We start from the raw sequence: 1,149,060 nt of genomic DNA, 5'->3' as shown, positions 1-1,149,060 counted from the left end.
ATTTGGGTTGAAACTCAAAAAATAAATTTTTCTCAGGACTTTTTGTGGTCTTCCCTACTACAGGACACCATAAGAAACAAAAAACGTTGATATTGTGTTGGGCTATTCCCAACAGGGCAAGAGTTATGGGCTACTCTTCAAAAAAATTCACACTGGCATCTCCACCCATCTCCACCCATGTCCACCCATCCTTATTTGGGTTGAAACTCAAAAAATAAATTTTTCTCAGGACTTTTTGTGGTCTTCCCTACTACAGGACACCATAAGGAACAAAAAACGTTAATATTGTGTTGGGCTATTCCCAACAGGGCAAGAGTTATGGGCTACTCTTCAAAAAAATTCACACTGGCATCTCCACCCATCTCCACCCATGTCCACCCATCCTTATTTGGGTTGAAACTCAAAAAATAAATTTTTCTCAGGACTTTTTGTGGTCTTCCCTACTACAGGACACCATAAGGAACAAAAAACGTTACTATTGTGTTGGGCTATTCCCAACAGGGCAAGAGTTATGGGCTACTCTTCAAAAGAATTTATACTGGCATCTCCACCCATCTCCACCCATGTCCACCCATCCTTATATGAGTCTAAACTCAAAAAATAAATTTCTCTCAGGACTTTTTGTGGTCTTCCCTACTACAGGACACCATAAGGAACAAAAAACGTTAATATTGTGTTGGGCTATTCTCAACAGGGCAAGAGTTATGGGCTACTCTTCAAAAAAATTCACACCGGCATCTCCACCCATCTCCACCCATGTCCACCCATCCTTATTTGAGTTGAAACTCAAAAAATAAATTTTTCTCAGGACTTTTTGTGGTCTTCCCTACTACAGGACACCATAAGGAACAAAAAACGTTGATATTGTGTTGGGCTATTCCCAACCGGGCAAGAGTTATGGGCTACTCTTCGAAAAAATTCACACTGGCATCTCCACCCATCTCCACCCATGTCCACCCATCCTTATTTGGGTTGAAACTCAAAAAATAAATTTTTCTCAGGACTTTTTGTGGTCTTTCCTACTACAGGACACCATAAGAAACAAGAAACGTTAATATTGTGTTGGGCTATTCCCAACAGGGCAAGAGTTATGGGCTACTCTCCAAAAAAATTCACACCGGCATCTCCACCCATCTCCACCCATGTCCACCCATCCTTATTTGGGTTTAAATTCAAAAAATAAATTTTTCTCAGGACTTTTTGTGGTCTTTCCTACTACAGGACACCATAAGAAACAAAAAACGTTAATATTGTGTTGGGCTATTCCCAACAGGGCAAGAGTTATGGGCTACTCTTCAAAAAAATTTACACTGGCATCTCCACCCATCTCCACCCATGTCCACCCATCCTTATTTGGGTTGAAACTCAAAAAATAAATTTTTCTTAGGACTTTTTGTGGTCTTCCCTACTACAGGACACCATAAGGAACAAAAAACGTTAATATTGTGTTGGGCTATTCCCAACAGGGCAAGAGTTATGGGCTACTCTTCAAAAAAATTCACACTGGCATCTCCACCCATCTCCACCCATGTCCACCCATCCTTATTTGGGTTGAAACTCAAAAAATAAATTTTTCTCAGGACTTTTTGTGGTCTTCCCTACTACAGGACACCATAAGGAACAAAAAACGTTAATATTGTGTTGGGCTATTCCCAACAGGGCAAGAGTTATGGGCTACTCTTCAAAAAAATTTACACTGGCATCTCCACCCATCTCCACCCATCCTTATTTGGGTTGAAACTCAAAAAATAAATTTTTCTCAGGACTTTTTGTGGTCTTTCCTACTACAGGACACCATAAGGAACAAAAAACGTTAATATTGTGTTGGGCTATTCCCAACAGGGCAAGAGTTATGGGCTACTCTTCAAAAGAATTTATACTGGCATCTCCACCCATCTCCACCCATGTCCACCCATCCTTATATGAGTCTGAACTCAAAAAATAAATTTTTCTCAGGACTTTTTGTGGTCTTCCCTACTACAGGACACCATAAGGAACAAAAAACGTTAATATTGTGTTGGGCTATTCCCAACAGGGCAAGAGTTATGGGCTACTCTTCAAAAAAATTCACACTGGCATCTCCACCCATCTCCACCCATCCTTATTTGGGTTGAAACTCAAAAAATAAATTTTTCTCAGGACTTTTTGTGGTCTTTCCTACTACAGGACACCATAAGGAACAAAAAACGTTAATATTGTGTTGGGCTATTCCCAACAGGGCAAGAGTTATGGGCTACTCTTCGAAAAAATTCACACTGGCATCTCCACCCATCTCCACCCATGTCCACCCATCCTTATTTGGGTTGAAACTCAAAAAATAAATTTTTCTCAGGACTTTTTGTGGTCTTTCCTACTACAGGACACCATAAGGAACAAAAAACGTTGATATTGTGTTGGGCTATTCCCAACAGGGCAAGAGTTATGGGCTACTCTTCAAAAGAATTTATACTGGCATCTCCACCCATCTCCACCCATGTTCACCCATCCTTATTTGGGTTGAAACTCAAAAAATAAATTTTTCTCAGGACTTTTTGTGGTCTTTCCTACTACAGGACACCATAAGGAACAAAAAACGTTACTATTGTGTTGGGCTATTCTCAACAGGGCAAGAGTTATGGGCTACTCTTCAAAAAAATTCACACTGGCATCTCCACCCATCTCCACCCATGTCCACCCATCCTTATTTGGGTTGAAACTCAAAAAATAAATTTTTCTCAGGACTTTTTGTGGTCTTTTCTACTACAGGACACCATAAAGAACAAAAAACGTTAATATTGTGTTGGGCTATTCCCAACAGGGCAAGAGTTATGGGCTACTCTTCAAAAAAATTCACACTGGCATCTCCACCCATCTCCACCCATGTCCACCCATCCTCATTTGGGTTGAAACTCAAAAAATAAATTTTTCTCAGGACTTTTTGTGGTCTTCCCTACTACAGGACACCATAAGGAACAAAAAACGTTACTATTGTGTTGGGCTATTCCCAACAGGGCAAGAGTTATGGGCTACTCTTCAAAAGAATTTATACTGGCATCTCCACCCATCTCCACCCATGTCCACCCATCCTTATATGAGTCTAAACTCAAAAAATAAATTTTTCTCAGGACTTTTTGTGTTCTTCCCTACTACAGGACACCATAAGGAACAAAAAACGTTAATATTGTGTTGGGCTATTCTCAACAGGGCAAGAGTTATGGGCTACTCTTCAAAAAAATTCACACTGGCATCTCCACCCATCTCCACCCATGTCCACCTATCCTTATTTGGGTTGAAACTCAAAAAATAAATTTTTCTCAGGACTTTTTGTGGTCTTCCCTACTACAGGACACCATAAGGAACAAAAAACGTTAATATTGTGTTGGGCTATTCTCAACAGGGCAAGAGTTATGGGCTACTCTTCAAAAAAATTCACACTGGCATCTCCACCCATCTTTACCCATGTCCACCCATCCTTATTTGGGTTGAAACTCAAAAAATAAATTTTTCTCAGGACTTTTTGTGGTCTTTCCCACTACAGGACACCATAAGGAACAAAAAACGTTAATATTGTGTTGGGCTATTCCCAACAGGGCAAGAGTTATGGGCTACTCTTCAAAAAAATTCACACTGGCATCTCCACCCATCTTCACCCATGTCCACCCATCCTTATTTGGGTTGAAACTCAAAAAATAAATTTTTCTCAGGACTTTTTGTGGTCTTCCCTACTACAGGACACCATAAGAAACAAAAAACGTTAATATTGTGTTGGGCTATTCCCAACAGGGCAAGAGTTATGGGCTACTCTTAAAAAAAATTCACACTGGCATCTCCACCCATCTCCACCCATGTCCACCCATCCTTATTTGGGTTGAAACTCAAAAAATAAATTTTTCTCAGGACTTTTTGTGGTCTTCCCTACTACAGGACACCATAAGAAACAAAAAACGTTGATATTGTGTTGGGCTATTCCCAACAGGGCAAGAGTTATGGGCTACTCTTCAAAAAAATTCACACTGGCATCTCCACCCATCTCCACCCATGTCCACCCATCCTTATTTGGGTTGAAACTCAAAAAATAAATTTTTCTCAGGACTTTTTGTGGTCTTCCCTACTACAGGACACCATAAGGAACAAAAAACGTTAATATTGTGTTGGGCTATTCCCAACAGGGCAAGAGTTATGGGCTACTCTTCAAAAAAATTCACACTGGCATCTCCACCCATCTCCACCCATGTCCACCCATCCTTATTTGGGTTGAAACTCAAAAAATAAATTTTTCTCAGGACTTTTTGTGGTCTTCCCTACTACAGGACACCATAAGGAACAAAAAACGTTACTATTGTGTTGGGCTATTCCCAACAGGGCAAGAGTTATGGGCTACTCTTCAAAAGAATTTATACTGGCATCTCCACCCATCTCCACCCATGTCCACCCATCCTTATATGAGTCTAAACTCAAAAAATAAATTTCTCTCAGGACTTTTTGTGGTCTTCCCTACTACAGGACACCATAAGGAACAAAAAACGTTAATATTGTGTTGGGCTATTCTCAACAGGGCAAGAGTTATGGGCTACTCTTCAAAAAAATTCACACCGGCATCTCCACCCATCTCCACCCATGTCCACCCATCCTTATTTGAGTTGAAACTCAAAAAATAAATTTTTCTCAGGACTTTTTGTAGTCTTCCCTACTACAGGACACCATAAGGAACAAAAAACGTTGATATTGTGTTGGGCTATTCCCAACCGGGCAAGAGTTATGGGCTACTCTTCGAAAAAATTCACACTGGCATCTCCACCCATCTCCACCCATGTCCACCCATCCTTATTTGGGTTGAAACTCAAAAAATAAATTTTTCTCAGGACTTTTTGTGGTCTTTCCCACTACAGGACACCATAAGGAACAAAAAACGTTAATATTGTGTTGGGCTATTCCCAACAGGGCAAGAGTTATGGGCTACTCTTCAAAAAAATTCACACTGGCATCTCCACCCATCTTCACCCATGTCCACCCATCCTTATTTGGGTTGAAACTCAAAAAATAAATTTTTCTCAGGACTTTTTGTGGTCTTCCCTACTACAGGACACCATAAGAAACAAAAAACGTTAATATTGTGTTGGGCTATTCCCAACAGGGCAAGAGTTATGGGCTACTCTTAAAAAAAATTCACACTGGCATCTCCACCCATCTCCACCCATGTCCACCCATCCTTATTTGGGTTGAAACTCAAAAAATAAATTTTTCTCAGGACTTTTTGTGGTCTTCCCTACTACAGGACACCATAAGAAACAAAAAACGTTGATATTGTGTTGGGCTATTCCCAACAGGGCAAGAGTTATGGGCTACTCTTCAAAAGAATTTATACTGGCATCTCCACCCATCTCCACCCATGTTCACCCATCCTTATTTGGGTTGAAACTCAAAAAATAAATTTTTCTCAGGACTTTTTGTGGTCTTTCCTACTACAGGACACCATAAGGAACAAAAAACGTTACTATTGTGTTGGGCTATTCTCAACAGGGCAAGAGTTATGGGCTACTCTTCAAAAAAATTCACACTGGCATCTCCACCCATCTCCACCCATGTCCACCCATCCTTATTTGGGTTGAAACTCAAAAAATAAATTTTTCTCAGGACTTTTTGTGGTCTTTTCTACTACAGGACACCATAAAGAACAAAAAACGTCAATATTGTGTTGGGCTATTCCCAACAGGGCAAGAGTTATGGGCTACTCTTCAAAAAAATTCACACTGGCATCTCCACCCATCTCCACCCATGTCCACCCATCCTCATTTGGGTTGAAACTCAAAAAATAAATTTTTCTCAGGACTTTTTGTGGTCTTCCCTACTACAGGACACCATAAGGAACAAAAAACGTTACTATTGTGTTGGGCTATTCCCAACAGGGCAAGAGTTATGGGCTACTCTTCAAAAGAATTTATACTGGCATCTCCACCCATCTCCACCCATGTCCACCCATCCTTATATGAGTCTAAACTCAAAAAATAAATTTTTCTCAGGACTTTTTGTGGTCTTCCCTACTACAGGACACCATAAGGAACAAAAAACGTTAATATTGTGTTGGGCTATTCTCAACAGGGCAAGAGTTATGGGCTACTCTTCAAAAAAATTCACACTGGCATCTCCACCCATCTCCACCCATGTCCACCTATCCTTATTTGGGTTGAAACTCAAAAAATAAATTTTTCTCAGGACTTTTTGTGGTCTTCCCTACTACAGGACACCATAAGGAACAAAAAACGTTAATATTGTGTTGGGCTATTCTCAACAGGGCAAGAGTTATGGGCTACTCTTCAAAAAAATTCACACTGGCATCTCCACCCATCTTTACCCATGTCCACCCATCCTTATTTGGGTTGAAACTCAAAAAATAAATTTTTCTCAGGACTTTTTGTGGTCTTTCCCACTACAGGACACCATAAGGAACAAAAAACGTTAATATTGTGTTGGGCTATTCCCAACAGGGCAAGAGTTATGGGCTACTCTTCAAAAAAATTCACACTGGCATCTCCACCCATCTCCACCCATGTCCACCCATCCTTATTTGGGTTGAAACTCAAAAAATAAATTTTTCTCAGGACTTTTTGTGGTCTTCCCTACTACAGGACACCATAAGAAACAAAAAACGTTAATATTGTGTTGGGCTATTCCCAACAGGGCAAGAGTTATGGGCTACTCTTAAAAAAAATTCACACTGGCATCTCCACCCATCTCCACCCATGTCCACCCATCCTTATTTGGGTTGAAACTCAAAAAATAAATTTTTCTCAGGACTTTTTGTGGTCTTCCCTACTACAGGACACCATAAGAAACAAAAAACGTTAATATTGTGTTGGGCTATTCTCAACAGGGCAAGAGTTATGGGCTACTCTTCAAAAAAATTCACACCGGCATCTCCACCCATCTCCACCCGTGTCCACCCATCCTTATTTGGGTTGAAACTCAAAAAATAAATTTTTCTCAGGACTTTTTGTGGTCTTCCCTACTACAGGACACCATAAGGAACAAAAAACGTTAATATTGTGTTGGGCTATTCCCAACAGGGCAAGAGTTATGGGCTACTCTTCAAAAAAATTTACACTGGCATCTCCACCCATCTCCACCCATCCTTATTTGGGTTGAAACTCAAAAAATAAATTTTTCTCAGGACTTTTTGTGGTCTTTCCTACTACAGGACACCATAAGGAACAAAAAACGTTAATATTGTGTTGGGCTATTCCCAACAGGGCAAGAGTTATGGGCTACTCTTCAAAAAAATTCACACTGGCATCTCCACCCATCTCCACCCATGTCCACCCATCCTTATTTGGGTTGAAACTCAAAAAATAAATTTTTCTCAGGACTTTTTGTGGTCTTCCCTACTACAGGACACCATAAGGAACAAAAAACGTTAATATTGTGTTGGGCTATTCCCAACAGGGCAAGAGTTATGGGCTACTCTTCAAAAAAATTCACACTGGCATCTCCACCCATCTCCACCCATCCTTATTTGGGTTGAAACTCAAAAAATAAATTTTTCTCAGGACTTTTTGTGGTCTTTCCTACTACAGGACACCATAAGGAACAAAAAACGTTAATATTGTGTTGGGCTATTCCCAACAGGGCAAGAGTTATGGGCTACTCTTCGAAAAAATTCACACTGGCATCTCCACCCATCTCCACCCATGTCCACCCATCCTTATTTGGGTTGAAACTCAAAAAATAAATTTTTCTCAGGACTTTTTGTGGTCTTTCCTACTACAGGACACCATAAGGAACAAAAAACGTTGATATTGTGTTGGGCTATTCCCAACAGGGCAAGAGTTATGGGCTACTCTTCAAAAGAATTTATACTGGCATCTCCACCCATCTCCACCCATGTTCACCCATCCTTATTTGGGTTGAAACTCAAAAAATAAATTTTTCTCAGGACTTTTTGTGGTCTTTCCTACTACAGGACACCATAAGGAACAAAAAACGTTACTATTGTGTTGGGCTATTCTCAACAGGGCAAGAGTTATGGGCTACTCTTCAAAAAAATTCACACTGGCATCTCCACCCATCTCCACCCATGTCCACCCATCCTTATTTGGGTTGAAACTCAAAAAATAAATTTTTCTCAGGACTTTTTGTGGTCTTTTCTACTACAGGACACCATAAAGAACAAAAAACGTCAATATTGTGTTGGGCTATTCCCAACAGGGCAAGAGTTATGGGCTACTCTTCAAAAAAATTCACACTGGCATCTCCACCCATCTCCACCCATGTCCACCCATCCTTATTTGGGTTGAAACTCAAAAAATAAATTTTTCTCAGGACTTTTTGTGGTCTTCCCTACTACAGGACACCATAAGAAACAAAAAACGTTAATATTGTGTTGGGCTATTCCCAACAGGGCAAGAGTTATGGGCTACTCTCAAAAAAAATTCACACTGGCATCTCCACCCATCTCCACCCATGTCCACCCATCCTTATTTGGGTTGAAACTCAAAAAATAAATTTTTCTCAGGACTTTTTGTGGTCTTCCCTACTACAGGACACCATAAGAAACAAAAAACGTTAATATTGTGTTGGGCTATTCCCAACAGGGCAAGAGTTACGGGCTTCTCTTCATAAAAATACATACTGGCATCTCCACCCATCTCTACCCATGTCCACCCATCCTTATTTGGGTTGAAACTCAAAAAATAAATTTTTCTCAGGACTTTTTGTGGTCTTTCCTACTACAGGACACCATAAGAAACAAAAAACGTTGATATTGTGTTGGGCTATTCCCAACAGGGCAAGAGTTATGGGCTACTCTTCAAAAAAATTCACACTGGCATCTCCACCCATCTCCACCCATGTCCACCCATCCTTATTTGGGTTGAAACTCAAAAAATAAATTTTTCTCAGGACTTTTTGTGGTCTTCCCTACTACAGGACACCATAAGGAACAAAAAACGTTAATATTGTGTTGGGCTATTCCCAACAGGGCAAGAGTTATGGGCTACTCTTCAAAAAAATTCACACTGGCATCTCCACCCATCTCCACCCATGTCCACCCATCCTTATTTGGGTTGAAACTCAAAAAATAAATTTTTCTCAGGACTTTTTGTGGTCTTCCCTACTACAGGACACCATAAGGAACAAAAAACGTTAATATTGTGTTGGGCTATTCTCAACAGGGCAAGAGTTATGGGCTACTCTTCAAAAAAATTCACACCGGCATCTCCACCCATCTCCACCCGTGTCCACCCATCCTTATTTGAGTTGAAACTCAAAAAATAAATTTTTCTCAGGACTTTTTGTGGTCTTCCCTACTACAGGACACCATAAGGAACAAAAAACGTTAATATTGTGTTGGGCTATTCTCAACAGGGCAAGAGTTATGGGCTACTCTTCAAAAAAATTCACACTGGCATCTCCACCCATCTTTACCCATGTCCACCCATCCTTATTTGGGTTGAAACTCAAAAAATAAATTTTTCTCAGGACTTTTTGTGGTCTTTCCCACTACAGGACACCATAAGGAACAAAAAACGTGAATATTGTGTTGGGCTATTCCCAACAGGGCAAGAGTTATGGGCTACTCTTCAAAAAAATTTACACTGGCATCTCCACCCATCTCCACCCATCCTTATTTGGGTTGAAACTCAAAAAATAAATTTTTCTCAGGACTTTTTGTGGTCTTTCCTACTACAGGACACCATAAGGAACAAAAAACGTTAATATTGTGTTGGGCTATTCCCAACAGGGCAAGAGTTATGGGCTACTCTTCAAAAGAATTTATACTGGCATCTCCACCCATCTCCACCCATGTCCACCCATCCTTATATGAGTCTGAACTCAAAAAATAAATTTTTCTCAGGACTTTTTGTGGTCTTCCCTACTACAGGACACCATAAGGAACAAAAAACGTTGATATTGTGTTGGGCTATTCCCAACAGGGCAAGAGTTATGGGCTACTCTTCAAAAGAATTTATACTGGCATCTCCACCCATCTCCACCCATGTTCACCCATCCTTATTTGGGTTGAAACTCAAAAAATAAATTTTTCTCAGGACTTTTTGTGGTCTTTCCTACTACAGGACACCATAAGGAACAAAAAACGTTACTATTGTGTTGGGCTATTCTCAACAGGGCAAGAGTTATGGGCTACTCTTCAAAAAAATTCACACTGGCATCTCCACCCATCTCCACCCATGTCCACCCATCCTTATTTGGGTTGAAACTCAAAAAATAAATTTTTCTCAGGACTTTTTGTGGTCTTTTCTACTACAGGACACCATAAAGAACAAAAAACGTCAATATTGTGTTGGGCTATTCCCAACAGGGCAAGAGTTATGGGCTACTCTTCAAAAAAATTCACACTGGCATCTCCACCCATCTCCACCCATGTCCACCCATCCTCATTTGGGTTGAAACTCAAAAAATAAATTTTTCTCAGGACTTTTTGTGGTCTTCCCTACTACAGGACACCATAAGGAACAAAAAACGTTACTATTGTGTTGGGCTATTCCCAACAGGGCAAGAGTTATGGGCTACTCTTCAAAAGAATTTATACTGGCATCTCCACCCATCTCCACCCATGTCCACCCATCCTTATATGAGTCTAAACTCAAAAAATAAATTTTTCTCAGGACTTTTTGTGGTCTTCCCTACTACAGGACACCATAAGGAACAAAAAACGTTAATATTGTGTTGGGCTATTCTCAACAGGGCAAGAGTTATGGGCTACTCTTCAAAAAAATTCACACTGGCATCTCCACCCATCTCCACCCATCCTTATTTGGGTTGAAACTCAAAAAATAAATTTTTCTCAGGACTTTTTGTGGTCTTCCCTACTACCGGACACCATAAGGAACAAAAAACGTTAATATTGTGTTTGGCTATTCCCAACAGGGCAAGAGTTATGGGCTACTCTTCAAAAGAATTTATACTGGCATCTCCACCCATCTCCACCCATGTCCACCCATCCTTATATGAGTGTAAACTCAAAAAATAAATTTTTCTCAGGACTTTTTGTGGTCTTCCCTACTACAGGACACCATAAGGAACAAAAAACGTTAATATTGTGTTTGGCTATTCCCAACAGGGCAAGACTTATGGGCTACTCTTCAAAAGAATTTATACTGGCATCTCCACCCATCTCCACCCATGTCCACCCATCCTTACATGAGTCTAAACTCAAAAAATAAATTTTTCTCAGGACTTTTTGTGGTCTTCCCTACTACAGGACACCATAAGGAACAAAAAACGTTAATATTGTGTTTGGCTATTCCCAACAGGGCAAGAGTTATGGGCTACTCTTCAAAAGAATTTATACTGGCATCTCCACCCATCTCCACCCATCTCCACCCATGTCCACCCATCCTTATATGAGTCTAAACTCAAAAAATAAATTTTTCTCAGGACTTTTTGTGGTCTTCCCTACTACAGGACACCATAAGGAACAAAAAACGTTAATATTGTGTTTGGCTATTCCCAACAGGGCAAGAGTTATGGGCTACTCTTCAAAAAAATTGACACTGGCATCTCCACCCATCTCCACCCATGTCCACCCATCCTTATTTGGGTTGAAACTCAAAAAATAAATTTTTCTCAGGACTTTTTGTGGTCTTTCCTACTACAGGACACCATAAGGAACAAAAAACGTTAATATTGTGTTGGGCTATTCCCAACAGGGCAAGAGTTATGGGCTACTCTTCAAAAAAATTCACACTGGCATCTCCACCCATCTCCACCCATGTCCACCCATCCTTATTGGGGTTGAAACTCAAAAAATAAATTTTTCTCAGGACTTTTTGTGGTCTTCCCTACTACAGGACACCATAAGAAACAAAAAACGTTAATATTGTGTTGGGCTATTCCCAACAGGGCAAGAGTTATGGGCTACTCTTCAAAAAAATTCACACTGGCATCTCCACCCATCTCCACCCATGTCCACCCATCCTTATTTGGGTTGAAACTCAAAAAATAAATTTTTCTCAGGACTTTTTGTGGTCTTTCCTACTACAGGACACCATAAGGAACAAAAAACGTTAATATTGTGTTGGGCTATTCCCAACAGGGCAAGAGTTATGGGCTACTCTTCAAAAAAATTCACACTGGCATCTCCACCCATCTCCACCCATGTCCACCCATCCTTATTTGGGTTGAAACTCAAAAAATAAATTTTTCTCAGGACTTTTTGTGGTCTTCCCTACTACAGGACACCATAAGAAACAAAAAACGTTAATATTGTGTTGGGCTATTCCCAACAGGGCAAGAGTTATGGGCTACTCTTCAAAAAAATTCACACTGGCATCTCCACCCATCTCCACCCATGTCCACCCATCCTTATTTGGGTTGAAACTCAAAAAATAAATTTTTCTCAGGACTTTTTGTGGTCTTCCCTACTACAGGACACCATAAGGAACAAAAAACGTTAATATTGTGTTGGGCTATTCCCAACAGGGCAAGAGTTATGGGCTACTCTTCAAAAAAATTCACACTGGCATCTCCACCCATCTCCACCCATCCTTATTTGGGTTGAAACTCAAAAAATAAATTTTTCTCAGGACTTTTCGTGGTCTTTCCTACTACAGGACACCATAAGGAACAAAAAACGTTACTATTGTGTTGGGCTATTCCCAACAGGGCAAGAGTTATGGGCTACTCTTCAAAAGAATTTATACTGGCATCTCCACCCATCTCCACCCATGTCCACCCATCCTTATTTGGGTTGAAACTCAAAAAATAAATTTTTCTCAGGACTTTTTGTGGTCTTTCTTACTACAGGACACCATAAGGAACAAAAAACGTCAATATTGTGTTGGGCTATTCCCAACAGGGCAAGAGTTATGGGCTACTCTTCAAAAAAATTCACACTGGCATCTCCACCCATCTCCACCCATGTCCACCCATCCTTATTTGGGTTGAAACTCAAAAAATAAATTTTTCTCAGGATTTTTTGTGGTCTTCCCTACTACAGGACACCATAAGAAACAAAAAACGTTAATATTGTGTTGGGCTATTCCCAACAGGGCAAGAGTTATGGGCTACTCTTCAAAAAAATTCACACTGGCATCTCCACCCATCTCCACCCATCCTTATTTGGGTTGAAACTCAAAAAATAAATTTTTCTCAGGACTTTTTGTGGTCTTCCCTACTACAGGACACCATAAGAAACAAAAAACGTTAATATTGTGTTGGGCTATTCCCAACAGGGCAAGAGTTATGGGCTACTCTTCAAAAAAATTCACACTGGCATCTCCACCCATCTCCACCCATCCTTATTTGGGTTGAAACTCAAAAAATAAATTTTTCTCAGGACTTTTTGTGGTCTTCCCTACTACAGGACACCATAAGGAACAAAAAACGTTAATATTGTGTTTGGCTATTCCCAACAGGGCAAGAGTTATGGGCTACTCTTCAAAAGAATTTATACTGGCATCTCCACCCATCTCCACCCATGTCCACCCATCCTTATATGAGTCTAAACTCAAAGAATAAATTTTTCTCAGGACGTTTTGTGGTTTTTTCTACTACAGGACACCATAAGGAACAAAAAACGTTGATATTGTGTTGGGATATTCCCAACCGGGCAAGAATTATGGGCTACTCTTCAAAAAAATTCACACTGGCATCTCCACCCATCTCCACCCATGTCCACCCATCCTTATTTGGGTTGAAACTCAAAAAATAAATTTTTCTCAGGACTTTTTGTGGTCTTTCCTACTACAGGACACCATAAGGAACAAAAAACGTTAATATTGTGTTGGGCTATTCCCAACAGGGCAAGAGTTATGGGCTACTCTTCAAAAGAATTTATACTGGCATCTCCACCCATCTCCACTCATGTCCACCCATCCTTATATGAGTCTAAACTCAAAAAATAAATTTTTCTCAGGACTTTTTGTGGTCTTCCCTACTACAGGACACCATAAGGAACAAAAAACGTTAATATTGTGTTTGGCTATTCCCAACAGGGCAAGAGTAATGGGCTACTCTTCAAAAGAATTTATACTGGCATCTCCACCCATCTCCACTCATGTCCACCCATCCTTATATGAGTCTAAACTCAAAAAATAAATTTTTCTCAGGACTTTTTGTGGTCTTCCCTACTACAGGACACGATAAGGAACAAAAAACGTTAATATTGTGTTTGGCTATTCCCAACAGGGCAAGAGTTATGGGCTACTCTTCAAAAGAATTTATACTGGCATCTCCACCCATCTCCACCCATCCTTATTTGGGTTGAAACTCAAAAAATAAATTTTTCTCAGGACTTTTTGTGGTCTTCCCTACTACAGGACACGATAAGGAACAAAAAACGTTATTATTGTGTTTGGCTATTCCCAACAGGGCAAGAGTTATGGGCTACTCTTCAAAAAAATTCACACTGGCATCTCCACCCATCTCCACCCATCCTTATTTGGGTTGAAACTCAAAAAATAAATTTTTCTCAGGACTTTTTGTGGTCTTTCCTACTACAGGACACCATAAGAAACAAAAAAAGTTAATATTGTGTTGGGCTATTCCCAACAGGGCAAGAGTTATGGGCTACTCTTCAAAAAAATTCACACTGGCATCTCCACCCATCTCCACTCATGTCCACCCATCCTTATTTGGGTTGAAACTCAAAAAATAAATTTTTCTCAGGACTTTTTGTGGTCTTCCCTACTACAGGACACCATAAGAAACAAAAAACGTTAATATTGTGTTGGGCTATTCCCAACAGGGCAAGAGTTATGGGCTACTCTTCAAAAAAATTCACACTGGCATCTCCACCCATGTCCACCCATCCTTATTTGGGTTAAAACTCAAAAAATAAATTTTTCTCAGGACTTTTTGTGGTCTTCCCTACTACAGGACACCATAAGGAACAAAAAACGTTAGTATAATGTTGGGCTATTCCCAACAGGGCAAGAGTTATGGGCTACTCTTCAAAAAAATTCACACCGGCATCTCCACCCATCTCCACCCATGTCCACCCATCCTTATTTGGGTTGAAACTCAAAAAATAAATTTTTCTCAGGACTTTTTGTGGTCTTCCCTACTACAGGACACCATAAGGAACAAAAAACGTTGATATTGTGTTGGGCTATTCCCAACCGGGCAAGAGTTATAGGCTACTCTTCGAAAAAATTCACACTGGCATCTCCACCCATCTCCACCCATGTCCACCCATCCTTATTTGGGTTTAAACTCAAAAAATAAATTTTTCTCAGGACTTTTTGTGGTCTTTCCTACTACAGGACACCATAAGAAACAAGAAACGTTAATATTGTGTTGGGCTATTCCCAACAGGGCAAGAGTTATGGGCTACTCTTCAAAAAAATTCACACCGGCATCTCCACCCATCTCCACCCATGTCCACCCATCCTTATTTGGGTTTAAACTCAAAAAATAAATTTTTCTCAGGACTTTTTGTGGTCTTTCCTACTACAGGACACCATAAGAAACAAAAAACGTTAATATTGTGTTGGGCTATTCCCAACAGGGCAAGAGTTATGGGCTACTCTTCAAAAAAATTCACACTGGCATCTCCACCCATCTCCACCCATGTCCACCCATCCTTATTTGGGTTGAAACTCAAAAAATAAATTTTTCTCAGGACTTTTTGTGGTCTTCCCTACTACAGGACACCATAAGGAACAAAAAACGTTAATATTGTGTTGGGCTATTCCCAACAGGGCAAGAGTTATGGGCTACTCTTCATAAAAATTCACACTGGCATCTCCACCCATCTCCACCCATCCTTATTTGGGTTGAAACTCAAAAAATAAATTTTTCTCAGGACTTTTTGTGGTCTTCCCTACTACAGGACACCATAAGGAACAAAAAACGTTAATATTGTGTTTGGCTATTCCCAACAGGGCAAGAGTTATGGGCTACTCTTCAAAAGAATTTATACTGGCATCTCCACCCATCTCCACCCATGTCCACCCATCCTTATATGAGTCTAAGCTCAAAAAATAAATTTTTCTCAGGACTTTTTGTGGTCTTCCCTACTACAGGACACCATAAGGAACAGAAAACGTTAATATTGTGTTTGGCTATTCCCAACAGGGCAAGAGTTATGGGCTACTCTTCAAAAGAATTTATACTGGCATCTCCACCCATCTCCACCCATGTCCACCCATCCTTATATGAGTCTAAACTCAAAAAATAAATTTTTCTCAGGACTTTTTGTGGTCTTCCCTACTACAGGACACCATAAGGAACAAAAAACGTTAATATTGTGTTTGGCTATTCCCAACAGGGCAAGAGTTATGGGCTACTCTTCAAAAGAATTTATACTGGCATCTCCACCCATCTCCACCCATGTCCACCCATCCTTATATGAGTCTAAACTCAAAAAATAAATTTTTCTCAGGACTTTTTGTGGTCTTCCCTACTACAGGACACCATAAGGAACAAAAAACGTTAATATTGTGTTTGGCTATTCCCAACAGGGCAAGAGTTATGGGCTACTCTTCAAAAAAATTCACACTGGCATCTCCACCCATCTCCACCCATCCTTATTTGGGTTGAAACTCAAAAAATAAATTTTTCTCAGGACTTTTTGTGGTCTTCCCTACTACAGGACACCATAAGGAACAAAAAACGTTAATATTGTGTTTGGCTATTCCCAACAGGGCAAGAGTTATGGGCTACTCTTCAAAAGAATTTATACTGGCATCTCCACCCATCTCCACCCATGTCCACCCATCCTTATATGAGTCTAAACTCAAAAAATAAATTTTTCTCAGGACTTTTTGTGGTTTTTTCTACTACAGGACACCATAAGGAACAAAAAACGTTGATATTGTGTTGGGCTATTCCCAACCGGGCAAAAGTTATGGGCTACTCTTCAAAAAAATTCACACTGGCATCTCCACCCATCTCCACCCATGTCCACCCATCCTTATTTGGGTTGAAACTCAAAAAATAAATTTTTCTCAGGACTTTTTTTGGTCTTCCCTACTACAGGACACCATAAGGAACAAAAAACGTTACTATTGTGTTGGGCTATTCCCAACAGGGCAAGAGTTATGGGCTACTCTTCAAAAAAATTCACACTGGCATCTCCACCCATCTCCACCCATCCTTATTTGGGTTGAAACTCAAAAAATAAATTTTTCTCAGGACTTTTTGTGGTCTTTCCTACTACAGGACACCATAAGGAACAAAAAACGTTACTATTGTGTTGGGCTATTCCCAACAGGGCAAGAGTTATGGGCTACTCTTCAAAAAAATTCACACTGGCATCTCCACCCATCTCCACCCATGTCCACCCATCCTTATTTGGGTTGAAACTCAAAAAATAAATTTTTCTCAGGACTTTTTGTGGTCTTTCCTACTACAGGACACCATAAGGAACAAAAAACGTTAATATTGTGTTGGGCTATTCCCAACAGGGCAAGAGTTATGGGCTACTCTTCAAAAAAATTCACACTGGCATTTCCACCCATCTTCACCCATGTCCACCCATCCTTATTTGGGTTGAAACTCAAAAAATAAATTTTTCTCAGGACTTTTTGTGGTCTTCCCTACTACAGGACACCATAAAAAAAAAAAACGTTAATATTGTGTTGGGCTATTCCCAACAGGGCAAGAGTTATGGGCTACTCTTCAAAAAAATTCACACTGGCATCTCCACCCATCTCCACCCATGTCCACCCATCCTTATTTGGGTTGAAACTCAAAAAATAAATTTTTCTCAGGACTTTTTGTGGTCTTCCCTACTACAGGACACCATAAGAAACAAAAAACGTTAATATTGTGTTGGGCTATTCCCAACAGGGCAAGAGTTATTGGCTACTCTTCAAAAAAATTCACACTGGCATCTCCACTCATCTCCACCCATCCTTATTTGGGTTGAAACTCAAAAAATAAATTTTTCTCAGGACTTTTTGTGGTCTTTCCTACTACAGGACACCATAAGGAACAAAAAACGTTAATATTGTGTTGGGCTATTCCCAACAGGGCAAGAGTTATGGGCTACTCTTCAAAAAAATTCACACTGGCATCTCCACCCATCTCCACCCATCCTTATTTGGGTTGAAACTCAAAAAATAAATTTTTCTCAGGACTTTTTGTGGTCTTTCCTACTACAGGACACCATAAGGAACAAAAAACGTTACTATTGTGTTGGGCTATTCCCAACAGGGCAAGAGTTATGGGCTACTCTTCAAAAAAATTCACACTGGCATCTCCACCCATCTCCACCCATCCTTATTTGGGTTGAAACTCAAAAAATAAATTTTTCTCAGGACTTTTTGTGGTCTTTCCTACTACAGGACACCATAAGGAACAAAAAACGTGAATATTGTGTTGGGCTATTCCCAACAGGGCAAGAGTTATGGGCTACTCTTCAAAAAAATTCACACTGGCATCTCCACCCATCTCCACCCATGTCCACCCATCCTTATTTGGGTTGAAACTCAAAAAATAAATTTTTCTCAGGACTTTTTGTGGTCTTCCCTACTACAGGACACCATAAGGAACAAAAAACGTTAATATTGTGTTTGGCTATTCCCAACAGGGCAAGAGTTATGGGCTACTTTTCAAAAGAATTTATACTGGCATCTCCACCCATCTCCACCCATGTCCACCCATCCTTATATGAGTCTAAGCTCAAAAAATAAATTTTTCTCAGGACTTTTTGTGGTCTTCCCTACTACAGGACACCATAAGGAACAGAAAACGTTAATATTGTGTTTGGCTATTCCCAACAGGGCAAGAGTTATGGGCTACTCTTCAAAAGAATTTATACTGGCATCTCCACCCATCTATACCCATGTCCACCCATCCTTATATGAGTCTAAACTCAAAAAATAAATTTTTCTCAGGACTTTTTGTGGTCTTCCCTACTACAGGACACCATAAGGAACAAAAAACGTTAATATTGTGTTTGGCTATTCCCAACAGGGCAAGAGTTATGGGCTACTCTTCAAAAGAATTTATACTGGCATCTCCACCCATCTCCACCCATGTCCACCCATCCTTATATGAGTCTAAACTCAAAAAATAAATTTTTCTCAGGACTTTTTGTGGTCTTCCCTACTACAGGACACCATAAGGAACAAAAAACGTTAATATTGTGTTTGGCTATTCCCAACAGGGCAAGAGTTATGGGCTACTCTTCAAAAAAATTCACACTGGCATCTCCACCCATCTCCACCCATCCTTATTTGGGTTGAAACTCAAAAAATAAATTTTTCTCAGGACTTTTTGTGGTCTTCCCTACTACAGGACACCATAAGGAACAAAAAACGTTAATATTGTGTTTGGCTATTCCCAACAGGGCAAGAGTTATGGGCTACTCTTCAAAAGAATTTATACTGGCATCTCCACCCATCTCCACCCATGTCCACCCATCCTTATATGAGTCTAAACTCAAAAAATAAATTTTTCTCAGGACTTTTTGTGGTTTTTTCTACTACAGGACACCATAAGGAACAAAAAACGTTGATATTGTGTTGGGCTATTCCCAACCGGGCAAAAGTTATGGGCTACTCTTAAAAAAAATTCACACTGGCATCTCCACCCATCTCCACCCATGTCCACCCATCCTTATTTGGGTTGAAACTCAAAAAATAAATTTTTCTCAGGACTTTTTTTGGTCTTCCCTACTACAGGACACCATAAGGAACAAAAAACGTTACTATTGTGTTGGGCTATTCCCAACAGGGCAAGAGTTATGGGCTACTCTTCAAAAAAATTCACACTGGCATCTCCACCCATCTCCACCCATCCTTATTTGGGTTGAAACTCGAAAAATAAATTTTTCTCAGGACTTTTTGTGGTCTTTCCTACTACAGGACACCATAAGGAACAAAAAACGTTACTATTGTGTTGGGCTATTCCCAACAGGGCAAGAGTTATGGGCTACTCTTCAAAAAAATTCACACTGGCATCTCCACCCATCTCCACCCATGTCCACCCATCCTTATTTGGGTTGAAACTCAAAAAATAAATTTTTCTCAGGACTTTTTGTGGTCTTTCCTACTACAGGACACCATAAGGAACAAAAAACGTTAATATTGTGTTGGGCTATTCCCAACAGGGCAAGAGTTATGGGCTACTCTTCAAAAAAATTCACACTGGCATTTCCACCCATCTTCACCCATGTCCACCCATCCTTATTTGGGTTGAAACTCAAAAAATAAATTTTTCTCAGGACTTTTTGTGGTCTTCCCTACTACAGGACACCATAAGAAACAAAAAACGTTAATATTGTGTTGGGCTATTCCCAACAGGGCAAAAGTTATGGGCTACTCTTCAAAAAAATTCACACTGGCATCTCCACCCATCTCCACCCATGTCCACCCATCCTTATTTGGGTTGAAACTCAAAGAATAAATTTTTCTCAGGACTTTTTGTGGTCTTCCCTACTACAGGACACCATAAGAAACAAAAAACGTTAATATTGTGTTGGGCTATTCCCAACAGGGCAAGAGTTATTGGCTACTCTTCAAAAAAATTCACACTGGCATCTCCACTCATCTCCACCCATCCTTATTTGGGTTGAAACTCAAAAAATAAATTTTTCTCAGGACTTTTTGTGGTCTTTCCTACTACAGGACACCATAAGGAACAAAAAACGTTAATATTGTGTTGGGCTATTCCCAACAGGGCAAGAGTTATGGGCTACTCTTCAAAAAAATTCACACTGGCATCTCCACCCATCTCCACCCATCCTTATTTGGGTTGAAACTCAAAAAATAAATTTTTCTCAGGACTTTTTGTGGTCTTTCCTACTACAGGACACCATAAGGAACAAAAAACGTTACTATTGTGTTGGGCTATTCCCAACAGGGCAAGAGTTATGGGCTACTCTTCAAAAAAATTCACACTGGCATCTCCACCCATCTCCACCCATCCTTATTTGGGTTGAAACTCAAAAAATAAATTTTTCTCAGGACTTTTTGTGGTCTTTCCTACTACAGGACACCATAAGGAACAAAAAACGTTAATATTGTGTTGGGCTATTCCCAACAGGGCAAGAGTTATGGGCTACTCTTCAAAAAAATTCACACCGGCATCTCCACCCATCTCCACCCATGTCCACCCATCCTTATTTGGGTTGAAACTCAAAAAATAAATTTTTCTCAGGACTTTTTGTGGTCTTCCCTACTACAGGACACCATAAGAAACAAAAAACGTTAATATTGTGTTGGGCTATTCCCAACAGGGCAAGAGTTATGGGCTACTCTTCAAAAAAATTCACACTGGCATCTCCACCCATCTCCACCCATCCTTATTTGGGTTGAAACTCAAAAAATAAATTTTTCTCAGGACTTTTTGTGGTCTTTCCTACTACAGGACACCATAAGGAACAAAAAACGTTAATATTGTGTTGGGCTATTCCCAACAGGGCAAGAGTTATGGGCTACTCTTCAAAAAAATTCACACTGGCATCTCCACCCATCTCCACCCATCCTTATTTGGGTTGAAACTCAAAAAATAAATTTTTCTCAGGACTTTTTGTGGTCTTTCCTACTACAGGACACCATAAGGAACAAAAAACGTTACTATTGTGTTGGGCTATTCCCAACAGGGCAAGAGTTATGGGCTACTCTTCAAAAAAATTCACACTGGCATCTCCACCCATCTCCACCCATCCTTATTTGGGTTGAAACTCAAAAAATAAATTTTTCTCAGGACTTTTTGTGGTCTTCCCTACTACAGGACACCATAAGGAACAAAAAACGTTAATATTGTGTTGGGCTATTCCCAACAGGGCAAGAGTTATGGGCTACTCTTCAAAAAAATTCACACTGGCATCTCCACCCATCTCCACCCATGTCCACCCATCCTCATTTGGGTTGAAACTCAAAAAATAAATTTTTCTCAGGACTTTTTGTGGTCTTCCCTACTACAGGACACCATAAGGAACAAAAAACGTTAATATTGTGTTTGGCTATTCCCAACAGGGCAAGAGTAATGGGCTACTCTTCAAAAGAATTTATACTGGCATCTCCACCCATCTCCACTCATGTCCACCCATCCTTATATGAGTCTAAACTCAAAAAATAAATTTTTCTCAGGACTTTTTGTGGTCTTCCCTACTACAGGACACGATAAGGAACAAAAAACGTTAATATTGTGTTTGGCTATTCCCAACAGGGCAAGAGTTATGGGCTACTCTTCAAAAGAATTTATACTGGCATCTCCACCCATCTCCACCCATCCTTATTTGGGTTGAAACTCAAAAAATAAATTTTTCTCAGGACTTTTTGTGGTCTTCCCTACTACAGGACACGATAAGGAACAAAAAACGTTATTATTGTGTTTGGCTATTCCCAACAGGGCAAGAGTTATGGGCTACTCTTCAAAAAAATTCACACTGGCATCTCCACCCATCTCCACCCATCCTTATTTGGGTTGAAACTCAAAAAATAAATTTTTCTCAGGACTTTTTGTGGTCTTCCCTACTACAGGACACCATAAGGAACAAAAAACGTTAATATTGTGTTTGGCTATTCCCAACAGGGCAAGAGTTATGGGCTACTCTTCAAAAGAATTTCTACTGGCATCTCCACCCATCTCCACCCATGTCCACCCATCCTTATATGAGTCTAAACTCAAAAAATAAATTTTTCTCAGGACTTTTTGTGGTCTTCCCTACTACAGGACACCATAAGGAACAAAAAACGTTAATATTGTGTTTGGCTATTCCCAACAGGGCAAGAGTTATGGGCTACTCTTCAAAAGAATTTATACTGGCATCTCCACCCATCTCCACCCATGTCCACCTATCCTTATATGAGTCTAAACTCAAAGAATAAATTTTCCTCAGGACGTTTTGTGGTTTTTTCTACTACAGGACACCATAAGGAACAAAAAACGTTGATATTGTGTTGGGCTATTCCCAACCGGGCAAGAGTTATGGGCTACTCTTCAAAAAAATTCACACTGGCATCTCCACCCATCTCCACCCATGTCCACCCATCCTTATTTGGGTTGAAACTCAAAAAATAAATTTTTCTCAGGACTTTTTGTGGTCTTTCCTACTACAGGACACCATAAGAAACAAAAAAAGTTAATATTGTGTTGGGCTATTCCCAACAGGGCAAGAGTTATGGGCTACTCTTCAAAAAAATTCACACTGGCATCTCCACCCATCTCCACTCATGTCCACCCATCCTTATTTGGGTTGAAACTCAAAAAATAAATTTTTCTCAGGACTTTTTGTGGTCTTCCCTACTACAGGACACCATAAGAAACAAAAAACGTTAATATTGTGTTGGGCTATTCCCAACAGGGCAAGAGTTATGGGCTACTCTTCAAAAAAATTCACACTGGCATCTCCACCCATGTCCACCCATCCTTATTTGGGTTAAAACTCAAAAAATAAATTTTTCTCAGGACTTTTTGTGGTCTTCCCTACTACAGGACACCATAAGGAACAAAAAACGTTAGTATAATGTTGGGCTATTCCCAACAGGGCAAGAGTTATGGGCTACTCTTCAAAAAAATTCACACCGGCATCTCCACCCATCTCCACCCATGTCCACCCATCCTTATTTGGGTTGAAACTCAAAAAATAAATTTTTCTCAGGACTTTTTGTGGTCTTCCCTACTACAGGACACCATAAGGAACAAAAAACGTTGATATTGTGTTGGGCTATTCCCAACCGGGCAAGAGTTATAGGCTACTCTTCGAAAAAATTCACACTGGCATCTCCACCCATCTCCACCCATGTCCACCCATCCTTATTTGGGTTTAAACTCAAAAAATAAATTTTTCTCAGGACTTTTTGTGGTCTTTCCTACTACAGGACACCATAAGAAACAAGAAACGTTAATATTGTGTTGGGCTATTCCCAACAGGGCAAGAGTTATGGGCTACTCTTCAAAAAAATTCACACCGGCATCTCCACCCATCTCCACCCATGTCCACCCATCCTTATTTGGGTTTAAACTCAAAAAATAAATTTTTCTCAGGACTTTTTGTGGTCTTTCCTACTACAGGACACCATAAGAAACAAAAAACGTTAATATTGTGTTGGGCTATTCCCAACAGGGCAAGAGTTATGGGCTACTCTTCAAAAAAATTCACACTGGCATCTCCACCCATCTCCACCCATGTCCACCCATCCTTATTTGGGTTGAAACTCAAAAAATAAATTTTTCTCAGGACTTTTTGTGGTCTTCCCTACTACAGGACACCATAAGGAACAAAAAACGTTAATATTGTGTTGGGCTATTCCCAACAGGGCAAGAGTTATGGGCTACTCTTCATAAAAATTCACACTGGCATCTCCACCCATCTCCACCCATCCTTATTTGGGTTGAAACTCAAAAAATAAATTTTTCTCAGGACTTTTTGTGGTCTTCCCTACTACAGGACACCATAAGGAACAAAAAACGTTAATATTGTGTTTGGCTATTCCCAACAGGGCAAGAGTTATGGGCTACTCTTCAAAAGAATTTATACTGGCATCTCCACCCATCTCCACCCATGTCCACCCATCCTTATATGAGTCTAAGCTCAAAAAATAAATTTTTCTCAGGACTTTTTGTGGTCTTCCCTACTACAGGACACCATAAGGAACAGAAAACGTTAATATTGTGTTTGGCTATTCCCAACAGGGCAAGAGTTATGGGCTACTCTTCAAAAGAATTTATACTGGCATCTCCACCCATCTCCACCCATGTCCACCCATCCTTATATGAGTCTAAACTCAAAAAATAAATTTTTCTCAGGACTTTTTGTGGTCTTCCCTACTACAGGACACCATAAGGAACAAAAAACGTTAATATTGTGTTTGGCTATTCCCAACAGGGCAAGAGTTATGGGCTACTCTTCAAAAGAATTTATACTGGCATCTCCACCCATCTCCACCCATGTCCACCCATCCTTATATGAGTCTAAACTCAAAAAATAAATTTTTCTCAGGACTTTTTGTGGTCTTCCCTACTACAGGACACCATAAGGAACAAAAAACGTTAATATTGTGTTTGGCTATTCCCAACAGGGCAAGAGTTATGGGCTACTCTTCAAAAAAATTCACACTGGCATCTCCACCCATCTCCACCCATCCTTATTTGGGTTGAAACTCAAAAAATAAATTTTTCTCAGGACTTTTTGTGGTCTTCCCTACTACAGGACACCATAAGGAACAAAAAACGTTAATATTGTGTTTGGCTATTCCCAACAGGGCAAGAGTTATGGGCTACTCTTCAAAAGAATTTATACTGGCATCTCCACCCATCTCCACCCATGTCCACCCATCCTTATATGAGTCTAAACTCAAAAAATAAATTTTTCTCAGGACTTTTTGTGGTTTTTTCTACTACAGGACACCATAAGGAACAAAAAACGTTGATATTGTGTTGGGCTATTCCCAACCGGGCAAAAGTTATGGGCTACTCTTCAAAAAAATTCACACTGGCATCTCCACCCATCTCCACCCATGTCCACCCATCCTTATTTGGGTTGAAACTCAAAAAATAAATTTTTCTCAGGACTTTTTTTGGTCTTCCCTACTACAGGACACCATAAGGAACAAAAAACGTTACTATTGTGTTGGGCTATTCCCAACAGGGCAAGAGTTATGGGCTACTCTTCAAAAAAATTCACACTGGCATCTCCACCCATCTCCACCCATCCTTATTTGGGTTGAAACTCAAAAAATAAATTTTTCTCAGGACTTTTTGTGGTCTTTCCTACTACAGGACACCATAAGGAACAAAAAACGTTACTATTGTGTTGGGCTATTCCCAACAGGGCAAGAGTTATGGGCTACTCTTCAAAAAAATTCACACTGGCATCTCCACCCATCTCCACCCATGTCCACCCATCCTTATTTGGGTTGAAACTCAAAAAATAAATTTTTCTCAGGACTTTTTGTGGTCTTTCCTACTACAGGACACCATAAGGAACAAAAAACGTTAATATTGTGTTGGGCTATTCCCAACAGGGCAAGAGTTATGGGCTACTCTTCAAAAAAATTCACACTGGCATTTCCACCCATCTTCACCCATGTCCACCCATCCTTATTTGGGTTGAAACTCAAAAAATAAATTTTTCTCAGGACTTTTTGTGGTCTTCCCTACTACAGGACACCATAAAAAAAAAAAACGTTAATATTGTGTTGGGCTATTCCCAACAGGGCAAAAGTTATGGGCTACTCTTCAAAAAAATTCACACTGGCATCTCCACCCATCTCCACCCATGTCCACCCATCCTTATTTGGGTTGAAACTCAAAAAATAAATTTTTCTCAGGACTTTTTGTGGTCTTCCCTACTACAGGACACCATAAGAAACAAAAAACGTTAATATTGTGTTGGGCTATTCCCAACAGGGCAAGAGTTATTGGCTACTCTTCAAAAAAATTCACACTGGCATCTCCACTCATCTCCACCCATCCTTATTTGGGTTGAAACTCAAAAAATAAATTTTTCTCAGGACTTTTTGTGGTCTTTCCTACTACAGGACACCATAAGGAACAAAAAACGTTAATATTGTGTTGGGCTATTCCCAACAGGGCAAGAGTTATGGGCTACTCTTCAAAAAAATTCACACTGGCATCTCCACCCATCTCCACCCATCCTTATTTGGGTTGAAACTCAAAAAATAAATTTTTCTCAGGACTTTTTGTGGTCTTTCCTACTACAGGACACCATAAGGAACAAAAAACGTTACTATTGTGTTGGGCTATTCCCAACAGGGCAAGAGTTATGGGCTACTCTTCAAAAAAATTCACACTGGCATCTCCACCCATCTCCACCCATCCTTATTTGGGTTGAAACTCAAAAAATAAATTTTTCTCAGGACTTTTTGTGGTCTGTCCTACTACAGGACACCATAAGGAACAAAAAACGTTAATATTGTGTTGGGCTATTCCCAACAGGGCAAGAGTTATGGGCTACTCTTCAAAAAAATTCACACTGGCATCTCCACCCATCTCCACCCATGTCCACCCATCCTTATTTGGGTTGAAACTCAAAAAATAAATTTTTCTCAGGACTTTTTGTGGTCTTCCCTACTACAGGACACCATAAGGAACAGAAAACGTTAATATTGTGTTTGGCTATTCCCAACAGGGCAAGAGTTATGGGCTACTCTTCAAAAGAATTTATACTGGCATCTCCACCCATCTCCACCCATGTCCACCCATCCTTATATGAGTCTAAACTCAAAAAATAAATTTTTCTCAGGACTTTTTGTGGTCTTCCCTACTACAGGACACCATAAGGAACAAAAAACGTTAATATTGTGTTTGGCTATTCCCAACAGGGCAAGAGTTATGGGCTACTCTTCAAAAGAATTTATACTGGCATCTCCACCCATCTCCACCCATGTCCACCCATCCTTATATGAGTCTAAGCTCAAAAAATAAATTTTTCTCAGGACTTTTTGTGGTCTTCCCTACTACAGGACACCATAAGGAACAGAAAACGTTAATATTGTGTTTGGCTATTCCCAACAGGGCAAGAGTTATGGGCTACTCTTCAAAAGAATTTATACTGGCATCTCCACCCATCTCCACCCATGTCCACCCATCCTTATATGAGTCTAAACTCAAAAAATAAATTTTTCTCAGGACTTTTTGTGGTCTTCCCTACTACAGGACACCATAAGGAACAAAAAACGTTAATATTGTGTTTGGCTATTCCCAACAGGGCAAGAGTTATGGGCTACTCTTCAAAAGAATTTATACTGGCATCTCCACCCATCTCCACCCATGTCCACCCATCCTTATATGAGTCTAAACTCAAAAAATAAATTTTTCTCAGGACTTTTTGTGGTCTTCCCTACTACAGGACACCATAAGGAACAAAAAACGTTAATATTGTGTTTGGCTATTCCCAACAGGGCAAGAGTTATGGGCTACTCTTCAAAAAAATTCACACTGGCATCTCCACCCATCTCCACCCATCCTTATTTGGGTTGAAACTCAAAAAATAAATTTTTCTCAGGACTTTTTGTGGTCTTCCCTACTACAGGACACCATAAGGAACAAAAAACGTTAATATTGTGTTTGGCTATTCCCAACAGGGCAAGAGTTATGGGCTACTCTTCAAAAGAATTCATACTGGCATCTCCACCCATCTCCACCCATGTCCACCCATCCTTATATGAGTCTAAACTCAAAAAATAAATTTTTCTCAGGACTTTTTGTGGTTTTTTCTACTACAGGACACCATAAGGAACAAAAAACGTTGATATTGTGTTGGGCTATTCCCAACCGGGCAAAAGTTATGGGCTACTCTTAAAAAAAATTCACACTGGCATCTCCACCCATCTCCACCCATGTCCACCCATCCTTATTTGGGTTGAAACTCAAAAAATAAATTTTTCTCAGGACTTTTTTTGGTCTTCCCTACTACAGGACACCATAAGGAACAAAAAACGTTACTATTGTGTTGGGCTATTCCCAACAGGGCAAGAGTTATGGGCTACTCTTCAAAAAAATTCACACTGGCATCTCCACCCATCTCCACCCATCCTTATTTGGGTTGAAACTCGAAAAATAAATTTTTCTCAGGACTTTTTGTGGTCTTTCCTACTACAGGACACCATAAGGAACAAAAAACGTTACTATTGTGTTGGGCTATTCCCAACAGGGCAAGAGTTATGGGCTACTCTTCAAAAAAATTCACACTGGCATCTCCACCCATCTCCACCCATGTCCACCCATCCTTATTTGGGTTGAAACTCAAAAAATAAATTTTTCTCAGGACTTTTTGTGGTCTTTCCTACTACAGGACACCATAAGGAACAAAAAACGTTAATATTGTGTTGGGCTATTCCCAACAGGGCAAGAGTTATGGGCTACTCTTCAAAAAAATTCACACTGGCATTTCCACCCATCTTCACCCATGTCCACCCATCCTTATTTGGGTTGAAACTCAAAAAATAAATTTTTCTCAGGACTTTTTGTGGTCTTCCCTACTACAGGACACCATAAGAAACAAAAAACGTTAATATTGTGTTGGGCTATTCCCAACAGGGCAAAAGTTATGGGCTACTCTTCAAAAAAATTCACACTGGCATCTCCACCCATCTCCACCCATGTCCACCCATCCTTATTTGGGTTGAAACTCAAAGAATAAATTTTTCTCAGGACTTTTTGTGGTCTTCCCTACTACAGGACACCATAAGAAACAAAAAACGTTAATATTGTGTTGGGCTATTCCCAACAGGGCAAGAGTTATTGGCTACTCTTCAAAAAAATTCACACTGGCATCTCCACTCATCTCCACCCATCCTTATTTGGGTTGAAACTCAAAAAATAAATTTTTCTCAGGACTTTTTGTGGTCTTTCCTACTACAGGACACCATAAGGAACAAAAAACGTTAATATTGTGTTGGGCTATTCCCAACAGGGCAAGAGTTATGGGCTACTCTTCAAAAAAATTCACACTGGCATCTCCACCCATCTCCACCCATCCTTATTTGGGTTGAAACTCAAAAAATAAATTTTTCTCAGGACTTTTTGTGGTCTTTCCTACTACAGGACACCATAAGGAACAAAAAACGTTACTATTGTGTTGGGCTATTCCCAACAGGGCAAGAGTTATGGGCTACTCTTCAAAAAAATTCACACTGGCATCTCCACCCATCTCCACCCATCCTTATTTGGGTTGAAACTCAAAAAATAAATTTTTCTCAGGACTTTTTGTGGTCTTTCCTACTACAGGACACCATAAGGAACAAAAAACGTTAATATTGTGTTGGGCTATTCCCAACAGGGCAAGAGTTATGGGCTACTCTTCAAAAAAATTCACACCGGCATCTCCACCCATCTCCACCCATGTCCACCCATCCTTATTTGGGTTGAAACTCAAAAAATAAATTTTTCTCAGGACTTTTTGTGGTCTTCCCTACTACAGGACACCATAAGAAACAAAAAACGTTAATATTGTGTTGGGCTATTCCCAACAGGGCAAGAGTTATGGGCTACTCTTCAAAAAAATTCACACTGGCATCTCCACCCATCTCCACCCATCCTTATTTGGGTTGAAACTCAAAAAATAAATTTTTCTCAGGACTTTTTGTGGTCTTTCCTACTACAGGACACCATAAGGAACAAAAAACGTTAATATTGTGTTGGGCTATTCCCAACAGGGCAAGAGTTATGGGCTACTCTTCAAAAAAATTCACACTGGCATCTCCACCCATCTCCACCCATCCTTATTTGGGTTGAAACTCAAAAAATAAATTTTTCTCAGGACTTTTTGTGGTCTTTCCTACTACAGGACACCATAAGGAACAAAAAACGTTACTATTGTGTTGGGCTATTCCCAACAGGGCAAGAGTTATGGGCTACTCTTCAAAAAAATTCACACTGGCATCTCCACCCATCTCCACCCATCCTTATTTGGGTTGAAACTCAAAAAATAAATTTTTCTCAGGACTTTTTGTGGTCTTCCCTACTACAGGACACCATAAGGAACAAAAAACGTTAATATTGTGTTGGGCTATTCCCAACAGGGCAAGAGTTATGGGCTACTCTTCAAAAAAATTCACACTGGCATCTCCACCCATCTCCACCCATGTCCACCCATCCTCATTTGGGTTGAAACTCAAAAAATAAATTTTTCTCAGGACTTTTTGTGGTCTTCCCTACTACAGGACACCATAAGGAACAAAAAACGTTAATATTGTGTTGGGCTATTCTCAACAGGGCAAGAGTTATGGGCTACTCTTCAAAAAAATTCACACTGGCATCTCCACCCATCTCCACCCATGTCCACCTATCCTTATTTGGGTTGAAACTCAAAAAATAAATTTTTCTCAGGACTTTTTGTGGTCTTCCCTACTACAGGACACCATAAGGAACAAAAAACGTTAATATTGTGTTGGGCTATTCTCAACAGGGCAAGAGTTATGGGCTACTCTTCAAAAAAATTCACACTGGCATCTCCACCCATCTTTACCCATGTCCACCCATCCTTATTTGGGTTGAAACTCAAAAAATAAATTTTTCTCAGGACTTTTTGTGGTCTTTCCCACTACAGGACACCATAAGGAACAAAAAACGTTAATATTGTGTTGGGCTATTCCCAACAGGGCAAGAGTTATGGGCTACTCTTCAAAAAAATTCACACTGGCATCTCCACCCATCTCCACCCATGTCCACCCATCCTTATTTGGGTTGAAACTCAAAAAATAAATTTTTCTCAGGACTTTTTGTGGTCTTCCCTACTACAGGACACCATAAGAAACAAAAAACGTTAATATTGTGTTGGGCTATTCCCAACAGGGCAAGAGTTATGGGCTACTCTTAAAAAAAATTCACACTGGCATCTCCACCCATGTCCACCCATCCTTATTTGGGTTGAAACTCAAAAAATAAATTTTTCTCAGGACTTTTTGTGGTCTTCCCTACTACAGGACACCATAAGAAACAAAAAACGTTAATATTGTGTTGGGCTATTCCCAACAGGGCAAGAGTTACGGGCTTCTCTTCATAAAAATACATACTGGCATCTCCACCCATCTCTACCCATGTCCACCCATCCTTATTTGGGTTGAAACTCAAAAAATAAATTTTTCTCAGGACTTTTTGTGGTCTTTCCTACTACAGGACACCATAAGGAACAAAAAACGTCAATATTGTGTTGGGCTATTCCCAACAGGGCAAGAGTTACGGGCTTCTCTTCATAAAAATACATACTGGCATCTCCACCCATCCCCACCCATGTCCACCCATCCTTATTTGGGTTGAAACTCAAAAAATAAATTTTTCTCAGGACTTTTTGTGGTCTTTCCTACTACAGGACACCATAAGGAACAAAAAACGTCAATATTGTGTTGGGCTATTCCCAACAGGGCAAGAGTTATGGGCTACTCTTCAAAAAAATTCACACTGGCATCTCCACCCATCTCCACCCATGTCCACCCATCCTTATTTGGGTTGAAACTCAAAAAATAAATTTTTCTCAGGACTTTTTGTGGTCTTCCCTACTACAGGACACCATAAGAAACAAAAAACGTTAATATTGTGTTGGGTTATTCCCAACAGGGCAAGAGTTATGGGCTACTCTTCAAAAAAATTCACACTGGCATCTCCACCCATCTCCACCCATGTCCACCCATCCTTATTTGGGTTGAAACTCAAAAAATAAATTTTTCTCAGGACTTTTTGTGGTCTTTCCTACTACAGGACACCATAAGGAACAAAAAACGTTAATATTGTGTTGGGCTATTCCCAACAGGGCAAGAGTTATGGGCTACTCTTCAAAAAAATTCACACTGGCATCTCCACCCATCTCCACCCATGTCCACCCATCCTTATTTGGGTTGAAACTCAAAAAATAAATTTTTCTCAGGACTTTTTGTGGTCTTCCCTACTACAGGACACCGTAAGAAACAAAAAACGTTAATATTGTGTTGGGTTATTCCCAACAGGGCAAGAGTTATGGGCTACTCTTCAAAAAAATTCACGCTGGCATCTCCACCCATCTCCACCCATGTCCACCCATCCTTATTTGGGTTGAAACTCAAAAAATAAATTTTTCTCAGGACTTTTTGTGGTCTTCCCTACTACAGGACACCATAAGAAACAAAAAACGTTAATATTGTGTTGGGTTATTCCCAACAGGGCAAGAGTTATGGGCTACTCTTCAAAAAAATTCACACTGGCATCTCCACCCATCTCCACCCATGTCCACCCATCCTTATTTGGGTTGAAACTCAAAAAATAAATTTTTCTCAGGACTTTTTGTGGTCTTCCCTACTACAGGACACCATAAGAAACAAAAAACGTTAATATTGTGTTGGGTTATTCCTAACAGGGCAAGAGTTATGGGCTACTCTTCAAAAAAATTCACACTGGCATCTCCACCCATCTCCACCCATGTCCACCCATCCTTATTTGGGTTGAAACTCAAAAAATAAATTTTTCTCAGGACTTTTTGTGGTCTTTCCTACTACAGGACACCATAAGGAACAAAAAACGTTAATATTGTGTTGGGCTATTCCCAACAGGGCAAGAGTTATGGGCTACTCTTCAAAAAAATTCACACTGGCATCTCCACCCATCTCCACCCATGTCCACCCATCCTTATTTGGGTTGAAACTCAAAAAATAAATTTTTCTCAGGACTTTTTGTGGTCTTTCCTACTACAGGACACCATAAGGAACAAAAAACGTTAATATTGTGTTGGGCTATTCCCAACAGGGCAAGAGTTATGGGCTACTCTTCAAAAAAATTCACACTGGCATCTCCACCCATCTCCACCCATGTCCACCCATCCTTATTTGGGTTGAAACTCAAAAAATAAATTTTTCTCAGGACTTTTTGTGGTCTTCCCTACTACAGGACACCATAAGAAACAAAAAACGTTAATATTGTGTTGGGTTATTCCCAACAGGGCAAGAGTTATGGGCTACTCTTCAAAAAAATTCACACTGGCATCTCCACCCATCTCCACCCATGTCCACCCATCCTTATTTGGGTTGAAACTCAAAAAATAAATTTTTCTCAGGACTTTTTGTGGTCTTTCCTACTACAGGACACCATAAGGAACAAAAAACGTTAATATTGTGTTGGGCTATTCCCAACAGGGCAAGAGTTATGGGCTACTCTTCAAAAAAATTCACACTGGCATCTCCACCCATCTCCACCCATGTCCACCCATCCTTATTTGGGTTGAAACTCAAAAAATAAATTTTTCTCAGGACTTTTTGTGGTCTTCCCTACTACAGGACACCATAAGAAACAAAAAACGTTAATATTGTGTTGGGTTATTCCCAACAGGGCAAGAGTTATGGGCTACTCTTCAAAAAAATTCACACTGGCATCTCCACCCATCTCCACCCATGTCCACCCATCCTTATTTGGGTTGAAACTCAAAAAATAAATTTTTCTCAGGACTTTTTGTGGTCTTCCCTACTACAGGACACCATAAGAAACAAAAAACGTTAATATTGTGTTGGGTTATTCCCAACAGGGCAAGAGTTATGGGCTACTCTTCAAAAAAATTCACACTGGCATCTCCACCCATCTCCACCCATGTCCACCCATCCTTATTTGGGTTGAAACTCAAAAAATAAATTTTTCTCAGGACTTTTTGTGGTCTTCCCTACTACAGGACACCATAAGAAACAAAAAACGTTAATATTGTGTTGGGTTATTCCCAACAGGGCAAGAGTTATGGGCTACTCTTCAAAAAAATTCACACTGGCATCTCCACCCATCTCCACCCATGTCCACCCATCCTTATTTGGGTTGAAACTCAAAAAATAAATTTTTCTCAGGACTTTTTGTGGTCTTTCCTACTACAGGACACCATAAGGAACAAAAAACGTTAATATTGTGTTGGGCTATTCCCAACAGGGCAAGAGTTATGGGCTACTCTTCAAAAAAATTCACACTGGCATCTCCACCCATCTCCACCCATGTCCACCCATCCTTATTTGGGTTGAAACTCAAAAAATAAATTTTTCTCAGGACTTTTTGTGGTCTTTCCTACTACAGGACACCATAAGGAACAAAAAACGTTAATATTGTGTTGGGCTATTCCCAACAGGGCAAGAGTTATGGGCTACTCTTCAAAAAAATTCACACTGGCATCTCCACCCATCTCCACCCATGTCCACCCATCCTTATTTGGGTTGAAACTCAAAAAATAAATTTTTCTCAGGACTTTTTGTGGTCTTCCCTACTACAGGACACCATAAGAAACAAAAAACGTTAATATTGTGTTGGGTTATTCCCAACAGGGCAAGAGTTATGGGCTACTCTTCAAAAAAATTCACACTGGCATCTCCACCCATCTCCACCCATGTCCACCCATCCTTATTTGGGTTGAAACTCAAAAAATAAATTTTTCTCAGGACTTTTTGTGGTCTTTCCTACTATAGGACACCATAAGGAACAAAAAACGTTCATATTGTGTTGGGCTATTCCCAACAGGGCAAGAGTTATGGGCTACTCTTCAAAAAAATTCACACTGGCATCTCCACCCATCTCCACCCATGTCCACCCATCCTTATTTGGGTTGAAACTCAAAAAATAAATTTTTCTCAGGACTTTTTGTGGTCTTCCCTACTACAGGACACCATAAGAAACAAAAAACGTTAATATTGTGTTGGGTTATTCCCAACAGGGCAAGAGTTATGGGCTACTCTTCAAAAAAATTCACACTGGCATCTCCACCCATCTCCACCCATGTCCACCCATCCTTATTTGGGTTGAAACTCAAAAAATAAATTTTTCTCAGGACTTTTTGTGGTCTTCCCTACTACAGGACACCATAAGAAACAAAAAACGTTAATATTGTGTTGGGTTATTCCCAACAGGGCAAGAGTTATGGGCTACTCTTCAAAAAAATTCACACTGGCATCTCCACCCATCTCCACCCATGTCCACCCATCCTTATTTGGGTTGAAACTCAAAAAATAAATTTTTCTCAGGACTTTTTGTGGTCTTCCCTACTACAGGACACCATAAGAAACAAAAAACGTTAATATTGTGTTGGGTTATTCCCAACAGGGCAAGAGTTATGGGCTACTCTTCAAAAAAATTCACACTGGCATCTCCACCCATCTCCACCCATGTCCACCCATCCTTATTTGGGTTGAAACTCAAAAAATAAATTTTTCTCAGGACTTTTTGTGGTCTTTCCTACTACAGGACACCATAAGGAACAAAAAACGTTAATATTGTGTTGGGCTATTCCCAACAGGGCAAGAGTTATGGGCTACTCTTCAAAAAAATTCACACTGGCATCTCCACCCATCTCCACCCATGTCCACCCATCCTTATTTGGGTTGAAACTCAAAAAATAAATTTTTCTCAGGACTTTTTGTGGTCTTTCCTACTACAGGACACCATAAGGAACAAAAAACGTTAATATTGTGTTGGGCTATTCCCAACAGGGCAAGAGTTATGGGCTACTCTTCAAAAAAATTCACACTGGCATCTCCACCCATCTCCACCCATGTCCACCCATCCTTATTTGGGTTGAAACTCAAAAAATAAATTTTTCTCAGGACTTTTTGTGGTCTTCCCTACTACAGGACACCATAAGAAACAAAAAACGTTAATATTGTGTTGGGTTATTCCCAACAGGGCAAGAGTTATGGGCTACTCTTCAAAAAAATTCACACTGGCATCTCCACCCATCTCCACCCATGTCCACCCATCCTTATTTGGGTTGAAACTCAAAAAATAAATTTTTCTCAGGACTTTTTGTGGTCTTTCCTACTACAGGACACCATAAGGAACAAAAAACGTTAATATTGTGTTGGGCTATTCCCAACAGGGCAAGAGTTATGGGCTACTCTTCAAAAAAATTCACACTGGCATCTCCACCCATCTCCACCCATGTCCACCCATCCTTATTTGGGTTGAAACTCAAAAAATAAATTTTTCTCAGGACTTTTTGTGGTCTTCCCTACTACAGGACACCATAAGAAACAAAAAACGTTAATATTGTGTTGGGTTATTCCCAACAGGGCAAGAGTTATGGGCTACTCTTCAAAAAAATTCACACTGGCATCTCCACCCATCTCCACCCATGTCCACCCATCCTTATTTGGGTTGAAACTCAAAAAATAAATTTTTCTCAGGACTTTTTGTGGTCTTTCCTACTACAGGACACCATAAGGAACAAAAAACGTTAATATTGTGTTGGGCTATTCCCAACAGGGCAAGAGTTATGGGCTACTCTTCAAAAAAATTCACACTGGCATCTCCACCCATCTCCACCCATGTCCACCCATCCTTATTTGGGTTGAAACTCAAAAAATAAATTTTTCTCAGGACTTTTTGTGGTCTTCCCTACTACAGGACACCATAAGAAACAAAAAACGTTAATATTGTGTTGGGTTATTCCCAACAGGGCAAGAGTTATGGGCTACTCTTCAAAAAAATTCACACTGGCATCTCCACCCATCTCCACCCATGTCCACCCATCCTTATTTGGGTTGAAACTCAAAAAATAAATTTTTCTCAGGACTTTTTGTGGTCTTTCCTACTACAGGACACCATAAGGAACAAAAAACGTTAATATTGTGTTGGGCTATTCCCAACAGGGCAAGAGTTATGGGCTACTCTTCAAAAAAATTCACACTGGCATCTCCACCCATCTCCACCCATGTCCACCCATCCTTATTTGGGTTGAAACTCAAAAAATAAATTTTTCTCAGGACTTTTTGTGGTCTTTCCTACTACAGGACACCATAAGGAACAAAAAACGTTAATATTGTGTTGGGCTATTCCCAACAGGGCAAGAGTTATGGGCTACTCTTCAAAAAAATTCACACTGGCATCTCCACCCATCTCCACCCATGTCCACCCATCCTTATTTGGGTTGAAACTCAAAAAATAAATTTTTCTCAGGACTTTTTGTGGTCTTCCCTACTACAGGACACCATAAGAAACAAAAAACGTTAATATTGTGTTGGGTTATTCCCAACAGGGCAAGAGTTATGGGCTACTCTTCAAAAAAATTCACACTGGCATCTCCACCCATCTCCACCCATGTCCACCCATCCTTATTTGGGTTGAAACTCAAAAAATAAATTTTTCTCAGGACTTTTTGTGGTCTTTCCTACTACAGGACACCATAAGAAACAAAAAACGTTAATATTGTGTTGGGCTATTCCCAACAGGGCAAGAGTTATGGGCTACTCTTCAAAAAATTCACACTGGCATCTCCACCCATCTCCACCCATGTCCACCCATCCTTATTTGGGTTGAAACTCAAAAAATAAATTTTTCTCAGGACTTTTTGTGGTCTTTCCTACTACAGGACACCATAAGGAACAAAAAACGTTAATATTGTGTTGGGCTATTCCCAACAGGGCAAGAGTTATGGGCTACTCTTCAAAAAAATTCACACTGGCATCTCCACCCATCTCCACCCATGTCCACCCATCCTTATTTGGGTTGAAACTCAAAAAATAAATTTTTCTCAGGACTTTTTGTGGTCTTCCCTACTACAGGACACCATAAGAAACAAAAAACGTTAATATTGTGTTGGGTTATTCCCAACAGGGCAAGAGTTATGGGCTACTCTTCAAAAAAATTCACACTGGCATCTCCACCCATCTCCACCCATGTCCACCCATCCTTATTTGGGTTGAAACTCAAAAAATAAATTTTTCTCAGGACTTTTTGTGGTCTTCCCTACTACAGGACACCATAAGAAACAAAAAACGTTAATATTGTGTTGGGTTATTCCCAACAGGGCAAGAGTTATGGGCTACTCTTCAAAAAAATTCACACTGGCATCTCCACCCATCTCCACCCATGTCCACCCATCCTTATTTGGGTTGAAACTCAAAAAATAAATTTTTCTCAGGACTTTTTGTGGTCTTTCCTACTACACGACACCATAAGGAACAAAAAACGTTGATATTGTGTTGGGCTATTCCCAACCGGGCAAGAGTTATGGGCTACTCTTCGAAAAAATTCACACTGGCATCTCCACCCATCTCCACCCATGTCCACTCATCCTTATTTGGGTTGAAACTCAAAAAATAAATTTTTCTCAGGACTTTTTGTGGTCTTTCCTACTACACGACACCATAAGGAACAAAAAACGTTGATATTGTGTTGGGCTATTCCCAACCGGGCAAGAGTTATGGGCTACTCTTCAAAAAAATTCACACTGGCATCTCCACCCATCTCCACCCATCCTTATTTGGGTTGAAACTCAAAAAATAAATTTTTCTCAGGACTTTTTGTGGTCTTTCCTACTACAGGACACCATAAGAAACAAAAAACGTTAATATTGTGTTGGGCTATTCCCAACAGGGCAAGAGTTATGGGCTACTCTTCAAAAAAATTCACACTGGCATCTCCACCCATCTCCACCCATCCTTATTTGGGTTGAAACTCAAAAAATAAATTTTTCTCAGGACTTTTTGTGGTCTTTCCTACTACAGGACACCATAAGGAACAAAAAACGTTACTATTGTGTTGGGCTATTCCCAACAGGGCAAGAGTTATGGGCGACTCTTCAAAAGAATTTATACTGGCATCTCCACCCATCTCCACCCATGTCCACCCATCCTTATTTGGGTTGAAACTCAAAAAATAAATTTTACTCAGGACTTTTTGTGGTCTTTCCTACTACAGGACACCATAAGGAACAAAAAACGTTAATATTGTGTTGGGCTATTCCCAACAGGGCAAGAGTTATGGGCTACTCTTCAAAAAAATTCACACTGGCATCTCCACCCATCTCCACCCATGTCCACCCATCCTTATTTGGGTTGAAACTCAAAAAATAAATTTTTCTCAGGACTTTTTGTGGTCTTCCCTACTACAGGACACCATAAGAAACAAAAAACGTTAATATTGTGTTGGGCTATTCCCAACAGGGCAAGAGTTATGGGCTACTCTTCAAAAAAATTCACACTGGCATCTCCACCCATCTCCACCCATGTCCACCCATCCTTATTTGGGTTGAAACTCAAAAAATAAATTTTTCTCAGGACTTTTTGTAGTCTTCCCTACTACAGGACACCATAAGAAACAAAAAACGTTAATATTGTGTTGGGCTATTCCCAACAGGGCAAGAGTTATGGGCTACTCTTCAAAAAAATTCACACTGGCATCTCCACCCATCTCCACCCATGTCCACCCATCCTTATTTGGGTTGAAACTCAAAAAATAAATTTTTCTCAGGACTTTTTGTGGTCTTTCCTACTACAGGACACCATAAGGAACAAAAAACGTTACTATTGTGTTGGGCTATTCCCAACAGGGCAAGAGTTATGGGCTACTCTTCAAAAGAATTTATACTGGAATCTCCACCCATCTCCACCCATGTCCACCCATCCTTATATGAGTCTAAACTCAAAAAATAAATTTTCCTCAGGACTTTTTGTGGTCTTCCCTACTACAGGACACCATAAGGAACAAAAAACGTTAATATTGTGTTGGGCTATTCTCAACAGGGCAAGAGTTATGGGCTACTCTTCAAAAAAATTCACACTGGCATCTCCACCCATCTCCACCCATGTCCACCCATCCTTATTTGGGTTGAAACTCAAAAAATAAATTTTTCTCAGGACTTTTTGTGGTCTTTCCTACTACAGGACACCATAAGGAACAAAAAACGTTAATATTGTGTTGGGCTATTCCCAACAGGGCAAGAGTTATGGGCTACTCTTCAAAAAAATTCACACTGGCATCTCCACCCATCCCCACCCATGTCCACCCATCCTTATTTGGGTTGAAACTCAAAAAATAAATTTTTCTCAGGACTTTTTGTGGTCTTTCCTACTACAGGACACCATAAGGAACAAAAAACGTCAATATTGTGTTGGGCTATTCCCAACAGGGCAAGAGTTATGGGCTACTCTTCAAAAAAATTCACACTGGCATCTCCACCCATCTCCACCCATGTCCACCCATCCTTATTTGGGTTGAAACTCAAAAAATAAATTTTTCTCAGGACTTTTTGTGGTCTTCCCTACTACAGGACACCATAAGAAACAAAAAACGTTAATATTGTGTTGGGTTATTCCCAACAGGGCAAGAGTTATGGGCTACTCTTCAAAAAAATTCACACTGGCATCTCCACCCATCTCCACCCATGTCCACCCATCCTTATTTGGGTTGAAACTCAAAAAATAAATTTTTCTCAGGACTTTTTGTGGTCTTTCCTACTACAGGACACCATAAGGAACAAAAAACGTTAATATTGTGTTGGGCTATTCCCAACAGGGCAAGAGTTATGGGCTACTCTTCAAAAAAATTCACACTGGCATCTCCACCCATCTCCACCCATGTCCACCCATCCTTATTTGGGTTGAAACTCAAAAAATAAATTTTTCTCAGGACTTTTTGTGGTCTTCCCTACTACAGGACACCATAAGAAACAAAAAACGTTAATATTGTGTTGGGTTATTCCCAACAGGGCAAGAGTTATGGGCTACTCTTCAAAAAAATTCACACTGGCATCTCCACCCATCTCCACCCATGTCCACCCATCCTTATTTGGGTTGAAACTCAAAAAATAAATTTTTCTCAGGACTTTTTGTGGTCTTCCCTACTACAGGACACCATAAGAAACAAAAAACGTTAATATTGTGTTGGGTTATTCCCAACAGGGCAAGAGTTATGGGCTACTCTTCAAAAAAATTCACACTGGCATCTCCACCCATCTCCACCCATGTCCACCCATCCTTATTTGGGTTGAAACTCAAAAAATAAATTTTTCTCAGGACTTTTTGTGGTCTTCCCTACTACAGGACACCATAAGAAACAAAAAACGTTAATATTGTGTTGGGTTATTCCTAACAGGGCAAGAGTTATGGGCTACTCTTCAAAAAAATTCACACTGGCATCTCCACCCATCTCCACCCATGTCCACCCATCCTTATTTGGGTTGAAACTCAAAAAATAAATTTTTCTCAGGACTTTTTGTGGTCTTTCCTACTACAGGACACCATAAGGAACAAAAAACGTTAATATTGTGTTGGGCTATTCCCAACAGGGCAAGAGTTATGGGCTACTCTTCAAAAAAATTCACACTGGCATCTCCACCCATCTCCACCCATGTCCACCCATCCTTATTTGGGTTGAAACTCAAAAAATAAATTTTTCTCAGGACTTTTTGTGGTCTTCCCTACTACAGGACACCATAAGAAACAAAAAACGTTAATATTGTGTTGGGTTATTCCCAACAGGGCAAGAGTTATGGGCTACTCTTCAAAAAAATTCACACTGGCATCTCCACCCATCTCCACCCATGTCCACCCATCCTTATTTGGGTTGAAACTCAAAAAATAAATTTTTCTCAGGACTTTTTGTGGTCTTTCCTACTACAGGACACCATAAGGAACAAAAAACGTTAATATTGTGTTGGGCTATTCCCAACAGGGCAAGAGTTATGGGCTACTCTTCAAAAAAATTCACACTGGCATCTCCACCCATCTCCACCCATGTCCACCCATCCTTATTTGGGTTGAAACTCAAAAAATAAATTTTTCTCAGGACTTTTTGTGGTCTTCCCTACTACAGGACACCATAAGAAACAAAAAACGTTAATATTGTGTTGGGTTATTCCCAACAGGGCAAGAGTTATGGGCTACTCTTCAAAAAAATTCACACTGGCATCTCCACCCATCTCCACCCATGTCCACCCATCCTTATTTGGGTTGAAACTCAAAAAATAAATTTTTCTCAGGACTTTTTGTGGTCTTCCCTACTACAGGACACCATAAGAAACAAAAAACGTTAATATTGTGTTGGGTTATTCCCAACAGGGCAAGAGTTATGGGCTACTCTTCAAAAAAATTCACACTGGCATCTCCACCCATCTCCACCCATGTCCACCCATCCTTATTTGGGTTGAAACTCAAAAAATAAATTTTTCTCAGGACTTTTTGTGGTCTTTCCTACTACAGGACACCATAAGGAACAAAAAACGTTAATATTGTGTTGGGCTATTCCCAACAGGGCAAGAGTTATGGGCTACTCTTCAAAAAAATTCACACTGGCATCTCCACCCATCTCCACCCATGTCCACCCATCCTTATTTGGGTTGAAACTCAAAAAATAAATTTTTCTCAGGACTTTTTGTGGTCTTCCCTACTACAGGACACCATAAGAAACAAAAAACGTTAATATTGTGTTGGGTTATTCCCAACAGGGCAAGAGTTATGGGCTACTCTTCAAAAAAATTCACACTGGCATCTCCACCCATCTCCACCCATGTCCACCCATCCTTATTTGGGTTGAAACTCAAAAAATAAATTTTTCTCAGGACTTTTTGTGGTCTTTCCTACTACAGGACACCATAAGGAACAAAAAACGTTCATATTGTGTTGGGCTATTCCCAACAGGGCAAGAGTTATGGGCTACTCTTCAAAAAAATTCACACTGGCATCTCCACCCATCTCCACCCATGTCCACCCATCCTTATTTGGGTTGAAACTCAAAAAATAAATTTTTCTCAGGACTTTTTGTGGTCTTCCCTACTACAGGACACCATAAGAAACAAAAAACGTTAATATTGTGTTGGGTTATTCCCAACAGGGCAAGAGTTATGGGCTACTCTTCAAAAAAATTCACACTGGCATCTCCACCCATCTCCACCCATGTCCACCCATCCTTATTTGGGTTGAAACTCAAAAAATAAATTTTTCTCAGGACTTTTTGTGGTCTTCCCTACTACAGGACACCATAAGAAACAAAAAACGTTAATATTGTGTTGGGTTATTCCCAACAGGGCAAGAGTTATGGGCTACTCTTCAAAAAAATTCACACTGGCATCTCCACCCATCTCCACCCATGTCCACCCATCCTTATTTGGGTTGAAACTCAAAAAATAAATTTTTCTCAGGACTTTTTGTGGTCTTCCCTACTACAGGACACCATAAGAAACAAAAAACGTTAATATTGTGTTGGGTTATTCCCAACAGGGCAAGAGTTATGGGCTACTCTTCAAAAAAATTCACACTGGCATCTCCACCCATCTCCACCCATGTCCACCCATCCTTATTTGGGTTGAAACTCAAAAAATAAATTTTTCTCAGGACTTTTTGTGGTCTTTCCTACTACAGGACACCATAAGGAACAAAAAACGTTAATATTGTGTTGGGCTATTCCCAACAGGGCAAGAGTTATGGGCTACTCTTCAAAAAAATTCACACTGGCATCTCCACCCATCTCCACCCATGTCCACCCATCCTTATTTGGGTTGAAACTCAAAAAATAAATTTTTCTCAGGACTTTTTGTGGTCTTTCCTACTACAGGACACCATAAGGAACAAAAAACGTTAATATTGTGTTGGGCTATTCCCAACAGGGCAAGAGTTATGGGCTACTCTTCAAAAAAATTCACACTGGCATCTCCACCCATCTCCACCCATGTCCACCCATCCTTATTTGGGTTGAAACTCAAAAAATAAATTTTTCTCAGGACTTTTTGTGGTCTTCCCTACTACAGGACACCATAAGAAACAAAAAACGTTAATATTGTGTTGGGTTATTCCCAACAGGGCAAGAGTTATGGGCTACTCTTCAAAAAAATTCACACTGGCATCTCCACCCATCTCCACCCATGTCCACCCATCCTTATTTGGGTTGAAACTCAAAAAATAAATTTTTCTCAGGACTTTTTGTGGTCTTTCCTACTACAGGACACCATAAGGAACAAAAAACGTTAATATTGTGTTGGGCTATTCCCAACAGGGCAAGAGTTATGGGCTACTCTTCAAAAAAATTCACACTGGCATCTCCACCCATCTCCACCCATGTCCACCCATCCTTATTTGGGTTGAAACTCAAAAAATAAATTTTTCTCAGGACTTTTTGTGGTCTTCCCTACTACAGGACACCATAAGAAACAAAAAACGTTAATATTGTGTTGGGTTATTCCCAACAGGGCAAGAGTTATGGGCTACTCTTCAAAAAAATTCACACTGGCATCTCCACCCATCTCCACCCATGTCCACCCATCCTTATTTGGGTTGAAACTCAAAAAATAAATTTTTCTCAGGACTTTTTGTGGTCTTTCCTACTACAGGACACCATAAGGAACAAAAAACGTTAATATTGTGTTGGGCTATTCCCAACAGGGCAAGAGTTATGGGCTACTCTTCAAAAAAATTCACACTGGCATCTCCACCCATCTCCACCCATGTCCACCCATCCTTATTTGGGTTGAAACTCAAAAAATAAATTTTTCTCAGGACTTTTTGTGGTCTTCCCTACTACAGGACACCATAAGAAACAAAAAACGTTAATATTGTGTTGGGTTATTCCCAACAGGGCAAGAGTTATGGGCTACTCTTCAAAAAAATTCACACTGGCATCTCCACCCATCTCCACCCATGTCCACCCATCCTTATTTGGGTTGAAACTCAAAAAATAAATTTTTCTCAGGACTTTTTGTGGTCTTTCCTACTACAGGACACCATAAGGAACAAAAAACGTTAATATTGTGTTGGGCTATTCCCAACAGGGCAAGAGTTATGGGCTACTCTTCAAAAAAATTCACACTGGCATCTCCACCCATCTCCACCCATGTCCACCCATCCTTATTTGGGTTGAAACTCAAAAAATAAATTTTTCTCAGGACTTTTTGTGGTCTTCCCTACTACAGGACACCATAAGAAACAAAAAACGTTAATATTGTGTTGGGTTATTCCCAACAGGGCAAGAGTTATGGGCTACTCTTCAAAAAAATTCACACTGGCATCTCCACCCATCTCCACCCATGTCCACCCATCCTTATTTGGGTTGAAACTCAAAAAATAAATTTTTCTCAGGACTTTTTGTGGTCTTTCCTACTACAGGACACCATAAGAAACAAAAAACGTTAATATTGTGTTGGGCTATTCCCAACAGGGCAAGAGTTATGGGCTACTCTTCAAAAAAATTCACACTGGCATCTCCACCCATCTCCACCCATGTCCACCCATCCTTATTTGGGTTGAAACTCAAAAAATAAATTTTTCTCAGGACTTTTTGTGGTCTTTCCTACTACAGGACACCATAAGGAACAAAAAACGTTAATATTGTGTTGGGCTATTCCCAACAGGGCAAGAGTTATGGGCTACTCTTCAAAAAAATTCACACTGGCATCTCCACCCATCTCCACCCATGTCCACCCATCCTTATTTGGGTTGAAACTCAAAAAATAAATTTTTCTCAGGACTTTTTGTGGTCTTCCCTACTACAGGACACCATAAGAAACAAAAAACGTTAATATTGTGTTGGGTTATTCCCAACAGGGCAAGAGTTATGGGCTACTCTTCAAAAAAATTCACACTGGCATCTCCACCCATCTCCACCCATGTCCACCCATCCTTATTTGGGTTGAAACTCAAAAAATAAATTTTTCTCAGGACTTTTTGTGGTCTTTCCTACTACAGGACACCATAAGAAACAAAAAACGTTAATATTGTGTTGGGCTATTCCCAACAGGGCAAGAGTTATGGGCTACTCTTCAAAAAAATTCACACTGGCATCTCCACCCATCTCCACCCATGTCCACCCATCCTTATTTGGGTTGAAACTCAAAAAATAAATTTTTCTCAGGACTTTTTGTGGTCTTTCCTACTACAGGACACCATAAGGAACAAAAAACGTTAATATTGTGTTGGGCTATTCCCAACAGGGCAAGAGTTATGGGCTACTCTTCAAAAAAATTCACACTGGCATCTCCACCCATCTCCACCCATGTCCACCCATCCTTATTTGGGTTGAAACTCAAAAAATAAATTTTTCTCAGGACTTTTTGTGGTCTTCCCTACTACAGGACACCATAAGAAACAAAAAACGTTAATATTGTGTTGGGTTATTCCCAACAGGGCAAGAGTTATGGGCTACTCTTCAAAAAAATTCACACTGGCATCTCCACCCATCTCCACCCATGTCCACCCATCCTTATTTGGGTTGAAACTCAAAAAATAAATTTTTCTCAGGACTTTTTGTGGTCTTCCCTACTACAGGACACCATAAGAAACAAAAAACGTTAATATTGTGTTGGGTTATTCCCAACAGGGCAAGAGTTATGGGCTACTCTTCAAAAAAATTCACACTGGCATCTCCACCCATCTCCACCCATGTCCACCCATCCTTATTTGGGTTGAAACTCAAAAAATAAATTTTTCTCAGGACTTTTTGTGGTCTTTCCTACTACACGACACCATAAGGAACAAAAAACGTTGATATTGTGTTGGGCTATTCCCAACCGGGCAAGAGTTATGGGCTACTCTTCGAAAAAATTCACACTGGCATCTCCACCCATCTCCACCCATGTCCACTCATCCTTATTTGGGTTGAAACTCAAAAAATAAATTTTTCTCAGGACTTTTTGTGGTCTTTCCTACTACACGACACCATAAGGAACAAAAAACGTTGATATTGTGTTGGGCTATTCCCAACCGGGCAAGAGTTATGGGCTACTCTTCAAAAAAATTCACACTGGCATCTCCACCCATCTCCACCCATCCTTATTTGGGTTGAAACTCAAAAAATAAATTTTTCTCAGGACTTTTTGTGGTCTTTCCTACTACAGGACACCATAAGAAACAAAAAACGTTAATATTGTGTTGGGCTATTCCCAACAGGGCAAGAGTTATGGGCTACTCTTCAAAAAAATTCACACTGGCATCTCCACCCATCTCCACCCATCCTTATTTGGGTTGAAACTCAAAAAATAAATTTTTCTCAGGACTTTTTGTGGTCTTTCCTACTACAGGACACCATAAGGAACAAAAAACGTTACTATTGTGTTGGGCTATTCCCAACAGGGCAAGAGTTATGGGCGACTCTTCAAAAGAATTTATACTGGCATCTCCACCCATCTCCACCCATGTCCACCCATCCTTATTTGGGTTGAAACTCAAAAAATAAATTTTACTCAGGACTTTTTGTGGTCTTTCCTACTACAGGACACCATAAGGAACAAAAAACGTTAATATTGTGTTGGGCTATTCCCAACAGGGCAAGAGTTATGGGCTACTCTTCAAAAAAATTCACACTGGCATCTCCACCCATCTCCACCCATGTCCACCCATCCTTATTTGGGTTGAAACTCAAAAAATAAATTTTTCTCAGGACTTTTTGTGGTCTTCCCTACTACAGGACACCATAAGAAACAAAAAACGTTAATATTGTGTTGGGCTATTCCCAACAGGGCAAGAGTTATGGGCTACTCTTCAAAAAAATTCACACTGGCATCTCCACCCATCTCCACCCATGTCCACCCATCCTTATTTGGGTTGAAACTCAAAAAATAAATTTTTCTCAGGACTTTTTGTAGTCTTCCCTACTACAGGACACCATAAGAAACAAAAAACGTTAATATTGTGTTGGGCTATTCCCAACAGGGCAAGAGTTATGGGCTACTCTTCAAAAAAATTCACACTGGCATCTCCACCCATCTCCACCCATGTCCACCCATCCTTATTTGGGTTGAAACTCAAAAAATAAATTTTTCTCAGGACTTTTTGTGGTCTTTCCTACTACAGGACACCATAAGGAACAAAAAACGTTACTATTGTGTTGGGCTATTCCCAACAGGGCAAGAGTTATGGGCTACTCTTCAAAAGAATTTATACTGGAATCTCCACCCATCTCCACCCATGTCCACCCATCCTTATATGAGTCTAAACTCAAAAAATAAATTTTCCTCAGGACTTTTTGTGGTCTTCCCTACTACAGGACACCATAAGGAACAAAAAACGTTAATATTGTGTTGGGCTATTCTCAACAGGGCAAGAGTTATGGGCTACTCTTCAAAAAAATTCACACTGGCATCTCCACCCATCTCCACCCATGTCCACCCATCCTTATTTGGGTTGAAACTCAAAAAATAAATTTTTCTCAGGACTTTTTGTGGTCTTTCCTACTACAGGACACCATAAGGAACAAAAAACGTTAATATTGTGTTGGGCTATTCCCAACAGGGCAAGAGTTATGGGCTACTCTTCAAAAAAATTCACACTGGCATCTCCACCCATCCCCACCCATGTCCACCCATCCTTATTTGGGTTGAAACTCAAAAAATAAATTTTTCTCAGGACTTTTTGTGGTCTTTCCTACTACAGGACACCATAAGGAACAAAAAACGTCAATATTGTGTTGGGCTATTCCCAACAGGGCAAGAGTTATGGGCTACTCTTCAAAAAAATTCACACTGGCATCTCCACCCATCTCCACCCATGTCCACCCATCCTTATTTGGGTTGAAACTCAAAAAATAAATTTTTCTCAGGACTTTTTGTGGTCTTCCCTACTACAGGACACCATAAGAAACAAAAAACGTTAATATTGTGTTGGGTTATTCCCAACAGGGCAAGAGTTATGGGCTACTCTTCAAAAAAATTCACACTGGCATCTCCACCCATCTCCACCCATGTCCACCCATCCTTATTTGGGTTGAAACTCAAAAAATAAATTTTTCTCAGGACTTTTTGTGGTCTTTCCTACTACAGGACACCATAAGGAACAAAAAACGTTAATATTGTGTTGGGCTATTCCCAACAGGGCAAGAGTTATGGGCTACTCTTCAAAAAAATTCACACTGGCATCTCCACCCATCTCCACCCATGTCCACCCATCCTTATTTGGGTTGAAACTCAAAAAATAAATTTTTCTCAGGACTTTTTGTGGTCTTCCCTACTACAGGACACCATAAGAAACAAAAAACGTTAATATTGTGTTGGGTTATTCCCAACAGGGCAAGAGTTATGGGCTACTCTTCAAAAAAATTCACACTGGCATCTCCACCCATCTCCACCCATGTCCACCCATCCTTATTTGGGTTGAAACTCAAAAAATAAATTTTTCTCAGGACTTTTTGTGGTCTTCCCTACTACAGGACACCATAAGAAACAAAAAACGTTAATATTGTGTTGGGTTATTCCCAACAGGGCAAGAGTTATGGGCTACTCTTCAAAAAAATTCACACTGGCATCTCCACCCATCTCCACCCATGTCCACCCATCCTTATTTGGGTTGAAACTCAAAAAATAAATTTTTCTCAGGACTTTTTGTGGTCTTCCCTACTACAGGACACCATAAGAAACAAAAAACGTTAATATTGTGTTGGGTTATTCCTAACAGGGCAAGAGTTATGGGCTACTCTTCAAAAAAATTCACACTGGCATCTCCACCCATCTCCACCCATGTCCACCCATCCTTATTTGGGTTGAAACTCAAAAAATAAATTTTTCTCAGGACTTTTTGTGGTCTTTCCTACTACAGGACACCATAAGGAACAAAAAACGTTAATATTGTGTTGGGCTATTCCCAACAGGGCAAGAGTTATGGGCTACTCTTCAAAAAAATTCACACTGGCATCTCCACCCATCTCCACCCATGTCCACCCATCCTTATTTGGGTTGAAACTCAAAAAATAAATTTTTCTCAGGACTTTTTGTGGTCTTTCCTACTACAGGACACCATAAGGAACAAAAAACGTTAATATTGTGTTGGGCTATTCCCAACAGGGCAAGAGTTATGGGCTACTCTTCAAAAAAATTCACACTGGCATCTCCACCCATCTCCACCCATGTCCACCCATCCTTATTTGGGTTGAAACTCAAAAAATAAATTTTTCTCAGGACTTTTTGTGGTCTTCCCTACTACAGGACACCATAAGAAACAAAAAACGTTAATATTGTGTTGGGTTATTCCCAACAGGGCAAGAGTTATGGGCTACTCTTCAAAAAAATTCACACTGGCATCTCCACCCATCTCCACCCATGTCCACCCATCCTTATTTGGGTTGAAACTCAAAAAATAAATTTTTCTCAGGACTTTTTGTGGTCTTTCCTACTACAGGACACCATAAGGAACAAAAAACGTTAATATTGTGTTGGGCTATTCCCAACAGGGCAAGAGTTATGGGCTACTCTTCAAAAAAATTCACACTGGCATCTCCACCCATCTCCACCCATGTCCACCCATCCTTATTTGGGTTGAAACTCAAAAAATAAATTTTTCTCAGGACTTTTTGTGGTCTTCCCTACTACAGGACACCATAAGAAACAAAAAACGTTAATATTGTGTTGGGTTATTCCCAACAGGGCAAGAGTTATGGGCTACTCTTCAAAAAAATTCACACTGGCATCTCCACCCATCTCCACCCATGTCCACCCATCCTTATTTGGGTTGAAACTCAAAAAATAAATTTTTCTCAGGACTTTTTGTGGTCTTCCCTACTACAGGACACCATAAGAAACAAAAAACGTTAATATTGTGTTGGGTTATTCCCAACAGGGCAAGAGTTATGGGCTACTCTTCAAAAAAATTCACACTGGCATCTCCACCCATCTCCACCCATGTCCACCCATCCTTATTTGGGTTGAAACTCAAAAAATAAATTTTTCTCAGGACTTTTTGTGGTCTTTCCTACTACAGGACACCATAAGGAACAAAAAACGTTAATATTGTGTTGGGCTATTCCCAACAGGGCAAGAGTTATGGGCTACTCTTCAAAAAAATTCACACTGGCATCTCCACCCATCTCCACCCATGTCCACCCATCCTTATTTGGGTTGAAACTCAAAAAATAAATTTTTCTCAGGACTTTTTGTGGTCTTCCCTACTACAGGACACCATAAGAAACAAAAAACGTTAATATTGTGTTGGGTTATTCCCAACAGGGCAAGAGTTATGGGCTACTCTTCAAAAAAATTCACACTGGCATCTCCACCCATCTCCACCCATGTCCACCCATCCTTATTTGGGTTGAAACTCAAAAAATAAATTTTTCTCAGGACTTTTTGTGGTCTTTCCTACTACAGGACACCATAAGGAACAAAAAACGTTCATATTGTGTTGGGCTATTCCCAACAGGGCAAGAGTTATGGGCTACTCTTCAAAAAAATTCACACTGGCATCTCCACCCATCTCCACCCATGTCCACCCATCCTTATTTGGGTTGAAACTCAAAAAATAAATTTTTCTCAGGACTTTTTGTGGTCTTCCCTACTACAGGACACCATAAGAAACAAAAAACGTTAATATTGTGTTGGGTTATTCCCAACAGGGCAAGAGTTATGGGCTACTCTTCAAAAAAATTCACACTGGCATCTCCACCCATCTCCACCCATGTCCACCCATCCTTATTTGGGTTGAAACTCAAAAAATAAATTTTTCTCAGGACTTTTTGTGGTCTTCCCTACTACAGGACACCATAAGAAACAAAAAACGTTAATATTGTGTTGGGTTATTCCCAACAGGGCAAGAGTTATGGGCTACTCTTCAAAAAAATTCACACTGGCATCTCCACCCATCTCCACCCATGTCCACCCATCCTTATTTGGGTTGAAACTCAAAAAATAAATTTTTCTCAGGACTTTTTGTGGTCTTCCCTACTACAGGACACCATAAGAAACAAAAAACGTTAATATTGTGTTGGGTTATTCCCAACAGGGCAAGAGTTATGGGCTACTCTTCAAAAAAATTCACACTGGCATCTCCACCCATCTCCACCCATGTCCACCCATCCTTATTTGGGTTGAAACTCAAAAAATAAATTTTTCTCAGGACTTTTTGTGGTCTTTCCTACTACAGGACACCATAAGGAACAAAAAACGTTAATATTGTGTTGGGCTATTCCCAACAGGGCAAGAGTTATGGGCTACTCTTCAAAAAAATTCACACTGGCATCTCCACCCATCTCCACCCATGTCCACCCATCCTTATTTGGGTTGAAACTCAAAAAATAAATTTTTCTCAGGACTTTTTGTGGTCTTTCCTACTACAGGACACCATAAGGAACAAAAAACGTTAATATTGTGTTGGGCTATTCCCAACAGGGCAAGAGTTATGGGCTACTCTTCAAAAAAATTCACACTGGCATCTCCACCCATCTCCACCCATGTCCACCCATCCTTATTTGGGTTGAAACTCAAAAAATAAATTTTTCTCAGGACTTTTTGTGGTCTTCCCTACTACAGGACACCATAAGAAACAAAAAACGTTAATATTGTGTTGGGTTATTCCCAACAGGGCAAGAGTTATGGGCTACTCTTCAAAAAAATTCACACTGGCATCTCCACCCATCTCCACCCATGTCCACCCATCCTTATTTGGGTTGAAACTCAAAAAATAAATTTTTCTCAGGACTTTTTGTGGTCTTTCCTACTACAGGACACCATAAGGAACAAAAAACGTTAATATTGTGTTGGGCTATTCCCAACAGGGCAAGAGTTATGGGCTACTCTTCAAAAAAATTCACACTGGCATCTCCACCCATCTCCACCCATGTCCACCCATCCTTATTTGGGTTGAAACTCAAAAAATAAATTTTTCTCAGGACTTTTTGTGGTCTTCCCTACTACAGGACACCATAAGAAACAAAAAACGTTAATATTGTGTTGGGTTATTCCCAACAGGGCAAGAGTTATGGGCTACTCTTCAAAAAAATTCACACTGGCATCTCCACCCATCTCCACCCATGTCCACCCATCCTTATTTGGGTTGAAACTCAAAAAATAAATTTTTCTCAGGACTTTTTGTGGTCTTTCCTACTACAGGACACCATAAGGAACAAAAAACGTTAATATTGTGTTGGGCTATTCCCAACAGGGCAAGAGTTATGGGCTACTCTTCAAAAAAATTCACACTGGCATCTCCACCCATCTCCACCCATGTCCACCCATCCTTATTTGGGTTGAAACTCAAAAAATAAATTTTTCTCAGGACTTTTTGTGGTCTTCCCTACTACAGGACACCATAAGAAACAAAAAACGTTAATATTGTGTTGGGTTATTCCCAACAGGGCAAGAGTTATGGGCTACTCTTCAAAAAAATTCACACTGGCATCTCCACCCATCTCCACCCATGTCCACCCATCCTTATTTGGGTTGAAACTCAAAAAATAAATTTTTCTCAGGACTTTTTGTGGTCTTTCCTACTACAGGACACCATAAGGAACAAAAAACGTTAATATTGTGTTGGGCTATTCCCAACAGGGCAAGAGTTATGGGCTACTCTTCAAAAAAATTCACACTGGCATCTCCACCCATCTCCACCCATGTCCACCCATCCTTATTTGGGTTGAAACTCAAAAAATAAATTTTTCTCAGGACTTTTTGTGGTCTTCCCTACTACAGGACACCATAAGAAACAAAAAACGTTAATATTGTGTTGGGTTATTCCCAACAGGGCAAGAGTTATGGGCTACTCTTCAAAAAAATTCACACTGGCATCTCCACCCATCTCCACCCATGTCCACCCATCCTTATTTGGGTTGAAACTCAAAAAATAAATTTTTCTCAGGACTTTTTGTGGTCTTTCCTACTACAGGACACCATAAGAAACAAAAAACGTTAATATTGTGTTGGGCTATTCCCAACAGGGCAAGAGTTATGGGCTACTCTTCAAAAAAATTCACACTGGCATCTCCACCCATCTCCACCCATGTCCACCCATCCTTATTTGGGTTGAAACTCAAAAAATAAATTTTTCTCAGGACTTTTTGTGGTCTTTCCTACTACAGGACACCATAAGAAACAAAAAACGTTAATATTGTGTTGGGTTATTCCCAACAGGGCAAGAGTTATGGGCTACTCTTCAAAAAAATTCACACTGGCATCTCCACCCATCTCCACCCATGTCCACCCATCCTTATTTGGGTTGAAACTCAAAAAATAAATTTTTCTCAGGACTTTTTGTGGTCTTTCCTACTACAGGACACCATAAGAAACAAAAAACGTTAATATTGTGTTGGGCTATTCCCAACAGGGCAAGAGTTATGGGCTACTCTTCAAAAAAATTCACACTGGCATCTCCACCCATCTCCACCCATGTCCACCCATCCTTATTTGGGTTGAAACTCAAAAAATAAATTTTTCTCAGGACTTTTTGTGGTCTTCCCTACTACAGGACACCATAAGAAACAAAAAACGTTAATATTGTGTTGGGTTATTCCCAACAGGGCAAGAGTTATGGGCTACTCTTCAAAAAAATTCACACTGGCATCTCCACCCATCTCCACCCATGTCCACCCATCCTTATTTGGGTTGAAACTCAAAAAATAAATTTTTCTCAGGACTTTTTGTGGTCTTCCCTACTACAGGACACCATAAGAAACAAAAAACGTTAATATTGTGTTGGGTTATTCCCAACAGGGCAAGAGTTATGGGCTACTCTTCAAAAAAATTCACACTGGCATCTCCACCCATCTCCACCCATGTCCACCCATCCTTATTTGGGTTGAAACTCAAAAAATAAATTTTTCTCAGGACTTTTTGTGGTCTTTCCTACTACACGACACCATAAGGAACAAAAAACGTTGATATTGTGTTGGGCTATTCCCAACCGGGCAAGAGTTATGGGCTACTCTTCGAAAAAATTCACACTGGCATCTCCACCCATCTCCACCCATGTCCACTCATCCTTATTTGGGTTGAAACTCAAAAAATAAATTTTTCTCAGGACTTTTTGTGGTCTTTCCTACTACACGACACCATAAGGAACAAAAAACGTTGATATTGTGTTGGGCTATTCCCAACCGGGCAAGAGTTATGGGCTACTCTTCGAAAAAATTCACACTGGCATCTCCACCCATCCCCACCCATGTCCACCCATCCTTATTTGGGTTGAAACTCAAAAAATAAATTTTTCTCAGGACTTTTTGTGGTCTTTCCTACTACAGGACACCATAAGGAACAAAAAACGTTAATATTGTGTTGGGCTATTCCCAACAGGGCAAGAGTTATGGGCTACTCTTCAAAAAAATTCACACTGGCATCTCCACCCATCTCCACCCATGTCCACCCATCCTTATTTGGGTTGAAACTCAAAAAATAAATTTTTCTCAGGACTTTTTGTGGTCTTCCCTACTACAGGACACCATAAGAAACAAAAAACGTTAATATTGTGTTGGGTTATTCCCAACAGGGCAAGAGTTATGGGCTACTCTTCAAAAAAATTCACACTGGCATCTCCACCCATCTCCACCCATGTCCACCCATCCTTATTTGGGTTGAAACTCAAAAAATAAATTTTTCTCAGGACTTTTTGTGGTCTTCCCTACTACAGGACACCATAAGAAACAAAAAACGTTAATATTGTGTTGGGTTATTCCCAACAGGGCAAGAGTTATGGGCTACTCTTCAAAAAAATTCACACTGGCATCTCCACCCATCTCCACCCATGTCCACCCATCCTTATTTGGGTTGAAACTCAAAAAATAAATTTTTCTCAGGACTTTTTGTGGTCTTTCCTACTACAGGACACCATAAGGAACAAAAAACGTTAATATTGTGTTGGGCTATTCCCAACAGGGCAAGAGTTATGGGCTACTCTTCAAAAAAATTCACACTGGCATCTCCACCCATCTCCACCCATGTCCACCCATCCTTATTTGGGTTGAAACTCAAAAAATAAATTTTTCTCAGGACTTTTTGTGGTCTTCCCTACTACAGGACACCATAAGAAACAAAAAACGTTAATATTGTGTTGGGTTATTCCCAACAGGGCAAGAGTTATGGGCTACTCTTCAAAAAAATTCACACTGGCATCTCCACCCATCTCCACCCATGTCCACCCATCCTTATTTGGGTTGAAACTCAAAAAATAAATTTTTCTCAGGACTTTTTGTGGTCTTCCCTACTACAGGACACCATAAGAAACAAAAAACGTTAATATTGTGTTGGGTTATTCCCAACAGGGCAAGAGTTATGGGCTACTCTTCAAAAAAATTCACACTGGCATCTCCACCCATCTCCACCCATGTCCACCCATCCTTATTTGGGTTGAAACTCAAAAAATAAATTTTTCTCAGGACTTTTTGTGGTCTTTCCTACTACACGACACCATAAGGAACAAAAAACGTTGATATTGTGTTGGGCTATTCCCAACCGGGCAAGAGTTATGGGCTACTCTTCGAAAAAATTCACACTGGCATCTCCACCCATCTCCACCCATGTCCACTCATCCTTATTTGGGTTGAAACTCAAAAAATAAATTTTTCTCAGGACTTTTTGTGGTCTTTCCTACTACACGACACCATAAGGAACAAAAAACGTTGATATTGTGTTGGGCTATTCCCAACCGGGCAAGAGTTATGGGCTACTCTTCGAAAAAATTCACACTGGCATCTCCACCCATCCCCACCCATGTCCACCCATCCTTATTTGGGTTGAAACTCAAAAAATAAATTTTTCTCAGGACTTTTTGTGGTCTTTCCTACTACAGGACACCATAAGGAACAAAAAACGTTAATATTGTGTTGGGCTATTCCCAACAGGGCAAGAGTTATGGGCTACTCTTCAAAAAAATTCACACTGGCATCTCCACCCATCTCCACCCATGTCCACCCATCCTTATTTGGGTTGAAACTCAAAAAATAAATTTTTCTCAGGACTTTTTGTGGTCTTCCCTACTACAGGACACCATAAGAAACAAAAAACGTTAATATTGTGTTGGGTTATTCCCAACAGGGCAAGAGTTATGGGCTACTCTTCAAAAAAATTCACACTGGCATCTCCACCCATCTCCACCCATGTCCACCCATCCTTATTTGGGTTGAAACTCAAAAAATAAATTTTTCTCAGGACTTTTTGTGGTCTTCCCTACTACAGGACACCATAAGAAACAAAAAACGTTAATATTGTGTTGGGTTATTCCCAACAGGGCAAGAGTTATGGGCTACTCTTCATAAAAATTCACACTGGCATCTCCACCCATCTCCACCCATGTCCACCCATCCTTATTTGGGTTGAAACTCAAAAAATAAATTTTTCTCAGGACTTTTTGTGGTCTTTCCTACTACAGGACACCATAAGGAACAAAAAACGTTAATATTGTGTTGGGCTATTCCCAACAGGGCAAGAGTTATGGGCTACTCTTCAAAAAAATTCACACTGGCATCTCCACCCATCTCCACCCATGTCCACCCATCCTTATTTGGGTTGAAACTCAAAAAATAAATTTTTCTCAGGACTTTTTGTGGTCTTCCCTACTACAGGACACCATAAGAAACAAAAAACGTTAATATTGTGTTGGGTTATTCCCAACAGGGCAAGAGTTATGGGCTACTCTTCAAAAAAATTCACACTGGCATCTCCACCCATCTCCACCCATGTCCACCCATCCTTATTTGGGTTGAAACTCAAAAAATAAATTTTTCTCAGGACTTTTTGTGGTCTTCCCTACTACAGGACACCATAAGAAACAAAAAACGTTAATATTGTGTTGGGTTATTCCCAACAGGGCAAGAGTTATGGGCTACTCTTCAAAAAAATTCACACTGGCATCTCCACCCATCTCCACCCATGTCCACCCATCCTTATTTGGGTTGAAACTCAAAAAATAAATTTTTCTCAGGACTTTTTGTGGTCTTTCCTACTACACGACACCATAAGGAACAAAAAACGTTGATATTGTGTTGGGCTATTCCCAACCGGGCAAGAGTTATGGGCTACTCTTCGAAAAAATTCACACTGGCATCTCCACCCATCTCCACCCATGTCCACTCATCCTTATTTGGGTTGAAACTCAAAAAATAAATTTTTCTCAGGACTTTTTGTGGTCTTTCCTACTACACGACACCATAAGGAACAAAAAACGTTGATATTGTGTTGGGCTATTCCCAACCGGGCAAGAGTTATGGGCTACTCTTCGAAAAAATTCACACTGGCATCTCCACCCATCCCCACCCATGTCCACCCATCCTTATTTGGGTTGAAACTCAAAAAATAAATTTTTCTCAGGACTTTTTGTGGTCTTTCCTACTACAGGACACCATAAGGAACAAAAAACGTTAATATTGTGTTGGGCTATTCCCAACAGGGCAAGAGTTATGGGCTACTCTTCAAAAAAATTCACACTGGCATCTCCACCCATCTCCACCCATGTCCACCCATCCTTATTTGGGTTGAAACTCAAAAAATAAATTTTTCTCAGGACTTTTTGTGGTCTTCCCTACTACAGGACACCATAAGAAACAAAAAACGTTAATATTGTGTTGGGTTATTCCCAACAGGGCAAGAGTTATGGGCTACTCTTCAAAAAAATTCACACTGGCATCTCCACCCATCTCCACCCATGTCCACCCATCCTTATTTGGGTTGAAACTCAAAAAATAAATTTTTCTCAGGACTTTTTGTGGTCTTCCCTACTACAGGACACCATAAGAAACAAAAAACGTTAATATTGTGTTGGGTTATTCCCAACAGGGCAAGAGTTATGGGCTACTCTTCAAAAAAATTCACACTGGCATCTCCACCCATCTCCACCCATGTCCACCCATCCTTATTTGGGTTGAAACTCAAAAAATAAATTTTTCTCAGGACTTTTTGTGGTCTTTCCTACTACAGGACACCATAAGGAACAAAAAACGTTAATATTGTGTTGGGCTATTCCCAACAGGGCAAGAGTTATGGGCTACTCTTCAAAAAAATTCACACTGGCATCTCCACCCATCTCCACCCATGTCCACCCATCCTTATTTGGGTTGAAACTCAAAAAATAAATTTTTCTCAGGACTTTTTGTGGTCTTTCCTACTACAGGACACCATAAGGAACAAAAAACGTTAATATTGTGTTGGGCTATTCCCAACAGGGCAAGAGTTATGGGCTACTCTTCAAAAAAATTCACACTGGCATCTCCACCCATCTCCACCCATGTCCACCCATCCTTATTTGGGTTGAAACTCAAAAAATAAATTTTTCTCAGGACTTTTTGTGGTCTTTCCTACTACACGACACCATAAGGAACAAAAAACGTTGATATTGTGTTGGGCTATTCCCAACCGGGCAAGAGTTATGGGCTACTCTTCGAAAAAATTCACACTGGCATCTCCACCCATCTCCACCCATGTCCACTCATCCTTATTTGGGTTGAAACTCAAAAAATAAATTTTTCTCAGGACTTTTTGTGGTCTTTCCTACTACACGACACCATAAGGAACAAAAAACGTTGATATTGTGTTGGGCTATTCCCAACCGGGCAAGAGTTATGGGCTACTCTTCGAAAAAATTCACACTGGCATCTCCACCCATCCCCACCCATGTCCACCCATCCTTATTTGGGTTGAAACTCAAAAAATAAATTTTTCTCAGGACTTTTTGTGGTCTTTCCTACTACAGGACACCATAAGGAACAAAAAACGTTAATATTGTGTTGGGCTATTCCCAACAGGGCAAGAGTTATGGGCTACTCTTCAAAAAAATTCACACTGGCATCTCCACCCATCTCCACCCATGTCCACCCATCCTTATTTGGGTTGAAACTCAAAAAATAAATTTTTCTCAGGACTTTTTGTGGTCTTCCCTACTACAGGACACCATAAGAAACAAAAAACGTTAATATTGTGTTGGGTTATTCCCAACAGGGCAAGAGTTATGGGCTACTCTTCAAAAAAATTCACACTGGCATCTCCACCCATCTCCACCCATGTCCACCCATCCTTATTTGGGTTGAAACTCAAAAAATAAATTTTTCTCAGGACTTTTTGTGGTCTTCCCTACTACAGGACACCATAAGAAACAAAAAACGTTAATATTGTGTTGGGTTATTCCCAACAGGGCAAGAGTTATGGGCTACTCTTCAAAAAAATTCACACTGGCATCTCCACCCATCTCCACCCATGTCCACCCATCCTTATTTGGGTTGAAACTCAAAAAATAAATTTTTCTCAGGACTTTTTGTGGTCTTTCCTACTACAGGACACCATAAGGAACAAAAAACGTTAATATTGTGTTGGGCTATTCCCAACAGGGCAAGAGTTATGGGCTACTCTTCAAAAAAATTCACACTGGCATCTCCACCCATCTCCACCCATGTCCACCCATCCTTATTTGGGTTGAAACTCAAAAAATAAATTTTTCTCAGGACTTTTTGTGGTCTTTCCTACTACACTTGCTACACTTGGAAAATTCTTGCTAATAACTTACAAACATTCCGAGAAAGTGAGATCCTTGGAGTTGTAGGGTAGGGTGAAGAACACGAAAAGTGTCGTTTATGGAAATTGACAAAATACGAAAATTGGTCTTTTTTGTAATTCTCTATGAAGAATGGCCCCTAACTTTGCTCCTCTTGGTAATATCCAAAAGCAATAAAAGCATTTTATCTACATTATCCTGTCCTCTAGTTGAAGAAACCATAGCAAGTCCTAAAAAATTTAGTTAAAATCCATATGAGGAAATATTAGGAAAAATCAGGATTCCTCCGCGTCGTCTTCCTGAAGCCTTGATCGCGATTTCAAGGCGATTGTTTCTAAGGAAGAGTAGCCCATAAAATTTTTAATGCCGGGAATAACTCATCACAATATTTATTAACAATTGTTGTTTGTTATTTATGACACATTCTCACGAAAGAAATTCAAAAATGTAGAAAAACCTTAATTTTTTCAAGTCTGTATCTCAAAAATATGGAACGTTTCGTAACACAGACAACGTGTGTTACCATTCTCATCGAAGATAACCCATGAGTATGTTATCATTATTACAATAATCAACTAATCATTATAATAATAAATTTAAGTGATCAAAGTCAAAAGCTATAAGCGTCAGACATAGAAAAAAAAGTCGGTTAGTAATAAACTTTCAAATAAATACTACTAAAAAGTAATGCGGCGTGCCATAGAAATGTGAATTGTCAGAATTCGCCACGCAGTTTTTCAACTGTCTGTAAAATCTTAAGTGTGACAAAATTCATTTGTTGTTAACGTGATATTTTAAATTCGAGAAGAACAAAACTGTTTTAACTCTATACTACTTTTAAGATATATTACACAATCTAATATATAAATACTGATATTCAGAAAAACAATAATTGCTGACAGTTAACAGTGGAAAATTATAAATGTATATTCAGTAAAAAATTTATAAATTCAATAAAGACACAATTTTTTCTTTTTTTTTAAGTTTATTATTATTCCCAATAGCTGGAACCAGAAGTATAATTTCATTTTCACAATCTAATAATTTATTATAATTCATAATAATTAATATCTACTAATAATAATTGAATTATTGTAATACAATACAATTATAATCATAATAATAATAATAATAATAATAATATTAATATCAAGTTTAACATTGATTTCAGACAAAGTCGAAAACACAAAATTGATATGCATATGACATTACTGTTGTTTATTTATTTTAATTTCTATTTTATTAGTATTACCTTCATTTAATTACTCAAATTATTTGACTTACATGGGCATATAAATAGAATCTTATTGCTTACTATTTCTTTATCATTGTTTTTTTCAAGTTTAATTAAATAATTACATAATATGATATGTTTTTGTAGTCCCAATGATTAATATGCACAATTTTTGTGCAATTTGCGTTTAGTCGTAAATTACGACCAAACACAGTTATGGACGGATTTAAACTAGATGTAATTTTGGCATTACGATAATTGAATTGAAATTATTTTTAAATTCAAATTTTATCATCTATTCAACTTTTATATAAGTAATAATTAATTACTTAAACCAATTTTTTTTTTTTTAATTAAATAATAAACTTGATTGTCGATGTAACTCACATATTGTAAACATTAATATAAAATTTTAAACAATTTATTAGCAATTCAAATAATTTTTTAAAAATATCTATATTTATCAATTTCAATTCTCGAAATACCAAACACATCAGATAGTATTTGACGAGGCTTTAGATTGTCATTTTACCTCATAAATAATATAAATTATTTATTTATTTTTTTTTTTTGTTATTATTTTGATATTTTAATTAACTACAAAGATGTCAATTTTTGTAAAAGGTAAATAATCACTTTAGCCTCGTCATTACTGACTTTTTTTTTATCAACATCTAAATTTACACTTTTTTTTTACACCCACTAAAAATGGGCTATGATTTTTTTTTTTTTTTTTTTTTTTTTTTTTTTTTTACTTTTTTTTATTTATTATTATAATTATCTTTTTTATTTTCATTCACTAATTATCGATAGAAATTTATATTCGATAACTTTTACATTTTTTTTATTCAATTATTCAGTAAATATCACAACAACCTCACACTGAAAGCTTCATTAATTTTTTGTAATTTAAGTATTATTTATTATTATTAATTTATTATAGTTCGAGCCTTAACTAGTTGTTACATTGAAAAAAAAATTTTTACAACGTGTTGAAATAAATAAATAATGATAAATTAATATAAATTATAAATATAAATACTTATACTTTTTTTCGTCCCCTTTTCACATGATTACACTATAATTATTTATAAATATTTTAATTCTTTATAATAAATACAAAACTTAGATGTTAATATTTATATTAGACGAAAGTTTTTTAGCGAAAAAATTTATGTTTATAACAATTCGATGTTCTTTACGTAAATTTACGCATATTATTATGGTGGAATGTGTACCAAAATTAAAATAAAATAAATTAATAAACATATAAAAATCACCCCGCTAACTTATTTTTTTCTCTGCTCATAAATGTGAGAAATATTTTATTTTTTCTACCTGCTTTTAATACAACAAAAATCGATTATAAATGAGAACACGCGTTCGCGTGACACAAACTCATCGTCAGCAATTTTTTTTTCCTCTTGCTACAAATTGCCTTTCGAGGAGAGACCAATCTTGATACTCATATTTTTTCTCTCTTTCTTTCTATCACTTATACAATACATACTATGGTATCACGATAGCATGCTTATGATCATTATAATTATTAACTATTAAATTCACTCATAACGCGTACGACACACATTTTTACTTCAACATCTTTTCCACATTCTAACAATAATATCTAATAATTCTCTATATTATTTTATTTTATTTATTATAACTCAATTTAAATAAATAAATTTAAATAAATATTACTTAATTTTGAATTTAATTAAAAATCATTTTTCAACAATTGCATTGATTAAACTTAAATCCCTCACAATTTATTTATAATTAAAATTTTTTTAATAAAAGGGACATTTTTACTCGTTGTCAATCATTGTTAGTACCCGTCAAAAATGCCCTTTTCTTATTTCGTCGTCATCATCGTTATTTATTTTTTTTTTCTTCAAGTTATTTTTTACACCTTGCATACTTATCACAAATATTATTTTTATAATACCAGTGGTGAATTTGGATATACAATTATTATAAAATGTACAATTAAAATATTTTTTTTTTTCCATGCTTTATCAATCGGTATTATATACTTTCAACCAGTTCGTTAAATGCTCATTGTTTTTTTTTTTTTTATGAATATTTTCAATCAATACTTGACCATTATGACTTTATAATGATAATAATAGTAATATAAGTAATAATAATAATAATAATAATAACAATAATTATAAAATTTATTATTGACAATGTTTATGGTATACTTTTAAAAACAAAAATCTACTTATTAAGACATATTCTTTCGATAGCAATTAAAATACTGATCTAAATTTGAAAAAAATAATTGTGAGGTGATTTTCATTTTACTTTTTTAATTAATCTTTGGATAAAGTTTTATAAATATCATGAAATAATCTTTGGTGCAAAAATAAATAAATATAATAATAATAAATTTTTAACGATTGATTGTATTTTGAAATAAATTTTCTTTCACAAAAAAATAAATTCCGACTTGATAACTGATTTAATGATAATTTCATTTTTGGTAAACTAAATTTATTTATTTATTATCAAATATTATTGTTATTTATTTACAATGCTTGTTTCAAGTATGGTTATTATCATTTTTAATTATATTTTTTTGACAAAATATTGGCATGACACGCAACGTTTAACGCTGTAAACTGTTTCTTCTGTTTTTAAAGATCATTGTTTCATATTATATATACATGGTAAAAACGTAAGACAATAAATTTTTATTTTTATATTTATTCATTGACATATCAATATTCGCTCATTTACTTTTTTAAATAGTGTTATGCTAACAATGTGTTACGTTAACAAAATATAAAAAAATAATAATAAACGTCAATAAAGTAAGTAGTTATTAATAATTTAACTCGTCTAAATTTTATATTTCAAAGCTAACTTTTTCATGTATCTATATATATGAATGAAAATTTTCAAAAATATTATTATAGTTGCATAAAAACGTCGCGAGTTATACTTTTGCCAAACAATCGTATCATTAAGTTGAAATGATTTTCCAAGTCGACAAATAAGATTAATAATCGTAACAAAAGTAAACATCTGCAACTTAGGTTTATTCTATTATAACATAAATTTAATTATAAATTAATACATATTATTAATCTCTCTCTTCTCACTGATGTTTTTTATTTTTTATATTTTATATATCGCCATATTTTTTATACATTACGTCTATTGTTTTGTACGCATTATGACGGTTTTACGATAGATTTTCTTTTATTTCTATAATATGGGAAATTATTATATTATATGTTAATTCTATTGATCACCATTTTATTTGTTTACATATTTAATATTATTATTATTATTAATTGTTTTTTTTTCAATGAATTTTATAAATACACCTAAATTTCATTGATAATTAATTTATTTAGTTGAGTAAATTAATAATATAAGTATGTAAATAGCAATTACTATCTAATGATATGAGTTAGTTCCACGTGTAAAGCACTTTCAAGTCCATCCTATATTTATTCAAATTTAATTTAATTTTTTATTTTTCTTTTAAACTCTGTATTTTTTATTAAAATTTATTGTTTGTTAAATACAAAGTTGGTTTTTTTTTTTTTTTTCTTACTTTTGAACGTCTTTATTTACTTAATCGATTTTATTTTCTTCAAAGTCAACAATGAAATTGTAATATTTCGTTTTTTCTTACATATATACAGACATATATTTATCTAAATTATTTTTTACAATCACAAACAAATTTCAAGTATATTTAAACTAATTTAAAAATTAAAAAAATTATGACATTATGAAATTTTTATTAAATATATTTTAGCAAAGGAATCAAGTTAATAAAAATAAGAGAAAGAAAAGTTGGAAATCAGAGCATAGCAATGAGATGACCACCACAGCATGAAATTACAAGTAAGCACGAGTTATTGTTGTAGCAACTCTAAAAATTTCTGATTGTAATTTAATAGATGCTGTGAAATGTGACGTTCTCTCAAGCATAACTTCTAACTGTCATATCGGGTATTTTCAATTAGTTTTTTAATTTCATAACATTCGAATTTCTCTATAAAATTTTGTTTTAATAATAATACCTCATTCAATTTCGCCAGTTTAATTAATAATATTTAAGGCCTCAAATTTTTCATACTTTCAATATTTAAAAATCCGTAATATTATAGAAATTAATATACAATCTTTCACAGTATATATTAATGCAGTCTTTAACTAAATTGGTAATTTATGAAATTCTTTAAAGAACAAAGAAAAAGTTTTGTTATTACTATTATTATTATTATTATTATTATTATTATTATTATCATTATTATTTTTGTTACTTAATTTAATCAAAATCGATTATCCCTTTTGTTGTCATTAATATTCAACCATTCGTTTTTCTTCTCTTCTGTTATTATTATTTTATTTAAGTTCAAATTAAAAAATTCCAAACTTTTTCGAAACTAGAAAATTATTGGAATATCGAATGTTATTGTTTTTTTTTATTTATTACCTTAATATTATATAATTATTACATGCTGCGAGATATATGCGATAACTTATACAACGTATAAATAGCGTTTTAAGTTTCCTTATAAATTTATTTCGACAGTATTTTTATATATTATTCATTGATATGTCGTTAGGTTATTTATTTATTTATTTTTTTTTTTCGTAATACTTTTTGATAAATATTACTAATTTTTTTTCTCTTGGTTTTGGTAAATAATGGTTATACTTTGTAATTAACTTGCTGATATGTATTTGTTATCATTATCACGAAATCGAATATATAGTATTGTATCCTATTTATGTATATCTGTAGATGTATCATCTATGTAACTAAATATTATTTTTACCTAAATTATTTAGTTAAAATAAAAAAACCCTTCCGATTGGGTATTACTTTCTATCAATATTAAATTATTGATCACATAAGTCAATTGATGTTTTATACTGTTGAAGAAAAATCATAATAATAATAATATCAATAATAATAATAATAATAATAATAAAATGCCTACATTATGCGTAAGAGGACGGTAGCATTTAAATTTTCAAGCAAAAATATTAATGATTGACATGATGGTTAATTGAGAAGTAGAAAAATAATAAGTCTTAGTTATTTATGATTTTCTCCATAGTTTTTCGCCAAGATCTATTATTATTATCATTATTATTATTATTATTATTATTATTATATATTCTTTACTTTTTATCATTGTCTGACTTTATTCTGCCTGATATTATTATTAATATTACCTAAAACGTCATATATATATAACCACGAATGTCGATGAATCACGATGTATTGAACATTATGTGATATTTAATCCTATTACTTACTAGTCAATATTATTTTTTTTTACTCAATTAATAATTTTTACTATGATTTCTATATATTGTTTTCAGTGTATAGAATTCACTTTTATTCTACTCTGACTTTTTACTCCCGTTCATTTTCATTATTTTTCTGATATGTGACTACTACACTAATGTATATATATATATATATATGTATATATATACATATATAAATGCCCAGTTATATTGAAAAGAAAAAAAAAAATTAATCATTTAAAAGAATTGTATATTTTTAGATTTAATAAAAGTATATTAATTATCAAGCTATAAAGTTTTTTGAAATATTTAATAAGATAAAGCTTTGTTTTTAAATTTCAGAAGAAAGAGTATTATGAAAGAAAAATAAGAAAATAAAAAAATTGAGGTCGGAATAATTCGGTTCGAGCGACGGCGTTTGACGATTACACGGGACGTGACTTACAGTACAGTTAGCATGACTCGACCAACGGGAAGGCACTTGGGCAAATTACGTGCCGAGTTGGCCGTTCTAGCACACGGGGCACACCTTCGCTACTTTATTACAAATACACAGACGTTTTAAGTTTTATACTTTTTTTTATCCATAAAATACGATTGTATTTTTTTTTTTTTTTAATTTCGGGTTTCTGTGTTTATCATCAGCTTTTTTATTTTATTTTTAACTATAATATTTACCTTGTATCATTGATAAATATATTTTCTTAATTTCTATTGATATGTTTGCATTCATAAAATTAACGAATCAATACTTTCATCATTATTATCATCTTAATTTATACGAGAATTTATAATTTATACACTTTATATCAGTGTAGATATTGTTTTTTTTTCTCGATTTTAAACTTTTATCATATTCACACTTACTTACGCATATACTGTCAAATTCAATTGTATGATAATCAACTATCCTAAAGTCAAATACGCTATTTGCTGATGAAAACATAATTACTTATTTTCCTTAGGGCACCTTTGGTATTAAGCATGATGTTCGTGTAAGGATTTTTACTTATAATTATTTGTTCTCAACCATTTATATGGTTTTGTTTCCGAAATATATCTTTTTCCTGACTGTATATTTCATTCATGTCCAATTATAATCGCAACACTACATATACTTTCAACTACCATTTAATTATTATTATTATTATTATTATTATTATTATTATCATTCCGATTCTCTAAACTATTGTCGTAATGATTTTTTTTTTCTAATTTTTGTATAAGATATATACAAGTGATTGTTTCAAGTAAATTAAGCATATTTAATTTCACTATTTTTAAGACCATTTTTTTTTCATAATCTAAATATATATTTATAATAGTCGTGGATGCTATAAATTATATAACATTAATAATTATAATAATAATAATAATAATAATAATAATAATAATAATATTAATATTAATAATAATAATAATTTCCTAAAATTTTATGCAAACAATTGTTCCTAAAAAATTTAATTAATTAAATTTCCATAGTGTGATAGAAAAAAAGTATATAAATTATTCAATAACAAATACTTTTTTTTCTTCTTCGGAAATAGTCTCTCGGTAAAATGTGCTAAAAGTTAGTAATCTGATTGATTTATCTTGCTAAGCAGTATGTGAATATAATATATAAAAAAAAATAATAACTAAATTATTGCCCCGACTTACACATATAACACACACCTTGTGATAAGAGTTTCAGTATTATTATAAGTTTTCTTTTTCTTTTTTCTACAAGCGCTGTAGTTAGGAGAACCAAGAGTAGCTTCGACTTATAAGATAAAAAATTTCTTGCTTTCAAATTTATTTGAACTTGCTGGTTTATTCTAAGATTCTATCATAAATGCAAGGAATATTTTTGCATAGGCCTAATTTGCTGGCCACTACTTGAAAGAATCTCTTTTATAGATATATAAGTCATCTTTATATTCCATTTATGTCAATTTTAAGGTTGTCCATTTTTTTCTCCCTTAGATCCCTGAAAATCATAATTATTCATAAATAATTTTCATTTTTTACAAGAAAAATTGTTATTATTACTATTCTTTATAGGCTTTAGAATTAAAGTGATAGACAAAATCGAAAATGAGAACACGAATAAATGATAAAATCGCGGTATGTACATAACTAAGTATCGATCCGAGTTACAATATAATTTATTAATGTAGTTAATACTGATTAGTTAAAAATTAAATATTAAATTTAAAAAAAATACAAAATTAGAGTTTAAAATCAAAATTCTTTTTAAACATTTATGAATTTGATTGTTTAAATATTATTAATAATATGGAACTGTAATGACATAACTTATTATTAATGTGGATAATGAACATGATTATATAAAAACGAAACAAAAATATAAAAATATATGTATCTATACTTCCAAGAATCCACGAATGTATGTAATATTTAAAAGCGTGAGTGTAATATTTTAATAAAAAAAAATTAAATGAAATTTCAAAATAAAATTATACTATTAAATTATTATGAATAGCTAATGATAGAGACAGTCATTATCATTGTAAATATTTTTTAAATGTAACAGACTAAAAATCATTCATCATTTTTTGTTTTGTTATGTAAAATTAATGTAATTTTTATAATAAATATAATAATGCAATCATTAAATTATATTTTTAAATCATTTAATCTTTTTAATTAAATTAAATTAATAAATAAGCTATTTGTCAAGATGCAACACGCGAATTACATACAAGAAAGAAACCTACTTCAATCCAGAGGTTTGTAAACCCCACCTCGGCCATTTTTGACTTTGCATATTCAATTCGTATCGGTCCCCGATCAGAGGAGAGGAGTAAGGATCCTTGGAGAGCAGCCATCGCTTGGGCTGCATAGCGAACGTCTTGAAATTCAACAAAGGCCACAGGTGAGCCGCCCTTTGTGTGCATACGAAGCCGACAGAAACCAGAAAAACTGTGCACAAATAAGAAAAGCAATACAGATACGTGTGCTGCTATCAATTAAGTTTATTTCATTATTTTCTTTCGATGAAATATATATATATATATATTTCATTCAACTCTATTGATAAGCATACACAACTGTACCAAATAACTATACTACTTTTAAAAAATTAATTTTAAAAAAACATAAATGAAAGTTTTTAATTGCCAAAATACAATCATTAAATGAAAAAATAATAAATGTGGATGATAAAAATAAAAAACAGTGATTGTTTTGTCCGACGTCGGTTTCGATACTTAGTATTTTTTTTTCTTTTTTTTTCTTTTTTTTTTTTTTTTTTTTTTTTTTTTTTTTTTTTTTTTTTTTTTTTTTTTTCAAGAGAATTATTCTTCTAATGATACTTAATATTATAAAAATTTTCATCTATTAACAATTTTTCTTTTCTGGCATCATTTTTAATTTTATTGTTAAAGACTTCATTTTAGTGAAGACCAAATAAAAAAGGTTTAAATCAACTATTTGTGTTATAATGCACTTACAGGAATAATAAAAGAAAACATCAAGCTTACTATGTATAAGATAAATTTTAAACAATTGCATGTACAACATTTATAATAAGTTTATGCATTTAGCTTCTTTCTTATTATATAATTATATTATTACATTCCATAAAGCACACGTGCGCTTTCGCGCTTGAGGTGTGCTATATATTATTTATTGTCAAACACAATAGTTTTAGGTTTTATTGTCTAAATATAGTTGTAAAATTTCATTTCTATCAAAATTTTGATAAATAAATAAATCTTAATAAATGCATTAAGTTTATAATTTATGTACTTAGCTATTCAATTGAATGATATTCTAATTTTTCATATATTATTCATGCAATTATTCTTATTTTCTGTCCAAGTTTATAATTAACAGCAATAAAAATTTATTAATTATAATTTCATTAATAATCGTGAGAAAGAAATAAAAATAATACCATGTGAAGATATATATATATGTCTAATGTACATACATCATTATTATGATCATTGATATAATTTACGGAATAAACAAAAAAACAACTTGGAATGATGTCGAAAGTTGGCAACAGTGTTTACTATATAATAGTCGATTTCCATGCTCGTGATTGAACGAAGACATGAATATTAATTTACCAATGCCTTTTTTTAAATGCAATCAATAAGAACAGTTTACCCAAATGTTGAAATGATCCAGTTCCGCGAATAATTTTAAGTCTCTATTTATTATTTTATTTACTATTTTCACGTAAAATAATTTTCAATTTATGCTCAAATTATAAAAAAATAATAGTATAATCGATATATATTTTAAATTGTTAATTCATACATGTACTAACCTATTAAAGATCTCAGTTAATTCATGCTCGGAAACAAATTGACCAAGATTTGCGACAAAGAGAGTTGAGCATGGAGCATTACTAACAGCTAAACTTGGTTGAGATGATGATGAGCCAACTGGAGAAGCTAATGCTGGTGATGGTAAAAAATGTGGTAAAGATGCATGTATTGACGTCAATGTCGTTGGGTGTGGTAGAGACATTGGTGCCTAAAAAAAAAAAAAAATAATATAGATGCATATTTTTTTCTTTATTACAATTATTAATTAAATATTCATACATTTTACTATTTTATTTTTAAATATCTCATTATTCTAATCGTTGATATAATTTTAACATGGTTTGTAAATATATTAATATACGGTAATAATTATGGTATGATAAAAATAATAACCATGACAGAATAGTCATTAATAATTTGAATATTTATAGGTGATAAATGAAACGTTTTTTCTACATAAAAAAGAAAAAAGTCGTAGAAAAGTAGTACTAACGTGCATAGGGGCGCTCGTCGGCGGCTCCAGAGCTTTATCTGCAGATAGTCAAAGATAGGAACGTACGGGAACCTGAGGATGTAATGCTGGATGAACAAGTGTTGCATGTTGAAGTGTTCCTTGTAGTTCACCAGCTGCTGAGTATGCTAATGGATGATGCCATAATTCTGGTGCACTTGGAAAAAATGGATTTCCTATGTCTGAAAACAATACAGTTTGATATTTTTTTTAGTATTTAATTACTTGTCGTCAAATAATGTAGTATATACTGAATTGTGTGTCCATTAAAGGTTAAATTATTTTTTGTTAATTCTATCGAGCTAAATTTTTTTGTCGTCACGTATTATCGTTTGAGATATTGTTATTTTTTTCTCATAATATTTATTTAATTTCATAGAAATAATATTCATCAACATCACCAGCTAATTTAAACAACTGATTAACTTTAAATATTGTTGATCAATAAAAAAAAATGTTTAATTTACTCTTCAAGTTAATACTGACATTTTATTCAATATTATCGAGGTAGCACAAATGTAAACGAAAACACCATACCAATCGAAATAAAACTGTGTCAGAGTTATTACTGTGAGCATTTCAGGGTGACGTAACTATATACCGACTATTGTTCTACATAGATATACATATATTAAACTTTGCCACGTTATATGCACTTTGATGTTTAAATTATTGATCTCTACATGGTGAGGAAGGTCAAAAATAAATTGTGAATTTTATAATAAATTTATAGTCGTAGTTTTTTTTTTCATATTTTATGATTGATACTATTAATTATGTACATAAGAATATAAAAAAAAATAACATTCTAAATTCATATAATATATATATATATATATATATATATATATATATATATATATATATATATTCAAAATTTTATTCAAGTCTTTATTCTTTGTATAGCCATAGGTATGACTATAGTTATTTTGGAAATATGAAAATATATACTTTTTATGTAAGTATAACTAAAATAGATCTCATTTCTGTTACTTATTAATTTCACGACTATCTAAGTATTTATAGAATGTAAATTTATCATAAGTATCAGGAAAGAGCTGAAATTATATCGCAAATTAATAGAATAAAATTGTATTTAAATTAATAAAAAAATATCCTAATATATATATATATAAAAAGAGAAGAGCCAGAGAAATAAATAAATTAATGAGGTTAACAAAAAGGAATAATTTAGCAAGTGTAGAGAGTGGCGGTGCATACTTACGTCCGGTTAGAGGGTGCATCAGAGCGGGGTGCGAGGTGGCTGCTGCAGCGGCTGGTTGCTTGGGTTTGCTAACCTTTGTGTTACTTTTTGCAAATTCCAAACGTATGGTTTGTGGCATATCAGGATCAAATTTAACCCCCTGCTGGAAATAGATCCCTAAATTAGTAAATTTGGGAGAAGGGGCAGGGGTGGGGCGAGGAGGTGCTATACGAAACTAAAAGGATGATAGAAGAAAACTTTTCCTTTCAATTTAATTTATGGACATGTATTAAATTGATAACATTTTATTTTTTATATTAAATTTAAAATTGATTTTGATTAATAAACAATAAAAAATTATAAAAACAAAGAATATTCCCATACTTTATGATTAAGTTATTACTATTAAAAAGTTAAGTTAATCAATAAATAAGAATGTTTAAATTTTTTATTATCTTAAAAGTAATCAATCGAATTAATAATTTTAGTTTGCATATAGATAGAATAAATTAAGCTTTAGATTTCATTGTATTGTGTAGGGTTCTCAAAGGTTTTGTGAATTATAAAAAATATTTATTTCTGTATTAAGATATATTAAGTACAGGCTTTACATGGCAATTTTAGATGCGTGAAGTCATAGTTGCGTGTTGGTGGTTTATAATAACAGAGAAATAGAGAATAATAATGAAAGTTGTGGGCGTAAACATTCGATTAATAAAGATTTCTAAATAATTCAAGTGTAATAATAACAAAAAAACCATTCAGTTTATTTTATTAACGATGAGGCATTTTTTTTAAGTCTGATAAAGTTTCTATTATATACCTTGTGCATGAAAAAAGAAAAAAAAAATTATCAATATATATATTGCAAAACATTTACATAAAGAAGTAACTTTAAATTATAATATTACTCTCTGAGATTATTGTATTAAATTAGTATATATATATATATATATATATATATATACGTCAATACTTTAAAAATACCTAACATTTATTAGAGACGAAAACTAAGCGAATCATTACCTGCAAATCTTGTTTTGCTGCTTCAGCGCCTGCCCTAGTATGAAAGGTTACAAAGCCCACCGGCTGAAAATCAAAATGTAACGGGTTGTTTAAACAAATATATATATATATATATATATATTATTGATTCGTATCTGATTGTGCCAAGTTCTTTTGATATTATTTTCTATATATTACAGTTAGGTTTATGTACACTTGTATACTTATTTGAACAAAAATATTATCATAATATATATATGAATATAAGCCACTTTAAACAAATTTTTTCTATTAAATAAAATTTAATAACTTTTGTTATTATTGAAAAAAGAAACTAAACAGATGTAAAATTAAATTAAGAACAATATTATAAGAGTACTTTTATCTTGGGTAAAAACTTACCGAAGCCGTTTTTCCATTTTTACTCGTAACTTTAAGCAAAGAGTTTTCATACCCCTGAAATTTATATAATATAAATATAATAATAAATTATTTATACAGCTAGTTTGTAGTTAAATAAACCTGTATTATATTATAGGATAAGTATTATCAAAGTAAAATGTTTTATTTTCTCTGACGTATAATAAAATAATCGCGTTCATTATTATTTGTGTCATATACCGACGGTTGTATGATATATAATATGTCAATACTACACACCATTTTCTTTTTGTTAAATTATAGATTTCCATTATTCGAAAAACATGTAATTAATTAAAAATTTTATTATATATTATTGTAAGGAGTCAAATTAAAATTAATCATACATTATTATCGAGATTATACTATTTTTTGCTAATTAAGATATTTACTCAGCAAATAATTTTATTAAGAAAAAAAAAAACATAATAATACATTTATTATATTATCCCATGATCAAAAATATAAAACGAATGGCTTTTATTTGATCAGGTGATTAAACATTAATTTCAGATATCATACAGGTTTATCAATACATATAATATAAAACATTAAGAATAAATAAATTTTAATAAAATTAGTCATGCATTTTTGTAGATGTATGTTGTATAACATTTTTTTTTCATCATAAGCATCAATATCGCTTACTTGATATTGAGAAAAAAATATAATTTAAAAAAAAAAAATATGCTATATGATAACTAATATAATTAGTCATGTGACACATAATCATTAAAAACTTAAGAAAGATAAAAGAAAAAAGAGCTTTAATTAAATCACCTCATATGCTCTGAATAGAAGATAAAGTTCTCTTGGTTTAGCGTCCATTGGCAAACCGCTGACGAACAAGGTGCGGACCTGAAATAAAATATAAAAATATAATTGAGATAGACTGTTATTTTAAACTAATCAAGATCTTTGAAACGAATGGTAAGGTTAAAGACCCAGTACCCGATCAAGGAACTAATACCCGATTGCTCATGCATTTGTATACATATATATTAAGTGATCGAGTATACTAGTTCCCTGATCGGGTACTAGATCTTTTACCTTAATATTTATTTAATGAGTATAGTATATTAAATAAATAGAATCGGAAAAAATTTTCAAATCTTAAACATAATTATTTATATATATATATATATATGAAAAGTGGAGTTTAAAGTTCCTTGTTCACCCAGCCCCAACTCCTGCTATTTACATTATATGTATTCTCATACATGGGTTAACCGGAATTATGCTTCTTGGATTTTTAGTTGCAATACCTTCTCTACTTATTTACTCACACATATTATGGAAGTTTTTTAATATTTTTTAGGTATAGTTTACTCTAACTTTATATATATTAATATAAATTTTATTATTTAACGCTAATATCGAATTTAAGATTTCAAATTATTTATTAAATTATTATCATTACAACGATTTTTTTAGCTTCCGACAAAAAGTAGATGACGAACTTCCTCAGAAGATTTTTATCATTCGACTCCCATAAATATTCAAAACGTAATTATAAATCTTAAATTTGAGATTTCATTAGGTACGGCCCAACATTAACCATAACATGGAATAATTAATTCAAGATATCAAGCATGTTACGTAAATATGATTATTATTTATATACTATTTTTTTATCTTTACACAATAATGTACAACTATGCTCCCGTTATTGAAGGCGACACCGAGTCTGGAAAGACTAAAGTTTGCTGCTGACGTTTAGTTGGTCTACCTATATACCAGTAAGTAGTATAATATAATATGCATGTTCTTGCTTATGTAGGTATAGTAGTAGATGTGAGGCAATACAGAGTCGACTACCAATGACACTGTATAACGAGATACATATAAGCATAATAGTAATAATAATAATAACGATCAACTATAGGATGTCTATAGCATAGCGTAGTGTATAAATCATCGCTTATTCATGCAGAAAGAAATGATTTCGTGCGCGGTTCACAACCACCTTCTATTCGTCATGTATACAACATACTTTTTTCCAATATTGGCCAAATGCGCGTATCTACGTATATTAACTAAAGACTAAAGTTAATAAATAATTGATATTAATTAGTAATTAAATATTAAGCTAAATGTTTTACATGTAAAAAATGAATAAAATTAAAAAACATTAAAGCTAAATTTCATTCATTACATCAATACTATGTGTATAGTACAAGGTAAAATGTAAGCGGAATTCGATTTCAGTAGAGGGGGGTTCCTAAATGTTTTTATTAAGCGTTGGGATTAAGTTTTCTGTATACCTTGGAAAAAAAAAAAAAATAAATAATAATAATAATATAAATTGATCTGCACACATACGGGTTTGCATAAATATATTTTGTTAAACTGCGTTTGAGTGCAAATATACATAGGTAATACGGCGTTACTATAACATGACAAAATTTTTAATAAGAATAATTTTTTCGTACAGAAAATAATAAATAAAATAGTATTAGATAATGATGCTGCTATAAATTATAAATGTAGTAGAAAAGCTAAAGATTGACAGATAAAAGAATGACAATGAGATGAGAACAAGTATAAAGCAGCATGGAGGGAATTAAATGTGATGGTAATGGTTAAAGTCGCAACAGAACAGCGAACTTGTTCAACAGCATCAAATATAGTATACCATATACCATACCATACCATACGGTAGGTCAGGAACAGTGTGGTACGGAGTAACTAATGGAATTCATTCATACAATTATTTAAAGCCCAATAGTCTCTTTTATTAAGTAAAAAAAAACAAAAAAACATGTCAGCATATTAAAATAAAAATATATATCGACAAATTTAAATAAAACACAGTTTTCATCAATATTATTTGACATTGAATATTCAAGGACACGTATAAGTTTATGACAATTTAGCGTTTTGTCTGATGAAAATAAAAAAAAATAAATAAATAAATAAAATAAACAAAAAAAAAAGGAATTATGGCCTGTTGCACACCAGAGTATATATATATATATATTCCCGAGGCTGTGAACATCGTTCCTCTTGGTTGACTAACCGTTATACAACATCCGTTCTAACCATATAATGCCGCGGCGATGGTAGTACGGGTGCAGCACGATGAAGCTGACTCCACCTCGACTTTTTTTTATTCCATTGTCCACAAACATGAGTTATATAACGAAAACGCTTGGTGTAGTACATTTAGCTGTTAAATATCAAGGATTTGTTTATACATATGTACATCTTAATGATAATAATTTTATAACTGATTAATTTTTATACTAATTGATATTTGTATAAAAATTAATAATGAGATGTAAAAATTAAATACCTCAGATTTATTTTCTCACAAAATAAAAATTTTCTGTTTTATCTCTATTTTTAAAAATATGTAGTTTAAAATTTTCTTTTTATTTATCCATGTTGTACTTTTATATTATATATCCACTGCACGACAACACGAGGGAAAATATATATATATATAGATATATATTATACACACATTCAAAAGGTAGTATCGATCCGAGAGATTCGTACCGTCGGTGTAGCTGACCGACAAGAACGCGAGTATATAATGTATATAAAAGAGACTAACAGAAAGAGAGAGAGAGAGAGAGAGAGAAACTGTAGTAAAGGTTAATATTCCGTGACTCGTCGTCGTCGCCGTCGACGACGGCGTCACCGCGAAAAAAGGGACGAATAGAAAAAGTATTACTAGTGAAAGAGGAAATAAAAAATATGAATTAAAAGGAGTTACAAAATAAAATGACAACTTAAAAATTTAGAGAAATAAGAAGCAGTGTATTGTGATATACATATAACTAAATGAAATTTTAAATTATGAATAAAACATGTCAATTAATTTAAATCATAATTGTTTATAATCGTTTACTCAAATTTAATATAATAACTTGTAAGAATTATCAATAAAAACAGAAAAAACAATTAAACTTAAATACACCATAGAGCTCCATATCCGAAAAGGATATATATATATATATTTCTCGAAGATATAAATAACTGAATTTTATTATTCAAGTTATAAAAAAAAAGATAATAAAAATCGATTCAATTTCAATAGTTATTTTTTTTTTCTATTTTAGCTTGTTTTTAACATCATATAGTAACGTAGTATGGTAGAAAAATCGATAACAAGTATGGTGGTAATAGCGTCTGTAAGCATATCAGATATACAAAAAAAGCTCAAGTACATGTCATATTACAAAGCACACAACTAATTTAATTATATATAAATAAATTTATTATAATTATTAAAATATACGTTATTTGCCAAATAACTTTGTATATAAATATAATCAATTTTTAAGTTCAAAAATGTTTAAAAATTTTAATGCGCACGTTTATAAAAAATAATATCAAGTTTTTATATTCCAGTGAGTTATTTTCGCGTGCTCAATTAACTTAATCTATTCACTATACAATGTATATACACATTTTCAATTTGATCCTGTCCATAGATAGCAAAATGTAAGGTACACGAGTAATAATAATAATAATGATGCAAAAAAAAAAAAAAAAAAAAAAAAACGGTGACAATTATAAGGAAGAAGCGTAGCAATAATATAAATAAAAAATGCGCAAGCGTGTACATATAACGATGTACAAAACATTTATGATGCGTTGCGACGCATCGCCGTGGTGGCGCAGTGACAATGATGGAAGCCAACAGGATAGAAGATAGAAAGTGGTAAAAAGCACGACTGACTGGCGCCACATGAGGGGTGAAAATTATCAGAGGTATAAGGTATAAATATTTATCATTATTTGATGATTGTAAGTAATAGCAACAATAATTTATATTTATTCAATATATTAAATAAACTGAAAAAACAATAATAATGTAGCATAACACATAAATATTCAAATGAATATTAAATATAGAAAAAAAAAAAAATGATAACAGGCAATTGAACTCACCTCATCCTCGCCATTAGAGCATGCTACAGTGTTGACTGAGTCCATGCTCTGTGATAGTGGTGCGTCCATGATGCAGGATAAGTCGTTTGATGATCCAGCAGGAGGATTACCACCGCCGGTTGAAGCAGTAGTTGCGACGGTGATACGAGGAGCGGGTGGCGGGGATGAGTCCACCGTTTCCCGTCGCGGGCGTTTTAGGGCGGGCGGCGTTATGGTTGTACCGGCAACGAAGACGACAGGCGCCTCCAGAACTGTATTCGCACCAATAATCTCCCCACCCAAAAAAAAAAAAATAATAATAAACTAAAAACGCGCACGCGATATCTTTTATCGCACTCCTCCTCGTCGTCGTCGTCGTCGTCGTCGTCGTCAAATTAGTCAACTTTAAAATAATTTTTTTAAATTTATATTTATTATATACTGCACTATGTAAATAATAATGAGATTTTGTCTAATTTCTTAAATTTTATTCGATAAAAAATTATCATATAATCATAAAAATAATCCTTATTCACTCTTTACTCACTATAAAATTAATTATTGTTGATTTATGAAATGAAACATTTATTTAATTATATATATTTTTTTTTGTTTTATATCTTTGTGCTCGTTGTTAAATATTTTTATTATTTATAAAAATATGTTATGTTTTATATGCACACACATCAGCACTGGGTGTTTTTTATTAATACATATTCAAACTGTCTGTAATGATGGTGATAGTGATGGTGGTGGTGGTGGTGGTGGTAGCAGCAGCAGCAGCAGGGTAATACACCTGTCGTTATATAGTAGCTTGGCCAACGGTGTGTGAGCCACGAGCAGGTGTTTCGCACGCGTCTATTTCTAAAGCAATCGATATAACGACCGCGCGACGACCGAGCATACGAGTATACGAGTATAGCTGGTAAAATATTGCTGAGCTTCACCGTGGCAGCGACAGCGGGACGGACTTGTCAAGGATATTTCAATTAAAAATTCAAATATTTTTATTATTAACGTGATAATTGTTTATATGCAACTTATTATTATTATTAATATTATTTTTACCATTATTCGTTTATGTTGTTGTTTTCTTCGTCTTTGTCGTAAAAATACTTTTAAAATTTTAATATATTATTTATTATTATTACAATGATAATATAAAAATTAAATAAGACAAAAACGACTCATAAATAATGACAGTAACGACGAGGAGGAGTTAAATAATATTATTTGTTTCTATAAAAATGACTTTCAAGTATCGCGCACAATCACTGTGAATAAATTATTTAAAAAATAATATATAATCTATATTATCATCATCATAATAAGTTCACTTTTAACACTTAAAATAAAATGATTTATATTTAATTTATTAATTAATAATAATAGTAATGATATTTGACTCAACATAATAAGTCAATAATATACATAACAATCGGATTAAAAGCACACACCATTAATTTTAATATTTTTTATTTTATTTAGCAAGTTTTTAAAATTGATTGTTAATTGCAGTGCACGAGCATTAAAATATATTTAATAAAATTTATATATGTAACTAAAAAATTAAAAAAAACTAAAGATAAAAATCAACACTGACAATTAATAATAAATTTTTACACAATGACTGCGACACAACAGGTACGCAGGTTGCCGATAGACTGACTGACTAACTTGTACATTAATAGTCAGGACAATAAAGTGAGAGCATTTGCGGTGGTAGGTGGTGGGTGGCAGTGGCAGTGGCAGTAGGTGGTAGATGCTAGGTGGTAGGGGGTACAGTGGCTGAAGCGCAAAAACACCAGTTTTTTTATGCGCATACTCTACTCTATATTATATCATTATTATATGTAGTTTATATTATTATACATGTGTAGTAGAAAATGAAAAATAAAATAATGGAATGAAATTATGCAAGATGCACTATACGGCAAGTTAAGATATCTAGAGATATCTCGTGTTTATACCAAAGAAAAGGACTACTGCCTATATCTTGTATGGAGTATGTAGATTATTTTATACAGTTGGTATTACATACTCGCGGTAATCATAAAATTTAAACAATATTAATAATATAACAGTTAATTGCAACATAGATAAATAATAATAAATCAATAACACAGTAAATTTATTTATTTAATTATTACTTATATATGAAAATAAATAAATAAATCTTCATCTGCAATAGAGACTCTGCTTTGTCCTAATCTTGTAATCTTGTATAATCTTAATACATTTTACGCAACTAATGTAAAATGTCTGTTGAGGATGTAATGGGGATGCATCTGTTGACAGATGCGAGTACCTGCTGCCACTATATAATAATAATAATTTACTATTTCTTTTTGTATATCCTTTTTGGTTACTATTTTTTATACTTCATCATCATCTGTCGCTTCATAAGAAAATAAAATAATTTATTATTAAATTTTAAATATTATATATTACTGAGACCAATTAAAAAATTTATCTAAATAACTGTAAACAATCTTTCTTGACAATTTTCTATGATTATCAATCTAATCTAATATTCATCAGGTCTTTTTTTTTTCTTTTATTTTACAATTAACACATATACCCAAATATCAAATTTTATGTTTATAATTTTGAGTGCGCCATTATTATTAATTAGTGTTACTAGTATATAACCCTGATGGTAAATATTACTTATTATTAATAATGATATTGCCGACTACTGTTATGAGAGGGGGTGATGCACGATACAACCTATAAATGTTTGTATAATATATATATGTGTGTATGTGTCAATATTTCTCAGTAATTAAAGGCAACCATACTCACTTTTTGTGAGTAATATAATAATTCAACAAAGTTGTGTACTGTATGTTATTATAAATTTAAAAAAACCAGACTACATTACATATAATATACATATATGTATATAAATAAAAAAAAAAATAATAATAATAATAATAACATCAAGTGTCAAAATCAAACGCCATTAGTTTCTCCATTTTTTTTATTATAATTTATTTTTAAAAATATTTTCTACTATGAATACTTAGTAAGTATGATTAAAAATAAAACTATTTTATTAATAATAGTTATTATTATTATTATTGTTATTATTTTAGTGACAATAGAGGTGGAGGCAGAGAAGGTGCAGGTGTTTCTGGCAATGCCTTTGATCGTTGGGTTCAACGATCATCATCAGATATAACAGATGATTCAGCAATAACTAAAATGCAACATCAATATTGGGTTACTAAACAAACATTGTCAAGAAAGCTTGGTAAAAAAGAAGATGAATGTATTGTTGCATCAGATGCTGAACTTGATGCTAAATTACAACTTTTTAAAAGTATACAGGAATCATGTTCACATTTATTACGTGTTATTGACAAATATCAAGAAAGATTGTGTATATTAGCACAGGAGGAAAATACTATGGGACGTTTTTTAAAAGATGCTGGAAAACAAGATAAAACTAGAGCTGGTAAAATGATGTCAGCAGTTGGTAAATCATTGTCTTATTCAGGTCAACAGCGTTTAACTTTACGTGGACCTTTAATACGTTTATATCAAGAAGTTGAAACTTTTCGAAATCGAGCTGTTGAAGATACTTATGAAACGGTACAATCAATGGAAAAAGCACGTACTGAATATCGAGCTGCATTATCTTGGATGAAAAATATATCACAAGAATTGGATCCTGATACTTCAAAACAACTTGAACGATTTAGAAAAGTTCAAACACGTGTAAGACGTGGTAAAACATTATTTGATAATCAAGCGCTTGATTGTTTACAAAAAGTTGATCTTCTTGCAGCAGCAAGATGTAATATGTTTAGTCATGCTCTTGTTTTATATCAAACAACACTATTTAATTTTACTCAAAAATCCGCCCAAGCTTATTCAACAATAGCCAATAGTTTTAAAGGATATCAACATTATGATTTTATGGTAGTTAAAGAACTTGCTGAAACATCATCTAAATTAGCTAGAGAAACTGCTGCCACTGCTACTAATGATGTTGATGATCCTGATACTGCTGTTGATGCTGCTGCTGCCGAAGCAAATGATTACAACAATAAAAATAATTATGATAACGATAAATTATTATTTTTCGATACAGATGATGTTTCTGTTGAAAAAGCTCAACAAGCTATACAAGTTGACGATACTACTGATGAAAAAAATAATAAATATATTGCCACAACAACAGCATATAATAATCAATTAGATGATATATTATTGGATATTGGTGAAAATAATGAAAAAGTTTCTGATATTAGTACAATTGCTACTCCTAATGATAATGTTGATAATGTTGATAATGATAAAGAACTTGAAGAATTTTTCGGTATTATACCGAGTTTTAGAATTAAACATCATAATGCACAACATGTCAATGAATTAGAAAAAAGTCTTGCTGAATTAGATTTAAAAATGGATTCATTTACGGGAGAAAATGTTAGTTTTGATTTTGATTTTGACAATGCAACATCTTTTACACCATCATCTTCAACAGCAACAACAATATCTAAAGATCAAGCACAACAACACTCGTTACAATCTCTTACTTCTGAAAATATTGCATTGCTAGATGAAATTCTTGACAGTGGATCAAAAGTCAATTCTGAATGGGATACACTTATTAATGATACATTTTTACCACCAGGAATTTTAAAACAAAGTCTCGGAGATGCTGTTATGGGAAAAAATTTATTTAAATCAACTAGTGATGAAAATAAGGTTTGTATATTTATTTATTATTATTTTTTTTTCTCAAATTTAATTTAATTAAAAATAAAAAAAAATAAAAAAATTTTTTTTTTATAGAAGAAAAAAGGAAAACAAAAAGGCAATTCATGGTTAGATTTATTTGCTGAATTAGATCCATTGGCAAATAATTCTATCGAAAGTTTACCACGATCTATAGACAAAAATGCTCCGCCAGTATAAATTGCATCATCTAGAAATTGCGAAAAATTGATTGTATGACTAGTCTTTTAAACATTCCAGTAGTATAGCGATGATGTTTGCTGAATGTTTTATACCAAAGAAATACAAATAATAATAATAATAATAATAATAACAACAATCATGAAGAAAATTATATATATATATATAACATTAATAAACTGCATGGTCTGAATTTACTGTTAGATGCGTTCTTCTTTTTATTATTATTATTATTATTATCATTATTATTAAAATATAATAATATGTTATTAAAAATTAAAGGTTTCTTTTTTTTAAATATATAAATGAGTCTATATGATACTTAAGTAATATTTAAGCATTTCAAATTTATTTATTTTTTTCATGTCAAATTGCCATATTTCAATAATAAAAATTTACTATACAATATTACAATAAAAATATACCAAATGGCGGTGTAATGTTTCTAATTGCAACACATATAATTACACAATTTGTTCTTATGCAATTTTAACACTTTTTTTTAAATTTAATTCAGCTACTTATAGACAATAAATTAAGAGACTAGGATTATCTAAATTCTTATTATTTTATTAATGGATAATTTTATAATTAATTGCTTTTTTTTTTCTAATTCATAATCATTACTTGACGGGGGGAGAAAAATTCTAGTCTTTAGTTTGTAAAACAACGCATTGGCGGGATCACAGAATTATTAAAGATAAAATCAAAATGTATACCGATTCCTGTAAATAATAATAATTTATTATTATAATTATTATTGTTATTATTATTATTATTATAGGCAAGGATTTCTAAGCAAAGTTTTAATAGCTCAGGGATCAAAAAATTGGGCCATTGCCGTTTTTACTCTGTAAAAAAAATTTTTTTCATTATACATGTGATTTTTTGTTTAATAATTATATAACTTATTACATACTTTTCAAATAATTGCGAATCTTTGGTGCAACGCAATTGCTGTAAAATCTGATAAAGTCCCAATTCACGTAAACGTGCCTGACGTTGAGCAGCACCAGGTTCTTCTCTCCAAACTAAATTACATACGCAAAATATAGCTGCAACTTTAAGTTTTACATTGCTATGCATCTAAAAAAAATAATAAAAATAATAATAATAATAATAATAATAATAATAATAATAGTAATAACTATTATTATATCGAGTATATAAAATATACAAGTTAATAAAAAAATAAAAAAAATTTTCTACTATATATATTTACCATATAATCCATAAGTTTTTTTAAAACATCTTCATTAGCCATAATGTGTTCTCTAGCACGATCACCATCAGCAACATTTGCAAGAATACATAGTGCCTGTTCTTTAACATCAACTGAATGATCGGGATCTTCAAGAACAAGAATAACTGCTTGCATTACATGAGCAGCATGTTCATCCATTATGCGATCAATATGTGCCTTAGTAGAGAGTAAATTTCTTAATAAACCAAGTGTTTTCATTAAAACAGCAGGTTCAGGATCAGCAAGCAGTCGAAATATTTGATCAGTACCAAGGCACGATAATATTTGTGATTTAACACGTTGTTCTGCTTGAAAGGCAACATTCATAAGCGCCCATATTCCATTAAGTCTAAGTGCCGGATCAGGTCTTTTTGTTAATGAACATAATAATTCAACACCACCAGATTCAAGTATTGGTTCTTTACTAGGACTAAATTCTAATAATAAATTGCACAATGTACTTGAAGCAACAGTCAATAAATCATCTTCACCACCACTATTATTATTACTACTACTATTACCACTATTGCCACCATTACTACCATCTCTTCCTCCTAATCCAGTTCCAGTTCCAGTAACGGTTCCTATAATTAAAGATCCACCAACAACTCCACGATTATCAAATCCTTTATCAGCACCATGAAGTAGTTGCATAAGGGGTCGCCAAACAGCATGATCTTGAAATGTTGTTCTAAGCTGTTGAACACTTCTTGATAATGAATGAAGACATCTAACAGCAGCAAGACGAACTCTAGGACCACCAGGATCTTGTAGTCCAGAGACTATAAATTCCATAAGATTTTCCGTTTCAATAATTCTTTTACGTATATCTTCATCATTAGCACCTAATGATGCAAATGCGCGAAAAGCAGCTTGACGCATATCTTGACATAATCCTGCATCTTGTACTTGAGGATGTGGTCTTAATAATTCAGCAAGAGTTGGTATAAGATGATTACTAATAGATGCTAAACGTTGTAATTCAGTATCAACTTCTGTTAAATATGCAAGAGTTTCAGCAGCAGCAACACGTTCACGTGGTGGTCTATCTCGATGACAAAGCCTTACTAAACAAGGTAATGCACGATAAACAACACGTGGATCTGTTGCTGATAATGCTCCAGCACGATGCATATATGCAACACATCTAGCAGCTTCAAGTTGTACTAATGAACTTTTTTCACGTCCAATCAATTGACCAAGAAGTACTGGTAACAGTTTACTTTGATGTCCATCACATTGATCTCCTCCTCCTTTTCCTCCTCTTCCTCCACCTTTACTACCTGTTGATGTACTAGCAACAACCGTAGAAACTAAATTATTTTGATAACACATATTGGCTAAACAAGCCAAAGCCGGAAGTTGTACATCTGCCAATGGTGAATCTAATTGAGCTGCTAATGTTTCAACAGCACCACCTTTCATCAGAGCATTTTGTTCATCAGCTGTTTTACATGCTGTTGTTAATATTGTTGCAACACATACTTGACAAGTTACTGATCTAGATGCTAAAGACAACAAGCGTGTTACTAATGCTGAATCTTGATATAACAATTGTACTGGTGCATTTGAATGTTGGAAGACAGTTCTCAAACATCTAAGACACGCCTCTATAAGTAAATCTGTCAATTTAACTTTTATATCTTGTGAATAATTATTATTGTTATTAATATTATTATTATTATTATTATTATTATTATTTATTGAACAAGAATCAGTAACAACAACAACAACACCACCACCTTCCCCAACTGGAGTTGACAGTAGTAATTGAAGAATTAAAGGGACTACTCCAAGATCTATTAGTGCCAACACATGTTGATCTGTACCTTTTGCTAATGATCCAAGTGTTACAACAGCCTCTAAACGAATTCTTTCTTCTGCGGTTGTTGTTGTTGTTGTTGTTGTTGTCGTTGTTGTTGTTGTTGATTGATTATTATAATCACTTAAAAGTTGTAAAAGACGGGGTACCACACCTTGAGCTATTACTGAGCCTTTTTGGCGGTTACTACCAATCACAGAATTCTTAAGACAACTGTAAATAATAAATCAAGATACAATAATTGTTTAAATTATTTGAATAAATAATTTTAGTCTGATCAACTTACATTAATGCATCTAGACACTTTTGGGGATCTGGCGAATACAACTCGTCGATATAACTTCGAGAGCTTTCAATATCCTGTCAACAAAATATCATTTTTATTAACTTTATAAGTTAAAATTTAAAAATAGCAACACTGTATTATTGTTATTTTTATTATTATTATTATTATATTAATAATAAAAATAAAAACAAAACTATTATTTTAATAATAATATAACAAGTATTATATTTATATCACATTTACTTACCATAAACGGCTGCATCACCGAGACCATAACTAATACTTTGCTTTATTTTTCATATATAACCACTTAATATTACTGTAAATAATAATTTTATAAAGGTATTTAAAATTTGATAAACTTGCCACGAGGAGTCCGTCAAAACGTTTTTGTTGGTTATTACGTGAGAGAAGAAAACGTTTGCTCTAAAGACCATTTACTACACATTTGTGTTATGCTGTATAGTGTTATGTAGTGATATGTAAGTGTATATAAATACACAAATATATCATATAGAATATCCTAATCATATATATGTACACAATTCAACCATGTAAGTCAGATATATAAAATAACATCAAGTGTGTGCTGCGCATCGCACTTTTTTTTTTAACTCACACTATATAATATATATCTTTTTTTTTTCTCTACGTATATAAAGTAAATATAAAGTAAAGGTGTGTACTTGTCATCATTGTGTTTATACTTATCTACAATTGGTAAAAGATATACTCATCTTTATTTATGAATCAAAGTCTAATAAAGTAGCTAGTAGCGATAGTAACCATGGCTTAAGTAGAAATTTACCCAATACATTTATTATTTTTTGTTATTATTTTGTTCTCCCTTGCAATTTCAACAGTTACAAGACTGCTAACCTTAATTGTTTTATTAACTGTTTAAATAAATAAAAAAATATGGCATTTATTGAAATATTTAAGATGAATAAATTTATTAAACTACGTTCTTCTATCGGTAATTTTATTATATTAGATTATTATTATCCTATAAATATGTATTAATTTTTAATTTATATTTTTTTAGATATTATCATAAATAATGTTTCTAGTAATAAATTTCATGTATCTTCAGTGCAACAATTAGATCAGAAATGGCGTAAAAAGTGAGTAAAAATTAATTACTATACATAATTTAACATTAATATTATTTGAAAATAATAAATTATTATTATAATATTTTATAGAAATAGATTAACAATGAACCCGAATGCTTTTGGACCTCTAACAAATTATCCAGATTATTCATATGCAGATGGAAGACCATCTCCTTTTGGAGTAAGACAATTGGGACGAATTAATAAGCAAAGAAATATTTTTGTATGATACTAATTATTATTTAATGTCTATTATTACTATTAAAATTATTATTATTATATATAAAAATTTTTTTTTAGGCAAAAATCGAAAAGTTATCTGGTGAAATTGATTATGCTGTTGAAAGATATAATCGAATACAGAATGATATTGCAGAAAAAAGAAAAAATATAATTGATAATAAATTAAAGCCAAAAGGAAATGAATCTTTACTAGATAAAATGTAACAATATACAAATGTTTAATAATTTTTTTGTTGGTTCATTTATTTTATTAATGTTTTAATTACTCAAAATAAAAAATAAAAAATAGTTACAAGTACATGAAAATAATAATAATTTATTTTTATTGTCGAGTTATAAAAGTTAGTTTATAATTTTTTGGAACAAGAGTTATTCCACAATCGCCATTTAAATCGATGGGTTCATTGTCATTGGGAATAGATATTTTAAATTCTTTAATAATTGTGGATATAAAAATAATCATAATCATTTTAGCTAATTCATCTCCAACACACATTCGTTTACCAGTTTGGAAAGGAATAAAAGCAGACGGCTTAATTAAAAATCCATCTGGTGAAATAAATCTTTCAGGAATAAATTCATTTGGATTTTCCCAATAATTTGGATTCATATGTATTGCCCATTGTAATGGAATAATCATTGCACCTTTAGGTATATCATAATCACCTATTTTATCATCTGCAATAGCACCATGTGGTATACCTACAGGAACAACTGTTTTTAGTCTTTGAATTTCACAAATACCAGCCTGTAGTAATATTAAAGAACAACTATCTTCCAGAGTTATTTCTTCTTTATTTCCTACAATTGTTTTTATTTCTTGATAAATTTTTTCCTAAAATTAAAATTTTATAAAATTAACAAATTAATTTTAAATTATAAATATTTTTAAAAATTTTAATTACCTGTTGATCCGGTAAAATAGCCATATAAAGTAAAAACCATCGTATTGTTGTTAAAGTTGTATCTGTACCAGCACCAAAAATATCAGCTAATAAATGATAATACTGTTGTTCAGTAAATGAACCAACATTATTATCACTATTATTTTTTTGTCTTTTTGTCATTTCATTGTAAAATGCCGCAAGAAAATTATCATCATTATCATTATCATTATTTAAATTATTTTTACATTTGTATTCATCAATTAATTTACGATAATACTTGTGAGTTTTTAATTTTCCGTCAACAAGTGATTTCATTAAATTTTTATAATAAGGTATGTACTTTAAAAAGGGTAAAAAATTTAAAGCACCTGCGACTCCAATATGTTTAACTCCTTCTTCTTGTAATTCACGTAGCCATTTCCAAATTTCATCGTTTTCATTATAAACTTTTCCAAATACTAAATTATTCATAATGTTACCAATACAATTATGTAAAATTTCTATTGGATCAATTCCATTTTTAACGTTAACTATTGATTTATCTTTTAATTTCTAAAAATGAAAATTTATTTATATATAACTACAGTAGGACCTCGTTATAAGACTACACGTTATAAGACACTTCCCCTCAATTTGTTAAATAAAACTCGCTCGGAACGCTTTCCCCACCAACAACTTAATCAAAGTTTTGCGCCGAAATCTCGCTATAAGATTAACGACCAGTACGACTAATATCGAGATAAAATTTTCATTATATTTCGTTATTTTCCTAAAGAATATTTAAAATTTCGTGGTATGACATAATTAATTAACAGAAAAGAGCCACAAAATTCTGTTTATTTATGATTATATATAAAATAGATTCACTGTATAATAGAGTAAAGTTGAACCGAATACATAAATAAAACGCAAAACAACGATAGTCTTATAGCGAGGTTTGGACGCAAACGCTGTTAAGCACAATAGTAGGAGTACCTCAATTCAAAAAATTTTTTCCTCTACAGCTCCGAGCTAGTCTTATAACGAGGTCCTACTGTATATAAAAATAACTATGTTTTTATATTTATATTTATATTAATATTTACTTGTATAGCTTCATTTGTCGATTCTCTTATTTTTATTTCCATTATATCTTTTTTTGTTCCGTATTTAATCATTCCCAAGTTTTTTAAAGTTATTGATACAAATTTTCGTTGTTCTTTCCACATTTCACCTTCAGCACAAATTATTCCTGTTTAATCATATATAAATATCAAAATAAAAATTTTATATATATATACAAATATTGTATTAAAATTTGACTTACCGTAACCATTCATTATACCGTGAGTTAAATAAAGAGGTGCTCTACCTGAAAATACATCTTTTGCTAGTGCTTGACGTACCAATTTTGGATCCGATAAAACAACCGTGTACACTGAACCCATTTTCAAACTATAAATTGCCCCATATTTTTCTGATAATTTTGTTAAACTTATGTGAGGCTCTTTTGAATTAATGCTTAATAATGATCCAATTACTGGAAATCCTCTTGGTCCCGGTGGATAATTTTTTTTTTTATTATTTTTTACCATTACAAGTATGGAAAATAATAATAAAATAATTGTTATTAAACATAAAAATAACATTATTGATTCTTTAAATTAATTAAATTTAATGTTTCAAGACTATTATGAAGAAATATAAAATAATTTAATTTTTTAAACAGTTAATAATAGCTCTTGAATTTAATTTAAAGAGAAAAAAAAAAAAAAAAAAAAAAAAAAGCAACTAAAATACCAAATAGAACTGATATGGATCACTGACGTTTTAAAAGTTAAATCCTTGATCGAATGATACAGAATAGTGGTCATAGTTGTCGTTAGTCCGGGTTTATATACATATTCTACCTACCACCAAGTAAATAATAATAATAGTAGTTATTTTTTAAAAAAATGTATACACAACACTGACCTCTTGTGGCTTTTTTTAAGGAGCTTGTACGTTGACCACGTTGACTAAGGATTACATTTTTTTTGTTTTAAAAAACAAAATTTTTATCTTACTTTTATTTTTTTATAAATTATATGAAAATATGTTTCATTATAAAAATACGTAATTTTTATTTATTTATTGTCAATATCATATACAATTATTAGAAAAAAAAATTATAATTTTATAATTATTATCATATTAATTATGTGATACCACGAAATTATAAGTATTCTTTATGAAAATAAATTATTTAATCTAAAATCTTTATGTTTGTACATTTTATCTAAATTTTAGTCGTAATTGTCGTTAGTCTTATAAGGAGGTTTCGGCGCAAAACTTTTATTGAGTTGTTGGTGGGGGAAGCGTTCCGAGCGAGTTTTATTTAACAAATTGAGGGGAAGAGAATTATAACGCGTAATCTTATAACGAGGTCCGACTGTATATAATATTTATTAGGCCAATTGTTATAAAAACAAAAAACTTATTAGATAAAAATAATATAGTAATTATCGTAATTAATTTTAATTTTTAAAAAATTCCATTCGGCAGTCAGAATGGAAGTAATAACTTGAAACTATAATAAAATTAACAAAAATAAAACCAATAAAAAAAAAACGATTAATTTTTCATAAAATATCACTTTAATTCGGTTTTAAAAATAAATTTATATTGCAATAGGTATTTCACCTACACCACCTGCAAATTGATAAACAGCTAAAGATACTTGAGCAGCTAATTTTTCTACATCCATTGGATCCTGACACTCTGCATACACTCTTACAATGTCTTCTGTTCCTGAAGCTCTGGATAAATAATTTATATGTAATTATTATTTAGAATAATAATAATAATAAAACAACATACCTAACAAAAGAACGGCCTTTTGGATAGTGAGATACTATTTCATCAATTTTTTCTTGCAATCCTATTGGTGAAATACATTTTCTTTCTGCATCAGTAGTTTTAATGATATTTCTATCTTTAACTTTAACTTTTAATTGTCTATTTGGGAAATCTAAATAACACTCCTTCCACATAACAATATCCCAATCTCTTGCATATAAAATTGTTTCAACTAACAACATGTCACTTAAAGCATCTCCAACTGTTTGGTTTATTATGTCAATCAAGTTTGATAATTTAAGTACAGATTCACGTTGTTGATTTGAAATTCTGCGATGATAATAATAATAATAATTAATATTATTAATTAATTTACTTAATGTATCATTAATATTTAATAAATAAATCTTACTCTTTATTTAAAGTAGAATTTCTAATCATTTTAATAATTTCATCTCTGAATATTACAGTACCGTGTCCATTAGCTTCAAAATATACTCCTATATCAAATTGTTGAGCTCGATGATGAAGATGTTTCACTCCAGTTTCCGTAAAAGCAACTGGTACATTCTTTTGAAAAATAAAAAATTTATAATATTAATTTAATTATTAAAAAAAATAAATGAAAAAAAAAAAAAAAAAAAAAACATTTAATTATTATATAGTACCAAAATTTCAGTAACATAATTAGTAGATGCACCATTGGCATAAGCAGTTTGAACTAGACCCAAATTAATTGATAATCCACTTGCTTCAATAAGTTCTTTTAAATAACTAACTATCAAAATAGCTATTTTATCTCCATCAAGTAAATTAAATTTATTGTTTTCATCAACATAATAATAAACAAGTCTGTCTGCATCTCCATCAATACTTGCACATTTTATATTTAATTTAGAAGGATTATTAAGTGGTGGAGCTTGATGAATTTTAACATAATCTGCTCCACACTGTTATTGATTATAGAAAATAAATAAAATCCGTTGAATCGATAAATTTCAAGAAAAAAAAAAAAAAGTAAAGAAAAGAAAAAAAAAATTATATATAATAATAATACTTTGTAGTTGAGTTTTCCGGCTCCGTCATTAAAAATATTAATTGTAATAATATTATTTAGTTGTTTTTTAAATTCTTTAGCTGCAAAAGCGCCTACACCATTGGCTGCATCAACATATAGTTGATTAGTGTATGAATATTTTTTATTATTAATTTTATTCTCAATTGTTTGACTTTTAATAAATGCATTAGACAATTTATCAAAATATCCGTCTATTGTTGGTACACCATATACTCCATTACTATTTATACAAACAACTAAATAATGTAATTGAGGTGTTGTTATTATTCCAAAATCTTTAACTGTTGCTTTTAAAATTTCAATTGGTTTAATAGCTGCTTTTGATAATGCTAAACTACTTTCTCTAGAATCTCTACCAATTATTACTGATGCAGATGAATTTTCATCAATATTTTTATCTTTTATTATACTTTTTATTGTCTCAATCAATTCCGTATCTTGTACTTTAACCAACATTGTTGCAATCTCCTCCCAATCAGATTCTAACATTTCTCCAGCCGGATCAACTATTTTAATTCCATTGTCAGGTTCTTCATTGTGGCTAGCTGTAATCATTAATCCAATTCCAGCACCATTCAAAAATTTTGACCGTAAAACTGACAAAATACCCATTCTATAAACCACATGATTTAATAATTCGGCTCTAAAATAGTAATAACAATAATAATAATAACAACAACGATAATAAATATTATAATAATTATTAAATTTTACCTCATTCGAAATCCTGCTGTACCATATTGGATATTCTTTAAATTGTTGTTTGGAAAACAAGTTCGTGAAATATGGTCAATCTCAGAGTAATCCATTATTATTTATTAAAAAATCATCAACTACAAATAATTTGTTTAATTTTACAAATATTTAAAGCAACAATAAAAAATAATTTAAACTTTAATAAAAGATAATAGTTGCGAAGGTACAAAGAAGGAAGCTAAAAATATTAAAAATAAAAGAGAAAGGTGTCTTGTCTTGTTCAGCTGGTTCAGCTCAATTCAGCTTCTCCAGTCTTGACATTTATCTTTATCATTATACAGTTTACACAAATAAATGTATATTTATTTATTTATTTATTTTTTTTTTTTTCAATAAGAGTGGAGCTAATAGCCACTTTTGCGGATTCCCGCCTGGTGGCAGCATTGTCTGATTGTCATCATGGAGATAAATGCTATACATATACTATGTAAACTATTATGGATGTCTCAATAACAAAACAAAATTATTGACTGATGTAAATATCACAGTGAAATTCTACAGTACCAAAACTAGATAATACATGGCAAGACAATTATTACCCAAAATAAGAGAGAGATAGAGAATAATATTACATATACATCCATAAACCATAATAGCTTACAGCTGCATTAAAATAAAAAAAAATGGTTGAAGACGGTGATGTGTAAATGATGTAGATGCTGCAAAAATTGTTTACTTGTTTTATTTATATACATATTTTATTGTAAACTATCACATACTTAAAGTATGTACATGATTAATATATTTAAATAAAATATATATAGTTCTGTGGATATGAGTATTAATGAAATGTTTTAGTAAAAATAATAATTTAGAAAGTGTAAAACGTAGAGCATAAATATACAGCAAAAAAAAAAGAACGTATGTATGAAAAAGAAAAAATATTTAATTGTGATTAATATAAATAAATAATAAAAGAAATATAGTGCAAATGTTAAAATGACATCAGTAGATTCAGGTGTTGAGACTGGAAATGATTCCAATGATAGTGCACAAACCGAAAATAATCAATCGAATAATCAGACCTTTAATGACGTTGATAAAATAATGTCTAGTACAGTAGATTTAGACAAACAGTTTATTTTAACATCAAATCATAAACAACAATTAGAGTCAACAGCGGTACAAATAGACTTTGAATCTTCACCATCAGCGACGACAACTATTGTTCGTCGTTCTGATAATTCACATTCATTATTATCACGAAATTCATCAGGAGTTGTTGCTTCATCGGAGCCCTTAGTGGACCCAATATCAAATGATTCACCATCATCTGAAGTAAATAATATTATTTTTATTATTATTGCTATGTTTATTTATATCTACTGAATAATAATACACTTTTTATTTGTAGAAATTGCAATTTAGAATGCCGCCAAATTTTAAGATCACACAAAAATCGTTACGAAAAGGTAAAAATAAAATTAATCTCTGTTATTATTAAATAATTAAATTATTTATTATTTATCAGATGAATTAAACTTGAATGATAATTTCGTTCCATATGAAGATATTAACCGTAAATATAAAAAAAAAATAGGTTTATCATGGTCTCCAATAAAAAAACCAAGACGACTAAAAAATAGTATCTATGGTTCATCATGGGAACGACAAATGCGATTAGCAGCTGCAACTAATAATATTGAATTACTTAATAGATTACTTGAAAAAGGTGTATCACCAAATAATCATGATGATTCAGGACGTTCTCCACTTCATTTAGCATCTTGCAGGTATATTTTATATAATAATAATTTTAATTTAAACAGTAGCAAACATATATTATTGTTATTATTAATTTTTTTCAATTGTTTTTTTATTAGAGGTTATACGGAAATAGTTAAACTTTTGCTTGATTACGGAGCTAATCCTAATCAAACTGATTGCATAGGCAATACACCATTGCACTTGGCTGCAGTTACAAGTAAAATATCTGTGGTAACATTATTATTAAAAGCTGGAACAGATGTTTTATCATCAGATCGTCATGGGTATAATCCTTTACAATTAGCTCAAACAAAACTTCGAATGTTGCAAAATTGCCATGGTTCAGATATGAATAAAATAAAAGATGAAGTTCATAAAATTGTGGGTATGCTTTTGGCTTATTTACAAAAACAAAAAGATGTCCGTCAACAAATTGAAACACTTAGTTCTTTTTGCTCAAGAATTACACTGTCTAATACGACTGATCAAGTTCAAGATGATTTAAAAGATTTACTTGCTAGCATCGATTCATTGAGCTTAACTAATTAAAAATAAAATATATACACAAATATTTTTTTGTTTTTTCTTCTAAAATAATTGTACAGTAGGACCTTGTTATAGGACTATTAGTTTCTCTCTCAAACTATTGCGATACCTAGCTTATAAAAAAAAGACAGCAAATAGTCTTATAACGAGGTCTGACTTATAGTTGATTTTCATGAACCATACATATATTATATATATATATATACATACGCAATAATATGTATGATACATATTTTTATTTTCTAAATTTTATTTATCTTTAATAAATAAATTATCATAATTTATAGAGATTAATTAAAAGCGATAAAATTTTAAAAGGTCATATTCAATATCATATTTAAAACAAAAGTACGAATTTTTTTTCAGATATTTATTTAAAGTCATCAAATTAACAGTGAATTATTATTATTATTATTACTATCACAATACTTAATTTTGTATTTAAAATAATAATGATAATAATATTAGCATTGTTTAAGTAGATATATTATTACGACTAGTTACTCTAATGTTTTTGTTTTGTTTAAAAAAAATTTTTTTTTTTTTAAATAAGCATAAAATATTATATAATTTTGTGGTTATTTTACAATAACAAAAAAAAATGTAAATATGTAATATGTAATTATTTTACATTGTCCGTTAACATAAAGATAATTAAAAAATCAACATAATACATCACATAGAGATATTGTAATAGAAAAATAAATAAATAATCGCAATTGATAAATTTGATTTATTTATACATAATAATATTGTTTTACATTAATTAGGACGGCTGAAGCGTAACAATACTAATGTTTCAAAATAAAATTTATAAAATTTCAATAATTAATTATAGTATATTATTATATTTAGATTATTTAAATTGACATTTAATTTTATTAAATTATAGATTTATTTAATAAATCCGTCAGTAACAAAACTTGATTTTTAAGCTAACTCAAAATTAATAATAAATTCATTATGTTAATTGAGTGCCCAATTTAGTACATGTATATATATATATTTAAATCTATTATTTTATCTACAAAATTAATAATATAAATCATAAATGATTATCAGCTCGATGATTAAAGTACAATATTCACAAATATAAATTTTTTGATAAATATATTGGCTTATTTAAATTAAAATTGATACCATATTAGTTATCAATATGATATGGGAATATGTATTTTGTTTATGTCATAATTATTATCGATAATAATAATAATAATAAATTGATTTTCGAATTTAACAATTGTAAAAATAAAATGTAAATATTTATTACAATATTTTTTACGAAATGCCATAAATATTAATACGTGTGAGCTTAGAGAAACTAAAATTCTACTCAAGGTTATAGTCAAGGACTCATGACTGTCGCTAAAGATGGAAAGACTTCGGCTTGTAGCGGACCATAATCAACTTTTTCTCCATCAACAGTCATATTACCAGTCACACTTGTTTCTGGTTCAATACGAAATGCTTTTACAGGAATCATATCTACTCCATTGCTAGCCAAATGAGTACCAGTATTTAAACCAAGAAGAAACTGTAATAATAATACATATATATATATAGAATTGATTAAAATTATAATCTGCATATATACCTGGAGAAGATTAGTTCGTGTAATACCAGCTTTAATAATTAAAAGCCATATTAAACCATCAGCAAGTTTAGCTCTAGGAGCAATAAATCCATCTTCACCAATATGCGATTGATAACTTGCATGAACTGCTACGAATTCACCTTGATAAAAATAATTTATTATTTAAAGTTGTAATAAAAATATATTCATTTATTATAGATATAATACCTTTTATTTGTATCCAATCATTTGGAAGTTGTGCGGTCAAAGCCGGAAGACTCGAGGATGGTCCATACATAATTCTATTATATACAGTATCAGGATCTTCACCATCTTAAAAATATCTTACATTAAAGTTAACTATTATAATTATATAAATATATATATCTATATATAAGATTAACCTGGTGTTAAACTACCACTATCTTCCATACTATGATAACTAGAAGCAGAGCCAGTACTGTAATATGTTGATTTTCTTGAAGTTGCTGAATAAAAACTATCTAATCGTGTACGGCTTTGAATTTCTGTTTCAAGTGATAAATTTTCACCCACTACATCATTATTATCATCGAGATAGATATCACCAATATCACTTGTTACTGAGTCAAGAACATTATGGTAACTTTTTGATTCTTTAACGCCGTCACAATAACTAATAATTTAAATAATTATTTATTAATAAATAATAACAATAACAATAATAATAATAATAAACTATCAATTAATATAATAATACTCAACCGATCAAGATTATCCCCATAACTTTTTGAGTGTGTTATTATGTCATTATTATTTTTTACAGTAGCAATATTAATATCAATATCATCATTATCATTGTGATTTTTAGTGTCATATAAAAATCCACCATTTGTTTTATTATTTTCATTTATTACAGTTTGTGTTGATACCTTATTATTATTATCACAAGGTAAATATGAAACAGTCCCTTTATAAATACGAAGACCTATAAGTCTGGCTATACTCCAAATAGTAAAACGTTGCCCACCAATGGCTCTGAGTCTTTCACTCTCGATGTCAATGTCCGCAATTAAACCCCAGCCTACTGATAGAAATGAATAAAGAATCTGACCTGTTGTTTCAATTCGTACTAAATCAATTGGTGTATATTTATTTTTAACAACTGATAATGCACTAATAAGCATTGGATTTGAATCATAAGGTTCTCTGCAATAAGAAAATAAAAGATTATTAATTTACATAAAATATTTAATAATAATATAAATAAAACTTACTGTTTTTCATATGCTATTGATTTAGCTAAACCATTGCCAGATCCACACGGAATTATGCCAAGAGGAAGCTCCTCTAATGCACGTTTCCAATCTGGTCTTCCTAAAAGACCATTTATAACTTCAAAAAGAATTCCATCGCCTCCAACACATAATATCCCGCTCCATTGATAAATATTTCTTATTCTTACAAATTCTCTCGCATAATTTGGATATTTTGTAATGTAAACCTCATAAAGTTTTTCTGCTTCAGATAATATAGGATGAATTCTTCTTTGAAATGTTTCCCGACTTCTTCCTGGTCCAGACTTTGGATTTAAAAAGACTAAAAGTTTTTTTTCTTCACTTGAACAAGCTATAACAAAAATGTTGTAATATATCGATATACTATACAATTTTACACAATATTTCAATAAATGATAAAAACAATTAATATTATCGTTATTAAATATCATTTAAATAATATCAGAATATATTTTTACTTATTATAATATTAGCAATTATTATCTTTAATGAATTTAGATTGGACGTTTATTAGGCATGTAATATTATGTAAATTGTATAGATATATATATATATATTATTAATGGCTGGTACAGTATATTATTGATATCTTCAAAACAGATTCTTTTTCATTTTGAATATACATAAAAACGACAACAATTTGAAAAACTTTGTTTTTAAAGAGTAATTAACGATTGATATTTAATGCAATATACCAATAAAAAATTACGTCTACTATTTATTTAAATGATAAATTAACCAAAAATATAATTAAATTAGCATCACAGAGGTCACATCCCAAGAAAGTACAAAATAATATCTGTATAATAGACTCTACATATATGAAGATACGCTCTCGTAATATAATATATTTTTCGTGAATGAATCTCATAGACAACCTTGATGATGTAATATAAATATATATATTATTACTAAAATAAACTTTGACCTTTCAAACTTTACGTCATCATAAATATTTACCACCGTACGTAAATAAAATACATATATTTATGTTCAGTTATCATCATAAGAAATTATTGAATGATTAGATTAATATATATTATGTAATAATCGTTTTTAAAGGTATCTTAATTTTTTTGATAGATAATAATTAACTATTTTTTATTCAGTACTTGTACACATTTAAAAAAAAAAATTAAAAAGATGATATAAACATAATATATAATTGAATATAAAAATTAAAAATTGAATAGTAGTATAAATAATAAATTATGCGCATAATTATAAATTTATATACATGAATAATCCCTTTTTTCCTCTTAAAATATAAGATATGTTTTTTGATTTTTCCTCTTAAACGTATATGCTTATTATTTAACATGGAATTTAATACATTATATATTATACGTATACTCTTACGTCATAATAAAACAATACCAAGAGCGTATTTTTCCTGGCTAGCTTTTAGTTTTGCAAAGTTTTGGTAAATCATCAACCATCATATTATCATATGGGATATAATAATCAATAGAAGAAAAATAGATGCAGACAGTATTATGCTGTACAATAATAGTAGTTTTAAGAGGGGATCTTAATTTTTTATCTTTTTTGTTTTTCTCCCTCTATTATTCTCAAATGAACCAATAGTACTATCATTACTTTTAATCGTTGTTGTACTGCTTACACAGTGAATAAAAACTTTGTTTCCTGGATTATGTACTAGATATTATAGAGTATATTGTATCAAACTTGCTTCTTTATTTTCCGTTTAGAGTTTTTATTATTTTAACGAAAAACCTTTTTTATTTGTATATTAATTTAAAAAAAAATTTGTCTCGAAATAAAAAAGTTAATTAATTAATTAAAGTATATGATTTTTTTAAAATTTAATTTTTTTACTAATAAAAATAATGTTAATAGAAAAATAAAAGAATGTAATTTAACAGAAGGCTAATACTTAAACTACTATTATTTAATTTCATTTAATTTATTACAAATCAAACAAATAATATTAATTTTCTTTTCTCGATTTATAATTAATAAGCTATCAGTAACTGCCAATTATATATACATATATTGTATTGTACATGTGGGAATGTATTTGTACAAGTTATATAATGTACATACTAATCATCGTCATGTCGCGCTAATCGCACACACGTGTTTGTATATGTATCTGTTGTTAACATTAAATGTTTAGTTTTGCAATAGTTTAACAAATTAAATTTATCAATTTTTATACATATTAAATAATTTATCACTTTTTTTTTTTTTTTTCATTATAAAAGAGCCATAAAATCATTAGAACCAATACTGTAATGTCGTAGTATATATTTATGAATCTGACTATGTAGTGTTTTTTATCTGTTTTGGCTCATACGACAAGAGATAAAAGTCCAACTTGATTAAAATTCATCATTAATTCTTTGTATTTTGATTTTTTTATTACATCTAATAATGGCATCCAATTAGCTACGTCATATATATATCCAGGTGGTAATGTAAAAGGTAAAAACAAAAACAAAAACAAAAAAAAAATGTAATATATAAAGCTTTTTTTTCGTCCACCTGATTGGCTAAAGACAGCATAAAATTATCCATATAATTATAATAGACTAAAATGAATTTATGAAAAGTGACAGGTGAAGTGATGAAAGAGGAATTATAGTTATATATATATATGTACCTTTTAATAAAGAATCTAAATTTCCATGAGTTGGGCTCATTAAATTTTTTGGTATTGGAATTTTTTTAATGAGACATTTAATAGCAAGTCTCCATCTACTGGCTTCCCTAAGATTATCTTGATATTTATCAAAACTACGAAATCTTAGTGTAATTGTTGTGCGTTCACGTCTTGGAGCTCCTTTAACACGTGGTTTTTTAAGCGTATAAGCATAAATATATAAATATGCAGAAGTATCAAGTTCGTCCCAAACATTGTATGTTTCATTAACTTGAACATCTCTCATTTGAGGCTTTGAAATAGTTGGACGGCAAGCACAACTTGCACCATTTCGACGTTTAGATCGCATGCATTTACATCCAATAATATCACTAAGAGAAATAGTCTCTATTTTAGTTGCACCATTACTTTCTTTTTCAAGACTTAAACCTTTTTCTGTCAATTTTACTCTATAATATGTATTTTTTTTTGATGTTATATAAAATGTTTCCTCAAGTAAAGCACTCGATCGTAATTGTGATGACTCTTGATCCATTATATTTATATTAATCACCAATTATTTATTAATTTAAGTTTATTTGAGCGGGAAATGCCAATATGTTGGAATTTAAAATAAAAATAATAAATACTATAAACGCATTGCAGTAATAATAATTTATATAAATTATAAAAAAAATTTTTCATCACTTGACCAGTTCATATACACTACATTTTCAAAAATTTATTTTCTGATAAGCTAACACGTTATATTATTCACAAAAATAATATATATATTTAAAAAAATAAAATAAAGTGTTTTTTTTTTATCTTTCAATGAAAAGTTAACTTTTATCGTACACTGTAATAAATATAATTATTTGTGATATACTACTTGAACTTAATCTCGAGGGGGTGTAAGGCACTTTTTAACTATTCTTGTCTTTATATATTTTTTTTATTATCATTAGATATCTACTTTCTATAATATTAAACTACATTTAGAGTTGTTATTAATATAATATATAAAACCAACTTTAAATTTTAGTAAATATATATAATATCATCTCATGAGATATTAGATATAGTTGTATGATGTCACACAATTTGTTATCAACTTTCAAATCAATATACAAATTAAATATTTAGTCAATTAGAATGTTTTTTTTTTTTACATAAAACAAAATCTAATGTGATCCTTTCTCATGGGCTTCTCTTGTGCTACTACAAACTGACTCCAAACCAAACTGCAAACAACAACAGCAGTAGCAGTTATAGCAGCAGCAGCAGCAGCAGCAGCAGCAAGTACAAAAAAAAAACACAATTTTCACTGGAGAAAAAAAATCAACACACCACAGACTGCTACAGACACTACAGATCACACATTATTTCTTATTTACACTTATTGTTTAGCTGTATGTATAGGATCAGCCATCTCTGCTTATTTAACTTATTTTGTCATTTTACATGTTTTAATAAATATGTATCTCTCTTTAACCGGTTTTATAGAGATGTTAATATTAATGATAACTTACATATAATGTAAAGGTGTCGTAATCTAGTGAATATAAACAAAAACTTAATTTTACATATGTATTTTATAAATATCTAATTTATAATATTTTTATTTTTTCATTCTTACCACTGGCAATGTCGCCGACAGTTTATCTTCGGTAAATAACAACTTTTAAATTGCGGGAAATTTTAAACTAAAACTATTAATTTTTCACACATATAAAATTTATTATATACACAAAAGTTAAAAATTTATTAAACTGTCTATTTATTTATTTTTTTTAATGAAAAAAACAATAAAGTTTTAGTTTGGTGAGTTTTGATACGGTTATTATTAATTAAAATAACAAATTGATTTGTTAATAATTCAAGCAGCGCTGTCTGTATTGTCCAGTGCCCATAAAATTTTATTAAATATTTAAAATTTGGCTACAGTGCAAGTAAACCAAGTGGTGAGTGGTACGCGTGGTACGCCGGTTCCTGCCTTTTGCCCAATTTTGCCCCTTTTGCTTCGTCGCGCCACATTGTCAAAATGGTATATATTTTACTCCTAAATAATTTACATTAATATCCTTAAACATCGTGATAGCATCTAATTATTTATTTAATTATGTACAAAAATTGTGTAAAAAATAAATTTTTTTAATAATGTAATTAATTATTTTTGTTTGTAGGGTATTGACATCAATCATAAACATGACCGAAAGGTTCGCCGTACTGAGCCTGCATCGCAAGATATATATTTACGTCTTCTTGTAAAGGTATTTTAATTGTTTATTCTTAATTAATTAATTAATTAAATATATATAATAATAACAATAAAATTTAACATTTTTAAGTATTTCCTGTAACTCGAAAATTGTTACTATTTAAATAACAATTTGTAGGTTAGGATTACGTATAATGTTAGCTCTTGTTTTTTTTGTTATTTTTTTGCGAACCGCACTCTGTGTCAGTTTCTTATAACAGACTGGTTCAATTTGAATGTTCGCTAGAATAAATTCAGCTTTCCTATTCTGGTCTTATTATTTGATTACAAGATCATTTATACTAGCTGATACATAATCAAGTCGATATAAAAAATATTTTTAAGTAATTAAATATAATTTGAATTTTAGTTATACCGTTTCTTAGCACGACGTACTGGCTCAAAATTCAACAAGATTATTCTTAAACGTTTGTTTATGAGTAGAATAAACAAACCACCAATTTCATTGGCCCGTGTTGTGAGATTTATGAAGAAACCTCATCGTGAAAATTGTATTGCCGTAATCGTTGGTACCGTTACCGATGATGCTAGAATTTTCGAGTGTCCAAAATTGACAGTAAGTTTATTTATTTATTTTTATTTTATTTTATTTTATTATTTAACAAATTATAAATTTTGTCAAATTTTTTTATTCCCAATTTAGGTATGTGCATTGAGAGTTACTGACAAAGCACGTGGACGGATTCTTAAAGCCGGAGGTGAAGTAATAACTTTCGATGAATTGGCATTGAGATCACCTACTGGAAGTAAGACTGTTCTTATGCAAGGACGTCGTAATGCAAGAGAAGCCGTCAAACACTTTGGACCAGCTCCAGGTGTTCCACATTCACATACCAAACCATTGGTACGTTCAAAGGGTAGGAAATTTGAAAGGGCTCGTGGACGTAGACGCAGTTGTGGATACAAGAAGTAAACATTCACTACATTTATCTACCAGTGTTATTTTATATACATCGGTAAAATAATTAATTGCTGGTAAATAAATAATGTTGCTAAAATTTTCTTTTTATTATTATTAGTTGATTATGTTTTACTTTTCTACATTATAATTAAAAAACAAGGAAAAAAATTATTAATAAGTAATTGTAATTGTAATTATTAGCATAATATTAAATTACATTAGGATAGTTGTTGATCAGCAATTTCGTTAAATTGTTCTCCACCACGTCCATCTGAATCTTCTGGTTTTTCTTCATCATCAGATTGATCATCAGCAAGTATAACATCTGGGAAATATAATTTAGATTCCTCAATTGCTATATCGGGGTTTTCACTAACATGATAAGGACCAATTCCAGCAAATGTTAAAAAAGCTTCTGATCCTATTTTTTTGACCACGCAAACAAATGCTTCGTATCTGAATCAATATACATACATATATATATATTTATTTACTTTATCGATTAATAATCATAAAAATCATCATCGCGATATACCCTGTTTTTTCAACAACTTTTTCTTCATATTCGTCAATGTTCGTTGCTATAAGTTTAGCTTCAGGTGGTTTATCTCTTTCGAAAATACCAAAATGGATAACTTCAGATTCTTGCATTTCTAAAACAACTTTCAATTCATTTTTTCTCGTACTATCAAATTTAAAAACAATTATTGGCGTCACATCTGTTTTATCTTGATACTAGAATAAATAAATAATTATACAATAATAACAATATTAATTTATAATAACTTACAGGAAATGTAGTATCTATATATTTTTTAAATATTGTTTTGAATATCATGATTTTATTGATAGAATTTGGTGAAGCCCAAACAACAGGAAATATTAAATTATCTTTACCGATTGGTATAAATGCCGGTTTATTGTGACGTTCTGCAAAACTAATAAATAATAATATAATTATTTATAACGGTAATTAAATCTATTAATTAAAATATGCACCATCCTTCCTGAAGTTGATCTAATAATTTTGGTAAAGTTGGCTCACCAAAAAGTAAATTTAATAAATATTTTTCTACACTTGAATCAATATTATTTCTAATCATTTTAACCCGCATAAACATACATTTTCCATCCATTAAAAGTTGTTGAATATCAGACGTTATTTCCCAATTAGACTGTAAGATGAAAAAAATTTAATCAGTCCTATCATTGAGAGGTTTTTTTTTTCTCTCTTTGTACCGTACCTCTATAAAAATTTTCGATACAAGATCTTGATTCAAATGTTTTCGTAGTTCTTGTTCAACAGTATAATGTTCTGGAAGAATATTTTCAATTAAATCTACATAAGGTAAACTTGATTTTTTATCACGTTTGTGACCTTCTTCATCTTTAAAAACCCATGGATAGAGTATTAAACATGTTTGATTATTTAAGCAAGTCATAAAATGATGCAATTCAGCTTCATATCGGGCTTTTATTTGGGCTTCTTTTTTTTCTTTTTTTGCTATTTCTTTAGCTAAACGTTCCTTTTCAAGTACTTTTAATCGATTTTCTTCTTCTGGGCTTGTTTCATTAACTCCAATACAAAATCTGATTTAAATTGAATAATTATTTATATTAATATTAATTTAATCAAAAAGTATATATAAATATAACGTTTAAATTTACTCATGCGGCTCATTATTTTTAACTTTTTGAATTTCATCAGTTAACATTTTTTGCAATTCTGGACAGTATGCACCAAACATCAAATTAACCATCTTGCCATTCTACATGTAAATAAATAATTGACATTTATTTAAAAAAACATATATATAGATAGATAGATAGATAAATAAATAAATACATGAATAAACATCCAGGTTGGTTCACTTTTTCCTCGAAATCGTTCAAGATCAGTAATATTATCACACTTTGCCTGTAATAAATATTGAATATTAACTATTATTGTTATTTAATTTAAAATATAAAAATATATAGATAAATGAAAGATTAATACCGTTGCATAGCTCAACAAATCACCACCAATTTCCATTTTAATTTTTTTTAAAATGCTCACCATTCCAGTACAGGGCCCACTCCAATCTGAATAAACATCTACAACTATCAATTATTATCAAAATTATTAATAGTCGAATTAAAAAAAAAAAAAAAAACGTATTATGATACTATTATATACCTATAAGGCCCTTTCGTTCCATGATCTTTGACCATTCTTCATCGGTCGAAACTTCAGTCTGTAAAGCTGCTGGTGCGTTTTTTTTAGCCATTCTTCGTGTTTTATTAAGACCACCCTTAATTTAAAAAATAAAAAAATAATTATTATTTTAAATATATAAAAATACACTTTGAGTATTACTCGTTTTTTGGCCAACATGATGATAATAATAATAATAACAGAATTAATTAAAATATGAATTAACAATATAATGTAGTCTTTGCTATAAGAAAGATGATAGTAAACTGTTATGCGGAATTGACGCTTGTCTTATTGCGGTTGTGCTTGAGCTTTTAACTTTTAGCTTGTAGATTTAAGTATTTAGTTTTTAGCGTGTCCTCAGGAATAGTGAAAGAGGAAGAGGACGAAAAAGAGAAAGAGGAATACAAGTGAACGTGGGCTGTGAGTTGAGTTGTGGGGACTTGGAGCATGGCACGCGACGTTACTTTGATAAATATTAGTCTTTATACTATTTTTTTCTTTCACTTGGTTTATCTTACTATTTTTTACATTCTTTAACAATAATAATACTAAAAAATCAAACAACACGCCAGGATAATTACAGTCGACTTTTAAATAAAAAATACAAATAAGACTAAAACTAGCTTATGATATGCCGATCATTCTATTATTATCCTAAATCATAATCGAATATTTATAAATAATCATCATAATATTATTCTTTATTTTTATTATATTATATATCCATTTATTATACAATATACCAACAAGCTTTACTATAATCTTGATATTATATTTCTTTTAATGTTTTAATTTGTCTTTAAATATCAGTATAACTTTTCAAACTCTTTGTTAATTTATATCAGTTTCTCCCGAACATTTTACAAAAAAAAATTTTTTTTTATTCATTATTATTAATAGTATAACAAAAACTCATCAATATATATACATATATATTTATATAATTTATTTGAACTGCATGCTACATTGATATTCGTGACACTGTTTAATATATATATATAATATAATTTGCTACTGTTAGTAGTCGACTACTAATAATAATGACATGCTATAAATTATTAAAATAACTCAATAAATTATCATGCTAGAATCAGAAAGTTATATATACATACTTACTCTAAAAAATAATTATGTATGTAATTATCGTTGTTTATTATACTTATATATATATATATATACGGAGTTATAAAAATAAAATACCTTATAACATTATTATAAAAATAAGTTAATTAAATATAAATAAATAAATATATATTATTCAAATAATTAAAATATTTCGATTTATCGAATTAGATGTACATATATTTTTTGTATTAAATCGATGGCTTATATTTTGTTAAATCATAAAATGAACACATATGAAAAAATACATATTTATGCGTTGCCTGGGATTCAAACATGTAAATAAATTTCAGTAAAATCTTTAAGTTAATATTGTAATTCAAAATTGAGCATATATTTTTGAAAAATAGGTAGCACTGTCTGAGAATGCCAAAGACTACAATGCCATCTATCAGACATTTATCAAACGTACACTTAAATATCATCTTATAGTATATTGTGTGTGTGATATCTATTTATTATTTATTTATTTTTTTATATTTTATTATTATTAAAATATCTATATCAATATTTCATATTTAAGCGTAATAAAAACAAATAAAATAAAGCAATTTTTTTTTTTTTTTTAATTTTTTTTAATTTTTTTTTTTAATTTAGCGATTATACAAAACTGTATACCGATATATACATTATAGTAATAATAACAACAATTACTGTTATTATCATTTGACAATGTGTGTATGTAAGTAAAAAAAAAAAGTAGTAACAATTTTTGAAATTATATACAATAAATTGTAGTGTAATACGGAGAATATAATATGACAGGTAGATAAAAAATTAATATAAAATAATAAATAAAAATGGCTGAAAATGGATTTGAATCTGAGATTGGATCTCAAGAGAATCTCGCTGCTGAAGCAATTAATCTTGACATTGATGAGGTATTATTTAATTAAGTCTATATATTCTTTAACTATTATTAATTATTATTATTATTATTATAGTTGGATGATACCGAGTATGCAATACCAGCAGTGGACAAACTACCCTCCTTAGAAAGTATTTTAACAGAACCAGATTGTGATTCTCTTTCTGGTACAGAATTAGAAATTAATACAGCAGTGGTAGGAGCAGCAACAACAGCAGCAGCAGCAGCATCATCATCAACATCAACATCATTTATTGGAGAAATAATTGATGAAAGTGAAACAACAAGTGTTGGTAGTTTATTGTCTTTAAATTCATTAACTAAACCAATTACACGTAATCCTGAATTTCCTCTATCAGGTGTTATATTAAAGCATGCAATAATGAGAGGTATAACATCACAAATAAAATCAGCAAGTGATAAAGTAAATGGTGGTTTAGCAAGTGCTGTTGCTGCTGGTGGAGATATGGTTGTTATAGGTACTAGCCATGGATTAATTTTAGCATTTGATTCAAAACAAACATTAAGATGGTGTAATCAAGAAGCAAGACATCAAGGTTCTGTTTCATCATTAGGATTTAATAATGATGGTACAAGATTATTAGCTGGTTTTGCAAGAGGTCATATTCTTATGATTGATAATAATATTGGAAAAGTATTGAGAGTATTAACGGATGTTCATTCACCTGGTACTGCTGTATTAAATGTTAAATTTACAGATTTACCAACATTAGCATTATGTAGTGATAGCGGTGGTTCTGTATTTGAATTAACTTTTAAACGAATAATGGGTGTTAGAGGATGTGATAGTAAATGTTTATTTAGTGGTTCACGTGGTGAAGTATGTACATTAGAACCACTTTTAATAAATAATATATCTCGACATCCATTAAAAAATTATATTATTGTAGCATTAGCAACATTATCGAAAATAATTGTTGTATGTATAAGACCTAGAATAAGAGTTTTATTAACTCATCCACTTGTAGGACCACCAACAGCACCACCACAAATATCTTGGCAATTAGTTGTTATACAATCATCTGATTCATCACGTGTGATTGATCCAGTATTGGCATTAGCACGTGAAACAACAATTCATTTTTATCAAGTATCTTCAGAAGCTGGTTCACGTATAAGATTATCACCATTACGAAGAATAACATTATCTTATATTATTTGTAATTTAAAATGGTTAAATACAAGATCATTGGCAATATTAGATACACAAGAACGTCTTCATTTACTTGATGTAAGAACACAACAAGATTTAGAAACTATTGATATGAGTACTGTTGGTATATCATATGCATCAAGTCATTTTAAGGGTCTTTCAACTGGTGGTAATGTATCTAAAGCAATGGCATTAGCTGGTGAACGTGCATCTTATAATACTGTTATAACATATGGAAATCAATTATTATTATTAGGTACTAAACGTCTTCATATTGTATTTATAAGAACATGGTCTGAAAGATTACGTTATTTAACTTTACAAAAACGTTATCCTGAAGCACTTTCACTTGGTTTATCATTTTATCAAGATAAAGGTAAAGCTGTTGTAGGTTTAAGTGGTTTAAAAAAAGTTCGTAAACGTATGACATTTATTAAAACAAGTCAAATTCTTATTCAGTATATGCAAGAATTAATTAAATTACCAGAACCAACAATTCCAACAACAACTAATGATTCCAATAATGATAATTTATTTAATAATAATAATGAAAATGATATTATTACAACTTGTGTTGATTATGCTGTACAATTAGAAAATATTCATTTATTATTTGGACCACTTTGGGATTTAGTTTGTGAAAGTACAATATTAAAAGGTTATTATTTACGTGCTTTAGAAGGTCCTTTACTTGATGGTAGTCTTCCACCACGATTACCTCCATTAATTGCTCAACAATTAGTTTCATTATATGATAAAGAAAAAAAATATAAATCATTGCAAACAATAATCGTATTATTGGAGATTGATTGTTTGGATATTCATCAAGTAACAACTTTATGCCGCGAACGTTGTCTTTGGGAGGGACTTATTCATCTTCAAACAGTAGCATTGGGTGATTATACAGCCCCTATTCATCAATTAATTCCTGTATTACAAAATTATTTAATAAATAGTAATAAATCATTGTCATCGTCATTATCATCTGACTGTATTAAACTTGGTAATGCTTTACTTGTTTATGCGAGTTGTTGTTTAGCTGGTAGAGGATTTCCACGTGGTGATTTACCAGAGGGACAATCTCAACGTGCTAAAGCTCAAGTACTTGGTGCTTTATTATCACAACATTCAAGTCTTGCAGAAGATAATGAAAGACAATATCCGTATTTACGTACTTTATTACGTTTTGATCCACGTGGATTTTTAGACGTTATTGCTATGGCATTTCAAGAACCAGAATTTAAAACTGAAATGGGTTATCGTCAACGTCAACGACTTATTGATATATTACTAAGTATTGTTATTCCATCAACACCACTTACTCCTGATAATCCAGATTATTTAGATGATAATAAAAAAGCTTTAGTATTGGTATTTATTGCCAATCAAATAGCTTCTACAACAGTAACACTTGAATCAAATGTTTTAAATCAACTTGTTGAATTATTATGCACTGAAAATATAAATAAAACAATAAAAATAACTCGAGATGAAAAATTAGAACGTGAAAATGCTGTATTACAATTAATTTATAATAATAAATTAAATGGAATAACAGACAATACATTATTAAATCTTGCACAGAGAGTTAATTATTATAGAATTTCTCAAGTTATTTATACTGCTCGAGATGATTGGATATCTGTTTGTAAATGTTTTATATCTGATTGTTATCGGCAGCATCAAGTTTGGCCTTGGCTCGAAAAACTTTCAACAAGTGAATTAACTAAAGTTATACTTGTTAATATTACAGCTTTAGTAACTATTGATGTTGATAGAATATCAAATTTAATAGCTAAACGTATACCAACTAAAATAAATAATATTATTGAAAAATTGAATAATGAAAACAATGAAAATAATTCAAGACTTGAATATTCACTTTTATTGTCATTTTATCAATTAAATCAATATAAAGAAGATGAACAAGATTATATTAAACTTGAATTATCAACACAGCATTTAGAAAGACTATTAATTCTTATGTGTGAATATGAACCCACTAGAGTTGTTAATCATATGAATGGACCTCATGGATGTCGTTTGGATCAAGCTTTAATAATTGTTCAAAATGCTAATCATCAAGAAGCTATAGCTTTAATGTTTGAAAAAATGGGAAATTATCAGGACGCTTTTGAATTATTATTAAATAAATTACAACAACAATTATCAATATACTACAATAATAATAATAATAGTAACAACAGCAACATTCCAAATAATGATGAAATTATAATAACTGCAACAATAAATATATCTGGATTATGTAGAAGATCTGCGGGTAATTTAGATTGGATGCCACTTGTTGAAACTGTTCTTCAGCCATATAATAGTAATAATAATAATAATAATAATAATAGAGTTGAAATATTACGTGGTAAATTGTTAAAAGTTGTTCTTGAAGCACTTAGCGGTACTAATGCTTTGTCAATTGTATTGGAACGAATTTTAAAGCATCCATTGGCAACTTCTGGTACAGTAGGTGATATACGTCAATTACTTACTGGAGTATTGACTCATTCGCGATATGAACAAGTTCTTGTTGAAAAAACAGCGAAATTAGTTAGTCTGGAATTACATGAATCACTAAAAAAAACTCTTAGGTATGTATGTATAATTTATACACATATACACATACATATAATATATAAATAATAATTATTTTTAGAGATGCAGGAAGAGCATGTGCTAGTACTTGCACTGTTTGTCCAGTTTGTCGAAAAATTTTTAGTCAATCAACAGATTATACAGTTTTTTTTTGTTGTGGTCATGGATTTCATTTGCAATGTCTAGGTGATAAAAAATTATGCTACAAATGTCTTAATGACAAAGGTTGGGCACCTGTTGCAACAAATTGTAGACCTGAATCCAGACCACTTCCTGAAAGGCCACAAATTATCCCACCGATATTTATGCGCGGTCGTGATTTTACACTTAAACTTGCTGCACCAACTGTTTTACCAAATCTTGAAGGTATTTTTTAAAACAATTTAATCTAGTCTTTTTAACTGTTAAAACAATCTCATTATTATTAGTATCATTTATTTTATACTTGTAAATAAATGATGATAATAATAATAATAATAATAGAGTTATTTCTGTTATATTATTGATAATTGTAAAAGTTTTGTTTTAATAAATAATAATCATATTAATAAAATAAATATACATCTTTTGTTGTTTTTTATTTAATGAAACAATGGCAAATGTTGTAAACTTTTTAACTGCGTACGGCGATTATTATTTTTTGTTATAAAAACAGGTTTTTTAGGAATATTTTCTTTTAATATTACGTCAGGATTTACTGGCTCCCATCCAAAAATTTCACCAGTAAGAAGTTTAAATAGAAAATCATTAAATACTTTACTGTCCTCGTTATAATTATTTTTAGTTAATAAATTATAAGATATTGAAAAATGATCAATTATTGAATTTAGTTTTTGTATATTACTAATAGACTTTGAAATCATTAAATATTGTTGAACTTTTTCATCACATCCCTCCAGTAGAGTTAATAATTTAGTCAATTCACAACAATACATGTGTCCTTTAATAATATATTCTTTGTCATAAATTGATTCTCCAAGTTTAAGAGAAATTTTAATAGCTCCAACTTGTTTTTTTATCTGATGTAAAAGTGATGTTAATGCAACTCCATAAACAGTACGACTGGCAACAAAAAATTTTGCATATTCTTCACTTATCTATTATAATTTAACAACAACAGATATTAATACCAGTTTAATAATAATTATCGTTATTATAACACTTACTTGTTTATTAATAAATTCCCAAGATTGATAAACATGTTCAACAAATTCGCTTATTTTATTTTTCATTTCGCTATTTATTTGTTGCTCAGAAATACAACTTAGAGATTGTAATTTAATAATTAAATTATTGTTACTCTCTTTAAAAAGTTCAAGATTTGTTTCAAATTCGGAATCAATAAGATTGCAATGACGAATTTCCGATCGTAAAATTCCTAACTGTTTTAATAATACTATTAATATATAAATAAATAAATAATCGAAAAGTTTCTTACATTTTTAATTAATGTTTCAATTAAACTTTTTTGATCTGAAATTATAATAACATCTTCTGGAGTATATTCTAGCTCTTCTTTACTTTCTTCCATCATGTTGCTTATTAAAATAACAAAATTTAAGAGATGAAAAAAACAAATGACGTATTATTTTGAAAGAGGGGGATGGGAGAAATAAATAAAAAAAAAATTTAATTTATTTTGTTTTTATAATTTTTTGCAATTTTTAAAATTAAAATCACAAATCTTGACAATTTTTACAATCAATTAATAAAACACATATTATTATTTAAATTTTAAGCATTCAAAATAATAAATGAAGCCTAATGATTTAATAAATTGTTTATACTAATAACATTTTTGGCTAGTTATCATATTTCAATAATATTTAAATGAGGAGATTTGTTTGCATCGATATACAATTATATATACTTGTATTAATATAATTTAATATATATTTGAAAAGTCGAAAAATTTTTACAAATAGTTAAAAAATAAAAAATAATAATAATCAACTACAATAAATTTCATTAAACTCGAGAGTTCTTATTTGAGTTCTTATTATGTTTCATTTAATTCGTCATTTGATTAGTTATTTATTATTTTTCACTCATACAATAAATTATAATTTATGCACAATAATCATACATATATTTCAATGTGCACGTAATATTCGATAGAAAAAAAAAAAGAAAAATTGGAATTTTAAAACTAAAAATTAATCTTAATATCGATTTAACGTACATTACGATTACTTTTTTTTTTTTTTTTTTTTTTTTTTTCTTAACTATTATAATAGATTTACAGATATTTATGATAATTATTTTTATTTAACAAAATTGCATTATTTATCAACTTTTTATTTATTTATACTATTTATATATTACGCCCATAATTCAGTTCTTGTAAGGAGTTAGTATAATAATAAACGGGAAATGAGTTACCATATTTTTTATATTAAATATTTATCTTATAAAGGATTAAAGGAATTATCAATATAATAAAAGGACGGATTGACATAAACTAAATTCTTGCAAAAAGAAAGAAAAAAAAAAAACTTTGGTTTTAAATTTTATTCAATTATAGTAACTCTTACATGTAAACTGAGCGTATTTAATAAATCAGTATTATTTTTTTAGAGAATAATAATAATTGTATGTTATGGAACTCGTTTCCCTCAATTTAAATTATTTAAATTACCACAATCTCCTTAAATTAAAATTATATATTCTATTTTCATAACTACTAAAAATATGCCTAATGCTTGTAAAATGCAACGCATGTCCTTTTGTTATAAATATTCAGCAATACTATTGCTTGCGCCTCAAAGGCTATTCAATAACATTAAATTAATTAAATTTTAGTATAATTAATCGTTAATATAATGCATTCTACCTACGATGATAGTGATCACGATGATTATTATGGTATCTATGATGTCTATAATTTCCATGACTCTGTCGACTATGACTGGAAGTATCATAGTATCTTCGATAATTTCCACCACCGTTTGATCGATTCCAAGATTTTCCATTCTGATATTCTTGAAAAGGATTGTATCCTGGATTTGAACGACTTTCATACTCTCGGTGACTTTTAAGTTTTTTCGTTCTTCCTCGATCCATTTCTTCATCATCAGGATTAAAATGACGTTTACGTTCTTCGCGTCGTTCATTATCTACTTCACGATCCATATGTGCTCTGCTGCCATTCCAACTTGTAACTAATACATAAGTAATAATACATAAATATATTATCTAAAGTAATGATAGTTTGTTTATTATGTATATAAATATTTACCTGAATTAGATCCATAACCACGATGTGACATTTTATACAAATGTGATACTGTATCAGAACGATTTGTTCCATTGAAATTACGTGGCGCTGCTGCGCTTGGTGTCGAGCTTATAGTTGTTGTATGATTAGACTTTTTATTTTCTTCTCTGTAAATTATTTTAATTATAATTTAATTATGATTGATTATTTTTAAAATATTAAACATTAAAAACAAAAAACTTACTTGTTGTTATCGGTGACAGACCAACCATTCGGTGTAGCTGCTGAAGTTGGAGAAGGAGCATCTTTTGAAACTTCCCAACCACTTATACTACTTGCAGCTTTTGTTTGAATTTTATCATCTAAACTGCTATTTGTTTTTATTCGAATAGGTTGATGCCATTTATCTTTGCCATTTGTTTCAGATAATTTGTTGTTATTATTATTATTATTATTATTACTATTGTTATTATTTTCAAATTTACCATTTTGTTGTTTCTGGCCAGCAGAATTATTATTATTATTATTATTATTATTATTATTATTATTATTATTGCTTGATGATCCATTTGATGTAGAAATAGGTGTTGGTATAGATTTTTGTGTAGTCGTACTGATAGATTTAATAGTTTTCAATTCTGTTTTCGTAGCTATTGTTGGTGATTTATTATTTATATCTATTGTTAAATCTTTATTATGAGATTTGGATACACCATTAGAAATACTCGTTGAAGATTTAATAGTGGAAGAATTATTATTATTATTATTTTTGGAGGAGTTTAATGTTATATTTTCTTCTTCGTCACTTGAGCCATCGTACGGTACCAAACTATTGTTGTTGTTATTGTTATTATTTCCATTAAATACTTTTCCATTTTTAATATGCATAACAAGTCTGGGTTGGGTCTTGTCTGATGAAAATTTTTGTGGCAATAGTGGTCCAATAAAATTATTATTTTTATGTTGTTGAGCAGTTTGAGAATTATTATTTTGTTGTTCAAATGTAAATTTAGATGAGGGCAGTTGAGGTCCAATGATTGAAGGTGAAGGTGATGATGAAGATGAAGAAGACGAAGAAGGAGAATCAGAATTACGAATTTTGTTACAAGAACCATTAGATTTGACAAATCCATTAGTAGTAGTAGCAACTAGTCCCGAAGTTGAAGGTTTAGGACTTGATGATTTAAATGAACAACCATTTGAAATTGTTTTAATATTTGATAAACCATTATGTTTTATAGATTGTGGCAGTTGATTATTAGTAGATGGAGATTCCATTTCAAAAATCATAATGTAAGCATTTGTATTTAATACATTTGAAATATTTATCGAACGTACACAGGAATCATCAAATGAATAATATTGGCCAGAGGATACTTGTGCAACAGCTGTATAATGTCCACATCCAACAGATGGTCCCACATGAGTTATAATTGACATTAATTTATAGTTAAGCTTTCTTGGAGGTTCACCAGGTTCTCGCCACAAATACGGTCCCATATTTATATTTTGTTTAAATCCTATGTGACGTGATATTTTATTACCAAGTACACTAAAACGTTTTAATTGAACGCAAAGTACTTTTGGTGGTTGTTCCAAGCTAAATTGTTTTGTTGCTGGAACACGTTTTTTACATGCTTCACATTTGTAATCATTATTATCCAATTCTTCACGGCTAAAATAACTTGTTAATGCTTCATCTAGTGAATTTGCTTTACGAATATCTACCAATAAATCTTGAAAATGTTGAAAAGTTGTTGAAACATGTTGGCATTTAAGACACTTAACTTCAGTACGAATATAACCACCAAATATTTGATTTATAGGGGTTGTTTCTTTTGAATAATTATCTAATTTAGTTGCTTTACAACGATGGAGATAAGCACGTTCCATTCCTTCAAGTAAATAACGTAAAAATTCATGGGCATCTTCTTGTTGTCCTGGTACCATTGTCCGGCAAATTACTGTTGAAATTATATTAATTAATAAAATAATAATAATTATTATAATTATAAAAATAATAGTAAAATTATTACACTTTAATTTATTATATATATAAAATGGTTTAATAGCATTGCCAGATTTTTCATGGCTAAATTGAAGTGTTTTTGCCATTGCACAGGTAAGACATTCTCCACCGCCTTCTAAGAAAAAAAAAATTATATTATTTTATATTTTAAATAATAATAATAATAATAATAATATAAATATATTTATTATTACCATTTTGTTCACATTTTGAATTATGATGAATGTCTGAGAGTAACCAATTAACAAGAGCCGGTACGTGAAATAATGCTTGTAAAGTACTGTTTAAATAACATGTATTTCCAACATTTATTAATCCAGCACCTACTGGGAATGATCCACTCCAACCCAAGTTGACATTTTGTGGTTTATATAGTGTTGTTTTTGGTTCTGGTAATGAAGGCCTTATCATTTTATTTTGTTCGTTTTTTTTACGACAAATAATTCCTGTATTATTGTTGTTATCCGATAGATTATAATTTGTATTATTTGGAAGATTTAATACAATATATTTGGATTTAAGTTTATCCAAAACTGTTGATTGATAATCATCCGTTTCTTCATATTTTAGTTCAGTCTGTAAAATTCTTGATGCTCCGGTAGTTAGTGAAATAGTTATATCCTCTGTCGAGGACTTTGATTGACCAGCCTCCAATGAATGTCGGAGTGCTGCCGCTACCGGATCACATACGCTCACAGCAGGCATACCTTATTTTATCTACCTTACTTAATCTATTTATATTTTAAATATATTCAATATCTCAATCTGGAAATTTATAATTATAATTATTAATATTATTATTATTATTATTATTAATAAAATATTTAATTTATTTACCTTAAATTGAATAGCTGCAATTATTAAATTACCCATAATTTTTTAATTGAGAGTTTATTTAATCATTTGATTATTATAGTACTATCAACTTTATCATCAATAATTATAAGTATAAAATATAAAATTATGTTATAAATTTATAAAAAAAATAATAAAAATAAAAACCGGATAAATAGAATATATAATATAAAAAAATTGGGCGCGTGTCGTTTAGTGTCGGTCTTGGCGGCCTTACCACACGGAATAGACCATCATCATATCATATAATATTGCAATGCAATAAAATAAAATCATGTAGCAGCGTGACTTGGAGCGGGAATTTATGCCGTCAGTCGGCAACTTACACCTTTTACGACTGTTATTAACACAATAATATTATTTAACAATAATCCACTTTATCTAATATTTTTATATGCTACAACAACACTTTTTTTACGTTTTTTTATGTATATGTATATTATTAAAACGAAAAATGTATTTATGAAAAAAAAATGAGGCTCTAAGCACTATAGAATGATGGCGACCTGGCGAGTGGCGACTGATCACGACTGATAGCTGATGGCGGCCATCTTCCTTATCCGGCTTTGTGTGATATATCGTGTGCTGTCCTGGTGCGTGTGTTTGTGCTGCCACTCTGCTGATTTTTTTCGTAGCTACATAAGCTACCGGACGACACATAATGACATCTTACGTCACAATCTCATTACAAATCCCAGCCGTCAGATAATGATAATTAATAGATGGCACACTAGTTACAATTCTATACAAAAAGAATAAAAACAATAGCAATTATTTACTTACTTTTACATTGCTTGATTGCTTTTGGCTTCTGTGCTTCATGTTCTCCCACTCAACCCATTTGTTTTTCAATAATAACACAACAATTTAATTCTGTTGTTATTACAAAACCAAGGTAAAATCAATTAAATTTATTGTCTATATTTATTTTCTAATAATATCAAGCTTGGATAATTAAACAGGTAACATCTTCATCAAATAGATAGAAATAATCAGTAGTTGTTGACAAATAAAATTATTATTTTTTTTTTCTTCTGTCTATTTTAAGATAGATGAAAATTATTGCTAAGTATTTAAAGATTAATGGACAATTCTTTCGTTTGACCATGTTTAAAACACTTAAAATAATAATAAAAAAAAAAAAAAAAGAATATACAAGCAAGGTCCCACCGAGATTTGAACTCGGATCGCTGGATTCAAAGTCCAGAGTGCTAACCATTACACCATGGGACCAGTTGGTGTGAGTTCGTCATTTTTGGTGTGATTTAAAATTGTGTATAATTTTAAAATAAATTATTTAAATTATGTTATATATTTGATAACTCTATCTATCAAGTACAGAATTTAAAAATAATAAAACAAACATTTTTTCCATGAATTTATTTTGTTTAATTATCAAAATTGAATTGATATGGTAAATATTAAGTAAATAATATTTATTTAACTATTTAATAAATTGAAATAAAATCAATAGTTACAAGCTGGTGGGCATACTGGAATAATTGATTCTGAAAAAAAAAATAAAAAAATATAAATAATAGCACATTAGATATATGATAATAAAAATAATAAATAATTTTACCAGATAACTCAATTGTCGTATTAGAGGTCCCATATTTATTATAAGCTTTGCAAATAAATTTTCCAAATTGTCTTTTTTCAATCGTTATAACACGAAGAGTTGTGTCAGTTATTTCATCAGCAGTTGCAAAATGTGATATACGATAATGTTGATTATTACTAAGTTCCTCATCATCTTTAAGCCATGTTATTGCAGGTGGAGGATAAGCTTCTACATGGCACTCTAAATCCATATCGTACAACAAAGCTTGACTTAAACGAGGACGTTTAGCTGTAACTACTGGCGCAAATTCAACTTCAACATTTATAATACGTCGGTGTCCGCGGCCAACTCCATTTGTAGCAATACAATAGTATATTCCACGATCTTCTTTTTTAATTGATGTAATTGTCAATACATTTCCTCTATTAAATAATTATTATTTAATAAATAACAATTATATATTATAGTAACAATAATTAAAAATTTATACTTATAAATTAATCCTCCAGTAGAAAAAGGCATTGATTGTCTGCGCCATGTGATAGTTGGTTTTGGAAAACCATTAGCATAACACTCAAGTTGTACAGTTTTTCCTTCAGTAGTTACAAAATTCGAAGTTGAATTATCACTTATTGATGGCTCACGTCGTATTTGCAATTCAACTTGTGCATCAATACGATTATTCAAAGCAATTTGTACTCTACATTGATAAAAACCAGCATCTGTTTCTTGAATATTATTTATCTTAAAAAAAAAATTTTTTTTATATATATTTTTAAATTAAAATTCATTTTAATAATAATTATAATAAATCGTGTTTTTATTACTTGAAGAGTGTAAGTTGAATTTTCACTATTGTACGTAACTGAAAATCTATTATCTCCAACAATTAGAGAAGTTTGAGAAGATATTGGCATTTGTTCTCTTCCTCCATTATTTAATTTAATCCATAAAACAGGATACTCATCACCGTATTCTACTGAACACTTTAATTCAACAGATTTTCCAATATCTGTAATTTGTTCCTGAGATATATAAGATATTGTTGGAGTTCTCTGAGCATCAGTAACTAAAATTAAAAAAAAAAAATATAAATTATCTCTGTCTTACCTATTAAAATCTACTTAGTTTATATTTTATAATAAAACTTACTTATTTTAGACGATGCTACAATAATAGTAATAACAAAAAATACTTTAAAAATAAATTTATTCATTGTAATAATTTAATAAATCAGCCAAATTAATTATTTTTTATGAAAAATTACAAACTTGTTGTCTAGTTGAGATTTACAAACGAAATGACTAACGGACTACGGACAACAAAATTATTATTATTATTATTTTGAGGTATAGGGTGAGTAATGGTAAGTAGAATGCTGTTGTTGTTTGTACATATAATAATATATAATAGAATGATGAGTAAAGGAGAGATGATAAAAAAAAGAAAAAGAAAAAAAAATCCGGTTCTTGGTTCTTGATTTAGTAAATTTCAAGGTAAACTCAATGTCAACGGGGTGTGTAAAGCGTAATATTCAATCGCATCGTATTTCGTCCTCTTTAATCGTATTATTACATATACTAACAACCACGGATTTCAAAATAAATCCTATTTATTTATAACTTAGTAAGATTTACAAACTTAAAATATTGATGAAATAATAATTTAAAAGTTATAACGTCTCACTTTTTGTTTTTGTAAATTATCATTGTTAATGTTAACGATAGTTAGTACAGTAGCTATTTAACAACAACTATCGGTATATACCAATCAACAGCAGATTCTTTCATTTTTTTTTTTTTTGCAGGCAGTGAGCACTGTTTTATTTTTATAATCATAACCTGTCAAATATTAATACTGATATATATTTATCAAATAAATATATTGTCTAGAAAAAAATTTGATATTACTTAAAAAATAAAAAATAACCTTTAAATTAATTTAAAACAATAATGAGTACTGAAGATAATAGTAATAATAATGATAATTTATTATCATCATCAGTAATAGTGGTTAAAGCTAAACCAGTAAGGAAAGTTTTTAAAGCCGGAGCTGTTCGTGTAAATAAAATACCTCAAGAATTATTAAATGATCAAATATTGAATGCTGCTATTGCAGCTTTACCTGAAAATTATAATTTTGAAATTCACAAAACAATATGGAGAATACGAGAATTAAAAGCCAAAAGAGTTGCACTTCAAATGCCTGAAGGTCTTTTAATTTATGCAACAACAATAGCTGATATAATTCAAGATTTTACCGAGGCTGAAACTGTTATTATGGGTGACGTTACTTATGGTACATATAAATTTTATTTCTATTGTTTTTCTATCATTATTATAAATATTAAAAAATAAATTTGTAATTAATCATGAATAAATTTTATAGGAGCATGCTGTGTAGATGATTTTACTGCTCGTGCTTTAAATATTCATCTTTTAATTCATTATGGGCATTCATGCTTAATACCGATTGATCAAACTCAAGGTATTAAAGTTTTATACATATTTGTGGACATAAAAATCGATACAGCACATTGTATAGATTGTTTAAAAGCAACATTACCCGTAATAACTAAAATAGCTCTCGTTAGTACAATTCAATTTGCTGGAACTTTACAAGTTATTGCTAAAGAAATGAGAAATGGAGGATATGAAACGACTGTTCCTCAAAGTAAACCTTTGAGCCCTGGAGAAGTAATTATATTTTTTATCAATATTATTATTATTATTATTTTTATTGAGTATTTATTTTATTTAAAAAATAGATATTAGGATGTACTGCACCACAAATACGATGTGCAGATGCTTTAATTTATATTGGCGATGGACGTTTTCATTTAGAAGCAGCTATGATTGCAAATCCAAAGCTTTGTGCTTATAGATATGATCCTTATGAAAAAAAACTTAGTCAAGAATTTTACGATCACGATACAATGCGAGTTGTTAGACAAAATGCTATTGAAAATGCAAAAAATGGAAATACAATCGGCCTTATTCTTGGAACCCTTGGACGCCAAGGTAATCCAATTGTATTAAAGTCTCTTGAGAAAAGAATTGAATATTTAGGAAAGAAAAATGTTATTATATTGATGTCTGAAATTTTTCCCGATAAAATATCAATGTTTTATGATATCGATGCCTTTATACAAATAGCATGTCCACGATTGAGCATTGATTGGGGAACAGCATTTAACAAACCATTTTTAACTCCTTATGAAGGAGCTGTTGCATTAAATCTTTCAAAATATGATTTAGACAAACCATATCCAATGGATTTTTATGCATCATCAAGCTTAGGGCCATGGACACCTAATTATAAGCCAGAAACAGAGCTTGAGAAACAGAGTGATACTTGTTGTGGAAAATGTAAATAATAATAATAATAATAAAATTTACATTATTTCAATACTATTATATTTTTATAATTCAATTTCTCTATAATAAAATATAGTAGTGTTTCAAATATAAAAGCTCCAGCTTGAATACTATCATTATTATTATTATGATAGTCTATCAGAGAAAAAAAAACGAAATTATAAAAAAAAATTGACCAATCATGAGTCGTTTGGACGACACCTTCATCTGTGTAAAACTAAGCAAACAGATACATACTCAACTGTTACGGTTGGTGGTCGTATGATCGAATGCTCGGGTGGTGAGTTGCGATAATGAAGGGCCCGCGTGGGCGAATTACGTCATACGCCCACCTGTAGCCAGCCCCAGCGCAAATATATACACCACACATTGAACTCTGTGACTATATTTAATATCTAACGGGTGTTTTTTCCTTTTTTTCAAAGATCACTTAAATTATGATACTCGCTATAATCACCATGATCACCATGACAATATTAATTATAATAGCACCATCATTCTCTCATAAAAATTTCTTTGACTTTTGTCATTTTTTTTATTATACAATAAAAAATGAAAGATTTTAAATTAAATGCTGATACGTCTTTACTAAATCCAAGTCATAGCTTTTGTTCTATACATATATAATCTAATAGATTTATGTTGTATAATAAAATATAAACAAGATAAATAAGGGATATTATGAATATTAAATATATGTATATAAATATAAAAGGGACAATAAATTAAATACGGAAAAGAGAATAAAAATGTGGATTGGTTTTCCAAACATGACACAGGGTGTATGATAGAAATTTGTTGGGAGGGTGAAAAGCGGCGCCGACCGCACCCCGGCGTCGCGACGTCAGTCGCCGTCCAAACGTGGCTCAACAAGTATCTCTTCCTTTAACTTTCTTATTATTCGGTGTGTATAAGTTTTAAATATTATATTATATTTTTAATATAATTTTGTTGTTTATATTTATTTATTTATTTAATAACTATTATTGTTGATTATTTTTAAATCTATTGAATTAAAGTTAATATTTATTAATAATAATAACGACCATCTGACTAAAACCAATTATTCTGTCGCGGCAATTAACCGGTAAGTGATTATTAATTATCAATAATCCGATTTTTTAAAAAAATTTTTAAATATATGTAATAGATAGATATAATTAAAGGATTATAATAGACAAGTTTATTGAATATGCGATCAGAAATGACAAATGAAGACAGTTTTAATGAAAATTGGATATTAGAAAATAAAGGACATTCTAGTAATAAAAATGTATCGGCACTACGTAAGACATCGAGAAGGATTGAAAGACTAAATAATAATAATAATAATAATAATAATAATAATAATAATAATAATAATTTAACAAGTACCAAGTCATCATCTCGTGGGTGTACACCTAGGGAGAGAACTCTCAGGAGATTGGAAAGCAATGAGAGAGAACGAATGAGGATGCACAGTCTTAACAACGCGTTTCAGGTTTTAAATTTATTATTACACTACTATTGGGAATTTTATCAATTTATGTATGTAATATAACTTTTTTTTCTTTTTTCTTTTCTTTTTTTCTATAAATTATAGAGTTTGAGAGAGGTGATACCTCATGTCAGTAAAGAACGTCGTTTATCTAAAATAGAAACATTGACACTTGCTAAAAATTATATTGTTGCACTCACAGACGTTATTTGTGCAATGAGAAATGATGAACAATCAACAAATATTCAGACCACTCCAATAATCGATGGAGAAACATCAGATCATATTAATGATTGTCTTAATATGAATACTCCTATATCATCAAGATCTTCTAGTCCAGAAATGCAAACATTTTCCAACCCTTCTCAAATTAATTCACTGTGGAAAGATAATTAAAATTTATTGATTAATTACATATATATATATATATAATTATTTCAATTTAAATATTCATTAAAAAGGATCAAAGAAAGTAAAAAAAAAAAAAATAGGAATATTTTATGATAAAATTTACATTAATTAATTTATAATATTTATTTTTTTAAACTCAGGAAAAGTTTATCAACGAAAATTATAAATCTTTTAAGGGTACAAAAAAAAACATTTTTTGTAAACTTTTAACAGAGATTAATCTCCTGACCATTAATTTTAATCGATAAATTAGTCATGTTTTCTCTTGAAGAACTTATGACTAGTCTTTTATTAGATATAGAAAAATATCTTTTATCAATTTGTGCCAGATTGCCAGTATTATCAAATAAAAATAAAAAAAAAAAGTATAAATAAACCACCAAATATTAATTATAAGGAAATAAAAAAAAAAAATATTTTTAAATAATTATGTGTACCGTACTAAAATGTAATAGTGTGCATTTAACAGTGATAGTAAATCAGCTTATGTAATAAACTAATATTGATTGTTGATTGAGACAACATTGTGGAAAGTATTTTATGAAATAAATAATTATATGTATAATTAAAAAGAAAAAATATCTTTATAGATGTAACATCGAAACAAAATATATTATATTTATTATTAATATTTAAAAAATAAATAAATCTATGTTACAATAAAAATATATTTACATAATTTAATAATAATATTGCAATGCTAAATATATATATCTATGTCTGTATATATTTTAAAATGATATTGTCCAAGTATCCAAGGACAATAAATTAACGACAACAGCAGTATATGTATTTGAAAATTTAGGGATACATATCAACCTGACCATTTGTCCTTGTTCACCAATTACACACTTTGTTGCATACTCGTTAGTATTACCAACAAAATAAATATCCGGGCATTCTTCCATAATAAATGGATCCGTTTCAAAGTATGGATAAGCGGCAAGTGTATCAGGAGCTGTTGGTGCAAAATGCCTCCAATTTAATGTTTTTTCTAGCCAATCTAATGGCGTATAATCATCCATCAAATTCGTTACTTTAATAATATCATCAATTGGTTGTCCACTAGAACCAGCTACTATTCTATTACCTATTTTTCCAATCCAAGGATTTGTAGCTCCATAAAGACTTTTATATCTTAAATATTTTAATATAAGATGATATACTTTTTTTTACATAAAATAATATTGTCGTTAATGTAATATTATTGATATATACCTATAAGATTGTGGTAAAATGCAAGAATGTAAAGGCTGCTGCGGTATAGAATGATTTGATGGATCGAATTGTCCAGGCATGAGAATAACATTTGATGTCGCTATGATTTCTTTCAATAAATTATCAAAACGATGTGATGCCAGTACTGTTTCCATTGTGACAGCGGTGAATTTATTCTTCATTTTAATGTATCCTTTATGATTATACATTTCAACAGATCCTTTTATACTATTTCCTATTAAAAAACAAATCATTATTTTATTATTTAGTGAAATTTAAAAAAATCAAAAATCACTTATATAAATATTTATTTACCAGCAATTATTATTTGAGAAATAGAAGCTGAATTTTGTTGGACTTTATCATTTCCGGCCATTCCATTTATCCACTCGATTAAAAGTTGATAATGTAATGAATTTGGGTTATTTAATAAATCCAAGCCAGACAATAATAATATATAATTGTCCGTCTTATTATCTGTTGAAAAAAGTAAAGGAGAAGATAAGGGATTTTGTGGGCAGCATATTCCTGGCATACAGTAACTTTTGACCTAACCGAAAAAAAAAAAAAAAAATTAAATTTTCATTACCAAAAAATTATGATAACGTTAGCAAAAAAAAAAGTCTTACATAAAATACTCCACCACTACATTGATAACCTAGCACACTACAAATCAATCCTGTTACCATTTCTTTTGAGTTAATATTCGAACCGATTAATTTAATCCTAAGCATTTCATCTTCAAGAAATAATTCATCTTTTTCAGATGAATAATTAGATCTTGATGGTTGAGGTATTAATTCAAGTTCATCACTAAGCTCTTTCAATATAGATGGTTTTAATTCTTGATGCTTATAAATAATACCTATGAGTATGACTAGTTTATCCGTTTCTTCTTCTTCATTAAAATTTGTATCGTCAGAAAGTTGAGAAATCTTTAATATTTCATATTCGCCTGAAGAAATATAAATATTAATTTATTTATTTAAATACAAATACAAAAAACAAAAAATGATAATAATAATTTACCCCATTTTTCTATCGATTTTTTTTCTAAAACATTTTTCAAAGCTTTTAATCGAGCAATATAAATATTTGAGTATTGTTTGTTGAATACTCTTTGTCCAATATTAAATTTTTTAAAATCTTTAAATTCAATTGATTTCCTTTCAATTTTAATTCCAACATTTTCCATAACATTAAATTTACTTTATTTGCTGTTTAAATCTAGCTGTCAAAATAAATAACACACAGATACCGACACGCTGACAGCACTGACAGCACTGACAAATTGGCAATACAGCTGATGGGGAATATGGGGATATAATGATAGAAATGAAAATAATTCCCACCATTTACCAGAAAACTCTGAAAAAAACTGTTAGAAGCATTTAGCATCAATATCATCATCATTATCTCGCCCCATAATAAATAACAATGCCGCCACACCGTTAACTTCTAGATGTCAGCTGAGTGTCAAATTTTTAACAAATAATCAAGTACTGACATCTAACAGTGACAATTGTATACTAATAATACCCAGTGTCTACAATCTACATACCAAAAAACACACCACCAAAAGTTAGTTCAGCTGATTCTGCAGATCCACATATAAAAATTACAAAAACCCACACTGCATTTGTTTATAACCATATTTTTTTCTTTTTTTTTTTTTAAATAAAATACTTACATTAATATGTATAAGTATATATAAATATATTTACATCTGAATCTTTAATTAGGTTTTAAGACATAAAACTAAGTAATATAGTTAAATTTATTATTGATTATAATAATAATTGTATATAAAATATAAAACAATAATGAACGAGGAGGAGCATCAGAAATCATTTATAAAACATTTAACGTAAGTTAATATATTTAAAGATAAAATATATGTTTACCGGTATTTAAATAATACTTAAATAATTATAGAGCAAAGGAACTATTGGAATCAAATAGTTTGAGAGCACGAGTTTCAAATGAATTCGAACAAGTATCGAAGGTATTACCTAAAACTGGAGTTAAATTATTTCAACCAAATGGGTCATGGCTTCAAAATCGACAAATAAATGCATGTTTGGAAGCACAAAGAGATTTAATAAAAGTTGAACGAGTTAAAAAATTGTCTAAATTAGCGGTCGGAGAATGGTTGCCCCAAGAAAAACGTGTTAAAGTAATTAAAAGATCTGGTATTGATTGGAATAATTATGGATGTGATCTTCGTGGTACTTTATATTTAAATCCTGAAGAAGCTTTGTTACAATTAGAATTGGTAATGTATAACTACTATTTTATTTTATTTAAATATAATGATAAATAATAATAAATAATATATTAATTTAAATAGAATTGTTTGGATTTAATTTACAATCATGTCTCACTATCAATACAACAAGCTTATGAATTACTTATCAATTCACCAAATTCAGACTGTACATTGGAGGAATATAGAGTATATAGTCAATTAGCGAAATTGGGATATCGTTTGAAAAGATTTTATTATCAAAATTCGATAAATGAAAAATTAGATGAGTGTACAAGTGTACCAAAAAAAAAAGTCATAATTGATCCTGAAAGTTGTCAATGGATGACCGGTGTTTCATTAAATGATAAAACAAATAAAAATCTAAATAAAGATGCTAAATTTGTTATAAATAGTATTATTGAAAAAATTGAAATTCAAGAACAGAAATTAAAAGTTGAATGTGATGAAAATGTTGTAAATAAAATTGATAATGATGTCAAAGATAAAGGTAAACGTCGATTAAATATTGTTTCGGTTGAAACAATGGTAGATCCAGTTAAATTAGTTGCAACTACAGTTAAAAATACAAATAAAGAATCTGGTTCATCTATTGGTATTCGTATACAACGTAATGTTAAACTTTTACCAAAACGAACAGATAAAGTAATTATTTCTTCTTCTTCTTCATTGCCATTAACATCGTCGTCGTCGTCGTCGTTATCGTCTTTTTCTAATTCAAATACTGATTTATCGGCTCAGATTAAAACATCTGATAAGGAGTTGAATAGTAATAATGATAAAAATAATCAACTAGTTTCAGCTGATAAAAGAAAAATGAATAATATTGATTTATTAGTACCATCATTACCAACGACATCTTGTACGTTTCAATCACCACTACCAGAAGCATCGGTTGTACCAGTTAAAAAATTTAAGAAAAAAAAGATTGAATCGTCAGATGATGAGATTGAAGAAATACCAAGAACTCTGACTAGAATGGAAATGTTAAATAGCTTTCCTAATTTAGCGTCTAAAGATTCGATTGTAGTTATAACTGATCGTAAATACATTCCTCATAATATAAAACCAGTAAAAGCTGTACATACTTATGATAAATTCAATTCAAAAGATAATAATAATAAAAATAAATCATGTAATTCAATTATTCCAATTGATAGTTATAACAAATCAAAACCTCCAAACACTTTATTAGAATCAAATCGTTGCTCGAGAAATAATAATAATCGACATTTACATAATCAAAGTGGAGCTAATAATAATACGAATACTTATAGTAATAAAACGTTAAATAATTTCACTCATCATGGAGTTGCTACAGATTATTCAATAAATTCAAATCAACAACAAAACATAATGTCATCAAATCGATGGTCATCATTGCATGTTAATTTTTTTAAGAATATTGCTATGGCAACATACGCATTACGTGCATCAATAACACAAAATATAACAAATATTTATCAGCAATCAACAATTTACAACATGGAACAATTTTTTGGTCAACACAATTCACGTTTTTTTAATCCTTCAAGAGCTTTTAATTATCATCAAAAATCTAATATGCCTATTTATTATAATAGTAATAAAGTAAAAATAAAAAATACTGATGATAATAATCCTAACAATAATAATAATGATAATGATAATGACGATTATTTTGAATTTAAATCATCGTTTGATAAAATTCCGGCTAATTCATGGTCAGAGTTAAAGAAAAAATGGAAAGAAGCAAAAACAATAACTATTGAAGATGATAATGATGAAATAGACTGCTGTCAAGTTGAAGTTGTTAATAAAACTATACAACCACTTGTTGGTGCTAAATATTCATCAAATTTAAAACAAATTTATGATAGATTAAAAATAATAAAACCAGCTCAAGAAAAAATAGTAAGAAAGAAAAGAGGCTATCATAAAATTTCATACAAAGTTTACTCAAATACTCAACTTTATAGAAAAGCAAGTCCTGGTCCTGCAATGTTTCATTTAGTAATAACTAGGTATGTTATTATTTTTTATTTTAATATTTATTTAGCCACTATTGTGTCTAATAATTTAAATTAATTTATTTTATTTGCAGCCAAGAAAATAATAATTTTATACAACCAATTGAACTTAATAGACTTTATCAGGATGGAGATGGAATAGCTATTGTTTTTGCTTACGTTGCCGGTGCATCAATATCTTTTATGCAAGCTGGTATTGTTTCATTACCTAATTTTAATGATTAATTACTTAAATTATTTAAATAATAATTATACTGTGAAAATAATAAAATGTTAAAATATCTATTTATTTGATATATATATATATATATATTATTAACATCAAGTATTTGTATTGGTGTGAGTGGATGATTTAATAAATATTTAATATAAAAATATTAATAAATTGTAGTTTAAATTTTATTCTAAAAACATATTCATCTTCATTAGTCATTATCATTATAAATAAGGGGTCAGGGAAAATAAAATAAATAAAATAAAATTAAAAATGAATAAATAAATAGCAAAAATAGAGGACCACAGTTTAACCGACTCAGTTTTTGTTGTGAACCAATCGGCAGAGTAAACACTTATGTTAGATAGTTGAGACGCCTGATCTCAACACCTACTTTCCCTTCCTAAAGGACATGTAAACACATCCTTCACCACAGTGGTCCTGCTTGCCAATCGACATTCTGCTTGTTTTATATATTCAAAACGTCTACCTAACGAGTACATGCGAGAAAAAACGACGACCCTGCCATCTTTTAATTTTTATTATTATCATTTTTAAAACCGTGAAAAATTTATGAGTGTGAATGTAGCAGACATCAGACAAATTTAAAAATAAAAATAAATGGTGTAAATAATTTAAAAAAATAATATTTGTAAAAAATGCACTTACTAATTTTTAAATTTTTTAAATGCGCATTTTTAAAAAATTTTATTTTATTAATTATTTACTCTATTTATTTGAAATTTAAAATTTGTCTGATGTCTGCTACATTCACACTCATAAAAATTTTAATAATTAAATGTTTTTATTTTATTTATTTTTTTATGAGATTACAGCTAAAAATTTTCATAGTAATTTAGGCAAAAAAAAAGACTTGAAATTTTAACCAAATATTTTCTTGACATTAGTAAACTTATCTTTCTTTTTTTTATTATTATTTAAAGGCTGGATAAATAAATTTTTGAGTAGCAGCACAGCCGCTACAATTTTTTCTTATAATAGACATAACATTGGTAACATTGGCTGGTTAGTTGTCATAATATTTTTTTTTTGTACCTTGCTGTCATATGTATGATATGTGATGTACTGTGTAGCTAAATATTTAAATTATAAATTATGGTGTGCGGCATGTGAGATCGTTTTGTAATATTTAGATACTTGATAGAATTTAAAAAATAGTTACTGTAGGTGTAGGTGGCAGTGGGTGATTGGTTGGGTTGGTTGGTCTAAATCGTCTAAACCAAGTAGGCAAGTAATACAGCTGTTTATATAAACTGATCTACATTTACACGATAAATTAACAATTAACCTTATATGAGGTATACCATCATCACCATATTTGTTATAATATATATAAATGATGATGACAACTAATGTCTATAACATTACAGCAACATTCTTTTTTTATTACTTTTTATAAAATAATAACAATAATAATAATGATTATGTGATTGAATACTGGTGAAAGGTGTAAAAAAAATAAATGATAAATCATGTTCTTCCCAATTGGTTGGCCAAGGGTTTTAAATCCATCAGAGCCTGATGAAATAAATGCAATTGTATGTAACAGAGATAAAATATTATTTGCTATTTTAACAAGGGATACATTGTCAATTTGGTATTGTAAAGTAAGTACTTAAATTTTTAATATATATAAATATAGATTTGTTTATATTTGAATAATGAGTATTTTTTATTTAAATTTATTTAGCCTTGCGTTCCAATTGTTTTTAATAGACGTACCAAAGATTCTATTGAAAAATATGGTGAAAATTTATTGGTACAGTGGAAACCTGATTCCAGTATGTTAACAATTGCGGTAAGTTAAGTAATAATAATAATAATAATAATAATAATAGTAACAGTTTGATTATATTATTTGTATTTAATTACAGACTTGTGATAGTTATTTACTGTTTTATCGATTATCTGACAGTGGAGGTGATAATCATGGTCTTTATGAACAAAAAGATTCACCAGTATCAAGTTTACGTCGTGATAGTGCTGAACTTTTTATAAAAGAAGTTATTCCATCTCTTGTATTGACATTTGTTATACCAGTATGGATTGATGGTGGAATAAGTTCATTAGTATGTATAAGAGATGAACTTATGGTTGCAACTAAAACAAGTATTATTATAAGACAACGATGGGAAGGTTCTACTAATCGTGATTACTCATTAGATCTTAAAAGAATTCCATTTAGTGTTGATCAACAAATATCAACAGTTGCTGTGCCAATAACTGATAATAATATTTATGTAACAGATATTGAATATTCTCCATTAGTTGGAGGTTTTGCAATTGTTCTTAGTAATGGTAAAGCGGCATTTTTAACTGCTCAATCATTAAAATTTGATCCAAATCAAGTACAAGGTATATGGGCTAAAGATTTAGATGATGCAACGTGTGCTGCCGTTAATCATAAATATAGATTGATTGCATTTGGATGTAAAAATTCACATGGAGTTGTCTATTATGTTGATGAAACAACTGGTAGTCTTGAAGTATCTCATACACTTTGTTTATCCTCAAAAGACTATCCAGGTAAACCTGGTAGTGTAACATGTCTCAGATGGACACCTGATAGCTGCGCTATTGCTTTAGCTTGGGATACTGGAGGTTTAGCTATTTGGAGTACATTTGGAGCACTTTTACTCTGTACATTAAAATGGGATTATGGTTTACATGTTGATCTTACTCGTGATAATCCTCTCTGTGTTCATACAATGGTATTCTTTTTATTATTATTATTATTGTTTTTATATTTAATATTAACATTTTTAAATAATTATATAGGAATGGTCAGCTGAAGGTTATCAATTATGGATGCTCAGAGAATCCCCAAATTGTTTGTCAATAAAACAAGAAAATAATGTAAATCAACTCTCGGATAATCAAAAATGTTCATTAGTTCAATTAGATTTTGTAAAAAGTCCCCTGACAGTAAATCCATGCATGGTAAGATTATTATTAATTATTATTACTATTATTATTATTATAATAAAAAATTATTTAATTAATTAAGGGACATCATGGGCATTTATATCTCCAAGGTGAAGATCGTTTATATCTTAATTTAGGTGGTGTAGCAACAGATACACCAAGTTTTCATTTAGGAAATGATATTTCAAATGATACAACTTGTCAAACATTAGCCGGATCGAAACAGTGGTTAGTAGTTCCAATACCAAGTGTATATAGTGGTTCAAATTGGCCAATTCGAGTAAGTTTTTTTTTTTCTACTTCAATAATTTTATTTAATAATAGATAAATTAAAAAAAAAAAAAAAAAAATTACAGTATACAGCAATAGACAATGAAGGACAAAATATTGCTGTTGCTGGACGAACAGGATTAGCACATTATTCTTTATCATCACGTAAATGGAAACTTTTTGGTAATGAAAGTCAAGAAAAAGATTTTATAGTTACTGGTGGTATTTTATGGCATCGAGGATTCATGATTGCCAGTAGTTATTCTATTATTGAAGATAAAGATGAAATAAGAATTTATCCACGAGACACAAGATTGGATAATAATTATGTTAAAAGTATCAGAATGCCGTCACAAGTATTACTTGTTAATACAATGAAAGATAAACTTGTTACATTTTGTGCAAATGCTCAAGTCAGTATATTTGATATGACACTTGAAGGTATTGAAGGTGTAGGAACTATTGAATTAACAAGAACCCAAATTGTTGATATTGGTGGACTATGTGTACATCCAGCTTGTGTTGTTAGTGCAACATTAACTACAATACGAGCTGAAACAGCTGGTAGTCATCCACATCCTGAAAGTTTAATTTTAAATGTGTCTGGAAAACTTTTAATGGTACAACGTGAATATTGTACCGATGATAATACTCAAGTTGTAAGAATTTTATTTATTATTTTAATATTTCATTATTTATATATTTATATATTTATTATTATTAATAAAATTATAGTTATTTACATGTGGATCTCCAAATGTTTTGGCTTCTTGTGTTGAAAATTTTTGGGTACCTTGGCAATCAATAAGAGATAAACCACATCTTACAGAAGCATTGTGGTTATTTTGTGGTGCTCACGGAATGAGAGTTTGGTTACCATTATTTCCTCGTAATCATCAGGACAATGCTCATACATTTATGAGTAAAAGAATAATGTTGCCATTTGATTTAAAAATTTATCCACTGGCAATACTTTTTGAAGATGCTATTATTCTTGGTGCTGAAAATGATACTGTTTTATATACATCAGACAGTAATTCACCATTTTCATTACCCTTTAGTTTACTTGAATTGACAAGTCAAGTTTATCTTCATAAAATACTTGGGCAACTTATTCATCGTAATCTTGGTTATCATGCATGGGAAATAGCAAGATCATGTGTATCATTACCATATTTTTCACATTCATTGGAATTATTACTTCACGAGGTACTTGAAGAAGAAGCAACAAGTAAAGAACCATTACCAGATGCTCAATTACCAAGTGTTGTTGAATTTATACGTGAATTTCCTGGTGTATGGGCAAGAGCAGTTGTACAATGTGCACGTAAAACAGAAATAGCACTGTGGCCTTATTTGTTTTCAGTTGCTGGTTCACCTAAACAATTATTACAAGATTGTTTACAGCGACAACAATTAGATACTGCTGCTAGTTATTTAATTATTCTTCAAAATTTAGAACCATCATCAGTAAGTAGACAACATGCAACATTATTACTTGATGCGGCATTAGAACAAGGAAGATGGGAATTATCGCGTGACTTGGTACGTTTTCTTCGTGCAATTGATCCAAATGATGTTGAATCACCTCGAACTTCATGGGGCGGTACTGCCAGTAGTAAATTATCATCAGGTCCACCTCCGACCCCATCAGTATCACCACATGAAGAAGATCTTTCATTAGTTCTTGGAACAATGCAAGTATCTCGTAGTCGTAGTTATAGTACAACAGTAAATCCTAAATTGCAATATAATAACGATATAATAAATAAAGATCATCCACCACCACCTTCATCAATGTTGGAAAAAACACGTAATGCAGTATTACGACGTAAAAAATCTGTACCAAATATTAAAACTGAAAAAAATATTAATAATATTAATAATAATAATAAAGAATCATCTGCTGAAGAATTTTTTATTGATGTTATATTACAGAGACACGCAAGACGTTTACTTTCAGCACGTAGACTTGCTGATTTAGGACATTTTGCTGCACGTTTAGATTTTCATTTAGTTACTTGGTTAGCCAGAGAACGTGAAAGAGCTGCTAAAATTGATGATTTTGTTGTTGCTCTTAAAGCTGTTCATGAAGATTTTTCATTTCCTTATCCTACTTTATCATTATCAAATATTGAAAAATTACGAAGACCTAGTCAAACTATGTCTACTAGATCACGATCCATTGAATATACTGAAAATGATACACAAACAACTACAACATTTACAAATAATATAAATATCAATAATAATAATATATCAGCATTAACAACAACAACAACAGATTTACCAGCAGATAGTGGTTATACTAGTTTACCAAGTGTTAGGCCACTTTATGGAGGTTTAATGTCATCAGTATCAGCAACAATCCTTGAAACACAGTTTCCTATTGTTGAAACAAAATTAACGCCTAGAGTACATCATGATACTACAAGTGTACTAAGTGATACCAGTACTATATGGCGTGATGATGTTGATTCAATTGTTGGAACTTGTTGGGTTTCCAATGATACAATCGAACCAACAGAAATAATTAATTCAACGTCACTATGTGGTCCTACAAGTCGAGCTCAAATTCAAGTTAGATATCTTCTTCAATTATTTTTGGAAGCCGGTTGTGTTGGATGGGCAGCTGTATTAACAACTATGCTAAAAGATGCTTCAGCAATGGCAAGAACTATACGAGCAGCTCATGCTCCTATGCAAACATTAGATTCAATAATAAATCTTCGCGATGGAATTCTTACTCTAACGAAATGGTCACAATCTGAATGGTAACTTTTTTTTTTATTTTTAATTTAATAACTATATTATTATTATTATTATTATTATTTTTTTTTTTTTTTTTCAAGTCTTGGATACAGAGCATTTGTGTCTGGAATTCAAAGCCAAACCTCATTGCTCAATCGTTTAATTGTTGTAAAACAACAACAGCAGCAACAACAACAACAACAACAACAACAACAACTGCAACAACAACAACAATTAATTCAACAGCAAGAACAACATGTACGGCATCAGACAGAACAAGATATTGTTGATAGTCGATCATCGAGTCCCACCCCTTCATTTGGAAGCAATCAACGTGCAAATATTTCACGTTCAAGACATTCATCAGTAAGTCATGCTTCTACAGCTGCTGTTGCTTCTACTATTGATGCAACGACAACAACAACATCACCAACAATAACAGTGCCAGAAGACAAAAAATTTTTGGATAATAAAGTGTTTTCGTCTACAAGCAAAGAGACAAATCGTGTTGGTAGTAACTATGAAAATATTGATAATGATCCTCAGCAACAGTCAACTTGTGTAATCTCTTAAAATAATTATTATTATTAAACAGGGTTTTATTTTATTTTTTATTTTACCACAATCATCAGTACCTTAGCATTGCTCAATTAATAAATTAAACAATATTACTGGAAATTCATAAATTTAAAAGCGATTTGCCTGAATATGTCGATAGACAATCAAATAACAACTGTTATTTTTATTATTATTATTATTATGATATTATGTACCAATGCCCCTGACTTTGTATTATAGCAATAACGCAAGATGGATGATTGTAATATATGTCAATGTGCTTGCGATTCAAAAGATGATCTTTAGTCTTAATATTTCCGTGTTTGTCAGAGACATAATTATTTTTTCCTAACTATTATTTATAATTTTTATCATTGAATTTTTGAAAGATATAACAGGGTCTTGTAAAATTATTAGAATTTTATCTAAGTGTAAATATCCAAACAATATTATTAATTATAAATTGGCGGAGCAAAATTATATCGCAATCGGTTGTCAATATTTTAAATTGCTCACTAACTAGATTTACCAAATGATAAAATAATATTAATTAACGAATAGAAATTATTTATATCTTATATTTATAATAAACAAACTAATTCTAAGAAGAATAGAAAAACAGACAAAGAGAGAACGAAAACATATATTGAAATAAAAATTAAAAATATATTTAATGATATTTTCACACATTTTGATCTAAAAAAATTATTTTCCATTCGATTCATCCCATCATAATATTAATTCAATTGTTTAATGATATATTACAGAGAGTTATTTTTAGAAAAATATAATTATTGTAATCTCATATATAACACAGATAATTTTAAAAATTGAGCATTATTATAAATATTATTTATCGCTTGAATGGCAAAAAAAGACGAAGAAAAAAATACATTCATAATAAAGAGAAATATATTTTTTTATAATAGTTATCTGTCGATCAACGGCAGTAAAAAAGCAAATGAAAACTAACAATATAAAAGAGTTTCAACACGAAACAAGAACTTAATTAATATTTATCACACTGAGGAAGATAGTTTAGTTTAGTATATTTGATATTTATATGTAAAAAATAAATTTTTAGATTTTATAATTCGTTGAAAAAAAAAGAAGCTGGAGCATTATAATTAATTATACTAGCAACAGCAGTAATAGTAGTAGTATATTGTTCTCAGCTTCCTGTTATATCATCAATCATTGTACACTTATATTCTGCTGTTAAATGACCACCAGAATAAAAATTATCCATCACATGATAGGGCAACGATTCAGAGTGATTAACTATTACTGATGTTGATAGTTTGGGTTATATGGCGCTTGCTTGGCGTACGGCTCGGCAGTATAAGGTGGTGGTTGTCCTTGATATGCCGATGCTGATACTATATTTTTATTTTTAACACATGAAAAAATTAATTAATATATATTATTATTTTTATTATTATTATATATTTACTTAAAAAAATTACCTTGAGGATTTGAAGCGGGATATGGAGGATAAATAGTATGAATGGTTTGGTTTGGCATTGGATTACTCCCCGGATGGACTACTACTACACCTGGTTGAACTCCTGGAACAGAAATAGGGATTTTTCTTTTTTATCCTCAAATAATAAATATTTTCTTTATTTTTTTCACAGTAAATAATATTTATTTTTATAAAAAATGTCATACAAATTTCAAGTTGAAAATGGAACATATTTACTATATGTATAAAAGTATAATATTAATTATTATTATTATCGTTATTATTGTCAATTTTATATATATATAAAGAAATGGAATGTATGTTGTATTAACTTATAAATTAAATTTTGTTCTTTTTAATAAGCACGTAACCAGTACATACTTAATACACTAATACAAAAAATACTGATAATATAAGAAGCGATTATAAATTCGATAGCAAAATAGCTAAGAAAAGCATTTATATATAAGTAATCAAACCATTAGTGAACATTACAAACTAATGGTTGTTATAAAAGTTTTGTCTTAATAATGTACGTTTTTATATGTAGTACGCAATTATTTGAATATAATATGAATATTTTGGAATGAATAAAGTATCGAACATGATCCTTTGAGTGATACTCGTTGGGTAACGTGATGCAGTTAAGCATAACCGGATCCTGAAAAAAAATGACTCATCAGTCTTTTAATATATCTACTATTTTATTTTCAACCCATTCAATTTTATCGCGTATTGTTGACATTTTTTTTTTTTTTTTTTTTTTTTTTTTTTAATAATAATCATAATAAAACTACAATGACAATAGTTTTAGTAATAAAGTAGCTAGTGAAGACGTAATAATGATGATAATAATAATAATTTATGATAAATAAAATAAAAACTTACTTCCATAGACGGTTCCACGGTGGCGTCTTTTGTACCATGGACAACAACTGCAGCACAAACATGAAATACACAAGACAAAGAACGTCACCACAACAATTACAGCGATTATAGCAGGAATAATTATTCCTAGTCTGAAAATAAATGAAAAAAAAAAAAATATATATTATATATATTTTGATACAGATAACTATTAAAATAAATAATAATGGATGTTCTTACCCTGTTCTAAGTGCAAATTCTTGTGCGTCACAGCAATAAAATTCGGCATTTGTATTCAAGCAACAGTATTCCTTGGATTGGTCTCCTATTATTGGAGGGCAACTATTGACAAATTTGTCAAAAGCATTATTGCTTGTACCGAATGAACAATCCATTCTTCCTGTAATAAATACGCATTTTCTATTGTTAATATTAAATTATAATAAAATTCTAGATAAAAATGATAAGAATAAGAGATATCTGATAAATAATGTATATCAAGTTTAACGATTATTCATCGTGTCATTGGGTATTGTAATACAGGGACTAAATTATTATTACAATTACTAATATCATCTTATTATCTTATTATTTATAGTTATAATAAATAAAATAATAATTTACCATAAACAACGGATGTACTAAAACCAACGAGAAGAATAAATGTTACAAACGACGTCATCGTGTATGATTTAATCACAAGTTGTTAGGAAACAATGAATAATGGGTAGTATATATAAGTATATACGCTGTATAATAATATGACACGATACGTTAAAAAAAACCACCTTCAACTGACCACAACTGCTCTCACTCTCGTTTACTCGGTTTACTCGGCTTACTCGGTTCACTCCCTAACTCCCTGCCCTGATGCTCTCTGCTTTGCTCTGCTTGGCGAGAACACTCAACAAACGACTATAGAAATAAAAAAAAAATCCGATCAAAGGAGGGGATCAGATACACAGTCACACAGCATCACACATACGCAAAAAATCATGATAATTGTAATAATAATAATAATAAGTTTTAACTTTTAGTATATATATGAATTTTTTGCTAAAATTTGTTCATTTTTTCCAAAAAATGATATTTTTTGATCATAAATGTTTAAAATTTTAAATTGGTGACATGATATAAATTTGTAATTTTAAATATTTACGCGGCAATGGAGTTGTTGCCAGCCAGCCAATGACAATCGAATACCAGCAGTGCCATCTTTAGATTCTAGTTGCTCGTGTTTCCGCGACACCATCACCAAACAGCAAACATCACGCAAGTTCTTTCTTTTACTGGATAAATCGCTGGACTACAATCATGGGTCGTATGCACGCACCAGGGTAATGAAATATATTAATTAATTAATATAAAATTAACTATTTATTAGACTAAATTGTTTATTTTGTCTTAACCTCATAATTTATTATAAAAATAATATATTTATCTAGTGTATTTGAGCAGAGGCTAAACAATTTGTATAATTAACCTCAAATACCATGTGCTTGTGACGTCACTTGAGCATCTATTAATTTTTCAAAGTATAAAAATAAAATAAATAATAATAATTAAATAATTGATTACAGAAAGGGTATCTCCCAGTCAGCTCTACCCTATAGACGAAGTGTACCAACATGGCTGAAGCTTACTCCTGAAGATTGCAAAGATTTAATTTTCAAACTTGCCAAGAAGGGTCACACTCCTTCACAAATTGGTATGTAATAAACAACATAAATTTAATATTTATTTAATCAATTAATATTATAAATATTATAAATTTTTTTGATATTTATAGGTGTCATTCTTCGTGATTCTCATGGAGTTGGTCAAGTTCGTTTCCGTACTGGAAATAAAGTTTTACGAATTGTTAAAAGTATGGGACTTGCTCCAGATCTACCAGAGGATCTTTACTATTTGATTAAAAAAGCTGTTGCCATTCGTAAACATTTGGAGCGTAATCGCAAGGACAAAGACAGCAAATTCCGTTTAATTCTTGTTGAATCACGTATCCACAGACTGGCTCGTTATTACAAATCAAAGGGATCACTTCCACCAACATGGAAATATGAAAGTTCAACAGCTAGTGCTCTTGTAGCTTAAAAATCAACTTATAAAAAATAATAAATATTTCATTTAAATAAAAATATATGATTTTCATTTATATCCTTCTTAAATATTTATTATTATTATTGTTATTTTCCAAGTGTCAGAGTAAGTGGTGAGAAATTTAAAAATTTTAAATAATATGTCGGTATGTTACTGTCACTGTAGGTATTAATATTTACTATATTTTTTCCTCACCAGAGGGTAGACTTTGTATATATTATATTAATAAAACTATAGACATATAAAAATAATAATTGTCAACATCAATAATGCCCAAGCCTAAGTCACATTGTAGTTTATATTTTGGCTTATTCTTTATCTGCTCCAGTAAATTCATGTTATTTATTTGTTAAATATTTATTAATACAATGGAAGTAACACGTACAAGTAAGTTTTGATTAATTAAATAAACATAATCTTAAATTGATTATAATTATTGTTTCTTTTTTTTAAATTAAAATATAGATTTTCAACAAGTTTTAAGTGAGCTTGATCTAGTACTGAAAGATGCAACATTTTTAGCAATTGATGGAGAATTTACAGGATTAAATTCAGGACCTGACGCAAAACCATTTGATACTCCATCACAATATTATAAAAAATTGAAATCCGGTTCAATGGATTTTTTGCTTGTACAATTTGGTCTTTCAGTTTTTACATTTGATGCACAGACAAATCAGTAAATATACATTATAATTTTAAAATAAATTTATTTATTAGTTAAATATAAAATGATTACAGGTATAGTCAAAGGTCTTATAACTTTTATGTATTTCCAAGACCATTAAATAGACTGGCACCAGATTCTCGATTTATGTGTCAAGCATCATCAATTATATTTTTAGCATCTCAGGGATTTGATTTTAATAAATTATTTAGAGAGGGTATACCTTATTTGACAACAAGTGATGAAGATAAATTGAAAAATAAATTGAGTGAGAGACAGAAAGCCAGAGAAGATGGTTTAGAATTGATACCTATTTCAGATGATGACAAACCTCAAATCGAGGAGATTTGGTAAGTTTTTTTTTTCTTTCTCATTATTATCATTATTAATAAACTTAATTTATTTTTAAATTTTAAATGTCAATAGTACAAAAATACAAGACTTTGTAAATTCTTGTGAGGAAGAAATAACGCTAAATAGATGTAATGCTTATATTAGAAGAATTATACATCAAGAAGTACGACTTCGATGGCCTAATAAGATCAGAGTTGAGGGTAAAGTTGATGGTACAACACAGAGTTTGATTGTATATAAAATGGGTAGTAAAGAAGAAGAGAAAAAAAAAGAGAATGAGAGACGTGAAAAAGAAAAAGATGAATTACAAGAAGCAGTTGGACTAAGTCTGCTTTTGAGGAAAATTGCTGATTCGGTATATTATTATTATTTTTTTTATTTGGTTTAATTATAAAACTAAAAATAATTTTAATATTTTCAGAATAAATTGATAGTTGGACATAATATGCTTTTAGATCTTTGTCATATAGTCCATCAATTTTTCGGTCCACTACCTGATTCTTACAAAGAATTTAAATTATTAATTCACAATTTATTTCCCAATCTAATGGATACTAAGGTACTCTCACAGGCACCTCATTTTAAAGATCATATTCCCTCAACTGTATTGAATTATATGCTAGAGAGTATAAGTAAACCACCATTTTCGTTACCTCAAATAATTCCTGTGGAAAATACAAGTTATAGTACCACTAGTGAAACATATCATGAAGCTGGTTTTGATGCATATATTACTGGACTTTGTTTTATTGCAATGGCCAATTATCTTGGTAAAAAATTTATCTCATCGCTAAATATAATTAAATAACTTTAAATCTAATTATCTACTTTATTTTCTCTTATTTTTAGGATCATTAGAACCAACGCCAGTTTCAACGGTGCTTCCTGGTTCAGATTTATTGTTACCTTTTATCAACAAGTGATGATTATCATTTATATATTTTTAATTATATTTATTGATAGGTCAATTCTTTAATTTATTTTTTTTTCTTTTTCTTTTCTTTTCTTTTTTTTTTTTTTTTTTTTCGTGTAGATTGACCATGCTCAGATTAAAAGATTTTTCTTACATAAATCTTGTTGGAAATGACCGTAAGTATATATACAAATAATTTATTTATAACAATACTTAATTGTTATTGTCAATTATTAATATAAAATTAATTTTATTTACAGCTCAACCAACTAGGAACCATGTCTTTCATGTGATATTTCCAAAAGAGTGGAAAACAAGTAATTTACAACAACTTTTTGCTCCATTCGGTAAATTTATTATTAATTCAAGTAATAATAATAATAATAATAATAATAATAATAATAATAACAATGATTATTTTAGGAGGTGCTTATATATCATGGTTAACAGATACAACGGCCTATGCAGGATTAAATTGTCGTGAAAAAGTCCCGATGTTACTTAAAAAATTAAAGAAAAAAAAAAATCGTTTGGGAGGTGCTCAGATCAGCACTTATGCACATCATCAAGAGCTACTTGATTTGCCATTGTCACCAAAGAATGTAGAAGAAGAAAAAGGAGAAAAAGGAGATCGTAAACGAAAGCAACCACCGACTGAGTAAGTTAATGATAATAAAAATAATTAACTAATAATTTTATATTAATAACAATAATAATAACAATAATAATAATAATGATAATGATAATCATCAGATGATACGTTATTTAAATCATTTGTTAAACTAATGTAAATTTAGTGGATGAGAGAGTATGTTGTTATCATCAGGCGTACTTGGAGAACGTGATAATGATAATATTAATTTAATGCTCTCTTTTCTTATTCACATTCTCTCATTCTTAGTATATAATTTTTAACATTTTCTTGTGAGTTTCCTGTACAAGTAACTATTTGCATAGTGCTGTTGACTCCAAGTCGGAATTAATGGCCATTGCGTGGCTTGTTACACGTGTTTTTAATGCGATGTACATCTTTGCATCAGAGCAGTTTTAATTTCTTTTTCAAATATTTTTTATTGATATTATTATTATTATTATTATTATTATTATTATTATTATTATTATTATTATTATTATTGTTATGTTTCTTTCAAGTTGAAAAGTTTCTATTTCTGATTCTTAAAATGTACATAACAGCATTGCTGGTCAAATACGTGTGAGTTTGTCACTGGGACTGTTTATTTATTTGTTTGAAAGTTGAGTTTGATTTTATTATGAAACAAAATGTTGCATTGAAATCTAGATCATTATATTTTATACAAATTGAATGATTTATGCATACACATATACACCGAGCATCATCTACATATGCGATAAAACAAACACACTTTATTTGTTACATCTTTTCTCTTTTCTTCAGATATAAATTTTTTTTAATTTACTCACCTTTTCAACCCCATAAATGTATATATATATTTTCCTTTTTTTTAATTATTAATTATTTATTATTTTAATCGTAACATCTTGGTTATTATAATTAGTATTAGATTGGAGTTGGTCTTGAGATTAATCTTATAAATAAAATAAACAACAAGACGAAGGGAAAATGAATGAGAAGGAGAGGTACAACTTTTATAGAACAAGTCGAGACGTAATAAAAGTACGCCTAATTATCGCGCTCATTACGGTACAAACGAGCCGCATTGCCCACGTGCGAATAAAACCAACATCAACACTGTGCGCCAAGTATTAGAGTTTGATTAGAATAATGCAACATGCAACTCGGATAACGTAGCGTGGCGAGAGCTTTGCTGCACTCTGGAATGTAAATGCAGACGAGTCTTGCATGTACACTTTTCCTTTGCTATATATATATATATATATATGAATCACACACGATTAGACACACGCCCCCCGTATAAACCACTACGGCTAAGAAATAATGTTTTGATTTTAAAACCTGAGCATTCACATTTTGCTCTTACTCTATTATTCATACACTTAAGCTAATACTACAAGAGTACTCTAATTAGCTTTTACAATAATAATAATAGTCGTAACAACAATTATTTTTATTATGTTTATTTATATTTATTTTTACCAGTATTGAATTAAAGAATAAAATGTGGAAAAAAAAGTAACAGAAAATAAGAAATGAACATGATCCGATGGAATCTTGTTGAACCTCGAGTGGAGTTGATCGTTTTCCTCGTTGGGACAACAAGAGAAAAGTATTAGAGACTCGGTTTGTGAGCGCATATATCACTTGCTCAAGTTGGTACCGATGCATCACACATACGATACGAGGGTAATTTATTTTATTTTATTTTTGACTCGAATCGTCAGATTTAAATTGTTGTTTTAAGATATTTTCGATTGGAATTGGATGAAAGACAAAAGGAGAAGGATTTTGATTTTTTTTATGAGAGAATTAGGCGGCTAAGGTTAAGCTGAGACAGTAAATTTATTTATTTAAATTTATTTCAATACTTGATTATGTTAAAAAGTCTTAAACTCGATATTGTACTATCGAACTCGTTAACACCGCGTAGTACTGGTAGTCTCAGTTTTATTGCGTGTGCTAACCCGTACTCGGACTCGTTATCCAAACGTTATCTTACGCGTGAGACGCTCTTACATTTATGTATGCATGTTATATATACAAGCACTAATACTATCGCAAGCAACAACAACATCAACAACATTAACAACATCAACAGAGAACCTTTAAGCTAATTCGTATACGATTTCATGTTGTTATCATGCTAAATTTTTATTATTACTTATTATAGTATAAAACAGTCTCTAATGATAAACTGTTTAATGTACCTTCCGAATGCAAGTGTTGTATTAATAATTTACCTTTATTAATTACTATAATAACAATAATTACTATTTTTGTTTTATATATATATTTAATATTTTTTATTTTACAGCTAATAATGATTGTAGGGTTATTAAGGATGGCAATAAAAAGAGACATATGCTAAAGGTGTGGTGTGGTGTAGTGTGGTATGGTGTAGTGGCTAAGACTTTCATGCATAATATCGGGATAGTAAAGAGCCAACTTGGATATAAAGAAAGAGAGAACGAGAGAAAAAGAGAAAACGAGATAAAGAGAAAGAGAGAAAAAAGCGGTGATGCTGATGCTGATTCTGATGCTTCTGCTGTAACCCGCATCTCGGCTACGCCCTCGGGATCGCGCGTAATGAGTTCTACACGCTTTTAATATTTTTCCCTTTCTCTTTCTCGATTTAATATTTTATAATTTTTAATTTTTAATTTTTTACCGTTGTTTGCCTGTTTATAATCTGATACAGGTAGACACTTACCGACTATGGCGCCCTACCGTAATCAACGCTGAGTTTTAAAACTTACTTAATTGTTAAAACTCTCAATCAAACGATATTAATAATACAAACAAAGATAGAGAATACTCAAAAAAAGAGAGATAAAATGTTATTGTAGTATTATATATTTTTTATAAATTTATAAAAATTCACCAATCATCAATTGAAACTAACACACTTTTATATTTTATTATGTTCATTCAATTAATGATATTATTGTAATTATTATTATTATTATTAAGATAAAATATTTATTATTATACAAAGGCAAGGATAAACATTCAACACTTGAAAATTACAATGGATTATCACTATATATAGCTGTATAGTTGTAGTATAAAAAAGAAATTTATATTTGTATATAATTACAAGATACAAGACACCACGTAGGCGCCTCATTAACTCTTAATTCTCAATACTTTGTTTTTATTTTATCAGGGTGAGTGCATGATCCTTTATCTAATGGTAAGCAACACACAAACCACCACGTACTTGTCACGTACTTGCTCGTTAACGAAAAGTAACGCCTAGACACTCCAGACACTTGAGACACTCTGGTAGACAACTATTACAAAGACAATAACATTAATTGCATTTCCATCAGTGAAACTTTAATAAGAACTACTCGTTAAAAACAACTACACGAATTAATTTCAAGTGGATATATACTTTTATTTATTTTTAAAAAATATAAAATTTCCGAAATACTCATTACAGTATAAGTATAAGAAATTATAGGAGAGGAATATAAAAGGAATATGAGAGGAGTGACTGGTACAGAGGCAATGGCTTCTGGCTACCCGCTGCTTATTTTCTCTTTACCTCTCGTCGTTTCCACCTACTCCATTCGCTTCGCGTCCTGCTCAAAGATGTTAAAAAAATTTTTGCTAATTTACCGTTCACCTTCGCACTCGTGTACATGCTCCATGCAAACATGAAAACCTCCTGTAAATAACTCGAGAGGAAACAACAGAAATTAACTAGATTTTTTTTTATTTTATATTTTGTTGTTGTTGACATTAGGAAGGAATAAAATTAATGATTATTCAGGATTTATTTATTGACTAGTCTTGTTTGTTATACAGTCTTACTATGTAAGATATTTTAGATGTTGTATTTTAAAAGGTCTTGAGTTTGGAATTTGAGGAAAAGAGATTTAATTAATCTTGTAACGACTGTAAGCTCATGAAGATTGAATCGAGTTGTTGTAGCGAGATATATATATATATTTATATGGTGCGTAGTGCATGCGTGCGAATCCCGGGCAGTGAGTTTTGAATATTCATAAAGATTGGTGTGCATTAAGATTGGCGCTGGTACTGGTACTTGTACTGGTACTGGTACTGTTGCAGTTGATGTTGTAGCAACATTTCCGTATATAAAACATACGTACGTCAAGGGCCCTGGTGCCCTGAATAAATCTCGCATTGGCTATGAAACTTTCAACTTTAATACTGGTGTGGATGTAACTGCGGCTGTAGCTGCAACGGCTGCTAGGACTAAGACTGTTGGTATTCAAGTACGACGGAGCAGCACGCTATCATTTTTATGTGTTATTTTAAATGGATAACATGGTCCACAGTTGTTGGGCCAACTTGTTAAGTTACTGACCCGTAAACACCTCATGTCAGTTTTATGATTTACTATTTTATATTTTATTACCAGTAAATTATTACTATTATTGTTATTATTATTATTATTATTATTATTATCATTATATAAATATATATTTTTTTTGTATATTGTGTTTTACAGAAGCTCCAAGTATTGGTCGTTGAGTAATAATCAGTGGGATGATAATCAGCCAGCAGTTAAGAATAATGATGGCAATGACGGTTGGGAGTTTGTATCAGGTAATAATTTCATTGAAATATTCAAAACAATTTTTAATATATTTAAGAATATTGATATTAAACAAAAATTTTTTGTAATTATGTTTATAATTATTGCTGCTATTTTTATTTATTTTTTTCCATTAAATTAAACTGCTGTGTAAAATAATTTTACCAGAAAATTAAATCTTATTTTATGGCCATTATTTTTATTTTTATCATTATTATTATTTAGTTATTTTTCTTACGGGCCACGTGCTTGCTATGATTTTTTCCTACTGATAATAGAATACTATTTCTGATGGTATATGTGTGAGTGCTGAGTGTGTGGACACCTCATTGACTGTTAAGTAGAAAAAATGATTAGCTTTAAGAGGATAATTAAGTGCGAACAAGAGTAAAGTTAATTAAGAAAACGTCGGCTATGGTATCATGTATATATATATATATACCTGTGTCTACTTCTTAGAGATTGTAGTATTCTTGTCGTAAACTTTTGCGAGGCGGCGATTAATTGCAGTGATTAGAAGTCATGATAGACAGAGATCCTCAGACGACAACAACAACAACAACAACAACAACAGCAACAGCTTTGTATGATAGTATACAGAACGGCTTTTCCAACTTAACCATGTTATTTATTGCTACTACAGTATTTAAGTGGGCATTTGTATTAGTATGTTTGTCTTGTTTTCTATTTGTATAATATTTTTTTTCTACTTGTACCTAATGGCGACAATAATTATATGTAACGATTAGAGAACTATTTTTCTAACAAGTTATAACTTAATTATTATTTAAGTAAAGATGATAATTCAGTACGATCATGTGGGTTATTTATAGCTCATTATTTTTTTTGTGCAGGTAAACGAAAACGAAGAAATAATGAATTTGCCAATGATAAAAACGAAGAAAAACAAGAGAATGACAGTGGACCAAAATAATTATTTTACATACTTAATTATGTATTTTCAGATAAATTATCAAAGAGAACAACTCATTTCAAATTATTTTATTTGAATAGACAATAAACAAACAAGAAAATTTTAAGAATTAATGAAGATAATTTAAATCCCTTAATCCCTTAAAATTAAATAAAATTTAATTGTTATGTTTGAAATGAAAAATTTTCAGTTTTAATTTAATCGTTGACCAGTAAACGTCGTTAAAATTTTAATGCCTGAAAATAAAAATTTATAATTATTTAATTAAAACTAGTGAATTTTTATAAATTAATACCTTAATAATTACATAAATTTATTTAAATAATGTTGAGAAGTGATTTAGGAGAAATACCAAGTGCTCTTCCTCAATTTCGTGGGAACATCTCTACAGGATTACATCAAACATGTTTGTTAGGAAAAAATTTAACAATGGTAAGTAGCATAATTTAAAAATTTATTTTATTAAGTGGTGATTATCGTTGGACACTTTTGGGATTTCTAAGGGCATTGCATTAATTACAAACAAGGCACATGCCGCATAGAAACCCCACCTCTGCCTCAACAAATTATTCAATTTTTATCTTTAAATAATCCCTAGATAATTATTTATTCATAGTTATTTATAAAACTCGGTATGTTAAAAACATAACGAGGTATTTTAAGATTTTTTAGTATGAAACTTGTGGTTGCATGTATAAAATTCTTTGCATCGATAGTCGGCTGATTAATAGTCGTTATTATTTGATATCTTATAGAACGGCATAGCGCAGCAATATAAAATCGTGTAATAAGCTCTTTTAGCAACATATTTATTATAATTTAAGCTGTTGTTGTTGTTGTTGTTGATGTTGTTGTTAATGTGTATAAGATTTCTATAAGATTTCATAATTGGGTTCGGTCAGTTGAACCGATTAATATACCGATGAATTACTGTTCAGCTTGATAGTAGCTGTGTCGGTATTACGGTTCATGTGTTATTGCATTTAATCGATGCATCACAGATAAGATAAAAGCCTTAGCTTTAAGGTGAAAGGAGTGGTTCAAAACTTGGTGCTGAGAAAAAAAAAAAAAATAATAAAAAATGAAAGAGAGAGAGAGGAAGAACTCAATTAAATCGAATAGCATTGCCGATGACTCGCAAATTTCATGGAGGATTATTCCATCTCCGTGAGTTTATCTTATTCCCTGGTATATATAAATATATACCTTTTATTCTTCTATATATATATTATTATGTTTTTTATCCACGTCTATACATATGCAGTTATCGATATATTTATGATTATTTTTTAGATAATTATGATAAAACCTGTAATCGGAAATAGAAAAAGAAAATGTTGTAAATTCAGCAATATACTATCTCATGATCGTATTCTTAATTGCTAATTATTTATCCAAAGTGCCGAGGCAGTTTAATGATAAAAGATTAAAAGAAGAAATAAGTAAATAAAATTAAACAACGTTATCCTCTTTCACGCTTATCGTCTCAGTTACTTTTTCCTGTTCGTTAACGACGCCTAGCTCGCATATAATTGTGTCGCTCTCTGAAAATAACTCAGATTTAGAATATCCTTATGGACTTTTAATTCATACCGATTATTTTAACTTTTTATTTATTTCCAAAATAAATATAAACTTAAATTAGTTTAAATGTTAATAGTTCCAACCCTTTTATTCCATCTTTCGAGTTATTTCTCAGCTTGTGGGTACTTTCGTACTTTGAGAAATAATATCAGATAGCAGATTCGCGCGGGACCTTTTGCTTCAATTGTCAAGCGGTTTCTCTATATAATTTATTTTAAGTCGGTCCATGTTCTCTGAAACATAATGTTTATTTTTTTTTTTTTATAAATAATATAAATTTATAAAATAAAAATGAGCTGACGAGTAGAGTGTACCAGAGGTAACTTGGGACTTAGCAGGCCAGTAGAATTTAATAGCAGTCACCACGGGACCACTAAGGCCCAAATCAACCCTAGTTACCATTATATATTATTTAAAATTTAAACATAAATACATTTTAATAAATTTAAGCATAAGTGTATTTGAGGTCAAGTGAGTTGTTATTTATCTAGAATAATCCCTGGAAAGAATCAGATGGCAAGATAAGTCGAGTAAAGTATTGTATAGTATATGTAAATGTAACCGTGGACTTTGGATTTGTTGATATAGCCAGAAGTGGTCGATTCTTTGGTTCAAGGCACGATACCTACGATACCCACGATACCGAAGCATATCGCTGACGATTATCGGAATTCAGAATTCCAGCGGCTATACTATTTATTGCGCGTGACACGACGCACTTATGGACAAGAAAGTTTACCATTGGTAGAAGGAAGGGATTATTTACTATCCTTTACAATAAATAAACTTCAAGGGCCTACTATATACATATGCATAAATATACCTTGCTTTTTTCCCTTTCCCTTCTCAGATTTTATTATTTTACAAGATAACTAGAGATTATAAATTTATTGTAAAACAACAGACAAGGGCTCAACACTGTCAACTATATATATATATATATAGAAAAAACTGATAACAAGTTTAATTTATATTTGCTAATGAATAATAATTTGAAAGTATATCTATTGGTGATGATTGCAAACCGGTAGCTTTTATAATATATCAAGATAAAAATTATAAAATAAAATAATAATAAAAAGAAGGAATAAGACGAACAAGTATATACGGAATATGTCTGGGCATTAATATATGTGGTACGTAGCTACTGGAGTAATGGAGTAAATGTTTGTGCAGCAGATTATTATTCGATTGCACGCGCACTATCTAATACCGGCAACTATCGACTTACTTACGATTATGCTCCTCAACTAAATGCGCCCAGTGGATATAAAATAAAATATATATCAAAGTAAATGGTAGAAAAGGAGAAAATGCTTATTTTTTATTTTATTTTACTTATTCTTTAATAAATTTTAATGATGCCGTAATAATAATTATAAAAGTTTAATAATTATAATTGCCCATTGAGATAAGTATAGATTTCAAGCGATAATTTTCCTGATGCATATATAATGCATAAGTATCTTCGAGATAATTATAGACACTTTAATTTATTTTATAGTTATTAAATAGATATATATATATATATATATAGTTTTTTAATGGCTACAACATTTGATACTCACACGCAAGCGCATTTACAAGTCGAATCGCGCACGAAAAAGCGTCTGTCGTTTATGTATAATATACATATATATATATATATATTTATATATCTACATATAGATGTATCTATATCTATATCTACATATATAAATATATATCACTCGCACCATTTTTCAGAATTTTCTCATCTTGATCACTCACTGATGTTTTGTTACTTGATATGACGTTTTAAATCTCTCGCACACACAATTCTTATGTATATTATTGTAACAATAGTATAATTTTATTAAGCTAGCTGAACTATTTGAATATATTGATCACAGAATTGTAAAATTAACGATAAATATGACGTTTAGTTGGAACTGCATCATATCCGCAGCATCGTTTTTTAACGCACGTTCACGATAAAATGAGACATGGGATGGTGTTAGGTAAAAGTGTGTGTGCGAGTAGAATGTGTGTAGACTATGGGTAAATGGAGTGATGGCCAGGGTATAGAGGGACTCAGTAACAAGGGGGAAATGAGAGCACAAAAAAATAAAAGAGAGAGAGAGAGAAAAATCGATGGAGCTCAGGCTGCTCTCGGCAACCCTTTTCATATTTTTATTTTTTTTTCCCTCTGGATAAAAATGAACGATTAGCATATATATATATATGTTGTTTTTTGTTGGCCACACCCTTCGAGCATCCCTATCGGCGGCGACCTATGGGCTCCGTAGATTGCTGTTGAGAAGTTGCTATGGCGGGATTTACTTAAACTTTAGGTTGTTACATTGAGACTGGGAGTAGAGAGGCTGGGAACGAAAGGCGGAGAGAAACTCCAAGGGGTGGAAACCCTTAGGGGTGTGAGTTTATTCTTAGAATAGAAAAAATAGAAGACGTGATGGCTGACTCATAACATCTCTTACTACTGCCCATACAAAAATTTAAATTCAATCACCACATTGGATATGAATTGATTGGCTATTAGAATTAACTTTTATTTTTTTCTTAAATAAAAATAAATATTTCTTGACATTTTTATAGTGGCATCAGCAAATAAATAAATAACATTATAAATATACCTCTTGCTCTTTAGTATAATATATGGGATGTGAGAGAAGACAATTAGCTCTCATGAGCTGCCGCTGCTACTACTACTACTACTACTACTACTACTCCAGTACTGCTGCTGCAATCTGTGTAGTTAAGCATATACTTTTTATACACCGAGTCTCAAATAAACTCGTCAAGTCAGTTGCAATCTTTTTTTCTTTCCTCTAGGTCGGCCGCTGTAAAATAAAAATAATAAATATAAATATATGTATATGTATAGAAAATTTCAAATAAAACATTAAACCCGACGATAAAGCAATTATAGACTTACATATCACATATACATATATAGTCATACAGATTACTTTTATTTGTTTATAGTACTTAGTTATTTAAGTACATATATCATACATGTAATAAATTATTTTTATAAGCATGAAAAGTTACATATAGTCATGAATTTCTTGCTATCCTTTTTTTTTTATTTATTTTTTGTTTATCTATTCAATCCATAAAAAACTAGCAATACAATTATGTATATACATATAAATCCTGCACAAAAGTATATATATATATGTATAAGAATATTGATTATGAATTGCATGTATTGACGTCAAATCAAAGTGACAATCCTGAGCTTGAGTAAAGTGTACTGAGGAGCACAGCAGATTATGCTTCTTGGTATAGCTACGGATTTGCAATTACTGTATGCGCCGGGGTAAATAATATAATATATATATATATATATATATATAGGGATACAGCGCACTGCTGGTGCAATATAATAAGAGTGTGTGCTGCTGCTGGCTACATAGATATTACATATATATATATATAAAGACAGGGCAAGATGGTTGATCCGTAAATGGCGAGAGGAAGAAAAGTGGGCAGAGGAGACGTCGTCCCCGAGTGATTTAGCGATCGGAGGCTCACGGGTGGCGCGCCTTGCGATTTCTTGATCTTATATGTATATATATATATAAAGAGAAGAAATAGCTGTAGAAGAGCCGCGATCCGATTTATTTAACTGCATCATCGTATTTCATTTATTTTTATCTCTCTTTAAATGTATACAAGGTATATACTACTGTCTTGTTTCCTCGGTTCATTTTAAAGTGACGCGAGTAACGAACCAAGTTAAAACAAAGTCTTGAGGAAAATTGATACGGTGCATAGTAACGAGTAGAGTAACCCCGGCCACACCAGGCCAGAACAGCCCAGAATATAATATCTGTGCAAGTTGCTGGCTGCTGACTACTGATGGTGTCAGATCAGTATTACTTTGCCTTCAAGAGTAACACTACCAGCCATCAAAATAAATATCTTTATATATAAATATGTATATATACATTCCATTCAACAGTCCAATCATCAAAACTATATATATACAATTATATACATGTCATTTATGCTGTTGTACCTATTTATTTTTAAATTTAACGATAAATATTTCTTTTTTTTTGTTTTTTATTGAACCAATTGCAATAGTGGATTTATTGTGTGACAAGCAAATCATTAACCGTTATAATTTATAATAATATGCATACTATTGTCTGATGAATTTACTAATTAATAAGAACGATATATTGACTGTTATTTTGATAAATCTCTCTCATTATTATTTTCTTGATTTTTATGTGGGTTACATATTATACTTTAGATATATGTATGTATATATAATATAAAAAATATATTATATACTATCTACTGAGAAAGCTTTTTAAGATACACTACGAGATCTACATAAGAGGACAAAGTCGTGATGATGATACCCATCTAATGTGCCCCCGAATTAATAGATAATAATAATAATAATGCATTAATATTATTTATCGTGGTAGGCATAAGGTCATAAGTCGAATCAAGAACTCGAATACCTGTAGCACCAGTAGCTTATCATTATTATTATTATCCTTATCATTATTGCATTTAGCAGTAGACCATATAATTGTAAGACATTGCTCTTAGTTTATTATAATCAGTCTTCATTCATTTTATTTGTCATTGTTATATAAATAAATATATATTTATCGCTTTGGCTCTGGTAAAAATATATATATATATATATATATATATATATATGAGGATTGGGGTTGTCAAGCTAGCGTCCGGTTTTTCATCCGCTGTTGCACTGCAGGTTATTGATGCTGGTTACCGGTTGTTAGACGTAGTTTAGCCGCCGTTGCTTATTTCTATAATACTGCTTCAGGCCCAACTTAATGCTTTCAACGGTTATTAATTATTAAGTGGACAAAAAATAATAAATATTTTTAATTTACTACTACTGACATAAACATTGGTTCTAATATTAGCTGAGGAACGTTTTTCCATCAGTAGTCGCTGTCACTAATCACTAATATAGTTCTGTGTATGTACACTACGCATAGGTCCGGATTTTATTAATTGATTGACTCTGAGACATCAATAAAAAGAATATTATGTGTTTATAAACACGAATGGCGCGACTCTCTGGGGATTATTGTCTTTCAGTTATATTTATTATTGTTATTATTATTAACTCTGGATCATTTGTGAATTTATTTAATGTAAGATTTTATCTTGAATGAAATAAATTTTATAATAATTAATCTTTTTTATTATATTAGTTTAAAATTAACGTTAGATCATCATCAGTTAAAATGCTATGAATTTCCTGGTTATCCAACGGCGGGTGTCCAATTATCGTTTCTTCGTGTCGTATGTCGTCGTTAATTCTTGTCTATAGAATATATATATACACGAATAAATTCTCTTGCGCGTAGTCTAGCTCTTTTATTTTAGATTGATTTTGTTCAACATGCCACAATAAGACAGCCATTATTCTTTATTCATTCAGCTTGCACACACACACACACACGCACACTATTTCTTATAGTGTCTATAAGATCTAGATGATGTATACAGTCTACATGGTGTCAGTAATTTACAATTATAGCTCACATACATAAATAATAATAATAATAATAATAATATTATTTAACCTTTCACCTGATATAAATACATAATACTGGTATAAGTTGTTTTTCCCTTTTTTTTTTAAATATTTACTAACTGGTTCGCGAATGAATTTTAGTGTTATCATCTTAAAGTTGACGCTGATAAGAGACTCTCAATAAATACTTGGTTAATGGATCTAGAAGCCAACAATGCAACATATGCGGAAGTTCGGACAAGAAAATAATGTAAAAAAAAAAAATTAAAGAGCTGGAGCAGACGAAGCATGAGAAGCTATCGCATTCATTACACGTTATCTCTTGACTCCTTACTGGCTACCGCGGCATTTTCTTCTCCTTCTTCTTCTTCTTCTTCGTCGTCTTCTTTTTCGTCTCATTCTTAGTCTTATTCTTGTTGCTATTATTTTTTACTTGGCTGTATCCTACATTTCATTTTGATCCTTTTAATCAGTACACATAAAGTAGAACCAAGTCAACTAAACATACTTCTGCTTTAGTTTATATCATCTATTACCTGTTCTATCAGTTTTATCTCGTAACTTATAATACTTTTTTGTACCAAGAAAGTTAATTTTTAGTAGCTTTGTTCTCAGTATAGAAAAAAAAAATCCAAGTAAGGTAACAAAACACAGAAGAGCTCTTGAAAGGGCATCAGAAAATAAAATGAGATAAGTGGTTGATTATATATAATCCTCAAGGTACAAGTGAATCTACGGTGATATGATTACAGCACACACATACAATTGAAAGCTTGACTTTACGATCTCGTATATACTGTTTGTGTGCTATAATAAAGCCAGAAAGTATACACCAGGAAGCCCGATTACAGGTCTTGACAACTTCCATTAACCTTGAATTTAATCGGATTTTTAGAATTCATTCAACCGTGCTCGTTTACATATGTGATAAGAGAGTTTTAATATATGTATATATATATTTATCTGAACACTCTAACCATTTTCAATAATTCATTCTTTATATACTATTTATTTTTACATAGAAATAACAGTTTCAACGAAACAGTACATTCAGTTGTAGCTGCTACTGTTAATAGTCAAGATAAGTAAAAAAAAAAAAAAAACCAATAGTGCACCTGCGTGTAAATAATCCAACAATATTAACCACCTTTGTGGTTTCGTTATATTTTTTTTTATTATTAATATCAACAAGTAAACTTATTGTATATGATGATATTTTATTACAGATAGCTAGTCAGAAGCTACTTGACCACTTTGTTAAAAACCACAGCATCACAAGTGTTACCACCAAATAACTATATATTTGTCAATATATTTTTATTTATTATAATTTTAAGATTATTAAGATTAGTTGTTGAACTACAATTAAAAAAGTATCAAGTCAGGATGAGTTTTGATGATTAAAAAACAAAAACTGGATTGCCAACGATCTTTTGACGTCTTGACGCGGTTTATTGAAATATTATTCCATTTGAAATATTTGAAATAAGTATATTGTATTTATTATAAACGTGGGAAAGAGACAATAGTTTCTATTCACATGCATATATATATATGTAAACAATATAAAAGCTATGCTTTATTCAGTGTCTTTGTTTTTTGTTTTATTAAATTTATTTTATTGATGATATAAATTTAATAGCCACATCTATTGGCTGTCCCACATCTTGAGAGTTAACACCACATCCACCGGGTCTTTTCTCTACTCTTTTCTCTACTCTTTTCTCTACTCTCTTCAATAAGAGTACACTATAGAGTGTCGTCGCGACAAGCGTGCAGTAAGATATCGCGTCGAAGAAATAAGGCGACGCGACTCGTGTAAATTTAATACTCGTAATCTTACTTTCTCTGTTGCTCTTATCCCTCTTGAAGCCTCGTAAGATTTCGTAAGATTTTTTCTTTGTTATTTTAACCAAAGGAATCGAGGAAAACGAGAACGAAAGTATATGTGCATAATGTTTAGGCGACCACCACGACTATCAACCAAACAGTTGTAGTCTCGTTTTATTATTATTATTATTATTATTATCATTATTATACAAACAACATTTAACAATGTATGTACATTTATAGTGTGTTAAGGGACACCCACGTTACAGCCCTTTGACCTGACACTTCCTCTTCTATTCACCCACGCAATTTAAAACATTCTGATATACCTCGTACTGGTATACATATAAATAAGATATACAAATTTTTTATTTTTTAAAAATGATATTTAACTGTCGATTATGATAATTGCCATAAAATAAATGTCAAAGTTATACATATAAAAAAATAAAATTTATTAAATCAACGGCTATGGCAATAATATAATTAATTCTTACGTGAGTTTATGTCGGGATGGTGATAATAATAATAGTAATAATATATAGAGAATAAGAGGACTACTTGTTTCTGTATATATCGTAAACTTGCAATCGATGTCCGACTAATCTCAGGCTGTTTTCCTATGTCTGGCTATAGTCTGTCATGATGCTTGTGACTCATGAATATAGCGTGAGAAATTTACTTTTTGTATATATATAAATAAAGACAAGTATAATAGTTTAAATAATAAGACTACTCGAGATGATGATGATGATGATGATGATGATCGGAATTGTTAAATGCAATTAGATCGTTGTCATATGTATTATATGTTTATTTTTGAGAATAACGATTTTGTAATTTATTTTTTATTGAAATTATAAATATTAATAATATAATTCCGCGGAACCGTATCTTGTGAGAATACGTAATCTATATAAGAATGGTAAAAAATAATTTATTTCTTCAGTGTTTTCAAGCAACGCTATACATAACACCATTATCGAGCGACTCCATATATCTATATAATGAATATATTATATAGATGCATGCATAATTTTGATCGTGAGAGAACATCATCAGAGAATCAATTAAACATAATATTTATATTGTTAATTTGTCCTAGTAAATATTTTTATTTTAATAATCGAAGGATCAATGAAATAGTTTAAAAAAAAAAAAAAATTAAAATTACCAGGAATAAATATAAAATTGTTTAATTGGACGATTATCGTTAAAAAAAAAGTAATCAACTCATTACGAAAACTTAATATGTATATAAATATATGTACATATAGTTTATAGACTCGATATCCGATACGGGATATAATCTTGTTAAATAGCAGGTGATTATAATTTTTAAGTATGTATTTTGACGTGAGACATACAGTGGGTAGTGGTCGAATAATTTTATGCACTTTTTAATCTAAATTTGTAACTAAGTTGCAGTAATGTAATATTTTGTATTCGATCACTCATTCAAATTTAAATGATAACAAGTGTCAAATGATAAATATATGTATAGTAAAAAAAAAAAATAATCTTAAAGCAATACGGAAATAACTTTCTGACCATGTGGGATTAAATATTATTTTATTTTCAGTCTTTAACATATAAGTTTGGATTAATATATATAGACATATACACATTCCGTAGGGGTCTTGATCGAGATAAGATTCTTCCTGTACTGCAGTATATATAATCGTATTCTGCATGATAGTAACGCGAGTAGTGTTTAAAAAAATAATAAATATATAACGAATAATAATATCTTTAATTATAATGAATTTAAAACAATCTCTTGTTACCTTTCTCTGGTAGATTGCTATCAGTTTAAAAATCAGCATCAGAATCATCATCAGGCAATTACTCAGGAACTCATTTCTTACGTTCTAATATCACCGAGTACCAGTAAGCCAGTTTTTATAGCTGCACTTAATATATATATATAGCACCGAGAAGAGTATATAGTCCTGTTTCTCTTTATCCCGGTCTTTTCGCGTACCCACTATCTCTAGCATCAAGCGATGATCGATTACTAAGATGCCATATCGATGACGTGGAATAATCATATAGTCAGTTAAAACATTAAGAAAGTAAAAAAAAAAAATTAACAAGATTAAACGACACTATAGACTACTCCTAGTATGTATATATATATATAAAGTAGTTGGAATTCTGTTGAAGAAAAAATATGGTCATCGTAAACCGGAGTCCGGACGCATAATATTTCATAAACCTCGACTATTAGTTGCAAAGTTCATGATGATAAATTAATGCCTGCGTAAACGCGGGAAAATAAAAAAATGATAAAATTGTAAGTTAATTGTAGCTGAGCTATAGCAGATAGTAGATCGTTACTAGATGGATGGATTAATGTCCATAGTAGTTGATCAATATAAATATATAGAATGATCTGCTGGGACAGGATCAGTGGGAGGCCTGACTAACGATACGCAATTAACCCCCTGTTTTTCTTATACGTATATATATTATATATATACTATATCTACTATATACATACCTGACAATCATTTATAATTCAGTAAATTATTTAATCAAGAGGAATTACACTTGTCCGATTATATTAGTATTTCAATATACTTATAATATTATTATTGATTGAATCATTATTATAAATCATCATTAATATTAATATAATCATAATTTATTTGTTTTTAAATGAAATGCGAGAGAGCGTCATCAATAAATTTGGTAATCTGATTAATTCAGCAATACCTTTAAAGTAAATATATATATAAATATATGTGTATATACTGTACCATGGTAGTGAATAGTTGGTAATTCTAGAGACTTGTTTAACAATGCCTTGCATTCCTCAAAGCGAGTTATTCACGCCCGTGTTTTCTCTTATGTCAGTTTAATGAACACGCTGCTGGCCCACCCGATAACAAGAATCTTGCACACACATTAACTTTATAGTTACTTCCTTGTCAGTAGTAGCAGTAAGAAAATAATGTATATAAACTACTCCCTATTGTCTACTTGCCTATGGTTTACTACCTAGTTATAGATTATTTTATTTTTTTTTTTTTTTCGTTTTTTTTTTCAATCTGTTTGCAATTCATCCAAAATCTATAAAGTAAATTAATCAAGTAATTGAAAATAAATCATGTTACAGCGTGTTCTTATATATGAGATATAATAGTGTAAGATAATAGGGAGTTTTATGGTAATCAGTAAATTTGTAATTGTCAATTGGAAGCAATTAGTCAACACGACAATTTAAGTTGTTAATGGCCACACCCATTTTCTTGTTGGACTCCATTCAAGCGAAATTTATGTCAACACAAACATATATAGACGTATGTTAACTTTTTTACTGAAACCTATAAGATTGCATTTATTATTAATTTTAATTTTTTTTTTTTTTCGAGGGTTAAAGTATCGTTGTTCGTTTTAAATTCACCGTGAATAAGGCTGGCGCAATATAAGATACCAGTGGTGTGGTTGTGGCCAATAATTATGACAAACTCCGTCGCGGCTGTCGAGAGGAAATTTTAACATTTATAAGAGGATTACCATGAAACATGATTGGGCTCTCTCTGTTACATATATTCCGCTGTATATATTACACACCATTTCAGATCACCAGAGTATATATATAGGTGTATAAAAAAGATGAATAGAATAATTTTCACCTTGTAGCCATCGTATATATAATATATACATATATTTCTATAAGTAAAGAATTTTACATGAACAAGTTTTATTTTTAAAAAATCAGTGAGGACATTAGAGAGATGAAAATTGCTGTTTAAATTGGTATGCAAAGCCGAAAGATATAAAGCTTTATATATTATAAATCTACGGGGCATCTTAACTATAAGTAGTGGGAGGTTATAAAGGTGGAGACCCAGAATTTATCGTCGTTGTAAAACGGACCATGCCATGATATATTTTACTCATAGCGTCTCTTCTCGAGTGAAATACGCAAACGGTATTTCACTTCAAGTGCATGCAACCCATCCAACCAACTAGCTAGATATATATATACTTGTTATAATATATTTATATAAAGAGCTATAGGCATCTGATAAATAAAATCATATTATGATAAAAGTTAATCCAATATATGGTCTCTGTTCAGACGTTTAGACCTCAGACAGATGAACCTCACTCACGCCTTGATCGCCAACTGAAAACTAACGGCGATTATAAAACCAATCCACTTCCGCCGGAGATTAAATTTTAAATATTTATAATTTTTATCGTTCACTGTATTTATTGTAATAAATATATAACTCATATACTTTTACAGCTCAACAAATATTATTTAAAATAAATAATTGGATGGATATTGGTAATAGCACATAGTGCAGATTAAAATTCTAACTGTCAATGTAATCGGAAATAAATAGATATATAAAATGTAGAGGATAAAAAAAGGATAAAGGGAGTAATAGGTGATATGGGCTTGCTTTAATGATATAGCTACCTTAATAAGGTGGAGTAGCCTTATTATAAGTGTATACCCACTTTCATCATCATCATCATCATAATCATCATCATCCTTTTCCTTATTTTATTTTTATCCACCTTAGATATATATCATTATCTTTTTTCCGCGTTGCTTGACCTTTTCTTTTTTTCATTATATATATAGGATTACTATTCTGATATTTTATTTATTTTTTCCACTTATAGCTTCCTCTCGTTCAACAGCTTTTCAAAAATTATTATAAAATACTGTCTCTTTATTGCAATTTTAATATTCTACCAATGCGAAATTTACTTGATTCTACTTAATACATTTTATTTTTTTCCCATAAATAGTTTAAATCAATTTATCTCTACGACAGTTAATTAAAACATAAAAAGACTTTTTAATATATGTTATTTTAAAATATGTTTATTGGCAACAATTAAAATGATGATAATAATAATAATAAGCTGCGAGAATCAGATGTCGATGGTTATCAGTTATTTATATATTATAATTAAATAAACGATTGCTAATTAGCTGATTATAAATATGTTCTCTTATCTGCTATAACTTTTTTAAAATAATTAAATTTGAATTTTAAGTATATTATCATGATGAAAACTATCATTAATATAAAATTATAGTCAGTAAAGTGACAGAAACAAATTAGGAAAGGATTAAATGTTGTATAAGTATTATATAGGTAGTATATAGGTATATAGTCGTTGTCCATAAGAATGTATTGATACAAGTGCAAGTTCCAAGTCGTACTGCTACTACTTACACTTAACTCTTAGGCATCGTTCGTCTTTTCAACTCGTACATTTTCTACTACACTGGACATCTAGGATATGTAGGATATGTAGAATATGTATGTATTATATATACATTTTAAGTTATATATATGGCTTTAACTTTACTAGTTGGTATATATATATAGTCTACATAAGTCTACTATTGCTCTTAAGCGAGGTACAACAAGTAGCGAATCAGGAGTGCCAGAGACCAAGTCAGCTGGATTTTATCGGCCCGTGGCGATCATTCTTATCTCAAAAAGGAGCTCGAGGGTGAACATTTAAATAGTATTACCAAGAGTCGGGAGGTCGAGATGAGATACCCCACGTGTGCAATCGGTACACACGATTACTGATCCACCCGACATTATTTTCTAGTACTCTCTAGTACTTTTTTTTTATGGTTTTTTTTTTCTTTTTCAACAGAATTAATGAGAATATAGCTTTAGGTATATATCCTAGTTTATTTTTTTTATGGCATTAAAATACTCTGCTACTGGTAGTTTTTAGTGAAACATCGCGAATCTTGTATTTATTATTTCACAATACTACTGATAATTATCTATATGTATATGGATATTATATTTAAATAATAAAACGATAAAATCTATTTGTAGAGTATCAGTAGTAAATAAAAAGTATATGAAAATAAAAGACAAGTAGCCATCAGCATCAGCAAGAGCGTAAAAGAATCAAACGGGGAGCCACGCTGGTTTAATTTGTCAAGGAACGCATGTACACATAGACATATATACACATAACCCGTAAAAGTATAAATATAAAGTTGGTGGTGGTAGCGTCAGTTCAACTCTCGCGCCAGGTAACGCCGTTTTTGCCACTTTTCTATACATGTATATGCACATACACACACTGCACAAGCAAAAGCTCATGCGCTACTCAAGATCCTACTTGACGATAAAGATGTTTCAAGTGCTTAGCTGTTTGTTCTGGCTTCCTTCTCAGTCTCCTCCTCTTAATCATCTCCATTAGCTTATTCTATATTCTTTTTTACTATTAAGTAGTTATATACATATATGTATAGATTATTATCATTAAGTTTAAATTATTCATATAATCTTATTTTATTTTATTTTTTAAAGTTATAAGAGGTCTTTAAACTTAAAGGAGCCTTATTCTGTTTTATAGTTAGAATTACTCATGATGTATATAAATTAATAGACGTGAGTTTTAAGCTAAAAATATACCATCAACTTTGTAGTAAACTGGCAATAAGTTAAAAGTTAAGAAAATAATTATAACCATGAGTTAATTAAACAGAATAGCCTTTATTGCCATCAACTATATGCTCAGTTAACAAACCGGTCCATATTTACGAATGGCGCTAATCACCCAGTAACAACTTTTTCTCTCTTTATCTTAAAATTCAAGAAGAACTCGTGCATTGATGATGCTTATATACACTTTAATACTCTCACATCCACAATACCGACTTGACAAAAAACTTTGGTGAATCAATAAAAGTATTAACTCAATATATATATATCGATAAAGAGACTTTACTTGGCGGAAATTCAAACTCGTTTTTATGCCGTCTGCTTCACTCCTTGTTAACGAGGATATCCACGCCAATTCATCAATTTACTTTTTACATTTATACAGCCACATATACAATAATACAATTTATCAGCACTCTATATGCTTATGTTATCTCAAATAATTACCGAAATCTTTGATAAAATTTTTTTGTTTTCGATGATCATTATTTTTTCTCTTTTAATTATTATTATTATTTTTTTTTTTACTCCCTTTACATGACAAATATGTATTCAAATAGAGGGTTGGACAGTTTACTTTTTTTTCTTAGGGGGTAGGGCTAGTAGGGTAAAGACGACAATTGGACGAGGGGTGGAAAATAAAAACGAATAAGGGTGTAGGCAATTCGTTGAGCCTTTGGGGTCTGGTTATGACTAGAGTCATATATATAGAATATATAAAATAAAAGAGAAGGGATGAAGGGTGAGGTGGAGCAATAGAGTGGGGTCGGTCAAGAGAAAGAGGAGGTCTCCACGTCTTATGGTCTTACATGTATGGACGACGGGCCACCCAGCTGGTGCAGGGGACTTGTCCTACAATATCTTCCGTCACGGCGGTCTCCTTTATGAAATCACCTCCGATCAGAACGAACGCCACCATCACGCGGTTGCTCTCTGTTTCTTTCTTTTCCCTTTCTTATTATTGCATATATAATATACACACACACACACAACTCGATACGATTTATTTTATAATACACGATACTGTCTGTATTTTTCTTCTCATGGTAATATATGTGTGTATTATTGGAAATAAATCAATATATTAGACTTCTTACAGTTATTTGCTCCCTTATATAATATATATCTATATTTATATAAACTGTTTATTAATACCATAGAATTAACTTTTATTTGAGATATATCGGTTTATTATAAATGTAAAACCAGTCATTATTTGTACACATTAAATGATGAATTACAAACAAATTTTATTTATTTTAGTTGATATACTATCAACAAATCAACATGATGGCCGTCAGGGAGAATTAAAATTGCCAATGAGTGTTGTTACTTTCTTCTACGTTTCCTTACGTTGATGTTCACTGTATAAACTCATATGGAATTGTTGTTTTTTTTTCTCTCTCTTACAAATACATATCTCGATGACAAGTACATAACTCATCGGAATATATCGCTGTAATTGCTGTATGTTACTTTAAAAAAGTTATTGCAATGTTAAACACAGATTCTCTTCGGAGTTCGGAGGGATCGATTAAAAAATTGGTTACTCAAAAAGAAAAAAAAAATTTTTTTTTTAATAACTTAAATAATAACAGCAATAGTAATATAGTGAATAAATTATTAATTCTTTAGAGCTCGTAAATTAATTGTAACGAAAGCGTAAAAATGGATTGTAATTGATGATGGATATATATTCAACATAACAATAAGTATATAATATGTGTGCGAAACGATTTGTCATAAATATTGTATATTACTTTTCAAAGTCGAATTTTATAAAAAAAACAACAACAATATTTGTTATAATAAAATTAAAGGTTATTTTGATTTATTATACAAAGATTGTTGCATACGATTAATATTTATACCTGTTATAATAGTTTTATGACTTAAAAATAATTATTGAATGTATGAAGAAAATGAGTAATTGTTTGGTGTAAAATCAATGATCTGTTAGCGACATTTATTATTATTTTCAACACTATAAACTGCTACAAACATATATATCTATATGTACGGAATTAAAGCTCGCCGATCTCTGATGTGAGAAAAGACAAGTAAAGTCGTCTGGTTGTATCCTTGATAGATGAAAAGTGTATTTTGCCGAGTTAAAAATAAAAATGAGAGGAGGAGACAAGCGCCTTCTTATCGACTCGTAAGTTTGTAATAAGTAATAAGTAATAAGGCATAAAAAGTAAACAGTTGAGACATTAACGATTGGTCGTTTGTTTAAGAGGCGAATTATCGAGTGCCTTTAATTGCTTGTTTCACTGCTCTCTATCCTTATCCTTCATCTTCTTCAGCTTCGTATGATATACATGTACTCGATTTATATATTTATATCAGACTGATTTTTTTTCATTTTTTTTTTTTTTTTTTTTTTTTTCGTTATAAATTTAACTGCGTAACAAACTGGATTAAAAGTAAACGATTATTTTATTTTATTTCCGTTTCATACATTATAAAATATTATTATACATATGTATGAATTTCCTTAAGATGTTAAAATGAATTTACTGCTCAATAAAAAATATTGGTGTATGTTGAATAAAATTTGACGATGAAAGAAAAAATAATAAAGATAATATGTATATGTATATCTGTAAGATGAAAAAGAATGAGAAGAAGACGAAGAAGAAGAAAAATATACCGTTAAAAAAAAGGCACGAGCCACCTGCTCGTGACCGTACAAGGACGTTGATCTGGATCTTGGAATCTCCTCCTGCTTTCATGTCTCCCATGTTGACTCGACCTTAACCGGAGCGTCGTCCGGATCAAAATTCTCAAAACCAGTCTCCTTAAAAATCATCGTCTCGTGGTTTTCGTCAGTATCGTCATCGCCATCATCATCATCGTTGTCGTCATCGTCATCATGCCTTGACTCTTTATTTTTATTTTTATAGTGTATATACATATATACTTAATATAAATTTAAATGAGGACTAAATAAATGTGTGGAAATAAATATATGTACAATCTCGAGACGTTATTTCAAGATCCTACTCAAGATCTAACGAGTTGGCGGCGCGGCAAAGCAAACACGATCTCATCTGGAATCTTGAATCTCTCGATCTACTCGAGTGCGAATAGTCGAGCCTCTTGACGAGAAGAGACGGTCAAGACATTCGAGGATAAATGGTTAAGAGTAAAATCAACTTACACAGAGAGAGACAGATAATATGTACTTTCTCAGACACTAATTTTGTTTATTGTTAATCTTTCTGATGATATTGTTTGTTCCCGATATCCCGATATTATATATAATACAAATATACATAGTAGGTAAAGTGGAAATTGCAAAAAGACAATAAGACCGTATTATACTTTTTAATTGGAGTCAAGAAAGATATTTTAAGTAGCCGTTATTGTCAGTCTATTTTCCTCTAATATTTTATTTTTTTTTATTGCCGTGTGTGCGAGAACGTCGCGTTGTTTGTGATGGATATAAAGAAATAATCAGAGTGTGGTTAGTTGTGTATATATAGATAAAAGAAAATGGGAATTCCCTTGTTGGTCACACGTTGTGTGTATTGTTGTTTTTGCCAAGTTACACAAGAGACGACACGTTTATCATGATTTTTTTTATTTTTTTGTCGTCAGATAGTTGTGTGACCTTGGATGGATTGATTCGCTTGTTTGTATATATATTTTTTTTTCCAGCCGTAACTCTGATGGGTTTTTTTTTATGTGCGTTCTATGGTATTTCTGGCGTCTTTATCTGCTCTGTCAGTTTATATTACAGAGCACACACTACAATATGCCCGATGGGAAATAAGACGTCGTATTGAATTCGATTTGGTTCGAGCAGTAGTTGTATAGTGGATCTAGTGATGGTATACTACTTTACTACTGTAAGAATAAGCTTCCAGAGCTGCTACAAGTAAAGATGTTGCTTTTGTATGCGTGAGATCGATTTTTCGCATTTCCGCGTAAGGAAGAGAAAAGAGAATCCGCCGTGTAGATCGATATTTATATCTTAAAAAGTGTGTAATGTGTGTGTGTGTGTGTGTGCTTTCAGTACAGATAAACCCGCCTTTGGCACTTAAACTTCTCTAAGAGATAGTGTACTGCTCTACTGTGAAAATAATACGTTTCAATTTAGGGATTGAATAAACATTCACTGTAATAACTTCGTAAATCGATAAATCCCATTCCACCATCGCTATTATTATTATTACTATATTTTCTGTTTATAACCTTTATTTAATTTCATATTTTTCTAAATATAAAGCAATTAGGTAGAAAATAATATATTTGTTTTTAATCAAAAAACTATTATCTTCATGTAGATGCCTCTATTGTAAAATTAAAACGGATTTTTATCGTTCATATGTATGCATATATTACATATATCTTAAAGAGTCGCGTGAGAACCCGATCTTTGCAAGTTGTATTCTCTTTAACTTGAAGTGAATTAACAGCATCAGTTTTTTCTTTATTTTATTTTATTTTTTATTTTAAAGACGGCATAAAACACAGGATTACCAAATGATAATAGTAATGCAGAAGCAGGTCTCTGTATAATAAGTATAAAGAGTAGCAATAGCAGTGTATATATATATATATATATATTATATATATATACTGAATGTGGGCGCGCATTGATGAGAGCCGAGCTTTCTATATGCATTTCTTTTCATTTTTCAGTTTTATATTAACTATATACGTATAAAATGTATGTACATACGTAATCATGCCACTCACACCGTAAATTTAAAAACATACAATGTGATTGTATGCACCTGAGCTCGATAAATTTAAGACGTCGTGTGTCTCTTGGTTTATAATAATTGTCGCCTGGTAATGTTTACTCTCAAGCTTTCCGCATATAAAATAACTCGAATATATATATAAATTTGTATAATGTTTACGATCTAAATAATTATCAAGTAGATCCTGAATCTCAAAAATGTAATTTCCATGTTTAATGTGTCTTGTTGAATAAAACGGGAGATATGAATTCAATCAGCCATGCACCCAAGCCGTAAAGAAGAAGATGGATATTAGAAGGATACTGAGCAAAGAGCTAAACTTGGGTTTAAACACCAAGGCGATTATCAATGGAATTTTGGTCCTCGGAGCTCACAACATTTTCTCTCCTTGTCTCTTTTTCTCGATAGACAAAGTCAACAGCAACAACAACAATAATAACAACAACGTATACAAGAATAGAGAAAGAAAAGGAAAGATTGTGATTAACTACAATACGAAGTGAGGAAGTAGCAAGAGAATGATGATCAGCAGTCTGTTTTGTAACGGGCACGTAGCACCTTAATGAACGACGTCCAACCGTTTCGACACGTTCGATTGCTTGCCTGTTCGGTTTATAAACGGAGCAGACAATTGTATACAATCTATAGATTATTCTACTGATCCTAATACACTCTCTTCATTTTCTTACAGTCACGCTTTGTATCATTCTCCGATAATAAAAAACAATCTCGATTATTTATTTTTTATTAAATTTTAGTCTTACAAATGCGTGATGATTATAGAAAAAATAAATAAAACGTAACCATAAAGAAGAAGTAAAAGATGAAGAAAATGTGTAGGTGTTGCCAGTTGGCCGGTCGGTCGGTCGGTCGTTCATCGATCGATCGGTGGTACAACACAAGAGAGCGACAGGTCTGATGTGGGACGAGTTGTCTCGAGTCTAAAAGTTTCCCGCGTGCGTAGGTGTTTTAGTCATTCCATACGAGCCATCCTCACTACTTATTTTTTTTTTTTCTTTATAACATTTTTTTCGTGTATATAAATAATATAAAACTTTTAAAATTTGGATAAAATTCGCGTGCTCAATCTAATGATCGATTTGGTTTATATGATGATGAGGTGGTAGTGGCGGTAACAGAAGTAGTGCTGCTGGATGAAAAGTACAAGGAATAAATAAGAGGCAAGGTAAGCTGGATAAAAAGAAGAGAATAATGTTATGGAGGTGCAACGGCAGCTGCTAGTTATCACGCGAAACGTCGTTCGGTCGGTGATGGAAAAATTTAATCCTCATGGTCATAGACGTTTTATATTTTATACACCAGAGCCAATAAATAATGTATAAGAAATAAACTGAGTATATAAAAGATAGTAGAGCTGGTTTAAAGTTATTGCGCGGTGAAGTGGATAACCTACGATCTAAATTGCTAACCTGCCCGAGCTGTTTAGCCAGTGCGGTCGTTCTTTCAATGGACCCGCGAGCTCTACCCCAGAGACCCGAGAGCAACAGCAACTGTAACTAATGTTACTCAGTCTACAAAGAACAAGAAATATCAATAGCATCTGCTGACCAGCCTACACTATAACCATCATCATCATCATCACAGAAAAAGAGATCAGAGAACAACCGATGGTGATGATGATGCTCTTAAAAAATAATTGTTATTAGAAAGAGAGAGAGAGAGAGAGATTCTTCGAATAATATAACTATCCTGCAAGTGTCATAACAATATAACATTTTTTGTTTTTTTCACTTGAGCTCATCAAACGAACGGTGGAATTTTTTTAGTATTTTACTGTGAACCTCTATAAATAATGACCGAGAATACTAAAACCGTTTGAAAAATTGTTAAATATAAGTATATTTAACACTTGTGACATAATTTTTTTTAAGAACAACAATAATATTCAAATTCAAAAAAAAATTAATTTTTTTTATTATTTTGTAACATTATACATAATAACAATAATGATAATTTAAAACTTACGTTTACTAGCGTATATTTAAATAATTATCTCCAAGTCCATACAATTTGTTGATTGCATTTAAAATATTGTTCACTGTAAAAAATTAATAAATCACAATATTGCAATTGTTTGTAAAATAAAACAAATTATTATAATTGTCTTGGTGAGAATGGTAAAATTATAAGTGATATATATTTAGGTAAATTCCCGCGTGAGTTGTTTCATGTTGCGCGCGCCGCATTATTTATATTTCCCGCCATCACATTAAATCAGTCAGTCAGATGTGAAAACATAATTAATAATTACTTTTGCACAAAGTTTTTATATAATTAAACATTCACTGATTTTCCATTTAAAAAATTTAATTATTTTAAAAAATAATCACTTTGTGCGAATAACAACGACACAACACACATTAACACGAATGGAGTTAAATTATTTATGGATATTAAAATAATTAAAAAATACTCATTATTTTTAGTTTATTAAATCGAAAAATAAATCTGTAGGTGTTTTTTTGTTATCATATTGTTTACATAAATATATATAGAGGTAAACGATGTTAGTAATAATAATAATAAAACAGGTAATGGAAGTATACAGAATGGTGTATAAAGATCGAGACCTCCAGCCCGCAGGAAGAACGGCCAACGACTGAAAGCCCAAGTCCGAGATCCGAGAGATCCGCAAGCGATGCTGTATGGCCAAGGAAAAAGGTTGGGCTCGACGGGCTCGACGCTCGACGAACTACTTCTCTCTCCTACTTCTTTTGATCAGTGTGCGATGGACCGTTTGGAGCGTTCCAACCACTTCCAACCACTTCCAACCACTTCTAACCACTTACAAGCACTTACAACCACCAACTTTACCGTATACCAACACTCTGCTCAAGACGCTACTAACTTTTTATCATTTTTTATATAATAATATATGTACTTAAATATTCACATATACGAGGTGACTATTAGGATCATTATCAAATATATGAGTAATAATGAAAATCATCACTAATTATAACTGCTACTATAAAATATTAATTTATGAATAAAGTTGATATAAGTTATGGATAAGTCGCGTGGTAAATTGCTCCTACTTGTCGATATTACAACACCAGTTTATATATATGTATATGTATATGTACAAGTACAACTTGATGAACGTGTTCCGAATATTATTTTCGTCCTTGGTCAGCATAACATAAACGTGTTTGCCGTAGGGTTTGGTGATTTTATTGCTTCTTATTAAAATACTGAATATAATGTAAATTAATAAAAAATAACATGGGCATAATATGCACAGCAATATTGGAACTGCTTAAAAATTAATTTAACTTATTAAATTCATTTGTCTATTATTTTTAAATATGTGAGGTGATGGAGGCGTTAATTTATGTGTATATATATGTAATACATAACTAAGAGCTGATGTTGGCAGTCCCCCGCGAAATGGATGGGGCATCAGGCCAACCTCCTCGCACATTCGTTCAACCAATCACTGTGCTTCTAACATACAATCTAATACCCCACATACTGTTTGTCAGAGTATATATTATTATATAGATTTTAGGGACGTTCAAACGTTCTCTGCAGATGTTTCAAAGCAATTTTTAAATTTTTTAAATATATCAATGAATGAAATTTTATCGTGAGATAATTTACAATATAAATGATATTTAATAAATTTTTTGTAAATAGGAGCAAGTTGATGGGGATATTGATATAGAAAATGGAAATGCCAGAGATGGCCCGGAGACTTTAACGCTTGAGATGGAGAGCAAGCGCTCAACTAGTGGTATTATCTATATATATATTATTATACATATATAGTTGCCAGGCGTTATCATGAGTTGCTGTATGATATTATATTGAGATTAGTACAACCCGTTCTCACCTTAATATGTATCTATATTCAGCACCAATTCATTAGTCGACAGCAAGCTCTTTCGCAACTCATCTATAGCCAAGCTTAACGTTATTATATATTTACCTTATCACACCTTTTTCTCTCGATCAAAACTCATTATCTCTATTTCGTTTTTTTTTTATTTATGACTCATTATTATCATCATTAGTATATTTACTCTGTGTACTAATTGAATATTAATCTGCACAAACCTTTTAAATAATATATTTGTAATTTAAATAATAAATTACTAAAAATAATTTCATTAACAGACTAATGAAATATAACCGGATGATTACATTTATTATTATAAATATATTTAGCAAACAGTTTTGTTAAAACTAAATGTATACTGATCTATCAAATTGAACTTGTTTGTTTTTTCTTTTTCTGACTCAACTGTATAATATCATTTATACTTTCTCAGTTTCTCTTATTGCGTTGAAAGTATAAAACAACACTATCATTATTATCATCATCATCATCAGCAGTAGCAGCAGCAGTAGCAAAAGCTGAGACAACGACTATGTGTCTGGTGGAATGTTGGGAAAAAAGATGTCTCGCTGTCGGAGGGCCGCGCGCGCGCCATTGATGCTACAATATCATCAATAAGAAAAATATATATATATATGTGACAGAGAGGGATAGAGTTTGAAAAAGTCGTGCCGACAGTTTTTTAAATGTTGAAAAATTTTTATTTAAAATTAATTTATTGTTACTTGAAGAATGAGCTAGAAATATATAATATTTCGACGTATATATAAAAATAAGATAAATAATATTATTAATAATGAATAAATGTATGAGATGGTATGGGTATATAGTCGCCGTATAACCTTTCGTGAACTTGTTTGCACAGCAAATCCGGACTCATCTTTCGCCTTGAATTACCTTTCGACCTCAGAGGTGGAAGGCTTCCGGCCCTGTATTGTATATATATATATAATATATATCTCGAGTCTCAGCATTGGCATCAGCATTGCTCAGAGCCTGAATTATTATTATTATTATTATATATCTATATATGTGTATATCTTAAACAACTGAAACCTGACCCAGTGAGACCTTGCGTGGTTATTGCCGCAGGTGATGATATGTATTAGAGAGCGTGCGTCTCACACGAGTACTAAGTGTGTGCGATTGTCATCTGCTGCTGCTGCTACTACTACTACTATTTCTAGCTATACTTATACTTTTCTTTCTGACCGGTCCTGATGCCGTCATGCACACGATATCAAAGTATATATATATATATATTTTTTATATCAGTGTTGCTCTTCAGAGTCCGCGTCTATATATCCTGTTAATGTCGGCTTATATATGCTCTGTACCGTGGGAAGACATCGCGACACCATCATATCATCTAGATTAAACAACGTCAATTATGTATTTTTTATTTCTGTATTTGTTCATACTTTCATCAACATCAAGTTGCAGGAAATAATTTAAAAAAAAAAAAAAAAAATTCCAAGTATTCAACATTTAATTTAATTAATTTCAATGGTTCAAGTTAGTGGTTAAATAATGTATTTTATTTATAATTTTAAAATATATATATACGTATTTACAATTGTTTTGGCACCTTACGAATTCCAAGGAGAGACGAATAATCAGGTTGGTTGAATGTTGAATGTATAAAAAAAACCTGTCCTCTTTGCTGGGGGTCTACTCGTATCTACTTAGTTACTACAAGCAGTAAGTTGTTCTATTGCCCATGGGAAAACCGAGTGATGTCTATGGGATTTTTAAAAGTTTATGTATAAGTGAGACGGTGTATTCTGCACCTGGTCAAATGGATTTAAAAGTCTTGAGCTTCATGCAAATGAGCTTCACTTTTATTCATCCATCCATATATCTATCTATCTTTTGCAGCAACTCGAGATGTCGAGATTTATTATTATTCTTCATATACATATATTTCATCTTTTTGTCTATATACATATTTACATCAACGGTTATTATGGGGAATATATATTTAGCAAGTAAAAATTTAAATATACATTAAGTATATCAATAAAGTCCGTTAAATATGTATCAATTAAATTAAATAAAAAGCATGTTGAGAAAATAATAATCCATACATAAATATAAAATGTTAAAAATAAGAAACATGTATCTACATTATATACTCACAGGTGTCAGAAAAGCTTTCTGAGTAGTGACAGAGTAAATTAGCGGTCTCGTTTAGATGTCAGTACAATTATATATATTATAAATCAGTATAAAATAGATGATGGATATTATATTATTATCATTATTATTATTATTATTATTATTATTATAAGATGATGAGATTAAAATAAAATAATTCGACTTTCGAATATTTATCAAATTTTCTTATTATTTTATTTATTTAATTTATTATCTGGCGATTCCATCACTCGAAAAGATTTATTTAAGATAATTCATGTGTCGGATGGAAAAGTTTTATGAAAGAGAAAATATTGTGTTTTATTTATTTTTTTTTCTTTCGAGATAAAAAGTCTTGATAGTTTTATTCTTGTCTCATTCATCATCAGTAGAGAGCATCAGTAGCATTCGTAGCATTAGTAGCATTCGTAGCATCAATAGCATCAGTAGATCGATGAGACCCTGAGAAAAAGACAGATGTTCGTTGGGGGTCGGAGAGGGTGAATGGACTTGTAAATATTACGTGTACCCTTTGATCGTACTCTGCATAATGCTCTTCTCACTCAACCCTCTTTTCACTTGGTCAAATCTATTTGCAACCTTATTTTTTAATATATATACATATATGTGTGCTGTTAAATTATTATTTATATATTTTTTTTTTCAGGAACAAATTCCGATTTATATGTCACGACCAACACCAGCGTATCACAATAGAACAATACCAGCCATAAATTCATTCCATAAATCAGTATCTGTTTGCAATTCAAATAATTACACTGATCGACTGATTCCTCCACGTCGTCAACAAAATTTTGATGCATCTAGATTTAAACTTATGAATCAATCACTGCCAATGAACAATGAAATTAAACCATATCTCGATGTCATTGAACAGGTAATATATGTATTTATGGATATGTCATGTGTTATTATCTCGTATTTTTTTTTTATTTTCCATTTTAACGCAGTGTGTGTATATCGAGCTTGTATTCTTGTTTTATTTTTCATAATCGACGGCTTTATGAAAGCAACGCATTGATGTGAAGAGTAAGGGGATGTCGTCGTGATCGCGATTTACGAGCGTAATCGCGTAACACGTTGACCATGGTCGTGGCTTGATCGTTCAAGAGCACACACACACACGATACTTAATTATTTTTTTTATTATTATTTTTCTTGTTATTCTTATTGTAGATTCTCTGGTTGGCAAAAGCCGCGCACTCACGGCGTTCTCCAACGAACGATCGTTAAGCTCTTCGGATACGCAATTTACTCGCTCAGTCTCTTCAATCCTACCCACGCATTTTTCCTTCTTCTTCTGCTTCTTCTTCTTCTTCTTCTTTATCATTATTTTTATATCTTTCTCACTCTCCTTCTACCGTTGATATTTATATGTATGTATATACTTTTTATTCAATAACGTTGAGCTCTCTTCTGATTATCATTTACAATTGTTTTATCTTTAAATAAAATAAAACGTTGCCTGTCGTTGGTATGGATCTCTTTTATTCAGAAATATTTTTACAGATAAAAACATTGGATACTGGTTGGAAGAAGCGACTGATGACCCAGAACTTGAATCAGCTTGAACTATTTAAAAGGATGAATAGTCAGAGAATTTTGAATTTTAATACCAAACCACCAGTATTTTCAACTGACTGTTACAAATCGTGTGTCAATGTTAATAAAAAAAAAAGTGTCATTCAAAATTCGTCGTTTGATGGGGTTTGGAAAGCTAAATCTCGTAACAAACCTCTGCTAAAATATTGGGAGACTGCTGTCGAATTATCTGGATACAATCATTTTCCAAGTAACTTAATATTGTTATTTTTAATTAATAACAATAACAATAATAATAATAAATTAATTTTAGGTCGTGGAGTGGTTGATTGGAGTGAAAAAAATATTATTATGGTTGCAGTTGAGCAAGAAATACTTCTTTTTAAAGATACATGTGTTACCAAGAGCCCGTCAGCGATAGTAAACATTGAGCCTACAAATATTGGCACAGCAAAAATTCGCTGTGTCAAATGGAATTATTTTGGCGATTGTTTTTTAATGTATTCAGAGTCGTTGAAATTGTGCTGCTATGATGTCTCATCATCAAAAGTTATTTGGAAGCACAATTGTGTGTGTTCACGTTGTGTAATTCGTTGTATCGCTTGGACTCATTCGGATCGTCAAGTAGTCATGTAAACTCTATTAATATTTTTTTTTCCTTTAAGTTAAATACTTTTTAACTGATAATAATAAATATTATTATTCAGAGGATGTAACGATGGAAGAGTGTGTATCTTTAATATTTCTGGATCAAATGCTGAGCTAATCGATTATGCTTCAGTACACCAAGGGATAATTTTGGATTTGGTAATATCACCAAATGATGACTTTTTAGCCACTACGGGAACAGATAAAAATATACGTATTTATTTGCTCAAACAAATGATTCCATATCTTGAAATTGGATACTACGATTCATCAGAGGTATGTTATATTAATATATATATATTATAAAATAATATATATTTAAGAAAAAGTAATGAAATAAATAGGCATTGGCTTGGCATCCATGGGAAAAAGGAATTCTCTGTATAGGCGGAGGGATTGGTGATGGATCTTTATCCCTCTGGGACGTCCCAAAGCAGAAGTCTCTCGATTATAGACGAGTTAACTTCTTAAGTCGCGTGAAACATTTGGCCTGGAACAACCTAAGCGGAGAACTGGTTGTTGTGTGGTACTACTGGGAGGGTAGTGACACTCGTTTAACGACTATTCCTGTTTTAGCCAGTTGGAACCAAATCGTCGATGCGATATCTATTCAAAAAAGTACACCTTCATTAATATTCAAGAATCGTATTGCCAACGTTATGTGGAACCCTCATCACACTAAAATCGGTAATTTAATTATTCATTTTATATATTTATTAATAATTATTTATATTTATTTTTTCATCAACAGGCTTACAGACAGCCGATCGTATGTATTTATATGATTTTTTTGGTGATAACGCAACTGATTGGAAAGAAGATCATAAAAAAAGTAAAATACGTCCTGCTGGTCAGAAAAGTATTTTTGATCTTAATTGTATACGATAATCCCATGTAGATATAATTTATTTAAAGATATATTAATATTTTATTTACTATTACTATTAAAAAAGTTTTTAATTTAGGTTTTTATATTAATAAAAGTCGATTTTATTAATTAAATAATGTGATATGGTGATATGCCAAAAATGAAAATAATTTTTAAGTACTTTGCTACCTTGTCTATGTAATTATTTAAATATCCTTTAGGCTAAAAAGATTTAAGAATTTGCCAGAGTGTGCTGGTCTACGTAGTATCTCGTCATGCTGACAACCTTCAAACGAGTCTATTAATTCAACTCTGCATATATGTCTGTCTATACGTCAATCTCTTTTTTCAAGCTCATCTAAATCTTTTTTTTTCTATTGGATTTAGCTCCTTGTAAAACTTAAATATTGAGCTATTGATTGTACAAAACCTGTCGCAGTAAACAATATATTTACTTTTTATCATTACACTCACGTAGTTTATAGAAATTTTATGTGTTGATGATCTTAATAATTTATATTTTTAAACTTTTCTTATTGATCGTACTAAAGTAATAAAAAAGAAAAAAAGACAACAATTACACACACAAAAGTGCATTCTTTGAAAGTAAAGAGACAGAAATAAGATGCCTACTCTACTATTCTTTGGTTTTGTTGGTAAATATATAATATATATAGAGTCTCTCATTATCTAAGAGCATTTATCATGGAGACAGTCAGCACACCAGCACACTTTACCATTTATCACTGAACGCAAACGTCTTTTTCTCAATTTATTTTTATATATTATTATTAAATATATAATAAAGTAATCTCTACTTCAGTAGCTCACATGCACCTTGATTAATATGTAAACAGATAAATTTTCTGAGATAGGTATTTCTCTAATGTAAACCTGCCTCGAGTAATTCGTTGTTTGGTTATATATATATGTATGATAATTTAAAAAATATTTAGTAAAAAAGTGGTTGAAAAAAATCTCAATATGTATTAATATATCTGTATTCATTATTTTTTACTACAGTAGATTAAACTAAAAAGAAAAAAAACTGTATTTCAAATTGATTTCAATTTCCTCCTGTGTTATTCTATTTTTTGTTGTTATTGTTGAAATCATTTTTCTCAAGATTGCATCACATCAAAGATTTTATTCGTTGATTGTTGCACTCTCAACTTAACCGCAAGTCAATTTTCTTATACTTATATATATGTATATTTTGTTAGATATTTCATATCCTTTGGGAGAGATATATTTATTTTAAGCAATAATCATTACTGAATATTGATACTTGTACATTATTCCTGATGATTACATAAACCTGATATATATCTACATATATATAGTATGAATTTAGGTCGTTAATCATATAATACTTAAAAATAATGTTTAGCTAAAAAATTTCCATAAATATATAAATAAATAGAGGGCTTTAACAATATGAATGTACAAAAGGTTTTCCTACGGATATTATAATAATATATTACAGAGTAGTAAATATGTGTTAGCCGTTGTGCATCACCAGAGTTTTGTGCTACTCTGTTATATACTCTGTGATGTATAAAATAAAAAGCTATGTTCTGTTTTGTTCTATTCTGCTGTTCGGCGTGAAATACAAGCCGCGACATTGCCGGCTAACACACGGCGGCATGTTTACGAGTAGAATTCAACAGAGAAGTATATAGTATATAGTATGTAGGTTCATCCTTCAGGCCTTTACTTACCTTGGGATTATTTATTTTTTATTCCTTGTTACTTTCTTACTTGCTTACTTGGTTACTTTCTTCTTTGCTCTTATAAGAGTGGGCTGTAAGTCCGGGTGTAGCATATCGCCAACATCGTGATCAGTAATTTTATAATCGTTAAAGAGATTAAACTTTATGACCAAATGGATGCTGAGTGTGGATATACAATATCGGTCATTAATTCTTGCGCGGTAGCATAGCATCGGGAAAAAAAAAACATCTCAAAGAGAAAACATGTATCACATTTTTATACAAATAAAAACTATAAAAAAAAAAAATTGTAAAAAATAAATACAATATTTAAAAATATATCTATATTAATTAAATGCAAAATTATAAATATGTATTGTAAAATAAGTGAATAAAAAAAAGTCCCTATAAAAAAAATCTCTAGATTTAAAAATCACTAAAAAAAAATTACAATAAAAAAAAAAATTCCTACAAAGAAACATTTGCATATCTAAACATCTACTTCAAAAAAATATGTAAAAATGAAAATCTCTACAAATAAAATATCTATAAAAAATCGGCTGTTTTGGAAAATCTCTATAAATCATCACATGTACAAATAAATATCTGAACCAAGTATAACCTCGAAAACTGGAAGCATTGCCACCACGTGCTCATAATCATGAATAAGTTCGTGTTGTAATATATAAGTATAAATAATAATAATAATAAAAATTATGGTTATTATTATGTTATAAAGAAAAATATAATAAATAATTTTAAACTTATAATAAGTGACTTCGAAAAACGTGAAAGATTCAAATTTGATAACTCCAAAGCACTGAGCCTGTAATAATTCATATAATTTTAATTTTTTTTATTTTTATTAGTTAAACTTTATTTAAGAATATCATAAAATTATTATTATTTATTTTATAATTTTTAATTTTGTTTGACTATCAAGCCGTATGCCAGGATTCGATGAACGTCCAAAAATCACTTTTCTTTTTTAACTTCCCGCTAAGAGAATCGACGATTTTCGAAAAATTGGGAAGTTATTGTTTTCACCCCGATTTTCGAAAGTCAAGTTTTCATCAGATGTCGACGTTTTGAGGCCCTAGGAAGCTATTCTAACTATTTTCAGAATGATGTCCGAGTGTATGTGTATATATATGTATATATATATATATATATATGGGGCATTCCATGCCAAATCACCGAGGTTTCGGCCCGACCCCCTTCGATTTCGCTGAAAATTTTTTACCATTTTCTACCCTACCAAAGACATTTTCCTGAATTTTTTCAGATTTTTTTACCCAACCCAAAAAAAGTTACGAATTTTTGAAAAAAAACGCTCTTTTTTTTCCAAATTGCTGTAACTTTGACACAAATTGACATTTTGGCACTTTTTTTTTTTTGAAAAATTTTGTTTTTAATTGTAGTTTTCAGAAAAAAATACAAAAAATTTTTCGGAAGTCACGATATATAAAATATTTCAGTTTTTTCAATAAAACCGTAATTTTTTCGAAGTCGGAAACCTTCGATTCTCAATTTTTTTGTCTCAAAAAAAACTTCAACCATAAATTGTCTTAGTGAGAAGGTTAATTGTAGGTTTAGGTTTCACTGTATTTCAAAATTGGGAATTTTCTTCCGAAAAAATCAATTCTTGCCCCTAATACACTTTACGGTTGTTATTGTCCAATTTTATTCAACTTCTGAGCTTTTAAAAACAATCCAAAGAAACTTCAGCGCAAAGTCATAAAAAATAAGCCAAATTTAGAAATTTTTTTAATTTCAATCGAAAAAAAAAAATGTAAAGGAAAGTCGGCACAAAATGGGAATGGCGGGGTCCAATACTGTCTTGGTTGAAGTTTTTTTTGAGACAAAAAATTGAGAATCGAAGGTTTCCGACTTCGAAAAAATTACGGTTTTATTGAAAAAACTGAAATATTTTATATATCGTGACTTCCGAAAAATTTTTTGTATTTTTTTCTGAAAACTACAATTAAAAACAAAATTTTTCAAAAAAAAAAAAGTGCCAAAATGTCAATTTGTGTCAAAGTTACAGCAATTTGAAAAAAAAAGAGCGTTTTTTTTCAAAAATTCGTAACTTTTTTTGGGTTGGGTAAAAAAATCTGAAAAAATTCAGGAAAATGTCTTTGGTAGGGTAGAAAATGGTAAAAAATTTTCAGCGAAATCGAAGGGGGTCGGGCCGAAACCTCGGTGATTTGGCATGGAATGCCCCATATATATATATACTAATGCAAAAAATTAAAGGAGCAGAAAAATTTAATAAATTTTTTAGTGATTTTTGGAAGGCTGTAACTTGGTGAAAAAAAATCGTATCGAAAATTTAAAAAAAGCATTTTATAGCTTGAAATCTCTAGTTTAGGTGTATTTTTTCAAAATTTTTTAAAAGCTCCGATTATTGCGCAAACATGACTGTAACTCAGCAAATGCAAGGAAATGACAAAAAAAATGAAAAATTTCCAAAAAATGTCAAAAAAAAAATTTAGAACACAAAAAACAAGTTTCAATTTATTTTTTTTCTTCGATTTTTTTTTGACATTTTTTGGAAAATGTTTTTATTTTTTTTGTCATTTCCTTGCATTTGCTGAGTTACCAACGCAAAAATTTGAGAAAAGTCGAGAAAAAAAAAATTTTTTCATTTTGATTATGATTACACATTTAAAGGAACAAAACTTGCTCCTTTAATTGTTTAGCTAAACTTTGATCGATGATTCCCAAAAAACGGTACGATACATCAATTTTAAAATTTACAGGGGTCGTGGGGGTACATTAAGCTAAAAAAGTCCCTGGCAACATTATTTTTTTTAATGATATATGCAGAGTAGCGGTTGATTTACTAAAAAACCAAAAAAAGTCATTTTTTTGTACTTTCTTCTAATGGATGTTAAAAATAAAAAAAAATTTTTTTTTCAAAAAATGATGACAGGGTCTTGTGGGGAATTTATTCAAGTTTTTAACGCCGCCCTTCAACTTGCTGTGCGATCATTGGTACCTGAAATATCGAAGATCAAAGCCAAAAGGATCACTTTCTATTTGAAGGCTGATATCTCTGCGACAAATCGTCCTACGAGGTTAAAAAAAAAACCAAATTGAAGCTGAATAAATTTGCTAAACGATGTATGCATTCGTTTAGTTGAAAGAATTTTTCCGCGGTCCGTGGGCTCTTTGGAAAAAAAAAAAAAATTTAGAAATTTTTTGGCTCGCGGTATTTCTCATGTTTGCGCAATAATCGGAGCTTTTAAGAAATTTTGAAAAAATACACCTAAACTAGAGATTTCAAGCTATAAAATGCTTTTTTTAAATTTTCGATACGATTTTTTTTCACCAAGTTACAGCCTTCCAAAAATCACTAAAAAATTTATTAAATTTTTCTGCTCCTTTAATTTTTTGCATTAGTATATATATATATATATACATATATATATACATACACTCGGACATCATTCTGAAAATAGTTAGAATAGCTTCCTAGGGCCTCAAAACGTCGACATCTGATGAAAACTCGACTTTCGAAAATCGGGGTGAAAACAATAACTTCCCAATTTTTCGAAGATCGTCGATTCTCTTAGCGGGAAGTTAAAAAAGAAAAATGATTTTTGGACGTTCATCGAATCCTGGCATACGGCTTGATAGTCAAACAAAATTAAAAATTATAAAATAAATAATAATAATTTTATGATATTCTCAAATAAAGTTTAACTAATAAAAATAAAAAAAATTAAAATTATATGAATTATTACAGGCTCAGTGCTTTGGAGTTATCAAATTTGAATCTTTCACGTTTTTCGAAGTCACTTATTATAAGTTTAAAATTATTTATTATATTTTTCTTTATAACATAATAATAACCATAATTTTTATTATTATTATTATTTATACTTATATATTACAACACGAACTTATTCATGATTATGAGCACGTGGTGGCAATGCTTCCAGTTTTCGAGGTTATACTTGGTTCAGATATTTATTTGTACATGTGATGATTTATAGAGATTTTCCAAAACAGCCGATTTTTTATAGATATTTTATTTGTAGAGATTTTCATTTTTACATATTTTTTTGAAGTAGATGTTTAGATATGCAAATGTTTCTTTGTAGGAATTTTTTTTTTATTGTAATTTTTTTTTAGTGATTTTTAAATCTAGAGATTTTTTTTATAGGGACTTTTTTTTATTCACTAATTTTACAATACATATTTATAATTTTACATTTAATTAATATAGATATATTTTTAAATATTGTATTTTTTTTTTACAATTTTTTTTTTTTATAGTTTTTATTTGTATAAAAAAGTGATACATGTTTTCTTTTTGAGATGTTTTTTTTCTCCCGATGCTATGCTACCGCGCAAGAATTAATGACCGATATTGTACATCCTACCGCTATTATATATTTTAATTGTTGTTGCTTATACTGGTTATATAACTTTACTTACTTAAAGTTCCAAGTTATAGAGTTCCAGAGTTTGAGCTTCCAGGTTTTAGCTTCGCTAAAGGACTAATAAGTAACAAGGGACCACCTGGCTAAAGACAATAATTATCCCGGCCATTAACAGCGTGCCAAGGAGTAGTAACCCGTCGGCGCCTTCTCTCTTATCCCTATTCTTCTATTCTCTTATTCTTTTTGTACCAACCCTTTTACTTTTTATTTTATTATTTTTCAGACCTCGTTATATATTAATAATAAAAACAGGGCTTATAATTTTAATGTTAATTTTTTTATTTCTGCTAAATTTAAATAGATTTAGTAAGACAGAAGCATATCAGTTCTTGTTTACACACTTTTATGGCTTACTAATCGTTGGTTCGTTGGCAAATTACTTAACGACAGGGGCTGTAACATGAATCGAAAGTTACGAGAGAAGTCTATACATACACACACTAAAATAAATGAGCTTGAATTGGATAAATTCTCGAAACTGCAGTAAAAAAAACAAAAAAAAAAAAAAAATAAAGAATAGAAGGAAGAAGAGAAGAAGAACAAGTTCTACATGCAGTTATTAAGACGTTAAAGCTGAGATATGGCGTCTAATGGAAATAATTGGTGCTGCAGTAAAGATCAAGTTGTAATTTACGACTTGGTCATCTCTTAAATTACAAAACATCACACTACTCTACTAACTCTACTCTCTAGTATATCCAGGATAAGTATTTTTTTCTAAAAAATTTGAATGCTCTAGGTTTTAACTGAAATTTATGAAATATTGTGCGAAGAAATGTTGTGTTTGGGCGCATATTCGTACTGGTTTTTATTTTAATTTAATTACTCGTATATACAGAAGATACATACACATACTAATAATCATAATGATAATAATAATAGCAACAGTGGTAGTAGTAAAGAACGTCCCTTGTCCGGACGAAATAATTCTATACGATTATTCAATCAATGTCGAAGGTAATTAACAGAGAGACCAACGCGGTAGACTGTATGTACTTTCGCTTGTTACAACTTCCAAGACAGGTTTTAAAAAAAAACTTTTTTTATTTATATCTTTTCTCTTACTACCTATCCTTCCAACTCTGCTTCCACACCAGACTTTACTACTTATTACTGAGCTACACGTTAAATTATCATCCATATAACAGCCACAAAGATTATTTTTAATTATGCTGTGAGTCACACTTTTGTATTAAGTCCTATCTGATTTTAAGTGTAATGTAACAATTATCCAGTTTAAATGGTTACTCTATACCTATGTGATGATAATAATAATAATAATAATAGGCTTTGGTTATTATTTTTTCTCTTTATTATTACGGATCACTAAATACTGACCAGAGATTGAAAATAATAAGAATCTCCATTTACATCTCATTTACTCGACTCGACAAGAGAACTTTATACTGATTATTTACTTCGAATGAGCTTATCGTATACTGCACGTACAGTATATACGCCTACATCTCGCGCTTGTTCACCCAACCATTATTTTTATTATTCACTCACTTTGTACAATCGGTTTATACTTAAATTCAATACCTTCTACTAAAGTTTATATCTTTATATATAAATATAAATATTGGTTATGTTATAAATAAATAAGTAAAATAACGAGTTGATTAACGCGACAACTGGAAATTCTTTTTAAATTCTTGGATGAATACTTAACGCACGGAATCCTCTGGTTAACGTCTCATTGGATTGTCGTTACCCAGTAGCTATACCCAGTAGTCAATTATTTCTTATTCCTTATTAAGTTCTCCAGTAGAACGACGAATACGACGAATACTACGACTGTGAGGATGAGGATAAAAACGATTTCTGGATGAAAGATGAATAAATGTACGAAGATTCACCAGTGGGGGTAAGTGATAAATGTTTCTTCCTTCTTCCTCAGTAACTCTGATCCCATTATCCTATAAACGGTCATTACGTCAGAATAAATTGCACGTGCACACGTCTGCTCCCACGCGACCTTTCAAACGTCAACCATCATGCTCTAGTGATATATATATATATATATACGATCCATACTTATTCTTATAGATATACAATATATAATAAATAAAAAAAAAAAATCGCGTCAGCTAGGATGGGAAAATTTACTATATAAATCTAAATTCATCACGTGGACGTATATCAGAGGAGTTTATATACTTGTTTTTATTATTGTTATTATTACTAAGTACTCGGCAAAGAAGTGATCGAGTTAAAAGCAGGAAGCAGTAAGAATATTCATAATCAGAGTGAGGAAGAGGAGGTGGAGAATGAGATTTTCACAGGTGGTCTTCTCTCGACGTCTAACTTATATTTCTACACCAAAGCTGAAACTTTAACCGTAGCTGTAACTCAAGTCTGGACCACAAAACGCACACACATAATACAACATCCACTTATTTACTTATTTACTTACTTACTTACTAGCTGTACTGCATTACAGTATATGTTAGTATGTTTGTGTGTATGTGTGAGTATATATATAAAACTTTTTTTTTAAATTTTTTAATATTTTTGTTGCTTAGTCTCACAGAGAGTACAAAGCTATCTTCTCATGATCTCCGTTCCGCATCCTGCCGGCAAACGCGAATAGAAGAGGAAGATCGTACGTGCGCTGTTAAATCTCTGGATTATTTTTTTCTTCATCTCTCCTTATATCTACTTATTTATTTTATTCTTATATATATATATATATATAAGAGTTTGTTTGTTGCTGGTTTAGTTTCCCATCACATTGTCTTTGAGTGTCCAGGCGAAACGTTAAATTGTTTATTTTTATTATTTTATTTTAGTCTGTGTCCCTTGTAGCCGAGGAAAATGGTTTGAAAACCAAGCGAAAGGAGGACACTTTCAGTGCAGTGTGCTGTGCAAAGAGTAGTCCTTTGTACTGGCAGAGTACCGCCACACCTGTGACTCTTTTGCAGTAGATGCTTGTCGTGAGTCCACCGATGGAAACCAACAACAACAAATACAACAGCAATACAAACAACAACAACAACAACAATAACAATAACAACAGGGACATTAGGGCCATAAACGGAGGAATGCGACCAGGAAGTCAGAATGAGACAACTGCCGCTCTCTGCGTGCCCACAATCTGTGTATGTGTATATGTGTCATTGCAACAACAAATCTCCATCTTTAAAAATTTTTATTTTTACCTCTTATATTATAACATGATTATACCTGATTTAAACACTTGTATTGTATTAACAGCAAAATTTAAAAAAATTTTATTGTTTACTCATGCGTATGTGTGTTTTAGGCTACTAGTTAAATCAGAGCAACTTTCTAACAGATATCTCGTCGACACTAAGGACAAGTTATATTCACAGGTACTTACTACAGATAATTTTCTGAGCTTTTTTATCACACGCGTAGGCGTTATATAGAAGGAGCTATATGTGCACTACAAACATATAGATATTAATGCTATTTATACACATAGAGACATGCGAGTGTTGTTTGTATTAAATGTATCCTCTTTCCGTTTGATACATGTACAAATAAATAACTAAATAAACTCGACAATGTGTAGAGAAAAAGTAAAGAAGTAGAAGCAGCAGCAGCATCAGCAGCCGCAAAAGCAGAAACAAGAGAAGCGGGAGAAGTGGAAGATGTAGAATAAAAAAAAAAAAAAATAATAAAAAAAAAGTGCTTGCAGCGATTGGTAGAGTGTATGGGACGATCCGTTACCCAAGGCGTCTCAATTGCACCTTTCGATCGCATCCAGCAGTACACTATCCAGAGAACCAGAGAAGAAAAGTACTACTATACTATATATTCTTCTTCGTCTTTGCCAGGAGATGCTCTCCTTGAAAATTTACTTGACACCTTTTGTTAAATCTCGTTCCCACCGCTAACCTGTTTAAAAAAAATAAACACTGATAAGCACTAAGCTCAATTTAAATAAACAATAAAAAATTATTAAAATAAAAAATAAAGAAATGAATAAATTATTTTTAAGTTATGGCGGGAAAAAGAAATAGGCATATAAATATATATATATAGATAGATAGAAAATAGAAGAAATAGGTGTATTGAGAATGGTGGATTGGAGGGTGTGCGTGCAGTCGGGCAATTAGATGTTTATCTTAGCTTACATTCAGTCCTCGTTACTACAAGTCGCATTGAGCTCTGGTCAGCTAACTTGCATAAGGCTTTTTCTGGAGTTCCTGCTGCTGCTGTTGCTGCCCGGGCGGGTCTTGGGCGGCGGGCGCGCGAGAAGAGAGCGCCTGGGGAAACGTGTTTCCGCATTTAAATAATTATGCACATTACACCCGGGGATCGCTTTCCGTAACGACCGCCGAGAGCGTGATTAGATTTTTTTTATTCATTTATATATACATCCTTTTCTCTTTTATATTCCATCTGCACCAAATACTCATACACTCGCAGCCTCGCAGCCTCGCAGCCTCGCAGCCTCGCAGCCTCGCAGCCTCGCTGATGCATCAGCATATGCACCAACCAGTATATAGTGCTGCTCGTACAAATAAATGGTGTACATTTGTCCTTTTCATTACTCTGAGAAAATTCACTTGTACATACAGAAAGATAAAAACAACAACCACCAGTCGTATTATTATAAAATATTACATACAATTGATTATTTCTATAATAAAATTATAAACGATAAAAATAATAATAATAATAATAATAATAATAGTTATTACAGTTTATTCAATCGAGTTCATTTTTTAACGTCAACCAGATAACTGATGCAATAAAAGTGAGATATAGATGTATAACGCCTATCTTTATGATTATGATATTATAATATTTATAAATATATATGTATATGTACACGAAAAGAAATTTTTTTTTGCCAGAAGATAAGAGAATTTACGGTTACGAACTTCTGCCTTAACATACGGATAACGAACAATTCGTTATGATGACGAAGCTTTTGTAACTCTAGCGAATTGTTTGTTTTTTTCCATGTATATATCTTGTAGATATAGAGTATTGGAATATGAGTGTTTGCAATGGTAATTTTGGCGGGTGTGGTAATCATTCATGTGTGGTAAAAAGAAAATGACATGCATATATATGTATATAGATATTTATAGGATACACTTATAAAATAAAACGAGTATCAGCATCAGAAGAGGATTAATTCCGGAAGAGAAGACGCTCGAGTGAAGCATAAGTAAAGGAGGAATATACGCATCTAAGGGTGCCCTCGAGCGGGTAATCTTTATAATTTGCCTATCCTTCGATGACTCGCGTAATGTATGGCTGTCGCAACCACCGAGAGTACCCTCAGGGGCTACTTGACCGCGATCTTCTCCAGTCAATCTCAAAAATGAGGTTATTCTACCTCTACCTCTACAGAAACACAACTACAACAACAATAAAATAGAAAAACAAGAAAACTTATCATTATTATTATTTTCTGATTTAAATGCGTGTATTAAAAATTCAATCGAGCCAATTTAACTCATCAATATTGACTTTATTAATTAGAAAGAAAAGAAAATAAGATGACAGACTTTTATAAAATTCTTCGGATACATTATATTTTTATATGTATTTAATGTATATGTATACAAACACATTTTTGTAAGCTTGATAGACAGTAGCTGATATCAAGTGATAAGGTAATTGCAGTCATCAATATAAGCAGTGGATATAGAAATAGAAAAAGGACCATTGAAAAAGACAAAAAAGGATAACTCTCTTTATTTATTATTATTATATTTTTGTTTTTTGTTTTTATTAATATTCTTTGAGTTTCCTTATTTAGAGGGCGTCGCTGTCCAGCGAGTTGAGACCTCTTTTACACCGGGAATGACCTGTAAATAGCGGGAATTACCGTAATTACCGGATAGGAGATAAAGCAATCGATGTTAACGTCCGCACGATCGTCGATCAGATCGATGCGCGAGCTGGGTTCTGTACATCTTTGCAGGAGAGAGTTAACATACATATATATATATAAAAGCAAGGTGGTAGTTTTATTATAAGAAATAAAAGAGGATATCATATTATATGATTGGCGTACAAGTGAATGTCAATGATGTTGATCGTACCTATTAAATAGTCATTATCATTTTCTTTATTATTAAATAATATATAAAAATTCCCGACATCCTGTCCTCATAGCTCGGTCGTCCGGTTCAGTTTTTAAATAACCAACATTTAATTTTTTATATATTATTATTAAAAACATATTTCATTACATAAAATACCTTGGCGATTAAACAGACAATTTTATAAATTTATCTTCAGAAATAAACAAATTAAATATATAAATATATAGATGAACATACGGAATAATCCGATGAAAAATTCTCATGCAGAAACGAGAATTCGAGGTCTAAAACAAAAATAAAGAAAGAAACAAAACGAATGATGGATATAATAAGTAATTGTTGGAATGTAACTCTTAGAGTGAGCATTAGAAGTGAAAGAAAAATTTCGATGCAATAACATTAATACATTGAAGAAATAAAAAATAAAAAATAACAAATAGAGAATTGATTAAAGTATGCACGAAAGCATTTGCCATTGCTGGTGTTGTCTGGCGCTACTGCTGCCTGTACTGTGAATTCAAGGGATTCTCAAGTGATTGCAATTAATGCGCTATACCGAGGTTCTCTCATTAATTGCGATAATCTGGTGTATAGAGGTTGCGTGCACAGAGCCTCTACGGCGAGACATATCTAACCCTCCGCCAATTTGTCAGATTTTGAAGAAAATCTGCCAAACATGGCAGCGCAGGTCAAAAAGCCAGTAGCTTCTCCTGCAGGTGATAAAAGAGCGGCGTACTCAACCATAAAGTTGAGGTCTTCGCTTACCAATTACTGCCTATGTGTCGAGGTCGCTCATCAGGACCATTGGAATCCAATTTTTTCATAACTAACAAACCACTGTGTATATTTTGACAAATTATATGGTGACTTCTTTCAACGTTAGTTACGTTTAGATGACGAAAAATATAAAATAATAAAATGGAAAATATTTGTGAAAAAGAAAAAAATTTATTTTGTAATGATAGTATAGCCGCGAAGTGTGCATGCAACACCAAATTATAAAGTAGGTGAGTAAGTGAAACAGTAGACTTATGTTAAGACGTAGGGGAGGGTGGGGCAGAGCGGCCCCCATGGGGCAGAGCGGCCCCCCTGAAATTTTGACCAAAAAAAAAATTTTCTTTTTTTCGACTAATTACTACAAATCCGATATATTTGCGCATTTTTACCCCTACGCATGACATTTGGGGCAAAATGGACAAGCCCAAAATTTTGAAAAAGTGATTTTTTCATATTTTTATCGTCAAATTAAAAAAAAATTGATATAATTCCATATTTCTAGCCCTACGCATAACACCTGGGGCAAAATGGACCAGCCGAAACTTCCGAAAAAATTATTTTTTCATATTTTTCGGCCGTTTCTCTATGTAAGAGGCAAATTTGGTCACTCAAAATTTATAAAAATTAAATTTTTTTTTTTAGTTGATAAATTTTTGAAATAAAGTAAAATTATAGAATTGATGTTTTTTTTTATTAAATAACAATTAGTAATTAAGGTAATCGAGAATGAACGATTTTTTACGCTTTAAAAAATTTTTTTCGAGTAATATAAAACCAAAAATAGTTGTCAAGAGAAAGAAATACATTCTTAATGATGAAAACAATTTAAAAAAAAAAAAAAACGAAAAAAAAAATTTTTTTATCACTTTTTGAAGGGGGGCCGCTCTGCCCCACAAAAAAAAAAAAAGTTTTTTCATAATTTTGGCAAAATGTCCATAAATTTGTTCGAAATAGGACAAAAGTAAAGTGATCTTATGGTTGAAAGCCACAAAAAATAGTTATTGGCTTAGGGGGGCCGCTCTGCCCCACCCTCCCCTATAAAAAAATCTGTCTATCGATTGACCCTGCGGGCCAGCCCTAAAACTTCCCGCTGTTTTTGAGCTTTGTGAGCTTTTACATCTACCGAAGGAGATTAATTAGTTAAACATGAGATTCCGGACTAGTAGTGGTGACTTACTACAAAAGATACGTTCAATAATTATATATATCCTCCGAAGTTGAGTTTTTGCCGATTATAACACTGATAACGATACTAATGATTTTAAACTCAATACCGTCTATTACTTTTGTCAATTTCGCAAGTCTTCAGCGAAAAAGGCTTATGAGACCATGGACCCCCACTTTAACCTAAAATAATTAGCTAATGATTTATTCTGCGTTATATATTCCTCCGTATTTCACTCTCCTTTTGTGACGTTACCGCAGTCTTTAATTTACCTTTGCATTGAACAACTTAAAAATTCAAAATCACTCGACAGTATAGCGCAAACATACCATATACTTAACATTTTTTTAATTTTTTCTCCTCTCTCGGTCGTATAAATAAAACTCTTGAGAGAAAATAACTTGACTATTGGATAAATTGTTATAATAATCATTATAATAATAATAATAATAATAAATGTGAATGACTAAGTCCATTCTGATATCATTGATGATGGTGCAGCTGTAGTTGCAGTCAAGTGGTTGCTACTTTCAGCTGATGGTTCCGAAAGTAGTTCTGAAATTATACATCGACTGATAAATTATAAATAATTATTAGGTTGTTTAAACGCTACTTTATATGCCACTATTTTCGTCAGTACATAAAATGATACTATATGTATGTGAAAAACATTTTCAACTACCCAATGATTTATTATTTCTTGAAAGGTAACTCTTTGCTAAAAAAAAATCCATTTATACGACGTTGTTAATTTTTTTTTTTTTTTTAGTTATATATACATCAGCTTTACGAAAATAAGTATCAGGAGGTTCTCTAGCATGCACAGAGGAGAATTTATAACTGGAAAAGAGTTAGGCTTTACAGGCAATCGTCTCTGGTTTATTATAGTGTATTTAGTACACCGACTATGGCAGTTTCATAGAGCCGTACGTTGTTACAGTTGCCTCACCAGATAACAAGAGAAAAAAATAAATAAACAAAAAATAAGACCGCGAGTAGAACGAGATCTGGATATATATATAAATACATATAGAAACTTTGGAAACTGGCGACGGATAGAGAAGATGATGATACTTAACTCCAGTAGGTAGCTATAAATATATATATATATATTTTTTTTTCAGCGCATTTCTTTTAATACATTGTCGGCCGTGCGGCTGGTAATTGTGTCGATATATACTATATCGTCTTAGTGCATCATCAGCAGTAGGATGAGTTGTCTTTGAGTGGTCAAGTTAGTGCCGCGGCATACTGTTATTTTATACTTTATATTATTTTCTTCACTTAACTGGTATATATCGACTTTTTTCTATTCCCTGCAGACGTCTGTTTCTTCATCAGTGATATTTTTTATTATTATAGATACAGCAGTAACAGTGTGTATCATATCCTGTATATATATCTATAGAAGCTATACTCTGCTCTCATTATATTTATGTAGTTGATCATAATGGATAAATAATTTAATAAACAAAATAAATGATTTACGAATTTAAATTAGATTAGGCAATAACTAAAATAACTTATTTGTGGTTGTATTTACGCGAATTCCCGTAGAGTCGATCGTTATTACAATGCGCTGAATATTTATTCTATGGCGATGAGTCTAATAGACTTTATGCTCTTATCACAATTATTCTTTCATTAACGCGTGTAAAGAGGCTTTCCTTCTTCTTTATCCTTATATTTACGGTTAACACATAATGGGACCGTAGTTTCAGGGTTTTGCAAATAGTCCGGTAAATTAGTTCCAATATATGCATGATTTTGCCATATACACGAAACGACAAGAGACAAAAGTTACGAGCATCTAACACGCCAACTTTCGATCCGTACTTTTTTTTTTATCATCATGTATTTCTTTTTCTCTGTATGTATATATGTATATACATAAATATTATTTATTTTTCGTTATCATTGGTTATTCTTTGAATTATAAAGTTTTATTATAGACACACGCAAACGTGCGCACCGATTTACTTTACAACTACTACTTTTTTATGATTATTATTATTATTTATTTTCTTGTTGGTGAGTTTGTTGTGTGTATTGGTTTACAACAAGTTGTTCTCTTACCCTCTCTTTTCACGCTTGATCGTTAATTATCGTGCGCGAGTAGCAAACCGGGTGATTTAATCTGCCGACGCGGCATTGAGCGGCTGATGGCTACTGCAGAGAACGAGAGGTGCAAATGAGCCAGTTCATTTATAAGACCAGAATAATGTTTTTTTTTTATTTTTTTTTCATTAAGTTTTATGTATTGTCGACTCTGAAAATTTTGTGTAAACATAAAAAAATAAATAATTTTAGATTTATTTGAATTAACAAAATAATATTAATCATACATATATGGGTACGAATATACATTAAATGTGTGAAAGTAATAAAAATAATTGAAAGTATCGTGGCGCGAGGTGGTGTCGCTCAAGGATTAACTTGACAGTCAATTAATTCCAGAATTAATTAAACGAATGAGCATGTAAGCGTAGGAAATTAATAATTATAATACGACCGGTAATAACCCTCTCGGGTTACTCTATCTCTGTTATTTATTCTTAACCACGTTATACATTATAGTATATATATATATATATATATATATATATATATATATATGTGTAGCACACAATCATGTCATAGAAGCACCGAGATAGGGAATATCCTTAAGTACACTCGTAACTCGCGAGGTTAATCCGATGTAAATGTACATAAGTGATCTTTCGATCTCTCTCTTTTATTATTATACTTTTTATTTTTCTTCTTCTTTTACCTTGTCTACTTCTACTTCTGTTCCTGCTCCTTTCATTCTATATATCCTATTATCTCAGTTATATATATATGTAATGAAAATAGTCTTCGCAGGTATATGTAAATATCACTTATAAAACAGGCGAGAGATTGCGTCCCAGAATTATTGTAATTTTAAATAAATGTTAAGTAAAATTAAAATAAAAAAAAAACCATGGTAATAGTCCAAGTTGATCGCATGTACGGCTGCTGCATATTATAGTCACCATTATTAAAAATGTTATTTTTTTTTTTGTTATCTTTGTCTCGGTCGATTTTCCTTAAACTCTTCAGTCACGAGAGTGGCCGTAGGGAAAAAATAAATAAAGAATCTTGATGGTTATGTCGAATATTTCTTACATCTGCTAGTCGCAACACTGAATAGTCGGATAGCTATTGTGGGCTTTTGGCATCAGGAATATCATGTCATAGTATATAATAATAGTTGCCGGTTATTCTCGGCTTCTTATAATATATTACATTATTTTTAGTTTTACTCCTAAAACTATACTCGACTACTCTTCGACCCTTCTATACCTGTCTGTAGTAGTACTTCTGTTGGATTCTTCTCCGCGTGATCACATTGTTTAATCTATAGCCACAAGCCCTATTGTTATGGACAAAACAACTACCGTCCTGATGGTAATTCAATAAAATATATAGATTTCTCGTCGTCTTTCAACTTTATTTTTATTATTTTTTTTCATAACTTTTTTATTCTCATATTATTGAGGTAACCATTAATCTTTATGTCGAATGGTCCTACTCCCTCGTCATACAAGTCATACAATCTATAAACAATGTTTCTTAACCTTAACGACCGTGCAGCCAGTAGTTTTACTTGGACAGCAGCGCCAAACGGCTTGTAAAACTATGCTTGCTTACTCAATACCATTGTGATGATGATGATGATGATGATTATGATGATGCTGTTGCACTGCTGATACAATAATCACGACCCAAGATATTACCATATTTATTATAATATGAAACGTATTTATAGAATAGAGGAGCTTTTTGACAATTAAACTTATTTTTCTACTGATTTCTTATTATTGTCTATTAAGATTTTTGAGTAAACATTTTAATAAAGTTTTATTATTTTTCATTAAATGTTTATGAATAAAATTTAAAAAATTATTTACTACCTATAGAATTTTATATTATTAATTGTCTACAATAAATAACATATAATTTTACGATTAACGACTTTATGTACTCACCATGTAATTTGTGAATATATTCCGTAATCAAACTACTAAGATAGAGATCATCGGCGTCTCCTGGATGGAATTACTGACCGCATAGTTATTACACATAATCGGCAACTATATACATGTTATCTTTATAATAAGATAATAAAATTTAAACAAAAATTAACAAATAACGATTGATTTATATAAACAGAGTGAATAGAAATAAAATAAAATAGATGAAAGTGTAGAGTAAAAAGATTAAAATAAGAAATATGAAGAATAAGCATAAGAAGAATGGTTAATATATTCGTCCTTACATATACTAAAGTTTAAAACTCTCTATTTCTCGGTGCTGGACGATGCGTTGATTTATAGAATAGCCCCGGGGGCTATTTCTCGATAGTCGCATCACCGGACTATGCCTTGTTATCGGGGTCTTGTTCTTCTTCGCAACTTTATTAACCGGGCTTGCAAGTTACCTTGCCCATCTATGAATCCTTATTGATGGGGAGCACTTCCTACACACAACACACACCATATTACCAACATATATACATATATATACATCAGAGCATCCCAGAAAGGCGCGAAAATGCGTCATGGCGTCTGCCAACAACTTTATGTATAATGGAGGGGATACTTAATATATATTATACATACATATATACATGAAGCGAGAAGTCAACAAGTGGCATTAGCGTGCTAAGCAGCTGAATCCATTTGCAGATGAAACAAATGGATTTGGTTGGTGACCGCCGTAAATTCACCGTATCGTTGACACAATCTGAGCGCCCTCGCACGAACCCACCACGACCTTCTGTGCCACGTAGGCCAAATCTTCACGTTCAATCGTCTTGTTTTTTTTCTTGTTCTTGTTCTTCTTCTACTTGTACTTGTGCTTTTTATTTTTTTATCTTTATTCTGAAACAGTCGCTGTCATGTGTACGTTAAATATCATCAATTTCTCGAGTCTATAATTCTGAATAAACAAAGTGCTTTAGTGTCATGTATATCCCATAAAAATGATTCTTACCTCACTATAATTAATAGCTAAATTCTATATAAAATACCATGTACGTATATAACAGTATAATATTTATGCAGATAGAGGACATAATAATTGAAATGCTTTAGATTTTGCCGACACGCTATATCCTTAATACAGTACAGTAGTAGAAGCATATATATATATATATATACACTGAACACCACCTACTGGGCTTGAGCAAAAGAGGATGCTGCACCTTGTACATGCTTTAAATAACTTTAATTTTTGTAGCCGTAATTATAAACCAAGTACACACACGAAGAACGAAGAACGAAAAAAGAAGAAAAAAGGACGTAGGACGGAGGAGTTTACTTAACAAATTCGCCATTCGTTCATTAAACTCTCTTACATACTCACTATACGTTTTATTATATTGTATTCTTACTAGACTAGTTGATACATTTAAGTACTTTGAGAGCTACAGCAGAAGGATAAGAGAAAAAACATATGAAGCATGTCCACCAGAAACCGCGCCCTTTTTCTTATATATCCGACAAACTCTAGTCTGGTCTATACGTGTTAGCAATTAATAGTAAGTAACTAAGTAATGCTCCTTTGGCATGCAAACGAATATATATAACTATGTAATGTACCTTTATTTTACCTACACCAGACTAAGTCGGATCTCTATCAAGATTATAATTTATAAAATTCAAAAAATCCTCATCTCAAACATTTTTGTTATAAAATTAATAAGCAATTATTATTTATTAAAATCACACATCTTTCAGGCGTCTGAAAAATAATTATTTTTATAATTTTTCAATTGAAATATTTTTTTGATCGCTGTGCAGGCGTCGTACTCGAGTCTTGCTACGGAGTATAATTATATTGATTCTGCAACTTGGAAGCTTTATTTAAAAATTATTTTTGTATTTAAATAAAATTTAGTTTTCTTAAAATATCATAATAATAATAATAATAATAATACTAATAAGAATAAAAAGGGGGAGATAAAGGTTTACTGAGCTCGCGCAGGTGGCCAACGTCATGGCTGGTTCATTGTGACATAAATCTCTCACACGTTAATCCACATGGGGTCCAAATGTGTACATGTATTTTTTATATACATATATTTAGTGTGTGTGTATAAGTATCTGGTTGTCTTATCTCTTTAGCTCGGTGATGGTTATTGTATTTGTATCTACCACCGTGGGCATCATCACTGTCAGAGTTTTAGTGTGGGTTTGTCGGATCGCACTACCGCGTAATACCAGCTCTCTTACTCTCTTTCTCTCTGAATCAGCAACACTTATAACGGTCTTATTATTTTATTTATTTATTTATTATTGGAATAATAGTTTATTTGTGGTGTAACTTGTGTGTTACAAGGTATTATGATAAAATGAAAATTTATTTTGTTCAATGTAATACTGACAGATTGTTGTATAGTGTAATAACCCGTCGTTGAATTGATTTTACTGTAGTCTACGGGAACTACAGAGTTTGCAGGAGAATTGTTTAATATATACCGTAGAAGATCAGCGAGAGAGTGAGTTGAGAGACTGACGGTATAATTTGCATACTATATACCTTCTGGTTTGAATGCGACATCGTTCAATCGATGTCGAATTATCACCTTGCTCTTGTTACTTTTCTTCAGCCTGTACGGCAGTCCCTCGAGGAATTACTTTACTTAAATAATTTATCATCAGATTTTTTAACTTTTTTAGTTCTATGTGTAAAATGTATGCAAGTGTATATTTCGAAATTCTCCTTTTCTCGGTTCTGGTTTTCTTGGTTATTTTATTTAAGTTGTTAATCTATCACTGTATATGTAGTAGAGTGAGGCTGATGCAGTTTCTCGGTTGGTTACCAGTAAAAAAGTACTACTCGGAAGAGATCACTATCAAAACTCGCGTGCGTATAGCTCTCTCACCGTCTCACCAGTCATTGGGTTCTCTCTTCTCTCAAAGACTCTTTAAAGATTCCAAAGAGCAGTTGAGTGTCCCTAACGACAACCTGAGTGGTACAGGCGAGAAATAACCAACCAACCAACCAACCAACCACTATTTTATTCTCCAATGTGCTGGTTGCTGTATATATCTGCTCCTGTCTTGTTACAATTTTATTATTATTATTATTATCTGCGCCGCAGTGTCAGAAATCAGAACGACAGTGAAATGCGGTATCAGTGATGTATACATATATTGAATATGTGTACCTCCAAAGTAGCTTAATATAAGATTAAAAAGGTTGAGAAACATGAGTGACGTGTACAGGAGTCCAGGAGGGTAGAGGAACTCTATTAATTTATCGGTGTCGATCGTCAGAGTGAACGGAGGTAGAGAATCTCGGAGAGACACCAATCACAGAGCTGTCGTATTTTTTGTCATATTCACTATACTATCTGTACTGATGGGAATGTCTGATCGTTATTTTATCGTTAGATAAATGCGTAGGAGGTATGCAACAAATCAATCGTTAAGATATGTTCCGATAAAATCTATCTCATCTGCCTATCACTTTTTTTTTATTTATTGTAAAATAATATACATCTAGTTCACGAAGGCGGGGACACGGAGCCCCCCCCCCCCCCCCCAGACCCGTATAAGTTGCTTTTTTTTTTTTAATTTTGTGCCTACGGTACCAATTTTGATTGATAAATGTGTTTTATTACTTAAACGTGTATCATCATCATTATAATCATTATTATCATCATCAGGAAGTGAGTATATTATAACACGGAGAAGCTTAAATTTAAAATCTCAATAAGTCTCAATTGCACATCATCACGAACTTAAACCAAGAAGAAAACTTGATATCGAGTTGACGAGATTGTTGTTTTTTATCCCTGGCAACGATCTTCTCGACTTCCAGTTGAGCATCCGACGCCTTCTAGAATTTCATGCTGCTGTCTGCCGTTAAACTTACGGCCAAAACTCTTTCGTGTATTAAGCCGAGAGAGATAGTTTTTAAATTCGCATCAACTTGGGATTATTGCTCTCTTGACCTCTCTGATCCTCTATAATAATAATACTAGTTTAGTCTAGTAGTAGTTGCACAGATGAAAGAGTCAACCTGCAACAAATGTTATTAATATATATGTATATAATATTTTTAAAAAGCTTGTATATGAGAGTAAGACTCGCGTTTGGAGTCTGGCTGAACTCAAGCAATAATCCAGGTGTAACCGCCAGTAAAATGTAACATAGAATTAATTAAACGGCAGGTTTATAACCAGCTCGGCACGGCTATGGTGTGCAACAGGAATTGGAATAGCCGGTACGCCGACCAGGGCTCTCGACGCGCCCGCCCACGTATAAATATATATATATATATATATATAGAGCTGTGAGAAAAAGAGTTAAAACATGATGAGAGGGAGAGAGAATCGAGAGTAGTATATAACTACGCCTATATTTCTTTCGTCATGTGAAAATAGATTACGTCTTTTTTATTATTATATTATTATATTGTAGACTAAGTTGCTGGTATATAGGAGAGTATATACTGTTATTTTTCAATCGATTGCAGCAGTTGATATGTCGATAGGCAAGATGATGATCGTGAAAGAGTGATGCTGAGGAGTAGGTTATAGTAATCATTAAGTTAAGTGATGAGGCACATTCCAAACTCTCTTTCTCTCCCTCTTTTTATCGGAATTTTTTTTATTATTCTAAAGAGCTAACTTAATAGATCAAGGAAAAAAACACAGACCAGCTCAGATTAAGAGTGTGACAAGTGACGATATAAAAAAATAACTAAGACATATATACATATACACGAGTCATTCAATGTGTCGGATATTTTATATCGTTAATTAATTTAAAATAAAAAAATGAAGGAATGTTATACTTATCAATGGGTTGATATGTTTGATCACCTACAGTTTTAAACCTGAAAGTGGAAGAGAGAGTGATCGAGTTAATGAGTGACGGGTGATTTAAAGAAAAAAATTATTTTTATATTTAATGATTTATTTTTATCAATGAAAAGTTAAAAGATAAAAAAGATTTTAGACAAAAATACATATTATAGATAAAGCTAGCCATTTGCCGGTCGGCTTACACTCTTAGCTTTCTGCATAGTATATATATATATATATATGTATGCAGACCTAACAGCAGGCTAACTGATACGAGATCTCCGCTCTGGTGGAATGTTCCGTTTGCCATCGAGCATCGCATCTCCCATTAGCATTCGAGTTTGCCAGAGAGTCGAGCGAGAAATAAGAGGGATATGACTCTTCTGAGGCAGAGTACCAACGCCACCATCTGCAGAAACTCTTATACTTAACCAGAGAGTCCAGAGCATCCAGAATATTTTCTCTTCTCTCATCTCCCGCCTAGCTTTTAATGCTACCATCGCTACCATCGCTACGACATACACACACACTTTAAATAGAATAATAAATCTGGACTGTATGTAACTACTCAGGACGAGAACTCTTGAGGATTGTAATTTTTCGTACACTGTCTCTAAATTACTTTAAATAGATAGATATTGCTTATATATGATGTTAACTGCAGATGATTCTTGTCAGAGTACATATGGACAATTGATCAAAAGTATACCGGAGGACATTAAGTTTACTATGAGAAACACAGGTTGCTGCTGGCATGTATATATATTTAAAAGAGCTAGAGAAAGAGAAAAGAAGGCGTGGCAGATGCATTGGATACTCGAGTACGTATTTACTGAGGTTACAGCAGTGAATAAACGGGCGCAGGAAACCCCGCCATAGTAACATATTATATTTTACGCTTCTTTTTTTCTCTCTCTCTCTCTCACTCTATTTATATATTTATATATATACTACTGAAATAGCAAATAATATAAAAGTAAGATTTTTAAATGTTTCTAAATTGATCAATTTGATGATGATATGCCAAGTCAGTGTATAAAGTAGAATGTATATAAAGAAAGATAAAGGTTTTACAAGGATCAGTATATGAGAGTTGTTGGTATTGATGGGGTTCTATCTTATTCTATCCTTGTCTTGTGTTGTTTTGTTGAGATTCCTGGGCCAGCCCACCCTCTGTTGTAACTCCGTTAGCTGGATGCTGCTGCTTCCATCTTACGTATACTTATACACTCTTACAAAGCATTTTTTTTCTACTCATCAGATTCCTCCTCTTGTTTTATTGAGGTTGTCCTTCCTCGGTTAGCTTCCAATGTGCCGTATCGAAGAGCAAGTCGATGGGTCTTCCGGCCAAGCGTGACGATACCAAGCCGCGAGACATACGTATATACTTGCGATGAGTGAGTCCACCGCACGGGTTTAGTCAAAACTACACGAGAGCAAGAGAGACACAAAGAGGGAAGCGAATCGATCGATCACCCGGATTAGCCTCGAGCTGCTGCTGCTTCTGCTGCTGCTGCTGTTGCTGTTGCTGTTGCTGCTGGCTTGCATCGTCACTGCTATTTCTTTTTATTTTATTTTTTACCTATCAACTGTATACCAGGTTAGGTATAAGCAAGCGAGTATCTCGATGTTAAATTTATTGGATTCTCGAAGGATTGAGGATTGAGGATGACGATGAGGAGGAGCTGTTGGATACCAGGTAAATTCTCACGTTAATAAATTATTATCTTATACCAGCAGGCTACTATGGAACCAACAAATAGTAGAATAAGAGATTGATATTTATACAAGCTCGGGTTGACATAACTATTTGTAGTATTAAGCTTCTGAATTTGTATATACATACATATAAACTATTTCTTTAAATTTATCGACAATAATAATAAAGATTTTCATTTATTTAGATTTTTTAATTTTTTCTCCAGGTGGTTTAGATTTGTCTCTAACTTTTATGACTTCGTATTTTTCAGCCATTGATTGTAACCAAACAGAAGAATATAATAAAGAATTTATTTGTTCCAAAGCTTCTTTGGTACTGTCTTCAAACTCAATCTGAATATCACCATCGGGACTTAATTCAGTGCGAATGCCATTGAGTGCTCTCACCATAACGCTTGCTGTTGAATTGTCCTTTAAAATGATAGTGCCAAAGTTGGATAAAATCACTTCCATTATTCCAAGATCTAAGTTTATCTTAAATAAATAGAAAAAAAAATAATTAATAATAATAATTTAAAAATAAAATTTAAAAAATACATTTACTTTTTTACTGATGCTGTCATTAAAATTATTTAGCCTCTTGTGGATTTTTAAAGTGACAAGAAGTTTTGAGTAAGCTTGAACTCTGCCAAAGTCACCATAAATAGTGACAAAATAATTGTCATAATCAAAGTCTGCAGTAATTTGATTGTTTGTTAATTCAAAACGAAACCAATTTTGTGGCTCGCGCTTTCTCCTTCGATCAAGATCACTACGAATTACTCTTAATCCAGGGAACATGCCAGGTGTATTGTAGATCATCAGTCTTATGACATTTTTAAACCGTTTGTGAATGGAACCGACTTTGCTGTCGACTTGAAATGGATTGAACCCAGACTGGCACATTTTTTGTCTAACACTGCGTACCTGATAAATTTAAATGTAATGATCTACTAATTGTAAATAAGATAAGCCGAGAGGCTTTAAATCATTAAAGATTTAAATTATAATATACTTGATAGTGAAGTTTCTTGGGCTGCAGAGATTGGATTCCATTGTTATCCATAGTCTCTATGGTTTTTTGATCGAGATTAGTTTCATTTTTGACTAAATTACGTGCCGCACAGTGATACGTTTTTTTTGTTGTATCTTGAACTTCCGTTATTTCAAATAAATCATAATCTTCCGGGGAGTCGGTTTGTATACTGGCGGATGTCTTAGACGAGTCATTGTAATCTTCAGCTTCGTTTTCCGTGCTAAATCCTAAAGTAATTTACATTCAAATCAATATAAATATATCTATATATTATTATTATTATTATGTTGGTGTATAGTGATTTTTGTTGAGGTCTTTCGAGTCATGATTGCCATTGGACAAACACAAACACGACTACCATTGTCTTGTCGCTCGCAAGTGTACAGTCAATTGAAAGCTACGCAAGAATACGATAACAACAACTATTACAATGACGAAGAATAAGAATAGAAAAAAATGAGAATCCAATGTCTGTAACAAAGACAACGGCAATGAGGAATAGAAAGAGGATCAAGTCCAACTGTTGGGCTGGAGATGATGCAGAAACGCAAATTGTTAGGTCTTTAACAAGCAGCAGCGCGTAGAAAAGTAGCTATTAAACCCCTCGTAAAGTCTTGGGATCCTTGCCGCAAATGTCTCTCGGGATCGGGATAACGTTGATTTGGCTGGATAATAAGACAGTTTTATCAATGCCAATGTACATTAATGCTGGATCGCTGCATGCCAGAGCTACTCGAAGGCTCAATTCAGAATAAACAATCACTATTTAAATTATTTAACTTGCTGTTGCTGGTCATAAAATATTTGTTCTTCATATGTCATCCATTTAAGATAAATCTCCAATAAATATATATCATTATACCTACATAGTTACAACTACTGAATATAATAAATATTATTAATAAGTATAGCTATCTGTATATATTTAAACTTGTACGATAAATCTTATGTATAATATTAATTAAAATTATTTTTATTTTTCATAATAAATTCCTTATTTCAGCTTAAACAACTACTTTGAATAAATATATATATATAAAGAGAGAGAGAGCGAGGAATAAAAGAAAAAAAATGTGACAAGAACGCGTAGTTCGTGCCGGAATGTAACTCTGCATGGAGATACATCCGTCAGGGAAGAAACACGAGGCGCGTGTATGCTGGAGCATTTTGCATTGGGATCGAGAATACGATCGGATAACTCGAACATTGCACTCGAGTACAAGTACTCTCCTCCCTGCTAGTGATGGCTGCTGCCACGCGAGACTTTATATATATATAATAATATATACCTATTCGTGCATCACCACCGGATGAACTTCCTATTCTCATCTTCCTGGTAATAGTAGGGTTAAAAAACTAAATAAATATTAACCAACAATATAAATTTAGTTGTTTTATTGAATGTTTTTTCTTTTAATAACAGTATGTATGCAAGAGATAATAATAGTAATATCATTAAATACTAGCAAAGGGATCCCATAATCCTCGAGCTTTTACTGCTTCTAGATCATCATTGTCTTTATTATCCTCGTCATTTATCAATAACTCAATATCAGTTGTATTTTTAAAATCATCGGGACCATCAAATTGATCCTCAGCCAAAGAATCCAATAATTTACCATCAACTTGAACTTCTGGATCCAATGCAATACGATATTGAGAAATAATTCTACCTCGTCCGCGTTCTTTTTTCTTTAGCGATTGATCAATTGAATAAATCAAGTTCATCTTGAAGGGATCACCCAAATAAAGATACTCCAAACTTATTCCATCTTTGTTTAATTTATTTTCTACTATGGCGTTTTGCTGAATGTAATTAGACCAACAGTTATTTTTTCTCATACCAGGTATTTTTTTACACGAAGTACTTGATGACATACTATAACTGGATGAACGAACGGCATTTTCCAATTTAGCATATTTATTTGGTATCGTTGATTTTTGATAATTATTTATAACATTATTTGCCCATGGGTAACGTGATATATCATTTGAAATACCTTGTTCGACAATATTGTCAATTGTCGGTTGAAGTGGTTTCAGTCTTCTGTACGAAAGCATCACTGATTTTATTAATTTTTTTTCAGCATGAGTTACATCTTCTTGTTTGTCAGCATGAATTGTTTTCATTATTATTTTTTTAGCAGACTCTCCAGCAGACTCTGTTTTATTTACAAAACTATCAAGACATTGTTGTAAATGTTTTTCATGCAACAATTTTGATATTTTTCCGGTTTTTTCTTTGTCATATTTTTCACGCAACTCATCCATACACTTAACATTTACAGCTTTTATTTCCTGAAGTTTTACGGCAGCTTCGTAAGGTGATTTTTTTTTAAATTTAGACGACAAAAATCTACGCGATGGAACTTGCTGACGTCCGAGTACACTTTTAGTGATGTGTAACAAATGAATGAGTAATAATTCATCATTGTCCATAAATTCTGTTTCCAAAGTTACTCCTTGTTGTTGTAAAAATTGTTCAAAAATCAAAATATTTCCCATTATTTGCCGTAAGCAATTGTTGGCTTTAAAATCTGTTGGTCGATCTAACCATTCTTTAGTAAGTGTACATATTTGTATAAGACTTGGAGGATCTTTAAGTATTTTATGCAATCTCTCATTTTTATCTTTTATCTCCGAAGAATTCCAAGCAGTTATTTTCATTTTAGCATACGAAAATAGTTTGAATTTTTTCCATCGTTTTAAAATTCCTTGCTCTAAATATTTTTCAATAATTTCGCGAGCTGGATTGAATTTTTTGTAGCCAATAATAATTTGCTCAATATATTTAATTACCAAATTAAATTTTTTAAGCCAAAATAGTTTTAAATTATTATTAGGAAATATTGCCAAATTTTTAAGACATTCTGGAGGACTTTCAATGCCAGCCAAATCGTAAGCATCAAAAACCCATTTGAAACATGACATAAATTCAGGTTTCATTATTTCCAAACAATTATCGAAAATTTCCGATGAATTTTCATCATTTTCATCATCAGAATTTGATAAACTGACAGTTTTAATAATTCGATCTCTTGTTTGTGGATCAAAATGCTTGCAAAGTAAATAAAATGTATCACCAATGAGTATTTCGATTTGAGTTTTTGGTGGCCTTGAACATCCTTGCGTACTTTCTGCAAAACCAAATATTCGTTCACCTAGTTCTGTACCAAATTCCTCTGTTTTTTCTACCGAATCGTCATTAAATTCGGCTGACGTTGAGTAAACTAACAAATAAATTCATTTATATATATAGTCTTATAAATTAAAAAATAAAACTAAAATAAAAACTTACCAGTGATGAATAGAAAAAGTAAACGCATCTCAACACAATCGCTGACACATTTGAATTACAAGTTTAGTATCAAGTTGATAAAATCACCTGTAGTTATCTTTATAACTCTCGATTCGATGTGCAATTAAATAAATATTAATCATTGTGGATTAAGAACCGTTACATTTAAATAACACTGAGTAGACGATTGGATTTATTACAAATTACAACTAACGTAAAATTTATAAATAAAAAATGAATTAATCTTACCAGTGGTGATAAGCCCCAATCCACAAAACAACAAGGCCAACTTCATAGTTCTGAAACAAGTTGTATAAATTATTACTTCAAATACAATATATATAAATACATATAAAAGGTCGAGCCTCGGAAATTAGTTGGACCTCGCGGCCGCTATACCAAGAATCAAAATTCACGGGTAGTAACATCGTAAAGGAGGTCTTTTATATTTAATTCAAATAAATCTGTTTTATCGTACGAGTTAATCCATAAGAAGAAATTGTATCTATATATTAAACGGGTGCGCGTGTTTCTCAAGATCAAAAGTTGTGGCGGTAGTTGTCGGGTCGGTCTAGTAACTCATTTTATCGGCCTCAGTTGATATTCAATTTTATAACATTTTGAATTTTAATTTTGTGTATTAAAAATAAATTTGAAAATTTGAAAAATTAAAAAACATCGTTAAAATTTTTCTAACAAGTAAGTCTGATTGGCTGCAAATAAAATAGTTTGTTTTCTTTTTTTGTAAAAATCTCCATAAAATATCTTGTAATTTTTTAAGTTAATATTTTTTGTAAAATGATTATTACAAGTATCAGTTATAGATCGTTACGTGTCTTCGGCGGCAACTTCCATTAACGGATTCCAAACGAATCAGTACAAGTCCCCCGAGACTCGAGCTCCACGGAAACGATATAATTAGTCGCCAATCAACCGTTTCTATACGTTTCAGATAAATATATATATATAAATAATAATAATAATAGTAATAGATGGTTATTTTTTATTTTATATTAATTTACTGCGATGAAAATGGTGATAAAACTCTTGTGACTTGTCATTTTCCCACAGTCGTAACACAAACTATTTTCCTAAAAGGTTATTATTACAACTAATAATCCAGTTTACTATTATCAATTATAATTAATATATTTATCGAAAATTTATTTCATAATTATTTAGATAAAGCAGAATTTCTAAATAAAAGTGATAAAATATTTATTTAATTGAATTACAAATGAAGAAAGAAAAGATGGATTGTTAACGAGAGCATGAGAGGCAATAAGAGCAACTGCAGTTATAATACTACTACTATCAATAATAATAATAAAAGTTCTCTCAACTGATGTTGGTTATTATTCTTTTGAGATATTCTTGACTGTCTGGTTTCGACAGACAAGCCCGAGACACTTGGCTCGCTTCTCAGATTACTCAACCGCAACAGCGCTGAGGGATTATATCCTGACGCAAGCCCACCTAACAATCTTTTCTGCTTATATTCTCTCGCCTCTTCTGTACACTCTGTACCATATATATATATATATATACATTTACATATTTATCAGAATTCCATGGAGTGTGCATTTAAAATAAGGATCCCTGGATAAGTATACAGTAGAAAAGACTCATTTTATAATATTTGCATAGAGCTATTACAATGCAGCATCAGCAGCATCACCAGCAGTATATAGCAAACTAAATTATTGCTCAGAAACATACTAAAATATTTTTTATTATAAATAAAATATATGTATAATGCAATGGAAGTTGAGGAGCCTGTGCTACAAATGGTGAACCACAGTTAACTTTTCTGCGGTGAAATAGATCGGAGAAAGTTTCTCTTTTCGATTGCGGGTGTACGATTACACGCATCATGACTTTTATAAAGGTTATTATAATAATAAATCCTGACAAAATACCTTTATTATTAACTACTGTTATTATTTTTTATTTTATATTAATTATTGACGGTTGTTAAAAAATATATAACAAGTGAAAAAAGTTTTAATGAAATTCTCATAAATGTACGAGGTTGCGATGATGATGTGGATGACGATGATGATGTATAAAAGAGCTCCTGGGAAGTAGGAGAAAAAAGAGTTCACGCGTGATAGATATCGAATAAGAGAGCACGCGGAATGTATAATATAGCATGTAGTTGCTGCAGCAAACGCTATCTACGCTACCTACGCTACTCTTTGTTCTCCAATGATGACTGAAAAACACCAAGGTGATTTCTCAATTGTTAAATATACAATATACAATATAATAATAGTAATGGGATCGATATCGCTGAGATTATTTTCCTTGCAAATAACAAATGTTTATTTTTATTTTTTCATTCGATTAAATGTACAAGATAAAATATATGATATACGACACACAACACGTTCCTAGCAAATTTAATTATTTTATTTATTTATTCGAAACAGATGGAACAAAAAAATGATTGTTTATGAATATTCAGAATGAAAAAAAATAATAAGAAGAAAGAGGAGTAACAGAAGCGCATGGTTGATTGCAACCATGGTCGTGCTTTAAAACCGCGTGTTTGGCATACCAATCACAGTAATACCGTTATTTCTTGGTGACTTTGGAAATATCAGGGCGGCGTTAAAGAATAATAAATATGAAAATCCACCTTCTGCTGCCAACTTTATATATAATCAATAATCACCAAAGTAAATCACAATCTGACCCTCGATAAAAAAAACTCTTTAAAGAAAGTCCTTTACGCTTCGCAATACTTTTAAATTTTAATATCTTATCGAGTTATCACCGTTCCGACATTCTCTTGTTAAGTGTTGCATTTATTATAAACACATAATAATAATAGTTTAGTTAATATATACTTTAAACAGCATTTATATATGCATATAAAAATTATCAGCAAAATGAATGAGACGTAGAGAGCAGGTGAAAGATCTGAGATGGTGAAAGAGGGTCGAGGCATTTTTTTAACGCGGTCTTTTACTATGAGACATTATAACCGATTAAAAAAGTTATAGGCGGTAGATATAACGGTCTACTCGAAAGTCCTTATAGATAACTATAGATCAGGAGAATATAACACGTATTCTAAAAATATCTTGTCGACCAACTTGACTTTTCATTACCGGCGATCCTCGACTATGATGATAATGATGATGATGACGATAGCACTGGTGTCTATTTGATTATGCAAATTATAAATCCTCAACAATCTCTACAATTTTTAACACTCCTATAAAGGCGAGTAAAGTTGTTATTCGAAAGCTTTAATCACAATGTATATATTTTCCAATAGGGTATAAAAAGGCGGGCTGGATGAACTTTTCGCCGACATAATTATCTATCCTTTTGTGATGAGAAGCTTATAAAAACATCATTAAAGTTAAAACGTAACAAAATAATATGTGCTATACCTTCAACTATCGACATTAATCAAAATTTATATTTTCTTTATGTTAATTCACAGAATACTAACTTTAATACCAGTTTTATTAAAAATGAATATAATTTTTAAAATGATTAGATAAAGTTTATCCGCTGTTTACTTTTAAAATCCATCTATTTTCCTGTAATGAGATTATTTATCCTTCCGAGTATATAAATATATATGTTAACTCGACATTTTTCGATTATAATATAAAATCAGCAATAAAATAAATATTTAAAACTGAATAATTTTGCTAGCGCTATTGTGTATGAAATATATTTGAATAAATAATTATTATATAATTCGTTATTATAAAGATAATTAAATATCGAACTGGCAAATGCTAAGAAAAACATCATCAGTCTTATCATCAAACAAAATGTCATCGTTCATCATTTATAAATTACATTGTTTATTAGACGAGTTCATCATCAATCATTATTCATTATATAAAAGCTGATAATGATAACGCACCATTATAATTGTAAAACGGAGATATTATTCGCATTTGAATAATAAATTGTATACACCTTTATTAACCAATAGCATAATAAAATAATAAACATGATCATTATTAATAATTTTTATTATTTTAATAGTCTTATCGATGGATTGACAACAAATATATTTATATATATTTAGCATATGACGTAAACGGTAAATTAATAGACAATTAGTCCTCAGATTAGATAAAAATTTTGACGTCAAAAGATATTTTAAATTAAAATTTTTTTTTTTCACATTTTTGTACGTCAGCGGCTATCAAAATATTAGTCTTAAAAAAAAAAAAAAAATAAACAATAACAATAACAATAATAGTAAATATGTGATAAAATCGGGGATTTCCTCGTTTCTATAAAAGAATAACACGGCATAGTAAAATTTAATGATCCAATATATGATTGCATAATAAAAAATAACAAAAATGAGCTCTAATTTATCGCTGGACAAGTATTTGTATGTATATTAATATAAATATCTTTTCTGTTGATAATTATTTATTAACTTTAATCATTTTTCCTTGATATCGTTATTTTGTTTATTATAAACAGATATGTACGATATATTAAATATTATTTTATGAATTTATATATGAATAAAAGCAAGCACGACCGTGTCGTGGGAGTTATGCAATCTTTTTCTCGACGATATATAAACGACAAATACAAATACAATACATAGACCGAACCAGCAGAGAGACCAAGACGTCCAGAAAATATATATATTTAATATATAATACAACTGGTTTAATAATCGTTTGGTTTAACTCGACTCGGGTATTCAAGAGAACATTATTTCACGCTTTACGAGTTTACCAATAATTTAAAACGTATATCTGTTATGTTTTGTCATATACTTTTCTATTGTTATTATATATATACAATATTCACTATTTTATATTACAATAAATTAAATTTTTTATTCATTTTTATGTCATGTGATGACATTTGTCTTTACTCTATAATTTATATATGTTAAACTTTAATGAATTAATGAATGAGTAAATAAAATATACACAACATTTGTAAATGTGTATTTAATCTAAAACGTAAATAATAGAGGATCGTCAATAGTGTAATATGAGTACAATGGGTTTAAAAATAGAGCTCAAGTGTATAAACGATGATAAATGTTGTATATAAGAAATATATTAAAAATATAAATAAAATAAACAAGAGCGTGTTTTCGCACTTAAACCAAGTGCTAGCCCCCATCTGAGTGAGATAGAATAATAGCTTCCGACCATTCTCCGCTTTCACATTTTATCCAGGCCATCGAGAAATAAATATATATATATTGATAGACGATCTAACGAGGCATTTCCCTTTAGGAAATGCCGCCACAAGCACTATACATACTACTGCTTCTGCTTTTGCTCTCCAAGGGAGAAATTAATGACATAATATCATATATATAGATATACTCAACTAGACAAAAGATAAACTTTTACTCGTTTTATTTTTATTTATTTCCTGTAAAAGCTTATATTATAATATTATATATACCTTGAGTATGTTATCTCCCATGTCCTAGAATAAAAGACAGTGACAAGATGACAGCATTGAGAGATGTAAATCGTGTGAGTTGATTTCACGCAGTGGCATTTAGGAAATGCAAATTCACTGTACTGTGTGACATTTAGAAAATGTTATAGAAAAAAAACACCAACTCATCAACGGCATCATCTTGTGATCAGTGCAATATAATATAATCTGAAAGAACAATCAGCTGTCATCTGTCAGTTAACTTTTTTTTTATTTTTTTATTACCCTTTAAACTCGATAACCATTTGCCGAGATAAAAACTAAGAATATCAATAATCCAGTAACTAAACGAATTAAATAACGTGATAAATCTTGGATAACTGGTTGGGTGCATAACTCTTATGTGGATTTTTATTTATTGACGAAAAAATTTAACATTAAGTGGGCAACACTTGATTATTTACTGCTACTGAATTTTTTTTTTCTTCATTCCGTTTCTGTAATTTAATCGCAATCCGTTCATTTCATGTTTAAAGTTATAAATTTTTTTTTTTTTACTTATTTACGTGACAATATTAAGGCGTGGTGACAAATAACTGTTGTACGGTCACGTTATCACGTAGTTTATGATATGTTATCATAGGTAGACATAAAAATATAAAAACGCTTAAAATAAATTGTAATATATGCCCACAAGACATTAATTAATTTGGTTCAATGTAGAAAAATTATAAAAAAAAATAATCTTATAAATTAATGGAGGATATGAAATTTTACTCCAAAGTATACGTTTAATGTACAGTAAATTAATTACGTATTGTATAGAAAGTATAATAATTTCCATGAATAATAAAATACATGTAATGAATTTGAACATTAATGAAGACACTATTGAATAATAGGAATATCGATTATGCATTTAAATTAATTGAACATTCGTTTCGCGACCTTCGTAAGAATCTAGGTATGTAGGCGATAGAAATTTCATTTTATTCTCATGAATTCGATGACTCACTGACGCACAACTAATAAATACCATTTCTTAATAGAGATTACAATTAACAAGTATTTAAAATAAGAGTTATTGTGTTAAACCAATAGAAAATAGTTAATAATGAGAGTGAAAAAATATATAAGAAAATCATCATCAGACACTATTCACATATATTCAAATTTTACTTTTACCATTCACTTTCTCTCTGAAAAATATAACTTGACTTTTATTGTATAAACTCTCGTGTACTTCTCTATTGTACCGAGTCATCATGACAACGAAATACAATTGATAAGCTATAATAATTGCTTTGTTTTTTTTTTTTTTTTTTTTTTTTTTTTTTTTTTTCATTCTTCTATTAAACTCGTATATATACAAAAGATAATTGTCGTGCAGTGAATAGTATCATACGGAAAATCTCGAGTAACAAAACATTAAATTATTAAACTTGTGTATGTTAATATTTTTATTATTATGTAAACTTCATTTTAGTGGTTGTTTAACCGATAATTAATCCATTTCAAAGTCAAGGGGCCATCATATTACTTGGAGTTCTTGTCGTAGATACGATAAAACTAAAAAGAAAAAAAAATAAATACACATAATTACATATAATTGTCAAGCAATTTTGTTTCGCGAAAAATTACTTTTAATGTTTTTTTTTTTATTATTATTTTAACGAGTTTATTATGTACTGAAAAAGTAAGTTTTTTTTTTATTTAAACTCATGTACGGGGAGGTAACAATTTTTTAGTCTTTAACAAATTTACAAATCATGACAGTTTTATTGAACTAAGTCGGCAATAATATCGCTCGCGAATACGATAAACTATATCGGGTAAACTTATACATACCATATATATATATATGTATATATACAAGGCAAAACATGGTGGATACATATTTTAGCTGATAGTAAATAATTTAAGTTTTAAATATTTGGTTATAAACGAGTATAAATTCAACAAGAACTGATCGATCGAGATTTAGATCTGGTTAATCGGCTGTATAATTGAGATAAGATAAAAAAAAAATATGTATATATATAGTATTGAATGCGAGGTTGGATGTATGATTAGAGTAGATCAGAGAGTAATTGATAGAGGGCTAAAATTATGGTTTAGCTTTAACGCTTGATCACGATACAACTGCAACATTTCTCTTTAAAAATACTTTTCCCAGTGAATGATATGTTACCTAACACTGGTCAACACACAATTTTTTATAAATTTATAGGCCACGTGTTTGGTTTACCGCTTGTGCTGTTATTATATTACACCGAATACACTATTATATCACAGGACGGAGTTGCCATGCACTTATATTTATTAATAAATAAATAAATGTCAACTATAAAAGACCTTATATATGACACCTGCGTCAATAATTATAACTTATGTATAACCAACATATATCGTATGATAATAATAATAATAATAATAACCGATATTCCCATAAGCATCAGTCGAGTTTATTTGCACCATTACCGAATATATAAGTATTGTTTATATTTAAATATTAATTTAAATTGTAAAAATACTATAATAAATATAAATTTATGAATCTGCAGACATATTTAAAGAAATAAAAAAAAATTGAAAACAAAATGTGTGCACAGGTGATTAAAAAAAAATATACAGACGACAAAAATATATAATTATATTCAATAAATACTTGCGTATTTAATTAAAAACCACTTGACAACTGAATAATATGTTGAGATTATAAAATCACTTATATATACATACATATATGGATTAATTAATTATATTTCTTTACACAAAATCTGCAAATTTTTAAAAATAAACGAGACAATAAGACCAATTGTATAAATATTCCGGCATATAATAAAATATAATTTGACATTTATGCAACATTTACTCAATGACTTGAGTATTCAAAAGTTTCAATGCGACTTTTTTTTTTTTTTCTTTCTTTTTTCATTTTTATTCTTAAAAATATTCTCTATAAAAGATGAAACTTTAAAAAATTAATATACAAAAGGAAATAATTTTTAGACACAATGCAATAATAGTTTAAGAAAATTATTATGAGCATAATCAGTGTATAAGACCCGGATATATTCCGAACGTATAACTCCGTTATTGTCAGAGTCGAGTTTCACCGTTAATGACGGTTGCTATGAAGAGTAGTATTATATCCTAGATGCATATGTAGACTATGGACTATTCATCCTTTTGACGGTGAAACAGAAAAAGCTGCAGTTCCAGTACTATCAATATCATTAGTTGTATAGTTCAAGTCTTTGGTCGTTACAGACTCTATCAAATAAGAAATTATTTTAAATATAAAAATAAACAAGTGCCACCATTACCTACTAACTTACTATTTACATTATCATATATTTATATACATTATACATAGATATATGTGTAGTATTCACGCATTATACTATATAAATTTTTCATCTCAAGATCAAGACCAAGAGTTTAAATATATATACATTTATCAGACAATTAACAGGTTTATAATCTAGTCTCCACTTAAATAACTACCAAGTGAGCTGAGAGAAATTTTAAGTACATTTGCTAGCAGTAGTTTCCACGGTATCTCATTTATTTATTTATTTATTTATTTATTTATAATATATGTTTCCTCGTAACGCACTTTCTAGCCTTACACTATTTTGTTTGCTAGTTTTACTCACAAGTATTTTTGCCTGACAATGTTGATGTTTGTGTGTGTGTGTGTGTGTATGTGTATTGAGGATTGAGCAAACGAGAGACAACTGAGCAAGGTCGTGATCACTCGGAAAAAGATTCTTGTCATCTATCACACGACGTCTCCTCCATGGAATTCTACGAGTTGTTGTTGTTGTTGTTGTTGTTGCTGTTGTCGTTGTAACTCAACTCGTTTTCTTGGATTGGGTTAGATTCTCTGGGAACTTTAAATTATCCGGTTTTGTTGGCGTTGATTGGAGTACATATATCTTACCGATAAATTACAATAGCCAGTTTATTAATTTATTTAGTAAAACATCTTTTTAGTGATTAAATGATGTACATATAATAAAATAAATAATTCTAAGTAACGATACCTAAAATCTGACTAATTCGTGTTGAATTAAAAATTGCTAAAAATTTTTTTAACGACAGTACATTGACCTGAAGTGATACGATGTTTAACCGAGCATAAATTCACTCGTGAATAAATTTAAAATCTTAACGTACTGTCGCCTCGAGTGATGCAGATAACAATAAAAAAAAAGTTAACTTTAAATTAATTAGATAAATGTCTCTTTTATGTTACATTTAATTTAATTTTTTTTTTTTTTGGTCTGCTCAGTAAATTTGCTGAGAATTCCGGAAACGATGCGCTTTCGCCCAGAGGGAAAGTCAAGTCCGTGCTGCAATTTTTAACGAGCTCCTTGTAGAAAAAAATAAAATAAAAATAAAAAAATAAAGAAAATACAGTTTAAATGAATAAAAAAAAAAAAAAAAAAAAAAAAACAATTCAATCGAAACTGGAATCTAGAACGAGCGATTGCTCTTGGGTATTTCTCACAGCACCGAGTTCATTATAATATAGATATAGATATAAATATATTAAGTATTTGAATGGTTGTGTGTGCATGAGCTTGTAATATTTAATGTGAAAAGCAATTTAAATGAAAGCGCTCGATGAAGGATGAAGGATGAAAATAAAAGTGCTTCCGCGTTCAGGAAGCGTGAAACGACAGCAGCAGTATGGAGTATATATCTAAATCGGTTTGATACATCAAGTTAAATCTGAGCAACTTTCTCCGCTTTTGTCTTTTTATTTTTTTTTAAATTTTGTTTCATTTCTTTGCACTCGTGAACTTGTAACTCTCTTCGGAATTTTTAAACTCTCTCTTGTTTTATGTTATTTTTATTTTAATTTGGTCGTCGGCCACAAAACCAACATGCTGTACATACATTTATATAAACGTTCTCTTATCCATCAGGAATCGTATTAAAAAAATAATCTAAAAGATTTATCGTTTCTTTTATTATTGACATTAAAGGTGAAATCGTTTTTTGACGTAGTAATATAGCTAATTTTATGTGTCACTTTTTTTCATTATTCGTTTATTTAACACACACACTAAATATAATTATTAATTTTATCTTTTCAACTTTAACAAAATTTATACATGTATTTTTAAACATTATATCATTGACAAAAAAACAGAAAAAACGTCCATTAAGGTACAACAACCGAGTATAGATCATAAATGTGATTTTAAATTTCTAATGGGCATTATGGTTCAAGTTAATTAATAATTAATGACTGTGATAAAATGATGATATTAAAAAAAAAAAAAAAAAAAAAAAATGTAATAAAATAGATAATGAAAACAACAAGAGCGGACGATAAACTATAATGATATTAAATTGACAGGTACGAGAGGGTGAAGACTGGAACTAAATTACGCAAGGCCGAGTAGTCACCTTGGCAAGTCCGTGGTTTCTCCCTCTCTGTTTTCTTTCTCTCTCTTACAGCATACTGGGTCTTTATAAAATACGTGGTTGCCTGGTACTGGGATATAGCGGAACTGTTGTTTTACAGTTATGGCTGGTTGATCAAGATATAGAGCTATCTTGCTCTTGATTGCATACTACTCTGGTATTGCAGCTGATGCTGCCGAGGATGTCGATATTAAAACTCCAAGAGACTGACTACTTAATAATACTTGGATCAGTTCATCTTCGTGTTCCAGATATAAACTTTATGCTATAGACTATAACTACCATCACCAGCAACTTATAAGACACTTTCAAGCTTAATCACCACTCAATATACATATATACATATAAAATAGTGATGAAATACTTGTACTTGTATGTCTGAGTGTTGATACTTTTTCTAAGCTATTTATTCTCTCTCGAGTCAGTGTATAGACTATCGATTTTTGCACGCGCCTTTCGACTTATAATCTCTATACTATATATTAAATTTAACCCGTTACTTTCAGCTACAACACACAAGACGTGATAGTGGGTTAATTAAAGTCACTATCGGTGCATACGGAAGAGAATAACTAATAACGATCAAAATAATATACTACTTGCTGGTAGTGTAGCTGCGACTCCAACTGCAACTGCAATAACTCCCAACTAATACCTGATACCTGATAAATGATAACTGATAACTGATACTACTACCACTACTTGCTGTTTAATATAATAGTATAGTTACTATATATCAATTCTCTTATCGTGTCACTATTTGTCCGATCCCAGCGATTAATATTTTTATCTCTATATATATATGTAACCCATTTGAAAGAGTGATTGCATTACTTATAGAAAATAAATTTTAATGCTACGTAACACTTGGTTTTTAAATAAAGTTACATTTATTAATACAAAAATAATAATTAAATAGCAGTACAAAAGTAAATATATAGGCTGTAGTCGGTGGCATATAGAATTGAAATATATAATGTACAAATTCACAGCGGGAGTCTATTTTTTAGTCAGACGTAAATACAAGATTATTATTATTATTATTTTGTAATCTGTGGATGTGATTGTTTACAGCCGGTTGTCATTCCTATTTAAATTTATAAGGGATGAGAAATCACACAATCCATCAATTTAAAGATTACATTTTTTCTTTTTTTTTTTTTAAACGTGACAGTGAGTCCCGATAGTTTGATATTATTTTAACAGCCCAAGGTGATTGGGTCAATAAAACTTTTTACTGTCGTTAATAAATTTTTTAATAGCTTTTATGATATTGTTAATTAAATGGTTTGATTTTTTCAATGGTTATTTTGATTTATTTTTTACAGTTTCAAGGTTTGAAAAACGATTCAGCGGAAGTTGTATTCTAAAGCCAGATTGAAAAAGGTCAGCCAAATAACGGCTTGGCTTTTAGTTTTTTTTTTTTTATATATATATATATATAAAAAACATCTATTTGATGTTGAGTGAAGAAATGCATAGGCATCCGGTGGTTAACTCAACGGAATTTTGAGCCGACTGAGAAAATAAAAAATTAAAAAAAGGCCCCAGCAAAGTGAAGACTGTGCACAGTGGTATACATGTTTTATCGAATTCGATAAGACAACTGGATTCGTTGGTTGCTATAAATCCAACAACAACAACAACAACAGCAACAAACAACTCTTAGGAGTGTTATTTCGAAAGAGTAAAACCGTGAGAGCAGTATACTTAGAGTTTGCCCCGCGTTTGAGGGCGAGAGAAAGAGTTAAAATAAGTAAAGGCATTAAGTATAAATGAGTGAATGAGTGAGTGAGTGAATAAGAAATAGAGATAGATAGAGAAAGAGAAAGAGAAAGATAGAAAAGTAACCTTAGTGCGCGAGAGTACTCCGTTATTTCGCTTTTACCCACTTGCGATCGTTTGTCCGACGTGCAAGTTGAGGCCGTGACGCATGAGCTCTGTACACTAATATATAATACAATAATACGTATACACACAACTATCCATCGAAATTCAATTACAAAACCTTTTTTCTCGATCAACAGCAACACAGACCAAGAGACCGGAGAGAGCCCGCGATACCGATTAAAATAAAAAAACGTTTTATCTGTCAGTAATTGAATGAGAATGACATTGGAGAAAGCATTTCAATTTTTTTTTCTGTTTTTTTTATTACTCATATAAATGTTAAATTACAATTTTAGATAGTAAAAAAAAACTATAAATAAATAAATAATGATAATGTAAATAAAATAAATTGGGCGAGATGATGGTTAGTATAATGTAATGCAAATTTCATCGAATCTTAATGACCTCAATACATATTTGCTGATTTTATACACTAAATTTTGTATATGCCCTCGCGCCATTAATTCGATCAAGGATTAACAACTCAAATTATTGTATTGGATGTAGTAGTAGTGACGATGGAAAAAAAAAATAAAAGTATCATCAGGTGCACGTCACGATCACCGTCAGATATAATCACTTCAATATTGTTATGTGTTTTTCGTGTGGCTGTACAATATAATAATGTAACAAATAATGTGTGTATGTAAGAATGAGGGAGAGAGAGGAATAAAATAAGAAGAAATTAACCGGTTTTTAAATTTTTAAACCATTAATACAATGATGATACTTTCTGCCGTTTTATTTATATATATGTGCGTGAAGAATGCCCGGTGGGATATATAGTCTTTCTTGTCTACCCATCTAAGCACCAACATTTCCACATGAGTCACCAGGTCAGTATATTATCTAGCGGTAGTAAACTGGCTGACTCTGGTTAACAATGTAAACACACTGGTGCTTACTGGGATTAATGCTCAGCACTAAGCATCAGCTACTACACTTTATTGGGAAAAAAAATGATCGAAATTTAAAGTAGTTACTTTTTTATTATTATTTCAATCAATAACGAGTGTAATGGTTGGACTTTAATCGATGAGAAAGAATTGAAAAAATGATGAAGAAAATAAAGAACAAAGTAGACCTGCCCCTGCCTTGGGCACAATTTCACTTTGATCCGAATTCAGGTCGAATAAAAGGAAAATAAAAGTATTATATATGTTGTAGTGTGTACTTAACAGCGGGCAAACAAGAACCATAAGAATGTTAATGCTATCACGATCACCCAAATATATATATATACGAAATACGATATCAATTGAATAAATTCCATTTATCGGTCATTATTATTATTGCGTCAAACGACTTTTTAAAATTTTTTTATATAAATTTTTTCCACATTGTAATATCACAAGTTATAATAAGAGCTGATATATATTTTAAAACTGGACATTGATTTAAAGCTCTAATTTTATTTTCTCATTTTTCGATAGTTATATTAACTGACATATTGACATTTGACATTTTCATGGCATTTCATTATTATAATATGTATAAATAAACATATATATATATATGCCTGCAAGCGATTCAGTCATTTGTAGATTCTATCCATATTCATCTTTACTTAGTGAGTAGTTGTAGTGCCACTAAAGTTTTATCTTTAACTTAACGACAAGAGCAAGACATACTAATGACCGATTAGCGCAATGACAAAACAACAATAAAATATAAATGTTACTTTGAATGTTGTTAATTATAAATTAATATATAATTTTTAGGTTTATATCAAGAGTAACATAAATTATTAAGACAAGGAAACCTGCTGTCAAGATATGCACACACTTGCTGGATTAAATTCCAACTGGAGTGATATCCGGAGTGAGAGGAAGAACCAGGCTACGAAAGACAAGAAAATAACCTGTTATAAAACTTGTAATATTCATAAGCCCAACGAAGCGTGGGGTCTATTGCTCTTTTTTTAAACAAATAATAATAATTATAATTTCAGTCACAATTTTCTAATTATAAAAAATAAATAATGGATAATATAAACAGATTTAATGTTAAATAATAATTTTTTACTACAGTCATTAACATATCAAATGCGAGACAGATCGTGTTTAATTAAAATAAGTAAAATTATAGAGCATAAAGTGTATAATGTGCCGATAAGAGTATATGGTAAAAAAAAAAATCTATCTATCTATGTATATATATAAATGCATAGCGACATATTTCAAGATTAACCACCAGAGAAACGATCTGATTAAATGATTATACGGTAATATTAATAAATTAGTTGATTTATTAAACTACCACAAAGTAGATTAACACATGGAGGTAGCAGCAGCATTTTCCGTCGTTTGTGAAACCGGTTGAATCACTTCAGGTGATACCAACTTATATATGTATAAAATAATGTAGTGACAGTGGGATATATGTAAAAATTCTATTTAGCTTACATTATATGCCCGAGGTGTAGTTATCGCTGCACCGTTACCACCGCTCCAATACCTCCATATACCCTGTTTCTGTTTCCGTTTATAAAAAACAAAAGTATTATATGCACACATGTATCAACCTGATCAACCTCTCTCTCTGCTGTAAACCTGCTTACTAATTTTTTTATATTTTATTTTTATCAATATCAAATTTCCATTTAAATATTATAATATTTAATAAAGATTAATTGCAATAAGTATTATTGCATATTAAATTTCACTAGGGCAATTGCAATAGCGGCAATAATAGCAGCAGTAAGTCGCTGGGGTCACTTTGCTTGGATCTTTTAATCGTACAGAGCGAATGGTTCCACTATTATATACTACACCACACTCTCAGTTAAGTTGTTAAGTAGTAAGTACATATATAAAAGTATACATACTAATACTATAATAATAGCACAAGTAATGCCGGAACATGAACGGCCTTGCCGAGGAAACCTGAGAGTAGTACCAGTTTCACCACGCCCTGATCTCAACATTCTTCCTCTTCTATTTACTATATATATATATATATAAATTCAGATACTATTGTTTTTTAAATGGTTTAGTTAATATGATAATCCAAGTATTTAAAAAAGTGTTTAAAAGTGGATGGTCTGATGGTGAGTATGGACAATAAAGCGAATCAGACACGCGAGCAAAACTTTCGAAAATATTTTAAGTCTTGAATATGAAAAGGAACATTGCCCGATATTATTTGCATAATTCATGCATTATATACATAAATAACCGAGTAGACGTGGCGACGATAATTATCCGTTGTCGCCTACACTCTCGTCGTCAACTGACGAGTAATACACACATCAATTATTATTATAGACTATATAATATAATATTGCATGCAACAGTACAAATAACAAGAGAAATACTCTCTCTTATTTGCGACATTGACGTTGATAATCATTAAATCTTTAATTATAACCGTCAGCTATTTAATTTACAAGTCAAGTGTCGTTCATATATATCTATTTATATGCATATATTTACGCGCTCTTAAATTTTCTCACTTGTATACATATCAAATATTAATTATACACTATTATTATTACTGAATAGTATCAATAATATATCATTATAATCAGTTAGTTATTATTAATATATTTGTATAATAACTAATGACTTATAATGGTAACCATAAATTCGAGATTCAAATAATATTCAATTTATTAAAAATTTCTATATATATCTATAACTGAGAAATCATTTACTCCTTTCCTCAGGTAATTCCCCCCTGCGTACAGTAGATGAAATTCTTTGGAACGACTTTCTAATCGGCATGACGTTATCGATCATCATTCAGACAGACGAGCTGACTTGAGGAGACTTGAGGAGACGAGAAGACTACTCGAAATAGATTATAACAAGACTCTTTTACTCTCTTTTCTCTTATTTTTCTACTCACATCCCTCTTGTATCTTACTGGTACTTGTTATAAATATGAAATGCGTCCAAGAGGATTTTAATAATTACCGGTAAGTATAAAAACGTGTACAAGCATAATATTTTTTTTACCCTCAATTTTAATGACGCAGCTTTCTCATTAGTCGATTTGAATCTTGAGATAAATTATTATAATTTAAATGTATAATTATTTATTATTTTATGATCGACTAAAAGGTTTATGAGAGTTTTTAAATTCGTTGTGCTGACCAAAATCTTGGTCAAGTATATATATATTTTTTTTTACTTTTTCTTTTTGTTGATTACAGCAGGGCCATTCACCCCTGAAGTACCTCGTAGTCAATGATCCTCAACAACCAAGAACAGGTCTTGATACCCAGCATGTACTTGTTCTTGCTCATCTCCAGCATCCTCAGCTTTAGCATTACATTTAATATCATACTCAAAAATCTCTCAAGATCTGACAGCCCAGGGAAATTTTAAAATTTTTATTAACTTTTTTTTTAAATTTTTAAAATTAAAAAGCACTTAGCAAAATAATTCCTTCAATGCTTGTGTACTTTTGCACCGGCCACGACACGTTCACATGATTATATAAATCCCAATTTACAGATCACGATACAAAGATATATAAAAAAAAATTAAAAAACAAAAATCGTGTCCACACCCATATTATATATACTTGTATGTAATCTTATAAACCGGTATTCATTACCGTCAATAATGCCACCCGAAAATTAGTGGCTTTCACAAACTCTCTTTCTCTCATCTCGTCTCTGTTAAATATAAATCCTTAGCGATATTAACCCAAGCACTTAAATTATATTAATTATAAGTCTGTGAAAATAAGACTGAATTTGTAAAAGATAATAAAAAATATTTCCTATCCTATATTTATTATTATTTCATAATATTTCTGGTTATTTTAATGATAGATTATCTGAAAACCCGATCAACTATGTTGGATTTTATATTTTTAAAACTGAAAGTTTCTATAGTTAAATTAGTTTTTAAATTAATCCTCCATTAAACATTATAACTAAATTACGATCCAGAGATTTATATTATCGGTAATTATATATTATTTTTTTCAAATAAAATAAAAGTGTAAATATTTAAATTAAAATTTTAAATGTAACTCTCACAAATATATATATTTATACTCTCTATTACATAAATGTTTAAATTCAATAAAATAAATAATGAATAATTAATGTTGTGGTCTTATCATCCAATATTTAATTAATCTGGGCAACGAGATGTCATGTATTATATTCCATGTTTTAAATTTCGACGACATTGAGAAAGAGAGTAAACCTGAATAAATTTATTTATTTATTTATTTACAATTTATAAAATATACATCAACTACACATATCCCTTTCACCACAAGCTCCTATATACTCACAGAGACGATCGTTCTCTTTTCTTTCTCTTTCACTGAGTTAAGCCTTGCGTCTTGCGCCTTATATTCAGATAGCGGTACATCGGTTGCGGGTTTCGTTTGAGAGTTGGATGACCTTAACAATACCTACTCGTTGTTCAATCGATGCCCCCTTACCTTACTTCGATGTCTGCCCCGATAAAAAAACTATAATGTGACCCGGCAGGGCCATCAAATCATCCCATAAATTTTATTTTTATCGTACCGGCATTTTTAAACATTTATGTTTTTCTTATTTCTTTTTTTTTCTCAGTAGTTTATTTATTTACAACTCAAACTTTAAATTAATATCCATATTACGCATAATAAATTGATGTCGGTTGAGATTTTTATGTCAACTTAATATTATTATTTTTATTATAATCCAGATATAAATTAGCATTGATTTTGTCGTTGGCTTATGATTATTACAAAAGAGATTATGCGAGGAAGACGTAATATCATAAAATCGTTACCGGTCCTGGGTTATTGATGTAAATTAGATAGTAAACATGAAAAAAATGACACAAGTGATAACTCATATATTTATAAATATATATTGAGCGTGGGTGTATGTACAAGTTGAGGAATCCTGAATAAACGAGTAGTGTTGAAGTTAAGTTTGCAGAATGGAATAGGATAGAGAAAAGAGAAAAGAAAAAAGAGAAGAGAGAAGAGAGAGGAAAAAGGAAGAAATATCTTAGTAGCAGTAGCAGGGGCCTTGACCGGCTGAATGCGTGACCATCGTGACTGGACAACACTACTGATTCAGACTGACAGGAATGTGTGTTGCTACGTCTTTTCACCGTTTGCTCTACGCTTATTTACGCCCATATTATTCCATTTGTAGATACTTGCTACGTTATATTTGTACATAACCAGATACATTAATGCTTTACTCACTTAATCCTTCATTAGTCTCGCACTATTTCTTTCATTGTCACATTACATTGACAACAACAAAAAATATAAAATAAAAAAAAATAAAAAATGTTTACATTTAAAAGCATTAATTTAATTGTTATTAACGCCTACGATGACAAATTATTTTAAATTGTAATAGTTTGTCGTGACAACAAAGAAAAACGATTACATCGTCCTCTGGTGATATACAATAACTGATGCCAACGCTTCCGGCTATTTTAATATTACATATATATAAATAATTTTTAAGATACGAAACAATGAATGATGTTGATAATTATCAAGGACTTTATAGAAATTTATGAGTTTTTATTTTTTATTGAAAAAATATTTATTAATAACTTTTAACTATTAACTATTGCTTTCACTCGACGAGTCTGGCAATTAGAAATGCATCACACTAATAATTTATTCATAGACATTACGATGGGTAGCTGCAGATATGCACATAATTAATTTTTAAATTTATATTATACATACATATATATATATATCTATGTTTATCTACAGCTTACTTTCTATAATTTATTATCTTAAAACAGATTGGGTATTTCACAAGAATTTTTAAGTCAATATTCTTTAGTAGTGGACCAGTAGTTTTTATTTAAAGGAATTTCTTTTTTTTTTTTGACATTTAATTATCAGAGAAAAGCTTAAAGATACAAATCAGTGGACTGTGAAGTAGATGAAGAAAAAAAAAGTCGATAAAAAGATTAAGAGGGAGGTTACAAAGGGAATGAAAATTGTAAGCGGTTCGATAGGATCGGTCCACCTGCATCAAATAGTAATACTAAACAAGAAAGATAATATTATAATTTGAAATACAATAAGTTTAAGATATCTTCAAGGATTTAATATATTTTTTTTATATACGAGCTTAGCTTAATTAATTAATGAATTAATTAATCGCATAAGTATATCAAAGAAGAAAAAAAATAACAGAAGGTTATTAAACGTCAACAGCAATGTCATTGAACTCAAACTTTCCCTTTCGTCGTTCCGAAGCGTCCGGATATCAACTTGAGGATCTCATAATTTTTCTTTAACAAGTAGAAGCGTGTTTAATGCACCAGACTACACGATATAAAATACCTCAAGACAGTATTATATTAGTCTCATAGAACTAATCCATGTTTGTAAGTATGTGTACAGATGGATATGGATGGGATGCATCGAATCGATACCGTGGATTGCGAGTAGCACGCTCGCGCTCAATAGGAGGCACGACAAAAAATCAAATACGTCTTTTTCCCTTCCAAGTCTTTGCCGCTTATCCAATATCTATATGTATAATATTAAATCCTCTACCCTCGATATATGATAAATAAAAATGTATAGATATATAAGTCTCAGCATCATGGCACATGTAATCGCCACATATTTTATTATATGCCGTATCAACTTGCTAAACTCTCAGCAATATATATATATATATATATTATTGTTATAATATATTTTTTATACTGTTTTTACTGTTACTATGTATGTAATCACTTTCTTCGTATAGAAACCGAGTCACCCTTGGAATGTATAGTCGTTCACGCACTAATTATTTCTGATAAAAAATCACTGATAGACCCATCATCAGTATGATATATACATATAATAAATAGATTTATATATATACGTAGACGCGGGTACGCGGATATGTGCACATGATGAACACATTATTTATTAATTATAGTAAGCGTGTGAGCAGACTTTGAGGAATTTTAACGCGTAGAAAGTAAGACGATTTAATGATTAGACTACTGTCTGTGGATTATGTATGTAATAATAAATTTATGTGAACAACAAAAATAAAAAACGAGATTTATGGATTTAGAAAATAGGTATTTTATTATTCGAGCAAACAGGAAAATTGAATAGAACGTATGTCAATCGCACGCCGAGATGTCTTGATTCCAAGTTTAATTTTTTTTTTCCGCAACAGCCAACAGCTTCAGGCTGCTGTGTATTTTATTCTACAATGACGATAAAAATAAAATAAAATACTCATGAAATCTTGTCTGCATAAAATTTTAAAGATATATTTATTACTTTTGTTTTTAAGCAAGTTTAAATAATAAATGTTTCGCAAAAATTATTAGCAATCGGTTGCGCGAATATTTAACATTGCTACAGGTAATGTTTTTTTTTTTCTTTTCATTTTTTTTCCCTAAAAATATAAATATTTATTTTTAAAAAATGTAAATAGTTTTAATAAAAAGTAATAATAATAAATAAAATAATAAAGATATACTAAAATTTTAGTTGCATAGCGGGAGGTTTCGCTACTTGCATAATCGTCTACTTTGTAACCGCGAACGTTAAATTTCCCGGAAAACCCCAAGTTGAGCCGAACAGACTTTCGCATTCTATCGTTGGCAAACAATGAAAATAAATTGTTAAGGTATTAAAATAAAAAGCAATAAAATATAAATTCATTCTCAAGTTTAATTGGAACGGAACAAAATGTTTATAATACCTGCCGCGAGTAATAAAATAAGAGAAACATCACCTAAAAACAGGAAACACTTATTTATATATTTTCGTAATTTTAACTATTTTATTCTATTATAATAAAAAAAAAAAAAAAAAAAAAATGTGTTACGATAATTGAAATAAATAAAATTACAAAGATCAAACGACAAAATAAAAATCTAATATCAATAACAATTTGATTAGAAAAATAAAAATAAATAAATAAAATGTGTAATATAATTTATTAATAATGTGGATGTATATCTGTGCTGTATATTGGCTCTTATCACACAAGACCTCAAGACCCATACACACGTATATATATACATATATATAGTTAGGAGTTAAAATGTATTGATTATAAATGCCTATCGACAATTCAGGTTATCAAATTAATCGAGCAGAAGGTCGTACATTATCTAAGTATACACAAATTACCATCCAATGTGTATCGCTCGTATCATCGTTGTCGTTGTCGTTATGAACAAGTGCTAACGAGCCTCATATATATATATGTATATACAAATAAATAACTTATACACTTATACTCGTATATATTTATAAAATACAGTAATAACTACTAGGTTGTGTATATTTTTCCAACGACGTGCAATTTATATATTGGTTGTCGGACTCTGTATTGGTGTATTGGTTTCTGTAGTTGACGAGTAATAAAGCAAAAATAATAATCGAAAACTCGGGTTGTAAAGGCAATTTGTCTCGCTGGTAAACTGATTGCTACTCGTCTAATTCTACTGGACAGATCACAAACTCATTCAGAATAACGATAATGAGTAAATAAACAAAATTAAATAATTCCTAATAATAGATTTATTTTTATAATCAAATTGATTATTATTATTATTACTATTGAGGCATAAATTTAATGATAGTTGATAATTCAAAAAATGATAATTACAATAAATGTGATAAAAAAAACCGAAAAAAAATACAATGGAAGAAGGAATAAAATGTCTCGGGAGTTTGGTCACAGGTGAAGAGACGGAGGTAAAACAGCGAGTGGTAACACACGGCAACTACAAAACATATATATATATTTTTATATTGTTAATACACGGCGGTGCATAAGTAGTAGAACAGGTTCCAATGTGGAGAGAATGGAGTTCCGGTGGTGGGGAAAGCTCCAGGCAGGCGATAGCACGCTGGTAATGCTGCTATGCTGCTATGCTGCTATGCTGGCTATGATGCAGACATGCCATCGTGTTGCTGCTGTGTGAGAAGGAGAGAACGAGAGAATGAGAGAGGGGTCTGAGGGAAACCGGCGACAAGTAGTCGTTTACAGTTATAGTCAGTCCGAATCGGGCGCTCGTTCAGCCGAGATCTTGCTCGAGCCCAATTATTATTTTATTTAGTTTACTTATATATTTATTTATATAAACGATTTTTAATAATAATTAAACCACTATTACTATTATTATTATTAATTACACTGTGAATTTATTTTATTAAGTTATTATTTTGTTATAAATTTAATACGTAAGCAGACAAATTTTGTGTTTATTTAATTAAAGTTTTGTGCGGTAATTCAACAATTTCGGGTAAATATTTATTATATATTTATAAAATAATGATATTTTTGTGTCTACAGAGATTTAAATAATTAAAATAAGGATAAGTAATCCTCTGAAATAAGATAGCTGGTAATGAGATTTATAAATTATATATTTAAATATATTAAATAACTTGGGAATGCCAAGAGTCCGGTTAACGGTATACACACAGTATACCCAGTCTTGGAGCATGCATCGACATTCGACATATATATTTAAACTCTTGAGGAATTTCTTGTCAATGCATCCACGTGTTTAAATGTCTAAGTACACGACCCTGAGTATCCAATAATTTAAAAAAAAAATATGAGATTTGTTGTTAGTTGTTATTCTTAATTTAAATTGTAATTCATTATATACTAAATAAAATATATAACTCGATATCGTGTCTCTAACGTGAGACTTTTTCTCGTGGGAGTGAATCCCAAGAAATTCACACGTCCGGGATTCCCCAGTGTCTTTTGCTGACACTAACAAGAAAAATCTTATCCTATTTTTTTTTCTTTTTATCTCTACCACAAAAATAGATTAAACTTTTCTGTCATTAATATTAAATAATAAATAATTTTAATGACTAATAAATTTGTATTACAGGTGCCTCGGTGTTTTATTTTTGGTGTTCCCGTTAGAGCCGGACATCAGGAATCAACGATAAGACATTTAAATAATAATAATAATAACCGGAAGTGTGTAGGCAAGTGTAGCCGCGATGCGGAGGATTAAACGACGAAGAGTCGATGGACGATACAACGAATCAATTGAGAAATACGTGTGATAACAAAAATGACAATTTCGTGATCTAATTAATCAACAGACTGTAGCGCTAATATTTGGATTACCAGTTGATTAAACCTGCAGCTAAAAAAAATCATTTAAGTTTCTTTAAAAATACGGGATAAGTGAAGTGGAAGTTGTTTTTTTTTCTGTTCTTTTTTTTTGTTTTTTTTTTTTTTGTTTTAATTACCAGAGACAAAAATAAATTATTGTGTTAAGTGTTGAATCCGAGAATTAATTAAATTTAATACTGTACAGATAATAATTGATACTTGGAATTTTATTAAACAGATAAATAGCTGCCGCTCATAAGACTAATTATTCAACAGGTAACATATAACACACAATGTATTATGATATTTATTAACTATTATTATTATACAATTTATTTATTCATGATTAACATTAATAGTATAAAATTTGTGATTATAGGAATAAAATTTAAATATTTTAATTTTCGCATTTAAAAGTTTGTCGTGTGTAGTTTGCGTTAATGATAATGACAATATAACATTGGACTTTTTATATATGTATATTTGTGTATCGCTGTACGTTGCTCGTGAATAGATATCAACACAAGTATTGATGATAAATTTACAGTATATTGTAAGGAAGGTTATCAATTTTTAGCAAAAAATTTTTTATTTTTTTTTGGCTATTAATTTTTTTTAAAGACATTAATTGATTAACTCAAATAATCATTTATCATAATGATTATTTTTAAAGACTTCAAACCTAAAATTCGTTCAACTATTAAAAAAAAAAAAATAAAAGCAATAAAGCCACAGCCGAATGTAAAAATAATGTCTTATCACTTGCTCGACGACGGTAGATATCAAGTTTTAACTTTTAAGTTGTTTTAAAAAATAAAAAAAATAATATTCTTAATTAAAAATATTATTTCGCTTATATTTATTGCTAAGTAAATATTTATCACTTTATCATAGTTTGCAGATTAATTGATATCGTATTTGAAAGGGTGTCTGATTGAAAATACCGATTTAGATAAATATCACCTCTGGCAATATGTATCTGACAAACCAGTTCTAGAAATTATACCAGTACATTGCCAATATAGATATATATATATATATATTTTTTTTGTCTCAACTCCTACACACTTGTAAAAAAAAATAATCCAATAAATAATTGTATTTTTTTTTTCTATATACATACATACAAAATTAAATGTAATCGAGCATGGATTGAGGTCTATGTATTGATAATTATCACCAAAATACTTGAGATAAAAAAAGAAAAAAGAAAGATTCTAAAATAGCTCTACGTGACAATAGTGTATTTTGTTTTACGTATACACGGATTAAAAACTTAAAAATTAAATCCTCGTAATTATTATTGACGTCATATCCTGCTGCTTAAAAATAACTATAAAATAATTAATATAATTATATTAATAATTAAATTCTAACGACGGGATTTAAAATATAAATAAAATATTTTTAGTATCTTTGTTTCTCTCCAAGCTCGACTAAATTTAACGTGATGCAACGTTGAACCAGCTGACGCGAAAAAATTCATAATTACTGCATACCAATGTCTTAATACCCTGTCCTCGATTTAGTGAAGCATGAGAAAAAATTTATAAAATAAAGAATAAAAAATAAATAAATATATATATTTATTATTATTATTGTTATATTTTAGAGTCATATTAAAAAAAAAGGTTGTCAAGTAGTAGCGGCAAGATAATGAGAAGTCTGGAGAGATTATCCGGTAGTGATCAGGATTGTATTGATCAGGAAATGTATATCGACTTGGACGACGTATCTGTGGACTCAATAACGGGGAAAAGGGGACGTCACCATGTCAGTGGCGAAGTGAGTCTCTATATATGTATATTATTTATTAATTAATTATGTAATTAATAAATATTATATTATTAATAATAATGAATGAAACTTAGATGGGGGAGGAGAGTGACAGTAGTGGCAGTGAACGAAGTCCAAAGCAAGCTAAAAGGCGAAATCGCGGTAGCAGCGGTCCGCCAACAACGAGAAGACGAAAAAGTGGTATTTCCGCGAGAGAGAGAAACCTCAGACGATTGGAGAGTAACGAGCGCGAGCGAATGAGGATGCATTCGCTCAACGATGCCTTCGAGGTATTAATCAACGTCCTTGAACGTCTTATACTCCTTCTCATCATCATTCCTCTTCCCTACCTCTACTCCCACCCACCTCATCATCAGCCTTCCCGTCCTCTCATTCTTCATTTCCTCTCTTTATATTCACAGTACAGTCTCTACCTTTTTTTTTTTACGTTTTTTTTACAAATATCTTAGTAGTTGTTTATTCACACAAACAGCGTTAGTGATGGGAATTCCGTGATGGCGATGACCGCGGGCGAACGCAGCGAGAGGTGAAGGAGGAGTGGCTCGACACACCTGACGTCGCCCGCTTGCTTGCCGCCATCCTCATCATCACTATATCTATATCTATATCTATATCTATACCTATAACTTTACCTAGTCTTATAGTAATTACTTGTCGGGTTAACGGGCCAACTTGCTGTTGTTGCTTGCACAGATATATTTATATATAGTTAGGAATAGAGCGAACGTTTAAGATCATTCTAGTGACCGATCACGCCTTGAGGTCATCTCCATCTAACATCTACATCAACATCAACACCAACACCAACACACATAAATATACTAACTATTAGATAGGGATTGTGGAATTTCCTTTACTTGTAAAACTATAAACATCAGTATTAATAATAATTAATGTATCGTCTTTACAGCAATTGAGAGAAGTAATACCGCACGTTAAAATGGAAAGAAAACTGAGCAAAATAGAAACACTTACGCTCGCTAAAAATTACATAATGGCATTGACTAATGTCATATGCGAAATGCGAGGAGAAGAGCAACCTTACACGTAAGTTATCTAAATATATATATTTACATTTATTAATTATATGCTATCGCTTTTTTTATTACTGTGACACTTAAATTCAGAAAAAAAAGTCAATAATAATAACCAAGTATTGGTGTATATATACATATATTTATCTATAGATTGCTGATTTCGACACTGTGATAATCCGTAGGATAAATTCCGCGTTTATATTTTATGTTTTCCTCATATTTTTCACCGTTATTTTAAAATAATAATAATAATAATTAAGTACGCGGGTCGAAGCGCGATGTACAGGTGGTTGGAGAGAAAATACTTAATATATATATATAGATTTAGTGATGTGATGTTAATATTTATTATGCTCATCACGTATTTATTTTCAACGATACTGCAAAAAAATAAAATAAAACTCTATATATTTTTTTTTATTTTACAATCGTTACAAAATTATTGGGACTGTAAATTAAATGTTTAAAGTTTTTTATGTGTTATGAGTGATTATAAAAACGTCGGTCGGTCAGTATTAATTGCTGAAGCACTTATTGTATGCCCCGAAACTTTTTAAATGCGTGATAAATTTTGATATCGATTTATCGACGAATAATATTCCGATAGACGACGAACACAAGTTACCGTTGAAAAGTAATCGCGTATATTGGCTCTAGTATATAGTTTATAGTAAAGCGTATATGTACTTGAGAAATTAATAAAAAGTTTATTATTAAAAGTCTTAAAAGAAACAAAAAAAAAAAAAACAAGTTAATTATTATCGCGTTTAGTATTATATAAAATTCTAAGCTGTTTTTAATTGAATTTCTTTTGGTGAACTAGATTTGTGGACGGGGAGTGTGGATCAAGCAGCGGTGACAGTACTGGACAGCTTGAATTGAGTGGCGGAGAACAGCCAGAAGAGGCATCACCGGGTTCTATTCATGAAACTAATAACAATAGTCTTCTGCATGAAGATCTAGAGCGCAGGATACCTTAGTACTAATCAAAAAGATATAACTAAAAATATTTAAAAAAAAAAGAAAAATGAAAAAAAAATATGTGTCTATTTAAAATAATAATAATTATGAAAAGGGAGAGAGAATGCGAGAGACAAAGTTCGGTGTAATAAGTGCCGAATAATTGCGATCGAATTTTTAATTATTCAAACTATACCAGATTAGAGTCAACAGCCAAATTATATATCTATAAATGCGATAAAGTGAGATATGAATTTAAAATTAATAAAATGAAGAGAAAAGAAGCCAACAGAAGGATGATGATAATAATAATAATAATAATAATAATGATAATATATTTTTCACGCCATTTTTTATTGAGGCAAATTTATATATCGAGGATACACGACGCAATTAAACCAACGCTACCGTTTCTGTTTTTAATGATCCCAATGTCGTGAGAGAGTGATAAAGACTCAAGGTCGATTCATTTTTATTAAATTTTTATTTTATTACTGCAGAATAAATGTTTTTTTTTTTTTTTTAATTTACTGGAAATAATGTTCAGTGAAAATTTTCCATGTAAAATGTTTTTTTTTATTTTAAAACAGAGGATCTAGAAACGAGTGGTAGTGGCATCGGGTTCGGCCTCAAACGCGATACTGTGATAGCATAAATATATTTTTTCGTTAATAAATTCCCTCGCTGACTCAGTCTTTTGAATCTCATCCTTAAATAAGTTCAGCTGGAATTTAAACGAATTAATTTTCGGTTTAAAAAATAAAAGAAAAAATTAAAAAAAAAAAATATATATATATATAAAAATATAAATACATAAATATATAAATAAATGAAAAATGTAATTGGTGTGCCTTGTGTGTGATCCTCTGTGAGACTTAAATATAAATATACATAATTTAACTTTGTTTTCTATATATAAAGTTTAAGTATAATATATACGTATAGACGTATAAAAAAAAGAGTTAAGAAAAAAAAAATTATTCTCACAGTTTTTGGGTTCGTGGCAATACTCACAATCGATCGGTTATTGTCAAAAAATTATAAAAATAAAATTTCTCAATACGGAACTCGACTATGCTACGCATTGAGATGATAAAATCACTCGATTCTTTAAATAATTATATATTTTATATTTTATTATAATTATTTATTATTTAAAAATATATATGTTTAATATAAATAAACAAACATTCCAGAGGAATGAGGCTTGAGCCGATACTTATTTTCTTGCAAGGTTCACCGATGGTTGTGATTATATAGTTAGAATTGCTAATACTTTCTCTTTCGTTGCCGTTGGTTACATAATTTAAAACTTTACGAAAGAGATTAAACATAAGGGTGAGCTCTAAACAATATTTAAGCCATTTTAAATTTATTATTTAATTATTATACAATAACTTTAAGTTATTATTATTTTTTACAATATCTTAAATTTATTACCGTCCCTACATCTTTCAACAATTTATTCAAAATTACTTAAATATTTTTTTAGTCTTTAATAAAATATATTAATATATGAGTCAAGAATCGTGAGAATCCAAGTAAAATAAATAATAAAAGATGTATATGTACTTCAAAGATTATAATTGTTATATATATTTGATGATTATGATGAAAAATCGTCAGTTGATTTTAATTATTATTAATTGATTAGCTATTAAAAATTAATAAGTGACCATATTGTTATGATTGAATGAAAGTTTTTTGACCAAAAGTTTTTCTAATTTGAATTATTTTTGAGGTCTTATATATTTTATCTATAAATTAAAGATACACAGAATTATTTTATAAAAAAATTTTTTAAATATTTTGATTAAATATGTATATCATATATACTTCATTCAAAATATATTAAATATAAATGTATATTTATATACATACTTGCTAAAAAAGATAAATATATATCTTTACGTGTGCAAAAAACATTTTAAATAATTGTATATATTTTTTGAATTTAAGATATATAATATATATTATTGAATATATGTTTTAAAAAACCCTTTTGTTTTATTAACCATTGATATTTATTTTTTTTTACCAATTTTTCTATTTGAATATTTGAATTTGCCGCGTTTTGCGGCCGCTGCTCAAAGAGTCGATAATGCGGCTTTGTTATCATTCGAGGATATTCATTAATTAAATTATTGAATATAGACGTCAGCACCTGAGCTTGTTTGGAGTTTAAATAAAATTTAATAGAAGCGGCACGTGTTGTTTAGCTTGTTTATAAATTACAATCAAATATTTTTTACCACGTTTTTTTTTTAATTGTAATCAACGTGCAGTGAAATAAATGAGCTAGTCATTTAGGGTGTAATTAATTAGACTAGAGATAATAAATTGTTAAATAATTAAATCCAAAGCTCAATGATATAACCTTTAATTAAAATTAATTGATTAAAGAATTTGTAAATCACACGATAAAATGCCGGAAGTGAAGCTAAAAAATAACGGGTGTGTAAAAAAATCTTTGGTAAGGAAAAATGGTCAATTAAATGGCAGTTCGATTAAAGTTGATTTGAGTAATAAAATAAAAGAAGAAGAAGCCAAAACACTGGAGCTTAATTTGATCACCAAAGATTTGTCAAGTATTTCTGATAATTTTTTTTATCGATACTGCAATTTATTTCGATTAGATCTGTCCGGTAATAAATTATCAACTATAACGAATGCAATTGAATCTCTTGTTAATTTGGAGTGTTTGCTATTGGATAACAATAGATTTAAAAAATTTCCTCAAGTAGTTGAAAATCTTGTGAGGCTGAAGGAGCTGAGCTTGAAGAGCAATGAATTGACTGAATTTCCTGAAAGTTGTCGGGGCTCTGCGAGTATAGAAAAATTAAACTTGTCTGACAATAAATTAATTTTTTTACCCGTAACCTGGGAAAAGATGAGGCGTTTAAAGAGTCTAGATTTGTCTTATAATTATATTAAATCGATTCCTACGTCTATTGAACAAGGAATGCCGATTCTCGAGATGCTGGATCTATCCGGAAATAGAGGAATGATAATAAATGGTCACATTTATAGTCACAGAATTAAAAAATTTTACTGCAGAAGTAACAAAAGTCGTCGTTTATGCTTCCCCGAGTGGATTTTCTCTGGTAAATATTATCAGTTCGATGAACTGGACTTTGAAAACTCGTCATTCAGTATTATATTGATACCACCAAACCCTAAAATCCGCGTTAGAGTACTAAATCTTCAGCGTTGTAATTTTACAAGTAAAAATATTGCCGCTATATTACGTGACATTGAGTCTATTGAGTACTTGAAGATAGGGAACAATAATTACTGTTCCGAGGGAAATTTATTCACCGAGTTACCGCTCGAATTAATAAACGCACCGCAGGATCTCCTGGAATTTGATTGCCGAGATGTCGGTCTCCCGTCAATCCCACCGGCGATAAAAAATTTTATCAGTATCACCAAGATTGACTTGAGTTTAAATCACATCAGCTGGCTGCCTAATGAATTCTGTTATATGGAAAAATTAGAGGTTCTACTTCTTTCTCGCAATACTTTGATAATGCTGCCGCAGAATATCGGGCAACTGGAGCGTTTGAGAGTACTAGAGATTTCCGATAATCATATTTCATCTCTACCGGAGTCTGTGAGTCAGCTCAAGAATCTTCAGTACCTCGATCTTTACCGTAATGATTTATCCGAGTTACCAGAGTACTTTAAAGACTTTAATAATCTCGTAGGTCTTGATGTCGAACAAAATTTCATCGATACCGACAATTGTCAAGTAATTATTTATATTTAAATTTAAATCACGATAAAGTTTAATTTGAAAAAAATAAAAAAAATTAATTGTTTCAGTTACTGATGTACGAAAGTCTGCGTGAAGCAAACAGAGTCTACAATAAATCAGAATTAAGACTAAATGGTCCGAGGGTGGAACAGCAGTCAACTTATTCAAGTCGATCAACAAGTTCATTAACAAATTCAAATGATTCTTACGAAAGTGCCTTCGATGTCTCGTAAATACTTTTTAATTAATTTTACTTTACTTTTATTTCATTCATTTTAATAATAATTAATATTTATTGCAGATGTTCAATGTCTCAAGAGTGTTTTCTTAAAAATGATGATAATTGGGACAAAGAATACGATAGTTCGGATGATTTTGATGCATACAATCCACCAGTCATTGATGAAATCCAGTGGCAATACCCAAGAAATGTTTGGACCGATCCGATGCATTTTTGTCCTGCGGATTTACACGTGCCGAGAACAAAAGACATAATTGCTGAAAACTACGCTCGCGGAAAATATCCAACTCGACCAGCAATTGTCGAGGGACAGTTTGATGACGCCGATTAATTTCATTAATTAATGCCGTAAGAAGACGATGGAGTCGAATTTAAATATCCGACGTCAGATAGCAAGAAATAACCATATAAAGAATATCTGATTATCCTCTTGTATGACTTGAAATGGTTCAAGTTTTCATACTTGAATATAGTAAATTCTCATCTTCATTGATTAAAATACTCATTTTTTTTTTTTTTATTTTTATTTGTTAATACTCTAGTATTATTTACTATTATTTTCAATGAGCTTTAAATGATTTAACCCGTCAGCACTCCCGTGATTTTTACTGTCTCGGTTGCGCGACAGCGACATCCTAAAAATTAAATAGTGTCCTGTGAGCAAAATGCTCATAACGGGAGTGCTGACGGGTTAAAGTTTATTTGTTAAGATTTTTCAATTAATTTTATGTAAATACTTTCTTTTATCGTTAATAATTAATGATTGTTAATATTATTATAGTATAAGTACTATAACGAATTAAAGAAAGAAATAATTGAAAATACTTACCTAGTTAAATAATAATTATGATAAACGTGATTTAGTAGAGTAAATACTAAAGAGTGAACAAGTCGAGTCACAAAACACTAATCAAGCTGTTGTGTTACCAATAAGAATTCAACTCATTAATAATTGTTGAGTTTAAAAATGTTATCATAAAATTGTTATGGAAAAAGTTAATAATTGCTTATAAAACATTCCACTGTTATTAAAATTAAAAAATAATAATAATAATTATTGTTATTAATAAAGCGTTGACTCGTTTTAATGTAAAATTTTGTTATTGCAAAAGCAATTTTTATAAATTTAATACTCTTAATTACTGTGTAATAAAAATTTAATAAAATAATTATTATTTCCATTTTTCGTAACTCGTAATTTTTTTTTTCTTCTACCAATGTTAATATATTTTATTTATAACTTAGTTTGTAAATAATAATAAATTCCATTGATGAAAATATAGTTGATTATAAGTATTATCGGAATTGAGTAATTATTTTTAGATAGAGAATATCTTTATGACAACTCATATAAATATGATATTCAATACGATATTGTATCAGTAAAGCAATATAATTATGCAACCACTTCCTTCAAGGCTGATAACAACCCAATCATTTAAAACTTATTAAATAAATCAATCATTCATAAACATACTCGGAAAAAAATAAAAAAAATTTTAACTGAGTCATAAATAAGCCGTTGACTCAGTCATGTTGTTGAAAAAATAAATTTATACAAATTACATAAAAAAATAATGAAATAATAAATAAATCTATATTAATATAATATAAATGTTTAAAGTGATTGTAGAGCTAATTGAACTCGTTGATTGAGTTGATTATATGTCTGCCAAGTGTTAGTTGTCACTTGTGCCTGAATAATCTCTTGTTTGTTATTTATTTTGCTAATTTCCGCGGCAAATGAACGAACGAGTTGATTCAGTTCATCTTCTCTCAACTGATCTTGAATTTTATTGAATGACAATCTAGCTTTCTGCCACCCGGATAACAAAATTCCGTTAATGAGATCGTGAATGCTGGCAAAGTCTCTGTCAATATGCGATGCGAGATTTATAAAAAGACTTGAAAATTCTTCATTTCCGTTATGAGTTTCGACTTTTTTGTTGTATGAAGGCAATGGAGGTAATTCTTTACGTTTTATTTTAACATTACCCGGTAAACAGTTGATTAATTTTTCTAATAAAATGTTTATTTTTTTAACATCATCTTCAGGGGAAATCATTGACGATTCGTCAGTTAATCGTTCAACTGCATTCTCCATGTCTCTGATCATTGCGCCTTTTGCTCTTGATGCCTATTATTATTATTATTTTATTATTAATTATTTATAAATATATATATATATATTAAAATAATAATTACCTGATAATAATACTCGGCTAAAAAATTTTTAATAATTTCACTAATAAAATATGTGGTATTATCAATTAAATCATTGGTGTAAACGCCTCTGGCCAATTTATCCGGAGCCGAAAATTCTCTTACACCGCTAATAAAATTATTTATTATTTCAAAATTACCTTGATCATCATCGGCTGGAAATAAATTTATAACATAATCAATAAAATTTGTTGTACTTGAAAAGAAATACAATAATAATAATATTTACCAAAAGACATTCCGACAAGAAATAAAAGTAGTAACGTGTGCTTCATTTCGACGAGTACTGAAGTCTGGCAAAGTCTTTCGCGATCATTTATACCCATCAATTCCAATTACTTTATTGTTATTTATTATTATTGTCACTTTGTTGCATAACTTTTTACCTTATATAGATATATATGTATAATAGCAATTACATTTGATGTATACAACAGATAATATAATTATTTTGTTAACAAATGTCATCATCAATTATTTATTTATTTTTTTTTTTTTGAAAATCTCCCACGGCTTGTAGTCGCAGGAGTAGTGTCCGGCGTTATCGCAAGAACGCCTGCAGATTCTCGCGGTGATGAATTTTGCGAACAAGTATCGTTATTGCAGGGTTCAGTTGATAATTTTCTCGGACTTTGGGGCGGACTTTTAGGAGTACTCTTAGGCGATGAATTTTTTCTCGGAGTTTTTTCCTTTTTCGGTGATTTTTCTTTTTTCGGTGACTTTTCTTTTATTTTAGACTCTCGCTTTTTTTCCTTGGGCAGTGGCGGGGGTGGAGGTGGTGGTGGGGGTGAAGGACTCTTTGACTTAGAATTTCGTTTGGTTGTAGGTGGACTTTCAGTCATTGATTCATCTCTCGCAGTAGTATCCGGCGAGCTCAGTAATGATGATCTTTCTTTATCTTTATTTTGTTTTTTATTATTTTTTCCAACTTTATTCTTAGATAAACTCGATTTTCTACCTTTTATCTTTTGTCTAAATCCAGTTCTTATAATTTCAACTATGTCATGAGTTTTACGTGACGGACAAGAAGTATCTTTACAAGGACTTTGCGCACCTGGTGATTCATCTGTAGAAAATATAGTTACTTATTCAAATAAATAACAAATTAAAAATAATAAAACTAAATATATAGGTATACCTGGTTTAGGGTCACATTTACAGCAACTACACGCACCGATTTTAGGTTTGTTCATAACATCAATTATACCTTGAGTATCTTCAAAGTGACATTCTTCAAAGTCTGTCAATTCATAGGTGTCCGGTAAACTTTTACGTTTCTCTTTCTTTACTTTTTTTTCTTTTTCAACAATTTTTTCAAACTGTTTAATATCAAGAGACTTGCCAAGGATTTTATCGCTGGATTTTCTAGGACGCGGTTTCTTTTTTTCCGGTTTCTTTTTCTCCGGTTCAGAAGTATCAGTTGTCAAGGATAGACCAGGGACTGTCCCTGTTTTCGACCACTTGCTGTGCGAGCAATCTGACATATTTGACGTCCACCCATCCTCGATGTTTTTCGGCAAACGTTCATAGCCTTTGCAATTCGGATCACATCTATGATTTTTCCCACGACTTCTATAAATAATTATCGCCGCAGTAGCTATTATTGTCGCAACAAGCAACAAAAAAACGATAACAATCAGTATCCAGCGTGATGATGAAGATGATGATCCTCCATCTTCATCTTTACCTGTCGCTCTCCCTACAATTCTATAAAAAACCAAAGAATCAATTGTAAAATAAACCAATCAATCAATAGATAAAGAAAAAATAAATTAATTACGGAGAAACAGCGCGCGCTTTATTTAATATTTTGTCGGATTTTTTTTTATTTATTTTAATATCTTTATTTTTTTTTCGCTTCTTCTTCAATTCCTCCAAATGTTTTCTATATCTCCGCGGTAAATATTTAATATTATGCAATAACTCAGCAATTCTTTTGCTACGTTTCATATAATTGGCTAAATCAACACGGCCAATCGTTTGTAAAATTTTAATAATGTGAACACGCGCTCGTTTATTCTTCTTTCCTTGAATAGTTTAATAAAATTAATATGTATTTCAGAGACATTTATTTAAGAAAGAAAAAAAAAAAAAGAAGCAAACAGCTTGTGTAAATTTTACACCTGGAAATGTGTGATTCCATTGCTCTAATTTTAGTTGACAGTCTTCTGAAGAAGGTGATTGCGGTTCTTTTTTTTCATCTTTCAACATATAACCAGGTGTTCTTAAGTACAATGACTCGATTAATTTAATACATTGCTCTGGATGTAATTTTGAGGACAAGTGTCTCAGCTCAGCGATACTCAAATCTGTCGAACCTTCAATTCTCCATGCTCGCTATCACGTTGATATTATTTATTTATATATCACCAAATAAATTAAAATAATGTAAATAAATTTAATAAAAATAATTACCTCACATAAATATATCAATAGTATATAAAAATAATAGATAAATATCATCGTAAATATGTATAATTATAATAAAAAATATCAAGTACAAGCCATTTGTAATATAAATCTCACGTCAAAATGTTAACAATTGAATTATTTATTTAATGATTAACTTCATTCTGTCAATTTTTTTTTTTCGCTTATGATTTTAAAATAATTGTCTAACCTTTTTTTATTTTTTAAAATAATAAAACCAATGCTTTTTATTGTTTTTATATATTTATTTATTATTAAACAGGTAATTTACATTAAAAAATATATATTTTAATTCAATTATTTATATTTTAAATAATAAAATAGGGATTGGGAATAAGCGACGATGAAAATTCAAGTATACAATTGGAATCTAAATTAAAAGATTTATTAGATTTAGACAATGATCAAGATGACGACGATAGTAATAATAATAGCAGTAGTGATGATTTAGATGATAATTTAAATAATGAATTTGACCAAGATTTTGCAAAAGCTGCGCTGGCGTACATCGAAAATGGCGAAACTGAGAAAAGTAGTATAGTTGAAGAAACTGGACCTTTTCAACAGTAAGCTAATTATAAACTTTATTAATCATTTATATTTTTAAATTGAATAATTTAAATGCACTTTGTTAAGTTTTAATCCTGTAGGAAAAAATGAAGTGAGTGAAAAAAAAGCCAAAGCTAAAGATAAAGATAAAGGTCAAGTTGTAAATAAAAGTGATGATACTGATGATGATGATGATGAAGATGGAAATTTATTTTTGGAGAAAATAAAAGACACATTTTATCAGCACAAAGTAATAATATCATTACCGCTGGCAATTTCTATTTTAGGAATAACTTTTTTAGTCAGCTGCATTTGTACGCTGATTCTTCGTCGTAAAGTAATTAATTGTTTTGGAAAATGTGTTTCCAGTTGTTGCAGAAAAAAAAAGTAAATTAATTATATTTATTTAATTGGATTCTTGAATGAATGAAAAAAAAAAAAATCTATTAATTGTTATCAGAAAATCTTGGGAGGATTTAGAGAAAGGAAAAAATAAAAAAGTAAGATCGAAGAAAACGAAAAAAGCGGTGGCGATTCCGGCGGCGACAGCAGTGGCAACACCATCAGTAGTTTCAACATCTTGGCCTCGCGCAAAGTCATTATCTGAGGATTATGTTGACGTAGCAACACAACACGTTTCTGTAGTTGAGCCATTACTACCTACAAGGGAAACTATTATTGAGACTCCACCAACGGGCTGTTGCAGTAAAAAGAAACGTCAGAAAAAAAATTATAGAAAAAAATAAAATGTCAATAGCCAACTTCACTTTCCTTAATATTTAAAAAGAAAAACAAAATGAAATACACATTAATAATTGTAAATATTTTATTATTTAAAATATATAATGTGTTTAGTACAATAGATATAAATCTTTCGGAATTTGAGTATTTAGCTTCACATCTAGATCACGGAGAGTGCAATCGATTGATAGCTGCCCTTCATTACACGACTTATGACCTACCATCTGACATTTCTGGCGCCGGTAACTCTTTTAAATACTTTTTTATTATTACCCTGGTTATAAATAAAAATAAATACTGGGTTAAAGAAAGATTAGTGAGTAATGACATAACATGCCTGGAGCATTTAATCCATTGGAACAGTACTCCGGGTGAGGGTAAAGGTAAAACTCATACAATATTAGCGCACCGCTTACACCAAATAAATCGAAGTGACCTAGCTGATTGGCTTGGAAGTACAGTCTTCAGGCAACTTACTAAAGATCTATTTAGGTCAATGAATAAACCCTTGAGTGAACAAGCCAAACAAGCCGAACAACAAAAACAACAAAAACAACAGGCCGAGACGCAGTACATTTTTTATTTTAACTATACTTTATTTTTTATCTTATAACTATACAATATTATTATTATTACATATTTTAGATTTAGATACCAAATTGATGAATCATCTGAAAGTCATAAAGAAAATATATGGAAAATAATTGATGTTATACTTATAAGCGTCCTGAGTACTTTATCGATTGCTGTTCTGTTATTAATAATCGCTTATGCTATTGATCATTTAAAAATAAAAAAAACTAACGAAAATGAGAGTAAGAAAAGTAAAAAAATAAAAAAAAGATTGCCAGTAAAAGTATGTTATAAAAATGCGTGTTATTGTCAAGAGGAACAAGTTGGATTATTGAATTGTCAAGGCCAGCCGACTGACGTAGACTTACAAGACGATAAAACTTATGATTGATTGATTGATTAGCTGTATCGAGCTTTCAAAATTTTTTTATAATTATATATACATTTAAAAGGCTGTCACAGTAAATTATTTATTTTCTAAACTGAGTGCCTCTTGGACTCCTTGAATTATTACTTGTAATATTTTTTTGACTGCGCACGTCCACAAATTAGACATTTCATTAGTCCAGTGTGACTTCATATGCTGTTTGAGAACTTGAATCAACGGATCTTGTACACGCTGTGTCAATAATTACCCGTCATATATTATTATAATTTTAAATTTATGTAGTTGAAAATAATATAATAATTATTTACCTGAAAATGTTTTATAATTATGAGATTTCCAGCTCGCTTGCCGTGACGTTCTCCAGTAACTTTAAGTATTGCTACAAACAGCTCATTATCGTTATTTAAAAATGCATTAACGGCGTTATTTATCACACTCATTATCATTTGACAGTGAGCGTTAAATTTTTTATTATTTCTTAGCTGCTCATTAGGAATACCTTTAAAGTCCGGGAACATTTGTTTTATGTCGTCATAGTCATTAAGCAAACTAATCATCAATTTATAAAAAATTAATTAAAAATTTTTCATCATCAAAAAAAAATAAATCATTAATTATAAATATACCTCAACATTACTTCGACACCGATGTTAATAAGATTTGAGGAAATATAAAGATCCCATGTTTTTCTCATAACTTTTTTTTGCCGTTGACTGAACTCGGTATTTTTATGATCAACAGCATCCTCTAAACCAGTTTGACCTCGGTCACGTACAAAATAACTTACAATAGAACCCATGGCAATAATACCTTTATTATTATTAATTTATACGATTCTAAAAACTTTTTATCTCAACTGTTAAGAGTATAAGGAAATGCTCATGCGACTGCCAACCAAATACTGACTCAAGCCATTTTAACACGTAGTATTTTTTTAAATTATAAATAAAAATTAATAAAACTGATAGAACACGAAAATATTTCTTACTCAGCAATGAATTGATAAAAAAAATATACGCATTTAAATTCGTGATGATTACTTTTAATTAATAATATTTATAATACATATACAATTTAATAATAATAATAATAATAATGTTTATAACATTTAAAACACATAACAATTGTACATTCCCATCACCGCATTTGTCATTAAATTTACATAAAATAAAATCCAAGCTTTGTTACATTATAATAATTTTATAATTTAGATTGTCGTCGTGGGTAATAATAATGATAGAGCATGCTTTTAAAAATCGACGTTAGAGAGAATTATTGAGCGTAGATCGTCGTCACTGTCGTTGTCAAGTCGTAGGATCAACAGCAGCAGCATCAGCACCACTTTAAAAGAACGTGATATGACTTGTTCAGTTTATTATATGTATATATAAATCCTTCATATTCGCATTCTTTATTAACGTCTCTTATTGTTATTCAAAGAGCGTTTAATATATAAAAATTATACGACGCGTATTACGTCAAATTTTATTAAATATTAATATGCATCAGGTCATTTAAGATGCAAACTCAACTTATTTAGTACAGCAATACATAGAAGAAATAATAGTATATAATATATATATAAAACTAATTGGGCAATTCTGTTGAGCCCCATTGTTGTACGTCATCTACATAATAATTTCACACGTCATATATTATAGAAATAATCTATTAGCGGATTAGATCCACGGGAAAATAATTTTCGTCTATTAAATAATTAAATAACAATTTTAAAATAAAATCTCGGTACAACAAGTTTTATATTTAAATCTAAAATATTAAAAGTAAGATAAATGACGTGATTTAATTAGGAAATTGCGGTGACGGGTGGAAGTTGTTGGCACGTGACGACGATCATACAATTTCCTGATAACGTGACAATTTGTCGGGATGTCATTAAATATATATTTGGTACTCATCAGATAATAATCTGATAATGTTTAAGTATTAATTAGGTTTATTTACAAATATGTTAGGAGGATAGACCTTTAAATATGTGTGTATAAGCCGCGTCAAGTGTTTTTGTCCAAGCTTCCTCGGTCTCTTTAGTAAATTTATTCCCAAGTGTCTGTCGTAACACGTCCATAACTACTAGCTTCAGATGCTGAAATAATATTTTTATATTTTTATATTTTTAGATTGTGGTAATAGATGGATCGATATCACAAAAAAGGAGCTCAGAGAAACCAAGTGAGAGAATTTAATTAAGAGTGATATTTTAATTTAAAATACTTACGAGAAATTGTTGGGCCGTTTGTCCACGTTTGCCGTGACGTTCACCGAGAGTTACCAGAGTTGCTTCAAGTAGTCCAACATCACTTAATGCATCAATGGTACTGTTCAATGCTGTGATTACACTGACAGCGTGTGCTTGAAACCTTTTGTTACCCGGTAAATCCTTTAGAGGCACATCTTTAAAACCCGGAAAGAATGATTGATACTCTGGATAACGTTCAAAAAATCTGTAACAATACCAAGTTAAGAGGATTAATAATAATAATAATAACGATGAGCTATGATAGGCATGAATTCTTTATGAAAGACAACGGCATGAATATTTAACAGGCTTAGCCGTAAAAAAAAAAAGAAGAAAAGAATAATCGCGTTGATTTGAATTTTAATAAAACCGCGAATCCTCAAGCGTAAAGACTTGAGAATATTATTATTTAATAAATAAAAATGTATGAGTTTATGTTATCAGAAACCGAAATGTGGATGAGAGTTGCGGTGATATTATAGGGTAGCCGCATGGACTAGACCATCGGCAATATTACAAGTAGGAGTAATAGCAAGAGGTATATTGCTCACTTATGAGTTTATAATTGCTCTCTAGCCACCATAATTACGATTAATCGAGAATCGATATAGAGTACACGGGTGAGACAGAAATATAAGGACGATGATGTAGTAGTAGTAATAGTAGTAAACTGGTGGTGGTATATTTGTGCTACGATAGAGGTAAATGATGTGATAAAATTACAAGCTTAAGGTTTGTTACCCTGACATTATTGCGATACCGGAACCGACTGGATCCTTGCTCGCGATAGCCCACGTACTCTGGACAAGCTTTATCTCTCGTCCTGACAATCCAGTTACCGGATCAACCGCGTCCTCATTCGAATGTCCCCAAATTTTCCGCCAAAGTGTTTCCATTTCGTAAAACTAAAAATTTATTATTTAACTTAATGTTTACTTAAAATATAACTAACTCACAGATAGTTTAAATTAAAAATCTCACGATGTGACTTGTGGTGACACCAGCAGATAATAAATAAATAAATAAGAAAGTAAACAGTGTCACGTATCGAGACCACTAGTGTAATAGTTATCTTGGATCACATAGATCATCGATCAATTTATAAATAAAATAAAATAAAAAAATGTATATTTATATTTTAGAGTTAAGGGAGGAAAAAAGATAAAATGACAAGTATAAGAATAAGAATAAATATAATTTATAAAAAACTGCACGACAATTGGTGTTTACTGACTCGCTACCCGGGTCCGACTACATCTATCTTTCAATATCGCGCATCGCGATACCCTTCGACACTCTCTTGCCGCCCCCCGATGATACCACCACCATATATCCTACGGGCCACGGTATAGTACCGCGTGTTCTCTGCCTCTGCCTCTGCCTCTGCCTCTACAACTCCGTGTTCTCTCTTTTTCTAAAACACACTATCTACTACTATACTACATCTACATATAGTAATAGTAATAGTAGTACATACGCGAGGTAGCGGCGAGGTCGCCGAAAGGAAAATGCGCGCGATACTAGTTGGTGCATATCGATAAAAATTGATCCAGCCAACAACTCCCAACGATTATATTATTCCACAAGAGTCAGGGGAGTTTCTAGTTAATATATCTACCACACACACACACACATACACACATATAATAAAGTAATCAACGCGAGCAATATATTTTTCCCGAGGGATAAAAAAAACATTTACCCTCTTTTGATATTTTTCAAATTTACTCAACTTTATTTTTATTATTTATTTATTTTCTTTACCATCACTGAAATTAATTAAAGTTACATAAATTTGTTTAAATTGTAAATTGATTTTCAGTAAATTGGACTGAAAATTTATCAATTACTCTCGACAACTCATTTACCTAAATTGCAATAATAATGGAAAGAGACGAGCACACGCTGCTGCTAAAATTACCATCAATTTAAATAAATAAAAAATTAATGTAACTATATCAATTGTCCAATAAAGTTAATGGGTATCCAGTAAATTTATATCACCAATGTTATCATAAAATAATAAATTTATTTAACCAATTTTACAATAAATATAATTTAAATTTTATTTAGAGTATCCGCGTACTGAAACTCTGGACTGTTTTCATACTCGCACATGTCCAGAGCAATAACGCAGCTCTCGCGTACCACGCGTTTGTTGTCATTGAGATAATTATTTAATATTTGTTGGCATTCTGGATGAGCAATGGAACCCAGTGCTTCAGCACACTCGTGTCTCACCATTTCGTTTTCTTCAGGATTTTCCAGCGCAGCGCGTAAATATGGAACAGAAACTTTTTCCTGAAGTTGACCCAACACAAATCCTATTTCATGACGAAACAAAGCACTCTTTGCTTTCAAACCTGCCATAAAAACAAAAAAAATTAATATCTATTTCCAAATCATAACAATAATAATAAATGACACTGACCTTGAGATAATGCTAAAACAGCTTCCTCAGTACGTAAATTTCTCAATGAAAACATAGCTCTGTATCTGTCAAAAAGATCAAGATCTTCATTTAACAAAATTTTCTTCAAATCCTCGACACTCTGGTCCGTCATCGGTGGAGCTGGATCTACTGACGCATAAGGATTGACAGACGTATCTGACGGTTTATCAGGATTTTTCAACCACTTGATTCTATTCAAAGCAAGCTGACAAGTCTCAGCAACCTCAACAACTGGATCTTTGCTGTACTCCTCTAATACTGGAATTACACTTTCATCTCCAATGGCTCCCAAAGCTTCACCTGACCACCAATAACCCAATTAGCCGATGAAATAATAAAGCAAAGCAAAAAAAAAATTACCGGCTTCATGTCTGACCATCGGCTCTTGATTGACATCCTTGAGAACTCTAATAAGAACAGGATTAGCAAGTGGATCTTGCATTTGTCCTAAACAATAAGCAAGCTCGTGCTTCAACAAAGCCGATGGATCTTTAAATCCTTGCTCTATAAACTCAATCGCCAGTTGACCTCCGATATTTTTCAATGAAAACAATGCACGAAATCGCTCTTTCAACGGCCTCGTTTCATCATTCAATACCTTTCCTATCCCTCTTATTTTTTCTTCTTCAATAGTCATCTTTTCTTATCGATTTTATAAAACAATAAACAAAACTCAGATAAATACAATGTCATTGATTATAGGTTATAAACTAAGTAATTACTCTATAAATCATCAAAATAACAAATAAAATAATAAAACTTTACCTCTTATATTTTTGCCGCTAAAATTTGAATAATTTTAAATTATTAAAATTTTTAAATAAAATAAATGTCACCGAACTTGAGGTTTAAGTCAAAGGTTATTTTGATATTTTGGTTAGCAACACACGTGCGCACTTACTATAGTCAACAATCAGCTGTTGGATCTTTTTATTTTATTTATCATCACGACTCCAGACTCGGAGTTTTATAAATAAATAAAAAATGGCTCAAAGTAGATTAGAACGAATTGGAACAATTTTTACCAGGTAATTAAATTTATTATTTAAATAAATAATAAATATGTTATTAAATATATATATTTTATATAGATTACAATCATTGATGAAAGGTGGAGCATTGAAACCAGAAGAAAAACCTCTTTGGTATGTTGTTTATGAGTCTTTTCCACCAAAATATGAGCCAAGATACAATCGAGCGGCACCAAATATTGAAATTAGAGATATTTTTTACAAAGAAGATATTATTAGAGCGTAAGTTCATTTTTTAAAATTCATTTATAATTTATATATTTATTTATGATTAATTTTTATGTTACAGAAAATTTCAAAAAGAGTACGGTAATAATTTGAGATTTAATCTTGCTAATAATGATACTCAGTCACATACCCAGAAATTTATATCTATTTACCAGAATTTAGAAAAGGTATAAATAATTTATGATCCTGAAGTCAGCAGACAATTAAAAATTTTCGGATTTTTTTTTTTTAACAAATAAATTACAAAAAAAAAAAAAAAAAAAAATGCACATGTAGAAAATTTTAAAAACTACAGGTGCAATTTTTTCAAATATTTTTTTTTTAATAATTTATCGCTTTAAAAAAAATTCAAAAATTATTAGACGTCGGCTAACTTTAGTATCATAAATAATTTTAATATTTTTGTTTATTGTAAGTAATTTTTTAAATCACGATAATTATTCCAGAGTGGAATTCCTGAAGATGAAATTTATGAAAAAGCTATAGAAAATTTCAACGCAGAAAATACAAGTTTTCAAATTAAAAAAAAGGAACAGAGTGAGAAGCAGCCAGCAAATGAACTTAAAAATCCACCAGTGGATAAAACACAATCAATAAAAATAAATATGTCGCAAATACTTAAATAATTTTTTTTTTTTAATTAATTTTTATTATGTATTGTATATATACTAGTTAATAAATAAATAATTGATATCATGGAGTTTTTATTGAGGATTCAGCTTGTGAAATCCTAACCTAAAATAGAGAGCAAGTGAAAGTTGACAAGCTGTCAAGATAAATGTAAACAAATAGTATGAATTTGTATATTAAATTAATAAATATATATAATTATTAAATAATAAAAGTGTTGGATAGCAATATTAATATATTAGATAATTTATTTGTTGGAGTATTAAATATTATATACAAAAATGGCATCAATTACGACTTTCAATGCTGACACAGCTAAAGGTGATTCATAATAAAATAATATATAAAATAATTAAGAGTTATTAATTAATTAATGAATTAAATGAAATTTTTAGCTGCACTGGGGGATGTACTGTCAGCTCTGAATGCCCCAGAAAACGTCCAAAAATTAAGCGAAGCCAAAGAGAGCTCGGGAAATGAAATGTTGAAGATGATGCAGTTTGTGTTTCCGATAGTTACGCAAATTCAGATGGATGTTATTAAAAAATATGGATTTTCCGAGGGTAGAGAAGGTACCATACAGTTTGCACAATTTATTCGTACTCTGGAACGCGAAGATCCGGAAATAGCGAGGCTTCATAATCAAGTAAGAAGTTATTTTTTGCCATCCGTTGCCAGCAGCCCTTCTGCAGAAGCTTCTCTTTAATTTTACTTTGTTTTTAGAAATTTTTATTATTTTTATCGAGTATTAATGACTGCCATGTATTAATTTATAACAAATAAATATTATTTGACTAAAATTATTTTTCTTTCCTTGGAGTAAAGACCTTGTCATCTCATCTTTTGTTTTCCATCAACGTGTACTTGAAATAAAGTGTCGCGAAATTCATCTCACCTCTGGTGAAATCAGCACACGCATTATTGTGGTAAAAAAAATAATAAATTCCCAATGAATTTTTTAAGCATTTTAATTTATTTTTTAATTATAATTATAATAAAAAATATATAATATATATATTAATATTAATTATTAAATGCAATAGGTCCATATATTATTTTTTAAAATTATTATCAATAATAAAAGGATATTAATAATGATATAGTAGTACTTAAAAATTTGTACATTTATTTGCATAATAATAATAATAAAGTATATAATAAATGTAATTTATAATAATAATTATTGAAATTATGCAACACAAAAATATATTACCGTAAAACTATAATTTTAATGAATATATATAATTAATAAAGATTAAATTAATTCATGCATTCTTGATTAACAAAAAAAATACCATAACAATTTATGATTATTTGATAAAGAATAATTATTGTATTTTTTTATTTAACAATTTTTTCGTTTTAGTTATTTATCAAATCAATAAAATAATAATAATAATATATTATATGATTGTATAGAATGTACAATTTTCAATAATACCATTTTAATAGTAACTTATCATGATTAATTCATTTTTTTCTCACATCAGCAATCTACGGCTATATACATACGCTCGCATTATTATTATAAATAATCAAAAATATATAATTATAATAATAAAAAATTATTTGTATAATTTTAAATTAAATTTTCCGATTAAGCAAAATTAACTCCAAAATATATATAATTTGTTTTTTTTTTTAATAAAGCATTTTTTTTATAAATTACAATTACGATAAGTTGCTGCCAAGCTCGAAGCTAGTTATATATCAATAAATATTAATTTTCACAAAAAGAAATCAATTATAAATATAAATGTCAATTAATCGAATAAAAATAATAACAAAAAATGAAACACGATAAGCCTTCACCGTTAGCTCTAGTCCCCGTTTACTTAAAATTACTTTGCATCATCGTTATTTTATTTATTGAATCAATAGTTGATGATTTAAAAAATATACTATTATTCAAAAAAGAGCGTGTATAAAATCTATTCTTCGTGGCCTAGACGCAACCATTTCGCTTTATTATTATTTTAATAATAATATCGCTTATATTTAAATTAATTAATAATATATTGGTACTATATAATTTAATGACAATCAATCAGTTCTTAACGATTGCCAGCCTTTTTCCTACTCTACATTTCAATAATTATAATTAATGATAATAATAATAATAATAATAATTAATAATTAATAATGAGGAAAAGGCAATAATTACATTTTTTTTCGTTGATTTAATGACACCAGTCAATAAATATTTTATAATAAATTCATCCATGATTTAGTTTGTATTTTAGTCTCAATAAAAACTAAAATATCATACGAAAATTGTAAAATATTTTAATTAAAAAATTCCATCTTCTTTTTCTCCTTCTATTCTTTTTTTTTTTGTTTTTTGTTTATTTTATATTTGTTATTATTTTTGTTATTGTTTCTGTTTTGTTACAACTTCCTGACTATTTAAATTCAGCTACGAAAGGAATGGATTGGCGGTCGTAGAATTGCTACCATTTCCTGTCCATGGATCCTGCCGAATTTGGTTTATTGTAGGACGTGGTGGTGGTGTTACTGTTGCAAATGGATTGGCCGTGAATGCTGATGAAACTACAATATTATTATCATTATTAGTATTATTAATATTTATTAAAATGATATAATTTATAAATAACTTTATACTAAATAAATGATATGACAATCACATAGCACATGCGCTGATATTTAATATTAAAAAAAAAACTCCTGTTTAATATATTATATATATATTGATAAAAATAAGAGATAGTTAATAATCATAATAATAATAATAATAAAGCATGCGTTGAAACACCCATTATGCTGACAACACACAACTTGAATCCCGTGTATACGTCAATACTCACGGAAATTACTTCCATTGAAATGCTGTTTTATGAAAATATATATTATATAAATGTACATAACAAGCGATAAGTGCTTAATTAATATGAATTATGAAGTTTAATGAGTCAGTTAGAGGCAGTTTTATTAATAACAATCATTTTTTTAAAAATTGTAATTAGTAAATTTAAGTAATGAGATATTATCATTTGTCATATTTCGATAATTAATTATATCGATGGCTTGGTTTCCCGGTATTCAATTATCTATCGCATGAGCTAGAGCAATTAAAATTGATTAAAAAATTGTATCGTTTTTTTTTATCAAGGTCAAAGTCATAAAACTTAACTTATTTTAAATTGATACAATTATAATTATTTTAAGATATTAAATCGAATATAATCCAAATGATAATATCTTTGAAAATAATAAAGAAAAATAATATAATAAAATAATTACCAGTAGCCGCAGGAGTCGATAGTTTGATTGTTGATGTGCTCACAAGATTGTCAAGATTAACAAGCGCTGAGTTTTCACCGAGAAATGATTGAGGTGTTTTTTTAACAGCACCAGTACTCGCTGGTAAATTATCATTGAGTGTACCGAAATTAAATGGATCAGGTGACATTGTACCTCCTTAAAAAATTATCATAATTAGTAATTTTAATTAAAAAAACAAGAAAAAAAAAATAATTACCATTATTGACAGGTTGGGGACTCGATCTAATTTTATTACGATTGCTTATTATGTCAAATTCATCAAAATCACCAGATGGACTGGTCGTCGTGCTACCTTGATTTGGTGAGCTATTAAAATTATTAAAACTAGTACCGGAACTACTAAAACCATTGCTGTTATTATTATTAAATCCCGAAGCACTTGGTGATGAAATATTGCTGAAGCCAATATTTTGCGGCGACTGTACAACATTGAACCCAATATTTGGTGGTGTTAGTGATGTTGAGTTATTAAAAGACGTGGACGGTGTTGTCAAGGCCTCGGTGGTCGTTGGTGCCAGAGACCAGGGATCAAGAGTGGTCCCAGTGGTACCAGCGGTTCCAGTACGAGCTGGTGATGCTACTGTTGCCGGAGATGGTGCGGGTGCTCGCCATGGATCTACTGATGCTGCTAAACATCATTTTTTCATTCAATAATAATAGTAGCCACTTAAAATTACGCATTAATCACTACTGCCAAATATTTCATTGCACAATCAAATAAATATCAGGAGTGAAAGAAAAAAAAAAATTATTTACTTGGACGCTGAGGTGGAGCTGGTGACCACGGATCCAGTGGTACTGCTGCTGCAGTAGCACTGCTTGTTGTTGGAGCGCTCCATGGATCGATGTGAGTCTATTAAAAAAAAATATATATTTTTATTACAATAAATTATTAAAAATTCTAAACAATCAAACAAATCAGCCGATATTTATTTAAAATTTAAAAATAATTCCTACCTCACGATAATAATAACGAGATAAGTCCAAGGACTGACATGCAAATGCGAAAAATAAAAGAAAAAGTGTTGACGTATCATGCAGACATTGTCAATTACGTGCCTACAAATATGGCATAGATAAAAAGAATAAATAATAAAAAAAAAAGTACCTGAGGTCTGGGTGGAGGTGGAACTATCGGAACGCCCCATGGATCAACTTGCTGTGAACCACCGCTGGCTTCGCCGAGATTTACGTCAAGTAAATCGAGCATGTGGCTTTGCTTTTCAGTTGGCGGTGCTCTGCGACGATAAATATTCATTATCAATTAAATAAAACTGGTATCAGTGTAATTTATGATAGAGAAAAAAAGTGTAATTGAGGTTGATGATTACTTGAAATCCTGCTGACTTTGACTGAGAGCTAGTTGTAACCTCACGTCGTCACTGCGTCTTCTCTGTTCCTCTTGTTCGGCTTCCTCTCTCGACATCGCAAGTGCCAACTGCAGTTGCAGCTCCTCCTCGCCAACAGTCTGCGGTCTAGCTGCTTCTAGTTCGGCTGATTATTGTATACATTGCGCAATACATAATAATAGAATAATTAAAAAAATAATAACGGATCTAATTTTACATTAAGACTATAATATCAAAATTTAAAAAAATATGTATAAACAATAAACTACATCGCGGTTTAAATAAATATAATAAAATATAAATGATAAGAGTTTTGTTTTAAAAAAAATAAATTCTTACGTTTAGATTCAGATTTTCCTCGATACGGCTCCCAGTCTGGTGAACAAAGCTATCCAAAAATAAATATTTAATAAATAATTTGTCTTGATAATTAAATCTAGAGTAAACTTACATCACCTAAAGTTGACATGGCATCCAAACCATCGCTTCCAAAACCACTGGCAGATTGAGCAAATCTCTCTTTAGCTTTCAAAGCCCGTGCACGTTCATTTCTCAAACGTTCATCGTCTTTCAGTAAGGCCACTAACTGCTTAGCTTTTTCTCTTACATTAATACCCTGATCTTTAATACCGTCCATGTACTGAAAATCTTTAAGCGTTTGAATAGCAAATATATTTTCTTTACACTGCTGTGCCACCTTTTCGGATCCTGTTTTTATCAGATAGTCCAGGACAATCAGGGCTTTGTAAACGTGCCGCCAATTTTTTCCATGGTCGTTCAATCTCTTCCACAGCATCTGCATTATTTCTGTGAATGCAACAACATTGTAAGTCAGATCGGCTATTTCAGCCATCAGTGTGCTGCTGGGGCCCCATGGGTCGTTGCTCGTCGCTTTTCTAACTAATTTCTGTCAACAATAATAATAATTATAATTTTAATTTATTATTTGTTTATTTTTTTAAGAATAAATTACCTGAGCAAGACTATAATTGTGAGCAAGATTTAGTATATCACGTCTTATTCCCGCTAAATTAACTTGCATTACATCTTGTCCTTGTTTCCTCATCTAAAAAAAATATATAATTAATTTTTAAAATAATAAATGTAATTATTTATAAAAATATAATAACAATACCCACCTTGATAAATATATATAAATTAACTTTTAGACGTACAAATAAAACTAAATCTTTGATTGTTTTCCTGAAACAAAGAATAACAAAATATAAATAATAAATTAAATGATATTGGGTTATCAAAAGTAAACAATCTTTAGTTATCTTATCGTAGTCAGGTAAATCTTCAGGTCATTTATATTAAATTCATTAAATAATTATTATTTTTTTTGTTTTCTACCTGTACTAGATATTAAACTAAATCAGGTTAAAATTAATAATAAAATAAACGATTAATAAGGATCTTCAATGTCATTAATGCAGGTCATTACCACTGGGTAAAGTGACTAATTCAACTACTGCTACAGGCAATAGTAAAAAATACATATATTTTATCCAACTATTTTTGTATTGTCTAGTGTAAAAAGTTTAAAAATTTATAATAAGGATGTGTGTAGAGACAGAGGCACGGAGTTGACGGAGTAATAGATTTATTTAGTGACGACATTCGTCAGTTAACTTTTACACAGAGAGTTGTCACTGGAATAGGGCTTCCACGATCCACGAATAGCTTATAAATATATAACGTCTACTCATATTGACCGTGAACTGATCGATTATTTTTATCATTGGATTACAAATCCATTTAATTCATTTCATTCATTTATTTATTCAGTCTTTTAATAAATTCAATTAACTTTTTCTAATTAATTGTGACCTTGACAGTTGAATTATTTTAAAAAACATATATAATAAATCTTTATATTTGTTGTCATTCAAACAAAGTCGTGGAATAACGGAGTTGAAAATATTAATACGTCAGGAGTTATTTTAAAAACGTTTACCGACAAAACAATATTTAGTTAACATCAATAAAGAGTAAAAATAAAAAAACGGTAAAAAAAAAAACGTTATGAGTGATAATAGTGTGACAATGTGATACGTGAAATAATCACAATAGCAATTATAAAAAGTTAAGTGACGTATTGATGATGATGGAGGCGTCTTGAGGACACGCTTTCTCGTCCATTCGTGTAGGTTGTAGTTGTAGCAAGTTGTAGTTTAGAGTGAAGGGAAAATCTCTGTATATATTTATATACATGTATATATGTATATTTGTATAGATGTGGATGGACGGACGTGTATTTTTGAGATGAGAAAATAGATAGACGATGATGATGATGATGATGACGATGACGGTGATGAACTCGACGTAAAGTTACTTACGGTCACAACTATTGGAGTATCATAAAAAAAAAAAAAAACTTTTTTTTCTGAAAGTTAAATGATTAATGTAGGCATGATAGCGATTAATAAAATCTCGGTACACTATGTTTTTTATTGGAGTAAAAAATTAGCTGGAGATTTTTAAATGTCTGTAATATGTTAAGGACACTCACCTTCCTGATGGATTATTTATTAGTGACACGAGATTTTATGATATAAAACCAAACCGGAGTATAAAATAACACACAGAACCACCAAGACGACCAACGACCAAGACTATGGACTATGACAAGCCCATTCGCACACAATCAGACAAAATCACTTTGATATATAATGTAATGGACAATTAACTCAACGGTGATATTAAGATGGCGCTAACATTTCTGCTTCCAGAGTCCTCTTTATTGTATTTATTTACAACAAAATAACTTCTGATGGTAACCACTTTTATCACCTGCTGTCATTTTTTTATTTTAAGATTTTAATTAATGAGATAAACGTAATTGGGTAAAATTATTATTTTTATCTCCATGATACTGAAGTTAGCCGACGTCTAACAATTTTTGAATTTTTAAAAAAACGATAAATTATAAAAAAAAAACATTTAAAAAAATTGCACTTGTAGTCTTTTAAATTTTCTACATGTGCATATTTTTTATTTTTTTTTTCTTCAAATTTAACTGTTCAAAAAAAAATCCAAAAATTTTTAATTGTCTGCTAACTTCAGGATCGTTTTATCTCCTAGATCTTCACCGCAAACCCAACTGTCAAAGAAATGAAATATTCTGGGAGAAATTAATTATTATTGATTTAAATAATCAAAATAGGAAACAGAATTCTGGTAGGAGTAATTGATATGATATTTGTTATTAATTAAATATAATAATTGTTTTTTAAATTTCTATACAAAATGAAATATTTAAAAATTTAAAAATCATCATTTGACGACATCTTTTGGACACCTTGGTATCAACTGTAATTCAGAGCCTCTGGTTTTTAAAAAACCAACTAAAGACTGTCATATGATCAAATTTTCACGAGATTATTGGGTTAGGACCAAAAGTCATTAAAATTTTACTAAAACTTAATAATAATTCCACTTTACTAAATGAATAATAACATAATTAAAATGTTAAAATTAATTTTATTAACTCTGTGTACACTAGCATCCGGTATGTATTTTTTATTTTAAATAAATAATTAATCTAATTGATATTTCTAAACAATGAAAAATATAAAATGATTATTGATTGGGTGTGGCATTTATTTTTGTTTAAAAATTTTATTTTAATTAACAAATAAATAAACAAACTCCACTTGGTTATTTGTTTTTAGTTTATGCTGATGGAGATTTTGTAATATTACACAGTCCAGAAACAGTTCACTTCAAAGGTACGGATCCATTAAATCAGACCCTCTTGAAAGAAGTATTTACAGGTGTCTTAGGATACACTGTTAAAAAAGTATGTACTTAATAAATTAGATAATCCCTTCAATTTGAATTTAAAATTAATTAATCTATTAATTTGTTATCAAAGTACGATAATTGGCAAGGAGTTGAGATAACAGATCCATTCAGTCCACCTGAAGCAGTAGTCAGCATAGCAATTGAAGGTGTTGAGTCTCTAGATTCACCACGTGGCCAACGATTCCCATTGATCGTCGACGAGGTTGAAGAGACCACTTGGCAAGCAGTAAGTCGTCGGCTTGGAGAACGGGATAATAACAATACTTTAGTAAGAATTTGTGTCGGAGATGGTGTAAATGCTGTAAGTATAATAAATAATAATTTTTTATCTAAATTTTATTTGTATGATTAAATAAAATTACAGCTGGGGCAATCAGCGCTAGGAGAATTAAAGCCAAATGCCATTGACGAGTCTACAATTAAATTCTTGGATCTAAAGCTTGACGAGGACCGTAAATTTATTGAAGAAATTCAACTCCTCCGTGCTATCGCTCAAAAAGTTCCCTCAACTGTCACCGCAAATTCAAAACCTGACATTTACTGGCTGGTAGTGTCCGGTCTCCAACCGGTGATTGAATTGCATGGAAAAACTTCTCGAGCTGCTCAAGAAGCTTTAAATTTATTAAACAGCGTCCTCGATGACGTATCAAACGCTTTCATTGACGTCTACAACGGTAATGTTGTAATTGCTGTCTTTACGAATGATGCTAACAAAGTCAGAAACACCAGATCAATTGATAATTTACGAGTCCGCCGTGCAGAGCCGGTAATTTTCAATTTTTAATATTTTTATACTTTTTTCTACTTTTATTTTGTATACATAAATTTTTTACAGACACCTGATAGCTCAGCAAGTTCAGAGAAACCTAGAGATTCTACTTCTTCATCAGCACCCATATCGGTATATATTTATTTTTATTATTATTATTTTATCAATATTAAATTTAAATTCAAGTTTAATTATAATAACATTAAAAAAAAAAAAAAAAAAAAAAAGAACGAAAAAAAAATTAAAATGTCAATGTCGGGGTGTTTGTACATGACGGCATGAGAAAGCACAAATCTAGTAACGCTTTATCAGACATAGATATAGAATGTGTGTTAACTCCCTGGAGATTATTTACTAACACTTGTAACTCCTCTCACGCAACACATTTTGTAGAACGAGGATATCAAGGATGATAAATTAAGTACCGAAGAACCGGAAATGAGTATAGGCGTAAGTGAAATTACTAACCCAACTTTAGGTCCTACTGAATTAAATACTAACACAAATGAACATGATAATGATAATATTAAATCCTCGGATGAATTGAACCACCGGCACGAGGTTCAATCAATGACTGGTCAAGTTGATAAACCAGTTGAGGTATTGACGCAATAAATGTCCTTACTTTTCTTTTACAAAAACAAACTTTTTGTTTACATTTATTGGCGTTACTAGTAAACATACTGCACTTTTACTTCATTTTAAACGCATGAGGAATGAATTTCACGTAGTATTTTTTTTTTTTTTTTATATATTTTATTATATAATTATAATATATATTTATTTTAGTTGAAAGACGCAAATCTAGCTAAAAAATACTCAGCCAACTATCCTGTTATCTTCAATATTTTTCTTTGGTTCAGTGTCATCTTTGTCTTTTCTCTCATTGCCATTTGCAGTAAGTATTTTTATTTTTATTATTAACGATTTATTGGCTATAAAAAGTGACTGATATTTTAAATAAATTTTTTTTTTTTTTTTACATAAAAGTTGCGATCGCGGATATGGATCCCGGGCGCGATTCAATAATTTACAGAATGACTTCCAACAGAATGAAGAAGGATAATTAATCATACATAAGATTACTATTTAAAGCTATTAAGTAAATATTTAAAGAGATAAATTTTTCGTTATCATTTGAAATACGTTTTAAAACGTTAAAGAATTAGATAAACTTATTTTTAATTATAATTCCACTGTATGTTGAGTGATTTGTGCGTGCTAGACCAGAGTATCTTGTATAATAATTGTATAATTACGCTCTAGCAATGTACCTAATCCAGTATTTATCAACGTCATATACATACACACAATTGTAAAAAACAAAATAATTATCATTATAAGTTGTATAAAATATTAATAACCGTGAATTTATTCAAATAGATTTTATTGTAATAGATATTCAAGGATTTAAAAATATAAATATATATAATAATAGTTTTAAAATAACATGTCAGGGTTTTTTTCATTATTTTTTAAGTTATTATTAAGAAATCTTAAAATAATCAATCAAGTTAAACAAGTTTGTCCCTACCATTATATAAACTTTCACTTAAAGTTGAATAACAAAAAAAGAAAAAAGTTTAAAAAGTAAAAAAATAAAATAAAATGCAACACGTGCTGATAATATAGATTAGCTCGAAGATGATGATGATATTTAACTCAGTTGTTAGTCAAACTTGTTAATGACAACACCAATTGCTACTTAGTAACGCTAGAGCTAACAATGACGCAAGTCATTTTAAAAATTATATTATTTTTATATCTCTACGGGATATCTTCGAGTTCTTTTAGACCGATGCGTTTCGAGTCAATTAAAAATTTAAATAGTTCAGTTTTGCCGGCTAAAGAAGAATTTATTGGCGGGCAGTGGCATCAGTGTTACAGAAATTGTGATGATAACGTTAAACGTACCTGTAAATATACATTTGTACTTAAACAATACACATCAATGAGTTACGCATGTCGTGATTGTCCCTTTAATAAAGATGATTGTTTTTTAAACGGTTGCATTACTGCTGGTGGTCATATTCGTCCTGTAACTGTTGCTAATCACATGTTACCTGGACCAAGTATTCAAGTAATATATTTTTGAAAAATATAACATTTGTTATTAGTTAATCAATTAATTAAATTATTATTTTAAATAAAAGGTTTGTGAAGGAGACAAAATAAGAGTCAATGTAATAAATAATTTTGCAAGTGATTCCGCGACAATACACTGGCACGGTATTCATCAAATAGACACACCATTCATGGATGGTGTACCATATATTACACAATGCCCAATATTACCTCATAATAAATTTATTTATGAATTTAATGCATCACCTGCTGGTACCCACATTTGGCATTCACATATTGGTAATTAATTATTAATTATTATTCTATTTATGATATTTTAATTATTTATTTTTTTTATTTTTTTTCAGGATTCGAAGAAGCAGACGGACTCTATGGAAGTTTAATTGTAAGAAAACCCAGTGACCCATTAAAAAAATACTACGACTATGATTTAGCAGAGCACGTTATGACGATATGGCATTGGTATGATATGTCTACTGTCTCTAAATTAGCAACTGTACTTCATAGATACTCAAGTGTATACGGCTATAGTTTTTTAATCAATGGTTTGTCCTCCAAAGCCAAGTTTGTTTCGCAAAACAACTCTTACGAAACGCCTAAAGAAATATTTCACGTAAACAAAGTAAATATATTTTAATATTTATTCCAGACTTTGTCTCCTCTATTATTTATTATTATTATTAATATTATTTAGGGCAAAAGATATAGATTTCGCGTCATGTTCAACAGTCCAATTTACTGTCCCGTCCAAGTGTCAGTGGACAATCACCAGTTACTGATGATTGCTTCAGAGAGTGGTGTCTTTGAGCCGGTACTTGTTGATACTTTTATAATAAACGCCGGCGAACGTTATGACTTTGTACTGGACGCAAATCAAAAGCCGGATAATTACTGGATTAGATATCGCGGCATGGGAGATTGCAACAAAAATGGAATTAAAATATCCGAAGTTGGTATTCTTCACTACAATAATACAGAGGAGAATGAGCCCAAGGGTTCCACCAGTTATGAGGATGGATATCGTTCCGGTGTGGTAAATATTACTTTATATTTATTATATAACTAATTATCATTTAATTAATTTATTCTATAATTTATTATTATTGTTGCAGTTATTAAATCCCATGGCGATTTTAGCTGATAATTATTCAAATAACTCAGTAATTAAAGTTACTGAACTTAACAATACTGAAGACAAATCCAAGGATATATCAAGGACTCCAGATCATATATTTTATTATAAATTTTCATTTAATACTTACAGTAAGTTATTTATTACTAAATTTAATTATCATTATCAACTTGTTAATGATTAATTTTAATATTTTTCAGTGTCTCATTATGCACCGGGACCGTACCCGCAGATAAATGACATAAGCTTTGAATACCCATCAGTGCCATTGTTAACGCAACATGATGATTTATCAGAGTCATCAATCTGCTATGAGGAAAATTATAAAAATAAAGAATGTCTTGACGGTTTATGCAAATGTCCGCTGGTTTATCGGGTAAAAAAAGACAGCCTGGTTGAAATGATTTTCCTGGATGTGGCTGATGACCGGGATCAAGATCACCCGGTACATTTACACGGGCACGACTTCCATGTGGTCGCGATGGTGTCCATGGGAGCTAATGTTTCATTCTCAAAAGTAAAACGTATGAATGACCAGGGACTGATTGAAAAAAAATTTAATCGTGCTCCAATAAAAGACAACGTCAGTGTTCCCGCCAAGGGATTCACAGTCATACGTTTCGTAGCTTCCAATCCCGGATACTGGTTTCTTCATTGTCACCTGGTGAATCATATGGAAATGGGGATGGGTTTTATCCTCAAAGTCGGAGAACACTCACAAATGACGAGATCTCCGAGTAGTTTTCCTAAGTGTGGAAATTACCATCATTATAAATAAAAATTTAGTTTTATTTTTTTAAGCTCCCTATCAATGCAATAAGTATTTAGATTTAAAATAACAAAATCAGTATTTTAGATTGTTAAATAAATTTATAATAAATATATATGTATATATATTTGAACAATTATTATTTTGACATCTTTAAAAGGACTGAATAAAATAGATGAGATCTGATTGGTCAACAGCAGACGCGTGTTGGTAAAGGTCTTGGTTTTGTGTGTTTGTGGGTGTGGTTGTAGTAAATGTCTGGTTGTTTCTGATGTTTCTGATGATGTCAACGGATTAATTATAAATCAAATAGTCATTTAATGAGAAATTGAGGTAAAAATTAAATTGCAGTGATTATTATTAAATATTGTTATTTTTCTTTTTAAATAATTGTTTGTCTGCTCTACTCTAATTTTTTTAATCTTTAGCTTTTTTCGAATAAACAAAAGTCCATAACCATAAACGTAAAGGAAAAATAATCGTGGGCGAAAAAGGGTGGGAATGGTTTTTAATAATTTATATATATAAATATAGATTGTCCCATTTTGTTGTTGATCTTTACTGCAGACACACCATTCAAGTGTTTTTTAAATATTTAAATAACAACTCCAGATTATTTAAATAATAATTATTATTATTATTGTTACTACTGTAATATATTATCGATAGGTGATTTCAAAAAGAAAAAAAAAATTTATTTAACCTCTAAAGATGCCAGGGTAAGCAAGAAATATTTTTTAAATTCTATTTATGGAGATGACATCATCTAATCAATTGATTTATTATTCACTGGTTAACAATTTATCATTTTTTAAATCATGTGATAACAGTGGAATTTATATACATTTTTAATTTTCTCATTAATATGTTGCTTTTTTTTAAATTATTAATTATATTTAATTAATAGTAATAATAATTATCAGATTAAATGATTTAGTTATTAAATATTAGAGTACACGTCTGGTAACTTTTTTATCTTATCGCGATTTAGAGAAAAAATATTATAGATAACGTATCAGTTTTTTTTGTTCTCTGTTATTTTTGCATTAAATACATATATTTTTAAAAAAAGTAAATTGTGTAATTGTTTTATTAATTGTTTGCTGATAATTTGTTATTATTGTAAGTGATAATGGCTGATCTATCACCAAAATCATTGCCTCTAGGACCGTTAGACGGTAGTGATTTGTATCACCGTAGAATGAATTCCAGAGAAAATTTATTATCCAGTAAATTCAGTTTTAACAATCATAATTCAAGTGCAGCACAACATTTTTCTATAACTCCTAAACGTTCTGGGTACTTTTTTTAATTCATTTTATTTTTTAACAAAAGTATCACTTGGTGGTGAATTAAAAAAAAAGTATCTCGCCTAGAGTATTAGAAATATCAATAATATTTAATTTAAAATTGCAGAATCACAGGAATGTCTTTGGATAACATGTTTTGCTCCCGTTGTCGGGAAGGATTCGAGCCGCATGAAAAAATAGTTAATTCACATGGTGAATTATGGCATACCCAATGTTTTGTGTAAGTTTATTAATTATATGATTAAGATTTATTTTTTCATATACTTTGAATTGTATATTTACTCTTTCAGGTGCGCACAGTGCTTCAGACCCTTTCCGGAAGGAATATTTTATGAGTTCGAAGGTAGAAAGTACTGCGAGCATGATTTCCATGTACTGTTTGCTCCATGCTGTGGAAAATGCGGGGAATTTGTTATTGGTCGTGTAATAAAAGCAATGAATGCCAACTGGCATCCGGGATGCTTCCGTTGTGAAGAATGTAACGGAGAGTTAGCTGACGCTGGATTCATCAAGTGCCAAGGAAGAGCTTTATGTCATTCTTGCAACGCGCGGGTTAAAGCTGGGGCACTTGGTAAACATATTTGCCATCAATGCCAGTAAGTTTTTTTCTTGTCACGTGATAAAATTAAAATTATTGGATTAAAAAATTAAATTTAAATTACAGTGGAGTAATTGATGACAAGCCTTTGAGATTCCGCGGAGAAGTTTATCATCCTTATCACTTCAGCTGCACAGCTTGTGGCGTTGAATTAAATTCAGATGCACGGGAAGTGAGATCCAGACCCGGTTATGCTGCTAATGAAATGGTTGGGATTTTTTTTAAATTTAAATAAATGAGTAAATAATTAATTTTTTGGTATTTCCAGAATGAATTGTATTGTCTGAGATGTCATGACAAAATGGGAATACCAATATGTGGTGCCTGTCGTCGGCCAATTGAAGAGCGAGTCGTCACTGCTTTGGGTAAACATTGGCACGTTGAACACTTTGTTTGCGCTAAATGTGAAAAACCATTTCTTGGACATCGTCATTATGAGAAAAAAGGTTTAGCATATTGCGAAACTCATTACCATCAGCTATTTGGGAATCTTTGCTTTGTCTGTAATCAAGTCATCTCTGGCGATGGTAATTATTAAATTTATTTATAAATTCATTCAAAGAAAAAAACAACGTCATTAATTATATATTTTTTCCTTTTCAGTATTTACTGCTTTAAACAAAGCCTGGTGCGTTCATCACTTTGCATGCGCATTCTGCGACCAGAAGATGAATCAAAAGACAAAATTCTTTGAATTCGACTTACGTCCAGCTTGCAAAAAATGCTACGATAAATTTCCCCAAGAATTAAAAAAACGCATGCGGCGAATGTACGATCTTAATCCCAAGAGAATACCTGTCTCATAAATTGATCAATCAGTTATATATTTATTATACATATAACACTGAAAAGATCTTGCCTTATTATTCACATTAATTAACCAAAGTATATTTTATTATTATTAATGAATGAATCTCATAATTAATTATTATGTAATTAATAATCTAAAGCGCCTTTTTGCCTTTAAATAAATTTTATTAATCCATATTTTTAATAAATAAATATTTGTCTTACTAAACTGTCTTTATTATTATTATTATTTTTAATGATTTTAAAAATTAAAAAACTATCAAGCAGTGATATTAATGCTTCTCGAATTTCTTAGTTTTGTCGATAAGAGAGTAAGAAATGCGGGTCATTTTACAAGAGATAACGATGTTTTAAATTGTAATATTATTTATATCTATTGAAAAGACACGTACAGATCAGTCATTACTCACAAGTCTTAAAACTCGGATCTAAAACTTTAGTCTAAATTTTTTAAAAAATATTTTTTTTAATTTATTAACATATCGGTGACTCAGGATGTGACCATTAGCATCACAAAATGTATATTTCGACATTGAATTTTTTTTTATCTGATAAACATTTGCTCGAGTGATAGATAGCCAACTAAACCAGGAGTGGCTTGATATGATAAGCAACAGAGTCTGTCCCTATGCCACCAAACTCTGGATTCCGTAAAATAAATCACGTCTAAATGTTTTATGTATTTTAAATTTATTATTTATATATATATATTTATGAACTGAGTAATGTCTTCATCGTCTTTGGGCATCATCAATGATGCTTGCACCAGGTAAATTATATTTTTTATTTATTATCATTTTACTTATTATTACATTAAGTTTTGCTTTATGTTTATTTAAGTTTTGATAATAATGGACAAGGTAAACTTTTACCAAGAAAAAAAAATGATAAATATAGTTCAACATATGTACAACACAATCGCTTATCAAGATATACTACAGCACTTGCTAATTGCGTACCTGTGAGATTTAAAAAGTAAGTTTATTTATATGGAGGCCGATTGCGTCTCAATAATTTTTTATTATTTTTATTTTAAAAGAGTTCCAGGATCTGAAATTCCTCTAGATAAAATAGGATTACTGTCAAGTGTATCATTCAGTTGGATAAATGAATACATTACTGATGGTTGTAAAAATGGATTACGAGATAAACCATTGCCTAGTATTTCTACTCAAGAATCTTGTCAAGTAAATGGCTCCAGGTATTAATTAATTGATTTATTCATTTGTCAATTCGTTAATTTATCAATAAATTTATAGGATAGATACCCTGTGGCATAATCATGTAGTCGAGAGAGGACAAGCTGGTGCATCGGTACCTAAAATCGCATGGCATTTTGTCAAAACCCGCGTACTTGTCAGCTCATTTATTTACTTCCTGGGAATGTTCATTGCGCTCTCCAGCCCCGTAAGTATTTTTGTTATTAAAAAAATATTAAAAACTGTAATTTAATATTTACTTTAGATAATTGTATTGCAAAAAATAATAATTGCGACTGAGGACCGGGTTAATGTGACTTACAAGCAAAACACCAGTTTGTCTAATCCAGTAATTATCAACGCGACAAAAATAAATTTAACTGTCAATAATAATTTCGATAATTATTCAAATAATTTAAAACATGAAATAATGATAGATCAAGTTATTATTTTTAGTCATATTGGTATTTTGATAACAGCTGAAGTTATTTCATACTTTTTAATTGCCTGGAGCGCATCATTAAATCTTAGAACGGCTACAAGATTGAGATCTGCATGTTTAACTCTGGCGTACAAAAAATTGATTAAATCATCAGTACGATTCAAAGCTCCGGTTCATCAGGTAATTTATCAGTAAATAAATTAAATAAAATATATGATCATTTTTTTTTTTTTTGTACAGACATTGACGTATTTTGTACCAGAAAGCAAAACTCTTTACGAATTAATAACAAACGGACCACTGATATTTTCCGGTCCTTTGATTTTATTGATATCGTCTCTGTACATCTGGTACTCGATGGGACACTGGGCACTTATAGGAATCGCAACTCTAATTATTTTATATCTAAGCTTGATAATGAATGCTTATTTGACAAATCTTTTTGCAACGCGTGCCATGAATTACTCACTGAGACGGCTGTCTTTGCTCGAAGAGTTTATCAACAAAATTTATTTTGCAAAAATTACCCAGTGGGACAGATGCTTTGTGTCCCGGATCCAAGGAGTTCGTAAGAAGGAATTGGGAGAGATAAAATTGGGCGCACTAAGCGAAGGCTGCAGTCTCTGTATGGTTCACGTTATTCCAATAGTTACTGTCAGTGTTATGACAATGGCTTATTTATTTACTCATCAGCAAATTATTTCAGTCAACGTATGATTTATTAATTGTTTAATTTATTTATCATGGTATGGCGGGTTTTAAAAATTAAAATATTTATTTTTAGTATATTCCATGTTTGATTTTAATTCTTATAAATTTAAAACACTGTGTGCGGAGTAGCTGGTTAGCAATGAGTAGTATTTCACATGGTTTGGCATCACTCAATAAATTAAAAACAGTATTGATACTAAAAGACTGTGATCGTTATACTGACAAACCGATTGATAAAAACTACGCAATCACTATTAATTCTGGACATTTTTCATGGGATTATAATAATAATAAACGTCATACATCTTAGTAAGAAAACATATATACTATAAATAAATTTAAATTATTAATTGGTAATATTTTTAGTTCCGTCGAGAGTGACAATATTTATGTGGGAGCAGCTTTGAAAGCTTCATTGTCACCAGAATTGATAGACATAAATTTTTATGTGCCTAAAGGAAAATTGATAGGAATATGCGGAGCTTCTGGAAGTGGAAAATCATCGTTGCTGCTGGCAATCATGGGCCAATTGAATCGCATTAATGGCCAGGTTACTATTGACGGTAACATGTCATATGTACCAGAAGATTTTAATTTATTTGAGGGAACTCTCAAGGAGAATATTGTGATGAACGAGAGTTTTGACTCCTCGTGGTACTACAAGAGCATACAGGCTTGCAATTTGACCAACGACATAAGTTTGCTTCCAGGATCAGATGACACTGACGTGCATACAGTAGAGCTGACGATGATCCAGAAGCAAAAAATCGCGTTGGCACGAGCAGTTTACACGAATCGCGACATAAATTTACTGGACAATCCTCTCAGGGATTTAGACAAGATTGAGAGCTTAGAAATTTTTGACAAAGCTATTGTTCAAGTTCTTGGACTGAAAAGTGTCGTCATGATTACTGACAAAGTCCAAGTAAGTTTATGTTAATTAAATTTATAAATACATATTTACGTGATATTTATTATTATAAATATTTTAAAAAGTATTTGAAGAGATGCGACTTGATTTATCTGATGAAAAATGGCAAAGTAGTGGAGCATGGTAAGCATGAAGAGCTGTGTCAGTGGAACAAAGAGTATGACGAGTTGACTAAATCATTTGACAAAAAGTTTCGCGATAATTCGCGTCAACTTCTTGTAGACTCGGGAATTAAAAGTAAAGGTCTTAGTTCAGCGACAGCTGCGGCTATTTCTTCAAGTGATTTAAATTTAAAGTTAAGCAGAGGAGAAACAGATTTTGATGAAACGACAAGAGGAATTTACGGAGTACGAGCTATCGACTATCGAGCTGGGGGAAAATGTCTCGGTGAATTTGTCTGTGCGATGGCTTTGCTTTATTCTATTCCCATTGCCGCAAGCCCTCTTATTTTTTTTTACATATCTCAGGTATTTGAAAATATTTTTCAGTCTATTTATTGCCAAAACTTATGTCGGTTTCACTTTTAGAAAACTCTGGTCAATACAACACACATCGCTATTATTTTAGCGTCAGTCGTAGGATTTATCATCGCTTTAGGACTTACTTTAACATTTATTTACAACAAAGTATGTAAATTTTATATATTTTAATAACAAAATAAACAAATAAAATAAATATTTATCAGGATATATTCAATGCTGCTAAAAATATGCACGAGAGATGGCTGAAAAAAATAAATCGCGCGCATATATCGATATTTTCAACGGTATCTTCTTCTGCGTTGATAAATATCTGCAGCCATGACTTACAAGAAGGTTAAAAAAAATAAAGATAAATAAAAAGCTTATTAGTTAAATTAACTAATTAATTAAAAATTAATTTCAGTGGATTATACATTGCCCAAGTTAAAAATAACAATACTTATGCACTTTGGAATAAGTTTATTTACTACAACGATCTTGGGGATAATTTGTCCCTGGTTGTTATTACCGATGGCGATATTTATCAGCATAATAATAATTTACCAGTTTTACATCCGTCAATTGGTACTCGCGCTCAACGAATCGAGAATAGAATCGGTAACGCCGATTTATAATCACGTTGTGAGTACCGTCAATGAAAGAATAACGATTCAGGCGTACAGAAAAGAAAGAGATTTTGCTAAAAAATTTTACAAATACTGCGACGCGAATACTACTTATGATTTTATGCTAAAAGCGACCAAATTGTGGATGGAGTACAGAATAAAACTTATTTCCGCGGTTACTCTGGCAGCGGTAATTATAATTTGCGCGGCAGTAAATGGCGTTAAAGATCGGTATCAAGTATTGGGACTGGGTTTTATTTGTACGATTCAATTGACTCAGAGTCTGGTTCATCTTACTGCTGCTATTATTGATGTGTATGGAAGTCTTATGACCGTTGGCTTTGTAGATAATTATATTCAGGTACTTAATACTTTTTTATTTTTAAAAAATTAATTATTTATGTCAATGATTTTTTTTTTTTCTAGAATATACCGCAAGAAATAAAAGATAATAATGATAGACGTGAGTGGCCACTGATACCGAGTATACATTTTCAAAATGTTTTGTTGATAAATTCGACGGATCATGAGCCATTTAATTTTTCAATTTATGCTGGGGAAAAAGTCGGTATGTATTTATTATTATTTGTTTTAATTATTTAATAATAAAATATTATTTCAGCGATACACGGCAGTAATACAGAATTAAAAAGTCATTTAGTAAAAGTATTGCTGCAATTTGATCAAGTATTTTCAGGAAATATTTTAATAGGAAATTTAAATATTGTCGACATAAATATCGATGTACTGAGACAGTATGTCGATTATATTCCACGAGTACCTATTCTTTTTAATGGGACAATAAAATACAATTTGGAGCCGCACAACCGTCGTACGGACAAAGAAATAATGGAGGCGTTGCAAAAAGTATTTTTGTGGGAAAAAATATCAAAGCTCGATGACAAGTTGGACAGCAGCGCGGGTAACTTGTTCAGTGTCACTGAAAAAAAATTATTGTCACTCGCTCGTATTTATCTCAACTCGACTGTCTTCAATCGAAGCGTAAATTTTTATATTTTTAACCCAAATAATTATAATTATTATTATTAATTAATAATAATAATTATAACTTCAATTATAGATTATAATTATTGAAGATCTGGAACCAGACTCCGAATTGATTAACAATATTTTACAAGATGTATTTAAAGACTTTACAATAATCGTATTATCAAGTTCATTAAACTGGAATGCACAGCGAATTATTAAATTAAAAAATACAAAGGTAATTATCATATTTTATTTAAAATTAAAATCAATAGAAAATATTTATTCAATTTTTTTAAAAATAGGAAACAGGAACATCGATGGCTAGTAATTTATTGAGTTGTAAAAAAAAATAAATGTCGAATATATTTTATCAACAGCTACCTGAATTTATGTTAATAACTAAATAAAATATAATATTTTTTCGTATTAATTATTATACAAATAAATTCAATTCCTACTTACTATTTACAATTATCATTTAAATAAATTTAATAGCCGGCAGTTTAACACAGTAGGACAATTAAATGCAATCGTTAGATATCAACAAAACAGATGGCAAGTTAATTATTAAACCTGTTTTATTTCTCCACTGCAATGTGGACAACAAGCCATACTGCCGTCAATCATCAAGGATGGAAGACACATTTTACCAGAAAGCGCGAAAGCTGCTCCCATAACCGCGCTGCAAGCAGCATCTTGTCGCCCGGACATGATTAAATTCGGATTCATCAGGAGCTGCTCGGCATTTTTTTCAGCGACGGTTTTCATTTCGAGACCTGTTGTATCCACCTGCTTGATCTTTCTCACAGGGTCCATGCCACTGAGCAGTTGGACATTTAAAATTTCAGCGACCTGGCAGCAGCCGTCAGCCAAGTCAAGGATATTACTGCTGGGAAGCTCGTGCCTCCTATATGTGAGCGTACCTATTGGATCAAAATTCTCTCTGAGAACGCTGAGTGTCTTGTAAGTTTTCATCAAAGTCTCCCGTACTCTGATACGTTCTTCAAGCAGTCTTTTGATAGATTCTTGCAAGTCGGTAGTTCTTTGACAGAGTCCAGCTTTCCAACGAGCCAACTCCTCGACCATGAGACTGCTGGCCAAGAATTTGCTTCTCCATACTTCGCACTGTCCTGCCAACCACTCGGTCTGCTCTTGATGTGTATTCAGGTGTCTCGCAGAGTTAAGCAGAGCCTGAGACAGCTGGAGTTTGTCTTCAGTGAGAATATGAACTTTGGTCTCGAGATCTTCGCCAACGGCCGCGACCAATAAATTTTTTAACTCACCATTGACTTGCGCCTGGAACTTGAGCTGATTTTCCAGTTGAATGTTCTCTTCTCTGAGCTTCTGTAATTCTAATTCGTAAGCTTTCTTATCACATTCCCACTGCTTGAGCTCTCTGTCCTCTTTACTGTCAGCATTTTTATGATTATCATTTTTTTTAAACTCTATTGACTTGTGTAACGCCATTTGAGCAACCATCTCATTAATATCAAGATTATTACGAGACCCACGGATAAATTTACGTTCATCAGGAACTATTGGATTAACAGCAGCCTTGTAGGGTTCGTAGGGTACAAATTTAGGCTCTTTTGATTTTTTTAACGAGCTCAGTAGCTTTTCTTTCTTTGTATGAGTTACATTTTTTGGTATTAATCTAACAATGGTACCAGTTGGTGTCACTGGTGGACACGATGACTGCTGCTTCAGATTAGACGGATGATAAATTAATTTATCACGTAGATTTATTTTTTTTCCTGATATTTTTTCAGTATCTGACGGAATATTTGACACATTCTCCATACCATCACCCTGTGTACGTCCAGGACAAGGAATTGTCAACGGAACTACAGTAACAAATATTATTTAAATAAATACACATATATCATTTGATAAACATATGACGTGTAATTTACCTGTTGATTGGCTGCTATTCTTACGCGAGTTTGAACTAGAAAATATTCCAATATTGTCAACGTTATATCTCAATTCCTTCTTACTCTCCATTATATGTTTATGTTACGTAATAAAAAATAACTAAAAACTTATCGACACTTAATACTTAATAATTATTACTATCAGCATTATTTTTTGTTTATTTATTTTTATTGACAACTGTTTTATTCTAATCTATACAATTCATGGCTGGTTTCTTTGGTTGGGTGCGTTTTACTGGTCGCTTTCCTTGGAAAAAATTTTATTTGCGCGTGCGCGATGTCAGTGCGTTTAATTGTCCGCGCACGCGCATTGTTGAAGCTGAACGAGCCCACTGGCCGCTCCGTTTGAAAAATAAATTTTGTGAGTCTGCAGATGTAGATGCAGGCTGTCTCTCCGCGTAAATTTTTCGAAAGCCAGTATTTAAAAAAAAAAAATTTCAGGAAACTTGATTAACACTTTTTCGACGATAGTTCACTGGTGTTATCACCTAAAAATGAAATAACCGATTGACACGTATACCAGAGACGCCCAGACAGAACCCAGGCACATGATCCTGAAGTTAGCAGACATTTAAAAATTTTTGAATTTTCGTATTTCAACAAATCAATTGCAAAAAAATAAAATAAAAATATGCACATGTAGAAAATTTAAAAAACTACAGGTGCAATTTTTTCAAATATTTTTTTTTTTATGTTTTATCGTCTAAAAAAAAGTCCAAACATTATTAGACGTCTGCTAACTTCAGTATCATCCCAGGCACATGGGTCTGGGATTGTTCTAGGATTCGAAAAATTTTTTTTCTCAAATATTTTTTATTATTTTGCATTGAAAGAACCTCAGAAATGATGTAAGATGATAATCAGAAGGTGGAAAGGTTTATGATAAAGGTTTTCAAGTATATTATTGTCGTGAAATTCTAAAGTAGTTGATGACTTGATTGAAGATGAAAATTTTTTAGCAATACTTATTTTAAATATTTGTTGTTATTTGTATGGATCGGATAGAAATCCAATAGTTATTAATAAAAATAAAGAAATGATTATGAGGTGAGTGATTTGCGCTGACGAGAGAGTTGAATTAGCGCGATTAAAGATTGAAAGTGGGGCGCAATGATGCGCGGTGCGGCCACTCCGGAGCGCTCCCCTTTCACGAGGCTCCCAGAAGAGCCAAGGAGTGATATCTCGCGATATACGCGAGTCACTTACACCTATATAAGTATGTATACTCATATATATATATATCACGTAATCCAAGGAGATAGTGACTTGTATCTGAAGCTGCTCTCCTGTTTCAGGGGGTCCCCAAGAACTGGCCTGCCCCACGATCTTGTCTACGTCGTTGCACCCACCTCGTGCTATTCCACGACCTTATCAATAAATAATAATTCAAAAATTTAAATCGTTTATTTACACATTTTTATTAATCGTATTTTTAACCTGACATTGTTAGAGAAAAAAAAAACATAAATCATATGACACACACAAGTTAAGTCTTTTGTTGTATAGTTTATTTTCCAAGAAGGATTTTTCTGCTGGCACCAAAGTTCTGTCCCGATTGAGTGGCTCCTTTGTTGGAACCAGCTTGCAGACCAATAACCGCTTCACCAGCTCTCAGCTGGTCTTCTGTGAAGAACCTTTTATTTTCTTCAGCTGGTTTTGGTCCCAAATATGGTCCACGCCATTCTGGATGCTTATAAGTCTATTCAAAAATTAACAAATTAATTAATCATTGATATAGAAATAACATTTAATTAATGACTGACAACTTACTGCGCGGCCGATAGCAAAAATCGTATTGGTAACTTGTGCGATATTTTTACGCTCCATTAAATCAACAGCTTGAAACAGGTCAACATCTGGTACTCCATACTTGACACATGCTTTTTGAAACCTGTTAAACGTAATGACAATTAAATATACATGCATATAAATAAAATAAAAATTGATGAAGATAATAATTATTACGAGTTAATATTTGTGAGATAAATTTTTATTAACTGAAAATTTATGATAAGAAAGCAAGACTAGACAGAAAAAAATTGATGTTAAGAAAAGCCAAACGAGAGTAAGCTCTTTGTTAGATCTGTTCGCCTGAGCCTATTCTTAGGTTAGTGACGCGCTTCTATTGTCTCAACATTAATTGGAAGATACTAATTAATACGGTGGGACACTAGTACTAACTTTACAGTACTCAGGAATAAGATAGAGAACAGTTAGGTCACTCAGAATGCTCAGAATCATCAGAATCTATTCGAGATGAGATTTCTGTCACAGAAATGACGTGTCGCGTATCCCAATGTAACAGGAGATTATGATAGTAAGATAAGGTATCGGTGTTTGTTTAAAAGTAAACTCAGGACCTTTAGCTGGAATTTTTGAAATTCCTCGAATTGTTGGGGCTTCTTCCAGTAGCTGAGTTCCTGGTTGTCAGCGCGTCTGCCGCATATGAGCACCCGCTTAAGGAGTATCGTGGTGTGATGTTGCCAGCACAATTTAATTGTACACACGTGTAACTCGAGTGTGCTCTTGTGTCTTATATTTAGCGGTTTATTTCTCACAGACAGAGGCCATAACAGGGAGCTCTTGTATCTCAAGGTGCTCAAGATATAAGGAATATAACGATCCTTGGAATTATTAATACGGTAATATACGGTATTATCTTTATTCTAGCATTACATGGATGATGATGATAGAATTGGGCGATCAGTAAATGAGGAAAGACGGTACTTAGAAAGCCCCATGGGAGCAGAGAAACATGAAGAGACGCGAGCTTATTTCGTCTGTCCATTTATATATTTTTTTTCTTATTCTAACCAACGATTCTTTAAATATTTTTTGGTTGGAGTTTGTTGTCGGACATCTGGGTCTGGATGAGTGTCCAGCTAAGACACGGGATCTACTTGTTCTTGTGTTATGATACTCGTGTCAAAAGGGAGCCATGCGGAGTGGCCGCGTTGCGCATCCTCGACCCCTCTCTCACTCTTTTTCTTATAAAGACAATTGTCCTCTTTTTTATCAAAGAGAATTTTTTAAAAAATTTACTACGTAATTTTAATTAAACACTATTATTGAGGCAATTAAATTAAATGAAAATTTTTACAGGCTTATCATTGTAGTTGTATAGTAAAATAATAACAAGTCAATAAATCATCATTAGTAGAATGATAAATTTTTTATAAATTATTAAACAAATATATGACAAAACACTTGTCTGTATTGTCACTAGAATCTTATCATAGACAATTATTATTATTATTCTGATTCGCGATGGATGTATATAAGCGACAAAAAATAATAAAACCCAGATATCATTTTTAAAATGAAGATTTTAATAAAGATATTAATTATTTCAACTATTGTTACTTTGAGTAAAAGTTGTGCTGTTTTATACACAAATAGAGTTGAAAAAAAAAGTAACAATGTTAATTTATCAGCATGGACAGTGTTGATAAATAAAAATCCATTCGTTCTCAAAAGTTTAGAATCATCAGGTAAGATATATATTTATATTTAAACATTTTTATATGACTCTACTGTATTTTAGATTTGGATTATGGATCTCTTGTCCATCCTCAAGCTGTTCTTACATTAAACACATCTATATTAAATAAGTAAAACATATAAAATTCTATATTTAACAAATTGCGTGATTAGCTGCATAATTATTAATAAGAAAATGTAATAAATTTAATTTTTAGACCTAAAACAAAGTACACGTGTATTGGGGGTTGTTGGGTATTACAAGCTGCTTGGAAAATAAATATAAATAATTGTCAGATTCGTAAATTTTCTAAAATAATCAATGGACGGATTAATGATACATCTTCTGCACACAGCAAATATAATAGCTATGCAATTATAATTCTCCGAAGTCCGTTTGATTTAAATAACAAAATGAGTGTCATCAATTTAGCCAAAAGTGATAATACAAATGATTATAGCAATTGTTATTTCTATGCTAAGACAAAATTAATCGTAAATGAAAATAATCATAAGAAAGATAAAAGTAAATAATTTTTTGCTCATGACGAGATAATTCATCCAATTTATTTAATTTAAATATTTTTTGTAGTTACGCTGATAGCTCCGTACAGAGCACAATTGATTAATGACTCTGCACGTATATTAAAATATGATGGTGTTAATTATACGCACGTTGCAGAAAATAATCTAGATATTAAAGAGAGTAAAGTGATATTTTTGGTGAGTTAAATAAAAATAATATATAATGAGAGATAATAAATTTGATTTTATTTATAAATTCTTAAGGCAAATTATCGAGCTAGTCCATTGGTGTGTCAGCGAAATGATTCTGATGATTATGCACAGATTGGATTTTTCAATATTTATAGAGATGCTAATAAACCGTTTAACGAACAAAGATGGGAATCTTTCATCAATATTACTTCCGCTCATGATGAAATATATAATATATTGACTAAGGATCTTATTCCTGCTCCAAAAGGATATTAGGATATACTATAGTAATAATGATAAAGGCCTTAATTACAAAAAAATTAAAAAAATTTTTTTTTATATGAATATTAATTTTTTTTGCAATATGATATAAATAAGCATAATTATTTGAAAGCGATAATACTTTTACTAATATTGACAATGTAAAATAACCTCGTGCGTCATTATTTAAGACAATAAATTGTTTAATTATGTCCAATTATTTTGCATAATCTTTTGGTATTTAACGACCTGATTGTAAAAAAAATGGATTTTCGTATCTAATAATACTCTTCACACTTGTCCAAATTAAACAAAAAAAGATAAAATTAAGATTTATAGCGACAATCACTAATGCAAATACTGCTTCAACACGAATAACTGATACTTTATAAAATGGGCTCCTGACATGATTTTTAAATTAGATACTCGCCGGACTACAAAAGTATACTTTACATCTCATCAATAAAATGCAACTAATTATTATAAAAGTTTTAATAATACTTATGACTGTTTCAATCAGTAAATGCTGTTTTACAACGACTGTTAATGAAACTGAAAAAATAATTGACACCATATTTCCATGGACCGTAATGATGTATCGTAATTTATCTGAATCATATAAAATTCCAGAGGGAAAGTGTAAGTATAAAATATTATTTTTATCTATCTTTCAATAATTTTTCTTTAAATTTTATTTTATAGATTTACATTATGGTTCGCTTATTCATCCGCAAGCGGTTTTAACGCAAACGATGCCGTCACTAACGAAGTAATTAAATTACTTGTTAACTAATTAACAGTAGCCGATAATTTAATATTTTTAATGAAATATTTATTAATTACAGTTATTATAAGGAATACATTTGCTACAGTGGTTGTAACTTTTCAATTGAATCGAGCAGTGGTTGCCAAAATCGAACAGTATCAAATATAACTGACGTACAGTCTGATAACCATCAGGGCTCGGTTGATTACATAATTATGATTCTCGAGAAACCTTTTTATTTATATTACAAATTAAATACTATTAGTTTAGCTAAGAATACAGACAATATTAACTATGGAAAATGTCATGTTTATGCTGTTGAAATTTTTGTCAATAATAAAAATGAGTTACTGAGAGGTATAATTATTATTATTTATTATCATTGTAAACGGTAAAAATAATTTATTATTTAATTGATTCTAGTGCTCATGATGGCTCCATACAGAGTTAGAGTTAAAAATGCAACAGCTAGATTTCTTAAATCTGATGGACATTATAGCGATATCAATAACAGACAAGTTAAAGTTGGATTTGAAAATTATATAATACCGCAAACGGTAATTCAAAATTTATTTATTTAATTAAATAAAAAAAAAATTAATTTACATTATGACTATTTACAGGAATTTCGAGGGAGTCCAGTTGTCTGCCTACGACGTGGTAGCAGAAGAAATTATTTACAAATTGGGCTTTTGAATGTTAATATTACAAGAATAAATGGAAAAGTATCGGGTACTCGTGTATCTCAATCGTTTGTCAATTTAACTTCAGTGCATGACAATATTTATAGAAAATTGAATGACTATTTTTTAAATGAAAAATTGATTTGAATTAATTAACAATATGATTAATTTAAATTCTGATGAAATAAAAACATTTATTTAAAATTAAATTAAAGTGTCAGTATCACCTATAATGTAATTATCGTTTTTTCGAAATTTTGGTAGTGACTATAATTATTTATGATACTAATAAATCACATATTAGCTAATCTTTTTGACGTAGGTACATATGTACTGTGTTTGTGGAGCGTGGATATAAGAGTAAAAAAACACTTGGATAAACAAGAAAACATCAAATACCAGAAAGCATCCAAATGAATATAGCAATAGGATTTATAATACCAGAGACAAATTTTAACAGATATTAAGACTTTTAAGCCACCTCCTCACTCGTTGATATTTAATCAGGATTGTAGCATAGTGCTAAAGGCAATCGCCCGTTAGAAAACCTCATTAATATTTTTTTTTTTAATTGGTACGAAATTTCTAATCTACCCCAAACTCTAATAAGAATACATACTCACATACATTTTTTTATCATTTTTTTTAAGATTTATCTTTGTGGCAGTGCATGATATATATTTTTTTTTTATATATCTACCCATGTATACCCACGCACGAGAAACGTCAATAACCTGAACGAAAGTGAAAACGCGTTATAAATAAGCGATGGTCCCGACCTCGGACTTTGTCGGTGCTTCTCTATCAGGATTTAATAAACGAACAAGAGCTCGACGTTCTTTCGCGTCTTTGTGCTCCAAATCCTCGTACTCGAGTTTTCGATCTAGAGCGTTTCTTGCACCACGATTCGACTACTCGTTACCACTCATATAAAAATAATAATTATAGTTATCGATTAGATATTAGATGTTGGATAGGTTAGCAATCGATTAGAATGAGAAAGGATTGAGCTATTAAGTATTAGTTTGTTGATGCCGTTTTACAGGTAAAAAGCGATCGCAATAAGCGACTGGTCGATTGATCGCACATAAGCTATGAAATCGAGAAAAGAAATAGGTGGTTAGTTGGCCTGACAAAACACTGTCGATTGCGTAAAGTCGAATATAGATCAGGCGAGCATAAACGCGGGCTGCTCTTTATCACAAAAATAATAATAATACCACGCAGCGTTGCGTTATATTTACTTTTGTAGATTTATTGGAAAAAAAAAATAAACTTTTTCATGGGGAGATAATAAATGTTAAGCAGTATTTTCAGTCATTTTAACAATTGTTATTTGTTTTTTATTTGTTATTTAACATTTGTAATATTGAGTAGTTAACTTACTGGTTGAGATTGTCCATCATTTTGTAGTCACCGCCTGAGGTATTGATCTTGGTGATTATTCCAGGCTTTAGACGGTTCATTAGCTTACAGAAGATTATTCCATCTCTTAGAGCATCTTCGTAGGCAACACCTGTTTATTGTTATCAATAATAAAATTGTTTTTTATTGTATTATAAAATGGGAGCATTATAAAATCAATTGGCTTGCAGTTCGACGACTGAAAAGAATGTCTCGATACACGAACGAACCAGGAACGCATAAATCGTGCTTTATCATGTTTCTTTATCTTTTTTTTTTGTTATTATTATCATCAAAAGCTTGACATGAAAGAGAGCAAGACAGTGATACGTTTAGATTGATTGAGTGTGACAAAGAGAGAACGAATAAGATATAAACGCGCCGGCGTCGATTATCAAACTCCCCCTCTGCGGTATTGACGCCTGAGCACTTTGTTCATTTTTAAACTCTACTCATTCTATCTATCGCGACTCGGAATTTTTTTTCTCTATTACATGATTCTACTCGGCATTTCTAACCCCCGTATCCTGGGGGAGAATCCAAGCAGAAGGTAAAAGTCCCTTGGGACGTTGTGGAAGTTGATAAAAGTATAAAGGACAAACGAGGAAAATAGTGTATCGAAGGAACTCGAGTACCAGCACGCATTCATGTAGTCCCATTATCCCAAGAGGGAGTCCAAGGGAGCATGGAATTTTTTTCATAACCGCAGTTTAAAGAAATGCTCCCATTCGTGTCTTGTACTATTTCTCAGAAGGTTAACAATTTTTTTTTCCCAACGACGTTCCGGGTTTACGGAGCAGTAATATGTCGCATCAAAGATAGCAAATGTCGGTGAGGTTTTAAAAAGTCACGGAGCTGTTTTAGTCGTCACTCGACGCCATTCGAAAGACGCACCGCATCTCCAACACCCAGGAGTACAGTTATCCCGTGGAGGTTAATCTCTACCTTTTTATTTTTTACTCGTGTTTTTATTATTTTTTTTTCTTTTTTATTATCACCATCTCCGTCTGATTAATTTAATCTACGCTACATTTTCAAATCCAGAGTGGAAAAAAAAACATACATATACATATATATATGAAATGACGAGATGCCCGGTGAATATACTATTCAAATGAACCAGGCGATTATACAATTAAATGTTTTATTATATATGTTGGATCGAAATTGACCTGAAAAATATGCGGATGCTATAAATATAAAAGTTCATCGTATATTAAGGGAGCATACATGATACCGGGTATGTTTATTTTATTATATACATATATGTGTTGTGGCTTCTTTACTATACATAAAATAAAATCAATACTAGCTATAATATAAATATATATGTATGTAGGATATATTTGTGGATATTTGGGAAAGCAAGATTTGTTATATATGTAGGAGTATAAGTAAATATTTGAGTGGCCTGTAAGGTCATTGGACTAGGATAAATAGCCATCTGCCATCTATTCGCAAAACTACTAGCCTGATCCTGCAAGGACGCTCTATCACGTGGTTCCAAATTACCGGGGAAGATGCGTGACGGATATTTAATGAACGAAATTTTGGGTTATACCTTGTAATAGGAGCACCATGACAACCATTATATCAGAAGAGAGTCAAGAGTAAAGAGCAAGAGAGAAAGCTCAAGTATTTTATCCTTCGGACGAATCTGCTTGCCTAATACAAACCTGGTCGTAGTTCGGCGTTCCCAATTGACGAGTTATTGACAGCCGATCGAATATTCACTGGAAGAGTATATCTGATGAGCGTCAAGCAAAAATCCTTTTGGAATTAATTGGTTTCGCGGATTATACTGGTTAAGCTATCGTGTATATATGTATGGACAATTTATAAGAAAATATATTGGGGGTTGCAACCAAATGGCGCTCATACGACATCAGGAACTTATTAGTTCGCAGGAAGTCTATTTCCGGGTACCGTGCCCAGGTATCAGGACTTTATTTATACATGAGTGTGCTCCAATTGTTATTATATTAGGGTAAGTATGAATACTTTACCACACAAGGCTCATCATTTATTTTTTTTATACTAGGGTCTTATAGGAATCTTGAAGCTTTTCTAATATTCAAATTTATTACTCAGTCACTTGCGCTGTCAAAGTATTATTTTTTTTTTTTTAAGTCTACCTAGTGGCTGAGATCAATGAACATCAGCCTCTTGCTCAACCAGAGATGAATTATAAACAATTGATGTGATCCTGGTAGTTACAAAGAGCTATGAAATGCCGTAAAAGGAAGGAGGTGACAGGAAATCTATATCCTAGAAATAATTCGTACTTGCGAAGTTACTAAAATCATTTTATCAAATAGAATAATTGTCATTTTGATGATAATTTATTCTGTACCCAAATTATTTATAATTTTTTAAATATAAATACATTTGAAACAAAGAAAAATTTGCATTAATTAGACAATGATATAATTATATTAACTAAAATCTGTTTTTGTTTTTTATCTAAAAAGCTGCGTCTGCGTGAGTCTGGTATTGATTAAACGTCAAACTCGCGTCATAAAGACGTCAAAGACACGATTTTCATCAGGACAACATCCTGCACGAAAATTTACGACTTTTCCTAAAGCAACAGGTTATATATGTATATGAATGCACACAGATATAGATATATTTGTATCTTAAATCGCTGGGGTTTAAAAGCTAGCCTAATATTCTGTTTGTAAGGAAGTAAACGCGGTTGGCGGTAGTATTGCTATGACGTAAACCTGTTGCGCAAGCTCGTAAATTTTCCCCGGGGCTGTAATCCTGGTAGGCTTGTCTCAAAGTGACGTCATTGACGAATTCGTGACGAGAATTTGGCGTCTTCAAGTATTGTTCCGTCTTCATTATCGTTAACTATTGATCGAAATAGTATCTTGACCAGTGCCAGGTGACCAACAACGATTGAAAGCATCCCAAACTGATAATAGACAATACAGTAATACTGTATATGCTCGCAGCTGTACCTATTGCTCATATAGCATGTATACAGTACAAGCAGAAACAGCTGCGATCATGGTTAAAGTAATGCCATTCGATCAGGGGCGCGTTCTCGATGTCGTTCAGGGTGGGTAAATTTGTGGGTGGGTAGTTAGGATAACAAACCCTATAAATCCCTCAAACGTCTGCTAGTTCCCTGGTGCAGCAGGAAGCCTTGCGCCGTCGTGACGGACGGATGACTGACGTCTCGATACGACAAATGACAGTGTTTGCTTTCCAAGAGCTTCATTGTATTGCTTTGACATCGTCTTACCACACTAGATCGAAGGTTCACCGTGGGCTGTGAGCTCTCGGGATAGAAGACGGGAATAAGGAAAAATAAAAAAAAAAAACAGATGAATTACTACTGTGCTTTTACTATGTATCCCTGATACACTAGCGTCCCTGCAACGTAACATGATGAACGAGTGACGGCAAATCGATATCCTCAACATTTCGTCCAGTACTGAATGGAATCTTAGACACTTATCAAGATGCATAGGTCAATGGTTGATACATTCTTTTATTGGTTGGTCAGTGAGCACGAGGAGACAAAAAAAACATTGGTATTTTTAAGCTCGGCAGGTGGAACTGGCGTTGCGAGCAACCAGGCGAATACTCGGTGGCGAAAGCTTGCGAAAATCCCTACCAATCTCCAACCGAGATGAGATTTGGCTCAAGTTGATAAAATGGTTGGTGATAGTGATGCTGCTACTGCGGTTGTTGGTTCGCGAGTAGTGATGGCTACAGTTAGCGGTGGTACATATCTGTTAGTGTAAGAGGGGATCGCGTGGGTGAGTGGGGGTTGGTTTCTACGTTTGGCCACCTCCACGGCGTCCTCTCTTGCACCAGGATGACAGTCGCAGGTGGAGGCTCGATGATATTACAAACCTCGTTGACAAATGTCTTAGAGTGCCAAGATTATAAATGTCTTCAATTATGTATGTATTATATAAATAAATTTTCAAGAAAATAATATTCAAGGCTGGTAATTTGGATAATATATTATGACTTTGACGTTATCGCTCTTGTCATGTAAATCATTTTTTGATATCAAAGAAGATGTTGTTGTCAGGCATAAATATTTTTACACGTAGTTTACTATATGAATAAAAATAAAAGATTTAGTTGCGTCGACGCGTGGCGTATTTGCAAAATCAGGATTGTATGTGTCGGCAATATACTTTAGTGATGCTTAATCTACTACCACGACCCCAATATACGGCGCACTAGAATAGTACTATCTATAGGGTTGGTATTGAATCCAGACATACAACTCACAGTGATGTTACGCCCTCGTCGTGACGTAACAGAGCGCGCGTTTTCCCAGGATAACACGAGAATCAGAAAGCGAAAGCCACCCTACAATTTGACTTTCAACTAAAGGGAATCAAGGAACTAGCTAACCTATCTATGTAGTCTACAGAAAGTCCGTTGACGTGTGAGCTACGTAGACGATCGATTACCGTAAAAATACTGACCCACCTCACTAGTTTAACCTTTGCGACGTCACGCACCCCAAAATCCCGATCCGGAACACATATGTGTGCAGGAAAGGATTCGCGGGTTGATAAAAAAAAAAAAAAGAAACTAGTGTGCACGGGGTTAATCGCACGTAGATGTCAAAGACTTGCGGACCCTTGCCACCTCTGTTGAACAGGAAATTATGACATGAGGGTTGAATAGTATCGTGCTAGGTTTGGGATGTTCGGGGGGTTTAAATTGTTATCCTGATTCTGTACAACGGGATATCAATGCGTCGATGACTCCTAAATGATTCTGAAGGGCTTGCAGCGATTTTTTCACCCCTAAATATCAGGATATCATATATAGGTAGCTGTAATTTCAGCTAGGGGTTGAAGTAGGATATTGATCGTGCCACACGTTGCTATTGTTTGATTGCAGCTGCTCTCTTTACTTTTATATATAAATATATAGATATATTGTATGAGGTAATATAAGGAGTGGATATATATATTTACTATATAGTTACTACTCGCGTACTACTCATGAGTTCCTGGTTTCTCCGCCAATTGATGTTTAGACAATTTTCAAATAATTACGTCTATGCGTTATCACTTACCGGGTGGAAACCTCTCACCGATAACTTGTTCAATCCATTTCTGCGCCTCAGTTTCCTGTTCCGGCTCACGCTTTCCAGCCACCTTTAAAATAAGACAAATAAATTTAAAGTTATAAATCTAGTGGTTATAATTTATTGAACCTTTTTTATACGAGGTCGCTTTTATTATTTTTTTGACGTCATTGCGTGGGAGATAACTCATCATTCAACACCTAAATAACTTTGTTATTCTTACGTAATTTTTATTCATGATTGTGTTTACTTGGTTTAGTAATTATTTTTATAATAAAACTGTGGTAGGGTAATAGTGAATAATAATTTATTTTAAATATATTTATCAGTTTCCGCAGAAACTTTCAAAAATTGCCTTAGCCGATGGTATTTCACATCGTCTTGGCGGGGTATTGGTAAAAGTTTTCAACTAGCAATAATCGCACCTCGGTAGAACCTCATTGGTTACGATATCGCCACTGCGCAAAGCTGATTAGACGTTGCACAATTTTGGACTTTAACAACTCAATTACAAGTCTGAGCGAACGAAAATTATTAGACTATTCTGGACATCTAGTGGCAGGTCAATGAACTTTATTTTTTTAAATAGATCATCGAGCTTTGAAATGTAAGAAAAAAAAAAAATTTTTTTTCTTATTTAAAACTTTATTTTATTTCGAATAAAACAATCTGTTTACTATTATAAATGTCTCGCTATTTATTCAAGTCAAAAACTTATTTTATGAAGACAAAATAAAATAATATAATAATAATAACTTTTAATTTCTTAACATCTGTGAATAATAATTTAAATGATTAAAAAAAAAATGTACCAGAAATACATTTGAAAAAAATTTTTATCCAGTAATTATTAAAAATAAATTTATCCTTTAATGCTAAAATAATTTTTTTTTATAAATAAAAATATAAATAAAGCGATGGTGTCAGTATTACATCAAATGGCATAAATCCAAAGATTTATTATTATTTAGTTGTTGTCAACTAATTGATTCTCTACTAAAAAATGTCACAGTCTAATGGGTTTCAATTATGAGAATGTCATTGACTTATAAGCTATCAGATTCAAGAAAAAAAATTATAAATGTAACTAAAGATATTTATAAAAGCGAATAAGTTAAGTAGGGGTAGCCAGTGATGTATCTATGAGATATAAAAAATAAAAATGATGTAATCTCTCCAGAGTAAGAGAGTAAATAAGGATGAGGATGATTGGTGTGTTTCTAGTCTGGTCTAGTATCTAATAACTGGTAACTTGTGCTGAGAGAGTGAGGGTATAGGAGTAGGAATAGGAAAAAGATACAGGAGATAGGAGATAGGAGAAATACCTAGTGGGAATGATGCCAAAGTGTGCTCACTACACGGTTCGTCAAAATCCGTTAGTTTAAAAGCTCTGGAGTAGAGGGGATACTGGCATATAGCGTCGCGACGTCCGGCGTCTGAGTTAGTTCCTACTCAAGACAACTGCCACAGTTCAAAAGTCATCCGCATCGCGATATTATTTATTTTCATAAAAAGTTTATTTATTTTATTCATTTTTATCTGTTTTTACACCAACTATTGAAATGCCGGTATGTTTATTTTATATGCTAATAAGTTAAATAATTTAATTATTTAGATTTTTAAAATTTAAGTGTGAGAAAAATTTTCAATGGGTGTTGAGTGTTACAATTTTATTTCTCTTGTTCATTTTCAGTTAAATCTCGTTAACATTTCTTTGTTTTTATTGAAATTATAAATTGAATGTAAAAAGTTAAAAATAAATTTAATTCGCTCAAGTTATGATTTAGACGATTGTCATTTTAATTAATTTTTGCATAAATGAGTTCACTCTTTAGCTGAAATTAGACTTCCGGAATAACGATAAATATAAAGGGAGAAAGATAGATAACATATATAATATTAAATAAGCTCAGCCATCTGCACACCATCTAACACGCTTTTTAGTAGTTAAGCTCAAAATAACGCGTCTTTTAAAATTCCAGTCTGGAATATTTTTTTTTCTTTTTTTATGACAAAATATCCTAAATATAAATGTTATAAAATAATAAAGCGTTAAATTTATTGGTCACGGTCGATATAAATATTTATTGGCCAACATTAATAATTTGGACGTTTTGACCTAAAATAATGCTGATGCCAAAATGATATTTGGTAATAGTCAAAATACGTGTTTTATATTATGTATTTTGTATTATTGTCTATTAAATTACAAAATAAAATATTTATATTATAAGTATAAAAATATATATATATTTATAAGAACGTATAAATGATGATGATTGTATGAAAGTTTATAAATAATTATTTATCGCACAAGCTTTGCGGATTTACGTCATAGGTATAAGTTACGCGCGCGAGTATATTATCGCGGATTTGTAACCGAACAAAAAATAGTAGCAGCTTAATAACGAATGCGATAAAAAGATTAACTGCTTAACAGGTTGACCAATAAAATTTATTGGATTGAGTAAATATTTATTTTTATGAAAAACATTTCTAACGCTTGATAACAGCTGCGGATTTATTTTCAAGTCTTGATATATATATTTTTTTTTCTTTTTTTAAGTGCTGCGGAGTAGGGAAAATATATATGTCATGTTAATTTTATTAACGAATATTTATTTTTAGGCACGTAATAAGGAACAAGAAGCCGAAGTTTTGGAGTGGATCGAAGCCGTTCTTGGTGAAAAATTACCCAAAGGAGATTATGAAGATATTTTGAAAGACGGCGTTATTCTTTGCCAGTTAATTAATAAAATAGCTCCGAATTCAGTCAAAAAAATCCAAACCAAGGGTACTAATTTCCAACTGATGGAAAACGTTCAGAGGTATTTCAATTATTTATGAAAAAAAAAATTTATTTATTTGATAATTAACGAAAAAATAAAAAAAAATTGGATAGGTTCCAAGCAGCTATTAAAAATTACGGAGTACCACAGGAAGAGATTTTCCAAACTGCAGATTTATTTGAGAGACGTAACATCCCTCAAGTAACTCTTTGTCTTTACGCACTTGGAAGAATTGTAATTATATAATAATTTAATTATGTATTTATCATATTAATTTGAGATAAAATATAATAAACTAATTTTATTTAGACACAAAAACATCCTGAATACACTGGACCAAGATTGGGACCGAAAATGGCCGATAAAAATGAAAGAACATTCACTGAAGATCAATTGAGAGCCAGCGAAGGTCAACTTAATCTTCAAATGGGTTTCAATAAAGGAGCTAGTCAATCTGGACATGGAGGATTCGGAAATACAAGACACATGTAATTTTTTTTTTATATAATATATGAATGTTAAATTTGTAAACATTTATAATAATTATTATTCAATATACAATATGTCATATTTTTCTAACATGTAAACATCATAACAATTTAACAGTAAAATAAAAAAAATAAATAACAATTCTACAGAATGTAAATTATTTTTTAAATGTTTAAATAATTAATAAAAATATAAAATCCATTTTTTAAGTTAAATTAGTTGAATATTTTGAAGTAAATATATAAAAATAGAATCATTAGAGGCGTGTGTCTTTCAACGCGAGTACAGCAACGACAATACAGCCTCGTGTGTCACTCAGCGAGATATAGACAAGATGTTTTTGAGAAAAAAAATTTATTTTTAATTTGTGAATATTTTGAAAAAGAGTAGTGGCGGATTATAAAAATAAAAATGTATCGTAATTTAATTTACTCGTGTGCTGATGCGACGCTTTGGCATCGGTTATAATAATACGTTAACGGAGAAAACTATTTCTGGATCCATTCGTGACGGTTATTTTTCGTGGACGAGATGCGATTACTCTGGATCAGGTCATGGCTTCGTTACAATTTTCAACAAATTACATATCAAGGTCATACTATATTTAATAACCTCATTTACTCTTTTAATTGTTTACATTCTCAGTTAAAGTTATAAAATTATTATTTTTAATTAACGGATTTTGAAATACTTTGGTTTTTAAGAAAATTAAAATAAACCAAAGTAATTTTTTTTAATCTGGCAAATAAATATTCGAAATTAATGAATAAGTAAAAAGTATTTATTAGAAACTACATATTTTAACTAAAAATATGACGGTAATTGTGTTTAGAAATTTTTTTTGAAATTAAAATAAGATGCGCACGCATTGTAATGTTTATACTGTCAAACGCAGCTGATCGCTGACATTTAACAGCTTACTTGATTGTACGTCAAAACAAAACTTGAATAATACGAAAATTAATGTTTTTTTTTTATAAAAAAAGTATACTTACTTGCCACAAAGGACGTCCAGGCATAACGAAAAATAATAAGTTAACTGTTAACACGAAATATTTAGTATTGGAAACGTTTTAGATTATACTGTGAGCGCAAGCAGAGAAAAAGTGTCGAGCAGCTCCGGTTCGTTGCGTGGTATATATCCATTTCATGGATTACACGGGTATTTGTGTGAATTTGCGTAGGCGCCTTTCTATATATGGATCACTTACTCATCCATTTTATAATAAACAAACATTGCATATATATATATTTAAGAATTCCTAAATATAATATACTCAGGTATTTATAATCAACTAACTTTAGTACTTTCAAAAATATTTTCCGAATCCTTGTTGCATTACTAAATTTTAGGTCTATTTTGTTGAACAAGTGGTTTAAAAAAATTTATCTGAGGCAGTAAGAAGAGCAGAGGATGGAAAACCTGGAACATGGCAATGGGTTATTTTAAACTGTAGGTATTTTGTGGAAAAAGGTTGAGGTTTGAAATCAGAGGTGACGATAAATCCTTAAGCGCGTATATTCAAACGCACGCTCAGTGAATAATTTTTGTAAGGCGCGAGTTGTCTGCGGCTGAGGATGATCCAATGGGTTGCGTCGGCACGCGGCGCCGTGGTTCACACCTAACAGGAGTTTATAATCTTTCAGAAGCAATACTTAGTTATATTAGTTTTATTGTTAGTGAATGGATACACATAAGCTGTTCCTATACCACGGACTTATAGCACCGATGTAACCAAATACCTGCTTCCATCGGCTAGAAATTGGGCTCGAGCAATCAGCAAGTTATCCCATCGCAATGAAATAAATTTTATTGCAAAGCTTCGAGTCTCTACTTTCAGATGCTTTAAATTAATTTGTCGAAAATGTATTTTCTGATTACAAGATCAGAAGTTAATAGATGTGCTCGGTGTAATTAATTGTTATTTTTTAATTATTTATGGAGAAATTAAACTGAGGAGTTTAAAATTACAAGTATTGGATAATGATCATTCAATTTTTAGTAATTTTCTATCTATTATTCGAGGAACGATATCCTGAGAAAACAGTTTATTTTATTCAATCAAATAGATTTACATATAAAACAATATTGTCAAAAAACATTAATACTGTATTTTAAAAAAATATTGTAGATGAATTTTTAAACATGTATATTAATGAATTATAATAATAAATAAATAACTTAAAAATTACAAATTTTTTTTTTTATTTATTTATATTAATAAATTTTAATGCATTGTAAAATAATATGAATTATTGAGCTAGAAAAATTAAATTTTATAAAATGTTATTATAATAAAAATTTTATAGGTAAAATAAAAATAAAATTCAAAATTTAAAAATGAATTTTTTTTCATGTCGATACCAAGATTATAGTACTTGAGATATACGGCTTCTAAAGTTAAACATATTTCTTCAGGAATAATCTTAAAATTTGGTATTGCTATACCTATAGTTACAACCACGAAAAGAAAAAGGGACAAAGGAATAAAGAATCATAATAAAAAACTCTTAAGAGATCATGAAATCCTGCTAAGATTGTTGTTCTCGGGGGCTCGAGTCGTCTTTATCGCGATCCTTATGTGGCCATGCAGCTCGAGCGTTCATACAAAAAAGAACCGGCAGCCGACAGATGTTCTCGAGGTCACTCCACACCGAGGGCATACACTCTTCAACTTTTATTCCAACATAACACATATACAACACAACTATACTGTGCAAAAAAAAGTAACCCCGAGGGAATCATCACAAGACGCGGACAGAGAATGAAAGAATGTGCCAGTTACTCCAGACTTGCGTGTTGCCCTGATAGTGGTTTCATTCTGAAGATGCCACCCCGGACCACGCCCCTGAATTAAACATACTAAAAAAGGGTTTTACGGAGCTTATTTATAAACTGGACTCGCAATTTTTTCTTATTCCCAATAAACATTTTTTAAATTAACCAATTCTCTTACCCCGCTACTATTGCAACTGATAAATTATTTTTTTCTAAATAAATCTTAAAAAAAAAAAAACAACTAATTTTGATTATAGAATAAAAAATTGAGAAAATGTTTTATATAATTTTTTCATTTATCCGAAATTTAATTGTAAGGTTTTAATTTGGGTCTACACATGCTAAAATTAAAATATAATATTTATTTATTTAATATAAGTGTATTGACAGATTGATTTTTATGACAATTATAACTGGCTGTAACTACTAGACCACTGGCCGTAACTACTAGTGTAGTTGACTTGTTATCAAGTAAATGTTTCGGCGTGGTATGATCCGTGTCTCGTGTAGTCGAAAACGTCGAGTGGTGCGTGCTCACATCCCGCATACGTTCAGTCATTTACCAGGAACACATTAATCAGTAAGAGCTATTGAGCTGTTTGTACAGTGGAACGATATTCGCGCGGGTTGTCTCATTTAGCCCCTCCTGACACCAGGAGATTATAAACCTCGACAATTAGTCGTATTAAAATCATTTTAAATTCATCTACATTGAAATATATATAGATATATAAATACCAGCCTTACAGTTTTTTTCTTGAATTATTAATAACAATTTATAGATTAAAAAATAATTAAAATTACTCATCGATTTTACACTCGTATAGACACGTTGTGAATAATAAATATGATTAAAAAAAAGAGTAAGATTTTTGGTCGTCAACACAAGATGAGCAAAGGGAAAGGGAGTTGGTAAAAAGGTGCTTGAGATACCGAGGGACAAAAGCTGAAAAGGCAAAATAGCAGATTGTTGCGGTAAGAAAGCGGAATGGACATAATCAACAAATCAACCGACTTAATATCAGGAGCATATGATTTAAAAGAGCGACGTGGTCTTGTCACGGTTGGGTGGACTTGTAAGCGATTATGAGCGATCTCTTGCAGTGACATGTTACCCGTGAATTGGAAAGACACAATTTTGAGGAAGAGCCGCATGGGCCCTAAGCACCTCTGTGACGTTCCGACGTCTTATTGGCTTACCATGATTCTTTTCATCGGTCATTGGTCCGCAGAATTTAGTTTAGCCCGGTTATTTCGCCAGGACCACGTTCTCTAGTCTTACAATCACCCACTATTCGTACCCACCAACTTATACTCAACAATAATTCTCATTTTTAATTTTTATTTAACATTTTAATGACCATTACGCGTCCATTCTACGCATGCAGTAAGTACAATGACCGTGTTTTCCCCCAAATTTAATTGGTCATTTGCATTATCTGATAAGTGGACCATTCAAGAGATTCCGTTTAAATCTCACGGGGGATATTCAGGGCGTGTAGCTGATTAAAATATGAGATAACTTTAAAAAAGCCAATTGGTGGCAGATTGTCTAAGATTTCCCCAAAATTTACAAGTCAGTCCCCTTACTCTTCTCAGTGCGTCGTACGTAGAGTCAATGACATTGAACCGCGTGTGCTAGTGTGTGGCGTGTGTGTGTTGCGTCAGAGAACGTGTTTACTGTCAGCTACATGCGTTCCTGTTTAAAAAATTCCTCACGGGCGAAAGTCAAGGTATGACGGAATATCGCAATACTTGTCTGTGGTACCGTCGTGCTGAGAGAGCACTTTGCTCCTCTCGAGCGCTGGCTTACAATAAAGATTCAACCCGCGGTTTATCAGTTAAGTTGACTACACCTATATGCGGTATACACTCGAGCAGTTTTTTAGTTCGCGGATGGACGCGGATCAGTAACGTTATCCCGCGCGTTTGGTTCACCAAAATACATGATTTCCTGTTAGCAGGAGGGGCTCGAGAGACCATTCTCACTAATTTTTCGTTGGCACCTCCACAATACTTCCCCGCTTTTTTATTTTTTTATTAATTTTTAGTATAAAAAACGTTATTATTTTACTATACAAAAATTTCACATGTAAAATTCATCTCAAGTATTTGTTATTGATAGCTGTTTTATAATCATTGTTAATATTTTTTACCTAAAATGAACACACTTAGCATGTTAAGTTCTTAATTTAATATTTCGTCAACCGATTTCAAAAAGACTCCGTGGCGCAACGGTAGCGCGTCTGACTCCAGATCAGAAGGTTGCGTGTTCAAATCACGTCGGGGTCAAAGTGTTCTATTTTTTTTTTGTATTGAATTTTCCTATCGAATTTGTTAGTACAGATAGTTACGATTTGTTTATTAAATCTGGCTTTTATTTATTATCTCAAAAAATAATTATATAATTTTACGTCTTTTTTCTTTTTTTTCATTCATCATCAATTTATTAAAAGAAATTTTTAATTGATATAAATTTTGTTTACTGCTTAAAACAACATGAAAAATAAAATATGAAAATAGCTGATGATTCTCTAGAATGACTGATATTTAGATTTGGAAACATTCGGCGCCGTGGCTTAGTTGGTTAAAGCGCCTGTCTAGTAAACAGGAGATCGGGGGTTCGAATCCCCCCGGAGCCTAGAGACCTTAATTGGATGTGTCATTTTTTTTCTGTTTATCAAATAATTTCACTTATTCAAATGTAAAACGTTAAATTTAAAATTAAATTTATATCAAATGAAAATTTTTTTGTGAGCAGACGGTCGTGGTACTGCAGCTGGCCTTGTAAAAGATATAAAACCACGTCTAGGTTTTTCATTATTTGAGCTTTTATACGTAATCATAAATTTATCAAAATTCAAGTCATCGTGTGTAACAATACCTTCGCGTAAATACTTATCTTGCAAATTTTTAAATTCTTCAACTGGTAAAATTCCAACGTAGCCTTCATCTCGATTAGCTTTAGCACACGTACAAAATTTCTTCAGTGGATTTTCAAATCTAAATAACTTTTCAACAAATAATTTAAAACGTTTAACATATGAATGAGACGAATCTTCCAGTTCTTCTATACAAGCATTCAAAAACCAGGTGCTCTTGATGTCATGGAGCTTGGAAGGTTCTGCTCTGAAAAGCTCCCAAGGAAATATACACGAGATATCGCTCGATAGAGACGATATCTCAGACTCGTTGTCATCTTTGAATTTCAAGTACTCGAAATCAACTAATTGTATCGAACCAACGGACTCACGGACAACTGGGTGACAAACTACGCTATCGTAGATCTTTTGGTCAATTTTTAACTTCTCAACAAGGTTGAAATAAGTTTTTTTTTTTGTTACTCTTGGATGCGAAAGTTTCTCGTCGTCGCTGTCATCAACTTTAATCACCACATGCTTCGTCGTCATACTTAATCTTTTAATTACTCACTTACTTATGATAATCTGTCTACAAACATGATTATGTAATTTTGAATACTTTAATTCATTTTTTTATACAATCAATTTTAATGACATTTAATGCAAACGTTTATCATTTATTTAAAAAAAAAAATAACAGTAATTATAATTATAAAAATTTATCATTTATCGGATTAGAACGAGAGTTTAAAATTAATTACAAAAAAAAACAGTCGACGAGGATGGGATTCGAACCCACGCGTGCAGAGCACATTGGATTAGCAGTCCAACGCCTTAACCACTCGGCCACCTCGTCCTATTGTGACATCTTCATTTTATGCCGCGTTATCAATATTAATTTCGGTGAATTTCATTTCGGCTCTTATCAACAAAAAAAAATTAAAATATAAATCTATTACTTCAAACATCTCTGATTATGCTTATAAAAAAATTATTCAAACTTTTTTTCCAATAAGTTACTTATGAAAAACTTTAGCTCGAGTTTTCGTAAAATGCAATATCGATATTTACTTATAATTAAACAAAATTACACTGATAATACTTAATGATAACCTTCAGATAAAAAGCTAAAAGAAAAACTACGTAATCAATTTGTAAACCTCTAGTGAATAACTTGAACTTGTAAACAAAATCTCTGTTGCATGACTAACAAGACTTGAGTCTATCAATTACTCAATTACTCGCAAAGTTATCAGCGTCGTGTCTTATTAAGCTCATTATCGTTATTATAAAAATAATAATAATGTTGCTGCCGACATAATTACAGTTATTTAATAAGAATGGTCAGTGAACGTTGCACAACCTGGTTGAAAACATCATGCTATCGGAGATTTTAAAAGACTTATATATTAACGAGTATGAAAAAGTATAGAGCAGTTTAACGCAGGCTGTCGGAAGAGATGGAACAGTTTTTAAATTACTCTGAAGTCTATGAAAAAAAAATAATTGACCAGTTTAATAATGAGTTTAATTGCGAAGAGTGTTATCTAGACCACGCAGGTGCTACTTTGTATTCGAAAACTCAGATAAAATTTATTTATCAAGATTTATCGACGTCTTTGTACACAAATCCACATTCTGCGGCAGGTAGTGCCAATCAGTGTCAGGATATTATTGAAAGAACTCGATATCGGTATGTGTATTTTACTAATTAATTAATTCATTCATCATTTATTAATTAATTATTTTAAAAAAGTATTTTAGACTGGTTCAAAGCATCGGAAGATTACAGTCTTGTGTTTACATCTGGAGCAACAGCGTCATTGAAGTGTGTCGCTGAGACATTTGAATTTAATCATGGAAAGTTTGTTCATTTACAAGACAATCATACGTCCGTACTCGGAATTCGGGACGTTGTTGCCAAAAAAAATGTTTCTGTGGAATGTATGACACGCGATGAAGCTTTTGCTGTTTTTTCTTCTGCGGAATCTAATAAAAAATTAAACAGCAATTGTGAAAATAATTCTTTGTTTGTTTATTCGGCGCAATGCAATTTTTCTGGGTACAAATATCCCCTGGAGTGGATTGAAAAAGTGCATAGCGGAGCGCTGGATAGAGATGGAAACTCAAACTGGTTTGTACTCGTTGATGCGGCTGCTTTCGTTGGTACAAATCTGCTGGATTTATCTTTGTACAAACCAGATTTTGTTGTACTGTCTTTTTATAAAATGTTTGGATATCCTACGGGTCTGGGTGCTTTGATTGTTAGGAATTCGAGTGCTGGAACGTTGAAAAAAATTTATTATGGAGGTGGAACTGTCAATATGGCACTGAGTACTGAAAATTATCATGTGAAAAAAGATCCATTCCATGACAGGTAATTATTATTATTTTTATTATTAAAATAAATAAGATGACTCATTTGAAAAATTTATTTTTAAAGATTTGAAGATGGAACGGCATCATTTCTATCGATAATTTCTCTTCAGCATGGCCTAGATGCTCTATCAAAAATTCCTATACAACAAATATCACGCCACGTATTCTCCCTGGCCCGATATCTTCACCACAATCTCATCAGTCTGCATCATTCTAACGGTAATCCCGTGGTCAAGATGTACAGTGACTCGGACTACGAAGACCAACATCAGCAAGGCGGTATCTTGGCTCTGAACATACTGAAGCCGACCGGTGATTACGTCGGCTACATGGAAGTGCTTCACATGGCTTCACTTTTCAAAATCCACCTACGGACCGGATGTTTCTGTAACCCAGGAGCATGTCAAAGGCACCTCAACCTTACAAATAACGACATTATCAGTAATTACGATGCCGGGTACACCTGTGGCGGCGGAAAAGATTTAATTGACGGACGTCCTACGGGCGCTGTAAGAATTTCTTTTGGATACATGTCAACCTTAAGCGAAGCTCAAACGTTTATTGAAATGGTACACAAGTGTTTCATTGACTTGCCAGTAATAATTAAAATTCCTCTTGAAATTAATATTAATAGAAATAAAATAAATAATAGAGTTAACGAGAATAGTAATGGAAAATTGACTTCCGGTGTTAATGGACTTGATGAGGAATTACAGGCAGATATTAATAATGAAACTGATATAGTAATTAGCCAAAAGAAAAATAAGGTAATGAAATTGGAAAAAATATTCATTTATCCAATAAAATCATGCGGAGCGTATGAAATAAAACATAAATGGATAATAAATAACAAGGGTTTGAAATATGATCGCGAATGGATGATTGTTACGGGAGCTGGTGTTTGTCTTACCCAGAAACAAGAAGTTAAATTGTGCTTACTGAAACCAACGTTTGATATTGAGGAAAATATTATGAGACTCGATTACCCAGGTAGTTGTTTAATTGAATATATAATCAAGTAAGAGACAAAAAGACTGCAGGGTATATTTTTAGGTATGCCTACGATTGAGGTTCCGCTGGAAATTGATGGTCTTGAAAAAGCGGCCGAAATTTGTAGGAGCAGAGTCTGTGGCCACAGAGTAGAAGGAATCTATTGTGGAGACAAAGTGTCAGAGTGGCTTAGTCTGGCTCTGGAGAGACCTAATTTGAAGTTGATTAGACAGAATTCGGACGACGGGGAGCTTTCATTTTCTAGCCAGGCGCAGTATTTGTTGATCAATAGAACGAGTGTCCGTTGGCTCACTGATCAGATTCCTGAAGACTCAGATTGTGATAAGAAGACTATTTTTAATAGATTTAGAGGAAATTTAATTGTGGACGGTGCTGATGCATTTGAAGAAATCAATTGGAGGCGAGTTGTGGTTGGAAAAAATTCATTTGAGGTAAAACTGCTTGTTCCGGAAACTGGTTGTTTGGATAGTAAAGAAATATTAACTGACAAAAATAACTAATTACTGATTTTGCTGGTTTATTTCAGGTGACTGGACAATGCACAAGATGTCAGATGGTGTGTATAGATCAGGATACATCACTAAAAACAGTAGAACCGCTGAAAATAATAGCTGATAAATTTAATGGAAAAATGAAATTCGGTATCTACTTGAATAGAAAAGTGATAAATAAACTGGAATACATCAGCGTTGGTGATGATATTGTATCTATAAGCTAATAATTATTGATGTTAATTTAATAAATAAATAAATGGAATCTCGTGTAGCGAATGTATTTATTGTATAAAAATATTTTCATACATAAATAAAAAAAATTTTTTTTAATGTATACCTTTAAAAAAATAAATGAATTTCACATTATAATGCAATCAATTGGTTGTTGCTTAGTTATTTTTCTGGGCGCTTGTCCTTGAGTAACTTCTTTGACAACATCGACGACCTCGGTGTACTCGGGAAAAGCCATTGTTTGTAACTTTGAATAAATTAATTCATCGTTTATTTTTATCTCGAATGAACCTAAATGAGACATAGAAATGTTGTAATTAATTATAAATTATTGTAGGTGGTGATATAAATAGATAATTGCCTTGTTTGCCAGGCTCGCCGGAAATTTTAACATCGGGATAATTTTTCTTAATTAAATCGGACATTTCAAGGAATTGTTTTTTGTGTCCACATGAACCGCTGGAATAATTTTTAATTATTAACTAAGAAATTGTATATATATTTGAGGTATGGATTTCGTTGAAGAGGTTATGAATTTTTTGACTTATGAACAAAGAGATAAAATAAAAATAAATGATAATTTATATTAACTAATAATTAAAGAATTAGCTTACCAGTATTCAACGTCAATTTTAACTTGTGCCATGATTTAGATTTTCTGAATGATTATTTATTTGAAAATAATATTTGAATACTATTAGGTACTGACATTCTTGTTGCTCTCATTTGAGTCAAAAATCTTTCGACCGTTGTTAATTTAAAATGTTATCAGCAGACGATTCTGAAGTCAGCTGACATCTGATAATTTTTTGAATTTTTTAAAAACGGTAAATTATAAAAAAAAAATATTTTAAAAAATTGCACTTATGGTTTTTTAAATTTTCTGTATGTGCATATTTTTATTTTTTTTGTTTTTTAAATTTATTTGTTGAAAATAAAGAATTAAAAAATTATTAATTGTCTGTCAGCTTCGATCATATCAGCAGATACATTATCTGGTGGTTTTAAATATGATAATAAAGTTAGCAGACATTTAAAAATTTTTTGATTTTTTTTAACAAAAAAATGAATATTAAAAAAAATATTTTGAAAAATTGCACGTATAGTTTATGAAATTTCCGACATGTGAATTTTTTTAGAAATATTTTTTTTTCATTATTTGTCTGTTAAAAAAAATTTTTTTAAATTTCAAATGTCTGCTAACTTTACTATCATGTTTTAAATTTGGGCAGCAGGTGGCGCTCCCGCCATTTGAAAATACAAATTCTAACCACTTGGCGCTGATCATACAACTTGATAATCCACGGAATAGTGCAGTTGATAAATGGAGGTATAGTGTTTGTCAAGTTAGTTTGTTTACGCGTGTTTATTTTCGCTCCGATCAGGCTTTTTCTCGTTTTTGTGTCTGTTTAAAGGTAGATGAAGGTATGTAACCACTAACAATAATAAATATTTCATTCACAAGCTCGTAATAACTTTTTATAACAAATTTTTATCCCAGCTCAATTGTTTGTCATTGTCGAATGTTTAATCGCAAGTAAACTATCCTCCAAATCAATCATTAATTTTATATTATAAATTATTAATTACTAAAATATCATAACTGCAATTGTCATCCGTGCTCGCAGTTATTTTCCTTTCGCATTCCACACTAAGCTTTTTTCTTAATTCCAAAACAGTTTCGGGAACCGCGTAATTCAATTGTAAATTCTCAGGTTATATTTCGCGCTCCTTTTTTTTTATACTTAACAATATTTATTTATCATCGGTATTATTTAGTTGTATGACGATTGTCATTGAATACAACAATAATCCTGTCTTACTTTTAAATAATTCAATTTAATTACTTGTAAACAAAACAATTATTTTTTTTTTTTAATTCATTTTTTATATCAATAATTACAATTGTGATAACAATTTTTATTTATAAATAACTTCAGTTAAATTTAAAAGTAATAATTTTTTTGTTACTTTTCAATAAAAATTTATTTCAATTAATTTTTAATTTTTACTTTCCTGAAAATTTTTAAATTTATAAATAAAAAATTATCAATTTTGAAATTCCTAGAGCTTTTGACAGCAAACTTGATCATTTTAATTTTATTTAAATTTATCTGTTCTCCAGTTCGCACATAAAAATTTTAAAATCTTGATGCCAATCAATGGAGGTTTAATAAATAATTAATAAATTAATTGTAGGACATTTATTAATAGATCATAAATATTTTCAGGTAACAAGATGTCCAGAAATCACAAGGACAAATATGAAAGTTCAAGTTCGCGTCGTACGCACTCAATTATGTCAACCGAGGACGCTAATTCTGGGAAGAAATCTCATTGGCCGGAACTGGAGATAACAGGGAATGTTAAAAATTTAAGCTCTAATTTGTGGCAGCTTAAACATTTAACAGCATTATATCTTAATGACAATAGTTTACAAAGGATACCAGTTGAAATAGGACGATTAGCAAATTTAAAAGTCTTGGATTTGAGTAACAATAAATTAAGAAGCTTGCCTTCTGAGCTTGGAGACCTCATCAACCTTAAGTACTTATTATTAAATCTAATCACTCAGTCATTACTTTTATTTACTGATAATAATCGTGTTGATATTTACTGCCTTGCAGAGAATTATTGTTAAATCAGAATTATCTACGAGTGTTGCCGTACGAGTTAGGAAAATTATTCCAGTTACAAGTGTTAGGACTCCATGGGAACCCTCTCAGCAAGGATATGATGGCGTTGTATGGCGAGCCGCAGGGAACTCACAAGCTCCTGTCTTTCATGCTCGACAATTTACAAGGTATTTTTATTATAATCATTCATATATTTTTGTAATAATTATCAGATTATTATAATTTCGCGGTATTGTTCACGGTAAATTTATTTTACCATCATCCTGTGATAACTTATCGGTAATCGGTTCTGCAGTTATCTGTTAATTTCGAATTGAAATATTTAGCAATTTGAAAATAATTCAAATAAAACGCGCGAAATAATATTTTTAAATATTTCAACATTTTATTTTAATTTAACTGAAGTTAAGTATTTGGAAAATGATATAAATTTATAAATTTTTAAGGATATTTGTTAGAAATGAAATTCAAAATATTTATATTGACTTGAGCTTGGAATTTTTCGAGCTCAAGTATAATTACTTGCCATCTTTACTTTTAAAGAAAAGCAAGCCGGAAGTAATAGAGATGAAATTTAATTGAAAATTATAAAATGTAAATTAATTATCAGGATCCGAGAATCTAGCATTAAAACTACTGTTGATAAATAATTATCAAAGTGAGTGAATATAAGTAATTAATTATTGTAAGCCCCGAAAGGTAAATTTTGACGTGGGCTGTCAGCTACCGGTCCCTAAAATAAATAATAAACCGGGAAAATAAATAATGGAGTATAAACACATGGGCTAGGATAATCTAGTGCTCATGCAATTATCTCGTGGCATACTGACGTAGACCGTTAGATTTTCTTGTCCATTAGACGAGTGCTCTGACCCTAGTTACATAAAATCCATCATACTCAGGCACCAGCACACAAGCATCCAATCCAATACAAGTAAAGGAACGAACCGGCCGGTTCTATATTATATACTACTAGCATGACCGTCGTGATCAGTATGATACGCGGTAGTTGAATGTATGCAAGATTCAATTTGCGATGTAGCCGTATGAGCGTTCTATTTTAACGTCCAGGGGATTGAAGTAAATTAGCTGGAGGATACCTACCCCCCACGATCAGCTTTAAAGTCATCCAGCTTGTGCGTATTAGTAGAGGTATTTATTTATTCTACACACAGACTGATATCGCCCAGCTTGCTATCAACCACATTAGTGCCTACATAATTTCATTTATTTATTTTTAATATTTATTATACATTATACATTATATATTTATTATTTTTTACATTCGGGTCAAGTGGGTGTGCCGAGACGCAGGCGCGGTGGGTGGACGTTGGTACTTGAAGGCTAGGGCACAACTGACTTAAAAAACAGACTGTGGGGTGTGTGGGGGAAATATATATAGATATATTGATATGTATATTTTTATAATAAAGTGAATGAAGGAGGTAAAAAAAATGAAAAAGATTGTACGGCGTGTAACTGTTGGGGGAGTAAGGGCGTCTCTTCTATTGTATTCACTGATTTTTCCTTGTTGTGCGATTGCTTGCAAAAGGTATGTGCTTGTATGATGCGTCTTGTATATACACGTATATACATGTATATATATATAGCCATTGTTCGGAGACTTTTACAATTTGGCCAAGAATTGCCGCGCCCGTTCCGTCATTCCGTTGAATGTTGCTCCGGTGAAATCACTCGCGCGCATCCTTCATCTTCATCTCTCTCTTCTTCTTCTGGTTCGTTTTTATTCTTGTTCATCTTGTTCTTGTAGTGGTTCTTGTTGCGGAGAGATGTGCCTTCGTCATGCAACTCGTCGGCTTTCATATCTTTATCGTTAACAAAATCACATGCTTGGTACTCGAGTTGAATTGAGCTCTGGTTATTTATTTTTTACTTTATTTATTATTGTTCGTCGTATTTTATATATCCACCTTATTTATTATTACCATATTTTTTCTGGCTCTTTGGGGCTCGGGTGTGCTGGTTAAGAGCCTCAATATCCCGGTTTTCCACGACTGCCTGCTGGGCATACAAAGTAATGCTGTATAATTGAATATATATCTGCTGCCGTTGAATTATAAGATTTTATATGAATATATTTAGCCATTTTTTCGGTTCAGATAATAACAAAGTTGTCATTCAATTTTATCAACCTCTAGTTTATGAGCTTGTCATATTTGTAGATGTTTTATTTATTTTATCTTTCTGTATCCATACATACCAGCCTCTAGGGATTTTCTGCCTGATAATTTATTTTTTTTCGTTTTTCATTTTCTTATAAATTATTTTTTTTTGACTTTTATAAAAAAAATATAGATTGAGATTTGTAATCTTGAGCATTTAAACGTTGACCATTCAGAGTAAATTTAAGGTCGTTTACAAGTTGAGAAAACCCTAAAATACAAAATCTACAAACGCGAGCATCGAATACTGACAATTCAAATTCCGTCTCAATAGACTGACTCCAGTAGGAATTGCACCACTGAGAAATACCCTAAGGATTCGTGGCCGTATCTCGATTGCCATTCGAACCGACGTATTTGTATAACTTTGTGCCAACAAAATTCTGAGAGTACTCCAAATCTCTCCGTCCTAGTCTCGACCCAGCCCCTTCCTCAAACTCGCTCATAATAAAATCAATATAAATATCTAAACTATATTTACAATACACACTCTATTCATTACTTATTTATTAATTTTATTTTTATTTTTATTTAACATCCTCCTTGTCATATGATAGCTGTCGTTAAAAAATAATAATCCTCAATAAAATATTTAAAAGAGAAAGCTAAATAAGAGTATTGTGTGACGGGAATGGTTCGAACCGTTAAAATGGGTCAACCGTTGAACCAAACAACCAACCAAACGCAAAATCCAAAGTATAATATTAAGACCAACTGTAGTCCGTTAGTTGGAGTCTTTAACATTTTAAGCTGCTTAAAATCCATTTATTTTATATTCACATTTTTGTATTTCTCTTTTTAAATACTCAGTTAAATATATATAGCTGAATACTGACTAAAGCATCCAGGTTTGGATCCATTGGGCTCGGCTAGAAAAAAGTAAAAGAAAAAATAGTTAAAAAAATGTTGGTACGTATTTTATGGTCGTGGCGTGAGTTGGCTAGCAGTAGGTACGCCGCCTGGGAAATCGGTTCTATTTCATCCAGATTTTCCCGTACCGGTAGCTTTTAAATTTCCGCGCGACCAAGCAAGCCATGTGCTGCTACTGCTACTGCTAGTGCTACTGCTGCAGTAGCAGCTATTGCTGCATGCATCGTCGAAATTGGTTCTTCAGCAGAAAATGATGTTGGCTTCGGGTAGCTGGCATCAGACATACGCTTGTATTAGTACAGGGTCGTGTATATGTATATATATTATATATATATAAGAGGTCTACTGTCAACGCGGTTGAAAGGGAACACGGGTAACATTGTGTGTCGTTCAGCCACTCTACAATGTCCTACCTACCTCCTGTGTGCCGTGTTATGCGCACGTCGATGAACTGAGAATTGAAAAAAAAAAGAAAAATGTAAAAAAAAGAAGTTGAGGTGAAAATATAGGTCACGTAATTTATGTAGTTTTGCCGTTTATATCCACATATTAGTTATTTTATAAGCATATTAAGTGTTAATTCTGAATTAGAAAGCTAATGCTTTGCTATTATTATTTATAGCGTACGCTTGTGAGTGCATTTAATAAATAAATAAAATAAATATTATTAATTTTTAATGCTTAGACAATTATCATTATTACTGTAATAATTTTATAAGCATTAGTCGTGAAAGTTTTAGCCGATTTATTTAGTTTTTTATTTACAATCGCGAATTTTATTTTAATAAATGCAAATCATTGTAGAGAAAACCCGTAAACTTTTTTAAAGGCAGTAATTATTTTTAAATTAATTTAAAATTTTTAACGTTCAACGTACGTCAAGTTTCGTTAGTCTGTACGTATACACGGAAACTTGATAAAAAAAGCTTAAATTTAAAGTAAATTGATTAAATTAGTTTTGGGTCGGCTTGAGATGACCTTTGAGCAGAGCTTCAATCAAAAATAATTATTCAAATTATTTATTAATTACCAGAAATATTTTTATTTTCTCTTAGCACATTCTGGTGGCTGACATTATTGATTAAAAGTTTAATGAAATAAAAAAACTGAATTGTTGAGCACTTAAAGAGAGGTCTTTATTTATTTTAATGTGTCAATAGTTGATGTATGCATAAGTAAAATTTATAAATATTTATTTAAATTAATGACTCGCTGGCGGGGTACAAACTTTAAAAAAGTATCCAGGAGGTTTTGTCGGAAGTAAAAAGTTTTATAATATTTTTTAGCGTTTTAAATTTTAGTCGTGTTTTTGTCGACAAGTTTGTTGCCGGGGAGTTTGTGCTTCCGGTGACGATGGTGGTGGTGATGGTGCTGGTGCTGGATGACAAAGAGAAGTGGGTCTCTGTGTACTGTCGAAAGACCGTTTACTTTGTGTCACGGTAAGAGACTCAAGAGATATATCGACTACTCACCATCACAGCAGTCACATTACAACAACAACAATAAACTAAAAGAGTACATACACAAATAAAGGGCCTCGTATCTACTGTGTAGTACGGTATCGTATTATATATAGAGAGGTCTATTTGGTGAATACTGTAGTATTCGGTGCGGTCTCTCTAGACTTTTATCTTTTTTTTTTTTTATACATTTAACGTTTTATATCGTTTACCCACCGGTACTTTGGTCACGCTACTGCACAACAGCAGGTGCCCCCTTTTTTTCGTCTGGTTATAAATGAAAGACTTGTCGTCCAAAAATAATGTCATTTACAGAGCGAGTAGAGTAGAGTAGAATTGGTAGTGGTCGTTTGTTGATGTAGTAGTATTTCACCCAGACCTCCAGTCTCAGTCCCAGTACTACCGTCTCCGGCTCGGTAATTAAGAGGGTATCCACGACAAAACGAGAACGACATCTTAGTTCCCCCTTTTACCTTCCTCTTGCCCTTTCCCCTCTCCTCTTAAGTTTCTCTCTCTCTCTCTCTCTATGACTGCACAGCGGGTAAATTGCGGCCGATGAGAGAGGAGAAAGTGGCGCGCGATATCTTGAACACAACAAATGCCATTCATTATTCGACATTACATACATTTCATGCTTTGCAATGAGAGCAATGTGAAATTAAATTCAACCGTAAATTCAATACCACCAACTGAGTAAACCAACCAACAGTACATACTACTTCCCTTTGTATAAAATATATTATATATGTGTCTATACATAAACTGTGGTGCTTCAGTATTCTCAAATTTCAGCACTAATGATGTAGTCAACGTCGTCGTAAATTAACAAGCCATTTGCTTATTTATTTATAATTTCGTTTGTTTATTTATCATTAAATACATTGAGACAATTTATTATACATAAATTAGGGTAGATCGAAAAATAAATTATTCTACCATGTTATGTATAAATTAACCTGATGACCTTTAGCTTAAAATATCACGTATTTTTGACTCATTCAATAGTTTCCATTAATTTTTTTATTCTCGTTTTAAAATTTATCTCTCGAATGCAAATGGTATGTATAAAGCGGATTAGAGCTCCCACCCACTTAAAGAACGTGGGAAAGGGCGTATCAGGTTGACTCGACGTCTAAAAGAGGAGAGCCATTGGTATATAGGTACCACCATTCACTCTTCTCAGACGATCCCTTATCGCGAACTCTTGAATTCAGGTCTGTCCTTTTCTTACAGAGTTCCCCTAGTCTTTAGTATCAATATATAAACCTACAGCACACAAGAGAGAAAAGTGCTGTTGCTGTACGGATTGTTAAGCTTTTGGGAGCTCTAGAAAATAGGGAAAAAGTGTCCTTTTGAGATACCAGAGAGCCACGTCTAGACTTTAATAGCTTGATAATGCTCGCATAAAAATAATACTTTCATCGATCAGATAATTACCCACTTGTCTCGATGTGACTTGTTTTTTACTGCTGTCTGAATTGAAAATAAATGAATGATAAATGGGTATCAATTTTATACTTCTCGGCTTACTGATGCCGTTTGATTTCTATTTATATTAGGATCTTCTGAGATAGTAGGCCACAAATAATAAATGAGGCTCACTTTCTACCTTAATGCTTTGTGTACCGAGTACTTTCCTTAGTTCAACCAAACTATCATCAACCGCTCATTAAACCGTATATCTGTATATCTATATATCTATATATTTACGTGTGTGCTACATAGAAATAAGTTTAGCATAATAATTTCTATCAACGGGTGTCCGGACTACTTTCCCTCGTGCTTCATTTATGCTACATGTATTAAAACAAACTCTGATGATGTATCCATATCATACGAGTCTCACACACGTCGGCTGTTTCCGTTTCACGAAACGCGCTCTCTAACTGGTTGGGCTACTTTCGTTTTTGTTCGACTCTCTTGGTCACTACACACACTACATATTCACTTAGTACAGTCTGAAACCGGCGTTGCAAAGGCTAACCTTGGCCTTGATATAACATTTTGGCCGGCGCTGTTGTATATCTTGAGAAAAAAAAATAACTTAACTTCAAATTCAGGTCACTGGTTGCGTCCCACTTAAAATGTTCCATCATCGGAATCGGCTTTGTCATTTACTAATTTCGTTTAATTCAATTTCTTTAAAGGCTTTGAAGAGCCTTTTTGTAAACGGGTTCGTTTCCATTTTTATGAAAAGAGACAAAAAAAAAAAAAAAAGTAGGAAATGAGATTTTTATAAATCAGCTATTTGGCAGTGAAATGGATTCAGTAGTTGCACGAATTCCAAGGCATCATCGACATTTCTGGATAGATTAATAGTTGATTGTGTGCATGGTAAAGTGATGCTCGTCGTGGTGAAGAGGCACAGCTGGATTCTCATCTCATTTCAGCATTTCTCCAATCTATCACTATCTCAACTTCTATCTCTGTCTATCTTCTATCGAACTTCAAGACTCTTGCTCGACTCATCCTCATTGGCTTTGTGGCCACGAAGATATTCAAGCGCCGAATCGATGCCAAATTTATCGCTGCACCCGAAGAGACATCGAAACTGCTTCGCATTCTTAGCGTTCCTACATTTTCCACTCTTCCTCTACTCAGGGAACTAAATTCCGCAAACTTTTTTTTTTTATTATTTTTTTGTAAAAACAATTTTTTTTCACCACTGAATTGGGAATTACTTTTGTAATTGAGTTGTTTTCATAGCTGTGAAAACAAAACTACAATAATAATAATAATAATGGCTATGAAAATAACAGTAAACCATGTTCGTCACTAAATCTATCTCTATTCTCTTTGTCAATTGTCTCAAACATATACACTACTAAATACATTATATACATCAGTTACAGTATAGCTTATGTGTATATCCGACAATCTAATTTCCCATCAACTATCAAAATGTTTCTGCAACTGCCCAATATGGTGATTTCATAGCACAATATTGTCTAACACAATACACTATGAAATCATGATAGCAATCCGAATTCAAACTACCCAGGAAATTCCGAATGTTTGTTTGTGCTCTATATAACAAGTGCGTGAGACAGATTACATTTCTGAAATGTTATACCTAATCCCAACTAAATAGTTTCGGTTTCCGCAATTCCTGCAATATCCTTTCGGAAGGGAAGGCATCGTTACATTTTCCAACGCTGGGAAAATAAAAAAATTAATAAATTCAGGAATATTTTAGTTTTCATGTTCCTATTCTGTTGAAGAAGCTAAAAAAGCTCCAGCAAGTTTCTTATCTCGTTTCAATTCAGTAGCTCCTTTGGCTTTTACAAAACGGATATCGCCCGTGCATCAAACTACGACCTATTTCCGTCCCACTTTCACACATCTGTCGTCACTGTGATTTTGTCCGTATTTCATATATCCATATACTTGTATATATATATAGTGCATTGACATAGTAGGAGGATCATCGACATGTGTGATATATTAGCTATGGAGACGTGCCGTCTATATCTGACTCCATTTCCTTGTTTTGTCGTGCTCACGTATTCGATGATGACACGTCCATTTTAAACGCCATTTCAAACTTTATACATAGATACGTATATATATATTTAAGTTGTCTTATATTATTCTCTTTAGTGTATCATATTCCACAGAGTTGTTAGAAAGTTTATTCAACAGATTTTCAGGTCAGACAAACTTTAAGAAAGATTATCTCTCAGTAATTCAAACAATATTTAAATTATCCGGGGACTTTAGGTAAAAGAAGGTTAAAGATACTGTATATTATATTCTGTATCTGTTTCCAAAAAAAGTTTATTTAGTCGGTGAATCATTAAACAATTTTTATTTATTCATTTTTCGACTTGAGTATAATAAAAACTTTCTTTTTCCCATGAGTTTCCCTGGCAGGGGAATTTATTATTTATCTAATTAATAATTTCATTACTATTTAGCGAGGATGAAAAGCGAGAAACTTGAGTTATGCTGATATTAATTTAATGAACTTGTGTGTATGTGTGTTTATGTACGTTTAAAGACGCTCGTGCCGCGTAGAGACTGAAAGACTTTGAGAATCCACACCCACGTGGCTGAGACACGATTTCCTGCCTTTCTCCGGAGGCAGCTTGGCAAACGAGGCGAATCAAACGATAAGACATTCACTCAGTATCTGCTCGGTGGCGGATTGCAGCGCACGGGCGCATGGGCGCATGGGCGAAACTAACAGACAACTTATAACGTATTAAGAAAATAATGTTTAGTGGGCAGCATTTGCGGTGGCTGGTAAAAAACCAGCAAACGCCACCACCGTTCCCTATTACAAACAAACCTCTTATCTAAGCTCTGAGAAAAGTAACCGTCTTTAACGATTTTTTCCCACGTTTTGTTATTCAACAGGAAACTTTTTAACTTATTTGTTGAGTTTAATGTATGTTGGAGCCACAAAGGCATTTTCCTACTTTCGTCCTTTTCTATCCGTTTCTACGTATGCTGGAGATAATTCAAATGAATTTCGCATTAGATTCTCTCTACACCGGAAATTTTACCTTTAAAAACCATACCCACCACCACTTACTCTGTCTTGTTTGATTAATGATGCTAATATTCCGAACCGTTTATCTGTTAAACGATATTTTTTACTTTTTCATTCTTTTTCAACACATTAGTTACTTTATTAAAAACTATTTTTCTCCCGAGCATAACTGATGCATATTAAGATTATACCAAAAACATATTCCCAACGTTACTTCCTTTTTTTTTTCATTATTTTCATTAAGTTTTTCCCTCATTTCACATATATGTATATAAAATATGACTGATTAAATGCATAATATAAATTTATCATTATTGTAATATATCTTGTTACATCTGGGCCACAAATTATAGTAACGGATGCAATACCGTTGTTTTAATTTAAATTACAATAATAATATCCCGGTTAGCCGCACGAGGTAATTTTCTTCTAAAACCTCGTAATATTACTCACAGTCGTGATGCGCTGTTGTTTTAAATCTGTCTAATTGATTAGAGACGTAGACATAGACGTTGAGAAGTTTAAAATACTCTGAGAACGGGTTAAATCGTTTATGTACATTAGTTGGACAAAGAAACCTATTGCAGAGAGGGACGAAGAGAAACTAATACTCTTGTATACATATACAAGTTTTAAGTTGTTGCGGTTCGTCGATAAATCCCCGTGCAGTCGGACAAAGAGAGAAATAACCTCTACCAGTCCTGTGTTTATTCTCTCCTCTAAATGTTTGTTTTTTATAAATTTTTAAAGGTAATTTCGCGTATATAAATCCATTGTGGGAATATTATGTACTTTCTATTTATTCATTATTTTTTAGTTATGGTGAAAATAAATTTCTCGGCACTTGTGAACAAGTGAAAGACCACCGCGAAAGATGATGAGTCGGTGGTGTATCTCATTAACGCCTCTGAGCACGCTTCGCGAAATAATAATAAATAATGATAAATGTTTTTTTAAAAAACTCATTTCCTCGTTAACTTTTGTTTATACAAAAGTCGGAAGTTTTAAATACTCTCTCCTCTTAAAGTTGTTTTGTATTCAATATACGTATTTTTAGCACTGACGAGTTTGATTTTGTTTAGTCCTTCTGTCTGTCTGTCTGTTACTTCTTTAGTACTTTGGTCGTTTCGATGAGGAAAGTAAACTTAAATGTAGTTTTCCATAGTGTATTGCGTGTTTGCCTCCAAAGTATAGAGAGCTACCTGTCAATTAAGGTCAGCCATTCTGTTCAATTAGGTTTGCCGAACTTTGTCAATTGCACAACCCGGTTTCTTACATCCACAAAAGCAATATAGCAATACTACAGACCCTCAAGGACTCTCTGAGCAGAGCTCAAGAAGTAGAATAAGACGAGTAAGAAGAAGAAGCTATAAAAGGGTGGGTGGAGATGAGAAGGAAAGGAGGCAATCTTGAAATCTTTGTACACGAATCTCCTGTTGGGTGATTGTATAACTTTTAGTTCAACCAAACGTGGAAACCTCTGTACACTGAATTTAATTTATAAACTAAAACAATTGTTATTTTCAATTGTTTGTTTCTGATTTGTTGTTTATTGGTTCCTTTGCTCGATAAAACATACGCCCAGAAATCTACAAATCAATCTTTAATAACGTTCGGCTGACAATAAACTTTATTTAATTCAATTATATAATAAATTTTGTTGAATTAGATAAACAAAACGAGCCCCTGCGGATTGAGCATGCAACTAAAACAAGTTTTAGCTCCTTGGACTTTATTTTTATCGTTATCTTGTCGAATGATCTACGCAAATTGTCGGATTATTTAATTAACCGGGAATACCAGCTAGAGCTATACTACAGTTTTGCTAAAATATATAATATATATATACATATATGCGTAACAGGAAGTTTTAATAAATGGCTAGTCATGAATAATTGTCGGACAATTTATTGAATCTGTATTTAAATTATTGTGGGGCAACATTATATTGATTGGCATTGTCGTATTGTAAGTCACATTTAGTAGGATTGTTGGATTATGCATTTTGAATTGACAAGTTTCTCCATTAACATTTATAGTACGTATTCATTTTCTGTAAATATCTATCTATATAGATGTATATATGTGCAGTGAAATCGACAATTTACATTCCATGTGTAACAACTTTTCTCATTTACCTTTTAAACGTGGTTCGCGTGTACAACTCAATCAAACGTTATCGGATTCTACGGAAAATACATAAGCTAACTTGGTTATTGCTTGTTTTATTTATAGTGCACCGGAAATAGGGTATCCTAAAATTTTTTATATCAAGTTACGGGTTCCTGTTGAATTTTAAGTTTAAATATTCGATTCAATTTAAATTTTTTTCATCCGAAATATTTGAAAAAGAATTGTAACGACGCATAAGATTATAAGGCTGGAAATTAATGAAAAAAAATTAATTTAAATACTTTGATGGCAGTGTGTTCTATAATTCAACACATACAGCAATTTAAAATGAAGAAAAAAAAAATTACAATGAGTACAGCGAGTATATTTATGTATATCTGGGATGTGAATGTACGTGCATACTATTAAACTTGGTCAGAAACTTTCTGGGTGTGTATAGTATAGCCCATACCCACATTTCTGTGGTTCCCAGATACTAATATCTGAGAAGGACTATACGGACTCTACTCTGTCTGATATTCCTGTCTAATTCTAAAAGTGAATATGTCGGCGGGAGTTGCGCGGCAAATATGCAATATGCAGCACTGGCTCTGAGATTCGTGTATATATATATGTATATATTTATATATACATGTGGTTAAGCATATTTCACTTGTATACACTTTGTGCTGTTGATCTAAAATATATACATGTATAGATTTATAAATTCCATGAAAATTAGTCATCCTTGATATGTTTGATAACTACTGAATATCAAAACTTTTATACCATACATTCGCTAATTAAATTATTACATTATTACCAAAACTATTCTGTCAAAATATTTACAGAGTTACAACCTTTCATGGAATTTAAATAAAAATAATGTATGTATACATAAACTTGTTTATTTTCCATATGATAAATATAAGCTTAAAAGCGTATATTTTATTATATGTAAATATATATATACAGATACATTTAGTTTGAAACTCTTTCAACATTTGATATAATAAATTCCATGATAAAGTTTCCTTGGCACGCGAGTGCTTTGAAAAGTGTTTTTAACTTATATCTTTGTACAGGATATATACATATATTTCATGCATTTCTTTTATCGCAATAATATTTATATAATTTAAAAAAAAAACTCTTACAACGTAAAAATTTTCTTTAATCATGAAATTGAAAGCACCATTAAACTTTTTATTTTATTAATCACATTTGAATTAATTAACATTGCAGTAAACATTACCCGTAACTAAAGCAACATTAATTATATTTCGTAAATAACTATACATCGTACAAATAAGTTTTAAGTATTAACAGCAGAAACATCAGTAGCGTAGCAAACAGAGTAAGTTCATTTAATTTTGTCGTTTCCCGTTCGTTTGCTCCTGCTCGAGTTCGATTACTCGATACTATTACACATCATCACATATATATACATATAAGTTAGAGGAGGAATCGTTCGGGAAATCACGTCCAATAGGAAATTGCCGTGAAACTAATTACAGCCGGTTGTTACTCCGTTTGTTGCGGCAACGTTCGTGACTGGGTTATCAAAAGCTAACGCGTTGAGTATACTCGTCCATTTGTACATTTGTTCGTACCTTCATACATACATACATATGTCCAATATATATATATATATGTGTGTATGTACATAGGTAAGAACGTCTATTCGCCATTTATGGCAAGATGTTGGCACGGCCCTGACCCAATGACCGTTGTAAATCATAGCCCATGATCCTTATACACTTACCCACCACTTATTTATACTTTATTTATATCCACACTCCTCGTTGAACCCTTGTAGAAAAAATAAAATAAACGAAACAGCTAAAATATCACCTGGAAAGAAACAATTTACTTTTTTTTATATTTAAAATCGTAAATTGCGATTGAGATCCTCGTTAGTCTCAAGTGCGAGTTGTGTCTAACCTTCAATAAGTTTCACTTCAATTGAGATACATATCTTCGAAGGCACTATTTCTGTAGCAATAACTCCCGAGATGTCGATCGAATTCAGAGATTCTAGCATACTCAGCTTCACTTGTAATTTAACTATTTTTATGTTCTTGCCAACTTCAATACACGATCTTCCCAATTACTCGGTAACCAATTACAGAATAATAATAACAATGATGATGATGATAACAATAACTAGCCTGGTTGTAATTTATTAAAATAATTTCATCAGTTTTAATCAGTATAGAGTTACTAAAGTCGCTTTAAAAAATTACATTTTCAACAAAATACCCAGTTACGGCTGATTAAAAAAAAAATCATAGTTTTTATAACAATGGAGCTTAATATGTACTCATTATTAAAATTTAATGATGATACGTTTAGTATATATGAGTAACTTTATCTATTGTAGTTTGGGTTGTGAATAATCAACTTCGATGTTGCGGCAACAAATAAGGTATGAAAGCGTGACGTTAATGTATAGAAAAACGTCCAATAGTAATATGACGATAATAATAATAATAACAATAAATTGAGTTAAAAAGTAGATAAAGAAAAAAAAATTGGTAGAAATATTGTGTACTTAGATCACGTGAGTTTCAGAAAGTAAGCTCCGCGATGTCAAGCCAAGTTGCGAGGGAGTTCGTGACGTGGCTTACACCCACTAGCCTCAATTCGGTTAGACATTTGCCGTAAGATAGACGAGGAAAAATATAACAAGGTAACCTCACGCTTTGACCTCCCGCTACGTGTCTCCTGATAGAAGAATTCCAAAAGATTACGTAAATCTAAGTCGTGTTCTCGCGCCGCGACGTTATACGCGAATCAACCCAGGATAAACGTCTTAACGTCGCTCCTCGGTTAGGTGCTTTGTCTTAAAGCTGATCTATTTTATTTTGTTTATCTAAAAAAAATTATTATTCTACTGGATTTTATTTTAACTTTAACAGTCTTCGATTTTATCTAGAGCTTTTTGAAAAATTTCGGTATTAAATAGTTAACTATTTTATACAGAAGAAAATCCTTTTGGCGGAATAAAAAATTTTAGTTCGTTGAATCAAAAGCTAGTTTGTGTTGACTGATGAAAATAAATTTTATCGTAAAAATGTAAATGTCAAGATATAAATTTTCTCGTGTTAATAGTATATTCTTCCCTATATATATATGAGAATAATATTTTCTAGCTTCGAAGAAAGTTATCTTGATTTGAAGAAACGTTTCCTCCAGTGTAGGGGTAGACTTATAATTTTCGAGAGATCCGTAAACTTTTTTCATGAATACCTGATTTCACTGTCATTGTTATTATTATTTAGATTGTATATTAAGTCAAGGGCTGTTATCGGAGAATATTGATTAGTACGATTCTGAGATAGTAGTTGGTAGAAAGTAACTTTTGATGATAGTTATACTATTGGAAGTTGGCTAAACGAGATTTACACACAAGTCCAGGTCATTCAGAAAGACAGAATGAATGTTTGAAGATGTCCACGAACGTGTCAAGTACCAGACGGAAGTTTGAAGACGTGACTTTCTTGCTGAAAAAGCACCAAGACGTTTCTACAAGTGCTTGAAAGTACATCAACCTTGTACGTAAAACTTTTTTTTTTTTGCGTTGACAATGGAATCAAGTGTGAATAGAATAAAACTCGTACACATTTTGTATTACTATTTTTCAACGTTATTTAATTCGAGTTGGTGAAATAAATTATTATCGCCATCACGTTTCGTATCAGGTCTTGAACACGATTGCCAAAGTTTATAACTTTTTTATTAAAGTTATAACAACAACAATAATAAGAAAAAGAAATATTTAAGTAGGTAGCAAGTGGAAGAAAAAGCGATATCAAGAAAATTGCTCAACTTGTCCACTTTGCTTTTTTCACTTACAACAAATTTTTTTTATTTTTCATTTATAAAAAGGGAATACTGCCGCAAAAAGTGGCACTACTGGGACGGAAGCCTGTGATTAGACCACACCGAAGGTTCGCTCCTTTTGTTTCCTGTCGTGTGGTAATTTAACTCGAGAAACCATCGGAGAAATCGGGTCTGCGAACTGCCCTGTCTATGGAAACAATAAAATCCTCACTATGTATTATATATACATCAACTAACACAACTATTCAACGGGCATCGTATTTATTATTAAATAGTCTTCGAAATTACTTTGTCAAGTTCCCATAATTATTTCACTTTCTCTGCTAATTCAATTGTCTGCTTGGCCTACTCCATTAATTCATCAGCCTTTTTTTGTAATTAACACACTAAAAATAATTTGACACTTCCGCGCACAAAAAACCTCCATTCTAACCTCACATTTAAAAAAAAGTAATTAAACGCCGAGTGTTGAGTTTAAAAGTCATTAAATCGCGTAATTAACAAGCTAATTTATTAAATTCACTTTTTTTTAACAAAACAAAAAATTATTGCGAAATATTTGATGATTATTTTATGACTCATAAGAAGATAAAGATCCCAAGTGATGAAAATTTATGACGCAGCCTAAAAACTTTATTCCTTAAAACAATAAAACTGAAGCATATTAAAGTGAAATAAATCATCTGATAAAATAAATGATACGATTGGCCAGAGCTTAGAGAATCGGAATCAGAAATAACAAAAAATATATAAATATCCCACGGTGTGGATCTTTAAGGTTTACATCTTAACTCGTAGTTTACACGCAGCTGTCGTGATTTATTTCATTACCATCGATACGCGAGGAGTGTAGCTCAAGGAATCTTTTATTTCCCACTACTGACCCCCGTGCAGGTACGCTACGGTAACAAATATATATATATATATATATATAGTTGTTCGTTATTCGTTGTTTGTGTATTGGTTATTACATATACTAGCGGCGGTATTCGACGGGGGTCGGTGATCGTTAAGTTCTCTCTCAATGTCAAGGATCAGGTGCGTGCGATTCGTCGAGATACGATCATAATGCGCAGATACGCGTACGCGTACGCGTTTAGTCTTTATATACATGAGAATGGCCGTATGGCTCGCGGCGATTTAAAAGAAATTCCGTTTGCATCTAATTAATGGTTTAACTACTTGTACTTTTTTGTTTTATTATTATTATTATTTATTCATAAAAAAAAAAAATAATTATCCATTTTTATTTAAATCTTTATTATCTATTTATTGTCACAAACGTAAATTTCATTAGATTTTTATTAGCAAGTAGTTAGTATATAACTCTCAACGTCACCGTTTCATTTTAGCAATCAAACCAATTAAAAATATTCAATCGTATGTGACTTTTAACTCTCTAATGCCAAGTCAATAAAATAAAATAAACTTCTGGTCATATAATCGCTGACATTTAATACGCGATATTTATTTTACTTTTTTTTATTTTTATTATTATTAATGTACATATATTTAACATATATATCGACTACTGACGTTGAATTTAAATTGCCGTTAAATTCGTTTATTTTATTGATTTTAAATTCAATTTCACGATATTATGTTTATTTTAAACATTTTTAATTGGCCTAGCAGATAACGATCGGTGCGACCACTCTCCCTAATTTTTTTTTAACTTTAGTGCTCGCAGTTTCACTTGTAACGTAAAAATTTTAAACCATAAAATTAAACTTGTTGATAATTATTTTGAATTTTCAAAAAACTCAGGCAGCTTAAAAAAAGTAAATGACGAATAAATTAATAAATGAGAGGTTGATTAAAAATATATATTATCGAGGTGTGGAGGTTTGAAACGAGGCCACGAGCGACACGCTAACGTATTCCGAGTGATGGAGGAAAGAAAGAGTGAGAAGGAACTAAAAGAAGGAAATGAGGAGGTAACTTTCTCCGATGATTGTCCTACTAACCGCGATATCATCGAGCTCAAGATATCGCTACTGTAGATTTCTATTCGTGCGCGGTACCTAAAAAACAAGATTTTCCTCCAGTCTCTTCTTTATTTTCTTATCCTCTTACTCCTCCCTTCCCTTCATCTTCTTTTTTTATTTCATTTTATTTTTCTTTTCTTGTTATTATGGCTTTATACTCTTCGCTTATCTTTCCTCTTGTTTTCTTGGTAAACTCTGCATAAACTTTGCTGCACTATATATAACTTTACATTTCATAACCGACTCTCTCTCTCTTTCACTCAGTATCAAATACATCTTTATTTTGTCTCGCTACTTTTCTCAGTACCGTAAAATAAGAGTCTTATGCTTACGTACAAGTGTAATTCTTAATATATAAAATAACCCCCGAGATGTTATATATTTTTCTTGTCATATATTTATAAACATATCCCATAATTTTTCATCACAATGCATTTTTTTTTGGACCATTAATCTAATTACCCGACACACCTTCCATCAGTAATAATGCAATTTTCCCGCCAATTCTTAACTTTTGAAATGTAAACTAATTCACAGTAAAGTTATTAAAATTTTTATCTTAACTTTTCCATTGCGCTCAACAAACTTGAACGGTTTCTTCGCTAAAGAATTAGGTGTCAAAATGACGACGCAATGCTTTTAAATTTAACTTTACATGACAAACGAAATTCAACCCGTCCACTTCGTCACACTTTATGTACAGAGAGCTCAACACCCTTTTCACCCGGCTTTTCATCTTCACGGGATTGTACGTTGCTACAAAATGTAATAAAAAGCATGAAAAAAAAAAAATAATAACAATAATGAAAATAAAAAACACGGAGTTTAAGACGTCAGTAGTGACCTGCCGGGTAAAAGAGAGTCATCTGCTAACGTTACTCGCTTATTCTTCTTTCAGAATGTTCTTTTAGTAGTGAAAGAGTGGCATTTATTTCACCAACGGTGGCTGCACCTTGTTCATAGCCCTCTTTCTTCTCTGACTGTATATAAATTTTTTTTTTAAAGCCATTCTTAGTGCCATTGTATGTGAATCACCCTCTGAAATGGATTACGGGGTGGCCTTTTCCTCACAATATGACTTTCAGTATCATATTTTAAATTAAAATTAATAAACTGAATGTTGCGTAATTAATTTTGCTGTAGCAAATGAGCATCGGCAAATAAGTTTGTAGATACTTTTGACAAAAGGTATAAGACAAATAAAATGCTGTAAGTTGGTAAAAGTTACCGCTTAGTGCTCTCTAAGGTGCTTTTGATTTAGTTTTTAAAAAATATACGATGAAGAAGGTTGTTCTTGTACTAGTGAAAAGAACCAGAGAATCACCTGCGAGGATTCCCGGCGGCCAAGTTAGCTACCGGTTTAAATAAAAAATATAAAAAGAAACAGCTAAAGTTTCGTCGAAATTTTTTACTTTTTTCACATTATTTATAAACTTGCTAAGTTATTTGCACGGAAGGATAAATAATGATGAAAAAAAAAAGTAAAATAAGTAGAAACAAGGTTTATAACATTGATGAAGCCAGTTTGTTTAGAAATTGGATCATAGATAGGGCAATACATTCAATGTTTTTAATTAAGAAACTAGAGAGAATTTCCAATAGATGTAAAGAGAGAGTTGTGTGGATGAAATTAAAACTTGTTTCAATGGTGAATATCAAACATCAATTAACTTTTTTTTTTATAATAAAATAATTTATATACATTTTTTACTTTGTCTCTTTTTATTAATTATAAAGTTTTACTAAAGTAAAGAAACAACTTGGATATTACGGAATTTGTCAATAAAATAACGATTTCGTCCTTCACTTTGTAGTTGGATGGAAAAATATAATTTTATATTAAAAATATAAATAAATAAATGTATATTATAAAAAATAAGTAAAATGTAAATTATTTAAACCGGGACAAGCTCTGCGGAAACCGATTCTGCTTCATCCACTTCAAAGACTCGTTCAAGTAATTGGCTCTATCTCGTTTAAATTATTTTCGTACTTGAGCGCTAAAAGGAAATCCCAGACACGAGGGATTCACTTGCAATCTCGTTAACCAAATGTATTGGTCTCCAAGGTGCTGTGTACATGTAAACGAGAAAAAACCCAATATCATTTACATACGCTTCGGTGCTTTTTTTTTTTTTTTTTCGGGAATATTTTCTGCACCCGAAAATAACATCCTACCGAACCCGGTATTAAATGACACCTTTAAAAGTAACTCCGTCAAAGCATTTCTTGCTTGCGATCCCAAGTTTTTTTCCATCTACCGGAGAGTAATTAACTCTCTTCAAGTTTCCCAGTAATCCCTTGGATCCGGATAAGTCGCTAAGACATTAAGATTGAAGGTTCTTGCACATACGCAGCTAGAGTTTTCACCACTAAGCTTACTCGTAAGTAACCAACAGCTTAAATAAAACTAAAAAAGCTTAAGGGCGTGGTGTTTAGGTATCAGTTGGGTCATCTCTAATTACAGGAGGTCAAGAAGAGAATTGTGGCACCTTACGACCTGAACTCCTCATGTTTACTATTAACTCTGTGTAAGTTACCGAGTATAGTATATTGCCAAGGGTTTTGTGATGAGCGGAAGAAACAACCTGTGTATGAGTTATAATGGGTTCCTGGTTGTTGAACGCAGTCAACCATGGGTGAATCTGTTAGTTACTACTCATAAATGCTCCCAGATAAATTTCACATCACCATCATAGTATCAACGACCTGGAATTAAATATCATGTTATGCATTACGGTCATTCAAATTTTACCGGATATTCATTATTCTGATGTTTATTCTACTCTGCTATGTTCTGTTCTATTTTATGTATTTGTGATCTCGAAATCCTTTGGCCTTTTGATGTCTGGATGTAATATTACCGGTGATACGGTGATTGGAGCATCATAGATTTATATCACGAGTCGTCGAAGCAGCTGTTGTCGGTATTCCGCGGACTATGTTTCAATAACCATTCATATAGATGTTTTCATCAGACATTTGATTGGTTTGGATTAATGAATAGAATTCTATGTTGGATGACTATCAAAGGGCTTTGATGCTAATCTTCTTGTACTGCGGACTCTTGTGTTTTAGTTTCCGTTGATTATTATCGAGCTGATTAATTAAGGGCTGTTTAATCCAAATTAAAGGGACCTATACATAAACTATTATTTGTCTTTGATAACAAGTTATTCATTTGAGTGATGAAAATACGAAAATATATTTGATTTAAGTTTAATAATTTATTATTTATCTAATGGCTTTATTTGTTTTTGTCTGTTGCAGGTAAGAGGAAAAAAAGTTAATAAATAAATAAAGACATAAAATAGCAGATAGCAGGATAAAAATTCTGGCGAGAAATAATGGGTGAGAAATGAAAATGCATTCTTAATGGTATTACATCGAGTTACGTGCTCGAGTGGGATTTCACAAAAGTACTTTAATACTATTTTCCCCCATTTCTTTCTCTCTTCCTTTCTGTTGTTGGCTTACATTAGTACTGAAGTTAACTCGGCCTCAAAAACAAGAGCTATTTTATTGACAAGTATTGTGAGACGATTACTTATTATCGATAGCTCATAAAAAATAATACCCCAATTTATTGTTTGAGTATCAAGTTTTGATGTGCAATAAATTTATAAGGTAATTTACGTGACTTAGTGCCCGAAAGTTAGTTTTTATTTCGAAATCGATGACGTAATCACTTTGCAAGGGGAAAAAATATTCAAGAAGCTTTTAGTATCAAACCCGTGACTTTATATATTTTTTATCCGATTTTTTTGGCACCTGCAAAGAGGATGACGTGTAGCCCGAGCGTGAGTCGTTTTAAAGTTTTTCCTTCTTTTCATTTTTGCTTATTTTCATCCCTCTAAGACTTGCTCAAGAAAATTTAACTCATGCTAGAGTTTGAAAAATTTATGCGCGTCATACCTTTCGCTGTAAATTTAACCAGCATCTACCTCTTCTACTACCACTAGTCCAAGCCATTTACAACTTACTACTTACAACCTGAACTTTTGTGTTCACCATAATATAGGATGTGAAATGTTATTTTAAGTAACCCGGCGAGGAGCTTTAAAGAAGCATAAAAATCCCTCTCTTTCTCTCCCTCTAAAGTAAAACAATAAACACATAAACAAGTTTCGAGTCCATGAAAACGAAGAAATAAAAAAAATTAGCCGCATTAATTTTAGTCCTCTTTTAAATGCTTGTACACATAGTAAAGGTTGTTTACGAACTTTCTCGGAATTTAAAACGGACAAGGGAACTCGAGGACGTTGACGTAGCGGTATTTCGGAGGCTCTTCTGTTTGTAAAGAGTAAACCTTTATTTTATTTATTTATTTATTTTATTTTACTTTTTTTTTTTTTTTTTTAACGTTATTTCTCTCTGTATGTGTGCCCAGTGTCCACATGACACACGATGATGCCTGTACCTCTCGTTCTTGTCTCTCCTAACGAAATACATGCAAGAATGAAAACTGTCGTCGACAATAACAAACAACGGACACCCGTGTTCCGACTGCCAAATGGGGAAAAACCTTTCGCGCATCCTTGGATAATATGCAGCGCAATGCCGAATGCCAACACGCTTCACTGCCGCGGTGAATGTCCCAATACACACATATGCATATATAAATATATATATATATCCACGAGTTGTTTGTACAACCTGCTCTCCCTGCTGTCTTTGGTGGTGTCTCTTCTTGCATCACAAACGCGACATGCAGAAAGCATCGATAAGAAACTACGACTATCAGCTCAAAGATTCGCTCGAGTAGTTTTATTTAAAAAACTTTGATAACAAAAACTAGATCAAAAGGGTTCTTTGGGGACAAATAGAGATACAGAGAACCTGATAGAGTTAACATACATACAAATTTGATAAATAGACATAGAGAGGTAGGTAGGTTGGCTTGGTTCAATGAATGGAATTGATGATTGCAAGAGTTGTTGTCTATTCAGTCTAACGAATGACAACGGGGACAATAATAAAAATATTTCCGTCTCCGATATCTGGTTATTTATCAGAAACTTGTTCTTGTTCTCGTTATCGTTATAACAAGTCACAGATTGGAGACGTCATTTGTATTTTATGTAATTCGGAAGAGAACGTAGCTACAGCTATAGTAAAAAAATAAAATAAAAGAACTAGGAATGCTTTATGTATTATCAGCGTTTTTGTGTGTATATTTTTATTATTTCACAAACGAGCACACTTGTGTTGAACTAGAAGTCGTCAGTACTTTCAGACGCTTTGTATTTTGGTCGTCGACATCGCACACACAACCACCAAAGGGGTCTAAACTTATTTTTTCCAATCAAATATACGAACCGCAGCTGCCGCGTGAATTGCAGCTGCCATTCGTCAGAGTCTTGTTTTTTTATTATTACTACTTTTATTATTTTTTCAATTCTATCTGAAATGTTCGTTATTTTTTTCTGATCATTTATTTTTATTATTATCATTATTTTTATGTCCTTTTTTCAATCACTCCTCGTTCTATAGGAACCGCCACTGTTATCACTACGAAAACTCGTGCGGTTAAATCACAGATAATTAAATGTCATCATCGTCAGCTTTCACGATTCACCATTTATTTTATTTTTCCACCCTTTCCCTTTACTTCACTCTCGAATCATCTGACTGAAGTCAAAAAAATACATATATTTAAACACGTATGGATTAAAAATTAAAGACATCCGTTTCTTTGAAGAACAAAAATAAATATTTAAAAAGTATTATAGCCACGAGTTTAGAATACAGTATGAGAAATGATTAGATCAACCAACGCACGTATTAACGATTATTTGAATAGTCTTAATATGAAAATCATTTGTACAGAAATATATAAATGTAGAAATAGCTTATCTTATATTTATCTTACATCTTATTTAATATATTTCCATATGGACGTTTTTAATGCGTGGGTTATTCGTAGCAATAGTAATCAGTTCTAAAAGTTTCCTTGTCTCAGCTTAAATTTTAACATATACCTCGGGAGAATAATAAAAAGATTCATAAAAATAATAATAATAATAACAACAATAATGATGATGAAACAAAAAGTAACGATAGAAAAAAAATAGTGAGGTGCCGCTTCTTATCGCTTGAGGCGGATAGCAGCTCTTGACAGCCGATATTGGTGAACGCTCGTACGGGTTGAGTAGCATTATATAGTATATATAGAAGAGAATAAGAGACGTAACGTGGGATAGGAGATGATGGTGCCAGCAAAATGCCCGATGTACTTTTATCGGAGTTTGGTGCAGCGAATGAGAGAGTGAGTGAGTGAGTGAGTGAGTGAAGGAAGAAGCGAGAAAGTGAAGAGACACGTGGTGAAGTAGGCGAGAACGTACGAGCATTAAGTCCAAGGGTTTCCAGCTTAGTCAGCCCCACACGAGCTTCCACAAGACCGCCTGCGTTTAATGTCCACGCCAATTTCATCGGTGCTCTACCGTTCCTGGCACTTATCGCTTATGTCCCTGGACCTTTTCAAGTTTACTCAAGTCTACTAGTCCCATGGACTATACTATCTACTGCAACTTTTTGTACTACACTTATTATATTTGAGCACTTGAATCCACCAACTGCTGACATATTTCTCTACTCGGTTTTCATAGACCGTGAGAATAATGTCGGCTGTTCCTTTCTTCCGAGATATCAAACTAGATATTTTCCATGTTTCCTAGTGTAGCAACTACGACCAACCAGTAAGATGACAATGACGACGTCCTACCACGTTCATGCTCTTACTTTATATCCTTGCTGCTCATATCTCCTTCGTTTTATCACGTTCAGTATTGAAATCACGTACCACTCGATCGGAGGGGTCGCTTCTGGATAGATCGGTACACCAGAGAATAGTACAACGTTCACTTTAACCTTATATATATATCTGCATTATACGCAATGTTGCGGCACCGTATGATATTCTATCGTCGTTCTACACGTGACTTATCGTAAAGAAGTAGATGGGAAAACATCTCTCACGTTGGTTGTCATCTTTGTCTCAATACTTCCGTCAGTCATTGATACCTACGGGGTATTGGGGATCAAAAATCGAATGGAGAAAAAAAACCATCATCTTTTTCTTTTGTATACTTCATTTTTAACGTACACTTGACAAAAATTTTTCCACGACAACTTTACTGATGACACAATTTAGTTATTTGTAAGAAAGTTGATTTAAGCTCTAGAAATACTTAAAAGTTCAACAGCTTTTTCCGGTGCTTGACTGTCCATCTTAACTTGGTAGGTTTGGATGTAGCGGAAGTCCTTCTTTGGTGCTGTACACACAAGATATAAAGCTTGTGTGTGTGTGTGTGTGTGTATGTGAACCGAAAATGTTGAAAAGCGTCTAGAAGTAAGTTTCCTTCTTCTAAGTTGGGTAGCCAGTGGAAAGAGTGCTGGCGTGAACAAGACTCGAGGACCTTTTTGGATCTCTTGGCCACTGAGGATATAAAGTTTAGCTCTGAAACCAGCTCGACGTTAAGAAGACGCGATTCGGATCGTTCATCAACTCAATTCCACTTGTTTGAAAAGAAACTTGCGTCGCAGTCCATGAGACGCGGTCATCGGCTTTGACGGAATAGACGCAGTCAGCGAGCTTTTTTCTCCCTCTATCTCTATATACGAACGCAAAGACTGTTATTTCCTTTTTTTTTCTTTCACTTCTTCTTCTTCTTCTTATTCCTCAAAGTTTCCGGTTGCAACATTTACGAGGCATTCAAAGCGTGTCGCCGACACACGATGGAATTTCCGATAGACTCTGGTCTTCTCACACCGAAGGCGTCATAGCTCACCGAGACACTTACCATTCAGAAAATCTAGTTATAATCTTTGTTGAATTACAGACGAAGACATTTTCTCCTTTTGGACACACACACATTTACACATATAACTTGAAACCTCTCCTCAGCTCGTTTTGTATAACCTATCTCTCCTGTCACGTTTCTCTTACCCTCGGCCGCAACTTCCGACTTGGAGTGAGACACTGGGGATGCGGGGGTGATCAAGTCTTTGTTCTCTAGCCACCAGAGAGTCCTTTCAGCTCCCTTGATACTGGTGAATATTCCTGTATGTACGCAGACTACTGAGACCAACCTGACAATTGTAATGAGTTGTGTATGTCCGCTAGCAATCTCTCAGTTCTAAACTCACCAGCTACTTCGGAGTTTATCCAGTTGGGTATCATGAGAAAGTTACTAAAGACAGAGACGTATAATTGCTGTTGAGGAATTCGCGGTCTTCGCCCTCGGGCAATCGCCATCATATTAAATCGAGATAACTGACGCGTTGAGTGATTTTAGTCTTCTTCTATTAGCTAGACAAATTGATAATTTTTTTATTTTTAAAATAATCTTAGAGTTTAGTTTATTTTCTTTGTTAAATCTTGTCGGATTCAATTTGTATTTTCATTACCGGTAATTGGTTTTTATTTGTCAAGCCAGTGGTCGATGGCACGTGCAAACTAACTAACGGAGTAATAGACAAGCCTGTGTGGTCTGCGGTTTCCGTTAATTGATTCTAACAAATGTGGTAATTTTTTAACAAACAAACTCTTATATTTTAAAAACCAGGTATTTTGTTGGAAATAATAGTGTTTATTTCTCTAATGAGAAAGAAAGCAATGCTTGAGCTAAAGTTTCTTATTAAATTTAATAGACATTACTTGGGCAAGAAATATATAATCGCTAGTCAGTTGATTCAAAGACGGGGGCACGCAAAAAAATAAATACCGTGTTCAAACGCGTGAATTCTCTTGTGAGACTACCTGCCTGAATTCCGCGCGATTTTTACTCGGAAAAATGCCAGATATCATCACGCCACTGACCTCTGCTGGACGCTCCAGACAGCCCGGGAAATAAAATTTTCTTTCACAAGTTTCTTCCTGCTATTCCATTTATTTTTTCATTTATCATAAACATCCACTGGCAAGAAAATTTTTCCATTTGCTTCGTCCACATAACCAACTAAACTATTTTTCAATTTAAATTCTATAAATATATATATATGTAACTAAAGAATACCTTGCAAAGGGATTCCATTTCAATTCAATTAAGGAAATTAATACCTCAGATTGTCAAAGGGAGTATAATTTCACCAATGACATGACAGCGATCTGACGAATCTGAGTGACATATTGACAGTGGTCTTATCTAAATGGTTTGATATCAATATGTCGTGGTTTGTCAAAGCAACGTATGTCCATTTAGTTGAGCAGAGCCAAACTAAATCTATCGTGAATATAGACAGAGCTCTCGCGTTACGTTTCAACTATTAGAGAGAGTAGTTGTGATTCCAGAGAGATTGAGAGCCAGACAGAATATGTGACATTTGACCTAAAGGGATATTAGGAATCTCATCAGCATCAGCACCAGTATCAGCAGCAGCAGCATCATCTATGCTCTAGCCGTTCGGTGACATCACGGTGATCAATCCTCGTATAAATCCAACTAAGATCTGCTTGCAAGCCCTCTAATATCTCTCGATCTATCTTCACCATCTATCGATCTTACTTACTATGTAATGCATCTGTTCCAAGATTCTGGGTCACAATTTTCCATAAAGAGCTTTTACTTATTTACAAACTTTTAGATCAAGCTTAAGTTAATGTCGATGTCGAAGCTGCTAGACTTGATATTGAAGATCGAATAAGCTGCATATTAAAAAGTTTCGACTGCAGAACAATAGAGACAATTATAGACTAAACTATTACAATTGAATAATCAATTAATTTTAAAATTGTAATTAAATAATCAAAACTTGTTTGAATTATAAATTGTCTAGACTTGATAGAGATTCAATACGAGGCAGGTGTTTGTTCATTCGAATTTAAACCAGCTTCGGTCGTTTTTCGTGTTACGGTTTAGCTCCTACCAAATAGTATTGTTAGTTCGAAAGACATAATAGAGTGTATATAAGATAAAAAGAGTTCCAGCTCTCGTTCCTCGCATTGTCGTCGTTGCTCGTCGTCTAGGGGCTTATATAAAAAAACCTGTTGCATCGTCACCACTTCTCTTATCTTGCTTGCTGTCTTTTATACTCCAAACTCAACTCTCTACTCCACACTCTCTACACTCCTCTAGTCTAGTCTAGTCTAGTCTAGTCTTTTATTCTGAAGCGTAGCCTTTAAGATTTTAGCGTCTTCTTAAATCCCAAAGTACAACTTTCATATTCGTTCATTCTTTTTACATCCAACTTATCGAGCTAAACTAAAAGCCTCTTGATTCATTTCAATGCCTTACAACATCTGTGCACTCTCTTACAGCAAATTTTTATCAGCAAACTCTACACTGCATTCCTTTGAAAAAAAAAATGACATACCGTGTTTTTTTTTATTAATTATTTTTATGGGGTGGGTTCTATTACTGACATTAAGACGATACGAGTAGAGTTTAAGTTTTTTCCGTAAAAGTTATAGTTTAAAAGCTATCTTCATTAGGTATTCTTGGATCGAGCGTTTAAAGCTCAGCATTGAAGCTCGAACAAAAGTTTGCCAGGTAAGGGGACCAAAAGAGGATTTAATGAAATTAACTCTGCTTTGCATACGCTTAATGGCCCGTATCATGCACCGAGCGATAGCTAGCTAGGTTACTTCCAACTACTAAGCAAAATGTATTTTCTACCTGACTAACTTTTTATTTTTCTTCACACACTTAACAGCAATAGGGGGTATTAAAACTCTTTATATCATCTCACCCTTACCCTTCTCTCAACTCAAAAACTTTACTACTTTTCTCTGGTGCGGTTTATATAGACTCCCAAGCTCCCGTCAGAAATAGTGATTGATGAGGAGAAACAGCGTGCGGTGGATATCCTGGCGATAAAATATATAAGTAATCCTGATGGATGTGTGCAGAGTTGATTGCGGCTATTTATCAATTATTTTTTCCCTCTCTCTATTTTTATTTTTTATCCGTCAAACTCAAAACCATCCTGACTAGAAATGTTTGCAGATAACCCAACATATATATACATATATATAGCGGCCGCAAATATGCTTAATAACGAGGCTAACATTTGTATGTCGGCAAATGCGCGTCATCTTAAAATTGATTAATTGTCGGTAGTTTTAAATAATTATTTATACGTAATATTTAGACGGTTAATGAACTACTTATTTTCCGTGCGATCTTATTCGAGTTTATAAATAAATATATCGCATATATATATATTTATGTAAGTAGGTGAGTATATATATATATATGTAAAGCTCTTGTAGTTTGCCGTGAGGTAATACCCCGGCTTTAATGGACAGGGAGAGTAAAGCCGACTGATTAAAACCGGGCAACCCGTCCAGCCATCTCCGGTTGTTGATGTTAATACACTTTTATATAGATTAATATATATGGAGAATATGAATGAGTAGTGAATGGATATTAAAATGAATGAGAACAAAAAATATGCGAATAACACAAAGCAAAAAATAATTATTTTAGCATTGTGTTCGTTGTCTGCAGATTTTTTTTTACCTCTTACTTAATAATTTTTCTCCATTACGTTATTAAAAAATATTTTCATGTACAATGTGATTATTTAAACCAACAAAGATTTCAACTCTCACTCCGTTGGTTTAATGAATTTATAAAAATATTTAAAAAATTTTTATTGCCTGTTAAAAAATAGTAGGCCATTAAATTAACGAAAGCATCGAATGCGAGGGATGACAATAAAAATAAAAACGTTTTCTTATTACTTATAGCCGGAAATAAACGAAAAAAATTTCATTGTATAGAGAACAGTGAAAATAAGAAAAAAAAAAAAAAAGAGTGAAAATGGGTGATTTAATTCTCAATTCTCAGCACAATCGCGCTGCACATTGCATAGTTAAATAATTTTAATCTTTTAAATCCTCGGTACCAAGTTTTATTTTATTTCCGAGTGCACTCTCAGGCCTGCGCGTGTTTCTGCGACTTATGGCACAATACCGAAGCTTTACTGCGAGCGATATTAAAACCCACACTAACCAATTTCCATTAACACTTGCTAAATTAACAGATAAAGTATTTTCTCGCGTTGTGTATCCGTGTGTAATACACTAGTATACGACATCCAAGCAGAGACACGTGAATAATGCGACTAAGAATACTACACGGTACACATGCACACAAGCACACACACAAGACACCCGATAGAAATGGTCCATTAACTGCTATAGCTCTTAACTATCGCAACGGATGTATTTGCGAATTTAATATTGCACGGTGGTCGCTTATAACCTAACACTTGCGACTGCGATACTCGCTTTTTATTTTTATTATCATTATTTTTTTTTTTTAATACACATTTACTTCTTATCCACTTCTCACTTAATTTTTAAATTAAATTGCTTAATCTACTTTTATTTATTTTGTTGTGGTTGAGGATAAATAAAATTATTTATTTTTGAAATGTCGAAAATAAAAAACCAGGAGACATTAGAAGTAGAAATAAAATAGATGAAGAATAGAAAAAAAAATCTACGAAAGAATAGCGTGGCCAGAAGATATTTGAAAAGTTTAATGGTATATATACGTTGGTTTTCCCCTCGGGAAATACGTTGGCATGGTGCTCTGGTGTAACGTCAAGTTGAGGTAGACTAAGTATACATATAAAGGGGATGTGAATGTCCACAATTGAGCTTGTTCTATTATCACTGGTACTGTATACTGGTAAAGCTAGAAGTATAAGTAAAAGTAGAGTAGGTAATGGTGATGGTGATGGTGATGGTGATGGTAAAAGTGTTGGTGTCAGTAATGCTCGGCATCGTCCTGCTGTTCACGTGAATTAATCGACGTCTTTATAATTAAAATTTCTTGAATGCAGAGCAGCGTCCCGAGGGCTTGCCCAAGTGCTTCTTTGCCGTGTCGTTAATTTATCCTTGCAGACATAAAAAAATGAGGTTTTTTAAAATTAGTGGACTTGTGTTTTGCTTGGCCAGACTACTCTATTATACTACTCGGAACCTTTGATAATTGCTTTTCAGACATGACAAATTCTGTTTAAATGTCTGTGTCGGAAGACCTCAGCTGATACACCTTTTAATTTATCCTCTTAATACATTTTAATACGACTTAATGACTATAGTTTGCTTAATATTTTTTGGGTTTTTTATTTTTTTTCAGTATATTAATCCTATTAATATAAATGACTGGCACTAAAAATGCAAGTTGACTGCATGAAAGCTTGGAATTGTATTTCAGTCTGTGTATAAAGGCAGAACTATATATCCAGAGGTGGAATTTAATATGCAGTTGTGTCTACAAGCTGGGTCAGGGGGCATTTAGTTGGCCATTCTGACCCACTTCTCTTGCTGGCTGTGGTGTGTCCGCCAGATGAGTTGCGATGCTAGAAACGAATGAGTTGAATTCACCTCGTATTTCTCATCGTATACTTGGATCCTCGTATTTCTGTAGGTGTGTGGGTGTGGGTGTGTGTGTGTCGAGTGGCCATTCAGCGACCTCGACAATCAAGCTTTTGCTTTTAGCGTCAATAGTTTGTACCTAAAGGAATGAAAAAATTTACCTAAAAGAAATTCTTTGCAAAAAATTCATTAAATTTCAATGGGATTGTTTTTTTTTCTTTTTTCAGACTGTAATATTTAAAAAAAATTATATCATTACTTTGTCTGAGCATGGAAGTGCACATTTCTGTCGAATAATTACTATTGAAACTTGTAGATAATACTTGAGGTTTATTGAAACGGTAATTTAAATTTGCGTACGATCGTTAGGACATGACTAATCGGTTGTCAAAGTCGAAAATCTGGGTTAAACTTTAATAACTGATAATTCGGCTTAAAATCATCGCATAGAGCTGGTTAGTCTTCTAATTAGACGAGAGAAAGTAGATTTAGAAGCTTATGATAAGGAAATTTATGAAAAAAATTTTTCTGACACTGCAGAGTTTCTAAATAATAATAAATTAAATAAATTTTTTTTTATCCTTATACGATAATTTATTTCTGTTACAGTATGAAATAAATGAAATAAAAATGAAATCCTAAAAAATCAAACCTGACATGAGTTTGCTCCATCAAATGAAACAAAATTTAAATTTAAATCCAACAAACTCGAATTTTTTTATCTCGGAAATTTTCGGGCACTCCATTAAGCTCAACATTTCTCTGTATATTAATTGAGTTTGAAATATATAAATCATATTGGACTTTTATTGACTTGTCAGTTGAAATGTGTCGGATATATTCCGACATGAAAAAAAAACAAGCAAAGTAGGTGTGAGGTAGAGTTGCCGAGGAATAGTTTTGATACACGACGGCGATGATTGGTCAGAATTGATTAATTTGTATGATTGCACTTTCCTGGGTTACGTTGGACGTGCACTGAGTAGAGTAGCTCGTGGAAATGTCATCTCTACCATCCGTAGAATAGCAACTCTCTCTTTCACTCAATTTCTTTTTTTTTGTTCATTTTATTTATTTATTTATTTCTATCCCATTTTACTTTTTATCTCCATCTCGTTCGCTCCTCTGTAAACTCATTCCATCGAGCAGCTCACGTCTATGCTACACAAGTCCGTGTTCATGTGGCGGCTCGATGCAATCCCGTGTCAGCCATCTCGAGCCCCCACGGTGTGGCGGTGGTTTGCTACAAAACCTTCTCCTATATGGACCCAAACCATACCAACTCTTTTTGTTTATTTATTTCTCTCACTCTCTTCCTGTACAACAACTACTGCTGCTACATATCCAACTCACATCGCAATTTTGTTCAAGCCACTCGGATATTGCGCCCCGCGCGACTTCCGTAAACTTTATGGTCCAACAATACCATTTCACTCTTACTTCGGTCTCACCCCAAGTGATATTTTACCTTTTCTGGCCATATGTTCTTCTAACTTCTTTACTCTTATCCTCTAGCCCACTATCCACCTCCTTTTTCGTATTATTGCTATTTTTTTATTTATTTATTTTCTTGACGTTATTTAAGTCGGCTATCATCGCTTGACTTGTTCGCACGGGCAAGTTATTTTACAGCTGCTTTATAGACTTTGAACAATTTTCACAATCCCATTTTTCTGGCGACTTAACTTCTGAGAAAATTCATTTGATTTTTATTTATGTTTCTTAATTGAATTCAGACTTCAGAAAGCTTTTTTAATTTTTTTTTTTAATCTGCCAGCGCCTGGATAAGATTTAAAAATTTTAAATGACAAAAAGAAATAAACATACCTGTATAATTAGTGAAACTTAGAATTCCATAATTTAATTATTCAAATTCATTATTTTTTTGGCATAATGCAAATATCAAAGAGAATAATATTTCATCCGTGTATTTTTTTCTTGAGCAAATATTTGCACGAGAGTATAGTGAAGAGATCGACTAGATCTCTCGGGAGATGTGCAAGAAGTTTTTTCTATAGTTATATATATATATTTTTTTATCTAACTATATCTTTTTTACATATATATATATATAAAAACGCAAACCCTGAGGCCAAATAACGATATATTGGCTGAGCTCAATTCAATTTTTACAGAAATCAAATTGAAATCAGAATTCCAATACGTGGAAATTTATTTATTTGTACTGGTAGTTGGATACGTGAAAAATATATATATTTTTTTATTCATTTGCTCAAATAAATATAAAATATAATATAACTTAATGGTAAACTCGTTAACTAAAACAAATTTATCGTTTTTTATTTTTATTTCTCGTAAAATTTAATTGTTTATTGTAAATCCCACGTAGAATAAATAGGAAATCCGTAGAATTGATTTTCTAAAGCCACGGGGTGGTTACGTTCCAAGTAATGTTTCATCTGAAACCAATATTGGAATTGTCTGCCTCGAAATTGTAGAGTCCTCGTTGTAACTTTGGGATCTCTCGGCTCCTATCCACTAACTTGGGCTATTTATCCATTGTCAAGTGTAATTTACGATCTTTGGTCCGACTAAAGTCTCGAAATCTACCTTATTCTTACTCCCTTAATATATAGTTGATAGTTTTCCGCTTTCTAATCGTTAAATACTCCTACCATTACAATTCTTAATGGCTCTCCCTCATTTCTGTTTAATTACCTCTTTTATTTATTTAATTATTTGCCCTCCTCTCCCTTTTCCCTTCTTCTCCTTTCTCATCCAGCCCCAACAAAACTTTTGGTACGTGAAATTGGATTTAAAATTGATTATATCCTCAGTACTTTCGTTACTACCATTGAAAAATATTTGGCACACACGTGCTGTGGTATTTGGCAAAGATTCCTCGGATAACCAAATTAATTTCGTGTGCACAACGTTACGATTGAAAACAGATTTAATCTCATATCTCGCGATAAAAAGAAATAATATTCCCATCGATAATCAACCATCATCCCAAAGTAGGGGAGGGTGGGGCAGAGCGGCCCCCCTAAGCCAATTATTATTTTTTGTGGCTTTCAACCATAGGATCACTTTACTTTTGTCCTATTTCGAACAAATTTATGGACATTTTGCCAAAATTCTAAAAAATTTTTTTTTTTTTTTGTGGGGCAGAGCGGCCCCCCTTCAAAAAGTGATAAAAAAAATTTTTTTTTTCGTTTTTTTTTTTTTTAAATTGTTTTCATCATTAAGAATGTATTTCTTTCTCTTGACAACTATTTTTGGTTTTATATTACTCGAAAAAAATTTTTTAAAGCGTAAAAAATCGTTCACTCTCGATTACCTTAATTACTAATTGTTATTTAATAAAAAAAAAATCAATTCTATAATTTTACTTTATTTCAAAAATTTATCAACTAAAAAAAAAAATTTAATTTTTACAAATTTTTAGTGACCAAATTTGCCTGTTACATAAAGAAACGGCCGAAAAATATGAAAAAATAATTTTTTTGGAACTTTCGGCTGGTCCATTTTGCCCCAGGTGTTATGCGTAGGGCTAGAAATGTGGAATTATAATAATTTTTTTTTAATTTGACGATAAAAATATGAAAAAATCACTTTTTCAAAATTTTGGGCTTGTCCATTTTGCCCCAAATGTCATGCGTAGGGGTAAAAATGCGCAAACATATCGGATTTATAGTAATTAGTCGAAAAAAAAAAAAATTTTTTTTTTTGTCAAAATTTCAGGGGGGCCGCTCTGCCCCACCCTCCCCTACATATCATTTTTTAAAAATATATGATATTTTGTTACAAAGATTAAAACATGTATATTTATTGGTAGGGCGAGGACTAATTGTTGTTGCGATTTAGCCACAGCTACACAGACTATTGGGCAATGATACTGCTGCAGGCGCAATGAATTCCGCATTATCAGCGATTTCGATTTATGTCCTAGTATCCGACTATCGTAAGGGACCGTTGTACGCGGAACGTACAACCTAATTCGGATTACACTAAGAGATTATCGTCCACCGCAGATAATGCATTCGATATACTGCTGCAGCACACGAGAAATCATTGCCCAGGGAATTATATGTCTCTAGATCAACTCTTCCTGCTAATAAATAACCATTTGCTGTAATCATTAAATCCTTTCAATTAAATCAGCATTCATCAACTGACTTTCCGCACTCACTTATTAATTCATTACTTTTTTATAAATCATTACCCTGTATTCTAAAAATTCAGCTAATTTAGCGAGTGAGCGTGCGGGTTAGGTTATAGAAAACTAATAATAATAATGATAATGATAAAAAGATCTCGGGAGTATCCGCTCTAGAGTCTTGGGAGACACTACGGGAAGCCGCCGGCGATCGACGACTCGTGACCCACTTCCTCGACTGCGACCCAGATGCGGGGGTGCCACCACCACTCAGACAACCATCATCCACGACGATATCTCTCCAAGATCTCTAGCCTCCTTTTTTTCCACGCTTTCTCTTATTTATTCCGTCTCTCTCCATTCTCATTTAATTTCCCTCTCTCTCGCTCCCGTTCTAGCTGACGTCTTAATTAAGTTTTCGTTGTTTTTTTTTCTCCAACGTTGACTGAAACAGAAAAAAAAAATAATAATAATTTTATAATCCGAGAAAAGTTTATTAAAATATTAAATAACCGGCGAGTTTAGTATCACGTTGGTAAATTGTGGCGTTTGCCGGAAGGAAGAACGCGTTGATCGTACCAACCGGACGTGGCAAAGTTTCGCGGTTCCGTGTTGTAGAGTCTGGTGCTCGTGCTAGTGCTGGTGCTGATGCTTCTAGTAGTAACAGCCGAGTCGAGTGCCGTATGTATATTATGTGATGAGGAGAAAAGGACGATGTAGTATCAGCCAAAGTAGCTAAGCCTAACAGTTCAGACTAGACCAGACTAGACTAGAGCAGAACAGAGTACAGAATAGATTATAAGTGTATAGTAGTGGGAGTAGTCGTGCTACGTTTGTTGGGTAGTAGGTATGGTAGAAATATTGTAGAATAGAAGAAGAAGAAGAAGAAGGGATGTCGGCGCGATGTCAGTACAGAATAGAAGGGTTCCCCTGTCCAGGGGTCCGGGTGTTGCGTGTGTAGAATTGAGAGAGACCCAACGGCGCACGAGCGACTGAAAGAGATGGATAATATGGATATATATATATTGTTGGGAGCAGTGGGGGCCGACAACACTGTGTGTTGTACCAGCAGTGAGTAGTGAGTAGTGAGTGGTGATGGTAATGGTGGGGATCAGTTCCAACCAAGTTTAGGTCCAGGAGACGGTGGCGGCTTGGATGCGCGCGAGCAAACCTACTAACTTCAGTGTCGCTCGGACCGCGGCCACGTATTGTGGGCTGCGTTAATAGTCCATTTTATACATACATATATATCTCGCTCTGTCGTCCAGTGTGTTACGTGTGTTTATATTACTGCTCTGTTTTATTTTTTGTTGTACTTTTTTTTTTTTTTTTTTTTTTTTATTATTGTAACCAGTCGCTTTACTTGGTTGACCCGGTTCCGACGCATTCACTGGGTTTGTTTGTTTTTACTGCTCGTTTCGAGTCAATTGTACCTCTGATAAGATATCATGACACGACATGGGATGAATATTATCTAAACGAGCTCTGAAAATTTTTTGTGACCCTTTTTTTTTAATTCTTTTATTCGAGTTGTAGTTTTTTAGTTGTGATAACAGATTTGTGCTCAAGTTTGTGATATGACGATTATTAACGATTTAGATTATAAAAAACAAGTAAAAAAATTAAAGCAATTTCATTTTTGAGGTGGAATTAGCGAGTGTGTGTGTTGGTGATCGTTTTCAAATTATAAAATGAGCCGCGCCTCTCAGGCCGGCTTGGAGGTGGAGAGATACATTGGAAGTTGTTTGATATCCTCGACACTAAGACCCGCTTTGCAAAAGACTATTGTCAACAATAATAACAACAACAATAATAATAATAATAATATTATTTGTAACAACAATAACAATAGTTGTAATAATAAAAAAGAAAGTCTGGTCGTGAGCTTACGTAATTCACACTATCAGCAAAACAACTATTCACCTGGTAATAATGAGCAGTGTCAGTATGGTACTTGGACAGGTGCCCCTTTAATCTCCATGACGTCTAGTCCCAGGAGAAGTAATCAGCGATCGTCTCCGTCACCTTGTCAACAACTGTCTCAGCAGCAACATTCACCGATTGAGTCACAGTCGCAACAGCAACATCAAAGCCACCAGCAAGTTCCCGCACACCTGCAGAACCGAAGTCCCCTGTCGCGCCTTGCCATTCATACGCAAGGTGCACCCCTCATTCTCGCCGGACGCTTTCACAATCGTGGAAAGGCGCAGAATTCCAACAATGTGATTGCCACTCCTAATGTCAACAATTTCTGCAACGTTAATAACAACAATAATAACAATAATAATAATAATAATACAATGTCAATTGGAAGGTGTCCGCCTGTTCGTAGTCAGAAAAATATCGTTGAAATTCCGAGAAAGTCACAATCTCAGTATCAGCACATGCCACACCAACAGCAGCAACAACAACAACAACAACAACTACAACAACAACAACAACAACAAATCCAACACCAAACACAACAGCAAACGATAAATCATAAGAATGATTGTCACGGAAAATTAGACAATAGCTCGGGGGCAAGTATCGCCAATATCGATTCGCTGAGCATCGCCAGTGATGAAAGTTCAAATAACTGTGAGAATAGTTTACCGAGGATCATAAAGCCCCGCAAGCGTAGGAAGAAGGACCGTAAGCCCGCCAATGTCGTTACTACGGAGAACTCTAAGCCGGAGGATATCCCGGTCTCGATGAATCCTGGACTAATGGCCACAGGGATGACCGGAGATCAATCTAATTTGGTTACACTGAAACCTTATGTGCCGGTTTGCTACGATGGGATGAGATATGAAGTCCCACCGCAGCAGGGTACGGTGCAACATCGGGCTCACAGGAGGCCACCAATGAGCAGGGAAAGTTACTCAGGTAGAACCCAGACACCTATACAGCAGGAGATTGTCGACACGAGGCAGAGCAGTAGGTATGCGCATCGACACGCGCAGGTGAAAGTGCTCGACGACAACCGGAATGTTGTGGTGCCTGTGCTCGTTCGCACGACAGCTCTTGCCAAGGGATATCGTAATCACCATCACCATCCGCCCGCCAACAACAATAACAATAATAATAGTAATAATAATAACAATAATAATAATAATAATAACAATAATATTAATAATAATAATTGTAACAATGCCCTCAATAATCGGCTAGTACATGGTAATACTGGCAATGGGCCTCGTTATATTCATGGGTACGACAGCTGTGAGAAATCAGGACTTGTTGATGACCCAGGCTCCTGTCAGTGTCGCTACTGTAATCCCTCTGGTCTCATATGGGACGTTGATCAGAACGGTTATTCGCCCTTCTTGACACCCCCACCCAGCACAACTACCAGCACTGGGAACAACAATGAATTTGTCCAATTTCCCCAGATACCACTGTTCTTGTCACGATCAAATATTGGTGGGGGTGGAGGAAACTGTCATCAGGAACCGTCCGAATTCTTCGACGTGGAAGACTCCCTGAGGAGCCACCATCATCATCACCACCATCACCATCACCATCCAATTCCAGTTGGACCAACTCGTCACGAACGACTTGAACCTACTGGGGGTGCACTACTCAGACGAAGCTGGAGCGACCCATCAAGCTACTTCAGCGAGCAAATCTGTACACCCAGTCGTGATGTCGGAGTAATTGGTGATCGAGGGCAGACTGCTGAGGCAGTTGGCAGAGGTAGGAGTTCTTGGCCCGGAAGTCCGTCCTACGTGTCATTGGGAACAAATGCCTCGGGACTCGGTGGTAGTCTCAGTGGTAATCCAGTTACTGGACAGAGCCTTGAGGTGTCTACTGAAATAGTGACCTCTCACAACGGGCATCGTGATCTTGAAATTAAATTCTTTTCATCGTCGCCCAGTTCTATTCAGCCGGAAGAAGAAAAATCACCCTTTCCAGAGGACAACGAGGATTTGAGTGATATTTGGAGTTATCACGAGTTCAAGCTGCAGCAAGATTTTCGTACTTTACTACAAGCAGAAGAGTGAATAACGCCCGAATTTTAAAATAAGTCAAAGACATTGATTTTAAACGATAATATATAATAAGAAAAAAAAAACTGCAACACGAATTGTGTATGTGTGTGAGATTGTGTATGAGAGATTTAACGAGCGAATGAGAGTATATAGAGTGTGTGATGAAAGCGAGATCGTTATTGGAATGAAATTGGAAAGCCGTCGGAGCGTGGAACAAGTAGAAAAGCCGAGGTTGACTGGCAACGAGAGCGAACAAAAACAGGTGGACTCTCTTACACACATATCCAAACATACATTACATACATGCATACAATCAACCTACCCACTCTGATGTATATGCGTATATGTTGCGTGCGTGCGTGCATGCGTGCGAAAGCCGACTGCTGGCAGCATATTACTCATGACAGCAGCGGTAACACCAGTAAACCTAAACCGTTAAACCTCTGCTCGTACTATATAACGAACATACAAATATATAAATGTACGTACGGACGGACGAACGAACGAACAAACTAGTGTAGAGCGTAGTAGCAGTCTACCGACAGACAAGCACAGTACAGTAGTAAGCACCAACAACAATAACAACAACAACAACAACAACAACAACTTGGGTTTGTAACGCGGTAGTTCATCTAGGTCTACACGACGGGACTTGTCTCTCTAGCTCGTAGCTCGTCTGTCTGTCTGTCTGCCTGTCCGACTGTCTATCCACCGTCAGACATTCTATGTACACGATATAGTCTACGCACGGGTGACAACCACCGATGAATAAACCACGAAACAAGACGATCATTTCTAACGGTTTACGTGGTAGTAAATGTTAAACCAATGTTAAATTGATGACGAGCGAAATCACGACTGTAATTGATCCCTTCCTTGTGACCACCGATTCTTCATACTATTTTTTCCATACATTTTAATTTACCATCATGTCCGTGGATTAATGAAATGTTGGCGTGATCGATAAGATAATATTATGTCCTACGTCACGTCGGTTGCGTGTGCAAATTGATCAAGGTGAGGAAGCGTCAGTTGCCGCCGCCTTGCCTCTCGTTTCTTCGTCATCGTTATTGTCAACGCAACTCAGTCAGCTCCTTCACCGTTCCCCATCTATCATCAGCCTGGTACATACTGAGATGCCGAGTATCGGTAGCACTAAAGCGGCATTTACTTGTCTCCTCTTGCAACACATACACACACATACACACACACACACACATACTTGGGATGTTGAAGCTAAAACCGGCGTTTAATTAACGCATCGGACATGTTGTTCGCGTGATCGTCGTTAGTGTAACGTAGCAATTAATCGGCTACCAAGTCGTAGCTCTAGGCCTATTGAGAGTCTTAAGCCTTAAAGGAAACACGAATGGGTATACCTACCTGGGTACAAAAAAAGACAAGTATTACCACGTCCTATGTGATGATATGAGTTTAACATCAGAATAATGACGCGCTGTCTGTATTGATAATCTATAGTTTAAAAGATATAACATCATGGAGCTCTGGTTATTCCATTCCTTTACAATATTTCTCGGTAGCTAATTCATTTCCGCTTGGGGCTCATACACCGCGTTACACTTTCTTTTCATGGACGAAATTGATTATTCATTAGCAGAGCCAAGGAAAAGAAAAAAATGCTTAAAAATAAATAAATAATAATTATTAACGATTTACATTGACGCAGATGTCAACCAAAGGGGCCGATGACCTTTATCGTATTATGTTAAATAATGGCACCGGCATAACGTGGGTCGCTAAACTGTTATAATTCGCCCACGAATGTACCTTTTTTTTTTTTTCTTATTCAATTTCCATTCATACAAATGCATATACTCGTGTTTAATAAGATACTGGTATCCATAAAACCTTTTATTTAATATTAATCTGTTTGTTTACTTTATTGAACTTGGTAACAAAATAAAATTTGTTTCCTTGGGATCTTGGATCTCTCCTTTCTCAAGGACAATAATCCAATTGCCGTTGGTATAACGAACTTAATTTATAGTCGTATCGAGAAATAGTTTCCACGCGAATGGATTTGTCGTAAACGAACGTAACCAAGTACATCGAGACAGAGATCTTGTCTGTCAATTCGTTCAGTTGCAACGCTTGCGTGTCTCCAGGGTATCCATTATCCTTTCTGTATTCTTGCTGTACATATAACCACATATAAATACATATACATATATACATATATACATAAATACATATGTACAACTGTCGATCGATTGGATCAGTAGATCCATCGATTGGCAGTAGTAATCGAACGCAATCTTCGATAAAGTTGCTCACGGTCGCACCTACTCCCAGCTCCATCTAATTACAGTCGAGTATTCGCCGCAGATACTTTTTAAAAAGGTTATGAAATAAAATACCGTCATCATAAAATATTTTTCGACATTATTTCCATTATCCAGCTCGCGATACACACCAGTAAAGTCTGATGAAATCGATTCCCACCGAGTTCTCGCTCCTTTTCTAACTCTTCGCTCTGTATTATATAACATATATAAATATGAAAACATATTATTATTATTATAATTATTATAAAATATTTACCGTGTAGGTATATAAAGTAGTTTAAATAAACGATGTTATTTGCTAGATTATTGATGAGTACGCGTGTGATTATTATTATTATTATTATTATTGAGAGTGCGTGTGAATGATATTTGTACTTTATAAACAGACTGTGTTATATATATGAAATCTTGACCAAGCTCGACTCATTAATTCGCTGTGCGATCGTCGTCGCTTTGTCCTATAAATATAAATATTATACATATATATGTATGTTGTTATAAATGGGCAAATGAAGATGTTAATTGTATCACTGGGAAAAAAAAGAATTAAACATATAAATTATTTCAAGTATCGGCTTGCATGTAATTTAAAATTAAATTAAATTTTTTTTTTCACTGTCGCTTGTTATATTTTTTCATTTTTTTCTCAGTGTTTAGATTAATTGTCACGTAATTAATACTGATAACTAAAGAATAAATAAATAAAATATAATATTGTGTAATTTAAATTAGGAATGTGTGTAAATATTGTAATAGCAATTAGCTTCGGCGTATTAATATTTCCACTGAATATTAAAATAAATTATTTAGCTCGTTATTTTTATTTATAAACAGATTTAATTGTCGCTTTTAATTAATTGGAATGACGTTTTTGTTCAACTCAGTCACTGCTGAGATGAATAAAAAAAAATATAATTATAATAAATATGAAAACAAGCGATCACGCAGGAAATCAGTGAAAGGCAAAATTAATCTTGAAATCGTTAATTTTAAAAATTATAAAAATATTTTTTTTCTCTCTTAATGCCGATAGGCGTGAACGGAAGGGGGACTTTATTTTCGTTTATTCGTTTTACTTTTTCGCTCACGGCAGAGCTACAACAACTCTCGATGATTAATCACCTCGGCCCCCGTTGACGGCGGCCTTAGGCTAGATTATATACTCTCCTTTTTATCACTCGTACCAAATAATAAAACCCTCGGATAAATGTTTTTTTTACTGAAAATTTCCATACCTTTTTTTTTCTCACGCGTCTCCAAGTCTCTCTTTTATAACCATCACTTTCGTAATGACTTCATGAGCCTTTTTATTGTAAAAAAAATTAAGCAACAGTATAAACTAGACTTAATATCTGATATCAACGCCACTACACGAGGTTGTTTATAAAAAAAGTTTAAAAAATCTAACACTTCTAATAAGTGATTTTAAATTACGCAAATTATTTTTAAAAAAACTTTAGTCACGAGAAATAAATAATGATGAAATTCTGATGAAAGAAAAAATAATTTTTTTATAAATAAACTCGTAAATTAAAATGACATTGACGGAATCCAAGGCGTTGTCGTTGGATCTTCAATGCTACTGTCATCATCGTCATAATTATTGTTTTATTTAGTCATTTTTATTTGTAACAATTGACCTCGATTATTGTTAATGTCATGTTAAAAATATAAAATAGTGGCTTGTGTCGATAAAACTCATTATCCCTTTGGAAAAAAAAAAAAAAATGTTATTTCTTTGTCGTATATTTATTATGTCTGCGGCGAGGCACTTTGCAAGTATAATTATGATTAAATTAGCGGTAAACAAGGGCACTCGGGTTGAGAGAGACAGAAAATATTAATCGGTATTATAATATATTGTGGGAAATATTTATAAAATATAATTTTTTTGTTAATTGTAAGCGTGTGTGTTGCCTTGACACTGATTTTATAAATAAAATAAATAACCGATTTAAATAACGGTTGATAAAAATAATATTTAAGATATTGTGGAGGACCATGAGCGAATTCAGCGATCACGGACTTCGATCGTGGCCCAATTTGTGTAATTTAAAGTAAAAATATAAATAAAAATTCATTTTTAAAATCCAACTTACGGTTTTTTTGGTACTCTTATTAATTACTATTATTATCATTGTAATTATTATTATAGTTGTTATTATTATTAAGATGTGTGTATGTTAGAGAGCGAGCAAGACTTGTCTTGGTGGAATTAAATCCTGATTTTCATCGAAGACGTTCGTGTTTTTTTACTTATTTCATGTTAGACTTTTCTCTCGCCAGTATAAAAAATAAAAAAAAACCAAGTACACTGAAATAAAATGCATACTGTTTGTATAAAACCTAACTTGTTATTGTTATTTATATTTTTATGAGTTAAACATCCTTGAGCCCTGAATACTCAGTTGTCTTACATTTCCAACGTTTATTATTTTTATTTATTTTTATTTTAATGTCAAAAGAAAAAGTTTAGCCCAAAGCTACTCGAAAGGTATTTTGGCACGAAAATCCATGCTCAGAGATGTTTTATTTTTCTTTTGCTCCAGTTACGTCAAACTTCGTTTTACGTTTTCTCAAGATTCTGCTCTCCCTCTTGGACGAAAGGATCTAGTGCATCCTTCCTGGTACTGTCTGAAAAGTTAATTCACGATGCAACACTGACGTTCCATCGTTATCTCTATACTCTGATTTTTTTTCTATTATTAAAATTAAAGAAAAAAAAAGAATTTTCTTTTTATTCTACAATGTAATAGTGCTTTTGATGGACGTAAAGCCAAGAAAAATATCAAGTAATTAAAGCACAAGGCAAAATGAAGCTATAAATAAAAAGGGAGCGCAAGGAAGTTAATAATAGAGTAAAAGTTTGAAGGATGTGTTGATATTAGGTTATATATAACGTCATCATAACGCATTAATTATTGCAAGAATTCGGTGTGACGAGTAAGCGTTAGTCCGTGTAGTGTTGGTACGTGAATCCATGGATTCCGTCCGTATATACACAAAGCCATTAGGTACGTACACTGAGATACGAGGTGGCGATACGATGGTTATTCACAGTACACCCGAGCGCAGCATGTTTACTCTTGCGGTTCTGTTAACTTTATATACCCGTCAGCGTGTTACTGACATTTAAACATATAAATTGTCCCATGAACGATATTAAACACACGTCTACCAGCTCGAGACATATTCATATTCATGAGAACACAATATTTCAGCAACTCCCCTTGATACACATACATATATCTATATCTATATATAGCTTCACTAGATCCAATTTACTCCATCCCTTATTAATTCTTTTTATAAACCATAAAAATTTAAGATTAACAGACTTAAAAGATTCTAATGCTGTAAATTTATCTCGGCATTAAATTCCCGCCAGAGTCTACTCACAAATTAAATTTGTTTAATCTAACCTCCGCAGTCTCGTTACTCTCATATCAATATTTATCACGCACTATATCAGGCATCTCAGCCTCCTCGAGTTCCATTTAAATTCGGGATAAATCTGACAATCCAACTGAAGGGACTGAGAAATATTAAGTGCATTAACACCCTCAAGGGAAAATCTACCGAGATTAACAATCGTTTTGATAGTAAAAGACGCCAAGGCTTTGCTTAATTATCAGGATACGACGTCGGTTATTTTGTTTATACATTTAAAAGTTATTATATATAATTAATACTGCTTAAAAGTTTGACATCGTTACTGCGGTATTACTTTGTCATGTGTATTGTACTAGAGAGTTATCGCTAAGTATTTTATTCGAGCTTTTAATCCATTTCGTAACTACTTCGCATTTAATATTTCACTCGCTTATATTCTAGATAATTTTCTCTTCATTTATTAATTTTCTGAATTTTTCCCTCTCTGCTGATATTGAATTTTTCATTATTCTGATAATAATTTCGAGTATTTAAAAAAAATAAACCTCAAACTGTGTCTGTGTAGGGGAGACCGGGGCAAGACGGCCCACCTAAGCCGGTTATTATTATTTGTGGCTTTTAACCATCAAGTCGATTTACTCTTGTTCAACTTGAACTCAATTCACCAAAATTTTGGTGAAGCTCCTGAAAAAAAATTTTTTTTTTTGGGGCAAGACGGCCCCTTCCGAAAAAAAATGAAAAAAAAAATTTTTTTTTTTTAATTGTAAAAAAATTTCCCGCGTAACAAATGTTTATATTTTTCTCTTTAACAACTGTATTTACTTTAATATTACTCGAAATAACCTTTTTTGATATAATACGAGTCATTTTTTCACTTCTGTAGAAAATTGATTATTGGTTTTTTTAACTTTTTCAAATGCTCTATTTTAATCCAAATCCATATAATTAACCAAAAAATGATATTTCTATTAAATTAATCATGACTAGGTTATAATACTATGAAATACATTTTCTTTTAGAATTTTTGAGTGGTTCATTTTGCCTCAAGTTTCACGTATCGGGCTAAAAATGAGTAAATAATCTAAATTTGTGATAATCAAAAGAAAACAAGAAAAAAAATTTTTGGTTAATTTTTTAGGTGGGCCTTCTTGCTCCAGGTGGGCCGTCTTGCCCCGGTCTCCCCTATGTAAAGAAAAATGTTGACAATAGAAGGAAAGTAAAATAATGTTTAATCGCGGTTGTATAAATTTAATTAACATATACGTCCGCATTGGTAAACGTCAGAGGAAAGGAAAAAGCACACGATAAGCTCGAAGCAAGTGTGACAAACAGCTCGGCGGTGTGTCCTTCAACCACAGACTGTATAGCATTACCTGTGCTGGCATCGCCATCCTACTAGTTGTCGTCGTAGTCGTCGTCGTCGTTCTACTTTGAAAATCGGCTTTTCGTACTACAGGTCAACTTGTCTAGCGCCATGTGTTTGTGATTAATCCAACCGGCCTTCTGTACTCCGCACACTGTCACAAATTTATATATGTATGTGGCTATCACCAGTAATCAATGGCAATCCACATGTGTTGGATTTAAACACACGGTGCCAGTTGTCGACTAGCTGACCTTTGCGTGACACATTTTTTTTTGTTCTCTTCCCACCTCAGTCCCGATGGTGTTTGTTCCCAACTGGAAATAGTTCTGTCGTCAATTGGTAACTGAAGCCCCAGGGCTGTTCAAATTTTTTTAAAGTTTAGCAAAAAAAATGTATGTATATAATATATACTATATATGTATACATATAAATAAATTCGAGCCATGAAATGGATTTGTAAACTTGGCAGCAGAAACATCGGATTCGGTCATAGCACATGAGTGGCATGGAACTGGTATATATTTGTATATATATATAAAGGTATCGACGGGTTAATTAAATGATGAAGTTGAGCCAAAACGCATGAGCGCATTGCAGATAATTTTAGTCTTATTTATATATGTGTATATATATTTGTAGTGGGATGAAGAAACGGGGATAAAGTTAATATAAGGATATAAAATAAAAGAGGTGTAAAAGGAGTACACAAAGTTAATGCAGTTAGACATCTCTTGGCAACGGTACACTCTCAGATAAATGCAGCGAGCAAAACCGTCTGGTTAATTATACACACTAATATAATTTGCCAAGTGTGGAGGAGATATTTCCGGTTATTAACTTCCGAAGCGCCTACACTTTGGCATTTGGCTAAAAAAATTTAACTCGAAATCTCTGCGCCAGATTTGTTTAGTTTATTAAATCACCTAATTTACTTTTCTCTTTATTATTAAACTTTATTTGCCAAAGTTAAATTGTATATTTTTCTTACTAAAGTAATTTTTAGTTAATTAACGGGTATATATATTTATATATAAATTCCAGTTTAAAAAGTAATAAATGAAATTTGAAAACTTGAATTATTTATTGAAGGAGTTTAAAGTGGCGCCACTTTACCTACAGGAGAGTAATAAAAAAAAGTTAAATACGGACTCTTGAGTTTAAAAAAACGGCGTTACTATTCAAAGCGCGAATTCATCTTGACGTAGTTGAGTGAGTAAGAAGGGAAAGGGAAAAGGTTTTCGGTGAGTAGAGTACAAGTTAAGCGCGGTTTAAAGTGGTCTCGCGACTGGCAGCGTTGCTGATGTACGTGCGTCCGGCGTAGGCGGTGAACGAAATTCAATGTCGACAGCGGGACGCACACGGAATACTTTAGGAGACAATGATGACGACGACGACGACAACGACAACGACGACGACGACGATGATGATGATGATGATAAGTTGAGCTAAAGAGCTCGTTGACGAGTCAGGCGATGCGGGGACGCACGTTTGTTTTTTGTACTTAAACTCCAACTCAACTCTAACACACACTAGTACTTTACTATTACGAGGACGAAACTCTTTATTAGTCCAGAAGAATTGTCGTAAAACACGACCAGAGAACTTATTTCTATCTTTCCCACACTACTTTTGTGCGTTTTATTTTTTTGCCCCGGCGTTCCTGAAAAGGTCGATAGTTTCGGAGAATGCCATTGTTATTCCATTCGATTAAGTGTTAACCTGCTGGTTTTTTTTATAAAAGTTTCAATTTCATCAAAAATCACAAAAGTTTATCTTTTTCAAACATGAATTTTTTTTTTAATTTTAAATTGGCGCGCTAATTTGAATTTCATCAATTTTTTATCCAAATTAAAAATTGGGGAGAAATGACTTCACTTGGGGAGAAAAATTTTTGAATTATTTATGCCATCAGCAGAAATCTAGTCCGATAAAGTGTAACACAAGCAAATGAGGTTAAAAAAAAAGGTAAAAGAGCGTTGAATATCTTATAAAATAAAAAAATAGTAACACTTATGATGTATTTTTAAAAACATATAATTATCTGGTTCATATATATGTAGTAATGCGTCTGCTCGGAGTAGTTTACAGTAGTAAGTAGTGAGTAGTAAGCAGTAAGTAGTAAAAATGGCTTTGACTGGTTAGGCGTTACATCACCCGAGATATTACTCTACCGGCTTATTATCATTCTTTCGCGATTTCGCTTTTTACTTCGAGCTCGTAAACTCGTTCGCACTTTTGTTAACTACCATATTTACCTTCCAGCCACACGAGAATTCTTGAATGAATTTTTTATTTATTTATTTTTTCATTTTTTTATTCTGCCCAAGCATATTTAAGTCTCAGACTTTTTAAAATATGTTACGTATGTCGTAGTGAAATTGACGAGGTTTACATCAGCACAATTTGCAGAATAGCTGACTCGTTTCAATTGGAGGAATAAAAAAATTTAGTCGTATAAAATAATGAAAAAAATATAAAAAAATGGGTGAAACAAAGTCGAGAACGTGAATGAGAATCAAATGACTCGGCATAAAATTAAAACGTTCACTCTCTTTTATTGTGTGAATCTCATATATTCATATATGCATGTGGATATATGAGCAGAGCATTGCCACTGGTTTCTGATTCAAGCTTTCCCCCATTTTCGTGCAACGTCATCGTAACGTGTGCAATATGTCGCGACTTTTATTTTATTTTTCACGTGTGAACAGCTATATTAAAGTCCCTACTATTTTTTAGATTCAACAAAAAAATTATTTGCTCATTTTTTTAAACCCTCCTGCAATACATAATTTATTATTACTTTTTTTTTCACCTCCTATTACGCTTTACTTTGATAATATACGTTACATAATATATTAACAGACTTTTTTTACGATAACTCGGTAAAAAAAATTTATTAAATTTTTTCGTAAAATATCTCCGAGTCATTTAATAAAAAAATGCTGTTGAGAAAAAACTTTTTATAAAACTGAATTGAATTTTTTATGAAATTTTATTAATTCAGAAATTTACCGTCTATCGTAGAATGAAGTAATTAATAATAAAATTAAAAAAAATTGTAATGCGGCCTCATTGGCTGCAAGGTAAACATTAATGTTTACCGAATTACCATTTATCTTCAACTGAATTATTTAAACATCAGTTGCTCACATGACAGTCGAATAAATATTTAAATGAGCCAATAATCTGACACATGAAAATTAAAATAAATAGATTTATGTCATTTAAACCGAGTAATTAATACTCCGTTGACTGAAATTTAAAATTATGACTGAGGAAAAACGTTCGTCAAATTTATAATAGCGGCTTAAAGGCATTTCCAGAAACACTCTATCGGTTTTTGTGTCAAAAGTTTGAAATGAAAAACTGACGTCGTCAATCGGAAATGAATAAGCCGGTGAATTTTTAAACCCAGTCAATAGCAAGCGTTTGATTATTTTATTATTTTTTATTTTTTAAATAATAATGATTTTTATTTCCACTTACGGATTTATCACTCTACATCTTTCAACGTAACTCAATTTAAATACACATTTTCAAAGCTGTCAGTGCTAGAAAAACGGATAGTAAAAATTTAATGAGGATTTCTCCAATTAATTTGAATAAAAAATTGCAATGGTTGCATCGATATTGAATTTGAACTTAATAACTTTAAACTTGAAAATATTTCACTACCTGTTATTTCTTTTTTATTATTAAATAGAGAAAAGTTCCTTGAAATAATTCTAAGTGAATTGATCTGTATATTTGAACAAGCGAGATAAAACTCTTAAAGATTTCAAATAAAATTAATCGAGTGTAAAGACAAACTTTTCGTTGTTTTAAATTTTCTAAAAGAACGTACGTGATAATTTAACACTTGCTTTTATTTATTTTTTTTTTTTTTTAGCTTTCAAGACAGACCAATTAAACTTTGCAAATATCTTAAAAACTTATCAACTAATTTCCTGTTATTTTTTTTTACTTCTTGTGATTCCTCAAAAAAAACTTGAGACTTGAAATTCCGAGTTTCTAATTTTTCTAATTTAAAAGAAATTATAAATCGGTCAGCAAGCATTCAAGTTATCTGTCCCAGACTGCAGAAATTAGTCTGCAAAAATACCAAGCGTATTTTTTTTTTAATTTGAAAAAAAGGATTAATGTCTCAATGAAGATAGTGAATTATAAATAAATATGTCTCACGCATCTTTAATCCAGTCTACCCACGCGGATAGTAGCAGCACATAAATTATCAACAACTCTTCAAACTTACAAGCATGAAAATTTACCTCCCCGTCGTATATAGATAAACATATATCTACTTATATATTTAATGCAGCGTGAGTGGAATTTTCCTCTCACCAGCTGCGACAACTTGTCTTCCCTTATATTTGAATAATAAAAAAAAAAATGAAACAATCAAATGGAAACAGGAAACTGAATAAATTAGTGATGCAACCCCCGGGGCATTTCATTTTCAGCGCACCCGCGTTGTATCTAAATCTTGCGTCTGAATTTAAACACGACCCACTTAAGTTTAAATAAGACCTAGGATGGAAATAAGATCTCGAGTGTGTCTTTGAGACAAGCAATATTTTTTTCATTATTATTACTATTTCATTTTTTAAATATTTAAATAAATAAGAAAAATGCTCATCAATTTTCCGTGTGCATGCAGTTTAAGGATCATCTGAACGGTGTAATAGATAAAATGGATATCCACCGATGTACGTATGCGCGGGAGGTCTAGGAAAAGTATTTTTTGATGGATCCTGGCTGCAGAAAGATACTGCATAAATATGTATGCCCTCGAGGATATTTTCTCTACTCGTGTTTCTTTTCATTTTTATCTCTTTCATTTTTCTTGTGCTGCTACTTTGTGTATTAAACAAGCCCAGAAGCTACGGAAAAAATTTTATTCTACAATCGGAGAGACATCTATGCATTGCATTAGTGTATTACATGCTTTATTTATATTAATTAAAAAATAACTGGAGTGGAATGGTTCCAACTGAATGAAACTTGAAAAAATTTTTTTTCGGGTCTTCAAAAATTAATTTTAAAAAAAACCAACTAATGTATTTTGAAAACATTTTTGTTTGAAGTTGTACATAAAAATTTGATATGAAAGTAAGTTCAGACGTAAGCCTGTAACTGTAACAAATTCGAAGATATTGGTTGTTAAATATTGAAGAAACTAAAATTAAACTGAGCACCTGCGAGAAAGACGACGAGCCAGAGACTAGACGAAGAGCGACACAGTTATCATATATGGCCGGTAGATCTTCTAATAATAATCTTGTACAGTTATCTGTATGTTCTACATACTTACATGCACATTTGTAATCGATACTTGGATCTATGAATATTCATTTTATCTCAAATTGCTTGTAATTAATTGGGCAGCAGAAAAAATTGAATTAATGAACATCCTTAAAATGTGACCGTGTAGAAGCTAATTGACAAGAGAATACTGAAAAACGAAAAGGAATTTAATTTAATTTAACGCCTTTAGAATTAGTGCTAAGGGTAAATCCGTGTTATTTACGAAACCTTTCTCGAGCTGGATGTCACCGGAGTCGGCAACAGCAGAAGGGTTGGATCGGAATAAATTTGTTGTCAACAAAAGAAGCTGGCATATGTGAAGTTAAATACGGCCCACACGCTATTCGTTCAGAATCTATTTCGAAACACACCAATTTTGAACCGTTTACTTCAAGGTTCTGTATGATTATGCTCTACAACATTGTTTTATTTATCATGCATTCAACCCTTTTTTTTCTTCAATCTTTTTCGAGTATTTTCTACTAGAGGACATCGTAATAAACCAGAAACGTTCATATTGCGTAGAGTTCTTCCCAACAGGAAAAAAGTTACGGGCCATCCTTCATCAAAATACGTAGACACCCGTCTTCATATGAGTCTGAACTTGAAAAATGAATTTTTTTCAAGGCTTTTTTGGGATTCTCCCACTAGAGGATATCACAATAAACAAAAAACGTTTATATTATGATGAGTTATTCCCAACAGGAGCAAAGTTAGAGGCTACTCTATAGAAGATCATCTACAGCCATCTCCACCCATGTTCACCCTCCCTCATATGGGCCTGAACTCGAAAAATAAATTTTTCTGAGGACTTTTTGGGGTCTCTCCTATTAGAGGACATCATAAGGAACAAAAAACGTTCATATTGTGCTGAGTTATTCCCAACAGGAGCAAAGTTACGGACCACTTTCCATAGAAATACATGGAGGTCGGCATCTTCCCCCATGTTCCCCCATGTTCCCTCATTCTCAAATAGGTCTGAACTCAAAAAATAAATGTTTCTTAGGACTTTTGGTGGTCTTTCCTACTAGAGGACATCATAATGAACAAAAAACGTTTATATTGTGCTGAGTTATTTCCAACAGAAGCAAAGTTAGAGGCCACTCTATAAAGAATCATCTACAGCCATTTCCACCCATGTTCACCCTCCCTCATATGGGCCTGAACTCGAAAAATAAATTTTTCTGAGGACTTTTTGGGGTCTCTCCTATTAGAGGACATCATAAGGAACAAAAAACGTTCATATTGTGCTGAGTTATTCCCAACAGGAGCAAAGTTACGGACCACTTTCCATAGAAATACATGGAGGTCGGCATCTTCCCCCATGTTCCCTCATTCTCAAATAGGTCTGAACTCAAAAAATAAATGTTTCTTAGGACTTTTTGGGGTCTCTCCTACTAGAGGACATCATAATGAACAAAAAACGTTTATATTGTGTTGAGTTTTTCCCAACAGGGAAAAAGTTACGGGCTAATTTCTGAAAAATACATAGAGAGTGTCATTTGCCCACATCTGCCTCCATCTGCCCGTATCTGCCTGACGCCGATTACTTAAAAAATAAATTTTTCTTAGGACTTTTTTGGCTTTCTCCTACTAGAGGACATTATAATGAACAAAAAACGTTAGTATTATGCTGAGTTATTCCCAACAGGGAAAAAGTTACGGGCTACTCTTCATAAAAATAGATAGTCAGAGTCATTCGTCTCCACTCGACTTCTGCTCATCTTTAGAAAAATACATTTCTTTGAACTTTTTGGCGTTTTCTCATGTCGAGAACATCTTAATAAATGAAAATTGTTCATGTTATGTGAACTTATTCCAAACAGGATTTTATTCGGACGTTGAATAGTTTATATATTCTGATTCGAAAAACTTTGCAATAAAGTAGAATAAAATAAATAAGTAACTTTCTCGCCACTAAACGGATTATTCCACAGCAATCCCATAGAACCCAATCTTGTGAGCATCAACTAGTAAAACACTAAATACCCAACATTAAAGTGTGAAGCAAACAAGCTTGTGCATCTAAGCGGTCGGGCTGGAAAGCTTGTGAGTCGTTGATATTTGTTTATCGGTGTTTATGAAAGTAAATGGCAATCGCCTGAAGCAAGGACGAATAATTGGGTGTCCGTAGGATCACCCAGCAGGGCCTTAATGGGCTTTCGAAGGCGTGGTTATTACTCCTGAACGTAACACTACCTCCCTGCACTTACAACCTACATTCATATGCTCATACTTCTGTATATCTATATCTATACTTAACTTAGTTTCTATCTCTTTCTCTCCCTCGCTCAGTTTACGGTGGACATCCCGGGTGATATCCAACGGCGCTAACGTGAATTTAGTCGAGATATTGCTCGAGTGAAATTGGCTCGAACGAGAAGAGACCCCCTACTGCCATCTTCTCTACTCCCATTCGATACACATGGCTCGAGGGTGGTTTGCTGCATCCCCAGCCCTCTTCCCTCTCATACACTGCAGACTACACTCTAGACTCTGCTGCTATTACTGTTACGATGTTATCCTATACTCTATGCCTTATGCTATCTATTTTGTGTTGTAGTCACTCCATTAGACACCTCAAAATTGCTTTTTCCTCTCATAACACGATACTTTTATTATTCCATTAAGATACTATTCCGAAATTTTACTATTTATCCAATATAAATTTCCTCTAGCTTCAGAAATTAATAAAAAATATTATTTTTAACTCTAATCTTGGAAACTTAATCGTCGATTCGTTTATTTAAAAAATATCAGACTTCTTGAAGCTGTGACTTGAATTAAAATCACTGGATCGGAATGAAAAAATTTTATTTTAATCGCGTTTATTTTTATAAAATATATATATATTTTTTGTTCATAATTAATTTACGTGAAAATAAATTAATAAGGTTCAACAAAAAAAAAAAAGTGAGTTGATTATCGGTAATGATTAAGAGTCTCGATAGCAAAAAAATAAATAAAGTTAATACTTGTAAATTAAAAACAAAAAAAAAGTAAAAGTCACATCGTCACCTTCCCACTTCTTGAGGGTCTTAACGGTCATGAACTTTAGCCGACAAGTTTTACGACTTAGTTCTCTTTAACGTCGGTTCGTTTCTCTTCAGCAGAGAGTTCTTGTCTTATGAAGAAGAAGAAGAAGCCGATAGGTTATCGCCATTAATAAACACCCAACGTCGAACTTTGTCGTCACCTTTTAATGCCATCACGTTTAACGACGTGACGCCTGCTAGCTCCGATACTTCGTGACTACTGAGATATCATCTTTGCCTCCTCTTCCATACGCTGCCACCCAAATTGTAATTAATATGCAGTTGTATAAATATAAATATAAGTTAAAGGCTTATAACTTTATAAGTAGGGATTAAATTGTGCTACTGAATTGATTGGAGTGTTATTGAGAGTAATGAGCGTTCAGCATCGGGGCTCTGGGTTGATGAAGGGTTCAGCAGAAATAGATGTGATGGCTGATGTGGCAAACGAGGTGCTTATAATTTGTTAACATCCTTTCATCAGTGTCGCCAGCAAGCCTGGTTTAACAATTTTTAAGTTCATTTGTGGGGGAATTTTATGCTTCCGTGTATCACACACTATATATATATGAGGTTAAATTTATTATAGAGTCAGGAAAGCTTTGTCGGTGGAGATATGTCAAGAAAAGCACCGCAGCCGTCCCTCTAAAGCCTCGACGAAAGCTTTCCAGGTTGACCTCAAGTCGAAAATTTTTGTTGTGTTTTTTTTTCTTTCATTCAGGTTTAGTGGAAAGTTTGAGTATAAATTAAAGTTTGGATTTAAAAAATTTAAAAGCAAAGGAAAAAAAGGGTAGAGGAGAGTTATAATGGAACCGGTGAATAAAAGTATATCTATAGAGACGTTTAATATCGAGCAACATAATTCAAGTATTTTTAAAAGCTAAAGTATATAAATTTTATTGGTAGATAAAAATGTAGAGATGTTAGTGTGGAAAACAGGCTCATATCCCGAGCAGACTTGTTAGTGATTCATGCATGTATTCTAGTAATCACGTTGTGGCTCTCGAGTAAATTCACTCAGTCCAGGTATATAGAAGAGTAGAACACGTTTTTCACGATCGTCTTTCAGTCTCTGCGCGAATGAGAGAAGAGGTTCCAAGGGTGGTCGATGCGTGTGGTCTGATTCGAGAGTTTATTCTCCCCCTTTTTTATTCAATCCGTCCATCCATCTATCCATCTATATATAACCCACTAGCGAAATAAAAAGATAAATTGCAAGTGGAAAAGACGTTCGGGTTCGGAAAACGCCTGAAGCGTCAATTGAAAAATAAGAACAATCGAAAAAGGGTCGACCGGATCGTTTTCAAGCGTCCTCTCAATTCTATTTTTAAAAAGACCCTTTTCCAATTATCCTGCGGAAATATTTTTTAGCTTCTATTTTTACTCTCGCAAGCGCAAGACTTTTCCTCTTCACTACTCTCTTCCTTTTATTTTCTAGCCAGCCACAACGCTCTCTATTCTCTATAGATATATTATCTATCCTTTAAGTCGAGGACGTGAAGGACCTGGAGGAGTATGCCCACCAAGATTGGAAGAGACATTTCAGTTTAACCGTCAGAGGGCGGGTCTCCTTACGATCCTGCTGGGCACTCGTAGTAAATGCTTTGGCATTTTCTCGTCAGCAGTTTTGTACTGAAGAATTTCAAACTCAAACTCTGCTCTCACTAAATGTGCAAACGTGCCATTTTTTTTCTTATAAATTCCATTTCATCTTTTTTATTTTTCTTCCACTCCCCAGTTTCTGGACCTACCACACATAAATTTAAACAATAAAAGTTAATTTTTTTATCCGTGTGAACAACATTGCCTATCGTATGATAGCCATAAAGCTTTTATACGAGTAGAGTCAGAGCAATAGTCGTTGAGGTTGGCTTTCTATCCCAGTCAAGGACGTCACAATAGCCTGCACATGACACGTGTACTATTAAACGTTATTAACAATGTTTGGTTAGTCTATATGCTTTAGTCTTTAGTATACTCTTTAGTTGATGGAACATATGCAGAGAACCGAGTTTCTCTGACTCTGCAAAGTTAATGCCTCACTGGAGCTTTTCAGCGATACGATGAAGCTTCTATTAAACTCACTACCACGTACAATCTACCAACATTCATCCATTGAGAGAGACTCAAAACTCCTAGGGGATTTCATGGGTTTGTACAGACCCCAGTAAATATTGTTTAATGTTTTAAATTCACCCCAAGCTTATGCACTCACTCTGAATGTACTTGCTGTTCTTATAAATTCATCAGCTTGTCTATGGACGCAACCAACATTTTAATTAATAACCAATAAAATATATGTTTTTTTCTACGGTTAACTTGCTTCGATAAAAATGATGACGATAATAATAATAATGAATTTCTTGTTGCATTATAATACTAGGGTTCGAGGGTGATGGGGAATAGTAGTTTGTTGTTGGTAGGGAAAGAGGGTACGTGCGGATCAGCAAACTGGAAAATGGCTCTGGCGCGTCATTATTTTTGTTCGCGGACGACTGAAACGAGGGACATGGATCCGAGTGAAGCGTGGTTAAGCATTTTTGGCATTTTGCCTATCAACGATGTATCATGTTGCAAATATTTAGTTTTTTTTCCGCGTGCTTGTTACAGGTAAATCCTGAATAAAAAAAAAAAAGGGGCGAAATTGTATTTTTTGTGTTCACTTTAGTATTATCAAAGAGAAAAAGCGATAACTGTAGATGATAAATGCCACAGTTAAATGGTATTGAGATACGAAAACTAATCGGAGTAGTCATTAAAGCTGATGGGGTAGTGAGCGAAGAAGAATTGATCTTGCAAGTAGTTTTTAATTGCTCTGGTGTGATGTATCATTGGATCAGGCTTCAATTTATTCGTGCTATGATTATCGTATCAGCGAAGAATAGAAGCTGGTGTCTTGAGGAGGTTCTTAGGACAGCCAAGAGGATGATAATGCAAAAGTCCCATTACGCATATCCATGTCGGGAAGAGAGCGCTAATTACTTTGCTCGTATTAATTAATTTTCCTGACGATCACACCGAGCGACGGTTCAAGATTAATTAATTTCCCCGGTGGACGGTTGTGTTATTGATCTAGACTAGCTATGGTGTTTTATCAACGCAGATAGAGGGGCTGAGAAAATTACACTGGCTGATTGCCTGCAGTTTATCTGCTGGGCCTGGGTCCTTCATGAATGATTGCCACCAGCTGTCGGTTCTCATGCATTTCTTTCGCCATTTCATCCTTTTTCCTTTTTCTCGTTTCCCAGCCCTCTACTTCTACCCCTTTTTCTAAAGATATTACACTCCTCGCAGAGAGTATCTTGCATTCAAAATCTTAGAAGCAATAATTCACTCGCCAATTGCCAGGGACACTTTCACTTATCTCTCTCGGAGAGATAACGTCGGAAAAATAAATACACCAGTGGGATACACATTAAATGGGTTGTTTTAAAAATTCCGTGTGACAGTGAGTCATCACACTTGGATCCAGTCCCAGAAGGTCTTTTGTTGCCACGAGGATAATTATCGTTATTCCAGTGGACGAGACAGCGCTCGAGATAGATTGCCAACTGGCATGCAGAGCCTCTGATACAAACAGCTTCCATACAGGTCAACGTTTGCTTGTGTGGTGACTTATAAAACCCAGAATGTGCCGAGCTAACATCACCAAATAGCTTCATTTCGGATTATTTTCATATATACCTATATACTTGTCTATATACAGACATATACATATAGTTATGCTAAAGAACTACGCAATTTCAGTTGCAGCCGCAATTTAACACTCTAGCAGAGCATTTGCATAATAATGCGGGCAGCTTTACTTTTTGCTTTGTAACCAGAAATAGCTTCTTGACCGAATACACTTAGCCCCTCCTCTTCCTTTCCCAGGTCTCGAATCTTAATGGGACCCAGTTGCCGGAAGTTTCACGAGTCTTGCCCGTTCAAACTTTTGCGTCCAGAAATTACCGATTTAAATAACCGACTTCCGTTAATAATTTAAACGCTGACTCACTTTGAATTTAATTGAGTAATTTTGAAATATGTTCCAATTCCCTGGCGAGGTAGTCACTTTTTTCTGATTGGAGTTTCAGGATTCGCCGTTATGACGGGATAAAGTCGCTGTCCATCACGCAATTTCCTATCGAGCGATATAATTTTATCTATCTGGAGGCTCTTCAAAAAGTGGTTGATGGCCGTAATCCGGAAATGGCTGGAAGCTTCACAAAGCGCTTTCATACTTTCCTCTATGGCTACATAGTAACGATCCGAGCTTCATTTTTTTTTTTTCTCATTTATTTGGTAATAGGGTGGAGAGAGGCCCAAGGGCAAAAGCACATAGGATGACTCAATTTCCTGAATTGGGTAGCTCTGACATTCGACGTATCAACCGCAGGCAATTCAACATTTTCCCAACAAACACTTTTTTTCGAAAATCTACGGATCTCGGCAGTTATCAACAACTTTTAGATTATTATTTTTATTAGTTGATGGGTTTATTAAAGACGTTGGTGATGAGACTGAACCGGCAGTTTTATTGATCCTTCTTCCGAACCCTTCTATAAAGAAGGAAAAAAAAAACAAAGAAAAAGACTCATAACGAAACGGAAAACAAGCGTTAAGCAGTTGTTATAAAAATAATGTTTAAAAAGCAGCTGTGAAGCGTTAGATGTTATCGACATGCTATCCACGACGTGATAATAATCGTGCTAAAGTAACCTCTATGTAATCCTGATTTTTCTATAACAACAGCGTCCACGCATAGTGCGATCAGTGTAAACGAGAGCCCATAGCCTGCGGACGAGTTATATTGGCGCAAGCCGGCCGGTAGGCAAACTGATATCTCCTGTCAATATCTATCTCACGTACAGTGGTTACATGCTACGGCCACGATCGATCAGTTTGATCACCGGCAAAGTTGATGGCTAGCTTGGAAACCAAAGGAGGAGACTCCTTTTGAAAGCATCTAGTGGTTGAAGCTTTGCTTAAAGGAGCTCTTACAAGGTAGCCGTACGACCCCAAAGAGACACTAACAGTTTGATCTCAATTGCCTCGAAGCACATGCAATAATTGAGTGGTTTGTATCTTGGTTAGAACTTGTAGCAGCTACAGTGCCACCGAGTTGCAATTCTTGTCCGGGTTATTCAGCACGCGAACCAGTCAAACTTCAATTCCAAGTAAGAGGAGATGCTTAGAGAATAGTGTACTTGAGAAATGAGAAATCAAAGTGTGTGTGTATCTGTGTTTATGTATGTGGGTTAAGTAGCGCAAGTGTAAGGTTTACCCTCGACATTGATTGAACCAGGAGCAGAGTCCCGGTTGTACTCTCAGTTAATGCCGGTAAATTACAGAGGTTGAAGCGTTCTCCCCCGCGATAAAATCCTGATGCCTTGATCGCAATTAAAGGTAAATCGGAACGGAATCAGTCCAGTATGGAGGCGGCTGGTAGACAACCGTCTAGCCTCTTTATCCCTCTCAACCGAGACAAAGACTAACACCCGGTTCATTAACTAGTAGAGTGATAAAGCGAGCAATAGAAAGGGATAATATGAGGAGAACCAGGGGTATTGGTATATGGGGATGGTGGTAGGGCATTAACCGATTAGCAACGTTCCTACGATTTCTACGGTTCGACGGCAGACGAGGATCACGGTTCGTGGGAATTTGCATTATATTAAATCGATTGATCGCCCGGATTATAGGAAGGTGTTCTCTCGAGCTCTCTCTCTCTACCACTCGTAACGTCAAATACAATACCTTCGAGTACACCACCACCTCTTGCTACTCCAACAACTACAACAGCAACAACCGTACTACCGGTGCTGCAGCTCCTGTCTCGATAGGTTGCCCCCAGTGATGCTGGCACCGCGACCAGCCGGCTCGCCGGCTCGATTGTGTTTCGATTACAGTTGCATCGATAGATATGTGCTAGTGAAACCCTGGCACAGAGTTTCGCTGCAAGGGAAATCCGAGGCACGTTTGTATAATCAGATGCATCGTTTATTATTTGATCCGAGAGCCAGTCGCACGTGATAATCCAATCACGATACAATGTTATCGAGTGTAATCAATGCGACAGATTGCCGAAATAATAATTTTCATTCACCTTTTTTCTCCTGCCACTTTAAAATTTAAATGCTCCTCTTACGATCAGCTTCATCAAATGTCCACTTGACTCTCATTACTTGAGTAATCAAAAATGTAACCAAGGACTGAGTAAATATAAGTTAATATAAAAACCAGCTCAAATATTTGCCTAGTAAATTCGTACACTTGGTTTTTCGCAGTATCACGTCTAGAATAAATTCACAGGTCAGATCTATAGGAAGGTTTCCAACAAAATTAGCCCTTCGAGATTGCCGTACAGGAGAGAGCGACTACACAGAAATGTCAATAGACGAAACTATCTTAAGCTCTCCCATGCCAGAGCTTAAATCCTTTCAGCAGGATGTTATGCAGCCACTGGAGGATGAATTATCCAGAATTCTCTTCATATGCTCACCGGTTCATATACACAACAGACTGCAGCAGCAGCAGCATCTACCACAGTCACTTGCTCCAAGCATATACCCAACAAATACCAGCGTTATTGCATACCGTAGACGAATTAACTGGGATGAACGAACGCTTGCCATTTACACTTAAACTATCTCTCAAGATTCTCCAAGACCTTTAATGTATCAAGTTTCATACCTCACCAGCATTATGTGCTGCATTTTTCAGTGCATTGCATTATAAGTAAAGCTGTTTCCCATTTCTTACCGGCATATACATATATGCAGACAGCGAATTCCCGTAACTTCTGGCGAACACGACATACTTTATTTTATTTCTATCTATCTATCTAAAAATACGCATAAATTGCGCTAAGCAATAACTCGCGGATATTATGTCAATTAATAATACTTTCGTACCGTTTATTTGAATAAATTGTTCAATTTATTAGGCTCCGGTGATTGAGATCACGGTGATAAAGTTTAGAATTAAATAATTATTATTATACTTCTCTGGGTCTTAACTTTTATTAAGTGTGCAGACAGTGACAGCAGCACTGAAGTAGGATAGTGTAGATGCTAATAGTAAACGTAAAATGCTTCGGGGAATAACGCTTGTTTACGATAGTTTATCGTTGATGATATACGCCCGAGTCTACTTCACTCGCATCAGTGTACATTCACGTCCTATGTGATTTGTTTGTCAACCGTATTGTTGTTGTTGTTGTTTTGTTGTTGCAGTACTCAACAGTAACCGTACTCATCTGAGTACGTAGGATCTATCCGGTAGCTCCAGGATGAATCCATGAGCGCTTAGACTGTTAGAATATAGTTTCAGCGAGTACATATCATATTGCTCTGGTTCGTTAATTTTAACCGAGAAACTTTCACACTTTCCACATATTTAAAAATTTTTTTTCTTAATAAACCATCGCGTTTTTTAAACTTAGCAAACTTTCTTCTGGCATCCTATTAAAGTAAAAATTTATCTTTTATCTCCGTAGTTTCAAAATAAATTTAAAACAATTTCATCTATGAATTATTAAAAAAAAAAAAAAAAGTGAATAATATTCTGGTAAAATATTAATGAAATTCGAAAATGCAATTTTAACCAAAATTGTAAATTTAATTAACCTAATTTAAATTTAGTAATGAATGCCACTTAGTTTATCAATAATAAACTAATTATTGAAACATAAATAGTTAATGAGCATATGTTCAAATGGGTATAATCAAAAATTATTTACGCATGTTAATTATTAGTAGCAACATTCATTTTATTGGTTGTTACAAATATACGATAGTGTAAATTGAATTTGTACTCGCAACATGATCAGATGTGTGCGTGCGAATGTGTGTATGTATAAAAGTAAATACAACCGGGTTAATTAAAATTCGTTTGCTTAATCACGCATCATTGCGGTGGGTAATCTGCACAGTTTCCATGTCATTGTTGCAGCAAGCTATACGCGGCTATGAATATTTTAAGGAATTTACAGCGTAATATAAATCGTTTGCGTGTTTTATTAAGCGACTATAAATGCTAATCATCAACGCCCTCGTCTTTTGCAACAAATATCTTGCCTGGTAATAAACATATTTATATGAATATGTATATATATAAAAGCATCGAGCATATCTTTTACAATTCAGACTAGCTAACTGATGAATAACGTTCCTTTTGGATTAACGGTCCTGACATACATTGAGCTAATACGGGTGTGCTCGTAAAAACTCTTCGAGACTGTAATGTCGGCCAGGTGGCAAAGAGTACTCTTATATGTGCGGACTAAGTATTTTTAGCATTAGACAGTTAATCTCAGATCCTTCATTCCATCGGGGTCTTTTTTTCAGAACATGAGTCTGCTTTTACATATTTAGAGTCTGCTGTTGATAATAAATAATTGTAATGAAGAAATAATTGGATCAATTAATTTCCCTTAATGTAATCCGAGATAGTAACGATTGCGATTGAAAAAAAGCGTCATCAATGATTTCGGCAGGAAGATTGATAATTAGATAAGAAAGGAATAAAAAATTTCTATCATCAGACAAGTTGATCCAATTGTCAGTGATAAACTATCTCTATCGAGTCCCAAGTCCACTGGGTAATCCTTCTTTATTCTTAGCCGGTAATTCATCTTCCCATTTCGCCCTTACGAATTCTCCCTCTACCTTCATTTCTTCGTATAATACATTTATTTCTTCATCATATATATATGTAACGGTAACTTTCCAATTTATTTAATCCAAACTTTAATACTTTTCACATTTTATTCCTTATATACTTTGAAGCTTCTTCATTTCAGTCCAAGCTCTACTCTGCTACCTCGGTACATCTTATCTGTCGAAATTATGCAGTTCGTGCTATGCAGCTTTTCAATTTTCCAGCTGGTTTTATAACTTTCTGTCGATCGTGCGCTACTATTCCATTCCCTTGAATTCAATTCACCTGAATCGGGTATATATATTTTCTACCTATATCAATACCTATATTTATTTATACGGATGGTAGGTATTGGGCAACAAAAGTTTAAACCAAATATTTGTTATATCGTAGTCTCTATCTTTATCATCGCAGCTATAGCTCTATTTGTGACGGAGCAAGTGTGTGCTGGAGTATATACTCTATAGAGTAAAGTTTACTTAACTGAGCACATGACGCGTATTTATAAGCCCGCCGGTTCAGTACTGTATTAAACTTCCGGGCGACAACGTCCATGTAATAACTCGAGTGTTCTCACAACTGGTGAACTACATTATATATTTCTCTACGACACTTGTTGTTTTCCATGACAGCTTATATCAATATTGTTATATCACTTTATATGCAATCGTAAAAATAACTTTCGTTTGAAGCTCAAGTGTTATGGGAGACGCAGCGCTTTTTGTATCTCTATTCAAGAGTAAATTAAAAATAACTTGCATATTAATATCAGTTGTGGAATATATGTTTGTTGAATAAATATTAAAACTAAAAAATTTCATGTTTTTTTTTTTTTTTTTTTATATTTACTAAAATATTGGACTAGTTTTTCTGCTTTAACTTTGTAAAAAAAATTCATTCGCAGCTTCAAAGGCTTCTAGAGTTTAAACTATTGGTCTTATGTAAAAAGTCATCTAAACTTTTTTTGTAGGAAATTTTTCACTCTACAAAAAAGTTTATTAAAATTTTTTTGTATTTTTAATATTTACTGGGATATTTTAATTTTAATTTAACTTTCTTTGTTTCTGTGAAATGATTTAGTTTTTTACTTCAAAAGCTTGTCGAATCTGAACTATTGGTTTTACGTAAAAAGTCATATTAAAAATTATTTGTCAAATGATATTTCCGCTTTGATCTCATTATTTATAAAATTTTAAATTTAACAAATAAAAATTGAATTAAAAGGAGTTTCAATATGAATCTAAACTAAAATATAAAAAAAGTTTAAAAAGTCGTAAAGTTTATGGAAACTGTTGATTATAATTTAATATAAAATCTCGTTAAATACTTACTCGTACTTTTGAATAAGTACTTTTCTCGTTTTCTGTGTCACAACGCAGCCCATCATCGATAATATCTGAGTACTCTTTCTCCAGCGAGTAGATCTGCAGCAACCAGGACATTTCTATCCAAGAAAATAAAGGAGATAATCCAGCTTTGACTTTAAAACAAATTTCAATGTTAATTCACATCCACCTTAAATATTATACTATCCCATTCTTAAAACTTTATCGACCGCCAAAATATAATATTCATACATTAAATATTTATTTCTTAATAAAAGCAATTATTTATTTATAAATAGACTTAAATATCGTTGGTAATATTTGTCTTCCATTAAAATAATTTAAATTATTTAAATAGTGACCTATTTACGTTTTTCATCTGCAATTTTATAAATTACATTTTAGAGGAGCTTATTTTTTATAAAAAGATTTATTTTCCATAAACGGAATAAAAATTATATATATATGAAATAATATCAAAAATATTTGTCATTTTTATTTTTTACTGATAAAAACCGCCAGTATTTACATTTATCTGACCGATCAGCAATAGTATCTAATATATATATATATATATATAGATATATATGATCAACAGAGTAGAGTTTTTATTTAATAAACTCCGGGAGTTGTATTTTATTTATAAAGCGAGTGTTGGATTGCGTTTGTGAAAAAATAATAAAAAAGCTCTTGAATAAAATAAATAATAAATATAAAAAAAAAAAAAAAAGAGTAGTGAGGTGAGGCGATGACGAAAAAATCCAAACAAAATCTCTTTTACCGAATTTGCATATAATAATAAACACAAACACCGTTTGGTAAATACATGATTTCTGTATAAACTATCATTTTCTCTGATATACTGATGTATATGTAGATATGTACATGTGTGTATGGATGTATAAATAAATTTGCATATCGATCACGTAACGCCAAACATCAATAATCCGTTTGAAGTGAAGGAGGATGTGCTTGCATATTAACGTCGGGTGGTTTTTTTTGGTACTCGGATATATAAGAAGACGATCGAAATTATATATTAATTTATACATTTGGCAATTGTCCATAAATAAATCGTGACATAAAAATATACATATAAGAATTACAAATGTTTTATTTAAACGAGTTATTGCGTGTTTTAAATGTTTTTTATCGCCCATTTTTTTTATTTCATTTTACTTATTCAGTATTTAAATTATAATTTTTATTTAAATGATCTCAATTAAAATTCTTCAATTAAAAATTATTGAACAGCCAGAGGGTTAAAATGTTAAACGTATTAAAGATGGAGTTTCAGCAACGATTTACAAGAAATACCTTCGGACTGAAAGCTAAGAGCGAGCTGGTTTCCCATGCACAGAAACTAAAGTCCTCAAGGAGGTATGAGTTGTTCCTTCGACCCACAAACGTCCGAGTAAGTGCCGTAAAGTGCCGGACTTGTAAAATGTTGAATCCATGATCCATGATCCATGATCCATGATCTAGTGGTAGAAGAGGTCTACCGTTGCTGTCAGCGTGGATGGACGATCGGCAACGTATTATTTCGTAGGAACGCATCGTGACCAGTTCGTGACAGTCCGAGTCCCGTAGATAACACTAGCACTGACCGGTAAGACTCCCGCGGGGCATAATGATCACACCATACACTTTGCACCGTAGCCAGAGATGCAAATATCTTATAGTGCATCACCGGAAGAGAGCAGTGGATGCCTAAGCAGCATAAAAAATACTATAAGTTGACCAAAGGTGGCCCGAATCGAGTGTAGAGGGTCAAGCGTACGTAAACCGCCGCGTAGAGAGAGAGTACGAATTATATAAAACCGTTACGTGCCAGCTAGCCACGAGTATAAGAGTGGCCCGGAGGTGCTTATGGGTATCACAAGCTATCGCAAGAGTGACCGTTGCTTTTCAGCTTCTCTCCTTGTCTGATATATGCTGATTATTATTATACTGATGCTGCTGATGCTGATGCTGATGCTGATGCTGATGTTGATGATACTGATGGTGATGCTGGGACGAGGACTATTACCTCTGATCCCGTGACTAACAAAGGTCACCGTGCGTCCAATCGAAATATTTTATCTACGCTTAAAAGTTGATCCGGACTAGACTCAGTTAAATCTTTTATTTCTGGACAACGTGGCTCTTTTCTCATATCCAAGGTTTTGAGTTTGATCCTCCTGTTCCTGCTGTTAGTGATGCTGTAGTTGTTGTTGTTATCTGTCCTCGGAGACAAACAGAAACAAGTAGCGGGATTTCGAGCAAGATGAATTGTCGTTGTGGGCATACCAGTGCGACGATCGAGTCTAGTCAAGTTTAACGACACAAATCCGCTCTCACACTCTCAAGTAATCTCTCCGGGGGCTTCTCTTAGTTTATATATTTTCCTTTAATCCAGCACATGTGTCAACATTTTTACAGTCAACTCGTTTTTAATTTTTTATTCTCGACAGAGATTAATTTTATGAGAAATTTAAAAAATTAATTTACTTAAGATTACTTTTGCGTTAAAATAAATTTTTTATAAAATACTTTGAGCTTTGAAAACTCATGCTTATAATTTTTTCACGGCACTTAAAATATGAGTAATTAATTTTAAAGCTCAAAAGTATGGTTTAAACTTTGAATCCTCATAACTCAGCTTCAAAGCATCGCAGAAAGCTCGTAAATTTCTTTAACTAGATGAGAAAAAGTTTATTTTAAAATATATGGCACTAAAGCTAAAAAAAAAATTTTCAAGTCCACAGAGGCGCTGAAAGACAAAAAAAATATTTCAACTCATTACTGTGGCAGAATTTAAAAAATCTGCTCTGGTCATTACACAGTTGACAAAAATGACATCAATAAAAAAATGCATAACAATAATAAAAAAATTTCATGGGAATGCGTAAGTAGGTGATACCGGGATTAGTATATAAGACCGAGTAGCTAAATTGTCTACGTCAAAAATAATATCCCCGAGTCATTATCCACGTTATGACCTCCTAGTCATGGGTAATTCAGCAAGTAGCGCATTCGTGCTTAATCCACAACAAGAGACCCTCGAGTTCTTGGCCACGGCAAATTATTATCCTAATCAAAACTTGCATGCACATTGCTAAACATTAACTGTTTCATCACATTACAATTATTATTTTTTTTCTCTTTGTACCCACCAGCTACTACATATTTTTTTTCATTTTAACTGTCATTAGATTACCGGCTATTTAAATTTATTTTATTTAAGTTCGCCTTGCAAAGGAAAGAAGCGAAATAATAAATCCATGGGAGTAAAGTTTTGATACATTTTAATCCTTGGAAGCGATAGCGCGAGTCTGATGCTCTCGGTGGCTCACTCCTATTTGCTGGACTACTCGGCTTCTCTGGAAGCAATTACTACAATAAGCGAGTTAGCCAACTAACGCAATTATTTTCTGTTGTTTCAGGTAAGCTGCTGTATATATCTATACATATATATATATATATATATATATATATATATATATAGATGATGGGTGGTGTGCTAGCGGTGTTCGCGCGCGACCCACGAGGTGTGAGTAATGATCAACCATTATCTTTTCTGTTTACTCTCCCCTTGTACGTCCTTGCTGAGGCTAGATAGGCCGCATTGAGGAGTAAAACGTTAAAGAGGGACTCTATCTCTCTTCCTTCTTTCTTTTCTTATCTCTTTCTCTGGCTGTACTTGTGATTCCTCAAGAGCGACGGCAAATTCCGAGTTGCCCGGCACGGCCTTTTACTTTACTCTTTACTCTTTAAAGTCCTTTACACTTATAAATCTACAGACGTATTTACAAGACGGTACACGCTATTTAAATATTAACATCTCTGAAATTAATTTTTTGTCTCATTGATGTTTAGCATCTCGTATTTTATAGCTTGTAATTCTTTTAATCAAAATTATGGCTCAATTATTCAATTCATGTAAAATGTCAATCAGACCTTTTTTGTAGAGAATTTAATGTACTACAGAATTGGCACGAGATATTTTTTTCATATTTTTAAAACTCGAGCCAGTATTTCAATCTAGAAGACAAATATTTTGATGTTTATTTTCTAGTATCAAGTTTTTTAATTAAGAGTAAATAAATGATTATTATTTTTTAAAAAAAATAATTTTATGTCACTATTTATGTACTAATAAATAGAGTAACGCCGCCATGGTAATTTGGGTAATGAAAGTTGGGTAACTGTCATTAAAACTTAAAGTAAAACTATGAGCAACAAACTCTTAGATGAACCCGCGATATGAATCTTGTTACCAGAGGCTAGCTAGTGCCTTAAGCCAGTCAGTAACTTTCCAGGTACTGGGTTGTAATTAATCGCCCCGATAAGCTTACAGTGCGCAGGTGCTCAAGATGACCTCCATATTTTGTTATAAATTAATATCGTCATTCAATACACACTTTATAAAACACGCCTACGGAAATAATAAATATATGTATGGCTACTTTATGGATTTTTAGTAAATAAATGCCATGACAATTAATATTTAGTATTTAAAGTTATGAATAATAAAAGATAAATAATTAATCCCAAGCATACCATTAGCAATGGAATTCTATATATGTTTGGTGAGTTTGCCGATTAATTATGGAGATACTCAACGTTAATCACATGCCAGCGGTCGGGGTCTCGGTGATCTCATGTAGCTTTGTGGTATCTGAGGGATTAGTACATTCATACAGGCCACAAACTCACGGGCAGTCACACACCTAACCCAAAACATCCCTATCATCTGTAACTACACTACATACATCACCGAACCTTCATTAAATTATTATTTATCAAAATTCATAAAAAAAAAATTTTAATTTGTTTCGCTGACACTCGTTCTAGGGAGAAGTTATCATACTTTGATATTTTTCAAGGTATCAGGCGTTTTGAGCACCTGACAAAATATCCCCGACAAAATATCTCCGGACAAAATATCCCCACACAGAAAAAAAGGATTTCTTGGCACAAGAATTTTTTACTCGCCCCAAGAATAGTATTTTACACACCTAGGGAAGTAAAGTAAGAAATGTCTCAGATCACATGTAATTGTTGGCCGAGGCGAAGCCGAGGTCAACAAACATGTGATCTGAGGCTTTCTTATTTACTTCCCGAGGAGTGTATACTATTTTTCTCCTCGACGGAGGCGGAAAGCGGCAACTTCGTTTTGCACAGCGGGACGAAAGTTGACGCTTTCCGCCCGGAGGTGAGAAAAATTTTTTCCCAGCCCAAGAAAATTTTTTCCCAGCCCAAGAAATTTTTTGCATTATGAATTGAAAACAGAAATTTTCTTACAACGAGAATGGATTTTCTCAGAGCAAGAAAAAACTTTTTGAGTCAATAAATTTTTTCTCGTCTCAAGAACATTTTTGTGTTCAATTTATAATACAAAAAAATTCTTGCGCCCAGAAATTATTTTTTTCTGTGCATGAAAAGAAAGCAAAAATAGTGAAAAAAGCCAAAAAAACTGACACAAAACTGGGGATATTTTGTCTAGAGATATTTTGTCAGGTGCTCAAAACGCATGGAACCATTTTTCAAAGCTTCCAAAGCTAAAATACTCGCGAAAAAAATTTACTTGGTCTCAAATCCACCATAAATATATGTGTCAGGGCATCTGTCTTCTCGAATGCACATATTTCGAGAATTGGATGAGCCAAAGACTTCCGGTTGAGCTAGAAAATTTTTTAAAAATTTGGACAGTTAAAAAAAACGCGAAAAGTAAGAAAATTCTATGTATGTAAAGTATGAAGTGAACTGTAAATAATCGTGTAAGAATGGGTGATAAAAAAGAAATTCGGTAACTATTTTAATAAAAATTAATATGATTTAATTGAGTAATAAAAAAGTTTTTCAAAAGCCCTGAGGCTATCGCATACAATATAAAAGTGATAAAAACAAAGATAATATTTATCTAGACGTAGGAAACCACGTTTCATTTATTATAACACTATATAACTTCCACTTTCTCTTGAAAATCTATCCCGTCTTCAGAACCTCCATTTGCTCGGAAAACTTTTCTGCACTCTCACGCCGTCAAATAAAACTCGAATTATTAGTTTTATAAAAATAATCATAAAGAACAATGTGACCTAGTCATGAACAAACTTAATTTTTTCCGCGGGGTAAAATGGGCAGTTACAAAAAAATTACAGTTTTAACTCTACCCGTCCATTTCGCCCCTTACTAAAAATAACCTCAGCTGAGTGGCTGTCAATAAAACTATCGTCTCTCTAGATCTAGCGAATAGTTAATGTCATAAATCAGCATTGATGACCTCACTGTAAATTTATGACAAGCCTCTACTATTAATTCGCTTATTTAAATCCGCGAGCTATTATTTTAACGTCAATCATATGACAGATATTACATTATCTCGTGTAATAATCGATAATACAAATTAAATAAATAATACAGACGTAAATCGACGCAGAGTTTTAGTGGGATATGCGACCAGGTAATTTATCATTTCAACACTGGGATTTAAAAGTTTTTATTCAGAGCACGATTTCACCCACTAATTACTGTACACACACGTGTATCGAATTCGCGGATCGCAAAACCCTCTGCCCATCGATATGCGATTGTACGCATTAACTATTTATTTATTTGAGTTAATAAAAAATTACATTTTCCGTTTTTTTTTTTTTAATCTCCAGATTTTTTTTAATAGACCCAATGAATAATCATTATTTGATATTTATTTCATTTATTAAGCTTTTGATATTTATTGAGTGGATTCTAAGTCCGTCGACGTTTATAACTCAATAAACTATTCAGATTTATTTTAAATGACTCTGCGACACGGTGCTCGTTTAATCAATAAAATTATTTTTTAATCGGATACCAAACAGTTTCCCAGTCGTGTAATATTTATATTCATTCATTATTATTTTTTTATGATTTTATAATTTACAGAAATATTAAAGCTAGAGGTTATTTAAATAATTTACGTGACATAAATATTTAATTTGTAAAAAATTTATATTTTAAAATTTAATTTCCGTATTCCTTGATTGAAATAAAATTTAAAAGGTCATAACTTTGGTTTAAATTGTCGTCAATCGTCAAAATTATTTTAGTCGACAGGTCAAAGTGTAAATGATTTTTTTTTTGCAACTTAAAATAAAAAATTGCAGCTATTTTATTGAAAGCTTTTCAAAGCTTAGAGTTTAAGCTTTACAATAAAATTTTTTCGAGTTATTTTATCATTATTTTAAGTGTTGTTTTTAGTTATCCAATAAAATGCCAAGTATTCGTCTAGAAAATTTAAAAAAAGCGAATCGAAGTTAAAAAAAATAGTTTTTAGAGTAAATCATAAAAATTTATGAAAAAAAAATTCAAAATAATTTTCCAGTCACTAAAAAACAAAAAAATAAAATTATGCTCGAATAGTTTTTCAGTTTATTGTTTTAATAATAAAATTTTCAAGTGTTTATTTGTGTCAGAATAAAAAAATAAACACTCGAAGCTTCGAAACAATTTTTTTTTCTTTATCATACGGCAATTTTTTGGTGAAATATCAGTGATTTTATTACAACAAAAATAATCTGAAATTGGATACTGGAAAATGGTTTCGCGATTTACATGTGAATAATAAAATGGCATTGAAACACCGGCGTAATATTCGATCCACTGACTGGCACATAATAAACTCCCCTAACAGCTGAATAAATATCAGCGTGTGTTGAAAAATTATTATAGCTTTGAAAATCTCGGCGGTATTGTGTCAGCGTAAATATTGATTGGCAAAGTGCCGTTATATTAGTGCACTGAGTCGTCACTCTCTGATATGCCGTCCGATCCAACTAAACACATGATCCACTAATGGAGAGCCTAAGTATAATCCCCTGTCTCTCTATTTTACGTTTATTAAACTCTGAACTTTGACACCAGGATTTAAACCTGTCCGCAAATTTTCACCAAAACAATCGCAATATTTTTATTTATTTTTTGGTTGAGGAAAAAATCTCATTAAAATAAATAGTGAAGGACAGCTTTAACGAGTAACTTTAGAAGTTTTAAAAAATAAAAAAAGTAAAAATAAAATTAGCAAGTGTGATACAGGCGTCATATTTCCAATTTTCCCGGCAGTTGATTAGCATATAAATTATAACATTTTTTTTCTTTTTCGCGACTTAATTGCACTCTGTCCAGCCTGGTCTAGGATAAATTATATCAAAGACTGGGTGAAGAGAGTATAGTATGAATGAGCACAAGTGGGAATAAGTGTAACTGCCTCTGCAATCTGTAGTCTTGGTACTTACACAAGTGCGCGAGTCGCGAGTACGAATACGCGGTACCGAGTTATGGATGCAGATATCGCGGTGGCGGCAGCAGTCCCAGTATAAGCGACTACTCAACTCACCTGACTTCTTCCAACCAAAGGTATAAGCTTTTATATTTGCTGCTCTCACTTGTCGGCACATTGCAATCTAATCGATTCCTGGGATTGCATGGGAGAGTGCCACATGAGAGCGAGAGTAACTACCAGCAATACCCATTACCATATGCCGCATAACTTGATGAGATTGCATTTGCATTGCTTGACTTATTCTCTAGGTTTTATCCTATCAATTTACTTCATTTATTTACTTTTAATATTTTTTATCGTTTATGTCTCATATTAAATTAATTATCTCGGAATTTTAAATAAATTATTTTTATTTTACAAAAAAAAATTTTTGATTTCACCAGTGGATTGGGCGGTAAAAATCCGTTTCGAAACATACCCATGAGTCTTGAAAAAAAAAATTTTTCTTTCATAATTTCCAATTTTTTAAATTTTAATTTTAGCATTAAAAATTTTTTTTTAACGACTTATGTATGAGTTCTGAAACAGATTTTTACCGTCCAATTTAATGGTAAAGCCAAAAAAATTTTATTCTTATTTTTGAACTTCTCGTTAAGAAAATCGTTAATTTTCAAAAATTTCGTGAAGTTATTCTACTCACAACAACGGAATTTTTGGAGCTGGCCCGCGGGGTCAGCCGATGGCCAGATTTTTTTTATGGACGTATGGATTTTAATAGCGATCAATTATTTAAAAAAGCAATATTAAAATTTAAAAAAAAAATAGTAATAATTGATGAAACATTTATTTAAAGTGCAATGTGTCTGATGAAACTCGATTAAACTCGATCAACGATTGAGGCCATTGCGAACACGTTTGGTATCAGTAATTAAACTACATACACTGGCGTGTCACCCACCCGCTTCTGTGCTGCGTTCAGTTCAATGAGTGAGTGAGCGAGTCGAGAGTCGAGACAGATCGGGCAATCGATCCTGCGATCTCTAGCACCTGTAAAATGTCCTCAAATTAATTACATTCGCACAATCCTTTTTTACATCAAAGGAAAAAGTATCGAATGATTGATCGATCGCTGAATTTTAATTAAATTTTTCACCAGGAATTTATTTATATCTAGTTGCATGCTTAATTAATTAATGAATTAATAATTACCGTACAATTTAATTTTATTCAATGAACCAGGATCGGCTTAGGTAAAGGGATTTTACTTTAACGTACGTGATAGAGGCTGAATTAAGTGAATGGATAATTGCTGAACTTGGGTATGCCCGCTATTGGGCTAGTAATTTTGTCACAATTTATTGCCTTATTCTCTCAAAAGTTAATTTAACACATTATCAATTTCACTCTTTACATTTTTTTTTTCATCCATTTAATTTTTTAAAAAACTTTTAATTGAAATTTCAGTCTCTGCCTACGCACGTACAGATGTACGGGTACCAAATATCGCGCGAAATATCAAATCGATTCTCATGATTCTCTAGGGAAATCAAATAGCCTATCAAAACTTTTGACCAAAGTTATTTTGAGATAAATATTTTAGAATGTCTGAAATTATAAAAATCAGTTACTTTATTTATATTTATTTTTCCAACTTGGATTTACGAATAAAGAAAACTTGAATATTACCATTTGACAGGGTGACATATAAACGATAACTTTGTAATGCTTTCAAAAAAACTTAACAAGTAAAAAAGTTTTTATTGTTTTTTTGTCAAAAAAATAATAATACAGTGCAAAAGTATTTCATCTTACTTTATGGTTAATACACCTATGGAAGAATCCTGTCAGTAGTATTACGACCCCACTTCAAATGTAAATAAATCATATTTCACTCGGTTCAGTCATATATATATATATTTACTTATAAAAATAAAAAAAAAGTTTTTATCTTGTTTTCTCGGTTCTTCCGATGAATATTTTACGAAGGGATCCATTTGACCCTTGAGATCTCATACGTGTTTTGTATACTTACACTTAAATTTTTTCTAGCCGATCAGTCAACCAGATCAGGTATGAAAGAAAAATAACCTATATAATGCTGTCATATATAAAGTAATAAAATAAATTTGTTGCTTTTTAAATTTATTTTATTTTTAACGGCGTACTGACTTTCCGAGTCTTTTATCGTGTTTCGACAACTTTTAATATTTTATTTATTTAAATTATTTATTATACTTATCAATATGACCCACAACATAGTGCTTTTGCCCACTAGATATTAGTTTATATTTAAGTCACTGATCCGATCATTTTTCATTCTTCCAATCGAATAAAATAGAAAGTTTTTTTTTTTTTTTACCGATAATTTTTTATTAAGAGTATGATAAAATTATTTTTTCAAACTTTCATACCTTACTCGAGAGAAAAATAGTAGTTTATCTATCGAGTGCGAGCGTCTTAGACTCGATTGTACTAAATAAATACATTAGTTTTTGTGACAGATATTTGAAATTTACTACATTTAGTGCCTATAAATGGCAGGTTATAAATCCGCGTTTATTTATTTAGTAAGATTGTTTTGAGTATTCGTTAAAAATTAGAGAGAAGTCGGTAAGTGGACGAATTAAAATGATGATAAATTTTGTCACAAGATAGCTCGTTAAGTTACTTCGATATTTTTTAGTCGTTTGCTATCGCACATGTAACCAAAAAATATTTTTTGATCCGATGATGACGTCACTATTAGAATGATTAGGTATATTTTTTACCAGCTGTATCTTATCTAATATTTTTAGCTGCCGGCTTTAGGCGCTAAATGTCATAGATTTCAAGTGTCTGTCACAAAAAAATTATTTTAGGTTTTTAAAAAATTTCGATTGCAAAATAATTTATGGGAAATAATAATGGATGTTCGATTACACGGAGAATAATTAAAATTATTATTATTATAGTAAGAATTTATTTGCGAAATACATTAATAATAATAACAATAAGAATATATATTTAAACAGCGTGAGAAATGATTAAAAGTTGACGTGCTGATGGTTGATTGTTCACGACACTCGGTGCTTAACCTAACGGAATTTTAATTGAGACTCGTTATTATTGTATTAACATCATAATTATTTGTACAAACTAAATTATTCCGGGTTTTTAAACATATTGTTATGCTATACATTACTTAAAAATAATAATAATAATAATCTACCGCTAGGTTTTAGAGCTTTCTGTCTATCGAACGTTATGTTAATTTAGCGTCAAAAAAAGGTTTGCTGTCTTAATTATTTTTTTTAAGACTGCAATTATAATTATTATTATTATAATTATTGTCTCAACGGGATACTCGGTGCACGTCGAGTGACTAGAGTGAGAAGGTGAAGGTGTATTTTATGTTGTGTGTAGTTGTAGTATGTACATAATAGAAATATAAGTTAAGTTGAGCTAAAGTTTGTGAGCATGGCACAAGCAAATGCTCGAACGCGCTTTACTTTCACCAGTCGCTGCTAAGATGCCAGTTGGTGTTCTCGCTAAATCTCCACCGACTCGATACAGCTCAAGCCAAATGAACGGTTTCTTGTTTTTGCAAGTGTTTCACGCTTCAACTACTTGCAAATGATTCATTTGTCTTCCGGATACATAAAACACTCTACTTAAATTTATTCCATTGTCATGGAATATTTTTACCGGATACCAAAATAATTATCACTTTTTTTTTATTGGTACAAATTAATGACCAATGAGTAGCAATAAGTAGAGCAAAAAATTTATCAGCCCAAAATTAATTGGAAATTCACAAAAAAAAATTTTACTACGGAGAAGGGGAAAAATTTAATTTTGGGTTTTTTTTTTTTTATTTCAATCAACGGCAAATTTAATAAAAAATTCAATAAATTTTTTAGATCATTTTTTTTTAGAACCGTAGATTGAATTTTTTTTTAGCAATTACTTGAATAATTGATTTTCGATCTATAATTTTGAAACTTGTAAAAAAAATTTCTGACATGGCAGAATTTGCGGACGATAAAAAAAATTATTCAAAATTTTTTATATCGTTTTCATAATTACCCATTACCGGTTTTGTAAAAATAAAGTTTTAGAGTCGCGGATCAAAAACTAAAAACTTTGAGTTTTGGAATAAATTTTCCCAAGCTTTCCACTTAGTCATGAAACTTTTAGATTTCGGTGCTAAATTCATTTCTTAAAACTTTTTTTTTGTAAGTAGAGCTTATTAATTGAAAATGGGTCGTATTGAGAGTTAGAGTGGTTTATGTAAGAAAGTAACAGTAAAAAGAATTGGGTAATTTTTCGAAAAGAAAAATAGTCGGACGGTGAGCAATTTAAATCAGAGATCCCAGGCACCGGTAACACGAATAGGTGAAATGGAATTGTGCTTCGCTATCCTCTTGCACGATTTATGAATGTAAAGAGGCTCGAGTCGCTCGCTTATACTTTATATACATATATATATATACTCCGACCAAAAAGAGATTTCAATTCCAAACGAGGAATTGCAATCGTCGCATTGATCCTACTCTAGATAACATGATTTATGAACTAGCTTTGAGAATAATAAAAATCTAAAGATCTTTGCTTTCGTTCTGACAAAAAAAACTGATGTATAAAATAAATCCTCAGTAAAACAAATTCAAACAACGCATTTATTGCTTCTAATAATAAATATCAAATATCAAATATCTATTATTTGATAAAAACATTTCATTTCATCTTTAACCTATTTTTTTTTTTCTCATTTAGAAAGACTTTGTAATAACAATTTTCCGGTCACTAAAGTAGTGGTTAAATCTAATTAGTTTGTTTAGATATGAGCAGGATAATAAACTTTTTTTATGAATAACAAGTTATTAAGTGATGTCTGGTGAAAAATTGGTGTACCGTTATGATGAAAAAAGCGTATTGCGGAGATAAATGAATAAATGAACTGAGCTTGGGTTTTTAATAAATATTAATAAACCACGCCTTGCTCCTTTCCCTTTCTTGATACACAACAAGAGTCTTGAGTCTAGAGTCTAGAGAGAAATACAGTGCGCCGATAATAAGGTCATGCGTCTGTAGGTTAATGGCTTGTTGCCTCTCCGAGCACCTGTATCTAATGCTAATACATTCTTTCTTATAATACTAATTATAATATTAATATTAATATTATAATTTACAGTTTTACATGTTAATAAATAAAATTATTTTTATGCTGCACTTGAAATCTCAATTGTAGCTAAAATATTCAGTTTACGTGAAAAATCTAAGAAATCTTTTTTGTAGAGAATTTAATTTCCTACAAATTTGATCTCTAGTGTTTTTGTCATATTTCCGATCGTTTATGAGTTCAAAACTTTTCAAAAATTAGTAGATTAATTTTTCCAGTATACACTTTTATTTTTTTCAAATGACGATTTTATTTTTGATAGTCATTCGTAAATTCGAAAGCAGCATCACTTGATCAAAATTATTTAAAACTTAGCGACATCTCTTCTGTCGCTCGCGGCAATTCTGAAACTGAGTCTAGTGTCAATCCTTTAGATCTCTCATACCACTCTCTCCTCTTTAACTTTAACTTGATGTTCATCTTCATCTCATTCCTTTTCACATCCGAAGCAATAATTTCTTTGGCTATAATAATAATCTGAAAAGATATCTTTGTCCTTGAGCTAACGAGTTATAAGTTACACGAATCTAAACAGATCAGATGTTGATGTCGCCATGTACGGCACAAGGATCGCGGAATGCCATCTTAATATCCACGGCTCATGTTTAATATCAATAAAAAAGAAAAATATAGCCTCGGAAACGTGCGAAAAATTAACAGGGACAAAAAATAAAACAGGGAGGAACATCAGGACTGGTTTTGATGTCGGCAATATTTAAGTTTTTATTGCCCGAGTACACGCGATTTATTCATTTTATGTTATCTATTTATTTAATAGACTTTTTTTTGTTATATCTGTTAAACTTTTACCTGGGGCCAGGCAGGGAAGGTTGGGACACGCCTCAGCACGACCCTCTCGGTAACGGGCGAGTGTTCTTGCAATCCAATCCACCCGTTCGTTGCTGTTTTCGGTCTAACGGACCAACTCTATGGGGTTATGCAGATTAAGCGAGCGTGACGCTCATGCCCCGCACGATTCAAGTCTTATTTCCCTGCACTAGCTCCCGTTAATACTCTAGGGTCCACAAAACTCGGTGAAAAAAAATCAAATTAATTTTCCATTTTTTTACGATTCGAAATACTTTTTTTTAATAAATTAAATGATTATTAAATATTGTAGAGTGAAAATAAAATTTTTATTTTTCATGCTTTAGGCGAGATTCGAACCGTCGATTTCCAGGTCACGCTTTCGCGGTAGTATAATTTTAATTGAACATTTATTAGTATTATTATTTTTTTTTTTATATGTGGAATAAATAATTTGTGATGTAGAATTTTAATAATTATTATTTATTAATAAATTAAAATTTAATTCGTATGACGCAAATATTGCGCTTGAAAATTTCATGTTAATCATTTTTGGTGTTTCAATTATTAATCAAACAATATCCGATAAAAAATTGCGATAATAATAATAATAATAATTATTTTTATTATTATTATTAACAATAAAAGTAGTTGGTAGCAGTTACAGAGCATAGCGGTTTTAATTCAATTAGCGCGAGTGAATCCAAATGAGAATAAGGTGCAAGTAACCGTATGTATATCTGCATGCGTTATAGAGATACTCGTCGCTCTGATTAAGAGTGCGCTGTCTGTATTTTTATAAAAAGGATTAAAACGTAGTGCGAATCCAAGGGAAAAAAATTTAGTCTTTTATGAAGAAGAGGCGTTAAAATGTTGAGAGTAAAAAGAAGAAAAAAATAATGAAAATTTTTGTATTTTTTAAAAATTATCGAGGTTTGTAATTCGCTCTAGCGTACTTCCGTTTTGTCTATATATGTATGAAGAGGTAGTAGATATTGAAGCTTTGGTATTCGGGCGATTCTGGATTTTCGATCGCATTGAGAGAATTTAAAATTCACTGAGCGTAGACGTGCGTCGGCGAATTAGCATCGGGGGAGTTGTGTGTCCTTGCCTCGTTTCACACGTCCATCCTATCTACATTTCTAAATCACGTTCAAATTTTCAGAGGACATTTTATTCCTCAATAAATCACTCTTTATTATCTATACCATTTTTTTATTTTTTATTATCACATTTTAATATTTTATTTATTAGCTTCACGTACGAATATTTTCTCCCTCATTAACACACGCAATTAATAATAATTATGCTGGTAACAAATTATATTACAGTGGGCAAAAAGAAATTTATTTCAAAAACCCAAGTCTACTTCAATGTGCTTTTAATAATTATATTTTTAAGATTATTGTCTGCAGACTACAATAAAGCAAAAGAATATTTTTGACAGACCGCAATTTAAGGTCACAGTCAAAGTTAGCTTTAAATTTTTTAATTTCTAAGAACCAGAAAAAAAAAAAATGTGGACAGAAAGATTGATGGCTGGTGATAAATGATTAATTCTGATAGTTAAAGTTCAATTAACTTTTCAGCGTCTGAATCTTGACACACGATAATAATCTCTTGACACGATAGTCCGCGATACGAGAGTTTATCTCAGGTGTAAATCGAAATTATATTTATGCCTGGTATGATATTTAATGGGTGTATATTTAACAGCGTATTGTGTATATAGACATCGGTAATTGTGATTTTGGCGAAGCAACTAGCCAACTAGCAAGCGAGCCTGGTTGCCAGCCAGGTGTATATCGAATTCAGTGGAGCGTAAAAATGCTGGCGATCGACGACCCGTAACGATCATCGATATACTCCGCGGGCTTACGTGAGCCATTGTGGGAATCGGTCATCTTTATATTCTTTTACCGATATACAACAACAACAGCTACGGCTACGGCTACTTCAACAATAACAACAACAGCAACAACAGCAGATACAGATACAGTATTAACGACTGAGGAGAAAAATATATATATTGTGCGACGAAACATGGATACATAACCGTATAACTGGAGAATATAGAGTCCAAGTCGAATCGAGAGAGTTGAGAGTTAAGTACGAGGAGGGCAATGCTCTTGCGATAATCGTACGAAACCGGAGCCAATAAAATCGTGACGCCAAAGCGTAATTGGAATCTCCCGGGAAACCATTTCTTATATTATCCTTCTCACTCTCTTTCACCTGATGCTGCTGGTCCTCGAGCTTACAGTTCGGCTGCTCTCTTTCTGATATAATTCCAGGAGAATGTCTACATACTCTGCATATATATATGCCGCCATTGCCACCACCAGATTCATTATAAACAAATTCACTCGTTTCGTTCTCTGCATGAGCTTTCTTAGATTTATTATCGAAAGACTTTTTAAACATATATCTGATCCCCATTGATTTCCATTAACCGATTTAATTACGTAATATTATAATAGATGTGAGATGTACTGGAAGACTTATAAGTGAGTAAGTGAGTGAGTAAGCCCGATAACTGACGACAGTGTAGCATGATAGGTGCAGCCTACCAACCAGAAGGGAAGTGATTTACCGCAAATTGCCCGTTCTCAGTACAGAGTTACATTAAGCATTAGGCAATCGCGTGCATGAGGTAACGTCATGTGCTGTACGGAAAGAGCACGTGAGTCTCATGCTTTTTGCGCTAGATCATGCACAACATATATATGTATACACATCGACATCCACATCCACGTCTATAATATTTAACTGATGTAACACAAACTCGTAGTCACAATGTATGTAATGCCGTTGAAATTCATGTCCAAGACACTTTTCCAATTTATGTCTTTCACCTTCACTATTTTCTTTGTCTCTTCCATTATCTCAATTCACTTATATTATTACAACCACTACATTACATAAAGTAATGTTTTACATTTTTATTTGACTCCGTTTTCAGTCTCGTTTCTCGTTTACATCAAATTGTTGCGCCATTCCTGCAACGATAATCGAGTCAGAGTCAGAGTCAGAGTCATAATCCCGGTCGTCGTCACGAATATATTCCCGAGCTTTCATTTTCTACTCGATCATTGTTGTAATGCACCTCAATCTTATCTCCTCAAGTAAAGTTTAAATAAAAATTTGTATTGTTCAATTGTTGCTTCAGTACGATACCTGATGTGATGAATCAACCGATTTATATATATTACAATCAACCGGTTAATATTTCAAGGAATATTGTTATTTAAGTAATCGCATTAATCAGATCTGAAGGAGATCTCATGGATTTAATGATCAACATTGTCTATTATGTGTACATAAAGGTCGACAGGCTACAATTATAATCAACGTTCATGTATTATCTCCATAGTTATTTATTTTATTTTATTTAAAATTTACCAACCTCTGGATATTTTATTACCAACGGCTATTTTGCAGATTAAATAATTAAAGTTATTTTAGGTATTTATTTACAAAAGCCAAAGGTCGCTATTTAAAATTCATTGTCTTTTATTTATTTATTTATTTTTTTTATTACACTGTAAAAAGAGCGGTGTTAAAAATGGACTCATTTTAACTCCGCCCGGTGTTAAAATAAAACTACACCGGTGTTAAAAATACCGGTGTTAAATCGGGGTCGGTTACCCCGTGTAAAAGCGGAGTAAAATCGGTGTAAAGGCGGGGTAACCGGTGTAAAAACGGAGTAACATCGGTGTAAAAGCGGGATAACCGGTGTAAAAGCAGGGTAACAGGTGTAAAAGCGGAGTAAATTGCGTCCGCTTGGAGTATTAACTTTAAAGATTATAAAACACAAAAAATGTCATTTCTTTATGAAAATTAATAAAAAATATAATTTATTAACAAGTATAGTGATCGAATAAGTAAAAATATTCACAAAGTAAAATATTTTAACACTGGTAAAGAATATTTACACCGGCGGCGGCATTATTTTAACACCGGTCTAGAATATTTACACCGGTGGCGGCGTTATTTTAACACCGGTCTAGAATATTTACACCGGTGACGGCGTTATTTTCACACCGCTTTCAGGGGTAAATTTAACACCGATAATTTTAACACCTACACCGTTTGGACTTACCCCGGTAATTTTTTTCAGTGTACAGAACATAAAAAAAATATGACAAAGTTTTTTCTAATGGAGACTATTCGTTTGTTCGTTTCAGGTAAGCGTTGTCACGTCGACACTTTAATATCGTAAGTTTTTAACGTAATTATTACCCTCTATGCTAATTTCTTAAATAATTTCATAGAGCCAGCAAATATTTTTTTTTTCCATTAAAAAATAATTATAATTACAAGCTCGCCATACAACACTAGTAGAACAATTGAATAGAGTGCTCACACATAATAATATGTTTTAATATTTTCTCTCAACAAATAACTGAAAGTCAGAGTCTGAAATTGCTTAAGCAAATGATTTAAAATCCAGCTTCTATACAATTTAGTTAAATTAATTAAAGTTATATTAATTAAAATATATAAATAAAAAGGGCGGATAATTAAAAGAGTTTTGTTTGATGTTTGAACACAAAGGAATTTACAAAGTAAGACACCTGGAAAAATACATCCGACAAGTTTAATAGAGAGAATAAAGTTGTAAGGGGATAGGACGTAGAGAGCAGGGAGTGTACGTAGGTAATGTAATAAAAGATAAATAATATAAGTAAAAATAAATAATATCTTTGAAGCCGGCCGGTCGGCTGGTCGGCTTGTAGACAAATAAACGCAACCCAGGTACATAATACACATTTATAAAGGTTGATACAGCTAAACAAGAGTGACGTCGGCTTTCAGCATCATAATTTTAGTTAACGAGTGGGTGTTTATATGCCCGTAAGCCAAATAGCACACGTACTTATATATACGGTATTAACACGCAGTGCTCATCAGCGGGTATTATTGCGATGAGAGAGTGATAAATTTTAACTTTTAACTTTTAACCTGAATCTGGCCGATCGCGAGCTCTAAGCGCGAGCAGTTAACGCTGAATGATAATTATTTTTTAAATTTTATTTTAGTATTCCGTGATGGTGCTGTAGAATACTATTGCCATTACTATTATAGTTAGAGCGGCATATTACAGGGACTGGTACTGGTACTGGTACTGGTACCTGTATATTGCGGATTCGCGGCTGTATATAAAGTATACGACGTCGTTACAGTAAAATAAAAATGACTTGGCATTGTGGTGCGTTACTGCTTATACTTAGTCTTTTACGATCCTTTTACTTCTATCCACTTTTACTTACTATATTGTGCCGCACTATTATTCCCATCAGCGGTAACACTACCACCTGCCGGAGAGACTGATGATTAATTTTGAAATTGAAAGTAACCAAGTCCAGGACTTTGACTTTAACCTGGGCTATAACTGAGTCGTAAATTTTAAAAGTTTTGTTTTTTTTCATTCTTTTAAGGCTTTGTGTGGCTTTTTGAGATTGTAAATGTTTCGTTGTGTAACCACATATTGACAGATACGGTCGATTTTTTTAAATTATTTTCTGTAGACAGCAAATTGAATATTTTTTCAAATCAATAGAGGGGTCGTAATGTGAAAAAAATTACGGTATTAAAGCAAATTTTGTCATCGCGTTTTCTAAAATTTTTTTGTAAAGCTAAAAATAGAAATTGCCGGCTGTTTGGAGAAAAGTTACAGCCCTCGGACTAGAAACACTTGATCCCCCCAATTTGATTATTAAAAAAAAGGAGCTTCTAAATCCTTATAAATTAATTTTCCGATAGAATAAAAAAAAATAAATGTAAAACGATGGCGGAAATAGAGAATATATAACCTCGCCCGTTAAAAATGATAAAAAATTCCTGAGGCGATAGCTACGGGCAATAAACAAACTTATGTGTGATTTACCATTATTGCAAACTGGTTCGCGATAGGTTTCACGATAAGAAAACATCGTAAATCGTTATCAAGAAAAGATGAACGTCATTCTTACACAGAGAGCATCAGTATAAGTAATATAAGGAGAGTTTAAAGTGGCACGGCAAACCCAACTACCACCACCTCGACCACTATCACCAGTACCGTGTCCTTACACACGTGAACTGCGAATGTGAATCGTAAAGACTGCTGATTGCATCGGTTCATAATAGCTCACATAATCTACCTACAATATAATAATAAATGCTGTTAAAAGTGTCACGATAAATAATTTACCTCTGTGAGTAAGACGCCTCGACATTTCTCATATACCGGGCATACGACTAGTCTACTCTCTAGTTCTAATAATATATATTATTAATAATAATAACACCGAAAATAAAAATAACAATATTAGCTCTCAGACGATGGGTCGTGAGAATATTTAGCGTCCACAAGCACCTACTTTTGTTACTATATACACACATTACCTGTCTTACATACGAGCTTTGATGTAACTGTCATTTCATAGTTACACTACTCGTTACTTCTAGTACCCAACTACTACTATTGCTTAAATCTAGTCTTTCGTATGTAGGGGAAGGGGGGGCAAAACGGGATACTTAACGAAAAATTTAGTTTTTAGGGACATAAATATCGTAAATTGGCTTCATTTTGATTCTATTTGAAATAAATATGACGAATTTTAGACTGCCATCAGAAAAAAAATTTTTATTTTCTGCGGGCAAAATGGGATACCCCAAAAAAAGTAATTTTTTTTTTTTTTTTTTCAAGTGAATAAAATTGATGTAATAATGTCTTTCTAAATTGATGTAAGTAATAAAATTTACTCTCAACATATTTTTAAAGAAGTTTTTCCTTGTTATTTCTTTTCAAAATTTGAAATTGGCGCCAATATTATACTTTTCGCAAAAAATATAAAAATGTTTTTTTTTAGCTTTTAATAGTGTAAAATGATACTAGATGTCATTTTTGACCATATTCGAAAGTTTTTCGAGAAAAACAAATTTTGACGAAATTTTGAAGGTATCCCATTTTGCCGGCCTATCCCGTTTTGCCCCCCCACCCCCCTTCCCCTATATATATATCTGTCAACAACTGTTTCCGTTTTACTGCAGCTCTAACTGGCACATTGTTGTGGCAAACCGAGTGTTTTTCTAACCGAAGTCCACATAATCATTCACCACTTTGTTGGTTTTAATTTTTTACTTTTCTTAAATATATATCTAATATAACTATTCATTTATCTAGTTGTTAAACTATATATTTTCCATTATAACTTATGTTTGCAAAGAAGAATATAAAAAATTCTGCCAGCAGAGTGAGATTTTTATTTTAATAATTTAGCAGATTTTTTTTCAAATAATTTAAATTGGCAGGAACGTCGAAATTCTATCTGAATGTAATAAATGAAAAATTTTCACAACATCGTAAAACAATTTAGTGATTTTAAATTTCGGTGTTCATAAGGCAGCAGCATTGAGTGCTCGGAATAAATCATAAATGAAATACGGGAAAAGTTTTAGCACTTTGGAGTAAATTTCGGTAGTTAACAGTCAAGTGATGACACAGCGACGGTTACAAGTAAATGGGAGCCGTGTGAAACACATGTGACTTCACCTTACTCACTGCTCGAGGGTTATCTCTCTCTCTTTCACTCTGCTCTGACACATCGCTGAGAGGCAGAAACCATTATCTACCTTGATTTATCGCTCGAGTAATTACGGGCAATTAGTTCCTAATGACAATTGATAATAATACTTAATTTAAAGATTCCCCATTTTACTGTACGTAAGGAATGGCCTGAAACTAAAAATAGACGAATTGACAAATTATGGGAGTGAATTGATAAATAGTCTGCGTTGTTTCTGAGAGCTTCTTGGAATCGAGTGGTTGATCTAATGGTCGTAGGTACGTCGTGTTATCACCTGGGAATGTGGGTCGAACGGGCAATTAAACGTAAAACACGGTTGCGTACATAATTCAGTGGTGTGTAGCCAACGTGCGTTAGTATAACAACTTGCCAGGTGTATTCTGCCACTTATAAACACGTTCGTCTTTTTTATCACTCTACACTATTTCTGTCTTGGTCACTACCTTTTATCGGGTACGCACATTGCCGACGATAATGTCTGAGCCCTTAGGTCGTTTAATAGACGGACCGGAGTCCAATAGTCGGCTGATTGCACTTCGGACCTGATATTATATAGGGGAGGGTGGGGCAGAGCGGCCCCCCTAAGCCAATTATTATTTTTTGTGGCTTTCAACCATAAGATCACTTTACTTTTGTCCTATTTCGAACAAATTTATGGACATTTTTCCAAAATTCTGAAAAAAAAATTTTTTTTTTTGTGGGGCAGAGCGGCCCCCCTTCAAAAAGTGATAAAAAAATTTTTTTTTTCGTTTTTTTTTTTTTTAAATTGTTTTCATCATTAAGAATGTATTTCTTCCTCTTGACAACTATTTTTGGTTTTATATTACTCGAAAAAAATTTTTTAAAGCGTAAAAAATCGTTCATTCTCGATTACCTTAATTACTAATTGTTATTTAAGAAAAAAAAACATCAATTCTATAATTTTACTTTATTTCAAAAATTTATCAACTAAAAAAAAAATTTTAATTTTTATAAATTTTTAGTGACCAACTTTGCCTCTTACATAGAGAAACGGCCGAAAAATATGAAAAAATAATTTTTTCGGAAGTTTCGGCTGGTCCATTTTGCCCCAGGTGTTATGCGTAGGGCTAGAAATGTGGAATTATAACAATTTTTTTTTAATTTGACGATAAAAATATGAAAAAATCACTTTTTTTAAATTTTGGGCTTGTCCATTTTGCCCCAAATGTCATGCGTAGGGGTAAAAATGCGCAAACATATCGGATTTATAGTAATAAGTCAAAAAAAAAAAAATTTGTTTTTTGGTCAAAATTTCAGGGGGGCCGCTCTGCCCCATGGGGGCCGCTCTGCCCCACCCTCCCCTACTTTATAGTCGGTACTCGGTACTCGATACTCGGTACTCGGTACTCGATACTCTGTACGCACGCAATCGACTAAAACAACGCCTCTAACCCATCCTACGCACAACTTTTATCTTAAAATACTTATTTGCATATACAAATACAAATACACCTAATGCTTCTTTGCTATGGCTTATTGTGATTCAACTGCTGTCTCATTCATGGAATCACTTTTTTACTTTCTATCGAAAGATTTACAGAGATTGTGATTTATAAACCACGAGATGTTTGTGTTTTTTATTATTTATGTTTGCGGAAGATTATTCTTGTCTGTATCATCTTGAACTATTTACGGGTGCGATACCTTGGGCGTAAAAGATTTATTTTATGTTTTCTAATGATATCTCTCTTAGAGAGGGTTTATTTAAACGGCTAGAAATTATTGAATATAAATATTTTTATAATTTTTGGTTACTATTTTTTGCGGGGTAATTCTAACAATTTAAAGCAATTTTATCTGGAAATGCTGCTTGCCGATAGTTTGAGATTTTTTTAACGAGCTGTGAGGTCTCAGTTCACAGACAATAAATTGGTTTTAAAAATATTTTATTGCTGATTGTCTGATAAGTGTGATTGATATTTTTTTCACTCGATTTAATTTTTAATTTATATTATTTTCATTCCGCTCGGATTATTTTATTACAGTCAACATTTTATTTTCTGCAATTTACAGTAAATAAAAAAAAGTATTAAAAATCGTTGACTCTGCGAACAAAATCCTGAAACTTTTTGCAATTTCCGAGTTCCGTGAACTAGAAAAATATTTTTGGGCATTACGAGTTTAAAAACTTTTTTTCCGATCAATAACAAAAAAAATTGTTAATTCTCGTAATTGAATAATTGCTTTTTTTTTACGGGTCGCTCTCGAGTATTTCAAAATCTAATTTGAGAATTTTTAAGAGAAAATTTAAATTAAGGAAAAAAAATTTGAATTTACAAGAAATTAACTCGGCCTTAATTAACTCTCAAGTAAAAATAAAACGAATTAACCGACATTTCATTTTTTTTTGTTACCAAGTAAATTACTGAGAAAAAAATAGGGCCAAGGTCGACAGTGACATGACATTAACTTCATTACTATCATCATAAAAACTGACCGTTTAAATATTTAGATATTCATTTATTTATAAAACTAATTTTTTTTTTTGTCGGGGGGTAAATAAATTATTGTTGTTAATCTCTGTCGAATCACACCCAACAACACAAAGACAAAAATAAAGTAAGAGAAGAAATAAGTCACGAGTAATGAGTCATCTTGACGTGAAATATTCAGTTCTCCTGGTACGTCTGTGATCGATCGTCAGTAGTAACGGAGCTGCAGACAAAGCCAACTCAGGGTCGTGCTCTGACCTCGGACTATTATTTTTTTATTTTTTATATCCTTCATTATTTACAGTCCTGACAATAACTTCAGACATAAACTTTATAAATTAATTAATTACAATTACACTTATCGCGGAGTCTCGTAAATAAATAAATTTTAATTTTCTCTAAAGAGTTTCGTAGACAGCCAGTGAAAAAACTCGTAGATGCAGCACTTCGAGCACTTTAAACTGGAGATGCATTAAAATTTACAAGCCCCTAACTGGTTTTGTAGGAGATCCTAGTTGGAGATCCTACGTCAGATGTTATCGACAGATAGCGCAGCTTGGAAATGAAAGTATTGTAAGAAATACATTTATATATAAGAGGCGAGAGAAGGTGTAAGATAGAAATTCACCTCAATCCAACTAAACTTGAGCTTCAACGTAAGTCTCAAGTCATTTATATATAAATATATAAGCTTTTAACTTTTATCTGCTGAGATTCCATGGAGTAGATGGACGATACACTCGGGCTTAGTTATAATATCTCATAGATTTATCCGCGGGTCGCGAGATGGTTATATCGATGATCTTATTCTTAGCATAGACATCGACATCCACGCTCGAATTATTTAACATAACGAGTAGAGCATTAAGGTTGCAATAATATTTATCCGTTATCTCATATATTTTTACACAAGTCGATGATATTTATGCTCTGATAGGCCGTATCGCTTCGTCGATTTATTTATTTTAGATTTTTTATTGCTTATTATTTACCTATTAATATATTCATTTATGTTTACAGTAACACTGTCTGTTGGTTATTGAGTTTACGTTCAAACGGTCTGACCGTTTTTTATTTTAAATTTTATGTGCTCGGAATTATCTCAATTTATTTTTCATGTGCGGCGTATAGTTAGTGAGTAGTTTTAATTAAACGATAAGCATTAAATATTTTATTGATATTCGTTTCTGAGGTCAACTTTAAATTGAGAGAACTCGTAAAATATTTAATTTACACTAAAATTAGTAGAAACTTTTTTCAAAGGAAATTTAATTTACTAAAAAATTGCAGGAATGAATTTTTAAGCTCCGATCCATACACTGTAAAAAATCACCGGGGTAAGTCCAAGCGGTGTAGGTGTTAAAATTATCGGAGTTAAATTTACTCCTGAAAGAGGTGTAAAAATAACGCCGCCACCGGTGGAAATATTCTAGACCGGTGTTAAAATAACGCCGCCACCGGTGTAAATATTCTTTACCGGTGTTAAAATATTTTACTTTGTGAATATTTTTACTTACTCGATCACTATACTTGTTGATAAATGATATTTTATATTAATTTTCATAAAGAACTGACATTTTTTGTGTTTTATAATCTTTAAAGTTAATACTCCAAGCGGACGCAATTTACCCCGCTTTTACACCGATTTTACTCCGCTTTTACACCGGTTACCCCGCTTTAACACCAGTATTGTTAACACCGGTGTATTACCCCTCCCACACCGGTGTAATTTCATTTTTACACCGGGCGGAGTTAAAACGAGTCCATTTTTAACACCGCTCTTTTTACAGTGTAGTTAATGAGTAATTTAAGTTTCAAATGAGGCATATGGAATTTGAGTATTTTTTATAAATAAAAGAGCTAAATAATTTTTTTACCAAGTCTTTAAATTATTGAACTTAAATTACAAAGTATTTTTCGAGTTGTAAAGTTTTTTTATTTGTAAATAAACTTGGCAAATGTAGCGAAAAGCTTGTCAGCAATAGTTTGCGTTAGCCAGCTTTAGTTTCCCTGGTTTTCGAACTACAGAAAGAGAATACTTAGCTCTAGTCGCTCTATATAGATCTTGAGTACTTTTTTCTTCACTCACTTCATTACATTTTTTTTATCTTCCGAGCATCCAATCAATACGACCCTCCAGGAATAAAAACTAAATAAAAAAAAAATTGAATAATTTATTTATTTACAATAATAATAATGATTCTATTAATCAGCTTAATTATTTTAAAAAATTTAATAACATAAAGGCGAGTAGGATACAAATGCATTTAGTGACCTCGACCGCGATTAAAGTGCTGTTTAATTTTTTCGTACTCACTTGAGTTTGAAAGTTCTCGCCGACTCTTCCTTTTATTACCCGACTTTTTCCAGCAATACGTGGACAAGCAGAAGAAGGAGGGACTGAGAGAAAACTCTAATGTCCGAGAAGGAAAAAAGGATAATTTCGAAAAGATAAAAACGGGAAACTGTACGCCGGAGATAAAAGGGGTGAGAGTAACGTTTGGTCCGACGTCCCGTTTAAACCTTCAAAGTTACGTTTTACACAATTTGCTCTTATTTCTCTCTTTGAACTCGTCCCAGATAAGGTTTCGGTTGAGTAGTGAGCGACCTCTTCAAAGTTACTCCTTTTAAACCATAAAATGTCCCCATTTTACTGCTTCTATTGATTTAAAATCGTCATTTTATTTTTATTTTTAAATTCAATCTTTGAATAACAATTACGGACAAGTAATTAAAAATACGGTAAAAATCAATCAATCGGTTTTCTAAAAAAAATCTACCTCTACAAAAAAGGTATCATTAATTTTTTCTGCAAACTCAATTTTTTCCGAGGTACAAATAATTAAATAAATAAAGAAATAAAATATAAAAAAAAGGAAGAGAAATTTCTATTATTTGAGAGGAAATAAAAATAAAAATAATGAAAGGTGTCGGTAATGATTGTGTTGGCCGAGTGGTTAATAATTAGCAGCAAGTACTGAGGACCGTTGTAAACCGGCACTAGGTTCCGTTTGACCGTGACGTGCACCAGCTTACGCCTCAGAGTCACGTCGGTCACGATTTCTGCGCCAAGACAGTGGTTCTGGTGCCAGAGATAAAGGAAGAGGTAGAGGTAGAGGTGGAGGTGGCTTTCATCAGGGTTTGCTGCCCGTGTAGGCTCAGTAGAGAAGCATATTGGAGTTGGAGTACCATAGTAGGTATGTTGCCGTGTGTATTAACACAGTACAGCTCGAGAGCTAGCAAATACATAGTCATAGTCATAGACATAGACATATACATGCATTGAGTTGGATGGGTATGGGTTGAAATAGGAGTTAGTCGACTGTCGATGAGTTGAGTCGAGCGCGCGAGAGCTAGTGTATAGCGTTGAGTAAATATTTGTGCATGTTAAATAGACGGTACCGTCTAGCATAGCATCGCGTCTCTAAGGATAAGACCCAAGTACGATAAGGAGAATGTACGTGGTACTTCTCAGGAGGTACTACGTCAAATTGGTCTACTACCGCACTTCTCTATACCATTCACTCATTCCTCAGTCTCAGTCCCGACTCAACTCTCTGATTCTCCTCTTGGTAGATCTGCATTTCCAAGAATATATATGCTGCTATTGCTGCTGCTACTGCTGTGTTTTAAAACTTTTTTATTATGTTAATATTATATTCAATATTTAGTTTAACTTTGAATTTAATATCATACTTGTAAACTTAAATAAATCTCAAATAACATACTTTTACATACATATTAATATATTAGTTTATAATAACATAATTTATTTTTTTTATCACACATTTTTTGCGTTTTATTAAATTCATCTCTGGAAAAATTTCAGTACTGTAATTTTTTTTCAAATTATTTGAAAGCTTTAAATCTCATCTTTTAACCGCGTCCTTATTAAATATTTAGAATTTTTTCACCTCGTTGGAAAAATAGAAAATTAAAGTCAAGTTCTTGAGATGAGTAGTCAGAGTGTCAGTGCGATCAGACGCATCTGGCTTTTTCAGTGTCACTAAAAATATACATAACCTGAAATAGTAAAAAATACGAGTACAAGTACAAGCAAGCAGGAGCTCGGATACTCGAGATGGATCGGAATCTGTGTAGACTTTGGACGCCTGGAGGCCTGGAGGCAGTTAATCGATCGATCCTTCGGTGGTTTCGCGTCGTCTTTAGATAATCACTGGTATGGATCGAGGGACCGGTGGTTGGCATCAGTCCCTTAATATCTCGGCTGAAAGCGAGGCCTATCGATTGATACGCAGGCTTAGCAAAGACTAGACACATTACCCGCCGCGGCCTTGGATATTATTTTTCAACTCAGTGAGAGCTCGAGCATCAGGTGTAATCAGTGGCATGTACATTAGACAAGTACGGGTTCTCAAGGGAAAAAAAGAAGATCGATGATGTACCGAGACCTCTGATGATGTTCCACATCATCACAAGTTGAACCCCGAGGTGTATGTAGAATAACTTCTTATATTATCTCACTTCTCTCACTTCTCTTACACCTTAGTTATATATATATTTATATTTATATATTTATATATTTATATACATCATCTCTCCCAGGCTTTTGTATATTCATAACGCCGACTTTGCTGTAGTCGCCGCCGCCGCCGCAACGTTCCCTTTCATCTGCTGGCTCTCCAATGCGTCTGCGGCAAGGTGAATACAAATATTACCCTCGCGACTTTTTCTTCAACCGCAAAAGTTAATATGAAACGCCTCGAGCATTACATATCTTGCTGTGGATATCAACAACCTAAACACTTTATTTTTTTTAACTTAAATTTTCATCATTAAAAATTCTTTTTCAACTTGTCTTGGTTTTGAGTTTAGAAATTTTCTGATCCGATGTTCAGAGCCAAAAAATGAATTCTCGATACACTGTAAAAAGAGCGGTGTTAAAAATGGACTCATTTTAACTCCGCCCGGTGTTAAAATAAAATTACACCGGTGTTAAAAATACCGGTGTAAAAGCGGAGTAAAATCGGTGTAAAGGCGGGGTAACCGGTGTAAAAGCGGAGTAAAATCGGTGTAAAGGCGGGGTAACCGGTGTAAAAGCGGAGTAAAATCGGTGTAAAGGCGGGGTAACCGGTGTAAAAACGGAGTAACATCGGTGTAAAAGCGGGATAACCGGTGTAAAAGCAGGGTAAACTGCGTCCGCTTGGATTATTGATTTTGGAGATTATAAAACACAAAAAATGTCAGTTCTTTATGAAAATTAATGAAAAATATCATTTATTAATAAGTATAATGATCGAGTTAGTAAAAATATTCACAAAGTAAAATATTTTAACACCGGTCTTGAATATTTACACCGGCGGCGGCGTTATTTTAACACCGGTCTAGAATATTTACACCGATGGCGGCGTTATTTTAACACCGGTCTAGAATATTTACACCAGCGGTGGCGTTATTTTAACACCGGTCTTGAATATTTACACCGGCGGCGGCGTTATTTTAACACCGGTCTAGAATATTTACACCGATGGCGGCGTTATTTTAACACCGGTCTAGAATATTTACACCAGCGGTGGCGTTATTTTAACACCGGACTAGAATATTTACACCGGTGGCGGCGTTATTTTAACACCGGTACAGGATATTTACACCGGTGGCGGCGTTATTTTAACACCGCTTTCAGGGGTAAATTTAACACCGATAATTTTAACACCTACACCGTTTGGACTTACCCCGGTGATTTTTTACAGTGTATAAGTAAAAGTGAAAAAATGTTAAATAATTTTTCATTAAAAGCAATTTCCGTAAAATATTACAGACAATTGTTAAAATGTAAAATTGAAAATATACGTGAGTCGGTTAAAGTTTTGCGGAATACTAGTTAGCATAAATTTCTTACGTGTGAAACCTTAATTTTCATTCTAATATAGCAAAGTAATTATGATAATTGTTTTCAGTACAGAATGTATTATATTTATAAAGTCATTTAAAGAGTCAGGTAGAAATATGTATATGAGTTTAAGTATATATATGAAGGTGGGTAAGAAATCGATTATGCAATTTTCCTTGGGTCCGAGAACACTAGACTACTCTGTAGAATCGAGAGGAGAGAACCCGGTTGTGTGAGTTACGGTAGTCGCATTCCGACGCGTATCTAATAATGTTCAGTGAAAGTTCCCTCTCATGCATCGCTGAACGTGTGTTGCACGCACACATCTCAGTATTGTTCCCACCTAGTCACCCACACACGCGTACAATTTATCATAACGAAGAAATAAATAACAAAATCGATGCCCGGATTTCATTTCACCAGAAAAAAGGCACAGAAATTATTTATTTTTTTTATTTTTTTTTTATTCCTGTGCCTTTAATTAAAAAGGAAGGAAACTCGGCAGCAGGGCGTAGGAGAAAAAAATATTTTCAATGTTCCGTTGATTTCAATTAAAGCTGAATTGAGGGCTGCCTCTGACAAGACTCACACAATCACCAAATCCGACAGATCCAAATTCTACTTGTATTGTTCGCGGATATTTTTACCTACTCGTCACAAAGGTTAGCCGATGATGGTTTTTTTCGTTGTTTTATTTTTTTGAACGAGCGTCATCCTGGACGCAAATCAATCTGTTACAAAGCGTAAATACAAAAGTTAACTCGCGGGAGCAATCATTTACAACGGAATAGTATAATTAACGATACACGATGTGAATTTCACTGAAAGGAAAGAGAAAAAAACCCTGTCTAGTTTTTTTTTTTTTATAAATAGAGAGATGTGTAAAACAAATACGAAACTGGAATGAATTCAATTGTTTTATTTTTTAGTTTACTTGATTTATAGTTTATTTCACTCGACTGTAATATTCGATTGTATTCGTATTTAATTTTTAAAATATCGATTAATTTTTATTTCCGAGTCAGCATCACAGAAATTCGTTTTCCCCTCATCTAAATATATTTTTATAAATCTTCGATACGTAAATTCATTTATAGCCATTTTTTGCCGTAAGATAGATGGCAGTGTTACAAAAAAAACTCTAATGTATTTTTTTAGTACTTCATATTTTGAGCAACTACTGAATTAAAAATGAATTTTTTTTTTTGCTGTAAAATTATAAATCAATTGATATTTTGACGTCACTTGAGGTCTGGAAATACCGAAGCAGTAAAATGCGATAAGAGTTATTTAAAATGTCATTTATTTCTATCTTAGATAAATTTTGAAGTGTTGTCTTACATTTCAGTGGATCACTGAGATTGACAGAAGACTATTGAGTGTGCGCACTTGTTGCACAGTATTGCAAATCTCCCGCACGTGCGAGTCACATTATAATCTTAATCCGATCGGTTGATTGTTTGCTCAGCTTGCAAGAGTATGTCACAATTTTATATAAACTCTGATAAATATATATTATCGTATCGATAAGTAGGTGCCAATGAAACCGTACCCATAAATTGCCCGTGTAATAAATATATTGTTAATAAGATAAACAAAATGTACATATAATAAATTTGATATAATGTAATGATTCCGTACAAATTAATAAGATAGTATCTACATGTCTGATCGGAAGCCTGTGCATGAGATTACCAAATCGTACTGTAAAATCGTTTGCGAGATACGATAATAAAACCTGTTCCATAAAGTTTCATTCGGTTTTAGTCTTTCAGCTTTCAACTCACCTTATATACATTAAACATTATTATATTATGTATGCACACATTTAGCCAACACTTTGCTTGCCCGTTCAATGTTGCGTTAGATCGTTAAAGAATGCAAGACGAGGTATACAAGATATGAGAAACCGGCATTCATTTCTTATCGACATTTCATTTCATTTTTTTTATTGACACTCGGAACGTTGACTTTGAGATTTATGCGTAGAATATTTATTTTTTATAATCGGGCCAACAATATTTTAATATAAAGTAATTTTAAAATATATTAGGGAAGCGTCTTTGGATTTTAAAAGTCCCAGCGGCTTTAAATCATGACGAGAATATTTAATAAAATATATAATATGAGGTAATTTAATAATGGTCTTGATGAGTAAGATCCTTTCAGCATTTACGACGACATTAAATCGGTTATAGAGAGACGAGAGTAGATGGGATATGTAGAGAGGTAAGGAGGTGCTGGAAGGATGTTGTTGGGTAATATTTGTATAACGTGTACACCTCTATTGTGAAAATAGTGTAGAGAATGGTTGAGACAACTCTGGGCAGGTGTCTTTCGTGATCGTTAAATTACTTTCGGTTTTACGAGCTACGTGACGCAGCTGTGGCTTGCTTATTCTTTTTATACTATTTTTCTTTTGCACATTGTTACTTTTTAGTCTTTTATTTTTTATACGACACACATTTTGCTAAAATATAACTGCTAAATACTTGCTCTGTATTTTAAAAGCCTTCATTCAGGAATATTGTCAAGACTCAACAAAAAAAGTATAAAAAAAAAGACGGATTTTTAGTGGTAATTATATTTTATTGTAATGTGTATTCAGAAAATAATTTATTGAATTTTTATCTACACCTGGCGCCCAACGCGGGGCTGCAAATTGACGTGACCCAAATCTGTCATACAAATATTCTGTGGGGGTTTTTATGCTCGTATATATCACAACTCTTGTATACTTTGCACTATAATAGTTGTCTGTTGAATTTATTTGCTAAAATACAAAGCTATACTTTAATAGCTGGATTTTATATTTAAAAAAAAAAAATTGCGGTAAGATGAAAGAAGAAAAATAGAAAAAGCCTTGGAAAATATTTTTTACACAGAAAAGTTTATTTCAAAGTAAAAAAAAATTTTGGCAATAAAAAGTCAATGAAAATACACTGTAAAAAATCACCGGGGTGTCCAAGCGGTGTAGGTGTTAAAATTATCGGTGTTAAATTTACCCCCGAAAGCGGTGTGAAAATAACGCCGCCACCGGTGTAAATATTCTAGACCGGTGTTAAAATAACGCCGCCACCGGTGTAAATATTCTGTACCGGTGTTAAAATAACGCCGCCACCGGTGTAAATATTCTAGACCGGTGTTAAAATAACGCTGCCACCGGTGTAAATATTCTTTACCGGTGTTAAATATTTTTTATTAATTTTCATAAAGAACTGACATTTTTTGTCTTTTATAATCTTTAAAGTTAATACTCCAAGCGGACGCAATTTACCCCACTTTTACACCGGCATTACTCCAATTCTACACCTGTTACCCCGCTTTTACACCGGTTTTACTCCGCTTTTACACCGGTTACCCCGATTTAACACCGGTATTTTTAACACCGGTGTATTACTCCTCCTACACCGGTGTAATTTTATTTGAACACCGGGCGGAGTTAAAACGAGTCCATTTTTAACACCGCTCTTTTTACAGTGTAGTAATGAAATTAAAGAAAAACTGAGAAATAAAAAGGGTGTGAAAAAATAGTAGGTTTATCATTTATGTTTAAAAATGATTAAAGGCCCAGAATTGTTCCCAAGTCATTAAGTAGCATGTTTCACCGGGACATTATTCTTGGTTTTCAATTTAAAAACTTTAGCCAGGCCATTAACGCAGTCGATAAAACTCGTACAACTTGGAATTGACGGCACTTAAAATAACGGCAGGGGTTTACGGAGAACCGAATCCAAAGCTAGGGTGAAAAGTTTAGTACTTTTCATTCAACGTCATCTATTTTTTCGGTTGCTGTAAGTGTGCTGATGAAAGAGAACTCAAGCACACGAGGTCTATTAGGGTGAAGTTGACTCTCGCAAATGCATAATGGATTTATACGCAGCGACCGGCGAAAACAAAAGGACTCGCCGTAACAGTGTGAGTGCATGAGTTTGCGGGGCTTAAACTTTTCGAGTTACTAAATTTTACTCAACTCAAACTGTTATTTCACACACATACATTACTGTTTATACATTAAACTTTAATCTCACTCTCCGCTATACTTCTTATCATTTATTAAAATACTTGTTCCGTAAATAAATTTTGTCGAATTTCATTTCTCTTATCAATTAATTATTTGTTTATGTTACAGGTAAGTTTTGGCCCGCAATTCACGAGTGAGTAAATAAATAAATAAATATATAAAAATTATTTATATTGAACCCCAAAAAGTCTGTAGAAATTTAACAAAGGATCTACCGACAATGTCAGAATGATTGACGCGAAAATTCAATTTCCCCCGAATTTACAAGTCTACAGTCTGCTGTAAATGTATATAAATACAGATATGTATGTGAGGGGTATATATATGTATTATATTACAACAAAATATGTATCAGAACAAGGCAGGGGCCGGAAATGAAACGTCAAAGTTGCCCGACGTATCTTTTAATCGACATGATGCCAAACATGTCCGGTATTTTTTGTCTGCCCTCCCGTCCGATCCCCAGCCCTCACCCTAACCCTTTATTTATTTAATATTTTTTGTTCTACCAGTCTCTCCATTTACGCCGAGCTGTCTCTTTGAATCGACTTGTCCGGTCTTAAAGATGAGAGTTGAATAATGCCGACCCTCCCGAGCACCGTCCATCAAAGAAATCTTTAAATATTCCATAGGTTAGTTTTCCGCTTAAGGCGCGTCAACGACCGGGACTCTTTGCATCGCTAAGAGATTCGCTGAATAAATCCCAGCTAGAGATAAGTCCCTGTACCGTTCATCTTTGGCAAGCTTCAAATCATTTTCTACCGCCCAAGTCATTGCATTGAATAACAAAAAAATAAAAAGTATCAGGAAATATCGACACTTTCTCTATTTTTTTCTAGCTCACGCTCGGATATTACACCCGATCGTTTACTCGAGTGATTAAATCGAGCAACACGAGAGTTACTTTTTATAACTATTATTATTATTATCGTTATTTATTTAGTTTTTAATTGAACAGATAATTATCTGGACAATTTTCTTGGGCAGATGATCGGACGCGTGGACTATTCTCTTTATCCATAAAGGTACGAGTAGTTTGTATGTAAATAACTTAAACGAAATGACCGAGATGGTTATCGGAAATCGTGTGAATGGTATCTGCCGTCTATACACACTCCTGGGTATTTATGGGTATGCTTCGTTGGACGTATTCGTAAGCAAATAAAAAATTTGTTCCCACAAATATGGTATTGGATCGAATTCATTGATAACAGACGATGTATAAGGCGCGTTTCGGCTAAGGTTTTGTTATATATATCAACATACCATATTTTTATTCAACATTATTTTATTCAATTTCTGTTTCAAGCACTTTAGATATCGGTTTTGTAATTACGTAAAAAGTCTTTTGTCGCACTGACGCAATCTTACGCAAGCGTTTGGGTTCGCCGACGTGTGTTATGCTCAATCGAGCTTATCTCATCCTCAGTATTTAGTTTTTTTGTCCAACACACAACCGATAGTCGTGTAAGACAGCCGTAAAAACTCGGCTAGTATGTGTTGACTGGAAATAAAAGGACGGAAATTCCCGGTTATGACAGATGTTGATTCAAACATGTCATAACCGTCATTAGTTTACTTTTATTATTATTTTATTGATGTAATGGAGTTGAATAATATTAAGGAAACATAAACCAGGGATCTGAAAGCCAGCAGTGCTGATGGATATAACGGATAAAGTAGTGGATGAAACTTGGTGGTGAAATGCTATTTTGGACAAGTGGCAATAGCTGGTGAGGTTGTCCGCCGGAACAAATTGGTTGACATCCGGACTGAATGGCTCTCGTGGGTGCCAGTTGTAGCTGTCGTCTTCTCCTAGACTGGAGATCTCTCTCAAGAACTGTGAGAGGTTTAAAGCCGCAGGGGGTTGCCCGGAAGTGGCTAAGCAGATGGCAGCATTGGTTCCCACTCCTCGGCCTCCGCTTCAGCATCGTAGTCTGCGGGACATGGGCGACATCCGCTAGAGGATGTCCCCCCGGAGAAATCAACTTCTCAGAGTAGTGTTTCTCTTACTACTGATCTAACACGCGATCTTCCTTCATAAAAACTCTAGACCCTCGATCAAGTTACGAGTGCACTTTTTATTGGATACCTCACAAGTTGGCAATAATAATAATAATGATAATAATAATAATAATAATAATAATAATAGGTTTAGAATATCGACGAGCTTTTAACAAGCAAATGGCAGTTCCCAGAATTGTGATTGGCAGTCCAATAAAAAGTTATACGACACTTTTAACGATCAATCTAAAAACGAGATATCGAAATTTCCATTTTTACGCTGACACACGATTCACTTGTCCTAATTTTACTGACTTTTACAAATACTTCAGTGCCGTTATAGATTTTTTATTAGCTTTGTCGTAAAAACGTAATTTCAACGATGCATGCACTGATAACACACATGTGGCCACTTTTGTTTCACTATCGATCGTTTACTTTTTCACAGTGTACGTGTTTTCAAATATTTCGCACTATTATAAAAAGGTTTAACTGAATCTAAATGTATTTGTGTGGGTGTATGGGTATTTGTGTGCACGTGATTCAACAAAACTCGATGGATCGAAGCAATAAAAACTCGCGTTCCGGAAAAGGCTTTTTGTATCCAGCCGCCGGCCGAATATCCGATCATATTTATCCGTCGGTGTGTGGAACATATTGCAGACGGTACTCGGTTGAGTTATGAATTCATGCTTAATACGGGGTGTGAATAACCCGCTGGGAATAATACATACACATACATATATACATTCTTACACACATATATATATATTTTTTTTTTTCGGTAGAATTTACGAGTCTATCTGCTGAAGTAGATGGTTAGTGAAAACGTGCCCCGATGAATTGAATTATTCAGTCGTACGCAATTATTTTTTCACACTTGTTTAGTTTGCAAATAAAATTTTAGTCAAATTGATTTTCATTCTCATAGATATAAATATTAAAAAAAAAAAAAAAAATTATCTATTCATGTTTTGGCGCTTCTTTGTTTTGAACTGAAGTTCAGTGGCGTCCCTGCAGGCGGCTAGTAGATACGGCCATTTGTTTTCAGACGAGGAAAAAAAAAATTTTTTGTTATATTATCTGAGAACAAAAGTCAGCCCGAAAACATTTCACCGCGAATTATTATTTCATTTTCGACATGAATCTGAAACTCTTGAGGATCGAGAAGGAAAAACAAAGTGGACGAAAAAAGTTGACACGGAAGTTGTGAAGCTGTCACGCTTGTTGGTAATGTTCCCACGCAAAACCCCGACATTTATCGTAAATTCAGCATCTAGTCTATAGTAGACATAGATAGTGCTAACCAACTTAAAGAATTGTCATCGCGGGCAGAATAAATAATAAAAAGTATAAAATGTTATAAAACGCGGTTTTAATTTCACACCGTCTCGAGTCTTTGTGCGCCAGAGAGTTAAACTCTTCTCGGGTCTTCTCACATCTGAGTAACACCCGTGATGCAAGATCTCACCCCCACGGATTTTCGCACGGCTGATGAGTTTCCGTCACGATTCTGCGGTCGAGTCTCCTCGAGACTAAGAGCGCAAGACCGAGTGCAAAAGTTAAGAGCAGAGAGTATTCTCCAGTACTCTGGGCTGGTGGAATGCCACCTCGTAGCTCATCTCACGCATACAGAGAATGATGAGAGTACCAAAGAGCTAAGAGATGAACAGCTGTACCGGCAAGCAGATGCTTTCTAGCCTTAATGACAACGAGTCTTCATACCGAGTCTCCTCGGGTCTTGATTCTTTTCAGTGGTCATCCGCCGCTATAAACTACTCTCCTCCTCATTCCTCATCGCCATTAATCTACACACCAAAAATAAAAAGTAGAAAAGAAAAAAAAAACATAATAAAATAACAAAATAATAAAAGAACTAAAACCCTGGTATCAAAGTTATAACGCATTTTACAATCGACGCTTTATCTCGGACGTTAAAAAATCTCCGAGCATTTAAAATATTTATAGGAAAAAAAAAATAAAAGAAAAAAACAATGAGTGGCAATAGCTGAATCAAATCGACGATACAATTACTGAATAAATACATTCATAAATTCAGTTCACTTCCCAATAAACTTGAGCTATTTTTGAGTTATTTATTTAGCAATAATGTTTAACTCGATTTATTAAATTTAATGAACAATTGACCTCGCTGATGCATTATTCATTCAACACACTCCGAAACATTTAGCAATTTTTCCACCGAGTTCCAAATTAAAATATTGGCAATTAATTCGATTCAAAAATATCTACCATTGATTCGCGACAATTAATTAATTCATTGAATTTTTAACCAACAGTGTGAGCATTTTATCAATAACTAATAAACCGCGAATAATAGATAAACCAACGGCTCGGAAACCTGAGTACTCAATTTCCTACTGAGCACTCTGACATCCCTTGACCCTTCGTCTCGGTTTTGGTCCTTTTGGTCTGGCTCGAGTCATTACTTATGAACGAGGCTTCCATTTACGTCACAAGAAGGTGGTGAACCGCTTGGTCCTTTTCGTCGAGTCCGCTAGTTTTGCTCAGCACTGCAGCACTAGCAGCAGCAGCAGCAGCCAAGTCGATAAACCATGAACACAAACTCTGTCTGCAAACACCTCGACAGATATATTGCCATTTTATCTTGGACTTAACGCCGTTGATGATATCCTATCCTCGCGTCTTGCAGCTCTTATAGCCCAGTCCATAAGTCTCTGGTCTCCTTCCCGGAAATTACGATCTACCAAAGGAGTAGACGAGTCTGGAGTCTAATTCGCGGATCAAAAAAGGAATTTATGCATTAGAAAAGGAATATTTTACAACCGGTTGCCCAAGAGATGGAGAAAAATTGCCGGAAGGAAAAGTTATACCGCTTGCGTAATCAATGAAGAAGACAGAACTTACTCGTAGGGTTGAAACGGCTCTCTAATTTTCCTCGCGCTTAAACATCTGCGCAAAACCTATCCCAGTCAGCTGACATTCACATACACTTCGTATCCAAGTGTTGGAACAGCTATTTTAATAAATCCGACGTCGTCAGGTTTAATTGCACCGTCACGTAACATTCCCCCACTTTCAAGGCACCTCCGGGGCTTGGCTGAATTTTCTGACAGGTTATTGCACATTTTAAATACCGCCTGAGTTTTAGTTTAAGTTTTAACACTCTTCTTTAACAGTTTTTTTAATTATAAACTATATCGTAGCACGGAAGTTGGTTAGCAATAAAAATAAAAAAAAAAATAAAATAACTTTATAGAGCAATAAAATAATTTAAGCCGGAAGCAGTTGTAAGATATAATAGTTTATATGTGTTTTTTTGAGTGTAAGCTGTAAGCTGCAGAGCATAGCCGTAGGAGAATTGCCGGTCATAGGGTCTAAGAATATTGCGGATCTGGACAAGTATTGCACAGTAGTAACAGTTAAAGCGTCAGGTTATTACAGTGTTTTAGTGGGTTATACAGATAAAACTGGTGCTGGCTTTATCCACTTCTTGGACCACTCGTTATTGTCTGTTGTCTGTTGGAGTAGTGTGTGCCCGGTCGAGACATCCTGACGCCATTTAACTCTCTCGGTCATGCTCTTTTTAGCTCCTTTTAGCTTTACCCGTTAGTCTTTCCTACTATTTCTACCATTTCTCTTACACTCCCACTTATACTTACTCTTATTCTCCTTACATACACTATAAACCACATATATATACATTTTTATATACTCTTATGCAGTTGTAATTGTTGTGAATGCTACTGGAGTACGGATTTCCTGTCGATCTTTCTCAGCAGACTCCGTACCGTTGGCATAACTTTTGCCAACTTACAATATCCCTCTTGGCTTTTCTCAATCACAATAACTTTTAAATTTATATTGTTATTTTTGTTATAAATATTATAACGATTTATAAAGTTATGTAGTAGAGATAAGCTGATTTTAAGTCTCGAGGATTCCACCAATTAGCGGAATCGATCGACTGGTGATTATCCCGCGATGAATGCCAGCCGCAGCAAATAATACACGTGTTCGCGTGTTGCCGCGTATAATCCCATAATTACTATAATGAAAGCACACACTTGACTGCGCTTTCACGTAGGCCTCAATTATATTAAACATTAATGGATCAATGTGTAAGGAAATCAGACCAGTAAGAGACTTTGCCACTTATTTCATGACGTAAATTAGTCATAAATGGCATCACATTGTAACCTCCCATTTCCGTACTTCGACTGTGCTTTTATGTACATTATACACTTATCTACACGTCATATTAGTTTTATCAATCAATAGCCATAAGGATAAATAGATAGCTGTTTATTATAGATCTTAAGATGATCTATTGATTTGAATTAAAACCATAATTTTTAATGACAATAATCAATTTAATCTGATGAGTCAGAACAAAACGACTTTTATTACAAACAATTTTCTGATAAAAAATAAATAATCGAGTTTAGTTTGACATAAAAGTTGTAAGAGCAAAAAACGTAATTCTGGTTGGACAGCCTGTCATAAAATATTATTCAAGCTCCTAGAGCAGCTGTAGATATTTTATTTTTAATAAATTTATCTTTGGGAGATAGTTTAAATGTACTGTGGAAACAAGAAAAAAAAGGAGTTTCCAATAGACTTATTAAAATGTTTAACTATTTGACAAAATAGATATCGATAACCGGAACCGTCTGCTATCTATCGGAAGTCAGTCTCGTTGCTTCTGAACCATAGAACAATCCGAGCAACTTTTATATCTCGATTCTCTTTTATTTTTTCTTTTGTTCCCTCGAGTCTTTCACCAGCTCTCAGCGAAAAATATTTTTATCCATATTTGCCCGAGTAGCCACCTCGGCATGCCCAGAAATATCAAACAATAGTCTATTGACTTGAAGAAAAAATATAAAAAAACACAGCTCGCTCTAACGAAATATTTTTTTATGCTTAACTTTTTTTTTTATCATCAGCGTTCAATTGTCTGACATCAGTTGGTTTTAACTACTTTTTTTTCTATTATTTTTTTATCATTCGCGTTGTAGACAAAAAATAGTGAACTTTTTCATTCGGTTTTTTATATTTGTTTTGCGGAATATTCGGGCAGTTTGTTTGCGTTAAAGTATGATTGAACGAACATTATTATTTTATACAATTCGTTTGGTTGATTTGTTCGGCTACAAATATATATGAATATATATAGATATAAATATTTTCGAGGCAAATGGAACCGGCATCAGCACTTTTGTTGTGAAATGCTCGGGATAGTTATGTATTTTATATATATTTTGTCGGACTGGTAAATGCTACACAAGGTTAGGGCCAACGAACCATATCCGAGTGAGAGCAATCTGTTACACGTGACCAGCTGGCCAAAATGTCGCACGCTAACGGCTCACTAAATTTCATCGGTTCTCTACACACTAGACTACACACTAGACTAAACTACAGTACACTACATGGGCCAACTACACCCCCGTTGTCAGAAAGCCTTTTTATATTTATCTTTTATTTCGCATCGTTAATTTTTTTATTTACTCCCCTATTTTTTTTTTTTATCTTTTATTTTTACATACAACATTTTTATATTTTTATCTTTTGTATGTACTCTTGTTTATACCTTTTTTTAAATGTCAGTTCAACTCTTTTACAGTTTACGGCGGGCTATTTATGCTACACATTTGTCTGCTTTCTCGCCACTCGTTTTTCCCTGGTATATACACTTTTTCAAGAGTCTTCGGGGATCCATCCGTACACCCAAGTCGATAATTCTTGCAACATATCCAGACTTTTCCGATATAAATTTTTTTAACATATCATTTGTTGTTTCTTTTTCGGTGAAACTTTTTTATCGATTCTTTATGTAGATTCGCTCGTAAAAATATTATTTTTCTGCTTCTCGAAAACCCAGGCGACTATGGAAATTTTTCGGCAGTCGAAAAATTTTTTTAGACTTAACTACTGGGTTCTACGGTAAAAATCCGTTTTCAAACTCACCCACAAGTTGAAAAAAAAAAAATTTTTAGTGAAAAATTTTTTTTGACGTCAAAAATTTTTTTTTTACAACTTATGGATGTGTTTTGGAACGGATTTTTACCGTATAATATAATAGTGAAGTCAAAAAATTTTTTTATCAACTTGAATTAAAAAGATCATTTGGTTTTTCCATTATTATTAACACAGCGTATAAGTACAATTACAATAAAGAATAAAAATGAAAAAGTGTTGGCTTAGAGATACTAAGATTTTTAATCTCATCTGACTGGCGTAATGGCGTTACCATGGTATCATCGTTTTCTCTAAAACGAGGATGGTTGGCACGAACACTCGTCGGCGGTCGGGGTTTTCCTCTCCCCTTCTATCCTCTTCTTCAAGTCGTTGATTTTCTAGACACTAGAGAAATACCGCAAGGGGGTTCGAGCTCATTTTCCTTAAACACACAAACCCCAGCATGACACACACACACAGCAAAAGTCTTACACCAGACGTATACCAGGGAAAATAAAATAAGAAAAATATTAAGCACGAGAAAAAAAAATAATAAAATGGTAAATGGTTAAAGGGAGTCTTGGCATTTGCCCGCATTTTACCACCGCTATGAAAACTCTGTTTTTTTTATTTTACTTTTTATTTAAAACCAGAAAAATCCTTCGGATTGTCACTCGTTTAATTAAGAGCCTCCGTAGACTATTTTCAAGTCTTATTTAAATATTTTTTTTCTTTTGTAACTCTTAACGTTTTTTTTTCTACCATGCATTACCGCGGTCTTATTTTCCGGTTTCAATTTTTTTTTTTTATAATTTTCAACCAAAAGAAAAATAACAAAAGTTTTAACAAAATTTTTTAACAATAAACTTTTGAATTTCAGAATAATATTGAGAATTTTTTTTTTTGAATTTGCGCATGTCTGAAAAAACACTCGTTAAAAAAAATTTGAAAGGACATTTTTCATGCGCAAAAATATTTAGCCGGTGATTAAATTGAAAGTTTTTAGTTTCGAAAAAAAAAAGTATTAAAGCCGATAAATAAATTATTGCGGGTGATGGCGAACAATAAAAATGTATTGCTGTTTCAAAAGCATCGCCAATGGGTATAGTTATATAGGAATTAATAATTCAAAGATAGAAACGGTCCTCGTAAATGTCATCACGGATATTAATACCCTCATAACCTGGCTGTCAGTGGAATTGAGGACAATCAGCGATTGTGATAATCTATGCCGTTGGCTACGGCTCTAACAAAAACCAACAAAGCTGAATATTAAAGCTAATGAATTTATAAAAATAACAAGAAAATGAAAGCCCAGATATTAATTACCACTTTTAAATTAAACAATACCAATTCAGTAATCGGTATAAATCGTTATAAAATCCTTATTTATTGCAAACATATGATTCTGTAGCCACTTTACTCCACTATTTGTGTTGCATATTTCCAACATTAATCTCGAAAATTATTTCCAACGGTTTTCAATAATCCTTTGTATTGATATTTTATTTCGCCTTCAAATATATTTTTTTTTTTACAATTAATCTGTCTGTTTGACGAATCGAATAAAGAAGTATGCAAGCGTCGGAGAATTAATAATTTTATATCAAACGATTTAATCTCATTTCCATCACTCCCTTGTTGAAAAAAAAAAAATAATAATAATATTTCAAATTAAATAAGAGGAAAGAGGAAAAAATATAATACGCTGGATTAGTATAATGAAAAAAGGGAATTATTTTTCAACGACGACCTGTCGACTGCAGATATTTTAATATCGCAATCCTCGCGATAGATTCGTTTTCATTCTACTGTTTTATTACCTTCTGACACTACTTGCAATTTTTATTTTAAAACAAACTCTTTTTTCATTATCGTAATTTTGAGTAAAATATATAAATTGTTATTATTTTACAATAAATATTTATCAGGCATCTTACGGGAAAAATATTATTATTTTCATTAGTCAAGTTTATTATTTTTTTAACAAATAAAATTTGTTTTAGCTCAAGGCGATTCATTATTTAAAAGGATACATGAGAAAGTATCTGTCTCGTTTAAAGACTTAAAACACACCCATTAGAATATATATTTCTCAATAAAATATATAATATACCTCCATTATTCAACAACCAGACGCTAGACACTGATATATGCAAATACTATTTTTACCTTTATTATTAATCACCCGCAATAATAAACCGCCAGCCTTAAATTTAATTAAAAATTACCATTCGATTGATCGAGTACTAAAATCACTATCATCAATTACTACAGCCAATAAATAAAATTAATTAGTTAATAATCTCCTGCCTCGGGTTTTTATTATTTAATTACGTAATTAGGTATATATATATATTTTTAATAAAAATTAATTGAATTTCGAATTTAAACAATTTCAAACCATTTAATTAAAGAGCCACTAATTGAATTCGATAATACATTTTCGTTTGATCAATTCCCATTGGTATTAATTAAATTAAGTACATATATATTGAAACATAAATAATTGAAATTTAAATAAAATAAGTCATCTAACGGTCGGAAAAATAACGAACAGGCGGGTATACAATTGACTCTAAAAGTAACGTCTCGGTCCGGAAACGAACTGGGTGAAGAAGCATGGTCAGTGAGCAAATTGTACAATCGTTCCATCAGCAAGTACCAGAGCCAACAAGAAACTCGAGCAAACTCATGGGAAAAAGTAAAACAAAACGTTAAGTCAACTCATGATAAAAAATAACATTTTTTACTCCTGAAATAAATAAAAGTCATTAACTCAAATTTAAATAGCAGTGACCTGTCAATATCAATTCCCCGTGTAATTTCACGGGTGAAATACTTATCAGAGTCACATTAGCTGATAAAACGAGCGTACGGGAAAATCGAGACATGATAAATCGTTAACATTACGTCCGGGATTTAAGTTTCCATGCCGATTCGCGGCAATGTGGTTGACGTTCGTGGCGAGCTTCCAATGTGACATGACCGCGAATCTGACCACCCTCTATGTCCTCATACAACAAAACTTCCACTCGAAATAACACACGCATATGTACACTTGTTTGACATTTAATGTGACAATTAAATGTCCAAACTAACTTACCAATCGATTACAACCCAATACCATTTCAATCCATTTTCACTGAAATTGCTCTGAAAACATGAAAAAAAATTTTTTTCCATCATCGGTTTTTAAAATTATTCATCTATAACACAGTCGCCGTGCAACCTGACCGGAAATTTTAACATCCGCGGCCTTTTTCATCGATTTCGAGAGGAACGAAAAAAGAAAAATTTTGAAAATGGCCATAAATTTATCACTTGTGTCGACAAGAGATGAAACAGTTGATCCCCTGGTCTTTGATCCATCACGGACGGCAGAGAATTAATTTCTAGCCAAGAATCCCTTGATCCTTTGTGTGAAAACGTCGACAGGTGGAGCCCTTTTCATCCTTTATAAACACGTTTGCTGTAAAGTATCTAAAGGAAATTGATGTACCAGTAAACAAGGCTTACCCTTTTTGTGATATATATTCACTTGATACCAAACAGTCTATCGGTAAAATTTAATTGGTCTTTGGTTTTACAACAAACCGCAAAATTCGCGGTATTGAATTTCAGAAGCGGTGGGTTATCTGGCGTGTTTACTTATCCAATGAAGGCATTCATGAAATTGTCAAGTGCAGACCGAGGAGTGCCATGGGAAAGTTTGAATGAACAAATAATATTATAAAGCGTACGGAAAAACGATTATCTATGCTCAATTGATGATGTCCGAAGCACCAGAGCGTTGGATTGAAAATTTCTCTTATCTCTTATATTTTCTATTCTTAGTTCCACGGCGGTCTTTTATACCTCTTGATTTTAGTTTTTGCATCTACCTACAGAGCGCATACGGAAGAGTAATAACGATAAAAGTTCACAAGCGGAGTCTTAGCAGATCACCCAGGCGAATCGCAATAGCGCCCAGGAATCACTCCCCAGTCGTACTCTTGGTTCGTTGTCGTTGTCGTCGTAGTCGTCCTCATCCCCATCTTCGTCCTCGTCTTTTTCTTCTATTCGCAGGAGTCGTGATTCCCATGACATTAACTTAACTTTACTTTTACATTCGATCAAGCAGAAATGAACACGTCGCGTACTTTTTCACTAAGGATGTCCTTTTACAGAAAAACTTTGTTCATTTTTATTTCACTTGTCGATTTATAGATTTACTCTTGTTTTCACGCCTTTATAAACAAATTCTTCCGTTTAAATTATTTGAGAAAAAAAAACAGAGAAAGGATTTATTATGATGCAGATAAAATATGTCTCACTTAAATGCCGAGAAAATAACGTTAAAGTTGAGAGTAGAGTAGAGAATGAGAGAGTGTGAGAGTGTGCAAGAAAAAGAGAGAAAATTTAAGCCCGAGGGATGAATTAGAGAAGGCGAAAATGGTTTATTCTCTCGTAGGTTAACGTATAAATTCCGAGAGACATCCAATTAGTATGGAAAATTGCACACTGCTCCAATAAAATGTGAATCCCTTGACATTTTATAACTATTTAAGTGCCATCTATTCATTTTCTTATGTTTCATTAAATATTTTATTAATTATACCAAATATTCCTCTTAAAATATTATTATTATTATTATTTATCACAACATTCATTAATAAATTCTTTATTTAATTTAGTTTTTGAAAAATATTTCGTTAAAAATGCATAAAAAATTTTATTATTACATTTTTGTTTTGTTGCAAAATTTTTCTATTTTTTATTAATTCACTCTACGCTTGACTGTATTCAATTTTCCCAATTATTCAGTTATTTGCAACTTTATATTTTCCTCTGCTCAAAATAAAAATATTTTTAAAAAATATCTCAATAGTTATAAGTTAATTTCCATCAAAAGTTTATCTAGAAATCCCGAGTACGAGTATCAGTATACCAATTAACAGGCTAAAAATACCGATAACTAAAATAGTAATTAGTTTATCAGCTAATTGGAAGCCTTGAAACAAAATATTGGTGGAGGATGTGTTGTGTATCTGTATGCTGTGAGATACAAATATACTCACGTGCATAAGCTCTTGCGGGTTTAATTTAGTTGATTGTCAGTTATTGGTATTGTCGAGCAATGCAATCAGTAACCACGTTTTACGCCCGATGCCTGTGAAATCCTTCTCAGATAACAGTCCTTGTGCCGATATCTCACTCTGTTTACATTATTAGTTTGTACATACGTACAATACGCATTACACATACGCTTACAACGGAGTAATACTCGAACCGTCTCGTTTTGATTCAATGACGTTATTTGTGTTGCACAAACATTCTATAGATTTTCTTGAAAGGTGACAATTGATTTCCAATGAATTTTCTTAGACGGTAACAAGTCCGGATTTTGTCTAGACCGCCCAGTACAGTGAAAAAAATAAATATTTGTCCCAAATAAATCAATTTATTTGTGGCTTTTTTTTGAATATTTCATAATGACAAATAAATATCGCGTGCCAAATGCCAAAAAGGCGTATTACAGCAGTTAGATGGGGTTCCATGCCAAAAGGGCGTATAAAAAATTTTTTTTGCCATTCTTTTTAGAATCGCTCGAAACGTAAAGGTCTGCAGAAAAAAAATTTTACTAACGCCAAAAGGGCGTATTTAAAGATATACGCCCTTTTGGCTTTGGAAATTTTTTTTTTGATTTTTAGGCTTAGAACATGTTTACAAAACGATTGGCACCAAAAACAAAAAAATTATACGCCCTTTTGGTTCTTCAAAGCCAAAAGGGCGTATAACTTTTATACGCCCTTTTGGCATTTGGCACGCGTTATATTTGGTACAACAAAATATGACAGTTGATTCAAATAATTTTATAATTTGACGGAAATATATAATTTATTTGTGGTAAGTAATTGATATATTTGTGGTAAAGATATTAAATTTGTGACAAATAACCTAAAATTTGGCGATACTATACATATATTTGAAGCCCTTATTTATTTGTAGCAATTGGATCATTTCTTTACCACAAATAAATCACTTATTTCACGCAATTAAACTACTCAAATATATTATATCTTTCTCACAATTAAATATTTATTTGGCCATATCCAAATATACGATATCTTTGGCTCAAATAAATATTTTTTTCAGTGTAGAGTGACGAGTCCTGATTTTTTATTTATATTTCTCTTAATTTGGAAGTATTACGAAAGTTTGAAATTGTCTCAAATTTCGAAGCTCAATATATTGAATTATTTTTGACTCGAGAGTTTAAAAAGTTTCTGTGGGCAATTAAAAAAGACACCAATTCAAAAACAATAAATTTTCTTTAAATATTTAAAACGAAGAACAAAAAAAACTTTTCCGGAGATTGTTTGGACGAGACTCGGTCACGGTCTATTTAAACGTCAGCTTGCTCTAATTTAATGACGTATTGTATTTATGCATTTATGTGTAAACGATCCAAGTATTTAATTATCTGTGAGTGTGTTATGCTATAAGTATCCGACGGTATGTGTAGTACTGTTATATAGCTGCTTGCATTTAAGTAATTCAGAATAAAACGTTAAAGTAACAAGTTCGCGGCAAGGGGTTTTGTCGCATGCAACTCGGTGTTACATTAAATTATTAGTAATTATTACAGATTGCAATAACGCATTGTTTTTTTTTAGCTCGCCGGATTATGAACACGCATGTTAGGTTTGTTATTTGTAAACAAATATACGTGAGAATAAAAATAAAATAGTATATAAGGACGAGTGTGACTGAAAAGTAACTCGAGTATATATGTATATATTTTTTCTGGGGCACGAACGTGTGCTCTTGTTTCAACAAACTTGGCAATTAGAACATACAGAATGAGCATTGTTTTTGTTTGTTATACTGACTTAAGGAAATAATTGTTAACAGTAAAAAAATACGGGTGTATAAATAAATTAAAATTCTCTTTTGTTTACTATATTTTTTTTTAATTAAAAAATTCTTTTACAAATTTAATATTCATTAAAATACTTTAGTCATATTGTTAACAACAAACATTTTTGTTGCAGACTTTAAAAAAATTCTATTTTCTAAATTATAATTTTCATAATAAATTTTTTTGACATTACCACTGAACTGTACGGTAAAAATCCGTTTCCAAACTCATACTTTGAAGACTTTTAAAAAAACAATTGAAAATTCTAAGAAATTTATTTTTTGGATTCAGTTCCGTAATTACAGACGAGTAGATAACATAAACATTTGGTGTAAAGACAAATACAATTTACTGAATGCTGTTTATCCCGAGTATCCGAGTGTTTAATCAGCACACAGTGAATTGTTCGTCTCGAAATAGAGCCAAAGCCATGTCCCGCCCAGAAAAATACCGCAATTAAAACTCGAGATTTCCGGAAATCAACCACATCCTATAGAAACAAAAATTAACGGATAATAATACAGCTCTAATGAGCTAACAGGATTAAAGTTGAGGAACTGAATTTCATAAAATTGTTTTAGTTCGAAAGTGAATAAGAAAGGTAGCGCAGAGTGATTTAAAAGCGGTACGAAACAGTAGAAAATTTAGTGAAAACTATTAGACGCTTAGTTAGTCTTATCGTCTAGTAATAAAGGGTTATCGCTGGTAATATTAACAGTTTATAACTTTGATTATATTCCTGTGCGGTAAAATAGTCCAAGTAATGTAGGCTATAAGAGTATTTTAATAATTAAATTAATATCGTAAGTGAGGTAAAGTTTGATAAAATATATCTATTAAAAAGAATGTTTAATAAAGTTGATACGGAAACTTTGATAATGTTTAATTTTGAAAAGTGTCTGTCTAATGCAGTAGGCAACGGATTACAACCGGGAGAGGAAGAGAAAGAAAAAGAGGTAGAAGAAAGGGAGGAAAGTACTTAAGAGTAAAATACTTAGACAACTGGTGCAAGTTCGGGTGGTCTATTACTAAGTTGGAAAGCCACGAAATACCTTGGCTCTGATACTACAATACTGGAGAAGAAGAAGACGATAAGAGAAGACTCGGCACTCAGTATTCAGTTACCGGGTGAACCAAGTGTAATAGTAAGAGTAAGAGTAAGTGTAAGTAACACTGTTGATGTGGCGCAAACTTTTGGACTTATGTTTCCTGAGTGACTGCATTGTTTCTGAGGAACATTAACTGCGTCTGGATGGAATGGGAGTGTACAGAATTAACCAAAAGAAGGATAGGTTTATTAACTATGCCAGAGTGATCCGAGCCCAGATGCCAGACAGTGAAAGCTCAAAGAAACTGAACCGGATTCTGCTCATGACAGTTTTCCTGTTCGTGTCCAGCCGGAAACCCGACAGACGTTTTAAATAAAGTTACTTCTTATTATCGTTTACTATGGCTGCTCACTTTTAGTTTTTGCTCCGCTCCGGTTCCTGGGGCTGTCTGATGAACAATTCTGCTGACGCGATTAATCACTATTGTTCCCGGTCTTGTAGTTTATTAATTTTGATTGATCGTTTTGTTAATTTTAGCAACAACTAACATATAACTTTGTCGCTCTAATTAATTAACTTCTGCTTCCCTACTGTCTTTACGACATCTTCTGTCTCTAGATGGATCGCTAATAGAGAACAACTAATGAAGGCTCCAAAATATTTATTGTCTTTTACTATTAGCCGAAAGAAGTAGCCCACAAAAATAATTAGGACACTTTTGTACTTTTGGTTTATCATTTTTTTCTACAGTCAGTTCTATAAATAGTGAAATAATGAGCGAGTAGACAAAATTATGACGAACAATAATTTCTATTGACGTTCAATGTTTTTGAATCTAAAATTTGAGGATATCTTCAGCGGATGTTTCACGCAGCCCAGTGGCACGAACACTGCGATTTGTACGCGCCAGTAAGCTTTCTCTTCTACTCCCGTGGTTTACAGGATCAACTGAGTGATCTATGTCGCGTGTGGGGCATTAAATCAGGTGCATGTTTCATGCGGTTAATAATCAAACTCATGAATCATGAGTCACTTTAAATAAATTCAGTGCTCATGTTTTTCTTAGAAATTCCTCGAAATATTATTATTTTTAATTTACGTATTTAATCATCCTCGTGGTTATCTCCTTAACAAAACTCATTTTTTCGAGTCGTCATGCGCTCACTTCCAGCTAAATTAAACCTCCCAAACTAATTTAAATACCGGCCGATGTAAATTCAAGGTTAATAATACAGATAATACTACTGCGTATTTACATAATTGTATTCCCTTGTTTTTGTCACATTATTCAAAGCTTTAATGCTTTATATTTATTGCTAATTATAATATCTTGACATATATTCAAATTGCATAACACATTACCATTTTATTTACATTATTCTCTATACAAAATTTAACTATTTTTTTAAATTCGCAGAAAACGTCATTACAGCGGAAGCATATATTTTTACAACAAAAAGTTCAATAGACTTACATAAATAAATGAATAGAAATTATTGTAGCTCGTATATTTTGATGTTTGTCTTGTCTGTGTTTGTCGACCACTCGCTATTTCTATTCGTTGTAATTTCCTGCAACGAAACATAATCAAATACTCCTTTCCACAGCGACAGCCATTTAAATTCAAGCATGAACATATAAATACATAAATATATTAAAGCAATTCAATAATTTAAATATTTGACTAAAAAACATTTATCTGGTGAATTTGCTCAACAAATTTATACGTATGCAAGCGGCAGTTATGAAAATATTTAGTGAGGCAGAAGAGAACAGAGCAGTAGAGAAAATTAAAATCAAAATTAAAATAAAATAAAATTGTTATAGGAAGAGGTTAAAAGCTCGGGTTAATCTAACAAATGAGACGGGTAATCTCATATATGAGAAATAATCCTGACATTATCATATTACCAGTCATCTATAATTGAATCTTGAATAGATTCACATTCACATCCACATGTATTATAATCCACCGATGAGGAATAACTCGGAAATTCATGAAAGGGAATATCCGCGTTAGTTGTGCAGTTTAAAAAAAAATTTATAAACTGCTTACGTACAAAGTTAAACAAAAACGAAATAAAAAAAAGGCATGGAATAGGTAAAACTAGCTATTGAGTTTATCTGATTTAGCGTGATGCTGGCTGACCGGTGTCCAGCATCGTAATCTCGTGTCTGGAAACTGACTGAGAGTAAGCTTACTGTGGTAACTGGCGTAAAAAGAAAAAACACGGACGTGTGTACTCGAAAGCCAGCGTTTGTGTGGTATGTGTGTGTCGGTGAGTGTGTTGTGAGAGCATTGAAAAGTGGACAACTGCGGGTAGATACCTAGGATAATTAATCTTGACAATGTTGATGTTGAGCATCGTCTCGCTATCCGAAGAATGTGACGTTAATTAATTTAATGCGATATTGATATGATAATTAGTCCTTTTCAGTTGGAGACTGAAGGCCGGGGACGGGAATGGTGCGAGGCTGAGTCCAGACCGAGAATCGGATGGACTTGACTGGTTGTTTAATCTTGACCTCGTCTGACTTATCAACCGTTGATTACGCTATATATATTTATGTGGAAATGCGTACGCGTCTCACTCAACGGATCCATTGACCCAGTCCCCAGTCTCCAGTCTCCAGATATATCTACCTCATTCAAGACCAGTTTCATCATTAGTTCCCAATGTGAAATGAGCGGTTATTCAGTGTGAATTGTAATTGGAAATTTTGCGCTATACACATTGACAGGTCACGTTCATCGAGGTTATACTCGTTCCAGTTTCGCTCGAGCCCAACTCTCGGAAAATTCTCATCTGCATTCAGCTTCAACATCACTTCATAATGAATATCCAGAGAAAACCTATGTATATATATATATATATATGCCAACTCTGATACCAATAACTAACAGTTATGCTGGTAGTTTGTTAAATTGTTATATTTTCATGCTACGCGCACACCCAATTTCCCAGTTTACTAATTATAAAACAAAAAACACATACGTTTTATTTATTCCTGACGAAAAAAAAAGTCAAGTACCAGCTGAATGGCTCAAGCCCGATAATAAAGTCCCGCTATAAGCTTATAAAATATTTTCAAGGCCATTGAAATATTTGTACAAGACTGCGCACATAAAAAGGCCGCAATGAAAATAGCGTCTCTCATTTATCCATACCGGTGATTCAATGCCGGCTTGAAGAGTACACGGGCATACGGCTTTTCGTCTGTTGTAAAAGCACACAAGACTCTTTTCATCCGCATTGCCAGTTGTTAACCTGGACCTTTACAGCGGTACATATGAAGGTAACCTCCTGCGAAGCACCATCGTTTCATTACGCCAGCGCACACTGACGTATGCGGAATGTTAATTTATTAAGTGCCACGATTTAGCAGTGTTACTTGTACTTGTACTTGTACTTGTACGTGTATTTGTAGTTGTACTTGTGCCAGCCAGCAGATATAGTACGTAGCAGTTGGTAATGATAGTAACCCCTCGTGTAGATGAAACATAAGGACTCTATGTATCTGGAGTTGAGATTGTACTCTTAACTAGTATGCACTATATATGTAACCAGTACCGCTGTTAGATGCAAGTACTTAACCATCATGTGAATCTGCTCGCCAGTCTTTCAACCAATTTGTACTCTTATGCGCCCTATGTACTCTACTCTACTCTACTCTATTCTACTCTGGTTTATATTGCTCATGTACACCATCAACTGCTATTTCCACCACCAGCTAGTCTAGTCCGGTGATAGTTTAAAACCAACTTGTTAGGGTTAATGGGCATTCTCAGGCACAGGGCATCAAAATCACTCGGGTCTATAAACTGTATAAGCGTAATGCCAACAAAATTATTGACCTGTAAATTTATACCCGATTAAGTAATAGAAATAGCCATTTAGTTTAATTATATTACGGCCTATTATTTACACGACACTATTAAATTAACCGTTGGGCAATTGATTATTATTTTAAAACAATCACTCTAATTGCGGTTTAGCTCTAATGACGATAAATTACTTAAAATAATAACAATTTTGTTAATTAAATTTAATTGCTGATTCGGTAATTTTGCAAGGATGTTTTTTGGGCAGGGTAACGGAAATCCGGTTTAGTTTGTATAATTTCTCGATTAAAGTGAAAAGATTCCTTGCGGTAGGGGAAACCGGATTGGGAAAAGGATTTGTAGACAAAAGTAAAGACGAATAAAATTCACTCGAGTGTTTCAACTCGCTGAGTGAAATCACAAAAAGGCGGGACACATTTAGTTACAACACATCTACTAACCCAGAATCAAGAACTCAGTATCCAGTGAGGGAAGAGTCTAACGACGAATAGTTAAAATACAATTGGGGATTCCTCAGACTTCCATTTCCACCCTACTTTTAACTTCCGATTTCGAACCTTAATAGCTAACGGACGTTGTTACTATATTTTTTAAAATAAATGTCCCGTTGCCATTTTATTCAAAATTATCATTTACTTATTTATTTATTTTTTTTTTTCCGCTAAATAGTTGGAATCGCCACGAGAAATGTTGAGTTACGGCGCTGGGAGAGTTATTATATTATTTTAAGAAACGGCTAATTGGAAGGAATTTCATTAATGAGTATATAAAATGAAAACTGGATATAGTTTCTTAGGCATATCTAACTGTATCACATAATACCACATGAAATAAACTCTTGTCGCGAGTAGTTATTCCTAAGAACGATGAAGCAACAGAAGTTGCTCGTTAACCCTGGCCTTCTCTTAGAACAGAAGAAATACTAGACGAACTACCTTGATACGTCTTGTCTCTTTCATCTTTCTCAAGACAACCATCGGGCAGTATCTTAACCGCGATCCTCTCAACTGGATACAATTAGTGTTAAATAACAACCAATTAACATTCCTCATCGACTTGAATTAAAATCGAAAAAAAACTTTACAAAAAAGACGATTAGAAATGAGTAAATATTGATGTTCCATCGGCACACAGATCACGGAACTCTTAATCATTTATTTCTTCTCGAGTATCATAGCATCTCAGGATCTTTAAATGCCTGTAGTGGATTAAATTCCAATTATCATAACCAACATTCGTCAACCTCAACCCAAATAATTTTCATTCCACTTCTGTATTCCTAGCTATGAAATAGATTCCGTGTCTCTAAATTTCTCTCTTCTCTGGTAAACGTCTGCGGATTTCAGCCGCCTTGGCTAGACTGCCAGAGAGAGCACTCAGTCAGCCTGGACAGTGGCAATCTATAACAACAACAACTGGCAATCCTGACATCAGAACACATTCTGTCGTTTGTCACTGACCACGCCAACTACTATTTCTCTAGCAGATAGTAGGAAACACACATGTACAAAACATCCAGTATCAAGAGCACGTGCCCCATCATCCAGTTAACATTTACCACTACTGGTAGCCACGAGTTATCCATAATGACATGAGGTGGATTGGTGATGTTGTGATATGTTGGGATGTTGTGATGTTGTGGTGCCGTAATGCGTGGGCACTCGTAGGTAGGTTAACGGTAACGATGGTAACGATCCCGTCGTCCCGTCCTGTAGCGTGATCTATAGGCATCTATAACATCTGGTTTTATGCTGATCCATTCGTTTCCTACATCACCGTCGTACTACCAACAACTTGCTTGACACTCAACCAATAGCCATTGCAAATCTGAATGTATGTTTCGTGCTAATGCACTTCGGTCTCTGCATAATTTTATTACAAACACATTATTTAAATGTTCTCCCAGATTCCGAAATGGGTTCCTGGTTATAGTTGGTTAGTTTACCAGGTAGCTCGTTAACTATTCAAGATACTTGCAATTGGTATATGCACTTGGGAACCGTCAATCACGTTATACGACGCACTGTCAGCTTTTCCTGGGGTAAGTTATAACGGTACACTCTAGTGAGTCTTCATTGATAACCCGACACCCCGGTTTACTGAAGCCAACAGTATATTCTTGATAGGCAGATCGTGCCGTCGGGCTCGGTTATACACGTCCGTGTGCATTCCGCTCAATACAACCGCTAGCTTATTCATCTGCCGTAGCAGAGCTGGCTAGTCTGCCGTGCACTAAACCTATCTCAGGGCTCCCCTCACCCACGCATCAGTTCTCCTCTATACGATACGATACCCCAACACACATACCCCTAATCAGTCGTCTCCGTTTACGCGTCCATATACAACGGCCATTATACTAGCTTATTTAAATTTAACGGTTGCCAGCTAATATTCTTGATGCTAACTTGCCGTTGTTACCAGTCGTATTTTTTTTTTCTCTTCTTTTTCCTATTCTTGATCTAGAGTTTAAGCCTGTGCCGCTGCGGGCTCGAAATCAAACTCATATCAAGTTTATGCGAGAGCGATCATCACTCGAGGCAAAAGAAGAGAAGGTCTTGGATGACCTGGTAATTCAAGACGCGTAACTGCCACTTTGTTACAATTCACCACTCACATTTTCTTACTTATTCACCTTACTGACCTGGATTTTGTTTATAACAGTAATGGAAACCATTTGTTGCAACGTAATTTTGAATTAACAACCGGCTGTAAATGCAATTAAGATGCGGGGCAGAGTTATTTATTGCTGTGATTGAATATAGATCGAGTATTGGTGAGATTTGTGCACGGCTTTAGTGGAACAAATAGTATCAATACCCGTTGGACTCTGTGATCGTAAATTATGTAACCTGATGGAAGGGGCGCTGTGGGTGGGTAAGCTTCGGAAAAACCAAGGACTGCCAGCAAACCCGACGAGGAGAAAACTTTTTCTAGATATAAATTTTATATAGAAGTGAAAAGAGAAAAAGGCTAGCTGCAGAAGTACAACTAGAAGAAGAAGAAGAAGAAGAAGAAGAAGAAGAAGAAGTAGAAGTCGAAGAACAAGAAGAAGAAAAAGAACACGAAAAGAAGGGATTGTTGAGAAAGTTTGGGGTTGTATAACCTGTCTGTGGGAAAGACGCAAAGTACGAGTACTTTTATTTTTTTTTTCTTTTATTTGAGATGAAGAGAAAGGTGAAAGAGCGAGTTTGTAGCAAGATCACTTCTAACTGTTGGGGACGAAGAAAATGTAATTGAATTAACGGAGAGCGAAAAGTCTGCTCGGGTCTACTGCGTGCGTATTTTTTATTTTCGTCCCTCTTACTCCGATTTTTCTTTTATTTTATTTTATTTTATATTCCTCGGTAGGAAAAAGCTCTGAAACTATTCCCCAAAAACTTTTCAAATTTTCTCCACTCAATTTCTTCGCCCAACTTTAGTGTAAACGTTTTTCCAATTTCACACAGAGAACACTTTCATACTCAGAGCATTCTTTTATTTCAATGTTTTGCATTTTTTAAATTTTTTCATCCCTGATTTTTTATTATTATTATTACTGTTGTTGTTGCTTCTAGCCCTTTATTCTCGGCCCCTTTTTATTATTATTATCCCGACAAATCCATGATGAATATGTATCGCGGCGGAACCAGACACCCACCAGTGACAATACAATCTCCAGCAGAAAATAAAACAAGATCAAAGTCCGGCATAAAAAATTTACAATTGAAAACGAGTGCAAACCGTCTGAGCACAAAGTATCACGTAAAGTATAAGTGAGAGATAGTTGGCGGGAAGCTCATATACAACAACACAAGTCTCGAGATACTCGAGTAAGCTGAAGCCGTCACGTCGAAGAGTCAAGAGGATGATCCTCCAGCCAGTCCATCCTTACATTAAACCAACTCACACAGACGTTCTTTCGCTCCCCCTTCACCAGAAAATCTACGAGTTTTCGCCCGAAATCCCAGCACTCAATCCTCCGAGGCTTTCCAACCTGGGTATCGCTCGTGGCAAATCCTGTCCGTGGCTCGATCGTCTTTTCTTTTTTTTTTAGTGAATATCAGATAAGACGTAGAAATGTCACTGATGCTCTAGCTCTATCTCTACCCAGGCAACTTAGATATACATACACATTTGCCATAGGGACACTTGCTGTAACGATTATTTTAAACAACTCGCCGTCAAGGGAATACAAAGTGGGTTCTTAGGTAAATGTAGCATCTTTCGCCTCTCGTTCCCGGACTCTCTGCTGGTTCTCTCGCTCGCCATCACCGGCACCTCGAGCATCCAAGGTCCCCAGCATTATTCCCCTCGCGTCTCTTGGCTTTTCATTCGTACTCGCATTCCCATATTTCCCAAGTCGCATCTTCATTTAGCGTCACGAGTCCTCGAGGACTACGAGTACATTCCCGAGCACATTGAATGTCCTTACTCTCTCCAAGTTTACAGTTGTCTCTTTTTAAGACACCGAGACTTTCACCCTCTTGATCATTACTGTTTTAATATTCATAAGAGCCAGCCCTCGAAATGCTTACAAACACTTGCACATAAAAACACACACACTGTACTATTTTATCTCCACCCTCCACCCTCTCAGCTCCGTCATTCCCATCAACCCCATTGCTGTCAGTGATTTTAAAATGGGACGCTGTCTCTTAGAGCATTCACGAGAAAATAACGATTCGCTTCAGGAGATTTTTCCCACGTTACTTTTTTTTTCTTTACGTATATCTCTTATATTCCTCTATTCTACTTCTGCTCCGTTGCATTGCTAAAATAATACGTATGAAATATACGTACTCCCACTCGTATGTAGGGCATTATTTTGTGTCCATATATTTAATATATATATATAACTCGGAAAAGTTTCTTTATAAAGATTTTCATTCTAATAAATTTTATTCCGGCTCCACAAAAACAGTTTTTAAAAACGACATTTAATTTCCCGTAAGTACGATGATTTTCATATTTATATAAATATACATTTTTAATTTGTGAATATTTGAAAGATTTAAACATTGACGTGTAAGCTCAGAGCTTACTGTCGTCTTAGGTTAGCACAAAACGTCTTTCATAATGATAAAATGTATACGTCAGTATAAAATAATAGGAAAACCCGCAGAAAAGACAAGGACTTGCTTGGAGATAAGGCGGCGAGTAAAAAGGAGGTTAAATTTAAGACCACCCGACTCCAGGTTGCCTGTTCTATCCACATTTATTCTTATAACGAGGCTTTTAGCGGCTTTACTGCTCGCTCTTTTGCGCGTACTTTTACGAGTCATACCGGGTTGCAGGGAGGGTTAATAGCCAGCGAATCATCTCGAGTTCTCTCTCACTTGCGCCGGCAACGTCAACGGCTGAAACGCATAAAGCAACTGGATGATGAAACTCAAAGGGCAAATTTAACGAGTGATGCTTAAGAACCTTAAGAACCTCAAGAAATACAACATTTTATTAGATTTCATTTCGACTTTCCTGCCATTAATTCTCCTCTTTTATTACTCATCCAGACTCTTATTTCCTGACGCACGTGGTTTCTTTATTCCTTTCATCTCACATCTTACATCTTCCACCTTTCCTCTGACCATTTTTATTTCAATTTTAAATTCAATCAACCATTTGTTAATCACCCGGCATTGCGGCTCTTGCAAATTAATTCCCTCGGTCCAGTAATTTATTACCAAAATTAAATAAAAATTTATTAATTTGTTAATAATTCGTCCCTCTGTTATTTAGTCTCTATATATTATATGTGTATATATATATTGATACGAATTTCATGGTTACACGTAATTACACGTTCGAACGGGTCTTAATAGCTCTCGAGGTTTACCCGGTAATTGAATCCAGATTCTTCGACGCCGGTACATTTATAGGATTCCTGAGGGACTCGTCAGGTCTTCTTTTTATCCTCAACCTTTTTGTCAAACTTTTTTATTTTTATTTTTATTCCGACCTTACTCTTTATCTTAGTGGAAAATTTTTCTTCTCGCTTTGTGGGTCGACGGAGGTGAAATAAAAAAAAAATAAAAAAAGTTGACCAAAACAACCGACGAGAATGTATATCGAGCGGCGCAGAGCATATACATCCACATCCACATCCACCTATTTATATAGAGTACATTAAGTTGATGCTGGCTGTGAGATAGGGAGTGGCTTCTTTAACTTGCAAGCCGTGCGATGCAAAAGAACTCTCTTTTAGTGCCTCGAGTTGTATTAGCAAGGAGCAGTAGATCGCGACGGTAATAAATACTACTGAACGCCCCGTTATTGTCTAATTAGCTTCGTCTGCTTGTCTGAGAGTTTAAACCGTCTGTTTGCCATTTGTATATACCGTTAATGGTTATAATACTTTTTTATTTTTATTATTAATCCTCTATCCAACTTTCAATACGGTTCCTATTTATGCTCATTGATGGGCATCGATAATTCTCGGACACTCCTCTTGCGATCGCTCGGTAATATTTCGCCCCAAGCGGAATTTAAATCTGCTCCAATTTATATATTTTTCGTCATAAGTAATGAATGTTGCCTGTATTGAAAAGGCTTTTTGTCTATGCTAATAAATTTACCGTACAGTTATGAAATACTAGAATTTATTAATGACGGCTGTATATATTTTACCGAAGACGCCGTATAAAGAAGTTGATAAATTTTTCATAAGGTAAAAATGCTGGTTTTCTGGGTCAATGATTCAACGTTTGATAACTCATGGAAATATCACCATCACCGTCATCGTCAGCGTCGGTATGATTATCATCCGAAGTCAATGGGCGGCAGGTGGAGATAAAAAGACCGGAAGAAAGCAATGTCAAGTATAAAAGAGTCAAAAAAGATATAGATAAAAAAAATAAAAAAACAACACACACACAAAGTAAACTGAAGTAGGGAAATACGGGTTTGAAGAGGCACCGCGATAGAAATATCTTTCATCTAGAGCCTGGCTGCTCGACCTCTTACTCACAGTTTTCCGTTGACATGCATCCACTTTCGGATGCCCTCTTGAAACTCTTTGGCGAACTCGCAAAGGAAACAGGAATACTTGTAGGGTCGTAGCACTCTGCAATACTTGGTACTCTTTTATATATACATATATACATATATATAGGCATTTCTAGCATCAGCAGCAGCCTCCTTTTCCATCATCCTCGTGCTCCTTTCCGCGCTGAAGAACACTCACCGATAATGTAATGGATGCAACGAATTTTTTAGCAGCCTGCAACCGCATGACCTCGCCTTGCGGGTAACCCAACTTGGTACCCAGGTCTCGAGTCGATTCCCGCACGTTGGATAGAGGATTAAATAAATAAAATAAAATATTTAAAGTTGGTATAGCTCACGAGATGGTCGTTATCAAAGCCTATGTGTGCTTTTCACTTTACGGCGTGTGTATCCAAGAGTACACACTACTGTACAAATCATTATTATTATTATTATTATTGTGATGATTATTATTATTGTTCGTGCTGTTTGACGGATCATTATGGAAATTGCACATCATAGCTACGAGAATTGGCTGGCTGTCCCCATTTTCTTAATTGACATTATCACGAAACGCTTCGTTTTTAGTCGCGTCCCACATATATATAAGCAACTCATACCTCTGACCCCTGCTCCCGTCACAATGGCAATAATAATAACAATAATAATAATTATTATCATGATTATTACTGTTACTGTTGTTGTTAAGAGAAATCTTAGTGATGATGATCAGGATGATTATTGTGATCATGTTCTTTATTTGTTGGTACGTGACCGCAATCACCCGAAGTAATCATTGTAACTAACTCATGTGCCTTGGGTAATTGAGCACAAGTGATACCGCAGACAGCTCTAATTGATACATATACTTTGGAAATCCTCAGCTGCAGTTACAGCAGCATGACATTCTCAATCGATCCCACTCGTGCGTCTAAATTGATTCGTGACGGCAATTGCACTCGTCCCCGGGTACCAGCCACTAGCCACCAGCCACCAGCCAGCCACTTGTCAAGATCACTTGCCGACCCGCAGATAAACACACTCGTAAATAGGTCTCTTTTCTCTTCAACTAAGATTGCTATCACGCATGCTACGTGTATCTGACAACAGAATCATTTCCCACCGCGTCATTCATACATATACTCACATATATATGTATTGCTATTTGTATTTATATTCCAAGAGGGAAGCTACTTATATATTTATATATATATATATATTTGAAGCTATTGTTTCCCAGCAGCCTTTTCTATTGTATTGTAATAATAAATTAGGCCTCATTACATCACTCATAAAGTAACAAGCGGCTCAAAAAATAAAATAAACATTTTCTCGTCACTGGCTCCTGATTTATCGCCACTTATTTTTAAGAATACACACAAAGCCACGGATGTGTAATTGTGTTTGTGTGTGAGTACGAGGTCGTAAACTGGGTCAAAAGTGTACTGTTACTAACATCATCAGTGTTCAGTATCACACGTGTAACCAGCAGAGTACTGAGAAAAGGGAGAATCAGCAAATGTATAAGTGTGTTTTAGTTTAATCAGAGATATATCCCTCCGCTGAGGATTAAACCAGAAAAGAATTTACAAGCAAATGCACTTCCCTTCTTCCTGTGGATTTCACCCCGCGGTTAAGGATTCTATCGAAAACATTATCCACACGTGAGGCTGCGGCTTTTGTTGCTCGCCTTTGTTCCTGCTCACTTATCTTTTTTACCTTTATTTTTATTTAATCCAACTCCACTTTCATCTCTAACTCGACATCACATCTGACGCCATAAAAGTGTTGATAGACTTGATTGTTCTGCAAGTGTCTCGTGTCTCGTCTTGTGTATTTGCTGCAGATGCCTTTGTCAAAGTCTTTTGTCCTCGTAGCCTTTGTCTTCTCTCCAGAAACAGAAACCACACCGATCCTGACACGGAATGTTCAATTTTACTTGTGTACCAACCGTGTTATTATCTCATTTTGTTGCTTATGAATGCCAAGATTATATTCTGTTTCATCTTGAAACACACATACCCGCTCGCTCAAAATTCTCGGTGACATACACCTGAATAAGTGACAACCGTCAGCAGACTTTGGATGCATCATTTTTCTTTCCCTTCTTATTTCATTTCGCGCATAATGTCATGTTCCCCATAATTTATGTTGTTGCGCAATGCTTTATTGTGTCTTCTTAAAAGCATTACCTTGTTACATTTTTTCTCCGGTGAAAAAAAAAAAGGAATTATAAATTTTTTGTTTTGCTATCAAATTTATGCTATTAGTCTTGAGTCATTTGCAGAATAAGCAAAGTCTCAGAAGTAATGGAAAAATTTTAAAGCTCTCAAATCCGTGATTTGTTTTCCAATTGACAGACAATTACACCAGTAATTGAATTTACAGGAGCGTAAAGTTTTAATGAAATCTGAATTTTTTTTCTTCAATGCAATTAAGATTTTTTTTTAAATTTCAGTTAAGTCTCTTCCATGCTCGAGATTTAATTGAATATTCGTTGGTGTTTTTTGGGCAAGCTTGGAGATAGTTTCGGTGGGAAGCCCGAAAAGGCAAATTTGGTAAATTGATCGTTGAATTTTATTCTGGTTGTAGAGCCAGCCACCCTACCCTACTCGATTCCAGGAATATAAGGGGTTTCTTGCTTGTCCGAGGGTCCCACCTAGCTCACAAGAAGCTTGTGGAAAGAAAATAACGAGAATAGATGGGCGAATGCGGTGCTATAACCGTCTTACCGACCCAGATTATAACTTTTCTCAGAGGAGTTTCTGCTGGTGAAAAAATTAATAGTTCCGCACCACGAACAGGGTGTAGGGTGTGTTTGTCTTCCTTTATTTCCTTTATAGCAGCCTTAAGTGAATGCAAACATGTCATTGTCGTTTTTACGGGCACATCCACATTCCCCGTCAGACAAAAAACCAATTTACTTTACTATTATTTATTGAACTCGAATAACGGAATAGATATAAGCGAATGTGCGTTCTCTTGAGACCTACCTTTGTACTAAAGCATATAAGATTTATAAAAGGCAAACTCTAAACGTTTTATTAGGTTCTTTCTTCAAAGAGAATGATTCGAATCACGTTTCCATGATATCCTGTCTTGATTCAAAGCGGATGTGACTCTCGATCGAGCGGAAGATAAATTCAATTTAAGTCTTGCGTCATCAAGGTACTTCCCTTTCCGTTGTAATTTCGTACTCTAGACGAAAACGAACTATTCACTCTAGGGTCATAGCCTTCATTCGATCTCACGGCGTTTCTTACGAAATTACAAATCAATCACCAGCACTCAGATCCTCATGATCACTCCAATCCACCATTGGCTAAAAAGTTTCCCGCGATCAAGAAAAACATCAAAGGGGGCAGCCGTCCAATTTTTAACCAGCAAGCCACTAAATTAATAAAAGTCAGATATAAATTTTTTCGAGCCGGGCAAGAAATATGAATGATGTAGATAGAATATGTATGAAATATGTTTAAAATTAAATTAAGAGAAAAGATAAGAGATTTTTTGTTGGCAATTTATATTTTTAGTCGAGCACGTGCTGGCAGCTGCTAACGAGACAGTTCCCGTCCTGAGGATTTTTACCCGTAAATTTTTCTCGTTACGTTAACACAAGAGCGTCGGCTATGCGAGTATGAAATACGGTTCCAGGGATATATCAAGTGTCCTCTAACCGCAAAATTGTAATGAAGGATTGTTCGACAAAGATTCTCATAATTGTGCAGACACACGTGTTCATATGAGGACGAGTACGAATGTGTGTACATGTGGAGTTTCTGCAAAGGTGCTTCACGAGTTTTACGAGGTTCACTTTGCCTTCACTCTGCAACGGTTAAGTGACCCGACTAGACACCCATCAACGCCTCGGACAACCCGCACGCCTCACTGCCTTCTTCATGCCTTTTCCCATTCAAGCTCTCTCTATTTTTTTATGTCCTTATTAACTTTTTATCCTTTTTTCTCACATGTCTTTTTCATTTTAATTTTATGTCAAGCTGATAAAGATTCCCGAGATTCATACTGATAAATAGTCGACCTGAGAAATTCACATTTCATATTACATAAGCATTGTTTGTTTATTTTAATAACATTTTTATGTTATTGTTTCGTTGATTCTTCAGCTGCGAAATCGCTCTTTAGCTGTAATAATATTTCTTAACGTTTTTCAAATAAAACCGTAAACAAGAAGTAATTAAGTTATTCATACCAATGACTTAGTTGGTAATCAGTTTGGTAATTTAATAAAAAAATCAAAGAAACTGCTAGAATGCTAATGGAAAGAGGATAATTGACGCGTAATTCTCAACACTTCCTTCAACGGATCTAAGTGTAATTTGAATTGCCGATGGATTTAATTCTCTTTCTCCTTTTCCTTTTTCTTCTTCTTGTTCTTCTTGTTCTTATCCTTATTCTTACTCTACGGCTTCTTTACCACGAATGCTTCCACCAGACTATTGAAATTACTTTTACTCTTGTTTTCCCGAGTAACGAACGTTGTAACACAAAATGAATAAAAAGTTTGTTGAGCGTTTGATTTAATTTCGTGATCTCTCAAAAATAGTTACTTACTAATTCTTAATTCATTTTGAAATTCAAATTTTTACCGACAATAAAAATCACTTTGACAAACTCCTTAAACTTCGCTGCTATGAATTCATCAGCTTAAAAAGTTTAACTCTGGAATAACATTTCCAAACAACATTAAATATATTATTTTGTTCGTCGTATTATTATCTGAGCCAGAATAAAACTCAAGTGAGAACGAGAATCCGGCAGATATTTACGGCGGTATCCATACATCTGTTGGAAGGCCCAAGTAGTTTTGTTGTTTTCAATTAGCACGATTCTCGGATCCATACTTGGCCACTTTTCTCGCTCTCCAGCGTCTCTATCCCACCGAATCGCCTTTAACTTAACTCTGCTGGGTTCTAATCAGCGTGTGTTAAACCCTCCTTGATATATTATTTCCGCATTAGATTACACAGGGAACTCAACAACGAGCAGAAGGAGGAGAATATCCACCGGGACCGGATTTTCAGGCAATTCAATAAGACTTATACAATATGCCTCATTTGCACACCGTCCCGGCTATAACTTTCCTTTTATACAACAATTTTAGTTCAACAGCATCAGCATTAACCCAGCTATTACCTTGAATTATCTCCAAATATTTATTATTTATATACAGAAGAAAGATAACTTTTGGTAAAAAACAATATTTTCTCAAGCACATAATCAATAAAAATTATTACGTTATAAACTTCATATTTAGTTTGAAGAGTAGTTTCCTTCACAGGAGAAAATTTTGTATAGTGATACTGAAAAACGGCTGACCCTGCGGGATAACCCCAAGAGTTCCCGCTTTTTTTGAACTGAGGAAGCTGAGTCTAGACTATCTGTAAAATTTCTTAGACGGTGTTCCTGATCAAAATAAAAGCATCCGTTGAATGGTTGAAGGCCTCGAAGTATCAGAAAAATCTTCCGCAAGAATGCTAGCCCTCAGAAGTGAAAGAAATTTTTTTTTCGCACAACACCGAGGCCCGGGTCTAGATTTTCTATATATTTTCTGTAGGATTTCTTAGTCAACGATCCTGACCAAAATTGAGGCGTTCGTCGGACGTTTGAAAGCCTCGGGAGTAAGACGAAAATAAAATGTTTCCGACAGCTGATTTTGTTCTCAATGTATTACGCGATCAGACGAAATACTTATTTTTAAAACTCGTTAAGTAAACATTTCAGTTTCAGTAAAAAGTTGTCAGAATTTTTTTGAAAATTATTTAAAATATTTAAAACCAAAAAGCTTTTTCAGGTTTTGCGGTCTGTTTGTTATTTATAAATTCATGTTGCAACCACTTTCTGCCCCGAATATTGAGTCTTATAATCCTTACTAGAGCTGGGTTTATCTTGCGGCTACATGAACCAGGAGTAACTCTAAATATATATGTATATATTTATAGTCATATAAATACAAGAGCTTGGAAAGTTCCTGCGGGTAGCCAGTGTAGTCTTGGACCGCCAAAAGATTATTAAATGGACTAAAGTCTTGCCGTAAAACATTCATTCCCGAGTAAACTAAAGAAACTAAACTTTTTCAAAATATATACCGAAAATTTGAATTCACTAATTAGATACCGTGACTTGGTTATATTCAGTAATTGGTTGGCCGTTTTAAAAAAAGTTTGTACCTTTAATTTATATAAATTATCTAATTCTTTTATGTTTTCTTGCACTGAAAATTCATCACTACTTTTTTAGCATTTAAATTTTACGTGGCCCCTTTCCCTTCGTCCTGCTCTCCCTTCCAGGCAACAAAGATCCAATTTAAAGTTTTAATTCCTCAGCCTTTTCTTTCTTACCATAGTTAGACAAGTTTAATGGATTTACGAATCAATAAATGTCTCAAGTGTTTTATTTTTTCTATAAAAATTAAAAAATTATTGCTAAATAAAAGCCATTAGTGAATTGAAATAAATTTTTCACTGCGCATTATAATAGGGATTTAAATCTAGGTCATTGTGTTATTGTTAATTAATTATCTCATATATATGTATATAAATAAATTGAGTAAGGTAAATGGCGAGTTAATTATCTGTATGCCGTTAGACATTAATTTATTTGCTGGTGTTCCAGGGAAATGTTGTCTGTGTCTAGCATATTCAGACGTTACTATTATATTCGAACATAATAATATCGTAATGCGCTAGCTCGTGTTCAGGATTATAGTCAGCGGTGTAGTGCGATGTACATCCGTTGGTTTTTATGGATACCGAGCTGCGAATAATTAGTGTATTAAACACAAGCAAAAAGACATTTTACATTTATACGTCTTATGGACGGTATTAAATATTTATAATCTCGTTTTATCATTTATTCCCCTAGTTTATTGACTCATTTATGTTAATATACATATAAATATAAGTATAGTCTCGAGGCACTTACAATTAGTTAACTAATTAATGTACCGAGATTTTTTTTTCTGTTTTTATTTACAAGACATTATTAAAGTTTAATTTTAAAAAAGCGATGACGTAAATTCGCTGGGTAGAAACTTTTGATAATTTTTCTTGGTCGTAAGTTTTGATCCAACAACAAATTTCGAGACATTTATTTATTGCCATTTGTAACTTTTCAAGCAAATAAATTTTTATTCACTGAAACACTTAACGTTTTTTATAATACGATCCTCAGAGTTATGGATATTAAAATATAAAAGTAAAACAAAGATATTTATAATGTCCCTGTATAAAAGTTTATGTTTCTTTTAAACAACTATAACATCTAAACATTCGTTTAAATTATTGCTGAGCAAACTTTTATTTATGGATTGTAAAGATAAAAAACTTTAGTATTGGTATTAAAAATAGCCGATATTAATTTTACAAAGTTTGCGTACAAGAAATTATTTGCTGGATAAAAATTATACACTGAAAAAAATAAATATTTGTCCCAAATGAATCAATTTATTTGTGGCTTTTTTTTGAATATTTCTTAATGACAAATAAATATATTTGGTACAACAAAATATGACAGTTGATTCAAATAATTTTATAATTTGACGGAAATATATAATTTATTTGTGGTAAGTAATTGATATATTTGTGGTAAAAATATTAAATTTGTGACAAATAACCTAAAATTTGGCGATACTATACATATATTTGAAGCCCTTATTCACGGAGAAAAATGTTGGTTCAAAACCTACTAATTTTTATTATGCTGTCGACGAAACTTGAAACAGGAAGGGAAGCATCCAAAAAATTATTATGCTCATACGAAAAATTATTATGCTGTATCATAATACTTACTACGCGCGAGACACTTATCAATAAGATTTAAGGCCATTCTCAGACAGTGCCCCCCACTTTTTAAAAATTTTGAATGACTTTCAACTGTTAAAAGCGTATCAAATTTTTATCAATTAATTAAAAAAAAATTAAAGCATTAATTGAAAAAAGGGCAACGTAGTCGTAATTTCGCCGATATATAGATTAAAAAAAAAATTATTTACACTTGATATCAATTAGGAGTTAAACAAAATTCGTTAAATAAATTTCAGTAAAATCTTCATGTCAATTTTATAATTCGAATTTTTAAATTTTGGCGGCTAAAATTTATTCAACAAATTTCGTTTAACTCCCAACTGATATCAATTGTAAGTAATTTTTTTCAAATTCTATATCGCAACGAAATTACGACTACGTTGTCCTTTTTTCAATTAAAATTTTAATTTTTTTTTAATTGATTAATAAAATTTTAATACGGTTATGATAGTTGAAAGTCATTGCATATTTTTAAAAAGTGGGGGGCACTGTCTGAGAATGCCCTTAATAAAAATTACTTCCATACATTATAATAATTGTGATGCGGCATAATAATTTTTCATAAGAGCATAATAATTTTTTGGATGCTTCCCTTCTTGTTTCAAGTTTCGTCGACAGCATAATAAAAATTAGTAGGTTTTGAACCAACATTTTTCTCCGTGTTTATTTGTAGCAATTGGATCATTTCTTTACCACAAATAAATTACTTATTTCACGCAATTAAACTACTCAAATATATTATATCTTTCTCACAATTAAATATTTATTTGGCCATATACAAATATACGATATCTTTGGCTCAAATAAATCTTTTTTTCAGTGTACTTTTACGTCTAGTTAAAATTAAAGTAACGATTACTTAAAAAATCGTGATATTCGTTCTAATGGAAACCTTTTATTTGTTTGTTGCAGGTAAGCTTCGTCATCTCCTCATTTAAATACCGTAAGTTTTTGACGGAATTATTACACATTTTACGGCACGTGGATAAAACAGCGAGAATTATTATATTTACTTTTGTATGAAAGAAACTCTGAAGAAACTGATAACAGGGATAACAATTTAATCGTCGCCAGCAAACTACGCGTCCAGAGAATTTCTCGTCTCAGTCGCAGTCGAAGTCACAGTCGTCTTTTGCTCCGCGTCCCTGTTAGGCAACGCAATTATAGTTATTTTCCCGTAATTATAAGAACTTCGATGCAGTAACTAACATCGCATCTGAACAACTTGTACTACCAGCTTGCAATTTCGTTCACCACTCGTCAACCTTATTTAATTACGTACTACATTTTAATTGGTGTACCTTACTCATTAGACTCTACACTACTCAACTACTCTCTTCATATTTGTTATTCTTCAGTTTACTTTTCCTCTATCCATACTATTTATAAATTTTCTTTTTCCTTTTCCACCACTTTTCCTTCTCAATAATTAGCTCCGTAACTTCACTTACTTACTTTTTTTATCGATCAAAAAAAAAAGAAATGATTAAGCAAAAGAACCAAAAATGTAATTTTTTATGAGGAAAAACAGACGCATAATTTCGACAGTAACTTAAAATTTTTAATTAAAAACTCGGGGATGAATTTAAAAATAATAATAATCCCGGTCGTTTGGCCGTTAAAAAAATGCATAAACTCCTCCGCTTTAGTTCCGCATAGTCCTTAGAGTATGCGCTCCTTATACCGCTTTTTATATTACATTTCTTGTTATATTTTTTAAAGTAACTTAGCAAACCAGTGCAAATGTTCGCGTAATGACCCACACAGCAATAACAACATCTCCAGCAAACGTATATCCTACACAACGTCTACCAGCATAGAATTTACAGAGATAATTGTACCCGGTAGCTGATGCCGTTCTGATGCCGCTCCTGCTCCTGTACTTACTTACTTTCTGTACCTATCTCTTGCTCTCACTTCTGGACCAAGTCTCAACTGAGCAATTATGCCGAGTAATTTTACCGGTGCTATAAACTTGGGTATCGTCACCTCTACTTCACCTCACCACCTGTCATGAATCCCTGGATTTATGGGGCATTATTTAGCACACGGCTGTGGCATTAGACCAAAATGTCTGGATGATTTAAGTCAGATAATAACTTGTAGCCAAGTTCAAAGTTTATACAACGTCGTCGTCTTTATATTTTCAGACTCCGGGTATTTGAATATCCATCAAAAATTTAGACGTTCATTTTGCAGCAATGCCGGATCTAGAAACTGCCAGGAATTGACATTTAGCGTTTTTATTTGATGGAACTTAAAACCGGGATGTTTTAACTGTACGCATTAAAGTATGTAGGTAATTGGTCTAGACGTGTACACTACCTGAAGAACTTGTGTATTGAGTATGTTGACTTAACGACCTGGTTTTATCTTTTTCCAGTGTCTGCTATTATTTTCTAAGGCTTGTTATTTTCATTGTTTAATTATTTTTTGTTTCATTCCGTTGCGAGTTTTTTTATTTTTTCTTTTTTGTGTTTTGGGGAGATGCCAAAAATTGTTAAATCCAATTTTATAGTTTGGTACACAGGTAATAGTTGATCGCTTATGATTTATGTATCGTGTTTTGTTTTGATTTATTGACCTGGGGTATACCCAAGGCAAGTTTCGAGAGCTATAGCAGCAGGTGACCCGGGTCTCTTGGGAAGGATCGGATTCACTGCACGTATTGCCCCAAAAATAAAGTTTAGATAAAAAGGATTTGTTGGTAAAATGGGTCAGATAGTTAGGTTATTGGAAATAAGACCGAGAACTTACGATAAAGTGAATTAAATGGCAAAAATGACGCAACACTACATTGAATATAAGGATGGTATAGCTCTGGAATTTTGATGCACGGAATTTAATACTTAGCACATTATGTGGGTGAACCCAAGTGCTGAAGAAACTTTTCAGAATTTTTACGGAGCGTTACACATACCTTCAGGCATGTGTAAAGATCGATTGGGCACATCAAAGGTGGAAATATTTCGACCAAAATATCAAGAGGAATTCATACTAGATTAAATTCTTGAGAAACATTAAACTTTTGTCATAAGAATTATGAGACGCCACAAAAATTAACCCCCTCCCTTTTTCTTTTAAATATATAACCCGGCTAAAAAAACTGTTTACTAACTCAGCGATCAATCTTCTGGGCGGTATTTTTAAAAAAATAAACTTCCGTCTGTAAATCATTTTTCCATCGAATCTTTTCAATATAAAATCCTACACTAAATCTTCGGGATGTTCCATAAAACTCATTTTATTTTGTTCCCGGTGCATTTTTCTAAAGAGATTGTCAATTGATACAGAGTGTTTAAGGATTGGAAAAAAGAGTTAGATCTTTGTACCAACAAAAAGCTTATAAAGTTTACACTAGAAATCAATATCTGGACTCTGCTTCAGGCAGGATTCTCTCCCACGGATAACAGTAGCAAAACACATGCCCTGAATTCTCAGCGTGATACCTCGAGAACATAACGGCCGATATAAACTAACTTGGATGGGCAATTCGGGGCACTTATTCCTCGGCATCTTATTGTTGTCATTATTCATTTACTTATTTACTTCAGCGTCGGTAAACAAATAGACTGATAACATAAGCAGCCAATAGCTGACGGCTAATAACCAAACAACTTGTAGAATTAATTCAAAGTCCGAGCGGCCATAAGAAATCAATTGTTACAGTTATATTGATAAGGATCAATGTAGCAATTAGTTTAATACTCGATAGAATACCAGGCATTTAATATCATCTTGTTGATTTAATATTTATTTTTTGCCGTAGCCGTCGCCGATGAGACGAGTAACCGTGTGATGCTAGTGTAGCTTTTCAGGTTTTTGTGCCCGCTTAACAGTATATCCCGAGTGCCTAGAGGCGACGATGCATTCTTTATATTTATTTTTATTATCTTTATTTTCTTTTAAATTCACTCTTTTTCACTCGACTCGGTCTCATGTATGACTGCGCTCTACTCAACTACTGCTGCTGCTGCTGCTACTAAAACTACCGAGTCCTTAGTAACTATAAACTGCAAACGTGTTTCATTATGACCGCGCGAAAAGTAGCACAATTCGCGTGTCTTTGTAACCAGGCTGGCTTCCGTAACAAAACTAAAACAATTAAAAATAATAAAAGAAGAACAAATAACGAACTGATGTTCTTGTTTTGTGTTTTTTGTGTAATTAAAAATGTATTATCCGTTGGGTAAAAAGGAGTAATTGGAAATATATTTTGTCGAATATTGAGCATTAAATGTGATTACTGATGATTATGGGTATTGGTCTTAAAGGTTTATGGAGTTGGATGATGATGAAAATATTTAAAATAAACTCGATTTACTTAATCGTTAAAGACGTTGGGCAACCTCCGTTTATTATCTCAACAATTACCGTCGACGGTGATCGTTAAACTCGCTAGTCATTTAACTTGCAGGCGTGCTCGCAATTACAGAATATAATATGAATTGTTCCTTTCAAACAAGACAACACCAGACGGAAATTGTTGCACATCCGTTTAAGCTTCGGCTTCCGTTTTAAAACCACTTTCTTTAAAGATATATTATTTTTCATTTTAAATGCTAAGTGTTTGTCATCATTAGCTGCGTTTATCTCGATGATGAAAGAAAAAAATCATAAAATTTAAAGGCCAAAGATGAAAGACGGAGGATAAAAAAATGAACGTTTCGTTAAACTTTCAATTTCTTTGGCCAAAGGAAAAGGTTTAATAACAAACGCGGGATAAAATAGGAATCTTTAGAAAAAGGTAGATTGGTTCGTTATCGAGCCGTAAAAGTAAATTGGGAGGGCTTAAACTATTCCTAGATAAAGGATTTTAAAAGTAACTTTGATAGCAATGCTTTTGGAATCGAATCAGTTACTATGCATCAGTAATAGAACACTGAATATACTTAAACTCTATCCCAGCTATTTGCGCCTCTCGATTTTCTATCCTCCCTATCAGCTTCCATTGATCTATTAACTGACGGCTCACTGGTCGATGCGATTCAAAATTATCCCATTCTCACGTCAATTTACCAACGCTTTATACACTTTACGCTTTATCCGACACTATCAGTGCGCGCTGATGATTCATTAGTGCAGATCGCCCGCGGGTTTCTATTATTCGACGCCGAAGCCTATTAAATATTTCAAATCCACGCTACAATAAAATCTCCGCGAAGCAAAAAAAAAATTTTTAATAAATGTATTTAGTTATTGAATTTGCTCCATTGTCATGTAAATAAAAACCAGTAACACCCACATTGCAACGGTTCAGCTTATTGTCTCAGACCTACAATACGAGCGGAGACATCGTGTCGTCGTCTTATTTTCGTAGACTTCCGACATCGCCAACATCTCGTGTCGTCTGGGACTTAATTCCCGTCGAGGCTCGGCTGGTGTTGATGCTGATGCTGATGCTAGTAGTAGTACAGTACTTAAGTATCGGATTACCAATTATTTTACTTGCTCACTAATCCACCCACTTCTTCCTCAACAACGTACTACTCGAGCTCCCTACATACTCCACACACGACACGACACAGTTGACCATCAAGTGAATTAATTGGAGAATGCTGGTGAAAAAAAAAAAAGAGAGTGAGAGAGAAAAAGCACTTTCTAGTGGCACTACTCAGACCCTCTAGTTTAAGTATTTAAAGTTTCTGGATCAACTTGACGTCGACTGGAGTCCTTACTCGGCACTCGGCGGTATATTTTACGAGAAGAGAAAATGCTGCATTAAATATAATGTAGAGACGCTAAAGCAAAGCCAGCAAACGCCGGGAGACTGGGCATTGGATCGTATAAAATAACAGCGTCGTTATAAGGCAGCGGGTAACAACCATCAGGGGCCACTAATGATGCTGCGGACACGTGCTTACCTCCCACGTCCCCAAGTGTCATGCAGGCTCCCTATTCCCCGTTTATATGCTAGACTTGTCCATTGAGAATTGCGGCTCCTTTAAAGTATTACCCTCCTGGGGATCCTAAAGTCCCTTTGACGCCACACTCCCCGTTAATGTCACGCATCGATTCCCCTTGTTATCTGATTTGAGAGCAAACTTACACACTGCGGGCTATCATCATCATGGCCATGCTTCATCGCTCTGTACCCTGATTATGATACTAAATAAAGGATAAATGAACGCGGAAGCGTCTGCCGCGGGTTCTTCCGGGACGGGAATAGCAACTCGAGCACTTTGCTTTTTAAATGATAAATATTAAAATTTAGTGGTTACTTTGTTTTAATGTTTCTGATGCCGGTAGTCTGGTTGTAAACTCTCTTGCGTGTCAAGATAGTAACCGATACGATAAGCCATCTAGGAAATGTATCGCTCGAGATAGGGAAACCACATGTCACGGCATACGATAGCGAAACCCTAACCTTTTTATATCCACTTTCATTCTCTTATTTTCACCTACAGTCCATCCGCATGCTGCCCAAGTACACTTAATGTACCTAATTATTCTGTTAAAACTACCACTCTACCAGTCTCTTATTCTGCAACAAGAGCATACTATGTTACGGTAATGGAATAAAAATTACCACCGAACCCATTACCGTGGCTATGACCTGACTATGATACGTGTTTTACTTTATAGATAAGATTCTAATTAAGATTATGATTGTTCCGGGACGGGCAGAGTACGAAACGGGAGGTGAATAAATGCGAGCTGCTTTTTTGGTTCGAATCCATTAAATCTTCAGTCCGAGATTTCAATACGATCAAATCCCTGATGATGCTGCGTTTCATTTTTTTAGTTTGTTATCAGTGATTAGGCGCCCAGGCATTTAGCTGCTTTAAGATTTTCACCTTATGAAAATTACTTTTAATTGGCCATTAGCACTAGACTGACGCTGATCAAGAAATTAAGTATGCAGGTGGAGCTGATTGATAAAAAAATTTTATGTAAGGAGGCATCTTATTAAAGAAATATTTTTATTTTATTTTTATTCATTTGCTGAATAGTTTTTTGTTATTTTAAAACACAAAGGGACTCTTTTTTAAAAATGTTAAATATTTTTTTCGAACGTGAGTTGATTGTTATCGGGATTCTCCATTAAATTAAATCTTTCCTTCCTTACTTTTAGGGCGAGAGATATTCTGCTCGTCTTGTGAAAAGAGACATTTGGGAACGATTTTCGATTCCAGAAGAGTCTCAGCATTTTTCTAGCGAGCTCTAGCCGCCGGCAATCGTTATCGAACAATGCCAAGTCTTTTTCTTTTTCTCCTTATACTTCTTTTGCTCCTCTATAAAAGCAAACCGTCCCAAGCAAACTAAGTCGTGAGAGCCAAAAAAGAAAAAAAATAATACCAGAATGTCAGTAGACATCAAATATTATTTTATCTTTAATAAAAAAAAATGTATTTTATCATAATACAATTCCCTATTTACTTTTTTTTTTTTTTTTGTCTGATGGATTAAAAAATATCATTTGACATTTTTCATTACAAGCATGCATATTTCAACATTCAGCGCTTCCACCAGCGGCGTATTTCGCGACATCCCGACTATTCACGGGCAGTGGACCGCTATTTATCGCTCTCAACACTAGTTATACCGTGACATTTTTTTACCAAGAACAAAACAGCGACAGACCTAACACCGGTTGAATTACTTCTCCGACTATGCTCATTCCACTTCCAGATAATTGAAACCTGCATTTTTATTACATAACTAAAAACAACAAACCCATTTTCCATTTAGCTCAATTTATCCTCTTCTTCCTCGGAAACATATTCTCCCAACTTATAAATTATTTAAACATCATTTTCTTGAGCGCATTCTAGTCGATAATCTCTGAATTCCTCGAGCTTCCCGGAAAAATCTAAAACACAACTCTCCGAGTACTTTTTAAATCCGTCTGACTCGGATTGGCATTAATAAGCTTTAGAAATAGATACAGACCCAACCGCTCGATAATAAATTTATGAGCACGAGTTACTGCTTAATAGGAATGCTTCTTCAATGATTGAGAGCCGAGCCAAGTAACATTTATTTCAGTGTTCTCGTTTCCACTGGTAGTAGCTACCATTGGGACATCTTCGTGCTCTGGATCCCGTCCAAACCGCTATAGTGTTGGTGCTGTTCCTACAGTTTCATACAAACACGGAATTCTAGCCCTGACATTGTTGAGACATGCTGATGTTCTCCCAGCCGGCATTGTCCAAAGTTAGGATAAAGATAGAGGGGTGAGAACAGCGTGCAAAGCATCACATTCTGTGAATGCTAGCAAGTCCAACCCCAGACCAATGTAGCTGGAAACTGTTCTCCGATACAATGTAATCCAAGTCCAGAGTTGTGTGGCATCAGTAGGGTGGCTGTAATTATCGTGTGTGAACGGATAATGGACGTCTCAAGTCACGCGTGTGTGCACAATCGCCTGGCAATCCACCAGCCAGTAGACCAGTGTAGTGTAGGTCAGTGTACCGGTTTGATGTACGAGGCTGTCGGTACCAGCCGGGACCACCCGTATACGTCTGGTTACATTTATCATCGGCAAAGCGCGTAATTTCCCCTTTGACGCGTTGCTATTTGTGTCTCCGTCACGGTTTTCTTGCGCTAACCCTTCCCACCAGAGGAAACCAACTAAACCAGGAATCAGCTTGATAAACTCTTAAATCTTCATAACTAAAGATTTTTCTCGGTGACGCAATTAATTTATGCGTCCAGAGGATCTTCGCATTAGAGCGATCGAAATTAATGTCCCCAGAGGAGCATCAAGTTCCAACTTCCTCTAGCAGGAATTCTCCAGTAGTTCTGCAGGAAAGTTCCAGCTTTCAGTCTGCTAGCTTATTCATCACTTCTCATATCCTCTCCTTCTACTTAGCGGTGGGTCCGTGTCGACGACTCTTTGATTACCGCGCGATTAACGCGCTAATATATTTTCGAACCATTTTAAAATTCACACAACTGTATCCATACACATGATTACCCTGCATGTGTAACACCAGTTTGCGTAATTCTAAATGTTATGCTAGTTTGTCATGATCTATTATTATCTGGTCCGCTATTTATTCAATGGAATTAAATCAACTAGAACAAAGTCTTTTCTCAATAGACATCAGGGCAAAGGAAGAAATCGATCGCATCTTACATATTACACGCAGTATCCGCAATAAAATCCAAAGCAGTGTTATCCATCATGAGATCTCGCCTTGAATAAGATCTTAATGAAGCTGATAACTTTATTAACTACGGGCCTCACAGCTCGTTAGTGCCTTCTATTCCTTTACACATATGAATAACATATATAATGATATTGCTATGCTGACAAACAGCCCGCGCTGTAAAATTGGTACAGGAATTATTGGAAATTATACAGGTTGTCGAGAATTTGCTGGTCGTGTTATTGGATCTGTGTATTACCTTAACATTATTTTTTATTTATACTTTCAATTATAAAGGTATTAACCAATTACGCTAATTAGAGGTATTAATGTCCTCGATTGCCAACATTTGTCAATTTATAACGTGGGTTTTTAGTCTTATTAAGGCGATTTATTATGTATGCAGTTATCGATTATGATATTACCGATAATGCTTTATTAACACATATTAATTATGATAATTTGTTATTTCATTACGGATACTATTAATTATTTTTTGATTATATTGACTTGCACTTCTGAATGCGGGAACAGAAGTGAAAAATTTCCAAGACTTAAAAAGTCTATAACTCGATAAAAATTTTAAAAAATCAATTTCAAAATTTACTAATAGGAATATTTTGTTTTTCCTTTAAAATTTTTCAAAAATAAATTTCACTAAAAGCTTAGAAATTGAACTATAAAAATTTTGAAATATTTTTAAAGCCTTGATTTTAAAAATAACCCAAAAGTCTGTTCATTTATGCACAAGTCCTGATAACAATCTCGTGTAATTCTAGGAAAGTAAACGATTTAGCACTAGCCGCCCACGCGTCACTGAATTGTATGCATTATGATCGGACATTGGGAAGTAACGACATAGAAAGCTGGTACAGTCACCAGGCTGTCCCATAGAGCATGCAAAGCCCCCTCACAACAGAGAATTGTCCATGTAACGGAGAATCAAAGACAGGGGATCGTTTTACGAATAATGGTCTGTCCAGTATTGTTCACCGTTCGACCGCAAATATACGACACTATTGTCAGCGAGTTAGATGTTTTGTAACCAATGTCGCAGTAGCTATACACCAAGCACTAAAAAATATCATGAAACCCAGTACCGTCTGGGCTCTATAGCACACAGCCTATACTCTATACTCTATCCGATATTCTATTTCGATGCCTGAAAGCCTGAAAGCTATTTCCGGACAATACGTTCGCCACACACGATTCAATAACTTTTATATTAATAGCTTCCATCCATTTATTATTCTCCAACAAATTTGTTAAAGTTCATAACACTGTATTCGATCTACCAGAAGTATACTTTTGTAGAAACACTATTTTCTTCAGCAGTAAATCAATAAAAACTATTGCATCATTATTTTCATATCTGAGTTGAAGAATAATTTTCTTGACAGAAGAAAATCCAAATTTATTTCCACGATTCCTACAAAAACGGATCAGCATATTTCGAACTGATCTGAGATTTTTTCGATTAAGAGAATATGCCGTCTATTCTCTTTCTCACACACATGTGAACGAACGGAACTGTCCTTGTTGCACTTACATTAGCAAATGGAAATTTCAAATGAGCTGTTCTCAGATATAAACTGCAATATCCGAACGAGAAACATTTCATTCGATAAATAATAAGTTTACGCATCGAATGACATATTTTGTTTAATAATTTGGGTCTTTACCTGTAGTCCGGTCAATTTAGACATTCGAAGTTACATAAAGTCCCAACAAGCTGAATTTCTGTGAAATTGTTCAAAACATAATTATAAACAATGTCTAGAAGTTCCCCTCATTCCCCTGTAAGGAAAAAATTTTATTCAAGGTCAAAGGTAAAAAAAATGAGTTTTTCGCGATTTTCAGCAAAATGGTAAGTTTTATCATAAAAGTACCTCAGACAAAAATTGTAGATCATAAAATTATCTATAAAAAATGTATCAATACTTTTTTTCTTACGAGCCACCGTTTCTGAGATATAACGATTCAAAAAGTTATAAAAGTTGTTATCGTCATAATATGCACACGTTTCCACGCCACCTATGAGGTATCAGTTGTGATCCTGTTTAATGTAAAACTATTGCATAATAACGGAAATTTTCAAAGATTGGGAAAGATAAAAGCGATGTAAATTAAAAAAAAGTGTTGAAGTTTATTCGTCTTATTCGTAAGTTTCAAATTCTTGTTCTTCTTCTGTGAAAACGGTTCATTTGAAAATCACCTGGTACACTCTCATAAGAAAATGATTTTGAGATTGAAAATTTCCAATATCATAGTTTTTGGTAAAAAGAAAATACATTAATTTTCAAGTTTACTTTTGAACTTTTTAGATAGATAGAAATTCGATCTTAGATTGAGACCAAGCCTACAGTTTTCTCTTCATCATCTTTAAAAGGTCAATCAAAAAGGTCATGTTAATAAATTACAAAGATTACTTTTGTTGTTTTTAAAAATTAGTTAAATTCCTAGAGGCGTTACTGACATGACAATGATTGATTAATCGATTTATCCTAATGGCCTCCTCACAATCTACGCCAATAACTTTTACCTATTTTACTAAATTAATATTAAATGATAAACCAATATTTATAATAATAATAAGTATTTTTAAATTTAACAATTTAATTTAATCGTGACTACAAACGGCTATTTATTATTAACAAATGAACACTTTTATGCCGGACATTATCGTTAGATAATCACTAATTACATACAGCATCGGTAATAAATTTTATTATGCCTCAGCTGACTGATTTACGACCGCAGCATCAGAACGCGTATACATTAGCTGAAACATTTGTTGAGTAAAAAAATAATGGAATAATGGAATAACAAATGAGAAATATAAAATATCATTGGAGTGTAAATGGAACAGAGAGAAAAGCGGAGGTAATAGAATTAGAGTATGAAATTTTTCATGTTATCGAGCAGCTCAGAAGGTAAAAGCTGCGGATAAAAATTTGATTTGATAGAACGTGACACACTCGTCCGCAGATCCGTGACAGAATTTCAATTTTCACATTCTTGCTGTCTAGACAACGGAACACACATCATGCCGAGCTTTTGAACTCCCCCCGGTTCACTCAATTCTCTTTCGCTCTATTCCGTATATGTCTAGATGTGATGTAGATATTTCGGCTCGGCTGTAACAGATTTTCTGATGGTACCACATGGCAATTTAATAGTCGAGACTCTAAGGCTTCCTAAACTACCAACTGATGACTGACAACTTTCAGTTTACCCTCACCCCTATATACATATTCATACTTTTATCATTTCGAATAAATTTTACAAGGCGATTTATTTCGTAAGAGGATTCATTTTAAATTTTAGTGAAAATGATTAAATTACTTGAGATAATAATTGATCTCGTTGAGTTAATTGTCGGTCGGTTTCCTCAAAAGTGATTAAAATCCTGATGAGGATAAGAAAATAAATCCGGTTATGGGATAACAAATAAACTTTTATGATAAAACAAACACTCGGATAAAGTAACGATCGTTTATAAGTAAAACGGGTTAGCGTTGAAGAGCAAAAAGATTTAAGTCGAGGTTGTGGGCGAGCTTCTGTTTTCCAGAGAGAGACAACTTTTCTTACAGACAAGTCATTTATTCACCGGCGTATACATTTATGCATAACCCGCGGGCTTTTTATTCTCAGGAGTTTTTTTTTCTCGCGAATGCTGACGTTCATGTCCACGCGCTCAGAACTGAACCGGGAGGAGCCGAGCCGGAGTTTCCGCGGAGTTTGCTTGTGATAATACGCAATTAGTAGATACTCGGGCAAGCTCTAGACTCAACTACACCGTGCACTCCATACTAGACTAGACAGAACTAGTATAGCCAAGTGCCGACAGTTTAACGACTCTTTGTATGCCCCAAGGATGTGTCGGTTGCTCCTTTAAAAAGTTATTACCGGGACTTACACCCGCTGATCGATGATTCAGAAAAAATTTATCCGTTTATTTATTCACTGGAAAAAATAAAATTGCAGTAAATTAATTAAGTTTATTCCGTTAATTCAATTAAACTCAAGTTTATAATCTGTGTATTTAATATTGAAGACTTCACAACGCGTAGTGTATATAAAGCATAGTTAAGAACCTATTACTCAACTAATATAACTCAAGCGAGATGGTAATTAAATTAATTGCCGAGAGTTTGTTGACGATGCCGAGCTATCGAGTCATTATTAAAATTCAATTTCATATTTTATTTCAATTATTAATGATTATCATTATTATTTTACGATGTGTTTATTATCTATCTCGATAAATTTAGTAGGGGGAGGGGTGGGAGAGATGCAGAATCAATTTTTTTCTAAGTAATAATTTTTTGTGAAAAATCAAATTCAAATTTTTTTTATCACTATCAAAATAAAATTAATGAAAAATAAATTTCAGTTGTTTACGATGATAATTAAACAGAGCTTGTATAAAATCGATTGATTAAATTTCATTTAATTTAATTTTACGATCTCATTGAACACGAACGCGTCCATGTATATATTTTTTGTTTGAGTTTGTAACAAAAAAAAAAATAAAAGTCCGCCTTAATTCAAAATTTAATTAATTTATTAAATATACAAAATTATTACTAACAAAATAATAATTCTATGGCATGAATAAAAAATGTCGGGATTGTAATTACGGTAATGGATGCCCACGCATTAAAAATTTTAATTCCCATTGTGATAGTGAAAAAAATGTCCGTGCGTCAGCATCGAACTCGCGCCTACATAATGCGGCGGTGCAGTATTAGAGCTCGATTGTTCGATTGACATTGCAATCCGACTGACTGGTAATATCCCATCGGCATTTTTACCCGCTATTTTATTTTATTTTATTATACATTTTTTATTTTTTATTTCGTGCGTCGCTGATCGACAACAATAATTGAACGAGTTTAATTGTGTGTGGGCGCGGCAACAGAACGAAGCTAAATTTATACGGAGCTTTCTTTCTCTCTCTCTCTCTCTCTCTCTTGCGCACATGATTTTGTCGGTGGTTGTATTAACGGTGTGTAAACGTGTACGTATAGATTAATGTCGAGATACACATACGAAAACCGCTTGTTTGGCTCATCTGTCGGCAAATGCGTACGTTAAAATTGGCATTGTACGAGCGATGGCATCGACGGGTGCTGGTTCACCTGTTTGTTGCGAGACCGTGAGAATTTTATTTGTTTGACATATACATTTATTTTCGCACTGTTGATCTCAACATCGCAAATATTGTATTTACTTTTTATAATGGATTATTTCAATTGTTTATTTCAATGTAAAAAAAAAATCATTTTTTTTTACGATATTTCCTCAAAATTTTTGCTGAGAATTTTTTTTTTTTTCTGAAACATAACACTGAAATAACCATAAAACAAAAACAAAAACAAGACACTATGTGTGGTTTAGAGCTTCTCAATCTTGTAGCGATGGATCGCGATAGTTCTTATCCGAGATTGGCTGAAGTTCGCCCGACGCGAAAGCCTTGAGATAGTTTATAAGTTAACCATAAGAGTGAGAAAGAGAGCAGATTTAGTGTAAGAGGAGTTCTCTTGAAGAGGTAAGGTGGTCTATGCCCTTGATAAATAGCTCTTCTATTTGATTTCACTTGCTCCTACATTGGCCCCGATTTATTGGCGAGCTTAAGATAATCGGTCTGAGCTATCCGAGTCTGCGCTTTGCACACACTCCTTAAACAATAATACCACAGCCTCTTAACAATTCTTCATTTTCGACGCGGGGCGTTAACAATAAATTATCACCACTCTCTTAGATTCTAGCCTTTCGCGGCATTATTAGTCCAAGACAAAGGCTTCGCCCGCGATAATTCATCTCCTCTTGCTCAAAGTATATTTACAATAATTACACAGCCAACATTTATTTTATTATTATCATCACCATCATTATCGCTCTTCACAAAAATAATAAAAAAAAAGGCAGGTATTACTCGTAGCAGGGCACCCGCGTCCCGCGATCTCGGACCCTCGGGGGTGTTAAAGTACCGCCCATTCATTTTATCTATATTTTATCTCCAATAACTCGGGTGGATTTTTAATAGATCGAATCGTTCGGGATCACTATTAAAGCTTCGAATAAAATAAAAACTCTCATTGTTTTATTTTAAACACAATAGTTAAGTTTTTATTACGCGCAATAAAGTCCCGGGCCTTTGCCAGAAGTCAAAGCTGTATCCTTACAAAGCCCCGACGCGGCGAGTGAGCCAGAGTATGGGTGGGAGGGGAAAGGGGAGGAGATGAATAGAGACTGGGTAGATGGGCTGTAATTAGGTACTCTTGAGTGACTCGAAGCAGCAACTGAGTAAAGAGGGATTTCCGGTAGGAATGTCGTCGCAGGAGATAACGTGATGAAACTGTTGTCAAGTCTGGTGTAAAAGGCTTGCCGTGAGCCCCATTACAGCCCAGGAGAAAAGCCCTCGGTTATATTCTCCAATACCGATTTTTCTCTGTCATCGTATTTTCAAACCGTCTACCGTCTACTCTTTACTCTTTATCACAAATTCTATTCTCCGTGTCTATGTCGCCGTGTTCGATACATTGAACAGGTCTGATGTCTTCAGGGAATATATATATATATACATTTTTTTCATTCTCTCTTTCACTTACTCGACTCGGCTCTCTTTCAATTTACATTTATCAAATTTATATGTCAATATTTTAACAACTATCCCAATAAAATACAATATTATTTAAATATATTCTCAAATAAATATTTATAACACTTTTTTTTTTAATTTTATAAAACTCAATACCTTGCGCTTAAATATTTTTCAAAACTTAAATTTTTACAACCTCTACCAGGACTTTTAACCCTTCAGCACCCGCGTTAGAACAACGTAAAACATTACCCGCGTGATGAGAAAAAGTCTCACACTTCGGAGCATCGTAAATTTTAAGTCAAATAAAACAAAATTATTATGCACTTTCCCGATTATGACGTAATTATAATTTATTTGAATATTTCGCTTGTTTTTATTTTTAAATTTTCTATAATGTACTTGTTTTTTACTTTTAATTATGTAAGTAATGACAGATGTAACGGCTGAAAAAACGGCGGTGATTGCCGAAAAGATTCGGAACTGCCCGAACTGAGCCAAACCGTATTAATTTTTATGCCTTACTTTACTCGCGTGATGAGAAAAAGTCTCATTGCTGTTTAAAATAAATCTTTTAAAAATATTTTTCATGTTCGAAATAATTTTTAAATTTCAAAATCATAAAAAGCATAAAGCATAAAATTTCATTAAGATAAAAAAAATTTCACTAGGTCATTCCATTTGAAATTACTTAGAAAAAAATATTTTAAGGCGAGTGTGAGAGAAAAACTCATAGCGCGGGTGCTGAAGGGTTAATTCAAATTTTCGTAGTCTTTTGATCCACGAATTTCCCCGTTGAGCGTAACCCAGATTTAGTATTTTAATTTCGCAGTTAAATTTTAAGTTAAAGTACTTGGTGTAGTAGAATTCAATATCTGCGTCGAGGAATTAGATCTTGTAGTCGAGTTTCCTCGTCGATTAGACGATTAAGTCTTTTAGCACCCAGGTTCACCTAAATCAACAACTTCAGCCCTGTATTAAGATCCTCAACCTCGATTACACACTGAGCTCTTGTCTTTAACTCTTTCCACACATTTATCTCAATCAAGTACTTAAGAAGTATCTCGACTTGGTACTTGAACTTCACCATCATCCAGCTCTCAGCCGTCTTCTCAACTAAAATAAATCTGAATATCTAATTCAAGTTAAAAAAAATTATAATGCCCATGAATATGTAAGGAACTGAAGAGATTAAAGCACATAATTAATCAATATGTATAACATGTCAAAAAATGAAATAACAATTTTAATATTTATGTCACTTAAAATTATTATTTATTTTTATTACTCTCGTAGTCTCCTTCTCGTAGTCTCGTTTTCGCTTGTTTAAGTTTTTGCTCATTGCATTTACAAGCATGTCGTTATTTTATCTACTGTCGATGATGTCGTCAAACGAGTCGCGTATGACGAGCATTTCTATCTTCCACGAACGATAATATCTTAAAGTCCTTGTTAAAAAAAAAATAAATAAATAGAATTAATTTTCTGCATGCGCGAATCCTCATTTATATACACAACCGTATCATATATATATATATTTTATACTCCAGTGAAAAACAAGATACATCCTCAAAAGTATTTTTATTTCATTACACAGGTATTTTATTTTATACTCTTATCATCACCTAATTTACATAAATTTTTTATCCTTATTTATTTCCTTTCATAAGAGGAACAAAAAATCTCCTCCAGTCCGGTAACTAACGAACTTTGCTATTTAGCCGGAATCCAATTAAAAAACAAACTATTAATAGATAAACTTTTGTATTATTTGTTAGTGTACCGAGCGTTGCTCCATGGAGGTGGGGAAGATGCCTCATTACTTGTAATTAATTCAATGAAACTTTAAAATATTTGAAACTCTTATAGATTTAATCAGCAGCTGAAAGTTTGTAAATTAATTTCTTCATGACTCAAAGAGTTCAATAGTACCATAAAAATAATAATATTTCGGCACGGACTGAACCTGCGTTAAATTGCCTGCGAATTCACGAGCAACATTATGCGCATCACGTATTACAGTCACAAATGCTCACTCTGAATAGTAATGAGCGTAATAAATGCAATGACGTAGCCCGCGGTCGTCAAAAGTATCAAGGCGTATCAATATCTTGAGTCATTTCGTTTTTTTATTATTTTGGTGACTAAGAAAAAAAAACTAAACACAACGGAAGGCCACCTGTTATTTATATATAGGGGAGGGTGGGGCAGAGCGGCCCCCCTGAAATTTTGATAAAAAAAATTTTTTTTTTTTTGACTAATTACTATAAATTCGATATGTTTGCGCATTTTTACCCCTACGCATGACATTTGGGGCAAAATGGACAAGCCCAAAATTTTGAAAAAGTGATTTTTTCATATTTTTATCGTCAAATTAAAAAAAAATGATTATAATTCCACATTTCTAGCCCTACGCATAACACCTGGGGCAAAATGGACCAGCCGAAACTTCCGAAAAAATTATTTTTTCATATTTTTCGGCCGTTTCTTTATGTAAGAGGCAAATTTGGTCACTAAAAATTTATAAAAATTGAATTTTTTTTTTTTAGTTGATAAATTTTTGAAATAAAGTAAAACTATAGAATTGATTTTTTTTTTATTAAATAACAATTATTAATTAAGGTAATCGAGAGTGAACGATTTATTACACTTTAAAAAATTTTTTCGAGTAATATAAAAGCAAAAATAGTTGTCAAGAGAAAGAAATACATTCTTAATGATGAAAACAATTTAAAAAAAAAAAAAACGAAAAAAAAAAATTTTTTTATCACTTTTTGGAGGGGGGCTGCTCTGCCTCACAAAAAAAAAAAAATTTTTTTCAGAATTTTGGCAAAATGTCCATAAATTTGTTCGAAATAGGACAAAAGTAAAGTGATCTTATGGTTGAAAGCGACAAAAAATAATAATTGGTTTAGGGGGGCCGCTCTGCCCCACCCTCCCCTATTTATAATTTCTGTACAAATAGGACAAAATATGTATCATTGTAAAATCGGTGGTTTATAAAATAGCACTAGCATGACATGGACAGTAACACAATGGAGGCCGCACGCAGTTAAAACTCCTCTCCCCGTGGCGGCCTCCGTAGGCGGTCGATGACAAGATCGAGAAATGTAGAAATATACCGGCGTCATGTTTCCGTCGTAGTAAATAATTCATTGGGTTCAAAGCACTGGCTGGATATATAACGACGTGCTTTAATCTAATGTCGTTTATTATGAGACGTATCAGTTTGAGGGACGGTACTTTTCTCCAAGTAGTCTAGATGTCCTGGATGTGTTGGAGCCAAGACTTGAGTATTGGTAAGCAAGGAGACCTGGGACAAGCTTTTTCGACTGCAAAGTGTTTGGTTATAACGAAAACTTTCACAGGAAATGAGTTGGCAATTCAGTTGCCAAGTCACGTCGCGAGATCGGTGGCTCTATCGAAAACTCTCTCTGCCAATCCCTGCTTCTTTCTCTTTCTTATTTATCTTTGTGTATATGTCTCATTTTATTTGTTTTGTCTCCCTCAGGATTGAGCTCCGTGCAGATATTGCCAGAGACTTGTACCCGCTTCCGGCTTTGAGACCGATCGACCGAAAATTTACCGGCCCCTTGTACACATTTACTCGCGTACCTCTGCAACTCTTCAAACCCAATTGGTTTTACATGCAGATCTCTTTCTAAATGTCAAATAATCAGGTTTTTAAAAATATTTTTAGCCAGAGCAAAAAAAATTATGCGATTCCAAGGGATTCAAGTTTGCAAATATCACCCGTTTTATGACTTTTCACTTTCAAGGCAAATATTTACTGAGAAGCAATAGCAGAAAATCATTTTTATTTCTCTGTCTCTCCAGAGTTATAAAGTATCTACAAGCTCATCATTTCTGATCCCAATTTATCAAGCATGACCTCTTGTAAACTGTAAGAGAATATGATAGAAAAAAAAAAGCAATAATAATAAACAAGCTGGTGTGTTTTCTAAAGAGTATTTCCTGATTCGCGGGAGTATTTACGACGACACATGTATCGCCGATAATTAAACGCTGTCGATATGCCACGAGCATGAGTGTAAGTTATAAAATAAAATAGTAGTTAGAGTGTAGTGGGGTTTCAAACAAAGTGAAAGCTTACACACATATCGGATCGGACACAGTCTAGGCTCGGTAGATGTTACAGAACATTATTTGACGGATTTACTCCCGTGACATAGACTCACGGCGATAAAATCGCCCGTGGTTAAACAACCAGATGGATGTCCATGTTCGGACCGTTGATTTTCCAGCGCTTGTAAATGTCCAAACCTGAGGTGTATATCTTTTCGCCGAGTGAAACTACTTCTCTGAGAGATACCGTTGCCGTGTATTTTATTTTACCTAAACCCCTTTCTTTATCTCATTCTTACTTGTTACATTATAGGTGTATCGCATCCAGCCTGGCTGGAAGCCTACCGAAAGACAGACGAGACTTACCGATTTACCGATCGTAAGAGGGATTCCCATCCGCAATAAATTATTTTTCAATACTCTCCCAATGACTATCGGGAAATTCAGCTCCAGCGATAACTTTAGACTCTATTATACCGGCTTAAAAGAGATCAGGACCCCCATCTTGTGCAGATATATTTTTTATACGCCAATTGAAACATTATTTCTTAATACACTTATTTCAAATACTATGGGGATTATGGTTATTTTTATTTTTATTTTTCTCTGATCCTCTCGAGGGATTGAAACGGCAAATTCAATCTCAAAGAGTTTTAAATATTTAAAATGTGCGTGCCGTCTGTAGAAAGGACATCAAGGTCGAAGCAATTATGTAAATTCACCCAACATCAGATACATTTCAATCCGACTGTGCCGTGTGGTTGGTTTTTTTAAAATGCCTGGAATTATAGGGATGCCTTAACACTCAGTAAGCCTATAAGTCCATAACTGGTTTTATTTAATTTATCGACAGTAATCTACCGTTTAATTATTTATTATTAGTGTCAACGAGTTGGTTTTATTCTCGAGCCATTTAATTATTTAGTCGTTTTGTTGGTAACCGGGCCATTAAGTCTCTCGGTAGTACGGGTTTTAAAGAAAACTACGAAAACTCTTTCAGCGTCAGAGCATCTTGAATGCAGTAGTTGCAAGTGGATATTATTCTTATTCGGGTTGCGAGGCAGCTGACGCCCCCTTATAAAACTCTCCGATGCATAAACAGCTGAAACTTTGGACGTTCAAGTTGAGATGAAGGAGAAAGTTTTGTTATTACCTCGATCAGAAGCTTCTGAGAAGACATTCAAGACTGATGTAATATTTTTTTTCTTCTTCTTCTTCGTATTTTTCATTTTGTTTTTTGTTTTATTTAAATGTATTGATAAATCAAGTTAAGCGTGAAATAGGTCGCGTGTGTCAATTAATACGACTTAAAGCAAAACGGGCAGTCGATAAATCAATTTTAATTAAATGCTAATTTATTTTGTTGATAAATTGTAAAAGAAAAAGTAACAAAAGAATAATCAGTAAACGAAAGCGCGCGCATTTTAGTTATGGGTTATTTTTTAAAAATATAAATGCCGAGGTGAGGAATGAAAATATATAGAATTATGACTGATGAATATTTATTATATCCTTGTAGAAAGGAAAATAGAAGAAGAATTTTGTTAGTCTGTAAAAATGACCGGTGGCCAAGAATGATCGCAAGTAGACCCGGTAAAGTAGAGTAGTATTCTGGGAGAAGAGTGTGAGGCGGTGGGTCTTCCTCTTGGCTATTTTTATCCCTGTTGAAATCTCGTCGAGATAAATCACGACAATCCCATTCGCACGGTAAGCTGCCTCACGATTTATCGCTCCACTCACATTCATATGAATAAGACCGACTTACTTTCTTTCTCTCATTTCACCCTTTTTATAATCCCACTCCACTCAAAACTTTTTTTCTCCCCATCGCTTCGCTTTATTAGCGCCAAGTACTTCCAAGGTACAATCCACCGGAAATCCGAATTTCTAACGCTCCTAAAACATCCATGGTAGCTACTGGGTAGTACTGCTGGGTAGTGCTCAACTTTTTCGAAATAATGTCTGGCAACGAGTGGTCTTTTTCCATCGATGTTAAATAAAAAAGAGCCCGGAATGTTTAAGAACCTGTGGGAAAAATTTAAAACAAAAACCTCCTTCCTTACTTACTCTTAGTTACCCCTTAAGCATTTCCATTATCCATTTTATCCCCGAGTTGTACTTTTGTTCTGTTTTAAGTGCTGTCGCTTACTTGCTGGAGACGGCCTTTATCCGCGAGAGGGGCGAATCCGCTGGTTGTTTTAAATAAGAGAACCCAGGAGCCTTTGCGGGGTGAAAGGAGTCATCGAGCCACCACTCTCTTGTAAACCCAAAGCCCTTGTGGTAGTAAGTAAGGTACTGGGAGCGTATTTGCATGGTATGTCCATGAATAGGAAAATAAATCACGTCCCATTGCAAATTTGTAGATGTCACGAGACGGAATGATTGCGTGGGTCGAATGCACCGTCTCTACTTCTCCACTTGAGCTTGTTTCACTCTCTCCCCCTCCCCCTCCCCCTCCCAGAATCTTTGCTACATCCGACGCGGGAATTTACACGGAACCTTGAGATACCCAATAGTTAGTGTGATTAATTGACGGAATAATTCGCTAAAGAAAATGGCTGATAAAAAAAATAACCAACCGTGTCATTGGCAAATCCGCTAGCACATTTCTGACGTAATGCCACATGTGAATAGACTTCCCAGTTAGAATCGTTAATAACAATGCCGGGATGAATATTATTTTGCATGTGTGTGGATGTGTGTGGCTGCTTTAGCGGATGATAGCATAAAAGCTGGGACGTGATTCAGCGACGATAAAATCCCACCTCTAACCCAGCTATCCCGTAACCCAACCAACAGATGATTTATTGCCCGCGTACGTTCGTTCTTTAGTTCTTTCGCTGCTGCCGGGTTCGATCGGACAGCCGAGCGTGCCTGGAAATTTCATTGGGAATAATACCCCTGCTATAAGGAATTAAACGCTTTTTTGTTTTTTATCCCCGCGGTGCCTACGAGATTAGTCACGAGTCACGAGGCCTCAATGTCACAGCCATATGTTATGATTACGCTAATGCTAATAATAGCCAAGGGGAGGCGCTATCTCGGCTAAGACACTCGGATTCGATTAAATGGACCAGAAAAAAAGGTCTCTGCGTTATTTCCTTGGGGCTCCGGGGATCAATACCGCATTATTCAGTTAATGTTTTTTACTTTTTATGTTTGCTTTTAGTTAGGTCACGAAAATGACATTTATCGGTTGCCTTGATTTGCGCACGTAGAATTCGATATAGATTTTATTGGTCGATGTTTGCGTAGCTCTCGATAAACAATTCCATTGGGTGTTGAACACATGCCTCGCCTGCTCACTGAACAAATAATACACACATACACATATACATCTATATATCTGTATGTACGTGTATATACTCGTTATAAAGTTACATTGAACAAGTAAATTGTAATATAGCAAAGTCGTGCAGTAGCTCCCTTGGCGAATGGGAGCGTCGGTGACTGGGATTTACGTTACCATCTCTTGTCCGCGTCCTTCCTTCCTCTCTCAATATGTATGTATGTATATATTTATATATAGTATAATCCTCCAGACATTTCATAAACATGGAAGTTTCCATGATGCAACTAGAATAACAAAGTGACTTGCATTTAAATTTATCAGATACAAAATAAAAACCAACAAGCTTCCCTTGTTGTTATTTAAATTGCTTTTTGAAAGCAAAAGCGGAAGCATAAAAAACATACTCGCACTTTTATGAAATTGAAAATATTTAAACTAAAAATGAATCAATTTAACCCGCGTTTTAAAATCCCATCCGCCTGTTAATGAATCCACTTATATAAAAAAGTAAAAAAAAAAAACAAGAGGCAATAAAAATAAAGCGCTTAAGCCTTCGATCGCGTGATTAATCCCGACTAGCATCACAGCACGATAACGAGAGTTATTACGCTTGTCTCTGTGCATGTCGACAAAAGGATCGGCAGAAAGACTGTGTGCCATTGAACGAGTCGCGTATAAAATTATTACGACATCAGTCGCGTACACATCGTCGGAGCGTTCGTTAAAACCGAGGCAAGCCAAACCAGTTATCTTACTCCCGGACGCTCCTCAGATTATCCAGCAGAGTTGGGGTGCTTAGTTAGAGTCGTTTTCCGGACACAACATACAACAGCCTCATAAACTCTTAATCTCATCGTCAACAGCCTACGGACAAAACCTCAAGCTGATGCCCAATTGATTTCACAAAGACCTACGCAATCGCTAACTAACTGACGTAATTCACTGGAAAATAAGACCACATCTACGTCTATATCAGCGGTATAATGACGCGGGTGTCGTTTCAGAACCTTTCAGAACTCAACCAATTGTTTCCTTCCTTAATTATTAGCTTTTACTTGAGTCTTATTTGCTGGACTCTCGATTACGGATTCCAGAGTCCAGTCTAGAGATTACAGATCCTCGATTCTGTTTTTACTTTGTAGATGTTGTTGCAAAAAGTCGTGTTAGAGGTGTATGCTGAATGGATAATGAGCAAGATGGAGATCCCGTCATTTACGGGTAATTACCTCCCACACGGTTGTCTCATGTCCAACGGGGGTTGTTACATGCTCAGTATCTTGCTGCTTCTTATCTCAATGTGACGTCTATATACGCCTTTAATCTTATTTATCTTTCATGTTACAGATTCCAACATATATTGAAAATACTTTTTTATATTCTTTTCCATCTCCGTGCAAGTCTAAGTGTTTCAGTTGATTTAATTTTCCGTCGGTAAATTTTTCAGTCCCGACCCGGATCCATTACTCTTTTTTATGAGACTTAACGATCTTGTAGCTGGAAAGTTAGACGTTGACAAATTTTAAATTATTTTCGTACCCCCCTCAATGAAATAAAAAACTAAGAATTTTTCACTCTCATGTTAAAAATCTAACTTTTTATTTTGCCGGGAAATTTATTGGCGCGAAATTAATGATTCGCGAAAAACGTTTCAAGACGCCATAAATTTTTTTAACCTAAATTTTTATTTTTCGGCTAGTGTAAGTCTGTGGCGCGGAGTTTCCGTCACACTTGACTAACACGAGTCAGTTGGTGAATTATTATAAAATTTCGGGTACCATAAGCAGCTGATGTCTTTTACACTTTGATGCATTTGCGTGTTATTTTTAACCGTAAAACTCGGAAAAATAAAGTTTTTTTAATAAACTATGACGTTTTTATATTTATTAAAACTAATAAGTATTTTGTAAAATAAAATAGAGAACACGGCGCCATAAATTTAATGCCGATGACACTGTAAAGTTTACGACTCCAGTGACGAGTTACCGAGTAATCTTTTAACGAGAATCGTATGGCTACACTCTACTACTACCGACTTATCTTTGGCCTCATATACATTTTATTTTTTATTTTTTCCTCCATTATTGTGTACTTTTTTTAGCTCGTAACATTATTGTGAAAAATAGGTCGTAACTCGTCTCATAATCGGTAACTACAACATTTACTGCCTTACGCTGGCGCATGTGCTTGCCAACATTTAGCAATTTTCGAAATTGAACCGATTGAGCCAGCGAATAAACTAAACTACTTCCTTATATTATTCACATTTTTACCGAGCCCTTTATCTTTTAATGCTCGCAAAAATTAAATCTTTAAATTAATTTACAGGTTGGCCAGCCATGCGCAACTAAATCGCCACGTGTCAAATCATTTCTATTAAACTTTTCCGCTAAAAATAAACCCGAGCATATTGTAATAAAAACAAAAAAAAAATAAAAGTGTTTTTAAAGGCAAATTTCTGCATCCACCTGCGCCAGACATAATTATATGCCGCCAGACACTTTATTTTAAAGACCGTAAAAAATTTCCGAGCCTCGGGTGCTCTGTAAAATAATTTTACAAAAATTTACAGCAATAACGAAAAAAATTTCGCTAAACGAAAAAGAGTTTTTGAGGTAATCAAAGTGAGATTGAGCTTTTATGGAAAAGCTATTGATGAACTCGCGGCAAAAGCCAGTGAAAGGATGAAAAAAAAGGTTTAAATTTTTAGCAGCAAAAGCCTATTTTTCTCTGTCATGTTCGCTTTTCCAGGATATAATATTGGATAAAAGTTCTGAGCAAGATAAATGGCGAGTGGTTTAGACTGCGTGTCGACGCTCGATAAAAAAAAGGAACACATTTCATTGAATCGCATCTAGGGTAAATAATTCATGGGCAAGATGGACTTCGATCTCCATACTGGAGCAATTTCCATTATGGAAAAATAAAAAACCAAAAAAAGAGGAACGTAAATTAATAATAATGAGTAGAGAGTAGGCAGGCATATCTTAATCTATCGAGATAAATATATAATGCGGTGCGGCTCTCCCATTGAGAAGAATCGGACAAAAAGCTTATGACCGTGCATAATATAATGGAACAAGACTAGTCTGAATAACAGAGTAGAGCGAGTTGTCATACCGTTATATGACCGTCCCCATGACGAAGGCGCGCCCTTTAACGCATCCGACAATATTTCATAAAAATGACGGTTTATATCCTATCATAAATATATAGATGTATATATGTATGAGTCTATGAATGTATGAATGTATGAATGTACGGATGGATGGTCGGATGTGTTGGAAGACCAGCAACACGTCAAATGGTAATAAACGATTGCCGGCTTACCGACGACCCCCTTCTGCGTGCACAAGATCGTGTGCTAGGTAGGGCCAATGCAGCACACGAGGCCTCGCCTTATTTACTTGCTTACGTTTGTTGCCAATTCACCAGACTCACGACTTCGTGGACTTGCTCCATGTCTATGTCCACAGTCACCAGGTCCCCGATGATCGTAAACTTCAGCTGATTCAACTGCGTGTCCTTTGTTTTTTTTTTTTTTTTTATTTCCAATGAGTATTTATTTGCTTTCTCCGGAGCTGATGACTCACCGCGACCTTTAGACAGAAGTTGTAATAAAAGGAAATTAAATAAATTTATTCTGTAATTTTAAAATTAACCATTGAACTGGATTTTATCACATGGATTATTTAAAATCAATTTCTGTGCAAAAGAAACCATAAACTGCAATCATTCCGATTCGCAGAACGCTCGGGCTGTCGGAAGCTTGTTAGTAATGTTTCAACATTCTTCTTTACAATAAAATAAATTAAATTAAATTAATTCTTAAATCTCCTCTTCCCTTTTTCTCTGCCTTCTCAGGTTCAGCTAAAAAAGCAAACTGGCTAATTTATTAAAACATAAAGCGGCTTCAATACAGGTTTAGGTGTGGAGACTGATATAATAAATGCTATCAATGATCTATACAAGCATAGATCAGGACAAGAATTTTCTCGAGGTTCCACACGCCAGCCCTCGGGCCATTTCCCCGTCTGTCTGCTCGGCTAGTCATACTTATGTAACTAAATCGCGACAAAGTTACCGATTGTCATAATCATAAACAACAACAAATGGAAATAATTATTTATCCTTTTTAAAACAATTAATATTCATTTTACATTTTTTTTTTTTTTAGAAAAATCTTAATAGCCGTGAGTTTGAATAAATGAAAAACCGCGCGAGCTGTTAAGTATTAACGTGGCTAAATCATTGATACACTGTAAAAAATCACCGGGGTAAGTCCAAACGGTGTAGGTGTTAAAATTATCGGTGTTAAATTTACCCCTGAAAGCGGTGTAAAAATAACGCCGTCACCGGTGTAAATATTCTAGACCGGTGTTAAAATAACGCCGCCGCCGGTGTAGATATTCTTTACCAGTGTTAAAATATTTTACTTTGTGAATATTTTTACTTATTCGATCACTATACTTGTTAATAAATGATATTTTTTATTAATTTTCATAAAGAACTGACATTTTTTGTGTTTTATAATCTTTAAAGTTAATAATCCAAGCGGACGCAATTTACCCCGCTTTTACACCGGTTATCCCGCCTTTACACCGATTTTACTCCGTTTTTACACCGGTTACCCCGCCTTTACACCGATTTTACTCCGCTTTTACACCGGTTACCCCGATTTAACACCGGTATTTTTAACACCGGTGTAGTTTTATTTTAACACCGGGCGGAGTTAAAATGAGTCCATTTTTAACACCGCTCTTTTTACAGAGTAGAAAATAGGGAATAGGAGCTCAGTGACGTGTTAACAACGATGAGTTTAATTACGAGCGAGACGAGAATCGAATAACGAGGCAGTATGGACAATCGAAACGAGCTGATCGCACGAGTACTTGCGCCTCATCTTTTTCTCTTTTCCTCTATTTAACTCTCTCACACTTGTACATACATACACAGATATATTTATATTTATATGTTGTGTTGTATTATAACTGGTGTGTGCACTCGATACCACAACATAAATTAAATCCATATGAATACGCAAAGTCCTCTACTCTACTCGGTGCTCGGAAGCACTCTCAGCTATAAATTACCTCGTTTAAATTGATTCTCGGTGTAGTTTACAACCACATGAGTACCACAAGAGGGAAAAGGAGAAGAGACGAGAGGGCGAAGGGAGAAGGGGAGGAAGAGTAAGGACGGGATTGCAGGGTTCATCGGATCGTCGCTCAGGATACCGCGGTTTCCCGGTGATAAGTACCCACCAATGTTTTCCATTAAGTAATCCTCGTTATTCTTATACTGTGTATAATCTTAATTATCCCGTTTACTTTTTTTAACTCTTACTTACCGGTTTGTTTCTTCGGTCTTATTGCCACTCATCACATTTACGCCGCCGTAAATATTACGCGCTCTATACACTCGACTCGACTCGACTCTACACAACACTAGTATACCCCTGACCCCGTACGCAGATCCTACAATCTGATAAGGCCCAAGTCATTTGTAATTTTAAAACTCGTTTTATCAATTTAACTATTAATTGGAATTTTTTTTTACCGAACAAATATCATCTTTTTTAATTGATTCATTTTTTTTTTTTTTTTTTTTTGTTACAGGTATGTTATTAAAATTCAGGATCTGCAGTCGTGAGTAATTTTTATATTTTTTAATTCGACATAAATATTATTAATTGAGGTAATTAGCAATAAATTTGCATGGAAAAAATTAAAAAAATGAAGCAAATAATAAAATAAAATAGGTATTAGCCAATAATCCATGGAGTTATGTAAATTCACGGTTGAAAGCACGAGAACACATCCAGTATATTGCATGTCTGGCAAATTAGCACCCAACAGAACCCATACAAATCCGCCCAAGCCCTTTAACGTCCTTTGGCGTCTGTGTACCAAGGAAATCTGCATTAATGCATAAATATATATGTATAAATGTACATATATATGTGGACCAAGACATAAACAGAAACATAGAGACTATATGAGGCGGTTTTGCGGTAAGTCCTATCCAGAGAGACGTTAACCGGAATAGGAGAGCGTGACTCTGGCCAGAGTTTACGGGCGCTCGTTAATAGGATCCTACTATTCGTGCCACCATAATAATAATAATAGTAGTAATAATACTCCGAATATGCTGTAACGGTGCAATATAAGGGACGGGGCTTAATGCTCGCGCGATATCAAGGATTGGGGGAATTGAAAAAGATCCATAGGGGCTGCGCTGATGGAAATCCTGATTGAAGTCGCTCTGCGATGGACCAGAGCACTGACGCGGGAGTCCATTAATCGGAAATCACTGTCTAGATACTGCTACTAAAATTCCACCCTCTGACGAATGAACTGGCATTAAACTCCGCTTTGAGTATCCATTTTCTATTTTGTGCAATCAACTCTATCCTGCAGATCAGCTATTTGTGTTTATGGAAGCGTCATTTATAAAAATATATACATTAGACTGATTCAAAAAAATCGACTAATTTTTTTTTTCTTCATTATATCGAAAATATTGTTGGAAATGACGAAAAAAAAATACTGTGAAAATTTGAGCTCTTAATATTAATGTTAACAACTGCCGCATCGCAATTTTCTATTTTCTGTTTAAATAACATGGGAAAATTTATTTTTTAAGCATTCGAATTTTGTAGCTCTCGGTGGGACCAATACTTTCAAATGTTCAAGACATATTCTTATGGGAAATTTGACGCTCTATACAAAAGGTCTCTTATAATTTTTCGATATTTTTATTTCTTCAAAAGTTATTCAAAGTTAAAGTTAGATTGACGATAAATTTTTACATTTTTTTAATTTTTTGAAGCAACCATCAACTTTATCGGAAAATTTAACAGGACATTTTTTGTAGAGCATTTCATTTCCTACAACTTATCTCAAAGAAAATTTTTGATATTTCTCACAAGTCGTTAGTTATTCGCAATTAACTGGAAATTTTCTTAAATCATCTAAATTTTGTTGCTTAAAATTAATTATATTAAATTTTCAGTTAATTGCGAATAACTAACGACTTGTGAGAAATATCAAAAATTTTCTTTGAGATAAGTTGAAGGAAATAAAAGGCTCTACAAAAAATGTCCTGTAAAATTTTCCGATAAAGTTGATGGTTGCGTCAAAAAATTAAAAAATGTAGAAACTTATCGTCAATCTAACTTTAACTTTGAATAACTTTTGAAGAAATAAAAATATCGAAAAATTATAAGAGACCTTTTTTGTAGAGCGTCAAATTTTCCACAAGAATATTTCTTGAACATTTAAAAGTATTGGTCCCCCCGAGAGCTACAAAATTCGAATGCTTAAAAAATAAATTTTCCCATGTTATTTAAACGGGAAATAGAAAATCGCGATGCGGCAGTTGTTTATATTAATATTAAGGGCTCAAACTTTCACAGTATTTTTTTTTCGTCATTTCCAACAATATTTTCGATATAATGAAGAAAAAAAAAATTAGTCGATTTTTTTGAATCAGTCTAATATATATATTTTTTTTTAAGGACTAAAGAAATTATTTTTCGCAAAACTTTTAGATTGAAATTTTTTTCCATCAGCCCGAAAAAAAAGTTAATATTCATAATCAATATATTAGTAATTGAAAGCCAATTACGCGTTGCGCTAACGAGAATTTAATAAAGAGTAAATAGCCAGCATTTTTTATATTATCAAATAATTGGACTTTTTACCGCGGGAAAAAAAAATTAATAACTTAGAAATTAATTAATTAATTAAATATCGAAAAAATATAAAAGGTATTGACTGAAAGTAAATTTGTTGCGGTTTTTATTGGGAAAGAAAAGCGGGCGAAGTAATAAAAAGACAGTGTTGTAAATGCAGTTTTATATGAGTTGACGTTGATGATATAGCTAGGGACAGGCAATTTCAACTCCTTCCGCCGAGTAATATGCTTCTCGTTCTCTCTCGGGACCGTTATTATATGAGAGCTCATAGAGGCTGCGACACGTTCGCCAGGAAATGGACGGACATGCTCAAGCGATCGACGGAAATTATCGATCCCACGTCTGCACATTCGCTCCTCTGTGTATAGTGCCCGCTGATTACACTCGATTGCGTCGAGTCGCCGGGCGATACCCGAAACCAAATATCTGAAAGCTATTTTTTTAATTAAAGAAACTATTTGCTTTTGATGTCAAATAATTAATTAATTTTTGAAAAATAAAATGAAATACTGTGAAAATAATCCACTTAAATGGCAAGGAACTTCAAGAGGGATGAAATATTTGTGAGGCACTTGTAAATTATTTCGAGCCTTGATTTCATGAATTTTCTCTTTCTCTTTCACTCTGAGCCCTTTCGAGATGTCAGCCGGCTCTCTGAGCACTCGCTCGAGGCAAGGACTCTTGACAATTTAAACTCGAAAATTCAGTTCCCTGAAAGCTCTACACTGTAGCGTTTAATTTTCCCGTGAGAATACGGTTTTAATTTTTTATTTTTATTATCAAACTTTGGGTTACGCTTAACGCAGTTTTTATTTACGATAATCTGGAAATTTTTTCATTTCTACTGAAAAGCAGATGACGTAAACAAAATAACCGACACAAATTAGTGCGACCAGTGGTCACACAGAGGATTCAGTGGGGAAAAAACCTCTGCATACTTTACCCGAGCAGAGCTAGTAGAGCAGCAAACCTGAAACCCGGTACCTGGACCAGTACCAGTAGTCTATTCTCTTTGCGTTGTTCGCTCAGCACTGAGTAGTACAGAGTTGAGTTGGGATTGTATCATTACTATAACTAACTGGAGTCACGTCCAAGCACGAATCTGCACAAATCGTTTATTGGTATAACTGTACAAGCGCCAGTCTGGCCACGTTCGTATCGTGTTTATTCGAACGAGAATTTATAGCCTGCGCACTTTAACCAGTTGTAACAAAGGCACCAAAAATATATAGATCTAAAATAATAATTGTTATTATTATTATAATAATAACAGATGAGAAAGAACAAACACGTCCGACCCTCGCGAAATAAATAACTATGCTGCTGAAAAATCTGAAAGTTGTTTCGGTCAGAAATTTTTTTTAAACTCTTGCAGGAGTCAAAAATAAAGTTACTAATTAAATTTAATTTGCTTTGGCGTAAAAAAAAAATGAATTGAATACAAAACTTTTTAGTCTGCAGGCTTTTGACTATTTATTTACTTAAAAAAAAAAAGTATGAACATATATCTTACTCAAGAATACATTAGAATAATATACTTGACATGACATTCAGATTAACCGCAGAAAAAAAAAAAAAACGAGTATAGCTTTAAAACCACGATTAATGGAATTTCCAGACCACGAGACCGTAACCTTACCAACATACACATCCACACAAACTCTGTGTACAAAGTAGTTTGCTTAAAATGCGTTACCGCCTTAACCGCAACCCGGGCCTTTTTAATTAGACTTACGTTAATAACGACCGGTACGCCCGTAATGGTTCACCTCTCACCGATACCTCTCATTCTCTTCTCGGCGAAGAGATGCACCGACGGAATAAAAATAAATAGGGGAAGGTGGGGCAGAGCGGCCCCCCTGAAATTTTGATCAAAAAAAAAATTTTTTTTTTTTCGACCAATTAATATAAATCCGATATGTTTGCGCATTTTTACCCCTACGCATGACATTTGGGGCAAAATGGACAAGCCCAAAATTTTGAAAAAGTGATTTTTTCATATTTTTATCATCAAATTAAAAAAAAATTTGTATAATTCCACATTTCTAGCCCTACGCATAACACCTGGGGCAAAATGGACTAGCCGAAACTTCCAAAAAAATTATTTTTTCATATTTTTCGGCCGTTTCTCTATGTAAGAGGCAAATTTGCTCACTAAAAATTTATAAAAATTAAATTTTTTTTTTTAGTTGATAAATTTTTGAAATAAAGTAAAACTATAGAATTGATTTTTTTTTTTATTAAATAACAATTATTAATTAAGGTAATCGCGAGTGAACGATTTATTACACTTTAAAAAATTTTTTTCGAGTAATATAAAAGCAAAAATAGTTGTCAAGAGAAAGAAATACATTCTTAATGATGAAAACAATTAAAAAAAAAAAAAAACGAAAAAAAAAATTTTTTTATCACTTTTTGGAGGGGGGCTGCTCTGCCCCACAAAAAAAAAAATTTTTTTTCAGAATTTTGGCAAAATGTCCAAATATTTGTTCGAAATAGGACAAAAGTAAAGTGATCTTATGGTTGAAAGCCACAAAAAATAATAATTGGCTTAGGGGGGCTGCTCTGCCCCACCCTCCCCTATATAAAAAAGGTAAACAAGAAAATCAATTACCCTGCTCCAAAAAGCTTTTCATAAATTACACTGAATCATATCTGCAATCAAGTGGTTTCCGGCTCGCGCTACTTTTTGATACCAATAATGAAATATAACTCGCTCTTGGCATTTCATTTTGTCTAGGTCTAGCCCGATCGTGACTCACACACCCACTAAGTGTATACACAGTGATTATCAATTGCCATAATTTACAACAAAGTTATACTTAGCAGTTTTATAAAATCTACCGAGTTCAATTATTTTTTTTTTTAATTTTAAATTCAATCAACGCTTACAGCTCTTCAGCTTACAGCTCTGCCCGCAAAAGTAGATCAATTTAACTGTAAAGAAAGTAAGGCTAGAATTAAAATCCGCGTTTTCAATCCAGATTGCCACGGGAGATTCGAAACGGAAAGCTATACATTAAATTACCGACCGCGTTGACCTACAAACTTATCAATTTATATTCATTTTCAAGTTCTATCATCATCATTATCATTATCATCACTCTGTATAATTAACTAACTAGACTTTGTAAATTTCTCTGAGCCAATAATCAAACGTCGACTGTTTTTATTCAAACGGCAGAAAAAAAAGAATTGAATTTTAAAAATAAATTTGTGAAATGCAAATTCAAACTTCGGTGTTTGTTCTGACTAAAAAAAAATTTTTATTTTTAGTTCAGTTGGTTTTCAGCTTAACGATTTCATCGCGCAAACTATGAATGGAAAACTTGATTTTCGAATTACGTCCTTTGTTCTAAAACTTGATGCGATTTTTTTTACACCGCTACCCGCGCATTGTTCGCAAACAATTCCAGGTAATCCTCAACATATCCGGGTATTTATCTGGCATCAAAGCTCGCGTAAACTTCAACAGCTCGCGCATATTCAAATTTTTAAAAACCGTCGATTCATCAGAAAAAAATAAATTAATTCAATTATTAATTATGTGAAAAAAAAAAAAAATAGAAAATTGTTTTTGAATGGAGAGGCAGAATGGAGAGTGAAGGTATTATTAAAGGAAGCTTTGCATTAAATTTTTTTTGTGGAATAAAACAAGTAGACGCTCGTTAGAAGAGAAAATCATCTGGTTGGAAACGCTTGTCATCCTTTGACTGAAGATGAGAAAGAGAAGTAAGGACGTAACGTGGATCAAGTTGAAATAAACCCTTTGGTTGAGTTTTTTTTACTTTTAATGTATAATATTCATCGCTCGCTTCCTTCCCCCTCGGCCCTTGGTAAGACTACTTACTCATTTTTCTTGGTCCTTTCTCTCAGGAGAGCTCAATTGCTTTTACAGCCTTTGGAGTAGAGAGAACCACTCAAAGAGTTTAGTTTCAGTGGAGGTTTTCTGGTAAATATTCCAATGGAACCACATTTCACGTTGAAATACTCAGCTTAAACAAATCGGGCTGTCGCGGGTGGTTCCGGCCTTCATTTTCATGCCTTTGTAGTCTGTATTTTAATGTTGGAAACGGCTCAGAAAAAATTTATACTGAAATATAAAATAAGGAGTAAAAAAAAAAAAAAAAAAAAAACGTCATGCGAATTCTTTTATTAAAGTTACTTTAATATGCTCCACTTTGTCTTCCACTCGTTTCCCCTCAAAGACATTCGGAGGTTATATAAAAAGAGCTCCTTCAATTGTTACAGAAATTCCCTTGTTTTTCATCTCTCTGTTGTCATCACGTCTGAAAGTTTAAAGAGAACAAAATCTTCCTAGACATTTTTTATTTTCATCCCCGTCAGGTACGCGATTAAATCTATTAATATTTTATAAAAATTTTATCCCAGATTTTAAAGTCAACAACTCTTCGGATTTTTTTTGCTCAGAATTAAATTCATAATTTTCCAAACTCTCTCTCTCCCTCTGTCAACTTGAAAATCTCTCCAGTGATAAAAATTATAAACTTTAGAATGTAAATTAAATTAACATAAAATGCTGATGAAAATAATTTTCAACATTGGCAATTTATCATCGACTATTATCGAGTATCATTGTTAATGACCAAGTAGGTTATATGTATATATATATATATATATATAGAGAACAGATACAAGGGTTACAGAGGGATGAAAACAGTGCGTGAATATGTTTACACAGCTCTCGTAGTATTATGCAAAACATGAGCTTTTCTCATTGCATTATATTGTTGTTGTACCTAGCGTACAAACTCGATAAATCGATAATACACGAGAATTTCCAGTCTCCATTGTTGTCAATTCCCATGAAATACGACAGTAATCCTTTAAATACTCTTACATTTTTTTGTCCACAAATAAAATACCAGTCCTTTAATTTCTTAGCGCACGCGCGCAGGATCCAAAAACTCCGCGGGGCAGCTACTAAATATTCAATTTCAAAATAATCATCAAAAACCTGACCTCGATCAAACTTTATAATTGAACTGATGAATAAATCGTAATTCTCGACTAAATATAAGCAGCTTCAATTTTTCACTTTATTTTTATTATCGTCCAGAGCCAATATAAAATAATAAAAGCTTTAAATAAAACACATTATTGAAACCGTAAAGTTTAAGTCGACGATAATTCCGCTCGATTCAATTAAATTATAAATGAAGCCCAATATTTTTAATTAATTGAGAGAATTATTTTTTATTGAAATATCTTTTGTTAAATAAATCCTGATGCGGATAATTGATCACAATTAGCAGACAATTAAAACATAAAGAAAAACAATTTCAAAGTAAATTTTAATAACGGCTTCAATTAATTAAACTTATGATTGAATTTGTTGCAATACAATATTTTGCCTTATCCAAGAAAAATAATAGAGACATTGAAGCCATTTTTGGTTATCACTTTTGGTTTCAACCGAAGTTGTTGGGGAAGGAGGGGCAAAGGGGGTACCCCCAAAATTTGATAAAAAAAAATTTTATATTTTAAATGGTTTTTAAAAATTCCAAAATCACTTCTGTAAATATAATTAAGCATTATTTTGAATTTTTTTTGGTAAACTTTTTCAAAAATCGATTATCAATTGAAAAATATTAATGACGTTTGTTTTATGATAAAAACTATTTAAAATTTTTTTTCTTCTTTTGTATCCAATAAATATGTAAAATATAATTTTTCTTCATGCACTGAAAAAAAGAAATATTTGTCCCAAATAAATCAATTTATTTGTGGCTTTTTTTTGAATATTTCTTAATCACAAATAAATATATTTGGTACAACAAAATATGACAGTTGATTCAAATAATTTTAAAATTTGACGGAAATATATAATTCATTTGTGGTAAGTAATTGATATATTTGAAGTAAAGATATTAAATTTGTGACAAATAACCTAAAATTTGGCGATACTATACATATATTTGAAGCCCTTATTTATTTGTAGCAATTGGATCATTTCTTTACCACAAATAAATCACTTATTTCATGCAATTAAACTACTCAAATATATTATACTCAAATATATTATACCTTTCTCACAATTAAATATTTATTTGGCCATATTCAAATATACGATATCTTTGGCTCAAATAAATTTTTTTTTCAGTGTGTAAATTACTCTAAAAACAATTCAACTTAATTAAATTCGTTTAAAATCCAGAATTTTTTTTTTTTACCTTTTTTCGGGGGTACCCCACTTTGCCTGCAGAAATGAAAAATTTTTTTTTTCAACGGTAACTGAAAATTTCTTCTATTTACTTTGAATATCATTAAAAAAAAAAATATTTAGCGTATTTGAGTCCTCGAAAACTTGGTATTTCCTTAAGTACCCCCTTTTGCCCTTCCCTCCCCTATACGAATAATAAGTTTCCGTATTCAAAAACCGGAAGCAGAGTGCAACAAATTTTGTAAGGAAAATAAAGCCAGAGTAGAACAATCAGCTGACTAACTTTGTAGCTTTGTTAGACACCAGAGACATCTGGGAACGTGTCGTAGTTAAGGATTTGAATCATCGCAGGTTTAATTAATTGGAGCCGACAGTCTAACTGTTGCTGGAGGAATATCAGGTTTGATTTAATTGAATAAATGATTATGATAAATAATAATAACACTGAAACGTCATTGGTGATTGATTTTAAATGAATATTCATTGTAAATTGTTGATGATATCTGCTAAGTACTGCGCTATTTTATTTTGTCATGATGAAGTTGCGCGTTTTATACCGAGACTGATTCATCTTTGATGTATTACCTGGATTTCTATAGAAATATATACAGAGGTTCTCATGACAAGACTCTTTTATTATTTCAATGAATGTAACGTGCAATTTAAATTTATTAATTAAGTTGATCAATCTAGTTGAGTTAATTAATAGCGAACATGTTCTGCTTTTCATTTTCTCTGACGGCCATTTTATTCTCATTCTTTTCATGCTGCTGATTGTTATTTGTAACAGGAGCAAAATACTCGAGGAAACATAAACGAAACACTTAATATTTTACGGACAGTTAATTCAGATATTGAATTATCGTGAAATGAATTCACTTTGAGGGGTTCTCAGAAAATGAATACTGATGTAGTAAGAAGGAATAAAATTAAGAAAAACATGAAAGGTTTTAAAAAAAAAGGCACCAGGGATTTAATAACCTGTATAAATATCGATTGCTGGAGAAAGAATTGACGTTGAATAGCGTCGGTGCCTTTGAAAATTCACCGAGACGCAAAGCCATTTTCTTCGAATGCTTTAACGTTCGCGACTGGAACGGAGTAACCCGATCGTTGAATAACTCAGTAGTGTACCCAACTTCCCGCTAGCTAAAATATTTGTCATCGAATATTGATTAGTTGGCGAGGTGATAAAAACATTCCGTAGTTTGTAACGGCGGTTTATGATGACCGAGTGGGAGTGGGAGGGAACGGGGGATAGATTTAAGTAATTTCCATGGATCAGTAAGCAGCGGCGGTGTTAATGACGAGTTTTTTAGCTGTCACTGGGCAATTTAGCAAACTTATTTTCTATTGTCCCTTTGTCTCTTTGTCTTGGCAGGTCTTTAGTGACTGAAAAGACCCATTACAGGGCCGAGTACTTTTTTATACTCCATCTACTATTTCTATTTGCTTCTTCTCCATTGAGCTGCCGACGCGATCGCCCAATCGAGTTCGCGGTGGTTGAGAAAAACCGCCGATCCCACGGTGGGTAGAAACCACCAGCATCATCATAATCATCAGTACCCATAACAGAATAATCACCAGAGTACTTTAGGACTCCCTTTTATACATCCTTTCACCTTCATTTGCTACTGCCATCAGTTACAACCATCTCCGAGATTGCCTTCATCATTTCATGCTTGTCCTCCTTTCAGAGCAAACTTACTCAGGATTTTATTTTAAATATTTGTCTGGATGGTTTTTATGCCACCAGGATTATTCAAATATTTACAGAACCGGAAAACTCGTGAAATTTATTTGCCGGGTAAAAAATACGGGATAGAAACGTTTACCAGGGCATCGGGTCTCGTAATATTTAGATTGCTGTCCAGACTGACATGAAGAATCGATTCCACACAATACAATCCTCATATATACGACAGTAACACATTCGAGTATCAAGGACCCAAACAGCAATATCGATTTCGAAAGCACCAATATCGATTCATCTTCATGAGCAAATAACACGTTTACACAACAAAGAATCCAAACCCTTGTTTTTTTTTTTTTACACTTTTTCTTCTTCCGTCTCTTCTTCTTCTCCTCATCCTTCTTCTGCTGCTGCTTGTCCTTTTTCAGCTTCTGGTTCTATTCAGTATCTTTATTTGCCCGCGTTACAATATTTTTTTGGATCGTTTGTTTTTTTTCTTCCAGCATCTACTTTGTATCAATTTCTTGGGAGCTACAATGTATCTGTCAAAGAGTATAGAACCACGTGGTGATGCCGGTGGGTTATGTTGCTAGAAGAAAGCCCATAAATACAAATTCGACGTAAAAATACGATGATCCCACGATTTGTATTCGTCGCCATAAACGATCGTAAATTCTCGGGCCATTTATATTCGATGATATCGTTAGTTGAGAAGAACGACCGAGGGACCCGCTGGTATTATAGATATAAGCATTTGAGATATCATCTCTACACACTGAATACCACCACTCTGTATGTGCCATCTCAATAAGATAAATATCAAGATCTCCAATGAATTCACTTCAGATTTAATATCATCGTGCATTAGACAATATTTAAAACCGTCTACAACATTTTCAAAATATACTTGTCAAAATAATTTACTAAAGCTCCAGACTGAGCAAAAGTTTCATATCATTTTCAAATAAATTAAATCCTCGATATCGCACTGAAAAATGGTCGTACAGAAACCAAAAAAATTTCATCTTGTAGCTCAAAATGTCCACTTTCTATCAGAATCATGATTTGAAATCAATAAAATTTTTTTGGACAACTAAGAGCCTGGAAGAGAAAATATTTTTAGATGAATTTGAATTCTTGTTTTTGACCTACTGCTTTTGAAAAAAATTTTTACAGTAACAAAAATCAAAAGCATCGTAAAGTAGACGCTTGAAGTTGAAAGAAAATTTTTTTGCGAGTCGATACGAGAATTTAAACTCGAGTTACAGGTTTTAGAAATTTAATAATTCATCGAAATGAAAAAGTGTTCTTTAATTCTCTTGTGCATTGTTTTTAATTTGATTGGCTGGCAACGGGAATCATTGCTGAGAAAAAATTTGAAGGAGTTTTTAAAACGACGATAAATTATAAAACTCATCAATCGACATTTTTCAAAGACCCGTGTAACTGTCAATTTTATTTAGTTTTTTTATTAAGTAGACAGAGTGCCTTGCCCGTGGAGACCCGCGTGTTTCGACTGCTCGAACAAAGAAATATTGTCGCACCCGACGTTATTGCCTTTGTCTGGGAGCCATTGGACGGATTTATGGGTTTAATCTGGTCAACCAACGCCACACTACTTGTTGGTAACGTCATCAATTTTATTTTCAAAACTATTTTTACTTTTTACCATTCCTACGCACGCTGTACATTCAACGTTTCATTTTTTTCCTCCCCCTCCCCCTTATATTAATAATCCAGCCCCATCTGTCTTCATAACTATGAACCATGAGTCACCGAAAATGAAAGCTATCTTCTAAAATGCTTTAAATTCGTAATCAAAAGCTAAAACCGAAATTCACTAAAACCCCAAATGAAGATAATGTCCAAAATGAGTGACATTTCCTTCCGTCTCCTGCCAATACCCATTTGATGATATAAATATTAAATGAACCTGAAGTGACGGAGAATAATGTCAAGTCTGTTCCACGTCAAATATTCAAGATAAATTCTCATTATAGTTATGAAATTATGAATCTTATATTAATAAAGGAATTTTTTAATAACCGAGTGATTTTATTAGCTGTTGTGTATATATAGGATTATATATATATGTATATATGTATACGGTATATACATTAAAAGTTACCCTCCACGTTTCGCAGAAACTAATGGCTAAGTATTTAACTTGCTGAAACGTAATTAGAACTCGACTCGGTTATTTGCACAAGCAGATGTCGCGCCGGAGTGCCCGACTGAGGAGGAGTCGGCTCGAGAGTTCATGCAAGCTTTATATGAGTACCGTGCTGCAGATTATGTGAGTTTAAATAAGCATAACTGCTTTTTTATTTACCATTATTTTAGATTCTTTATGAGAACCAAAAAACCTAAAAACTCTGTTGTTAAATCGAGCGAAAAATCCTTACGCACTTGATCTTATTCTTCTTGTTCTCGTTATGGTTTTTTTGACCAAATCAATTGAACAAAGTGATCTTGCCACCACCAAAGATATAAAGTATCCGGTTACGACCGCAAACGGATATCGTAAATGGCTAAGCTGAGTTACGCATCAAAGCTGGAGCAAATGAGGTTGCAGTGGGTCAGGAAATTGGGTCGTAAGGGGGAAACTGGTCTGACGATATTTACGATGATGATGGTGATGATGATTATGATTATGATTATAATGACAATAATGATGATGACGATGATGATGATGATGATGATGAGGATGATGATAATACGCGGGGCCAGGATACCGTTAATCTGTCTGGTTGGAACGTTTTCAACGTCTCGTGACTGCTCGCGGTGTTCTTTGTGGACGCGCCTACAGACGCTCTGTAAAAAGCGGAACTACATCATAAGCTATGTTTTGCTCCGCTTTGCCCAGTTCCATCCATCCCAGTGGAATTAGTTTAATCCCAGTTGAGATTGGGATTTACTGGAAAATTAGTTACCGTTTCAAGTGACAGTGAGAGTGTCAGACTTTTACTTTTAGGATCGCGTGGAAGCCTTTGAAAGCTAATTTAAACTGCCCGGCATAGTCGCTGGTAGCCATTGTCTCAGTAACTGTGAAACCTGTTAATGGAAAACAGTAATCTAGCGGTTGGTAGATTTGTATGCTCGTGTCTCTTCGGCACGCGATAATGTTAATATAGAGAAACCGCACGCAATTCTGTTTAATGTATGCTGTGTATTGTGTGCAGTAGCCTGTAGGTAATGTGTGACACCGAGCCATACTGCCCAAAGATTGAATTTCGAGTGAGAAATGAATGGCTCGAAATTGCGGTTCTGCTGCGACGGGTCCTTTGTATCGGCTGATGAATATCAGTGGACCTTAACCGACACGATTGTAACCATGACCGCAAAATATAAAACCAACGACGGTAATAAGTCCGGAGCGAAGCACAACCAGGCTGAAGTACAAGGGAAAGAAGAAATGTAAGATCGTTTATCTCAATGTGGCACACCAATAACAGATATTATTATCGTTTATCTCTAATAGCGGTAACTCAGCTATTAGTTTTAATATTTAAAACATTTAAACATATTGTATCTAACCTGGGATCACGGCTAGTGATTAATCTCCCCTTAGCGAGCCATTTTAGAAAAACGGCTTTGATTGAATATTTAACATTATAATCTAGATCTGTCTGAAAGCTAATAATAATTCATCCGATCTTTCATCAGAAGTAACAGTAATCCGAAGAGCTAAACAGTTTGAACGTATATATGTATAATAGTTTGTAACTGCATAGAAGGTTATTACCTAATACCAAAGACCCTGGGTTATATCGATCGCGCATTACGCTCCAGCTATTAATCCCGTCGTATTGCCAATAACCCTCTTCTCAAGCTCCGTCAAACCGAGAATCCCGTTAAACATCCTACCATTTATACAATCAGCCTTAAAAATGAGTACTGTCTCATTTGAGCAAAGCCATTGTCAGATATAAATCTAGGTCTTGCGGCAAAATACCGACTCGTAAGTAACATAAAAGGTTTAATTCACTTTCAGTAGTTAAATCTGGTTGAACGACTTTCCGTCTTTAACGCGAACGCGTCTCAAGAGGGGCGTTAACGCACTTACGAGTTTATTAGCGTGTGACGTAAGATAACCGCGTTTGTGATTAAACCAGTTTCGGAGAGTAGTGACAGGGCAACGACGATCCGCATAATATCTGATGTTTCCGGTGATTTGATAAACTCAAAGCCCCGGGCAGATTTGCTGTCTGGCAGCAGTACACATCTCGTGTTGTGTCTCAATAATAAAGAGCTGCAATAAAGATATTTCGAGGGACTCGGTAGATTTTAGTTTTGCTGAGGTGACTAGCAGAGCACGACCCGTTAAACTCAGATGAGGGTTACCGAGAATCAGGTCTCCAAAAAAAAATGTCCAAGATGAGTTTCTTTGTGGCCGGATACCGTTAGCTTGGCAATACCTTGACATTCGCAATCAGTGAGGCCTAATCACAGCCTCCCATCATACTCAGAGATATGTCGTTTAGCTGTTGTTGTGAAGACCGGGTAAAGTAGCCAGTCTCCATCGACCTCTAGCATCCAACCTAGCGACGGTCTTTCTACTCTACGGTACAAATTGCTCCTCACGAACAATAGACCACTGGCTTATCTTATTTCTCTTCGTGCTGCTGATTCACTGGTCTCTTATGACGATTAACCGCCGACAATTTATTGCTCCCATTAATAACAACTTTTAAATATTAAGTACTGGTTTATCTAATCTTTATTTAATCTACAGTTAATTTAGTAATACACGCAAGCTATTATTTCGATCGTGATACAAAGCAGTAGCAGCAGCGGTTCTGAGTAAGTGAGGAAATAAAAAAGAAAAAAGTAAAAAAAATAGTGGAAAACAAAGTCCAGACGCTGGGCGTGCACTCAAGGTAACGAGATGTGTGTTATGAGGTTAATGGATTTTCTTTACAACAATTCACTATTGTATTAAGTCATCAAATACCCGGTGTAATCTAGCATGTTTTTTTTATCGTATTTTTTGTTGGACGGATGAAAGGATAGTGGTCTAGATCGAGGAGCGGACTCGAGTGGATAGGAATGAAAGGTGAATCATCAGATGACCTGGGATAAATTTAATATGTCACGGGTATCTACAGTACAGTATTGTCAGGATGATTGTAAGAATGCTGGTCCGCTAGCTGTAGATCTCTCGGTAAACTTGATTGCTGAGTGAACTGCGTGACCAACAAGACGTCAGACAATTACCACTGAGTTGTCATTGAAAGTCAAGACCTCTCGGATTTATCACGATCACGACTTTAACCTACAAACACACTTACTTTTTTATTAGTTACATTAATCACCGACAAAAGTTATCTGCCATTGTCTATTGTCTCTTTATTTATTCATCTTAAACACCCGAGTTGAAATTTAGAGCCCATTTAGAGTCTCTTAAAGTCGGACCTATTTCGGACTTGGAGGCTCTAAATAGAGTCTGTTTCTATGTTAAATTAGGTCCGATTTTGGTCCCTGAGGTGCTGCAAATTTCCGTTTTCGGCACTTGCGGGCTCAATCTAGGACCTGATGAAAATTAAAATTAGGTCCGATTTAGGGCCTGGTTTATTGTAACAATAATAATATTAATAATAATCATCATAAATTATTCAATTATAATGAATCCAAATTTATTGCGGGACTAATGTTGTCGGACTTGAAGACTCAAAATCGGACCTCTCAGTGAATGTTAGGACCTCCGGGTTCAAAGTCGGAGCTACAGGACTACAGGGCTCTAAATCGGATCTATTTAGGGCTATAGGGACCTATATAGGCTCTAAATTTCGACTCGGGCAGTCATTGATAAATAATTATACTACACAGAATTAGGCAGTTGATATATATTTTGGCGCAGTGAATAATATATAAAGAAAAGTTTAATAATTGAATGACATAAGCAAGCATTATCTGGATTTCCCGGTTGTAGAGCCGGAGGGTTTTCGGGTCCAGCAACAATAGACCTGGAATTAGATGGCCAATTGTACTCAGTTACGAGTGGGTGGGCGTCATTAAATTTCACCGGCATATAGATGTTGTACTGCCGGGTTGGAAATAGAGAGGATATAGATATAAAGCAGCTTGGCTTCTCTAAACTCGAGACTCTGGAGCGAAGCTTTGTCGAGCTCCATAGTTGAATTACGGATCCAATACGTATATCCGTATTATATATCTATATTCATCTATATATATGTGAAATGCTGATAGCACAATACATCGAGGGGGGTGTGCCGTATTCATTGGGGCGGTTCGTCATCTTGGTTCCTAAATCCCAGATAATATTCAAAATTAAATAATTAATTGTCATTTTGATGAACAATTCGAGTTAAAATCGCAACAAACGCTGTAATTCTGAATACTGAATATTGAATAGACTTGACACCAGAAAAAATAGCTGGTGAAAATAGTGGACGAATAGGAGCCAGTGTGAGAATAAAATTTTTCGTGTCTATTAAAAAATTCTATGCATCTACGAGTGAGTACAATGCTGCTAAAAATAATGGTCGATGGGACAACGCGTTCTTTCTTTATTATTATTGTTATTATTATGTTTTTTTTTTATATATTTTTTTTAAAGTTTGCTACGAGAGACTGAATTACTCAGCTGTACTATTCCTCCGAGTCAGAGTAAGAGTCGGAGTTGGAGCGAACGTGGAATTGCGCGGGATATAAGCGAGTATTATTCGTCAGCTGGATAAAAGAGAGGATGAATAAAGAAAGGTATAAAAAGCGAAAGGGTGGATATTAAAGTGAGAGGAGGGTAGAGGGATATATATCGTCTTCTTTGGTACATTCGTACCGTTCTAGCAGACCATTACATTCTTTAAATTCCTGCAGTGAATGAAAATCCACGGATAACCCAAGTCTTTATACATCTGACTTTTAAAATAAAATATTTGATATTTACTGATAAATATTTCGAGTCAAAAGCTAGCCGTGCAAATAAAAACCAAATTCGTTTTTTACTTTGATTTGAAAATTTTTTGACTTAGGTTAATTGCGCATTGAAAATATCTAATTGTTTTGATAAAAAAAATTACTAAATTTATTTTTGACTGAAAACCAATTAGTTATTTTTAATTTAAAATTTTTTAATTACTCTTTGTACTTCAATAGACTACTTTTTACGAGGAATTTAATTAACATGTCCCAATTAATGGTCTTGCAACAAAAGACTTTCATTTTATTATTTAATTGACAAAGAAATATTCAAAATTGTGTTGTTAATTAAATCTGGACGTCAGCGAGTTGACAAAAAATTTTTACAATTTCATAAAAGAAAAAGTCGAAAAATTTATACTGAGGCTAAAAACTAAAAATTTTCATTTTTGAGTTAATTGCAAGTTTGTCTACAATTAAAAAAAATATTGCCGAGCGTACTGTAATTACCAAAAATAATTATTCTCCAAATACGTGACTTTTTTCAGTTAAAAAAAAAAGGCAAAGGTAAAGAACCCGAAGCTCGTTAACGCGTTATCGCCGTGGAAGCTGCCCCAACAAAAAGATAACTGAAAATAAAAAAGCAACGAAAAATCGCGGACAAACCTCACAGGCGCGTAAGGGCCATAAAGAGTTGGATCTGCACTCAGCTGCATCCTCGTACTCTTTTTTACACCCAGACAAACTTTTTTTATCCCTACGTCTCTTTACTTCTATTCGTTGGCTCAGCTTCTCGTTACGTCGTTCACGTGGGGTCTCTTATTCTCTTTTATTTCCACCGTCTTCCCCATCTTCTCCAACTACAAGATCTCTAGTAATACCTTGCTTACCACCAGCTATATCTGACTGCCTGCCATCCAAAGAAAATACTGAAAGCATGACCAGCACTCGCCTAATGTTTAAAATAAAACATGTCCGAAGGTTTTTTTAAAAAAATTCATTCCTAAAATATTCAAAAAAGTTATTTATTAAATTTAAAAATACAAAACCTTTAAATTCTCAGTTAATTGCTTCCCATAATGGGAGACTTTACAAAGAATTAATTATTATAAAATAAAAAAAAAAAGAACAATAATAATAATGGCTAGAATTAACCGGAAACACACTTGAGTCTGGCAATTATCCACTTGCGCTTTTTATCGAAATAATTATTTAGTTATTTTTATCTCGGAAATTTATTGTACGCTTAGGAATTTATTGATTTTATTTTTTAAAAAAATTTTATATATATATATATATATATATATATATATATATATATATATAATATGTGTTGTTGTTTTTTGCAGTGAGTAATAGGTTTCGCTCCACTCGACAAACGGTACCAGCGTGTGTTATATCGATATATTTATACGTGTATATATATATTAAGAGATATGGTATCGACTAGCCGAAAAAGTTTTAAATGTTTAATATATTATGTAGTGAGCATTAGTGTGTGAGTGTGTGAGTGTGTGCTGCGAGCGAGCGCAATCCGCAATCTTTCCGTGTTATTCGAGCACATGCCATATTTTCAGCCGGCTGAATGTTGTGCGCAGGTTATTTAAACACATTGCATTCCGCGATGCGTTCATTTATATTACGTGTCGTGAAATAAATATAACCAATAATCTATAAGTGCTGTATTAAATCGTTGCTCTACCAGCTCTACTTCCTCGTTGATATAAATGTTACATATTAAATGGAGAAATATTTTATTTTTTACTAAAAAGAAGGAAATTTTTTAGATACCAGCCGTAATTCCGCTTCAAATCAACGTATAGAAATAAATAAATTTTTTTTCATGCTTGAGTTCTCTAGTTTTGGGAATTTGGTTATTCTGATGCTATAAATTTTGGATCGGAAAAGGATTAGAAAATTTACTTCATTTTTATTGAATACGTTTATAGATTAAGCTTTCGGAAAAAATTACTGAGTCGCAGTGAATTTTTTTTTTTAAGCAAGTTGTGATTATTTTTAGTGGAACCGTCTTTCTTGCTTTATCACTTAATAAAATGAAAAAAGATTGACCTAAAAAAATTTGAGAAAAGATATTGAAGCTTCAAGTCCAAGCTTTCAAATGAAATCATCAAAATTGAATAAAAAAAAAATTTCATTGATACATTTCAGGCCTTTAGAATGAAACCAAAAAGGCTATTGTTAAAGTAGTCTATTTTTTTTCTTTCAAAATTGAGAAATGAAAAATTTTTGAGTGATCAATACCAAGCGCATGCTCATTATGCTAGTATTATTTTGGTCTCTGTATATATTTATTTTAAACGGAGATATCACAAGCCAAAGGGAATGTTTAAAAAAATTTTCATAGTAAATCCTTTAGATATTTCCTTTAAAGCTCAGTACAAACGAAAAAGAATAAAGAAAAAAATAGATAATGTTCTTTTGAAGAAGTAGAAAAATCTATCAAAAATAAATTGACATAAGACACTAGTTTGTGATTTTTCTGGCTCGTTTTCTACAACGTCTACATAGTCTTATTCTCATCTACGACGTCCCCAGAGAGACATTTTCCCTCTACCAAGACTTACCGAGCTGTAGTATACGTCACCCAATGGACTACGGCCAACGTGTGTGCGGTGTAAAAAATCTAAAAAGAAAAACAACAAAAAAAGTTAAAATAAAAGAACAGAAAGGGAGACAGAGATAGAGTGGGCAAAAGACGTTTGGACTGAGCTTAGTCGGATGTCAGAAACAAAAGTCGTTTTCTTTGAAAAAAATAAAAAAGGAAAACGTAATATCGAGGGATTCCGAACGTTAGCCCAGGAGATACGGGAGTACGAGTATAGTCGAGTATTCATGTGCACGAGGTTTATGGAAAACGAGTAGATGGAAAAAGGTTATGGATAAAAAGAAAGAGAAAGTCCTTGCCAGAACCTCAGGTCTTAAGAAAAATTTTCTTGATACCATCTCTATTTCCAGTATACCTTAAATATATACATACACATACTCGGTATATTTCAAACATTTCCATCTGTTGCGATCAACTCGCCGCACCGGGAAATCGCCTTTCGATAACACTTTTCCGAAACAAACGTACTTTTATGCTTTCCCAATATATCTTTGGATTATTGTTTCCCTGTATAACACGAAAATCCCTTTATCATTTTCAACACCATTCAAGTTATACCTTTTTCAAATTGACTGGCAAAGCGGCTCATTACCGAAAAAGAGAGAAAAGCTATTTATCTTACAGGTACGATCCAAATCGAATTTCCAAAGAATGAAAACCTGTGAGTAAATAATATTTCAACCTGATTGTCATTTGAATGACCTAAGCAGGTATTCCGAAAGATATCCGCGCTCTTATTCGGAGCTAAAAGTGGCGAGTGCTTGATATAAAGAAGAAATTCAATAAATGAACAAGTGTAGTTATAAAACATGACGCAACTCATTGGTCTGTCCATTGAAAGTCTTTTAGACACAGGGTTTTCATTTGAACGTCTTACAAAGGACCCGTGCCCAGGTGCTCCTTTCAATTCGAAAGAAAGACCCGAGTAATTCAATGAATTACACGGGAACGAAAAAGCTAGAGTACCTTTAGCTTCAACCACACACTTTATGGTTCCTTTAGCTGAAGCTAAAGCTAGAGCTGAGGCGATTGATTGCTCCTTTTGATACTGTTTCTCGCTTAAGTCTTTTATGTTACAGCCCTAGTATAGTTCTAAAGGGTTCTTCAGTTACTGGGAGTCTATCTAAGAGTGTTATCATCTCAGATCCCCTTGTTAGGATAATAAATCGTGGCTTTGAGATGATCCAATGATCCAATGTGAATTACCGATTGTGTCGATCGTCCTTAGAGTTATCATATATCACATATTATATTATATTTATATGTGGCTGCACAGAATATAAAAGTTAATGTGATCTTACATAAGTCGAGACGTTATCGGTTAAGACAATCGACAGCTCAGGTTGGATCGAGTACACGGATGCGGTACACGCAAGCATTGAGATGGAGATGGAGCTCGAGCTCACCACAGAGGTGGAGGAAAAAGGTGGAGAAGTCCAAAGAGCTATTGCTGATGCAATTATCGTGATACTACTTATATTCTCGAGCTGTAAATTCCATCACTGATAACAATCTTCTTAAATTATTATTATCTGTTTCTTTAAAACTACCCGTCGAATAATCCAGAGTACGATTACTCGGAACTAAAAACTAAAAAGTATAGATGTTTTATTAAAAATACCCGTAATTGCTTGGGCAACGAAACTCTATAGCTATTTGAGTAACTGGTATTGGGAAAAGCGAGACAAAGCTTTTGAAAAGTTGGCTTGTGCAAATGTAAACTCAGTAACTCAACCGTTCAAGAAGATGAACAAGAAGTAGATGAAGAAAACCTGGAGAGTCTGAAAACGTCATCTTAGTAGTTGTCTTGGTTGTCGTGACTTGCAGAGACGAGTAGACGAGACGTTCATTCATTCTTACGAGTAACTTTATTCCTACAACAGCATTCTCGCTGGTTATTTTTACTTTTAGTCTACTGTCTCTGGCACTCGGAAAATTTACTCAATTTACCTCTTTTACGCTTTTCACAAGCTACAATAAAATTAACTGAGCTTTAATATTTCACTTGAGAGAGCCAAATACTTTGTTAGCTATTTTAATAATACAGGAATTATTATTTTTATTTGATTAAGAAAAAGAGAGCGAAGTGGGTTTGAGACGGAAGAAAATCCAAATTATAATAACATTTATTTTTTGTGTCCTAATTTAAGGCTTGATAATTTCAAGTGACCCGATTCGCCCCCAGTCGTTGTTAATAATTTATTGAATGAGTCAGTTTGCTAAAAATTAATGGGCAAATATTGCAGGCGTGGAAAAAAACTACGAGCTAATATGACCATGCGGTAATTCGCGGCGCGATATCACATATGTTTACATCCGGAAACAACCCGTGACACTGCGGGTCTGCCCCCAGGCCCTCAACTCTCTTCCCAAATTTTAATTAAAAAAAAAGGCTAGCACGTAAATTACAGTTTTTTTCGATTACTGTTTTCGTTCTATTCGGAAATAAAATAAAAGAGGGGAAAAAAAATGGGTGAAAATCTTGAGAAAATAGAGAGACGTGACGATTTAATCTCAAGAGAATGATCTGAGTAATCTATCGTTGATGGAGACAGCAAACGATTCTCTTTCTGTGTTGGTGCTCCGAGGGAACGTCAAATCGATTCCCGTGATGGATTCGTTTGCGAGGATGCCAAAAAAAGAAAACCAAATAAGCGAAGATGGAAAAAATAAGATCCTGTATAAAAAAATAGAGATTCGGATCTTGATGGATTAAAACTGAGAATTGGAACTAGAAAAAACAATTATTTTTTTCGACAGTATTCACTATTCGCTAATGGAAACGAAAGTTTGTGCAGTAGAAAAGTAAATATCTCCTTTTGTGTGAAAGGGGTTCCACCGGTCACTTGGATCCTCTTGTCCCCACATCGTTTCGTTAATTGAATGATGAGTCAGGTAAGTTTAATTTGACTCGGCTCGGTGGTTCTTTATTCGGCGACGATGATTAAATAACGTTTCAACAGGGATTTCTTCTTCATTGTTGTGTATCACGGTTGAGTTAACTATTTCCCAATTATCCAATTAATCGATCGGGTAAATTGGATTTCCGTTTGTGACCGGAATTAATCATCGCTAGGTCTAATTAAAATTTCCATTACCATTTAGCATCACGGATTCATAGTTGTTAGGTACGTGTTCCGATGACGATGATGCTGGCTGATCCTCACCAGAATACAAGATAAATTTATGCTAATTTATGCCACTAGATTTATTAATTTACAAATTATTGTCTGTTCTCAATTCAAAATAATTCCCAACATCCACTCAAATTATTTTTATCTTCCAAAAATATCCAAGACCATATTTGCGCTCCGTCCCGAGATTTCGCGTCGCGAGATGCAATGATAGAGAACATCAGAATACCGGATTATTACCATGGAATCCAGTGATGTGCACGCGCTCAGAATTTTAATTATTCAGCGAAAAAAAATCTCGAGACGGATTGCCCGGACCAAGACATCGGGAGACAGTTCCGCGAATAACGGATTCCGTGATTTTATTGACCGCGGTTATGTCTGTAATTATCATTCTCAGGTCTTTTAAAATACAATTTAAGTGAATACCTGAATGTCTCTATTGATACTTTTTTTAAATGCCTCCATATAAATCTGCGGCATGCCCACGACACTTGTAAGATTCTATTTAATTTAATTAGTGAGTAAACTTTTCGCGAATATTTTATCTGTTTATCGACCCGGTAGCAATAAAAGGAATTGGACGAGTACATGGTCCAGAATGAATAACATCGGAATATTCTCTGATACTAAATGACTACTGCATATTCCATTGGTTTGAATCGCCGGTGATGTGCCTGCTCCCTCGTGTTGGATGAATGTGGCATAATTATTGCCTTTCATTATTCATCCTCATTTAAATGATCGCTGCATACATCTATCTATCTATATATATATATATGTATATACATATAAATACAGAGCTAGCTAGCCAGCTACCTTATGACAGTTGCTACTCATTTAATTTAAAAGCTCGCGCGTGACTAAATAATACGCATTAATTGTGATTGTTCGTAGACTAAAGATCACGCGATAAATATAAATAATTATCATTGTAGTTATTATTTTTAACTGGGGGTACTGGGAATCGATTTTAAAATAAAACATGACAATGAGATTCAATGACATGTATAGCACATGTACAATTTACAGCAGACAGAGTTATGTATCTGTGTCCGATGCAAACGATTAGGTTTCCAAGTTGTATTACCAGTACTGGTCGCTCTGATGCTAATTATCTGATCTGACTGCTGCAATGCAAGTATTGCTCGGCTATGGAACTTGAGTAGAACCTGTCGATATACATGTATATATACATATGTAGAAAACGGACTGAACAGTACGCAGAAGCAATATCATGATCGTTATCTTGTAGCTCATGGTGGTATAATCTAGCCGGGTAAATCAGATCCCGCGAAGCGTGCCATTATGCATACCGCTAACGATTTCTCGAATCTTCGCTCAATCGGTATGTGATACGCTTCTAACGATCCTTTGTACAAATTGAAACTAAAATCCATCTATTCGCATTTAACATTTCATATTTATGTGCCCTTGCATGCTGGTAGTTGGCGACTGTAAATTATTATTTGTGATTTAAACTCGGTGATTAACTTCTTACATCAGTCGACCAATGCCTACATCGATTATTTCTCAATGAAGTGGATAATGACACTGTACTTTATAACAGTTATTGCACACTGACAGTTGTTTTATATTACACAATAATTTATTATCAGTTGACAACAACAACCGGCTATCAGTAAACTAGTCCCATTTTTTGTTCATTTCAATTTTTCGATCGATCTCTTGAGTCGGATAGCGAAAGTTAGTCGTGAAGTTTGAACCCAATCTGAGCTCTGGTTTGCGAAGTACTCGAAAAAATAAAAAACCACTGGGGCGGAAATTTCGGATTTCTGATGGTAAACTTAAATTGAGATATTGTTGGCATAAATACAGATCGTGAGTGTGAAGGGTTAATTAGACAGCACAAGGTGATAGCAAGTACGGAGCCTGGGTAATATTGGCAAGCATAGAACCGGGAGGTTTTCGAGCTCGTAGTTCCTCACTCAGCTAACCATTACATGGTTCTATGCTGCTGGGAGCAGTACACGGTCAACCGCGAATTTATGTACCTCGTGTACAGCTCCTCAACTGAGAAACTGATTACACCGTCTGCTCTAACTCACTTCGCTCCTACTAAAGGCTTCGTACCCAACTAAATTCACCCGCCACCTCATCACTGGTTTCTCCATAGTTACAAACCTTAACTTTCCCCTTTCATCTCTCTATATCATGATTATTCCCTCGCGAGATAAATACAGAGCCACTGATATTCAAATAACTATATGAATATACATATATATAGATACTTACCAAGTGAGTGGAAGTACTCAAAAGTAACAACACCAGAGGGTTTTCTTTATCGCGACGAAACCTCCATCTGCTCTTAGCTCGAAGCTGCTCAACCCGGCAACGAAAACCGAAAGTTATCCGAGGGGAGGCTCTCATTCCTTCATCACATTCAGGATTTTTTTTTAATCACAAAAATCTTGGTCTGCAGAATGACCGAGGGAACATTTACATCAGGAAATGAACTTTTTAAGAACAAAAATTGAATTGGTAAGTTTGGATTATAATTCGCACACCCCAGTAATGAACTGATAGCTGGTGGTGGTTCACAAGTTTATTGTGGGTTAATAATAAAAGACCGAGATAATAGTGTAGAGTATGAAAAGCTCGTGATAAAGAAAGACAGAAAGGAGTATAATATTTAGTGGGTTATTTGCCGTCGAGTTAATCTTCTTATAACCACGACGGCGCTCAAGAATGAACTTCCGTTTTCGGGCGGCACGATATCGCGTGCTCAGACTCGTTAGACTTCCGTTTAATCGTCCTGCATTGCTCCCCTTGCTCTCTCTGGTTCTGGTTCTGGTTCTTGTTCTGGCTCTAGTTATATCTCTGGCTCATCCACTCCATCCACTTCATCCACCTCCAAGAGCTTTAATCGTTATCCCTGAGTACACAAAGACGCCCTGGAAATTTAAACGTTTCTCAGACATACGATCTGATAATGTAACGTGTCTAAACACTTTTAGTCAGATTTAAAAACAATAATTACTCTAATAAAATCCCACTGATCCTCATTACAACTTTTTTATTATCCAGCGTCCAATGATTATGCGACACGTGTCGCGTATTTAATTTGCAATCGGTATACGTCCCATCTGGACGGGGTTTTTTTGCTAATTTATTTTGTTGGCTCAAAGCCGGAACCTGTTTTTAACATATTATCAAGGGGAATGCCACGCTCGTTAATCATCCTACTGAACAAACATCTTTCGCTCCCGGGTAACTCTCCCAAGGTTGTAATTCGATGCTAAGCTTTCAAATCAGCTAAAATCTAATGTATCTGACCAGATCCCGGACCTAGTGATTACTAGATCATTATCATCATCATCACCATGTATTTAGACGGAACTAAAAATCGCTCATTGATTTTTAAAGAGCTCTAATTATTTAACAAAATAGGATCCTGGGTAAACTGAATTTTATGTTAACTTGTGGGATGTTCGGGTTCGCCCTGAGGATCCCACCGAGTGGGGAAGATATTGGAGATAACTCGTGTCTAATGTCATATATTTTACAATGGTAATAGCAGTACTTGACCAGACGGATATGTTTAGGTTTCATCAGAGGTTGCAATCAATTAGACGTGTACTTTTCGAGGGATTGATAATTTGCGTTCGAGTAATCGATATTGCCGGCGGGTGTTTACATAAACAGATAAAGATGCTGATGTTGATGTTGATGTTGATGTAGATGTAGATGCATGTGAGTGTGGACGCGGATGACAACGGCCGTAAGACTGAGATGCGCAAGGAGCGTAATGAAAGCTAAGTACGCGGCATAATCTAATCCACTTAGGTTGTTGCGGTCTCTGTATCTGGTGAACGTCGGTGATGTTAGTCCTCGGTCTCGGTCCGAGCAGGGCCACCGGACTTGGCATAATGGCTATTACCCAGTCTCACGTACTGATTTAATCTAGATTACCAGTATCAACTACGTCGTCTTAGAATATTATATTAAATATATTAAGGGATCTCGAGGTCAATGCCTACAAATAAATTACTTGAATTAACTTTAGCTCGGCAATTTTCTAAAAAAAAATTCTATAAAAAATATTCAATTACTATTGTAAAGCGCTGGGGCAGCTTGGACAGAGCAATTTTTTTTTCTTCACTACACAGAAAAAAATAATTTCTTGGCGCAAGAAATATTTTGTATTATGAATTGAAGAAAAAAATTTTTCTTGGCTCAAGAATTTTTTTCTCGCCTAAAAAATTTTTTTCTTGTTCCGAGAAAAAGTTTTCTTACCCCAATAAAAGTTTTGTTTTCACTTTATAATACAAAAAATTTCTTGGGTCAAATAAAAATTTTCTTACAAGAAAAAATTTTTTGCGCCAAGAAATCTTTTTTTTCTGTGTATAGACCGATGTCCTCCTAAACATTAATGAGTTTTATAATACCCCAGTTTAGTTTTTTAATGCAAAAAAAAAATTATAATAAAGTTTATTAAAATTGACGAGAGAAAAAAATTTTTCATCGACGGGTATACGAAAAAAAGTGTACATAATTAAAAATGAAAGTTTGTTAGACAAAAAACTCATGGAAATAATAACAAAATATGTTTTTTTTTTTATTTAACAAACTTTCAGGTTGGATTAATTAAACTGAAATCACCTCGCGAGGAAAGTTGTTACAAAGCAATAAAACATTGTTAAAAATATTTAATTAATATAGTAATAAAGAAATAATAACAAGTTTAAAGTTTGTTGAAAAAATGTTTACACAAGAATGGGTATCCATTTAATGCAAATAACAGCTTATAAAGCGTACCGTTAACAAAATATATGTGGAGATAAATAATAAACACGGTGTAACTCACTCTACTTTTATATTTAGCAGTATGTAATGGTAATGCTCAATAAATAAACGTCTATGTGTGGATGGATTCATAAAAAACCCGGCATCTAACTGGCAGGTTAATTGTTTGCCGTATAAATATTATCGCTATGGTTTATTTTGTCGTGTAATTATTAAGCCTAATTGCGATGTACGTTTTATTGTGGCTCGTCCATTTCACGTGATGGATGGACATTTTAAAATGCCTGGTAGCTCGATATTCATTTCAGTCTCTAGTTGGTGGGACTAAAAATACAATAACGTATTAACTATATATATATGTACGTCATAAAATGTATGGAATGACTGTGACGGTGACAAAATGGGTATGACCTTTAAAACAATGTAATCACTGTCATTTTTATTTTTTTGTCGGGATATTTATTGAAATACTTGACATATATACTATTCAATATTTGGTTATAGGGGAAGGGGGGGCAAAATGGGCCCCTTAAGAAAAAAATTTTCAAATCCTCAGTTTTTTTTACTTGCATTACTTTTTTTTACTCCCTTTCCAAGTATTTGACGTTAATTTGTTCTGTCCATTAAAAATTAAAAATTAAAAAATGTGGGGCAAAATGGGCCCCCCTCAAAAAATTTTTATAATGCGAGTTTTTCAGCTTGTTTCACTTTTTTTTCCTTCTGCTGAGTTTTTGATGTTAATTTGCTGTGTCTATGAAAATTAAAAAATCCTGAAAAGTTGGGAAAACAGGCCCCCAACAAAACTCAATGTATGTTTGTCGCTTGTTTTGTGTTTTGAAACTTTTTGCTGTGTGTTTAGTATAAAAAAGAGTTGATAGTGAAAATTTGGACCTAAAAATAACTTAATTTCATTACTTGATTGCTTATATGTTAATTATTTTCGATTATATAGAATAAATTGTTTTTGAAAAAAATAATAGTTAGTAATGCTGTTGAACTCGTGACCTAGTTTGCTTCTTATCATAATTCTTTAATCATCTGTTAAAAAAATTTTAGGAACCCGTTTGGCTAAAAAATATTCGCAGGTTTTCAAAGTCTAGACAGCCCATTTTACCCCCTCCCCCCAACACTTTTCATGTTAAAAATTTTGAGGGGACCATTTTGCCTCAGTGGCCCATTTTGCCTCAATGCCCCATTTTGCCCCTTCCCTGCCCTAAACACTTTTCATGTTAAAAAATATGGGGGGCCCATTTTGCCCCCTAATATTTCGAGGCATCCAAAATTTTAGGGGGCCCGTTTTGCCCCCAGGGGCCCATTTTGCCCCCCCTTCCCCTACTGATGGGTATAGATTTTGGTACTCAAGTATTTAATAATGTCGACGAGTGTGCACTTGTGTGTTATAAAAAAAAAATATATGAAATTCGTATGAGTAAAATTAAAAACGAAAAAAAATTTATCGGCTTATTTTTTTTATTATTAACTTGTAATATATCGTATCGCACAGTGGAAGAGATATTAAAAAATTTTAAATTGATAATTCTTCTTTTTATGACGGATTAAAATTTTCAATAGGGATGTTAATTAAAAAATTAATTTAATTTTTTTTAGGTTATTTTTTAATTAAAATCATAATTTTTTCAATTATTAATAAATTACATTTTTATTATGAGACTTCCGGAACTATGAGAATTTTAATAGACTGCAATTTTGATAAAAATCGTCGTATGGAGATGCATAGAAATTTATTTTTAAATACACAGAAAAAAAAGATTTCTTAGTGCAAGAAATTTTTATTTGTCCTAAAAAAATTTTTCGAATTATAAATTGAAAATTTAAAATTTTTCGGAGCGAGGATAAATTTTTTTAGAGCAAGAAAAAATTTTTTGAACCAAGAAATTTTTTCCTGTCCTAAGAAAATTTTTGTTTTCAATTTATAACACAAAAAATTTCTTGCGCCGAGATCTTTTTTTCTGTGTAGCAACTAGTTTTAAATTTTAATAAAACAATTTGAAAATAGAGTAATTGTAAAAATAAAAATAAATATTGTCTCAATAATCTCGTACTCCAGAGTCCACATTAACAAATCAATACCAATATTACTCGATTAATCTAGTATGCAGCACACGGATTTCGATAGCGTGTTTAGTTACATAAGACCAAGTGATTACGTCGTGATATTGATTACTGCACATTTATTAGGTCAATATGAACGCCGTAGCTTAGATTGCTTATGGTAATAAACCTCCCAATCACTGACATTAATCTGAATATTAGATTGTAAGTAAATACTCGAATTCTTAATGAACCAAAAAAGTATGAATTTATACCCGAAATCTCGTCATATTTGTGACTTTTTTATTTTACCCTCTGCTCTCACCCTCTGTCCTTTACCCTTCACACGAGCACACACAGATCTTGACACCCTCGACAAGCATTACAGCGTCTACGTCGACGTAGTTACGTCAAAAATACCCTTTTTGCCAGCCCTTATCGCCCTACTCACAAACAGAGTGCACTCGACTCTATACTTACTCTCTTGTTCACGACGACCATGATTTTTAACGCACTCTGTTATATTCGTTATCATGAGACACTTTTTTTATACGGTTATTATTATTTTTATTTTTATTTTATTTAGCATTCTTTTGTACTTGGAGTACCGTATTACGATAAAATATCATTCAATGCTGCCACTTGACATCTCAAGAGCGATTCAATGCATAATTTTACGCACTTGTCCCTGATTTGATATTATTCGTCTAAGCAATTTATATCATATATTTATTTAATCAATACAACAATTCAATTATTCAAATTGAAACAATTGGATTTAAATATTAATTTTTAATTCTTTACCTCAAAGTTATAAATTATTTGTATGCATTATCTAGAGCAATAATTACAAGTTATCGATTTTAATTATCGTAAACCAATTAAAAGTCTTGAAAAAACTTAGTGTATAAAATAATAAATACTTTCTGCTAATGCCTTATCGGAGAAATTAAAAATCAATTACGCGGCATATTTGAATCCGTTTTCGCTCTCGCGGGCGTTTGGTAAGAGATCGAAATAAAATTTAAATAAACTGTGGATCTTTATGATCCTGAAGTTAGCAGATAATTAAAAATTTTCGGATTTTTTTTTTAACAAATCAATCAGAAAAAAAATAAAAATAAAAATATGCACATGTAGAGAATTTAAAAAACTACAGGTGCAATTTTTTCGAAATTTTTTTTGCGCATAATTTACTCTCTAAAATAAAATCCAAAAATTATTAGACGTCTGCTAACTTCAGTATCATTGGATCTGTGGGTACTTTGAAAGAGTTAGAAGTGATAACTCAGAATAAAAGTACTTGGTATCTCCAGAAATTAATTATAAAAAAAAAATAGGAAGCATAAATAAAAATAAAAAATATTGCTTATGGTGTTTTAATTACAAACAAACTGATTTAATTACTCTGGGTAATTAATTTTTATTTTTCTCATGATATATCTCGACATATTTTTTTCCATGTGGCGTGACTAAATTCATGAGCTATGAAAGTGGATAAAAAATATTTACAACAAAATAAGTAAAAAATAGTTAATTTATTTAAAATTTAAAAACACGTGTAAAGACACACGTGCGACATTATGCCTGAATAAATAGTTATTTTATTTTAAAAATGTCATTATTATTATTTTTTTTTATTTTTACCCGTCGAAACGAATGCCAAGGCGTGAGACCGTTTATTACGGCGACGGCGTACGCGCGCCATGGATGTGATTGGAATTTTATTAATTGGCCGTTGCACAATTCATCCCGTCGGTTTCCCGTTCATAATTCTCGAAACCCTCCAGGGTGTCTTTGAATAAGGACAGATAAATAAAAAATTCTAAGGGACGCGAGCGAATAAACTTATGCCCGAACGTCGTATCTTTAAATGCCCAAATATAAAAAACCACTTGAGTGCTTTTTTTCGCCTCCTTCAATTATTTTCTTCTCCATCTTTGAATCATCCTCTGAATATTTTATTTTGAAATTTATAATATTCCCGCTCTTATTTAATTATTCATTTTATTTTTTTTTACAGTAAAAAAAAATGTCATTGAATTTTTTTTACGTAATTGATTAGATTGCGAATGATTTAATCGCGAGGATACGTCTCAAGTATTTCCAGATAGTTAGTAATAACGTTGATTTCCTTGAATGTTGTATCCATAAATTTGAAACAAGCCCACGCTACCGTCTAATAACTCATTCTCATACATAATACATAAACATTTAGTATTCATTCTCGTCTCGCCTCGTGAAAATTTTCAATGTGTGCATGCACTCGTGAAAATCTTACGGAAAATCTCTCGGCAGATTAATATAACCTTTTTAATTATCATAATAATAATAAATAAACCCAGTCCATAAATAAAATAAATGATTTTTTTCATACAATAATTCTTGACAAATGTGTCGAGTCACATTGAGTGAGTTTTTTTAAAAAATTAGTAACGGTTGTCCGGTAAAGTAACGCCGAGTGGATTCGAACCGATCTATATATACATTAGCGTCATAGAGCACCGCCAGTATCCGTTGGATCGTGTGCAATGCAATATATAAAACTCACATACACACACACACACGTACTTGTAAAATAAAAAAAGAGATGCCAGCACGTATAGACCCGAGGTGCGGCCATCACCGTGTCCAATACGTAACCTAACCTGTACGGATCCAGTATTAATGTTCAAAAATTATTTTATAGATAATTCTTTTTATCCTTTTCGACTGAAATAACTCCCCAGAGTTACCGTTACTCAGTCTCTAAATATATATATATCTTATTTTCAATTGCCGGTGCAGCTTTCACTAAATTAAGTGCACTATCGTCAGTTAATTTGAGTGTAACCTACCGCCGGTACACTGGGGTCCAGCAGCAGCCATTGTATTGAAATGTAATAGGAAGTAAGGTAACTGTATATGACCTTAAAGATGCCGACGATAATCCAATCCAAGGCAGGCGTGTCGCTAATACGACTGCATCTACCTTATGGTCACACATCGGAGAACGATCGGCAGGCATGGAGAAGGAAAATTACAGGGGGAGGGGATCTGTATCGCGGTAAGAAAATAAACTCGCGCATTTATGAGATCGTAGCAGGCGCGACCGCTGGCAGACACTTTAATAAATGGGCTCCGACGGAGGTTACAACCTTCATCAGCGCTAAGATAAACCCGATAGCATCACCAATCTCGTCACGCTGCCGACACCACGCTGCTCCTGAAGGGATCTGCCGCCTTGTGTCATTACCAAACTGTCTTTCATCTTATCCGCCGCTGCTTGATACATTTTTATTCACTTTTTTTATATTTTTGTTATTATACAATATTTTGCCAGCGAAAATATAATTTTGTTTTATATTTTTTACTCGGATCAAGGGGTTTTATATTTGACAGCGTAATGGATAAAAATACAAAGAGGTATTTACATTGCCAATAGTTATTTTTTCTGTTGGGTTTTTATTGTATATTTTATGTATATATATTTATTTTTTTTTTTCCTAGAGTAACGTTTGATTCCCCTGGCACGTATTTGATAGCAAATATAGGCTTCACTTTGACTAGAGAGACACGAAAATAGTTATAGTATTGGGCTCGGGTTTGCGTGAGGTTGGAGCAAAGCTTTGTCCCTTAATACCGACAGCCGGCTGTAAAACGAATCCCGTATGTATGGGGTAGTCAGTGAAAATAGAGGGAATACTTTTCCTCGTACTCTAACTCGTTTTCGTGGCGAGCAGGGTATAGGAAAAAATACCGAGGAAAATACCCGGGGGATTTAGTTATACAGTCGGCAGTGGCAGATCGATAGACATTGCATTTTATATGCAGTGTCTATAGTATATGAGTTGAAATAAAGAAGGGAAAATGCACTAGAGGAAAGAAAAGCATGCGGAAAAACGATATGAGTGCAAGGGTTCTTAGTCCCCTTGTCATCAAAAATTCATACTCGACTGCGCGATCTACGACGTACTGTATTATTAAATAACCCTTCAGGTTTCATGCCACGTTTATCATCTATCGCACTGTGTTAAACTTTCATGGGATAAAATAATAATGTTACCACCCTTTATTCTATTTATTTCGATAAACAAAATTCTCATATTTGTGGAGTCATAAAATTTAAGTCTAACCTCACTTTTATTAGAATTTATTTTTCATACTTTTATGAATTTAAATTCAAAGTAAATAAAGAATAAGTCGGCAGCTTTCTAAATTCACTTTTTTCCTGTATGAAAAAAAATTATTTTTAAAATTCGAATACGAACTGCAAAAATTAGAAAGTTTTAAAAATCGCAAGTGGACGAATGAAAAAAAAAAATGTCGTTTGAATAAAAAATGAGTGCGATTGTGAAAAATTAGACAGCATCAAGGATTCAGAATGACGGATAAAAATAATGAGTGAAACTTTTTCGAGCCCAGATTATAATTTACATAAATAATGGGACAAGCAAATCTGATATGATGTTGACGGGAGGCGTACACAAATAAATATATTAAAATTTATGTACACCAATAATCCGTTATTATTTCACGGATTACCATCCAGATAAATTAATTTATACACGATATTAAAATCAAAGTAACTTGTAAGAAAAAATAATAATAATAATATTATTTGTGTTCCAGGTACGTGGATGTTGAAAAACCTTTTTAAAAAATTATCCCGACACGTAAGTAACCGTGTATTTATTTAGCCTATTTAAATTCAAATATAATATATCCTTACGAGCTTGAATAAATTTCTTTTCGGATGATCTGTTATGATAAAGTGCCAGTAAAAATTAGCATTTAAGTCCAATGACCCTTGTTTACAGAGCCAGAAAATAAAAAAAAAACAAAAAACAATAATAATAACAATAAATATACAAACCCGGGCTATTGTCATTGTCGATACGAGTGTCACAAACATCACGTCCGACTCGAGATCGTATCACTGGTTGCTTTATCACCATCCACCAATCGTTCTTCTTTTCAACAACAATATATTCCGTTTTAAACATAACATCTTACATACATGTAAATATATATATATATATGTATACAATTCATCCGTTAAGAATTCATGAAAAATGTCGGATGAGTTGGGACAAGTCTTAGCATACTCGTTTGAATATATTTAAACGTCTCGCCGACAAGCTCTTGTCCATCACACACCCCGAGCAGACGTAAATTTTCCAACAGACAGACAGACACTGCTGTCTATCTGCCCACTATCGGTGGATTAATCTCAGCACGTGCGTTTCAAACTCCATCTGGTATCTATTAATCAATTGCCGGAAAAATATAACATATAGATACATATAGATTATTCAGAATGACTAAATAAAATTCCTCGGGTAAAAACTATTTCTCAGAGCGCACCGTTATTAAATAATCGTTATCGTTATCAAAGATAAGTCTTGGGTACAATACGTGAGGTCTTCCTCTACTCGGCAACTTCAGAATTTCTCTATGGGGTTAACTGGGGACTCGATAACCGTTAGATACGATAGTACTCTCACGAGTACAACTATTTTCTTTTATTACTTTTTATTATTAATTATCGAAATTTACTTTTGTAACTTCCCGCTAAGAAAATTGTAAATTTTCAAAAATTCGGGAAGTTATTGGTTTCGGTCCGATTTACGAAAACCAAATTTCTATCAGATTTTGACATTTCGATATTCTAGGAAACTATCCTGACTAATTTCACGATGATGTCCGAGTGTACGTACGTATGTATGTATGTAAATATTCATAACTATTGATCGAATGAACCGATTTTGATTTTTTAAGGTATTATTCGACGCGGCTTGTCAATATCTTGAAGCTGTAAAAATTTGAACTTAATCGGTAGGGTACGTTCGGAGATATTTCAAAAATAAAATTTTTTCAAAAATGTTTTTTTTGGATAACTTTTTATTCGCTTGATGGATTGATTCCAAAATCTAATTAGCTCTAAAACTTTGTAAGCCGCGTCGAATGCCACCAAAAAAATCAAAATCGGTTCAATCGTTCAAGAGAAACCGTTGACGGAAGAATTAAAAAAAAACGTTTTTTTTGTTTTTTTGAAATTTTTCAAAAACGACTTGATAAATCAATTTCAAATTTAGATCAGCTTTAGAACTTGATAAAACACGTCGATTGTCACCTCAAACGTCTTAATCGGTCAATTCGTTTACGAGATATCCTTGATCAAAAAAATAGTGAAAATGTATTCAAAACAATGTTTTAGAGCTCCGTGAGCTCAAAAACAGTGGGAAGTTTTAGGGCTGGCCCGCAGGGTCAACTTATAGACCGATTTTTTTTATTTTTAACTTCTCTGGATTTGAGTTTAAATTACCCGTGATATTGAATTTTTATTACCAATATCAAGGAAGATTTGAATGAAAACGTCAGAGAGGCTAAAAACTGACGGGTTCTGTCTCATCACTTTACTACTTTACCAGTCACGGACGTCAGATTAATTCGTTAGAAAACAGATAAATTGCCTGGTAATTTTCTTTCATAAATTTTATATTTTCATCTTTAAATTTACTTCCATAAAAACTTAAAATTTTTTACACAAAATGAATATTTTAACTCCGTTGATAAAATTCAGCGTAAAACGACCTAAGGTTTCGTCATTAAAAACTCATGAGAAATCAAATTGATTAAATTTAAAAAAAAAAACGGAGGAAAAAAATGTTAAAATATTCAGAAGATCCATTTACGAGATTTTCCAGAGCAGCAGCTCATGCACAAAGCCCTCAGGGATTGTATAGTCTTTTTTAACCTTAATCGAGAACGAGAACGCGTGCTCATCGCTGTAGATCGTGCCCAGATTGTCAAGATACTGCCACACACGGGTTTAAAACTACAAAAATGGTGACTGCTGTAATAGTTTCCAGATGCTTTAATTAGTCAGCTCTGCCGCGAGATTAATAATTTTTATAAATAATTATCTTCATTACACTCGACATAACTACGTAACACGGATCTGATGGTATCTGTATGATATCTGGTGTGTCAAGTCCATTATAAATGATTTATTAAACAAGTTTATGTTTATTGTCACTCGAAAAGTTGTTGTGAAAAGGGAGGATGTTAAAATGAGGAGGGTTAGGGAAATAAAACGTGTGCGCGACGCCACTGTGACAAAGAGTTAACTGTATATTATTATTATTATTATTGTTATTGTGGATGACCGTGTCCTTGCGCTCAATGTAATGTTGTTACTTCTGGGTGGTAGGTCGTTATTATTAGCATAAGTAGTGAAATATGGCATCATGACACCGACGATATGCAACAAATTCACCAGATTAACAGACCAACTTTACAATACTACTAATTATAAATATACATATTTTTTAATGACCTGGTTTAAATTATTTATTTTGAAATAAATAAATAATTTAATATGCAGTTAATTATTTAGCGTGACTCGGGCATTAAATAAAAACTCGTTTAATTTACCGAGTTATTTCCTTTCTTACTTTTAACTGCTGATCATTTTACTTTTATTTTCAATTACCTTTTTTATCCGTTTATTATTTTCCCTCGTTGGAACGATGCTTTTATGTCGTCAAGCACGTTAACGTCACTTTTACGAGGCAAGGCAGCCGGGCCATCGTGTTTTCCTTAAGCTCAAAACCCGAAGCAAAGTCTATTCGTTAATTCAATCATTTTGCGTACCGCGTTCAAGTCGGGATAAGAATACATCTCATCCCATAAATTTTACGACCTGCGGAACTGAGTTATTGGGAAAAATCCTAATTTGGCGGCTGTCAAGGCTTCTGCTTCGAGATTGTGCGTAAGCTGATAATCTAAAGCTTTTTTTTTTGTTATTTACTGACTCAGGTGACTGCCGTACAAAATGGCGGCTGATTTCTGTCATCACTTTTCAGAAAAATGATTTTTATATTTTTTTATGGAAAAAAATGAACAATAGTAAAAAATGACTTGATATTTTTTTAAATTCACTTCCTGCGGGTGTAGAAAAAATTTAATGATCGATTTAGTCCGCAAAGTTTGAAAAATAGACGGCATTAAAAATCGCAGGTGGACAAAAAATGGCAGACAATTTTTTAGCGGAATCACAAGTTAAATTTAAAATATGAGAGTAAACAATGTGTTTTTATTTTACAATGCGATATTAAAATACCTTGGCGTTATTTTTTTTAATTATAATAATAATTATAACGGTAAGGAGATAAAAGACAAGATTAAAAGTATAAGTGATCGTTTATCTTTGTAAAATAGTCTTCTACATACGCCCTCTCTTAAATATCTTCAAATTAGACACATTTATCTCCTCTGCGTCTCTCTTCCGAGCCATTCTCTTTTAACTACGCTTTTAACATATTTTATCCGTAAGTTTGAATAATAATATCATTTTTTAAGGATTTTTAAAATAAAAATCAAGACTTTATAAAATAAATTCACGAGGATTTTTTTATTACATAAACTAGCCCTTTATTTCTCATAAAAAAAATCTATATTCTTTTATTATGTACTTCTTATGCTTATAGAAAATAAAAAAAAGATTTTTTTCATGTTCATTCTTTGTTGACACTACGACAAAAGAACTTTCAGCTGCTAGATTTTTATCTCGGTATTAAGTTTTAAATTCCGCAGTGCACGCGGCAATAAAAATAAAAATAAATATTAAAGAATTGCTAAAAAAAAAAGAAATCAAAGCCAAATATTCCACAGAAACTTCATTAAACTTTAAGTAATTAAAACCCCGAAAGTTATTAAATAAATAAATAGTATATTTGCAAAAGAACGATTAAAGAACTTGGAGTAAGTAAATAAAACAAAGAGAATAAAAGTGTTTACCCCAAAAGAATATCTCCAGAGAATAATAATCGGCATCCTCGGTAAAAGACAGAGTGTGTGTTTTCATCCCACGCGATCATTGTCCAGCATTATATTTAAATCCCGTACGTAGGACGGACTGTGACAGTGATACGTAAGGCATACTAATTGCCCCGTTATTTTTACCGGCCTTCATCCACGTGGCTCATCAACAATAACAACAACAACAGCATCAACAGCCACAGCCTCGGCCACGGCCGCAGCCAATGGATCTGTCAAATAAAATTCTTATCTACATCCATGACCAGACGGTTTATTACGCGATTCTATCTTTCAATGCAGTTATGTTATTATATTTTATTTAAATATTATTCATCACTTAATGCTCATTTACTTTAATTTTTGTTAAAAACGGGAATTTTTAATCGGATTCTATTTTTTTTAGTCATGATGAGAATTTAAAATAATTTTTCAAAAGCCCGGGAAAATTCAAATTGCGCGCCTCGGACGCGATAGCGGGAGAGGTTATGTGCTCTATAATCGACTTGTCGTGAAAACGGGATTTTCCTACCGTTTAATCATTTCTGCTGATTTCATAAATCACCTCTGTGGAAAAAAAATTACACCAATGTCTAGAGAAAATTCTAAAGAATAATTTGGATTCAATTCAAAATTTCATTTAGCTACACTATAATGAGAAAAAAATTATTTAACATGAGACTAGTTGGACGTCAATTGGGATGTCCGTGTGTGAGCAAGATATCTCTCGAAAAACTCAATTAATCAGTCCAATTTTTTTTTCAATAGCTTCAGATTTTAGTAGAAGCCTTTTAAATATTACTACTGTAGTCCTTCTCGTTCATTTATTATCAATTAAAAACTGAAAATTGATTATGTTTACTAATGCTTAATCCGCCATTTTTTTCTCCACAAATATAAGCAGACATGATTATCATGAAACTTTGATGATATTATAAGGCTCCACTTTACCATCAGATAACTTTTTTTTTTTTTTTTTATTGTATCGTTTGACAAATCGACTGTTATCCAATTAACTAAACTAAAAAAAAAAAAAATAAGGAATGTCTAGATGTTTATTAAAAAATTTTGTAATAAAGAAAAAACATTAATAATTAATTTTATTATAATATGAGCGTTCGAGGCGTGCACTTTTGGATTTTCCAAATTTTTTTTATTTACCGCAGAAATAAAATTAATTTTCGTGATGAAATTTATGAGAAAAAAAAATTAATTGGCGGATATGTAAATGAATTGAATGTGATTGGATTCGAGTTTTCGATTACCCGAGCACGTCAACAAATTATTAGTTTCGATGGAGTACAAAAGGTCTCGCGTTATTGTTATGTGTGCAGACGAATACGAGTGGGAGTAGAGTGAAAATGCTAGTGCGAATACAAGTACCAGGATATTGAGTTTAGTATGCATGTATGTATGTATGGTTTTCTCTCGGTCGTTACACTGAGGAGAGCAGGCCATCCAATTTCGAGGGCTACAATTGTTATTTGAATGTTCAGTGCAGTTTCGAGCAGCCCAGCCTTTTAAAACTCCAAGATAACGTTCTCTTCTCTTCCATCCAATCACTATACAGCGCAACGATATTGTTCTATGCAATAATTTATAAATATGTATTTAAATATTATATTTATATACTTTTGTTTTCATATTTATTCAAATTTTATTTTATACTTTCAAATTATATACCAATATTGTTTTATTCAGTCACTAGATACAAAAACACTCGTATTTTTTTTTCGACTCTTAAATATTTATTTTACTAGAATTTAAATTTCGAGAAAAATTCAAATTTTTTTCTTTTTTAATTGCAATTTTTTTGTTGGAATCTTCTAAGCAAATATACGTAGAAGTCATTACTTTAATTATTATAATTATGACAGCATAAATTTTTTTTTTTTAAATGAAATCCAGAAGCCATTTGCGTGAAAATAAATGAAATGGATATAAAAGGTAAATATTTAACGCGCATGTGGGTGCTGAGTGTTGAGTGGTATGAAAAAGGGAGTATAATAATATAAGAAAAGAAAAGGGGCACATGGATATACATGTCGACAGGCACTCACCCGCTGTGAAAGGCGGACGCCATAAGGAAGGAAGACTCCTCTTGACTTTCCCTCTCTTTTCCCCGCCGCCCGTCCTCCAGCTTTCTTTCTCTTCTTCTTCCTCCCTCGCCGGTTCTTCGGCTTTACTTGAGCTTGTCAGCGAAATAAAGCCATTCTCTGCTCGACGTCGGTACACCGATATTTCACAATAATGCGAGATGGATACTAGAGGCCGGGGGTCAGCATCGACCGTGCTCGGGCTTCTACTTCTTCTTCTACTTCTAGATGCTCCCGACGCCTCTGTTGTTGCTGTTGCCGTTCTTACAGACTCCGGTTACCGGGTAAAATATTGAGAAAATGTTTCAGACAAAGTACGTGCTCGGAAGCGAAAAATAATATTTACTGAAAATTATAATTTTTATTTTCAAGTGTAGGTTTTAAAATTTTTTTTTTTGTGAATAAAATTTTAATGCTGCGGGAATAATAATGAAAATAAAAAGCGAGTTTAAATTTATCATGTCTAAAACGATGCACGTACGTCAGGCTGTGGGCACACGATCCACGTACACGCGTTCCTTGTGATACGTCATGTTTTATTTCACACTTGTCCTCAGTGTTTTTTATTGTTCGTTGTCAGGTTAAAAAAATTTATGCATAAAAATATTTAATATTTTGTCCAAAAATTCCTCAGGTAAACGAAAGAAAAAAAAATTAATTTTCTTCTCAGTCGACTTTGGAATTCATCGAAATTTTGACTTTTTTTAAAATATATATTTATAGGATAATTTAAAAATTCAATACTTTCGTCATAGAGAGATAACGTTTTATAAAATAATTTTTTTTATTTTTTTGCTTTTATTCATTCGAATCCGCATTATATTTATTTTTCCATCTTATCGTCTGCAAGAGTCTCAAGAGTCTATGAAGTCTATACGGATTCAATCGATCGACTTTTCCGATATTGCCGTCTCGATTCAAGGACTCTTTGTATTTTTTTTTTAACAAAATACGAGACTAGATATCTCGATGACCACAGAAATATTATCTACGAATATTACCTGCGGAAAAATATTTCAATTGAATTCTTAATTATTAGCCGGTATAAATAAAATAATTAAAAATATTCAAAGCACGAATTTTAATATTCCTGAGAATTTCAGTAAGAAGACCGAAAATTTCACCAAAACTTTATCCATTTTATTCAATTTTGTCTATATTACCGTCAATGTGAGGGGTTAATAGGAAAATTGGGTGAGAAAACCAGAGGTAAAAGGGTCTTAAGAGCCTTACGCTAACCTCAGTACTTTAGTTTCAAAACAACCATCTCCGTAATAACGTCTTGGGCTAAAGGTTATGTGTTAATTATTCCATAACTAAATTCATTAAGTAGAGGTTGAATTTCCTAATAATATCTACCGTCATAAATATTTTTTCCAACATTCAGAGTTCGCAGAAAAACATCCACTAATTATTTCCAAAGACATTTCCAATTATAATTAAAATTTTCCCTATGAAAATACGGACTTTGATTATTCAGAGCAACTTGACCTGCTGAAACAACAATAATTTCCGTGCTCGAATTGTGAAATCAAGCGTACAAATGTTTATCGTGTATTTTTGATGAAACAAAGGAACTAGTCTTTCATTCTAGACTCACGAAGCTCAAGAGTTTCCACGCGATCGTCGTCTAAAAACAACTAGATGCAATAGCTGCATGTATTCAAATATATATACATATATATAGATATATATGCAAGTACTTGATCCCTGGAGTGTAGAGTTCTAACCTCGATATCGCATCGTTGAACCCGGACAATGAGCTGCAACATTCTCAGTGATTTATCGTCCACCCCCGTCATGACACAGTAGCCTCGAAAATTTATTGATTTATTGCCGATTCTCGGGTGCTAAATAAATTTACATTCTATGTAAATCATTTTTATTGTTTATAACTATGGCTATAAAAAATTAATTATTTTTAATTCGCTCTTTATTATTGAATTTTTTTATTTTTATCTCTTGTGGCGGCATGTAAATTAGATGTAATTTATGGTAATTTAAACGTCTGCTGCGACAAATAATGCCCCGAGTCGATATTCAATCAACTATAATTTTCTCATTGTGGTAAGCGTGTAGGTCACACGGTGGATATGCCGGCTGGAAGTAGATAAAACCGGTGCGTGGTCGGACATTTGAGCGCGCCAAGCTATGCTGGGGTTAATATATACACAAATAACATTTATATGTGTGCAATAAATTCAAGTTTAATTTACAGCCTTCTCATGAAACGTTTTGGACACTTATTAATTACTTACTTACCACAGAAAAAGGACTCGAGCCAACTGCCGCCATTTTGAATCACTTGCTATTTTTAATTTCTTCTTACGCGGGAACTCGACGGTAAATAATTTTTGAAAATTTTTTTTTGCCTTCGGGTGAAGTGAATTTAAAAATTCTGCAATTAATTATGCAAATTAATGAGTAAATAATTTTTGAATGTTGAAGTTAATGCCTGAAATTTTTTTGAGGTTAGGAAGGAATTTTGAGCGAATTGAAAACTAAAATTTTGAGAATGTTGACTATTAAAAATTTGGAATTTCATTCCCATTCTGTTTAGTGAAAAAAAAAAAGTAAAATATCCCTAGCAACTTGGCAATTTAGTTAACAAATGATTTTCTTAATGAAAGTAGTGCAATTTCACTCTCGAAAACGGCATCTGTTAATCTCACGCGACCTACGTGCATAAAAAAGTAAAAATGTATTATTTTAAAAAAAATAGGAGTAGTAAACACGGCAAGATTTGTCGAGCGAGATAATAGTGCTCGAGCTGGCTCGGCTTCACATGATCGTCATGATCCACTTATCGTGCGAGGATCGACCTGCATAAGTACAAGAAAGTTGGTTATTACTCGACCCGGCGTATAAGTCAATAGCGTCTTCAGAACCGCATCAGACTCCTCTGAGAAAACAGGTATTTAATTAATAGGCGGCGTTACACTCTGAGTGCACCCGTGCAACTGCAGCGCAAGAGATTAGCGCGTCTTATGCACTCCCTGACTCTTTACAAGTGGATAGAAAATAAATAACTGACTCACGCAATCAAAAATTATCTACTTCTACACCTTTTAAATAACCTCATTATTTTTTTATTTAAAAAAAAAATGATAGAATCGAATTTTATTTATTTTCACTTCAACTGAAGCGAAGAATTTTTAAAAAAATTCAAAAAAAAAAAAAAATAATAATTGAATAATTTAAAAAAAATATCCAACGCGGGTGGGATTTACACGATGACCAGAGGCGATGAAATGAAATTATTAACAAGTTAAAAATAAAAAAGTAACCGTAAATCTTAAGCTAGTGTAAGATCGCGTGTTAGGTGAATTGGCGATCGTTTGCCGTTCACCAGCTATTAAAATTACTGTGATAGTATGTCTAGTGTAGTTTGGACGTCAAGTAATGGTCGTAGCACGACTGTAGGCTGCGAACAAGTAGAGGGGCAAGGGCCCAAGAGCACGAGGGCCAATTAGACGAGAACGTGAAGCATCTTCCGATTGGATTGCATTAGATTCTCTTATGGGCAAATACACACATTCAAAGTTAGTCATCCTATCTGGACCCTACGCTTTACCTATTTATGCATAAAGCCCTTGCTCTTGCAGCCTAAGCTCACCCAGGGCTATTTCCGCGTTCCCCTTCCTTCTTACCCTCCTCCTCCACGACCCGAGCCCCATGTAATCCGATATGCTGATGCGCCAACTCGAGCGCTGATGATACCCCAGTGGACAAAAACACTTGGATGCCAAACTAATCGATGACTCGTAAAGTTTAATCAATAATACTCCAGTACATTCTTATTAAATTGTACTAATTAATATAAATATTTGTAATTTAACCACTCGAAATTATTATTTTCATGTCGCGAATTAATTTACATTTTAATTATTCGACCAGTAATAAAATTAATTTGCCTCGATGATAATTAATTACGAAATATTTCCATAATAAGATATTATAATAAATCATTAGTACTTTTAATTATCAACAAAATATAATTAGGAAATAATTCGCATGTTAAATTACGGGAGCATTTAATTATTTGGTAGCAAAAAAATAATTTGATACTTGATCTGGGTTACAATGCCATGAAATTATAACAAGTTTAAGTAGAGAGCTCGTGTATTGAAGAGTATGAAATTAAATGAAAATTAAATAAAAAAGAAAAGGCAACGTGTTGAGGATGCGTGAGGACGCTAAGGAGTTATAGAACCAGTAGAACTTGGAGAAGGAAGAGGAAAGAAACAAAGAGGATGTCGAGTACATTGCTTCTAACACCCGGTTCAACTGCTCACTCCCTTTTCCTCCTCCACTGCCTTGCCCTCCTCCTTCTCCACCTCCCCCTCATCCTTCTCCGCTGATTCTTTCTCTGGTCTTGAACCGCAGCCCAGCGCCGCTACTGCCATTATCTCATTTTTATTCATTCGTAACATTGTTTCTGGATTGCAGGTTGTCCGACCTACGTTCCATTCATCATTGAACCTTTTTTTATTTATTAACGTCTAATTTACTCGCGTAATCCAATAGACTTTTTTTAAAATTCCATCACTATAATTATTTATAATGAGACTGTCAAGTGAGAGCCGAAGAAGCGAATTATTGGTGACAGCCCGAGTCGAAATTTAGAGCCCATTTAGAGCCTTCTAAAGTCGGACCTATTTCGGACTTGGAAGCTCTAAATAGAGTCCGTTTTTATGTTAAATTAGGTCTGATTTTGGTCCCTGAGGTGCTACAAATTTCCGTTTTCGGCACTTGCGGGCTCAATCTAGGACCTGATGAAAATTAAAATTAGGTCCGATTTAGGGCCTGTAAGCCCTGGTTTATTGTAATAATAATCATCATAAATTATTCAATTATAATGAATCCAAATTTATTACGGGCCTAATATTGTCGGACTTGAAGGCTCAAAATCGGACCTCTCAGTGAATGTTAGGACCTCCGGGTTCAAAGTCGGAGCTACAGGACTACTGGGCTCTAAATCGGATCTATTTAGGGCTATAGGGACCTATACAGGCTCTAAATTTCGACTCGGGAGGGCAAAATTGAGTACCTCCAAAATTTTAGTGCCCCCCTCCCCTCCTGCCTCAAAAGCAATAAAAATATTTGGCACAATAAATTGAATATTGATACTGCCGATCAAGCAAACTTGTCGTGTCTGGGTTCTGGGTTAGGTATTTTATATTTTATATTTTATATATAAATGTGTAGGAATCCGGGCTTGGGAGAAATGAAAAGTGTGAGGTGAGTTTGGTGTAAAGAGGAGAATCGAGGCGACAAAATTGATGGGGTGAAAGCGAGAATATAACTGATATTGAGGATTAAACGTCCACAAGGGAATATTGGATTATTGCACTCGAATTTTAGTCTGTCGGGTGTACTGCTAGGCGGCGACAACTCCAAATATAGTAGAGTAAAGTGGATAGAATAGAATGGAGTGAAGTGGAGTGAAGAGGCGACACCGTCGATTCAATTTCCCTGTCAAACAGACTAGACCCTTCGCACCACTCGTTCGTCTTTGTCCAAAATATATACCATTGGGTTTCTATACACGCATCTTGTGTGTGCAGACTCACACAACAAATGATGTGGGTGATCAATTGCTAGAAAGATATCTCGTCTACTCACCCGGGAAATCTAAAATCTGTCGCTTGGAATTTTTATTTCACTTACTTTATAATTTTATTTTAAATAAATTATATTAAAGCTGTTTTACGTTTGATGATTGACGTTATTCGCCGCTATAATGTTGTGATTCTTCATTTTCAATTCATGCTTCGTGGATTTTATTTTAATTAGAGGAAAAAATTAATGGATTTCCGTAATTATTATCATTACTTTTTTTTTTTAGATTTTTAAAAAAATTCTTCATTTTAATATTTTTTATCCACTGAAGACATATTCTATCGAGAATAATTAACTAATGACATTTTAAATGACAGCAGTGACTCGTAAAAAATTATTTCTTATAAAAAAGTCAACGGAAATTCTGAAATATATATTTCTAGTTATGACCTGGAACCAAATACCCAATAGTTTATTTTTTATTTTCGACTTGCCCCCATGAAAAAAATTTATAAAAAAAATATATGTTAAAATATAAAAAATATATATTTTTCATATAAAAAAAATATATTAAAAATATATAAAAAATATATAAATATATATAAAATATGTATAAAAAATATATTTTAAATAGCTAACTTTTGGCCGATTTTCGTATATATTTTATATATTTTAAATATATTAAAAATATATAAAAAATACATGTATAAAAATATACGAAAAATACATTTTTCTTATATTTAAAAATATAAAAAAAAATATATTGGTAATATATTTTAAATCTATAAGAAATATAAAAAATATATTTTTTATATATTCTAAGATATATTTTTAATATATTTAAAATATATAAAATATATACGAAAATCGGCCAAAAGTTAGCTATTTAAAATATATTTTTTATACATATTTTATATATATTTATATATTTTTTATGTATTTTTAATATATTTTTTTTATAAATTTTTTTCATGGGCGTGAGATAATTATTTAGTGGCCAAAAAAAAATGACTATGGAAATTTTCCTCTTCTTCTCTCCCTTTTATTGTATTTTTTTACGCACGAAGTAAGTAGACTGTAACCTTTGGCAAGAAAATAAGTAAATATCTTTTATGTATCCTTAAAAAGGACTTTAGTCAGATGCAAAAATATAAATAACGGGCTGGACTTATCTGAGTCATAAAAAAAGAAAGCAGCACTCTCATTTCCCTCATAAAAAAAGTTAACTCATGTCATCTGACCTCACTCCCACATATATGCATCTTTTTATTTCCGTACTTTACGATCAATTCCATAAGATCCATTTTATTCCCTTTTATATTTTAACACATTAAATACTCTATATATTTATTCTCATATACATGCTGGCATAAATTTTTTATTCCCTCAGATGTTTTATCATAAAAGCGTAATTTTCATTACATATTCCGTCAATGATAAATTAACCCGCTTACTAGTTCCAAGTTTGCGAAGCTCTTACTCGTAACTTAAATTTTTAATTCTTTCATCTTGGTCTCCACATCTATGCCGACCCAGATTGTCACTTTTTCTAGTCACCAATTACTTAAATCTCATTAAAACTCAAGTCGTTACGTCGATTTTCCGTTACGCCTGTTTAATACTAAGTAACATTACAGCCCAGTAATTAAATACTCATAAACTTTATTCCAACATCATATTAAATGACGTTAATTCATATATATTTTTAATTAACAACCTGATACTTTTAGTCTGCTGACACCTTTTTTGTATTCTCTTTCACAAAAGCACATTCGCCGCAGCTCTAAATTATAAAAATGAACCCAACCGTAAAAAAAACATTTTAAAAATTAAAAACCCGAGTATATTTTCTGCAGTTGAGACATTAAATAACAAGATACCGGGACATAAATACAGCTCGATATGATATCATGGGCTGAGCGTCTGTTATCACCGGTTCGCGTATATCGAGAGCTCGAATTTCCCAAAGGACAATAATGCTATTACGTTTATAAAATTTACAAGATAGTCTGTGAACCCGCGCTATCTGGTGAATTTCCAGTGCAAAGCTGGCAGGTCAACCGTCGGGTAATTTTTCGTAAAATCGTTAAAGATAAATCCTTGAGATTTCATAACGAGGAACTTGAATCACAATTTTTCACAGGGAGCCACTTGAAAATTCAAATCAGGTATAATTGATGAGGTGAATAAATGAGGGACTAACGTACTCTAGAACATATACGGACAACTTGTTTGGCCTTAGTTGGTATTACAGATTAAATCGTTATGCCATGTGGATCTGCGCTTATAAGGTTTTTGCGATTTTCTATGCCTTCATCAGCAGAGAGCTCTCAGAACAGTCACAGCCGTGGCAATCGCAATAGCAATAGCAACACCATCAACAACAACAACAACAACAACAGCAGTACCAACGTTTATCGATATTCAATACGCTCGAATTAAGGTATATCACGTTACAACGACAAGCATGCTGTTATGGCGCGACAAGTACTTGTAAAACAGTATTATAGATCCCAAGAAACCCTAGAGCGGCGAGCTGGCAGTAATGCCAGCAGATATACGACATCAAACGCCGTATTCGTACAAGAGCTAATCTACACCGTCTAACGATATCTCCCGTGAATTGGCCCATGAATCTTGTTACCGGTCTGGTGTACTAGCATTTATTCGTACCGGCACCTACAGCAATAGATTTAGTGCGTTTACAGCTCGCGGGCACACCTGCTGACCAATCGACCGACTACGATCGAGACCGCGATCTCCGTCGGCAACCGGAGCAGCTCCTCGGGCCGCTCGTATTCAGAAAATAATACAGCAAAAGTTTGTTCTCAACACCAACCAGTTTTGTTTAAACCGCTTTGAAACGTGTTAAACACGTGCTTTGAATCTACCGCGTGCTCTCACTCGAACCGATTCCCAATATCAACCAACCGGGGGAAATTCCGTAGCCTGGAATGCCGCGATTACATCTCCGTGATACCAAATACACTAATACTAATGACAGATTTTGTATTTTTTTTTTTCTACCTTTATTTTTAATAAAATACCCTCGGGACTTTGGCTTTTCGGATCCGCGGACCAATGCGAGAGATTAAAGAGCCAGATGAAAGGGATTGTGTTTCATTTGGAAGATGGAAATGTACGAGTTATTTTGAAAAAGCGGATATAGACGGATGTGAATTTGTTAAAACTCTTTTTTGTTACTTTTACAGATAGTCTGTGTCTGGTTCGTTCTGTCGACTGAGACATCATCGACCCGTTTCCTGGGCTGGGCTTTCCTCTTTTTCCGTTTCATCCCACGCCAAAGATTGATTTGCGAGTTAATTTATCTAATGCTCGGGGGTCTCGCTTTTTTTTTTATACGGCAAGAACATTGAATGGAATAACTGGGCGCGTTTGAAGATGACGTTAATAACTTGGGTCCGTCGCATCTGAATTTATAAATAATAAGCTAAATAATGCCTCGGGATTCCCGTGCGTTGAAAAGAGAACAAGGGGATACGGGAATGAGGAAGCTCGAGTCTGGATGTTAAACCAGCTGTCTACTATCATTTTATGTCTGTCCATTGTGTCTATCTTTATTTACAGTCATTATGGTATTTCCACCGCTGGTTTTATCTCTCAATGTCTCAATACTCTATCTGATCATCCAAGGGCGGCGTTCCACAAAGAAAAGAATTATTTGTATTTTTTTACTTACCGAGGAGTAAAAAAACGACAATTCAATACAATATCTGTATTTACAATACGCCACCTATTGTTACCTTTTTAAATTTAAAAATCATGCAGAATAAAATCAGCATTAAAAATGAAAATAAAATGGTGTATTAAGAATTGAATGGACAATTTATAGTGATTATCAACAATATATTCGCACTTGGTATCAATGAGATTTGATCTTGAGCAAGGTATAGCGTGTGAGTAGACATTTATCCTGGAAGCTTCTCAACCACTCGATCCAGCATCTGTTGCCTCACACATTTTAATCATTTATCTTATTATCCTGCTTCAAGGTACCGCCAATTATTTATTTAATATTTTATCTATCACGAATAAATTATCTTTGCTCAGTGGCCGTTTCTCAGAGAAGTTATTTTTAAAAGTGAATAAATAACAGTGAGCTTAAGGAGTAAAAATCATAAAGACAATATAGGACGCGTGTGGTCCCAGGATCCAAAAGTGGTTGCAGAAGCGGTAGCACGCCCAGCCCGGGATCATGTGAATCCAAAGAAAGTGCACACGCGCACCCAGTGAGTTATGGCACATTGTTCCTCCCCATTCCCCCAGACCAGACCAGACCAGACCAGGCCAGACCAGAGAGAGTGCACAGGGTTCTGCTGAACTGAGGAGTTGCATCTACTCCTTATGTCCATGAGAAAACGTGATAGTATATGACGGTTAAGAAGAAATTCCACGAGTAAATTCCGCGAATACAATTCTTCTTGCTCTTTTATTTCATTTATTTTTTTGACTCAATTATTTTTATTGTGAAGCATAAATGCAGTTACCAGATCTCAGAGCAAGAAGATAAAGCTGGGATCGAATTCGATCAATTACTACTGGTTGTTCCGAAAAGCAGATCATCCAGGTCATGGGCCCGAGCGAGAGCACAAAAGATAGACAACCCGGTTCCGTGAGCTCGATAGTTGCTCATTAATGAGAATGATAGATGGTACTCTTGCGGTTTATATAGAAATGCTTTCGGTTGATGCACTGAAAACACGTGCTCTTAGTGTGTATACTACCGCAGATAGGTGGAGATACAGCTGAGAATAAAGAACCGGGCTCCGATCGCGTGGGCAAGAACAATGAAACTTTTCCAGCAGGAGTAGCATCGATGCTTAGCCCTCGGGCATCGAGTATAGAGAACAGTAAATCGTGACGGCTGTTAGTGAACTTGAAATGTAGTCATCGTGATCATTAGCGACATATCCACTTGTGTGTTCACTCATTTAACCAGCTATCAGTCAATAGCTATTTTATTTAGTAGTTCCCCGTCTTTATTATCACAATGCAGGCTCTTGAACCGGGTTATCTTGACATCTTGCTCATTAATCAGCCCGGGTTTTTTTTTGGGCAATCCGACCCCAACTTAATTCAACCCCAACTCACCTACATATTTCAAGACCTCAACCTTTTCCCTTCTTCCGCCAGCCTTTGTCATAATAATTTTCCTCCGCAATTATAACCCTACTCTGAAGCCTTGATCTCACGAATATTACCACCTGGGTTGCCCGCCGAAATTATCTCAGGCTCCGAGTAGAGTCTCTGTGCGAAGGCGATAAAGCATAGTCTTTGGGTTGAGGAATTATCCGGGCCTAATACGAGCCGCGACACTGTCGGAGCTCTAGGTGGTTTAGTCCCAGCCATTGTCTAATCTCACGATAAAGAGTGAGACTACTGATGGCACCACTGGCGCCTCTGTGGGTAGCTACTCATCACGCTGACGTTAATCGTTAAACAGAATCCACGTCTTTTAGTAGACGTGCTCAAGCGGAACAGTTCTACCTAAGTAGCACATCTATCGCAATATCCGTGAGGAAGCCAGAGAAAGCCAGAGGAAGCATGAGACAGCTAAACCACCCACCCACCAAAATACCCAAACCCCATCTACCCAAATACCTACGACAGCTCGAGTGTACATGCTCGGCTATATGTCATCGGAAACCTAGCGTGTCTCAGTGATTAAACGTGACATTTTCCCTTATCTCCTTTACACTGAATAGACGGAGCTTTCTCTGCGGGTTTTTGATACTTCTAAGGAACAGCGCCTCGACCCTCTATATCTATTTTTCTCAGCTGACAGTCAACTGGGATGTCTCCCCGATGACAAAGCTGCTTTTTCAGACGTTATCTCGAGTGACACCTCGTAATACGCTATTAAATCTTAATTATCTTAATTCCGGGTCATTGTGATAAGAAGATTTATTTTAAAATACCAGCGCGGGAAATGCCAGAGTTCAAAGACGATGACTATGGTAATGATGATGATGATGATGATGATGAAAATTAAAATGTATTCCGTTAGATGATGAATTCCTGAGAAATCAGATATCCTAGCGGCAGATCTTGCGTCTATTTCGCAGAATATACACAGGAATTGACTATGATGAGGTAGCAGAGTACGAATACAAATGAGGAGGTAAAAGTATTGTCGTAACGATGTGCTGAGGACGAGGACGTGGTGGTTTCCATCAAGGGTGTGATGCGTTCTTCACATGACTTGCAAGCCTGGTGACTTTACCACAAGGATCCCAGTCCAGTCTCTCATTCTATCGGGCAGCTTTGCTGCCACCAGCTCTTTTCCTGGCCCCCTCTCTCTCTCTCTCTCTGCTCAACAGAACACAATGAACCCAACAATGGCTGATTAAGCCGCTTCTAAACGTGCACAATGTCCGAGCAATGTCTCTGCACTTCAATCAGCCAGACGTACCAAGACTCTCACTCCGTGTCTCTGTCTGTCCCTGTCTTTATCGTTGGCTGCACCGTGAATAACGATGCTGCTACACTACACTACACTGAGCGAGCTATATGCTATATGCCTGAGCAGTTGTAGCCAGTGTTATATTATATAGCGTTCACCCCGGTCTCTCATCTGCAGACTAAGGACACGCTTACGTAGGCGCAGCCAGGCTGTCTGTCCCACCTTGAACCTGTCGCTATTATGCGGAATTGTGTGCGGCGTTGAGTAACCATTGCGGTGTCGCTAGCAACCATATAAGTGTCGGTCACCGGGACAATGCTGAGTCTATCTGTTTCTCAAACACCATTTATTTCCTTCACTTATTTTATTCCGTAATTTATAGCTGAGTTCATTAACTGCAGTCCAGTCCAGTTTTACGTATTCTTCGGCTTACATTTATTGGTAATTAATTTAATTGTGGTAACTCACTCTAATTAATTAATATGATTTGAGTTAATTAGAATTCCGTGAACCGGTGAGGGACAATGCTATGGATATTCATAACTTAATTAAATCTAAGCTAAAACAATATACTCGTCCTGTGTATTGCCAAGCAGCGGCAGTGGCAATGGTGATACCAGTCGATGTGGATGTAGATGTGCAAGTACAAGCACAAGTGGAAGTAGATGGTAAGAGCACACTGTCCGCGACAAAGACACGAGTATTACGACGCTATCCAACCAGCGTGTCGCCGTCTTGTCTCGACGAAACGCCGCATGAATGCGAGAACAATGCACAAGCCTTTAAGACACCACCGGATTAAATACCAGGAGCATTGTTCCACAACACACTGTTTGTTGTTTTCTTTTAAGAAATTCAATCCCTTGGTACACTATTTATGAGAGAAAGTTCACATTCTGCACTGGCTTTCCACGGCTCTTGCATGTCATGTCAATCACCAAAGATAATTATTTATCTATCCCGAGTCGAAATTTAAATCGTAGATTGAACGTACAAGACGTTGAAAACGTAAATTCAACTTTTGAAGACGTAAATAGGCGTAAAACGTATTTTAGATACAACCTTTCAAGACTGGCAATAAAACAATTAAACTATATCGGAAACATTTTTATCTATACAAGCTTCTAGGTAGTCCGTAAGACCCAAAACAGCTCGAGAAACTGGGCATCAGTAGAGTTATCTCCTGCAAGGCCCAAAATATTTTTCTACAGCTGCTAAGAATTTTTATTTCTTGTCTTCTAACTGTTAGACATGTCTTTTGGCAATTAAATGTTTCCGATATAGTTTAATTGTTTTATTGCGAGTTTTGAAAGGTTGTATCTACAATTTACGATTACGCAAGTCTTATTTACGTTTTCGTAGGTCAGCTACGTCTAAAATATGTTTTATGACTATTTACGTCTTCAAAGGTTGAATTTACGTTTTCAACGTCTTGTACATTCAATCTACGATTTAAATTTTGACTCGGGTATCTATCTATCTATCCATCTATCACGGCGAAAAAAATGAAAACAAATGTCTCGCTGGACAAAAACAATGTTATGGTCAATACTGTTACGAAGTAAATTAAATAAAGTTGTATAAAAAGAAAAGGAAAAAAAGAGAGGAAAAAAACAGCTTCAAGGTCCACCAGTTTCTCGGTAAGATCAACGACATTTAACAGTTTCTTAAGCAGACGAGGTCGCTTACACAGCAGTTGTGCAGTAGTAGTAGTAGTCCTCTCTTCATCCATTGTATATTTCATTTATTCTCGGAAACTTTATCGCCAATCAACAGCTCTGAATAAATTAGCATCCTAACATGTGATCATGATCATGATGCTTATGATTGCGCAGGAGTGGCATCGATTTTTTCTACACCGAGCAGCCTTCCCTTTATTATTATTTACTTGCTTGTTTTTTTTTTATTCCCATTGAACAAACTGTTTTTTGCGCCAGCCTTGAGCAGACCATTTCTTATTACAATTAATCGTAAGGTTGTAAGGAATAAATAAAAATAACACGCGGCACATGAATCACAATCGACGAATACGGTCTCTCCATTTGTGGCTTATGCAGGGAAGGATCCTTCTTGTTATCGGTACGTAAACAAACCAGATTTGCATATCGGTAGTGTTCAATGGGATCCTGCTGGCCGGTTCCTGATGCAAACGGGCGGCATCAACATAACACTCTCTGTACTGTACTGATTCGTTTGTACATTTGCCGCTTATAAGATGAGGATCCAACAGTTGATGCCAATGAATTACCGTCTCCAGTTATTCCACGGTCAAAGGTCTTTTACACAATTCCATACCCAATATATTAATTCCGCATCATACTATTTTTGCTCGTTAAAAATTCTATCAAAGCCGAAGAAGTGTGAGAAGGAAAAAATGAATAATCCTTATTTGAAGACCGCGATTGTATTTGTCAGCGGGTTGTGCAATAAAAAATAAATAGAGCCTCGCTCTTGACGACTGGAGACAATTATCTGAAGGTTACTGTGAAGGATTTACCCACAATTAATTCACATCTTAGCCGCGGTTATTTGTAACATAATAACTCGCGGAATTGCGGCACGAGTGTAAATTATATACCGGTTACATAATCGTTAATATCTTGGACACCATCGCGTTATTAAGGATTCATTACAAAGTTGCGCAAAACAACGAGTTTATAGTTGCTATTTTATTATCTACATCATTTAATAATAATCCTCCGCAATTACTGATAAAATAAAGATTACATATCATTACTTATTTATTATTATATTTATTTACTATTTACAGTGCGGATCTTTTTTACGGAATGTTAAAACGATCTTAAGAGATATTCCAAGTGATAACTTCCGCCCACGGTCTTCAACTTCCATTGAGCTCTTAAACCCCGTACGAATTAGTTGAGCAATATTGTTGATGGGTTGAATTTAATAAATAATCATTACACGGCAATAAATAGTGGTAGGTTGGACATCTGGGAGAGCCGGTCGCTGGCCACACGGGTGTCTCTAATTATTAATGGCACTCGGGTTACTACGGTCTTGCTCTTACTTTTGCTCTGGGTCTTGCTCTTGGTCTTGAGTCGGTCTTCGTTTCATGGCCCGGTTGTTTGAGGCTTCACATTGTGAGATACACTTCCTTCCACAACTTACTACTTCAACTTCAACTCTCTTTGCTCAAGTGCTGCTACTTCTTTAATTCAGGTTCTCCATTGGCCACGATCGTCATGTAACTTGTTACTCGGTACTGTCCTATTCTCAAGTACATACTCGAGAATTCATTTCAGTCTGTTCCTACGCTTCGAAATACTTTCGTAACACAATGCTTTTCAGCTTCCACAATGCTGATTATCTTTTCTTTCAATAACTCTTTGCCTGAGAAACCAAAAATGCAAACCTTTCATCTGAAATACTTTATACTCGTTGCTAAAACTCAAGTGACTAGAATAATTCATTGCCAACGAGGCTTTAAAATCAATTAACTCACTCACCGAATACGAGGGATGATTCGTGGCTGGTTCCACACCTGCGGTATCCACCATAACTTTGGAGACTGAGACAAGGCAAGACACTTATCAGAAACCGTGGCAGTGTTATCACGCTGCGGTATAAACCCCCCATTCTCTTACCAGTAGATCAAGTTTCAAAAGTAAACCTGCTACACCGTCTATCCAAATTAGTTTGCGGAGAAATCAACGAGTGTCTAGTGAAGTAAAACTGCTCCATTACCGATGACAAACTGGGCCAAGTCTGACTTTGTCGGGACTAATACCCGTCCTCTTAGTTACCGTACAGACACTTTAGCTTCAGAGTATATGCCACCAAAGTATCTCGTTCCCCTTTGCGTGTCTTCCACATCTACATCCACATCCACATCCTCATACTCTACTCTACTCTACATATATCCGACACATTCAAAGAGAGGATGTGTATAATACAGCAGACTGCTCGGAGCTAAGGGCTCGCTGGCGGTACGAGACAAAGAGGAGCCGCAAAAACTACAAACTCGACCTCCTGCCACGATCTCAGAAAACCAGTCATGGGATTTGTCTTCTCTCTCTTTGGCTCTTAGCTAGCATGTTCCTCATGAAAGCCGCGGCAATTACTTATTTAAACGGACACTTGCCCCATTAAACATTTCACATACGATGCACTAGTACCTCGGTGGATTAGCTTGTCAGTTATTTATACGTCACTGTCTTCTATTACAGAATCATCCACACAGACAAGGGATACATGTGTACTTGTGACAGTCTATGAATCTTAAAACTCCCCGTTCTAGTTCACTAATTATTAATTTTATCTCTTTCAACGGCGTTTCCAAGCTCTCAAAGATATTTTTACACAAATGACAGCTAATGGAATTAATTTAAAAAGAACGGCAATATCAATTATATTTTACAGTCGACATTAAGAAATCTTGTTGAGAAACATTTAGTAGTTTAAGCTTGTAGATATCGTTACTTTAATCTTAAATACATATCAAAGTGCATCATATCTGAGCGACAATGTCTTTTCATATCCGTTAAATATTACTGGGACATTTAAGGCGGCGTCATTATCTTAGATCTCTAGTTATAGTTTAATATCCAGCATAAAAGCTACCACTCTAACAAAATTACAGACCAAGACCAAGACCAAGACCAAGACTAAGACTCAGGCTATTGTCGAACTAGTGTCACAATGAGTTTAATTAAATAAATGTAATCTTGGCGCTCATGTAAAATATGTTAGAGTGCTATTTCACAATAATCCGATTAATTATCACGTTAAATCCCCGAGGACAGTGTGTGCGTGTGACCTAGTGTAACGTGAGAAATACTCGCCCTTGTTAGAGACTCTCGCCGGTGATCATTTTACCTGGTCTGGCTCTGGCTTACCTCTATCTTCCCTAGCGTCTCGTTACTACGGTACGTGACGTGTCTCCGAGTGCCAACTTGCCAAGAAATATTTTCCCTCAGCAAAATTAAAGACCGGGTAGAAAAAAAAATAGAAAAATTTAACCAGATGATCATTAATCTTTTTTCCCGAGCAGAGCAAACTAATTATTAACTATTTTTTATCTTTATACTAACAAGTAAAAGGATTGGAAATGGGAAGTGGGAAAGACGGTAACGTTGGCACCTAAAACGCGTTCACGTTATTTATTTTTACTGATCCGATTTCTTGGGAATAAACGTGATCAAGTAGGTAACGGGACTAAACACGATCTTGGAGATGGTTAAAATAATTTCATGATGGTATCAGTTACGCTAATTGATTACTCGCTGAAAGGCTTCGCTGAAAGGTGTTTAAAATTAAATAACAACAGCATTTATAATAATGTAGATTGATAACATAGGGGAGGATGGGGCAGAGCGGCCCCCCTAAGCCAATTATTATTTTTGTGGCTTTCAACCATAAGATCACTTTACTTTTGTCCTATTTCGAACAAATTTATGGACATTTTGCCAAAATTCTGAAAAATTTTTTTTTTTTTTGTGGGGCAGAGCGGCCCCCCTTCAAAAAGTGATAAAAAAAATTTTTTTTTTCGTTTTTTTTTTTTTAAAGTGTTTTCATCATTAAGAATGTATTTCTTTTTCTTGACAACTATTTTTGGTTTTATATTACTCGAAAAAAATTTTTTAAAGCGTAAAAAATCGTTCACTCTCGATTACCTTAATTACTAATTGTTATTTAATAAAAAAAAAAATTAATTCTATAATTTTACTTTATTTCAAAAATTTATCAACTAAAAAAAAAAAGTTAATTTTTATAAATTTTTAGTGACCAAATTTGCCTCTTACATAGAGAAACGCCCGAAAAATATGAAAAAATAATTTTTTCGGAAGTTTCGGCTGGTCCATTTTGCCTCAAGTGTTATGCGTAGGACTAGAAATGTGGAATTATAATAATTTTTTTTTTTAATTTGACGATAAAAATATGAAAAAATCACTTTTTCAAAATTTTGGGCTTGTCCATTTTGCCCCAAATGTCATGCGTAGGGGTAAAAATGCGCAAACATATCGGATTTATAGTAATTAGTTGAAAAAAAAAAAAATTTTTTTTTGGTCAAAATTTCAGGGGGGCCGCTCTGCCCCACCCTCCCCTACCAACTAGAGATAATGAAACAAAGTATATAATAGCATTTGGTGAGGAATATTCTCAGCGAAATTAAAACCGGCAGTACGTGATTTGAGCTGGCTCGATTCCAGAAATCAATGCGAGGCAAAATGCCACCATTAAATACTAAGGACACGTCCTAACGACCTGGCAATCCAAGAGCAGGGAGCCCTGGGACAAAATAAAAATAAAGTAACAGAAAAAATAACATCCAAGTGTATATCATGTCGACACAAAGTGGCAGAAATGGAACAACCTTCGTGTACATTAACGTACATTCAATGTATACACACATATCCAGAGCTGTCAGATACGCCAGAGCAACATCCGGCGTACGTGATACGGGGGCGTGATTAAAAGGAGGTGGCTGGTTGATTGCAATCAACTCACTTGACTACCTATTATATATATCAGTTTGCGATATTGACTCATGACATTATTACCGCGGTTTCTTCAATTTAAATTACACTAGAGTTTTTAATCTCATATTTTTACATCAAAGCAATCATGGGCTGATGAGCTCGGAGATGCCATTGGATACTACTCTTATTTAGTCGTTTAATTATTTGATATATTTTTTTACGGCAATAATCAGACTGAGGGCAAAGGGAATTGGAGAGCGGGCTCGAGGCAAGTACTTTTGATGCAGGCATCGGAATTGTTGGGTTAAAATATATGACATGGAAAAGCTGGGTTGCGTTTTCCCTTAGGACAATCAAGTCGAGAGCGTTTCTTATCAGTTTGAAATGCCTCTAAGCATAATGCCTCGCTCTACTTTGCACCTAACAGACATTTTATCTTTTATCTATAAAACTTTTTTTTTACAAGTAAATCCAACATTTTCTATACCCAATACATAATATCCTCCCGAAGGCATGTTTCTTTTTATACCGCAAAAAGTTTTCCTTTTTAATAAAAAAAAATCTAAAGATATATATATTTTTATGTTACAGGTAAGCGTTCGTTTCATCGTAACATAAGTGAGTACTGGCCACTAAAATTAAATAACTTGAGAGATAAAATTGAAAACACTGGTCAGTTTATTCGGTTGTTTTTCGTTCGTACATGCCCAAACATCCGGTCAAACAAAAAAATTAGAATCGTAAAAAAAGGAGACTCCACTAGAGCGAACCCACAACGTGACTCGGTTGTTAAATCACTTGAAAAAGTATAAGGTTTCAAAAACCCCAAGAGTGTAAAGCGAACCTCGGTACTAGCATTAAAAGTAACTCTTGAGCCAATTTACCGAGGCTCAAGACTACCAGGAGTTTTTATCACGCAAGATGGAACACACCAGAGTAATTACCGTTCAGATTGAATATGCTAATGCTACTCCGCAAATGATTAAAATTAGATTATAACCTATTTGCAACCACGCTCGGCTCATATCCAAGCTCATTGATCTTAAAGCAAGCTATACCCCCGAGCATCGCATTAATTTCATTCCAAAAAGCCACTTTTCCTGCCACTCCAACCTGTTTATTGCTCACTTCAAAAATAATAATGATAATAGCAACACCAACAGCAACAACGCTAATGAAAACAATCCGTACCCCGGTTTCTGAAGCGGTGTTTTTTTTTCCAACCAATATTGATGGTAAAGCAAACACAGCCAATAGCCCTAGTGCAAAAACGGGGTATTCGAAAAATAATAAACAAGCGCATCCTATCTGTCGGTACTTTGGTCTGTTCCCATGGCTCGATGTGTTGTAAAATTATTAATAATAATTTAATAACGAAGGTATTCGTCCATCTAGCACGTCCGACAAACTCGGTCAAACGAGGATCAAAAAAAGTTTAAGGATCTAATAAGGGGTTGTTAGCAATATTAACGAGGTATACTTAGTATAATAAAAAGTTGTTTTTCTCGTGGTTGAGTCGGTGATGGGAAGGATGGAGACCAGAATAATCCGGGTCCCAGAGTCCAGAGCAGTCCAGAGGCGTGGGTAGTCGAGCGCATACCCGATGGAGGGTAATATGGGAAAGGTATCATGTTTGATCGGAGATGCAAGGAAAGGGAATTCCGTTGTAAGATCTTAAGTATTTAAGCTGGTTGACCACTTGTTTTTAATAACTAAAAAAAGTTGTCTGACAGGCGGAGATACTGGCGGCATTTCGTTCACGCTTGCGATGACAAGCTGGCTCCCGAGCCCAGGACTTGTTGTTCTGTAATTCTGTAAATCTCCCGGCCTCCTTCGGGGGCTTACTCACGAGATTATGGTATCCAATCGCCGCTAATGGTTACAAAAAATAATTATTATAAACCGCTTTTTGTCCATTACACGTCACCACGAGTATTTAATCGGCGACGACGGAGGTACGAGCCGAGGCTGCTCATAATAAATAACTATACTTTTGGGTTTATTTTGTTTTAATTGTCGGCCGTTTTGGTGACGAGTTATGCGGTAATTGTTGTGAAAAATGTCTATCTTCAGTTGACCGTTTTTTTTAATGCCTTTGTTGGAAGCTAATGACCAAATAAAGACGTCGTTTTTTTCTTTGTCCGAGGACCCTCGGAATTGGGTCACGGCTAAATTCATCGTTTGCATGTTTTCGCCTCGTTTAATTATATTATTATTTTTTTTTATTTTTATTTTTATTCCTATTTACTGTTACACCAAACTGTTAATACTTTGTTGTCCATACTCAACTAAAATTAATTAAATGTCTTTTTATTGTCCTTAAATAAAATACTTTAAATTGCCGTTTGGTGACAACATCGTAAAAATAAATTTTTTAAATTCGAAGCTCCTAGATGGGGATTCGAACCGTGAACTTTGCAGTTGATGCCCTTATCTTGAAAAATAAATGAAATGTTTGTCGAAAAAATATAGAATTTATAAAACGGAAATTAAAAAATAAATAAAATTTGAATCTAAATGTCAATAGTTATAACGATTGGCTCGGGGTTCGGCACAAATTGGCCCAGGCGGCCTCGAACGTGAAATCACTCGACACTGCAGCAGTATCGAAAGGGGCTGGATTGCATCAGAACCAATGTCGATACGTGTGTGTACAGTGTAGTGTAGTGTGGTGGTTACAGGGGAGAAGAGCCTCGGAGATACAGAGGGCCGATGAGAGTTTTGTGGACGAGTGTGTGTGCAGAGCTCTCTAGCGAGCGGAAGCAGGACAACTTGGGATCAGCAGATCGCCAGATCGGTATTGCTATGCAACAGTTTTCGATGGGGCCAGTAGTTTGGGGAGGAGTGTTACGCCCTTCGGGAATTAGCGTTTGCTGTCGATTGGAACGATACCGGAAATAGCGAACCGATCGAACCGTAGGGCTCGTCACCCTTCCATTCTCTTTATTTTCCTCGCCCTTTCACTTCCATTCCACTCGGCAATTATCGGCGAGCATACCATGTACTGTTATTGAGGGGAGGCGGAAAAAGTTTCAGTGGGAATCAACAGAATCAACAAAGCTGATTCAAATATTCCTACGTGACGATGGAAAAATATTTTTTTTTCCATTCGCTAGTGAAATATATATGTATATAAATAAATAAGAGAAACGGGATTGAAAAAAAGAGGATACAGTAGTAGCGGAATTATTCGAAATCAAATTTAAACTCTTTGATATTGCAGCGCTCGTGTTTGTCTTCGATAAATATAAAAAAATGTAGAGGTCGAGCAAAGCGGATTTCAAGTGTTATCCCATGAATATTCGTTGTTCAAACAAAAGGAATCTACGGAATATAAAAAAAACGTTGGAATAAATTTTAATCAAAGGCAGCTTTGTTTCGTCTATTTTTTTGTTTTTGTCGTTTTTTTGTTGCTTGCCATCAAACGACAGATCAAGTATTTGTTTGTTAAGAAATTTCGACGTAGGATGGAAATTTTCTCTGAAGTATAAATAAAATATTAGGTCGAAATGAAAATAAAAAAAAAAACATCTTGACTGGAGAGATATAAAATGGATCTTGATGTATAAAAATATTTAATCAAAGCTTTGTTTTAAATTAACACGCTCTTCTTTGTGGCTTTGAAGGAATAAAAAAATTCTCATCTTTCGTATTATTTTTATTACTAAGGCTCTTTGGGAATGCTTTGACGTGAACGAGAGTTCCAGTTATAGTCATAGAAACAAAAGCTATGTACATTTTAATTTTTTTAATTTTCAAATCTATTTATATTTTTAATTTCAGGCTTGAAATCCTTGCGAAAATTATATTCACGTTTCCAAGCGTAATTGTTATTATTATTACTTCTATTTTTTGTTCCATCGCTAGAAGAATTCATTTTCCATTTATTTATATTTTGTTCTACGACAATTGATGATTTAATTTTCATAAAAATTCAATTACTGAAATTTCCGTAAAAAATACTCGGACAGGAATAGAAAAAAAAACCGGTTTAAAGTTCGCAATACAGGAATTCCAATTCCGCGACTAGAAATTCGCTTAAAATTTTTTTTTATTTATTTATAAAAAATAGAGTTAAGGCCATTTTGCCAGTTTATATTTTTCAAAGGACGAAAATCCTTTTTTGAATTAAAATGACATTTTTCCATTCCAATGCCCATCCAAAATAACAGGCTCTGAAATTTCACTAACGATCGGAGTCAAAGGACGAAAATTTTTTTGACGTCCAATTAAGAAAAAAAAACAACAACAAGCATTAATGCTTATAAAATTTGTATATCTGATCATTGGTTGTGACGCAAACCCTGTAAAGTTGTCATGTTCAGCTATGTAGACATTGTCCCCTAAAACATGACTGAAATCTATGTACATGTATATATATATGAGCAGAAACGGTCTAGGTGAATGGGCTAGCATTTATACATCCGATTACACAATGATACAATAGTGGTACTGGGCGGTGAAGAGTGTACCCTAGCTAGTATATACAGCTTTTGCTACATCGAATCTGTCACAAACAGAACATGAGTATCTCTTCCGTACACAGTTTCATATACAAACTGTTTTTGATATAAACACACACACACACACACACACACATACTCAGTTATATAAATTGGTAACGATAAGCATGAAAATAACCTGAGATAAATGATATAACTTTACCTTTTCCACTTTTTCTTATTCTTTATCTCATTCTTTATATTTATTTTTATCCATTTCTGTGGGGCAGAAAAGCTCAAATAGTATTTTTCAAATAAGATGTTTTCCAGGATTGTTACGATAAGAATGTACGTGATGGGAAGGTTAATTTATAATAAGCTTCATAAATGATAAAACATTTAATAAATTACCGACCCACCAACCGACTGAATCTGTTTTATTTATTTACATAAAATTAATTACCGCCGGTGGGGTACCGCCTTAGTTATTTTATTATATATAAAAGTGTCTTGATGCATGTTACGTCCTATTTGGTAGGGTTTCGTGTTTGCTCATGCTCCCGGTAGGGTGTAGGTGAAAACAGAACGGCTGTTAAATATCTGGCTGAATGTCGACAGTAAAGAACGAGGGCGTAACTCTGTTGCCCCACAGGACATTACTCACAACTCCACTACTCGTTAGTTATATTAAACTTTTAAATCCAACCTTTTTCATCCTAATTTGCATAAACCTTTTTGTTATGCAGTATTTAAATAACTTTAAATTAATATTTACAGCCATTTGATCAACATCCAACCGCACCAATTTATTATTTCTCCCAGCGATTTATTGAACTGCAAATGGCAAAAAAAAATATATATAATAAATGAATAAAAATAAACAAGCAGAAAGTCCTTGGCCTGAAACCTATGAGGCAGTCCAGTTTTATTGGCAACAATAAACAGCGTACTTGTGTGCGATCTCGAGATGAACTCACCCGGTCGATCTGGAAAATATCTCGTGCGTCGGATCACCCTCGAGGATCTCTTCGCCGCAACGCTCTCACGGCTCATGACACTCTTGTGGTGCAAAAAAAAGGTCATTTTATTTCGCTAAAATAACTTTGTACGTGGCATATCGCACCGCGTCACCCAACTGCCGAGCCGAGAATACTCGTAACTCGTTGCCGCGACATGTGCATATTATTGTTATTATTATTATGTGAGTGGTAACCGGAGGGCAATGCTATTTGGTATCATATTTCAGAATAATACTTGCGGTTATGCCTCTGGACTCTCATGCTGCCTGCATACTAATGCTTTCAAAACTACCTTGCACTTGTATCAGAGTCGGTTACACTTTTTGACTAAAAAAAGCCTCGTAAATTTTTTTTTAAATGACCGATTTACAAATTGGCCTCACTCGGCCACAATAAACGTCAGTTGAACTCAAATTTACCTTGAATAATTCGAGTATATTTATTGCGACCGCCTCTGCAAGACAAAACAGAAATATTAATTACGTCGGTGACATTAATATCGGACGATTTGGCGGCCGGGAAGTGAAAAGTGGAATTGTTTGTTGACTGATAGTGTTGATTAACTCTCAAAATCACTAAACGCGCTGATAATTTTACCGGACTGAGTAAATCAGGCAAATTACGAATACTAACGGGCCATTGATCCGAAAGGAATTTGTAAAATCAAGAGGATAGTTTCTGAATCCACTTTAGTCTGATTAGGGAAAGTCCTCGAGTTATCCATCTCGATTTAGATCTCAAGGGACGGGCGTTTGACCAGAGAAACTAGAGCGACTAACTCCGACCATACTAACTGACCGTTTGATTAGCTTTGCAAATATATGTACATTTAAACCGTTCCGATAGCTCTGAGCTATAAACTTATAGTTTTAAATTAAATTATCCGTCTGCATTTTCATTATTTTTTTTTTTGAGTAACCGTAAGTATTAATAGCATTCAAATGTTTATCGTTTAATTTCCCGAGAAGCGAATGGAAATGAACGAAAAAAGTTATTTAGTGTTTCATTGGAGGAAATAAAGTTCAGTACAATTGACCGGAAGTGAGCAGTGTGGGAAATATATATATCTATACATAAGGGAGATAGCATATCCGCTGGTCTATGAACATACATGTATATATGTATATATTTATATATATAGAGAGAGTAGACTCGAGTGTGCTAGTAGATATGGGTAATTCATTTACGATACGCATGACCCGAGACCCAAGAGATAGGGGCTTTTTACGATACGATACAATACAGATGATGATTCCCGTGTGAATTTCGAGCTGACGCTAATCCGCTGAGAAATATACACTTTCGAATGTCCTTTTTATCAACATTTTAACAATTAACTTACTTAATTTACCGCTAGCACTTACAGTCACGTGTTTTATTGTCTGTTAAGCCTACAGAGTAATGCTCAGCATATAGAGTACGTTTTAGTAATTAATAACAAAGTTAGTTTTAGCGTTAAATTAGTTTACGATCCGGGGTGACGTTTCTTGAAGCGACGTCGGCTTTCGGCTTTAACTTCAGCCCCCCACATGTTACATTTCTTCTCGGGATTCATCGGGCTTCCCTTGGGACAATTGAACGCTCGGGAAAATTCCTCGCTGTTCATTAGCGAACCCAGTAATCTTATACGACCTGAGCTGTGAGAGTCTTTTTTAGCTCGACTTTTAGCAAATTGTTCGTTTACTACTTCACACCATATCTGAAATATAAAAAACTTTTCATGCAATAATTAAATATTATTATCATCATCATTATTCAAAATAGTTGATTACATTTCCGTAAGAAATGAACAGTATTTGGTCGTCAGTAAATTCTTCGAAGCCAGGCAGTTTTACATCAGCTCTCGGGTTTTTAGATACCGCCATTTTGTAAGCGTCGTACATTGAATGAACTCCCATTGCGTCTGACAAATTTTCTGATAGGGTTTTGAAACCAGAACTCGGTTCCTATTCACGTGAAATTATTTGTTAAAAACTAACGATAACAATAGTCAAGGAAAAAATAAATTAAATTTACCTCTCCCTCTGTTTCGTCGGATGCATTTAACAATTTATTGTATTGCTGGATAAAACATTCAATGCGATCTGTTAATGTGGCTTGCGTTTCTTCAGAAAATGATATTCTTTCAACATTTTCATCAAACAAAATGTCTGAAAAAATAAAAAAACGCCAGTTTTAATGTTCATAATTATTTATAAAATTAATGCTCACCCGTTATGTCGTAGCCGTGTCCCATTTCATGGCCAAGACTTGATCCCACCATCGCATAATTTAAATATCTATAAATTTAATTATTTATGAATTTATGATATTTTAATTACTTTGATTAATGATAATTTCAATTATTTGTATTATTAAATTAAAGTACTCAGGTATATTTGGAGAAAAAAACGGAGGCTGGAACAGCGCAGCAGGTATTACTGTAAGCAAATTATTTATTAATCAATTTAAAATATTCAATTACTTGATCAAATTGTAATTATACTGAAGCTCTCACAGCCCGAGCTCTGTGATTGGCCGGCCCCCACCATTGGCCGACACACTGAATTTTAATTATTAATTGCAATATAAAAACTTACTGACTTGACCGGTAGTGTATCTCGCGTCGACCGTCAATGGATCTTCTTTACTAAACCAGCTATTCAAAGAAATTAATTAACTGACTTATTAATTATCGAAAATTATCAAAAATTGTAGCGAACCTTTCTTGCGGCGATCCCGTTAATAATTTACGCAAATTCGATTTGACCACAAATCTGTCGTAACTCAAATGATCGTCGAGCAAATCCGAACCAATCGTCAACTGGGAGAGAAATTGATAAATTAATTAATTAGCAATTATCATTAATTAATTATTTACATCCAATAAATACCCCACGGAATGCAGAAACAACAGCGGTCTTGTTTTTGTACCAATCGGGAAACCCAATAGCGAATTTCGTATTTTTTAATTTTTTTATCAGCGTTTTCTTCAAATCGGCCTCCCCAAAATTTGAATTATCAATCATTGTCGCGATACTGTCGACTAGGTTATTAATCATCTCTCTTACCTGATTTAATTATTCAATTAATTTAAAATGATTAATTAATGTATTTCCGACTGATTCGTTTACTGACCTTGTTTTCCGTTTCAGCGGGAAAATATTTTTTCATAAATGCGTAAGATAACGCATCGTTCATTTTTGTTAACCGCACGCACTCTATCCACCTGTACTTCATATTTATAATTAATTAATTAATCAATGAAATTGAATTTTTTTCCATGTATGGAAATAAATTACCTCGGACTTCTTTCAGTGACTCCGTACTCTTTTTCCATGAGTTCGAAAATTAAATTTCTCATTTCGTCAGTCGTGTGTTCGATCGTATTGCTCACGAAATGCCAATGCATGTAATTAACTAATAAAATAAATAATTAATGATGAATTAAAAATATTATTTAATTAACGCGCTTACTTATGACTTTTTTCGGTGTCTTTTTCAAAAGTTTTGATAATTTTACGAAGTAATTTTTATCTTGGACGCTTATTTCTGTGCTATCATTGTATTTGTAACCTATCAAGTCAACTAAGTCGCTCATCGATTTCTTGAAATCGATTTTAAAATCATCGTCGTTCGATTGTTTCAATTGTTTTTCATAATTTTCAATGAACTCACTAATTACGCTCATCTCAAATTCTGGATCTTGGTCTTGAATCTGAAAAAATGAATCATCAAAAACGCGGCTGATTCAAAATCAATAATAAGATAATTACCATGTATAATTTTTTTTCGAATTCAACCAAGTCAATAACGTCTTGTTGAATGACATCACCGGGACTTTGACCTTTATTGTGTTTATAAAAAATTTCAACAACTTTATAGACAAATTCTTTGTACGCATTGTAATCATTTCCTGTGTAATTACGATATTGTGATGATAATTTATCTGCTAGAGGCAAATCACCCGGTGAAATCTTTAACAAATAATTAAATTACCGATGGGGCGAGATGAGCATCTGCTTTAGCAAAAAAAAATTTATGCGATGTCATGATTCGCTTACTCCAATGTCTTCTTTTGGAGCTCGGGTAAACGAAGATATTTGGTACTTGTAAAAAATATGAGAAGATGTTAATTGAAAATAATAATTATCTATTTTTTCCCAATTATAAGAGTCCGCGTCCCACTCCTCAGGGTCCATTGTAATTGGCCAGCCTCCCACGCGCATCAGTATCGATTCCAATGTTCTTATACCGCGACTATTAAGACCCTCTGCGCAAAATATTTCATTTACTTCCTGTAAAGTTTTTTTCTTATATATTTTTACCTGAATCCATGCAAATTTTGAACCACTTCTTAGCCTGCTTGACTGGCAAAATGTCATCTGGCTGTTGATCCATTTCCAAAATTCCCTTCAATCGTTTCCAAACAACTTCTTGAAACATAACGTGTCGGGCCCAAAATGGTAAATAGGCTGGGATGTCACTAACACTCCAGCCACCGCAGGTGAATTCATAAAAATCATCACAAGGATTCGCTGCCTTGTTCATGCTGCTCAAAAACTCGTTAGCTATAAATATATTGAATATTATATATATATATTTTTTCATGGTTATAATAAAAAATGAATGAAAAAACATACCAATTACTCGGCATTCTTTTGTACGGCAAACTGTCTCAGTTTCCCTCAGCTCGTTTTCATTTTCTTGAACGTTATTTTCTTCGATATCAAATATCCATCCCATTGGATTTGAAATAGAGTCATCGAGCTCGAGTGATTTTATTTTTCGAGAAAATCCAATCGAGTTACTTACCAACAAAAATAATCTGCAATTAAATTATAAAGATAAATTATTTTTTACTTGTTATCAAAATATATAACGAACCCTATTTTGTAAATAATCATCGTCAGCTCAATTTAATATCAATGAGGACGAATGAAGAAAAAGTATAACACAGAGTAGAGTAAACTCGTCTATTTATAACAAGATATATAAATTTTTATCCATTTCATATCTTCGCATACATCCTTCAGAAAAATCACCCGTTTAATTCAAGGATTTTTTATTACAGATATAAATTATCACTTTTTTTCAATTAATTCATTTTTAATCGTTCATTTTTAAACAAAAAAAAAAATTTTTAAAAGCTTTTACTCCGAACGGGGTTCGATCCGCGTTCTTTGAGAATATGCCCGGCATTTGTGGCTCGGTTCAAAAAATTTATTTTTGTAAAGTCTTATAAATAATGAGGATTAAATTAAAACAAAATAATTATTATGATGGATTGCGTTCATTATTTAACATTTAATATTTAACAGCTTCACCACCGTTGTATTTATAGTCCGCGTTTATTTAAATAACAATTTAATATTTTCTATAAGCTTGTTACCTTGCACAAGCGGACGGATATCTGTTGATTTATTTACCAGTAATATTAAAATTTTCAGTATTTATACAATCATCAAATAAATAATTATTTAACCCTCAGAGGGATTCGATCCGCGGTCTTCATCACCGCGAAATTTATTGTTCGCTATTTCATTAAAACACTAGTTCTTTCTCATTGTTTATGAAAACGTGGTTTGAATTACAAGACAGTAAATATTTCAATAAATCGCATTTATTATTAAATTTTTTTTACATATTCGATTACCAGCAATCGATAATTAATACATTGTGTTGATTATTATGCTATTTACCACTTAATAGCCCATGGATACTCGCGTTTTTTTCTTTTAGAAACAGTTTTAGGGCCCGGTCCCTCCCAGAAGTCACATTTGTTCTCAGGATTCATGGGACTGCCTTTAGGGCAATTGAATGCGCGCGCAAATCCCTCAGTATTTGAAATACTTCCCAGTAATCTTATACGCCCGAGACTGTGGGTCGCTTCTTGGGCAAACATTTTTTCATACTGTGGTCGCAAAGCTTCACACCATACCTGTAACAAAAATCAAACAATAAAGCAATGAAATATCGATAAATTTATGACAAACTGATTAGTAAGCTGATGGAACCGAGTTCGAATCCCGGTCCCGGTAAAAATGATCATCCAAATGTTGTCTTTTTTATTTTATTTAATTAATAAGCTTACATTTCCATAAGAAATAAAGAACATCTGCTCATCAGTAAATTCTTCGAAACCCGGTAATTTTGTGTCGGTATTTTTTTTCATGTAATTCTTATAACCAGAGTAAGTGGACTCCAGTCCCGACGCATCTGCGATATTTTCGCTTACTGTCATAGCTCCTGGTGACTAAAAGAAGTTTAAAAAAATGATTTATATATTTATTCTAGCAAATGATTATCGATAGTTTGAGTACAACCTCATCCCCGGATATATTTCCAATTGTTTTTCGGAAAAATTCATTAAACTGATTAATGAAACATTCCTTCCGATTATTGACCATTTCCGATGTCGCTTCTGACAGTTCTCTCTCCACGTGATTCTGATCGTACAAAAGTCCTGTGGAATTAATTTTTTACTAAAAATATAATTCGATAATTGAAAAAATATTAATTATCAATTATTGACCGTTATTATCAAAACCGTGGCTTATTTCATGGCCGATAATGACTCCAGATATTCCGTAATTCACTGACCTGAAAAAATTTATTATTTTTAATTCAGATAAAAATAATAATATTAATTAATAATAAATAAACTATTTTTAATTACTGAGGAACGTTGAGAGTAAAAAGCGGAGGCTGCATATTAGCGACTGGTAAATCTGTAATTACACATTAATTAATTTAAAATCATTATTGTTGAAAATAATTGTTATCGTTCATATAAACCGACTTATCATATTATTTTGGTAGCGCGCATTGATGGTAATTGGATCCAAATCCCATCTGGAATTTTGTAAATATTATATTATATAGCTAGTATAGTTATTTAAACACAAATTATTTACAACATGAAAGAATGTTGTATTTTATTACCCATCGTATTTGTTTTCGGAACTGAACATGTTCATTAATCCCACTTTTAATGAAAATTTTCGGTAGCTGAGTACATTGTCCAGGTAATAATCCCCGATATTGAGCTGCATTAAATTGTTAAATAAATCCATTAAAATATTACCAATAATTATTCAAAAATTAACTGAAACGTACGCCTCTGAATAAATTTATAACGTGCGTCCGATTTTTATACCACTGTGGAAATCCCACGAAAATTTTCAACTTTTTCAACTTCGCTTTCATCTCTTCTTTGTTCTCATTGTCCAGCAAATTTGTCTTGTCTATCATTTTTTCCATACTATCACGTATTTCGTCCGTCATACTTCGTACCTTAAATTTTTTTATTCATTAAAATTATCGATTAATTATTGGCAGTATAGAAAATTTACTTTTTTTTCACTGTCATCCGAAAAATATTTTTGAGTGAATGCATACGCCGCTGCGTCACTCAGTTTTAGTTCTTGTATGCATTCGAGCCAGCTGAAAAAATAATTGAACTATTAATTGAAAACGAATATTATCTTGGGGCGAGAAACTTTTTTTTCTGTGTATATTTATAATTTTTTTGTACCGTGGTTTCCGTTCGATTATACCGAGTTGTTGATCTTCTAAACGGAATATCAAATTCCTTATTTCTTCACTGACGTATATCATCATATTACACACAAAATGCCAGTGAATATAATTAACTGTAAGAAAAAAAATTAGTTTAGCAAAAAAACATGTACCTGAAGATCGGGACGTTTTTCTCGCAACGAAAATGAAAATAATTCACGAAATTTGTGTCTAAAGGCGAATTTAGGGGTAGTTGGGCCGGCCTGTCATTTTTGGGTGACGTGCGAAACATTTCCAAAATCTAGATCGATTAGATTTTTTACTTTTCATTTCTTGTTTCTTATTTTCGTTCCGCGAAAAACGTTCCGATCTTCAGGTACGCAAAAAAACACAATGGAAAAAAATTAGTCACTTACCGATTGTTCGCGGGGGTGTTTTTTGCAACAGTGAGGGCAATTCTTCTAAATAAACTCTGTTTCTAACGATGACATTCATTGAGCCGTCATAGTCCTTACCAATCAAACCTAAAACGTTTTCAACTAATTTTTTAAAATTTACTGTTGCTTCACCGTTTTCTGACTCCATTTGCTTATCGTTTGATACAGAGTACGTAACAAGTTCGTCAAGTGGAAGATTTCGTTGCAGGGTCATCATTTTGTGTACAGAGATCTATAAAAATCCATGTAAAAAAAATCGAAAATCTTTGGAATCAAAAACAAAAAAAATCAATTACAGAATTCAGAGCTTTCTCAAATTCAACCAACTCCTCGGCGTCTTTTCTAATCGTTTCGTCGGATATATTGGCTTGGGTATGTTTGATAAACATCTTGGCTATTTGGGCCACAAAATCGATGTAGCCTTCATATTTATTGTTGTGAAAATCTCTAAATGAGAATTCGGAATGGCGAACCTGTGGACCATTGGCTGGTTTAATCTGAAAAATGCATTGGCTGGCATTAATTTAACTATCAATCGAAAGATTGGTCAATAGATGTAACAGAATACCAGTAGAACGTCATCTGTATTCTGACCAAAGCCGGGTGGGTTCAAGTCATAGAAGACATAGGAACCTCTGATTTGGAAAAAATATTGTTCAACTCTCTGCCATGTGTTTTCTACAGGATCCCATTCGTCGGGGTCCATAACCATTGGCCAGCCACCCCCATGCATTAAAATCGACTCCAATGATCTCAGTCCATATTTATTGATACTTTCTGTTAAATTATTTGATTTTAAAAAGGCGCCTCTGAAAAATGAATTTTTCTTACCTAAATCCATACACGAGTGATACCATTTCTTGGCTTGCCTTATTGGTAAAATATCATTCGAATCCACTTCAGTTTCTATTATTCCTATCAATAAAAACGAGATTTAAAAAAATTTAGACAAAAACTCAGACCGGGGTTGAACCCAGTCTCGCCAGATTCACGATATTGTGAAAAAAATGTCAATATAATAACGTTATTAATTAAAAACCTTTGATTCTTTGAAAAACAACAGTCTGGAATAATTGTATGCGGCTCCAAGAAGGTAAATAAGCTGGAATATTGTCTTCCGCACTCCAGCCACCGCAAGTGTATTCATAAAAATCATCACACGGGTCAGCAGATTTATTTAAACTCCTCAGCAATTCGTCGGCTACAAAAATTACCGATCAATAATCAGAAGCTGATAAATAATGATTGTAAATAAAATATTTACCTATTTGTTGGCAATCATCAGTTCGGCAAACTTCGATTTTATCCACACTACCATCGGTTTCATTATTAAAAAGCCGATTTAGTTTATCCAATTCAACCGCCACTGCTTTATTGAGCAGTATTATAAACGGAATAAATGCGAATTTTAATGAAATCATGTTCAGTAAATAATAAATTCAAAAATCCTCACGATTTACACGAGTCTGTTTCTGCACCGTTGTATTTATAGTTCGTATTTATCTAAATAGGAATTTAATATTGTCTATCAGCTTGAATTATCCCGCACAAGCAGACGGATATCCGTGTTTTGAACTACATATTACATTATTATTAGTATTTATCATCATATTATTATTACTATTAATACTATCATCGTTTAATTATTTTTAAATGCATGTCTATTTATAATTCCTCGCGAGATTATCTTTTCCAAAAGTTTTCAATGCTTTTAATAATTTATTGAATACCGAACAAAATTCATAACTAAATTTGAACTCTTTCCGTAGTTACTTCCTTAATTAATAACTTAATTACTTCTATAGAAGGAACATGAGTAGAGACGAATGTCTAGGAAATTTAAAGAAAACATCAAATATTTAATGATAGTCATATATTTTATTTCTGGAAACATCGTACAGAATTCAAAAATTTACACAGATAGTTATAGAAGTGAATTTTCACCATTGGCGAGGCCAGTGCTTCCGTTTACGCAGTTTAGATTTCCTGTTTGACGTTCGCTTTGGTTCAGTTGACCAAATCGTGCATTTATTTTCTGGATTCATAGGACTTCCTTTTGGACAATTGAACTCTTTGGCAAAACCATCGGTATTTGATACCGAGCCAATAACTCTTAAACGACCCGGACTATGGGAATCACCTTCGAAATTTTCTTCAGCTTTTTCTGGTGTCGCTACCTCGCACCAAGCCTGGAAATAAACGCTCATTACTCTCCTGCGAAAAGATAAATTTATTTCTGTATACTTACAGACGCAAACGAAATGAAAAACATTTGATTGTCAGTAAAATCTTCGAAACCCGGAAGTTTGTTATCTGGACCTTCTTTTTCGGAGGTTTTGAGATAAGCTTCAAATACCGACTGAATTCCAGTCACATCAGCAATATTTTCACCTCGCGTTCTTCCGCCAAAGCTATTGCCCTTATAATTGAATAAATATCTCAATAATCCTTCATAAAAAGGTTCTGTCTCTCCAGCCAAATCATTGTATTGGTCGAGAAAACATTCAGCCCGTTTGTAATACAATGACAGCATCTGATGCGATATTTCAGTATCGCTTCCATTCTCTCCAAATTTAATTCCTACAATTGATTATTAATTACATATATATAGATAATTACAGATATATACCAGAGTTATAATTATGCAAACCTTATAAATTATTTTATGTTAATCGAAATAATTCAAAATTACCGTCGTCGTCAAATCCATGTCCCATTTCATGCCCGATTCCCGTTCCCTGCATTCCATAATTAACATTTCTGTAAATAGACATTTTTTTAAATTATAATCAATTAAATTTTCAATCAACTTTTCATTGTTTTAGTTAATTTTATTACCTGGGCAACTGGGATGTGAACAGCGGAGGCTGGAAATTAGCTGCCGGCAATTCTATTTTATAAATAATCATCAATTAACAAAACTCATTTAATTTTCAGTATTTTTTATAGATTTTTTTTCCTTACCTACAATATTTTCCTCCGGAGTATAAAACGCATTCACAATAATTGGATCGATTTCAGTACTAAAAATTAAAATTTATCTTCATTAATAGTACATTACATACCTAGGCCAGTAAAATAAGAAAAGTCTCAGATCACATGTATTTGTTGGCCGAGGCTGACAAACATGTGGTCTGAGGCTTTTTTTTACTGGCCAAGGTGCGTTTCCTATTTTTCTGCTCGACAGAGCCGGAAAATTGCAACTTCGTTCAGGGCAACGGCCCGAAAGTTGCCACCGGAGGTCAGAAAAATCTTTTTTATTGATTTAAATTTTTCTTACGTACTCAGGGTCAGCAGAGTCTGCATCAGGATCTACCGCATTCTGATATTCTTTTTTTTTTTCGTATTTTTTGTAACTTAATACGTTATCAAAAAGATGAGACCCGATCAGTAACTTAAATTTGAATATAAGTAATTAATTATTGCAATTAATGAGTATGAAAACTATTAATTTCATTGATTTTCAAGTACCCCTTTGTAAGAATTTGTAACAGCCGTCCTGTTTCTGTACCAATCTGGGAACCCAATAAATACTTTCATAGAATTCAGCTTCTTCTTGGATAGTCTTTTTGATTCTTCGTCCATCCAACTCGTTCTCTCTATAAGTTCTTCAAGCTCCTTACGGATGTTTTCCGTCATTTCATGTACCTGATAATTCAAAAAGTTCATCTATTGCCCATCTTATAAATTAATGAAACCCATAACTGCCGTGTTTGCCGCGCAAGCCTTCGGCGCGTGCAGCAAACCGGCGTCTTATTATCGTTTTTATTAAACATATTTCAAATTTTTAGAAAAAGTATATAAATTTAAGGTCAAAATAGTGTTTTTTCTTACAGATTTGTCAATATCCGCGGTGTAAAATTTATCAACAAACGCATAAGCAGCCGCGCGTATCATTTTCATTTCCTCAGTACACTCGAGCCAGCTAAAAAACAAAAATTTTCAGTAAATATTGACTTAAATTAAGGATCAAAATTTAAACGAGCAAATTACCGCGGTTTTTTTTCACTGGCTTCGTAGACAGTATCTTCTAATTTACTTTTTAAACTTCTCATTTCTTTGGTTGTGTATTGAAGCATATCCCTAACAAAGTTCCAGTGTATGTAATTAACTAAAAAAATTAATAACTAATAGTCAAAGTAACTAACAGTAAAGCGATAAATAAATTACCTATCGTTCTTTTGTGAGTTTTGTTGAGCAATTCAGTTAACTGAACATAATAACTTGGAGTCGCGATAGTAATCATCGTACTCTCATTAATTTTGTGATCAATCAATCCAAAAATTCCATTAAATATATCTTGGAAATTAATCTGTCAAATTCGAAATTTGATTTTTAAAATTTTCATTGAAATTATTAATAAAATATATAAATAAAACTAATTACTTTTTTTACATCGCTATCCAATTCCTCGATACCTTCATTGTATTCCTCCAAAAAATCCCCAATGCTCATTTCGTCGTACTCGTCATCGAGCTGAAAATATTTATGCAAAAGATTATTTGAATGTGTGACAGTAAAATGTGATAAAAATTGTACTAACTTTACGCAGAGCTAGTTCAAATTTGATTAAATTTCTTATGTCCTTTTGAATTGTTTTTTTTGAAATTTTGGCGCTGTTGTGTTTTATGAATGCGCTGACGACCCCTTTGATAAAATTAGCATAAGCTTTGACTTCGTCTTCCAAGTACACGTCGTATTCAGTATCCACCAAAAATCTCGACTTTGATTTGCGCTGAAAATTTTCAAAGAATTAGTTCAGTCAGGATTCAAACCAGGGTCATTTAATTTTTACCATCCTAGCTTCTTCAATAAAGTCGTCAGGCATCGGATCAATAGAGTGAAAAGTGTAATTTCCAGTGATGTCAAAGTAATAATGTTCAATTCGTTCCCAGGAGTGTTCATTTTCGTCCCATTCCTCGGCGTCGATAATCATCGGCCAGCCTCCAACTTGCATCAGAATTGATTCTATCGGTTTCAACCCTCGTTTTTCAAGCGTGTCTATAAATAAATTTTCAAACTATCCATTCAGGGAAAATTTTGACTAAGGCTACTCCAATACTTACCTGTATCCATACAAGAACGATACCATTTTTTTGCCTGCCGCACTGGCAAAATATCATCTGGCTCTGGCTTCGTTTCCAAAATTTCTAAAGTACCGAAAATTCATTAAAAATTGTTAAGATTTTAGTCTCAGTTCAGAATTTATTGAAATTTGACACAGAGAAAAAATAAATTTGATGAAACCTATGATTGGATAAAAATCCAAATTTTACTGGTTCTCTGTAGCTTTTCAAAAATTTTATTAGATCTTTTTCTTAGCATGATCTACTAATACATCAAATTTCATTAAATTCTGAACGGTAATTCTAAAACCGACAGTACTACCGTAGACTTTTTTAAATGTATTCATTAACTGATTACCTTTAATTCGAGTGAACACCATTAGCTGGTACTGCTGGAAAACACTCCAACTAGTTTCCCAAGAAGGAATAATCTCCGGATTATTCCACCCGCCGCAAACGTACTCATAAAAATCGTCACAGGGATCGACGGATTTGTTCATGCCCTCCGAAAAATCTTTGGCTGTTCAATTAACAGAATCCCAATTAAAATAGCTTTAAAAATATAAATATCTACTAGATGCTAAAACGAACCAATTATTTTGCATTCCGGTGTTTCACAAACAGCCGGTTTTTTTTCATTATTTTCTTCTGCATTAAACAGCCACTGATTCAATACTGAATCCCCGTAACCACCAGATGCATTTTTATATAATGCTGCGTTCAAAGCTAGAAACCTACGAAAGATTTTTAATTTATAAAATTACATTGAAGTAAATATAATACTGATATAATATGAGAAGCAATACGTACAAAATTAATTTTGATATCATTATTACTGTTTGCTAATATAATTTCTTAGTAACTGACGTCTATTGATCAAATTTTCCATTTTAATAAACGAGAAAACGGATGTGCCGTGAGTAATTTTTGATAATAATTATATCGCTTTGCAACATATGCTTCCGTATAAAAAAATTTATGATATAAGAATTATCATAATCAATGAATTAAGTGCATGCCGATTTTATCTCTATAAATAAAAGGTTACAAGTCTAAATATCACACGACAAAATATCTCAGTCATAATATCACCAGCCTGTATATTGAGATAGCATTACGTCAAAATATCACATGATATTATGTCGTGTGATATTATGACTGTGATATTCAGTCGTCACACCAATAAACAATCGTATTAATTAAATTTATCGTTGAATATAAAAAAATTAATTATTTAATTTGCTGGAAATGGAATGAAAAATATTGAATTCTGTTTATCAATTAAGTACCCAAGGATGATGTTTTTTGTATCTACGAGAGATTTTTGAACTTCATTTTTATTTTGCGTTTCAGCGAAAACTAATGGATGAGCCTGGTAGTAAAGACATCAAATTTTTAAACTAGTTTACAGGACGGACATAATATTAAATCTCATGATTAAATTTATAGTGCATCCGTACAAATTATTTTAATCATCTCAGATAAATAAAATCGTTACACTTTTATATAATTCGGTGACGGGGTTAAATTCCATTTTATATTAAAACAAAACTAGTACACGAATTTATTTGAAAAATTTTTTATAAAAATTATATCACTCTGCAACAGATGCTTCCTTATAAATAATTAATTTTAAAAAAATTATCATAATCAATAAATAATTTACTAAAACGTACGCCTCTGAATAAATTTATAACGTGCGTCTGAATTTTATACCACTGTGGAAATACCACGAAAATTTTCAACTTTTTCACTTTCGCTTACATCTCTTCTTAGTTCATCTCTTCTAATAACTTAATTACTTCTATAGAAAGAAAAGGAATAAAGACGAATGTCTTGTTCATTAAAATAAAACATCAAATATTAAATGGCAATTATATTTTTTATTTTTTGAATCATCGTATAGAATTCAAAACTTTACACAGATAGTGATAGAAGTGAATTTTCACCATTGGCGAGGCCAGTGCTTCCGTTTACGCAGTTTAGATTTCTTGTTTGACATTCGCTTTGGTTCAGTTGACCAAATAGTGCATTTATTTTCTGGATTCATAGGACTTCCTTTTGGACAATTGAACTCTTTGGCAAAACCCTCGGTATTTGATACTGAGCCAATAACTCTTAAACGACCTGGACTATGGGAATCCCCTTGGAAATTTTCTTCAGCTGTTTCTGGTGTCGCCACCTCGCACCAAGCCTGGAAATAAACGCTTATTACTCTCCTGCGAAAAGATAAATTTATTTCTGTAGACTTACATTCGCAAACGAAATGAAAAACATTTGATTGTCCGTAAAATCTTCGAAACCCGGTAGTTTGTTATCTGGACCTTCTTTTTCGGAGGTTTTGAGATAAGCTTCAAATACCGACTGAATTCCAGTTACATCAGCAATATTTTCACCTCGCGTTCTTCCGCCAAAGCTATTGCCCTTATGATTGAATAAATATCTTAATATTTCTGAATAGAAAGGTTCCGTCTCTCCAGCCAAATCATTGTATTGGTTGAGAAAACATTCAGCCCGTTTGTAATACAATGACAGCATCTGATTAGATATTTTAGTATCGCTTCCATTCTCTCCGAATTTGATTCCTATGATTGATTATTAATTACATATATATAGATATATACCAGAGTTATAATTATGTTAAGCTCATAAATTATTTTATGTTAATCGAAATAATTCAGAATTACCTTCGTCGTCAAATCCATGTCCCATTTCATGCCCGATTCCCGTTCCCTGCATTCCATAATTAACATTTCTGTAAATAGACGTTTTTTGAAATTATAATCAATTAAATTTTCCATAAACTTTTCATTATTTTGGTTAATTTTATTACCTGGGTAACCGGGATGTGAACAGCGGAGGCTGGAAATTAGCCGCCGGTAATTCTATTTTATAAATAATCATCAATTAACAAAACTCAGTTAATTTTCAGTATTTTTTATAGAATTTTTTTCCTTACCTACAATGTTTTCCTCCGGAGTATAAAACGCATTCACAATAATTGGAAGGATGTCAGTACTAAAAGTTGAAATTTATCTTCATTAAAATTGTTTTTTATTGATTTAAATTTGTCTTACGTACGCAGGGTCAGCAGCGTCTGCATCAGGATCTACCGCGTTGTGATATTCTTTTTTTTTTTCGTATTTTTTGTAACTTAATACGTTCTCGAAAAGATGAGACCCGATCAATAACTTAAATTTGAATATAAGTAATTAATTATTGCAATTAATGAGTATGAATGTTATTAATTTCATTGATTTTCAAATACCCCTTTGTAAGAATTGATAACAGCCGTCCTGTTTCTGTACCAATCTGGGAACCCAATAAATACTTTCATAGAATTCAGCTTCTTCTTGGATAGTCTTTTTGATTCTTCGTCCATCCAACTCGTTCTCTCTATAAGTTCTTCAAGCTCCTTACGGATGTTTTCCGTCATTTCATGTACCTGATAATTAAAAAGTTCATCTATTACCCATCTTATAAATTAATGAAACCCATAGCTGCCGTGTTTGCCGCGCAGGCCAGTAAAAAATATATCAATTTAAGGTCAAAATAGTGTTTATTCTTACTTCTTTGTCAATATCTTCAGTGTAAAAATTATCAACAAACGCATAAGCAGCCGCACGTATCATTTTCATTTCCTCAGTGCACTCGAGCCAACTAAAAAATAAAAATTTTCAGTAAATATGGACTTAAATTAAGGATCAAAATTTAAACGAGCAAATTACCGCGGTTTTTTTTCACTGGCTTCGGAGACAGTATCTTCTAATTTACTTTTTAAACTTCTCATTTCTTTGGTTGTGTATTGAAGCATATCTCTTACAAAGTTCCAGTGTATGTAATTAACTGAAAAAATTGATAATTAAATAGTCAAAGTAATTAACAATAAAGTGACAAATAAATTACCTATCGTTCTTTTGGGAGTTTCGTTGAGCAATTGAGTTAACTGAGCATAATAACTTGGAATCGCGATGTTAATCATCGTATTCTCATTAATTTTGTGATCAATCAATCCAAAAATTCCATTAAATATATCTTGGAAATTAATCTGTCAAATTCGAAATTTGATTTTTTAAATTATCATTGAAATTATTAAATGAATATATGAATAAGACTAATTACTTTTTTTACATCGCTGTCCAATTCCGCGATACTTTTATCGTAGTCCTCCAAAAATTCCCCAATGCTCACTTCGTAGTGCTCGTCATCGAGCTGAAATTATTTATGCAAAAGATTATTTGATTGTGTAACAGTAAAATGTGATAAAAATTGTACTAACTTTACGCAGAGCCAGTTCAAATTTGATTAAATTTCTTATGTCCTTTTGAATTGTTTTTTTTGAAATTTTGGCGCTGTTGTGTTTTATGAATGCGCTGACGACCCCTTTGATAAAATTAGCATTAGCTTTGAGGTCGTCTTCCAAGTACACGTCGTCCTCAGTATCCACCAAAAATCTCGACTTTGATTTGCGCTGAAAATTTTCAAATAATTAGTTCAGTCAGGATTCAAACCAGGGTCATTTAATTTTTACCATCCTAGCTTCTTCAGTACAGTCGTCAGCAATCGGTGTAATCGTATGAAAAGTATAATTTCCAGTGATGTCAAAGTAATAATGTTCAATTTGTTCCCAGGAGTGTTCATTTTCGTTCCATTCCTCGGCGTCGATAATCATCGGCCAGCCTCCAACTTGCATCAGAATTGATTCTATCGGTTTCAACCCTCGTTTTTCAAGCGTGTCTATAAATAAATTTTCAAACTATCCATTCAGGGAAAATTTTGACTAAGGCTACTCCAATACTTACCTGTATCCATACAAGAACGATACCATTTTTTTGCCTGCCGCACTGGCAAAATATCATCTGGCTCAGGCTTCGTTTCCAAAATTTCTAAAGTACCGAAAATTCATTAAAAATTGTTAAGATTTAAGTCTCAGTTCAGAATTTAACGAAATTTGACACAGAGAAAAAATAAATTTGATGAAACCTATGATTGGATGAAAATCCAAATTTTACTGTTTCTCTGTAGCTTTTCAAAAATCTTATTGGATCTTTTTCTTAGCATGATCTACTAATACATCAACTTTCATTAAATTCTGAACAGTAATTTCCAAACCGGCAGTACTACCGTAGACTTTTTTAAATGTATTCACTAACTGATTACCTTTAATTCGAGTGAACGCCATTAGCTGGTACTGCTGGAAAACACTCCAACTAGTTTCCCAAGAAGGAATAATCTCCGGATTATTCCACCCGCCGCAAACGTACTCATAAAAATCATCACAGGGATCGACGGATTTGTTCATGCCCTCCAAAAAATCTTTGGCTGTCCAATTAACAGAAACCCAATTAAAATAACTTTAAAAAAATAAATATCTACTAGATGCTGAAACAAACCAATTAATTTGCATTCGGGCGTTTCACAAACAGCCGGTTTTTTTTCATTATTTTCTTCTGCATCAAACAGCCACCGATTCAATACTGAATCCCCGTAACTACCAGATGCATTTTTATATAATGCTGCGTTCAAAGCTAGAAACCTACCAAAGATTTTTAATTTATTAAATTACAATAAAATAAATATAATACTGATATAATATGAGAAGCAATACGTACAAAATTAATTTTGATATCATTATTACTGTGTTTGCTAATATAATTTGTTAGTAACTGACGTCTACTGATCAAATTTTCCATTTTAATAAACGAGAAAACGGAAGCGCCGTGATTATTTTTTGATAATAATTATATCACTTTGCAACATATGCTTCCGTATAAAAAAATTAATGATATAAAAATTATCATAATCAATAGATTAAGTGCAGGCAGATTTTATCTTTGCAAAAAAAAATCGTATTAATTAAATTTATCGTTAAATATAAAAAAATTAATTACTTAATTTGCTACACAGAAAAAACAGATATCTTGAGTCAAGAAAATATTTTTGAAAACAAACGTTTTCGGGAACCAAGTCAAGATTTTCTTGAGCTAAGAGAATTCGTCTTGGTTGGAGAAGATTTCTACTTTATCTGAGAAAATTTAGGTCTCCAAAAAAATTTTCTTGAATCAAGAATATTTACCTTCAGTCGAGAATTTTTTTTTTATATGTAGAGATAGAATGAAAAACATTTCAAAAAAAGATTTACACAATAAATTGCCTTTATTTAGATACATTTAATAATCATAATTCAATACAATTGTAGATCAATTTTCATTTGTCATTAAAATATTTAATTATTTTCACCAATTAAGAACCCAAGGATGATGTTTTTTGTATCTGCGAGAGATTTTTGATTCTTTTTTAGTGTCATCGGATTTCCAAATATTGCATTTATTTTCGGGGTTCATGGGGCTGCCTCTCGGGCAATTGAAAGCGCGAGCAAAGTCATTGGTATTTGAAACCGCGCCAATCAATCTCATATCCATCGGGCTATGGACGTCTCGATCTTTTAGTGCTTCTGCGTATTCCTCCGTAGATTTCGTGCACCACAACTGTTTACCAAAAATACTTAAATTATTTACTAGAATATGTTATTCTAATCTCATTAATCAACCAGTCATTCGTCAACGTACGGATCCAAATCCAATGAAAAACATTTGGTCGTCAGAATACTCTTCGAAACCCGGTAATTTATTGTCTCCACCAGCAGCTGTAATCATTTTTCTGTATGCGTCATAAACTACATCGAGTCCCGTCGAGTCGGCCATATTTTCTCCTCGGGTTTTACGAGCTGGGCCTCCTTCCTTTCAAAAATAAAATTGCTCAGAGTTTCTGCTTTAGATAAATAGAAATAAATATTTTTAAATAAATACACCGTATGCGGGGGTGGTTCCATCGTATTCAGGTTCCGTGACTCCGAAATATCTATTGAATTGATCAAGAAAACAATCTGCTCGCTTGTAATATATGTCCATTATCTGTTTTGATATTTCTGTCTCATTTCCATCTGGTCCAATTTGAATTCCTATTTGAAAATATTATTCTAAAAATCTATCACATGAATTATTTTAACTGTCAGTATTTTTTCGTACCAAAAATGTCGTACGAGTGGCCTAACTCATGCCCAATAATTGTGCCCATCATTCCGTAGTTGACATTACTAGATAACAAAATATAAATAAACAATAGCCAGGTTACTATTTATCTAAATTACTTACTGAGGAAGTTTTTTAGTGAAGAATGGAGGCTGGAAATTAGCGGCTGATAGACCTGAATAATAAATTTAGACTATAAATGCTGGCTCTAAATGATGCCTGAGCTAAAATGAATAAATTCTTACGCAAATTATTAGCGTCGGGATCATACCCTGCGAGAATTGCCAACACATTCTTATCTTTCCTGAAAAAAAAAATTTATTTTATCAACAACAATAATTATTAACAAATAAAAGTAAATTTATTTTCCACTCACTGACGCGTTCCTCTACTCAATGACCTGCGTAACTTTTCTTTAGTTTCAAACTTTTTGTAACTTAGTACGTTATCGAAATGATCAAAACCAATTATCAACTGAAATACATTTACAATCAATAAATACCTGGTAATTATTATAATCATTCCCTATATTATTTAATTTAATACCCCTTTGTATAAATTGAGAACTAGAGTTGTATTTTTGAACCAATCAGGCGTCCCTATAAGCAATTCAATCCTCTGTAACTTGTCTATGATTATTTTTTTAGTGTCTCCATCTAGCCAACTTGATTTTTCAATCTGCAACTTTATTTCCTCGCGTATAGTTTCAATCATTTTTATAACATTTTCCTCTATTTTCTCAGAATAATATTTTGATAGGAATGCGTATGCAGCTGCTTGAGTCATTTTCATCTCCTTGGTACACTCGAGCCACCTAAAAAAAATTCCCGTTCAAAAAACCGAGAAACTCGACATAAACAATCGCGTTTGCTCCGAAAGCCTTAGGCTCGCGCAGCAAACGCTGAGTCCGTCGTTGATAAAACTTAGAAATCTATACCGTGGCTCCCGTTCCTTTATTCCAAACTCGTTTTCCATTAATGTAAAAAATATATCACGCATTTTTTCCGTCGTTGCCGTGAGCATTTCACTTACAAAATGCCAGTGAATATAATTGACTAGAATAAATAAATTTGAAATAACGTAGATCCTTTAATGAAAAATTAATTAATTACCTATAGTGCGCTTAGGAGTTTCGTTCATTAATTCATTCAATTTAACAAAATAATTCATACTATCTGCCGTCAAATACGTGAACTTTTCTACGTCATGATTTACCATTTCCAATAATCGACTTATTAATTTTTTCACATCAACCTGCATCAAATAAAATTTTAATTGATAAATTCGTAAGTAAAGTAATAATTGAACATACTTTGTTGCTTTTATCGACTGTTTTTTCGTCGTACCACTTTTGGAACTCATCAAAAGTCTTGGGATCCTCGTCGTCATATTCTGCAATCTTTTAACGAAACAATTAAAATAAATAATGACGAATAAATATTTCTTTTATTACTAAAATAAATTTTACCATAGATAATTGTTTTTCGAACTCAATCAAATCGCGGACATCTTGCTCAATCATATTGTGGGAAATGTTTGCTCTGTTGTGTTCAACAAACATTTGAATTACGGCCGAAATGAAATGCTTGTAATTTTCATATTCTTCTCCTTCATAATTTTTAAACTCAAATGGAAGTTTATCGAGGAGTGGAAGGTCGCCTTTCTCCATCTGCGTAAATAATTATTTAGAATCCGCATAAAACAGTAAAACTGGTATTTAAATTGATGATTTAATTACTGTAATTATGGACTTGTCGAACCAAAGAGGAAAAAATTTGTAAAATACATAAGAGCCAGTGATTTGGAAATAATGCTGTTCGATTCGCTGCCACGTAAGCTCGTTTTCGTCCCATTCCTCGGCGTCAATAGTCATCGGCCAGCCTCCAACTTGCATCAAAATTGATTCTATCGGTTTTAACCCCCGTCTTTCAAGCGCCTCTATAAACAAATTTTTAAATTGTCTTCCAGAAAAAAACTTGACCAACGACATTCAATACTTACCAGTATCCATACAAGAGCGATACCATTTCTTGGCCTGTCTCACTGGCAAAATATCGTGTGGCTCAGGTTCTTTCTCCAAAATTCCTAATGAATAGACGATTTACCCATAGCTTCTTGTTAAAAATAATGAATTATAAAAAATACCTTTCACACGTCGGTACGCTAATTCTTGGAACAGGAAAGGTCTGCCCCAAACTGGAGTATAACCAGGTAGCGGATTATTAGAACTCCATGAGCCACAAACGAAATCATAAAAATTTTCACATGGATCTGCGGATTTATTAATTCCGCTCCTCAATTCGTTAGCTGAGAAAATAATTGTTACTTATCCAAGTAAAAATATTTAATTCTCCAGATAACATCAGTAAATAATAAATACAGACCGAGATTTCTGCAGTCGTCGGTATCACAAACCGTAGCTTCTTTGCTGTCTTCGCCATGCGCTTCAATGTCAAAAATCCACCCAAGATCTTCAATGCCATTATCATGATGATTTTTCCGTGGGCTTATGATCTTCCCAAATGTGCTGGCCGTTAGAAAAAACCTGGGGCAAAATTATTATGTTACATATAAACGCACGAATAATTATTACGATATATTTAAATACATGTACCTGAAGATCGAAACGTTTTTCGCGGAACAAAAATAAAAAAAAATCAATGAAAAGTAAAAAATCTACTGGATCTGGATTTCTGAAATGTTTCGCACTTCACCCAAAAATTGCAGACCACTCCCAAATATCCCTTAAGTCACCTTTGGACTCTAATTATTTTAACTTTCGATGCGTAAAAAACGTTCCGATCTTCAGGTACATTTTAAATACTTACAGTATTATTTTGAACTTCATTTTTATTTTACGTTTTAGTTTTCAGCGACAACTAATGAATGAGTCTGATAGTAAAAACATTGAATATTTAAACTAGTTTACAGGACGGACATAATATTAAATCTCATGATTAATTATATAGTGCATCCGCACAGATTATTTTAATCATCTCCGATAAATAAAATCGTTACACATTTATATAAATCGGTCACGGGGTTAAATTCCATTTTATATTAAAAAAACTAGTACACGAATTTATTTGAAAAATTTTTTATAAAAATTATATCACTGCAACAGATGCTTCCTTATAAATAATTAATTTTAAAAAATTATCATAATCAACAAATAAAATGCAGGCGGATATGATCTTGGCTAAGAAAAGTCTCATTAATTAAATTTATCGTTAAATATAAAAACAAAAAAAATAATTATTTAGTTTTTGAAGGACGGGATTGGAGATAAAAAAAATAATTCAAGTAATAAATTGCTATTTTTTTAAATATATTTTTAAAAATCATAACTCAACATATTTATAAGCCAAATATTCAATTGCTGACAATATTTTCACCAATTAAGAACCCAGGGGTGATGTTTCTTGTACTTGCGACCGCGATTGGCTTTTTCGGGGGTAGTATGAGCCTCAACACTTTTCCAGATATTGCATTTATTATCGGGATTCATCGGGCTGCCTTTCGGACAATTGAAAGCACGAGCAAAGTCATTGGTATTTGAAACTGCGCCAAGTACTCTCAAGTCCATCGGACTGTGTTCATCTTGTGCCTTTAGTGCTTCCGCATACTCTTCCGTAGATTCTATGCACCACAACTGTTAACGAGCATAATTAAAGTTTAAGTAAAGATATCATTTTTTTGAATACAATCAGCCGAAGAATAAAAATAAACGTACGGATCCAAATGCGATGAAGAACATCTGGTCGTTGGAATACTTTTCAAAACCAGGTAGTTTACTATCGGGACCGTTCTTTTCTATCAATTTCTTCCAGGCCTTGTAGACTGCTTGCAACCCTGTGGTGTCCGCCATATTTTCTCCTTGAGATTTACGTCCTGGGCTCCATTCCTTTAAAAATTTAAACGGTTAATTTTTTTTTCATTTATTTCTATAAGTAATTTGAATAAATACTGCGGGTCCGGGTGTAGTTCCGTCGTATTCAGGCTCCGTGACTCCAAAGTATTTATTGAATTGATCAATGAAACATTCCGCGCGTTTGTAATACATGTTCATTATATGCTCAGATAATGTGAGATTTTCTTCCCATAGCCCAATTCTCAACCCTGTTGAATAATTATTTATTTATAAAGTTTTATGGATTTGTTGTTTTATAATTTGCATAAAAAAATACCGTTAATGTCATAGGCGTGCCCTATTTCATGCCCGATCGCTGCCCCAATCATTCCGTAGTTGACGTTGCTAAATAATAATTGTAATCATTATTTTTATTATTTCAGTAAATTTTTTAACTGTACTCTCCCCCATGAAAAAAATTTATAAAAAAAATATATTTTTCATATAAAAAAAATATATGAAAAATACAATATATTAAAAATATGTATAAAAAATATATTTTAAATAGCTAACTTTTGGCCGATTTTCGTATATATTTTATATATTTTAAATATATAAAAAATACATGTATAAAAATATACGAAAAATATATTTTTCTTATATTTAAAAATATAAAAAAAATATATTGTTGAGTTAATTAACAACATAGAAAAAAAAATATAAAAAATATATTTTTTATATATTCTAAGATATATTTTTAATATATTTAAAATATATAAAATATAGGGGAAGGGGGGGCAAAACGGGATATTTAACGAAAAATTTAGTTTTTAGGGACATAAATATCGTAAAATTGGCTTCATTTTGATTCTATTTGAAATAAATATAACGAATGTTAGACTGCCATCAGAAAAAAAATTTTTATTTGCTGCGGGCAAAATGGGATACCCCTCAAAAAAGTAAATTTTTTTTTTTTTTCGAGTGAATAAAATTGATGTAATAATGTCTTTCTAAATTGATGTAAGTAATAAAATTTACTCTCAACATATTTTTAAAGAAGTTTTTCCTTGTTATTTCTTTTCAAAATTTGAAATTGGCGCCAATATTATACTTTTCGCAAAAAATATAAAAATGTTTTTTTTTAGCTTTTAATAGTGTAAAATGATACTAGATGTCATTTTTGACCATTTTCGAAAGTTTTTCGAGAAAAAAAAATTTTGACGAAATTTTGAGGGTATCCCATTTTGCCGGCCTATCCCGTTTTGCCCCCCCTTCCCCTATACGAAAATCGGCCAAAAGTTAGCTATTTAAGGGGTTAGGGGTACTCAGAGGCCTGAAAAAATGATGATTTTCAATAATTTTTTTTTTGTAGTTAATTACTTTATTTGACAAAAATAAAAACATAGCTTTATTAGAACACGTTTCGATTTGACTTCACGAAAATTTCAAAAAAAAAAATTAATAATTCAAAAAGTTATCGCTGTTTTTGTAGAGCCCGTTCCTCCCGAAGTCCTTTGCGGTGATCATCATAAGTCCTTGGAGATTCATCTAAAATCAATCGGACAAGAAAAATTAGTTTTATTAATAGATAATCTTGTGCCTGATCGAAGCTTTTTTTTTTTTTTTCGAAATTAACAAAATGGCGGCCTCAGGAAATTTTTTTCAAATTTTCGAGAAAAAAACCGACAGTTTATTGTTAAAAAAAAATCGAAATTTTTGAAAAAAAAAAAAATCCTTCGATCAGGCACGAGTTTTTAATGTATTTCAAAAGTACAATAAATTTTATTGAAATCTACCGAGCAGTTTTTAAGTTACAGTGATCACCAGTTCAGAAAACATAGTTTTGAGAAAAACGCATTTAAAGTTTTGCTATGGATTTATGTCGAATTATAAGAATTATTTAATAACTTACACTGAGTCATCTATTCCTGGACCATATAATAGCTCTTCAGCCGTCATAGCAGCTTCCAAAATATTGATTTGCTGGTGCCTACGTTGCAATCGACCTTCTCGGGTGTTATCATTAGCGCGCTTATCTGCTACTTTGATACGTGCAGCATCCATTCTTTCTGCATACCGATGAGAATTAGGCCCACAATTAAGTCCTAGTGTATTCATCAAGACTAATACTGAATTTATACCCTCATTAAATATACACATAGCAACGTATGCAGCTATTTGTACGACAGTAAAACTAGTATTTACCGTTTTTGGGCATATTTTCCATACTAGTTGGTTAAAGCTTTCATTATTATTCTGATTGAATCCACCTACACATCTTGAAAGTAAATTTTCATTACTAAGACCTTCGTATATAGGCTTGATAGCTTTTAAAACATCAGAAGGTAAGGGAGAATAATCGTGAGAATAGGTATCAAGCTCTCCTCTTGCTTCAGCGCGCTGGTAAGAGCACCAAGATTCTTCGCCTTTTGGACACATATCATGATTCGGTTTTTCATCACTCGAATTTCATCAAATTTATTATTCGAAATTCAGTACTGCTGTCTTCAGGTACATCATCTTCAGTGTTTTGTTTTAATTTTTTAGAAGATGTACTCTGAATACTTTCATCACGTTCGGCTGTTTTCGGATTAAAAACATTCTTTCTTTTGACTGAACGCGACTTATTAATTTTTTCAGAACTCCGAAGTTCTCTTGAAACCTTTCTAGAATCACGTCCCATGGTTAATAATTTAATTCACTTGAGAAATAATTTATCACAAAACTATCGACTGATCAGTGCAACGACTACAGGTATACTGGCAACCAAAAATTATTTTTCAGTTCTTGTACTACCTACAAATTGTGAATATATGTAGAAGGATTTATATATATATATATATATATATATATATATATATATATATATATATATATATATATATATATATATATATATATGTATATATATATATATATATATATATATATATATATATATATATATATATAATTATACATACATTAAAATGGGGAGATATTCATGACAATGAAACCCGAAAGGTCGGTTGCTTGCAGCTGTTTCTAGCTACCTGCTCTCGAATGCCACGTAGCACCCGAGCGTCCTTTGGTCATTGTTAAATAACTCGAAAAGAATTTGTCGGATTCACTTCAAATTTTCACACAATATTTTAAAAATATTATACTTTAAGAAAATGCAAAAAAAAAAAAATCGATTTTTTGAAAATTCTGACTACCCCTAACCCCTTAAAATATATTTTTTATACATATTTTATATATATTTATATATTTTTTATGTATTTTTAATATATTTTTTTTATAAATTTTTTTCATGGGGGCTCTAAACATGAATTAGTAAAAATGAATGAATATTCGCTAATTCCAAGTGCAAATCGAACAACTAATTTCAAAAAGTGGTTCGGTTAGCACTCAGAATTAGTAAATATTCACTTATTTCACTTATTCATGTTTAGAGAGTAAAATATAATTTTTAATACTGACTGGGGAAGATTTACAGTGAAGAATGGAGGCTGCAAATCGGCAGCAGGTATAGCTAAAAATTTTTAATTTATAAAATTAATGTAAATATTCAAGGATTATATTCGTTTTTATAACTTATTCTTACCCATAAAATTAGAATGAGGATCATAGTATGCGTTAACAAGAAGCGGATCGACTTCTTCACTAAAAAAAAAATTTTAATAGTAAAAATAATTAAAAACAATAATAATTCATATGTAAATTCAATTTTACTCTTCGATAGATAATTCACCCGCCAGTGACTGGCGTAATTTTTCTCTGATTTCATATTTTTTGTAACTCAGTACGTTATCGAAATGGTCGACACCGATAACCAGCTAGAAACATTTATTGCGCGTTAATGTTAATTTATTAATTTATAAAGTTAATTTAAAAATTTTACCCCTTTGTAGGAATTGAGAACGTGGGTACTATTTTTAAACCAGTCAGGTGTGCCAACAAATAGTCCCATCTTTTGTAGCTTGTCCGTTGCTATTTTTTTAGTTTCATCATCTAGCCAATTTGATTTTTCAATCTGCAATTCCATTTCGTCGCGAATATCATCGACCATAGTTCTAACATTGGTATCAACTTCTTTGGAAAAATATTTCGATGAAAATGCGTACGCAGTGGCTTTGACCATTTTCATCTCTTTCGTACACTCGATCCACCTAAAAAAAAATATTTTCATTGAACTCTCAAAAAAATTCGATATCAATGCTCGCGTTTCCTTCACAGGCCGAAGGCTCTTCATCTCTACAAGCTTCAAAAATAAATATTGCGGGGAAATAGATACCGTGGCTCTCGTTCCTTGACTCCAAACTCGTGTTCCATTAACGTAAAAAATATATCACGCATTTTCTCAGTCGTCGCCGCGAGCATGTCACTCACGAAATGCCAGTGAATATAATTAACTAGAATTAGTAAATCAAAAATTTGTTAGACTGTTACACTGTGAAAAATCCGGAGTGAAATTAAATCCGAATTCACTCCGCATTCACTCCGCCACTCGGAGTTCCGGAGTTTTGAAAAAAATCACTCCGCATGCGGAGTGAATTGGGAGTTTTTTTTAGCGGAGTGATTGCGGAGTGACGCGGATTTTATTTCACTCCCAATTTACTCCGCTAAACAATGTGTGTGTGTGTGTGTGTGTGTGTGTGTGTGTGTTTGTGTGTGTGTGTGTGAAAATGTGTGCGTGTGTGCAAATGTGTGCGTGTGTGCAAATTTGTGCGTGTGTGAAAATGTGTGCGTGCGTGTGTGTGCGAGTGCGCGTGTGTGCCTAAATATGTATGTGCGTATGTGTGTGCATATCAGCTGATCAATAATGTAATACACGAATATTTACTTCGATTTTATTGAATGGAGTTATGTTTTATTAATAATATTTTCAAAACTCCGCTCCGGAGTGAATTTCACTCCAGAGGGATTAAATTAATAAAAAATTATCTACTCCGCGAAAACTCCCCTGCGGAGTGAATTTCACTCCGAGGGGAATGAATAATTAAAAATTCATTCACTCCGCATTCACTCCGGATTTAATCCGCATTCACTCCGCGAATTTTTTACAGTGTACATGGATAATTTACATAAATTAATTGTTTACCTATAGTTCGTTTAGGAGTTTCGTTCAATAATTCATTTAATTGAACAAAATAATCCATACTATCTGCCGTTAATTTCGAAAACTCTTTCACGTCATGATTTACCATTTCCAATAATCGATTTATTAATTTTTTCACATCAATCTGCATCAGATTAATATTTTAGTCAATAAATTCATAAGTAAAGTAATAATTGAACATACTTTGTTGCCTTTATCGTCTGTTTTTTCGTCGTACCACTCTTGAAACTCTTCAAAAGTCATCTCAGGTTCGTCGTCATATTCTGGAATCTTGTAACAAAATGATTCTAATAAATAATGATCAATAAATATTTTTTTTTTATACTAAAATCAATGTTACCATAGATAATTGTTTTTCAAACTCAATCAAATCGTGGACATCTTTCTCAATCATTTTATGAGAAATATTTGCGCTGTTGTGTTCAACGAACATTTGAATTACGGCAGTAATAAAATCTTTGTAGTTTTCATATTCATCTCCGGTGTAATTGTGAAATTTGAACGGAAGCTTATTGAGAAGAGGAAGATCGCCTTTCACCATCTACAAAATAAATTACTGAGTATCCACATAAAACAGTAAAACATTAATAATTAAATTACCTCGACCGTGGAATCTCTGTACCAAACAGGCGTAAATTTGTAGAATACATAAGAGCCAGTGATTTGGAAATAGTGTTGCTCGATTCGCTGCCACGGATGCTCACTTTCGTCCCATTCTTCGGCGTCTATAGTCATCGGCCAGCCTCCAACTTGCATCAAAATTGATTCTATCGGTTTCAACCCTCTTTTCTCAAGTGCCTCTGTAAACAAATTTTCAAATCATCCATTAAGAAAACGGCCTGACCAAAGAACATTCAATACTTGCCTGTATTCATACAAGAGCGATACCATTTTTTGGCCTGTCTCACTGGTAAAATATCATCTCGCTCAGGTTTTGTTTCCAAAATTCCTAATAAATACAAAATTTACTTACAACTTTTCGTAGAAAAATAATTAGTTGTAAATTATTATAAATACCTTTCAAACGATGATAAACCATTTGTTGAAACATGTAAGGTCTGCCCCAAACAGGAGTATAAGCAGGAATAGGATGATGTTTTGCCCATGATCCGCATGAAAATTCATAAAAATTTTCACATGGATCTACTGACTCATTTACTCCGCGCAGAAGTTCTTTAGCTGAAGAAAAAAATTAATGTTTTATCCTGAGGATAATTATCAGTTAATTATAAACACAAACCAAGAGCTTCGCAGTCCTCGGTTTCACAAACAGTTAATTGTTCATTTTCTACTTCATTATTTTCAACATCAAAAAGCCACCCAAGATCTCCAATGCCACTATCATGGTGGTTTTTCCGTGGGCTTATAATCTTCCCGAATGTGCTGGCCGTTAGGAAAAACCTGGGGCAAAATTAATACAATACATAGAAATGCACTAATAATTATTACAATGTATCGAAATACTTACAGGATTATTTTGAACTTCATTTTTTTTGCGTTTTAGTTTTCAGCGACGACTAATGAATGAGTCTGATAGTAAAGACATTGGATATTTAAACTAGTTTACAGGACGGACATAAAATGACGTCTCCTGATTAAATTTATTGTGCATCCGTAATGATTATTTTAATCATTTCCGCAAATGCGATCGCTTAACTGTTTTGAAAATTCGTTCAAGAACTAAGCTCCATTTTTTTTAATACTTTAGCGAACGGATACGCCGAGCTGTTATTGATGATAATTATATCACTGTGCGACATATACTTCCGTATGAATAATTAATTATCTAAATATGCTGTAGCTAAGAAATGTTGAAAAAGAGAATTTCATTAATTTATGATAATATAAAGGTTTGAGTATCAACTTTGAACATGAATATTAATTTCACAAATGAAAACTGTGATCACTGGAACCCTTAAGAAATGGCAGCCACCAAATTTTGAGAGACATTGATTGTATATTTAGACTTCTTTGCTAGGCCCAAAATACCAACGTATCATAAAGTCGACCGTATTGCCTGATTCTAGGCGGATCTGTAGCTGCCTGTATGAAAAAATATAGGACAGGAAGATTTTATCTCTACTCAAAAAAATCTTACGATGTAAATATTTTTTGGAAAGACAGATTAAAGTGAATACCGAGTAGATGATAACTTATTGATTTGATTCTCTCTGAAAAGGAGTTAATTTTAACTTAAAAAGTCTCAATTAGATCAGAGTGAATGCGGATTAAAGTAAAGTTGTAGCTGAAAAAAAAACTCCCTGTTCATTCTGGAAATGAAGAGATTTTTTTCAAAACTCTGAAGGCAAAAGTGGGTTCAAATTTAAATAAAAACCATATTCGCTCCCGACTTTTCAGTGTATTACTTAAATTGTTTATTAAGTATAAAAAACAATGATATTAATTAGTATTTAAATTTCTAAGAAAGGATTCAAAATTTAAAAGATAATTGAAGAAATATAATTATTTTATTCAAATATATGGATACATATATATTCAAAAATCATAGTTCAACATATATTGTATTTGTAAATGGAATAAATACCAATAAAGAACCCAGGGATGATGTTTCTTGTACCTGGGTCTTGGATCGGCTTTTTTGGGTTCAGTGTGTGTCTCAATAGTTTACCAAAGGTTACATTTCTTTTCGGGGTTCATCGTAGTTCCTTTCGGGCAACTGAAAGCACGAGCAAATTCCTCGCTATTTGAAATTGCGCCGAGTACTCTTAAATCCGCGGGACTGTGTTCATCTTGTGCCTTTTGTGCTTTCGCATACTCTGGCGTAGATACTGTGCACCACAACTGTTAACAAACATAATTAAAATTTAATTTGAAAATGTCATTTTTTTTCCACAATCAGCCGAAAATTAAAAATAAACGTACAGATCCAAATCCAATGAAGAACATTTGCTCGTCGGAATACTTTTCAAAACCAGGTAGTCTGCTTTCAGAACCTTTCGTTGCTATCATTCTCTTCCAGGCATCGAAAACTGCGTTCAGCCCTGTCGTATCCGCCATATTTTCTCCTTGAGTCTTTCGACTCAGTTTCTTTCCCTTTGTAAATTTAAATTATTTAATTGACAGACTTTTTTAAAAAATCAAAACAAATTAATTAAATAAAATAAATACTGTATCTTCGGAATCATCATCGTCATCAGAACTCGTCTGCGTGAAGTATTCTTTAAATTGATCGAGGAAACATTCCGCGCGTTGATTATACAAGTCCATTATCTCCTTAGGAAGTTCGAGCTTTTGTTGTTGTAGACCTATTTTCAACCCTGTTAAACAAATATTTATTATAAAAACCTGATTTATTTTTTAGAAAATTTCCATTTTGAAATACCGTTAACGTCATAGGCGTGTCCTAATTCGTGCCCGATCACTGCTCCAATCATTCCGTAGTTAACGTTACTAGATAATAATTATTATTATTATTTATTAACCCAGTAAATTTTTTTACCATAAAATATAATTGTTATATAGTTTTCAATACTAACCTGGGAAGACTCGAAGTGAAAAATGGGGGCTGCAAATCGGCAGCAGGTATAACTAGAAATTTTAAATTTATAAAATTGATGTAAATATTAAAGGATAATGTTTACTGTCATAGCTTAGTCTTACCTATAGTATTGGCGTACGGATCATAGTAAGCATTAACTTCGAGTATGTTTACTTCCGCTTCACTAGAAAAAAAAATAAAAATTGTAAAAATCATTTAAAATCATAAGTTAATTAAATATTACGCTGCATCGGGTGATATGCCGGCCAATGCCTGGCGTAAGTTTTCTCTCATTTCATATTTTTTATAGCTGAGTACATTATCGAAGTGATTGTTGCTGATAACAAGCTGAAAGTATTTATTAAGCGTTAATAATTTTTTAAATTATTCATTCCGAAAGTTAAATTAAAAATTTTACCCCTTTGTATGAATTTAGAACGTATGTTCTGTTTTTGTACCATTCAGGAGTGCCTACAAATAGTCCCATATCGTCTATTTTGTCGGTAACTATTTTTTTAGTATCATCATCCAGCCAATCTGATCTTTGTATCTGTATTTTCATTTCCTCGCCTACGTTGTCGACCATACTTCTAACATTAGTATCGGTGTCTTTGGAAAAATATTTTTGAGCGAATGCGTATCCAGTGGCTTTGAACATTTTTATTTCTTTTGCACACTCGACTGAGCTAAAAACAAATTTTTTTCATTAAAAGATCTTGTACTTTTACTTTTGGCGCAACATTGATCTACAAACGATTTCGATTATAATACAGTATCACTCTAAAACCAAGTGTGTTACAAGTGTATTATTTTAACACATATTAAGTGTGTTCTATGTTTAAGGCCATAAACAAAACTATAGTTTTTTGTAGTCACTTAAAACACGATTCACGGTGTGTTGAAAATCTATAGATTGCTTATAGCGTTTCAATGTTATTCGACAAGTGTGTTAATTTCGACTACACACTTGGTTTTAGAGTGATCTCCTTTTCGATTTACACATTATCTAAGACCTAGAACTCTATGTATTGCTTTTTCTCGGTCAGTTTTAAATCTAAAAAAAATTAAAGTTTACTGCATTAATAAACATCATTTGTAGATTATTGTAGCAAAAATTAAAATTTTTAATTCTAAAGTCGGGTTCGAGCGTGACGGAGGTTAAAAATTCGTTATTAAAGCTCGCGTTTGCCTCACGCGCCGAAGGCTCGCGCGGCCAACACGTAGATCGTGAAAAATAAATAATTAAATGGAAAAATTTATACCGCGGCTCTCTTTCCGAGATTCCAAACGATTTGTTCATTAACACAAAAAATACATCCCGCATTTCTTCGGTCGTTGACGCAAGCATCTCACTTATAAAATGCCAGTGGATGTAATTTACTGAAATTAACAAATTAGCAATAAGTAATAATCTTTAATAAATAATTTAGATAAATCTATTTCTTACTTATAGTTCGCTTAGAAGTGAAGTTCATTATTTGCTGCAATTTAACAAAATACTCCATACTGGCTACTGATAAGTACTTGACATTTTCTGGGTCATGATTTACTGTTTCCAATAATCTTCTGACTAATTTTTTCACCCTGACCTGCGTAATAAATATTTTAATAAATAAGGTCGTAAGTAAGATAATAATTGGACATACTTTGTTGCCTTGATCGACTGTATTTTGGTCGTACCACTCTTGAAACTCATCCATAGTCTTGACAATCTCGGCATCCTCGCTGTCGCTGTCTGAAAGCTAGTAAAAAAATTATTTCGATAAATAATGACCTATAAATATTTTTCATAATTACTGAAATTAATTTTACCAAATTCAATAGTTTTTCGAACTCAATCATATCCGCGACATCCTTGTTAACATCTTCGAGAGTAATATTTGCGCTGTTGTGTGCAACAAAAAGTAGAGCTACGGCTGAAATGAATTCCTTGTAATTTTCATATTCTTCTCCTTCATAATTTTTGAAGTCAAACGGAAGCTTCTTGAGGAGTGGAAGATCGCCTTTGTCCACCTGCATAGATAGTTATTTAGAATCCACATAAAACATGTACCTAAAGATCGGAACGTTTTTTGCGGAACGAAAATAAAAGAACAAAATTAAAAGTAAAGTATCTACTGAATCTAGATTTCTGAAAGGTTTCTCATAGGCACTAGTATGCTAGCCGAAAATAGTAGCCACCCCCAATTACTACTCGTCACCCTTAAGCAGTAGAATTTCATAAATTTTTTCATTTTCGTTGCACGAAAAACGTTCCGATCTTCAGGTACATCATAAAACAGTAAAACATTCGTAATTGAATTTATAATAAAATTACTTTAACCACGGTAGTGTTCGACCAGTCAGGCATAAATTTGTAAAATACATAAGAGCCAGTGATTTGAAAATAGTGTTGCTCAATTCGCTGCCAAGGATGCTCAGTTTCGTCCCATTCTTCGGCGTCAATAGTCATCGGCCAGCCTCCAACTTGCATCAAAACAGATTCTATCGGATCCAAGCCTCGTTTTTCGAGTGTCTCTGTAAATAAATTGTTAAATTTTGAACCAGAAATAGACTCCCCGAAGAACATTTCATTACTTACCTGTATCCATACAAGACTGATACCATTTCTTGGCCTGTCTCAGTGGCAAAATATCGTCCGGCACAGCAGGTGTTTCCAAAATTCCTAATAAATACAAAATTCACTTGTAACGTTTCGGAAAAAATAATTAATTATGAATTATGATAATCACCTTTCAAACGATCATAAACCAATTGTTGGAACAACAAAAGTCTACTAAACGTACCAGCGGAAGGGGGAATAGGATGAACTTTATTAAATAATCCGCATGTGTACTCATAGAAATTCTCACATGGATCTGCTGATGTATTCATTGCGCCCGAAAGGTCCTTAGCTAAAGAAAACAATTAAATAATACTAAAATTTTCATCATGGAGGTACTACATAGTAAAAAAAGGGAGAGAATTCAGAGGACTTTTATTCGCATTCACTCCTTCCGATCTGGAGTTTCAATGTTAAAAAAAAACTTTCTCTCGGAGTGAAATTTATTTTAAAGAAATTACAATAACTATAAAATTTACGCCGCGTTTGCCCTAAAAATTTTTTACACTATAAATTACTAGTGAATCATAAATACGAACCGAGAAGTATGCAGTCGGGAGTATTACAAACACTAATTGGTCTGACCTCAATAGTATCTTTGTCAGCATCTAAAAACCACCCATCATCTTTATTGCCATCGTGACTTTCCCATGGGCTTATGTTACTCCCGAAAGTGCTGGCCGTTAGGCAAAACCTGCGGCAAAATTTGTTATGTTACTAAGAAATACACAACTATTTATTGTTATGACTAAAAATACTTACAGTATTATTTTGAACTCCATTTTTACTTTGCGTTCTCGTTTTCAGCGAAAACTGATGAGTAAGCTGACAAAAGCGTTATATTATCTATTTATATGATTTTGCTGAATGTTTGTGAAACCACGTTCTTCGATTACAATATTTTTTGTCGCATTTGTTATGATCATTGTGTAATCATCTCGTACAACGTCCATACTTCTATCACTTTAAATATATACTTATAGAAAATAATAACAAGGCTATGACATAATTATATAACTCAGAACTTGCGAAGATTGATAAAAATTTATTTTTAATCAATATTTCACCAACTGACCTAAAATATCGTTTCCAATAAAATAGTGGATGCTGTTTACTGATATCTGTCTTACACACACAAACATAGGTCAATGGAAAATAATTACATAACTCAGAACATGCAGAAATTAATAACAATTTATTTTTAATTAATATGAGTAATTCCATATCAGGTCGATCTATAGTTGGAATCGACCCCTTTCAATTCGAATGAAATTTGGTCAAAACTTTTTCTTTATCATAAAAGAAAATTTACCAAAGGAAAAAAATTAAAAAAATTTGTTTCGAAAGCTATTCAAAATTCAAAATTCTAGTATTTCTCTAATTTTTCATTTTTATTTGTTAAATGTCACGAAAACTACTAAATATACAGAAATGGTCTTTGTTTTGTTTTAAAAGGGCTATTGAAAGAAAATATTTCGGAAAAAAATTTTGAAAATTATTATTTAGATTTCTAAGCATAGGATTCAAAATAAAACTAGTAGTCACGTGATGTATTATTTTTTATTTAAATGTATATATATACATGTATTGATATTAAAAGATCATAGTTCAACATATATTTTATTGATAAATGAAATATTTCAATTAATGATAATCTCTTGACCAATAAAAAACCCAGGGATGATGTCTCTTGTGCTTGCGTCCTCGATTAGTTTTTTGGGATCAGTATGTGTCTCAATACTTTACCAAATATCACATTTCTTTTCGGGGTTCATCGTGCTGCCTTTCGGGCAATTGAAAGCACGAGCAAACTCCTCGCTATTTGAAATTGCGCCGAGGACTCTTAAATTCGCGGGACTGTGTTCATCTTGGTCCTTTATGGCTTCCGCATACTCTTCCGTAGCTTCTGTGCACCACAACTGTTTACGAGCATAAATAAAGTTTAATTAGAAAATGTCATTTTTTTTTACCACAATCAGCTGAAAATTTAAAATAAACGTACGGCTCCAAATCCAATGAAGAACATTTGCTCGTCGGAATACTTTTCAAAACCAGGTAGTCTACTATCAGAACCTTTCGTTGCCTTCATCCTCTTCCAGGCATCGAAAACTGCGTTCAACCCTGTCGTGTCTGCCATATTTTCTCCTTGAGTCTGACGACTTAGTTTTTCTTCCTTTGTAAATTTATATTATTTAATTACGTAATTTTTTTTATAAAATCAAAATAAATGAATTAAATAAAGTAAATACTTTGGCTTCGGAAGCAGTTCCGTCATGAGGCTTCGGCTCCCTAAAGTATTCTTTAAATTGATCGATGAAACATCCCGCGCGTTGTTTATACATGTCCGCTATCTCCGTAGATAGTTTGAGATGTTTCTGTTCTAGACCTATTTTCAACCCTGTTAAAAAAATATTTATGATAAAAATTTATTAATGGATTTATTTTTCAAATAGTTCCCATTTTAAAATACCGTTGATGTCATAGGCGTGTCCTAATTCATGTCCGATCACTGATCCAATCATTCCGTAGTTAACGTTACTAGATAATGATAATTTTTATTAACCCAGTACATGTTTTTACCATAAAATATACTTATTCAATAGTTTTCAATACTAACTTGGGAAGACTTGAAGTAAAAAATGGGGGCTGCAAGAAGGCAACAGGTATAACTAGAAATTTTTAATTTATAAAATTGATGTAAATATTAAAGGATAATGGTTACTGTCATAGCTTAGTCTTACTTATAGTATTGGAGTACGGATCATAGAATGCATTAACTTCAAGTATGTCTACTTCCGCGTCACTAGAAAAAAAAATTACAATTGTAAAAATCATTTAAAATCATAAGGAAATTAAATTTTACCCTTCTTCGGGTTGTTTGCCGGACAATGCCTTGCGTAATTTTTCTCTCATTTCATATTTTTTATAACTGAGTACATTATCAAAGTGATTGTTGCTGATAACAAGCTGAAAGTATTTTTCACGCATTAATTTTTATTCAAATTATTTATTCCGAAAGTTAAATTAAAAATTTTACCCCTTTGTATGAATTTAGAACGTATGTTCTGTTTTTATACCAATCAGGAGTGCCTACAAATGATCCCATATCGTCTATTTTGTCGGTAACAATTTTTTTAGTAGCTTCATCCAGCCAATCTGATCCCTTTATCTGTATTTTCATTTCCTCGCCTACATTGTCAACCATACTTCTAACATTAGTATCGACGTCTTTGGAAAAATATTTTTCAGCGAATGCGTATCCATTTGCTTTGAGCATTTTTATTTCTTTTGCACATTCGACCCAGCTAAAAAAAATTTTTTTCATTAAAAAGTCGGAAAAAATTCGTTATCAAAGCTCGCGTTTGCCCCACGCGCCAAAGGCTCGCGCGGCCAACGTCACGTAAATTGTGAAAAAATAAATATTGTATGGAAAAATTTATACCGCGGCTCTCTTGCCGTGACTCCAATCTCTTTGCTCTTTAAGTCAAAAAATGCATCTCGCATTTCTTCGGTCGTTGACGAAAGCATCTCACATACAAAATCCCAGTGGATATAATTTACTGAAATGAATGAATAAAAAAATGTAATCTTGAATTGATAATTTAGATAAATTTATTACTTACTTATAGTTCGCTTGGGAGTTTTGTTCATTAGTTCGTGCAATTTAACAAAATACGCCATACTGGCTGCTGATAAATACTTGATACTTTCTGGGTCATGATTTACTGTTTCCAATAATCTTCTGACTAGTTTCTTCACCGTAACCTGCGTAAGAAATATTTTAATAGATGAATTGGTAAATAAAATAATAACTGGTCTTACTTTGTTGCCTTGATCGGTTGTATTTTCATCGTACCAAGCTTGAAACTCTGCCATACTGCTGACAATCTCGGCATCCTCGCCTACCTCGTTTGCAATCTTGTAACAAAATTATTTAAATAAATCATCACCAATAAATAATTTTATTTGATTACTAAAATCAATTTTACCAAACTTAATTGTTTTTCAAACTCAATCAAATCGCTGACATCTTCGAAAATTTTGTCAATAGAAACATTTGCGCTGTTGTATTGAACAAAAAGTAGAGCTACGGCCGAAATGAATGCCTTGTAATTGTCATATTCGTCTCCTTCATAATTTTTGAATTCAAACGGAAGCTTATTGAGGAGTGGAAGATCGCCTTTCTCTACCTGCATAGATAATTATTTAGAATCCACATAAAACAGTCAAATATTCGTAATTAAATTTCCAATAAAATTACTTTAATCAGGGACGTGTTTGACCAAACAGGCGTAAATTTGTAGAATATATAAGAACCAGTGATTTCAAAATAGTGCTGCTCAATTCGCTGCCACGGATGCTCAGTTTCGTCCCATTCTTCGGCGTCAATAGTCATCGGCCAGCCTCCAACTTGCATCAAAACAGATTCTATCGGATCTAAGCCTCGTTTTTCGAGTGTCTCTGTAAACAAATTATCAAATTTTTAACCAGAAATAGACTCGCCGAAGACCATTCGATACTTACCTGAATCCATACAAGACTGATACCATTTCTTGGCCTGTCTCACTGGCAAAATATCGTCCGGCACAGCAGGTGTTTCCAAAATTACTGATAAATACCAAATTCACTTATAACTTTTTATATCAAATAATTAATTATCAATTACGATACATACCTTTCAATCGTTCATAAACCCATTCTTGAAACATCAAAAGTCTACTCCATATTCCACTATAAGCAGGAAGAGGATGACTTTTTAAAAATGATCCGCATGTGTGTTCATAGAAATTCTGACATGGATCAGCTGATTTATTCATTGAGCTCAAAAGGTCATTAGCTGAAGAAAATAATTAAATTATACTAAATTTTCATCATAGAGGTTCTATATAATAAAAAATGGGGAGAGAATTCAGAGAGAATATGGATTTTACTTTTATTCGCATTCACTCCAATCCGATCTGGAGTTTAATGTTAAAATAAACCTTCTCTCAAAGTGATTTTTACTTTGCAAAAATTACAATAAATATAAAATTTAAGCCGCTTTTACTCTGAAAATGTTTTACACTGTATATATTATTAACTAATCATAAATACGTACCAAAAGTTATGCATTCTGGAGTATTACAAACACTAATTTCTCTGACTTCAATAGTATCTTTGTCAGCATCTAAAAACCACCCAGCGTCTTTATGGCTATCGTGACTTTTCCATGGGCTTATGGTATTCCCGAAAGTGCTGGCCGTTAGGCAAAACCTGCGACAAAATTTGTTACGTTAAATAGAAACGCACAGATAATTTTTATTATTTATAAAAATACTTACAGTATTATTTTGAACTTCATTTTAGTTTGCGCTTTAATTTCCAGCGAAAACTAATGAGTGAAGTTACAAAAGCAGCATAATGTCTATTTATACTATTTCGCTGGATGTGTGTCAAATCGAGTTCTCCGATTACAATATTTTTTTCCCTCATTTGTTATAAGAATTGTGTAATCGTCTCGTATAATGTCTATCTTTTTATCACTTAAAATGTAAGCTGACAGAAAATAATAACAAGACTATATATAATTATACAACCCAGAACTTGCAAAAATTGATAACAATTTATTCTTAATAAATATTTAATACATATTAATTAATACACTCAAAGAAAAAAAATGAAATTCAAGTAAACATGTTTACTTGACTTATAATACTACAAACAAGAAAAAGTTTTACACATCGAAGTATAATATTTTTTATTTTTATAACTATTGCTGAGTCTACTCATAATTTTTTACAAATAATGCATTTTTACTAAAATTAAGAAAATATTTTCTTGACGCTATTTAAGTAAACTAATACTTAAATTAAGAAATTTTACTTGCAAATGTAGAGTTTTTTCTCAAAGTACAGTGTTTATTATTAAAATTTCTTAGCGTAAAATTATATCAAATGTATGGAAAAAAAAAGTCTAAAAAGTGTTTATTCACTTGCTAATAACTTTTTGTAAAAAAATCACCGGTTACATTTGAACATATACAGAGTGATTTTTATTTCCAAATCCCGGTACTCAGAGTGAAAAAGTTAATCCACATTTACACGAAACCAAATTCACTTCGAATTCACTCTGGATTTTTCAGTGTATTTATTAAATTTTTTACTAAGTATAAAAAACAATAATTATAATTATTATTTAAATTTCTAAGGATGAAATTCAAAATTGAAAAATAATTCAAGCAATATATTTATTTTATTCATGTATGTATGTAGTGAGTAGGATATGGCTTGGGAAATTAATCACTACGATAATTAAATTATCTCACTCCAATTAATTATATTCACAAAACGGTAAATAGTTTTATTTAATATATAACAATACAAAATAATGATAGTCGCATGATATGTGTTTAGCTAGTTAACGGGTATCTCTCTGTCGTACGAGTGTACTCGTCGCTTGTACGTAGCCAAAAATGTGTACTGCGTGGAGGAAATAATTTTCAGCCATCAATGATGATCGATGGTTAACGAGCTTATCCGAAATTATGAATTACAAAAATACAAGTAGTGACGAAGTCATAGTCATATATATATAGGGGAGGGAGGGACAAAAGGGGGTACTTAAGGAAATACTAAATTTTCGAGGACTCAAATACGCTAAATCTTTTTTTTTTTTAAGATATTCAAAGTAAATAGAAAAAATTTTCAGTTACCGTTCAAAAAAAAAATTTTTAATTTCTGCGGGCAAAGTGGGGGTACCCCCTAAAAAAGGTAAAAAAGAAAAATTTCTGGATTTTAAACGAATTTTATTAAGTTGAATTTTTTTGTAAGTAATTTACATGAAGAAAAATTATATTTTACATGTTTATTGGATACAAAAGAAGAAAAAAAATTTTTAATAGTTTTTATCATAAAACAAACGTCATTAATATTTTTCAACTGACAATTGATTTTTTGAAAAAGTTTACCAAAAAAAATTCAACGTAACGCTTATTAATAATTACAGAAGTGATTTTGGAATGTTTAAAAACCACTTAAAATATAAAATTTTTTTTTATAAAATTTTGGGGGTACCCCGTTTTGCCTACCCTACCCCCTTTGCCCCCCTTTTCCCTATACAATGTATGTATATTTAAAAATCAGAGTTCAACATATATTGTATTTGCGAATGGAATATTTCAATTGATTATAATATTTTGACCAATAGAGAACCCAGGGATGACATTTCTTGTGCCTGCGTCCTCGATTGGCTTTTTTGGGCAAATGTGTGTCTCAATTTTTTACCAAATATTACATTTCTTTTCCGGGTTCATCCGGGTGCCTTTCGGGCAACTGAAAGCACGAGCAAATTCCTCGCTATTTGAAATTGCACCAAGTACTCTTAAATTCGCGGGGCTGTGTATATCTTGTTTCTTTACTGTTTCCGCATACTCTTCCGTAGATATTGTGCACCACGTCTGTTTACAATCAGAAATAAAGTTTAGATAAGAGATATCATTTTTTTTAATACAATCAGCCGAAGATTAAAAATTAACGTACGGATCCAAATCCAATGAAGAACATTTGCTCGTCGGAATACTTTTCAAAGCCAGGCAGTTTACTATCAGAACCTTTTGCTGTTATCATTCTCTTCCAGGCATCGAAAACTGCGTTCAGCCCTGTCGTATCCGCCATATTTTCTCCTTGAGTCTTTCGACTCAGTTTTTTTCCCTTTGTAAATTTAAATTATTTAATTGACAGACTTTTTTATAAAATCAAAACAAATTAATTAAATAAAATAAATACTGTATCTTCGGAATTAGTTCCATCATCAGAGCTCGGCTTCCTAAAGTACTCTTTAAATTGTTCGATGAAACATCCCGCGCGTTGATCATACATGTCCAAAATCTCTTTAGGAAGTTCGAGCTTTTGTTGTTGTAGACCTATTTTCAACCCTGTTGAACAAATATTTATTGTAAAAATCTTATCTTATTTATTTTTTAAATAATTTCCATTTTGAAATACCGTTAACGTCATAGGCGTGTCCTAATTCGTGCCCGATCACTGCTCCAATCATTCCGTAGTTAACGTTACTAGATAATAATTATTATTATTTCTTATTAACCCAGTAATTGTTTTTACCGTAAAATATATTTGTTATATAGTTTTCTATACTAACTTGGGAAGACTTGAAGTGAAAAATGGGGGCTGCAAAACGGACACAGGAATAACTAGAAATTTTAAATTTATAAAATTAATGTAAATATTCGAGGATTATGTTTATTTTTATGATTTAATCTTGCCTATAGCATTGGCGTAAGGATCATAGTAAGCATTAACTTCAAGTACGTCCATATCCGAGTCACTAGAAAAAAAAATTACAATTGTAAAAATCATTTAAAATCATAAGGAAATTAAATTTTACTCTTCTTTGGGTGCTTGGCCGGACAATGCCTTGCGTAATTTTTCTCTCATTTCATATTTTTTATAACTGAGTACATTATCAAAGTGATTGTTGCCGATGACAAGCTGGAAATTTTTATTACGCGTTCATAATTTTTTAAATTATCTGTTCTGAAAGTTAAATTAAAAATTTTACCCCTTTGTACGAATTTAGAACGTATGTTCTGTTTTTGTACCACTCAGGAGTGCCTACAAGTAGTCCCATATTGTCAATTTTGTCGGTAACTATATTCTTAGTATTATCGTCCAGCCAATTTGATCTTTGTATCTGTATCTTCATTTCCTCGCCTACGTTGTCAACCAAATTTCTAACATTAGTATCGACGTCTTTGGAAAAATATTTTTCAGCGAATGCGTATCCATTGGCTTTGAACATTTTTATTTCTTTTGCACACTCGACTGAGCTGAAAATAAATGTTTTTCATTGAAAATTCGCTAAAAATTCGTTATCAAAACTCGCGTTTGCTCCACGCGCCGAAGGCTCGCGCAGCCAACGTCGCGTAAATCGTGAAGACATAAATATTGCATGGAAAAATTTATACCGCGGCTCTCTTGCCGAGACTCCAAACTGTTTGTTCTTTAACACAAAAAATACATCGCGCATATCTTCGGTCGTTGTCGCAAGCATCTCACATATAAAATCCCAGTGGATATAATTTACTGAAATACATGAATAAAAAAATATAATCTTTAATAGATAATTTAGATAATTTCATTCATTACTCACTTATAGTTCGCTTTGGCGTTTTGTTCATTAGTTCGAGCAATTTAACAAAATACTCCATACTGGCTACTGATAAGTACTTGACATTTTCTGGGTCATGATTTACTGTTTCCAATAATCCTCTGACTAATTTTTTCACCGTAACCTGCGTAATAAATATTTTAATAAATAAATTCGTAAGTAAGATAATAATAGGTCTTACTTTGTTGCCTTGATCGACTGTATTTTGGTCGTACCACTCTTGAAACTCATCCAAAGTCTTGACAATCTCGGCATCCTCGCTGTCGCTGTCTGAAATCTATTAAAAAAATCATTTAAATAAATCATCACCAATAAATATTTTTTTCTAATTACTAAAATTAATATTACCAAACTTAATTGTTTTTCAAACTCAATCAAATCGCTGGCATCTTTGTAAATATCCTCAAGAGCAATATTTGCGCTGTTGTGTGTAACAAAAAGTAGAGCTACGGCTGAAATGAATTCCTTGTAATTTTCATATTCTTCTCCTTCATAATTTCTGAATTCAAACGGAAGTTTATGGCGGAGTGGAAGATCGCCTGGCTCCACCTGCATAAATAATTATTTAGAATCCACATAAAACAGTAAAACATTTGTAATTTAATTTATAATAAAATTACTTTAATCAGGGAAGTGTTTGACCAAACAGGCTTAAAATTGTAAAATATATAAGAGCCAGTAATTTGAAAATAGTGTTGCTCAATTCGCTGCCACGGATGCTCAGTTTCGTCCCATTCTTCGGCGTCAATAGTCATCGGCCAGCCTCCAACTTGCATCAAAACAGATTCTATCGGATCTAAGCCTCGTTTTTCGAGTGTTTCTGTAAACAAATTTTTAAATTATCGATCAGACAAGTACTGGACTGAGAGCAGTTCATTACTCACCTGAATCCATGCAAGCGCGATACCATTTCTTGGCCTGTCTCACTGGCAAAATATCGTCCGACTCAGGAGTTGTTTCCAAAATTCCTAATAAATACAAAATTCACTTGTAACGTTTCAAACTTTTTATAGAAAAATAATTAACTGTAAATTATGATAAATACCTTTCAAACGTTGATAAACCATTTCTTGAAACATGTAAGGTCTACCCCAAATAGCAGTATAAGCAGGAAGAGGATGAATTTTTTTAAATGATCCGCATGTGTATTCATAGAAATCCTCACATGGATCTGCCGATGTATTCATTGCGCCCGAAAGGTCCTTAGCTGAAGAAAACAATTAAATTTTACTAAAATTTTTATCATGTAGGTACTAAATAATAAACAATGGGGAGAGAATTCAGAGGAAATATGAATTTTACTTTTATTCCCATTCACTCCGATCCGATCTGGAGTTTTAATGTTAAAAAAAAACTTTCTCTTGGAGTGAATTTTACTTTGAAAAGTTACCCTAAAAATTTTTTACACTATAAATTACTAGTGAATCATAAATACGAACCGAGAGCTATGCAGTCGTTAGTATTACAAACACTAATTTCTCTAACGTCAACAGTATCTTTGTCAGCATCTAAAAACCACCCAGCATCTTTATCGCCATCGTGACTTTCCCATGGGCTTATGTTACTCCCGAAAGTGCTGGCCGTTAGGCAAAACCTGCGGCAAAATTTGTTATATTACATAGAAACACACAACTAATTATTAGTATGCCTAAAAATACTTACAGTATTATTTTGAACTCCATTTTTACTTTGCGTTCTCGTTTTCAGCGAAAACTGATGAGTAAGCTGACAAAATCGTTATATTATCTATTTATATTATTTTGCTGAATGTTTGTGAAACCACGTTCTTCGATTACAATATTTTTTGTCGCATTTGTTATGATCGTTGTGTAATCATTTCGTACAATGTCTATACTTTTATCACTTGAAATATAGATTTATAGAAAATAATAACAAGGCTATGACATAATTATAAAACTCAGAACTTGCGAAAATTGATAAAAATTTATTTTTAATCAATATTTAACCAACTGACCTAAAATATCGTTTCCAAAACTTTTTTTCAAAATTCAAGACTGTGTCTATCTCGGGCCTTTAGTGCTTCTGCATACTGTTCCGTAGCTTCTGTGCACCACAACTGTTTACAAGCGTAAATAAAATTTAATTAAAAAATGTCTTTTTTCTTTACCACAATCAGCCGAAAATTAAAAATAAATGTACAGATCCAAATCCTATGAAGAACAATTGCTCGTCAGAATACTTTTCAAAACCAGGTAGTTTATTGTTAGGACCTTTCGTTGTCTTCATTCTCTTCCAGGCATCGTAAACCGCGTTCAGCCCTGTCGAGTCTAAAAAGTGTTTTATTCACTTGTTATTAAGTTTTTATAGAAAAATCAACGATTACATTTGAACACACAGAGTGATTTTTCACTTCGAATTCACTTAGATTTTTTAGTGTATTTATTAAATTTTTCACTAAACATAAAAAACACGAATTATAATTATTATTTAAATTTCTAAGGATGGGATTCAAAATTTAAAAAATAATTCAAGCAATATATTTATTTTATTCATGTATATATGTATGTATATATATATGTAGTGAGTGGGATATGGTTTTGGGAACTTAATCACTACAATAATTAAATTATCTGACTCTAATTAATTATATTCACAAAACAGTAAATAGTTTTATTTGATATATAACAATACAAAATAATGATAGTCGCATGATAGTTACCGAGTATCTCTCTGTTGTACGAGTGTACTCGTCGCTCGAACATGGCCGAAAATGTATACAACAAGGAGGAAATAAATTTCGGCCATCAATGATGATCGATGGTTAACGAGCTTACCCGAAATTATGAATTACAATAATATTAGTGACGGAGTCATAGTCATATATGTATATATACAATGTATGTATATTTAAAAATCATATTTCAACATATATTGTATTTATGAATGGAATATTTCAATTGATTATAATATTTTGACCAATTAAAACCCAGGGATGATGATTCTTGTGCCTGCGTCCTCGATTGGCTTTTTTGGGCTCAATATGTGTTTTAATAGTTTACCAAATATTACATTTCTTTTCCGGGTTCATCCGGGTGCCTTTCGGGCAACTGAAAGCACGAGCAAATTCCTCGCTATTTGAAATTGCGCCAAGTACTCTTAAATTCGTGGGGCTGTGTTCATCTTGTGCCTTTAGTGCTGCCGCATACTCTGGTGTAGATACTGTGCACCACATCTGTTTACGATCAGAAATAAAGTTTAGATAAAAGATATCATTTTTTTTAATACAATCAGCCGAAGATTAAAAATCAACGTACAGATCCAAATCCTATGAAGAACATTTGCTCGTCGGAATACTTTTCAAAACCAGGTAGTTTAGTATCAGAACCTTTCGCTGTTATCATTCTCTTCCAGGCATCGAAAACTGCGTTCAGCCCTGTCGTATCCGCCATATTTTCTCCTTGAGTCTTTCGACTTAGTTTTCTTCCCTTTGTAAATGTAAATTATTTAATTGACAAACTTTTTTATAAAATCAAAATAAATTAATTAAATAAAATAAATACTGTATCTTCGGAATCAGTTCCGTCATCAGAACTCGGCTCCCTAAAGTATTCTTTAAATTGATCGATGAAACATCCCGCGCGTTGATCATACATGTCCAAAATCTCTTTAGGAAGTTCGAGCTTTTGTTGTTGTAGACCTATTTTCAACCCTGTTGAACAAATATTTATTGTAAAAATCTCATCTTATTCATTTTTTAAATAATTTCCATTTTAAAATACCGTTAACGTCATAGGCGTGTCCTAATTCGTGCCCGATCACTGCTCCAATCATTCCATAGTTAATGTTACTAGATAATCATAATTATTATTATTTTATATTAGCCCAGTAAATGTTTTTACCGTAAAATATATTTGTTATATAGTTTTCAATACTAACTTGGGAAGACTTAAAGTGAAAAATGGGGGCTGCAAAACGGACACAGGTATAACTAGAAATTTTTAAGTTATGAAATTAATGTAAATATTCGAGGATTATGTTTATTTTTATGATTTAATCTTACCTATAGCATTGGAGTAAGGATCATAGTAAGCATTAACTTCAAGTATGTCCATATCCGAGTCACTAGAAAAAAAAATTACAATTGTAAAATTCATTTAAAATCATAAGGAAATTAAATTTTACTCTTCTGCGGGTGCTTGGCCGTCCAATGCCTCGCGTAATTTTTCTCTCATCTCATATTTTTTATAACTGAGTACATTATCAAAGTGATTGTTGCTGATGACAAGCTAAAAATATTTATTACGCGTTAATAATTTTTTTAATTATTTATTCCGAAAGTTAAATTAAAAATTTTACCCCTTTATATGAATTTAGAACGTATGTTCTGTTTTTATACTCTTCAGGAGTGCCTACAAATATTCCCATATTGTCAATTTTGTCGGTAACTATCTTCTTAGTATTATCGTCCAGCCAATCTGATCTTTGTATCTGTATTTTCATTTCCTCGCCTACGTTGTCAACCAAATTTCTAACATTAGTATCGACGTCTGTGGAAAAATATTTTTCAGCGAATGCGTATCCATTTGCTTCGAGCATTTTTATTTCTTTTGCACACTCGACTGAGCTGAAAATATATTTTTTTCATTAAAAAGTCGCTAAAAATTCGTTATCAATGCTCGCGTTTACTCCACGCGCCGAAGGCTCGCGCAGCCAACGTCGCGTAAATCGTGAAGAAATAAATAATTGCATGGAAAAATTTATACCGTGGCTCTCTTTTCGAGACTCCAAATTGTTTGTTCATTAACACAAAAAATACATCGCGCATATCTTCGGTCGTTGTCGCAAGCATCTCACAAATAAAATCCCAGTGGATATAATTTACTGAAATAAATAAATAAAAAAATATAATCTTTAATAGATAATTTAGATAAATTTATTTCTTACTTATAGTTCGCTTGGGAGTTTTGTTCATCAGTTCGAGCAATTTAACAAAATACTCCATACTGGCTACTGATAAGTACTTGACATTTTCTGGGTCATGATTTACTGTTTCCAATAATCCTCTGACTAATTTTTTCACCGTAACCTGCGTAATAAATATTTTAATAAATAAATTCGTAAGTAAGATAATAATCTGACATACTTTGTTGCCTTGATCGACTGTATTTTTGTCGTACCACTCTTGAAACTCATCCAAAGTCTTGACAATCTCGGCATCCTCACTTTCGCTGTCTGAAATCTATTAAACAAATCATTTAAATAAATCATCACCAATAAATATTTTTTTCTAATTACTAAAATTAATATTACCAAACTTAATTGTTTTTCAAACTCAATTAAATCGCTGGCATCTTTGTAAATATCCTCAAGAGCAATATTTGCGCTGTTGTATGTAACAAAAAGTAGAGCTACGGCTGAAATGAATTCCTTGTAATTTTCATATTCTTCTCCTTCATAATTTTTGAATTCAAACGGAAGTTTATTGCGGAGTGGAAGATCGCCTGGCTCAACCTGCATAAATAATTATTTAGAATCCACATAAAACAGTCAAATATTCGTAATTGAATTGATGATTAAATTACTTTAACCACGGTAGTGTTTGACCAATCAGGCATAAATTTGTAAAATACATAAGAGCCAGTAATTTGGAAATAGTGTTGCTCGATTCGCTGCCACGGATGCTCACTTTCGTCCCATTCTTCGGCGTCAATAGTCATCGGCCAGCCTCCAACTTGCATCAAAACAGATTCTATCGGATCTAAGCCTCGTTTTTCAAGTGTCTCTGTTAATAAATTGTTAAATTATCAATCAGAAAAAAACTCGCCCAAGACCATTCGATACTTACCTGAATCCATGCAAGCGCGATACCATTTCTTGGCCTGTCTCACTGGCAAAATATCGTCCGGCTCAGGAGTTGTTTCCAAAATTGCTAATAAATACAAAATTTACTCAAAACTTTTTATAGAAAAATAATTAACTGTAAATTATGATAAATACTTTTCAAACGTTGATAAACCATTTGTTGAAACATGTAAGGTCTACCCCAAATAGGAGTATAAGCAGGAAGAGGATGAGTTTTTTCAAATAATCCGCACGTGTATTCATAGAAATCCTCACATGGATTTGCGGATTTATTCATTCCGCCCGAAAGGTCCTTAGCTGAAGAAAAAAATTAAATTATACTCAAATTTTATCGTGGAGGTACTACATAATAAACAATGGGGAGAGAATTCAGAGGAAATATGAATTTTACTTTTATTCGCATTTACTCCGATCCGATCTGGAGTTTTAATGTTAAAATAAACTTTCTCTCAAAGTGATTTTTACTTTGGAGAAATTACAATAAATATAAAATCCAAGCCGCGTTTATTCTAAAAATTTTTTACACTATAAATTATTTGTGAATCATAAATACGAACCGAGAGCTATGCAGTCGTTAGTATTACAAACATTAACTTCTCTGACGTCAATAGTATCCTTTTCAGTCTCTAAAAACCACCCAGCATCTTTATCGCCATCGTGACTTTCCCATGGGCTTATGTTACTCCCAAAAGTGCTGGCCGTTAGGCAAAACCTGCGGCAAAATTTGTTCTATTACATAGAAACACACAACTAATTATTATTATGCCTAAAAATACTTACAGTATTATTTTGAACTTCATTTTTACTCAGCGGTTCCGTTTTCAGCGAAGACTAATGAGTGAGCTGACAAAAGCGACATATCATCTATTTATATTATTTTGCTGGTTGTTTGTGAAACCGCGTCTTTCGATTACAATATTTTTTCCTCATTTGTTATGATCGTTGTATAATCATCTCATACAATGTCTACACTTTTTTAACTTGAAATAGAGGTTGATAGAAAATAATAACAAGGCTATGACATAATTATATAACTCAGAACTCGCGAAGATTGATAAAATTTTATTTTTAATTAATATTTAACCAACTGACCTTAAATATCATTTCCAAAACTTTTCTTCAAAATTCAAAATTTTAGTATTTCTCTAATTTTTCATTTTTATTTTTTTAATATCTCGAAAATTAGAAAATATACAGAAATGGTCTCTGTTTTATTTTAGAGGGAGACACTTGGGCTATTGAAAAAAAAAATATTTCAGAAAAAAATTTTGAAAATTATTATTTAGATTTCTAAGCATAAGATTCAAAATAAAACAAGTAATTTACATAATGTATCATTTTTAATTCAAATGTATATATAGAGTATATTAAAAGATCATATTTCAACATATATTGTATTTGTAAATAGAATATTTCAATTGATTATAATATTTTGACCAATAAAGAACCGAGGGATGAGGTTTCTTGCGCCTGCGTCTTGGATTGGCTTTTTTGGGTTCAGTATGTGTCCTAATAGAGTATTAGGACCAAATATTACATTTCTGTTCGGGGTTCATCGGGCTGCCTTTCGGACAATTGAAAGCCCGGGCAAAATCTTCGCTGTTCGAAGCAGCGCCAAGTACTCTTATTTTTGCGGGACTGTGTTCGTCTCGATCAAGTGCTGCTTTTGCGTACTGCTCCGTAGATATTGTGCACCACAACTGTTTACAAGAATAAATAAAGTTTAGATAAATGATATCATTTTTTTTAATACAATCAACCGAAGATTAAAAATAAACGTACGGATCCAAATCCAATGAAGAACATTTGCTCGTCGGAATACTTTTCAAAACCAGGTAGTTTACTTTCAGGACCTTTCTTTGCTAGTATTCTCTTCCAGGCATCGTAAACTGCGTTCAGCCCCGTCGTGTCTGCCATATTTTCTCCTTGAGTATGACGACTTAGTTTTCCTTCCTTTGTAAATTTGAATGAGTATTTAATTGAGTAATTTCTTTTTTGTGAATGAAAAATAAATAATTTTATTAAATAAATACTCTGTCTTCGGAAGCAGTTTCGGTATCAGGCTTCGGGTCCCTAAAATATTTTTTAAATTGATCGATGAAACATTCTGCGCGTTGATAAAACGCGTTCATTATCGGCTCAGGAAGTTCGAGATCTTGACTTTCTAGTCCTACTTTCATCCCTGTTAAACAAATATTTGTTATAAAAATCTATCAATGGATTTATTTTTCAAATAGTTTCCATTTTGAAATACCGTTGATGTCATAGGCGTGTCCTAATTCATGACCAATCACGGTCCCAATCATTCCGTAGTTAACGTTACTAGATAATAATTATTATTATTTTATTAAATTTTTCAATTGTAGATATTTTTTCATATATATAATTTTTATTACTAACTTGGGAAGACTGTCAGTGAAAAATGGCGGCTGCAAATCGGCAACAGGTAGAACTAGAAATTTTTATTTTATAAAATTAATGTAAATATTCGAGGATTATGTTTACTTTCATGACTTAATCTTACCCATAACATTAGAATAAGGCTCATAGTATGCGTTAACTTCAAGCACGTCGATATCGTTACTAAGAAAAAAAATGCCAATGGTAAAAATTATTCGAAACCATAAGTTAATTAAATTTTACCTTTGGTCGACGTATATTGCGTTCACTACATTGCGCAGTTTTTCTCTCATTTCATATTTTTTATAACTGAGTACATTATCAAAGAGACTGTTGCCAATGACCAGCTAAGAATATTTATGACGCGTTAATATTTATTTAAATTATTTATTCTGAGAGTTAAATTAAAAATTTTACCCCTTTGTATGCATTGAGAACGTATGTTCTGTTCTTATACCAGCTAGGAGTGCCTTCAAAAAGTCCCATGTCGTCAATTTTGTCCGTAACTATTTTCTTAGTTGTATCATCCAGCCAATCTGATCTATGTATCTGTACTTTCATTTCATCGCATACATTATCGACCAAACTTTTAACATTAGTATTTACGGTTTGGGAAAAATATTTTTCAGCAAATGCGTATCCAGTTGCTTTGGCCATTCTTACTAGTCTTGTACACTCCATCCACCTAAAAAAAAATTTTTTCATCAAAAAGTCTCTAAAAATTCGTTATCAAAGCTCGCGTTTGCTCCACGCGCCGAAGGCTCGCGCGGCCAACGTCGCGTAAATCGTGAAAAAATAAATATTGCATGGAAAAATTTATACCGCGGCTCTCTTTCCGTGACTCCAACTTCTTTGCTCATTAATTCAAAAAATATATCGCGCATATCGTCGATTGTTGCCGTAAGCATTTCACTTACAAAATCCCAGTGGATATAATTCACTGAAATAAATAAATTAACAATAAATAGTAATTTTTGATAAAAAATTTAGATAAATTCAGTACTCACTTATAGTTCGCTTGGGAGTTTTGTTCATTAATTCATTCAATTTAATGAAGTACTCCATATTGTCTGATGATACGTACTTAATATTTTCTACATCATAATTTACTGTTTCCAATATTCTTCTTATTAACTTTTTCACTCTAATCTGCATAAGATAAATATTTCAATTAATAAACTCGTAAGTAAACTAATAGTTATTAAGTGGACATACTTTGTTGCCTCGATCGACTGTTTTCTCATCGTACCAAGATTGAAAATCGTCAAAAGTCTTGACATTCTTACTTTTCTCCTTTGAAATCTTATAATAAAATTATTTATATTAATAAAGACGAATAAATATTTTTATTTTATTACTAAAATTAATTTTACCAAACTTAATTGTTTTTCAAACTCAATTAAATCGGCGGCATCTTTTTCAACCATGTCAAGGGAGACATTTGCTCTGTTGTTTTCAACAAAAATTAGAGCTACGGCCGTAATGAATGTCTTGTAATTTTCATACTCCTCTCCTGTATAATCTTGGAATTCAAACGGAAGTTTGTCGAGGAGCGGAAGATCGCCTTTCTCCATCTGCATAAATAATTACTTAGAATCCACATAAAACAGTAAAATATTCGTATTTAAATTGATAATTAAATTACTTTAAACACGGTACTGTTGGTCAAATCAGGATCAAATTTGTAAAATACATAAGAGCCAGTAATTTGAAAATAGTGTTGCTCAATTCGCTGCCACGGATGCTCAGTTTCGTCCCATTCTTCGGCGTCAATAGTCATCGGCCAGCCTCCAACTTGCATCAAAACAGATTCTATCGGATCCAAGCCTCGTCTTTCGAGTGCCTCTGTAAAAAAATTTTCAAATTATCAATCAGAAAAAAATTCGCCTAAGATCATTCGATTCTTACCTGCGTCCATACAAGACTGATACCATTTTTTGGCCTGTCTCACTGGTAAAATATCTTCCGGCTCAGGAGTTGTTTCCAAAATTGCTGATAATGACAAAGTTTACTTATAGCTTTTCATAAAAAATGATTATAAGTATGAATTATAAAAATTACCCCTCAAACGCTGATAAACTAATTGTTGAAACATAAAAAATCTTCCCCAAATAGCAGTATGGCCAGGAATAGGATGAGTATTTTTGAATGATCCGCATGTGAATTCATAAAAATCCTCACATGGATCTGCTGATTGATTCATTCCACTCAAAATCTCATGAGCTACAGAAAAAAATCTATTGATACTAAATTCTTATCCTATAAATAATAGATAATAAAAAATCAGGAGTGATTCCAGAGGGAATATAAATTTTACTTCAGTTCGCATTCTCTCTACTCCAACCCGGGGTTTCAAAGCTAAAATAAATTCCTCTGGAGTGAATTTTATCTTGAGGGAATCACAATAAATATAAAATATTAACTCAGAAAATTTTTTACACTATAAATTAACAATGAAACATAAATACGAACCAAGGTTTGTGCAGTCGTTAGTATTACAAACACTAATATCTTTCAAATCAACAGTATCTTTTTCAGCATCCAAAAACCACCCACGATCTTCATGGCTACCGTGACTTTCCCATGGGCTTATGATACTCCCAAATGTGCTGGCCGTTAGGAAAAACCTGCGGCAAAATTTATTACTTTACGTAGAACCACACAAATAATTATTATTATGCCTACACACAAAAAAAAAATTCTTTACTGAAGGTAAATATTCTTGATTCAAGAAAATTTTTTTGGAGACCTAAATTTTCTCAGATAAAGTAGAAATCTTCTCCAACCAAGACGAATTCTCTTGGCTCAAGAAAATCTTGACTTGGTTCCCGAAAACGTTTGTCTTCAAAAATATTTTCTTGACTCAAGATATCTCTTTTTCTGTGTAAAAATACTCACAGTATTATTTTAAACTTCATTTTCTTTTGCGTTTTAGTTTTCAGCGAAAACTAATGAGCCGACAATAGCGACATTGTGTCTATTTAAACTAGTTCACAGGATGTGTGTTACATTGTGTTCTATGATTATATTTTTTTCACATCTGTAATCGTTATTTTAAACGGAAACCTATTATTTAAATTATCTCAACTAATAGTCATCCTTTTATCATTTTTTACATCAATTAGTAGGGAGCTATTTCGAGGCTATAACTTTAATCAGGATCTTCATACGGAAATTGATAAAAATTCATTTTCAATAAAAGATTTATCACTGAAATAACTTTTTGTAGAATTATATCAAATGTATCAATAGAAAATAATCTAAAATTTTTTTTATTCACTTGTTAATATTTTTTTATAAAAAAATCACCGACTAAATTGCCTGATTACATCTGAAAGCTTTAAAATGGCCAATCGATGGCTTTGATTTACTTCCTTTATATTTTTCACAGAGTTATCGTAATTTTAAATCAATATCGTCCTTTGAGCTTTTGTCATCCGATAAAAAGGCGATTTGACGTGCTGTCAAAAAAAAATTTAATGCAACTCAAAAGAACAAGCCTTCAGTAAATTCAACGACATTAACACACAATTTTTCACCTCCCCCCCCCCCCCCAGTGTTCTCAACTCAGCCTGCAATTAGTTCAAAAATTAATTTAAAACTGCCAGTCAAAATGTCTTTGACTTCACGAACACGCGATTAAAAATCCCACATGTAAATAAATTTACCCGTCAATATCACAATCATCGACGAAATTAACAATTTTCGGAGTAAACGTGGGTTAAATTCGGAGTGAATTACTGTTTATTTATTTAATGTCCTCGGAGTGGAACTTAATCCAAATGGGAGTTTTTTTGAATATTAAAACTCTGATTCGGAGTGAATGCGGATTCAAATTAACCCCGTAATCACTCCAGGATTGATTCCCGATTTTTTACAGTGTAGTGATCAGTAAAAACAATCTAGATATACTTAAAAGTTGATATATTTTATAAAAGAATCCAGTGAAACGAAAATAACACAACAGAGCATAAATTAAAAATAAATATTCCACATGAAGAAGCTGAAACTGTTGTACAAGTAAGGATTTAAACATTAAATACAGCCCGTACTTCTCGAGTAGTTTGTATCTTGGTATATTCTTCCCCTTGAACAAGTTTAACAACGAGAAAACATTCATTAGAATTTAGATATTCATGGAGTTGTAACATTATACACACAAATACACATACACACTAATACAACACCCATCTAAGCTTACTGATTAAGCAATAGACTATCAAGTTTATCGCACAACAATATTAAATCCACAGTTAAAAAGTCTTACTGTCATCCGACCAACAAACTAACAAACTTAATAAATAACATCATTAAATGTTACTAACGTAAATTAGTATTACGTTTAATGACACTTTACCATTTTAAGCTAAAGTTGTTACACCGTCGGATAAAACAGGTATTAGCCTTTATAAATATATATATATATATATATACAAAGCTAAACATATCTGGCTGGTAATCGAGTTTATCAAGATTTCACAGTTTCATTCTCCGGCACATTAAAGTAAACCAAAACATATTTCCACTTTTCTCAACTTATATACCATACGTTTTTTTATTTTTTCACAACTTTCCTCTTCTGACCTGACTTTATTTTTTATTTTCCTTCGGTTACTTTTCTTATTATTGTTTCTAACCCTTTTCCTCATTCTTTTACATCTGCAGCAGCAGACCGGCAGCCGACTGGTGCACGTACACGAAAAACTTTTTCGATTTAGCCACTAAGCCATCCAAGATATCGCCTCTCTCTATATATATATATAGTTAAATGTATCTCGCGCTTATTGCAGAATAACTCTGTCTGTGCGATCAAGGACAAGTATTTTAATAATATCGGAAAAAATGATAATATAAATTTATTTATAAATAAAATTAACCCGCCGCAAATATCGGATGTAATTACAGCTGACTTTTTAAATCTACGGTGTCGCGTTTTTCTACTAGGAAGTTAAAAAGTAGATTTTATTGTATTTGTTAGTCTTGTTTTTAAAGCGAGCTCAATTTTCATAATGCAGTCTCAGTTTTCTGACACTAAGAATACGACGGGATTTTAATCCCTTAATCTTCACTAGGATTACACTCTTGTTTTAAAAATATAAATATTTAAATATCATACATTTTTATATTTTAATCCTCTATTTTATTCCACATATAATTTTATGAATTTAAATAAATATTCAAAATTTTTTCCATTAAATTTCAGTAGAAAAAATTTTTAATTTTTAATTTGAAATTTGAAATTTAAATTTCGCGGGCTTGGAAAAAATAATTGTATTGTGACAATTTTTAAATTTTTACATAGCGGGCAGTCAGCAGAGTAATCGAAAGCTAATTATCACTTAAAAAATTTTGATTACTGATGTTAGCAAGTGGAATTTTTTTTCATCAACCGGAAAGGCTTGGCTATCGAGTACCTTGAGTTAAATGTAAAAATAATCCAGAAACACGTAAAAGGATGCAGATAGATCTATCGATATCCAGGAACGCGGGGCGAAGTACGCAAGCGGTAGATCGCTGAACAGAATCCCTTAAAAAATAATGGATTAAATAAATAATCTCAAGCATTCTGCGGCCATACATAAATTTATAGCCTTCGAATCTCCGGACTGATAAGTCGAGCAAAAAATATATTTAAAATTAAACTCGGTCTCCTAGCCACCTCAGCTTTTATTCTGTATCAACTCTACAGATACTGAATACATATACATATGTGTATATATATGTATATATATAGATATATCAAGTAAAGTAACAACTATTCTTACTGCGTTAAGGAATAAGATTCGCCGAAGGCTTAGATGCGTTCTCCCGATTGCCGGCTCCAAACCCACTAGATATTATACCCCACAGACATTCTTTTAAATCACAAAGTTAATTAAGATCGCGGCTAAGTGATCCGCCAGAACAAGATTAAATGCTAAATAACCTTTTTCCCTCACGCTGACAGCTTATGCATTTAAAATTTTTTAAAAATCTATTGCGCTTTCTATTTGAAAAGATCATTTTTTAATATAATACCCGCGATACTCCTTATCGGATGACGTATATAGTGCGATAAATTTATATATACGTAATATATAATATGAAATTTAATAGCCTGGTGTATAAAAGATGGCTTAACGTTCTGTGTATATTACAATTACTCCGTTACGGACGATGTGGCCACTCTAATCCTGGTTATAAGACATTTATATTGCTCGTTTTCGCAGCAGGTCAACCGAATACAATAGAACTGATTATATATAGATATATATTTTTTGGGTTCAGTATACCGTTAATGTGCGGAAAATTTTTATCTATATTTTGCACTCGTATATTTCGCTTGAAGATTTATTAAATATCAATTGTTAAAAATTCTACCTTTCATTTTTATTAAATTATAGGGGAGGGTGGGCAGAGCGGCCCCCCTAAGCCAATTATTACTTTTTGTGGCTTTCGGCCATAAGATCACTTTACTTTTGTCCTATTTCGAACAAATTTATGGACATTTTGCCAAAATTCTGAAAAAAAAAAATTTTTTGTGGGGCAGAGCGGCCCCCCCTCCAAAAAGTGATAAAAAAATTTTTTTTTTTCGTTTTTTTTTTTATTTTAAATTGTTTTCATCATTAAGAATGTATTTCTTTCTCTTGACAACTATTTTTGGTTTTATATTACTCGAAAAAAATTTTTTAAGGTGTAATAAATCGTTCACTCTCGATTACCTTAATTACTAATTGTTATTTAATAAAAAAAAATAAACAATTCTATAGTTTTACTTTATTTCAAAAATTTATCAACTAAAAAAAAAAATTTTATTTTTATAAATTTTTAGTGACCAAATTTGCCTCTTACATAGAAAAACGGCCGAAAAATATGAAAAAATAATTTTTTCGGAAGTTTCGGCTGGTCCATTTTGCCCCAGGTGTTATGCGTAGGGCTAGAAATGTGGAATTATAATCATTTTTTTTTAATTTGACGATAAAAATATGAAGAAATCACTTTTTCAAAATTTTGCGCTTGTTCATTTTGCCCCAAATGTCATGCGTAGGGGTAAAAATGCGCAAACATATCGGATTTATAGTAATTAGTCGAAAAAAAAAATGTTTTTTTTTATCAAAATTTCAGGGGGGCCGCTCTGCCCCACCCTCCCTTAAGTAGCCTGAAAAATTGAGTATTCAAATAATGATCCGAAAAAATTAAAAAAATTGCACAAGTAAAAATTAAAAAGTCTATAGGTGCAATTTTTTAAAATATTTTTTCTGTTGTAATTTATCGTTTTGACAAAAATCCAAATATTATTAGATATCGGCCAAGTGTAGTATCATATTAAAATAAGTACAATCGATTAACATTGCGTATGTATAATATATATATTCATATATTTATGTGTGTGTGTATCACTTTTGTAGCAAAGTCTAACTTGAAAAGTTTCTAAAACTCTCTTTAATTAGTCACTCGACACGACTAGACTCTTGCAAGTTATTCAAGTCTCATTCATCTTTTCCCTTTATAACACTTTACTTAACTCGAGTAACAAAGTAACTATACATAAGTATAATAATAAACTGTATAGTATCAGATAACTTTGACCAAAAATTTCATTTCTTGTTTATTAGATTTAAATAAACTTCCAATTTGTCAAATTAATTAAAAATATTTCAAGTTTTTTAATATAAAATACCAAAGACCAGTCACTGAAATTGTTTTCCAAATTTTAAATATTTTCCAAAATCTTGTTTGCTCCCATTCTATATAAATCAAAAAATTTTTTGTTTAATTTTCTTTACAAAAAAATCAGGCTTCTTCTCAGTGTCCCAATTTACTGCAGCAAAAAAAATTTTAAATTTACAATCGACTACACAAAGGAAAATCTCAAGCTGAACTAAATTCAATATTTCTTTTACTACTTCTTTTTACTACAACGTCGATACTCCATAAGCTACAACCCTAGATAATATTCTCAAAAGTCCCTCGGGCCTATAACGATCTAATACTCTGATGAATCTGTCAGCTTCCAATCTCTAGCAATAAAAAAAAATATCAAGGAAAATAAATTTTCCGTCAAAACAAATATCGAATTTCTATTGATAAAAAAAATCCAATAACTATTTATTTAACTAATAATTATCTAGTTCAAATAAAAAGTCGGCTATAAATAAACTCAATGAAAGCTTACAACTCCAGTGTATCTTGTATTTAATCTCTTTTCTTCTTTCCTCTTATTATTATCATTTTTTTTATATTTTTTACTACCGCTGTACTCATCGCTCTGCAATTATTGCAACGCGGTCAGTGCGATATTATCTATAATCAGCGAGATAGCACTGAATTATTGCCGAGTCAGCATAAACCATAAATTAAATGCTTAAAAACCCATGAGTGTTTTTTCTTAATTTAACCTGCTAATTATTATTAGTTTTAATTATCGATTGAATAAAAAAAATCGGTCTATCGGTTAACCCTGCGGGCCAGCCCCAAAACTTCTCGCTGTTTTCGAGCTCGCTGAGCTCAGAAACATTATTGTGGATACATTTTTTAGCTCTTCAAGCTCGAAAATACTTTTGTATGCCATTGTTTTCAAAAAAAACATTTTTCAGCATTTCTTTCTCCCACGATATCTCGCGAACGAATTAACCGATTTTGATAGTTGAGGCGGCAATCGACGCGTTTTATCAAGTTCTAAAGCTGATCAAATTTTTAAATTGATTTATCCAGCCGTTTTTGAGAAATTTCAAAAAAACCAAAAAAAAATTTTTTTGAATTTTTTCGAAAACGGTTTCTCTTGAACGAATGAACCGATTTTGATGGTTGAGGTGGCATTCGACGCGGCTTACAAAGTTTTAGAGCTGATCAGATTTTGGAATCAATCCATCGAGCAAATTAAAAGTTATCCAAATAAAACATTTTTGAAAAAATTGTATTTTTGAAATATCTCCGAACGCACCCTACCGATTAAGCTCAAATTTTAGCAGCTTCAAAATATTAACAAGCCGCGTCGAATGACACCTTAAAGATCAAAATCGGTTCATCCATTCAAGAGTTATGAATATTTACATACGTACGTACGTACACACATACATACACTCGGACACCATCGTGAAATTAGTCAGGATAGCTTCCTAGGACCTCAAAACGTGAAAATCTGATAGAAATTCGGTTTTTACAAATCGGACCGTAACCAATAACTTCCCGAATTTTTGAAAATTTTCAATTTTCTTAGCGGGAAGTTAAAAACGTAGGCAGTAAAGTAGATTTAAGTGTTCGACGACAGAGTTAACAACTTGTCCAAGTCCTAAAGCGGAAGTGATCTTTATTACGGCGACAGTCTTGCACAAAGCGGTCATGACGGAAATTAAAATGCATTAGGGGTGAAAAGGGAATGAGTTGAGTCAAAGCCCGGGTAATAAGTATGCCGGCATGAGCAGAAGCATTATATATGTGATATATATTGTAACAGGTTTCCGAGTATAATCAGAATTAACAATTCCGAGTTTGCTGTAACGTCTGGAGAGAAAGTAGGTGGCATAGATGCAGGATGTAAATCTACCCCGTGGTAGAAAAGGACCTGGAGGCTGCGCGGCCTCTCTCTGGTTCACCAGTGGACGGCTTAGATGGGTAACTTTTACTCTTGCCTGTAGCACTCTGCTCTGGGTACTCGTTACTATGTACTATGTACTCTGTACTGAGTATTTCGGTGAATACGCTACGAAATGATGCATAACTTGTGACTTTAAAATGGAAATTTAACTGGCAGATAACGTTGTGCTGTAGACAATGTACTCAAATAACTATTTACTTTCCCGCTATATTATTTAAACTTTTCAATTGTAGTTATTATTGTGATTGCTGTAAAGTTGTAACGATGGAGAATATTTTAATTTACTTTAAATATGCTCTCGGTCAAAAGTTTTAGATTAATAATGGCAGAGGATTTGGATGTTCGAATTTAAGGTCGTTGGCTTTTGAATTTGAAATTTTCTGACGTATGGGTAATGAAGGATAGGAAAAGACTTTTGATGTCCCTCGAAAATAAAATCATCCAATACGAGGCCGTAGTTTTAGTCAGGATCGCCTCCTTAGAAATTCTGTTGAAAATTGGGACTCACTGTTGTTATTTTTTGTGAGAATTCTATGGCTTTTTTACTTGAAAGTTAAAATAAAAATGACTCTATTCGTTTAATCATAAAATAAAGCCGTCACTGTGGATAAAAATGAAAATAATAAATGAATGTATAATTTAAAAAACAAGTAATTGTAATGCGTGATGTATCCCATAATTTAGCGTATGAAACAGAGTGGGCCAAGAAAGGCCTCCCTTCATATCAGCAAAGTACAATATATATGTTGATATATGAAGAGTATTTAGCACCATCGCGTGCAAAGAGCCGATTATCTCGAGCGATCGTGGACGCTACTTGAAGCCCAAGTACTGCGCTCGAGGCATTAATTTTCGTGACGGCTCTCTCGCGCTCTATATTCACTTCTCCCTCCGCGCTGTTCTCTCCCATCCGCTTCCCGGAGACTCTCAGCCGCTCTCAACCCGATTTCACAGGATCCGCATCCACACAGCCCACATCTACTAGCATTATCATTAACACACATATCATGCGGGATGTGTACATACATTTAGAAACAAACCTATGGTACATATATGCACTCCGAACTCCGAGTGCCGGAGCCCCTTTGTGCCTCTTTCACGGGCACTTCCATTGCTTCCCACGCTCAGCGATAATATTCTCATTATCACAATACGTGAAATATGGAAAAACTATCGGGTTAGGAAACTCTGTATGTCCACAGTGACAATGTCAACTTTTTTGTTCAAATGAAATTTAATTCCTTTCAACCTCACGATTAAAATTATTTTATTTATGATGAACTTAAATCTTTTTTTTTCCAAAAGGATTAAATTTTCCCGAGTTTTTTTAAGAAATTTCTGTAATTCACTGGATAGGAGTCGCACAATTTTTGGAGTTTACTCCTTAAGAATCGATTTTCATATAAGGAGCCCGGTATGGAAAAAATGAGGTGTAAAATGTACTCATTTTAAAAACTTTATAATCTTTTTATAAACAAATGGATTAATTAAATATTTTTGGAAAATTTTTGTTCACCATATTTTTTACAACACCGTGTGCTGAGTCTATATTTTCTATGGAATTTGTATGGGATGTCTCTGGAATTTCCAGAGAAGTTAACTGGCGATAATTCTATTTTTTTTTTAAACTCCGAGTGCTGGGTCTATATTTCCTTCTGGTTGTGATTCGACGTGATTTCTAAGGCTCTTTCAATGGAAAATAATAGAAAATACCGGAAGAAAAAAAAATTAGCGTCCTAGACTCTCGACAGAAAAAAATTATTTAAAAACTACGCGCACTAGAGTGGCGGCGCGCGCATGCCGAAACTGCCGCGCAAAAGCTGATTTTCAATGTTAAATTAAAATTATAAATATTGGAGCCACAATTCGAGGAGTCGAGAACTTTGTTACTAAAATTTTCTGCTCTTCCAGAAACTTTCTTAATATTTGAGCTATCACTCATACTTTGTGAGATTTTGCCAAAAAGCTGGACGGCTAATTTTTTTAACGGTTTTTTGTTTATAACAATTGTAATTTTTTTTTTCAAAAACAAAATCCAAACAACGTCTTTTTCTAGACGCCATTTCGGATCTTTTAAGCTATCAACTATATTTTTAGGGGACCTGTCACTATTTTTCACAGGAGGTCAACTTCTCGACTAGACTAAAATAGAATAAAAATACATTACTTAGGTATCTTCATTGATTCGTTTATTTACCATTCGATATGGTATTAATCTTTTTGTTAGACTAGTAAGCCTTTAATTCTGTGCCTATTTAGACAGTCGATCTGAAGGAGTAAACTCTAATCGTGCGTCGGAGCTGACACACACCTTTTTTTTTTTTTTTTTATCATAGTGAGCTCATAAATTTACAATCAATAACGTCATTGATCTTTTCGTGCTCGAAAACAGCGAGAAGTTTTGGAGTTGGCCCACATGGTCACCCGTTTTTTGTATTTATTCGCCAAATTAACAGTCTATTTTTTTTCATCAATCTGCCAATGAGCAGATAAAAAAAACCAACAAGACTATTCCCATGATCAAATACATAATCGCTATATTAACAAAATGAATTCTGTTTCAGTAACAGCAAATCCACCGCCGCAACGACCCTGGATTCCCTTGACCAGGCCCAACAGGACGAGACCCACATGTGAGTATAAATTGATTTACAATATCTACATTACAACGCGCCTCACTCAGAGTGCCCTAGTTGTTGTCGACTATCAAATAATTACAGGCTAAAGCACATGCCAGTATAATCCGAGATTGTTCTGCTTTACAATTGGATGAGTGAGAGCCTCCCTATAATATATCAATAATCCGTATACACGGTAATAGTTCAAGTGGGCTATACGTTTTATGGAAATCCGATACCTGTTAGTTCACTTTGCCCCCTACCCTACTCCCTATCAGCCGCGCCACGTATCCGTGTGTTCATCAATTATTAATCAAACTTAATTGCCTTGATCTGATAATTAAATCATCAATAACAAACTCTGGGTAAATATTTATTGAATAAAATCGTAAAAAGAATTTTTTTTTTCACTGCTTTGCATAATCAACTAGTTTGCTGATTGAATAAAACATAAATTGGGTTTTGAGTTGTTTTAAATATGCATTAATGTGTCAATCAGTTTGCGGAATTACAATAGTGGATTAAATAACGCGGGACTGGGGGGTTCGGGCCAGGGAGAAACGAGATTTCCCAGTTAGATATCATCACACTTGTGTGATGAAGCTGTGACGTATGACTGTCCAATATCGACAATAATAATGTACCACTGAATAAGCTATAGATGATGAGAACGCACACCAGTACAGTTATGTAATCTGTGATTCTCTCTCTCTCTTTTACGCAGCAGTATTATATCGGTGCGGGATAAATTCAACGGAAATTAACAGCCTCATAATTCATGCACATTGATGATGCAGATGGAGCTCTTTCGACATATGTATTTATACATTATACATACACATATTATATGTATGTTGAATGTCAATATAAATTATTATTGCTCAGTTGGAGTTACATTTAATGCCCACGGTTCAATGTACTCAGCATCTGTATTAAGATATATTCATAAAGACATTGTAATAGGTGTGAGAAAGAGCTCTAATGCTCAACATAACGGCCTCATTGAGTTGTTAGTTTTTTTTTTAATGATGCCACGGTTCAATTCGTGATTAACAATCTGACCATTGCCGGTGGAAACGTTACGTTACGAAACCCGGGAGGTCTACAACTCAATCGATTACTCAGTTTATTACGTCTTCAGCTTCAATGAGACCGATAATTACTTTCAATTTAATTTCGCGAGCTTTAAAAAATTTTTTCTCATTTCTCACTTTATTTCATTCCATTTTATTTAATGACAAAGGAACAAAAAGATCCTCGTTAGAAGGCTTCAAAACTTTTTGCCGAACCTGTCATTTTTCGAATGCAATCGACAGATTTTAGATAAAATTTTTTTTTTGAGTTTCAACTTTTGAAAAATTTTATCAACTAAAAATTCTGCGGCGGAGATCAGAAGTTACAAATAAAAAATTCCATCAAAGCGATGGCTTTTTTAGTTGACAGTTAAAATTCAAAATTTATTGGGACAAAAATGGGTTTGGAACATTCCGTAGCAGGGTGATGTTAACTTTGAAAAGTAAATCATCAATGTGCTAATGCAGATACACAAATGAATGTCTCACTAGTGAGTAATTAACTTGCAAATAGCATACGACAGTTGATTTATTACTTTATTTAAATTGATCTCTACCCATTGCCCATGCGATTATGCGCAGCACATTCAACCGATTCAAACTTTTAGCAGCTGAAAAAGTTCCTTTCATTTCCCAGAATAAAATTGATTATTTATAAACCGTCAATTGGCAGGATCGTACGGAATAAATTCGATGTAATATCACTGTCGATAAAAAAAAACTAAAATAAAATAAACATATAAATAAAAGTAAAGTTGGACGAGAGTTTCGCAGGAGCCAATACCCTCGAGCAACAACGCACGTCGTCAACAGATTTATTGCTCAGACTCGCCGGGTTGTGGAGCATTCGTTCCTCGCTACTGTTGCTATTGCACTACCACTGTTACTATTATTATTACCATTATCATTGTTGTTATTATTGTTCTTATTGTACTGATTATTGTCATTATTGGTATTGGCTGGAAATAAGGTAGGAAGCCAACTTGTCCCAAAAAAGCACGAGCTATTGTCAGTTATCGTACAAATAGAACCGATAAATCATTTCATTATGCATTTACGCTATTCATTATTTATAATATGCGTTCCTATATTGCCGACTCTCTAAGTACTGCGTACAAGAGCTGCGTATCCACCCAGCAGGAAGCGTCCTTTTAAAAACATAACCTAACGATTGTCTTCATTTTTTTACCCATTGGAAAAATACAACCAATGGCTGTTATTGTTATTGCTATTGTTATTGTTATTACAACTACACTGTAAAAAATCACCGGGGTAAGTCCAAGCGGTGTAGGTGTTAAAATTATCGGTGTTAAATTTACCTCCGAAAGCGGTGTTAAAATAACGCCGCCGCCGGTGTAGATATTCTTTACCGGTGTTAAAATATTTTATTTTGTGAATATTTTTACTTATTCGATCACTATACTTGTTAAAAAATGATTTTTTTTATTAATTTTCGTCAAGAACTGACATTTTTTGTGTTTTATAATCTTTAAAGTTAATACTCCAAGCGGACGTAGATTATTGCGCTTTTACACCTGTTACCCCGCTTTTACACCGATATTACTCCGTCTTTACACCTGTTACCCCGCTTTTACACCGATTTTACTCCACTTTTACACCAGTTACTCCGCTTTTACACCGATATTACCCCGCTTTTACACCGATATTACTCCGTTTTTACACCTGTTACCCCGCTTTTACACCGATTTTACTCCACTTTTACACCTGTTACCCCGCTTTTACACCGATTTTACTCCACTTTTACACCAGTTACTCCGCTTTTACACCGATATTACTCCGTCTTTACACCAGTTACCCCGCTTTGACACCGGTATTTTTAACACCAGTGTATTACTCCTCCTACACCGGTGTAATTTCATTTTTACACCGGGCGGAGTTAAAACGAGTCCATTTTTAACACCGCTCTTTTTACAGTGTATTACTTTGAGTTTTAAAGTCTAGTTAAATAATCAAAGGCTCGAGAACTCGGTAATAGTAATAATTGTAATGATAACCTTAACCCTAAAGTAGGTTTAGATGGACTATAAAATAGCTCAGTGAGAGTGATATCTCGCAAAGTAGCCAGTCGGTGATTGAGTCGACAGTGTGTATGTGTATGTATGTCGGAATGGAAATTAACGACTTCTATGTGCATTTATATATATATAGATATCTGTGTATATTAAGTATATAGAGGATACGATGCATCATAATTACTTGGACGCGTCTGGCGGCAATGGTTATTATCCTCAACCCACGTGGACGATCGTTTCGCAGCGAAACGATTATATTATTATTCGTATTATCGTCGAGTATCACTATTATCATAGTTTGCTGCTGGTGGGTATCCTCGTAATCGCAACCACGCAGAGATCATTTTTCTTTTTTAATATTTTGTTATTTATTATTTTTATTTTATTGCCATTATTGTTATTACTTTTTTTTTGTCGCCATTTGTTGGTTGGTGATATGTACCACGTGCAAATCTATAACGCGTATGCCAGAAAACGAAAAGCCTTTTTTCTGTTGTACAGCAGTTTCCCTCTCGATAAATCGGACAAGATTTCAGCCGGGTCGATTTATTGGACGATAAGCGGGCGTGTGACTGGAAAAGCTACGATTTTGGTATCAGTTATATACACGCGCAAAGTCTGTTATTTATTGAGGCGAATTTGCTGTCGGTTTGTTACTTTTTTTTTTTTTTTTTTTTTTTTTTCTTTCAATTTACGCAGTTTGTCTGGATTCGAGGGTGATTTTGGCGTAGCCGAGCTGGAGACAATAATCTTATGAAATGTATTATTTTATTGCTGGCTTGTGTTGTTGATAAAAAAAAAAATAAATGAATAAAAAAGCTTGAGTGGTAGATTATAATTGTATCCTGAAGCTAAAAAAATAAGCTAAACAAGATAAACTGCAGATACGGCAATGGAAGACATGGGAATAAAAAGAGTAAAGTAAAGGAGAAGGAATCGATCGTGACATACAGAACCCCCGTAGCTTCGAATGCGCACCGAGCCTCGAATCCTCGCTATTCGAGCATAAAGCCGTGATGGAGTGCTCGAGAGCATTCGACCTTTCCTCTTAACTTGCCTAGCAGAGTTACAAATGCCTCGTAAAAAATGTTTTTCCGCCAAGACAAAAGCTCTACCTAAGCACCCACCGAACAGTCGCCTAGCGCCCTCAGGCGTAAAAAAATAAGACTCGACAGTTGCTGGAGTTACCAAAAAAAAGTTTGGTCTTAAAAGCTGCGCTGAGCCCAGGGCGTTGTATTTCTCTACGGTAAACACTTAACAGCTCAAGTGATTAACGGGTTGGTTGGCTACCTCTGGCAGTCAGCACTATAGAGGACCTTGTGCTCGGAGGCATCAACAACCACCGTCGCTTCATCGTTCGGGCTCTGGACTGACCGCAAATATACTCTCAACAGTAATCGACGGCTACTTGGCTGCTCTCTGCTGTCATATGACAAAGTGTAGGCTTCTCCACGAGAGAGATACTCGGTGGGTCTTTGACACAGATCGATTACCCGCAATCGGTCATCCACCGGATCATCACAGGCACACGATTTAGATAGGATAGAATTCCCCCGGCGTCTGTGTGAACATCTCACCGGCCTTATCGCCTAATGGCTCTAGCTTTGCAACGTTCTGACAGCAGGCAATAACAGACCTTGGCCTAATGGCTGTATCAATATTCCCTCTATGATTGAAACGCCTGATCAGAGGCTTGTCATCTTCCTCAAGAGTACAAGACCCGACTCTCATATTACCAGCTTATTAATCGAGTAAGCACTTTTTTTCTTCTTATTTGTTCCACGTCGAGAAAATTTTTGTTTCTTTTTCCGTTACCCTGCTAATTTATCTGGCAATCAATCGAATTTGCTGGTGGCTCTTTATTTTCTACGTCCACTTTGTTAGGGCTCTCCGGCCAAACTCCCGAGTGGATTCTTGATCTCATTAGCCTTTCTCGTTTCCGTTTGCCCAGTCTAGTGTACCGAAGTCAAGTCTGATTCTGTCAGCTGCGGCACCCTCGCTGCCTACTGGTTCCGCCGCTAACAAGATGTTTGTCGCAATGAACTGAGAAAAATGGATTAGCACCAGAATCATCACCGTCCATTCTCAATCTATGTCGAGGTACTTGATCAACTGGCTTCCAACTCCACCCCCGTTCCGCTAAGGGAGCTTTTGGTTCAGCTACGCCACTCGACACCGATGCGGTTATACGTGCAGATCGATACACACCCCCATCGAGTTGAGAGTAACAAAAGCTCAAATTAAAGTCTGCGCTCTGCTATCATTTGTGCGGATTCTCACCCTCCTAGAAGGATTATATTCACATATCCTGTAAAATAATTTCCTTTTTTTCATTTTTTCTCATACTTGGTCTTCAATGGGGTAATGAAGTTCAGCGTGAACCGGTTAGAGGATCTAAATTAAGTGAAAAGCAATTTTGAACACGAGAAACAAGGTGATTAATCTCAGAAAAGTAAACTCTCCAAGTTGGATGCACTCAACGGGTCATCAGTGTCTACGTGATCGCAGGTTATCTCGATTTAAGGATATACTTTCTTTATCGTACATGAACACGTTTTATCGGCACTCCCAGAAAATAGTAACGATCTTTTAAAATGGATCAAACGCATTAGTGCTCCTACGATCCAATCGATATAAAACAAGATACATTGTAACTGAACAAAGTGTTTCTGCTGATAAAAGTACACTTTCAGAGCAGGCAATAATGATAATAACGACCAATTATCTTAATTTATCATTTGTTTCGTTCCATTCTTGTTTTATTGGACTGAAATAAAAATTTAAAAAATGGTACTGCTGCCAAATGGTGAAATATTAAAACAATCGAATGGGGGTGAGTACACAGTCATTAATCGATGATGTATCACACGCAAGATCGGACTGAAATAATGTCCGCAGCTCGTTGACACGATTGCCGATCGTGCAGCTAAATGAGTCTCAACAAGTAATTTTGATTCGTGTCAGCAGATTGTTTGTAAGCCATAGCTAAATTGCTCGATGGCTGAAAGAAGAATTGTTGGAATGAAATTTACAATACGTTGAGTCGAGATAATGACATTGGGGAGTAATATCGAGTATATATAATAGAGCAAGAGGGAGAGAAAGTGAGAGAGTCTGAGTTGACGAGGGAAGAAAAATGAATAGAAAGGAATAAAAAGAACGGAACAAATGAACGAACGAATCTTGGGGTTCTTGAGTACTCAAGTAATAATATATAAGGAGTGAGCGAGCGAGGAGATGGAAATGCCAGGAGAGAAATCGATGTTAAGCCATCTACTGTTGTTGGAAGACATGCATTACATTTACAGACATGCATTACACCGTGTAATCAAGCTAATGCACAGGTGCACATCCGCTCGTTAATCTCCAAAACGAGGGACTTTACATCAAGTTCATCATACCCTGAAAATCCAATTACTGAACTGCTGGTATTTCCCAACTATTCACATACATCACATATTTTCTGGCGACTATTTTCGCCTAAAATCAATTTTAACCTCGCGCGCACATATATACAGCTGATGGAGCTGATGGAGCTATTGGAGAAGAAGAACGAAAATAAAATAAAATTTTGTGCTCTTTCATGTGCGACGTCGGATAATCGAATCAGCCAATTTACATTCAACAGAGTTTGATCTTGTAGCGTTTTAGTGATGTGAAAATAGAGGGTATTTAGAGAATCATATCACACGCGCTGCATACATTAATATACATATGCATATACATGAATATCTATATAGATATAGATATAGATATAGAGGGAGATCGGGCAGCGGAGAAAGCCACCCAGAGAGATAAGGGATGAAAGAGCAAAGTTGCTATGGGTTAAATTTATACAGACGTATAACGCGACGTTAGTAAGACAGCTCACTTTATGCTGATCCTCTTATCCCCCTGGTGGGTAGCTGCTTCAGCTAGATACATTCACAGCGTAACATTAGGTAAAGTGAGACATGCTAGTATCAAGTTGGCTGTTCATTTAAAACGCAAAAGGATTTTACTTTTGCCTTTTCCCTCTTTTATAACGTTTCTTGCTTTTTACCTTTCAACGTTTCTCAAAATAATATTATAAGATATAATAAATGCGCAGGCATCTGACGAAATGAAAATAAAAAGCCGTCCTCTTCCACTTGATGAAAATTACGCGAACATTAATCTCGGGTTGATATAAAAAAAAACAACCGCCCTTACCCTTGAATAAAATACTGTACATTGGTTTTAAAAACGGGAATAAAATAACGATAAGATGACTCGTAAATGTTTGAGCGGATATTTCATTACAGCAGTAAAGCCAAGAATTACTGGAGCGAATTGGGGGCGGTGAGGGCGGTGGGGGCTTCCAGAACCGGGAAGTTTTAGTTGGGTATTAGGTATATAGAGAGGATGAGAGTATCTTACATTAGTAAGTTGGTTGTTGGTAGAATATCAACTGGTCCGAGCGTTGAACCTTTGTGTGTCTTAACCTGCCCCAGAGAATACCACCAGCTGTAGAAACAAAAGCATCAGAAACGTTAGAAAGCAGATGAGAATTAAATGCTGGCTCCTTTACTCTATTGCCTATTTGTAGACCGACAGTTAACGTTTCCACCGTTTCCGCATTAAACCTACTCCTGCATTCCCAAATACGATTCCCGAGGAATAAAAGCCGAGTCAGGCAGCTACACCCATTCCCACTTGCCGGATTAAGTTTACTTACGACTTGTGGGCTCACAAACTTATCAATTGTCTTGTTTGCTATTATGTTTCAGGTATCTTCACGGTAATGTGCTACAACGTTTTGTGCGACAAGTATGCGACACGGCAGATGTACGGATACTGTCCCAGCTGGGCCTTGGAGTGGGAGTACCGAAAAAAGGGAATTCTCGAGGAAATCCGTCACTATTCAGCAGACATTATCAGTCTCCAGGAAGTAGAAACCGACCAATTCTACAATTTCTTCCTCCCGGAGCTGAAGCGCGAGGGATACGACGGTATCTTTTCTCCGAAATCCAGGGCCAAAACGATGGCCGAGAACGATCGTAAATACGTCGACGGGTGCGCCATCTTCTACAGAACAGCCAAGTGAGTTAACTTTAAGGGCACTGTTATCTCTTTAAAACAAATTCGATTTTGCTCTCCGTGAAACCTAGACCATTGTCCCTAGAGTCCGGACTATGCAGATACCACTCGAATCCTAGATGCCAGAAATAAGACAATGAGATCCATATCCCGAGTCCTCCCGATCTAAGACAATGATCTTATAGAATCAACTTTGAAAACAAGGATCGATCAGTAAATGGAAAATTTAACATTGAAAAATACGAAAAGTTTGTTCATCCGTACAACATGATCATCCAACTCAAGAAGGATCCCCCCCAAGACCCCGAGAGTTTGTCCTTGAGTTTTTCTTTTAGTCCCCTGCTGAAAGTTTATTGCACGAGAAAAGTACCGCCCGGAGAGACGGGAATCGTTCTGATAACACACACACACACACACATACACACAATTCTGTTTTATTCTCTCTCATATCCCCTAGTCTAGTTCTAGTTTCTCTTTTCCCCTTTCAGTCTTATATATTCCGACAAGACTTTCAAGCACCCTCGAGCACTCACATTAAGTTCAACCATTGTGTACTTTATCACCTGATGTCTGAATGTGTATTATACGCGATTGCATTTATATGTCGTCATGTACCAGCAAACTTTAGTTCATTTTAAATACGAAGATTGAAGAGTCCAGTCAGTGATATTTCGTAGCCTTATTCCTTCGGGTTATCGGAGTAGGCCCATAACCTCGATCTATGGCGCCCAGGCGTACTCTGAGCCAAGCAATCTTGCTTTTCCTTCGTTCCCTCATAGCTTTTTTTCTAAGATTAAGGGGGATAGCCACTGTGAAATTTCAAAAAAAAAATTTTTTTTTTCTATTAAATTAAAGTGTATAAGTTCAAAAATATGTATCTAAAGTTTTATATGAAAATTCCGAATATTTTTCAAGTTATAGTAATTTTTGTGACAGCGCGTCAACTGACCGCTGCATCGACTAAAAACTTTAAACGCATTTTTCTCGAAACTACTTTTTTTGAACTGGTGGCATCTGTAATTTGCATAAATATCAACCGATTCGCAACTTTTTTTTTGCCGTATTCGTCTATTCAGTAGCTAAAGTTGCACGAAGGGGATTTTGAAAATTTTGATTTTTAAGATTTTCAGGGCTGTTTGAATCCAAAAAAATGAGAAAAAATAACGAAAAAATTTTTAATATGTCGCCATTTTTTTTCAAATCCAAATTTTCAAAATCTCCTATGTGCAACGATAACTACATGCATACAGATTACAACGACGTTTGGTTTTTTTGTTTCTGATAATCCATTTTTGAGTTAGAGATGAGACCGTGGTGGGGGAAATTTTTTTGTTGCTCCACAAAAATGCTTATAACTTTGTAACAACATGGTATTTTTTAATGAAAATTTAGGAGAATTATCTTCAATGTATACTTTAGAAAACGAAAAAAACCCGATCCCCAAATTCCTTTATTATTCCAGTCAAAAAAATTCCCGAAAATCACCTATTTTTTCGATCCTCAGTGGCTATCCCCCTTAAGTCGCTGAAATCACCGTTTTGGTCCATTTTTGAGGTCTATAGCTCCCCTGCTAAAATTCCACGGCTTCCCCTTGCTGCTAATTCCATTTGTCAGCGTAAGCTTATATCATGTTTGACACTATTAAGAAATCGTTCGTTATCCCGTCTCTGTGATGAGGACGAAACTCTTTTCTCCGTGTAGACATTCTTAAACTATCGACATCCAGACAACAGATATGACCCATTGAATAATGTACTCTTCTCGTTATTCATAAAATCAAAATACAAATGTTAGACTTGCTCGTTCATCTCAGCGATATCTAACATTTACATTTTCGAATATAAATAAAACGAGCAGACGAGTTTTTTCATTCTCATTCAATTACATTTACAAATGAAATGGAAATAAAATAGGAAGACGCTGGAAAGGAGAATAAGAATAAGAATAAGAATAAGAATAAAAAAAAAGTAAAAAGGAAGGAAGGAAGGTAAAAAGGGATGTAAGTCTTGGTAGTCACGGAGAAGCACTTGTACGCTTACGTGCTTCACATGACTAAACGAGATTGTATTCCACATAGTGGGAAACGTGATACGCCTGCACTCCTCATCTCTTACAGTTGATGTGAAAACCTCTTGGTACTTTAAAGCATGTGCTCGATAGTGTGGCTATTGAGTGCCAAGATTGACGTTCACATTATCCTTAAATATTTTACCAAATCCCTTTAAATATATAACCAACTTATATATTTCCTTTTGTATATTTATTATTTATTTTTTTTTTTTTTATCAGATTCACGCTCATAAAAGAACATCTAGTGGAATTCAATCAGCTCGCGATGGCCAACGCCGAGGGATCCGACAACATGTTGAACCGCGTGATGCCACGTGATAACATTGGATTGGCTGCTCTTCTTCGTACAACAGAAGCCGCTTGGGACAACGGTAAGATTCATACTCAAAAAATCCTTTTTCGTCCAACTGCGAACGTTTTCTGGGCAGTACTCAATTCAGTTACGATCTATTTGAACTAATGCTGCCTTGAATTCGATTATTGATCAGAAATTTTATGGATTATTCAGCCGCTCTAATATTCCTGACGGTTTTGAATCACCCTGGAAACACCCTGGAATCACGGTGGATCCACGGTGGTTACACGGTGTACCCACCGTGATTCCACGTACACCGCGTAATCACCGTGGATACACCGTGGAATCTCGGTGAATACACCGTGGAATCATGGTGGGTACACCGTGTAACCACCGTGGAATCAGAGTGATAAAATGTGATTCCACCGTGTTTCCACTCCCAGGGTGTTTCCAGGGTGATTCAAAACCGCCAGGGATAGAAACAGTCCTAATATCCACGGATTAATTTATCGCTGGCTTAAAAACCACTGATTGAGTTAACAACCCAACTTGCTGGCGTTGTTGCGCCATTTCAATTTGATACGTAATTCAAATCCTCGGTATCGGAAGATATTGAACCGACTCCAAGGTATTAGAGCTCTTAGTGCTCTTGCATCACAAACTGACTCATAGATACTAATATTCAAATGATCTATCGACATTAAAGTATATATACATATATATGGACATAAAAGTGTAATTCGAAACAGATCTCGACAGCTGAATTTATTGACTGCGCGTGTGCTACTTTTCGCTTTATGTGAGACTATAAGATGGTTAATAAAACTGGAGCGAACTTGATCTTTCTCAATACGAGTACTTATTTTAGTACAAAGAGCCGCGGGAAGATTGCGTGTCGATTCGATTCCAGGATCCCCATCAATTATGTACGATCGAGCGTTAATTGGCTCGAATTACAGAAACGCGTATCCCAGCTTACAAAATTGTAACTTATGTGCTGCACTTATGCTAAAAATAATTATAATATTAATAATTATAATGGTAATAAAGAAAAAGAGTTTAGCCACCAGTGGGAATGGTAAGTGATCATCGCTGAATCCCTTAGCACTTTTGCTTCTCATTTATTTTCGCGATCGTTACAAGTATACACTATATATGTGTATATTTATTATAAATGTGTGTTATAATGTGCATAAGTACTTGATGCGTTTCATTACTGACGAAATAAGAGCACTCATGATAAAATGATACACGATTATAGTACAGGTTTAACTCAGTTTGCCATTTATTTATCTTTTTATCTCTCGTTAAACACTTTGTGCATGTAAGTCGGACTTGAAATACTGTTGCTATTTGTGTTATTTATTAGATTATGACAAGATAATTGATAATATTAAATTATTATGATATTAACATATTTGATAACGATTTAATGTTTAATACTCTGAACGGAAAAATTAAATCTTACATGAGATAAATTTTTCAATTCTTGTTTTTTTACTTTCTTTAGTTCTGCGTCCGAGAGATAAATAAATTATTTAATTTTAATTATCAGTTTCTATGAATGTGACTCAGAGGAAATTTTTTTCTTTTTAGACCCCACTTGTTCTTAGTCACGATATGTCACATTTTCTGTGACCCCCCTATCACAAATGACCCCCTCCCCCCTGTACATAGTATAGCAATTGATAGTACGCAAATTTTTATGTTTTAAAATTTTTATTATTTGCAATAATAAAACTTTAATAAATTTCTTTGATATCGGATATACAAGGGAACTGATTGTGACGGGTCGCAACAAATATCAAAAAAACCAAACGTGGATAAATATAACAAATTTTTGAACCAGTGACGGAAATATATACGTGGAAATATTTATATATTTACAAATATGAAACGAATGACTTTCTACAGTAATAAAAAAATAAAATTTAAAAAAACCGCGAAAAATTTGAAAAATTATTTGATGAGCGCGAACGTCACATTTCCTTAGACCCCCCACCCCTTGCCACTGTTAACGACACCCCCTCCCCCTTAAGGACAAACGTATTTTATGAACGACCCCTAACACAACTCATTTTTCAAATGCAATAATCAGATTTTAACTGAAAAAATTTTTCAAGAGTTTCCTTGACTTAAAACTTGTCAGTAAAATTTTTGAAAAAGGTCATAAATTTAATTGCAGAAAGAGATTTAAGACTTGGATTAATTTTTTAAAAATTTCCATAGGACAATTTAAAGGAAAGTTACGGCGTTTAAAATTAAAATAGTTTTTTATAGCATCGTTAATTTAACGAGTGTATTAAATATAAATATTTAAAACTAAAAGCCGGATTATAAAATAAAGTGTATTATTTATTTGTAATGAAGCAAAAGGTCAGTAATAAATAATAGCAACGGTACAATGTTAACTTTATGGAATAAACCGTAGACAATGTTTTACTTTAAAGAGTTTTGAGGATGAAAAACAACAGTTGTTATTGTAGTACCACACCTTGACAAGATTCAACGAGAATTATGTCACTGCGCTCCCATTACTGTACCGCAAGGTTCTTCAGACTGTACGGGAAATAAAAAATACTACGGAATTAACAGCAGAGCAAAAAGACCGACAAGACCGAGAAGAAGAAGAAAACCAAGAAGAGGAACAAGATGAGGGTATCGGAGCACTTAATTAATTACCCGCTCGTGGTGTCGTGCAAATATTTTAAAACTTATCAACATATTTATGAATATTATTAGCAAGAAATGAATAAACTCTGGTGGTTTCAGAGATAACCAGCCTGACATGTCAGTGTCCCGAGGTTCTCAATGAGGCGTCCGTTAGCTCGATTTAATTTATTATCGAGCTAAATACTTTTCGCGTTAATAAAATTAAATACCAAGCTCGAATATATATCTTGATATTATTAGACCTGACATATTTGACTGCTGTGAATTTATGACTCGGCTCTGCTGTCAAACGACCAGACAAAGACTGACGCTTGATGGCTTCCCTTAGGCGTTGCTCTATCGAGCTTTTTATGTCATATATATATATATATATATATATATATATATATAGAAGGCACATGGAGGAAAGTCCATTCATTTTTTTTTCTTTCTCATCTTGCCCAGATATTTTTTTAAATAATTTTTTTTTTGTCATAGACTCGGCCATTCATCTGACCGATAAAAGCTTTCTTGTAAAGCCCACTCTCGTGATATTGATTCACTGTAATTTATGAGAACTGGGCGGTCGATCGCTGGTTCGCTCTCAACTCTACTTGGAGATACTACTTCGCGACCGGTTGTAATACATTCGTGATATCCATAAAATACTAAGCGTAGTTCACTTTTTTTAAAACTTTAACTACTGGTGATTTATTTATATTATACTTTATAAAATAACTTTTTAAATAAAAATCACTTTCGCGGATTTTAAATCACGCATTTTATAAACGCGGGTAAAAGTCACCGATAAATTTACATTTTTTATGGCCGATTAAAATTTAATTATTTATAGAAATGTCAGGGTCTAGGTCAGAATACAATTAATTAGAAAATTTTGAGCAGCAGTCAGTCCAAGTAATTTTTAAAAAATTTACTGGACACGGAAAAATGGCGCGAATTTTTCGGAGCCATGAAAATTAAAGTTTTCAGTGAAAATATTTTTAAGTGGAGAAAAAATGTTGAAAAAATTGATCAGTGAATCCCATAAATAAGGAAAGCCCCCAAAATGGACGTGTGCCGCCATCTATCTTAGGAACAACGAACTCCGTCAGAAGATAACGTAGAAATTTTCAACAATAATAACAATCAATGTCGTCATTTTCGTCTTGCTGTCAACAAAGTGAACAAAGCCGTCAGTGTCTGGTCTTTCTGATAAAAAAATCTCTAGTGTAACATAAGAATAAATAAAATAATAAGAGACAGGATGTCAAGATACAGCGAGCAGGATAACATGTGGGCCCAGCCGCCCCAAGGGCAGTACAACTTTGAGCCCTCGGGATTCGGGCAACCTAACCAACAATTCGAATTCCAAAACTACAGCAATGATGAGCCAGCGGACTACTCATACTCCCGACCTTATCTGGACCCGTCCCAGAACATCTACGCCGGGAACATGATGTACCCGACCACGGACTATGGCAAAGGTAATTTATAAATTACAATTTCCCACTCCAACTCCACCGTAAATAAAAACAAATTTTTAAAATTGAAGCTCCAGGATTCAGCGAAGAAGAAGACGAGCCGCCTCTGCTAGAGGAGCTGGGAATCGACCCCGACCGCATAATGCAGAAAACTCTGGCAGTGCTGAACCCATTTCACCGCCGAGGTCAGACAGACGACGCAAATTATCTGCTCCAGGACTCGGATCTCGCGGGACCAGTGGCCTTCTGTCTAGTCCTCGCGGCTTTTCTGCTCCTGGCGGGATCCAAAGCCCACTTCGGGTACGTCTACGGCCTGGCATCGACCTCCTGTCTGCTGATGTATCTGCTCCAGTATCTGATGAGCAGCACCGGGAACGTCACGCTCTCCTCAGTGGCCTCCGTCCTCGGGTACTGTCTGCTCCCAGTGGTCGCCCTCGCGGGACTCAGCATCTTCACGACCCTCCGCGGTCCTCTGGGTCTAGTTCTCGCGGGTCTCGCCGTCGCCTGGGCGACTATCTCAGCCTCAAGACTCTTCTCCGCGATGTCCGGGGAGGAAAAGCAGCGTCTGCTCATCGCCTACCCCTGTCTTTTGCTCTACGGAGTCTTTACTTTAATTGTTATTTTTTAAATTGTCAATTGTACTAAATTATTTATCAATAAATGAATGAATAAAATTATAATTACTCATGTACTCATTTAATTACCGGTAGTCGCAAGATAATTATTGATGGTCGGTTCAGATTAATGAGTATTTGATATTTTTATTTAACAGGAATACCATCAGATCCAGCACAAATTCAACAGCCGATATTAGTATGCACAGCACACATACACTGGGATCCAGAATACTGTGATGTTAAATTAATTCAGACAATGATGCTGAGCAATGAATTGCGGACGATGCTAGAACAAGCCAGTCAATCATTTAGACCTGGGCACAAACCTGATGCTTCTAATGTTCAATTGCTACTTTGTGGTGATTTTAATTCTTTACCCGACTCTGGTAATTACTATTTACTATTTAATATTTGTTTTAATTATTATTCCCGGTTTGAATACTAATTCATTAAATTATTTATCGCAGGAGTGATTGAGTTTCTGACATCGGGACGGGTCGCGTCAGACCACCGCGACTTCAAAGACTTGACGTACAAATCATGCTTGCAAAAAATATCCGGATGTGATAAACCCAATGAGTTTATACATTCATTTAAATTAGCTTCTGCTTATAGTGAAGATATAATGCCATGTACTAATTACACGTGAGTATTTTTAATTAGAAGTTTACTGTTGCGTGTAATAAAATAATTGAAACCTTGTAATTTTTTTTTTTTGCAGATATGATTTTAAAGGAATAATAGACTATATTTTCTATTCGAAATTAAATATGACTCCGTTAGGTATACTAGGACCACTAAGCGCCGATTGGTTTAGGGAAAATAATGTCGTAGGATGTCCTCACCCGCACATACCATCTGGTAAATATAAAAAACATTTATTTTTAATAGTTAATTAGAAGGGTGTGCGAATTCGTGTTCGAAAATTTTTGAACTAATCTTTAAATTTGGAAATTTGGATCAGCTTTTCAGTATCAAATTTTTATTTAAAGGTCAGCTCAGTTTTTTTCAGTTAACAAAAGTTATTCCATTGTAGATTTATGTCCGAATTATATTTATTTCTGATAGAAATTTCAATTATTGGAAAGAAATATCACAATTTTTATTCATTCAAAAGAAAAGTTTTGAATTATTCGAAAATCTGAATAATTTCCAAATTTACCCACAATTCAAATACTTACGATCCCAAGTAACACAGAGTCAACTTTAAGATGTCTTTTAAAAGGATAAGCCAAGTCTTGTTTTGTCTCAAAGTCGACTTTTTTGGTATGAATAAGACATGCAAATGTTGGTTCCGGAGACGTAGAAAATTTGTGTTGTTTTTCCTCTTATATCAATTAAAAAGTCATTTAGATGACTTATTTTACCACTGTTTGAAATTTACTTTTTGTCGTCACTTGTGTCAAGTCTTTTAAGTTGATATTTTTTCGGTGACTTAAATTTCTGATCGCTTTCTTATGACCAACATGTTGGTGTCTTATTGATATGTCAAAAAACAGCCTAAAAACTGATATCTTATACACTGTAAAAAATCACCGGGGTAAGTCCAAGCGGTGTAAGTGTTAAAATTATCGGTGTTAATTTTACCCCCGAAAGCGGTGTGAAAATAACACCACCACCGGTGTAAATATTCTGTACCGGTGTTAAAATAACGCCGCCGCCGGTGTAAATATTCTGTACCGGTGTTGAAAAAAATTCCCCGGTGTTAAAATAATGCCGCCGCCGGTGTAGATATTCTTTACCGGTGTTAAAATATTTTATTTTGTGAATATTTTTACTTACTCGATTACTATACTTGTTAATAAATGATATTTTTTATTAATTTTCATAAAGAACTGACATTTTTTGTGTTTTATAATCTTTAAAGCTGATACTCCTAGCGGACAAAATTTACCCCGCTTTAACACCGGTATTTTTAACACCGGTGTATTACTCCTCCTACTCCGGTGTAATTTCATTTTTACACCGGACGGAGTTAAAACGAGTCCATTTTTAACACCGCTCTTTTTACAGTGTAAATATCACAAAGGCAAGTGTACTACTTGGGTATTCAAAAATTTTCTAACATTTTTCCGAGTTTCAAATTATCTGAAAATTTAAAATAATTAGAATACTTACGAATAATTAAAAAATTCGAACTATTCGCACACTTCTAGTTAATAATAAAAAGTATGACTAATAAAAAAAACAATTTTTTTTTTTAGATCATTTCCCGTTGCTAGTTGAATTAGAAATGACACCACAGGGAACTAGTAATGGTTTAATATCACGTAGGTAGCAGCAGCCACCGCGATCTAGGCAAAAATAACAACAGCAACAATGAAAAATGATAATAAATAAGGGAACGTTTTAATAAATAATTGAATGGCGATTGATGTCCGGTAATTATCTCACACTCTGGCTCTACAATATCTTGTGTTTCCTAAACAATAACAGTAATTATTATTATTATTACTGTTGTTGTTTATAAAGAAACAAAAAGAGAATAACAAAATACTCCACATGCCGCACATTTAAAATCGATCAAAATCGATAGTAATTTTAATTGACTTACTAATAATTAATTGATAATTTAATAAAATAAAATAATAGGTGACGGGAGCGGTTGTAATGCGTTTAGCCCATGTATAGTGTATTGTATTTTAAAATAAGTAAATTTAAATTTATTCATTAATCTCAATATCATTTAACGTAATTATTAATTATATAATTATATATACGGTCACGGTAATTGTAGATACCTATTTTCCTACCAAATAATAAAAAAACGAAAAAAATTTTAATAATTAATGACTTGTTTGTAAAGGCAACAAATTTAATTTATTTCATTTTTTTTTTTACAAATTAATTACATTAGACTTTTAATAAAAAAAAATTGGGGATTAATTCAAAAGCGAGAGGGAAAATTAAATCTATTCTGCGTTAAAAAAAAAATAAAATAAATTTTTGTTGCTTTTATAAAAAGTTAAATAAATAAATAATAATAATAATTATTATTATTATTATTGTAAAAATATTCCGATCAAACCTCTGTGATATTGAGACTAATTGGAACAATTTCACATATTTATTAACGATCTATAGTCTACTAGAAATATAATAATAAATAAAAAAAAATTCTTAGACTTCCTAAATGTCATTACAACAATTTCCAAGCCAATTTTTTGATAAGAATGCTGCCATCCATTGAAAAATTGTATTTTTAAACGTTCAATACGCTAATAATAAATGACAAATATAATAATTAATAATAATAATAAATATAATTAATAATAAATAATAAAAAAAAACAAACACGCTATACTGGGCTGTGCGAAATATGATTGGAGTTGACTTAACAATTTCAATGCAAGTACAAATCTGTTCTTATTGGCCACGTATATTCATAATTATAATTAATTAATTAATTAAAATAATAGATAATTGTAGTTAATAATTGTAAGTACGTTCACGTAACCAATGCATTTTTTTCTCATTTTTTATCTATAAAAAAATATTTATGAGGTATTATTACTGTATTTTTTATAAGTATTTAATTTTCTACTATTTGATCATTCAATTTAATTTAATTTTTTTTTAACTTCAGTGACTACTAAAAGGGAACAATTATTTTTATTGTAAATAAATTTTTAAATATTATAATTATTATTGTAATTTCATTGGATACAACGAACTTTTTAATTAATTCATTTTTTTGTAGTACCGGCAATAATTGAATGAAACAAGTAGTAGGCAGCTTATTAATTTCTGTAAAAATAACTTGGATTAAAAAAATTCATTAATTAATTTAATAATTTTTTTTATATGGAAATTAATTTTTTTTTTAATCCAAGTGATTTTTACGAGTAATTATTTTAGCGTAATTGTAATTTGACTTAATAATTTTTTGCTAATCGTGAATAACAATTTTAATAATTAATTAATAATTAATAATAATAGTAAATATTGTAAAAAAAAAAAGAAAAAAAAAATAGATAAACGAATTAGATTTTGAAAATTTCCATAAAAGTGTCAAGGCAGTAAATAATTAATTAATTAATTACAGCTTATTGATCTCTGGCCTAATTAAGATGCATCATGTATTGTTTTATTTTTAAAATATTTTATTACTTAAATCAATTTGTTTTGTAAATTATTTTTATAACTGCAATAATTATCTATTTTTACTTATTTACTCTGTACTAAATTATAGAATCTCATGTAAATTTAATTGGGGGCAATATCGGAAGCTCTTTAATTTTAAAAAATTATGTCACCTTAATTTTTTGTCGTGAAAAAAAAAGCGCAAAAATTTTTAAATGTCGCGTCTGAGAAAGTCCTCAAGTAGACAAAATTTATTTTAAAAATAGTTGATTAAATTTATAAATAATAAATCGTGACCGCTGATTTGAATCGATTGTAAATTAATTTTTTTTTTGTTAAATTTATCAATTGTAATTAAAAAAAAAATTAAGGGCTAATCGCTGAATTATAAAAAATTAAACGTCTCTTAATAAAATTTTTTAAAGGTTTAATTAATTATTTATTAGTTGTAATTATGACGTACTGCCTGTTTGATAATTATAAATTCATGGGTTAATTAAAAAAAAATATGTATATTGTAGGAATAAAAAATTACCGGGTCTCGTTGGCTGATAAAAAAGAATTTAAAAATAAAGTATCGCACAATCAGAGATAATTATTACAAATATATAAAGTACATATTTTGCACTTTTTTAAATTTATTTATATATATTATATATATGTATTGTCTATATATATTAAATATATTAGTTTATTAGACTGTACAATACAAGATGCATCCGATTATTTTATAAGATAATCGCATTTAATAAAATAAATATATTTATACGTAATAATTAATTTAAATGTTACGAGTGATGTTAATTAAAAATAATTCTTTTTTTTACTTCACTTTTTTTGGTATTAAATAAAATGTAATAATAATAAATACTCGCAAAAAGTGCAAAAGTACAAAAAGCTGTGCGAGACCTGGTTGGATATTGAATAAAAAAAAATAATAATAATAAATATATAAGTAAGTTGTAAAGACATATTACGAAGTAAGAAATTATTAAAATCTAGTAGATTTTAATTTTTAAATTTTCAATTTTTAAATTTATTTTCATTTTACGGATACAGGATTTTAATTATAAATTTTTAAAATAAATTATTGATTCCGCGATTAATTATTCGAGTGCAAAATATTCGCGACTACATAAATATTATTTAAAATATATATATTACTCAACTAATATCATTTTTACAAGATATATTTTATCAAAACACGGCAATCATCTGAAAATTTTGAATTTTTTTTTCGCGGGCAAATTATTGATTTAAAAAATTTGTCTTTCTATTAAAAATCTAAAAATGTTCGATCAAAAAAAAATCCTGTACCTTAAAATAAAAATATATTGAATTAAATTAAAAAGCAATTCGGTATTTAAATAAAAAAATTTTAAATTTAAATTCAATATCCATTCAGTCAATTGTCTGTACACAAATACTGATAAGTTTAATTTAAAATGCAATAAACTGTATGTGGGCTAGTAAGTAATTTCATCTATTGTGTGTAATAAATAAAAAATAACTGATTAATTTTTTTGTCGTCTTATTATTTATTTAAAATAAAATCAAAAATATTCACTTACTAGTAATAAAAGTTATAAATAAACGTAATAATTATACATATTTAAATATTACGTCTTCGCGACTAGGAACTGACTGGAGTTCCATTTTTACTGGACACTGGAGCCAGTAGCTCAGTAACTCCTGGGTGTAGCCAATTAAGAAATACAATTTTCTGGGCAGCGTTCGTCGCTCGATTATTCCCGCGATCCTGATGATGTTGTGCTGCCGTTTTATTATCAGGTCGGACACGAAAATGTTGTGCCAGGTTCCGACCATGAATCGCCGGATGAATTCGTCCTCGACTGCTGTTTCCGAGGGTCTGTTACCGCCCTGGATGTTTGCTGTAGTTAATTAATTAAAACTTTGGATTAATTTATTGAGAGACCAACTGAGTAATGAAAGTAAATTTTTGTAATTTTATTACATGTGTTCCAAACGTTCCAGGATTTTCTCATGACAAGTTGGAAGGGTTTTTGTGACATCTCGTAAGTAAGTGGTTTGGTTCGTTTTAGTGTTGGTCTGTAACGACCTGATCGACATTTTTCAGCAGCAGCAGTCACATGAATTGATCTTTGTAATGTAGTGTAATTTAATTGAAATGATTTTGATATCTAGAAAAATAAACAAAAAATGAGTTACCATTTAATTATCATCCATTTAAATAAAAAATATGATCCTGAAGTTAGCAGACAGTTGACAATTTTCGGATTTTTTTTTTCAACAAATCATTTACATAAAAAAAAAAAACTAAAAATATGCACATGTAGAAAATTTGAAAAACTACGGGTGCAATTTAAAAAAAATTTTTTTTTTTTTATAATTTACCGTCTTAAATAAAATCCAAAAATTATTAGACGTCGGCTAACTTCAGTATCAAATAAAAAATACTTACATTGTTTAAAATCAACGCCATTGTTCTTCACTGTTTGCTGACTGATTATTGAAGCATTTATTTATCACGATAATTTATGTCAAATGTATATAGATACTTATATTATTGTAATAATTTTTGTTATTTGTAATATACTATATATTATTCATTAGTTTTTGAGGTTAAGAGAATGTACTCCATAGTTTTTGGGAAAATTGTAATTTCTAGTGCGCACGAGCCGATACGGCGGCAGCGCGAAAGTTCAAATTCAAATTCGGTTCGCGCGGGTGAATGTCTATTGCACAGATTCTGATGACACAAATATATTGATGGTAAAGATTCTTTTTAGGAAAATTATCGATACTTATTATTTTTAAATATATTCATAAATTGAGGTATGGAATTTTAAATCGAGAAAAAGTATTTTTTATTTGAATATGAATTGCCCATACAAAATTAAAAATTTATACTCACTGATGGATGTTCGGCACATTTTGAAATTCACTCTTATTGATTCTTATTACTAGCGCGGTAAATTTAAATATTTGAAAAATAAATTATTAGAAATTGGCGACAAATTAAAAATCGTATGTCAAAATAAAATGGCGGCAGAATATGATAGAAAAATATTCAAAAATTAAAAAAAAAACACTTGAGTGTTTGAACAAACCTTGGCGGGGAAATAATATGCAGAAGGGTGTCCTAATACACTTGGAGATTTAATTTAAATTGCTCCAAGTGTATTCCAGCTAAAAAACGTCACTTAACTGCTATTTCCCCACCAGACGATGCCAGATGATTTTGCTCAGGAACTTGGAAGTCATCAGCATCAACAATTCGCAACACTTTACACTAGCACTGAACACTCAACACTTAACGACACCACAGACACTTTGCACAATTTAAATTTTACAAACACTGGACATTTTAATTAAACAATTACTATGAGCAATAAATTTTATGGATGATTCCGCGAATTAACTGCACTACTGTCTTTCAATTTAATCGTAAAGAAGGATCTGGACTACTACTGCCGTTGACGATGATACTGACTGCTGCTATTGGACCACCAGTTGATACACAGCAATCGATTTTACAATTCATTCTCCCACCCTCACTTTAGCAAAAATTCGCACGTCGACTACAGCGACACGCAGCGGCGTCATCTTGGCGCGAAATTTCAAAATTGAAATTTAATAATTTTATTAAAATTTATTTGTGTCAATAATTATATTAATTGGACTAAAAAGTATACTCGAAATTTTTTATTTTCATCAATAATTTATTAATTATTCTTATTATTTGCGCGGTAAATTTAAATATTCAAAAAATAACTTATTAGGAATGGGAGAAAAATTATAAATATATTTATAGAAATTATAAAAATACTAGGTCAAAGATCACTCCCAAGTAGGTCAAGCTCAATAAAAAACAGCAAAGCTCCAGGTCTCTGCAATTGGTGGGAAATAAAAAATAAAATTCAAATTCAAATTTTTTTTTTTGCCCCAGGCGCAAAATGAATTATTTACGGGATCAAACTACTAGATTACTAATTAAAAACGACCATTACTGTTAATAATTATTATATTTTATTCAACTCATGAAACATTTAAATTTTCAAAAGAAAATTACATAAATTTTTTTTTGATTAATTTATTATTGAGTTTTATTTTATTACCATTCATATTATAAAAATTTATTAGATTCATTCAAGATAATTCTTTACATAGTTATATAGATAGATTTATATTGGATATACATATTCATATATATTTAATTATAAACTATTACTATAACAAGGAAAAATTGTTAGCGCCTTTAAAATAAATCTATTATTATAATCATTGCCATTTGTACTTTAACAACAATTGCATTGATTTAAATACGCAGTAGTACGACTATCTATTTAAATGTAATTATAATCTTCAATTATTTCTACCAGACTATCAGTAAATACTTTAATTGCTCAGTAATATTTGTTAAAAATAATTATAAAGGCTATTTTAGCTCAAGTAATTGCGATAATTATTTTCACTTAATATCATTTTATAAAATTAGTCAGTAGTTATAATTTATTGCTTTAAAATTATTGAACTTTATCTTAAAAAAAAATGCCTCGGATATATTTGCGAGACAAATAATTAAAAAAAAAATATTAAACCTTTAAGGGGGGGAACGGGTCTGAGATAAAAAAAAAGAAGATATTTTTGTGATTTTTTTTTTAGAGTATCTTCGTTATTAAAATTTTAAAAATTTGTGACATTATTAAGCATCAGTCCAAGAATATTCTGCTAAATTTTCATAAAAAAATATTGAAAAATAAGCCAGTGGTAGTGGGGAGAGACGAGTAACCTTAAAAAGTGTCCATGCTGTGGGCAGGATAACTCATGACTGCATCATTTGAAATAAAAAAACCGAAAAGATTTCTTTAGTATATAAGTTTATCTGAGATCTGAACGAAAGATTTTTTTTTTCCAATGACTACTTATTTTTTAATTAAATAAAAGGAGCAATTTTTGGTAAAAACCAGAGTTTTTTATGGCAACTTTACCAAAAATTCAAAAATGAATATTCTGTTTGTTCCTTCGTTCAAATCCAAAATGAACTTATGTTTTGATTTCAGATGAGGCAGTCATGAGTTATCCTGCCTACGGTATGGAGACTTTTTTTGAGGTGACTCGTCTCTCCCCACTACCACTGGCTTATTTTTAAATATTTTTTTATGAAAATTTAGCAGAATATTCTTGGACTGATGCTTAATAATGTCACAAAGTTTGAGAATTTTAATAACGAAGATACTCTGAAAAAAAAAAAAAAAATCACAAAAATATCTTCTTTTTTTGGTATTTCAGACCCGTTTCCCTCCTTAAGTTCTACGGAATTTATATAGATAAATTATAAAGCGGTAAAAAAAAACCTTAACTAATCATTAAATTATTAAAATCCAGGCTTACTCTTCTGCTACCCAACCCACTACTTCAGGCATTGAACAGTTTTAAGTAAAAATAAAATAATAAATGTAATTTTCAGTCGTGACCCTTCAAACTCAAGCATCAGTCGAAGGAATCGGGTCGTCGATATTCATAGCAGCGATTCCATCAAGGACTTCGTCTTCTTTACTCATAAATTGTTTTACGTCACCAACAATTGCTGATGCAGAACTGCCATGAGTCTCAATCATTCTGGCTTGCAATCCACTGGAAGTGACATTGTCTATTTTTATTTGTGAAAAATAAGAAACCGGATTTCCTAAGAGATTACTCTTCTTGTCAGCATCTCCACTGCGAAGAATTTTTGAGCGTCTTTTGAGGAACATGAGCTTCTTAAAATTTGGTACCTTGTAGGTCTTGACAACTTTAGCGTCTCCATTAACGTAAGTTATTATTTTAATTTCTTCATGATCGTCATCTTTGCAGTCACCAACAGAAGACTCCTTGTCGATATTCATAGAAGCAAATCCCCTTATCAGCTGAACGTCTCTTAATTTTTGTTGCAAACAATTGGCAGTTCGTTTTACAACTCGGCCACCGCTTACTGATAATTCCGAATTACTGTCATTACTTTTAACATCTGTTATTCCAAGGAATCGCCCTTTACGCCTCGGGTCTAATTTTATTGATAATTTTTTAAATTTCCCGCAGCCGTCGACACGGCAGTTGGATAAATTATCACATACTTTAGCATGATAAAAACGAAGAGTAAATAGATTTTTACAGAGCTGACAAGATTCGTGTAAATAAATTCGACGAAAAAATGGAACAGCGCATTGTTTACTGTGGGCCACTAATGATTTTATTGAACCGCAATTATCAACTGGACAATTTGATTCACTGCAGCCCACTGAGTGGATTAAAATATTGTTACAATTTTCCAAATGTTTGTTACGCTCTTCAGGTGTTTTGCATTCAGTTACATTAAGCCATGAAATGATGTTCTCCGTTGAACTCATTTTTGTTTCTTAATGTCTACAATTAATTTGTTAATTATAGTAATTATTGATTTCACTATTTAGGAGGTTATTATTTAGTTACTTACCTCGATTAATATTTATCGTGACTTTTTTAGGCTTCTTCCGAGTGTGAATATAACAAATTTTATTTATTTGTCTGATGATTTTTTTGTTTAAAATAACAAAGGACTGAGTTGTTCTCGAGGCAGAAAAAATCAGGGGTACGACACAATGTGGAAAAAATTACGCAGCAAATGGTAAACAGTACGCAAGATAACCCAAAAATTATATATATGTGTTACACCAAGAGCTCGAGATACTGAGAGAGATTACTATAAATTTTAGTTGTTATTATGGAGGGTAGAGGTCGTCTACCTCCATAGTTACAGCAGTCGGATTATGAAGAAGCGGAAATAAGATAATTTTTAAATTACATAGAAAAATAATAAAATTTTTAAAAATGCATGTACTCATTTTCGAATTGTCTACACGTGTATTTTTTTATTTTCATTAAATAAAGTTTAAAAATTGTCAGATGCCCGCCAACTTTACTGTCATGAATTATGAAACTGAAGTTGACTGACGGCTAATAATTTTTTGAATTTTTTCAAAACGATCAATTATAAAATAAAAAACGACTGTGAATGTAGGAAACATCAGACAAATTTAAAATTATTAATAAATGGAGTAAATAATTGATAGAATAAAATTTTTTAAAAATGGGCATTTAAAAAATTTTAAAATTAATAAGTGAATTTTTTCGAAATATTATTGTTTTGATTGTTTACGCTTTTCATTTATAATTTTAAAATGACAGCCACAAATTTTTGTTTTCTATCAATTTTCTATGGATTTTCTATCGATTTTCTATGACAGCAATAAATTTTTGTTTTCTATCAATTTTCTTTGGATTTTCTATGACAGCAACAAATTTTTGTTTTCTGTCAATTTTCTATGGATTTTCTATCGATTTTCTATGACAGCCACAAATTTTTGTTTTCTATGGATTTTCTATCGATTTTCTATGACAGCCACAAATTTTTGTTTTCTATCAATTTTCTATCAATTTTCTATCGATTTTCTATCGATTTTCTATGACAGCCACAAATTTTTGTTTTCTATCAATTTTCTATGGATTTTCTATCGATTTTCTATGACAGCAACAAATTTCTGTTTTCTGTCAATTTTCTATGAGTTTTCTATCGATTTTCTATCGATTTTCTATGACAGCAACAAATTTTTGTTTTCTATCAATTTTCTATGGATTTTCTATCGATTTTCTATGACAGCCACAAATTTTTGTTTTCTATTAATTTTCTATGGATTTTCTATCGATTTTCTATGACAGCCACAAATTTTTGTTTTCTATCAATTTTCTATGGATTTTCTATCGATTTTCTATCGATTTTCTATGACAGCCACAAATTTTTGTTTTCTATCAATTTTCTATGGATTTTCTATCGATTTTCTATGACAGCAACAAATTTTACTCCATTTATTTAAAGTTTCAAATTTGTCTGATGTCTGCTACATTCGCACTCAGAAAATTTTGAATTCGTCCTTTTATTTAAAATCTACGGTCGGTAAATAAGAGACTACATAATTAAAAAAAAAATTAGTCTGCAATCGATAGTCAGAAAAGTAAATGTCGACCTTATCAGCTCTAACGATTATCAAAAACTCTAAACTCGATTGGAAAATTCACGAGTTTATCTGATTATCAAATACAATATTTAAATAAAATTAATCTTGGACAGTTTATCATATTTTAAATTCCAGAATTTAAAACTTAGAGTTCCCAGTGACTACTTCCCAGGTGCAGAAATAAAAAAAAAAACTTAAGATACAGAATTTCAACTCCCGGCTCTAGCTCTGACTCTGACTTTGACTCTGGCTCTTGTTTTCGGTCTCACTCTGTCTCTGTAATCAATTTTTATCAGCAAACAAAACCTGTCGAGTTGGCCAGTCATAACATAAATGTTCAAACTTATTGTAAGTAATAAATAATACAATTATTTTTAAATCACCCCAATTATTTTTTTAACCCCCGATTTAATTGACAGATTTAATTTTTAAATTCGGATACAAATAAATAAAATTGTCGTGTCTGAGTGTCAAGTGAATTGTCTCCAAAATGGTAAAGTCAAAATCTCATGAGCGGACACCAAAAGCTAAAAACAAACATTTGAATCACGTCCATCATAAAAAAGAAACCGAGTCATCAAGAATGAATCTGATGAATTCAGTGCTGACGGTGACGTGCATGGCAGTGGCTGCTTGGTTTGGTTACAAAGGTTATCTGGAGACGAGAGTCAACACTCCATTTGATTCAGAGAAGGTAAAAATATAAATTTTAATTAATGAATCTCGAAAACAAAAGATTTAAATCTTGTAATTATAATTTTAGCTTGTGGCTATCAATGGCCTGGACACAGCAGATCGATACTGGGGTTCGTACCGACCGGGTTTGTACTTCGGGATGAAGACACGAGATCCCCAGTCTCTGGTGAGTGGTCTCATGTGGTACCGGCCTCACAATCTGCGCCAAGGAGGCGAAAGTTTCAGGCACTGGTGCGAGCAGGGAGACAAGTTGGACAAGTACGGATGGCTGGAGCACGACGGCAAGACTTTTGGAGTCCAAGAAATCCACGACGGCGACTTGATTATCAAAACTTCGTACGTCAAGAAGCCGGGAGGCCGACACGGGGGTGACTGGACCGCGCGGATTGGAGTTACGTCCAAAAATCAAGAGCCCAAGGACACCAAAGACGTCAAAGATCTTCAGAAGGGCCAGGAGATATCGTTTATATTTTATTCGGCCCTCGAGGATAAGTCGACGGGGAACATAAAAGCATCTCTGGGTGCCGACAACCGGCTGTCGGGCATGGAAGGCTACACGGATGGTCTAGGTGCTTATAGATTCAGTATGAACCCTACCAAGGGCACGGTCGAGGAACACTCGTTCCTGATCGCCGTCACGCCGGGATTGAACCTGGTGAAAGAGACTATTCTTCAGAATCTGAGGCTTGCGTCCCAGAAAGGCTCAAATGTAAAGCGGATCGTCTTGGGCGGGGATCAGCTGCCACTTGACAACGAAGGCAAGAAGAGCGATCCGAATTTCTGCGCCACTCAGGTCACTGCCAAGGTTCCATTTGAGTTCGAAGTTTTATTCGAGTCTGGAAGCGTTCCGTTGCGCAAAGAGAAACTCACGGGAAAGAACTTTGAGGCCGCGCTTTCTGAACAGCGGAAGCGGTTCAATGACAAGTTTGAAAAAATTTTCAAGCTTACGGAGAAAGGATTCAAAGAGGACGCGATTGAATTTGCCAAGTACGCGTTCTCAAATTTAATTGGCTCCATCGGATACTTTTACGGCAGCTCCCAGGTCCAGAGTGTGCACACAAAAAGTCCAGTTCCTTATTGGAAAGCGCCGTTGTACACTGGAGTTCCCAGCAGAAGTTTCTTCCCCCGAGGATTTCTGTGGGACGAAGGGTTCCACGGACTGCTGATTGCTACTTGGGACCTGGACATAGAAATGGACATAATGAGCCACTGGTTCGATCTGATGAACTCCGAAGGTTGGATTCCACGTGAAATGATCCTGGGGTCCGAAGCACTGGCCAAAGTTCCTGAGGAATTCGTGACTCAGATCAGCACCAACGCGAACCCGCCGACGTTTTTCCTGACACTGCAGTACATTTTGAACACCCGCGAGTCCGAGCTGCTGGACAGACACTACAAACTCCTAGACAAACTTTACCCGCGACTGCACGCCTGGTTCGAGTGGTTCAACACCACCCAGGTCGGAGACCTACCCGGCACTTATCGTTGGCGCGGACGCGACAGTTTAACCAACCGGGAGTTGAATCCCAAGACACTCACATCCGGTCTTGATGATTATCCAAGAGCGTCACATCCGAACATTGACGAGCGACACGTGGACTTGAGATGCTGGATCGCATTCGCTGCAGGAGTGATGACGCGGCTGGCCGAGCTGCTTCATCACCCAGCTGACAAATATCGCGAGACTCACCGCTACCTCACCGACAACGATGTGCTCAACACCTTGCACTGGTCACCAACCAGCCAATCCTACGCAGACTACGGTCTCCATACCGACAAAGTCGAGCTCCGAAGACCCAGTGCCCCTCCAAGATCTCCAGCTTCTCCGGAGCTGATTCGCATTGTCCTAGAAGACCCGAGTTTGAAATTCGTCGACACAACCTTCGGTTACGTCTCCCTGTTCCCCTTCATCTTGCAGGTGATAAAACCCGACTCGCCACACCTAGAAAAAGTTCTCGGGGATTTAGCAAAACCTGAGCTGCTCTGGACCAAGTACGGGCTCCGTTCCCTGGCGAAAACTTCTCCTCTGTACGGCAAATACAACACCGAGCACGACCCTCCCTACTGGAGAGGCCCCATATGGATAAACTTGAACTACTTGACCCTGAGGGCGCTCAACTGGTACGCGGAGACTCCAGGTCCTTATCAAGCCAAAGCTAAAAAAATTTACCAAGACTTGAGAGAGAACATAATTAAAAGCATGCTGATGCAGTTCAAAAAAACTGGGTTCATTTGGGAGAACTACGGAGATGTTTATGGTGAAGGAAAAGGGAGCCATCCATTTACCGGGTGGTCTTCTCTGGTTGTCATGATCATGGCAGAGATTTATTAGATTATTTGTCAGTAGTTAGTTAATTTATTTTGGTTTTTTCTTCATTTAATACGCAGACTTTCGCGGACAATCATTTTTTTATCGCGACGTTGATTGGGACCGGTGTTTATACTCTCGATTACTTGTCTTTCGAGTCATTTTTTTATGTTTAAAATTTTTTTTATATATACAATTTAAAAATTTCTACGCACTTTATATAGATAACTGCAGTAGTTTACATTTTGTACTGAACAAAAATTTTTGAGTGAAATTTTTACCGGTAATTAAAAAAAGATGAAGACTTCCGGTTTAGCTTAAAAAAATTATACTTCTAAAAGTGTAAACTTAATTAAATTTAGATACTTTTTTTATATTTCTATGGGTCGAGATTTTGATTATTGAAAATTTATAAGCTTTCGCTACTTGTTTTTTTTTAAGTAAAAAAAAGTTAATGGTTAAGTGAACCGCGAGTCCACATGTGAAAAGTTCACACAATTAATTTACATAAAAGTGATTATTTTTAAAATTTAAATGAATTGAAATATTCAAATTTTGGCGGGTAATTTAAAAAAATGTGTTCATTTATAAAAAAAATTGTTAATTTAAATTAATTTGAGCACAAGTTAAAGTCGAGGATAAAACTCACTCACGATTAATTTTAAAAATTTTTTAAATTTAATTCGTGAGCTGGTACTCACTAGAAAAATTTAATTTACTTCTATTATTATTATTATTATTATTTATTGTCGACTGATAAATCGTGGCAATATTTAAATTATTATTTATTAGAACAATTATAAATGTTTAATTTGTAATTAAGGTTTTTTAAATTAACGTGTATTTGAAAATGAAAAATATTATGATCTTAGCCGACATCTAATAATTTTTGAAATTTATTCAAAACGACATGATAAAAAAAAAATATTTAAAAAAATTGCACTTATAGTTTTTAAAACTTTCTACATGTGCATATTTTTAGTTTTTTTTTTTTTTGTAATTTAATCGTTGAAAAAAAAAAAGAAAACTTTTAACTGTCAACTTCAGGATCATAAAATTTTATGATACTGAAGTTAGCCGACATATAATAATTTTTGGAATTTATTCAAAATGACAGATGATAAAAAAAAAATATTTAAAAAAATTGCACTGATAGTTTTTAAAATTTTCTCCATGTGCATATTTTTAGTTTTTTTTTTTCTTTAAATTTAATTATTAAAAAAAAATCCAAAAATTTTTAACTGTCTGTCAATTTCAGGATCAAAATTTTTTGATACTGAAGTTAGCCGACGTCTAATAATTTTTTTATTTTTTTCAAAGAAAATATTTCAAAAAATAGTAGTTTTTTTTTAATTTTCTATGTGCATTTTTTTTTACCTGAGTTGAAAAAAAATCAAAAAATTTTAAATTGTCTACTATAACCAGGATCATAAAATTTGAAAATTTTTACACGACGCATTTATAATTAATAGTAATAATAATAATAATCATATCGATTATTAAAAATAATTTTATCCGCATTTTCAAAAGCTTCTGCATATTTAATACTTGACTGTATATATTTATATATATGTATGTATTTAACATTAACAATATTAATAAGTGTAAGAGTTTTTTTTTCTGATTGTAAGGATAATGTATAATAACAACAATTTAAAAACAGATTTTAATACAGACGTCGATTATTTGGTAAAAATAAATCGACAACTGGCTGTGAAAAAATAAAAAAAAACATAAGCAAAAAATCATAACATTTTTCCGTAGTCTCGGGACTAATAAACTTTTTCATAAGCATAATAAATAAATATATAAATGAATGTAATAATAATAAAAAACGATAGATTTAGTGTTTAAAATAGAATGTCAATAAAATAAAATAATTGTAAGATTTGAATTTAAAAATAGTCAAGATTTAACTCTAAGTCTTTTGTTAATAAACTTGTAAAGTTTTTTTTCTGGTATGCGAAATTGTGATTACTCATAAGTAAATAACTTTATATATATACATAATGTAAAAGGTAATTACAATACTAATTAGAAATAAAAATATATCATCTTATAATAAACATTTTTTTTTAATTTCTACTTTTTATAGAAATAAATGAAATCTTTGACAGAAAAAATATATATATATTTATTTATAAAAAACAATCCATATATAAATTGATGTGAAAAATATTTTTTAGTATTTAATTGATCCAAAGACACGGTAGTGTCTCGCGCCAAGTATGCGTTCAAACACATGTGCAAAAAATGGCACTATCGCGCTACAGTTACGGTAATAAAATAAATCGCGTCTTCAGTACAGAAAAAAATAATTTCTTTGTACAAAAAATATTTTGCACTATCAATTGAGGACAAAAATTTTTTGCGCCAAAAAATTATTTTTTTCTGTGTCGAAAACCTCTTGGGATTTTTTTTTTTAAGGGTCATCCATAAATTACGTCACACTTTAATGGGGAGGGGGGGTATCACCGAAATGTGACAGGGGCATGGGGGGTCAATAGTTTTGTGACGTCACCTGTTAAAATTAAAAATACTAAAACGCGAAGTTCAGGTGTGAATAAAAAACTTTAAAAATTTACGAACGTGATCTATATCTATTAATAATTTAGCATTCTCGCTATAAGATTATCTCCCATGCAACGTCATTTAACTTCTAGAGCGGCGTTGTAATGCAAGTGAGACAATCAAATAGCCGTTTTCTCTCGATTATTTTAAATTCATGCATAAATTTAAAAAATGTGAGACGTCACATCAGGAGGGGGGTTACAAAAATGTGACAAGGACGGGGGGAGGGGTTCAAAAGTCCTAAAATTCGTGTGACGTAATTTATGGATGGCCCCTTATAACTTTATACTTGTGGTAACCAATTACCGCTGGATAAAATTAAAAAAATATAAAACGCTCCAGGTATCAGTAGCGCGATCAATCGGCAAGATTTTAGCGCCGCTAATTTTTTTCCTCCTCGGGAATAAAGTACACGGAGTCGATGAATAATTTAGTCAAGTCACCGACGACAGTGCGGTCCGGTAGACTCTGACTCATTCCATACATCGCGAGCTGGATTTAAATAAAAATTTAATTAATCAATGTCAGTGATAATGAACAATAATAAGTAAATTTAATTACCCGTCCTTCGACAGAGACGTCAGGTGCGCTATTTATTTCAGTCACAACATTTCTAACGTCGTCCAAAAACTGATCGGCAACACCTGGCTGCGTGTGTACATAAGTTACGCACAAATGTATCGCACTTGGAAACTGTAATGTATTTAAATTCCAGCCTCTGGAAGCGAGTCCTTCAGATAAACGATAAATGTGAAATTTATCTGATCCCAGTGCGATAACTGAAGTACCGGGAGTGCCGAAGATAAACAGACTGTCTATTTTTCTTAGTCTGTGAATTTATTTAAATAAATAAATAAATAAATAAATAAATAAATAAAAATATGTATTAGGGTGTTTTTTTTTCTTATGGTATCCAAAAATTGAAAGTATAACTAAAAATAAAAATTTTGGTACCATTCCGAGCTCTTAATAATGATATTAAGGTTTGCCTCAATCCATTTTTCTATTTTCCATTTAAATAACGCGGGAAAAAAATTTTTTTTTTTTTTAGAATTTTCCAGCTCATAAACCAATCAACGGATTTTAATGCACAACAAATTTTTTTGTAGGAAATTGAACGCTCTACAAAAAAAGTTTCTTATCATTTTTTGATAAATCCCACTGTTCAAAAGTTATTTAAGCTTCAAGTCAAATTTACAGTAAATTTTGAGATTTTTTTACTTTCCCGGCGAAACTATCAGTCTTATCAAAAAATATCACAGGAACTTTTTTGTAGATAATTTTATTCCTTACAACTTATTATAAATAAAATTTTTCGAAATTCTGCGTTTTTTTCAAGTTATTTCCATTTTAATGTCAAGCTCTTGAAAAAATAGATTTATGATTAATTTTAAGAGCTTGACATTGAAATGAAAATAAAATTAAAACCATGCGGAATTTCGAAAAATTTTATTCGTAATAATTTGTTAGGAATAAAATTACCTACAAAAAAGTTTCTATGACATTTTGTAATAAGACTGATAGTTTCGCCAGAAAGTGAAAAGATCTCAAAATTTACTATAAATTTGACTTGAAGCTTAAATAACTTTTGAACAGTGGGATTTATCAAAAAATGATAAGAGACTTTTTTTGTAGAGCGTTCTATTTCCTACACAAAGTTTTATTGCGCATGAAAATCCGTTGAGTGGTCTGTAAGCTAGAAAATTCTAAAAAAAAAAAATTTTTTCCTGTGTTATTTAAATGGAAAATAGAAAAATGGATTGAGGCAAACCTTAATATTATTATTAAGAGCTCGGATTGCCACCAAAATTTTTATTTCCAGGTATACTTCCAATTTGTGAATACCAAAAAAAAAATTGTTTCTTCTGAAACATCCTAATATTTGTTAGGGTGGGTTGAAAAAAAACTTTTTTTTTGTTTTTCTTAGCATGGGAGTAGAATTTGTACCTTATAAAAAAAAAAAATTTTTCAAGAAAAAAAAAATTTTTTTACTCAACATTTTGAGGTAGGAACGGGGTAGTCTCAATGAAAAAAATTACATGGTGTTCTAGAATCTGTAGGGTGTCCCCTTGAAAGCTAATTGAAAGTCAGAAGTTAAAAAAATTTTTTTCCTATTATTTTTGTAATTTAAGTAAAAAATTCAAAAATGAAAAGCATTTTCTTTTGAATTAAAATGAAAGTGAAATGAAATAAAATCACATCGACAATTATTAGATGTTTTCCACGATTTTGGACAAAAAAAAATTTTTTTCGTTGGAACTACCCCGTTTAATCAATTATTTATTTAAAAAACGAGTGGGCCACCTCAAAATGTTGAGTAAAAAAATTTTTTTTTTTTTTATTAGGTACAAATTCTACCCCCATGCTAAGAAAAACAAAAAAAAGGTTTTTTTCAACCCATCCTAATATATATGTCTATTTAATAAAATAGTTTACTCAGATTCGAGGTATTTTGTTGTCTGGATTATTTTTCTAGTTGACTCCAAATAGCCATCGTAGCCAAAGTGCATTATTGCTGCCCAACATGCGGCTATTATTCCACCAGCACGTGATCCGCTCACTGTTGGAGATCCGTAGATGCCGCCAGGCCAGTCTGTGGTTATTGTAAATTGATAATGACGATAGTTTTTAGTTTTATATAAAATTACTGAGGATCCTTTCGGTGCATATCCATACTAAAAAATTAATTTTATTGCAAAATAAATTTTAAATTAAAATACGAGTCAACTTTGACTGCGAGAAAAGAAAATCTACAGCCGCAACCTGAAGAAAAGGCAAAAAAATAATACAGCAAAAGTTATTTTTATTGACCGGAAGTCGGCGTCATTTGAGTTGGATGACAAACTTGGCAGTCATCGACATCAGGTTGCGGCAATAGATTTACGTCTGTGATCAGATACTACAGTATAGATAATAAATGAATTAAATTAATACTTTGTGAGTGTCAGCGGAAATAGAAGTGACACCAGGTAAAATAAAATCAAACTGAGGTACAGTGAATCCAGCATCAGGCATAAAACACAATAAAAATCCACCTAGACACGCGTCAACGTGCACTGGAATTGAATATTTAACTCCTAGTTTTGATATCTCTTCGATATTATCCATCGTGCCGTAAGGAAAATTTGGCGCTGAACCAACGAGCTTTGATTTAAAATAAAATATTTAATATATGCAAATTTTAGGCGGTAACTAAAATAGTAATTGCGATAAATACCATTATTGTGTTTCGAGAAATAGATTTTCTCATGGCATCGATGCTGACTGAAAAACTTTTAGGATTGACCGGTACAGCGCGCACTTTGATGTTCAAAAATTGGGCAGCTTTGTCAAAAGCCGAGTGTGCTGTTACCGGTATCACCATCTCTGGGTGTTTTATTCCTCTGACATCGCGTGCGTAGTCGCGGTACGCTTTGCATGCCAGTAAAATTGATTCGGTACCGCCGCTTGTCATCTGAAATTAAAAAATTAATAATTAACTAGTAAATTAAATGTTAAATGACTACCGTATTGAAAAAATTCATGTGGGATTACATAGGAACCCATAGGAATCCATGTAGGAAATCTATACAGGAAACGATACCTGGATTTCCATGTAGGAACTTGACATCAAAACTTGGATACATGGATTTCTTTGTGGGAAATTTATACAGGAATCTGGTTTTCTATGTCTATCGTCTATTGATACGAGTATCAGAATCCAAGCTGGATTCCTATAGAAAACCATATGGGAATTGATTCAAAAACACCACGTGGGAACTCATATAGGAACCTAGGCTGGATTTCTAGGGTATAAATAAATAAATAAAACCTACAGTTCCACAAGTATTGTCATCGCCATGAAATAAACGGCAAGCGATTCTGACAACTTCAGCCTCCATTTTACAGACACCAGGAAATACATCAGGATGCAGGGGATTTGTGTACGAAGCGATGCCATAAACGTCAGCCATCAAACTTATTAATTTTTCATCATTCATGTAAACAGTTCCCGATACTTTACCATTTTTCCAATCGTAGTTACCTTAAAAAAAAATAAACTGACATTTAAATAAAATTTTAAAAAATGATTTGATTTTTTTGGGTCCAGCAAATCCAGAACTGGATGATCGGGTAAATTATAAATAATTAATAAAATTACCCATTTGTACGGATTGTTTGACAGCTTCAATAACTTGGTCATGATTTAGACCTTTCTTGGGCAAAGTTGTCACGAACTGCACTCCCTTGAGACGAATTTTAGTCTCATTTTCAAAAGTATCATTTAGATTATTCAGCTCACGTTCGATTTGTTCTCTTACTGATGGAATGTAACGGGCCAATTTAAAAATTTGTTTTTTACTACGCACGACAATACTCTCATCTTGGTTACAAAAGTTCCATATCCAGACAGCGCCAAGTACTGACCCTGTTGTTATCGTCACGATTTGCCAGGGTTCCTTTTCTTTGAAACTGTCATTTATTAATTCCTTCACGGTATTCATTCTAAATAAATAAATTTATTAATCAGTTGATTAATTAATAATTAAAGAATGTAAATTTTTTTTTTGAGCAGGACTAAATTTTTTCAAACTGCTGACTAATTTACAGATCTAAAGACTTACCTTAGAGTTGGGAGATAAGAAACTTTTAAGAAAAAAAAAGTATATATATATATATATTTGTCAAGTAGACAAGTAGTTAAATGTACAATATCGGTCATTAATTCTTGAGCGGTAGCATAGCATCGGGAAAAAAAAAACATCTGAAAAAGAAAACATGTATCACTTTTTTATACAAATAAAAAGTATAAAAAAAAAAAGTTGTAAAAAAAAAATACAATATTTAAAAATATATCTATATTAATTAAATGTAAAATTATAAATATGTATTGTAAAATAAGTGAATAAAAAAAAGTCCCTATAAAAAAAATCTCTAGATTTAAAAATCACTAAAAAAAAATTACAATAAAAAAAAAATTCCTACAAAGAAACATTTGCATATCTAAACATCTACTTAAAAAAAATATGTAAAAATGAAAATCTCTACAAATAAAATATCTATAAAAAATCGGCTGTTTTGGAAAATCTCTATAAATCATCACATGTACAAATAAATATCTGAATAAAGTATAACCTCGAAAACTGGAAGCATTGCCACCACGTGCTCATAATCATGAATAAGTTCGTGTTGTAATATATAAGTATAAATAATAATAATAATAAAAATTATGGTTATTATTATGTTATTAAGAAAAATATAATAAATAATTTTAAACTTATAATAAGTGACTTCGAAAAACGTGAAAGATTCAAATCTGATAACTCCAAAGCACTGAGCCTGTAATAATTCATATAATTTTAATTTTTTTAATTTTATTAGTTAAACTTTATTTGAGAATATCATAAAATTATTATTATTTATTTTATAATTTTTAATTTTGTTTGACTATCAAGCCGTATGCCAGGATTCGATGAACGTCCAAAAATCACTTTTCTTTTTTAACTTCCCGCTAAGAGAATCGACGATTTTCGAAAAATTGGGAAGTTATTGTTTTCACCCCGATTTTCGAAAGTCGAGTTTTCATCAGATGTCGACGTTTTGAGGCCCTAGGAAGCTATTCTAACTATTTTCAGAATGATGTCCGAGTGTATGTATATATATATGTATATATATATATATATATATATATATATATATGTATATATATATATATATATATATATATATATATATATATATATGTATACTAATGCAAAAAATTAAAGGAGCAGAAAAATTTAATAAATTTTTTAGTGATTTTTGGAAGGCTGTAACTTGGTGAAAAAAAATCGTATCGAAAATTTAAAAAAAGCATTTTATAGCTTGAAATCTCTAGTTTAGGTGTATTTTTTCAAAATTTTTTAAAAGCTCCGATTATTGCGCAAACATGACTGTAACTCAGCAAATGCAAGGAAATGACAAAAAAAATGAAAAATTTCCAAAAAATGTCAAAAAAAAAAATTTAGAACACAAAAAACAAGTTTCAATTTATTTTTTTTCTTCGATTTTTTTTGACATTTTTTGGAAATTTTTTATTTTTTTTGTCATTTCCTTGCATTTGCTGAGCTACCAACGCAAAAATTTGAGAAAAGTCGAGAAAAAAAAAATTTTTTCATTTTGATTATGATTACACAATTAAAGGAACAAAACTTGCTCCTTTAATTGTTTAGCTAAACTTTGATCGATGATTCCCAAAAAACGGTACGATACATCAATTTAAAAATTTACAGGGGTCTTGGGGGTACATTAAGCTAAAAAAGTCCCTGGCAACATTATTTTTTTTAATGATATATGCAGAGTAGCGGTTGATTTACTAAAAAACCAAAAAAAGTCATTTTTTTGTACTTTCTTCTAATGGATGTTAAAAATAAAAAAAAATTTTTTTTTCAAAAAATGATGACAGGGTCTTGTAGGGAATTTATTCAAGTTTTTAACGCCGCCCTTCAACTTCCTGTGCGATCATTGGTACCTGAAATATCGAAGATCAAAGCCAAAAGGATCACTTTCTATTTGAAGGCTGATATCTCTGCGACAAATCGTCCTACGAGGTTAAAAAAAAACCAAATTGAAGCTGAATAAATTTGCTAAACGATGTATGCATTCGTTTAGTTGAAAGAATTTTTCCGCGGTCCGTGGGCTCTTCGGAAAAAAAAAAAAATTTAGAAATTTTTTGGCTCGCGGTATTTCTCATGTTTGCGCAATAATCGGAGCTTTTAAAAAATTTTGAAAAAATACACCTAAACTAGAGATTTCAAGCTATAAAATGCTTTTTTTAAATTTTCGATACGATTTTTTTTCACCAAGTTACAGCCTTCCAAAAATCACTAAAAAATTTATTAAATTTTTCTGCTCCTTTAATTTATGGCATTAGTATATATATATATATATACATATATATATATACATACACTCGGACATCATTCTGAAAATACTTAGAATAGCTTCCTAGGGCCTCAAAACGTCGACATCTGATGAAAACTCGACTTTCGAAAATCGGGGTGAAAACAATAACTTCCCAATTTTTCGAAAATCGTCGATTCTCTTAGCGGGAAGTTAAAAAAGAAAAGTGATTTTTGGACGTTCATCGAATCCTGGCATACGGCTTGATAGTCAAACAAAATTAAAAATTATAAAATAAATAATAATAATTTTATGATATTCTCAAATAAAGTTTAACTAATAAAATTAAAAAAATTAAAATTATATGAATTATTACAGGCTCAGTGCTTTGGAGTTATCAGATTTGAATCTTTCACGTTTTTCGAAGTCACTTATTATAAGTTTAAAATTATTTATTATATTTTTCTTAATAACATAATAATAACCATAATTTTTATTATTATTATTATTTATACTTATATATTACAACACGAACTTATTCATGATTATGAGCACGTGGTGGCAATGCTTCCAGTTTTCGAGGTTATACTTTATTCAGATATTTATTTGTACATGTGATGATTTATAGAGATTTTCCGAAACAGCCGATTTTTTATAGATATTTTATTTGTAGAGATTTTCATTTTTACATATTTTTTTTAAGTAGATGTTTAGATATGCAAATGTTTCTTTGTAGGAATTTTTTTTTTTATTGTAATTTTTTTTTAGTGATTTTTAAATCTAGAGATTTTTTTTATAGGGACTTTTTTTTATTCACTTATTTTACAATACATATTTATAATTTTACATTTAATTAATATAGATATATTTTTAAATATTGTATTTTTTTTTTACAACTTTTTTTTTTTATACTTTTTATTTGTATAAAAAAGTGATACATGTTTTCTTTTTCAGATGTTTTTTTTTTCCCGATGCTATGCTACCGCTCAAGAATTAATGACCGATATTGTATAAGTAAAAAAATATATAAGCAAGTATTTGTATTTTGGCGAATAAAAATGATTCCATATAAAATTATACTGAGTTTTGACGACAGAGTGCAGCAGCTTCCAGTTTGAAAATATTTAGAGCACATGGATTTTAAATGTCATATATTTTATGAGTATGTAGCAGATTTGAGACAATTTATAAATTTTAAATAAATTGATTAATTTAAATAATGAGTGCGAATGTAGCAGACGTGACAGTTTATAAGATTCAAATAAATAAACTAATTAATTTAAATAATGAAGTTTAAAAAAATGCGCGCGCTAATTTTTCGATTATCAAAATATGAATTTTTTTCTTTATTTATTTATTTATTTATTCAAATATTCAAAAAATTCTTACTTGTCAGTCAAATTTACACTCATTTAAAATAACAAAATTTTAAAAAATGCGCGCGCTGATTTTTAAATTATCTAAGCACGCATTTTTTGATTTTTTTTCTATTCGCATTTTATTTATTTATTCAAAAATTTAAAAAATTCCCACTTGTCAGTTAAATTCATACTCATTTAAAATAATGAAATTTAAAAAAAAAGCGCGCGCTGGTTTTTAAATTATCTAAGCACGCATTTTTTGATTTTTTTTCTACTCGCATTTTATTTATTTATTCAAAAATTTAAAAAATTCCCACTTGTTAGTTAAATTTACACTCATTTAAAATAATGAAATTTAAAAAAAGCGCGCGCTGATTTTTAAATTATCTAAGTACGGATTTTTTTATTTTTATTTTCTATGGATTTTCTTAGACTGTGCCAAGTCCTGAGTTAAATATTTTAAATAAAATGTCAGTACAATAAAAATTCAAAAATACGTATTTAAATAATTTAAAAATTAGCGCGCGAATTTCATTACTTTATTTAAAACTTATATAAACTGTCGCATCGCTGCTACATTCCCACATTATTGTCATACATTAAAATTTCGACGTCTATAGAAACCGACATAATTAGAAAAATTAATAAATTTTAAAAAAATCCAAGGGAATGCCTCAGAATTAAACTTTCTAAGCAATTTCATTAAAATACTTAATTAGGAAATAATAAACACTAATGGAAACGCAATAATTTATTTATAAATATCAATACAAGGCAAAAAAAAATGAATTTTACAAAAAGAAAAAAGTTTATTTTTTATTATACTTATAACTTATTATTAAATATATATTTTTTCGCTATTGTAATTGTAATTTATTATTATTATTTTAAATATTATGATAGTTAATTTAAAAATGTATCTTAGATTATAATATTCATGTAAACGTTCGTAGGAAAAAAATAAATATAAATAATTATTTCTAAGGCTTCCTCTTTCTCTTGACAGATGAATTTTTTTTAGCCGGTTTCTCGGCGCTCTTTGCGTATTTATCAATAAGCGAATCAAAGAAACTCTGGGCTTGTCCAGCGCGTTCACGATTGCGGTTCTGTATCGCCAAAGCAAGATCATCATTTTTATTTTTTGATTTATTATTTTCATCGTTTTCAAGTTTCATCTGTTTCTCAAGACGTTCAGCTTCAGCAGCTTCCTTTGCCCACTGAAACAAAAATAAACAAACAAATTCTTTTATTAATTGTTATTAAAATATATATAATCACAGTTTAATAATTTATCACTTTATTGATATTTCAGGTGTTAGATAAAATATACTTTATATATTTATAAAATAAATATATACGTCCACTTAAAGCTCATGGTAACAAAAATTTTTAATATAAAAACTATGATAATAGTGCATTCTATTTTTGATGCATACCACGCGCTCATTCTTAAGAGATTATTACATTATAAATATGTAGATATATATGTGGATGTGTGCACTTAATCTATAAGAGTCTAGTTAAATGGAAAACGGATGAAGAGATTATATGTAAAGAAAATTTTAATTTTTTTCTGAGGGCCTAAGTCCGAAATAAAATTAATTATCGTAGCAGATGTGATGTTTAGTCAATGAAAGATGCATGTAAATACTGTGTCAATTTTTTTTTAAGTCTGGGATGCTGAGAAAATTTATGAAGTGATCGAAATGAGTTAGTGATAGATTTTGAAAATAAGAATGTGTTTTTTGTTTAATTTATTTAAAATAACAGGAAAAAGTTGTAATTAATTTTTAATTACTTATGGTAAAAAATAGATCAGAATTTTTTTTTTTTATTAAAATTTTTTAATGGGCATGTTAATGATTTTTTAAAATTAAAACTGAATTTCTGTAGCTTACTGTTAAAAATAATTGTCAAGTTCTAATGGTCAAGTTTCTGAGGAAGAGGAGAGAATTTTAAAGCTCCAGATTAAAAAAAAAGAAATTTGTTATAAGAATCTATGGGTCATGAGCTTTAATTTGATACCCATGTAATTTAAAAAAAAATTTTTTTTTACATTTCCAAAATTGAAGAATAAAATTTTTGAGTTACAAGAATTTGAAGTAAAAAAAAATGTTTAATTAGTTAATTAAATATTTTAAAAAAATTTTTAGACATCGGCTTTAAAAAAAAATCTTCTTTTAAGTTTTCACATAAAAAAAAAAAAAAATGCAATTGAAAGAATGCTTATTAATAATAATAATTTATAAAAATGCGCGCGAGTTCAATACACTCATAAAGCAACGCAATAAAAAATTCAATAAATATTTCAATTACTCATCACTTTTAATTAATGCAAATTATTTAAAAACTTATTTTCCATAAACGTAAATTCATATTTCAGTCTTCTAATTAACAAAAAATAATTAAAACTTAAAATATTGACGTTTTAATTTCCCGTATTGTAAATAAAAAATAATAAACATTTAAATTTTGTTTACTCAAAAACCCGTAATTTTATGATACAGAATTTTGCCGTCTAATAAATTTGGATTTTTTTTAACCGAGAAATTAAAAAAAAAATATTTCAAAAAATTGCACTTAGTCTTTTAAATTTTCTACATGTGCATATTTTAGTTTTTTTTTTTATTCAAATTTAATTGTTGAAAAAAAATCAAAAAATTTTTAATTGTCTGCTAACTTCAGGATCGTGTAATTTTATTCAAATTTAAATATGATACTGAAGTTAGCAGACGTCTAATAATTTTTGGATTTTTTTTTAGACGATAAACCATAAAAAAAAAAATATTTGAAAAAATTGCACCTGTAGTTTTTTAAATTTTCTACATGTGCATTTTTTAGTTTTTTTTTTTATTCAAATTTAATTGTTGAAAAAAAATCAAAAAATTTTAAATTTTCTGCTGACTTCAGGATCGTGTAATTTTATTCAAATTTAAATATGATACTGAAGTTAGCAGACGTCTAATAATTTTTGGATTTTTTTTTAGACGATAAACCATAAAAAAAAAAATATTTGAAAAAATTGCACCTGTAGTTTTTTAAATTTTCTACACGTGCATTTTTTAGTTTTTTTTTTTATTCAAATTTAATTGTTGAAAAAAAATCAAAAAATTTTTAATTTTCTGCTGACTTCAGGATCGTGTAATTTTATTCAAATTTAAATATGATACTGAAGTTAGCAGACGTCTAATAATTTTTGGATTTTTTTTTAGGCGATAAACCATAAAAAAAAAAATATTTGAAAAAATTGCACCTGTAGTTTTTTAAATTTTCTACACGTGCATTTTTTAGTTTTTTTTTTTATTCAAATTTAATTGTTGAAAAAAAATCAAAAAATTTTTAATTTTCTGCTGACTTCAGGATCGTGTAATTTTATTCAAATTTAAATATGATACTGAAGTTAGCAGACGTCTAATAATTTTTGGATTTTTTTTTAGGCGATAAACCATAAAAAAAAAAATATTTGAAAAAATTGCACCTGTAGTTTTTTAAATTTTCTACATGTGCATATTTTTATTTCATTTTTTGCAATTGATTTGTTGAAAAACAAAAATTCAAAAATTGTTAAATGTCTGCTATCTTCAGGATCATATTCAAATAATAATAATAATAATTATTGACAATAAAAAATATAAATAAATATAAAAAAAAGGATGATGGAATCGTTCCATTTAAACGTTAACAGACATTAAGAAACAAGAGTTTAAGAAGCGCGAATTCCGGTATTTATAATTCCTGGCAAGCTTTTCTGAGGCACCAAACTAATGTTAGGTTCACATATTGCATAACGTCAATTCCCTATGTACTGTGTACTATGTACTATGTATATCAACAACCAATACTGACTCAAAGTCGATTGCTGTGATACAATTCGCACATACGCACACATATATTTTATTATAACGTCACTGCTAATCGTAGTCGTCGAACTCGATGAGGTAAAATCTAAAAATTTTCATGACCGAGCTTCGCTTCAAAGCTTCCCAACTTTTATCTCTGCAATTATAAATATACACATATATATTTAAATAAATAAATAATTATTTTTTACGGTTCGTTAATAAGATGCGCTAATTTTCTTTGATGTTAATGACGTAACCGCTGATTAATTATATCAGTAAAATAAAATAAAGTAATTAGTCTGCTATCGAGAAAATTATATGAAGATTTATTGGTAGCGATAAATATTTTTTATATAAATATCAACTTGTATTTAATAACAAAAACGGACGTGATGTAAGTAGAGAGCTAAAAAAGGTTAAATTATTCAAGGGCACTGCCGGCTATGAATATTAAGTTTTAATTTTAAAATAGAAATAATTAATTTATTATGTCAACAAAATGTGGGCCGGAAAAAAAGTTATGGCTTTTTTTTTTAAGTTAAGAATTAAATTGCGTGGTAGGTTTTGGGTTTAAGAAAGTGCGATAATAGGAGTAATTTAAATTTTATTATTTGTTTTTTTTTTTTTTAATTTTATTTTAGAGTATGAGGCTGTGTTTATTTGTAGACATGCTGAGTACTGATTGATTTTAATTGAGTACAACAACCCATAGAAAATTATTAACAAGAATTTTAATAATAATGTGGTAATTTATTTTTATTTAGTTCAGTTTAATTCGCTGGAATGTCGCAGTCACATCAATAGTCATATTTTTTATTTATTTTTAATATTTATAATGATAAAAATTATTATTATTGCCCGGGAATTTCAAACTCAATTTAAAAAAATAATATTTACTGTAATAAATTTAAAAAAAAAAAAATATATATATATATTGATATTTAACAAAATTGAAAGAAAGAATTTGTATTTAAATTAATTACCCGCGTCTAGACTTTTTGTGTTGAACAATTTGTCTGAATGTTATCGTAAGTTTGATTAGTTAATTTATTGGCGCTAAAAAATGATCCTGAAGTTAGCCGACGTGTAATAATTTTTGGATTTTATTTTAGACAGTAAATTATAAAAAAAAAAAAATTTGAAAAAATTGCACCTGTAGTTTTTTGAATTTTCTACATGTGCATTTTTTGATTTTTTTTTTTTTTTGAAATTTAAATGTTCAAAATAAAATCAAAAAATTTTTAATTGTCTGCTAACTTCAGGATCGTGCTAAAAGTCGGGCGTAGGTTTTAAAATAAAAAAAGGAAAATATGTAAATATAAATATGTATATCAAGTGCGACAAAGTGAATTCAGTTAAGTTTGGTACGACCTTGAGCCTGTTGGAGCATCTGGCGCATCGCCCTGAGCTCCGGAAATCAAATATCGCAAAGTAAACCACCACAAGACAGCGCCCTGAATCTTTCATTAGTCATAGTCTCATACTTAGTGATGCTACTGAATAGGAGCATTGTAAGATTTAACATACTTGAGATGTATGTACTTGATACTTGGTACCAATACCACAGTCCGGGACCCAGAATAATCCTCAGTAACACATCCCAACGCAATCCCTCATATTAACACACATTAGCCAACATTGATTCTCATCGTTTAGGAATTTTGACAAATATCAATGTTTCTTATTCACTGAGTGCCCGGATTTCTCTTATTTAATAAACTAACAAGTTCACGTTTGTTTTACTTTATTGCAAATTAAAATTTATCGTGAAGATTAATTTTTTTAGGGGACCGTTGGCTTTTAAACTTTGCTTCGATTTCTGAGTCATCTTTTTAGTTAACTTCAAAATTCAGTAAGATTCTCTACAGTAATTTAATTACTTTTAAATTTTTTACTCCAAGATTGTAAATATTAACAATTTTTCAAAAATCGCTTCACATAAATTTTTTATTTGGTATTTTTAATAGAAATAAAAATTTGAATTTTAAAAAAAATTGTGACATTTATTTATGAATTTAACTTACGATCGAAAAACCAAAATTTGAAGTTTGTCTTGAATTTAATATCAAGGCAGTACTGTCGGTTTTAGAATTACCGTTAAAATTTCAAACATTTGACATAATAGTAGATAATAACAAGGGAAAGATTCAATTAAATTTTTGGAAAGTTACAGAAAATTCGTAAAATTTTGATTTTCATACATTTAATAATGAGCCGCATGAAAATTCATAATTTATCACGTGAGATAACAATTCAAGAATTTGAATCGAGTAGCGCGAAACTTACAAATAATTTGAATTTTTTTCCTGTGTATTGGGACTTGATTCGAACTCTAATTGCAAACCCGATAGAGTAAAGGTACCATTAGTAATCACTGCTCCATTTTTGGACATCTAATTCTTAACTTTAATTAAATAAAAAGTATAAAATTAAATTTCTATTGCAATAATGTGATAAAAGTATCTCAGTACACATTTTAAAAATAAATTATGTCGTTGCGTCTTTCAAAAATTATTTTATTTTAATTTTCCAAGTGTCCAAAAATGTCCTGTTGGTCAAAAACGGTACCTCCACCCCATATATACAGAGAGATGGATATGAAAAAGATATGAATAGATATGAAAAGTCACATATATATAAGTATTTTCCAATTTTTGATTATTGTGCTGCAGCTTTTACTAATATTACAAACAGATTACAACTTAAATTACAAAGGAAACTGAATGCGTCTGTTAGATTCATTTATAAAATTGCTAAGTTTGAACATGTCAGTGCGTATTATAAAAGATTTGGTACATCGTGTAAGAAATAATGTATGGGAAGAACCTCCACCATCTAACAACCGTACGAATCAATTAATTTTTACGCAGTTAAGAATTGGTCACACCAATATGACACACAATCATCTTATGACACGAGCACCCGCCAATAAATGCCCAAAATGTGAATCAACACTAACAATCCAACATCTAGTAGAATGTTCATTCATCACAGACAGGACCATCAAGCTACCAACGGAAATAACAGAACGTTTAAATGACAAAAACAATTTAATTAGTTCTAAACCTGCTAAGAAACTTCAAGTTGCTCAATAAGATCTAATTCTCACACTATGTAAACTGTACCATATGTATATTACTGAAGTCGTTCATGATCATTGCTGTTTATGCGACTTTGAAATAAATAAAAAAAAAAAAGATTAGGTTGGTTAAAGTTAAAATCGAGGAGAGACTTTTTTATTGCTTGCCTATTTTACAAAGAAATACATTTGAACTTCAATCAACTATTTAGATCAAAATTAGAGTTTCTGCCTGTTTTGTTACGTAGAGGAGATATTAGGCAAGACTACTTAAGAATACCAAAATGTAGATCAACAATATTTGATGTATGGAATTCTTTACTGCTAGAACTAATGACAATGCAAACTTTTATAGAATTTAAGATTTCTTGTTTTGATCATTTTTTGAATCTTAATTAATCTTTTTGTTCAAAATGTTAAACATACACATGTATATATTTTATAAGATTTTTTTTTTTGATGGTCATCAAGAAGCTACAGTCCTAAGATCAAATAAATATATTTATCTATCTATCTATATTAATATGTGAATAGATACGTAGACGCAAAGACATAATCACGCTCCCCTTAAATAATTTGACATAGTCGAGAGAGCTTGATATCATGATATTAGCAGTATAACAATGGATAGATGACTCCGATTCGTTATTAGTTATTATGTCTAATGGTTATTACTTCAATTGTATGTGTGGTGAAATAATCCAGAGTAGAAAAGAGATTGAAGGTCGCGCGTGAGCTTGCAAATAGCACAATGGTGATAATCATCATTAGGATTATTATCATAAATGTTGTTATGTTTTTATCTGGATGGTAATCAATGTCATCCAATCACTATTATTATTGTAGACTGGGCAAAAGTTGCGTGCAAAGACTAATAACGTATTAAATCTAAGTGTAATATGGGGATTTTGGGCAGCTCGATATCAATTTACCGCAGGAATTTACGGGAGAGACCAAGATTTTGCGATAACACGGAGTTCAATTGATCTGACATCTTGAAATATTTATATGTCAAGCTTGTGGTGAAGAAATTTATGAATTTTTCTTTCTTCTCTCATCAATTTTAATTAATGCGATTGACTTCTGGGTATTAATTGAAACATAAATCAATTGCCTTGATAATAAATTTTTTTTTGAGGAAACTCTTTGAACATATGACAAATTTATATTTTAATTGGCTGAATTGAGCACAAAATAACTGAAATATTTATTTATTTTGTTTTATCAAAAGTAACCCTCAATATATCTAAATGCCTCTATTCCCCCGAGTCGAAATATTAGACGTAAATTGAACGTTTTTAACGTTTTGAACGTAAATTGAACGTTTTGGACATTAAAAACTCAATTTGACAGCTTTTAACTTATTCAAAACGTAGATTAGAGTATCATAAATCGAAAACGTAACTAAAACCTATTTAGACTTACAATAAGAAAACATAAGTATACCAAAAAAATTTTTTTATCGATTTTGTACTCCTGGATTATAATCACGTCAATTCCCTAAAATTTTATCGTCCGCCTTTCTGGCTCTTAAATAAAAAATTCGTATTTTGAAAGAAAATTTCTATCTTTAACACTATATATTTATATCTGTTCATATATTATGATATCAAGGTTATGAAAATTGTGATCACAAATATTGAAATAAATGAATTAATGTTATCATTAAACTAAAATCATAACTCATGAAATTACCAATTTTTTACGAACCAAAATACAAAAAAATCGTTCAATTTACTTTCATAACGTTAAAAACGTTCAATTTACGTTTAAAACGATAGGAACGTTCAACTTACGTTCAAAACGTTAAGAACGTTCAACTTACGTCCATTATTTCGACCCGGGCCATAGTGAATTATTTACAATTGAACCTAGACTCCGGAGAGGCGATGATAGACAAGACTTACTAGTACTCCCTAATTGTCATAGTGTTAAATATGATAAGTCGTTCATTGTTAGTGCAATAAGGGCGTGGAACAAACTTACAAGAGACTGTACAAATGAATGTATTTTTAAGGAATTTCGTATGTCGTGCTTTAATTATTATCTGTCGAATTTAGAAGATTGATTGTTTGACAAATGATACTATTGTTAAATGAATGATATTATTGTGATGATGATAGTGTATGATTACTGTAAACTTATGTTACATTTGTATTCTTATTTTTATGTATGATTATATATTTATGCTATATACTTTTTGATTATTAAATAATTGTATTCGTGATGGCCGCAAGGAGCCTAGACTCCATGGCCAAAAAACAATAAATAAATATATTTAAGTATCATCAGTATAAATAACAATATTGCGCAATAAATAATTAATAAATTTAGATTACGCGCACTGGCGCAAATAATTATGACATTAACACCGCGGATGTAATGCGACCCTCATAGCTCGTTACTTTCAATTACCACAACTATAAAAAAAATAAATACTATACATAACATTCAATTTAAATACTTAGTATCTGTCAAATACAATACAATTGTATATAAAAATCCATACGGATTTTTGAAGAAAAAAATTTGAGTCAAAAAATTAAAGTATTTATGAGTAAATTAAAATGTTTTAATTACAAAAAATTTATATCCGAACAAGTGAATTATATTTTTATTTAACAGAAAGTTCTGGCCGTAAAAAAAAAAAAAAATTCAACTCTGGACTTGAGAATCTCAAGTGTGCAACTAAAAAAAGGTTTCTTTCAGCCAATTTATATTTGTGCAAGTAAAAAAATATATATATAAATATATACGAAATTTTTTTCAGAATTTAATTATCGTAGCGAGCAGTTCAATTTTTTTTATAAATAAAAATAAAATGGCGGTAAAAATTTTAATATTTGAATATTTGAACTGGCATTCAATATATATTCAAATTTAAAAAAATACCCAACCCAAGTATGAAACAATTGGCCGCTGATTATCTATCATCTAAAAAAATCAATAGACAATAATGAAAACAATAATCCTAATCAATAGTAATGGTAATGAATGAATTAACATTAAAAACAAAAGATAAGTACGTACTCAATTTTAAATGAGGCATGAATCCATCCTTGTAATTTAAATCTCGAAAGATGAAATCATTAGATTTAAATATTTAATCCGCGAAACGTTACATGGTGAAAAAAATCCTTAGGTACTTGTTAATAGCTTTCAAATAATAATAATAATAATTAAAAGGTACTGGAGTTCAATATTTAAATGAAGCTATATGAAAAAATAAAATAAAATAAAATAAACAAGTCTTTCATCTCCAACTCCTCCCGTTGCTCGCGTCTCCTTGTTAGCAAACGTCGTCTTAGACTAGATCGTTCGTATAATCGAGTTCAGAACCGTGAAACAAAATACGGCAACCGATATCCCGACTGTGGCCGAAGAACTGCAATTAGGCAGCGGTTTGTCTGTCGTGGTGGTGACCGGCCCTCCGTTTGTCGAGTCTTCAGCAGTAAAAATAGTAACCGGCGGTACTTCTTCGACCTGTTGGTAATTTTCAAGCGACTGCGGGCGATCAACCGGGATTACTGTCTTCAGCTCTTCATTAATCGCATCTTCAAAAGGTCTTGTGGGGTAACTGATACGCGGCGGATGATTAATATCAATATTGTCGTTGTCCTCCCGCGAGGGCGGCCCTGTTTCAATTCCAGGGAAATAAATGTCGTCAAATGTGTTGATGTCATCGGAATTCGAAGTCCAGGATATTTTGGACGTTGACGTCGGCAGACGGTATGTCCATATCGCGCTATATGGATCAGAGGTCGATGATCTTGGATAATAAGGCTCATTGTGAGGCTCTTGTGGCACTGGTTCTACCACTGGTGGGGTCGGCATGTCTGGAAAATTTCTTGAAGCTTCGGGTCTTGAATAAATGCTCGTTGGTAATGATGTTGGTAATGTTTCTGATGCTCTATATGTGTCGGAGTTATCTGGATAAGTAACAGATGGTGGATAATGCATAGTTACTGGATAATTAACATTACTCGTAGTGGGTAATTCTGGTTTGTACGTTATTATTAAACGTTCACGATATATTGGTGTTGTTTCATAATTTATTGGTGGTTCAGTTATTAGATCAAATCTTTCATAAATGTTAGGTCTTTCAGTTACTGGTTCTGGTCTTTCATAAATTCTTGGTGGTTCAGTTTCTTCTTCTGGCCTTTCATAAAATCTAGGTGGTTCAGCTACGACTTCTGGTCTTCCATAAATTCTAGGTGATTCAGTTATTGGTTCAGGTCTTTCATAAATTCTAGGTGGTCTAGTTACTGGTTCTGGTGATTCAGTTTCTTCTACAGGCCATTCATAAATTCTAGGTGGTTCAGTTATTGGTTCAGGTCTTTGATAAATTCTAGGTGGTTCAGTTACTGGTTCAGGTCTTTGATAAATTCTAGGTGGTTCAGTTACTGGTTCAGGTCTTTCATAAATTCTAGGTGGTCTAGTTACTGGTTCTGGTGGTTCATAACTTTTAGGTGGTTCAGTTTCTTCTACTGGCCATTCATAAATCCTAGGTGGTTCAGTTACCGGCTCAGGTCTTTCATAAACTCTCGGATCTTGAGTACTTGATTCAGGAAGTCTAGATAATAATTTAGATGACGTAGGTTGAATTAAATCATGAGATAATTTTTCCCACACATCATCACGTTCATAATCAATATTTTTCGACTGCAATAATTTATCAACCGCATTAGGACACTTGAATTCAGGATTACGGTTTAAAAATACACGTTTCAAGTCCACGAGACGGGACATTTCGTCGACGTTAACACACTGCAATTTATTACCGGCAATTCTCAAGTCCACCAGACCAGGCAAGTTGTCAAAAACACCATCTTCAATTGTTTCTATTTGATTGTAATTAAAGTCGAGGTACGTCAAACTGTTTAAGCCTTTGAACCACTCGGCTTTTACGCTCCTCAATTTATTATTGTCCAACCGCAACTGCTGCAAGTTTCTAAGGGTTTTAAAAGCGTCGGGGTCTATTTCCTGGATTGAACAGTGCGAGCACGAAAGGACCCACAGATTGTCCGCGAATCGCGCAAATGTATCGGTTGTAATGTAAGACAAGTCCATATTTGTTATACGGATTTTTTCAGTTCGTTCGGGTATTGAGTAAAGATCGTTCGGTGAACCATTTTCGCATGAATACTCAATCATGTCGTCATTGTTCACTTGCACACATGCTGAAGATACTTGATTTATTATTAAAGTTATTACTAATATCTTTGATAGCAAATGCACTGGCACAAACATTTTTACTTTTTTTTATTTATTTATTTAATTAAAATTTATTTTTTTATTCAACTAATTTATGTTTTAACACATAGTCGGAGTTGGAGTTGGAGTTTGAGAAAATAAACGAGGGTAAAAAATATGAGACGAGAAGTTTAACGGAGACTGAATTGACTTAACGAATGCTACGGTTATTTATTTACTAATGTTACCCCTTCTATTCAAAGTTTGTAACGCGCTTTTTCCCTCTCTACGCCCACGTGGATAGACCTCAGTTAATACTACGCTACAGTTGATAGGATCGCTACCGCCTATCGGTATTAATGGAAGTCATTTTTTATTGAAAAATTGGATAATGGGTATCGAAAAATATAAATCCCAGCTAAAGTTAAATCGAGCAATTGCTTTTAAAGATTCATTAAATTACATATCATTTAATATATTGATTTTCATGGCTCGATAAATTAATTTTTAAAATAATCCAAGACCTAGTTCTGCGTGTCTTTTAAATTCTCGACTTCTTCACGATTAAATAAAATAAATTATCTAGTCTCCTTAGAAAATTTCTCTCTAAATTGTTTTTAATAAATGGTGCAGCTGACGTCTAATAATTTTTGAATTTTTTTATAATCGATAAATTACAGGAAAAAAAATATTTAAAAAATTTGCACCTGTAGCTTTTTTAATTTTCTACACGTGCTTTTTTTTAGTTCTTCTTTTTTTTGTAATTGATTTGTTAAATAAAATTCGAAAATTGATAATCGTCTATTGGCTTTAATGTCATTTTTATGGTAGCACTTGTAATCCGCGGATAAAATATCTGCGACAAAATGTCCGGAGACATTTTATCCGATAGACAAAATATCCCCGGACTAAATATTCAAGAGACAAAAAATCCTGTCGATAAATCTTATTCAGAAAAATATATTTTAAGTGAAAAAATAACTAATGGTTTTCGATAAACGGGTACTGTACCATTCCGAGCATGTGTTGACCTATTTCCAAAATAATACCCACCCAAAATCATGATACTGAAGTTAGCAGACGTCTAATAATTTTTGGATTTTTTTTTTAGACGATAAAACATAAAAAAAAAATATTTGAAAAAATTGCACGTATAGTTTTTTTTTTCTCATAAATTTGTTGCAAAAAAAATTCCGAAAATTATAAATTGTCTGTTAACTTCAGGATCATCCAAAATCTGTGAAAAAAGGGCACAGTACGATTTAAAGCATGTGTTGATCTATTTTTAATATCACACTCAAATTTTATGTGCAAATATATTAAACATTTCTGATAAAAGGGTACCGTACTATTTATATGAAAAGTATTTATATTATAGGATATTTTGTCTGGGATATTTTAATGAAGCGGAAGTTGGCTGACATCTGATAATTTTTAGATATTTTTTAAACAATACATCATAAAAAAAAAAAAATATTTGAAAAAATTGCACTTATAGTTTTTTAAATTTCCTACATGTCCATTTTTTTAGTTTTCTTTTTTTTGTAATTCTCTGGTAAAACAAAAAATCCGAAAATTTCCGATTATCTGTCAACTTTAGGATCATTTATTTTATCTATCGAGTATTTAGTCCGGGGATGTTTTGTCTATCGGATAAAATGTCTTCGGATAATAAGTGACGGTGCCATTTTTATAAATGTCTGCTATAAATTTTCAAAATTTTAGTAAACTCCATTTAATATTTAAAAGTCTACTCACTTTGCGTTTACGTCGGGCCTTTTTCTTTTCATTTTCATTAGTGAATGCTTTGTACTCAGGGACTTCGCCATCTTCAATAAGTTTCTGGATAATTGAATGCAAACGCGGCTCTTCATCGCAGTTTGTGAATGGCACAGCCTCTAATATGTAGTCCATGTCACCTTTACCTATCGGAGACAATAAATCACTAATTAAATATTTATTTACTTATAATTCAAGTGATAGATTAATTAAAAATTTGAAAATTTAAACGCGCTGCAATTTAAAATTTAAAAAATGAAACTTACTGTCGGTGTAAGCACGTTTGAGATCTTTTATCTCAGTTTCAGATCCTTTGTAGTCTTTTTCATATTTGTTGATGTCTTCAATGGTGACTTCCTTGAACAAAGTCCGCCAATAATCAGCCCAATTACGCATCGCAACTTCTTCACTTTCTTCGTCATATTGTCCAGTTTCATCATAAATTTTACGTTTGTCGGTGTCGCTTAATATTGAATGTATGAAACCCAGTACTTGGAATTTTTCAGTCGCCTCTTCCTTTTTGTTATCAGCAACACGGTCTGGATGCACCAGCAGTGATAATTTATGATAAGCTTTTTTTACTGTAAAAAATTTATCAGATATTTAATAAATATGACATACAATTATTTTAAATATATAAAACAATTATATTTAAGGTTAAACTTACCCTGTTTTTCGGTTGCAGTCTTTGGAATTTCTAAGACTTCGTAAAAATTACGACTTCCGAAATATTTTTCACACAAATCGTGTAATTTAGCCATTATTTGTTATCACTGATAATTTATTGAGTGTAAAGACGTTAAAAAATTAAATTTTTGTAGCAAAAATATATTTGTCGCTGACAAATTACTTAATGTTCATTTTTTTTACCATAACAAAACAACAAGCGAAGCCATTTTTAACCGGGAAAATTATTTGCGACTTCAGCGACGTCGATTATTTTTAAATTGTACTAATCGATAGTCGATTTTTAAATTTTAAATCGATAGCAATAATAAATAAATAAATAAATACAATTTCTTACCATAAAAAGATTTACGAGATTTGAATTTCAAACTTTAAGTATTGGCGCGAAAATTCAAATTACAAATTTAAAAAACAGGAGCATTAAATTCTACGATAAATAAATAATTAAAAATACTTGGACATAAAAATACATTAGTTTAATCATAAATTTACATTACAAAAATACTCATACATTTAAATTACATTTATATATTAAATTAAATAAGTCAATGCCTAGATTTTTTATGATGCTTTGACTTTTTCGACTTATGCCGATCGCGTCTGTCACCAGACCTGTCTCTGTCTTTGTCTCTCCTGTACTTGTCATCATAATCATTAACTTTACGTCTATCACTGTCTCTATCTCGATCTTTATCCCTTTTTTTATATTTATCACCCGAATTGGCTTCATGTCTGTCCTCATCTCTTCTGACCCTATCGCCAGAACCATTCAATTCACTGTTGGACCTGGACTTACTCCTAGAGCCTTCATTACTTTCCTTATCCTCGCCCTTATTCTTGTACTCCTCATACTTGGAAATATTAATGACCTTTGAATTCTTGGCGTAGTCATCTTTAGAAACTCTGTCAACAATAAATTCATTGAAAGACTCGACGTTATTCTGCAGCGAGAGTTTTACAAGAACTCGTCCCGCGTCTTCGTCAAAACCTTCAAGGACTCCATGGTGACCTACAAATTTACCAGCGTTTATTTTAACAAAACAGCCTTTTTCCAGCTTTAGTTTTTCTCCATTTTTATCAGTCGCTGCCGGTTTCTTTACAACTTTGTCAGCACCTAGACCCATTCCTTTAGGTCTTGAAGCCGGGACCACTGTAGTAACTAGTCTAGGATTTTTACCGATTCCTTTGTCAGGCTGCCAACCCATACCTCGTAGCATAGCCAGCCCGAATTGTTCAATTGGTATTTGCTCATAGTCTTCTAAACTTGATTCCTTTTCTCCAACAAAAATATCAGCTTCTGCTGTTGGTATTTCCAAGTCATCTTTTTTTTCAACTTTTATTTCTTTGCTAAGTTCTTTTATTATTTCATCAGCAGCTTGTTTTTCTAATGACACTTCATCATTTGGTTCCTGTTTGATATTCAATGAAGTTGTAGCTGATGCTGCTGTAGATGATGTTTCTGCTGATGCTTCCGCTGATGATGATGATGATGATGATGAAGAATTAACTTTATCCAGTATTCTATCTCTCCAACTTTTATTTTGCAACAGCGGTATCACTAATGGGCCATTAATTACTTTTGTTTCATTAATAAGTTTAATTGATTTGTCATCAATACATTTAATATAATCAACAGGTTTATCTTCTACTTTATTATTTAAAACAGGTTTTCTGGACACCTTGGAAAAACCAAAGGATATTTTTTTACCCTCTTGAGCCATTTATATTTTTAAAAACTTAACAACAAATTTATTCTTTTCTTTTATTTTTATTAATTAATTTAAATAATTTGTCACTAAAATTTTATTTAAATAAGTACACACATTGCACGTGATAAAAACTCAACTCAGATTTATTTTCTAGGTTATTAAAATAATAACAACGTCAGTAAACGTTAGTTTACATATTTATTTTAATTGGCGCATGCGCATTTTGAATTTTCCCGCCCGCTGGCGGTATCTTTTGAAAACGAAATTTAAAATTGCGAAGTATTTTTTGTTAAAATAAAAATTGCTCATACAAAAGTTGAAATTAAAATTTTCAAAAAAATTTTTCGCGTAAGCGCAGGTAGACGCGCACTGTTTCTGCGCAGACTTTTTTTAAGCGCCAGTATTTAAAATAAATTACCATGAAAATTCAATCAAAATTTTTTCTACGATAGTACACACGAGAAAGTTGCTTGCAAATTAATCTATAGAGCAATTAAGTGGCCACAAATAAATCAGATTTGAAAATAATATATATAGATATATATTTATTTATAAGTTTTATTTGTACTTTGTACTTAAAACACAAAACGTAATTGTAAGTGTGAAAAAACTTACATTAGTACTTTGAACAAACCATTTTACATATATTTTAATTATAAATTTATGTAAGTATTTAATAAATTTGAAAATACTATTAACAAAAATATATATGATAATCAACTTTCAAGTAATTAAAGCTTTGAATATAAAAAAAAAATCTTAAATTATTTGGCGTAAGAACTTTTAACTGAAAAAATAAATAGGAAAATGAATCGAAGATAATTTTCCAATCCAAGTCAGCTGATGGAACTTTAACTCAAATCAGAGGAGGAACAAGTGGGCTCATCAATGTTCATTGCAGCCATAGCTCCGAGTAACATTTTCTGCTGGACTTTATCTCTCACTATTCGATCTAGATTATCCCCATTAGCTCTGGATTGACGTGTTACAATATCTTTGTTATCGAATAAAAAAATTCTACGTTCGCGTGGGTTGCAACCAAACTGCGGATTATTAATCGCAGCTCTCAGCCTGCGTAACACGTGAATTTTCTGGCGATTGGGGAACTGATGGAGTTTCTTTTCAAAAACGTTACCTTTCGTACGTTTTAGTTTTCTATCAGCCAGTCCTGATGAGACATTTTGTGGATTTTCATAATTAGATGTGCGGTCTTCAGAAATACGATCATATTCTGAGCAGACTTCACATTTACCCCCCGTTGTCCGAACACGACAAGTGATCCAATGTGGCCATATTTTTAATTTTTTACATCCATTGTGTGAACAATCGTCTTGTTTACAATTGAAGAAGTGAAAGTAATTATCGAGTTCATTCAATGTATCTGGTATCGATTTAAACTCTTCATTTTTCTTGTCAGTGTCCATTGTGTTGATTTTATCATCCATTTTTTAATCTATAATTAAATCATTAATTAAAAAATTAATTATTGGTGACGTTAAATAAATAAAAGTCAGGTTAGCGTCAGTATTAATTTATTTTCTGTATTTTTTTTTTTTTTTAATAAATACTGATATTTAAATTTGAAAATTTTTGAAATGATTCAACTCTGGCTAATTTATAAAAATATATAATATGAGTATTTAATAACTTACGTATATTTTTATACTTTTATTTTATTTGTCAAGACAATTCACTTGATAATATTTTTTGTTGTTATTTTTAGAAATATAACAATAATAAAAAACAAGAATTCAAATGCTAGTGTCACCTGTCAAAATAAATTTAAACATTCGGATAATTCTTTATATATAAATATATATTTGGATTAAAAATTTTTAATTAATTAATACTGACATCATTTTTTATATAAATAATGACAATAATTATTATTTACAATAATAATTAAACGAAATTAAAATTCAACAATTTTTTTAAAAATTAAGGATTTTAAATCTCGCGCCATCTGCGCAATAATTTTTTACCGCGAAATTTAAATTTATTCATTTTCTAACATCAAAATTAATAACTTTTAATCACTATATACATATATATGTGTATATATATTTGTTATAAATCATATTTTTATAAATTAATTACTAATTAAAAGTAATTAGTAATTTATAAGTATATAAATTTATTTTATAATTATTATTCATAAATTTTCTTTTTCCGCATACAATATATGTAAGTGTCATATATATGTGTAGTACAATGTAGTGACACGCAAAAATTTATTAGAGGTTAAACTTCAATCATTTCTAATCGCAATAATAAATTAAATGTCAATAAAGAAACGTCATAGTAAAATAAAATCGAAAAAAAACAAAAGTAAAAGTCATAAATAAAAAAACTACTAAACTGTCATCGCTGACAGATTTAAAAAAATTAAAAAGCTGACATCAGAGAACTATGACTGCGTATTTATCAGTGTCTGACATAAAGTATAATTTCTTTGTTAAAATAATAAAATATTCAAATCACTATAAATCGTTTATTAATACATTTAAAAAAATTCGTGATTCACATTGAGGTCACGTGCTAATTATTAACACGTAATAATAATCATTAAAATAATAATAACAATAACAGTAGTATGGAGTAGAAATATATAATAATGTAGAGCAAATAATATATGTATTAACAAGTGACAGTGTACCCGCCAAATTTACTTATTTATAATTACACATAATGTTTATTTAGTTTTTTTAAATTTATAAAAAGTTTTGTGATACTCGGAGTTATTAATTAATTAATTATTTTCAAAATGGAGAAAACCAAATCACGACAGGTATTTTTTATTTATTTTTTTTATTTACATTCAGTGTAACCTTATTTTTTTTTTTTTTTTTATTATTTATTTAGACTTTTTTTTATCAATGTGTCAATCACCCAAATTTGGAGTTTTGATTCATTGACTTTTTTAAAATTTTTCTTTGAATTTTTCAAATATCACATGATTTTTTTATCAACCACAAAGACCTTGAATTATTCCAACAGATTGTCATTACAAAAAAAAAGTTTTTAATAAAATCAAAGCATGAAAAATTAAAAAAAAAATTTTTAAATTATCAACATCAAGAATTTGAATTAATTGTGACGTTTATAAATTTTCAGCGACGTAAAAAAGATAGAAGTCGGGCCTACAATATAGATCGGCCAATACCGGATGCACCGACGATGGAAGAATTCGAATGTCTTCTGGGCGAGTCTCCGACAAATTATCCTCGGGTCGAAGGAATCGCAAACATGGAAAGCGAGTTGCATTCAGCTGCGATTGACACTTCGATTTACGAGAAAGAAACCGTGTCTCAGAAAGAGGACAAGGAAGAAGATGATCAAGATCCACAGGGTTCAATAAATCCATCAAGTATCCACGAGTCAGTGATATCAATTGACGAAGTCGATAATACTGAATTACCGGAAGCTTCCGCGCCTTCTAATGACTCAGCGAACGACAGTCAGGAATCGGAAACAACTTTTACGTCTTCGTCATCCGCGACAGGAAAAATAGAAACAGACTTACAGGAAACGGAAAAAAATTATACGTCAGTTATCGATCAAACATTTAAGTCATTAGATTTAAATAAATCCCATGACCTGAACAAACTGCAAAAAGACTTGAACCAGCTTCAAAAAGATTTAGACCAGTCGCAGAAAAATTTAGATCAGTCTAAGAAGGATTTGAATCAAACACTTCGTCCAGATAATAATTTAACCGCTCAATCTTCTTCTAATTATCAGGAGTCATCAACAAAACCAACTAAACCCAAACTTCAACCGTTCACAGACACTCAGCTGGCTTCTCTTTACACCAACACTGAACTGTCTCACCTCGAAAGTTTCATAAACGATTTCATAGACTCGCAACTCCGCGCAAATGCTTCTCGTCACCAACATCGTCTCCACGAGCTCCTAATGAGTTACCTCCGCGTCCGCAATCACATGATTCTCAACTCCCTCGAGCTGGAGAACCTCAAAAAAACTTGCAAAGAAGTCCAGAAGCAGCTGTGGCACCTAGACAAAGCCTCGATAACCGAATCCGGGGAATGCCAAGACGGAAATCCGGTCAGCGCGAGCCACGAGTACTCGATAGCACATTTCAATCAACAGGCTCTGGTGTCGCTCACTAAAAACCTCTCATCAATAAAAGACTTGCTGCATAATGCCCAAGCTCTCTACTGCTACGAAGCGGAAATGCTTAAACTTCAAATCGAGTGTTATGTCCAGCGCGTTTCTCTTTCGTGTCGTGATCTGGCTTCTCTTGCCCAAAACGCGTCAGTTTGTTTGGTGACAAACAGCGTCCAAGTGCAGTCATGTGCGCCCGAGTTAACAGAACTTCGTACTTGCATAACAATCCTGTTTAATTTCCAACGGCGGGTATTGAAAGACGGAAAATTTGTTCTTGATTCCCGCGAGTGGTTATCAAAACTAGTGGCGGTGTTATTACGGATCGCCACCTGGCAAGATCATTTGTTTATACTAAATCACGTGCTGCGTTGTCCTGGAGGCGTAACGAACTGGGCAGCGGGTTTCATTCAAACTCCAGTGGCGGCAAAATCACGGGGAATAAGTCTGTCAAGTCTCCAAGATCCGTACTTGGATCACATGATAGCGACATTGGCGACTATGCTGCTGCCTATCAAGGAACGCGATAAATTTCTCGAGCAAGTCCAGTTGTCTCTGCAGGACACGTCGAATCCTGGAGACACGGTCTGGGTGATGCTCGACGAAGAGGGCGAAGAAGACGAGGACATTTCTACTGCTGCTAATTTATTTGAAAGTGATTTGATTAATCTGCTCAATCAAATTCCTGTTGATAAATTATTTGCCCAGGTCTTGCTGATTGATAAAGCGGATGCTGGTTATCTGCAAGACAAGAAGGGTGTAACTGAGCATCACATGTTGAGGGTAATTGCATTTTCTACAACTTTGATTCGGTTATTTCGCCAGGGACTGAAGACTTACGACTCGCCGCGTTATAGACAATTAGCGAAACGTCTGTGCGCTTTGATACGCGACTGCGTTCAGTATGTCAGCGATCAGTGGGAAGCTTTTGACAAGAACCAGGTCTTTGATCGGTCAATGATGGACAGGTTACAGCTAGAGTACGATTGTTTCTTCATACGCGCAACGATGTGCATATTCTCGTCCCGACGTCTTGGTGCTTGGCAGTATCTAGCAGCTATTCCTTATCAATTGATATCATCGTCAGCTCTGTGGAATATTTTTTACTGTCTGCACAAAGTCCAGGACAACGAAGTTGTCTCACAGCCACAAGTGGACAGTCTGGGCGAATGGGAAACGGAACTGAATTCGTCTTTGCTGAAACAGTTTGAAGAAAAGCTGATAGACATGCCGGGAGATGAGTCATATTTTTTGTTGACGACCTTCGCTAACATGGCAATGGCCAGGACATTCAGAGACTATGATTTCATACGCGCTACGACGATTGATTTATTTAGGATTGGATTTTTAAGCGAGAAGACTCAAGAGTCCTGCTCCAAAGATGCTAGATCATTGTTATCTAATTTAACGAATAAATATCCTGCGTTATTGTCAGACATTTTGATAAAACTGCGTGATAATTTTGGGTCCGTGGGCAAACTAAGTCTGTATTTGTTTACAGAACTGTCTATCGGAAAATGGATACCGAAGGAAGAAGATCTAGGAATTTTGTCTGGTTGGTTGCATAACTACGGACTAGGATCCACGGAAAGTCATCTCGCGCGTTTGATACTGACGCATTTGAACTGGGGGTTGGATAGAAATGGCGACTTATACCTGCCTCAACATCTGCACTATCGGATCGCTGTGCTAATAGTCGAGTTGATGATAAAATATGTACCTGAGACTCCTGGACAGAGCACTTCCCTGCTAGAGAGCGTTAAAAATGTATCTGCGATTGTGAGACCGCAAAATAATGAACAAGCGTTTTCGCTGTGGGCGTGGGAAATGGTGACGAGATTGCGCCTCCATGCTACCGACACCACGGAGTCTAATTGCCGCAACGCAATAATGAATCCTGCGGAAGCTTTCTTCCATGTCCCGGACATGGACACCGATCCAGCGCTGGAGGTTTTGCTCCAGGGTGTGCGCGAAAAGCAGCCGATCGCTTGCTGGGTTTCGGTGCTGATGACTCAGTGGGGACATTCGATCCCGCTGATTTGCACGAAAGGGTTCACACAGCTTTCGATACTGCAGTGTTTCTATAAATATGAACAAATACTAATTGCATTGCACTGTGTGGTGCCTTTGTTTATTGAGTGCAGTGACTCTTTGTACAAAAATGAACGGTTTTGTGCATTAGTCAGTTCGCTGGTGATGGCAGACAGGACTTATGTGAAGATGGCTAAAAATTTGATCGCTCCGGAGTTTCCTGGCCCTATTATGAGACAGTTTGGTTGGATGATCGAGTCACATATGATTAATTTTAAGAGGTAAGTTTTGTAATCTGATTATTTCGATCAGTGATCGGTACGGTTGCTAATTTTCCCTTAAATTCTTCTTCTTAACCAGCGGTCATGACCGAGCGGTTTAAGGTGTAGGAGTTAAGCCTCTCGAACTTGATCACTGGCCAGGCCTGGATTCGAATCTCAGTGGAGCCGAAAGAATTTTTCACACAAAAAATGTGAGGTCTTTCGGTCCTGAGATTCGTCCCATCGCCGATCTGTGAATTTGATTTGGATTTGAATTTGAATTTGACTCATTGTCAGTTGGCCGGATATGGGATAACCCGAGGCCTAATAATGTATATCTTAGATTACTAAATATTATTATTTATATATAATAGATACTGTCTACAAAACCCCGAACCATTGGTTCAGTTATGGCTGAACATACTAGTCCGCATCCCCGACTGGAATCGTGATAATAATGTCATGTATCTAATGGATATTGTTATCCGTGCGGCGTTTTTCCACTTGGACGCGCGAAAAACCACCGAAAATATTTTCCAGGCGCTTTACACGGTAAATAGTAAAAAAATAATTTAAAAACTGTTGATACTCAAATATATTATCTTTCAATAGCTTTCATTTGAAGGAACTAATGAGGTAGCTTGTTAATTATCTGACAAATAACTCCAAACAATTTAATATTCGTATTCGTTTACAGAATTTAGGGACCGGTAAATCATCAGGCTCAATTGGGTCCTTTTTGAATTGGGCTACAGGCACTGGTTCATCGCCAAGTCTCCTCGGTGGCTCGACCCCTTCAATCTGGCTGGCTTACTTGATCCTCCTCACCGAGCAACAAGAGCGTGAACTGAAAACCGGTCTTTGGCGAGAATTTCTTCGCGAATTGTCATTGCCCTCAAAGACATCAGTAGACTCAGCATTGAAACGCGCGTGTAGTTCTCTGAAACTGACATCATTCGGTTCCAATTCCCTTGCAATTTATCGGTGGTCTCAGCAAGCTCTCGATACGCCTCTAGATCATCCTCTGCTGCCGCTTCTTTGGCAGAACTTCTTCACGCTTTTCTTAGCGCGCGTACCCACGGCCTCCGGCGTCGTAGATCGCGGCGGCCTGGGCGATAAGTTCTTCGAAGGGATGATCAACCTTAGCTACCTTAAGAAACTTAAAAAACGCCTAAATGAAACCACGGAGTACTATCAAGTAAAAGGAGAACGTGATTGCGATAACGGGCATCCCATAACGGATGAACGTCGTGTATTTTACTTCAACACTGCCAAATTTTATAAAACTCTGAGTCTGTGGCTCGAAGAACCACGTTTACAAGAGACTGGTCTTTATTTACCTGCCTTACCGCCTCAATACATGTCGCAGAAACTCATTGTCCTGATGCAAGGCGACCACAGTCCTTGGCTAGAGTACATTGACTACGACCGTATCATAAACGAACAATTGACGTCCCTCAACGATTGGCAACGTACTTGTCACCGTGTTCCTGATGAATCTCCAACTAGATCTCCCGCAAAGTCTCCAACTTCTGCAGCCTTAAACTCGACAGAGTTGGATCCAATTCAGCGGATTTACCGCCGACTGACGACGTACGAGTGCCCAGAATCACCTCCGCTATTAGCAAAACACAATGTACTGATAGAAAACATATCACACGAGTCTCTGCACAGTCCAGACAAAGTTCTAAGGACAGTGCAGCCTCATTTGAAAGTAATACTCGACTACGCCACGACCTACAACCTCATGGTATCCGAGCATACTGCAGCAGACTGTACGTTTTTAGAACTGATTCCTACTTTGTACCGCGAAGTAGATACACGCGTTACCTTACACGCTCTGTGTGATCCAGCTCCCGTTGGGTCACGTCGTCGTTCGGGGACCCCACCTACTGTACACTGCGCTGGGCCCGCGGTGATTCGTATTAAAATATCTGAAGCACGCGTCAGTGAAGGCATTGACGCCCTGATATCCCAGAATCGTGCGGAATACGAGAACTTGCTGATCAAAGCGTGCCAACCACCGCCCAGTAAAGTAACTCAGGGCTGCGTATTTATAGATCATTTGATTGCCTTACTCGAGCATGAGCTAAATGTTCACCGTACTTGTGAAAATACTGCCGTTTTACAAGACCTCCAAGCTACTGGTGTTCAATTATTTTACTACCTCGTTGATATTTACAATGAAGAAGCCGCTCTGTGCTTACCAACCAAGCAGCTGATAACCACCTGCGTCGAAAAGTTGGGACAGTTGTTCATTAGCGGGGAAGAGAGTCAAGGCCCGCGTTTACTCAGCACCATAATCCAGAGGTCTACACTAGGTGGCCTTCTGGGTCCACATTTCACGCCGGTTGCAGGTGGCGCAGTAAACTTTCTGCCGATGTACTCGACGGTAGTCGATCTATCAACCAGCGGCAACGCTGATCAGTGCTTTGTGCTGCTATCGAAATTTGATGTCAGCGCTTGGCTTAACTACCGACGCCCTCGTCTGAGCGAAAGATCGACTTTCATAGAACTTGTGTCCAAAGCGCTTTGCAACATAGGGCTCACTCCGGAAGATGATAAGCTGATTCTGCATGAGCTCTTTCGTAATCATTTGCGTCTGGTTCTGCTGCACGAGTTCCCCGAACACTATGGCGAAGTTCTAGGCGCTATTTTACGCGGCAGCGAGGGCCAGAATTTGTCTCTGGATGTCTGGAGGGACTTGCTGGCTGCTTTGAGCGGTAGATCTAGGTGCGTGGTGCTCCATCCATGTAAAGTTCGCGAAGAAATTCGTAGATACGCGACCGAACAACGTTTACTCTCAAGACAAGAGATTCATGACACCGCTGTGCTACTGAGCAAACATTTTATGAAAGAACGCTTGCAGTACGGGCTGTATGGATTGTATCCCAAGTACCGGGTGTACAATGAGCCGCTGAATATGTTCCTAGGCATGATCGGGCACGCGTTGGTCGTCTTGACGCTGCAGTTCGACCGCGGATCGCTCGCTGATCAACTGTGCGAGCGTATTTGGCCAGTACTGAGTGACATGTTCGCGCCCTGGATCACTCCCTACTGGACTAGAAACTTGAGGGAACCCACTGCTGCATGGATCCAGCAGCTGACTGATGACAGGAGCGTCTTGCTACCCTGGATCATCACCGACGGGCCTTACGCCAATAAAACCGTAGCTATTTTTGTCGAATGCATCAGATTTATCATCGATACGATGCCAGCGAGCTGTAAAATACTCGGATATTTGTGGCAATTCTACGTGACTAATTTCGCAAATGCTTCTATCAAAGACCACATTCTCAATGTAATACACGGTAACTTTCTGTCACTGCCTTGGGATAAGTTCTTACCAGGACTCACTGATGTCGAGTTCATGGTGAAAGTCGTTGACCAGTATCTGCCTGACAGTCATTTATTTTTGGGGAGTATTTTTGTTATGATCAACTGGACCACGTGGATCAATGACGTATTGGCTACGCAACCGATTGCCGTAGCGGCGAGGATGCACGTTTGTTTGCTTAACTTGCTAGTAAAGTTATCAAACGAACCGAATGTAAGACAGAATGAGAAGGCAGTCCAGTTGGTAGTAGAAGCAGAGAAGTTTGCGTGGCACTTAGTTGACTCTACTGTGTACGACCAGGTCGTCAATTGGCATGTAATGAGCTCTGATCCACGAGTTATCCTCAGCGCCACTGGATCCAACAATCAGAACCAGGTTCACCAAGTAGATGTCGCTGTTAATAATTTACTGAAAATTGTTGCGGCCTACGATGCGACAGTGACTCATTTTCATCCCACGACCTTGAAAAAACGTCAGATTTATGTCCGCTCGACGGTTAAATTGCTAGTCAACTGTACGACGCGTCATAAATCATTGATATCAACGAATGTCAAAGCTTTTACGGCAACTCTATCAAAGATGCTTGATGACATGGAAGTTATTATCACGAGCACAGTTTCAGAAAATCAACAAGCAGCGGAGGCAGGTCTGCTGATCACTGAGCTGCTCCACTCTGTTAACCAGAGCAGTTTCCTCGTTGATCAGCTGCGGGTGAGCTGGTGCACCTGGTTAGAGAACAAGACTGCGACGAGTCCTATTCTCCTGGGCATACTCCGGGTCATTGGGATGGCGGTGACTTCCCCGGCGACTTTAGGCGAGATCACTGAAGCGGCATTGGAGTCGTACTTCAGACACAGTATTGCGGATGATGTTGAACCTTCTTGGAGCAGTGTTCTGGCTATTCTGCAGCCGGTTGTTCCTAGACAGCCGCCTATTGAAGGAGTCCTGGTAGCTGAAGGCAGACTATTGGCTCTGTACGCTGTGCTGATGAAACGTCTGCCGTCTTGTAGGGACATCAGGGAAGAAGGAATGATGCTGGTTAATCTCGTTGATTGGATAGCAGCTATTAAACCAAAGTAATTTACTTTTTTTGTTAAGATAAATTTTAATTATGATCCGTTAATTCAAAAATTTTTTTAGTGATGTAGTTGAAGAGAAGTTTCCTCTGCTGTGGGCTAAAGCATTTGAACTAGCGTACCGCCAATGCCAGTACAATGAAAATACAATAATTGCCGCTAGATCATTAAAAAGACTCGCACGAGCACTTCTGGCAGTCGCCGATGATGCAGGACAAGGTTGGGGGATTCTTGGAGCCATTGGTTTAAGAAAGGGGTCACAATTATCAATCAGGTATCACCTGAACTCTACTACCAGTTAATTATAATCGACTACTTAATTAATTTCTTTATTTCTGTTGGTAGATGTAAATTTTTAGCACGCGTACTAGGCACCTACTGCTTCGCACAACTTCCGGATTCAAAATCCGAGCAACAAGTAGTGCGTTTTACCCCCCATGCACCGGGTGTCGCGCCGACAAGATCAAATGATCTCGACACGATGGACGTACGGCCTAGTGCGGATGCTCTCAAAGGCTTGCAGACCCTCGAGAGTCTTTCAGCAAACAAACAGTATGGAGAATTGAAGGGCGACATCGAACAAGCTATCAAAATAATACGCGATTCCGCAAACTCACTGCACAATGCTGTTAATATCCTTGGGCTCATCACCACTGAGCTGTACAATGAAAAATATCTTCACGTACTCATGGAATAATTAAAGCTTCATTGCTACGATTAATCACTCGGTTCATTAATTACGCAGTTTTTGTTATGGGGTTTATTTTTTTTTCAAATATCTAGTCATTAAATTATCGAACAGATTTTTTCACTGGTCTGTAAATTTTTAAGAGCATTCTCAGACATTACCCCCCACTTTTTAAAAATATTCATAACTGTTTAAAAAAAATTACTTACAGTTGTTATCAATTAGGAATCAAACGAAATTTGGTAATAAATTTTGGTAAAATCTTCATGTCTTGTGAACTTCTCCCAGAGAGAGAATGAACTAAGAGTCGCCCCCACTACTGATTACTTTTGAACTGCGCATGCGCAAGAAAAAGTGGGAGAAAATTTAGTGCATAGAATACTCGGGGTGGGGGTAAAAACCGAAAATACCCGAAGTACACTCGCGTGAGACAACTTTAGGCTAAAATTTATTTACTAAATTTCGTTTGACTCCTAATTGATTAAATAATTAAAAAAATTGTAATCACGTTGTCCTTTTTTTCAATTAACGCTTTAATTTTTTTTAATTAATAAAATTTTATACGGTTGTGATTTAAAAAAAAAGGAGGCAGTCTGATAATGCCCTTAATTAAAAAATCTTTTTCCATTTGCTTTATTAACTACGCTGTTATTTATAAATATATTGTGATATATATTTTGGTTGTAGAAAGTAATTATAAGTTTAACTACTTGTTTATTTATTCTTCAAAGTTGATGAAAAAAAATTGATTAATTTCTAAAAATTATAAATTTATATTTAAAAAAGTACAAAATTATTTATAAACGATTTCAAGTTACAAAAAAAATATATAGATATATTTTCATCAATTATAATTTTAAATTCGCTTGTAAATTAATTTAAATAATTAAGTAGTTAAAAATTAAAGCTTTTTTTTAAATAATTAAGACTACGATCAAGTTAGAAAATTTTTTTTTACAAATACTAAGTATACAATTTTTGTAAAAAATGTTTGAAGAATAATCAGTGAGACTCATTCTTTGAACACTTGTTACAAAAAATATAATTATTCAACCAAATATATCGCCTAGCCTTGATCGAGGCTGTGATGCTTTAAACTGTTAATTAATTGATTAATTATACAATATTATATATTAAAATTATAATTAATTAATAATAGTTACCACAAATTAGCTTGTACAATAGTATATTTTATTTTTAAATGCTATAGTTAATAAATTATTCAAATATTATCGAACTTTATTTTAAAATATCAATCTCTTAAAATTATTTAAACACAAACCTTAAAAATTAATTAATTAATTAATTTACTAATGATAATAATTACGTCATTTAGAATAAGAAACAGCGGCTCTCAATAACTCCGAGGCTTTGCCAGGATGATAATCAACGAGCGCGCATTTGAACTGATCTTGAAAGGAGTTTTTAAAAATAGGAACAATGTCGTCAATTGTTACTTCCGTTCTCAATTGATCAGAAAGACTTGTCACGCCTTTACCCTCAATACCACAAGGCACGATGTGTTCGAACCACGACAGATCGGTGTTGCAATTAAGCGCCAGCCCATGGGAAGTAATAAAGCGGCTGCCGTGGATACCAATTGCGCAGATTTTTTTATCATCAACCCACACCCCAGTGTGCGGCGAAGTCTCGGCCTTTATTCCCATCTCCGCGCATAATCTGATAACAGTCTTCTCTATTTGATCCACGTACCACTTGACAGAGGGTTTGAATTGTTTGAGATTCAATATTGGATACGCTACCAGCTGTCCTGGTCCGTGGAATGTTATCAGACCTCCGCGGTTTGTTTTGAAAAATTCCGCGCCGGTTGCCTCCAGTTTTTTTATGTCTTCGGGCGTGTAATTTTTGTCACGGATGCCTATTGTGTACACAGGGTCGTGTTCTATTAATACCAGAGTATTTTCTTGATTACTGTTGTGATGATTGTCCACAAGAGTCTTCTGTAAGTAAAGACCAGCTTTATATCCCATACGTCCAGCCCATATTAATTTAACAATACGAGATTCCATTATTTTAAAAATTAAAATTTCCTTATTGTCAAGTCGTCCTTTGATTAAAATTTTATTCACTTAAAAATATTTTTTTTCTATGGCCCTTTTACTTTAATTAGTTTTTTAAATCCTTATCATTATCCTTAGGCAGCAAATTATCACAATCCATCAAAGAATCATTTTCTTCAAACGGTTCATTGAACGACTCACTCAATTCATCAGACAAACAGTCAGTCTCCTCTTGTTCTTTTTCCTCTTTGATCGGATCCTTGATCACAGCATCCTGGTCCTTGGACTCGGTATCAATTTTACTGCGTTCGATTTCCTCGGCTTTTTTCTGTATAGTTAAATAGATAAGGAGAGAAACGTAAGCGTCGGTGGCGGCGTAGCTTTTTTGTGCATCACTGAGGGGTAAAATATGCCATCTGCTCGTTCTAACTTTACCATCCTTACTTATTTGCTTATCAAGCAGACAAGCTGTCAGACGCTGCAAGCTCCATCGGCATGACCGGTTGTATACTCGGTTGTAAAATGGTCCGCAGTCAAGACAATTATTCTCGACGACTTTCTGAGCAGGAAATTCGGGAAAATCTCTTCCTAGTTTCCAACAATCGCTAGAAATAAATTAGTCGATATTGATATTTTTATTGTAATTATGAAAGGTAATAAATAAATGTATGAAATAATTAAAGCTCTTGCTGGAAATATAAAAACTTACTTTTTAATATTGACACCAACGAGTCGAACTTTTGGATGACTTAGCAATAATATGAAGGAGGCTGGTAATTTTTTAAAATTATATATATGAAATAGATGACATGTTTTTTCAGATACACAAACTTGGGCTAATGCCGTTTTGCCAGAACCCGTTTGGAAACTAAATGGCCACTCTAGATCAAAGCCGATGGGTACAATATCTGTTGCAAATTTATTTATTCGTTCTCTGGAATATAAATAATTTATTAATTTACTCAATCACATGGTAAAAAAAAAATTTTGAGTGTGAATGTATCTGACAAGTGGAAATTTAAATAATTTTAAATTTGTCTGATGTCTGCATCATTCACATCCATTATAAAATGAATAGAAAAATTAAAAAATGCGGATTCAGATCAATGAAAAATCTGTGCGCGGATTTTTCAAATTTTACTACTTTATTTTATTTATTTAAAATTTATAAACTGTCTTATATCTGCTACATTCACATGAGTAAAAATTTAAAATCGAGTAATTTAATTAAATTTTAAAAAATAAATTAAAAAACTTACATAACTTGATCACAAATAATTGCACAACCTTCAAAATCGGTAACGTAATAAATTTTACCAGTAAAATTAATTAGTGGCAGTGATGAAATGTCAAGTTCTTTGTTTTTAAATTGTAACTCCTCGGTTTTCAAATTCTAAGTAAATTCAAAAAAATTTATTTATTATTTTTAACTTCAATAGTATAAAATAATTGACAAATAAATAAAATTGTAAGGAAGAAAATTTTAAAAATGTTATGCAAGTGATAAAAATGAATGTAAATATAAATATAAATAAATATTAACCTTTTTCAGAGACTCAGGAAGAAGGCGAGCTGAGCGTCTGATGACTCTTCCTTCGATAATATTATCTTTCTGTGAATTATATTACAATGTAATTAATTATGATAATAAAATATCATACTTACGATAAACTAAGAGATAGTAATTAAGTAAACACTCAGTGATTACAAATATAGAATAGAAATAAATAAAAAAAAATTTTAAGATACATAACCTCATACTTGACAGTTGATTTTCCTCGGCTGGTCATAGTTTTATATATTTGTATATATGTTAAATTATTAATTTTATTTATTGCAATTTTATTATTTTTTCCAGCAATTAATTTTAAAAAATTAATTACAGAAATTTGTCAGTCGGTTTATAGTCGAGTCGGCAAAAGAATGATTTTTTTTTTCAATGGCTGATGCATGTGCGCGCTGACGCATGCGCAGTAATGGCGATTGTAAAAATGGCGGGAAAAAAATTATTCTTTTGCGGACTTTACTATAAATATTTTAAACGTCATATATCTGCAGATAATTAATTTGCTTGCTAATGAGGGTAAAATTTAATTAGGAAATAAAAATAAAATTAATAAAAAAATTTTTAGTGATTTTCTCTGATATTTTTTATTTTGATTTAAAGTTTTGAAATCAGTGAGAAAATTTATTTCTTTCACTTGACGTTCTGTGGATTAAAATTTTTTAAGCAATACGCTAATTTTTTTTCATATATATGCTGTAAATATATAGATATATTTGCAGTAATAATTTAATCCTAGATTTAAAAAACCCCGGGTAGAACTGGCGGTAAAAAAAATTTAAAACCATAATTTCTTATTAAAGGTAAAATAATCAGATTAATTATTTAAATAAATGGTTCCTTTGTATTTAAAAAGTGAAATATATACAATTAGTAAAGATAATTAAAATTTATATAAAATATAAAAATAGGTCAACTAAATTTTTTTGAACCTTTCGATACTAAATTTACTTTTTACTAGAACAAAAAAAATTTTTTCATGCCTGCTTAATCAAACTCCAGTGATACAAAAGAATGATAACGAAAATAATGATAATAATAATAATACAATGATAATGAGATGAATGTTTGATAAATCTTAAAAGTCAAGAATACTTTCCTCGTTAGTAAAAGTAAATGTTCTCAATAGCTCTTGCTTTCTTTAGAAGATCAGAGACCGCAGTTTCACTTTCTCGCTCACTATTTTTTTTGTCTCACTGCCTTTATATTCACAAATGATACAATGTTAAGGTCACAAAAGAAAATATATCCTATTATATACTTTGTTTATAAACAAAGTAAATTCTGACAGGTAAAAATTATTAAAAATTCATGTGAAGATTTTTTAAAAATTTTTGTCTACATTTTTTTGATGACAGTTAATTTAGTAATTAAAAATATTTAAACTGTCAGATGTCGGCTACTTTTAGCATCATATACTAATATATATACATATATACATGTATATACAATTAAATTTTCGGAGTAAATGAGAAGCGGATGATTTTTTTTTATCCCAGAGTGAAATTAACTCCAGAAAAAATTTATATTTTAAAATTAAGATCGGAGTAGACGTGGATTAAAATTAAATCCACGTGGCTCCGAAATCGCAATTTGAAAAAAAAATTTCATTTTCACTTCGTATGCAGAAGGATTTTTTTTAAACTCCGGAACTCCGAGTGACAGAATGAATTCAAATTGAAATGAAATCCGTATCCACTCTTAATTTTTTACAGAGTAAATAAATATGAATCGTCTGTGATTATCAATCGATAATCTTGTGATCCTGGACATTAAATAATTAAAGAAAACTTTTCCTACTCTAGACATTACATAGTAAGATATTTAATTTAAAATTAGTACAGACTTTTACACTAGACTCTTGGCACCACATAAACCCGAGTATAAGTAAGAGTAAGTAAGCGCAAAAAGGAGTAATAAAGCGGAAACGTGTGTATAACTTTCCAAGTAAGATTGTAAGATGGTCCATTCAGGTAAGAGATCTATTACAAGTCACATCAACTTCTCTGCCTGAATTATTTTTATTTATTTATTTACAGTTTTAACTTTTATAGTATTTTAATTTATTATTTTGTTGTGTTTGATTTAAATAATCAGTGCAGTGATTTTAAAATTAAATATTTAAAATATGTAAATAATTTCGACTCAAAAAATATAAATAAAATGAATTTTTGGAGTAATTTATTTATAATATATTTAGTATTTAATAAAGAAATAAAAGCAATTAAACATCAACCGAGTAAGTATTTTTAAATTTATTTTATCTGTGTTAAATTTGATAATCGAATTCCTGTACTTGATATAAATTTTAAAAATTTATAGTTGATAAGTATTCTGTAAATGAGTTAAAAATATAAGACTAGATTTTCGAATACTTAAAAAAAATTCTCGACAGTAAATTTTCGTGATTAAATAAATTTTTTTGAAAACTTAAATTTTTCGGATAAAGTAGAAATCTCATGATACTGAATTTCTTGTCTAATAATTTTTGTTTTTTTTCAAAACAGTAAATTATAAAAATAAAAATATTCCAAATAATTGCATTTATAGATTTTTTAATTTTCTACATGTGCATATTTTTTTTTTTTTTTTTTGTATATCATTAGTCGAAAAAAAATTGTTAATTGTCTGCTACCCGGATCATGAAATCTCCTCTGATCAAAACGAATTTTCTTGGGTCAAGAAAATTTTTTTTCGTGTAGTTTTAATTTTATTGCGGGAATTCGGTTGCAAATTAGCACGGCGTAAGCCGTACAGAATGAATTTTTGAATGGTAGAGTGCGGTAATCCCGCAGTTACACATCGTCAGCCGCGGAGTGTCCTGGAGACGCCGATCGAAGTTCCGGAACCGCGGAGACTCAGCACCGCGAGAATAACCGGAAGGATATTCAATGGGAAGCCAAGCAAACGAGGTTCCTGGCCCTGGCAAGCTTCACTGCAGCTCATGCACCCAAAAATGGGTTTCATCGGCCATTGGTGCGGGGGAGTACTTGTTGATCCCTCATGGATCCTTACTGCCGCTCATTGTATTCACAAGTATGTTTCATTGCTTACACAGAAAAAAAGGATTTCTTGGCGCAAAAAATTTTTTCTTGTTCTAAGAAAATTTTTACTTGACCCAAGAAATTTTTTGTATTATAAAGTGGAAACAAAACTTTTCTTGGGGTAAGAAAAAATTTTCTCGGAATAAGAAAAAAATTTTTTAGGCGAGAAAAAAATTCTTGAGCCAAGAAAAATTTTTGTCTTCAATTCATAATACAAAATATTTCTTGCGCCAAGAAATTCTTTTTTTCTGTGTATTGTATGATAAATCATAATAAATATTTAAATTTATTTTTTTTTTTCACTAGTGATTTATTTAATTTACCAATCGGCGCGTTATGGACGACAGTACTCGGCGAATGGGAGTTAGATTCCGGTAATCGCGGGTCAGTGCGAATTCCTGTTGAACGAGTTGTAATACATGAAAAATTTGATAATTATAATCATGATATTGGTGAGTTTTTTTTATTCTCAATAATTAAATTTATTTATTTCTCTTAATTATTTACAATAATTACTTATCTAGTATTTAAAATATTTTTGATAAAAAAATTAATGGACTTGTCGAATTAAAATTATTTTTAAATTTAATAAAAAATTATTTTTAATAATTAACAGAAAAAATTCATATAAATATAAGTAACAAATATATATAATAAAAAATTTTATAATTCAGCCCTGATGAAATTAAGTAGACCAGCTCCACTTTCAAAAATAATCCGAACGATCTGTCTACCCGAACCAGAAACAGAAAAGAAACTCTCAGACACAAATTGCTTTACTTCCGGCTGGGGTCGATCTGGACCATCACCTTCATTGTCTGTCGCACTCTTAGAAGCCAGTATTCCTTTACTGACTCTAGAGGACTGCAAAAAAGCATACGGTAATTCGGTGCCTCTACGAAATGGTCATCTCTGCGCTGGAAATACCGACGGCTCTTCTGGGTCTTGCGTGGTAATTTTTAAATTCGAATCATGTACAAATTATTTAAAATTTTAAATAATTTAACAGCACAAATTTTTATAATTACAGGGCGATTCGGGTGGTCCACTGCAATGCAAACGTGCCGATGGTGTCTGGCAGTTGGCCGGTATCACATCCTTTGGCTCAGGATGTGCTAGACCAGGTTTCCCAGATGTTTACACCAAAGTCCAACATTACACCGAGTGGATTAAAAGTACCATGAGCAGCAATGCCGACACTTGATAATTATATTTAAATATTTAAATATTAACTTAATGTTGTCCTTAATAATTTAATAACTAAATTAAGTATGTAAATAATAGTGTACATAAATTTTTTATATATGATAAATATAAGAGGAATTTAAGGAAAAAAAAAAGTATTAATAATAATAATGATTAATTTTACGGAACAAAAATCAATGGGCGATTATGTTTACTTTCCAATACAATTTTCAAAGTGAAAAGTCTACAGATTATAATATGATAAATATATATAAATCTATAAATATATATATTGTGGTTGTCTTGACTCTTGTCTTGAGGATCCTAGTTTTCCAAACCGTTAATCTTTAACGATACTTTCACGTTTGTTCGAGTATATAAATAAAATTATAATAATATATTATAATAATAAGTACATATTTTAAGTAATTGTTTAATTATTTATAATCTTTAGTATTTAAATATGGTATTTATTTTTATTGCATACTTTGTGATTTATTTTGTTGTTTTTATAACAACTACAATTTTGTTTTGTATAAATATTTATAGTTATAAATAAATATGAAATGAAAGAGAGGATTTTAAATTCCGATATGGTAGAAATTTAACTTTACATATTGTTGTGTGAAATATATAAGAAAGCTAATTTATATACAAAGTGAAGCTTTGGATAAATTGTTTTTTTAACATAAAAATAGGATTGTTTTATTATTAGAACCGGCGCAGGGCTTAAGAAAATATCGATGGAATTAAAAATAAATTCGTAAAACTTTCTATTGTAATTCAAATTTATGATTTTTTTTTTTTTGATTGGACTAAACACGAAAATTAAGGCATCAGATGGATGTCTGTAGGCCTCGGAGGTATCAGACGTCTTTTGGAAGAACGTTAGTTCATAAAAATGAGTAAAAAAAAATTCTTTTTTGACAATTTTTAATTTTCATAGCCGGAAGTTAAAAAGAAAAGTTATTAATTTCGGTCGGAATTTCAAAAATTGGGTTTTCATCAGATTTCGATGTTTTGAGGTCCTGGGAAATTATTATGACTATTTCCGGATGGACGTCTGTGTGTGTGTGGGTATAAATTTATGTGTGTGTGTGTGTGTGTGTGTGCGTGTGAATAAATTTTTATTGTACGATATCTTTGGAACGAATCAATCGATTTGCACGTGCTCGGGAGTAATCGATAGGGCCCATCAAGATTTAGATCTGATTAGATTTCGAAGTCGACCGGTCGAGTAATTTACGAAATATAAGAAAAGTAAAACTTCAAAATTATCATGCTTCAAAATTCAAAACTTCAAAATTTTCACAGCTCATAACTCGATCTGCCTGAGCTTGAAAGCAGCGGGAAATTTCGGGATCCTTCCACAGGGTCAACTGTTTTTAGATTTTTGTTCTGCAATTTCAATTTTTTTAAATAATAAAAATTTTGGTACTCGCTACTGTCAATTTAAATTAAATGTTAATTAAATTGTAGATGCATTCAACTGAACTATTCAATTATATGTACATACACTTGATACATATATTGTCAAAGTTTGTAGCATATAGACTATAATTGAATCTTGAAGTCAAGCAAAGCACTTAGTACCGTAAAAATCATAAATGTCAACACTCTTAATGTTTTGTTTATGAAAATTTAATAAAAACTGATTTTTTTTAATTCATTGTTTATTATTTTGTGTAAAAAATATTAAATACTTCGGATACAAAGTTGAGTTACTGAGAAGGGCAATAAAAATATTTATATTACACTGGTATTGTATTTCTATTGACTTAAGTTACATAGGGGACTACCAAAATGAATGAATGAAGGCATTGAGTCATATGACTCACAAATTTTTATTTAATTTTCAAAACTGTTTTCGGGAAAAAATATATTGTAATTTTTATTTCAAGTATTTAAAGTTTTATTAAACAAATTTTAATTATTTCTCACAATTCCATATTTTATTAAAAATATAATTACATAGGGGAGGGTGGGGCAGAGCAGCCCCCCTAAAATTTTGACCAAAAAAAAAAATTTTTTTTTTTCGACTAATTACTATAAACCCGATATGTTTGCGCATTTTTACCCCTACGCATGACATTTGGGGCAAAATGGACAAGCCCAAAATTTTGAAAAAGTGATTTTTTCATATTTTTATCGTCAAATTAAAAAAAAATGATTATAATTCCACATTTCTAGCCCTACGCATAACACCTGGGGCAAAATGGACCAGCCGAAACTTCCGAAAAAATTATTTTTTCATATTTTTCGGCCGTTTCTTTATGTAAGAGGCAAATTTGGTCACTAAAAATTTATAAAAATTAAATTTTTTTTTTTAGTTGATAAATTTTTGAAATAAAGTAAAATTATAGAATTGATTTTTTTTTTTATTAAATAACAATTAGTAATTAAGGTAATCGAGAGTGAACGATTTTTTTCGCTTTAAAAAATTTTTTTCGAGTAATATAAAACCAAAAATAGTTGTCAAGAGAAAGAAATACATTCTTAATGATGAAAACAATTTAAAAAAAAAAAAACGAAAAAAAAAATTTTTTTTATCACTTTTTGAAGGGGGGCCGCTCTGCCCCACAAAAAAAAAAAAAAATTTTCAGAATTTTGGCAAAATGTCCATAAATTTGTTCGAAATAGGACAAAAGTAAAGTGATCCTATGGTTGAGAGCCACAAAAAATAATAATTGGCTTAGGGGGGCCGCTCTGCCCCACCCTCCCCTATATTCTTGCCATAAATTTAATAATTTAATTATTTTAATTAAATAAATTGTCTGATATTTAATTTAGGAAATTTACTAGACAAAAATAATACACGGAAACATAAATTGTAATTTTAATTACCATGGCTTTAATGATCACTAAAAAATGATATCCAATTTTTTTTTTAAGATAAAATTTATAATTTTATTTTTTTTGGTAAAATTGCCGGGAAATTTAAAAATTCTTGATGACAAAAAAAAATTATTAAAAGAGTATCAATCATTATAAGGCATTAGCTGATTAAAATAATTAAATTAAAGGAAAAAACTCATGGGAATTGATAGTAAATGTAGGAGTGTACGCCCATTTATCGCCTGCTTTAAATTAGCATAAGCATAAAAACTTTTACTTAAACTTTTATTATTTAAAAATTGTTCCCTTTTTTTATTAATAATTTTTAAATAAATTACGTCCATCTGATAATTAATTAAAAAAAACAATTAATGATAAATAAATAATTTCTTTTAATTACCGAGTAATTATTAGGGAAAAGATAATTGATAATTATAGCAAATTAATTTTTTTATAAACAAGATAAAATTTATTTATAGATAATATTTAAAAATCATGCGCATTTATAAAAATGCGCGCGTTATTATCGCGCAATTATACATGCGCACTAATTTAAACGCAGGATCGCGATAATTTAAATGATAATTATTGCTAATTATAAATTAAAAAGTATCTGGTATAAATAATTAAAATAAAATAATAATTAGCAGAATAAATAATTATAATTATTAATTATTTATTGCAATTAAATGGCGGCGATTAATGAGAAATTATTGATTATAATGAAGTGTAAAAAGAAATTAAATGAACAGGGTGTGGAATGAACTGAATACGTTACTTATTAATAGTTGAGATAATATTGAAATGCGGGGGTGGAGATACTGGAGATAAATCAGAAAACTAGATAAGATATAAGATAGAATTGTTGATCGTTCGGTTTTCAATTTAGTTCGTTTAGTTTTAGTTCAGAGTTCAGTTTCTTGAGTTGAGTAGATTGTACACTCATTACATTTAAGAAAGTGAACTCTTGTTATAAATATATATACAGATATAAATATAAATATGTTAGCATTAGTGTTAAGTATGAAATATAAGTAAAAAAAAATAAATGACTAGAACTGGATTTAATTTTGAGTATTATTGACAAGAGGTTAAAGTTTAAAGTGTTAAAGTGTTAATTATCAGCTCCATAATTATTGTAATTAATTATTTACTTTGCACATTTGGTCATCGATATTTTCATACATTTTTTTTAATACTTTTGGGTGTAAGTATTTTTTTTCTTTGCTGAAACTTGAGTTAAATTATTTCGACTTATACAAGTATTAGAAAATAATATTTATAGAATTTAGTTGGTAAATTAAACAGAAGCTATTTGTAGAATTATATCGAAAATAGATTACGATTATTCTTAAATGTAATTTTACAAGTCTTGAATTTAGAAGACAATTAAAAATTTTCGGAGTTTTTTTCAATAAATAAATATGATCCTGAAGTTAGCAGATAATTGAAAATTTTTTGATTTCTTTTTCAACAAATCGACCAGAAAAAAAACAAAAATAAAAATATGCACTTGTAGAAAATTTAAAAAACTACAGGTACAATTTTTCAAAATTTTTTTTTTCTATATTTTACTGTCTAAAATAAAATCCAAAAATTATTAGACGTCTGCTAACTTCAGTATCATAAATAAATTACTAAAAAAAAAAATAAAAAATATGCATTTGTAGGAAATCAAAAAAGCTGTAAGTGCATTTTTTTGAAATTTTTTTCTCCATAATTTATCATTTATAAAAAAATCATAAAATTATTAGACGTCGGTTAACTTGAGTTAATTTTTTTTGTAAGAAATTTTATCATATTTTTAAAAAAACTTGCATGTAAAAATTTAAGATTTTATTCTGAGCATGAAAATTTATGTTGAGTAATTAAATAAAATTGTTGCAGATATAAATTTTAAATAATGGAAGTCGAGCCAATATCACATGGAATAATATTTATTCCTCTATCAACTGATTCATCATCAGATGCCGTTGCATCGATTAAATTTAATCAAACTTTAAATTTACAATCGTTGCCATTGGTAGCATTACCACAAAATAAGTCTACAGAAGTGTCACAACCAGGACGAGTGACAGAACCAGAAAAAAAAACAGGATCCGCAGCAGAACCAGCATTGGAATCAGCAGCGAGGCTGTCAAGTGAAAAAGAAAGTTTGGGAAAAATAAAACAGACACCAGACAAAACAAAAGGATGTCCGATACCCACATGCTCGCGATACCAACGTGCATTTTCACGTGCTCATGATTTGAAACGTCATATGGCACGTCACGAAGCTAAATTACAAAGTAACAATGAGCCCCAGCCATCTGATGTGCGCACTTGTGGCCAATGTGGTGATAATTTTCTCAATGACTCAATACTGCAACGTCATATTAATTCTACACACCCCATAGAACACGATGGTGTTAATAATTCTGTTCATACAAACGCAAATGTTGGTAATAATAATAATAATATACAAAGTAATGATAGTCAAGATATTATTTATGAGAATACCGAGTACTCAAACAGACTTGAAGAAATTAAATTTGATAATTCTGATCATCTAGACAGTCATCCTGCTACTGATAAGGTTTTTTATATTTATTTGCTTTTGCAAAAGTAATTTTTTAATCCAGAGTTTAGTTATTTTAATTAATTAAGGGCATTCTCGGACAGTGCCCGCCACTTTTTAAAAATATCCAATGACTTTTAATTGTCATAACCGGATTGAAATTTTATTAATTAATTAAAAAAAATGAAAACCTTAATTGAAAAAAGGACAACGTAGTCGTAATTCTGCTTAGATATAGAATTCTAAAAAAATTACTTACAATTGATATCAATTGGGAGTTAAACGAAATTTGTTGAATAAATTTTAGCCGCCAAAATTTAAAAATTTGAATTATAAAATTCACATGACGATTTTACTGAAATTTATTTAACTGCTAATTGATATCAAGTATAAATAATTTTTTTTTTTTAATCTATATATCGGCGAAATTACGACTACGTTGTCCTTTTTTCAATTAATGCTTTAATTTTTTTATAATTAATTGATAAAAATTTGATACGCTTATGACAGTTCAAAATCATTGAAAATTTTTAAAAAGTGGGGGGCATTGTCTGAGAATGGCCTTAATTTTAAAATAATTTTTTGGATTTAAAAATTACTTGATCATAATTTATATAAAAATATCAATATATATCAATATCAATAAATATCAATATCAAAATATATATTTTATTTAGAAACCAACGGAAAATAAATCTTCGCTCTGCGGATTAAATTTCCAAAATGAAGAAGCATTAAAAGAACATTCAGCAAAACTCCAGCTCGAGTTACAAAATTCTCCAGATGTCCAGTCGAGAGAAAAAACAGCCGACGATTTTTCACTAGAAGAATTGCTGCTACTAAAAAATCCACGGGTGCCTACAAAGACCAGATCTAAGTCAAAGTCTCCGCAGGTTGATAAGGATAAAATAAAGTGCAATTACTGCGCGAAGACGTTCAAGACCCAGTGGACACTGAACACACACGTGGCAGCACACGAAGGACGTTATCAGTTTTCCTGTTCGATTTGTAGCAAAAAATTCGTCAGGAAAAGTCATTTCAATAGTCATTTACGGTCACACGAAGCTGCTCGTCCTTATGTTTGCGATAATTGCGGCAAAGCGTTCAAAGAATTGAAACATCGGCGGGAACATATGAAACGCACGCATAATAATAACAATAATATTAATAGTAATAATAATAATAATAATCGTAATGCGATACAAAATTTACTAGACAGTATAAGTGCATCAGTAATTGCTGAAGATACAATTTACGATGAACCAAAATTAACTTTACTCATGCCGATGAATTTTTCTAATTAATTTATTAATATTTATAAAAAAGAATAAATAAAATTGTTTATATATTTATGAATAAATAATTAATTACCCGAATGTTGCTGTTAATTTAATTACCAATAAAAAAAAAGCGACTGTTGTTTATTTTTTTATTAAAGAGACAAAAAAAATAAAATTTTATAATTTGTAATTTATAAAATATTATTTTAATTTGGATAAATTGATATTGTACTGACGATGTACTGAGGAGGGTGAAGAGGAGACTGAGAAAAGGATCGAGATAATTAAGCGGTTATTTTTTAAATGAGTGCGAGCAAACGCCGGAAAATATCGTCGTCATGGGAAGTGAGAGATGGCCCGATAACGAGATCGAGGAGCTACACGCTGGAGACTTTGGACACCCTGCCGCCGGAAGTACTGGAGATGGTTTTCAAATTTTTGCCCTGTCAAGTTGTCGCTACATCAGCGCGTCTTGTGTCCAGGTATTGGATACCTGGGCTTATTTTTTTTATCATTAATTATTTTTAGTTGCATTTAAATTAAAAAAATGACATTTATTCCAGACAATGTCAATTAGTAGCGACGTCAGTTCTAAACGGAACATTTTTTTCCGCGGGTTGTCGCCTAGAATCGGTGATGACAAGAACGGAATCAAAAATAATCCACCTGAAGAACGAGACCGACATCCTAGTCCACAGTCGCGCGTTCAATATCCTGGAGATGATCCGCACCCAGTACAAAATGCTGCGTGCCGTGACCTGGCGCTACACTCACCCACCGCGGCCCGAAAAATTTCCACGTCTATGCTTCTATGCCGGGAGTCTCCTCGACGAGCTGAACAACCTCCTGTACCTCGCCAACGTCCGACCCGCGGCACTGATCGGCCCCAACGGACCAGATACAATAGTAACCGGGTTCTTCGCCCTTTGCAAACGTTTCATGAACTATTTCGAGAAGGTCTCGGAGCGCAAACTCAACAGGTCATCATCATAATTATTTTTTACTTTATTTTTTAGGGAACCGCTAGAAACTATAAAAAAGTAAACCGTTATAAAGTTAGCGGTTCCCTTGATCTGTAAAAAATAAATAATAATTATTATTAATTTAAAAAAAAATAAAGATCGGCGCTGATATCCGGTTGCAAAGCCATCGACATCCTGGACTGCCTCGCAGAGGGACGTCAGGTGATAGGATTCCGTTTGACAACAGGACGCGGGAACCGCGGGAATATTCTCTGCATGCAACTCCGGTACGTGATGCGCCGCGCATGGTTCACGTGTCTCCAGGTCCCACGTGCCGTGGACGAGACTTCCTGGCGCGACGAGCAACGATTCATGCATCTGAGATTGAGACGGCTGGTCGGCAGTGTCAACGAACATCACTACGAAACCCTTCACTACCAAAGAGAAATGATGCTCCGCGACCGGGAAATGCCCCTACTCCGACCTCCCCTGCCCTCGACTTACTCCGGCTACGGGGAGTACGGAGGTCAGTTCTTTTACTACGGTAATATGAACAGATATGCGTTTGCTAATAAGTTCAATAGGACACCCGAGTCCGAGGACTACGAAGCTGACGACCGACAAAACGCACGAGCTATTCCCAAGTTTGACCTGACTGTCTCTGTTGATCTTCGCTGCTCTCCGGAACTGGCTCCTCTCGCGGTCAGGTCGATTCTGAAGAGCGACGATGTTGACCATCAAATTGCTTCGCATAATCCAGAAATTTATATGAAAATGAAGGTCACCTGTCCGGGTTCCGCTGCCAACAGACTTCCCGGTAATTTTATTTGGGAACAAAAAGCTACGAGACGCCCTCAGATTTATTGATTTATATATTTTTTTTATGTTTAATATTCTCGAGTAGTAAAATTTAAATAGATTTTTTTTATTGTTTTTTTTGAAAAATTTTTAAATGACAAATAAAATATTTTTTTTTATAAAATTGTTTTTATGACAGGAAAAATTTGAAAATTTTAAAATAATTTTTTTTATAAATAAATTTACTGAAACTAAATTTTTTACAAACGACTGAAAGTTTCGATGCAAAAAACTTCAAGAAAATTTTAATAAATTTTCAAAGTTGAACCAAATGCCATTCCCTCAATTGATTTACGATTGTTTTTTTTTCTTCATTAATTAGTATTTTAATTATTTTATTCTTTAAAATTACTACTCGAGATTTTCTGAATTTTAAAATAAAACTAGGAAGAAATAATTAAAAAGATCGAATTACAAACATTACTTACGTTTTATTACTTTAAAAAATGATAAATAAACAAACTTAATTTTTAGCAGCAACTTTAACATGTCCTTCAGCTTCCTGCTCTACTCGCCGGGGCATCCAGATAGTTTGGTTGAGCTTCTTGGCTCTCTCCTCTAGAATCCCATACATATAATGATTCAGCAGGACCCCGCGAGGCAACGCGACTCCTTGGAACCTCAGCATCTCAATTCCCTCTTTCTCTATTTTATGGATCGCAGTCATCGTAAACCGACCCACAATATTTGAGTTCCCAACCATGGGGCCCTTGCTGATGTCCACATGCTCTCCCATCCTGTACAACGTGACCTTCTCATTATTTCCCTTAGCGATATCCGGAATCTGTTTGCTCTTGAACGGATTGTCCTGGAACATCTCCAGCGCCAGAGGTTCATCGACCTCCAGTCTTTCAATCGGCAGATCCTGCTGAATTAATTTAGTGAATTCACTTGACAGGACTTTCATTTCCGCTGAAGTTGGTGTCCACTCCGGCAAGGCCAACTGGGCGTCGTAGACAAAACTCCCAGATTTTATATTGGGTGACGTGAAACTGTGAAGATGACAAGTTATGTCATCCTGGAACGCATTGTCAACTACAGCTCCCAGCATAAAGGAACACGTCCGCCAAAACGCGTTATTGACAGCACGTGTCATGGGTGTTTTCATGGTTGACAATTTTAATTTACAGGCTCCAGTGAACGGACGGTGCATGTCCCAAGGAACGTCATCAACAAACGCCAGTGCTGACAAGTCTGCGACTCCTTCAGACACGTGCTTAGCACAGTCATGGGGCGTCGAAAGATTTTTATTCATCAGCATCGTGACCTCATCTTCAGATGTCACATAAATAACTTTTATTTTTTCAATTCGTCCAATTGCTGACCTCTGAGATTTTTTTTCGGCTTCAAATAATTCATTGCGACGTTTCTTTGCTTCTGTTTTCGTGAGTGATGACGAAAAGTAACGAGTACATATTTTAATATTCCTACGGAATGGACACAAAGTTCTGTACCTAGAATTTTATATATTTATTATTAAATGTATATCATAAATTTATATATATAATAATAATAATTACCCTTGGATCATTTTTGATGAGTAAAATTACACGATAATTAAAATAAAATGGACATTATTCACTTGCGGTAATTTTTAAATTTTTAAACTATTAATTATTTTAAATAATTGGAGTTTAAGTTATTATTTGTATGCAATAAGTAGAGTAATTACAGGTTATATTTTATATTAATTTTAATAATTAAAATGCCGGATGATAAAATAGGCTGCGCTGTTTGTTCTCTTCTTTAAATTTGAAAGTTGGCAGCGCGCGAAATTTCAAACCATTGGCAAGACTGTTTTTTTACTGACAACTTCAAGTACTTGAATTATTCACGCATAGCAATAGGTGTACTTGGTACATATAATAGAGTACCGCATAAAATAATAAATAATAATTAATATATAATAAAAGTAATAGTTATTAAAAATATATATTATTTAAAAAATGGAGCCGTACGACGTGATAGTAAACCAACCCGTCGTCATTGATAACGTGAGTTATTTTATTATTTTAACCTATTAAATTTAACTCTGTCTATCACAAGTGTCAAACGCCAGGCCATATTGTTGCCAAGTGATAAATACCAATAAATATATTTTAAAATCATTACATAAATAAATAGCAACTTTTAATTACCTTTTGCTAATTAACTGAGCTGTCAAAATTATAATTTTATGAAAAAAAAAATCTGTTTGACGTCTCGAGTCAACGACAATGGAATCGATAAAAATATTTTAGTTAATCGCCCAATTATTGATAATTATTAATTATAATACTTAAATTTTCAGGGTTCTGGGGTAATAAAGGCCGGATTTGCTGGAGACCAAATACCTAAATGTCGTTTTCCAAATTAGTAAGTAATTAAATTACGTGTGAATGTACCAGACATCAGACAAATTTAAAATTATAAATAAATAGAGTAAATAATTTAAAAAATAATTTTTTAAATTTTATTTTATTAATAATTTTAAATTTGTCTGATGTCTGTTACATTCCCACTCATATTTAAATTTAAAATTAAAAATTTCATGATCCTGAAATTAGCAGACATTTAAAAATTTTTGAATTTTTGTTTCTCAACAAATCAATTGCAAAAAAATAAAATAAAAATATGCACATGTAGAAAATTAAAAAAACTACAGGTGCAATTTTTTCAAATATTTTTTTTTTTTATGATTTATCGTCTAAAAAAAAGTCCAAAAATTATTAGACGTCTGCTAACTTCAGTATCATAAAATTTCAAATAATTTTATGTAAATCTGATATTTTTTATAAAATAATAAATAAATTATAGCATTGGAAGGCCAAAGCACGTGCGAGTTATGGCCGGAGCACTCGAAGGTGATTTATTTGTCGGTCCAATAGCTGAAGAACATCGCGGTCTGCTGTCCCTGCGCTACCCAATGGAACACGGGATCGTGACAGACTGGAACGATATGGAAAGAATCTGGTCCTACGTGTACAGCAAAGACCAGTTATCGACCTTCGTCGAAGAGCACCCGGTTCTCCTGACCGAGGCACCGCTCAACCCGCGAATAAACCGAGAGAAGGCCGCGGAAATATTCTTCGAGTCCTTCAACGTACCCGCGTTGTTCATCTCCATGCAAGCTGTCCTCAGTCTCTACGCGACCGGACGCACCACCGGAGTGGTCCTCGACGCCGGAGACGGTGTCACGCACGCAGTTCCCATTTACGAGGGCTTCGCGATGCCACACAGCATCATGAGGGTAGACATCGCCGGGCGCGACGTCACGAGGTACTTGAGGCTGCTGCTCCGCAAAGAAGGCGTTAATTTCAAAACGACAGCTGAGTTCGAAATCGTCCGGACGATCAAAGAACGTTCTTGCTATTTGTCCAGCAATCCACAGAAAGAAGAGACCGTGGAAACAGAAAAGTTCCAGTATATTTTACCTGACGGCAGTTCTCTAGAAGTATTTATCTTTTTTTAAATTTATTTTGTCTACTTTATTGACAGTAATTTTATTAAATTATCATTACAGATCGGGCCAGCAAGATTTAGAGCACCGGAAGTATTATTCAGACCGGATTTAATCGGGGAAGAGTGCGAAGGTTTACACGAAGTCCTCATGTACTCGATTCAAAAGTCTGATTTAGATTTACGCAAAGTTTTGTTCCAAAATATCGTACTTTCTGGTGGTTCAACATTATTTAGAGTCAGTTTATTAATTAAAATTAATTACTAATCATAAATATTTAATTATTAAACTGTAATAATTTATTTATAAATTTTATTCAGGGATTCGGTGATAGATTACTATCAGAAATACGTAAAATGGCGCCAAAGGATATTAAAATAAGGGTAAAATTTATAAATTAATATTAATTATTATTATTAATTGATTAATTATTAATTAATTAATTAATATATTTAGATATCTGCACCTCAAGAACGTCTGTACAGTACATGGATCGGAGGATCAATTCTAGCGTCACTGGACACATTCAAAAAAATGTGGGTCAGTAAACGCGAGTACGACGAAGACGGCGCGAGAGCGATACACCGCAAGACATTTTGAACAATCGTTATTATTTATTATTGCGATTGTTTTATTTATAAATTAACATGAATTTTAATTTTTATAATAATGCTCGGCACAATGTACGTCCTCTTTATTTATTTTATTTTTTTTTATATCAAACGTACAATCAAGTACAGATTGAAACCCAGTTGTTATTTTGAATTATTTTTATTATAAACTTAAATTTGATCAATAGGTTTATTAAAGTTTAAATCTCCGGTCTAACTAAATATTTCCTTTTCAAATTTATATTTGTATTATTTTTTTTTATACTCACGATATTAATATTTAATTGCATTAGTTAAGTAATTTAATTAATTAATTATTTAAATTAATTGATTAATTAATTTGTGTCATTTATAAAGTTTTATCGGATATTTGAAACAAACTTGAACGCTTTACTACACAGAAAATTTTAATTTAAAAAAAAAATAATTATTGATAATTAATAATAATAATAATAATAATAATAATAATAATGTAGACGTTTTTGCAAAGTATTTGTAAATATATATGCTTTGGTAAAAAAAATAAACCACAAAAACAAAATTTATCTGAGTATTTTTTACTAAAATTTGTGATTCTGAAGTTAGCCGACGTCTAATAATTTTTGGATTTTTTAAAAAATGATAAATTAAGAAAAAAAATCGGAAAAAACGGTTGACCCTGAGGGCCAACCCCAAAACTTCCGGCTGTTTTCGAGCTGGGAAGTTAAAAAATGTTATTATTGGTAACCTTTTGAACTATTTGAGCTCAAAAAACGGCTGGGCAAGAAATAAAAATCGATCGTTTTATAATTTTTCAGACATCGTAAAATTTTTATCTATAAAATTATGGATTGTCTATAATTAATAAAATAATTTTTATAATGTTTGAGTTAATAACTTTGTAAAAAAATTTTTTCTTTAATGAATTTAACAAAAAATCGATATTTCAAAATGATACTGAAATTAGCTGACGTCTAATAATTTTTGGATTTTTTAAAAAACGATAAATTATGAAAAAAAATTGCACTTGTGATCTTTTAAATTTTCTACATGTGCATATTTTTAGTTTTTTTTTTTTCAAGGACCGTTATTTAGGGGCCGGCAGTACTAATCGAATTTTCGAATTTTACTTTTCTAATTACGTTTTGAATAATTACGTCACTCGAATGATGAAAACCTTTCGAAAAAGTTTGTCTTTCACATTTTTTCGGAAGCTATTACAATTTCTGTAATAACAATTGATTAATAAATTATGATCCTGAAGATAGCAGACATTTAACAATTTTTGAATTTTTGTTTTTCAACAAATTAATTGCAAAAAAAATAAAATAAAAATACGCACATGTAGAAAATTTTAAAAACTACAGGTGCAATTTTTTCAAATATTTTTTTTTTTATGGTTTATCGACTAAAAAAAAATCCAAAAATTATTAGACGTCTGCTAACTTCAGTATCATTAATAAATTAAAAGAAAAGTAAAATTCAAAAATTCGTTTAGTACGGCCCAGCCTTAAAAATCGTTTTTAAAAAAAATAATCGACTTTTTTAAATTAATCGAAAGACCTACAATCGATTTAAAAAATCGATAATCAAAACCAAAACATCGATTTCGACTGCGCATCTGATGCGCCGCATCGCCCGCATACTTGAAACATTAACATATGCGACCACGTGTTTAAGTTAAGTTCAAAAAACGGTGTGTTCGTGATAAGATACTATTTATACATTAGCGTTTACAAACTCTAGTGTAATTATTTATTTTTAAAATAATTTCTATTTAATAAATAATTGGTTTTAATATTTATAATCCCAGGTTAGTATCTTAATTTATTTTTGCAATCGCTATATACTTACTTTCTATAAATAATCATATCCTGAAATTACCAGACAATTGATAACTTTTGAATTTTTTTTTCTATAAATCTTTCACAATAAAAAAACATGGAGATGTAGAAAATCAAAAAAACTATCGATGTTATTTTTTTAAATTCTGTATCATAAATAAGTATGTAAAGTTGGCAGACATCTGCCAATTTTTTAAATTTTAAAATGATAAAGTAAAATTTTTTTAACAAAAAAATTAAAAAATGGATTTTTAGAAAATTCTAAAATCAGTTCATGCATTTTTTTATTTTATCAATTTCATTGTTTAATTTTTTCATATGGAATTTAAAAATTATCTTAGGTCTGCTACATTCACACTTATGTATATTAGGTTATAAATTAATGACTATAAGGAAAGCAACCTAGTACCTGTTCGCTCCATGTATTTGTGTAATAATATTTTGTAAAATTTAGTATATATAAATATAAACTAGCAAATATAAAAATACATGAATGATCGGGTACTAGTTCCCTGACTAGATGCTGGGTCTGATACTTAACTATTTTAAAATTAACATAAAAAATAATTTTCAGGAATTTACGAGTATATAAAAAAAAATGTCTAACTACAACAGAAGAGCTGCTAAAAGACGACGTCTTGATACCTCATCTTCTTCAGAATCTGACGAATCTTCGGACATCAATCTACCAGTTAACATGTCCCAATCACACAAAAACTGGATAATGAATGATAAATCGCTTCTACGAATTGACTCACTTACACAAGCTGTCAAACATAAAGATATTGTGCATATCAAACATAACGTAAGCTTACTCTCGATCATCAACGCCGTAGATTCGGAAGGTCTCACAGCACTTGAAGTTGCCATCGACGACAGATACCTACCGGGAATAAAGCTTTTGCTTGCGTGTCGTGCCATGCGACTTAACAGATATCAATCCATAAGGTCATGGAAGCAGTGGCAAAATTCACTTCGCTGTATAATAGCAAAAGAATGGGAATTAAAAGGAGGCCTGAACTTCGTCAAACGATTGTTTTTACGTGAAATGAACAAAAGTTTACGTTCATGGGGTGGACCAAATGCCGAGGAATTGACGGAGGAAGCTTTAAACAACTACTCCATCAAACAGCTAACAAATAGCGACTGCGACGGCAGAGATATGGCGATAATATTGAATAAGTATGCGGCCTCCAATCAGCGTGAAAGCGAAACCATACTTTATTCAGCAATCGTGAATAATAATATAGAAATAGTAAAATATTTGTTGGAGATGGATGCAGATGTAAGTCTCACTGCAGCTTACACACATCATAACTACGGTGGATTGACTGCCTTGGACGTCGCCATAAACATGAACTTAACAGACATCATCCAGCTTCTACTGGATCACGAAAGCTGTGACGTCAATGCCACAGCAGAGTCCGGCTTGACGTCTCTCCATATCGCAGCATCGAAGAATAATTCGGCAATCGCTAAAAAATTAATAGAGAAAGGTGCAACGATAGATGTGCCCTCTGCATATCAATCTGTTTGTAAGTCAACAACTAAGAGTAAAATAGACACTGATGTGAAACATCGGAATGGTGTGACTGCTTTGCAAGTTGCCGCGAAAGCTAATAGTTCGGAGATCGTTCAACTATTAGTAGATCATGGTGCTGATGTCAATGCTCATTGTAAAGACCGGGGCTATGGGTACACGGCATTGCATTATGCAGTCATGAATAATAACAGTGCAATGATTGAGTTTTTACTGAGCAAGGGTGCTCGCGTTGATGTCAAGTCAAATGATGGAAAGACAATTCTACATTTTGCTATTGGCACCAGAAACGAAGACATTATTAAGCGTGTGTTAGATGCTGGCGCTGATGTGAACATCAGAAATAATACGGATTATTTTAATAATATTACGCCACTTCTTGAAGCCGTGAGGTTCAATTTGAAAGATACTGTGTCGAAGTTGATTCAAATGGGTTCTGATATAAATGCCACGGCTGAACGTAAGTCGACATCGACATGCGTAAATATTATCGACATGACCCTTGAAGAACTCGATCCCGACACGCTCGAGCTGATGTTAAATATGGGTGCAGATGTCGGTAACGCTGAATTTAAAAAATATTGTTTTCGTAACAGGGAAATATTTCTAAAGAATATAGAGAAATTCAAAGTTGCTGGACTTTTCAATAACGAGAAACTCACCAAGTGGGCTGATTATAAAAAAATAAAAAACGAGGACTTAAAGAATGGACGCCAAACTCAAGTGATGAAAATGGATGCAGAAGAAATTAAGGATCGTTCTGTTCGTTTCTACGATTTGCTATTTAAAAACTTTGATGACATGGCGATGTATTCAGAAAATGAAATTATTAAAAAAGCTTTAGAACCAGGCGCGAGTAGGCTCTCGTTGAACAAAAAGTTATTGATAAATAATTTTAAGAAGAAATACAAGCGCTATCAGATGCAGAAAGAAGCTGAGAAGGTGTTTGAAAATATAATTGATTTGCCTGATTTATGCGTGAGAAAAATCCTCACGTATCTTAGCTATAATGATTTATTCGTAAGTTTAGGAAAACCCTCAAAGTTCAAATTAACAACAAGCACTGCTATTCATATCAGGCACGGAAGTTTGAACTCCTGGGCCTCTATAAGGAGGCGAATGATAACGAACCATAGATTTGCTGGCTTACTATAGCTTCACCGAAAGTTTATATTCATGCCCTGTTTAAAGGGAAGAAAATCGATGTTTTCATATACGAGAAATGAACTCAGGTGCAGATCTAGTTAAAAAATTGTATACAGACCGCGGAAGAAGGTAGAACGTCCCAATCCGCGTGATTGCCACCCTCGCTTTCGGCTCACGCGGGTTTGAATGTCCTACTTTCCTTCTTTGGTGTGTAATAAACCATTCTGCCCAGTGACTGAAGGCATTTGTAATTTAAACTCTGATACTTGCCATTTGTGCAATAATAATTTCAGACCATTAATTTTATTTGCGTAAATGGCAGTTTGGACTTTGTGATTAAATGCCAATTCTTGATGATCTCAAATCATTTTTGTATATTTGTAAAAAAGTTATCAATAAAATAATATTTTGTAACTAAATTAAATGTTTTTTATTTTATCTTCAACGGGTGCCATACCATGACCGAAAAAATTATTTAAAAATTACTAGAAATCCTCTAGCTCTAGCTCTCGCTACATGAGAACGTTTGGCTAGAGCTAGAGCTAGATCATTCCCAAATGAACTCAGACTACAAAATATACGCGAAATTTTTTATTTTTATTAATAATGAATCAATTATTCTCATTACTTGCGCGGTAAATTTAAATATTTGAAAAATAAATCATTAGAAACTGGAGAAAACTGAAAATCGTACGTCAAAATAAAATAGCGGCAGAATATGATAGGAAAATATTTAAAAAATTAAAAAAAACACTTGAGTGTTTTAACAAACCTTGGCGGGGAAATAATATGCAGAAGGGTGTCCTAATACACTTGGAGATTTAATTTAAATTGCTCCAAGTGTATTGCAGCTAAAAAACGTCACTTAACCGCTATTTCCCCACCAGACGATGCCAGATGATTTTGCTCAGGAACTTGGAAGTCATCAGCATCAGCAATTCGCAACACTTTACACTAGCACTGAACACTCAACACTTAACGACACCACAGACACTTTCCACAATTTAAATTTTACAAACACTGGACATTTTAATTAAACAATAACTATGAGCAACGAATTTTATGGACAATTACACGACGCAACTACAATACTGTGTTTCAATTCAAACGTAAAGGAGGATCTGGACTACTACTGCCATTTTCGATGATACTAACTGCTGCTATCGAACCGTCAGTTGATAAAAAGCAATCGATTTTGCGATTCATCGACTGCCCCCACTTTAGCAAAAATTTGAACGTCGAATACAGTGACGCGCAGTAGCGCCAACTTGGCGCGAAATTTAAAAATGAAAATTTTACAATCTCATTAAAATTTATATGTATCAATAATTATATTAATCAGATTAAACTATGCTCGAAAATTTTTATTTCCATCAATAATTTATTAGTTATTTTTATGACGCGCGGTAAATTTACATATTCGAAAAATAATTTATTAGAAATGGGAGAAAAATTGAAAATCGTACGTCAAAATAAAATGGCGGCAGAATATGATAGAAAAATATTTAAAAAATTAAAAAACAAACACTTGAGTGTTTGAAAAAACTTTGGTGGGGAAATAATTTGCAAAAGGGTGCCCCAATACACTTGGGGATTTAATTTAAATTGCCAACTTCGCGCGAAATTTCAAAATTGAAATTTAATAATTTTATAAAAAATTATTTGTGTCAATAATTATATTAATTATGGCAACGCTTGGCTAGAGCTAGAGCATTTCCGAATGCGACCTTACACTTTTGAATTTATTTAAAACTCCCGCTAATTTTCAGTGCGCGCGCAAATAAATTTTAAAAGTAACCTCTAAGTTTGCCAGACTAAAAGAGATAAACAAACAAATAATAAACCTGCGTAAAAATAGTATAATTAATTGTAAAATATCATAAATAAAATTTACCACGGCTTTATTATTTAAATATCTGCAAATCTGGATGAAACCGAGGAAATAATGATTGCCGCATCAGATCCACTGGTAATATAATTTATTTTCCTACTAAAAATTTAAACAATAAATAAAATTGTCCACATGATTGAGTGTAATTTTTTTTCCCCAGGAATTCACACCAGGTGGGCGACAGACATACCAGCGGCACCCTGGTCCTGTGATCCACCACCTGAACTCCCAGGCACCTGGTACGCAAGACAGCGCACTGCTGCAGAAGTTCAGTCAAGTGAACATATCAGAAAAGTCGCCGAAAGAATTTTGGATTGTCAGAGAGAATGAAGTTTGCGGGGAAGAGGAACTCTATTGTTCCGGGAAGGTCGCAGTGCACACCCAGGGTGCGCCGTTGACGCGCGTTCTCCAGAAGTCCTTTTGTCTGGAGTCAGATATTAAACACGCGTTGTGGTGTAGGTTTTGCACGACGACCCCGAACTTGATTGACCAGAATAAAAACAAAGATGCGGATGACATCAGCAATGACCAGACAGTCGAGTGTATTTGCTTACTGGACACCCACACCCTGAGGGTCTTTACTCCAGAAGGCGAGGACTACATGACGAGTCTCCAGTTTAAAGTGTCAGCGGTCTGGCCAACAAAGTACGGGATCCTCATGGAAAAATCCTCGGCAAAACCATCAGAGGAAAGTTTGCCGACCGCTTACTCGCTGACTCATCCTCTGGACGAAATATGTCCAGTGCTGATAAAGCACGGCGGGGTCAGCTACATCCGCGACACAAATCTAAAAGTTATTTTTACCAGCTCGGAGCCTTCCTTGGCGGTGATCTATGACACCAAGACAGGTCTGCACTCCGTCTACAAGATCAGGAAGTCTTCACTGGAGGAACGTCAAGTGGTCTACGATGTGACTGCCAGTTTAATGAACGCCACCCACGCGTCGCCTTTGCATGCCGGCTCTGCCAACAGAAGCAACCAGAAGTCAGTGAGCATGTTCGGGCTTCCGAATCCTCAACTGAGTGGCCTAGGAGTGGGAATGGGCATCTCCAGCAGTCCTTTTGGTTCCCGGGGTACTTCTTACACGACCTCTTGCTCAGGTGGAGGCGCGTCGCCGGCGCAAGTTCACCAGACCACGCACTCGCGTTCTCAAAGCCCCATGGCCACGATATCGCGTTGCCAATCGCCCACGCACACGTTCTCGCCTCTAGCTGGTGGGTCTATGCACCAGAATCGTCTTCACCAGACGGTAATGGCCACGATGATGTGTCATTCGCAGCACAACCCCAGCAGCTGCAACAGTATGCTTCTACCGGAGGCTCCAATGGTCTCCAGCAAGCCTCTCTACCCGGAAATTTGCCTAGAGCACGTCTGGACGGAGACCACATCCAAGGAAATTGACCGAGCTGCTGATAAAGCATCCAAAGTCTTCCTGACAACTGATCTAGTCGGGCAGAGTTACTTGGGGTACCTGGTGCCTTCCAAGACCCAGTTGTTCCTCGTGAGAATGGAGAAGACGAACAAGCAGCAGCAGATTATCTTCGGGATGTCCACCAGCATCGCTGCCAAGGACGCAGTCACTCTCACGGCATTGAACATGATCGCGACGATCGATTTGTCCGATGGAGTTACTCTCTACTCGGGTGTCACGTGTGTCGGGAAAGTCCACATCACCAGCACAGTTCCCGCGGGCTGCAACTACTTCATGAATCCCGGTGCTCGACTCAGCTCGCCGTTCCCTCGCAGAAGCTCCATGATATCGCAGAACATCGCTGCGGATGTTAAATTCGAGGAGGCCTTGCACACTCTGAGTCCAGTTGGCGCCTGTGTACGTCCGCCGATACTCGACAGCATCGACGCGGGTCTCGTGGGTCTAAAAGACGCGGTAGGCAATCAAATAACTCTAGAGTATGGCAACAAATTATTTTACCGCATCGCGTTGCCGAAGTCGAGCAGTTCCTCGTTAGTGAGACAATGCCTACATGTCCTGAAGTCGGTTCTCCAGCGGGATCTCGCTATGCACTTGCTGGTAAAGTGGTACGGAGCGCGAAACGCACCTGGACCTCAAGATTTTACGATAGAGCAGGAGTGGCAGCTGTTTATCGTGACTCTGCTGACGCTGATGGGCTACGACGTTGATAAGCTCCAACTGGTACGCAAGAACGATGACGATTCTACGGGTAAAAATAGCCCGATAGTGGTCCCAAAGAAGCCCAAGACAAGCAACTGCGGGTCTGATGAAGACTGGCTCTACATTTTGAACTCGGAGGAGCACAAAAAGTCGCAGTTTTTCTTAGAAAACGTACTGCACTTAACTAAATTTAACCAGGGCGCTGAAGAGATCCGGAAGCCGAAAGCTGAGAAGAAAATCGAGCGAGGAAAGATGACCACCTCGGCTATTTTATTCCCACAATTGCCAGTTGTCCTCTTCGCCCTGCATTTACTCTACGAGGAACTAAAACTCTGCAGCGTGATGGGACAAAGTCTTCCGCTGCTGGCCCAGTTGTTAGATCACCTCAGCAGAGACTTGAAATTCACTTGGTACTCGTACCACTACTTCCTGGATTATCCTACCCACTGTTCCAAATCCAAGGAACCTTCGCAGATGACCGAGCAGGACTTGGCTAAAATCACGTGGCCCAGTTATGTGCCGGAGAAGCCCCCCAGTGTCTTCAATACTCTCAACAGTCTTCTCAAAGACGTACCAGTCCCAGCTTATCCGCATCTAGTCCGCGTGAACCCGCGTACCAAGACCGTGATTTCGCTGATCGCGCTCCTGGCCGCGGAGTTCCGAGTCAGTAACATTGACCTTGACAAATTTATCAAGACGGTGACTCCAATTGGCAGCAGAATTGATTACCAGGACTCTGGCAAAGACAAAGACAAAGAAGTTTGTCGAGTTGAGAGACCAGTTGCTGACCGAATTGTTTTGCTCTTCCACGAGATGGGATTGGACAAAAAGGATCTTGATATTTTACCACCAGGTGTCTCAATTCTTCTGAGAGACGTAATGTACAGATGCCGCGAACTCCCGCCTTCAAATTGGCCCGCTGCAGCTTACGAACTGGTAGATCGTCAAGATCTTGCCGCCCTGGAGAAACATTCGAGCTCGACAAAAGCCGATGACGAAACTACTGGAGTCTGTCCTATAAGAGACCCCGAGCAAGACGATGGCATGAGTTTCGACGACACCATTTTGAAGCTGCGTTTCAACAAAGACCACAGGGTGGCTGAGCTGCGTCGGATGCTGAATTCATCAAAGCCTGTGCGCATAGCAATCACCCAGAGACCTGAAGTAAGCGACCACGAGTTCATTGAAGAGCAGGAACGTCATCTGTGTGCGGTGTGCTCGCGTACGATGGCGCTGCCCGTTGCCAGAGGAATGTTTACTCTCAGAACATCAACTCCGATCATCACTGAGCAGCTGCCGATCCCCAGGCTCTGCTTGACCGGGAAGACGGCTCTGCGCGGCACCACCATCGAGTTGTGTCACATCGATGTCCCGCCCAACATGAACCTGTGGCCGCTGTTCCACAACGGAGTCGCTGCGGGTCTTCGTATTCACCCTGACGCCTCGGACATCGACTCGACCTGGATTGTTTACAACAAACAGCAGCAGAGTGAGTGCGGCATCGAACATTCCGGCTTCCTGATGGCTCTGGGACTCAACGGACACCTGAAGAAGCTCGCGCCCTTCAGTACCTACGAGTACCTGGTGGAATGTCATGAGACAACAAACGTAGGACTTCTGCTAGGTCTATCAGCGACTCATCGCGGTACCATGGACGTGTCGATGACTAAACTGCTGTCTCTGCACGTCGAGACACTTCTGCCGCCCACCAGCATCGAATTGAACGTCCAGCAAAACGTTCAGGTCGCCGCGTTGATGGGGGTTGGGTTGGTCTATGAAGGAACAGGTCACCGGCACATCGCCCACGCTCTGCTCTCCGAAATAGGCCGACCCCCAGGTCCGGAGATGAAGAATTGCGTTGACCGGGAGTCTTATTCTCTCGCTGCTGGTCTTGCTCTGGGTCTCGTAGTCCTCGGACGCGGTGGTGGCGCTGATTTGAGCAGCATTCCGGATACTTTGCACTACTACATGGTCGGTGGTAACGTCCGGCCGTTTACTGGAGCGCAAAAAGAAAAATACAAGTCACCAAGTTACCAGATACGTGAAGGAGATTCAATAAACACGGATGTAACAAGTCCTGGAGCAACGATAGCACTAGGTCTCATGTATTTCAATTCAAAGAACCGCGCGGTTGCCGAATGGATGCGCGCACCCGAAACTCAGTATCTTCTAGACTTTGTGCGACCCGATCTCCTGATGCTGCGCATCCTGGCGCATTCTCTGATCCTTTGGGACGAGATCGAGCCTACCAAAGCCTGGGTGTCCAGTCACGTGCCCGACATTGTCTACAAGTATCGTCTCCAGAAGCCAACACCGGAAATAACTCAGCACGTTGACTTGGAGACAATGAACCAGGCCTACTGCAACATAATCGCCGGTGCCTGTATGGCTCTAGGACTTAAGTACGCGGGAACTGCCAACGAGAATGCCTTCAAGACTCTTTTTAATTACACCCAGATGTTCACAGCCCTGTCGCACAAATCTATCGGAGAGCTAGCAGGTAAATCGACAATAGAAACTTGTTTGAACGTAACTCTGCTATCAGCTGCCGTGGTGATGGCCGGTACCGGTAATCTAGACATCATGAGAGTCTGCAGACAAATAAGAACACGAGTTGGACCCGCCAGCAGTGTCGTCACTTATGGGTCACATTTAGCGACGCACATGGCGCTGGGACTGACGTTCCTTGGCGGAGGTCGTTACACACTCTCCAATAGCCCAAATGCCGTAGCTGCGCTGATCATTTCGCTCTTCCCAAAATTCCCGACCCACAGCAACGACAACCGGTACCACCTGCAAGCACTCAGGCATCTCTACGTCCTCGCCGCGCAGCCGAGATTGGTTTTACCCCGAGATATTGACAGCAAGCAGTACTGCTACGCTACGGTCAAGTTGACCTTCAAGACTGACAAGCTCGCAAGAGGTCAAGAGACCGTGCTCAAGGCGCCGTGTCTGCTTCCGCAGCTGGAGAGTCTCCAGAAGGTCGAGCTGAAGGACGAGAGGTACTGGGAAATAATCTTCGAACGCGGACACAACTGGAGGCTGCTCGAGGGAATGCTGAATAAATGCGACTCGCTGGATGTCAAACAAAAAGCCGGATGTCTGTCGTACATCGAGGACCCCCACGGATTCCGGAGCCTCGTCGCGCAGACGCTGACCACCGAGGACGTGATCCCCTGGGCTGCGAGGCAGGAATTCATCACCTCCTTCACCAACGACCGGACTGTCCTCAATATCGTCAAGTATTTTTTGCAACCACAGATTGAACCCAAGCCCAAACGGAAGCGCGTTCGTCGACGGCAGAAAGATGACCCGGAGTCTTCTGCTGAGAAAATGGACGTCAGCGATACGTCGACTGTCAAGATGCACGAGCACTCCGTTAATTTTGATCTTCATCAAGACTTCAAGTACGCGGAGAAACATTTTCTCCAGACCCTGGCTATTATTGTCTACGAGTGTGTTGTCAAGGACAAGGTCAGCTTCCTCCCGCTCTGGGCAAATATCTACAAGAGTATTGAGGCCATCGAGAAGACTCCGGATGCTCATCTTGTCTGGCAGATAAAACTCATCACTTCTTATACGCTGCTGAAAAACCAACAGGCCCGTGCGCTGCTGAGTGTCGAGAGTGTCTTGGCCATTCAGCAACGACTTGCTCTGATAATTGATTCTTGGGAACATGGTAAGGAATTGATTGCTAATTGCTATTCATTCATTTTATTAAATATATATAAATTTTTTTTTACAGAAGTAAAACCATTGATAGAAAGTTATCGGACTAGTGGAACGATTGACAGGAGTAATGATACGACACTAAGAAAATTTAGCGCTTACTGTACATACTTTGATATACCGCATCGTTTAATTTATGATAGTGATATTAATCCAATTATTCAAAATTTATTACAACGCATACAGCGTTTTCCGTCAATAAATTAATTTATAATAAATAAGTAAGTTTACTTAGTTTTTTTTTTTTTTGAGGAAGTTCTAGTCTACAGAAAATTTTTTGGAGATTAAAAATGAATATGTCCAATTTGAACGACTTTTGAGGTATGGAAGACAAGTAGGTCATGTTGGTACTCATTTTAATGGAAATTTCCTGATCTTGATGAATCTCAAGTTGAAAATATCAAAAAAATTTAATTTAAAAATAAATATGCCCAACTTATACGAGTTTTGAAAATTTAAATGAGTCAGGCTTGTGGGTACTCATTTTGATGGAAATTTCCTGATCTTAATGACTCTGAAGTTGAAAATATCAAAAAAATTTAATTTGAAAAAATATGTCCAACTTATACGACTTTTGAAAAGTTAAAAAAAGTCAGACTTGTGGGTACTCATTTTGATGGAAATTTCCTGATCTTAATGAATCTCAAGTTGAATATATCAAAAAAATTTAATTTGAAAAAATATGTCCAACTTATACGACTTTTGAAAAGTTAAAATAAGTCAGACTTGTGGGTACTCATTTTGATGGAAAATTCCTGATCTTAATGAATCTCAAGTTGAAAATATCAAAAAAATTTAATTTGAAAAAATATGTCTAACTTATACGACTTTTGAAAAGTTAAAAAAAGTCAGACTTGTGGGTACTCATTTTGATGGAAATTTCCTGATCTTAATGAATCTCAAGTTGAATATATCAAAAAAATTTAATTTGAAAAAATATGTCCAACTTATACGACTTTTGAAAAGTTAAAATAAGTCAGGCTTGTGGGTACTCATTTTGATGGAAAATTCCTGATCTTAATGAATCTCAAGTTGAAAATATCAAAAAAATTTAATTTGAAAAAATATGTCCAACTTATACGACTTTTGAAAAGTTAATATAAGTCAGACTTGTGGGTACTCATTTCAACGGAAATTTTCTGCTCATCACTACCGTGGGCTAGAACTTTTTCTTACGTAATTATAAATCTAAAAATAATGCAAGTATTATAAATTATAATAAATTACCAAAGTAATTTTTTAATCGAGTCATCTGTAAATACCTAAATTTTATATTAAAAAAAAATCTATAAAACAGTCTTTCAAATATTTTATTAATAAATATTTAAGTATGAAAATCTTCTCCTCGCTAGTAATCAAAAAAATAACGAAGATCGTCTCCTATAAAACGCTTCTTCATGAACAATAGGCCTGCCCGTAATCATATTTATTTTGCTATCAATAATAGCTCCCAGAAATGAGTAACAGTAAATACAGCCGACGAGAATTCCCCCGAGATGGCCAACGAAGGACGCGTTGGGCACCAGGAGGTGAATCAGCACCAGCTCTGCCCACACCGCGAACTTACTGGGCACTCGGAACCCTCCTACGTCATGCAACCGGTCTCGTTCCTCGCAGACGACGATCACTTTCAGCGCGAAGAGAACCGCCGAGAAGCCAATCGCGCAAGTCGTATAGTACGAATAGTCAGCCGTTATTTGCATCAGCAACCAGGACAGGAATACGTACATCCCGCTGCAGCCAAGTGATAAAATTCCCAGGAGTATTCCAAAGTTTGCTGACGAGTACATCGGCTCCAGATAAGCTCCTTTGAATATAAACGAGACCATGTTGTAGTACAGATGCATGTCCGAGCCATGTTCAAAGTTTGAAAAAATAAATGACCGCCAGTCTTTGTACTTGATGATTTTTACTGCTGATATGCAGACGTCTTCAGAGTTCCAGGGGACTTGGATCATTCCTATGTACAACAGTGCCTAGAATATTTTTAAAAAATGTAATCAGTGATGGATAAGTCATGATAAGACAATCCCTGATTAAAAAAGTGAATTGAAAAGTATTGAAAATTATTTCAATTCTTTTCAATCCCTCGGCGGTTTTGGAAAGTATTGAATGGAATTGAAATTTCGATCGTTTGAATACTTTACAATTCCAAAGTGGAATTCGAAAGTATTGAAAAGAATTGAGAATTGAGAAGGATTCAGAAAGATTCAAAAATTTCAATTCATTTCAATCTTTTTCAATTCCACACTTGATCCGAAATGTCGGATTATTTAGGTATTGAGAAGGATTCAGAAAGATTAAAAATATCAATTCATTTGAATCTTTTTCAATTCCTCGGAAGTTCAGAAATTCTTTTATTATTTTGGAATTGAAAAGTATTCATTTTATGATCCTGAAGTTAGCAGACATTTAAAAATTTCTGAATTTTTGTTTCAATGACTTAATTTAAAAAAAAAATAAAAATAAAAATATGCACATGCAGAAAATTTAAAAAACTATATGTGCAATTTTTTCAAATATTTTTTTTTAAATTTTTTATCGTCTAAAAAAAAATCCAAAAATTATTAGACGTCAGCTAACTTCAGTATCATTTCATTTTATGTCAAAATGAAAACCTTGGGGTATAGAAAGTATTCGAAAGGATTTATTTCTCATCTTTTTCAATACTTTTCAATTCACTTTTTTAATCAGGGATCAGTTTGAATTCTTGACACAATTAAATATTTGAATATTTAAATACCTGGACTATGACTCCCAGAAGTGTAACAGGTGGAATTTTATCAACGCCATAATTGACAGCTTGCATGCCTAGTAAATAGAGTCCATACTCTAGACCTGGTTGTCTTCTTCGTACATTACGACTCATGTTTAACCTTTTTTTTAATTTACTGTTATTGTCACTTGAACATTTAATTGTTTTTAGTGGAAACTATCAAACACAAACTGACACTTGATGCTCGTATTTATGACAGCTGGATAAATCTGACGGTTGAATTTTTATTTTATAAATGACTTGCGATTTTTTAATGAGTGATCATGAGAGGAAGGATCTAGAATTTTGATCTAGAAGAACTGAGTACGAGAAATTTAAATTTACTGACTTTATTGTTATGAGTGTAAAGGTTATTTTGATGTTTTCAATAACCACGTGGCCCAATCACTTTCCAGACGCTTGCGTACTTGCGAAATTGTTTAATTTAAATATTTCATTTTGTTACTGATGCAATAATTGCTTTTTGCGCGTCGAATTTAAAAATATTTTTAAATAATTATGAATTTGAATTTTTACGCGGGAAAAAAATTTTGATGGTTTTTAAAAATTTTAAACAAAATGGCGCTAAAATTTTTTTTTATAACCAATTTTAAATTTTACCCGAAGACGATTTTTTAAAAATTTTTAAATTAAATCAAAATTTTGATTTTTTAAATTTGCAATCAATTTTTGGTTAAAATAAAAAAAAAATTCTATGTTTTTTTTTTTTAATCGAAGAAAATTATGAAAATATAAACAATTTTTATAAATTTTTTGAATGAAACAAAATGGCGGGCAATTAAATTTAAAATTTAAATTTGAATTATTGAGGATATGGAGGGAGTTTTTAAAAGTTTTTAAATTAACACTAAAATTTTACGATAAATTACTAAAATAAAAAAAAAATACTAATGTAAATTAAATTTATTTTTAATAATTATTAACATTAAAAACAATACAAAAATTAATTACAATAAAATTTATATTTACGCGCTAATGTTAATTAAATATTAAAACTGATAAATCAATAAAATTACCATGTTATTTAAAACGATTAAAAAAATTAATCTAAATAAATATATAAAATATATATATATATTTTTGCTAAGGCAGGCAATTAAAAATTGTACAGCCGAAAACATCCCAAATAATAAATTGTTAATAAATAAAAAAAAATATTAGCAAAATTAAGCGGCTAAGAAAATCAGCTTGAGAACCCGGGGTTCGTGTGCTCGATAACGCATCTCCTGCAGTAGCTTTTGACAGCGCGGTACCCGAGCTTAGTGACTCTGGTGCACTCCCCGATGTTGAGTTGTCTCAGCCCGCGGACGTAGTACGCGAGAGCTTCGAGACCCGCGTCCGTGACCCTCTCACAGCCGCATAACGATAATTTTTTAAGATTAGGGCATCCTGTAGAGAGAGCTTCCAGAGTTGGATCCCCTATATCACACTTGCCGAGGTCCAGTGCTCGTAATCTTGGACATCCGCGTGCCAGGGCACAGGTCGCGATATCACTGAGCGCTTCACAGCCTCGCGCATTCAAGTATCTCAATTTGTAGCAGTGTCTCGCGACAACCAGCAGCCCAGCGTCCGACACACGATCACATTTTCCGACAGAGAAGTATCTGAGTGAGGGACCGAGTCGGGCAGCGAGTTCTCTGACCCCGTAATCGGTTATCCGGGTGCAGTCAGACACCGAGAGCTGTCTGAGACACGTGCAGTAGCTGGCGATCGATATCAAGCTGGCGTCGGTGATGCGAATGCACCGTCTCAGATAAAGGAACGTCAGCTGAGGCATCTGGGACAGGGTCAGCACCAGCCCCGAGTCATCGACTCCGTGGCAATCGCTCAGGTCCAGAGATTCCAGTTGGGTCGAGCCGACATGGGAGTACGCGCGAGTGACATTCACGCATCCAGTGAGATCCAGCTCTTTCAGATGGACACAGTTGTCCAGAATGGTCGTGACGTTGGGATCAGTGACCCGTCTCGAGTGACGCAGCACCAGTGACGTCAAGCTGGCGAACGGCAGCATGGAAAAGAGTCCAGAGAACCCGGTCGCTCCCTCAACCACCAGTCGACGTATACCAGAGTGACAGCCTCGTCTCGCGATTGATCTCAATGCGGTGGTCGCATTCTGGGGATACCGTATCTCCACTTCCTTCCAGAGCGACGGGTGCCACGCGATCTCCCACAGACGGCGACATGTCTGAGCCAGAGTACATCGCTCGCGAGTACTCAGCCAGCTGAATATTTTCAGGAGAATTGCGTCGTCCAGCTGGCAAAGTGTTGGGTTTGTAATGCGTTTGTAGAGCTGCTTGTGCTGGTGGTGCTGCTGCTGCTGCTGCTGCTGATGTTGATGATGGTGATGATGCCTAAGCTCGCGAGGTTGATTAACATTAGTGATGATTGACGGCGAAGACGAAGACCTGCATGGATTGTTATCGAGCGTATGGTATCCCAAGTCAATTGAATCAGACGTCGGAGAGTACAGAGACAGTTTCTGTAGCTGCTGATTGATTGTATGATCGGTGATTGAGTCCCCGAACGAGTTAAATAGTAAAGGGCAAGAGTTATCCATTCCATTCTCCGACCTACATTGGATTTTAAATATTTTAGAAACTCCTGAATTTAATTACTCACTAAAAATTTATTATTTGATCACTAGACTAATTGGTGATCAATAAAAATAATAATAGTAATTATTATTTACCTGGATTACGTTGACGTGAATGATGATCAGAAGTTTATGACATAATCGGATATAAGTTTTATAGTTACCACCATCTTGATCTTGCATTCCAAATACCTCGCAGCTGGATCTGGAATGCGAGTCTTTAAATTCCTTGGTGGTTGGTTACATTAATATGGTACAGTAATATTGTGTATAGTTGTGGTAACTCTTCGCTCAATATTGTAATTACAAGAGTATGCTGGGTGTTAAAGCTCTGGGCCCAACAATGGGCAATTAACTTATCATCACGTTGATGATATTTAAGTATTTGTTTGTAGTTCGTACTCTACTCTACTCTGTCAGTCTGTTTGTCTTTCACTAATGGTTTCGTTCACTCAATACCCAATACTCTCAATACTCAGACTGGGACTTGGTATAGTACTTAGACTTAGTACTGATAATATATACAAATAAGTGGTACCTGGTATAGTATTGGTGTGTTGGTGGTTGGGTCTGGTCCCACTGCTTAAGCCTTGCGCTGGTTGGGTCACTTATCGGGCTGAGCCGATCTCCGCTACGATTTGACCCGATCAGGATGTGCGATGGTGGGTATGGATGTATAATATAATATATTGTGTAGAGGGGATTTGCTGGATTGCTCGAGTCTTGATCTTAAGTCCCAAGAAGTTCAATGCTGGACAGAGACAGAGACAAAGACCAATACTTTTACTTCCCCCACCATCACTGTCAGAAATAAGGGGCCCGAAGGGACTCATGCGCATGCGCCTGCAAGTCGATAAATTACCCAGTGGCTAAGGACGTTTTTCATTTTTATTTTTTACAAACTACTTTAATTAATCATATATTTATATATATTAATATATAAAAACTGGACTTCATAATTTTTTTCCATCAGCTAATGGCTGATTTAATTTGTTTTAATTATTAGTTATAATTAAATACTTAATTTGGGTATTTGATATTTTAAATCTTATATATGTATATATACATATATATATGTATTTGTAATATATGACTTGCATTTTATAAATTATTTATAAAATAACAACGAAGTGATCGGAGCTGTCATATTACTTTAGTTTTTGAAAATAATTTGAATTCCCGCCACTTGAAATATTGCGCGCGCATACGTAATTTTAAAATGGCGCCGCGGAACAACAGCTGAGTTTGTTATTTTACGTAAAAATAATAGTAAACGATATTAAACGTTCTATTAATAATTTAGTAAAGAATTACATTAATAATTAATTAATTAAGACTTTAATTATTGGCTGGTGTTAAAAAAAATTAAAAACAGTGTTTAGTTTTAGTTAAAAAAAAATTAATTTATTTTTATTTGTGACAAAGTATAAATATATTTATTCAAAATTGATACCCAGGTTGGAAAAACGATGGCGGGGAAGGAGGAGGAGGAGCTGGTGCCCAAAAAGAAAAGTCGCGAGGACTGGAGAAAAGCCAAGGAGTTAGAAGAAGCGCGAAAAGCTGGTACAGCTCCAGCTGCTGTTGATGAAGAAGGTAAAGATATTAATCCACACATTCCTCAGTACATCAGCGCAACACCCTGGTATTTTGGGTCAACTGGTCCCACTTTGAAGCATCAGCGTCCTCAGCCAGAGAAGCAAAAGACTCTGAGCGGCATCGACGATTGGTATCGCCGAGGTGTTGACACTACAAAAGTTGCTAAGAAATGGAAACCTGGTTCCTGTGAAAACTGCGGGGCCGAGGATCACAAGAAGAAGGACTGTTTCGACAGACCTAGAAAAGTCGGCGCGCGTTGGACTAACAAAGACATCGCGCCCAACAGTTTCGCGCAGCCGACCTTGTCCACAGACTACGACGGGAAACGCGATCGCTGGGCAGGTTATGATCCAGCAGAGCATCGCGCCATCGTCGAGGAGTACCAGAAAATCGAGGATGCCAAGAGACAAATCCGCGCGGAGAAATTAAACACCGGGGAAGACGACGGCGGCCAGGATTCCGACAAAGACGAGGACAAGTATGTCGATGAAGTTGACATGCCTGGTACTAAAGTTGATTCCAAGCAGCGGATCACTGTGCGTAATCTGCGTATCCGTGAGGACACTGCCAAGTATTTGAGGAACTTGGATCCAAACTCCGCTTACTATGACCCTAAGACCCGATCTATGAGAGATGATCCCTATGCTGGAAAGAATGTCGAGGTGGATTACCAGGGAGAGAACTTTGTGAGGTTCACTGGTGACACGACCATGCACGCGAACGCTCAATTGTTTGCCTGGGATGCCTACGAGAAGGGAGTTGACGTTCACTTGCTCGCTGAGCCGACGAAACTGGAACTCCTGAAGCAGGAGTACGATAAGAAACGTGACGAGTTGAAGGACAAGGTCAGGACTAGTATCATTGACCGGTACGGAGGTGACGAGCATCTGAAACAGCCGGACTGCGACCTGGTGTCAGCCCAATCTGAGCACTACGTCGAGTACTCGCGCAGTGGGAAGGTCATCAAAGGACAGGAGAAGCAGGTGATCCGTTCAAAGTACGAAGAAGACGTTTTCATAAATAATCATACGTCTGTCTGGGGCTCCTGGTGGTTCAAGGGACAGTGGGGTTTCAAATGCTGTCATTCTTACGTTAAAAATTCTTATTGCACTGGAGAAGCTGGAATAGCTGCTGCTGATGCGGCTCAGAATATGGTAATCCCTTCGAGATCTGGAGCGGATGAGACGAAAGACGTTGAAGAGAAAAGTAAATCCAAGAAACGGAGAGACGAATCCAGTTCGAGTGATTCATCTTCGGAGGATGAGGAGGAGGAGGACAAGGAAAAGGATGAAGAGAAAGAGGATAAAAGATCAAAGAGTGAGCGTAAGAGTTCGGCTAAAAGAGAAAAACGTAAACGGCACAAGGAGAAGCTTAAGCATAAAAAGAAACTGAGACGCGCGTTGGAGAAAGAAGAAGAGCACCAGAGAGAAGTTGATAGACTGTTGAAAATGGATGAGCGGAAACGACCGTATAATTCGATGTATGAAGTAAAAGAGCCAACTGCTGAAGAGCTCGAAGCTTTCCAGATGAAGCGCAAACATGATGAAGATCCTATGGCACAATTTAATCTGTAAATTTTTTAATGGACTGTGTAATCATCTATTATCATGTTAATAAAATATATTTAATTTAAAATCATGGGCAGATCTTGAAGTGATAAATTCATGGTCCCAATTAAGGGACGAAATGTCCAATTTATGGTCAAAATTTTGATTTACTGTCTACTTTCCTATGAATTTATCATTTTATTTTGTTGATAAAATATATTTATTAATTAGCATTAGTAATTATTTTCCTGTTACAATTATAATTGTCATTCTCAGACTATATCCCGCACTTTTTAAAAATATTCAATTATTTTTTACTGCCACGGTATTAAAATTTTACTGATTAATTTAAAAAAATTCTGACAGTTGAGTTGCTGAATATTTTTAAAAAGTGGGGGGAGGGCACAGTCTGAGATCGTCCTTAATAATTTTTTTTAATATTATTTAAACTTTCAATTTATTAAGTATTATTATTTATAATTAAAACTTGTAATTATTTTTCAAAAATTTTTTTATTATTATAATTATAATTAAAAATTCCTGGTAAGTAAATTTGAAATTTCATATTAAATGTAATTAATTAATTAACTACAATTATTATTAAAAGTTATGATACTGAAGTTAGCTGAGGTCTAATAATTAAAAAAAAAAAATATTTGGAAAAATTGCACCTGTGGTTTTTTAAATTTTCTACATGTGCATATTTATGATACTGAAGTTAGCAAACGTCTAATAATTTTTGGATTTTTTTTAAAACGAAAACATAAAAAAAAAAAAATATTTGAAAAAATTGCACCTGTAGTTTTTAAAATTTTCTACACGTGCATATTTTTATTTTATTTTTTCGCAATTGATTTGTTGAAATATGAAAATTCAAAAATTTTTAAATCTCTGTCAACTTCAGGGTCATGCATATTTTTAGTTTTTTTCTTGATGATACTGAAGTTAGCCGACGTTGAATACTTTTTGAATTTGAAAAAAATCGATAAATTTAAAAAAAACAAAATATTTAAAAAATTGCACCTGTGGTTTTTTAAATTTTCTACATGTGCATATTTTTAGTTTTTTTCTTGATGATACGAGTGTGAATGTAGCAGACATCTGACAAATTGAAAATTAATAATTAATAAAATTAAATTTAAAAAAAATGCGCATTTAGAAAATTTTGAAATTAATAAGTGCATTTTTTCAAAATATTTTTTAAAAATTATTTACTATATTTATTTATAATTTTAAATTTGTTTGATGCCTGCTACATCCACACTCGTTTAATGATACTGAAGTTAGCCGACGTCAAATTATTTTTGAATTTGAAAAAAAATGACAAATTTAAAAAAAAACAAAATATTCAAAAAATTGCACCTGTAGTTTTTTAAATTTTCTACATGTGCATATTTTCATTTTATTTTTTTGCAATTGATTTATTGAAAAAAAAAATTCAAAAATTGTTACTTCTGCTAACTTCAGAATCATTTTTTCTTGTCGTTAATAGAAAAAAAAATTCAAAAATTATTAATTTTAGGATCATAAAGTCATCAGTAGATTTTAAATTTTCCCGCGAAAAAGTTTGAAATACTTCCGTCCGGCTTGCAGGCACACCGTCAAAAGTAAAAATTTCAGAAGTATACCAACTTCAGAAACTCACAGTTAGGAATGTAAAAAATAAAGATGGTTCATAATTCAGAATGACAAATCATCACCTTGTCAAAAACATCGAATCTCTAATCTTTATATCAACACATACTCAGAATTTACAATATTCATTCTTTCGTAATAAAGAATTAACAATATTTAGAATGACAATATTTCAGAAATCCAATGCTTCCGAAATATTCAAACTACGAACGCCAATTCTTCAGAATTACATTTTATACGAATGACCATTTTAGTAAAATTTTCTAAGCTTTGCTGACAGTCGGTATTACAGACTTTCCCTATGAATTTACCATTATCATGTGAGTGCTTTGGCGGATTGATTGGGTTTAAAAAATTTGTATGACTCGTTATGTAATAATTATATATGAATTTTACGAGTTTAATTTGTATGAAACGATTATATTGAATGTACTGAATTAAGATAGAAGTGCTATTTGTGGCCAGTAATAATTAAGTTCTAATAACTCTCTAATCATGAATAAGTGAAAATAAGTGAAGATTTACTAATGCCAAGTGCAAACCGAACCACTAATTTCAAAAAGTGGTTCGGTTGGCACTCAGAATTAGTGAATATTCACTTATTCATGTTTAGAAAGAATAGTTGAGTTATAATTATTTAAGCTTCAACATAAAATCGTAAAATTAGTGACATAATTTTTTTAACACATACTAATAAACAATATAATCTCATCTGAATAGAAAAAATAGAATTATCACCAGTTAAATTTTTACGAGAAATCCCAGAGACATACCATTGAAATTCTATAGAAAATATAAAAATTATAACCAGTTAAATTTTTACGAGAAATCCCAGAGACATACCATTGAAATTCTATAGAAAATATAAAAATTATAACCAGTTAAATTTTTACGAGAAATCCCAGAGACATACCATAGAAATTCTATAGAAAATATAAAAATTATAACCAGTTAAATTTTTACGAGAAATCCCAAAGACATACCATAGAAATTCTATAGAAAATATAAAAATTATAACCAGTTAAATTTTTACGAGAAATCCCAGAGACATACCATTGAAATTCTATAGAAAATATAGAAATTATAACCAGTTAAATTTTTACGAGAAATCCCAGAGACATACCATAGAAATTCTATAGAAAATATAAAAATTATAACCAGTTAAATTTTTACGAGAAATCCCAGAGACATACCATTGAAATTCTATAGAAAATATAAAAATTATAACCAGTTAAATTTTTACGAGAAATCCCAGAGACATACCATTGAAATTCTATAGAAAATATAAAAATTATAACCAGTTAAATTTTTACGAGAAATCCCAGAGACATACCATTGAAATTCTATAGAAAATATAAAAATTATAACCAGTTAAATTTTTACGAGAAATCCCAGAGACATACCATAGAAATTCTATAGAAAATATAAAAATTATAACCAGTTAAATTTTTTCGAGAAATCCCAGAGACATACCATAGAAATTCTATAGAAAATATAGAAATTATAACCAGTTAAATTTTTACGAGAAATCCCAGAGACATACCATAGAAATTCTATAGAAAATATAAAAATTATAACCAGTTAAATTTTTACGAGAAATCCCAGAGACATACCATAGAAATTCTATAGAAAATATAAAAATTATAACCAGTTAAATTTTTACGAGAAATCCCAGAGACATACGATAGAAATTCTATAGAAAATATAAAAATTATAACCAGTTAAATTTTTACGAGAAATCCCAGAGACATACCATTGAAATTCTATAGAAAATATAAAAATTATAACCAGTTAAATTTTTACGAGAAATCCCAGAGACATACCATAGAAATTCTATAGAAAATATAAAAATTATAACCAGTTAAATTTTTTCGAGAAATCCCAGAGACATACCATAGAAATTCTATAGAAAATATAGAAATTATAACCAGTTAAATTTTTACGAGAAATCCCAGAGACATACCATAGAAATTCTATAGAAAATATAAAAATTATAACCAGTTAAATTTTTACGAGAAATCCCAGAGACATACCATAGAAATTCTATAGAAAATATAAAAATTATAACCAGTTAAATTTTTTCGAGAAATCCCAGAGACATACCATAGAAATTCTATAGAAAATATAGAAATTATAACCAGTTAAATTTTTACGAGAAATCCCAGAGACATACCATAGAAATTCTATAGAAAATATAAAAATTATAACCAGTTAAATTTTTACGAGAAATCCCAGAGACATACCATTGAAATTCTATAGAAAATATAAAAATTATAACCAGTTAAATTTTTACGAGAAATCCCAGAGACATACCATTGAAATTCTATAGAAAATATAAAAATTATAACCAGTTAAATTTTTACGAGAAATCCCAGAGACATACCATTGAAATTCTATAGAAAATATAAAAATTATAACCAGTTAAATTTTTACGAGAAATCCCAGAGACATACCATTGAAATTCTATAGAAAATATAAAAATTATAACCAGTTAAATTTGTTCGAGAAATCCCAGAGACATACCATAGAAATTCTATAGAAAATATAAAAATTATAACCAGTTAAATTTTTACGAGAAATCCCAGAGACATACCATTGAAATTCTATAGAAAATATAAAAATTATAACCAGTTAAATTTTTACGAGAAATCCCAGAGACATACCATTGAAATTCTATAGAAAATATAAAAATTATAACCAGTTAAATTTTTACGAGAAATCCCAGAGACATACCATTGAAATTCTATAGAAAATATAAAAATTATAACCAGTTAAATTTTTACGAGAAATCCCAGAGACATACCATAGAAATTCTATAGAAAATATAAAAATTATAACCAGTTAAATTTTTTCGAGAAATCCCAGAGACATACCATAGAAATTCTATAGAAAATATAGAAATTATAACCAGTTAAATTTTTACGAGAAATCCCAGAGACATACCATAGAAATTCTATAGAAAATATAAAAATTATAACCAGTTAAATTTTTACGAGAAATCCCAGAGACATACCATAGAAATTCTATAGAAAATATAAAAATTATAACCAGTTAAATTTTTACGAGAAATCCCAGAGACATACGATAGAAATTCTATAGAAAATATAAAAATTATAACCAGTTAAATTTTTACGAGAAATCCCAGAGACATACCATAGAAATTCTATAGAAAATATAAAAATTATAACCAGTTAAATTTTTACGAGAAATCCCAGAGACATACCATTGAAATTCTATAGAAAATATAAAAATTATAACCAGTTAAATTTTTACGAGAAATCCCAGAGACATACCATTGAAATTCTATAGAAAATATAAAAATTATAACCAGTTAAATTTTTACGAGAAATCCCAGAGACATACCATTGAAATTCTATAGAAAATATAAAAATTATAACCAGTTAAATTTTTACGAGAAATCCCAGAGACATACCATAGAAATTCTATAGAAAATATAAAAATTATAACCAGTTAAATTTTTACGAGAAATCCCAGAGACATACCATTGAAATTCTATAGAAAATATAAAAATTATAACCAGTTAAATTTTTACGAGAAATCCCAGAGACATACCATTGAAATTCTATAGAAAATATAAAAATTATAACCAGTTAAATTTTTACGAGAAATCCCAGAGACATACCATTGAAATTCTATAGAAAATATAGAAATTATAACCAGTTAAATTTTTACGAGAAATCCCAGAGACATACCATAGAAATTCTATAGAAAATATAAAAATTATAACCAGTTAAATTTTTACGAGAAATCCCAGAGACATACCATTGAAATTCTATAGAAAATATAAAAATTATAACCAGTTAAATTTTTACGAGAAATCCCAGAGACATACCATTGAAATTCTATAGAAAATATAAAAATTATAACCAGTTAAATTTTTACGAGAAATCCCAGAGACATACCATTGAAATTCTATAGAAAATATAAAAATTATAACCAGTTAAATTTTTACGAGAAATCCCAGAGACATACCATAGAAATTCTATAGAAAATATAAAAATTATAACCAGTTAAATTTTTTCGAGAAATCCCAGAGACATACCATAGAAATTCTATAGAAAATATAGAAATTATAACCAGTTAAATTTTTACGAGAAATCCCAGAGACATACCATAGAAATTCTATAGAAAATATAAAAATTATAACCAGTTAAATTTTTACGAGAAATCCCAGAGACATACCATAGAAATTCTATAGAAAATATAAAAATTATAACCAGTTAAATTTTTACGAGAAATCCCAGAGACATACGATAGAAATTCTATAGAAAATATAAAAATTATAACCAGTTAAATTTTTACGAGAAATCCCAGAGACATACCATTGAAATTCTATAGAAAATATAAAAATTATAACCAGTTAAATTTTTACGAGAAATCCCAGAGACATACCATAGAAATTCTATAGAAAATATAAAAATTATAACCAGTTAAATTTTTTCGAGAAATCCCAGAGACATACCATAGAAATTCTATAGAAAATATAGAAATTATAACCAGTTAAATTTTTACGAGAAATCCCAGAGACATACCATAGAAATTCTATAGAAAATATAAAAATTATAACCAGTTAAATTTTTACGAGAAATCCCAGAGACATACCATAGAAATTCTATAGAAAATATAAAAATTATAACCAGTTAAATTTTTACGAGAAATCCCAGAGACATACGATAGAAATTCTATAGAAAATATAAAAATTATAACCAGTTAAATTTTTACGAGAAATCCCAGAGACATACCATAGAAATTCTATAGAAAATATAAAAATTATAACCAGTTAAATTTTTACGAGAAATCCCAGAGACATACCATAGAAATTCTATAGAAAATATAAAAATTATAACCAGTTAAATTTGTTCGAGAAATCCCAGAGACATACCATAGAAATTCTATAGAAAATATAGAAATTATAACCAGTTAAATTTTTACGAGAAATCCCAGAGACATACCATAGAAATTCTATAGAAAATATAAAAATTATAACCAGTTAAATTTTTACGAGAAATCCCAGAGACATACCATAGAAATTCTATAGAAAATATAAAAATTATAACCAGTTAAATTTGTTCGAGAAATCCCAGAGACATACCATAGAAATTCTATAGAAAATATAGAAATTATAACCAGTTAAATTTTTACGAGAAATCCCAGAGACATACGATAGAAATTCTATAGAAAATATAAAAATTATAACCAGTTAAATTTTTACGAGAAATCCCAGAGACATACCATAGAAATTCTATAGAAAATATAAAAATTATAACCAGTTAAATTTTTACGAGAAATCCCAGAGACATACCATAGAAATTCTATAGAAAATATAAAAATTATAACCAGTTAAATTTGTTCGAGAAATCCCAGAGACATACCATAGAAATTCTATAGAAAATATAGAAATTATAACCAGTTAAATTTTTACGAGAAATCCCAGAGACATACCATAGAAATTCTATAGAAAATATAAAAATTATAACCAGTTAAATTTTTACGAGAAATCCCAGAGACATACCATAGAAATTCTATAGAAAATATAAAAATTATAACCAGTTAAATTTTTACGAGAAATCCCAGAGACATACGATAGAAATTCTATAGAAAATATAAAAATTATAACCAGTTAAATTTTTACGAGAAATCCCAGAGACATACCATTGAAATTCTATAGAAAATATAAAAATTATAACCAGTTAAATTTTTACGAGAAATCCCAGAGACATACCATAGAAATTCTATAGAAAATATAAAAATTATAACCAGTTAAATTTTTACGAGAAATCCCAGAGACATACCATAGAAATTCTATAGAAAATATAAAAATTATAACCAGTTAAATTTTTACGAGAAATCCCAGAGACATACCATAGAAATTCTATAGAAAATATAAAAATTATAACCAGTTAAATTTTTACGAGAAATCCCAGAGACATACCATTGAAATTCTATAGAAAATATAAAAATTATAACCAGTTAAATTTTTACGAGAAATCCCAGAGACATACCATAGAAATTCTATAGAAAATATAAAAATTATAACCAGTTAAATTTTTACGAGAAATCCCAAAGACATACCATAGAAATTCTATAGAAAATATAAAAATTATAACCAGTTAAATTTTTACGAGAAATCCCAGAGACATACCTTCGAAATTCTATAGAAAATATAAAAATTATAACCAGTTAAATTTTTACGAGAAATCCCAGAGACATACCATAGAAATTCTATAGAAAATATAAAAATTATTACCAGTTAAATTTTTACGAGAAATCCCAGAGACATACCATAGAAATTCTATAGAAAATATAAAAATTATTACCAGTTAAATTTTTACGAGAAATCCCAGAGACATACCATAGAAATTCTATAGAAAATATAAAAATTATAACCAGTTAAATTTTTACGAGATATCCCAGAGACATACCATTGAAATTCTATAGAAAATATAAAAATTATAACCAGTTAAATTTTTATGAGAAATCCCAGAGACATACCATAGAAATTCTATAGAAAATATAAAAATTATAACCAGTTAAATTTTTATGAGAAATCCCAGAGACATACCATAGAAATTCTATAGAAAATATAAAAATTATAACCAGTTAAATTTTTACGAGAAATCCCAGAGACATACCATAGAAATTCTATAGAAAATATAAAAATTATTACCAGTTAAATTTTTACGAGAAATCCCAGAGACATGCCATTGAAATGCTATAGAAAATATAAAAATTATTACCAGTTAAATTTTTACGAGAAATCCCAGAGACATACCATAGAAATTCTATAGAAAATATAAAAATTATAACCAGTTAAATTTTTACGAGAAATCCCAGAGACATACCATTGAAATGCTATAGAAAATATAAAAATTATTACCAGTTAAATTTTTACGAGAAATCCCAGAGACATACCATTGAAATTCTATAGAAAATATAAAAATTATAACCAGTTAAATTTTTATGAGAAATCCCAGAGACATACCATAGAAATTCTATAGAAAATATAAAAATTATAACCAGTTAAATTTTTACGAGAAATCCCAGAGACATACCATAGAAATTCTATAGAAAATATAAAAATTATTACCAGTTAAATTTTTACGAGAAATCCCAGAGACATACCATTGAAATTCTATAGAAAATATAAAAATTATAACCAGTTAAATTTTTATGAGAAATCCCAGAGACATACCATAGAAATTCTATAGAAAATATAAAAATTATAACCAGTTAAATTTTTACGAGAAATCCCAGAGACATACCATAGAAATTCTATAGAAAATATAAAAATTATTACCAGTTAAATTTTTACGAGAAATCCCAGAGACATACCATAGAAATTCTATAGAAAATATAAAAATTATAACCAGTTAAATTTTTACGAGAAATCCCAGAGACATACCATTGAAATTCTATAGAAAATATAAAAATTATAACCAGTTAAATTTTTATGAGAAATCCCAGAGACATACCATAGAAATTCTATAGAAAATATAAAAATTATAACCAGTTAAATTTTTATGAGAAATCCCAGAGACATACCATAGAAATTCTATAGAAAATATAAAAATTATTACCAGTTAAATTTTTACGAGAAATCCCAGAGACATGCCATTGAAATGCTATAGAAAATATAAAAATTATTACCAGTTAAATTTTTACGAGAAATCCCAGAGACATACCATAGAAATTCTATAGAAAATATAAAAATTATAACCAGTTAAATTTTTACGAGAAATCCCAGAGACATACCATTGAAATGCTATAGAAAATATAAAAATTATTACCAGTTAAATTTTTACGAGAAATCCCAGAGACATACCATTGAAATTCTATAGAAAATATAAAAATTATAACCAGTTAAATTTTTATGAGAAATCCCAGAGACATACCATAGAAATTCTATAGAAAATATAAAAATTATAACCAGTTAAATTTTTACGATAAATCCCAGAGACATGCCATTGAAATGCTATAGAAAATATAAAAATTATTACCAGTTAAATTTTTACGAGAAATCCCAGAGACATACCATAGAAATTCTATAGAAAATATAAAAATTATAACCAGTTAAATTTTTATGAGAAATCCCAGAGACATACCATAGAAATTCTATAGAAAATATAAAAATTATAACCAGTCAAATTTTTATGAGAAATCCCAGAGACATACCATAGAAATTCTATAGAAAATATAAAAATTATAACCAGTTAAATTTTTATGAGAAATCCCAGAGACATACCATAGAAATTCTATAGAAAATATAAAAATTATAACCAGTCAAATTTTTATGAGAAATCCCAGAGACATACCATAGAAATTCTATAGAAAATATAAAAATTATAACCAGTTAAATTTTTATGAGAAATCCCAGAGACATACCATAGAAATGCTATAGAAAATATAAAAATTATTACCAGTTAAATTTTTACGAGAAATCCCAGAGACATACCATTGAAATTCTATAGAAAATATAAAAATTATAACCAGTTAAATTTTTATGAGAAATCCCAGAGACATACCATAGAAATTCTATAGAAAATATAAAAATTATAACCAGTTAAATTTTTATGAGAAATCCCAGAGACATACCATAGAAATTCTATAGAAAATATAAAAATTATTACCAGTTAAATTTTTACGAGAAATCCCAGAGACATGCCATTGAAATGCTATAGAAAATATAAAAATTATTACCAGTTAAATTTTTACGAGAAATCCCAGAGACATACCATAGAAATTCTATAGAAAATATAAAAATTATAACCAGTTAAATTTTTACGAGAAATCCCAGAGACATACCATTGAAATGCTATAGAAAATATAAAAATTATTACCAGTTAAATTTTTACGAGAAATCCCAGAGACATACCATTGAAATTCTATAGAAAATATAAAAATTATAACCAGTTAAATTTTTATGAGAAATCCCAGAGACATACCATAGAAATTCTATAGAAAATATAAAAATTATAACCAGTTAAATTTTTATGAGAAATCCCAGAGACATACCATAGAAATTCTATAGAAAATATAAAAATTATAACCAGTTAAATTTTTACGAGAAATCCCAGAGACATACCATTGAAATGCTATAGAAAATATAAAAATTATTACCAGTTAAATTTTTACGAGAAATCCCAGAGACATACCATTGAAATTCTATAGAAAATATAAAAATTATAACCAGTTAAATTTTTATGAGAAATCCCAGAGACATACCATAGAAATTCTATAGAAAATATAAAAATTATAACCAGTTAAATTTTTATGAGAAATCCCAGAGACATACCATAGAAATTCTATAGAAAATATAAAAATTATAACCAGTTAAATTTTTATGAGAAATCCCAGAGACATGCCATTGAAATGCTATAGAAAATATAAAAATTATTACCAGTTAAATTTTTACGAGAAATCCCAGAGACATACCATAGAAATTCTATAGAAAATATAAAAATTATAACCACCCTGATTAAAAAAGTGAATTGAAAAGTATTGAAAATTATCTCAATTCTTTTCAATCCCTCGGCGGTTTTGGAAAGTATTGAATGGAATTGAAATTTCGATCGTTTGAATACTTTCCAATTCCAAAGTGGAATTCGAAAGTATTGAAAAGAATTCAATCTTTCATCATTTCAATACCTTCCAATATGGAATTATTTAGGTATTGAGAAGGATTCGGAAAGATTCAAAAATTTCAATTCATTTCAATCTTTTTCAATCCCACACTTGATCGAAATATCAGATTATTTAGGTATTGAGAAGGATTCGGAAAGATTCAAAAATTTCAATTCATTTCAATCTTTTTCAATCCCACACTTGATCGAAATATCGGATTATTTAGGTATTGAGAAGGATTCGGAAAGATTCGAAAATTTCAATTCATTTCAATCTTTTTCAATCCCACACATGACCCGAAATGTGAAATTATTTAGGTATTGAGAAGGATTCAGAAAGATTCAAAAATTTCAATTCATTTCAATCTTTTTCAATCCCACACTTGATCGAAATATCAGATTATTTAGGTATTGAGAAGGATTCGGAAAGATTCAAAAATTTCAATTCATTTCAATCTTTTTCAATCCCACACTTGATCCGAAATATCGGACTATTTAGGTATTGAGAAGGATTCAGAAAGATTCAAAAATTTCAATTCATTTCAATCTTTTTCAATCCCACACTTGATCCGAAATGTCGGATTATTTAGGTATTGAGAAGGATTCAGAAAGATTAAAAATATCAATTCATTTGAATCTTTTTCAATTCCTCGGAAGTTCTGAAATTCTTTTATTATTTTGGGATTGAAAAGTATTCATTTTATGTCAAAATGAATTCCTTGGGGGATAGAAAGTATTCGAAAGGATTCATTTCTCATCGTTTTCAATCCTTTTCAATTCACTTTTTTAATCAGGGCAGTTAAATTTTTATGAGAAATCCCAGAGACATACCATAGAAATTCTATAGAAAATATAAAAATTATAACCAGTCAAATTTTTATGAGAAATCCCAGAGACATACCATAGAAATTCTATAGAAAATATAAAAATTATAACCAGTTAAATTTTTATGAGAAATCCCAGAGACATACCATAGAAATTCTATAGAAAATATAAAAATTATTACCAGTTAAATTTTTACGAGAAATCCCAGAGACATAACATTGAAATTCTATAGAACAAATCTGGGCGTCTGTTGGCCCTGCGGGCCAGCCCCAAAACTTCCCGCTGTTCTCGAGCTCAAGCAGCTTGAAAACATTACTGTGAATATATTTTCGAGCTCGAAAATGCTATTACATGAAATCATTTTATTATGAGCCTTTTAAGCTCTATCAAGTTACGTTTCATGCTAGAGTTTGAAATGTTAAGAATCGAAAACCATCAATAAAGAAGCGGCTTTTAAATTTTTATTATCGATTATGTTCTCTGAAATAAATGTATTGAGGCAGAAATCAATGTCAGTGATCAAAATCAAGATTTGAATGATTTTTAACTTAGGTCAGAGCAATAATATATTGAAAATCCGAGAAAAACATTAACGACTGGGTTTTTTCAATTTTTTGATGACGATATCTTTCAAACTAAGGAACAAGTTTAGCATAATAGCACAATTTTAGCACATTATATTTTGATTTATCCGGAAAAAATAACATAAAATGTTATTTTCTTAACTTTTCAGCGCCGATATCTTCTGAACTAATCAACCGATTTTGACGTTTGAGGTGGCAATCGGCGCGTTTTCTTGAACTCTACAGCCGATTAAATTTTAAAATTGATCAGACGAGTCACTTCAAAGATAATCGAAAAAAAACGTTTTCTACCATTTCTTTCGCCATCGATATCTCTCGAACAAATTAACCGATTGAGATGGTTAAGGTGGCATTCGACGCGGCTTATAAAGGTCTAGAGCTGATTAGATTTTGAAATCAATCGTTTGAGTCGTTTCTGAGAAATCACTAAAAAACTAAAAAAAAAATTTTTTTTTTTCATTAATTCGCCAATATCTTCGAGTCTACTTGATCAAATGATCTGAAATTTTCAGGAAAGTTGCGGGCCAACAAGCTCTTTTGATTGCCACCTCAACCATCCAAATCGATTCATTAGTTAAAAAGTTACAAAGAGTTTACACACACACACACACACACACACACACACACACACACACACACACACACACACACACACACACACACACACATACATACATACATACATACATACACTCGGACATCATTCTGAAAATAGTCAGAATAGCTTCCTAGGACCTCAAAACGTCGACATCTGATGAAAACTCGACTTTCGAAAATCGGGGTGAAAACAATAACTTCCCAATTTTTCGAAAATCGTCGATTTTCTTAGCGGGAAGTTAAAAAATATATTAATATTATATAATAATAAAAGTAATGATTAAAAATAAATTGAGCGATTGAGGTGTGCACTTTTGGATTTTCCAACATTTTTTTTTTACTGTATAAGAATGAATTTTTTTTTTTTTTATACTTCTCCATTAATTAAAATGAAATATTAAAGGTCTAAAAATAAAACACTGGTCATAAATAGCACTTCTATCTTAATTCAGTACATTCAATATAATCGTTTCATACAAATTAAACTCGTAAAATTCATATATAATTATTACATAACGAGTCATACAAATTTTTTAAACCCAATCAATCCGCCAAAGCACTCACATGATAATGGTAAATTCATAGGGAAAGTCTGTAATACCGACTGTCAGCAAAGCTTAGAAAATTTTACTAAAATGGTCATTCGTATAAAATGTAATTCTGAAGAATTGGCGTTCGTAGTTTGAATATTTCGGAAGTATTGGATTTCTGAAATATTGTCATTCTAAATATTGTCAATTCTTTATTACGAAAGAATGAATATTGTAAATTCTGAGTATGTGTTGATATAAAGATTAGAGATTCGATGTTTTTGACAAGGTGATGATTTGTCATTCTGAATTATGAACCATCTTTATTTTTTACATTCCTAACTGTGAGTTTCTGAAGTTGGTATACTTCTGAAATTTTTACTTTTGACGGTGTGCCTGCAAGCCTTCCGTCCTATTTTGCGCGCCTCTCGCGTCAAATAAAAAAACCATAACCTCAAACTATCAACCCGCGCACGCGTCTCATCCTCAGTCTCTCTCCCTCACTTTCTCTCCCTCTCTGTCACTCTCAACCTCGTAATGCTGAAATCATGGCATTGTTTCTGATTCCCTCGAAGAAGGCAGTGCACCAGCTAGTCGTTTTACCTCAACGTTATTTCTCCAGCTGTTTAAAAATGAAGGTAAACTATCTCTCACCCAGCCCCCATAGCTCCAAAAAAACCACTAAAATAATTTACCAACCCCAGCTCAGCTCCAAAAAAATAATCATCCATTTAATTTCCATCCGCCGTTTTTCCGCTCACTCATTGCTCCAGTTTTCCTCTGCCTGCTCTAAATTCTAAGGCCTCGGCAAATTTGTCCAATTGATTTTATAAAATATTCACTCGCTAGAATGCCCCAGACTGTTTTTTTAAATTTTACGCCCAATTAATTAGTCATCCAGTCACTCGATACCAACAATAATAATAATTATTAGCTAACAATTAACAATTAATTTTCTAGAGAGGATTAGTACTGGGTGTTTACGAAGGAGATAATGCCAACGATGTTATCCTGACTCCTGCAGCTGCTAAATACAATGACCGCGTAAACGGAAAATTACTCACGAACATCAACCTGTGAGTTACTTTTAATTTCCATTTAAAAATTTATTTATTTGAACGTCTATTTAAATTATTTATTTATATTTTATTTAAATCACCTTTTGTTTCATTATCTCATTACTCATTAATCATGCGAACAATAATAATAATAATGATAATAATTTGCTGATAAAGCGACTCACAATAGCTTTTGTAGTAAACAAGTGTATAATTTACGAGTAATTTAATCCAATAGTTTCTTTGTGTGTTTGTTTAAAATAAAAAATAAATATCCAAAGAAATAATAATAATAATAATTGATAAGTTAATAAAATATTAAAACTCGGTTAAAAAAAATGATTAAAAATTCCTGAAACAATTTTTATAATGCTGAGCTTATCATCCGACATAATTTTATTTATTTTAGTTAATTAATTTAAACGTCATTATAATTAAATTATTTAATTTGTTATCTGATAATTTAAAAAAAAAAAAAAAAAAGTTTTGATTCCTGATAATAACAAAAAAGCTCACGGCATTATTTTGATTGTTTCAGGAGAGGCTAGGGCGCTAACACGAGACAGAATCAAAGCATTGGGTCATTGATCTGTTATTTGATTGATAAAAAAGTGAGCGTTTAATTTATAAGATAAGAAGTAAAATGGCTGCACCGGGAGCTGGGGGCAGTGGGACTCCAACGGCGACGAACAAACGCCAATCAGCAAACGCCAACGTGTTGCACGGCATTGGCGGGTCAATAGAAGATAAAAACAACGATTACTTGTGTCCGATATGCTTTGAAGTTATCGAGGAAGCGCACATCACTAGGTGCGGTCACACCTTTTGCTACAAATGCATCGGGAAGACTCTGGAAACAATTGGGCGTTGTCCTAAATGCAGTTTTACGCTGACGCAGCAGGACATATTTCCAAACTTTCTGCTAAATGAACTCATCTCCAAGTACAAGACCAAGATCCGCGGGTTCGGGGACGTCGGATGTGTGCATGGAGACAAGCGGCGGGGAAGTTCCGGTGACTTGCCGGTCTGCGACGGGCTGAGGGACTTTGTAGCCGCGGAAAGCGCGAATTTAACGCTGCCGGATGTCAATGTCATGCTGGAGGTTCTCACTCAGCGGAAGCATCTTCTGGAGGCGGAGTCCTGCGCGGCGCAGAACAAATTGCTCCATGAGTTCCTCAAGCACCTGCTCAAGCAGAAGGAAGAGCAGAGGAACCAGTTGCAGAAGGAGGTCGCGCTCATTCAGCACGACATGCTCGAGGTGGAGAATATTTTGAGGGACGTACAGAGCAAGTGCCCGCGGGTGGAAGACATAAAGTCTTCTGCGGGGGAGAACGAGACCGCGCAGATGTCCGCGATACGCAAGGAGATGATTGACCTGATAGACATAATTGACTCTAATATGGTGAAGCCGGAGCCCGCTAATGCTGGCAGTGAAAGCCAGAAGGAGTACGCGGCCGCGGTATCGACACTCGCGGCAAGACGCAAGAGAATGTACGCGCACTTTGATGATTTTGTTTCCTGTTACTTTGAAGCCCGAGCCAAAGATCTGCTTCTGGGTTCTCAGAAGCTGACGCCCGTTGACACCGTCCATGGGATAAGCTCAGGGCTGGATGTATTCCGTGAAAATCTTATCAAGTTTTCTCGGTACAGCGCACTGAGACCTTTAGCGACGTTAAATTATTCATCAGATATTTTTAACAACTCAACGATCGTGTCGAGCATCGAATTCGACAAAGACAACGAATTTTTTGCCATCGCTGGAGTTACCAAGCGGATAAAAGTCTTTGAGTTTGGCTCTGTGGTGAGAGACTCAGTGGACATCCACTACCCCTGCGTGGAGATGATCTCCAGTTCGAAAATTTCATGCGTCTCATGGAATTCCTACCACAAAGGAATGCTGGCCTCGTCGGATTACGAGGGAACGGTGACCGTCTGGGACGCAGCCACTGGACAGAGGATAAAAGCATTCCAGGAACACGAGAAGCGATGCTGGTCCGTGGACTTCAACGACGTGGATACGCGACTAATAGCCTCGGGGTCTGACGACGCGCGCGTCAAGCTCTGGTCCCTCAATATCGATCACTCCGTGGCCTCGTTGGAGGCCAAAGCAAATGTCTGCTGCGTCAAGTTCAATCCCAGGAGCTCTTGCCATCTCGCTTTCGGATCCGCGGACCACTGCGTCCACTACTACGACCTCAGGAACCTCAAGGAAGCCCTCTGCGTTTTCAAAGGACATCGCAAGGCCGTTTCTTACGTTAAATTTATAAACAAAGAGGAAATCGTCTCAGCCAGCACCGACTCGCAGCTCAAAGTCTGGAACATAAACAACCCCCACTGCTTGAGGTCCTTCGTCGGACACATCAACGAAAAAAATTTCGTCGGACTGGCCACTGACGGCGATTACGTCGCATGTGGGTCAGAAAATAACGCGCTCTATGTTTACTACAAAGGACTCACTAAACAATTATTTTCTTATAAATTTGATCCTGTCAGAAGTGTCCTAGAGTTGCAGGAGAGACGCGAAGAAGAGTCTAATGAATTTGTATCAGCGGTTTGTTGGCGGCAAAATTCAAATGTCGTCGTCGCTGCCAATTCTCAAGGGATTATTAAAATACTTGAGCTCGTTTAATTTATTTTTAATTAATGACGATTATCAAATTCATTTTTTTATCTCAGGCTAATTAATTTTTTTAATCTTGAATTATTGGAGCGGAAATTTTAATTATTCAAATTACGAAATAAGTTATTTTATATTTACCTCAGGCTTCTTTTAAAAATTACGGATAATTTTAAAACTTGTAAAATAATTATGATAATTACAATTAATTGTGTTGAGTAAAAATAATTTTAAAATTTTAAAATATTTTTTTAAGTAAAAGATAATAATTATGTGCCAATTAAATCTAGATATAATTTTACGTAATTAATAATAATTATTTTTTTTACTTTGGTTAATAAATCGAACTAGAATTAATTGTTGAAGATAAATGTTTGGTAGATTCGGATATCAATAGGATAGAATTTTAATTATAATTTTAAAATAATTAATTAATTATAAATAAAATAATGGAGAGAAGGAGACTAGTTTATTAATACCAGGTTTTAAAACCTGGGATTCAAATCGGTTGTTGTGACTCATGTGAAGGACTTAAGTAATAAAACATAATTAATAATTATAATTATTAATATAAATATTATTATTATAAGAAGTATGTAAAAAAATAATAAGTAATTTAAGGAAGAATTAAAAGGAAAGAGAACGCGCGCTATTACGAAAGAAAATAGTATATTTTTAGAATGTATTTTAAAAAAGTGTTTAATTATTAATGAATTTCATTAATTTAAGATTTATTCAGTGTCCTAATATTAGAATTTAAAATAAATCGTTTTAATGTCTAATTATTTTTTATTATTAATTACCGCCCCCGTTCCTCGTAAGATTTTTTAAAATTTTTAAAAAATAATTTTGACAATGGAAATTATTTTTAAAATTACCGCCTTTAGTACTTGGAATTTTCGTTGAATATTTTAAAATATTTTATCTTGTTTTTTTTTTTGAATTTGAATACACGTTAATTTGAGCGGTAAGAATTTTTTAAATTTAAAAATTCCCCGTTTTTTTTTTTTTTTTAATATTTAAAAATTTCTTATGTTGTTTTTTAAAAAGATTTTTACTAAATTTTGAATATTCGCCAATTGGAGCGGGAATAATTTTTAAAATAAAAAAATTCCCAGTTTTTTTTTAAATATTTCAAAATTTCTTATGCTGTTTTTTAAAAAGATTTTTACTAAATTTTGAATATTCGCCAATTGGAGCGGTAAAAATTTTTAAAATTTAAAAATTCCCGGTTTTTTTTAAATATTTCAAAATTTTTTATGTTGTTTTTTAAAAAGATTTTTACTAAATTTCGAATATTCGCTAATTGAAGCGGGAATAATTTTTTAAATTTAAAAATTCCCGGTTTTTTTTAATATTTCAAAATTTCTTGTTGTTTTTTAAAAAGATTTTCGCTAAAATTTGAATATCCATCAATTGGAGCGGGAATAATTTTTTAAATTTAAAAATTCCCGGTTTTTTTTAATATTTCAAAATTTCTTGTTGTTTTTTAAAAAGATTTTTGCTAAAATTTGAATATCCATCAATTAGAGCGGGAATAATTTTTTAGATTTTAAAATTCGCGGTTTATTTTTTTAAATATTTAGAGTCACAGAATCCTCTAGTTGAATTTAAAAAAATAAAGACTATTTTTTATATGAATTCATGAATAATTAATTAAAATTTCAAAATGAAAATGTTTCAGTGCTGGGCCAAAAATAAAAAAAGCCAAAACTCGTGTCTTCTGGGGTATCGAGAACGCAGATCATGGCTGTGTCGCAGTAGTAGGATTGGGTAAAAAAAATGCGGGAATAAATGTATTAGAAGAAATTGACGAAGCTAAAGAAAATATTCGTACTGCCGTTGCTGGTAAATTTATTTATTTATAGACCACAAGACATTATTAGTAAACAGATAAATAGATAATCAATAATAAATATATTTATAATCAGCTGGATGCGGTGCCCTTGAGTCAAATGACGTCAAAGAAATAGACGTCGAGCCGATGGGAAATGCCGAGGCTGCTGCTGAAGGTTCTCTTCTCGCTTCCTGGATTTTCCAAGAGTTCAAGAACAAATCTAAGCAGAAAGTTTTGCCCAACGTCAAATTATACGGCAATGACGGAGAGTAAGTATTTATTATCATTATCATATATATTCATAAATTATTCACCGACTTAATTTATTTAGGAAGGACTGGGAGGTCGGTAAAATTAAAGCCGAAGCTCAAAATTGGGCACGTCGGCTAGCAGACACGCCCGCGAACTTAATGACCCCGACAATTTTTTGCGATAATGTCGTTACTGCCTTCAAAATGTACAATGTCCAGGTTTTAGTTCATGACAAATCTTGGGCTGAGCAAAAAAAAATGGGATCATTTCTGAGTGTATCGCGTGGCAGCGTTGAAGAGCCGAAATTTTTGGAGATTCATTACAAAGGCGCCGCTCAACAAGACGCCCCAATAGTCTTTGTCGGTAAAGGAGTGACTTTTGATGCTGGTGGCATCAGTCTCAAGGTAATTTTCACATTTAAAATGGCTATGATTTATAAAAGACAATAATAAAAAATGATTTAAATAATCAGTCCCCAGGAAACATGGACGAGATGCGCGCGGATATGGGAGGGGCCGCGTGTGTAGTGGCCTCGATAAGAGCAGCAGCAGAGATGAAGTTGAATTTAAATTTAATCGGCCTGATACCGCTGACTGAAAACTTACCGTCCGGTTCGGCGACCAAACCCGGAGACCTGGTGACCGCGATGAACGGCAAGACCATCATCGTCGACAACACCGACGCCGAGGGACGTCTGATCCTCGCCGACGCGCTCTGTTATGCTGCGGAGTTCAAACCCCAGCTGACACTAGACATCGCGACTCTCACCGGGGCCATGGGAGTCGCTCTCGGTGCCGCTGCTACTGGAGTCTTCGCGACTGACGCCGGTTTCTGGGATGAATTGAAGGCTGCTGGTACTTACACTGGTGACCGTGTCTGGAGAATGCCCTTGTGGCAGCACTACAACAATAAAATGACAAGTAATTTATTTATTTTATTATTTATTATTTAGTTGATTAATTAATTAAATTTTTTTAGAACCAGTCAAAGCCGCCGATGTCAATAACGTCGCGAAAGTAAAAGGCGGCGGCGCCTGTTCAGCAGCTGGATTTTTGCGTGAATTCGCAAGCGAGTCGTGTCCATGGATGCACTTGGACATCGCGGGAGTAATGAGTTCAAATAATGATGATCTGAATTACTTGCACGGTGGAATGAGTGGCAGACCTACAAGAACATTAATTCAGTTTCTAAGACAATTATCTGCTCAAGTTAAACACTAAAGCCACATTCAATTAATAATTAATAATATAAATAATTAACTAACTAAACTCTTTACTTTGTGGCATTTATACTTTAACTAATTACTGTCTTTTTATACGGTCCTGTTATATTTTACCCGAGTAAAAAATAATCGCGATTTTAAAAATTTATTATTTACTTTCAACAATTAATTTTCTAATGATTATAAAAATTTTTCTGTGTAATTGATAATTAATTTAAACGAAATTATTTTACGCTCGGGTAATTAGTCAGCGCCTTTTATACAACTTGAATAATAATTATTTACTTTTGGATTCTCTTAGACTTCTCTTCCTTGTACAGCTTTACTTAGTTTATTATTTTCTTAAATTTATTTTATTACATAAAATAGTGAAATCGGTGTACAGAAAAAATGGATTTTTTGAGTCAAGTAAAAATTTTTCATTATGAAATAGAATCAAAAATTTTCGAAGAAATAGAAAAAAATTTTTCTCGCTCCAAAAAAATTTTCTTTCGTACCAGAAAATTTTTTCTCGTGTCACGAAATTTTTCTCTTTTCTCAAAAAGTTTTTTTGCTCCAAAAAATTTTTTTAGAAATAGAAAAAAATTTTTTTCGGTCCAAGAAAATTTTCTGTCGTACCCGGAAATTTTTTTCACTTTAAGAAAATTTTCTCTCGTGTCACGAAATTTTTCTTTCTTCAAAAAGTTTTTTTTGCTCCAAAAAATTTTTTTAGAAATAGAAAAAAATTTTTTTCGGTCCAAGAAAATTTTCTTTCGTACCCGGAAATTTTTCTCGCTCTCAGAAAATTTTCTTAGGACTAGAAAAAATTTATTGGTTCAAAAATTTTTTTCTTTTCAAGAAAATTTTTCTTTTTAATTCGTAATGCAAAAATTTTTTTTAAGCGAATAAAAAATTCTTGCTTAAAAAAATCCATTTTTTTTGTCTCTCCTTATATTTCTATTACTCAATTAACAATTACACATTAACAATTAATTAGTAAATGATTTAAAATAAAATATCTGAGGTGTCTATTTAGTTATTAAATTAATTTGTTGTACAGGATGAGAAAGGAGAGTCATTAATTAATTGATAGTTTTCTGTAAAAGTTTGTAACTAATTAATAAATAAATAAAAATAAATTGTATTGAAAATTTTTTTTTTTTACTGTTCAGGCTGTCGGTGGAAAAAAAAATGAATTTAATTTTTGTTAAAGAAGAGAGAGAAGTAAATTATAGAAAGTCTTTATTTGATAAAAAATAACATTCACTCGGTCGTTTTTTTTTTTTTTTTTCTAATGCTAGATACACATAAATAAGTTCTATTATTTAGCGGCTTATAAATAGTGATTATTAATTATGATCTAGGCTATTTTAAATTTACATAAAATTAATAGATATTTTAATTAACTGTAATTATAAATAATAATAAGATTTAATAAATACAATCTTTGAGTAATTAAAACAATTATTTAACATAAGTTTACTTGAAGATTGTAATTAATATTTAAATAATTAAACTATTTGCACTCCAGTCTTAAAATAATAAAATAATAATTATTTTACACATAAAAATTTTTTAAAAATATTTCATTAATTTTATTTTTAAAAAATTTTTATCTCGTTCTCGTAAAAAATTCGTATGAAATTTTTTAAAATTTTTTTTTAAAAAGAATCGAAAGATCTGCAATTAGTTTCTTTTTAAAAAAAAATTGTGGTAAATTTTTTTTTTAACTAAAAAAAAATAAAAAAAAGTCGCGATGTAAAATTTTTTTTAATGGAAAAAAAAAGTAAAAAATGTGATTTTTTTTTTAATTAAAAAACGTAATTTTTTAATTAAAAAAAAAATTATTTGGAATGTTTGAGCAGGAAAGTTACGAAAGTAAAGTAACCGGAGACAAAAGGTCTCCGCAGAGGATTTATCAGGTGCAAGGAGGGGGAGGAGGCTGTTGTTGTTGAGATGGAAGGGGCGAGGAGGCGACGGCGGCGGCCGCAGCTGCTGCGGCAGCATAGGACGAAGGATCATTCGGGTCGAGGATCGGGGGTGGTGGTGGCAGTCCGCCACCAGCACCACGACCTCGTCCTCGGCCTCTACCACGACCCCGTCCCCGCCCCCTCCCCCTTCCGCGTCAACTCCGCCTCTCCGGCATCCCTATATTGCTCGTCGTCTTCTCCAGGAACGCGAGTGGACCCTGCAGCGCACTGTTACCCACTCCCACGCCGGCGACTCCACCGACCGGAAACCCCGGGCGTCCGGCGACTCCTTGGCCCATGAACATTCCCTGCTGATTCACGTTAACTCCTTGTAGTCCTGGCGGCACTGCGCCTCCTGGTTGTACCTGAAATTTATTTTTTTTTCTTTTTACTCCATCCCTGTTTTATTTTCTCATTAATTTTACTATTTTTCCCTTGATGCTGAAGTCAATCGACAATTAAAATTTTTCGATTTTTTTTCCCTCATTAAATTTAAAAAAAAAAAAAAAATAAAAATATGCACATGTAGAAAATTTTAAAAACTACAGGTGCATTTTTTCAAATATTTTTTTTTTTAAATTTACCACTGAAAAAAAAATCCAAAAGTTATTTGACGTCGGGTAATTTCAGTATCATTTTTTTCATGCAGTCCCTGGAGAGTTTTATAGAAGAATTCCCAATAATTTAAATCAAATAAGTAATTTAATGAATAGGAATATATATATATTTACATATATAAATAAATATATATACGTACTTATATATATAAGGAAAGGTAAATGAAAGAAAGCACAATGATTACCATGAAGAGTATTTTTATTCTACTACAAGTTCCACGATTTATTTTTAATTTAATTAACACAATTTAATTACACGAACATTTTATTTTTAAAATTCAATCAAATTATTCTAATAATTAAGTCGGTTTTACTCACTAATAATAATTACAATTAAATATTATTATTTTGTAGAAAAAAAATAAATAAATAATTTATAAAATAGATAGAAAAAAAAACGAGTAAATACTTTTATATATTTTTTTTTTTTTATAAAATAACGAGTTAAAAATAAATAGAACCCATAGTAAAAAGGAGAGCCAATGAAGTGACAGAAATGGCGATGTATTATTAAATTAATTAATTAATTAATTTTATTGTCAAATTATTTATCAGATTTGGCTTATCAGTACATTTGGTTATTTAATTTACTTCTAATTAAATACTTTTGGCACCATTATTTATTTTAAATAAATTTTTTGTGACAAATTAATTTGAGATCCATTAATTTTTTTAAATTTAAATCTCTAATGAGTCTTACAGGTAATTAATTTATTAATTTAACAATAAATACTTGGATAATAATAATGAAAATATGTGATGAGTATTGACTTTGCAACCGTGGACTATACAATTTTTTTTAAAAATCTCATAAGGCACATAAGGAATTTAAATAATATATTTATATATATTTTTATTACTACATAAATATTCGTGATAAAAACAAAAAAATATCCAATGAAAAAATATCAAATTATCAGAAATTTAAATTTTAAAAATTTTAAATTTTCCCGCTAATTTTTCAAATATTTAAAATTTCATTTTAATTCAATTAGTGAACTCAGAATTTAAATTAAAATTACACTTTTTACAAAATTTTTAATGACTTTTCACACTAATTATATTAATTAATTAAAAGAATGTAATTAACCCTTGACAAAAAATATTTAAATTTTTATTTACAGCCATTGGATATTTTATTTAAATACTTTGACAAGAATATTAAATTACCAGCATCTGTATAATTAATTAATTAATTAATTAGTTATTATTATTATTAATATTAATTAATAAACAAATATGCCTATGAGAGTAATAATTAAATGGTTGAATTAAAATTTAAAAAATCTAAATATAAATAAAATGGAAGATGATTTTTCTATGACAAGTTATTAAATCACAGTGATTTGCTTTTACCGCTACTCTAATTAATATATTTTTTAAATATCATTTATAAATCCTCAATATCTTTTTTTTTTCAATACATTATTCAACAAACTAAAGAATTAAGCCTTTGAGTAAATAAATAAGCAACAAATAACTCTATATTTAAAAGCAGAGTTAATATTTTCAACAATCAACAGCATAATCTGACAATCAGATAAACGAATATTAATTAGAAAAATATATAGGCCATTTTTTATTCGTTTCTTTCCATATAAATATTTATCTCCAATTTCCCATAAACGGTAATTCAAATAAATAAATTGTAATAAACGTTAAGCGGCGTTTATTTAAATACCTGTTGCTGATGAAGCTGCTGCTGTTGCATCTGGTGTTGCTGCATGTGTTGCAATTGCTGTTGCTGCTGTAATTGTTGCTGATGTAAAATTTGTTGCTGTTGCTGCTGCTGTTGCATTACAGGATTCGGTGTTCCATTGGGACCTGGTGGTCCTTGTGGACCCTGACCATTCGCTAATCCTTAAATATTTAAAATAATTTTCATTAATTTATCACTTTTATTTTTATTTATCAGGGTGGCGGTAAAAATTTAAAACTTTCGGGTTGATCGCCTGGAGGAAATATTGAATGATAATAATTACCATTGGGTGCTGATCCTTGGGCTAGTGATTTGTCCCAACCTTGCAAGTCAGCGAGCAAATGCTGCCAAGTTGCTATTTTGTCGTAATGTCTTTTTATGAGTTCATCTTTTCGTGCTAACTCTTGTCTTAGCTCGGTGATGTCTTCCTTGACAAGTAACTCGGGCTTTAGTGCCGACAACAAGAAACGTTTTTGTAGGAAAAATGCTTCCGTTTGTCGCGCGAGGTCTATGAAACGGGAGACGACTTGCTCGACTTCTGCTTTGGCTTCTTCTTTGTCTACTGCCAGACTACTTCCGATGCTGTTGTTTGATAATCCTTCTTCTTTGGTAAGTATGTTCATACATTGCTAAATAAATGAGTAATTAATTAACTTTTTTACTACAGAACAGAATTTAAAATTTCGATACTGAATCTGGGCATGAGCTTAAATGTAGCAGACGAGACATTTTTTGAATTTTAAATAAAAAAATCAATAAATTAAAATAAGAAAATTTTAAAAAATGCGCGTACAGATTTTTCATTGATGTAAGTGCGCATTTTAAAATTTTTTTTTACTTTTATTTTAATTATTAATTCAAAAAGTTCAAAAATTCCCACTCATAATTGGGGCGACGTCTAATAATTTATGGATTTTTTTTCGAAACGAAAAATTATAAAAAAAAAATATTTGAAAAAATTGCACTTGTAGTTTTTAAAATTTTCTACATGTGCATTTTTTTTTGCAATTAATTAGTGGGAAAAATTGAAAAATGTCAATTGTCTGCTGACCAGAATAATGAAAAATAAAATTACCTGTAGCGATTCTTCAAATTCATCAATTAAATTACCATTTCCATTGGTCGGGGTCGCCATTATTAATTATTAATTAATAATTTGTTAATTAAACAAATTTATCAAAGTAATTTAATTATTTATTTTTTTTATAAACATCGTAGAAAAATTTTTCAAGGTTATCTGGCGTGTGAATTTTTTCAGTTACCGGTGCCGCAAAATAAATTTGAAAATACTATTGATATTTATAACTTTTTATTTAATAAATCACTCTAATAATAATTATGATTATTTAAACTAATTAATAATTAATTTGTTGTCTAATGAAACGAAAAATGAATTATAAAATAATTTTTCTGCGGCCTTGCTTTTAAAACTGACGTCAGCGCCTCTAGGTTTGAATTTTATGATCCTGAAGTTAGCAGACAATTGAAAATTTTTAATGATCCTGAAGTTAGCCGACGTCTAATAATTTTTGGATTTTATTTTAGACAGTAAATTATACAAAAAAAAAAATTTGAAAAAATTGCATCTGTAGTTTTTTAAATTTTCTACATGTGCATTTTTTGATTTTTTTTTTTTTTTCGAAATTTAAATGTTTAAAATAAAATCCAAAAATTTGTAATTGTCTGCTAACTTCAGGATCGTAATTTTTAGGTTTTGTTTTTGACAATTAAATTTGAAAAAAAAAAAAAAAAAAAAAAAAAAAATGCACATGTAGAAAATTTCAAAGACTACAAGTGCAACTTTTTCAAATAATTTTTTTTTATAATTTACCGTCTAAAAAAAAGTCCAAAAATTATTAGACGTCGGCTAACTTCAGTATCATTGAATTTTTTACTATAAATAATAATAAAAATTTAGCTGAGGATGGGACAAAATGGTCAGGAAGACGAGGGGCAAAATGGGCACCCAGTTTCATAAAAAGTTCGTTTTTTAAAATGTAATTTTTTAAAAAGTATCCCGATTTGCTCCACCTCTCCCCTATTATTGATGTAAGTGAGTAATTAATTAAATAATTAATGAATTTATAAATTAAATAATAAATTTTCCAAATTTATTAACTATTTTATTTATAAGAATGCTTACAAATATTTAAAATTAAAAATATACGTCAGTTTACTGAATCTGTACAATTTTAAATAACCCGCGAAAATTCAAAAAAAATAATTAAAGTAACATCAGTTATTAATAAATAATTATACTTGCAAATATGGCAATAATTAATTATTGATAAATTAGTAAATGTTACTGGAGATTATTTGAATTTTATTCAAATTTGAAAATTACCGGAAATAGAAATTAATTCAGTTCAATTGATTAATTTATTAATTGACAGTAAAATTAGACAAGTTTTTTGGCTTCGAAGAAACTCTTGAGATGTTTCATTTGCCAGGCGCCCATTATCAGAAGCACAACTGTCTGAGTGATTGACCACCAAAGGACTCGGCTGTTGGTACTCTCAGATGTTTGTCTGAATCTTTCCTCGCGGTACTGAAAAAAAATAGTGATTGTCAGTGGTCAGTTAATATTCAAAATTAGTAATTAAAATATTTAAGTACCCGTTGATAATTCTGCTCTTTAGTTATCTGTTCAACTTGGTCAAGTAGTTGCCTTATTCTTAGTTGTAATTTAGATAATTTTTCCTTCTGTGCTAAATTCGCGTAATCAATCGCATGATCACCAACTTGGATGTCTAAATGTACTCTCTGTAATAATAAAAAAAATTAATTGATAGCGAATAAAATACTTGTAGTAAATAATTTTAAAATTCATTCCTGGGATTGTGAGATATCTTTTTAATTAAAAAAAAATTTATGTGCGCAAGTAATTTATATATATAAAAATAACAAAATTGACTTAAGTCTAGTAAAGTAAAAAATTTTGTACCCGATCAGGGAATTAGTCCTCGATTACTCAATGGATTTGCATATTTATATGTAGTAAATATATGAGTGATCGAATACTGGGTCTCTTAATTTCAGTATCAAATATAATAATAATTATTTAATGTAACTGATATATTAATAAATGACACTGAAGTTAGCTGACGTCTAGTGTTTTGATTTTTTTAAAAAACCACAAGATCCAGGTTTCGAAACCGTGAGGGTCAGTTTTTAAAACCGGGTTAATTTTTAGAATATCTTCATAAATACACATTTTATTAAAAAAATGAATATGACCTTTTTTGTCAAGAATTTAATTTCCTACAAAATTGTTCCTGTGGTTTTTTTCCTTTAATCTGCATATTTCATGAGATATTTAAAAAAAACCTCAGCTGTATCGAAAAATGAACTTTGATTTCCTGAGGCACGTGTTCTTTTTACTTAAAAAGCAGAAACCAAATTCGCCACTTATTTTTTCACTAAAAAGAAGCTTTTTATGAGGCACCTGAGAAAATTCAATTTTTAAAGACCTCCCTAATCTATATATTATTAATATAGAGAGATATTCTAGCAATTGCTAGAATATAAATATTTATTTAAACGGATAAAAATACGCCCGATTTAAAAAGCTGACCCTAAATTATAAAAACAAAAATTTCACTATAATTTTTTTCCTACATGCGCATATTCATAATTTTATTTTTTTTATGATACTGAAGTTAGCCGACAATTCAAAATTTTCGGGTTTTTTTTTGCAACAAATAAATTACAAAAAAAAAATCTAAAAATATGCACATGTAGTAAATTTGAAAAACTTTAAGTGCAATTTTTTCAAATATTTTTTTTTTAATATTTATCGTTTCAAATAATTTTTGGATTTTTTTTTAAGCGAGAAATGAAAAAAAAAAATATTTGAAAAAATTGCACTTGTAGTTTTTAAATTTTTTACATGTGCATATTTTTATTTTTTTATTTTTCTTCAAATTTAGTTGGTAAAAAAAAATCAAAAAATTTTTAATTGTCTGCTAACTTCAGGATCGTTTTTTTTTCTGATCGATTTGTTAAAAAAAAACCCGGAAATTTAAAATTGTCAGCTAACTTGCGTGTCATATAAATAAAATAAAAAGTAAAACATACCAGCTGTGTACCACTGAACCAAGCGGTACTATTTGAATACAAACAGATGACATGTTCACCAGGAGTTTGTGATGTAAATGAAATACGTCCTTCAGAACTGTACACTCGTGACAAAATAACTTTGTCATCTGGATCACGGACTTCGACATGCATCCCAATACCTGGGCTACTTGGCATGTAACCGCCGCTTCTCGGGTCGAATAATTCGACTTTGTAATGAACTAAAAAATAAAATAATTATTTGAGTATTGTCACAATATACCTGGGTAAATATTTTGTTACCTAAGACGGTCGTTTCATCGGGAATTTCTTCGATAAAACATTTACGTTCGGTCTCGCCGATGTGAAAATAAAGTCCCGACACTGAGTTGGCAATAAGTGCCCATGTAATTACTGAATATATATATTTTAACATTATTTAATAGTTATTTAATTACGTAATTATGCTTCCGAAGGTATTGCTGTTGCTTGCTGAGTTATTTAAATAATAATAAGATATTTAAATTATTTAATACGTTTATTGTTAACGAGAAACTTGGACACACGTCATCGAAACACCGCCATAAGGGTTTTGTTTTTAATTTTTCGTGACGTGGCGCCACTACTGCTCTTTTTTACTATTGTTATTATTATTATATATCGATAATATAGACCCGGTGACGGGGAAAAAGTAGATTTCTGGATTGTGTGGCTGGCGGGAAATTTAAACTCATTTAGAAATCAGTCGGTATTTTATTTTCACTGTAATTGGAGATTTTGAATTTTGGCGGGTGACGCGCGGGATTTTTGAAATCGACTTTTGAAGGGACAAAAATTTCTGCCATTACTACTGAGATAGTCAGTGAGTTTTACGAATTACGTAACTTTTGACATTATTTATCAACTCTGTGTATAATTGTTAATGAAAATACACGGAAAAAAATGAACTATATAAATTGAGAATGACAAGTAATATAATGATAAAGTGATCAGTAAATACCATCATTCTAAATAGTAATTTTTTTATTTGTGATTAAAACGTGAATAATTACAGGATAAGTATGAAAATTTATTGTCTATGTAAGAAAAATTACTATTTGAACTTTAAAAATCGTAACTCATACTTAGAAAATAGACGAAACGTATTTTAAAATTTACTATTTGAATGTTAAAATTCCCCATACACTGTAAAAAATTCGCGGAGTGAATGCGGAGTGAATGAATTTTTAATTATTCACTCCCCTCGGAGTGAAATTCACTCCGCAGGGGAGTTTTCGCGGAGTAGATTTTTTATTAATTTAATTCCTCCAGAGTGAAATTCACTCCGGAGCGGAGTTTTGAAAATATTATTAATAAAATATAACTCCACATAATAAAATCGAAGTAAAAGTTTCATATAAATTAATATAAATTTATTCAAGTATTAAAACTCCGGACCGGAGTGAATTGGGAGTAAAATAAAATCCGCGTCACTCCGCAATCACTCCGCTAAAAAAAAACTCCCAATTCACTCCGCATGCGGAGTGATTTTTTTTAAAACTCCGGAACTCCGAGTGGCGGAGTGAATTCGGATTTTATTTCAGTCCCAATTCACTCCGGATTTGTTACAGTGTATTGACAACTGGGTTCCGGGTTATAATTTCAAATAGTAATTTTCAAAGTTTTTTTTTCCGTGTATGTAAAGTGATCACTGTAGAAGTTATAGGGGAGGGTGGGGCAGAGCGGCCCCCCTGAAATTTTGATAAAAAAAAAATCAGTGAATTTTCGTACATTTATGCTGTCAACAAGTAAAAAAAATAAGGATAATAGTTAGTCTAGACATGGTAAAATTTTTCAGCAACTCTATAGACATATATCAGATCATATATCAGACGAAAGATTAAAGTAATTAAATTTTAAGAACTAAATTGATTTCAGGGAATATATTTTCAGCCAGGTATAAGTGACCGTATACTTAAGACCCTTCGGTAATGAGGATCGGTAAGTTCATTGTAGTGCCACAAAAATACTAATGATTGTAGGAACAATAAACGCTTAAAGTATTGTTACCAGAGTTTTACAAGCTAACTTATTATGTGTTCAGACTCAAATTACAGTTGGCTGTAAAATGCACTTGGTTTGGAAGACTTGTAATATCCGATAAAGTAATTTAACAATTTTACAACTAAAGAAGCTGTTATATTTGAAGAATAACTTCTGCATATACATTAGATATACATTTACAGAAATGAGCTCTAAAACAGATGTATTCTAAAAGGAAAATAGTTAATGACTAATGTAATTATAGGTTTAATTATACTCTCTTAAAATGAATCACTGAAAAGTTCTGCAAATCAGTGACTATTCACTGGATAAACAGTTTCAAGTAGGGGAGGGTGGGGCAGAGCGGCCCCCCTACGCCAATTATTATTTTTTGTGGCTTTGAACCATAAGATCACTTTACTTTTGTCCTATTTCGAACAAATTTATGGACATTTTGCCAAAATTCTGAAAAAACAATTTTTTTTTGTGGGGCAGAGCGGCCCCCGTCCAAAAAATGATAAAAAATTTTTTTTTTTCGTTTTTTTTTTTTTAAATTGTTTTCATCATTAAGAATGTATTTCTTTTTCTTGACAACTATTTTTGGTTTTATATTACTCGAAAAAAATTTTTTAAAGCGTAAAAAATCGTTCACTCTCGATTACCTTAATTACTAATTGTTATTTAATAAAAAAAAAAATCAATTCTATAATTTTACTTTATTTCAAAAATTTATCAACTAAAAAAAATAATTTTTTCGGAAGTTTCGGCTGGTCCATTTTGCCCCAGGTGTTATGCGTAGGGCTAGAAATGTGGAATTATAATCATTTTTTTTAATTTGACGATAAAAATATGAAAAAATCACTTTTTCAAAATTTTGGGCTTGTCCATTTTGCCCCAAATGTCATGCGTAGGGGTAAAAATGCGCAAACATATCGGGTTTATAGTAATCAGTCGAAAAAAAAAAAAATTTTTTTTTGGTCAAAATTTCAGGGGGGCCGCTCTGAAATAAAGTAAAATTATAGAATGAATTTTTTTTTTTATTAAATAACAATTAGTAATTAAGGTAATCGAGAGTGAACGATTTTTTACGCTTTAAAAAATTTTTTTCGAGTAATATAAAACCAAAAATAGTTGTCAAGAGAAAGAAATACATTCTTAATGATGAAAACAATTTAAAAAAAAAAAAAACGAAAAAAAAAAAATTTTTTATCACTTTTTGGAGGGGGGCCGCTCTGCCCCACAAAAAAAATTTTGTTTTTTCAGAATTTTGGCAAAATGTCCATAAATTTGTTCGAAATAGGACAAAAGTAAAGTGATCTTATGGTTGAAAGCCACAAAAAATAATAATTGGCTTAGGGGGGCCGCTCTGCCCCACCCTCCCCTATATATATAATTTTTTTTACCCAGGCAGTTGGGAATAAAAATAAAGGAAGCAATTATTTTTCGTTTTTTTGTGCACGGAAAAAAATGAACTATATAATTTAAGAACGACAAGTAAAAAAATGATAAAGTGATCAGTAAATACCATCATTCTAAATAGTAATTTTTTTATTTATGATTAAAAAACGTGAATAATTACAGGATAAGTATGAAAATTTATTGTCTACGCAAGTAAAATTACTATTTGTACTTCAAAAAACGTAACTGATACTTAGAAAATTGACGACACGTATAATAAAATTTATTATTTGGAATGTTAAAATTCCCCATATTGATACCCGGGTTCCGGGTTATAATTTCAAACACTAATTTTTAAAGTTTATTTTTTTCCGTGTGTTTTTTATTGATTGTCAAAATTTGATATATATACATATTCATTCAAAGTTAAATACGAGGTGATTTTTTCACAACAGTCATATGGCAATTCATTATCAAATAAGAAATAAAGCATATTATTGCACTTTTCTATTTTCTTGCTTTTGAAAATAGCGTTCCGTAAGCGTGATTCAATCCTAAAATAGTGCATAGGATATTTTTCTTTATAACTATCCAAACATAACGTTCTAACATCTTCATTAGCTGCAAACTTAACTAATCTGTCCATTCTGAAGTTGAGAATATCGAAAAGTGTAACTGTAGTGTCACAAATTTTTTCACAAGTTAGGTCCTCCGCGATCCCTCGAATTTCTGCCCATTGTTCAAGAACTCTACTTCTATGTTCTTCATCAGTGACTCCAATTCTATTTCCCACTCCAAATATGTCGTCTGCATTAAATGTTGGGCCCTCAGCACCTACGGAAATTCTTAATATCCTTCGGTATATCACATCGTAAGCAAGCTCTTTAATTTCGAGTTTTCGTTTCATGATGTACTCCGTATCTCCGGCAATATCTGGCGTAACTTTGTCTTCTTTAAAAGGAACAAGATCGAGTCCCCAATCTTCTGTTTGATAATAATTGTAATGGGTACAGTTCATAAGATAATTAGCAATATCTCTGTACCCGCAGTAAATACTCCGATTAAGAAAATTCTTGTCGAACTCTGGATTATCAAAAATTGCTCCTTTACGTATTAGCATCTTGATAATTTCTAATTTTTCATTGGCCAAACTATATTCGTGCTTACAATAGAGTGATTTCATAATTCTATTAGATGCGAGCACATAATAGGTTATTGTGGGTCTATCGGCATCGAATTTGATAACAGCTCCATTGTCCAATAAAAGCTTAACCATCTGAAGGTTAGTGTTTCTTACGGCATCTATTAATGGATATTCGCCACAGTTATTTGAAAGATCTATATCAGCCTCATATTTTATTAGTAACTTTACAATAGATGCAGCATTACGAAAAACTGCGTAATGTAGTAAAGTGAGACTTTTGAGCGCATGTATGTATGTAGCTTCTCGTACCTTTTTATAAATATTATTTGTATCCAAAACAAAGCCTTCAATGAAGTAATATTTCTTATCAAGTCGAACGTCAACACTAACATAAGCACCGTACTTTAATAACAGAGCCGTTATTTTTAACATAAGGAAACACGTTGAAATATGGATCGGATTAATGTCGTCACGGTTTTTTGGAACCACAGTTGCATTGTTTTCAATGAGTAACTTTGCGCAGTTCAGTTTATTTGATTGGCAGGCAAAGTGCAGTGGTGTGTACCCAAGAAAATATGGTCCTGTACATCTTGAGTTTACATCCGCACCGTTTTTTAGAAGATGATCCATTATCTTGAGACATCCATACTTGGATGCAATATGCAGAGGAGTCATCCCATTTCTTATATGTGAATTTACGTTTGCGCCTCTACTTACAAGTATTTTAACAACTTTAGACTGTCGTAATCGAACGGCGTCGTGGAGCAGAAAATTTGATGGACGATCAAATTTTACTTTATTTGATATTTTTATTTTTTTAGACAATAATTCGGCTGCTTTTACACGTTTCCGTCTAACTGCCATTTTCAGTAAATCATAACCACCACGAAGAACAGGAAGTTGAGACAATTTTGATGACTTTAATAATTTTTTCAACTCTTTAGTATCGTCCTTGAAGATTGTTGACATCAAATGATTTTTCGTAATTGTCGACATCTTGATCACAACACTTTCACTAGTCCGACTTTTAAATGAACGCACTCTAAACTATGAATTTGTGTCGGGGTATTTAAAGTCGTCCCGATGAAAACTTGGGACTTTTTTCGCACCACAGTTTCTTCCCCCTCCCTTTAAATGTTGGTTTGGCACATGCGAACATTAAATGACGTATGAGCTTATTCTAATATTACGGTGGTGGGGGAAGAAACTGGTGGGGAAAAAATTCCAAGCTTTCATTGGGACTACTATATTAGGATATTTTTTCAGCCCTTTACTCGAAAAAAACAGAACTGGCCACTATGTCAGATAGTATAGGGATGGAAACAGAATTCAAAAAATCGATGTTCGATTTTTTGATTAATCGTAATTTTGGTAATTATAACAATCGATTAATCGTTGTTCACAATCGATTTTAATCGATTTCTTTTCAGTTATTCTATCATTCTTTTATTTCAACAAATCCATACTGTTAAGCTATATTAACATACAAGAACAACAATTTTGTCACGAAATACGCGTATTGAATTATGGAAACCATGTCATTAATAACAGACTTTGAAAAAACTAACATATTTAAATGTTTTGGAGATAAACGGCATTTTCTATGAGTAGCAATAATTCCGGCATGCGAAAACAATCGCTCGCAAGGAACTAAAGTAGCCATAATTGCTAAGTATTTTTTTGCGGTAAGAAAGACGATTAATACTAAAGAAAGTGGTCATGAGAGTTGTTAAAAAAATGTAAACAGTGTTAGTTACTAGCGATAGGTTATTAGGTATAATCACAGATCAAGGTTCCCGGATATTCCCCCACCCGCTTTTCGAGTGACGAATCACAATTCAGTTTTTGAGCGCTAACTTTAAATGCACGTTTTTTGAGGTTATGTTTACTGCGCAATGTGTTCGTTTTAGCGTGCGCCTCGGCTCGAGGGGAATATATTGTAGGGGAAGTGCTGATGGTGGGGAGGGAACCTTTAGGCAATGGGTCTCTTTGGGTCCTGTCCCGACGTGGAACCTTTAGACAGAGTCGACTGTATTACGGTGGTGGGGGAAGAAACTGGTGGGGAAAAAATTCCAAGCTTTTGTTGGGACTATGGAGGGTAGAGGTTTCTCTGTAGAAAAAAAATCGGCCTATCGGTTGACCCTGCGGGCCAGCCCCAAAACTTCCCACTGTTTTCGAGCTCCTTGAGCTCGGAAATATTGTTGTGGATACATTTTCGAGCTCAGGGAATACTTAAATTTTAAATTCTATTTTATAAAACAATTTTTTTCCATTTATGATAATAAATTTATAATAATTATTATTATTATTATGTAAAATGTATAACATATTGATGATATATATACACTGTAAAAAGAGCGGTGTCAAAAATGGACTCATTTTAACTCCGTCCGGTGTTAAAAATACCGGTGTTAAAGCGGGGTAACCGGTGTAAAAGCGGAGTAAAATCGGTGTAAAGGCGGTGTAACCGGTGTAAAAACGGAGTAACATCGGTGTAAAAGCGGGGTAACCGGTGTAAAAGCAGGGTAAACTGCGTCCGCTTGGATTATTAACTTTAAAGATTATAAAACACAAAAAATGTCAGTACTTTATGAAAATTAATAAAGAATATCATTTATTAACAAGTATAGTGATCGAGTAAGTAAAAATATTCACAAAATAAAATATTTTAACACTGGTAAAGAATGTCTACACCGGCGGCGGCGTTATTTTAACACCGGTCTAGAATATTTATACCGGTGGCGGCGTTATTTTAACACCGGACTAGAATATTTACACCGGTGGCGGCGTTATTTTAACACCGGTACAGAATATTTACACCGGTGGCGGCGTTATTTTCACACCGCTTTCGGGGGTAAATTTAACACCGATAATTTTAACACCTACACCGTTTGGACTTACCCCGGTGATTTTTTACAGTGTAAAAATATTTCCACATCAGTAAAATCTTTTAACACCGGTAAAGAATATCTACACCGGTGGCGGCGTTATTTTAACACCGCTTTCGGGGGTAAATTTAACACCGATAATTTTAACACCTACACCGTTTGGACTTACCCCGGTGATTTTATACAGTGTAAATACATAATTAAAAAAATCGAAATATTAATAAAATGTAGATAGTTAACGGGCGCAGAATCGAGATTTCAGCCGCGGGGATGCTGGTAAATCTTGATTTCACCCTCAACTCAGTAGCTCAGTAGCGCGCGATCTTGCAACACGGACACGTGCTTTTGTCATCATAATCACAATCACGAGTTCTTAAACTCGACAACTTTTTTAGTGAGGAAAATAACTTACAGCTTACAAATTACTTACTTAAAATTTTTTTTCCAACTTGCTCAATCTTTTTTTTCCCTCGTTATACTTAAACTTTTTTATGTTTAATGAAAAGGCTCTGACGCCCTTAACGGTCTAATGATGCTTAGTTACGGCAAAGATTTTGAAGTTACTGCAGATCAAAATGTGAATAATGAATTTCCCAAAACATTTGATTCAAATCTTGATATTTTTACACGGATTTTAGGAGTTTCTACAGCGATCGGTAAGTTTTTTTTTTATAAAATAACTAAACATATAAAACAAGGTAACAAGCAAATATTCAAAAATAAAAAGATCTAGTCATCAAAGGAAACTCAGCATGAATAAGATCATGTATATATGAGTATAAAAAGGGAATTTTAACGACGGGGGGTTGATTGGCTGCGACAATTTCGTTTTCCATGAATTATAATTGAAGTGAAAATAGCCACCCAAGTGCTACAAGTACTCAAAGTCTGCTTTACTAGCCCTTGCATACCACAATAACAACAACAACCCACGTAACGGACATGTAGATCCACGTGAACGAAGCTTGTTACCGTATTTTACGACAAAGCTTTTATTAAATATACGAGTTGAGAGACGAATTCTCGAGTTGAGTTGTTTTACTATTCTATTTATGTCCATAACTCAATCCTCTTGCTGCAACCATTCATCCTTCATTCTTGTGAATACGCGAACCATAAACTACATCTAAATGCTTTATGCTAACCTTTGATGGTCGAAACAAATTCACGGTTTTTTTTAATGCGAAGTGGGAAAATTTAATTATAAATTTAATTATTTATCACGCGGCATGTAATTTAACGGCCGCGTATTGTCTTGTTATTTATTGTATCAATAAATATTTTTCGTAATTAAATATTCAAAATTTTTTATAATTAACGGAAGTAATCAACGCGTTATTTACTTTTTCGTCATTCTTACACTGTAAAAAGAGCGGTGTTAAAAGGGGACTCATTTTAACTCCGCCAGGTGTTAAAATAAAATTACACTGGTGTTAAAAATACCGGTGTTAAATCGGAGACGGTGTAAAAGCGAGGTAACCGGTGTAAAAACGGAGTAACATCGGTGTAAAAGCGGGATAACCGGTGTAAAAGCGGAGTAATACCGGTGTAAAGGCAGGATAAACTGCGTCCGCTTGGAGTATTAACTTTAAAGATTATAAAACACAAAAAATGTCAGTTCTTTGAAAAAATAATTAAAGAATATCATTTATTAACAAGTATAGTGATCGAGTAAGTAAAAATATTCACAAAGTAAAATATTTTAACACCGGTACAGAATATCTACACCAGCGGCGGTGTTATTTTAATACCGGTCTAGAATATTTACACCGGCAGCGGTGTTATTTTAACACCGGAGAATTTTTTTTAACACCGGTACAGAATATTTACACCAGCGGCGGTGTTATTTTAACACCGGTTTAGAATATTTACACCGGCAGCGGTGTTATTTTAACACCGGAGAATTTTTTTTAACACCGGTACAGAATATTTACACCAGCGGCGGTGTTATTTTAACACCGGTTTAGAATATTTACACCGGCAGCGGTGTTATTTTAACACCGGAGAATTTTTTTTAACACCGGTACAGAATATTTACACCAGCGGCGGTGTTATTTTAACACCGGTTTAGAATATTTACACCGGCAGCGGTGTTATTTTAACACCGGAGAATTTTTTTAACACCGGTACAGAATATTTACACCAGCGGCGGTGTTATTTTAACACCGGTTTAGAATATTTACACCGGTAGCGGTGTTATTTTAACACCGGATAATTTTTTTTAACACAGGTACAGAATATCTACACCAGCGGCGGTGTTATTTTGACACCGGTACAGAATATTTACACCAGTGGCGGTGTTATTTTAACACCGGAGAATTTTTTTTAACACCGGTACAGAATACTTACACCGGTGGCGGCGTTATTTTCACACCGCTTTCGATGTTGAAATTTAACACCGCCGATTTTAACACCTACACCGTTTGGACTTACCCCGGTGATTTTTTACAGTGTATAAATAATATTTATTTTGAGTAAAAATTTTTTACTTAAAAAATTTTGAAAAATACCTCAGTCCAAGCAGGTGAAAAAAAATGGATTTAAAAATCTGTTTTACTTATTGGCAGTTTATGGCGGCATAAATTTATTTAAAAAAATAAATAAACGGAATTTATATTTTAAAAAAAAAATACGGATGTTTTTTTTGACAGAACCGATACAATTTTCTCGGTCCAAATATCTACTATAAATAGATATACATCAAGCATACATATATGTCGATATATATATTCGAACATAGTTTTCCTTCCGGCAAATAAATATCACCCTCTCGATAGCGTAAAACTTGGCGTCGATATTATTTTTTCCGCCATATTATTTATACTTATGGGCATAAGAAAGTACCCGGAGGGATATTATTTTTTATAAAAATTTATTTTAAATAAAATTTGACAAAAACTGTATACTTTTATTAGCTTTCTAAATTCACTGAGATTTTTAACGGAATAAAAAAGGTTGCTACAAGTGATAAAGATAAATATATATAAATATATATGTATATAAAAAATGATTCAATTCCACGAGAGAAATCGCGACATTCCATTGTTTCGAGGGGATGAAATTTATTACAACAAAGAAAAATATTCACTTTTTCCTTCTCCCTTTTATGAGCACGATATTTATTGTAAATGGTATTTTTTATTTTTCATTCTATTTATAGAAGATGCGTATTATTTCAAATTGAAATTAAAAAATAAATAAAAAAAAGTAATTTTGAAATTCCGTAGTTTCAATGAGTACTTAGAGTTTTATCACTCGGATCTCTGGTTTAAAATGAAAACAAAGTTATCAAACTGGCATTTGTGGACGCAATTTTGTTATGCAATATTGCAACCTGAAACTTTAGTGTTACCAGTAGTCTAGGTCAGAGTATGGTCGCCACTGCGACCTGTACATAAAAACTCGGTAAAAAAAAAATGAAAAAATTCAAATAGTTTGACTGTATAACTTTACATATATATATTTACACACATATATATGTTAAGTAAAAGTATATTTGAATAAAAGTCGTTACAACACTGTAAAAAATCCGGAGTGAATTCGAATTGAAATTAAATCCGAATTCACTCCGGATTCACTCCGCCAGTCGGAGTTCCGGAGTTTTAAAAAAAATCACTCCGCATGCGGAGTGAATTGAGAGTTTTTTTTAGCGGAGTGATTGCGGAGTGACGCGGATTTTATTTCACTCCCAATTCACTCCGGTCCGGAGTTTTAATACTTAAATAAATTTATATTAATTTATATTAAACTGCTAAACAATGTGTGTGTGTGCGAGTGTGTGTTTGCGTGCATGTGTGTGTTTGGGTGTGTGCAGGTGTTTGTGTGTGCGAATGTGTGCTTGTGTGTGTTCGGATGTGTGCAAATATCTGCGTGTGTGTCCGCGTGTGTGCAAATGTGTGCATGTGTGCAAATGTGTGCATGTGTGCAAATGTGTGCATGTGTGCAAATGTGTGCATGTGTACAAATGTGTGCATGTGTGCAAATGTGTGCATGTGTGCAAATGTGTGCAATTAATCCGCATTCACTTCGCGAATTTTTTACAGTGTAAATATCTGGTATCAATTTTTTTTTCTTTTCCATTCTCGAATAAGCGGAAAATGCGCAGCCAAAGAAAAATTTTCACTTACGCGATTTATTCAACTAAAAAATTCGAAGAAAATTTTCTTGGAAAATCTTGACTGTTTTATGAAAATTAAAATTTTGTTTACTAGTAAAGTTGGGAATGTAAATCTGTAATTATTTGAGCTGTAAATTCATTGGGCGAAAATTTTTATTACTGTCTATAAATAATTTCAAATCGTCGGGCTGTAAATTTTTACTCCGTGGAAGGTGGAATTATTATTATTATTGTTCGATAACTGCTCATAAAGTTGTGTAACTGGTATTTTATATTAGGAAAATGAAAAAGGCGTCAAGTGGCCACCGGGGTTCGGCGAATGAACTTCTCTAGATGCTCATAATTAATGACAATTGGCTTCGTTTCAAGATTCGTACTTACTGACCGTATTTTTTAAATTAATCCTTTTTCTTCCGAATTTAAAAACGTAAATATTCAATTATTAATAATTTTAAAAAAGGCGGGAAAGTAAAACAGCCTAAAAAAAAAACACCCAATATTTTCTTTGAAGATTTTCTCATCTCATTGCTCCAAATTATTATTTCATTAAAAAAAAATGCCCAGTCATTAAAAAATAATTTAATTCCCTCAATAAAAAATGGAAGGGGTAAAATTTGAAATAAAAAATTCCGGTCACCAAAAATTTCAGATTTTGAATTTTTCTTAAAATTTTGGAGTCCCAATTACTCAATTTTTATTTTCTCTCTTTAGTCCCACAAAAATAATTTTAGCGATGACTTATCAGCTTTCGAGAATAAATAAAAAAAAATATTTAAAAGTCTAAGAAGTTGTAGGGAATTTTAAAATAAATCCGCGAAACGTGATGTAGAATAGGCTTTACAACTTTGTATGAATATCCTTCTTCAGGGATAATATTATATCTTTCTTATATACTTAGCGATCTGTTATATATGTGATATATGTTATATTATATTCTTTAACGCCCACGTCAACACCTCACCAATACTAAGATAAAATAATAATAAAACTCAAATACTAAGTCTGGATGATGACGATGAGAAATCGAATTCCTGATGGATAATACTTTTGATCCTTTTCACCACGAATGACATGAATACTCAATGTTTTTTTTCTTTTATGTCAAAGAAACACAATAACAAAATGGAAATAATATTGATAAAGTTTCGTCGCGGTTGCGTAATAAAAATCTTATATATTATTTATTTAATATAATATCGAAATTTATTATTTACAATAATAATAAAGTTCGTAATGGGGTTAACTATTTATGGAATTTATATACAGATTAATCGACGGCAATTGCACGGACATAAATGCTGGTAATATATACACATACGTCAATATTCCGATAACGAGTCTCTAATATATATTGTTATGCATCGGGTACTATATATATGTATAGGGGAGACCGGGGCAAGACGGCCCACCTAAGCCGGTTATTATTATTTGTGGCTTTTAACCATCAAGTCGATTTACTCTTGTCCAACTTGAACTCAATTCACCAAAATTTTGGTGAAGCTCCTGAAAAAAAATTTTTTTTTTTTGGGGCAAGACGGCCCCCTCCGAAAAAAATGAAAAAAAAATTTTTTTTTTTTTAATTGTAAAAAAATTTCCCGCGTAACAAATGTTTATATTTTTCTTTTTAACAACTGTATTTACTTTAATATTACTCGAAATAACCTTTTTTGATATAATACGAGTCATTTTTTCACTTCTGTAGAAAATTGATTATTGGTTTTTTTTAATTTTTCAAATGCTCTATTTTAATCCAAATCCATACAATTAACCAAAAAATGATATTTCTATTAAATTAATCATGACTAGGTTATAATACTATGAAATAAATTTTCTTTTAGAATTTTTGAGTGGTTCATTTTGCCCCAAGTTTCACGTATCGGGCTAAAAATGAGTAAATAATCTAAATTTGTGATAATCAAAAGAAAACAAGAAAAAAAAAATTTTGGTTAATTTTTGAGGTGGGCCTTCTTGCCCCCGGTCTCCCCTATATATATATATATATATATATAGTACCCGTGATATATATATTTTAGTGGGGGCGATAAGATAAGATTATTTGGTGTATTTAGATTTCGCATGCAAAATTACGATTAAAAATAAAAGTACATGAAGCGTAACAAAATAATTGCAATTAAATTTATATCATTAGTTTAAATATTAATTGGTGTTATAATTGACACTAATCATCGAATATTTTTATTTTCGCAATTAAATATTTTACAGTCGACTACGTCATAAGCCTCTCCCGCTTAATCGGCAGTTACTGTCTAATCACCCCCCCCCCCATTGAACTCTTCTCACCAGACAGCTCGTTATAAGCCTCCGTTAAAAAGTCGAAATTATAAACTACTGTAAAAAAATTTTAGATTAAATCCGGAGCTGATGACTGTTTATTTATTTGATCCCCTTGGGGTGAAATTTACTCCGAAGGGGAGTGGGTTTTAATATTGAAACTTCGGGGCGAAAAATTTCCCCTACGTTTCATAGGACGGGCTTATGGTGGCTAGACTATTGTAATTTAAATTTTAAAACAATCATTTAAATATTAGGGGAAGGGGGAGGGGCAAAAGGGGGTAGACTAGGCAAAACGGGGTACCCCCAAAATTTAATAAAAAAAAAATTTATATTTTAAATGGTTTTTAAACATTCCAAAATCACTTCTGTAATTATTAATAAGCGTTACGTTGAATTTTTTTTGGTAAACTTTTTCAAAAATCAATTGTCAGTTGAAAAATATTAATGACGTTTGTTTTATGATAAAATCTATTAAAAATTTTTTTTCTTCTTTTGTATCCAATAAACATGTAAAATATAATTTTTCTTCATGTAAATTACTTACAAAAAAATTAAACTTAATCAAATTCGTTTAAAATCCAGAAATTTTTTTTTTACCTTTTTTAGGGGGTACCCCTTTGCCCGCAGAAATGAAAATTTTTTTTTTCAACGGTAACTGAAAATTTCTTCTATTTACTTTGAACATTTAAAAAAAAAAAAAGATTTAGCGTCTTTGAGTCCTCGAAAACTTGGTATTTTCTTAAGTACCCCCTTTTGCCCCTCTCTCCCCTAATTATAGAGAAAAGTTGTTGGGATATTTTTTTTAGAGAATTTAAAGAGCTACAAAAAATATGTGATTGGTTTTTTTCACATCTTCAATATTTGAGCTGCAATTTGATTTATAAGAATTGAAGCCGACAAATTGTTTTAATTAAAATAAAAAAATAAATGAAAATAAATTTTTGTGGAAACGTGGTACATTATTATGTATTTACAAACTCAAGTCTCGTTCCGGTTGATTTAACAAATTTACGTCTCCTGTAGACTGTCGACTGAACGGGATTAGAGTAAAGGAAATTGTACATACAGAAGTCCAAATGTCCTCCATGATTAGTTTTTATAAAAAATAAGAGCTCTGGTATGTAATCTGTGATGAAGTTCACACAGTGATTTTAAAATTCGTTAGCTTAAATAATAATATTTTTAGTTAGCGGATTAGGTCTGATCTTTCATTCGAAATTCCATTGAAATCGAGAATTGGCTCGAGAACTAATTAGAGTACGGATTTAATTGCAAACGTTCCTCTATTTGGTATAAACTACGCCAGTGGACATGAATCTATTCACATATCTCGTCTCTCCCTTTCCATCTCCATCCCCATTTTCATCCCAGCCCCATCGCGTCCATCTCCTCTTCTTTTTTATTATCCCATTACTCTGATGGGAAAAAAAATTATTTCTTTTGTACTTTAATTAGACAAAGAGATTTTACAAAATTAATTTTTTCTTCGAGAGTTTAATTTTTAGCGGCTAGACCTTGATATTATTTATCGTAATATTCTGTAGACAAAAGTAAAAACAATAACAAAAAGTTAAAATCGAGACTATCCTTTACTTGTGCAAGCAACTTTTGTTTCATTGTATTTTCTGGCAATCGCTGGCTGAGCTTTTATCTCTTATGAAATACCAAGCCAAATATTTTTGTTTACATTTTTTAGTTTTATTTTTAACGTCTGCTCTTATCTGCTGGGTTATTTATTTTTATATATTGTTTCTCTTTAGTACCTTTATATTTTTATTTATTTTCTATTCTTTAATTTTTTTCTGACTTTTATTCCCGTATTTTTTATTTTTATCTTTTAATTTTCAGCAAAAATAAATTTTGGCAACGAATTTTGAAAACTTTTTCTAATAATAATTATGATGATAATGGCCAAGTTTTAAGTCTAAGCAGCTTTTGAAATTTAAATGTCAAATGGCGCCCAAAGTTAGGACAAGAAATAAATCCGTTATTTTTTTCATGCGCTAGTTCTTTAAAAGAAAAATTGTCGATTTAATTAATTAGTTGCATAGAAGGGCTTGTAGTTAAAGCTTTCAAATTACATTTTCATGAACTTTTGAATTTTTTCCGTAATTATTTTTAATAAGAGTCGCAACCATAATTTTTAACAATCGAACAAACTGAAGCCAGAAAAGTCGAAATTAAATTAGCTTTCATTCAAATGATCGAAATTTGGCTACAAAATTTTTATTTAAATATCCAGATCATTAAACACAAATTTAAAACTTTTCAAAAATTAGTTTTGAATTTTCTTCACAGAAAAAAAGGATTTCTTGGTGCAAAAAATTTTTTCTTGTTCTAAGAAAATTTTTACTTGACTCAAGATATTTTTTTTATTATAAAGTGAAAACAAAACTTTTCTTGGGATAAGAAAAAATTTTCTCGGAACAAGAAAAAAATTTTTTAGGCGAGAAAAAAATTCTTGAGCCAAGAAAAATTTTTGTCTTCAATTCATAATACAAAATATTTCTTGCGCCAGGAAATTCTTTTTTACTGTGTTGGCCTGAAATCATAAAAAATTATAAAATTATAAATTTCGAGCTTTAGAAAAAATTTTACCATTTTTTTAAGCAAAATACCAATAAATTGAATTTTGAAATTTCAAAATTTACCGCCACGGAATAAAAAATAAACAACTGTAATAATAAGCTCGCAGATTATGGATTTTAGCAAAAATAGGTTTGTTTAATCGTGAGGTAATTATTAGCGATGGTCAAGCGATAATGTATTCGTATGGTATAGTAGCAAGAGCCACATTTGCCATTCGTATCAGAGAATTCAACCCACGGCTAATTTGGCTATGCATCTAACGCGATTACGTCGCAATACACTGCACACAACACACGATTACATTCCGCTATAATGTGTGCATAGTTACACTGTGACAACGAATCAACCCCAATACAAATCGCACGTGGTCCATCAGACTTCTATTCTCATATACATCTATATCTATATCTGCACCAATAGTATTTCCACCCAATGTATGCACGACTCGACATTTCTCTAATATAACTCTAAATCTCTGCTCTCTGCCTGCAGTTAAGTTGTATGTTGAATTTCATTGTATTCCATTGTGTTGCATACCATTGTGACTGCCGAATAATCATTTACAGCATTACTCGATTAGTTTACCTGCGGCAAAAGCCTCTGATTCATCTTCCGGTGAAATCACTGTCAAAGTTTGATCGAATCAATTAATCCTTCATTCTGTTCAAATTTCCAGTGGTTGAGTCGATTGATTACTGAAAATAAAATTGTCGCGATCTGCACCGAAAGTTTGAATTCCCGCTCTATTTAGACAGAAGAAAGTTGCGTTTTTCTCGTATGAAAAAAAAAACAAACAGATCTGCAAGTGAAAATTAAAACTTCTGCTTCGGTTTTTGCGAAGAGACGCATGCGTTAATTTTGGCCATTTGTTTTCTCATAAGAGAGGTGCAATTTTTTTCCCGCTAAACGCCCGTGTAAAAAAAATTTTTGTTCCTAATGAATTTAGATCTGAATTTCATAACGAAACTCAGATCGTGACACAAATATGACTTTCATCATGAATTTGCTCCCACAATTTTTTGTCTAGTAAATCTGTATCACTTCTAAAAATTTATTATTATGTATTTGAATTGGACTTGGGATGACTTCGATAGAAACTTGACTGAATTAAACCTTTTGTCAAATTTATCGACTCAGAAATTACCAATAAATTTCTTCTATCAAGTACTCAATTATCGTAAATCAGTTTCGATTGTAAAATTAATTTAGTGAATGAACTTCAGATCACTTGGGTAAAAATTTGACTGAGTCATAATTTTGTCGTGATTAAAATTTTTGATACAAATTCATGATGAAAGTTATATTTGTGTCACGATCTGAGTTTCGTGATGAAATTTAGATCTAAATTCATTATGCATAAAATTTTTTTACACGGGCGGTACAGGAATTCAAACTTTCGGTGCAGGTATGGAAAAGTATATTGTGTACCTTGGGAGGAAAAAACTATTTCAGACGAGGGTAAGATTTACTTGCATCACAGGGTTTGAAATCACATTTTATCCTATTCCACACACGGTGTGCAGCGAATTGATCCCAAGCCAATCTAATAGATTCTAAAGGCTAAAAGGCTAAATCGAATCGAGTTGTCTAGGATCAGTTGACATGGAATCTCTATGCATTATTGCTTTCAATAACGTATGTATCAACTGTCATGTCGGTTGGTGAGAATAAGATTTACAAAAAAAAGAGGTGGCTGACATTTCGACGGTAAAACTCTACCAACGCTTCGCGTTTGAGGTGCGCGAAATGCGAATCTGACATTTTGAAATGGAGAATCAACTCAAAAACAAACGTGTTGGGCAGAAATGATGCATCTTTTAATCCCTAGGGATGAAAGCGATGTTTCTATTCCACTAATTCGCATGCTTCTGAAATTGTACTGCTTCAATTGGCTAAAGATGTACAGAAAATTTAAGTTTAAATGGAGATGACATGAAAAATATACGCCCGCTTCGTTGAAGTTTGGTAAATTAAATTATGTTAAGTGAAATAAAGGAGGATTGAGCAGACGGTCTGTTGAATGTGGTTTGGTTTAAAGTGGTTTAGTTGTTGGTTGTTGTAATACTGAGATGTAAGGAGCAAAGGTACAAGTTGGAGGCTGATATGCTACAACAGTTGCAATGTAATAGTGTCGGATGTACTCAAGACCTAGCGTAGACCTCAAAAGCCAAAGGAAACACTGAGAGGGTTAAGGAAGAGAATGGCTTGAGAGTCCTGTGTAAGTGGTGACGATAAATTGCCTGAGAACATTGCACGGTTGCGGTTTATTTCAAACTGCTGGAGCAAATTCCTTCAGTCTCTTTCTTGCTTACTCGACTGCTTTCGGGGATGAATTCAGGAAAATCCTATGGAAATTTTGGCTTAGGATTCTTTACGGCTTGTTGGGATTTAGCTGTGAAAATAAATCAAACTGAGTAGTCTTGCTCGGTGCACTCGAGGACTTGCTTGTGACAACGAATTTGTCTTTGGAAAGTTTTATGATCGGAAAGTAATAGGATTTTTTTTTTTCCTCGAGTTAATTTATAACTCAAATATCCACTGGCGGTAATTGGTTTAGTTTTTTGTTAAATATTGATTTTACGGAAAAGTCGATGGAATGTTTTTTGTAGAGAATTTAAAGAGCTACAAAAAAGTACTCTTTAACTTTTTACATATTTTTGATATTTAAGGCGTAAAATTAATTTTGAAAATCACTCAAATTTTTGAAATTACAAAAATTTTTTTCAAAAGCTTCTAGTGCTTGAAATATTAGTTTTAGAAGAAAACTTATAGATATGTTTTTTGTAGGAAATTCGAAGAGCTACAAAAATGATTCTCATGACTTTTCTTATATTTTCAATATTTGAGGCGTAAAATTAATATAAAAGTTATCAGTCAAATTTTGGACATAACGTTACTGAGAAGATTAAAATATTTATTTGATTAAAAAAGTTTTTGAGACTTTTATCGAAAAAGTTCATAGACAATAAAGCTGATAATGAATTTCTACGGGTAAAAATACCTAGAGTATGAGATCTAAATGAACGAAAAAAATAATCATTAAAAGAAAATAAATTGTTTCGGCGAAAAAAAAATTTTCCTCAGATATCTTTTTACGAGTCATTAAAAGCTTTCTTATAGTCTGTTAGTACAACATATATCTTTGTATTCATTGTTTTTTTACGCCCTCGTAAAAAATATATACATTTGAGAAATCCAACCGTAAAAATACCAGAATAATATAAATGAATATTTAAAAAATTAATCCCCGATTAAAACTACGCAGGCTCGCGACAGCCGAAGGATTAAATTTTTCACAAAAAATTTGTACTCCGTATCTGGGATTTGCGTGAAAGTAAAAAGAGTGTGGGATAAAAAGTGGGTGCTAATTACTGTTGGTAAACAAAATTTGAAGTAACGTTAAAAATGAAGTCAATCAGAAATTATTCACTGTGGCAGGAATTCCCGGAAGAAATTAACTCTTTAAAGTGACGTGGAAAATAAGTACGAGGGAATCCTCTGGCTCAGAGGGTTTTGTGAAATAACTGCTTACAGAGACTGACTTAAAGCCCCGTGCTTCGGGAGATGGGATAAAGATATCAAGAAACTTCGATATTTTGCGATGTAACTTTGATATTGCTCTTACACCGTAATCGCCTGATTTATATACGAGCAACTCAATTGCGTTGCACTGCACAGCTCAGTAAATTTATACCATTTCCAACAAATCTAACTTTTATAAATTATTTAAATAAAATATCACCTACAAGTTGCCGTTAAATTAACATCCCCTCAAAATTCACTTGCGTTAAAAATTTTTCTTTCCGTTTGCGGTTAAATGGGCCAGATTTTTACTAAACAAATTTATCACGATGGGGTAAAATGGCCGGTCTCTTATTTATAGAAATTTTTCTCAAGTTGAATTTTATTCCAACGGGGCAAAATAGCCACCCTTTGTATTTTTGTACTCAGAAGAAAAGGATTTTTTGTTCCAAGAAAATTTTTACTTGACCCAAGAAATTTTTTGTAATATAAATTGAAAACAAAAGTTTTCTTGGGGTGAAAAAAAATTTTCTTAGAACAAGAAAAAAATTTTTTGAGCGAGAAAAAAATTCTTGAGCAAGAAAAATTTTTGTCTTCAATTCATAATTCAAAATATTTCTTACGTCGAGTAGGGGAGGGTGGGGCAGAGCGGCCCCCCTGAAATTTTGACCAAAAAAAAAATTTTTTTTTTTTCGACTAATTACTATAAATCCGATATGTTTGCGCATTTTTACCCTCACGCATGACATTTGGCGCAAAATGGACAAGCCCAAAATTTTGAAAAAGTGATTTTTTCATATTTTTATCGTCAAATTAAAAAAAAATTATTATAATTCCACATTTATAGCCCTACGCATAACACCTGGGGCAAAATGGACCAGCCGAAACTTCCAAAAAAATTATTTTTTCATATTTTTCGGCCGTTTCTTTATGTAAGAGGCAAATTTGGTCACTAAAAATTTATAAAAATTAAATTTTTTTTTTAGTTGATAAATTTTTGAAATAAAGTAAAATTATAGAATTGATTTTTTTTTTTATTAAATAACAATTAGTAATTAAGGTAATCGAGAGTGAACGATTTTTTACGCTTTAAAAAATTTTTTTCGAGTAATATAAAACCAAAAATAGTTGTCAAGAGAAAGAAATACATTCTTAATGATGAAAACAGTTTAAAAAAAAAAAAACGAAAAAAAAAATTTTTTTATCACTTTTTGAAGGGGGGCCGCTCTGCCCCACAAAAAAAAAAAAAAAAATTTTTCAGAATTTCGGCAAAATGTCCATAAATTTGTTCGAAATAGGACAAAAGTAAAGTGATCCTATGGTTGAAAACCACAAAAAATAATAATTGGCTTAGGGGGGCCACTCTGCCCCACCCTCCCCTAATTCTTTTTTCTGTGTATAAAAACTTTTTAATTCTATGAGAAAAAAAATTCAAATTCAAAATTTTTATAAAAATCTTTAAACGGTCATTATTTTTTTACCCTCATATATTTATATATTTTAATAATAATAACTTTTGAAATTAAAAGTTAAAATTTAATATGAGATTTTTTAGTAGATTTAATAAAATTCTAATGAAAATAAAATTTATTATGAGAAACTCATATTGTGAGTAAGTATTCATAAATATACACATACATATATATGAGTATATATAAATTTTAGTACAGAGATAGAATTTTGCACACCTGAAGTCAATTATCTCCTAAAACTTGTAGGTTATATTAGATATGAAACGCAGGTGTGCATATATATATACTTTCGAGTAAGTACACATACATTAACAGTAACTGTGAGATTGTGACAGAAATTCAGTCGCATGTTTCGCTCAGAATATTACCAGAGGTGCCAACAATAGCTTGTAGTACACAGACGCAGTGCAGTGTAAGGTTCACTTAGTTTGACAACAATTATTTCCGAGCCGCTAATAAATCCTTTCACTTACTTACAAACTTTGTTCTTATATACAATATATAAGGTATATTATATATAAGAAAGCAAATATATAAATCACTGATGATTTATTTGCTCTTGTCAATATATATCTTTAAAAAATACGCGCGCGATAAAAGCTACTTGTGTACTTTATTCAAGAAATCTTGTTGCGATATTTTTTTATCCTCTTCATTTCCTATGATAACTTTATTTATTTTCCCGTCACGATCAACTTTATTGGCTTGCTATAAAAATAATGTTTATTTGCTAGAGCCATTTTTAGTCGTTTGACTAAAATTTTTGTGTACACAGAAAACGTAAATAAAATCAAACATTTGCCATTTTTTTTTTTTTGTTGAGGATAATAAATTTATTGGAAAATTTCAATGGAAATTTTCGATAGGGTCATAGTTCAAAGTAATTTTGAGTTAATGGAAGTGAAATTAAGTTAATTAGTAAGGGATTTTGAATTTTATTGAGTTTGCGTACGAGCCTACGCGCGAGTAAATTTAAAATAATTAAATTTTACATTTTGAAATTTTTTTTTGAACTTTGAAATGACTTTGGCGCGCAAATTTTTGTATTCGGATAGCAAATGGAGCAAAATGAGCCATATGAAATTTTTTAAAAATTTTACGGAAGGAAAATAAATGTGGGGTAAGTTGGGTCACTTAAAATTTTAAAATTTAGAATCAAAGAAAATTTTGATGAATTTTATAATTCAAATTTTAAATACGCGGGAAATGTGTCAGTTACAAAAACTCGACAGGAAATAACAATTTTGAAAAAAATTAGGACGATCGATATTGCCCAGGACTTAAAATTCTGAAATTGGGTTTGAAGTCTAGGAAATTGAAATTTTTTTTGAACTTTGAAATGACTTTGGCGCGCAAATTTTTGTATTCGGATAGTAAATGGGGAAAAATGGGCCATATGAAATTTTTAAAAAATTTTACGGAAGGAAAATAAATGTGGGGTAAATTGGGTCACTCAAAATTTTAAAATTTAGAATCAAAGAAAATTTTGATGAATTTTATAATTCAAATTTTAAATACGCGGGAAATGTGTCAGTTACAAAAACTCGACAGACAGGAAATAAGAATTTTGAAAAAAATTAGGACGACCCATATTGCCCAGGACTCAAAATTCTGATCTTGGGTTTGAAGTCTAGGAAATTGAAATTTTTTTTGAACTTTGAAATGACTTTGGCGCGCAAATTTTTGTATTCGGATAGCAAATGGGGCAAAATGACCCAGATGAAATTTTTTAAAAATTTTACGGAAGGAAAATAAAGTGGGGTAAATTGGGTCACTCAAAATTTTAAAATTTAGAATCAAAGAAAATTTTGATGAATTTTATAATTCAAATTTTAAATACGCGGGAAATGTGTCAGTTATAAAAACTTGACAGACAGGAAATAAGAATTTTGAAAAAAATTAGGACGACCCATATTGCCCAAGACTTAAAATTCTGAAATTGGGTTTGAAGTCTAGGAAATTGAAATTTTTTTTGAACTTTGAAATGACTTTGGCGCGCAAATTTTTGTATTCGGATAGCAAATGGGGCAAAATGACCCATATGAAATTTTTTAAAAATTTTACGGAAGGAAAATAAATGTGGGGTAAGTTGGGTCACTCAAAATTTTAAAATTTAGATTCAAAGAAAATTTTGATGAATTTTATAAGTCAAATTTTAAATACGCGGGAAATGTGTCACTTACAAAAACTCGACAGGAAATAAGAATTTTGAAAAAAATTAGGACGATTCATATTGCCCAGGACTCAAAATTCTGATATTGGGTTTGAAGTCTAGGAAATTGAAATTTTTTTTGAACTTTGAAATGACTTTGGCGCGCAAATTTTTGTATTCGGATAGTAAATGGGGCAAAATGAGCCATATGAAATTTTTTAAAAATTTTACGGAAGGAAAATAAATGTGGGGTAAGTTGGGTCACTTAAAATTTTAAAATTTAGAATCAAAGAAAATTTTGATGAATTTTATAATTCAAATTTTAAATACGCGGGAAATGTGTCAGTTACAAAAACTCGACAGGAAATAACAATTTTGAAAAAAATTAGGACGATCGATATTGCCCAGGACTTAAAATTCTGAAATTGGGTTTGAAGTCTAGGAAATTGAAATTTTTTTTGAACTTTGAAATGACTTTGGCGCGCAAATTTTTGTATTCGGATAGTAAATGGGGAAAAATGGGCCATATGAAATTTTTAAAAAATTTTACGGAAGGAAAATAAATGTGGGGTAAATTGGGTCACTCAAAATTTTAAAATTTAGAATCAAAGAAAATTTTGATGAATTTTATAATTCAAATTTTAAATACGCGGGAAATGTGTCAGTTACAAAAACTCGACAGACAGGAAATAAGAATTTTGAAAAAAATTAGGACGACCCATATTGCCCAGGACTCAAAATTCTGATCTTGGGTTTGAAGTCTAGGAAATTGAAATTTTTTTTGAACTTTGAAATGACTTTGGCGCGCAAATTTTTGTATTCGGATAGCAAATGGGGCAAAATGACCCAGATGAAATTTTTTAAAAATTTTACGGAAGGAAAATAAAGTGGGGTAAATTGGGTCACTCAAAATTTTAAAATTTAGAATCAAAGAAAATTTTGATGAATTTTATAATTCAAATTTTAAATACGCGGGAAATGTGTCAGTTATAAAAACTTGACAGACAGGAAATAAGAATTTTGAAAAAAATTAGGACGACCCATATTGCCCAAGACTTAAAATTCTGAAATTGGGTTTGAAGTCTAGGAAATTGAAATTTTTTTTGAACTTTGAAATGACTTTGGCGCGCAAATTTTTGTATTCGGATAGCAAATGGGGCAAAATGACCCATATGAAATTTTTTAAAAATTTTACGGAAGGAAAATAAATGTGGGGTAAGTTGGGTCACTCAAAATTTTAAAATTTAGATTCAAAGAAAATTTTGATGAATTTTATAAGTCAAATTTTAAATACGCGGGAAATGTGTCACTTACAAAAACTCGACAGGAAATAAGAATTTTGAAAAAAATTAGGACGATTCATATTGCCCAGGACTCAAAATTCTGATATTGGGTTTGAAGTCTAGGAAATTGAAATTTTTTTTGAACTTTGAAATGACTTTGGCGCGCAAATTTTTGTATTCGGATAGTAAATGGGGCAAAATGAGCCATATGAAATTTTTTAAAAATTTTACGGAAGGAAAATAAATGTGGGGTAAGTTGGGTCACTCAAAATTTTTAAATCTAGAATCAAAGAAAATTTGGATGAATTTTATAATTCAAATTTTAAATACGCGGGAAATGTGTCAGTTACAAAAACTTGACAGACAGGAAATAAGAATTTTGAAAAAAATTAGGACGACCCATATTGCCCAGGATTCAAAATTCTGATCTTGGGTTTGAAGTCTAGGAAATTGAAATTTCGTATTAAAATATTAAATAATTGATCGCTATGACGGAAAATTACAATTTCTAAACGTACTTAAGAAAGTAATTAATAAGATTTAAATACAGTGAGAATTTAATCAAAGGCAGTGATAGTACGTTAATTATAATTTGAATTGAATTGAATATGATTGAAATGGGATATCGATTTTACAGGGAGCCAAGTACAGGAAGAGCATTCAAGTAATTAGGTAATTAGGTATCTGTAATATTATAAGCGAGTCGGGGTAATTTTCTAGATAAAAATTGTTGTTGAAAACTCTTAAGGAAATAAGAAACTAACGGAGAGAAAAGTTCTAGAGTGAGGAGTGAGGTTAAAAAGTGTAAGCTGCCGAGAGGAAAATGAAAGATAAAAACAAGCTGAAAGAGCCAGCCGGAGTAGAGATCGAGTTTTAGGGCCGGGGGCTAAGGAAGAGCAAAAGAGCTTCAACGAGTTCCGAGTCCAAGAGGAAGAGAAATAACGAACTCATTGTTCGCGTGGCTTTAAACGAAATCGCACCCCCTAAATACATTGGACCCGAGGGAGAAGACTCTGACAGTATAGAGGTCCGAGAAAAGCTCATGCTTCAGACGAATGAGACTGTAGAAAAACAGAAAAAAACTATGAAAGAAAAGACGAGAAAATACTTTTATTTTCTATCCTGCTATAAATGTTGCTTGCAATTGCCACCGACTTACTTTCCAGTTTCACATTTACGTCACTTAAAATACCAACTACTGAAACTTATATTGATAATGTCATAAAATAACTGTTATTATTATTTTATATTTCAACTTCTCGTTGCAGAAACTTTAAGATGTTGATGTTAACAAGTCAGAGAAATTTTTTATGATCAATTTCCGAGTTCGCTTCAGCGCATGCGCACGTACGGATGTACGACTTGTCCATATCTCGGGAATAAACGAACCGATTTTTGAAATCCTTCCGATTATCGAAAGTCTTTATCGATATTTACAGCCCAGTAAAATTTTGAGAAAAATTTGAACTTTTTTTTTTAATTTTGTCAGCTATTGGATGCACTGAGTATTGAATTTTTGTTGTTGATTGAATATGATTTATCGATAAAAAAATTTAAATTATTGAGTTACGGGAAGAAGAGTAAAAAAATTTGAAGTCATGCCAAAGTTATTTATACACGGAAAAAAAATTCACGGATTTTTTACGATTTAACTATCGTAATTTTCATTATATAGTATTGTAACGCTGGACTATAAGTTTTCAATAATAATTTTTACAATAGACTATCGTAATTTTTATTTTATAATTTATACTACTACCAGAAAGAAAAAATCAGATACTATAGAGTAAATTATACAAGTTGTGTTAACATAAATTCTAATACAACTATCGTAAAATGAATGAGTCGGTAATGTAGAATTTCTTTAAATATAAAATAATAATTAGAAGTCAATGGAGTAAAATATATTTTCTTAAAAAAGTAGAACTTATAATTGATAAAAAAGAAAAATTTATCATTTGGAATTTTTTTTTTTTTTTTAACAGTTAAATTGAGAAGGAAAATACAATCTCGAAATAAAAATAAAACATGTTGAAGTAGTAATAATAAAACATTTATTTAATATTTTTTCAAACATATTTTTTTGGTATATATAAAATTTATGAATAAATAACTCATTTATTTGTATTCAAAATACGCACATGTAGAAAATTAAAAAAACCATAGGTGCAATTTTTTCGAATACTTTTTTTCTATAATTTATCATTTTTAAAAAAATCCAAAAATTATTAGGCGTCTGCTAACTTCAGTATCATAAAGAAATGTTGAATGTCCATAATTTGAGGTTATTGAAATGTTTTACCTCTCGCAAAGCCGGGTAAAATTATTCATTGTCGACAAATGAAGATTATCCTGTAACAAAATTAGGAGAATTGAATTTATTAGAAAAAATAAATTTTCATTCATTTAGAATCATTTATCCTATGACCACAAAATACTACTAAATTGTTTATAAAAATAAACTTCTTGTCCAGATAAATGATTTTAAAACGAACGATATACATGATACTGAAGTTAGCAGATATCTAATAATTTTTGGATTTTTTTTTAGACGATAAATAATTAAAAAAAAAATATTTAAAAAAATTGCACCCATAGTTTTTTAAATTTTCTACATGTGTATTTTTTTAGTTTTTTTTTTTTTGTAATTTCTTTGGTGAAAAAAAAAATCCGAAAATTACTAATTATCTGCCAACTTCAGGATCATACGATATACCCACAGAATATTAAGTTTAATAAAAATTGAATAATAATAATTATACTTACACCACCAAATTATTATATTCCACAATCTATGTAGGTTTGTAATGACGAAAGTACAGTTTTTATTTTAAATTTCTTATTTACAATTGTCCGAAAAACGTCATGAATAATAACCTCTATTTCTGCACTACACTGTGGATAAAGATGAACTGATTTATAAATATATATAGTTGAACCACAAATAATACAGACAAAGTAGATGTCATCATTTGTATTTATATATATATATACACTCATACAAGCATCACATCATGGTTTGTGACAACACTTGTCTTTCATACGTAAACGCTTCAGATGGCATATACTATACCATTTCAGAAAATTTACAATCCAACTATCGTAATTTTTGTAGCTTGTATTGTAAAAACATAGAGGCAGCACTGTAAATTAAAAGGAAGAATAAAAGAATAAATAGTATAATTAAATCTTATTTTTTATTCTTTTACTATTTACGATAGTAACATTGTAATATTTCTTATTGAATTGATTACAATAAACTCTTAATGAAATTACGATAGTGAATAGTAAAAAATCTTTTAAAAACTGTAAATTTTCGTATCATATATTTGAATGTTACAGATAATAAAAGTATAGTCCAGGATTACGATAGTAATATTGGAATTTTTCGTCGAATTTTTTTTCCGTGTACTGAGTTGGAAATTATCTGGCCAATAAAAATAAAAGAATTCTCGAAGATAAAGTAAAAAGTGTAATAGTTTATTTTTCGCGGGAAAAATACGTACACAGGTAATAATTTAAATTCAGCAGTAATATTTTAATATTAATGAATAGTAAACTCGCGGAAGTTTGTAATAATACTAGAGTCTGAGAAAATAATCCAAAAGTTAAAACATACTTATAAATATATACATATATATGTAGGCGAAAATAGGAATAGAAGTCCAATTGACGGTAGTAACCGTGAAACTCGAGTCATTTAAATGCTAATGAGCGACACAACTTGTCCGGGTTGAACCAATTGGTGACACTCGACACAACGTGCACTTGACGCTAAAACTCTCAGTTAGCTCGAACTTTTGTGCTCACAATGTGCACCCTGCATTTCACCATCGATCCGATGACTGGGTTTTAACATCCATATATATATGACCTGAGTATTTGTGTTTGTGTGCAAGTACCATGCGGTGCATTAGAGTGCACTTGCAAAAAAGCCCTTTGACGCTTTTCAATGATGCTTTATTAATATATAGCTCTTTTCGCCTCGGGGACTGCGTCACAGGGCTCTCGGTGGCATAGTTATTAACCCATTGCACAGGGAAATATTTATCGTGCTATTAATCTTAAGACTATTGAAAGCGCATTCAGCGATATTTTGCTATTTAAATTCATTCTTACCCACTCTAAGCGTTTTATTTATTTATTGCGACACAGTCCACTACCCGTCATAAGCCGGAGAAAGTTTTACTCGCCATTTTAAATCGTATTAAATAATACACCCCCATGAAAAAAATTTATAAAAAAAATTTATGTTAAATATATAAAAAATATATTTTTCATATATAAAAAATATATTAAAAATACATAAAAAATATATAAATAAATATATAATATGTATAAATAATATATTTTATATAGCTAACTTTTGGCCGATTTTCGTACACTGTAAAAAAATCACCGGGGTAAGTCCAAGCGGTGTAGGTGTTAAAATTATCGGTGTTAAATTTACCCCCGAAAGCGGTGTTAAAATAACGCCGCCACCGGTGTAAATATTCTGTACCGGTGTTAAAATAACGCCGCTACCGGTGTAAATATTCTAGACCGGTGTTAAAATAACGCCGCCGCCGGTGTAGATATTTTTTACCGGTGTTAAAATATTTTACTTTGTGAATATTTTTACTTACTCGATCACTATACTTGTTGATAAATGATATTTTTTATTAATTTTCATAGAGAACTGACATTTTTTGTGTTTTATAATCTTTAAAGTTAATACTCCAAGCGGGCGCAATTTACCCCGCTTTTACACCGGTATCACTCCGCTTTTACACCGGTATTACTCCGCCTTTACACCGGTTCCCCGCTCTTACACCGATTTTACTCCGTTTTTACACCGGTTACCCTGATTTAACACCGGTATTTTTAACACCGGTGTATTACTCCTCCTACACCGGTGTAATTTCATTTTTACACCGGGCGGAGTTAAAACGAGTCCATTTTTAACACCGCTCTTTTTACAGTGTATATATTTTATATATTTTAAATATATTAAAAATATATCTTAGAATATATAAAAATACATGTATAAAAATATACAAAAAAAAAATTTTTTTAATATTTAAAAATATACAAAAATTATATAAAAAATATATATTTTTTTTATAAACTTTTTATATTTCTTTTTCTATGTTGTTAATGTTAATTAACTAAATAATATATTTTTTATATAATTTTTTTATATTTTTTTTTACTCAGGTTGTTGGTTGAATAAAAAATATATTTTTTAAATATTTTTTATAGATTTAAAATATATTATTAATATATTTTTTTTATATTTTTAAATATAAGAAAAATATATTTTTCCTATATTTTTATACATGTATTTTTTTATATATTTTTAATATATAAAATATATACGAAAATCGGCCAAAAGTTAGCTATTTAAAATATATTTTTTATACATATTTTATGTATTTTTTTTATATTTTACCATATATTTTTTTTATAAATTTTTTTCATGGGGGCAGGCTTATAACGGGTAGTCGAGGGCAAAATTAAACCCACGGTAGCGGGGAGGTTGAAATTTAAAAAAAAATTTCTCCTAGACCAGACTTCGACTGGTAGTAAATTTTACGTGGCCCTACTTGCCCCATTATATTAATTTTGCAATTTCTGCGATTCAAAAAAAATCGCGCCAAATTTAAAATATCGGGTCCATATTAACCCAGTAGTCATAAAATAAATTAAAAAAATTTTCTATTACGGACACTATGAACTGACATCTGGGACAATATCGATTTGTAAAAAGTTTTACAAAAAGATAACTTTTGAATTTTTAATTGAAGCTTTAAAATTTCAAGTTCTCCGAGCATCCAATCAATCTTTCATCATTAAATCGGCGATTGATGAACGGTATTGATATAAAAGTCGAAGCTAAAACTTGGTCTTCAGATTATAACGAGCAAACTAAAAGCTGCCATTGGTACGTTCATTCAAATCCAGCTCAATCGATTATTTTTACCGTTCTTTTGTTATAAATCGAATACAAAACGGAAATAATCAGCCGAATGAACTCGATCGATATCTAGATTTTTTTTTGCTTTTAATAAGTGGGTGGCGGTTGAATTGACGCGATCGAGTATCTATACAAACATATATACGTATATGTATTCATTTAAGCGAATGAGAGAATATGAATGATTTTTTGTTTTGGTAAAAAAAAAAATCGCGATATTCACATTTTTCGCTACGCGGTCGGAAAAATAAATGGGACGGAAGAGCGGACGGAAGCACGTTTGTACGCCAACTTCCGGGGTAAGAGAAGTTCGTCTGGTGAGAGAATAAAAATATATTTATAGAAGCCGTGAACAAAAAAGAACAAAAATATGAAAAACCGTTCAAGTACAAAATTTCAAATTTATTTTTAACACATTCGTGTTTATTTATAATTTCTTTTTTTGTATAATAACACATTCGAATACAGAGCAAACAATATTATTCAGCTCTGACAGCTAAATAATGTCCAAAAGTTAAAAAAAAAAAAAACCACCCCCGAGCTATTCAATTTTTATGGAAACAATATTGACATAAAAATATTACCCTTTTTTGTTTCTCGCGTTGCAAAACAATAGCTTTGTAACTGCGAACAATAAAAACGTGTAACAGGATCAAATAAAATAAAAATGCATATGGTTTTAAAAAATTTTAATAAATAAAAAAAAACGCGGGAAAATGCACACACGGTTCAATTAAATAAATTGTTGCACACCGACTGCACCCTTTGAATTCCAGCGATTCTTCTTTATCTCTGCACTCGCCAGTATCTCTTCAAGGTTCAATTTTCCACTAAACTCACCGTTAAATCCGTATCCCGATTCGACATTGCCGCCATCGATCTTCCGGAGTTAGGAAAAAAATTCATTTAAAACTAAATTTTACCGTCCAATTTAAAATCTTTCATTGGTTGAGTCGTTAAAGACTCCAATTATCGCTTCTATATTTATAAATACCTCGATGTTATAAATATTGCACCTCAACTATCGCTTAAAAATTTTCGTCTATTTGACTTACGTTAAATTGCGTCCCTAAATACCCGTGTAAAAAAAACTCGTTCCAAAAAGATTCCAAAAAAGTTCCGCATATGGAACTTCTAAACATGAGACAGATTAGAACTTCGAATGGAACTTTTTTGGAACATTAGTAATTTTGATGGTAAAAAAAAGTTGTTATGAGCAAATTTAGAGTCAAAACAGGACGTTCTTGGAACTTTTTTGGAATTTTTTATGGACGTTTTTTTTAGTTCTATAAAAAATTCAAAAGTAGTGATTTTTGAACTATTTTGGCATGTTTCTGGAACGTCTTTATTCTACAAAAGATGCAAAAGAAGTGATTTTTGAAAGTTTTTGGAACGCCTTTTTTAGTCTATAAAAAGTCAAAAGTGGTGATTCTGGAACTTTTTTTGAATGTTTTTGGAACATCTACTTTAGTTCTATAATAGGTTGTAAAGTAACGATTTTTGAACCATTTTTGAATGTTTTTGGAACGTCTTTTTTAGCTTTCGAAAAAGGCCAAAAGTGGTGATTATGGAACTTTTTTGGAATGTCCATTTAAAATTCCAAAAATTTCTAAGAACGTTCTTTTTTGACTCTAAATTCACTCATAAAAACTTTTTATTTACCATCAAAATGACTAACGTTCAAAAAAGTTCCATTCGAAGTTCTAATCTGTCTCATGTTTAGAAGTTCCACATGCAGAACTCTTTTGGAATCTTTTTGGAACAAATTTGTACACATACTATAGTACAGTGCCGTAAATTTGTATAATAAGGGCAGTAATATATAGAGAGCATTATAATTAACAAGCCCAGTGCTAATTTAAGCCAATTAACTTGATACTAACGACAAATAGTCAAATTGAATTAAAATTTCCATTGATTCGGGTCGTGAATTTTTTTATTACAAGAACTTTTTATATTCAAGGAGCATAATAATGATAGTAAATTAGCATATTTACATAAACCAGAGATCAGATTTTTGCTGTCACGTAATGATAGTAATTATCATAAAATTATCATCACAGAGTGTAACCGGAGCGTGATAAATGGTACGAGGAAGAAGAGCTATTACTCTTGGTAGTTTGTAACTATCAGGAAGCAGGGAGTAGAAGCCAGGGAGCGTATAGGAAAGTAGGCAACGTAAGACGAAAAAAGTAAAAGCTATAATGCGGCATCATGCTCCTCAAGTTTATTGTTTATGGTTACTCGTAAGTTGGCAGCAGTGGTCACGTGGGGCGCCCACTTAGCGGAACAATCAGGGCTAGTTGTGTAGCTTGCGTTCATGGATTTTGCGGTCACGGAACTGGAACCCGACCAATGCTCATGAATACACATTAATGCCGGTCCAACGAGGCATCCAAGCGTCCCCATATCGTGTCGCAGTTGCGGTTTATAGTCTAAAGTGGGTATATATATTCGGGTTATATACCTGATTCTCTTATAGCCCCTGAGTAAAAGCTTCTCGTAGTGCACAACCAGCACTATCACCATCACCGGTACTATGCTCTGTCCTCTGTGTAGTTGTGGAGTAGTCGAGCTCAAGTACTGCTAGTTATAGTTTACCATCCAGTCTCGTTTCCCCATTTCATATATTTTTCATTCCACTTTCCTGGAGGTACACAAGTCCGAGCTTTCACCTCGTCTGGGGATTATGATACAGCTCTACACGTTATCTACCAATCCAATGAATTCCTCATTTCGCTATAAATTCAAACTCTTGTATTTCTGGTTGTAAATATTTTAAAGACAGATACGAAAATGAAACCTTTTAATTTTTTCAATTTAAATTATCTATTGGGATCTTAATTAAATTTCTTTCGACAACAGGATTAAAATTGGTTTATTTAATTTAATATCGAATAACTTTTTGGGTGGAGTCGTTACTTTTGTATGAGGACTGACAAGATTTTATTTTAGTTAAAACTTTCGCTGGCGCGAGGGTATTTTTTAAGTTTGTAAAACGAAGTTATGGATTGGAGTAAAAAAATTATTTTTTTGCGCCAGCAATAGAACATTTACGAAGTCGCTTACACCGGTTTTCATTTTCAATAAAAGTTAAATATACTTTAAAATATATATCAGATTATTATTAAAGGTATGGAAATAAAATAAATTTTTACGAACCCCAAGGGAATCTCTATTTTAATAGAATTTTTTTTTATTATTTATGAGATTTCGGGCTGAGCTGACCGAAATGGAATACGGGTAAAATGGGATACCGGAAATTCAAATTTTTTTTAAGTAGAGTCATTTTTGTTAATAATGAAAAAGTATTTTTGAACATCATTATTAATTATATGAATTTAAAATTGCTGTAATTAATAGACCATTGAATATTTTTTGATGTTTTTAACCATAATTGGATAGGAAATTTTCTGCTCTACAAAAAAGGTCTGATTAGTTTTTCTTCCAAAACCAACCAGAATTAAGATATTTGAAGAAAACCATTTTGGAAAATTTCAAAAATTCGTCTCATTCAACACAAGAAGAAAAAAAATTTATCTGATTCATAACCGACATTTTTTTTCTTTCAGGTCATTGTTTGTGCGTAAAAAAATTCATAACTGCGTCACAATAGAAACGAAATAAAAAAAGTTTAATTAAAATATCGTAATTTTAATTTCGTTTGTAAAAATATATGAGTTATAAAAGGAAGAAACAATGGCTTGGATTCTCTTTTGCATTTCTCTACTTCTGTTTATCAGAAAACGTGTTCAATAGTGTGAATGCCTCCAAGTATCATGCTATTTGTTGTTGATAAAAAAACAAGCTGTAAAAAAAGTTGAATAAATTTCCTCTTGCTCTTGCGAATGCTGACAGAGTTTTTGCCTTTTATGTCTTCTATTCGAATAAACCCAAGTGCATCTTTTCTTCGTTCATTTTTATATCCGCTTGTATGAGACAGAGCTCTCAGCTGAGACCGAGCCCACTTCCCATTTCCCTCGCAACTTTGTACCGCGGAAAATATACTTTATGTTAGAGCATCTGTCACAAAAGAAAAAAAAAAAACTGGCGTCTTAAAATGTTAGACGAAGGCTGAATATATGACTCGAGAATTCAAACTCCTCCATTAATTCAACTTTATTTTTTATTATCGTAGTTTTATTTTACCATGGCCACAGATGGACCGAACAAATCACTGGCTCGAATGAAAACTAGATTTGCTCAGCTTCATCAGCACGTAAATCCGTTTCCTTGTCTTTCTTCCGGTTTTAAAAAAAATTACTATTTTTTTACTTCCCTTTTCTTTAATTCGATTTTTTTATTTTTTTTTTTTTTTACGGTAATGCCATCGATAAGGAATAAAAAAGGAGCAGAAATACTACTGGTGGATATGAAAGTAGATTTCATTTAGCGGAAATGACAAAGTAGAAAAATAAATTTTAAAATCTCTTTATATTTTTTTTTGAAAAATTTTAAAATCAAGTTGTCGTGTCTAGAAAATTTTTTAACTGGAAACAAAATTGTCTATTTATTTTCTTAAAACTTTTCCGGGGCAAATGAATAATTCGCTGGGTTTTTCCGGGCGAATTTCCCAAGACAATTTTACGGCGGGATTTTTCGAATGAAGTTATTTGTTTTCGTATTTATCGGAGTCTAGTCTAGTCTACTTTAATTATATTCTATTCTTAAAAGATACTTTCACATGCATCTGTTCCAGTTGGACATGTTCCAAAGGCGACTTTCGAACAGAATTTCCACACAAATACACTGGAAATAATTCATTAAACTTTTATTTTATATTATCTTCCTTTGTCCTCTATCTGGTTTAACCTCTACTCCGTAATATTAAGATTCTGTTCCTTCAACTCTCATTTCATCTACTCACGTTAAATTACAAACAACTTTTCATGACAAGACGCTTTTTAATGAATTTTAAAATAATCATTCAAGCTCGCCGTTGTCTTACTGATAGTTATTTTTTTATAATTAGTATTTCTTAATTACTTTACACTTTTTATTTCAAAGCCGTTCATAACTTTTTCAATCAACGGCATTTCACTTTGAAAATTTTTCGCGGTTTATTTGAAATTTCCTGTAGCAAAATTTCAAAATTCCTTAGATTGGTTCCAACTCAAATCTAAATTCCATTTTTAACCAGAAAATTCGATCATGCGCTCAGATAAAATTTTTACTTCCCGCGCGACTGAACCGCAGGACCAGGGTTCGAATCCCGGTGGCGGTAAAAAAAGAATAAAAAAAAATTCTATTACTTTTTAGTCACTAAATAAATATATCGTATTAATATATAAGTTAGTAATAAATAGAAAAAATTTATATGGGGTAAAATGGGCACTCGATTTCACTCTTTTTCAAATTGGCGGGTAAAAAAAATATCAAAAGATTCCCGTGTAAAAAAAATTCGTTCCAAAAAGATTCTTAAAAAGTTCCGCATGTGGAACTTTGAAAAATGAGACAGATTAGAACTTCGAATGTAACTTTTTTGGAATTTTTTATGGACGTTTTTTTCTTGTTCTACAAAAATTCAAAAGTAGTGATTTTTGAACTATTTCGGCATGTTTCTGGAAAGTCTTTAGTTTACAAAAGATGCAAAAGTGGTGATTTTGGAATGTTTTGGAATGCCTTTTTTAGTCGATCAAAAAGTCAAAAGTGATGATTCTGTAACTTTTTTGGAATGTCTATAGGAAATTCCAAAAACGTCCTTTGTTGACTCTAAATTTGCTCATAAAATCTTTTTTTTTACCATCAAAATTACTAATGTTCCAAAAAAGTTCCATTCGAAGTTCTAATCTGTCTCATTTTTAGAAGTTCCACATGCGGAACGTTTTTGGAATCTTTTTGGAAGGAATTTTTTTTACACGGGTTCTTTTTCCCGCTCAAATTTACCCGGCCGCGTTTTCTACTTCCTTAAGTTTCTATGGGGTCAGTAAAAAATTTTTCGTTTAATTTTCTCATATTATTTTAATCGCGATATAAATGAATATATGAAATAGCTTATTAACAATTTGTTAAATTTACTAAACCAACTGCAATTAAATTGCCTGAGCAATTAAGACCCGAATATAGATAATTTACTCTAAAATAAGTAATCCCGAGCTTATTACCTGGTGTTTTCAGAGATTAACCAAAGCTTAAAATATTTCCCACTATTTCGAATCGAATTACAGCCCTACCATAATAATAATAATGATTATAGTGCACATAAAAAAAAAGTTTAATCTCATAAAGTTTGATTTATCTCCTTTTCCATCGACCCACAGCTAATTATTATTTATTATCGGCATCTTAGTATAACATAAATTAAAAAAAAAAACGGATAATTTTTATAAAACGTGACCTGATTAATGAAAGTTGTCTTATTTCTCTAGATATTAAATCAACTGTAAATAGTTAATGGAGTTCTATACTTCAATTTATTCATTTAAAAGTCAAACAAAAGATTTTTTTTTTTTTGAAAAATTCTGTAATTTTTTATTTAACAAAGCAAAGACAGTCGGAGTTGAAAGTTTATTGATAGTCGATCAGAGACCGGCATTAAAACATTCATGTCTCTGGAGATATTTCTCGGCTCGTTGGGTTCATTCCCAAGGAGATAATTTAATTTTACACTTAATTTTTAAAACAATAGATACGACAAGTAATTTTTAAATTTAGATATTCAAATTTATTCCTTTATGACGTTCATAAACTTATACAAGTGTCTCATATAAATTTTATGTGCATTTAAATTTTATCAAACGTTCAAAATTTTATTTATTAAATATATATACGTTTTAAGTCAGTAAATTTTTTATTGATCTGAATATTGTACGCAGAAAAAAAGAATTTCTTGGCGTAAGAAAAATTCTGCATGAGAAATAAAAAAAAAAATTTTTTTAGGGCTAGAAAAATTTCGTGGGACAAGAAATTTTTTCCCAAAATTGGACTAATAAATTCTGGAATTTTTATATTGCGTTTATAGGGGATACTTGTGAAGAAATGATATTTAAACTTTTTTCCGCTCGAGCGCTCATATGAAACTTTTTTTTATCGTATACACAAACTTCAATGAAACTGTGGTATCATCAAAAGATTAAATCTCATTACGGAAATTCTATTGGACATTAAAGAGCTGAACGTTATAACAAAATTGTTGAATTATAATTTTAATTTATTTCAATTAATTATTTCAATTTTAAAGATTAAGATGAGAAGAAAAATTTTGAAATTTTTTATTAAACTTCGAAATTCATCAAGAAATAAAATTCAAATTTAGTAATTTACGTTTTCTCATGGTCTACACTGAGAGAAAAATTTACTAATATTTGATAAATTGATTTATCAAAAATTCAACTGTATTTATTAAATACTATCCTACACATATCAAATATCGATCTTTCCATCGACTAAATATTAATAAATTGATATTAACGTTTGATAGGTCGCTGATCAATATTTAGTAGAAATTTATTAATATTTAATAAACTTTTATCAACTATTGATATGTGAGATTTGTATATAGTATTAATGAGTGTGGTGGCATTGTACCCTCTAACCTAATATATTGCCTTATACATGCGTTACAACTAACAAATTGTTTTTATGCTTGTTGAAATAATAAAAAAAAAAATAAAATAAAGTGTTATAGAAAAATGATTAAAAAAGTGGGGGCTTCCCTCGCGGTTTTGCGAATGTCGTAAAAATGCCGTAAATTTTCGGCATTTATACACATGCCGTAAATTTACCGTAATAATTTGGTAATAATATGGTTATATTGGCCAGTTTTTTTCCTGTACTTATACTGTAGAGTTACCAGATTATTATAGTAAAATTACTATGAAAATGCCGAACTTTTACCAAAAAAATGCCGTAAAAAAACTATAAAAATGCCGAACTTTTACCGAAAAAATGTTATATAAATACCGCAATAATGCAATAATTTTATAATAATAAAATCGTATTTTTTTGGTAATTATACCGTAGATATCCTGCGATTTTGCCAGATTTATCCTGATATAATGAAAAATTGTAAAAAATTTGGTTTTATTTTATATTTGCTTCTGCGGTTAAAATCATCGAAAATGTGCAAAGTGTAAAATTTTATATTTTATTCTATTAGTTCACACATTTCTTATTGAAACAAAAGAATGTAAGTGAAAATAAGAATCCGGGAAAATTGAGGTTTTCAATTTTCTTAAGTTTGCTTGTATGCCACGAGTTGGCGGGTTTTTTTTTTTTTTTTTTCATGACAGTTATTGTACATATAACTTTATAATGTTATATATAATTATATATAATTGAATAAAATTTTATATAATTATATATAATTTTTGTTCCGGGTAGAACGGTTTGATGCTGCAAAAATGCCGAAAATATGCTGTATAATTACGGTTTTAATGCTGTTAAAATACCGTATTTTTTCTGTTTCATTACCGTAAATATTGTGAATTTTTTTCGTAAATTTTTGGTAGTAATGCGGCAAAAAAACTGGCCAAAATAACTTGAATAATACCATATTTATGCAGTATTTATACCGTATAATTCCGGTATTATTTAGGTATTTCCAAAACCGCGAGGGTTGCTAAATTCGACCTAACCTATATTAACTAAACAAACTGCTTACATATCACGATAGTATATAAGATATGTAGAAACGTAAACTATAGATCAGTCTGTATTTATTAATATTTGATAAACCACCGATCAATAATTGATAAACTGATTATTAATATTTAATAAACACATTTACTAATCTTTAATAAGCTGTTTATTAATATTTAATAAACTGTATTAATATTTGATAATGACCGACTTGGGAACAATCTAAGTAAGCTGTTTATCAAATATTGATAAATTTTATTAATATTTGATAAATTCTTTTCTCAGTGTATAGATCTCCATAGTTTTTAATAATAAAAAAATTAATTATTAATGGGGTTAATTAATAAAAGTTTAATTAAAATTAATCGATAAGTTGTTAAAAAATAAATAAAATTCAACGATGGCTAGGATTTCATCAACTCATTTTATGACGTTTTTTTTTCGGTACTATCGATTTTAAAATAAAAGTTTAACAATTCCCACTCTCTCTCTAACGTTTTATAAAATTTATAGTAAAACCATAAATAAAACGAAAATTCTACAGACTAATAGTTTTGATACAGATAACAGACGACACGTGAATATGAATGTCCTGTTAATTTTTCACATGATTTCCCTATGGTATGAAACGTAAATTTAAAAAAAAAAATTAAACCTGGGACAGAGAAAAATTTTTTTGCGATGCGCGTGTACATTGAACTCTAATGAATTCCTCATATATACAAAAATACATATATATATATTTTGTATAAAAAAGGTGTCACATGAAATATTTGAAAAACACTAAAAAAATTGAATTTAAAAAGTTTTCAGTCGGAACATAAAAGCTCAGGATTGAATTTCCCGGATGTTACTTTTGACGTCCATACAAAAGATTAAACAAAATAAAATAAAACTAAAGTGTAGTAACAATGTTTAAACAAAATTACGTGTATGAAAAGTTTTATAAGAGTGGGTTGAAGGATTTTATTTGTTTAACCGAAAAAGAACAACTTGCGGTGAGTTCAGACGAACCGACTTTAAGTTTCGTTATAGATAACATCCATCTATACATCTATACATCTCTAATGTATATATATATTCATACATAATACTGTTCAAATCATGTATAACTTCTAAGCAAACTTAAACTTAACCAAGTTTATATATAAAGCTCGAAATAATTCAGTGGAAGTGCTTTTGCATATCTTAACTTGAATTGAATAACTTAATTCAACATTTCTGTTTGAAATTAAGGCGATAGAAATTCCTATTTTCTCTTTTTTTTTTTACTCAAGTGGAATTAAATTTGATGAAAAATAAAAAAACGAGGGGATAAAATCTACTCGGTTTTATTCTAATCGTAGAGAAATTGCGAAATTAATTAGTGGGGCAAGTTGGGCCACGAAAAATTTACTCACTGTATATGTATATATATTTTCAGAGAATGAAAATTTTTAAGAAAATCCATAGAATATCAGGAAATTTTTAGAAAATCTTGAAAAAATTAGGACGCGCTGACTTGTGAATAGAAAAATTTATTTTTCGCTGTACATTCATGTGTCGGAATTCACTCATTGAGACCGTAGTTTTGACCAAGATCGCCGGCTAAGAAAATTCATAGAAAATCCATAGAAAATTTTCACGCAGAGAATTTTAGAGTAAAAAATACCCATAAAGTTTATTACTGTAAGGGCATGTGTCAGTAACTAAATTTTTACTATGTGTCGTTAGTAGAAATTGCACTTCATTCAAGGCTATCGAGTAGTATATTTTACAATGGGCACATTGAGAAAAAAAATACTATTTTCCAAACAAGAATTTCTTGGTCCAAGAAATCCGTTCAAAAGTGTACCTGAAGATCAGAACGTTTTTCGCATAACGAAAATAAGAAAAACGAAATGAGAAGTAAAAAATCTACTGGATCTAGATTTCGTAAATGTTTCACATGTTACCCGAAAATGACAGGTCACCCAACTACTCTTTAACTCGCCATTAGACACGAATTTCATAAATTATTTTCAATTTCGTTGCGAGAAAAACGTTCTGATCTTCGGGTACATGTTCAAAATATTTATTTTATTATTATTAATTATCAATTTTTTGAGAGAAGAGCATCAAATTTATTTTTGTTATTATATGAATTTGATATCATAATATGAGTAGACAAAAGAATAGCTTTACTTGAATTAAATAAAAATTATTTCCTTCAATTCAACGAATTCTTGAGACAAAATTATATATTCTTGAAAATTATCAAGGATATACGTTCTTGTATCAAGTAAATGTTCTTGACAAAAGTATTTTTTTTTCTCAGTGCATAGTATCAAACTTTTTGGGTAATTTTTACTAAAAATTTATCTGCGTGTATAGAAAACTAGACTCACCGTCTAAGAAAATCAATGGAAAATCTCGAGTTGTTTTGTACACAGAAAGAAAGGATTTCTTGGCGTAAAAAATTTTTTCTTGTTCTAAGAAAATTTTTACTTGACCCAAGAAATTTTTTGTATTATAAAGTGAAAACAAAACTTTTCTTGGGGTAAGATAAAATTTTCTTGGAACAAGAAAAAAATTTTTTAGGCGAGAAAAAAATTCTTGAGCCAAGAAAAATTTTTTTCTTCAATTCATAATACAAAATATTTCTTGCGCCAAGAAATTATTTTTTTCTGTGTAATAATTTGATTATATTCCTCAGTGTTTTGAATAAGGAAAAATATTTGAAGTTTAATTGCACGGATGTTAAAAATAAAAATCGACTCTATTTCACACAAAATGAAATTTATGAATGTGAAAATAAAAAAGTATGTTGTAAAATAATATTCATGAAAAGTTTATTTTAAACTTGTTACTGTAAATGTAATACGAGCGTTTTTCAATATACATGAAATTGAGTTTTTTATTCGATTTAAAACGCCGTACACACGAAATTGCCAGCAGCATGTGTCGTTCATTTTAAGAAAAGTCAAAAGGTTCTTTTATCTATTTTTTTTTTTTTTTTCATTCCATTAAAAAGTCTGAGAGATTTAATAACTCGACGCTGTCAGTATATCACGTACATTTTTCTGGGCCAAACCCTTAATAAATTATTTTAAAAAATAAGTTTTATTTTCGTAAAAAAAATGTAATTGCCGCCCAAATATCACAGCCACGATACAAACGTACAAATACTATTTTGCAGAAAATTAAATTGCCTACAAAAAAGATCTTGATGACTTTTCACTCCAATTCGCTGATTGACAAAATTCCGATTTAAAGTAAAATAATTTAATTGAAATTTTTTTCATTCGAATTTCTTTCGCGTCTATAATTAGAAATAATTTTTTAATGACTATTGATTCACCAAATCGAATGTAAACAAAAGTAATTGCTCACAGTTCACTAAAGTTAATTGCAGAATAACAAAATTTTGGTTTTCAATAATGAAAAGTCAGCAGTAAAGTTAAAATTATTTTTGAAATTTTTCTCTCGTACACGGAAAGAAAATTATGGGAAGTTTTGCTATGCATTATGGGAATGGTTCCCATAATGGTATGGGAATAGTACCGATACTACTATAGGGATGGTTCCCATAATATATGGGAACCATCCCCATAATAGTATGAGAATAGTTCCCATACCATTATGAGAATGGTTCCCATAATGATATGAAAATGGTTCCCATATTGGTATAGGAACTATTCCTATAATATTATGGGAACTATTCCCATAATGTTATGGGAACCATCCCTATAATATCATAAAATTTTTTTTTTGCACAATAGTGTAGAAATTTGCCAAAATTTGAATTTTCTTGAATGTTTTGTGCTGACAAAAAATTCTTGTTAAAAATTTTAATGTTTTTTTGTCAAATACGATTTTTTTTTTTAATGTTTGAATTTTTGTTTTTATGTTTAATAATATTTCTGTGTATTGTAGAAGTGATTACCACACTTGTTTCAATTAATTTTTTCATGATAATATGGGAACCATTACCATAATATTTTAGGAATGGTTCCTATAATAGTATGGGAACTATTCCCATAATATTATGGGAATGATTCCCATAATGGTATACGAACCATTCCAATTGCATTATGGGAATCTTTCCCATAATATTACGGAAATAGTTCCCATAAATTACAGGAATGATTCCCATAATATTATAGAAAGTATTCCTATAAATTATAGGAACCATTCCTATAATTATAGGAACCATTCCTATAATTATAGGAACCATTCCTATAATTATAGGAACCATTTCTATAGTGTTATGGGTATCATTCCCATAATTATAGGAACTATTCCTATAATTATGGGAAACATTCCTATAATTATAGGAACCGCTCCCATAATTTATGGTCGTAATTTCTATGATGGTATAGGAAAAAATTTCACAAAATTATGGGAACCGCTGCCATAATTTTTTTCCGTGTAATGAAACCGATTTAAAATATTAAAAAAAAATCACAGTCATTTTTATAATTAACCAAATTTCGATTTATTTCGAAAATTTAAAATTTGAATTATTTATTTCTATCCAAAGGTCGGTATTCAGTAGAATTTTCTTACGAAAATATTAATTTTACGGGAGTTGTAACAATATTTGTCTGCTGAGGTACCGAGTCTGCACAGACGTTTACAATTAGAGTTTTTTTGGTTTTCCGGTCATAGTTTTTGTAGACGAATTTTGATAATTATTTAATTTATTCAAAATATTCAAATTCAACTTCAATTTTTTTCAACAAGAATGTCTGAGAGTTTAATTAGAGATTTTTTCTTATAAGATTCAAATGAATATTCAAATACTACCGAGTTCACTCTATTTGAAAGCCGACATGTTTTTGAAATGATAAATCATTCGGTTGATAATAATGCTGACAATGAGCATGAAAAACGATTTTATAATTTCCTCGCTGTCATTCTTAAGACCATTTGATTTAGATCCAATTGAACTTGGGACCAAATGGTATTTGTGGAAATGCTCGAGTTGTTTATGATTTTTTTGGTCACTGAAAGCGGTATTTTAAAATGATTTACTATAAAAGAAATGAAAAACTCATTTTTTATGTCGAGAGATTTCAGCTTCGGAAAAAAGGAAAATTGCGCGATTTATTTAATTTGAACGAAGGAACTACGGATGCGCCTTATTAATAAATAAAGAAACAGATTTTTTTTTTTGATAAAAATTCATTGGGTATTTATTTTAAAATTGAAAATAAAATTTATCCAATCTTTATTTTATTTTAAAAAGATTGTTACGTATATATTTTTCCACCGGGAATACTAACCCAATTCAATCTTAATGCAAACGTATATATATATGTATATATGTTTGAAAAAATACCTAATGCATTATTCAAAAAATCCATTTCAAAGAATTTTTTAATAATCATAATTATGTGCATGAAATATAATTTCAAAATTATCATTATTATTTGGGCCGACCCCAAAATTTCCCGCTGTTTCGAGCTCAGACACACACACACTTGGACATTATCTTGAAATTAGTCAGAATAGTTCCTAGGACCCCAAAAAGACGAGATATGATAAAAACTCTTTTCAAAAATCAGATCGAAGCCAACAACTTCCTTTTTTTTGAAAATTTAAAATTTTTATGGCGTGAAGTTAAAGATAAAAAATTCAAAAAATAAATCCAGTATCGTTTAAAAAAAATTCTGCATTTTAAAAATTTCAAAAATTCAAAATTGCATTAATTCAGATTATTAAGCAAAATTCAAATTTTTCGAGTTTCGCCGACGGAAAAATCATAAATTTTAACCCTGAGAAGTCTCATTTGACTACTTCATCATTCGCATTTAAATTTTAATAATCATAATTATGTGCATAAAATATAATTTCAAAATTATCATTATTATTTGGGCCGACCCCAAAATTTCCCACTATTTTCGAACTCAGACACACACACACTCGGATATTATCTTGAAATTAGTCAGAATAGTTCCTAGGACCTCAAAAAGACCAGATCTGATAAAAACTCTTTTCAAAAATCAGATCGAAACCAACGACTTCCCTTTTTTTGAAAATTTTAAATTTCCATGGCGTGAAGTTAAAGATAAAAAATTCAAAAAATAAATCCAGTATCGTTGAAAAAAAATTCTGCACTTTAAAAATTTCAAAAATTCAAAATTGCATTAATTCAGATTATTAAGCAAAATTCAAATTTTTCGAGTTTCGCTGCCGGAAAAATCATAAATTTCAACCCTGAGCGGTCTCATTTGACTACTTCATCATTCGCATTTAAATTTTAATAAAAAATACCAACCCATTGTTTGTTAGGTTCGAAATACCAGCACGTAAAAATTTTTATCACGAAAAAAATATCGCCTAAAATAATATAGAAGAATAAAATTTTTTCCACTCAGTGAGTTTAGTGGTGACCTAATTGCCAGTTATTCTTATTTAAATTTATGATGAATAAGCTTTAAATTATCATAGTTATTGAATAATATAATTTGAATGTGATGAGTAAATAATACCATTTGATTGTATACTTGTTTGTATTACAGTTGTATGCGGAGTTGGCGCAGATGTGGCTTATCATCGACACATCATGGGTTATTACGTTACGTGAGGATAATTCAACATGCACTTGTAAATCGATTCATGCACTATCCACATCCAGTTTATTCAATTATCCAGACAATAAAGTTTTTTTTTTTGAATAAATGCATCATTAATTTTTTTTAAATTTTTAACGGCGCGGGAATTTCAAATGCACGTCAGAAAAAAAAGTCTGTTGTTAGACGCAAAAATTTTTATTTGATAACTGGATCATTTTATCGAAATGTTCGGTGATATGTTGTTCAAAAATATATATAGTAAATATATACTATATATTGTAAGAGAACGTAATGAGATTATCGCGTATATAAATGTATATTTTCCAGTGCACTGCAGTCGTCTTGGTAGATTTGTCTTACATATCGTACGTTATTTATTTTCAGAGTCGCGTCTGCTATGATTTTCTTCCTCGAGATTACTTGGGCTATCACGCTCTTCGTACAGATATGTTTTAGGTACGTGCACTGCATGTCACATTACTTTTAAATGCTAAAAAATTTTATGACCTTTGGAAAAATATTTCAAATTTATCATTTTTATTTTTTTATCGCAAGAAAAGTATTAACCGACTATATATTTTTTTTTATCTAATCTTAATAATGATAGTAATGATAATAATAATTCTATGACTATTATTCAAATTATTTTGAAAAATTTTGAATGGATAAAAATAATAAATTTTTGATATTTGACTTCAAATTGAAATTGCGCATAAAATATTGAATTTACGGACAAAGTCACCGAATACTTTTTTGTAGACAATTCAATTTCCTATAAAAATGTAAAGGGATGAAAATGTCATATTTTTGATAGTTTAGCCGGAAATTCATTTTTGAGCCAAAATAATATTGAGGGAATTAGATTTTTGGAATTTTCATGGGCTGGGAACTTTGAGTAGAGGATTAAATTTCCTATAAAAAAGTATTCATTGATTTTTTTCGGAGTCTCAATAATTAACAAGTTATTTTAGTTTGAACTCTGATTTATAGTTGACCAAAAAATTTTTTTCAAAAATAATAATAAAAAGTGATTATTTTCTCCCATTAATTTTTTTTGAAAAGCATTATTTTTATTTTTAAAATTTATACCGTCTATAAATTATCCTACAAAACTCATAAATCTCTAGAACTTGACTGAAAAGTTTGATCGCGCAGTCTATCATATTTAAATTTATGTTAAAAATTCAAACTACTGCATGTAAAATTTTTTTTTCAAAAATCAAAATCTACAAATTAAAAAAAAATTAAATTTTTTTACAGCATTTTGTGATTTTTGACACAGAGTAAATTTTTTCGATGATCCTGAAGTTAACAGACAATCAAAAATTTTCAGATTTTTTTTTTGTACGAAATTAGTGACAAAAAAAAATAAACTAAAAAAATGCACATGTAGAGAATTAAAAAAACCATACGTGCACTTATTTCATATATTTTTTTTAAATAATTTATTGCTTTGAAAAATATCCAAAAATTTTTAGACGTCGGCTAACTTCAGTATCATAAAAAATATAAAATTTTTGGTTTTTCTCCTTATTAATTACAAAAAAATATAAAAATGAAAATCTGAAAAAATGCACATGTAGAGAATTAAAAGAACTATAGGTGCGATTTTTCAAAATATTTTTTTTTCATAATTTATCGTTTCTAAAAAAAATCAAAAATCATTAGACGTCGGCTTCAATTCAGTTTCATTATTTTTTCGCGCCCAAAAAAAGCGCGTAAATGTAATAAAGTTAACTAGACTAATAATAATAATGATTTTCAGGAATGAAGAGGCTTATTGTTCGCGTTGTTGGTCCTACGTTTTGACAATAACGAAAGGCTGGAGACGAGCTTTGTTTTACCTTCCGCTGTCGAGTATTTTGGCATGGAAACCCCACAACTTGTGGCTCTCTTTTGTCGCTGGTAAGAGTAACCAAAGACTAAAAAGCTCAGTCGTTGTTTATCCACATCCTGTTTCATTACATTTTCTCTGTTCTCCCCACCCCCACCCCAGCCATCCTCTTTTATCCACTTTCTCATCCCTCTCTCGTCTACTCTTCTGCACACCGGTAGTTCTTAATCTTCACCCGCGCACATTAATTTCCCACTTTATGAGATTTACTGCCGAGAAAAGACGTTTAATAATAAAACAGAACGGCTATTTAAATGAAAATTAACTACATTAACTTAACTAGCTTGGAAAAAATGAAAAATTTATAAATATTTTTAATTTCCGGCTCCCAGATGGAGTTTTGCTACAGTTCATAAAAAACAACCCCCTGGTTTATAGTTAAAATAAAATTAACTCGCTATTTGCTAGGGTATTTACTTGGATATTTTTTTTTCAGCTGGGCTTCTAGCTGGGTTGTCGTTATTACACATAATTTCGAGCTTATTGAGCCAGCGTAAACCTAATCGGCCTAGTAATGATTCATTGGGCGAGAGATTATTGAATGCCAGACCTGAAATTTACGATCGATTCGAAGAAGTTTTAGTAAGTTATCATTATTATCGTCATTATTCATTTTCAATTGATAATCGACTTGGAGTTAGTGGAGCTGGATTAATTTCTAATGATTTTTTTAATTAGATATTCATGAAATTTTAATTTACTGAGGTTTAATTCTCTCATACGGAGCTTCGCTACTCCTCTCTTAAAATGAATCAGTGAAAAAACCTACAAATCAGTGAATATTCACTGCGAATCAGTCCCAAGTATATTACTGATCAATTAGTGATATAGGGGAGGGTGGGGCAGAGCGGCCCCCCTAAGCCAATTATTACTTTTTGTGGCTTTCAACCATAAGATCACTTTACTTTTGTCCTATTTCGAAAAAATTTATGGACATTTTGCCAAAATTCTGAAAAAAAAAAAATTTTTTTTGTGGGGCAGAGCGGCCCCCTTCCAAAAAATGATAAAAAATTTTTTTTTTTCGTTTTTTTTTTTTTTTTAAATTGTTTTCATCATTAAGAATGTATTTCTTTTTCTTAACAACTATTTTTGGTTTTATATTACTCGAAAAAAATTTTTTAAGGTGTAACAAATCGTTCACCCTCGATTACCTTAATTACTAATTGTTATTTAATAAAAAAAAAAAAAACAATTCTATAGTTTTACTTTATTTCAAAAATTTATCAACTAAAAAAAAAATTTTATTTTTATAAATTTCTAATGACCAAATTTGCCTCTTACATAAAGAAACTGCCGAAAAATATGAAAAAATAATTTTTTCGGAAGTTTCGGCTGGTCCATTTTGCCCCAGGTATGCGTAGGGCTAGAAATGTGGAATTATAATAATTTTTCTTTAATTTGACGATAAAAATATGAAAAAATCACTTTTTCGAAATTTTGGGCTTGTCCATTTTGCCCCAAATGTCATGCGTAGGGGTAAAAATGCGCAACATATCGGATTTATAGTAATTAGTCGTAAAAAAAAAATTTTTTTTTGATCAAAATTTTAGGGGGGCCGCTCTGCCCCACCCTCCCCTATTTGGGACTATTTGTGCAGTGAATATTCACTGATTGAAGTACTTCTCACTGATTCATTGTAAGAGAGTAATTTTCGTGAAAATTCAAACGGACGTCATTCAAACTCAGAAGAATTTTCATTCAAAAAATCTTTAAATCTCCGTAAAAAATATTCAATTACGAAAATTATAATTTATTAAACTCCAGAGAAAATGTTAATTATTTCAGTCGATTAAAATTGCGCTGAATTACTGAGGAGATGAAAAATTAAAAGGAAATTATTTATAAGATTTAAATTGAACTAATTACTTTAGAGTAATTTTCTGGGATGAAAATAAATTTTGATAAATATTTTTCAAATATAATTCATATTGATATGAAATATTAAATTATTGTTTTTTTTTTCTTATAAAAGGTCACAGAAGTATTAGACGATGGAGTCGGAGGAGCAATGGGGCGAGTAGGAGATAGTGACGGGGAAATATGACACGAAAGACAGCCCTCGTGGGCTAGCGAAACTGACGAAGACAGTGAACCTGAACAAAGGACTTGTCAAATTGCCACCTTGTCCTAGTTGCATTAATTATAAATATATATATATATATTTATATTTAATTATCACGCATGACCATCGGCTATTAAAAGAAATAAAATAAACAACTGGGGTGGAAATAAATGTGAAATATTTTCCAGAATAATTGTCAATTGCAATTTTAATGAACTCGAGTTCATTTAAAAATAAAAAAAAATTATACATAATAAAGATAAAAAAAATATATGAAGATAAATAAAATTTTTATAAAATATATGGAGGAAATAATTGAGACTTTTTTTTTAGCGAGGCTATAAAATTGTTTATTGTAACAATTTTTGTACGCATACTTAAATAATTATGTAAAGTCGCTATAAAATTTTAATTACTATTATAATAAATATAATTATAATTATTATTATTGTTATTATATATTTTATATATTAAATTATTTAAAGTGTATGTAATTGTAATTACTAATTAATTATAAATGTAAATGTAGTTAATAAAGAAATAATATTAAGACATGACTCGTGTTTTTAATTTATTTGGTAATTTAATTACGACTACCTTTAGTTTTAAACCCTTCCATTGGGTAAATTGGACCTATTGTTATTTAAAGACTAAAGTAATTTAATTAAGTTATTACCTTGAGTACTTACTCAAGTAACATCAGATATAATATTAATTAATTAAATTTAATAATTTATAATTATATACGTCCAAGTGATTAATTTATTTAATTAAAGTCACTTTTGCCGATTTGTTACTTAATTTCATACTGAAGTCTACATTTATTATCATTAATAATAATTAATTGAGCATCATTAATTATTCAAAATTAATTTTTCATTGATAATTAATTAATTATTTAAAGATATGAATACTTTTTTATTGATTTATTTCATTTTTTTACTGAAAATGATCAGATATGATCATATATGGATATGTTAATCTGATCAGATACAAACAATGACTTTATCTGATCATATATGACAATATATGAGCACTTATATACGATTAATGACGAACAGTAACTCTATCTGATCATATATGACCATATGTGATCAGTCATATATAATCAGATACAAACAATTGACTTACCTAATCATATGTGAACATTAATATATGATATCAGACTAACAATGACCGTATTCGATCATATATGACCATATGTGATCAGTCATATATAATCAGATACAAACAATTGACTTACCTAATCATATATGAACATTAATATATGATATCAGACTAACAATGACCGTATTCGATCATATATGACCATATGTGATCAGTCATATATAATCAGATACAAACAATTGCCTTACCTGATCATATATGAACACTAACATATAATATCAGACTAACAAAGACAGCATCTGATATGTGGCCACGTATATGATATCAGATGAACAATGACCGTATCCGATCATATATGACCATATGTTATCACTGATAACATATATATGACTGATAACTTATCAGTCATATATAATCAGATACAAACAATTGCCTTACCTGATCATATATGAACACTAATATATAATATCAGACGAACAATGACCGTATTCGATCATATATGACCATATATAGTCAGTCAAATATAATCGGATACGAAAAGTTGCTTTATCTGATCATATATCTTCACTTATATATGATATCAGTCTAACAAAGACAGCATCTGATCATACATGGCCACATATATGATATCAGATGAACAATGACCGTATCCGATCATATAATACCATATGTGGTCAGTCATATATAATCATATACGAACAATTGCCTTACCTGATTATATATGGACACTAATATATGATATCAGACTCATAAAGACAGCACCTGATCATACATGGGCCCATATATGATATTAGATATGATCATATATATTTGGATGTGATCACATTCAAATAAATATATGATTATATCTGAATATTTTGTCCCAGGTTAGCTGAATTTTCATACTCATATATGATCAGACATGTGTATACATTAGGGTGAGCCAAAAAAACCAACCTATCGAATTTACGTCTTAAAAAGGACCTATATATCGATGAAAAAATTCTCCCATTGGGCAAAATTTTTAGCTCAATTTTAAAAGGTGTCGGTAGCCATTTGAAATTTCCCATTTAAATAACATGCAAAAAAATTTTGTTTTATTAAAAATATTATAACTTTTGAACCGTGTGAGATAAAAATTCGGCTCTAGAATATTCTTGTATGGCATTAAATTTAAAAAAAAAAAGTCCTGGGAGTCGAATTTGTAAACTTGATATTTCGTATGCTAACAGGCCATCAAAGTCTAGAGTAAACAGAATCATACAAATTTAAGGCTTTGATATTAAAAATATCAATACTACGAGAAAATTTGTTCTACATGTAGTGCAATGAAATCACCAACAATATCCACGTTGTAACAAATAATATTTTGTTATCGATCACAATAAAAGAAAAGTATTTGGAAAATCCAAATAAAACCTTAAATTTGTATGATTTTGTTTACTCTAGACTTTGATAGCCTGTTAGTATACGAAATATCGAGTTTACAAATTCGACTCCCAGGACTTTCTTTTAAGAAATTTAGTGCCCTACAAGAATATTCTAGAGCCGAATTTTTGACTCACATGGTTCAAAAGTTATAATATTTTTAATAAAGCAAAATTTTTTTGCATGTTATTTAAATGGGAAATTTCAAATGATCACCGACACCTTTTAAAATTGAGCTAAAAATTTTGCCCAATGGGAGAATTTTTTTCTCGATATATAGGTCCTTTTTAAGACGTAAATTCGATAGGTTGGTTTTTTTGGCTCACCCTAATATACATGATCATAAACAGATATAATTCTATCTGATCATATAATATACGATGTTACTTACAAAGTATAAAATATCAAAAGACTTCAGATAAGAGTTAGAAAAGCGTATTAAAGCCATTATTTAGTATTGTCTCAAATTTTAATCGTTAATAATAAATAAATACCAACTATCATACTTAAGTTCACAATAATTAATAAGTATTCATTATTAGCCACAACAATCTGCTGTAAGTTTAATCCGAAACGCTGAGATTCTGCATTTCATTATCAAGCGACATTGGATTCTTTGGCCAGCAACTTAATTTATCTAGAAACTCAATAAACAGCGGATTGCCACCCAGTCTCTCGACTTCGTCCCGCGCTTTTTTGTCCAGATCCTCCAGAACTGTCCTTGTGTAAGCGAACGAGCCGAACTTCTCTAGCAAAGTCACGCAGTACTTCTTAACCTCAATGTCCGTTGTTCTCTTACGCAAGATGTCTTTGATTGTTCGTTAAGGAAGTCTACCATCTACCTCTTACCCCAATTAGTTATCAACAACCACTCAATTTTATTCAATAAAAGGATACTCAATACTTGCGGGTCTTCCGGATAAGTTTGAATTGCATGAATAATTGGAAAACTGAATTTACCTTCCGATAAATCTTCACAGAAACTTTTATTATCCGAGTACTTGAAAAAAATTAATTAATTGTTGACATTTTCAATTTTATTTAGAGGTAGGAAAGCAAAATTGGCCACTGGGGTTAAATGGGACAGGTGAAATTTTTTATAAATTAAAATTTTAAGGGTCGAAATTACGCTCTAGGGTAAAATGGGCGGCTCCCTGCCTTTATAAATCCGGAATAATTTCTCATGCAAAAATTTCTCAGCAATAATTACTCGAACAAAAATTTATCCGACACAAAAATCAAATTTTTCAAAAAATTGTGGGTAAAAAATAAATATTTGTGGTGAGAAAATATGCCTTGAGAAATTATTGCTGAGAAATTTTGTCGCAAGAAATTATTGCATGAGAAGAAAAAGACGGTCGCCAAAATGGGCCGGATACTTCGCGTGCCAAATGCCAAAAGGGCTTATTACAGCAGTTAGATAGGGTTCCATGCCAAAAGGGCGTATAAAAAAATTTTTTTTGCCATTCTTTTTAGAATCGCTCGAAACGTAAAGATCTGCAAAAAAAAAATTTTTGACGTACTAACGCCAAAAGGGCGTATCTTAAGATATACGCCCTTTTGGCTTTAGGAAATTGTCGGTCTAAAGCCAAAAGGGCGTATAAAAAAAAATCAAAATTTTTCGAAATTTCGAATAAAAATTCCGTATTATCAAGTAAACAAATAAATTTTTTAAAAATTATAATTAAATATAAGTTGTTTCTCTTCTCTTTTAATTTTGAAAAATTTTAATTATTATCTTTATAAAATGTTAAATTAAATATAATTTGTTTCTAGTTTTACTAGTTTAATAATAAAATATTTTAAATTTGAAATATTCAATCTTATTTTTAAACTTTAAATACAATTAAAAGTCGACTATTACCAAAAAAAATTATACGCCTTTTTGGCTTTAGATCACTAAATTTTCAATTCCCTAAAGCCAAAAGGGCGTATAACTTGAGACATACGCCCTTTTGGCTTTGGAAATTTTTTTTTTCATTTTTAGACTTAGAACATGTTTTCAAAACGATTGGCACAAAAAAAAAAATTATACGCCCTTTTGGCATTTGGCACGCGACTTGTTAAAGAACACAGAAAAATTCTACATAAAAAAATTCCGACATTTTGTCTTCTTCATATTTTATAAAATGAGTTAATAAAATTACCTCGCGCATTGACAAATTACAGTAATCATCTCTTATTTGAAAATAGAGTCCTAATATTCCAGTGAGCATCGAAAAATCTTCTTTGCAATCGGAAAATAATTGCATTAATCGTATCGCTAAATTAAATAATCCTCCAGTTTCTTTAAGAAAAAATATAACGATCGTTAAAACTAAATTTCCTCAACTCTAGATTAAATGAGATGTAAATTGAGTGAAGAAAATAAAGTCATACTTCTCATAGTCATGTGACGATACTCAGCCTCAGTTGGACAAATATAATTATCACGCCAGTAAATTTCAATTCCTTGTCCCCGATGAAGCTCTAATAGTTGTTCCGTGTAAACTTTTGTTGCCTGAGGGTCAATATTATATACACAACTACACTAGACTAGTTTATACGTAATCGTCGGGTTAAATTTTGTTCCCTTATATATTTTTCATTATTTACTATGATAATCCAGTGGTTAGCACCAAGTAATTATTCATCAGTCATCACGTACCTCCGGGTGCTCTAGAGCAAGCACGCGCTCTAGTGCTATGAAGATTGCGTAATTTGCGGCATTTATTGTACTAGGGACGCCGAATATCGAGTGAGCTACTGGAATACCTCGACGCAATATCGAGTTATCTTGTATGTCATCTAAACTGCAATATTAACAGTTACTGTTTATTGTTTTTACCCTTAAATTAGTCAGCTGCTGGTTCACTGGTGGGTGCCAACTTAGTCTATTACTTACGTGACGGATATTAAAGTAAGTGTTTAGACAATTAGTGCTGGTTAGTGATAAATGTGCGTTAGTTTTTATTTATTTATAAGATAATAGACCCAATAGCCGAGAAATTGAGACCCAGTTATTGGTCCGGAATTTATAATCTTTAGAATTTAAATATCTGGTTAAATTTTTAAAATATCGAAAAAAGTAATTCAACCTTTTTTGTAGCTCTTTAAATTTTCTACAAAAAAGTGTTTCATCACTTTTATCGTAAGATGAATATTTAAGGCTCTAGAGGCTTATATAGATTAGTAATGATCAAAAAATTTATAACAACTAGTCTGTTAAATATATAATTTTGAGAATTCAAATATCTAATTAAATTTTTGAAATATCGAAAAAATAAAAGAGACCTTTTTTGTAGCCCTTTGAATTCTCTACAAGAAAGTATTCTGTAGATTTTATCGTCAGATGAATATTTAAGGCTCTAGAGGCTTCTATAGATTAATAATGATCAAAAATTTATAATAGCTGGTCTATAAAATACATAATTTTGAGAATTGAAATATTTAATTAAATATTTAAAATATCAGAAAAATAAAAGAGACCTTTTTTGTAGCCCTTTGAATTCTCTACAAAAAAGTTTCTCATCACTTTTATCGTAAGATGAATGTTTAAGGCTCTAGAGACTTATATGCATTAATAATGATCAAAAAATTTATAACAACTAGTCTATTAAATATATAATTTTCAGAACTGAAATATCTAGTTAAATATTGAAAATATCAGAAAAATAAAAGAGACCTTTTTTGTAGCCCTTTGAATTCTCTACAAAAAAGTATCTCATCACTTTTATCGTAAGATGAATGTTTAAGGCTCTAGAGACTTATATGCATTAATAATGATCAAAAAATTTATAACAACTAGTCTATTAAATATATAATTTTCAGAACTGAAATATCTAGTTAAATATTGAAAATATCGGAAAAATGAAAGATACCTTTTTTGTAGCCCATTAAATTTTCTACAAAAAAGTATTCTATAGATTTTATCGTCAGGTGAATATCTAAGGCTCCAGAGGCCTTTGTAAATTAATAATGACCAAAAATTTTGCTGATGTAGTTTATAAAATATAGAACATCAACTTATTTTGCGAAGATAATCTGACACGATGAAAAGTAGTCGGGTATTGGGTCTCTTGATTATTACCGTGAGTTATTTTAAGAAATTGGGTGGGTAATTTTTTTTTTTTTCTAGTAAAAAGACTTACAGCAGACTTGAGTTGTGGAGAATTTGTACAATATCTCCAACAGCTTGCAATTTTTCCGATGGAATTTTTAACCAGCAATTCATAGCATGAGCTAATTTAGCTCTTATTTGTTTGCCAGGAACTTGGAGAATGTAATTGAATGGTTGTAATAATTTCTGTAATTCAAATATTTGTTTTGATTCATAATTTTAATTCCTATTGATTTTGAATTATCGCTAAGAAAATTTCAAATTAGAAAAATTAGAAATTATCATTTTTTTCAGAAATTAAAAAATTTTTCAAAAAAATGAAGTTTTACAAAATAATCATTTAACTTTAATTTAATTATCACTAATAATTAGAAAGAAGTTAAGTCATTTTTTAAATGAAAATATTTTATTTTTCGTAATAAATTCAAGGAAATCAATAATGACCTCGAGTGAAACATAAAAAAAATGTATGACGTATGCGAAATATATGAGATAAAAAAAATTCTAATAAAGAATAATTAAGATAAGATAAAAATTCTACTTATCCATAAAAAACACAAAAAATCTTCTAATTACTAACCTCATCTTGGTCTCTATCTCCACTTTTTGAATAAGGTATTGAATTATTATCGGAAGACATTTTTATATTATCAACTATTCGAGTATTCTGAAATAATCGATACTTAGATTAATTATTGGCTACTGCCGTAGATGTTGTTTTATTTTTAATTATCCGGCAAAGTGAACTTGGCAGCTCGATATGACAATTGAAAATGACACGACAGTCAGACAGACGCTTGTCTTAAGCGTGTAAGAATATGTACATATGTATACATATAAAGATAAATTAGGTTTAAAGAAATATACGCAGTGCGCAAGTGAAATTGCAGGCAGAGACATCTTACGTTTTATAAAATAATTTATTTTGACGACCGTTGGTCAGAAAGGAATGACCATTAGCACCATAACCCTCTCGCTTTGTTTAAGAAAATACTGTGCAAAAGATTTTTCAAACAATAAATTGGAAAAATTTAGGGAAACACAGGCCATAATTCTCTAAATCTAGGTCAAGGATCCAGAATTTTGATAAAAACTGCGACACTTTCATGAAAACATACAGGAATCTGCTTATTTTCGGGTTCTTTTCAATTAGACGATAAAAAATTTCCTTGCAAGCTGAGTTACATCGTGAAAAAAATTACTTTTCAGAACAGCAACTTCAAAAGTTAATTCTTTAAGGGGTTAGGGGCAGTCAGAGAAACGAAAAAATGAGAATTTTCAGTAATTTTTTTTTGCTATTAAATCATTTTATTTTACAAAAGTAATAATATGGCATTATTAAACAATGTTTTGACTTGAAGTCACGAAAATTTGAAAAAAAAAAAATTATAATTTTCAAAGTTATAGCTGTCTGTGTTGACCCAGTTTAAAAAAAAAAAGGTCCTTGCGGTGACTGTCATAAGTCCTTGGAGATTCATCTAAAATCAATCGGATGAAAAAAATTAGTTTTATAAATAGATAATCCTGGGCCTGATCGAAGCTGATTTTTTTTTTTTCAAAAATTAACAAAATGGCGGCCTCAGAAATTTTTTCTAGATTTTCAGGAAAAAATCAACAGTTAATTAAGGCCGCCATTTTGTTAATTTTTGAAAAAAAAAAAATCAGCTTCGATCAGGCCCAGGATTATCTATTTATAAAACTAATTTTTTTCATCCGATTGATTTTAGATGAATCTCCAAGGACTTATGACAGTCACCGCAAGGACCTTTTTTTTTTAAACTGGGTCAACACAGACAGCTATAACTTTGAAAATTATAAATTTTTTTTTTTCAAATTTTCGTGACTTCAAGTCAAAACATTGTTTAATAATGCCATATTATTACTTTTGTAAAATAAAATGATTTAATAACAAAAAAAAATTACTGAAAATTCTCATTTTTTCGTGTCTCTGACTGCCCCTAACCCCTTAAAGAATTAACTTTTGAAGTTGCTGTTCTGAAAAGTAATTTTTTTCACGATGTAACTCAGCTTGCAAGGAAATTTTTTATCGTCTAATTGAAAAGAACCCGAAAATAAGCAGATTCCTAAAAATTCTCATTTTTTCGTGTCTCTGACTGCCCCTAACCCTGATTAAACAAAATGATTAAAAATGATTTAAAATGATTTGTTTTTCAATCATTTTAAATACTTTTTAATCCTTCAAATCATTTCTAATCCTGTCTCTTATGGACATTTAACGTGTGAAATCATTTTTAATCATTTTTTTTAATCAGGGAACCCCTTAATTTAAAGAAGATTCGGTTGAATTAAAGAAATTAATTTTTTTTTTTCAAGATTGCAAAATTTAAAAACTTTCAATAATAAATTTCATAAACAGAAAGAATTTTTTTCGCCGTTTTTTCCCGTCACTAAAAAGAATAATTTCAAACTAATATTTTTTCACTCAACTCAGTTGTTCTATTGAATTCTCGTATATGTTCCGCTGATATACAGTGAATCATAAAGTAAAATTGTAACAATGTATAAGTAAAGTTTCGCATCCCCTACCCAGATCTCAAAATACATCAACACAGGAACATTTTTAAAAAATTTCTTCGGTGAATGAACTCATGCACCCCATTGTAGAAGCAACATTTAATTTCAGTCTTGTTTTACTTCGCTACCCCTAGTCTTCGTCTATACAACACTTTGTTCTAACGGTTATTCTGGTCCGTGGAATCCATCATCACACCAATTACAGCTTTCGCTAAATGTAAGACTTTCAGCACGTGAATATTTAAGCAGATAATTGTTGTAAATCGACACTATCATTAACGGCCCCACATTGTCTATAGCTGCGAATTCATCGCTAGATACAAATGTATTTCGAGCAACTGTTTATATATTCATAACTTCGAGCCCTTGTCTAATCAACTATGTAGCAAACCGATAATTAGCAATCGACGCCTCGGAGCCGCTGAATATCCCGTATCACAGTCAGGGTTCACGCAGTTCTCATACAAACGTCAGACTCATTCGTTGAAAAACCATCATTGCAAAATGTTATTCAAAGCAACCCCAGAGTTTGCAATAGCTTTTACTAAACTGACGTCGATACTCGGCAGCTCCTGGCCGCACTACAAAAATGCAACCAAGTGTCAGCTTGTTGTTTTTAATATAAAATGGTGGTTTTTTTGGTTCATGTCAATAACTGCGTTTTTACCCATGTATTATGCGTCTTACAATAACACGAAAAATATATTGAGTTTTACCAAAGCATTGTGTGGGGCTGCTAATTGTACCCAAGCTTTTATAAAAATGTTGTTGTGTAAAATACATTATCATAAGCTTCAGGTTTCAATTAACTTCCATTAATTCAAATTAACCTCCTGCGTACATTTGTACTTTCATACACTGTAAAAAGAGCGGTGTTAAAAATGGACTCGTTTTAACTCCGCCCGGTGTAAAAATTAAATTACACCGGTGTAGGAGGAGTAATACACCGGTGTTAAAAATACCGGTGTTAAAGTGGGGTAATCGGTGTAAAAGCGGAGTAAAATCGGTGTAAAAGTGGGGAACCGGTGTAAAAGCGGGGTAAATTGCGTCCACTTGGAGTATTAACTTTAAAGATTATAAAACACCAAAAATGTCAATTCTTTGTGAAAATTAACAACAAATATCATTTTTTAACAAGTATACACACAAAAAAAAAAATTCTCGACTGAAGGTAAATATTCTTGATTCAAGAAAATTTTTTTGGAGACCTAAATTTTCTCAGATAAAGTACACGGTGAAAAATTTCCACTAAATTTTACTATGGGTGCATCGTAACGCTGGACTATAAGAAACTGGTACAAAATTTACAAGTGGCCCATAGTAAACGTATGCGCATAGGCCACAATCGTGTAATCTGCGCCTACGTTTACTATGGAACACTTGTAAATTTTGTACCAGTTTTCTTATAGTCCAGCGTTACGATGCGCCCATTGTAAAATTTAGTGGAAATTTTTCACCGTGTAGAAATCTTCTCCAACCAAGACGAACTTTTTTTAACCAAGACGAATTCTCTTGGCTCAAGAAAATCTTGACTTGGTTCCCGAAAACGTTTGTCTTCAAAAATATTTTCTTGACTCAAGATATCTGTTTTTTCTGTGTAGTGATCGAGTAAGTAAAAATATTTCCACATCAGTAAAATCTTTTAACACCGGTAAAGAATATCTACACCGGTAGCGGCGTTATTTTAACACCGCTTTCGGGGGTAAATTTAATACCTACACCGCTCGGACTTACCCCGGTTATTTTTTACAGTGTAGTATGTAAGAGATTGAGAAATTTGTGGTCTTATTTTATCCTAGTACTCGGGAGGTTAAAGACTTTTTTTGACAATGATTAATCTGTTTTTGGTGCCGATTGCTCGATTCAATAAAAATATTTTTATTGTAGTTTCTTTTATATGAAATGGAGAAATATGTCGGGCAGGCACGCGCTAACGAAAGAGAATTGTTCATCAGTTATATTGAAAGATGTGGACGATTACATGTTTCGATAGTATTATCAGCAGTGATGGCAGCTGTTATAATAATTATCGCGCCCATTGTAATACCCCAGCCGTTTCCGATGTTTACTGAATATCCTTTTCCAGAGGAAGGACATCCTACTTTTGAGATTATTTACTTGCAACAAAGCATCGCGACGATTCATTGCATCTCTATACCAGTTTTCGATTGTCAAATAGCTCTGCTACTCTGGTACGCTGGTGCAAGACTTGAATTGTTGGGCGACGAGTTTCAAAAAGTCACCGACAACCAGCAATTCGTCGTTTGTGTTAAGAAACATCAGTATTTATTATGGTAATTTATATTTTTAATTTTGAAAAAAAAATTGCTAATGATTTTTAACCGATTACTAGGTTTATTCAGGAAATAATAATGAGTAGTCGTTACATTCTTGCAACGACGGTCGTTATGTGCACGATAGCTGTAATTACTAGTGGGGTTCATATTGTTGGGGTAAGATTAATCATTGTTGTTATTCAAACTATCATTACCTATACTAAATTTCAACAGAAGGAACCTATTGCTGATAAAGTCACATTCGTTATTCTATCGATGGGCTTATCGGCAGTGTTGTATCTTTGTGCGTGGCCAGCAGAACATCTTGCGCAAATGGTAATAGTTGATATTTATTATTGTTCATAATAATTAATATTAAGAATAAAAAATGGCAAGTATAGCAAAAATTCGGTAAAATTACCGATGGCAGTCACTTTGGAGTACCAAATTTACCTCAGGATGGTTATTTTACCCCCATTAACGGTAGCTCAGTACACTTACACGAAAAAATAGATACCCGTGCAAAATAGTAGAGTCATGTAGGGCAAGCGTACGCAGTAGGTAAGGTGCGCACACTTGCCTACATAACTCTAAATTAGGTTTTTCAGAGTAATCTAATAGTAAACTTACAGTAACTTATTTTCCACTGTTAGTCTACACGGAGAGAAAAAAATTGTTCTGATTCCTATGCTAGAATGGCAACCATTGATATGTTACATAGTAACGAAGATTTTTATAAAAATCCTGTGTGAATTTGATGAAAAAATCTTTAGAATTGTGGCAAAAATATGAGTGACAGCTCATTCGATGCGGAATCAAATTTTGAGCAAAATGTATTTTTTATTTTCTATATTCATCAAAATCTCAATTTTTTATTAACAAAAAACATAAACAAAATAAAGAATCTTAGATTTTTGTCTTTAGATCTTGCTCAAAATATGATTTCGCATCGAATGAGCTGTCACTCATATTTTTGCCACAATTCTAAAGATTTTTTCCATCAAATTCACACAGGATTTTAACAATAATCTTCATCACTATGTAACATAGTAATGGTTACCATTCTAGCATAATAAGAATCGGAACTATTTTTTTCTTTCCGTGCAAGTTATACAGCTGCTCCGTTTCTAAACAGAGGCAAAAATAAAATTTATGAAATATATCATATTTACAAGACTCCACTGGAATTAAAATTGCTAAAAAATCGATTTTGAAAAATTTTTCCCTTCGTGTGTTTTGAAATTGGGCAGCCGTATAGTCTCACTGAATTGCACTATTATTTTTTTGTAAAACGTACACTGAGAGAAAAAAGTGTATATTTCCAAGTAAAATTTCTTGATTCAAGTATTATTTTACTTAAATAGTGCCAAGTAAATATTTTCTTAATTTTAGTAAAAATGCATTGTTTGTAGAAATTTATGAGTAGATGTAAACAATAGTTATAAAGATAAGAAATATTATATAATAAGTATACTTCGATGTAGTAAATTTTTCCTTGTTTGCGGTATTATGAGTTAAGTAAACATGGTTACTTGAATTTAATTTTTTTTTCTCTCAGTGTAGCATCCAAATATACCTAAATGTGTCCTAACATTCTTAGCTCAAGATGAAAATTTTGCTCAGATATTTCTAAATTCCGGAATTAACAAATTTTTTCAGTGTGAAAATATTGGAACCGCTTTATACTATTCATCTTGGATTAGAAATTCGAAGGAATTAAATAAAAGTATCTTTATCGTGATACAAAGATCACAAAAACCAGAAATCATTCAAGTTCCTGGAATTTTACCCATGCTCTCGTTACCTTACTATGCAACGGTATATTTTTAAAATATTAAAAAAACTATGAAATTTACTTTTTTCACTCCGAAATTTCAGCTAATGAATAATTTCATTTAATTACAGTTTCTATCGAAAACCTTTTCGTACTTTACGACTTTGCGCGTTGTGTTGGACAAAATGGAAGACTGATCATTCAAATGTATGCAACCATAGTTTTTAAATCAAAAGACAATCAAATTACTGAACTGTGGGTATAAAAAATTGTGCGGGTTATTTTAAGAAATTTCAAGGAATATGTAAGAAAAATTACGCAGTCAAACTGAATGTCAAAAGTCTTCAATAATTTTATCAATTCATAGCATCACATCTGTTTCAATGCGTAAAAATATGTAAAATAAGTCAAAACATTAAAAATATTTTCAGAAAAACACTAGTTTAACAATCACTGTCATTCAGCAAAATGAAACTTTAAGTTTAAAGACTACCTTGTTATCGAGCTTACGACTCGCTACTCTATTGTACAATAATCAGTTGGATATTTTATTGAGTACAAAACCTTATTAAGTATGTGAATCTGATTATGTGTCTCTTTATTTTGATATTTCCACAAAGCAACGCTGAGTTTTTATTTTAAAACAGCCAAGGAGAATATACCTGTTACCAAATGTATCATTAGACTGTATATTTACTATCCTTTTCCCAGAAAAAAGCACTAAATCATGATTATCTATCGCAGAAAATTCGTATTACGGTTCTTTCAAATTCTTATTATTATTTTTTTTTTTTGGCGGTTCCAAAGATTCAAAAATTAAAATTCAAAATGTGACAAATCGGAAGCAATTATTCTCACACTTAAAAACTCAATTTCGAATGATAAAATTTTCTCACTTACGAAGAGCTGTCACTTCTGTTCCGCGCTCAAGTATAGAAGAACAGAACTATCTGGGTCGCACTAGAACAATAAATGGAAACTGTCCGCGTTGAACTTCATAGTACGTAGTACAATTGTTACAATGTATAACTAAAGTTTCATAACCCTCTGTCCGAATCTTAAAATAAACACAAAGCAACATTTTCAAAAAAATTCTTCGGTGAATGAACTCATGCACTCCATTGTAAAGCAAACATATAATTTGTCTTATTTTACTTCGCTACCCCTAGCTTACGTCTATACAAACACTTTGTTCGAGCATTTATTTTCATTCGTCGAATCCGTAACATCTATATTTTGCCTAATTACTGCTTTCGCTAAGACTTTCAGTGCGTGAATATTCAAGCAGATAATTGCATTCAATCAACACTAACATTAACGGCTCCACAATGTCTGGAGCCTACGAATCCATCGGTAGATACAAGTGTATTTCGAGCAACTGTTTATCTATTCATAACTTCGAGCCCTTGTCTAATCAACTATGTAGCAAACCGATAATTAGCAATCGACGCCTCGGAGCCGCTGAATATCCCGTATCACAGTCAGGGTTCACGCACTTCTCATACAAACGTCAGACTCATTCGTTGAAAAACCATCATTGCAAAATGTTATTCAAAGCAACTCCAGAGTTTGCAATAGCTTTTACTAAACTGACGTCGATACTCGGCAGCTCCTGGCCGCACTACAAAAATGCAACCAAGTGTCAGCTTATTGTTTTTAATATAAAATGGTGGTTTTTTTGGTTCATGTCAATAACTGCGTTTTTACCCATGTGTTATGCGGCTTACAATAACACGAAAAATATATTGAGTTTTACAAAGTCATTGTGTGACGCTGCTAATTGTAGCCAAGCTTTTATAAAAATGTTGTTGTGTAAAATACATTATCGTAAACTTCAGGTTTCATTTTATTTTTACAAACTTTTTTTAATCCTGATTGGTTAATTTAATAAAATTTATTTATTGCAGTTCCTTTTCTATGAAATGGAAAAATATGTTGAGCAGGCACGCGCTAATGAAAGAGAATTGTTCGTTAATTATATTAAAAGGTGTGGACGATTACATGTTTCGATAATGATATCCGCGATGATGGCAGCTGTTATAATAATTATCGCACCTATTGGAATGCCCCAGCCGTTTCCGAATGTTGCTGAATATCCTTTTCCGGTGGACGGACATCCTACTTTTGAGATTATTTACTTGCAACAAAGCATCGCGACGATTCATTGCATGTCTATACCAGTTTTCGATTGTCAAATCGCTCTGCTACTCTGGTACGCTGGTGCAAGACTTGAATTGTTGGGCGACGAGTTTCAAAAAGTCACCGATAACCAGCAATTCGTCGCTTGTGTTAAGAAACATCAGTATTTATTATGGTAATTTATATTTTTAATTATGAAAAAAAAATTGCTAATGATTTTTAACCGATTACTAGGTTTATTCAGGAAATAATAATGAGTAGTCGTTACATTCTTGCAACGACGGTCGTTATGTGCACGATAGCTGTAATTACTAGTGGGGTTCATATTGTTGGGGTAAGATTAATCATTGTTGTTATTCAAACTATCATTACCTATACTGAATTTCAATAGAATGAACCTGTTGCTGATAAAGTGCCATTTGTTATTTTATCGATGGGCTTGTCGGCAGTGTTGTATCTTTGTGCGTGGCCATCAGAACATCTTGCACAAATGGTAATAATTTATATTTATTATTGTTCGAAATGACCATAATGAAACCAGTTATTTCTGATTTCCTGAAAAACGATGATTCTATTCATACTCATAAAGTTAAAGGTGTGGCTCAATAAGTTATAGATCTAATTGAACGGAATATAGTATAGTGCCGGATAGCTCAACTGGTAGAGCACTCGGTGCGATACCGAATTGGTCTGGGTTCGATTCCTAGTTCGGGCTATCTATGTTTTTCTCAATTTATCTATAAATTGTCTTATTGAGAAGGTTATTTTGCAAGTTTGCATGTTTAGGTTTCCACTATATTCACATGGTAATAAAAGCTCGCACCGGGTCTCTATGCGCCTCTAATTTATCATCATACGGTGTTTTATGGAATTTACGGTGAAATCACCGAGCAGTGCGGTAAATTAACCGACTAGTACGGTAAATTTGTTAAGTAGAGCTCTATTTTATCTTTGGATTCTGTTACGAAAAAAACAACTTTTGTAGATGAAAACTGGCTAGCAAAGTAAAAATACGGTAATACCTCAGAAATTCAGGTTTAAGTACCGTTGTTACCGTACTGTCAGGTTATTTAACCACAATTATCGTTTCTCTGTAATATTACCGAAAATTTACCGGAAATTAGAAATTATGGGGTAATTTCACATCACTAGCCATGTAAATTTAGTAATAATTTAGTGATACTTTACGCAGATATCTTTGAATTCCGAAATTGATTAATTTTTTCAGTGTGAAAATATTGGAACTGCGTTATACTATTCATCTTGGATCAAAAATTCAAAGGAATTGAATAAAAGTATTCTTATCGTGATACAGAGATCACAAAAACCAGCGACTATTGAAGTGGCTGGTATTTTACCCATGCTCTCATTACCATACTACGCAACGGTATATTGTTAAAATATTAAATTTACTTCTTTTACTAATAAATTTTATTTAATTGCAGTTTCTATCGAAAACATTTTCGTACTTCACGACTCTTCGTGTTGTGCTGGACAAAATGGAAGACTGAGTTTCATTTTTGTTTGTATGATAATAGATTTATAATTAATATAGTTTGTTAAATTAATTAATCCCTGGCGGTTTTGAATCACCCTGGAAACACGGTGGAATCACGGTGGGCTTTTTTTCATTTTATCACCGTGGAATCAGGGTGGGTACATCGTGTAACCACCGTTGAATCACGGTGTATACACGGTGATAAAATGGCACAAACCCACCGTGTAACCACCCTGGATCCACCGTGATTCCACTGTGTTTCCACTCCCAGGGTGGTTCAAAACCACCAGGGATATAATAAATTTTAGGCAGTCATAGGTACGTTAAGTAGTTCGAATAAAATTTAAAAATAATTTTAGAAACAGATTTTATAAATGTAGCACTTAGAAAAAATTGTTATTTCATATGTTGTAGAACATATGTTTGTATATAATCATAGTTTTGAATCTAAAAAGCAATCAAAATAATAAAATCACAAACTGTTATCATAAAAAATTTCATGGCTTATTTAAAAATCCTCTTTCACTTTATTTTGATATTGCACAGAAACGACAAAAATTTTTTTAGTTTTTACCTCGAAATAGCGAAGACGAATGTACTCGATAACAAATATATTTACAACTCTTTCTTCACAGTTGAAATTTATGAAGTAATAATTACGAATAATTGCACTAATTGTGAAAAAATTCATCAATGAAACATCAAAATTACTACGAACTGCCCATCACTGGTTATAAAATTAATGAATGGCTATAATAGTATTAATAGTACGTACTCGAAGAGTTCTACCTGTCATCATGTCTCATTATATACTGAGGGTAGAATTATATTGCGCAACTAAGCAACAGTAAGTAAAACCATAATAACAAAGAAAGTTAATGTACCCGACTTCTATTATTGTTATTAAATATAAAATTGAATTTACAACCCTTTCTTCACCGATTTAACTTCTAAGTAATAACGATTTATGGCTGTGAAAAATTCACAATATATTACCCCTATTATGTTTCGACTCCGACTATTACAGCCACTGTATGAATACTTAAGCAACTAATTATATACTAAACCTTGTTATCATAGGCTCCGGTTTGTCTGCAACCCTTTCATTTTAGCCGCTACAGCTAATTTCAAACGCACCATCTTTTTAAAACATAAAAATAAATACGTCGGGCGGCCCGGAAAAACCGAAACTACCGAAAATAAATTTCGATAAATTTATTTGAGTTCTCGCCGTTGATGATAGAACGTAAAAAACAATTTTAGTGACCGGAAAATAGAAACTAAAGTGTCATTTTATTTTGAAAGCTCCACTACAGCATGTACTGCTGTAATTATATGTTTCTCATTGCAACCATTTTAGGCTTATGAATACATAATGGGTTATAATGAATCGACGTTTTGAAAATTATAAGGTATTATTTCTAGTAAAACTGGCTACGCATGTCCGAATTGCTACTAACGCACTCATTCGTCATCGAACCATCGTAACAAAATGATATTCAAAGCAACTCCGGAGTTCGCAATAGCGTTTACAAAACTTATAACATTACTGGGGACTTCCTGGCCGAACCCTAAAGACGCTCCGAAATGGAAACACGTTCTCTTTCAAATAAGATGGTGGCTAACATTTTGTTTATCAATATCTGCATTTTTGCCAATGTGCTACGCAGCTTATAATCACTGGAAAAATATATTAAGCTTTACGAAATCTGTTTTTGATGCTGCAAATACTGTTCAAACGTTTACTAAAATGATTTATTGCAAAATCCACTTCAAAAAAATGCAGGTTTAGTATCTTATATATATTTTAATATGATTATTTCTAATTTTATGAAATTTCAGTATTTGTTGGAAGAAATGGAAGATTATGTAACGAGTGCACAAGCACACGAACGCGCATTGTTCATAATGTACATAAAACGTTGTGGCAGATTACACGCAACTCTTATGATAAGCGGTCTAATGACGATTTTTATCATAATAGTCGCTCCTATTGGAGTACCCCAGCCGTTTCCGAATATCGTTGAATATCCTTTTTCTACAGAAGGACACCCGATATTCGAACTCATATATTTACACCAGAGTGCGGCTACAATTCATTGTCTCTCTATTCTAACATTCGACTGCCAAATCGCGCTATTGCTGTGGTATGCTGGTGCACGACTTGAACTTTTGAGCCAAGAATTTCACGACGCTGCTGACTATAAACAATTTAATGAGTGCGTCGAGAAACATCAGCATTTATTACTGTACTTTTGATAAAAATTATATGAGAAATATTTATTATTTATCAAAAATTCAACGGTTTTTCTCAAATTTTTAGGTACATCCAGGAAATCGTCGTCAGTAGCCGTCATATTCTTGCAACTACCGTCATAACTTGTGTCTTGGCCGCTATCACAAGTGGAATTCACATTGTTGGGGTATATTTTTTGACAACTATCTAAAAGTGATTTAAAATTTTTTTTTTAAATTGAAACTTGAATTTTCAATCAGAACGAACCAATAGCTGCTAAAGTTCCCTTTATAGTTGCGTCAATGATCATGGGTGTGGTACTTTATGTAACTGCTTGGCCATCAGAACATCTTGCGCAAATGGTAAAATATTAATTTGTTTTTACAGCCAATAGTGAATTTTATTGCGGCTTTTAAATTTGAATCTTTTAGAGCAGACCTTGTCCTCGTTTTAAAATTTTTATAACGAATGTCAAAAATGTTTACAAGTTTTTTAAAAACTTTTAGTTGATAAATCGACCATCAAAGTAAATTGGCCATAAAAACAAATGCATGTCCCATTTTACAGATGCAAAAAATTTCAAGTATTCCATCAAAAAACGATAGATTTTTTTACTTAGAGGGCCCTCACAAAAACTTAAATGGACATGACTATTAAAAATAATTAATATAAATGCCCCTACTATATTTTGTAGCTATCAAAAATTTTTAAAAAATTTAGATGAATTCAAAAAGTATTGGGTTCTACAGGCGCACCGTAAGGGTTACAAAAAATTCAAAAATTTTTGGATCTGAAGATCGGGACGTTTTTTGCGCAATAGAAGAAAAATTGATAAGTAAATTTCTACTGGATGACTAGATTTTTGAAATGTCTCGCATATAGATGCGAGTATGCCAGCCGAAAATCTTTGGACACCCCGTATCTCCGGATTATCCCTTGAGCAGTCGAATTACATAATTTTTTTCATTTTCGTTGCGCAAAAAACGTTCCGATCTTCAGGTACGTAAATTTTTTCAGTGTGAAAAAGTTGGAATAGCATTATACGAGTCATCTTGGATTCAAAATTCAAAAACACTGAACACAAGTATTTTGATCGTGATACAGAGATCTCAAAAAGCGGCGAGCATTGATGTCGCTGGGATATTACCGACTCTTTCGCTCCCTTACTATGCAACGGTATATATATATTTTGTTTTCAAACATATATAGATTATAAAAATGGTTTTTATCATAATACTAATATATTTCAGTTTTTGTCAAAAATATTTTCATATTTCACTACTCTACGCGTGTTACTTTCGAAAATGGAAATCGAGGAAGCGTAATTATTGCTTTGTAAAAATGTAGTCTTACTTATCGTGAAACCAGAACAGGTACACAATTATTCTTTGAAATATTTAATAAAATACAAAATATGACTAATTCCATTTATAAAAATATATTCATCCACAGAAATGACAACTTCGATTTCAACTATTTATAGTTTTGAACTAAATAGAATAGTAACAAAAAATTTATCAATATATAAAATAAATTATCAAATGTAGTATGTATAATATATAGATAAATAAAAAAATATATATGTATATATACGTATACATACGTAAAATTACCCGTATAATTAAAATTTAATAGGTTGTTGATCAGCGGTCAAAATCGATCGTGTGCATTTTTAAAAACAAAATTTATTACAGATACAGGCAGCTTTAGAATTTTTTAGCGAAAACATGTCTGAGGATTTTGATCAACAAGAAAAATCATTCAATCAAACTGATCGATAAGAAAGCTTTCAATAATTTGATCACTTTATAGCATCACAGCTGTTTTAATGCCTAAAAATATGTAAAATAAGTCGAAAAATAAAAAATGATTTCAGAAACTCACTAATTTATGTACCTGAAGATCAGAACGTTTATCGCGCAACGAAAATGAAAAAAATTAATGTAGTTTGACTGCTTAAGGGGTAGTTCCAGAAGTTAGGGGTTGGCCGAAGATTTTCGGCTAACATTCCAGCATCTATATGTCAAAAATTTCTGAAATCTAGTGACCCAGTAGATTTTTTACTTTCCAATTTTGTTTTTTCGTGCGGAAAACGTTCCGATTTTCTGGTACACACTAATTTAACACTCCCCTTTTATTTTATTATGATATTTCAAAGAAACGACACAAAATTTTTTATTTTCACCTTAAATGTACTCGATAGCAAATATATTTACAATCATTTTTTCACAGTCAAAATTTACGAAGTAATAATTATGAATAATTGCACTAATCGTAAAGAAATTAATCAATGAAACTTCAAAATTACTACGGACTGCCATCACTAGTTATAAAATTAATGAATGGCTATAATAGTACGTACTCGGAGAGTTCTACCTGTCATCATGTTTCATTATATACTGAGGATAGAATTATGCTTAGCAACTAAGCAACAGTAAGTAAAACTATATAACAAAGAAGGTTAATGTACCCGACTTCTATTATTGTTATTAAATATAAAATTGAATTTACAACCCTTTCTTCACGGACTTCACTTCTTAGTAATAACTATTTATGGCTGTGAAAAATCCACAATACAATACCTCTATTATGTTTCAACTCCTGCTATTACAGCCACGTATGAATACTTAAGCAACTAATTGTATACTAAACTATGTTATTATCGGCTCCAGTTTGTCTGCAACCCTTTCATTTTAGCCACTACAGCTAATTTCAAACGCACCATCTTTTAAAACATAAAAATAAATACGACAGGCGGCCCGGAAAAATCGAAACTACCGAAAATAAATTTCGGTAAATTTATTTGAGTACGCGCCTTTGATGATAGAACGTAAAAAATAATTTTAGTGACCGGAAAATATAAACTAAAGTGTCATTTTATTTTGAAACCTCCACTACAGCTACATGCTGTAATTATATGTTTCTCATTGCAACCATTTTAGGCTCATGAATTCATAATGAGTTATAATGAATCGAAGTTTAGAAAATTATAGGGTATTATTTCCAGTGAAACTGGCTACGCATGTCTAAATTCGTACTGACAGCGTCATTCGTCAGAAAACCACCGTAAGAAAATGATATTCAAAGCAACTCCTGAGTTCGCAATTGCGTTTACTAAATTTTCAACACTAGTAGGGACTTGTTGGCCGAACTATAAAAATGCACCTAAGTGGAAATTTGTACTTTTTCAAATAAGATGGTGGGCTACATTTTGCCTATCTGTATCTGCATTTTTACCAATGTGCTATGCTGCTTACAATCATTGGCGAAATATATTGAGTTTTACAAAATCACTTTTTGACGCTGCCAATACCAGTCAAACTTTTATCAAAATGATATTGAGCAAAATACATTACAAGAGGTTGCAGGTTTAGTATCTCATGTATATATTTACTTACCCTGATTAAAAAAGTGAATTGAAAAGTATTGAAAAAGATGAGAAATGAATCCTTTCGAATACTTTCTATACCCCAAGGTATTCATTTTGACATAAAATGAATACTTTTCAATCCCAAAATAATAAAAGAATTTCTGAACTTCCGAGGAATTGAAAAAGATTCAAATGAATTGATATTTTTAATCTTTTTGAATCCTTCTCAATACCTAAATAATCCGACATTTCGAATCAAGTGTGGGATTGAAAAAGATTGAAATGAATTGAAATTTTTGAATCTTTCTGAATCCTTCTCAATACCTAAATAATTTCACATTTCGGGTCATGTGTGGGATTGAAAAAGATTGAAATGAATTGAAATTTTTGAATCTTTCTGAATCCTTCTCAATACCTAAATTCTTTTCAATACTTTAGAATTCCACTTAGGAATTGGAAAGTATTCAAACGATCGAAATTTCAATTCCATTCAATACTTTCCAAAACCGCCGAGGGATTGAAAAGAATTGAAATAATTTTCAATCCACTTTTTTAATCAGGGTATATTTATTTTTTCTGTTCATTCAGTTTTAATAATTTCGATTTTAGTATCTGTTGTATGAAATGGAGAATTACGTGACCAATGCCAGAGAAGATGAGCGTGAATTGTTTATCGTTTATATAAAACGTTGTGGGAAATTACATTTGTTTGTGATGATATTCGGGTTCATAGCTATTCTTATAATAATAGTCTCACCGATCGGACTACCACAGCCGTTTCCAAATATCGCTGACTACCCATTTCCCGTTGACGAAAGTCCTGCATTTGAGCTCGTTTATGCCCACCAGAGTGCTGCGACACTTCATTGCCTCTCAATTCCAGTATTTGATATGCAAATCGCTTTACTTCTGTGGTATTCTGGCGCCCGTCTTGAACTTTTGGCTCGAGAATTCAAAACTGTAACGGATAATGACCATTTTGTTGAGTGTGTCAAGAAACACCAGTACTTGTTATGGTAAAAACAGTTAATTGCTGATCAAGTTCGGCTTCATAAGCTTAATTCCTCCTTATTACTTTCAGGTATATTCAGGAAATAATAATCAGTAGCCGTTATGTTCTTGCGACTACGTCTGTTACGTGTGTAATTGCAGTTATTACTAGCGGAGTTCATATCGCTGGGGTAAATAATTATTATGACAGAACAGAGTTTGGTAAAATGGAGTAAGAAATGAACTACCCTATCAACAAAATCTAGCTTAGATTCTCATATTGCGTTTTCGGATGGATTTTCTTATGGTTTCTTCCAGGAATCTAACATAGACTCTTATGTGGATTAAATCCCTAAATCCATATGGGAATCTAGTGTGGATTCCTGGATGAATTTTTACAATGATTTTCCATGGGAATCCAAACCATGCGAAAATTCATATCGAAACCTAGTTTTGATTCCCATGTGCTAATAAATGGTTTACCATGTACACAAAATTTTTCCATAGAAATACAGGTACTAATCTAAGTTCCTATTTGTATTTTTTTTGTATGAGAATCGAAGTACCCACAGATTCCTATATGAGAATTCAGGAATCCATAGTTTCTCATATGGATTCCCTATAGAAATTCATACTTTCCTATGTTGATTCCTGTAAATTTTTATGTAAATCCAAACATTTCTGAATAGATTTCTATGGATTCCCATATAATTCCACATGGATTTTTTTTGAACCTACAGCCCAGACAGCATTCAAGTCGGAATTACTGCTTTATGACGTCTTTTTGAAGGCGTCCTCAAGAAGTCTTATAATGACTCCTTAAAGGTGTCATTTTTAAGAACTCTTGATTAAGAGTTTTTGAAGACTCCATAAATAAGACGTCAGTTTTGTGACGTCTAAATGTATTGTTTTTTTTAACTTCTTTAAAATCAAAATGAAGTCAAAATTAGGAGCTCCTTAAAACGTCATGGTAAGATTTTGATAAGACGTCCAAATCATAAATAAGAACTCATCAAGACGTCATTTTGCTATCTGGGAGAGTGTATATTTAAAAATGTTTAGCCGACTTTCAAGACATTTGCATTGACAACTCCAAAAAAAATTTATTAAAGCTTCTCAAATAGCCTCGATTTTTCGGAACTCTTTTAAATTTATAGTATTATTTATTACGTTAATATAAAAAAAAAAAAAATAACTTTAGAATGAACCTGTTGGCTTCAAAATACCATTTGTCGGTGCCTCTTCGATAATAGCCATAATTCTGTACATTTCTGCATGGCCATCAGAACATCTGATCCATATGGTAAAATAAATTCTGACGACTCATTTTTCACACGTGATAATTAACACATCGTTTCAGTGTGAAGGCGTTGGAACGGCGCTGTACGAGTCAGCATGGATTCAAAATTCAAAGGCATTGAATAGCAGCATGTTAATTGTAATGCATAGATCACAAAAACCGTCGACTATTGAAGTTATTGGAGTAATGCCGATACTTTCATTGCCTTACTACGCAACGGTATTTTGATAATAATCCTAACGATAATTAAATTGTTCAATTACTAAAATACTTTAAATTCTATTTCAGTTTTTATCGAAAACTTTCTCCTACTTTACAACTCTGCGTGTTTTATTATCCAAAGTGGAGATGGATTAATATTTATGCCAATTTATGTATATATATATATATATATACATATTTATATATTAGATCCATTTTTTCCGAAAGGAATGGATGGTTAATTGAATCAAATGCCCAAAATTCAGTTTCAAAAATGATAACTGATTAATTTTAATTTAGTTACAGATATGGAAACGTTCACTCAAATCTTATTTTGTTATTTCACTGATGAAATTTGAATAGTAATTAATTTTTAAGAATAAAGTATCTAATTAGTACTTGTAGTTAATGGAAATTAATAAACATAGAGGAAAAAAATACTTCAGAAAACAAATTCTTGAAAGCGGATGGAAAGAACATGGAACTGTGTTTGAGTTATTCGTATACTGGTTGAAAAACTCTATATTTATATGCTTTTCGTGTATATATACGTGATCGAATAATTTTAGCAGCAATAAAGGCATTTTTAGGTTTGAATATATTTTAAAAAGTTGAATTAAACTGATTTCGTTTGCAATATTTCTGAAACAAAGTAACTGATTTGAATGGTTTTTGTAGTCATCGGAAAAGTCTTACAAAAATTTTATTATCATACCCTAGCAGACCGGATTTACCGTAAATTTACGGTATTTTACCGTAGAACACGGTGGATGTACCGTAAAATCCGGGCGGATTTACCGTAATTTACGGTATATCTACGGTAAATGGGTAAATTACGGTGGGTTTACCGTAGACTACGGTATTTTTACCGTAAATTTCCCGCAGAATACGGTAAACCTACCGTAAAAATTCAGATGGATTACCGTATTCCCGTAATTTACGGCAGATTACCTGTCAAAAACTTGCCAAAAACACTAATTTCACATAATAAAACATTTCAATTGATAATAATATAATTTATTTAAAGCCGTAAGATGGACGGTGGCGTCTGAAAGTTCACCTAAAGTTTACAAGTCCAATGATATTCATGCTTGTAAACTTTGATTACTTGAAATTGGTTATTTGTCAGTTTTCAATCAGTAATCTATCGGTCGTCAATCAGTCATCTCAATGGCAAGTCGATGGAAAGTGTCTGGAAGTGTTTAGGAAGTGTCTTTCGGACACATTTCGACCAGATAGATTCATAAATTACGGTAAACCCGCCGTAATTTGGGTCCGTTAGGGTATTCACGGAAAAAATAGATAGGGATGGTTACCGTGCCACACAAGAATGATCGTAAAGTATATAAAAATTAATCTCAGCACATTACTAGTTTTCGTTATAATAAGAATAGGTCGTTTTTACATACGACTGAGTACGATCCAACATAGCAACCATTACTATGTTACACATTATGTCGAGAACATGACTGGTTATCGTCTTCACAGTCACCACTTTCCAAATGATACAGGTTCCTTTCAGCAGCCGATGTGTTACTATATAAAATAGGTATAGGTCCTGTATGGAGATGGGAAAGACTCCCCTGACAAATGCGTTCCATTGTCGTTCAGCATAGGAACCATTCCTGTACTGGACAGGAACTGTTGATTCCAGTCACAGTCTGACTGATGTTTGGCAGGAACTAACGTGTAAACAGCACTTAAAACGACCCATTCCTATTATAACGAGAACTAGTAATGTGCTAAGATTACTTTTTATATACTTTACGATCGTTCTTGTGTAGCACAGTAACCATTCCTATCTATTTTTTCCGTGTTTGTAAGCTTCGATTCCTGATAAAACATCAAAATAAGTCGATCTACTTGAAAAATTTTAATGAAATTATTGCATAGACATCTTACACACTTAGACACAGAAAACTTTTATAAAGATAAAATTATCTTGCAGTGAAAATTTACTAACTCCGCGAAAAACTTCATACTCAAAAATATTCAAAGTGTCATCACAATAAGGAGCGAAATTTTTATGATTCCTTACAATGAACCATTTTTGTAGTCACTATTAAAAATTATTCGATCATAAAATTAATAATATGATGTTATACTACACTATTATAGACTACCGGATTATTTTGATGATGCAACTAAGCAACACAAAGTTATACTACAAAAGTACAAGGGTGAATGCACCCGAGTTCTATTATTGTTAAATATAAGAGAAATATTTTCAACCCTTTTGCGGAAGCAAAAGCATCAGAGTAACAATTATTTCAAGCTTTAAACATTTATTACGCGTGAATATTTAAGCAACTAATTGTATACTAGACTATGTTATTATCGGCTCCGACCTGTCTGTAACCCTTTCATTTTAGCAGCTACAGGGAATTTCAAACGCAGCACTATCTTCGATCACTGAATAGACATCTTAAACCGTCACAATAAAATTAAATAATAAAAAAAAAAAATAATTAAATGTCTAGTTGAATATTCGCAATAAATCACAACCGAAAAATATAATTTTGATAAACAATGAAATTTAACATAAAGAGTCATCATGTTTTGAAAGGTCTACTATAATACTGACAACACAACATATATAATTATCTATTCCTTTCTTGAATTCTACCCCTAATAAAATATGTACCGAGATATTATTCATAGACTTCGGCTACAAAGTAAATCGAGTTTCCGGGGGTTGCGAATTTCTGAATCAAAACTACCGGCATCATTCGGTAACGAACCACCAGAGCAAGATGTTCGAAGCAACACCTGAGTTTGCAATAGCGTTTACTAAATTCACATCAATATTAGGTAGCTCTTGGCCGTTATATAAAAATGCCACCAAGTTACAAATACTTATTTTTAATATAAAATGGTGGTTTTTCTTTATTATGTCTGTGTTGGCATTTCTTCCCATGTTTTATGCGGCGTACAAAAATTCACGAAATATATTAAGTTTCACAAGATCACTATTCGGTGGCGTTAATTGCAGTCAAGTTTGTATTAAAATGTTATTGTGCAAAATACATTGTCAAAAATATCAGGTTTTATTAATTTTGATTCTTTATTAACCCTGATTAAAAAAGTGAATTGAAAAGTATTGAAAAAGATGAGAAATGAATCCTTTTGAATACTTTCTATACCCCAAGGTTTTCATTTTGACATAAAATGAATACTTTTCAATCCCAAAATAATAAAAGAATTTCTGAACTTCCGAGGAATTGAAAAAGATTCAAATGAATTGATATTTTTAATCTTTCTGAATCCTTCTCAATACCTAAATAATCCGACATTTCGGATCAAGTGTGGAATTGAAAAAGATTGAAATGAATTGAAATTTTTGAATCTTTCCGAATCCTTCTCAATACCTAAATAATCCGACATTTCGGATCAAGTGTGGGATTGAAAAAGATTGAAATGAATTGAAATTTTTGAATCTTTCCGAATCCTTCTCAATACCTAAATAATATCACATTTCGAATCATGTGTGGGATTGAAAAAGATTGAAATGAATTGAAATTTTTGAATCTTTCCGAATCCTTCTCAATACCTAAATAATCCGATGATGAAATGATGAAAGATTGAATTCTTCTCAATACTTTCGAATTCCACTTTGGAATTGGAAAGTATTCAAACGATCGAAATTTCAATTCCGTTCAATACTTTTCAAAACCGCCGAGGGATTGAAAAGAATTGAAATAATTTTCCATACTTTTCAATTCACTTTTTTAATCAGGGAAGTTATTTATTGCTAATAACTAAATGATAAATTAATTTTATTTAACATTTCAGTACTTGTTTAGTGAAATAGAAGACAATGTTAAGAATGCAACCGCTAGAGAACGAGAAATATTTACAACTTATATACAAAGATGTTGTAAATTACATTTGGTATTGATAAGTAATGCTGTTATGGCAGCATTTATTGTTATTGTTGCACCTATCAAAATACCCCAGCCGTTTCCAGCCATAACCGAGTATCCTTTTCCAGTGGACGGACACCCAACTTTTGAACTTATTTATTTACAGCAGAGTATTGCGACATTTCACTGTATATCTATTTCCGTTTTTGATTGTCAAATTGCTTTGCTGCTGTGGTACGCTGGAGCTAAACTCGAACTTTTGGGCGACGAATTTAAAAATGTTACTAATAATCGACAATTCAAAGCTTGTGTCCAAAAACATCAGTATTTACTAGGGTAATTTTTATTTAATAAGCAAAAAAATCTTGGATTTCCTCACTATCAATTTTGGAATTTTTAATTTAATTGTTTTTTTTTAATTATAATTAATTGAGTAGATTTATTGACCAAATTATTATTAGCAGTCGTTATATTCTTGTAACTACTGTTGTCACGTGCACAATAGCTGTCATTACAAGTGGAATTCATCTTGTTGCAGTAAGTTTTTATGTAAAAATATTCAAATGAAAAAAATATAGGCCAGATTCAGAATTTTTGAAGGAAGAAATTTCTGATTTAGTTACACAACTAAAAAGCTAAATTTTTTTGAAATTAGAAAAAAATTCTATGACATCTACGATAAAAAAAAAAGTATCTTTAGAATCAGAAAATGGAAAATTCGAAATCTGGCTTACGGTAAATTACAGTTATAGTTCTTTAATGTATATATAATTTGATAAATTACATATAGAACGACCTTATGGTTGACAAAATGTCATTTGTAATTTTATCAATTGGTTTTTCAATGGTACTCTATGCCTCCGCATGGCCATCAGAGCATCTGACAAAAATGGTAAAATTTATTATTTATTTTTGATAATAATCAATAAGTTTGAAAAATAAAAAAATTTACACCTCAAATGCTCCCCTAACGAACCCAAATTACGGTGGGTTTACCATAGATAAAGGTAAACACACCGTAAATTACCGTAATTTACGGTAGATTTACCGTATTTTGCGGTAAATTTACGGTGAAAATTCCGTAGTCCGTGGTAAGCCCGCCGTGATTTACCCATTTACCGTAGCTTACCGTAATCCACCCGAATTTTACGGTAATTTACCGTGTTCTACCGCATATTTACGGTAAAAATGCCGCAAATTTACGGTAAATCAGGTCTGCTAGGGTCATATAATAAAAGATTTTAAAAAATATTTAACTAAAAAATTTTCCGTGTTATTAACAGCGAATAATTTTTTTTTGTTCGGGCCTATTTTTAAAACATTAAATTTTCGCGCGGTTTTTGAAGAGCGTAATTTATTTTTGAACAACGAATGCTAATAAAATTTGTCGTTAGTGTACGAATATTGGCTCATCATTATATCAATCGTCATGGATCAAAAATTCAAATGAACTGAACAAGGGTATGTTGATAGTGATCCATAGATCACAGAAACCACCGACTATTCAAGTCACTGGCATACTTCCGGCTCTTTCATTACAATACTACGCGACGGTATTTCAATATATGTTTTATTTTATTTTAAAAATTATTAAATATTTGATAAAGTTGCAAATAAAACTCATTTTGTTGCAGTTTCTATCGAAAACTTTCTCCTACTTTACGACTCTGCGTGTGCTGTTAGACAAAATGGAGATAGATCAAGAGTGAAAAAATAGAATAGAGAAATAGATAGAACAAGTATAGGGCAAAACGTCAACGTTAAAATTTATCATTTTATGTATGAAGAAGTTTCAATAAACCATTTTCATCATTTTATATTTTCGTAAATATATTTATGAGTTTATATAATTATTTATTAATAGTTTTTTATTCCAGCACTTTGTAAGTCCAAATAATGTCAAGCAAATTTTTTTCACAATTATAGAGATACACTGTAAAAAGAGCGGTGTTAAAAATGGACTCATTTTAACTCCGCCCGGTGTTAAAATAAAATTACACCGGTGTAGAAGGAGTAATACACCGGTGTTAAAAATACCGGTGTTAAATCAGGGTAACCGGTGTAAAAGCGGAGTAAAATCGGTGTAAAAGCGGAGTAACCGGTGTAAAAACGGAGTAATACTGGTGTAAAAGCGGGGTAAATTGCGTCCGCTTGAAGTATTAACTTTAAAGATTATAAAACACAAAAAATGTCAGTTCTTTATGAAAATTAATAAAAAATATCATTTATTAACAAGTATAGTGATCGAGTAAGTAAAAATATTCACAAAGTAAAATATTTTAACACCGGTAAAGAATATCTACACCGGCGGCGGCGTTATTTTAACACCGGTCTAGAATATTTACACCGGCAGCGATGTTATTTTAACACCGGAGAATTTTTTTTAACACCGGTCTAGAATATTTACACCGGCGTCGGCGTTATTTTAACACACCGGTCTAGAATATTTACACCGGTGGCGGCGTTATTTTAACACCGGAGAATTTTTTTTAACACCGGTACAGAATATTTACACCGGTGGCGGCGTTATTTTAACACCGCTTTCGGGGGTAAATTTAACACCTACACTGATTGGACTTACCCCGGTGATTTTTTACAGTGTAAATATCCGTATGGTTATTATTTCAAAGTAAAAACGCTCATTAGAAAAAAAAAAATACTTAGTAAATAAGTATAAAATTACCTCGCTGTAAAAATTAACGGTGCGTGAAAAATTCCGTACTCGAAAATATTTCAAGTATCATCACAATAATAAGTAAAGTTTTGAAAATTCCATAATTTTCAGTATTTTGACTATAGAAATTCTGATATTTTTATTTTTATTACGAAAGTCCGAGGGTAAATGTGCCCGTCAACCCTTCAGCACTCTCGTTATAAGACTTTGCTCACACGACACTATTTAAATCATATAATGTCACTGCAGTACAAGCGAGACACTAAAAAACACGGTAGTGCTAAAGGGTTAATTACTCAAAACTCTAATAGACAATTCGAATATGTTGACAAACAAAAATTAAATTAACAGGGGTTCGTACTTCTCTCTCTATTACACTCAAGTCCACGTACTATCTTTGTTGCACTTGTGCAGTAAATGGAAACTTTGGCTGAGTTTTTCGCTTAAACAAACGAATATTGTCAGGCAATTTAAGCGCACTTCGCTAGATTAGACAGTAGTGCATCAATGTGCTGTCTGTATTTTCTATTTAGAGATTTTGTTTCCGAAAAAAACGCAGCCGAAAATATCTGATAACCCCCGGTAATGTGACTGTCGGCAGAGAATTTGCGCACTGATAAAGTCATGACCAGCTAGGATAGACATTTGCTAACTTTATGTTGAATCAAAGTCACCGCGTTATTTTGTAACCAAACACAACTTTGATTCAACATCAGGTGACCAAATGTCTTCCTCGGTTGCTTGGATAGTACTGTACAACAGTTATCACAATACAATAAAGTCCTACGGGGGTAAACTTAAATTTATGACCCCACTCCTCGAGAACCGAAGCTTCAAACTAATAATCATCAACTCCCAGTAAAATTACCCATTGCAATAGAGTTATTAGCAGCTCGCTGGAAATACCGAAATATTGTGTGAATATCTAAGTGACTAATTATCCAAAGCTGTCATTAGCGGCTCCGACTCGTCTGCGACCCCAGCACACGTCATCGCAATGAAGCTATTAAAGATCCAGTTTTAGCTTCATACTGACGGTGAATATTACAATAAATAATTATCTATCGAACTGTATGATTAGCGGCACCATTTCACCAGCTACCCCTGCACCTTCGAAACCAACCGCTCATTAAACGCAACATTAACGCTGGACAAAGGCTTCAAAAATGCAATTTGTTCGGAAACTTTTGATTAGCGAGTGCGCTGTAATTTTCTTTACATCGAAACTTTTCACGAAATGCTAAAATATGCAGCAGAACGATTACGAATCGACGTTTAGAAAATTATAGGATTAGTTCAGTGGGGGCACGCGATTCTAAATTCTAGGACTGAGTCATTCGGTTGTAAACCACCAGTTCAAAATGTTATTCAAAGCAACTCCGGAGTTTGCGTTGAAGTTTACTAAACTTATAGCATTGTTAGGTACGTCATGGCCGAATTATGAAGGAGCACCAAAATGGAAGCTTGTGGTTTTTCAAATAAGATGGTGGTCGACGTTTTTTCTCGCGATAACTGCTTGCTTGACGATGTGCTACGCAGCATGCAATCAGTATCAAAATATATTAAACTTGACAAAATCGCTATTCGATATTTCTAACACCAGTCAAACGTTTGTGAAAATGTTCTTCTGCAAAGTACATTACAAAAGAATGCAGGTTTTGTAACGGCTCAGATAACTTTGATTTGATTGTTTTCTATGGTCAAAATAATTAACTAATGTTTCTTTGTTGCAGTACTTGCTGTGCGATATGGAAAAGTATGTAACGAAGGCAAAACCTCACGAAAGGGATTTATTTATCAAGTATATAAAACGCTGTGGAAAATTACACTTGACTGTAATGGGAAGCGGGTTGTTGATAATTCATATTATAATACTGGCACCTATTGCGTTACCGCAGCCATTTCCGAACATCGCAGAATATCCGTTTCCGATAGACGGTCATCCTACTTACGAACTCCTTTATTTGCATCAAAGCTGTGCGACTATTCATTGTCTTTCTATTCCGGCATTCGATTGCCAAATTGCGATGCTGCTGTGGTACGCGGGTGCGAGACTTGAGCTTTTGAGTGAAGAATGCAAAACAATTACCGACAACAAGCAATTTGTTGAGTGTATTAAGCAACATCAGTATTTATTATGGTAATTTTTTTTTTCTATGGAAATTTTTGATTTTTGAAAAAACGGAAGGAGAGCAATTTTAGATGTACCTGAAGATCGGAAGGTTTTTCCTGAAACGAAAATCAAAAAATCGAAATGAAAAGTAAAAATAATCTACTGGATCTAGATTTCTGAAATGTTTCGCACGTCAGCCGAAAATTGCAGCCTACCCCATTTACTTCTGAAGTAAAATTATATAAATTTTTTTCATTTTCGTTGCACGGAAAACGTTCCGATCTTCAGGTACATCATTTTAGAGGATTTGTTAAAATCTAGAGATGTCGGTATTTTCAAATTTGTGTGCGTGTGTGTGTTTATTTAACCGATTTTGTTTTCGGGGACTGATAGTTCAGATATCTAGCAGAAATAACGAATAGTCAGACGCGATGATAATTTGAATTTTTTCGCTTTCAAATTTTTTTAAAAATTAAATCTGATTTTAAATGGCATAGATTTTTAATTTAATATTTAAAATAATTAAATATGATCCTGAAGTTAGCAGGCAATTAGTAATCTTCGGATTTTTTTTTCAACAAATCAAAAAAAAAAAAAAAACTAAAAATATGCACATGTAGAAAATTTAAAAATCTACAGGTGCAATTATTTCAAATATTTTTTTTTTATAATTTATTATTTTTTAAAAAAATCCAAAAATTATTAGACGACGGCTAACTTATGAGTGTGAATGTAGCAGACATCAGACAAATTTAAAATTATAAATAAATAGAGTAAATAATTTAAAAAATAAAATTTATAAAAAATGCACTTATTAATTTTGAAATTTTTTAAATGCGCATTTTTTCAAAATTTCATTTTATCAATTATTTACCCTATTAATTAATAATTTTAAATTTGTCTAATATCTGTTACATTCACACTCATAAGTTAGCCGACGTTTAATAATTTTTGGGTTTTTTTTAAAAACGAAAAATTAAAAAAACTAAAAATTTCAGAAAATTGCACGTATAGTTTTTTTAATTTCCTACATGTGCATTTTTTTTTTTTTTTTTTTTTTTTTTTTTTTTAATTAAATTATTAAAAAAAAAATCCGAAATTGTTAATTGTCTGCTAACTTCAAGATCATTAATTAAATTAGGTACATTCAAGAAATTACAACCAGTAGCCGTCATATTCTCGCAACAACTGGATGCACTTGCATACTAACCGCGATTTCCAGCGGAGTTCATATTGTTTCAGTAAGAATACAGTTTAAACTGAATCGTCAATCAATAAATCATTGAAATTCCTACTCAATATTAATCTTTTAAAAACCAATAGAACGAACCAGTGGCTTTCAAGGTTCCATTCATGATTTCCTGGGTAATAGTGTCTTCAACACTCTACATCACTTCATGGCCAGCGGAAAATGTACTGCAGATGGTAAGATCCGCAGTAACAATTATTTTATTTACTCTGATAGCCAAGTTGGCGAGAAACTGGCGTCAAACTAACAGCCACAACTAGACGCCAAGTTGGCCGCAAAAGTTAGTACTTCCAAATTTGACACACGGAAAGATTGGAACCCAACTGGTTACTGTTCTGCACCCGACTCAATACGGTGCTGTAAAAAAATGCTCGATTGTGGTGCAGCACCACACTAATTATCATGCGGAACCTGGCTGAGTCGTGTGCACATATCACTCAGTTAGATCCCGCATAGTAATCAGTGCGGCGCTGCACCGCAATCGAGTATTTTTTTACAGCATCGTATTGAGTCGGGTGCAGAACAGTAACCAGTCGGGTTCCAATCTTTCCGTGTAGACACTTTCTGAGAAAGTTGATGGCAAAAGTTGGAAATCCAATAAGTTGACGATCACTTTCAGAGAAAGTTGGTGGCAAAAATTGGCGATCCATAAGTTGACAGAAAGTCTCCTACAATTTTCTTAGAAACCTGCTTTCGAATTGCGGCTCTTCCCTGGCGTCAACTTTCTCAGAAAGTTGGCGGTAACTTGTTGCCAAAAGTTGCAAAAGCTAGAATTGTCGACAACTTCTCGTCAAATTGAACGCAAACTAATGAATACCGTCTTTTTGACGAGCAACTGGTGCTATCAGGGTATTGGCAACAAAATATGTTAATTTTCAGTGCGAACAAGTTGGCATGGCGCTATATGAGTCACCGTGGGTTCAAAATTCAAAGGAATTGAATAGCAGTATTCTGTTTGTGATACAGAGATCGCAAAAACCATCGACTATTGAAGTCCCTGGGATACTTCCCGTCCTCTCGTTACGTTACTTTGCCATGGTACATAATTTTCATCATCAAAAATATATATGATCATAACTGGTATCATGTATGATTTTAAATAAATATAACCTTGATCATATCTGATATCATACATGGTCATATATCGAGCCACAATAATCAAGAGTTTCCTAACTTTTATTTTTGGCGCAATCGTCTATATTTTGGTTCCAAACAATCCCAGGATCAAAAATACGTAAAATAGCCCGAGTTGGGTCACAGCAGCCCAGAGCACAAAATTGGGACCTGACCCTGCAGTAAATTTTTTTCGGGGATCAATTGCTCCCAAATGAATTCAGGATCATCTGGACCACTTGATTATAATTCATCAGATATAATCAAACTTATATTTATTTATGACCACATATATATAAATATTAATATCTGATGGAAATTTTATTTCAGTTTTTATCAAGAACTTTTTCATACTTCACAACTCTACGAGTTCTTCTCGACAAAATAGATCTAGACATGGAGATTCCTGCAGAGGATTAAATTTCACTCCACATATATTCAATATATAAAAACTACGACCATAAATATACACTGTAGTCATATATTATCTATTAATGATACTGAAGTTAGCAGACGTCTAATAATTTTTTGACTTTTTTTTAGACGATAAACCAAAAGAAAAAAAATATTTGAAAACATTGCACCTGTAGTTTTTAAAATTTTCTACATGTGCATATTTTTAGTTTTTTTTTCTGTTCAAATTTAATTGTTCAAAATAAAATCTAAAAATTTTGAATTGTCTGCTAACTTCAGGATCATTATCTATTAATTATAGTTTTAATAAACTAATTACCCTGATCAGATGTCATCAAATTAAAAAAAAAATTTCCTAGCCTAAAAAAATTAAAAATAATTACTCACCCCTGGTTAATTTCTCAGCAAAGTCGATCTTGACTCACTACTTAAATTCAAAACTAATCACACTCACTAACATTAATTATCATCACTAATTAATTAAATCTACAGTCTTAGTCACTTTTATTTCAACTAACAATCACTCACTAGCACAACCATCAACTGCCGTCCATTTTCGAAGCTAAGTTTGAACACGAAATTCAAACCTAGCGCTCCCTGGACAAAAATTTCTCATGCGCATGCGCGAGAATTTACACCATGCGCCATTTTGCGACGCACTGGTTCTCTAACCACCAGTCAAGTCAAGTACCAGCAGCTGGACTAGTGTTGCAACAATCGAATGAAATAATCGATTTTTCGAATAATCGATTATTTCAAACTCCAAAAAAGCGATTGTTTCTTGACAAAAAAAAAATATTTTTGACAATTTCTTTTTACCAATTGATTATTCAAACCCAACTTTAAAGTTGCAAAATCGTACGATAAACAATCGATTGTGAAATAATCGATTTCATGTTTTTGAAATTCAAACAATAGATTAAATTATAGATAATAGTTTTTTCATAAATTGTTTTTATTTTTCAAATAATTTTTTTTGTTTATAAGATTTTAAGACGACAATCGATTGTTCAATGACTCCAACTTTAAAGTTGCGCAATCGAATTGCTCATAATCGATTGTGGAAAAAATATTTTTTTTCAATAAAAAATAAAAATTAATGTTTTTTAAAAAAATCGTATTTTAAAATGTTAATCGATTAATCGAGGTATATGTAATCGATTTTTAAAAAATCGATTGTTAAAACTAAAATTTCGATTACTCGATTTTTCGATTGTTTTTTTTGCAACTACCCAGTACCCAGTTGCAGACCGAGGAAGCAAGAGGTAGAATATCAATAAATAAATATAAATATATAAATATATAAATAAAAATGGCAGACGAAGATGTCAATGGTGATTCAGACGAACAACAAGAAAAGTCACAAAAGAAAGTCGCTAAATATGACAGCGGAGCTGCAGACTTGGAACGAGTTACTGACTACGCTGAGGAAAAAGAAATTTCTTCATCTGATGGTTTCTCGTGTGTAAGTAATTTTCTACATAAAACTTTAATTATTCCAAGAGTTTAATTTATTTTTTATTAATTATGTCAGTCATCAATTAATTTTATTTAAATTCTTTTAATTATTGATCGGATGATGCAGACATAACCTCAATTGGTACATAACCTCGTTATAATGCCAGTAATTGTAAATTTTTATATGCAATTAATTTTTTAAAAATTTAAATGCGGGAAATTTCAAATTTTTACCCGCGCAATTTTCAAATATTTTTTTTGACGTTTAATTCGTTTGTAGAAATAAAATTGATGCCTGATATTTTTAGTATGATAATTAATTATTAATATTTGATATTTTTATTTAAATGAGTGATAATTAATTAATTAATTATAATTAACAGGCATTAAGTATAATTGGAGACAGACGTAATAAAGAACAGGCTGAAAAAAAAGCTAAGGAACGAGAATTACTCAAAGTTTCGATCAAAAAAGAGGATGTCGATTTAATTGTAAGTTTATTTTATTTATTTATTTATTATTAAGGATATCGCCCCCCCCCCTCCCCCTTTTAAAAATATGACCGTATTAATTATTTAAAAAAAAATGAAAACTTTAATTAAAAAGAGGACAATTTTGTCGAGATATGGAGTAAAAAAAAAATTACTGTTGTCACCGATTAGGAGTTGAACGAAATTTGAAAAATAAATTCCAGCAAATTTTGTGATACTGAAGTAAGCCGACGTCTAATAATTTTTGAAATTTATTTTAAATGATAAATAATAAAAAAAAATATTTAAAAAAAACCCGTGTAAAAAAAATTTGTTCCAAAAAGATTCCAAAAAAGTTCCGCATGTGAAACTTCTAACCCTGAGACAGATTAGAACTTCGAATGGAACTTTTTTGGAACGTTAGTAATTTTGATGGTAAAAAAAAAGTTTTTTTGAGCAAATTTAGAGTAAAAAAAGGACGTTCTTGGAACTTTTTTGGAACTTTTTATCGACGTTTTTTTTTTGGTTTTATGAAAAATTCAAAAGTAGTGATTTTGGAATGTTTTGGAATGCCTTTTTTAATCCATAAAAAAGTCAAAAGTGGTTATTCTGGAACTTTTTTGGAATGTCTATATAAAATTCCAAAAACGTCCTTTTCTGACTCTAAATTTGCTTATAAAAACTTTTTTTTTACTATCAAAATTACTGACGTTCCAAAAAAGTTCCATTCGAAGTTCTACTCTGTCTCATGTTTGGAACTTCCACATGCGGAACTTTTTTGGAATCTTTTTGGAACGAATTTTTTTTACACGGGAATGCACTTATAGTTTTTTAAATTTTCTACATGTGCATATTTTTCGACTTTTTTTTTGTGATTTATTTGTTAAAAAAAAAAATCCGAAAATTTATAATCGTCGGCTAACGTCAGGATCATGTAAAATTTTCATGTCAGTTTTATAATTCAAATTTTCAAATTTTGTAAGCGAAAATTTAACCAAATTTCGTGTAATTTCTAATTAATGACAACTGTAAGTAATATTTTTCGTAAATTCGTGTCTGAGCTTCATTTATCTCAGACAAAAATTTGAATTATTGGAAAAAAAATTAAAATTTTCTTCAAACTAAAATCTACAAATAATTCAAAAACTTACGATTAATTTTAAATATTAAATTTGAATAATTCGTAAGTTTCAACTGTTCGCTCACTCCTAGTGTTGGGGGGAGGGGGTTGTATTTAAGAAATTACTCCTTAATTACAAATGAAAAATATGATATCTTAATAATTACGTTAATTATTTATTTTAAAATAAACAGATGAAAGAAATGGAAATAAGTAGAAGTAGAGCCGAGAGAACTCTAAGGGAACACCGAGGGAATGTCGTCGACGCTTTGGTGACGCTGACCAATTAACCAAATAAATAAATATCTCAATATATAAATAAATAAAATTAATCACCAGCTATTTAAACTAAGCCCTAGCCAAGTTTAATTAATAAACTTTGTATAAAAAAATAAATAAAACGATAATACGACCGGCAACAAAAAATTTCACTGGATGTAAGTTGGATTTATTTTATTTAATAATCACGATATACACATTTATTTATTTATATTCATCAACCCGCTTTATTATTTATTATTATTATTAATTATAGTTATCATTATTATTATTATTATTAATGTATTTAATTATTATTTTTGATATTGGTCACAACAAACCTTAAACTTACCATGAGTTTTAAGGGCAATCTCTGGCAACGCCCCCACTTTTTTAAAAATATTCAAGTTCTTGAACTGTTGAAAGTATTTAGATTTTATCAGTTTATTTTTTAGGTGACTCGTCTCTCCCCACTACCACAGGCTCAGTTTTCAATATTTTTTTATGAAAATTTAGGAGAATATTCTTGGACTGATGCTTAATAAGGTCACAAATTTTGAGAATTTTAATAACGGTCGGACCTCGTTATAAGACTCATTCTGTTTTTTTTATAAACCAGATATCGCGATAGTTTGAGAGGGAAACTAATAGTCTTATAACGAGGTCTGTAACTCAGACCTTTTTCCCCTTAATGTCCAGAAAGAGAAGTGGCCAGAAAATGGGACTTCCGGTCTATATCTCGGCGGAATTGTAACCGCTGGGGTTTTTAAAAATAAAATTAAAATGTGGTGACGAATACTTGAATATTTTGAAAAAGGGAGGGGGTACTGCCTGAAAATGCCCTGAATAAAAGGATGCTGGGATGAATTAAAATAATGTGACAACTAGGAAATGAATAAAATAAAAATTATCTAAGCTCGTATTTATATTTTTTATATAATGAAAATGTAATTTTATTTGATGTGGTGCAATGACTTAAAAATAATAAATGAAAAAAATAATTATAATTATAATAATAATAATTATTTATGAACGTTATATGAGCTGGGATCGATGAACGGTTTTATTGTTTATAATAATTACTACTGCCCACTTAAATATTTTCACTTAAATTTTTTATTTGTTTTTTAATTAATTAATTAATTGATTAAGGAACCGGTGAAATAAAAAGCTGGATTACAGTAAATGCAGACGTGGAAGTTGACGATTTAATTTAACAGCAGTAGTAATTTTTATCGACAACAAACAGATTTATGATGAGGTAACACTTGTCTTACTTGTACTTAGTTTATCAAATTATCAATTATCCAGTCATACGCTCATATATTCTTCCTACAGATTGAATATTTCTTATCTTTTTTTTATTTTTTTTTTGTTTTTTGTATTTTTTTTTTTTTTTTTTTGTTTTTTTTTTTATATATATAGACGTATATTACACAAATTGTCGCTCGGTAAACATTTTTTTTAATTTGACAATTTTTTCTGTTCCAGTCCCAATTTTATTTATTTATTTATTTTTTTTTTTCATTAATTTTATTATTATTTTTTGATACATAGATTTAAATTCGCAGTCGAGTTGATAAAATAATTACAGTAATTTTTATACGAATTTTTTTTTAATTGAAAAAAAGATTTAAATTTAATTAAATTAAAAAAAAACGTATTTTCAGTATTTTTTTTTTCTTTAATAAAGTCATGAAATTAAAAATTACAAATTTATGATAAATAACTGAAGCTTAATAATACACATATTTGTTTTTGGGACTGACAGAACTGATAGACGATGAGAAAATTATGGTAACTGTTCTTAGGACGTTTATTAAATAGCCCAAGGTTATGGTAATTATTACTTGAAATTATGGGATGGATGCCAATTATTTCTAAGAAAAATTTCCATAACTGGAAACAATTTTTGAAATTATGGTAAAAATTCCTACATCGTATGGTAATTTAATTGTAGTAATAATTACTGATGTCAACATGGTATTGATTACCACATTTGGTGGTCATAATTCCCATAATGTATAGTAATTGATACCACACTATTCCGGTAATTATTACTATAAATCACGGTAATAATTACCTTCATATCACAGTAATAATTACCATAGTGTTATGAGATAAAGTCCCACAATGTACGGTAATTAATATCTTACCACTGTGATAATTAATACTGTAGTATTCCGGTAATTATTACCATAATTTCGCGGTATTAATTACCGTGATATTGCGATAATAATTACCACGATACCACAGTAATTATTACCATCGTTTGATAGGAATAATTCCCACAATATTCGGTAATTGATATTATACTACTGTGGCAATTATTACTGTTTTTTTCCGGTAATTATTATCATAATGTCACGGTATTAATTACCATGATATCGTGGCAATAATTACCACGATACCACAGTAATTATCATAGTATTATAGGAGTAAGTTCCACAATGTACGGGAATTAATATCATACCACTGTGGAAATGATTACTGTATTATTGCAGTAATTATTACCATTATATCGCGATAATAATTACCACGATACCACAGTAATTATTACCATCGTTTGATAGGAATAATTCCCACAATATTCGGTAATTGACATTATACCACTGTGGCAATTATTACTGTTTTATTCCGTAATTATTATCATAATGTCACGGTATTAATTACCACGATACCACAGTAATTATCATAATATTATAGGAGTAAGTTCCACAATGTACAGTAATTAATATCATACCACTGTGGAAATGATTACTGTATTATTGTAGTAATTATTACCATTATATCGCGGTAATAATTACCACGATACCACAGTAATGATTACCATAGCATTATATGAATAAATCCCATAATGTACGGTAATAAATATCATAACACTCTGGTAATTATTACCATAATATCACGGTAATTATTACCACCTTATAAAAAATGTATCATAAGTTACTATAGTAAAAGTTATCATAATGTTACGATTACTATTACCGTAATCTTATGGTAACTTTTACTATAAATTACAGGAATCGTGACCGTAATATGACGATAATAATTACCATAAAAAGAACTATTCTGACAACGTATAGAATTAAAACCCCATATAGGAATGATTACCATAATTTACACAGTAAAAGTTATCATTCCTATAATCAATATTTAAAAAATCCTGTTACCATACGATACTGTAACTATTACCACAAAAAATTGTAATTGTTACCGTAAATTTCTCTCCGTGTGAATTGAATAGTTTTAAAATTTCAATATCGTTAATTACAATAATTGTAAATTTAAAAAAAAAAAACTAAACAGAAAAAATGATTAAAATAGTAATAATTATTAAATCGGCAACTGGCTGCGGGATCGAAAAGTCGTTTATCAATAAATCGAATTAAAAAAGATATTAATTGGGAATAAGAAATAGTTGCAATAATTACATTGGACTTATCACAGAAAATGTATGGCATTAATCGTCATTAATTAATGTAAATGGTAGTAGTTATAATTGTTGTTATTAATTATTATTATTATCCAATAAATCAATCAATCAATTAATTAACTAATTAATTAATTAATTAATTAATTAAAACAGTATAAACTAACGTTTCGGAGGATCGGGAAGCCAGTACAATTATTAAAAAAAAAAAATTATTCTATTACTCATTTCTCATTAATTATTAATAATTACTTTTCGATAATTAATAATTATTAATTACTAATTATTATTTGTTTTACTCTTCCGGTTGCCCATAATTATCCACACATTATTATTCATTTTAATTATTTATCGTCTGTTACACAAAAAACGATTAATATTTTTTTTTACCGCTATAATTTACTAACATTCTATACATTTTTTATTATCATCCATTTATTTTTTTATGCCTCATTACTTTTTTTTTAACAACAATTATTTATTAATTTGTCTAATTGTCACATTAAAATTTTTTTTAGTTACGTTTATTAAAAAAAAATATTTTTTAATTTTTTTTTTTTAATTATTATGGACAACCTTTAATTAACAAAATAAAAAAAAGCTATCACTTTAACTACGCAAGTCAAAAAAAGATAAAAAAAAAATTGTGCCGAAAAAAAAATTAAAGTCTAAGTAAATCAGAAAATATACAAGGCACAGACTGTAAGAATACAATAATAATATTAATTAATAGTAATTATAATTAAAATTGTAGTAATAATAATAATAATAATAATAATGATAATAATAATAATAATAGTAATAATTAATAATAGTCGATTGTATTTAAGAGAAAGAGATCATAAAAAACACTAACTAGAATCATTTTCCCTTTTATCTGGAAGAGTTTGACATTAATATTAATTTTAATTTTTTATATTTTTAATCATTTCAATTACATTATAAATCACTATCATAAACAAAGTATCTAAGTCTTGATAAATCGATTCTCGAATTAGCGTAGTAATTTATGTATCCTTATTTTTTAAGATTTATCGTATGATCCATTTTGGAACTAAATTATAAATAAAATAATAAACGTGTTACACAATAAGTCTGGCCGACGCCTTATCACAACTTGTTCTAAGTATCGGTACGTGGACATGGCTGGTTATGATCGTCTTGGTCCCTCCGTCTTCATTTTTATCCTTTACGACATTTTTATTCACTGATATCGCTGATTTACGCTGCATTGACGCAGATGCTGGTAACATCTGTGCATCAATCGACGAGTAATGGCCTATTTTTGTCTGTTTGATTGCTTCCTTTCTTCATTTTCATTCTTTACGAGTGTTACTTATGTTCATTTTTACCAGTATCAATAAATATTAACTGCATTGACTATAAATATCAATGCAAAGATCATTCAAATCTTTTTTCTTGCTTCTAACCTCTCGGAGTCTTGTGCAGATGCATTTTCATTGACATCAGTAGATAATACTGATATTAACTGCATTGATTGTGAATATCGATACAATAAATTGACATTAGTGACATCCAGATCCATTTCTATCTTTTCCGAGTGTTAATTATCCTTATTTCTACCAGTATCAATAAATATTTACTGCATTGACTATAAATATCAATACAAGTATCATTCAAATCTTTTTGCTTGATTTTATCCTCTCGGAGTCTTGTTAAGCTGCATGATCGTTGACATCAGCAAATAATCTTGATATTGTCTGCATTGATTGTGAATTTCAATGCAATAAATTGACGTTAGTACCATCTAAGTTCTCTATCTTCGTTTTTATCCTTTTCAAGCTCTGTATATTCTTATTTCCATCAATACTATCGATATCAACTGCATTGACTGTCAATATCGATACCGTAGATCAACAGTAACTCGAATTTCTTACAGACGGAGATAAAACGGCGATCGTTAGGGGACGGGTATTTAAAGGTGGGTAAAAAAACTCAATTGGTGGGTATACAAATTAATTAATTAATTAATTATTATTAATTCTCATAAACCGAGAACTTTAAATAGCTCATGACATTTTTCGTTGCACTTTAATGAGTTTATTCATTTTAAATTATTTTTTGACACACTACCGACACTCACTGAACACAAAAAAAGTTTGCGGATTCCCGCTTAACTGGCCGTGAGTTAATTATTTATAAATTTTATTTCTTAATCTTCTTCTTCTTGTTTTTTTAAAAATTTTTTTATCACGGACCATGGACACTAGTCGTTGCGACGGCCGACAAAAAAATGGTGGTCGCACTAGGAAACATTTATTATTATTTTATTTTATTTAATTATTTATTTATTTATTTATTCATTAATTTTAGCACTACGCGTATTATAATATCTCACTGTACACGAAAATAAAGTCAAGAGGGATGTAGGTGGGGCGGTGAAGACACTGTTGTTGTGCCCGGTATCAATAGCAACGATGATTGCTTTCAGCTTTGTTTCACACGTTTGCGAGGCGGACCAATGGGCGGTATTTGTTGCGTTGCTAGTGCACGAAATGCCTCGGCTATTAAGTGTGGATGCGTATTCACCATCGTTTTGAATCCAGGTGTGTCCATTACGTCTGTTGCATGTCTATATTTAACATAAATCATTCATTACTTTAGTAACCTATCGATTTTACTCCATTTTCTTATAATAAATATTGATTTCGAGGATATGTAGGCAGTCAATGCAGTTCGTTTGTTCAAAAAATGTTATGTAGGAGTCAGGGAATGCAATGAAGGTTTAGATACATCATTATCAAGGGGAAGTAGTCAATTAGAACTGAACTTTGTCAAGAAAAAGTATAAGAATAAAATTATTAGCTAATTTTTTAAATAAAAAAATTGACTGAGGTTTTAAAAGGAGTCAATGCAGTTAATTTGTTCAAAAAAGATCATATAGGAGTCAAGGAATGCAATGAGGATTTATATAAATCATTATCAAGAAAAAGTAGTCAATTAGATCCGAACTTTGTCAAGAAAAAGTAGAAGAATAAAATTATTAGCTAATTTTTTAAATAAAAAAATTGACTGAGGTTTTAAAAGGAGTCAATGCAGTTAATTTGTTCAAAAAAGATCATATAGGAGTCAAGGAATGCAATGAGGATTTATATAAATCATTATCGAAAGAAAGTAGTCAATTAGATCTGAACTTTGTCAAGAAAAATTAGATAAAAAATTGACTGAGGTTTTAGAAGAAGTCAATGCAGTTAATTTATTTTAAAAATGTTACTTAGGAGTCAGGAAATGCAATGAGGAATCAAATAAATAATTATCACGGGAAAGTAGTCAATTAGATCTGAAATTTGTCAAGTAAAAGTGGAAAGATAAAACTCATTGCAAATCTTTTTAATGAAAAATTAAAATTTCGAGGTTCTGTAGGCAATCAATGCAGTAGTTATTCTTCGAAAGTGTTCGATTGGAGGCAAAAAATGTAATTAGGAATTAAACGAGTGATTATTAAGAGAAAGTGGAGCTGAATAAATGTTTTAATGATAAAAACCATCGAAATCTAAACTTACGTATTAATAAAGTCTATGGCCTGGTGTTTTAGTTGGTCAGCACTGTGAAGATCCGCGAGTATAAAAATTTCCGCGACATTCTCAATAGCTAAATTTGTGGAAAGCGCTTCTTCGCACATGACTTTGAGCCTCTCGAGAGCATATTTGTCTGCTGCGGCCAACAAATCATCCGCCATTTTCTCGAGGTTTGTAGCCTTGCCCGTGTAAATAAATCTCAGCATCTCTTTGAGCACCTCGTAGTCAACGTCCGTAATATCAACGCGATTTTGTTTCCGTTCCTCCATTTCGTGCTCGAACATGGCCGAGAAAACTGGACTACGCGCTGCGAATTAAAATTATTATTCAATTAATTAATTAAATAATTAAATAAATGAAATAAAAAATATATGAGATTTAATTTACCTGCTAAAATAGCCTTGTGCGCTCTAAATTCATTACCACAGACAGTTAATGTAACGTCACTGAATTTTTGGCTTTCAAAAAGTGTACCAAGATCCTCAGGTAACCGGCATTCTGGTACTTTGAATTGTATTGTATTACTTTGACCGGAAATATTGACACTATCTGCTACCACACTGACCTATTAATTTTATTTTATTTTATTATTATTTCAAGTCTTCATTTTTTTAATCTTAAAAATTACGTAACTCATTTTAATTAACCCGGGGTGTAGATAAGATTAAAATGTTTTTTTACGCCCAATAAAATATCAGTTACATAATTTATTTATGGATTAATTACCTCGCAGAATATCGTTAGTTTGTCGTCCGGTAATAAACCATTAGCTTCATCTAACAAGAAGTCTCTTCTTATGAATTTTTTGAAGCCCCAGTCCTTGCCCTGGACAAACCTGTAGGCTCGTTGGCTCTCTGTTTTAATTAAGTAAATAATTAATTAATTAATTAATTTGCTACAGGTAATTAGGAAGAGGTTTTGTCAATTAAAAAAATATAATTACCCATAGCTTTGGTTTCTTCTTTTTTGGCATTAAGAATTGAAAATTTGAACTTTGCTCTGACTTCTGATTTATTACAAGACACGAGAAGCAGATAAAGTGATAAATAATCCTTGCTTTCTTCGTCGAGGCCTTTTGGATTAACTCTCAGGCACCTAAAATAATTATGAGTTGAGTTTTTTTTGCAAAATAAATTTTATTTTGGATTGATGGTAAAAAAAAAAGCTGGATAAAGTGAATGGAAAACTTATCGATGAGTGAAATAAATCTTTTAATCCTGTCATCGTCAGTTTTCGTACGATAATAATGTACTGGTATGAATGTATGTGTGGATGAGGATGAAAATGTCAGCGTCAATTTTAAAACTAGCCTTGGTTTAATTTTATACGGATTTTGCCAGGGTATTGCGATACACTGACATTGAATCAATTTACTAATATGTTTTATTAATTTTAAATAACTCGAGTATCGTTTTATAATCGTATTATATTATGTATTTAATATTAATTAATAAACAGGACTTGTATTTTATTTTATGCTTTCATTTAAATGGAAAATATTCCTGAGTATTAAATTTCGTCATTAAAATTTAAGTTTTTTATTTGAATTTCTAAATTGTGGAAAATTTGATATGGAATTTTACGTATCGTAATTTGTTAATAATTTTTGAAGGCCGACACTAAGTTGGAAAAAATTTTTTTTTGACTTTGAAATTTCATTAAAAATTAAATTTTTTCAATCAGTTTCAAATAAAAAAAAAAAATGAGATTTACAGATCGTAATTTAATAGAAATTAATTTTTGAATGCCGGCATTAAATTTGAAAAAAAGAAATTTTTTGACGTTTTGAAATTTTATTAAAAATGAAATTTTTTTCCAACTCCAAATAAAAATAAAAAAAATAAGATTTTCATATCGTAATTTAATAGAAATTAATTTTTGAATGCCGCCATTAAATTTGAAAAAAGAAATTTTTTGACGTTTTGAAATTTTATTAAAAATGAAATTTTTTTCCAACTCCAAATAAAAATAAAAAAAATAAGATTTTCATATCGTAATTTAATAGAAATTAATTTTTGAATGCCGCCATTAAATTTGAAAAAAAGAAATTTTTTGACGTTTTAAAATTTTATTAAAAATGAAATTTTTTTTCCAACTCCAAATAAAAATAAAAAAAATAATATTTTCATATCGTAATTTAATAGAAATTAATTTTTGAATGCCGCCATTAAATTTGAAAAAAAGAAATTTTTTGACGTTTTGAAATTTTATTAAAAATGAAATTTTTTTCCAACTCCAAATAAAAATAAATAAAAATAAAAAAATAAGATTTATATATTGTAATTGAATAGAAATTAATTTTTGAATGCCGCCATTAAATTTGAAAAAATAATTTTTTGACGTTTTGAAAATTTATTAAAATTAAATTATTTTCAATCAGCTCCAAAAAAAAAAAAAAATCAGATTTATATATCGTCATAAATACAAATTAATTTTTGAATGCCGACATCAAATTTGAAAAAAGAAACTTTTTGACGTTTTGAAATTTTATTAAAAATTAAATTATTTTCAATCAGCTCCAAAAAAAAAAAAAAATCAGATTTATATATCGTCATAAATACAAATTAATTTTTGAATGTCGATATTTAATTTGAAAAAAAAAAATTTTTTCGACGTTTTGGAATTTTATTAAAAATTAAATTTTTTTCATTCAGCTCCAAATAAAATAAAAGAGATTTACAGATCGTAATTTAATGCAAATTAATTTTTGAATGCCGACATTAAATTTGAAAAAATAATTTTTTGACGTTTCGAAAATTTATTAAAATTAAAATTTTTTTCAATCAACTCCAAATAAAAAAAAAAATAATTACCATTTAAGTTTATCATTGGACCCAGCAGAAAATGTCGATGATTTAAGAACCTCGCCCATTTCTTCCCGGCAAAAACTGAAGTTATTAATCGTCCACATGTAGCTGAATTTGACCACCTTCACCTGTGTACATAAATCCTTAAAATAAGATAATACGTCTCAGATTATATCTCCTTAATAATTATCCTACATAACAATCTACTCTATCCTCCATCGTCCAACTTGGAAAAACTCCCACCTCCGAACCCTAAACTCCGAACCCCCAGATTATAGAGTAAAAAATAAATAATTATCACCGAGCCCAAGGTAATTCTGCACATCTCCAATTAAAAAATAAAAAACCAACAATTGAAATGTCATTGGCGATAAAGTAAGACAGTGGATACAAGTATATTATTTACACGTGCGGTTAAATATCAAGGACTCTCAGTACTAAAGTATTAATTATCCTTTACGTAACTGCCAATCGCGATGTATCTTTGGTCACTTTGTTTATCATACATTACATATTTTAATATATATCCATAAGAATACTTCTGCGCAACCAATGGCGACTCGTTTACGTGATATATTTAATACATTAATGAGTATTGTAACGGTCTGGTGGCATTCCTTCAACAATAAATGACAATATCGTTGCTAATTAAATGCGGTTGTTAATAATAAAGTAATTAATTTATTGTAATTAAGGTGATTTGCGGGTAAATAATAACTTGTAAGAAAAGATAAGTTTGTTTAATAAATAATGTAGATAAAATGGAAAAAGGAAGAGGTCGAGCCCCCTGGATGTCAATGATCCCTGACGACGTCAACGGTGTGCGAATGTGTTGTCTGTTCTGTGCTGACCTTGGAGAATGAGCCAAAACTATTTGTCTATAGCAGTTTAACTGAAATAGGTTCAGTGAACTCAACTCTTGTTATGACTCGTTTGTAAAAATTTATTTGCGTGGAGGAGATTTTAAGTTTTTGCGGATGGATTTGTTGGAGGGAAAGAGATCGATTTGTAATGTGAGGAGGAGGAAAATGGAGGGAATGAAAAACCTTGGCGATGCATTTCCGTGTATGCAACCTTGGTCGCGTGTTACAGGTGAGTGCGCCTACAGGGAACGCAGGAAATCACGCACGGGTCGATGGTCTATGGACTTTATTTTTTTTTTTATGGTTTGTTTTTAATGTCCAGAGTATTTAAGATTTAGTGATTAATTTTTTAATTTATTTTAATCAAAGTTATCATGAAAAATAAATCATTTTTGATGATACTGGAATCAGCCGGGGTATGAAAATTTTTTGATTTCTTTTTTTTTAATGATACATTTGAAAAAAAAATATTTTGAAAAATTACACTTGTAGTTTTTTTTATTTTCTACATGTGCATTTTTTTAGTTTTTTTTTTTTTTTAATTTTATTGTTAAAAAAAATCCGATGTTAATTGTCTGCTAACCAGGATAGGAGTGTGTAGCAGACAGACAAATTTAAAATTAATAATAAATAGAGTAAATAACTAAAAAAATTAAATTTAAAAAAAATGCGCATTCAAAAAATTCAAAAATTAACAAGTGCATTTTTTGCAAATATTTTTTTTTTAATTATTTATACTACTTATTTATAATTATAAATTTGTCTGTCTGCTACATTTATGATACTGAAGTTAGCCGACGTCTGATAATTTTTGGTTTCTTTTTTAAACCTTAAATTATGAAAAAAAAAATATTTAAAAAAATTGCACTTATAGTTTTTTTAATTTTCTGCATGTGCATTTTTTTAGTTTTTTTTTTTTGTAATTTATTTGTTGAAAAAAAAAATCCAAAAATTTTAAATTGTCTGCTGACTTCCGGATCATCTACATTTACACTCGTTTTAGGATTATAATTTTTTGATTTTTTTGTAAAGACGATACATTTAAAAAAAAAAATATTTTGAAAAATTCCACCTTTAGTTTTTTTAATTTTCTACATGTGCATTTTTTTAGTTTTTTTTTTTCAAATTGTTAAAAAAAATTCCAAGATGTTAATTGTCTGCTAACTTCGGGATAGGAGTGTGAGTGTAGCAGACAAATTTAAAATTAATAATAAATAGAGTAAATAACTAAAAAAATAAAATTAAAAAAAAATGCGCATTTAAAAAATTCAAAAATTAACAAGTGCATTTTTTGCAAATATTTTTTTTTTAATTATTTACTCTCCTTATTTATAATTATAAATTTGTCTATCTGCTACATTTACACATGATACTGAAGTTAGCAGACAATTAGTAATTTTCGGATTTTTTTTTCACCAAATAAATTACAAAAAAAAAAAAAAAATAAAAATATGCACATGTAGAAAATTAAAAAAACTACAAGTGCAATTTTTTCAAATATTTTTTTTTTATAATTTATCATCTAAAAAAAATCCTAAAATTAGTAGACGTCTGCTAACTTCAGTATCATCATTCACACTCGTTTCAGGATTATAATTTTTGGAGTTAATTAATTAATTTTTTTAGTGAAACGAGATTGTAAATAAATGAAAGATAAGAATTTGGTAATAATTTTTATCTATTAGAGTAATTAAAAAAAAAAGAGTGGGTTGATTTGATAAGAAAAGAATAAGAGAAAGAGGGGAATAAGAATAATGTGAAGGATAAACAATGAGAATGAGAATAAGGAGTTGAAGTAAATGTTGAGTTTAAAGGGGGGTCTATGCTCTGGCGGTCGACGCCCTATGAGTGTCGTTCAACTCTTAACAGTCTTGCTCGTCAGCACTCCCGGCCGCGATCGGCCTTGAATCATCCTCCCGTGTCCGTCTATGGGCTTACACTCACGCACCCGTCCCGGGTTAAACTCATGCCAGACACGCTCGGGCTTCCGGTTACTTGATCCCAGAACTTACACGTAATCTCCGTCGCTTATTTACAGCCCGCGTAACACCACCCACCGCGATTACGACTCCCGCGAAAATTTAAACGAATCATAGCCTAGATTCTGGCCTAGTCTCGCTCCTGTCCTGACGTTGATCCGCGAAATTCAGTCCTGACCTGGGAGTGTGTCGTGCTCGGAATTTAAATTGTAATTAATTTGAGATTTAAATGCTGAGATGAATTTCATTTTGAACGAGAGGTTTTTAGATAAAAAATTGAGCAGAGGAAAATATCATCGGGCGACATCAGGTCGTTCACTTGGCATGCAACCGAATTGATAAAAATAGATTCTCAGCGCCACATAAACTTTATTTACATATATTCTATGTATGTTCCTACATATGTATATCATTCCTAAATATTTTTATTTTATTCTTACACTTAAAAATTTTTTTTACTCCAAAAAATATAAAATTTTTAAAATGTAAGAATAATTAAAAAAAAATTAATATAGAAATCGTAAGGGCTAAAAATGCCTTTAATTAATTTAAGACTAAATTAACGAACGTACCTGTGTATAACACCAATTTTCAGCAACTGGGGTGTTAACTTCAAGAGGTGGCGGGCTTGGAACACGGCTTACCGCCATGCTACTACTGCTGTGTAAATTTGAACTAACCCGCGACGTTTGAGGCGCACAGTCGCTCACCGCGAGTCTGTAACATATATATTTAAAAAATAAATCAATAAATAAATAAATAGTTAAGTAAAATTTAATGAATATATAAATCATGTTAATGGCCGGACTGGTGTAAGCTGGGGAGAATTGGGAGCACAGGAATTTACGGGAGTATAAAAAGTAACGAGGAGAGACGGAGAAAAAGTTAAGAGGAGGTAGAGGTAGAGGTAGAGGTAGAGGTAGAGGGTGGTATGCAGGGCACGCGATGGTGCTCACGTGTGCCAAGTACGGAACTACTAGTGTGCTGTTGAGCGCAACACACAACTCTTTGCTAAGTACAGACCAAGTACGTTAGCCCCTCAGGTTCATTGGACCTGTTTACGCTCTGATGCACAGGGAAGCACTCCTTTAAATTATTTTCTTATCCCTTGCATTATTTTTATTCCTAGGACTTTAAATTTTTGTATTTTAAATTCTTGAGCGCCAGACCCCTGACATTTTTCTGAGGTAAATTATTAACGCTGGTACACAGAAAAAAATAATTTCTGGGCGCAAGAATTTTTTTGAATTATAAATTGAACAAAAAAATTTTCTTGGGACGAGAAAAAATTTATTGGGTCAAAAAGTTTTTTCTTGGGACGAGAAAATTTATTCTCGCCGTAAGAAAATTTCTGTTTTCAATTCATAATGCAAAAAATTTCTTGGGCTGGGAAAAAATTTTCTTGGGACGAGTAAAAAATTCTTGTGCCAAGAAATCCTTTTTTTCTGTGTATGAAACTGAAGTTAGCTGAGGTCTAATAATTTTTGAATTTAAAAAAAAATGCACGTGTAGATTTATAAATTCCCTACATGTGCATTTTTTTTTTTTTTTTTGTACTTAGTTTGTTGAAAAAAATAATCCGAAAATTTGTAGTCTGTTCACTTAAGGATCACAATGCTGGTAATTGTTTTTAAATTACAAAACTAATTATCTCATTACTGAGGTCATTAAAAGGGCCCTCATTTAAAATTGACCATTAAATGAACTTTTAATTTAAAAAAAATTATCGCTCCAAAATAATTTTTTTAATTAAAAAAATATTTAATAGAACTTTAAATTACAATCTAATAAATTGCTGATAAAAAAATTAATTAGGTCTCGAAAATAATTTTTTAATTGAAGACCTTAATAAATTTTGTTAAATTTATTTATTGGGTTACCGAGAGCTTTGGGTGAGTAAAAATATATATAAAAAAATCAATAATCCATTAACAATGTATACTAAAAAGTATATAAAGTAAAAAAAAGATGTAAATTAGATAAAATGAATGAAGTAGATAAGATTGAGGTTCCAGTCACGTGTCTCCTATACTATGCAGGCGGAAACAACAACTACAATCACTAGAGTAGTGTCAGGGAGTGCATTAGCCCCTTAGGGTCATCGGACTTACGTACAAACTACTACAATACTAATTTTACATCATTCACTTTCTCATTTTATAACTTTTCATCGCCTCCCCTTCCCCCCACCAAGTCCGCGCCGGTCCCTTTCCCGCGCTCGCCCTCCCGGTTTTTATTTCCACCGCAAACTTTTATTTAAACTAGTGGACAAAAAATCTATATATACATATATATAAATATAAGAACAAAGTTTAACTCGGATAGAAGAGGTTGAAAAAGTTGTATTTGTTGTTATAAATGTCTGCCGTAGAGGTCATATCGACTACGACGAAGCTCTTGGTGCGCAAGAACCAGGAAATAACTCGTCCCCAACACACAACTATACCGTCACCGGAATACACAATTTACTTACTCACTAGCTAGTGCACCTAGATAATGTCTTCTTATTTATGCAAGTTTTTAGCCCACTCGCGTTCCGAAAGTCAAACTTCAAGTTTTAGGTTTGAGTTTAAACTTAAAATTTTAAATTTAAACTGATTTGTTGCCCGGTCGACTGTTACCGGCGATAAGAAACACTAGACTAACTACCAACACTACCATTCCATGTCATGTACTAATACTTAACACTAAATATTACAAACTAATCAACAGACAGTTAAGTATTTCAGTGGAGGGGATAAGTAATGAGAATACCAAGAAATATTTACACAGATGTTAAATAATTGTTTTAAAACTTCTATCATGTTACAATAATTATTCTCTGTAATTTAATATCTTTTTTGTTAACTTCTTATTATTTTATTTTTTTACTTTTCTTGCTAATTGATATTCAACCTCATTATTTGTCATTAATTATTATTACATTTTTCTGATTTAAAAAATGGCGGTAAATTTAAATAAATTTATTTTAATATTTTTTTTAAATTGAAAAAACAAAAAAAATAATTAAAATAAATTTTAAAAATTAGTTTTTTGTGATATTTATATATATATATATATGTAAACATATATTTATATAAATTTAATGTATTGAAATAAAATCGTGACGACTTTCACTTGTGTCCACCCACTAGTTCGACGATTATTTCATACATTCAGGGAGAGTGTGAGAATTTCAAAGAGTAGTTACAATTCATATACATATATATGTAATATATATGTGTAATAAAATTTTTCGAGACTTTTAAAATATAGAAGCCTTTAAATCATTGAAATAAAACCTTAAAAATGATGTACCTGAAGATCGGAACGTTTTCCGTGCAACGAAAATGAAAAAAATTTATATAATTTTACTTCAGAAGTAAAAGGGGTAGGCTGCAATTTTCGGCTGACGTACGAAACATTTCAGAAATCTAGATCCAATAGATTATTTTTACTTTTCATTTCGATTTTTTGATTTTAGTTTCAGGAAAAACGTTCCTATCTTCAGGTACATAAAATTCATGTAATTCGACTTAACGCCCGGTACTCCAACATTAAACGTCCTATAACTCAAAAAGTATGGACATCAGAAAAAAAAGTTTTAAACAAAAGTTGTAGAGAATTAACTGATCTTTAAAAATGGATTTATGCATTTTATTGATTAATCTAATATTTCAAGAGTTATTGGCCACGATAGCTAAACCGGTTCATTAAATGGGCCATAAATCGTAAACGGTAAGTTTTACAAAAAAGTTTACTGGAAACAAAAGATGCGAAATTTTATTCTCTACAATAATAGTCTCCATAACTTTTGCCCTAAAGTGCATAGTTTCTGAGATATCGGCTGAAAACGTTTTTTGTGATTTTATGCTCAGTAAGTGACCCTAAACCTTATAAAAAAAAAAATTTGGATCGGAAATTTAGTGCAAAGTTAAATGCTATTTTTACTGGCCTAACTGCTCAAGGGATCATTTCGGGATAGGGGGATATTCTACGATTTTTGGCTGACATACCAGCATTTGAATGCGAAAAATTTCAGAAATCTAGTCATCCAGTAGATTTTTTACTTTCCAATTTTCTTAGCGCGAAAAACGTCTGATCTTCAGGACCATAACAAATGATGAAAAAATGAATTTAAAAATATTTAATTGAATGATTAAGTTTAATTAACATAAATATAAAAAGCAATAGCAGTTTGTGGAGGTGGCTAGACCGAATGTTAAAGGGAAAGTAGAACGGGCTGGTGAAAACGAGGAAGTCGAGTGAAAACTGGCTGGAGTGCAGAAACAGCCGATTAAACCTCTGGTAATTATAGTTATGCCTCAGCATGGGCTTGCCAAATCAACTTGGGGAATATTCCTCTTCATTCCCACCCCCATTCTCATCCTCATCCTCATCCTCATCTTCGCTCTCGTTCAGTTAAATATTACATTAACGTCCATTCCACTTCACATTGTCTCTGTTTTATCTCTCGTCACAATTGAATAAAATTTATATTTTATCATCTGATAAATAAATGTTTTCATTTAATTACTAAAGAATAATTTAATTAAAATTAACAAACCGACGTTTAATATTTTTTTAATTAAAAAAAAATTCCGTTCAAGGATTATTATATTTTAAAATTCGATAAAAAAATGATAAGGTGCAATTGGCTTTAGCTGGTTGAACGTGATTGGTTAACCTTATCGGTTATTACTACATTTTTTCACAGTAATTATTATTATTATTACTCATATTTTTTTTAATATTTATAGTTTAGCGTGCAAGTATTGTACACATGTATAAAACTGGGGCCGAGTTTTGCAGGAAAGTCAGTATAAACACGGGGTATTAAGCCTGACGCTGGTTATTTCTTCGTAGCACCAGTAGAGAGTCAAGGCTAGTTGTATTGGCTTTGTCGAGGCAAGTGTGATAAGACAAAGGCTAACTCTCTTCAAGGGCACCACGAGCCTGAGCTTCGAACAAACTACCGCTTATACTTCATTATTTTATTATATTCCATCAAATCTATCTAATTAACACATTTTAATTACCAACAAATCATATTTCAACAGCTACCGAGTTCACTAATTGATCGGTAATTGATAAATTAATTACCAAATTTAGTGACCGCCGCAGCGGACAGTCCGAAGGTCGGCGGTTCGATTCCGGAATTTTTTTTTTTTTTTATGGATTAAATATTATCATTATTCATATTTCTTTATATATTTGGGCGAAATGAATGATAATGATGATGATAAATTATTTTGGCAGTAAAATAGTCGAGAGTTAACGGAAACTGAAGGTCGGCGGTTCGATTCCCGCTCTGGTATTTTTACTGTCCAATAAAATAATTTTTTTTTTAAATTTTTTTTTTAGATATATATATATATATATATATATATATATTTAGTATTCCGCGAGAGTAAAGTGAACGTGCAGAAGAGATTAGTCTTGGATAAATCAGGATAAAGTAGACAGGGGGTATAAATCGAGCGACGAAGCTCGAGTGCACTCGCGTGTTGGATCGCGCTCAAGGGAGAGTATAAAACTCGCGGGTGAGCAAGTGAGAAAGATAATCGATTCTAGCCGATCGATGTATCGAGTTTAACATTATCCAACTATTACCCTCGAGTTTGTGCGCCCGGTATTCCCGATACGTCCTTTATTATCGCAATACATCGACACACACACACAAATATATATAAAAATGTATGTAGATATGAGTAAGCCGGAGTTTCCGGTGACTACGTCGATAATTCAACTCTCGACTTGCACTCGCGTCTTTATTTGTCATTGAATTCGCATCACTATCGATAAAAAAGGAAAAAAAAGTCCTTTTGTTAATAATCTCCGCAGATTTCGAATGCACACTGGCTATTGCGGGTCGATAAGTGAATGGATAATGGGTAATAAATCGGCTATTAGTCAGTCTCGACAAAAGTTTAACCGTGATACCGATTCTCTCCCTTGTTTGCCGTAATCTCTGACGTCGACGCTTTACAACTCATACGATTTATTATTTATCGTCATTGGGGGACAATGGAGACCTTGTTCACTAACATTCGTTTTAATAAAGTGCTCTGTTCATTATTTATCATACATACATATATACATATATACATACATACATACATATGTATTTTTATTATTATTATTGTTTTATAATTTACTTTTTTCATCTGATAAATTAGTTATTCTTAAATATGTACATAAAAATATTTAAGTGCCTTAAAGTCATTGAGGTTGCATATGTTATTTGTAGATTAACATGTCCTTGTATAGTTGACCTTTTTATTTTTTTAAAAAAAACATTTTATGAAAAAAAAAAATCTTTTTTTTCTCAATTCAGAAAAAATATTTTTTTTTAATGAAAAAATAAATAATCGATATCTTATCGGCAGCTCAATTGATGACTGATTATAAATAAATGTTGATGATAATAAATAATAATATTATAGTAATGCAGTGAATATTTAAAAAATTTTTGTTTTATCGCGATAGTGATGAAGTTTAAAAAAAATAAATGATTAAAAATTAGGTATCGATAATACAGTAAAGGATACGACGTAGTTTCCTTAATTAATCTCTGTCTTTGTAAACAACTTTGAAGATTATTCAACCAGCGGGAAGTCTTTACAGTCTCGTCACCACGATAACAAATGTCCTGATGAGACGTGCGCAGTTAAATGTAATGTAATATCTGTACTGTGTACATAAATATTTCTGGTTTACTCTGAAAATTTTTGGAGTAAAAAGGACTCGCGGATCCGCGGCATGGATTACGTTGGTGTAAAAAAAATGTAATGAGTGAGATTGTAAATAAAAGTATGATGGCTGTAAGAAGACGAGCACGTCGACGGAGACGCTCGCGAATTGGCCGTGAGTCCCAAGGTCGGCCGGTATCCCACGTCCTCAGGGTTACTGGCCCCGATGGGCTCTACCTTATTCTTGTACACGCACTAAGCGGTTACATTTCGTCGGGGACGAGAACGTTCAGATAAAAAGTATAAATAATAATAACAATAAGAATAATAGGACTGTAAGTTAGAAAGAATGAGGCAAAAGAAATAAAATGTCGACGTGACTTGCCCACTGAGAATCTTTAAGGGGTTTTTCGAATTAAAATAATTTATTTAATTGCAGGGACGAATTTACAAGATTTATTTTTTTTTTGGTATCAAATATATGAGAAATTGGAGTAATTAAGTTGAGTTAATTATTGAGATTTGAAAACGAAACTGGGGGCGCGCAGTTCGAATCCCGGCCTCGGTTAAAATTTTTTTAAAATTACACAGAAAAAAAGGATTTCTTGGCGCAAAAAATTTTTTCTTGTTCTAAGAAAATTTTTACTTGACCCAATAATTTTTTTGTATTATAAAGTGAAAACAAAACTTTTCTTGGGGTAAGAAAAAATTTTATCGGAACAAGAAAAAAATTTTTTAGGCGAGAAAAAAATTATTGAGCCAAGAAAAATTTTTTTCTTCAATTCATGATACAAAATATTTCTTGCGCCAAGAAATTATTTTTTTCTGTGTAAATAAAAAATAAATTGAGTAATAAATATTTTTTACTCAATTGTCAATTACGTAACTGAAGACTTCCGCGATGACATTAAAAGAGTAAACGGTAATAAAAAAGTAAATTTATAATTATTATTTACTTGTGAGTTAATTTTATAATAACAGAGAAGAGGGGGGAGGGAAAGGGGAGGGATGGAGATAAATAAAAGAAATAAAGGGAGATTTATAGGATGAGATCGGATGGACGGCCCTGTACCCTTGAAACGAAGGTTGCCTCGACCGAGGACACCTCACCCTCTCTCTTCTTTCCCCACCGCCACCCCCTTTTCTACTCTATTCTACTTTACTGTTTTCTCCTCTCACTAGCTTCGTTACATTACATTAGCATCAATCGATCGATTTACTTTCACATTTTCATCTCCATCTCCATCTCCATCTCAGCTTTACGAGTATCATTTTACTGGACCACAATAGCGACTAAAAAATCTGAGTTAATTTAAAGAGAGCAAGAAGGTCATGATATTTTTCAGACAGCTGCGTCCGGTGGACAAAGGACGCCCGGTTATCGTTTTTAAATTCTCTCCGCTCGGGACTTTTAAATATTTATACTCAATTGATTCCTCTTATCGATAATATTTAATTTGCTTTGTTCGATAATCGATAAATACACCGTCCCGATAAAGATAACGTCAAGGTGACTATATAAATTTAAATACTTGAATTAACCGCTAGAAAAAAGTTATAAATGTTGCACGTGGATAAAACGCTGGAGCTGAAACGCGACACGGCCTCGGATAAACGCGACCGGACCACGTGATTTCAAACGATTAATAGTAAAAGTAATTAGCGATAAAATATATTTTTTGCACTCGATTATTGGGATCGAGTGGTCGAAATGCGAGGCGTTCAATATATGTTTAATCGTTTTATAAATATTTTATTTAAATTAATCATGTGTAATCAGGAAATATGAGCACAAAGATGAACAATACGTTTATCGTTAAATAATAACAATAAATATTTTTCTTTGTCATTGCATGATTAATGTGTATATATTTTTAATGTGGACTGAAGTACAAATGGAAAAATTTTTTACGACGATAATTTATTATTTTGAAATTCGAGTAGACGGAAAAATTAAAAATGACGCGAATTTAAATAAATAAATATTTTATATATTTTTTCAAGATTTTGTTTATTTTTTTCATTTTCGGAAAACAATAAATAAATTTTTAAATTACTGATTAATTTTTTTATTCATTTTTTCTAAAATACTACACAGAAAAAAAAGAATTTCTTAGTGCAAGAAATTTTTATTTGTCCTAAAAAAATTTTTACTTGCATCAAGAAATTTTTCGAATTATAAATTTAAAATTTAAAATTTCTCGGAGCGAGGATAAATTTTTTTAGAGCAAGAAAAAATTTTTTTGAACCAAGAAATTTTTTCTTGTCCTAAGAAAATTTTTGTTTTCAATTTATAACACAAAAAAATTCTTGCGCCAAGAGATCTTTTTTTCTGTGTACATATATGTATCAACATATATTTTTTATTTTAAGTGAATTGTAATGTAAGTGGAAAATTTTCATATAATTTATTACTCTATTTACTGAGTAGAAATTGGAGTAGACAGAAAAATAAATTTGAATTTTATAAATTAAAAATGGCGCGACTTTAAATTAATTTGAAATAAATTTTCAAATTTCTTATCAATAAATTTATAAATTGATTTTCTAAAAATACTATATACATATATATGTATATATAAAACGATTTGGAGCATTTGAGAGGCAGATATTCTCAAGTGTCAGCTAAACCGTAAATAACGGGCTTGAGGTTACAAAGAGGTCGATCCGGGTTTTAAAATCGCGGCCGATAATAATTTTCGAAGCAAAAGCAATTGGAGTTTACTCGCAACACATCTAAGTAAAATCACCCATAGTAAACCCCGAGTTCAATATACATCACATACACACATATATACATATATACATATATATGTTACAAGTAGTGAGTAGTGCCCCCGATTGAACTCGATCGCACTCGACCTTAATTGTCACTCACGGTTTCAGAGGCATAAAAACCGAGGGACGTTATGACCTCATCTCTGTCTGTCTCTCTTCAAGGGTTGGGGTTGTTCAGGGTTGCACACACAAGTACATACACACACACATCCACACATGCATGTGTGTATTAGTCATCATATGTGAACATACGTACCGCGCCAGCGCCATTCTGACATGAGACAGTCCAGATGTAGGCACCGTCAAAGTATCCAGAGAGGTGTCAAGAAGTTTATTATAAAATCCCACTGGACACATGCGCACGTATTATTGTAATTATTAATAATTCGCGGCCACCTAGAGCCGAGTTGTTTAACATAATACAACACCCTTGTCACCAAATATAAACTCCTTCAACTTTAAAACTCCAATTCAAATTTACCCAACCATTAAAATATTATAATTGTTGTATTTAAAAAATATCCAGTGGCACTACACCATCACTTGCAATTAAAATGAGTCTTAGAGTATCTAGTGTAATGAGGAATAAATAAAACAGACTCTTTGATAACATAAGAAGACCCGAGGCGAGCACAAAGAAACGTAACACGTCACTTCCGAGCGTCGATTAACGACCTCGTATTACGATTTAAAAATATATATGTGTATATATATTTTATTATCCAACTATCATTTGTAAATTTAATTGTCAACAGTGTGGGGCAATTTGCACACTCAGCACAACGTGTACGATTTGTTGGAGGCAATTTTTAAAAATAAATTACTAACACGCTCTCAGGGAAGCGGCTCGCGGACTGTGTTGATCACCCGGTGGATCACGAGTCTCGACTCCGACTCCGACCTCGGTAGTGCCACTACTGAGAACCGACCGACGGTCTCACCGGTTATCCCCACCCCTGGCCGCGGAACTCGCGAGGTTTGCCCAGCCTCGGAGCTGCTCGGGTCTCTCCGTCGTGGGGAGAGCCCGCCCCCGAGCTGTCGGTACTTCTCTTATCTCTGTCTGGTTCTCTCACTCCCTCGCCCGCGAGAACACGCGACCTCGTGTCGCGGACAACCGGCTGACGGTGGTCCTCCAACCAGGGACGGACCTCTACGAATAGTAGGAAAAAAAATTAAACTCTTTGTCTTTTGCCCTCCCTATTTTTTCCCATAAAAAAAAGATGAAAAAAAAAATTATTTTCATTGACAGTAATAATAAAAAATAATCAAAAAAATAATCAACAGCAAAAATATATAAGGAATTAATTTAAATAAATATATGCAATAACGAGTAGTAAGCACGTGCGTGCGCACGTGCGAGCGTTGGCGTGTGTGCTATTGCCGGCGGTGATATGAAAGCGAAGGGGGATTTTTTTTAATGTAAGGATGTGCGGGCATGAGTTTGGGGGATAAACAGATAAAATTATTTTTTTTTTTTTAGTAAAAAAAGTTAGCAGTTATTAACGTTACGTTGAGAGGACGGTGCGTCTTTTCATAAACGCTAACAAGTAATGTATGACATGCCTTCAAACATAATACATGACCTTCTGTCTTGTTTAACGAACTCGTCCTTGCATCAAACAACTTACGAGGCTTTTAGTCTAATATCTATAGATATTATACTTAAACTCTATTATATACTTTTATATGAATATATGTTTGCACAATTTATATTTCATTTAAAGTAAACCAGCTGACACTTTGTCACCGGTTTTTTTTTTTTAAATTAATTCCGGGGCGAATCCGGTAATTAGGTCGATAATTCAAATTTAAAATTCGCGGGAAAAAAAATTACAATAGTCTAGACCTAATTAATTTAAATTTAATAGAAACTGTATTTATTATTATTTAGTAATTGAGCAAACCGTAGTCGATAGTTTCAATTTCTCGACTGCTTTCTGAGCTATACAAATTTATATAAATATATATGTATGTATATGTAAGTGTAGAATCAACTACATCAGGTCACGTAACTTTCTCGAGTCTAAAACGCCGGCTGTTCGAACAGAATTAATTCATTTGGTTACGTCATTTAGTTGTCTGCAGTAAACTCTCACTCAATTTAAATCCTTAAATTTATAATTTCGAGTATTTTCTCTTGCATTGATATCAATGTCTATTGAATTTACTGTATAATTGAGACGGTTAAAAAATTTGGACACGACGGAGTTAATTGTAGGAAAGTGATAGTCGAGGAAAATGGGAGCACTGAATTTTGAAATAAAGTGAATATGTAATTTAAAGAAAAATAAAATAAATGTGAAATAGTTGGTATAGGTTATTTAGCAAGTAGACGGAGATATTATATTTTTTATTGCACACGTGCTTTCTAAAGCCTATTTACTCGACGCGAAGGTGGGTTGCGCCACCGCGCCGAATGTAAGAGTGTCGGTGGTGGGTTGAGTCCAAGCATCTGCGGCCAAAGTGAAGTAGAGAAAGGGTGAATGTGCCAATGCCCTTCCCTTATATATTTATATATATATATATATATATATATGTATATATGTAAGCTAGTATGACTACTGCTACTGCTACCGCTAAACTTTTTTCTTTCTCTTTCATTTTGTTCTCAATACGACTCACTCTTTCCCCAATGGAATATTGCTCTACGTAATACCAGTCTGCAGTACATATAAATATATATATAAATGTATGTACAAATGTATGTACGTAAGTACATTGCAGAGGCGAGTACTGAGACAATCTCAATTGGAAAAATAATACCCGCGGCGTCATTCCCTACACATTTTATTTTATTAAAATATTACAACTTTCATTTTATATATATATATATATATATATTTGTAATAATGATAATAATAATTATTGAAAACAAATTTATTGTTAAAATTAAAAAAAAATATTTTTTAATTAAGCGGGAATTGAAATTCTGCCTAAAATATTGAATTTAGAGAAAAAGTCATCTGATACTTTTTTTTAGAGAATTAAATTTCCTATAAAATTGTATAGGGGTATATTTGCTGTATTTTTGATAGTTTAGTCAGAATTCGTATTTTAAAGCCGCTCCATTATTAATGGAGTTGGATTTTACTAAATTATACACTGGATACTTTAAATGAAAATCATGAGTTATGGATGAGAGATACGATAAAAATGTATGGGAATAAATTTATAGAGGATAAAATAATCTAAAAAAATTGATTCTTTAAATTTTTTGTAGACTCAATAGTTTGCAAGTTATGGAAATTCAAACTATGATGTAAATTTAATAAAAATATTATTTTTAAAAATGATAATAAACTTTATTGTGATATTTATCGTGTATTTATATGTGCGCTGTGTGCGTGAGTCTCTGTATATAAATGTGAGTTAAAATGTGAAAGATCACTTTTCCATGAAAATGCTTTTCTGATAGTATACCGGGCATACATGTTGCGGTTTCACGTCGACGGCTTGCGGCTAACTAATTCCAAACTATCCTCAACAAAAGCTTTCCAATGGAGGATACCATGAGGAAAATTTATGTGTACACATATATTGACTCACTTTAAAATACAAAAAAAAAAAAAACCCAAACATCCAAAAATTTTAAACATTTACCGCCAATTTAATTTTACCTCTAAATTTACTTCCTCTCCTGCTACAATTTTATCTCTCAATTATTTTTCAAATAAATAACAATAATTTTTATAGATTCAGTTTAAAGTTTAACGTTAGAAAAAATAAAGAGACATTTGTCGTTTAGAACTTTGTTCCACTTAGAGCGTTAATATTGTATAGAACTAAACTATTATATATATATGTATTTGTGTATATATGTATATATATCTATGAGTATGTAGCAGGACTGGGAAGCGTTGGAAATGTCGAGTGGAAGGTATTATATAGGATCCGATAGGACCAGATGAGAGTACAAGGATAGGAGCTGAGAGGAAGATGGGGATGGAGAAGAACGAGGGGAGAGAGGGGGACGAGGGAGGAAGAGTGACGAGGGTGTAGGAGGGTGTACGAGGTTACGTGGAGGTGATTGTGTTAGGGCGAACTGACTGGCTGGTGGAATGGAGGGTTCAGACGAGGTCAGGTCACGGGATAGAACGGCTGTGCTCGTGGATGGCTGGTTGCCTGCCTCGTTCTATTCCGTGAGCTGGCTCTCTGTTCTTGCGCTGCTGGTCGATATATCTCGCTCCGTTCTGCTCTGGCTCATGCTCTAACTCTGGCTCTAACTCTGGCTCACTCGCCCGTATTTTCCCCAGCTCACTCGCACTTTTCCTGTTAAGCTTCGGTGTGCTTGTCAGTGGGAAGCTCAATGCACACCTTGCCAATTGCAAATTACTCACGGAAAAGTATGCAATCTCTGTTTGAGAATTTTATTTTCAGAGATGTTACTTCTCACGGATTTAATTGTTGTTATTTTCCTGTCACTGTCATCGATTTTTACTTTTTTTAAGGCATTGATTTATTTTACGGATTAATTTCAATTTTGATGAACTATTTTCGGGCAGAAAAACGTAATTTCGAATTTTTTTTCAATGGGACTATTATTTTCGTCAATCGGGGCCTGTGTAGATATGATTGAAAAAAAAAAATTTACAAAACGAACCAAGGAAAGAAGTTTTCCGGCCGAAAATCCTTAGACGTCACGAAAATGGTTCTTTCAAAATTTATGATTTTATTTCGGCAATTTTCGTTTGCACATCCGATTAATGAATAAAATTACTAGAACTTGTAAATTTAGCAAATGACCCATTAAAAATATTAAACGGGTTAATTAAAAATAATTTACTTTTCTTCAGCAATTTATTTCCATCAGATTACAAGAAAAAAAACATTTATCTCTCTCATTAAATGAAATTAATGAATCCCTGATTAAAATAGCAGGACGTAACACAAAATGAATACATGAATGAATAAACTCGACATAAAGTTTGTCCGAAAAAACGTTTCTTGCAAAGCTTAATCTTCAACTCAGTATATATGTACACGTCATAATTCTTTTAATTATAATACAGCCAGACAATATTTCAGTCCAGCGGCTGTAAATTTCCGGACACAGAACTCCAGGTATTATAATTTTTCTTGTGCATTTATCCCGTTACAAGACTAATTATCGTTTTCGAGTCCTCTAGAGGTAATTACTCCTGAGTTATCATCTTCAGATAAAACCATTCACGGAAATACACAAAAAATAATCCATATCCTCTTCCCCTCGCCCCACATCCAAACATAAATATTGTAAGTAATAAATTTAATAATATATATGTATATATTTTTTATTATCGAGAAAGTTTTCAGAGCTTTAATAATTTTAATGCAACCTCATAATTTTTTTTATCCTCTCGCTACTCAATACACTCGCGGCTTACAACTTACATATATATATATATATATTAGGGGGCGTCATTTCGGAGCAACATTTTTTTATTTAAGTGCATGTGGAAAAAATCACAGTTCAAAATAAAAAAAATTTCGCGCAAGAAAAAAAATTCTGTCGATTGTTAACTCATTAAAAAAACCAATGGATCGAATAGACTAATACATATTTTTGTAAGAAATTGAACGCTCTACAAAAAAGGTCTCTTATCATTTTTCGATAAATCCATCTGTTCAAAAGTTTATATTGGAGCTCGAAGTAAAGTTGGAGATCTTTTTACTTTTCCGGCGAAACTATCAGACTTATCACAAAATGTTGTAGGATCTTTTTTGTTGACAATTCTATTTTCTACAAATTACTTTCAGTAAAATTTTTTCAAATTCCGCGTCGTTTTCTAGTTATTTCCATTTCAATGTCGAGTTCTTGAATTCGATCAGAACCACTTTTTTAACAGCTTGAAATTAAAATGAAAATAAATAGAAAATAATGCGGAATTTGAAAAAATTTTACTGATAGTAATTTGTAGAGAATAGAATTGTCAACAAAAAAGATTCTACAACATTTTGTGATAAGTCTGATAGTTTCGCCGGAAAAGTAAAAAGATCTCCAACTTTACTTCGAGCTCCAATATAAACTTTTGAACAGATGGATTTATCGAAAAATGATAAGAGACCTTTTTTGTAGAGCGTTCAATTTCCTACAAAAATATGTATTAGTCTATTTGATCCATTGGTTTTTTTAATGAGTTAACAATCGACAGAATTTTTTTTCTTGCGCGAAATTTTTTTTTTTATTTTGAACTGTGATTTTTTCCACATGCACTTAAATAAAAAAATGTTGCTCTGAAATGACGCACCCTAATATAAATATATATATATATATATATATATATATATATATATATATATATATATATAAGGAGGACAATGTAATAAATATTTTTCGTAACATTGTAATCAATGTTACATTATATATATATGTATATACAGTAAATATAAAAGTAATTTATAAGTTAAATAAAAAATAATTCATTTTATCAAAGCGACATTGATATTTTATTTGTCAACAATCAACAAATAGTCGCTCCATTTTATAACAACCGATAAATTAATGAGACTTTAAAACGACACATGACACTTTTAAACGGCAATTATTTATTCACGTAAACTTGGCATCGTTTCGTATCACGATGCATTAAAGTCCAATTTACAAATTTGAGGGCCAAAAAATAATATTTGAACACTTCGGTTTAATTTTATTTCGGTGCCGCGGTTAAGTGTCGAGTTTTGGGAACCGGGGTTTGGGTTTTAAATTTAATTTTCAGTAGAAGTTGGTTATTGTTTGTTGTTATTAATTGATAGGTAGACGGAGGGCATATAAATACGCTCGTCATAACGGTCGCGTTAATATAATAGGGTCAAAGTCAAGATGGAAGAGATCCGATACGGATTATGCTCAACTCGGTCAAGGCGGAGGAGTCTCAAGTGCTTCATAGGACACTCGCACGGTGAATAGACTCTATTAATTTTTATTTATCGTTATTGTTATACTCTTTTAATCGGTTTTACTTAACAAAATTATATTTTCTTGCTCACTATCGCATCGCTCTTATTTACTGGGGATTAGGATTTTTAGCGGTAGATTCATTTTTTTAAATTTAAATTCAAAATTACAATTATTATTTCCCTGTTAATTTATTTAATAAAAAAAAATTATTAGGGGAGGGTGGGGCAGAGCGGCCCCCTAAGCCAATTATTACTTTTTGTGGCTTTCAACCATAAGATCACTTTATTTTTGACCTATTTCGAAAAAATTTATGGACATTTTCCCAAAATTCTGTAAAAAAAATTTTTTTGTGGGGCCGAGCGGCCCCCCTTCAAAAAATGATAAGAAAATTTTTTTTTTAAATTGTTTTCATCATTAAGAATGTATTTCTTTCTCTTGACAACTATTTTTGGTTTTATATTACTCGAAAAAAATTTTTTAAGGTTTAATAAATCGTTCATTCTCGATTACCTTAATTACTAATTGTTATTTAATAAAAAAAAAAAAAAACAATTCTATAGTTTTACTTTATTTCAAAAATTTATCAACTAAAAAAAAAAATTTCATTTTTATAAATTTTTTGTGACCAAATTTGCCTCTTACATCGAGAAACGGACGAAAAATATGAAAAAATAATTTTTTCGGAAGTTTCGGCTGGTCCATTTTGCCCCAGGTGTTATGCGTAGGGCTAGAAATGTGGAATTATAATAATTTTTCTTTAATTTGACGATAAAAATATGAAAAAATCACTTTTTCAAAATTTCGGGCTTGTTCATTTTGCCCCAAATGTCATGCGTGGGGTAAAAATGCGCAAACATATCGGATTTATAGTAATTAGTCAAAAAAAAATAATTTTTTTTTAATCAAAATTTCTGGGGGGCCGCTCTGCCCCCCCCCCCCTAATTATCTCAATAATTGATCATAAAATTATTCAAAATTTGTACTTTTCAAATTCCTGATTCAAATAAAAACTTCTATGATTCGGGTCAAGTTTTGCATAAAAAAAACTTCTTTTTAGACTGACCCATTTTGTTCTAAAATAAAAAAAAAACCGGATTGTTTATTAAAACACAAAATTACTCTGCGTATACGAAATAGCCAACAAGACCTCCGGGAGTAGTTTGATAGGGAAAAACTCTAAAGTGATGTTTAAAATTTTTCCAGCTTGCGAGATTTCCTCCGAGGCTCTTATTCCCCAATCGTGTTTATTTATACACAAATCTATCTTATTTTCCCTGTTTCGGCAAACAAAAAAAACTTTAAGTATTTTATTTTCTTCAGACAGTAAAGCCTGAATATTTAAAGCCTTTATCAGTCTACCTCGCGGTTTTCAGCCCGACTATAAGACGACTCCGACTTGATCGTTTATTTCTGTTCTATATAAACTTAAATATTTAACGATACCAATTACTGTATTTTTTATTAAACAGACTGCGAGTTAGTCTTTAAAAATAAATACAGTCTGAAAACTGTACAATTTTTACGCCCAAAGATTGTCAGATAATTTTTTTTTGTAAATTCGTTGAGCAAAAAAAAGCTCAAGGGAAAGAATGACGAGGATTTCGTTCCCTTAAAGCTTTCGGCTAATGAAAATACCTGGTACCCTCGACATCCTGTTCGCTTCCCGATGCTGCTGGGGTAGAGCTTTCGCGCGAATGTCTACCCCTCGGATCAATGCCGTGCAGCTCTATTCCCTCTACACTCACTCCTCTTATCCTTCTTTATTTCTCTCTCCCTCTTTAGTTTATTCTCCTTCTATTCTGACTTGTGCAGATTCAGAATCCCCCTTTGCAGTTATGCTATAATTCATCCAACTTCTGCTTCCCATTTCCTTCTAACAAACTCTTTGCCCCCTTCTTCTTCTCCCTACTCGTTATAGTCAACGGCAAACTGAGTCTGTACTCTGTACTCTCTACTCTCTACTTTATACTCTGTAGTCTCTACTTTCCTGTCTCTAGGGTTTTAGGGATAAACCTCCCTTAAAATGCCAGCCCAAAATATAATTACATGTCCGTTGAATAAAAAAGTTAATTTTTTTAAAGTCAAAAAATTTTCTTGGCATTTGTTATTCACGGAAAGAAAATTATGGCAGCGGTTCCCATAATTTTGTGAAATTTTTTCCTATACCATCATAGGAATTACGACCATAAATTATGGGAGCGGTTCCTATAATTATAGAAATGTTTCCCATAATTATAGGAATAGTTCCTATAATTTATGGGAATGATTTCCATAATGCAATTGGAATGGTTCGTATGCCATTATGGGAATCATTCCCATAATATTATGGGAATAGTTCCCATACTATTATAGGAACCATTCCTATAATATTATGGGAATGGTTCCCATATTATCATGAAAAAATTAATTTAAAGAAGTGCAGTAATCACTTCTACAATACACAGAAATATTATTAAACATAAAAACAAAAATTCAAACATTAAAAAAAAAAATCGCATTTGGCAAAAAAACCTTAAAATTTTTAACAAGAATTTTTTGTCAGCACAAAACGTTCAAGAAAATTCAAATTTTGGCGAATTTCTACACTATTGTACAAAAAAAAAATTTTATAATATTATCGGGATGGTTCCCATAACATTATGGAGATAGTTCCCATAATATTATAGGAATAGTTCCTATACCAATATGGGAACCATTCCCATAATAGTATTGGAATGATTCCCATACCATCATAGGAATGGTTCCCATAATGGTATGGGAACTATTCTCATACTATTATGGGGATGGTTCCCATAATATATGGGAACCATTCCTATAGTAGTATAGATACTATTCCCATACCATTATGGGAACTATTCTCATACTATTATGGGGATGGTTCCCATAATATATGGGAACCATCCCTATAGTAGTATAGGTACTATTCCCATACCATTATGGGAACTATTCTCATACTATTATGGGGATGGTTCCCATAATATATGGGAACCATCCCTATAGTAGTATAGGTACTATTCCCATACCATTATGGGAACTATTCTCATACTATTATGGGGATGGTTCCCATAATATATGGGAACCATCCCTATAGTAGTATAGGTACTATTCCCATACCATTATGGGAACTATTCTCATACTATTATGGGGATGGTTCCCATATTATATATGGAAACCATCCCTATAGTAGTATAGGTACTATTCCCATACCATTATGGGAACTATTCTCATACTATTATGGGGATGGTTCCCATATTATATATGGAAACCATCCCTATAGTAGCATAGGTACTATTCCCATACAATTATGGGAACCATTCCCATAATGGTATGGGAACCATCCCTATAGTAGCATAGGTACTATTCCCATACAATTATAGGTACTATTCCCATAATGGTATGGGAATCATCCCTATAGTAGTATAGGTACTATTCCCATACCATTATAGGTACTATTTCCATACCATTATGGGAACCATTCCCATAATGCATAGAAAAACTTTCCATAATTTTCTTTCCGTGTTCAAATATTTAAGTTTAGTCATCGATTTAAAAAAATTGTTCAATAATAATAATGATGACATTAAAGAGAGGGCGAGCCGGAAGCAGTGGAGGTCATACGAGAGGTTACGCGTCATAGGATTAACATTTATTTTATTTTTCCTTGTCAAGAGCACACTCGTTTTATTTAGTTGTTGTATTAAATGTGCGCGCATGAGCTAACGAATAAACTAAGCGGAGGCACATGAGTGTCTAGTGAGTAAGAGTGAGAAGAAAAGAGAGGGAGATTTAATAAAAGTAGTATAGCATCAAGTGATACAGAATGTCCTCGGTGCAAAGTTTTATATTTACTTGTCCTGGCTGACCTCACTAAAATCTTTAAAAACCTTTTTTGTTATTAATTACCATTTAAAATTTGTTTTAGTTTTTATTCTCAAGATAATAAATTATTTATTTTTGCTGTCTGATATTTTTTTGAATTTTTAATTTTAATAAATGGAAAAAAATTTTATTTTTATTTTTATAATGAATTGTAGGGCCAGTCGACCTCGAACTACGACTGCGCTCCCGAATTTTCTTTTTTTAAACTGAATTTAAAAAAAAGCGGGAAAATAAATTTTATTTGAAAATTCTGTGGCAAAAATTATTTTGTCCCTTGCCGCAGTCGCGGCGCATTCGAAAACACTTTCAACAGAAGCCATCTAGCGGGAATTTCAAATACTAAATTTAAATTTAAAAAAAATTTATGTCAGTAGAATTTGAATTTTTAATTTTAATAAATGGAAAAAAATTTTATTTTTATTTTTATAATGAATTGTAGGGCCAGTCGACCTCGAAATACGACTGCGCTCCCGAATTTTCTTTTTTAAACTGAATTTAAAAAAAAGCGGGAAAATAAATTTTATTTGAAAATTCTGTGGCAAAAATTATTTTGCCCCTTGCCGCAGTCGCGGCGCATTCGAAAACACTTTCAACTGAAGCCATCTAGCGGGAATTTCAAATACTAAATTTAAATTTAAAAAAAATTTATGTCAGTAGAATTTGAATTTTTAATTTTAATAAATGGAAAAAAATTTTATTTTTATTTTTATAATGAATTGTAGGGCCAGTCGACCTCGAAATACGACTGCGCTCCCGAATTTTCTTTTTTAAACTGAATTTAAAAAAAAGCGGGAAAATAAATTTTATTCGAAAATTCTGTGGCAAAAATTATTTTGTCCCTTGCCGCAGTCGCGGCGCATTCGGAAACACTTTCAACAGAAGCCATCTAGCGGGAATTTCAAATACTAAATTTAAATTTAAAAAAAATTTATGTCAGAATTTGAATTTTGAATGTTTTTCTTCTGAAATAAAGAGCAAGTCAATGTTATGGAAATGTTTTTAGAAAAAAACAAGATAATTTTTAAGCCACTTAACCGCTAGGTTACCCACGCATGAGCATTGTGTGCCGGTGAATTCCGATACGACTGTTAACTAAAGTCCGTTAGGCTTCGCGACCCGGACCACTCCAGGAAGTTGCTCCGAAATCATATCGAGGTCAGGTAATTTTTAAATCCCGCGGTCGCTCTCAAATTTAAAAACAAAATTACTCAGACCAATTTACAGCGTAAATATTACATGACATTGCAGTCAATATTAAACTACTTACCGATAAAATGACGTGACCAAGTACTTGTGCGACTTGAAACAATTCATCGAGTTTTTTAGTAACATCGCTCTCAATGTCAGCGCACACATTTAATACCGTTTTATACTTTTCGTTATCATCCAGACTAATTACTCAATTTTTACCGCCCCCTTTTTTTTTACTCGCAATTAAACTGACAAATTAACGGGCTTAGAAACACGCGTGTGTTAGAAAGACGCGTTGGTACTGGATCCAGTAGATCGGTTGCGTTTTTCCTATGCTAGGAAATACGACTTAGAAAAATATATATATAGATTGCACTATTATAAAAGCGCGCGGGCGCAAACGTTAGTCATTTTTACATTCGTGTTTAATAGTTATATATATATATATATATATATATATGTATACATAAATAATTGTACTATATATACTCAAGTATAAACACACGTTTAATATCTTTACGTAAGCCGAGGACGAGTGATGTCACTCGGTGTACACTCGTGTCGGAACCAATCATCAATTTAAAATAATAATTATTATATATTTTTATTAAAACTCAATACGGCGGAATCAAAAAAAGGTAACAATGAAAAATAAAGAGCTAAGTAGTGCAACATTAAGGATAATAAATTATAAAAGGTAAAAATAATAAAATTGCTACAAGTTTTCCTGCCTATTAATCTTAGAACGCGTGGGTTTTTTTATTTTTTTCTCTTCATTCTTTATCAAGTCGATTACTTAATCGGTTTGTGCTTGATTGCGCAATTATCACGAATAGACCGAGGATTCTTTACGTCGAATTTTTTAAATTTTATTTGAAGAATACGGAAATGGAATTTTTTATCTAAGATAGGAATCAAAATTTTAAATAAAAAAAATTTGATTAGAAATTTTTTTTTTTAAGGTACAAATTTTTACTATCAGTACACGGTAGTATTTTTTTAATTACATGACGTAATTATTACGAATAGACCGAGGATTCTTTACGTCGAATTTTTTAAATTTTATTTGAAGAATACGGAAATGGAATTTTTTATCCACGATGGGAATCAAAATTTTAAATAAAAAAAATTTGTATATAAATTTTTTTTTTATAAGGTACAAATTTTATGATTCTAAAGTTAGCCGACGTCTAATAATTTTTTGATTTTTTTTAGGCGGTAAATTATAAAAAAATCAAAATTTGAAAAAATTGCGCTTGTGGTTTTTTAATTTTTTTACATGTGCATATTTCTAGTTTTTTTTTTTTTTCGTAATTGATTTGTTGGAAAAACAATCCGAAAATTTTTAATTGTCTGCTAACTTTGGGATCGTACAAATTTTTACTATCAGTACACGGTAGTATTTTTTTAATTACATGACGTAATTATTATGAATAGACAGAGAATACGGAAATGGAATTTTTGACGTACGTTGAGGTGAAAAATTATGAAATTTATGATACTGAAGTTGGCAGACGTCAAATAATTTTTGGATTTTTTTTAAACGATAAATTATAAAAAAAAATATATTTTAAAAAATTGCACTTACAGTTTTTAAAATTTTCTACATGTGCATTTTTCAGTTTTTTTTTTTTCTTCAAATTTAATTCTTCAAAAAAAAATAAAAAAATTTTTAATTGTCTGCTAACTTCAGGATCGTACAAATTTTGAATAAATTTTTTTTCCAGTGCACGGTAATATTTTGTTAATTGTAATTTATATTTGAAGTGAAATAAGTTTTGAGAGAAAGCTTGCGGTGTAATGATAAGTAATTAAATAAAAGGTATTGATGGTGATGCTGAGTTAAATAATGATTGTATAGGAGTAATAATATTTAAATGTGTATGGGACGCAATCGAAACTTTTGTTGTGACACTATTGGGGGAGTGAAAGGACAGCGAGAAAGAGAAATGCTAAAGTTTATATCGAGTTTTTAGAAGCAACTTTTACTTGTTCTTCGAAAGAGTAATCGTTTATTTTTTTTATAATTTTGTATTATTTTTATTTTTGCTGTTTGGTTGAGTTATTAACGTGTCGTTAGAATCAAAGGCACCGAATATTATTTCGAAAGCGTAACACATTTGAAGACAAAGCATGGGAGCACAAATTTACGACACCGTTTGTATGCCTGATTTTTAAACTTTCTGGCTCAAGGACAGGAAGTTGGGTTACTAATTTTTTGAATATTTTTTACGACCAAGAGAAATTAGAAATTTCTTAAATAAAAATAATAAATCGCCGTGTTGAAATTTTAAATCATTCCACATAATTACAGCTCATTTTTCATTCAAATTCATTTTTTTTTTAAATCTCCGATGGTGTAAATTAAATTTTTTAAGGCTTCAATGACTTTAAAATTTTTTTTAGGGTTTCAATACTAGGCGGGTTATAAAAATTTTTGAGCATCAAAAGGTCTTCTATTGAAAAAAAAAATTTTTTTATAACGCGAAAATTTTTTTGAAAGGCTTAAAAAGGTCATAAATATTAAAATTTTCAAATTCCGTTTTTTTATGACATGAAAAAAATTTTCTTAGACTCAAAACGACCATGAAATTTTTTTCCAGGGTTCACTATATAAACATGAATTAGTGGAAATAAGTGGATATTCACTAATTCCAAGTGCAAACCGAACCACTAATTTAAAAAAGTGGTTCGGTTGGCACTCAAAATTAGTGAATATTCACTTATTTCACTTATTCATGTTTAGAGAGCAAATATTTTTTATTTAAAAAATAAATTTTTTTATCAGGACCTAGATCATGAGAACAAATAAGTGACTCTCTAAACATAAATTAGTGAAAATAAGTGAATATTCACTAATTCCAAGTGCAAAACTGAACCACTAATTTCAAAAAGTGGTTCGGTTGGCACTCAAAATTAGTGAATATTCACTTATTTTTACTAATTTATGTTTAGAGAGTCACTTATTTGTTCTCATGATCTAGGTCCTGATAAAAAAATTTATTTTTTAAATAAAAAATATTTGCTCTCTAAACATGAATAAGTGAAATAAGTGAATATTCACTAATTCCAAGTGCAAACCGAACCACTAATTTCAAAAAGTGGTTCGGTTGGCACTCAAAATTAGTGAATATTCACTTATTTCACTTATTCATGTTTAGAGAGCAAATATTTTTTATTAAAAAAATAAATTTTTTTATCAGGACCCAGATCATGAGAACAAATAAGTGACTCTCTAAACATGAATTAGTGAAAATAAGTGAATATTCACTAATTCCAAGTGCAAAACTGAACCACTAATTTCAAAAAGTGGTTCGGTTGGCACTCAAAATTAGTGAATATTCACTTATTTTTACTAATTTATGTTTAGAGAGTCACTTATTTGTTCTCATGATCTAGGTCCTGATAAAAAAATTTATTTTTTAAATAAAAAATATCTGCTCTCTAAACATGAATAAGTGAAATAAGTGAATATTCACTAATTCCAAGTGCAAACCGAACCACTAATTTCAAAAAGTGGTTCGGTTGGCACTCAAAATTAGTGAATATTCACTTATTTCACTTATTCATGTTTAGAGAGCAAATATTTTTTATTAAAAAAATAAATTTTTTTATCAGGACCCAGATCATGAGAACAAATAAGTGACTCTCTAAACATGAATTAGTGAAAATAAGTGAATATTCACTAATTCCAAGTGCAAAACTGAACCACTAATTTCAAAAAGTGGTTCGGTTGGCACTCAAAATTAGTGAATATTCACTTATTTTTACTAATTTATGTTTAGAGAGTCACTTATTTGTTCTCATGATCTAGGTCCTGATAAAAAAATTTATTTTTTAAATAAAAAATATCTGCTCTCTAAACATGAATGAGTGAAATAAGTGAATATTCACTAATTTTGAGTGACAACCGAACGACTTTTTGAAATTAGTGGTTCAGTTTTGCACTTGGAATTAGTGAATATTCACTTATTTTCACTAATTCATGTTTAGAGAGTCACTTATTTGTTCTCATGATCTGGGTCCTGATAAAAAAATTTATTTTTTTAATAAAAAATATCTGCTCTCTAAACATGAATAAGTGAAATAAGTGAATATTCACTAATTCCAAGTGCAAAACTGAACCACTAATTTCAAAAAGTCGTTCGGTTGTTACTCAAAATTAGTGAATATTCACTTATTCCACTTATTCATGTTTAGAGAGCAGATATTTTTTATTTAAAAAATAAATTTTTTTATCAGGACCTAGATCACGAGAATAAATAAGTGAAATTATAAATATATCAAAAGTATAAGGATACTTTGTCCCCTTTGCTGGTGTTAACATCAGAGATCGGTAGAAATTGATCGTAAAACTGGAATACACAGCATACAAGTGCGCTAGATGGAAAGTGAAGCGAACATGGGCGTGCAGTGAAAAGCGCGTTCTGATTAGTCGTTTCATTTTACATCAGCACATAGCACAGTACATAGCACACAGTGCACAGTAAAACAGCTATTTAAAACCCAGTACTATAACTACTGTTGTTTTTCATTTGTATGTATGAGTAAGCCCGGCAAGTGAGCGAGCATTAGTACATAATGTATTGCAATATCAGTCCGTACGCTAAAGAGACCATTTGAAAGTTTCCCTGGTTTTGCGCGGGAAACCATGCCGACGAGAAACACATGTTCATCATACGAGCTAGAGCTATAGAGTAACCAGTAACTAGTATTACTTATTGACTGTAATCTAAGTCTGTTCATATCAGGCTGCTCTACTGACGCTCTACTCGATTTTCACTTTATACCCTACACTTTGTGCATACTGTAGACTACATACTGGATCTTGTGGGCGGGAGCTAATAACGAAAGTGCACAACTGCCTGCCATTTATATATATTTTTATATACATGTGTAGTGAGATTTGTATTTACGGTCACCACAAAACTACTGATGAAAAGGTGGTGAAAGCACACCACCTTTTTTTTATGTACTCTGTAGTTTACTGAAAGTCTTTGATTACACGCCGATTTCAAATTTTCACATTTTTTTTTTTTAAATTGAAAAACACCGGGATGGGGATTCGAACCTTCGACGGCTGATTGAGGATCGGAAAATTTTTTTTTCTAACGCTGAGACTGAGACTGAGACTGCGACTGAAGTCGTAAATTTCTGTGAGAAAAATGGGGCTCGAATGGTTTTTTATGACATAAAAGTTTAATGAGGCACTAGAAGGTTTAAAAATAAAAAATGTGGCAATTAGAGTATGTAGTCCAAAGCGGAGTAATAAAAAAAATGTTGATTTTGAGATAGTTAATTGAGGGCAGAGGTTGACATTAGAATACCCGGGAGCCGATTGAGACCTAGTTAATAATTAAATATATATTTATACCGGATGAAGACAAGGAAAGACAAGAAGGTGAGGCATATCTGGGGTAAGGGGGACCCAGAGAGTTGAGAGGAAGAGTGAAGTAAAGAGAGTTTGAGTAGGGAAGAGGGCAGAGGGCGGGGAATGATTTGGACAGCGACGGCCCTGAGCCACTTGCGACAGTAGGTCAGCTCTCTTCACCTCACTTTACCCCCCCCCCTCCCCCTGCCCCTTCTTACTCTACTCTACTCCTTTTTTGAGTCTCCATCGTCTCCATTATGCCACACTGGGTTCCCCGTTGAGTCTTTCCTTTTCCTTTTCCTCTTTTCTTATCTTCAGTATTATTTATTCTCAAACAAAACTACGTGTCAATTCCTACTGCTACTGTACTGACACACATGGCCCACACATGTGTAATCGAGTTTACGTGAATTATATTGTTTAATTTCAAATGCGAGGGCTCGTTAAACTCGACATGTTTTCGTCCCAGTTACGGATACACAAACGATTTGTAACATGAGATTATATATGTTAATATATGACAAATACGTACTTTGTTTTATATATATATATTTATTTTTTTTTGTATGTTGAATAGGCATTGTCGCGAAATTACCGACAGAAGAGAGCGACAGCCGGAGAGAGCTAGAGGGGGAGGGAGTGGGTGGAAGAATAGAAAGTGTCCGTAAGGCACAAGGAGCTGAGTATAACTTTCTTTTTTCAAGGGGATGGAAAATGAAAGAAACATTTTTTTTATTTTTTTCTATAACAGACTAGACTCTAGAGTCTACCTGAGTACAAAACTTATTTAGACCTTTTTTCGCTTTGGTTATATTTATTTTTATATGAGTTTCTGTTTCTTTGTCCTGCACTTATTTCTTCTTTATGATACTATTACTGTTAAAGTTACGATTAAACTTTTTTTTATTTTATATATTAATGTTGGACGAGGAATAAAATATTAAAAGTTGTGATATCGAGCGAAGAGTTGACGAAAAAACGATTTTAAAAGTTATTGTAATGAAGGCAAACTTTTGAATTAATTTTAAAGTTTATTTTCACCAGGAATATGTAATTGTTTTTATGATTTATTCACCATCAACGTTTTCAGATTATGGAAATTTTAAACTTTAATTTTTTTATTGAAGTCTATCATTTTTTAGGAGAAAGAGATTCAATAAATGATTTAAAAATTATTCACAGGGTTGAAATAACTGTTTTCATCAACCAGGGGCTGTGTAGATAAGATCAAAAAAAAAATTTATACAAAAAGACCCAAAGGAGCCTTTTTTCCAGCCGAAAATCCTTAGACGCCACGGAAATATTTCTATTGTATCTCGTTCTTTTTCGGTAGAAAAAACTTCTTTCAGGTATTTTTCCCTGTTTCTTTTTTTTAAGCCTCATCTGTACACAAAATTATAAAAAAAAAAACATCTCAAGCTGCCGATGTCTCACTTACAGGAAATCCAACCGAAAAAAATGAATAATCGTTTTTTCATCTGAGCCTCGGAAAAAATATTTTTGTCACTTAGCGGTCGTGAGCAATAAATCTGCATATATTTACATACATCCCACTGTTTGTCAGATAAAATAGTAAAGTTACTTTTGGAGACAAGAAACGTAAAACCAGGAGTAAATCACAGAGAAAAGTTTTTCGAGACGGGAAGTGCAAGACAATGGGTTTACTTATAACAATAATTTTAGTAACGCCATTAAAAAAGCTTTAAGTACATTGTCTAGTGTTCTATAGTCTAATGAGTTTATAACGTCCGCTTAAAATAAAGGTCTTATCGTTAACCTCGATCCCTCCGAGCGGATTTCATCAAGTTTAAACAAGCCTTGTCTTGCCTTGCCTATTCGAATATCACTACACAGTTTAATTATATTACCTAACTATATTACTAGGTCATATCCCCATAAAAAAGCCTACTTAGAATAACCTACACGGAAAGAAAATTATGGGAAGTTTTGCTATGCATTATGGGAATGGTTCCCATATATTATAGGAACCATCCCCATAATAGTATGAGAATAGTTCCCATACCATTATGGGAATGGTTCCCATAATGATATGAGAATCATTCCCATACTATTATGGGAATGGTTCCCATATTGGGATAGGAACTATTCCTATAATATTATGGGAATTATTCCCATAATGTTATGGGAACCATCCCTATAATATCATAAAATTTTTTTTTTGCACAATAGTGTAGAAATTTCCCAAAATTTGAATTTTCTTGAATGTTTTGTGCTGACAAAAAATTCTTGTTAAAAATTTTAATGTTTTTTTGCCAAATACGATTTTTTTTTTCAATGTTTGAATTTTTGTTTTTATGTTTAATAATATTTCTGTATATTGTAGAAGTGATTACCACACTTCTTTAAATTAATTTTTTCATGATAATATGGGAACCATTCTCATAATATTATAGGAATGGTTCCTATAATAGTATGGGAACTATTCCCATAATATTATGGGAATGATTCCCATAATGGTATACGAACCATTCCAATTGCATTATGGGAATCATTCCCATACTATTATAGGAACCATTCCCATAAATTATAGGAATGATTCCCATAATATTATAGAAAGTATTCCTATAAATTATAGGAACTATTCCTATAATTATAGGAACCATTCCTATAGTGTTATGGGTATCATTCCCATAATTATAGGAACTATTCCTATAATTATGGAAAACATTCCTATAATTATAGGAACCGCTCCCATAATTTATGGTCGTAATTCCTATGATGGTATAGGAAAAAATTTCACAAAATTATGGGAACCGCTGCTATAATTTTCTTTCCGTGTAGGCGGTCGAAAATGTGAAAATATTTGGACCCGTGTTTCCAGGGGACTAGAGTTTCTTTCAATACCGAATGCTAGATGCTGGATGTTCAATACTGAGCTCAATTTTTTACGTCCACTCCCTACGGCATTATCTCCTGTCTTTTTTTGAGCCGTAGCAAATACACCCATAGCATAGATATATATATAGCTATATATCCATAGAACGACGTGGGTGGCAAATGGTAAAGGGACCAAGCAAGCAGACGCGATCTCTTTTTCCATCCCCGAATGCCAAGATGAATCCTCTCGGCTCGAATGAGGGTGATTTAGACGTCGCCCAGAGTTGAGGGCATCCAATATGATACTCAGCTTAGGGACGCTCTATTCGCTCGCACTGTTGCCAAATCGATATTTTAATTCATGTAGAAAATTTTATCCCTCTACTTATAAGCATCAGGACTAGAAAAATGAAAACAGGTTTTTTGGATTCAAAATCCTAGACCGCAGGTAAGAAAGTTATTTACGAGTCTGGGTGATGACAGATAGTATGAATTTATGAAATACTGCTTCGGTAATATAAATTTACAGCTGGTTGTATAAATACCCGGGTCTCAAGACAAAGGAATAAAGAACGGAACTGAGAAATAAGAAAGTTTTTAAGGTTTAAGGTTTATTATTAAGAGAAATGGTTTGAGGTACAGTCATCTGGTTTGGACTGGGCGCAATGTTGGTTGGGCAAAGGAAAGTCAGAAACGCCATTAACAGTGAATCTTTGTTGTAGGTTTGCTCGGAGGTATATTCCCGAATACGACAGGAATGGCGCCCGTATTCGTATCGCAGTGGCAAGGGTCGACATCACAAGAAAACTGTTATGGGGGTATCGGAATAGAGAACGAGGGTGATGTGAATGCCGGTGAGGGTTCCATCTATGGGTTGTTTGTGAGGGGCCGAAAACTCAACGTCTACTCGTTCAGCACAAAGTAAAGTGAAGTAAAGGGAAAATGATCGTTGGCAGACGGAACGGCTGGATGGAAGAGACTAAAAGCGGAGCCAGTTGGGAGTTGGGAGAAACTCGAGAGCCATTGGTGAATATTTTAGTCTGTGTTGGTGAGCCAGTGTAGAGATTGCTAGTGGGTTCGGGTGCATTTTTACGGAGTTTCGTTTCCGATGGTCAATGAGGCCCCATCGAGCCACTACACCCTCCGACCAGAGAATTCTTTACCAGCTTGACAAGCATATGCCAGCCCTTTGTCTGACAGGTTCCCTACTTCTACACTAGCTTTGTGTGCCTCTACTTCTTAAAATGGACCCTATTTCATCTTTTTTGTCCGGAGACTTCTTTAAATAAAATTCATTCAATAATTCATATAAATGTCATTGTTACTTCAAATATAGTTACCATCGCATCAGCGAACAAGACCAGGGTTCGAATCCCGGTCAAGTCTTTTTTACAAAAGCTATTTTTTATTTTTTTCCTTTATTTTGAGACTGATAAATACATAGCGGCAAAATGGGCTCACGGAAATTTATTTTTACCTCGATAAAGAGCCAATACCCTCACGGGTAATTCGGGTCATTAGGGGAGGGTGGGGCAGAGCCCCCCTGAAATTTTGATCAAAAAAAATTTTTTTTTTTCGACTAATTACTATAAATTCGATATGTTTGCGCATTTTTACCCCACGCATGACATTTGGGGCAAAATGGACAAGCCCAAAATTTTGAAAAAGTGATTTTTTCATATTTTTATCGTCAAATTAAAAAAAATGATTATAATTCCACATTTCTAACCCTACGCATAACACCTGGGGCAAAATGGACCAGCCGAAACTTCCGAAAAAATTATTTTTTCATATTTTTCGGCAGTTTCTCTATGTAAGAGGCAAATTTGGTCACTAAAAATTTATAAAAATTAAATTTTTTTTTTTAGTTGATAAATTTTTGAAATAAAGTAAAATTATAGAATTGATTTTTTTTTTATTAAATAACAATTAGTAATTAAGGTAATCGAGAGTGAACGATTTATTACACCTTAAAAAATTTTTTTCGAGTAATATGAAACCAAAAATAGTTGTCAAGAGAAAGAAATACATTCTTAATGATGAAGACAATTTAAAAAACGAAAAAAAAAATTTTTTATCATTTTTTGGAGGGGGGCCGCTCTGCCCCACAAAAAAAATTTTTTTTCAGAATTTTGGCAAAACGTCCATAAATTTGTTCAAAATAGGACAAAAATAAAGTGATCTTATGGTTGAAAGCCACAAAAAATAATAATTGGCTTAGGGGGGCCGCTCTGCCCCTCCCTATTAAAATATTTTTAATTGGCTGAGTCATATCAATACCAACTTATTTATGATCCTGAAGATAGCAGACATTTAGAAATTTTTAAACTTTCGTTTTTCAACAAATCAATTGCAAAAAAATAAACTAAAAATATGCACATGTAGAAAATTAAAAAAACTACATGTGCAATTTTTTAAAATATTTTTTTTTTACAATTTATCATCTAAAAAAAAAATCCAAAAATTATTAGACGTCTGCTAACTTCAGCATCATACTCATTTGGGGACAAAAAAAGTTACTAAATAAAAAAAAACCCACTATCGACATTTTTTCTCAGAGAACCCATTTCGCCTTCCCCTCTTCTCCCATTTAGGTAAAAAAATGTATGTAGTAAGATAGCCGTAGTATTTATATTTATAAAATATAAAAAATATAGATTGTAAATATTCCTTTCATCCGGGCGCGCTTTTCAACTCACCCGGATAACTATGCCAGGGACTACCACGACGGTTACCAGCGTACAGTCGAGTAGAGAGTGGTAAAGAGAGATACCCGAGACATATATATATATATATACAAATATCATTGTAGTTGAAAAGATTTTAGATCAAGTAAAAGTGTATGTACATGTGGTGGGACGTTGGGCTTAACCAACATCGCTTTCACTTGGCGTTCCAACGGATTATCTTTGTACTCTATCCTATATTCACCATGGGCATTTACTTGTATATAATAGGGCTGATATTTACTGCATGCTACTCATGTATGCATGACTGCTCTTTAGCATTTTATTTTATCAAATATCATAGCTTACTGTTGCCATTAATATCGACTGTAATCTCCCGAGATAAATGAATTTATTTTACTTATTTGACACAAATAATAATAAAATGGCCGAGGTAAATGAGGAAACAATGTTGATTGCCGATTGACAGGTATATGTTTATGATGTCTGTATGCATAATGCCGTTTATGTGTCGAGGTTCAGATGCACTGAAAACAAGTCGTGATGTAATCGGCACGTAATATCTGGGTTTCATATTTTTTCGTATTATAGCAATTGAATAATTATATCAGCAACGATGACCGGTCTCGTGGCTTTTGTTCAAGTCTGGATGATAATTAACATCGACGCGACCTCGTATATGCTTAGTATACATATCTACTTATATTAATATACATATATATACATATATATATAATAATGCCTGAGCAAATGTGTGGGTAATATAGTTAATAAGAATTACCATGGCGTGATTCGCTCGTCGGATCGTGACGGTATTGGAGGTGAAATAATTAAGGGAATAAATTTATGTATATTATTTGATATGGATATGGAGGTGGAAATGTAAAACGGGTGGCAGGGTGGGCTGGTATCCGGAAATCAGGGAGAGAAAAGGAATGAAAGTTTATGGGCGCGATAAATGAAAGCAAGAAAAGTTGACATGAGATAAATAAAAATGTGCGGATGTGTGGGTAAAGTGAAAAGAACGGAAGGGCAGGCCAATCGAAACAACCACTCACCAGTCATCAAGTTATACCTTAACACCCTACGGAAGTGCAGTCTGCTGAATGCGAACAAAAGATTTATCGTTTCGCACTACTACCTTATCTCGCGTGTCTTCTAAGGTCAATGATAATAATTCAGCCGCATATATTATTATTTTTACTCAAAATTATTTTATCGATATTTAGAATTTTTTATCTGTACCTCGAATCCATTTTTTTCAAGTAATCAAATTTAAAAATTTATTTATATCAAACCTGCGTATGACAAAAGAATAAAATTAAATATATATATATATATATATTAGGGTGATCCAAAAATTAACAATTTTTTTTTTTTCTTCCAAACAGGTTCAAAAGTTTCATTTAGATAAAAAAAGACGCCTGTAAAAATTAGAGCTTTTCTATTTTCCATAAGAATAACATGGGAAAAATTTTTTTTACGTCTTCTGATTTTTATAAGTAACTAACGATGCGTCATAGGAATAATTGGCAGGCATATTTTTGTAGGGAATTGAATGCTCTACAAAAAAAGATTCTTATCATTTTTTGAGGAATCTATTTGTTCAAAAGTTATTTGAGGTTGAAGTCGAATTCATATTAAATTTTGAGATTTTCTACTTTTCCGGCGAAACTATCAGACTTATTACAAAATATCATTAGACCTTTTTTGTAGACAATTTTATTCCCTAAAAGTTATTTCTAATAAAGTTTTTTCGAATTCCGCATTTTTTTCTAGTTATTTTTATTTTAATGTCATGCTCATAAAAAAAAAGTCTTCTGATCGATTTTAAGAGCTTGACATTAAAATAAAAATAACTAGAAAAAAATGCGGAATTAGAAAAAACTTTATCCGAAATAATTTTTTTAATATATATTATTCTGGCTTATACCTGGTGAAAATGACCTACTGTCCTTGAACGGCTGTACCTATCGAGATAAGTTTTGCGAAAGTAGGTCGTGAGACGAGGGACTACAGTGAAAATAATGAAACAATGACAGGTTTAAGATACAGATACGACTGCCACAGAAAACTTTTATTAGCACTAAGGGAAAGGGCACCGTACAAAATCCATGGTTCCATGCGTTTTGAGCACCTGACAAAATATCCCCAGTTTTGTGTCAGTTTTTTTCACTATTTTTGCTTTCTTTTCATGGGGATATTTTGTCCGGAGATATTTTGTCAGGTCCTCAAAACGCCTGATACCAAAATCCATAAATAATTCCCAGATCGAGTAAAACTCCCAAATAAAAATTTTCTAAACCGTCTAGAAAATACCGATCACATGCTATCACGTTTCTCGTGCTCGAATATTAGGAGAAAGTAATTTAAATAAACCGGCAATTAGTTTACCTAAATATTTATTGCATCCACGTCGGTTTTTGTCGCTCCGCCATTTGCTGCGTGATGTTAAATATTTGCTCGGGTATGTCTTCGGTAGACCTTTTAATTTTTTTTGTTGTGACATTCAGCAGTTTGTTTGCTCTGATGTACTGTCTCGTCACGGTTAATTTCCCCAGTAGCTTTTCTTGTGAAATACCAACAGGTAGAAAATTTCTAATGGCCAATTTGTTGATTATTTAACGACAAACTTTTACTTTTTTGTAAAACTTTTACTTTTTTTCAGCTAAAATCTTACAATAAATATGTATATACATTATCAAGTGGTTAATAACTCAATTCGTTTTGAGAAAAACGTGGAAAAGTTAATGTGAAATGGGCTTATACAGTAGGTTGGATAGAAGATCGTCCTCGTCAGCGAGGGAAATTACAACAAATTTTGCTCCAACGAACTTTCCCGTTAGAGCTGAGAGAAGTACAGTAGCGTATATATATATATATATATATATATATATATATATATATATATATATGCATGAATGTATGTACGTATTACTGTGCACAGATACTGAGGAAAGTAGATATAGAGTAGAAGAAGAGGGATCGGTGCAAGTACGCAGCCAACGAAAGAGATTGCGAAGGATGCAGAGTTTCGAGTGCAGAGTGCGAGGGAGTTTAAGAGGAAGAGTATCTCTATACAGATATTGTAGAATGCCAGAGTAGAGGTTCGTAAACTTGCTGGGGGATTTAATTTTCCGGGCGCTCGAGTTCTGCTGGAATTTAATGTCAGTCCCCACAAAACTCGTCTATTATTATTCTTATTATTTTTTTTTATTTCATTACATGTTTTTTTTTGTTTTAGTGAATTATTATCATTCTTTTGATGTTTTATTTTTCAGCAGACTCTTTTTGGCACCTAACTGCTGCACTGAATGACCTTCGTCGCTACTCAGAACTCTAAAATCTAAAAACAGCTTGCAGTAAAAATTATAGTACACCTACACGTGGCTTTGTAAATACAGATAAAAAATTAACACGTTATTTATTTTTTTACACGGGATAAAAAATTTTAACATCCAATTCCGCGGTATGGGTAAGAAAATTTTTTTCCAGTTTTGTTAATTCGCGTTGAAAGGTTCAATTTATTACGGGGCTACACAGGACAGTTTTTGGAAGCTGGGCAAAAAAAAATTTTTGTGATTGAACGCGTAGTTCGGGAGATATCGAGTTTCCGTACCTCCGAACATAAGACTGTGCGGACGTACGGAGTCGAGTTTGCGGGTTAAATATCAAGTGAATTGATCTGGAAAAAAATGACTCGTGTTTGTGAGACTGCTGAGTCTGCACTGACGTACTTCGGAGGTATGGATATGAGGCTCGTAAGAGTAGATAATATTTTTAGCTTAAAACGGCGCATCTGAGCTAAAATATATGTGACATCTAATAGGTGGCAGGTCTCCAACAATGGCCGAGATAATCGATAAAACCCGACGAGAATGACAATTATTTGTCCCTGGTACGCTTATTTTCATTTTTATTGTTACTGTCACGAGAGCATGGTAATAGTTGTGTGTTATCATTGCTGCCGAGGAGTGGCTAAAGACAACGGGGTTGACGTGGGTGTGGTCCATTCGTACGTGACTTCATCTCCTCGTCTTTATTGCCATTGACATCAATACACTACACTATGATCTAAAGTATAAATAACACTTCCAAAAATATCTATAACCTAAGCTTCATCTTACTAATATATATAAATATATATAGATATTCGTCACTCATCAATATAAAATATATTATTAAAAAAAAAAAAAAAAAAAACTTCTGTAAACCTACGGCCAAAGTTTGAATTCCAATAACTTGAAAACTATTGAGTCTACAAAAAAATTTTAAGAATTATTTTTTTCAGGAAATTTCATCCTCTATAAATTTGTTCCTATACATTTTTATCGTATCTTCAATCCATAACTCGCAATTTCGATTTAAAGTGCCCGGTTTCTAATTATCAAAAATCCAACTCTACCGAAAATGGAGCGACTTTAAAATACAAATTCTGACTAAACTATCAAAAATACAGCAAATACACCCCAATACAATTTTGTAGGAAATTAAATTCTCTAAAAAAAAGTATCAGGTGACTTTGTCCGTAAATCAAATAGTTAACACACAATTTAAATTCAAAGTCCAGTGTAAAAAAATAATGGATTTTTTATAAATTTACCAGAGATTTGACTTGCAACCTCTGAAATATTCTTAATAATAATAATAATAATAATGATTATTATTATTATTATTATTATTGAAATAGTAGGTCTGTTATAAATTTAGTAAGCGATTCAGATTGCAACAACTTAAATTGATGCCAATAAAATAATAAAAGTTTAAGTACTGAGTATAAGAGCTAACGAAAAATGCTGATCCAGAAAGTTTCGCCACTCGGACATATAACACAAGTTAACTTTATATTTTATATCCATTACATATGTATTGTGTACTGATAGCTGATGCAGTAAAAAAGCGAGTAATGTAAAACGATACCGTCTTTACGACTTAGCTGTTATGTTGCTGTATAAGAATGTATACAATTCATTTTCATTTGTGCTCCCATACTACCATACACTCATATATATATATATATAGTATTGTAGTCGAGTATAGAGAGTATTGTTATGCAAACTTGGATGTGTTTTTTTCGAGTCTACCTACACATTCGGCAGTTTATGTATTTTTTTTGCTGCTTGGTTTCATACATTGAAAAAAAATTCAAAGCTAAATGTACGGTTCGAAAAATGTTTTTAGTTGGACTGGTTGTTTTGCTTCTCCGGTAATGAATAAAAAAATGAAAAAAAAATAATAATTTTCGAGGCTTAGTTCGGGCGAGCAGATATTAAATGGAGTAGTATAGAGAAGTTCTGAAGGTTTGCGTGGATGGAGATGGCGGGGCTTTGTGGGCTCGAGATGGTTGAAAGTGGTGGACGTTTCCATGCTCACCTCGGCAGGATAAGTGGACCGAGACCGAACCGAGTCCTGTCGCGTCACACACTGGGCTCTTTGTGAGCTAATGTATAATGTGTTCAAAGCCCGTCCGCCTTCGGATACGCGTATTATAATACTATACTTATAACAACGAGTACTACAACCAGAACAATGCTAACAACTAAATAGACGGTACTCTTGGTTGTAATCTGGGTAATAATGTTGTTCGGAGGTTTTCGCTGCTGGTATGCTGAAAATAATCGCCACGACCCGGGTTTTTATTTCGCAGCCAAATACGAGCGCGTGATTTTGTTTCGTTTTAATTTTGGCATTTAATAGAAAAATTATGATATTTATGGGGGTGAATTTATTGTTTCCATCAATCGAGGACTGCGAAGATGTGATTTGAAAAAAAAATTTTGAAAAAAGACTTGAAAAAATTTGTTTTCCGGCCGAAAGTCTGTAGACGCTACGGAAATTTTTCAAATGGGTCTCGGTACTTTTGGCTGTAGAAAATAGAATTTTCGGTATTTTTTCAAGCTTTTTTTTTTAAATCTCATCTACACACTCCTGAGTTTCTAAAAAAAATTACTAGAAGCTAGTCAAGTCTTAATTTCATAAGGAAATATCGCTTTATATTTTTTCAAAGACTTAATTTTCAATTTTTTCTGAATTATTGTTCCAAAATAGCAGGATTCGAGTATTTTTGACTTTTTCATTGGAGTAGTATTTGGATTAATAAAAGTAAGTGGAGAATAAGACCCTCAATAAATAAAAAAATAAATTATTGAAATAAAAAAATAAAAAATGTTTTTTCGAATACGATTTAATTAAAATAGTTTCCTTCGGTTTAAAAAAAAATGATATTAAATATATTCTCAGGGCCAGCGAGTGCCAGTGGTTTTAAAAATTTATCCATCGTGGTTGCTATTATATTAGTCTAGAGGCAAAAGCAAACCAACCAAAGGCTTTTGCTTGCTTGATTCTCGAGGTCGGCAAAAAGCCTTCAGGTTGAATCGTCGAATGGACAAACGACGACGCCGAGATCGAGAACCACTATGACAAAGTCAAAAAAGAAATACAGAAAAAAAATATTATTTAAAACCAAACAAAAGAAATGAAAAAATAAAGGATTGAGTTTGAGGACGAGACACGCGGGCGAGAAACGTTCCGTGTAGGAAGAATTGTCGTCTATGCATAGAGAATACATAATAAAATACATAAAAGACGGTATGGTAAATTTACAAGGTTAATTTAATTGTGCTGATAAATCGAGGTCCCTGAATTTATTTAATTATAAATTTCATCTCTAATTATTATTTTAAGATTAATATGTCTGCCGGTTCAATTCACACTCGAGATTTAATTGCCAAATTTTTTTACCCCGCGAAAAGTTAAACTTTTGAAAAGGGACCAGAGCAAAGTAAATAGAGTTACGTCATTCATTTCATTGCTTAGGTCTTTTTAACTGCCGGATGTTTACTATTTTTTTTTTTTATCAAATATTGACTTTATCAACTGAAAATATTTTTTTTTGAACGCATAATTAAATTTAAAAGGTTTATTTTGGCATTTAATAGAAAAATTATAATATTTATGGGGGTGAATTTATTGTTTCCATCAATCGAGGACTGCAAAGATGTGATTTGAAAAAAAAATTTCGAAAAAAGACTTGAAAAAATTTGTTTTCGGTCCGAAAGTCTGGAGACGCTACGGAAATTTTTCTAATGGGTCTCGGTACTTTGGCTGTGGAAAATAGAATTTTCGGTATTTTTTCAAGCTTTTTTTTTTAAATCTCATCTATACACTCCTGAGTTACTAAAAAAAAATACTAGAAGCTAGTCAAGTCTTAATTTCATAAAGAAATATCGCTTCATATTTTTTTAAAGACTTAATTTTCAATTTTTTCTGAATTATTGTTCAAAAATAGCAGGATTCGAATATTTATGACTTTTTCATTGGAATATTATTTAGATTAATAAAATAACGTGGAGAATAAGACCCTCAATAAATAAAAAAAAAAATTTAAAAGGTTTATTTTCTTTGTCTTTAAGGTCAAACTTGAAATGGAAGGTCGTGGGTTCGATTCCGGACCTTGGTCATGAGTTCGATTGCAGGTCTAATTTTTTTTTTTTTTTTTTATTACTTTTAGAAAGAAAAAAATTTAAATTTGTAAGCAAAGTAAATAAGAAAAGATCTAATTGGCAGTGAGAAAATTAAATATTTACTCGAGTAATAAAATATGAATTTTTCCCATTAGTCGAAATGTACATAAGCGAAGTTTTATTTTTTAGAAAAAATTAAAATGATTCAGAGTAAAAAAAAAATGAAATAAAGTACAGATTATCTGAACGCGTGCAAGTTATTCATCTCACGCTCAGCTCTCGTTGTTTCTCATCTTCTGTGCTCTTAGCTTTCATTTCTATCCTTCAGTCATTTAAATTTTTCGTCGAGCCGGCACTTGAAGCGAAAAATCCCTTAGCGTAACTCTCGTCGTCGAGGTTGGGATAGAAGAGTGGAGTAGAGAAGAGTAAAATGATAAAAAAATAAAAAAGAGATGAGCGAAAGAGCGTACTCTCGAGCGATAAAAGTCGAGATTGACGTTCTACAGTAGCACCCGAGTACGAGGGGATGTACGGAGTAAGAGTGAAAAGATATTGAGTGAGATACAAAAAATAATAATAATAATAAATAAAAAAAAAAAAAAAATTGAACTAAAAGGCGAGAACAAATTGCCGTGAGGATAAATCGTGTCAGAGTTTTGTTTTATACTAAAATGTAACGATGATAGAAAATGAGAACGAGAGTTTCGCGAGAGAGTTAATGGGCTACATAATATACTGTTTTATTTAAACTCTTTGATATACAACCCGCTGAAAACAAGAATAAGAACAGCTTTCTAAGGATATGACCTGAACTGTCTGTCTGTCTTTACTTCGAATGCTGCGTGGCGCAAGCACTCCGCCATTTTGTTTTTACCAATACCACCAGTTGGTCTCTAATACTACAGATATCTGCTAAAACTTCTCACATACTTTTCTTCATATATATATATATATATATATATACACGTTTATGCCCAAGAGTTTTGTACGAATGGGAAAATTCGCTAATTGCCTGCTAGACTCTCCGAAGAATTCCTACTTGCTACGTTAATTATCTCGACTTCGCGCTAACGTGGGAGAAATTTTAAAAGCAATTATCAGTTGGTTTTGCAATAAAATTAATCTGTTTTATTATTTGCTCAAATAATTATAATTTCAAAAATTAATTCCATTCGTTAGTGGAAATAATTTTTTTTTTCAAAAAAAACCGCGAAGCGGATTCGAACCGCCGACCTTGCGGTTACTTTTGCTATTTTTGTCAAAGCAGTATAATTTATGTGGCGTACACACAAAAAAAAAATTCTCGACTGAAGGTAAATATTCTTGATTCAAGAAAATTTTTTTGGAGACCTAAATTTTCTCAGATAAAGTCGAAATCTTTTCCAACCGACGAATTCTCTTGGCTCAAGAAAATCTTGACTTGTTCCCGAAAACGTTTGTCTTAAAAAATATTTTCTTGACTCAAGATATCTGTTTTTTCTGTGTACGATTTTTTTGTTTTGCATGATTTTTATTATTTATCAAAACTATTTTTCAAAATTTGTTTCAAGCGCCAGCGGCTTTCGAAAAAAAACCAAATTTAGATAAAACGTTATGAAAAAATTAAAAAAAATGGCTTTCAATGGAAACATTTAGATAGTGGAAGAGTCCATTCAAGTCCACTAGAAGTTTATTCCCCAGATATAAGTAAACTCGAGTGTCCTCGACAATAACTGGACGCTGTTGAGACCTAAAGTGCGTCAAAAGATTCGCTGCCTCCCCTTCGGACGTTTATTTTTTACCCATTTAGATTTTTTATCTCCCGTTTACTCAACCACTGAAATTTATCGTATTTTTTATCACTAAATAAACATACAAGTCCACTGTACCCCGACAAAACCGCAATAATAATATTCAGAAAAATGATGAACTGAAAAAGTGGATTCGCGCAAAAACATTAACAGACAAAATGGCCGTCGGTTTCCTGAACACTAAAGTGGGCACTCGTGATATCCGGCTGACAAAAAAATTTATCGAATATAAAATACATATATCGAGTATTGAAAATCCATATACTTTTATTTTACTCACTCGATTTCGAGTTTTCTTTATTTCCTATCTCCGATTCCCGTTCATTCGTACGCTCTAGCACTCGTACGAGCTAAAAATCATTCAAAAGCGAATATTTTTAAAAACCCCTTTATACTTTTTTAAATTCTAAAGCCAATGTTTACGATCCATTGGCAGACAAAATTTTTCCAATATCTGATTTTATAATAATTTGAATTCTATTTCATAACTTCAATATTGAATTTTACATCAGTAAAAAAATTTTATAACATAAATTTAATACAATAAAATAAAAAATAATCAAAGGTTTATTGTGACGAAATCATTCAAGTGAAATTGCGTATTGAAATTTACAAATAAATTCAATTGCGATTGAATTATGCGAGCATGAGGATGAAATCTATCAAACGCCCTCTTGTTACCTTTTGCTTCTCATTATTATTATTAGGGCCAGGATATTTGCGTTGATTTAAAAATAATTATTAATTAGAGGTGTGAAGTTTTTTATATTACGGAGAAAATGTTGGTCTTATCAAAAAATGTTTCAAACAAAAGTTGTAGGAAATTTAATTTTCTAAAAAAAATGTCTCTTAAAGTTTTTTCTCAGTACTGATAAGAAAGCCGTAATTTCAAAAATAAGATTTTGATAATTAACAAAATTTTGAATCATTCATTATGAATCTTAATTTTTATATTACGGAAAAAATGTTGGTCTTATTAAAAAATGTTTCAAACAAAAGTTGTAGGAAATTTAATTTTCTAAAAAAAATGTCTCTTAAAGTTTTTTCTTAGTACTGATAAGAAAGCCGTAATTTCAAAAATAAGATTTCCATAATTAACAAAATTTTGAATCATTCATTATGAATCTTAATTTTTAAATTACGGTGAAAATATTGATTGTATAAAAAAATTATAAAAGACATTTTTTTTCGAAAATTAAATTTCCTACAACTTTTGTTTGAAATTTTTTTTAATAAGACCAATATTTTCGCCATAATATCAAAAATTTGAACTACTCATTTCAAAAATAAGGCAAAAATCTTGTCCCTAATTATTATTAATATTAATATTATTATTATTAACTCTAAACAATATTTAAAATGAAACATTTATACAAAAGGCTGTCGGAGAAAGAGAGAAAGGGGGAAAAGAAATAGAGAGTGAGGCTGCAGACTGCACTCGCCGTCAGTGGATCAGAGTTCGTTCGAGTGCGACTAGACGCGAATTGAGCGTGACGGCTGACTGGCAACAGGCCGAGCCTTCGTAGCAACATATATAACCCATTATATATATATATATATATATGATATATGTGAGTATACAGTAGAGTAGAGGAGGACTTTACTGTCGAACATCGACCGCGGGCGTTTTAATAACGGGAAAATGTGTAGCATTTAACGCCAACCACTGTACTGACTACACAATACAACACTTTTTTAATTTATGTGTATATATAGATATAGATATATATGTATATTTGTATAGAAGCTTTATGCTTTAGTTTACTTGGGGAAAATCGGAATGAGGCTAATGGAAGAACACGATAATTAAAGTAGGTGTTGCCTACTCAACTAAATAACTTTAAATTTATATAAATAATAACAATATCTATCAATTACGGTAATTGTTTAGTGTATTATCTATTGATTTTGATATACATATATATGACATGAGAGTTCAATTTATTTGTATTTAAATTTCGGGTTTTTTTGGATTATTTAGTAACAAATGTGCAAAAGGCGGAAATTAAATGGAATTTGAATTTGAAAGATTGAAATTTGTTTTGAATTTTTTTAAAAATTAAGGGCAATAGCCACAAGAAAAAAATTTTTTTTTTTTTCATTAAATCAAAGTGTATATGTTCAAAAATATGTATCTAAAGTTTTATATGAAAATTCCGAATATTTTTAAAGTTATAGTCATTTTTGTGACAGCGCGTCAACTGACCGCTGCATCGACTAAAAACTTTAAACGCATTTTTCTCGAAACAACTTTTTTTGAACTGGTGGCATCTGTAATTTGCATAAATATCAACCGATTCGCAACTTTTTTTTTTGCCGTATTCGTCTATTCAGTAGCTAAAGTTGCACGTAGGGGATTTTGAAAATTTTGATTTTTAAGATTTTTTAGGGCTGTTTGAATCCAAAAAAATGAGAAAAAATAACGAAAAAATTTTTAATATGTCGCCATTTTTTTTCAAATCCAAATTTTCAAAATCCCCTATGTGCAACGATAACCACATGCAGACAGATTACAACGACGTTTGGTTTTTTTGTTTCTGATAATCCGTTTTTGAGTTAGAGATGGCACCGTGGTGGGGGAAATTTTTTTGTTGCTCCACAAAAATGCTTATAACTTTGTAACAACATGATATTTTTAAATGAAAATTTATGAGAATTATCTTCAATGTATACTTAAGAAAACAAAAAAAATCCGATCCCCAAATTCCTTTATTATTCCAGTCAAAAAAATTCCCGAAAATCACCTATTTTTTCGATCCTCAGTGGCTATCCCCCTTAATTCATAGGAAAAAATAATTTGCGCGAAGACTTAAATTTTTAATCAATTATTTTAAAATCAGTCAGAATTTTGAATTTTTTTAGACGACCCGTTTTACCCCAGGATTTTTTTAACGACTGGGTCATATAAATATTATAAGACTCTAGAAGAATAAAAATAAAATTTTTAAATTTACTCCAAAAATAAATTTTATAAAAATTAAAATCAATATCAATTTACTGATAAACGGTTTATGATATCAAAAGTATGAATAATTGAATGCTTTATAAATAATTAATAAATTAATATAAAATTAAATCAATTTCCCTCCAGCACTAAAATACATAAAAAAAACTTTTTGTTAAATACTTTGAATATAAAAAAAAACTTTTTCAACGGCTATATCATACTGAAATTTACAAACTTATAATTAATAATAAAAAAAATTAAAGTTTGAAAAGAAAGTAAAATTAGAGTAGTTATAAATTATTGATCTAACCGTTAATGTGAAGTATAACGACTAGAGAAACTTTAATTGCAGCAAACAGCCACAACTGTGACGTGAAGATTTCATTTTAGAGATTACCCATGAGACGATTTCAGATATTCAAATTTATTCAATGTATTCAATGCTGTCTCATTCTCGCTCAATTCTCCAGTGACTCGGCACCAATCTATATATATATATATATATATGATACATGTCTATGGGCGCGTTAAAGCCGAGTAAATCTCGCTACATATATATTTAACATTTGCACATTTAAATCCACATCCCAAGTGTTTATATGCAGACATTAAATAGACACGAGCCAATGGCATGTCCACCCGCGCTTTCAATTAGCGCATAAATGTCAGCATTCCCTTTATTTAGTGGAATTACAATTGGATTATAAATTAAACTCAAGTGTCATTTTACTTCTCACTCTCAAGTTCTTATTATTCTTTATCAGCATCACCTCCTTATTATTATTCTCATCCCACTGTAATATTCTTCAGCAGAACCTCATCTCCAGTTCCCGAGTTCTCGGATTCATTTCCTCCGTTTCTCCAGCGAGATTCAATTACTCGGCACTTTATTAAACTCAGCTGCTATATATGTCGAGATAAAAATGTGCTTTCGTTTCATCAGATAAAAAATTAACGTCGGTCTCTTTCTTCCATAATTCGAATCACTAAAAATCAATCGCGATGATGAGTTTTTTTTGGTGATGATTTTATGCCGCGGCGATGAAAAAAAAATTTATTGCGGCGCGGTTCGATACTAAATTATTGTGTAGTGGGAGGATGAAGATTAAAGCGTGAGTCGAAAATTATGAGAGGGAGAGAGGTGACGAGAGAGGGCAGGTAGGCGCGTGCCACTTAGGACACTGAAACGCGGTCACAGCCTCGGCACGTCTGAGTTGCAGGCAAGAACGCCTCGAAAAGCCATGAGAGAGCATTGGGAACATTTTTAAAAAAATATTTTTTATTTTTATCGACATTTTTTTTGTTTATTTCAAGCGAAAGAGAAAGTTTTTTATTGTCTATGTCTATTTACTTTGTTCCTTTCAATTGCGAGGTTAAATAAATTTATTTTATCAGCAAACAAGAGGTCGCGGGTTCGAGTCCCGGGCAAAGTTTTTTTAAAAAAAATTTAAATTAAAATAAAATAAAAACAAAACTCGAATATTGTAATTGAAAGAAATTGTTTCAATTAAATGCTAAAAAATATATATGTGGGCAGAGTAAATGTCTTGGCATTGCAGACATTTACGACACGATTGTCTGAAAAAAAAAAAAAAAAAAACTGAGTGCAACCGCACCCGATGAAGCCTCAGTATCATCTTTGTCCCCTTTACTTCATGTTATCTCGCGGCACCAAGTAGGGGAGAACGAATGAAGAATAAAGAAAGACACCCACGAGTTCAGACAACGTGTTGACTATCACTCTTTGTCTCCCTCCCCCCCCCTCTGTATTATTTTTATTTCTCCTTCCTTCTATCGCCCTTTATTATAAAAAATGCTTGCGCAAAAAAAGAGCACAAAGAAAATAAAAAGACAGAGTTCACACAAGACCCATTCTACCCCAGCTACAATGTTGAACTCGGTGGCTGTAAATATACTCTCTGTAGCATGTAATCCACCGAGTGTACATACACATGCCCAGATGTTTATGCACTTGGATAAAATGTCTTGTTTATTTAAGTTTTAAAAATACCGCCAAGTTTGAATTTTTTATTTTAAAAATGATATTAAATAAAAATTATTTATACAGTTAAAGTATTCGAAGAAGGTCACCGCGCCAGTAGATGATAGAGATAAAAAATAAAAAATAGTTTATTGGTACATTTAGAGAAAAGTTTTGCGTTACAGTTGAACCGGCACTAAACGACGCCTCCACATTTATAAGAAACGTAAACGGAATAAACCTCTGTTGTGTGTTGGTATATATGTGTGTGTGTGAGTATATATATATATATATATATATAGAGGAGTAAAATCAGCGAGACGTCGGCGGTGTACGTAGGTGAGAGGTAGGTGAAGACTGAAGTAGGTAAATAGCCTACCGCGGTGACCCGTCACCTGCGTTCTCGTTCTATCGAGAGCAGCCTAGAGAAAAGAGCACGGAATTAAACGCCTTCCTACTTATTCTCTTTACATCTTGACATCTTCTCGATTATTTCTCTCTTCCTCTTATCTAGTTGAGCCGACCTGGACTTTTTATATATTTTTATTTATATAAATTAAAACTTATAAACGGTGTTTTGAGACTTCGGAGCTGAGCTGGAGTGTATTAGTTTAGACGGACGATTTCAGATACAGTTATCCAAGCAATTGTATATAAGGCATTTGATTACTTCGTTTTGTCATAAACTAGAATCACAGTTTTTATGGGAGTGTATTTTTTTATGGACTTGAGAGCTTCTTGTATTTTTTTTAGTTATGTAGGAATGTGTAGATGAGGTTTAAAAAAAAAAACTTTAAAAAATATGGAAATTTAAATTTTTTACGATCAAAAGATACGAGACGTATTAGAAAAATTTCCATGATGCCTACGGACTTTCGGCCCGAAAAAAGGCTGCTGTGGGTCTTTTTTAAAATTTTTTTTTTTAAACCTCATCTGCATACTCCTCGATTGATGGAAATAGTAATTTGAACTTTGTAAGTATTGAGGTTTTGATGATTAATCGAAAAATTGTAACGAACCATGGAAATCCGAATTTGAATATAAACTCATATTGGGACATGAAACAAAACTCCGGTGGGTTGTGGCGATTACTTTTATCGAGCAGAGTATGTTGATAAGATTAAAAATAAAAATGAAAAAAAAAGCCGAGTGTTTTTTCGGGCGAAAACAGGGAGCGCCTCAAAGCTCGACAATTACACAGAAAAAAAAAAATCTCGACTGAAAGTGAATATTCTTGATTCAAGAATATTTTTTTGGAGACGTAAATTTTCTCAGCTAAAGTAGAAATCTTCTCCAACCAAGACGAATTTTTTTTAACCAAGACAAATTCTCTTGGCTCAAGAAAATCTTGACTTGGTCCCCGAAAACGTTTGTCTTGAAAAATATTTTCTTGACTCAAGATAACTTTTTTTTCTGTGCATAAATAAAATAGCTGGTGCCTTGAAGTAAAAATGGGTGATATGCATAGACAACAAAAAGCAGCGTAATTGAGTAAAAATAAGTAAAAATAATATTTTTATTAATGTAGATGTCAAGTACTCTAGTAAACCGAGATTGGCAAAGCCATAGCGAGGTTAACGCTTGATACTGCAGGTCAGGGCTGAGAGCACCACGACACGGACGACATAACATACATGCAACGTGTACGTAAGGTAATACTGCATTAGTTGAGATGAGCTAAACATCTAGAATAATATACCTACATACATTTATACATCCATACCGAGCATAGAATAGAGGATCGATTAGATCGACTATAGTTCCCGTGGTCTCTCTATAGCACACACACACACACACACACACTTAATATGAATGCTGCATGTGTAGCCGTAGCCTTGCAGCTGACAGGTTGGATAGAGGACTTGCACGAACTCGCGGCGGTTAATTGCGGCCACTATTTCCTCCCACATGCTGCCGGCACACACACAATACGCTTACTCAATGTATGTACTATTGCTCGTATATAAATCGTAATTATTTCGGCCCTGCAGCAGCATCCATTGGCAGACTTGCTGATTAAACACACCCACTTTATACATCTCACATTGCCCTGAAATCCAGCTGCGAACATAATACGTCCATCCTCTACAACTTCCCTCTCTTTTTAACTCAATCCAACTAAATTTATTATTGCGATTAAATGTTTATCATAAATTATATCTTCATGCAAATCCAGTCCAACGAGACAATTTTAATAGATTTAAAACACTTTGGCAGCTTACTAGATCAATTGAGCCTGTCTACGATCTGGGTCCGCGGTTCGAATCCCGTCCAAGGCAAAATTTTTTTTCGTTTATTTTTAGCCATGGAAAAGTTCATTTTTGGGACGAAAATGAGACCGTCGGTTTAAAATAAAATTAATAATAATTAAAAATTTAAATATGCCCGTATGAGTGAGTGTAGGATCGGTAACGACAGAAATAAATAAAGCGGGAAGTGTGTAAGCGATAAGAGAATGAGAATAAGTAATGGTGAGTAAAGAGAGTAAAAGAGAGAGGCGAGGAAGTAAAAGAGAAGGGTTAGAGGTGCTGGAATCGGATCGATGAGTCGGCGTGGCCACATCGGTAATGAGGAAGTGTTTGTAAAACTGTTATAGTAGAGTAGGTTACGTAGATAAGTCCTCGGTATACATACGTACGTACTGTCTAATGTGTGAGTGCAATGAGTGTGTGCATTACAGAGCGTGAGCTGTCAAGCGACGCACGTGGGCTCGATTACTTCTGGCCGACATCATGTGAATAAGTCCCATCAATGCAACTAAGGATGCCCGATTGATTGCTTCAATTCTTTATTTTTATTGACACATTGTCTTTTTTTTTTTTTTTTTCGTTATTTTTGATTTATTGCTTATTGATAAGTCAGGAGAATAAACGAGTTCACTGGGAATTATATTATATATTAGTATATATAGATATGCGTGAACGAATGAACGAGCACACATTCGATATCAAAACTCGAGCAAACGGCCAACACACAAACGTCTGTTGATATTACCACTTATTTATATCTCCGACCTCAAATATTCGAGCGAATAGCTCTCTTGGTTACTCTTCTGGCTTTTCTTGTAATACGCGGCCCGGTTTTCCCCTTTATATGCTTCAAACTCGTTTATTTATTTAAACATACGCGCTCAAAATTTTTTCGGTTTGACAAAAATATTTTTACTCCATATAAGATTCCGTAATTATTAATTAACCAATATCGGGATTAGTAATCTAGTATTTTTAATAAAAAAAAAAAAAAAAAAATTAATAATTAAATAAAAATACTAACATGGGATTCGAACCTTTGACTTTCTACTTTCTATTAACTGGATGTGATTTTTATCACTCGAAACTAATTAATATGTTAATTGAATCTATTTAGTTTTGTTTTGTTATTCGAGTCATGTTCAATGCGGGGTAAAGTGGACATATTGAAAATAAAATTTGGAAATTTCAACAGAACTCTAGTAATTTAAAAAATTTTAAATCTGAATAAAAATAGTGAAGATTTTTTTTAGAAAAATTTGAATTATGAGAGAAAATTTTTATGGAAAATTTCCTGATCTCACATTCGAGTCATTGTAAAAATTTTCTATTACACATATGAATGATATTTATAAAGTGCCGATAAAAATCGAATTATTAATTTTGAAATAAAACTTGAAAAGCAAAAAAATAATTTTTCAAAATACTACGGACTTTTAGTCTCATTACTAAAAATAAAAAAAAAAAATTTTCAAAATATTACGGACTTTTAGTCTCATTACTAAAAATAAAAAAAAAAATTTTTCAAAATATTACGGACTTTTAGTCTCATTACTAAAAATAAAAAAAAAAATTTTTCAAAATATTACGGACTTTTAGTCTCATTACTAAAAATAAGAAAAAAAATTTTTCAAAATATTACGGATTTTTAGTCTCATTACTAAAAATAAAAAAAAAATTTTTCAAAATATTACGGACTTTGAGTCTCATTACTAAAAATAAAAAAAAAAATTTTCAAAATATTACGGACTTTTAGTCTCATTACTAAAAATAAAAAAAAACTTTTTAGACGTCAACAAAATAGAACGTCAAAACCTTGTAAAAAAATAAAATTCCAAATGACATTTGGTGATAAAGGCCACGCTAATGGAGTTGACGTGGATGTAGTGGTGAAGATGTGACGTTATTAATTCGGTCTACTTGTACCGTGAATTAAAAGTATAAAAAGTCGAGCGTTCGCACATAAAAGACCCATAAAATCCTTCTATTCGATAATCCAGATATCCTTGAAATTTAATATAGAAAGCTACAACTTTCATTCTAACATTTGTTCAGGCGAACTTTCATCATCGCGGCTTTTATTTTAGAAACAATAAAACCCAGAAATATGTAAGAGTCTGCCTTTAAAAAATGAAACAATAAATCAAATTGTAAGAGCGGTAATTGGGGTTTGATTAGGAGATTGGATCCAGTGTCTGGATGTAAATTAAATTAGTGTGATATTTTGGTGTAGATGTAAGATGAATGTTTTATGGGATTCAGTATCCCAGCAAGATCGCGTCATATAATTTGGGTGGTTTGTCCCTTTGGTCCTGTAGCATTCGTATTGTATAAAGTGGTAGTAGTGATATTAAGTATGTACACAGTGGTAGTGTAGGTAGTGCTCGGTACTAATGGTGTTCGGTATTGAGCGGGGTGAATGCTCTTGCGCAATGCTGCACGTGCATTTACCGAGAAAATCAGCGATGGAGGAAATTCGAGCGAACCAGCGAGCAAGAGAACCAGAGAGGAAAGGGATACAAGAATAAAAAACCTCTGACAGACTTACCCTGGTGTAGATCCGGGGCTTGGGTACTAGTACTATAACAACAACCAGCCATTGCTGTTGTTTGTCTTGCCCAGTTTCAATGCAATCATTAATAATACCTTGCAAAAGTACGCTACATTTATTGTATTCCTTGTACTTTTTTTGACTTATTCCAGAAATGAGCTCCGAGGACCGAATGCGAGGGAATTATTTTTTCTTTATCCCTTAGTCGAAAGTACGCACTTCCCTCCCTAATTTTAAGGCCTAAAGTCTCATTTCCCTCTCCTAGTGGAGTTACACGCGCCCCACTTACATCGCCGGGAGCAAAAAATTTTTTCTCACCTCCGGGCGGAAAGCGTCAACTTTCGTCCCGCTGTGCAAAACGAAGTTGCCGCTTTCCGCCTCCGTCGAGGAGAAAAATAGCATACACTCCTCGGGAAGTAAACAAGAAAGCCTCAGATCACATGTTTGTTGACCTCGGCTTCGCCTCGGCCAACAATTACATGTGATCTGAGACATTTCTTACTTTACTTCCCTCGATGTGTAATATACTATTTCGTGCCTACGGAAACAGCCGGCTGCTGCCATCTACTGAACGTCTACCACTTTATCAATAAAATTTTTGACGATAACATCATAGATCGTTGCTTTATGTATATGTACGTCAGTGTTTTCGTGTCTCGTTGTTTGTGATATTTTAAGTAAACAGTGTACTTGCAATAATAAAATGACTGAAAAAGTATCATCTGATGACTCTATGGACGAGGATGAGGTGATAAAAGATTTTGATGCAGAGGCGAGGTTAATTATTGAAAGATTATGTATTCATTTATATATTATTTATTGGCAGGAAAAAAATCTTGTTCATAGGCATAAATTTATTTCTTTCGAAAAAAAATAATTATTTTTTATTTTTATTTTTTATAAGTATAATTATGTCTTTTTTTTTGTTTTGTTTTTGATGCCTGCCCCCGCCGACCAGACGCACTCGCTTCGCTCGTGCTTTCAAATGTCGCGGGGCAGGCATCAAAAACGCAACAAAAAAAAAAAGGGAGACGGAAAAAAATTAAAGTTTTATGTATGTCCGAAAGAGGCGCGTCAATAGGGAGCAAATAAAAAAAACATGGCCGACCTGTCAGCTGAAGGCAGAACGTGGTTGTGTTGTTTATAGTATTCAAAAATGTAATTAATAAACGTACTTTCGACCAGGTATAAAGAAAAATCGTATACACCACACGGGAAGATAGTTAAAAGCCCTGCCCTGTGTGTCATGATGCCCTCGGCTTCGCCTCGGGCATCATATCACACAGGGCAGGAATTTCAACTTTCTTCCCTTGTAGTGTAATATACTATTAATACTGCAATTGATAATTGATATAGGGGAGGGTGGGGCAGAGCGGCCCCCCTAAGCCAATTATTATTTTTTGTGGCTTTCAACCATAAGATCACTTTACTTTTGTCCTATTTCGAACAAATTTATGGACATTTTGCCAAAATTCTGAAAATTTTTTTTTTTTTTTTTGTGGGGCAGAGCGGCCCCCCTTCAAAAAGTGATAAAAAAATTTTTTTTTCGTTTTTTTTTTTTTTAAATTGTTTTCATCATTAAGAATGTATTTCTTTCTCTTGACAACTATTTTTGGTTTTATATTACTCAAAAAAAATTTTTTAAAGCGTAAAAAATCGTTCACTCTCGATTACCTTAATTACTAATTGTTATTTAATAAAAAAAAAAATAAATTCTATAATTTTACTTTATTTCAAAAATTTATCAACTAAAAAAAAAAATGTAATTTTTATAAATTTTTAGTGACCAAATTTGCCTCTTACATAGAGAAACGGCCGAAAAATATGAAAATTAATTTTTTCGGAAGTTTCGGCTGGTCCATTTTGCCCCAGGTGTTATGCGTAGGGCTAGAAATGTGGAATTATGATAATTTTTTTTTAATTTGACGATAAAAACATGAAAAAATCACTTTTTCAAAATTTTGGGCTTGTCCATTTTGCCCCAAATGTCATGCGTAGGGGTAAAAATGCGCAAACATATCGGATTTATAGTAATTAGTCGAAAAAAAAAAAAATTTTTTTTTGGTGAAAATTTCAGGGGGGCCGCTCTGCCCCACCCTCCCCTATATTTATTTGTCATTAAGAAATATTAAAAAAAAAGCCACAAATAAATTTATTTATTTGGGACAAATATTTATTTTTTTCAGTGTATGTGGACTCCAATTTATATTAATCCTGGCGGAGTCTAAGGGAAATAATTATTTTTTATGGATTTAATTGAAGGAAATTTTTCCAGAAGGGAGGGAATTGATGAAATAATTAATAAATAAAAGAGTGAAGGCTTCCAGCAGAGCGTAATTAAAACGCTGTCGATACAATGAAAAGGAGAGAGAGTGGGCGGAAGGTGAGAGATGAGGGATGAGAGGCGGGGAAATGATAACGCGGATCTATTGGCGAGGCGTTGGGGGTGCGGAGCCACGCGGTGCCGGGATCCTCAGGGGGTTGTGTATTGGCATCAGAGCTAGAGGAGCCACCTTGTTACGTGGGCACGAGGGGGAGGAGCACCCGTACCAGAGTCGCCCGAGAGGCAATTGGGAATTCAAGTAAACCGAGTTCGAGGACGAAACGAGGAGTCGAGGTCACTACGTCCTCGAGACTCGACCTTCTATCTATCCCGCTCATACATTACTCTACACTATTTTATTATATATATATACACAATACCAATTTAAAGGGATCTACACTTCTTTACACCCCAAGTAGTCACACCCTTGTAGACTTAACTCTACCTACATCCTTATGTCAAACTTAATTATTGTTATATACTTTAATGATCTATAAATCCTTCAAACTTTTTTTTAAATATAGACACCAGTGATTATTATTTTTAAATAAATTTGAATTTCCCGCCATTTATAATTTACCTCCCATTTATTTTTTTAAAAGGTCGCATTAATTTTTCACCCTTTACTAAACCTAAAAATTAAATTTTCATATTTTTTATAAATTAAAATTGAGATATAAATATTTTAATAGCTCACTTTTATAAGTAATTACTAATAACGAACTTTGATTAATAATTATAAATAATAAACTTAAATAAAGAGTTATTTAAAAATAAAATACTTCCGTATTAAAAAAAAAAAATAATAACCGAAGGACAAGTTTAAAGTCTCGATAAAAAAAATAACTATATATGTAAGTTAATGACAAACAAATTAAAAGTATGAGATAAACAGTTAAATAAAATGTTACGCAATGCAAGTTTGCAGTTGTAGGTATGTATAGACATGTTAACAATTAAATAAAGTACAAGTGGCGCACGAGATTGCGGATCGAATGACATCGTTGAGATGACCGTATGACATATAGAGGAATGAATAGACCGAGGGAGAGAGGGGGAGAGGGAGAGACTGCAAGAGGGGGTACAAAGTAACGAGTAATGTAACGTGGCGTGGTATAGCCCTGACACGTGCAAACACCAGAAAATTGTGTTACAGCCTCGGTGACTCGGTTCAGCATCGCTGCAGCGTAACACACGACACACAATGTGTGCATATGCACTCTCATTCCTTCTCGTTTACTCATTTGTTCATATGCTCTCTCGCTCGCTCGGCATTGCAGGTTACATATACAGAATATATATATATATATATATTAGGGTGATCCAAAAAATAACAAATTGATTTTTTTTCTTCCAAACAGGTTCAAAAGTTTCATTTAGATAAAAAAAGACGCCTGTGAAAATTAGAGCTCTTAATATTAACATTAAGAGGTTCCTCATCGCACTTTTTTAGTTTCCATAAGAATAACATGGGAAAAATTTTTTTTACGTCTTCTGATTTTTATAAGTAGCTAACGATGCGTCAGAGGAATAAATGGCAGGAATATTTTTGTAGGGAATTGAATGCTCTACAAAAAAAGATTCTTATCATTTTTTGAGAAATCTATTTGATCAAAAGTTATTTGAGGTTAAAGTCGAATTCATATTAAATTTTGAGATTTTCTACTTTTCCGGCGAAACTATCAGACTTATTACAAAATATCATCAGACCTTTTTTGTAGACAATTTTATTCCCTAAAAGTTATTTCTAATAAAGTTTTTTCGAATTCGGCATTGTTCTCTAGTTTTTTTTATTTTAATGTCATGCTCATAAAAAAATAGTCTTCTGATTGATTTTAAGTTTGTTATTTTTTGGATCACCCTAATATATATATATATTAGGGTGGCCCAAAAAAACCGACTATATTTTTTTTTTGAGTCTCTCATCAAAATTTGTTGATTCAAGATGTTTTAAGAAGCCTCTCCAAAAATCAGCTCGATAAAAAATTTTCAAGAGGTCGCTCACGAATTTTGAAAATGTTAAAAATGATCGAAATTCAGATTTTTTTGTTTTAAATTTCGTCTTTCTCGTGGCAGCTATAGTTTATATTTATGAAATCATGACTACGCTGAAAATTTCAGCCCAAAATTAAAATATTTAAACGTCGCTCAAGAATTTTTAATGTTTTCGAGTACTGTCTCTTGAATGTTTTCGAGCGACCCTTGAATATTAATAATAAAGCTTCTCAATTTTTTTACCATCAATTTGTATCATAATGAATAAAAATACAACCCGAGATATATAAATAATAAGTTATTTACATACTTTTTTATTTTTTAATTCAATTTTTCGGTTTTTTTGCTTATTCAAAACTTACCTAATTTCATTATTTAAGACTGTCCTGTATATTTTCGGTTGTGCAAAAGTTATATTTAAGTGAAATGACAATAATTGAGTTATAAAAAAATACAAAATCTAATTCAAAGTATTAGTTACATATTATCAGTTAATATTCAAAATTCTTGAGCGCCGTTTAAATATTTTAATTTTGGGCTCAAATTTTCAGCGTAGTCATGATTTCATAAATACAAACTATAGCTGCCACGAGAAAGAAGACATTGAAAACAAAAAAATCTGAATTTCGATCATTTTTGATATTTTCAAAATTCGTGAGCGACCTCTTGAAAATTTTTTATCGAGCTGATTTTTGGAGTAGCCTCTTAAAACATCTTAAACCAACAAATTTTCATAAGAGACTCGAAAAAAAAAAATAGTCGGTTTTTTTGGGCCACCCTAATATAGGGGAGGGTGGGGCAGAGCGGCCCCCCTGAAATTTTGACCAAAAAAAAATTTTTTTTTTTTTCGCCTAATTACTATAAATACGATATGTTTGCGCATTTTTACCCCTACGCATGACATTTGGGGCAAAATGGACAAGCCCAAAATTTTGAAAAAGTGATTTTTTCATGTTTTTATCGTCAAATTAAAAAAAAATTATCACAATTCCACATTTCTAGCCCTACGCATAACACCTGGGGCAAAATGGACCAGCCGAAACTTCCGAAAAAATTATTTTTTCATATTTTTCGGCCGTTTCTCGATGTAAGAGGCAAATTTGGTCACTAAAAATTTATAAAAATAAATTTTTTTTTTTAGTTGATAAATTTTTGAAATAAAGTAAAACTATAGAATTGTTTTTTTTTTTATTAAATAACAATTAGTAATTAAGGTAAACGATAGTGAACGATTTGTTACACCTAAAAAAATTTTTTTTGAGTAACATAAAACTAAAAATAGTTGTCAAGAGAAAGAAATACATTCTTAATGATGAAAACAATTTAAAAAAACAAAAAAACGAAAAAAAAAATTTGTTTATCACTTTTTGGAGGGGGGCCGCTCTGCCCCACAAAAAAAAAATTTTTTTTTTCAGAATTTTGGCAAAATGTCCATAAATTTGTTCGAAATAGGAAAAAAGTAAAGTGATCTTATGGTTCAAAGCCCGCTCTGCCCCACCCTCCCCTATATATATATATTTCATATATAATATAAACTAACACTGAATCCAGGAGCTAAACAATAACAATAACATCGCGGCTAAATGCTGACGTGCACTGAGCGATCAACCGAACGAACCAACACATCTGTGTCATTGCAACTTTACGTTTCGTATGTAATGCATTTAGGTATTGTGATGTTTGTGATGTTGCATGTAGCGTTAACGATTTATCTATGTGTGTGTGTGTGTAGGTGTTTCATTGTTGTATAGTTTATAGATTGTGGAGATCATTTGTATGAATTCAACACTCGACAAAATGTTCGCCAACGCGAGATTCCAAATGCCAGGGAATAATAATAACATATACTTGTATATATGTACAATAGCTTTCCTCATGTTAAATTGGGATTTACGGGTCATATGAGTTAGTATTAAGCTTACGATTGCTATTCTGATTACAATAATTGCTTTAACATTTGTTTATGCACGTGATTTATGGATAAAGTGCCACAAATTGGGACAACGTATGCAATCCATTAAAATTTGTGTTACAATTTTTTTTACTACATACTAATTTTGATTTTTAAATTTTGGCGGGAAAAATTTGCTGGTTTATTTTGATACTCGTCTGATTGATGGAAATTTTGATGATAAAATATGACTTTGATATGTGAATTCGTTACTGGTCTCGAGATATCGGGGTCGTGAAAAAAATTAAATTTTCAAGTTCGCGTGTTCGAGTCCATATCGCGGTAATAAATAAATTTTTTTGAAAAATAAAAAAATTGAAATTTAACTCAATAAGTTATTATTAATAAAAAAGTACTAAATATTAATCACTTTAAAATAATAAATTGCTTAATTTTACCTCGATTATATATTTACTTAAGTACAAAAAAAATTTTTAATAAATTTGCTTCCGTTTAATTTAAAAAGTAAATCATAAGTTTTTTTTTTGAGGAATCGTAATAAAGAAAAAAATTAGCATAGCCAAGGGCATGAATTGATGATTAGAAGTTAATAAAACCAGGTTAGGAGAATGCCGTTATTTTGATTTCACAATGGATCAATTGCTGGCTCAACTTGTTCTCTCTTTTTCACTTAATATCTCGCGTCTGGCTCGATCTCGGTCTCTCTCATAAATAACCTCTTGCTGTCTTTCTCTCAGAGGTGAAAGGTGGGCGGAAGGTCGGGAGAACACATCCCAGGAGTTCCGAGACGATGAGTAATGATAATGTAAATTAAAATATAAATATATAAAAAATGATATCAAACTGGACTTGTTCGACACGCACACCTCTAACAAATTTATTATCATTATCAATTCTGTTAAAATAAATGATAGCATATCTGATAGCTTTATCTCACTTTGACAATTTAATTCAATGAAAATAAATAATTAATATTAATTTATAATCTTCCGATAGCGTAATTGATCGAGGTCGGATTGATGATTTTTTTAAACCGACACACCCTTCCCGCCCCCGCACATATATATTAATATAAATATATTTTATTTATACACTTATATGTCAGTATGATCAACGATTGCACTGTTATCTTATCCGTGAGGGTAATTAAGGACGAGTAATTAAGATCGACTGAGTTCAACTCAAGAGAATAAGAGCTAAGACGTGCGGCCCAGAACATGTTCATTTTATTTAAAACTCTTCTCTATCTCATCTATTACTTTTTCTTATCAGTATTCCACACACTAGATACATTCATAGTCTGATAAAAAATTTTAAAAAAATTATTAATTTCGCGGAAAAAAATTTTTGATTAATTACATTATTCAAAAATTTAGGGGAAGGGGGCAAAACGGGGTACCCCCAAAATTTGATAAAAAAAAATTTGTATTTTAAATGGTTTTTAAACATTCCAAAATCACTTCTGTAAATATAATTGAGCGTTACTTTGAATTTTTTTTGGTAAACTTTTTCAAAAATCAATTGTCAGTTGAAAAATATTAATGACGTTTGTTTTTTGATAAAAACTATAAAAAATTTTTTTTCTTCTTTTGTATCCAATAAACATGTAAAATATAATTTTTCTTCATGTAAATTGCTTACAAAAAAATTAAACTTAATCAAATTCGTTTAAAATCCCAAAATTTTTTTTTTTTTACCTTTTTTAGGGGGTCCCCCCTTTGCCCGAAGAAATGAAAAATTTTTTTTTTTTTTTAAAAAAGATTTATCGTATTTGAGTCCTCGAAAACTTGGTATTTCCTCAAGTACCCCTTATGCCCCCCCCCCCCCCCCCTCCTCTATATTAAGATTTTTTTTTGTGATTTAGTTGAAGCAGAGAATAGCGACGTGAAAAATTTAAACGAAAATAAGATAAAGAATAAAATAATAATTATCCTTGCTAATGAGGTCGATATGTAAATTAAAAATAATTTTTGAATAAAAATAAAAATATTAATATCATTGGTCAAGATATTTACCAAGCTAGCAATAATACATTGTTGTGAAACGTACATACGCCACTTTCACTATCGCGGCCATGTTTCATAACTGTTATTATCGAGGACATAGGTGTATATATATATATACATATATATATGTGCGTGTGTATATCAGAAGAGTAAGAGAGATCGTTAAAAGAGAGAAACTTCTGCCCTCGACATACAGAAATCTATAGATATATACATATATATACATATATGGGGAAGTGGTGAAGTGGAAGTAGGCAGCCATTATAATTCACCCCTCGATTTCATGCGGGCCTACTCCAGCATTAATACCACAGAGCCCATTTTATCAACCCCTCATAAAAAATTTATAAAACATAAATATATAAAAGTTTATTGTCTGCAATAATATTTAAATCTCCATGTTATAGAAGTGACCTATTAATTAAACAACGAAACCCGAATTTCCATCAATCATTAATTATTTATTTATGTAACAAAACGAGGCTGAAAAAATACCGAGCATAGAAAACGGTTACTTGTTACTTAGTAATATATATCAACCGTAGCAATTCATTTCACGGTGTTTATAAACACATCTGCAACTCTTCAATCCGTTTATTATAAATATATCTACATATACTTAAATATATGTGCATTAACATGTATATAAATTTATACTTGAATATAATTTCAGGGCTAATCACTAAATTTATCGTAATTGCCTTGAGCACACCATATGTACATATATATATATATATAGATATATATATATGAACTGAGAGCATATATTAACTGAATGATAAATAAATATGAAAATAAAAGTAAATAACGACCCGAGAGTCTAAGAATTGTCGTTAGCATGTTATAATAATAATTTAAATGCACACCATTAAGGTGTGCATTTAAATCGGAAGCCAGTAATTCAACCGATCGAGGCTTTACTTGGGAGTTTAGTTTTATATGTGGACATAAATGCCGCTTTTTTAATTCCGTATAACCGAGAACGTCAGAAATTAAATATAAAGTCAGACGACTTCATTCATTTAACGTCACCGAGTGCGTTGAGATGTGAATCATTCGCCGCGTATGTATTTGTCGAGTCGACTCACATCACGATGCTGTATAAAATATGTCGTATAAAAAGTTATTTATTATCTTTTATACTCATTCACTTGGCATAATAGAAGTGGTATGAGACAAATGCATTTCACACATGTCTGAGAATGGTGTGTGTTGGTGTGAAACATGAGATTTACATAATTCTACGACGTTACATTACGTTCCAACGATCCTTATAGTTCTTCAGCGGTACTCGTACTTGATGTACTTTAGAACCGGAGTATGGAACGCGAGTATGTGGATGTTTATATGTGAATGTGTGTAGAGAATGCATGTGTCTGTCCATCGTATGCTGAAAATGTCATGTACGCGGTGGTTTATACACAGAGACTATTTTACTGCGGTAACCAGGAACACCACCACCACCCACATTCTCAAATGTGAACTGTGATGTATGAAATTTCAATGGAATTCACTCTACTCCCTGCTAACTGTCTCTATCTTGTCAACTGATAAGTTTCACTAGACATTTCACTAGCTTTATAAATCTTTTATTTATATTGTATAGAAATTTGAATCCCATTTCACACTAAAAAAAATTTTTTGAATTTTCAAAGATTGTATATAACGCAATAAACACATACATTTGTGCTTGAAATTTCATTACTACACTGTAAAAAATTCGCGGAGTGAATGCGGATTAAATCCGGAGTAAATGCGGAGTGAATGAATTTTTAATTATTCACTCCGCAGGGAAGTTTTCGCGGAGTAGATAATTTTTTATTGATTTAATCCCTCCGGAGTTAAATTCACTCCGGAGCGGAGTTTTGAAAATATTATTAATAAAAAATTGCTCCACTCAATAAAATCGAAGTAAAAACTCGCATATCACATTATTGATCAGCTGATACGCACACACATACACACACATATTTAGACACACACGCACACATTTGCACACACACATACACACACACAGTGTTTAGCAGTTTAATATTAATTAATATAAATTTATTTAAGTATTAAAACTCCGGACTGGAGTGAATTGGGAGTGAAATAAAATCCGCGTCACTCCGAGATCACTCCGCTAAAAAAAAACTCCCAATTCACTCCGCATTCGGAGTGATTTTTTTTAAACTCTGGAACTCCGAGTAGCGGAGTGAATGCGGAGTGAACTCGGATTTAATTTCACTCCGAATTCACTCCGGGTTTTTTACAGTGTAATTTCATATAGAATTTAAAATACACGTTTTTGAATTTTCAAATACTTTTTTTTTGAATTTTCAAATAAGTATCATGAAATTTCAAATAGAATTATTAAAATTCAATATATGTTTTAGAATTTTCAATACTTGCTTTGAAAATTTAAAAATCAAGTATAAATTTTAAGTACATTTATTAAAATTCATATTTTTTTTCTTAATTTTGAATACCAGCTTGATTATTAAATTACGTATATTAAATTTAAAGCTTTTTTTATTGAAAATTCAATTCCTTTTGTAATGTAATTTTCAAATTATTTTTAACAGTGCAAAAATTTTTTCAAAAAATTTTACTAAAAATTAATTTCACGAGTTTTTCATAAAATTTAAATCTTAACTTGGCTTTGAAAAATTCAAATTTCTACTGAAATCAAATTTAAAACCAAAATTTTATTAAAACTCGCAGTGAAAGTTTATATGATTTATTTCCGTCTGCAAATCGTTAATTATTGGTGAATAATAGTAGTAAAAAGTGTTAGATAAAGAGTACATTAACGGAAATCCGGTGGATGTAGTGTCTGACGAATAGCGAATAAGAGCAAGAACAAAGCGAGGAAAGCACGAGGGTGAGTCTTGAGCAAAGGCTCCAAATATGTCCAACGACGTTGTCTCGGAGATATTTAATATGCCTAGGGTGAGGTTGAATTTCTTGCGACTACGCTTTTACGGTCTACAACATGCTTCGGGCATAAATATAACACTTCGGAAGCTTTGCAAGTCTCCAGGCATTCTTCCTCTTCTCTTCACTCCTTTCCCTCTACTCCTATCCTCCGTATTTGTACTCATCCAGTCATCCACTCCGTCTATTCCTGCTACACCGTCCTCAGGGATTCGGCCAACTAGCGAGTAATGATAAAAACACCGTGCCGAGGATAAACCAACGATAAAACACTCCACCAGAGCCAAAATATAAATTAAAAGCTAAAGCAAACAAACCCGTCATTTGTTTAAACAAAAATTACATACCAGACTCTTTATTTGTTTATAATTATAATTATAAATTAATGCTCATGGATTTTAAAAAGTTTATGTATGCAAATTAAAATAAATATAAACTTAACGGAACACGACCTTCTCAAATCGTGCGATCAGTTTAAAAGAGCAGAGGTTGCACCGTATCTAGAGCGCAGCTCATGGATAAAGATCTGTGTCAAATCGAACCGATGGATGTTTTTATTTTTTTATTTATCATTATTATTATTTATTTCTCACTCCATTTTCTTAATGTACTCGTGCCAGTTTGGCTCCAAAAAATTTGATTTTTTTTTCACTCTTTTCCTGGGAGAAATTAGCGTATGATAAAAAAACCCGCCAAATTTTTAAAAATTTGAAATTTAAAAAAAACGAGTTTTTTCTATTACAGCCAATGTCATACTGTCCTAGAAATATGATGATACTGAAGTAAGCAAACGTCTAATAATTTTTGGAGTTTATTTTAGACAGTAAATTATAGAAAAAAAAAAATTTGAAAAAATTGCACCTGTAGTTTTTTTAATTTTCTACATGTGCATATTTTTAGTTTTTATTTTTTTGTAATTTATTTGTTGAAAAAAAAAATCTTAAAATTTTCAATTGTCTGCTAACTTATGATACTGAAGTTAGCCGATGTCTAATAATTTTTGGATTTGTTTTTCAAAACGATAATTTATAAAAAAAAATATTTGGAAAAATTGCACCTATAGATTTTTTAATTCTCTACATGTGCATTTTTTTCATTTTTTTTTTTTGTCATTGATTTGTTTGAAAAAAAAATCCGAAAATTTTTAATTGTCTGTTAACTTCAGGATCATAGAAATATGGAGTTTTGACGGCTGCTCAAAAATATCAAAATTTTGAAAACCAAAATTCTTGCACGTTTTCTCAAATTTTGAATTGAAAATTTTCAAATAATTTATTTTCTATCTAGTAAAATTTGTTGAAGGAAAGAAAAATTTTACAAATCATTGATCTAGACTTGGTAGTTTTTTTTTTCTATACCAACTTTCCAAGTGTATTTTTTTTGAGTCATCCTATTACATACATTTTATTTTCTTCATACATCTCCATCTACTCCACTGTCTCTCACTCTCTATTTTATATTCTCACGTTAATTTAAATCACCAAGATCCCATTATACTCGGACCCGAGTCTCTCAACTCTTTCTTATATTATTCTCAGACCACACTTTTATGTTTCGTTAACTCTATTATCAACTCGATAGAAATATGTATACATATATATGAAAAAAAAAGATGTCAGCCAGCCAAGGACACCTCGGCGAGACGGTACGTTTCGACAACCTTCAGATTTTTTCTTCCCCCGAAAAAAATTTCGCTTTGAAGATTTCGGTATAGGAATCTGCTTTCTCCGAGTAAAAAAAACTTCAAATTTATTTTTACGCCTTGACGCTGAATTTCACTTCTCTTCATTTTTAAATTTAAATCCCCGGATAATTAATTTTCCAAATAAAAAAAAATACTCTGACGGCTTAAAATTTCGATGAGTTGTTGAATTAAATAAAACCGAATAAAATGTCAATTAAACCGAAGCCATTCATGTATCAGTCGAGAGTACACGACCTCGATTTAGGCAAATGCGGAAATGAGAACCCAGGAACCCGGGTCTGTATGCAAATCCAATGGAACTAGTGTGTACCGTAATCTCGTTACAGGGCCGTGAACTCATGGAGGCATTTACGTATTAAATAATATGTCCGTATTCAGACTATTTATTATCATCCATAATATTTTTCCTCCTAAAACTTTTATCAGTTTTTACTCCAAACCAGAAACTCGGTACTTTATTTAATTTAATAATTTTACCGGTCACTCGAATTAAATCAGAGCCCGTCCGCGGTGAGGAACAGGACAATGTAAAAAAAATAACAATGATACAATAAAAAAAAATATATATTAAATTCAAAGTAAGCGTAAAGTGTATCATTGCACACTCTATTTGTTAACGCGGTCTTTTTGAAAGGAGAATGAGCAATTGCTTTTTAAAAATATTTATTGTCAACGTACGGGGAAATTATTTATACCGATTGATAAATAATAAAGTGTATTTGGTATTGATTGATGATACGTATGGTAAACACTCTTTAGATTAACTAAATTTAACGGTGATAAAATTTAAATATAAAAATAAATAAACCCGTGGCATGGAAGTGATGTTGATAGAAAGAACCCTGACACGTCAGTAATGACCCGGATTAATTTTGTGACGTTTAAAATAAAAACGAGCAGCCGTGATAACCGAAGGGGGAATTCACTCCTCATATATATACACATATATATATATATATATTTAGTAAAGGGCTGTTTGCTATCTATCCCTTTGTTACAAAAGCCTGTCACGCGATCGATTATTGTGACACATCCGCGTCAAACATTTCTATATTTTTTTTTTTTTTATAAATATATATGTATATATATATGTATATGTATTTATAGATGTATGTGATATTGCTTTTCTTTATTTTTATTTTTGTTTATATAATGGATGTGGTTTTATTATTTCTAGGGTACTGTATTTTTTTGTATTTTTATATATATTTTATAGCAATTTAAAAATATATGGTCAATCTTATTACATGAAAAAGGAATCGATGAATTCAGATCAGCGGATATTTACATTTGATTCTTTTGAATTATAAAGATCTCGAGGTCATACTCGATATCCAACTTTTCATTAGTTTCTCTTTCATCTTTTTCATGTCAATTTTTTTATTTTTAAATTTCTTTTTTTTTATTATAACTTTTAATGGAACGAATTTCTTTTTCTTTTATAAATAATAATAAAAATAAATGTTGTAATTAATATTTTTAAAAAAGAAAAAAAAATTTGGAGTATTCTTATAAATAACTAGCGACCTATTGATTTTATCGGAAAAATCATCTGAACCTTTTCGATAGAGAATTCAAAAATCTACAAAAAAGGTCTCTTAGACTTTTTTCATATTTTCATTTTCTGAGCCAGAAAATAACTTCAAAGCTATTGGTTGCTCAACTAAGAAATTAAAACAACATTTTCTACAGGCCCAGTGGCTAAAATATCAATTTTTCAAAAAAAGGTAATGAGACCTTTATTGTAGAGAATTTCACACTCTTCAAAAAAGGTCTGATTGACTTTCCCTAAATTTTCAATATTTAATCCGTAATTTCAAAATTTTCCTAGGAATGCTCCAAATAATCATTTTTTTTGTCAAATAAAAACGAGTAAATTTCTTTTTTAATTATCGTAATAAAAAATTTTCTTTTTTTCTATAAAAAAAATATGGGTTGATATTTAATATTTAATATGATATTTTTTTGCCGAGCGGAAATAAATGAGAAGATACGTATATAGTAATATAATATGTACTGTATTGTGTACACACACATTTACATATATACATATATATATTTATATAAATATATATATATAAAATAATAACGAGAAAAGGAATGAATGAGTAGTAAGCAACCGCTCTCTCGAATCCTTGTCTTACTTTCGAGCGAATGTGTGCGCCCGCGCGTCGTATCACTCGACCGGGGCAAACGTTCTTGTAACACATTTTAGAGGACCCAGATATACAATGTATACGCTGCTTCTCCATGACCGAAGACATATCCGGGGGACCTCGATCGGATCAACTTCTCTCTTCCTTTATATTACTTTTTTTATTCTACCTCAAATAAAACTCTCTTGTCACCGCTCATACCCATACCCATACCCATACATACTCGACTCACCTCATGGCTCATACCTGAGGTAGCACTCCCACTATATGGGATAGACAACGCTTTATATTATTTAAATAATAATAGACTTTCGTGTTAAGTTATTTTTCGTGCCGCTACAACTCTGGGCTGTTACGATCTGATCGTAATGCCACAATCCGCGATCTCTGTAACATTTACCATTGCACGGATATATATATATATTTACTAATACTAGTAGTGATACTATTACTATCACTGTATGTATAATATCACTCGGTCGCGGTACTCGACGGGCTGCAGTAACGCCAGTTATTTATTTTTTTTTCTCGTAAGAAAGACCGAGAGAAAAGAGAGTTCCCTTAAAGTCACGCGGATTTCACTTTTGTCAAGACATACCGATTTCACTAGTTGATTTGCCGTGAACCAACTAATTGTTAAATATCACGTTCTTTTATACTCAATTTATAGTCAATCGTTACTTTTTTTTAAACTTCCCGCTATTAAAGGCGCCGATTTTTGAAAAGTTAGACATTTGATCCGATTCAAAATTACTTTTACTCCTCAGTTCAATTACTTGTTTAGGTCTGCATTAACATGCGCACCAGATGTCTAATAATGCTATCGATTTTTTTAATTATGAGTATCGATTTTCTATAGAATTTCTTAGAAAGCGATCCTGACCAAAACTATGGCGTCGATTGGATGGTTGTAGTCTTCGGGGTACGAAATGAGTCTTTTGAGAAAATTCTAGATCATAGAAGTGTGGAAAAAAAATTTTCAAAAAGATTTTCAAAAAATTCGGGCAGTAATTATTTTTTTACACGGAGTTTATTTTATTTTTGCATTTTTGAAAAGAAAATATTAATATTAAAAAAACTTATTTGCTGATTATTTTTTCAAAAAAATAAACCGCGATATTTATTTCAGATTTTTGGACGTTTTAAAATAATTACTCAAATTTCTTATAATTTACAAATATTTTGAACGGTTTTAAAAATTTTTTTTTTAGACCAAATGCTCTATTATAAAGCGCGCATTTCAAAGTTTCCAAAACACTGCCTAAATTTAATTTATGCATGGAAATTTTTCACAGGCGATTTAATCGAGAGGACATCCCTTAACTTGGAAACTTAAATCAAAATGTCGGGCTATCGATTCGAATTCAAATATCGGCTAAGAATAAACAAATAATGATTTCCCAAAATAGCCAGAAGGAATTCTATTTCAATCGTCAGTCGAGAAAAAAATTCTGTCCATAAATAAAAAAATCCTTGATCCAATAAGAAAACGAACCTCAATCGAAATCGACGGGACTTTCAATTAATTATCAACATCCTAAAAATACTCAGCTTATTTTTTTCCGCCTTTGGGTTTCCAAAAATAACTTTCGTAGCCTATCTATGAACTTCTCATCCCCTATTTTTTTTGGACTCCCATCAGTTTCTTGTAGAATCAAAAATACCCGAAATTATTTATAAAAAATTCAATTTTCGTTATTGCTGTTAACTTTCGCTGTTCAAAAATAAAATTACCTACAGCCAATCAAAAAGATTTGCCGCCCATTATCAATCGAGACCGATAATGCAGGAAAATAATGAAATCGGTGAATAATAAAAAGCAAAAATAAATATAAATTCAAAGCGATTATAAATATTTGCCTGAACTTGACATCAATAATTGTTATTTTATAAATAATAATAATAAATAATTGAATTTAGAAAATGTATGCCACCAATAAATTTATTGTGTCCTATTAATAATTATAAAACTTACTTAATATTTAAGTTGGTGGGAGCAATTACGCAAAGTGGATTATTACGTTATGTTTAGTCTGTAACCTCGTAATAAACTCATGTTCAATGTAAATTTTAATAAAATCTACAAACACTAAACATTCAAATAAATTAAATAAATATTTAACTTTATTTAATAATAAAAATACTGTTCATTTTTAACTTTACTCTTATAATTCATTAATTACTCAATAAATTAATTGATTGACAAATACATTTTTTTTAAACTTTACAACATAATTAAATATGATACTGAAGTTACTCGACGTTCAATAATTTTTGGTTTCTTTTTTAAACAATAAATTATGAAAAAAAAAATATTTGAAAAAATTGCACCTATAGTTTTTTCAATTTTCTACATGTGCATTTTTTGATTTTTTTTTTTTTTTGAAATTTATTTGTTGAAAAAAGAAGTCCAAATATTTTAAATTGTCTGCTAACTTCAGGATCAAAGTTAGCTGACGTCCAATAATTTTTGGATTTTGTTTTAAACAATAAATTATGAAAAAAAAAATATTTGAAAAAATTGCACCTATAGTTTTTTTAATTTTCTACATGTGCATTTTTTTATTTAAGTTTTTTTGTAATTTATTTGTTGAAAAAAGAAGTCCAAATATTTTAAATTGTCTGGTAACTTCAGGATCAAAGTTAGCTGACGTCCAATAATTTTTGGATTTTGTTTTAAACAATAAATCATAAAAAAAAAAAATATTTGAAAAAAATGCACCTATAGTTTTTTCAATTTTCTACATGTGCATTTTTTTATTTTTATTTTTTTTGTAATTTATTTGTTGAAAAAAGAAATCCAAATATTTTGAATTGTCTGATAACTTCAGGATCAAAGTTAGCTGACGTCCAATAATTTTTGGATTCTGTTTTAAACAATAAATTATGAAAAAAAAAATATTTGAAAAAAATGCACCTATAGTTTTTTCAATTTCCTACATGTGCATTTTTTTATTTTATTTTTTTTTTTAAATTAAGTCATTGAAAACAAAATTAGAAAATTTTTAACTGTGCAAACTTCGCGATCATAATTAAATTGTTTAATTTTCAAATTGCGCGTCGACGTTAAAAATATTTATATATTTTTGAAATTAAATTACCATGTCTGAGAAATTCAATAGTGTCTTGGAAGCCCGACAGTAATGTAATAACTAATAATATTACTGAGAATATTCTCGCAAACCCAAGGTACTAATGGAATTTAATTGGGTAATAGAAGGTTTGAAATGAAATTTAAATTTCCAGTATAAAAAAATTATAAGTTTTGTAAATGGGTTTAGTTGATAGTCAACGCTGCCGATGGGCGTGAGGAAATTTTTAGTCGGTAGTAAAGTAAATAATAATGAAGGTGATAGTACATGATGACATTTGTCATGGGTTTTATTATGTGAACTTAGATAGAGTAACTTGTTTGGTTAGTTGGTAACGATAAAAAATAATAATTAAATACATTATTCATGCGTCAGATTAAACGTCACTTCCGCGTGTTTATTAAACGCTTGGATTTGCTTTTAATTTTAACTTTAAGTTGTCAAGGTTACGAAAATCATTTTTTTTTATTAACCTTCGTAATAATTTTATAAATGGTATTTAAATGTTTACGGATAATTTATAATATAAAAAAAATATGGAAGTTTTGTGTATGATGTATAGTCTATAAAAAATATTTTATGTGGCCGTAAAAATTAATCGGAAATTAATTCGTTATTTTTTTATGAATTTGAACTTTAAAATTTTTTTTACGGAAATTTGTAAATTTACTCAATTATTTTTTTTTTTCCATACTAAAGTTCGGAACAGAAATTTTTTTGAATAATTATAATTTAAAAATTTAATGATCTTATTTTTTTGAATTTTTTGATGATACTGAAGTTAGCCGACGTCTGATAGATTTTGGATTTTTTTTAAAATAATAAATTGTAAAAAAAAAAATATTTGAAAAAATTGCACCTGTAGTTTATTAAATTTTCTACGTGTGCATATTTTTAGTTTTTTTTTTTTTTTTTAATTTATTTGTTAAAAAAAAATCCGAAAATTACTGTCTGCTAACTCCAGGATCGTATTTTTTGTTAAATGTAAAGTAAAAGATTTTGATTTTTTTTTCAATTAAAGAAAATTTGAACTTAAAAAAAAATTTTTGAATAGAAATTTACCGACCATAAATATTTTTTTGAAAATTTAAGTAATAAATTTTTGAATGATCCTGAAGTTAGCAGACAATTAAAAATTTTCGGATTTTTTTTTTCAACAAAACAATTACAAAAAAATGAAAACTAAAAATATGCACATGTAGAAAATTTTAAAAACTACAGGTGCAATTTTTTCAAATTTTTTTTTTTTATAATTTATTGTCTAAAATAAAATCCAAAAATTATTAGACGTCGGCTAACTTCAGTATCATAATTTTTGATATGAGTGTGAATGCAGAGACAAATATAAAATTATAAATAAATAGAGTAAATAATTAAAAAAATAAAATTTTGAAAAAATGCACATTTAGAAAATTAAAAAATTAATAAGTGCATTTTTTTTCAATTTTATTTTTTTAATTATTTACCCTATTTATGTATCATTTTAAATTTGTCTGATGTCTGCTGCATTCACGCTCGGATTTCTGATAATTTTTCAAACTAAAAGACTCTGCCTTCATTACCAAAAATTTATAACCTGGAAAATTAACCTCCGACATTTAAGAAAATCGCGGAAGCCCAAAATATCGTACCCAGGAATCGGTAAATAATAAAAACAAATTTTGTTAACGAACGTGTCCATCATAAATCTTCACGTTCTCATAACAAAGCTTTCAAAAAAAGGATTAAAAAATATGTGATAAATATAAATGTAAATATAAAACTCACCGGAACATAGACAGCTAATTTAACGTGGGTAAAAAATTTCCAATGAAGGTTATCTGCAATAAATTAAAATAAATAATTACTTATGTATATTAAATAATAAACTAACTCACGCTCTATTTTGAGAACGACCTTCTTCAAAAGTCATACGTTAGTTCAAGATAACGTATTACACGTGTACATTTTTTATTTTTTATTTATTTATTCATTTTATAGCTCTGCCAGCACAGGCATCAGTTTCATTTGAATCTCGGCTCATAATTTATTAATTAATTAATTTAAAAAAAAAAAATAAACAAATTAATAAATAGAGCAGCTGAAATATGACCACGTGCTTGATAATAAATATTTATTTTAATTAATTATTTATTTATAATTTTAAATTCCATAAATTAACAATTTTGATAATTAATTTTGAGGATTAAAAATAATCATCAGATTTATTTTGAATCCATGATAAAACACAAAAAAAAGTTTAATTAAATTTTTAGTTATTAATTAATTAATTAATAATAAAAAAAAGTGAATTACCAGCGGAGGTTATGAGCAATAAATTTTGATTGATTTTAAAATTTAAAAATAAAATAAACGATTAATAAAACAATTTAACGACAATTATAAATCAAGGTTATAAAGTTAGTAAGAGAAAAAATATAATGAAATAAAAAAAAAATAAGAGCTATAAAAATTTTAAGGTTGGAGTTGGGGTCGATTGTTTACTTACCAGACAAAAATAATATTCGGACGGAGGTTTAATTTAAATTAACGACACTAATAAATAAAACTGACGATTTACAAACTCTGGCACTAATTATTCCTGACATTTCAATGGTTTTTTTTTTGTTTTATAAATTTTATGTACGCGAGGACCCGGTCATCGTGAGAGCAACATCTGCTTGCTTTTGAATGATGCTCCGGTTTTTCGACTCAAGATGGCGTCACTCTACGATACTTTTTTTTTTTAAATAATAATCATAATAATAACACTAATTATTATTATTACTGTTATTATTTACTCACGTAAGATTTATTTGAACCAAACTTTGATTTTTTTAACCACGAGTTTAATTAATTTGTAAGGATTGTAATTTAAATTTAAAAATGATAAATTTGAAATTCAAAATTCGCGCGCAAGTGTTGTAATTTTTTCAGTAGTAATTAATGGCTGTAGTTTATAAGAATTTTATTTATTAATTTATTACAATCGATTTTGATCGAAAATTTAATTTGGCGGTAAATTTAAAATGAGTTTGAATGTGACAGCCACCAGACAAATTTAAAATTATAAATAAATAGACTAAATAATTAATAAAATAAAATTAAAAAAAAATGCGCTTGTAAAAAATTTAAAAATCTAGTGCATTTTTTGAAAATTGATTTTTATTAATTATTTACTCTATTTATTTATAATTTTAAATTAGTCTGCGACATTCACTCATTAGTTTAAAAACTAAAACAGTAATTAATAAATAACTGACAGCGACCTCTGGCGGCAGATTTGAATTTTTCCCGCGAATGTCTGTATGAAAATATAACCTTTAACATCACACAGCTCACCAGCAATCACAAACATTCTGTACAGTAAATATTTGATAATTATTAAAATAATGACTGATAATAATAATTTACGTCGTTCAAATCGCCCGCGTCGATCCGTTAATTACCTGAGTGAATACGTCGACATTTCACCTGTCAAAAGTTTGTAACTTTTTGTATATTTTCCATTTTTTTCCAAGTAACCTCTTTTGACTTTTCCAACCCACTGCTAATTAATTTTTGAAAATTTTCAAATTAATTTAAATAAATTTACTTAATTTTTTTAGGCCGCGCCAGGTGCAGAAATAAACCAGATGATTCTTCAGATGTCACAGGCAGAGATGAAAAAAATGTATTGAAAGAAGAATTAGAAAAAGAACTCGAAGGAGTTGATGAAGAAGTACAAAAAGCGACAGTTTTGTTTGATGATGAAGACATCAGTGGTAACAAAATCTACGGGTTTCAAACGCCGGTTAAAAAAAACGCGATGACACAGAAAGCGCTGCAGTCACGAACTCCTAGAACACCATCATCGTCAGGGAAAAATCTCATGTCCGTCAGAGTTCTGGCTGAGAAAATAGACCAGCTGAGTCCGACTCGCAAGAGCAAATCTGGTGCCAGGGTTCGGTTTTTCAGCGAGAGCGAGTCTGTGTCTGAAGACAGCGAGTTCGTTCCCAGTGATGACAGCGCTGATGATGATGATGATGAAATCGAATCTGCGGAGGATCATGACGAGTCGGATGCGGAGAATGATGCCGGGAATGTCACGCCTAAAAAAAGTATCAAAGCTGCTGCTAAAAAGATTCAAACCCCCATCACTCCTTGCAGGCGCGGAAGGTCCAAAAGTAATATCGTCTATCGTGATTACGTGGGTTGCATTTTCTTTTAATTATTAATCTTAAGTTGAAGTAGTTAATTATTTTTCAATTGTTCTTGTGGATTTACAGCATCTGAAGACTGACGAATACTTTGTCAGTCAAACGGAGAAGGCGCTCACGTCCGATCACACCCTGGGTAAACTAAAAAACCCGAAGATGGAGGAAGAAAAGCTGCAGGAATTGTTGAAGAATAAAAATTATATTTCAAAACAACATTTGGAAGGCATCCAAGGTCTGATGGACAATTATAGAAATTTATTTCCCATGTGGTATCAAGTACTCGAGTAAGTTATCGTATTTTTTCTACATCTGTAATTTTGCATCCGTTTAAATTGACCTCAAATTATTTAATGCATCAAATTACTCACTTATCTACAATTGATGGGTTATATTTTAATCAGTACTTTAATGCTGATATAGTTGACGATTTTTCTTTTACCCTGATCAGACTCTTGGCTAATCTTTAGTAGAAATTCATTTTCTCATTGAAATAATAAATTTTTTCACAATTCTAATACGAGTGACCCTCAAATTATTATGATACTGAAGTCAGCCGACGTCTAATAATTTTTGGATTTTTTTTAAACAGTAAATTATTTAAAAAAAATATTTGAAAAATTGCACCTGTAGTTTTTAAAATTTTCTACATGTGCATTTTTTTACTTTTTTTTTTTCTTCAAATTTAATTGTTAGAAAAAAAATCAAAAAATTGTTGATCGTCTGTCAATTCATGATCCTGAAGTTAGCAGACAATTAGTAATTTTCGGATTTTTTTTTCACCAAATCAATTACAAAAAAACAAAAACTAAAAATATGCATATGTAGAAAATTTAAAAAACTAAAGGTGCAATTTTTTCAAATATTTTTTTTTTCGGCTTATCGTCTAAAAAAAAAATCCAAAAATTATCAGACGTCTGCTAACTTCAGTATCATGTCAATTTCAGGATCATAAATTAGACACAAAAAAAAATAAAAATGTCTGAATTTTAAATGTTATAGAGAAGGTTACAGTCTATTACTACACGGATTGGGTTCAAAGCGAAATCTAATAAATGATTTTCACAAGGAAATAATATCCGAGCACCCGACGTTAGTAATAAACGGTTTCTTTCCCAGTCTAACGATAAAAGACATCCTCGAAGGAATAATAACCGAGCTATTAGAATTAGAATCCCCCTCGAACATAAACGATTGTTTCGCGATAATCGATAGCGCGATGAAAAAAAATCCCGACGACAGATTGTATTTGCTGGTCCACAACATCGATGGCGTGATGCTGCGGTCGAACAAAGCCCAGGACATGCTCTCACGTCTCGCGGGTATCGGTAACGTAAGAATGGTAGCCTCCGTCGACCACATAAACGCTCCTCTCCTCTGGGACAACGTCAAGCGGGCAAAGTACAATTTCTACTGGTGGGACACGACGACGCTGCTGCCCTACGAGGCCGAGACCTCGTACGAGAGTTCCCTCCTGGTCCAGCGCAGCGGCGCCCTCGCTTTGTCCTCTCTCAGGAACGTCTTTGCGTCGCTGACGTCAAACGCAAAAGCGATTTACATTATTTTGGTAAAGCATCAGATTGAAAATTCAAAGAGCAATTTTTACCCGGGGATGGCCTTCAAGGATTTGTACCGGAGTGCCAGGGAAAGGTTCCTCGTGAGCTCGGACATTGCACTGCGTGCCCAATTGACTGAGTTCCTGGACCACAAGCTCGTTAAAACGAAACGAAATGTCGACGGCGCAGAGTACTTGGACATTCCTCTCGACAATGCGCTGCTCCAGAAATTTGTCGAGGATCAAGATGCCTCTTAATTTTCAAATATTTTTTTTTAATGAAAAAATTATTTTTTCATTTAATACTCATGTAAAATAAAATAATTTCATAATTTTTGTTACTTTTATAATTAAATAAATAAATGATACTGGAGTTAGCAGACGTCCAATGATTTTTAAATTTTTTTAAAACGATAAATTATTAAAAAAAAAATATTTAAAAAAAATGCACTTGTAGTTTTTTAAATTTTCTACAAGTGCATTTTTTTATTTTTTTTTTTTAATTGATTTGTGGAGCAAAAAAAAATCCGAAAATTTTTAATTGCCTGCTAACTTCAGAAATGATCCTGAAGTCAGCAGAAAAAAATTTCCGGATTTTTTTTCAACAATTAAATTTTCAGAAAAAAAAAAAAATAAAAAAATGCACATGTAGAAAATTTAAAAGACTATAAGTGCAATTTTTTCAAAAATTTTTTTTTATAATTTATCGGTTTCAAAAAATCAATTGTAAATTTTTGTACTTTTACTTTACGAACTCCGTCGAGAATTTACCATCTGCTAAAAAAATCATTTCCCCACCCGTCTCGACTCTTAAATCTCCCGCCAATAACAAACCATCAGTAGGAAAATTAAAAAAAAATATCATGATTCACCGCTGATTTAAATTATAAAAACTACGCATGCGCACTAAAAAATTGTTTTGATTAACGTTATAAAAGTGTATTTAAACAGTGATTTATTAAAAAATCATTTAGTGTTCTCGTAATCCATTAAGTAAACAAAATAATTACACCAGACTTCCGGTAAGTAAAGTTTTAATTTGCCAATTAATTTTATTATTGTAAAAATTTAATAACCAAAATAATAAAAAAAATATATGATCCTAAAGTTAGCAGACAATTAAAAATTTTTTGATTTTTTTTTCAACAAATCAATTACAAAAAAAATTAAAAATTAAAAATATGCACATGTAGAAAATTTAAAAAACTACAGGTGCAATTTTTCAAATTTTTTTTTTTTTTATAATTTACCGTCTAAAAGAAAATCCAAAAATTATTAGACGTCGGCTAACTTTAGTATCATAAAAAATATAATGACTGAAAAAAATAAAAATTGAAGCAATTGTGAAAAATAGCCATAGGTCAAGGTTTCAATTAATAATTCATATTTATTTAAATATGACATATATTCATAACAGCATTACATCGGCACTATAAATATCTCAAAGTCGTAATAATAAGAGTTAAATAAATATATGTAGAGTTTATATTTTTTTGATCTCAAGATTCCGCGATCAAGGTAACGATAAAAAATATTTATTCTTATATTTTTTTATTGTTTATTGTTATTTAAGATGACGTATATATGTTGTGTTGATTAAGCGACTAAGAAATCGCCCGTTAATGCGTAAAAGATTAAGTTTAATTGTTCTTTAATTACTCTTTGTCGGAAAATAAACAGAAATAATAATTATTTTATATAGATTCGAGGCCGACGATGACTTTACAAGCTAGTAAAGTTGCTATAGTTGGAGTTCTGCTGACAATGAGCATTTGTATAAATGGTTATCCTAAAGGAATCAAGGAAATTTCCCCGATCGATGGCCAACTTCGATCAGGAAAATGTTCAAGTGACGACGACTGCCTTCCTGGCGAGTGCTGTGTCCTCAGCGGGTCCAGATTCACTTTTCCCGGTTGTCAACAGCGACGTCAATTAGACGAAATTTGTCGTCCTGGGACTTTAAAAGTAACGAATAGAACTCTGACGTATCCCGACAACAGCGAGTTTTACGTCAAGGAAGCTCACTTCGCACTTTGTCCATGCGCGAAGGGGTTAGTTTGCGGTAAAAAAACAGGAAATTGTAATTATATGCAAGATGATGAGCAAGAGGAAGTCGAAAAATTTATTGATAAATATAATAATAATTATATTAATAATTATTAATTTATTTTTACTGCACTGTAAAAAATCGGGAGTGAATTCGGATTTTGTTTATCTGAATTCACTCGAAGTTCCGGAGTTTGAGAAAAAATTACTCCGCATATGGAGTAAATGGGAGTTTGTTTTTCCAGAGGAGAGATTTGAAGTGAACTGGATTTTATTTAAATCCGCTTTCACTCCGATTCGGAGTTTAAATATTAAGATAAACTCCCCCTCGGAGTGAATTTTACTCCGAACGGAATTTTAATATTAAAATAAACTCCTTTTCAGAGTAAATTTTACTGTAAGAAGATTAAATAAGACACGCAGGCATCTGCTCCGCGTTCACTCCGAAAATTTTTTTACAGTGTATCATTTTTGAACTGAAATTTTTTATTTTAATATGGAGTCTACTGTAAAAAATCGGGAGTGGATTCGGATTTTTTTTATATCTGAATTCACTTGGAGTTCCGGAGTTTGAGAAAGAATTACTCCGCTTATGGAGTAAATGGGAGTTTGTTTTTCCAGAGGAGAGATTTGGAGTGAACTGGATTTTATTTAAATCTGCATTCACTCCGATTCAGAGTTTAAATATTAAAATAAATTTTACTCCGAACCGGAATTTCAATATTAAAATAAACTCCCTTTGGAGTAAATTTCACTATAAGGAGATTAAATGAATACACGCAGGCTTTTGATCCGCATTCACTCCGAATTTCACCTGCGTTCACTCCGCAAATTTTTTACAGTGTATCATTTTTAACTGAAATTTTTTATTTTAATATAGAGTCTACTGTAAAAAATCGGGAGTGGATTCGGATTTCTTTTATATCTGAATTCACTCGGAATTCCGGAGTTTGAGAAAAAATCATTCCGCATATGGAGTAAATGGGAGTTCGTTTTTCCAGCGGAGAAATTTGGAGTGAACTGGATTTCATTAAAATCCACATTTACTCCGATTCAGAGTTTAAATATTAAGATAAACTCCCCCTCGGAGTGAATTTTACTCCGAACCGGAATTTCAATATTAAAATAAACTCCCATTCGGAGTAAATTTGACTGTAAGGAGATTAAATAAAACACGCAGGCATCTGCTCCGCATTCACTCCGAATTTCACCTGCGTTCACTCCGGAAATTTTTTACAGTGTATCATTTTTTAACTGAAATTTTTTATTTTAATATGGAGTCCACTGTAAAAAATCGGGAGTGAATTTGGAGTGATGACAGAATTTATTTAAATCCGAATTCTCTCCGTCACTCAGAGTTCCGGAGTTAAAAAAAAATAATTCCCCTTCGGAGTAAATTTTACTCATCCGCTCCGCATTCACTCCGTAAATTTTTTACAGTGTAGGGGTAAAATGGGCATGCAATTTTTTAAAGAAATTAATTTGTAATTGAAATAATTTTTTATGCTGGTTATTTTTGAATTTTAAAATATTTAATAAAAGCTACAAATTAATTCATGTGTGAAATTTGTTTTTTTTTTAAATAAAATTAATGACATAATTTTGATGATAAAATTTAGTTTTCGGTTTTTGAATAATCAGGCGCGTGACCTTAAAATTACTATGAAGGTTACCCGAAGACGTCCCCAAGGTGCACAACTTGTTTCTCCTAAGGGTCCTGTTTGTAAATTAACTTGATCTTTGACTCTCTTATAAATTTTATTCCACAAAAATTTATTTGTAAATTATACAAATTGAATGTCGAAAATAATACTACAGGGAACTATAAATTTAATGCATTGAAAAAAGTTAATCGACGAAACAATTTTTTTACTGCGACCTGTGATAATTTTTGAGCGATGAGTTCAAAAAATTAACAAGCGTTAGAATTTTTTGCATAAATTACGTCAGTAAATTGAGTATCGGTTTCAAAACCTGGACATTTTTTTTGAATTGATAAAAATTTACCTGACGAAAAAGGGGCAAAATGGGCCGTCTAAAAAAATCATTTTTTTCGCTATTTCTTTTTATGCCAAAAAATTATTTTTTTCAAACCTTAATTTATAAAAAAAATTTACGTAAAATTTGCCGCCTTAAATTTCGAAAAAAATGAATTACCAAAATTTTCATTGAAATTCTCGGAAAAATTATCATTCAAAATTTAAAAATTTAAACCGCCCTCTAGTCGTTTTTTTACTCACGCGTAAAATTTCAACGAAAGCTATTAAATTTATGAGCTCCCTAAAATTATATGCAGTAAAAAAATTTCATAGCCCACTGCCTCCTTTCCTATGGGAAAATAAAAAAAAATAATAACAGCTTTCACTCTGATCAGGATGTTACAAAAAATTTCAGTGAACTGACAATAGAGAAATAAATAAATATCAAATAAATAACGATATTCAAATCCATAAAAGGATTTCACAAATAAATTTTATGAAGCAACGTCCTCTCAATATTCAATTTTCTCTAATTTCCTCCAACAATCTCAAAACGCGCATCAAATATACGCACGTCTTTCGATACTCCATTCCCTCAATATATATATATATATATATATATATATATATATAACTTTGACCCACTTGGAATCTAATTACTCCGACCTTCGCGGTTCATGATTGCACGGCTACTGTGCTGAGAACCTGACGAAACTTTTGTATTTTTTGCCGATTCCCGGATCAAATCCAATAATTATTCTATCGTATCTGTAATTTATATGAAATTTGATTCTTTTCTTTTCCTTTTCGTTACCAAATAAAATAATTAAATTCACAGCTAGTGTCAGTACTCAGCTTAGTTTGCAAACAAAACAATCGGTAGGGAAAAAAGTTTTTAGTTTAAGAAATCCAGTGGACCCTAAGCCGGATGCTGGGGCCAAGGGCCGGGGGCTGGGGGCTAGAAAATGACTAGGGTCTGCAGACAACGGCGTTGCGAGGGGATGACTCCCATACAACCCCCGTGGGGTTAAAACGACGGTAGGGGATAGAAACCGAGGGATGAATTAAACGGCGGGTTTATTTCGCGCATGCGCGATCCGCGAACAGCAGGTAGTTGCACGAGTTTCGTTTCAAGCAGTTGCAGTTATCGTTGTTACGAGTCTTGTTAAAGATCGCTCCGTTTTATTTTCAGTCTTGACTCGATTTTCATTTTTATTTGAATTGTAGTCCAAAAAAAATATGATTTGTTAATTAATTGGCGGGAAAAAAAAAATTAAAGTTAAAATGATGAAATTGAAAATAAAAAAAAAATTAAAAAGTCGAAACTGAGTGATAAAAAAATTTAGGAAGTGGAAGATAAGATACCGATTTGGTGAGCGATTGAGTTCTTTAGTAAAATAGGGGAGTTGGTATATATTTATGTATATATATATATATAATAATAAGTGAGAGAGTGGACGTGGGAGGGGATGGAACGGTTGATGATGATCTGGCTTTACTGGTGACTGGTGACTGGTAACTGGTGACTGGTGTGGAGCTACGGCAGTAGCTCTTGTGCAGCTGGACCAGCTGTAACGTGACAATGCCAGTGACCGCGGGTATGCGGGACATTGTCGTCAGCTGATCTATTAAATCTCAATTGGATCTGGAGATTCCCGAGTTGGGGTTTTGTTTTATAGAGTTCGAGCTTAGATTGGTAGCAGGGTAATTTTGTTGTGTTTTAAAAGTTGCCCTGAGGTTAGTTGGGGGCCGATGTGAGTGCACATGTGCGCGTGTGTGTTCGCGGGCGCGAAAAACGCATTTATAATTAGTGGTAAGAGATAAGTGGTGGGTTCGTTGTAACCATGCCTGCTAGAAAATACCGAAGGGATACTAGTGAAGTGAGCTGTTGCCTCAAATATGTCATCTTTGGATTTAATGTTTTGTTTTGGGTAAGCCTTTTTTCTTTTTATTTTCTCTGCTCCAAAAAATTTCAAATATTTCGGGTTCTACTATTCAAAAATCGATCGATAGGGAGGTTAAATTGTAGCCGAGAATCTGATCTTCAAAATGATTCCAACAAATTATTTTTAATGCAATTAGTTTGAAAGTTATGAATTTTTTAAACTTAGGAATTAAAATTTTGAAAGTTAATTTTTTTTCCCACTAAAATTGGCTGTGATTGATAATTAATATCTCGGGTTCTAATCATAGGAAATTGATCGATAGGGTGGTTAAATTGTAGCTGAAAGTCTGATCTTTAATGTGGGCCCAACTAATTATTTTTACTGCAATTAGTTCGTAAGTTATGAATTTTTGAAACTCGGGAATGAAAATATTGAAAGTTATTTTTTTCCCACTAAAAGTTGCTGTCATTAATAATTAATATCTCAGGTTCTAATCATAGAAAATCGATCACTAGGGGGGTTAACTTGTAGCCGAGAGTTTGATCTCCAAGATGAGCTAACCCAATATTTTTAATCTCTCATATATTTCGAGTAATGAATTTTTAAAAAATTTATACTAAAATTACCTAAATATTCTGATAAAAAAAAGACCAAAAATTTCCAGCTTGCCCGTGGATTTTTCGGATAACTAACTTCGTTTAAAACACAAGCTATCTCTGAAATATAAACTCCATCCAAATCCAGCATTTACAATTTAAAAATAAAAGCATTTTTTTTAATTTTTAAAAAATTCAACAAAATATTTATATTGAAATTTTCCATAGCGCACATCAAACAGACTGCCAAATGAATTTCATTATTTTCATTTAATCGTAATTCAAACCAACTAAAAAATCTACCTTTCATCTCAACCCATTCTCATATTTTATTGAATCCTTTATAGAAATAAACTTTTCCATTTAAATTAAATATAATAAAATTGCAAATAAATATTTTCCTCTCTCAGTAACAAACAAATAAACAAGTAAATAAAATATTTGACAAATTAACGCTGTCAAAAAAAATTAATAAATTTATTAAAAATATTATTTTTATTATTTATTTATTTTTTTAGCTGACTCAAATAACGAGAGTCGGGAAAATAAAAAAAAGCGATTGCTCTACTGGTAGACGTTCTGGGACAGTAAAAAAGTTTATAACAGACTAGAGGGGTAGTAGTCGCATACATTGAAAGTACACAGTACAGAGTACAGAGTACACATTGCACATTGCACTAACATATATGTACATATATAGCAAGTACACAAGGATGATCATATCCCTTATGAAATGTCCTCTGGTCCAATTGCGCTCCATGTGGCGCTCCACTGCTGCACTACTACTTTCATATATTTATAAATATATATATATATATATATACATATACACTGTGTACGTCTCGGTCTGGTTATTACCCTAGGTTGTGGATTAGACATATATACGTATCTTATATATTTTTATATATAAACACTGGAGTATGTCGTTGTCGTGACGCGAGACAAAAACTTGAGGCAGAATAAAATAATTCATAACTCATATTTTTTAATTTTTCATATTGTTTTTTTATTCTATTGTAGATGGTAAATTTTATTCTAGCGAAATTTATCAGATTTTTTTGCCAATTACTGGAGATTAGATTTTTTAATCTGGAGTTTTTATATAATTTTTGGAGTAATTGATTCGATGGAGGATTTCTCGGGCTGTGTTTATCAGAAAATGATTGATAGGGGGGTTAAATTGTAGCCGAGAGTCTGATCTTTAATATGAGCATGACCAATTATTTTTACTGATAGTAGTCCGGAAGTTATGAATTTTTAAAGATATTAAGAAAAATTTGAATTCGAAAATTTATTCCCACTGAAATTTGATGACTTTAATAATTTATATCTTGGGTTCTAATTATACAAAATTAATCAATAGGGTGGTTAAATTGTAGCCGAGAGTCTGATCTTTAACATGGGCCCAATTGATTATTTTTATAGATATTAGTCCGGAAGTTATGAATTTTTAAAGATGAAAAGAAAAATTTCAAAAGTTCAAATTTATTCCCACTGAAATTTGATGACTTTAATAATTAATATCTCGGATTTTAATTATGGAAAATTAATCAATAGGGAGGTTAATGTGTAGCCGAGAGTCTGATCTTTAACATGAGCATGACCAATTATTTTTACTAATATTAGTCCGGAAGTTATGAATTTCTAAAGATATTAAGAAAAATTTGAATTCGAAAATTTATTCCCACTGAAATTTGATGACTTTAATAATTAATATCTTGGATTCTAATTATACAAAATTAATCAATAGGGGGGTTAAATTGTAGCCGAGAGTCTGATCTTTAACATGGGCCCAAGTTATTATTTTTATCGATATTAGTCCGGAAGTTATGAATTTTTAAAGATGAAAAGAAAAATTTCAAAAGTTCAAATTTATACCCACTAAATTTGATGACTTTAATAATTAATATCTCGGATTTTAATTATGGAAAATTAATCAATAGGGAGGTTAATGTGTAGCCGAGAGTCTGATCTTTAAAAAAATTTTAATTTCATATTTTTATCTTATCTAGTTAAAGAATAATCAGCTTATGAATTTCAAAATCAAATTATAAGCACTCTCTAAAAGTAACCGTATCTTCTATTCATCATTAAATTTCAGTTCTATTTCAAAAACTAAATCAATAAGCTGTCAAAATAAAATCTGAGTTTCAAAATAAGCAAAACCAAAGTCCACTCAAAGATCAAAACACCATAAGTATAAAATTTATCCTCCAGAGTTTAATTACAAGTTTTACTTAAAATAATCATTTTATTTTTCCTGTTTGACTTCGAAACTTATTAATTTCAAAGCAAAAAAAAAACTTAGCAAACTCCAGTCACTTTTATCCTTCAAATACTATCAGCATACAGAGTTACCAATAATTTATTTATCATTAACGTATTTAAATAAGGCCACTTTACTCAATTACCTCAACAAAAGTTAACTTTGACACGTAATAATTATCATAGAGACCGACTTTTGTGATAAATTTATTTACTCTTAAAGTATTCAAGTACCAGAGTGAGTGCCAGAGTAAAACGTCAAACATAATATAAACTTTTTTATGTTTACATGATCAAAGAGACTTTTAAAAGTCATTCGAACGTATGATTTATCCTGAAACTGTCGGTCTTTTTTCGTTTGATAAATTTAACACCCGATTGAGCACCCGCTAAATTTTCATTCACCCGCCAAATTTTAAATTTCAAATATCAACTCCCGGTTAAAAGTTCGCGGCTGGGTGTCATACACACATGCATATATATTACGTATTACATGTAAGATGTAAGATGTAACAATTGCGTGCAAGTGTCTAGTTTAAAAGCCGAGGCAAGAGTACTGTACTGTTCTTCATGAAAACGTTTGAGTTGTCTAGTGTTATCCTGTTTCTGTCCCTGTTCCTGGTCTTTTCTCAGCTTATTCAGCCTCTATCCTCTCCCTTCCTCGTAAATACATGTATATATATGTATATATGTATATAAAGTACCTATATATGTGCCTCCTGGGACTGGGGAACTCTGGACGGTCGAAACGTTTGAGGAATCTCATTATAAAAGTTGCTTGAACCGGTTTGCATCCGACCACTTCACTTCTATCGGCTGTGTTCTGTCTTGGTTCCACTGAACCCAAGTAGTCATACTTTGCTGTACATCAATATATACTAAATATTGTTGTTATCTTATGTATTTATTTCCTGATCATATATTTTCAATAAATTATTACACTGATCGTTTACTTGGAACTTTTGATTCGTTGCTCAAAAATTGGATTTCTATAGGGTTGTAATTTTCGGAAATTGATCGGTAGGCGGGTTAAATTGTGGCCGAAAGTCTGATCTTTAAAATGAGCCCGATCAATTATTTTTATTGATGTTAGTCCGGAAGTTACGAATTTTTAAAGATGGAAAGAAAAATTTGAAAAGTCCAAATTTACTCCCACTGAAACTTGATGACTTTAGTAATTAATATCTTCGGTTCTAATTATAGAAAATTGATCGATGACGTGGTTAAATTGTAGCTGAAAGTCTGATCTTTAAAATGAGCCCGATCAATTATTTTTATTGATGTTAGTCCAGAAGTTACGAATTTTTAAAGATGGAAAGAAAAATTTGAAAAGACCAAATTTACTCCCACTGAAACTTGATGACTTTGGTAATTAATATCTTCGGTTCTAATCATAGAAAATTGATCGATGACGTGGTTAAATTGTAGCCGAAAGTCTGATCTTTAAAATGAGCCCGACTAATTATTTTTATTGTAATTAGAAAAAAAGTTATGAATTTTTGAAGTCAGTACTCGGAATTAAAAGAAAGAAGTGATAGATTAGTTTGTTAGAAAGGGAGCAGTTGTACGAATTAAACTCAACCTTGATAAATAATAAAAAGTAAGTACACAAGATATAGATCACGGAAATAAAAAGTAATGTAATCTCGAGTTAGTGTATGTAGTGTTTGTGTAAATAAATAAATAGTAAGTGTAAAGAGATAGATAAAGAAAAATAGTCGGCGCGAGAATAAAGCGATTTGTCTTAAACTTGACTCTTAACTTGGTGTCTATCGTTGTATGGTAAAAGAGAAAGAAAAACACGCGTGGTATCTTCCGGTATCAATAGTTGAAGACCTTGAAGACTCCTTCAAGTCAACTCAAGTCAACCCAACTCAACTCAACTCAGCTCGTCTTGTTTCTTCTTTTCCTTTTTCTTCTTCTTCTTCTTCTTCTTCTTTTTATTTTTTAATACTTTTTCTTTTATTTTTCATTTTGCCCATGCTCTGTTCTCCCTTTTTTCTCACCCACGCGACTTTAATACCGTTCCGTATACGGTGACGAAGAAATTGTCCTCATTATTCCGCCTTCGTATTTTATTATCTTTTTATTTTTTTTATTATTATTTTTATTAAACCGTTGCAGCCTTGAAGAAAATATTTTTTACTTCACCTGTACGTCCAATGTATTCCGGTAATTCCCGGACGGATTGAAGGACCAGACAGAAAAAAGATAAAATAAAATAAAAATATACTCCATCCGATTCCTAAGATAACACGAAATGGAAACTGAATAATCGAGATGTTTTTTGCCCAGAATATCAAATCTACTTGATAAAAAATTACTTTTTCTTTGCTCCTTCGAATATACTTTTTTTATTTAATATTTATTATCATAAATAATATCTCGGGTTCTGCTGATCGAAAATCAATCACTAGGGTGGTTAAATTGTAGCCAAAAGTCTGATCTTTAAAAAGAGCCCAATACATTATTTTTATTGACGTCAGTTCAAAAGTTATGAATTTTTAAAATTCCACAAGCGAAATTTGAAAAACCCAAATTTATTTCCACTGGAATAGGATGACTTTAGTCATTAATATCTTCGGTTCTGGTCATACGAAATTGATCAATAGGGGGGTTAAATTGTAGCCAATAGTCGGATCTTTAAAAAGAGCCCAACACATTATTTTTATTGACGTCAGTTCAAAAGTTATGAATTTTTAAAATTCCACAAGCGAAATTTGAAAAACCCAAATTTATTTCCACTGGAATAGGATGACTTTAGTCATTAATATCTTCGGTTCTGGTCATACGAAATTGATCAAAAGGGGGGTTAAATTGTAGCCAAAAGTCTGATCTTCAAAAAGAGTCCAACACATTATTTTTATTGACGTCAGTTCAAAAGTTATGAATTTTTTAAATTTCACAATAAAAATTTGAAAAACCCAATTTTATTCCCACTAAAATTTGCTGTGATTGATAATTAATATCTCGGGTTCTAATCATAGTAAATTCATCAATAGGGTGGTTAAATTGTAGCCAAAAGTCTGATCTTCAAAAAGAGCCCAACACATTATTTTTATTGACGTCAGTTCAAAAGTTATGAATTTTTTTAGTTTCACAATAAAAATTTGAAAAACCCAAATTTATTCCCACAAAAATTGGCTGTCATTGATAATTAATATCTCGGGTTCTAATCATAGGAAATTAATCGATAGGGGGGTTAAATTGTAGCCAAAAGTCTGATCTTTAACATGGGCCCAAGTAATTATTTTTATCGATATTAGTCCGGAAGTTATGAATTTTTGAAGATGAAAATAAAAATACGAAAAATTCAAATTTATTCCCACTGAAATTTGATGACTTTAATAATTATTATCTCAGGTTGTAATTACAAAAAATTAATCACTAGGGTGGTTAAATTGTAGCCAAAGGTCTGATCTCCAAAATAAGTCTTAGCAGTATTTTTTATCTCCCCTAGGTCACTAGTTATAAATTTTAAAAGTTGACTGAAAATTCATTTAAAACCTGCCTCTATTCTGCAATTCCCTGACGGATTCGCGCAGGAAAAATAACAAAAACGAAACAATCTGTCTAAGATAACACCGAATAGAACTGAATAATCGAAATGTTCTTGCGGCAAAAAGATAACAAGATAAAATGTACTGGTTTTTTTATTTCCAGTAATTTAAAATATTTCTCCAATACATTTGTTACTCTTTTTTTTTGTTTGTTTTTTAATTAAAGTACGAAGCAATTACGTTTTGAAATTGTTCACTCGTGAATACGTCTATCGAATTTATCATTGGACGTATTTATTTTCCTTTGTCTATTTATTTATTATTATTTTTCCCGATTGGCTAGAAAATGTCGAATTTTTTTTTCGGTTTTAAACGGGATGAGAAAAACCTTGAGGTCCATGGAGAGCTATGGAGTTTACTGCTCGAGTAATGCACCATCGAGGAATAACCGCATGTCACGTTTCACGATCATTTTTTTTTTTTTTTTTATTTCTGTAAGAGCAGAAAAACAATTGAGACACGTTTAGTGGAGGATGATTTTTTTTTTTCGATAATCTGATAAATTTGACACGAGTCGAGAGGAGGATTGTTGTGAGAGACGTGACGTTTTACAGAAATTTTATAGAGCATAAAGTTATTGTATCATCGATAACTATTGCTGATGGTGTGAAAAACAATTTTTAACTTACTTTTTTTATTTACTAGTTTTTCTTCCTTAGGTGAAAAATTTTTATTAAAATAATCGAGTTTTCGTAAATTATGCATTTTCGCTCCAGTTACCTTCGGCTGTTAAAAATATTATTCTAGAAATTTTTTATGAATAATTTCCCGTGAATCAAATCTATGCAGTCCTAGATTAAGGAAGAAAATTATTACATACCTCAAAGTTTTCATGTTTAATTAAAAGTTATTTAACTATGAATTTTTATGAAAAGTAGCCTGTAACTATTATTCTTTCGGAAATACCTCAGCACAATATAAACGTTTTTTGTTCATTATGATGTCTTCTAATAGGAGAAACCCAAAAAAGTCCTGAAAAAAATAAATTTTTCGAATTCAGACCCATATGAAGATAAATGAGGATGAATGAGGATGACTATCTATGAAGATCGGCGTGTAACTTTGCTTCTATCGGGAATAACCCATCACAATATAAATGTTTTTTGTTCATTATGATGTCCTCTAGTAGAAGAGACCCAAAAAAGTACTGAGAAAAATAAATTTTTCGAATTCAGACCCATATGAAGATAAATGAGGATAATTGAGGATGACTATCTATGAAGAGCGGCCTGTAACTTTGCTCCTGTTGTGAATAATCCAACACAATATAAACGTTTTTTGTTCATTATGATGTCCTCTAGTAGAAGAGACCTAAAAAAGTCCTGAAAAAAATTAATTTTTTGAGTTCAGCCCCATATGAGGGTGGGTGAACATGGGTGGACATGGGTGGAGATGATTCTCTATTCAGAGTGGCCCCTAACTTTTTTTCTGTTGGGAATATCCCAGCACAATATAAACGTTTTTTGTTCATTATGATGTCCTCTTAGGAAAAACCCGAAAAAGTCCTAAGAAAAATATATTTTTCGAGTAATCGACGTCGGACAGATCCGGGAGATGACGAGGCCTATGTATTTTTTGGGAAAATAGACCATAACTTTTTCCCTGTTGGGAATATCTTAGCACAATATAAACGTTTTTTGTTCATTATGATGTCCTCTAGTAGAAGAAACCTAAAAAAAGTCTTAGAATTTTTTGTTTATCTTTAAATATCGCAGTCCCGGACGGTTCCAAACCTCGAGCTTTCTTCTATTTATGAAAAGCCTTCCAACTATTTTTGAATTATAAAAATATTAAAACTTCACTGAAGAAATTTTATTTATTTGCGAGTTCCGGAAATTTTTCTCAATCACTAGAGAATGTGTAGATGCTATTTAGAAAAGTCTCAGTATATATTATTCTCGCAAAATGAATAGTCACTTAAAGAAATCCCTAAAAAAATAAGGACATTAATAACAATTGAAATGAAATGTAAAATATTCATTGTCCATCTTAAGTATATAAGTATAAAAAATGTAACGCCAAGAAACAAAAACAAAATAAAATTTTGTCGTCCGATCTCCGAGGATTTCAATTTCCCCGTCGTAAATCTTGGTAGCAGTCGGATAAAATTTACGATTCGCAACTCATAAATATTTTCTCATTGTGCCATACCAGCAACATCCATACACATTTATATGTCCATAACACATTCGTTCACATATATATTTATAAATATATATATCTATACATTAAATCTCACTCACTCCGATCGGAGACTGGCAAAGAGAAAAGTTTAAATTATACTATTCTCTATAAATTTTGAAAGCAACACGAAAACTTCATTTTCACTTTATCTCTTCTCTTCGGATCTCCACTCTCATCATCATCATCTTCATCCTTTCAAACAATCTTACACTTTTCTCCTCGCCCTCACCCTCATCCTCGTCTTCGTCTTCGTGTTCTATCCCCATCAAAGTTATTCTCTTCAAAACATTAAATTGAATAACACATCGTATACTGTCTTAAACATAAACTTAAACACAAAAGACTCAAATACTTTCAACTGCTTCACTCCCTAATTAAATCAACTTCAAATTTATTTAGGATTTCCCTGATTAAAAAAAACGATTTGCAATGTTAAATGCCCAGAAAAAGAGGGATTCAAAAGAGGATCAATTGATCCTCACAGTTAATAAATTTGACTTTTATATCAACGACTACACGGAAATAATTTTTTGATAAAAATTACTCTGTAATTTCGAGTAATCCTGGGCCGTTGCAAAAAGTTGGTATTTTTTGTTTAAATATTAACGTTGCTAGACCATGTTTTACTCTACTACTGAGTACACGGAAAGAAAATTATGGGAAGTTTTGCTATGCATTATGGGAATGGTTCCCATAATGGTATGGGAATAGTACCTATACTACTATAGGGATGGTTCCCATAATATATGGGAACCATCCCCATACTAGTATGAGAATAGTTCCCATACCATTATGGGAACCATTCCTATATCATTATGGGAACCATTCCCATAATGGTATGGGAATCATTCCCATACTATTATGGGAATGGTTCCCATAATGGTATAGGAACTATTCCTATAATATTATGGGAACTATTCCCATAATGTTATGGGAACCATCCCTATAATACCATAAAATTTTTTTTTTGCACAATAGTGCAGAAATTTCCCAAAATTTGAATTTTCTTGAATGTTTTGTACTGGCAAAAAATTCTTGTTAAAAATTTTAATGTTTTTTTGCCAAATACGATTTTTTTTTCAATGTTTGAATTTTTGTTTTTATGTTTAATAATATTTCTGTGTATTGTTGAAGTGATTACCACACTTCTTTAAAATATTTTTTTCATTATAATATGGGAACAATTCCCATAATATTATAGGAATGGTTCCTATAATAGTATGGGAACTATTCTCATAATATTATGGGAATGATTCCCATAATGGTATACGAACCATTCCAATTGCATTATGGGAATCATTCCCATAGTGTTATGGGTATCATTCCCATAATTATAGGAACTATTCCTATAATTATGGAAAACATTCCTATAATTATAGGAACCGCTCCCATAATTTATGGTCGTAATTCCTATGATGGTATCGGAAAAAATTTCACAAAATTATGGGAACCGCTGCCATAATTTTCTTTCCGTGTAATTTTTTAAAAGTCTTATATTTAATCGATTATTGTGAATATCTCATCTTAATCTATTAATTTTTACTCCCCAATATACCATTCTTTTAAACCCATTAACTTTTTGATGAAAAACTGCCTATAACTCGAATAAATTTCCTTATCTATGGAAGTAATTTTTACTCTAAACTGCAGAGTAATATTTCAGTAGTCTCCGTTAATCTTCGGTTAATATCGGCTTCAATTAAATGTCTTTTATTTTGCTCGCGACAACTTACATATGTTACGCACACAAAAACGTAGGATTGGAAAAAAAGACGATCTCTGTATCTCTCTATAACTTAATATTTATTTTAAAATTAAAAAAAAATTTGTATCTTTTCTTTTTCAACACAATAAGAGTAATTTTTTTTTTATTATTTTTCAAAATATTTATTTTAAGTCATATTCTAAAGCAATTAGATGATTTTTAGATATTTTATGAAAATTTCAGCCTGTTAATTGTAATTTTTATTGTAATTCAATATAAATTTTATAAATTGAATCATCAACTTTTTATCACAACCTACGAGTAAAAATTGAATTAGAGAGAATTTATTTAGACAGCCGCTAGGTGTAATTTTTACTCGTAATTGTGAGTAAAAATTAATCTGATTGATTTTTACTCACTGAAAGAGTAAAATTTCGTAATTCGAAAGTAAAAAGTCGTAATGGCCCAAGATTACTCGATTTAGAGTAATTTTTAGAATAAATAACAAGGCAATATTCATACGAAAATTCTTTCCGTGTAATTTTGTAAAATATTTGTATGACTAAAGTAAATGTCTTGAGCTGCTAAATACTTCACAAGTTGCATTATCAACTGATGTAACAATTCCGCATTATATCCAGTGCGTTTTCATGCAAAATTACTCCTGGCAGTACAAGTCTATCAAGTAATAGTTGGATCGAGTCGAAAGGTAGTTTGTACATTAGACAGTAGATAGTAGACAGTAGACAGTCTTTGACGTTCCATATCTTCTTGTAAGACCAACTGTAGTCTATATTTCACAAAACAGTATCAAGTTCGCTATATACATATTGTATATTATTCAGTTGACAGGCGGAAATCAATGATAGCCGAGTTACGAAGATAAATTATTTCGATTACTCGCAATTGCAAGAAATTTACAACATTTACGCTCTACTTATTTTTTTCGGAAAACAAAAATTATTGGAAGAAAAAAAAATTTATCGTGGGAGGATTTATAAAAATTCTAAATGTTTTTGATGGATTTCAGTAGATATTTTTTTTAAATTTGAATGTTAGTTCGGCAAAAAATCGTATGGAAGTAAAAAAGAGTTTGACGTTTGAAATTTCAAGTTTTCGAAATTAGTACGATTGGTAAAAAAATTTTTTCACTTTAATTTTTATATTTTTATACAAGAGTTCATTATTCAGATCGAGTTTATTTATTTTTTTTATTTTTCACGAATTTCCAACCATTTCATTGAATTTAAAAGTAAAAAAAACCGTTTCGTTAAAAATATAGTCAAGAAAAAATTTCAAAGTTCACTAACTGACTTTTTTGTAGCCGAAAGTTTCATCTTACAAATGCATCTAATGAATTTAAGTTAAAATTTTTTTTTTCCCGAGTGACTTCGCCCACGAAAACTTGAATTTCCAAATTATCTCCCTCCATCTTTTTCTTTTTATCGCCCGTAGAAAAATTTTCCGAGCCCAAATAGTCGACGATTTGTTGGCTTGATAAAACAATAATTTAATTGATGAGTGTCTATTGCAATTTAAAGTATTAACTGTAAATAAACAAGGGCGGTAGTAAATATGCGTGTAGGTACCTGTGTATTTTATCAGAGTAAATTTAATTGTGAGCAATAACAATAGAGAAAAGGTGTGTGTGTAGATACATTAGGTATAGATAAGTGTAGGGAAGCTGGGAAAGCTCGAAGCCCAGGAATAATTGCAGTTACCGGATGGACTAATGCACTAGTTATAGCAGTGGACGGTTGGAAAATTTAAGCATTTGCATCGGCGGCACACGGGTTTATCCAGTGAGGGATGTATAATGGAATCATAAACTATACCGCATCAGTAACTCTGTATGCGTAACAATACGTGTACACAGTCTATATCTATCTCTATTGTTGGGCCTTGCATTCCCTATACTGTGCTATATAGTTATATATTTATATATACATGAGTCGAGGTCGGGTCGATTCCAGGCGCGGTTTTGCCGCAGACTCGATTGGCGCAGGCAGAAAACTCACCGAAGATACTTCTAATCAATTGAGGTTAATTAATAACTCAATTTTTTTTTACTGTGTTTTCATTTTTGAAAACGCACTCGTTATTTGTCTGTAAAGATAACTATCCACTAATTGATATTCATAATATACTTGGATCAGGTTCAAATTATTTTTTAATTAGAAAAAAAAATTGAATTACCGAGATCGGGACTCGAACCGTCGACTTTTTGGTACAGAGTACAGACGTTAATTTATTAATTAATTTTTTAATTCCGACCGGGATTCGAACCGTCGACTTTTGGTCTTTTATTAAGGATTTATTTTTAATTATTAATTTGAACTGAAAATTAATCCATCAGACATAAATTTATTATTAAATCCATGACTGTAGCCTGGAGATGTTTATAAATTTTTTAGCTCACAAGTAAAAAAATGTAAAAAAATAGTTATTTAAGAATAAAATAATTAATTAAAAGTTTGACAATTGAGAATAATAAATGATAGCTGGGCAACAATGAGAAATTTTAATTAAAAAGATTTTATTAAAGTTAGAAAAACAATTTCGGAAGACTATTAATAACTTTTTATCCACATATACGTAATATATATATGATGTATTTATTATTTTCTATACTGGTGTATCTGGACAGGACATCTCTGACTCATGAGTTTGATGAAAAGCTCTTTCTACCTCCGTATATTCCCTACTTCAATTCTAACACTGTTATCCGCGTCCAATAACACCAAATAAAAAAACTCTATTACTAAAAAAATATTGCCCACTTGGCAATTTAAAATCAAATTTATAAACTCGGGTCTTTGTCGGAAAAAAATTTACTTCATTAAAATAAAATAAAAAAATTCAATAATAATAATAATAATAATAATAATAATAATAATAATAATAATAATAATAATCACAATAATCACAATAATAATAATAATAATAATCACAATAATAATAATAATAATAATAATAATAATAATAATAATAATAATAATAATAATAATCACAATTATAATAATAATAATCACAATAATAATAATAATAATAATCACAATAATAATAATAATAATAATAATAATAATAATAATAATAATAATAATAATAATAATAATAATAATAATAATAATAATAATAATAATAATAATAATAATAATAATAATAATAATAATCACAATAATAATAATAATAATAATCACAATAATAATAATAATAATCACAACAATAATAATAATAATAATAATAATAATAATAATCACAATAATAATAATAATAATAATAATAATAATAATAATAATAATAATAATAATAAAGATAAATCGCATTATAACGAATGAGAAAATAGAGATCACGATTTAATCTATATGAAAATGTGTGTTGGCGGTATTTTAAACGTGAATAATTCAACGCGTATATTAAATAAATATTTTTCACACAATAATAAATTTTTTTATTATCCAGCATCTCTATTATTATTTAAACAATGATAGCAATTATTTTAAAATAAAATTTTAATACCACAAAAGCAATAGAGCTCAATATAAAGCGGATAGCTGAGGTAGAAAATTAATTAGTAATTAATAAATATCATAATTTTAAACTTTATGCATAGCAATTAAAAAAAAAAGTTGATTGTATTTCCAGTGGAATAAAACTCTAGGCTTTTAAATCCCTTTGGTTTATACCTAAAAAGATAATCTATAAAGTACAGGTGCACGAGTTCACTTTGCAAAGTAAAATCGTTTTGTCCTGTTTTCTCTACCCCTCGCGCAATATTTCAGCTTAGGGACCGCTGCAAATTAAGTTAATTATCTTCATTGCATTTGCCAGAACCAGCAATAATACAACTCTAATTCCATTCGAAACCCGGGACGGGGAGAGCAGTAGATGTAGACTCTGGAGTAGATTTAGAGTCAGAGATCAAGACAAAGACAAACTCCTACTAGAACAAGACCAAGTTATATATATTATCTTTACTCGGCGCGGGTTTTGTTTAGTATTGTCGCTCCACGCATATTTAAGTTACACGACTAACTTATACATATATCCTACATGCCTCGTACGCAGTTCATGTGTTTGTTAATACGTATAGCCAGCAAGTGCACATATATATGAAAAGGTTTATAATTCAACTCAGATATATGTACAAAGCTTATAGTTTATAATATTTAATGGAAAGTTTATTGTGCAATTTAAACCTCGCTATTCTCTCGTGACAACTTCAAATGTCAAAGCTCTATATGCACGCAAATGTGCATGTAAATACATAATGTACATACGGGAAGGGAGGGCACAATAAACTTACCCTAAAAATTCGTTAAAATTTGTTGCGAATTGTTCAAAGTGATTAAAATTTTTTTTATTTCATTTTGCTGGAAAATAAAAAAAAAATTCAAATAATTTATTATTTGGATTATTTTCTTGATGCCGCCATTTTGCTCAGCCCTATGAATAAGATATGATGTACATGGAAATATATATTAGTGTGTGTGTAATAAACGCACACGCACGCAAGCTCATCCGGATATTGCAGAGTTAGCTTAGTCGATGTCACTTTTGAACTGAGGATGATTTGTGACACAACCGGATCAACATAACCGCTTTTGCTGTGCAATATTGTCAGTAGAAAAAGTTCGTCAGTGATGACAAAAAAAATTCTTACACGGAAAAAAATAAATAGTAAATGCAACGTGATGACATCATGTTGCATCCACATGATTTGTCATGTTTCGGCTACATGACAATCATGTTGCGGTAACATGATAAAATCATGTTTCGGCTACATGATAATCATGTTGCGGTAACATGAGAAAATCATGTTTCGGCTACATGACAATCATGTTACGGTAATATGAGAAAATCATGTTTCGGCTACATGATAATCATGGTGCGGTAACATGAGAAAATCATGTTTCGGCTACATGACAATCATGTTACGGTAATATGAGAAAATCATGTTTCGGCTACATGATAATCATGGTGCGGTAACATGAGAAAATCATGTTTCGGCTACATGACAATCATGTTACGGTAACATGAGAAAATCATGTTTCGGCTACATGATAATCATGGTGCGGTAACATGAGAAAATCATGTTTCGGCTACATGACAATCATGTTGCGGTAACATGAGAAAATCATGTTCCGGCTACATGATAATCATGGTGCGGTAACATGAGAAAATCATGTTTCGGCTACATGACAATCATGTTGCTGCCACATGATTTTTCTCATGCTACCGCAAAATGATTGTCATGCAGCCGAAACATGACAAATCATGTTGCTGCCACATGATTTTTCTCATGTTTATTTACCAAAACTGCATCATGTTGCATTGACTATATATTTTTTTCCGTGTAGTGCATTTATGTCTATAATGGATGTCCGATAATGCAACAGGCGGTGAAAAGTTTCGAGCCTCTATTGTGTGTCTGAATTTTTAAACATTCTCGTAACTTTTTTTTTCATTTGCAAAGCGGTTGATAAATTGCAGGGTTTAGAGATAGCGATTTTAGGCTCTCAGATTGATTTCAGTCATTAATAATTTTTTTCCTCGGAAATGGGTGGATATTTTTTATAGTTGGAAATCGGTAAGTGTTTCTTTTGAGAATTTAGGGAGAGCCTTGAAATGTTTATCGCAGATTGTACTCTCCTGAGAGAAGGGTCTGGTGTAGCGTTAAATCTACTCTGAATTTCGGTCAGAAATCCCCGGGGACGAATCTAACGGTCTGACGCCGCGATACGCAAAGGCCTCTCCTCTCGATCCTCGAATATCGATGAAAAGAAATTTCTCTAGAGCCCCAGTTACAAATCAACTTTTACAGATTAACGTTCCCTCCCGAGGATTCACTACTGCAACAGTAATTACTCGGTAATTGCAAGCTTTAGTTCTTTTTTTCTTTTATAATAAAACGTAAAAGTAAAGAGATGGCATTTAAAATATGCTGAATAAATTTAAATATTAAACAATACTTATGGCTCAGTAGCAAGTTCATTGCTCATTCTTACACACTTGTGTCTGCCAAAAAACATTATGCTCTTAGAATACAGATATTATTAATAGCCATGTCAATATAATGTTCATTCGAATGCATCCAGACGTATATTTTATGGCTTCTCAGTTTTAAATCCATCTTTATTCTACGGTTAAATCTTTTCTCTCTTCAATATCCACTTTTAAACTTTAATTTTTCTTATTCAAACTCACTCCAGCTTATACGAGAAACTTGAAGTATTTTTTAAATTTAAATCAACTTTTATTCTTTTTTTTTATTTAAGTTCAAATAAATTATTTAAGAAAGTAATCAATAAATTTTTTATTAACTACAATAACTTGTGCCGCCATTTTGTTTTCGGCTGAAACTCTGACTAATAGGTGACACGTGTCCTTAACATTTTTCTCTTTAATTTCAAAAAACTAGGGGCCGTTATTGGTTTTTAAGATAAATGTAAAAGAAGTAAAAAAAATCCGGCGGTCATAAAATATTTTTTTCAAACTTTGAAACGTACTAAAACATAAATAATGTATAGAGATCCTTCAGAACAAAGAAAAGTTTCTAATAAAAATTCAGTTGATTTTGAATGCCGGTCTCTGGAAATGGTTTCAAAAATAAATACTAAATAATTTTTAATCTCAGGAATTTGGACGAGGTTGAATAGAAGAATTGAATCATTAATTATTTGAACGTTTCGTCGGTGATATTTTGACTTCATCAGCAAAACAATACAAATTCTTTATGTCCACGTATCACTTTGCTGATAAAGTCAAAATAAAAGTTTGGAAAATCCAAAAGTGCATGCCTTGAGCATTCATGTGAATGATATTCAAATGAGTCAAAAGTTTATTACATATACAACAATTTTTCATTGAAAATCTTTATATTATTTTGAATTTTAATATATTTTTTTGTATCGACTGTTAATTAAAAAAAAATTAGATTATAAATTTTTGAATAGCTGGCCTAAGAAACGCCAGCTGCTAGTATGTATATTTTAGTATAGGCATATTTCTTGCCATCTATCGATACTATCGACAAATAATCGATACATAAAAAACGATAAGTAAAAGCAAAAAATACAAAAAATCTTGGCTATGTTCACTCTTGAAATAAATGTATATTTAAAAAAATAAGTAATATGGCTGCTCAAAGGGTAGAAATTGTCGTGTGATGTCTATCTAAAAATATTAATTATAATCAAACCATAAGATATTCAGCTGCCATTTTCAACAGGGGTCTTCGCATTAACTATACGAAGATAGTAAAAAAAAATTTAGTTGGAAAATTGTATTTTTCGGAAGTTATAGTGTTTACTAGCCCATGACTCCTGAGGAATTTAACGCGATAAGTCACTAAAAACAGATAGTTTATAGAAAAATCGTAATTAGTCGACTTAAAAATGTATAAAATCTGTTCTTTAATCATTTTTCTTTGTAACAATAAATTTTTTTTGTATCGTTTAAGTGTATTTATAAATTTAGAAACAATTTAATGTGACGAAATCGAGTTTTTCATTTTCAGGCGAGAATAGAGCATACCCGGGAAAAAATGAGTTTGCCTAATTATATATGATTATATATGGAATATATATAATTATATATGGTTATATATAGGCCTATATATAAGTATATATAGCCTTATATATAATTAGACCTAATTATACCGGGAAAAAAATTATTTTGCCTAATTATATATGATTATATATAGACCTATATTTTTGCATACATAATTTTTAACTCTGATGAGTTGTGTTAATATTTTAACATTGGAATAATTAATCAGCATTCTCCTATCACTTTCTTTTATAGGAATTACATGCTCAATAATAGATTTGGTTTTGATGCGATATGATATATATGTATTATACATAATCATATCTAATTATATATGAGTATATATAACTTATATATGATTATATATAATTAGACCTGGCCAATTTTCAGATCTAATTATATATAAGGTCTTATATACATATAATTATATATAATTAGGCAAAATCATTTTTTCCCGGGTAGCCTCAGCGCTTCGCGCTCAAGGCATGCAATATAATTGATGAAACGTTCAAATAATTAATGATTTAATTCTTTTATTCATCCTCGTCCAAATTCTTGAGATTAAAAATTATTTAGTATACATTATGGACACGATTCAAAAACATAAATATTAAAATATTAAACCAGGTGTTTCCTCGAGTCGCAATGAGTCTTTAAGCGAGTTAAAAAGGGCATCAGTATGAGAGGACTCAACCCATAGGTTCGTCGACCCTTTTGTGTACAACATCTATGAGTCATATACCCGATTAAGTATGCACGTGTGGTACCCTATCTTCCGTCCAGCGGAAAGTGTCATGAGCCACGTTATTCAATGCTTCCCTTCCCTCTCTATTCTATTCTATAATGTTACATGTACGTGCAAACTCTCACAATTATTATTAAATATATACAGGCTGTGTACAAAATTCACCCACACCCGCACCCACGTCCGCGCACACCGACACTAAAATCTCTATAGGCCAGTAGACAGGATTAAAAGCTTCGTCCGGAGCTTTAAATGATTCTCTCGTTCAATCCCTCTGTGAAATAAACCGATTTTATATTCATTTTATTTTTATTTTCATTTTAACTAGATTAAAATAAAATAATGTAGCTGCGTTAAAAAAAAAATTTAGTAAAATTTTTAAGTGAAAACTCGCTAACACGTTTTCAATTCGCCCTTCATTTTAAATTAATGACACCTGACATGAATTTTTTAGAAACCACTACTACATATTATACATAATACATATACATCTACATATATATGTATATACCCTCTAACGCCAGTAGATAAACCCCGTGAATACTTGATCGGATGTCAATTTGTAAGATTAAATCGATATATTTCTATCGGCATTTAAATTTTATTTATCTCCGTATTTTTATTAAGTACCTACTTACCCTTACGACTACATTATCTATACATTCTTTCTCTTACAAGAAACTCATATAAATTACAGCACTTGTCATAAAATATATAGCACGTATCTAAATAACAGTATAAAAATATTTTATTGCGTCTTCTTATTTTTATTTTCATTCGTTCGTACTTAAGTTTTTTTTGCAAATAAAGTTTCGCTGCCGTTTATCCGCGATCCGCGAAATAAATTTTTGTTAATAAATGATTGAAAAAAAATTTATTTGAGGAGCGAAGTGAACGGGGATCAAAAGTACGTTAATACAAAGCGGGTTTTTTACGACTTTTTTTTTTTATTCAGTTATTGTTGTTATGAATGCGCGTATAAAAATAAAAGTCAGCATTATGACGGTTCTTTAGCACGAAAGTAAAGCTAAATATGAGAGTTATTGGATTATGCTTGCAGTAAGTATTACGCTGAGAGATCACCTTTATCGAAGTTAATTGGATCCCCGAGGAGATAGGAAACTTTGATGATAATAATAATGATAACAATAAAAAAATGAATGATAATAATAGTAGTAGTAGTAATAATGATAACAATGAGAGATAAAAAATTTTAATAAAAGAACAAATGAGAGCAAATGCCAGGGTACTGTACACGAGTATCACTCGAATGAATAACGGATTTATCAAGTTATTATGAAGGAGGAATTTAGCTTTGTTCATTCGTCGAGTTTAATTTTACGTCTTTGGAAAACCAGACGGACGATTTGCCCAAGTGAACAAAGCGCTTGAGGAAGTTGTGTCTGTTCACCGAGAATGACCTCTAGATTTTATGTTATATATTACATTACATTACTATGTATATTATTCAATTGTTCTAGGTCTATTATGACTCTCATTATACTCTGTTCATTATTTTACGGAATTCATTATGCCGTTTAATTATCGCTTTAAATATAAAGCTTAACGAAACAGTCTATTATACCGAATTTAAATATAATAAATATCTCTTAATGGCCTTTCATATTTATTTGCAAACAAAGTTACTTTGTGTAAAAGAACAAGCTCTGGTTTGTTATCCATAAAGCGTTGGCTAAAAGAAGTTTGTGTGTTGAAACGGAGCCTGATGGGTTTTTAAAAGTGTCACGACAAAGGTAAAGAAGTCAAAGTACATTATGGTAATAATAAAAGAGGTTATTTTTATTGTAGAGTAAGTATGAGGGCACAAAAAAGTGGGTCAGAGAGTTATGCTATCAGAAAGCTGGGCTGGATGATGTGCTTGGACGCATGTAAGAGTGGTAAGTGCACTTACATACCGTTCTTGTCGGACCCGTGTCCTTTATTGTGGACGTTAAAAGCCGGCTGAGAGTATAGAATGAGCCAGAAGAGGATCCCACGAGAGGTTATACACCACGGACTGGTGTACGCTGATGTTGCCGAGGTGGATCGTTGGAAAAGGTCGAGAGTTTGCTTGTCGACAAGTGCTGCAAGTGTTAAGACATCATTTCAGCGTTTGCGGTTCGGTGCCAAGACTCTCGGAGATGTCCGGAAAGGGGACACAAAAAATGTTTAAAGAAAGAAACCGGAGGGGAGGAACAAGACCGAAAGTAAAGTGAAGAAGAGAATATGTAGGTACATGAACTTTTGTGTGGTAGTAGCTTGTAAAAGCTTTGATCTCCGGTTGGTCGAGGGACATCCCAGAAAATGGCTTTGAACAGTTTTTGCTCGTGTGCCTTTACTCGCGAAACTGGAAAAGCGTTCAATTTCCGAGTTGCTTGAAATGCTCGAGGTAATCGGTATTGCTAGGAACGGTGTGCTATCGTATTCCGGATTTGCTCCAACCATCATTCTCCGACATTCGATCTACTCGGGTACCAAAACTGCACATATGTGCCTCAATGGAATGTTCTTTTTCCATCAGGTTTTGTCGTATATACGGCTACCCTACACTGCACAGTACACTATTGCACCGCCAGTGCTATGTCCCAACTCTATTTACTCGTATTTCGTTTATTTTCGGTGACACTTTTGCCCTATAAAAGTGTTAAGCTTCGAATATCTGGTACGCTCGGTACTCTATCAGCCTCAGACGTCGTAAGCAAGAGTTTGATAACCTACAAATGAAATGAAACTGCGGAATTTCGTGCATGCTCCGGGAACATTAATCAGAGTAGTTTGGCTCTGGGTATGATTGATCGAACGGACGCTAATGGGAAATCCGTCCCCTCGATCTGGATACAGTATTTGGTAAATTAGTCCCTGGGTACACTTGTTATAACTTTGGATTACGGGAAATTAGGAGCGCGAAAATTTATTGTATTTCTGGAGATGTGTTACTTTGAGACTGAGGTTTATCCACTTTGGAGTTGGCCCGTGGCCATGTACGGGGGATTTGCCCGAAATGGATCAGTATATGTCTGCCGATAGAGAGATAAAGCGCCGGCGAGAAAAAACGACAAGATACAGCTAAAATAAATAATCGGGCGAGCAAGTTTAAAGTCTTGGCATTTTTTGAACAGATTGCTCTGCGAATGAGCCAAAAGCTCGTACGTATAACAAATGTACAGACAGATCTGTGTTTCTAAGTCTGGAATCCAAACAGAAGGCGCTTACCCGCTGGCTTGGAAAAATAGTTGAATCCAGCTGTAAAGTTTTAACGGCTGAGCACAACTTTTCTATTGCAATAAAAAGTATTAAATTCTGTCCCGGAAATTATTGTTGTTTCAAGGCTTAATTTAAATTAACTAGGGCTCTGATTGCGCACGTTGTGTATCCAGCATCTCTGACAATTTTAAGTGTTACCAGTACTAGACTAGAGTGCTCATACTCTAGAGTAAAATAGACAAAACTAACCCCGCGTGTGCCGGAAAGGATACAAATTGTATTTACGGATGATGTAATTTGTCAACAAAGGAAACGACTGAGACAGAATTAACAGCACGGATATACAACCGGGACAACATACAACTAAAGGAGTGCAGTTTGGAATGAGAATGAGTTAAGAGTTATCTTTTTGAATAATATGTCTAGCGCAAAAGCAAGCTTGTTCGATCGATAAAGGTTGAGGACCCTCTACCCTTAACCCAAATGCGTCCGAGCGTCACAAAGACGATATGAGAAGGGAGACAAACGGGGTTTAGTACGCAGGTGCAGCTGACGTAAATACCAACCACCATCGAGATTCTCCGTAAATGTGCTAACAAATACACCAACCCAGCTTACAAGTGATAGCGAATGCACAAAACGAACTAAACTCGATTCAAACCAAGAGAAGGTTCACTCGAAACAAAGTCGCTGATCACTTTCTCATCATCATTCTATTTAATCCCAAGTAACGATCTATTGTCCCAATTCCAATCCTGTTCCTATTTATAACTAAATTCATCCAATCACTCACTTCGTCCGTTGATTACTGCCTGTCTTACCTAAAGAACGTCGTTTAAATAAAGATCCAGCATCTGAAATCTGTGATGCGGAATCTGATCGATCCTCATCCACTTTATTCACCGAAAGTTTTATTACACCGTAAACTGATTAACTGCTATCCCAAGATTGAAACACAACTGAACTTATCTCCCGAGCTTAAACTTTGTACAAGTAAACTTATCATTTTCATTGATCGGTAAAAGATTGGCTGGGTTCCGAGTAGGGCCACCGACGCTTTGTCTCTATCTTAACCCCATTATCATCAACCACGGAATTATTTATCTACGTGAGTTGGATAAAAGATGCTTCGAGGAGGTTAGAATGGATGTTGCAAGCTGTTATAAATGGGAATGGGACAGGACGATGAAGTGCCACGCAGTAATCTTTGAATCTCGGTACAAAAATGGGCCAGACTGTAACGATATATTGTTGGGGGTTTTTTTTTCCACCGTCTGCTGGGTTGTTTGCTATGCGTTATTATGTACAACACGAGGCGACGAGAGTCGGATCGGTTGAATAGAAGATTCCGGCTGCATATACGACACTAGAAGCCTCAATGCATCAGACTCTTCAAGTCCCTGGTGGATGTAGTATTGGGTGTATATGCCACCGGAGCCTCGGTTTTCTTTTTATTCCTCGGGGCTGATGCTTTTCCGTCACGTGTTTATATTTGTTTCGCTTTTCCATCGTCCAACAAATGGCGCTTTGTTGTTCGCGAAACTGCATTACGTGTGTGAATGTTATAGGCGCGCTTGCGTGCGTGAATGTCTGTGTTTATAGAGTACACAGTATCTCGTAGCTATTTTCAATCACTGCTCATGCAATAAAAACTGACCAAAGAGAATAGGGATGAGCTAAAAAGCAATATAACAGCAACAATAATACCAACAGCAACAACGTTGATGTATATGTAGTTTGTTGATTGTTTTGAAGACAATACTCACGTTCCCAAATCGATAAGCTATCCCGCGCCAGAAAACGCTTACAAATTATTTTTTTATACCGAAAATTATATTTTTTTTTTTTTTTTTCGGGATAAAAACTCCCACGAGTGTTATTCGTTTTATTTATACGTTGCAGAATGACAAAACGGAAGCGGATCGTCCGTCACGTTTCGTTCCTGTTCGCCGGAAATTTATTTTAAAATTCTCGACATTGTTTGATATATATATATATATACAGATACACATAAAAATATAACTATAAAACTCGAGTACTCGCTCTCGTACACACGTTTTATTATTTATTTTTATGTAAAACTTTTTTAATTTATATCTTTGAGGTTTCCCTTCTCTATATCACGCATTTATATTTTTTTGAATGATCGTTCATCATGTATATAAATATCCGTCGAATTTATCAATGTGACGATGGTACTTTGTCTTTTATGGCAATAATGGGTTACGGTGGTTTTCCCGCATCGGTTGATGGCATGCAGGATGTCGGATAAAAAGACCTTGACGGAAGACACTGACCCGTAACTCGGGTGATACGGCTCGTTGTGGGTTTGCTGGCCTGCTTTGTGTACACACACACACACAAATATTTATACATGATGCAGGAACCTGGTTCCGCGAGTTTTAATACTCACATGTATAGATATACATATATATATGTTAGACCGGTTCAAAAAAATCGACTATTTTTTTTTTTTAAAAACTCGCAGTGAAATATCTTCCTAGTCATGAAAAAAGAAGCCTGTGAAAACGGCAGCTCTTAATATCAATTTTGAAAGGTCGCTCATCGTATATTTATATTTTACGTTTAAATAACATGGGAAAAAAAAGTTTTTTAGTTTTGAATTTTTCACCTCGGCAATGGCTGATTGTACGAATAAGCCTAGCATATATTTTTGTAGGGAATTTAACGCTCTACAAAAAAAGTCTCTTATCATTTTTTGATAAATCCATCTGTTCAAAAGTTATTGGAGCTCGAAGTCAAGTAATAGTAAATTTTGATATCTTTTTACTTTTCCGGCAAAACTATCATACTTATTATAAAATGTCATTAAATCATTTTTGTAGACAATTTTATTTTCTACAAATTATCATTGATAAATTTTTTTAAAATTCTGCATTGTTTTATAGTTATTTCCATTTCAATGCCAAGCTCCTAAAAAAATAGTGTTCTGATCTATGTTAAGAGCTTGGCATCAAAATGGAAATAACTAGAAAACAATGCAGAATTTAAAAAAAATTTATCTACAATAATTTGTAGGAAATAAAATTGTCTACAAAAATGTTTTCATGACTAGGAAGATATTTCACTGCGAGTTTTTAAAAAAAAAATAGTCGATTTTTTTGAACCGGTCTAATATATATGTAACACTTTGCCTGATCGCGTGTATTCGTGGGTTGGTAAATGACCTCGCCGGTGAATGGCCCGAAAATTTAAATGGGCATTGATATTTTTTCTCTAAAAACATTTGCACCGTCATTCCCACCTGATGAATCATCTGTATACAGTTTTTGTTATTCATACAACAATGCTTCCAAGCGTAAACAAAGGAACCTTTGTGTTGGATATTATGAAAACTCAAGTGATGTTCCACGTTATTTATTATTTTTAATTTTAAAAAAATGTTGAGTCTAGACTGTGGAAGAGGTGATCGGAAAAATGCGCCAGCGGATCGTTATAATAAAATCTACTTATATAGAAGTAAGCTGAAACGGTGTTTCAACCGATAGTATTAGCGATGCTGTCGTGATCTCGATGGAGAAAGTACTCTCGCTCTTGCACCACCAGACTGTTACTCAAGAATTATCTGTCCTACTCCCTTGACATAACCTCATTCTTCGACTCACTCTGCCGCTCAACGACGTGAACTAATCGTACTTTTGTTTTTTCTTTTTCATTTTTACTTTTATCTTTTTATATTTCCTTCCTTTTCCTTTTTTATTCGAGTGAGTGATCTTGATAAAGGTTAACAGACGTACCGACGTATAGACTTTACTGCTTGAGGCATATACTTTATAATAGAGTGTACTTAAGCCTCGTTGCCAGTGAATTTTATACTTGTCACGTATAATCATTTGAAATTGAGAGCAATCACGCCAGTTTTACTACAACTATTATTTACAACAAAGCCTCGGTTTATGTCTTGTGTACTTATTCTGCATTACGCATCGACATCAGCTCGATGAAATCGAGAGTCTATTGGCTCATTACGTCAATCAATTGCGCCGGGGTCTTTTAGTCTTATATATATATATCTCCAGTCAATCTTTTCTCAAGCCGGTGAGAAAATGAATGAGGTAATTTAAAGATATATAGAGGTGGTTTAATTCGTAACGGTTGTTATTTTATCGATATAAGTTTATCGGCGCTGACAAAGGTCGCGGGGTCGTGGGTTACTTTTTCAACAGCGAGATTAAAATAAAGGGGATCGCTTGGAGACAGGGGAGGTAATTGGGTGAATGATCCATTTGGCTAATTCCGACTTTAGCTCATGCGTTAGCTCTATCAGCGAGAATAATTGAGGAGAAGCAAGCAAGCGAACGGGCGAGAGATAAAGGCCAAATCGCACGGGATATATAAGCCGGTAAAGTTACACAAGCACGTAAGAGTTTACTCTACAGACTGCTCTGTGCTCTGTGCATTTCTGTCTCTATCTCTTTCTCCATCTATCCCCATCCTTCTCCCCATGTATATATAGATTGCCTATATTCTCGTAATAATCAATTGCCTGGAAGCTTTGTGCTCGTTCTTTACTGACGAGCATGACAGAGCAATTGCTCTTTGTCTTTCAGACCTCCTTCTTTTTATAACCATCCACAAAGTAATAGCACCATCCCCATCTCATTTTCCTTCCTCCCCCTGCTCCCTCTTCCCCTTTTTTGTTTTATTTTTATCCGCGTCCTGGTTTTTCTCTTTCTAACGTCAAAGCTCAGCGCCAATATCCCCATAATTGTAGAGCGAACGAAATGAAAGACTAGCGGAAGCCAGCAGAGTGAGAAGCTAAGGGCGTTTCAGCGCCCTCTGACAGCCGCGTCATCAAGATTATTCGATCACTGTGACAGAGACAAGGCATTTAATAGCCAAGTAGATGCAAGTAAGATAAATTCATTGTCAGTAGCAAAGCCCGGGTTTCTCAGATAAAAAAACTAAATAAATAAATAGAGAAAATAAAGAAACACGAGACAATGAGAAATTATTCCCTCGGTGTCGTCGTGTCTTCTTTCTCAAGAGACAACTAGACGAGCTTGATGCAATTTACAGCGATCCTCAGCACATTGTATCCAAGTTTCGGTTCACGCCATGCGGTGTCTTGGGGGTGAATCCTAGCAGGTTCTACAAGGGGAAGGTGAGACCCGTCTCAATGTAATTTCAAGACACATCTGCAACTACCCAAGCAATTTCCGCAGAGATTGCTCGATTTCGTGAATCTAGTCAATTAGCTTGGATCAACTGGCTGGTTAGCTGACTGTTCTGCTTATTCTATGCCGTCGCCTCTAGCTCTCGACTATAATGATAATAATAATAATAGCAGACTAGTGGTACTAGAAGCGCATACTGAATCAGATATCAAAGTTGTTAGTATTTGTACTCCTGAAGATGTTAATAAATAGACTCAAGGTTCTTTAAATATCTACATAACTAGGATCCATTAGTGGTGTAGATCACAGTTGAATATGTACATTCTGAAAGCTTGATGAGCAAACCACCGCGCTCTCTTATATGCAAGCCTTGATAATCGCTTTTCCAATTCGCCTGGTTCTCGTGGATGCCTCCGTGATAATAGCACGTCTCTGGAATCATTCTCGGGCGTAATTACGTCGAACTTTGTAGAGGACGAGAGCGCACTATGCAGACTGAAGAGCCACGGGAAGGAAGTCAACTGGGGTAGAGTATGAACGACATTACCCTACTTCTCCCTCAGCCTCTTGACACACACATTTACAGGCACAAAAGACGCTTTATGCTGGATGTATGAATATTTTGATTTGCCGGCACTAGATATAATGCATTCGCAATTTTCGTCTTGTTATAAAAGTTTGACGTCAGTATAAACGTCCGTTCGGCATATATAAAACCCGAGTCAAAAATTCTTTAGCTATACAGTTGAGATTTTCTATGCGGCAGTCGTATAAAGCCAGCAGGGGGGTGTACAAAAGGGTCCATAGCGGCGTACAATTCCGCCGAGATAATCGACCGTTGTGCTATTATTCTTCTTTCAGATGCTTCTTCTTTCTCCCATTATTCGATCTCGATCTTTCTCTCGCTTCCCCTTTTTTATATCCTTATTTTCCTTTATCCCGGCACTCCTTTTATCACCGTTCCGTATTCCCGCGGTTTTCCAACCGTCTTTCAAAACTTTCGCATGACTTGTTCTCTTCCTCTCCTTCGCTTTTATTTATTACGGATTATTAACCTTTGACGGTTATTTTTTACGACTGATTATATTTACTTTCAAACCCCCGCCCCCGCTTTTGAGCCACGGGGTTGATAAATTTCTTATCCCGCGGAATTTTTTTTTACAATCCCACTTTTTTCCATCACCCGATAATAACTTTTTATCGGGATGTCCAAAGTCTCTTCCACGAATTCATTCCGCCGAGAAATGAAAAAGGATGACAGCTAAAGGATCTCGAACACGATCCACCTTAATCCAATTGGATTGGCTTTGACTACCGAATATATAATATAATTTAGTGATCTTACTCCTTTCTGCAGGCACTTTTTTTCTCTTCCCTACAATTCTTATATTGGACACCAGATACATTACCCAGTTTCCCCATTGGCGGACTAGCTGGGCCAATTCCCATCGGGCTCGTTTTGTCTTCCGTCACACTGTCTACACGGTTACTGAAAATCGATTTTATACGTTTCCTCACTTCACTATTATATATCTTGCAGTGAAACTGCAGTGTACAGTACCCATGAGTATCCAACAAACTATATAGATATCTATATAGCACATGACCTTCGATAACTTTTACATAATTTACAGTAAGATTTACGAGTCTCGCTCAAATTTCTCAATAACCTCGATTAAAGTTTGCTTAAATACATACATATATAAATAATTTATCTGTATTTTATGAGTTATTACCTCGTATTATAAATTATCTCGTATTACCATTAAAACAAAGTTATTACCGTGCATTTAACTTTGTTGTGACGTACATGTGATTTACGAGAACAAACTTCCTCCAACGAACCAGACAATCCGATCTGTAGAGTGCGATGTAGCAACAAGACGCGGTTCTGTAGATAGTTTAAGTCTGGTAGCCTAGAGGGCCTGGCAGTCTAAGGGACGATGGAGCCTCATTAGGGCCCGGAAAGTATTACCTTTAAGTAAAGTACTTGCTTACTCACTTACGAACCCGGTTACTTAATTACTTATTGACTGCGTGCGGCAGCAGAGATGGCCATCAGTGCGTCTGGTAATTTCCCAAGGGTATTAACCCGTGACTTAGAGCCTCGATGCGCTTCCTCTTGGCCCAGTCTGTCGAGGCGTAGTCCGGATAAACCCGATCGAGACCCCGACCACCGCGATAGAGATGGAATCCAAGTAGATTTATCGATTCTTCAAGTAAATTATGATTTATAGCAACGTAAAAATTGATGGATTATTTTTACAGCCAATGCTATGAGATATTAAATAAACCAATGGATAATGGGCTCTGTGGAAAGTTTATTAGAAATGATGAGACGGTTTGAAGTTTAATGTTTATCAATTTGATTTACAATCAGTTTGAATTAAATGAATGACAGGGACCGTAAAATGGTTTTAGTATTCGAAATGCACAAAAGCTCAAATTTACATAGTGTGGAATATAATTTGATATGTATACTCCTGTACATAAAGCGAAATGAGTTTCGTTGAACGAATGATAATTTATATGAGGTCGGAGGCACTTGGTTATTTTATAGAGAGCCATCGTGAATCCAGATGACATCGAGCCGCCCCATCGAGGAGGGTAAGAGCCCATTCGGATTTCAGCTGTATGGCTAACTTTAAAGTGGTGTTGGCGTTCTACTTGATATAAAAGGGGGTGACGCTAAATGTAAACCCTAGTAGTCGAGCTATCGCGTCGGATCCCCAAGAGAATACCGTCGTCGCTTCACTGGCTACGAATATATTCTTTGACTTACCTTTTTCCTCAATGGGCAATTCCAGTGAACTGGTACAGCTCTTTTGGGACAGATAAGTCTCGTACATGTATGTGTTGATCCATATCTGGATCTATATCTTTAGAAGAAGCCTTTAAAATACCTCGTCTCTAAAAAGGACCGGGTAGTGTTGGTGGAGCGAAGCAACAGCTGCCAATAAACTAATTCACATTCCGTTTGGGACATTTACCAGGTCAATTACATTTGAACATGGCTTGCATGGCGCAGTAAGAAAAAAGTTTATGATCGTGTTGGTGAATTGAAAATGATCAAGCTCTAAATGTTTTATTTTTATTGGCAGAGTTACGATTCATTGGGCACAGGGAGGTTTGAAAGAAGAGTTACACTGATGGTTAGACTGTGCAAAGCAGAGACCCATAACTCCTTTCATCCGTTAGCTGGTGCTCGGTGACTGTACACGTGCTCGAAAATTACGTGACACGATTTTAATGGCTCTACTCTTGGACGATTTGCATCGTTGCATTTTCGACGTGACGCCTCGCACATACTGTTCAGTGGCACCGCTACCAGTGAGCGCCTATATAAATGCTAATAGTTGAACCCTTGATGCTACCCTCGACCCAGTTCCATGTTATTTGGACAATGCCCCGTGCTATATGTCCGTTCCGCCAGATATAATGTCATTTTCATTTTGACCTACTACTTAGGGGAGGGTGGGGCAAAGTGGGCCCCGTAAGCTAGAAATGGGATTATCTTTACTTTTTTTTACTCGTTACACTACCCTGATTAAAAAAGTGAATTAAAAAGTATTGAAAATTATTTCAATTCTTTTCAATCCCTCGGCGGTTTTGGAAAGTATTGAATGGAATTGAAATTTCGATCGTTTGAATACTTTACAATTCCAAAGTGGAATTCGAAAGTATTGAAAAGAATTGAGAATTGAGAAGGATTCAGAAAGATTCAAAAATTTCAATTCATTTCAATCTTTTTCAATCCCACACTTGATCCGAAATGTCGGATTATTTAGGTATTGAGAAGGATTCGGAAAGATTCAAAAATTTCAATTCATTTCAATCTTTTTCAATCCCACACTTGATCCGAAATGTCGGATTATTTAGGTATTGAGAAGGATTCAGAAAGATTAAAAATATCAATTCATTTGAATCTTTTTCAATTCCTCGGAAGTTCAGAAATTCTTTTATTATTTTGGGATTGAAAAGTATTCATTTTATGTCAAAATGAAAACCTTGGGGTATAGAAAGTATTCGAAAGGATTCATTTCTCATCTTTTTCAATACTTTTCAATTCACTTTTTTAATCAGGGTACTTTATAGGCCCTTGTTTGTTATTCAACATTGATAGGCTGTGTCCATTAAAATTGAAAAATCGAAAATTAGGGGCAAATTGGGCCCCCATCTTAAAAAATTGTGTGAGACAAATTTATTGCTCGTTTTACTTTTTTTAAATTCTTCACTTTGAAAATGTTATGAATAAGCTGTGTTCATAATAAATTACGAATTTTTACAATATGCGGCAAAGTGGGAAAAAATGGGTAAGCCATAAATAAGCTAATAAGTAATAAATGAATAGTCGTAAAAAAGTAAAGGTGACTTATTATGAGCCTCGTTCATAAAAAATTTCAGGGTGCTCACTTTGCTCTCAAATTTTAGGGGGGCCCACTTTGTCCAAAAATTTTGGAGGCTTTCCAAATCTTAGGGGGGCCTACTTTGCCCCAAGGGGCCCACTTTGCCCCACCCTCCCCTATTTGTTAAATGTATGTGCATCTACTTAAGAGACGTTTTACCCGAGCTACCAATTTGTTAAATTTACCCCGAGTTTTTACCGACCACGTAAAAATTGAATCCTTAAATTTTCCATAATTCTTAAAGTGGTTATGTCTTACATGTAAAAGCTATTTCATGTGTCTACTAAATCTATTCAATCTAACATACGTGTGTCATAAAAATTTATCAGACCAAAAGCTGTTTACGCGAAAGACAAATTGGAGATTTGGTTGAAAGTTGTGTGGTTATATATAGATATAGATATAGGTATAGATATATATTAAACGTGATGGAGAATACTGAGGTAAAAATTCAAGCTGGGATTCTTTATGTGTAAGAGATTACACTCGTTCTGATGTAGGATGACTGAGTGAGGGCGAGCGCGATGAGAAATACCCGGGTTATTCATGGTTCCGAAACTCGAGTAAAAAGAAAATAAAAAGCCAAGCAAGTAATAAAGGCCAGTGCAGGGATTATTTTATCAAGGTATTCCGCACCGGCGGCCATATGCCGTGCGCCAGAAAATTAAAATTTACCGTACGATACCCAGCAAATAGCTAGAGTGGGTACGAAATTCAACCACCCACTGGACGGGTATTTGAAATCGGGATTTTGTTTGTTTATCGGAATTAATATTTATTGTTTCGTAAATATTCAAAGTTTACCGGATTATATAAAACCTCATTCATCAGCCTGTTTTATTATGCCAGTATGTGCACATAAAATTATTGATGTTCAATATAAATTCTATTGGCTTTTTCATTTGTAAATAACTCTTCTTTCCGATGAAAAGTTTATAGATGTAGATGTAGATGAAAGTTCGGCTGAACGATTTGCGCTGTCAGGAACGTTTTCGAGTGCGTTCAGAGTAAAATACAACGACGAGTTGGGACTTTGGTGGGATCAAGTAGGGAGATAGAAATGGGATTCCGATGGCATCAAGGTTCAACTCACGTTCGGAGTTTTCTCGAAGCATATGAGATGACTGTTACCACATACAGCACACAACATCATATTGTGCAGAGACGCGTTCACGGAACTTTAGAGCGACCGTATGTTCTCGGTCCTCGGTTCTCGGTTTTCGGTTCTCGGTTCACGACCCACGTGGGCTTCTTTTGCATACCCACTCGACTGCCAAGGAATAGTTTACAACGAATTACCCCGGTGAACTTTGGAATTCGCGGTAACGACTTTGAATGTATCGTGGGTGTGAGTTAGAACCCCACTAGCGATACTGCTTCGCTGAATTTTCTCGCTATTTCCGCATAACTTTATTGTTAGTTTGTTTTCGGAGATTCCAAGCGATTAAACTTGTTAATAAATAAGCTCAAGTAGCGACTACCAGTGAGTTTAAAGTTACGAGTTACAAGTATTTTTAAGATCTCTGAGGTTATTTTCTCTTGGCGAAGACGTGTTTTTCTGCGTGAGTAATCTTTCTGTATGAGAATTATAAAAGTTGTACACAAGCTTAGCTGAAGAATGTGCATAGGCATCTTTGACCCAGAATCTCATTCTAGTCGAGGGTTAACCTCTGGTACGCTGCTCTATTATTTAAAGCTTCCAAGCTCGCGGCATTGCAACCGGAGAGCGGAGATAACTTTCTCTTACTCAATGCATTCTTTTACCGCTTTCCCAGTTACTTTTTTTAGCCTATCTCTCTTTGGCTCTTGCTCCAGCCTCAGTCTCTGATGGTTATTTTTTATTTTTTAAAACCAGAAAACTTTAATTTGGCGTAATGTTCTCGTAAAATCGTACCGTACCGTACCGCTAATATATCAGGGAGAATTTAACCTTCCATGATAATAAATAACACCGAGCGCGTTTTAAAAGTATCGCGCTGAAAAGAAAATTCTTGGTGTCTTGGAGTTGAACTTGGAGATTTTATTTTTAATTCTCAATGTAAGACCCGTGAATACCTTGATTGTCTCTCACGTAGATCCGGGCTCGTACAACCAACTGATTAATTTTCCGAGGCCAGCCTTCTCAGAACAATGTCCCAGCAGACAAAAAGTTTCTGCCCCAAGGAAGTTCTTTCACTGTGATAGTTTTCTTGAAAGAATCATCAACTCTTTCTTCGCTGGCTCTACCTGCCGTCCAACAAAACTTGTCCACTTTGTTTGTCAAGAAATATAATATTTTACCGGCAGATTTTAAGGATTCACCAAAAACAAAAGTCACCAAAAATGAACAAACAAGAGCCTTGATATTAGAATGAAGAACAAAACAAACTACAGAGCATCCTATAAATTAATGGACTCGAAAAAAACGTCGGTATGTTTTTTCAATGCATTACAAACATTGGGATACAATGACGTCAAACGTCAACGCAATTGGCTGAAATGGCGATCAATGCACTTGCAGCATCAATTGGAATTCTCGTCTGGGCATACCGACGTTCCGGAAATTATTTCATACCTCCTACTCCGACGTGTTTCTGCTGGTGGTGCTTCTGCTCTGGCATCGCGACTGCCTCGAAACTGCTATAGATAGATAGATAGCACAGTAGAGAGAATATACAGAGAGAACTGGCTGGATGGGGTTTCTACGGCCATTCCAACCCACCGGGTTCGATCGCTATCGACGTCGAACATGCTCCTCCTGGCACTTTCATTGCGACCCATGAGCACGTAATACGTATTGGTAGCCATGTCCAATACGGTTTGCTTGAGACATTATCGGGACACGATGCCTGCTCCATTATGATCAACGGCAGATTAATCGACACACGTGGTTAATTAACTAGTTTTAACATCCCATTAAATAGTATCGCACGTGATACTGATCGACATCTTATATATTATTATATCTGTGTATCTATATAAAGAGATATTTATACAATACCTTTCTAATGGTTCCCATTTAATCTGATTTCTTTTCCTCCGAGTTTGTTCGTTTGTTGAAACGGACATGGACACAAAATGTCACATTTCATTCGGACGTTAAAAGACAAAATGTCTTTTACGTTAAAAGCATCACCTTTTCAAGCCCTGACCTGACCATTCATGTGAGAGGGACAGAGAGGACATGATAGTTGGGAACAAAGGATATTTCATTGGATGACATCACGAGCCAACGGAACTGTAACAATCAACAAAGAGCAAAAAAATATCCGCCGCCACTCAACGTCATTACTTTCACCCTTTCTCGCTATTTATAAAATTATTTTATCTACAAACACGAGGGTAAAAATAAATAACCACCAGCTTCAATTAAGATTTAAATGCACAGAGTAATCGATGCTAAAATCCAATTAAGTGGCATTAAAAAATTTTTGTTTTAGAAGTGAATAAGCAGCTTTTCATTTATAAAACCAAAGGATTACTTGAGAAATATCTCGAAATTCTTGGTCTTTTTATTTGACGAAGGCTCTTGTGGTCGGTCAACTGTATTGAGTTCTTTCGTGGAATAGTCTGACTCTCCTGGCGGGCACTTTTCATCCACTCTCTTTTGCTGCCCACCCCAGTTCTCTCAACTCAGCTAATTATAGTAACTTTTCTGATGCTGGTCAGCCTTTGAGCCAGTTCACTTCTCAATCACTCGGATCGTTCATTAATTCCTCTGACAGCCTCCGTCTCAAGAACCAGCCTTTTAACTATTTTCCATGGCCCAACCGCCCTTTCGGACACAAATTCATTTAAAATAACAAGCTCTGATAAATTACAAGCCCGCATTCAAATCCTTGAAACCCAGGGAATAGGGGAGGGTGGGGCAGAGCGGCCCCCCTGAAATTTTGACCAAAGAAAAATTTTTTTTTTTTTAACTAATTACTATAAATCCGATATGTTTGCGCATTTTTACCCCACGCATGACATTTGGGGCAAAATGGACAAGCCCAAAATTTTGAAAAAGTGATTTTTTCATATTTTTATCGTCAAATTAAAAAAAAATTATTATAATTGCACATTTCTAGCCCTACGCATAACACCCGGGGCAAAATGGACCAGCCGAAACTTCCGAAAAAATTATTTTTTCATATTTTTCGGCCGTTTCTTTATGTAAGAGGCAAATTTGGTCACTAAAAATTTATAAAAATTAAATTTTTTTTTTTAGTTGATAAATTTTTGAAATAAAGTAAAATTATAGAATTGATTTTTTTTTTTATTAAATAACAATTAGTAATTTAGGTAATCGAGAGTGAACGATTTTTTACGCTTTAAAAAATTTTTTTCGAGTAATATAAAACCAAAAATAGTTGTCAAGAGAAAGAAATACATTCTTAATGATGAAAACAATTTAAAAAAAAAAAAAACGAAAAAAAAAATTTTTTTTATCACTTTTTGAAGGGGGGCCGCTCTGCCCCACAAAAAAAAAAATTTTTTTTCAGAATTTTGGCAAAATGTCCATAAATTTGTTCGAAATACGTCAAAAGTAAAGTGATCTTATGGTTGAAAGCCACAAAAAATAATAATTGGCTCAGGGGGGCCGCTCTGCCCCACCCTCCCCTATATTTAATGAAATGAGATATTTTTTTTCGTTTTTGTTTTTTCATAATAAAACATTCATGACAAATGTATTATGGGTTATTGGAAAAAGAGGATCCGTGCAGCTGTTGCGGTATTGTGTACAACATATAATATATATATATATATATATGTATGTATGTGTGGGTGAATGCATGCATGTATATGGAGTAACCTGCTTTAGCTCGGTCAATATTTCAACCACATGCAACATATTCCGCGCCCTCAAGCCATACATACCCATTGTTAATGTACCCAATACTATTTCAATAGTTTATTATGTAAACCAGTCGCATCTCATACAATACACTTCGCGCATAATCTTATTAACCCCCACCGCTCGTATTTACAGCAAAATACTAAATCAATAACAAAAAAAAACTAAAAATAAAAGCCGAAAAAAAATAAAAAGAACATAAAGGACGCAGCCAAGTTTCCTAATGCTCACTGAACTGCGATCGGCATCGTGACTCGCATACCGAATTCCTTACGATGCACTACATAAACTTCCCACATACATTACCTCTTTAAATTATTTAAAAAAGTGTATGATCCAACTCGTAAACAATAAACAAGAATGGAATAAAAAACCAGCGACAAATAATTTATATCGGTAGAGTTATCGGAATACGTGGATGGTTTGGGTAAAACTCAAAATTTGCATTAAGCCCAGTTGTAATAATCGTCTTCATACATCTCGTGTGCTCATTATAACAAAGGCTTTCGTGTAATTAACAAACAACCGTGGAAAAAGTTTAAAAGAACCACAAAGCCCGAGCATAATTAACAAACAAAAAAAAAGTTATGGAGACCGAGCCGGGACAGAGAAGTAGGGGGGAATAAAAAAGAAAATAAAGTATTAAAAAAAAGATATGCTTTTTATAAAGCGAAAAATGAGGTTTTCAGGTGGAGGAAGCAATAGCGGGTCTCGAGTAAAGTACAGACGTTATTAAAATCCTCGGCGCGATGAAACATGCTCAGCTTACTGCTTTACTACTTACATATATCTGCATACATATAAATTTATATACCTCGGTTATGCATCCAAAGGACTTCACTATATATATATATGTATGTGAGCGCAGCTTTTATGTCGATTCATGTATTTAGTGATTTGGTAGTCCACAAAGAGACCGGTCTTGTACATACGCGAGTAATACCGAGGATACGCGAAAATATTTTCCATTAAAACCCACTTCCCGTTGGCCCGCTTTAGCACTTTGCTATAAAATATTTTAACAACAACAATAAAACCACTGGTTGAACCGGGGTATTTATTCCTCGGCATTGCCGTTGGTTTTTTAAGTGGATGTACATACTAATATGCGTACGCTTACACATGTATAAGTCATGTTCCGTATGCACATATGGAGAAAGAGCACACATCGAGCAGCACTTTTGCGCGGCTATTCAAGTTACTGCCCACATATACCCGGCTCGGAACTATCCACTGTGTTTATTTATAAATAAATACACTATGCCCGCACATACATCCACTTGCTCGGTATGAATATTTATTGCGCGAAACTGATGGACAAAAGACCCACCAACTTTATGAGCTTCATTTATTATATAGACGCTTTTTAAAGCTTAACCTCATGGACCACTTTTCATATTATTTTTGCGCTTGTGTTTAGCGGCATTTGTTATCATTATCATTATCAGTGGCTGGTGTAGCAAGTGAGTATTGAGCCGTAGTTGGGCATGTAATGAAAGCATTAATGGAATTAGATTTGCGTGAATAAAAACAGGCGAAGCCACACCTGGAACCAGTTTGTTTAATAAAAACGCCCACGTGTCATGAAAATTTTTTATGCCCAAGGCATTTACTTTCTAGTTGACACGTTAATAATCACTATTCTTATTATTATCATCATCATTATCATTATAGGCCGTAAGTATTGTTCTTAGTCTGATTACAGTAATTTGTTAAATTGGCTCGCGATCATTATACTAATTTAAATGATTAGGGGAAGGGGGGGGGATAGGCCGGCAAAATGGGATACCCTCAAAATTTCGTAAAAATTTTATTTGATCGAAAAACTTTCGAAAATGGTCAAAAATGACATCTAGTATAATTTTACACTATTAAAAGCTAAAAAAAAAAAAACATTTTTATACTTTTTGCGAAAAGTATAAATGAAAAAAATTTGGAAAATCCAAAAGTGCACGCCTCGAACGCTCATGTTATGTTTTTTTTTAAAAGTTAAATTTCGAATAAAATTGAATATCCCGCGCTTTTCCCATAGAAATTTCCATAGTAAATATACGGTAATAAAAGTAAAAAAAAAAAAAATAAATAAGGAGAACATTCCTAATGAAAAATGGCGGCAGTGTGTGTTTGTTTACATGTAAGATTGCCGGTTTTAACCGTAATGATTTATTTTTAAAAAAACGAGAAGGCCTACAGTAGTGATTTTCGAAAGGAACCTTCTTTGCTTATTTCTGAAAATTTTGAAAAAAAAATCAAGTAGTTTCGTCAAGTCGTTCTCGAGATATCCGTACCACGCCGTTTTTTTGAACCACAGACTAATGGACGTCCACGATAAATTTTTTTTAATGAACTTTTTTTTATATTAATACATATTAGACAAATTAAAAAAAGTATCAGGATTATTTATTAGTGTTTCAGCTTTATATTGATGTGCTTTTCATAATGTGTAAGAGTAATAGAAAAAAAATATATGCACTTTAATGAGTGGAAATCGTGTGACTTTGACAGGTTGGTTATAAAGCACAACCTCTCCGCTTCGCTTCCGAGGCGTGCAAAAATGTACAAATTTTATCGTACTACAAATTTATTTTCATCAAGTATCACAAATTAATAAATTTATTTCTTTAATTAACTCAAGAACAATAACAACAATAATACTAATAAAAACTTTGTCAGTGGGATATATGAACATTAAAGTTCATATTGGCGCCAATTTCAAATTTTGAAAATAAATAACAAGGAAAAACTTCTTTAAAAATATGTTGAGAGTAAATTTTATTACTTACATCAATTTAGAAAGAAATTATTACATCAATTTTATTCACTTGAAAAAAAAAAAAAATTTACTTTTTTTTGGGGTATCCCATTTTGCCCGCAGAAAAAAAAAATTTTTTCTGATGGCAGTCTAAAATTCGTTATATTTATTTCAAATAGAATCAAAATGAAGCCAATTTACGATATTTATGTCCCTAAAAACTAAATTTTTCGTTAAGTATCCCGTTTTGCCCCCCCTTCCCCTACATTGATCGGCCTCTCAAAAGCGGTTATTGTTTGATTCAGTAACATGGAATTGCGTAGTACTGAAAGACGGAACAAAGTTCGTGCTGATGAAGAGAGAGGGTTTGATTGAGTTGATTGACATTTAAACTCGGGAGTACTTGTCGAAAGTTAATTAGCAACTTTTTTAGTGGACTCGAGACTGGAATCCTTCTGCTAAGACCCAGAGATGATAATCTTGACCGTGTTGAGGCGTAATTATCTGGGCAAATGGTCAAACTCTGCCAGCAGAATATCCAACGTAATTCGGCGATATATCTTAGGGTTAATCCCAGAAGATCCTTAGCTCAACACACAAATTCATCTCTGTATGTTGGTACTTGGTGGTGTCAGAGTTATGTTAGCCTGTCGATGAAGCATCAAATATAACTAGCATCCTGTATGTATGACAGAGGTACCTCTGTACACATGGGTACACTGTTTCTGGACGCAAATACCCGACTCCTGTCCTTGTCTCTTCTTCATACACAGCCCGTTGTCAGACCGGACAACGTGTCCGCTGATGATGTTGGGCGCATAATCGAGTCAACTAATTAGTGGACGTTAAGTGACTGTCTGGTGTACTACTACGAGAATGGTTCAATTAAAATCACAGACTAATCAAACTATATGTCGGTCCGTAACATTTACCATTTTGGGCGATCCTGCTAGAGAGAGCAAGGGAAATCAATCAATGTACATTTAATTAAATTTATGGTTCAGTATTTACGGGAAAATCATGTGAGATTACTGGGCTACCCAATTTAAATCACATTGCTGGTGAAATTTTTTAAAAAAATACTCGAGAGAGAGGAAATAAGAGACGCTAAAGTTTAATTGGAATTGGTTTTTTACAGCCCGAGGATTCTCGGCAAAGTGATTTATTTTGTAGGTAATTAGGTAACAGTATTTCCAAAGTACGAATTAGTGCGCTAATGGTCGATGAGATTTAAGTCGAAGGTTGACTGGTGTCGGGTCTGTAGAGAAGCTCTAACGATCCCGAATGCCGGAGGAACCACTACCGGAAATAGTGTACACATCACACCCCAAAGAGATTACAACTGTAGCCGGATTTGTGTTCGTCCAGGTGTGAATGTTACAGTTCACTTGGAGGATTTGGGTTAAGAGGTTGGTTTAGATGCAAGTACAGAGGACGGAGATGGCTGTTGCAGCGAAAGGGGAGCCGGGGGCGAGAAGGGTAAATTCAGTTGGAGGAGACTGCGAATGTAGACGTAGAAGAGATTGCTCGGTCCCAACCTCATCTCATTAACAGTCCACGAGGTCGTTCCCCAGTGGCGTGAGATGATGATGCAAACGGAACACGGTTTCGTCGTTGTCGTTTGTCGTCTCCGTTCTCCCTCTACAGTTTCGTCTCTCGCCCTCTCCCTCTGGAACTATTCCAAATGCAACCACTCCAACACCACTTGAATCGCTGACTAAAAAATAAAAGTGATCCTACAGAAATAACACCAACACTTTTTTCCCGTCTACTGATAAAAAAGATCCGCTTTAAAGAGATTGCTGATACAAAAAAACTGCTGGAATAAGGGTTCTTTTTTTTTATTATACATTTTTTCTTTTATTTCCTTTGAAAGGACGATGTCAATAAATTTTTCAACGGATACCCAGCCCGTCTGTCGCTTAATGGATTATCCCGAACGTGCGACTGTTTTGTGCTCGAAGCCCACCCGAATCCCGAATGTGTTCGGCTGTACTGCTTTTGCGGAACTGCACCGGCAGGAAGTTAAATAAAAATGATGGTCGTCGTGTTCTAGCGGGTAGGAAAATCCCGAGGACGAGAAAACTACTGGATACCGTTTTTATACCGAATTATTCTTCGTGTACTTTTTTTATATTTGATTTTATTAAACCCTTTTTGGTTTATTTTTACATTAAGCTGGTGAGCTTGCCGGGACCGTAGGTAGATATGTGAAAAGCAACGAAATCACGTACTGCTATGTCCGGGTAATGGTATATATTGAATTAAAACGTTCAACGTCCCATGTGCTGGTACTGCTTCCGTCACTCCATACACTCTGTATTCTGTGCCACCTACGGGTACTACAAATATACATATATATGTATATATATGAACACACCTATGTATTCTCTAGACAGAGAGAAATATTTGCCAATCGTACTAACACCTACGCTCACTGGATTTGTACCATTATTACATGAAATTCAAACGTCGGCAACTACCTACCGAATTAAAATTACTCGCAATAATTTGGTTTGTATCCATATATATATTCATATATACATATTATATTATATTACTATTAAATTAACCAGATTTCCCAGATTTATTAATTCAATTTTCATGACCACTGCAAGTTTATTAATGGGTAATTGCAATAATTAATGACACCGAAAAAATCCCAGGTATCATGAGTTACATGGAAAATGAGCCATGTGCAGTACAGGATATGGAATAAAAAGCGTGGAACTAATTAATAGTTAGTCAATGATTGGTAATTTATATCAATAATAATTAACATGAGGAATAATTATCGTAAATGTTTAACGAACGGTTTTCCATGATTGCTATTCGAGCAAATAACATGGAATCAATTTTGATCATGACAATTATGCACGAGGGTGATGCTAGAACTGCGCCATCTACTCGGATCTGTCTATCAGTTAACCCTTGGGGGCCTTTGATGTGTGATCCAAACAAGGTATTGCTTTCACCCAAAGCAATGCCCTTTGCCTTTGATCATCCGCGCAATTATTCACTGCGTCGAGGCAATGCGTTCAATAGAAAAAGTAAATTTTGCTTTTTTCTGGTAAATGTTTGCACGGCAGTTTTATATCCACATACCAGAGTTATTAAAATGACACGAAATTTAGTCAGGCGTCTATAATGATTAGAGCTTGCAGCGAATAGCTCTTTGTAGTAATTGGCTAGTTTTGCAATTCAAATTAAAACACTGGTGGTTAATCTGCGCACGCGTTTATTGAAGAAACTCGGTGTATTATAGTAAGAGTAGAATATGTACTCGGAATAAAGTGCGAGGGGTCGTAAGGAGACCGCGTGAGTGAGTGAGTGAGCCAGAGCGAGGGTGAGAGCGAGAGGAAGCAAGTAGTTCTCAAATTTCTCAAGGGCTCTAGAGGGTGAAAGTGCAGTTGATGCAAACCTTTGAGGGTTTACCTCCAAAGTCTTGCCGTCTAATACTTGGATATGCACTCAACGGTCTCAAATTTCAGAGAACTTGAACCTCTCGACATTGATGTTTTAGTAATTGTCGAGCGAAAACTGTGGAAATATTTCTGTTGTATTTATAGGAGACTGCACTGAAAGTCCCATGTCTAGAATAACTTCAAGTGAAGACTGCGCGGGTAATAGAGAAAATAGTTTAGCTCTTGTGTTAACTTCGAAGACCGGGTTGATACAGCGGGCATTTATGTCCAGGTGGTTTTAACACTTCTATCCTCTCGTTTTCACGAAGTAGATCTATAACCGGGACTAGAAAGAGGAGCCATGAGGAAAAGTAACCCCTTTAAAACCACATCCACTCTCGTTCGAGCGTGTTTTATCTTGAGCTACACTCAGTTACTGTCTGCCAACTCGTTTCCCACTTTACCACTTTCTCACTATATATTTATATACAGGGTTTATAATGAAGAAAGAGCCAGAAAGCTAGATGTTGAGCTAAAAAGTAATACTTGTTTCTTTATGGTTACTTTAAGACTTAATTTACTTGCATTTCCATCCATATCTCAAGTCCATTCCCCGTTCTGCCAAGTAAAGTCCATGCCCATTAACAATTCACAAGAATTTAATGCAGGTTTTTGCGGTTTACATCCCATAGGCATCATATTTATTTTATTTTAACCCAGCTACTCTATTTTTATTTAAGTATGCCTTTGTATTCAGTGTTTTGGTCTCGAGAAACTCTCCAAAGCCCCGAGCAGGTTTTTCAGTTCCCGCAGCCCGCACGTACACTTGATTTAAGAAAATGTCGTCGTAGCTAGAGTAATGCCGAGAAAAGCTCGACTCTTAGCTAGACGTAGACAACAAAACACCCGGGCCCGAAAAAACAAGTGCATTTTTCACTGGCTAGCTAAACTCTCTTACCAACACCGTCGCCATGAATTTTATTACCTGGCTGCACTAAATATTATAATAAGTCTTGATAAAACTTCTAGCGTTATATTTTCTTACTTTATGTTATAAAATATATATATAACCAGCCGATTTATGAATTTGTCCATTAAAAAGTTATTTTGTGTCTGAAAGCCTTGAAGTTATTTTAAGATTATTTGGTAAAAAGGTTTTTTACTGACGGGTAAAAACTATACTGTAAAAAATCAACGGGGTAAGTTCAAGCGGTGTAGGTGTTAAAATTATCGGTGTTAAATTTACCCACGAGAGCGGTGTTAAAATAACACCGCTGCCGGTGTAAATATTCTAGACCGGTGTTAAAATAATGCCGCCGCCGGTGTAAATATTCTGTACCGGTGTTAAAAAAAATTCTCCGGTGTTAAAATAACACCGCTGCCGGTGTAAATATTCTAGACCGGTGTTAAAATAACACTGGTGCCGGTGTAAATATTCTAGTCCGGTGTTAAAATAACGCCGCCACCGGTGTAAATATTCTAGTCCGGTGTTAAAATAACGCCGCCACCGGTGTAAATATTCTAGACCGGTATTAAAATAATGCCGCCGCCGGTGTAAATATTCTGTACCGGTGTTAAAAAAAATTATCCGATGTTAAAATAACACCGCTGTCGGTGTAAATATTCTAGACCGATGTTAAAATAACACTGGTGCCGGTGTAAATATTCTAGACTGGTGTTAAAATAATGCCGCGGCCGGTGTAAATATTCTGTACCGGTGTTAAAAAAAATTCTCCGGTGTTAAAATAACGCCGCCGCCGGTGTAGATATTCTTTACCGATGTTAAAATATTTTACTTTTAATATTTTTACTTACTCGATTACTATACTTGTTAATAAATGATATTTTTTATTAATTTTCATAAAGAACTGACATTTTTCGTGTTTTATAATCTTTAAAGTTGATACTCCAAGCGGACGCAATTTACCCCGCTTTTACACCGACATTACTCCACTTTTACACCTGTTACCCCGCTTTTACATCAGTTTTACTCCGCTTTTACACCGGTTACCCTGATTTAACACCGGTATTTTTAACACCGGTGTATTACTCCTCCTACACCGGTGTAATTTCATTTTTACACCGGGCGGAGTTAAAACGAGCCCATTTTTAACACCGCTCTTTTTACAGTGTATGAATAATCATAAAATCATTTGTTTACGCTGTGTTACTGAGGTTACCGTAACGGTTCGATAAATTTTAGTGAAACTAATGGTTATTTACATATTACTCATGCATATTTTGATAAAATCACAATTTTCCTGTCACGACTCGAGGGGTTAATTTTCTCTGCCACTGGGTTTATTGTCAAATAAATTATTAAAACCACATGAACTTTGACGTATTCATCTCAATTCGAAACTTAATCCCCAAGTTTCAGTATTATCTCATCATCAAATGTATATATAGCGCATGCATGTAATATCTTAAGTTAAATATTTGTCTTGCTAACAAAAATATGTATCACATGCACAAAATCGTTATCTGTCTTAAATCTCACCGACTGTTTCCTCATCCAGTTCCACGTGTTCAGTTATGAATCCGAGCTGATTCATCAACATTTAAGACTCGGAAATTCAGTAGCGTAAACCACAATTCCTTTCCAGGGTAAACACGCTCCGTCCATTTTATCTCCAGCCATATACACTGCACTTATTACCATACATTTCAGCAGTTTAATTTCATTAATTATTTTATCCACCTCGGAAGCAACCCGCAGAACCTCTTTCCGGTCTAGCGCTCGTCCGAAATAACGAAAATTCATTTCTGAGATACTGTATTTAATATTCTTATAAAAATCATCATTAAAATCATCCATTTAGACCATAGCTTTTAGCGTTAAAAACCCTTTTCCGAACGAGCTTATCATAAATTCAGTGGCAATGAATAACTCATAGCTCTGTCATCATAATTTAGGATTTACGGATATTCACATTAGTCAAGTCATACAATATTCCGTTTGCTTTGAAATATGTCACTGTACAACAGTAATGCACGTTGGTGAAAGATTATGCATCAAAGTATAGAAGACTAACGACTATCTGAAACCGTGAGAAGCTATAGAGATCCAAACTACGGGGCCTTTGCGAGCGAACTCGGGAAACTGGCTCTCCAGGTAGTCTAGAGTGAAATACTGAAGGTACGGGATGCTCTGGCGTTAATTACCTGACATCGGTTCGTCGCTTTCAAACAGAGTTTAAGCCAGCACTGGTAGACACCATCAGGTGCACGCCAGGTTACTATCACATGGAAACTACTCTGGCATACACTCGAGCTCTTTCTGTGCCACAGTATCTCAGCCGGGGTTTTATATACCTACTCTATATAGATGTGGGATGGTGTCATCGGGAAACGTAATACCCGGTGTACGTTGCGAAGCCAGTTTAATCTGTCTTCCATTGTTCTTACGGCCATTGCACCTTTTAAAAGCTTTCACAGTGTCACTAATCCCCAAAAGTCTTTTCGGATGGCTTCAAATACCTGAGACATTTCTTGGGGATCTTTTACCTACGATATACATCTACATTATCAAGACAATGCTCCGCTGTTCTAAGTACGCGTTTAAGTTTTGTATTTTACGAATATTCCCACGAGGATAGTTAATGTGGATAAAATAGTGATGACAACGGAGCTGAAGCTTATTTCGCGAAGCTCTTTTTCACGGGATTAACCGGTTGATAAGTTGGAATAGCTTTGGAGGTAACCCGGTGGGTGTGTAAAGAAACGGCATAAAATTCAACGTCGTATGTTTCGCTGTATTTATGGTGGATGAAATTTTGATAAGGAGGCGACGAGAATATTCGCCGTGAGCTGTTTCAATTTTTTTACCCGTTTTATTTATTTACTTTGGCATTTTAGGTCTTTTTTCTTGGTCGGAACCAAGCTGCCTGGGTTTTTCCCGGAGGAGCAGAAGCTGGTGAGCGTAAAACGGCTATCCAATCTTCAAAGTTGTTGGTGCAACGAAAAGTCGGAGTTTTTAGTTTGAGAATTTTATAGTTGGGTTAGCTGTTAAAGCTCCGATGCAACTTAGCCACTTTTGTGTCTTTCAATGGCTATTTTCTTTTGTTTGACTACGGGTTTTTCTTACAGTCAACACCGACTTTGGAGTTAGGCGGATATCTATGAGCTAGTAATAGAATGAAATAACATTTGTTCAGAGTAATATCGATTGTTGTGCTGGGACGATGTTTTTTCTTACTTTTTTTAAAATCTATTCTTCGAGGCTATTTCAACTAAGTATTAATAAAAGCTGGTTACTCTGTTTATTGCGTCTATAAAGGTTATGGATCCGTTCAACTGAAGTTTAAATTTTTCTACTGATCCTCTCAGGTCAATACAATTCCCTATTAAAAAAATCCACGCGGAATCCAGCTTAGGTTCTCATATGGCTACCCATGGAAATTTTAAATCCATGTGGAAACCCTGATTAAACAAATGAATTCGATCGAATTAAACAGAATTAAATTTTTAATTCTATTTAATTCAGATAAATTCTGTTGATTCGGTACCTAACTTAAAAATGAATTCTGTCTCATTCGGCAGGAAAACCCGAATTTTTCCAAATTAAAAAGAATTTAAATAATTTTATTCGGTTTAATTCTGATTAATTCGAAAATAATTCTCCAATTTCTGGTTCTGATCGAATCCGAATAGAACTGAATTAAAACGAATTTGGAATTTTTAAATCGGTTTTATTCTGTTTAATTCAAATTCAAATTTTCAATTCAGGTGAATTCTGTTTTGCGGAATTCGACAGAATATAACAGAATTAAAATTTTTAATTCGGTCGAATTCAGTTGTTTAATCAAAGAACTTGATATGATTTTCTATGTAGAATTCCTCTATAAAAATCCAAGGATCCATAGTTTCCTACATAACTTCCTATGAGTCCGTACTTTCCCATAAAATTCTTTATCGACTTTTTTCATAGCATTCTATTAGAAAAATTTCCTTACAAAGAGAAGATTTCAATAGACATCTGTCATTTTTTCCTGTCAAATTCCAATAATAATCAGATTTGTTGCCTAAATATCATTTTTATCGACAAAACCACGGCCGGTAAAACAGATCGTCGATATTTTATCGACTGAGGTTCTACAAATTGTTGATTTTACTGTAAATTTTGACTTCTATATATTGATTATTGTCATATATCTGGTAAATAACAATAATGACTATTAAAAAAATTAGAAAATCAGTCGGTAAAACAGAAAATTTAATAATTTATTGATCCGCAGAGTCTTGTACTTCATAATTTCCAAATCAATGGCAATATAAAAGATGATTATTAATTTATATACATTAAATGAATGTTAGCATGCTTGAGTAGCAATCAGAACTTTGTTCGCAATATAAATAAACATTGAAAGTATGTAACGAATAACAAATACGCTTCGTTTGCTCGAAAATATACCATCAAGTTTTCTATATACAAAAGCAAACAGCAAAAAATAATCGCATTAAATTTTTTAGTAAATAAATAAAAAAATATATGAAACTTTATCTATAGCTAGCGATAGATTGTATTTATACAAATAATTTCCTCTCGTTATCGTTTCGTATCGAGTCTGCTCTTGTAAAAATAAACTAACTGAAAATAAAAGAAAAAAAAAAACAACCGGAAAGTGAAAAGAAAAAAAAACGAAACAATGAGATAAAAATACAAGCCGATTTCTCGGGGATGAAAAATAAAATGAAACAAACGAAATAAAAATATTTCTTTATTTAACTGCTTCAGCAGTGAGTTTATTTCCATAACTTATAATATGTGCTGTGAAATACGAATAGCGTATATTTATATTTATATTTATATATCGTCGAGTTGCTAATGACAACAGATTTAGAGAAAATTATTCATTTTATTTGAATATTTACTGATTGTTAATTTTATTTTTAATTTTATAGAGAATAGAAAAAAGGATTATTAACTCGAGCGCTTAAATAACTTTTTTTTTTGATATATTATACAGTATAAACGGGAAAAGGAGGGTCGTGGTCGCTTACCGTCAAGCCGGATGCGTAAGGGTGAATAATTACACGCGAACAAGTTTTAAAAGTATGCAGAGACTTACGCAAAATTACTATTCTCTATACATCTATCTATCTATATATATGTATAGATATATAAATGTGTAGGTGCATATTATAATATATGGATGTAGAAAAATGCGAGGGTTTTTTTTCGTAGCGTAAAGTGAATTAACTACACAAAGAACGGAATAAAGTGTAGAATAAATGATGAGGAATAAAAAAAATTGAGCGTCAATTTATATTATTCAAAGCTCTTCTTTTTTAAACAGACTCAGTTTATTATACTCACAAAGAACTTTTTAATAAACATTTAAATACGAATTTTAATAATTTTATTTTCTTAGTTGGGATACGTTAAGATTATGAAGGAATATTGAAGGAACTGAAGATTTGAATTTTGTCATAAGATAATAGCGAGTCGCGTTTTCATGAAGATTTTCTGTAGAACTTCTTCGGAAACTCAGAAGAGTCCACTAATTTCTTGGCATGGACACTGTCCATATATTTCTGTGGAAAGTGGTCTGGAAATTTTCTCCTATGGGAGATAACTCTAGACAACGTAAACATTTTTTGTTCCTTACGATGTCGGTTAGTCGGAGAAACCCAAAAAAGTCCCGGAAAAAAATTTATTTTTGACCTACGGCCCAGGGTCAAGTCCGGGAGGACACCGGTTATGTATTTATATAAAGAGTGGCCCGTAACTTTTTTCCTGTTGGGAACAACTCAACACAATAAAAACGTTTTTTGTTCATTATGATGCCCTCTAGTAGAAGAGACCCAAAAAAGTCCTAAGAAAAATAAATTTTTTGAATTCAGACCCATATGAAGATAAATGAGGATAAATGAGGATGAATGAGGATGACTATTTATGAAAAGCGGCCTGTAACTTTGCTTCTATTGGGAATAACTCATCTCAATATAAACGTTTTTTGTTTATTATGATGTCCTCTAGTAGAAGAGACCCAAAAAAGTCCTGAGAAAAATAAATTTTTTGAATTCAGACCCATATGAAGATAAATGAGGATAAATGAGGACGAATGAGGATGACTATTTATGAAGAGCGGCCTGTAACTTTGCTTCTATTGGAAATAACTCATCACAATATGAACGTTTTTTGTTCATTATGATGTCCTCGAGTAGAAGAAACCCAAAAAAGTCCTGAGAAAAATAAATTTTTCGAATTCAGACCCATATGAAGATAAATGAGGATACATGAGGATGAATGAGGATGACTATCTATGAAGAGCGGCCTGTAACTTTGCTCCTGTTGGGAATAACTCATCACAATATAAACGTTTTTTGTTCATTATGATGTCCTCTAGTAGAAGAAACCCAAAAAGTCCTCGAAAGAATTTATTATTTGAGTAATCGACGTCGGACAGATGCGGGCAGATGGAGGCAGATGACGAGGCCTATGTATTTTTTGGGAAAATAGACCATAACTTTTTCCCTGTTGGGAATATCTCCGCACAATATTAACGTTTTTTGTTACTCATGATGTCCTCTATTAAAAAATAACTCGAAAAAGTTTAAAGAAAATTTTTTTTCTGATCTATGACCACGCGCCAGATGGCCGAACATGAAAAAGGATTGGGGACGTCCTTCTGTGTTTCTCAATTTGTCACTAGAAATTTTTTCTACAGAACAGGACAAAATAGAGTAGCAAATTTTTTCAGTAAACCCAAATCGTCTTTACTACTCCTTGAGAAAATAAATAAACATCTCGCTGTTATTCAAATTTCGTCTTTTTCGTAAATGTGAGCCACCTGCGTCCCAATGTGCCCCCTGTCCCATCAAAAAGTAACATTTTTTCAAATAATTATTTTAAAAGCTCTCTCTTACACTAGTATTCTCTTTTATCGAAATAATTCCGCAAACGTACTGAGAAAAATTATTTTAGTTAATTATTTTAATTATTCGTATAACAGACAGCTGGCAGTTCGAATCAAATTCCAGCTTTTTTTTTAATCCACCAAAAAAATACGGCAATCAATACTCAGACATCCAATTAATTAATAATCGTGATTAAAGTAAATAAAAAATGATTTAAAAAATAATGAAGTGAATGTAATAGTGGCATCGTATATTTATAAATGAAATTCAGGCAGATACAATTAAATAATAATTAGTGAATGTCGAGGAAGGAAAATATTAACAGACAAAGACTGAATCCCGGAGAGGAAGAGAAGGGCAATTAAAATAGATCAATATATAGTCAGCGTAATAACGATTTGTTCGGGCTCGGATGGTCCACCGGTGCATGAAGAAACGTAATCTAGGTCGGACTCACAGACACAAAGCGTTCAAACGGAAATTACATATCTCTAGTACTATAAATATTATTATTTTTAAAATTATATGTAAATAAATGTGCGCTTTGAGCAAACCCTCAATAAATACACTATCGTAATTATAAATTAATTCCGGGCAATTTAATTCGTTAGTTTATCTAAAATATATATATGCTTCCGAAATATATATCAAGTTAACATTAATATACTTAATCGATCTGGGGTATATTTGTTCGGGCACGTTAGTGAGCTTCCCTAGCAACTGTTTATAAATTTTCATTTCACTTGTCACAGATGTAATTAAATATGGAATAAATTTACATTCGTCTTTACCTAATAATTTTATTTTATTTGTTTTACTTTTCTTTTTCTTAATAAATTTTAAATTATTCCCAATTTAAATTTTTTATTTCACTCATTTATTGATATAAAATAAATTATGTCCTTCGCGATTTGAATTATTGAATATTACGAATAAAATTGAATCTCATTTTAATTTTTTATTCTTTATTATTCTCAAAGTAAACTGATTTAAATTTTTAAAAAACTCAAATTTTGGTTTACTTTTTCCCAAAAGCTGAGTCTCTAAATTTGAAAAAAAATTAGGGAAAATTACGTCGCCTCCCTGCGACAGAACTCATAAAAAATATTTAATTTCGATTCGCGGATTAAAGTCTAATAAATGTTAACAATAATTATTGTTATGTATTATAATTATAAATTAAATTGACAAAGTTGACGAAGTAAATTAATTAAGATTGTTGAAAACTCGTTTATACTTGTACCAGTGCTCATATAAGTTATCACGTCAATAATAATAATTATAGGTGAAAGAGAGTGAGTGTGAGCGAGTCAAAAGCATTTCGTAGTCGTAATATTAAACTGTCCTGTATAATTACAACTACGGATAATTGGTTTTGCTAATCAAGAAACTTACGCCATCATCAAATTTCCTCTCACACTTACCCCTCCCCCTTTTCTTTCTTGCACTCACGTTGCATTCAACCCTACATCTTATTTAACACTTTCGAGTACTCGTATCCATGCCAACAAACTCTATTGCAAACTAATATTTTTTTTTTTTTACACGGAAAGAAAATTATGGGAAGTTTTGCTATGCACTATGGGAATGGTTTCCATAATGGTATGGGAATAGTACCTATACTACTATAGGGATGGTTCCCATATATTATGGGAACCATCCCCATAATAGTATGGGAATAGTTCCCATATCATTATGGGAACCATTCCCATATCATTATGGGAACCATTTCTATATCATTATGGGAACCATTCCCATAATGGTATGGGAATAGTACCTATACTACTGTAGGGATGGTTCCCATATATTATGGAAACCATCCCCATAATAGTATGAGAATAGTTCCCATATCATTATGGGAACCATTCCCATATCATTATGGGAACCATTTCTATATCATTATGGGAACCATTCCCATAATGGTATGGGAATAGTACCTATACTACTGTAGGGATGGTTCCCATATATTATGGAAACCATCCCCATAATAGTATGAGAATAGTTCCCATATCATTATGGGAACCATTCCCATATCATTATGGGAACCATTTCTATATCATTATGGGAACCATTCCCATAATGGTATGGGAATAGTACCTATACTACTGTAGGGATGGTTCCCATATATTATGGAAACCATCCCCATAATAGTATGAGAATAGTTCCCATATCATTATGGGAACCATTCCCATATCATTATGGGAACCATTTCTATATCATTATGGGAACCATTCCCATAATGGTATGGGAATCATTCCCATACTATTATGGGAATGGTTCCCATATTGGTATAGGAACTATTCCTATAATATTATGGGAACTATTCCCATAATGTTATGGGAACCATCCCTATAATATCATAAAATTTTTTTTTGCGCAATAGTGTAGAAATTTCCCAAAATTTGAATTTTCTTGAATGTTTTGTGCTGACAAAAAATTCTTGTTAAAAATTTTAATGTTTTTTTGCCAAATACGATTTTTTTTTTCAATGTTTGAATTTTTGTTTTTATGTTTAATAATATTTCTGTGTATTGTAGAAGTGATTACCAAACTTCTTTAAATTAATTTTTTCATGATAATATGGAAACCATTCCCATAATATTATAGAAATGGTTCCTATAATAGTATGGGAACTATTCCCATAATATTATGGGAATCATTCCTATAGTGTTATGGGTATCATTCCCATAATTATAGGAACTATTCCTATAATTATGGGAAACATTCCTATAATTATAGAATCCGCTCCCATAATTTATGGTCGTAATTCCTATGGTATAGGAAAAAATTTCACAAAATTATGGGAACCGCTGTCATAATTTTCTTTCCGTGTACTTTAATTATTCCTGAGTTAATTACATGCACGCAAAACATCTTTAGTCTTTCATATTTTTTATTGCTGCTAAACGTCATCTACAGAAAAAAAAAAAACTTAAGCTTTTACTAAAAGCCTAATCAATTGTGACAGAGCACTAGACCGTAATTAACGTCGTTGTTCGAGTCACACACAACACAAGAGACAACAGACAATTTTCCGAGGGTTTAAACGAAACAAAGAGGAAAGAAAACGAGAGCAAGAGAGTGGAAAAAAGTAAAAAGGATAACAATCAATTGACTTTAGTTGAAGCCACTTTTCACACCATCTTCCCACATTGTATTTCACGGCAACACTGATCAATTGCTTATACGCAGTCAATGTCTCTTTATTTACTAGTCTTTTGTCAATTTAAAATAGGCGATGCTTAGCTCTGCAGTCGGCAGTTTACAGTCTAGGGTCTGCAGTCTGCACCGGTAAATTCAGCCCTGGTCAAGTGAAATATTTCCACCGTATCCGTACGGCAAACAGAAGCTCGAGCAGCCACTGGCTACGGTTTTGTGGTCACACACGACTAGACTAAAATGTAAATAGTGTACGGACTTTATGTTACTTGGGCTGCTGCGTTCGGCCCTGGGGAAATTAACGGCCGCTGAACGCTGATGCCAATTTGTCCGGTGGCTTACGTGATGAGCCAGGCTTCAGAAAAAGAGAGGAAAAGAGAGAAATTTAATGCGGCTCACTTCATCTAATTACGCCCTGTGACACATTTTAAATCGACGTCTTGTGAAATTTATGATTTATTGCTCTCCGTGTCGTTGAGTTTATTTTTTAACTCATAAATTTTATTGACAAGCTCTAATGAGATGTGAGTGTGGTTTCATGTGATAAAATCCAGGGAAACTTTTTCTTTACTGATTTATGGACTGAATATTTTTTATTTTTTTACATCAATAAAATCGAGTGGCATTTCTTGTAATACATTTATTACACTAATGTAATTAAATAAGTATTTTATTTGATGTTACATAAAATTCATCCGACCCTAGTCTCAATTCTCCAGCGAAATGGGGTGGCCTCAAAAAAATTTTTTCCGATCCGGTATTTGGAATAAAAAAAATTTAACAATCATCGCAACCAATCGGATCGTATAAATCCTCTTCCGAATTTTGTTTACCGCTAAAGTGGAAACACAAAAGAAGGCTTTAAAAATAGTCGAGGTGACAGACGTTAGAGAATTATTTATGAGTTGTATGCCAATAGGAGTAAAGTATCAAGCACAGTAGTAAGCATCAGCCGAGAGCAGACTGTTCAATAAGCGACAAACAAGTAGAGATACTGTACCATACCATAGCGTCGGTGAACAAACGCCGGAGTTAGTATCAGCGTAAATAAAGTATCTCACCCCGAGGATGTTAAGAGTCTTCTTGGTGGTTATTTTCTTGCAGACTTTACGAGTGCCAGGAAGGAGCCAGAGGGAACGAGGGTGAACGAGGAAGTTAAGATTCGCAAGGGGATGAAAAGTGTATCGACATGCATGTATGGCTCTAAGAGTCTCCTCATACACATATTTCTCAAACGCGTGCATTTCCGTCTAGTCCCGAGACTTGCAACCGAGACCTTAGACCCGACACCAATAGATACATAAACTCTGCTGGAGGTTAGACGTATGTGGTGGCCGTGGGGGTGGGTGGGGTGGGAGAGGATGCTATAGATATCGAGCTTGGGAAAGTGAGATTTATAGGGGAAGAAAACTCCGTGAAATTTTAAGAAATTCCATCCACGAATGGCGATCGTCTATCGGAGAAACACCCTCAGTCAGTACTCGGGTTCAGTCTCTGTCTCTGTTCTCATCTCTGTCGGCGAGAAGAAAGAAAATGTTGATAAAAATAAAATATAAAAAGTTGTTAGGAGAGAGGGGGAAAGAGAAAGATAAAGATAAAGAGAGAAAGCTTTCATGTTCCACTTTATTCCATTCATTTTTATTCTTTTTCACTCTGCCAGTAGTTCTTACCCTCTTCCTCTACTACACTTATATACTTTTATACTCGTTTTCTTTATTCCGAGTCCAATCGCAACGCGGTTTTTTAAAAGTATATATAGACGTCTCCGAATGCGAGCTCTCGCGACTTAACTCGTCGAGTTTGTTCGTTTTACATTTTTTTTTTACTTTTACTACTCTCTTATTGGCTCTATATATTCTCACGACAATCGATTTTCTTTCTATACAAGACCTCATACTGCCTTCAGACTTTGTGACTTGGATATCTTGGATTTGTATTGACCCGTTACTTTTTTTTTAATTTATCATTTTTAAAAATACACAGAAAAAAAGGATTTCTTAGTGCAAGAAATTTTTATTTGTCCCAAAAAAATTTTTACTTGCCTCAAGAAATTTTTTGAATTATAAATTGAAAACTTAAAATTTCTTGGAGCAAGAATAAATTTATTTGGGGAAGAAAAAATTTTTTGAACCGAGAAATTTTTTCTTGTCTCAAGAAAATTTTCGTTTTCAATTTATAATACAAAAAATTTCTTGCGCCAAGAAATTATTTTTGTCTGTGTAATAATCAAGTCTTAGCTGGAATTTTAAATAAAAATCCATTAACAGCAATTATGAAAATTAATTATTCAAAAAAAAGTTTGACTCATTAGCGAGTAGAAAAAAGCGGATTTAATTGTCAATACTTGTTAATTATCGAGCTTAAATTTTTTGTTATCATTATTCCCATCCCCTATTGCCTAGACAATCCCAGTTAATCAGCACTAGGCATTCGAGCGCAAAGTGCAATTTGAAACAAAAAAGGGACAAAATAAAGGTTCCCAGCAATCGATAAGTTACTAAAAAGAAGCAAATGGTCTCAAGTGCATTTCCTTTATTGCCCGCACCCTGTTGCCTGAATCGCTCGCCAGTGGAACGACCCTCGCTCCAGCCAGACCTCCTCCCCTTTTTTAAGCTCACTCCCGACCGACTCTAAATGTACCTACTTATAACGCTACTTTAGATACTGCTATTGCCACTTCAATTTAAACCCACACCAGCTAATGCTAAAAAAAGTATTTCCTCTCCCTTTCCCTCTCCCTTTTCTTTTCCTACTTCAACTCTTTCTCTACTTTCCTTTTCATTACTACCCCATATCAGGTACTATTTGAATTAGTAACCCTTCCGAGTTACCAAAAGTTAGTACGTAAACTTGGTAACTTGCCAACCTAAGTCGATTTAGGGATACCCATTCAACTATAAAGCACAGGAATCAATACAGAAACTATTTCTAGACCCCGAGGTCTTTGGGATTCGATGAAATTTTTTTTTTATTTCCTTTTCAATAGACATCATATAGAGGGAAGAGTGGGGCAATATGAGACACCACTTTTCATCAAAAAAAATTTTTTTTGTAAATGTTCATATGCTGTCTAGAAAAAATACGGAGTGAGTTGGTCACCTCAATAAGTGAGAACATTTCGAAATTTTGACTGTCGGTTTATTACAAATTTGCAAAAAGCTGCCCCCATGAAAAAAATTTATAAAAAAAAGATATTTTAAAATATAAAAAAAAATATATTTTTCATATAAAAAAAATATATTAAAAATACATAAAAAATATATAAATATATATAAAATATATTTTAAATAGCTAACTTTTGGCCAATTTTCGTATATATTTTATATATTTTAAATATATTAAAAATATATAAAAAATACATGTATAAAAATATATTTTTCTCATATTTAAAAATATAAAAAAAATATATTAGTAATATATTTTAAATCTATAAAAAATTATATAAAAGATATGTTTTTAATATATTTAAAATATATAAAATATATACGAAAATCGGCCAAAAGTTAGCTATTTAAAATATATTTTTTATACATATTATATATTTATATATTTTTTATGTATTTTTAATATATTTTTTTTATATGAAAAATATTTTTTTTTTATATTTAACATATATTTTTTTTATAAATTTTTTTCATGGGAGTGACTTGAGGATGTACTGAACTTGAAAAAAAATGTTACATTAGGGGAGATCGGGCCCAACAAACTTTTCGGGGCACGACGGATTTGAAAATCTCCCAAAAATTTATCGAATCTCCAAAAAATTCTTATAATCCGCATCTTCTCAAAATTTTTCCTGAAAATGCTGAAATGGCCGCACTATTTGGGTGACCAATTTACCCCAGACCTTTTCTACAGATTATACACAAACATTTGCAAAAAAAAAACAATTTTTTTATTAAAAAATGGTGTCTTATTTTGCTCCACTCTTCATATATTTATTTACGGTGATTGAGTTAAATTTGTCACTATTAAGTTCAAGATTTTGTGGATTTCCGTTACACGCAAAGTTACAACGACTAAGACCTCTGTAAAGAGAATGAAGAACAAGAGAATGGTAAAGGAAAGGGAAAGAGAAAGAGGAGGATAAAAGTTAGCGAGTTATCTGTCTTGCGGTTATCCTAGAGATTTGTCTTTGGTAGCCGCAAATATTGGCATCCGGAACACGGTACTCTACCTCAACTGGTGATTTGTTCGTTGGTATATATGCATCTTGGACTTGACAAGGCCACGTCGGTTACCGTGTATACACGATTGAGGATGGCGTTTAAGGGCAGGGCGAAAAGGGAGAAAGACAAACTGTAAATTCGTTTGCGGAATTTTGTGTACTAGTGTCGGCCGAAGACACAAAGAATGGGGTCGAGCTAGAATTTTTTTAAGATCAACTGGGAAATACGTCATCCGTTTGCTTTTGCTGTGGGTTTGCATACACAGAAAAAAATGATTTCTTGGCGCAAAAAATTTTTTCTTGTTCTAAGAAAATTTTTACTTGACCCAAGAAATTTTTTGTATCATAAAGTGAAAACAAAACTTTTCTTGGGGTAAGAAAAAATTTTCTCGGAACGAGAAAAAAATTTTTTAGGCGAGAAAAAAATTCTTGAGTCAAGAAAAATTTTTGTCTTCAATTCATCATACAAAATATTTCTTGCGCCAGGAAATTATTTTTTTCTGTGTATACAATTTTATGAAAAATAAAAAAAAAGGTAAAAAGAACTTGGATGAGTTGAATGAGTAAAGCCAATATTTTTACACAGAACTTTTTATTTTATTTTGCTGAAGTTTATTTTAAGTTTTTTATTTTATCGAATGGACGAATCGAATCTCTGACTTACGTGCTGTAGCTTAACGCTAGTAACGCTAGTTCACGTAGCTAATTCAGTTCGTGGGGATTTTGGCAAATGGATTAGCTTTGGCGAATCCACTTTTTTATTTTATTTTTATTTATTTGTTTTTTTTTTCACTAACGGTAGAGTGGGTATTTAATTAAAATGAATGCTCGTGTTTTACTTAACTGCGAGCTAAATATTGTAAATTAAATTAATAAATGTTTGGGTAATTAAATAGCTTTTAATTATTTGCATTTACTGTTAGTGCTCTGGCAAAATTTTAGAGTGGAAGTTAATTTTTTATGGGAACGTGGGAGGGAAATATATATAATTCATTTTATGGAGAAAAATAGTCTATCGATTATTTATTAACGTCCGGATTTATTTTATTTTTTCGATTTATTTTTATTGAAACTGATGTTATTGCTTCGCAGTCGTTAATAAATAATGACTTTTTAATGGAATGACGCTATATACTACACTATTTTTATAAATCGATCTGTTATTACTTTACGCTCTTTTTGTTATCGATTGCATGATAAAAATTTTAATCATCATAAACATTTTTTTTTTTAATGTCAAACTTTAATTTAAATTCCTATAACTCAAAAACTATGGGGTTTACAAAAAAATCTAAAGAATCCTTTTTTGTAGGAAATTTTATCCTCTACAAATTTGTTCCTATCCATTTTTATCGTATCTTTAATAAATACTTCGTAAATTTGATTTTTGATGAAAGTAAAACCTTAATTTCATTACGTGACCTTCGTTTTTAAAATAAAAATTACGGCTTATCTATTGAAAATACGTCAAAAGTGTACTGATACATTTTCATAGGAAATTAAATTTCTTACAAAAAAGTTCCTCGTACTTTTATTCATAAATCCAATAGTTTCGGCGCAATGTTGATTCAAAGTCAAGTATAAAATAATTTCTTTTTTTTTTGTCTAAAATTTCACTTGAATTATTATTATTATTAAAATAAAAAAAATTGTGTACTCAATCAACGTTAAAGTACGATAATAGTCTGGAGTATTTTATCAGCGTGAGAAGTAAAATAGTAATGGCTGCAGAAAGTAAAAAAAAATTTTTAAAACTACTGCTACTGCAACTGCTGGTACTATTACCCACTATAGAGTAAAATGAAAAATTACAAAAATGCTATGAGTTGATCTCTGGTACTTCTAGATAAGAGAGTAAAAATGGAATAGTCAAGAGTTTTATTTTATTTCATTTTTTTTCCTCTCGAGTTTAGCCGTACAAAGTATTCGTTGATTACAATGTCCACGAACCCGTAGTATCGCAAGCTCTTCAGGGATTTCGAGAGTTTTCTATCTGAAATTCCGAAGCCCGTCGTAACATCACGGGCTTCAGTTAGCGCAACATCCTGCAACTGCTCTCCATTTACCCCATCGCAGCCTCTGTACATCTATACATTTATTCCCATACAAAATATTAAATATTTGCTGATACTTTTCATCTCATAAAGAATGCAGCAGTAGCTTTATTGCTCTTGATAAATTTCAGATTACACTCGGATTAAATAAAACAGTAGCTTATTATAATGCAAACAGCCTGGATGTGAGTGCACGCAATTGATTTTTAGCTCTTGGATCATTCAGTCAAGGATGCTTTATTTTTTTTATTTTTTACGAGTGATTATTATCCTCTGTTTGATCACTCAGTCCTACTACTTTTTTACTCGAATTGCTTCCGTCAATACTCGGGAGATTGAAATACTTTTAATTTATTTTTTTATCGATAATTTTTTTTTCATTTGAAATATTTATTTTTTAAAAAAAATAAAACAGTTACCAATTCTACCATTATAATTTTTTTTAAAACTAATCATCTTTAATGCAAACTCTTAATTATTAATAACCGAGTGCTTCGCTCTCGCGAAAAATCTTTCACTTTAAATCTCATTCATAATTTATATTCTCATTGTCCGTTGAACTGTTCTTTTATAAATATCGTGAAATCTTCCAAAGAAAACTAATTGACTTGATTTTTTTTGCATCAGCTTTAGATTCCTGTACAAAAGAATCTTTTAAGACATCGCTATTGTAATCCTCGTTTAATTATAATAAATATATTGAGCTCAAAACCGAGGGTTCATTGCCTGCAATCTAGCCGCCATTTCAAATTTTCACTTCACTTCTTATTTAACGAAGATGGCGGTCTTCAAAAAGGCGGCAAATTCAAAATGAAAATTTAACCCGACAACTGATATTTAATGTTAATTATTTTCATTGTAAATTATTTGAGGCGTGGACTGAATTATCATTTTTAACCGCAAGTGGACCTACCCCCGCCATTTTGTGCCTTAAAACATCATGGCGGCCACAAAAAACTCGTAGATTAGAGATCACTAGGTGATGGATGAGGGCAAGTGTGTATAATGGCATGTTTGAAATCTTGGTGATTATATTCCTAAGTGGAGGGAGGTAGCCCTTATGGGTTGGGGAAGAACTTGCCTCCCACCACCATTCCAGGCGGTGATCACTTCTGCCCCCCACCATGCCCAATTTTGTCAGAGTTGGCCGAGTTTAAATAGTGAATTTGACAAAACGAATTTTCCCAAAATTGATTCCGCTGATTTGGTAACCTTGTGGATATCAACAATTAGTATAAATAACTATACACTGTAAAAAGAGCGGTGTTAAAAATGGACTCATTTTAACTCCGCCCGGTGTTAAAATAAAATTACACCGGTGTTAAAAATACCGGTGTTAAATCGGGGTAACCGGTGTAAAAGCGGAGTAAAATCGGTGTAAAGGCGGGGTAACCGGTGTAAAAACGGAGTAACATCGGTGTAAAAGCGGGATAACCGGTGTAAAAGCCGGGTAAACTGCGTCCGCTTGGATTATTAACTTTAAAGATTATAAAACACAAAAAATGTCAGTTCTTTATAAAAATTAATAAAGAATATCATTTATTAACAAGTATAGTGATCGAGTAAGTAAAAATATTCACAAAGTAAAATATTTTAACACTGACAAAGGATATCTACACCGGCGGCGGCGTTATTTTAACACCGGTCTAGAATATTTACACCGGTAGCGGCGTTATTTTAACACCGGATAATTTTTTTTAACACCGGTACAGAATATTTACACCGGCAGCGGCATTATTTTAACACCGGACTAGAATATTTACACCGGTGGCGGCGATATTTTAACACCGGATAATTTTTTTTAACATCGGTACAGAATATTTACACCGGCGGCGGCGTTATTTTAACACCGGTCTAGAATATTTACACCGGTAGCGGCGTTATTTTAACACCGGTCTAGAATATTTACACCGGTGACGGCGTTATTTTTATACCGCTTTCAGGGGTAAATTTAACACCGATAATTTTAACACCTACACCGTTTGGACTTACCCCGGTGATTTTTTACAGTGTAAAAACTCTAAAAATTTTAAGACAGCGCTTTTAAGTTGGTATGGAAAAACTGAGTCGGCTGACAAAATTGAGTCCCATACAAAAGCATTGAGTGATGATCACTTCGACCAGAGATGGGAGGAGTGTTTGGGTCCGAATGAGGTCGGTCTTGTGGTGGTTGTCGGTGAGGCACCCACATGCAATGCATGCCTAATGAGTAAACTAATGTGGACTTATGTTCATATTTCGCTTTTATAATATATGGTAGTGCTGATTATAAAAATAGGGACCACACGCAACGCGAGTATGCCCAAAAGGGCGAGGTATCGGCTTCCGTTGAGGAGGTGGACTTAGGTCCCGTTACAATAATTAATTAATTATAATTTTTAAATTGTAAAAAAAAATAATTAAATATTTATTCGGGCGTATAATTTATCGTACCGTGACACCTTATTAGAAAAAGATATCTAAAAATAAAAAAACTTTTTTCTTCATACTCTCATTATTTAATTCCACTAAAAGCTTTCAGAGTCGTTGCATCTGAGTTCTTTTTACGTAAGCTTGCCCACCAATTTTTATCTTTACTTTTTACTCTAACTCTTACACACACCCGCACATTTTCATTTATATCTATCGCGTATTTATTTTTTCATTTTTATTTTCCATTTAAATTTTTTTTCGCCTCGATATCCCTTATCTGAAAAATCGGCCTCGATCCACCGTAAAAATAACTAAAAACTAAAAGGTTCATGGTATTTTTACTCACTAAAATGTAAATCTAATCCTCAAGGCGTCAATCAAATCCGTAATCCTCCTCACGTACCATAAATTTATTTATCAAAAATATTTTTTTATTATAATTTACTCTTGCCGAAATTTTTTTCTCTATCGAAATATTTTAGTCCCGACCACTGAAGCATTATTCACACCCGAACAAAATATATGAGAAATATCCGTATATATATCACCGTTTGATCGATACATAAAAAAACAGAATAGCCTCAAAGTGAATTTAAATGCGTGAATTGTATCCCGTTAAAATTTGCATTTATATTTTCACCTGCTACACATCTAGATAACAAAATAAATGTTCATATATATATATATATTAACATACATATATATGTATGTGTATAGAGATAAAGCTGAGGTAAAATATTTTTAAGGAATGAAAAATATGTAAAGTCGAGTTTGTAAGGCAGATGAAAAGGTTTGAGCTTTCCAATTCAACGTTAAATTATTTTATATATGCATTAAAGTTTGTTTAATATATTACACATACATACATATGTATATGATGTGTAAAAGTAAGTGCAGGGCTTTGTTTTCTCTAGTGCAAGCTCACTTATCTATCTTGCTGCACGTCAGAACCACCACATGAATTATTATTAATCGGTAACCCATGGCTGCTTGTCAGCCGTTTGCAAATTACCGCGCCTACGATCCTCTACTTATTATATATGTATATGTATATATAAATATATATCCATGTATACTACATTATAACCTTTCATGAATATTCATTACTGTTTACATGTACATAATTCTCGGCTGCCATGTAATTATCAGTCTGACATATCTATTTTTTTTTAAATTAAATTTACATTTGGGCATTGGGTTTTCATTTTTTATTCATTATTTGGGTTGTATATAAGTATATATTTGTCGAGATTGCTGGCATAATTTTTATTTTTATTTAGAAATTTAAACAAAAATAATTTTTGATATTTTTTTAGGGAAGTCTAAGGTTTTTGTGGCGCCATAAATGACCGCGAATTCTTGTAAGACTGTTTTTCAAATAGTTATAACTTTTTCAAAAATGAACTAATTCAGACATTATTTTTTTCAAAATTTTCATCTTTAAATGCAGTTTTCGGAAAAAAATACAAAAAAAATTAAGATATTAAAATCTATGAAATTTTTAACTTTTTTTTAAAAATCACATTTTTTTTAAAATCCATTTTTCCCGAAAACTAAGCGAGATATCAAAAAATTTTATTCTTAAAGAAGTCTTATTTTGTTGAGTTCTATACGAATTCGTGGTCATTTGGCGGCGCCACGAAAACCGTAGAATCCCCTTTTTTTATGATACTAAAGTTTTTTTTTTTTTAAAACGATAAATTATTTTGAAAATTAAAGTTTTTTTTTTTTTTTGGTAATTGATTTGTTGAAAAAACTCGAAAATTGTTAATTGTCTATTAACTTCAGGATTTTTGTTTGAAATTAAAATTTTTATTGAATTAAAAAAAAAGTTACTGTAGTAAAATATGAAAATTAAAATTTTTCATTAAAATAATATTTTTACAATGCAGCATTTTACTGATGAATGAATAAATTAAAATTGAAAGAATAAATTTATAAAACCCAACTCGCGGAGATGGTCGTTAATAAATCTAGATTTATCATAAATGATAATTAAAATAAATATTAAATTGACATTTTAAAAATAATTATTTAAAGAGAAGAGAATATGCAACGTGGCCTCAATATTATATTCAGTAAAATATTAATAGAGGCAATTTAAATAGAATTATATTAATATGGATCTTTTGATAATTGACGCGAAAAATATTTTTATTTTATTTGTTAAATCCATTGGTGGAAAAGCTGTCGGACGAAAGCATCCGCAGCTAAATATTCATAAGATTTTTCGCGGCTGCATAATTTCGAATAGAATTATCATTCGTAAACGACTCAATATTATAATAAGTGAAAAAAAAACTTGGAAACCCAACAAAAGTACCAAAAACAATGACAAGTTTGTATTAAAATAGAATTATTCCGAGTCCTGATGGTTTTACTCTTTTAAATTTAAATTATCTCAAATTGATTCAGCTTTAATTATGCAGATAGTAAATAAATATATACATATATACAATTTATCGTGAATAAAAAAGTAAATGAAATAAAACAAAATTGAATCGACAGAGCATAAAAGATTAAACGAATGATGTTTCCTCTCTGGCAACCAGGAATCGTCTACAACTTTAGTTTGTTTGAGTTTAATTGAGCTAAGAACTTTCCGCCTTGTATTTCGTCCATCTTTATTTCATTTGATACATTTATTTCACTTTTATTACCGAGTTTATAAACCTATTTTATCATTTTTTACTATCTCTCTATCAAATCAAGCAAAGGCGGGCAAAATTACCCCCTATTCAATTCCTAAACCTCTGGGGTAAGATGAAACACCATTTTTTACTTATCCCCGAGTCGAAATATTAGACTAAGTTGAACGTTCTTAACGTTTTGAACGTTCTTAACGTTTTAAACGTAAATTGAACGTTCTTATCGTTTTAAACGTAAATTGAACGTTTTGAACGTAATTTGAACGTTCTCAACGTTTTAAACGTAATTTGAACGTTTTTAACGTTTTGAACGTTCTTAACGTTTTAAACGTAATTTGAACGTTCTTAACGATTTGAACGTAAATTGAACGTCCTTAATGTTTTGCACGTAATTTGAACGTTCTTAACGTTTTACACTTAATTTGAACATTCTCAACGTTTTAAACGTAAATTGAACGTTCTTAACGTTTTAAACGTAAATTGAACGTTTTTAACGTTTTGAAAGTAATTTGAACGATTTTTTTGTATTTTGGTTCATAAAAAATTGGTAATTTCATGAGTTATGATTTTAGTTTAATGATAACATCAATTAATTTATTACAATATTTGTAATCACAATTTTCATCACCTTGATATCATAATATATGAACAGATATACATATATAGTGTTAAAGATAGAAGTATGAAACTGAAAAAAATTTTTTGGTATATGCTTATGTTTTCTTATTAGAAGTATAAATGAGTTTTAGTTTTATGATAAATATGTTTTCAATTTATGATACTCCAATCTACGTTCAAAACGTTAAAAACGTTCAATCTACTTCTAATATTTCGACTCGGGGATCGTTATCAATATTCGGGGTAAGCCGGTCATCGTCAAATGTTTCTACATTTTTTTAAATTCAAAATTTTGAATATTTGGCGGCTGAATTGGAAATTTAAATTTTTCGTAAAAATTTGAAGCCGCCATTGTCCTCTGGGTTACCAACTCACCTCATAACTTTGTTTCAAATAGTATTTCGTTTTACGCATAAATAAATTTGAAACATTCCGTAACAGGAAATTTGAATATTTGATATTTCCAAATAATTATAATTATGATTGATGATATTTCACGAAATAAATTTTGAAATTCCGTCATTACAGGGCTCATAATTTATGAAAGTTTTTTTAAAAAAAAGAAAAAGTTAATTTTTATCGGTTAGTTTTCTGTACGTCTGTAACTGGAGCTGCTGCTGACGTGGTCGGATGAATAATGTTAAAACTTGATGTTTCAATGTTGTATGATCATAACCCCGAGGCAAAGTAACTATTTTTATTTCAGTTATTACTTTTGAAAAGTAGGTTATCAATGTCTGGTTTAAATTAACCAGACATTGCCATGAATTTTTACTCCAAGCCCCCGTTTCCACAGACTCGAAAATCAATTAACTGGCGTGATCTTTTACAAGACTCTATTGAACGATAATAACGTGCACGCGGATAATAGTTGCCAACGAATTGCCGCAATAAGTCGTAACTTGTAAGAAAATCTGGTGTAATAAACTCGGCAACTTTAGCTATTACCTTTAATAACACCAATTTCAATGTAAGAAACTGAAGAATAGACAAGATTAATAGTCCACTTTCAACGACCATTTTAAACTGCCACCTAAAAAATCCATTTTTCTATAAACTTTCTTTTAAACTTTTTCATTATCTTTATTTTATTTTTTATTACATCACTTTCTAATTTTTTTTTAATTTAAAATTCACTTTTCCTCATTAGAATTTATTTTTCCGTCATTTCGTGCGTAGTTTCGTCTGTCCGCTACTACGATTTCATTTAAAATATTCAATTTATTAATTCCATTTTTTTTATACACTTCAGGGTAGCCTTCTAAAGGACTCTACAAAAAATAGCCAACAAATTCCTGACCAATTAATTATTATTACCAAAAATAATCAAACAAAAACGTTTTTTATCAGACGCGGATACTTTTATCTGCTAATATTTACAATTCCATTCAAAGTATTGACTAAATCAATTTAATTTTTTTTTACATACTTCAGAGTATCCTTTCAAAGGACCCCACAAAAAATAGCCAACAAATTCCTGACCAATTAATTATTATTATCAAAAATAATCAAACAAAAGCATTTTTCATCCGGCGCGCATACTTTTATCTGCTAATATTTACAATTCCATTCAAAGTATTGACTAAATCAATTCAATTTTTTTTTACATACTTCAGAGTATCCTTTCAAAGGACTCTACAAAAAATAGCCAACAAATTCCTGACCAATTAATAATTATTATCAAAAATAATCAAACAAAAACGTTTTTTATCAGGCGCGCATACTTTCATCTGCTAATAATTACAATTCCATTTAAAGTATTCAATAAATCGATTCAATCTTTTTTTACATACTTCAGGGGATCCTCAAAAAGGGCTCCAGGAAAATTCACTACCAAATTCCATTTCCATAAATTGTTATCAACAAAAGCATAATAGAAAAAAATAATATTATTTTTTTTAAGTTTCCCGGGTATTTTTATATTTTTCCGTCCTAGTAAATTAATAAAAATATAAATCATTATTATTATCGATACCCAATAGCCATAAAAAATAATAATAAAAAATAAAAGTATATATATCTATAGACATGAATGTATATATTAAAATAGTAAAGGTGATTCCGAAACAAAATGCCATGGGTATATAAATCAGTTGGCATGTCATGAGCAACTGCTCGTGTACAGTAGTACGTATAGAGTGGAGAGTAATTAATTTAAAATCAATTGACTTGATCGTTTTGTCACGATCGTGGCTGTGCAAAAATTATATTCAGTCTATTCGTTCGGTATATCGACAACTTTAAATGGAAAATGACGTACGCTCGAATTCACTTTACAAGCTCTATATACACATACATACATACATATATATATAAATTTTTTTATTTATCTAATAGTGCATTAACAATGTGAATAATTTAAATCTATAAATGTAAATAATGGGAGCAATGAGACGACGAGAGAAGGGTTGTTCCACGTCATCACGTAGTAGTTGTCGTAGTTGTTGAGTATACCCGAAGATAATCGAGTTACACTATCGACCACTCCTATGTAGACCTATACAGTAAGCCTATAGTCACTTTTAATTAATGCAATTTGCAATGCCGTTAGTTCGGTGCAACACGTGCAGATTATCTGCTAAATCTTTCTCAATCCTATACTATCTGCAAATTAGAATACAAAGTCCTAAAGCCCTCTCCTCTCTTCGACCTCTCGCTATCCCTATATCTACATCTATATCGATATATTTATATCTATAGATATGCAGATGTAATTTATAAATTTTGTATTTTCATCAGGATAAGTGGATTGTCGGCGTACTGATAACAACTGTTTATTACTTATATTACCATCCTCCCTGTTCGTTATACTGATTAAGGTTTATAGTTTAATTTAATTTAAATTTGAAATTAAAATTGAGACGCTGGGAATATTTATTATCACTTTTAATTGAGTGTTAAATTTCATTCAGACTTTTATCGATTATAGAAATTTTTTTTCATTTTTACGTCATTAGTTCAAATAATTTAGATATCGACTAAAATTGTTAAATTTTTAATAAAAAGTCTGAAAAAATTAAATAGAGTAGAAAAATTAATTAGGGGAGGGTGGGACAGAGCCCCCTGAAATTTTGATAAAAAAAAAATTTTTTTTTTTCGACTAATTACTATAAATCCGATGTTTGCGCATTTTTACCCCTGCGCATGACATTTGGGGCAAAATGGACAAGCCCAAAATTTTGAAAAAGTGATTTTTTCATATTTTTATCGTCAAATTAAAAAAAAATGATTATAATTGCACATTTGTAGCTCTACGCATAACACCTGGGGCAAAATGGACCAGCCGAAACTTCCGAAAAAATTATTTTTTCATATTTTTCGGCCGTTTCTCTATGTAAGAGGCAAATTTGGTCACTAAAAATTTATAAAAATAAATTTTTTTTTTTAGTTGATAAATTTTTGAAATAAAGTAAAACTATAGAATTGTTTTTTTTTTTATTAAATAACAATTAGTAATTAAGGTAATCGAGAGTGAACGATTTATTGCACCTTAAAAAATTTTTTTGAGTAATATAAAACCAAAAGTAGTTGTCAAGAGAAAGAAATACATTCTTAATGATGAAAACAATTTAAAAAAAAAAAAACGAAAAAAAAAATTTTTTATCATTTTTTGGAGGGGGGCCGCTCAGCCCCACAAAAAAAATTTTTTTTTTTCAGAATTTTGGCAAAATGTCCATAAATTTGTTCGAAATAGGACAAAAGTAAAGTGACCTTATGGTTGAAAGCCACAAAAAGTAATAATTGGCTTAGGGGGGCCGCTCTGCCCCACCCTCCCCTACTTTTAATTGAGTGTTAAATTTCATTCAGACTTTTATCGATCATAGAAATTTTTTTTAATTTTCCCGTCATTAGTTTAAATAATTTAGATACCAACTAAAATTTTTATACTTTCAATAAAAGTCTGAAAAAAATAAATTAATTAATATAGCTAATAAATAAATATAAACTTTCGTTGTTACAGTGGCTGGGTCTCGGTATAATGGCAGTGGGAGTTTGGGCATGGAAAGAAAAGGACACATTCAGCAATCTTTCCCGACTTACCAACATCGCACTCGACCCGGCATTTATCCTCATTCTAGTCGGTAAGTAGTTATAGTCCCTTTATATATATATATATATACAACACATATATATGTATTTTTCCCTTCTTTCTCAAGTATTTTTTGCCCCGATATATAATAATGGCCGCAACAACTTGGACATTTCGAAAAGTCGTACGGTTCGATCGATATCCTGCAGGATGTAGCACCACAGGGGACTGAAAGTAAAGACAAGAGTTTTCTGTACATACTTCCAGACTGTCTTTCAACACTTATACACTCAGCTACATAATACATTCTCAGCAGCCTCACCACAAATACTAAACTATCAGCAGATTCGCTATACACCTTTAGGGTAAAAGTGCGAGGAAATAAACGCCAACAGTTTCCACCCCCAGGCAGAAGTGAGAAACTTATCAAGTTCCGGAAGTACAGATTCTTGTTCTCAGCCACAGAATATTGCTCTTCGCGAACCGAACTTGATTTCTGTCCCTTAGGCTCTCATTAAATTAACGATTTATATTTTGTTCTTTTTTTTATCCTTCCGTGATTAAATTTTACAAAAAAAATATTCAATCACTTAAACGGAATAAAATCCCAAGTATTTTTTTATGCTTCCCATAAATTCTCGGGAATATGAAGAAAAAAAAATGAATTGTTTGCCTGTTTAAAAGTAGCGGCTCCGAGATTAAAAATAAAATGCTGGTGATTAATAATTAATTAAGTTAGTGAGCGATTAAAGTGTAAGAAAATTTTTTAGCTCAACTTATGCTTGTAGTAACGGTCCAGTATATTCCGAAAAGGCGAGTGAGATGTAATTTTCGAGGTGAAAGTTGTGAAAAACTGGGCGGTAATAAATTAACAGCCGTTTGCAACGTTAACGGATTACGTGCTCGGGTCCTGGACTTTACTGGGGGGACGGAGAAGACCTCGGACGATACTAGGGTCTGATAAAGATAGTTTTGTAGATAGAAAGACCGAAGTAGCTGAACAAAAATCAAGTTACGAATATCAAAAAGTAAAACGAGCTTAACGACTTTAAAGATTAACTAACGAGCTTTGGAATTGCGTCTTTCCTCACTATATACGTTAAGTATATACATTTATATATTGATGCATATTACAAATAAACCAAGAAAACTTTAAGAAAGAGGATTAACTATAATTGTTCTTCATAATCGGGTTAGCTTTAATCATCTTTCAATTTTTATATTATACTTAAAATCTATAGAAAATCCTTCGTCAGAGAAATTCCACAGAAAATCTGAAGAAAAATTCCATCTTCAGAGGAATTCCACAGAAATTTTATAGAGAATCCTTCGTCAGAGAAATTCCACAGAAAATCTATAGAAAATCCTTCGTCAAAGAAATTCCACGGAAAATCTGTAGAAAAATTCCATCTTCCGAGAAATTCCACAGAAAATCTATAAAAAAATTCCATCTTCAGAGAAATTCCACAGAAAATCTGTAGAAAAATTCCATCTTCAGAGGAATTCCACAGAAAATTTATAGAGAATCCTTCGTCAGAGAAATTTCACAGAAAATCTATAGAAAATCCTTCGTCAAAGAAATTCCACGGAAAATCTGTAGAAAAATTCCATCTTCAGAGAAATTCCACAGAAAATCTATAAAAAAATTCCATCTTCAGAGGAATTCCACAGAAAATTTATAGAAAATCCTTCATCAGAGAAATTCCACAGAAAATCTGTAGAAAAATTCCATCTTCAGAGGAATTCCACAGAAAATTAATAGAAAATCCTTCGTCAGAGAAATTCCACAGAAAATCTGTAGAAAAATTCCATCTTCAGAGGAATTCCACAGAAAATTTATAGAAAATCCTCCGTCAGAGAAATTCCACAGAAAATCTATTAAAAAATTCCATCTTCAGAGAAATTCTATAGGAAATCAGGACTTGCTGCCTTTTATCGCACATTTTTGAGTCCCGAAAATTGACATCCCGAACTTTACTTTTACGAAAATCCGTCTTCTAAGAAATTATATATAATTACTATAGAAAATCAAGACTCAATGCCTGTGTTCATAAAAAAAAACAAAAGCTATTAAGAATCCCTTTAAATAAAACAATTAATCAATTGACGAAATAACTGTTAGATAAATTGCATAGATTATTCAAGTTAATTAATTAATTATCTCAACTTCTAAAGCATTCTCAAAGTACTTAGATATTAATTCGTCCATGTAAATGCCTCTCGTCAACGAAACTTTGTAATCTCCCATCTAATCACGCAAGTTTTGATAGTTTGTGCATAAATAATGTTAATTATCCCGCATTACATTTTATCACTGACCCGAATTATTTATAATTAACTTCCTCGCAGATAATAAAAACAACAATCAATTTAAACTTTTATGATTATTTATATTTTCACCGCATCGCTATCGACACTTTGAGCAATTTAAGTCAAATACTAGACCGCGGTTTTCAATAGATTCGTCATACATTCACCCACACACTCTCGCGACAATGGTCTATGACGTGTTAGCTTTACTCGGGTTCTATACATCCAGCATCCAATGCACCCATTTGAGGGTAAATCTCATCTTTGGACTCTCCAACGTCAAACACATGGCTCTCTCATTTAATTTCCATTCACCAGACGTCTCATTGTTCTCGATAAATTTGATTTTATATTGATTCTCCTGTTAATACACTACATTTTATTCCTTAATCCCCTATACAAATAACATAAATTGAATTCATCAACTCAAATTTTTCCCGATACCTACACAGCTTCCAAAAGTCCAAAACAACCCGAGTCAAAAAACAAATTCGGATTTAAGTCTCAAAGTTCTCAATGAGGTTTTCGAGGATTAATTTAGAATTTTGGAATTGACAGTTAGAAAGTTATCCAATTTTACCACTTTGAGAACTAAACTGGAATAACAGAATCTGGATTAGAGCCTCAAAATACTCCAAACATACAGGAATAATTTTATCCGCATTTGAACCTCAAATTATTCGGCGTATTCTCTCTCCTCCCTTTTTCTATCTGAAATTTTTCAAAGTCGGAACGTAACTTTCATTCGTTGAGGATTTTGAGGTCTTACTTATAATTTGAAATCGATAAATTATTCGCATATAGATCTCATAATTTTAATTGAGAATTTTGAGTACCAGAGTTACTTTTTGGGCGGCAAATGAAACATCAAAAGAATTGAAGCTTTTGAGGATTAAATTAAAATTTGTTTTTGAAAAGAGATTAAATTTTTCAAAACTACTCATTAAAATTCCCCACAAAAATTTCAAATTTGTATTTCCCGCGCTTGAAAATATTTTTTTTTGTCCAATGATTTTTAAAAATTAGTAATAACTTCAAAAAAAAATTCCAATTTTTTCAACTCATTATTGATATCTATATATATATATTTTTTGTATATTACAGGTACAGTTACTTCTGTTATTGGATTTACGGGATGTGTCGGTGCACTCAGGGAAAATACTTGTCTTCTTGCAACAGTAAAATAATTTATAAATTTAAATTAAAAAAAAATGTATTTATAAATTAATACTCATTATTATTTTTATAGTACGCAATATTTTTGGGGACATTACTGCTGGTAGAAATGACAATCGGAGTGCTGGGATTTATCTTCAAAGACTGGGTAAATAATATTATACTAATTTAAGCACGCGCGGAATTTCCCGTGGATTAATTGCATTATTTAAATACGTATATATATATAGTATATATATTTTTTGTACTAATGTACTAAAAAAAATGTAGCGCATAATGCATGCTGATTAAAGGAGAAATTGGATGAAATAAAATATATAAAAGAGCACAATCAAGTTAAATTTAATGTTGACATATACGTAAGCATAAATTTCATCGGTGGAAAATTTTCGTATTCAGTCTGTGAATACGAGAGTACTCGACATACGGCGATAATAAAATTTAATATGAAAATAAAATTATTTTATTAGCATATAAATCAAAATATTTCTATTATAAATATTAAAAATAATTATGATAATAATAATTATTATTGTAGATTTTAAATTCAAAAATTTCATTTTTAGATAAAATCCCAAGCGACGGGAGGCTTTCAAGCATTCATAATTCACTATAGAGATGATCCTGATCAACAAAATCTTATTGATTGGATTCAAGAAGACTGGGTATGTAAATTCCACCATAATCTCTGATATACTCGTACGAGCTTTAGAAACTTATCAATTTCATTATAATTTTTCCCGCCATAATGAATTCAAAATAAATAAGAATTCAATTATCGATATCTCCGGAACTAATGGTCGTAAAAAAAAAAAAAAAACTTTCTTAAAGTTAAAAAAATAAACTATTTAAATCCACGTCGATTTTTCGAGTAGAAAGTTTTTTTTGCCACTAATTTTTGAAAATAAACTAGAGAGCATGATAATATAAATTTGATTCGCGTGTGACAATTCATATATATGACAAAAAAAAGTTTTTCATATTCTTATTGAAAATCTTATGGTTGAAGTTTCAATTTTCTTTTTCTGAATTTTCCTACGATAATTTCAAATGATTTTATAAAAAAAAACTCTAGTACAAAATAACGCGCGGGAAAAATGACCGATTATTTCAAATTCAAATTTTTTTGATTAATTTTTCACAAAAAAACAATTACTAGCATTGCAGAGTAGAGTTTCGAAGCCACAAAATAATCGATTGCTTATTCAAATACAAGATTTCGAAGTTCGAGTTCTACTTTTTAATTTCAAAATTCGAAAATTTTCCTGGTCCTCGAAATTAGTCCAAAAAACTAAAATCCCTCAAACGTGTAGTATAATATATGCACAGAAAAAAACGTTATCTTGAGTCAAGAAAATATTTTTGAAGACAAATTTTTTCGAGAACCAAGTCAAGATTTTCTTGAGCCAAGAGAATTTGTCTTGGTTAAAAAAAATTCGTCTTGGTCAGAGAAGATTTCTACTTTATCTGTGAAAATTTAGGTCTCCAAAAAAATTTTCTTGAATCAAGAATATTTACCTTCAGTCGATAATTTTTTTTTTTCTGTGTGGGAATGATACAATACACAAGAGAATATAATGGAATGGTTCCCATAATGGTATGGGAACAGTACCTATACTACTACAGGGATGGTTCCCATATTGGTATAGGAACTATTCCTATAATATTATGGGAACTATTCCCATAATGTTATGGGAACCATCCCTATAATATCATTAAATTTTTTTTTTGCACAATAGTGTAGAAATTTCCCAAAATTTGAATTTTCTTGAATGTTTTGTGCTGACAAAAAATTCTTGTTAAAAATTTTAATGTTTTTTGCCAAATACGATTTTTTTTTCAATGTTTGAATTTTTGTTTTTATGTTTAATAATATTTCTGTGTATTGTAGAAGTGATTACCACACTTTTCTTTAAATTAATTTTTTCATGATAATATGGAAACCATTCCCATAATATTATAGGAATGGTTCCCATAATGGTATGGGAACCATTCCAATTGCATTATGGGAATCATTCCCATAATATTATGGGAATAGTTCCCATACTATTATAGGAACCATTCCCATAATATTATGGGAATGGTTCCTATAATTTATGGGAATAGTTCCTATAAATTATAGGAACCATTCCCATAAATTATAGGAATGATTCCCATCATATTATAGAAAGTATTCCTATAAATTATAGGAACCATTCCTATAATTATAGGAACCATTCCTATAGTGTTATGGGTATCATTCCCATAATTATAGGAACTATTCCTATAATTATGGGAAATATTCCTATAATTATAGGAACCGCTCCCATAATTTATGGTCGTAATTCCTATGATGGTATAGGAAAAAATTTCACAAAATTATGGGAACCGCTGCTATAATTTTCTTTCCGTGTAATATAATAATATAATAATGAGAAGAGTAAAAAGGCATAACTGCAGCTTGTGGACGCAGGATTCGATTGGTGCAATCAATAGCTGTCCGCAGAATCTCGGTTCAGGAAATTTGAATAGCAACCAAGAGAAAGCCATTGATGTTGTGCTATCAGTTTGGTACCATGTATATCATCTTTCTCGACAGTATACTATTGCTTTACTCTCTCGCTCTCTCAGGTTCATTGTCTCCCTTGCTCTTTGCAGCATACTACCACGTTTGAACCCCATTAATGGAATGCTTCCGTACCAGTTATTTCAAGAGAGATTATGCACATTTAATTGAAATAAATTCTCTTTCTAACACATATATAAATTTAAATATATACATATATATCAGACACTTAGCAACTCAATTATTCTTAACAAAAAATAAATTCCACTTTCATAAATATATACGTATATATATTTTAATTATAATAGTTAACGAGATTTTGTACAAGTACCTGATGTCTTTTTTTATATAAAATATCAAATTTGCATACTAAAAAAAATAATTGTTTTTGTTTTGCGTACTACCATTTTTATCAGAGATATTGATGTTAATTTTTTTTGAAATATACAACAAAAAATATTTTTTCCACAAAGGAGATAAAAAAATGAAATAGATTTGCTATAAAATTGGAAACAAAGCCTTTTGTTTGTGATATTGTTATTTTTAAAAATGGAAAAAATGTGGCGGAAGGAAACCTAATAGCGGGAAGTCGGTGATAATAACAAATAATATTTTTAGCTTCAATGCTGCGGCATCGAAGGACCAAAGGACTGGGATCGCAACAACTATTTCAACTGCTCCTCGAGTGAGATTGGTTCGAGTGAAGCCTGCGGTGTGCCTTTTAGTTGTTGCAAGCGGGAGGCCAACGTGAGAAGTGTAAACTATAATTTGATTACTATTCCACTCGTCAAATACTCATTCATGTCCTCCTTTTCAATCGTCATTCTCGCTACTTGCACTCCCAACCCTGCTCACTATTCCCACTCACGCACGACAACTGATACTTGTTATACATGTTTCATTTGCTGTGCTATCATCAATTTCAATCGATTTACAATGATTTAGTGCCATTCAATTTACATTAAATCATTCCGCATTATAATTATATATTCAACACCAATTCAATTCAATAATACATGCCCTTTTAGTTTCATCAATTATTCATTAACGTCATTGATTTATTTTCATTATTTATTTCAGGAAATCACTAAAAATAAACAGTGTGGATATAACGTTAGGAAACCAGGAAATGTGAGTATAATTTTAATAGAATTAAATTTATCAAAGAAAGGTTTTAGTTTTAAACAACATGCCCATTTTATAAGACTTTTAAAATATTGAAAATAAGTATGGGTTGTTGGTACTCATTTCAAAGGAAATCTTGTGTCTTAAACAAATATCAACTCAAAAATCAAAAAAAAAATTAATTAAAATCCATTTAAAAAAATCTGCTCATCTTATACGACTTTAAAAATATTGAAAATAAATATGGGTTGTTGGTACTCATTTCAAAGGAAATCTTGTGTCTTAAACAAATATCAACTCAAAAATCAAAAAAAAAATTAATTAAATTCTATTTTAAAAAATCTGCTCATCTTATACGACTTTAAAAATATTGAAAATAAATATGACTTGTTGGTACTCATTTCAAAGGAAATCTTGTGTCTTAAACAAATATCAACTCAAAAATCAAAAAAAAAAAATTAATTAAAATCCATTTCAAAAAATCTGCTCATCTTATACGACTTTAAAAATATTGAAAATAAGTATGGGTTGTTGGTACTCATTTCAAAGGAAATCTTGTGTCTTAAACAAATATCAACTCAAAAATTCAAAAAAAGTTAGCTAAATTCCATTTTAAAAAATCCGCCCATCTTATACAACTTCGAAAGCATTAAAAATAAGTATGACTTGTTGGTACTCGTTTTGAAGGAAATCTCGCGAATTAGACGAATATCAACTCAAAAATCCAAAAAAAAGTTGATTAAATTTAATTTCAAAAAATATGCCCATCTTAAACGACTTTAAAAATATTCAAAATAAATATGGCTTGTGGGTACTCGTTTCAACAGAAATTCTCTGCTCTATACGATTACCATAAAAGAATTTTATGTTTGTATAAAAATAAACTAACACCTTTCTTAAAAATCACTAAACTACGAATAAAAATTTAAATATCACAAGAAAAGACTCGAGCGACTCCTCTTTAACTGAGTGTACTACTAATTCTTATTCTCATTTTCATTCTAATTACATTCTATCCTCAAACTAAAACTCGCTGTTTGTCTCAAAAGATTTCGGGTTCTATAATTGCTTGGTACGTGATGTAAAGTGCGATAAGACAAGTTAAATGGCGAGTTTCACGACCCAGGTGATTAAAACGTCTACCACCCGAATAAACGATTGAGATTAATTAATAATATACTTAATTAAATAATAAAATACCGTTTTTATTCCTCTTTCTTAAATGCCTCGTCAACATTTATTTTCTTTAAATAAAATCGCGAATAAAAGACGTAATTACGATAAGCGGAGGAAAAATATCAAAAGAAGTTTATGAAAAATCTTTAAAAGTATTTAGCGTCTACTTAAAATTATATCTGGTTATTTGGTTGGAAATGCAGCCCGGAGAGAGAAGTATATTTGAGCGAGGTTGCTTGAGGGCAGGCGAAGAGTGGCTAGAACTGAACCTCGTGCCCGTTGCCGGCACTATCGTGAGCACTATGGTGCTTCAGGTATTTTATACACCTACCTAGTCTAGATCCTCTAAAGAAATTGTTGATTGTACTTGTAAATTCAAATATAACTTGTATTGCTATGGTATTACAGTAGAACTTTTTATTTTTTTTATTCATTATTGAAAAAGTTGGCATGAGCTTTCTTTGTTGTTTACTTTTTTAAATACACGTTGGAAATATTTTTTTTGTATTTCATGTATCTAGATTTTTTTATCTCTATCATTAGTACATTTTTATAAATGATAATAATAATAATTTCCAATTTTTATTTTTCTACACGGAGAGAAATGTACGGTATCAATTACAATAAATAATGAGAATTGTTCCCACATTGTATGGTTTTTTTTTAATATCCGCGGAATGGCAACCCTACAAATTATGATAACTATTCCAATCTGTATGGGTTTCATTCCGATATGATATTATAATTATTCCTATGTTATTATAGTAAAAGTCACTATATATTATGGTAATAATTACCGTGATAGTATAGTAATCATTATCGAGATAGTATGGTTTTAGTTACCATAATATTTTGAAATTACTCATACCACGGTAATAATTACCGGGGTCATGTGGTATCAATTACAATTATTGTATAGTCATAATTATCATTATTGTATGGTAATAATTATCACAATAATTAGAAATTCCTCATATTATGGTAATAATTATCGTGATCGTATGGTAATAGTTACCGGGATAGTATGGTTTTAGTTACCATAATATTTTGAAATTACTTATACTACGGTAATAATTACCGGGGTCATATGATATCAATTACCATTATCGTATGGTAATAATTACCATGATTGTATAGTAGTAATTATCATTATTGTATGGTAATAATTATCATTATTGTATGGTAATATTTACCACAATAATTAAAAATTCCTCATATTATGGTAATAATTATCGTGATCGTATGGTAATAGTTACCAGGATAGTATGATATTAGTTACCATAATATTTTGAAATTACTCATACTACGGTAATAATTACCGGGGTCATATGATATCAATTACCATTATTGTATGGTAATAATTACCATGATTGTATAGCAATAATTATCATTATTGTATGGTGATAATTATCATTATTTTATGGTAATAATTATCACAATAATTAGAAATTCCTCATATTATGGTAATAATTATCGTGATCGTATGGTAATAGTTACCAGGATAGTATGATATTAGTTACCATAATATTTTTAAATTACTTATACTACGGTAATAATTACAGGGGTCGTATGGTACCAATTACCATTATTGTATGGTAATATTTACCACAACAATTATAATTTCGTCATATTATGGTAATAATTATCGTGATCGTATGGTAATAGTTACCAGGATAGTATGATATTAGTTACCATAATATTTTGAAATTACTTATACTACGGTAATAATTACCGGGGTCATATGATATCAATTACCATTATTGTATGGTAATATTTACCACAACAATTATAATTTCCTCATATTATGGTAATAATTATCGTGATCGTATGGTAATAGTTACCAGGATAGTATGATATTAGTTACCATAATATTTTTAAATTACTTATACTACGGTAATAATTACAGGGGTCGTATGGTACCAATTACCATTATTGTATGGTAATATTAACCACAATAATTATAAATTCTTCATATTATGGTAATAATTATCGTGATCGTATGTTATCAATCACCTTTATTATATGGTAATAATTACCATGATCGCATAGTAATAATGACCATTATTGTATGGCAATAGTTACTACGATATTATGGTAACCATTACCATAAAATTAAAAAATTCCTCATATTATAAGAATCATTACCATAATAGTACAGTAATAATTACCATGATATTATGGAAATGGTCGTCATAATATTATGATAATAATTACCATACCATTTGAATATTCCTCATATTATGGTAATTATGACCATAATAATTGCCATAAAATAATGGTAACCATTCCCATAATATCAGTAATTATTACCATAACCTTATAGATTGATATTTCTTAAACGTGCTACGAAAAATTACCATAATTTTCTCTCCGTGAATACGAAAAATATATGAAATTATCATTACACCATTTTAAAGTAATTTTATACCCCTCGCTTTTTTGTAGTGAGTAAAAATTGACAGCGAAGCAAAAAATATATAAAAATTAAAAAAATAAATCCGCAGGCCACCCGAGCCAGGTAAGTTTACATGATAAAAAAAACAGAAACCAAAGTAATCAATAACGATTACAAAACGTGACATTGCGGTCTCAAGGAACAACCATAAACTATAATAACAATAACCCCAATGATAATAAATATTTCGCCAAAGTTGTATCTCTCTTTATCGGTTTCCCAACCCCAATACTCCCATATACGTGTACATATAATGCCACATGTATAAGAGCTAAACCATAAAAGCCGATAATGTTTCCGGTGTTACGATTGAAATACCAGGCTACTCGTTGTAAGTAAAACTATAAACGTATGCCATAAATATATACACCCACACTTCCACATATATCAGCATACACTAGTATTATATACCGAACACAAAAAAGTATACGACCAATACAAACAGAAACAGAAAATATCGCGTTTACTCCAGCTCAACATGCGATCCAATAACAAGTTGCTACTTTTTTTCTTTATACTATTCCTTTTCATATACAGTCATATATTATTATTATATCTGTGCAATCACCATCATAAATTAAAACTCAGTACACTAGAGGATCTGCGATAGCGCATACGTTGAATAGCGCGACTAAGCCAATATAACTTTTGTAAATAAATTGTTTGCTGAATAATATATTTTTTAATATTTTTTACCTCTGTACTCTACTCCGTACTCTACTCTTTATTCTTGTATTCGGGATGAAAAACAAATATATGTATGTGTAAATACTAAAAGCGGGAGATGGAAATCTTTACAGCTAGTTTAACATCATCCATGACTAACCATTGTGTCATCAGCAAACAACAATAATAATAATGATAATGATGATAATAAAATATAAACAGTTAATTGTAAATGTTGAAGGGATCGTGTACGTTTATGTTTATTTTTACAGACTTCGGACGTTTCTATTTTTGAAAAAGGATGCATACAAGCTGGCGAAGAGTGGATGGAAAAAAATTTACTTGTTATTGCCACTAGCGCTATTATAACTGCGTTTGCTCAGGTACTTTTTTTTTAATAATAATAATACTGATAATAATTGACGGGGAACTTTTTGTGAGGTGGGTTAAGCAGAGGTAAGATTAAGGAGTTTTGTCGAGGCAATTTTGTGGATTTCTGGGCATGCGATTTTTTATGCACGCAGTAGTTTTGGATCTATTAGGCTTTTTTTATTTTATTTAGATGATGAAGTTTGAAGTATTTTTCAACAATTTCAGTTTTTTTCGAAAAATTTTAATTCTTAAAAAAAAAAAAAAATTGATAGAAAAAAATGACTTTCATTAAAAAAATTAATTCTTGATCAAGAAAATTAATTTGTTTAAAATTTTCGATAAAACTCTGACTGGAGGAATCACAAAATACTTAAAGAAAAAGATAAAATTGAAAAATTTTTCGATGAAAATTAATTTTCTGGATCTAGAAGTAATTTTGTTTAAAAGTCATTTTTTCTTTCGGAGTAAAGTACACGGAGAGAAATTTATGGTGTAACCATATATATGGTTACCATATATTATAGTAATCATTACCATAATTTTTTCACATGCAATATGGGAACTGTTACTAAATGATGGGAATAGTTCGAATACTTATGGGAACTTTTCCCAGAAAGTATGGGCCTATTTCCCATAATTCCAAGTAATAATTACCATAACGGTGAACGGAGAGAAATTTATGGTAACGATTACAATAAATTATGGGAATGGTTCCCATAATGTATGGTAACCGGTTTTATTGAAATGTCGATTATAGTAACCGTTACCATAATATATGGTAACCATTACCATACGATCATGATAATCATTACCATACGATCATGGTAACCATTACCATAATGGTATGGTAACGGTTACTATAATATTATAGGAACCATTACTATAACATTATGGTAACCATTACCATAATGGTATGGTAACGGTTACTATAATCGACATTTCAATAAAACCGGTTACCATACATTATGGGACCCATTCCCATAATTTATTGTAATCGTTACCATAAATTTTTCTCCGTGTACCGTTATGGTAATGATTACTTGGAATTATGGGAAAAGTTCCCATAAGTATGGGAAATATTCCCATCATTATGGTAACAGTTCCCATATTGCATGTGAAAAAATTATGGTAACGATTATCATAATATATGGGAACCATTACCATAATATTATAGTAACGATTACTACAATATTATGAGAATGATGACTATAATATTATGGTAATCATTACCATAATTATTTCACATGCAATATGGGAACTGTTACCATAATGATGGGAATTATTCCTATACTTATGGGAACTTTTCCCAGAAAGTATGGGCCTATTTTCCATAATTCCAAGTAATTATTACCATAACAGTATGGGATGATATTTCATAAACGTACTAGGAACAGTTACCATAAATTTATCTCCGTGTAAAATATTCATACTTTCATTGATTATTAATAATAATAAATGTTTTTTTTTTTTTTTATAGATATTGGGAATATGTTTTGCGCAAAATCTACGTGCTGACATATTTGCACAAAAAGCAAAGTGGCACTGACAATCAAGAGCCCCCACGGCAGTCTAGCATCTCATACTCCTAGATGCTGATCGATCGCGTTGAACAAACTCTCTACCATATATATATATATATATATATATATATATATATATATATACATATATATGGTTTGTGGTATAAAGTCGCTATTGCTACTACTATTGCTGCTATTACTTGCAATATATATATATATATATATATATATATATATATATATATATATATATATATATATATATTTATATATATATACATCATAGCTACTTGAAAAATCTACCACAAGTAAACATCTTTATTTGTCAACTGCACTTGTCACCAAATCAACTCGTAACTAAATATTAAATTCACAACTTTTTTTTTTAAACCATAAACTTTTTTCCCGCTTATATGAAACAGAAAAAAAAACTCTAACATTATTGATCGAACAATAATTAAATAATATTTCTTAACTATATTTTCCGTCCAAAAAAAAACGATTTTAAATTTATATTTTAAAAAATTATTTATTAAAAAATATTTGAACGTTTAAAGCGGATTTGATTGAAGTAAATAGTAAACAGCAAATAAAAATTGTTTGATCAATAAATTTGAATTAAATTGATTTATAAGTTTATTGGAAGGTTGATAAGTTTGTGTTGAGTTTTTATAAAATTTTGAAAATAAAATGTAAAAGTTAAGACAAATAAAGATGGTTGAATAATTATTTTTGATCAATGCGACGTCGTGGGGGCGCAGCGAGATTTTTTTACGGCCGGTCTCGCTGCATTCTATTAAATATTTTTTCGCGAAGCGAACATTGGCCGCTTTTAATATACGGTTAATTAACTAATTAGTTAATGAATTAATTAATAAGTGAATAAACAATAAAAACAAATATTTTACGCTAATTAGAGCGTTACGCTGAAGAATTTTAAAAGACTACTGATTTGTCATTTTATAAAATAGTGAAAAATAATTCAATTTATATATATACATATATATGTTTAACTTATGGGGAGCGTGATCTTTAATCGGTGCTACATTATCGATTTTTAGAATAAAATTATTATTTTTAAGTTGATAAATAGTTACCTGCGTTATTATTCCCGGACAAAATTTTTTTCTGCTAATTTCCAAAATTTAAAGAAAAAGTAAAAATCTATACAGCTTGTTTGTACTGATTTTCATGTAAATTTTCTGTTTTGCATGAATATCAAGTCAAAAATCTAAAAAAAATTATTCCGATTCCATTTTTAAAAGACATGTCCATATTATACGACTTTGAAACAATTGAAAATAAATATGAGTTGTTGGTACTCATTTGAAAGGAAATTTTCTGTTCCGCAGGAATATGAACTCAAAAATCTAAAAAAAATTTTTTCAATTCCATTTTTAAAAAATGTGTCCGTCTTATACGACTTTGAAACAATTGAAAAAAAATATGAGTTGTTGGTACTCATTTGAAAGGAAATTATTTGATTTTTTCAACTATCAGCTTAAAAATCCAAAATAATTTGATACTGAGTAAATTTTCAAAAACGAGCCCATCTTATACAACTTAAAAAAAATATTGAAAATAAGTATGGGTTGTGGGTACTCATTTTAACGGAAATTTTCTGCTGATCACGAACTTAAACTCAAAAATTGAAAATTACGACTTTTGTCCAGGAATAATATAGCGTGTCACTGAATGAATGAAAATGTAAATTAATAGTTAAGCGTAGAAAATATTCAATTGATATAAAGTTTAATTTATAACTAAAAAAAAAAAGAAAATTCTGAAAAAATACAACAATAGACTAATTACTAATTAATAATTAATAATTATCAATTTAAATTATTATTAATATCTACAGTCGACATTATTTTATAAATAAATATACCAAGAGATTGTTGACTGCAGTTATATTTATAACGAAGGGTCCATTTATAATAATTTATACAGTTTAATTGTAAATTCGAATCAATAAAAAATATCGGGAATAATTTCAATTATTCGCGGTCTATTTATTTTTAAAATAAATCACTCGAGGAATTTACTGTATCGAGGATTTAATTTTAGACGAATTGTTGATTCAAATTTACGATCCGCTGTATCAATTTACTAATTAATTTATTAATTTAATTGTTATTTAATCAAAAATAAACTTATGCTGCCCTCTTAATATCTCATCGCAATTTAAACGCTAATATATTTATTTAATTAGCCCGCGATATTGAGATAAAGCAATTTGTGTGTAAATCATCACGTTTTAAGTTAAAAGTATGAAATAACGACAGTTAAGACGTTAATTGTTATAAATAAAATCAATAAAAAAAATATATATATATTAAAATAAATATATTAACTGATTAATGATTAATTAAAGGAATAAATGTGTAGATAATTGCTTGGAGTAGAGATTTTTAAAATCATTTAATAAAATAAAAAACTCTACTGTTAATTTAATGTCTGAATCAAAGTCATTATGCGCATAAGTTATGAAACTCTACCGTGATCTAATTGATACTGACAAAAAAAAATAAAATAAAGACAATTGACAAATTTTTAATGATGAAATTTATGAAAGGTTTAGTATCAGTGATTTGTTGGAAATTTTTGTGTTAATTAAATTTTTGATTTCAATATGACCATTTTAGACGGCTTTGAAAATATTAGAATAAAGTAGGGCTTGTTGGTACTCGTTTTAAAGGAAATTTATTGCTCCATATGAATATCAACTCGGAAAACTAAAAAATTTGATTTAAATCAAAGTTTCCAACATATGTCCAACTTACACGACTTTGGAAATATTTGAAATAAGTAGGGCTTGTTGGTACTCATTTCAAAGGAAATTTTATGATCTATACCCATATCAACTCAGAAAACTAAAAAATTTGATTACGATCAATTTTGCATAAATTTGTCCAACTTATACGACTTTGAAAATATTCAAAATAAGTAGGGCTTGTTGGTACTCATTTTAAAGGAAATTTTATGATCTACACGAATATCATCTCAGAAAACTAAAAAATTTGATTACGATCAATTTTGCAAAAAATTGTCCAACTTATACGACTTTGAAAATATTCAAAATAAGTAGGGCTTGTTGGTACTCATTTTAAAGGAAATTTTATGATCTACACGAATATCATCTCAGAAAACTAAAAAATTTGATTACGATCAATTTTGCAAAAAATTGTCCAACTTATACGACTTTGAAAACATTCAAAATAAGTAAGGCTTGTTGGTACTCATTTTCCTGGAAATTTTATGCTCTACGCGGAAATCAGATTCAAAATCCATTTAATAAAAGTCAGCATCAAATATTACAGCAAACAGTCACCGTCGTTATCATAAAAAATTCCACCAAATTCCTCTAAACCATAATTTCAAGTCTTTATTTTATTTTTCTCTATAAAAACGTGATTTTATATTTAATACACTAATTAAAATACTAAACTAAATGCGAGAATCAGTTGTGAAGGCTGTGTTCCAAACTTGAATTGATTACTATATATATATATATATATTGATAAATAATATAACAACTATCGCTTATTATTTATAAATGATAAATAAAAGCATAAAATAATTAAATAGCTATCAAACTTGTTTAATATAATATATAATATAATATTAAATTTATGAATTTTTTATGAAATATACCTGATCCGATATTCTTTGATGTATTTTATTAATATATATTATTATTATATGAATATACGGGTCATGTTTATAAAATGAGTTTGCTTTAAAAAAAATAATCAATAGTATATTTAACATTGTACTAATTTTTTTTAAAGTTTTCCCATTTTGCTGCCTCATTATTATTATTACAATTATTAATTGTTATTATTTCAATGTAATTACATCAGTCTTCGTATAGCTAAATTACTGCCGCCGATTTACTCATAACAAATAAACTATATATGTACATTAAGATGTAAATGCCATGATTTAATTGATATCGTGAGAGTGATTATTAAATGGGTGCTTATGTATAAATAATTTAATTTGATCACTTAAAATGTCATGTGTGTTTGTGAGAAAAAATCTTAACTTTTTTCTTTTATTTCTATCAAAAAAAAAAATATAATAAGAAATTTTTTGTTTTTGTTTTTAATAAATTATTTATTTATCCTATCAATTTATCCTCAAAATTCTTTTATTTAGTAGTCGAGAAAATGGCGGCTATTTTACGATTGCGTCAAAATGGCGGCTGTTTAATGAGCGCGTCAAAATGGCGCGTAAAATTCAAAATCAAATAAAATGGTAATGAAATTGTAAAAACGAAACAATTGCGAATAAAATTTTTAAATAAAGCGAAATAATGACGAATTTTGAAAGAGACAAAAAATGGCGACTTAAATTACGAGTGTGAATATAGGAGACAAATTTAAAATTATAAATAAATAGAGTAAATAACTAAAAAAAAAAATATTTCAAAAAAATGCACTTATTAATTTTTTAATTTTTAAAATGCGTATTTTTTAAAATTTAATTTTATTAATTATTTACTCTATTAATTTATAATTTAAAATTTTTCTGATGGCTGCTAACTCAGAAAATTACAACATAAATTTTTATTTCCAATTAATCAGATGTTAATTTTTAAAAAAATGATAATTTAGTGTGAGAATTAAATGAAATTTCGAACGATAAATTTCAAGTAATTTTTTCTGAAATAAATATTTTTAAAAATGTAAATAATGTATATTTATTTGTAAAAATAATAATAAACTAAACTGTATTGCTTGACCAACTCAAATTGTAACATATAGATGTTGGGAATATTGTATGATATTTTACTTTGGAATTATTGGAGCCACAATTATCTTTTGCGCGTATTGATCACTCATATATATAAATATATATTTACATGTATGGCATCGATAACAATAACAATAGAATAGAATTTCAAGATAATTTGAGGTAACTAAACAATTAAACTCAAAGCGATACGCGCATTTTACTATTTTATATAAATTTGATAATTATACGGATATTGATTTCATATATCAAGGATTGAATTAAATTATAATTGAAATTTGTTTGAACGCATTGTTATATTGTCTATGATACTTGGGTATATATGAATATTAATGTGTATATTTATTTCCGGCAGTCAATGACTGCACTGAGAAATTAATGATGACAAATTCAACAATGAATCAGTGGAAAAAATTTTGTATTTGAGTACTGAGTCATAATTTTCTTTTAGCGCTATTGTTGAATGAATAATATATATATATAGACACTCATTGTATTATAAATAAAATATATAAGCTATAACTTGTAAATAAAGTGTTGGAATTTTACGTCTTAAGTGTCAAGTCTACTGTTTTTATCAACTAAAAAATAACTAATTGTGTATTTATACTGAAATAAATAAAAAGGATATTAGTGAGATCGGCTGAAGATTATTTCCACCCTAAAGTAAAAGTGATGAGTACAGAAAGGGATATGAAACTTTTTTGAAAAGTATTTTTCGTAAAATAGAAGGTATCGCCGGGAAATGCTCTGACTGTACAGTCGGATGAAGAGTCCAGTCAATTCGCGCCTGTGAGGGACAATGCCACGCAATATCAATGTTTTTTTGTTCCTTATGATGTCTACTATTAGAAAAAAAATGCGGAACATTTAGAAAAAAATTCATTTTTTGAGTAGTCGACGTCGGGCAGATACGGGCAGATGACGATGTCTATGTATTTTTCGGGAAATAGGCCATAACTTTTTTCTTGTTGGGAATATCTTAGCACAATATAAACGTTTTTCGTTTATAATGATGTCCTCTAGTAGGAGAAACCAGAAAAAGTCCTGAGAAAGTTTCATTTTTTTAGTTCAGACCCATATGAGGGTGGGTGGAGATGGGTGGAGATGATTCTCTGTAAAGAGTGGCCCCTAACTTTGTCTCTGTTGGAAATAACCCATCACAATACAAACGTTTTTTGTTCATTATGATGTCCTCTAGAAGGGAAAGCCCCTTAAAGTCCTAAGAAAAATTTATTTTTTGAGTTCAGAGCCATAAGAAGGTGGGTGGAGATGGGTGTAGATGATTCTCTGTAAAGAGTGGCCCCTAACTTTGTCTCTGTTGGGAACAACCCATCACAACATAAACGTTTTTTGTTCATTATGATGTCCTCGAGTAGAGAGGACCCTAACAAGTCCTAAGAAAAATTTATTTTTCGAGTTCAGAGCCATAAGAAGGTGGGTGGAGATGGGTGTAGATGATTCTCTGTAAAGAGTGGCCCCTAACTTTGTCTCTGTTGGGAACAACCCATCACAACATAAACGTTTTTTGTTCATTATGATGTCCTCGAGTAGAGAGGACCCTAAAAAGTCCTAAGAAAAATTTATTTTTCGAGTTCAGAGCCATAAGAAGGTGGGTGGAGATGGGTGTAGATGATTCTCTGTAAAGAGTGGCCCCTAACTTTGTCTCTGTTGGAAATAACCCATCACAATATAAACGTTTTTTGTTCATTATGATGCCCTGTAGTAGAAAAGACCCAAAAAAGTCCTAAGAAAAATTTATTTTTTAAGTTCAGACCCATATCAGGACAAATTAAGATAAATGAGGATGAGGCTGTTCATGATTTCATGTGAAGAGTGGCCCTTAACTTTGTCTCTGTTGGGAACAACCCATCACAACATAAACGTTTTTTGTTCATTATGATGTCCTCGAGTAGAAAAGAGCCAAAAAAGTCCTGAGAAAAATTTATTTTTCGAGTTCAGAGCCATAAGAAGGTGGGTGGAGATGGGTGTAGATGATATTTATTAATAGTGACCGTAAATTTGCTCCTGTTGGGAATAATCCAACACAATACAAACGTTTTTTGTTCATTATGATGTCCTCGAGTAGGAAAACCCCAAGAAAGTCCTAGGAAAAATTTATTTTTCGAATTCAGACTCATATCATAAATTAGGATAAATCAAGATAAATGAGGATGAGGCTATCCTTGCCTTCCTATGAGGAGTGGGTCGTAACTTTGCTCGTGTTTGGAATAACCCATCACAATATAAACGTTTTTTGTTCATTATGATGTCCTCTAGTAGAAAAGACCCAAAAAAGTCCTGAGAAAAATTTTTTTTATGCCTTATGGCTTTACATCAGGGCGAGTATCAAGGAAAATTTGGGAGCCGACTCCTGCTTATGTATTTCTATGAAAATTAGCTACTGTTTAAAATCTTTTTCCATGGTCTCTTATATCACAATTCAGTTTTATGCTTGGAAATTCTGTTAAAATTCATTACTATCCCGTTTCAAAAATCATTTAGCGCCCAGAATTTCCTACATCCATTACTTTTACCCCCTCTCTTATTATATATTTAACAAATGATTACTCAAAATAATCACTTACCTAGACATCATTAGAAGCTTTCGTCGGAATCTCCATCAAAACCGAGCCACACGACATGTCCGGAACCACTTACTCACTTTTTAAACAATTTTTTACGTTAAAGACACAAGAATTTTACAACAAAATCTGCTCCGGCATCATCTTGATACTTCGTCAGCCGAAATTTAAAACCGTGAAACTCGCAGTCTCCAGTAGACGACTCTGCTGTCTAATTTCCCGAGAACTTGCAACTATCGCCACCTGTAACTTGAAACTCGAATAAAAAAAAAATACGTTAGCAGCACAAGTAGTGCAGCGAAAAAAAACTATTATTTAGCATTTACTACAACAGTAATTATTTATAATCGCGTTTAATTGTACAGTTTTCGACCAAATGTGTCCAGCGATTTACAGCTGGTGAATTGAATAAATTAATTTTTAAAAATATTATTAAATAGTAGTGGTAATTAATTAGAAAAATAATTTTCCCGCCGGTAAGTCAAACGTAACCTAAAAAATTAATTCTCATCACAATTCCAGTGAATGAATTTATTTTATTAATTAAACATTTACTTTTTTTTGAATATTTAAATTTCCTTGTATTTAAATTTTTAAAATTATTTTCAGACATGGAGTCGCTAAAAATTTATTCGGACGCGTTAGAAGTAGCGGGAAAGATGATTGACAAGCATGTGATGATTGACAACAATTACCCGTCATTAATAAATTTAATGAGGTACTCAGTGCAAGGTGGGCCGACAGTCAGCGGCCTCGACGACTACGACTACCCGAATTTAAGCAACAATGCGTTGAACATCAGCAGCCTCAACCAGATAAAAGTCCACAGCAAAGTCCCGCTTCCGTCAGAAGTTATGGAGCATTTCAGTCACATGCAGTGTCACTGCATGATGGGTTTGTTTACTGAAATATCAAAGGCCTGGCTGACAATTGACAGCGACATCTACGTCTGGTCGTACGAGAATGAGTCGGACGTCGCGTACTTCGATGGTCTGAACGAGACGATCATCAGTGTGGGTCTGGTTAAGCCGAAGCCTGGAATTTTTCAGAACTACGTCAAGTATTTACTGGTGCTGACGACAACTGTCGAGATCACGGTCCTGGGTGTCACTTTGATGGACACGAATGACGGCTCGCAGGGAGAAATCCAGCTGGTGCCGGAGCCGATATTCACGGTGACCACTGACGGGGTCGCTGTCACCACGATAGCAAACACCAGCAGCGGGAGAATATTTCTGGGCGGTCGGAACGGATGTCTCTATGAGATTCACTACCAGGCGGAGAGCAGCTGGTTCGGGAAACGATGCAAGAAAATAAATCACTCGGAAGGGCCTCTGTCGTTCTTGGTGCCCTCTTTTGTGACGGTTGCGCTGTCAGAGGAGGAAGCGATTGTCCAGATAAGTGTCGATGACTCGAGGAATATTCTGTACACTCTCGGGGACAAGGGTACCATCACCGTCTGGGACATTGACGCTGGCGGAGCTTCGAAAATAACGTCTCTGTCCCAGTCGTCGCTTGTCCAGAACACTGTCCACGTGGTAAAGACACTTGACAGCAACAATTTCCGACCGTTGGTCAGTATTTCAGCGATCACTGAGTCTGAGTCTGTTCATGTTAATTTGGTGGCTGTCGCTGCTACTGGCACGAGGTTTTACTTCACTTGCACATCAGTCACCAATCCTGGAACGCGTCCTCAGTGTCTGCAACTGGTCCACGTCCGTCTGCCACCGGGTTACGCAGCAAATGCTCCAGTGATGAGACCGAGGAAGGTTCAGATGGCGCATTATAAAAAAGGAACTTTAATTTTAGTCTGCGGTGGTGAGGTAGAGACCGCTTGGTGTCTCAGTAATGACGCTTATCCTTTTACGAACTATCTAGCTGAGACCCAGAGTATTTTGCCGTTCGACAGTCCAGCCTGGGCGATGGCAGAAATTCCTGGTGAGCCTGCGATTCATATTGACAAGCAGTTGGGTCTCCAAGCGGATCCACCGCTTTTAGTTCGTCAGCACATGGAACCTCCGAGAAAATTCATCTTTCTCACGGCCCAGGGAGCCGTTATCCTGGTCCAGCTGCGCCCCGTGGACATTCTTCGTCAACTGCTGCTTGAACAACGAGGCCCAGACACTGAGCTGGTGCGTGATTACTTCTTGAGCCAGAATCCAGAGCAGGCTTGTGCTACTTGTTTAATTCTAGCGACACTGGAGAGCACCCAGAATGCTCAGTTGTCCGAGTGGGCGACCAGAGCGTTCTTCTTGTACGGAAGTCAACGCAACGTGAACCAGCACCTGGATCTCCATGGATTCAATGTCTGTTCATCAACACCTAGGGTCGGAAACTTTGATATCCGTCATCAGGAGTTTTCAGCAAAGCACGAAGGACTTTATTTGTACATCGGAAGAATTTTGAGACCCATCTGGAGCATCAGATGCATTAAAATCGACACCAGCAACTGCAACAAAACGCAAATCACCAGCAGCATATCGTCGATCCAGGTCGGCTGGATACTAGGACACCTTCAGGCGCTGAGAGCGTTTTTGAATAAAAACACCCACATCTCAAAGCATCAGAGCACCTCGAGAAACATCACCGAAGGGTTCGACGGCTCCCTGACTCAGTACCAAGAGCCGATGGTCGAGGAAAGAAATTCTCTTGACGCATTAAAAATATTTATAGCTCACGCTTGTGAAGTCCTCGGTCTCTGGAAGATCCTCTGCGAGAACCAGCTGCACAACATCGTCAGCTCCCTCTCTAAGGACCAGATCAATCAATTCTCGACTGCGACCTTCCGCGACTTGATTCTCATCGGCCACGAAATATCTTCTCTGCTGATTCTCTATCTGATCGACAGCTACTTCGGCGACAACGCATCAATCGACACAATCAGCGCAAAGTTACGGGAAGTATGTCCCAATTTGTACAAGAGCGAAGACGCCGTTTGCTCAAAAGCCAATGAAATAATACTTAAAGCCAAAAGCTGCAGCAATCCTGAGGAAAAAGAATCGTATCTCCAATCAGCCTTAAAATTGTGCAAAACAGTCGCGCCGAGACTTAATTTGTCAGCCGTGTGCCAGCAGTTTGTCGCCTGTCACTTCTACGGCGGTGTCCTGGAGCTTTGCCTCTGCTGCACTGAGAAGAGCGACCCCAACAACGCGGCACTCCATTACTACAAAAATAACAAACCGCCAGAGGACGTAGAAGGTTTCCTGGCTTACTCCAGACGTCAAGATATTTACAAAGAAATAAACGTCATGTTGGATTGTCTCTACAATCAGAGTATTTCAAATCCCTTGACACCGACAGTTCCCAGCAAACCTGGACCGCCAACTTATAATTCAACAGCTGCTGTTGCTCCTGCTAAGCAAATTGTAAGTCCGCTACTCCATTCACTAGCTTATTTATTTATTTAATAATTATTATTTTTTCAGCTGCACGAAATAATTGACGACGCGCTCCACAGTCCCTGCGAAGTTCTCCACGAGTCAGTCTACAACTGGATGAAAGACAAATGCATGGATGGAGAACTAGTGGCTCTAGCAGCGCCATCACTCGAAGCCTACTTGATCCGGAACAACAATCCCGAGTTGCTCTGGCAGTACTACGAGCGTAATAAGAACCACGCAGCTGCTGCCCAGATCTTGGACTCTCTAGCAACCAAACCAGACCCCGAAGTATCTCTGGCTCAGCGAGTAAAGTATCTCGCCCGTGCCGTGGTCTGTATGCGCAGTGACCAAGCCGGCTACGCACCTTACCTCGGCGTATTTTTACGCGAACTCGAGGACAAGGTCGAGGTTGCGCGGATCCAGCAGCAAATACTTACGACGATAACGAACCAGCAACGCCTGTACGATCCGATGACCATAAAAGACGCAAGGCTGCGTTTGAACTCCTCTCTGCTGGACATCACCCAACTCTACGAAGACTACGCGGACCCCCTCCAGCTCTGGGAGTGCAAGCTCGCGATAATTCACTGCTCCGGCCACCAGGACGCGATGCTGGTCCAGGGAATCTGGAGCAACATAATCGACAACGAGCTGAAAAACGCCTACGCCCTGTCCCCAGAGGACAAGATGACCGTGGTGATGAGCAAGATAAAAATCCTCGGACAAGAGTACTCAGGAACTCCCAACTGCTTCCCTCTGGACTTCCTGATAAAAGAACTGGAGATTCGCGCCTGCAGGCTGGGAGTCTCCAACACTGAAGTGATCACCGGGTTCCTGCAGCTCAACGTCGCCGTCGAAGACCTCCTGGACATCTACGACAAATTGAACAGCGGAAACAACCGGATCTGGCTGAACGAAGGCAACGAGTTCCATCTGATCGAGTCGACCGCGAACCTCGTTACTTATTTCACAACAAACACCAACATCGGCAATAGTTTCGTGCGCAGAAAAGTCATTACCAAGTGCCAGGACATTATTTCAAAATGTCTTACCACATTGTTCAGTAAACCCAACAGCGACGATCTAATTTCCAGACTCCGGTCCATTCAAAGTGTTCTCAATAGACTTTAAAATTAAATTCAAACTTAAACCCAAACTCAAACTTGATATTTTTTTTGCTTATTCTTTATTTAAAAAAAAAAAAAAAAGAAATGAACTTGCTGCCGATAATTATTTTAAAAGTGTACAGTTTTTGATAAATCATTTATTATTTTATATCTGTCGAATAAAATTGCTGATAATTAATTTTTAACTTTTATTTATTTATTTAATGGGATCGTTTAAATAAATTAAATAAACCGGCAGTCGTCATTTAGTTCACTAGCTTTGTTATTAAATTAATAGGATACAATATTGTTGTTATTATTATTCATATTTACGACTGCCAGGTTTTAATAACGGAAACCGGTCATATCCCCTTCCTACAGATGTGATGTTGATCGTTCCCCACTTGCCTACTTCTCCCAGACATTCTGACCACTTAATAATCATCTTAGTCTCTATTAATGCGCTGAGTATATACGTATACTTGTATACTTATATTTATAATAAGAGAAAATATACAAATTTATATAGGATTTGAAGTGGCCTGATAGCTTCTGCTGATATGACTGCAGGTCACCGTTAATAACTGGTGATACTGATACTCTGATATTTATATATCGTTTATATACTTTTCACTTGTTATCCTTTTTTTTTGTTTAGTTCGTCGTTTAATTTATTCGCCGCGTATTTATCTATTTATAAATATGATTATTGAGTATTTTTTTGGTTGATTTTTTCGTTAGCAGTGTAACGAATTTTTTTTTTTTAAATATGAATTTTTACCTCATCTTTATTATTTACGTAAGTTTTAATTTTTTAAATAATTATTGGTTTTAATTTTTTTGAAATTTTTATTTATCGATAATTAATTTAAGTTTTTTTATTCGCATTTAATTACAATTAATTTGTAATGAGGATTAATTATAATTTTTTTGATTTAAATGATTTTTTAATAATTTTTTAAATAATTTTTTATTTTAATTTTTTTGGAACTTTTATTTATCGATAATTAATTTAAGTTTTTTACTCGCATTTAATTGCAATTAATTTGTAATTAGGATTAATTATAATTTTTTTTATTTTAATTTTTTAAATAATTATTGGTTTTAATTTTTTTGAAATTTTTATTTATCGATAATTAATTGAAGTTTTTTACTCGCATTTAATTGCAATTAATTTGTAATTAGGATTAATTATAATTTTTTTTATTTTAATTTTTTAAATAATTATTGCTTTTAATTTTTTTGGAACTTTTATTTATCGATAATTAATTTAAGTTTTTTACTCGCATTTAATTACAATTAATTCGTAATTAGGATTAATTATAATTTTTTTTTATTTTAATGATTATTTAATAATTTATTTAATTAATTTTTATACATATTTTTTTTTAAATTAAAAACTGAGTGAAATTTGAAAGTAAATTTAAAAAAATGAAAATTGTGACCCAACTGTCAGAGATATCGAAAAAATGTATATAGACAAATTTGTAGCTTATTAAATTCTCTACAAAAAAGGTCTCATGACATTTTTACATACATCTAATAATTCTTACGCAATTACAAGTTAAAGTATGAGAAATTTTTAAATATTTTTTACAAATTTATTGATCCCTTATTTATTTTCTCGATAACTTGAAAAGTATCAGAGATACGTCGATAAGTCTCAGGACCTTTTTTGTAGCAAATTAAATTTCCTACAATTTTTGTCTCAACGATTTTTTTCCAAAATCCGTAATTTCGCTCCAAATTCAATTTTAATTAAATTTCGCTCCAATAAAAATGATTAATTATTTTCTCATCAGACATAAGTCTGATCTCATTAAAAAAAATTAACAATTTTAATTGTTTATTAAATCAAAATTTTTTTACCCACAGTTTTTTTTATTTAAAGAAATGAAGTAATTTTTCAGTCCCATAGAAAAAACTAAAAATAATTTAAATTCTTGTTTTTTTTAAATAAAGAAAAGTAAAAATAAAAAAAAATATATATTTTATAATTTATCGAGCGGTTGGCCTTGTAATAAATTTCCCATCACCGAAAATAAAAAAAAATAACAGCGTTATTTCCACTCGGTTTGTTTAGCTAAACATTAATGATCTCTGTACGTAACAGCTAATAAAGTAACAAATAGTTACGAAAATTACAAAATAAAAAGAAAAAAAATAATAAAACCCATCAAGGATAATAATCCAACTCACGAGACCAATGAATAATTATAATTAAATTCTATAATTACATATTTTCCCATTTATCTGATTTAAAAATGACCTACCGCTACTTTATTGTTATTAAAAATATATTTTTTTAAAATTAATCAGATTCTGCTGAAGGAAACAAAAGCTTTTCCAGAAAAACGTGAGTTATATAATGAAGAAACCTTAATGACTAATTCAAATAATTCACGTATTTTGAATCAACGTAATCTTCATAGCAGCTGTAAGTCCTGAGTTTATTTTTCAGATCAACGAAAAAATCTTGAGTCTACAAGAAAAAAATTTACTAATTAAAATTTTTTAACAGCATCAAGATTAAAAGATTCAGATAAAATATCGTTCCCTAATGAGGAATCAGGTATAGACACGATATTTAATTACACACCAGTATCAGCACCAGCGCCCAGTTGCTTCAATGCAACATTTTGTGAGCACGCGGCAAATTATCCAAAAGATTTTGTAAAAGTAACTCTGAGAAATAGAAACGATTTGAGACATTTAGCTTTCGTTGATGATGTAAAATTACAAATGAGTATTTTATTAATTAATATTCTTGACAATTAGTTAAATAAATATGTATATTTATTTACACAGTATCAGTCTACTGAAATCGACCAACGAATTGATGCCAGTGATGATGACACTCTCTGTCAAACTCATGTCAGTTTCAAATAATTATTTTTCAAAGGCATTCTGAGACAATATCCCCCACTTTTTTTAAATATTCAATGACTTTCGTCGTAAGCGCCTATGCATTCAAAAATCTGCTTAAAAAAATTGACACAAGTGCCGACAAAAATTAAATTACAAACGATTTTTTAAGGAAATGATTTTTAGGAGGGAAAAAAAGACGAATTTCCTATGACTCTTAAACCAAAATCTGTATTTTTTATTGATATAAAATGATCCGAAGTTCTCAGACAATTAACAATTTTCGGATTTTTAACTTCCCGCTAAGAAAATTGCAAATTTTCAAAAAAGGGAAGTTATTGGTTTCGGTCCGATTTTCGAAAATCGAGTTTTCATCAGATGTCGACGTTTTGAGGTCCTAGGAAACTATTCTGACTATTCCCGGGTGGACGTCCGTGTGTGTGTGTGTGTGTGTGTGTGTGTGTGTGTGTGTGAACTTTTTTTTTGTCCGACGATATCTTTGGAACGGATGAACCGATTTGAACGTACTTGGTGGCGATCGAAAGAGCTCACCAAAACTTAGTCTTGATTAGATTTTGGGGTAAATCGGTCATGTAGTTTACAAGTTATACAAAGAATAAGAATTAAAAATTTTTTTTTATTTTAGTTTTTTATTGATTTCTCAGAAACGACTCATACGATCAACTTCAAAATCTAATCAGCTCTAGAACTCAATAAAACACGTCGATTGCCGCCTCAATCATCAAAATCGGTTCATTCGTTCGAGAGTTATCGCGGGAGAAAGAAATGGTAAAAAACAGTTTTTTGCGAATATCTTCGAAACAACTGAACCAAACAATTTCAAAATTTTATCAGCTCTAGAACTCAATAAAATACGCCGATTGCCGCCGCAACCATCAAAATCGGTGAATTCATTCCTGAGATATCGTGGGAGACAGAAATGCTAAAATCGGTTTTTTTTTAAAACAATGGCACACTAAAGTATTTTCGAGCTCGAAGAGCTCGAAAATGTATCCACAACAACGTTTTCGAGCTCGAGGAGCTTAAAAACAGCGGGAAGTTTTGGGGCTGGCCCGCAGGGTCAACCGATAGACAGATTTTTTTTTTTGAGAAATAAAATATAAAAAACAAAAAATTAAAATATGCACATGGAGAAAATAAAAAAAACTATAGGTGCAATTTTTTAAATATTTTTTTTTTTTGATGTATGGTTTTTAAAAAAAAATCAAAAATTATTAGACGTTGGCTAACTTAAGATTTCCATAAAAAGAACTTGGCTTTGATAAAAAAACATTTGTCCTTTTAAATGTCATCTTGAAGTCATCTCCGTGCTACTTGGGTATTAAGTCAAAAAAGGACAACTTCGTTACAATTTCACCGAGATATAGATTTTTAAAAAAATTAATTAGTTGTTAATTAGGAGTAAAACGAAATTTGTTGAGGCCGTTCATAAAATGCGTTTGGACTTATGGGGGAGGAGGGGGTGTCGTTTAATGTGATAAGGGGATCAGGAGATCTAAGGAAACTTGACGTTCGCAGCTCATCAATTTTGAAAAATTTTCTCTCGGTTTTTTTAAATAGGGGGGGAGTCTCATTTGTGACGTAATATTAATAGGGGGATCCCAGAAAATATGTCAAAGGGGGGGATCTAGGAGGTAAAATTTTCATATGAATTTAATAATTTGAATTTTAAAATTTTGCGCGCTAAAATTTATCAAACAAATTTCGTTTTACTCCTAATTAAGGCCATTCTCAAACAGTGCCCCCCACTTTTTAAAAATTTTTAATGACTTTCAACTGTCATAGACGTATCCAATTTTTATCAATTAATTAAAAAAAAATTAAAGAATTAATTGAAAAAAGGACAACGTAGTCGTAATTTCGCCGATGTATAGATTAAAAAAAAAATTATTTACACTTGATATCAATTAGGAGTTAAACAAAATTCGTTAAATAAATTTCAGTAAAATTGTCATGTCAATTTTATAATTCGAATTTTTAAATTTTGTTGGCTAAAATTTATTCAACAAATTTCGTTCAACTCCCAATTGATATCAATTGTAAGTAATTTTTTTTAAATTCTATATCTCAACAAAATTACGACTACGTTGTCCTTTTTTCAATTGACGTTTTAATTTTTTTTAAATTAATTAATAAAATTTTAATACGGTTATGACAGTTGAAAGTTATTGCATATTTTTAAAAAGTGGGGGGGACTGTCTGAGAATGCTCTTAATAACTGCAAGTAATTTTTGACAGTTAAGCCATTGAATATTTATAAAAACTATAGGATTTTATCTGAGAATGCCCGTAATTATTAAATTGAATTAATTAGCGTTATTAATAAATTAATTAATTACTTACAGGAAACTGTAGTATTTCCAAAGACAGCCGAAAATAAAAAAAAGGAATGGCTGTTTGTCGTCAACGAAGACGATTTTCCTCAGGGCGTCCGTATTGAAAAGTGCATGTAAGTTTTTGAGAAAACCGAAGGCCTAAAAAAATTAATTAATTAATTAATTAATTTACTTAAATAAAATAAATCGTAGGACTGAGAACAGCAGCTGCAAATTAATAGAAGGATTCGCTGACGGATACGCGACAACTTGCAAGCAGAAGTACATTTATCGTCAGCTGGCGGCGATAAAACCTGACGGAGCCATAGGATCAGATTTATTTCGGTTTCCATCGAGTTGTTGCTGCCACGTTAAATTCGTCGGCTTGCCGATGCAGAGAATCGGGTTCTCTAGAATTGATAACAATTAAAATAAATAATAATAATTATAATTATAAATAAGAAAATTCATCACACGTCCAACCATTTCCTCTACTCACGTCCAGCGATCATAAGGAAAAAGGAAATGACGTCGGGTTTTATAATTAGCGAGTAATTAAAATAAGTTGACATTTTAAATATTAATTATTATTATGTTTTTTAAAGTTTAATAAACTTATAATTAAGATTACAAAATTATTTTTAATTCTCAGTATTAAAATATACTTGATATTGAATTATTTATTTAAATATTTACACTGTGGGATTTAATCAAACCATGAAATAATTCTTATTATTAATTATTTAAATCAACGGACTGGACTATCATCGCGGTCATTTTTTTTTCTTTTCCCTTTTTCGATTCTTGAGATCGTGGACATGCCGTCGACAAACTTGGTCGTGAACAAAACATTTGCGTTGTTGAACATTCCGTCTTTGAGAGAGACGATGATGAACTGAGAATTATTGAAGTGTTTTTTTAGCATCGTACCGACATTCTGAGTGTGGGATAGATCCAGCGCGGCGTCGACCTCGTCAAGAATATAAAGCGGCGCGGGTTTGTACCTCAGCATCGCGAGAATCAGCGACAGGGCGACCAGAGATCTCTGTCCACCTGACAACTCACCCAGGGACTCCTTCCAGACGTTGGAAAATCCGACTTTAACTTCCAGACCCGAGAGAACGTTCTTACCAGGGAGGGTTTGGAGCTTGGCGTTGGCCCCAGGCAGCAGGCTGCTGAATATCGAGCCGAAGTCTTTGTTTATCTGCTCCCAGGCATTCATGAGCGTCTTCTTCTTCTGCTCCTCCAGCTCCTGGACTGTGTACAAAATATTTTTCTTGTCATTCTCAACAGTGGTTCGCTTCGCTATCGTGTCTTTGTAGCGTTCCTCTTCCGAGGCCAGAAGATTCATCGCCCGGGTGTTGACGGAGCGACTCAGCGACTCTCTACTCTCTTTGAGATGATTCAACTTGTCCATCAAATGCGCGGGATTCTGAGCTTCAAAGTCGTACATATTACCAGGGACTCCAAAGTACTTTTTGTCCTGCTCAATCCAGGGGTTGTTGCGCACCAGCTCCTTGATGCGCTGCTGGCACTCGCTGGCATTGCTCTTGATAGCCGCGATCTCATGGTTCAGCTTCTTTATATCAAGCTCGTAATCCCGACTCTGCTTAATGATGTCCTCCTTCTTGGCAATCAGCTTCTGGATTTCTTTGTTGTGTTGATTGATCAGGGACTTGTGGCTTTTAACTTTCTCTTGCTTCTCCGCGATGTCGTCATGTAGCTTCTGTAGCTCTTCCAGGTCTATGGCATGCTGCTGCTCCAGTTCCGCCAGCGCATCTTGAGACTTTTTGATCTGCTCTTCATCATTGGCAATAGTCTTTTTGTCCTCCTGGATCTGGAGCTCCAAAATTTGGGCATCACTTTCGTACTTCTCCCACTCCTTCTTGCTGTCCTTGGCCTTCTTCTGCAGCATCTCCAGCTGCGCCTTCGCCTCCTTGAGCTGTTGCTCTTGTATACTAGCCGAGTTCTTGATCTGTTTCTCCAACTCCTTAGCCCACGTCGCATTTTTATTCTTCGACTGCACAGCGGCTTTTATTTTGTCCTCAAACTCCTGGATCTTCTCAGTAAGCTGTTTAATTTCCTCGCCCAATTGGTAGTGCTGAGTAACCTCCAAAAGTTTTTTAGCCGCCTTTACTTCGTGATCCTTGAGAGTAAACTCGCCTTTTATTTTATTCCATCGCTCGGCGATGGGTGAAATCTTTCTGATTTCCCGATCCGCGGTACCCATCGCCTGCTCTTTTGCCTCCAGCTGATCCAACAGCACCTTGTACTCACTAACTTTAGTCAGTATAGACCCCGCTGAAGCCGGAGCACCACCAGAAAGTGTTCCCGAAGGATCGCAGACGTCTCCCTCCATCGTGACGCATTTCCTCATTATTTTTCCATCAAAGGCGACTTTCTTGGCGACTGACAGATCCTTGCAAATAAATACGCTGCCGAAAATAAAAGCCATGGCTGGTGATAGTTCATTTGGGTACTCGATCAAGGACAGAGCAGTCCTGACATTCTCACAGCCGACCAACTGCTCAGCACGTTTGACAGTCGCGTCATCGATTCGCTGGCCACTTATTTTATTAAGGGGAATAATTGTAACGCGCTGCTGTAATTTTCCACGTTGAAGCAGAGCTTTGCTGGTCTTCTCGGTGTCCACAATGACATTGTAGAGTTTACCACCCGCGGCAACCTCTAGCGCGTAGGCAGCATTCCTGTCCTTTAAGCTAAACAGCGTGCAGACCAACCCTTTGACAGACTTGCGATTGAAATTCAGCTCAGGATCTGAGTACTCGAACCGCAGCTGGGGATGGCGGGCCAAGAAATGATCAATCTGATCATTGATGCCCCTTAGATCTTGATTCAATTGCTGTCGCTGCTGTTGCAGGGTCTCAAGGCTGCCTTCCACATAATTTATACCCTTTAACCTATTCTCCAGATCTTTCAAATGCTTCTCTTTCTCCTTCAACTCGCGGGTAATTTGAGCGTGATCAGTGTCAGTGGTCTTAAAGTCACGCTGCTTGATCTTCAGCTGCTCACGATCGTGTTTAATCACCATCTCAGCCTTAGCTATTTCTGTGACGGCAAGTGAGACCGCTTGCTTGGCGTCCATCAGCTGCTGGCCCAGGGTTGCGTTCTCCCCGTTCTCGTTCTCCAGCAACCCAGTGCTGATTTTCTGATACTTATCCTGCGCAGCAACAACCGCCGCAGCGTCTTCTTTCTCCGCCTCACGCAATTTATTGAATTTATCACCAAATTCCTCCAGCTGCTTTCGCCTCTGCTCCGAACCCTGGACATCATCCTCCAAATCCTTCTTCAACTGCTCAATTTTCTTTACCTCACTCTTGATTCTCTCCTTGTCACTGTTCACTTTAGCCGCCAACTTCATTTCAATTTTCTCAACAGCCTTGAGCTCGTGCTCCATCGTCTCCAGCTTATCGCTCTTGTCTTTCTCCATTTTTTGAACCAACTCCTGGACATCACTTTCTATTTTCTCGACCTCTTCCTTCCCATTCTCGATGGCCAGCTGCTTGGCTTCGATATTAGCCTTGACTTCATTCAACTCAGCATTTGTTTTCTCGCTGGTCTTCGAAGTCGAGTAATATTTCCAAGCAGTTACCACCTTCTTGCAGTGATCCAACTCACGCTCCACCCGCTGGAACTCCAAGTACTGGGTCCTCTCCTCGCGCAGTTTAGTCAACCGCGGATATATTTCTTCCTCCAGAATCCCATTTATTTCCTTCAACTTTGTTTTCTTTTTCTCTATCAATTTCATCGCCGACTCCTTCTTCTCCTCGTACATTCTCGTACCAGCAGCTTCCTCGATCATCGACAAAATCTCCATCGGCTTCATATTCAGCACCTTGGTGATGCGACCCTGCATTATAAGAAAATGCGGATTGTTTACATTCAGCTGGACGGAACAGAACATATCCTGGACCCGCTGGTTCGTTACGTTGGTTCCATTCAACAAGTACTTGTTTTTTCCATCGATTACTATTTGACGCGTCACTGCAATCTCGTCGTAATTCTCGTAGCCTAACGGCGATGCTTTTTTGTTTGAATTGTCAAACGTTATCGTAACAACGGCCTTTTTAATTCCAGCTTGCCCGGATTTGTAGACCAGATCCTGCAGTGATGTTGCTCGGACCTGTCAATAATTACGATGAATAATTGCTGACACTAAAAATAATTAAAGAAATTGATATGTTACCTGTCCTAGAGCTGAAATCCCCAATACAAAACAAATAGCGTCCAAAATATTTGATTTTCCACTACCGTTTAACCCAGTGATGGCATTGAACTCTTTATCGAAACCAGTGATTTCGATTCTTTTCCCGTAGGATTTAAAGCCATCGAGGACTAATGACTTTATATACATTTTTAATTATTTATTAGTATATTTTATAATTACAATTATGTTTGATCATCTGATTGTTTACTTTTGTCTGCGCTGACATTTGGCGGTAAAATTTTTAGGTTAGAAAGCGACGGTTATGAAAATGAAAATTTCAAATTTGTCGTGAATACGCAAGTCAAATTAATTACTATCTTTAATTAAGTATTGATTAAATATTGAAAAAAATTAGAAATTAATTATTTTTAATTCATATATTAATTGAGAATTAATTTTTTATAATTGTTTAATTTAAATACAGAATAAATATTTTTACACTTTTAAATAAATGAATTTGATTAATTATCATAAATTAATTAAAAATTAATTTATTTTTTATAATTAATTATTAAATTTATTAAAATTTTTTTACTTGCGTCAGATTATGAATTTAAGTTTTGAAATTACCGCGAATTTTTAATTTATGCGCGCGCTCTTGCGTTGATAAAATGCGCAAGAACGGTAGCGCCATCTTGGCGCGAAATTTCAAAATTGAAATTTAATAATTTTATTAAAATTTATTTGTGTCAATATATATATTAATTAGACTAAAAGTATACTCGAAATTTTGTATTTTTATCAATTATTTATTAATTATTCTTATTACTTGCGCGGTAAATTTAAATATTCGAAAAATAACTGATTAGAAGTGGGCGAAAAATTAAAAATCGCAAATCAAAATAAAATTCGCTACACTACAGCTGCTCTTAGCACATTTTAGAATGCACTCTATATCTACATAGTATTAAAATTGAATTGTTCTGAATCATTTTTCAAAATCAGGGTTTATTTTTTTTTTTTGCGTCGAACTGTTATTTTAAGTTTTGAAATTGCCGCCAATTTCTTTCTTCTGCGCGCGCTTTTGCGCAGTAAAATAAATTTAAAAAAAAAGTACAAGCAAAATGGAGTCTAGATTGACTTCCGGTCAGTCTGGCGTTGAATTTTTTTAATCTATTTCCGTCTTCGTCAAACCACGTTGAGACGAAAATCTTTCTCGTCTAACCTTCGAACGAGTGAGCACGTTGTTGGAGTTTGCGATTTATTGCGTTTCATATTAATTAATTAAATTCAATTAATTTAAGTGATTAAATTTATTTATTATTAAATATGAAGATGAAGAAGGAAGGTATTAAAATAAATAAAGAAAAAGAAGTGAAGGAAAACGTGGTCGAGGTTAAATCCGCGAAAAATAAAAAGCCGGTAGGAAAAATTAATAAATCTGTTAAACAAAACAAAGAATCTACTGGAGATTTAAAAAAAACTAAAAGTCAGTCGATTAAATTTGAAGATTTAAAAAATAAAATAGAAGCTTCGCTAGAGAAATCAGAAAAAAAATTACAGAACAAGCAGACGAAGAGAAAACTTGAAGTTCCTGAGGTTGCTGTGAAAAAATTAAAAAAATCTGAAGAAAAAATTGGCCAGGTGAAGAAAGTCGTTGAACAAAAAAATGTCCAGGTAAAGAAGACTGATAAAAAAAAAGTTGTCCAGGTGAAGACTGAGGTTCCGAAGAAGACTGAGGAAAAAATCGCGCCAGTGGGTAAAAAGTCAAAGAAAACAAATCAGCAAAAAATAAATCGAATAGACAAAAAATTGAAATTAAACGAAGAACAAATTAATGATGTGGATAAAAAATTAAAATTGAATGCAGAGAAGATGAAGGTTTCAGAAAAGAAAACTAAATCAGACGCTAAAAAACTTAAGCAAGAGGACAAGAAGAAGAAATCCAACAAAAAATTAGCAAAAGGTGTCAAGATAGAAGTAGATGGAGAAGAAAAAATAGTTAATGACCTAGAAATTAATAGGCCACATGTTTCTCAAGCTGTTGATGGCATCCTCCAACTTGCTGAGCAAGAAAAAAGCGGCAAAACTTTATTTTCATCAGACGACAATCCGATATTTTTACAAATAAATTGTATCAAGATCCCAAAAGTTCCTCATCGTCGTCTGCGAATGTAAGTATTTTCATAATTACATTTTATATATTTTTTAATAATTAAATTACACATGATTATAAACTATTTTTTACCAATGGATCCTTATGAGTGTACCATGATTTAAAAACTTGTATGACGTAATTCAAAAATGCATAATTTAATTACTCGAGTTTGAAGAGCAATTAATTTAAAAAAAAATTTCTGATTTCAGAACGTTGCCGCATGATATGGTAGGACCTACAGACGACATTGCGCTATTTGTTGGCGACCTCGGGAAGGGACGTCGCCAGGACTACGAGAAGACCATCGAGCATTGGGAGACGAAACTAAATGAGAAGGGAGTTACGCGCATCAAGGAAATAATTCCAATGGCGAAAGTAAAGGCCGAGTACCGGCAGTTCGAGACGAAGAGAAAACTCTCGAGGCTCTTTGACTTCTTTTTGATTGACGGAAAAATTGCGGGACACATGACTCATCTTCTGGGCACGACATTCACACGCGCTGGGAAACCACCGACTCCCGTCAAGCTGTGGCGGGACAATTTGAAGCAGGAGTTTGACTTTGCGTTGAGGAAGACGTGCATGGACATCCATGGACACGGTGGCACCCACAGCGTCAGAGTTGGCACCATCTCTATGCCCCAGAAGAAGATCGTCGATAATATTCTAGCAGCTTGCGAAGCTCTGGAGAAATTATACCCCGGAGGATTCAATAACATCCGGTCTATTGGAATTAAAACCAGAAAAAGTCTGGCGATTCCTATTTATTACACAATGAGTGAGTATTTTTTATCGATAAAAATTTATAAATTTCAATTCTTGATGATGGAATTTTATTAAATTTTTTTTTTTTCATTTACAGAAGACAAAAATGAGGTCCAGGTACCAGTAGTTCAACCACTGAGACCCAAAGCCTACAAAACAGTAACCGGAGAGCTATCGACTATCGAAGACGATGATGTCGAAGTAGCGGTAACTCCTCGCGGAAACGTCAAGTTCATTAAAAAATCAACCCAAGAAATAATTCCCGAACCGGGCGTCAAAACACAGGAACCAAAAACAAAAAAAGGAAAATTAAATAAAATAAAAAATAAACCAGCTTTGAAAAATACTAAAGCTAAAGATAAAAAAATAAAAAACAAGTCTTTGGAAAAAAAAATTAAGGTTAAAAAAATCAAATAAATTTAACTAGTTGATTAGTTATAAGTTGTAAATATTTTTTGTAAATATATTTTTTGATTACAATCTGACTTTTATTAATTAATTATTTATTTAAAAATTTAATCGCTCAGAAATCCTTTTCCTTGAAATTTAAAATTCCCGCAATCAGACTTCAACTGTCTGTTAATTCAAATAAATGACGACCGCTAATTATTAAAATTAAAATAAACAATTAGTTGCTATAAATATTTATAATGTCAATATCAAATCAAAATGATTCACTTCGGCTTCTGCGTCTATGTAAGTTTTTATTCATTAAATTAAATAATATTTATACAGCATTTAATTATTAAAGTAGCTTACAAATAAATAAACAATAATTATAATTAAATAACTTGGTCTTGAAAAGCTAAAGCTGTCAATGCTTTCTGATGTCCTTGATACTCGCGTTCAACAGTCCCAGTGTTGACGTTCCACAATCTCGCGATTCCATCAGAGGATGCAGTAAAAATGTACTGCGAGTCCGCGCTGAAAGCTGCATCCCAAACCCAGCGTTTGGACTCATGCTGAAGGACAATTGACGGTGAGAAGTCTGAAGTCTTCCATACCCTGGCAGTCTGGTCAGCGGAAGTTGTCACCAGTAACGACGAGTCCGGACTGAACTTGCACTTCAACGCGTAGCGTTTGTGCGCAGTGAGTTTGTGATGAGGATGGAGTTTGGTCATCTCCTCGCCGACGCCTCCGGTCAGTGTCCAGATGTAGCAATTTCCCTTGTTGTTGACAGCAGCCATGTAAGTGCCCTCGGCATTGATAGCGACGTCTTGGATCGAGGCCTCGGCTTCTGGGATCAGCTGCTCGTTCCTGTCAGACCTGAGGTCCCAGAGGTGGATGATCCCGGTCTGGTCACCGACGATCAGCTGCGACTGGTTCGGATGCAGGCAAACGCAGTTCACTGGTGAAGATGCTTGGAATATTCGCTGACACTGAAAAGTTCCGGACCTGATGTCCCATATCCGGGCTGTGAAGTCTTCGCTGCCAGTGAACATCCACTTGCCGTCCTCTTGGAACCCGAGACTTGTTATGTTTTTTGATGCTCCTTCGTAGTTGAGTGCGATGTTGGTGTTGCTGGCTGATAAATCCTGCATGAATATGTTCTGATAACCCGCCGCGGCGATCGTGTGTTTGTTTGGTGATATTTCCAGTGAATTTACTTGGGACACCGTGTGCTGGAGAGTTCGCTGACAGACTCCAGTGTGGGCTTGCCATACTTTTATCGTATGATCATAACCACCGGTCACAAAAATCACCTGGTCATTTTCATCAACAGTCATTATTGTTTTTTATTTTATCAACACTTTAAAACTTGGAATGGATGTAAACAAAAACAATGCGCAGAAGTGATTAAAAAAATTAAAAAATATGCGCATGTAGAAAATTAAAAAAACTGTAGGCGCAATTATTCAAAATATTTTTTTTTTTAACTTGTGGTTTTTAAAAAAATCCTAAAATTATTTGACGGCTAAATTCTGTCTCCTGCGCAGAAAAATAATTAGAGGTTATGAATTTTTTGCACGAACTTCTAACGACTAAAAGCTTTTAAATTTGAAATAATATTTTTTACATTTTACTTGTGAATAATTAAATATATTTATATAAATAATAATTAAATATACGTTTTTAATTATTATTAGTTAATAATTAATATAAAAATTTAATGTTGTCTCGGTTTTATAAATAAACTACATTTGAATTTGCGCGGTCGCGCGCTCTAGCGGGAATTGAAAAAAATTCAAACTAGCGACCTCGCCGCCATTTTGTGGGAACGTTATAGTCCTCGTGTTTGGTCATCTTGTGTAAACTTTTTCTTATCATCAACTCTGATTATCAGTTAACGTGTAACTGTAACGAAATTAAAACGCAAAAATCTAAAAATCTATAAAAAATAACAATTAATAATAATAAATAAAAGTTTAAAGACTGGGTCCAGTTTTCGAGCGCAATGGGAGAAGATTTTAATGGTGGTAAGTTTATAAATCCATTGAAATTAGCGTTCCGACGCCGCGATTCCGGCCATTTACAATGGAGTCAGTAATTTAATTTAATTTATCAACTGGATAAAAAAATTTTCATTTATTATTCATTTGACGTCAAAGAAGTTTCTAGTTTTTAATTAACTGTCAAGTAGTTTCATATTTGTCGTGTTCATTTATTGATCTACTCTAGTGATCATAAATAATAATAATAATAATAATAATAATAATAATAATAATAATGATATTAAAAAATTTAATTACAGACAGAGATCGTCAAGATCGAGATAAAGACAGATCGCGCGAACGAGACCGCGATCGTGATCGTGACAGGAGACACAAATCAAGAAGCCGCGATCGCAGAAAGCGTTCCAGGTCACGTTCAAAAGATCGCAGAGACCGAAAACGCAGTAATTCACCTAAAAAAGGACGCAGTTCTCGCAGAAGAAAACCATCACTTTACTGGGATGTACCACCCCCTGGTTTCGAACACATTACACCTCTTCAGGTACTAATAAACAATAAAATTACTGTCACTTTGCATTGACTGGTTACTAAAATAAAAATTTTACGTTACTTAGTACAAAGCGATGCAGGCAGCTGGACAGATACCCGCAAATATCGTCGCAGACACACCCCAGGCAGCGGTGCCCGTCGTCGGGAGCACGATAACACGTCAAGCAAGACGTCTATACGTTGGTAACATTCCATTCGGAGTTACTGAAGAAGAGATGATGGAGTTTTTCAACCAGCAGATGCATCTTTCCGGTTTGGCTCAAGCTGCTGGTAATCCAGTGCTAGCTTGTCAAATAAATTTAGATAAAAATTTTGCTTTCCTTGAAGTAAATATCATACCAATTATTTATAAATTCATTTATTCATTTACTTATCCACATATTTATAAAATTTATATTTACTTAAAATTTTAGTTCCGTTCAATTGACGAGACAACCCAAGCGATGGCATTCGACGGTATTAATTTTAAAGGACAGAGTTTGAAAATAAGGCGGCCACATGATTACCAGCCAATGCCAGGAATGACTGACAATCCGAGCATGAACGTTCCAGGTACGGTTCCCGGTATGTGTCACACATACTTGACTTTTACCATTATTATTATTACTGAATAAATATTTGATTTAATTTTATTGAATTGAATAATTATTTTTATTATTTAAAAAGAAATGGATTTGTATGAGGGTTGTTTATTAATAATTTTTCATTAGAGTTATTAATGTTTTCAGACTCGCCGCACAAGATATTCATCGGTGGGTTACCCAACTACTTAAATGAGGAGCAGGTATGCAAGGCAATACGATTTTTTAAACTCCTATTTATCATCCCATCCAATCACCAGACTCCTTGTCCGGTTTTATTTAATTACGGGGATTGTAATTATTTAATCCGCGTAATTAAATTCTGGATGACGGACTAAATTTCTGTCCAAGGAGTCTGGTACTTTTTTAAAGTTACGAATTAAGTGAAGTCAAGGTACGTATGGCCACGGTCTCCTTCCGCATCGACTAGGGCACGCGGTTTTATTTTAGAGCGTAGAAATTTTATTCGCATGCTCTCGAGCTCACGCAAATAATCGGATCGTTTGTAGCTCAGGCAAATCACGAGTATCTGAAACTCGACTTAAGACAAGAGTTTTTGTGTGAAAAAAATAAAAAAAAAAAAATTGTCGATCGTTAGAGACGTTACAGGCTTTTAGGTGGCAGAGAGCAGTCTCGTGGTCTTTTTTCTTTCTCTCTCAATTTTCTTTTGCAGCCTCTTTAGGCGCAGATTGGAGTAAGCAGTCCTTTCATCCCCCGACACCCGGATACTTTTTATTCAAAACACAGATTAAATTTTTTTTTACATTAAAGTTTACATTCAACGGGAGAAAGACACGGGTTTTGTTTTTATTTCAGGGTTTTTATTACAGCAACTTTTATTTTTTTTAGGACGCCGCTTTTTTTAGGTCAAAAAATAATTAAATTCACTTGTTTTTTTAAATATCACGATGAAAATACGTTAAATTTTTATCCTTGCAGCTATTTATTTTCAGGCTTGACTACGAAAAAAAAAATATAAAATTTCAGGAAAAAAAAAAAAAGTTTTCAGGAAAGCCCGCGTTTTTTCAGATTTTCAGATCATTCAAGTCCGAGGGAATGTTTTTAAAAGTAAATTAAATTTAAATGAACAGTTTAAAGTGTCTTTTAAAATAAATAAAAAAAAAAAAAGTGAAAAGAAATGAAAAAAGATGTGGACTGATATCAGTGCCCTTTCTCCCTTATTTTTCTTAGCTTAGGGTCGCGCCGATCAAAAGCATTCGCTTACTTCTACTACTACTACTACCACTACTACCGAACATGACAAATTACCACACTACTGCTCGGAGAGAATGGCTAAGCCCGGCTTTTCGAGGCAAGTACCTGTCCACAATCTCTAATCTCTCTTTTTCTCTCTCTCTCGATCACATGTTTGTTGTTAACTAAAATAAATAAATGAATTCTAGAAGCCTAAAAAATTTACTCGATGTAATTTTCTGCCTTTTAGTCGTTTTTCGAAAATCCTGTAACTCGGTCAGTGGTAGTAGAATTTAAAAATTACCTGCGATCAACAAAAAAAAGTTTAAATTTTTTTTCCACGGCGGGAAAATTTTGAAATTTAATTTTTAGCGACAACTTAATTTACTTTGGCGTAAATTATAATTTTTTTTAGTTCTAATTAATAAATTTTATTTTTACTAAAACTGAGTTACAGAATTTTTAAAATAATTAAAAATTTAAAGAAATTTTAATCAGTTAATTTTTTAAAAGGCCAAAAAAAATGATTATGAAAATAAATAAATAAAATCGTTTATTATAAAGAGAGAGAATAAAAGCCCGTTGCTTATACCGTGATCTTGTATCGGAGTTTAAAAATATTTTGGCCGGTGATAGATAATTTAAATTACTAGATTTTAAAATAAAAATAGACACGTTGTAGGCAACGTGCTGTTGTTCTTCGCCGCTAAAAATCGTTATTAAAAAAATTTAAAGCCGGTAGAGAGAGAGCTAAAGACACGGTGATAAAAGTGTAGGTAAGTATCTGGAGGTATTGATGGAGGAGAAGAGGGAGTAGAGGAATTAACAAGACGTGTTATCAAGATAAAGGAGTTATTAAAAAGGATTATTTAAAAAATGACTAATTATAAATTTCCAACTAGTCGCTCGTTAGGTAGAAACTAGTCAGTATCATTAATGTAATTTTGATGAACAGGTGAAGGAATTGCTGATGAGTTTCGGACAATTGAGGGCATTCAATTTGGTGAAAGACTCGGCGACGGGATTGTCAAAGGGCTACGCCTTCTGCGAGTACGTTGACGTCTCTATGACGGACCAGGCTATCGCTGGACTAAATGGCATGCAGCTGGGAGACAAAAAGTTGATCGTGCAACGAGCTAGTGTTGGTGCCAAGAACCCGATGATCGGTACTCAGGCGCCAGTACAGATCCAAGTACCTGGTTTGTCTATGGTTGGAACCAGTGGTCCTCCTACGGAAGTAAGTTTTTTTTTTATAACAATGCGCAGGGCTCCACTTATTTTTAAAGTTCAAAAATTTTAATATTTGCTTGTAAACTCGAATATTCAATAATTTTGACGTCTTACGAAGTTTATATTTAATTTTCAAAAAGTATCAGTCCATACTTGCTGATAAGATTTACTCTGGATTGTCAGTTGCTTATCAAAAAAAGTGGAGCTCCTTGCGCATTATTTATAATTACTTCCCTGTCAGCCATTTTGATCGCAAGTTGACGCAAATCTGCAACGGAAATATGATGTCAAGTTGACTGCAAAAACCTGATGGTGCAAATAGTTGACGGTAACTGTAAATAAAATTTTTTCCCGCAACTTTCTGTCAGATTTAAATTAACTTTTGCTCTTAAAGTTTTATTTTTTCCGTAACTTCTATTACGGCAGTAGATTTACGTCAACTCAAAGTTCATGTCCTCACTACGGTGACACGACCGATGACCCAAAGACAACTGATCCCCGACAATCGATCCTTGCGACGATTGATCCGCCGATAAAATATACTCACTAGGGTGGCCCAAAAAAACCGATTATTTTTTTTTTTCGAGTCTCTTATGAAAATTTGTTGGTTCATGACGTTTTAAGAAGCCTCTTCAAAAATCAGCTCGATAAAAAATTTTCAAGAGGTCGCTCACGAATTTTGAAAATATAAAAAATGATCGAAATTCGGATTTTTTCGTTGCAAATTTCTTCTTTCTCGTGGCAGCTATAGTTTATATTTATGAAATCATGACTACGCTGAAAATTTCAGCCCAAAATTAAAATATTTAAACGGCGCTCAAGAATTTTGAATATTAACTGATAATATGTAACTAATACTTTGAATTAGTTTTTGTATTTTTTTATAACTCAATTATTGTCATTTCACTCAAATATAACTTTTGCATAACCGAAAATATAAAGGACAGTCTTAAATAATAAAATTAGGTAAGTTTTGAATAAGCAAAAAAACCTAAAAAATTGAATTAAAATATAAAAAAGTATGTAAATAACTTATTATTTATATATCTCGGGTTGTATTTTTATTCATTATGATACAAATTGATGGTAAAAAAATTGAGAAGGTTTATTATTAATATTCAAGGGTCGCTCGAAAACATCCAAGAGACAGTACTCGAAAACATTATAAATTCTTGAGGGACGTTTAAATATTTTAATTTTGGGCTGAAATTTTCAGCGTAGTCATGATCTCATAAATATAAACTATAGCTGCCACGAGAAAGAAGAAATTTGCAACGAAAAAATCCGAATTTCGATCATTTTTGATATTTTCAAAATTCGTGAGCGACCTCTTGAAAATTTTTTATCGAGCTGGTTTTTGGAGAGGCTTCTTAAAACATCTTGAATCAACAAATTTTCATAAGAGACACTAAAAAAAAAATAGTCGGTTTTTTTGGGCCACCCTAATACTCACACACATATAAATGTGAAAAATTTGTGTGTGAGTATATTTTTTATGTTACACGCACACAAAATTAGTGAAAAAAGGGCGTAATTTTTCACATTTATGTGTGTGAGTATATTTTATTGGTGGATCAATTATCGCAAGGATCAATCGTCTTTGGATCAACGGTCAGGTAACCACTCACTACAGTAAAAAGTTGTAACAGTAGAACTTGACCAAAACACTGACCATTAATTATCTGAAAGTTACTAATAAAGTTTATAAAAATTTTAATTAAATAGGTACTGTGTCTACTGAACATGGTAACTCCCGAAGAACTAATGGAGGAAGAAGAATACGAGGATATTCTTGAAGACATTAAAGAAGAATGTAATAAATACGGGGTCGTAAGATCCGTCGAAATACCGAGACCCATTGAAGGTGTTGACGTTCCTGGATGCGGAAAAGTAAATCCATTATTTTTATTATTGATTATAAAGAATTAATCCAAGCGTTTGATTAATCAACTTATTAATTTAATATTTAAGGTATTCGTGGAGTTCAACAGCGTGATCGATTGCCAAAAAGCGCAGCAGACACTGACCGGTCGTAAATTCAACAACCGCGTTGTCGTTACCTCCTACTTTGACCCCGACAAGTATCATCGACGTGAGTTCTAAACTCAAACAACAATATAACAAACTCTTTAATTAATAAATGACAGTATATTTATACAATTTAAATAATTAATTATCTAAAACAATTAGATATAATTGTAAAGTATATAAGTGATTTATTCCGTCACGGTGAATGTCTTAATGTCATATCTGCTATTTTATGTTTCTTTTCTTCTGTCAATGTTAAAATTAATTTAATAATTAATTAATAAGATTTAATGAGGCAATATTGTCATAGACGGTATCAACAAGCATTACTACACTACTGAAAAAAAAATCTTTGTACAAATCATTTGATTTTGTTTATTGATGAATTTTTAATTTTCAATTAAATGATAATATTTAAAAAAAAGTTTACAAAAATTTATTTTAAAATTAGTAATATTTTTGTAAAATTAATCAAACGTCATCTTGGATTGCGGGATGGTAAGAATTTGTGGTTTCGTCATCAGAACTGTCGACTACAACTTTTTTTAAAACCATGTAAAGTCCGCCGCCAACTGTCAGCATCGCTAGGCCACTCAGTAGCACAATTGTCCAGGCAGGTATTGCAAGACCTCCTTCAAAATAAATTAATTGACGTTTTTTTGAATTAATTATCTGGCTCTCTGCCTTTATAAATCCGGAATAATTTCTCATGCAAAAATTTCTCAGCAATAATTACTCAAACAAAAATTGATCCGACACAAAAATTTCTCGCTATATATTAATGATACTGAAGTTAGCAGACGTCTAATAATTTTTTGATTTTTTTTTTAGACGATAGAAGATAAAAAAAAAATATTTTAAAAAATTGCACCTGTAGTTTTTTAAATTTTCTACATGTGCATATTTTTATTTTATTTTTTTTACAATTGATTCATTGAAATACGAAAATTCAAAAATTTTTAAATGTCTGCTAACTTCAGAATCATATATATTATTTGCCTTGAAATTCTTCAACAAAATATGCCAAGAGAAATTATTGCTGAGAAATTTTGTCGCAAAAAATTATTGCATGAGAAGAAAAAGACGGTCGCCTAATTATCTAGCAATCACTTGAAAAAAAAATTAATTTGAAATTCTTACGGTAATACTGTCGTGTTATAGTTTTTCTTCCACGTAAAATTTTACGACGACCCTCGACCTCATTGATAAAGCAACCGAGCACCACTAAAAATTAATTAACTTTAAATAAATTGATAGATAGATAAATAATTAAGACCAGAACTTACGGAATCCGATGGCCAGGTAGAGGATAATTTTTTTGTTGAACATTTTTTAAAATTGCGGAGGATAAATTCGAGTGCTGAGAAGGAAAACTGGATGGAGAATGATTCAGGAAGATAACGGGCTTGATAACAGGGAGGGCGTTATCTTGATGACAAATCGAGATAAAACTTTAGTGGAAAAAATGAGACCGGATGCCTAAATGTTACAACATAAAATAAAAAATGAATAGAGTTTTTTATCGTCAAACGATTTTTATTCAACTGAGGAACGGGATTACAGTCTAATCAATCCTGTTTAATTATTTATATATTTATATATGTATATATATTTATATAAATTTATTAAATAAAGCATTAACGGAGCATTGATTAGTTTTTATTATTCTTAACTTTCTTAGTTTTCAATTGCATTGTTTATTTAATTAATTCATTTATTATTATTATTTATCACGATACTGAAGTCAGCCGACGTCTAATAATTTTTGGATTCTTTGAAGAGAAATTATAAAAAAAAAAAATATTTAAAAAATTGCACAAAGTCTTTTAAATTTTCTACATGTGCATAATTTTAGTTTGTTCTTTTTCTTCAAATTTAATTGTTAAAAATAAATCAAAAAATTTTTAATTGTCTGCTAACTTCAGGATCGTTATTTATTATCAATATAATTTGCGAAATGAAATAATAGCGATAAAATAGAGCGGTTGTAATAAATTCAACAGTTTTAAATATAATATAAGTATAAATAGCTGGCACAGAGTGTACAAGGCATCCCAATAAATCACATTCCATCAGTCCTTAACTTAAATAATTTTTTTAAATGAACGATAATAATTCCAGGACTTAATTACTCACAGAAAAAAATTTCTTGGCTCACGAAAATTTTTTTATCAACCCAAGAAAATTTTCGTTCTCAATTCACGATGCAAAAAATTTATTAGGACAACAGGAAATTTTCTTGGGGTGAGTAAAATTTTTTTTGCCAAGAAATATTTTTTTTCTGTGCAATAACCAGCCTCGAATTATATTTTTGTAACATAATTATTTTATTTTAATAATTTGAATTTAAATAAAAATTCATTTCTCGTAAACCCAAAAAAAATTTTAATTTGCGGTATATAAATTTGTAAAAAAAAAACAAGAACTGGGGGTAATTTACCCCAGTAATTAAATAAGCAGCATTGTTTCATATTATTTTCTACTCAGCACCACATTCTTATATATTTTTATAAATAAATATTAATTATTGTGCATATAAATTAAAAAAAATTTTTAATTAACAAATAATACTGAGTATTTAAATTAATTAACATTTTAAAATTTAAAATGCACAGACGATTTAAATTTGAATATTGAACCCAGTAAAATTACCGGTTTAATTTAAATAATTTAATTAGTAAACTAAAAATACTGAAATTTGTCGGCGGTTATCTTCCGGTTAATTGTGACGAAAAAGCATCAGCTTAATTATTAATCAAACAAAATAACAAACCATCCGTTGACTTTAATACTCACTAGACATATTTGCAAATCCTTTTTTTTGTTAATATCTACTATTAATTTATTTTCTTCGTCTTTGGTTGCTTATTAATTTTTTTCGAAATTCTTTACAAATATATTTACGTATACTCGCGTAATTAATAAATAAATTAATTAATATTAATTAATACTTTTATAATTACAGTCTAAAGCTATGCGCTAATCACTCTATGACACTCCACAGTATTCATTTATTTTATCGATACATAAATAATTATTATTATTATTATATTCTCAATATTCATTATTCGTATTTGACAATTGGATGGCATCTAATTACTTCGGTGTATTTACGGTGTTACATATTTTACCTTCTCAATTATTACAATTATCAGTTTATCAGACTGTAAAAAATCAGGAGTCAATTCGGAGTCATTACGGATTTTATTTAAATTTATTCCGTCACTTAGAGTTTCGGAGTTTTAAAAAAAAAGTTCCTTAATCACTCAGAGTTTCAAAGTTTTTATAAAAATTTACTCCATCACTCAGAGTTTAGAAATTTTTACAAGAATTTCCTTAATCACTCAGAATTTCGGAGTTTATACAAAAATTTACTCAATTACTCGGAGTTTTGAAATTTTTACAAAAATTTTCTCAAACAGTCAGAGTTTTGGAATTTTTATAAAAATTTACTCCGTCACTCAGAGTTTTGGAATTTTTATAAAAATTTACTCCGTCACTCAGAATTTTGGAATTTATACAAAAATTTACTCCGTCGCTCAAAGTTTTGGAATTTTTACAAAAATTTTCTCCATCAGTCAGAGTTTTGGAATTTTTATAAAAATTTACTCCGTCACTCAGTTTTGGAATTTTTTTTTAAATTTACTCCGTTACTTCGAATTTTGGAATTTTATACAAAAATTGACTCCGTCACTCAGAGTTTTGGAATTTATACAAAAATTGACTCCGTCACTCAGAGTTTTGGAATTTTTACAAAAATTTACTCCGTCATTCAGAGTTTCGGAGTTTTTAAAAAAAATAAATCCGCATACAGATAGAGAGTTTGTTTTTTCCTCGAAGTGATTTCAGAGTGATCTGAATTTTATTTAAATCCACATTCCCTCCAATCAGAGTTTTAATATTAAAATAAACTCTTTTTAAAAGTGAGTCAACTCCGAGAGGATTAAATAAAAAAACCCATCCGCTCGGTATTTACTCCGCTCTCACTCCGCATATTTTTTACAGCAGTTACAATAAATATTTAAAAAAAAATTAATTAAATGAATAATAACAATAATAATAAATAAAACTGTAAATAGATTCATATAAAGACATGAGCCGATTAAATATCAAATAATTTATTGCATTTTTTATTTATCAGTATTTTTTATTTAAAATTTTATCACCAAGATTGCGCCCGCGGGCCTCCAACGTATTGCTAAAATTTTATTATCATTATTATTATTATTATTTGTGTTTCTATAATAAATTTATTTGTATCATTACACATATATATATATATATATATATATGTATTTTAAATATTTATCAATTTCATGACTAATTATCACTAATAAGCTTTGCGATTTTATTTATTAATGACTAAAAATTTTTTACGGCTAAAAAATTAATTAATTATTTTAATGCGCAAACTTTAATTATTTCTACTAAAGTGTGCTGATTAATTTTAAACCTCCAGAATAAAAGTCAACGGTTTAGTTATTGAGATTTGAATAATAAAAAAAGAGAGATTATTTTTTTTTTCTAATTATTCAAATAATTCACTCGAGTGAATTTTAAAAATATCTAATACTTTAGCTCTCTCATTTTTTTTATTATTTATTTTATTGTTAATTTATTTATTTATTATTATTGTTCACTCGGTTAATTATTACCGAATAGCCGCGTAATTTTTGTATTCTAAATAATCGAAGTTACCTTGTGGCTAGCTGGAGTTTTTGTCCGCGACATCCGTTTTCGTTTCGCTCATGCTGACGTACTCGGTGGTAATAAAATTATTTATCGTGTCTTTGGTATCGCTCTTGGAGTCCGCCGACGACTTGCTGTTACTCTCATGAGTACTTTCCGTTGACGGTAATTTTATGTTGCGGAGTATTCCTTCTTTAATTAACACCTGTTTGAATGTCGCTAAGGTTTTTCTTAACGTTATGCAGAATCCCTTCGACGCTGGCACCAGTGGAAATTCTGGTAGAATTTTTTCATCTAAAAAATTACATATTTTTTTTTATAATTTAAATTAATAAGAAGTAAAAAAATTTGCCACATTATCTTAGAATTTTAAATTTATTTAAAAAAAAAATTTGCCGCCCAATTTGCGGCAAAAAATTTATAATCCTGAAGTTAGCAGACAATTGAAAATTTTTGAATTTTATTTTCAACAATTTAATTAAGAGAAAAAAAAACCAAAAATATGCACATGTAGAAAATTTAAAAAACTATAGGTGCAGTTTTTTTAAATATTTTTTTTTTTTCAAATTCATTGTTTTTAAAAAAATTCAAAAATTATTAGACGGCTGCTAATTTCAGTATCATAAAAAATTTTCATACAAATAATAAATTTAAAAAAAAAATAAAATTACCTATTTTTGTAAAGTCTTTAAAGCTGTTGGGAGTAAGTGGCGACAACGGATGCTGATTATTGTGCTGCTCTGAAATTTCCATCCAGGTATCGAGTCTCTGTAGCAATTTCTCAGCATTCTTTTGAAAATGTTCAATAATCGCGTCTTTAAAAACCGAGGGCGGATGCTGGAGTAATTTTGTTTGAGCCTGAACGAGCTTGAGCACCACCATCTCATTGTACATCCTCGAGTTCTCGCGACCCTGCTGCGAGCCCTTTTGTTTTTCGAACCCGGCCTCATTGAAGTACGGCTCGGAGACCAGAATCAGGCCCTGAATAGACACAATCACCTGGAGGAGAGTCGAGGCACTGGTCCAGACTTCTGTTCCACGGCCGGCCCAAGTGCCTAGCAGACTCACGCAGACTTTTCCGTCCTCGTAGAGGTTCGGGTTCAGACGGTCGCTGCAGTAAGAGATGTAGTGGCAAAGCGGCGGCGCTGTTGGGTAGTCCGCGGACAGCTGGAAGTCAAATAAAAACAAACCGTCCTCGTAAGGAGTTTTTTCAGGGCCTCGGAACATGACGCTGTACAAATCTATCCGGTCTTCAAAACCTTTGACCCAGATCCCCGGTGGCAGTGAACTGCGCAGGAGCTTAAGTTCCTTGGAGACAGTGCGGAAAAAGTTTGCTGGATCTGTTGGCTGGAACATTGTCAGCTTAAATTTATGACTGTCTGGTGCGTTTTCCTCTATCGTGAATCCCTCGCCGTCGGAATAAACCGGCGGTGGTATTTCAATGTCCGACGATGACGAGTCCAGAGCAATAGTTTCAATCTGCTGATCTTTTTCTCCCTTGTCCTCTTCCTTGAGTTCTTTCTGGGGCGAACCGTTTTTGGCTGCGTCGGACAGTGACATACGACCTAGACCAAATCGCTTTGACACTTCGGCATGAGCTAACAGCAACTGAGCTTTTATTAACGTACACAATTTAACGCAGACATGGGAGTTGGCAATGTGAGAATTGGAAAATGTTTCGCGGGTCCTCTGTCCGTTTTCCTCTAGACTGACATCCGGTGCGGGTGAGCGATCATCAAGAGGAAACTCTCCACTGGATTCACTGGACCCGGAGCCCTTCTTGGAGTGTTCTGCTGAAAAGAGTCCCGAGTCCTCTGTTGGATGAGGATTCGTTGGATTTCCAGCGCAAGCTTCGACGTCGCGTATCGTCGTCGCTATTTTTTCCAGTGCGCCCGCAGTGTTCTCAATATTGTCACCGTCCTCAGACTCTGACCCGCCTGATTGGTGAGTAAACAACCTGGTGACCTGATCAGCCATCCTTTGAGCAACATTGGCGCGTCCGCGTTCTCTCACGCGCTCAAGCAGACCCTGGAAATTGCTCTCATGAAAGAAACAAGTTCCCATTAATTTGTCCATGTAACGGCAGTCTTTATAAACTTCTAGGAGTTTTCGCATCACTTCAGTAGTCTGCAACGCTGGATTCTGGGTAAAAATTTCTTCCAACCTGGACATCGCGATCCTGGCTTTCTCGATATGAGCAGCCAGCTTTGGTTTTATATTTTCCGTTTGCTCACTTCCGTCATTGTCGGCAATAAAACAATCTTCCAGCTCCGTTTCCCAGGAAGCGTCTGATGAGACTTCGTCCCAGAGCTCGCGTTCGTCGCTGTCGTACTCTCCTACTTTGTACAAATCCTGAGGCCAGCACATGCTGACGTGTCCGTCGACCCACCAAACTTTAACGGAACCCTCCGGATAATTATCGAGCACCTGTCCAGCAGTACAACCAGCATCCTCACCCTCAAAATTGGCAATTCGTATCACCAACGTCCCCGGGCGGTACTGGAAGTCCGGGTGATCTTTCAAATCGTAGACCGAAACTTCTCGTTCGTCAAGCAGAGTCGGCTGTGGAGATTGACTGGAGGTGTAAGTGCGGAACCACTTTATTTTAGCTGTCCTCCCTTGATGATCTACACTCTGGACCACTCCGTACATGCGCGACTCTTCTTTCTGATCGACCACAAAGTCTCCGGGAAAAAATTCCTTGTCGTCTAGATGATGAATGGGGTAAAGTTGAGTGGAAGGTATCCCCAGTTCGACGGAGCCGTCTTGCCATACAACGTTGGCCTTGGTGTTGGTCGAGAGCGTCTCCACGACGATTGACGACCCGGGGACCAAAGGAGCCGGTGGAATTTTCCTTTTGGCTTTTACAAGTTTTTTTTTCTTCAACACTTTGGTCATCAGAGCCGGTCCCTTTTTCTTTTTGCCCATCGAAGAAAGACTGGAAGCTCCACTGGACATTGACAGAGTATCGCTTTGACTTCCGGTGTCCTCAGTGTCCCAGTCATCAGAGCTTTCAGTATTGCCCGCGTGGTTCTGATTGGGAGGCATCAAATTGTTACCGTTTTGTACACTTGGATCCCGCGAATCCTTCCTATTATCTAAATCTTTTTTAATCTTGTCCTCAACTTTAGCTCGGGATCTTCTCGGACTGGGCTTGGGGACTTGAAAGAGCTCGCGCTGCTGTTTGCGCCACTGCTCCCTCGTTATCACATTCTCGGTGCCCTTGTAGATGTAAAAGTCCCGGTCCCCCACCTGGAGAGTCGAAGGCTCAAAGACATTGAGCAGCTTGAGCTTCTTCAAGTCGGCTCCCTCGACAAGAAACTTTGGTTGGGCCTGATCCGACCAAGCTCCGTCTTTTGAGTATGCGCGACACTGCCAGTGTACGCCGACCCAGTCGGCCTTCACTTCCTGCACAATTATCTTGGTCTTTTTCTGCGGCTTGAATTTACGTTTCGACAGCATCTCCTTCGAGCATTGAATCCACTCAGCGTCCTCGAGACACTGTATCGGCCCCCAGAGACACTGTCCCGGATAGAACTCCGACGAGTGAGGAAAATCGTTATCATGATCGCGTTTTTCTTCAAAGTGTGCCAGTCCCTGAGCGTCCATTTCATTAATCACACACTGGGAACCATCTGGAGTCGCCAACCAGAGCTTAAAATGGACCATTCTGATACCACCGACCCAGGAGTCCATACAGACTGCGATATCTGTCCCGAATTCCTGATAAAAAAAACGAAACCATCAAAAATAAAGCTACAGATATCAAGGGATCCAACTACTCACTTCCAGCGGTGTCAGGTCCTCGCTCTTGATGTTGGTCAGCACCTGCTTGGTCCCAATTACTTGGACGCAAGCTGTCAGCTCGATATCCCGACAGTAACCTCTCTGTGTGTCTTTCCCTTTTATCATCCGTCTCACGACGTCACCGGGCATCAGAGATCTGTCTGCTAAATGAACCTGGAGATTTGCTGGGTATTAGAACCGACCGCTAAAGTGATAAATTACAGGGTAATTTTAAATAATCAGCTGACCTTTTTTGAGTTGATGAGTTCCTTGATACCTGACGGGTGCCAGACGACCCTAATTTCCCCTTTCTTGCGTTTAGGACCACCCTCGCTGTCCTCACTCTCCTCTGACATGTCCTGGTCATCATTCTCCATGACAATCCCAAACTCGACGTTACCTTTTTTGTCGACTCTGTAGACGATGTCCTCGTGAAAATATTGCGACTCGGTGATGACATTATTTGTTGCCATTTTTTTTAATACTTAATAAATATATATGTATCTATATACATATATATAAGTATATATATATATGTATATTTATTTTACAAAACCTTTACGGAAATTACAGCTGACGTCTTAAATCGAAAAATATTTATAAATAAATTTTGTGGGAATTAAAATTTTAAAATTTTTTTAATTAATTTAATTACCTGGCAATTACTGTGTTGTTAATTTGAATTAATGTTAAGATTTAAATTTAGATAAAATTTTACGACTGACAAGACTTTAAGACACTGGAAAATTTTTTTTGTTCATCTGCCGACGACGACGACGTCGAGATGAAAGAAAACGAGAGGTTAGTGCTTGCTTCCTGCGCAGTGACAGATCAAACTCACCCGCGAAATTTTGAATATTAAAAAATGATATTTTTATCTACAACTTGATAATTTTATCAATCATGTGAATGTCAACTGTTTATAAATGAATATTTTAACTAATTAATAAAAACACATTTTTTTTTTAGCATTCAAATTTTAATTTTTTTACCGCGTCATTTAAAATTTGAATTTCTATGGAATGAACAGAACACTTGTCATAAATAAATACGAGCAGATATTTATTGATATATTTTTTATTTGCGAAGTAATAAATTATTTATATTTGGTGTTAATCTTTGGTGTAGACAATAAATTTATACTGATATGGTGTAATTATAAATTTAATTAATTAATTAATTAATTAATTAATTTAATTCTTCAAACTGCATAATGCGTACGATGGAAACCTTGAGCTAGACTTTGTAGTATCGTTTGAACTTGACTAGAATCTCGATGATGAAAAATAAATGCCGTAAATTTTGTTGATTTGTGACAATTTTTATCTCTGAAAAATTAATCATTTAATTAATAAATTAATTAATTAAAATAATAAATAATAAATTACCCAGCGATGAAGGCAAAATAATCGGGAATGTTGGCAGTGCGACCACAAGATGAAATTTCCATGTAACATTGATTCAAAATCACCTGTTAATTTAAACAATTAATTAATTAATAATTACAATTAAAAAATTAAAAATTAACTCACAGAATTATCCGATTCCTGAGTGACTTTGATACCGATTTCCAAGCACTCGAATTTAACGTCGACAAATTTAATGTCCCCGCGTTTTATGAGTTTGTAAATTGCGGGCTCAATTTGTTTGACATCTCCGGCGTTGCCTATCAAAATATTCCCGCAGTACGTAACCCGATACCCAGGATTGTCTGCGGGCTTTTTCACTTCTATGTCGGCGGGTTTTTCTTCCAGACACACGACCGGTTTCTGCGGTTTCAAAATAACTTTCAGCCGATCGATTCCGCAGTTTTTTATCAGCGACGCTATTGGTCCGTACAAATCATTTGACTTGTAACGCTTCTGAAAATAATTTTGTTGTAGAACTCGATGAAATATTTAGTAAATTATTTGTTTAAAAATTACTTTTATGATATGGAGGTTTATTGGTAAACCGGATGACTTTTTTAGCAGCTTTCCTAATTTTCCTCGAGTATTTGTCGTCAGTACTTGGCCGTTTATTTCGTCTAGGACGTCTCCGATCTCTACTTTATCCTGGAACAAACAAGTTAATTTAATTATTGTTATTATTAATTATTAATAAAATATGAAATATAAATATTTATATTTACATCTTCGGCGGCTACGGAATTTTCTTGGACATTTACAATTAATGCTTTTCCTTTAGTGAAACTGTAATAATTTAAATTTCTTTATTTTATCCAAAAGCAAAATGAATTTTTTAAATTTTATGTCAAATCAATTTTTTCGCGGGAAATTATTTGAAAATAATAAAAAATTAGATGTTATAAAATTTAAAAAATTTATTTTGCTACTTCGGAATTAAAATAAAAAAAAAAAGTAAAATTTTACCAAATAGAAACTCCTAGAGTTTTACAAGGCACTAATTCAATATTTCTAAACTCAGGTAACTGCCAGGTGTCATCAAGAAACCTTGAATTTCTAATATTCAAATTAAATTTCAATCTGCTGATTTGCAACAGAACTGAGAGGAAAATTTCCCCAAGAATTTCATCACCCAGAATACTCGTCGCTTCATAATAATTTCTAGTTAGCCCGTGCGTCCTCACGAGCAGTTGAACCGGCAAGTGGAGACACTTTTTGACTAGACAAATTCTGATGAAGAGTCTCAGCTTCCCACCAGGCGTTTGAATTTTTTCGTTCTGCGAAACCGCTTCCACTGCCAGTGACAGTGTCGGCAGCTCGCCTAGATGTCTTTCCACCAGCTCTTCAACCCAGTCCCAGACTTCCGATGACTTGGACAAACTGAAAGGGTTCAGATGATGAATTATACCCTGCTGCAGACATTTTTCCAGACACTCGCAAAACAACAGCAGGTCTGTGCTCTTGTCAGTTATCTCAGCATTCGCTTCTGTCAGTTTTCGCGCCCATCCTTAAATTAATTAGACTAATCATCAGTAATTGATAAGTAATGAACGTGAATGTAACTGACAGTTAGCAATTTTTTAAAAAAATAAAACGAGTAGAAAAAATTTAAAAACGCGTACTCGGATAATTTAAAAATCAGCGCGCGCATTTTTAAAAATTCCACTATTTTAATAAATTAATTATTTGTATTTAAAATTTGAAAATTGTCTCCTGTCTGTCACATTCACTCACAATAAAATAATAAATAAATTTAACCTTAAAAAATAAAAATTTACCTTTCAAGTCTTTTATCAATGGATCAGAGACCGTCATTTAGTTATTTATAAATAAATATACTTATGTTTATTATATATCATAAATTGAGGAGTTAAAAATCCAAAGAGTATTTAGTTGATCACATAAAAGTACAACTTGCTGATAATTTAATTTAAAATAACAAGATAAATATTTTTTTTTAAAATATTGACAGCAAACTGCGCACGTCAGGTTAAAAATTATAAGCTCGTTGCTCATTTGATAGATTGTTAATTATAAATAATGAATTAAAATATTCAAATGAGTGGTGGGGGTGGCAGGAAGTTGTAAAAATAATTTATAATCATCAATGATGATGCTAAAAATTAAAAAACGTCATAAGATAATTTAAAGGCCAAGCAGGAGGCGCTGCGCTTAATTGTTTATGTTTTATTTATTAAACTAATAAGCAAGTGATCGAGTGATAACTCGCTCGTCGTAACATAAAAGTCATTTTTCGTAACGTCAACTCATTGAAATATTTAACTGTCAAGTAAAATTGAAACAATGGCTCAAGTTATTCCGACAATCGATCAAGTAAAGGCAGAAGCCATGGAGATATTCCGCAAGGAATTTGGTGATGATCCAGATATTTGTGTCTTTGCTCCAGGAAGAGTCAATTTAATTGGAGAGCACACGGATTACAACGAGGGTTTTGTGCTCCCGATGGTAATTTATATATTTTTTACTTGGACTTTGTGATAGAGTATTTTGTGCTGATATTTAAATGACCTCTAGAAGTCAGTTACGTATTAAACTGTTTTATCAGACGGTCAGTTTAAATATTTTTATTTTTCTAGGCTCTGCCAATGGTGACAATTATCGTGGGAAAAGTAAACGGTAATAAAAATTGCACTATTGTGTCAACAAGTAAATCCATCACGACGACGAGCAAACTTGAGTTTGACGTAAGTGATCGCAGCAAAATAGCACCTGGTGAACCCAAGTGGGCCAATTACGTAAAAGGTTGCATTGCCTATTTTCCAGGTAAGACTCATCATCATCACCATCATCATCATCAATTAATTAGTCTAGGGTCTGTAGACATGAACCAGTTTAAAATTTCATGAATATTGTAGCTGATGTACCAGGATTCAATGCGGTGATAGTATCGACGGTGCCGATGGGCTCGGGACTGAGCAGCTCAGCAGCTCTGGAAGTCGCAACTTACACTTTCCTGGAAGCTTTGACGGGCGTTGAGTGCAAAGATCCGCGTGACAAAGCTCTGGTATGTCAGAAAGCTGAGCACGAGTTTGCAAATGTCCCTTGCGGTATCATGGACCAGTTCATTTCGGTGATGGGAAAGCAGGGGCACGCGTTGCTACTCGACTGTCGTGATCTGTCCGTCACCCAAATTCCCATGGATGGAATTGATGACTATGTATTTTTAATTACAAATTCAAATTCACCCCACAAATTGTCCTCGAGTGCGTTTAGAGAGCGGAGAGACGCGTGTTTTGAAGCTGCCAAGATGTTGGGGAAGAAAAGTTTACGTGAAGTGACTCTGGATGATCTCGAGGGTGATTATTAATAATTCATTAATTATTTATTTATTAATTAATTTATTTATCTATGAATTATTTTATCAGTTTTGAAAAAACAAGGAGCTAGTGAAATAATTTTAAAAAGAGTCGGTCATGTGATAAATGAAAATTCACGTACACTAGCAGCCACTGCGGCGTTTCAAGCCGGTGATTATATTAAAGTTGGTGAATTAATGAACGAAAGTCATGATTCACTGCGTGATAATTACGAGGTATCGTCAAATGAACTTGATACGCTTGTAAATACAGCGAGGAAAATTCCCGGTGTGCTGGGGAGTAGACTAACAGGGGCTGGGTTCGGTGGCTGCACCATTACCTTTTTGAAAAAGGACTCTGTTGATCTCGTCATCGCAGCTATCAATAAATCGTAAGTTATCAGTACAATAATTATTATTATTTATGACTTATCGATTATTTTAATTTTAGATACTCGGGGACTGCGTCATTTTATATCGCGAGCCCGTCAGTGGGAACCGGAAAACTGGATTGTAAATAAACGAAATTTTATATATAAACATATATATAGTTAAATGTATATTAGTAATAAAATAGACAATAATTTTATACAACAACTTGAAAAAAAAATAATAATAGTAAACACATTACAAGTGTTTAATTATAAATTTAAAATATTTATCTTGGCAATTTTTAAAAACTCAACTGCACTTAATACTGAAACGTTTTTAACAAGTACTTGTTCAGTACAATTATATATATATATCCTTCAATGGATTATAGAAATTGAAGAAATGGCCGCTAGATCTGTAAAAAAATTTAATTTATTATTTTTAAAAATTTAACTCCTTTTTTTCTCTTATGTTTTACCTCTCAAACTCTGGTTGAGTTCGTTTTCATTTGAACATATGATCATATTAGTGGGTTTGACGCCCTGGAAGATGGTCGCGATGCTGGACTTTAGGTTGTAAAAAATAAGAGGCTGCCCGCGTTTAGCGAAATCCTCGATTATGTTTTTTATACCGCGTGCTGCGGTAAAGTCTGCGGCTTGAATGTGCGTCGAGTCAATTACAATAGGAACCTGGACACCTTCTCGTGTTCCGTATTTACTGATCACTGCTCTCACGTACTCGACACTGGGGAATGACAGACTTCTGTCTGGTGTTATCATCAAGTACTCAAATTCTCCGGGGATCTGTAATTTTAAAAATAATTTGTTTACGTTTGGTTTGAAAAAAAAAGTTGTATTGGTCGTTAAATAATTACCGTTATTTTGCGAACACGCAACGAAGGTCTGGCAGACGCGTAAAGTAAGAAAAGCAAATTAACACTTATTCCAATTATCATGCCGAGCTCCAAGCCGACAAAAAGACAGCAAACAAATGTGACAACTGCCGGTATTAGATCAATTTCTAAAAAAAAAATAGTGAAATCCATTGAAATAAATGAAAATTTTTAAATGGAATAAAGAAAAAAATTTGTAATTACTTTTACTTTTCCACATGGGCTTGACCACATGGAATTCAACCATAAAAATAACCGCTGCAATAATAACCGCTGCGAGAATACACTTGGGTACGTAATAAAGATAAGGGGTGAGAAATTGTAGCGATAAGAGAACGAGAACTCCCGTGTAGACACCACCGAAAGTTGTTTTAACACCCGAGGAATGATTTACGGCTCCACGACTCAGCCCTCCGCTGACGGGCATCGATTGGAAGAATGATGAGACCAAATTACAGACACCTAGTGCCAGCATTTCTTGGGTCGCGTCCACTGCCTTGCCATCCGCTGTAAAAATATTTATTAAATAATACTTAGAGATCGAATTATCTGGTGAATGATAAACTTACAAAATACTTTTGCCAGTGCGATAGTCTCCAGAATACTCAGAAGCGGAATGACAAGACATCCGGAGCCTAGCGATGACACCAGATGGAAAAAGGTGTAAGTATGGTTCCCGATTTCCGCGGAGAATGGAGGCAGTTGAAGACTTGGCATTCCTCCTTTTACGTGCCCTGTTAGCACAACTGGAGACGTGCCCAGATGACTTTCCAACATCCATGCCATGACACCGCCAACAATTACAACTAAAATATTACGCGAGGTTGTTACGAACCATAAAAATTTCGTGGCTATTTTTTGTGTCAATGAAGGGACTTTAGTGTTTTTTGTGATAATTGGGATGTCTTTTAATTTCTGAAATAAATTTTTTAATTAATTGTTGGCCTGTGGTGCATGATCCAGGTCTTTGTCTTGGTACTTTTAAGTTTTATAAAAACACTTACGCGTAAGCAAAATAAAATAATTAGACAGACAGTTCCCATTACTGCGTCCCAGAGTCTCGTTTCCCCGATGTGTTCAAAGACACTGTGCCAGGTATCAATGAATTTTCCATTGCTGATACGGATTCCTAGGATATCTTTTACTTGGCTTGTCGCTATTATTATTGCGGCTGCTGATGTAAATCCGACAGATACTGGACCAGATATAAAGTCAATGAGAAATCCTGTTGACAGAAAATGTTTATTTATTTATTTTTTTTACATAGAAATTTTTTTTATTTAGTTTAAAAAAGACATTTAATGCTCGAGTGATTTCTTCATCAGTTGCAATAAAAATAGTTTGTAATAATTGTTGTAACAGAAGAAATAAAGTCCTTGGTATGTCCGTTCGTCCTTTCACTGTAATATTTTATTTTAATATCCTTTAGTTATTCATTTATTGATAGAAACGTGTCGCGGCGAGACTTAAAAAGTATATAAATACCTAGATTATAAGGTATTTAAATAAAATATGTGGTTAACATCAGACATACCTAATTGCAGGATCCCCATCAGCAATGCTACGAGGCCTGAGATGAAGGTCAAAAGAACGGCATGGTCTAAAGTTACTTGGGCACGCGATAATGTTTCGCGTGTTAGAATAGCTACTAATGCTGTTGGGCCCACTGGTACATCTTTTGATGACCCGAATATCGTGTACAAAAATGGTGCCATGAATGATGAGTATAAACCATTCTGTCGGGTTGTTATTTTAAATTAGTATACACGAAAATTACTGCGGCTTCATTTTTATTATTATTCTGTACAGTATACTCGAAAAAATATCATATATGAATACTTTCATCTGATCAGATCTTTCAAATAGCTTTATCTGATCATATATGACGATATATTTACAGATATGATTATGCTTAATCACATATGATCATATCTGATAATATGCCTGATCAAATATGACCAAATTCTTTCAGATATGATCTTGCTTGATTATATATGAACATATCTGATAATATATGACTACTCAGATTTATTAAATAACTTTATCAGACCATATATGGCTACATCTTATCAAATCTATTAAATGGCTTCATCATATATGATCGTATGTGATACGATTGATCAGATATGATCATACATATCAGATATGATTAGGTTTGAATGCGTATATGATCATATATGATAATATGCCTGATCAAATATGACCGAATTCTTTCAGATTTGATCCTGCTTGATTATATATGAACATATCTGATAATATATGACTACTCAGATTTATTAAATAACTTTATCAGACCATATATGGCTACATCTTATCAAATCTATTAAATGGCTTCATCATATATGATCGTATGTGATACGATTGATCAGATATGATCATACATATCAGATATGATTAGGTTTGAATGCGTATATGATCATATATGATAATATGCCTGATCAAATATGACCACATTCTTACAGATATGATCCTGCTTAAATATATATGACCATATCTGATAATATATGACTACTCAGATCTATTAAATGACTTTATCAGACTATATATGGCTACATCTTATCAAATCTATTAAATGGCTTCATCATATATGATCGTATGTGATACGATTGATCAGATATGATCATATATATTAGATATGATTAGGTTTGAATGCGTATATGATCATATATGATAATATGCCTGATCAAATATGACCACATTCTTACGGATATGATCTTGCTTGATTATATATGACCATATCTGATAATATATGACTACTCAGATTTATTAAATAACTTTATCAGACCATATATGGCTACATCATCAAATCTATTAAATGGCTTCATATATGGTCGTATGTGATACGATTGATCAGATATGATCATATATATTAGATATGATTAGGTTTGAATGCGTATATGATCATATCTGATAATATGCCTGATCAAATATGACCACATTCTTACAGATATGATCCTGCTTAAATATATATGACCATATCTGATAATATATGACTACTCAGATTTATTAAATAACTTTATCAGACCATATATGGCTACATCGTATCAAATCTATTAAATAGCTTCATCATATATGGTCGTATGTGATACGATTGATCAGATATGATCATATATATCATATATGATTAGGTTTGAATGCGTACATGATCATAACTGATATTTTTTTCAAAATCTGTAATTAATAAATATTTTGCTAACAAATTAGTGAGTAAAATATAAAATTACCTGTGGTGAAATACCAGCAACATTAGCATATGCGATTGCTTGAGGAATAATTGTCAATCCCACAGTAACACCAGCTACTAAATCACACATGATATAATCTTTTTGATACTTAGGCAACCATTCCAATATAGGCACTCTCTTGAACAGATTTTTTTTTCGAAACGACTTCTTTAACCTTTGACAAAACCATTTCGCTCCTACCGATGGGTCTTCGTATTCATATACAACTAGACAACAACAACAACAAAATAATTATGAAATACAGCAGGTCGTTGACCTCTGGTAATTATAATTATTTTTAATACATTAGCCAGATATCAATACATGCATACACTGCAAAAAAAAAATATTTGCCGCGAATTACATTTGGTCTACTCCGGGCATCTTCAGCTCTACGCCGAATATTTTAGCATTTAATCGTAACGGTTTGCTTGAGTCAATTAAATCTTGTTCGCAGCATATATTTTTTTCGGCTCACATATGTACAAAAAAATAATAAATCAGTTTTGTTGATTTAAATCAAAGAAGTTATCAGTATCCGCTGAGTTTCGCGAGTCAGCGGCTCAACCTGCCAATGACTTCCAGTTTAAAAATAAAATATTTACGTCCATATTGTTGATAATAATGATAAATTACAAATATTTTGATCGATAATTTATAAATATTTTTTTTTCATTAGTATTTATATAGAAAAATTATATAAATCCGCTCTGTAGTTCAGATTTTATTGCCAATTGCAAATGATATCATTTTACTATATAACAATATTGCGATTTTTTTATTTACACGGAAAAGTAATATGACATTTTATTATAAAACGACCTCATGCAAGGTCATTGACTAACAACAATAGCAATATATTATTTAACTGTCTTGCTAATATATATACCGTTTAAATAATAATTAAACATGAACGCAAACGCAACCGCTATTACTTCGGTTCATAAATAAGATTTTTATAATTATTATATTTAAATAAAACTAATGCTTTTAAACTCTCATATATTTACATAAATAAATAATTCTCAAAGTGCACTACATAAATATGTGAGTTTGCCAATAAACTACTCAAGGAATCACCTGAAGGCATAATTTTATTTATTTTTAATCATATAATTTTAGTTATCAATTTGTCGTTATTCAAAATAATTAAAACATAAGGTTTAATTAATTAAATAAATTATCTTAAGCAAAGTAACATAAATTTTTTTTATCACCGATATTTCGCAACGATAAATAAAACTGCTGATAATGCACACAATTTGCGTTGCTGTTATATTTATATTTTATTTTAATTATAAATTTTTTCAGTTATTACCAAATTAAAATTTTATTTTAATTGTCATTTAAAATTAACTTAATAAATTTATCGGGCCTGAAAATTATGTCCCCTCAGGGCGGGAAATACAAAAAGTATACAAATAGTGAAAATTATTGTATACATAAAAAATATAAAATCTTTAAAAAAAGTGATCCTGAAATTAGTAGACAATTAAAAATTTTTGAATTTTTTTTCAACAAATCAATTAAAAAAAAAAAATTATGCACATGTAGAAAAATTTAAACTATAGGCGCATTTTTTAAATATTTTTTTTTTTAAGTTTATCGTTTTTAAAAAAATTCAAAAATTATTAGACGTCGGCTTACACAAAAAAAGGATTTATTGGCGCAAAAAATTTTTACCCGCCCGAAAAAAAATTTTTGCAGCATAAATTAAAAAAAAAATTTTTTTAGACCAGAAAAAAATTCTGCCAAGAAATTTCTTTTTCCTGTGTCTATAAATATATATAGGATGAGGTAGAAAGTTCCCGACATCGAACAATTTTATTGTATTAATTACCAAGTTAATTGTCATCGGAAAAATTTAAAAAAATATACCCAAGGAAATTTTTCAAAATTTCTCGCCCGTCAGAATTTACTTCATTTATTGAAAGTAAATAAATTTTTTCGACTGCTATTTTAGCATCATCATATATTGACCAACTAGATATGTGTAATAGATATCATATTTATATATATAATCTTTAATAAATAAATATATAAAATTACCTTGATGATTTGTAGTTTTGTCAACAGTCTCACTAGGGTTTAATCGATTGTTTAAATCAATAATTGGATTACGTATAACTAAACCATCTCCAGTTTCATGAAAACTCGTAAGCTGGACATCGTGATTTCCTTCCGGTCTATCGTCCTTGAGTTCGTACTTGGACATTTCGTATTACGTTATTTTATAACTGAAGTTACTAGTCTTAAATTTAATATATACGTATATATAATTTTAAAAAATTTCAAAAAACTAAGTAATTAAATATGTGATAAAATAATTATTAGTAGGTTGTAATTAAATGTAACATTATCACACAGTTCGAACCTGTAACAAAAAATATACAATTTAATTGTGTCAATGTCTAAATATTTTTATATATATTATTACTTATTATAATAAATAAAATAGTATTAAATTAATACAAAGTCTTTAATATATAAATTAAAATTTTAATTAATACAAGAGTAAGAAGTAGAGATCATATAACTGGTACGTGCTCGTCATCGTGAAAGTTTTTAAATTTAAAATGCGCGGAGTTTGTTGTTTATGTAAAATATAAATTACTGTGTACATCCTTTCTCCATTTGAATTAACAGGTATGCAATAAATCATTAATTGTTATTGGTTAATATTAAATGTATAAATAATAATTTATATGATTGTTCAAGTGAATGCTGAGTGATATTATTTTTACAACTGTCTTACCTATTTATATTTTTTTAAAGTCATACCGAAGAATTAACACAACTACCAAGTAAATGATTAAGTTTTTTTTAAATTTAATAGACTTGTTAACGTTTTCACGGTAAATTAAATAAGCGCGGTCTGTTCGTAACAGAAGTTACCGGTCGATTAATTAATTTAAATGCAAGACGTTGGACTTATGGATCACAAACTGTTACTGGAGTAACCATACACAGTATTGCTGTGTTGAAAAATCCCTACCCTTGTTTGTACGGAACAATAACAATAATATAAGTATATAGATGTATGTAAAATAACAGCGTAGGAGAGGGGAATCCCCATACGATCCGCGAGTTATCAAAACAATGACACGTGCTTAATTCACGAATTATATTTTATAAATTATACGAGTAAATAATGAATTCCTGCGGTTAATATTTCAATAAATTTTATTTACGGATAATTTATTTGATAAATTTTTAAAATCGTTTAAACCTCACTGCGCATGAGGAAATGATCTGTAAATAAAGTGATATTTACGCAGTACAATTTTCTTCCCTTGCCCTGATTCTTATTCTTGAATAATTTTAAACCTGAAAAAAAAAAAAAAAAAAATACTACACGTGGTTGCACTTAATATTTTTACTCCCCTTAGCCTTGAACTAGAACGTATGCGGAGAAGAGTTAAGTTTTAAACTCATATATGTATTACATATAAGGTAACGGTTATTTGTTTGGTCCTTAAACCTGTTTGATTTTGTTTTCTTCTTGTAACAGAGCAGGATTTTTAGTAAATTGTAATTGCCAGCAAGTACACGTGTATGAACTTTAGGGTTCGAGGCCAAGGTACAAAATAACGAGCAAAAATACATGTATCGCGGGTACAGTTTGATGTAACCGAGCGTTTTTTGCGTTAGCGATTCAGAATTTGAGACAGAGCTACAGTTATTAAATTGCATAAGTATATAAATGTATACGTAACAGGTAACGCGACATTGGTATGCATCGTTAACGATCATGAACCCGGTGAATTCTTTTCAGATTTTAATCTGTCTCCCTCATTTCCGGTTTTGTTACGTCATATTTTTAAAACCTAGTGTGGTTTTATAGTTTTCACTAGTTTACCGAACAGTAAAGTCAACTAGTAATTTTGTTTTTGTAATCTCAAGTGAATAAATAAATTTTCGAATAAGAAATATTAAAATAACTAGGGTATTTTTGGAATTCAAATGAATTTTTAATAACTCAAATTTATGGACTGATAAAAGTAAATAATTTTTTAAATTCTGATACTCTTCATCTTAAACGCTTTTCATTTCGCAGTATAAACCGATCAATTTATTGATTTGCTACGGCAATAAAAAAAATTTCAAGGAACTTTTTAATTAGTTAATAAAAAAAATAATAATTTATTATTTTTTTATAAAATTAATTAATAATTTTATTCTGTGTAAATTTGTTTGGAAAAATTAATTTTTCTATCTATTAATTGAAAATAAAATTTTTAATGGTGAAAAAAAAAAAATAAATTCCCTGTAGGCTCCGGGGGGATTCGAACCCCCGATCTCCTGTTTACTAGACAGGCGCTTTAACCAACTAAGCCACGGCGCCGTTATAATCACGGAAGATTTGTTTCACTACTTGAAAAAAATCTTTGAAAGGAAATTTAAAAATTTGTTAACTATGGATTTTTTTTTAACAATTTTTAAATTTTTCATCTGTACGATTCTGATAAGAAAATAATACAGATGAAATTTTTAATTGAAAAAAATTTAATTTAAATTCTCATCATTTTTTTTTTGTTACGAAAATTTAATCAAAATTGATAAATTCAAAGTTTTTATAAAATTAGCATCTATTATCTAAGAAAAGATGGTTCAGGTCGATTATATTTGCGGTTACTCTTAACGCAAGCGTACCAAATTCGATTAACATTTGTGTTTGCAATTCTAATATTGTATAACATGAATTGAAGGTTACACGCTAAGACAAATTATTTTTTTATATTTATTTGACAATTATATCCTCAAATTAATTTTATCTATTGTGATAATCTCTCATGGTTATAAAGGAATTTTAAAAAAAGATATGCTAAGTAATTATTGTCACACTAATTCTAGTTGTTTTTTATCAGTTTTATTATTCCGATTTTTTAATAACGGTAATTATGATTGCAAAAAAATATGATAAATTATATGTAAAAAAAAAAAAAATGATGAGTAAATTTTTTGAATGCCGAGGCAATGACGAGGTGGCCGAGTGGTTAAGGCGTTGGACTGCTAATCCAATGTGCTCTGCACGCGTGGGTTCGAATCCCATCCTCGTCGAAATTCTTTTGATAATTATTGTAAAAAATTTATCATTATTTACATATGAGATCAATACACGCCAGTACACTCCTAAATGTAAAAAAAAAATACTACCTACACATAAATTATTTTACAACAAAAGATCTATAATAATTGTTCGCCTACTCCAAAGATATTTTGTAGTCAATTAGTGAGTCTACTTAATTACTTTTTGTTTTAATGTTAAAAGTCATATATGTACACATATAGTTAGTGAGACAAACTTATCGACAAGTAATTGAAAAAAAAAAAATTTAATGACTGTTTCTTTTTTGATTTTTTGAGTTTATTGTTACGTGTCTAGTCATTACTTATTAATATTATTATCTAAACATCCCTTAAAATTTTAAGTCAATTCACTATTCGAAATCCGAGATGTTTTAAATCTAAATTTAAATTATTAACGTGGGGAGCAATGGAAAGTTTGCATTTCAGGGCATATCTGTACCAGCTGTATGTTTTTAATTAAAACAAAACCTTCTATAGAAGCTTCTAAAAAAAAAATTAACTGTGAATGAAGAGATTCTATGCGTATTTAAAAAAAAAAATTAAAAAACAATGCAGTTTGATATTTGCGTTACAACTTGGCAACACTGTACGCCGCGACTGCTGTACTATTTGAGCGGGAAATTTAAATGTACAGAAATAAATGTACATCTACATTTTCGAAAAACGAGAACTACAGTTTCGAGTAATGTTTAATTATGCGACACCGCAAGCTCAAGAGCTCGAAAATAGCAGGAAGTTTTGCGGCTGGCTCACAGGATGAGGCGGTTTTCAAATTTTTTTTCAAATCTGCCGATGAGCCAAAATCTTGAAAAGAAATTCCAAAAAAAACACCTGAAAAACGGGCCGTCGTACGGAGGAACCTCCGTATCTCGCTAAAAAATTTCCATTCTTGAACTCAATAGCTACTGAACTCTATATTTCATTAAGATTATTAGTTGATTAAAATAACCCGTAAGATTGATTACTCGGTTGGTAAATGATCTCTAGATCTCTGCTCTGATGATATCGCAGCTGTACAATGGAAAAGCAACAAAGAGTAAAAAGTAATAACAAACATAACAAAGGATGATTGGAGTTAATTATTGCGAGAATATTTAAAAACGGTATGAACATAAGAATCAATAATGACGATGAATCGTCAGAATCAACTCCCCTACTTCGTAAGTAGAATTAATTATCAACAATGTATTTAACGAATACAATCGTGTATTATTATCATGATTCATAACATTTCATACCGTTTTTAATATCTCAAGTTACACAATCAATATTAGTCCGTATTATGTCTCTAATAACATAATTAGTCAATAAATTATTATTTTTCACCGTCAACTATGAACGGAAATTATTTTCTTCTGTTATTTCGGAAAAAAATAGTGATTATGCTGTTGCGCGATCGTTGGGATTTTTTTTAAATTTCGTTCCAAGAATAACGTATGAAGGATTTCAGAAACTTTGACCGAGCAGTTGCAGTCGTGGCCGAGTGGTTAAGGCGTCTGACTAGAAAAATTGAACACTAGTGATCAGATTCCCTCTGGGAGCGTAGGTTCGAGTCCTACCGACTGCGAATTTTTTTCCAATTCAAAATAAAATTTTTTTTTTCAAATCAACAATAAAAAAAATATCATCATCACGGTACTTTTTTGTTGCATTTATAATGAATAAAAAATTAAAAAATTGAATTTTTTGGGAGGCTATAAAGAAATCTGTCTTTACCCTTAAGAGATTTAGATCAGACTAACTGATAGCAAGAAGCCTTTTACGTATGATACTTTCCATTTAAACTTTGTGCTCTGTTACCTTTACTACATGTGTACAATAAAACTGAGGGTACTCATAATTTTCTATATTTTTTTCTCTACAACTTTTATACAGCACATTTCGCCGAAATTTATTTAATTCTTCGATAAAACGCTAATTAAAAGCGTCATATAATTTTTTTCACCTGTCTAATTGAAATTTGACCTTGATTTTGCACGACTCAGAGAGTGCTTTACGATCGAAAATTTTTTTCGCCTTCTTTCTACAACTATTTCTGATATTATCGTCTTATTAGTACACAGAAACATCTCAAATGATGCACCATTTTACAGATAATGTAATAAAGATTATTTCTGCAATTTTCAAAAACTAATTCAGTGCAATAGAAACGAGAAAATCATTAAAATAAACTAAAAAATTTTCCCATCAAGCTGTAAAAAAATTTGGTAGCTTGAAAACACAATATCTCGAAAACGAATCCGTTTTTTCTTTGGTATATGTTTTAATCATGTTCCGAAACTTACCTCAAAAAGTCGGACCTGGGTGGACCTGCATCTATTCATCAGGTCTATTTGACTGGACTATTATTCTTTCAATATTATTTAGCAGTGAGATTTATCAACCTCTCCTCTTTTTTTTAAATATAGATGTATAAGTTCAAAATATATATATGAGCGCAATATGAAGAAAAACATATTGGCTTGCAGTTACTTAGAACTTGGGCCTCCATCCATCGAATCCATCGTCAACCCGAGTACCTAAGGTCACAAAATTCGGTTTATACTTGTTTACATTTCTTCTAGTAAATATATATAACTTTCTTTACGTTGTTCAAAATGATATTTAGAACAGAATATTTAACAAAATCATATATTAGAATAAAAATAAAATTTTGTACAGATAATCCGACCATTTTAAACACCCACAACTTCTAAGCTAATCGGCCGATTTAGCTTATCTTTGAACTTAGTCAAGGTAATCCCTCAAAAAAACTGAGTAGCATATTTCAAAATTATCAGATTAGAATTGTAGCCACAATCACTCGGACGGCGCGTACTATCACATACACAAACTTTTGAACCGAAGGTATTTTTCTACATTTCTCGACAAAATAAAAGATATTATAACAAAATTTATAGAAAATGCGACTCAATATCTTCTACAATTTCTAAGAGAAATATATCTAAAAATGTATCAAAGTATCGGAAAACCTGTATAGAGTTAGTGCATGGATTATAAAATAAAAAGTTGCAATAAATAATTTATCTGACTACTAATTAAAGATAAACTGGCGAGTTAATTTAAAAGTAAACTGTTTTTTTCTATTAATCTATCTAAGATGATTTAAAAAAAAAAAACCTTGACCCATAGATCTAATTCCAATACGATAATCGCTCAATTTTTAAAACTATTTTTCAAACTCTCACTTTTATATAAAAGCCACAAATGCCCACTGTTTATTACTTGGATTAATTTAAAAGCATGTGAGGCTCATGCTAAATGGAGATAAAATATTTAAACATCTTTTATATATTCAGTAGATTATACCAGAAGATAATGTATAGCTGTTAAAATTTTAAATGATTGCCAAAGAGTTAATCATTTTGAATTAAAATATAAATATAAATAAATTTCCTGTAAAGTGTCCGACAAAAGACCTACAAAATTAACAGGAACGACATAATGACTTAAGTATAAAAAAAAATTAAGCGGAATTACTTAAAAAAAAGAACGACGTGTAATTGGAAAAAATTTTTTATTAGAGCTGTAAGTATTTTATTCCAACACTAGTCTTATCTGCCGAGAAATTCTACCGGCTTATCGTCTCAATACCCACGAACTTTACCGAGTACTTGAAAAATCCATCATTAAATTATTTTTATTTATTTCTCAATCAGTAGCACGACATCGTTCAGTCATAACAGTCACGTGTATTTAATATTGTACCGTTTTATTGAACAGCTGCCACCTAAACCTCAACGCAGATCCTCATTTTGAATAATTTCAAGCGATCATGATAATTACGTAGTTAAAAAAAGTAATTTCTTATTGTTAATCTGATTAGATAACAGCCATCGACGCTAATGATACAAATTAAATATAAAATACTGATGTAGCCTACAAAATAGTCATGATATAGCCACGGAAAGTTTGTGTTAGAAGTTATTAACTCAGTAACAAAATACCCGTAAATATTTATAATTTCATTCAACACACGGTATTATATTTACGATAATAAATAAACTCGACAGCTTATCGGTTACAATTTAAAGACAAGTAATAATAAGTAACGAGGATCTAATTACACTTGACTGACGATACTCGCCGATTAGTCGGACAGAATTGTGCAAGGACACACAGACATGCGATAATAAAAAAATTATTGTAATATATATTTAATATTACTGTTATAAACCCAATGAAAAGGTAATAACTTTTTTTTTCTACATCTGTTTTATAAATTATTTTAAATCATTGTTTCATTTTTGTTCAGACGTATCAAGTTTTATAAAATTTAAATAAAAACTAGTCAATGTTTATAAATTTTTTTAAAAAAAACAATAACTTACCATAAATTATGAGATATCGCGCCGTCCCCAGTGAGATCCTAGAAAAATAATAATAATAATAATTGTTTATTATTATTTTTTTGCAATTAAATGAATTATTCATCACCGTCGCATATATAAGTGAGTAATGCAATAAATTTTTTTTGTTGCACAGATAGAGACATGACAGTACCTGTAAGAGTTCGTGTGAAAGAAGTATTAGTTAGAAAACTTCCAATATTAGGATGGCTGCCACTCTATACCTGGGGTAAATTTCTGCAGGATGCGCTGGCAGGTATTACGGTCGGATTGACGGCAATACCACAGGGTATCGCTTATGCAGTCGTTGCCGGCTTACCTGCTCAGGTAATTAAGATAAGAACAAAATATCAATTATAAGAAAATAATAGCAGGTATATTTACATATTTTTTAGTACGGGCTGTACAGCAGCTTTGTGGGCTGCTTTGTTTATCTGATTTTCGGTAGCGTCAGAGAAGTAACCATTGGCCCAACGGCTATCACGGCTTTGTTGGTTCAACCCTTTGTACTTAAGTTTGGTAATGATTTTGCGGTAAGTCTTGTTGTTAATTAAGTACTCGGTCATTGACAATAAATTACTTGGTATTAATCGCCAATTACTGATTATTTATAAGGTTCTGATGTGTTTTCTCTGCGGATGCATAATAACACTGATGGGGCTGCTGCACATAGGATTTTTAGTTAATTTTATAAGTATGCCGGTAATTTGCGGGTTCACGAATGCCGCGGCATTAATTATAGGAGCTTCCCAACTGCATACATTGTTTGGTATCCAAGGAAGAACGGAGACTTTTATTGACTCTATTGTTAAAGTTGGTAAAAATATTAGAGAAATTAAATTGTGGGATACTGTGCTAGGAGTTGCGTCGATAATTACTCTAGTTTGTCTTAAGGTAATTTAAATAATCGATAGTACGTATTAAATTATTTACCTGATTAATTATTGATAGCAACTACCAGGCAGTAGATCAGGATCGCCAGTGAAAAAAATAATGTGGCTATTGTCCTTGGGAAGAAATGCCGTGGTGGTGATAGCGGGAATTATTTTAGCGTATACATTGTCATTGTATGATAACAATCCGTTTCATATAACGGGAAATATAACTGAAGGACTGCCAGCAATAAAACTCCCGCCTTTTTCAACGGAATTCAATAACACGAGGTATGAATTTACGGACATGGTGAGAGAACTCGGTGGCAGTTTGGCATCGGTCTCTTTGATCGCTATCCTTGAATGCATTGCTATTGGCAAAACTTTTGGTAAGTTGATAAAAATATAAATTTATATAAATTATTCAAGTAAATTAAATGAATAATATTTACTTTTAGCTAAAGGAAAATCGCTGGATGCAAATCAAGAGATGATAGCGTTAGGTCTCTGTAATTTATTAGGTAGTTTTGTTAGATCGATGCCAGTTACTGGGAGTTTCACAAGAACTGCCGTTAATTATGCGTCGGGAGTGAAGACACAGATGGGCGGCATTGTCACCGGGTCTCTGGTACTTCTGGCATGCGGATTACTGACATCGACCTTTAAATTTATTCCAAAATGTACTCTCGCTGCCGTTATTATTGTTGCCATGTACTACATGCTGGAGTTTCACATTTTCCGCGTGCTCTGGAGAACTAAAAGTAAATAAATAATTACATTACTCAGTTTTTATTTATCTAAAGAGTGTCTTTGCAACTACAGGAAACGTTTATTTTTAGAAATTGATATTTTACCCCTATCAGCGACACTTGTTTGCTGTCTGCTGATAAGTCTAGACTACGGAATGATAATTGGGATCTTAATAAATCTTATTCTGCTTCTGTACTTCGCTGCAAGACCAAATCTCGCTATCGAGGAACGAAACATTGAAGGAACTGAAGTTCTTCTGGTCGTTCCCGAGCAGTCATTGAGTTTTCCAGCCGCAGAATATTTGCGCGAACGTGTCATCGAGTGGTAATTTTGATTCTGCTATCCAGCAATTAGGACACTTTTTAATAATTATTATTTTATATATTTTAATTACAGGTGCGACAAAAAATCCGCTGTTCCAGTTATCATTGACGGGAGATTTATTCACAGGATAGACACCACCGTTGCCAAAAATATCGGTCTCCTTCAAGCAGACCTAGAAGCCAGAAACCAAAAATTAATATTCTGGAATTGGTGCGATAGCGCTAAAAATACTTTGGTAAATTTTGACAAAAATTTAAGTATTTACTTCCGGAACTCTAGTAACGTAGCGCAATTACTGTCAGGTAAATTATTTCAAAATTTGAAACTTAAATTTTTTAGCGGGAATTTAAAAATGTTATTTTTTTCAGATGAAATTTTAACCACGACAATAATATCAGCACTTTAATCAAACAATTATTTGAAATCTATATGAATTAAGTATTTTTTTATTGAATAAAAAATTTTTTTACACTAGCACTAGATTTAAATTAAATTTCCTAACCTCACTCACAAAAAAAACTAAACTTGTATTGAAATAAAATAATCAGCCTGCAAGCGCAAGTTTTAAATAAAATTTCTGACAGCGACCCTTTGAATTGAGGTTTAAAAATAAAAGTGACAGCTGACAGCTCGTAAATAAATGAAATAATAATTAAAAATTACCCGGTAAAGGTACTTAAAATATTTTAAAGGTCAAAACAAGTGAGCACAACTGACCAAGATCAACATGATGATCTATGAACAACCTAACAACGCGAAACTAACCCACAGTCAGTAAAAAACATTGACTGTAAGTCTGTTTGCATCAATGACACGAATACGCGGCAAATGTCAAGCCGTACGGTGGCGCCACCTTTGAAACTTTCAACCGCCAATGAGAATTTTAATTCAAAAAAATCTGCCAATGGGCTTGCGCAGAGATACCGAAACCTAAAGGCTCCTCGGTCCTGGGTTTGTTTATCGACCAATGGGGCGAGTGGAACGGGGCATCGTGGCCGCAATGGGAACATCCGGCTTGTGCGCCGCAGTATTGGTCGATCCCGCTTCGCCAACGGCTAACGGCAACGACCAGCGACTTTACTTCTACCATTATTATATTATACCATCGAGCACGTTCGTACATGTCCGTTCGTTAATAATTATAATAATTAACAATTCGTAGAAATGATATTTGTTTTAAATAATAGCAGCAACCAGGATTTAAAATAACCGCGGATCCAGTTATTTTTAAATAGTAATGTGCAATTAAGTGGCGATTAATAACTAAAAAATAGTGACGCGGTAAGCTACATTTTTTAAGCTCTTCAAGTCTAGCTGCCGTCTCTGTCTATCGTCAGCGAGTGTCCGGGGGGAACAAGGACCGAGTTCCGCCGCTGGAGTCGGCTAGAGTGAGACACCCCGTGCAGTGAGTAGTATTTGTGAATCAGTAATTGTATATATAAATGTATAAGATATGTATATATATATATATATATATATGTGTGTTTGTGTGTGTGTGTGGTAGATAGGAGGGAACAAGAGGTATCGTAACAGCGTCAGTACTGCGAAAAGCACCAGCTAAAGCAGGAGTAAGCGACCAAGTAGCAGCAGCAGCGTCGCCGTACCGAGTTTTAAGCGAATATAATACACGCTCAATTCTTCCCACCGTGCGCGGTACGTTACGTGTCCCCGTCGTGACCGCTTGGGTGTGACGGAATAGTCTAGCGTTTTTTATTTTTTATTTCTCTTTTATTTTTTGGTTAGTTGTTTTTTTTTATTTTTAATTTTAAATTTATTATTAATATTATTTATATATATAAGTATATGTATGTATATATATATATTTATATATGTATATGTGCATATATTTATGTATATGTATGCGTTTTATTTGGAGGAGTGGAGCAAAGTTGACCTGGTGGAAATAAAAAATAATTTTGAGAAAGAAAATAAGAGATCGAGGATTTTATTTAAAAATCGGTGGAGTGTTTGCTGAGGACGGTGGTAAGGTGGTCACTATCATCTTGGATCGGAACCGGGAGGATTTAATCCCTCGTTGTTGGTTTCGTTGCGTCTTTGTACCCGCGGTCTGTGTGTGCTAGCGCGACTGTACTTATACTGAGGAGGAAACTAACGCGGGGATCAGTGTCTGTGTGCTCTGTGGATAAAGATATGAGAGAGTGTGAGTAATGGCAATGCGTATAAGTAAAGTGAGTGGAGTGAAAGAGAGAGTAAGACGGAGTGACGAAATAATGATAGATCGAGAGAGAAGGATTACGAGCAACCCGAAAAGGATCTGTACCGCTTGCCCGTCGCGTTTTTATATTTTTTCGTCGCCATTTACACTTTACTTCACTTATTTAAATAATTTAAATATTACTGTGTTTTTTAGTGGTAATGTTATCGGAGAGAGGGAGAAATGCTGAGTTTTTTGTAGACTGAGTACTTTATCAACGATCCTCGAACGAACGTTGCTTTTTCGCCGTCGCCATCTCGCCACCGCACCCCTTGGCTGCTTGAGAATTTAGTTTTTTTTTTATTTAAATCCTGACGAGGACTCGGATTACGTGTAACTGAAGAAGGAACAATTATTTTAGTGAAAAGATGAAGTTTCAAGCGTAAAGTCATCGTATAGTTTTTTTTATTTCTCCCGCGTCATTATGCAACGGACGCGCGTCCGCGTGTAACGACCCCGGAGCGCAATAAAAAAAAAACAGACAAAAAAAGTAAATTATTAGGTGGCAAATTTGGAGTAATTTATTTGTTGGACAGTTTTTCGGTAAGTGGAGTCGTTATTGTGACCGCGGATTAGTGTGATCGAGCTATTGATACTCCAATCACGTGGTAATGCGTCAGTCGGTTATTGAAGGAAAAAAAAATAAAATTAAACTGCGTTAAATTGAGCCGACGCCCTTGAAGCCGGTTATTTATTGTTTTTTAAAAACAAAAAAAAATTCATCCCTTAGCTATCTCTCGACTTACTGTCTCTTGACGGATCTCTCACTCGCTAGCCGGCACTCCCGGTATCTAAATTTCCTTATGGTCAATTACGAGTCACGTTTTAGTGAAATGAAATTGCGGGACTGTAATATTTAAAAATGTTTAGTAGAAAGTTGAATAATTGGTTGTTTTTTTTGCCCGCAGATCAGGACCGGGTTACTTGGGAGAGTTGAAATAATCAGCGCGTAGATAAACGCCCTCGTCGACACTAGTCAGTTTAAAATCGATGAAAATAATACGTAATTGTTGGTAAGTTATTGTAAATAATTTGTCTCAGCGATCGGCTTACTAACTTTTGTTTATTTATTGCAGACAATAGTGCAGAGGAAAATGATTATCCAGGAACTGAGGAGGACTATAGACACAACTTAACTGGCAGAGAGTATCCGAGTGCGTGGTAGTGTGTTAAGTGGGCTGTAAAATAAAATAAAAGTTTTAAAGTAACTGAATCAGCGGTAGCAGTAGCAGCAGCAGTCAGGAAGAATAATAAGATTGGGAGGGCACACGAGGGTAGAGCGAGTAATGGATGAATGGGAGTAAGCACGGCGCCTGAACAGCACAGGCGCGGGTTTAGGTACCGGTGGGAGCCTCTGGATGTCGAGGCAGTGGCACCAGCTGCGTCAGTGGCAGTGATGGCCCCTGCTCTGACGGAAGGTGGTCCTCAAAAGCCTGCCGATTTAATAAACCCCTTACCGGCTAGTGGATTTTTATCTTCGGAGCAGGCTGCGCAGGTAAATATAATTATCGATCATATATTTAATAAATAATCTGATGATTAATATATAGATGGATATTGTTTTTAATCAGACAGTTTTCTTAAAAGTTTTTTAAAATTCAGGTCTGCCAGAATCGTGAGGTCTTGGCGAAATTCGTAGTGTCAGCGAACGTACAGCCGAGCAAGATTGACGAGCAGTGCCTGCGCGGCATATCCAAAGATCTAATACGCGATGTCATTAATTCACAATACGTTAGTAAATTTGGAAGCTTGTCGATGTTTACCAATGGTACTGACTTGATAGCACCGCGTGATAACAACAAAGATTACAACGACGACCAGAAAATTAAATTTAACGAATTGGAGGAGGAGGAGGCGGCAGCGGAGGAAGAAGGAGAAGGAAAAGGAGGAGGAAGAGGAAGAAGAACAAGAGGGAGAACGACGGAGAAAGGTCACGTGGCCAAGAAGCAGCAGCACTCGGTGATGCCGAACTGCAACCAACCCAAGAAGATCGACATTATAATGAGTGATCCTTCTTCTACTGCTGCTAGTGCTGCTGATGATGCAAATATTGATGCTAATCCTGGTACTCATCAGACCGACGAGCAAATGGGGTTTTTAAAAGCAAACGATGCCGACGTCTCGATGGTTGTCGATGACGAACTACCTGCAGACGTCAAGGACCTCGACATGACGCGGATGATGGAGTTGAACACCGAGCTGCCGGTGAACGTTGTCGGCGACATTGGCAATGATGTTGGTGACATCGGGCACAATGTCGATGACATTCTTCAGGTGATCAAGTCAATGGAGGGCGCCGACCAGTCCATCGAAGACCCTGCGGACGCCATCATACCCACCGAGTCCAGTGAAACCGGAGTCCCCTGTCCCGAGATATTCCCCATCTCCGAGACAGCCCTCGCGTCGTTCAGCAGCGAAATGTTCACCGAAGAAGTAATGAATCTCGTCAGCGACAACATTGGGATGAATTTAAATATGAATATTGTCGAGTCCTCTGAGGGTCAACGCACCATCAACCTCCCGGTGCAGCAGGACACCGTCGAGCACAGACAGTACGAGTTGGAAAGACGATCGGCCTTTTTACTGAGACGTCTACGCAAACTCCAGACGAAGTTCGTCGGGCGTCATGCTGCTGAAGAGACCATCGGTGTTTTGGAGCAGGCTCACCACAGCGTTAAAAAATATTTCCAACAGGAGTTGTCGGCCTTGGCGCCCAAAGGCACGCAACTTAAAAACTTTCCTGAAATCGGCGGGACTCTCAACTCGTTCATACAAAAAATAGAAAAGTCTTATTCCGCACAGAGCAACAGTGTCAGCCGTCAACGTGGTTACTGTCGATACTTTGGAGGCGGCTCGCGTGATAATGCTACTAGTATTAGTGTAGTAGGTGGTAGCGGTGTCAGTGGTACTGGTGTTAATAGTAGTGTTGGTGGTAGTGGTATCGGTAGCGCCAGTGGCTCTAATACAAGACATCCATTGTTCGGCACAGCCCAAGTTACTGTTGATAAAGACGAAGTGGAAAATGTCGCCGGTTCTCTGGCCACTCAGCTCCACACAATCGAAACAAATTTCGATTCCGACTGCACCGTGTCCAGCAGCGGTGGGGAGAGCTGTGATGAAATGCAGACATTCAATAATCCCCATCAGCAGCAGTTACCCATGTGAGTTGTCATTTTTACTCGTAAAATCCTATAGTAATCTAACAAAACAAATTTATATACATTGAATTGATAGCCGTTAGATAGACAGCACAATTTTACCAACTATTGCATCATGTTTATGACTCACTAACACGTATCCCCTTCTGCATAACTAAAGATTAAATACGATTGTATACTCGAAATTAATTGGTACAATCACCTGTTAAAATACTTAGCTAACATCTAGTTTTCAAATATTAGGTAATTAACAACTCAGTAGATTAAATTATGATACTTTGATCACATCACTTATTATTATTATTTTTTTTTTTACAATGAATCATTTTTTTATCGCAGTGATAACGAAAATTTGATCATAACAAGTGTTTAAATTAAATGTATTGTGTAAAAAAAAATTATTTAAAAAATCCTACCATGTAATTTTCCGTATTATTGATTAGTATAAATATAGACTACACGGAGCATTAGCTGGCAATCGTTACTTCGGTCTTTGACTTTTTTTTACTCACAATAACTTTGCAAGTGCTCCCAGCAACTGATTATTTATTTGGGTTCAGTTCTGGTTTTATTTTTTATTCAGTAATTAATTGAGCCAATCAATCAATCAATAAAAGTAAATTTATAACGACGTTTGTATATTTATTTGTAGATCCAAAAGAGCGTCGTGGAGATACTCCCAGGACAGGGCGGGAATAGCGTCGAGGTGGACGTGGTTGAATGCACAAATATCTGATTTCGAGTACCGCATCCGCCAGCACAATGACTTGCAGCGGCAGGTCAGGGCGAACAAGGGTCAGGTGGTGCTGGAAGGCGCTGAGACAGTCAATGGGTACAGTGGCGTGCTGCCGGGTTCATTGAACCGTTACAATTTACCTGAGGCCGAGCAACAATCGGCGAGGACACGGCCCTTTGTCTCAGAGAGCTACAGGAAACGTAAACTGTTTCGCATTGACGGCCTGCATGAGTTGTCTAAGCGCGCGGCGAGACCCTCCACGGTGAGGTGCGACTGCGAGCACGTGTTGGCTCCATGCGCACTCTGCACTGGTCGGGTCGATCCGATGCAGCCTCAGGAACCCTTCGACCAGCTCTCGGTCTCCGAGAGAATCGCTATGGTGGATCCTTGCTATCATCCGGTTCTTTCATTCCCCGATGAGGTTCAGCACAGCACCCACTTGGATGCGATCATGAAGACGACGGATTGGCAGCAGAAAATGCTGAGGGGCAGCACCAGGATACCCAGGATCAAAGACAAGGACACGATTGAGAGGAGGAACAAACCGAAATTACCACCTGAGCATGTTAAGCCCAATAAATATAATACCCAGAGAATTAAGAAGAACTCCTCGGGGACGATAATAACCGCGAAGATAAAGAAGAAAGTGTTGAAGGGTAAACGTGAGAGACTGAGCAACAGTGGCACTGCTGGTGGTAATCCAGGGCCAGGTGGTAAAAATTCAATTGGATTAACCAGGAAAAAAGTTAACAAATTGTCCCAACACAATGACGATGAGGATGACGTTAGTGCGCAATCGAGTTCTAGCAAACATTCCTCTCCAGTGCCTTCACCTTTGCAGCATCATGCTGAGAAAGTTACTGTTAAAGAAAAAACTTCTAGTTCTCATGGGTAAATATATTTATACATACATTTTTTTTTTTTTTTTTTTTTCATAAATTTAATTGTATATTCTTTTGAAAAATTTATCTAGATAATTATATTTTTTAAAATCTTGGGTAAATATTTTTTTTTTTAATTTAAAATTAAACAGTCGGTCAATAACTTGTTAAGATAAAACAAGTTAATTGCGAAATAATTTTTACTCTATAATAATAACGATTATTAAAAATATATATTATATATTTTTAATAATTTTTACTATGCGAGAATGAGAATTATTAGAAATATATAATGTATATTTTTTTAGTCGAACGCGACAGCAGTCTTTTGATATTGACAATATTGTCATACCTTACAGCGTTGCAGCGGCGACTAGAGTAGAGAAACTTCCTTATAAAGAAATATTAACACCAAAGTAAGTGTATTGTTATTACTGTTATTTATTGATACATAACAATAGATATTTAATTGACGTAATTAAATTTAATTGTACCTTCAATTAAAGGTGGAGGATTTGTGATGATATTACCAAAACTGATGTCAAAAACGGTGTCATGCACAGGCCTAGTCAAGACAGTGATGTAAGTAAATTATTATTTATAAGGTAGAGGTACCGTTTTTGGACACTTAAAAAATTTAAATATCAAAATTTTTAAAATACGCAGACACGATTAATTTTTTATATTAAAATAGAAACTTTAAATTCTTGTTTGTTAATTAAGGCCATTTTCAGACAATGCCTCCCACACTTTTTTGAAATATTCAGTAACTCAATTGTAGTGATCGTATTAAAATTTTTAGAATTAATTAAAAAAGCTAAAGCATTAATTAAATAAAAAGATGCGCAGTTACAATTTTGCTGATAGATTTTTAAAAAAATTATTTACTGTTGATGTCAATTAGGAGTAAAATCTTTGTGTCAAACATACTTTGGGATGTCAAATTTTTTTGGCTAAAATTTATTTATCAAATGTTCAACTCTTAATTGATGTCAACTGTAAATAATTTTTTTTTTAATTTATATCTGCGTTATATTTTTTATATTAATTATCAAAATTGTACTGCGGTCATTACAATTTAAAGTCATTGAATATTTTTAAAAAGTGGGGGGTGTCTAAGAATGCCCTTAAAATAAAATATTAAATGTCCAAAAATGGAGCAGTGGCCACAAATGGTACTCGTATTCTATTCTTAGCGAAGGTTAGCTCAATAATTGATGAATTTACGATATAAAAATATATATATTTATTATTTAGGTTGAAGATGTATCAGATGAAACAATAGCTCTAAGACACGAGCGTAGTGAGCGTGAAGAAAATAGACGATTTATGACTTATTTAAATATGGTTCCACAAAATCGTCTCCGTCATAGTCGTAGGACTGATAGTAGAGCTGACAGTGGTGCCAATACTCCAGGTATTTATTTTATTTTATTTATTTTTACTGAAAGTTCCGTAAATTTATATTCAATATTTATTTTTTTTTTAATTAGATCCAATGTCGCCGCATCCCAGCGAACTTGGAGACGTAACGTCACCACTGACATCACCACCAGCGACGCCGATGAGTGCTCATGACACCGAGCATCATAACACACTAGACAGTCATAGAAATTCTTCGTTACAATACGCAATACGTAGACGTACAATATCGTCTATAAGAACGGGAAAAGAAGAAATCGGTTGTTCGAATGTTGAAGATGATAATGAGGTATTTTAATTTAAATATTTAACTATTTAATGGACTGATTAATTTTTTTTATCGCGACATTTATTAGCAGCACGTGTTGTAGACTAAAAGTATTAAGATAAAAAGTTATTTATTGTCTGTGTATTATATTTTATTTAATAAGAAAGTTTTAATTTACTGTCAAGTAAACTCGAGATCGATTTAATTTTTTTTATTAAATTATCGTATTGTCATTTATTAATAGTATTCATTTAATTGAAAGGAATAACGAGATATTTATTATTATAATTCACCCTCTAAGACTACGTCATTTGTCAGCAGGGTTCGAAGGCCGGAGAATCGATTGACGTAATCAGTTTTTTTTGTTAATAGAAATTTTATTTTTATTTATTCTTCTGCTGTAAATTTTAAAACATTTCCTCAATATTTTAATTTTCTAAATTCTATTCCATTGATTCAAAATTATATATGTACATAAATATACGTGAGATAACGCCCACAATTTTTATCTAAAACTAATTTATAAAAAATTAAAGAAGTCTTTGTATTGGAAAGAGTCTAAAAAAAAAAAAGGCAAAGCGCAAGTCTAGCTTCTGTAGATTACGAGAAAAGTATACCGGAAGTCAGCACGATTATCGATTTAAATTAAAAATACAAAACATGAGGTCATAAAATCTAAACTAATTGTATGTCGAACAAACATTTTACGTCTTGTAATAAATATGTAATTTTACACTCTAATTAATTAAGTAATAATTACATACATAAATTTAATAATTAATTTTTTTTTTAGGTTTTACCATATGACCCTAGAATATTTCCATTAACGGAAGAAGTTTATGATAAAATGATCCAAAGTATGCCCGATGGACATTGGCAGTCAACGACGTCCGCTTTGTGTCCACGGGTGACGGATAAAGAACCCGATGATGTAAGACATATATTGTTATTATATAAATAATAGGGTGGGCCGAAAATACGCTTTTTTTGAATTTTCATTATTAATACCAAAAATATTTTTCTTGGTACAAAAAAAAAATTTTACGTCCATATCTTAAGCTCGCGAAATCCCGTTAAAGTTGGAAGTTGTTTAAAAATTTTTTTCCAACTTATTTTGATCGGAAATTTAATTCTCTACATAAAATGTCCAATAATAAAATTACGTAAAGTTGATACACTGTAAAAAGAGCGGTGTTAAAAATGGACTCGTTTTAACTCCGCCCGGTGTAAAAATGAAATTACACCGGTGTAGGAGGAGTAATACACCGGTGTTAAAAATACCGGTGTTAAAGCGGGGTAAATTGCGTCCGCTTGGAGTATTAACTTTAAAGATTATAAAACACAAAAAATGTCAGTTCTTTATGAAAATTAATAAAAAATATCATTTATCAACAAGTATAGTGATCGAGTAAGTAAAAATATTCACAAAATAAAATATTTTAACACCGGTAAAGAATATCTACACCGGCGGCGGCGTTATTTTAACACCGGTCTAGAATATTTACACCGGTGGCGGCGTTATTTTCACACCGCTTTCGGGGGTAAATTTAACACCGATAATTTTAACACCTACACCGCTTGGATTTACCCCAGTGATTTTTTACAGTGTAGTTACTGAGATAATTGCAATTTTGTTATATGTTATTATCACTTTTTCGAGGTAAAATATGAATTTTATCATATAAATTTGATGGAAAATAAAATTTCTTACAAAATTGGTCTTCTAGTAAAAACTTGAAATTTATAGTTATTCAGAAACTGGCATTTTTATGCTTAGATAGTTACATTTCTCGTTATTTGATGGTTTTCACCAAGAATCGCTATTATCTTTGTAACTATCAACTTTGAATAAATTTTTATTAGGTCTGTTTTGTAGAAAATTGAAATTCTTACGAAATTTTTATAATAAAATAAATTTTTTACCCTGAAAAAGTAATAATATCTTGAAAAATTTAATTTTTTGGAGCAAAATTTCAATTATCTCAGGAACTATCAATTTTACGTAATTTTCTTATAGGACCTTTTTTGTAGAGAATTAAATTTCCGATCAAAATGTATTGGAAAAAAAATTTTAAACTTCTAACTTTAGCGGGACTTAGCGAGCCTAAGAAATCGACCTAAAATTTTTTTTGATTTCCGAAAAATTTTTTTTTGTACGAGGAAAAATATTTTTGATATTAATAATGAAAATTAAAAAAAAAGCGGATTTTCGGCCCACCCTAATAAATAATCGTAATTATTTAAAAAAATAATAAAAATGTATTTTAATAATCAGGATATAGATCCGCCGTCGCCGGGATCAGATACAACAGAGTCAGCATATTGTGATGCCGACGGTGAAGACCCAAATGATCCCGAGTGGACAGTTGGGGATGAGAGAGATAATGAAAAAGAAAGAATACGCTTAACGACCAAGAGATAGGAGATGTTAATAATAATTAATATTATAATTATCATTAATACTTATCGTGATTAATTGTCTTATGTTTAATTTAGAGGAGAGAAGAAAAGAAAAGAAAAAAACGTTACTATCTATTTAAAATTTAAAAGTATAAATAAAGTAATTTAATAAATAGTAACAAAAAAAAAAAATTGAAAATAAAATTTAAAAAAATTGGATACCTGTCAATTGTTATATAATGTCTAGGTAAAAAAAAAGTAATTAAAAAAAATGTGACATGCACCTTAAGTTAGTATTAATATGTAAAGTGTATTATAAATATAAATTTTATAACTTCATTTAATCGCTTAAATTAATAAGAGAGATGGGAGGATCAAATAATTAAATTTAAATTTTAATATTTAAGTATATATATATATAAATAAAATTATAAATATTAATATTAATAATTATAATATTGATAATATGCCGCGGGCTTATTTTTCTTGTCGTAATGTGTTAAAACGAATAATAATAATATTAATTAATAATTTTAAACCAATTAATTGAATAATTAAATTAAATTAATAGCGAACAATATGAGTGTGAATGTATCTGAGTTAATTTAAAAAAAAACGTGAATTAAATAAAATTTAAAAAAATTCACTTTTATAGAATTTCAAAATCAGTATGTGCATTTTTTTTATTTTCATATTTTTAATTGTTTAATTCATTTTTTTTTAATTTATTATTTTTCTCATCTGATACATTCACGCTCATTGAACAATTGCTGTTTGTATAAAGAAAAAAAAATACCAATGTTTAAATTTATGATATTGACATTAAAAAGAAGAAAAAACGGTCCTGTCTTTTTTCATTATATGTAATTAATACTATTGCGCTTAGAGAACACTCACTATCGTACATATTATTATTATTAATATTAATACTATTATTATTATTATTAGTACTATTATTATTAAAAAAAACAATTGCATTATTTTATTATTATTATTGTTATTATTATTATTTTACACTGTTTTATTATTTGAATTAATTATTACCCACTTTAACGTATATATATTTTTAATTATTTACTATAAAAAATACTGAAAAAGTTGCGGTCGATGAATTGTTCTCAAAGCGTATTTATAATTATTATTATTATTATTATTATTATGATGATTACGATTATTAGAATCTCAGTCATTAAATATATTGTTTTTTCTTTTCATTGCCTTTTTTTATTGTACAAAAATGTAATTTATATATTTCGGATAATACATGATAATTTAGAATAAAAATTAAAACAAAAAAGTGCCAAATTAATTGTCTTGTTTTTTTTTCTCAGGAAATTCAGTATCTAAAATTAATTTTTTGAACTTCCCGCCAGAAAAATTTAAAATTTTTAAAAATTGTATCATTGATTTTTTTTACAAATAAGTATTTCATTTAAGAAACCTGACTTCTGCTTGCGACTGATAACATTGTCAGCAGTTTTATCAGAACATTTTTAATTATATCGCTCATGAGAGCACGTGTTTGATAAGAAATAAATTTGTAATAAAATCTAATGACTGGCATAAAAAAAATAGGACTGAATAATTACCGAGTACTTGGTACTCATCCGGAATCGGTATTTAAATTAACAATTAAAAAGTGAACATGAAAATTTTTTTTTATCAAAAGTAAAAAAAATTTTATTTAGTAAAATTCCAATTAAAAATTGATGACAAAAAAATCTAATTAATTCCAAATGATATTGGAGTGACATCAAGTGTCTTGAGGTCAACGAGGACAGCTGTACTGGTGGTAGAAAATTTCGGGACACATATGAGTCTTACTGGCTCATTATCTTGATCTGTAACAAAAACAATTAACCGGTTAATGAAGTTACTAATTAATTAATATCAAGTATAAGTAAAATTTTACTTTTCCAGATCTTGGTTTCAAATTTCTCAGTATTGCCGGCGAAATAAATATCGGGGCACTGCTGCATGATGAAAAGATCTTTGTCGTGGAACGGATATGAGGGGAGAGTATCAGGAGCGGTGGGACAAAAGTGCCTCCAGTCTAGGGTTTTTTCCAGGTAGTGAAGAGCAGTACGATCCGATTCTCCGCAAACGCGAATAATGTCTTCGATGGGTTGTCCACTGGAGCCGCAGATCAACCGGTTGCCAATTACACCCGACCAGGGATTGTTCACTCCCTTGAGATTCTCGAACCCACGAGACTCGCGAAGCAGCAGACGATGAATGGGTTTCTGAGGCAGCATCACGTTGGAAGGATCATACTGACCTGGCATCAGAGTAACCGAGCAGTGATTTAGTATTTGAGACAGCAATTTATCGAGTTTATTTATTCCGGCAGAGAGCTCGCGGGTCGAAGCCATCTCCAGTGCTTTTGATTTTATCAAACCGCGACTGTGCTGCTGCTCTGAGTCTGTTGTCTTGACACTGTTCCCAGCAATCACCAAATTTATTACAGACGCAGCTTCTTCCTGAGCTTCTGAGCTCCCTGCCATGCCGCTGATCCACTCCAGCAGGAGGTCGCGTGCCAAGCTGTTGGTGTCATTCGCCAAGTCTAGTCCCGAGACCAGCAGAAGTTTTCCTGCTACCGGAGCTTCCAGTTGCTGACGCGGAGGACATCCAGGGAAAGTCCAGTCGTCTATTTTGAATGACCCGTCTTCTAGAGTCTTGCCCATCAGAGCACAAACGACTCCAGTAACGGCCTCAGAGAAGTCAACATCTCCAGCAATTTTAATCCTCAGCATCTCGTCCTCCAGGTACAGTTGGTCCTTCTCACCGGCATAGTTGGCGCGTTTTTCAGGAATTACACCCGAGTCTTCAATTTCGTCGCTCAGCTCACGTAATATTGAAGGTTTCCATACCTGGTGTTTAAAAAGCGTCCCGATGATGACGCATTTTTCATCCTCCAGATTTTCCAGCTCCGGTAGCTTAAGAATTTTCGCTTCAGCTAAAGTGGATTTTTAAAAAATTAATTTTCTATAAAAAATAAATGAAATTAAAATAAATAATAATAATTACGCCATTTTTTTGATGCCTTGTCTTCCAAAATAATTCTCAACTCCCTCAGTCTGCTGGAGTAGACATGAAAAAATTGTTTAGCATAATCTTTTGTTTTTTGCAAAAACTTAGACCCGAAATCCTGATAGTCGACAGTTTTTCTTTTAAAAATCTTCGGCTCACTATTTAAATCATCAGAAATAGAATTTTCGTAATTTTTCACCATTTTAAATTTATAAATTTAATTATTTATCACAATCTACAGATCTACGCTGCAACAACTTTTTTTTTACGAGGTTATAATTTTACGCGGGACATTTTTATCCACCCGTTCGCGGCGCGCATTTCAGTGAATTCAAAAAGCGCGCCATTTTAGAACCAGAGCGCAGCGCTTGAAATCAGCTGTCAGTTGATAAAGCAGAGGAAAAAAAAGTTTGTAAAATAAAAACAGAGTGCAGAGAGCAGCCATTACAGTTTAAAACACCCAGACACAGACATAGACACGGACATAACCCTCTGGACATCACATCCAGATCCGGCATTTTGTCGCGTCAAAAACAATTGACATTGATAAGAATCAATCTTCATCGTACTCCAGCACCGAAAAATATATAAAAAATATATTTATAAAATAATTACAGTAATTAATTTGTGTCATAATTAATTTATAATTCGGGTCTTGTATAAATAGTTTGTGGTTCAGTTTCTACTTGTGACCAAGAGTTTAATATTTAATCCATTGTATAATATATATATAGTTTATTGTGTGTGTGTTTTTTTTTTCATTGCCAAGCACCGACATGTTTACGAATTCACAGTTTCGGGACTTGAAATTAATTGTCACAGAGTTTTATATTTTTTTTTAGCTCGCGAGGTCTAATTGTAATTAAGATAAATTTAAATATAAATGGGCGTCAGTTTGCTCGGCAAAAGTCTAGTTGATTGATTCACTTGTTTATTTATTTTAAGTAAATAAATAATAAATAAACAAATAAATAATGGAGACTGCTAGTGAACAACCTGGTGTTGTTACCCAGGAAGTACCGGCAGTTAGTACTGAGCAGCAGGAGCATGTCGAAGAACCGATGGAAGAAGGAGGTGAAGAGTACGGATTCGAAGGTGACGAGTACCGGCATTATATGCCACGAGGTCGTGGTGGTTTCAGGTAAAATTATTTATTTTTTACGTTTTTATGTGGAAAAGTGGCGGGTGGTTTTATTTAAATTTTTTGTAGCCCTCACGACCGCGGGTTCGAGTACGGGATGCGTGGAGGCGGAGGAGGAGGCGGAGGCCCGAGATTTCGGGGCAGAGGATTCGGACCCAGAGGCCCGATTTACCGAGGAACTAACAATGGGTATCCTTACGAAGGACCACCGCGACCTAATTGTCCACCGGGACCCACGGGACCCAGGTACAGAGGCCCTCCGCCGTTTGACCCGAGCTGGGGACCTATGGGCCCACCAAATATGATGGGACCTCCTAATTTGATGGGCCCACCAGGAATGGTAAGTTTTTTTTTATTATTATTGTGTTTGCTGATGGACTGCAGTAACCGTGATGATTTCTAGCCACCTCCGCACATGATGAATGGACCAATGGCTTCAGGAAATCCGTACGGACCTCCTGGAATGGGTCCGCCCAACATGAACAGCGTAAATATTTATTTTATTTATGTAGATTGATTAATTTTTTCTTTCTTTATTTATTTTTTTTTGTTATTTAGATTCCAGGCCAGCAGCAACCGCAACAGCAACCTCAGCAGCAAAACAACATTCCAGGATTGGACCTTAATGGCGAGGTATGGGTCGAAACAAAGACAGCGGATGGCAAGTCTTACTTTTACAATATTCGGTCTAGAGACACTACGTGGACCAAACCCGAGGGCCCAAATGTTCGGGTTATGGGTCAAGATCAGGTAAATTACATCAGCATAAACTTCATTTACTTATTTAATTATTTATTTATTAATTATTTAAATTATGATAGTTGGAGCAACTGGTTCATGGTGCAGCTAAACAGCCAGCCAGAGAATCAACCCCAGTGTCAACGGCAAACCAACAACCTCAGCAGCAACAGCAGCCACCGCAACAGCAGCAACCGCAACAACAGCAGCAGCAGCAACAACAGCAGCCGCTTGCTGAGCCAAGAACGCCAGGTAATGATCAATCACCTAATGCAGATACAATGAATCAGGCAAACACAGCGCCACCAGGTACTGGCCCACCTCCAATGCTTAATGAAGCTCAGGAAGTCGTCAACCAACAACAGCAGCAGCAATCGGTCGTTGAAGTTGCTCAGCCTAATGGTAATTTTTTTATTTTATTTGTTTAATTAATATTAATTATTTACTGATGATTGATTATTGATGATCAGGTACAGTGACAAATGTAAATACAACAGCAGCAGCAACTCAACCAGTAGCTACAAATATGTTGCAACCGCCACCGAACATGGTACCAATGCAGCACCGAATGCCAAATCAATATGGCGCTCCCATGGCAACTCCATTTGGTGCGGCACCTTTTGGAATGCCACCGCCAGGTTTCCAACCGTTTGGTGGGTATGGCCCGCCGCAAACTGGATGGGGAATGCCGCAGATGCACGGCGTGATGGCTCCCCAAACACCAGCCGAAGACCCAGCAATTATCTCTCAGTTGGACTCGGAGCTAGTGGCGGCAGCGATGCTCTGGAGCGAGCATCGCTCTCCAGACGGTCGTCTCTATTACTACAACAGCAAAGCCGGTGAGTCTGTGTGGGAAAAACCCCAAGCTCTTAAAGATTTTGAGGCTGCTAAAATAGCGGTCAGGCAAAAGGCCGAGGAGATGGCGGCCCCGGATATAACCAATGCTGTGCCTGATGCTGTGAAGCAGGACAAAGCAGGACAGCCTGAGGCTGCTAACGATACCAAAGACAGTTTTAAAGAACCGGAGGCCGGTGGTAAGAAGAAAGAAGAGGCTCCGAAAGAGCCGGCCAAGCCCCAAGACAAGTCGCGTCCGATTTCTAGCACTCCAGTGCCTGGTACTCCCTGGTGCGTCGTATGGACTGGTGACGGTAGGGTCTTCTTTTACAATCCTTCGTCGAGAATTTCCGTTTGGGAAAGACCTGATGATCTTCTTGGGCGACAGGACGTTGAAAAGATGATGGCCAACATGCCCGAGGCTGCAGCTAGTCAGAAAAACCCGAGGCCAGATGACTCCAGTGACAGTAGTGACGATGACCAGCCTGGTCCTGCTAAGAAACCCAAGCAAGAAGAGCCTGAAGGTAAAATTATTATTTTGTTTTATTTTATGCTTCCGTTTCACTGAACCTGGTCAAGTTATTTTACAAATTTCCTTCTTTCACTCAGAACCAGCTGCCGCGGTTGTCAAAGAAGAGGAAGAGAAAGAAGGTAAGAAAACGATAGACATCGGCAAGGAAGCTGCCATCGAAGCCGAGGTTCGCGCCGCCAGAGAACGAGCGATTGTCCCACTTGACACCAGGATCAAGTCATTCAAAGAAATGCTCGCTGAGAAAGACGTAAATTTTTTTTTTATTTTATTAATTTATTATTTTGGTAGATCGATAAATAAATGAGTCATAAGTCAACTGATTTAATTAAATCTCCAGGTATCGGCATTCAGTACTTGGGAGAAGGAACTCCACAAAATAGTATTCGACCCCCGGTATCTGCTGCTGACCTCCAAGGAACGCAAGCAAGTCTTTGAAAAGTACGTGAAGGAACGCGCGGAAGAAGAGCGAAGGGAAAAAAGAAATAAAATGAAGGAGCGTAAGGATCAGTTTCAAAAATTACTCGAAGAGGCAAATTTACATGGAAAGTACGTGGCGGTTTTTTTAAATTTTTAAATTTAAATCAAATAAACAACTTGAAATATTTATTTTGTTTTTTTATATTCGCAGATCGTCTTTCAGCGATTTTGCGCAAAAGCACGGGCGCGACGAGCGTTTTAAAAACGTCGAAAAAATGCGCGAGCGAGAAAGTCTTTTCAACGAGTGGATACTGGAAGTGAGAAAACGGGAAAAAGAAGAAAAAAACGCCAAACGAGAACAGGTATCAATTAAATTTATCACCATCAACATTAATAACACTTGTTTTTTTTTTAATTTTAGCAACAAAAATTATAAATCGTTAACAATTAAGACTAATTTTTATTATTCTAGGTAAAGTAATTGCATATAAATATTTTTTACTTACAAATAAAATAAAATATGCAATTACTTGATTAATTATTTTGTTTTCAGCAATAATTATTATTTATTTCAGATATACTAGGTATGTTATTATTTTGTTCAACTTGTAAGCTTTTAAAAAAAAAAAAAAATTGAATTTAATTAAATTAAATTAAATTAAATGATAGAGATAAAATCTAACGACCGGGAGACGTTTGTTGTAATTTTAAAAAATAATAATGATTATGATTAATTGAAATAAGAGAATAATTTAATAAAATTAATTAAAGAGAATGAGAAAAAAAAATTGAATGAATTGTTAGTTACTGACTTATGTATTCTGAACTCTCCACTTCAGTCAGGAGGCAGACAGGACATTATGTGGATGGTTGGCTTGGTGTTACCGAAGCTGGTTGGTGGCATGGGATGATGTCTGATCTCCATCCCCAACTACACACTGCGTGGCACCGTTGGCACACACCCTCGCGCGCCGCATTCTTAACTCCAAAGCAGAGTCATGAGAATGAAAAAACCAACTCGGTATTTGTATATTACTCGTACTCCTCGTTACTTCAAAGCAACACAAATAAATTAAATACTTAATTCCCGCCGTTAAGCTTTTGATTACATATATAAATATATATATATATATACTTGTATGAATTTATATATATTTGGTTACTAAACAATTAAATGTACAACTTGAGACTTAACTTGGGGATGTAGACGATGAGGTAGCGAGTCTACGGATTCACGGTCGTTTATTTTTTTTTTATTTTGTCTGTTATTATTTTTAATTATTTCATTTAGAAAAAAAAAAATGGGTAAATTATTTTATTTTAATTTAGTCATTTTTTAAAAAACTTTTTTTTATTTACTTATTTTTTAAAATTTAAATGGTCGATTTGTATCTAAATCGCGTCATCGTTCACCGAATTACCAATTAATGTAATTAATATTTTTTTAATTTTACAGCGAGGCCAGCCAGTTAATTAATTATTTCAGATAAATAATCGAATCTCCGCTAATGAATCGAATTTAATTTTTTTTTTCTGAAATAAATTTTTAAAAAAATGAGATAAATTTTTTTTTAGAAATTAGCGGAGGTACGAAAAATAAATAAAATAATAATTTTTTTTTTACAGCCTAATAATTAATGATTTTATTTCAGAAAATAAATAAAATAATTTCCAATGAATATATTTTTTATAAAAAACTAAATTTAAAAATAGAAATAAATTTATTGGAAAAAAATTAAAATTAAGAATTAGCGTTAATTGTAAAATAAAATAAAATATTTGTAGAAAAAAAAATTAATGTATTATAAATAAACAACCGTTTCAGGTGAAAAAGGATTTCACGACAATGCTACGGGAGCACAAAGACATCGACAGGCACTCGCACTGGGGCGATTGTAAAAAAATCCTGGAGGCTGATTGGCGGTATCGCGCCGTCGATTCCGCGAGTATGCGCGAGGATTGGTTTCGCGATTACATAAGAATACTGAAGGACGAACGGAAGCGCGAGAAGGAGCGCGACCGGGATAAGGACAAGGAGCATCGACACCGGGACAAGGATCATCACAAGTCCGACAAGAAGGACAAGGACCGCAAGGAGGATAAACACAAAGAAAAATCTTCCAAGGATAAGGACAAGGACAAAGATAAGGACAAAGATAAAGACAGAGATAAGGACAAAAAAAGGCGCAGCGATACTGCCGAGGAAAATGGAAAAGATAAGAGGGATGATAAAGAGATTGGAGAGATCGAAGATCACGACGATAAGAAAAAAGATAATGTACGTATTTTTTTTTTTTTTATAGGGTTTTTTTATTGACTTTTTTTTTTTATAGAAGTATGAAAATAATGAACACTCGGACTCAGAGGAAGATCGCGAGAAACAAAAACGCGAACGGGAACGGAGAGCCGAGGCGAGTTTACGTGAAAGAGAACGCGAAGTTCAGAGAACTTTGGCTACACATTTAAGAGATCGTGATAAGGAGAGACAGCACCATAGACACACGGAAGCTGTCCAACATTTCAGTGCACTACTCGCTGATTTGGTAATTTAAATTTTTTAAAAATAATTGGGAGAATTTTTAGACTTTTATTGATTGTCGATTAAATGTTTAAAAACCAGGTGCGAAATGGAGACTTGGCATGGCGAGAAGCTAAACGTCAGCTAAGAAAAGACCACAGATGGGAACTCGCCGACAGCTTAGACCGGGAGGAGAAGGAGCGATTATTTAACGAACACATTGAGCAGCTGGGTCGCAAAAAGCGGGACAAGTTCCGGGAGCTGCTTGACGAAGTCGGAGCCTCCACCGAGCTCACGGCCTCGTGGAAAGACATCAAGAAATTGCTGAAAGATGATCCCAGATACACCAAGTTCTCTTCCAGCGATCGGGTGAGTGTTCTTTGATATTTCGTCTAGATTTTTTTTTATAATCTAAACATTTTGCTTCAGAAATGCGAGAAGGAGTTCAAGGAATATATCAAAGACAAACTGGTAGCCGCGAAAGCGGACTTCCGCGAGCTGCTGCAGGAGACTAAATTGATAACCGACAAAACGTACAAAAAGGTGCAGGAGAACAGCGCATGCTTGACGGAAATAGAAGACATTTTGAAGAAAGACAGGAGATTTTTAGTGTTAGACGCCGCGGCCGCCGAGCGCACGAGATTACTTATGGGTTACCTTGAAGAACTGGCACGCAGAGGCCCACCTCCGCCTCCTACTGCCTCAGAGCCTTCTCGTAGACCCACGACCAAGTGAGTGTCCATCAACATTTTCCTCAACGTGAAATTTATATAAATTACTTGCTAGTAAATAAATAAATTGTTATTTTCCAGCTGATCTACCTGTCCAACTTCCGACACCAAATCATCAAGTTTATATATAGACAAAAATTAAAAGATTTAAAAAATAAATACATTTATTAAGTAAAACCCCCACCATTGTCATGTAATTTTAGGTTCAATAATAATGCCTTTAAATTTATATATCTATTAAATTTATATCATTGATTTAATTTATTGTGCTTTGTATCAACGATAAGACTCTAATTTTTAAAACCTTGAGCGCCCATTCCCTTCGAGTTCCGCGAACTGTCGCGACAAACAGGATCCGGGAGGACATCAAAGTAAAAAAAATAAAATGCATTCCGTTACTTTTATACCAAAGCGACTTTGGAAATTTTTATTGTCATCGACATTTTATTTTACCCGATTTTTTTTTTTATTTTCGATAAATTTATAAAAATTTTAATTATTTATTATTTTTTAAATTCTCAAAGTATAAATTTTTATAACATGGGTAAATTTCAACGACAATTATCCTTAGAAATAAAAAAAAATCTAAACGTAACCATTAGCAGTAACCAGATCAACAAAGACCGTTTTCACTTTTAATTCTCACGCCCATGGAATTTTCCACTAGGAATCGAAAGTAAAAATATTTTATATAAAAATTCCAGTTAGATAAAAAAACCGCGATGCCCGCGGGAGTGGATGTCCTCGAGGAGGCCGTCGAAAAGGATTTTTATCACCAAAAAAAAAATAAAAAACCCAATACTGGAAAGGGTGGTCGCGTGGGTGAACGAACTTCCGTGCGATGCGGTCTTGCTCCAGGTCAGTCCAGGCTGTCCTTAACAGATAACCAGCGAGGAAAAGTCCGTGGATTAAATCCACAGCATGCGGACACGCGACAATGTGTTTAGTTATTTTTTAGTTGAATGTAAACCCAGCGATCTCCCACTCGCGAGGATGCCGACCAGTAAAAAGAGCCAGAAGCTGGACTGGAGCCCCTTCTACTTTTTCTACTTGTTCTTATCCTACACAAGTTACAGTGGCTTATACCCACACTAATGCACCAACAATTCTGGTCCTGCTGGTGGCCTCGGAATACCTCTCGCAACAACGTGCCTGCATAGCTTCGATACTCGCTGGTATCCACGAGTGAAAGTAGGATTTTGCTTTCTACCTATCAGTTTGTTATATACCAGCGACAAATATGTTGCTCTACACTAAAAAATGCCATCGCGCTCATACATTTTTATAGTTTACCGAAAAATTTGACAGCCCGACTACCCGCCAAAACTTTTAAAAATTCACCCCATTGGACTCCGAGTGCCTGAGTGTAAAAAAGTCGGACGCGAGTAAAATGCGCGAGTAAAGTTGGTCTATCAAGTGTCAAGTTGGGCGGTGACAAATTTTTAAAATAAAGCCCGGGTGTTTGTTTTTTTTGAATAATTTCCAATAAGGGAAATTATGAAGCTGGTAATGCATGGAGATGTCATATTGCGAAATTTAGCTCTGGTGTTGCTGGTGTTTGTTGTCAGCAGTAGACAGCAAGGTAATTTATTCATTTATTTACTTCTGATAGTCAGTTTGCTGGGCGCGATAAGTCGGTGGTGAAGAAAAGGGTTTGGTTTTTATGGGGGGAAAATTGATAAATATGTGGATTTATTTTTGACAAAGAGAATAATATCGTTGGACGGGATTGTATGAACTGGGTTACGTGGTAAAACGAAGGCCAGCTGAAAAGAGAGTGGCTACGGTCTCGCGTTATATTTTCTGTAGGCCGATTGCGAGTTTGTTTCTTAATAATATTGTTAGAAATTTATTATATTTATTATTATTTATTTGGGAATTTTTTTTCTTATTTGCTACGGTGGTCAAAAATCGGGTTCGTTGTGTCGGGGACTGAGTTGGAAGTAAAGGTTTGCTACTGGAATGGACATACGGAGTTATAAATAAGAGTGTGACGCTTATAAGTACATGGTGTACAGTTAGAAAGCACTTCCTGCTCAATATTTATGATAATTTTATACGGTATATTTAGTTTGGGTAATAACTTTTTTTTTTGGTAATTATGTGCCGCGGGACGGATTTTTTTTTCAATGGAATGTTGGTTTTTTTTTAATTATCATAAATTGGAGTGATTTATTTCGGAGAAAATCTTGAAGGCAGTTTTGTAATTTATTTTAGTTTTTTTGAAAATTTATTTCAACTTTTCGCGGCTGCCCAATTTTAAAATTCGGTAAAACGAAATTTTTTTTTTTTTAAATTATAAATAAATAGAGTAAAAATTTAAATTATTTTTGAAATTTATTTCCGAGGCTCAGTATTTAATTTAAAAAAATTAAACTAGTCATTTTTTCCCGCGAAAAAATTTGAAATTTAAAAAAATAGGAAAATTTACGTCTGAGTAAAAATTAAATTTTCATCAAATGTTGAAGTCTGAGTATGTAAATATTCATAAAATTAAAATAAAAAAAAAACCCGAATGCTGCAGGATTCAGTTCTTACTTTATTTGGAATTTTTCACGAGAAAAAAAATTAATTTTTTATGAAATAATTTTTCAGAAATTAGACCATGGAATCGTTTGTACCCAACGAATTCCGTCTATCAACAAAATCAAGCGGCTTTAGTCTCAGCACCAACTGACAACTACAATAATAATAATAATAATAGTAATGATAATAAAACAAGTAATGATGTGCGTACAGCAATTGAAGTAAACGAAGACTACCAAGACTATGAAGAAGCTCCAAATAAGGACTCAGTCGAAACTAGAGAGATTCGTACGTCATTTTTAAATTTTCCAAGAACAAATAAAAATTGTCGACTTTGTGTTAAATTCAAGTTGACAATTAGTCAGTAGGGTGGTCGTTAAATTGAATTTTTTCAGGCTCCCCATAAAAAGCTTCTTTTTACTGAAAAAATACGTGAGGAATTTGGTTTTTTTTTTGAGTAAAAAGAACACGAGTTCATTTTTCGATGCAATCGCGGTTTTTTTTAAATATCTCATGAAATATGCAGATTAAAGGAAAAAATCATAGGAACAATTCTGTAGGAAATTAAATTCTTAACAAAAAAGGTCATGTTTATTTTCTTTATAAAATGTGTATTTTCGAAGATATTTTAAAAAAACTTTTTTAGATCTGATGAATTGAGCATTCTAAGGATTACAAATTTTGAAAATAAATTTTTTCTAAATATATAGAAAGTATAACAAGCATTAATGATTGATATGTTACGAGTTTCGAAGTTGTCTCTATATTTAGAAAAAAGTTATTTTCAAAATTTGTAATCCTTAGAATGCTCAATTGATAAGATCTGAAAAGTTTTTTTAAAATATCTTCGAAAATACACATTTTATAAAAAAAATGAACATGACCTTTTTTGTCAAGAATTTAATTTCCTACAAAATTGTCCCTATAATTTTTTCCTTTAATCTGCATATTTCATGAGATATTTAAAAAAAACCGCGATTGTATCGAAAAATTGTGATCGTCCTGCGGCACGTGTTCTTTTTACTCAAAAAGAAAAAACAAAATTCCCCAGGTACTTTTTCACAAAAAAAAAAAGCTTTTTATCGGTCGTCTAAGAAAATTTAGTTTTTAACGACCACCCTAATAGTCAGTGATCACAAATTGTCCCCTTGAATTTAACAGTCAAAATTTTTTTGTCCTTCGTGAATCTGTAAAAAAAAATACTTACATATTTTTTTTGTTCAATAGATTATGAAACAAAGGAGGAAGTTCCCGATGACTACGAAACTGAATATTACGATGATTATGATAATGCGACAAATTCTCAAGCGGCAGGTAAATTCCCACGGTTTTGTTTTTATAAAACTTTTCTTTATATTTTTTTTTTATTGTATTGCGCGTATCCGGTAGTAAGTCATCAGCCGTACTCACATATATATATATTTAATATATTAATTGCCGTTTATTTTGAGCCTTGGCAATATCCGTGACATCAATACAAATTATTACTAAAAAAAAATCGATTAGTTATTTAATTTATTTAATTAATAAATAAATAAATTTTAGATGAACATGACACATATGATGAATCAGCTAGTGAAGAAATAGTAAATAGTCATGAACGAATAGTCCAGAGTGAAGAAATAGTCAGAGAAAATTTAGAGAGTAAAGATAAAATAGTTAATGATAAAAAAATAATAAATTTAAATAAATCGGATTCTTTGGGTGAAGATCAGGATGAAGATGATGGGAGAATTTTGATTGGTGAAGCCGTCGTGTCGGTGGTGACAACAAAAAGTGTTGTAAATGGCACGTACTCAGTACCGACATCATTGCCGATGACAACTGAACAAATGTCACCACCGCCGACAATTTATTCGTCTGAATCATCTCCATCTGCTGATGAGACAACAGAAGATGCGATGATTGTCGCCTCTGTTCAGACGAGTCGGAGCATTTCCGGAGCACGTTTTCTACCTTTTAATTTAAATAATTACGATAGCGTTGATAAAAATACTAATGACAAGGACGAAGCTGATGGACAAAAGTCTAGTGACAACAAAACAGTCGCCGAGTCGACCGAAAGTATCATCGACAAGCTGGACCGGGTGCAGTCTGAACTATCGAGCGGGTTTCTGACCGGGGGATTCAGAACTGCTGGCAACGCTCTTCAGCTTGATGTCCTGAGCGAGCAGAGACCTACAAGGAAGACCTTCACCACGACCTCGAAGACTCCGGTTATCAGTAAGTTCGTTCCGAGGCGGAAGACAGTAGAAACCAGTGGGTCTGCAAAGTCTGAGGAGAACTTGGAGGCAAAAGAAGCCAAGAGCAAGACAGCTGACAGTGGTGAGGTGATGAGCGATCAGACTGAGAAGCCTAGAGCTTTCCGTATACCCTGGCCAGGTTCCGCGCGGACTAGAATCACTTCTACTACTGAGTCTACCAGAAGAACTACGAGGAAGCCCTTCAGCAAAGCTAGGAGTGAGGCTCAAGACATCAGCGCTTTCTTGCCACCGGGTTACAAATTGAAGAAAGAAGACCAGACCACTGAGAAAAGTATTCTTGGTGACATACTCGCCAAGTCTAAGGTCAACATCACGGCACTGCTGCCTAAAGACTTCAAAGTTGGGAGCAAAGAACCTGAAAGTAGCGAAATTACTAAAGAGCTGCCGCTGCAGAATTTATTCGCGAAACCTGTTGATGTCAGCAGCTTCCTGCCTCCGAACTTTAAGCCGAAAAATGATACCAAGAGCAACGTTCTAGAGACGACTGCGACTCCGATACAAAAAAGTCTACAGGAATTATTTTCAAAATCAAGTGTCGACATTTCGGCGCTTCTGCCTCCTGGTTTCAAACCCGTAGATAAAAGTGACAGCAAAGTTGACAGTAAAGACAAGGAAATAATTACGAGTACCACAGAAGCTAGCAAGGGTGGAATAAAACTTGTCTTTCCTAGCAGACCTGGTGGCAGAAAAGCGATTGCCAAAGTTGCCACGACAAGTCGACCTGCTGATGCACAGACTGCTGGACCTAAAATTCAAAGGGGATGGCCAGTTAGAGCCACTACGGAGTTCACTGGGTGGCCGACGCCCTCGACGACTCCGATCTCCATTGAAAAATTACTTGAAGCCGCCAGAACTGCGACTGTAACTTCGGTCAACAGTTCAATGATCACTTCGACTAGTGAACCTTCAACTACTTCGACTTCGACGACCACCACGACGACGATCCGACCCACGACACCGGGACTTTGTGAAGAAGATTGCGAAGTCGCGGGTACGATCAGGATTATTGGTAACGCGACTTGGGTACCGGAGTTGCTGGACCGTAATACGAAGGAGTGGCAACTGCTGGCTGATGAAATTGAAAAAGAGGTTCGTTGATTTTTTTTTTTTTTTTTTTATGTGGGAATTTTATTTGGGAATTAATTGATGTTCTGTCCAGATGAACTTGGTCTTCCTGAAGTCTGCGATCCTGAGAAAGTGGTACAAAAATATACGCATTGACGCTTTTAGTCAGGGAAGCATTTTGGTGGACTACTTTGTCGAGCTCCAGGACTTGAGCCAGAAGATAAACACCCAGGAGTTGAAAGTCCTGTTCCACGACTCGCTGAGGGCCTACAACGCCCACAGGTGGAACGAGACCAAGATCAACAAGGGCCCGGTGAGACTGGGAAACTTTGTGATCGATCCAAAGTCCACGGACTTTGTGGTGATACCCAGAGTCACTTTGCCCCAGCAACTTGACAAGGATGACAGACTGATCCCACAGTGGGCTATTGCCGTTATTGTCATTGGCGTTGGTGGCTTATTGTTCATTATTATTTTTGGTGTTTCTGTCGTAAGTATTTTTATTTTTTTGAACAAGATTTTTTTACTTAAAATTAATTTTCTACTGTGGACAGCTTCCAGGGCTTTAAATATTAATTTTAACGAAAAAATCAATGAGTACTTTTTTGTAGAGAATTTAAAGCTCTACAAAAAAGTACTCTATAAATTTTTACGTAAATTCAATATTTAACGAGTTATTTATAAGTGATTGACGAAAAAATTTTTTGGCAGCTGGTGAATCGTCAGAATGCCGCAAAGTTGAAACCACCGACAGCCGGAATGTACGGAGAGGATGCAGCTAAAAATATAATACACTCAAGTCATGTTGCGTCTTCCCATAGATCATCTCACGAGTATCCAAAGTCGGAGATCTCCACGATCTGGAACGAAGCCGACGCATGGAAGGAAAAATCCTTTGAGTCAAATTCAAATAAGGTAACAGTAACATGACATCATATTACGTCACATTACATCTAATCACCTCATTCATAAAACAAAGACTACAAATAATACCAATGCATTATTAAAATTTTTTTTTCTTAAAACTGGCACTTAAAAAAATACAATCCCCAGATTTTAATGGACGGTATCGTGCCCGAGAATGAAAAATACAACGTCTACGACAGCTGGAGATCTGACTGGAACGGGTACTACTATCAGCCATCTCACACAAGCAGCAAGTTCGTCGGTTACGAAAGTACTGCTAATTTTTCACGCCATCCGCCCGATTACGACACCAATTTTTAACAAACTCTGTCTAAAAAAAAAAAAAAAAATTAAAAAAATTAACATACTAAATAACTAGCATATAATTTATTAAATAAACTCCCTGTCGCATAAAGTAAAAAAAATATATTCGAGGTTCTTTTACACTTAATTATTATTGTCGGTTATCATTTTCTTGAGAACATCAACAATTTTACGGTACAGGAACGAGTGCTTGCTCGCGGGTTTGCATATCGACAGGTGATCCTGGGGTATCTCGTAAAATTCTCCGACTCCTGGATCCGCTGATTCCGGCAAAACAAATTTTATCTGCAGAGGTACTTTGAGCGCGCTTACGAACGTCGATTTCGTTTCGCTGAAGCTCACGATCTCCATTTTGTACTGATCCAGCATTTTTATGAACTCTTCGTGGAGCTTCAGCAGCTGGGGCGACTCTGAAAATTTAATTGCGGTAATTAATCATTGGGAAGTAGATGCGGGTGACTTGGATAGACTACTGGGGGTCGTCACTTGATGACGATTACCTTCTCGCAACTCCTGGACTTCAACAGAAGGCCACAGAAGCATCTGAGTGGTTTGTTTGAGTGTCGCGACATGGGACCCGCGATGCGGAGTACTGTAAAAAATAATTCCTTTGGTATTATCACATAGACGATGTTTGTCTCCAGTCTTCGACTCCTCGACGAGCATCTGCTTCACCAACAGACCTCCCATTGAGTGGCAGACCCAAATAATCGGACGTTTTCCTACGCCCGCAATGACTAATTTTTTGGTAAACTCGATACTTCTCTCGCTTATTGTGCTCCTAAAATGAATCATCACTTAAATAATTAACAATAAATTAATTTAAAATAAATTACCTTAAAATTTCTATAGGACACGGAGGACTCCACCAAGACAGACTGGTGTCATAATTGATACCAATCACGCGAACTGATGGTACGTCATTGGGTAACCAGTCTTTTGGCCAACACTCTGTCCGAGTTAAATAATTTTCTTGGTATTCGGTGCAGATTTCGTTGCTGAAAAAATTTATCGTGCTGATTAACTTGTTGACACATTGAGTTTCGGAGCTGATGAGTCATCAGCTGATCATTACCCAGGACAAGTAAACGGCCCGGAGGCTAAAGAGTTCATGGAAACCGGACAGTCATGCAAAATTATTTCGTAATCATGGCCGATTTTTTTCCAGTCTCTTATCTGGAGATCGTGCGCTAGATCTCTTATAAATTCCTGAGGGTATTCCTTTACTATATTGATCAGAAGATCTTCAGACTCTCTGCGAGGCTCTGAAATAATAATAATAATTAATGAGTCGTGATAATTTATGGTGAGGGCAATTTTTAATTAATAATTAACAAACCTACGACTTTAAGTGATGGGTCGGGGTCCCGCTGTCTCCAGGAAATAAAAACTCCTCCGAGTAACCCGTGAATGAAGACAACATCAGCCTTGGGTTCGGACCTGGTCCTGTTCATCGGGTGCAGCAGATAAATTCTTCTAGGAAACTTCTCTCCGTTGTTGGCATCCTCGTCCAGGTTGAACAGAGCCCTAGCAGCGGGTCCAGCGAGTCTGATGTCCTTGTCCCGGGACCAGGCTGCCAGGACTCCGATCCATCCTGACTGGAAGATGACATCCAGCAGCTCGGAGTGCATTGACAAGTTCGATATTATTTTAGCCAGCAGAACACACACGTCGATATTGTCAGCGAATTTTTTTTTGACTTCCATCAGAGCTGAGAGTCCATGTGCGTCTGCTAGATTTCTGCTGAATTGTTCGATTGAGGTGTGATGATAAATAGCTTCGATGCACTGCATCAGCAACTGCTCGTCCCAACTTATCGTTGGAGTTGCCGTGAAATCGGTACTCGACAGCTCGTGATCAAACTCCAAGTTTTTCTGTCAGTAAATTTATAAATAAATTATTCACAATTTTTAAATTTAAATAAATATTCAAATCATCAGGAAACTTACTCGGGAACTGTAAAATTTTTTGTGTAAAAAATGAATGAGACATGAATGACCCGACTGGCAGAGCTTGTCCATGTCAACAAGCAGCTGGTAGAGCTGATCAATTATTTCGTACAACTTTTTATCAACAAAATGATAAGGAGGTTTTAAAAAAAATCGTAGATCAGAGTCTGATATTCTCGCCAATGCTACGGCTGTTCTGGAGTCCATCATCTGAGCGATATGCTGATAGTTCCAGGACTGGAGATGCTTCAGAGTTCCTAGATAATAAACCGCTCGCATTCTCTGGTTCTTGGTTCCATTCTTCGCCACATTGAAGTGTCGGTATGCGATCGACTGGTTCAGGGACGTCCACCACTTGGTCACGACATTCAGGAGACTTGAGGGCTTTCCTTCGGCTGGGTCTCCACTGTTGTAGATGTAAATGTCTAGATGATGAATGAAAAACACCAGTGAGACAACAAACTAGGATTGGTTTTGATAAATTGACGCGGGATCACCTTTTTGATGAGAGTCCAGGTAAATATAGTGGGCTTGGTTTTGCTCCAGGTTCAGTACATTGGTCGCGAGGGTCGATCTCAGGAGTTGTGATGTCTCCCGCACTTGGTAGACCAACCAGCAGCCTCTGGAGACCAATGAGTTGTTTTATTAATTTAATAAATAAATTTGCGGTTTTGCGTACGTACCCGAAGATGAAGATGCAGGTCCCGAGTGATTTGAAATAGTAGACATACTTGGAGTATGATTTTATTGCCATGTCTAAATCATTTTATAGGGAAGGTGTCACTACATCGTTGGCTGATCAATGAGCTGTCATTTTGATGATAAAGTTAAAGTGCTGAGGTAATCAAGTAATCGATTGTGATTATAAATATGTATCAAGAGATCAAGGTTGATTTGATTAATTAGATTTATATATAATGATCTGATGTTTACTGCTTTCGGTGCTGAAGATAAAAATAAACAAGTTGGCATTTGGTGTCGGTAATGAAGGGGTGCATGTTGAAGTTGAAGGAAAGCCAAGGAGATTTTTGCGCGAAACACTTGCGTGTTGTTTTTTAATATTTTAAATATTTCTATCATATTCTGCTGCTATTTTATTTTGATATACGATTTTTAATTTCTCCCCCATTTCTAATGTTATTTTTTGAATATTCAAATTTACCGCGCAAGTAATAAGAATATTTAATAAATTATTGATGAAAATAAAAAATTTCTAGTATACTTTTTAGTCTAATTAATATAATTATTGACACAAATAAATTTTAATAAAATTATTAAATTTCAATTTTGAAATTTCGCGCCAAGATGGCGCTGCTGCGTGTCACTGTAGTCGACGTTCAAATTTTTGCTAAAGTGGGGGTGGGGGAATGAATTGCAAAATCGATTACTGTGTATCAACTGGAGGTCCAATAGCAGCAGTCAGTATCATCGTCAACGGCAGTAGTAGTCCAGATCCTTCTTTACGATTAAATTGAAAGACAGTAGTGCAGTTAATTCGCGGAATCATCCATTAAATTTATTGCTCATAGAATTGTTTAATTAAAATGTCCAGTGTTTGTAAAATTTAAATTGTGCAAGTGTCTGTGGTGTCGTTAAGTGTTGAGTGTTCAGTGCTAGTGTAAAGTGTTTCGAATTGCTGATGCTGATGACTCCAAGTTCCTGAGCAAAATCATCTGGCATCGTCTGGTGGGGAAATAGCAGTTAAGTGACGTTTTTTAGCTGAAATACACTTGGAACAATTTAATTCAAATCTCCAAGTGTATTAGGACACCCTTCTGCATATTATTTCCCCGCCAAGGTTTGTTCAAACACTCAAGTGTTTTTTTTTAATTTTTGAATATTTTTCTATCATATTCTGCCGCCATTTTATTTTGCACGATTTTTAATTTGTCGCCAATTTCTAGTAATTTATTTTTCAAATATTTAAATTTACCGCGCAAGTAATAATAATAATTAATAAGTTAATTTAAGCTAAAATTAATTATGTATTTAAATAGTACGCGTCTGCGCACTAACAAAATTTGCGCGCGGCAACCGCGGCCATTTCAAATCCCCATTACCGATAACACAGAAGTTTTTTTGTAGATAATACAGATTTCTTCGTACTCACAAATATTTTTAAAAAATCATTTAATTAAAATGGCCCTTCTACGTGGTGTCATTGCGAAATATAATTCATTTCAATAATAATAACAATTACTTAACTGACGTGTGACATATGTGTTGATTAACTTTATCATTATTTATTTCTTTTTTTTTATCCACAATGGCCTTGGAAGTGAATCCGTTTTTATTTTAAAACATCCGATATAACTGCCAATGTTTTTATGAAAACTTATTAGTTTTCCGTTTTCCTTTATTTACATTTTCTTTTTGTTTTATTCATTTCCGAATAATTAACAAGTGTTTTTTTGTGTAATTATCAATTTGTTGGTAAATAATAATGGCCGATCCCATTAAAGAAACTCACGAGATCCGTAAGTATTTTTTTAGGTTATTTTTTTTTCTAATGGAAAATTACAATAAATCAATTTTTTTTTATTAGTAATTTTATAGTAAAAAAAATTAAGTTTCTAATTATTGAGATCAATTTTTTTTAGCAGGAAAAATGAAAAATTTGAATAACAGCAGCAATGGATCTGACAGTGACATGAAATTGGAACCGTCAAGTCCAACAGAGAGATATGTATTTTCTAGATGTAATAGCACTGGTTCATTACATACCCCATCATCATCAGCACACAATACTGGTAATTGATAATAAAATACTAGTTTGAATGTACCAGACATCGGACAAATTTAAAATTCAAAATAAGTAGAGTAAATAATCAAAAAAAAAATTTATAAAAAATGCACTTATTAATTTTCAAATTTTTTAAATGCGCATTTTTTTAAATTTAATTTTATTAATTACTTACTGTATTTATTATTAATTACAAATTTGTCTGATGTCTGGTACATTCACACTCGTAATAAAATTAAATAAAAATCAAAACTAAAATTAATTCTAGAAGATGAAGACAGCGACAACAAAAACTCAACGATAAGTTACAAAGAGCGTCGCCGAGAAGCCCATACCCAGGCCGAGCAAAAGCGCAGAGACGCGATAAAAAAAGGTTACGATTCTCTGCAAGATTTGGTGCCGTCGTGCCAGCACTCGGACTCCTCCGGGTACAAGCTTTCGAAAGCCTCCGTTCTGCAAAAGTCCATTGACTACATCCAGTTTCTCCTCCAGCAGAAGAAGAAGCAGGAGGAAGAGCGGAATGCGCTGCGCAAAGAAGTCCTGGCTCTCAGAATAATGGAGGCGAATTACGAGCAAATTGTCAAAGCGCATCAGACTCAGCCGAATCATACCGAGATGCGGGTTTCTGATGAAACTAAATTCCAAGTGGTAAATTTACCAAACAATTTTAACGCTACTGTGGTTTTTCTTTTAATGATAATTAATTTTTATGGCCCGTGATCAGTTTCAGGGTATAATGGACCAACTGTTCCAAAGTTTTAATCACATCTCAGTTGCTAATTTTGTTGAACTGTCAGCTTGTGTCTTCAGTTGGCTAGAGGAACACTGCAAACCTCAAGTAATTTTATTTTTTTTAATAATTATTAATTACCAATTAATTAAGTGATGATTTATTATTTATTATTTATTTTTAATTACAGACATTACATGAAGTTGTGATTTCTGTACTCCAACAATTGCACAATAGAATCAGCTAGTCGTTAAAATATCAAGATATTATTTTAATCACTAATCTTCCATAATTAATTAATTAATAAAATTGCCTTAGTGGCGAAAAATAAAAGTTACCAATAAAAATCTAAGATAGCGACTAAATCAGGGCGCGGTTGTATGCCGCTAGAAATAAGCGAAGACCAAGTCAATTATAAATAATAATAAACTATTGAATTGGAAAATAAAAATGTATTTGTGTATAAAAATATATAGTTTAAATATTGTTAATTTGTTTTATTATTTTATAAATACAGTTTTATTTATATTTTTTAATTATAATTAATAATGATAATTATTTAATGGGACGGCGGGATGGGAGTTAAATTTTTTCAGTCTCCGTGGGCATGCTCTCGCCCTGGGTGATGTCGTTGAGCTGAATCACTTCGTGACGATTCCGTGTGACGTCTCCAGAGCCTCCGGCTGCGGGACTTCTTCCGGTCCGGCGTCGCTTCGCGCGGTCGACCCTCTGGCAGCACAAGTCGCGGAAAATGCACGCGTAGCACGTGAGTAAAGCTGTTATCATTATTCCTCCGATAACTAGTATTATCACTAGAGATATTGACAACTCTTCATCCATTTTCTTTTATTTTATTTCCTGTAAAAAAAATAAAACATTTTTAGCGATTTCGCTCTTTTTTGGCGCGAAAAAAATTATAATTTTAAAATTAAACTTTTGAAATCTTATTTACGCGCCTAAATTTTTTTCACGTGTTAAAGTACTTGGAAAAAAAATCATTTACATAATTAAGCGCGACTTGCCATCAAACTTGTGGACTAGACGTAATTTGTCGAGCTTACGTAACTCATTACTACGCAATTTACCCGTTTAAAATTATATTGGGTGAACATAAGAGCTTTAGTCTCTTGTTCATATAAAATATATAAATTACTTCATGACCTAGATTTATCTCGTCATATTTATTTTGTATTATTTTCCCATTTTATATATTTTTCATTAAATAATAACAACCATCGGTTCCATTTAATCCAACAAAAGATTACGTAATCCTCTTAATTATTTTGATTGATTTTAAACGAGATTATCTTATCAAACAATCTGCAGTTTTTATTTTTCAACTCTAAAAAAAAATGAAAAAAAAATCCCATCTACATAAAAAGTAAATGAGACTAAAAAATAAATTGCACTCAGGATATGTTTGATACTTATAAATATATATATATTCGTCTGCGTGTGACGTCAACTTTTTGCTTGTCGTCAATATTTTAGTTTTTATTATTCGATAAAAAAATACGAGATCTCATAAATCATACGTTATATTTTTTATGATATCGCCGCTGCCTCAACGTGTTTTTTTTTTTTTTTTTTATTTATTTGATCTATCGAGTTTCTTGAAAAGAAATGCGTGTCCTTTGCCCGTTGAAAATGAGACATTACACGAATCCGTTTTTATCTTTCCTCAATTTTTTCTCTCCTCCTTTTTGCTCATTATTATTTTTATTTTTCTTATTCAATAATTTTATTTTCTCAACCTAAATGTTGTCAGACTTCATCTTAACTTCACTTAATTTTTCTCTTCAATTTAAAATTAAATTATTTTATTAAAATACTTCAGCCGCTCGATAGTTAATTTGCTGTCAAATAATTTAATTTTCTATTTTATTTTTAAAATTAGTTTTTTTTTTTTTTTAAACATTGGAAGCACAATTGAATTTATTTACTCTTCACTTAGATTAAATTTTATTTTCTCTGTTACTTTTTATTTCATGACCACTTATATTATATCAGTGTGCTCTAGTGGAAAAAAAAATAAAAAATATAAAAATATCCAAAAATAGTCTCCTGAGAGTAGGAAAAAAAAAAGTTTTATCGTGCTTACGTGATATATATACAGAGGGCAAGTGAAATTATTCACCAGGGCGTATCATTCGATTTTCCAAACTAGAAATTTTCTTTGGATGATTTTTATTTAACTTGCAATCGTTTGATAAATTAACTGACCTTGAACAAAAAAAATTAATTGGCTTTAGAAATAAATTAGTTAAAACATCGATGATAAAATTAATTGATAAGTTCAGTAGATAATTAAAGGTAATTTAAGTTAACCGCAACTCTATCTAGTTTGCTGATAATTATCGTGTAGTAGACTCTCGTCCATTTTCATTGGGTCAGATCTTAAACTTGTACCCTTATTGCCACCCTAGATACTCTACCCTCCTTCGACCTCTGTCTCTGTCTCTTTTAAACTCTTGCTGGAGGAGTCGCGGCCTAGAGCAGTCTCGGGATATTAAAACGTGAAATTAAATATCTATTTGTTGGAATATTAATTAATTATTTGTGTAATTGCGAAATTGTTTCAGACAGTTGAGAGGTTTTTTAATTTTAATTAGAGAGTTTTAGTATCAGTTTTAGTTCTAGTTTCACTAAATACCAAGTCATTATTTTTTAGTTGAAGGATGAAATAATAGAGAGATAATTATCGTTGGACATTTATGTGAATTAATTTGAAAGCGGTTTGAATTCGCTGGGATGTGAAAGCTCTGTGTGTTTGCATATACATGGTGGTTTAATTTGATCGCTTATTAATGGCGATGAGGTCATACGGGTCAGATCGTTGAGTAATACATGTTTAATGCTCTTAATGAATTACGATAAAATCATTTTTTATTCTGGGATTTATTTTTATTAGAAATTTTTTCTACTTTTTTGGAGTTATTAATTCATAACCCGGTAATTAATCGATTTATGTTAAAATTGCTAATGATGTTTTTTTTGGCTCTTTTAATTTTCTACAAAAAAGTGCTAATTATTTTTTTACCTAAACTCAAAAGCTTGCGAGATATTATCAATATAAATAAAAAAAATTAGAAACTTTTGAAATTCAAATTTTTATTTAAGCGCAACTCAGTTTAAATTTAAAATTGCGGCTCAAATATCGAAAATATGAAAAAGTACTACGAATACTTTTTTGTAGAGAATTTAACGAGCTACAAATAGTTACTTATTACTTTTTTACCTAAAATCAAAATCTCGCGAGATATCATCAATATAAATAAAAAATTCATAAGTTTTCGAAATTCAAATTTTTATTTAATCGCAACTCAGCTTAAATTGAAAATTGCGGCTCAAATATCAAAAATATGAAAAATTACTACTCATACTTTTTTGTAGAGAATTTAACGGGCTACAAAAAAGTACTGATAACTTTTTCACCTAAAACCAATAGTTTGAAAGATATTTAAAATCTAAAAAATCCCGTACTTACTTGCACCCTTAAATAAAAATTCAACAGAATATAGTTTGTTATTTTCACCCGACAATATTAACTGTATCTTGTTAGAGCTAATCACCTCTCACGAGAACGATATCGCACTGTCTCTAGGTATCCCGCCGAGACACTGACCGGTGAGCGCGAAATTGAAACTTTCCGTCGAGTTCAATCGTCCAAGGGACTCGTAACATTTTATATATCTCCCTATATATTTTATAAAGGATTCCTATATTCTATTTTCCAATGGCATTTCTTCAATCTTCACACACCACTCCAACACTTGTACATACTCGTACCCATGCATCCGTTTTTTCATTTTATACTATCACTTTTTACCACCGCGTGTTTTTATATCCACGTAAAATATTTTATTTTTTACTATCCACCTTCAACCTTTTCATTTCACTCATGTGCAATCACTCGAGCAGTTAAAATGCTTCAGTGACAAGCTTTTTTATCTCAACTTAAAAGTCTTTTATTAAGAATTCAAAAATTTAAATGAATTTTATTTTAAAAAATTATTCCAACCATCCAAGTTATTATTCTGTAAGTTTTAATTTTATTCCCGCGTAATAATAATAAATAATTTGAGTTTAAAGAGTAATAAGAACGTTATACTACAGGTTGAATAAGAGACTGAGGGCTGCAGAGAGAGCAACTCAGTAAATCGTACTACTCACAAACACCCTCGGTAACCCCTTCCGCGAACGGAGGTTCGTGCGCGTCGGCCGGAAACTCGTCGTCGCTTTCATCTCCTCGTAGAAAACCCTCTGGTTACAATATATATGTATATATATATATAAGAATATAGCAGAGCACAGCAGAGCAGAGAGAATTCTCTCGGCTCAACGTTACACCTCAACCTCACATAGTATTTTTCCCGCCCTATTTATATACTTATATTACGCTTTATACTTATTTAATACCCTTCACACTTTTGTCCTTTTATTCTTTTTCTTATTGTCTGTTGTACAGTAATATAAGATTATTTTTTTCAAAGGTGAAAATCTCTTGTGGGTTTTTATTAAAATCGACTTTTTTGGTGAAAAAAAAATTTATGTCTGATCACATGAAAGTGCGACTACTTGATTTTTTTTTTGATAAATTGTTGCGTGAAAAGAAATTAGTAGAGGATTTTTTAAATTTTTGAAGCATAATTTCATGCATGAGGTAAAATATGGCGGGAATGTCTGACTATGAGGGAATTTATCTACTGGAATTATTGGTAATTTTTTTTATGAGCTACTGAAGTTGGGGATAGGAAGTTTAGAAGCCAGTGATGATTTGTTGAAAGATGGTGCAGATTATTTGCGATGTGATATTTTGAATTTACGGGAGTGGGGGGATGAAGATGGTCCCCGGTGGTGATTTGGTAAATGTACTGTGATTAAGTGTCGAGATTAGGATTTACGATCGGTGGGCTGGGAAAATGGTGGAAAACGATACTGAGGTCTTGTAAACTACTGAGGTTTATGATCTTCTTATCAGATTACGTCGTTTTCCTCATTTTACTTTTCTTAAACATCTTTCTGACCATACGCCGGTATTTTATTTAATGAACAAGTCGTTATTTTTACAAGATTAGTTACAAGACTGATTCAAAAAAATCGAATAATTTTTTTTTTCTTCATTATATCGAAAATATTGTTGGAAATGACGAAAAAAAAATACTGTGAAAGTTTGAGCTCTTAATATTAATATTAACAACTGCCGCATCGCAATTTTCTATTTTCCGTTTAAATAACATGGGAACATTTATTCTTTAAGTTTTGGAATTTTGTAGCTCACGGTGGGACCAATACTTTTGAATGTTCAAAACATATTCTTATGGGAAATTCGACGCTCTACAAAAAAGCTTTATTATAATTTTTCGATATTTTTATTTCTTCAACACGGAAAGAAAATTATGGGAAGTTTTGCTATGCATTATGGGAATGGTTCCCATAATGGTATGGGAACAGTACCTATACTACTATAGGGATGGTTCCCAAATATTATGGGAACCATCCCCATAATAGTATGAGAATAGTTCCCATACCATTATGGGAATGGTTCCCATAATGATATGGGAATCATTCCCATACCATTATGGGAATGGTTCCCATATTGGTATAGGAACTATTCCTATAATATTATGGGAACTATTCCCATAATGTTATGGGAACCATCCCTATAATATCATAAAATTTTTTTTTTGCACAATAGTGTAGAAATTTCCCAAAATTTGAATTTTCTTGAATGTTTTGTGCTGAAAAAAAATTCTTGTTAAAAATTTTAATGTTTTTTTGCCAAATACGATTTTTTTTTTCAATGTTTGAATTTTTGTTTTTATGTTTAAAAATATTTCTGTGTATTGTAGAAGTGATTACTGCACTTCTTTAAATTAATTTTTTCATGATAATATGGGAACCATTCCCATAATGGTATTGGAACCATTCCAATTGCATTATGGGAATCATTCCCATAATATTATGGGAATAGTTCCCATACTATTATAGGAACCATTCCCATAATATTATGGGAATGGTTCCTATAATTTATGGGAATGGTTCCCATAAATTATAGGAACCATTCCCATAAATTATAGGAATGATTCCCATAATATTATAGAAAGTATTCCTATAAATTATAGGAACCATTCCTATAATTATAGGAACCATTTCTATAGTGTTATGGGTGTCATTCCCATAATTATAGGAACTATTCCTATAATTATGGGAAACATTCCTATAATTATAGGAACCGCTCCCATAATTTATGGTCGTAATTCCTATGATGGTATAGGAAAAAATTTCACAAAATTATGGGAACCGCTGCCATAATTTTCTTTCCGTAAAGAGTAATTCGAAGTTAAAGTTAGATTGACGATAAATTTTAACATTTTTTTAATTTTTTGACGCAACCATCAACTTTATCCGAAAATTTCAGAGGACATTTTTTGTAGAGCATTTTATTTCCTACAACTTATCTCAAAGTAAAATTTTTGATATTTCACTTGAGTCGTATGTTATTTGCAATTAACTGAAAATTTTCTTAAATAATCTAAATTTTGTTGCTTAAAATTGATTATATTAAATTTTCAGTTAATTGCGAATAACTTACGACCCATGAGAAATATCGAAAATCTATTAGTTACAACTGAAATGGATTTCTATTACCAATGGAGTTTATTTTTATTGAAAATTATTTTATATGATCGCCGTAAGATGGACATGAAAAATAAAAATTTTGAAGTGTAAAATTTGAAATTATTTACAGAAATACCCAAAAATGTCTTTATTGCCGTAAGATGGGTGGGGGAAATATAAAAAAAAATTTTCATGGGCAAATAAATTTAAAAAAATACTTCCGTTTAATTTATTATCGAATTATTAAAATTTTTGATAGTAAAATTTGGCGGATTTATTTAAATGAAAGCCGTAATAGTATAACTTTTATAAGATTTTTATTTGAATAGCAATAAAACGCGAGTAATAAAACAACTGATATTCTTGTTGAGGAAATATTTAGTAGATAAAAATAAGATCAAGTGGAAACATTGAATTAAATTACTGGAAAAGCTCGCGAGTTATATATCTTTTATATTAATATTTACATTTTTAGTTATCGTATTTTATTAAACTCCCCTTTATTACTCTCTTTAATTATTTTACCTCATACATCTAAAAATACCGCCCCTCGTACACTTTAAAACCCACTCGATTGAGAATTCTTTCATCTTTTTTTTTATAAATTCTTTAAACTTTTTATGAAATTTCATTATTTTAATCGTGATAATTTTTTGTCTGCTCACTTTTAAATAAATTTACTCATAAAGTAATGAATTAAATTGTTTGGCTGTAAATTGCTATAAAAAATATTAAACCTCATTAGTAAAGTGTAATTACAATTAATTATGATAAATGGCTACAATTTTTTTTATGAGAGAAAATGGAAATTTTATTGGCCAGTTTGTAAAAATAATTTTCCCGCCAGCATCAAATTAACGGAATAAAAATTTAATTGGTAATTAAAATTAAATAATTACCGTGATATCAAGTATACTTATATATATATTTATTTATAAATATAGAAGATTTAATTTAATTTAATATTCCAATTTCTTTAAAAAAACACGTGACGCAACAATCGAATTCGTGATTACCCGCAATTTCATTAATTATAACGATTGTAGGTTGTACCGAGCGTAACGTTGTGGTTTCAAGAACATCTGAAACTCACTGATTGGCGGTAAACTTTAATCTATAATTGATTTCAATCTAATTAATATACAAATTAAATTGAAACCACAAAAAAATCTAAAAAATCATTTTTCAATTCATTAATTTATCAATAACTTCTAAACTATTGATTTTACGGAAAAATTACCCGAGTACTTTTTTGTAGCTCGTTAAATTCTCTACAAATATGTACTCTTATACTTTTCTCCTAAAATCGATATTTTAGGCTCTGGCGTCAAAAACTCCATTTTTAATTCTTTAAAATAAACAACAAAGGATTTAAAAATTAAAATTACGAGTAATATATCAAAAATATCAAAAAATATGTCTGATACTTTTTTGTAGCCCTTTAAATTTTCTAAAAAAAACATTCAGTTAATTTTTTTCGTAACGTTTATAGTTGAGCAGATATCCGCAATTAAATAATTTATTGTTGATAATTTGATTGATTGGTTAATTAATCAGAAGTAAAATAAATAAAAACAATAAATAAATAATTAATATCATAATCAGTGATGTAATAAATAAGTAACTAATGAAATAAAAATTTTGCAAGTCATTGTTATAATTACTAGTAAAATAAATGAAATTGAAAATATTTTTTATCGTAAATGTAATTCATTTTAACGCGAGTTTAATTAATTAATCTCCGACACACTTCATTTATTTACCCACAAATTATAAATATTAATATATTTATTAATTATATAACAAAGAAAAAATAATTATTTCATCGCAGTGATATTTTAACAGTTGGAACAAATATTAAATAATAATTAATTATTATCCAGCAATTAAAAATAAACATAACAAAAGATTTATTTGTTTATATTATTGCGACGGTAAATATTTATAAATGATTATTTAAATTATTACTGTGTCTTTTTTTCGTTCTAATTAAAAATTAGCGCAGTAGATCAATTATGTTTGTAGGTTAATAATAATTAAATATTTACATTTAAAATGATGTCAAAGCCAAAGTTAAAATAAATTTTTATTTCATTATTTTTAAAATATAATTCATATAAAAATTATTATATACTTTTGCTATCACGGTTTTTAATTTCCCCTGAGTTTACAATAGTGACAGCTATCGGACATATGGTAAATTATAATTATAAATACAATAGAAATATAATTAACTATTAAAATTATAAATAACTAATTTTTTTTTTCTTACAATTAAATTTTGATATTTCCCGCGAGTTTTAAATTCAAGGGGAAGACAGCGCGTCTTTTAAAAGATACTTTAGTTCGCTTATGTCTTTTCTCAGCCCGCGGATTTCGTTGGTCGCTGATTCGATGTGTTTTTGACGGAAGTAACGCATTACCAGTAGTCCCATTATTTCTCCAAATTTTTCGTTGTCATTTTCCGCAATATTTTCCTGAAAAATTTTTTTTTTATTTTCGGGAGCGGGTAAAATTGCGCCAAGAAAAATTTCTTTTATTTATTTATAATTTTTTAAATTATTTTTAATTTTTTTAATTATTTATAATAAAATTTGAATTTTTATCAAATAAAAAAATTGGGGGAAAATGGGCCGCCAGAAAAATTAAACAAAAAAAATTTTATTGACCTGACACAGAAAAAAAGGATTTCCTGGCGCAAAAAATTTTTACTTGACCCAAGAAAATTTTTGTATTATAAAGTGAAAACAAAACTTTTCTTGGGATAAGAAAAAATTTTCTCGGAACAAGAAAAAAATTTTTTAGGCGAGAAAAAAATTCTTGAGCCAAGAAAAATTTTTGTCTTCAATTCATAGTACAAAATGTTTCTTGCGCCAAGAAATTCTTTTTTTCTGTGTAGAAGTCTGTTATTGACCCAAGTCACTCCAAAATGTAAATTTAGCTTTGAAAAAAAAATAAAATGGGCCCATTTTACCTCAGGGGCCGCACGCAGCTTTTTTGGTTTGTTAAGTTGATGAAAAAAATAAAAACTTACAATATAACATCCGTGTTTGAAATTCCATCGCGCTCGTTTAGTTTTTGTCGGTCGAAATAAAAGTTTTATAAATTCTACAATCGTCCGATATTCACTACAAGTTGGAAGAAGATTAAAAGGGGGTGGTAATGCATTTTGCGCCATAATATTGACATAAACCTGTCGAATAAAAGAAAAAGTGTAAGGATAAATAAAAGTTTTGGTTTGAGTTTAATTTAATTTGAAAGTTTTCATTTTATAAATGTCAGAGTGGAACTGGGTACTTCTGTGCGTCCGAACGTCCATTCGATGTCGACATTACGTGTGAATGCTGTGAATGTATTCGACATGCAGGCTATCAACATGTTTAGTACTACTATTACTGAAATACACTCGAATCCTGGAGAAAGTTTTTTTTTTTTGTTAGAATTTTGTTTATTTTTATTTTATTATTCAATTTTGGAGAGTTTTTTAACTACCGGCAAAGGCTAAATACCCGACGCCTTCGGTGAATGAGTGCTGGTTTATGATTGTCTCGGTGTCGCTTTCACCGGGTAGATTTTCGATTATCACGTCAGCGGACTCGATAGCGCTCATGCAAAAAATCGCCCAAAATAGAGTTTTGAGTGTTGACAGAAAATCGACGAATGACGAGACTTGTTGGGTCTTTATTTTTGACTCGTCGTCGACTTGGACCATTCCGTCGTAATATTGGTAAAGTCTCGCCAAACCTGTTCAGAAAATTAAAATCAATCAGCGAAATTCGAACATTAAATTTCAATGATAGTTTACAGATTATTTTTGTTTTTTCAATTATTTCTCATTAACTATCAAGTTTACATAAAAATTGATAGAAGTCTTTTTTGTAGCTCTTTAAATTCCCAACAAAAAAGTACTGATTGATTTTTTTGATAAAGTTAATATTTAAAGCTCTACAAGCTTCTTAAGCTTGATACTCAAATTTGTGTTCAAAAATTCGGCTAAAAAATTAAAAACCAAAATTGGCGATTAAATTTCAAAAATATCAAAAAATTTAATCAGTACTTTTTTTTAGCTCTCAAAATTCTCTACAAAAAAGTATTCGGGTATTTTTTATCTCAGAGTGATATTTAAGGCTCTCAGAGCTTCAAAAACTTTATGCTAGAGAAATTGGAGTTGAAACTTTTTTTTGACCTGCAGCAAAAGCAAAAATGATGATAGTAAATAATAATAAAAATTTAGTAGCATCTTGTATCATTCTTCCCAGTGATACTTGAAGTTGTCCGAGATTGTAATCAAGTTGGCAAAGAAAAATAAGTTTGAAGAAGGCCATTATCGTGGCGATACACAGAGAGCCCTCGGCAACTAGTGTCGGATCGTATTTGTGCCAATATTTTCGTTCGAGATCTCGTTGGTCGTGAATTCTTACGTCTATTGCCGACGCTATCCAGAAGATGAACGTCATGATAAATAACACAAGCATTATAACTTCATACCTAAAAAAATAATAAATTGCTTGAATTATTTCTTTTGGCGAATAGATGACGTCTATATTTTTGATTACCAGTTCCAGCGGGAGCGAAAGTATCTACTGGGCCCATGAATCATACATAGACGTATCGCAGCCCATATAAATGATATCACATAAATAACCAAGGGTATTTCGCATCCTAAAAAAAATTTACAATTTACAATTTACAAATGTCACTACTCTATTAGCTAAATAATTTTTTTTCACGCCGGTTTATTTTACCCGTATTAGGCGGACCGCGCAGTTGGTTTTTTTTGTTTATGTTCGATTGAAAAAAACAAATTGTAAGGAATACTAAGTAGCTCGCGACAATTGAAATGTAACGATGAACAGGAATTTGCCATTTTCGTCCGCGTTTTGAATTTGGCGCCAACCATACCCACAGAGCCATGAACCAAAATATGGGAATTCTCAAAAAAACAGTCGCTATTTTAGTTCCTCGTGATTTTTTTTTCCATCCGTACCATTCTCCCATCCATTTGTTTTCAATTATCTAATTTGGAAAAATAATAAATTAGAAATTTTGTTTTCACTGAAATTTATATTTCAAATTTGAACCCCAACCTGCTGAACATTTGGGTGGGCAACGAAAGTCTTCTGCTTGCACTCAACAGCCAAAAGTAATCTCGGCAGCGTGAAATTCATTGAGAAAACCATTCCAGCTTTTCTTTCCAAAATATGTTCGACCTCGTCGGCTTTTCTCGCGCAGCCAATCAGCTCCGCCGCGAATTGCGTCACGTCCTGAAAAAATTAATGGATTTTTTTAATCGAAAATTTTTGATAGTTGACATATAAAATGGCAGGTATAATTTTTACTAAAAAAACCTGCGATAGTTGTCTGTAAGATTTGTGAAGTTCTCTTTGAACGATAGCAGCCCTGTCGAGTTCAACGGAAAGTTGAAAAGCTTTAAGAATCGGATCTGAAGATACATGACAAATGTGCGCGGGATTTGAAAATGCTTGATACCGGGCCAGGCGTTTTTTGTCCAGCGTCAATGGGTCCTCGTTTTCCCTTTCAGGTCTAAAAGATCAAACAAAATTATTTTTTGACATCAAATTGATTTATCGGATCAATACAAAGTGACTTAAAATTACTTGCAAATTTCTTCACAGTAACAATCAGGCGGATGTGGCTTTCTGATGAAATGTCCTCTGGAAGCCAACAATTTTATCATATCAAAGTGACCGTAAGCCGCAGCGACATCCATCGGAGTGGTTTCGTCCAAAAATTCCGAGCTGTCAATAGCTCCCGTGAACTCCGAGTTCGGACTCTGTTCCTCCATTTTGTTGAGTATCATGACGGCCATTCGCTGCTGGTTGTCTCTGATTGCGTGTAGTGCCGCGTCACTGCAGTCAATATTCGGTACCGAAAGTAATAATTCCAGCATCGGCAAATCACGTTCTGCTACGGCGACATGAAGTGCCGACAGATTCTGGATATCGGGATGAATAAAAAATATTTTTAAAGCCCACACATTCTGTTGTGACATAAAATTAGTTAATGGGAAGATGGATTAGCGGTAGCGAGATAGAGCGAGCGAAAAGGAACCAAATTTTGAATTAAGGGAGAGAGAAAGAAAGAGGAAAGCGGGATTTGGGTACAGATAGCTGTCGGGCCGACAAAGAAATTGACGCCATGTTTTTTATTGAGGGCCTTGGAGTCTGTTACATCCTTTAGGAGTTGACAATAGACGACGGCATGCCAAGAAAAAGAGCAAGACCAAGTGACAGAAGGCGAATAACATCAGAAATGTGGCTAACGGAATAACCCCCGTTGTGACGGCTGAGGTAGTTTATATGCCACTTAAAGAATCCTCGGAAAAGCCGCTCTTTTCAATAACCGCCGCTCCAATCTATTGGTTACGTGAATTACTTTACTACGGGAACACTTTTTTATATACATTTTTTTTTTTTTATTGGGAACCTTCAATGGGTAATTTAATGTGCGCCGTCACTTTTTCCCGCACGCGTTTCATTATTTTTTCTACCGAGTCATTCATGATCTTACATCTGGATCTAGATCTTCCTTTCGGGTTGTTTACAAAATATTTGATTTTTATTGTATATTAGTAGACATTTTTAGAGAATAGTTTGAGGGTAAAGATGCCGGTTTTCGGGATAGGATTCGGGTTTCGTAAAGATTTAACTTTTGTTGTGTGATAGTTTTCAAATTATTGTCTTGTTAGGTACTGATTTATGACCGGAGATACACTTTAGGCATTTTTTATTAGTTTGTTTTCATCGGTGGTGTAATAGCCGAAATAAAAATAAGAATTCTATTGAAATGATATTTCGACTCCGAAATTAGGAAAATAAAATTTTTAATAAAAAAAAAAAATACCTGATAATTAACAGAATTTATTTTAAAGTGCGGGTTAGTTTCGATAAAATTTTTCACGCAGTTCAAATTCCCGTTGGCGACAAAATCAAAAAAATGTTTCTCGACACTGTCCAGTTGCGGCAAAATAACTCCGTGACACTGTCCCATAAAAGTAAAATTTTTTAATGAAAAAAAGTTTGAAAAACTTACAAAAGAGTTTACAATTTAGCAAAACTTAAATGTTAATAACCTTAACTTTGTCAAGTTCTTCGTCCGAGGAAGCGTCTGGCGCCTCAGTTTCTTCCATTCTTTCATTTCCTCAGATTAAATTTTTAAAATCCATCCTCACTGCACTGTACCACTCATTGGTAAAATTATACTTTTTACAAAAACAAATTCAAATAAATAAACAAATAAATAAATAAATATCAGTCACGTTAAAATAAATTAACGTAACAATAAAATTTCAAACAAAAGAAAGGTAATAAAAAAAAATGTCATTTGTAATATAATTTAGCATTGAATCTATTTCATCACTTCAATATATACATAATTTATAAGGTTTTTACTACGTACAAATAATATTAATAATTATATATTCCATGAAAATATAATAATAATAATAAAGATAATTAATAATGTCGCAACTTGAGCTTTACAAAAAATAAAAAGCGAAAAACTCTAGCCTTCGTATTATTAATTATTAATTTTTTTTTTTTTTTCCTTTTTTAATAAACTTAATTTTAACAATAATTATAATAATAAAAATATCATCATTAATAGCAATAATAAAAATAATAATAAAAATATAGTACAGTTCCATTCACTGATAAATACTTTTTTTTTAATTAAAAATTTTTTTTTATTTTTGGGTTCTCCAAAAACTTAATAATAAAAGCAATTAATTAATTTTGTTTACAATTAAATTATTTACATAAATACGCACGTATATAAATCAATTAATTAATTTATTAATTAACTGAAAAAAAAATTAAGACTGGCCAACATTTTGTCTACGACTTAAAATCTACGACTTTATTATTTTTGAATGCATTTTTATATTTTTTTTTTTATAAATAATTAATATTAATATTTTTATATGCATATATATACTTATGTATACTTGTATATATATATAAATATTTATAAAATTCACTGTGAATTTATACTCATTACGTCTTGGACGTAATCGAGTTTTAAATTTAAATAAATTTATAAATCCCTAGTGTTAAATTTTTTAAGTGAACACTCACACCGGTATCAAATTTCATAATTTACTTAATTAATAGATCATTGAGGACGGTAATATATATGATGATATTGTGTAGAGGAATGACGCGTACCAATGAACACCTTGAGGCTGTGAGTCCTCGCGGGTCTGCTCGATTTCGTTGCTCAGCTCTAAATCTTCCGCCTCAACCTCAACATTAATGTCATTATTATTAATATTATAATTATTATCATTAATATTGTTACTATTTCTATGCGTATATTTTTGCGAGTGGGGGAGGATAAATGTATAGATGCTTTCAAAGTACGATTGGATCGAATGAATAAATCTATATGGCATAAATGCGTAGTGCGCGATCGTTTGACTGTCGACGATTGCGTAACACGATGCGATGACGTCGTCAATTAAAACAGTACCCTCGGAAGTAAGTGGAGCATAGACCCCACTATCGAGAACTAATTTCGCCTCGATTACGGTGTCCCAGCGTAATCTAGACTCGGGCAGAGACGATGACGCTGACGGAACGTTATCCTGGACCAAGATACGGTCCCCGATTTTAACACGAGCAGAGAAAGTAACTGTTTCTACGTCGTTTTGCTTAACGGGTACCAAATGTGCGGGTGTTAGGGTCAAATGTTTTCCTGATGATGTTGTCAGTTTTATAAACTGTCGTTTTTCCGTTGGCTGACGGTCCATAAACGCCAAGACCTCGCTGTAGATAACGTTCCCTCTTGAATCCAACGCTGCTATTTTCTCACCGACTTGGAGATCCGACAATGATTTTTGGATACCGTCGGAAGTACGGATTTGACTTTTTCCTGGGAAACAACCTCCAGATTTTCCAACTGATGACGATTCTGTAAAACGAATAATTATTATTTTAAAAATCATTAAATTATTTTATTTTAGTTTAAATTCAAATTGTGTCTAAACTATTGAACCCACAGATAAAATCTCTGAATACTTTTTTTAGAGAATTTAATTTCCTACAAAATTTTACTGGGGTATATTTGTCGTATTTTCAATAGTTTAGTCAAAATTTGAATTTTAAAGCCGCTCCGTTATTAAATGGAGTGAGATTTTTGAAATTTCAAACCGGGAACTTCGAATTGATATTGTGAGTTATTTATCAACGATATGATAAAAATGCATAAGAACAAAATTATAGAGAATTAAATTTGCTAAAAAATTTTACTAGGGTGTATTTGACGTATTTTCAATAGTTTAGTCAAAATTTGAATTTTAAAGCCGCTCCGTTATTAAATGGAGTGAGATTTTTGAAATTTCAAACCGGGAACTTCAAATTGATATTGTGAGTTATTTATCAAAGATATGATAAAAATGCAAAGGAACAAATTTATAGAGAATTAAATTTGCTAAAAAAAATCATTCATTCAATTTTTTTGTAAGCGCAATAATTGATGAGTTATTTGAACTCAAACTATAATTCAAATTTTATTCAAAAAAAATAATAATAATTATCGTTATTATTTAAATTGATCAGATAATTTGACCTTATTATCTATTGATTTTTTTCTAGTATAGATCAAGATAAGCCATAATAACGTGCTATAAAAATTTATATTAAATAATTTTGATCGCGAACTAGAATCTTCATATTTAATAGGGTAATATTTTTTAATGATTATAGACCGTTTAAAATATCAGGCTACTTTTCAACTCCAATTAAAATGCAGCATAGAAAATAAATTTTTTTTACTAAACACGAGATATATTTTTTTTAAATTGAAATATATTTATATATATTTTATATTTAAATATTATCAGGAGAGTATAGAGAAGCGAAACTTTAACTTTGCAGAGGACTACTCGTGGTAGTGCCGTTAAAGCAGAAAATTATTTAATCATCCGCAAACAAATTTTATAAAAAAATATTATTTTAAAATATCATTGATATTATTATCGCTTATCGCTATTTAAATCTTAAGAATGTTTACAGATTATGCATATCGTAAATCTAACGGGACCATTAACGCAATCGAAATATTTTTATTACATAAATATTTTTTTTTTAAACTTAAAACTTAAAATCACACTTGAATTTAAATCGCAGCAATTTGCTTTAATTATTTATTTATTTTTATTTTTATTATCAGCAAAAACCAACTCGACATGATTTTTTTTTTTTAAATAAAATGTAAACATTTGTTGCATTAAAAAAATAATCTTTACTCGGCGAGATTTCCCACGCGATTTTTTCGCTATTAATTCTCAATAAAAATTTAATTTTTCGATGCAGCAAAAATTATTTTTCAATAAAAAATTTAAAAAACATGAAAAACCAAATAAATTTATTGCCGATTGAAAACAATAAATTTTAAAAGTTTAAAAATAATAAATTTTGTCTTTTAATTTTTCTTATCTCTCATTTAATTTCATATAATCTTTGAAAAAAAAAAAAAAAAAGTCACATTCTTATTTTATTTCCCGTATATCCGACGATATATTACACGCGGCAGTGTCATCAATACAACCGCTTAAAAAAAAATACGTTTTTTTAAAAACATATTAACGCGTCGTTTTACTTCAGAACCTTCCGCTTTCAAGTAAATCAAAGATTTAATGCCCGGCGCCGACTGTATTCTCCCATCCGTGACTTCTTAGTTTAGAGCTTCTTATTTTCACCTTTTCTCTTTTTTATTTAACACTTTACAAACCTTTTTTTCAAGTCAACACTCTAGTCATTGAATTTACGGAGGGTTTTTTAAAAAAAATACTTATGATTAATTTTTTATTTTAAATTATGTATTAATTTTTATATAGAAAAATAATTACCTGATTTAACGGAACAGTGAATGTGAGATCGCGATTCGTAGTAGACCCAGTCGAAGCCAGCTTCAATCGCGAGTCTTGCGAGCATTCCATATTTAGATCGATCTCGATCACTTGTCGTTACATCGACGGCGCGTCCTTCGTAATGAAGTGAATCAGTCGCGTGTTTTCCGTCTTCATCCCAGCCTTCGGTAACACGTAATTTAACTCCTGGCCATTGATTCATTACAGATATCGCTAATGTATTCAGTCTCTCTTTACATCTCTGCGAAAAAAATATTTAAAAAATCCATTAATTATTTTTAGTTTCGGATTTCTCACGCTTTTGTAAAAATTTACATGGCATTATTTTTAAAATTATATTCTTTACAAAATCATTATGATGTACTTTTACTATACCGCAAATAATTTATGAGTAATTTCAATTTTTATTTTTACATAAAAGACAAAATTTTGTAAATAACATTTTTGTATTTTGTGAAAACGCTTCTCACGCTTAAACTATTAATTTTAGGTAAAAACTCAAAGATACCTTTTTTGTAGGAAATTTAATTTGCTACAAAATTGGTCATGTGTATTTTTGAGCCACGACTGATATTTTCTGAGTAATATGCAATTTAATATTCTCAAAAAAAATAATCGTTCAAATTATATGAATTTTCGGTTTTTATTCAAATGCGTTTTACAGTCGAACTATAGCTTTTTCAAAAAAATTCAAAGATACCTTTTTTGTAGAAAATAAAATTTGCTACAAAGTTGTTCCCAAGTATTTTTGACCTACGAGCCATATTTAACGAGTAATTTTATTTTTTCCAAAAAAACTGACCAAAGACTGGAATTTTTGGAGTAAAATAACGAATTTCGTAATCCTGTATGATTTGGTGATCAGTATATACTTAAAATTCCCAGTATTATTTCAAAAAAGTATTAAAGGGGATTGGTAATGCGATTTGTGGTCGCGATTTGAAAGATAAAACAAAGTGTCGAATGAATAAAGGAAAGAAAAAAGAAGTGTAAGCAGGTAAATAGTTTAAGTATTTAAGAATGAAAAATAAATGGTTGTTTTGACCGTTTGTTTGACAGGAATGAAAGGTATAAATGTTAAAGATGTGAAAGAAAAAATGACTAGTCGAGTCTAGCGGTTAGTTATTGAGAGACTCAACTTGTGTATTTGTGTATTGAGGAGAATTATTATAGAACCAAAAGGTCCATAGCGAATTGGGGGCAAACACGAGTATAAATACAAGATGGAAGAAAGCCGAGTAAAGAGGAAGAGGCTTTTATAGTTGTTGTGGACTATCGTCTAAATATTTTTCCTTCTTGTCACTTTGGATATTTTACCTGGAGGATCAGAGCTAAAGAACCGAAACGGGATCTACGGTTAAAGAGATGAGGGTGTGAGTTTTTTTGCCCAAAACTTATTCATAATGTCAAGACTTGGAGGCTCTGCTCTATACGATACTTTCGGACGCACGGCCCGTGTGTGATTTTTTTAAAAAAACCGATCGTGTGCGAGAAGCCAACGGAAAAACTCGTTGACTTTGTACTTTGTACCGAATCTTTTGTTAAATTATGTACTCGGTATTTCGCTCGATACTTTGGCTTTTACGCTGTATTACTGTCAATGCACTAATTTTATTGTATGTAATTTTTTCTACAGGGTTTATATTTTACAGTGACTTGCATTTTTATTCAACTTTAATTCAATTTTTATTTTTTTAAATAGATCATTGTGTTTTTTTTTTTAAAGGAAACGATCTATCATAAATTTTTTTCAGTAAATTAAAAAATGTGTTTTGAATTTTGAAACAAATTCTTGGAAAAAATTTTTTATTATTTCAAAATTTTATACCGACGAAATAACTTCTGAAATACTGATTTTACAAAAAAATTCAATTCTATCTTTTTTGTAGAAAATTCAATCATCTACAAATTTGTATTCTTATATTTTTTTCATATTTCTCACAATTAAGCCGGAATTTAAATTTAAATTATGAATTTTTCATAATTAGAGTAAAATATTGAAAATTGATTTCAGTTTAATTCCGATTCAAAATAACTCGCCGGCTATTGATTTTACAAAAAAATTTAATTCTATCTTTTTTGTAGAAAATTTAATTATCTACAAATTTGTATTCATATATTTTTTTTATATTTCTCATAATTAAGCTGGAATTTGAATTTAAATTATGAATTTTTAAAAATTGGAGTAAAATATTGAAAATTGATTTCAGTTTAATTCTGATTCAAAATAACTCGCCAGGTATTGATTTTACAAAAAAAATCAATTCCATCTTTTTTGTAGAAAATTTAATTATCTACAAATTTGTATTCATATATTTTTTTCATATTTTTCATAATTAAGCCGGAATTTAAATTTAAATTATGAATTTTTAAAAATTGGAGTAAAATATTGAAAATTGATTTCAGTTTAATTCCGATTCAAAATAACTCGCCTGCTATTGATTTAACAAAAAATTCAATCAAATCTTTTTTATAGAAAATTGAACGCTCTACAATTTTGTATTCATTCATTTTTGTCGTATCTCTAATATTTAAGCCAGGATTTAAATTTCAAATCTTTAGTCCACAAATTTCTAAAAAAATGGAGTACATTATTAGAATTATTATTATTAGAATATTTATGACTCAAAGTTATTTAATGCGACAAAAATATTTGTATGAATGAACCAACATAGAAAAAGTAAAACGATTAGCCTGTGACAATAGATATAGTAGAGCAAGATATCGGTATCCTCTTGAAGTAACAACTGTCCCATAGATCACAAAAAAATTTATGTCTTTCTCCGAATATATATCCAATATATTACCCCGCCAACGTTAATTCCCATGAGTGTGATTTCCTCTAAAGGAATATACTTACAATATATCAACGTGCTTTCGAGGTTGACAAAAAAAGTACACATAGAAAACTATACAGCCGTCATAATAAATAATAACCTGAGTGTTTATTCGGTTTTGGGTATCGCGTGGGCGTAAATGTCGGCCACTATTAAATTATTATGCACAATTATTATAAATATATATCTGGCATATTTAATTTTTGTCACAATCTCAGAGGCCTCGGATATGATTAATTGTTAAAAAAAAAAAGAAAAAAAAATGGATTTAAATAAAGTTTGCTGAGCAAATAATTCGATAAAAGCCTTTTTGCTGGCGTAGTCTTTTAAATAAATACATAAAGTATAAGTTGTATAAATAATAGGAAGAAGATATGAGAATAGAATGGAACAGTGAATAAGATAAAAGGTCCGAGTATGTATAATTTGGTTAAAAAATAAAAAAATTTATATAATACAGACTACACTAGTGTATCGGATACATAACAGACGAAAACGAATTTAAACTCTGGGGCTCTGGGACTTTACTATGTATCTGTGAGTCTAAAGACTCTGGGGTTTCTTTTAGAGTCTTTGGGAGTTCGTATTGCACCCGATGGGGTTCCATGTTCGCACAGCAGGTAATCGTAATGCCCCTCCTTAAATTTAACATCTATTTACAAACATTTTGTTCGTGAGCTGGACAACAATCTTCCACTCCATATACACATTTATATATTTATATACATATATACTGACAATGACCGACAATAAAAAATTACCCGACACGCCGGTAGATGATAGAAACCAATTCTGAAGATCATGTTCCCAAATATTTATTATAATTATTTTTATTTTTTTAATTATTTTAATTCTTGGTCTTATTATTTTATTTACATTTTTAATAAATATTTCTCACGCTTAAATTATCAATTTTATGGTAAAACTCGTAAGGACTTTTTTTTTTATTACTTTATTCTCTACAAAATCGGACTGAGGTAATTTTGTCGTACAGTCAATAGTTTATGAGTAATTTTGAATTTGATATTCTCAAAAAAAATTATTTTCTCCCTGGTAATTTTTTTATTTTGTTCACGCGGTTCTTACACTTGAACTGTTGGGTTTACACAAAAATTTACTGATACCTTTTTTGTAGGAAATTAAATTTGCCGAAAAATTGGTCATCAGAGTTTTTGACCTGGGACCAATAGTTTGTGAGTAATTAAAATTTGAAAAGAAAAAAATGAAATTATTTTGATAATTTTTGAAAATAAATTACAGCGCTGTGTTTTATCGCGGGATAATTAAAAAATATAACATATATGTTGGTAAAAAAAATATGAAAAGACAAGATGAAGAATCAGCCATTGCAAAGACAATGGGAAAGACTCAAGCTCTTGTTCATCTTGTCCACCTCCTCGTAAGTCTCTTGACAAGGAGGCGAATGGGAGGATACAACAAAAATTTTAAGCCACATAACGTCTAGCAAATAAAAAAGTTATACAAAAGAGAGGGAAGAGAGTCTCGGAGATATATTCATGAGGAAAGATCTCAGAGGGAGTCCCGTCGCGCACTTTCGTACGTGGGAATGGCATTTGTGTACAGCAACTAACAAATAAGACGGAGCTTCGTATCGTCTTTCTCTTAATCCTTTATCATTATTATTACAATTATTTATATCTATATACATGGATATATGGATAAAAATAATTTAAGTTTTGCATCGAGTGAGAAAGCGTCAGCTATAAAGCCTACAGCTAATTACAACGTGTCAATCATCCACGTATCGCAAAAGGACGCCTACTCGAGCGCATATACTCTCTGTCTAACCATGCATTATCGTGGGCTTGCATCGAACCGCCAACTATAATGTATATACCGTCCTGCCGGAGGATTAAACCTGTATTACTTCCTTTCTCGCTCCTACCATCGCCATTTTTTAAGCCTTTTATTCCTTTTTTCATTACGCCGCATCATCCCATCCGAACACCATATCACCAACAAGGGCTTATTATTATTATTATTACTTTTATCATTATCCGACCATTCAATTCACTCAATTTTTAAATATCTCAGAATAATTATCTCAGAGTTTTATTTTAAATAATTATTATTAAATCTTTTATTTTTTTAAGTATATAAATAGAACGTTTGGCGTTGAGGTGTGCAATCATCAGTACAAAATTTTTCACTGACATGTCGATTTTGTATTTTTTAAGAAAAATTTTCAGTGCACACCCCGGGGGTGTGCTTGGTATTCATTTAATCATTTTTGTATTTAAATTTACTAAAAAAAATTATATTGCACACCGTAGTCATGATGGTGTGCAAAGTTATTTAGTTGAAAATGAGAAAAATTTTTTATTGCACACCTCAAGCACAGGGTGTGCTTGGTATTCATTTAATAATTTTTGTATTTAAATTTACTAAAAAAAATGATATTGCACACCGTAGTCATGATGGTGTGCAAAAATTATTTTATTAAAAATATGAAAAATTTTTTATTGCACACCTCAAACACAGAGGGTGTGCTTGGTATTTATTTAATAATTTTTGTATTTAAATTTACTAAAAAAAAATTATATTGCACACCATAGGTATAATGGTGTGCATAAATTATTTAGTTGAAAATGAGAAAAATTTTTTATTGCACACCTCAAGCACAGAGGGTGTGCTTAATATCCATTTAATAATTTTTGTATTTAAATTTACTGAAAAAAAATTATATTGCACACCGTAGTCATGATGGTGTGCAAAAATTATTTAGTTGAAAATGAGAAAAATTTTTTATTGCACACCTCAAGTATGAAGAGTGTGCATTAATTAAACTTAATAAATGAGTTAATTATAAAATTATCGATCGAGAATCAGGGATACAAATGAATAAATAAAAAATATAAGTAGAGCACACCATGGTGTGAATAGAGTGACTGCTAGGCGATAATAATGGAGGTAAATGCGGAATATATACCTCTCGTGACGAATAATCTTATTAAAAGTAAGGAAGATGATGTAAAATTGTAAGGTGGGCCGGCGAATAGGTCCCTCGTGAGCGTGCGAGGGGGTTGGGTTTAAAAAGAGCCCATGGTCCATGATGGTTATAGCCGCGATGGAAGATGCTGCCCGGAGAGAGGGCAGATCTCTGTGTGAAGGTACTGAAGATCTCGCGGGGCAGATCTTCGAGCCCCGCCTTCATCTTCCCGACTTATTCCCCTTCTATCTTCATCCGCGTTTTTGTTTCGCTCTTCGGTCTACTCTGCGCTTCCATCCGCCGACCGCGGGATCGCGAGCGAAATTCAAATTAGAACACGGGATTTATTTTTTTCAACAGCTTCAGATTTGCATGCTACCACTTCATTTTGTAGCTTTACACTTCCACGCTTCACTCACTTCATTCACTCAACTCAGCTGATTTTATAAACTCATTCAGTAGTTTTATGAATGAGTTTTTAATTTATTTTTAGTTGTAATTTTTTTTCCCTTTTATCTCGCTCGGATCTTCAAGGAATTATTTCAAGGGAATTACGCGTATGAAGACGACAAGTTTAAAAGTAAGATGACGAGGCAACAATAGATGCGTTCAGTAGTGAGTTGAGTTGACTGTTTGAGTGTTTACTGAGCTCTCAGTTTGGTACTTACGTTATGGACAAAAAAAAATATAAATTCCGGTGAGAATCTCAATGGACAAAAGCTAAGAGGATCTAAGTGAAGAAAGGATGACCTATCTCACGAGGTCTTCTGTCCATTTTTTTATTTTTTTTTATTTATAAATATTTAAATACTTTTTTTTCACCGGCAGAATAAGCCGAGTAGTAAATTCGTAAATTTATGAAATAAGAAAAAAAATGATGGATGTAATCAATTGAGAATAAATGGATGGGAAAGTATCAGACAAAAATCAAAAATTAGTGTTACTGTGCATTGGCGACACTGACGCCTCCTCGTGCCAATGAATCACCAGCAACAGGACGATAAATCTTTAGCGCGGGCGAGAGCATTTAATGTCAGGAGATTTATCGCCTGGACATAAAACCAGGCGCTCTGCATAGCGAAATGTCACCGAAACTAAAAAAAGATAGTCCTCGGCAATAACAACAAGTCGAGTGAATATAAAAAATTAAAAGAAAAAAAAATATCGATTTTTCATTGAGTATTTTAGTTTGTAATATAACAGAGTGTCTCGTGTCTGTTATTTATAATACACACGATGATAATGACGATGAGGAGGTTTCCTGGAAGACCGAGAAGGTGTCTCAGTGTCTCGGGTTACATCCTTATTACCTGGAGTGAGAGTGAGTTGAAGAGATGAGTGAACGATGAGAAATATCGGACTCGACATGCCACGAATCCTCTTTTGTCTGTGGGAACGGATTAACCGCTACAAGCGACACAAACACCCATCAACTTTTGACTAATACATTTTGACACACATACACACTATCTACACATTTTTTTGATAAATGCACACCATATACATTATTAACATTCACACCATACACACCTTTCACATCAAAGCCAATTCTATATATTTTTAGTACACACCATTATTCCACGTCATCATATGCACACCATATACATTTTTAAAATTCACACCATACACACCTTTCACATCAAAGCCAATTCTATATATTTTTAGTACACACCATTATTCCACGTCATCATATGCACACCATATACATTTTTAAAATTCACACCATACACACCTTTCACATCAAAGCCAATTCTATATATTTTTAGTACACACCATTATTCCACGTCATCATATGCACACCATATACATTTTTAACATTCACACCATACACACCTTTCACATCAAAGCTAATTCCATATATTTTTAGTACACACCATTACTCCACGTCATCATATGCACACCATATACATTTTTAACATTCACACCATACACACCTTTCACATCAAAGCCAATTCTATATATTTTTAGTACACACCATGATTTCACGTCATCATATGCACACCATATACATTTTTAAAATTCACACCATACACACCTCTCACATAAAAAAAATTCTATATATTTTTAGTACACACCATTTCTAAAAATGATTATCAAATGCACACCTTTCAAAAATTTTGAAACATTATCTTTTTTGCACACCATTGATATTTTTTTTAATATTATATGCACACCACATATAATTATAATAATCACACCATCCAAATTCACACCTCATCCATATAAATTACATGCACACCCTCACTAAATTCAAAAATTTTTTTCTCGCAGAAAATTTGTAATTTCCGAGATCAAATAATCATATAATTGTTAATTTATCGAGTTGTATTAAACTGCTGATGAGTGAAACTGTTGATGAGAGTGTGAGTGTAGTAGGTGAGGGTGAAGTTGGGTGATGACGTCCCGTCGACTTGAATTTTGCGACGCCTCATCGCCCTTGGCTGTCTCAAACGATTTCACTCACTCACTCACTCACTTATTCTCTTTATTTTATTATATTATATTATATTATATTTTGTTATTTTTATCTTCCTCTTACTGATATGTATTAATGTAAGCTACCCGGCAGACCAGTTCTCTCACTTTAAACGTGTGGTAAGTGCCGCAGGTGTGAGCGTGTAAGACCCGATTCGTCAAGGTCGATCGCGAGAGTCGATACACTTGACTGCACCGACATTGCCGTCTATATATTATTGCATACATCCCAATGCCCATATCTATTTAACATTACTATTTTATTACACTAATTATGTACATATATACATATATATTTGTTTTATCTAATCATTACATATATTTATATTTAATTAACTTGTTACAAAACAATCACGTTTATCTTCACTGTATATTTCAAGTAAACATTTTCCATCTCACTTCAACTGCCTCTCGCGCCCAAACTATCCCACTTACATAAAAATTCATTGATACCTTTTTTGTTGCCAATTAAATTTCCTACAAAATCATTCCTGTGCATTTTTACCATACACCCGATAGTTTACGCGTAATTTTAATTTTTATCACAAAATAATTCATCGGATTAAGTGTGCACATTTTTTATTTTTCTTCGATTGCTTCTTTCACTCAAACTACTGATTCTACGTAAAAATTCAAAGAGACCTTTTTTGTAGGAAATTCAATTTGCTAAAAATTTGTTCCTCACAATTTTTCACTCAAAGCGCCTAGTTTACGAGTTATTTGAATTTAAAGGTAAAAGAAAAGTCTGAAAAATTCCCCACATTAATAAATTGATAAATAAATATAATAATATATAGAAATATGTAAATGATACATATATATATTGAATGAGTATAATTTGCTGGTGTGCGTAATATAAAAAAAATCATATTGTGACGGGGGTTGCACGAGCGGTGGGTATCGTGTTCCAAATCGCGCTCCAGGATCTTCGGATCGGGTTATTAGGATCAAAAATGAATGTAAATCCCCTTAACACGATCCCTGGGCAAAACACGGCTACCCGGGCAGACTTCGGGCCCTCCAAAGTGGTCAGATTAGCTCGAATCCCGCGCGGGTCCACCTACACCATTCACTACAAGCTCCTTTTTATTCTTCCTTCTGGTCACTCTCACCTCCACACTGCCCACTACTACTTTCGCCCCCCCCCCCTCCCCATCCTCCTTTTTCTTTTTTCATCTCCACCGTACAACACACAGCCATACCTTTCATCCCGTCCAAGGATCAAGTCCCAGATCCTATCTCGTCCTTTTATCCCTCAGATGTCCAGCTCCGATCCAACTATTTACAGCAAATATTTTGTTCTACACCCAGTAGAGCCCAACAAATAAAATGGAAACTCATATTGTCTACAAACCGTTTAGTTAAGTAGTTTCATTACTCACAAAAAATATAAATCCTCTATCTCAACTTTTATTTTTTTTTTTATTTTTTAAATCAATTTATAATCTCCCGGGTAATTGATACCACTAATTTATTTTTGACTACCTGACCTCGATATTATTTCGATAAAAAAAAAAATAATAATAATTACAAAAATAAAACTAAATTTATTCCACCAGCTATGGCCACGATTTTGTTATCAAATAAAAATACGCTGACGCATCCCGCCGGTAAAATATAAATTACTGTAAAATTAATGTTCCCTAACCCGCGAGCTCACGAAACTAAAGCAACCAGCTTGGCCTAATCCAGCTAAAAATAGACCCAACATCAATTATACGAAATTAAAACAAAGCAAAGCTCGTAATAATAATTATTAATTCAAGTGTAAACATATAAAACGTTTATTGACGTCAACTCGAATTATATACGATAATAACCGCGTAGTGTAGATGTGAGTATCGGCACGTATACCATCCACCTACGCTCATAACCACATAAACAATTTACTATATATTTATAAAGTCCCAGGTCTCGCGATCGAAAAATTACAATATATATATTCGAGAGCGTAAACACCAAACAATTGGTCCATTGAAATGGGAACAGTTTTTCATCTCAGAACACTGGGTAAAGTCCGCGGCAATAAATTACAATAAATATACACGCTCATATATATACACATATGTGTATAGTGGATTTTTAATTCCGAGAAAGACAAACTATAAAAAATTAAATAATTAGCCGGTAAAAAAAAAAGTTATAATTATTTTTGAACGGTTAATTTATAGTTTGGTAACGGTGTTTAATTTAAAATGGTTACGTTTAATGATTAATTAAGAGAAGGTATATATATATATATTTATAAATACAAAGATGATGACGACAACGAGAGTACGATGACGAGTAAAAAACGGTTCGCCAGACGCGCAACACATTCAACATAATCCTGTCAAACAAGTTATATTGTTGAGTATATATATGTATATAAATATATGTCGAGAGTGTCTTTGGTGTGTATATAATATATATGAGGCTGGATGATTAAGAGTCCCCATTAAACCCTCGTAATCGACTACTCATAACCCGAGTAGGCTTCCGCATCACCGGAAGGAGATCATCATCACTTACAGACACAGAAAAGCCTATCGAGATATTTGTCTTGGCATTATAAATATCCATCGATTCATCGTCTGGCCGAGAAGAGGACTCGCATCACTGGGATAGACGGGAATAAATAATAGAGAACAACACACAGAAGGTGGAAGAACCCGAGTCGAGTCGAGTCGGGCTGGAAAAATAATAAAACAAGAGGCCGGAGATGAAAATGATGAGCGAGGGACTCGAGTTTTAAAAATAATAAAAAACGATGGAAGATAACCTCTGGCTCTTGTTTGCTCCCTCCCCCCCCCTTCCTTACTGGGATAGTGTGTACGTATACACCGGGACCGAGAGCGTTATTAATCTTCCTCGATATCTCCGTGCCTGCCGTGAATGGAGGAGCTGAGGATGCATGGGTCCATGGGTCCATGGGTGCATGCCATGGATGTAAGCTGGAAGCCACGGTGGACATGTTTTCCGAGAGGTTTTAAGTGTTTTTATCTGGTAGCTTTGTTCGGGGCAGGGGATAAATCGATAAATCAGTTCAAAATTCAGATAGCATTTGGAAATTAAATACCGGATTAAGCCGGCCAGGATGCTTACAAAAGTACGGGCGATTTCGTGCTAAATCCGCCGCTACTCGAGTGTTTACGTTATCTCGGTGGCTATTAGTCTCTCGAGGTGTGTGGCCCTTGCATGCCACCAAACACTCCATTCCGATGACGCGAGGCAACGAGGGCCCGCGATGCACTTTTGCGCTCGCTGCCGAGCGACCCCAAGGGTTAACTTAAGTAGCTATCGGCAATCACCATCTACTTCTTGCTTCATCCTTAACGACCTCGTAGCCTCGCTAAACATTTTTTCCGCAAGCTTTTTATTCAAATTAATCTCGGAAATTCCCCTAAACTGGTTTTTACTCAATTTCGTTATCATTGGAAATAAGTTTTGCTTCTTTTTTCCCGGACCGTCTTGCCCAGCTTTGGGTAATAAAAATATGAGACGGCTTACTGACATAATAATTTAATAAATGAGCTATTAAGATGATAGATTATTATTATATGGACAAATATAAACATTTATATTTTGTCATCTGACAAATTAATCACTCAAAATATTTATGTATACCTAGTATTTACAGAGATCTCAAGGGATCGATCGCTCATCATTGTGTAGCCTACAATAGATTGATGATCACCATTTTTTACCAACCAATAAAATTATCTTGTAGATAATCCAGCTCTCGATCATCAAATTTTTTGAATTTCGAAACTTCATTTTTTTTTCTATCAACAACTTTTGAAATTATCTAGTCTACACTGGGGTAAAATGGGCACCCAGAAAGTGTAGAAAAAAATTGCGGGAAAATCGGAGTATTTAAATTTTTTTTTTAAATTTTCATTTTACCCCGACCCAGATTTTGAGGGGGCGGAAAAAGAAAATAAAAGTTAAGTTCATAGTTTAAAGTTTGGCGAGGGCATAAATGGAGACGGGAACAATAAAGTCGGGCTGTTATACGACCGCCAGTTAAATATTACGAGGATCGTAACGCGATTATTATGAATATAAACTCGTGGTTGGTTTCTTTAATACTTTTAAATACTCATACATTAAATACGCAATAAATTTTATTGTCTATTTCCATTTAAAGTTTATTTTTATTCAAAATAATTATAAATATTTAATTTAAGTTAATACTTTTTAAGTAAAATCACTTTCCGAAAATATGAGACGGGCCTTTTTTTTTTTTTCTTTTTTTTTTTTCCAAGTAAATAGTTTATGTTCAGTCAATGGGATATGGAGATTTATGTTTATAGAGGAATGACAATCTTGTTTTTTTTCTTTCTCTGAATCCTCGAGCGTGAATAATCTAAACGCGTTGCTACGGGCGCGTAACTAATCGCGATACAAATATTTTTCGGTTAAAAATTTTTTTTATGCTTAAATTCTGTTTACAATTTTCGAGCGACTTCAGACCAACGAGGAGGCTAAAAAATAATTTACTAGGTATTTTTTAAAAATTTATCGGACAGAATAAAATTTTGAAACTAGATCAGGTGATAGTGAAAACAAATGCTCAGAAAGAAAAACATTTAGAAGATTTCGGGTACCGATCGGAGGCTTGTAATGACCAAAAACAGTTTCCCAAACCCGTCAACACGTTTAGAGTAAAATAATCATAATCGAGATGATAAAAATCAGGGACAGTTTACTTTAAAAGTGAAAATATTTATTTAAAAAGCCCGGATGCACCAGAAAATACCAACAGTTAACTAAAAGCAGGAATATTCCTGGCGAATTAGTTACACCGTTTTTGATTATTTACGGGTGAATAAACAGAATACTTTTTTCTTTTTCTCAAAAGAAATTCCATCTTCATCTTCCCAGCTCTGGTTCCCCCTCTCTTAATATCACACACAGGAATTTGAAATTCCCGGTTTGTTTATAAAATAAAAAATAACACCAGCACTGAAGATTTACAAAGAAATTTTTAAATATTGTGCAGAATAACTGATTAGTCCCGGACCCAGCTATTTTATAAGCTTCCTCTTCAGCTCACTGGCTTAAGTCTGAAAATTTCTCCACGGGGTGCGCGCCCCATAAACAAACTTAAGCCCAGACCAGAACCGTGAGCAAGACCTAGACCTAGACCCAGATCTACGGCACTGACTGTGAGCTAACCAACTTTGAAAATTCGTAACACTGATGCTATATATAGCTACCGATACGCCAATAAACATAAAACCATTCAATTGTCACCTCTTTTCACCGGCCTGCAGTTTAAACTTTTCTACAACAGGCCCCAATAATTATTTATAAATATTCAGTAGGGGAGGGTGGGGCAGAGTGGCCCCCCTAAGCCAATTATTATTTTTTGTGGCTTTCAACCATAAGATCACTTTACTTTTGTCCTATTTCGAACAAATTTATGGACATTTTGCCAAAATTCTGAAAAATTTTTTTTTTTTTTTTGTGGGGCAGAGCGGCCCCCCTTCAAAAAGTGACAAAAAAATTTTTTTTTTCGTTTTTTTTTTTTTTAAATTGTTTTCATCATTAAGAATGTATTTCTTTCTCTTGACAACTATTTTTGGTTTTATATTACTCGAAAAAAATTTTTTAAAGCGTAAAAAATCGTTCACTCTCGATTACCTTAATTACTAATTGTTATTTAATAAAAAAAAAATCAATTCTATAATTTTACTTTATTTCAAAAATTTATCAACTAAAAAAAAAAATTTAATTTTTATAAATTTTTAGTGACCAAATTTGCCTCTTACATAAAGAAACGGCCGAAAAATATGAAAAAATAATTTTTTCGTAAGTTTCGGCTGGTCCATTTTGCCCCAGGTGTTATGCGTAGGGCTAGAAATGTGGAATTATACTAATTTTTTTTTAATTTGACGATAAAAATATGAAAAAATCACTTTTTCAAAATTTTGGGCTTGTCCATTTTGCCCCAAATGTCATGCGTAGGGGTAAAAATGCGCAAACATATCGGATTTATAGTAATTAGTCGAAAAAAAAAAAATTTTTTTTTTGGTCAAAATTTCAGGGGGGCCGCTCTGCCCCATGGGGGTCACTCTGTCCCACCCTCCCCTACACCCACGTACTTTCAGTGCTGCTGTAACTGTAATTAGTGTTATCAATAAAATATTTAAACCTTGAAAAATAGTCTACACGGTGAACGCACGTGTAATGTTTGTGAACATCTGTGTCTATAAAACTATAAATTAAAGTTAATTCTAAAAATAAAAATGAAAAAAATAAAAAACCACTGGATAAATTTTTTTAAAAGAATTTTATTAAAATCGATTTATAATTACAATAATTTAAAACACTATTTATAAAAAAAATACGATCTAGTCCATAAAAAATATAAAATATTATCTATTGATAAGGTATTCCCAGAACGACTCTAATGAACTTTTTGAGCTTATCGTCGTTCGTTTTCAAGTTGTCTGCCGGAAAAATAGGAATCTCGCAGTCATTGAAGTTCGTGCAGTTGTAGTCTCTCGTCAACTTCGGCTTGTAGATGTTAAATATGTAAGTCACTGCTTGTGGGTCCACTGTCCAGTCGCCCTTTTTGAATCTATAGCAGTAGGTCGACAGCAAAAAATCAGCCAGCTTGTCCTGGTCCTCTGTCTTGTAGCCCTGCTCCTGAATATTTGAGGCCCGCGAGTCAACACAATTCAAAACGTCGTCATCCAACTCGTCGTTGTTTATGGGTACACCTGGATAGAAATATTTATTTATCACAAATCACTGATTGCTACGAAATACCTCAGGAAATATATTTTCAGCCCGAGTTCGCTGCGTGACGGAGGCAACAAAGCGCCACGTACTCGGGTTTTGAAAATATATTTGTATGTAAAATAGCTAATTAATATATAAAGTGACAACTTACATGATGAATAATGGACGAGGGTGATGAGGAACACTAACAGTAATTTATCGTAAGACATTTTAACAGCGAGTGCTCTCTATAATTTTTTTCACGGTTAATATATACCAACTTGATAACACACATTAAACACTCACGTTATCAGTAATGATCATAATTCTTATCTAAAAACTTATATTACCGTTTATTTCCTTCACACAAATTTCAAATATTACTAATTTACGTCATAATATGTGTCAATAATAAGTCACTTTAAATAATTTGAACGTAAATTAATCCCTGTCACATAAAATTATAATTATCAATGAATGTAATCATCTTTATTTTTTTTTCGCTTTCTTTGTCGCTCTCGAAGCACAAATCAAACTTAATATATATTTTCGCTGGTGTTTACATTAATTAGTAAACAATGAAAATGACGCAAGTAGATTTCAATAAATGCTTATTTTTATGTTTTATTTTTTCTTTTTTTTTTGACTATTTATACACGTGTGTTAAAGTCACCTAAGGTGATGTTACTATTGTCACCTACTTCCGGTATTGATTTTTTAAAATACGTCTTTAAAGTATTTTAATTATTTATTCTCAAATTAAGCAAACTACCGGTTTTTTTTATTTTCTCACGAGATTTCAAATTTTCCCGCGGTTTTTTTTTGAGCCTAGCGTTAATATTTGTTATTTAGGGGAAGGGGGGGGGGGCAAAAAGGGGTAGGGTAAATGGTTTTTAAACATTCCAAAATCACTTCTGTAAATATAATTAAGCATTACTTTGAATTTTTTTGGTAAACTTTTTCAAAAATAAATTGTCAGTTGAAAAATATTAATGACGTTTGTTTCATGATAAAAACTATTGAAAATTTTTTTTCTTCTTTTGTCTCCAATAAAAATGTAAAATATAATTTTTCTTCATGTAAATTACTTACAAAAAAATTAAACTTAATCAAATTCGTTTAAAATCCAGAAATTTTTTTTTTTTCCCTTTTTTAGGGGGTCCCCCCTTTGCCCGCAGAAATGAAAAATTTTTTTTTCAACGGTAACTGAAAATTTCTTCTATTTACTTTGAATATCATTAAAAAAAAAAAATTTTGCGTATTTGAGTCCTCGAAAACTCGGTATTTCCTTAAGTACCCCCTTTTGCCCCTCCCTCCCCTATATGTAGACAAAAAGAAAATTTTACTTGCCCTGATAAATTTTTTGCACCATGAATTGAAAAATAAAATTTTCTTGTGTCAATAAATTATTTCTAGTCCATAATGAAAAATAATTCTTGCGCCAAGAAATAATTTATTTCTGTGTATATAAAAATAAATAAAATTTGTGTTTAACGTGAGAGCTGAGATTGTTTCCGGCGATCGGCTCGTTAGCATCATCGTGTTTCTACTGACGGGAACGATAACCGCTCGTTAACGGCGATTAAACGGCAAGCAAAACATCCACGCGATGAGGACGAAACAATCTCGGCGTTGGCATACAATACAAGGGCTAAAAAAATACTCGGGCACTTTAGTTTTTAGAACAATAGCCAACTGGAGTTTAAATACTGGCTGCTGTTTCAAAAAAATTTTTTAAAATATCAACTTGATAATTGACTGGAGTTATTTGCGCTGTACTAAATGCCAGTAATTAGACAAAAAATATGGAGGCTCTAGAGGTCATTGCTCTGCAAGAAGGGGCAAAATAGACATGGGGTGAATTGGCCATAATTTAAAGTCACATGTAACTTTTTTGTTTGAAAACAAAAGTTTAAATTAGTAAGAAGGCGACGAAAGATGTCTAAGATAAAATAAAAGCTGGTACGCATGAGCAAAAAGTTAAATTAATTATTACTACGACAGAGGTTTGGAGAACGCTCGGCACGTCACCGTATTAACCACCAATGGGTTTTAAGTTACCGATTATTGGTCAGCTGGGCCCTTATTTTCTATACAATACCTCGACTTTAAAGCCTCGGCATTCCGTCGCGTCGACTAAACGTCCAAGTATTAAATCAGAACGATAAATAACTTGCCCGCGACGGAATCCTTTGCCCGTACTCTTTTTTATCATATCACCAAATCGTAGCTACTCGTGTTCTGTCGATCTTGCTCGTTTTTGTACTCACCTGATTCTTGTTCTCAAACACTGGCCAGCTCTCGTTCACCACTTCGTCAATCCAAATCGCCATCGATCCTCTCCCGCGGTCACTCGCCGACTTTCTGCCCCATCGATGGCCACCCCGCATTCCGCGTCCTTACTCATCTCTCAAAAGATGCCAATATTCCCGTACCACGAAAACCCCATGGAGTTTTTAGAAATACCCCTTAGTATCCCGCGCCCGATACACTCGCGGCTAAATTATTTTTATTCAAATATAACATGATCATTTTTTTTTACTCAAATATAAAACCGCGGCCATTGTTCTGGGCTATGGAAATTAATTGAATTTATTTGAATAAAGGAATATAATAATCGAATATTCATTAAAAAAAAAACACATTATTATTATTTATTCAAATTACCCGCGTGTGTTTATTTATAAAATAATAAATAATATATATTTTTATTATTTTATTTATTGTTTATTAATTTTCGTGTGTTAAATATATGAATAAGAAACTGGGGTGCATTACTTTTAAATGCATTAACCGAGTAAGGATCGTAAATATATAAAAGTATGAGTACAAGACAATGAACAATGGAATGTCGCGACATGAATTATACAGTTATTTATTTATCAACATTAAATCTGTATTATTTAGCTCGGGAAAATAAATCTACCGAGTGAGAGGGAGAGAGAATTATGTGAATTTTTTAATACCGCATATGGAGTTGTTTGATTTTTTTAAAATTATTAACAAAAAATATATAATATCGGTAATATTGTATGTGATTCCGTGTGCCGGTTGAGCATGAGAACAATTTGACAAAAGAGAAATGTCGGCATGTGAGCAAACCTATAAATTGTCCGGTGTTTGCACAGCGGAGAAAGGGAACAGTGAAACTGCAGTTAATATTTTTTAAATTTTTTTGTTGTTTATTGATTGTGCGCGGAAAAAACAGTTCTGTAAAAGTTACAGAAAAAAATCGGTAAAATTTACTGATGATATTATTTGTAACATTTACAGATAAAATATGTTATTTCTACAAATTCATAAATGTTATTTTTATAAATAACATAATGTAATAGGGGGGGAGGGGCAAAGGGGGGGGGGTACTTAAGGAAATACCAAGTTTTCGAGGACTCGTTGAAAAAAAAAATTTTTCATTTCTGCGGGCAAAATGGGGCACCCCCTAAAAAGGGTAAAAAAAAAAAATTTCTGGATTTTGAACGAATTTGATTAAGTTTAATTTTTTGTAAGTAATTTACATGAAGAAAAATTATATTTTACATTTTTATTGGATACAAAAGAAGAAAAAAAATTTTTAATAGTTTTTATCATAAAACAAACGTCATTAATATTTTTCAACTGACAATTGATTTTCGAAAAAATTTATCAAAAAAAATTCAAAATAACGCTTAATTATATTTACAGAAGTGATTTTGGAATGTTTAAAAACCATTTGAAATACAAAATTTTTTTTATCAAATTTTGGGGGTACCCCGTTTTGCCCCTCCCCCCCTTCCCCTACATTATAACTTTATGTAATATTTACTTATAGTTCATGTAAAATCTACATATGGTGTTAACGTTGCAGAATCGTTTTGTAATTTTGAAGTTTGTTTTTTAAAAAAAATTTTGAATATTACAGAATCTTTACTTCAGTTTCAAGTTTTTGAACAAATTTTTGGAATTTTTTGAATAATATTGAATATTGATAAGAAGGAATATCAAATATCATTTCAATGTGCTTTGATCTTAGGCGACAATTTAGGTTTGGACTCAATGTTTGGATTCGTAGAAAGTTTTTCTGCTGCTTCTCACTCGTGCCGTTTATGTTCAGTGGATTAATCAAATTCAAACTCAATGATCCTCGAAGATAAAAACTTATTACTTGGTTCATTATTTGAAAATAAACTTTTTGGTTCTGTAAAAATTACATAATTAAATTGACAGAGAAACATCTGTCAATTTTACAGACTTTTCTGTAACTTTTACAGAACTGTTTTTTCCGTGTGTTAATTTGAATAGTGAAAAATAAAATAAAATATATGTAAGTTATTTAATAAAAAGAGGCATCGAAGGAGAAGAGAATTTACGTTCCTTTCCCACGTCGGTCATTGTCGACCTCAAACTGGTCATCGGATCCCGTCGGCCATGGAGGAAGGAAGTGGTCGCAAAGATCACTTTACACCGGACTAAACCCCATCGGCCTAGTTTCATTATTTATTTTTAATACGCCAATAAATATATGTATATTATATTTTATCAAAATCTTGGCGATTATTATTTCAGACTAGAATTCAAAGTCCATATTTAGTTTATAAACTTAAAAGTCTTCGTGTGAGAAGTTTTAAGATGAAATATAATCTCGAAGCAGGAAGAAAACTAAGAGAAGGTCCAAATGAGAACTTGAAGGCGTATGGATGAGAAAAAATAATAATAATAAAGGTCGGCCATGACGTTATGCAGAGCCTTTGACCTTACGCTCGATCTCGCGGTGGATTATGGCGTCGGCTGTAGAGAACCCTCTTGCTAATTTTTTTTTCTTCTTTTCCCAGCTCCCCAGAGCAAACTACAGCCAACCAGATGACGTTTTCTCAATGCTCATAACCTCGAAGTTCGGAACCAGCGACACCTACCCCAGCGTCTCTATTTTTGAGGTTAACTCAAGATGGCAGAAAAAATAGCGAAAGGATGATAATTAAAATAATAAAAGAACAAGTCGAGGTAGAGGTTGAGGTAGAAACGGATAAAAAATAAGCTGGGTTAGTTTAGTTGGTATAACACCGTGTAAAACCGTTTTCGCCCTAAAAAAATCTCATCCCCCTTGAGGGACCTTAATTAGCGGCGGCACGGACGCGGAGATTCTTACATGCAGACAAAGGAGCAGTATATTGCCACTCGTTTTAATATACCTCATTCATTTTTATTTTTATTCCCATTCTTATTTTTTTTTTTTTATATAAAAACTATTTTTTGCGTAAGCGAAACATCATTAGCCCGACTTTGTTTTCATTTGTCATAATAGTCGGGCAATTAAATAAAGTGACCGCTAATAGCGCGCCTCGCATTTTTTTTTAAATTTTTTACCTAAAAAATTATCCGGGGGATTTTGGATTAATTTGTTTTTCTGTAATCGGAGCTCGGTTTGTTGGGTTGGACACTACATTAAATTTAAAGCTGCACAACAAGCGCATGACCTCCAAAACTTGTTTTCGCTACTTTTTCGGCACACATACACACAAAATGGCTTCATTTACATCATTATGCTTCAATAGATTTTAATTATTTTAAATAACGGATGTTTCATTTTTTTTATACGGCTTCTATTTAGGAATTTATGGGTTTTGATTTCATTTCACTTTCCCATTTCCGTCTTTATTAATTTATTTAAAAAAAAAAAATAGTAGGAGAATAAAGAAAAAAATTTCTTTAATAAGATATACAAGCTGACAATAAAAACTATTGAATTGCAGATTTAATCGGGAAGAAACTCGATAGTCGCACGTGGCAACACGTGATACCGGGTTAAAACATCAATGTGTCACAATCCCATCAATAGAAAAATAAAAAAGAGATCAAGCCTTGCCTCTATAAGTGAATTTAACTTAAAATAATCTTATACATACCTATATATATATATTTATATATGTATCGAGTAGAGTGCGAGGCAGTATATTAAAGAGGATTAAAGATGGGCCTGATAGAAAACGAATCCCGAATAAATTTAAAAACCCAACGGTGACAGTGTGACACCAATCAAGTGCTACAATTAATCAACAATATCCGTCTCGTCTCGATTCGGTCAGCTTATTATATTAATAACCCCCTTATCAGGATATTCAGTATCACAGCAGCCAGCGCGATGTGATCCGATGTTATGAAAACAAAAAGTTATTAAAAATAAACGTCATCGATGGGACATCGATCGGGGGACCCTAAGACAAAGGAGTAACTGACGTCATTTCTAGTCGTCAGTCGTCAGGCGAGAACCCGATGCTTTATGGTCCGAGAAAAGATGAGTGGCTTCATTTCTCCTCTCGAAAATTTTTTTTTTTTATTTTTTTCTCGGGTAAAAAAATCAGAAATTTGTTTCAATAAATTTTATTTTTTCCCTTTTTTTAATACACGTAAAAAATTTGCGGAGTAAATCCGGAGCGGATGACTGTTTATTTATTTGATCTCCTCGGAGTGAAATTTACTCCGAATCGGAGTGAATGCGGTTTTATATATAATCCAGACCACCGAAAAAAGACAAACTCTCTATTTACCCCGTATTCGGAGTGAATTTTTTTAAAAACTCAAAAACTCCGAATGACGGAATGATCCTGGTTAGCAAAAAATTAACAATTTTCGGATTTTTTTATCAACAATTTAATTTAAAAAAAAAAAAAACTAAAAATATGCATATGTAGAAAATTTCAAAAACTATAGGTGCAATTTTTCGAAATATTTTTTTTTTTAATAATTTAGTTTTTTAAAAAATAAAAAAATTATTATTATTTTCTCTATTTTGGTCTCGGGTAAAAAAATCAAAAATTCATTTCCACAAAAAATTTTTTGTCCGTTATCGATTCTGTGTAAATATTTTAGTTTGTTGGTCGTCAAACAAAATTTTTTAGCCGGCTTTGAACAAATTAACCGTGATTATGAAAGACAGTGGTTGATATAGTCATTTTCTAGGAATACTAAATATATATATATATATATTATACTTTTATACTTCTAAATCTCGAGACAGCTCGCAAAGAGATCCTGTCAATATTGTTTCTCGATCTTTATTTTATATTTTTTATGTACCCACGAAATATTTAACCATTTACTTAAAAAGTCTGAGTCGATCCACCGAATTTTTTTTTTTTTTTTTTTTTTTCAGTCTTCTCTCACTTGAGCTCAAAAAAATGTAAAACAAACAGTAAATAATTTTACGAAAAGTAAATTAAATAAATGGAAAATAAATAGCTAATGCATTTAAATATTTATAGAAGGTAATAATAAATAAAATATTTTAAAACTAAATATTTTAGCTGATAACAAATTAAATTTAAAATAAATTTGTCGAGATAATAATAAAGCAAAGATTATTTAAATAAATAATAGTTTAATTAAATGAAATAAAATATTTTAAGGGGTTAGGGGTAGTCAGAATTTTCAAAAAATCGATTTTTTTTTTTTTGCATTTTCTTAAAGTATAATATTTTAAAAATATTGTGTGAAAATTTGAAGTGAATCCGACAAATTCTTTTCGAGTTATTTCGCCAAAAGGCGAAGAATCTTGGTGCTCTTACCAGCGCGCTGAAGCAAGAGGAGAGCTTGATACCTTTTCTCACGATTATTCTCCTTTACCTTCTGATGTTTTAAAAGCTATCAAGCCTATATACGAAGATCTTAGTAATGAAAATTTACTTTCAAGATGTGTAGGTGGATTCAATCAGAATAATAATGAAAGCTTTAACCAACTAGTATGGAAAATATGCCCAAAAACGGTAAATACTAGTTTTACCATCGTACAAATAGCTGCATACGTTGCTATGTGTATATTTAATGAGGGTATAAATTCATTATTAGTCTTGATGAATACACTAGGACTTAATTGTGGGCCTAATTCTCATCGGTATGCAGAAAGAATGGATGCTGCACGTATCAAAGTAGCAGATAAGCGCGCTAATGATAACACCCGAGAAGGTCGATTGCAACGTAGGCACCAGCAAATCGATATTTTGGAAGCTGCTATGTCGGCTGAAGAGCTATTATATGGTCCAGGAATAGATGACTCAGTGTAAGTTATTAAATAATTCTTATAATTCGACATAAATCCATAGCAAAACTTTAAATGCGTTTTTCTCAAAACTATGTTTTCTGAACTGGTGATCACTGTAACTTAAAAACTGCTCGGTAGATTTCAATAAAATTTATTGTACTTTTGAAATACATTAAAAACTCGTGCCTGATCGAAGGATTTTTTTTTTTTTTCAAAATTTCGATTTTTTTTTAACAATAAACTGTCGGTTTTTTTCTCGAAAATTTGAAAAAAATTTCCTGAGGCCGCCATTTTGTTAATTTCGAAAAAAAAAAAAAAAGCTTCGATCAGGCACAAGATTATCTATTAATAAAACTAATTTTTCTTGTCCGATTGATTTTAGATGAATCTCCAAGGACTTATGATGATCACCGCAAAGGACTTCGGGAGGAACGGGCTCTACAAAAACAGCGATAACTTTTTGAATTATTAATTTTTTTTTTTGAAATTTTCGTGAAGTCAAATCGAAACGTGTTCTAATAAAGCTATGTTTTTATTTTTGTCAAATAAAGTAATTAACTACAAAAAAAAAATTATTGAAAATCATCATTTTTTCATACCCCTGAGTACCCCTAACCCCTTAAGTCAAGTGGCAAGAGATCGTCAGAACAAATTATTACTGCTAATGTATTACATGCAAAGTTCCTTTATGATGTTAATTCAAGTATTTAAAAACCTCTTACTCGTCATACATTTTACTCCGACATATGAAAAAACACCTTACGTTTAATTGACAATTAAAATATTTTTTGGGTAATTTTATTTTTCAAAATTTTAAAAATATTTAATAATAAATAAATAAATAAAAAACACTTGTCGCGTCTATGCCACACCTGTTTTTTTTAAAAACATCTATAGATATATATTACGTATTATCGCCGACAAAATGTTCCGATGAAAAGGCCGTCGGCAGAAAAATATATTTTTGTTATTTATAAAACAGAAATAGTTGAAATTTAAAATAATTTTTAATGCTGAGTAAATAAATTATAAAGATAAAAATAAATTGAATTATTTAAATTACGTTACTTTATCTTGGTAATGTAATTGTGCTGCAATTAATACACGTGCTCAAACAATATTTACAACATAGATAAATTTTAGATCTAAAAAAGGTAGATCGGCTCGGTCGTTCATTTACTTTATTCACTATCACTATCGTGTGTCTTCTACATACTCGCAATATCTCCAAAATAATATTTTTTACGGATAAAAAGTGACTGGTGTTTTTAGTGTAATGTACGGTGTTAAAAAATTAGAGTAAAAGTTACTGAGTTTTTTTTGTCAGTGAGAATTTTTTTTTATGGTGCGAAAAAAACTCCATTCAAAATTTAATAAATTGCTTTTTAAATCAAAAAATTTCAGAGTAAATCAGCTCATATATTTTTCATATATGTACATATACTAGACGGTGTTACAATTTTTTCCATGTTCTTCAAATCATCAAAAAAAGAAAATACTCCAAATTTAATTTCTGCTTAAAAAAAATTTCTATTTGAAATTTAAAAATTTCCCGCGTTTCGAAAAAAAATATTAATTACATAATTAGACACTGGAAACTTTTGCTCCAAATTTTGGTCTCAATATTTTTCCGTGAGAAATTTTTTTTATGGTGTGAAAAAAACTCCATTCAAAATTTAATAAATTTCTTTTTAAATCAAAAAATTTCAGAGTAAATCAGCTCATATATTTTTCATACATGTACATATACTAGACGGTGTTACAATTTTTTCCATACTCTTTAAATCATCAAAAAAAAGAAAATACTCCAAATTTAATTTTTGCTAAAAAAAATTTCATTTGAAATTTAAAAATTTCCCGCGTTTAAAAAAAAAACATTAATTACACAATTAAACAATGAAAACTTTTACTCCAAATTTTGGTCTCCATATTTTTCCGTGAGAAATTTTTTCCGATCAATCGATCGAATTAAAAAAAAACGCGACAAATAATAATCGAAGTTGTTATTATTAACACAGTAGTACAAGCAAGGTGTAAAGTAATGTATAAACAGCAATAAATGCATATGAATAAAAGGCTAACGAGCGGCAATATAAACAGATAACTTTTATATACATATATATAAGATGTGCCCACGCATTTAACCGAGTCAGTGATGTTAAGTCTGTAAACACACGTAAGTTGAGCGCAATAACATGTTTATAATAAATAAATAACCATAACTAAACTCGTTACCGTTGGGCTGTTACGATTAATCATCATCATCAATAATTACATGCGTATTACACTACTTAGTATCGTCGTTTGACGTAACGCAGGCAATTTATAAATACACTTATGATTAAGAAAACTCACCTGTGTCATGAGTCGATCGGCTCCGGTGCCTTCCTCATCCTTGAAAATAATGTCCGCGTTGTAATTAGGCACTAGATCACGGAACCTCGAGTCATGCCGGGAAACGCGACCCTCGGAGAGTCCACTCGCAGTTAAAGTGTTTTCACTTACATTCGGCACATGCTGTTTGAAAACTAAAGGGGTTAATTTACGTAAAATGGGTCGTCGGCCGCCACCCCGTCCGGGACCACAGGCCAAGACCCCGGGACTGTCTAGTGCCGGTAGCCAGAAACTCAGCAGAATCACCAATAATATCCTTGGTGGCGGTCTTGTACGTTTTGTTGTGCGACAACGCCCGTGCTGGTTGTCATTGTGATGATTTTTGTTAACATTTTGGTTATTATTATTGCTATTATAACTATTGTAATTATTGTTACGATGGTGGTGGTGATGACAATGGTGATAGTGATGATAGTGATGATGACGCAGGTACGAGACCGGCCGCGCCGTGTCTCTTTGGTGCACCATAATCACGTGGCTGATGGACTCACCACTTTCGGGCAGTTGCAATTGCAATTATCCAAGTAGCCGTTATGGGAATTCAAGTTATTGTAGCAAAGATGATACTGGGGTTTGATGTGGTTTATTAAATATTTACTGCAACACACACTGAGCCAAGGTGTCGAATGAAACGACCACCTCTGACCTCTTTCCTCACTCACGACGAACCATGATAACCAGGGCATCACACCCCTTGGTTCAAATATCTCCAACAAATACTTAACACCACTATCAATTCACTTTTGAAACCAACATTTAAATATACATATATATTAATATATATATAAATAAATAAATAAATAAATAAATAAACAATACACAAAGCAAGAAAACACACACAAAATAATCAATAGAAACAGCACAAGTCACTTAAATAAATAGACATCCCTTGGAGTGTAATCACTGGCAGGAGTGTCGGGGCGATTTAATCCGTGAATTAACCTCGGGTTTTGAATAACGGATTTAAAGTAAACTTTGTTGAACTTAAAAGTGACGTTTACCTGACGGTCAGATGCCGAGAAATGACATGGGTTCGGATTGCGAGCCAGAGATGCACGTTGGACATTGAGGAGCAACACGAAAACCATAGGCTTAGATGCGGGCTAGAGTTAACGCGATTTCTCCCACCAGGAGCGAGGACATCAGTGGTCCCCGTCGGTCCCCACCAGGCCCGCCAGGACCGGTGACGTCACGCCTGAGGGCGCTCGTCGATTGGTCGTGGGCGTGTCCGGACCCAGGCTAAACGAGGACAGGTGCGAGCAACTGGTAAGAAAGCTCCTACGACTAAACAACTTGAGTCGACGAGAGAATCCCGAGTCCTGTACGAGTTAACTCTTGAGTCTGATAGAGTAAAGAATAATCGTACGGACAACCACACGCTCTCCTCTTACTCCCGCTTAAAAGAACCTCCGTGCACTTTCTTACTCATACTCATACCGAGTTCCCTTACTCTCACCGGCCACCAAACCGCGACCCCTTCTACGTCACCAGAATAACAACAACAATCATAAAGAGCCAGCGGGTTACAGTATCGGGATTACTATTTCACTAGTTTTATTTTCTTAATAGTAATTCTAAACTTGTTATACATATTTTTATTATCAAGCTGTAGTTATATTTTTTAGATTTTCATAATGGCCATCATTCAACGGCGTACGAATCACAACTGATAGTAACCATTGGCTCACTTGATTTACTCGATTCGGTCTACACTACACGCTCTTTCACTCTCTTTCAATATCAAGATAAGATACCCTCGCTTGCATCAGACCAGTTATATATATATATATATATATGTATATATAGTATATACAAGGCTATGGAATACTATGTAGAGCTTATGTAGAAGTAGTAGCAGTCAACAACACGCGTATCAACGTGGGATCAACGCCGCAGTGTACATTAGTAGAGAAGGCTGTCAAAGTGCGGCGGGTTCGTTGACGCAAAATTAGTGTTCCTATTCGACGGGTTCTATATCTCAAGTTTTTCTTATCTACACCGTGACAATTCCATTCTTATCCTCGTCACCGACGTCGAGCTGATGAATGTATAGAATAAGCGTGCGTATTGACACGTGAACAGCAAACTCACGATAGCGGCCCGGATAGAACCAGCTATCGATTTTATTTTCATTGATTCATAACAAGTTACAATATAAAATAACCGATAAAAAACATAATAATAATAAGTTGAGGATAATGAGAGGCGATAACGAGGAAAACGAACGTCCATTGATTTTTTAAAAACGGAGTCGCTCGTAAATAACCCGAGTGTAAGACAATATATGCAAATCGGCTGGTATTCAATTATGCCCGGTAAGAAATACAATGTTATATATATGTATATGTATATATATGAGGTGTATAGAGAGACCGGTGGCGTGGATTCTTATGAGGATGAGATATTACGAGATGGTCATCTCTTAGATTTACCGGATGACCGTCGGTTGGTAATAAAATTTCGTGTGGAGATTGGATCCATGCATACATTAAGTGCTCATGATCGACGAAATGACCTGGCATGTGCTATGTATATTATAATGTTTAATAAACATTATTGCAAGTGCTAACTTTCAATAACGAGCCAATATGCAGTAAACAATTTGCCGGACAATTTACTCGGAGGACGATGGGCTGCAAGATGGACGTCTTTAATAAAACGACCGATGGTTTACACTGTAAATAATTTATTATTTTTTACAATAAGCTTTAAATGGTACAAAATAACAGTAAGAGTGCAGGCTGGGCATCGAGCGAGAGTGTGTGTGTGTGTGTTGAAAGAGACTGGATCCTCATCTAGGAAGACGATCGCAGATGATATCAGGTTATAAACGCGGCTGTATAAGTTATACTGGTTGTTTACTAAAAAAAGGCATAATGGGCCCAAATATTTATCATTGGGCAGCGTAATTTTAGGTGTAGTGCGTTTAGTAAACGAACAAGAGGGAAAACAAACACGGCGGCAGTGGCGACGGGAATGAAAGAAATCAAAACTCGAGATGTAGAAAAAGAGAAAGAAAAACTGAGAGTCGATGCAGCGGCAAAAGTAGGAGCTCGAGACCCTGAAAGGAGCAGAAGCAGCAGGATCCACCGAGTTAGAGAAGTAGCAACCGCTATGGGACGAGGGAGGAAAGAAAGAGCGAAACTGCCGTAGAGGCGGAAAGACCTGGCGTCAAAGGATACCGACTCGCCGAGTTAGAGGGTGACGAGGGTGGCCATCGGGGGAGGGAGTCTCCTGCGAGAAGGCCCAGCAAACCCCAATAATAGCACCAGAATTTATATACCTGGACGAAGAAACACAGTGGAATGGACCCGGGACTCTGGACTCTCTTTTCGGTCATGTTTTTCAGGTATGGCTTTTTAACGGTAGGGGGAATGTCGGGCGCCTGTGGTTGCTTCCTTCTTCCCTCAGCTCTTTTTCTAACAGGCTACAGCCTGCAGTCTGCAGCCGGTCCATTGATTCACAAACGAGACCAAACTAACTCTGCTTTTCCTTGTTATGTGACTTTTAGGGACTTTGGGTCACAACCTCGCCGGCACAATGAAGTACAACATAAAACATTAGACATCCTGGTTAAAGTCAGCAGTCGTCTTTGTTCGTCACTCGTTTGGCTGGTAGTGTTGACGCAAAAAGTCTCTCAGGACCTGTACTACGAGGATGCTGATTTACGGGGCTTTGTTTTAGAGAATAACGCGGTGAAGACCCGAGAAAACACGATTGTGTACTGGCTGGTACCCGTGTAGTGTCGTCGCGTTTTCCGTTGGGTGTAAGTCAAACATAAGCATCAGTAGAGCAGCCTGAGAAAGGAGAATATATAATAATGTGAGCTGGCTATCATCCATCACTGAGGAATCAAAGCCATGGTCATCCAATTGCTAAGTATAAGCGACAGCACACAGAGGACTGGCTGGACCGGCCACGTCGTCCTCCTCCTCATCGGCGGCAACCGTCTGTTCTTGTGGATATAAAAGACTGCGGCCAAATATTGTGAAAGGTCTAGACAAGCTTTGAAATATATACGAAATAGATTTTTGGCGTTGCATACCACCCATTATAGACACCAACGAGTTTTAAAAAATCCAGAGAGTGAGTGTGTGCGCGCGCTCGTGGAAGTATCGAGAAAGCAGATAGAAGATGCTGCTGAAGGCTACTAAAGACAGAAACGGTGTGTTGAGAATGTACGGTGGACAAAGATCTTGTTCGGGATATCGCGGAGTTACTTGCCACACGAAAAGTGCCTGATACAATCCCTTCTCTGTAAAAATACTCTCACGCATGAGGATGTGTGTAAGATGCGGGAGCATGTCTGTGTGTGTCAGAGAGAAAGAGAGACTATGGCTCAAACGAGAATTCGAGTAGGCTCTTTAACAACTGGCGGCTCTTTGAACTCCGGTGCCTCTCTCCGCGGCACGAGGAGCCATTTACATTTTACACGCGAAAATACAGTTTATGGCCCGGGCCAATCATCGCGCGAACCTCATTCCGCGGTCTCACACACGCTTATTCATCGCTCCGAGTTGTTCTTCTTATATACCTATAGTTCCTTTTTTCCTTTTAATTTTTTGTTTCTTGTTGTATCCATTTCTCTTTTTTTACCATCCAACTATCTCGCTCGTGTGAGAATACACGCGAGGTTCGCGTAACACACTCGACACGTCTATTCTCACACACGTCATGTAAATTCCTTGATGCTTATTAATCGAATCTCAATAGCCAGCATTTTAAATGAAAAATGGTGAGGTCGTGATAAGTTAACACGTGGTAAAAAAAGGACTGACTTAAGAATAAGTAGAATAAGCAGATGAAGAAGAAAAGGAATGCGAGTGTAAAGAGCAAGTGGTGGAAGAGAGCGTAGAAAAGAAACAGTGAACGTGTGCGCAAAAGTACAACAAGTTTGAAGGATGAAAGCAAGGAGTTGAGCCAGCTGAAGCAGGAGCACCAGCAGCCACAGAGGCTGAGTAGAGGCAGTTGGTGTATATGCAGTAGGAACAGGCCCCGAGAGTCCCGAGAGGACCACACAGGATGCGGCACGCGCGCGCTCTACCGGGTGGCCCAGCACATGTCCCGGTCGGGAATACTCGGGTCTTTACGTCGCTCGTCGGGTAAACTCGGTTCGTCCCGGTGGTCGAAGATCGCCGAGGCCACACAGATCGCGCACGCGCGAACGCTTCCTGGGTGGCATTCACTCGCCGGACGGGCTGCCGGCAGGATCTCTAAACACTCGTGGTAGCTGGTTTGCTCGCGAGCCACTCTACAACCTGTTAGTGTCGAGCATCCACATATTATGCCCCTCCACTGACTCCCTCCGACCGGACCCGAGAGGCCCATTCTGTACGTGTGCGTGTGTACCTGTGTCTTGTTGTGCGAAAGGACCGAAATATATATGAGAAAATGAAAGATAAAAAGAGATGATAAATAACTACTACGCTTGGATGGCTGGATCCTCTCACTGAGAGATCCGTCGCCTCGACACTAACTCGTACCCACGGGCCCCTACGGCATCACGAGCTTCTAATAAGATTCCAATTTGTCAATTAAAGGGAGGACGGGCCCCACACACCCCATTCTCAACTCGTCTCTTTTATCACTTTCTCGGGCCGATCCTCTAATATGCTTATCCACTTTTCCACAGTGACGCTCAGCTTATCGTCCTACACACTCAAGCCGACATGATGAGACAGGAATATACCTTTCATTTATTTTTTAAATCTGTCGGCACGAGTGGCACATATCATAACTTTTGTTTTGTTCCCTGCGTTATTCACGATCCCGGATCGAATTTCCGGTATTTCACGGTTGTAAAATTTCCTGGTCCTCATTTACTTTTTTACTTTTTTATTCATTTATTTATAATTTATTTTCCTTCTCATACATTTGTTGTTATTTTCCACCAACTTATTCTTTTTCCTCATCGTCTTTAGTCGGCAAACTTATCGTCATTATCGTTTATCTTCATTTTGCGGTTTGTTTTTTTAAATTTATCTTTTTTAACCCGCGGAGTTTATAATACACATCCATAGCACGCATCCCATTCAGATACACAGCATATCAGCATCTTCATACATATACATATGTAACAACTCCCAGCGATGCCGTCATACAAGAAAGTTAATTGTCGAGTATAAAACCTTACAAAGGGCCAACCACATTTTATTGCGTGTCATACGCAGCATCGTTACATACTTGCCTCAAGTAATGAGCTCTTACAGATGCTCCGACCCTTTTTTTATCTCCAAACACAGGATTAATCTCCGCTGGAACCCAACCATCCCTTTGTCTCGTCCCCAAAAAATCATAACCTCCGTCCGCGCAAAAGACCGGGACCTGAGGGCGCGGGAAATTCAAACTGCGGGAGTTCGAACCACATCCCGAATCCACATTTAGCGGAAAAATAGGGCTCGCAGGTTGTAAAGTGTTCGGTAGGCATAATTTTTTCTTAGCGAAGGCTTACGTCGTAGCTCGTTTCTCCTCGTTTTTTGTTTACTCACCAAGCGAACTGGTTTTGCGGTTATATTCCTCCACACAACACAACATTCGACATTCTCTCTTTCTTCCTTTATCATCCAGCGAGCGAAACTACGCCAACTCATTTCATCCCGTGTAATATCTCCAGCCTCGTCCAACTCATCCGTCTCTTCATCTCCGTCGCAGCCTTTGCTCGGCACATAGACCAGTACCCAGAGCGAGCTATCGGAGCAGCCTCACTATGGGAATGTAAACTACAAACTCAACACCGAGTTGTAACCAAACCCAGCAAGATATTTTTCGGGTACGCAAATATTACAGCGACACTGAATCTCGTCTTACAACAGCGATATCAGAGTTTAGTATCAATAAATCTTAACATTTGTTCTCCAGCTATTAAAATCCATTACAACTGCTTATTAGCTTATTCATATGTGGATACGCACTAATATTTATTGCTGTTCCGACCGGTCATGTATTTATATTTATATTTATATTTATCCATTACTGTTAGTTAACTAAATAATTCGGACACTAAACAAAAATAAACTACGATCGTTGTACCAAAAGATAAATTATAAATAATCACGGTACCAAAGTGGTAACCATATGAATATGATTTATAGCGTTCGCGCGTGGAGACAAAGGAATGCTCGTCTCTCTTTCTTTCTCAACATTTTTTTTTTATTTTTTTTTTTTTCCTTTTTTATTCTCGTTGGATTCGCGGCGTCCACCTTGACTCCCGCGATCCTCTTGGCCCTTTCCCGTGTGTTGGTACCGCGAGACAAGGACACCAAATAAGAAACAGAGTAACTGAATAAGCCTATACCTATACATGTATACAAAGAAAAGAAGAAATATATATATATATATATATATATATATATATATATATATATATATATATATATATATATATATATATAAAGAGTCCAAGCAAAAGCCAGAGTCAGAGTCAGAGCCAGAGAACTTTGAGAGCTGAAGGAATAGGCCATTCCACTTATACGCTGCTCAGATTCAATTAACTCTCCACCTTCTTCACTCTCTTTCCCATCTCAGATTTACCTCTTCCCAGTCCTCTCTTTTCAGCACATACCATTTATTCGTTGTCTCCAGAGGACAATTCTCCTGGTAACTAATAAAAAATACAAATTTTCTATTGTTAAATTTGTATCGGAAAAAAAGTTATTTATTTTTGTTAATTATGGCGCTGGCCAGTTGGCAAAAAAAAAGCCGAGAGTAATTTACGGTAAAGTTTGTGTTGAACCAGAGGATCATGAGACGCATTAGTTCAAAGGAGAGGAAAGAGATAATGATAATTCGGGTCTTGATCACGTGAGAAAGCGGCTCTGCGTGCGATAAGAGGGTAAGAATCCTCACGCCTGACGGTTTCGCGCCCAATTCCCTCGGGCTTACTTACTTACTTACGTATTATTTCTGATGTACGTTGCCAGCTTTTGTTGCTTTTTTTTTTTTAATTGTAATAAATAAATAAAAGATGGATTTGCAACTGTGTCGGATTAATTACGAGATTTCTGCGCCGGCGCCCAAGTGAATTAAAGTTTCGGATTCGCGAATTTATTGAGAGTGCTCGTGTGCAATAACTCGTAACTTGATACGATATGTGTAAATACTCGGGGATAAGTTGAATTTGGTAGGAGCTAAAATGACGGAATGGTTAATAACTTTGATAGTTTTAAAGAAATTCCGTAAAACATATATCATCAGACACCAGCGGTGAGATTGCGAAGCGAAAGAACGAAGCTCTTGGTCCAGCATGTGAGAGAGTCGAGAGTTGGTAGAGTTCTCCACTCTCATCTGCGGATGATTTCTCTCTCTTTCTCTTTTCTTCTTTCTCTTTCACTCGACAATAATTCGATCCTTAGCCTTTTGCCTATAATACTATCTCGCTCTTTTGGTTTCCCACGAGAACCACCGCCGCCGCCTTCTGGAATGTCGCTCGCCCCTCTCACCCCCACAGCATCCCGCGTACTTCCCCGCGCTCTCACTCCAATAATTCTTACTCTCTTTCTCTTGTTTTATTTTTAACGTAATCCTTATTCACTTGCACACCATCTTTACCCTATAAGCTCTCACGATTCTTATTCTGCTTCAACTTCTTTTTAATATCTAACGGGGTGTGCATTTTATTATTAAAGGTGTGCATTTATTATCTTCGAGTGTTAATTTTTTAAATTCTAAATTTTAATCTACTTTTTGATACAGGGTGTGCATATTTTATCTGGGGGTGTGAATTTTTTAAGGGTGTGCATTTTTTATTGCAGTCTAGATATTTTTTACATTTGTACTCATTTGCTGTTACAAAGTGGCCATATTTTACCTCAATACAGATTTATTATATGAAAGTATGTAATTTTTTTTAAGGGTGTGCAATTTTTTTACAGAGCGTATTTTTTCTTAGAGATTGTGCATTTTTGCTTACAAGGTGTGCATTTATAACCTCAGTATAAATTTGTAATTTGAGTGCTTCTATTTGTTACAGGGTGTGCATATTTTGTCTGAGGGTGTGAATTTTTTTTGCAGGGTGTGCATTTTTTATTGCAGTCTAGATATTTTTTACATTTGTACTCATTTGCTGTTACAAAGTGTCCATATTTTACCTCAGCACAGATTTATAATATGAAAGTATGTAATTTTTCATTGAGGGTGTGCAATTTTTTTACAGAGCGTATTTTTTCTTAGAGATTGTGCATTTTTGCTTACAAGGTGTGCATTTATAACCTCAATATAGATTTGTAATTTGAGTGCTTCTATTTGTTACAGGGTGTGCATATTTTGTCATAGGGTGTGAATTTTTTAAGGGTGTGCATTTTTTATTGCAGTCTAGATATTTTTTACATTTGTACTCATTTGCTGTTACAAAGTGTACATATTTTACCTCAGTACAGATTTATAATATAAAAGTATATAATTTTTTATTAAGGGTGTGCATTTTTTTTTACAGAGCGCATTTTTTTTACAGGATGGGAATCTTTGCTTTCAGGGTGTGCATTTTTCACCTCAGTATAGATTTGTAATTTGAGTGCTTCTATTTGTTACAGGGTGTGCATATTTTGTCTTAGGGTGTGAATTTTTTAAGGGTGTGCATTTTTTATCGCAGTCTAGATATTTTTGTATTGACGTCGGTATTTTAAACATCAGTGCTCATTTGTTGTTACAGAGTGTCCATGTTTTACCTCAGTACAGATTTATAATATGAAAGTAGGGGTGTGCATTTTTTTTTCCATAGCGCTTTTTTTACGGGATGTGCATCTTTGCTTTCAGGGTGTGCATTTTTTACCTCAGTATAGATTTGTAATTTGAGTGCCCCTATTGGTTACAGGGTGTGCATATTTAAAAAAAATATAAATAAAATTAAAAAGCCATTTAAAATTATTTTACAACGAAAAAAAAAAATACCAGAAACGAATAACATGAGTATATTTTCATATATTTTTAATATGTGGAATTTAAGTATAAAAAAAAATATTTTCGTAAGACTCTTATACTAGTGATGAACTTAAAAGATTTATGACTCTTCAGGTGGTTATGAATGGGATTCTTTTTTATTAATGGACCCGAAAAATTTAACGTTTAGACACGTTGGGCGCTTATTCACGTTCCGTGACTAATTTCTCTACTAATTGTTTAAGTCACCTCCGTTACAACATTGAGCATTTGTAGTTTCACACTTTTTAAAATAACTCAACAAACTTAAATTAACAACTAGACGACCCAACAGATTGACTTTAGCCAAATTTTATATTAAAAATTTACCGCGAAACCGCCAACAGACCAAGTAACCGTGGACTTTATTGCCTCGAATCGAGAGCAGAGCCATCGTGTCGTTCCACCGTCGAATAAATTGCTTCGAGAATCCTCTTGCCCGAGTCTTCTCGATCTAATCGCCGTTTAAACGAGTCAGGGGAAAATATTGTTGCGACAACCCGCTCCATTGTATATATATTCACTCCTTTTTTTCATGTCATTCTCAAACTTTTTTATTATTTTATTTCTTACGTTTAGTTGTATCTGCACCTACTTGCTACCATACATTCTCACATTACACGCCGGCTAATAATAATAGTTTATATTTATTGCTACCTGATGCATTACTGCTGTGACTAACTTTATAATAAATATATTACGGTTACAAATAATGTTATGACTAATTTATACAATAAATTTTTTTATTTAAAATTTAAATATCGTTTTTAAATTTAAATTTTTTAAATTATTTATGAGTAGAAAATTTTAAATTATTACCGCTGGTAATTAATATTTAATAAATGTGTTAACAAATAATAATAATAATGAAATTTGTTTGCATCACCGTAACATGTTTTCTCCAAGTCCAGACGTAATACGAGACCTGTGGCCATACGAAGCGGTTCTTTGCTTATTAATAATAATAATAACAATTTAAATAAAGTAATAATAACCGTGATTGTGTACAAGAGTATTTATTTTCATGTGCACTTGCACTCAATGCACTCAGTGTGCACTTTATTTTAAAATTATGTCAATCAGTATTTTACGCAGAAAAAATTAACTTTAGTTTTTACAGCTGAAATTTGTGATAAATTCACTTCTACATCATTTTTTTTCAGATTTTTTAAAAATATTTGAAGGATGGGAGAGAGGAAACTTATGGACGGTAAGTAAGGCAGGAAATTAGATGTC

The 1,149,060-nt window shown here is 32.6% G+C and overlaps 116 protein-coding genes, 4 long non-coding RNA genes and 8 other non-coding genes across 204 annotated transcripts; 61 read left to right on the top strand and 67 right to left on the bottom strand.

Moving 5' to 3' along the window:
• Nucleotides 1–61,543: 61,543 nt before the first annotated feature.
• On the bottom strand, nucleotides 61,544–80,386 carry LOC130672121 (protein couch potato-like). Its single transcript, XM_057476427.1, has 10 exons — nucleotides 80,111–80,386; nucleotides 79,064–79,333; nucleotides 74,942–75,019; nucleotides 74,144–74,197; nucleotides 73,763–73,825; nucleotides 72,758–72,899; nucleotides 71,581–71,714; nucleotides 71,021–71,229; nucleotides 69,459–69,663; nucleotides 61,544–68,707 (listed from the first exon to the last, which is right to left on the bottom strand). The coding sequence occupies exons 1-10, from the start codon at nucleotides 80,111–80,113 to the stop codon at nucleotides 68,675–68,677; spliced, it is 1,191 nt and encodes a 396-aa protein (XP_057332410.1). The 5' UTR covers nucleotides 80,114–80,386; the 3' UTR covers nucleotides 61,544–68,674.
• Nucleotides 78,610–79,366, top strand: LOC130672122 (uncharacterized). Its single transcript, XR_008990625.1, has 2 exons — nucleotides 78,610–78,890; nucleotides 79,050–79,366. It is a non-coding gene; the product is annotated as an uncharacterized LOC130672122 (long non-coding RNA).
• A 1,389-nt stretch (nucleotides 80,387–81,775) lies between the features above and the next one.
• On the top strand, nucleotides 81,776–84,608 carry LOC130672116 (islet cell autoantigen 1-like protein). Its single transcript, XM_057476418.1, has 3 exons — nucleotides 81,776–82,070; nucleotides 82,141–83,761; nucleotides 83,849–84,608. Exons 1-3 carry the CDS (start codon nucleotides 82,060–82,062, stop codon nucleotides 83,969–83,971), a joined length of 1,755 nt encoding a protein of 584 aa, XP_057332401.1. The 5' UTR covers nucleotides 81,776–82,059; the 3' UTR covers nucleotides 83,972–84,608.
• Nucleotides 84,609–84,683: 75 nt separating this feature from the next.
• LOC130672115 (armadillo repeat-containing protein 8-like) lies at nucleotides 84,684–87,939 on the bottom strand. Its single transcript, XM_057476417.1, has 5 exons — nucleotides 87,570–87,939; nucleotides 87,323–87,396; nucleotides 85,194–87,249; nucleotides 84,891–85,057; nucleotides 84,684–84,822 (listed from the first exon to the last, which is right to left on the bottom strand). Exons 1-5 carry the CDS (start codon nucleotides 87,594–87,596, stop codon nucleotides 84,786–84,788), a joined length of 2,361 nt encoding a protein of 786 aa, XP_057332400.1. The 5' UTR covers nucleotides 87,597–87,939; the 3' UTR covers nucleotides 84,684–84,785.
• Nucleotides 87,940–88,146: 207 nt separating this feature from the next.
• On the top strand, nucleotides 88,147–89,567 carry LOC130672120 (39S ribosomal protein L52, mitochondrial). The gene is made up of 4 exons (XM_057476426.1): nucleotides 88,147–88,298; nucleotides 88,368–88,446; nucleotides 88,528–88,660; nucleotides 88,738–89,567. Exons 1-4 carry the CDS (start codon nucleotides 88,241–88,243, stop codon nucleotides 88,882–88,884), a joined length of 417 nt encoding a protein of 138 aa, XP_057332409.1. The 5' UTR covers nucleotides 88,147–88,240; the 3' UTR covers nucleotides 88,885–89,567.
• On the bottom strand, nucleotides 88,739–91,532 carry LOC130672118 (cytochrome P450 306a1). Of its 2 annotated transcripts, XM_057476421.1 has the most exons (5): nucleotides 91,347–91,532; nucleotides 90,874–91,097; nucleotides 90,653–90,798; nucleotides 89,586–90,119; nucleotides 88,739–89,515 (listed from the first exon to the last, which is right to left on the bottom strand). In XM_057476421.1, exons 2-5 carry the CDS (start codon nucleotides 90,992–90,994, stop codon nucleotides 89,003–89,005), a joined length of 1,314 nt encoding a protein of 437 aa, XP_057332404.1. In that variant the 5' UTR covers nucleotides 90,995–91,097; nucleotides 91,347–91,532; the 3' UTR covers nucleotides 88,739–89,002. The 2 variants fall into 2 exon arrangements, with proteins under 2 accessions (XP_057332404.1, XP_057332403.1); XM_057476420.1 differs by lacking the exon at nucleotides 91,347–91,532 and having other exon boundaries at nucleotides 90,874–91,314.
• A 130-nt stretch (nucleotides 91,533–91,662) lies between these two features.
• LOC130672117 (phosphoacetylglucosamine mutase) lies at nucleotides 91,663–94,521 on the bottom strand. The gene is made up of 6 exons (XM_057476419.1): nucleotides 94,177–94,521; nucleotides 93,442–94,105; nucleotides 93,053–93,334; nucleotides 92,797–92,954; nucleotides 92,406–92,714; nucleotides 91,663–92,344 (listed from the first exon to the last, which is right to left on the bottom strand). The coding sequence occupies exons 1-6, from the start codon at nucleotides 94,269–94,271 to the stop codon at nucleotides 92,206–92,208; spliced, it is 1,647 nt and encodes a 548-aa protein (XP_057332402.1). The 5' UTR covers nucleotides 94,272–94,521; the 3' UTR covers nucleotides 91,663–92,205.
• A 162-nt stretch (nucleotides 94,522–94,683) lies between these two features.
• Nucleotides 94,684–96,888, top strand: LOC130672119 (ankyrin repeat domain-containing protein 54-like). Of its 3 annotated transcripts, XM_057476425.1 has the most exons (5): nucleotides 94,692–95,079; nucleotides 95,168–95,496; nucleotides 95,573–95,630; nucleotides 95,690–95,951; nucleotides 96,042–96,886. In XM_057476425.1, exons 2-5 carry the CDS (start codon nucleotides 95,266–95,268, stop codon nucleotides 96,472–96,474), a joined length of 984 nt encoding a protein of 327 aa, XP_057332408.1. In that variant the 5' UTR covers nucleotides 94,692–95,079; nucleotides 95,168–95,265; the 3' UTR covers nucleotides 96,475–96,886. The 3 variants fall into 3 exon arrangements, with proteins under 3 accessions (XP_057332406.1, XP_057332405.1, XP_057332408.1); XM_057476423.1 differs by having other exon boundaries at nucleotides 94,684–95,496; nucleotides 95,759–95,951; nucleotides 96,042–96,888; XM_057476422.1 differs by having other exon boundaries at nucleotides 94,691–95,496.
• Nucleotides 96,889–97,459: 571 nt separating this feature from the next.
• On the bottom strand, nucleotides 97,460–103,093 carry LOC130671580 (uncharacterized). Of its 2 annotated transcripts, none has more exons than XM_057475552.1 (7): nucleotides 101,948–103,093; nucleotides 99,301–99,652; nucleotides 98,789–99,232; nucleotides 98,464–98,699; nucleotides 98,273–98,377; nucleotides 98,066–98,205; nucleotides 97,460–98,005 (listed from the first exon to the last, which is right to left on the bottom strand). In XM_057475552.1, the coding sequence occupies exons 1-7, from the start codon at nucleotides 102,480–102,482 to the stop codon at nucleotides 97,817–97,819; spliced, it is 2,001 nt and encodes a 666-aa protein (XP_057331535.1). In that variant the 5' UTR covers nucleotides 102,483–103,093; the 3' UTR covers nucleotides 97,460–97,816. The 2 variants fall into 2 exon arrangements, with proteins under 2 accessions (XP_057331535.1, XP_057331534.1); XM_057475551.1 differs by having other exon boundaries at nucleotides 97,464–98,005; nucleotides 98,449–98,699.
• Nucleotides 103,067–105,205, top strand: LOC130671588 (60S ribosomal protein L18). Its single transcript, XM_057475567.1, has 5 exons — nucleotides 103,067–103,228; nucleotides 103,874–103,973; nucleotides 104,113–104,199; nucleotides 104,557–104,763; nucleotides 104,851–105,205. The coding sequence occupies exons 2-5, from the start codon at nucleotides 103,971–103,973 to the stop codon at nucleotides 105,118–105,120; spliced, it is 567 nt and encodes a 188-aa protein (XP_057331550.1). The 5' UTR covers nucleotides 103,067–103,228; nucleotides 103,874–103,970; the 3' UTR covers nucleotides 105,121–105,205.
• LOC130671581 (uncharacterized) lies at nucleotides 104,586–108,609 on the bottom strand. Of its 5 annotated transcripts, none has more exons than XM_057475556.1 (10): nucleotides 108,425–108,609; nucleotides 107,288–107,402; nucleotides 107,108–107,205; nucleotides 106,955–107,026; nucleotides 106,777–106,877; nucleotides 106,353–106,698; nucleotides 106,108–106,283; nucleotides 105,899–106,046; nucleotides 105,644–105,843; nucleotides 104,586–105,564 (listed from the first exon to the last, which is right to left on the bottom strand). In XM_057475556.1, the coding sequence occupies exons 2-10, from the start codon at nucleotides 107,376–107,378 to the stop codon at nucleotides 105,327–105,329; spliced, it is 1,470 nt and encodes a 489-aa protein (XP_057331539.1). In that variant the 5' UTR covers nucleotides 107,379–107,402; nucleotides 108,425–108,609; the 3' UTR covers nucleotides 104,586–105,326. The 5 variants fall into 5 exon arrangements, with proteins under 5 accessions (XP_057331539.1, XP_057331538.1, XP_057331537.1 ...); XM_057475555.1 differs by having other exon boundaries at nucleotides 107,108–107,211; nucleotides 108,425–108,606; XM_057475554.1 differs by lacking the exon at nucleotides 108,425–108,609 and adding an exon at nucleotides 107,468–107,647.
• A 350-nt stretch (nucleotides 108,610–108,959) lies between these two features.
• On the top strand, nucleotides 108,960–113,640 carry LOC130671577 (vacuolar protein sorting-associated protein 8 homolog). 2 transcript variants are annotated; one of them, XM_057475546.1, is made up of 4 exons: nucleotides 108,960–109,112; nucleotides 109,196–109,311; nucleotides 109,375–113,075; nucleotides 113,141–113,640. In XM_057475546.1, exons 2-4 carry the CDS (start codon nucleotides 109,231–109,233, stop codon nucleotides 113,454–113,456), a joined length of 4,098 nt encoding a protein of 1,365 aa, XP_057331529.1. In that variant the 5' UTR covers nucleotides 108,960–109,112; nucleotides 109,196–109,230; the 3' UTR covers nucleotides 113,457–113,640. The 2 variants fall into 2 exon arrangements, with proteins under 2 accessions (XP_057331529.1, XP_057331528.1); XM_057475545.1 differs by lacking the exon at nucleotides 108,960–109,112 and having other exon boundaries at nucleotides 109,119–109,311.
• Nucleotides 113,531–114,775, bottom strand: LOC130671586 (uncharacterized). Its single transcript, XM_057475564.1, has 3 exons — nucleotides 114,518–114,775; nucleotides 114,246–114,461; nucleotides 113,531–114,176 (listed from the first exon to the last, which is right to left on the bottom strand). Exons 1-3 carry the CDS (start codon nucleotides 114,611–114,613, stop codon nucleotides 113,661–113,663), a joined length of 828 nt encoding a protein of 275 aa, XP_057331547.1. The 5' UTR covers nucleotides 114,614–114,775; the 3' UTR covers nucleotides 113,531–113,660.
• An 879-nt stretch (nucleotides 114,776–115,654) lies between these two features.
• On the bottom strand, nucleotides 115,655–119,748 carry LOC130671578 (ubiquitin carboxyl-terminal hydrolase 36). Of its 2 annotated transcripts, none has more exons than XM_057475549.1 (6): nucleotides 119,163–119,748; nucleotides 118,520–119,090; nucleotides 118,333–118,437; nucleotides 116,541–118,260; nucleotides 116,318–116,463; nucleotides 115,655–116,240 (listed from the first exon to the last, which is right to left on the bottom strand). In XM_057475549.1, the coding sequence occupies exons 2-6, from the start codon at nucleotides 119,028–119,030 to the stop codon at nucleotides 115,909–115,911; spliced, it is 2,814 nt and encodes a 937-aa protein (XP_057331532.1). In that variant the 5' UTR covers nucleotides 119,031–119,090; nucleotides 119,163–119,748; the 3' UTR covers nucleotides 115,655–115,908. The 2 variants fall into 2 exon arrangements, with proteins under 2 accessions (XP_057331532.1, XP_057331531.1); XM_057475548.1 differs by having other exon boundaries at nucleotides 115,657–116,240; nucleotides 118,333–118,440.
• Nucleotides 119,749–120,341: 593 nt separating this feature from the next.
• Trnaq-uug (transfer RNA glutamine (anticodon UUG)) lies at nucleotides 120,342–120,413 on the bottom strand. Its single transcript has one exon. It is a non-coding gene; the product is annotated as a tRNA-Gln (tRNA).
• Nucleotides 120,414–120,475: 62 nt separating this feature from the next.
• Nucleotides 120,476–122,206, bottom strand: LOC130671585 (lachesin-like). The gene is made up of 5 exons (XM_057475563.1): nucleotides 121,897–122,206; nucleotides 121,572–121,813; nucleotides 121,235–121,488; nucleotides 120,763–121,166; nucleotides 120,476–120,688 (listed from the first exon to the last, which is right to left on the bottom strand). The coding sequence occupies exons 1-5, from the start codon at nucleotides 121,958–121,960 to the stop codon at nucleotides 120,648–120,650; spliced, it is 1,005 nt and encodes a 334-aa protein (XP_057331546.1). The 5' UTR covers nucleotides 121,961–122,206; the 3' UTR covers nucleotides 120,476–120,647.
• Nucleotides 122,207–122,312: 106 nt separating this feature from the next.
• Nucleotides 122,313–125,423, top strand: LOC130671584 (2-(3-amino-3-carboxypropyl)histidine synthase subunit 1). Of its 3 annotated transcripts, none has more exons than XM_057475562.1 (5): nucleotides 122,313–122,470; nucleotides 122,552–123,042; nucleotides 123,133–123,440; nucleotides 123,512–125,208; nucleotides 125,288–125,423. In XM_057475562.1, exons 2-4 carry the CDS (start codon nucleotides 122,697–122,699, stop codon nucleotides 124,118–124,120), a joined length of 1,263 nt encoding a protein of 420 aa, XP_057331545.1. In that variant the 5' UTR covers nucleotides 122,313–122,470; nucleotides 122,552–122,696; the 3' UTR covers nucleotides 124,121–125,208; nucleotides 125,288–125,423. The 3 variants fall into 3 exon arrangements, with proteins under 3 accessions (XP_057331545.1, XP_057331542.1, XP_057331543.1); XM_057475559.1 differs by having other exon boundaries at nucleotides 125,272–125,411; XM_057475560.1 differs by having other exon boundaries at nucleotides 122,454–123,042; nucleotides 125,272–125,411.
• On the top strand, nucleotides 125,314–126,565 carry LOC130671587 (protein dimmed-like). The gene is made up of 2 exons (XM_057475566.1): nucleotides 125,314–125,601; nucleotides 125,704–126,565. The coding sequence occupies exons 1-2, from the start codon at nucleotides 125,314–125,316 to the stop codon at nucleotides 125,992–125,994; spliced, it is 579 nt and encodes a 192-aa protein (XP_057331549.1). The 3' UTR covers nucleotides 125,995–126,565.
• A 47-nt stretch (nucleotides 126,566–126,612) lies between these two features.
• On the bottom strand, nucleotides 126,613–128,630 carry LOC130671583 (DNA polymerase delta subunit 2-like). The gene is made up of 5 exons (XM_057475558.1): nucleotides 128,257–128,630; nucleotides 127,857–128,182; nucleotides 127,543–127,777; nucleotides 127,228–127,462; nucleotides 126,613–127,146 (listed from the first exon to the last, which is right to left on the bottom strand). The coding sequence occupies exons 1-5, from the start codon at nucleotides 128,420–128,422 to the stop codon at nucleotides 126,741–126,743; spliced, it is 1,368 nt and encodes a 455-aa protein (XP_057331541.1). The 5' UTR covers nucleotides 128,423–128,630; the 3' UTR covers nucleotides 126,613–126,740.
• Nucleotides 128,631–128,803: 173 nt separating this feature from the next.
• On the top strand, nucleotides 128,804–131,868 carry LOC130671579 (putative uncharacterized protein DDB_G0277255). The gene is made up of 4 exons (XM_057475550.1): nucleotides 128,804–129,094; nucleotides 129,163–129,502; nucleotides 129,578–131,496; nucleotides 131,577–131,868. Exons 1-4 carry the CDS (start codon nucleotides 129,051–129,053, stop codon nucleotides 131,725–131,727), a joined length of 2,454 nt encoding a protein of 817 aa, XP_057331533.1. The 5' UTR covers nucleotides 128,804–129,050; the 3' UTR covers nucleotides 131,728–131,868.
• An 875-nt stretch (nucleotides 131,869–132,743) lies between these two features.
• LOC130671746 (guanine nucleotide exchange factor subunit Rich) lies at nucleotides 132,744–140,472 on the top strand. The gene is made up of 9 exons (XM_057475817.1): nucleotides 132,744–133,035; nucleotides 133,108–133,344; nucleotides 133,428–133,535; nucleotides 133,612–134,448; nucleotides 134,516–134,677; nucleotides 134,745–134,942; nucleotides 135,019–135,591; nucleotides 135,668–137,706; nucleotides 137,785–140,472. The coding sequence occupies exons 2-9, from the start codon at nucleotides 133,210–133,212 to the stop codon at nucleotides 138,254–138,256; spliced, it is 4,524 nt and encodes a 1,507-aa protein (XP_057331800.1). The 5' UTR covers nucleotides 132,744–133,035; nucleotides 133,108–133,209; the 3' UTR covers nucleotides 138,257–140,472.
• LOC130671754 (protein shisa-5-like) lies at nucleotides 139,274–141,464 on the bottom strand. The gene is made up of 5 exons (XM_057475827.1): nucleotides 141,198–141,464; nucleotides 140,814–140,973; nucleotides 140,595–140,725; nucleotides 139,708–139,809; nucleotides 139,274–139,620 (listed from the first exon to the last, which is right to left on the bottom strand). Exons 1-5 carry the CDS (start codon nucleotides 141,253–141,255, stop codon nucleotides 139,526–139,528), a joined length of 546 nt encoding a protein of 181 aa, XP_057331810.1. The 5' UTR covers nucleotides 141,256–141,464; the 3' UTR covers nucleotides 139,274–139,525.
• Nucleotides 141,465–141,757: 293 nt separating this feature from the next.
• On the top strand, nucleotides 141,758–142,711 carry LOC130671755 (40S ribosomal protein S13). Its single transcript, XM_057475828.1, has 3 exons — nucleotides 141,758–141,910; nucleotides 142,154–142,281; nucleotides 142,363–142,711. The coding sequence occupies exons 1-3, from the start codon at nucleotides 141,888–141,890 to the stop codon at nucleotides 142,665–142,667; spliced, it is 456 nt and encodes a 151-aa protein (XP_057331811.1). The 5' UTR covers nucleotides 141,758–141,887; the 3' UTR covers nucleotides 142,668–142,711.
• A 146-nt stretch (nucleotides 142,712–142,857) lies between these two features.
• LOC130671748 (poly(A)-specific ribonuclease PARN-like) lies at nucleotides 142,858–150,846 on the top strand. 2 transcript variants are annotated; one of them, XM_057475819.1, is made up of 11 exons: nucleotides 142,858–143,060; nucleotides 143,139–143,352; nucleotides 143,415–143,690; nucleotides 143,767–144,049; nucleotides 144,116–144,464; nucleotides 144,544–144,613; nucleotides 144,728–144,783; nucleotides 144,868–144,954; nucleotides 145,031–145,265; nucleotides 149,710–149,807; nucleotides 150,651–150,846. In XM_057475819.1, the coding sequence occupies exons 1-11, from the start codon at nucleotides 143,042–143,044 to the stop codon at nucleotides 150,728–150,730; spliced, it is 1,767 nt and encodes a 588-aa protein (XP_057331802.1). In that variant the 5' UTR covers nucleotides 142,858–143,041; the 3' UTR covers nucleotides 150,731–150,846. The 2 variants fall into 2 exon arrangements, with proteins under 2 accessions (XP_057331802.1, XP_057331803.1); XM_057475820.1 differs by lacking the exons at nucleotides 149,710–149,807; nucleotides 150,651–150,846 and adding an exon at nucleotides 147,541–149,004.
• A 92-nt stretch (nucleotides 150,847–150,938) lies between these two features.
• LOC130671752 (protein cortex-like) lies at nucleotides 150,939–180,938 on the top strand. The gene is made up of 7 exons (XM_057475824.1): nucleotides 150,939–151,162; nucleotides 177,495–177,725; nucleotides 178,358–178,640; nucleotides 178,704–179,022; nucleotides 179,098–179,314; nucleotides 179,383–179,725; nucleotides 179,790–180,938. The coding sequence occupies exons 1-7, from the start codon at nucleotides 151,055–151,057 to the stop codon at nucleotides 179,924–179,926; spliced, it is 1,638 nt and encodes a 545-aa protein (XP_057331807.1). The 5' UTR covers nucleotides 150,939–151,054; the 3' UTR covers nucleotides 179,927–180,938.
• Nucleotides 180,939–204,311: 23,373 nt separating this feature from the next.
• LOC130672003 (uncharacterized) lies at nucleotides 204,312–241,510 on the bottom strand. Its single transcript, XM_057476182.1, has 6 exons — nucleotides 241,333–241,510; nucleotides 209,167–209,216; nucleotides 205,599–205,846; nucleotides 205,148–205,510; nucleotides 204,833–205,078; nucleotides 204,312–204,467 (listed from the first exon to the last, which is right to left on the bottom strand). The coding sequence occupies exons 2-6, from the start codon at nucleotides 209,210–209,212 to the stop codon at nucleotides 204,312–204,314; spliced, it is 1,059 nt and encodes a 352-aa protein (XP_057332165.1). The 5' UTR covers nucleotides 209,213–209,216; nucleotides 241,333–241,510.
• LOC130671747 (uncharacterized) lies at nucleotides 207,014–209,055 on the bottom strand. Its single transcript, XM_057475818.1, has 2 exons — nucleotides 208,918–209,055; nucleotides 207,014–208,849 (listed from the first exon to the last, which is right to left on the bottom strand). Exons 1-2 carry the CDS (start codon nucleotides 208,943–208,945, stop codon nucleotides 207,075–207,077), a joined length of 1,803 nt encoding a protein of 600 aa, XP_057331801.1. The 5' UTR covers nucleotides 208,946–209,055; the 3' UTR covers nucleotides 207,014–207,074.
• Nucleotides 231,616–238,044, top strand: LOC130671753 (protein dimmed-like). The gene is made up of 6 exons (XM_057475825.1): nucleotides 231,616–231,872; nucleotides 232,479–232,987; nucleotides 234,324–234,496; nucleotides 234,583–234,777; nucleotides 235,419–235,555; nucleotides 236,369–238,044. The coding sequence occupies exons 3-6, from the start codon at nucleotides 234,368–234,370 to the stop codon at nucleotides 236,523–236,525; spliced, it is 618 nt and encodes a 205-aa protein (XP_057331808.1). The 5' UTR covers nucleotides 231,616–231,872; nucleotides 232,479–232,987; nucleotides 234,324–234,367; the 3' UTR covers nucleotides 236,526–238,044.
• LOC130671749 (leucine-rich repeat protein soc-2 homolog) lies at nucleotides 238,417–241,340 on the top strand. Its single transcript, XM_057475821.1, has 3 exons — nucleotides 238,417–240,256; nucleotides 240,331–240,491; nucleotides 240,564–241,340. Exons 1-3 carry the CDS (start codon nucleotides 238,931–238,933, stop codon nucleotides 240,832–240,834), a joined length of 1,758 nt encoding a protein of 585 aa, XP_057331804.1. The 5' UTR covers nucleotides 238,417–238,930; the 3' UTR covers nucleotides 240,835–241,340.
• Nucleotides 241,511–242,078: 568 nt separating the features above from the next.
• On the bottom strand, nucleotides 242,079–245,239 carry LOC130671751 (muscle M-line assembly protein unc-89-like). Of its 2 annotated transcripts, none has more exons than XM_057475822.1 (7): nucleotides 245,142–245,239; nucleotides 244,850–245,063; nucleotides 244,507–244,753; nucleotides 243,865–244,433; nucleotides 242,956–243,792; nucleotides 242,709–242,881; nucleotides 242,079–242,640 (listed from the first exon to the last, which is right to left on the bottom strand). In XM_057475822.1, exons 1-5 carry the CDS (start codon nucleotides 245,187–245,189, stop codon nucleotides 243,209–243,211), a joined length of 1,662 nt encoding a protein of 553 aa, XP_057331805.1. In that variant the 5' UTR covers nucleotides 245,190–245,239; the 3' UTR covers nucleotides 242,079–242,640; nucleotides 242,709–242,881; nucleotides 242,956–243,208. The 2 variants fall into 2 exon arrangements, with proteins under 2 accessions (XP_057331805.1, XP_057331806.1); XM_057475823.1 differs by having other exon boundaries at nucleotides 242,956–243,780.
• An 82-nt stretch (nucleotides 245,240–245,321) lies between these two features.
• Nucleotides 245,322–246,769, top strand: LOC130672029 (uncharacterized). 4 transcript variants are annotated; one of them, XM_057476226.1, is made up of 6 exons: nucleotides 245,322–245,418; nucleotides 245,481–245,722; nucleotides 245,793–246,092; nucleotides 246,166–246,522; nucleotides 246,599–246,688; nucleotides 246,755–246,769. In XM_057476226.1, exons 1-4 carry the CDS (start codon nucleotides 245,377–245,379, stop codon nucleotides 246,449–246,451), a joined length of 870 nt encoding a protein of 289 aa, XP_057332209.1. In that variant the 5' UTR covers nucleotides 245,322–245,376; the 3' UTR covers nucleotides 246,452–246,522; nucleotides 246,599–246,688; nucleotides 246,755–246,769. The 4 variants fall into 4 exon arrangements, 3 of the variants coding, with proteins under 3 accessions (XP_057332209.1, XP_057332208.1, XP_057332207.1); XR_008990609.1 differs by lacking the exon at nucleotides 246,755–246,769 and having other exon boundaries at nucleotides 245,807–246,092; nucleotides 246,592–246,741; XM_057476225.1 differs by lacking the exon at nucleotides 246,755–246,769 and having other exon boundaries at nucleotides 246,599–246,741.
• A 117-nt stretch (nucleotides 246,770–246,886) lies between these two features.
• On the bottom strand, nucleotides 246,887–248,321 carry LOC130672032 (uncharacterized). The gene is made up of 3 exons (XM_057476228.1): nucleotides 248,034–248,321; nucleotides 247,716–247,956; nucleotides 246,887–247,638 (listed from the first exon to the last, which is right to left on the bottom strand). The coding sequence occupies exons 1-3, from the start codon at nucleotides 248,204–248,206 to the stop codon at nucleotides 247,486–247,488; spliced, it is 567 nt and encodes a 188-aa protein (XP_057332211.1). The 5' UTR covers nucleotides 248,207–248,321; the 3' UTR covers nucleotides 246,887–247,485.
• Nucleotides 248,322–249,003: 682 nt separating this feature from the next.
• LOC130672035 (globin) lies at nucleotides 249,004–251,005 on the bottom strand. Of its 2 annotated transcripts, none has more exons than XM_057476233.1 (4): nucleotides 250,621–251,005; nucleotides 250,406–250,569; nucleotides 249,644–249,869; nucleotides 249,004–249,511 (listed from the first exon to the last, which is right to left on the bottom strand). In XM_057476233.1, exons 2-4 carry the CDS (start codon nucleotides 250,558–250,560, stop codon nucleotides 249,380–249,382), a joined length of 513 nt encoding a protein of 170 aa, XP_057332216.1. In that variant the 5' UTR covers nucleotides 250,561–250,569; nucleotides 250,621–251,005; the 3' UTR covers nucleotides 249,004–249,379. The 2 variants fall into 2 exon arrangements, with proteins under 2 accessions (XP_057332216.1, XP_057332215.1); XM_057476232.1 differs by having other exon boundaries at nucleotides 250,646–250,993.
• A 668-nt stretch (nucleotides 251,006–251,673) lies between these two features.
• LOC130672026 (deoxyhypusine hydroxylase) lies at nucleotides 251,674–253,022 on the bottom strand. Of its 2 annotated transcripts, none has more exons than XM_057476221.1 (4): nucleotides 252,882–253,022; nucleotides 252,477–252,758; nucleotides 252,096–252,416; nucleotides 251,674–252,027 (listed from the first exon to the last, which is right to left on the bottom strand). In XM_057476221.1, exons 2-4 carry the CDS (start codon nucleotides 252,751–252,753, stop codon nucleotides 251,723–251,725), a joined length of 903 nt encoding a protein of 300 aa, XP_057332204.1. In that variant the 5' UTR covers nucleotides 252,754–252,758; nucleotides 252,882–253,022; the 3' UTR covers nucleotides 251,674–251,722. The 2 variants fall into 2 exon arrangements, with proteins under 2 accessions (XP_057332204.1, XP_057332203.1); XM_057476220.1 differs by having other exon boundaries at nucleotides 252,477–252,753.
• Nucleotides 253,010–254,012, top strand: LOC130672038 (28S ribosomal protein S23, mitochondrial). Its single transcript, XM_057476238.1, has 4 exons — nucleotides 253,010–253,144; nucleotides 253,208–253,369; nucleotides 253,437–253,542; nucleotides 253,822–254,012. Exons 1-4 carry the CDS (start codon nucleotides 253,101–253,103, stop codon nucleotides 253,999–254,001), a joined length of 492 nt encoding a protein of 163 aa, XP_057332221.1. The 5' UTR covers nucleotides 253,010–253,100; the 3' UTR covers nucleotides 254,002–254,012.
• Nucleotides 254,013–254,184: 172 nt separating this feature from the next.
• On the top strand, nucleotides 254,185–254,816 carry LOC130672039 (protein C10). Its single transcript, XM_057476239.1, has 2 exons — nucleotides 254,185–254,326; nucleotides 254,401–254,816. Exons 1-2 carry the CDS (start codon nucleotides 254,287–254,289, stop codon nucleotides 254,709–254,711), a joined length of 351 nt encoding a protein of 116 aa, XP_057332222.1. The 5' UTR covers nucleotides 254,185–254,286; the 3' UTR covers nucleotides 254,712–254,816.
• Nucleotides 254,817–255,387: 571 nt separating this feature from the next.
• On the bottom strand, nucleotides 255,388–261,332 carry LOC130672021 (epsin-1). 6 transcript variants are annotated; one of them, XM_057476213.1, is made up of 13 exons: nucleotides 261,173–261,332; nucleotides 259,797–259,860; nucleotides 259,631–259,723; nucleotides 259,109–259,564; nucleotides 258,997–259,045; nucleotides 258,640–258,802; nucleotides 258,417–258,546; nucleotides 258,266–258,298; nucleotides 258,065–258,161; nucleotides 257,505–257,936; nucleotides 257,267–257,443; nucleotides 256,831–256,852; nucleotides 256,331–256,555 (listed from the first exon to the last, which is right to left on the bottom strand). In XM_057476213.1, exons 3-12 carry the CDS (start codon nucleotides 259,721–259,723, stop codon nucleotides 256,836–256,838), a joined length of 1,647 nt encoding a protein of 548 aa, XP_057332196.1. In that variant the 5' UTR covers nucleotides 259,797–259,860; nucleotides 261,173–261,332; the 3' UTR covers nucleotides 256,331–256,555; nucleotides 256,831–256,835. The 6 variants fall into 6 exon arrangements, with proteins under 6 accessions (XP_057332191.1, XP_057332192.1, XP_057332193.1 ...); XM_057476208.1 differs by lacking the exon at nucleotides 256,831–256,852 and having other exon boundaries at nucleotides 255,388–256,555; nucleotides 261,173–261,331; XM_057476209.1 differs by lacking the exon at nucleotides 256,831–256,852 and having other exon boundaries at nucleotides 255,388–256,555; nucleotides 257,505–257,933; nucleotides 261,173–261,331.
• A 674-nt stretch (nucleotides 261,333–262,006) lies between these two features.
• Nucleotides 262,007–264,685, top strand: LOC130672025 (ATPase H(+)-transporting accessory protein 2). 2 transcript variants are annotated; one of them, XM_057476217.1, is made up of 8 exons: nucleotides 262,007–262,171; nucleotides 262,335–262,462; nucleotides 262,538–262,768; nucleotides 262,832–263,233; nucleotides 263,303–263,368; nucleotides 263,630–263,836; nucleotides 264,026–264,134; nucleotides 264,227–264,685. In XM_057476217.1, exons 1-8 carry the CDS (start codon nucleotides 262,108–262,110, stop codon nucleotides 264,304–264,306), a joined length of 1,287 nt encoding a protein of 428 aa, XP_057332200.1. In that variant the 5' UTR covers nucleotides 262,007–262,107; the 3' UTR covers nucleotides 264,307–264,685. The 2 variants fall into 2 exon arrangements, with proteins under 2 accessions (XP_057332200.1, XP_057332202.1); XM_057476219.1 differs by lacking the exon at nucleotides 263,630–263,836 and having other exon boundaries at nucleotides 262,011–262,171.
• Nucleotides 264,686–264,799: 114 nt separating this feature from the next.
• LOC130672020 (LIM and senescent cell antigen-like-containing domain protein 1) lies at nucleotides 264,800–270,148 on the top strand. 6 transcript variants are annotated; one of them, XM_057476202.1, is made up of 7 exons: nucleotides 264,800–265,316; nucleotides 265,390–265,600; nucleotides 265,669–265,943; nucleotides 266,016–266,354; nucleotides 266,434–266,584; nucleotides 266,654–267,555; nucleotides 267,892–267,936. In XM_057476202.1, the coding sequence occupies exons 1-6, from the start codon at nucleotides 264,963–264,965 to the stop codon at nucleotides 267,229–267,231; spliced, it is 1,908 nt and encodes a 635-aa protein (XP_057332185.1). In that variant the 5' UTR covers nucleotides 264,800–264,962; the 3' UTR covers nucleotides 267,232–267,555; nucleotides 267,892–267,936. The 6 variants fall into 6 exon arrangements, with proteins under 6 accessions (XP_057332185.1, XP_057332184.1, XP_057332190.1 ...); XM_057476201.1 differs by having other exon boundaries at nucleotides 267,651–267,936; XM_057476206.1 differs by lacking the exons at nucleotides 264,800–265,316; nucleotides 265,390–265,600; nucleotides 265,669–265,943; nucleotides 266,016–266,354; nucleotides 266,434–266,584 and adding exons at nucleotides 268,639–268,752; nucleotides 268,823–269,128; nucleotides 269,197–269,338; nucleotides 269,399–269,657; nucleotides 269,734–270,148 and having other exon boundaries at nucleotides 267,453–267,555; nucleotides 267,892–267,941.
• A 158-nt stretch (nucleotides 270,149–270,306) lies between these two features.
• LOC130672004 (ATP-binding cassette sub-family C member 11-like) lies at nucleotides 270,307–277,132 on the top strand. Of its 3 annotated transcripts, none has more exons than XM_057476183.1 (16): nucleotides 270,307–270,709; nucleotides 270,781–270,915; nucleotides 270,980–271,141; nucleotides 271,200–271,347; nucleotides 271,405–271,761; nucleotides 271,822–272,292; nucleotides 272,366–272,601; nucleotides 272,659–273,217; nucleotides 273,289–273,690; nucleotides 273,751–273,849; nucleotides 273,909–274,038; nucleotides 274,109–274,671; nucleotides 274,737–274,878; nucleotides 274,933–275,312; nucleotides 275,392–275,535; nucleotides 275,603–277,132. In XM_057476183.1, exons 1-16 carry the CDS (start codon nucleotides 270,666–270,668, stop codon nucleotides 275,651–275,653), a joined length of 4,023 nt encoding a protein of 1,340 aa, XP_057332166.1. In that variant the 5' UTR covers nucleotides 270,307–270,665; the 3' UTR covers nucleotides 275,654–277,132. The 3 variants fall into 3 exon arrangements, with proteins under 3 accessions (XP_057332166.1, XP_057332168.1, XP_057332169.1); XM_057476185.1 differs by having other exon boundaries at nucleotides 270,759–270,915; XM_057476186.1 differs by lacking the exon at nucleotides 270,307–270,709 and having other exon boundaries at nucleotides 270,791–270,915; nucleotides 270,988–271,141.
• LOC130672024 (golgin-45) lies at nucleotides 275,861–277,487 on the bottom strand. Its single transcript, XM_057476216.1, has 2 exons — nucleotides 277,214–277,487; nucleotides 275,861–277,144 (listed from the first exon to the last, which is right to left on the bottom strand). Exons 1-2 carry the CDS (start codon nucleotides 277,302–277,304, stop codon nucleotides 275,868–275,870), a joined length of 1,368 nt encoding a protein of 455 aa, XP_057332199.1. The 5' UTR covers nucleotides 277,305–277,487; the 3' UTR covers nucleotides 275,861–275,867.
• Nucleotides 277,488–278,627: 1,140 nt separating this feature from the next.
• LOC130672033 (muscle-specific protein 20-like) lies at nucleotides 278,628–294,050 on the bottom strand. The gene is made up of 5 exons (XM_057476229.1): nucleotides 293,893–294,050; nucleotides 289,608–289,689; nucleotides 284,528–284,657; nucleotides 279,005–279,125; nucleotides 278,628–278,933 (listed from the first exon to the last, which is right to left on the bottom strand). The coding sequence occupies exons 1-5, from the start codon at nucleotides 293,914–293,916 to the stop codon at nucleotides 278,742–278,744; spliced, it is 549 nt and encodes a 182-aa protein (XP_057332212.1). The 5' UTR covers nucleotides 293,917–294,050; the 3' UTR covers nucleotides 278,628–278,741.
• Nucleotides 280,498–281,960, top strand: LOC130672028 (uncharacterized). Its single transcript, XM_057476223.1, has 5 exons — nucleotides 280,498–280,725; nucleotides 280,779–280,845; nucleotides 280,933–281,240; nucleotides 281,307–281,437; nucleotides 281,504–281,960. Exons 1-5 carry the CDS (start codon nucleotides 280,554–280,556, stop codon nucleotides 281,705–281,707), a joined length of 882 nt encoding a protein of 293 aa, XP_057332206.1. The 5' UTR covers nucleotides 280,498–280,553; the 3' UTR covers nucleotides 281,708–281,960.
• On the top strand, nucleotides 285,470–286,802 carry LOC130672041 (uncharacterized). The gene is made up of 3 exons (XR_008990611.1): nucleotides 285,470–285,785; nucleotides 285,885–286,532; nucleotides 286,676–286,802. It is a non-coding gene; the product is annotated as an uncharacterized LOC130672041 (long non-coding RNA).
• On the bottom strand, nucleotides 289,949–290,089 carry LOC130672550 (U4 spliceosomal RNA). Its single transcript, XR_008990731.1, has one exon. It is a non-coding gene; the product is annotated as a U4 spliceosomal RNA (small nuclear RNA).
• On the top strand, nucleotides 291,024–293,038 carry LOC130672036 (myophilin). The gene is made up of 4 exons (XM_057476235.1): nucleotides 291,024–291,187; nucleotides 292,248–292,447; nucleotides 292,522–292,642; nucleotides 292,718–293,038. The coding sequence occupies exons 1-4, from the start codon at nucleotides 291,182–291,184 to the stop codon at nucleotides 292,898–292,900; spliced, it is 510 nt and encodes a 169-aa protein (XP_057332218.1). The 5' UTR covers nucleotides 291,024–291,181; the 3' UTR covers nucleotides 292,901–293,038.
• Nucleotides 294,051–297,896: 3,846 nt separating the features above from the next.
• Trnaw-cca (transfer RNA tryptophan (anticodon CCA)) lies at nucleotides 297,897–297,968 on the top strand. Its single transcript has one exon. It is a non-coding gene; the product is annotated as a tRNA-Trp (tRNA).
• Nucleotides 297,969–298,244: 276 nt separating this feature from the next.
• On the top strand, nucleotides 298,245–298,318 carry Trnat-agu (transfer RNA threonine (anticodon AGU)). Its single transcript has one exon. It is a non-coding gene; the product is annotated as a tRNA-Thr (tRNA).
• Nucleotides 298,319–299,311: 993 nt separating this feature from the next.
• Trnas-gcu (transfer RNA serine (anticodon GCU)) lies at nucleotides 299,312–299,393 on the bottom strand. Its single transcript has one exon. It is a non-coding gene; the product is annotated as a tRNA-Ser (tRNA).
• A 309-nt stretch (nucleotides 299,394–299,702) lies between these two features.
• LOC130672005 (molybdenum cofactor sulfurase 3) lies at nucleotides 299,703–302,679 on the top strand. The gene is made up of 5 exons (XM_057476187.1): nucleotides 299,703–300,230; nucleotides 300,294–300,914; nucleotides 300,981–301,906; nucleotides 301,970–302,358; nucleotides 302,454–302,679. The coding sequence occupies exons 1-5, from the start codon at nucleotides 299,998–300,000 to the stop codon at nucleotides 302,643–302,645; spliced, it is 2,361 nt and encodes a 786-aa protein (XP_057332170.1). The 5' UTR covers nucleotides 299,703–299,997; the 3' UTR covers nucleotides 302,646–302,679.
• Nucleotides 302,680–302,685: 6 nt separating this feature from the next.
• LOC130672040 (migration and invasion enhancer 1) lies at nucleotides 302,686–303,426 on the bottom strand. The gene is made up of 3 exons (XM_057476240.1): nucleotides 303,267–303,426; nucleotides 303,014–303,111; nucleotides 302,686–302,943 (listed from the first exon to the last, which is right to left on the bottom strand). Exons 1-3 carry the CDS (start codon nucleotides 303,296–303,298, stop codon nucleotides 302,780–302,782), a joined length of 294 nt encoding a protein of 97 aa, XP_057332223.1. The 5' UTR covers nucleotides 303,299–303,426; the 3' UTR covers nucleotides 302,686–302,779.
• Nucleotides 303,427–303,946: 520 nt separating this feature from the next.
• LOC130672023 (CCR4-NOT transcription complex subunit 6-like) lies at nucleotides 303,947–612,969 on the top strand. 2 transcript variants are annotated; one of them, XM_057476214.1, is made up of 10 exons: nucleotides 303,947–304,077; nucleotides 304,884–305,199; nucleotides 305,280–305,455; nucleotides 595,207–595,275; nucleotides 603,115–603,427; nucleotides 605,714–605,865; nucleotides 610,695–610,925; nucleotides 611,007–611,184; nucleotides 611,261–611,400; nucleotides 612,744–612,969. In XM_057476214.1, exons 2-10 carry the CDS (start codon nucleotides 304,892–304,894, stop codon nucleotides 612,815–612,817), a joined length of 1,641 nt encoding a protein of 546 aa, XP_057332197.1. In that variant the 5' UTR covers nucleotides 303,947–304,077; nucleotides 304,884–304,891; the 3' UTR covers nucleotides 612,818–612,969. The 2 variants fall into 2 exon arrangements, with proteins under 2 accessions (XP_057332197.1, XP_057332198.1); XM_057476215.1 differs by having other exon boundaries at nucleotides 303,964–303,982.
• On the top strand, nucleotides 340,827–348,325 carry LOC130672012 (putative uncharacterized protein DDB_G0282129). The gene has a single exon (XM_057476194.1). It carries the CDS (start codon nucleotides 341,387–341,389, stop codon nucleotides 343,679–343,681), a length of 2,295 nt encoding a protein of 764 aa, XP_057332177.1. The 5' UTR covers nucleotides 340,827–341,386; the 3' UTR covers nucleotides 343,682–348,325.
• LOC130672008 (membrane metallo-endopeptidase-like 1) lies at nucleotides 531,719–535,532 on the bottom strand. Its single transcript, XM_057476189.1, has 16 exons — nucleotides 535,458–535,532; nucleotides 535,214–535,398; nucleotides 534,899–535,141; nucleotides 534,635–534,843; nucleotides 534,347–534,547; nucleotides 534,048–534,288; nucleotides 533,873–533,990; nucleotides 533,709–533,799; nucleotides 533,465–533,641; nucleotides 533,294–533,394; nucleotides 533,171–533,229; nucleotides 532,960–533,011; nucleotides 532,803–532,870; nucleotides 532,608–532,741; nucleotides 532,364–532,537; nucleotides 531,719–532,290 (listed from the first exon to the last, which is right to left on the bottom strand). Exons 1-16 carry the CDS (start codon nucleotides 535,475–535,477, stop codon nucleotides 532,057–532,059), a joined length of 2,307 nt encoding a protein of 768 aa, XP_057332172.1. The 5' UTR covers nucleotides 535,478–535,532; the 3' UTR covers nucleotides 531,719–532,056.
• Nucleotides 536,187–540,007, bottom strand: LOC130672013 (membrane metallo-endopeptidase-like 1). Its single transcript, XM_057476195.1, has 16 exons — nucleotides 539,793–540,007; nucleotides 539,568–539,729; nucleotides 539,360–539,443; nucleotides 539,097–539,305; nucleotides 538,825–539,025; nucleotides 538,508–538,760; nucleotides 538,108–538,225; nucleotides 537,926–538,016; nucleotides 537,690–537,866; nucleotides 537,516–537,619; nucleotides 537,373–537,425; nucleotides 537,250–537,301; nucleotides 537,106–537,173; nucleotides 536,897–537,036; nucleotides 536,665–536,826; nucleotides 536,187–536,511 (listed from the first exon to the last, which is right to left on the bottom strand). The coding sequence occupies exons 1-16, from the start codon at nucleotides 539,947–539,949 to the stop codon at nucleotides 536,269–536,271; spliced, it is 2,274 nt and encodes a 757-aa protein (XP_057332178.1). The 5' UTR covers nucleotides 539,950–540,007; the 3' UTR covers nucleotides 536,187–536,268.
• Nucleotides 540,393–544,512, bottom strand: LOC130672010 (neprilysin-11-like). Its single transcript, XM_057476191.1, has 17 exons — nucleotides 544,405–544,512; nucleotides 544,186–544,328; nucleotides 543,953–544,114; nucleotides 543,595–543,678; nucleotides 543,324–543,529; nucleotides 543,072–543,263; nucleotides 542,915–543,004; nucleotides 542,699–542,840; nucleotides 542,522–542,639; nucleotides 542,363–542,453; nucleotides 542,000–542,176; nucleotides 541,813–541,922; nucleotides 541,493–541,551; nucleotides 541,367–541,418; nucleotides 541,221–541,288; nucleotides 540,777–541,108; nucleotides 540,393–540,717 (listed from the first exon to the last, which is right to left on the bottom strand). Exons 1-17 carry the CDS (start codon nucleotides 544,422–544,424, stop codon nucleotides 540,469–540,471), a joined length of 2,295 nt encoding a protein of 764 aa, XP_057332174.1. The 5' UTR covers nucleotides 544,425–544,512; the 3' UTR covers nucleotides 540,393–540,468.
• Nucleotides 545,456–549,313, bottom strand: LOC130672009 (endothelin-converting enzyme homolog). The gene is made up of 17 exons (XM_057476190.1): nucleotides 549,207–549,313; nucleotides 548,988–549,130; nucleotides 548,755–548,916; nucleotides 548,397–548,480; nucleotides 548,126–548,331; nucleotides 547,874–548,065; nucleotides 547,717–547,806; nucleotides 547,501–547,642; nucleotides 547,323–547,440; nucleotides 547,164–547,254; nucleotides 546,863–547,039; nucleotides 546,676–546,785; nucleotides 546,554–546,612; nucleotides 546,428–546,479; nucleotides 546,282–546,349; nucleotides 545,848–546,179; nucleotides 545,456–545,788 (listed from the first exon to the last, which is right to left on the bottom strand). Exons 1-17 carry the CDS (start codon nucleotides 549,224–549,226, stop codon nucleotides 545,540–545,542), a joined length of 2,295 nt encoding a protein of 764 aa, XP_057332173.1. The 5' UTR covers nucleotides 549,227–549,313; the 3' UTR covers nucleotides 545,456–545,539.
• LOC130672011 (neprilysin-1-like) lies at nucleotides 549,738–553,567 on the bottom strand. The gene is made up of 17 exons (XM_057476193.1): nucleotides 553,454–553,567; nucleotides 553,010–553,170; nucleotides 552,771–552,932; nucleotides 552,627–552,710; nucleotides 552,364–552,563; nucleotides 552,094–552,294; nucleotides 551,938–552,024; nucleotides 551,738–551,879; nucleotides 551,563–551,680; nucleotides 551,172–551,439; nucleotides 551,002–551,099; nucleotides 550,871–550,929; nucleotides 550,749–550,800; nucleotides 550,623–550,690; nucleotides 550,404–550,555; nucleotides 550,164–550,334; nucleotides 549,738–550,082 (listed from the first exon to the last, which is right to left on the bottom strand). Exons 1-17 carry the CDS (start codon nucleotides 553,471–553,473, stop codon nucleotides 549,831–549,833), a joined length of 2,295 nt encoding a protein of 764 aa, XP_057332176.1. The 5' UTR covers nucleotides 553,474–553,567; the 3' UTR covers nucleotides 549,738–549,830.
• LOC130672006 (membrane metallo-endopeptidase-like 1) lies at nucleotides 553,933–561,192 on the bottom strand. Its single transcript, XM_057476188.1, has 17 exons — nucleotides 561,045–561,192; nucleotides 560,817–560,977; nucleotides 560,594–560,755; nucleotides 560,442–560,525; nucleotides 560,177–560,376; nucleotides 559,917–560,117; nucleotides 559,760–559,846; nucleotides 559,559–559,700; nucleotides 558,752–558,869; nucleotides 558,359–558,626; nucleotides 558,190–558,293; nucleotides 558,062–558,120; nucleotides 557,938–557,989; nucleotides 554,813–554,880; nucleotides 554,593–554,744; nucleotides 554,359–554,529; nucleotides 553,933–554,277 (listed from the first exon to the last, which is right to left on the bottom strand). The coding sequence occupies exons 1-17, from the start codon at nucleotides 561,062–561,064 to the stop codon at nucleotides 554,017–554,019; spliced, it is 2,310 nt and encodes a 769-aa protein (XP_057332171.1). The 5' UTR covers nucleotides 561,065–561,192; the 3' UTR covers nucleotides 553,933–554,016.
• Nucleotides 555,274–557,930, bottom strand: LOC130672034 (uncharacterized). The gene is made up of 3 exons (XM_057476231.1): nucleotides 557,439–557,930; nucleotides 556,388–557,271; nucleotides 555,274–556,023 (listed from the first exon to the last, which is right to left on the bottom strand). The coding sequence occupies exons 2-3, from the start codon at nucleotides 556,912–556,914 to the stop codon at nucleotides 556,020–556,022; spliced, it is 531 nt and encodes a 176-aa protein (XP_057332214.1). The 5' UTR covers nucleotides 556,915–557,271; nucleotides 557,439–557,930; the 3' UTR covers nucleotides 555,274–556,019.
• LOC130672016 (neprilysin-1-like) lies at nucleotides 562,026–566,591 on the bottom strand. Its single transcript, XM_057476198.1, has 17 exons — nucleotides 566,440–566,591; nucleotides 566,217–566,371; nucleotides 565,808–565,969; nucleotides 565,657–565,740; nucleotides 565,393–565,592; nucleotides 564,888–565,088; nucleotides 564,722–564,817; nucleotides 564,523–564,664; nucleotides 564,338–564,455; nucleotides 563,494–563,761; nucleotides 563,320–563,423; nucleotides 563,198–563,259; nucleotides 563,074–563,125; nucleotides 562,920–562,987; nucleotides 562,706–562,854; nucleotides 562,460–562,630; nucleotides 562,026–562,378 (listed from the first exon to the last, which is right to left on the bottom strand). Exons 1-17 carry the CDS (start codon nucleotides 566,457–566,459, stop codon nucleotides 562,202–562,204), a joined length of 2,229 nt encoding a protein of 742 aa, XP_057332181.1. The 5' UTR covers nucleotides 566,460–566,591; the 3' UTR covers nucleotides 562,026–562,201.
• LOC130672014 (membrane metallo-endopeptidase-like 1) lies at nucleotides 567,225–571,155 on the bottom strand. Its single transcript, XM_057476196.1, has 17 exons — nucleotides 570,999–571,155; nucleotides 570,776–570,930; nucleotides 570,353–570,514; nucleotides 570,202–570,285; nucleotides 569,939–570,138; nucleotides 569,667–569,867; nucleotides 569,500–569,595; nucleotides 569,301–569,442; nucleotides 569,120–569,237; nucleotides 568,715–568,982; nucleotides 568,541–568,644; nucleotides 568,419–568,480; nucleotides 568,295–568,346; nucleotides 568,148–568,215; nucleotides 567,927–568,075; nucleotides 567,680–567,850; nucleotides 567,225–567,596 (listed from the first exon to the last, which is right to left on the bottom strand). The coding sequence occupies exons 1-17, from the start codon at nucleotides 571,016–571,018 to the stop codon at nucleotides 567,420–567,422; spliced, it is 2,229 nt and encodes a 742-aa protein (XP_057332179.1). The 5' UTR covers nucleotides 571,019–571,155; the 3' UTR covers nucleotides 567,225–567,419.
• Nucleotides 571,990–576,658, bottom strand: LOC130672017 (neprilysin-like). The gene is made up of 17 exons (XM_057476199.1): nucleotides 576,505–576,658; nucleotides 576,282–576,436; nucleotides 575,888–576,049; nucleotides 575,727–575,810; nucleotides 575,463–575,662; nucleotides 575,191–575,391; nucleotides 575,024–575,119; nucleotides 574,825–574,966; nucleotides 574,640–574,757; nucleotides 574,234–574,501; nucleotides 574,060–574,163; nucleotides 573,938–573,999; nucleotides 573,814–573,865; nucleotides 573,660–573,727; nucleotides 573,441–573,589; nucleotides 573,195–573,365; nucleotides 571,990–573,112 (listed from the first exon to the last, which is right to left on the bottom strand). The coding sequence occupies exons 1-17, from the start codon at nucleotides 576,522–576,524 to the stop codon at nucleotides 572,936–572,938; spliced, it is 2,229 nt and encodes a 742-aa protein (XP_057332182.1). The 5' UTR covers nucleotides 576,525–576,658; the 3' UTR covers nucleotides 571,990–572,935.
• Nucleotides 577,448–581,593, bottom strand: LOC130672015 (neprilysin-like). The gene is made up of 17 exons (XM_057476197.1): nucleotides 581,446–581,593; nucleotides 581,223–581,377; nucleotides 580,801–580,962; nucleotides 580,649–580,732; nucleotides 580,386–580,585; nucleotides 580,114–580,314; nucleotides 579,947–580,042; nucleotides 579,748–579,889; nucleotides 579,567–579,684; nucleotides 579,160–579,427; nucleotides 578,986–579,089; nucleotides 578,864–578,925; nucleotides 578,740–578,791; nucleotides 578,583–578,650; nucleotides 578,364–578,512; nucleotides 578,118–578,288; nucleotides 577,448–578,035 (listed from the first exon to the last, which is right to left on the bottom strand). Exons 1-17 carry the CDS (start codon nucleotides 581,463–581,465, stop codon nucleotides 577,859–577,861), a joined length of 2,229 nt encoding a protein of 742 aa, XP_057332180.1. The 5' UTR covers nucleotides 581,466–581,593; the 3' UTR covers nucleotides 577,448–577,858.
• On the bottom strand, nucleotides 581,919–586,119 carry LOC130672019 (neprilysin-11-like). Its single transcript, XM_057476200.1, has 17 exons — nucleotides 585,964–586,119; nucleotides 585,538–585,692; nucleotides 585,127–585,288; nucleotides 584,974–585,057; nucleotides 584,711–584,910; nucleotides 584,439–584,639; nucleotides 584,281–584,367; nucleotides 584,073–584,214; nucleotides 583,888–584,005; nucleotides 583,483–583,750; nucleotides 583,309–583,412; nucleotides 583,190–583,248; nucleotides 583,066–583,117; nucleotides 582,920–582,987; nucleotides 582,699–582,847; nucleotides 582,448–582,618; nucleotides 581,919–582,365 (listed from the first exon to the last, which is right to left on the bottom strand). Exons 1-17 carry the CDS (start codon nucleotides 585,981–585,983, stop codon nucleotides 582,186–582,188), a joined length of 2,220 nt encoding a protein of 739 aa, XP_057332183.1. The 5' UTR covers nucleotides 585,984–586,119; the 3' UTR covers nucleotides 581,919–582,185.
• On the top strand, nucleotides 609,575–610,602 carry LOC130672031 (protein YIPF5). The gene is made up of 2 exons (XM_057476227.1): nucleotides 609,575–609,925; nucleotides 609,994–610,602. The coding sequence occupies exons 1-2, from the start codon at nucleotides 609,706–609,708 to the stop codon at nucleotides 610,548–610,550; spliced, it is 777 nt and encodes a 258-aa protein (XP_057332210.1). The 5' UTR covers nucleotides 609,575–609,705; the 3' UTR covers nucleotides 610,551–610,602.
• Nucleotides 612,718–617,253, bottom strand: LOC130672037 (28S ribosomal protein S24, mitochondrial). 2 transcript variants are annotated; one of them, XM_057476237.1, is made up of 4 exons: nucleotides 617,066–617,253; nucleotides 616,598–616,784; nucleotides 616,194–616,514; nucleotides 612,718–612,833 (listed from the first exon to the last, which is right to left on the bottom strand). In XM_057476237.1, exons 1-3 carry the CDS (start codon nucleotides 617,084–617,086, stop codon nucleotides 616,225–616,227), a joined length of 498 nt encoding a protein of 165 aa, XP_057332220.1. In that variant the 5' UTR covers nucleotides 617,087–617,253; the 3' UTR covers nucleotides 612,718–612,833; nucleotides 616,194–616,224. The 2 variants fall into 2 exon arrangements, with proteins under 2 accessions (XP_057332220.1, XP_057332219.1); XM_057476236.1 differs by lacking the exon at nucleotides 612,718–612,833 and having other exon boundaries at nucleotides 616,115–616,514; nucleotides 617,066–617,252.
• Nucleotides 617,254–618,702: 1,449 nt separating this feature from the next.
• On the bottom strand, nucleotides 618,703–621,305 carry LOC130672027 (uncharacterized). Its single transcript, XM_057476222.1, has 2 exons — nucleotides 621,080–621,305; nucleotides 618,703–621,009 (listed from the first exon to the last, which is right to left on the bottom strand). The coding sequence occupies exon 2, from the start codon at nucleotides 620,991–620,993 to the stop codon at nucleotides 620,091–620,093; it is 903 nt and encodes a 300-aa protein (XP_057332205.1). The 5' UTR covers nucleotides 620,994–621,009; nucleotides 621,080–621,305; the 3' UTR covers nucleotides 618,703–620,090.
• Nucleotides 621,306–622,665: 1,360 nt separating this feature from the next.
• Nucleotides 622,666–626,544, top strand: LOC130671504 (mannosyl-oligosaccharide glucosidase). Its single transcript, XM_057475432.1, has 3 exons — nucleotides 622,666–622,985; nucleotides 623,057–623,331; nucleotides 623,401–626,544. Exons 2-3 carry the CDS (start codon nucleotides 623,128–623,130, stop codon nucleotides 625,663–625,665), a joined length of 2,469 nt encoding a protein of 822 aa, XP_057331415.1. The 5' UTR covers nucleotides 622,666–622,985; nucleotides 623,057–623,127; the 3' UTR covers nucleotides 625,666–626,544.
• A 1,206-nt stretch (nucleotides 626,545–627,750) lies between these two features.
• On the bottom strand, nucleotides 627,751–632,971 carry LOC130671766 (sphingosine-1-phosphate lyase). 2 transcript variants are annotated; one of them, XM_057475841.1, is made up of 8 exons: nucleotides 632,817–632,971; nucleotides 632,354–632,697; nucleotides 632,028–632,236; nucleotides 631,430–631,666; nucleotides 631,147–631,356; nucleotides 630,649–630,887; nucleotides 628,774–629,041; nucleotides 627,751–628,704 (listed from the first exon to the last, which is right to left on the bottom strand). In XM_057475841.1, the coding sequence occupies exons 1-8, from the start codon at nucleotides 632,954–632,956 to the stop codon at nucleotides 628,594–628,596; spliced, it is 1,758 nt and encodes a 585-aa protein (XP_057331824.1). In that variant the 5' UTR covers nucleotides 632,957–632,971; the 3' UTR covers nucleotides 627,751–628,593. The 2 variants fall into 2 exon arrangements, with proteins under 2 accessions (XP_057331824.1, XP_057331825.1); XM_057475842.1 differs by lacking the exon at nucleotides 632,817–632,971 and having other exon boundaries at nucleotides 632,354–632,794.
• A 4,199-nt stretch (nucleotides 632,972–637,170) lies between these two features.
• LOC130671769 (dnaJ homolog subfamily C member 9) lies at nucleotides 637,171–651,134 on the bottom strand. Its single transcript, XM_057475846.1, has 4 exons — nucleotides 650,995–651,134; nucleotides 650,594–650,908; nucleotides 650,307–650,473; nucleotides 637,171–637,651 (listed from the first exon to the last, which is right to left on the bottom strand). The coding sequence occupies exons 1-4, from the start codon at nucleotides 651,086–651,088 to the stop codon at nucleotides 637,415–637,417; spliced, it is 813 nt and encodes a 270-aa protein (XP_057331829.1). The 5' UTR covers nucleotides 651,089–651,134; the 3' UTR covers nucleotides 637,171–637,414.
• LOC130671765 (uncharacterized) lies at nucleotides 646,385–648,757 on the bottom strand. Its single transcript, XM_057475840.1, has one exon. The coding sequence runs from the start codon at nucleotides 648,603–648,605 to the stop codon at nucleotides 646,665–646,667; it is 1,941 nt and encodes a 646-aa protein (XP_057331823.1). The 5' UTR covers nucleotides 648,606–648,757; the 3' UTR covers nucleotides 646,385–646,664.
• LOC130671767 (G-patch domain and KOW motifs-containing protein) lies at nucleotides 650,995–653,214 on the bottom strand. The gene has a single exon (XM_057475843.1). The coding sequence runs from the start codon at nucleotides 652,733–652,735 to the stop codon at nucleotides 651,560–651,562; it is 1,176 nt and encodes a 391-aa protein (XP_057331826.1). The 5' UTR covers nucleotides 652,736–653,214; the 3' UTR covers nucleotides 650,995–651,559.
• Nucleotides 653,215–653,351: 137 nt separating this feature from the next.
• Nucleotides 653,352–654,510, bottom strand: LOC130671771 (uncharacterized). The gene is made up of 2 exons (XM_057475848.1): nucleotides 654,376–654,510; nucleotides 653,352–654,176 (listed from the first exon to the last, which is right to left on the bottom strand). Exon 2 carries the CDS (start codon nucleotides 654,166–654,168, stop codon nucleotides 653,575–653,577), a length of 594 nt encoding a protein of 197 aa, XP_057331831.1. The 5' UTR covers nucleotides 654,169–654,176; nucleotides 654,376–654,510; the 3' UTR covers nucleotides 653,352–653,574.
• Nucleotides 654,511–654,935: 425 nt separating this feature from the next.
• Nucleotides 654,936–664,995, top strand: LOC130671764 (ectopic P granules protein 5 homolog). 2 transcript variants are annotated; one of them, XM_057475838.1, is made up of 7 exons: nucleotides 654,936–655,511; nucleotides 655,838–659,160; nucleotides 659,514–659,691; nucleotides 659,752–659,775; nucleotides 659,837–663,552; nucleotides 663,617–663,826; nucleotides 663,898–664,995. In XM_057475838.1, exons 1-7 carry the CDS (start codon nucleotides 655,488–655,490, stop codon nucleotides 664,247–664,249), a joined length of 7,827 nt encoding a protein of 2,608 aa, XP_057331821.1. In that variant the 5' UTR covers nucleotides 654,936–655,487; the 3' UTR covers nucleotides 664,250–664,995. The 2 variants fall into 2 exon arrangements, with proteins under 2 accessions (XP_057331821.1, XP_057331822.1); XM_057475839.1 differs by lacking the exon at nucleotides 659,752–659,775.
• LOC130671770 (putative lipoyltransferase 2, mitochondrial) lies at nucleotides 664,994–666,270 on the bottom strand. Its single transcript, XM_057475847.1, has one exon. The coding sequence runs from the start codon at nucleotides 666,268–666,270 to the stop codon at nucleotides 665,569–665,571; it is 702 nt and encodes a 233-aa protein (XP_057331830.1). The 3' UTR covers nucleotides 664,994–665,568.
• A 97-nt stretch (nucleotides 666,271–666,367) lies between these two features.
• Nucleotides 666,368–668,205, bottom strand: LOC130671768 (3'-5' exonuclease). Its single transcript, XM_057475845.1, has 5 exons — nucleotides 668,016–668,205; nucleotides 667,805–667,873; nucleotides 667,521–667,654; nucleotides 666,971–667,195; nucleotides 666,368–666,866 (listed from the first exon to the last, which is right to left on the bottom strand). The coding sequence occupies exons 1-5, from the start codon at nucleotides 668,049–668,051 to the stop codon at nucleotides 666,368–666,370; spliced, it is 963 nt and encodes a 320-aa protein (XP_057331828.1). The 5' UTR covers nucleotides 668,052–668,205.
• Nucleotides 668,206–669,318: 1,113 nt separating this feature from the next.
• On the top strand, nucleotides 669,319–673,761 carry LOC130671873 (chymotrypsinogen A-like). 2 transcript variants are annotated; one of them, XM_057475982.1, is made up of 5 exons: nucleotides 669,319–670,064; nucleotides 670,603–670,861; nucleotides 671,176–671,321; nucleotides 671,544–671,821; nucleotides 671,900–673,761. In XM_057475982.1, exons 1-5 carry the CDS (start codon nucleotides 669,989–669,991, stop codon nucleotides 672,071–672,073), a joined length of 933 nt encoding a protein of 310 aa, XP_057331965.1. In that variant the 5' UTR covers nucleotides 669,319–669,988; the 3' UTR covers nucleotides 672,074–673,761. The 2 variants fall into 2 exon arrangements, with proteins under 2 accessions (XP_057331965.1, XP_057331966.1); XM_057475983.1 differs by having other exon boundaries at nucleotides 669,321–670,064; nucleotides 670,621–670,861; nucleotides 671,900–673,760.
• A 1,954-nt stretch (nucleotides 673,762–675,715) lies between these two features.
• LOC130670971 (zinc finger protein 768-like) lies at nucleotides 675,716–678,839 on the top strand. The gene is made up of 3 exons (XM_057474618.1): nucleotides 675,716–676,096; nucleotides 676,777–677,464; nucleotides 678,124–678,839. Exons 2-3 carry the CDS (start codon nucleotides 676,793–676,795, stop codon nucleotides 678,748–678,750), a joined length of 1,299 nt encoding a protein of 432 aa, XP_057330601.1. The 5' UTR covers nucleotides 675,716–676,096; nucleotides 676,777–676,792; the 3' UTR covers nucleotides 678,751–678,839.
• Nucleotides 678,840–678,879: 40 nt separating this feature from the next.
• On the top strand, nucleotides 678,880–680,928 carry LOC130670970 (uncharacterized). The gene is made up of 3 exons (XM_057474617.1): nucleotides 678,880–679,208; nucleotides 679,290–679,706; nucleotides 679,847–680,928. Exons 1-3 carry the CDS (start codon nucleotides 679,030–679,032, stop codon nucleotides 680,553–680,555), a joined length of 1,305 nt encoding a protein of 434 aa, XP_057330600.1. The 5' UTR covers nucleotides 678,880–679,029; the 3' UTR covers nucleotides 680,556–680,928.
• A 29-nt stretch (nucleotides 680,929–680,957) lies between these two features.
• On the bottom strand, nucleotides 680,958–682,278 carry LOC130670974 (39S ribosomal protein L39, mitochondrial). The gene is made up of 2 exons (XM_057474620.1): nucleotides 682,067–682,278; nucleotides 680,958–682,000 (listed from the first exon to the last, which is right to left on the bottom strand). The coding sequence occupies exons 1-2, from the start codon at nucleotides 682,075–682,077 to the stop codon at nucleotides 681,010–681,012; spliced, it is 1,002 nt and encodes a 333-aa protein (XP_057330603.1). The 5' UTR covers nucleotides 682,078–682,278; the 3' UTR covers nucleotides 680,958–681,009.
• An 86-nt stretch (nucleotides 682,279–682,364) lies between these two features.
• Nucleotides 682,365–685,010, top strand: LOC130670972 (actin-related protein 1). The gene is made up of 6 exons (XM_057474619.1): nucleotides 682,365–682,540; nucleotides 682,837–682,901; nucleotides 683,343–683,979; nucleotides 684,049–684,222; nucleotides 684,306–684,368; nucleotides 684,442–685,010. The coding sequence occupies exons 1-6, from the start codon at nucleotides 682,493–682,495 to the stop codon at nucleotides 684,583–684,585; spliced, it is 1,131 nt and encodes a 376-aa protein (XP_057330602.1). The 5' UTR covers nucleotides 682,365–682,492; the 3' UTR covers nucleotides 684,586–685,010.
• Nucleotides 685,011–686,184: 1,174 nt separating this feature from the next.
• Nucleotides 686,185–689,514, top strand: LOC130670790 (ankyrin repeat domain-containing protein 17-like). The gene is made up of 2 exons (XM_057474316.1): nucleotides 686,185–686,388; nucleotides 686,994–689,514. The coding sequence occupies exon 2, from the start codon at nucleotides 687,018–687,020 to the stop codon at nucleotides 689,112–689,114; it is 2,097 nt and encodes a 698-aa protein (XP_057330299.1). The 5' UTR covers nucleotides 686,185–686,388; nucleotides 686,994–687,017; the 3' UTR covers nucleotides 689,115–689,514.
• Nucleotides 689,515–690,919: 1,405 nt separating this feature from the next.
• Nucleotides 690,920–697,812, top strand: LOC130670789 (anaphase-promoting complex subunit 1). Its single transcript, XM_057474315.1, has 3 exons — nucleotides 690,920–691,074; nucleotides 691,157–696,806; nucleotides 696,873–697,812. The coding sequence occupies exons 1-3, from the start codon at nucleotides 691,051–691,053 to the stop codon at nucleotides 697,061–697,063; spliced, it is 5,865 nt and encodes a 1,954-aa protein (XP_057330298.1). The 5' UTR covers nucleotides 690,920–691,050; the 3' UTR covers nucleotides 697,064–697,812.
• Nucleotides 696,808–700,013, bottom strand: LOC130670791 (rhomboid-related protein 4-like). The gene is made up of 2 exons (XM_057474317.1): nucleotides 699,600–700,013; nucleotides 696,808–698,832 (listed from the first exon to the last, which is right to left on the bottom strand). Exons 1-2 carry the CDS (start codon nucleotides 699,723–699,725, stop codon nucleotides 698,212–698,214), a joined length of 747 nt encoding a protein of 248 aa, XP_057330300.1. The 5' UTR covers nucleotides 699,726–700,013; the 3' UTR covers nucleotides 696,808–698,211.
• Nucleotides 700,014–700,517: 504 nt separating this feature from the next.
• Nucleotides 700,518–702,966, bottom strand: LOC130671662 (F-box/LRR-repeat protein 7). Its single transcript, XM_057475706.1, has 3 exons — nucleotides 702,764–702,966; nucleotides 702,322–702,430; nucleotides 700,518–702,202 (listed from the first exon to the last, which is right to left on the bottom strand). The coding sequence occupies exon 3, from the start codon at nucleotides 702,187–702,189 to the stop codon at nucleotides 700,816–700,818; it is 1,374 nt and encodes a 457-aa protein (XP_057331689.1). The 5' UTR covers nucleotides 702,190–702,202; nucleotides 702,322–702,430; nucleotides 702,764–702,966; the 3' UTR covers nucleotides 700,518–700,815.
• Nucleotides 702,967–703,448: 482 nt separating this feature from the next.
• LOC130671558 (pre-mRNA-splicing factor Slu7) lies at nucleotides 703,449–705,456 on the top strand. The gene has a single exon (XM_057475519.1). It carries the CDS (start codon nucleotides 703,695–703,697, stop codon nucleotides 705,393–705,395), a length of 1,701 nt encoding a protein of 566 aa, XP_057331502.1. The 5' UTR covers nucleotides 703,449–703,694; the 3' UTR covers nucleotides 705,396–705,456.
• Nucleotides 705,457–719,559: 14,103 nt separating this feature from the next.
• LOC130670726 (E3 ubiquitin-protein ligase COP1-like) lies at nucleotides 719,560–727,296 on the top strand. Of its 2 annotated transcripts, XM_057474170.1 has the most exons (7): nucleotides 719,629–719,818; nucleotides 720,141–720,256; nucleotides 724,540–724,703; nucleotides 724,787–724,961; nucleotides 725,024–725,348; nucleotides 725,417–725,864; nucleotides 725,923–727,296. In XM_057474170.1, exons 1-7 carry the CDS (start codon nucleotides 719,729–719,731, stop codon nucleotides 726,162–726,164), a joined length of 1,560 nt encoding a protein of 519 aa, XP_057330153.1. In that variant the 5' UTR covers nucleotides 719,629–719,728; the 3' UTR covers nucleotides 726,165–727,296. The 2 variants fall into 2 exon arrangements, with proteins under 2 accessions (XP_057330152.1, XP_057330153.1); XM_057474169.1 differs by lacking the exons at nucleotides 724,540–724,703; nucleotides 724,787–724,961; nucleotides 725,024–725,348; nucleotides 725,417–725,864; nucleotides 725,923–727,296 and adding an exon at nucleotides 720,777–723,646 and having other exon boundaries at nucleotides 719,560–719,818.
• LOC130670727 (mediator of RNA polymerase II transcription subunit 28) lies at nucleotides 726,431–731,878 on the bottom strand. The gene is made up of 4 exons (XM_057474172.1): nucleotides 731,507–731,878; nucleotides 730,715–731,060; nucleotides 730,414–730,592; nucleotides 726,431–728,480 (listed from the first exon to the last, which is right to left on the bottom strand). Exons 1-4 carry the CDS (start codon nucleotides 731,564–731,566, stop codon nucleotides 728,271–728,273), a joined length of 795 nt encoding a protein of 264 aa, XP_057330155.1. The 5' UTR covers nucleotides 731,567–731,878; the 3' UTR covers nucleotides 726,431–728,270.
• A 644-nt stretch (nucleotides 731,879–732,522) lies between these two features.
• Nucleotides 732,523–735,096, bottom strand: LOC130670728 (transmembrane emp24 domain-containing protein eca). The gene is made up of 4 exons (XM_057474173.1): nucleotides 734,791–735,096; nucleotides 734,509–734,729; nucleotides 733,048–733,194; nucleotides 732,523–732,979 (listed from the first exon to the last, which is right to left on the bottom strand). The coding sequence occupies exons 1-4, from the start codon at nucleotides 734,921–734,923 to the stop codon at nucleotides 732,830–732,832; spliced, it is 651 nt and encodes a 216-aa protein (XP_057330156.1). The 5' UTR covers nucleotides 734,924–735,096; the 3' UTR covers nucleotides 732,523–732,829.
• Nucleotides 735,097–738,455: 3,359 nt separating this feature from the next.
• Nucleotides 738,456–740,047, bottom strand: LOC130672002 (putative ankyrin repeat protein RF_0381). Its single transcript, XM_057476181.1, has 2 exons — nucleotides 738,518–740,047; nucleotides 738,456–738,461 (listed from the first exon to the last, which is right to left on the bottom strand). Exons 1-2 carry the CDS (start codon nucleotides 740,045–740,047, stop codon nucleotides 738,456–738,458), a joined length of 1,536 nt encoding a protein of 511 aa, XP_057332164.1.
• Nucleotides 740,048–742,238: 2,191 nt separating this feature from the next.
• Nucleotides 742,239–784,735, top strand: LOC130671285 (uncharacterized). The gene is made up of 6 exons (XM_057475077.1): nucleotides 742,239–742,595; nucleotides 780,391–780,451; nucleotides 780,829–780,900; nucleotides 782,210–782,349; nucleotides 782,775–782,920; nucleotides 784,311–784,735. Exons 1-6 carry the CDS (start codon nucleotides 742,469–742,471, stop codon nucleotides 784,380–784,382), a joined length of 618 nt encoding a protein of 205 aa, XP_057331060.1. The 5' UTR covers nucleotides 742,239–742,468; the 3' UTR covers nucleotides 784,383–784,735.
• On the bottom strand, nucleotides 761,401–762,772 carry LOC130671288 (uncharacterized). Its single transcript, XR_008990494.1, has 2 exons — nucleotides 762,136–762,772; nucleotides 761,401–761,721 (listed from the first exon to the last, which is right to left on the bottom strand). It is a non-coding gene; the product is annotated as an uncharacterized LOC130671288 (long non-coding RNA).
• Nucleotides 784,736–784,787: 52 nt separating the features above from the next.
• Nucleotides 784,788–791,668, bottom strand: LOC130671287 (terpene synthase). Its single transcript, XM_057475078.1, has 7 exons — nucleotides 791,594–791,668; nucleotides 791,045–791,199; nucleotides 789,562–789,706; nucleotides 789,294–789,414; nucleotides 789,062–789,201; nucleotides 787,812–787,914; nucleotides 784,788–787,722 (listed from the first exon to the last, which is right to left on the bottom strand). Exons 1-7 carry the CDS (start codon nucleotides 791,651–791,653, stop codon nucleotides 787,478–787,480), a joined length of 969 nt encoding a protein of 322 aa, XP_057331061.1. The 5' UTR covers nucleotides 791,654–791,668; the 3' UTR covers nucleotides 784,788–787,477.
• Nucleotides 791,669–794,005: 2,337 nt separating this feature from the next.
• Nucleotides 794,006–798,156, top strand: LOC130671360 (odorant receptor 30a-like). Its single transcript, XM_057475205.1, has 6 exons — nucleotides 794,006–794,346; nucleotides 795,436–795,842; nucleotides 795,902–796,001; nucleotides 796,059–796,160; nucleotides 797,484–797,642; nucleotides 797,730–798,156. The coding sequence occupies exons 1-6, from the start codon at nucleotides 794,053–794,055 to the stop codon at nucleotides 797,793–797,795; spliced, it is 1,128 nt and encodes a 375-aa protein (XP_057331188.1). The 5' UTR covers nucleotides 794,006–794,052; the 3' UTR covers nucleotides 797,796–798,156.
• A 654-nt stretch (nucleotides 798,157–798,810) lies between these two features.
• Nucleotides 798,811–801,697, top strand: LOC130670964 (odorant receptor 30a-like). Its single transcript, XM_057474606.1, has 6 exons — nucleotides 798,811–799,436; nucleotides 799,506–799,912; nucleotides 799,972–800,071; nucleotides 800,129–800,230; nucleotides 800,966–801,124; nucleotides 801,183–801,697. Exons 1-6 carry the CDS (start codon nucleotides 798,927–798,929, stop codon nucleotides 801,246–801,248), a joined length of 1,344 nt encoding a protein of 447 aa, XP_057330589.1. The 5' UTR covers nucleotides 798,811–798,926; the 3' UTR covers nucleotides 801,249–801,697.
• A 969-nt stretch (nucleotides 801,698–802,666) lies between these two features.
• On the top strand, nucleotides 802,667–805,080 carry LOC130670965 (uncharacterized). 2 transcript variants are annotated; one of them, XM_057474607.1, is made up of 7 exons: nucleotides 802,667–803,021; nucleotides 803,078–803,484; nucleotides 803,559–803,658; nucleotides 803,732–803,833; nucleotides 804,489–804,647; nucleotides 804,722–804,844; nucleotides 804,924–805,080. In XM_057474607.1, exons 1-6 carry the CDS (start codon nucleotides 802,728–802,730, stop codon nucleotides 804,794–804,796), a joined length of 1,137 nt encoding a protein of 378 aa, XP_057330590.1. In that variant the 5' UTR covers nucleotides 802,667–802,727; the 3' UTR covers nucleotides 804,797–804,844; nucleotides 804,924–805,080. The 2 variants fall into 2 exon arrangements, with proteins under 2 accessions (XP_057330590.1, XP_057330591.1); XM_057474608.1 differs by lacking the exon at nucleotides 803,732–803,833.
• Nucleotides 805,081–806,486: 1,406 nt separating this feature from the next.
• LOC130672000 (uncharacterized) lies at nucleotides 806,487–814,919 on the top strand. The gene is made up of 12 exons (XM_057476180.1): nucleotides 806,487–806,839; nucleotides 807,451–807,857; nucleotides 807,923–808,022; nucleotides 809,033–809,134; nucleotides 809,192–809,350; nucleotides 809,420–809,473; nucleotides 811,939–812,376; nucleotides 813,125–813,531; nucleotides 813,633–813,732; nucleotides 813,986–814,087; nucleotides 814,590–814,748; nucleotides 814,830–814,919. The coding sequence occupies exons 1-12, from the start codon at nucleotides 806,546–806,548 to the stop codon at nucleotides 814,902–814,904; spliced, it is 2,397 nt and encodes a 798-aa protein (XP_057332163.1). The 5' UTR covers nucleotides 806,487–806,545; the 3' UTR covers nucleotides 814,905–814,919.
• A 2,272-nt stretch (nucleotides 814,920–817,191) lies between these two features.
• LOC130671112 (odorant receptor 49b-like) lies at nucleotides 817,192–821,072 on the top strand. Its single transcript, XM_057474815.1, has 6 exons — nucleotides 817,192–817,524; nucleotides 817,603–818,009; nucleotides 819,124–819,223; nucleotides 819,306–819,407; nucleotides 820,111–820,269; nucleotides 820,675–821,072. Exons 1-6 carry the CDS (start codon nucleotides 817,231–817,233, stop codon nucleotides 820,762–820,764), a joined length of 1,152 nt encoding a protein of 383 aa, XP_057330798.1. The 5' UTR covers nucleotides 817,192–817,230; the 3' UTR covers nucleotides 820,765–821,072.
• Nucleotides 821,073–821,980: 908 nt separating this feature from the next.
• Nucleotides 821,981–824,288, top strand: LOC130672510 (huntingtin-interacting protein K). Its single transcript, XM_057477149.1, has 3 exons — nucleotides 821,981–822,223; nucleotides 822,600–822,707; nucleotides 824,001–824,288. Exons 1-3 carry the CDS (start codon nucleotides 822,071–822,073, stop codon nucleotides 824,094–824,096), a joined length of 357 nt encoding a protein of 118 aa, XP_057333132.1. The 5' UTR covers nucleotides 821,981–822,070; the 3' UTR covers nucleotides 824,097–824,288.
• On the bottom strand, nucleotides 824,001–908,736 carry LOC130672509 (protein roadkill). Of its 7 annotated transcripts, none has more exons than XM_057477144.1 (9): nucleotides 908,555–908,736; nucleotides 907,834–907,886; nucleotides 837,258–837,402; nucleotides 833,850–833,986; nucleotides 831,980–832,131; nucleotides 831,763–831,890; nucleotides 831,424–831,601; nucleotides 831,022–831,343; nucleotides 824,001–830,090 (listed from the first exon to the last, which is right to left on the bottom strand). In XM_057477144.1, the coding sequence occupies exons 2-9, from the start codon at nucleotides 907,839–907,841 to the stop codon at nucleotides 829,946–829,948; spliced, it is 1,215 nt and encodes a 404-aa protein (XP_057333127.1). In that variant the 5' UTR covers nucleotides 907,842–907,886; nucleotides 908,555–908,736; the 3' UTR covers nucleotides 824,001–829,945. The 7 variants fall into 7 exon arrangements, with proteins under 7 accessions (XP_057333127.1, XP_057333128.1, XP_057333125.1 ...); XM_057477145.1 differs by lacking the exon at nucleotides 908,555–908,736 and adding an exon at nucleotides 908,362–908,380; XM_057477142.1 differs by lacking the exons at nucleotides 907,834–907,886; nucleotides 908,555–908,736 and adding an exon at nucleotides 858,158–858,333.
• A 619-nt stretch (nucleotides 908,737–909,355) lies between these two features.
• Nucleotides 909,356–912,169, top strand: LOC130670904 (origin recognition complex subunit 2). Its single transcript, XM_057474521.1, has 4 exons — nucleotides 909,356–909,528; nucleotides 909,654–910,234; nucleotides 910,314–910,528; nucleotides 911,244–912,169. The coding sequence occupies exons 1-4, from the start codon at nucleotides 909,438–909,440 to the stop codon at nucleotides 912,052–912,054; spliced, it is 1,698 nt and encodes a 565-aa protein (XP_057330504.1). The 5' UTR covers nucleotides 909,356–909,437; the 3' UTR covers nucleotides 912,055–912,169.
• A 4,814-nt stretch (nucleotides 912,170–916,983) lies between these two features.
• Nucleotides 916,984–1,000,531, top strand: LOC130670905 (tetraspanin-17). 5 transcript variants are annotated; one of them, XM_057474527.1, is made up of 10 exons: nucleotides 916,984–917,752; nucleotides 986,917–987,037; nucleotides 990,400–990,473; nucleotides 990,545–990,619; nucleotides 991,038–991,136; nucleotides 993,635–993,763; nucleotides 994,097–994,147; nucleotides 995,521–995,631; nucleotides 998,711–998,821; nucleotides 1,000,288–1,000,530. In XM_057474527.1, exons 1-10 carry the CDS (start codon nucleotides 917,666–917,668, stop codon nucleotides 1,000,354–1,000,356), a joined length of 927 nt encoding a protein of 308 aa, XP_057330510.1. In that variant the 5' UTR covers nucleotides 916,984–917,665; the 3' UTR covers nucleotides 1,000,357–1,000,530. The 5 variants fall into 5 exon arrangements, with proteins under 5 accessions (XP_057330510.1, XP_057330508.1, XP_057330506.1 ...); XM_057474525.1 differs by lacking the exon at nucleotides 998,711–998,821 and having other exon boundaries at nucleotides 1,000,288–1,000,531; XM_057474523.1 differs by lacking the exon at nucleotides 998,711–998,821 and having other exon boundaries at nucleotides 993,635–993,772; nucleotides 1,000,288–1,000,528.
• Nucleotides 1,000,532–1,007,958: 7,427 nt separating this feature from the next.
• On the top strand, nucleotides 1,007,959–1,012,366 carry LOC130672411 (nuclear pore complex protein Nup155). Its single transcript, XM_057476987.1, has 3 exons — nucleotides 1,007,959–1,008,149; nucleotides 1,008,283–1,011,038; nucleotides 1,011,099–1,012,366. The coding sequence occupies exons 2-3, from the start codon at nucleotides 1,008,285–1,008,287 to the stop codon at nucleotides 1,012,182–1,012,184; spliced, it is 3,840 nt and encodes a 1,279-aa protein (XP_057332970.1). The 5' UTR covers nucleotides 1,007,959–1,008,149; nucleotides 1,008,283–1,008,284; the 3' UTR covers nucleotides 1,012,185–1,012,366.
• A 547-nt stretch (nucleotides 1,012,367–1,012,913) lies between these two features.
• On the top strand, nucleotides 1,012,914–1,017,930 carry LOC130672413 (protein spaetzle-like). The gene is made up of 6 exons (XM_057476989.1): nucleotides 1,012,914–1,012,958; nucleotides 1,014,479–1,014,596; nucleotides 1,014,681–1,014,889; nucleotides 1,014,968–1,015,033; nucleotides 1,017,391–1,017,494; nucleotides 1,017,574–1,017,930. Exons 1-6 carry the CDS (start codon nucleotides 1,012,929–1,012,931, stop codon nucleotides 1,017,788–1,017,790), a joined length of 744 nt encoding a protein of 247 aa, XP_057332972.1. The 5' UTR covers nucleotides 1,012,914–1,012,928; the 3' UTR covers nucleotides 1,017,791–1,017,930.
• A 59-nt stretch (nucleotides 1,017,931–1,017,989) lies between these two features.
• On the bottom strand, nucleotides 1,017,990–1,021,834 carry LOC130672412 (structural maintenance of chromosomes protein 2). Its single transcript, XM_057476988.1, has 2 exons — nucleotides 1,021,568–1,021,834; nucleotides 1,017,990–1,021,504 (listed from the first exon to the last, which is right to left on the bottom strand). Exons 1-2 carry the CDS (start codon nucleotides 1,021,733–1,021,735, stop codon nucleotides 1,018,109–1,018,111), a joined length of 3,564 nt encoding a protein of 1,187 aa, XP_057332971.1. The 5' UTR covers nucleotides 1,021,736–1,021,834; the 3' UTR covers nucleotides 1,017,990–1,018,108.
• An 880-nt stretch (nucleotides 1,021,835–1,022,714) lies between these two features.
• On the top strand, nucleotides 1,022,715–1,024,928 carry LOC130670757 (ribosomal L1 domain-containing protein 1-like). Its single transcript, XM_057474247.1, has 3 exons — nucleotides 1,022,715–1,023,702; nucleotides 1,023,896–1,024,461; nucleotides 1,024,546–1,024,928. The coding sequence occupies exons 1-3, from the start codon at nucleotides 1,022,858–1,022,860 to the stop codon at nucleotides 1,024,863–1,024,865; spliced, it is 1,731 nt and encodes a 576-aa protein (XP_057330230.1). The 5' UTR covers nucleotides 1,022,715–1,022,857; the 3' UTR covers nucleotides 1,024,866–1,024,928.
• A 207-nt stretch (nucleotides 1,024,929–1,025,135) lies between these two features.
• LOC130670763 (target of rapamycin complex subunit lst8) lies at nucleotides 1,025,136–1,026,583 on the bottom strand. Its single transcript, XM_057474260.1, has one exon. The coding sequence runs from the start codon at nucleotides 1,026,173–1,026,175 to the stop codon at nucleotides 1,025,231–1,025,233; it is 945 nt and encodes a 314-aa protein (XP_057330243.1). The 5' UTR covers nucleotides 1,026,176–1,026,583; the 3' UTR covers nucleotides 1,025,136–1,025,230.
• Nucleotides 1,026,584–1,026,680: 97 nt separating this feature from the next.
• LOC130670759 (splicing factor U2AF 50 kDa subunit) lies at nucleotides 1,026,681–1,032,750 on the top strand. 8 transcript variants are annotated; one of them, XM_057474249.1, is made up of 8 exons: nucleotides 1,026,681–1,026,865; nucleotides 1,027,141–1,027,382; nucleotides 1,027,456–1,027,716; nucleotides 1,027,804–1,027,954; nucleotides 1,028,101–1,028,183; nucleotides 1,030,121–1,030,402; nucleotides 1,032,121–1,032,285; nucleotides 1,032,367–1,032,750. In XM_057474249.1, exons 1-8 carry the CDS (start codon nucleotides 1,026,844–1,026,846, stop codon nucleotides 1,032,496–1,032,498), a joined length of 1,338 nt encoding a protein of 445 aa, XP_057330232.1. In that variant the 5' UTR covers nucleotides 1,026,681–1,026,843; the 3' UTR covers nucleotides 1,032,499–1,032,750. The 8 variants fall into 8 exon arrangements, with proteins under 8 accessions (XP_057330232.1, XP_057330238.1, XP_057330236.1 ...); XM_057474255.1 differs by having other exon boundaries at nucleotides 1,026,682–1,026,865; nucleotides 1,027,804–1,027,942; nucleotides 1,028,119–1,028,183; XM_057474253.1 differs by having other exon boundaries at nucleotides 1,026,682–1,026,865; nucleotides 1,027,804–1,027,942; nucleotides 1,028,101–1,028,174.
• Nucleotides 1,032,751–1,032,894: 144 nt separating this feature from the next.
• On the bottom strand, nucleotides 1,032,895–1,033,851 carry LOC130670764 (uncharacterized). The gene is made up of 3 exons (XM_057474261.1): nucleotides 1,033,710–1,033,851; nucleotides 1,033,564–1,033,647; nucleotides 1,032,895–1,033,055 (listed from the first exon to the last, which is right to left on the bottom strand). The coding sequence occupies exons 1-3, from the start codon at nucleotides 1,033,750–1,033,752 to the stop codon at nucleotides 1,032,895–1,032,897; spliced, it is 288 nt and encodes a 95-aa protein (XP_057330244.1). The 5' UTR covers nucleotides 1,033,753–1,033,851.
• On the bottom strand, nucleotides 1,033,764–1,041,713 carry LOC130670750 ((E3-independent) E2 ubiquitin-conjugating enzyme UBE2O). 2 transcript variants are annotated; one of them, XM_057474227.1, is made up of 6 exons: nucleotides 1,041,554–1,041,713; nucleotides 1,041,147–1,041,478; nucleotides 1,040,899–1,041,072; nucleotides 1,037,784–1,040,835; nucleotides 1,037,122–1,037,406; nucleotides 1,033,764–1,033,902 (listed from the first exon to the last, which is right to left on the bottom strand). In XM_057474227.1, exons 2-5 carry the CDS (start codon nucleotides 1,041,369–1,041,371, stop codon nucleotides 1,037,129–1,037,131), a joined length of 3,729 nt encoding a protein of 1,242 aa, XP_057330210.1. In that variant the 5' UTR covers nucleotides 1,041,372–1,041,478; nucleotides 1,041,554–1,041,713; the 3' UTR covers nucleotides 1,033,764–1,033,902; nucleotides 1,037,122–1,037,128. The 2 variants fall into 2 exon arrangements, with proteins under 2 accessions (XP_057330210.1, XP_057330209.1); XM_057474226.1 differs by lacking the exon at nucleotides 1,033,764–1,033,902 and having other exon boundaries at nucleotides 1,033,938–1,037,406.
• Nucleotides 1,041,714–1,041,955: 242 nt separating this feature from the next.
• On the bottom strand, nucleotides 1,041,956–1,044,260 carry LOC130670761 (uncharacterized). Its single transcript, XM_057474257.1, has 7 exons — nucleotides 1,044,083–1,044,260; nucleotides 1,043,271–1,043,811; nucleotides 1,043,030–1,043,090; nucleotides 1,042,824–1,042,952; nucleotides 1,042,431–1,042,760; nucleotides 1,042,287–1,042,369; nucleotides 1,041,956–1,042,226 (listed from the first exon to the last, which is right to left on the bottom strand). Exons 1-7 carry the CDS (start codon nucleotides 1,044,117–1,044,119, stop codon nucleotides 1,042,100–1,042,102), a joined length of 1,308 nt encoding a protein of 435 aa, XP_057330240.1. The 5' UTR covers nucleotides 1,044,120–1,044,260; the 3' UTR covers nucleotides 1,041,956–1,042,099.
• Nucleotides 1,044,261–1,044,461: 201 nt separating this feature from the next.
• On the top strand, nucleotides 1,044,462–1,047,391 carry LOC130670762 (galactokinase-like). Its single transcript, XM_057474258.1, has 5 exons — nucleotides 1,044,462–1,044,770; nucleotides 1,044,902–1,045,088; nucleotides 1,045,181–1,045,621; nucleotides 1,045,691–1,046,012; nucleotides 1,046,072–1,047,391. The coding sequence occupies exons 1-5, from the start codon at nucleotides 1,044,609–1,044,611 to the stop codon at nucleotides 1,046,139–1,046,141; spliced, it is 1,182 nt and encodes a 393-aa protein (XP_057330241.1). The 5' UTR covers nucleotides 1,044,462–1,044,608; the 3' UTR covers nucleotides 1,046,142–1,047,391.
• Nucleotides 1,046,157–1,059,843, bottom strand: LOC130670754 (sodium-independent sulfate anion transporter-like). Of its 4 annotated transcripts, none has more exons than XM_057474238.1 (12): nucleotides 1,059,703–1,059,843; nucleotides 1,059,531–1,059,568; nucleotides 1,057,485–1,057,718; nucleotides 1,052,158–1,052,482; nucleotides 1,050,109–1,050,335; nucleotides 1,048,419–1,048,620; nucleotides 1,047,889–1,048,109; nucleotides 1,047,454–1,047,799; nucleotides 1,047,089–1,047,391; nucleotides 1,046,867–1,047,012; nucleotides 1,046,471–1,046,795; nucleotides 1,046,157–1,046,407 (listed from the first exon to the last, which is right to left on the bottom strand). In XM_057474238.1, the coding sequence occupies exons 4-12, from the start codon at nucleotides 1,052,321–1,052,323 to the stop codon at nucleotides 1,046,370–1,046,372; spliced, it is 1,974 nt and encodes a 657-aa protein (XP_057330221.1). In that variant the 5' UTR covers nucleotides 1,052,324–1,052,482; nucleotides 1,057,485–1,057,718; nucleotides 1,059,531–1,059,568; nucleotides 1,059,703–1,059,843; the 3' UTR covers nucleotides 1,046,157–1,046,369. The 4 variants fall into 4 exon arrangements, with proteins under 4 accessions (XP_057330221.1, XP_057330223.1, XP_057330222.1 ...); XM_057474240.1 differs by having other exon boundaries at nucleotides 1,052,158–1,052,359; XM_057474239.1 differs by lacking the exons at nucleotides 1,057,485–1,057,718; nucleotides 1,059,531–1,059,568; nucleotides 1,059,703–1,059,843 and adding an exon at nucleotides 1,052,864–1,053,111.
• Trnat-agu (transfer RNA threonine (anticodon AGU)) lies at nucleotides 1,054,380–1,054,453 on the bottom strand. Its single transcript has one exon. It is a non-coding gene; the product is annotated as a tRNA-Thr (tRNA).
• Trnas-gcu (transfer RNA serine (anticodon GCU)) lies at nucleotides 1,055,088–1,055,169 on the top strand. The gene has a single exon. It is a non-coding gene; the product is annotated as a tRNA-Ser (tRNA).
• On the top strand, nucleotides 1,056,218–1,062,011 carry LOC130670756 (sodium-independent sulfate anion transporter). 4 transcript variants are annotated; one of them, XM_057474242.1, is made up of 9 exons: nucleotides 1,056,218–1,056,359; nucleotides 1,059,685–1,059,875; nucleotides 1,059,944–1,060,081; nucleotides 1,060,164–1,060,442; nucleotides 1,060,500–1,060,809; nucleotides 1,060,879–1,061,181; nucleotides 1,061,260–1,061,494; nucleotides 1,061,567–1,061,796; nucleotides 1,061,863–1,062,011. In XM_057474242.1, exons 1-9 carry the CDS (start codon nucleotides 1,056,305–1,056,307, stop codon nucleotides 1,061,898–1,061,900), a joined length of 1,779 nt encoding a protein of 592 aa, XP_057330225.1. In that variant the 5' UTR covers nucleotides 1,056,218–1,056,304; the 3' UTR covers nucleotides 1,061,901–1,062,011. The 4 variants fall into 4 exon arrangements, with proteins under 4 accessions (XP_057330225.1, XP_057330228.1, XP_057330227.1 ...); XM_057474245.1 differs by having other exon boundaries at nucleotides 1,056,221–1,056,242; XM_057474244.1 differs by lacking the exon at nucleotides 1,056,218–1,056,359 and adding an exon at nucleotides 1,058,791–1,059,387.
• Trnas-aga (transfer RNA serine (anticodon AGA)) lies at nucleotides 1,056,669–1,056,766 on the top strand. Its single transcript is given in 2 exon segments — nucleotides 1,056,669–1,056,705; nucleotides 1,056,722–1,056,766. It is a non-coding gene; the product is annotated as a tRNA-Ser (tRNA).
• A 499-nt stretch (nucleotides 1,062,012–1,062,510) lies between the features above and the next one.
• Nucleotides 1,062,511–1,073,186, top strand: LOC130670753 (uncharacterized). Of its 6 annotated transcripts, none has more exons than XM_057474234.1 (12): nucleotides 1,062,511–1,062,899; nucleotides 1,062,999–1,063,147; nucleotides 1,064,618–1,064,722; nucleotides 1,064,786–1,065,204; nucleotides 1,065,297–1,066,870; nucleotides 1,067,520–1,068,494; nucleotides 1,068,793–1,068,900; nucleotides 1,068,991–1,069,066; nucleotides 1,069,742–1,069,901; nucleotides 1,069,978–1,070,195; nucleotides 1,070,968–1,071,105; nucleotides 1,072,450–1,073,159. In XM_057474234.1, exons 4-12 carry the CDS (start codon nucleotides 1,065,004–1,065,006, stop codon nucleotides 1,072,594–1,072,596), a joined length of 3,597 nt encoding a protein of 1,198 aa, XP_057330217.1. In that variant the 5' UTR covers nucleotides 1,062,511–1,062,899; nucleotides 1,062,999–1,063,147; nucleotides 1,064,618–1,064,722; nucleotides 1,064,786–1,065,003; the 3' UTR covers nucleotides 1,072,597–1,073,159. The 6 variants fall into 6 exon arrangements, with proteins under 6 accessions (XP_057330217.1, XP_057330216.1, XP_057330220.1 ...); XM_057474233.1 differs by having other exon boundaries at nucleotides 1,062,999–1,063,232; XM_057474237.1 differs by lacking the exon at nucleotides 1,062,999–1,063,147 and having other exon boundaries at nucleotides 1,068,844–1,068,900; nucleotides 1,072,450–1,073,186.
• Nucleotides 1,073,187–1,073,893: 707 nt separating this feature from the next.
• LOC130670758 (DNA polymerase delta subunit 2) lies at nucleotides 1,073,894–1,075,886 on the bottom strand. Its single transcript, XM_057474248.1, has 3 exons — nucleotides 1,075,602–1,075,886; nucleotides 1,074,487–1,075,530; nucleotides 1,073,894–1,074,415 (listed from the first exon to the last, which is right to left on the bottom strand). The coding sequence occupies exons 1-3, from the start codon at nucleotides 1,075,804–1,075,806 to the stop codon at nucleotides 1,074,297–1,074,299; spliced, it is 1,368 nt and encodes a 455-aa protein (XP_057330231.1). The 5' UTR covers nucleotides 1,075,807–1,075,886; the 3' UTR covers nucleotides 1,073,894–1,074,296.
• Nucleotides 1,075,887–1,076,074: 188 nt separating this feature from the next.
• Nucleotides 1,076,075–1,082,775, top strand: LOC130670752 (transcription elongation regulator 1). 3 transcript variants are annotated; one of them, XM_057474229.1, is made up of 14 exons: nucleotides 1,076,075–1,076,745; nucleotides 1,076,815–1,077,085; nucleotides 1,077,149–1,077,232; nucleotides 1,077,304–1,077,495; nucleotides 1,077,567–1,077,885; nucleotides 1,077,954–1,078,841; nucleotides 1,078,927–1,079,096; nucleotides 1,079,187–1,079,395; nucleotides 1,079,478–1,079,628; nucleotides 1,081,092–1,081,544; nucleotides 1,081,603–1,081,809; nucleotides 1,081,887–1,082,153; nucleotides 1,082,214–1,082,515; nucleotides 1,082,597–1,082,775. In XM_057474229.1, exons 1-14 carry the CDS (start codon nucleotides 1,076,579–1,076,581, stop codon nucleotides 1,082,598–1,082,600), a joined length of 3,684 nt encoding a protein of 1,227 aa, XP_057330212.1. In that variant the 5' UTR covers nucleotides 1,076,075–1,076,578; the 3' UTR covers nucleotides 1,082,601–1,082,775. The 3 variants fall into 3 exon arrangements, with proteins under 3 accessions (XP_057330212.1, XP_057330211.1, XP_057330213.1); XM_057474228.1 differs by having other exon boundaries at nucleotides 1,076,076–1,076,745; nucleotides 1,081,600–1,081,809; XM_057474230.1 differs by lacking the exons at nucleotides 1,076,075–1,076,745; nucleotides 1,076,815–1,077,085 and having other exon boundaries at nucleotides 1,077,166–1,077,232; nucleotides 1,077,304–1,077,378; nucleotides 1,077,438–1,077,495; nucleotides 1,081,600–1,081,809.
• Nucleotides 1,082,776–1,083,629: 854 nt separating this feature from the next.
• Nucleotides 1,083,630–1,089,597, top strand: LOC130671210 (mucin-2). Of its 3 annotated transcripts, none has more exons than XM_057474954.1 (7): nucleotides 1,083,630–1,084,097; nucleotides 1,085,111–1,085,329; nucleotides 1,086,269–1,086,355; nucleotides 1,086,587–1,088,394; nucleotides 1,088,465–1,088,860; nucleotides 1,089,082–1,089,285; nucleotides 1,089,424–1,089,597. In XM_057474954.1, the coding sequence occupies exons 1-7, from the start codon at nucleotides 1,084,013–1,084,015 to the stop codon at nucleotides 1,089,595–1,089,597; spliced, it is 2,973 nt and encodes a 990-aa protein (XP_057330937.1). In that variant the 5' UTR covers nucleotides 1,083,630–1,084,012. The 3 variants fall into 3 exon arrangements, with proteins under 3 accessions (XP_057330937.1, XP_057330939.1, XP_057330938.1); XM_057474956.1 differs by lacking the exon at nucleotides 1,083,630–1,084,097 and adding an exon at nucleotides 1,084,436–1,084,576; XM_057474955.1 differs by lacking the exon at nucleotides 1,083,630–1,084,097 and adding an exon at nucleotides 1,084,546–1,084,591.
• Nucleotides 1,089,474–1,092,516, bottom strand: LOC130671211 (protein SERAC1). Its single transcript, XM_057474957.1, has 9 exons — nucleotides 1,092,233–1,092,516; nucleotides 1,092,047–1,092,171; nucleotides 1,091,550–1,091,974; nucleotides 1,090,940–1,091,474; nucleotides 1,090,676–1,090,865; nucleotides 1,090,437–1,090,598; nucleotides 1,090,101–1,090,381; nucleotides 1,089,722–1,090,010; nucleotides 1,089,474–1,089,607 (listed from the first exon to the last, which is right to left on the bottom strand). The coding sequence occupies exons 1-8, from the start codon at nucleotides 1,092,301–1,092,303 to the stop codon at nucleotides 1,089,724–1,089,726; spliced, it is 2,076 nt and encodes a 691-aa protein (XP_057330940.1). The 5' UTR covers nucleotides 1,092,304–1,092,516; the 3' UTR covers nucleotides 1,089,474–1,089,607; nucleotides 1,089,722–1,089,723.
• A 1,157-nt stretch (nucleotides 1,092,517–1,093,673) lies between these two features.
• Nucleotides 1,093,674–1,095,280, top strand: LOC130671654 (max-like protein X). Of its 3 annotated transcripts, none has more exons than XM_057475696.1 (5): nucleotides 1,093,674–1,094,026; nucleotides 1,094,150–1,094,299; nucleotides 1,094,564–1,094,940; nucleotides 1,095,017–1,095,130; nucleotides 1,095,213–1,095,280. In XM_057475696.1, the coding sequence occupies exons 1-5, from the start codon at nucleotides 1,093,993–1,093,995 to the stop codon at nucleotides 1,095,267–1,095,269; spliced, it is 732 nt and encodes a 243-aa protein (XP_057331679.1). In that variant the 5' UTR covers nucleotides 1,093,674–1,093,992; the 3' UTR covers nucleotides 1,095,270–1,095,280. The 3 variants fall into 3 exon arrangements, with proteins under 3 accessions (XP_057331679.1, XP_057331678.1, XP_057331676.1); XM_057475695.1 differs by having other exon boundaries at nucleotides 1,093,675–1,094,026; nucleotides 1,094,153–1,094,299; nucleotides 1,094,561–1,094,940; XM_057475693.1 differs by having other exon boundaries at nucleotides 1,093,676–1,094,026; nucleotides 1,094,561–1,094,940.
• Nucleotides 1,095,281–1,095,862: 582 nt separating this feature from the next.
• On the bottom strand, nucleotides 1,095,863–1,099,172 carry LOC130671655 (uncharacterized). Of its 2 annotated transcripts, XR_008990551.1 has the most exons (3): nucleotides 1,098,510–1,099,172; nucleotides 1,097,124–1,097,245; nucleotides 1,095,863–1,095,880 (listed from the first exon to the last, which is right to left on the bottom strand). It is a non-coding gene; the product is annotated as an uncharacterized LOC130671655 (long non-coding RNA). The 2 variants fall into 2 exon arrangements; XR_008990550.1 differs by lacking the exon at nucleotides 1,095,863–1,095,880 and having other exon boundaries at nucleotides 1,097,120–1,097,245.
• A 4,550-nt stretch (nucleotides 1,099,173–1,103,722) lies between these two features.
• LOC130671573 (short transient receptor potential channel 4-like) lies at nucleotides 1,103,723–1,108,901 on the bottom strand. 2 transcript variants are annotated; one of them, XM_057475542.1, is made up of 13 exons: nucleotides 1,108,737–1,108,901; nucleotides 1,108,508–1,108,645; nucleotides 1,107,262–1,107,599; nucleotides 1,106,992–1,107,187; nucleotides 1,106,731–1,106,907; nucleotides 1,106,389–1,106,659; nucleotides 1,106,200–1,106,305; nucleotides 1,105,830–1,106,131; nucleotides 1,105,136–1,105,387; nucleotides 1,104,941–1,105,056; nucleotides 1,104,678–1,104,836; nucleotides 1,103,916–1,104,120; nucleotides 1,103,774–1,103,825 (listed from the first exon to the last, which is right to left on the bottom strand). In XM_057475542.1, exons 1-12 carry the CDS (start codon nucleotides 1,108,791–1,108,793, stop codon nucleotides 1,103,950–1,103,952), a joined length of 2,283 nt encoding a protein of 760 aa, XP_057331525.1. In that variant the 5' UTR covers nucleotides 1,108,794–1,108,901; the 3' UTR covers nucleotides 1,103,774–1,103,825; nucleotides 1,103,916–1,103,949. The 2 variants fall into 2 exon arrangements, with proteins under 2 accessions (XP_057331524.1, XP_057331525.1); XM_057475541.1 differs by having other exon boundaries at nucleotides 1,103,723–1,104,120.
• Nucleotides 1,108,902–1,109,405: 504 nt separating this feature from the next.
• On the bottom strand, nucleotides 1,109,406–1,139,414 carry LOC130671574 (sonic hedgehog protein). The gene is made up of 3 exons (XM_057475543.1): nucleotides 1,137,874–1,139,414; nucleotides 1,112,514–1,112,775; nucleotides 1,109,406–1,110,574 (listed from the first exon to the last, which is right to left on the bottom strand). The coding sequence occupies exons 1-3, from the start codon at nucleotides 1,138,378–1,138,380 to the stop codon at nucleotides 1,109,769–1,109,771; spliced, it is 1,575 nt and encodes a 524-aa protein (XP_057331526.1). The 5' UTR covers nucleotides 1,138,381–1,139,414; the 3' UTR covers nucleotides 1,109,406–1,109,768.
• LOC130671575 (uncharacterized) lies at nucleotides 1,127,061–1,127,856 on the bottom strand. The gene is made up of 2 exons (XM_057475544.1): nucleotides 1,127,680–1,127,856; nucleotides 1,127,061–1,127,506 (listed from the first exon to the last, which is right to left on the bottom strand). Exons 1-2 carry the CDS (start codon nucleotides 1,127,735–1,127,737, stop codon nucleotides 1,127,163–1,127,165), a joined length of 402 nt encoding a protein of 133 aa, XP_057331527.1. The 5' UTR covers nucleotides 1,127,738–1,127,856; the 3' UTR covers nucleotides 1,127,061–1,127,162.
• Nucleotides 1,139,415–1,149,060: the final 9,646 nt, after the last annotated feature.

This window comes from Microplitis mediator, chromosome 7 (genome assembly GCF_029852145.1).
Source record: "Microplitis mediator isolate UGA2020A chromosome 7, iyMicMedi2.1, whole genome shotgun sequence".
Classification (NCBI taxonomy): domain Eukaryota; kingdom Metazoa; phylum Arthropoda; class Insecta; order Hymenoptera; family Braconidae; genus Microplitis; species Microplitis mediator.
The sequence above is the reverse complement of the archived record's forward strand: the minus strand, read 5'-3'. Positions and strand labels throughout refer to the sequence as shown.

Coding starts and splice junctions, on each gene's coding strand:
- LOC130672412 (XM_057476988.1), bottom strand. CDS start 1,021,735: ATGTATATAAAGTCATTAGTCCTCGATGGCTTTAAATCCTACGGGAAA. Junction 1,021,505..1,021,567: donor GGATTTCAGCTCTAGGACAG/GTAACATATCAA, acceptor AATTATTGACAG/GTCCGAGCAACATCACTGCA.
- LOC130672510 (XM_057477149.1), top strand. CDS start 822,071: ATGGCAGACGAAGATGTCAATGGTGATTCAGACGAACAACAAGAAAAG. Junction 822,224..822,599: donor CATCTGATGGTTTCTCGTGT/GTAAGTAATTTT, acceptor TATAATTAACAG/GCATTAAGTATAATTGGAGA. Junction 822,708..824,000: donor AAGAGGATGTCGATTTAATT/GTAAGTTTATTT, acceptor TAAAATAAACAG/ATGAAAGAAATGGAAATAAG.
- LOC130672035 (XM_057476233.1), bottom strand. CDS start 250,560: ATGGAAACACTTTGGCGGAAAATTTGGGGACATTCGAATGAGGACGCG. Junction 249,870..250,405: donor GGTATCGCAATAATGTCAGG/GTAACAAACCTT, acceptor GTATTGTTACAG/ATTTTTTGAACGTTATCCAG. Junction 249,512..249,643: donor AAACGGCCCAACAATTTCTC/GTAAGTATTTTA, acceptor ATATTATTTCAG/CATCTGAAGCTAGTAGTTAT.
- LOC130671752 (XM_057475824.1), top strand. CDS start 151,055: ATGTTGAGAAGTGATTTAGGAGAAATACCAAGTGCTCTTCCTCAATTT. Junction 178,641..178,703: donor TGGATACAATCATTTTCCAA/GTAACTTAATAT, acceptor AATTAATTTTAG/GTCGTGGAGTGGTTGATTGG. Junction 179,023..179,097: donor TCGGATCGTCAAGTAGTCAT/GTAAACTCTATT, acceptor ATTATTATTCAG/AGGATGTAACGATGGAAGAG.
- LOC130671577 (XM_057475546.1), top strand. CDS start 109,231: ATGGCTGAAAATGGATTTGAATCTGAGATTGGATCTCAAGAGAATCTC. Junction 109,312..109,374: donor TTAATCTTGACATTGATGAG/GTATTATTTAAT, acceptor TTATTATTATAG/TTGGATGATACCGAGTATGC. Junction 113,076..113,140: donor TCACTAAAAAAAACTCTTAG/GTATGTATGTAT, acceptor AATTATTTTTAG/AGATGCAGGAAGAGCATGTG.
- LOC130671766 (XM_057475841.1), bottom strand. CDS start 632,956: ATGTTTTTTTTTTCCCGATGCTATGCTACCGCTCAAGAATTAATGACC. Junction 631,667..632,027: donor ATGACAATACTTGTGGAACT/GTAGGTTTTATT, acceptor TTTTAATTTCAG/ATGACAAGCGGCGGTACCGA. Junction 629,042..630,648: donor ACAAAATACCTCGAATCTGA/GTAAACTATTTT, acceptor ATAAATTCACAG/ACTAAGAAAAATAGACAGTC.
- LOC130670905 (XM_057474527.1), top strand. CDS start 917,666: ATGCCTGCTAGAAAATACCGAAGGGATACTAGTGAAGTGAGCTGTTGC. Junction 991,137..993,634: donor ATTGGATTCAAGAAGACTGG/GTATGTAAATTC, acceptor TAATATTTTTAG/CTTCAATGCTGCGGCATCGA. Junction 994,148..995,520: donor ACGTTAGGAAACCAGGAAAT/GTGAGTATAATT, acceptor TTGGAAATGCAG/CCCGGAGAGAGAAGTATATT.
- LOC130671764 (XM_057475838.1), top strand. CDS start 655,488: ATGGAGAAAACCAAATCACGACAG. Junction 659,161..659,513: donor CATATGATTAATTTTAAGAG/GTAAGTTTTGTA, acceptor TATATATAATAG/ATACTGTCTACAAAACCCCG. Junction 663,553..663,616: donor ATAGCAGCTATTAAACCAAA/GTAATTTACTTT, acceptor AAATTTTTTTAG/TGATGTAGTTGAAGAGAAGT.
- LOC130671575 (XM_057475544.1), bottom strand. CDS start 1,127,737: ATGTCTTACGATAAATTACTGTTAGTGTTCCTCATCACCCTCGTCCAT. Junction 1,127,507..1,127,679: donor CCTCGTCCATTATTCATCAT/GTAAGTTGTCAC, acceptor ATTTCTATCCAG/GTGTACCCATAAACAACGAC.
- LOC130670727 (XM_057474172.1), bottom strand. CDS start 731,566: ATGGCGACCCCGACCAATGGAAATGGTAATTTAATTGATGAATTTGAA. Junction 730,593..730,714: donor CCAAGGATCAGCACCCAATG/GTAATTATTATC, acceptor TAAATATTTAAG/GATTAGCGAATGGTCAGGGT. Junction 728,481..730,413: donor AGCAGCTTCATCAGCAACAG/GTATTTAAATAA, acceptor AATAAATTTCAG/GTACAACCAGGAGGCGCAGT.
- LOC130672016 (XM_057476198.1), bottom strand. CDS start 566,459: ATGGAGTTCAAAATAATACT. Junction 563,762..564,337: donor ATCTCGGAAAGAGAGCCGCG/GTATAAATTTTT, acceptor ATTTGTTTTTAG/CTCAGTCGAGTGTGCAAAAG. Junction 562,988..563,073: donor TTCACTTCGAGTCTTCCCAG/GTTAGTATTGAA, acceptor ATTATTATCTAG/TAACGTTAACTACGGAATGA.
- LOC130672009 (XM_057476190.1), bottom strand. CDS start 549,226: ATGATATCAAAATTAATTTT. Junction 546,480..546,553: donor TCCGGAGGAAAACATTGTAG/GTAAGGAAAAAA, acceptor TTTATAAAATAG/AATTACCGGCGGCTAATTTC. Junction 546,180..546,281: donor ACATGGATTTGACGACGAAG/GTAATTCTGAAT, acceptor AATCAATCATAG/GAATCAAATTCGGAGAGAAT.
- LOC130671504 (XM_057475432.1), top strand. CDS start 623,128: ATGGTAAAGTCAAAATCTCATGAGCGGACACCAAAAGCTAAAAACAAA. Junction 623,332..623,400: donor CTCCATTTGATTCAGAGAAG/GTAAAAATATAA, acceptor TTATAATTTTAG/CTTGTGGCTATCAATGGCCT.
- LOC130672004 (XM_057476183.1), top strand. CDS start 270,666: ATGTCTTCATCGTCTTTGGGCATCATCAATGATGCTTGCACCAG. Junction 271,348..271,404: donor TCATTGCGCTCTCCAGCCCC/GTAAGTATTTTT, acceptor TATTTACTTTAG/ATAATTGTATTGCAAAAAAT. Junction 274,039..274,108: donor CAGCCATGACTTACAAGAAG/GTTAAAAAAAAT, acceptor AATTAATTTCAG/TGGATTATACATTGCCCAAG.
- LOC130671754 (XM_057475827.1), bottom strand. CDS start 141,255: ATGACGTCGTTTGTAACATTTATTCTTCTCGTTGGTTTTAGTACATCC. Junction 140,974..141,197: donor TAGTACATCCGTTGTTTATG/GTAAATTATTAT, acceptor TATTTATTACAG/GAAGAATGGATTGTTCATTC. Junction 139,810..140,594: donor CCGTGGAACCGTCTATGGAA/GTAAGTTTTTAT, acceptor TTTCTGTTCCAG/GAGTTCAACCAGGTGTAGTA.
- LOC130671586 (XM_057475564.1), bottom strand. CDS start 114,613: ATGATGGAAGAAAGTAAAGAAGAGCTAGAATATACTCCAGAAGATGTT. Junction 114,462..114,517: donor TTGAAACATTAATTAAAAAT/GTAAGAAACTTT, acceptor TTATTAAAACAG/TTAGGAATTTTACGATCGGA. Junction 114,177..114,245: donor GGGAATTTATTAATAAACAA/GTAAGTGTTATA, acceptor AAATTATAATAG/ATAAGTGAAGAATATGCAAA.
- LOC130670758 (XM_057474248.1), bottom strand. CDS start 1,075,806: ATGGTGAAAAATTACGAAAATTCTATTTCTGATGATTTAAATAGTGAG. Junction 1,075,531..1,075,601: donor CAAGGCATCAAAAAAATGGC/GTAATTATTATT, acceptor AATCCACTTTAG/CTGAAGCGAAAATTCTTAAG. Junction 1,074,416..1,074,486: donor TGAAACCAAGATCTGGAAAA/GTAAAATTTTAC, acceptor TTTTTGTTACAG/ATCAAGATAATGAGCCAGTA.
- LOC130670726 (XM_057474169.1), top strand. CDS start 720,882: ATGGCTGCACCGGGAGCTGGGGGCAGTGGGACTCCAACGGCGACGAAC.
- LOC130671573 (XM_057475541.1), bottom strand. CDS start 1,108,793: ATGGAAGAAACTGAGGCGCCAGACGCTTCCTCGGACGAAGAACTTGAC. Junction 1,107,188..1,107,261: donor TACTGTGAAGAAATTTGCAA/GTAATTTTAAGT, acceptor TTGATCTTTTAG/ACCTGAAAGGGAAAACGAGG. Junction 1,104,121..1,104,677: donor TCAAACACGGATGTTATATT/GTAAGTTTTTAT, acceptor AAAATTTTTCAG/GAAAATATTGCGGAAAATGA.
- LOC130671583 (XM_057475558.1), bottom strand. CDS start 128,422: ATGGAAAATGTTGGAATTAAAATTGAAAGGAAATCAATTGAATTTAAA. Junction 127,463..127,542: donor TTCTCAAATAATAATTGCTG/GTAAATAAATAT, acceptor GTTTTTTAATAG/GAAATAGTATAAAAGGATCT. Junction 127,147..127,227: donor ATTTTACCACAATCTTATAG/GTATATATCAAT, acceptor AAAATATTTAAG/ATATAAAAGTCTTTATGGAG.
- LOC130672023 (XM_057476214.1), top strand. CDS start 304,892: ATGTCCAGAAATCACAAGGACAAATATGAAAGTTCAAGTTCGCGTCGT. Junction 611,185..611,260: donor ATGCCATGTACTAATTACAC/GTGAGTATTTTT, acceptor TTTTTTTTGCAG/ATATGATTTTAAAGGAATAA. Junction 611,401..612,743: donor TCACCCGCACATACCATCTG/GTAAATATAAAA, acceptor TTTTTTTTTTAG/ATCATTTCCCGTTGCTAGTT.
- LOC130671581 (XM_057475553.1), bottom strand. Junction 107,212..107,287: donor GGAACGAAAGGGCCTTATAG/GTATATAATAGT, acceptor AATAATTGATAG/TTGTAGATGTTTATTCAGAT. Junction 106,284..106,352: donor TATCGAAAATTTTTATAGAG/GTACGGTACAAA, acceptor TTCATCTTACAG/TCTAATTGGGAAATAACGTC.
- LOC130671285 (XM_057475077.1), top strand. CDS start 742,469: ATGATGCTTAGTTACGGCAAAGATTTTGAAGTTACTGCAGATCAAAAT. Junction 742,596..780,390: donor AGGAGTTTCTACAGCGATCG/GTAAGTTTTTTT, acceptor TTTGTATTACAG/TTGTATGCGGAGTTGGCGCA. Junction 780,901..782,209: donor TTCGTACAGATATGTTTTAG/GTACGTGCACTG, acceptor AATGATTTTCAG/GAATGAAGAGGCTTATTGTT.
- LOC130671585 (XM_057475563.1), bottom strand. CDS start 121,960: ATGAATAAATTTATTTTTAAAGTATTTTTTGTTATTACTATTATTGTA. Junction 121,167..121,234: donor ACTGGAGGATTAATTTATAA/GTATAAATTTTT, acceptor ATTATTTAATAG/AGGAAATGTATTGACAATTA. Junction 120,689..120,762: donor TACGACAATTGAGTTATCTG/GTAAAATTATTT, acceptor TTTTTTTTTCAG/AATCAATTATTCCAGTATGC.
- LOC130670752 (XM_057474228.1), top strand. CDS start 1,076,579: ATGGAGACTGCTAGTGAACAACCTGGTGTTGTTACCCAGGAAGTACCG. Junction 1,079,396..1,079,477: donor GAGGCAAATTTACATGGAAA/GTACGTGGCGGT, acceptor TTATATTCGCAG/ATCGTCTTTCAGCGATTTTG. Junction 1,082,154..1,082,213: donor AGTTCTCTTCCAGCGATCGG/GTGAGTGTTCTT, acceptor ATTTTGCTTCAG/AAATGCGAGAAGGAGTTCAA.
- LOC130670753 (XM_057474232.1), top strand. CDS start 1,065,004: ATGGGAGTAAGCACGGCGCCTGAACAGCACAGGCGCGGGTTTAGGTAC. Junction 1,066,871..1,067,519: donor CATCAGCAGCAGTTACCCAT/GTGAGTTGTCAT, acceptor ATTTATTTGTAG/ATCCAAAAGAGCGTCGTGGA. Junction 1,071,106..1,072,449: donor CGGATAAAGAACCCGATGAT/GTAAGACATATA, acceptor TTTAATAATCAG/GATATAGATCCGCCGTCGCC.
- LOC130672021 (XM_057476208.1), bottom strand. CDS start 259,723: ATGAGGAAACAAGGACAAGATGTAATGCAAGTTAATTTAGCGGGAATA. Junction 258,162..258,265: donor CTCGTTATTATTATCGTGAG/GTAGGAATTATT, acceptor TTTTTTTAATAG/ACTCACATCGATCCATGGAG. Junction 256,556..257,266: donor ATCGACTCCTGCGGCTACTG/GTAATTATTTTA, acceptor ATAATATTGTAG/TTTCATCAGCATTCACGGCC.
- LOC130670964 (XM_057474606.1), top strand. CDS start 798,927: ATGTCTGGAGCCTACGAATCCATCGGTAGATACAAGTGTATTTCGAGC. Junction 799,437..799,505: donor TACATTATCGTAAACTTCAG/GTTTCATTTTAT, acceptor TATTTATTGCAG/TTCCTTTTCTATGAAATGGA. Junction 801,125..801,182: donor CATTACCATACTACGCAACG/GTATATTGTTAA, acceptor ATTTAATTGCAG/TTTCTATCGAAAACATTTTC.
- LOC130672005 (XM_057476187.1), top strand. CDS start 299,998: ATGGAACAGTTTTTAAATTACTCTGAAGTCTATGAAAAAAAAATAATT. Junction 301,907..301,969: donor TATGAGACTCGATTACCCAG/GTAGTTGTTTAA, acceptor GTATATTTTTAG/GTATGCCTACGATTGAGGTT. Junction 302,359..302,453: donor TTGGAAAAAATTCATTTGAG/GTAAAACTGCTT, acceptor GGTTTATTTCAG/GTGACTGGACAATGCACAAG.
- LOC130672010 (XM_057476191.1), bottom strand. CDS start 544,424: ATGATATCAAAATTAATTTT. Junction 544,115..544,185: donor ACCGGAATGCAAAATAATTG/GTTCGTTTTAGC, acceptor TTAATTGAACAG/CCAAAGATTTTTCGGAGGGC. Junction 542,454..542,521: donor GCCAGTGAAAAAAAACCGCG/GTAATTTGCTCG, acceptor TTTGTTTTTTAG/CTGGCTCGAGTGTACTGAGG.
- LOC130672034 (XM_057476231.1), bottom strand. CDS start 556,914: ATGTGTCCAAAAGGCGAAGAATCTTGGTGCTCTTACCAGCGCGCTGAA.
- LOC130672000 (XM_057476180.1), top strand. CDS start 806,546: ATGATATTCAAAGCAACTCCTGAGTTCGCAATTGCGTTTACTAAATTT. Junction 812,377..813,124: donor TACATTGTCAAAAATATCAG/GTTTTATTAATT, acceptor TTAACATTTCAG/TACTTGTTTAGTGAAATAGA. Junction 813,532..813,632: donor AAACATCAGTATTTACTAGG/GTAATTTTTATT, acceptor TTAATTGAGTAG/ATTTATTGACCAAATTATTA.
- LOC130671662 (XM_057475706.1), bottom strand. CDS start 702,189: ATGGATAACTCTTGCCCTTTACTATTTAACTCGTTCGGGGACTCAATC.
- LOC130670757 (XM_057474247.1), top strand. CDS start 1,022,858: ATGAAGATGAAGAAGGAAGGTATTAAAATAAATAAAGAAAAAGAAGTG. Junction 1,023,703..1,023,895: donor CCTCATCGTCGTCTGCGAAT/GTAAGTATTTTC, acceptor TTCTGATTTCAG/AACGTTGCCGCATGATATGG. Junction 1,024,462..1,024,545: donor TCCTATTTATTACACAATGA/GTGAGTATTTTT, acceptor TTTCATTTACAG/AAGACAAAAATGAGGTCCAG.
- LOC130670971 (XM_057474618.1), top strand. CDS start 676,793: ATGGAAGTCGAGCCAATATCACATGGAATAATATTTATTCCTCTATCA. Junction 677,465..678,123: donor GTCATCCTGCTACTGATAAG/GTTTTTTATATT, acceptor TATTTTATTTAG/AAACCAACGGAAAATAAATC.
- LOC130671574 (XM_057475543.1), bottom strand. CDS start 1,138,380: ATGGTGCACCAAAGAGACACGGCGCGGCCGGTCTCGTACCTGCGTCAT. Junction 1,112,776..1,137,873: donor CCGATCGACTCATGACACAG/GTGAGTTTTCTT, acceptor TTTTTTTCGCAG/AGATGTAAAGAGAGACTGAA. Junction 1,110,575..1,112,513: donor TCACTGTTCCGTTAAATCAG/GTAATTATTTTT, acceptor TTCGTTTTACAG/AATCGTCATCAGTTGGAAAA.
- LOC130671746 (XM_057475817.1), top strand. CDS start 133,210: ATGTTCTTCCCAATTGGTTGGCCAAGGGTTTTAAATCCATCAGAGCCT. Junction 133,345..133,427: donor TGTCAATTTGGTATTGTAAA/GTAAGTACTTAA, acceptor AAATTTATTTAG/CCTTGCGTTCCAATTGTTTT. Junction 135,592..135,667: donor CCGATGATAATACTCAAGTT/GTAAGAATTTTA, acceptor ATAAAATTATAG/TTATTTACATGTGGATCTCC.
- LOC130672017 (XM_057476199.1), bottom strand. CDS start 576,524: ATGGAGTTCAAAATAATACT. Junction 574,164..574,233: donor TTCTAAATTCGTACAAAGGG/GTAAAATTTTTA, acceptor AAAAATTTCCAG/CTTGTCATCGGCAACAATCA. Junction 573,590..573,659: donor ACACGCCTATGACGTTAACG/GTATTTCAAAAT, acceptor TTTGTTCAACAG/GGTTGAAAATAGGTCTACAA.
- LOC130672003 (XM_057476182.1), bottom strand. CDS start 209,212: ATGAAGTTGGCCTTGTTGTTTTGTGGATTGGGGCTTATCACCACTG. Junction 205,511..205,598: donor CCAAGAAACTTCACTATCAA/GTATATTATAAT, acceptor TAAATTTATCAG/GTACGCAGTGTTAGACAAAA. Junction 205,079..205,147: donor ATGACAGCATCAGTAAAAAA/GTAAATGTATTT, acceptor TATTTATTTAAG/ATAAACTTAGATCTTGGAAT.
- LOC130672008 (XM_057476189.1), bottom strand. CDS start 535,477: ATGATTATTTACAAAATAGG. Junction 535,142..535,213: donor AAAAGAATGCCGAGTAATTG/GTATGTTTTTTC, acceptor ATATATTTATAG/CTAACGAGTTTTTGAGCAGC. Junction 533,012..533,170: donor ATACACTACCGGTCAAGTCA/GTAAGTTTTTAT, acceptor ATTTGCTTACAG/TAATACCTGCTGCGCTGTTC.
- LOC130671749 (XM_057475821.1), top strand. CDS start 238,931: ATGCCGGAAGTGAAGCTAAAAAATAACGGGTGTGTAAAAAAATCTTTG. Junction 240,257..240,330: donor TCGATACCGACAATTGTCAA/GTAATTATTTAT, acceptor TAATTGTTTCAG/TTACTGATGTACGAAAGTCT. Junction 240,492..240,563: donor GAAAGTGCCTTCGATGTCTC/GTAAATACTTTT, acceptor TATTTATTGCAG/ATGTTCAATGTCTCAAGAGT.
- LOC130671579 (XM_057475550.1), top strand. CDS start 129,051: ATGAACGAGGAGGAGCATCAGAAATCATTTATAAAACATTTAAC. Junction 129,095..129,162: donor TCATTTATAAAACATTTAAC/GTAAGTTAATAT, acceptor AAATAATTATAG/AGCAAAGGAACTATTGGAAT. Junction 131,497..131,576: donor TTTCATTTAGTAATAACTAG/GTATGTTATTAT, acceptor TTTTATTTGCAG/CCAAGAAAATAATAATTTTA.
- LOC130672121 (XM_057476427.1), bottom strand. Junction 75,020..79,063: donor GCTCTAATGGCGAGGATGAG/GTGAGTTCAATT, acceptor ATTTTATTTCAG/GTCCGCACCTTGTTCGTCAG. Junction 71,230..71,580: donor CATTACATCCTCAGGTTCCC/GTACGTTCCTAT, acceptor TTTTTTTTTTAG/GCACCAATGTCTCTACCACA.
- LOC130670754 (XM_057474238.1), bottom strand. CDS start 1,052,323: ATGTCCAAGTACGAACTCAAGGACGATAGACCGGAAGGAAATCACGAT. Junction 1,050,336..1,052,157: donor CAAAACTACAAATCATCAAG/GTAATTTTATAT, acceptor GTTGTTGTCTAG/TTGTATATGAATACGAAGAC. Junction 1,047,392..1,047,453: donor CGCACTGGCAAAAGTATTTT/GTAAGTTTATCA, acceptor ATATTTTTACAG/CGGATGGCAAGGCAGTGGAC.
- LOC130672118 (XM_057476420.1), bottom strand. CDS start 91,195: ATGTTATTTTTATGTTTAATAACAATTATTTTATTATTATTTTCCATA. Junction 90,799..90,873: donor CGGTATAATGAATGGTTACG/GTAAGTCAAATT, acceptor ATGATTAAACAG/GAATAATTTGTGCTGAAGGT. Junction 89,516..89,585: donor CTATTTTACCGGATCAACAG/GTAATTAAAATT, acceptor TTTTAATTTTAG/GAAAAAATTTATCAAGAAAT.
- LOC130672032 (XM_057476228.1), bottom strand. CDS start 248,206: ATGGGTTCTATTGTAAGTTATTTTGTACGTGACCGAGGTCAAACTGGT. Junction 247,957..248,033: donor GGTGTCGAAGTAATGTTGAG/GTATATTTATAA, acceptor ATTGATGATTAG/TTTGCTTAATGACTATGACG. Junction 247,639..247,715: donor TAATTATAAAACATTTTCAG/GTAAATAATTAT, acceptor TTATTGACACAG/CGTGTACAAGATCCGTTGAT.
- LOC130671767 (XM_057475843.1), bottom strand. CDS start 652,735: ATGGCTCAAGAGGGTAAAAAAATATCCTTTGGTTTTTCCAAGGTGTCC.
- LOC130672013 (XM_057476195.1), bottom strand. CDS start 539,949: ATGATTTCATTAAAATTCGCATTTATTCCGTTTATAATACTGCTCAAT. Junction 539,730..539,792: donor TGATGATTGCCAACAAATAG/GTAAATATTTTA, acceptor TAATTTTTGTAG/CCGACGAATTGCTGAGGAGT. Junction 537,426..537,515: donor TCCGAAAACAAATACGATGG/GTAATAAAATAC, acceptor ACAAAATTCCAG/ATGGGATTTGGATCCAATTA.
- LOC130671769 (XM_057475846.1), bottom strand. CDS start 651,088: ATGGCTAAATTACACGATTTGTGTGAAAAATATTTCGGAAGTCGTAAT. Junction 650,909..650,994: donor GACTGCAACCGAAAAACAGG/GTAAGTTTAACC, acceptor AATTTTTTACAG/TAAAAAAAGCTTATCATAAA. Junction 650,474..650,593: donor CAAACGTGCTTACACCGACA/GTAAGTTTCATT, acceptor TGTCTCCGATAG/GTAAAGGTGACATGGACTAC.
- LOC130672031 (XM_057476227.1), top strand. CDS start 609,706: ATGTCAAGATACAGCGAGCAGGATAACATGTGGGCCCAGCCGCCCCAA. Junction 609,926..609,993: donor GACCACGGACTATGGCAAAG/GTAATTTATAAA, acceptor TTAAAATTGAAG/CTCCAGGATTCAGCGAAGAA.
- LOC130671211 (XM_057474957.1), bottom strand. CDS start 1,092,303: ATGGCAATAAAATCATACTCCAAGTATGTCTACTATTTCAAATCACTC. Junction 1,091,975..1,092,046: donor CCTGGACTCTCATCAAAAAG/GTGATCCCGCGT, acceptor TTCATCATCTAG/ACATTTACATCTACAACAGT. Junction 1,090,866..1,090,939: donor CCCATCACTTAAAGTCGTAG/GTTTGTTAATTA, acceptor TTATTATTTCAG/AGCCTCGCAGAGAGTCTGAA.
- LOC130671748 (XM_057475819.1), top strand. Junction 143,353..143,414: donor TTTGATGCACAGACAAATCA/GTAAATATACAT, acceptor AAATGATTACAG/GTATAGTCAAAGGTCTTATA. Junction 144,784..144,867: donor AAATCTTGTTGGAAATGACC/GTAAGTATATAT, acceptor TTTTATTTACAG/CTCAACCAACTAGGAACCAT.
- LOC130672037 (XM_057476237.1), bottom strand. CDS start 617,086: ATGGCGTTGATTTTAAACAAT. Junction 616,785..617,065: donor TGGCGTTGATTTTAAACAAT/GTAAGTATTTTT, acceptor TTATTTTTCTAG/ATATCAAAATCATTTCAATT. Junction 616,515..616,597: donor CTGGAACGTTTGGAACACAT/GTAATAAAATTA, acceptor AATTAACTACAG/CAAACATCCAGGGCGGTAAC.
- LOC130672026 (XM_057476221.1), bottom strand. CDS start 252,753: ATGACTATTGAAGAAGAAAAAATAAGAGGGATAGGAAAGGTATTGAAT. Junction 252,417..252,476: donor GATGGTCAGACATGAAGCCG/GTAATTTTTTTT, acceptor ATTGGTGGTCAG/GTGAAGCTTTGGGAGCCATT. Junction 252,028..252,095: donor TGTTTTAGCATTATCTCAAG/GTCAGTGTCATT, acceptor TTTTTATGGCAG/GTTTGAAAGCAAAGAGTGCT.
- LOC130670761 (XM_057474257.1), bottom strand. CDS start 1,044,119: ATGACGGTCTCTGATCCATTGATAAAAGACTTGAAAG. Junction 1,043,812..1,044,082: donor ATTGATAAAAGACTTGAAAG/GTAAATTTTTAT, acceptor AATTAATTTAAG/GATGGGCGCGAAAACTGACA. Junction 1,043,091..1,043,270: donor ACTCTAGGAGTTTCTATTTG/GTAAAATTTTAC, acceptor AAATTATTACAG/TTTCACTAAAGGAAAAGCAT.
- LOC130671747 (XM_057475818.1), bottom strand. CDS start 208,945: ATGCGTTTACTTTTTCTATTCATCACTG. Junction 208,850..208,917: donor ACTTTTTCTATTCATCACTG/GTAAGTTTTTAT, acceptor TTTATTTGTTAG/TTTACTCAACGTCAGCCGAA.
- LOC130671588 (XM_057475567.1), top strand. Junction 104,200..104,556: donor ATTTACGTCTTCTTGTAAAG/GTATTTTAATTG, acceptor TTTGAATTTTAG/TTATACCGTTTCTTAGCACG. Junction 104,764..104,850: donor TCGAGTGTCCAAAATTGACA/GTAAGTTTATTT, acceptor TTCCCAATTTAG/GTATGTGCATTGAGAGTTAC.
- LOC130672509 (XM_057477141.1), bottom strand. CDS start 846,491: ATGTGTCCAGTGGGATTTTATAATAAACTTCTTGACACCTCTCTGGAT. Junction 832,132..833,849: donor TCCAATGATAAACTTAAATG/GTAATTATTTTT, acceptor TAATTATTTTAG/GTGCCTGAGAGTTAATCCAA. Junction 831,602..831,762: donor AACTAACGATATTCTGCGAG/GTAATTAATCCA, acceptor TAAAATTAATAG/GTCAGTGTGGTAGCAGATAG.
- LOC130671873 (XM_057475982.1), top strand. CDS start 669,989: ATGAATTTTTGGAGTAATTTATTTATAATATATTTAGTATTTAATAAA. Junction 670,065..670,602: donor AGCAATTAAACATCAACCGA/GTAAGTATTTTT, acceptor TTTGAATGGTAG/AGTGCGGTAATCCCGCAGTT. Junction 670,862..671,175: donor GCCGCTCATTGTATTCACAA/GTATGTTTCATT, acceptor TTTTTTCACTAG/TGATTTATTTAATTTACCAA.
- LOC130671753 (XM_057475825.1), top strand. CDS start 234,368: ATGAGAAGTCTGGAGAGATTATCCGGTAGTGATCAGGATTGTATTGAT. Junction 234,497..234,582: donor GTCACCATGTCAGTGGCGAA/GTGAGTCTCTAT, acceptor AATGAAACTTAG/ATGGGGGAGGAGAGTGACAG. Junction 235,556..236,368: donor GGAGAAGAGCAACCTTACAC/GTAAGTTATCTA, acceptor TTGGTGAACTAG/ATTTGTGGACGGGGAGTGTG.
- LOC130672036 (XM_057476235.1), top strand. Junction 292,448..292,521: donor CTGATGGAAAACGTTCAGAG/GTATTTCAATTA, acceptor AAAATTGGATAG/GTTCCAAGCAGCTATTAAAA. Junction 292,643..292,717: donor TTTACGCACTTGGAAGAATT/GTAATTATATAA, acceptor AATTTTATTTAG/ACACAAAAACATCCTGAATA.
- LOC130671755 (XM_057475828.1), top strand. CDS start 141,888: ATGGGTCGTATGCACGCACCAGG. Junction 141,911..142,153: donor GGTCGTATGCACGCACCAGG/GTAATGAAATAT, acceptor AATTGATTACAG/AAAGGGTATCTCCCAGTCAG. Junction 142,282..142,362: donor TCACACTCCTTCACAAATTG/GTATGTAATAAA, acceptor TGATATTTATAG/GTGTCATTCTTCGTGATTCT.
- LOC130670750 (XM_057474227.1), bottom strand. CDS start 1,041,371: ATGGCAACAAATAATGTCATCACCGAGTCGCAATATTTTCACGAGGAC. Junction 1,041,073..1,041,146: donor AACTCATCAACTCAAAAAAG/GTCAGCTGATTA, acceptor GCAAATCTCCAG/GTTCATTTAGCAGACAGATC. Junction 1,040,836..1,040,898: donor AGGACCTGACACCGCTGGAA/GTGAGTAGTTGG, acceptor TTTTTTTATCAG/GAATTCGGGACAGATATCGC.
- LOC130672024 (XM_057476216.1), bottom strand. CDS start 277,304: ATGGAGAGTAAGAAGGAATTGAGATATAACGTTGACAATATTGGAATA. Junction 277,145..277,213: donor GAATAGCAGCCAATCAACAG/GTAAATTACACG, acceptor TTGTTACTGTAG/TTCCGTTGACAATTCCTTGT.
- LOC130672025 (XM_057476217.1), top strand. CDS start 262,108: ATGAATAATAACATAATTAAAATGTTAAAATTAATTTTATTAACTCTG. Junction 263,837..264,025: donor AAGTTGATAAACCAGTTGAG/GTATTGACGCAA, acceptor TATTTATTTTAG/TTGAAAGACGCAAATCTAGC. Junction 264,135..264,226: donor TTCTCTCATTGCCATTTGCA/GTAAGTATTTTT, acceptor TTTACATAAAAG/TTGCGATCGCGGATATGGAT.
- LOC130670759 (XM_057474249.1), top strand. CDS start 1,026,844: ATGGGAGAAGATTTTAATGGTG. Junction 1,027,717..1,027,803: donor AAAATTTTGCTTTCCTTGAA/GTAAATATCATA, acceptor TTAAAATTTTAG/TTCCGTTCAATTGACGAGAC. Junction 1,027,955..1,028,100: donor CGTTCCAGGTACGGTTCCCG/GTATGTGTCACA, acceptor ATTTTTCATTAG/AGTTATTAATGTTTTCAGAC.
- LOC130671771 (XM_057475848.1), bottom strand. CDS start 654,168: ATGGATGATAAAATCAACACAATGGACACTGACAAGAAAAATGAAGAG.
- LOC130670756 (XM_057474242.1), top strand. CDS start 1,056,305: ATGAACATAAGAATCAATAATGACGATGAATCGTCAGAATCAACTCCC. Junction 1,059,876..1,059,943: donor TTGCCGGCTTACCTGCTCAG/GTAATTAAGATA, acceptor CATATTTTTTAG/TACGGGCTGTACAGCAGCTT. Junction 1,060,082..1,060,163: donor AGTTTGGTAATGATTTTGCG/GTAAGTCTTGTT, acceptor ATTATTTATAAG/GTTCTGATGTGTTTTCTCTG.
- LOC130672015 (XM_057476197.1), bottom strand. CDS start 581,465: ATGAAGTTCAAAATAATACT. Junction 580,963..581,222: donor TAACGACTGCATAGCTCTCG/GTTCGTATTTAT, acceptor TTTTTTCTTCAG/CTAAGGACCTTTCGGGCGGA. Junction 578,926..578,985: donor GGCCAAGCACCCGCAGAAGA/GTAAAATTTAAT, acceptor TTTTTTTTCTAG/TGACTCGGATATGGACATAC.
- LOC130672019 (XM_057476200.1), bottom strand. CDS start 585,983: ATGAAGTTTAAAATAATACT. Junction 585,693..585,963: donor ATGAAGTTTAAAATAATACT/GTGAGTATTTTT, acceptor ATTTTGCCGCAG/GTTTTTCCTAACGGCCAGCA. Junction 583,118..583,189: donor GCCTTATTCTAATGTTATGG/GTAAGATTAAGT, acceptor AAAAATTTCTAG/TTCTACCTGTTGCCGATTTG.
- LOC130672020 (XM_057476202.1), top strand. CDS start 264,963: ATGACGCAAGTCATTTTAAAAATTATATTATTTTTATATCTCTACGGG. Junction 265,944..266,015: donor AAATATTTCACGTAAACAAA/GTAAATATATTT, acceptor AATATTATTTAG/GGCAAAAGATATAGATTTCG. Junction 266,355..266,433: donor ATGGATATCGTTCCGGTGTG/GTAAATATTACT, acceptor TTATTGTTGCAG/TTATTAAATCCCATGGCGAT.
- LOC130671210 (XM_057474954.1), top strand. CDS start 1,084,013: ATGAAGCTGGTAATGCATGGAGATGTCATATTGCGAAATTTAGCTCTG. Junction 1,088,861..1,089,081: donor TTATTTTTGGTGTTTCTGTC/GTAAGTATTTTT, acceptor ATTTTTTGGCAG/CTGGTGAATCGTCAGAATGC. Junction 1,089,286..1,089,423: donor TTGAGTCAAATTCAAATAAG/GTAACAGTAACA, acceptor TACAATCCCCAG/ATTTTAATGGACGGTATCGT.
- LOC130670789 (XM_057474315.1), top strand. CDS start 691,051: ATGATTGCCGCATCAGATCCACTG. Junction 691,075..691,156: donor TTGCCGCATCAGATCCACTG/GTAATATAATTT, acceptor TTTTTTCCCCAG/GAATTCACACCAGGTGGGCG. Junction 696,807..696,872: donor AATTGATTCTTGGGAACATG/GTAAGGAATTGA, acceptor TTTTTTTTACAG/AAGTAAAACCATTGATAGAA.
- LOC130672040 (XM_057476240.1), bottom strand. CDS start 303,298: ATGGCACAAGTTAAAATTGACGTTGAATACTG. Junction 303,112..303,266: donor AAAATTGACGTTGAATACTG/GTAAGCTAATTC, acceptor AAATTATTCCAG/CGGTTCATGTGGACACAAAA. Junction 302,944..303,013: donor CGGCGAGCCTGGCAAACAAG/GCAATTATCTAT, acceptor TGTCTCATTTAG/GTTCATTCGAGATAAAAATA.
- LOC130670972 (XM_057474619.1), top strand. CDS start 682,493: ATGGAGCCGTACGACGTGATAGTAAACCAACCCGTCGTCATTGATAAC. Junction 684,223..684,305: donor GTGGTTCAACATTATTTAGA/GTCAGTTTATTA, acceptor AATTTTATTCAG/GGATTCGGTGATAGATTACT. Junction 684,369..684,441: donor CAAAGGATATTAAAATAAGG/GTAAAATTTATA, acceptor TAATATATTTAG/ATATCTGCACCTCAAGAACG.
- LOC130672038 (XM_057476238.1), top strand. CDS start 253,101: ATGGCTCAAAGTAGATTAGAACGAATTGGAACAATTTTTACCAG. Junction 253,145..253,207: donor ATTGGAACAATTTTTACCAG/GTAATTAAATTT, acceptor TATTTTATATAG/ATTACAATCATTGATGAAAG. Junction 253,370..253,436: donor AAAGAAGATATTATTAGAGC/GTAAGTTCATTT, acceptor TTTATGTTACAG/AAAATTTCAAAAAGAGTACG.
- LOC130670728 (XM_057474173.1), bottom strand. CDS start 734,923: ATGTTAAAATATATATATTCAGTAATTACATGGGCACTTATTGCCAAC. Junction 734,730..734,790: donor CGATGAAACGACCGTCTTAG/GTAACAAAATAT, acceptor TTTATTTTTTAG/TTCATTACAAAGTCGAATTA. Junction 733,195..734,508: donor GGTTCAGTGGTACACAGCTG/GTATGTTTTACT, acceptor TTATTATTACAG/AGAGTACATTTAGACATCCA.
- LOC130671578 (XM_057475548.1), bottom strand. CDS start 119,030: ATGCCTGCTGTGAGCGTATGTGATCCGGTAGCGGCAGCACTCCGACAT. Junction 118,441..118,519: donor TTCAAAATGTGAACAAAATG/GTAATAATAAAT, acceptor TTTTTTTCTTAG/AAGGCGGTGGAGAATGTCTT. Junction 116,241..116,317: donor TGGTTATGGATCTAATTCAG/GTAAATATTTAT, acceptor CTTATGTATTAG/TTACAAGTTGGAATGGCAGC.
- LOC130672014 (XM_057476196.1), bottom strand. CDS start 571,018: ATGAAGTTCAAAATAATACT. Junction 569,443..569,499: donor CAACCGATCAAGGCAACAAA/GTAAGACCAGTT, acceptor TTTCTTACGCAG/GTTACGGTGAAGAAACTAGT. Junction 568,216..568,294: donor TTTACTTCAAGTCTTCCCAA/GTTAGTATTGAA, acceptor ATCATTATCTAG/TAACGTTAACTACGGAATGA.
- LOC130672027 (XM_057476222.1), bottom strand. CDS start 620,993: ATGAGTTCAACGGAGAACATCATTTCATGGCTTAATGTAACTGAATGC.
- LOC130670790 (XM_057474316.1), top strand. CDS start 687,018: ATGTCTAACTACAACAGAAGAGCTGCTAAAAGACGACGTCTTGATACC.
- LOC130672117 (XM_057476419.1), bottom strand. CDS start 94,271: ATGGATTACTCTGAGATTGACCATATTTCACGAACTTGTTTTCCAAAC. Junction 94,106..94,176: donor ACAGCAGGATTTCGAATGAG/GTAAAATTTAAT, acceptor TTACTATTTTAG/AGCCGAATTATTAAATCATG. Junction 92,955..93,052: donor ATTATGTTACTGAAATTTTG/GTACTATATAAT, acceptor ATTTTTCAAAAG/AATGTACCAGTTGCTTTTAC.
- LOC130672116 (XM_057476418.1), top strand. Junction 83,762..83,848: donor CAACTAGTGATGAAAATAAG/GTTTGTATATTT, acceptor TTTTTTTTATAG/AAGAAAAAAGGAAAACAAAA.
- LOC130672029 (XM_057476226.1), top strand. CDS start 245,377: ATGCTTTTTATTGTTTTTATATATTTATTTATTATTAAACAG. Junction 245,419..245,480: donor ATTTATTTATTATTAAACAG/GTAATTTACATT, acceptor ATAATAAAATAG/GGATTGGGAATAAGCGACGA. Junction 245,723..245,792: donor GAAACTGGACCTTTTCAACA/GTAAGCTAATTA, acceptor CACTTTGTTAAG/TTTTAATCCTGTAGGAAAAA.
- LOC130671558 (XM_057475519.1), top strand. CDS start 703,695: ATGGCGGGGAAGGAGGAGGAGGAGCTGGTGCCCAAAAAGAAAAGTCGC.
- LOC130671360 (XM_057475205.1), top strand. CDS start 794,053: ATGTTATTCAAAGCAACCCCAGAGTTTGCAATAGCTTTTACTAAACTG. Junction 796,161..797,483: donor CAGAACATCTTGCGCAAATG/GTAATAGTTGAT, acceptor AAATTTTTTCAG/TGTGAAAATATTGGAACCGC. Junction 797,643..797,729: donor CGTTACCTTACTATGCAACG/GTATATTTTTAA, acceptor ATTTAATTACAG/TTTCTATCGAAAACCTTTTC.
- LOC130672115 (XM_057476417.1), bottom strand. CDS start 87,596: ATGGTCTCGGTGATGCAGCCGTTTATG. Junction 87,397..87,569: donor CGGTGATGCAGCCGTTTATG/GTAAGTAAATGT, acceptor TTTTGTTGACAG/GATATTGAAAGCTCTCGAAG. Junction 84,823..84,890: donor GATTCGCAATTATTTGAAAA/GTATGTAATAAG, acceptor TTTTTTTTACAG/AGTAAAAACGGCAATGGCCC.
- LOC130671654 (XM_057475693.1), top strand. CDS start 1,093,993: ATGGCCGATCCCATTAAAGAAACTCACGAGATCC. Junction 1,094,941..1,095,016: donor ATGAAACTAAATTCCAAGTG/GTAAATTTACCA, acceptor GCCCGTGATCAG/TTTCAGGGTATAATGGACCA. Junction 1,095,131..1,095,212: donor AGGAACACTGCAAACCTCAA/GTAATTTTATTT, acceptor TTTTAATTACAG/ACATTACATGAAGTTGTGAT.
- LOC130671768 (XM_057475845.1), bottom strand. CDS start 668,051: ATGACCAGCCGAGGAAAATCAACTGTCAAGTATGAG. Junction 667,874..668,015: donor AATCAACTGTCAAGTATGAG/GTTATGTATCTT, acceptor TATAATTCACAG/AAAGATAATATTATCGAAGG. Junction 667,196..667,520: donor ATTATTTGTGATCAAGTTAT/GTAAGTTTTTTA, acceptor TTTATATTCCAG/AGAACGAATAAATAAATTTG.
- LOC130670762 (XM_057474258.1), top strand. CDS start 1,044,609: ATGGCTCAAGTTATTCCGACAATCGATCAAGTAAAGGCAGAAGCCATG. Junction 1,045,089..1,045,180: donor TTGCATTGCCTATTTTCCAG/GTAAGACTCATC, acceptor TGAATATTGTAG/CTGATGTACCAGGATTCAAT. Junction 1,046,013..1,046,071: donor ATCGCAGCTATCAATAAATC/GTAAGTTATCAG, acceptor TTTTAATTTTAG/ATACTCGGGGACTGCGTCAT.
- LOC130670791 (XM_057474317.1), bottom strand. CDS start 699,725: ATGAGTCGTAATGTACGAAGAAGACAACCAGGTCTAGAGTATGGACTC. Junction 698,833..699,599: donor TTCTGGGAGTCATAGTCCAG/GTATTTAAATAT, acceptor AAAATATTCTAG/GCACTGTTGTACATAGGAAT.
- LOC130671770 (XM_057475847.1), bottom strand. CDS start 666,270: ATGGAATCTCGTATTGTTAAATTAATATGGGCTGGACGTATGGGATAT.
- LOC130671112 (XM_057474815.1), top strand. CDS start 817,231: ATGTTATTCAAAGCAACTCCGGAGTTTGCGTTGAAGTTTACTAAACTT. Junction 817,525..817,602: donor TACATTACAAAAGAATGCAG/GTTTTGTAACGG, acceptor TCTTTGTTGCAG/TACTTGCTGTGCGATATGGA. Junction 820,270..820,674: donor CGTTACGTTACTTTGCCATG/GTACATAATTTT, acceptor ATTTTATTTCAG/TTTTTATCAAGAACTTTTTC.
- LOC130671765 (XM_057475840.1), bottom strand. CDS start 648,605: ATGTTTGTGCCAGTGCATTTGCTATCAAAGATATTAGTAATAACTTTA.
- LOC130671587 (XM_057475566.1), top strand. CDS start 125,314: ATGCGATCAGAAATGACAAATGAAGACAGTTTTAATGAAAATTGGATA. Junction 125,602..125,703: donor GTCTTAACAACGCGTTTCAG/GTTTTAAATTTA, acceptor TATAAATTATAG/AGTTTGAGAGAGGTGATACC.
- LOC130670965 (XM_057474607.1), top strand. CDS start 802,728: ATGATATTCAAAGCAACTCCGGAGTTCGCAATAGCGTTTACAAAACTT. Junction 803,022..803,077: donor TCCACTTCAAAAAAATGCAG/GTTTAGTATCTT, acceptor ATGAAATTTCAG/TATTTGTTGGAAGAAATGGA. Junction 803,834..804,488: donor CAGAACATCTTGCGCAAATG/GTAAAATATTAA, acceptor AAATTTTTTCAG/TGTGAAAAAGTTGGAATAGC.
- LOC130672012 (XM_057476194.1), top strand. CDS start 341,387: ATGAGCCGCGCCTCTCAGGCCGGCTTGGAGGTGGAGAGATACATTGGA.
- LOC130670970 (XM_057474617.1), top strand. CDS start 679,030: ATGAGTGCGAGCAAACGCCGGAAAATATCGTCGTCATGGGAAGTGAGA. Junction 679,209..679,289: donor TCAGCGCGTCTTGTGTCCAG/GTATTGGATACC, acceptor CATTTATTCCAG/ACAATGTCAATTAGTAGCGA. Junction 679,707..679,846: donor TCGGAGCGCAAACTCAACAG/GTCATCATCATA, acceptor AAAAAAATAAAG/ATCGGCGCTGATATCCGGTT.
- LOC130672120 (XM_057476426.1), top strand. CDS start 88,241: ATGGCATTTATTGAAATATTTAAGATGAATAAATTTATTAAACTACGT. Junction 88,299..88,367: donor TAAACTACGTTCTTCTATCG/GTAATTTTATTA, acceptor ATATTTTTTTAG/ATATTATCATAAATAATGTT. Junction 88,661..88,737: donor ATAAGCAAAGAAATATTTTT/GTATGATACTAA, acceptor ATTTTTTTTTAG/GCAAAAATCGAAAAGTTATC.
- LOC130671584 (XM_057475562.1), top strand. CDS start 122,697: ATGAGTACTGAAGATAATAGTAATAATAATGATAATTTATTATCATCA. Junction 123,043..123,132: donor TATGGGTGACGTTACTTATG/GTACATATAAAT, acceptor TAAATTTTATAG/GAGCATGCTGTGTAGATGAT. Junction 123,441..123,511: donor AACCTTTGAGCCCTGGAGAA/GTAATTATATTT, acceptor TTTAAAAAATAG/ATATTAGGATGTACTGCACC.
- LOC130671751 (XM_057475822.1), bottom strand. CDS start 245,189: ATGATATTTATCTATTATTTTTATATACTATTGATATATTTATGTGAG. Junction 245,064..245,141: donor TATTGATATATTTATGTGAG/GTAATTATTTTT, acceptor TCAACGTGATAG/CGAGCATGGAGAATTGAAGG. Junction 244,434..244,506: donor AAAGCGCGCGCTGTTTCTCC/GTAATTAATTTA, acceptor GGTTTTTTATAG/AATTGTAGGGAGAGCGACAG.
- LOC130672006 (XM_057476188.1), bottom strand. CDS start 561,064: ATGAAGTTCAAAATAATCCT. Junction 560,526..560,593: donor GGTTTATCATCGTTTGAAAG/GTATTTATAATA, acceptor TGTATTTATTAG/GAATTTTGGAAACAAAACCT. Junction 560,377..560,441: donor TCGCTCTTGTATGAATACAG/GCAAGTATTGAA, acceptor ATTTGTTTACAG/AGGCACTTGAGAAAAGAGGG.
- LOC130672413 (XM_057476989.1), top strand. CDS start 1,012,929: ATGAATTTTTACCTCATCTTTATTATTTAC. Junction 1,012,959..1,014,478: donor ACCTCATCTTTATTATTTAC/GTAAGTTTTAAT, acceptor AAAATTAATCAG/ATTCTGCTGAAGGAAACAAA. Junction 1,014,890..1,014,967: donor ATTTAGCTTTCGTTGATGAT/GTAAAATTACAA, acceptor TTATTTACACAG/TATCAGTCTACTGAAATCGA.
- LOC130672002 (XM_057476181.1), bottom strand. CDS start 740,047: ATGTCGACAATTACGAAAAATCATTTGATGTCAACAATCTTCAAGGAC.
- LOC130672039 (XM_057476239.1), top strand. CDS start 254,287: ATGGCATCAATTACGACTTTCAATGCTGACACAGCTAAAG. Junction 254,327..254,400: donor CAATGCTGACACAGCTAAAG/GTGATTCATAAT, acceptor TGAAATTTTTAG/CTGCACTGGGGGATGTACTG.
- LOC130672011 (XM_057476193.1), bottom strand. CDS start 553,473: ATGAAGTTCAAAATAATACT. Junction 552,564..552,626: donor TCGCTCTTGTATGGATACTG/GTAAGTATTGAA, acceptor ATTTGTTTATAG/AGGCGCTTGAAAGACGGGGG. Junction 550,556..550,622: donor CCACTCGTACGACATTTTTG/GTACGAAAAAAT, acceptor ATTTTCAAATAG/GAATTCAAATTGGACCAGAT.
- LOC130672028 (XM_057476223.1), top strand. CDS start 280,554: ATGAAGATTTTAATAAAGATATTAATTATTTCAACTATTGTTACTTTG. Junction 281,241..281,306: donor TAATCATAAGAAAGATAAAA/GTAAATAATTTT, acceptor TATTTTTTGTAG/TTACGCTGATAGCTCCGTAC. Junction 281,438..281,503: donor AGAGTAAAGTGATATTTTTG/GTGAGTTAAATA, acceptor TAAATTCTTAAG/GCAAATTATCGAGCTAGTCC.
- LOC130672033 (XM_057476229.1), bottom strand. CDS start 293,916: ATGCCTGGACGTCCTTTGTGGCAA. Junction 289,690..293,892: donor CTGGACGTCCTTTGTGGCAA/GTAAGTATACTT, acceptor CTTATTTTAAAG/GTGGCTGGAAAGCGTGAGCC. Junction 284,658..289,607: donor CGGTGAGAGGTTTCCACCCG/GTAAGTGATAAC, acceptor AACAATAAACAG/GTGTTGCCTACGAAGATGCT.
- LOC130670763 (XM_057474260.1), bottom strand. CDS start 1,026,175: ATGACTGTTGATGAAAATGACCAGGTGATTTTTGTGACCGGTGGTTAT.
- LOC130670764 (XM_057474261.1), bottom strand. CDS start 1,033,752: ATGTTCAACAAAAAAATTATCCTCTACCTGGCCATCGGATTCC. Junction 1,033,648..1,033,709: donor CTACCTGGCCATCGGATTCC/GTAAGTTCTGGT, acceptor ATTAATTTTTAG/TGGTGCTCGGTTGCTTTATC. Junction 1,033,056..1,033,563: donor TATAACACGACAGTATTACC/GTAAGAATTTCA, acceptor TTTATTTTGAAG/GAGGTCTTGCAATACCTGCC.
- LOC130671580 (XM_057475551.1), bottom strand. CDS start 102,482: ATGGATCAAGAGTCATCACAATTACGATCGAGTGCTTTACTTGAGGAA. Junction 99,233..99,300: donor TCAATAGCATATGAAAAACA/GTAAGTTTTATT, acceptor TTCTTATTGCAG/AGAACCTTATGATTCAAATC. Junction 98,700..98,788: donor TATGGGGATAATCTTGATCG/GTTGAGTATTAT, acceptor TTAAATTATTAG/TTATTGTGACGGCGTTAAAG.
- LOC130670904 (XM_057474521.1), top strand. CDS start 909,438: ATGACTGATAATAATAATTTACGTCGTTCAAATCGCCCGCGTCGATCC. Junction 909,529..909,653: donor CGACATTTCACCTGTCAAAA/GTTTGTAACTTT, acceptor TAATTTTTTTAG/GCCGCGCCAGGTGCAGAAAT. Junction 910,529..911,243: donor ATGTGGTATCAAGTACTCGA/GTAAGTTATCGT, acceptor TAAATGTTATAG/AGAAGGTTACAGTCTATTAC.
- LOC130672119 (XM_057476422.1), top strand. CDS start 95,158: ATGACATCAGTAGATTCAGGTGTTGAGACTGGAAATGATTCCAATGAT. Junction 95,497..95,572: donor ATGATTCACCATCATCTGAA/GTAAATAATATT, acceptor TTTTATTTGTAG/AAATTGCAATTTAGAATGCC. Junction 95,952..96,041: donor CTTCATTTAGCATCTTGCAG/GTATATTTTATA, acceptor TTTTTTTATTAG/AGGTTATACGGAAATAGTTA.
- LOC130671287 (XM_057475078.1), bottom strand. CDS start 791,653: ATGTCTTCCGATAATAATTCAATACCTTATTCAAAAAGTGGAGATAGA. Junction 789,707..791,044: donor CTCCACAACTCAAGTCTGCT/GTAAGTCTTTTT, acceptor TTAATATTGCAG/TTTAGATGACATACAAGATA. Junction 789,202..789,293: donor TCGTCACATGACTATGAGAA/GTATGACTTTAT, acceptor TTTTTCTTAAAG/AAACTGGAGGATTATTTAAT.
- LOC130672411 (XM_057476987.1), top strand. CDS start 1,008,285: ATGGAGTCGCTAAAAATTTATTCGGACGCGTTAGAAGTAGCGGGAAAG. Junction 1,011,039..1,011,098: donor TTGCTCCTGCTAAGCAAATT/GTAAGTCCGCTA, acceptor TTATTTTTTCAG/CTGCACGAAATAATTGACGA.